Source organism: Camelus bactrianus, chromosome 7 (genome assembly GCF_048773025.1).
Source record: "Camelus bactrianus isolate YW-2024 breed Bactrian camel chromosome 7, ASM4877302v1, whole genome shotgun sequence".
Classification (NCBI taxonomy): domain Eukaryota; kingdom Metazoa; phylum Chordata; class Mammalia; order Artiodactyla; family Camelidae; genus Camelus; species Camelus bactrianus.
The window spans coordinates 40720874-41644678 of NC_133545.1; the positions used below are offsets into that span (position 1 = coordinate 40720874).

General features: G+C 41.5%; 10 protein-coding genes, 1 long non-coding RNA gene and 2 other non-coding genes across 27 annotated transcripts; 6 read left to right on the plus strand and 7 right to left on the minus strand.

Moving 5' to 3' along the window:
• Positions 1–1699: 1699 nt before the first annotated feature.
• NOD1 (nucleotide binding oligomerization domain containing 1) lies at positions 1700–59347 on the plus strand. Of its 2 annotated transcripts, XM_074367287.1 has the most exons (13): positions 1700–3847; positions 29038–29193; positions 30684–30989; positions 32048–32222; positions 34615–36439; positions 39151–39234; positions 40663–40746; positions 41833–41916; positions 44298–44381; positions 45234–45317; positions 47625–47708; positions 50835–50918; positions 58481–59347. In XM_074367287.1, exons 3-13 carry the CDS (start codon positions 30789–30791, stop codon positions 58551–58553), a joined length of 2862 nt encoding a protein of 953 aa, XP_074223388.1. In that variant the 5' UTR covers positions 1700–3847; positions 29038–29193; positions 30684–30788; the 3' UTR covers positions 58554–59347. The 2 variants fall into 2 exon arrangements, with proteins under 2 accessions (XP_074223388.1, XP_074223387.1); XM_074367286.1 differs by lacking the exon at positions 29038–29193 and having other exon boundaries at positions 1701–3847.
• LOC105081931 (uncharacterized) lies at positions 42115–77790 on the minus strand. The gene is made up of 9 exons (XR_012508132.1): positions 76298–77790; positions 67424–67576; positions 64404–64558; positions 59869–59913; positions 58455–58734; positions 51186–51357; positions 50432–50537; positions 44954–45169; positions 42115–44205 (listed from the first exon to the last, which is right to left on the minus strand). It is a non-coding gene; the product is annotated as an uncharacterized LOC105081931 (long non-coding RNA).
• An 18123-nt stretch (positions 77791–95913) lies between these two features.
• ZNRF2 (zinc and ring finger 2) lies at positions 95914–180414 on the minus strand. 2 transcript variants are annotated; one of them, XM_045508084.2, is made up of 5 exons: positions 179537–180414; positions 133603–133698; positions 107816–107921; positions 101608–101687; positions 95914–100944 (listed from the first exon to the last, which is right to left on the minus strand). In XM_045508084.2, exons 1-4 carry the CDS (start codon positions 179988–179990, stop codon positions 101630–101632), a joined length of 714 nt encoding a protein of 237 aa, XP_045364040.2. In that variant the 5' UTR covers positions 179991–180414; the 3' UTR covers positions 95914–100944; positions 101608–101629. The 2 variants fall into 2 exon arrangements, with proteins under 2 accessions (XP_045364040.2, XP_074223390.1); XM_074367289.1 differs by having other exon boundaries at positions 95914–100925; positions 179537–180172.
• Positions 159603–159704, plus strand: LOC123613464 (U6 spliceosomal RNA). The gene has a single exon (XR_006720821.1). It is a non-coding gene; the product is annotated as a U6 spliceosomal RNA (small nuclear RNA).
• A 47183-nt stretch (positions 180415–227597) lies between the features above and the next one.
• LOC123613470 (U6 spliceosomal RNA) lies at positions 227598–227703 on the plus strand. Its single transcript, XR_006720828.1, has one exon. It is a non-coding gene; the product is annotated as a U6 spliceosomal RNA (small nuclear RNA).
• A 57745-nt stretch (positions 227704–285448) lies between these two features.
• Positions 285449–313939, minus strand: MTURN (maturin, neural progenitor differentiation regulator homolog). The gene is made up of 3 exons (XM_010971397.3): positions 313548–313939; positions 304172–304294; positions 285449–290753 (listed from the first exon to the last, which is right to left on the minus strand). The coding sequence occupies exons 1-3, from the start codon at positions 313707–313709 to the stop codon at positions 290643–290645; spliced, it is 396 nt and encodes a 131-aa protein (XP_010969699.1). The 5' UTR covers positions 313710–313939; the 3' UTR covers positions 285449–290642.
• Positions 313940–345287: 31348 nt separating this feature from the next.
• PLEKHA8 (pleckstrin homology domain containing A8) lies at positions 345288–402496 on the minus strand. 5 transcript variants are annotated; one of them, XM_045508097.2, is made up of 14 exons: positions 402398–402496; positions 380626–380742; positions 379477–379632; positions 377917–378041; positions 374997–375155; positions 373924–373964; positions 372289–372446; positions 370239–370398; positions 369746–369831; positions 366521–366579; positions 365996–366126; positions 365293–365363; positions 356577–356638; positions 345288–351161 (listed from the first exon to the last, which is right to left on the minus strand). In XM_045508097.2, the coding sequence occupies exons 2-14, from the start codon at positions 380645–380647 to the stop codon at positions 350964–350966; spliced, it is 1428 nt and encodes a 475-aa protein (XP_045364053.1). In that variant the 5' UTR covers positions 380648–380742; positions 402398–402496; the 3' UTR covers positions 345288–350963. The 5 variants fall into 5 exon arrangements, with proteins under 5 accessions (XP_045364053.1, XP_045364052.1, XP_010969712.1 ...); XM_045508096.2 differs by having other exon boundaries at positions 402350–402484; XM_010971410.2 differs by lacking the exon at positions 402398–402496 and adding an exon at positions 400471–400923.
• Positions 402497–402684: 188 nt separating this feature from the next.
• FKBP14 (FKBP prolyl isomerase 14) lies at positions 402685–412281 on the plus strand. Of its 2 annotated transcripts, none has more exons than XM_045508111.2 (4): positions 402685–403046; positions 407072–407100; positions 407945–408072; positions 410006–412281. In XM_045508111.2, the coding sequence occupies exons 1-4, from the start codon at positions 402850–402852 to the stop codon at positions 410162–410164; spliced, it is 513 nt and encodes a 170-aa protein (XP_045364067.1). In that variant the 5' UTR covers positions 402685–402849; the 3' UTR covers positions 410165–412281. The 2 variants fall into 2 exon arrangements, with proteins under 2 accessions (XP_045364067.1, XP_010969719.2); XM_010971417.3 differs by lacking the exon at positions 407072–407100 and adding an exon at positions 405813–405964 and having other exon boundaries at positions 402691–403046.
• Positions 412282–421799: 9518 nt separating this feature from the next.
• Positions 421800–477164, plus strand: SCRN1 (secernin 1). 2 transcript variants are annotated; one of them, XM_074367309.1, is made up of 8 exons: positions 421800–422023; positions 442860–443019; positions 455227–455408; positions 459057–459259; positions 460169–460363; positions 462547–462712; positions 470760–470940; positions 473164–477164. In XM_074367309.1, the coding sequence occupies exons 2-8, from the start codon at positions 442861–442863 to the stop codon at positions 473320–473322; spliced, it is 1245 nt and encodes a 414-aa protein (XP_074223410.1). In that variant the 5' UTR covers positions 421800–422023; position 442860; the 3' UTR covers positions 473323–477164. The 2 variants fall into 2 exon arrangements, with proteins under 2 accessions (XP_074223410.1, XP_010969731.1); XM_010971429.3 differs by lacking the exon at positions 421800–422023 and adding an exon at positions 422554–422575.
• Positions 477165–477598: 434 nt separating this feature from the next.
• WIPF3 (WAS/WASL interacting protein family member 3) lies at positions 477599–548320 on the minus strand. 2 transcript variants are annotated; one of them, XM_074367302.1, is made up of 9 exons: positions 548181–548320; positions 527903–528052; positions 500707–500839; positions 498549–498680; positions 496780–497562; positions 493744–493893; positions 492630–492731; positions 482676–482752; positions 477599–482318 (listed from the first exon to the last, which is right to left on the minus strand). In XM_074367302.1, exons 2-9 carry the CDS (start codon positions 527993–527995, stop codon positions 482295–482297), a joined length of 1494 nt encoding a protein of 497 aa, XP_074223403.1. In that variant the 5' UTR covers positions 527996–528052; positions 548181–548320; the 3' UTR covers positions 477599–482294. The 2 variants fall into 2 exon arrangements, with proteins under 2 accessions (XP_074223403.1, XP_074223404.1); XM_074367303.1 differs by lacking the exons at positions 527903–528052; positions 548181–548320 and adding an exon at positions 501354–501509.
• Positions 547741–655324, plus strand: LOC123613410 (uncharacterized). The gene is made up of 7 exons (XM_074366614.1): positions 547741–547928; positions 548148–549314; positions 568261–568420; positions 648496–648591; positions 650545–650652; positions 652387–652616; positions 653785–655324. Exons 1-2 carry the CDS (start codon positions 547741–547743, stop codon positions 548857–548859), a joined length of 900 nt encoding a protein of 299 aa, XP_074222715.1. The 3' UTR covers positions 548860–549314; positions 568261–568420; positions 648496–648591; positions 650545–650652; positions 652387–652616; positions 653785–655324.
• PRR15 (proline rich 15) lies at positions 633292–637060 on the minus strand. 5 transcript variants are annotated; one of them, XM_074367312.1, is made up of 3 exons: positions 636246–637060; positions 634994–635766; positions 633292–634422 (listed from the first exon to the last, which is right to left on the minus strand). In XM_074367312.1, the coding sequence occupies exon 3, from the start codon at positions 634283–634285 to the stop codon at positions 633899–633901; it is 387 nt and encodes a 128-aa protein (XP_074223413.1). In that variant the 5' UTR covers positions 634286–634422; positions 634994–635766; positions 636246–637060; the 3' UTR covers positions 633292–633898. The 5 variants fall into 5 exon arrangements, with proteins under 5 accessions (XP_074223413.1, XP_074223414.1, XP_074223415.1 ...); XM_074367313.1 differs by lacking the exon at positions 636246–637060 and adding an exon at positions 635916–636126; XM_074367314.1 differs by lacking the exon at positions 634994–635766 and having other exon boundaries at positions 636144–637060.
• CHN2 (chimerin 2) lies at positions 652287–921265 on the minus strand. Of its 2 annotated transcripts, none has more exons than XM_074367307.1 (13): positions 920831–921265; positions 786059–786097; positions 776813–776868; positions 754329–754360; positions 750389–750502; positions 748376–748661; positions 683242–683319; positions 668936–669020; positions 664788–664961; positions 661050–661127; positions 658684–658821; positions 656898–657003; positions 652287–654121 (listed from the first exon to the last, which is right to left on the minus strand). In XM_074367307.1, the coding sequence occupies exons 1-13, from the start codon at positions 920877–920879 to the stop codon at positions 653950–653952; spliced, it is 1407 nt and encodes a 468-aa protein (XP_074223408.1). In that variant the 5' UTR covers positions 920880–921265; the 3' UTR covers positions 652287–653949. The 2 variants fall into 2 exon arrangements, with proteins under 2 accessions (XP_074223408.1, XP_074223409.1); XM_074367308.1 differs by lacking the exon at positions 920831–921265 and adding an exon at positions 905387–905447.
• Between the last annotated feature and the right edge of the window lie 2540 nt (positions 921266–923805).

Genomic DNA, 923805 nt, shown 5'->3' on the forward strand with positions numbered 1-923805 from the left:
ACTACTCTTTTGTGGCTGTTTAGTACTCCATTGTGTATATTTACAACAATTTGTTTATCTATCCATTGATGGACATTTGGATTGTTTTTACCTTTGACCATTGCGAATAATGCTGCTGTGAAAATGTGTGTACATTTGTTTTTGAGTACCTCTTTTCAATTATTTTGTGTTTATGCCTAGGGGTGGAATTGCTGGGTCACATGGTAATTCTATGTTTAACTTTTTGAGGAACAATCAAACTGTTTCCCATGCTGGCTGAACTATTTTAGATTCTTACCAGAAATGCATACAATTTTTTTTAAAGGAAATGCTTAACTGTAAATTTAACAAAACATGTGTGAGACTTGTATACTGAAAACTACAAAACACTGATGAAAGGAATCAAAGATCTAAATAAATGGAGAGGCACACCATGTTCACAGTTTGGAAGTCTCAACATAATAAAATGTCAGTTCTCTTCAATACAGGTTTTATACAATTCTTATCAAAATTTCAGGAAGATTATTTTTCTAAAATTTATATAGAAAGGCAAAGGAACTAGACTAGGTAAAGCAATTTTGAAAAAGAAGAATAAAATGGTAGGAATTGATAGTATGGTATTGGCTGAAGGATGAACACACAGATCAATGGAACAGGACAGAGAACCCAGAAATAGACTCACACAAAGGTGCAAAGGTAATTTAATGGAGGAAAGATAGCTTTTTCAACAATGATGCTGGAGCAGCAATTGGATATTTGTAGGCAAAAATAATAATTTAAAATATTAACCTTAACTCAAGCCTCATTCAAAAATTAACCTAAAATGAATCCTGGGCTTAAATGTCTGACATAAAACTATACAACTTTTAGAGAAAAAATGAGAAATTATATGATACCCAGGGCTTTTCAAAGAGTTCTTAGACTTGATACCAAAAGCATGATCTTTACAAGGAAAAATTGATAAACTAGACTAGACTTCATCAAAATTAAAAATGTTTGCTCTGTGGAAGATTCTGTTAAGAGAATGAAAAAACAAGCTTGGAGTGGGAGAAAATATTTGCAAACCACATATCTAACAAGGCTAGTATCTAGAATATATAAAGAACTCTCAAAACTCAACAGTAAACAAGCAAACAATCCAATTAATAAATGAATGAGACATGGAGAGACATTTCACCCAAGAAGAGACACAGATGGTAAATAAGCACTTGAAAAAATGTTCAGCATCAAATGCTGATGAGGATGCTATGAAACTGGATCACTTACACACTGCTGATGGGAATGTAAAATGGTCCAGCCACCGTGGAAAACAGTTTGGCAGTTTCTTAAGAAACTAAATTTGCAACTACCATATATAACCTAGCAGTTGCACTCCTGGGCATTTATGAGAAAAGAAAACTTATGTTCACATATAAACCTGTAGATTGATGTCTATAGCTGCTTTATTCATAATAGCCAAAAACTGGAAAAAATCCAAATGTCCTTTACCATATGAATGGTTAAACAAACTGTGGTATCCCTGTGGGATGGAATACTACTTAGCAATAAAAAGGAAAGAATTTTTTAAGATAATATCTTTTATTTGTATTTTTTTTGGAGGGGGGAGGTAATTAGGTTTATTTATTTTTTAATGGAGGTCCTGGGGATTGAACCCAGGACCTTGTGCATGCTAAGCATGCACTCGGCCACTGAGCTATACCCTCCCTCCATATAACATTCCTGAAATGACATTTTATAGAAATGGGAAACAGATTAGTGGTTGCCAGGGGTTAAGGAGCGGGTGGTGTGATATAACAGGGCAAAGTATTAGGGATCTTTGTAGGGGTGGAAATGTTCTGTATCTTGACTATCAGTGCCAGCATACTGGTTCTATAAGATGTTACTATGAAGGGAAATTGGGTTAAGGGTATAAGGATCTTTCTGCATTATTTCTTATAGCTGCATCTGAATTTACAATTATTTCAAAGTTAAAAGTTTAATTAAAAACAAAAATAACTATGTATGATTTTTTTAATGATAGAATCAGAGAACAGGAGACTATTAAAGATGACCAAGAAAATTAAAAATAGAAAAAACACTTAGAAAATAAATATATTATTGTTGAAATCAGGAACTTAAATGCATAGTGTGTTGGTTTCCTACTTCTGCTGGAACAAGTTACCACAAACTTAGTAGCTTAAAACAACACAAATTTATTGTCTCATGGTCTGGAGGTCAGAAGTCTGAAATGGGTCTCACTGGGCTAAAATCAGTCTCAGCAGGACTGCCTTCCTTCTGGAGGCTCTAGTGGAGAATCCATATCCTTGCCTTTTCCAGCTTTTAGAAGCCACCCTCGTTTAGTTACTCATCCCTCCATTCCTCCATCTTCAGAACCAGCAACATCAGGCCAAATCCTTCTCAGGCTGTTAACTCTTAGCTCCCCTTCTTCTACCTCCCTCTTCCACTAATAAGGACCCTTGCAATTACATTGGGCCCATACCAATAATCCGTGATAATCTTCCCATCTCAGGGTCAGCTGATTGGCATCCTTAATTCCATCTGCTACTTTAATTCTCCTTTGCCACGTTCACAGGTTCCAGGTGTAAGACCTGAACATCATGGGGGGAACGGAGGGGGAGGAGAGTATAATTACTGCCTAGCAGATGGGTAACACAGCGGATTCAAATATCAACAAAATGAAGAATGGAAAGACAGAACTCAAGAAGTTACTCAGAATGCAGGCAGAGAAACAAGATGTGGAAAATATGTGAGTTTAAAAGGCATGGGAGATAAAAATTCAGAATCCTAGAAGAAAAGAAAAATTGTGTAATTTTTCTACCAGAGCTCAGGTAAGTGTAAACCGGAGGAATTCCGATCTTTAGCGTCTCCATTTTGGTGCTTACAAGTTTGCCCATTATATCCCATCAACTGTAGGTTTGCAAAGTTTCACTTTTGAGTTGTGAACAAACTTTTCTCAGAAGGCAGCCTTTGATGGTAATTTAAATATTCATGAGCATATGTGGTCACACGATTGAATGTACTTTAGTGTGAGTGTGGCAACTTATTTACAGCATCATCATGACTTATGTAGATCTTTCTCGTTTAAAACGTTTTTAAAAAAAGATTTTATTTGTGTATTAATATGTTAAAAACCCCCTTACAGGTCATTACCGCCTACTGTATGGAATATAAAATGTACACTGCCAAGAACAGGTTTAAGGACACAAAGAAAAGCTTAGATTTTAAAAAGTATAAATCCAAGTATATGCTCAGCTGTAAAAGGTTTGATTACGTTGAGTTAACTTTTCAATGGGAAGCAGGTGTCACGTTTTAACAGAGTTTCACCCTCGTGCTCAGGCGCTGCCTCCGGTTGCGCATGCTGGGTTCGCACTCTCAGGAGGACGGGCCTGGGCTCGCGGCGGCCGTGGCTGAGCTGGCGCCGCCGGTTCCCAACGCGTCACCCCTGGGCGAGATCTCAGGCCTGCCGCTCGGCCCTGCGCGGTGCCCTGGCCGCTCTGCTCGGGGCGGGACCGCCGCTCCCGGCTGCTCCGGGCCACTTTCTGCGCGCTGCCTCTCCCGGCGTTAGCGGCGGGCGAAGCGAGATCGCAGCGGCTGCGGATTCCGCCTCACCCGCCACTCCCTCCCGAGCCCGGCCTCGGCCTCTTCCCGCAGCCCACAGGGCTCGGAGCCCGTCCGGAGGGGTGAGGTCAACTTCGCGGTCGGGCCAACCAGTTCCCGTTCCGGGCGGGCGGGCGGGCAGGCGCTGCGGCCGCCCTCGCCCTGCTCCTGGCGCTCCCCGGCCCGCGCGCCCCCGGCTCTGGCTCCGGCTCCTGCTCCGGCTCCGGCTCCGGCTCCCCGCTGCTGTGAGCTCTGCACACCTGGCGGCCAAGTAAGTCCTAGCGGCGGGGGCGGGTCGCGCGGGGCGCAAGTTCTCTGGGGTTCCGGGCGCCACGAGCGAGGAGGCCAGGGAGGCGGCGAACTGCGGGTGGGTGGATTTCAGAGCTGTCCTGGAGGAGCTCCGGGTGGAACAGGGCAGAGAAACCTGGCAGTTTGAGAAGTGCCATGAAAGTTCAGAAGGGTAAAGTTCAGCATCTAGCGAATCGTTTATCCCACGGTGGTCCAGGCAAGGCTTCTCAGTCCTGCCTGCACCTTAGAATCATCTGGGGCGCTTTTAAAATTCAGGTGCCCAGGCCAGCTCCATCAGACTCCCTGGGGATGGGACCCAGGCCTCTGTATCGGTTAAACTCCCCAGCTGATTCCATTGTGTAGCCAGGGTTGGGCACTAATGACCAAAGGGTGGCTGCCAAGAGAAGGTGGAAAGGCAGGGCCTTGATGGAGTCCAGCCTGCAGACGGACCAGCTGCTCCCAGTGTCCTGCATGGTCCTGGGGGCCTGGCAGCCTTCCTCAGGCTTCCTGAGGTGCAAAGGAAATGAGACAAGGCTTGGCAGGGTCGCGTGGATAGTTTGTTCAGAAGAGCCTCTGATTTCAGTTTCTTGGCACATTGTGAAATACAGAATTGCCAGATTACCATGCCCGCTTGGTTCTGCTTTTCTAGAAATGCCTCCATTCTTGGCATTTAAAAATAAGTTCGAGGAAACCAGTAAACCCATGGCCTGACAACTTCGTGGTTTTCTGCTTTAAGGATGAAGCTAGGTGTGCTTGCCACAGGGTCGGGTTTGTCCCACCTAAAAGCTGCCTGAGATTTCCCATATTCAGGGAACAATAGCTCTACCGTGGATATGAAGTGTGCACTGGATGTACCGTTCTCACCCTGGGGGTAGGTGCTGGGGTCAGTGAGCTGCAATCACAGCAGGCAGGGCCACTGGACAAAACACAGACTTCTCCTGCATATGTGGGGCAGATAAGAAAGGTAAATTTAAAACAAACAACAGCCTAGGAGAAGAGAAGACTTACAAAGGGTCTAAGGAGAGTAGATACTGTTTTTGTGTAATGAAGAAGTAAGTTCAAGCTTTGGAGCCCATCAAACCTGGGCCCAAATTCAGATTCTGTCATTTCTGTGATATGTGACCATGGGGACATGATGAGACCTCTCTGAACCTGTTTTCTTTCTTGTAAAATAGGATTAAAAATAGTGGCTTTGTTCTGGGGCTCACTTAAATGAGACAATGTGTATCAAATGCCTGGCAGGGTTGGGGGATGACCCACAGTAGCTGCTCCATCAGCTAATACAGTTACTAACCACTGTAGTGGTGATTTGTGTCCAACAACTGTTTATTTAGTATAGCCACAGTGAGGGAGGGTTTCCAGAAGTTGCCTCCCTTGAAACTCCATTCCTGTTCTTTTCCTTCCCTGCTCAGGGGAAGGCTCTGGGGCTCCTCCCCTCTCGGGCCTCCCCTCTTGGGCCTGGAGTCTCAGGCCACCAGCTTCTCTCCCCAAAGGGCTTATTAATGGGTCTGGAGTACAGTTTTATTCCATGTGATAGGAATGGATTTCTTGACAAAAGAAGGCAGTCCTTAATCTTGAGGCTTCCTCCACCCCACGGCCACATATATCAAAAAATGAGCTCCCTTACAAAGCTGGGGTGTTTCCAGGGTCTCAGTTGATATGGGCACACACATGACTCTCCTGCTGGCAGCATCCTCTGGCCATGCCCTGGTTGTACCTGTTTTGCTACTGACTCTTGGCCTAAGGACAATGAATCCTTCAATGACCAAGAAGTCGGGAATCTGAGGAAGGGAGGACCACATCCTACAATTGTCAGTAGGGGTGTTATGCCAGCTGAACCTTTCACTCTTCCTACTCTCTGTCATTAATGATCACTTGTGTAGTAACAGCAGCCCTGTGTATTTTAGATTAGACATTAGAAATACTATAAACAGTGAAGTAATGTAGTCTAAAGATCAAGTGGTTTTACAGTGCTATCGCTGATACTTGCTTAAATGAGAATACCAAATTCTTGTCTCTTTTTATCCGAAGAAAAAGAGTTCAATATTTCTTTAAAATCTAATACATAAACCTAAGATTTGGGGTTTAAGTTATCAGTTTCTTCCACGACTGTTGTTCTTTGGTGGTTTTAGGCAAGATGAAATTTTAAAAGGTGAAGTTTATACTGGTGCTGAATTTTTGTCATGTGGAAGTTGTAGATATTTTGCAAGTTTCTGGAAGTCCTGTTTTCTTTTCTCATCTGGGCAAACTCAGCTGCATCTCATACAAAGGGCCTCCTTTCATCCATCCACAAGGTCCAAACTTGTTTTGCGGAAAACTCTCCGGGGCGTCAAATACTCAATGATGGCAGGTGTTTCTGTTTGTTTGTTTTCCAAATTTGACTCTTGTAGTAAGAGGCGAGTATTCACTGCCATTTCAATTAATTGATGGTTTTTACCCAGTGCTAGGAAGTTTGTCAAAGCAAGACTTTCTGGCTTGAATTCTTCTTGTCTTTTATCTAGAAACTGCCACAGACCAAACTGTGGGCAGAGATTCTGGTGCGGAGTGGCCAAGGCAAGCTCGCCACCATCCCTCCTCCCCTTAGCCGCCATCCCAGCCTCTGGAGCTATTGAGCCATCGAGGCCGAGGACGCTGTGATGCTGAGGGAATCCTACCTTGGCCCCTGATTGGGGCCCGGTGCCCTGACAAGGGATCTGCTTCTACAGACCCAGCAAAGCAATTGTGTGTTATACGTCAGTAAGTCAATTAGGGCACTCTCTAGTAAACTGCCCACTTTGAGGTTTGTTTTGCTGATTAGTCATTTTCCTCTAAATTAAAGAAAACTATAGTTTTCTATACAACTAATGAAGAGGTCAACCCGAGGGCCCAGGTAATTTGCAAAGTGAGCACCAGATTAGCACCAGGTTTTGGTAGGTTAATATTTTCATAAAGGACAAAAAGTCACCACTGCCATATCTTTGTATCAGGATGACCTTTCTCTGTGTCATCCTCATGATACAAGTTAGGGGCAGGAAAGAGTTGGGGGGATGGAGTGACTTGGTACATGCTTTGAGAGTCACACTTAGCTGGATAGGGCATCACATATTGCTAAGGAAAACCCTTCTATGGTAGGAGAGCTGCTAAGCAGGTGATGATTTACATGAGAAAATATTTGTTCTGGTTTCCAAGAGATAAAAGTCTAATGACTAAGAACTTCCCATGCTTTGTTTTAACACATTCCCTGATTGCTATCTATGACCAAACCTTCTAGAAGGCATTGGGTGGAAAGCTAGACTTTTCTTTGGGGATATCCTAACTCCTTACAATTCAGGACAGCTGCCTGCTTCATGGAGAGGGCCATTCCAGGGCCCCACTTAGCAAGGCCAGTGTTTTCCATTTAATATGAATTCAGGCACGCAGGTGATTTCAAGTGGAATTACGAGATATATAACATATTAGGCAGGCAGGACTTAAATGGAACCAAACCATGGACTTTGATGTCAGAACTGGGGTCAAGCCCCTGCTTTGTTCCTTAACTAACAGTGTGACCTCAGCCAAGACAGTTAAACTCTCCAACCCTGTGTCCTCCTTTTATAAAACAGTCATAATAATTCTTTCCTTACAGAGGGGTTTTGAGTAGTTCACGAGACAGTTACTGTAAAGCACTCAGCACGCCACCTGGCTTTCAGTAAATGGTAATTATGATGATGGGAATGATTATGACGATTACCTGGGTTCAAGTGCTGGTCTTGCCATCTCCTAGCTTTGTAGCTTTAAATAAACTACTTAACCCTCATGAGCCTCAGGTTTTTATATCTGTAAGAAGCAGATAACTCCATCAATTTGGAAGGATTGGCTTGAGGCTTTAATGAAATGCAATAAAGATGCATCTGAGCTAGTAGACCCTAACTAATGATAGCGAACACCTACATAGGTTTACCATGTGCAACACTGGTCGGAGGGCTATAGGTTTTTGTTTTGGTTTGGTTTTTTAGCTCATTTAATCTCCCCAACAACCCTATGTAGTAGTTATTGTTTTTCCCATTTTACAGATGAGACAACTGAGGCTTAATGAAATTAAATAACTAGCCCAAAGTCAAGATAGTAAGGATCTGAAGCAGCGTCCGGGTTCCTAATCACTGTACAGGACTCAGCGAGTGCCCCTCCCTCTCTGCCCAACTCCCCACCCTGACACGTGCCTCCTGGAAAGGGCCCACAGATGTGCTTGTGCTCTTTGCAGGGCCGTGTTTCTGGATACAGGGCCCAGCTTCCAAAGAACTGCCTGCCTCTACCTGCTGATGGAGTGAACATAGGAGACTTTCCCCCCCATCTCCCACTCCCAACCCTGATTTATAACTTTTAAACCTCAACCATTGCTTACAGTGGATGATCTAATATCTACTGGGGGTGGGGGGGTGAGGCTGGTATTGACTGACCTTATTAGGGTGGATCATGTTGTTTATTTTTAGGTAGATGTCTCAGTGCACTGAGATTGTTAGCCTGGGTGTAATAAACCACAGGCATTCTGTGTCTCTAAGCCCATTCTAAAACATTCACAGGGACAGGTGGGAAGGCTATTTGAGAAGACAAAAACCAGGCCTGGAAGTTTCTAGAATGGGGTTCAGGCAGGCACAACAGTATGTAAACAACACCTCATAGAAAATGCAGTAGCCTGTTCCAAGTACACAGCCTTTTAAGAAAATTCCTTTCTCACCTTTTTTTTTTTTTTATACCCCAGTAGCTTTTGCCTCCTTTTGAGCTCTGGCAATCTTCCAAGAAGCCTGGGTCAGTGGAACTCAGAGCCCAGAAAAGGGAATTCTCCATGAGTGAACTGTAAATGCTTCAGCATTTCTGATAATGAGCTGGTGGTTGTTTTTCTGACCTTCCCATGAGTGTGAAATGCTTTGCTGGCTCCCCAGCCTGGTGTTGAAAGCTGTTAGCTATGTGTATCTCCTTGTTCCTCCCGGCTCTTTGGGGCTTCAATTTTTTAACATGTTAGTTTAACAAATATTATCAGAAGACCTTGCTGGTGTCAGGAATCTACTAAATTTGGGGGATGCAGCAGTGAATGAATCCAGGGGCCGAGCACCTGGCCAAATGGAATTTGCCAGCCCTTGAAGGAGGAAGAGGTGGTGAACACAAATAAATACGTAGTCATAAATGGGATGAGTGCGGTAAGTGAAAACAACAGTATGTCATGAGACAGATGAGCAGAGCTGTACTAGGATTAGGGGAGTCTGGAGTCTGTGCCTCCAAGAATGAGCCTTTTCAGCCAGTTCTTGGGAATGAAGAGTCAGAGCATGCCAAATTCAGGGAATAGCATGTTAGAAGGCTCAGAGGTGGGAAAGAATGGGATGTGTAGAGGAAGGTGCAGAGAGAGCTGAAGAATGAACCAGCTCGGAGAGGGTGTAGAGAAAAGGGAACCCTCCTACAGTGTTGGTGGGAATGTAATCTGGTGCAGCCACTATAGCAAACAACATAGAGATTTCTTAAAAAACTACAGTTATCGTATGATCCAGCAATCCCACTCCTGAGCATATATCCAGAGAAAACTCTAAGTTGAAAAGATATATATGCCCCTCAGTGTTCATAGCACCACTATTTACAATAGCCAAGACATGGAAGCAACATAATTATCCATTGACAGATGACTGGATAAAGAAATGGGATATATATACAATGGAATACTACTCAGCCATAAAAAAGAATGAAACAGTGCCATTTGCAAGAACAGGGATGGACCTAGAGATTATTATACTTAGGGAAGTAATTCAGACACAGAAAGACAAATATCATATGATATCACTTATTTGTGAAATCTGAAAAAAATGACAAAAAGGAACCTAATTTACAAAACAGAAACAGACTCCCAGACATAGAAAACAAACTTATGGTTTATCAAAGGGGAAAGGAGTGGAGGGTGGGATAAATGAGGAGTTTGGGATTAGCAGATACACACTACTATGTACAAAAATAGATAAACAACAAGGACCTACTGTATAGCACAGGGAACTATATTCAATAGCTTGTAATAATCTATAATGGAAAAAAATCCAAAAAAGAAATATATATATATATATATATATATAGTTATATATATATAACTGAATCACTATGCTGTACACCAGAAACTAACACAATACATTGTAAATCAACTATATTTCAATTAAAAAAAAACAACAACAGCAATGAACTAGTTCAAGCCAAGTAGAGCCTCCTGGGCTGGGAAGGATTTGGAAGTTTATTGTAAAGGGCAGTGGGAGGCCTTGAAGAGTCCCCACTCCTCCCTTTTCTCCATGTCCGTAATCTACAAGGAAAAGATAAGTAACAGCCCCTACTTGTTAAGCTTTATAAACCTTGTCCTTCGTGTATATGTGTGTGTGTGCCAAAACCCAGTATAAACCTTGTCTTAATGAGTGAGACAATCCTGGAGATAGAAATTATGGTTTGCAATTTCTAATGAAGGAACTGAAACTCATAACAGAAAAGGTGGCAGAACCAAGACCTGAAGCCTGGCCCCTAGCACCTGCTCCGTGGTTTTCTGGAGCAGATGTGCGTGGGTGCGTGTGGGCCAGCGAGTTGCCAGCATCCTTCAGCAGGAGCCCTGATGGATGCACAGGAGTGGAGTCCAGTCCTTCATGGCTCCTTGGAAACAGGAATGAAAGGGCCCAAAGAGCGGAGGCAGGCTGGCAGCGTGGGTGTCAGAGTGTCGGAGTCTGCAGGTAGAAATGCTGGGAACGCCTAGCCAAGGGAGAAGGCTTTGAACAGTTTTTCATGCTACTCTGTTCTCTCTCTGGCTTTAGACCCAAGGCTCTAAAAAAGAGGTGCTTTCCCCACCCTATTCATCTACCAGGGAATTTGCATACACTTAAAAAAACAGGAAAAAGACTATTTGAGGTTTTGGGGTCACAGAAAAAGCCTCTGACTTTGGGGCATCTGCATTGCCCCCTTTCTCCTCACTCCTGTGAAGCCGTCCTGAGGTCACAGAGTGAGAGGTGATGGCAAATCAGGTGTATCCCTAAGATAGGTCCTCACTGGGTGGGGGCCCACACGTCCTGCTTCTCACAAGACTTGGCATCTTCTCGACCTCCTGCTGCTGCTGAGGGTCAACTCCCACACATCCTAGGCACCGTCCAGCCGAGCTGCAGATACACTTGTGTCCCAGACGGTGAAAGTCTCCAGCTAAGCATTTTGGCCAGTGATCAGCCGAGTGTTTATTTGTTCAAGGCCAAGTTTCAACGCAAGCCTCTGAGGTGACTAACATATTTTGTTGTTGTGAAGTGCCTTTCATTTGAGAAGTTCCACACACTTTCTGTTTTATTCCTAAATGCCATCTCCAGACATCTCCAGCTTCCAGACCTGCCACTTCTGTAGAACTTTCTTCTGCATAAGCACTGAAACCCACCTGTAGAGCTGCAGATCTGGGTCTGATTCAAGGCTCTGGTGTCTTATGTTGGCTTTCTTAAGATTAAAAATATCCTTTATTAAGATAATTTTTTAAATTATTTTTTTAATTGAAGTACAGTCAGTTGCGATGTGCCAGTTTCTGATGTACAGCACAATGTCCCAGCCATGCATATATACATATATTCATTTTCACATTTGTTTTCATTAAAGGTTAACACAAGATATTGAATACAGTTCCCTGTGCAATACAGAAGAAACTTAAAAAAAAATTTTATTTACTGGCCCCTCAGATGAATGCCAAGCATGGTGTTTTGGAAGTTTGTTTTTCAAAGCCTGGATAACACCAGGAAAATGGAACTTAACGATTGTATATCAGCCCCATAAGGCACTGGGTGGTGGCGGGCATTGTCACAGAATAGTAGGTGATTATATGCCAAGAAAATGTATAGACTCTTAAATGCTCTGGAAATTGAGGGCTTTGGTTAATACTTTAAGGCAGCAGCTAATAGAAAAGTCTTAGAGCAATAGAAAATACTGGTGCCAGCAAATCTGAATTTATCTACTAGTGAACTTGACACATGACACTCCCTAAGTGAGCCTGTGAATTCTGGAAATCCACATATCCATTCAATGAGCATTAATAAAGCACCTGTTATAAGCAGTGTGCTTTGCTAAATTCATTCGACGTTTTTAATCTAGCATCCACTCTGTGCTGGAGATATAGGGACTAACCAGATGGACACCATCCCTAGAAGTCAAATACTGGGCCTCAAAGGTGCACCAGACAGAAGCCCCAGTCTAGAACACCCTCTCCTTGATCATGACAGATGCTTGCAGCATGACCAGTGCTGTGCTAAATGCCATCTATGTATTAACTCATTGAATTCATACACCAGTCCTGTGAAGTAGGTACTATTACTATCTGCATTTTATAGATAAAAACACAGAAGCACAAAGGGGTGGTATATTTGTCCAGAACACACAGCTAGTGATTGGAACCAGCTAGCCTGGTTTTAGAGTTTTGCCCCTTCCTTGCCACAGTCAAACGATGTGATGAAAGAACTTAGAAGGAAACAAGTGAAGTGCCATATCCTCCGAGAGAGGCGGGGATGAAGTACCAGGGGCGTTCCTGGGGCGGAGAGAGGGGCTGAGGGGAGGAACACAGTGAGGTGTGGCCTGGGGGAGGCTCTCGGCTGCTGAGGGGCTACTCTTGCCAGAAGTAAGTGAGAGGGCATTCACCTTGGCACCAGGAGACCTGGGTTCTAGTTCTGGTTGATCCAGACAAGACTCTGCCTTGCCCAGTGCCTCAGTTTCCTCATCTCTATTTTTATTTTTAATGGAGGTACTGGGGATTGAACACAGGGCCTCATGCATGCCAAGCACGTGCTCTACCACTAAGTCATCTTCCTCCTCCCAGTTTCCTCGTCTTTAAAATGGGGGTGTTGCATAGTGTTCTGTTCCATACCAGAAGTCTACAGTTCCAGTGGAGAAGGGAGGGCTGGCTCTGCGTGCACTCTGAACAGGGTTTCTTGACCAAAAGGAGATGCCTGGCTCTGAGGCATGTGAAGTCAGACGTTAGAGTTCTCAGAAGGCCCAGCCAGCTGTGGAAGGATGGCTGCCTTCCATCAGCGTCCACTCCCGAGTGCTCACATGGTCTGTGTCTGCATTCCTCCCTTTGTAGGCAGGATGGCAGTGTCTGTATCTGGAGCTCAAACTATGTACTACTTCGCAAGAGAGAGAGAAAAGGAGACTGAGAGATGGAGGGAGTAAGGGAGAAAGAGAAGAGAGATTGGGAGACTGACTGACTTTTCTGTCTGCTTTAAAATTTTAAGGGATCACATGCTTTCAGATCCTTAAAGTAAATGAATGTTAAGGGAGCTTAAAAGCTTCATATAATGATTGTAGCCTCATCCATTCTGCTGAATTTTCTCCAGAGGGGCCGTTAGTAGTTTTCAGGCATGACAGAGACATATAAGATTGGGCTTGTTTTCCAGATTAAGAAATTGAAAACAAAACAAGAGAAATGAATAAACTCCCCCAAACCTCAAAACCCAAGAGAGATAGATGTAGACGCTTTAAAGAATGGCAGCCTGGGTTTATCTAGTTTCTGAAGCCTGGAGCCCAAGTTTTTGTGGACTTCGCAGCAGGGAAAGGAGGACCCGCTGGAGTTGACCCATGGTGTGTGGCCTCTGAGCCGTCCTATCAGTGTTGTATGTAGATGGGCTTGGTCTCAGCTTCCTGCTCAATTGCTGACCGTGGAGGGGGGTTGGTCTGCCCACCTTGTTGTTGGGAAACTTGAAATAGGGTGGAACCTTGCTGTCCACGCCATCTATGTCAGCAAACACACTGTGATTATCTTCATCACTGTGAGACCGGGCTGAGGAGGCTGCGGGGCCCATTCACTGAAATGAAAACTGATTCCAGAGGGGAGTTTCCCCAGGAGAATGCAGGTGTGACCCTCAGTGCTCGTGGGCGCGTGTGTTCAGGTTATGCTGGGGTTTACGGTCAGGTTGGCAGAGCTTGTTTTTGTTGGCAGGTTGCAATCTGGGTAATGTCATCTCTGAGGTCGGTAGGGACCTATTTGAGGTAGGCAGTGAAGAATGGCTTTTTATTACTTTACCTTAAATCTGAATTCAATAAGTAAATAACAGTGATCAATTCCTATTGTCCAGGAGTGTGGCAGACAGAATGTTGTAGAAGCTTATATTGTGCGTGGCAGATGTGGCTTTGTCAGAGGTGGTATTTGCTGGATAGATTTGAGCAATAGGATGTGGTTTTAGCAGAAAGAGAGGAAAGAGCTACAGTGGTTTCCTCGGTAACGGTAACTATTTGGGTGGGGAGCAGATAATTGCGTGGAAAGTGTGAGGTAACTTTGGCTTCATCCATCAAAACTGAACATCACTCAGGGTAAGAATGTTACACAGAAGGCAGCTGAGCCCGTGTTATTGTAAAGTGTTCAGAGGCTTGTGTTACATGAAAGCAAATAGAAGACCGAGGAAAGGAGGAAACGTTTTGTAATCCTGGAGCATTTTTCGATGTGGTATTGCTTGAGGTCCTAAGGTTTAAAAAAAAATCTACTTGCAAGTCAGTTTTGTTGACTCTTTTGCTCTGTTCCATTTTTATAGGGCTTGATTTTTCCATTTAGATTCCTCATGTCAAACCAGATTTAGTGGCAATACCATGAGTGGACAGACTCCTACTAAATTGAAGATATGATAAAACTGTTCCCGCCCACAAACTCATCAGCCTGACTGATATTTTACCAAACCAGGAGGAGCTTTCCATTTATTGACAGGTGCACAAAAAGAGCCATAGCATTCCATTTGAGTGTGTTTGGTTTTAATGAATTGTCGTTTAGTTTGATGGGGACTGAGCACTTTTTCCTAGGAAGGTGGGCTCTGAGTTGAAAGTCAAAGTTCCTTAAAACAAGGTGATCGCTGAGAATGTTGCATTGACCTGCCACCAAATGTCCTAAGATGCTTTGATGATTACAATGGCTCTAAAAGAACTTCAAATTAAACAAGTATATATTTTTCTTATACAAAATTAAAACATTACAAATAAAAGTGCTGTACCAATCCTGGTGCCTTTCCTTCCCTGTCCGGAAGTAATCTCTCTTTTCATAAAGCGTGTCTTCTTCCAGACATTTTTCTTTGCATTTATGTTCATAGGTGTATGCTTGCCAAAAATGTATAGTGTTTTGTGTCTTTAGGGCAGACAAATGGGCAAATTATATAAATGTTATTATACTCCTTCTGCAACTTGCATTTTTCAAATGGCAATATGTCTTGAAGATCTTTCTGTTGGTACATAGAACTCCACCGCATTTTTTTCACCAGTGATCATATCTGCTGAGCATTTACGGTTCCCATCCAATGATTCTAACAAGTGGTTGTGGTGGTGGACTGGGCTGAGACAGCTGAGGTTCTGATGTGGGGCAAGTACTGGGTGGAGTGAGGTGACAGGATCTGGGACCACAACAAGCAGATGCGGCCACCTCGGTACCAATGAGGAGAATGTATGACTTGCTCGTGTGCCTTTTTTTCCTTTTAAACAGTAGTATTTTCTTATGTGGATTACTTTTAAGTCGGAGGCAGGAAGGGAGTGATGCTTAGTTTTAATTAACTCTTAATTCAATAAATAAAGTCGGTTTTGTGGTATCTGGAAAAAAAATGTAGTGGCTTACCTTTACTGCGAGTGGTCCTTTAATGTCGTGGAGAAACTGCTGTCGTGTGAAGGCAGGGAAGGGCCTGTGGCGAGCATCTTGGGCCTCCTGCTCTGCCTCCAACCAGCTGTCTGGCCTTTGACAGCTCACTTCACCCCCACTGGGCTTCAGTTTCTTCATGTGGTAAATGCTCTTCTTGTCCGCAATTACGGTACCTATCAGGCTGGGCTAGGTGGTGCTGCAGGGACAGACAATTCCAGAATCTCAGCAGCTCAAACAGCAGAGGTTTGCTTCTTGCTCACAGTGCCCATCACAAGTTAGCAGGAGGGTCTCCTCAGCGTCGTCATCTGTGGGCCGGGCGGACAGAGCAGCCACCAGCTGGAATGTTGCCAGCCCTAGTCTTGGAGGAGAAAGAGAGTTGTACGCTGACAAACTGTGCACTGATGCCGAAAGCTTCCTGCCTGGAGTAACTCATTCCACTTCTGCTCCCATGTCATGGGTCAGAGCAGGTGACTTCAAGGGAGTAGGGACGTGTAGTCCTACCTGGTACCCAGGGAGAGAATCCAAACTATTTGATGGGCAGCACGCTTCTCTCACAGTGCTGTTTGTCAAGGAAGGGGTAGGGAAGTCTGTGAAAACTGTCCTGGGGTCAGTAAAGTCATATCCCAGAAGCTGATCCTTTCTGTGTACATGAAATCATTGTCCTTTTCCTGTGGCCTCCCAGGTGCCAGAGAAGAGCAGCCCGTTTGGGAACTCATTTCCAGAGCTTAGGGACAGAGCAGTCAGGATAGGAGCAGAGGCTGATGGCCCTGGGCTAGATTCCATAGCATCTGGATGCCAGCAAAACCTGGCCTTGGCTTTGCTTATGTTTGTATTTGTTTCCAGCTTACATGCAGTAAAAGTAGAAAAAGTCAGCAGCAGAAATACTTGCAGAACAACCTGACTCCATGGAAATCATTGTTTAAAAACCTCTGGGTTGTAACCCTACTTTAGAATCTGCTACGCTGTTGAAGAATGTTTTAAGGAATGGGGCTGAGATCTGTAGGAGTCTTATCGGCTGTGTTGCAAGACCAGTTTGTAGAAAGCTGTGGCATTTATTTTGAAATATATGAATGATGATTCCCAACTATTGGATGTGTAAGAAAAGAGTGAAATCATGAGGCCAGCGTGGATGCTGGGAAATGACTGTTGAGGTTTCTGTTCTTGGCATAGCCCCCTACACCCCCATCTGTTGTGACGGAGCCCAAACTGTCTGCTCATCCTGGGAGCCGACATTCATACTCACACTGTGGGCGGGTGACCTCTGCCCTCGGGCTCTGCTGGGTGATTTTGCAGAGAATGAAGCTGCTGCTCAACGGACATGTTTGCTAGTGTCTTCAGGGAACACTGAGGTGATGTATCTGTTTGGGGTTTAGTCTAAGGATTCATGGGATGGGGTGGCACGTCTGGTGGCTGTGGAGACTGTCCCTCAGCAGTGGGCAGTCTTTTCTTTTGTACTGAAGTATAGTCAGTTTACAGTGTTGTGTCAGTCTCTGGTGTACAGCAGAATGCTTTAGCCATGCTTACACATACATATATTCATTTTCATATTTTTTCATTATAGGTTACTACAAGATATTGAATATAGTTCTCTATGCTATACAGTAGAAACTTGTTTATCTATTTTATATATAGTAGTTAGTATCTGCAAGTCTCGAATTCCCAACTTATTCCTTACCCCCTTTCTTCCCCTGGTAACTGTAAATTTGTTCTCTATGTCTGTGAGTCTGTTTCTATTTTGTAAATAAGTTCATTTATGTCATTTTTTTAGATTCCACACATAATATGGTATCATATGGTATTTTTCCCTCTCTTTCTGGCTTACTTCACTTAGAATGACAATCTCCAGGTCCATATATGTTACTGCAGATGGCATTATTTTATTCTTTTTTATGGCTGAGTAGTATTCCATTGTATAAATATATTACAACTTCTTTATCCAGTCATCTGTCAATGGACATTTAGGTTGTTTCCATGTCTTGGCTATTGTAAATAGTGCTGCTGTGAACATTGGTGTACATGTACCTTTTCGAATTAGAGTTCCCTCTGAATATATGCCCAGGAGTGGGATTGCTGGATCATATGGTAAGTCTATTTTTAGTTTTTTGAGGACTCTCTATGTTGTTTTCCATAATGGCTGCACCAAACTACATTCCCACGCTGGTGCAGTGTAGGAGGGTTCCCTTTTCTCCACACCCTCTCCAGCATTTATTGTTTGTGGATGTTTAAATAACGGCCACTGTGACTGGTGTGAGGTGATACCTCACTGTAGTTTTGATTTGCATTTCCCTGATAATTAGTGATACTGAGTATTTTTTTCATGTGCCTATTGGCCATTTGTGTATCTTCACTGGAGAAATGCTTATTTAGGTCTTCTGCTCATTTTTGGATTGGGTTGTGTGTGTGTTTTTTGTTAAGTTGTATGAGCTATTTGTATATTCTGGAAATTAAACACTTGGCAGTTGCATTATTTGCAAATATTTTCTCCCATTCCGTAGGTTGTCTTTTTGTTTATAGTTTCCTTTGCTGTGCAAAAGCTCTTATGTTTAATTAGGCCCCATTTGTTTACCTATGGCTTGTGTGCTGTGAGTTACTGGTGCTTGGCGTCTCTCTGGGTGTCTCACATCCAAACTCCCTAAGAGACAGAGTGTCTTGCCTCTTCTCTCTGTCACCTTCCACTATAGAGGGCTCCAGTAGGGCTCCAGGAAGCCTTTGGGAGCCCTACAGACGGCCCTGGGGCTCTCTGGTCATTTCCCAGTCCGCCCGCTCATCACTCTTGTAGTCTCGTGTTGTGTGTCCACCTGCCGGGCCGAGCTGTAAACTCTGTGGGGGTGGGGGCTACTTACCCCCACGTGCCTCAATGTCCTTATTGTAAATCGGTAGTAACAATGACCTCTGCCACCTACAATGGTTCCAAGGATTGAGTGAGATAACAGTAAAGATTAAACAAGATAATAATTACTGAGCATTCACTGTATCCCCACCCTGATCAAGGCACTATGTGAACATGAACTCAATCTTTACAGCAACACTTGGAGGCAGGGACTGTCAGAGACCTGGAGGGAAACAAAGGCACAGAGAGGATGGCTGACTTGCTATGGAGCAGTGGAGTCAGGTGTGAGTACTCAGCCCAGCTGGCTCCAGGGACCACTTTTAACCCTTACATTATCCGGCCTCCTGCAGTGACTAGGCAGTGTTAGGTTGACATTGGGTTCCTGGTGAAGGACTTACTCATTGTTAATGATGATCAATGACTGTCAGAGCCATACTGGGGCCCCGTGCAGTGCAGACTTGACACTGGGTTTCCAGAGAAGGATGAAGGAGGCTGTGGCATCCCAGAGTCTGCCCAGCGCCCCCACCTCCACCTGCCCCCAGCAGCCTTTCCTTGGACCTGTCCATGATGGATAGCATGTTGTCGTGTGATTGGCAGCTAGTGGAGGCTGCAGGGCAGGGTGTCCAGATTTGCCCTGGCAGTTCATGCAGGCAGAGCTGGGTTAAAGAAGGGGCTACCATTTGGCATCAGTTTTGATCCTCTGTTTGGCACATGGAACTTCTCAGGTACAGAACCTTAAAATAGCAAAGAGTGGCATGTGGTTCTGACTCTTCTTTATTAAAAAAAAAAAAAAAAAAAAACCAGGTAAAGCAGAGCATCTGTCAGAAACCAGCTTCTGCAGCTCAAAAGAGGGCCTTGGCAGTTACAAAGAAACACGAGATAACGGTAGAGGTACAGCAAACACAAATAGCGTGACGCCACACATGCAGGCAGGATCACTACAGGCACAGCTGCACATGGAGAAAAGCAGAAGGGGAACACACCAGCATGTTAGCGGTGGGTGAGCACTGGCTTTTTTTTTTTTCCCTTAACTTTTTTTTTTTTTTTTTGCATTTCCTAAATTTTTCAAGTGAGCAGGTATTGCTTTTATACTTAGGGAAAGTTATTAAAACATACAGTGGAACATCAGTGGAGTTGGAGAACACCTTTATAAAATGTTTTTGATCTTAGCATCTCAGTTACAAAGAATGCACATTTCCTTTCTGGGTCCCCTGGGATGGTGGAAAGGGCAGGAAAAAAGCAGGCCTGGGATAAATCCTTCTTTAGAAAGTGAAACTCTCTGTGTGTGTCCGTCTGTCCATCTGTTCCGGCTGATCTCCTGAAGTGGGACCTCTTCCTAAGGGAATCCTTCCTCCGAAGTGTTCCTGGTGACCTTAGCACATGAATTCTTTTTTTTTTTTTTTAACATTTTTTATTGATTTATAATCATTTTACAATGTGTCAAATTCCAGTGTAGAGCACAATTTTTCAGTTATACATGAACATATAAATATTCATTGTCACATTTTTTCTCTGTGAGCTGCCATAAGATCTTGTGTATATTTCCCTGTGCTATATAATATAACCTTGATTATCTAGTCTACATTTTAAAATCTCAGTCTGTCCCTTCCCACCCCCCACCCCCTTGCCAACCACAAGTTTGTATTCTATGTCTATGAATCTGTTTCTGTTTTGTATTTATGCTTTGTTGTTTGTGGGTTTTTTTTTATTTCACATCTGACCGATCTCATATGGTATTTTTCTTTCTCTTTCTGGCTTACTTCACTTAGAATGACATTCTCCAGGAGCATCCAATGTTGCTGCAAATGGCGTTATGTTGTCAGTTTTTATGGCTGAATAGTATTCCATTGTATAAATATACCACATCTTCTTTATCCAATCCTCTGTTGATGGACATTTAGGCTGTTTCCATGTCTTGGCTATCGTAAATAGTGCTGCTATGAACATCGGGGTGCAGGTGTCATTTTGAAGTAGGGTTCCTTCTGGATATAGGCCCAGGAGCAGGATTCCTGGGTCATGTGGTAAGTCTATTCCTAGTCTTTTGAGGAATCTCCATACTGTTTTCCACAGTGGCTGCACCAAACTGCATTCCCACCAGCAGTGTAGGAGGGTTCCCTTTTCTCCACAGCCTCTCCAGCATTTGTCATTTGTGGACTTTTGAATGATGGTCATTCTGTCTGGTGTGAGGTGATGCCTCATTGTAGTTTTGATTTGCATTTCTCTGATAATTAGCATCACATGCATTCTGACAACGAGTCAGCCACAACTCAACTGTCCTCTAAGCTCCAGGCCTCACCTGCCTTCCCCAGACTTTTTGGCTGACACAGACCTCCCTCTGTTCTGGGGTTCCACGTTCACCTCCTTCAGAAGCCTTTGCTTTGCTTCCTCCATTATCAGTCTCTTCATTCCCTGCTGTTATTTTGTTTTCTTTGCATTTGGTGGTCTGGTTGGTTTCTGTTGGTTCTACTGTCTTGTCCATAAGCCCCCTGAGGGCAGGGGCAGTCAGCTTTATTCACATATTTGTCCTGTATGCTCCGTAAATACATGAGGAGTGCAAATGAAGAAATAACCCGAGGTCCTCCCTCTCCGGGAGGCCTGCTCGCTGTCACGATCCTTTCTTCGCTGGGAAGCCGCCGCCACTGACCCTTTTGTAAGGATAAGACTACCTTGCGTAGCTCTCTCCTGGAAGGTGTGGTTTTCTGCTTCTCCAGACCTCCCGCCCCTCCAGCTTCTCCTGGCGGCTGGCCAGCAAAGGAGAGGGTGGTGGCAGCCAGAGAACACCTGCACTGGCCGTGGGCTTGTCCTCATCTGCTTGCTGTTCTAAACAGATAAGCAACTGGGATCCAGAACCGGTCAGCAGTACTGGCTGACAGCAAGCTCAAAACCCAGTCAAAAGGCTGCAGCGGTGTTCCTGGCAGTTAAACCCAAGCACCACAATTATGGTTTGGGGTGGGCTAAAATTTTTTTTTTCTCATGAAGAAAATGAAGTACTTCCTATCAAAGATAATTTGGAATATGCCTCCCCAATCTAAGTAATAAAGATCACCTGTAATCTCATTACCCAGAAATAATCACCATTAATGTTTCGGTGGATTTCTTTCTGATTTTTCTTCTTAGTGTGTATGGCTACTTATATGAGTATGTGTAATGTATATATACATATACACCATCCATATGATGAAATTTCATGTATTTTTAAAAACTTTTTCAAAGAATATAAACAAGAGTAAATATCCATGGTATCATAATAAATTAAAAGCAGAAGATATGAATGATATAACTTAATTTTTTGCTTTTCTAAAATATGCATATAAGCTACACGTTTCCATGACTTTTTAAATTGTATCTCACAAATTTTGATATATTGTATTTTCATTATTACGCAATTAAAATATTTTCTAGTTTCCACTTTTATTTCTTCTTTGACCTGTGGGTTTGGGGATTTTCTAGGTATTTTTTATTTTTTATTTCTAGCTTTATTCTGCTGTGATCAGAGAACATATTCTGAATGATTTCAGTTCTTCACAATTTAAGAACTTGCTTTGTGGTCCAGTATATTGATCAGCTTTGACACACACTCCACGTGCACTGTAAGTGCTGGGCATTCTCGTGCTGTTGGGTGCAGTGTTCTGTAGATGTCAGTTAAGGCAGACTTGTTGGCCATTTTGTTCAGATTCTCCCTATTCTTACTGTTTCATTTTTTGTTTGTCTATTCTTTTAGTTATTCTGAGAAATGTATGAAAGTCCCCCACTGTGATTGTGGATATGTATAGTCCCCCTTTTATGTTTATCAATTTTTGCTTTATATATTTTGAAAATACATCACTAGGTGCAAATTAAAATTTCTGCAGCATCCTTTAGAATTTATCATTTTATCATTATGAAATGTTCCTCTACCCCAGTAACATTTCTTCCCTTAAATTATTTAATTTTAATATAGCTCTGCCAGTTCTCTTTTGGCTTGTGAATATGTTGTGTATCATTTCCCACCTGGGGGAACAAATAAATGACTGAATGATATGCTGTCATTTTATTTGAGGTATATCTCTTTAAGCAGCATGGTTTTTTTCTCTCAATTCTGCCAATCTATGTTGTATAATTGGTGCATTTGGTCCATTTATAGTTCAATGAATTACTAATATATTTGGATTTATATGTTATCTGGTTTTCATTAGTCTCACCAGCTTTTACATACCTTTCTCTCCCTGACTTCTTTTAGAATTAAATATATTTATTTTTACATTTCCTCCTTCTATTGTCTTGTATTCTTATTTTTATTAGTAGTAATCAGAGATTAAAACCTGGATCCTTAAATTATTACTGTCTAATATAAAGTAATACTTTTGCCTATTTCCAGAAAATGCTTTGACCTTAGAATATTTTAACTGCATTTATTCCCTTCCACCTTTTTGTGTTATTGCTATTTAAAAGGGTTTTTTAAATTAAGATATAGTTGATATATATAATATTGTATAAGTTTCAGATGTATAACACAGTGATTCGTTATTTTTAAATACAGGATATAGTCCACCTATAGTTATTATAAAATACTGGCTATATTCTGTGTTGCACTAAATATCCCTATAGCTTATTTATTTTATACATAGTAGTGTGTACCTCTTAATCTTCTACCCCTATCTTGTACCTCTTCCCTTCTCTTTCCCCGCTGGTAATCACTAGTTTGCTCTCTATATCTGTGAATCTGTTTCTTTTTTGTTATATTCACTAATTTGTTTTATTTTTTAGATTCCACATATATGTAGTATCACATAGTATTTGTCTTTCTCTGACTTAGTCCATCCTTGTTGTTGCCAGGGACAAAATCTCATTCTTTTTTATGGCTGAGTAGTATTCCAGTGTGTGTATGAGTGTGTGTGTATGTGTAGTATAACACTTATTCTTTATCCATTCATCTATTGGTGGACACTTAGGTTGCTTCCATATCTTGGCAATTGTAAGCAATGCTGCTTTCAACATTGTGGTGCATGTATCTTGTCAAATTAGTATTTTTGGTTTTTTTCGGATATATACCCAGGAGTGGAATTGCTGGGTCGTATAGTAGTTCTGTTTAGCTTTTTGAGAAACCTCCATACTGACATTCATAGTTGCTGCACCAATTTACATTCTACCAATTTACATTTCCTTTCTCTACATTCTCACAAATATCTGTTATTTGTATTCTTTTTGATGATAGCCATTCTGACAGGTGTGAGGTGATACCTCATTGTGGTTTTAATTTGCATTTCTCTGATGACTAATGATGTTGAGCATCTTTTCATATTCCTCTTGGCCGTCTGTATATGGAAAAACAGAATGGAAAAACGCCCATTCAGGTCTTCTGCCCATTTTTAATGGAGTTGTTTGTTTTTTTGATGTTGAGTTGTATAAACTATTCGTACATTTTGAATATTAACCCCTTGTGGATCGTATCATTTGCAAATTATTGCCATTTTGTTAATTGTTTGGGGCTTGTTTTGTTGGTCTTTTTGTTCCTTTCTTCTTTTGTCCTCTTGTGATTTGATGATTATCTTTAATGTTATGTTTGGATTCCTTTTTCTTTCTTGTGTATCTAATTTAGATTTTTTTGGTTTGTGGTTACTTTGAAGTTTATATGTGCAATCTATCTATCTACACACACACACACACACACACACACACATATATATACACACCTGATTATTTTAAGTTGCTGATCTCTTAATTTCGAGTGCATTTTAACAACCCTGTGTTTGTACTCTCCTCCCCTCACAGTTACTGGTTTGATATCATATTTTATATTTAATTGTTTTCTGTATCCACGAGCTGTTTGTTGTGGATATAAATGATTTTATTGCTTTATCTTTTAACCTCCCTACCAGCTTTGTGTGTGAGTGAGTCCTATCTTCACTAGATGTTTGCTTTTATTGATGAACTTTTCCTTCCGTGATTTTTATGGTTCTCGTTGTGTCCTTTTCTTTTTTGTTTAGAAAAGTTCCTTTAAAATTTCTTGTAAAGCTGGTTTGGTGGCTCTGAACTGTTTAGCATTTGCTTGTCTGGAAACTTTTGATCTTTCCATCAAATCTGAATGAGAGCTTTGCTGGGGAGCGTATTTTGGGTCGTAGGTTTTTCCCTTTCATCACTTCAAATATATTGTGCCACTCCCTCCTGGCCTGCAGCGTTTCTGCGGGAGAGTCAGCTGACGGCCTTATGGGAGATCCACTGTATGCAGTGTGTTGCTTTTCCCTTGCTGCTTTTAACATTCTCTCCGTATCTTTAACTTTTGCCATTTTAATTACAGTGTGTCTCGGTGTGTTCCCCTCTGGGTTAACCCTGTACAGGACTCTCTGTGCTTCCTGAACTTGAATGTCTGTTTCCTTTCCCAGGTTAGGGAAGTTTTCAGCTATTATGCCTTCAGATATGTTCTCAGCCCCTTGCTCTCCCTCTTCTCCTTCTGAGACAGCTATAATGTAAATCTTAGTATTCTTGGCGTTGTCCCAGAGGTCCCTTAAACTGTCTTCATTTCTTTTCATTCTTTTTTCTGTTCAACATCTGCGATTTCCACTACTCTTGTTTTCCAACTTGCTGATCCTTTCCTCTGTATCATTTAGTCTATTGACTCCTTCTAGTGTATTTTTCATTTCAGTTATTGTTCTAGTCATCTCTGGTGATTCTTTGTATTTTCTCTTTGTTAAGAACTTCTAACTTCTTGCTCTGGGCATCATTCTTTCCCTGGGTTCTTTGATCATCTTTATGATCACTACTTTGAACTCTTTCTCAGGTAGATTGCCCGTCTCCACTTCACGTAGTTGTTCTTCTGGGGTTTTATCTTGTTCCTTTGTTTGGACCATGTTCCTCTGTTGCCTCATTTTGCCTAACTTGATGTTTTTTATTTTTATGTATCTAGTAGGTTAAGTTTCCCAACCTTGAAGAAGTGGCCGTTTGCAGACATACATCCCAGCAACACATTCCTCGTTTGTCACCAGAACTAACTGCTCTAGGGGATTCCCCCACGAGGGCTCCGTGGGTCTTTCTGTTGTGGGGGGCTGACTGTGTGGGCTGTGTGGTAAGCCTGGTTGGCCCCTGGTCTGTTTGGTTGCCAGGTCCTGCCTTGTGCAGAGGCTACCGGCTGCTGGTTGGTGGGACTGGGTCACGTGGCGGCTGTCTGTAGAACACCGTGGGGCTCAGGAGCTAGTGCCGGGTTTGTGCTGGGTGGAGTCAGGGTCAAGGAGTCCCCGGGGCCATCGCCTGTCCACTGGTGGGTGAAGCCAGGTCCTGGGGCTAGTGCCAGCCTACTGGCAGACAGAACTGGGTCCTGGGGTCTGGTTGCAGGATCCAGGGAACCAAGAGCAGGTGTCAGATTGCTGGTGGGTGGGGCCAGTTCCTGACACAGTTGGCTGCAGGGCCCGGGATGTCTCAAAGCTTGTGTTGACCTGCTAATGGGCAGGGCCTGGACCCAGCTAGTGCCAGGACGGGATCTGGCCTGCTAGTAAGTGGGCCGGGTCTGCAGACCGTGGGACTGCAGTTTTCTTGGGGCTGGTGTCTGCTCACTGGCAGATGGAGCTGGGCAGGAAGCTAGAGCAGGCTCACTGGTAGGTGGGGCCAGGGCCCTGGGGATTCTGCTGGTGGAGCTGGGTCCCGGGGTCTCTGGTTCTAGTGTCCACGCACTGGTGCATAGGGCTGGGTCCGGAGTCCTCTGGTGCACAAGGCTGACCAGAGGCAGCTGTGGGCTCGGGGTCACCTGTCGGCTGGTGAGCGGGGCTGTATTCGTGCCTAGTTAGTTGCTTGTCCTGAGGTGTCCCAGCATTGATGCCTACAGACCACTGGGCCAGGGTGGAGCTGGGGCCTGGGGCTGATAACTAGAGGGAGGATTCCAGAAAGGTGCTTGCCAGCAGCAGCGTCCACGTGGTAGAGGAAGCTCCCCAAATAGCTGCCAGCGGTGTCTGTGCCCCCAGGGTGGGCTGCAGTCGCCCCCTGCCTCTCCGGGAGACTCTTCAGGATCAGCCGGCAGGTTCAACCCAGGTTCCTATCAAGTTACTGCTTCTGCCCTGGGTTCCAAAGCATGTGAGAATTTTGCATGTGCCTTTTAAGAGTGAACTCGGTTTTCCCCAAACCTCTGGGACTCCCGAAAGTAAGCCCCGCTGGGCTTCAAAGCCACGTGCTCTGGGGCCTCATCTTCCTGCTGCAGGACCTCCGGGCTGGGGAGCCCAACACGGGGCTTGGACCTCTCACTCCTTTGAGCTGTAATCATTCTGTTTGTGGAGCGCCCACTGGGAATTGGGGGTGTGGGGCTTGACTATATTGTGACTCCACCCCTCCTACCTGTCTCGCTGTGCGTCCTTCTTCATGTCTTCAGTTGTAGAAGATCTTTTCTGGTAGGTTCTGGTAGTTTTCATGGATGGTTGTGATTCTGGCGTGCCCGTGAGAGGAGGTGAGCTCAGGGTCTTTCTACTTTGCTGTCTTGCACAGTGTCCTTTGTTTAAATATTATTTCTACATATGTTTTAGGTGCCACAGACATTAATATTATTTTGTTCAGTCAGTACACATTTATGTTTAGCCACACAGGAAAACTTTCTGTTGCTCTCATTTTGTTTTTGCCTTGGAATCATTTTTTTTCTACCTAAAAAACTCTATTCAGTATTTTAGTGCAGCTATGCTGGCCACAGAGTCTCTCACTTTCCATTTATCTGGAAATGTATTTTGCCTTTACTTAAAAAAAAAACAACTTTATTAAAGTGTAATTTCATACAGTAACAGTCACAGATTTTAAGTGTGCTAGTTGATGACTTGACAAATGATATGTATGTATGTATGTGTGTGTAAATATACATATATGCACATGTGGTATATACACTATATGTACACACACGTACACACACGAAGAGATATATACATTCATATATATGTGATATATATGTGTATATATGGCACTATAAGATACAGAATATTTATCTCCCCAGAAATTTCTCCTATTCCTGTATGCAGTTGGTTTCTCCTCCACTCTCATCCTCCTGCCCAAGAAACCACTGTTCTGATTCCTGGGTCAGATTTCTGGAATCCTATGAATGGAATCATATACTACACACTCTTTTGAGTCTGGCTTCTCTCAGCATAATGTCTGTGATGCTCATTCATGTCGTACTAGCATTTCATTCATCTCTGTTGTTGAATAGCGCACTGCTGTAGGAACGCATCCCCGTGTGCTGATCCTCCCACCTGGACGGTCTCTGCGGGAACAGCACACTATTCTATCAGCTGGCTGTAGAAGCCCCTTGTTTAAAAAAAAAAAAACCCACAAAACTGTTAGAACCTCTGAATCTTTTCAGAAGGCAGAGTTCTAAAATGAGAAGTTATGAAATTGAAAGTTTTCACAGGCTCTTGATACATCAAATGGGTTTCCAGGTTTCCACCAATTTACATTCCTGGTGTGACGAGTCCCTGTCTCACCATACGATCAATAGCATTTTGGTGACTTATTTTCTGATCTTTCCAAGCATGCCAAGCTGCAAAACCGAATCTAACAGTTGGAAGGAACTTCCCTTGGCACTAAGTCAGTAGGTCCTCTGCTTATTTTCTCTCTAAATGTAGAGTCATCAGCGACCTCACTTCTTTAACCCCTTGTCTCACTGACTTTCTGAGAAATGAATCTAAAAAGCCAGTGCAGAGTCATTCCAGGCATCGGTGTTTCTAGTACCCAGAAGCCCATGAACTGAATTTCTCTGTTGTGTCCCACGCTATATAGATCTGGTTGAACTTCGGATTCCATTTACTGGGGCAGGATCAGCTTTCTTTGTTGCCTTTTCCACCATCCACACCTTGTTAAGTTCCTGCTGAATTGAGTGATCTCTGAAAATCTGATTAAATCTCAAACCAGGGCTCTGGGCATTACAAAACAACAGCCTCCTTGCCAGCTGACTGACATGTAATTCATTGCTTTGCTTAGGTGGCCATACATCAGGAGATTTTCCTAAAGTTTCTGCCTTTCATGGCAACAGGCAGACATGTCTGTGGGTGTCACTACGGGGAAAGGCTGGGAAGACATGTCACTGGTTTTGTGGAAATTACAGGCTTGGAAGAGACAGAAGCCAGGAGTGAAATGGGAGCCACGGTGAGGACGGACAAGGGTTGGGAGTGGAGGAATGAAGGCTGTGTCACACCTGTTCCGAGCCCTTGTAAGAATGGAGCCATGGCTTGAAAACACACTGAATCACCAAGTGAGAAGGCAGTTCCCTTTCCCAGTTCTCTCAGGTTTACCATGAGCTCAAAGAGAAAGTCTCAGTTTTGTCCTACTGTGTCTTTAACATGTCTCACGTGCTTCTAGGAGAATACAGGACTCAGACCTAAAACCTTTCCAGGCAACGCAGTCAAGCCAGAATACAATAGCATGGTTTTATTTCTAGCAAATTTATTTTTGTGAAACTTTCTAGTTACTGCAAGCGATATTTTTTTTTACAACGGTGGTATAAAATTTCCCTTTAAAATTAGTCTATTAGAGTTTTAAAATAAAGTCAATATAAACCAAAAATTTAAGCAAATAAAGTACAGGTGGGACTCAATTATGGCAAAAAAAAAAAAAAAAAAAAGTGACCCGTGCCTGAATGACAGATTTGGGAAACACCGTCCCAAAGGGAGAAGGTACAGAGAGTATTCTGAGATGCTGCAGTTCTGGGTTTAAAAATTATTCTTTCTCCAATTTCATTCATTCATTCATTCACCACTTGGCACAAGAGTGTTTTCAGAGAAACCTTTCTCTTTTTCTTTTGATTTTGCAGATTCCAGAAAGAAACTGGAAGTTGAGGATTTAAGGAGAGACTGTTGTCTTAAAATATTCTCACTTACTTCAAAGAACACATGCCAGAAACTTAAAAAGGAATTATTAACCACTAATTTAAATATATATTTAACATTATCAACTGGTATCCTTTAAGGTAACTAATTTTCTAAAGCTAAGAGTCCTTAAGTGAGTCACAGACTTGACCACAATAGAAAAGGCTGAATTAGAGTCTAATAAATAGATCAGCATACTTTTAGGGGAACACTGACTAAATTTTCATTTAATTGCATTCCACTCATTTTCATCCCTTTAAGTTCTTTTTGGTAAGAATCTCTTGGCCTTTTGTTGTTCAGAATGTTAGATGTACTGTCTCTTCCTCAGTCACTCAGGTTGTAAAAGGAAGGTGATTGTATGGCTTCCTGCTGAGAATCTAAGGCTTGCATTTGGGTATTTGACAGGTAAGAGAAAACTACAAGTGTGTCAAAGAGCAGAAGACTCATATGTGACTTGGTGGAAAAAAATTTGAGAACCACTGGACCTGAATGTTAACGTGTGTGGGCTTGTGCAACGTACCTGAATGACACTGACAGTGTTTAGAGCTCTATGGGGTGTTTTTTGGTTTTTTTTTTTTTTTTGAGCTCAACAAAAAACATTTCACACTTTCTCTCTGGACTGTGTGGGTTTTAGACGAAAAACTAAGTGTTCAGTTCAAGGCCTTTCTACGTCCGAGAGTGTGATCCACTGTATATACACAGGATGACTGGAGAGTTAAGATGGCTGAGGGCTCTTACTCCAAAAGGAAGTGATCAGTGCAATTTTGGGGGAGTGCCGATAAACTCAAGGTATTTTTATACCCAAATAAAAGAGCTTGGTTCCCTGTCCCTACCGAGACAGGAAGTTCAGCATGTGCATGAGGTTTTCAAAGACTTCCGGAGAGATGGCCTCTCCTGGTCATCTGCCACTTGGAACTCCATGTCGCCCCTCCCTCTCGCCTTCCGTGCTGCGTCATTCCAGCATACCACTGCTGCTCCTTCATTCCCTAAGGTGCTTGTGTAACAGCTGACTTGGCTGGACGTGTAAGGAGAGCTGGTGCGGGGAGGGCTGCGGCATAACCCAGAACAGGCAATAAGGCCGAGACATCACTGTCCCCAGGCTCCTGGGCTCTGGCTACCACAGGGGACCTCATGCTGTCGCTCTCCTCTGGCCATTTTGTGCTCAGACCCTTTCCCACCAACCCCCGTAGTCTCTCTGTCCCCAGTTCTGGGCCCCATGTCCTCATAGGGTATGTGAAAACCTCCAATCCCAGTTAACCTCACTTAGAAAATAATGCACCTTTTCATTCATATCCCATTCTAGGACTAAGGCACACTTCTTTTTTTTTTTTTTTTTTTTTTTTTTTTTTTTTTTTAAAAAAAGGAAGTTTTGCTAAACCAAAGGGTTGTCTACCTCTGGTCATCTACCCTGGTGATGTAACCCACAAGCAGAAGCAATTAAATTATGATTTTTACTTGACTACGTCTCAGATCAATGTCTTACTAAGCATGAGTCCTTCCTGTTTTAAATAGAGAAATTCCAGGGCCAAAGACAGGGGGAACATCTTTCCCATGGCTTTTGTCTGATTGGTGATCCCATTTGTCTCTTCAGGAGTTGCACTGAGAGCCTGGCCCTGGATCCTGATTGCCCTTCTGCCAGGAGGACACACACAGCCAAAGATGAATTTGGGAAAAGCAGCCGCTTGCTCCTTTAACCATGGAGAAGCAAGGCCGCAGTGAGATGGAAATCATCCCGGCAGAGCCGCACTCCTATGTTAAATTGTTGAAAGTCAACCGGGAACATCTGGTCACTCACATCCGCAACACTCAGTGTCTGGTGGACAACTTGCTGCAGAATGACTACTTCTCTGCCGAAGATGCGGAGATCGTGTGCGCCTGCCCCACGCAGCCTGACAAGGTGCCAGTGACGGGGGGGCCAGAGGGGCGTCTCCCAGCTGACCTGAGAGAAGAGCTCTGGGAGTTCAGTACACGTGGCGGAATTTGCTGCTGGGGTTATTTACAGGACATAAACGCTTGAGTTATCAGCGTATTACACAATTACGTATTTCACTCCTGTATTTGTGTTGAGCACAAGCTCCTCCTTGCTGTGTTTATTGGTTCTCAAACAACTCGTTTCCCAATTCACTTTAAATTAGTGAATTCTTTAAAAAGACAATGAGCATGAAACACTAGCAGTGCTGTTCATTCGGTGCCGTTAAACCCTAGAGAGCTGTTTGCTGCTGGGCACGACTCTGAGAATGGCCCTCATCTCTGATCGAGGGATGGCTGCATCCCAGCCTGGGTCCACAATAGAGAATTTTCCACGCTCCACTGTAGGAAGTCTTCACAGCCCTCGGTTTCACTTTAGCTTTGTGGCATCTTCTGAAACACAGAATGGTGAGACCAAGAATTTTTGGGGAGAGGAGTGACAGAACTGGTTTGTAATGTGATCCTACTGGGCTCAGAAAAGACCAGAAGGGTTTCTGGGAGAATTGCAATAGAACACTGCTGTGATTTTTTTTCCTGAATTTTTAATAAGACAGAAGCTTTTTTAAGGTACACTTTACACGGGGGGGTTGCTGTCCCCTTGCTATGTGGCCCAGTGAGCACCTCGTTATGCCTAATGGGTGACTTTCTCTTAGCATTCATTCCCAGAGAGCACTAGTGTTAGGTTAAGAGGGAAAAGGAGAAAAGGAGGGAGAAGGAAATTCCAGGGGTGGGCCCAGCTCTAGCTGTGAGTCTGACTGTTTGATTTTTAGGCTCATGGAAGCATCTGCTTTCTTAGAGCCATGTGGTGCGTGTCTTGCCGAGGCGGTCCATCTCAGATTCTGGGCTGTCGGCCTGTAGCATCTCGCACCAGCTGAGTGGACAGTCAAGCTCAAGGCTGTAGAAGAGCTCAGAGCCCTGCGTGTGGGCCATTTCAGTGGGAGGACGCCCATAGTGCCGGTTCACACCCTAATGCTTGTGCCCCACTAGGTCCGCAAAATTCTGGATCTGGTGCAAAGCAAGGGCGATGAGGTGTCCGAGTTCTTCCTCTATGTGCTCCAGCAGCTCGCGGATGCTTACGTGGACCTCAGGCCTTGGCTGTCAGAGATCGGCTTCTCCCCTTCCCAGATCATTCAGAGCAAAGCTATTGTCAACACCGATCCAGGTATGAGTCAGTCCCCGGGGGACTGTAGCCACCAAGCAAGCAAGGCCCCCAGGGCTTGGAAATGCTATGTGCCTGGGCCCAGCAGGGGACAAAAGTGGGGTCCCTGGGGTAGCAGGCTTGGCTGCTGGGTTCCCTGTCATCCTAGTGTTGCCCAGGGGACTGTGACTGAACTTACCACATGAGGCTGGTGTGGTTTATGTCGGGGCCCATGGAAGTGTAGAAATGGCTTCCGTTCTGTCCTCTTGCCGAATTCCTATTCTGACGTATATAGACATTTTAGTGGTTGTACAAATTCACAGTTACTTTCTTTTTTTCCAAATCTTTCCAAATTTGATTCTAAGCAAAGTATTCTTTTACCACCTCTGACTGCCAGTCCTTATTTCCAAAGCCCCATGGCACCCCATTAGTTAAATGATGAGCTCAGTGGGTATTTATGATGGACCCACCACGTGCCCAGGCACTGCGCTGGATGCCTGGGGTACAGCGGGGAGCAGACCCAGATACGGTTCCTGTGCTGGGGGAGCTCAGAGGCCGATGCAGGAGACCAGCAGTAGGTTATCGCACAAATGTGTAACTGCAAGTGGGGAGGAGGGCAGCGGCAGCTCGGGGCACTGTGGCCGCACGCGACTGGGGCCATGGTCTTGTCGGGGCACCAGGGAATCTTCTTTCCATGCCTGTGGCCTCTCCACTCTGAGACGGTTGTTGGCAACATACTAGCACCGAGCTTCCAAACTCTGATTTTTAAAGAACCCAGTTTGATCTTGACAACAGAAGCAGAAGACAGTTCCCACACAGGCAGGTGTGTATTAGGGGAAACCAGGCCAACAGGCAGTGTCAAGGCCAAGCTCTCGCTTCTGTGGCCCAGCAGATACCACCCGCCATCGCCAGCTTCTTCCTCTTTCCGCTCCCTCCCACCTCCCTTTGTTTCCTTCCCCCATAAAAAAGGGAAAATATTCCTGCGATGAAAACTTCTCTCAACGGGCTTCTCCACTGGTGCCTTCACCCAGGTATTGTAACAGCTTTTAAAGTATAATTCACTCCATGAGAAGCCAGATGTGAAATACTACACATTGTATGATTCCATCTATATGCAGTGCCAGAAAAGGCACGTTTATAGAGATGGAAAGCAGACTGGCCGTTTCCTGGGGCCCTGGGAGGGGAGCGGGGGGCACTGGCACAGATTGGCTGCAAATGGCCTTATGGTGGAAATTATACCCCTGGGTTGCAGTGGTGTTGGCATAACTTTGTAAGTTTACTAAAAATCATTGACAGCGATACTTGTAGAATAGGTGAATTTACGGTCTGTAAATTTTGCTTTACTAGAACTGTAAAAAATGGAATTCATGTCATAAATTTTAAGCAAATAATCAAGTTGGACTGAGCTGAGGGGAAAGGATTATAGGTGAACCTGGAAATGTCCATGTGTGTTCAATTTTTGTTAACTGAATTATGATTAAGGCCCAAAAACTATTTTAAAGGAATTTATGGAACACCCTTTTTTGTCTGGAGTAGGCCCCATTTCGTAGCTCAGGTTTGCAGAAGACATGGCACTCATGCCAGCCTGTTAACCCATGTCCTCCCCTGGGGCAGGCCACAGGCTCCTCCTGGCACGCTGCTAAGCGCCAGTGATCCCCAGGGCTGGGCTGGTGTGCTCTGTGCAGTGTAAGAAGGCTGGGTTTTAGTTTATTTACTCGGTTGTGGTAAGGCAGCGTCCCACTGTAATTCATATTAATGTCAGATGTTGTATCTTATTGCCAAGTTTTAGCATTAGGTTTTGTGAGACTACCTGTTGTTTTTAGAGCAGTATAGTAAGCACAAAAAGGGTTAGGGCAGGGACAAAGGGGTACAGCTCAGTGGCAGAGCACATGCTTAGCATGCATGAGGTCCTGGGTTCAATCCTCAGTACCTCCATCAAAAATAAATAAATCTAACCCCCCACCCCAGTAAAACAAATTAAAACAAAACAATAAGGTTAGGGCAATTTTTTCTCAACAATACGCTTTTCCGTGGGGACTGGCTTGAGCTGTTTGAGCAGGACCCTGGGATTGGGCTGGGGTGGCAGGGCTATGTGGCTGGCCCTCAAATTTGAGGGGGCTTCAGTTTTTAGCCGTAGTTCAAAGACAGCTTGTACAGAGGGAAAAGGGAGCCTGTCTCAGACACTGATCCCAGCTGGCTGGCTAAATCGAGGTCAGGCAGGGAAATCGAGCCCCAAGGACCCGCAGATTCTGGAGTGCTGGCTCTTTGCATTCGAGGAGTCCTTGCACTTGGCTTCAGGCTCCAGGTTGTGGATTTGTGTGTCTGCTTCTCTGCCTGACCCCCCATGTGATGCTCTTTCCACCTGTGCTTCCCTCTCCCAATCTCCACCTCTCACCTGGCCCCACTCTCCCTGCAGTGAGCAGATACACCCAGAAGCTGCGACACCAGCTGGGCCGGGACTCCAAGTTCATCCTGTGCTACGCCCAAAAGGAGGAGCTGCTGCTGGAGGAGATGTACATGGACACCATCATGGAGCTGGTCAACTTCAACAACGAGAGCCTGGGCAGCCTGGGCAGCCTGGCCTGCGTCCTGGACCCCTCTACAGGTGTCCTCAATGAGCAGGGCGAGACCATCTTCATCTTTGGCGACGCGGGCGTGGGCAAGTCCATGCTGCTGCAGCGGCTGCAGGGCCTCTGGGCGGCGGGCCAGCTGGACACTGGGCTCAAGTTCTTCTTCCACTTCCGCTGCCGCACATTCAGTTGCTTCAAGGAGAGCGCCACGCTGTGTCTGCAGGACCTGCTCTTCAAGCACTACTGCTACCCGGAGCAGGACCCCGAGGAGGTGTTTGCTTTCCTGCTGCGCTTTCCCCACACGGCCCTCTTCACCTTCGACGGCCTGGACGAGCTCCACTCGGACTTCGACCTGAGCAGCCAGCCCGACACCTCCTCCCCCTGGGAGCCCGCGCACCCCCTGGTCCTGCTGGCCAACCTGCTCAGTGGGAAGCTGCTCAAGGGGGCACGCAAGCTGCTCACAGCCCGCACGGGGACCGAAATCCCACGCCATCTCCTTTGGAAGAAGGTGCTTCTGCGGGGCTTCTCCCCCAGCCACCTGCGGGCCTACACCGGGAGGATGTTCCCTGAGCGCGCCATGCGCCAGCACCTGCTGGACCAGCTGGAGGCCAACCCCAACCTCTGCAGCCTGTGTGCCGTGCCCCTCTTCTGCTGGATCATCTTCAGGTGTTTCCAGCATTTCCACGACGCCTTTGACAGCTCCCCGCAGCTGCCTGACTGCACGATAACGCTGACCGACATCTTCCTGCTGGTCACCGAGGTCCACCTGAACAGGACGCAGCCCACCAGCCTGGTGCAGCAGAACACGCGGAGCCAGACGGAGACCTTCCGCTCTGGCCTGGGCACTCTGCGCTCTCTGGGGCAGGTGGCCTACGGGGGCATGGATAAGAGCCTGTTTATCTTCAGCCAGGAGGAGGTGCAAGCCTCTGAAGTGCAGGAGGGGGACCTGCAGCTGGGCTTCCTGCGATCTGGGCTGGAGCTGGGCCTCGGAGGCGACCAGCAGTCCTATGAGTTTTTGCACCTAACCCTCCAGTCCTTCTTTGCTGCCCTCTTTCTCGTGCTGGACGACAAGGTGGGCAGCCAGGAGCTGCTCAGGTTCTTCCAGGAGTGGGCTCCTCCTGAGGAGGCAGCAGCCCCGTCCTGCTATCCCCCCTTCCTCCCCGTCCACTGCCTGGGGGGCCGTGGCCTGGCGAGGGAGGACCCCTTCAAGAACAAGGATCATTTTCATTTCACCAACCTCTTCCTGTGTGGGCTGTTGTCCAAAGGCAAACAGAAACTCCTGCAGCACCTGGTGCCCGCTGCTGCCCTGCGGAGGAAGCGCAAGGCCCTGTGGGCTCACCTGTTCGCCAGCCTGCGCTCCCACCTGAAGAACCTGCCCCGAGTTCAGTCTGGGGGCTTCAACCAGGTGCAGGCCATGCCCACCTTCATCTGGATGCTGCGCTGCATCTATGAGACGCAGAGCGAGAAGGCGGGGCGGCTGGCGGCCAGGGGCATCTGCGCCAACTACCTCAAGCTGACCTTCTGCAACGCCTACTCGGCTGACTGCAGCGCCCTCTCCTTCGTCCTACACCACTTCCGCAAGCAGCTCGCCCTCGACCTGGACAACAACAACCTCAACGACTACGGCGTGCGGGAGCTGCAGCCCTGCTTCAGCCGCCTCACCGTCATTAGGTGAGGCCGCTGGGTTCAGAGAATAGTTGGCGGGGCCGGGGCTCAGGGAACACGGGGACTAGCATCGTGGAGCGCAGTCTCCTGGATTACCCTGGGACTCGTGACCATGTGTCTTGGAACATCCTGACCTCTGTCTCAGGGTGGCAGAGGGCAAGGAGCAAAATGTGAAGTCAGGTGGACCTGGATTGGCCCCAGCTGGGTGTCCTTGAACAAATTGCTTAACCTCTCTGAGCCTCAGTGTCCTCATCTGGAAAAGGAGATTCTCTTATCCTAGCAATTACAGTGATTAACAATCAGCATTCATTGATTGAGAATGGGTGAAGCGATATACAAGTATTACCTGGTTTAATCCTTTTAACAATCCTAGAATGTCAGTGCTGTTATCTCCATCTTGGCAAAGGAGGAAGTGGAGGTACAGAGAAGTTAGTAAGTTGTTCGAGGTCACACAGCTGGGCCATGGTAAAGCCAGAATCATAAAGAACCTACTTTCTGAGATTCACATGAGGCTCCGAGAAAGCCCATGAAAAGTTTCTGGCATGTGAAAGCTTCTGTGTTTGCAGGTAAAGCTGACTTTGTGCTTATTAGCATTAGTTAGTTTCCCTGATCAAAGCCGGCAGCCCTGAGCTGCCAGGGATCTCGGTAAAGAACGCTGACTCCTGATTAGTTTCCTGTTTGATGGTTTAAAGGTAAGAAAAGCCAGTCTCCTTTCTTCTATTAGCATTTTCTGGATAAAATACACCTTGTAAATCTCTGTGGGGGTTTCAGTTCTCCACTACTTGGCTCATGCATTTCTGAAGAGCAGCAGGGATTTGGAACTGATTCCAGGTACCTGTGAACACCAGCACCAGAGTACATTGTGCAGGGATGAGTAGAATGTAGGGAGCCCAAGCCTGCCCTGGCCTGGGAATTGGAAGGCCTGGAATCTATTCTCTGAGCTCTTAGCCGGCGACTCTCCACTTGCAGCCTCATGCAGTCTCACACTCAGTGCCTCCCTGTGCCCATTTCAAAAAATGGAAACTCTGCATTAGTATGGTGGTCCTGACCCAGGCAGCTGTCCCCAGGTTTGCCTGCAAACCAGCAAGAGAGAAGGCAGGAGGAAATGAGCAACCCTAGGGAAGTACTCTGAGCTCCCCGAGGGCATCAGTGCAGATTAGTTTTGGCTGAGAGTCAGAGAAAACTCAAAATCCTGATGGCTTAGATGAGATACAAGCTTATTTGTCTCTTAAGCAAAAGTCTAGAGGAGGACAGTTCAGAGCTGCTATGGTACCTCCATGACCATCAGGAGCCCAGGTTCTCTTCTGCCTTGCTGCCCTGCTGCCCTCACTGACTTCTACCTCTTGGCCTAAAATGGCTGCTCAGGCTCCAGCCATTCAGTTGACGTTCTAGCCACCAGAGAGAAGGAAGGGCAAAGGATACGCCTCATTCTTTTAAGACGTCTCAGCTATTGCTAATGAGACTTTTGCTTAGATTTCATTGGCCAGACCTTAATCACATGTCCTCAGCTAAAAAATGGGGGATTTTGTTTCTAAGAAGGCCTAGCTATTGGGAGTGACTAGTAGGCTCTGCCATCCTAGGCTAGTCATGCAGTGTATGTACACACTGTGCCCCAGTGCCAGGGTAGGCACCATGAGGGAAGGGGCCCAGTGTCTGACCTGATCAATGTGATGTGGCCCCCAAATCAGGCTTTTACCTGTTCAGCCTTTTACATTTTACAGAGGTCAGCTTGTGGCCCAGTTTGGCCCATAGCTTGTGTTTATAGATGGAAGTTTTATTGGAACACAGTCACATTTATTTACCTATTGGCTGCTTCACTCTGCAGAGTTGAGTGGTTGCACTGTGACCGTATGGCCTAAAATGTTTGTTACCTGACCCTTTCCAGAAAAAATTACTGACCTCTAGTGTGTTACTTCATCCAACTCCTGACCCTTACGCTTATTCATCTCTGAGCCTTTTTCTGTTCCTCAGCCTCACCTAAATGATGGGGTGGAGGATTGAAAAGATGAGGGCAGTCTGTTATAGAGATTACTTGGTAGAAAAAAAGTATTTTTCATTTTAGCCAAATCAAAATATGCTGCTAGTATGGGGATTTCAAAGAACAATTCCAGCATGCGGCTGGCCCTTGTCCGGGAGATGCAGCTTGTGTGTTAAAGAGGAGAGGGAAAGTGTAGCTGCCAAGACCTGTCTCTTTGTCGACCTTCCCGCACAGAACCACACCACAGGAGCTGTCTACCTCAACTGACCTTTCAAGTCAGGTTTAGCTCATGTGTTTCTGGGTGGGGAGGCTGTTGGCATTTTGACTGGGACAGTTCTTGTGGGGACCCCTAACATCCGTGGCCCCACTTGCGAGATGGTGGGGCGGCCCCTCTCCCTGCCTTATCACCCCTAAATGTAGCTCCTCACGGTTCCAGATCTCATGCCCCCTGCTGTGTGGTGAGGCATGGAGGCCACTGGCAAATGCAGGCTATCAGAGGTGGCTGTCTGCACGTGTCCCTTATGTTGAATCAGGGCTGGGCTGTCGTATCGCCGATGGGCTGGTTCTGGAGGGTTTTTCGCCCCATGAAGACCGGGCTCTTTAGGGGCCACTTAGCCAGGGGGGCATTTATACCTGTGAAAACTCCAGGACCTGTAGGCTTCTGGATCCTTGTGGAATGAATGCTCTTTCACAGTGAGCAGCTGCTCTGATTTTTAACTTTCTTGGCTGTTGTTTTCAGACTCAGTGTAAACCAGATCACCGACAGTGGGGTGAAGGTGCTGTACGAAGAGCTGACCAAATACAAAATACTGACATTTTTAGGGTATGTATTTCTCAAGAACACGGGATAGCTGTACAGTAATAACAGAGTGGCAGGAAGTGGCCATTATGTGGCTCCCTGGATGGTTGAGGCTGATGGCCCCAGGGCAGCAGGAGGAGCACTGGGTGGGGAGCCAGAGTCCTGGGTCCCGCTCTTGGCTCACCCAGCAGCCCTCTGTTCGAGCAAGTCAGAGAATCCCCCTGAGCCTCAGCCTTCTCATCCCCCTTGTGTAATTGGGGTCCTAATGCAAGCAAATAGTTTGACCATTGGTGACTGAGGGACGTAATGACAGAATACCTGGGGATAGGTTTTATGAACGGGGGACTACTTCTGTAGTAGATTTCACTACTATGGGTCCGTGATCCGACATCCAGAACCTTTAGGGCAAGACACGAATCAGAAATCAGTGTACATGCTCTGTAGCAATGACATGACCGACTCTAGGGTAGCACCCCACTTCCAAGCACTTTTAATGTTTCTGCAGCAAAATGTACCAGTTGAAATAAAAACCACGAATAGCTCCACATCAGTTGCCAAAATAGTTAAGAAGAACTTTGGGCTTTCAGAGCCTTTGAGATGTTGGTGTTTGAGGTGAGAGTTTGTGGGCAAGTCCAGCCAGTCCCACGGCCACTGTTGACTCTAAACTAAGGCCAGTCTGTCAGCTTCTGTGGGCCTCAGTGTTCTCAGCTGTAACACAAGGCTCCCAGGCCTTGTGAAACACTGAAACACTCGATCCCAGGCTTCTGGAGTTCTGCGTGACCGTGGACACGGGAAACCTGTCTGCTTACCACTTTCAACTTTCTGCCTTATTGTTCAGTTGGCATCAAGTGGTAAAATGACTAAAAGGTAGACCCTGAGGTGTTCCAGTGCTTAGAAACTCCCCCCATCAAGATGCTGATCGTAATCTTAATCTAAACATACCCCTCCCCTACCACTTATCAAGCACTATGTGCAAGGGCTTGGAGTGAGCTCATACAATCCCGCTAACAACCCTGTGAGGGAGCTGTGGTTCTTATCCCTATATTACGGATGGAGAACTTAGGTAACTTATCTCCAGTCATAAAGCTGGGGAAAGTGGCAGAGGTGACCTTGAACTCAATCTGAGACCCAGGGCCCCAAACTCTGGTCTCCCCTCGCCCTTCCTTTCTCCTTTTGATCCAGACTTTGGAAATCAGCAGACAGCACCTACTCATTTTAAAAAAAATGGAAGTCATTTGTATCATTTTTTTTAGATTCCATATATAATAGAAAAAAACATTTAAAAATTAGATTATGGGGATAGTTGCAAGATTCTGCAATTGTACTAAAACCCATTAGATTGTACACTTTAAATGAGTGAATTTTATGGCATGTTAATTATATTTCAATAAAGCTGTTTAAGAGAAAAAAAATGGGGGTCATAAAATCTCACGGCTGTGTTTTCTCTCGAAGCTTATACAACAACCAGATCACCGATGTCGGAGCCAGGTACATCGCCAGAATCCTGGAGGAGTGCAAAGGCCTCACTCACCTGAAGTAAGCGGGGGGGCACGGCGGGTTCTTCAGTAGCTTCTCTTGGTCACCCTTCATTATTGACACAAAGAATAAATGTCACCCTAGAGCCGCCATCTGCTTGCCCAAGGCCACATTGGTCAAATCAGGACACCTGTGTGTCCAAGGTGAGCTGTGTGGGGCTCAGATTTTGGAAGGGCCACCTACCGTGGGCAGGGGGAGAGCTTGGCATTTTGGTTTTGTTAACTCCTGACAGGAAGATAGGTCACAACTATCACCCTTTCTGGAGGTCTTTTTCCCCTCGAAGAAATTCCTCATTGTCTTAGTCCATTCCAGGTTCTGTAACAAAATACTATAAACTACGTTTCTTATAAACACCAGACATTTATTTCTCACAGTTCTGGAGGCTAGGGTGTCCAGGATCAAAGTGCTAGCAGATTAGGTGCCTGGTAAGGGCCCGATTCCTGGTTCATAGACGGTGCCTGCTCACTGTGTCCTCATGTGGTGGTGAGAAAGGGGGAAAGGGAGCTTTCTTGGGCCTCATAAATCACTCATCCCATTCATGAGGGCTCCACCACCATGACCTTATCACTTCCCAAAGGCCCCGCCTCCTAGTACCACCACTTTGGGGTTAGGATTTCAACATATGGATTCTGGGCGGTGGAAGGGGCAAATATTTAAGACCATAGCAGCCATCATAGTTGCAAGCAAATGCTTGATCCTTGGCTCTGTCATAGGTGGAGGAGCCCCTGGTGCTGCCCTGGTGATGGCAACCTATACCTTGACCATTTGCAGTTGATGTGAGAACCTTCCCATCTGCTGATAGAAAGGGGTGATGCTCGGAGGTCACTTAAAGATCCCCCAGGAGAACTCAGGTCCCTGAGTTTCTGCAGAGATTGTGACCATCTCCTGGAGGGGAATCCCAACTGGCTCCGCTCAGGGCTCTGGGTCCCTCCCTGAGAGGAAGCCCAGGGCGTGGCTGCTGTGGGTCCCAGGAGAAAGACCACACCTCCCAGGAGGGACCCAAGGGGCTCTGTGCCGAGGACGAGGGTGGCCGACGCTGGAGCCCCCTCACGGCTGGAGCTGATGTGTGCACGTTTCTCTCGGCAGGCTGGGAAAAAACAAAATAACGAGTGAAGGAGGAAAGTGTCTTGCCCTGGCTGTGAAGAACAGCAAATCCATCTTTGAAGTTGGGTGAGTAGAGGCAAGGGCAGGTGTATGTGCGTATACAGCCTGCTCTGCGTACAGGAGCGCCTGCTGGTCTTTTTGTAGGTCCGTCTATCAAAGGACCGCTGGGGCAGGCTGTGGGGCAGAAGCTGCAGGGAGCCTCCACCACGGATGCCCTGAAGGGTGGGCCCCACTGGCTCTTGCATGGGAAGTGCCAGGATCGACTGCAATTTCAATCACACGGATTTTTATTTAATTCATGCAAATGGAGGGAACTGTCCTAGCCCTAAGAACACCACAGGCAGGTGTTCTTCATTTTAAGAATAATTATATGTTCACTGGAGGCTTTTTTTTAATGCAGTTTTTCTTATTATGGTAAAATATACATACCATAAAAGTTACCATTTTTAAGTGTACAGTTCAGTGGCATTAAATACATTCATATAGTTGTGCAAACATCACCACTATCCAGTTCCAGAACTCTTTCTTGCAAAACAGAAACTCTATACCCACTGAACAATAACTTGCCATTCTCCCCTCCCTGCAGCCCCTGGCAATCACCATTCTACTTTCTGTCCCTGTGAATATGACTACTGTAGGCAGTCACATAAGTTGAGTCATACAGTATCTGTCTTTTTGTGACTGGCTTGTTTTACTCAGCATAATATCCTCAAGGTTCATCCATGTTGTGGCATGTGTCACTTTCCCTTCCTTTTTAAGGCTGTGTAATAGTCCATTCTATCTATATACCACATTCTGTTGATCCATTCTTCTGTCAGTGGACACCTGGGTTGCGTCTACCTTTCAGCTCTTGTGAAGAATGCTGCTAGGGACACATGTGCACCGTGTATCTCTTTGAGACCCTACTTTCAATTCTTTCGGCTATATACCTAGAAGTGGAATTTGTGGATCAGATGGTAATTCTATTTCTAACTTTTTTGAGGAACTACCATATTGTTTCCATACCAGCTGTACCATTTTACGTTCCTACCAACAGTGCTCAAGGGTTCCAGTTTTTCCACATCCTCACCAACACTTGTTATTTTCTGGTTTTTTGACAGTAACCATCCTAATGGGTGTAAATTGGTACCTTACAATGGTTTTGATTCTAGAGGCTTTTTAAAGCTTTTTATATTGTTACAACTTTTTATCTTATTATAAAAGAAAAACAGAAAATTTTATCTCTAAGCTGGAAAATGTGGAAATTATAATTGAGATCTTCTCAGAAATAATCATTGTCAACGTCTGAGGTCAGTTAAGCTTTCCTGCTCTCTCTAATGCAATGCGTGTTCCCTCTACACTATTTTTTTTTAATATGATAGCGGTCGTATTTTATTCTACTTTTCTACTTAATCTCATGTTATGAGTAGTTTTCAACTTTACTAAAACTTTGATGCTATTCAATTGTACCTAGTACACACACTTTTTATGCAAAACACTGAAAACTCTCATTCTGGGGCTTTTGCAAGTCATACTGGTGTGGGGGGATGTTGGCAGGTTGCCTCCTTGGCAAGAACGTGTGGCTGGGGCAGCCCTGGTGCTGTTGTGGGGGGCCTGGCAGCCTTGCTTTCTGTAGACAGTGCCCCTCAGCCTCTTAGGAATAGCTGACGCTTCTTAAAGCTCCGGCACTGTTCTGAGGGCTTTGCTTGTACTGACTGACTTAATCCTCACAACACCTCTAGGAGGACATGCTGCTCCTCCTTTCCCTGCTTTACAGACAAGGAGACTAGGACCTAGGAGACACTGTATTTTGCCCAAGCAGGCAGAAGTAGTGGGTGGCAGGGCCAGGATGGAGCCCACTGTCTTACCCAGACCCTCCATTTAGCCAGAACTGCTCAGATTATCTACTCTGGTGGACAGAACAGGGCTTTGTCATTGCAGCTCCCCACCCAAATCGCAGCAATCTGGGTAGAACAGTTTGGTGACATCCTCTTTACATGCAGGGAACATTGCTGATTAGTTTTCTGAAAATGCTTCCTAATCTTCGCTTCATGCAGGAATGTCAGTGTCTTCCAGAACGTCTCTCACTGCTGTGCAGGGTCAGCTGGTTAGTGGGAGTCAGCGCCTCCACCCTCCTTTGGGGCTGCTGCGAGCCCTTATACCCTGTGGGTGACACTTCTGGGAGTCATGAGCTGAGGCTGACTGACAGCTCTCCGAAAGCTCAGGGGTGAGGCTTGGTGTCTAATTGTGCAGCCACCGATCTGACCCTGTTCACAAGGCTTTACTGCTCTTTGTCCTCTAGAGCAGTGCGCTGAGGGGCTGGTGCAGGGATTCATCTCCAGGCCTCAGCTTCCGGGATGGAGCAAAAACATCTGCCTGTTGAGAATACATACAGTCAAGTCTTGGCCACAAGCAGAAAATAAGGGATGAGAGTGAGATAACCTTCACTGTCTTGCCTCTGCCCGCAGGATGTGGGGCAATCAGATCGGTGATGAGGGAGCCAAGGCCTTCGCAGAGGCTCTGAGGAACCACCCCAGCTTGACCAACCTGAGGTGAGCGCTGTCTCCGGGGCCACCTGGTCACTCCATGGGACTCTTGTTTTACCAGGGGAGGAGCCCAGAAGAGGGTGGCTGGCACTCCTAACAGGGGAGGTATTTGTGTGTGCAGTTTTCCTTTTTCTTTTTAAAAACGTTTTTATTGACTATAAGAGACATACAGTAAAGGCATACAGAAAGCTTGAGTTTTCAGCTCCATGGTGTGACACATGCACATGCCAGTCAGACCAAGACAGGGTGCTGCCAGCCCCCGCCACCTCCCCAGGCCCCCTGGAGGTGGGGAAGGAATTCTTCAGTCCAAATAAAACTGAAAGGGACACTGGGCAACAGATTCCTGTCCCTCTGTCACCCTCAGGATGGTGCTGGGACAAGCAGGAACCTGTTATCTCGGGAAACAGACCTGCTCCTCCCCAACCCTCCTTTTCTGGCCGAATCTCTGAGGCTTGGATGTCTCCCAGTTGCCCGTGTCCTTCCTGTCACTGGCAGAGAGTCTAATATGGTAGGGGCAATAGCAGAGTTCCTTTCTTATGAGAGCAGAGGAAGCTTCTCCAGGCCTCGCTGATAGGTACCTGTGAGATGTCAGCCCGGCCTCCTCAGCCTGCAGTTGGCTGTGTCCCAAGTGTTGCTGATGTTCCGTTTCCTGTCTGGCCTCTCCTTGAGCAGTCTGCTGCCTGTCCTGCTCGAGCCTGAGCAGATGCTGGCGAGGCCGACACTTCTGCTTCCTGCCTCAAATCAGCCGGGGCAGGGGCCACCTCCAGGCAGAGTCTTCGTGGCTGTTTGAGTTGCTGAAACCAAAGCCAAATGTGGATGTGTTTCTAATAATTTACTCCAAATGTTTTTTCTCCCTAGTCTCGCATTCAATGGCATCTCTACAGAAGGAGGAAAGAGTCTCGCATGGGCCCTGCAGCGGAATGCATCTCTGAGAATATTATGGTAATGACCAGAGTCATTTTGAAAGGTTGGGTCTCAGGGATTTTTCCAAAGGCCGCGCATCACCTGGAATCTTAACTGAAAGGATGCCTCCCCATTGAAAAGGCCCTAGGACTTTCCCCGAAGGTAGGTTTGTAATTTAATTTCCTTCTAGAGAAGAAAACAGCCATTCCCAGGAGGACAAACAGGTACAGAAGGGGTTGGGGGGTGGATCCTAGGAGCTTGAGTCTGAGACCTTAGCCTTCTTTGCCACCCTGGGCCTTGGGCAAACCAGAAGACTAGCCATTCTAACTGTCAGGACATCCTTGGAACACCCTCAGGTAGGTCTCATGAGGTCCAACTTTCATGTACGTGGCTCAGCATTTTCTCTTAAACTTCCTCCTCCCAGGCCGTCCCGTCAGGATTTGGCCTTCATGCTGTAACTCACCTGTCACCTGTCCTCACTCCCTCTGCGCTCCAGGGCCACTAATTATGTTGCCTTCTACTAGTGCTTTTATTTTCTTTTAGTTATTCCTTTTTTCGGTCATTTACCCTATTTTTATTGTATTTTATTTACTTGACCGTATCATAAATTGCTGCCAGGTCAGGAAGTTTTATATTGCATATCTCTGTATCCTCCTCATGAGATACTGGTTAAATGAGTTAATGAAAATGTCCTCATTATGAGAATTCTGATACTAGATCTGCTGGCCCGTAGTTGCATTTTCATTTTAAAAGATTTTGAAAAGTAATACAAGCTTTTTTGAAAAAAGTGTAAGACACTGAAGTCTCGAAAGTAGGAAGTGAAAGTACCTCCACCCTCTTTTTCTCTAAATATCTTTTTCTTCTAGCATTTGAATGTATATTCAAATAAATAACCCTTTTCTCACAAAATAGAGTAACATTTAGCAAGTGGCTTTAAAAAATATCTCAACCATATATTGTACATATTTTACATGTCCCTTTATGTCAGGGCTTCTCAATCTCAACACTGTCAACATTTTGGTTGAGACGCTGTCCTGTGCATTGTAAGATGTTTAGCAGAGCCCGTGGCCTCTACCCGTTTGATACCAGCAGTGACCTCCAATTGTGACAATCAAAATTGTCTCCAGACGCTGGCAAGTGTCCTCTGGAGGGGAAATCACGAAGAACCACAGCTCTACATAGATAAGAATGATGTCAGTCCCCTGCGTATGTTGAGTACTGACTGTACACCACGCATTGTTCTCAGCCTTTTCCATGTATTAACTCACTCTCACCACTACCCTGTGAGGTCTGTACCATTACTGTTTACATTTACTGGTGAGAAAACTCAGGCCCAGGGAAATGAAACCACCTGCTGTGGTCACCCTGCTAATTAAGCAATTCCAGCTGGCATGTCTGGCTTCAGCATCTTAAGCACTGTGCTCTCTGTCCTGTTCTTCATCCTACCTCATTCTAAGGGCTGCACAGCATCCCTCTGAATGTATACTCACAATCTATTTTGCCAGGTGCTTCTGTTGATACTTAGGTTTGTTCATGTTGTACATTATGACTGCACATACTGCAATCAATACTGCACGTACAGTCCTGTGTGTAATGTCTTTGCACACAGGGGTCAATTTCTAGAAGTCCAATTGTTGGCCCAAAGTGTAGTAACACATTGAAAATTTGGATAGACACTACCAAACTGCCCTTCAAGGAGTGATTTTTTAAAATGTTCTTTCTATTCCATTTTTCTTCCCTATTTTTTATCCACGGGTACAACAGGGTCCAATCCTACTTACAACCAGGAGCTTCTAGCCCTCTGTGCTTTATCCAGACCACTTCTGGGTTTTTAAGAACAATTGAGAGACTTCCTGAACTTTCAGTCACAGAACTTGAGTCCTTCATAACTGGCCTCAGAGCAAAGTGATGAACACATTTTAACGCGCATTCAGCAGGCTTTTCTAGGTCTTCATCTGACTGGCTTTGGTAATATGCTGCCCATGGTGTTCAAGTGACCTTGGGACTGAAGAGAAGACTGGAGAAGCAGGCATTGGCCCCTTGTTTTCTGTGGGCCCCCGCTTCTGTGAGATCTGAGGGCTCAGCGAGGATGGGGAGGGAGTATAGGCTTCCCCACAGCAGCAGGACTAAGTAGAAGCTTGAGTGAGGGATTTGCACAAGAAATGAACCATCATTGTCTGTCAGGCTCAGAGGCTGGGCTTGGAGCCTGGCTGTTTGCTGGGTTCTCAGCGAGTGATTAGCAGCACAGGCTGGAGACTCCTGGGCCAGGATCCCACTTCTGTGAACTCATTAAAGAGTGTGTACCAGGCAGGGCTGTCCTGAGTCAGTACTTCCTTTCTTTTCTAGGCTCACCAAAAATGAACTTAATGATGAAGTGGCTGAGAGCTTGGCAGAGATGTTGAAAGTCAACCAGACGTTGAAACATTTATGGTAATTCAGATTTCAACACCTGTGCTTTTTTTAAAAACATATTTTTGAGATAAAATTCACATACCATAAGTCACTCTTTTGAAGTGTACAATTCAGTGGTTTTTAGCTTATTCATAAGGATGTACAATCATCACCACTATCTAATTCTGGAACAGTTTTTCCTACCCACCTCCTCTATCTCAAAAAGCCTGTATGTGTTAAGCAATCACTCCCCATCCTTCTCCTCCCTTACTCCCTGGCACCCACTTATCTACTTTCAGTCTCTATGCATTGGCCTATTCTGGGCATTTCATAGAAGTGCAGTCATACAGTAGGTGACCTTTTGTTTCTATGTTCTTTCACGAGCATGTGTTGAGGGTTCATCCACACTGTAGCACGTATCAGTACTCCCTTGCTGTTTATGGCTGATTGATAATGTGCTGTGTGGATAGTTCACATTATGATTGTCCACTCATCAGGTGGTGGACATTTGGGTTGCTTCTACTTTATGACTATTATACATGACTGTTCACAGTAGCATTATTCATATGTTTTCATTTTTCTTTGGTATATTCTTAGGAATAGGATTGCTGGGTCATCTGGTCACTCTGTTCACTGCCAAATTGTATTCCAAAGTGGTTTTGCTATTTACATTCCCACCAGTCATGGATAAGGGTCCCCATTTCTCTGCATCCTCACCAACACTTGTTATTGTTCATCTTTGGTTGGGGTCATGCCATCTTAGTGGGTATAACATGGTATCTCATAGTGGTTTTGATTTGTATTTCCCTGATGGCTTACAATGCTGGGTGTCTTTTCATGTGCATACTGGCTGGCCATTTGTGTAACTTCTCTGAAGAGTTGTCTCCACATTCTTTGTCCATTTGTAAATTGGGTTATTTGTCTTTTTATTGCTGAGTTGTTACAGTTCCTTATTCTGGTACTAGATATTTACTAGATACATGATTTGCAAACATTTCCTCTCTCTGTAGGGTTTTTTTCACTTTCTTCAGGTGACCTTTGAAGCAGCAAAGTTTTTAATTTTGATGAAGTCCATTTATCTGTTTTTTCTTTAGTTACTTGTGCTTTAGGTATCTTACTAAGAAATCACTGCCCAAATCCAAGGTGACAAAGACTTCAGTGTTATAGTTTCGCTCTTACATTTAGGTCTTTGCTCCATTTGAAGTTAATTTCTGTGTATGGTATGAGGTATAGGGGTCCAGCTTCATTTTATTGTATGTAGCTTTTCAGTTGTCCCAGCACCACCTGATGAAAAGACACTCTTTCCCTTTTGAATGGCCCTGACATTTTTGTCAAAAATCAGCTGACCATAAATGTGTGTGTTTATTTCTGAACTTCCTATTCTGGTTCGTTGAGCCATCTGTCTATCCTTATGCCAGGACCACACTGTCCTAATTATTGTAACTTGGTAAGTTTTGAAATCAGGAAGTATGAGTCTTCCAACTTTGTTCTTTCTCTATGTATATATATTTTTTGTGTCTTGAATTCTATGAATTTTAGATCACCATGTCAATTTCTGTTAAAAACAAACTCCAGAGTGTTCTACTTTTACACCTGTTTTTTTCTCCTTTTTGGCCTGTAGACTGTTTTATGCCCTTCCTTAGGTGTCAGGCCAGCCCCTCCTGAGAAGAACAGAGCATAAACAGGGCTGCAGAGTGAGTCTTAGCTGCTTTGTGCTTGCACAGACTACACTGGCCACACTGAAGTCATCCCTGGTGGCCACACATGCCTGAGCACCGCCAAACTTTTTACATATCCTCCAACCCAGACTCTTGTCAGGTCTCGGCTACAGGCAGCTCATCCTGCCCCCAGCAGTACCAGCAGAGTTTAACTGAATTCAGAACTCTGTGCCCACTTCCAGGTTCTGTTTTTGCTCCTTTTGCAAAAATTTCCAAGTTACATGGTAGTCATGCTTACCAGAAGGTCATCACCTCTGCCACTGGACCCCCAGTCTTTGGGAAGTGTGATGGGGATCCATGGGTCCCCTGTGTGCTTGGGCAGTAATGGTGACAAGAGGTCCTTACCACTGGGCACCATGGTAGAGAACTACTTCATACACATCCTACTGAAACCCCACACACCCCAGGGTAGGGAGGGGTTCTCTTACAGTTATTCTCATTTTATAGATCAGGCAACCCAGGCACAGACAGCTTAAGTGTATTTCTTTCACGGATCTGTAGCTGAAAAGTGGGGAGTGGATGTGTGTATATGAGGGGAGCTTTTAACCACTATGCTTTACTGCCTCTTTAAGGGGTTGGCTTATTTTCTGTAATCTCATTAATCAGGGTAACATAGGCCCTCATCTTCCTGGTAAGGCTACCATGAGTCAGTGCCTACAATTTTTAAGGGAGAACTTCAGCAGTAGCCTTATTCTACAGATAGCCAGGAGGCAGCCTGTGATGGAGTGCAGACATATCACTGCCTTGTGCTGCACGTGCTTCCTTGTTGGGGCGGAAGCACAGCCTCCCAGGGGAGCATTTCAGGAATGGCCTGGGCTGCCCAGCTGTATCTGAAACCTCTGTTTCATTTGGATCACTGCTTCCCAGCATAGTGGGGCATACTTTTACATTTTAGAGGCCCCATTATCGATGCTTTCCCTTGGGACCCCTTAGTAGCAACTGAACTGTTTCTCCTCCTTCCCTCTCAGATGTTGGGGAAGACATGGAGGGAAGCCTTTGTTCCCCCAAAGAAGAGAATGGTCAGCTCTTTAAAAACTGTCTTACCTTTCTCTAGCCACCTGGAAGGAGACATCAGACTGCTGGTTCTCCAAATGGTTTCTTAGAAATTGTTGTTTAGACTGGTAGTCTCCATGTTTTTGATTGGGCACCCCTGCAATGAAAAATGTCAAGCACTTACACACAAGTATGTTCATCTGTTAAACTACCTACATTTGAATATACAGATATATTATGCTCACTAAAAAGTATACAGAAAATTAAACATTTTAAAGCTTGTCATTTATTCTTGTGGATCTGATCTAGACAATCTTAGCCAGATTAAAAGTCACATGGACTCAGTTTTTCCCCTGACCCTGTCTCTTATCCTATCAAACCCTCCTAACTCCCAAATGAAGTAGGCAGATTTAATCCAGTATTATTGGATACAAAAGGTATGTTCTTCTTTCAGGCTTATCCAGAACCAGATCACAGCCAAGGGGATGGCCCAGTTGGCAGATGCGTTACAGAAGAACACTGGCATAATGGAGATCTGGTAAGACTGACCTACCACTTGCTATAATGATAATAGTGATTATTTACACAGTACCTCTGACTATGTGCCATGCACAATGTAGGGCAATTTCTATTTATTTCTCATCTTTCCAACAATCTGTAAACATAGATGTACGAACTGGGGCCCAGGCTAAGGTCAGACATAAGAGGAGAAGCTGAAATTCTGCCCCGACAGCCTGACTCCATAGTCAGGGCTCTCCTCCCTAGCACCCTGTCCTGTCTCTTGGTTGCATGGGGGCAAACAGACCTGCAGAAGGATTCCTGCTGAAGGTGAATCACTCCGGGACTCATGAGACTGAGAGATGGCTGGGTGGACGTGGAGTTTGAAGCTCATTCTTTTCCTTCTCTGGGCTTCCAGGCTGGGTTTGAGCTGACTGTGCTCTTTCTTGGCTTCCTGTTTCTGCTCTGAGGACTCACTTCTGCTAGTGAAAGAAAAGCACATGGTCTGCTTTAGTACAACCTTGAGCCTTGTTCCATTTCTTGTGCCTCCCACAGGACACATGCAGCCCCAAGGTGGGACTGGCCTGTAGCATGTGCGGGGAGGGGGTCCCATTAGTAACAGCAGTGACAGAACTGGGTTAAGTGCTGGGGAAACAGCAGTTAACTGGACAGAAAGGGCCCTGATTGCTTTAGAGTACTGGTATAACTGAGCTGAAAACAGGGCCCCGGGACCCTGAACCCAGACCCCCAAGTGCTCTGGAATTTGCTCTCTATCCCAGGCCTGAGATAGCCAGCAGGGATGAGGCTTAGACTGGTGGAGAACCTGACAGAGGGCAGAGACCACAAGAGTTCATGCTCCCTGAGATCCACAAAACAGCTGCACTGTGACCCAAACCCTCAGCTCGGGGGGTAGTTACTCATTGATTACAGTACTTTCTTTTTCCATGGCTGGGGAGAATAATTTCACAGCCAAAAAAAAAAGGTACAGCTAGCTCCCTGACCTCAGCCCCTAGAATAGTGTTTTTTAAACTTTACTTTGATTTTATGATCCATTAACAAGTTCCAGTTTTGTGGGTTGCAACCAGCATTATTTAAAAAATGAAATGGAACAGAATACCAGAATGCACTGTGCATAGGATGAAGTATTATTTCATAATCTTGTTTCATTTCTGGGTGTGTGCATATGCACAGATGCTGGTTCACAATGTAAAATGTTCTTATTTGGGGGGTCACTGTCAAAAAGACATTTGAAACCACTGTCCTAGAGAGAGCCCAGCTTCAACCAGACTGACAGAACGTCAGTGACAGAACACTCCTCAGCCCGGAAGGCACTGGCGAACCAACAGTATTTTAGGTCACATTAATCTCTAGCTGCCCTCAGCCTGTGATCCCTTCCCTAGAACCACCTGCTGGCTCTTGTTTGAGGACAGCAGGCAAGGAGGGAGAGGTAGGGGGCAGGCCAGGCTGCAGAACAGGTCGTGGACCACAGTTGACTTCCACTCTTCTCAGTGGCTGGTTAGGACAGCTGTAGGATACACAGCTGCTTTAATTCTGTCAGGCTCGAAAATGGGCCTTTGTTGCCTGCCAAGGACCAGTGTTCCTACACAAGGGACGATTTTTGTAGGGCCAGGAGTCTAGCTTCAAGGTATGCTATGCAGAGCCTAGAGGTGCTGGTGCCAGGGCGGATTCAGAGGAGGGCTCGGGTGCTGGAAGCATCTTGTCCCAGGTGTGTGACAGGGCCCTGCAAAGGTGGACTAGAGCTGCAGCTGCTTACAGGCAGTGCACAAGTGGCACACAAACCCCACTTACTCCGGCACTCCCCTCCTTTGGGGCAAAGGCCTCAGTGCAGGGAGAAGGAAAGACACAAAGGGAACAGAGCCAGCTCAAGCCTGACCCTCAGGGCATCCACTCCAGCAACTTAGAATCAAACCCCACCCTGTGTGACTGTCACTGAGCAGAGAAGTCCCACATCACGCCCTGTGCAGGCTCCAGCAACTCCAGCACCAGCCACACCCACTATCAAGGTGTGACATGGCTGAAGAAAGGCGTAGCTGGCATCCACATCATTCCAGCCCTTGCACCAAAGACAGTGGGCATGCACAGTCTACACAGGGACACACCCAGATAAAAACACCCCTTCAAGACCATAATAAATGACTGTTTCATCTAAATTCATAGAGACAGAGAAAGTTGAGTAAAATTAAAAGGCAGAGGAACCACTCTCAATTAAAAGAGCAAGAGAAAACCCCTAAAAAAGTAATGAAATGTAAGTTCAAAACGCTGGTAATAAAAATGCTGAGTTAAGAGAACTGATCTAAGCACAGATCATTTTAACAAAAAACTAGAAACTAAAAAGACCCAATGAAAAAACAGTTCGATTTCTGAGATAAAAAGCATTCTAGAAGAAATGAATAGCAGACTAAGTGACACAGGACACATAAATGGTCTGGAAGATAGAATAGTGGAAAGCACCCAATCAGTACAGTAGACAGACAAATGAAAAAACAATGAAAGGAACATATGAGATCTACATGGTAATGGAAAATGTGCCAACATATGCAGTATAGGGGTTCCAGAAACAGAAGTGAGAAGGGATTTGAAAATGTATTTGAAGAAGTTATAGCTGAAAACTTCCTAAAGCGAAAGAAGGAAACAGATATCCAGGTACAGGAAACACAGAGGATCCCAAAAAAGATGAACCCAAACAGACCCCCCACACACACCTTTAAAGAGGAATTCTAAAGGCAGCAAGAGAAAAACAAAGTCATATACAAGGGAATCCCCATAAAGCTATTAGCAGATTTCTCTGCAGAGACCTTGCAGGCCAGAAGGGAATGGCAAGATATATTCAAAGTCCTGAAAGGGAAAAACCTACACCCTAGGATACTCAACCCAGAAAGATGATCATTTAGAACAGAAGGAGACATAAGGAATTTCTCAGACAAGCAAACTAAAAGAATTCAGCAATACTAAACCTACCCTAAAAATGTTGAAAGATCTTCTCTAAATGGAAAAGAAGAGTCTAGGAAAGGGAAGAATCCCAATAGGAAAGGCAAACATATAGTGAAGGTTGAAGATCACTTCAGTAAGCCAGTATATAGCTTAAAAAAATTATAAAAGTAACTACACTAAACAGTAAAGAGATAAGCATACAGATATATATCAGGAATAAAAAACAGATCTTTTAGAATGTGTTTGAACTTAAATTATTAGCAGTTTAAAGCAAGGAGGTAGAATTATGGGTCAACATACATACACTCCATGGTAACCACAAATCAAAAATGTACAACAGATACACAAAAACCAAAAAGAAAGGAACTCAAGCATACTTCAGAAGAAAAACATCAAACCACAATGGGATAAACAAAAAGAAGAAATGAACAAAGATGAACTACAAAAACAACTGACAAACTCGGAATAAAATGGCAGTAAGTACATACCTATCAATAATTACCTTAAATGTCAATGGACTAAATGTTCCCATCAAAAGACACAGAGTGGCTGACTGGATAAAAAAGCAAGACCCTCCAATATGCTGCTTACGGAAGACCCACTTCAGGACCAAACACAAATACAGAGTGAAAGTGAGGGGATGGAAAAAGATTTCATGCAAACAGAAATGACAAGGAAGCAAGGGGAGCAATACCCCTATGAGGCAAAACAGACTACAACAAAGGCTATAAAGAAAGACAAAGGGCCTTATATAATGTTAAAGGAATCAATACAAGAAGAGGCTGTTACACTCATTAATATATATGCACCTGATCCAGGAACAGCTAAATATATAAAACAAATACTAGAGACGTAAAGGGAGAAACTGACAATTATACAATAATAGCAGGGAACTTTTAACACCTCAGTTATATCAATGGACAGATCATCCAGACAAAATCAAAAAGGCAACAGAGTTCCTAAATGACACAATAGACCAGTTGGACTTAACTGATATCTACAGGACACTATCGCCAAAAAAAAGCAGAATACACATTCTTTTCAAGTGCTCATGGAATGTTCTCCTGGATAGATCACATACTAGGTCATAAAAAAAAAACTGCTTAAGCTTAAGAGGATATAAATTATATCAAGCATTTTTTTCTGACCAGTGGTATGAAATTAGAAATCAACTATGGGAAAAAAAAAATGGGAGAACAACAAATATGTGGAGAGTAAATAACATGCTACTAAAATAACCAATGAGTCAACAATGATGTGAAAGAGGAAATAAAAATAAGTCAAAAATGAAAACGCAACATTTCAAAATCTGCAGCAAAAGCAGTTCTAAGGGAGAAGTTCATAGTGATATAGAACTTCCTCAAGAAACAAGAAAAATCTCAACCTAACATACCTACCACCAAAAAAAATTAGAAAAAAAGAGCAAAGCCCAAAGTCAGCAGAAGGAAGAAAATAATAAAAATCTGAGAGGAAATAGAGATTTAAAAAAAAAAAACAGTAGAAAAAATCAGTGAACCAAGAGATGGTTTTTTGAACAAATAAAATCGATAAACCTTTAGCCAGGCTCACCAAGAGGAGAAGAGAGGATCCAAATAAAATATGAAAGAGGAGAAATAACAACTGATACTACAGTGATACAAAAAATAAGAATACTATGAACAGTTATATGCCAATAAATTGGTTAACAACCTAGAAGAAATGGACCAGTTTCTAGAAACATACATCCTGCCAGGACTGAGTCAAGAAGAAAAAGACAATTTGAACAGACTGACCCCTAGAAGTGAAACTGAATCTGTAAAACAAGAGATCCCCAGCAAACAAAAGTCTAGGACAAGATGGCTTCACAGGGAAATTATACCAAACATATAAAGAACCTATGCCTATTCTTCTCAAACTATTCCAAAAAAACTGAAGAGGAGGGAACACTCCCAAATTTATTCTACAAGGCCACCATTAATTACCCTGACACCAAAACCAGACAAAGATACTATAGAAAGATAATTACAGGCCTATCTTTTAATGAACATAGATGCAAAAGTCCTCAACAAAATATTAGCAAACTGAATCCAACAATACATAAAAAGGATCATACACCATGATTGAGTTGAATTCATTCCAGGGACACAAGGATGGTTCAACATATAAGAATCAATCAGTGTTACATACACATTAACAAAAGGAATGACAAAGGCTACACGATTATCTCAATAGATGCAGAAAAAGCATTTGACAAGATTCAACATCCATTCATGATAAAAACTCCCATCAAAGTGGGTATAGAGGGAATATATATCAACATAATAAAGGTCATTTACAGTAAACCCACAGCCAACATAATACTCAGGGGTGAAAAGCTGAAAGCCTTCCCCCTAAATTCAGGAACAAGAAAAGGATGGCCGCTTCTATTTAACATAATATAGGAAGTCCTAGCCACATCAGATAAGAAAAAAGAAAAGGTATCTAAATTGGAAGGGAAGAAGTTAAATTGTCACTATTTGCTGATGACATGATACTCTACGTAGAATCCTAAAGTCTCCACCCAAAAACTATTAACTAATAAGTAAATTCAGTAAGGTTGCAGGATACAAGATTTATATACAGAAATTGGTTGTTTCTATACACTAATAATGAAATATCATATAATCAATAATGAATCCATAATGAATATCATAAAGAGAAATTTTTTAAAATCCCTGTTTGAAATCACATAAAAAAAATACCTAGGAATAAACTTACCCAAGCAGGTGAAAGACATATACTCTGAAAACTATAAAACACTGATGAAGGAAACTGAAGATGATTCAAAGAAATAAAAAGATATATACCATGCTCTTGGACTGGAAGCATCAGTATTATTAAAAATGGCTGTACTACCTAAAGCAATCTACAGATTTAATGCCATCCCTATAAAAATACCCATGACATTTTTCACAGAACTAGAACAAATAATCCTAAAATTTGTTGGAACCACGAAAGACCCAAAGAAATTCTGAAAACAAACAAACGAATTTGGAAGTATAACCCTCCAAGACTTCACACTGTACTACAAAGCTAAAGTAATCAAAATAGCATGGCATTGGCACTTAGGCACATAGATCAATAGAAAAGAACACAGAACCCAGAAACAAACCCATGCACTTGGGGTCAATTAATCAACAAAAGAGGCAAGAATATACAGTGGAGAAAAGACAGTCTCTTCACTAAGTGGTGCTGGGGAAATTGGACAGTTATATGTAAAACAGTGAGATTAGAACATTCCCTCACACCATACACAAAAATAAACTCAAAATGGTTTAAAGACCTAAATGTGAAACTGGAAACCATAAAATTCCTAGAAGAAAACACAGGTGAAACACTCTTTGACCTAAATCACAGAGATATTTTTTCTTGGGTCAGTCTCCTAAGGCAAAAGAAATAAAAGCAAAAATAAACAAATGGGGTGTAATTAAAAGCTTTTGCACAGCAAAGGAAACCACTGACAAAACAAAGGCAGCTTACAGAATGGGAGAAAATATTTGCAAATGATGCAACCCATAAGGGGTTAATATCCAGAATATACAAACAGCTCATACAGCTCAACATCAAAAAACAAACAACCCATTGAAAAATGGGCAGAAGACCTGAATGGACATTTTTCCAAAAAAGACGTACAGATGGCCAACAGGCACATGAGAAGATGCTCAACATCGCTAATAGAGAAATGCAAATCAAAACCACAATGAGTATGACCTCCCACCTGTCAGAATGGCTATCATCAAAAAGTCTACAAATTACAAATGCTGGTGAGGATGTGGAAAAAGGGAGCCTTTGTACACTGCTGGTGGGAATGTAAATTGGTGCACCCACTTTAGAAAACAGTATGGAGTTTAAAAAACTAAAAATAGAGGATCCATCAATTTCACTCCTGGGTAACTATGTAGAGAAAACTAAATCACTAATTTGAAAATAAACTCTCACTCCAGTGTTCATAGTGGCACTATTTATAATAGCCAAGTCATGGAAGCAACTCAAGTACCCATCAAAAGATGACTGGCTTAGTGACACACAAACACACACAATAGAATATTACTCAGCCATAAAAAGAATTAAATACTGCCACTTGCAGCAACATGGATGGACCCAGAGCATATTATGTTAAGTGAAATAAATCAGACAGAGAAAGACAAACACTACATGGTATCAGTTATATGTGGAATCTAAAAATAACACAAATGATTATATATGCAAAACAAACAGACTCACAGATATAGAAAGTAAACTTGTGGTTGCCAAAACGGAGAGGAGCCGGGGGAGGGACAAATCAGGAGTATGGGATTAACAGATATGAATTACTATATATAAAATAGATAAGCAACAAGCATATACTATATAGCACAGGGAATTATACTCATTATCTTGTAATAACCTATAATTGAATATAAACTGCAAAAATACTGAATCACTATGCTGTATACCTGAAACTGACACAATACTGTAAATCAACTATACTTCAATTAAAGAAAAAGGAAAAAAAACCCCAAGTATTCGAACAGAGCATGTTCTGTAATTTCAGGGTTGTGTGAAGCACAAGAGTGTGTTAGGAACACATGTTGGGAAGGAGTGTACAGTAGCCCCTCACACTTACTTGTGTTCTTTGTTCTTCTCCAACAGCTTAAACGGGAACTTGATAAAGCCAGAGGAGGCCAAAGTATTTGAAGATGAGAAGCGGATTGTCTATTTCTGAGAGGCTGTTTTCCTGTTGGTGGGTTTTGGCCCTGGGGGCAACTCTGTGCAGCTGCATGTCTTGGATGAATGAAAGACATCCAAGGTCTGCTGAGGTGAGACTTCCAGGAGCCCTGCCTTCATGGTGCAAATCAACCTTCGTCCGAGTGCTGACTGGCAGCCCCTGAGTAGCTGTTACAATTCTGCAGGAAAAGCATGAGCTGTTTTAGTGACTGTAACTATACTATGAAGAGATGTTAATGCATAGCCATGACTATTTTCATCTGAAACTAGAGGAAAGAGACTTTGAGCTCATACAAACGCCTGCTCTAAGACCTGGGAAAGTGAGTCGGGCAATACTGTGTTCACTGAAGAGCTGAAGACATGGGGTACCACATTTCTTGGGGAAAAGGTGCTCAACAAACAAAAAGTTTTACCTATGTTTTCGTAATGCTGGGGCTCCACTGAGGGCTTTCGTGTGGCACTGCTGCCCTCCGGAAGACTGATGCTGCGGGTAGAGGTGCTCTGCTCCAGGAAGAAGGCTCAGTGCCGTCCTCCACCAGCAATGAGTCCCTGCTTGCTCCGGGGGCCCTGGCATCCAGAGAGAGGCTTCTCTCTCTTGCCCTCCTGAGGAAGGGGACTCTCTTCCTGCCGCTGAGCAGTTGTAAGGGGGATTGAGTCGGAGGAAAGACTCGGGAGTCACTGAGAACCTGGCTGGCAGAACACGTTAGACGCCTGCCAAATGGTGGGGTGATATTACTAGATAACTTGTTCTTTTGCCAATTCATTTGTTAGTAAAATACTGAAAACACTGTTTCTAATTGCCTGAGTCTGATTTTTTTTTTTTAAGGGGACTGAGCCTGGCAAGCACGCTGTGACCCCCGAATGCCATGCCTGGCTCCTTTCAGAGGCACTCACAGCTTTGGGTGGGGCCTTGGGGTGATGTGCTGTGAGGAGGGCCTGACAAAGGAAGGCCAGAGGCATCAGCAGTGTGACCCTCCTTAGGCCTCTCCACCTACCAAGGGACCAAAAAGAGCAGAGGAATCATCTGAGGACTCCCCATCTGACCTCCCGATCCACACAGGTGGCTTCACAGAGGAAATGACTTGAGTTCGGGGTGGCTGGGGCCAGGGTACACTGGCGTGGCCAAACTTCATGTCCCTCACCACTGCCATCTTGAGTCCTGGCAGGCCAGCTTTAATGTCCACTACCCTCCTTGGCTATTCCCTGCTTAGTGGAAGACCGAGGTGGGCCTGTCACCCACTGTGGCAGGAGGCATTGAGCTGACAGGAGCCAAGCATGAGAGGGGCGGGGATGAGGGGCCCCTCCATACATACCTTCGAGTCCTCAGAAGTCCAGCCTGGCACTGTGTACAGCAGCCCCTGTTAGGAAAGGTGCAATTCAGGAAGTTAGCTCTGAAAGCTATAGGGAAAATCCAGTACAGTCACTCAGCCACAGGGTGGCCATTCCCTTGAGGCACTGCTCTGCCACCCACCCCTCTCTACCCCAGATTTGGGTAGTTACCCCTTGAGGAAGCAACTCTACCAGAGAATCTGGGCAGCAGATATGCCCAGAAAGCACAAAGGCAAACTGAAGACCAAGGGTGCTTAGAACAGGCTTCAGACCTGCTGAGTGAGAGAACCACACTTCTCAGCTGACAAATTTGTATTTTATTAAACTGCTAAAACTAAACTTTTGAGAGTTATAATGTACTCAGAAGCTACCAAATATTACTGCTTTTAGAGACTATCAAAATTAAAACTGCTGCTCCTAAGGGAAATTGAAATCTGTGTGGCATTGGCTTAAATTCTAACTTGGAAATACTTTGGTATCCACGATGGTGACCGGCAGATTTTCTATGTCTCTTATAAAAGTGAAATCAGACTCCTAACTTGCTGGAAAGGTTCTCCATTAACCACAGGTGAGCTTCTGTGCAGAGACGTGGAGACTTTTCCTAATCAAGAAAAAGACAATTGAAAATTGAAAAAAAAGAAAAAGAAAAAGAAAAGAAAAGAATGCCCCCAACTTGGGATATGATTTTCTTTCCACAGGACATGTTGGTTGATTTAGGGAAAGAAATTACAACTCTTGTCTTTCAGACCTGCATTTATCGCATGTCCATGCTGATTTGGAACTTATAAAATAAGCCATGTCATGTCACCGTGGGGCTTTGGGCCAACATCCTAAGACGTTAGAATCTCAATTTCCTCCTTGAAAAATGGGGATCCCAGAGTCCCAACCCACAGGGTTGTTGTGAGGATTAAATGAACCGATGCTTGGAAAGCCGTCAGCACAGTGCCGGGCGCAGGGTTGCTGCTCAATATGTGACAGTATATTATAAAGCCGACATTTCTCATTTCCACTCACAGTGGAACCCCTAGGTATCCTCTTCTCACTCTTAAGCTTAGAGAACTTTCCAACAAGGTCAAATATGGGACTAGAAGTTCTCAAAGTCAAGTTTAAAAACATTCAACATTAAGCTTCCTGCATATCCTAGCTTCGCCAGTGAAAAGCACAGCCGTTAGGTGTCATTCTTACTAAAGAGCCCTGCCATTTAAGTGTTATTCACTGAACAGAGGGAGGTGCAGCCCCGTCTTCACTGCCCAGTATAGAGTGGGAGCTGGCATCACCACACACAGCCAGGCCCTCCAGCCTTTGCCAGGTGTCCCTTTGAGCTTCCCAGTTGGAAAGGAGCACATGGCTCGTCTGTGTTTTGGTCCACTTCCAGGTGTGACACATGTCTATTTCCAGTAACCCAATTGCTCACTTACAGAAAAAAAATCCTTGCTCTGGAGCTGAAAAGGCCAAACCATGACCATTCTCCCAGGTCCACAGAGAGGAATTTTAATGAAAGTGGAAATAGCTGGTGAGGAGGCCAAAGCTCATATTCACATACATGGGTTTGTAGCAGAGCTGCAGGGTCCAGGGGCCATCCCAGCGAGATTCTGGCAACCTTGAAACTAACTGAATTAACTACACCCAAGACCAGCTTTAAACTTTTAGAAGCACTAAGCACTGAAAAGGTTACAGGCCCCCAATGATCTGTAATAAAAAAGGTTTTAAACAACAGTAAATTATAAAAAGTGCAAGAATGTTAAACAGGTTTCTGATTTTTCCCACAACTACTAGGTTGCATTTTGGGGCAAAGTAATACATATCAAAATATCTTGAAATTTTTTCCCTGACTTTTTTCCCTTGTCAGTATTATATTTTTGTTATAACAAAGCAGTATCACAATATTTAAAAAATTTTTAGATAATGCTTATAATAATGCTAACACAGCTACTTCAATTTTTTCATGCCATCTTCCCCTGTATTGCCTACTTTGAGACTTCTTTATGTGGTGAAATACACATAATATACCATCTGAATCAGTGTTCAGTGGTATAAACACTTCCGTATGTTGTGTAACTATCACCAATGCCCATCTCCAGAATTATTATTCTCGCAAAACCAAAATTCTATACCCATTAAACAGCAATTCCCCGTTTCCCACCGCCTCACCCCCAGCCCCTGGCAACCACCCTTCTACTTTGTCTCTATGACTTTGACTAGTCTAGGTCCCTCATACAAGTGGAGCCATACAATATTTGCCTTTCGGGGACTGGCTTATTGCACTTAGCATGATGTCCTCAAGTTTCATCTGATTTCCTTCTTTTTTAAGGCTAAATATTTTGAGACTTTTTACAGAGTTATAATCATGCTGTATATTTGCAATTTCTTTCAATCAAACATTTTCTCATTGTTACATAATCTTTATAATTACCATTTGTATTCTACTGGTTTGATAATTTGCTTAATTATGTGCCAAGTGTTAAGACATTCAGGTTTCCAGATTGGTTGTGGTGGTCATGGTGATTATTACAGACATTTGTATGGAAGTAAATATTTCTTCAGGATTATTTCTTTGGAGTGGGATTAGCAAGTCAAAGATTCTTGCTATGAAATTTTATTTCTTTTTCAGTCTGTTAACCTGTCCAGTTTAGGAGTCTAATAAATGGTTTGGAAGCAGGTGGAAGTTAGAGAACAATGTAATGTCTCCTTTGAATGGGAATGAGATTCCCTGCCCCAGACTCTCACTCTAGACAGTGTTCGGGCACTGCCCACACACACAGATGTGTTACGGCCACAGATGGGCACTGGTAATAACAGCTGTGGGGTTAAATGAGTAACCTATACAGTGGCATCTATTTGCAAGTGGCACTGTGCAAGATAATCACTTATAACTGGGTAGGTGTATCTTCAAAATCAGTTTTCCTTGACCTTAAACATCTGTATATGTGCATAATTTGCTTTGCCTAAACAAGCCCAGTCTCACTGAACCCACTGGCACTGGGTCAAATGGAAACTAGTTCCTTCCAACCACTCTATGAAGTAGGGATTATTTCCTGGGTGAGGAAATGGAAAAGTAGTGAGTATGAATATGTATCTTGTCTTACTAATGAGGATGTGAACAAAAGTGGGGGGAAAAAACCCCAAAACCCTTCAGGAAAGGGATTTTGGCAAAGGCAGAAGGCTGCACCTGGTAATATTTAAGATTTTGAGCTCACTTAGTTCAACCCTCTCACTCTGCCAGTGTGGACACTGGAGTCAGAGATCAAAAGCAACCTGCCCAAGATCACACACGTCGTCATCGGTAGAGCAAGAACTAGAACGCAGGCCTCCGGCTGGTTTCATTTTCCCTCTGTTCTGATAGCTGATGACCTTCAGCTTATTCTCCAACTGACCTTTTTTCTGCGAAGTCTATGAAACCTGGTCCCAATCAACTAGGGCAAGTTAAACAAAGTGAACTCTCCCCACAAGGACATAGGTGGGGTCTCTTTAATGTCCCTGGGATTCTTTGGAAAGCCTAGTCTTTTCTCTTATACCCATGGTGCTAAGTTACAGGACTCTGGAGTCACAATTACAAGCCTTACTGAGAGCCAGGAACACCCTGGAGAATGTCAGGTGACACAGGAGTCAGACTCTTCAGAGCCCAAAGTATCTTCATTGGCCACACATTCTCCACCCATCAACCACGGGACAGGACCAAAGGAAGGTGCATTCCAGAAAGCTGGAGAAGGTCGTATTTGGATCATTTTTATCACAAGAGGGCAGCACATATCCAGCAATTAGTCCATTATGTAAGTGACCTGAAGGATTCAACTATGCAGAGGGCCTGATGACTGACCCAACGTTCTACTTACATAAAAAACCAAAGTGCATGGTGTTAAAAGCAATTTCATTGTGAGCCCATTTATCCATGACTTCAAAGACATTGGTAAGTTAGGGAGAGTTGGCCCCAAGGCATATAAAGAGCACTGTTACAGCAAGTTCTCTGGGTTCTAAGAATCTGGGTTCAAATACCAGTGCTACCGGTAGCTGTGTGACCTTGGACAGGTGACTTAGCTTTTCTGTGCCTGAGCTTCCCATCCCATCCCCGCCTCTTTGCAGGGTGGTTTGGTTATGAGGAGTCAATTAATTAATATATATAAAGCACTTAAAATAGTGCCTGACATGTAGTAAGGACTCCAGAAGTAGCAACTGTGCTATCAGACTTTTTCCCTCTAGCACTACCTTAATGAGTACGAGGGATAAGGCAACAGAAAAGAGGGGACCTTGCCAGGCCATCCTTCCCCTCCTTAAGAGCCCCTCTGAGACAACACTGCCATTTTCAAGCTGAGAGCAGTCTAGACAGTTAAGCAGCTCAGAGACCAGAAGCCATTTCCAAGGTTGAGTACCTGTGGGTTAAGAACTAACCTTTTCCTGTATCTGACATTGTCTTCATTTTTATTTTGTTAAGGAATTGCATGTCCAGGTTATACTCAGAAGCAGGAAAGCTAAAAGCCTATCTGCATTTTGATTTGATTTCAGAGATGTTAGAGTGCATTACCTGGCTTTGCACACTAAAGCCATACAGCTGAACGTCAGTTCTTTCTTGGATGTCAGCTTGCGGTTCTCTGTTTCTAGCATTCTTTTCACTCACTCATTAACGTTGCTATTGATCCCCCGGCCTCCAGCAGAGGTGAATAATGGGAGTCTTGAGAGCTAGCAGGAGAGGTGTATGGAGGGAGGTGGATAAGAACAGAACAGAACAAAACAAATCAGGAGGGTAGAAGGCGGGTGGTTTAACTCCTAGAATCCTGACTCCCACCCCGATTCATACCTTCCTATTTGCTGTGTCCAATAGCCAGCCCCGTATGTCTGGGCACTGAAGCTATATGGAGCCAGCAGCTCATCACCTACTGAGCAGCTGAGGGGGTGACCCAGCTGCCCACTGCTGCTTTTAGATCTCCCAATGGACAATCACTAGATAACATGTAAGATCTTTTCCTTCTGCTGAGACAACACATTTCCAATTCGTTTCCCCAGAAGGACCCATTGGTGGTCAAAAAAATCCTTCCATTTGAATCATCTAGTCCAGTGTTTCTCAATCTTTTTTTCATTATCGCCCCAGTAAGTAGACTGACATTTTCCCTTAATTCCCCCTCCCCATGAAAATTTAATACCACAAATGCACTGCATTTCTGTTTAGGTACTCTGGCCATGTAGGCCACTGAATAACTAAGGTTTTTTTCTGTCCCCTAAGGACCAATTTTTACCCCCACTTAGGGGTGATATCCCTCCTGCAGAGAGTCAAAGCCTAGATAATTCTTGCCATCTTTGCCAACTCCCAAGAGCCCCTCTGTCACCCTAAAGGCTGTTTGCCTTTCTACACTTTATTCAACTTCTAATTTAAAAAATCTTAATAGTTACAAATTTAACATTCTCATTCCTTCTTTCTACTATCTGTCCTGAAAACAATTTTACTCTATGTGCAAAAACTTTGCTTATGTCACTTTAAAAAATGGTATTTGTAAAAGGCAAACAGTCTATACTAACAGAGACAGTTACAGTCTGAAGCATTCTGGCATCAGCAGCTTCAGAGATGAACTTCTATGGCATGTCTCCAGCTACTGCTCCCAAGCTTTGGGGAGGTCTCAAGGCCGACCAAGTTTGCCTTTGCTGTTGTCTCACTGCCCTTTTCCACTTCTAGCTTCCCTCTCCCACACACCCACTCCAAGAAACCTAGGAATATCCAGAATCCCCCCTTTGAAACAGAACCCAGGCCTCTGCCCACCCCAGGCTGTCTACCTCCCACATCCGCCCTCCTCACGCACCACTGCTAAACTCAGCTAAATATTAGGACATAACATCGATTCAAGTAATTCAGAGTAAGATGGAACTAACAGGATTACCCGTGTCAGATGGTTTACGTATCAGAAGAGAAGCTGACTGATCAAAATACTCTCCAGTTAAACACAAAATCCAGAGAGACTTCAGATCAAGTTAACCTTCATGTTCCCTCAGCTGTCTCCCCCACAATCCCAGAACACAGGTGTCTGTTCTGACAGGACTTGCTCCCTGCAATGTCTCAGCAGAGCTGAGGAAGTCCACCCATCCACCCATCTCACAAATAAATATAGAACATGTACTTCATGCCAGGCACTATGGGGCTGCTAGGCATACAATGCTTAGTGTCATGTCTGGGATTTGACTTTACCCTACTCATAAGTTATTTAATAAGTTAAACATTGTTTCCTGGATGCCAGCATCAGACATGAGACTCCTGGGTCAGAGACACAGTGCTTTGTTCTTCACAGAACAACAGATAGCCAATGGTGAATAAAAAAGTTTCAATAAGGGGGCAGGATATAGTTCCAAGTGGTAGAGCAAATGCTTAGCATGCACGAGGTCCTGGGTTCAATTCCCAGTACCTCCTCTAAAAACAAAACAAAACAAGTAAATAAATAAACCTATTTACCTCCCTCCCCCCACCTAAAAAATTAAAATTAATAAAACCACATGTAAATATCTTTTAAAAAGTTTCAATAAGGAGTTCAGTAAGTCAACACTATTGAATATTTTTGTAAGTCAAAGTAAGGTAAGTCCTGAAAAATGCCTGTGGATTTAGTGACATAAAGGTTATGGGTCACCTTAGTAACAGCTATTCTGTTATGCTGACAGGGAAGCCAGGCCCGAGTAGGTTGAGAAGTAACTGGAAGATGAGGATATCTTTCAAGAAATATCACATGAAGGAGAAGACAGGACAGTAGCTCAAAAGGGATATGGAATCTAGGGAGGGTTACCTCATCTGACTTAAGATGAGAAGGAGCAAAATGTTGGTGGGAAAGACGTAATTGGGAGGGAGAGGTGGGTACAAGAGAGGAGTAATTGAGAATGCAGGACTTCTGAGATGGTGAGGTCGTTGGGATCTCCAGCATAGGTGAGAGACTGAACTTCATATGGGAAGAGGGCTTCACCGTTTCAAGAGTAAGAGAGAAGACAGGTGCAGGCTAGATGGGCTTGTGAGGTCAGGGGTAGGGTGCTGATGCCGCTATCAGCATCCAGAGTCAATGCAAAATTCTATTGTTAAATAATTATCTCTTCAGGGGGAAATGGGAAAGCAAAAACAAAGTAGAATATATTTATTCTAAATGTGGAAGCATTTTTCAGGAGGATCTTTGCCCATTTTCAACTCCTTTTGTGTTCAAAAAGGAAAGAAATAAAGGAAGGAAGGAAGGAAGGAAGGGAGGAAGGGAGGAAGGGAGGAAGGGAAGAAGGGAGAAAGAAAGGAATTAAGAAAGAAAGGAATTAAGAAAGAAAGGAATTAAGAAAGAAGCATTTGCAGTCTCTCCCCAACAGCTCCCTCTCCTCAGGAGAAAGGCTCCAGGGCCCATCACTGCTGAACAGGAGAGAAGTCAGGGACAACAAGAGATTTTTAGAATTATGGCAAATTCCTAGGAGGCTCACAATACACCAGACCCTCTTCTAACTGTTTATAGATACTCACTGTTTCTTCACTCCTCACGATAACCCTATGAGGCTGAGGAAACTGAGCTGCAGAGGGTTTAAAGGAACTCACCCACTCACCTCTAGGTGGGATGGCAGATATTCCAACACAGACAGCCTGGCCCCAGAGTCAGCATGGTTCAGCACTCATGCTGCACTGCTGCTATTCCTAAGTACATAATGAGGAGATAACCTGTAGCTGAGGAGAGACAAGAGGCCCTGCTTGGGAGAGATCTGAGAGACAATTTGGGGGAGATAGGAGACGGGGAGGAAAAAGGAATGAAAAGAGAAACAGGAGATTGTGAGAAATGGGAAAAGTATTTCCATCCTCCCTCCAAATTTTATTATGAAAAATGTTAAACCTACAGAAAACTTGAAATAATATAATGAACATTCATATCCTACATATATTAACAACTATTAAAATTTTACCATATTTATCTTTCTCTGTATATTTTTAGTGTATTTTTTCTTTTCACTATAGCATTTGAAAGTAAGTCATATACATCATAAACCTTTTACCTCAATATTTTAGCATGCCTCTAAGAAAATAGGCAATCTACAAATCTAAATTTATGTGTAAGATTTCATTCTCATATAGGTCTGAAAAGTAATTAAAAATAAAATTGTCAATTATACCTCAATGAAGCTGAAATTAAAAAAAAAAAAAAAAAAAAAGAAAACCAGCATGACTTCTTGTAACCTGGGCTAGGCTCTGAACTAAGGGCTTTTTAAGATACTTTATCTCATTTAATTCTCACAACAGTCCTAAGAGGCAAGTTGTGGTAATTATCCCCATTTTATAGGTAAAGAAACTGAGGCACCAAGTAACTAAACTGCCCGGGGTCACACAACAAGCAGAAACGACAGGATGTGAACCTGGGCTCCAGCACTCTGGCTTTTACCCACCGCACTGCTTCTCATGTCAGTAACATCATGTGGGGAAAGCACTGCAGAGTGCTTGGCCCTGAGCAATGGGAGAGAGCATCTTGCCCTCGCAGGGGATTGGTGTGGCTGAATAAAGGAAAAGTTAAAGGAAAGTGAGGAAATGCTGAACTTATAACTTAATCATTTATTTAAAAGTTACTCTAAATAAGGGTGAATCTAAGTTTAGCCCTTTAAAGATTGCTTTAAAGCAAAGATTTGGTTACAAATGCACAGGACCTTGAGAAAGGGGATCCATTAAATCTCAGGTAAATTTGGACCATAAGCTACAACATCATTGCTATAGTGCCAATTCAATTAATCTAAATTTATCATGTATTGGTAAATATTTCATTTTTATATACAGAACTGAAATGCAATTTTAAAACAAGACCAATGTACTATTTATTAAAACACTGATGTTAGAACTTGATTCAGGGGATATGAAAATAGCCTCCAAAGCTGGACTCTATAATCAAATATGTGACTGAGATGTTGTATATATGTGAATGATTTGCCTAATTGTGCACTAGTACTGTAGTATGTATGGTAGATTGCTGCAGTAAATGCTTCCCAATAGATTACATTTCCCTCTACCTATGTGACTTGTGTTGGATAATGATATACTGGCAAACACACAAAAGCAGAAGCCTGAAAAGTACTTGCAGATTGCGGCTTGCCCTCTTGCTGCTGAGAACACTTCCACTATGATGTGAATAATTCAAGGCAAACCTGCTGGAGACACGTGGCCCAGCCAGCAGCCAGCAGCCAGCAGCCAGCAGCCAGCAGCCAGCAGCCAGCTCTCATCTCCAGACATGTGAGTAAGGCAATGCTAGACCAATCAGCCCCCTGTTGACCCACCTGCTGGTTTTAGCTACATGAACAAGTAAAGGCAAAAGTCTAAGTTTCTGATTCACAGAATCATGAGGTAAGACTATGGTTTTAAGCCACTGAAATTTTGAGGTGGTTTGTTACCCAGCAAAGGATAACTGAAACAGTACATAAAAATTAAGGAAGGCTAACTTCTCTAATAAATAGATCCCGAAATACGTAATGGCTTAAATACGAGAAGTTTATTGCCTGCTCATATAAACAGTTCAAGAAGGCTTGAGATTGGTGGCAGGGGCCTCTATTGCATATTCACTCAGGGACACAGGCTGTCAGTTTTTGCCATGGTCAACTTGTGGTTTCCAAGGTCACTTCAGGCATCATAAACTGGGTATCAGAAGCAGAGCACAGAGGACAGCAAATGGAAAGTTTTACTGGGCCTGGTCAAGAAACAGGGCATATCTCTTCTGTCCACATTTCACAGGTGGAACCCAGCCACATGACCAAGCCTAACTGCAACAAAGGAGTCTAGTCAGGTGCCTAGGAAGACGAGGAAATGTTTCCATGAACAAGTCACAGTTTGATGCTACAAAACTGCATTGTTTTTAGGAAAGAAAAGTCACGCTGTTAGGTCCAGCATGATAGAGTGGGAACACGGGCTGAGGATTAAAAAGATCCAGCAGGATTTTGGTTCCACATTTATTAACTGTATAACCCGAACAAATGACCTCATCCATGTAAATCTGCAATTCTTGCTCCACAAGACAGGGAAATTACCATCTTCAGTGGGTTGTTGTGAGGTTTAAATGTCACGTTCTTGGTAGAGTGTCTGGTACGTGATAGGCATTCAATAAATGGGAGCTGATGTCATTAGTGTTGTAACTAAATTGAGTGGTGTGAGAAATCAAGGAGTATGGAGAGAAAAAAAGAGGAACAATAGCTATCCAGATAGCAGTAGTATTAATCATGACTTAAACCAGTCTTACCACAAAAGGAGGGGATTTATTAGAGGGATAGAGACAGGGTGTGGCTCTCAATATGAAACACAGACCTGAAACCTCTTCTAGGACTTTGGAGATTAAACTCATTTCCTTTTTCATGTTATGTATCTTTGCTTCATTCTCTCCAATTACAGACACACTTTTTGCATGTTTCAACAGCCCCCAGAAGTGCTAAGTTTTAAGTGTGTGATGTTACTGTGGTTATAAAGAGTCTCTTTTACACATACATATTGATGTATTTATAGATAAAATAATATCAAGATTCTGCTTTAAAATAATGCATTTAAAATACATTTACGGAAGGGAAGTGGAGAGCACACATTCCAGGATTAGCCTTGAGCTGATAACTGCTGAAGTTAGGGTACAGGTACACGGGAGTTCACTATACTGTTCTCATTACTTTTGTATACACTTGAAAATTTCTACTAAACAAACAAAGGAAGAAAACAAACGCTCAAGACTGGTCTCCTCTTGGCTTAGAGATTCAAGAAGAAAGGGATGGACTTAACTGGACCATCCTCACATCACATTTTTTTTAGCTATGATTTTCTGCTTTGGTGGAAACTTTATGTAACTAAAAGGGAAACACTGCTGTGTTCTGCATTATCATCCATCTGGCTATGGTCTTTCTGGATATTGAGGGAAACAGCTAAAATGATAAACAGAAATCAAGACTTGGTAGGGCTGGATGAACTCAACAACAACCTTTTCTTGACCTACTGATTGCTAGAATACTTCCCCATTCTCCTCACATCCTATCACCTTAAGAAAGGCAGAGCTATTTTGGCAGTATTTTCCTCAAGCACCATCATATTTCATAGTCTCAGGAGAGAAGAGGTCAGAGAAACAAAGCACAAGGACTGCAAAAATTATGTATCTACTCTATAGTGATGGAGACAATAAGCTTTCAGAATAGTCACACTGTGTTTTGAGGGTATCTAATCAGAATATCCAGTACATAAAAGACCCTTTGGTCAACAGCACAAAATAAAAGGAGAAAGGGGCTGAGAACTAGTTACTATTTCTTTCTCTTAAGATGTATTTTCTGGAGAAAAAAAATCAATTTCTCCTTATGACACCCAAGGTGTACACAGGTTTATGCAATCATATTCTAAAAACTGGTTGGTCTCATCTGTTATACTGATCACATAAAAAGTAAGGACCAAGGGGAAAGATACTGATAACCTTAGAAAAAAAAGTCTAGGGATACAGGGAGCAAGAGTTTGTTGGTCACAATCCAGTACTCTCTTCAAAAAGAAAGAGTGTATTTGGACAATAAAAAAAGTTGTAATTTTACAGTTAAAAATTTTTGCTAATCAGTCTCAAAATCAAATTCTGTTAATATTCAAACCAGATTTTAAATTTTCACAAATGTGGCAGACTGCTTTTCCAAAGATGGACACCACAATATATCCCATCCAACTTTTTTTTTTTTTTTTGACCATGTGACATTATCATTTCTTCCACTGGGTGGTGAGGTCTACGTTTTCTCCCCATGAACCTGGGAAGACCTCTGTGTCCTCCTCAACCAACAGGGTACAGTGGAAGTGACTCCATGTGGCTTTGAGACAAGGTCATATGAAACTCATGCATTTCTGCCTTGCTCTCTTGGGACAACTGATCCTGGAATTGAGTCACCACACTGTGGCAGTCAAGCAGCTACATGGACATGTCGTGTATAGGTGCTCCAGCAAATAGCCCAGCTGAGGGCCTAACCAACAGCCAACATCAACTACTAGATGTGACTGACTGAGGCTTCAGGTGACTCCAGTCCCAACCAGCTGAGTCACTGCCAGCTCCAGCTGATACTGCATGGAGCAGAGATGAGCTGTCTCTGCCAATCCCAGTCCAAATTGCAGATTTGTGAATAAAATAAAAGGACTGTCATTACCTTAAGCCTCTAAGGGATGCTCTATTATGCAGCAAAAATAACTAGAAGACTAAATATGACTATTTAATTAGCAGAGCTTTAAACTTTTTGTACATGGTGAAATGGTAGGTAAAATATTGAATGAATATGAATAAAATAGTGTATTTTGATGCAATCTATGAATTAGATTTATATGCAGCAGCAAAAATAGATCTCAAAAACATACAGCAAAAATAATCAGAATGATAAACAATGAATATTTGTTTACATTTTAAGAACACACTCAAAGCAATCCTACGTATCGTTCAAAGATTCAAAAAATCTAGTTAACTATATAGAAGGTAGACAGACTAGAGGGACATATTAAATACTAAGGTGCACGTCTATGGGAGTGGGGATGGGGATAAAGGGAGAAAATAATTTAACAAAACAACCCCAAACAATAGAGTGTTATGTTATGTAATTACTAAACTTAATTCACATTTCCTTCTGGCACTCAGCTAAAACCTACTTCCTAGCCTCTTGTGCACTTGACTATGTCCTAACCAATGGAATGTAGGCAGAAGTGACATATGCTATCTCCAGGCCAGGCCAGACCCCTAGAAACGGAAAAATGGCCTTGGCAACTAATAGAAAAACTGTGTCTTTCCCATCTGAATATAAACAATGATCACAATACAGCAACACCGATCAGACAAAGCAGCTCTGTGAACGCAGTGGACTGAGACACACCCCAACCACTCAGTGGGCATGTCCCAAACAGCGGACAGAAACACTGCAACCACTAAAGCAATTATACACCTCCCTCTTCTGATACGTGTTTTTTTTTTTTTTTCCCAACCATTAATATAGCTCTGCTTTAAGCATACTGACTCCTAGGTAAAATTACCAAGGTACGTAATTACTGACTAGCCCCAAGCTCCTGACAGCACTCAGATCACTACCAGACTCTATTTATGTTAACTCTTCTTTGAATCACCCAGCACAAGTCCAAATTTATAAGCTTGTTCCAATTCTCTTACACAAATGCCCCTTGGTTCCTCACCTAGCTAAAGAAACCTTATGTTGACCTCAGGTGTGTTCATGGTGGTCTTTGGTTGGTGACCTTTGAGAAGAGTGGAGCTTCCTGAGATCTGGCTTAGGTCCTTCCCTGCCACAAACCACGCTTGACTTCGAAGTGGTGGGCAAATTTCAAACTCCTTGAATCTCCACAGTCTCAAAGCCACCCTTTCCAAGGCAACACAGGCTGAATGTGAACTCCAAATAATTTGTTGAGCCCTTCAGTGTTAGGTTTGAATTTAATTTCTAAGACTTTTGAATTCTGATCATCTTGGTAAAATCTGGCTGCTAAACTTTTAACTCAGCATTCCTACTATCTGCCCAGTCATCCACTGTCTTGACTATCACTCCTCTGGAACAGAAAAGCCTACAGAGAGGGACACAGACCAGATAAATTGCCAACAAGGCTGGTTCTGATGGCTGCTGAGTTCAGAATATCTCATCTCTTCATCTCTATATCCTTGGAACAAACTCTGCCTTGGGTCACAGTATTAGTTTGCTGCTGCTACAACAATTACCACAAACTGGGTGGCTTAAAACAAGAGCAACAGTTTCTCTCACAATGCTGAAGACTGGAAGTCTGAAATCAAGATGGCAGCAGGCCTGTGCTCACTCTGAAGCCTCTAGGGAATCCTTCCTAGATTCTGGGCTGCTGCAATCTTTGGTGTTCCTTTGCTTACAGTTGCAGCACACCAATCTCTGCCTCTGTCATTACATGGCCTATGTCCTTCCTTGTGTGTCTTCAAATCTCCCTCTCTTTTTTGAAGACACCAGTCATTGGATTTAGAATCCACCCTAATCCAGTATGACTTCATCTTAACTTTACCCTATTTCCAAATAATGTCACATTCACAAGTACCTAGGGTTTAGACTTCAACACAGCTTTCTGGAAGACAATTCAATCCACAACAGTCACTTTTTAAGATATTTTAAGACTTACTTCCTATAGTTGTGTCTTCCTAGAGCTGCTTCTTTTCTTTTCTTTAAATGAGTCCTCAGTTGACAATAGCTGTCCTTGGCCAGATTCTGGAGACATGCCATTGCACAAGCATATTATCAATGCAATGATCCTTGTGAGAACTTTTTAGTCTTAAGCTTACAGTCCTTTCAGGCCAAGTACCTTTTCCTTCATGATACCTGTGTTACACTGCTAAATAAGGCACACATCTTTCCAAGTTGCATAATTTCATGAAAGACAATTATGTATTGCAGTGGTCACTCTGAAGAAATCTGACAAGAGCAATGCTGTTCATCTGACAGGCACATTAGCACAAAGAGGAAATGGAATTCCAACTGTTCAATGGTCTGTTTCTACATTCCATTTGAAGTGGTATAATGCTGATACTGGTAGACTTATATATATTATTTATGTAAATGTAGAATAACCACTTTAAAAAGTATAGAGATATACTTATAAACATTATAAATAAATTTAAATGGAATAGTAACAAAATGTTCAAGTACCCCCAAGAAGATAGGAAAAATCAATGAAAAACAGAAGGAACAAAGAGAACACAAAATAGCAGACAAATCCCAACATATCAAAACTATATTACATGTAAACAGTTTATACATGTAAATAAAAAGAAATTGGCACAATAGAAAAAAAAGGCATTTTTCTGTCCACAAGAAAGGTGAAAACAAATTACCAGCATCATGAATGAAAGAGGGAATACCACTGCAGACCCAGCAGACATTAAAAAGATAATAAGGGAATAAAACAAACAACTCTATGCCCATAAACTCAACAACTCAGATGAAATCAACCAATTCCTCAAAAGCTACAAACTATCAAAATTCACCCCAAATGAAACAGACATCCTGAAGTGTCATAAATACTAAAAAAAATTAAATCTACAGTTTCTTAAATCTCTAAGCCAGGTGGTTTCATTGCTAAACTGTATCAAACATTAAAAGAGTAAATAACAGCAACTATATACCAGTTCTTCCAGGAAACAGAAGAAAGGGGACCACTTACAATTTTTACAGGGTTGCAAGGTGTAAGAGTCACCTGCAAAAATCAACCGGATTTCTATACACTAGCAACAAACATATCAAAACTGAAATTAAAAACACAAAACCACATGTAATTGCTCTTAAAAAAGAGAAATGCTATAGTTTAAATCTAACAAAACATGTACAGGATTAGTATGAAGAAAACCACAAGACTCTGATGAAAATATTTTTAAGAGACCTAAATAAATAAAGAAACCTACTGTGTTTATGGACTGAGAAATTACTCAACACATTAAAAATGTCAATCATCCCCAACTGATCTACAGGCTTAATGCAATTTTATTGAAATCTCAGAAAGATTTTTTGTAATAGAGAAGCTTTCTAAGTTTATATATGGAAATATAAAAACAAAACAAAAAATTTTGGAAAGAGAAAAGTTGGTGGAATCATACTACCCAACTTTCTAATAGCTACTTATTTAGCTACAGTAATCAAGACAATGTAGTATTGGTGGAGAGACAGGACAAAAGAGAAAAATGCCTGAAATAACCCAAAGCACAGATTTTGACAAAAGGGCAAAAGCAAGTCCAAAGAGAAAGTATGGTTTTTCAACAAATGGTGTTAGCATAACTGTACATTCCAAGGCTTTTATAAAAATGAACTTCAACCTACACTCACACTTGACAAAAAAATTAACCCAAGGTGGATCATAGATCAAATGTGAAAAGTGAAATCATGAATCTTTTAGAAGACAACATAGGAGAGAATTGCATGGGTTAGGCAAAGTTCTTAGCCATGACACCAAAATCATGATCCACAAAAGAAAAATACCATAAATTTGAGTTTATCAATACCAAATCCTTTTGCTAAGAGAAAGATCCTGTTAAGAGAGTGAAAATACAAGACATGGATTAGGAGAAGTATTTTCAATTCACAATTCTCACAAGACCCATTTCAGAATATATATAATGAACTCTCTAAATGCAAGAGTGGGTAGCTCACAGAGAAAAAAATGTGACAATGAATATATATATGTTAGTGTATAACTGAAAAATTGTGCTCTACACTGGAATTTGACACAACATTGTAAAATGATTATAAATCAATAAAAAAGTTTAAAAAAACAAATGCAAGAGTAATAAGACATAAAATTCAATATGAAACCTACTAGGTGGCATGAAAAAATCCACAATACCAACTGCTGGTGAGGATATAGAGCAACTGCATCTCTCTTGAGTTGCTGGTGGGAATATAAAATGGTACATAAACTGTGGAAAAGAGCTTGGCAGTTTCTTATTAAGTCAAACATAGACTTACCGTAAAACTCAGCAATCATATTCCTGGGTATTTATCCTAGAGAAATGAAAACACATGTCTACACAAAAACCTGTACATGAATGTTTATAGTAGTTTTATTTCTAATAGCTGAAAATTGGAAACAATCAAAATGTCCTACAAAAAGTGAATGGATAAAGTGTGGTACACCCATACAATGGAATACCACATCAGCAATAAAAAAGGAACAAACTACTGATACATGCAGTTAGTTGAAAGGATCTCAACACTATTATACTGAATAAAAAAAGCCAATTGTCAAGGTTATATATTGTATAATTTCATTTAGAGAAATACATTTCCATGTTGAAATGACAAAGTTATAGTGATACAGAACAGATCAGTGGTTGTCAGTGTTACAACTATGGAGAAGGTATGATTATGAAAAGGTTGCATGAGAGTTTCTTTGTGGTGATAGGGAAGTTCTGTATCCTGATTATTGTGGTAGTTATAGGAATCTATACATGTGAACAAATTTCATAGAACTATATGTTAAAAAGAAAGGAATGCCATGTAAAACTTGGTAAAATTTGAATAAGATGTGTAGTTTAAAGAACTGTACCACTGTCAACTTGTTTTTGATAATGAATTATGGTTATGTAAGATCTTACCACTGGAGCATCAGGGGAATTCTGGGTGAAGGTACACAGAAATTCTTGGTCCTATTTTTTTTGCAATTCCTTGTGAGTATAAAATTAATTTCAAATAAAGCTAAAAATTGGTAGGAGAGGTTTCTAAATGAAGTCCAGATTCTACAACTTACCTCAAACTCTTCCCCAGACCAATAAAACACAAAACATTTAAAATCTGTCTCACTTGTGGATCCACCTAAACCCTGTTATTTCCTTTCTCTTCTCTCCTTTTCTATCTTCAGAACTATCCGTAATAACTCAAAGTCCCTTAAAACAGAAACCTCTACATGAAGAGGTCCTTAATATTTACTAGTATGTCATCTTCTAATCCTGGTTACATTCAGATCTTTGTGTCATGGTTGAGGACTTTCCAAGTCCTGTCCTTGTCCATATATTCCAAACCTTCTTGACCTCATTCAAGCAGTTCTTCCCTTTGGTGGGTCCAGGAGATGTAAAAGCTTGACACTATAAATAAAAGTTAACTGGAAAGTTGCCCCATTCGAGCCCAAAAGAGGAAGAACTAGAAGCCTCTGGATGATCACAAAGGAGATCCAAGGGAAACTGTAGCATCCAAATTTCAGTGATCCTCTTAGCCCATGAAGGTGATTATCTCTGACGGAAGGACAGAAACATACCTTTCAAAATGACATGGGCTGTACTATAAATCCTACAGATTTATAAATCTATAAATAGGAAATCATATATTTCAGAATTAAACAATTATCAGGTGGTAGGTTAACTTTCGTCTGATCGGCCTATAGCTGGCTCCCTCTTCTTCTCCACCCTCCTTCTCCCTTCTATTTCTCTTACAAAAACGTTAGGAATTAATTAAAAATCAAAAATTAGTCATAAAGTATTGTTGCTACTCACATATTCATCCAGTCCAGATAAAATTCAAATTATTTTTTTTAAAGTCTCGAGCTTTACACATATTGCCTCTTCAACTTTTTTTTTCCCCTAAAACTAACACAGGAGAAAAAGTTAGTTGCCAGTTTGAATAATGGCCTTGGATACTAGGTTATAAGATCCACAAAGGCAGGAAAGTTAAAACTTCCTAATGTATAATATTTATAATGCACATTTTTGGTTTGGTTCATCGTATATCAGAAAGAGAAAAGAGTTCATATAATATTCCTGATCATGTCCCTTTGGACAAATTGGAATGATTTAATCTTAGTTTAAAAATAGCTTTTAGTCTCCTCACTGATTTACGATCATGTAAAAATAATGTTAGTGCAAAGTGCTAGTTTGTATAAGACTTGGATTGAATGTTTTATGATTTGAACTTTCTAAATCTCTTGCATTATAGGTCAAGTTGATTTAGTCATATGTAATTCTTATTATGCTACAAACCATAAGGACTTAATGTATAAACTTCAATTGTAGTTTTCCCATCTTAACTTTGTTAAGAACTTAACATTAATATTAAACTGAATTAAGTTAATAAATGAATCAAATTAATAAACAATCTTTGGATACTTGACAATTTCTAAGAAAAAGATACAAAACATTGGTCACTTAACATGGTTTTAATTTATCCTTGTTTCCTATTGTAAAAATTATAGAATGACTAAAGAGTAACTAAATGGAAATGTCTTAAAAATATTAATTTATTTTTGCCATCTTCAAATCTATAAAAAGATACAAAACGTATAGCCACGGAGAAAGAAACGTAAAGTTTTTAGTTTTATGTATTCTCATTCAGTGTTTGGAGGAAACAAAATGGGTTATTTTGGTTAAGGTAGTTGCTAATAAAATAGTTGAGACTGTATTATAGTATAGTTACAAAATAATACATCTCATACATATCAGATAATGGGAATGGCTTATCTATTTATCAAGGGAACTGTTAATTTTACTAACATGGTAAACTCAATATATGTTGATTTATTTAATATGCTCATAAAGGTAATCCTACTTTAAAGCAAAATTAAAACTTTAAATTACTTTACATGTTTACATATGTCTAAACAAATATTTAGGAGGGCTTTAGAAAGTTGCATGAAAGAAAGGCATACAGTTCCTTAATAGCAAATCATCATCTGGGTGACATAAGAGTGTTACATTAAAATTAGGGTTTTCTTTCTGTAAAATGATTGACTTATTCTGTGTCCAGATAGCAGAGTTTCTTCTTAAAACTAAAAATATTGTGAAATCTATATATTTTTGGCATACTCTTGAATTATTTTAACACACATTTCCTTTTTTTCCAAAAAATTAAGTTTCTCATAATCATCATCACTTATTACTGCTGTTTTTACATTAACTTAAAAATTTATTGCATTCCGATACTTATTATGTCTCTATTTTGTCTCCTTGTCACCTGTTCTTTATTTTGCCTTTCCCAATTTGTGAATAATAAAACTTCCAATGTGCCTTTTACAACTAAAAATTTTGGGGGGGTAACCTGGAGAGGCTCCAAGGTAACCTGGAATTTGCTTCTTCACCTTATAAAAAGGGAGGAAAACAGAAATAACTGAATTTCTTTGGTAGTTTGAATTTTAACTCTTCTAAGTATTTTAACTGTTATGAGACCTTGTCTTAGTTTTCAAAACATACAGTGAAAGAACAAAAACTGACAAATAAAGAGAAGTTTTAAAAAGTGTTTTAATACCAGAGAAAAACTACCTTTGAGTCTTGATGAAATAGACCTTTCCAGGAGATCTGAAGCTCTCAAGCCTTAAAAATCCTCCAGGAGCAGATGCTCTGCAGATGGAGACTGCTAACCAAAGACCCTGTCAGATGGAGGAGATGATGACAAAGCAGACGGCTTCTACCCAACATGGCAGAAGATTAATTTCCTGGTATCTCAGATTTTCTTCTGCTTTACTGCTAATCTTATTTGTTACCGTACTTTGGTGCCCCCTAGCCATCACCTCATGGTTTCACAGAATGCGTTCACATGTTCTCACTGTTGTATTTTCACTCTCTCACCAACTCTGCAATTTAAGAAAAGGCAAAACCCCTCGTGTTTTTCTCAGTCCAGTTACTGCTCTAAATCTAACTGACTGATAGATTATTTTCATTTCCAACCTGACCTCACTGACAAAAATTTAAAGTGACAGCTGTTACTTTATATACTTCAGACAGTAGGTTTTTATGATATTGAAATTTCCTTTTATTTATTAACCCCAATCCTTCAGTCTTATAAAAACTGGAAACTACCTGAAGTCAACAAAATACTTCCGCTGAAATCACTATAGTACAGACATTATAAGCTCACTTAGGAGTGGGAACAGATACTGGGGTTTTCCCTGTGGCAATGGTCAGTCTGTTCTCTTCAGAGACTCCAGCCTGATTTGGAAGAATTCTTTGCCTTCACTCAGAGTATCCGCCTGCCTCAAGGGACAAGCAGTTGGCTCAAGCCTAATGTGACAAATGTTATTTATACTCCCAATATAGACTACCCACCTCATCCTACAACCTTTCATCTTTTCATTCAACCAACAATATATTAGTTTTCATCTTTTTCAACCAACAACATATCAGTTTGTGGGCTATTGCTAAAGCAGGGCACAGAGGAAATTTTACAGCATTCTGTATAAAATAAAAATGAAATAAAATAGAATTTAAAATATTTTAAAATAAAATAATTTTATATAAATAATTTATTTTATGTATTTAAAATAAAAATAATTTATTTAAAAAAATAAAATAAAAGAGGAAGGAACACTTTCCAATTATTTTAATGAGCCCTTCCTTATCCTGATAACAAAACCAAAGATACTGCAAGAAAACTACAAACCAATATCCCTCATGGACATAGATGCAAAAAAAAAAAAAAACCCTTAACTAATATTAGCAAACTGAATCCAGAAATATATAAAACGTTGGTTCAAGATTTAAAATCAATCAGTGAATTTATCATATTAGCAGATTAAAGAAAAATCTTATTATCATTTCAACAGAGAAAAAGCATTTGACAAAATTCAATATTCACTCATAATAAATCCTCCTAGGGAACAGGAACAAAAGGCAAGTTGCTCAGTTTTATAGAAGGCATCTACAAAAAAACTACAGCTAACAAAACCTTAGTAGTGAGACTGAAGGCTTTCCTTTCAAGTTCAAGAACAAGTAAGGTTCTCAGCTTTTAGTACTTCCATTCACATCATACTGGAGATCCTAGCCAACATAACGAGAGAGACGGGGCCGGGGGCGGGGGGGTGGATGGAGGGAGGAAGAAGGGAGGGAGGAGGGAGGGAAAACAAGAAAAACTAAAATATTTTGGAAAAAAAGAATAAAGTTGGAGGACTCACACTGCCTCATTTCAAGACAAAGCTTCAGAAATCAAGACAATGTAGTAGTGGGGAAGGGCAGAAAAACAAGCAGAATAGAGAATCTAGAAATGAATCCACACATGTACGGACAACAGATTTTTGACATAATACAAATATAATTAATCAGAGTAAGAACAGTCATTTTAACAAGTTGTGCTAAAATAAATGGGCTTTCATATGCAAAAAGAAAAAAAAAAGACATACTTCAACTCATACTTTGCACTGTGTTAAAAAAAAAAAACTGGAAATGAATCATAGACTAGATATAACACCTAAATCTCCTAGAACACAAGCCAGCAAACTAAGGCTTATGGGCCAAATTTGTCAGATGATATGGAAAGAGTAAAGCAGGGTAAGGTAAATAGGGAATATGAGGGTGCTGGCAGACCAACAAGGTGGTAAGGTGTTCTCATTTTATATTGTAAGGTTAAGGTCTCTCTGATGAGGCAACAGCTGAGCAAAAGTAACAAAATCTGTTAAAGGGGAAGCCTGCAGAGACCTGAAGGAAGTGCCACAGCTAGAGGGAAGAGCAAGTGCAAAGGCCCTGGGGTAGGGGCTTGCCTGGTATACTTTAGAAACATCAAAAGACCAGTGTGGCCTCAGGGGAAGAAGGAGAGTGGGGGAAATGAGAGAAAGAGCGACTGGAATGTAAACATCTGTGTATGCATGCACACACACCCCAGACATCATAGGGTCATTTAGGTCATGGTAAAGACCTCAGCTGTGACTTTGAGTAAGATGGGATCCATGAAGGATTTTTAGGAGAGGAGTCACATGATCTGATATTATATAATGGCATCCCATGAATACACAGGCATAGAAAAGTCTGGAATGACATATATCAACATATTAAGAAGAAAAAAAAAATCCCTAGGGAGATGCAGAAAGGAAAAACATGTTTTCTCCTTTGTGCTTTACTTGTATTTTTGAAAATTTCTATAACCAATATCCAGTATTTTGCTGAAAAAAATTTATTTTTAAATATCTAGGGGATGAATCATTAGAACTGTCAACCAAGATACCTTTTCCTTTGCTTTACCTTAAGCTCAAAACAATTTTAAGCAGCCCATTTCAACTCCTATGATTAATAAGCAAAACTGAATATGAACTAAGCGGCATGTAAGTGGCTAATAAATCTCTAAAACAAGCCACTGACATTCAGGAAGGGCTTAAAGAGAACGGGTTAACTGTTTCAAACAACTGTTTTAACCACTTTCTTGCTTGCTTGAATTTAGTAGTAATTTTATCGATTTAATACTTGCCAATTTTTGCAAAGTTGTCTACACGTTTCTCTTAACTGCAAGGATTTTCAAAAGCATCAGGATACTGAGACAAAGAGAAGCTTTCAGTAGATAAGCAGCCTGGGTCGACGGGGGATTTAGAGAAAACACACACCTTGGCCACTGCTTGAGAAGCAAGTGGCCAAACACGGAAATGGTGAAGGACCATTCCAGGAGAGGTTCTCCAGTGTTTCTAGGGAAGGTCTCTGTTCTAGTTATTGATTGCTGTGTATCAAAGCATCCCCAACTTCAGTGGCATGAAACAGCAATACCGTATGTTATCATCTCTCACAATCCTGGAGGTTGAGTACACCCAGCCAGGTCTTGGGGTCTCTCAGATGGTTGCAGGCTGCCAGTGGCTGGGACTGGAGTCATCCAGAAGGCTTCCTCATGCACGTGTCTGGCAGCTGATGTGGCCTGGGCCTCCTCACAGCAAGGAAACTTGGTTCCATGAGAGAGCTTCCCAATAGTGCCATGAAGAAGCAGCACTGCCTTTTCTAACCATGTCTCGGAAGTTACACAGCATCCCTTTGGCTGCATTAGTTAGAAATTAGTAGGGCCAGCTCATGCTCAAGAGAAGTGAAGTTGGTATTTTACCTCTTGATTGAGGAAATAGCAAAGAATCTGCAGACATGATTTAAAATCAGTCTACCCTCTGGCTTAAAGTCTACTAGATGGAATCAGACGAGAAAATAATAAAAGGTATTAGGCTAAGTGTAAAGAAAGAAGTATTTACAAATTAATTATGGGGGTGGTTCACAAGGAGTTAGCACAATCAGAAGCAGCTTTCTCTAAGAAAGGGCATTTTGAAAGGCCTTATAGAATGGTGGAATGTTCACAGGCAAATGTATGAGGGAAAAATAATCTAGACATCCATTCCCTTGGGTTGCTAAAAAGGTCTACAGAGGATTTGGCAAATGATTTCAACTGGGATTTAGGGTATGTGGAAAAGAACAGTACATGTGACTGAAAACATAGAGTTTGGTTATAATATTAAAGTACTATATTTCAAATCAGAGGTGTTAAAAGCTCCCAGAAACACTCAGGTGAGGTTTAAGAGGAGACTTAATCTACTCAGCTGCAAATTAAGTGTCTAAATAAATCTATAAACATTAAGCCCTATAACCTCTCCAAACTGACCTACAACTTAGGGCCTACTCCCCTTCACTGGGCCTTGAGGTTTCCACTCAATCTGCCTTTGGAGGTACAGAGTCCCCAAAGTCCATGACACATCTGTCCTCTCTTAGTTTAACCTCTATCGAGATGTCCCACAATCAATCAAGCAAACTATTTACCATAAGACAGCTTCACTAATCCAACAAGATAAAAAGGGTTTACTTCTGATATCATTTCCTAGATGAACATCTTATCAACTCTGCTTTCATAACCTCTCTATAAACTTCTGGTGGTATACTATCAGATTTATAAAGCCAAGAATTTTGATGTTCATAATCGTAATTTCAGTTCAGTCATCTACCAATACTTTTCTCTTGGTCAAATCACTTAACCTCCCCAAGTTTCCTCATCTGTGAATATGAGGATGAAAATCCCTTTCTGAAAGGGTTGTTGTAGGAATTAAATGAGATATCTGTGCTTACCATGATGGCTAGCACAGAGTGAGTATTCCAAAATACAAGATATCACTTTTATCAGCATAAGCTTATAACACAAAACCTTAATAAAACAACTATCAAAAGGCTGATGTGAATAGGTTAATAGTTCTATTTTTACCATCATTAAGTGTGGTCAACCTATGTCCCTGGAATTAGATGATTCCACAATTTCATTTTTATATTAAATTGTAATATTCTTCACTTGCCTTCTTTTTAATTTATAATTTCAAGAGATACTGGTGGATAAGTAAGTTTCTTTCACAGAATGTCATAGCAGAAGAAAATTAAACAGGGACAACAATACAGAACGATGGGTACAGTCTTCACCAGAGTGACTGGAGAGGATCTAGACAGAGTGGTCAGACACAGCTTATCTGAGCAAGTGACATTCATGCAGAGATCTGAATATTGAGAAAGAACCAGCCAAGTGAAGATCTGGAGAAAGAGCATAAATATTGTATATAAAAAAATTGTATCTCATCATCAATTCTTATACCAGCATTAAATTAGAGGCCAGTACCAGTGATGAACATAGATGCAAAAATCCTCAACAAAATATTAGCAAACAGAATCCAACAGCACATAAAAAGATCATATACCACGATCAGGTTGGGTTTATCCCAGGAACACAAGGATGGTTCAACATACGCAAATCAATCAATGTGATACACCACATCAACAAGAGAAAGGATAAAAAAAACACATGATCATCTCAATAGATGCAGAAAAAGCATTTGATAAAATTCAACACCAATATATGATAAAAACCTTTCCTAAAGTGGGTATAGAGGGAATATATCTCAACATAATAAAAGCTTATTCTAGCATTAGCACAGTGGGACTTAGAAAGCTTAATTGATTTTCCCCAAGTAAAGTAAAATCCATCTCCTAATACACCTATTTCTCAAATATAGTTGCAGAATAAAAAATTACACAATTTTTAAAAAGTTATTATAATAAATGGATTAAATTTTTAAATGAATTACATATAAAAGTATCAGGAGAAAATTCAAGTTACTTATGTAAACTTAAGATGAGTAAAATCCTTCTAAATATGACCACAAAGGTCAAAAACATAAAAGCAAAAATTGATAAATGTGATTATTTTTATAGAAAGATAAATGTTTTAATAGAAAAAAGACAAAACAAAAACCATAAGAAAAAGCATTACCATAAATAAGATTCAAAGACAAATGACAAACTGAAAAACATATCTGCAATCCATATTAAAGATTAATAGTCTTAATATTTAAAAATATCTTAAGATAAACCACTAAGGGAAAAAAACAAATAGGCTAAAGTCATAAATAATTCACAAAGATACAAATGGCCAAGACACTAATAAAAAGATTTTCAACTAGTCATAATGAAAGAAATTTAATGAAAACTGATACTCTATCAAAATAGCAAGATAGAAAAAGTGACAAAACTCATTTTTGCCTGAAGTATGGGAAAATTTAAACTCACATGTCCTGTTGGTTGCAGTGTAAACAACTTGAAATTTCAACAATTTATTAATGAAGTTATAGTTACGTCAATAATAGTATGATATCAAAATTATGAAGTAGATCTGTATTTAATGACAAAGATATTTACATTTGTTGAATGTACAGGCCGAAAGACAACAGAGATGGTATGACAATTTATGTAAAATTATGTTTGTGCAGATTTTAAGTGAGAGTATATTCACCAAATATTAACTGTGGTTATCTATACAGTAAGATTTGAGGTAGTCTTACTTTTTCTTTGCATTTATGAGTTCTTACATACTTACTTTTGCAATTATCCCAATGAAAGATTTTTTAAAAGCTGTCCGGACTTGACTATCAGCTAACAATTCAAATACCAGCAACTATAAACATTGTTTGAGTTCCCACCTTGCTCGATAAGGGAAAGTACACTAGAGTATTTACGAAAACACTATAAAGCCAAGATCTGTCAACTCTTAATAGTGGAAGAATGCCCAATTGAGGATCTTCCAATCATTTGGATTACATCATGATTTACTACATGAAAAATGTAAAGCTATGCTAATACTTACAAACCAGTATCACCTTTAGATCAAGTGCCATGGAAAACTTTCTACATTTCTAAGCCAAGAACACTTCTCAGTTTCAAAACCTATCATAAACATACAGTTACCAGGACAGGTACTAGATACTAGAATAAGGACAGACATAAATCAATGAAATAAAATTAAGAGTAAAAAAATTAATGCATTTGTAGTCAAATGATTTTCAAAAAGGGAAGCAAGATAGTTCAATGGAGGAAAAACAATCTTTTCAACAAATAATGCTGGAACAGCTGGATAGTCACACGCAAGAGAATGAAGTTGGCCCTCTATACCTCATACTGTATACAAAAATTAACTCCAAATGGATCAAAGACCTAAATGCAAGGGCTAAAATTATAAAATTATTGTAATTTTGGATTAGGCAATGGTTTCTCAGATGATACCTAAGCACAAACAGCCAAAGAAAAAAAAAAAGACAAAACTGGACTTCATCGGTGCTTCAAAAGTCACTGTCAAAAAGCAAAAAGACAACTCACAAAACAGGAGAAAATATCTGTAAGTCATATATATGATAAGGGTCTAGGAACCCATAACAAACATATAAAAAGAACTCTTAAAACTCAATAGAAAGACAAGTAAAGATGGGGAACACATCTGAAGACATAAGGAAGATAAATAAATGGCCAACAAGCACATGAAAAGGTGCTGAACACAGTCACAGAAATGCAAATCAAAGCCACAAGGAGATATCAGTTCACATAGCCACGGGAATGGCTATATTAAAAGAGATGAGAAATTGACACAACACTGTAAACTGACTATGTAAGTCAATAAAAAAAAAAAAAAAGAAAAAAAGCTGAACAGTAACAGATGTTGGTGAGGATGTGTAGAAATTGGAACCTTTATACAATGCTATACATATAGTGAGAATGTAAAATGAGTAAAATGTAAAAGAGTCTGGCAATTTCCAGAAAATTGGTCATAAAGTTGCCATATGTATGACCCAGCAATTCTACTACTAGGTATATGCCCAACGTAATTGAAAATGTATGTTTACAGAAAGCCTTGTACAAATACTATTCAAGGTAGCTAAAAAAGGAAACCCAAATGTCCATCAAAAAAAGTAGTATATCCACACAATGGAATATTGCTCGACCTTAAACAAAACTGAAGTGCTGCTATGTATTATATCATGGATGAACCATGAGAACATTATGCTAAGTGAAAGAAACAAGATAGAAAAGGACACATATTCTATGATTCTATTTGGAAATGTCCAGAACAGGCAGAGCTATAGAAAGTAATTTAATGGTTACCAGGGGCAAGGGGGGAAGGGAACAACGGGGTATAACTACTGATGGGCATGGGGTTTCCTTTTGGAGTAATGTAAATGCTCTGGAATTTAGTGGTGATGGCTGCATAACTTTCTGAATATACTAAAAACACTGAATTGTACACTTCAAAATGGTGGATATTATAGTATGCGAATTACATTTCAATTTAAAAATTTTTTAAAAGAATGATGGCAAACTTCTTGCCTGAAGCTATGTAAGATAGAAGACAATGACGAAGTATCTTTAAAGCACTGAAGGAAAATAAAACAAAAACAAAAAGTGACTATTTAGAGATCTATGCCCAGCAAAATTTTTTTCAAAACTGAAGGTAATGACTTAAGGCTTACTATAAATCTACAATAGTAAAGATAGTGTAATACTGGTACAAGTATAGACATACAGTTCAATGGAACAAAATGGAGACCAGAAACAGATCCACACATATAGTTATTTGATTTTCAATATAAATGCCTAGTTAATTCAACAGGGGAAAGAGAATCATTTCAACAAATGATCTGGAATAAACTGGAGAGCCATTTTCATGGATAAACATAAACCTCAATACTTACCTTCACACAATACGCAAAAATTATCTTAAATTGTACCACTGATCTAAATGTAAGAGCTACGAAGAAAATCTCTGTGACTTTGTATTAGGCAAGGATTTCTTAGGACAGAAAAAGTACAAACAAGAAAAAAACAAATTAAGAAACTGAACTTCATCAAAGTTTTAAACTTTTGCTCTTTCAAAGACACTGTTAAGAAAATGAAAAGGCAAGCCACAGACAAAGTATTTACAAATCATTTATCTGGTAAAAAGATTTGTATGCAGAATATATGAAGAACTCTTGCAACTCAGTAAGATGATGCACGACATATTTAAAAACGAGCAGCCCAGTGAGACTTCAGGAAGAACTGGGTAGGGCATATGGCAAATTTTCTCCCCCACAAAATAACAACATTTGACAAAACTGTCAAAACAATCTTTTCAAATCTTTGGAAATTGGCCAAAGGCATGCAACAAACTGAGAAACACTTACTTAAGAAAATCTTAGCAAAAACAGTGGGAGCCCAGCATTTCAGCCTGGAATAGCTCCACTTCCCCCCAGAAACCTCATGTAGTTCTACATGAGTGGGGCAAACTATGAGTACCTGGAGCCTCCCTGCTGCAGGGGACTGAACTGATTTGGAGCAAAATATAAGAAAACTCGTTCAGAGGTACTGTTGGAAACAGTGTCATCTTGGTGGCAACCAGGAAAGGCCAACTTTTTAGCTTGTCTGAAAATGAGATATTCGTTGTGACAAGCAACAGGTGAGCAGAATAGCAGAAAATTAACACAGTGATACGGGGATGAGATAATATTGAATGAACCTCCACTACATCCCAGGATGGGATGGGATGTAAGGCTGCATACATATAACTCAGCAATTCTACTTCTAGGTACTTACCTAAGACAAATGAAAAATATACGTCTACATAAAGACGTGAAGGCAAATGTTCCTATAGCATTATTCATAACAGCCAAAAAAAGTGGAAAAAAATCCAAATTTCTATCAACTGGTGAAAGAACAAATGTGGTATATACATAAAATAGAATACTATTCAGTAAAAATAAGAATTGTTAATACATGATAAACATGGGTGAACCTCAGAAACACTGTTAGGTCAAAGAAGCTATATGCAAAAGACCGTATTTTATATGATTCCATTTCTAGGAAATATCCAGAAAAGGGAAATTATGGAGGCAGAATATAGATTAGTTGTTGCCTAATGGCTGGAGGAGGGGGAAATGGGGAGAGATTGCTAATGGGTATGAAGTTTATGGTGATGGAAATATTACAAAATTAGATTATGCTACGGATTATACAACTTCATAAATACAATAAAAACCATGGAATTGTACACTTTTGAAGCGGTTGGATTTTATGGCATGTAAATTATACCTTAACAAAATGTAAAAGTAATGGGATAAAGATTTGAACAGATCTTTCACCAAAGAATATATGAGTGGCAAATGAGTACATAAAAAGATGCTCAACATTATTAGTGGTTAGGTAAATTCAACTAAATCGCAAGATACCGCAACATACCACCAGAATGGCCAAAATTGAAAAGACTGACAATAGCAAGTGTTGCTATGAGGCAAAACCCTCATGCATTGCTGGTGGAAACGTAAAATGGTACAGCCACCCTGAAAACAATTGGCAGTATCTTATATAGTGAAACAAGTATTTACCATACAACTCAGTAATTCCACTCCTAGGTATTTATTAAAGAGAAATTAAATCACATGTTCACATAAAGATTTATATATAAATGTTCACAGCCACTTTATTCATAACAGTCCCAAACTAGAAATAGCTCAGGTGCCCACAAATTAAAGAATGGATAACAAACTGTAGTATATTCACATTCATACATTAGAATACTACTGAGCAATAAAAAAAGAAAAGATTCAAGCAACAGCACTGATGCCTCTCACAGACATGCTGAGCCAAACCAGCCTGACACAAATAAAGTACACACTAAATGTTTTCATCTAATCTCTAGTGGCACAAAGCAGGTCAATGGCTGTCCAGGGTTGAGGATGGGTAGATGAAAACTGACTGTAAAGAAGCTAGAGGTAACTTTTGAGGGGTGATGGAAATGTACTCATCTTGGTTGTGATGATACATACACAGGTGTATATGTGTGTCCAAACTCTGATCAGATTGTACACTTAAAATGGATGTTTTGTTGTATGTAAATTATAACCTATTAGTTATTTTTAATAAGCCGAGAACAAAAAAAACTTGATTAGAAATATAACATTATTCTCATTGAGGAAACAGTCCTCTCAAAATGGAATGAGTTAACAAATCCATCCAGCTGTCTTTACTGAAATCCTAGTGTTTGGTAGCGCTTTCATCTGTTTTCGTTTTGCTCCAGCAGCACTGACACACACACCAGGTTCTGGCATAAGGTATAAAACTATCAGCATATGCATAGTCACATGAAGTAGTATTTTCCAGTGACTTTAATAATCTTACGCCTTGAAAGTTCTAACACAAATGCTTATTCAAGAACCAGGTTAGAAGGTGGTCAAAAGGCATAAACTTCAAGTTACAAGATAAGTAAGTACTAGAAATGTAATGTACAACACGATAAATGTAATTAATACTGATGTGTGATACATGAAAGTTGCTAAGAGAGTAGATCCTACAAGTACTCATCACAAGGAAAATATATTTTCTTTTTTCTTAATTTTGTATCTGTATGAGATGCTGGATGTTCACTAAACTTACTGTGGTAATCATTTCATGATGTGTGTAAGTCAAAGTATTATGCTGTACACCTTAAACTTCTACAGTGCTGTATGTCAATTACATCTCCATAAAACTGGAAAGAAAAAAAAAACTAGGTTTCACTCACCCATGTTATTTATATATTTGCTATGTCATAGCGGATAACCAACTTCTGCTAGGAATACTGAACCATTAGCTCCCTAAGGGCAGGAACTGTCTTTTTTTTCCCCATCAGTGTACATACAGTGTCTCACACAATATTGTACATCTATCAACTGCTCAATAAATACGTGCTAAATGAATGAACCTCCTCAGTTTACCCTGCATTCTCATTCAAGTAACTCCCACACATTCTTCTTCATGGTGAGTCTTCTGAAAATTATCATTAACTCTAAGAATGAAAACTATATGAGACTAGTTACTCACATGCCCACATACAGTTACACCACAGTGGCTTTCTGGTGATTGATGTGAATGTAATAAAATGCTATTTTTGAATTATTAACTGCTACATTTTTCATTCCTTGCATTTCTAGTTGCTTATGGCAACTTACTCAGTGACTTACGAGCAGCTGCTGCTTTAGTAAGGAAAGACAATAAGGATAAAACAAAAGACATCACTGCTCAATTTTGAGTGTCAAAGTCGAGTTTTTGAAAGCCAAAGGAAGAGACAAGAGCCTGGAACCCAAAGGGCTTTTGATCTGTCAGAGCCATATTCTGGAGGCAGAAAGGGCTTTTAGGAAACCACAAACTTTGCTGTGCAAAAAAAGTACGTGAGCCTGGCCGAATCAGGCAGTTTATTCTATGAACAGCAGAGTTGGAAAGGATGCATAATGATACAGGAGCAGTTTTCTCATTCAAAAAGAATGAAGAGTTTGATCAAGCAGGAAAGAGAGCTGGAGGGGATGAAGCCAGGGCTTAGCTGCAGAGGTCTGAGACATGCTTGGTACTCACCTCCTCAAGAGCTGACACCCTATTCTGGGGGTGTGAGAAAACCCTAGATAAAGGTTGTACACTGGTTATACAACAGGATCACACCAGAACAATCAACTCAGAGTCTCTGGGGTAGACTCTTTAATCTTTAAAAAGCTGCCTCTGCCCTCCCTTCTTACCTCTAGTTGATCTAATTTTTAACCAACTATTGAAAATCACTTGCTTACGCAGATCCCAACTCAGAGGAGCATAATATTTGTCCTCCATAGGTGTAGCCCATCCTTGCAGACAAAATCCCTGGCAATGCCACCCCTGACTCCTTTCAACAGGGCATTTGAGCAAAGAATCCCCACAAAAACTAGAGAGTATCGTACTGAAGAGAGCTTAGAACCGACTATTGGTGACTCTCAAGCTGGATTTTCAAGAGACTCAGGTTTGTGAATAAGTGAACAAAGTTAGAAGTTTAAGCACAGATGTGGTAAAAAGTCAACTATTGGCTAGAAGGTCTGAAACTCATGAAACTGCCCCACAGAGATCAACTGGGGACAACTCTGACTAGAGCTATTTGTCAGCACTGCTTACAATTCCTATTGGTTATCTGGCTAAAACCTCACACACACGTTAACTAACTATAAAACTGACCAGTTATTCAGCCTGTGTGTGCTCACCAAAAAACTAATTACAGCAAAAGCCAGTGACATCTCTGAAAGCATATGAAGAAGATTTGTTAGACTATCAACCTTTTCGAGATATTTCCAGTCCTTTTCAATAAAAAACTCTGGAAACTCTGCCTCAATTTAGTAACAACATAGGACTAGCTCTGCTCATGTGTAGTTAACTGAGAGACTCAGGTTTCACAACGTTGGAATTATAAAACCTTCAAAAAATATTCAGGTAAAGATAGATTCAGCAGAAAATCAACATCCCAGAGTCATCTAGACTTGAGCACCCAAATGGTAGCCACTAATCACATGAGTCTTAAACACTTAAAATGTGGCTATTTCTAAATACTGAAGTGCTATATATAAATACAAAATATACCACCAGATTTCAAAGACTGGAAAACAAAAAGAATGTAAAATATCTCATTGATAGTTTTTATACTGATTACATACTAAAATACTAGTTTTGACACTGAAATACCCTAAGACATTTGGACATTTGCAATGTTTTAGTTAGACAACAGTTGAACTGTATACCTTTTGACTTCCTTGATAGATAACCTTCTGAATATTTGAACAATGAATACCCTTAACATTTATAGATTTAATAACATTTCAATTATTAATGAGTTACTTTGAAAGGTTCATGACATAGTTATTTGATATTTTTCTGAAATATAAATTTACATTGCTAATATTAAACAATTTGCTTTCAGTAACCCAGCTAGTAAATGATCAAGCCAATCTGAAAGCATTTAAAATCTCTTGACTTTGTTGGGAAGATATTTTTTTGGTCATGTAGTTTTTAAATCTCATAAAATAATGAACACTGAATTCATAAGCTCATGGGAAAGAATCACAGGAACAAGGCACTCTATGGGAGAATTTAATAATTCTGTCATTAAGTTACTGCAAAAATTATTTTTACTATATTTAACGTGGGAAACCAAATTTTAAATCATGTAGTAATATTTATGAATACAAGCATTTTTGACATTTTAGAACAGTTCCCTTTCAGGTGTTAAGTTTCTATTATTCTCACAGGCCTTGCTTTGTAGAAATTCCTAGTCTAGGAAGTTCCAAGTTACCTACAGGAGCACCTTTGAACCAATTTGGAGCAGTTTCTGAAAGGGTGTTCCTATGGATATGTTGTATTAGATTAGCGAACTGACTCCTTGACCTAATCTAAAACAAGGATATCCCAAGGTTTCTGCTGCCTCTCCTGGAACTAAATATAAGTTTACCAGTCCTCATTTTCTGTCGTTTGCTAAACAAAGATCATGATGGAGCTGGCATTAACCCAGTCTTGCAGGAACTAATAAACCTCTTCTGGTCCTCCTCTTGTGTAGCCTAACCCACTCATCCCAACAGCAGCATCCATCAGGAGAGCAGGATTTATCCTTCCTGTCTACTTCTAAAAAGACTGCTTCCAAGAGTAGCTTACTTACGTTGTGAATGTCTAAGAAGACTAGTACAATGGAAAGAGTATGGGACAAATGAATCAAAGGGAAAATCTCAAGAATGTTTCAAAGTGCATCTCAGCATTTCACTAAGCAAACCTGGGAAAGCATGGTCCTACTCCAACAGGCATCTGAGGTTAAGGGGGACATGGCGGGAGGAGTCCAAATCAACCAACCTAGATGTCGTTAAACTAGCTCAGTGTAGCCCACTTACCATGCACTTCTAACAGTGCTGGTCACATTTTTGTCTAGACACCTCCTAAGCCCTAACAGTCACACAGAGCCACACAGTCTCTCACACACTCACACACACACACACACACACACACACACTCTCTCTCTCTCTCTCTCTCTCTCTCTGCTTTCTCACAACTTGCCAACTATTCCTGTTGGGCTTCTCTCTCAAGGCTCTGCCTCCCATTTAAGATCCTTCATGTTAGAACTGGTGCTCTTTATCTCTGGTTTTACAGCAGGAACTTCTGGTATAATGAGCTTTCCCCAGGGAGAGAGATTCTGTCCTTAAGATTCAACCCTTCAAGTTTTGGAAAAAGTACAACTAGGAGTGGTCCTGATTTTACCCCTTACATCTCAGTGACTACCAAGATGTGTTAACTCAACTCTCTTAAATCTTTACAATCTTCCAACTTTGCCTTCCCTACTGTCATTGCTCTGGTTTTGCCCCTCATCATCTTGCCTGAATTACTATAAACTTTCTAACAGATCTGCCTCTAGTCTCATTCCTCTCTAATCTGAAGGATAAATCTGATTGCCTTTTTCCTGCTTAAAACCCCTCAATCATAGTATGGCAAGCACATCCCTTCATGATTTGTTACCTGCTTACCTCTCTAGACATAGCAATTCTCCCGGAGTGTCACACTGGTATGTGCTATGCTTTCTGCCTTGGGAATACCCTTTCTAACCTCCCACTCCACATATCCTTTTATCCATATCCCCTAGAGCTATGATCTATTTGTTCTTAAAGACTTAGTTTAATCATTTTCTTGCCTAGTCTGAGTTTAATGACCCTTCTTACTACCTCCACAACACCCTATGTATGTCTATCAGAGCATTTATTACTCTTTGTTACATGCTCTACTTACTTGCTTCATCCACTAAAGATTAAGTTCCTGGAGGTCAGCTATCTCTGATTTCTATATTCTTGCTTCCCTAACAGTCCGCAGAACTAAGCAGTGCTTAATATATACTTGCTGAAATAATAAACCTCTGGTTTTTTGCGAGAGGGAAGAGCAGAATCCACAACGCACTCCATAATCCTGGGTTTCTTAAACGTATCAGTTAAGGTCTATGAAGTACTCCTATACCTCATGACTGAAGAGAGTAACACAAATTATTTATTCATAGATGGGCACAAATATTTTTATTGTTTATAAGAATTACTAACATTATTAAGCACTTACTCTGGTACATACATGTACCTTCCCATTTAATCCTCACCTTGAGGAAAGTAACCTTGAGGTAGGCAGTAATATTACCTCTTTTTATAGGCAAAGGCGAGACACAGAGAATTATCTTGCCCAAAGTCACAAAGATGGCAAAACTAGGCAATCTGGCTTCAGAACTCACATTCTTAACCACTATCCTACAAAATTCAACACCTCTTCCATCATGAACACTGTGCTTCAAAGACTACTCTCCTTTTAAAAACATAATGGAATGTTACTAAGATACAACCTAAATTTTTCAAAGTTATGATTGTGCACTGGCAGACCATCCGTCCCCAAAACTTAAAGCTCTCCAATCATATTTCAATTACAAATTTACCTAGTGGGTTTTACATTAGAAATTTCAAAGTACATCTTTACTTTGTATTTTATGGTAATGAAGAAAGACCTCTTTGTCCATTACCACTACAAACAGCCATTTCTTAAGCTAGAACATAATTTTAATATTTTTGGATTCAATTTTGTGGTAATGGAGATACAAAAACAGATACAGGAACTGTGACATCAGTTAATTCATGGTAACCTTTCAGCACTCAGACCGTTCTCAGTTTGTAATGTACTGTCAACTTCTGGACATAGGGGTGGATATGACAAATTTCCTTAAAAGTATTCTTATTTTATTCTTCTAAATAATGGGATGATGTGGCAAGGTAATTTGGAGTTTTTATTTATTAAAATATCAATAATGAATCGTTCTATTTTAGGTTAGAACATACTAATACAAGTTGTTCCTAATACATTTTCTATATTTCTTGTGATTGATGCTTTTGATACCTTATTTAACAGGCAAATATTTTCTAATAGAGGAAATTAAGAAGTATTACAGAAGAGTTGCGGAAACCATGAACAGAGCAACAGAGGTAAATATCTATTATTATTATGACTTTCAAACAAGGAAACTCAAATAGTCATTGCAAAGCAACAAAATGTAATGGACTGCTGTAATAAAGATCAATATCATCATCAAATTCCAAAAGCTCTTTTGGATCTCCCTATGGGGTCTGCGAATTGTATTATATGCACACAGGTGTTCAAAATGCTTTTGACTAACAACGCAATCTTTTCAAGATGCTGGCACCAGGTTCACTGGTAACAAGGTACCAGCAGAGCTGTAAGTTTATAAACATAAATCATCAGTACTTATCAATCTCAGTATAACAAATCAAAAAGGAAGATGTGAGAATTCGGTAATAAGAGAAATCAGTCACTTCTAAGACTTGGTGACCTGACAGGTGCCTCACAGCCAGGACAGAGTTAAGAAGAACAATGTCGATTAATATATATTATAATATCACTTTAAAAATTTTCATTTCTGGGATGTGAGTTTATACCATGTTGCTCTTTGCCTCTCTATAAATAAGTAACCAACAATCCATCTTACCATTAGCCATTGGTCTAAAATTAATGATGGCTAAGTATCTGAAAATATACCAACTCCCCTAAGCATAGTAATGTTGCACTTTCAACTAAAACTAAATATTAACATACCTGGTTTTCTTTGATGCCTAATTACCTTCCATAGAGAATCAGCTGCCTTAAAAGACCAGGTACTTCCCATTCAATACAGGAATTCTGTGATCTGAAAAGAACACTCAGTTTCCCAGTTAAGCACAGTATTCACAAAGTATGGTACTCAAAATATTATCTAGTTAAGTTATTATCAAAAAAGTTTTACCAGGTGTTCCTGAATAAGGATCACTACTAGGAGTATACCAAGTAGCAATTTCCTGTAAAGAAAACCAAGTAACAATTTAGTTTCAGAATGAAAAGAATTGGTTAGAGAAGAAAAGTGGACAGTAACACAGATAGTGCAACTATTGTTCTTCACAATATAGCAAAGGAAAAATCACAAGTTACCTACTCCAGAAATAAAGGGGAATGGGCCAAAGACAAAATACTGGCACGCCAGAATTTTTTTTTAACTTAGAAAATATCTCTATGAGAACAAAGGACACTTAACTACCTATTATTAGTATGTACCGAGTTTACCTCAGGATAAATCAAAATGCAAGAAAACGGCCCAAATGAACTAGCAGACTTCCTGCAACTAACAGACTGCACTCATATTTGATAAGCAATATTTACCTCTATGCAGTTTTACAAAGTTCTTAATAATCTGATTTTATATGGAAACTTCCTCTATGAAAGTATAAGATGATTTGAATATTATTATCAATGCATAATGTGGATGTCAATCAGATGATAAGTTCAATTATTCTTGAATTTGAAATAGAGTTTCATGCTTTGTTCAAACGTAGCTTATTGTTAGGAAATTTCCCTTCTTCGACTCTCCAAGTTGGTAAATAAAATTGGGTAATATTTACATTGAATTTAGTCTCTTTTCATTTAAAGGAATATTCCTATGTCTTGCTATGTTACTTTAAACAATCGTTCTTACACTTTACTACACCCAAATTAAGAAAGCAAAATAAGCTTTGGAAAAAAAAACTTGCCATTTTCATTAACTCATTTAAACTGAAATCGTTTCAAAATACATACTGTAAATATGCTCCTCAGGCATTTTGGAGCTACATTCTAGTAAAGTGTTTAGTAGGTGAAAACTGAAATAATTACATTATATTTAAAAGAAACAAAAGACTTGCACTAAGAAACTAAAACCTACATAGTATGCAACAGTTAACAACATGACTTTTTAGTTGTTTTGGCTACCACACACACAAAAAATCAGTTATAGAAACTACTGGTTATCTTTTAATCACAAACACTGCTCTTAAAACACAACCTATATCCGTGATTTATAACCAGATATGAAAAACACAGATATGAAAAAAAGACTAGTCTTATTCTATTTCTTGGGCAAAGAGCCAAAAGAAGACAATGATTATGCTCTCATACATTCTCACACTCTTATCCATTCGAGGGAAGGGGGGGTGGTGGAGTCAGATCAAAGTCAAATGAGTCAAAATTGGCAATAAACCCCATATGAAGAAAAGAGTGGCACTAAAGTGAAATTTCAGAACATACTGCTTTGTATATACCCAACTATGATCTTATTTGAAAATGAGTATTTACAAAGATTCTAGAAAGCTTAATAACCTAGGCTTTCAATCTTTATCTCCCACAATATTGTTGTCAGCAGTTTCAGCTACTACATTGAAACATCTAACGTGATTTTATGTCCTACTTACACCATTCAGTGTTCGTATATAAATTTACAAATATTATAAGTAACATTATGTACAATATTACTTCTAATATTTTCCAGAATAGCAACTTTGAATAAAAACTGGAGCATCTGAGCTTTAAAACCATTTTCTCTTCAATTCCTAAATTCTTTTTAGGAAGTCACTGATGTAGACTGAATACAAAGTTAAAAAAAAAAGTTAACTTTTAAAAATTGTAACATAAAAGGGATTACTAAAACAGACTTAAGTACATATTGTTCTAGACAAATAATCAAGTAAAACACTAATACTGACAAACACTAAACTTTCCTTTAAACTACAGGAGCTACTATTGTAGGAGCTGCAGCACAGAGCCTTATGACAAAGGCTAAGTGAATAAGATTGTGAGAGTATGGTACAGGATAAAAAAGGAACAGTGAACTTAGGCCAAGAAATTTTAAAAGTCAATGAGTAAATTATATCAGAAAATTAACTAGCACAGCTATAGGAAATCTTTTCCTTTAAGAATGGAAGACAACAAAATAACTCTTACCATAACAATATACCAGTAGAAATAAAGAATTATTTACATTCTAAGAGATTTTCCTGGGGTGTATGGGGGGGTGACTGTGTGAAAAAGCTTACAAAATTGAAAACATAAAACAAAATGTATTCATATTAAGATTTCATGATAACAGAAAATAATTAAGGAAAGAATATTTTCCTTGAGGGAAGAATATTTTCCATAAATGGTTAAAAAAGCACCTATGAAACTGTGCTGTCAAGCTATCACAATGGAGGTTTTGGATTCTTTTATCAATTGCAGCATAACAAAAGGCATTTCACAGCATAACTTTAGGGAAAATGTTATCTGGCCTAGAACCACACAGAAAGCACTTAAAAACTCTTTTCAATTGTTTATAATACACAAATTTTTCTGGGTAGCAGCAGTTGCTCCTGTACGTGCCCTTTTAAAAAATATGAAACAGAAGCAATAAAGCAGGGAAAATTTTTGAGAAGGATAAGAATAGCAGCAGTAAACAGAAAAGCAAATACTCAAACACATTAAAGAAAGCTTAAAATAAGGAAAGAGTACTGTGCAACTTTCAATTACACGGAGTAAAGTGCACTGCTTAAATTGTTCACTGATAACATTTTCCCTATTTTGAAAACATGAAATCTATTTACTGGTATTTTTGATATTAAAAAAAAAAAGACATTCACTATTGCAGCCCTGATAACTCTCTTCCAGTATTTTTTAACCATTCAGATGTATTTTGTGGGAATATTTATTCACATGATTTTGCTTAATACATTTCTTTCTATACAAGACTGAATTTAAAAGTCTCTGTAACATTTTCAATTACAGTAATAACACATTAATAAATTAAAAATTAACAAAATCTTCATATTCGCTTTAAAAAATCATTTATCAAATGCTAACCTCCAGATTATCTGGAAAATTAAATATGCAAATTGCTATAAATCTGGCATCCCAATTAAATTCTGATTTTTAAAAGTATATAAAAATGTCCCTCAAATTATTCCAAGTTCCACTCAAGAAAATTTTATTTTACCCTTTTCGTAAGTTATTAAGTTTACAACCTGCTAAACATTTTACTCAAATGTGGGAAAACTGCCTGGAGATGCAAAGCACAATAAAATAATTACATGAAAAGAACAAACAAAAATACCCGTTAAAAAAGTTATTATAGCTGGCAGCACTTAAAATTGGTAATTCATATTTTTTTTAAAGTTGCATAGCTGCAAGATGATTCATTGCTGATTACCTGTTGAGCAGTTTTATTTAAAAGGAAATAATATATTTAATAAACTGCAATTCAGTAGATAATCCTAGATTTAGTTAATTAAAATGTAATTATGTAACTTCATTTTACTCTTTGGACACATTCTGATAATGTTAAATCTTTAATTTAAAATATTAACATACTTAAGTTTCTACACAGAAGTCTATTTTCCACTCTTGGAAAAAAAATTGAACTTGAGATCATGGACTACATTCAGAGAATGTTTTACTGCTTGATTACATTTCTTGGTGTCACATTTAAGACTTTTATAAGAAGTAAATTACGTGGTCTTCAACTTAAGAATAGATGAGTGCAAGAACATCATGTTGGGGAAAATACAGGGACCCCAAACTAAAAACCAGAACAAATCAAACACAAATAGTTGCACAGCTCTAGAGAACTTAATAAAAAGTAAATCAACTTTTAAATCAGTTAACTTTGGCGTCTGAATACAAAATGTTTATCAGTATTACCTACGTAGATGACTATTAAGGGATGTGCAGCATTTTCAAAATCCCTGTGTGTCCTTTAAATTGCATGTTTGGTACACTGAGTTCTGTGGCAACTGTCCTCTCTTCAGCAGGATTTTTTTTTCCTGTATGATTGTCCATCTCTGCATTACTGAGTCTCACAGAACTTAGATTTCTGGCTGAGTGTGCCTATATTTTTTTGTTTTTATTTTTTCCAGAGACAGATCCTCATATCCTCTTGGTTTTTCAAGCATCTTGAAAAGACAAGGAAACCTGTGTTAAAAGTGGATACATTTAGTTTAAGCAGTGGTCCATAATAGTAATACAAATCAAAATACAACATCCATTTCCCCATGAACATTGCTTTAGACTGTAAATTTTCATATACTTAGTATTCTAAAAACTCATAAAACTAGTGTTCTGCAACATGGAGGCTCTAGCTCCTTCCAAAACAATTCTAAGACTGGCTAAAATAGTCTGCCTTCATGTAAAACACAATGTTTTATATCATTTTTGCAAGTCTTCTTATAAAATGCTTTTCATATATATGGAGATAACAATTTTTTTCAAAGCTAAAAATGCTATTTCATTCACTTCATGGAATATGAAAAAAAGCAATACTCAAGTGAGATTTTCATTCAATTCACTAAACATTTTCAGATAATGCAGAATCATGAATAAGCTACAACAGTGCAAAACAAATTCTGTATTTGGTTTAAAATTTGATTCAGGTTTTTTTTTTTTTGCCTATTATATATAGATAGGCATTGCTATTATACGCTGAGGAAACAAAACTGAAAGATTAAATTGACTAACACAATCTCTGGAACACACACACACATCTCAGTGAATAAATGAGTGAATAAAAATGGTGGCTGAGAATGTATAACTTAGGTTATAATTTAAAAAACAAATAAAACAAAAAGGGAGAGTTACCTATAAAACAAGAAGCTGATGCTTAATCTGAAGGGTGCTCAGGGCAAGATCTATTTACTTCAAACCATTCATCTATGCAGCTAGAAAAGAACAAAACCAGAAAAACCGAAACACTTGTTTATTTAGATCATGACAGCCATAATAAAAATGCTTACTTCCTGACATTAATATATTTTTGCAGAAAAAAATAAATATTTTAAATGATATTTGGCAAATATAAGTAAAGGACAAGAATATGTTTATTACATTTTGATTATTCTAAGCAGTTAAGGAAATAAATCTTTCCAAAATTATGCTATAAAGTACTTTAAAGTTTAAACAGGGCAACCATTTCCAAAAGAGAATCTAAAGAACCACCACTTTACCAATATTCAAAATTAAATGACAAATCTGGACAGATATTTCTCTCTTTAAAACACTTGTTCATTTATGCAAATGTCAACCAGTTTGTGCCACCTAACAAACTTTTAAATTTTGATTCTCAACAACAGTGTGTTACATTTTAAAAGAACATATCTATATGTGATGTGAGTACTGAGTATTTCTACCCTGTTCTGCAATACATATACATATACAAATAAATACACCATCATCTATTTGTATTTGTAAGTATTTCATGATTTCATAAGAAGTTAATTAGGGTGCATATCTAATTATCCTCATTAAAGATCTACACTCTCCAATGCAGTAAGCCACGTGGCTCTTTAAATTTAAATTCATTAAAATTAAAGAAAAGAAAAATGCAGTTTCTCAGTCGCACTAGCAACACTTCAAGCGCTCAACAGCCACATGGCTGGTGGCTACTCTACTAGACAGCACAGGTATAAAACACTTCTATCACTGCATGAAGTTCTACCGATAAACTCAAGTCCTTAAGAAGTTTAAGTAACTTGCCCAATGGCTAGGAAGTTACCCAAGCAGGATTTAAACTGTTCAACATTCTAATTGTTGACACATGTCAAATTTGCATAAGCTACAAAGCCAGAAGGCTTGGGTAATATTTTGAAGGGCAAAATTAGTATGTGTTATTCTCACAGTAAAAATCACGGATAAAATTAAAAGGAAAAAAGACATCCAAAAGACATTTTTACAAATACCTAAAACAATTTCTGTTGCCATTAAGACTTCTGCTGTCTAATAAACATGCTCAATTCAGTTTATGTTTTCAGCCTGCTCTCTATCCTACTCACGCAGCTCTAGAGGCCCCCTGGTCTACCAGAGTACCTCTCAACAACGAAGTACTGAGAACTAACAAAATACTCCAGATGTGTTAAAAATTCCCAGTACATCTGAATTGTACCTGTGTGATCTAAAATGGGTACTTATTTTACAACTATGCGATTTCAGCTCATCTTGACAAAGTAACCATTTAAAATCCCAGGTTCTTCGCACATAAATTGCTATCAACCCACATTATTTAAAATATATTCCGCTCTCCAAACTCCAGCAGGAAATCACTCTCCTGAATTTAGTACTTTTCATTCTTAGGCATTTTCTTACTCTATAACCTTATATGCGTGTATTCCAAAACAACATACAATACTGGTTTCATGTTTTAAATTTTATTTCAGCACTACCTTTGTGGCATGCTTTCTTCTAATGGCATTTTTTCAGTCACTTTGTTTGAGTTTTGCAACTGTTAATATATAAGGCTCTAGTTTTTACATTTTCATTGTATAAAGTGTTTCATCATATAAGCATACTGCAATTTATTCATTCTTTTACTGATGGACACTTTCAGCAATGCTATGAACATTCTTTTACATCTCTTAAGCCGTGCTCCTCAAAGCATGGTCCACACAGTGCTAATCCACGAACTATTTGTTTACCAGTCCTCCAAACACACTGTTTTGATTGACTTATTTTTAATCAATGCAAGACTTTCTCAATGAAGACAGCATTGTATTGATTTACATTCTGGTGTAAGCTTCTTTATCTCACCCTGAATCTGCGCACTGAGTAGTAAGCAGTAGCACTGTCCTGGATCACAAGATTGAGTCTCTCCAGGGCATACACCTGGGAGTGAAATTACTAAATTGCAGGATCTGTATCACTCAGAGCTATTACTACAGAGCTACCTGTCAAGTATATCAACTTATATTTGTTTGTTTACTGGACACTTGGGTTTCCTTTTTATGAACTGTTAACAATTGTTGCCTATTTTTCTATTTTGACTTGTCTTTTTCTTATAGATCTGTAAAAAATTATTATTCCGATATTTCAGCTATAAAATACATGTTTTTGATGAACTTTATTTTCTACAAACTTATGAGAAAAAAACAGGTTAAAGTAAGACCATTCAAACAATACATTGTAACCAGAACAAAGATGTGTTCATCCCAAATAAACAAAATACCTCTGCAAACAAAGGATTTTTTTTTAAGGGTGAGGTTAGCTTGACATAAAGAGTAAGAATGGATCGATACATTGGGTTATGAAGACAAAAGCCAATGCACAAAATCTGAGAACTATGAAGTAAACAAGTACTTCTAAAATAAATCCCAAAGCTTAACTGAACGGAGCGTGAGAACATTCAATGTGTGGGTATCCTTATAGTACTGTATTCTTCCATGGCTTGCTTTCATATCTGCTTTTATTTGATGAAGCAAAACATCAATGTGCTGAAGAATATAATATTTTACGTATGAACCAGTAAGATCAAGTCATTATATTGTCATCATTCTACCATTTACCAATAGAAATGAGCTAACTGCATTGCAGAAAGTTGCTGAAGGAGAGTACTGTTCCAGACATCAAACTTTTGTTATGTGTATTGAAAAACACTCTTAGTCTGAAGACTGATTTGCTTTTTCACATATCGTGATGTAAAAAAGTTTTAAATTTCAAAATAGTCATATTTATCAACTTTTAAGCTTTAATGGGGAGAGTTATCTTAGCCCTCAAAATAATTCCTTACTATGAGGTTAAGAACATTTCTTTATATTCTTTCCAACTCTTTAGATTTGGTTTCCATAGGCAGACATAATTCAATATGGAATCAATTCTTATTTCAAATGTAAAATAAGGATTCATTATTTTTTCGTATAAATAACCAACTGATCCAGTACCGTTCACTGAATAATTCATTCTTATCTTTACTACACTGTAATACCACCTCTGGTAAACTAATTTTTTCATTTATTCAATTAGTTAAACAACACTTATATAGCATCTATTATGTGCCAGAACTTTCTAAAAATACTTCATTTAAAACCTAACGACGCTATGAAGTTGGTACTACTGTCTTATTTTACAGAATGAGAGAGAAAAATTAAGTAACTTGAGCGAGATCACACAGTGCAGTAGGGGAGGGGCTGGATTTGAATCTTCAGAGTCCTGACTTCCAATAGCCTGCGCTTGTAGCCTTTTGTGCTGTGCTGTCTCCCCATATATGCATGAGTGTTTACTGACTCTTCTGTCCCACTGACCTGCCTTTCCACACTGTTTTAATAGTCTTATTACGAATTTGTATAGGACAAGTTCCCCGCAGTATGGCTTTCTTGCTTCATGAGTGTCTTGACTGCTCCTAGCCCTTTGTTCTTTGTCCATTTGTATTTTAGAATCAATTTAAGTTACATGAAAAAAATTGTTGAGATTTGATTTGAATAGTATATGGGGTGCAGTGACATCTTTATGACACCAAGTTTTCCTATCCACAAAATATGCCTCCATATTTATTTTAGACCTTCTATTATAAATTTCAATAAACTTTTAAAGTCCTGAATATCCTTTGTAGAATTTATTCTTAATGTACCATATTCCTGTTGTAGTTTCTGTTGCTGTTAATGTTACTATTCCAAAAGAAAAGGTATCTATATTTTTTCTTACTGGGATGAATGAAACAGATTTTCATGTATTGAGCTTATATCTGGCAACAGTGTTGAATTCTTATTAATTTTAATACATTATGTGATATTTATTCTTTGCTCTTATTTTTAAATTACTACTAACAATAAGTAGAGAATTTTACTGAAAGTTTTCTCACATTTAGTAAGTTAATATGGTCTTTCTTCTTTGTTAAGGTGGTAAATTACAAATTTTCTAACCTTACAGTGCCTTTGCATTCCTAGTATAAATCCAATTTGGTTAAGAGGCATTATTTTAGATATATATTGATGAATTTGGTTTGCTAATATGTTTTTGGATTTTTGCACTTATGTTCATAAATAAGAGTGCCTTCTAATTTTCTTTCTTATACGGTTCTTGTCTGATATAGGTATCAAGTTTATACTATTCTCATAAAATAAATGGGAGAACCTTCCATCTTCTACTTTTGGGGGGAATTTATGATTGTTAACACTGTGTTCTTTAGAACTTGCTGTCAAACTGTTGTTGTAGGACTGTATGTAGGTTTTTGGTTTGGTTTTTTAAAAAATATTTGCTGTTTTTCAGAGTTAGCCTTAATAACTACTTATGACAGTTATGAGTCGATTCAGGTTTCCTTATTTCTTTCTGAATCATTTTCGGCAATACTACATTTTTAAGGAAACTGCTTGTTTTGTTTACATTTTTAAACTGAAAAGTATAAAATTTTTCACAGAATTCTGATTATTTTTAATTTCTGCCATATCTAAAGTTCTATGTAACTTTTCATTCCTATATTGTTTATTTTTCCCTTCTAGAGACAGCCCTGCCAGAGGCTTATCTATTTTATTACTCTCTTCAAAAAATCAACTTTTGGTTTTGTGGTCTTTCCTGTGAATTTTTTTTTCCATTTTTTTCTTCTCTGATCTTTATTATTTTCTTCCTTTTATTTTCTTTGTGTTTATTCTGCTATCATTTTTGTAATTTAAGTAAGAACTTAACTTACTGACTTTCAGTCTTTCCACACTAACACAAACCTTGTGAGGATTATTCTAGGAAAAATGTCAAAAAGGTTTTCACTATTATTCAGTTCAGAGTACTCTCTAAGTTCCATTATGATTTCTTCTATGATCCACAAGTTACTTAAAAGTATAGGTGAACATTACTTATCTTTTGTCACTGACATCTAACAGTGCTCAAGGAACAGCCTTCCATATGGTACCAACTCTTCGTAGTTTGCTAAGACTTTTCCTATGGCCTAGTGTATGATCAATTTCTATAATACTTCTACGTACTTAAAAAGAAAATGTACTCTCTAATTACTCAGTGCAGATACACACACACGTCCATTAGCTCAAAACTGTTAACTATATTGTTCAATTTTTCTAGATCTTAAATCATTCTGTGTATGTCTGCTTGACTCAACAAGAAATGTGTTAAAATTTCTCATCACGATGGATCTGTCAATTTTTCTGACAGTTCTATAAATATTTTACTTTAATATTATGTCCTTTGGTACATACAGAATTGAATTTTATATGCTTTCATCATCATATACTAGTAATACTTTCTGCAATAAAATCAATTTTGTCTGACATTAATGTAGCTCTGTCAGTTTTCTTTTAGTTAATATTTGCCCAAATATAGTTTTCTATCCCTTTAGTTTCGTATTTTTCTGTATCTGCTATGTTTAAGTGTGTTGCTCATCAACAGCACATCCCACTCTTTTGCTTTGTTTTCAACTGGGGAGTTTGATCTATTTGGATTTACTATAATTACTGATACTAAGTTTATTTTTGCTTCTGTTTTTGTACTATTTACTGCTTTTTCTATATTTTTTCCCTACTCCCATTCTGCTTTTAAATAAAATTCCACCATATTCCTTTTACTGCTTTTAAAGTTATAGCATTCTATTCTTTTTATAGGATACCTTATATTATCTTTTTACCTAAAAGTGTTCCTGTGTTGCTCTGAAATCAAGAACACTTTATGAGAAATCAGATGGGCTTTGGAGTCAAGCAAACATGGCTGGTATTTCAGATCTTCCATTTACTACTAGCCATGTGAACTTGGAGAAATGTCCTATGGTCCCCCAGCTTATTTCCTCAACTGTAAAATGAGATTGTTACAAGGCTTACATGAGATAACCTATTTAAGAAGCTATGGACAACACCTGAGTCATGGTAAATGCTTAACAAATGGTAGATTTGGGGATACAAACAGATGTGGGCTTAAATTTTAGTACTAGCAAGCAAAAAAAGGTCACTTTTTTTTTTTTTAAGAAATGAGAAAAAGGAGATTCATTGAAGAAGAAATCTTTTCAGCCCTAACTACAATGTTTGAAACTTTGAGAAAGATCTTTTATAGTCTAATATCAACTTGGTTAACATAAAAATAAACTTACCCTTTATGATATATGCATAGACAAGGCAGTCGTGCTATAGTATCTCCCTGCTGCAATTCTTCAAGGCATATTGCACATTCCCCAGCATCTTTGCTCAGTACATCCTCTGAGGAAAGAGAAAATAAATTTAGGACAATAGAACTGAAAGAATTTTGTGAATGATAATTTATACAGAGTGGTGACTGGCATATTTTGTGAGAATTACATAAAACTCAGCACCTATATCTGAAATACTACTACTCATAAATCAATGAATGTTTACCTTTATTTATGGACAGTGCCTTTCATGTCCATTTAGATTTCACTGAGGCATTATAGTAATTAAGAGCAGTAAAGAATCCTCCAACTTGCAAAGAACTATGCTTTATTGGTAAGTCAGTTACTTGTAATTAGTAATTCATTTTCCTTCTCCTACTAATCAGTATCAACCTGGTGCCTAAGCTAGGTCAAAAAAGTTTACAGAGTATACTGTGGGTGAAAAAACATCAAAATATTATTACAATTTTTAAAAATCCAAAATCACAAAATTGCATAAAGAAATCACCCTAAATATAGAACTTTTAAAAAATCTGCTTAATCAAAGAAAATGCAAAGGTAGATCAAAGCTTTTGTGCAGATTCTGAAAGGAATTTTTGGACTCTTGAGGATTTCAGACATTAGCCACAACAATTTTTCTTAATCCTTCTCCATGACAATGTCAAGCCTACTCCAGGCAGCAGTTAGAGTAGGTTCCAGAGGGCCTTGCAGGATATTTCTTTCTTACTTTTATTTACTTACTTACTTATTTAGTTTTGATGGATTTGGTGATTAGGTTTGGCCATATTGGAGAAAGAATTTTGGTAGCATAATTGGGTTAATTACAGGGGAAGAAAAAGAATTGTGAGGGCAGAAAATGTACGTTACCCTTTGGATAAACTGGGAATAAAAATGGAGGAAAAAAGAGTATTTGTGTAAGAAAGATTTTACTGAAGATAATTAAGCAAAGAGTAGTAAACAGAAGAGAAGATAACTGAACAAAAACCTTCAGAGATGGGATGAGATGACAAGGTTGGTCTTGCAATATAGGAGAAGTAGTGGATAAAATCTGGATTAATTACTGTGAGAAATGATATAGGAGGCAATGAGGATATGTATAAGGATTCCTGCAAGATATTTTAAACATCCTATGTTGAAATCCTTTATAAAGCAAAAATTCCTACTGGGAGGAAAAAAGGTTCTCTCAATTTATGTTTTATACTAAAAATTTAATTTAAATTATATTTTATTTATGTTAAATTTTTAAATTTTAAAAGGATCTTGCCCAAATAGAGTATGTTAGCCAGTCATACTTTGCGACTCTTTCTAAATGAAGAATAGCTAAAACATGCCATTACTGAAAAGCATGGAGAAACCGTTGAAGAGTATACACTCTCAGCAAGTTCAGAGAATGTAAAGCAAAAGCAGGAACATGCAATATAAATGTATACCACCAATAAGTAAATTACTGTTATGGAAATAAAAATCAAACAAACTAAAGGGGAAAGACTGCATGAATCCCTACCTAAATGTTTAAACACAGAACAAAGTAGAAAAGTTTCCTGAAATTAAGCATTTGTCTGGTAGTCCCATACCACCTATAAAAACCAGCAAGTTTAATTATGCACATATCTGTAATAATTCCTTGTAGAAAAACCCATTCTATAAGCAGCTCTCCTTTAGTTATTCATTTTGAGACAGCACATTAAGAGGAAACAGATTCTATTTGGTCTATAGAAGGGAAAACACCAGCAGATGATTACCTATAAGGCTAGAGGGGGTAACAGGGCAACTTCCACAGAAAAAGGAAAGGCCTTGGCAAGAATGTTCATGCTTTTAGAATCTAAGGAATATGGTTGAGGCAATTTTAGCTAACTATTGGATAGTTCATAAGCTAACATATCACATCAAAGACTTAACCAGAAGAAGATTTCTGGGCAAGTAGAGCTTGGTAAATGGAAAATGCTGCTTTATTAACACCCTCCTCCTGAGTCCTTCTATTTTTCTTTTCTTGACCCTGGAGGTCCCACCCACTACCCCAACGCCAACCCTAAGTCTTTCCTCCTCCAACTGATCTCCATTTTTCTCTTACTGTTTTGGATAGCTTTCCAAGATAGGGAACTAGTTTAATGTAAAGCACCTAACTAGTGTTAAAGTTAATTGGTATATGGGGATCCATAAAACAGAAGTCTTTCCAGTGGCCCTGATCCCATCACAAATCTATACCTAAAGTCCGCCTGCACTTAAGGGAAACACCTCAATGTCAAGAAGACCTAACATCAATCACAATCCTCCAAGTCAGCTTTAGCTAGTTCATCTTGTCCTAGAAAATAGGACCAGCTAGCCTTGTAAGGAAATCCCCGACCTCCTAGCCAGTCATGGCCTGTTTCCACAGCGCCTCTTCTAAGGCCCCATTAAACTCAGTCTTGCCCAAAATCCTCCAGAGATGCTTATTAGGCATAACAGTCCCCCAATCCATGGACTGTCTTCCCTTGAATAAACTTAGGACATCAAACTGATTACTATTTTTTTTTTTTAAGTTTTGTCATTTGACACTAGGATAACAGAAATGAGAACAAAAAGAAAAGCTTCTGAGGGAAACACTAAAATATCATAGTACATACAGGTCTATAATTCCAAACAATATGGATGTTCTCACCAATAAGATTTTTTTCATTGCAAAGATATACCACATCATAACATGAATCTAAGTTCCAACTAACCTCAAAAAATTAACCACTTTTTATCAAGCTGAAGACATCAATAATTATAAGATGTTCCATTAGTTTTATATTCCACCAAGTAAGAAAAAAAATGTTCCTATTAAACTAGGATACAAATCAATTTTAGGACACATCTCATTTTTCAGAGCTGTTAAAAATTTTTTAAAAAGTATCTTAACATTGATGGAATAGGGTATCAAATTTCTACCTTTTGAAATACATTAACAACATCCAGATTTAAGTCGAAGTGACCCATAAAATCTCAATTACCATAAGTTAATGAGACAGACCAGCTTAAAAAGAAAAAAAAACATTGCTACACATTTTTGCCATGTAAGTCTATGTAACAGATTATTCTCAACACTAAATAAAAATAGGTAGAAATTCACTACGTACAAGCTTCTGAGTGCACTATTCGCAGAAAAGTAAGTGTCTTACAATACTTTTATGATGACCTGCAACTACCTTTCCTTATTGCAGTAAGCTTTAAAATATCTTTGAGTCTGGAAATTCTTAATATCTTGAAAAGCAAAGGTTTTATTCTATTTACAAGAAAATTTATTTACAGTACAACAAAGACAAATCCAATCTGCATATAATTAACAAATGATATATAATTTAAGAATATAATGATATGCTTTGCAGGTACTAAGTTTAAAAAATCTTTTTAGTTTAATGTAGAATACCATAGTAAAGTTTACCATTCATTTTAATCAAAAGGTTCCTAAGCCCTAGTAATGAAAAATAAGCAGAACTATATTTTCTATGTTAAGAAAGGTATACAGAATACAAGAACATCCCAAACACATTAATTTCAATGCAGAAGCTGTCCAATATCCACTGTAAATAGCTTCTAGTGAAATGATCTCTGCTCAGAAAATTAAAAACTAATGTTAACATATTACAGCCACTACTCAACTACATTTTGGTAAGCAACTTTGAGGTAGAAGACAGTTCACCCTCACCACAAAACCTCACAGTTACTGCCTCAAATAACAAATGCTTAATTTTCAAATTTGAAAGTCTTGTTTCCAATAAAATCTGTCTTTGTATGTTTCAAAATATTTTTTATTTTTGAAAATTGGCCATGTAACATGATTAATTTTTGTCTAAGGGTTTGCTAGAATATTCCCCTCTCCTACTCCATGAGGACACTGTCCTTTGATTCACAGGGAAGTTTTCAGCTTAGTGATGGGATACATTCAGAGTTAAACAGGGCCTAGAAATACCACTACATCCAGGACAGGGAAGCATCTTTAAGATAGGTGGGAAAAGATTATTAAAAGTCTTCAGCCAGTCAATTAAAAATATTTATGAAGAAATTATCTACAGGCAATAGGGAGTCAATGCTCTAGGAATGGAATACCTTGAGGGGCAGACAACCAGCCAAAATTGATATGAGAAAAGCAGAGAAGGGAACATAAACGGATTTAACTACCATAGTTAAATGGCTGGCTAGTCTGGAATCCCCCTCTCCACAAGCACTAACCAATGAAGAGATAAGAGATACTCAAGATTGTGAGCAGGAAACTAAACTTGTGTTGCTTTTTCCAAAGTGTCAGTGATGTCCTACCTAACATGTGAAGCACTAAGAGTTATAAATCAGTGTACTGCTTATCAGTCTAATTCTTTTGAGTTATTCATATGGTCTATGTATTAATTTAGAGGTACTGATACAGGAAAAGAAGTATTAAACCGGGAAGAGAGCAATGATTTTTAACCAGAGGTGGGCATCAGAATCACTTGGGTATGCATTTTGTCTCAATCCAGGAAAAAAAAAATTTTTTTTACATATGCCTGGGCTCCATCCCTAGAGATTCTAAAATATACCCTGCTTCAGAAACACAGCTGCTATCAAGGAAACAGAATGCTGAAGCAGAACAAGCATAAGATTTAAAGTTACAATATGAATTTCCATTCTCACTATTAGGTACATAACCTCCAAAATGTTGGTCAACCTTGAGAGTTTCCTTTTACTCATTTAACATTAGTAAAATAAAGGTACTCAAATATCACAGAGATGAAATTTTAAAGAATCTTGTGAAAAAATTTATAAGTTACAAAAGCACTATATAAAATACTAGTTTTTATTAGTATTATAAGAAAAAACTTTATGGACTTCTCCAAGAACAAAGCTGGTCATTTTTCTCTTTTTCTCCCCATTCTGGTATTCTATAGTTGTTTCAGCTTTATACAAGGTCATAAATAATCCCATGGCCACCAAAAACTTCTACAGGATACTCCTGACCTCGCCAGACTTATTGTAACTGCCAGGCTGGGAACAACTCCATACAAATGACACTGCCTAATTAATTTTTCCATGTTTTTTCTTCATTTTTTATTCAAAATTATTATAGATGTCCACTTGTTACAAGCTTATACATATATTTAAGTCTTTCATCAATCCTATGAGGTAGCTAATGTTACCTTCATTTTATAGATAAGGAAACTGAGGTGCAAATAATTTAAGTAACTTACCAGAAATTACTAAACTGGGGTCTGGATTCAAATTTAGGCTAAGTCTTCGGTGTTTTTACTACTTCATGAATTTTGCTACAAGAAGCAATTTCACTTTAAAATAGTATAAATACTGAAGCAAACAAACTGTTTTAGGCAATTTTAAGTTTGAAATACTCAAGATGGGGATGGCTACCTATTTAGAGGAAATATGTTCAAGACTGGTCAAATGCTTTACCTTCCGGAGTATTAAACTGTTCTAAAAACTGATATCATAAAGGAGCTCACACTTTACTGCTTACTTCCTTCTACGGGATGGGAGAACAGCCCTGTCCAATAGAACTCTCTATGATGACAGAAAGTCTTCTATCTGTGTTGTTCAAAATAGTAGCTACTAGCTACATATGGCCTGGAATAACACTTGAAATGTGGCCAGTGCAGCTGAGGAACTAAATTTTAAATCTATTTAATTTTAGCAAAATATGAAATCTATATATTTTAATATAGGAGATAAAGAACATACATTTATAAACTAATTGAAAACTTCTGTAAATTGTTTTTACTTATAGCCTCAAGCTCTTAATTTGCATTGCCCAAAGAAATTACTTAAAATTCAAGCAGCCAAATATGCAAAATTAAAATATTCAGCAAGTACAAGCACATATCCATATAGTTATGGCAGATCAAGACAACATGAAAAAAAGCAGACAAGCCAAAATCCTTTTAGAGGGGGGAAGAAAAGAAAAACAACAAATAAGACCAAATTTGTTAGAGGCAGCCAAAAAAACTCCATGCGAAAATTTCATAATTATCACAACTCTATTTTCAGATCAAGCAACCAAAGGTACATGATCTTTTCAGTAAAATACAATGCCAAGCACTATTATGGATCAGGCTTTTTACCTGAAGACTTATTTTTTGTTCTTGAACCCTCAATGATAGCAGTAGAAAACAAAAGCAGCTGAAATGTGAAATAATCCCTAGAAAAATCAAGAATTAAAAAAATTCACAACATTAGTAAGAAGTAATTACTCAAAGAATAAAAAATTGGGGCTCACAAGGTTTATTAATAAATACTTTCAGATATAAAGTTATACCTAAAGGACTTAAAAGAAATTAACATTTTTATTCTAGATTATAGATTCATGAGTTGTTACTATACTTAAATAACATAAGGGGAATTAGAAATGATATTTAACAAAGGGAAACTGCCATTTTCACTGTAAGACTAATTTATCAATAAAAACATAGGAATAACCTTTACTAAACTGTCTAAAACTCAAGTTCATGGTCAGTGCCAGCTTTTTATCCTTTTTAGAAACTTATTCTGGCTCAATAAGGAATTGCTGGTTTCCTGTGCTTAAATTGACATTTACTGCACTGATGCTTTCTTCAGTTTAAATGTAACTGAGAACTGGCTAAACACATAGCCACTTCTTATCTGCACTGTTAGAAACTTACTTTAAAATAAAGACTAATTCTATAAAAGGAGATAGTTTGAGACTCCTGATTACGTCTAAGGAAAAATGTGCATTCTTGGGAGCATTTTGGAAATTAACATTTGGCACCTTCTCCAAGAAAACATAAGTGGGGAAAAAAAAAAAAAAAAAACCCCAGAATCCAAATATATACTCTAAAAGGTAAAATATACAAAAACAACGTTAACACAATACTTGTAAGATTTAGCTTTCTTAGGCCTTTTTGTTCCTACCTTGCCTAAACAAGATTGCTCAGGATTAAGTATTTTATAAAATACTTAAAATACAAGATATCTGTTAAACTGCAAGAAGTCATACAAGTCACCTAAGAAATTATTAGGCTACCAAATTATGCCCCAATCTTCAAATCAAATTTAGATGACTTTCCTATACTCCTTCCCTGTCACAAATTGCTGATTTGCTAAACTCTAAACAAGTATTTACCTAAATGAGTTGTCCACATTAAAGGTTTAAAAAAAAAAAAAAAAAGAAACTGCTGAATATATACAAAAATACAATAAAATATACTTTAAACTAAAGTTTCAGGTCCATTTTTGTTTCGAATCACTGCAGAGAGAGAAATATCAGTCCTAAAAAAACAAAAAAGCTGATTTTCAAACTTAATTTATGATCGTACACTTTTAAAATTAGATTAATGTATTAAATTATAATGTAGGTTCTTAATGGCAATAAAAAAAATCAAACAATTTGGGTAATCTAATACAGCAAATTTTTTTAAAAAGTGTTATACACAGTTCTAGGTTCAAATTCCAACTCTTCAATGTATTTAGGAATATAACGTGATAACAATACCTATTTCATAGGATATTGGTAAAAATTAAATAAGATGGTACCTGTTAAATATCTAGCACTGTACCTGGCAAGAAACAGGTATGTTCTGAATACTAGCTATGTGATTACCGGCAAGAAAGGACTCTTCCTCTGAGTTTTTCCCCAATCTAATGAAATTGTGAAATCTGCTTGAACTGTCTCTTAAGAGTGTTTCAAAGATCTACTGAGATAATGCAGAGGGAAGGCAGTCTTATGGAAAAAGAACAAACTACAACTCTGGACAATGTACAAAATTCTTTAAGCCTTGTTTTCTTCAAATAAATTGCAAGTCATGATACCTATACCTCACATAGTCTTTAATATTGATGACTAAAAATAAAAGAGCTAAGGAATGTAAAAATGTTTCAGACATCAAATGTTAAAATTTTACTACAGTATTGAAGTAAGCTGAAAAATGTCAACTCAAATTGTATTACAGCATGCAACAAAAGACATTATATCAGAACTATCATCAGATTTTTGCACTAGGATTCTATTATTTTGTTAGAATGAATTTGAGAGGGAGTATTAATATGTATGTGTACTACTTTTGTTGATTGAGGCTAAAAGTGTGATGATGTTTCCCTTCTGCTTCCTCCTAAATTTGTAAGATAATTAGCAGGCTGACTGGTAAACATTGTACAAGTGTCACAAGCTCAAAATACCTAATACAAAAAATGTTCAAGAAGTGCTCATCTTTTAAACTCTTTTATAAGAAAAAAACCTAGCACAGTTGTGACAATAAATGCCAACTGAATGTGGTCTTGGTTTCAGAGGTTAATAGTAATCCTGACACGCCGGTGCACATAATCCTACCTAAACAGGCAATTGCTTCTATAGCAGAATGCCATGTGGGAATAAAGGGCCAGTATAGCTAGATGTATTTAAAGCAGCTGCAAATTTAGCTTTTTAGATTAAATTTCTTCATTTTCAAAATATTGACTCAAAAACATTTTTGATACCGTGTAAGCAAACAAAAAAATGCCTGTGACATAGATGTAGCCAATACTATGTAACCTCTGTATTCAAGGAACAATAAATTCCGTGAGTGCAGGAAACCTTGTAGGTTCTGCTTATTCTAGCATGTAACATATAGTATTGTGCACACAGTAACTGTTTGATAAATCATTTTTTGAACAGCTAATGAAGCGAAAGATCCCAGAAGACTGAAGAAAGCACCAAGCAACAAATGAACCGATGGTCAGAGAAAATGCCTTAGAGCTAGGGGGTTGGTGTTTTACTGATCTAGGCATTTTGTTTGCAGTCTGATGACTAAGATGAGCTCAGACCTATTTCTTTTTAAGTATACTGACTTCTCCTTTATCCAAGTGGATCATATCAGCCAATCAACCAGAAAATACTGAAAATATGTGGAGTTTGCCAATTACAATTATAGACTGATTAGTCTGTCTGGGTAAAGAATTAAAACTACTATGTATACACAGGAGAGATATTTTAAATGTCCACTCCTAAGATGATAAAGCAAAGTGTAAAACTCAAATGTATCTGGAGGAAAAAGCAGGAAGTTGAGAGCCAGTAGCTCTGACAATAATGGTCATATAACATTAACAACAAAAAAGTTCTTTTTTGATCTCCTTTTACCCTGCTACTAAATGACTGAATACTGTGACTAAATTACTAAAATAACTATTGGTTATTTTAAAATTGCTGGATCCTAGAGAATCTAAATCTAGATTCATCTGAAACCTTAGGTAATGAAACCTCGCGAAAGTCAAGAAAGAGCAAGTGTAAAATGGGTTTTTAAAAAAACTGTTTAAGGAGAGAGAAAACACACTGATTCCGAAAGAGGTTTATGTCTTTTCAAGGGGTCTGCTCAAAGTTTACCAATCCTTTAGCTGCCATGGCAACTTCATTCAGTACCTGAGTGAATCCCACTGGGACAAAGGAAGAAGGCTGCTCTGACACTGAAAGCAGTGGAAAGAAGCTACCTAGTTGCTCTGAGGATAGAATCACTCTGCACCCAAGAACAGGGAAACTTCTTCCCTCACACCTTTGAACAAAAAGGACTAGTGTGTGCCAAGCTAATGACCATAAGGCTCACAAGAGAATGTCTTGCATTCTATCTCCTTTTGTTTGAGAAAGAAATAATAGTATGATTTACAGGTGTGCTGAGAGATTCTACAATTGCTAATATTATGTAATACAGAGAGGTCATAAACTAAGTACACCAGCAATGTGAATGAAGGTGAAACAGACACCACCTACAGTATCAGAATGAATAAATGAATGGAAGGAAGGGAGGGAGGGGATGATGATTTCACAAGTAAAAGTTCCTAGAACCAAAAAACAGTAATTGCTTAATTTTTTATCTCAGAGGAGGAGAAAAAGGAAGGCCAATGCAGAAAACTAAATTAGTAATCTAGAATAAATATCTGTAACTGAAAAAAAAAAAAAAAACAAAAAAAAAAACAACAGTTCTTTGGGCACCCAGGCAAAAAGAGTCAATTCTAAAAGGAGGTGAAATCAGGCTGGTCTCAGAATTCCCCATGGTAGCATTTTACACTGTAAGACTGGAAGAACACTTATCCTCAAGTAAAGGAAGTGGACTCCAAAGATTTTATAATCAAACTGTTATTCAAAAACAAAAGACACAGACAAGCAATATTAAATATGCAAAAAGTCTAGTGAACTGTTTCCCATGAGCCCTTCTCAAAGGATTCATATGAGCATAAACCTCAGCTAACCCAAGATATGCCTGGAAAAGCTAAAGCATAAGGACTGGCAGTGAAAACAATTCTCCTTAACTGCAAGATTAAAACAAATGTGGGTATTATGATTAGATAATGTACAAATCATACACCTAAAAAATTAAAAGCAAATTACCGTGTTTGATCAATATCCATTATTTTCATTCCTCTATTACCTACTCTTTTAGAATGGTGGGGGAAATGATAAAAGATACTCATGATCTCTGTTAACGACAGGCTGGCTTTAAAAGCTACTAAGCTAAATAATTGGGAACCACTGACCTAATCCTCAACCTAACCCAAAAAAAGGGGCCAGCTCAGTGACAATCTGACAGGATTGCCCGACTGTCTTGATGTCTCAGAAATTACTGTATCTATCAAGAAAAGCACAATTTAAAAATCTGTAGTTTTCAGCCCATAATCACATGACATTATTCAGCCAGACTATCTGTGTGGACAGAACACAGAAGGAAGGAGGAAGGAAGTTCTGCGCAAGGAGGATCCCTCAGTATAACTACTCAGGATCCAACCTTACTGAATAATTACACACTGTGATTCTGAACTTAACAAAATAACACAGAAACTAGTAAAACATAGGGCCTATAAATAGGTTATAACAATCTCTTACACTAGCCTGTTTCTAAAGCAAAACCATAAACTTGATTCAAAGCCGGGTTTTAGAAATTTCTTAAAGCAAATATTCCAAACACCCTTCTCTGATCACAAAAGCTTAGAAGTCGGGTAGGGTTGGTATTCTTTCCCAAGAGAGATCTGGGGAGAAATGTATCCATAAAAAAAAAAAAAAAAAGCAAATTACTGTCTAGAAAAAACTGGTATAAAAAAGAATCATTTAAAACAGACAAGGCAAAAACAAATAAATAAATAAAAATAAATTAAAACAATAAAGCAGACAAGGCAAGTAACAGTTATAAATATATTCAATAGTATAAGAGTAAAGATTAAGATGATGTAGTAAACAAAATTTAGGACACAGAGTTAAGAAAGGGAGAAAGAGGAAATACATACTCATTTCATCATTGCCCATGGAAAGAAATTAAGTGTCTAAAAATATGAGCTTTAGGATACTACACAGTTATACTTATGAAAGTAACCTCTAAAAAAAAAAAGTTCTTCCTAATTAAAAGAAGTATATGAAACAAAGAAAAACTGGCCAGTTGGTAAGACATTTCTAAAAAGTCATAAAAACAGAAAGTGTACAATGACAAAACTATATTACATTAGTAAATGCAAATAGGCTAAACCAACACAATAAAAAAAGGGGGGAAAGATTAGATTGGAACCCAAACAAAATTAACCCTGCATTGTATACAATAAGCATACCTGAAAGGAAAAGATGAAAGATAAAAGTAAGAGGAAGAGAAAACATTTATCAGGCAAATACATAAAAACAATTAAAAATCTTATCATCAGACAAGGCTGAATATAGCGAGAAAATGCATTAAAGGAGACACAAGTACTAAGAGATGTAATTTGCACCTAAGTTATAATAATTATGAATAACGTATTCATAGCATCAGCATTCATAAAGCAAAAAAACGTACAGGCAATACAGATAAAAACAAAACATTAGCAGAAGACTTTAATTCACCTCAGTTCAAGTCAAGTAAAAAAAAAAAAAAAGATGGACATAAAAAGACCTCTTAAATGGAACACAAATATAGGACATTTGCGAAAAATGACCATACATTAAATTACACAAAGAAAATCTTAATAAACTAAAATATAGAAAGAGTACAGATAGCACCCTCTGATCACAACTTAATAAAACTAGAAAACAAATGGTCAAACTAGAGGGAAAAAGCCTCTAACATCTGGGAATTTAAAAACTCAATAAACTTTTAGTAGAAGCAGGTATTCCCCCAAAATACAGAATATCTGAACAAACAAAAGTAATAATGATAAAAATGCTATGTATCAGAAACTATAGAGAAAAGCTAACATATCTTCAGAGAAAAATTCATACTCATCCTGGAAAATAAGAAAGGAAGAAGAAAGGAAGAAAGGATGAAAAAAAATAAATGAATTAATACTCCCAAAACAACAAACTAGGAAAAGCACACCTAAGGTAAGCAGAAGAAATAAGTAATAAAAACAAGTCTCATAAATGAATTAGAAAACAGGAAAAATGATTGGTCCAAAGGAATCTAAGAGCTTATTCTTTGAAAGAAAAATGACAATCAAAATAGCCAATAATAAAAAAGATGAAACACAAATACTTTAAGAAAAAACTGGGGAAACAACCTCATTATGATAGAAAATATAGACGCCATAGGAGACTACTTTGCTAACTATGCAGGGAAGAAATACATAATTTTCTGAGAAGTATCAAGAAGCAAAAGAGGGTAAAGGCAGAAATCCAAATAGATCAATTTCTGTGGAAATAAACAGAGACAGCTGTCTAAGAATGTTCCTTCAAAAAAGAATGAGGCCCAGACACTCCCATAGGGAGTTACACTACACCTTTAAAGTTCAGGTGATTTGAAGGCTATTTACAAAGCTCCAGAACACAGAAAAAGGAAATCTGAATTATTTGTTCTTAAGAAAGCATAACATTGATTCTAAGACCCAAAAAAGATTACTCCATAAACTAACCCAACCTCATTTTTTGCAAAAATCCTGAATAAAATACAAGCAAATACACTCCAACACTAAAGTAAAGTACTAGAAGCATTATCAGGAATACAAATGTACATACACCCCTGACCAAGCAAAACTTCAAGGATTACCTCCCACATACATACTCATCATACACATACAAACTATCAGGAACAATTTAAACACCCATACACAAGAGACTGGTTAATAAACTGTAGTTTATCCACCTATGAAATACATGGCAATGCTAAAAAAAAAAAAAAAAAAAAAAAAAAAGAACAATGAAGCTCATTTGGAATAATTTCCAGGATGTATCATGAAAAAAAATCTCAAGGTGAAGAATATCTGGAGTATATCACATGTAAAGAGTGTGCAGGAGCAGAACATATGTATATGTCTGTTTGCATATGCATTAAATAACTCTGGAAGGATCGCAAGAAACTGGTAGTATTGGCTACCTCTGGAGAGAGTGACTGAGGGAGTGAGGGGACTTCATGGCATATTCTTTGGATCTCTTTGCTTTGGCAAACATATTACCATTCAAAAAATAAAATTTAAATTAATTAAAGATAAAAAGGAATGCACAAAGACAGCAGGCGAATACAAATAAAAAGAAATTGTTGGGAGACAATTCTCCATGGGTCTCCAGTTTCTGCCTGTCCTGGACTATCTTTTCAAGGACCTCTGTATAGCAAATAGCCTTAAAAGTTAGAGACAGTGAGACACAAAAATAAACTCAAAATGGCTTAAAGACTTAAATATAAGACACGACACTATAAATGTCCTAGACGAAAACATCAGCAAAACATTCTCTGACATAAATCGTAGCAATGTTCTCCTAAGGCAGTCTATCCAAGCAACAGAAATAAAAGCAAAAATAAACAAATGGGACCTAATTAAACTTATAAGCTTTTGTACACCAAAGGAAACCATAAGCAAAACAAGACAACCTATGAAATGGGAGAAAATATTTGCAAATGATGCAATGGACAAAGGTTTAATCTCCAGAATATATAAACAGCTCAAACAACTTAGTAAGAAAAAAAACAAACAACCCAATCCAAAAATGGGCAGAAGACCTACACAAGCAATTCTCCAATGAAGATACACAAATGGCCAACAGGCACATGAAAAAATGCTCAATAATGCTAAATATCAGAGAAATGCAAATCAAAACTACAATGAGGTATCACCTCACACCAGTCAGAATGGCCATCATTAAAAAAGCCTACAAATGATAAATGCTGGAGAGGGTGTGGAGAAAAAGGAACTCTCTTACACTGTTGGTGGGAATGTAAATTGGTACAGCCACTACAGAGGACAGTACAGAGGTTCCTTAAAAAACTAAAAATAGACTTATCATATGATCCAGCAATCTCACTCCTGGGCATATACCCAGAGAAAAATATAATTCAAAAAGACACATGCACCCCAATGTTCATAGGAGCACTATTTACAATAGCCAAGACATGGAAACAACTCAAACGTCCATCAATAGATAATTGGATAAAGAAGATGTGTGTGTTTATGTATATAAAATACACACAAACACACGCACATGATGGAACACTACTCAGCCATAAAAAAGAATAAAATAATGCCATTTGCAGCAACATGGATAGACCTGGAAATCATCATTATAAGTGAAGCCAGATAGAGAAAGAAAAATACCATATATCATTCATATGTGGAATCTAAAAAAAGAAAGACACTAATAAACTCATTTATAAAACAGAAACAGACTCACAGACGTAGCAAACAATGGGGGAAACAGAGTGGGAAGGGATATATTTGGGAGTTTGAAATTTGCAAATATTAACTTCTATATAAAAAATACATAAAAACAATTTTTTTCTGTATAGCATAGGGAACAATATTCACTATCTTGTAGTAACCTTTAATGACAAAGAATATGAAAACAAATATATGTATATATAAGTATGACTAGGACATTATGCTGTACACCAGAAACTGACACACTGTAACTGACTATACTTCAATTAAAAAAAAAAAGAGCGAGAGAGACAGTGTACCTTCCAGTCCAAAGAGAGGACCTGCTTACTTCCTACAATAAAAGATTGGAATTCCCTAGGCTCACAGTTCCTCTTCTGCAATGCAAACCACTGAGTATGCAGATATCACCTTGACCTCTTCACCATCACCCTATGGGAACTGGGACAAGAAAATGTTGATACTCTGGCTATTGTTATGATTAATAATAATAAAAATCCTTTGATTCTCTTTTCTGCCAGAACCGGTAAAACTGGCAGACTAACTTATCAGCTTACAGGCAGGGTAAAATCTCAGACGCATCACAGTTTCTGGTAAAAGCATAAGTCAAAATAATATTAGATAAAGCAGAATATTACATAAAGCAGAATAGAGAAGTATACTTTTTAACACAGAAAGATTCAATCAGAAAGGAAAATAAGTCATAATTATTTGTGCAAAATAACATAGCTATGAAATATATAAAAGATAGAAAAAGATTCTGCAAGGCAACTATCACTAAAAGGAACTTAAGAGACTTCAAATATAAGAAAAAATTAATAAAACTATGGCCATAGAGGGGATAATTTAACAAACATCTTTCCAAATTATCAGACTATGTAGGACATAGAGAAACATAAGCAAGGATACAGAGTATTTCAACAATACAATCAAACTCAATTTATTGGAAGTACTTACCTACATATGTATTAAAAAGAATAGAAGTAAATTTTTTACTCTACCAAAGCATATATGCTTCTCTTACATTCATGATATGTAGAGCTAAATTATGTACTTGGCCACAAAGAAAACATCAATAAATTTTAAAACCATAGATATTATGGGCAGCATTCTCTAATATTAAGATCAAAATGACTTCCCATCACATATAACCCTCCTCTCATAAAAAATGTATCTTCAAAATTAAAAAGCAATTTTTCTAGTTAACCTCTGAATCAAAGATTAAAAATTGAAATGAGAAATTACCTAGAAAGTTCTTAAAAGAAAAATATTTCTATTTCTAAAATACTTTAATTAAAATTGAAAGACTGAAAAGAATTAAGTAGCTTTATATAGTACACAGTACTAATAAATTAGTAGCTGTATTACAACTCTAAAGTAGCTTCTTTGAAAATATCAATTAAATATAAGCCCTTTCAACTAGCCTAAGGTTCAAAGTTACAAAAGCAAAAATATATTAGACTGAAAAGAGCAATATAAAATATTAAAAATATTAAACATTAAAATATTAAAAAGATTAAATACTTGTAAGAAACTATTATATTCAATGCTATGGCAATTAATTAGGAAATTTAAAGGAAATCAATTTTTTTTTTAGCAAAATATGAATTCCCAAAATTGACTCAAGTGGAAGAACACGAATATACAAATAATCACATAAGTTAACAAGACTGTCAAAGAACTACCTTAAGAAAGGCAGGTGGTTGTATAGTTGAATTCTACCGGATATGAAAAGAACAATCTAGGTTTTTCAAATTATTCCAGAGCAGAGAAAAGATGGAAAGCTTCCCAATTAATTTTACTAGCATAATCTTTAGCTAGCATAAACTTGGTAGCAATGTTTAAAAAGAGTAATAACCCACAATCAAATAGAGTTAAATCTAGCAACACTAGAATCAACCCATCAACTGAAATATTAGAAAATATATCAACAAATAAAATAGAGGAAAAGCATTTGATTAAAATTAAGCTGTTTTTTTCTTAAAGTGAAAGAGAATGAAAGAATGACATATATACAATAAAGATTTACCAAAACTCTAATCAAGTATCCACAAGCAATGAAACACTAAAGACACAGAAGACAAGCATGCCCACTGGCATCACTGTTGTCAACATCATTTTTAAGCTTCAAACTAACACAGTAAGACAAAGAAACAACACATGTGCATAAACGCTTGAAAACATCTTCATTTGCAGATGACAGTTATATATCTAGAAAATCCAAAGACTCGCCTACAACCAATAGCTTCTCTTTATACCAGCAAAACTAGTTTGAAATTCAAATAGTAAGGAAATGCCATTCACAACAGAAGCAAAACTATAAATTACTAGACATAAATTTAACAAGTTTAACACTAAAGATATATAGGTTCTCAAGGAATCAAAATAAATGGAAAAACAAACCATGTTCCTTAACAGGTAAACTGAGAATCTTAAAAAAAAGAGCATTGAGCAAGACAGTGAACATCTTAGTAAGATTTAATAAATGGTAAAACATATACAGTCCAGTTGAGTCTTATGTTAATGAATAATAAACAATACTTTATATTTACTCATCTGTACTCTGAATATAATAAACATAAAATGTCTGAGGTTAGAATGTAAGATAATTCCACAATATAAGACCTAACAAAATTAACTCACATTTCCCCTCTAAAACCTGAGGAAGAGAAAATTATCAAGTCTTTTGTCACTAGGGCTACAACAGTAGGTCTCATTCTTCTAAAAAGTCCCTTTCATCCACTATTGTAATGGTGATAGTAAACTAAGATTATATATTTCACATTATATATGTGCCATATACAGTATGTTTTACTGTGTCTTGGGGGCACTTAAAATCAGAGACCACATATGGCATATTAAAAAACTTTGGAAGAAAATTCTTTTACATCACCACAAAAGGTAACATTAAATTTTTAATAATTTTTTTGAAGAAATGTAAGGCTTGCCTCTTAGGATTAATTTTCACGTCAAACTTTTACTCTTTTATATTAATTTATTGATTGACTGATGGACCCAGATGTATTTCAAACTTTGAGTTGTAGTCCAATACCTTGCTACATTAATTTTGTTCCTCAAATTGTTCACTGGGAGCTCATTCAGGTTGGCTCCTACATCCCACTGACACGCTCTCATCTTTTTGGTTTTGGAGCACTTCCTTGCTTTCAGATAATACAAAATCTCCAGGCTCTTCTTTATTTCCTCTGCTCCAGCCCTGGGATCAGCCATTTCTCCAAGGAGCCCTGTTTCTTTTTACCAGAGAATGGTATTTAGAAACCAAGATCTGGGTAACTGGGTATCAAAAGACTTTGCAGTTATAAAAAAGTCTTTCATACCAAAAAGCATTATAAGGAAAGGTCTAAGAATTTAAGTGAATTCTAAGGAATATAGCTTAAAAAGGTCAAGATAAAAGGAGTCCAGAGTAATAATAATGTAGGAGGTGCTGAGAAGTCAAGAAGTCTGGAGATCCCCAAATCAGTCTAGTGAAAAAAGGAAGAAACCAAGCAAATCATAAATATTGTAAATATTTAGATGGTAAAGGAGTGGGACTATCTAGAACGTTTTTATTACTTTTATTGTTCTAGTACCTTAATACATTGTTAAAATGTTGAGAGTTAAATTCTCCAAAAAGGTAGAGCCAATGTTGTCAATATTGCCTTCCCTGAAACCAAACCACTCAGTGACTGGGTGGATACTTCTCTAGGCCATCTCTGAAGCAAATCCAGAGCACTGTTTTGAATTATCAGGGCCCAGATGACTTAAAGGGGAGAAAAAAAGCATTAAAAACAAAGTTTTACAAGAAATAAATGATCACTGAAAAATATTCACAATCCATTTCTTTAATAGACCTCTGTAAAATCTTTCTTGAACTCAACAAAATATTCAACGACCCTCTGCAAAATTCTTATTCCTCCCTTTTGGAAAAACTCTTTAAAAAATCACATTTCAGTATTTTCACATTTTGCAAAGATCAACATCCCTGGCATAATGTTGAGAGTAGCTAGGTACTCTCTTACAATCTCTACCCTACACTGAGTCCTCCAACGCCAACCCTCAAGTCACCTGTGACTCCTCCTTCCCCATTTCCAGCAATCACTAAACCTAGTTCATTCCTTCTTTACAATGCTATTGACATCTGTCTCTTTCTCCTCCCAATACATCATCTAACTACTTCCTACATGAAGTACCATACCATTCTCCAATCTGGTCTTTAAAGAAATTATTTTCCTTACAAACATTTGTGCACATGAATGCAAAATTTATCTTCCAAGTTCTAAATAATTTTTTTAAAAACTTCATCATACAGCCCTAATTAATCTTCTTCACTTTCAATTCTCTTTATTATTCTCTGTCGCCCAAAATTATACCTACCTAGTTGTTATTTCTGAACACACCCTCTATTTCTATCCAAATCTTATTAATCCTTTCAAGGTCTTGATTAAATACCTAAATAGAATAATTTATCTTTTACTATGTACATATGCATAAAATATTTTGTGAAAGGGCAAACTGTTGACAGACATGAGCTGAGTCTTAGCTTTACTTTTACACAGAGGAAATATAAAAATGAGATAAATTTGGAAATGCATTTTTATTAATTTGTATTAGAATTCCTTTAAAATTAGAGTTTGCCAATACCACATCTTAACCAAAGTAAGATCTGTGACCAGAAAAAAAAAATCCTTTCCCTATGAGGACAGCTCTATTGGTTTACTTGGTTTCTTACACTCCAAAAGTCTTCTGAATGTCTGTTTTGTTTCTTCTTCCAATGTCTTATAATCAAGAAAGCTTACCTTGAATGTTGGAATGATTTTTTTTTTTTAAATCAACATTATGAAAGTGGTAACAGCAATAAGGAGAACACCAAAAAGGTCATGACTGTATTTATATAAAGATCTACAAAATGATGAGGCAAGTTAAGAATCAAAATAAAAGATGTCATCTTCCTTCTCAAATTAAAAAAATTTTTTAAATTTTTAATTGAAGTATAGTCAGTTTACAATGTTGTATTAATTTCTGATGTACAGCATAGTGATTCAGTTATACATATATATCCTTTTCCATTATAGGCTATTACAAGGTATTGAATATAGTTCCCTGTGCTATACAGTAGGACCTTGTTAATCTATCTTATATATAGTAGTTAGTGTCTGCAAATCCCAAATTCCCAATTTATCCCTCTACCCCCCGTTTTTCCCCCTAGTAACCACAAGTTTTTTTTCTATGTCTGTAAGTCTGTTTCTTTTATAAATAAACTCATTTGTCTCATTTTTTAGATTCCACATATAAGTGATATCATGTTATTTTTCTTTCTTTTCTGGCCTACTTCATTTAGTATGACAGTCTCCAGGTCCATCCACACTGCTTCAAATGGCCCTTCTCAAATTTTATTGATGAAATCAGAAATGGAATCTGAAACCTACATCATGCTTTAGAGACCTATCAGAATTTCTTTCTGACTGAACTATGTATTTTTATTTCAATTTCTATTCCACTTATCTTCTTTTATAATAAGCCATAGGGAAAGAAGATAAGATAAACACATCTATTCATATATAGTCAGCTTTTTACAGTATTTTTTTCTGTACACAGTATGAAAGGATCTGTGCTTCAAGAGATTAAGCAATCTATTATCAAATCTAGCCTTCAGATTCCAGCTGTGTAGGCCGCCATATTGCTTTTAGAAAGTAGGAAAATATTTCTTCCATTAAATTGCAGCTTTAAATTTGTCACGTCATGTAAGAGTAGGTAGTGTTCTAATTATCCTCCCACTCCCTCACTTTTCCATATACTACAGGAACTATTATTGCTGTGTAAGAATTTTAGACATCTAATTTGGAATTAAACAACTATAAGCTTTTAAAATAACAAAAGAATTTTAGATTTGTTAGCACATTAAATATGGCACCTACTATATATTTACATTCCCCATCTGTTCTTGCAATGCTGTCTACTTTATCCATCAGGGCCCTTAACACATAAATCATACCATGTTTTAAATTCCTGGTATGATAATTCCAACATCCCTGCCATCACTGGTATGCTTATTCTGTCTGTTCAAGTAGGTTTTTTTTCCTTTTTGGTATGCCTTGTGATTTTTCCCTGATAGCCAAACATGATGTACCAGTTAAAAGGAACTGCTATACACAGTGATGTGGTAAGGTGTGAGGGGAGAGGAAGTTTCCAATCTTATGATTAGATCTCAGTCTTTCAGTGAGCCTATGCCTCTGGACTGTGAACTTCACAAGTGTTTCTCAGGATTTATTCTCTCCATTAGGTGGAAAGGATGGCTAGAGAGGGTTGGAGTTGAGTATTACCCTTCTCCCAGGTCAGTCAGGCTCTAGTTAACTAGTTTCCCTTGAGATAAGCCTTGTTTAAGAACAGAGTCCTCTGGCATATTTCAAAATGGTTCCTTTTCCCTTCCACTCCTGCTTCTGGATTTTCCTCTGATAGTTACCAGGGGAACCTGGTTCAGCTCCTGAAGGCAAATCTTAAAACACTGTGGGGGCCCCACTGGACTGAATCCCCCTGGAGTTTTCATCTCTCAGACTTGCCACACTGAGCCCCCAGCAATTCATCAATTACAGTTCAGGTTTTCCTACCGTGGCACTGGTTACCACTGAGTCTACTGTAATAAGCTGAAACCCAAGACTCCCTGTATTTGCCTGACTCTACAATCTGGGGGATGGAGGGGTGAGGGGGGTAGCAGTTTGCCCCGTGTTCTCCCATTTTTTATGGATCCAAAAGAGTTCTTTTTTCAGTCTTGTTCAGCTTTTACCTTGTTTTTATACTCCGTATAATTTCCTTAGATCCATCTTATATTCACTAATTCCCCTTGCAGCTCTATCTAATCTGCTGCTTAACATATTAGTTGAGATTTTAATTTCAATGACTAATGCCTGAAGAGTTCAATTTACATCTTATTCACAATATGTTTTATTTTTTAAGTCTCCTATTCATTTTAAAATAATTTTAATGATTTAAAAACAAACATAGTTATAGTTCTAAAGTTCCTGGGGTGATAACTCTCATCACATCTGCTTTATTCTCACTCCTTGTATATCTTTGAGTTTCCATCAGAAGTTCACCTTTAACAGAAGGTGATCGTATTTTTCTATAGGAATCCCATGCGAGTTTTAGAACAGTCTTGCTTTTGTTTTGCCAGCCTCTTCTAGGATGTCTTCTACTTTGGAATTTCTATAATATAGTATAAGGGATTTGACATTTTCTATAGCCTTTAATTTCACTGCATGGCATCACAGTCAATTTAAAGCACATAAAAATAACTTCTTTTCAGTGATGTCCCATAATGTAATCTTCACAAAGTCATTTAAAAACACAATTAGAAATCCACATTTAAGTAAAAAAAAAAACAACCACAGAAATCAACGCAAATATATGAACAGTGACATCAAATCAGACAGCAGGTATCTTCCACAGAAAGAAAAGTTCACATCAACTCAGGCAATGATAACTACCTCCTTATTTAAAATTCTGCTTAGTGATTGGCAAATATATTTTTTTAGCCTTAATTATAAGAGACATGCCAATTTCAGAAAGAATTCTTAATTCAGAAATATTGAAATGGGGAAGGGTGTGGAAGAAGGATCTTAAAACCAAGAAAATGTAGTATGTAAGGCAGAAAGCAAGTTTATAACTTGAAATGAGAACCACATCCATCTGAAAAGCCAGACGGTAACTACAGAGGGAGGAAATATGTACTTGCAAGCATGCTACGCGGAAAGCCAGGTTATTAGAAGACTGCATGTGCGCACTGGAATCAAAGCACTGACTGCCTGCTGCCACCTATCTTCAGCATCTGAGTAAGTGTGATAAGGTATATTCTCCCACAGTGCAAAAGATGGGATCCTTTTTCACTATATAAGTTTATAATTAAATCTCAGAAGACAAACTTATTTCAAGTTATACCTCCTTCCAGTGCACATGCGCACACACAGTATTAACTACAAATAAAACAAAGATTTCTTAAATACAGGTTTCAATCACAGAAGTCCAAAATAAAAACTGAACTTTATATGACGCAAAACATGCTATGATCTGGTGAAGTTTAAAGACCAAGAAAATCAAGAGTAAAAATTTGCTAATATTTATTTCATTTTTTGTTTGTTCTGAAATATTTTAGAAGATGGAACAAGGAAATAAAAACTCTATGCTCATAAAATTTATATTAGTTTCAAAGACTATACAATGAATTACTAGGTCCATAAACTAAACAGTGAAGCCCATGAAGAGGGGAAAAGTACATGAAGTAGGCAGTCCCTGATTTAAGGGAAATCTATACATACATGAAGATAGATAAATGAATATTCACTGTGGCATTCTGAATTTTCTTCCATCCTGCCAAAATACCACTTGCAATAGATAACCAGTCACATCACTCTGAATTATCCCCTGCCATAATGGCCTTGGGCCTCCTATCTGAACCTCTGCTGAGCCAACTGACTATAAACCCTGAGAGCTTCCACCGGGCCAATTTTCTTCTTCAGTTACCAGTCTGTGGGTATTTGGATATATTACAAATTAAGAAATAATAAGAAAGTTGCTGTGGGCTAGTCTAGTAAACCAAACCAACATTTTGAATGACATCTCTGTGTGTATGAAGCTTCAAATCACTAACTTATATTCAAAATTTCTATAAATACATCCAGCCTGAAAAACAAGCCCAACTATTCTCTCTGCTGTGAGTGTCTACAAACAGTTAAATATATATATACATTTAACAAAGTTTAAAATGATAAATCTAGCTACTGTAGGGAAGGCTACAAAATGTTTGAGTTAATAAACACTATGCTAAATAAAATTCCCTTGTTTGAGCAGTCACACAATTTAGAGGCCCAGTCTCTCTGATGCGTCTGTAAGTAATCAACTTTTAGGAATTCAAATACAAAGTTATAGAGTCCAGCTGACTAAAAAGATTCCATTTCAGAGATTCTGACTCACCTTGTTCTGAATTTTGTAATAATCCTAGATTATTGCTTAGGTGTTAAAGAGGCCACCTAACCTCATAACCTGTGATAGAATCAGATCTGATAGACTGAAGGGTAGCAGGACATGCTACCCTAAAATATGCTTCTTTGGCATAAGGATTATTTTTAAATGGTTGAGAAACAGCAGACACAAAAGAAACTCTGAAAACAAAGTAGAAGTTACCCTTCTGTAAGGGAAATTTACATTTATATAGGAACTCTTCATTTGCAAGAGTATCTCCTCAATATAGAAGAGAAGGAGGGTTCTAAATCACAAAAGATTACTACAAGAGAATCTTATCAATGGAGAAGACACTAACATATCTGCAACCCCTTGTTTATCATTATTTTCCTGGTAACCTCCCACAACTAGCCTCCTCACCCCCACCCCGACTCTCACTTTCTTCTTTGTCTTTAGCTAAAGATGGCATTCTAAACCACCTTGGAGATTTGCTCATTTTCCCCTGGGTACCTTCCACGTATACAAGAGGTATACATGTTCATAAACTTTTGTTTTCCTCTTGTTAATCTGTCTTTGATCACCATAGTTTCAGCCAAGAACTCAGAAGGGTAGAAAGATTATTTTTTCCTCCCCTATGGGGCTCTGCCCTCCAAATATTAGAATTCCCATAGCTTGTTAAGGGGAAACATAATACCAATCTACCATGTCTAACCTAAATAAGCCAATCAAAGCTCTTCCTCCTTTAGCCCATAGTTGGCCACTGTCCACGCTTTAAAACTTAAAGAATCACATATGTTTATAAAGAAGCTGTTTTTGTTTCTTGTTGTGAATGTTTATAGACAGTTAATACATATTTTACACATTAAAAACTTTCAAGTCTACCTACCTTAAAGTAGGTAGCCATTCTTAAAAGTGACTGCAATTTTATTTACTTTTTGCATTAAGTTTACTAATTTCTAAACTGGAATACTGTCAAATATTTAAAACCTGAATTCTTGGTTCAGTTTCCCCAAGCAGAAGGTTGCATATTGTTCTTTAAGCTACCAAATAAGTGACCTAGGAGAAAACTTTAATGATCTGAACACAATTAAATCAGGAAATTAAAAACTGTCAAATATCAACACATAAAAAGATTATATCCACATATATTACACAAAGTAAATAAATACAATATTAAGATCATATGCAACTATATTATATGGTCAAAGGAAATACACTTGTGCTTTTAAAATTCAAGGCCAGAGTCTTCAGACTGAAGGATATTTATTTTAAAGACACTTGTAATAAACATAATAATCATGAAGGGTAATGATAAGATAACAGAGTAAGTATGAAAAACAAGCTCAAGCAATTTTACCTCAAATTCTTAACCTGAATAAGAATGTTTTTTATTTCTTAACTGACTAAATTTCAACTAGATTATGGAAAGTAGCCAGTTCAATTTTCTAATGCAAAAAGGTTTGTACATAATCAACAGGTACATTCATTATTCAAAGAAATTGCTAAATGCTTTTATTCACTGGAAAATGAATGGGAAAAATGCTCAACTGTCACTTCTAAAAGAGTGTGGCTGAAGCACTACCTGATGGGAGAGATTCCTAAATCAACTCACAAAAAAGCTACTCAAAGTAACATGTTCATTTCAGTGTTAAATTTTACCCCCACAAGATTTCTATATTCTGAGGAGAAATCTCAGAATGTTAACTAAGTGTTACTACATCGATTAACCTTTGATTGATCCTAGGCTGTAGAATCCATTTGTTTTATTCATTGCTATCCCAAATTTCTAACACTATATACCTCCTATCTGACAGGTACTCAGACATTTTTATCTGCTGATCAGAAAGCCAATCTTTCCACTGGCTTGGCTGTTTACTGGTACTCTTTCTACTCACTCTATTTCAAAACAAATCTTACATCTGAAAAACCTGAAATTCCTCTAGGTCTTTTGAACTTTGTCTATTTATAAATTTTTGAAAAAAGCTCTCATTTTTCCTTTATTTCATTCTACTCATCTTAAGTCAGTAATGAACTATTTGATTTTTTTTCCCCAAATCTATTTCAAAATGTTCTGAGACTACAATGAATATCTCTCCTAGGGCTTTGAATATCTAGAGGTTGTGGTCAGAAGGGCCACAGCCAAAGCACCAGATCTAACGAGGATACTAGTTAGCTCCAGAGCATACATGGTCCTTCCTTTTTAAATTTTAGCCAAAACATGAAATCCATAAAATGTAAGGTAATTCTATTAAAACATTATTTTAAAGCACTCAACTTACCATTATAGGTTATCCTTGGCTTTGTTAAACACATCACAAGATGCAAATCCATTTCATCTGAGGGTACAAATTTTGAGCATACAGGGCACTTAAATCCTAAAAAGTAAAAGAAACTCATGTTACTTAACTCTTTAGAATATTCAACTATGTTTCTAAAAAAGCATGGAAAACAAAAAGCATTTCAAACTTCAATATTATACATTAATACACTACTTATGTGCAACTTAAGTTGGAAAAAGAGTGTGTGACTATAGCATCTGATTTTAACCAGTTCATGAAGACCATCCCATTTCACATTTAAAGAAGTTCTAATGAGAATTTGGTTCACTACAAAACTCTTGTATCTTTTTCTAATGTATGAGTCCAATTATTTTCATTTCTCATTTTTTAAAGTGAAATTATGATTTTGTTATAATAGCTTTGTATTCTGATTGTTCTTGTGGAACAAGCTTGGTACAGTATAATTTCTCAGCTTGGTATAGTATAATTTGAGTGACAGGTTTTATAGCTAAACAGTACCTTAGAAACTATTCTACTCCAGTGACCTTTTAAAAATTTATCTGATAAAGAAAGTGAAGCCTTTCACAGAACAGCAAAATCAGGTCTAGAATCTCTAAGACTCCTAATTTCTAGTATAGTAGTCTTTCTGCCATACCACACTACTAAAGTCACAGTGCACAAACAGAAAATAGCACCAAACGGCAGATTTCTTACTCAATTTTGACTCAAACATTAGCTAGTTTCCTATAATATTCAATTTTCACTCACTACTAAGTATTTGCCTAAAGTACTCTTTCAAAAATAAACTGGCAGGTTGAAGGAAAGAGTATGTTACGTACACAGCTCTATCCTGCTCCTTCATGTACCAAGGGGAACTGTCCATCCATGGTTCCTTGCTGTTTCCCTGCTAACCTATTGCTCCCTTCCCTGACACTCCCCACCTGCTTGAGCAGTGCTGAACTGATCTGAGACAGCCCATTTATAGCTTGGCTAGGAACAACAAATTAGAAGTGGTACAAAAAGATGGTCTGTGCCAATTCATTTTTTTTTTGAAATATGACTCAGAAATAGCGACAGAGTACACTTATTAGCCGCAGAGGGCTGAAGCAGAAAGGTCACGTGTAAATAAAGAAACTGGGGTGTCTATTCTGGGGTCATGTGTTGGCCGAACTTTTAAGAGGATAGAGACTATTTCTATTTCTTGTGCAAGCACAAGAAAATTGTTAACATGGAGATGTTAACAGATGTGCAGGGAGGAGCAAAGTGCCATGAGAGACAATAGCTTAATAAGAAGCGTAGTGGAAAGAGTCCCTAAAGCTGCCTCAGATTCTGGTAGCTCTCTACTTTTAGTACCTTACAGGCACCCTCCTGTGTCTTGACATGAAACTCACTGCAACCAAGAAAGTCAGACTAGAGCCATACCTCTTGCAGAATGTTTTATGACTAGGAAAAAGGTTTTGGCATGAGTACTTAATCCAGGTATTCAACTTCCCAAATGAAATACATCACATTGAGCAGTTTTTCACATTGTATTAAATGCACTTTAAAAGAAAGGAATAAAGGTATGTTTACTTCCCACTTCTTGAAAACCACCAAAATGGAAAAGAAGAAAAAGCAAAAGGGATTCATCTAGAATTAAACTACAAAACAGCTACAATCCCTATACAAAGACTATACCAATACCACAAAAAGTGGATCAAATGGGGGAGAAGACAGACTCCCCAGCAGCATTCATATTTCCAGGACCAGTAACAATCTTTTGCTTAGAATTGTAAAAACTTTCTTCCCTTGAAGTTAACAGGACATAAAAGAGGCAACCAATTTTTTTTAACTACTGATCAAAATCATCTGAGTGCTGGCACATAAACTCTAAATTGTCAAATAAAAGTACAATATTGTGAACCACTGTGAGTCATCCAACTGCCCAAAAAGTAGAGCCTAAGGAGAGAAAGCTGTATGTACAAAGAACCACTGCATTTCTAGTTAAATATAATAAATTAATGTGTTTCTTTCTCTTTATATCTGAAGGCTACTAAAATGAGAATAAATATAATAAAATAAAAATTAGATAAAGAAGAACTTGAATGGAGACAGCAGTAGATGAGACAAACAGATGAAGGAATTAACAGTACTGAGAAAACAGACATCCTAAGTATTTGCAGAAGTAAGCCAATGGTCTCTACACAATTCTCAAAGGACTCAGTAATCTATACCTCCAGAAACTTCCCAAGACAATGGTAAGGCATAAGGTTAAAATCTAGACTACTCAAAGGCTAAATAAAAAAGATCCTCAAGTCTCCAATCCATGACATATAGCCAAGCAACTACAGTTCCTCAACAAAATCAGGAGAATGAAAGTTTACTATAGGAAAAAAGAAACAAAACAGACTAACTTGAGGACACCAGGCACAGCAAGGGGAAGAGAAGAAAACAAGGAAACAAATAAAGATCTAGTACTGAAAAATGCCCCTCCTTCCATCTCTGCCAAGAAAACTGGTAGATTCCTCTCTCAAATCAGAAGTTCCACAGAATGAGACATCAAGATCCTCATCTGTTGGTAAGCCCTGGTCTTCCAAAGAGCTTTTCAGGGCTTCTCTCATAAACATAATGGAATAAAAGAAAAAAATTTTTGCAAGATTGAGACACAGCAGGAAAATTTTTTTTTAAAATGAAACTATTTACAATATATATCACAAGAGGACAATATCCTTAATATACAAAGAACTCAAAATTTGAGAAAAACCAAACACCTGTTAGAAAAATGGGCCAGTTTTGAATAGATATCTTACCAAAAAGAAAGAAAAGCAACTAACACTTAAATAAATGAAAATCTGCACAGTGTCAGAGTGAAAACAGCACTTTCAAGTTCTTCTGTTTATTTCTTTAGTCTCATTTTAGTGGGTTGAGAGGGAGGAGAGAAGCACATGTGTTTAATTCAAAATCCAAGTGGTTCTTTGTACACACAGTTTTCTCTCCTTAGATTTTACTTTATCTCTACATTAAGATACCATTACTCACCTCAGATTGGCAAAAACTAAAAAGCTTGACAACTTTGTTGGCAAGGCTGTGGAGAAACAGGTACTTTCATACATTGCTAGTAGGAGTGCAAAAATTGTACATCCTCTATAGAGGGTAATTTGGGTGCCAACAGGAAAAGGTTTCTGCACAGGTTATTTGTTTGGTAATAACCATATTACATGTGTTTACATGTATCAGAAGATACAGCAATCCCATTTCTAGGACCTCTTCCTGAAGGAAAAAACCCCACACGACAGAGGATTATGGGAAATGACAAAGTATGAAGTACTAATGGAATCTACCTCCCCACCTAGATAACAACTGCATGGGCAGAATCTGTTTGAAGTACCTATTTTGGAAGTCTGGAGTCTCCTGAAGGCTTGCAACTTCCAGGGGAAGACTTGGACAACATACTGCGGTTCTTTTCAGCTCTTGGCACAGAGGCAGTTTCCTTCCCCCATCACAAGAAGCCACATGGTAGGTAGTGGTATACTTGTTTCTGGAGCACCCTGTACACAGCTTATAGGAGTCAGGGTAGGCAAAAAGATCCTGTGTTCCAAAACTGGGAATATGCATTCTGACTGCTAACTGCTGCTTCTGATTCAGAAGATACAAAGAGAAAGGCACTGTTGTTGGACCTCCCTCTACTGTTGTAAACCCCTCCCACTCTAGCTGAAGAGACTTCAAGGGGACTTAAAGGGTGTATGCCTTTCCCCTCATTTCATTTTTCTATTTTTCCCCTTTGGGGAGCCAGGCATTAAGGATTAGACTATTAAAAAAAAAAAAAACTGTATACATGGGGAAAAGTAGAAAATGACTATACATGTCCAGGGAAAGAGTTAGAAAAGACTTTTGAAGTTTATACCTTAGGCTGATGATCCTCAGCATTGAGACAGCCTGCAACATCTCCAAAAAACAGTAATAAAAAACAGAAGACCCCAGAAAAGGGGGTGAATTTGATTTCCAGAGGTACCACACTATTAGATTTAAATGTTTAGTTTTCAACCAAAAAACACAAGGCATACAAAGAAACAGGAAAGTATGGCCTATTCGAAGGAAGAAAAAAAAAAAAAAAAAAAAACCACAGAACTATCCCTGAAAAAGACCTGACAGCAGATACACTACAAAAAAAAAAAAAAAAAAAAAAAAAAAACACTTTAAATTCTGAGGAACACAAAGAAAAATGATTGAAAAAAAGTGAACAGAGCCTAAGAGACCTGTGAGACACCAACAAACAGGCCAAAATATGCACTGTAAGAGTCCCAGAAGGAGAGAAAAGGGGGCAGAGAAAATATTTGAAGAAATAATGCCTGAAAGCTTCCCAAATTTGATGAAAGACATGCATATAAACATCTGAGAAGTTCAATGACCTCCATGAAAGATGAGGTCACATGAGGATACATTATAACCAAACTTTCAAAAGACAAAGAGAGACTCTTGGAAACAGCAAGAGAGAAGTGAATTATCACATACAAGGGATTCTCAATAAGATTGTAAGTAGATTTCTCATGATAAACTTTGGACTCTAGAAGGCAATAGGTAAATATATTTAAAATGCTCAAAGGAAAAAACTGTCAACTAAGAATCCTATATCTGGCAAAATTTCTTCAGAAGTGAGGGAGAAATTATGAAAACAAAAGCTGAGGGAGTCTCTTACCACTAGACCTGGCCTAGAAGATACACTCAATGGAGTTCTACAAGGTAAAGTGAAAAGACACTAGACAGTAACTCAAAGCTGTATAGAGAAATAAAGATCTCAGTAAAGGTCTTCAGGTCAAGGGGAACTGTTACCAAAGTGCTGCACATGAGAAGCTTCATCCACATCTGGACCTGACTTAGGTAACAAGATCCCGGACCTCAAATCAATGCCTTCATGAGATGAGACTGCCTTGGACTTGGGAAGAAAGTGAGTACATTTTACGTATGGAAGGGATTTAGAGTTATGGTTGCTAAAAAGCAGACTATGGTATATAGTCTTTAAAGATAATTGCTGTCAATTTTATGTATCCTGTTCCTCACATTAAGAAAAGAAAACTAATTCTCCTCCTCTTGAATCTAGGCCAGTCTTAATGATTTGCTTGTTCAATAGAATGCACAAGTGATGTTTTGGGATTTCTGAGATAAATCTTAAAAAGCCTCACAGCTCCCACCTGGGCCTTCTGGGATGCTCCCTCTCAGAACTCAGCTGACATGCTCTGGGAAGCCCTAAGTACATGGAGATGTTATAGGTAGGCATTCCAGTTGACAGCCCAAGCTGAGCTCTGAGCTAACAACCAATATCAACTGCCAGGCATACTGAGTAAGCCGCCTTGAATGTTGAATTACTCTGAACTTCAGGTGACTCCAGCCCCACTTTCCATCTTCAACTGCTTGAAAGACTCCAAGTGGGAACTCCATAAACTGATCCTAGTCTACTCACAGAACCTCAAAAGATAATACATTTATATTTTAATTAAAAGACACACACACACACAGTAATTTATCGTGATACTCTCTGAAGTAGCATAATATTGGAACCACAAGAGATCTGGTGAATCAACAATTATGCATCTACACAAGGGAGTTACTACACAGCTATAAAAAAGAAAGGACATTCTCTATAACCTAAAGGGCCTAGAAGCAAGGACACCTCAGTAGCAAAAAGGGCACCCCCCTGAGATTTGGGGTTTCTAGATATCACTTCCCATGAAAAGGAGCCAGGAATCCTTGACGAAACGCCTGGTTCTAAGTCTAAGGCAGGAAGTACAAGGTGCATCCTGAATATCCTGAATATTAATATTGTGCAAGATTAAGAAAAATTGAATATGGATGCACAAAAAAGCACAGAAACCAGCTTGAAAAGGCTTCTCCTGGTCAAATTTGGACAATCTGAGCATCAAAATGGATAATAACATAATAAATTATACTATTTTAAATATTAAAAGTATGCAAAAGTACAGATGGATAATTACACATTGTGAAAGTATCAGAACCCCAAATCACTAAATTAACAAAGATAAAAAGGTACTTTTAAAATGGAGAAACTGGCTGACATCACCTTAAATAAATGTTCAAACTTAATATCACCAACAAAAAATCAAGCTGACATCTGTGCTCCCTGATGTGATTCACTAAGAACATGATACTTATGTATTTCCCGCCAAATATAACTTGAACCTAATTACAAGGAAATTTAGAAAAAGCCTCCAACATATAAGCTATATACCAAAACAAATTAACAGAAAAGGGGAACTATGATAAAATAGTCAATGCAAGAAGCAGGAAAAAAAATTCAGCATTGCTGACCCCCAAAAATCTTGTAATTACAAGGTTTCTATTTAATTATTTAATTTTGTTTGTATTTATTTGTTTTGGTGTCCATCTAACATGTTGGAGGTTTCTTCCAAATTTCCTCAATTGTCTCAATAATTCAAGATAATATTACATCCATGAAACAAGAACAGAAAGCTATAAGGTAGGAACAGAGAAGCAAAGACAAATTCTGGAAAACTAAACTTCAGGTAGAAACTAAAAATTCAAGTAGATGGTTAAAATTTTAACTTGAAGTAATAATGATGCCAAATGATAACAACAATTAAAATTTACTATAGACCAGGAAATTATCTAAGCACTTTGGATGAATTAACTTATTTATCCCCATATCCTGTGAGTTAGACATTATTATTAACCCTACTTTATACAGATGAAAAACAGAAAGAGCAACTAACTTATATAAGGTCACACAGCTAGAAATTGGCAATATGGAATTCAAACAGGCCTTCTGGCTCCAGAGCCTAATTCTTAACCATTACTCAACACATTTTTTTAATCTCCCAAAAGTCAAACAGGAGAGTAAATAATAAAATCAGAAGTTCAATCCAGGTGGTCTGACATCTAACCAACTAGAAACAGACTTGAGGAAAGAGGAAGAAATTGTCAAAGACATAATTTCCCAAACTGAAGTTCAGGAGGATACAGACCTAAGGCATGTACTTGTACAACAAATGAAAACAAACAGCCATACCAAAGCACATTACAATGACATAACAGAGCTAATGCTCTCGGAATAAAGAACAAAATCTAAAACTTTTCAGAAAGAAAAAAGATCAAAGTAAAATATCTAGGAGTTTCCCAGACTTTTAAATTTTGTCTTTCATGATATTAATATTTTTGGATACTTCAATAAAAATATTTTAATTAAAAAATTTTTTTTAATTTTTAAAAATTAAAAATTAAATAAAAATTTAATTTAATTTAAAAAATACTGAGAGTAGTTCAACTGTTTTTCAGAATCATAAAGGCATTAGTTTTCTCAACAGCAACGCTTGAAAGGAGAAGACGAGTGAAGCAAAAACTTCAAAATTCTGAAAGGAAATTATTTCACTCAGAGAATATGCCCAAACTATCACATATTCACACTTGATAAACAGATATTTTCCTGATTTAAAAAGCATAAAAATCTTTCCTCCCTATGCATATTCTTGAGAAACTTCTAGAACATCTGCTCCACTAAAACAAGGCAACAAATAGAGAAGAAGAAAACAAAGAGAAAAACACCAAGATCAAGAAAACAAGATCTCTCATAGGAGAATGGTGAAGGGACCTCCTTGGATATTTATGTAGCAGGTCTAGAAGGTTACTAGTCCAGACTATAAGAGGAGAATAGAGGGTTCAAGAAGGGAGAGAAAGAGAGAAGGAGGGAAGTGAAGGCAAAGGAGGGGAAGACAGAGAACAGAGAAGACAAGAGAGTGGAAGGGAGGAGAGGGAAATGGAGGAGAGGAGGGGTTAGCTGAGGAGTAGGGAGTGAACTGATAAGGTTTCTCCATGTGTTTAGTAGTATAGAAAACTACTGCATTTAGACAGTTTTATAATTCTTCAGGAAGAACTGATAAGAACTTAGAAAATTAAGTAAGCAAAAATGATGAGGCAATTATTAACTATGAGACAAATACACAAAAGGAAATTAATCCATAGTCATAAGCAATGAGCATCAATTTAAGCAAACTGTCATTTAAAAACACACTCAGAAGTTGGAAGGATAAAAGCGAGGACAAGTGATACATATAAATCCTCATCTTCCATAATAGGCAGTTAACAGTTAACATCTAAAAAGAATTAAAAACAGGAATATAGGCACACTGTTTATAAATACGGAAGTAAATGTTACAGCCAATAGCTATAGGTGTTAAAAAATAGTTGCCTCCAGAAAATAAAAATGGTGTTGGGGAAGGTTGAGGCAAAAGAATAATGATTTTTATTATTAGACTAGAAGTACTATGTGTTTTCAAAATACATACGTACACTACCTTGGTTTAATTTTTTTAAACTATTTTAAAGGAAGAAGAGCATAGGACACATCAGCCTAGCGAAAATATTTCTGCAGGAACACATCTCAATGGAAGCTGTGGGCTGCCCCAGGCCACTTCCTCAGCTCTTTTCCCCACACTGTCTTCACTTACAACAGGCCCAACTAGAACTGGCTCCATTCTTCAATGAATAATAAGAGAGGATTCAATATGGGACCTAAGTATTGAATCTCTATTTAAGGAAAGACAAAAACATTAAAAAGGCAGATAAATTAGACAATTTATGAAAGTAACTCAGGAAAGAGCTGTCATAGTTCAGGAAATGAATATAACAATAAATCTGAAACAAATAGAAACTAGAAAAAAATCAGAAGGAAATAGAAAAAGCTAGTGATAACATCACTGACATGGAAAGCAGACTTACGGAAAACAACAGAGATATAGCAGGGACTTGAAAAAAAGATGAAACGTATAGAAAACAAAAGGCTGCTTCTCTCAAAGAAGAGAATGAAATCAAAGATGAGAACAAAATTATAAAAGATAATTTTAAAAAAAGAATCCTAATGAACACCTAGACAGAAAGATGTCTACGATTGACGATGAGAATGGCAGAAATCTTAATGGTCTCAGAATTCTCCACAGACTAATACAAAGAGTTTATTTGGGACACATTTAATGTGTTGGGGTTTGGAGTGGGGAGGAGGGATGTCGTCAGAACCCTTAGACAGGAAAAAAGTGCAACTCAAGAAACATATCCTCAAATATTCAAAGTCCCAAGATCCAACCAAGAGATTAATTCAAATTGAGAACTCAGGAATGGACAAGCTGTAGTGTTTTTTTTATAAAAAACAAAACAAACAAAACACACACACACACATATATATACACACACAATTGCTAGTACACCACACACATTTTATTTAATAGGTGTAAACAACTGTAGGAATTATTGTTAGAATATATATATATATATATAAGAGATGGCAATAATGTAAAAAATGATGCAACTAACAATAACTGGGATAAGAATGGCATGATCCTGTCGTGCATAAACAGGACAGGGAGACTGACATGGAAGAAGAGAATGAACAGTAGAATGAGCTATAAGTACAGAGGTACTGAAACACTAATGTTATTCTTCCCTCTCCTCTACCTTGAAGAACTTTTAAGCTGTCATCAAAATCCCACTCAGGAGTCACCTTTCTCCAGGAATCCTCTAAATGCTTCATAATGCTTCATCTCAAAGCTGATTTAATTATTCTCTCCCTTTATATTTCTTTCGTACTTTGATGATAATTCTGATATTGCAATATATAGCACATGGCACTCTAATTACTGATTTATGTGTCTATCTTCCTTACTAGTTTTAACGTTCTAGTGAAAATACAGACCTTGAAGTCCAAAAGATCTAGGTACAAACCTGGGTATGTAGTTTCTGCTATATATAAAGTATGTGACACCAGGGAAAGCAAGTACTTAAGCCCCTGAGGTCTAATTTCTTCCCTGTAAAACATAGAGAATATCACCTACATACTGGCAATCTGATGAGGATTAAAGATTACGGTGCCTGAAACACAGAAAATATTCAATAAAAAGTGGCCATTATTTATTAAAATTATCCCTTTTTCAAATTTAGACAATTCATTTATTCTTTTTAAGTTCTTAAAACAGTACAGTTCTAAAATGACACTCCAATGGTAAAATTCCAATCCTTTAGACTGAAGAACTTCCTGTAATAATTCAATTGAGATGTTCCTGCCATATCAAAGTTACTTTATATAGTAAAATAAACAGCAACAGTAACTGTGAATACCTTATCCTTTTCCACTCTGATGATTAAGGCAAAAGAGATTCCTCTTTACATCTCCTGTGACCCAACCCTACTTTGACTTAGTATTTGTACATTGTTTCCTTCTTCCACAAGCAAAAAGGATTGCTCCTACACCTGAGTCTAGTAAATACAGTAGGCCCTCCCTATTGGCAGGTTCCACATCCATGGATCCAACTAACCAGGATCAAAATATTGAGGAGGAAAAAATATTCCAGAAAATAAAACTTGAATTTGCCATACCCTGACAACTATTTACATAACACTTACATTGTTATTAGTCATAATAAGTAATCTAGAAATGATTTAAAGTGTACTTAGATTATATGCAAATACTATACCATGAACAGATTTTAGTACTCATGGGAGTCCTGGAACCAATCCCCCTGCAGACACCAAGGGACACTATACACCAATGAGCAGGAAAAATAAAGGCGAGCTTTCTATTTCGTTTTTTTGAAGACAGAAAAATCTGCACCCACAGTCAGAATTTGCTGGGGGAAACAGAAGATGAGAGTACCACACCTATTAGAAGATTTACCTATAAAATCATCACTCTAGCAGGGAGGATATAGTTCAGTGGTAGAGTGTGTGCTTGGCATGCATGAGGTCCTGGGTTCAATCCTCAGTACCCCAATTAAAATAAATAAACAAATTTAATTCCCCACCTTCCCCCAAAATAAATAAATAATTTTTTTTAAATCATCACTTTACAACTGCAAACAAGTCCTCTAAATGTATTTGCTTAGTTGGTAGCTATAAACAAAATAAAGACACCAGGAAGAGTCACACTGGAGAAGCGATTGTCTCTACCACTACCAGAATTCAGAGAGAAAGAACAGGAATATAAGCTATGCTGGCTGCTATGGAGATACAACAGACGCCTGACTAGGACTCCTACTTCAACCTTTGTAATAATCCAAATATTCTGCCACTCCCCCAGGTGTGCCCACCGTTCTATCCATCCCAGTGGTTATGGGTGTTCTCTACCCAAAGCTAGCACTCCAAGTTCCTCCAAATCAAAACTATTCACCTATACCTTCCCTTAAACAAAACTCTATTCCTACCAATCTCAATTAGGTGATTTGACTAATATAAATAATTTCTAGAAGGAAACAACCAATAGGCTTAAAACTCCCTGAGGTATATGTGCATTGAGTGTGACGAACAATGGAATAAATTAACAGAGTCATATATTCAGGCGATTTTTACAGCAGGTAACCTCAATTTGCTACACCAACTCCATAAAGTAATACAAAACAGTAATTGCCATTTCCTGTCTTCAATAATGAAACTGAAAGAACATCAAGCGAAAGGCGTCTACAGACTGTCTTGGTTTAAACTGCTCATATAAAGAGAAAAGCAGTCTAAGTGCAAAGAAATCAAAAGTGACAAAACTCAGCTCTTCCAATTCCTTAACTATCAAGCTATCTACCACAGCATCCTGGCTCGAGATCATCTTTTACGTTACTGCACGTGCACACGCACGCACACACACGCACACACCCTATTCTCCCCTAGACTAGGCTTTTCTGCATAATCACTATTATTCTAATACAAATTTGGTGTAGGCAATTTAATCCTTTTCTTCCAACAGAATATACCCATTCACACCTCTAGGCCTTTGCTCTTAAGTCCACATATCTTTTCTCTTATTTATTAAAAACCTATTCCTATCCCTTCAATTCCAGATTAAGTCTCACTATTTCAAACAAACCTTTTAAAAGAACTCAAAACCATGTCCTTCTCCATCCTACTATATTCCATTTACTGATAACAGTCATTTGATACACAGCAGCATCTACGTTTCATGTGTATATTTTATCTCCCAAATTTGATAATACCTGTGAGGCAGAAATTGTATATTCTCCTAAGTATTCTATTCCACCACCCTGCCCCAGCATCCAGCTAGCTCTACAGTCATAACTCAACAAATATCTCAATACATCTATGAATGAATTGTATGGTTGGCCTAATTCTATAATGGCACAACTAAAGGCAGATTAAAAAATTCTAATTACTGGTAATTCCGACTGCAATCAAACAGAGACCTAAGCACTGTTTGCAAGAATAAACTGCATTTAAAAAAAAAATTCAGTTTAAGGATAAAATTGTTATAAATTTGAAACATGCCAATAAAAAGAAGTAAAAACATGCCAGTAAAAAGAAAGGCAAATAAAGCAACTTCCATAAGCAACTTTTCATACTATATGGCACACAGCAAAAGGTCTAGAGAGTAAACTGAGGCGATCTCATTTGTCAATAGGGTCTGCTCAGAGTTTGGCAAACAGGACTATCTGATTTGAAAATTCTCAGAAAATACAAGCCAATTTACCTAAACAAAGAATCACAGGCAAGATGAGCTGCAGACTATCTTCTCTGTAACTATCATGGTGGTCTTATGGAAAAAACTTCTGCTACAAAAGAAAAGATGCTCAAGAAGCCAAAGGGAAAGTTAGGTCAAACCTTTAATGTTTAAAAATGACAGTTACTTAATGAAGGACAAAAATATCTCTAAGAAAATTTAAATGGCAGGATAGAAAATGTTACCACAACACAATGTAAGAATACATTCTTACCTTGCTTAACAAGCATATTTATCAGATTAAATGTTTAAATATTTAATCCTATAAATCATCAAAAATAATCTTTGAGAACCTACAAAATTAACATCAGTGTATATCAATTTTCATAACAAACATTCCTAAAAAGTTTAGTTTATTTCAGAATATTTTAAGTCCACTAGGGAAAGTCATTATTTTCTACCATGTACCATTTTGTGACAATTGTTTCTTTATTCTTTTTTCACATAGTATCTTTTTAAAAGAACTATTTCTGATGAGAATAAAAAGAGAAAATGAATGAAGCAATTTTAAGTAAAAATTATGATCTATTTTTTTTTTTAGTACCAAAGCCATCAGACTGCCTATTATGACACATAGTAGATATTCAAATACTGGAATGAATGAAAGGCTAGCTAAAGAAGTATTATTTTTCATGTTATACATCAGCAGACTGAAATGATTCATAAAATGTTCTTTAAGTGTACTTTAAATATACCCTGCAGGTTTCTTTGTAGTTTAAAAAGAAGGGGGGGGCAGTAATTTCTCTCCCCTTTTTTGGTTCCTAATTTTAAAAAATACTTATGGGTTGGGCATTATATATGCTTTATGCTAGGAGCACCTAACAATGCCCTCAGTGTTGTTTAAAAAAAGCCACTTCTCCATGTTCACTATAGTTACTCCTCCACCATTTAGAAACAACTTTACGAGACTGTAAATGGGCCCTAAAGGAGCATCCACTCTAATCTCCTTTTACAGTTAAGAAAATTCAGGGAAGTAAAAAACAAGTCAGCAGTAAGCCCAGAACTAGGGCTCTTTTCATTACACTCTCCAGTCCACTCATCTACTAGATCGCTCTCATAAGCATCTGTGACCAATTAAACTTGCAGTTTACAATACCTCATACATACAACCATTATAGGGGATCTATTCTGAACTTGTTTTCTAGGACAAGTGATTCTTGTAAACAGTGGCAAAATTCTACAAAATTAATGGCTAGGATTAAGAACACACACCAAGAACTGCAAGCAAATCAAAATCCATATTGATATCAAATCCTAGATACCTTAACAAATGTACTTCCCATATTTGGGAAACTATTCACAAACCCAGAAAAATCAAGTACTGGAGATTCAATAATTTTCCTCTACCAAGTGAAAATCTTTTGCAGCCACTGTTTAAATCATAAAATGCAAGAATAACATGCATAAATGTTTGTCTTGGGCATATTCATAACACTGCAAAGATGCTCATCTTTTCATTTTTGTTTCCTTTTATTTTTCATTATTTTATTACTGCTTTAATTGTCTTCTAGCTTATCAATCAACTGTCAACTTTTTTCCCTTAGCTTTATTTCTCATCTGTATTTTGGCTTTTATATTGTCTAGATTATTTTAAATACATATAACCTACAAATGTGATAGATTAACTATGTAAGATCTCAACAGTGGGTCACAACTGACAGTATGCTTCTCTGTCACTGTAATTTGTGTGAGCCCTTATATATAGAAAGTAATTCCGATATAGAAAATTACAGCTTTATTAGAAAATAAAGATCTTCAGCAACATGGGTATTTTCTCCGGGAAAACTGACAAACAAGGTTAAGTATTTCTCTTTTAAATTTGTTTGACTGAATTAAGAAATTATTCCATCTTACAAAAGAAGGCCAAATAGAATACAACTGATTGCTCTTCTTAAACAGTTGGAAAAGGGGAACAGAAGATCTAAATAGTATTCAGAATGGTAGAAAAGTAAACAAACTATGGTAGTATGTAGCAGGTCAGCTCCCATAGAAAACTAAATAAATTCCATGTGGCAATATAAACAAGGTGTCCCTAATTTACAATATAAGAGAATATGCTAATGATAGTATAAGGACCTAGGGATCAGTGGTTTAACTAGTACAAATGAATCTTGTAAAATTCAATGTATTGAACATCTTCTGTCATCAGAGAACTTCAAAATGGCCACACATCTTACTGGGGGAGGAGGGTAGTGAAACAGGGCACCAAATGAGCAAAACATGGACAAAGGGAGGTAATCAGTTTTTATTCCTCACTGATAGAAACAAGTTCACTATTAGAAAAGGAGGAAACCTCAGTGCCAAGAGTAAAAGTCTGCATTCTTGGGGCAATTTTAGAAATCTGACTAGATACGTGTCTTAGTCCATTCGGGTTGCTGTAACAAAATACCAGAGACTACAAATAATAGAAATGTATTTCATATAGTTCTGGAGATCAGGGGGCCCCCTTCCTGGTTGCAGACTTCTCATTTTATCCTCACATAGTGAAAGAGGCTAGGGAGCTCACTGGAGCCTCTTTTATAGGTATCCTTTTTTTTTTTTTTTTTTAAGGCACTAATCCCTTTCATGAGGACTCCACCCTCATAACCTAATCATGTCCCATCACCGACATAACCTTGTGCATTAAGATTTTAAACATATTAATTTCAGGGGTTGGGGGACACAAATATTAAGTCACAGCAATATGCAAGGCACTTCTGGAACTGAGCTTCAACAGCAGTCAGTTTATTCATTTTTATAACTAGGACAGTAACTTCTGCTGTGGAATCTTCCCTCAGCTGGGGGATGAGGGGAGGCAGAGGATGGAGTAATGGCTTTTGCTCTGGGAATTCACATATTAGACAGAGAAAAGCACCTCTGAACCACAGCTTCTCATCTAAATCACAGTACAGCTCTATAATGCCCACTAGCCTATGGTGTCACATGTAACATATAAGCCATATGCTAGTTTTGTTGTGGCTCTAGATTAGCACAGAAATCAAATGAAGAGAAAAAAATTTAAATAACTATAGATTTGAGAATAATTATTACAATGAATTCTAACCACTATAGTTAATAACTTTTTAACCCTCATTGGCTTAAGGCAAAATATTACAAAAAATCTGTACAACTAAAATTCTCAGTAAGCTCAATGTCCCAGAAGAGTTTGCTTCTAAACATACATATTCCAATTCTCCTGAGTTGCAGAAAGCATCCGACCACAACTCCAGAATCAGTATCACCTTGGTATGTATAGCCCGCTTGGCTTATAAATTTTTATCACCTGTTTCACTTCAGATTCTGTCTGTAAGATATACATACTGTTCCTACCATATTAGTACGTGTTGTCTTACCATGTTTTAACTATTCCAAAAATGATTTACTAAAGGTTCAGCTGAATTTTACTAAAGCTCTTAAGTCTTTTCAAAATGTAAATAAAGACAAAATTACAACTGGTACAGTAACCAGACTTCATCAGACTTAAACTTTTTTTTCAAGTACTACAGGCAGCTATAGTCTCAATGAAACTGTTAGATGTCTTTAGAACTTTCAAATACAAATATAAAATATACAAAATATTTGACCAAACTAAAAAAAATAAGGAATGATTTTGAAATATATCTTCATGTTTCACATAAAGATTCCTACTTCCCAGCACCATGCCAAAGCAGAGTAGACATTCAATAAATATTTATTGAATGAATGAATGAATAGCTATGTTTTCCCTCTAATATAGCCTTCCTCTTGCCCAAATCTGAAGATAAAGTATGGAGTTTTTTCTCTCCCCACAGTTCTCTCTTTAGGGCTCAAATTAATAAGGGCAGCTCTGAAGAGCTAGCTAGACTACATTTGTAAAGCACGGCTCACTTATGTTTCTTTCTCTCTTCCCCCTCTTCCTCTCTCCCTCCTTCAGCTTTCCCCCAGTCCCCCACCAGCACGGGAACATGAACACCTACACACAACATGGAGATTTTCCCATGCTGTCAACTATCAGAATTTAACCTAAATCAAAGACAAGGGTATGTAAAACTTAATTTTTTTAGCAAGTAGGAGCAGATGAGGTGAACAACAGTTCACCAAATAACTATGCAATAGATCACCAAATAATTATACAATAGTTCACTGAGTAAGTTACTTGGTGAACAATAGCTGGTGCTTTTCTAATGCTGCTTCATGTAAAACCACATTTAAATGGTTTAATGTTCCACTCAGCCATAGAAACATCAAAGAGAAGCACACATGAGGCACATATTCTTCTGATAAATAATCATAGTATAAATTCTAATTGACCATAAAAATGTTTTTTAAAAAAGATCAGGGAATGATATGCACATTACATTCTTAGAGGACTTAATTTTTAATAAAATCCTAAAATTTTTAGTGTGCACTTTGCTTCTGTGGGAGATAATCTTTTATCACTTACCCTAATCAACTAAATTTTAAAATCTTTAATGATCCCATTCACTCACATGGAATTAGAGGCTTAAAGGATTCCCCAAGAATAGCTATTTAGAAAAAAGAAAAAAGGTTAGGATCCAACTGGGAAGGCTTAAAAAGGAAGAGAAAGTACACGGGCCTGTTGTACTGGCTAAAGCAGAACTGTTAAAACATAGGTGGGAAAATAGAAAGATACAGCAAAGAATAAAAATAATGCAACCTCTCTTCTATAGTTCTATTTCCTTCTCACTATATATTGCCCAAAAAAGAAAAAATATTTAAATTGGAAATGCAAAAAAAGTTGAAAGAAAAAAACTGAGCCACACATTATGTACAGGAACAAAGTATACCAAATACTTTTATTTTTAACCTTTTAGAACTAGATTTCAATTATATTTGTACCATCCTGGTCTATTTTACACTTGTATAAATAAATCCACTTTTCCCATGTACCAATATACTAATCTGAAATGCAAGGGAACAAAAATAATTAATAATGGAAACAAAATTATAATTTAAATAGTAGCCAAATATTTTTAATTATTTAACATTTTATTGTTTTTCTTAAAAGTAATATAGCTTTAATGTAGAGATTTCTTATCAACAAATAAATGTTAATAAAGTGTGTGAAAATTTAACATAAATCTATATATCACAAACACTACATTCTTAACCAAATAACTGTTTTTAGATACCCAATCAAATGAAAAATGTACCTAGCAAAGCTTGATAGGATTTTTTAAAATGCTTTTCTGGCAACTGGGGCTTTAAAATCTTAAATGTGTTTGGCTAAAAGTATTTTCTGTTATTGTCAGTAATTTAATTTTTAAGGTCACCATGAAAAATGAAGAGATAATTATGAAAACTAAACATACATTAACAGTTTAGTATCACAATTAAAATGTTAATTTTAGCAGTTGGGCACCTGACTGTAATCAGTATTGATTTTATGTAGATAAAACTCTGCCCACTATGTTTGTACTCAAATAATCTGACTCAGTGTATGTCATATTTCCTAATACCACGCATACATAATTAAATCCTCATGACTTATATCAAATTTGATTTAGAATTAAAGGCCTGAGGGGGAGGGCATAGCTCAATCAGTAGAGCACCATGCTTAGCATGCACAAGAGGAAGGAGGTCCTGAGTTCAATTTCCAGTACCTCTTCTAAAAATAAACAAACCTAATTACCTCCCCCAGCCAAAAAAAAAAAAAAAAGTAGTTTTAAGAAAAAGAACTAAAAGGCTAGTTCTATAAGGGTTTTCAAGTTTAGTAGAAAAGGTGAAATCACTAGTATATGGTATTCCAAGAAAAGCAAAGGCCAAAAGAAATGGCAACTCCCAAGTACAAATCAAGTTCCTTACTACTACAGTATAACCCAACTCCACTTTCTTACTACATTTGCAATAGTCTGACAAAGTTACTGACTTTCTTTCCCATAGGGGCTGACCTCTGGAACTACTTCTCATTGGTATGGTGTTAATTACCTCCTTAAAGATACAGTTCTTCAGGGAATTCATTCTGCATTAAATATTTCCCCAGCTATACTGAGTTTGCTGGGAGTTCCTCGTTTCTATGCATATTCCTGTCTCTTGGGTCCCCTCAACTTACAAATGTAAGAATCAAATAACAGCATTACAGACTTAAGGATTTATAAATCCTTAGGAATGAAAAGAATTAACATCTAACAGCCTATTTGCTATTTATCTTAAAAGTATCTTGTAAAGAAACTACACCTAGGGTAACTGACAAACTATGAACACAAGGCCAAACACCCCTGCTTTTGTACAGCCCTTGAATCAAAAACAGTTTTACATTTTTAAATGCCTGGAAAAGAAGAAACATAAGGATGATATTTTGTGACACAAGAAAATTATATGAAATTCAAATTTCAGTGTCCACTAATAAAGTTTTATTGGAACACAGCTATGTGTATGCACTTACATATTTTCTATGGTTGGCTTCACATTACAGAAGTGACAGATCAAATGGCCTGCAAAGCCTAAAATATTTATTATCTGGCCCTTCACTGAAAGTTTGCTGATTCCTGGAGTAAGCTATTAAAAACTGTTCAGAATGTCTGAATATTTGTTTCAAATAGGGAGCTATGAAAACCATTTTGCAAATTTTGGTTATGACAAAAACTTTGTAAGCTGCCAGTGAACTTGATTAAAAAGTTTAGAAATATGAAACAACTGAAGAATAATGATGATGTTCCAGTCAGGCCAGTATTATCACTGCTTCCCTGAAGCCAAACCTGTTTTTCCTCAGTGCATCACCAACCTGATAGGTTTTACCTCCCAAGTACCTGTCAAATTAAACCTCTTCTTTAGAGCTCCATCACTCCTCTGGATTTAAGCTATTCTATTTTTTCCTGGATTATCATAGTAACGTCTATACATATCTGCTCTACACCTCCCCTTCCCCAAACTGCTTCTATAGGCCATCTTCATAATGCAAACCTGATTTTGTCACTCATCTGTTTAAAATGCACAGAAACATTTTATTCATTATACAAAGCCTTGTATTGTGTGTTTCCTCCCAACTCCAGCCTCATTTCCCTCTCAACCATTAATTGACATTTTTAAAAACAACATATATTACATATTACCTGTATCTGTAGTTTCTTAATCAGCATGAATTAGTATTTAATTTAACTACAATAATGCAAAAAGCAGCCAAATATTACTGAGCACCTTTTAACATGCAATGTTAGAGTATTTAATTTTTGCCTTCTCATCTACCTGGGAAGTTACCTATACTTTCTCTTTTATCTAACAATAACCAATATAGTAGACCCACTCAAAAAATACTCACGCCTTGATTCAGAATAATCTCTGTTCGGTGCCTAGTCTAGTCATCAGCTTGGACATCATTATACACACTGAATTTTATCAGAGAAGTATTGAGTTGCTAAGCACTCAAAAGATTTTCTTATCCCTAAAAGCAAAACCTATGTAATCAATCATTTGAAGAAACCTAAATTTTTGACTCTGTTGCTGAAAGAACAACATTCAGTATGATTATCTAACTGCATACAGAATTAGAAGAGTGCAGAGAATGTTGAAAGACTAAGTTTATTCAAAATCTCACTCATAATATTCCAATGACAACAGTTTATAAATTGTGCTTTGTCATTATTTTAGAATTTGTACATTTTTAAATATGATGTTGCTCTTTTTAAAATAGAAAAAGGCCCTCTAAAGACATTATCATTATGTAAAGAAAATGTAATTCAGATATGCACATTTGTGTATATGGGGTGAAATGACATGGTATCTGAGATTTGGCTTAAAATTTTTCATAGAAAGGAGACGTAGCAAATATGGCAAAACATAATTAACTGGTAAATGTGGATGATGAGTATATGAAGCTTATTAGTTCACTGCACTATTTCTACTTCTTGGAATGTTTGAAAACTCTTCCAATAATATTTTTAAAATTCCTCAGTAAACCTAATAAGTCAATTTTTTCAGTAAATCTGAAAAAGCAAAATTCAATTGCAGTTAAAAGTAAAATCAGGAAATACCGAAATTCTAATTAAAAAACTAAAACTTTGACAATATTGTTATAGAACAAGAATTGACTCTCAAATACTGCCAGCCTAAGTAAAAACTGATACAACTACATTGGCAAACTATTTAAATAAAGCTGAAGGTACACACAGCCTAAGATTCAGCAATCCACTTCAAGGTATTTATCTCAGAGCAGGGATTCTCAAACTTTAACGCATGTAAGATTCACCTGGAGAGCTTGTTTCGGTTCCTTGGACCCTAGAGATTCTAATTCAGCAGGTGAGGGTGTGGCCAAAGAATTTACATTTCCAATACGTTTACAGGTGACAACAGCAATGCTGCTAGCCGGAGGACCAGAAGTTGAGTTACTACTGTCCTAAAAAGATCTGTGCACATGTTCCCCAGAATGCATGTTAAAATATTCACAGCAGCAGTGTTTATAACAGTGAAATGCAAACAAATATCCAACAATGGAATGGTTAAATAAATTGTGGTATATTCATTGAACAGAATGATGAAATTAACCACAAGTATTGAAGGGTAACAGAATATGCCACTTTGGTATATTCATTATTTTGAGCTGTAGGCACTTGAAAAACAACCACCAATGCAGGGAGAGGCTTCCTCTGAACTCCTCTCATCTGAATAAAGACATCCTCCAATTCAGTTGTCAGAATTCAATTGTCAGAAATCCACCCTCCTCCCTCCCCCTGCTAGGAATTTCATCAACCAGGGAAGATGGACTCTTATCAGAGGAGAGGAGACTAGAAGAGGACACCACAAACAAACTCACAAACTATCATAACCTCTCATCTGTTCTTCTAAGGGCCCTTCATCTTTCCTAAAAATCATTTACTTCCTCTGAGAGACCAACATCCCACCCCCTTTGCCTACTGTGACTGTGTTTAAGCTTGAATTCTAAGCCATCTTAGAAAGTTATTCATTTTTCCCTGGGTTTCCTTCATGTAAACATAAAGCACACGTGTTAATAAACTTTTGTTTTTCTTGTGTTATTCTTTTATTACTAGAGTCCTCTCATACACTACACACAATATAAATGGATCTTACAAAAATAATACTGAGGAAAAGAAATAAAATCCAAAAATAAGAGTATGATTACACTTACATCAAGCTGGCAAAACTAAAGACATTCTTTAGAATTGCAAATATAAATGAAAAAACAAAGAAAAGCAAAGAAATGATTACCATAAACGATAGTGATTATTCTAGGAGAAAGAAAGGTTTCATAATCAGAATACATAGGGGAGGGTTTCTGGGGGACTGGCAATGTTCAATCTACTTCTGGACACCGGTATTCATTTTGTAAAACTGCTTTTATTTTTTTATTTTTTTTTTCCCTTAATGGAGGCACTGGCAATTGAATCCAGGACCTTGTGCATGCTAAGCACATGCTCTATTACTAAGCTATACCCCTAAGCTATACACCCCTTACCCCCATTAAGACTGCTTTGTTTTTAAATTTCATTTTGTAAAACTGAATTCTTCTGTTTTATGCATCTTTCTTATGTATAACAACCAAAAAAAACTTTAAGACATTTTCTTTGATGATGAGATTTTATGAAAATGACTTCCCAAAGTTTACTATTTGAATCTTAGTGCTCTAAATCTAGTCTCATCCTTTTATTAATCAATTAAATTGTATTTCATAATCTAAGCTAAAAGAATTAATTAGGCTTGGAGGTAAATGCAAATATCACTAAATTAAAAAAGTTTTGAGGAAATAGCATGACAAATAGATACTGCTGTGCTAAATCCTAAAAAACATATTTCTACCTTTTAAAAATAATTAAAAGGCTCAACTATCTTAAAATTTAAAAAGAGAATTAAGGCAACACAACATCTGATAGCAAATTTAGCAGCGAAGAGTCAACAGATAAAAGCAGTATCATTTACTGGACATGGACTCAGTTTCTAATTCTGCCCAAAGATGATAATAGTAGTTAAGTTTTTAACATGTATAGAACAGGTATCTAACTGGCAAGATTTGGAAAGATCCCAAATACTGTAGGAAAAATAAAAGTACAGATGTGAGAAAGATTTTTCTCCTTCCCACCCCAAAAAAAAACAAAAACAAACAAACAAAAAAAAAACCAGCAGAAAGAAGGGGGAAAGGAGAATGCAAGCTCCAAGAAAAACACCACTATGAAACATAAAAACAATGGATGCCATTTGACACAGCATGCAAGGACAGAAGTACCTCAAAACTTAAGTTCATCAGTCTACACACACACAAGGCAACAATGGAAACCTGGGAGACCACAGAGACCATCTGGAGTCTACAAAGTTTTCACCAACATAGGTGAGGGTAAAAAATTCCTCACTAGGTCAAAAACTTTGTAAATCTTATTTAAATACTTACCATTAAACTACTGGTTCCAGAAGGAATAGAGGTAGCAGAGTAGAAAAAAGAGGGAAAACCAATCAATACTAAGAATAAAAACTGGCAAGACAATATCAACTCTAGGCACCTAGAATAAAATAGCAAATAAATACAAAATATGAGGTTAAGCAGCCAATTTTCTAGTAGTACTGAGTGGCGTGTTGTCAGTGCTCCCTTCTGCTTCTTATTCCTGTTTTGCTTATTATTTGGACATAAGAGTTACTGAATAGCTATTCTAAAAAGCAGCCTTGGAAGGGCAAAGAAGACGAAGTCTGTAATTTTTTACTAAGGTCAACAAGTCATTATGCAAATTAAATTACTAGGGGAAATAAGAACCTTTAAATTCCATTCTATAGCAATTGGACTATCTAGTATTTTAGGAAAATCACTGAAGTTTATCCAGAATATATCATACAACCAAAATAGTGGTTTAACATTTCAGTGAATAAAACAGATGTTTTTCTGATCATAAGGATTTTCGCTCACATTTGCAGAGCACTTTACTAAGAGCCAACAAGCAATTTGCTGAATGCTACATTACCTCATCTAATCTTCAAAACCACCACGTGAGGTAGGTACTACTTACTATCACCGCTTACCGAGGAAATAGAGACTGAGTATTTAAATGATTTGGACAAAGTCACAAAGGCTCAATTACAGATCCAAAAATGTAAACCATTATACTACAGAGTAATAAGTAAGCAACTCAAGAGTAATATTTTCACAATATTTCAATCTTATTTTCTTATTCCTGTAAGTGCTAAAAATATGTATGACAGATCAATGTAACATGAATCACAAGTTTTGTGGATAATTTCCTAATTCACTGATTTTCTAAAGTACCGGAACATAAGGACACCAAATATATGAGTAGGAAATAATTAACAACACTTTAATCTTACCAAAAAAAAATACTAATCATAAGCAAAAATACTAGAGGAAATAATGTTTCTTAGTGTTAACTGGTCAACTTCATCTAAGCAAACTGCTATAAGAATTAAATCAATCAAACCCCCTCTTCTGTCTCTCCGTTCCCTCACCCCCCCCAACACACACACACGCACGCACACACACACGTCCAGGTTAAAAAGGACCAAAAAAGTATATTCCATCTTGCTATAAAGAACTCAATAAGTGAAACTAATGGCTTACAAGAAAGACATTCTGCCTGGTTGTATTTGTTATACAGGAAGATTTTTCTTCAAAATATCTTTAAATAACAATGATTTGAAAGCCTAGGAGAACAAATTTGCAAAAACACATCTACATACAAGTAAGAGCTAAATAAAAGGCCTATCTTCCTTTAAGCTTAAGATATGTTTTTAAAAAACTGAGTAAACTAGTATAAGTAGATCTCCATTTCCCTAAGAACAGTTAACACTTTATCCCTAATACTGGAAGGCCTAAAACATCAGAAAATAAGTACATTTACAGAGATGAAAAGCAATCGGTGTATCAAACAGCAAAATGTCATACCCAGTGGTGTTCTGGTAAATGTTTTAACAACCACTTTCCAGAGGGGAAAAAAATTCTGATTTTTTTTAGTATTTGCTGATTTCCATAGTATAAACTATGTCTGATTTTAAGCTACCAACGTGTCATTACCAAACACAGAATTGGGAAGAGATTGTTACATAGTATTTCCATCATTCAGATACTGTTAATAGATACTGTCAATAACCTCAAGAACATGTTAATAGAAAAATGTAATAAAATAACTAGGAAATGGTGAGTTTTAAGTATTATCTTTGTTCAAAATATACTTTAATTGTAAATTTATATAATTTTAATTATGGTGGCCAAAATCCTGAATTTATCAACTCCAGGGAGAGCTGGTTCCAGCACACCACTGGCATAACAATTCCCTTTTTTAATTCACCGCAGTCCTTTATTTTCTCACTTTTCTTTTATATTTTTTTGGTGGATTAGTAGGGAATAAAGTTGTAATATTTTAATCTTCAGTGCTTTCAATGATTTCTTCCAAGCCTATGTAAAATTCCCCTAAATTCGTCTATTCTTTCTGTTCAGTTAAAAAGCCCCACCCCCTTGCCTCTAAACTTAAGAGACTGGTTAACATTCATTCATATTTTTCTCCAGTCCTGACCACAGAAAAATGAGAGCAATAGCCAGTTGCATTTGCTGAAAGCACACTTCCCCCAACCTAGTCGCCTGACATAAGCTGTTTTTAAGTTTCCTAAAAGACCAGAACAATTTACATTTACACCAGTATCACTTACAACCCCTATCACCTGCATGGTATGTTATTACTACACTACTTTCTGCCAATCTGACAGGCTTAAAGTGCTATCACATTACTACTTTAGCTTGCATTTCCCTAGAAAGCAATCTGGCAAAATCTCCTGAATTTAATAATAGAGAATGCTGTTCCCGGAACAGAGTGAAACAGGTACTTAGGCCAACTCTCCTAATAGAAACAACTCAAAATCCAGGATTGAAAAAAAAAAAAAAAAAGTCTTAAAAACATTAATGAGCTGGCAAGAAAGATACAAATTCCTAGGCCAAAAAAATGAGAGAAGGCTGAAAACCCAAAACAGTTGAATGAACAATAGTTAGAGGCTTTTGCCTTGAGTTAGGATACCCTCAAATATCTACAACTTCACTATTAGGGTAAATTGGAAATAATTCTCTTCTTGGTAAACTGAAATTCTCACACTGTAACATGCATCAGAATCACCTGAATGGCCTATTTAAAGACTGCTGCTGCCCCAATATATAAAATTTTTATAATTTCAATGTTATTTTTGACCAACTGTATATTATTAGCAACTACAGTATGTTTACTATCTAGAGCTTGATGGCAAAAGGAAATTTTTAGTGAAATTTAAAGTATACTTATATGAAATTTAATGTATAAGTACTTTAAAATACACACATACATATAAATACATGAAAAGGAGTATAAAGTGACCAATGAAGACTTTTAAACATAAAAGTATGATACTCTAGGGCAAAATTCTGTGGGGGAAATAAAACAGAAATATGATTTCAAGGTGAAAAGGAATGATATAAAATTTCCAACAATTACAGACTAGCCTATTCATGGATGTTTTAAAGGATGCTGGCAATCTCAGTACACTAAGGTATTTATATTTTTATTCCATTGTATAAATTTAAGAGTGATATAAGTATTTTAAAACAAATACTTTTGTGCTCCCTGCGGCAGCACGTAAACCAAAATTGGAAGTATAGAGATTAACATGGCTCCTGCATAAGGATGACATGAAAATTAGTGAAGCAGCCCATTTTTTTTCAATAAAAATATTTTTAAAAATAAAAAATAAAGAAAACTCAAAATATAACTCAAAAAAACTTTTAATATTCCTACAACTAGAACCCTTGCATCTATTTAAACATTATGATAAGAAAAAAATTAGATGTCAACTTAAAAATGTGCCAGGAGTTTATATAGTTTAAAAGATTATTTAAGAGCTAAAAAAGCAAAGTGTAAAAACCACTGCCTCAGAGAACTTGTGCACATGTGCAAATTCTCAGACCCTACCTCAACTTATTGAATCAAAAATTCTGGGGGTGGGGGTGATTCTCACACCCACTAAAGTTTGAGAGCCATAGAACTTCAATAAAGGATTAATGGGGGAAAAAAAAGTCAAATTACTGTGAAATTAATTTTGGAAATGCTGAATTAAAATGAGTTAACCAGATTTCTTCACTGCTGAACTTTGTTACCAAACTTGCTTAGCTTACAGAACTCTCTCTCCCAGAAGAATCTTATGGGACCAGTGTCCAATAGGATTAAATTCTCAATGATACTATCCCAAAGTAGATTTTGCTCCATGGGGCCTGAGGGCTAAGAGCACACACCTGGAGTCAGAAAAACTTAAGTATGAATCTGAGCTTTGGAAGTATGAGTAATGGTAGTTCAAGAGTAGTAACAGTAAGAATAGCAATGATGACACCATTACCAGTTCTGTTTATAAAAGGTATACATTGCTATAAAAAAATATGACAACACATAAGAAAACAGAATAGCAGTATTCCTACTAGTCACAGATAACCAATTTTTGGTGTATGTGGACATTACCTCTGGTCTTTTTTCCTTATGTACAGATATATACACGAATTTGGTAACAAAATTACCAAAACAAAATCTGTAATATTTTATGCTTGTTTTTATAGTGTTATATATTTGTTTCCAAACTATCTATCCACTAGACTATGTGCTTCTTGAGGACAGTAGTGTTTCTCACCTTTGCATTCCTAATACCAGAAAGCCTACCTAGCCCACTGCAGCTGGCACTGAATATTTTTTTGACTGGGTGAATAAGCGACAAAGAAAAATCAGATACACAGACTGTGTGTGATAGTAAGAGAACAGTTAAACTTTCCTCCACACTCAATTTTAAAGCCAGCTAAAATAGAAAAGAACATATAAGTCCTGTGCTTTGGCCTTGTAGTTCACTATCACACCTTCATACATAGCGTAAGGAATATTTTTCTCCTTGCTACATGACACTAGTTTCTTTTAAAAAGCTTTAAGACATTAAGTATGTGGATACCTAGCAAAGCAAGAATAATGTCAATGGGGTGGTAGACAATTTGGTCCCCAAAAGACCTCAATTTTCTGTGGAATAAGCTTGTCAGATTTCTCAAATTCCTTTAGAGTTCTTGACTCTCAGAGGAAGATTGCTTTCAGAACACCAAAATGCTGACAGAACCAGTTTACCACCTCCTCTGATAAAAGTGAAACCACCTCCTTCTCTGAACAAGCAACAGCATGCCCCTTTCTACAAGTATCATTATGACTCTCTTTAGTGCACTAACCTACAAGAGGATACTTCTCTAGGCTGCTGTCCTAATCATTTGTACTTATACAGCAAATTTAATTACCTTTTTGGAGTTTGTAATAATGGGAACTGCCTGCACAAGTATATTCAAATACAAGACACAGACATGTATTTTTCTAAAGCCTCATTATTCTTTAGTCTATCCTGGGAAACTGAAGCCCAAGAAAACGAAAGATGAAGGTCATAAAGCCAGTTTTATTGACCTCAAAGTAGAACTTGTTCTCACCATAAATATTAATTTAATATATCAAAAGTGAATGCAGCCAGCCATGCCCCAGACTGCTTTTAGGAATTCTAGTAAAGCCTTCTTACTAGCTTTTAAAGAATATTCTTCCCCACAGACACTAAAGGAATCCCCTGGCTGAGGTTCCGCCACCCTAGTAACCTTTCTCAATCCATGTAGCTTGATACATGCATCATACAAAAGATGAGCAGATCCTTCTCCTGTTCTCATCTTTGGTGAATATGGATTCATACTCGAGACTTGGTATAGTCTATCCATCTTATCATCACAAAAGCTCTAAGAACTCTCCAGAAAACTCCCCTTTCTGGTTCCTCTTGCATAACACTGGAATTTCTATTAGGTGCAGCTGTTATTTTGGATTACAGTTCAATTGTACACAAAATATAATCCTTGACTCATTTATACTTCCTGAAATCATATAGGAGAAGAAACATAGGCAGAAAGAAAATTATATGTCTTGCCACTGTCTAATTTTTTAAGATTTAGACTAAACCAAAAACATAATAAATTCCCAACTCCTGCGTATCTGTTCACCACTTCCCTATATTCCTTGGACAAGTTAAATTTCTCCCATATTTGAAAATACTGATCCTAAAAATAGTTTCCTCAACTTTATCCTTTTATTGAATATTGACAATTTGCAAATAAATTGACCACTATATCCCACTTTGATATAATGAATACCAACTAAAACATTCAGCATCATTCAAAAACTTTGCCAATCAGATCATTTAAAATTAAAGAATGGACGAAAGGAGGATAAATTTTAAGCATTAATTTTGAAATTAAGTTTCCCTTTTTTTGAGATATTTATATATTCAAGTGTTCTACCATATATACCAATATATCCTTCACTGGTTCAACACTTTGGGTATTCTTACCTTTAGTGTCCATACATTAGAGTACACTGCTACTTCACTTACGAGTGGCATGAAGGGGACAGAGAAAATGAGAGTGTCAAGATAAATTTTCACTAACCTTTCCAATGTCTCCCATTTCTAACTTACTTTACAATTACCCCAAACTCTCAACATATAAGAGTACATGTTATGACTCCACTTACACGAAGCTCAAGAACAGGCAAAACTCAGGTATGATAATAGAAATAGGTAATATTAATCAGCCTCTTGGAAGTAATATGGGAATGACTGGGACGGAGCATAAGAGAACTTCTGGGGGTGAAGAGAGTGTTCTCTATTTAGATAGTGTGTTGGTTACATACTGTATTGCCAAGTGTATTTGTCAGTACACTTAGGATCTGTGCATTTCAACATATGCAAAATAATCCTAAATTTTCAAAAAGGGGGAAAAGTATTTGCTTCCTTTCCACAAAGAGAATAGTTCTCAATGATGATAAAATTAGAGAAGACTCAGAAACAAGAAAATTTAAATAGTTAAAAAAAAAAAGATTGAGAAAAGAAAATGACAATGACACAGCTTGATGAAAACAAGGTCCACGTTACATTCACCACTACTATCAGCCTCTAGTATATAACAGAAGCATAAAATTTCAAGTATAACATAACTATACAAAAATATCAGAGAGCTTTACAAAAAAAGTTGAGAATTTAAACAGGAAAAAAATTCACAAACCAGTGGTTCTTAAATCAACTTAGAGTGATAGGCCCCTTTGAGAATCTGATGAAATCTATGGATTATTCCTCTAGAAAAATGAACATAAACCACAACATTTTGTATGTAATTTCAAAAGCTTTACGGGCCACCTGAAGTTCATCCATGAAATCCTCTGGGACCTACTGACTGTAAGCAAAGGATCTCTTTTTACAGCTAGACTTGATTTTAACATTTAATCTGAATAAAAATAATAGGTGACTCTGCTTTGAATTATTCAGTACACTATAGCAGATGATCATTGCATTTTTTTTCTTTTGTTTGTGGGTTTTTAAAATTCTACCAGCACACTCATTGTTTCATACAAGATTTGAAAAATATACCTTTAATCATCTTTTATATAAGGAATTCCTCATAACTTTTAGGTACAATAGCTATTAGCTAATTAACATATATGCAAATTTTTTAACAGTTCAATCTCAATCATTTTTCTTTCTCTCCTACTGATAACATATTATGTAACCAAATACACTGCATTCTCCTTAATAAGGATATTCAAGAGTTATCATACTGTGGCAGGCAGAATGATGGCCCTCCAAAGATGTCTACAGCCTCATCCCTGGAACCACGTTAGGTCACATGGCAAAGCAGACAGAATTAAGGCTTCTAATCACTGATCGTAAAACAGGAAGATCATTCTAGATTACCTGGCTAGGCCTAACTTAATGACCAGGGACCTTACAACATTGAAGAGTGAGGAAGAAGCATCAAAACCAGAGAGATGGCAGCGTGAGAAAAACTCGCTTACCGTTGCTCGCTTTGAAGATGGAGGAAGGGGTCATCAGCCAAAAATTGCACATTGTCTCTAGAAGCTGGAAAAGGCAAGTAAACTGGTTCTCCCTTAGAACCTCCAGAAACAGCCTACCAACACTTTGCTTTGAGTCCAGTAAGACCTATTCTGTATCTCAGACCTCAATAACTATAAGATAATAAATGTGTGGTTTTAACTCACTACACTTATGGTAATTTGTTACAGCATCCACATAGGAAACTAATAAATACACACGGTGAAATGAGAAAAAAGCACTGAACTGACTGAGTCATTATGAGTTATACCACTTAAAAACCAAATTTCTTAACTCTCAGAGCTTCAGTTTTATTTATAAAGTGGAGAAATTATGTTTTCAGACTCTTGCTAAGTGTTACTCAAAGACATAATTAGAGCATGTAAATATGCTTTTATACACTGTAAAATATCTACGGATGTAAGCTAGTAATATTACATGAAAGCAATATGAACACAGTAACATTCATACTGTCATATTAAGATATATTCAATACATATACAACTAAGTTCTAAAAACAAAGTTTCATTAATATTTATTGGAGTTATTTACAATATGTGTTTCTGAAAGTTTTATGCCAATAAAATCAGCATTTAAACTTCTAAAAAATCTCTTCAATGGTAAAATTGTAAATGGGAAGAACTAAGTCTTTTGCTACATACTTCTATATTCCATAAAGAACACACCATATAGAAATTTATAGAGATGCTATACATATAAAAAATTATTGTTAATAGAGAATTTAATATGTATAGAATTATGCCACTTGGAGTTATGGACAATTCTAAATCACCTTTAATAAAACAGAAGAGAGATAAATACCATCTACAGAATTTTTTTAAGTTAGTTATTACCACTGGACTTCTCCTATCATACTGCCACAATAAATATTCTCTTCTTCTTACTCTTCATTATTCTTTAAAGGAGTTCAAATGTTCCCCAAAAATGGGAAAAGAGACAGACGGGGCCTATTTAATTTAAATCCCTATGCTATTAGACCCAATATATCTAAAATAGCTAAAAATCACACAAAAAAATCTTGCCATTAATAAAGGCCCTTTTTTCTTCATTTGAAGGGAGCAAGACTTTTAAGTACCATTTTAATAATTTAAATTCAAAACCCTGTACCATTAGGACTGACACAATAAATCTAATTCATAAAAATTTAATCTTATTGACTTAATCTTTAAGTCAATAACCTGGGAGGAACTATTTAAAACATATAAACAGCCAAAGACTAATTTGTAGAATATACAGTAAACTACAAATCAATATAAAATAGATGAACAACTCAAGAGAAAAATGGGCAAAGTCACTGAGTAAGCAACTCAAAAAAGAAATATACATGGCTAATAATAAACAAATGTAAAAATACTCATTTTCACTAGCAATTAGGAAAAGCAAATCAAAATTTTTCATCAAGTAACACAGAAGGAAAAAGAGTAATATCTAATACCAACAAAGCTATAGAAAATTTAGTATTGTCATATAATAGTGCAGGATATATAAGTAATGCCTTTGGAGCAGAGTTTTAATATCTACTAAAAATTTGCAACCAGAAAATTCTACTTCTAGGAATCTGATGTATAATAAAGATTTTGTCTGGTGTTGGTTTCTGGGTTCCTGACACAGAACTTCTAAAACCCTTGGAATCTTCCAGTGATAAAAGTATCTTCATTATTTATGAACCCCTTTGACCTCATCTGACTTTACGCTAATAAGATGATTCAAAAAGAGGGCTAGTCACCAGAAAGACCAACACGTGAGAAAAGGGTTGGTGGCCTTGAGCCAGGCTAACTATAGCGGAGGAGAAATGCAGGTGGCCTAGGGACTCTCAAAGTGTGGCTGACATCTGAAGTGAGGGCAGTCTTCTCAGGACAGTGCCCTTAAGCCTCTGGAATCTGACACTAATTCTACACCGTTGGTGTCATAATCATATCCGTCTGGGAAAACCTATACAAATGTACACATTCATAACGATGCTTATCACAACATTGGAAAAGTATGAACATCCTAAATGCTTACCAACAGAAGAATACTGAAATAAACTACGGTACATGCATATTCTGAAACAGTAAGTACACAGTAAAGAGTTATATCTCTATATCCTCCCACGTAAAAACCTCTCAAACACGTTAAAGAGAAAAAAGCATGTTTTAGAAGAATACAGTATGACTACATTCTTGACAATAACAGCCTCCCTTGCAAAATTACTTACAAAGCAAAACTGGTTTTCTTTGTACTTATAAATATGTAAATAAATGTGTTAAAAAGTTAGGAAATATGCATACAAAAATGATGATAGTGACATCTGAGGAGAGAATGAGATCACTAGAAGAGGACTGCAAGTGACTTTCATTTTATCTGAACTGCCTAAATTTCATAGAAATGGATTCATATTCCTTCTGCAATTAAAAAAGAGGACTTACAGTTAAAGATGACTATCTGAACACACTTATCAGCCCCTGTTCAGTTCAAATATCTTACTAAAATCATTAAAAATGTATTTTTAAGGGAATAAGCCCATAAAAAGGATAGAGAAAATGGGGGGGGGAGCAATGCCATTAGACTATAGAAGGAAAATAAATGAGTGGTAACTTTCACTGCAGAAGTAAGAAAGCAGAGAAACAACCTGATTTACACCAGGTCCAAGAACTGGCAGGGATGAGAAGAGGGTTGAAAAGAGCAAGATTCACGGCAAGTCTGTGTAAGAAGCAGAGCTCCCAGTTGTCTTCCCTGACTTCAAACAACTAAGCAACTGTTCCTTCCCAAACCTGGCATTAGACTAGAGGTTTGTTATTTGGAGAGGGAAGTTTCTGGACCTGGGGACAAAAGGAATCACTAAAGAAAGAGGTATCTATTGATACTGAATATGAAGATTAAATCAAAGTACCATAGAGAACGTTAAGTATCCCAACTTTCTTCTCACCCTGCTCCCAGAACACTGATGCAAAAAAGAATGTCCTCCAGGCAAGAAAAGAGAAAAAGCCATTGTGGAAAATATGACCAGCCAAGAGAAAAGACAGTAAGCTACTATTCCTTAAAAAAAAAAAAAAAAAAAAAAAGGGCCCAGAAAGATGACCTTACCTGCAGAGGGAGCTTCCAATCAGCTTTTCAGTGCCTTAAAGAATGAGTAACCAGCCAAAGATTACCAAACATCTGAATAAAGAATCTAATGAAAGACTGAAGCCATACAAAGAGAAATAGCAACTGGGAAGAAACCGAGTGATCAAGAGGGAAAAAAATATATGTGCACAAAAATATGTATCATTAATATTCTTAGATACTGTACCTACAAAATAAGAATGAAATTAAGAAATTCATTATAAAAAGAAAGCTTTTAGAAAGTAAAAAAGATTACAGAAACAAAAATCAACTAAAGGGTTAGAAATAAAGTTGGGGGGAACCCCTCCCCTAAAAGAGGCTGAAAGATCAAAAAAAGAGAGACAAAAGATAAAGCAGAGGATCACTCTAAGTGTTCAACTCTTATTTAATGAGAAAAGAAAATGGATGAAGAAATAATCATAGAAGTATTTTTTTTAAACTACCAAAAAGACAGACAAGAGTTAGCAAACTGAAAGGGCCTGCCAAATAGGCAGTACAATGGATGAACAGAGACCCATTCCAAGACATATAATAATGAAATTTTATAACCCTAGGGTAAAAGAAGATCCTAAAAGCTTGGTGTTGGGGTGGGGAGTAGAGGGGAAGGGAAGTTTCATACAAAGGATCAAAAACCAGAATGACATGAGTGTGATCAACCAGAAGCCAGAAAGCAACAGAGCAACACATTGAAAATTCTGATGAAAAGTAATTTCAAACCTAGGATTCTATATAAAGCCAAACTATCAATCAACATTGAGAGGAGAAATAAAGTATTTTCTTCCAGACATTAAAGTTTCAATGTCTTTTATTTTACACACATTCTTTCTCAGTAAGGCAAAGAAGATTGTGTTCCACTAAAAACAGTGGAGGACAAGAAAGAAAAGATACGAGATCAAGGAACTAGGAGACTTAACCTGAGAGGCAAATGAAACCCCTAGAATGACAATGAATGGAGACCTCACCCAATAACTAATTCAGAATAGTATTGGTCAGAAGGCCCCAGAAGACACTTTAACAAGAAGATGAAAATCACAGAATATGTAGCTTATGAACAAAGTAAAAGGAGATATGCACAACTGAGGGAGTCTGGAGACTGCAACCAACTGTGAACACGATGCTGAATTAGAAGAAGTTAATTACACTTTACAACTAGGATAAAGAAGAAATAACATTTAAAACACAACAACTACAGGTAGTTAGATGAACTTTTCATTCTCATCTCCAATTAACAACCAAGGAAATTATCTACCCCACATACTTCTTTAAGAGATACAAATGTGTTAGTGCTTGTGAAATCATTTTCCTAAGTAATGGTTTAGTTTAATATCTTTAAAGACATTAAATGTGGTCTATAATATTAAATATTCTTGATTTAAGTTTTTTCTTAAACTAACAACATTCCTCTGAAGAACTCTTTATGCATCAAGATGGTAAGAAGAGTGGAACACAGGAGTCACTAAGGAACTGAGATTCCAAGGTGACCAGATGTGCTGTTTTCAAAGAAGTGCCATGATAGACTGGAAATTTGAAAAATTTCAGATCAAGAGCTTATAGCTCTCAGACGAGAGGGTACCAAAACAGCAGCAAAGCAGTGAATTCCTTCGTCAAATGCCATGTCATCCAGGTTGGCTGAGGTGTAGAAAATCATAAAGTAACTATAAAATTGCTAAGTTTTTCATATTCTGACCTGGAGAAGTAGCACACACTTAACAAAAAGACTCACCTACCTTAAATTCTCACCAACCATCTCCCCCAACCATTTCCCACTACCAACAAAATATATTCAGATTGATTAATAATGTTGTATAGCACAAATGGTTATAAACGAAGAGCTGTTAAGCACAGCATAATTTTATTTCTAATACAATTTTATGACTGTCCCCATTTGTATAATCCACATTATACCTATTTTCTTTGGTTCAGAAATTTAGTTTACATAAAAGTTATGTAAATAAAAACCCAACACTTTTTTCTGGAGCAGTAAGCTTTTATGTATGATTTAAATAGACAATTTTGGTGATCAATAACCTTGTTATCAAACACAAAATGTATCTGAAGAACACTGAATACAGTTTTTACCATGTGACTAGCACAATAAATGTGCTGTAAAGCTTAATTCAAATATTCAAGGGAGATTCTTTGAAATAGAAGACACATATAAAAATAATAAAAAACTAAAATCTTAGATTTTTTTGCAAAATATGGTAAGTTGAAAAGAGCAAAGGACATAGTTTTCCTGAAGATGGTGAGAACAGGGCGTGAATCTTCAATGTCTTCATTTTTGACAGAGGTTCAAATGTTAGTTAAAAGTATAAAGATACAACGTACATTATATAAATTACACTAAGCCTCACAATGCTACAAAACAAAAACTATTTTTATCTTGATTTTAGAGATGAGAAAACTAAGGTACAGAAGGGTTAAGTAACTTAAGGTTACAAAGATAGACTCAACCCAGGCAGCCTGACTTGAAGATCCAAACTCTTTCCCATAATAACAGAATACAGACAGCACATATGGAAAGAACATTCATACGACTTAAATCCGAGTCCTTCTGCTGGAGAGCTGTAGGTAAATATTCCCCTCAGGCCACTCAGATGACACGTGGATGGAAGTAATGGTGAGCCTGCAGGCCACCCACTTACAGAAGGCCTATAACCAGTACAAGAGAATAAAACTAGAGAATAAGCAAAAGGAAACCAGGGTGTGAGTGTGCACAAAGACACAATTGCTAAATTTCAGCTAGGGACCCTAGATTCTGAAGTTGATCCTTTGATTCTGTGAGCTATTTTCGAATCCTTTCTAATAATTTGAAACAATATATTGTTTTCCCACTTAATCCTATTGTGAGTTGTGTATCTTTCATGAGCAGCTGAAAAGTCTTAAGATTCTCTGACCACAATGCTGTAACTCCTACTTAACACTAGAAAGAACAAAAGGGTAGCAAGAACAACAGGAAATTTACTATCTAAAAATGTCACAGCTATACCTTAGAACAACTCCAAAGTAAAAGAAAAAAATCTAAGTGAACTTCACAAAATTCTCAATAAAGCTGATTTATGGAGAACAGTATGGAGGCTCCTTAAAAAAGTAAAAATAGATACGATCCAGCAATCCCACTCTTGGGTACATATCTAGGGAAAACTCTAATTTGAAAAGATACATGCACTCCAATGTTCACAGCAGTGCTATTTACAATAGCCAAGACATGGAAGCAACCTAAATGTCCATCAACAGATGAATGGATAAAGAAGTTGTGATATGTATATACAATGGAATGTTATTCAGCCATAAAGAATGAAATAATGCCATGTGCAGCAACATGGATGGACATAGAGATTATCATACTAAGTGAAGTAAGCCCAACAGAGAAAGACAAATACCATATCATTCATATGTGGAATCTAAAAAGATGACATCAAAACAGAAAAAGACACAGACACAGAAAACAAACTTATGGTTACCAGAGGGGAAAGGGAGGAGGTAGGGATAAATTGGGAGCTTGGGATTGGCAGATACAAACTACTATGTACAGAGTAGATAAAAAACAAGGTCCTACTGTGTATCACAGGAAACAATATTCAATGGCTTGTAGTAATCTATAATGAAAAGGAATATGAAAAAGAATATTTATATATGTAACTGAATCGCTGTGTGATTCACTAGATACTAATATATTATAAATCAACAAAATATAAAGAAAAAAATGAAAAGTGTACTTAATGACTATGAAAATACTAAGTGTCTAAAGCTGTGGGACATGCATAGCCTTAAATGCGTTTATCATTAAAAAATGAAAAACGAACTAAGAAGCTAAGAGAACAAAATTAACTTTACAAAATAAGAACAAAACTAGGAGATAAGACAACTATTGAAATAAAAATAATAAAAGTAGTAATATTTATTGCTCAAACCATGAGCTGGCTCTTTGAAGCAAATTACACTTAATAGCCCATTATGTATGTATCGTTTCTTTGTTCGTTTTCTTAGCTCACATGTATACAAACAGGAAAAATTAATGAACTGTCACAGACTAATCACAATTCAAACGAAAACCAGAATATACAAGATGGTCAGAAATTATTAAAATCAAATAATGGGATGTACTTTTCTTTATATACTAAATTTCTTTATTGTAAAAAGAGAGTGAGAGCACACTGAATGATTCTGACAGTACTCAAAATGCACTTACCAATCTGCACTTGTAAGTATCAAAAAAAAAAAACCCCACCTCACTTGAGTTTTCATGGGGAGAAAAAAAATTTAGATAGTCCTAAAAATTATGCCTTGCTTGGAGAAGCTGCCCTCTCTATAGGGCAATTCAGCAATAAAGATCAAATGCCTTGAACAAAAGCATATTTTTGGTTCTAATGATTTTTTGTCTCTGATAAATTTCCAAGAAGCAATTGGATAAATATAAAAATTTGCATGGACTTTGACAGCAATAGTATGCTTAACAGTACCAAACTGCAAACAAACTACAGCTGACCCTTGAACAACACAAGTCTGAACTGTGGGGATTAAATTATACACCAATTTTTTTCAGTGGTAAATACTACAGTACTACAGTTGGTTGAATCCTCACGCCTGACTATGGATGGGGAAGAACCACGATTTCAGAGGGCCAGCAATAAATTAGACTAGACTGGCCAGGGGGTCTGCACCCCTAATCCCCATATTGTTCAAAGGTCGACGGTATGTAATTCCTTCACTCCTCTACAACTAAACTAGTTGGCTCCATCTTTAAAGAATCTGGCCACTCCTCACCAACTCCAGTGCTGCCACCTTGTCCAAGCCACTGTAATCTTTTGCTGAGAGTTTTGCATCCTTGTTTGACTCCTGCTCTCTAGGGTCTACTCTCACACAGCAGCCAGAGCAACCTTTAAAAGCCCAAGTCAGGTTATGCCCATCTTCTCCTCAAAAAACTCTAAAATGCCCCCTCCCATTTCTAAAACAAAACTCCAAAAACTAGGTCAATGGTTATAAGACATTTCATGATTCTGTCCCACCCCACTCCTCTCATCTTCTACAATTCTCTACACTCCAACTATATTGGTTTCACAGCTGTTCCCAGAACACATCAGGTACGTTAATTACAATCACATCTGAGTGCCTTTCTAGTTACTATTCCTTCTACCTGGGTTTGCTTTTCCTGTACAGATAGACCCCTCACAGCTTGCTCCCTCACTCTCTGTTTAAATGTCACCTATCAGTGAGATTATCCCTAGAACTCTACTTAAAACAAGGATAAGCCTCCACCCTACAATCTCTACCCACCTTTCCACTCCATTGTTGTCCATCACATCCAATACCCTGTGACACACTAAGTATTTTACTTGTTGGTTTACTGTCTCCCTCAAGTAGAACATAAGGTCCATGAAAGCAGGGATATGTGTTTTATTTCTTCGCTTCTATATCCTTAAGACAGTGTAAGACAAAGTAGGTCCTCATTAAATATTTACTGAATGAATTCTGGAATACTGGGCAGTCATTAAAAATCATGTTTAAAAAAAACTGATGTGATAGAAGAAACTGATGAACTAAAAAGAGCATGTTATCAAAGAATATGCAATGCATGGATCAAAGAAGTCACAAGGGAATTCTTCAAATTCAGTGGCATTCGTCTAAAGCAATTGTTGGAGGGAAATCTATAGCTTTAAAATCTTATATTAGAACATCAGAAAGGTTTAAAATCAAAAGAATATATAAGAATGTTTCAAATTTTGTACTTAAGACAAATATACATGTGGAAAAAACAGAATGAACATTTTATTCTGGTTATTGCTGGTGGTAAGATTACAAGTGATTTGCAATTTCTTATATGTACTTTTCTATACTTTCCACATTTTAGTTTTCCCTAATGAATGCAAATGATTTTTATAATAAAAACATTTTAAACAATTTTCTTTCCTTGTGCTTCAACTGTAATCAGTGGCCTCCTACTCTGCCTGTCTCTTAAAATTCTTGCTCCCCAGGATTCCACGCTTGCTCCACCTCAAGTTATATCCATCCCTCAGTAATCTTGCCACTTTTCAGGTTCACCTATAATGTGCAAATTGACAATTTCTCAATTTTTTGTAATGTCCTAAATTAGAGACCTATATTTCCAACTGCTTAAAAGATGCTTCTAGATGGAAATCCTATAGCCACTCAAAATTTAACAAGCCTAAAAGAACTCATTATCGCTCCCTAAAACTTGTTCTTTTCTTCTTTATCTTTAAGATTGGTTATTAATGACATCACTAAGTATCCTGGTTCTCAATCCTATCAGTTCTACCTTAGAAATCTCAATCAAACCCAACTTTTCCTCTTCCTCACCTGTGCCATGATTTCAATTTAGGGATCTTCCTCCGATTATATTCTAAAAGAGTCCTAGCTTATCCTCCAGGTACCGTTCTCCCCTTCCAATGAGCAATTTAATCATGATCAGGGCTGCTGTATACAGCTTCAAAGGCTGCCATTGTATAAACTATGATTGTAATGGCGCCCCTGGCCTGATTATGATACCACCCTGCTTTAAAACTTGGTTAGGTAAAACAAACTTGGAGCACTGTAAAATTCTTCAACAACCAGTCCAAGTCTATTTTTCTAGCTTCAAGCTCTCATCATTCCTTCTTGCATCCTACATCCAGGCACATTTAAGTTTTCAGGATGCCCTATCAAAGCCCAGGTTTTTGTGGATTCTTCTTAAGGCTGTAGTGCCCTGCATAAAACTTCTAAGTCCTTCAAATCACAGTTCAAAACGTTCTCTTCCTCTGTGAGGTATTCTTTGATTGCCCTAGCACTGATACCTCAACAAAGCATTCTGTTAACAGTTCTATTTATTACAACACTGTTATACTGTATAATTATCTCAAATTCAACTGAGAGCTGAGCAAGAACAGAAAGAAGCCCCCTGTCTATACCCCCGACAACTATAAAGCAACCCTTACAACTTCTTCAAAGTAAGTAAATAATGAGTTCCCAAGAAATAGTCAGAACAGTTCCATGTTTAGCTGGTCAACCTAAGTCTATAATCAGTGCGTCCACACGTGATCCCTGCCCTCCTGATATTTACACCTTTCTGTCACTTCCTTCCCACTGAGTATGAGCTGGACTCGTGACTTATTTATAGCCAACGGAATGCAGCAAAGGCAATGGGCTGTGTATGATTACATGTATGTATTTACGTAAGAGTGTAGCACCAGCCCATCTTGCTAGTCTCTCTTTTGCTGGCTTTGAAGAAGCAAATTGCTAAAAGCTTACTAACCACAAGCAAAGAAATTCTGCCAACAACCGGAGCGGGGGTGAGGAGGAGCTTGGAAGCAGACCCTTCCCCTGCCAAGTCTCCAGATAACAACCCAGTCCTGGCCAACACCTAACTACAGTCTTGCTGAGGACCCAAGCTAAGCTGACCCATAGAAACTGTGAGATCATAAAGATGTGTTATTTTAGGTAGCTCTACTTGTAATTTAATAAGCAGCATAGAAAACAAATAAAATCAGAACCTAAGGTATCGACCCTCCACTCACCACCTGCCAGTGACAGCCAGCTAGTCTGGGACCCCAACGAGCTCCGCTGTCGCCCCAAATCAGCAGGAAATAGCTAGAACAGTCATCACCCTCTACGTCCCAAAGATTTGGGGTCCTATGACTAGAGGGGGGAACGTTAGGTAGTTTAGACAGAAATGAGCACTGGGCAGGGGGAGAGGAAGGGGAAAGTAACAACCCAGAAAATGGCAGTGTGTATGCATTCAGGAAAAGGGACTCCAGAAATTTTTACGTTCTCTAAATGAGGGCCAGTAAAAGAAGCCAATTAAAATCAAAGCGCTGCAGCTGCGCATGGGAGGGGGGCCTGGTATAATTTCACCCAATGAACCTGCCCAAAGGGGGAGGGGCGTAACAGAGCGCAGGGAACCTGAGTTGTCAATCAATCACGAAACCAAGCTATAAAAACAGGAAAAACAAAGAACGGCGCCATTTTTCCTCTCTTGGACTGGCCTGCTCCCAATTCTCTGGAGTGTACTATCTTTCATTATTTTTTACTTCACTAATAAAAATCTTGCTTTTATCTCACACACACACACACAAAATCAGAACCTAAGGTATTTCTGAATTCTTTGTTCACACAAAGGGTATGTTTTCCCCAATTTCTAAACACTTAAATAAGCGTAGAACAGATTTAATTCGTTAATACTGGTCAAGTACATACATGCAAAATTAAAACATTTAGGAAGTACTTTGCTACATAATGCGGCTCCCATACTTTTTTTAACCCATGTGCTAATATACCCAATTGAACACATACCAGTGTATATAGTAAATATAACATTAAGGCAATTCTTGTAAACACAAGATAAATAATAAATATGGAAAAAAACTGGTATCTAATTAGTGGTGTCAGTAACCAGAAAATAAGAACCTACTTGCTGGTTACCAGGTGAATCAAATTGTTGGGGGAGGCCAACTTGCTGGAGACAGTACCTGTTAGTAAAACAATGGAGCTCTTACTGGCTTCGCAGCCAGAAAAGCATCAAAGGTACTTAGGTCAGGCAGCTCTGTCCAGTGCAGCACAAACTACTCCTCCCTTCAGCTCACCTTCCACTTCAGTCAAGAGAACTTTCAAAAATATTCCTAAAGCAGAAACTTTCATGAGAGAGTCCACACTTTAGCAAAACAAAGCATACAACACAAGGTATCTCCTAGAGTTTAAAGATATATGAGATTACAAGTGAGAAACATTAACCACCAGAGTTCTTGGTTTCTTTGGGAGAGGGGGGAGTGACGGGTTGGTGGTTGAGTCATTTTTCTTAAGCAGCAGCAGACATTTCTTTTCTACCACCCCATAAAAGCCTTCATTTGAATAAAAGAACATTCAGGAATAGAAAGTAGATTAATCACAATATCCTCAATTCAAACATTCTGGCACCAGATACTGTTAAGAAGACTGAGAACTTGATTGAGAACAATTCAATACAGTTAATTAATGCAGATAATCTAATACCTTATCCTTGAAGAACCTACATCCATCTTGAAATTTAAGAAAAATAAGTCTGCCTAGAAGTACAGATTTTATTTAACATATTCAGTTTTAAGTGATAACCTACACTCCTTCGATGAAAGGAAGCATGTTTCCTAAAAGGCACGTGAGTTACAATCAGACTAATGAAATACTCCTGGATACAACACGCCCAAACTCAAGCCAGTTAATTAGGAGGAGGCCAAAAGCAAACTAGTATCATCAATAAATTATCTAGATTAATTCATTTCACCCTTTCACTTCCAGGCTGATAGATGTAAGAGAAGCCCACAAGACTTCTCTAGAAATGATCTCCATCAACTAGTATAATTTTATAGTCCAATTTACCTCCACCATCCTTGCTGGATCATCAAAGACTATTTTACCACCCATAATAATTGATTTTATGAACATTATAAACTTAATAGTGGAAAAAAATGTGGAAATAATATGAAGCCAAAAAAATCCTAAGATACCAACTCTTAAAGATTAGGACTATTCCCCGTAAAGATTTGTTTTAAAAACAAGGTGATAAACAAGAAAAGGTTTCCATTCACTGTAACAGTATTAAACTCAGCACTCTGAAAATAACAAAAACAAGAAAAACCTACCTGACCTAAAAACTCCTGTATGTATTATAACCATATTCTGATACACAACGACTCAGTTCTAAGAAATTCTAGGAAATTTCTGTAAACTGAAATATCTGAATTAAGCACCTCTCTTCCGGTTCTCTAGAGAGAATTAAACAAGAGTGAATATAGCCAAAATATATGTCCCAAAGGGAGCAAAACAGAAAACCAACACATAAAAGCTCATTTAATTTGGTAATTAATTGTGATGTGACTAGTAACAATTCAACTTGCCAGATTCCTAGATTTAAAAAAGAAAGTGGTATTGTTTAGGCTTTCCTTTTCTATAAATTACATGAGAGCCCACAACAGAATGCTAATTTTGAATCTTATTAGTACTGTATCTTCCTATTAGGAAACAACAATATCAAAATAACAGTTTTATAAAATTACAGAAAGAAATTCTCACTAGTTCAGAAATAAACACGTTAATACATACTAAAAAAAATTAAGTCAATTTGAAATATAATAAAGTCTAATTTTTTAAATCATAAAAGTCACCATCTGGTTCCTTAAATCTCAGGATAATGAGAAACATGCTTCCAATTAAGTTTTCCTGATGAGCCCATCCAGTGAAATACAGGTAAAAATCTCTTTAAAGCAAATGCCACTAGAAAGATGCTTTTTTACCTAAATTATTCTATCTCCCTGTTCTCAGTCTTAACTAGGATTTAAGGTACTGGCACTCTGACCAGTTCCCATCATGTAATGAGGACAGGTAATTTCTTGGATCCCTTCCAAACTTTCTCAACTGGGGTTCCTCATCTGAACCACCAAACACAGATTATGTGAGTGCCTGTTTTCTCAAACTTCCCAATCATTCTGAATGCACAGCTGAAAAAGTTAATTAACCGCATACAATAGATGCCTTACGACATTAGAGCTCCATTCTCTCCAGAGACCTGGTAAAGAAAGGCTGGCACTGTTCCTCCTCAGTGTTTGCGTGCTTCCACTAGACACCAACTATCCTAACACCAAAAGCACTAAAAGACTAAGTGCACAAATCTAGGAATTTAGATAAGAAAAAAGATAAATGCTTTACCTCTCCAACTTTCAGCAACTATGTCTTCTTCGTTCACTATGAATTAATAGCATGGGTGTCAACTATTTGTCCCCTGCTCTGAATAGAACATATTTATTTTAAGAAAATAAACCCATACAGATACACTTTGTTTAAAAAAAAAAATTATCGGGCCTTTAAAAAAAATGAATTAAGACAGTCAATCAGTATACTAAAGAAATAAGAACTATTAATTTGACAAACCTTTTCCTATCCCCCCTCTTTAGCTAGATGTTAAATATACATATCATAAATGCTAAATACAAATTTTCATCTTAAAAATATAATTTAAAAAAAACACCTTAGCCTTTATTCTTGCACTAATCTCCCACTGTCAAGAAACCGTCTTTTATTCTTCCATGAGGTGACTACACTACCTTCAACTGTGTTAATTATGATCAAATCACAGTACAGACAGCACTATGCTTTTTCTCAAAAACAAGTTTCTTTTAAGGGCAAATCTTAGGAAACGTCAACATTTTTAGTTTACATAGCAAAAATCACTTTATAAGAAGTAATTAAAGTAAGGTATTTAAAGAGCTGTTCTATATCTTGAATGCGCAAAGCAGTATTAAAAAGATGGAAAAAACTAGTCATTCCCATTTTTAATTTACACTAACATGTATGTTAATAGTGCAGAACACCAGAGCAGACAAATTACATTATTGAACAGTCCCCTTTACCAACTACCTACTCAAACTTCTCACGCTTATTAACATATGAGTAAAGGGGGCACAGAAATGGAGATGCTGTTTTCACTATTCATCTGTGCTCAACTATGAATGTAAGATCATGATGCATAACATAACACAATGACATGGAAATGTTTATCTTCTTTAGCCCTCTCTCTAACCAGATTTAACTTACATTTCTTTTCACGAAACGGGAAGGGCAGGGAGTCTTAATTCATTTACTATTAACCGTTTTGACGTAGTAGATCACCATAAAACATAATTGAATATGGTCGAATTCACTTTCCTCAGATTAGGTGCACCCTTCCCCTTGTTTCTACATAAAAACACATCATTTTGCTACTAAAATCCCCATTTTTCAAAAAGTGACTTTACCCGAAACTCTAGTCAACACTGGTTTTCAAAAACACCTAGGCTTTTACTGTATCTCGTAGGCAGAGTTGTGTTAGTTTCTCTCCTTAAAAAACTGTTTTCAATTTTCTAAAGCTCTGTCCAAATTAAGGAGGACTCACATTAACCATTATCTGAAGTAGCAGTTTACTGGGGTTAAAAATATACTTTTCATTAATACATTTATCCAATTAAAGTGTACGCAGTAGGTGGGGCTATTCATAGACATAAAAACTACAATTTTATATTAACAATCACTCCAAAAGCGATTAACTCCCTTGTTTTTCAAATACTCGTCTGTTCGTTTGAGATCCTTTGACTTTTGGCCTTTAAAAACTGCTCACCACTCGAGTCCCCAGACAGAACTACATTTAGCAACGGGTCTCTTCCTGACTTCCTGCTACTAAAAACCACAAGCACCAGGGCTGTTGCGTCCGTTTGTTTTTAAAACAATATTTGCTACCTTCACCTCCGGGGGCAAACAAAAGCTTTCTGTACTGGGGAGCCGCTAAGAGGTGAGGGTGCACGGGCCATTTAAAAACCACCCACAAGAGTCGCGCCGTAGCGGCGCTGCAGAGGTTAACAGGCGATTTCTCCCCCTCTCCCCAGTGGGGATAACCCGGCCTGGCCGCGCAGCGAACCCCCAGCGTTCAGGCTGAAGGAGAAAAAGGAGAAAGGTAAAAATAAGCGCAGCCGCGGCCCACGTGCGGCCTACGGGAGCCAGGGAGGGAAGGGGCCGTACCTCCAAACATGTGCGGTGAGAGGTGAGCTGGTAAGGAGCCGATGACCAGGCGCGGCCCGCCGGGGCCCCCGCCCGCCGGCCGGTCCCTGCCGCCGCCGCCGCCGCCGCCGTCCTCCGGGCTGCTGTGAACCGAGTCCTGGGAGCCGTATGGGCCGCTGCTGCTGTTGGGGATGCTGAAGGTGGACTGCGCCGCGCGGGCCCCCGACGCCACGGTACCCACCGCCCCGCCGAGGGAGCGGCTGCGCGGGGCCGCCGAGGCCGCCGCGGCGCCGCCGGAGGCGCTGGGCTGGTGCGCGCCCGTCACCTGAGCTGGAAACCTCCCGGCGGCCGCGGCTCGCGTCCCGCCGCCCGTTGTCCCATTGGCTCCTCCGCTGCTGCTGGAAGGTAAATCCGAGCCCGAGTACGCGCGGGTACGGCCGTTAGCAGCGGCCGGGCCGCTCTGCTTGGCGCCCATGTCCGCCCTGCCCCGGGCCGGGCCCGCGCGCAGCGCCCGGAGCGCCGGGAGGGCGGGAGCGAGCGCGGGAGCGAAAGGGCAGGGCCGAGGCGCCGAGGCCGGCGCAGAAAGAAGCCCGCACGTCCAGGGCCGGCGCCCGGCGCCCCGAGGGGCGGTCGGCGCCCGGCGAGCTCCTCCCGAGGGCGGCGGTCGAGACTGGCGGACTAATTGGGGGTGCTGGAGACGAGGAGAGGCGGAGAAGAAGGAGGTCCCGGCTCCCGCGGGCGCCTCTCGCTAGCTCCGGCGGGAGGGGCGGCTCAGGTGGCTGCGCGGCTGCCGCTGGTTTCGGTTCTGGTGCGCCGCGACGGGCCGCTGCCGCTCTCTGCTGCTGCCGCCGCGCTCTGCGCCTGGGGCCTCGGCACCGCCTCCTCCCGGGCGGCCGCCGCTACCGCCGCCATCCTACTGCTCCCACGGCGGCTCGCGGGTGAGTGGGAGGCGCCCGCCCAGACTCCGCCGGAGCCACCTTCCCTCCTCCCCCAGCCACCCAGCTGTTATTAACGGAGGAGGAGAAACGGGTGGCGCGTGAGGGGAGGACGCGGGGGGGGAGGGAGGGGCAGCACGCGCTTCCCAGCAACCGTCACCGCGCTCCCCACGGCGAAGGCGGGGCGGCGGGGGGGGAGGGTCTAGGCCACAAAGGTGGGGGAGTCCAGGACGGGGGGAGGTCCTCCGGCCGTCGCACCGGAAGGCGGAGGAGCAGCGCGGCTTCGGGGTGCGCTCGGACCCGTGTGTTTGGGTCTCTCGCGGTGACCCCGCCCTCGCCCCTGGCGCCGCCCGACGGATTGGCTCTCGCCAGCCTGGCCCCGCCCCCCGCCGCGGTCTTCCCGCTCCGGCAGGGTCTCGTCTAGGTGCCTTGGTGTGGTAGGTGTTGCCACCCGCAGACTCGGTGATGGACAGGTCGCCGGCCCGCCCTCCCGTGCAGGGCGCGCCCCCGTCTCTACCGCGAGGCCTACGCCGATTGGAGAGAGCTAGCCCCTCTGGGCGCCAACCAGAAAGCGGCCCCTCCTCCCGCACGTGGCCCTCGGACGCTGGTCCTGACCGTGGGTCTCCTTCACCTGTTTCCGGCAGGGCTAGGGATGGCTCTGTCTTGTGTCCCGACCCACATTCAGTTTGGGTGGGTGTCAGCCTCTTCCTTGGTGTTCCTCCGAGTGTGTCTTAAAAAAAAAAAACAGAAGTTCACCAATGGTGAAGATAAAAGATTGAAAACAGTGAAAACAAAAGAAATAACCGAGAAGGCTGAAGCCAGCTGGATCTGAGTTAGAGCTATCCCATTAAACACTCCAACTGTAGAGAGAGCACAGAGTTGGAACAACTAAAGATAAACCAGCCTGATCTTCAGGTGTAGGGCAAAAACTGTGGCGCAGAGAAAGCTGTACCCGATTCAGAAGACCCTGAGTCAAGGTCTGGCACCAAAACTAAATTACGTGTAATAAGCAAAGTATGTCACTTTTTTGGACTTTAGTTTCCTTACCTGAGAAGTTTGTATCAAATCCCTAGGGCACCTGCTGTTTTAAAATCCTGTAATTTCTCTGAAATGGCAATAAAATTCTCAGTCCATTCCTACCTGTAATGTGGTATCTTGGTGGTAAAGCATGGTCTCCATATCCAGTGGACAGCTGCTATGATCCTCCCATTTTTAAAAATGCCTAAAATGTCCTGTATGTGAAAATGACAGCAAATGGTGTTTTTTTGTACAAACTGTAGAAATACGTTATCTTTTTTCCGTATTTGTAATGAGCCATTTATGTAATGATTTTTACTGTGAAGTATGAGAATCAAGTTTTTAAACAAGTGAAGAATAAATGTATAGTCATATATGCAGTGTGTGTGTGTGTGTGTATACAAAGCTACTCAATTCAAATCTAAAATTCTTTCATCTCGTGTATGAGCCTACTGAAACCAAGGTTTACATTGGTAAACAAAGAAAAGTTTAAAAAGCCAAAGTGGTTACCAGGTAACAGGCTCTAATTTAAGAATGTAATTTGGTGATTTGATCTGATTTAACTTTTATTGAATGAGTCCTTCAGTGTAAAACTCTGGATCAGCAGGAGTTTGTTACTAATACACTAAGAACTTACTGTTAATAGAGAAAAGTAACAAATGGTGATTTTAAAAAAGGAGTAAAACATTTAAAGAGTTTCACACTCATCATTATGCATTTATCATGTATAAAGTTTTATACATCATTATACATTATACATTTTAAAAGCTTAGATAACTATAATATGGAGCAAACCCCATCACTAGTTAAAACTAATAAATGGGACGATTTAACTCAATGACTCTTATATTCGAGATTTGGTTATATGTTGCTTCATTACATCCAAACTTATATTCTTAAATCATTTTACCCAGACATTAATTATACTTGAAAAGTGCTTAACATTTACTCTTACCTAGGAAAAAAATCCTATATCTTATAGGGTCAGATTTCCAGATGGAAACATACAAGAAAATCAACACAAACTCAGGTTTGGTCATGTAGAACTTGAGCTTTGAGGTTCAAAAATAACTCAAAAGGGCAATTCACAAAGAGAACAAGGAACATTTGCCTCCCTCCCCCCACTATCCATGTTGGCAAAAATCAGTCACATGGTCTAACTACCTGCGAAAGGGTCAGAAAATGTGGTTTTATGTGTGTGTCCAGGAAGAGAAGAAAATAGCTTGTGTCTTTGTCACAAGAACAATTGCCTGGCTGTCAATATCTAAGTTAAATATTAAATCTTATTAAAACATTTTTCAATAAAAATTAATTTATATGAAAAATTTCAAGGGGCAGTTATTGTTATTAAACCATCAAAAATGCTGTAAAGAAAAATTTTTTATGTTTGGGTGAATCAGCTAAATTCCATCTGCTTGAAATAGCTTATCTAGAAACACCATCAGTATAACTTAATTCAATCATTTACATCGGTGACCCTTCAAGTGTAGCGCCCAGATCAAAAGTATCTGCATCAACTTGGAACTTGTCAGAAAGGCAGATTTTCAGGACCCCACCCCCATCCCAGATCTACTAAATCAAAAAGTGTTTGGACAAGCCCTTGAAGAGATTCTGAGACACACTAATGTTTGAGTACCACCGCTCTAATCACTGGTTAGTTTCAAAATAGAATATCATGTTAAGATGTGGTCATCATTCTGATTAAATGCCCTCTCCATATGGATGCCCCCCGTCATCCCACTCTTAACCCCATCATCACAGGCTAATTCAGTATTCCCACTCAGTGCTGTGTTAATAATCCCTACCCAGCACTGATCTTGCTGTTGTATTATTATTATTGTTCCTTGCTATCATTAAACAGTGCCATTCATGACAGTCCTCACCTCAGTGCCCCCAGCATCTAACACAGTGCCTGGCACCTATGACCATACAATAAGCGATCTATGAATGAATGAAAAAGGAGTAAATGAATATTCCAACTTAAGTGATTGTTTCTTGAAGGTCACACATAACCTTATCCTCCTTGACTTCTCTCCTATGGTAGATGCCCCTTCGGGTTCCTCTCTGGGTGCGCCTTTTGGTTCCTTTCCCCTCAAGGATTTTGGAATTATGAAACTTTGGCCTGCTATGTTCTTCCCTTGGCCCTCTTTCCTCCCTCCTCAGTCTGTCTCCAAACAGGGATCCACATTAAGCTGTCAGTATCTTTTACCGTCAACCAGACAGTTCTGACTTCATTTAAAATTTGTAGCTTCTTTATTATTCTACCCGACCAGTTCTTCAAAAATTAAAAGTGCTGCTTCATCCAAAATAGTACATGTGCGTAGAACTGAACAAAGTTTTATGAGATCATACCCATGTTACATGGGATGCAGTCCAGTTTCTATTCTATTCCATTTCACTTTTGTAAAATGCTGGTCACTGCCTGCTGAATTGATTTTATAACCCGCTAATGGGTTATAATCTGCAGTTTGACAAACAGTGGTCTAAATCAGTGCTTTGCAAATGTTAGTGCATGAAAGAATCATCCAGAGACCTTGTTAAAATGGACTGCTGAGCCCCACCCCCAGTGATTCTCATTCCTTAGATCAGGGTTGGACCTTGCGACTTTGCATTCTAACAAGCAGCCCAATGATGCTGATGCCACATGATCTCAGACCATCCTTGGAGAAGCACTGGTCTAAATGATGCTCTCCTGTACATAATCTTCAAGAGACCAGAGCCCCAGCCCTTTAAAATTTCTAATATTTGAAGCTTTTTTTATGTTCTGTTTTTCTACCTCCTGATATGATTAAATGACATTTTGATCAATGATTTCTGGGGTTCTCAATTCGTTTCTATTGTCAAAGCACTTTATGTTGACAAAATTGGTGACCAGAAACCCACACTGGAACAGATAAGCTAGTTCTGGGCTTATCAATAAAAATACCTGACCCACCGGTTTACTGTTATCTAGTTTGAATTTCCATTGGATCGAGTCTCTTCCTTTTGGCACTTAACTCTTTTTTTGTGTGCTTCTCCTTCCTCTCTTGCCTACTCTTTTAAAGCCATGCCAGATCAGACTTTTGACTTGTAGGACAGCAGATTTGCACAGGGCAGAAAGCCTGTCACACTCATTAATCTGCTCAATCAGGCCCACAGGCTCTCCTGCAGCCAGCACCAGCCCTACACTTTTTGCTAAAGTCTCTGCCATCCCACTCTCTTCTCATTATAGTATTTAAAAGAAGACCAAGTTTTTGCCATTTTTTTTTCTGTCTCCTTACCAAACTATAGGACTATAATTACTTATCTTTAAATAGGCTTTTTTTTCCTATTATTATATTTAATTTTTAAAGAAAGAAATGGGGCATCTAAACATTAAAAATCTATCTTAATCTACCAGACAAAGGATTTTAGTGGTGATTAGAAACTTACATCATAAATTCCTAAAAACTAAAGTCAGTTTAGAGGAATATTTAGGAGTCACATTATTGGGTAATTTTTCAGAGAACATCTGAAAACATAAACATAATTTATGTAATGTCTTTAACACACTTTTTTGGTGTCATGTTTATGCCAAATTCTCCCTTCCTTTTATTCTCATTGATTCTTTAATCAATCATAGCTGTCTTCCAAAGGATGGAGCCATCATGGCAGGATTAGAAGCACACACCACGAAGTGGGTAAGCTCAGGCCGGCGTCAGGCCCTGACTCTGCCTCGCACTGTCTGTGGGATTGAGGGCAAGCCACTTAACCTGGCTAAACCTGTTTCCTCTGTAAAATGCAGATGATCATAATACCAGTCTCACAGAGCGATTTTGAGTCTCAAAAGACTCAGTCTCTATTTGAAAATATTTTGAAATTGGTCAATAGATACACAAATTTTAATCTCAATGATATTATCCCTGGCAGGTTATAATAATTAGTAGGTTGTGATATTGCATAGGTTAATATATACTGATACTGACTAGGATTGATTTTACCACTTTAATTTTAATACATTATTGACACTTAAAAATTTATTGGTAATAATTGTTTAGTAGTAATTTACTAATAAGTACGTACGTCACTAATCTTGATGACAATATAAGATGTCATGACAAACCTACATCTTTCTACCATAGAAGGGATAGATGTGTATGCGTATAAGTATATATGAAATTTTAAAAGAAATTGTCATTAAGAGATGAGGGACTAGCTATTTGAAATACCTAATATCTAAAGTTTTTTTTTTAAATACTCTTGATTCTACAAGATAATTAAATTACACTTTCACTAAGGAGTCTTTGGAGTCCTGAGAAGGACTAAATGTGTTATGAAAGCATTTCATGTTAATCAATCAGTGACCAGATCCCTCAGCTATGCCAAACATAGATTCTGGAATCATTTTCCTTTCTAAAAACAGCTCGAGATAAAATGTCAGTGCCTACTAATAAAAATAACTTAATTCTTGCTTATCAAAATGGTATGGAGTATTAATAAGAGCTTAAATATTTATATTATGCTCTTTTAGTCCACTTTGGATTTCAAACGACAGTTTTTAAAAATCTTGAAAGGCTCTTATTTTAAAACCCTTAATACAAACCAGCCACAACCCATGATGATTTTCCTTCATTAAGAAGAAATCTTTCAGATTCCATACATAGTGTTTTAAAAGGAATCCTGACTCTTTATGAGGGACATAGCTTTGAAAACACATTTCATGGAAAGGTGTGTCATGGGTCAGTACCGAGGGGCATTTCCCTGCTGACAGAAATGAAGAATATCTTCGGGGAAAAAATAGCTCTCGGCTACATAATGCATGTGGTCCCTCCTCCAGTGCATATGCACTTGCCTTCCTGCTTCCTGTCACTTACTGAAATCACTATGGTTATCCATGAATGATTCAATAGTATTACAAGATATTTTCCTTTACCACCTCCTCCCTTACCCCAAAAGGTAGCTAAAAGCCCCAATAAAAGCAAACCCCTTATTTTAGGCCTAGGTTGCATAAGTACAGAACTGTTTCTGTTTTAACTCCCTATAGTGCCTGCTTCTAAGACAGTCTGCACACAGGAGACAATCAGTAACTGCCTCAGATCACGAGGGGCAGCAGTGACAACACCCTCTGAACCACTACTGACTTAACAGGCTATCACTACCACATTAAGTTTGCGCGTGTCATATTTGCCATCTTCTACACTTTTCAGCCAGGGCAGTGCACACCTTAGGTAGCCAGTTCCCACCAGGTTGCTGTTGGGGATGTATGCCCCCGGGTTTGACCAGGTTGGAAATGGTAAACTCATAATTGCAGAATGATCATTCCCTGGCAACTAAAAGAAAATAGAGCAATAAGAGCTACTGTTTAATCTGCCCCACCCTCTAGGTCCCAGAAGCTAGCTGGGCTCTGGCAGGACTCTTAGAAATACAGAACTAAACTGGGTAGGTTTTGGAACATACCCCTGAACTAGGTCACCCTGGTGCATGGAAATATCAGAATACCTTGGGACCTGCACTGGAGATGTCTTCTCATTTCTTAAGCAAAAAAGGGACTGAACATTTGTAATTACCGGGCCTTGTGCTTACCACCAGGGGTGCAAAGTTAAACCAAACAGGGTCCCTGCCTTTAAAAACCTTATAGCATGTAGTCAGGGGACATAGATAAAAATAACAAGATGATTCGAGTACAATGTGGTAAATGCATGCTGGAGCTGAGTGCAGGGGTGGGGGTTGGGTGAAGGACAAAGATGAATTCCCAGAAGTGATACTGAGCTGAAATCTTGAGAGAGAGAGAGAGAGAGAGAGAGCTTCAACAGCCACAGGCATTCCAGTCGGAGGGAGCAAGGGAGAGCTCTGAGCATCTGAAGAAGCAAGCAGTTCATTATAGCTGGAACAGAGAGTAGGAGGCGATGAGGTGAGCAAATAGGTTGGGAAGGTAGGTTGAGGCAAAGTCTGACTGGCTTGGTGTCCTAGGCTAAGAGGGTGGATCAATCCAGAAGACAAAGGGGACCACTTTCACAACAGGCAGGTTAATTGTATTTACAGTTGAGAAGGACAACTCACACAGTATTTTGGAAAATTTATTAACAGAAGGGAGAAAAGCACAGTGAAGCACAGTGAAATAGACTAATTAGGAGACTAGTGGGGCAAATTCAAAAGCTATTAAGAAAGTAGCCTCTGCAAATCTTGGAGACCAACTGGATGTTGTGCAGGACTGAGAAGGGACACTGAAAGGTGACAGGTAAGCTTTCTGGTCCTTGGTAGCACTAGGTAGGAAATATGGGGGAGAGGGCAAGTTTGAGAAGCGGGGGAGATGAATTCAGCTTTACAAGACAGAACAAAACCAGCCTTTAAGTGTTAGCAAGGCATGGGGTTAAGTTCTATTGGCTTTAGGCGTCCGATCTTATATTGAATTTGCATGGGGTATAGACAGAGTTCTCATTTTGCGCCATGCTTCTTGGTGCAGGAACCATGTCTCCTGTTCTCTCTGCGTGTTCACCCTGAGCCAACTCAATGCTAATCCTCGGATAGGCACCCCTGAAAGTGGGGAGTCCCAAGGGGCTACAGAGGTAGTGCTGTGCGCGGTCAGGTTGGAGGGCAACCAAATAGTAATGCTGGGTGTGGCTAATTTATTTTTCTTCCTTGTCAGCATTCCACAAGTGAAGGAAATGTAGGCCTTGTTATTTTCCCACAGTCTGCTTCAAACAGCAGTTTTCGATTACACTGAATCAGGCTATTAAAAACTTCATCACCTCAAAAATTGCATCATCTATTATTTTTATTCAAAATAATGACTATGATAGACAGGAAAATGCCCACCTAAAGATGTCCATGCCCTCATCCCTGGAACCTGTGAATGGTTACCCACATGGCAAGAGGGAGGTGTAAATAAATTAAGAGTCTTGAGATAGGGAGATTATGTTACCTGAGTGGGTTCCTTATAAGCAAAGGGGTGGGGGGTGGGGTGAGGAGAAGGATGCAGTGAAAGGACTCAATGGGCCATTGTTGGTTTTGAAGACAGAGGGGGCCAGGAGCCAAGGAATGCCGGTGGCTTCTAGAAGCTGGAAAAGGCAAGGAAATTGATCCTCCTCAGACCCTCCAAGAGGAATACAACCCTGCCAACATCTTGATTTTAGCCCAGTGTGCCCCATTTCGGATTTCTGACTTCGAAAACTGCAAGATAATAAATTTGTGTTGTTTTAAGCAATTAAGTTTGTGGTAATTTGTTACAGCAACAATAGGGGACGAATAAAATGACTGTTCTTTAAGACTTCAAAAGCTCCCTGATTGATGCCTCAAAAAAAAAAAAAAAAATCTGGGAAACACGGCCATGAAATCCATATGTGGCTAATCTTACGTCTTTTTTCTTGGCTTCCTGCCCCCGTCTTGAGCCATGGGCGCGTGGTTCCCTGAAGCTGAGCACTGAAGTCTGAGAGGCAGCAAGCCGCTTTGAAAAGACCGTGAGTGGAACACAGCTGGGACTTCCCATTACCTGCCTCCAAATAGCCTGCGAGGCTGCCTTGCAAATATAAGCACAGAGGTGACAAGGTCGGAGCATTAGAAAGAACAGCCTTTGGTTCAGAGTTTCTGCATTTCAAAAGAACTCTGAAAAGTCAAAATATGTAAGAAGATAGCATATTTGGTGAAATTACAGTTCTGAAAATAGCCCTGTGTTTGCCAGGACTTGAGTGGAAGGACCCAGGGAGCTGTCTGGTGCATCTCCTGCAGAGGAGAGAAGGTGGCAGTCGGGAAAGTCCACACTGACATCTAGTGATACAAAAAAGCACTGCCAAGGGCTCCAAACCTGAAGCAGTTTGCGTCAGCGAGCTCCTCAGTTTGATGCACTTACCCCCCAACAGGGCTCAAGACTCTCTGCAGAGCAGGTGACGTCAGTGGAGCTGGGTGGGGCCGAGACCAGTCCGGCTCCTTTATGCTGTGTGCACTGGTACAAAGTTCAGCCACCTAAGCATTTTCCCTCCTATTTTTTTGAAATGATTATTTCTGCACGTCATAAAGCTAAAAATTTTACTTCTAAAGGCCTTTTTGTGCTTCTAGTGGCCAGACATTTTAGTGCTAAATGAGTTTTAAGAGCATTTAGGTTGTCCAAGTTCACAGAACAATGGCTTTGGCTGTGATGGCTGGAGCAAGGCGTGATCTGCGTCAGGCATGTACAGGCGCAGCCCCTTCTTTGTCCTGGAACTTGATCGGCATTTGATTTTCATCAACTACGTAGCCTAAGTACAGAAGAAATGGCAAAGAATGCCCTTTCCACTTTTTTCATTTTTCCTCCCATGCACATGCTGAAAATCAGTCAACAGAGATAAGATTTCTATTTCTTTCCTTAATGGGGGCAAAATTAGAAGCAAGACTGGATTCTGAAGGTGGTTGCAGTAACCCAGGTACGAAATGACGAGGGAGGGTCGCACAACTATGTGAATGTACTTACTGCCACTGAGCTGTATACTTAAAAATGCTTACAATGGTAAATTTTAGGTTATGTGTATTTTACCACAAGACAGAAAAATCATGAGAGGTTGACCCACACCAGTAACAGAGAGAATGGAAGAAGATTCTACAGGTCTAATGAAATGATTAGATGCAGATTCAATTTCATATCATGGGCCGATTGTGAAAGAATATTAAACTCTGGAAGATTAATGCCAAAAATACTCTTACAACCTTCTCATTGAAAAAAACAGACTTAAACATTATGAAATAACTTACTCCGACTTTATAGAGAAATGTATTTTTCTTCATATATTTAGAACATTTTTTTTACAACATGTAAATACCAAGCTTCAAACAAATCATACAGATTGGAAAATAAACTGTGCTGCACTAAAAGCACACAGATTTAGCAGAGAAAGGGCAAAAAGAAAATATACACATTTGTGCATGCACACACACACACATACACACACACACCACTCCCTGAGGCATCTCTGATTCAGTTTTGACTGTCAGAAATAAGAGAGAGGTAAAAACATTTCCAGAACTGAGTTGCTTTGGTGAGGCAAGAAAAAAAAGGAAAAGATATTTAAATAGGAAGGAACTTCAGACATGACTTGTGCAAGCAGCAAACTCATAGGTTTGGAAATGACAATGTGTTACTTTTTCAAATTTGTACTTCATTGAAATTGTGATTCACTGAAATTCCAGGGAGGAATTAGAAGAGATCTGGAATTTCTTCAGTAAAACATAAGCATTTCAATTAAACGTTCAGAGGTACATCTATCTGGTTTCTCTAGTACATCTTAACAGATGGCATACTATGCATAGATTTTGCTGTTTCTTCATGCCTTCCCCCTAGCAATGATTGGGTGAAGTGAAAAGTACTGTCAAGGCCAATATTAATGAGGAGAATGGCAGCTACAATTAAGATTTCAGTTTAATACAGCAGGATTTTTTTCTACTGAAGTAAAGCTATTTGATAATAACTCATGACTTTCAGTAGCAAAAGAGTTTCCTCTGAAGCTCACAAAGAACTGAAAATGTACAACTTAAAAAAAAAATATTTTAAATCCCTACCATACAGAAAATTTACTTAGCTTAATTGATACACATGAACTTCAGAGAAGTAAGAGTTTGGAAAGCAAGGCCATCTCCTCTAGGATTTTTGTAAACTGAGTCATTATGCAGGGAAAAAGCAAGCATCTGGTACCTGCAATGCTCAATATTAGAATGACAGTGAATTACAGTCAATTTTGAAATGGTGATGGCTTGCTAAATTGAATAATAGAAACTATCTTGTTTTTCATATTTCGTGTAATCAGGCTAATGGTTTTTGTATACTTTTCCAAACTACTTAATGGATATTTTATGATTAAAAATAATTATCTTTCTTGTCAGAGAAGATATAAAGACTCCAGATTTCCTCATCTGAAGAGTGAATAGCTTCAGGAAGAAGTTTTATCGGTCGGAGCAGTAATTCTAGGCACTGATCCACAGACCAACACCAGTCTGTGATGAAATGTTCACAGTGAACTAATTAAAATTCAAACAATGCAGTAGTTGCTTTCTTATGTTTAAAAAGATAAACGTCTTCAAACAGTGTGATGTTACCTCCCAAAATTAAGCACTCAGTTACCATTTGATCCAGCAACCCCACCTCTGGGTATATACCCAAGAGAATTGAAAGCAGTGACTCAAACAGATATTTGTTCACACTGTTCGTTGTAGCAATATTTGAAATAGCCAAAAGGTGAAAGCAACCTGTGTTCATCCATGGATGAATGGATTAACAGAATGTGGTATATACACATAATAAAATACTATTCAGACTTAAAAAGGAAGGTCTTTTTTTTTTTTTTAACTTAAACAATGGACATTTATTTCTCACAGTTCTGGAACTGGAAAGTCCACAGTCGAGGTGCTAGTATATCTGATGTCTGGTGGGAACCTCCTTTCTGGTTTGCAGGTGACCATCTTGCTGTATCCTCACATGGTGGAGAGCAGAGAGAGAGCAAAAAGGGAGGAAACTGACACACGCTACAATGGGGATGAAACTTGAGGACATTATGGGAAGTGAAAGAAGTCACACAAAAAAGAAATAACCCAGCAACAACCCACACAAATACTGTATGATTCCACTTACATGAGGTACCTAGACTAGTCAAATTCATAGAGACAGAAAGTAGAACGGTGGTTGTCCAGGGGCTGGGGGAAGGGCGAAACTGTGAGTTGTTAAGGGGTACAGAGTTTCAGTTTTGCAGGATGATAAGTTCTGAAGATTGCTTGCACAACAATTGAACATAACACTACCAAACTGTACACTTAAAAATGGTTAAAATGTGCTGTACACCAGAAATTTACACAACATTGTAAACCGACTATATTTCAATTTAAAAAAATAGTTATGATGATAAATTTTGTTATGTGAATTTACCAAATTAAAATTTTCTTTGAAATTTCCTAAAGCTAAATGTATTCATTTTACAAGACTTTCCTTTGGATTAAGGTTATGTCCTTTCCAATCTTATGGTAGTTGTAGAGGGCAGTAGTTTGGGAGATTTCCATTTTTTGTTTATTTAGAGGTTTTTTTTTCAACTTCCTTATCTGACACAATGAAAAACTGGCACCTTGATATTGATTTCCAAACTGACTTTGAATTTTTATTGGTCTGTGGAACCTACAAGGTGGGGAACCATTGCTCAAGAGATCAGTGGTTCTCACCTTTGTTTTCCCTACCTCCCCCAACACACTGGAGTGATATGATACATCTCCATCAACCAGAGCCTCAACAGGGCTTACTGTCAACAGGAATTTTGGCCTTAAAGGGGCAGGGTGCATATCAGAATAGCTGGGAGTCACCTATACTTGACAAAGGCCCCAGGTGTTTCTAACAGCACCCTCTCTCCATGCCCAGGTGTCAGTGACCCCTCCCCAAACCCAGTAAAACTGAGAATTCCTGCTCAGTGGCACTGATATATCCAGGGTATTTGAGTGGGGCTAGAAAGGATCTGGACACCTCATTTACTAACTCACTATCTGGCCTTCTCTACAGGGCTGTGCTTTAGCCTCCCAGAAAATGGGTAGGACTTCTAGGGAGGGCAAGTCCTTCTGAAATATCCAAGAGCCAATACCATAAAGAAGGCCCTCTTTATTTCTGACACCAATCCTTCACACTAGAATTTAAACACATTTTTCTTTACTCTTCCAGGCTAAGTTATTTAGATATTCTGAGTTATTGTTTCCACAGGAAAAAATTAAAGAGATTAAGTCAGGACTTTCAAACTACAGGTTGTGACCATTTCGTGGGGCAGAAATCCAATTTAGTTAGGCATGGCCAATATATTTTTTTCTAATGAAAGAGAAGAGTACTGAGAGACTAGAAAATATCAAAGTGCACCACAGGTAGTGAAAGTAAATATTATTTCATGAAACTATATATATTCTGGGCTGAGACAAAATGTTTCGCCTAATGCAGGCTATAGTCAAAAAGGTTAGAAGACCATTGGAGTCATCAAATGATCTCTACAATACACTATAGCTTAAAATTCTATGAATCTCACTTTCACAGTAAACACAAACCTCTCCTTCACCCACACCAGCTCACCATCCCGCTCAGCAAAGCCAACCGCTCCCTTTTATCCTTGAGAATAATGTGGTGTCGTGAGAGCAATCTGCCTTGATTCTTTCGTGCAGACTTGGACGTCAGACTTTCCTCTGGATCTCTCCCCTGGCCCATGGGATTGTGATTTTTATAGTGTTTATTCCATGATATTGTAATTGTTTGTCCATCTCCCCATAAAGCTGTGCCTGTACTTTGTCAAGGTCAGTCACTCATAAGAGAAATGAGTGAGTGAAGGAAGGAAGGAACCAACAGCTGTATTTGCTTAAAGGAATGGTTCTCAGACTGAGCACATCGGAATCCCTTGGGAAGCTTTTTAAAAGCTCAGTACCCAGACCACACCCAGAAAAATAAAGCAGAGTCACTATCATTGGTACCCAAGCATCAGGATTCTTTTAAGCCCCCTATAGAATTCTAATATCCAAACAAGGTTGATACCCACTGGTTTAGACTAGGACCTGGGATCTTGTTACAATGCAGATTCTGGTTCCCTAGGTCTGGAGTGGGGCTCAAGAATTTTCGAGCATACAACCAGGCGATATCAATGCCGCTGGTCTGCAGCACTGCAGACTTTGAGGAGCTAGGGGGAAGTATCGTGTAGACACTGGCAACATAGAATGAACCAAGATAGCAAAATCAAACAGACCTGGAAGACAGAGAAGTTAGTGACCAGGTGTGTGGCTTCTGGAGTAAAATGCCTGGCATAATTTCTTACTAGCTATGTGACCTTGGGCTAGTTGCTTAAAGGTTTTCCCATCTGATAATGGAAATATAATAGGGGGGTGGTTGTGAAGACCAAGCAGCATACTTCATAAAGACCTGGCACATACCTGTGCATTATTATATGAAGATTAGGAATTCCAACCTCACTTACTAGCTTTGTGCCTTTGGTGAGTTACTTAACCTCTCTGAGCTTCAGTTTCCTCAAGTGTAAAGAGGGAACTCATATTATCCATCCTACAAGATCAGCTTTACACAAAGAAATGGTTTGTAAACTTCTTAGCACAGTATCTCACCCGTACACATGGTCAATAAATGGTTATTCTTCAAATGAGTTTCATTTCTATTGGAATAAATCATTCTGACCTCCCATAGGTACATTCTCTATTTAACCATCTGCCCGATCGCAGAATCTTCTCCTGCCCCTACCCTCCACAGGCCCTAGGCTGTGAGGACAGATGACAGGGGATGGGAGGCTCATCTCTCTTTATTTCAACATGTAAAACTTCAACAGCAGGACTTGTTTTTATTACCCTACTGAGTTTACGTGGGTAGGTTTTGGCAGCAGCAATTATTCTCCTTATTACTTTACAGATGAAGGAGAGACTTGGCTCTGACATGTTGGATTTTCTCAAGCAAGTCCCATATGGAGGATAAAAACTCTTAATTCTAATCAGAGCCAGAGAAAAGACTCCTGGCTTCATGCTTCTTTAAACCTCTCTTTCAAAACACTTTCAAGACCTGCCATATGCCAGGTGTTGTACCCGATTCAAAGTAGGACCAGTAACAGAGGTTTGAACAAATTGCTACAGGATCACAGGCAGAGGTCTGGGGATGGTGGGAGGCAAGCTCTGAGAGGTGGGGATGGGGCCAGACAGGCTATGATGTTTCACAGAAGCGGTGCTATTTTGGCTTGGTAGTGAAGGTTAAGGAGGACTTGGTAAGTGGGAAATGGGGGAGGGGAAAGGTTTTCAGGAAGAGGGAACAGCATGGACAATGACAGTGAGGTAGGAAACAGCTTGGTATGTTTGGAGAATGGCCAGAGTGGAAGAAAGTTAGCCTGGAGCCAGATTGTAAGCCAGACAGAAGAGTTTGAATTTTATCCTGTAGCCATGGTAGGATGACCACATAATTCACCATCCAAATGGATCGCTTTTGAGAGTAAAAGGCCTTGCTAACCAGACGGAATAACAGAACACCTGGAATAAAACTGCACTTTTCCAAGCTAACAGGGACATTCAGTCACCCTAGCGTTGGGAAACCTCTAAGGCCTAATACTGTTCAGATTTGTGTATTATAGAGGGGATTCTGGTAGCAATGCAGACTGAAAAGCAGAGGGGGTGCCCATTGTCAAGGGTCGTAGGAACGCAGTGGGGGTGGAGACAAGAGACATCTAGGGATGGTTTAGTCAGAAATGTAATAGATTGAATATATGAACAGAGAGAGACAGAATATGTAATGACTCAGCATTTGCAGGCTGAGTAATGTGAGGACTAAGGAAGACACGGAGAGGAGCATGTTTTGGAGAAACAGTTTACACTGAGACATGTTGAGTTGGAGATATTTGCTAAATATCAGTGTCAATGTCAGTGTCCAGCTGGCAGTTAGAGCTGGAGGCATGGGGCTCACAGGTGGAGATGGGAGATGCAGGGGAATGAAGGATCAATTTATTCATTCAACACTAACAGGTGGAGAATGATGAAGACTGACATCATTCTTGACAGGAGAGCATTCATCATTGTTGATCTCTTTAGAGTGACAGAGGTGGAAGCCAGGCCGCTGCACATTGAAGACCACACAGGGTTGAGTACTAGAAGGCAACCAGAGACCGCTCTTTCTAGGAGGTTAACAATGACTGGCAGGAGGAGTTACAGCAGCTTAAAGGGGAGGCAGTTTCCCTGCTTCGTTGTCCTCATGCTGTTTACTTCTAAGTCTGGTATAATATGTGGTTAGAAGATTAAAGAAGCAGCAGCTGAATTAACCCCAGGTCCCCAGGGTCTTACTTTCACAGTCGTTGCCTGACTGGATGTTGAAGGCAAGACCCCACATGTACACAGAGTCCCTCTGCAAAAACTGGGAGATTCACTGATCCCCAGCATTTAAGGAAATCTCTATCTAATAATTACTTAACCACTAAGCTAACTGAGCAGAGACTTAAGTGTCAAAACAAATAAACAAAAACTATCAGAAATGAAAGAATTAATAGCAATTCAATAATAATAGTTGGAGACTTCAGTAATAGTTAGACTTTCAATAATGGATAGAACAATGAGAGGAGATCAACAAGGAAACAGAAGATTTGAACAACACTATAAATCAGCTAGACCTCAGAGGCATCTATAAAATACTCCACTCGCCAACAGCACAGTGCAGGTTCTTCTCAAGTGCACATGGAATGCTCTGCAGGATAGACAATATGTTATGCTATAAAACCAGTTTAAAACAAATTTTTAAAGTTTAAGGCTATATAGAATACCTTCTTGGACCACTATAGAATAAAATTGAAGTCAATTAACAGAAGGAAGTTTTCGGAATTCACAAATATGTGAAAATAAAACAACACATTTCTAAATAACCAATAAGTCAAAGAAAGTCACAAGAGAAGTTAGAAAATACTTTGAGAGGAATAGAAATGAAAGCATAATATACAAAATCTTATGAGATACAAGTAAAGAAATGAATAGAGGGAAAATTTATAGCTGTAAACACCTATATTAAAAAAGAAGAAAGCTATTAAATCAATAACATAACTTTCTACCAGAAGACAAGAAAAATTAGAGCAAACGAAACCCAGAGCAGGTAGAAGGAAGGAAACAATAAAGATTAGAGTATAAATAAATAGAGAAAAAAATAGAGAAAATCAATGAAACTAAAAATTGATTTTTTGGAAACATAAAATTTACAAACCTTTAGCTGGATTGAGAAAGAAAAAAAGACAGGAATCAAATTACTAAAACTAGTATTGAAAGAAGGGACATTACTACCAGATTTACAAAAATTAAAAAGGATTATAAGGGAATGCTATTGTTATATCAACAAATTGGATAGCTTACATGAAATGGACAAATTCCTAGGAAGATACAAACTACCAAAATGGACACAAGAATAAATAGAAAATCTGAATAGACCTATAAGAAGTAAAGAGATTGAATTAATAATTTAAAAATTTCCATATGATACTGGCATAAGGAAAGACATATAGATTAACAGAATAGAATAAAGAATCCAGAAACAAACTCTTACGTTTATGGTCAGTTCATATCTGAAAAGAATTCCAAGACAATTGAATGGGCACAAAGAATATTCTTGTCAAAAACAATCCTGAAACAATTAGACATCCACAAACAAAAGAATGATGTTGGGTCTCTACCTCACATCATAGACAAAATTAATTTAAAATGGATCAAAGACATAAGTGTAAGGTCTGAAACTGTAACACCTTAGAAGGAAACATTTGTGTAAATCTTCATGACCTTGGATTAGGAAATGCTCTTAGATATGACACCACTAGCACTAGCAACCAAAGAGAAAAATAGATCAATTATCAAAATTTGAAATGTTTGTGCTTCAAAGGACACTATTAAGAAAGTGAAAAGACAACCCCCAGGATGGGAGGAAATATTTGGAGATCATATATCTTATAAGGTCTGCTCTCCAGGATATGTGAAGAACTCTTACAACTCAATAATAGTAAGGCAAATAACCCAAGAGAAAATGAGCAAAGAATATTTACAAACGTCCAATAAGTACGTGAAGAGATGCTTAACATAATTAGTCAACAGGGAAATGCAAATCAAAACCACAATGAAATACCACTTCTACACCCAGTAAAGTAGCTATAATAAAAAAAAGACAGACAGAAATAATTTTTTAAAAAAAAGGAAAAGAAAACAGAATCATGGTGGGTGGGGGGAGACAGACAACATGTTGTGGCAAGAATCTGAAGAAACTGGAACCCCTCGTGATCGCTCAGATGTGTAAAATGGCACAGTCACTTTGAAAAACAGTTTAATAGTTCCTCAAAAACACCCTAAACATGGAGTAATCATAAGACACAGAAATTCTATTTCTAGATATTCACCTAAGAGATATGAAAACCTGTCACACAAAAGGGTGTAAACAATGTTATTCATAATAGCCAAAAGGTGGAAACAACCCAATTGTATGTCAATTGATTAACAAAATGTGCTATATCCATACAATGAAATATTATTCAATTGTAAAAATGAATGAAGTAAATGGATGAAACCTGAAAACGTTATGCTAAGTGAAAGAAGCAAGATGAGATACAAAAGGCCACATGTTATATGACTCTGCTTATTTGGAATATCCAGAAAAGGCAAATCCATAGAGAGAGAAAGTGGCTTAGTGTTTTCCAGAAGCAAGCCAGGAGGAGGGGGAAGGGGAGCAACTGCTAATGGGTACAGGGTTTGGGGTGAGGAAATGTTCTGCAATTACACAGTGGTGATGGTTGCACAAGCTTGAGAAAATACTAAAAGCCATTTTTAAAGAAAACTTTAAAACGGCGAGTTTTGTGGTTGTGAATTATATTTCACTAAAAAAAAAAAAAAAAAGATGTAACACCTCAGGCTCTTGACTTCACCATTTCCTTTCAGTTTATCTTTAGTCCTGGTCTCACTGCCTTCCCTATACAGATTTGCCCATAATGTTTCTTCTATCTGAAACGACCTCCCTTCCTCCACCTTGTTTGCAAGGCTAACTCCTATTCATTTTAAACCTCAGACACCACTTCCTTCAGAAAGGCATCCTGAACCCTCCAGAGTTCATCACTTCCTCCTCTGTGGCATCTCTGACCCTCATACACACTTTCAGTATTTAGCAAACAGCTCTAATTTCTTTGTTTAAGTCTTTGTCTTCCCCACTGCAGTTGAGTTCTTGGGGAGCATGAATTATGTCTTAAAGACTGTTGCATCCTCAGAGCCTAGAACCAATAGTTGCAGTTCAGTAAATGTCTGTCGAATTGCAGTTGAAGTTAAAACTCTTTATTTCACAATTATTTATTGCACTGGATAACAGTTTTTTCTTTCATTTTTTTTTTCAAAAAGCAGGGAAGAGACTGATCCTCCATCAGGCAGTCTTTGGATTTATTGCTACAAAACTATTCCAACTAATTTTTCCCCAAGGATTTTGAAAAGAACTAAAATACCTTAGCACCAAATCTCAAAATCCTGGCACACATAACATCATCTTACTAAAGGACTCTTCTTTCTGGCAGGGCTGTCTCTGTGCTGTGCCAGCAAGCACAGACCTCACAGGCGAAGCTTCTTTAGGAAGTGCAGTAACCAAAGGAAAATTAATTGCTGCCTTCACATTGTGCCTGTGTGGTCTATCAGAAGGAGTGGTCAGAAAAAAACCCATATACTAGATGACTCTGCAGAGATGCTGCTGCTACCTATGAGAAATGCATTTGAAGTGGATGCACACCATGCCAGTTTGTGTAGGCTGCAGCAGAGGTTCATTCTTGCCAAAATCAATGAGTGAAGAGCACGTGCTAACAGAGCTGCATCCAAGATATAATCTTGTTTGTCTGAGAAGTGCTCACAGAGATGAAAACTGGGCAAATCTTAAAGCACTGTCTCACTAGTAAGTAGCAGGGTTCCTGAGGTTGCACATGGGAAGACAAATGTCGCAGATCCTCTATGTCTGCCCGACCCTGCACCCTTCCTCGCCACTGCCATCCCCTTGGCCATTTTGACCATGAAAGTACCTGGATTGCTTGGGACTTCTCAGCAAACATAAAGCTTACAGAGGCTTGGAAACACAGCTAGAAGGAGGGTGTTGAGGATAAAGGGAAAAGGTTTCAGTTTTAAATGGGGGAAAACCACAGCAAAGAGTCTAGGGAAGGTTAGTAAAGATCCTCTAATGAGCAGATTTGTATGAGGTGGTTGTAAAGGGGGTGTGTGTGTGTACTCACAAGTGTGAGTGGGGTGAAGGCCAGTGGGAGTGTTGTAAGGTGAGGTGAGTCAGAGGAAGAAAAGAGAACTTGGGTAAAGGAGATGAGGGACAATAATCCAGTAACCTTAGGGAGCCAGTCTGACCTCCCACCCTGTTGAGGGGCCATGCCCACTGCTGGCATTATATTTTCTCTCTGCATCCATGACAACATGCAAGGGAGAGAGCCAGCGGGGATAGTTCTGGGAGTCTGGAATGGGGACTCTTTGACCTGAACTTGCTTCATCACTGCCTTTGAACCAGCTGGTAGTCCTGGGAAATTGGAAATGACAAAATGGGCTAACTCCAGTGGATTTGAATTGGAATGGAGTCCTCAGCCCATGAGGACTTCACGGCAGTGGGATGTTATCCTTCTCCGTGACCAGCAACAGAGCACTGGGGAACCTGGCAAGCCTGACCGGCCAACCTGATGCTGCGGGTGTCTGCAGAGCATCCTGAATAGTCGGCCCTTCCTGAGGGACTGCTTGCTTAAGGGTGGTGAAGAGCAAGGGAGGCAGATCAGACAAGAGGCCTCTTACAATTTCTCTGAACTTTTAATTTTAGGCTCATTGTTAGACAGGAATATGTCTAGAAAACTATCTCTTATGAATACCTGGCACCAAGCTGGGATTATTAAAAATGAGGTTGGGGAAGGACCGAGGTACAGTTAGGGTCATTATGAGAACCAAGCAACCAGGCAACTTAATAGAAGGACCATTTACAAGACAAATCTCCTTACCATGAGGAATCTTATTTCCTTTCTAAACAAAGGGATTTTTTTTTTAGTGCTTTTTAGTCTTTTAGTGTTTTTAAAATAAGCATAAAGGGGTAAGTAAAATTACCTAAAAACCTACCTCTCAGAGGCAACTAGTTAACATTTCAACACATTTATTTCCAGTTTTCCTTCCATTAATTTTCCTTTATATAGTCGAAATCTTAAAGTATCCAGATGTCTGAATTAGCTGCACTTTTTTTTCTTCTCTTTTTCCTTTTTGTTTGCAAGGATGGAAGATTTGCTAAAGTTACCTTAAGTAGTTAAATAATGGATGTTTATTATAAAAGCGCAGGCCTGCCATCATGAGACTCCAGGAACAAGCAGACAGGTCCCATGGTTATCTAGAATGTAGCTCTGAAGCTTCAGGTACTCAGGGCCCAGCACAACCTGAGCTACCAGGTTACTTAGTCTCCTCTCACTTATTTAACCCTACATGCTTGTGGCAAATCATGTTTTCCAAAGGTGGCTGCAGAAATCTCTCCTGCTCCATGCTCTCCTCTAGAACCTGGCTACTTCTCCAACAAGAATTGGGAGTCCATGACCCCTCCCTTTGAAACTGGAATGACCATTGTGTGACCAACAGTGTATGCTGAATGTGATGCTCTTTGACCTCTAAGATCAGGTCATAAAAATGCCATGTGCTTTAAAAAAAGAAGAAAAGACAGCCATGCTCTTCAACCCTGTCCTGTTGAAATCCAGTCACCACGCTGGGTGTGAGGAAGTCCACGGGGAAGCCCACAGCCACAGCTGGTGGCCAAGCCCACACCTGTCAGCCGTGTGAGTGAGCCGTATTGAAACCAGGTCCTCTAGCCTCCAGTGGAACTTCCCAAGCTGACTCTTCTCATGGAACAGACACCAACTGTCCCCACTAAGCCCTGCCCACGAAGGGTAGACTGGTGAGCAAGGTAAACTTTTTTGCTGTTTTAAGGCTCTAAGTTTGGGGGCAGTTTGTTCTATAGCAAGAGATAACTGATACACTGCTTCAATCACCACCACGATGGAGACCCTCTTCACTTCTCTGCCTCCAACTGCTTTTCTCTCTCTGGGCCTCAAGTTCAGCCTCTGCCAAGAAAAGCTCTGCCTGGTTCAGTTATCCACTGTCTTTCCTGCTGGCCATCCTGTAGATAAATTGGCTTCCTCTTGGTCAGGCTTCCGCCCTTGGCCCAGCTAGAAAGGTCACTGGATAAGAGACCCTTAGAAGGGAACCATAGGAATGGTGGCATTCTAAAGCCTATAAGAGCCAGTTTGGGGCCTGCTGAATGTACAAACTAAAGTACTAATTTTTTTCTCATTTAACCTCATTACAAGCATTTTCCAATGTTACAAACACGTAGGTTTAAAAAACTGCTGTACAGATCACCTCATAATATATGATACATCATAATCTTCTGAATCATTACCTTGTTGAACATTTAACCTGTTTATAGTTCCTTTCTTTTCTTCTTTTCTTCCTTCCTTCCTTTCTTTCTTCTTTTCTTCCTTCCTTTCTTTCTTTCTGTCTTTCTTTCTTTCTTGGCTATTTTAAGCAATGATGCAGTGAACATCTTTTGATATAAAGCTTTGTTTCCCTAAGAAAAATATTTCCCTAAAAATGGAAGTATAGTGTCAAATGGATTAAATATTTCAAGCTTCTTGAAATGTATTGCCAAGTGATTTCCAGGAAGTCCATCTCCATTTATCTTCCTGCTAATGGGGTATAATATAGAGTATATATACCACATCTTAACTGGCAGTGAGAATCAACAGTGTTAAAAAAAAAATCACTGTTATTTCAATGGTTTGAAAATAGTAAAGTCTTACTTCAACTTGCATTTTTTTCATTAATGAAATTGAACACTTTTTCAAATGTGTCTGTACACTTATATTTCCTATTTAGTGAGTTGTCAGTATGTATACATAGAGGCTCTCTCTCTGGGGCCTAGAAATGTTATGAGAGGAAGTTTTATTTGAATATATTTGCTCCAAGATTTTGTCTCTTCTCACCCCTCTACTGCACTCCCCATTCAGCTCAGCAGGAGAATAGTGGAACTGAGAAAGTGAGAAAAAGGAATTAATGAGAGGAAATTTTTTAAAAAGACCCTTAAGACCAAACCATATAACCTACACCTCTTTCTGTTTTGAATCATTGTCAAGATGCTTCTGGCAAGATAAGCCCTAATCCTTTGATATGAATTTTGACAAGTGATTGCTATAGCTTCTTTTCCTTGATAGTTTCATTTTAGTGTTTTTAACTATGATTTTTCTTGTTTTACAGTTTTCTGTGGCTCATCTTTAGAGATTCTGAGGAGAAACACTTTGTTCCAATCAGTTGGAATTTAGAGGTCTCAGTCTGAAACTTTAACCGTCAGCAAAGTATAATCTTTGTACCCAGATGTGCCTGTCTTCCTGTGGATTACATAATCAAATCCAACACTGGGCCAGTTTAATTATTTCAGGTTACATGTACATAAGAGTTCAAGACTTCACTTTATCTTTTATTTCCTTTGATATTAGGGTTCTCCAGAGAAACAGAACCAATAAGATGTCTATATATGTTTACATAGAGAGAGAGAGAGAAACAGAGGGAGAGATATTTTTCACAAGGAATTGGCTTCTGTAATTATGTAGGCTGAAAAGTCCTAAGATCTGCATTTGGCAGATTGAAGAGCCAGGAGAGTGTAGTTTCAGTCCAAGTCTGAAGGCCTGAGAACCAGGAGGCTAGCTAATGGTGTAGTCCCAGGTTGAAAGCTGATGGCTCTCAAGATCCAGGAAAAGCCAATGTTTCAGTTTGGTCCAGAGGCAGAAGACTGATGTCCCAATTGAAGTCAGTCAGGTAAGAGGAGTTCCCTCTCACTCTGGGGAGGGTCAGCCCTTTTGGTCTATTCAGGCCCTCAACTGATTAGATGAGGCCCACCCACATTAGGGAGGGCCATCTGCTTTACTCAGCCTACTGATATAAATGTTAATCTCATAAAGGAATACCCTCAAAGACACATGGAGAATAATATTTGACCAAATATCTGGACACCTTATGACCCAGTCAAGTTGATACATAAAATTAACTGTTATACCTTTAAAAAAGATATGACTCACACCCATTAAGATGGCATTAATGACTATTATCAAAGAAGAAGAAGAAGAAGGGGCAGAGGGAGGAGGAGGAGAAGAAAGAAAATAATGTGTTGATAAGGACATGAACAAATTAGAATAATGGTACATTTCTGATGAGAATGTAAAATGGTGCAGCTCCTATGGCAAACAGTATGGGGTTTCCCCAAAAAGTTAAACAAAGAAGTATCATATGATCCAGCAATTTCACTCCTAGGTATATATTCAAAAGAATTGAAAGCAAAGACTCAAACAGATACGTATACGCCCATGTTCACAGCAGAACTATTCACAATAGCTAAAAAGTTAAAACAATCCAAGTATCCCCCAGCAGGTGAATGGAATATTAAAACAGCATGGTATTGGCAAAAAAACAGAGACATGGATCAATGGAACAGAACAGAGAGCCCAGAAATAAACCCACACACCTACGGTCAATTAATCTTCAACAAAGGAGGCAAGAATATACAATGGAGAAAGATAGTCTCTTTGGCAAGTGGTGTTGGGAAAGTTGGACAGCCTCATGTAAATCAATGAATTAGAACACTCCCTCACACCATACACCAAAATAAACTCAAGAAGACTTAAAGACTTAAACATAAGACAGGACACCATAAATCTGCTAGAAGAGAACATAAGCAAAACATTCTCTGACATAAATTATAACAATGTTCTCCTAGGTCAGTCTCCCAAGCAATAGAAATAAAAGCAAAAATAAACAAATGGGACCTAATCAAACTTATAAGCTTTTGCACAGCAAAGGAAACCATAAACAAAACAAAAAGACAACCTACAGACTGGGAGAAAATATTTGCAGATGATGCTACTGACAAGGGCTTAATTTCCAGAATATACAAACAGCTCATACAACTGAATAACGAAAAACAAACAACCCAATCAAAAAACAGGCATTAGTCCTAAACAGACATTTATCTAAAGACATACAGAAGGCTAATAGGAATGTGAAAAGATGTTCAACATCATTAATTATCAAAGAAATGCTAATCAAAACTACAATGAGGTATCATCTCACATGAGTCCGAATGGCCATCATTAAAAAGTCCACAAACAATAAATGCTGGAGGTGTGGAGAAAAGGGAACCCTCCTACTCTGTTGGTGAGAATATAAATTGGTGCAACCACTATGGAAAACAGTATGGCAAGTCCTTAAAAGACTAAAAATAGAGTTACCATATGATTCAGCAATTGCCTTCCTGGGCATATATCCAGAGAAAACTCTAATTCAAAAAGATACATGCACCCCAATGTTCATAGCAGCACTATTTACAATAGCCAAGACATGAAAGCAACCTAAATGTCCATCAACAGATCAGTGGATAAAGAAGATGTGGTATATATACACAATGGAATACTACTCAGCCATAAAAAGAATGAAATAATGCCATTTGCAGCAACATGAATGGACCTAGAGATTACCATACTGAGTGAAATAAGTCAGACAGAAAAAGACAAGTACCATATGATATCACTTATATGTGGAATCTAAAAAACGATACAAATGAACTTATTTACAAAACAGAAACAGACTCACAGACATAGAAAACAGACTTATGGCTACCAAAGGGGAAGAGGGGAGGGATAAATTAGGAGTTTGGGATTAGCAGATACAAACTAATATACATAAAACAGATAAACAATAAGGTCCTACTGTATAGCACAGGGAATTACATTCAATATCTTGCAATAACCTATAATAAAAATGCATATGAAAAGAATACATGTATGTATAACTAAATCACTATGCTGTACACCAGAAACTAATACAACATTGTAAGTCAACTATCCTTCAATAAAAAAACCCAGATGAATGGATTTTTAAAATGTGGGATATACATATAAAAAAAGAAACCCTGAAAAGAAATGAAATTTTGATACATGCAACAACATAGATGAACAATGAAAATATTGTGCAAAATGAAATAAGCAAATATCATATGATGCTGCCTATATGAAGTACCTAGTTTATGTGAATTCATACATAGAAAGTAGGTCAGAAGCTCCTAGGGATTGGGGTAGGGGTAGAGGGAAGGAGAATGGGGAATTATTGTTAATGGGTGTAGAGTTTCTGTTTGGAATGATGAAAATGTTCTAGAAATGGATAATGGCAATGGCTCCACAATATTGGGAATACATTTAATGCCACTAAATTGAACATTTTAAAATGATTAAAATGGTGAAGTTTATGTTATCTATATTTTGCTACATTAAAAAAAGGAGGAAGATCTAAAAATTATATAAATTTTATATATATGCACATATGAAATTCATGCTTCTTATAAAAAGTTAAAATATTTGGTGTGTGATTTGTTTACTGTTAGCAGTTTAATGTGCTAGTCAATGTGTAAATGCTAGTTTGTTGTGTTACGATTCTTGTTTTTCATTAAATGGGACTAATAGCATGTTATAATCTCTGTCCATTCCTGTACATATAGAGCTGCAAGGTTGAGTACTAGAATACTTAGAAAGAAAACTCTTTCTTTCTGTGTTTAGGAAGACTATGGAGAATGAGCCTCCCAAATGTGTCCAGATGTACCAGCCCTTACACTTTACAACCTGTGTGGTATGTCAATTAGCAATACACCCAGGACAACTGTCATGGTAGAGAAGAGGGTTGTAGAAGACAACGTAGATAACCCCAGTCTTCTGAGGGAACCTTCAGTTTAATGCAAAGTGGTGACAGTGAGTTGGGAAAGAAGGACTGGGGTGGGGTTAGGATGGGGTGAAGAAAACAGAAGGAAGGGAAGGTGAGTTTAGCACTAGCCAGTTAGCTATGTTTCTCTCCTCAACGAGGAATTCTCTCTTCAGCCAGGAAGTAAGTGTAGAGCATGGCAGAAATATTTGTCTTGGATACCAAAGAGGTAAGATTTGGTTTAACAGTTTGCCCAGAATCAACCATTAGCAAACATCAATAGCCTCTAGGCAAACTAGATGGCTGGATGATGGGGTAGGAAGAGACCCTATGCCATGTGCCTTTATGCTTTTGAATTGTGTACCATTTGACTGTATTAAGTGAAATGTAGTAGTTTCCCGGGCTAAGGACTTAGTATTGTGTTTTTATTGTCTAGTACGGAGCACAACTGTAGATCTCAAATTGGGACACTTCCAAGGAATTGTAGATCTCAGACATGGGGGAGATCCCAAAAGATGATTGGGTCTACCCACTGCCTCCAGCCAAGGCCCTAAACATACAGACCAATAGGCAACATTTCATGGTGGTTCAGCTTGCTGGCTCTGGAACCAGACTGCCTAGGTTCAACCCCTGGCCCTGCTGTTCATTAGCTGTGTGTCTTTGGGTAAGTTATTTAATCTCTCTGTGACCCAGTTTCCTCAATTATTTTGTTATATATTATATTTTTTTCTTTATTGAAGTATAGTCAGTTTACAACGTTGTGTCAATTTCTGGTGTACAGCATAATGCTTCAGTTATACATGAACATACATATGTTCGTTTTCATATGCTTTTTCACCACAAGTTTCTATAAGATGCTGAATATAGTTCCCTGTGCTATACAGTATAAACTTGTTGTTTATCTATTTTATACATATCAGTTAGTATCTGCAAATCTGGAATTTCCAATTCATCCCATCCCCTTCCCGCCCTGGTAACCAAAATTTGTTTTCTACGTCTGTATAGTTTCCTCAGTTATAAGTTAGGGATGATAATATAATAGTACCTACCTCACTGAAGGGTTGAAAATAAATGCATGTGAGGGGACTGGGATGCGTGTTTGTTACTGTTGTTGTTGTAATTATGAATTTAAGTAAACTATTGAGGAAACAGCTCCTGCTTCCTTCCCATGCTGTTAATTAATAACAACAACAACAACAACAATAATAGTTTAGACTTAATGAACAGTTGCTGTGTTCCAGACACAATGCTAAGTCACTTTGCATACATTCACACTGAATCCCACAAAGGAGGAACTATTATTACTCTCATTTCACAAGTAACAAAACTAAGCCTTAGAGAGATTAAATAACTAGCCCAAGATCACACTGCTGCTAAGTGGTGGATTAGAATCTGAAGTCAGATGTGGCTCCTGAACTTCTATGTTATATTGACAACTCAACAAGCAGAATTGTCAAGTCACTAAACAGAAAATATGTTAAATGGCCAAAACCTGCCAAAAGCTATCTTTCCCCACATCCTACTGCGCTTTCCTCTGTATTGCACCCCTACAATTTTTCTCTGGCATTTTTCTACGATTAGCTTAGCACTAGCAATCAAATCACTCACTGCTCTTTTTAAATCTGAAAAATACCATTATTTCTCTAAATCATAAAGATTTTTAAGGCTCTGTGCTCGCAATGTGTGTGATGGTTAATTTTATGTGTCAACTTGACTAGGCTAAGGAATGCCCAGATAGCTGGTAAAACGTTATTTCTGAAAGAGATTAGGATGTGAATCAGTAGACTGTAAAGATCACACGCACCAATGCAGGTGGGCATCATTCAGTCTGCTGGGGAATTGAACAAGACAAAAAGCTGGAGGGAGGGAGAAATCACTCTCTTTGCTTGAGCTGGGACATCCATCTACTCCCCTGTCCTTGGACATCAGTGCTTCTGGCTCTCAAGACTTCAGACTTGGACTAAATGACACCACTAGCTTTCCTGGTTATTCAGCTTGCAGACAGAGACAGTGGGACTTCTCAGGCTCCATATTCACTGGAGCCAAGTCCTATAATAAGTCTCCTCTGATATATATATCTGTATATCCTGCTGATTCTGTTTCTCTGGAGAACCCTGACTAGTGCAACCCGGTACTATAGCACATCAAACCACCCTGCCCCCCTCCCCTAAAAGGCCCCAAACATAAAATTTTCAAGTCAAACTGCAAAGCAAACTCTTTGGTGTCAGAAAACTTGGTTACATTATCAAAGACTGGTGTTTTCCTATGAAAACACACCTTCTAGAAAGGAGAGTCTCCCTGAAGACAGGATTACTTAATATTTAAGGAAACTTGATTTTTATTTTTAAAAAATGGCCAAAAGCCAGGCAGTGGAGTGATCAGGAAGCAAGGTGAGTGCCTTCTCTGTACCATCTCCCATCCATTCAGCCAGTGACGCCTGGGGACATCAACACCATCAGGTGGTGCAGGTGTTTCCAGGGAGCTCAGTTACGACTGCAAGTACTGGTGATTTCACAGCCATTATTCATACTAATCTACCGTGCCTTCTGTGTGAAGCCCAGTGACAGATGTGGTAAATCCTGCCGCAGTCATGATCCATGCCAGGGGACTTGAGGGTGACAGTTGGTTGCAGGCCATGGGAGAACCTGACACGTTGGACATCTGTTGCAAAGAGAATAAGTGACCACACAGGGAACGCCAGCTTGTCGGGACTTCCCTGTTCGTAGTTTTTAGAGACATATGCTGAACGGCATTTACTGCTCATTAGCCCAGATACCTCTGAGAGATTCTGCCTAAACTACTATAAATCTCTTATCCGAGCAGCATGGAGCTGGCCATGTATATTTATGAGGAGAAAGAAAAAACTGGTGTGTGTTTCTGAAAGGAGAGATCAACAAAAAGCCAGAGAGGTCAAAATGTGGCCCCGTGTCAGTCAGAGCACAGCTAACGAGTATGCCACACACACACACCCCTTCTTGAGCCCTTGGCAGGCATCAGTAATCAATCACTGTGATGATCACAGCTGAGAGTGTGGTATCCAAATCTGCTTCATTCAGCTCAAGGCAGGGAGCCACTGCCTGTCCTTCAGTCTCAACTCTCCTAAAGAAACTTGGCCATCCCTGGCCTAATTTCCACAGTTCTTTGGGGACAGCATCCTAAGTAATTTTAGCTGTATTCCCTGCTCTTCTTCTGCTCCTGGCCTCAGATTCCAGCTCTCCTTTCTCAAGGCTTCCTTTAAGCCCTTCACTCTTTGTGACTCTCCATGGTCACAACTTGCCCAAGAGGTGCTGGCACAGTGAGGGATGACATTCAGTATATTTAACAACTGGTTCAGCTCAGGTGCTGATCAACCAGAATGGCTCCCTGCCCATAAGCAACCATGCAGACAGCCCTGCCGGGGTGCGGGTTACCTTGGAGAAGCGTGGCAGCCAGCCAGAGCCTTGGTATTTTCGGGCAGCATTTAAAAGATATGCTGACTTGTATACTCAGTAAAAACAGAACCGTCTGGAAATTCCCAAGGACATGAATGAGTGTGACTGCTCTGTCCAGATTTACGGCCTCCACGCTGCCGGGTCCGGCACCATCCTAGTCCTTGTGAAGGGCATGCGTGCGGCGGTCCTCTCTCCCATCTTCAGCATTACTTGGTTATCACCCCTCCCCCACCTCAACCCTCTGGAATTCTCCATAGCTAAGGAATTTTCTCTTTGGCCCTTTTTTTTTTTTTTTTTTTTTTTTTTGTATTGAAACATATCCAGAAAACGAGTTGTTATTTGGAGGCTTATGCACTTTGCTCTCAGCATTAGGGTCCAAAAGTGCTGTTCTTTACCTCTGTGGGTTGAAAAGAACAATAATAAAGGGAAAACCTTCATTGAGCAAGTGAATGATTACATCCCCTTTCAATGAAAGGTATCTTAGAACTGTTTCCTGATGTGTGATCCTTGGATCTTTTGCCTGCACTCAATTCCCTGGTTTGTTTGTTAAAACACTTGATTCCAGGCCCCCACCCCAGACCTACTGAATGGGAATCTTTAGTCAGGAGGGCCAGGACTCTACTTTTTTACCTAAACTTTGCAAACTTGGGGCTTGGAGACTTCTAGTCATTCTGCCCCCAAACTTAGCCTTCTCTTGAACCAATTTCTTAACAATAAAGTCTTGAAAATTCTGGATAGCCTTTCTTCTTCATCATCATAGAAGAATTTAATGACAGATAAAACAAAGCATCAGACATAGAAATAAACACTGACCCTTGTATCACTGAATACAAGGCCAAGTGCTGGTTACAGCCTTGGAGGGCAAATGAATCATTTGTTTCTCTGTCATGAAATTTAGTCAACATTGATTATTCTTATGGACAGAAGGAGAATCAAGGATAGATTATACAAAAGAAGAGATAATCTGTAATAATTTATACCTAACTCTGAAATGTGCTCAGGACCACAGTGTGTCTTGGGCACTTGGTCTCACTTGGTCCCCAGCCTTGGAACCTCTTCAGATTCCCTCACACATTCTATAGACAAGAAGAGGCCCTGGTGTCATGAATTAACCAGTCCTGGTCGCCCCAGGATTGTCTCTGTTAACAGTGAGTCTCCAGGCCCCCCAAAGTCTTTTCATGATTTCTTTTTAGGTATCAGGATTAAAATGCTGGTCCCCAAATAGCCTTCAAATGACATCAAAATTATATTCCAGATTAAATATGTGTCTTCTGGTTTTATTTTGGGAATTAAAGTAGGGAAGTTAAAAGACCATGGACTGTGGGCTCAGACACACTGAGTTCAAAGTCAGACTATGCTGGTTAACAGCTCAGGACCTTGATCAAGTGACTTGTCTCCTGAGCTTCAGATTTCTCTCATTTTAAGTGGGCATGAGAATTCCAACTTCGTAGCATTACCAAGAAGACTTAATGTAATAATGGATATGAAAGCACCAAATGCAGTTCCTGGCACACAGTACACACTCAGTAAAGGTTAGTGTCCTGCTTAAGAAGCTGGGTAAATTTCCAAAGCTTGGATAATCTCTGCTAGCCAAAGTAAGTTAATCATTGACTGACAAAACCAGGTCACAGAAGATCTAGGAAACAATAACAAGGTTGTCCTTCAGCTCAGTGTTTCCAAGCAGACTTTGGAATCTTAGGAACGAGTACATTTCATGGATGTTAGAAACACCAATTTAACGCCCCAAAATATGAAGGACATTATCTCAGAGGAAAGAACAGTTGGCAACAATATATGCATTCACACACTCACAGACAGACACACACACGGCACGTTTATCCTGATTTTTCTCATCAGTGGGAGAGACCCGATTGGAGTCGGTTCTTTGGAAAGCCACTGTTCTGGAAGTAACACCAAATCTGTCTTCTCAGGCCACACAGCTCCATGAGTCAGCATCTTGCTCTAAAGACTTTCCATGGGACCCAGCCACAGAGGTGCCACAAATCCCTGGCAAGCCTGTATAAGTATACGCCCTGAGGTCAGGTCTCTCCATGGAGCTGGCACGGCCACAGGCAGTGATTCCAACAGCCTTTGCCAAATTCCTCCACACACAAGAAGAGACAGGTACTCTTTCTATTTCACGTTAAAAAAAAAAACAACTGGATGTAAAGAGGTTAAATTATTTTTCTAATTCACATGGATTTAGTGGTGAAAACAGGATGCAAAAATCATATTTTAAAGCTGGAGCCAATGTTCAAAGAGTTGAGAGCAATCCACTAGTCACCTCTCCATTCTGCAGGCACACAAACAGAATAAGCAGGGCAACTGGAAAGCTGCCAGCATCAGTCTGGACAGCAAAAATGACACCAATGCCTTTTTTAATTCCCAAGATTATGTGTACTCTATAAGCCAATTATTTAAAGAAAAGTTTACATGGGAGGAGTTTTTTTAGATATAAACATGAATATTTATTTAGAGGATATAACAAAGTTTTAAAAGTTGATAAAATCACAAATGTTGCAAATCTAAAAAAAAATTATGTGTGTTAATTAGATGCCTGGCATATTTCTATATCCTCTTTTTTTTTTTTTTTTTTCATTTTTACTTGTATGGGACTTGGGCATTATTGATGTCGGAAGAGTTGCATTTAAACCAAGGAGTTCCAGGGTTCACTGAGGAGTGAAGTGGGGGGAAGGAGTAAATCATCTACAGAGGAAGAACACAGGCTCAGAGAGGCAAAGAAACTTGACCGACAAAAGTTGGATTCTGGTTCTTGTTCTGCCCAAGGTCCACTGTGAGCCAGAAGCAAGTTTCACAACTTTTCTATCTCAGTCTTATGTTCCTAACACTGTGTTTCATAGTCTAAGGGCTGTGGTCACCAACATGTTTGCCCAAACACAAAGTAAAATGCTTTGGATTTATGTGAAGAAAGATTTCACAGTGAGTCAAAGCCTTACTGTTGACAAATAGTTATAGAACATTTGGGAGCAACGGTGTTTTCTGCTGCTGGTGTCTGTCCTTTAAGAGCCATGGGAGCACTGCAGAGAGAGATGAGAGACAGTTTTCCTATTCAAAAGTGGGTCTCCCCTCTCAGCATGTGCCAGGGCTTGAAGTTCCCCCCATTTGTCTCTTCTCTGGGTCAAGACAGTGCTTTCATTCATTTGTTCACCCAGGCACTTACATGACAGTGATTAACAGAACCCCTGTGAGGGCCAGGCACTGGGTGTACAGTGGTGCAGGGTCTCCATGGTGATTAGCATCTCCTGGGGGAGATGAACATTAAATGATTACAAAATTATTGTGCTTGGTAGTAAGATCTAAGAAGCAAAAGAGCAGAGCCAGGGCTCAACTGGGGGAAGAGACTTTGAGGCTGAGGCTGAGCCTGAAGGGTGGGAAGGAGTTAACAGCTGAGAGGAGGGATCTCTTCTGCTCTTCTGGGCAGGGGCAGCAGGGCGATCAAGAGCTTGGTGAGTTTCAGGAATTGCCCTTGAGGCTGAAGCAAAGCCTGTGAGAGGGAAAGTTGTAGGAAATAAGTTGGAGAGTTTACTGAGGTCTGGTATCTCCAAAAAGTAACTTTACAATTAAAGAATGTTGCCCTGAACACAAATGAAGCCACCAGATAAGCTGGTGTGAATGAGTGTATCAGGCTGGCTAGTCTCGGTGAGGGCGTGACAAAAGCTAATCAGAGCTGATGAAGGCAGAACAGGTGTGGTCTGAAAGGGGGACACAGGTAGGAGCTCCACCTCACCCCATGCGCCAGGGGATTGGGTAGAGATGGCACAGAAAGGGGTGGGAAGACTGATGGGATGTCAGACCTCACCCAGGGCCACGGCTGAGTCACTCCCTGGACTGTGGACCTTACTAAGGTTGCTAAATCAACCCCACATCTCCAGCAGGCCTGGCTCTGAAGCTGCATTACAGCCATGGCATCTTGGAGCTGGAGGGACCCGAGTGATAGTCTACAGGTTACAATTCTACGGCCCAATTCAGTTGAAGAGAAAGCTCACAACTGGTGGTGAAATCAAGGCCAGCTTCCTGACTCTCATGCATCAGGCTGCACCCACCAAACTTCAGGTTGACCATGAACTTCTCCACATAATCAGAATCAGCTCTAAAGGGAACAAGGTCAGATACAGTCAGAAATCTACGTGCCCAAGAAATTCTGGTTGAAACAAATTACTTTCCTGCATCAGATTTTCCTTTAGTTTCTTTTCAAGTTTGTATAGGTTAAAAACTAACCCAGATAGCTTAGTCTCATACTGACATGAACTTGTGATTCACCAATATTCTTCCAAAGAACTGCTGATCAGCCAGTTAAAACCAGTATTGTGGGTAGAGACTATTTAAGAAAATGAAATACATGAAATGCATCATTATACTCATCAAAGTCTGAAATAGGTTTCTTTTTGGTTAATAACCAATATATATGCTCATTTAAGGGGGGGGGAGAAAAGTTGGAGGTAGGTGAAGGGGCAAATAATAGATCATTTCACCTCCAGGAGAGATTATGTTGAAGAAAAACCTAAAATCAGAATTTTTAACATCAAAACAAAGGACCCAATACATAACAATTGGATGGTAGGAATTAGTAAAATTTTGGCTCTGAACGTGTCTTTTTAGAAGTATAAAGAACACCAGAAGGAGAAGGCATAAAAGGCATTTCCCTGAGAATATATTCATCTGCTGTGTGTGTGTGTGTGTGTGTGTTTGTGTGTGTGAGCGCCTGACACATGAGCAAGTGCTGTTTCCATGGCAACTGGGGGGAAAAGTATGCTTTGCCATGAAGCAATGTTTTTAGGTTCAGACACACTTATACAAATCCATGTACTGAAAGCTATGGAGGAGCTATTTTGAAATCAAAAGAAAAATTATTCTAATATTCTTTTAGATGACCTATCATCCCTGCCTCGCTCGGCCATTCTAATGCACTGGACTTACCTGCCAGCTCCAAGCTGAATTTTGGGTACATTTTTGAATCCATGGCACTCTTTTCCCCCTAGTCCAGCCTAGCTACAACCTCAGTCACTGCTACCATGTACGGTATCCCTTAGGGTTTCTCAAAACTGGCTGTAGGGCAGGACAAAGATTTCATAATTATTGCTTTTGAAAACAAATTCATCAGCTCTTTTCTTATTAAAAGTATATCACTAATCCCTCTGTGTGTGTGTGTGTGTGTGTGTGTGTGTGTGTGTGTGTTTAGTAATAGGGGGAAAGATAACAAAGACTCATCATGGAGCTTTAAAAAAATGTGAGAAATTTGACTATCAATCTGAACTTCTTACAGGGGTAGTCCCTGGCCTGGAATGTCTGACTCCCTTTTGACATGGCTCTTTTTAGCCCCACATTTTTATTCTGGGACACAGCACTCACAGGCTTTTCCCTTTCTTCTGATCTCAACTTTGAGCACAGATGAAGTTCAAATGTAAGTATAAATGTCTTTATTGCCTTGAGTGAGCAAGTCATGGTCTGCCCAGCCATGGGTGATCGTCTCTGAACTTTTTTCCAAAAATGTATAATGTGATTTTTAGCGCTGGCTCCTTATTGAATTTTTGTTATTTCTAATTATTTCTCACAAATAATAATAGTCTTTTCTTGTCTTTCAGGGGCTAGAACTTCCAGAAACAGCGATCCTGATTAATAACAATGCCTCGTGTCTTTAAACATATTTTGAAGAGAATCACCTTAGACATTTACCCATAGTTGTTTCCTTATGGGAAACTTGGGTCATGCTTTCTTAACCTTCTTCAGTCTGATACTGGCTGCACATTTTGCCACCTGGCAAACAGGAGCGTACAGATCAGCCTGGTTCCTGATACTCAGAATTCAATCCAGCCTCAAAGTCCACCTTTAGTAACAGTGCACTCCATTGAGAATCATGTCTCCTTCATATAAGATGATTATGCATAAAATGAACAGAAAGCAAGATCTTCATTCAGTTGTGAACATGAAAGATGGTGTGTACCTCAATAAAGAACCGTATCAGGCTGAATCAGAGACTGTAAGCTGGGTGTACAACAGCAAGGAGCAGAGCGCTGGCAGACAGAATCCAACGCGTAAATATTGTTGATGCTCATCCCCCGCCCACACTCCCCCGTGATAAAAGATCAAATGATGATCCAACCCATCTTAACAGCAAAACACTCCTTTGCTATATTTAGAGAGGCTAAAAACGCCAAGCCAAGGATGCTCGACTTCCCCACCACGCACAAAACATCGTCCTCTCGTGAGACGGGATGTTAATCAAATCCATCTGTTCACTTTTGTTTTCTGAATCAGTATCTTAAAGATGGAACCTCTAAGAAAAGAAAAACCCAATCTCCTTTGAATTCTCATAATCCCAAGGTGTCCAGAGTCCTAGGGATCAGAAACAGTTAAATAATACATGCATTCTTTTGCTTCCCTTTCTCCTTTTATTTGCATTTCCCAATGGATTAAAATAGTTAAGAGTTCAGCTTAGAAAACAAAGAAGCAATGGTTCCTAAAATACTGTTTTTCTAGGGACTGTGCTCACAGCACAATCACGAGGATAAAGTCGTAAATGATATGGCTTTGCTAGTAAGGCTTGCTTATTTGCATGACTGCACTGAATTCAATGATATAAAGAATAAAAACAAAGACTTTATTATGTTTTCTAGCTTTACAATTGTCATGCTTTCTGTTGGGTCATTATAAGTGTAGTTCATTCCTAGCTGGCACTATTTCTCAGTTTTTTTAATCACTGTTCACAAGTTCCTATATTCTGTTTCTCTTTTACAAAACAGCTTTCTTTTCACCAGGCTTCAATTGGCCTAACGATTTGCTAGGCCTGCAGCATGGCTCTACATTTGAAATACATGCAGAATCTGGTCTCTTCTCACCATCACAGGCCAAGTCGGTGTCACCTCTTACCTGGATCACCATGGTGGCCTCCTGACTGGCCTCCCTGCCTCCACCCTTGGCCTCGTAGAGTCCATTCTCAAACCTGCAGCCAAGGTGGTCCTTTAAACACAGAGGTCAGAACAGGCTGCCCCTCTGCTCAGGGTCTGGTAGGGCTCTCTGTTTCACTCCAAGTGAAAGATAAATCTTTGCCTGGGGTCCACCACGACCGGGCACCCCATTACACTGTGACATGTCTCCTATTGCTCTCCACTGTGCTCACTGTTTTTTTGAACACACCATGCGCTGCCTGTTCCCTCTGCCTGGAATGCTTTTCCCTCTGTAAAGGCATGGCTACTTCCCTCACCTTCTAGGTGAGATCTCCCTTGACCACCTTGTGTCCAAGTGTATCCCTTCTCTTCACTCCCACTCCAGCACTCCTGGTCCCCTTTACTGTGCCCTAAGTTTCCTTTTATTTCCCCATAGAGCTTATCACTTACTAATATATTCTTTCCTTAAACATATCTTGTTTATTATCTGCTTGTCCCAGTACAATATACACTCCGGGAGCAGTGAAACTGTTCTGTATGATACTATAATGTCGGTACAGGTCACTATACGTTTGCCAAAGCTCTTAGAATGTACACCACCAAGAGTGAGCCCTAATGTAAACTATGATTTTGGGTGACAGTGATGAGTCAATATAGGTTCACAGATTATAACTAACGTACCCCTCTGGTGGGAAATGTGGATACTGGGAAAGCTGTGCACATGTTGGGTCACAAGGTGTATGGGAACTCTGTACTTCCTGCTCACTCTTGCCATGAACCTAAAACTGCTCTGAAAAACTAGTCAATTAAAAAAAGAAAAAATATATATATATGCTCCAGGAGGGTAGAGAGCTTTGCTCACTGACGTACTCCAAGCACAAAACAGTGGCTGGCCTGCAATGAACACTCGGAAATACTAATTGAATGAATGAAAACCTCACCAGTGTCTGGAGCTGTTCCTGACACCCAGTGGGCTCTTCACACTCGTTGACTATCTCTCCCTGGGGGGTGGAACAGGACTAAGGGTCAAAATAGAGGGTTCCCAGGCGCCATGGGGACCCAGGAAATGGCGGGTTCTCCCTCAGCTGCCTCAGGGCCTTGGCTCTGCTATGCCCTAGTGGTAGGACCAGGGCAGCTCACTTAACCTCTCTGAGCCTCTGTTTTCTAAACTGCAAATTGGAGATGATAATAATACCTCCCTTATGAGGTGCTTATGAGAATTAAATCCGACAAGTCAGAAAATAAGTCTGGCAGATGCTCAATACATTTTTACTAGTATTATCATGAGGTCTTATCCTCTTACCCGTCTTCCAGGGAAATCATTCCACATCCTTTCTTACCCCTCACGATTGCTGGCAAAAATGTACAGCACTTTAAGTGGAAAACACTCTGCAGGCCACACACCACCCTACAGATGCTCAGGGTTATGACGCTGATCCTTCTGAATCCCCCAGAAGACCTTGCACTGTGCTGGACATGCAAGGGGTGGCCAGGGCACACTACGGACTCGGAAGTCTGTCAGCAGTTGGGAAACTGTCTTAAGCCTGAAAAAAAACAGTACCCTGGCTGTAATCCATAGCTAGGATCTCTTCTGCAACAGAGCCCCTTCCCTGTGTGCCAGAGGTGGGTGGGGGGCTATGGCTACATTTCAGTGCCCTCCTCCTTCTCTTCCTCTGCCTCCCCAGACTGCCGGAACTTTCATGAAAGCACAACTCTATTGCTGGGAGTGAAATCTGCTGTGGGCCCTACCTGGTGGTTACCGCACGTGGGCCGTTGCTATGTTCAAAGCACTAAACCATCTGCAACTGGATTATTTGCAGAGCTTCCCTCTTCCCAGCGCCGCTGATACGCGGCAACTCCGACCCTCTTCGCCCTAATGCACGCTTTCTCTCGCATGTCCCCCCGAGACCCTTCGTCTGCTGCCGGCAGCTGGCCGGGCTGGGTACTTCCCTCAGCTGGCACAGCTCCCTCCGATCCCTAGAAGAAACAGCCCTCACCTACACACCAGGGAGGAAATAAGATTTCTGCTCAAAGCTAGCAACCTCTCTCTGAGGTGGTGTCAGCCTGAGACAGGAAAAGAAATGAGCTGTTTCTTCTTTTAAACGGCATTGGATAATAAGTCAGTCTTTCATACAGACCTTTGACACATGGAGGATCAAGGTATGATTACCTTTGAGTATTCCTCACAGAGAAAATAGCTCCTAATTGGACAAAAGAGAAAAAGGAGCCAGCTGCTGCTTTCATGATTATTTCAACAACCATCTACAGTCAAAAACCGCCTCATTGTTTCATTACCATTGAAACTGATTGCCACTACATTGTCCATGGCCTCCCCTCTGTGCAAACTGGGGAGAAGAAAGAAATTCATCAGGCACTCATTTGGTTTCTAAATGTATTGTTTGCATATAGACATTGGCAGCCTGAAAATATCCCAGCTAGGAATGTCAAACTGACAACACGGTCTGTTTTTCAATTGTTCTCTCTGAAAATATCGTTTTTAACACATCCAGAAAGGCAAGCCAGATTGTGTTTTTATCAGTGTTTTAGTAAGAGACAAGAGGCTTGGTGGCTCAGTTGTGGGCATTGGATGTTAATGAAAACCATTTCTGGATGCGTTCGGTTTATAAAAGATTAAAAGAATTCATCAACTTGAAAAAAAATGCTGTACTGACCCTCTCTGCTGACAGTTAATGTTTATGCTGGAGGCTGAGTGTTATATAATGATTTGTACAGCACTTTATAGTTTTCAAAACACTACTGCCTCTGGTATGTCATATGACACTCACAAGGACCCTGTGAGGGAGGCAAGGACAGTGTTCTTATCCCCATTCTGCATATGAGAAAACTACGCCTTGGAAAGATAGGGACTTAACAGACGGTCACAGCACACTCCCCATCCCTCACAGGCCTTAGAGTGTCTATTTCTACCTTGTTTTGTTGGCAGATTTCTTCTTATTCTTTGAAGTGTGAATAAAACATCTTCTTTTCTCTGAAGCTTTTCCTGTTTCCCTCTGCTCGGCCTCCCTGGAACTGTTCATTGGTTTAACCGGTATCAGTCAGCAGCCACTACACGTGTCACAGGCAGAGACGCAGCACCGCCAGCGTACTCCTAGGACCCACGGCAAGGAGCTTGCTCTCTGTCTCATGATGTAATGCCTGACTCCTGGGGTCCCCGGGGATGGTACCCCTCTATATTGACCAAATTCCAAATTGTTGAGAAATAAATCAAAGAGTGTCATCACGGCGCCCTACGTGTGTTAATCTATCTGGTAAAGTTGATGTAGGAGAGTGTGGTTCAGCACGAGGGCCAAATGTGTCTGTGAACTGAAATCCAAACCAAACAAACCCCCACCCATCGGCAGAGCTGGCCTTGTGGGAGGTCCCCACTGGTCCCCATTATGGACGGGAGCACAGACAGAGGCAGAGGCTCCCAAGAAGCAAGATGAGGAAGCAGCTAAGCAGAGACCCAGCACCCAGCACCCAGCACCCAGTTGTTCTCATAGATTTTTACCACTCAGATCATGCCAAGAGGGAGTAAAGAGTGTCTTTAGGTCAGAATATCTCCTCCAGGGAGGCAAAGAAGGGAAGGCATCCCCTCTAACAGGACTCTAACTCCTGCTCACTCTGTAGCTCAAACTGGCTCAGAACCACAGGACGGAGAGGCTCAAGTACTCCCACCGGACCTGCCCCAGGCTCCTTTGCACAGGCTTCCGACCTGCTGTGATGTAGGTGCTGTGACGGCACCTACTGTGTGCTGTCCATGTCTCTGCTCCATGATATGGGAGATTCCAGGACAGAGATCATTTCTCAACCAGCGCCCAGCGTGAGGCCCAGTCCAGGGCAGTGCCCACGTTGTCGGATGTCTGTGCAGCCTGAGACTCATCCCTGGTCCCCACAACTCTGACTTCTGCCTCGGGGCTTTCTGTCCTGTGTGCCTCAGCGGTAGTGACACCATGACCCATAACCCACATCCCCCAATAAAGGAAGGGAGGGCCAATGACACTAATAATAGTTAATGCTTCTGAGAGCCCACTGTGTGGCAGATGCCCTGGGGTTTACACACACATACCTCTGATGACCCCTCTGAGCTGAGTACTAGTGTTCCCTCAACCAATGGATGCAGAAACTCATGCTTGGAGCGGTTTAGGCACTGGCCCACAGCCACAGAGCTAGTAGTGATGCTGGTTCAAACCTGGACTCTCACAGAGTATGTTCAGGAATTTAACAAAGACAAAGCAACCCAAAAGCTAAGCATTTGCTCACAGAAATATCCAGAGATGTTTTCCTGATCACCCATCTTTGTTACAGACTCTTTGTTACGTGGTACGGAGCTATTCAAAATTTGTCTGAAAAGAAAAACTGGTCTGAGAACTATCACTGGCTGTGACAAGGTAAGAACAGAATGGAGAGTAACCATTTAGAAACGCTCGTGGCAACTTGACACGGCTGCTGTGACCAAGTGATCAGCACTTGTCTTTCTGAGCCGGGGGAGATATTTTAGATGACGCGAACTCTCATGATGAGCCACGAGTGGCCTGAGCTGCGTACTAATATCTGATTAAATTTTAAAAAATTGGTTCTTTATCATAGTTTGCGAAGCCTGACACTTAGTACCATTTCAGTTTGCTTGAGAGTGAATGATGGAAAAACTAGTCCAGCCAGATGGAAAAACAGGCAGGCAACTTCCATCCAGTTCTCTCTGCCCCCTGTCTGGGTGACCTGGGACAAGGTCCCTTAGGACAGCTGTAAAGTGAGGGGCTTGGGCTCAATTCTCCTGAGGGTCCCTCCTATTCCTGTGCAGTGGCATAGCGAGTGTGTTTGCTGTGGAGCTGTGGACAAAGTATGTCGCCTCCCATTTCAGTAAACAAAGGATATTGCAGCCAAGCACCATCAGCCACTGCAGCTGCCCCCTACGGTGCATCCTGAGGGGACTCAGAATGGAGAACAGGACACTGGCTAGATAGTTACAGTGCATATCAAAGGAATAATTTCAATAAGCCCTGATTCTTGCATCCTCCCATACATAGAAAAGCACTAAAATTAGCTTGAGATGTCTGTGTTTTGTTTTTTTTTTTTATAATTAGCAGTAATCTGTTGATGTTTGACTACTTGGTTTTTTGTTTTTTTCCAGCAAAAACTCCTATATATCCTGGCTCTTCCCTTATCTCTTTGGAATGGTGCCTCCGAGCTACTGAGAGGCCACCTTCCCAGGCTACAGTTCTCAGTGAGGCTAACTTTTAGGTTGTCTACTTTTTTTTAGTCAACAGAGCAAATCTTTTTTTTTTTTTTCAATTTAAAAAAATTCTATTTATTGAAAGAGCATCCTTAGACTCCAACATTTATTTTCTATCACCCTTATGCATTTATATATCCCCAAAAAAGCGAAACAGATTGCTTCAACTATTCCTAAAATTTCCTAGTCACAATTTGACTCTTCTAAGTCACTCGTAGTTTTCGGCATCCTTCCCTTCTGCCCTCCCCATAGCCCTCTTTGTTCCATCAAGGCTGTTGCTGTTACAGCATTTCTTAAAGAGCACTCCATTACTGTCACCTGAATTTTCTTACAAGTTATTGCTAGTTTTGATGACCAGACTCAATGGTGACAGTGTGTCATATGACTATTACTGGGCCAGTTGGTGATTGAGAGAGGCATTGTGATTTCAGATAGGTTAAAAAGTGAATAAAGGCATACATTTTAGGCCTGATGAATGAAATACAGTAGCTTGTTCACTTTCCTCTGCTTTCTCCCATCTTTGCTAATAGCAGCACCAGGGCAGCAAAACTTAATTTAATCAGAGAAAATCACTTTTAACATCTTCCTGTACATAACGAAATTATTTTTGGCACGAATTCTGTACTAATCAGAAATTAGCACAATCTTCTTGACTTGTTCTTTAATTTTAAAAGTGATTTCACTTTTTTAAAAGAGTGATTCCACTTTAAAAGGTCACTCAACTGTGATAAAATGTGTATGATAAACAGCAAGTTCCTACTGTATAGCAGAGGGAACTATATTCAATAGTTGTAATAATCTATAATGAAAAAGAATATGAAAAGGAACATGCGTATGTATAACTGAATCACTATGCTGTACACCAGAAACTAACACAACATTGTAAATCAACTATACTTCAATAAAAAATATGTATATATATATAATACATGAACTAAAATTTGCATCTGCCAAACAAAACTATCACACTTCACCCTCTGTTAGCTATCTTAACTTTTTTTTTTAATTTTATTTATTTATTTATTTAGTCAGGGGAGTGGGGGTGATTAGGTTTACTTATGTTTTTTTAGAGGAGGTACTGAGGATTGAACCCAGGACCTCACGCATGCTAAGTGAACACACTACCACTTGAGCTGTGCCCTCCCGCCAACTGTTCTAACTTTAAATTGAAGACAAATTCCCTGAAATCACGCAGAACTGAAGTAACTCAGGTTTCACTTCTTTGTCTTTACAGGCCCTGAGCTCTCATCCTTGATTCTGAGTCTATTGTTTTGCCCCAGGAGTATGCAGGGCTGTAGGGGTTGGAGACAAAATGAAGGGATTCCAAACTGTGAGCACCTGAGCCTGGGCATGTCGGCGGCTGACTGTGTATCTGGGAGTTCTCCAGTAGAACACAGTATTTATTAAAGGATAAGTAATAACAATGTGCTAACTTGAAACTAATAGCGGCCATCCTTTAGAAACTTAGCAAACATGGAAGGGGGACGCTATTTTATCACTTACGTTGCTTAGTAATGTTGCCACATGGTGACAATCAAAAGCAGAGCAATTTAAGGGGTGGGTATAGCTCAAGTGGTAGAGTGTACGCTTAGCACACACAAGGTTCTGGGTTCAATCCCCAGCACCTCCTCCAAAAATAAATAAATAAACCTAATTCACGCACCCCCCATCACTACCAAAAAAAGAACCCAGAAAACAAAAGCGGAGCAATTTTTAATCATACTGGGTTTTTTTTTAAATTATTTTAAACAATTCACTACAGACAGTGGACCCTCTTATTGGTTGAATCCACGGCAGATCATCTCATCCCAACACCTCAGTCTTGGTTTGCTGCTGCTTCCAGTTATAATAGTGTGTGTATTTTACATGATTGCAGACTATTTGCTTTTAAGGAATTTCAATGGCAAGGCATTTGCTCTTCTGGTTCAATAAGTGTTAGTTCTGGGCCAAGGGAGAAAAAAGAGCAATCAATATTAATAATGGCCAACACTCACGGTGTGCAAGCTCTGTGCCCAGTACAGTGCCCAGTGCTTTAGGGGCACGTTCTCGTCTTTTCTTCCAAATGCACCCCTAGGAAATTTGTTCTATTATTATCTACAGTTTACAGATAGGGAAACTGGAGCTCAGAGAGGCCAAGTAACTTCTCCAAGGTCACACAGTAAGTGGTAGAGGATGGGTCTGGGCCCAACAGCCTGACTTCAGGGCCTGTGCTTTTGACCTTTACGCTCTACTCTCTTCTACTAAGATGTCCCCCTACCACACATGTCCATCAAACAGAAGGCAGCGCACCACAATAAAATTGTTACCATTTGGGGGTATCTCTTCAGGACTAGGAAGTGTAAAAACATTGCCATATTTAATCCTTACAGCAACCCAGCAAGGGAGGTATTTGGTACTCTCTTTCACCTGGCAAGGGAAAGACGTTCAGTAAGGTTAATTGTTTTTAGATTACAGAGTCAGTATATGATGAAGCTGGTATTCAGAGTGTAAATGAAAAATATTGCCAGCCGTATCGGTAAACAAAGAGTGCTGTAACCATCAAGTCATCAGCTGCTGCCACCACTCTGACAGTGAGCGGAGGGAACTCAGAATGCAGACAAGCAGGCAGCCCGTCCCAGCAGTGCCCCATGAGGGGAGGCAGGATGCAGAACAGGATACAGGCCCTACACAGCTAGGTGCCTATCAAAGGAATGATTTCAATGAGCCCAGGACTTTGCACCTTCCCACACATAGAAAAGTGCTAAATTCCTTAACTTGAAACACTGGTTTTCTTTAATTAAGAGTAATCTTTTTATGCTCTGACCACCTGGCCTTTGATGCCAAAAGTCATATATCCTGGCTTCTACCTTGCCACTTTGGAAAGGTTACTTAGAGTGATCTGAGATGCTGTGCCCTGGGCTTGAGTTCTAAGAAAATCCACTGAATAAAACATAACTCTCACCTTTTAGGTTTTGCATTTTATTTCAGCCGACAAGAGCTACACTTATTTCTGTACTTTCTTGTTATCTCACACTTCCTGCCTAAGATGTCCAATGCTGTATGACGCATCGAACTAGGAATATATTGGTGTACACACAGTGTGAGAAAATCCCTACGCACAAGAAACAAGATGCTGTCCATCTAGATGGAGAGCTAGGTACTTGATTTCCCAGCTTGTCTTGCAGCTCTGGTGGCCCAGTCCTGGCCAATGAGAGTGCGAAGGGGAAGCTGGCTGATGGAGGTGGGTAGGTACTTGGAAGACAAGTCATGAATAAGCAATTGTTATGAAGTCATGTAAGTCAGGAATAAGCAGAAACCAAGAGGTAAATGAAGGAAAGCTGAAAGTCATAGGGTAACGCAGGAGAATTGCAACTGTGGCAGAGCCTTTAAGCCAAAAATGGCTGCTACTGAGGGACCAATAAGATGTTCAGGTCCCTCCACTGTTGACCTTCTAGAGTTTTGTGGAGCCATAGGAGCTGCAATGATTCCTGATTGATCGCTGAGCAGGCTCTGTGGCTGGTGAAGCCATGTCACCTAGCTTACCTCCCCAGATCCACTTACAATAGCCCCATCAGATCACGCTAGTTCTGGTCGTCTGAAAGAGCTTAACCAGCAGGTAACAGTTCAGCGCCATCATTCCCATCATCAGTCCTCGTGTCGCACACACACCGAGGGAAGCAGAGGTGACACGCAGGGTGCCTGTGGGCTGTGTTTGTCCCAAGTACACATCTTGTTTGGCCTGCCCAGTATCTACATGTGCACTACGACGCCTCTAGATGAAGTGTGCTCTTCCATTTGTTGTGGTCCCTACCCCTCTCTATCCTTCTTACTTGCCCTACTTTGCACAGTCACATGACCTGCCTGGTCCCTGTAGGATCAGATCACTGCAGAGGTGGTCATATCAGCTCTGTTGCCAGGTGCTCCGCAAGCTGACTTCCCTGGCAGCGGCTGACCCATGCCTTCAGGGCAGGGCAGGAGGCTGCTGCTTTCCCCAGAATCTCCCTTGTTTCTAAGGACTGCTGCAGGAAGGGGGAGGGAAAGAGAGAGAGAGCACTTGTCGCCACCCCCACAGACCACAGATATCTTCTGTCACTTCATCATCGACTTTTTCTCCACTGCAATGTGTCTGCTGCTCATAACTCCCGTTGCCACTTCTAATCACATCCAGCACCACTTACCACACGACTGTCTTCTCTCCCAGCCTTCTGTTGCTTTTTATCCTACCTGTCTTACTGGGAGTTTCTGTGGTTGATCTCTGTGGTCGTAACCAATTAGCGGGCGCTCCTCCTTCTGCCCAGCAAACCATGAGTCTCCGCAGATGAGGCCCTAGGACTGTGGCTCTGGATAGCAGCGTTTGTGAGCTGGGCCCTCAGGGCTGTGCGTTACTGTCAGTCAGTTCTGGTTTTGTTTTCCCCAAGATGTTTGGAGTGCAGAGGGATTCTAGAAGCCTGAGGGAGCTGGAACATGCAGCTACCACAGAGGTGTGGCTTGTCTCTGAAAATAACAGCCTGTGGAAATAGAGAAAAGAGAGATTACTGGGACTGGCATCCGAGGTGGCAGACAAGTTTCCCTTATAGGATGGGTTAAACCAGAAAAGAAAGGATCACAAAGAACATCCAAAACTGTAGAGGAGGCAATAAAATGTGGGTGACAGTCCAGGACGTGGTGTGCACACACAGGAGCGTGGGTATGTGTCTGTGCACACGTGTGCGTGTGTGTATGTGGCAGGACTAGCGCTGGAGAGCTTTGGAAAATAAAGACCAATTTTACAAAGTCTTGAAAGGTAGATGACCAAATTTGGAGTCACTGCAGTAGGTAGTTTAGAGCTATTGAAAGAAAGAGACATTTGGGCCCCGGTACCCATCTGAGTGACGATCCAAAGGCAAAGCAGAAATGCAGAGGACATCACCCTGGGATACTTTGAAGGCACAGTTGACAAGCCTGGATGACTGGCTCAGTCTGAAGGGCTGAAAGGAGGAAGCAGTCAATGCGGATGCCAAAGTCTTAAGCTCAGGGGCACATTGGCACAAGCCACAGAATGGAAAGTTTGAGAGAGCTAAAAGGAGATAATGAATTCTGTTTCATTCTCCAGAAAGAGACTTCTCTTCTTCATGTATTTGCTCAGCTGCCTGTGTGGTTGCCAGAACAGATCTGCATCTGCAGTGTGCACAATGGGGGTGCCTGGAGAACAAAGACAAGGCTCTCTCTTCCCTTCATCCCTGGGAATCCCTGTTCCGAGCCAACAGGACAGCAGGCCCAGAAGCTTCCACTAGACTAGCCTCCATCAAATGGCCGCGGGTCTCTCAGTGAGGGCTCTGGCCAGAATGAGACAGATGTCAACCAGTTAGTCCAGGAGAAGAGCTCAGAAGCCCAGTACTTATGCTTCAACAGCACATACGCTAAAATTGGAACGAGACAGAGATTAGCATGGCCCCTGCGCAAGGATGACACACAAATTTGTGGAGTTCCATATTTTTATGAACTTATTTACAAAACAGGAACAGACTCACAGACATCATAGAAAACAAACTTACAGCTACCAGAGGGGAAATGAGGTGGGAAGGGATAAATTGGGGGTTTGAGATTTGCAGATACTAACTCCTATGTATAAAATAGGTTAAAAAAAGTTTCTACTGTAGAGTACAGGGGACTATATTCAATACCTTGTAGTAACCTATAATGAAAAAGAATATGAAAACGAACATATGTATGTGTAAGTATGGCTAAAGCATGCTGTACACCAGATATTGACACAACATTGTAAACTGACTATACTTCAGTTAAAAAAAAAAAAAAGAAGAAGAAGCTCATTACTTGATGTGACTTCAGAGGCAGGCTCACATTCCTTTGCTGACAAGTAGGCACTTGTCATATTTGGCCCCCTCAGCAAACTGGCAGGCTGCCAAGCTGTTAAATGAAAACTGACCCATCACAGGAAGAGAGTGAAGGGCAAATGGTCATTATCTCATTCCACATTCCTTGCCATGGACTGCATCCCTGCTCTCTGTATTCAGACAGTTGTAAATATCAGCAACCTCCAAACCACATCAGGTTGTGAGGCCCAGAAGGGCACTGGTATTAAGGCTGTCCAAACTCTTGCTGGGAATTTGGGAACCTTTCTGCACCCCAAGGACCTCCACGGGGGCTCTCTTGGCAGGCACTCCCTGGAGTAAGCTGACTGATTTTTCACAACATAATCACGCCCTAGAGTTTCAAACGGGCTGTGCATTTTAGAGCATGGATTAACAGCTGTCTGTTGGACCTGTATAATCCTGAATGTTAGCATGTAAACTTCACTGTCACGAGACCACTCAGTTCATCTGGGGACATTTGACTTTTCTCAGTGTCTGGGCTTTCTGGAAATCCTAGGTGGGTCCACATGGCATGCAGTGTCATGAACAGTTGTTCAGCGTACTGGTTTCATGCATGCACAGCTAAATGGGAGTCCCAACTTTGCTTCCACCAGCTGCTCAGACTCTAGGAAAATTACTAACCTTTTTAAGCCTCAGTCTCCTTATCAGTAAAATGGAGATAATAATGCCTTTACAATGTCTTCATGATGAAACAATCATGTATAAAGGCTGTGTTAGTTATCCATTGCCGCATAACAAATGACCCCAAAACGTAATGGCTTAAAGCACCAATAAACATTTTTAAACCTCATCATTTCTGAGAGTCAGGAATGGAGGAATGGCTTAGCTGGGTGGTCCTGGCTAGTGATTTCTCAGATATCAGCTGGGGCTGCAGTCATCTGAAAGCTAACCTGGGGCTTGGACGATCCACTTCTAAGATTGCTCACTACGTGGCTGATAGGTTGGTGCTGGTCCTTAGCAAGGGCCCCCGGTTCCTCTCCACATGGGCTTCATTGTAGGGCTGCTAGAGTGTCCTCAGAGCATGGTGACTGCCTTCCCCCAGAACAATCAATCCAAGAGGCCAAGGCAGAAGTTGCAATGCCCATTATGACTCAGAAGTCACACATCACCACTTCCACTGTATGCTACTGGTCATATAGGTCAGCCCTGACTCATTATGGGAGGGGACTATTCAAGGGCATGAATCCCAGGAAGCAAGGATCACTGCAGGCTGTCTTGGATGCTGGCAAGGGCTTTCACAGTACTTAACTAAATGGTAGCTGCTAACAGGATGATTATTGTTACCTGCTTCTTATCACTTCCACATGAAAAAAAGAACTATTCCTTTCCTTTTGCTCTAAAGTGGCCAATCATTGCTTTTCTACTTGCAGATCTAGCGGCTTGCCAGTCCCGTGGTGATGTCAGAAAGGGCAGCACCCCCAAGGCCTCAAGAGGGTGACTCAAATACCCTAAAGAGGCACTCTGAAACTTTGGCCTGTTCTGTTTCTTTCCATGCTGATATAATTAGAATCCCTCACAGCTACTTCTTGATTTCTCTGATGACATGAATGCTGCAGTCAGCCAGGATCTGCAGGACATAAGCAATTGCAGCAGCAGGAAAGATGCTGACTTGCACTTTATGGTCCAGCTCTGCTAAGCAGAGAGTAGTGACTGGGTCACCCCCCTGACAATAGCAGAGACTGTGCGGGAAATGGGAATGTGTCGTTAAGGGGCAACTAGAGAAGTGTATCATCCCTGGGGCGGTGTTTATCAGCAGCAGCTCCAAGCTCTTGGTTAATTGTAAACCACTGTTGGGGTGACTTTCCCTATGTCATCACAGATGCCACACATTTGATGAGACTCAGGTTGGCTAGTGATGGGATGACTGAAGACACTTCAGTGGCAGAAGCGGCCAGTTGCTTCCCCGTATCAGTTCTTCTCTTCTTCCACAGGAAGAGAACCCCCAATTATTAGCTAGGAACAAGGCTACCCAGAACAAAAACTACATTTATCAGACCCCCTTGACAAAAGTCCTGGCCAGTGGAATGTAAGTGGAGGGCATATATGCAGCTTCTGGAAAAAGAACATGTATTTCTCTTATTCCTTCCTGCTTGCTGGAATGCTGATGAAATAACTGGAGCCACAGGAGCCACTTTGGACCATGAGGTGACCCTGGGAATGGAAGCCACTTGTGGCAGAGTAAAAAGATAGAAGACATGTGATAGCTCTCTTCCAACTCCAAGTTATCTGTCCCTAGATTTCTTGAACATTAGAAAGAAATAAACGTTTTATTCTTTCAAAAGCCATTTTTACTTTGCTTCTTTCTGTTCCTTTATGACAAACATAACCCCAACTAGCACAGCTTCTTACTGTAATGGCCATTATTACAGTTCTTGCACATGACCTGCCACCAGGACATGCATTTACCTGCTATAGGAAGGCCTGCAGAAATGATCCTAGGAGGAGGAAGACAGACCATCATATAGTTTCATGCACATTTGTTGAGCTCCTCCTACTATGAGCAAGGCACTGTGAGGAGTTCAAAGATGAATGGGTCTCATCCAGTGGAGCTCAACCATCAAATTACATGGAGGCAGTCAAGCAGTTGTATACAGAGTTTGTTGTGAGTTTCTCTCCCATCTTGAGCACACTGTTACCACCATTTGGTTTGTTCATACATTTGTTCTACCATTCTTTCATTCATTCACTCAACAAATATCTATGAATAACTTCTACATGTCAGGCATGGTGCCAGGTGCTAAAATCATAGTGATATACTAAATTAGATGTGCCACGTGGCCTTGTGAAGTTAGCAACATAGGATGCTGCCATGTAGTGTGGGAATACTTTGGAATCTTATGCCTTAAAAAAATAAAATTGTAATAACATTATTTCTTACCGTGACATATCTTCAATAAACAAAGAGAAGGAAATAATCACAGTTCAGGAACAAATACTAACATTTTGCTATTTTCAAAAGTCTTAGTATAAGGTATACTTCTCTTTTTTTATGTGGGAATATTTAATTTTGAGACCTGCTTTTTTCACTTAATATAATATTGGGAACATTCCACCCTAACAACAAATATACTCCTACAACATTTTTAGAAGGGATCATGTATTCCATTGAAAGGAACTGATGTAATTTATATAACTCCCTAATGATGGACACGCAGGCAAGTCTTGACTTTTCTCTATTATAAAGAGCTACTATAGTGAATATTCATACAGCTAAACATTTTATGTACTTATGACTATTTCTTTGGAATACTTTCTTAAAAGTAAAATTGCTAGGTCAAAATGTAGGTATAATTCTAAGAGTTTCCGTCCAAATCTAAAACTAAATCTAACTTTAAGTGGTTAGACAAATTTAGTCTCCCTCCAACCAGCCAAGAGTTCCACTGAATGTCTTCTTTCTCATGTAAAGACTTTGAAAGGACTCCCATCACATGATGAGTCACACTTTTGCGTGAATCGTTTTTCAGACTCCTTCCCTCCCCAGAGGGAAGAGCAGAGCTCCCGGAGAAGGCAGGAATCTGGCAAAGGGCACAGAAAGGTGGGGCAGGCCTGGTAACAACAGTCTTAGCAGAAGTCCTGCTCCAAGAGTAGACCTGCCTCCCTCCTGCAGAATATTCTCCGAGCCGATGAGGGGCACATCACGCGGAGATGATGGTACATCCCCTCCTCCAGCTTCATCTTCTCTCCCCTCTCCTCCTTGTCCTCATTCTTTGTCACTGATCATCATCATCCAAAATGAAAAGAACTTTACTGGATTTTCTGTTTATAAAATGATGGAAACTTTTTGAAGTAAGTTTAAAGAAATACAGAAAAGAAGAAAGGAAAAAGGTGGGGAGGATATAGTTCAAGTGGTAGAGTGCATACCTAGCATGCACAAGGTCCTGGGTTCAATCCCTAGTAACTCCTCTGAAAATAAATAAACCTAATTCCCTCCCGCCAAAAAACAAGAACAACCCAAAAAACAAAATGAAACAAGGAAAAAGAAAAATCACCCCCCTAAATATTGCTACCCAGTGATATGAGCACTGTGAATGCATAGGTGAACATCTTTCTTGATGTCTCTCTGCATGTACGCCAGCTCCCATTTATTATCTAGCCTTACAACAAATTCATGAGATGGGCAACATTATCCCTCTTATAATTACGGAAACTGAAGTGCAGGAGATGTCAAATTACTTGCCCAAGTTTATAAAACTAGTAAGTGTGGGGCTGGAATTTGAACTCGACTCTCTTACTTCAAAGCCTGGAAACTTTAACCATTGCACAATCTGTCCAGCTCTTCTGCTTTTCTCTTTCGGTGTGTGTATTTGTACAAATGGCATCCTTATATTTCTTTGGTTTCTCTGTTTCATTCAAAAAGGTGCCATGGGCATCTTCACAAAGATGTTTAGACACTGGGCTCTAAAGTTTGTCTCGACAACAGCTTATTAAATCTGTGACCTTGGGCCTACTTAACCTCAGGCCAGTTTCCTTATCTATAAAATAAGTAATATAATACCCAAGTTAAGGAGTGGTTATGAGCTCTGAATCAGACAATACATGTAAAGCACCTGCCACATGGGCGACACTCACTGAAATCAACTCTTTATCTTTCCAGGCAAGAAACATGGATCATCACCATTTGAATGGCAGCTCATTATTCCGAAGTGGGGATGTCTTGTGATCTATTTTAACAGACAGTAAACAATGTCTTGGCTTGACATTTTGTTGTCTCCAGTTCTTCAATTTGTCACTAATGTGCATTCCAACACTCCCATCTTGCACCCTCATCCAATTGCTTCCCTAGGATAAATTCCTAGAAGAATTGGGTCAAAGTGGATGTATATCACAAACATGCCCTGCAGAAGGGTTGTACCAACTTACTTCAAGAGGTAGGTTCTTAACGATGCAGGAAATGGGAGCAGGACTTTCTCCCCTCCAGTTTCTGTTTCTTCCTTCCCTGTGAGAGGCAAGTCGCTTTCTAGATACCCCTAGCACCCAATTAACTCCGGTAAAACCCTTCCTTCCTTTCTACCTTTCTTCCTTCCTCCCTCAGATTAAAAAAGAGAGAGAGAGTGCAAACCGTTTGGTGTTCTAGCCAGGAGCCCCACACCTTCTGTTCCAAAGGGGTAAAATTTAAAGGTGCCATAATTCTGTTGGAAACAAAACAAAACAAAAATTGCTGAAACTAAATGCTGCTGAGCCCTGATACATTAAAGCCTGTGTGCATGTTTAATTTATACGGCATGTATAAATATATAGGCACACACAGATTTGATTATTTATATAGGAAAAGGTGTATGTCTGAGGGATTTACACACACATACACACGCAAACGTGTGTGTGCATCTATGTGATGTATATACAGCATGCAACCAAAAATTTAAAACAGAAAAATATAACCCCTTTGTCTCAAATCCCAGACTGACACTTCCCACAGACGTCTTAAGAACTCTTTTGTTTTTTCATGTCTACAAATACCATGAAACACTCAATATTTATTTTTCTGATTTTCACAGACACTGCAGATCTACACCTATCATTTTTGTAACAAGCCTGTACCTTAAAACAAGAATAAGTGACGGCTGCAGTCAGGGGCATTTTCCAATTGATTACTGGCAGCTGATCTCCCTGGTGGGTCCACTCCCCGACCCTCCACTGCCCGGGAAAGACCCTTTGAGTACAGAAAGTTGGCTACTCCCTTCTTTGACTTCATATCTGTAGGAGAGATATAAAGAGGTTTCCATTATTCTTTAAAATTCAGTTTTACTCTGAATTCCTTAAGGAAAGGAGCCATGCAGGATTCAAGTTGGGCTGATGAAGCTGTAATCAGATCATCTGGGCTCTCTGCCTCCAGTGAGGCTGGCACTTCCTAACAGTATGTTCCCTGGAGTTTTCTGGTTTGGAGTCAAGCCCGTGGGACACTGCTTCACAGTTAAGGAGACCATGCAGTTAGGCAGAGGACAGCGAGCATGGGCTCTCTCTCTGTTTTTTCCAACATAGTTGCATCTGAGGTTTATGTCAATTCTAACAAGGCTAGTTAGTAGTCAAACCATCCCACCCTCCAGCCAAACGTTAACAAGGAGATAAGGTGGGAAGTCCATGTTATTTCCGTTTTGACAAATTTCAGAAATGCAATCTAAGCCCCACCAATCCCTAAGACTTCACAAGACTCAGAGTCTTCCAGCATCAGTGGAGAAACGCAAAGTATCGTGAAACCTGGCCAAGTCCCAGCCCTGATGCTAACTGACCAGCTGTGTGGGCGCAGGCATCTCACTTGACTCTGGTCCCCTCTTTCAGTGACGATAGCAGTGTGTGCGCTTCCCATCTAACTCCTGGAGCTACCGCTGTAAGAACCAACTTAAACATTCGAGTATTTTGGAAATATACAAGGCAAGGTATTCATTACGGCTGGCCCAGTTTATCTGAGTTGGTTGAGAAGATATAGAAAGAAGGAGAAAGACTGATTTTATTCCTCTAGCTGCTCCCATTGTCTGCCTGAGCAGACAGGAGGCTAATCATCTCTCCCTGCAAGCCAATCGGCACTTGTCCTGCTCGGCTTTTGCTCCAGCTTCCAAATACCTCAAGGGAAGGAGACGGGAGACGCTATGCCACCTGGGTAATTCATCCCCCACTTCAGAAAGCCTCATTATCTGGAGTTCTTTCAATGTCTACCTACAGCCCCTTGCACAGGCGAGTAAATTAATTGCCTCTTATTTTGATCTCGGAGGAGATAAAGATTATCTCCTTCCCCCCTGCCTGACCTTGAAGGCTGTTTAGATTCTTCCTCTGTTGCTGTGTTTCTCTCTCTCTAGTGGAGGAAAGGCAAGAATTTATTTTACATGCAGTTAAGAGGAATGTCAAGAATTTATCTTACATGCAATTCCAAAGATAATCCTGCAAGAACAGAAGACTCAGAATGAGGGCAGACTTCTAGGTAAGGGGAATATTTAAATGCTGTGAACAAAGCAACCATAATGGCGCCCACGTGAGGCCCAGGAAAGAACTTGGCAGGGGCGGGGGCGGCATGGGGGTGGATAGAAGGAAAGCAGTGTTTCACAGCTACAGGCAGAGAGTCCAAAAACTGGGGCTCTGAATGATCTCCTCTCGTCACTGGCCCAGCAAGGATAAGGGTGCAGCAATGCTGTTTTCCAGAATCTTCCTTTGTAAGACTTGTGGATGCTCTGACGTACTCAGCAAGTAAGACTTAGGGGCGTGTATTACCACCAGCTGTATTTCACAGAAAGAGAAATTCAAATAGACTCTTGTTCTTTCCTTTTGCAATTTTTTTTTTTTTTTTACTCCTATATAATGAATTCTTTATCAAATCTCAGGAGTTTTTCAGTGACACTAAACTATTGAAAAAAAGTTCCAGCACTGTGATTTCTACAGTGAAGCTTTAATTTTTGGCTTTCCAGGACAAAGAGGCCGCTTTCCAGAAGGCGGGCCATTTTGAGTTTGAGTGAAAATCGGTCAGCTGGGAGGCAGGGATGGGAATATTGCCACCCTCACAGTCTAAGTTGGCTTCCACCAAGGCAGAGAAAGGACTTCCAAAGATCAGGAACCCACTGGCCTTTTTTCAGTGCAGTAGCAATGCTTTCCCTGTGGTCACTGCATGTGAGGTGGGGTCTCCAAGTCCAGAGTGACCTGCAGTCTTGAAACGCAGCCCACCTTCAGCTATGTCAGTCCTTCCCTACATGGGCTGGGCATCAGGTCCAGGCACTAGGTTTGTCCCTGACATCAGTAGGGCCCTGGGGCAAGAGTACAACTGGACACCCCCAGCATACGGCCTGTCCCACCTCTCCTTCCACCCCTGGTTCCATCTTGCACTGAGAGAGACTTTTGCATCCAAGCTCCATCCATGACCAACAAAGGCTGCCCTTAGCCACAACTCAGATCAGTCAGAAAGCTCTCTAGGAGTGTAGCCCACCCTTGGGAGGATGGATCCAAGGAAGAGCTCCACACTGGCCTTGGAAATCAGCTTCTGACCAGGTGGGAAGGGAATTCTGAGATTCTGGGTAGCCAGAATGTGTTCTAGAATCTCAGGCCCCAGCCAGATCTACTGACTGAGAATCCGCATTTCAGCAATCATGATCCGTGATCTGTGTACACATTAAAGTTTGAGCAGCACTACTGGCTGCATGCAAACTCAGAGCTCATAGGAGACAGGAGGGAGCTGTTTCCTCCCACCTCTCCTTCTCTGTGTCTCATTCTCCCCATGGCTTTCCAGAGATGCCCACTCTGGATGCATTGGAAACTTCTCTAGAAAGCTTTAAAATGTGACCCTGGACTCCACTCCAGAGATCTTGATGTAATTGGTCCAGGGAGAGACCTGGGCAATAGGGATTTCTTAAGAAGCTCCCCACAGGTGATACTAACACGCGGCCCGGGCGGAGAGTCCCAGGCTACCCCAACACCCAACACCGTGGCCTCCTTCAGTCGGGCCACGTGGCAGGGTCAACACACCCGAACCTGCATCCTTTAGGGCTCCAGAGCAAGCCTTCTGGTGAAAGCAGTCAGATCTCTGTAAGATTGTACAAATGGTCCTGTCTCACAAACTCCCAGGGATTGATGCCATATGTGAAAACAGTGCCCCTTTGAGAAACACGTGTAATTTGGCTGCCGCTGTCTAGTCCTGCTGTCCAGCCCTGCTGTCCAGCCCTGCTGTCCATGGCCATTTGCTGATTCCTCCGAGGTGACTGAAATATGGGAGGAATATCAGATTCATACGTTTATTAAATAAATCATCCTAATAAAAGTGCCCACGTTGAGCATATTGATATAGTTGCCCCTTTCCAGTCATTTATTAATAAATAAACAGATCTTTCTTGGGTCCCTACTGTGTGCCAGACTGAATGGTGCTGCAAGGGTGTTTCAACATGACAGATTCTAGCTTCAAGGACCCCACCACCTCGTGGGGACCAGCAAAGGTCTAGAATTCAGAAGAGTTGAGTCCTATCTGTCCTTCAGTTTCTGAATCCGTAAAAAGTGAAATAAAGTCCAAAATCTTTATGACCAGTGCTTGGGATTTCTGAGGGATTTCAAGCATCATCACTTTTTTATATTATAGTTAGCATTTTTTTAACCTTAAAAAATAAGCTGGATGTATAAATCTAGCTCCCTCAAGGCACTCAGTTGCTTGTAAAAAAAAAAAAAAGCTTTCTGGATGAGGCATAAATGTAATTTTAAATCACTGAAGGTCCAACTTGGCAACTTTTTCCCTATTGTTTTGAAATACTGTATATTTGGATAATAATAGGATGGACAGATAGGAAACTTTTTATTATGCAAACCATGAACCCGGAAAAGGAAAGGCTTTTTGGTACTCCATTTCCTTCCAGGATGGTGTGGGGGAGATCAGGGGAAGCAGAGGGGAGGGGGGACTGGTGGAGGATGGAGGTGGGGAGGGCACCTGTACCCGGACGTGCCTGCATTTTCTTGCCAGATAGGGACCAGGGAAAGGCGGGAGAGGAGAGAAGGGGCAGAGGATCCCGGCTGCTGCACAGGCGATCATCACATGTTCCTGGACATCTCTCCGTCAGACTGTACCCCAGCATTTGAATGATTAAACAGCAGGTGTAGCTGGCAAGATGTATTTCAGCAAAAAGTTTCATGCAAACTTAAAGCAGAGAGTCAAAAAGACAGTGAGAGAGGCAGAGGGTAAGCAGGGAAATATAAGAGAAAAGATGGTTTTGAAAGGCTGCTTGCAGGGAGAATGCAGGGGCTGGTAAGACCAGGAAAGCAGCTGCCAGAGGCTAGCCTGCCCTGCGCCCTGGAGAGGACCAGCATTTTCTCCAGGAGCCGCCTGGGCTGCCCTGGCTGGAACTGACAGGCCTTCTGCGCAAAGCAAAAACAAGTCCCATTTTAAGAACAAATCAATTTGACAGCATCTGAGCCATTCTTTTGTTTCAGATTGAGTCTTAGCATGGCCAGGGTAGGAGCAATTTAACAGACGTCAGACTGCCTGCCACAGTCAAGGGGCTCCCAACAGAGCACATGGCGGCAGTAATGGGGACAGGTGTGGCACCCCTGCATCCCCAGCACACTCGCGCTCCACCCCACCCTTCTGTCACCAGGCGACAGGGACTTGGCAGGCACCTCTCTGGCTCTGGTTTGCGATCCTTCATCACGGACCTGCTGCCCTCGCTTCATTCTGCGGCTGCAGACAGCCGTTTGGCCCACGAGACCGTAAATACCAGCCTGCCATCGCCTATCTGTCCATGCTCATCATCCTGCCAGACAGAACTGACCTTAAGCAGTGAGCACCATCCGGGCGGGTAAAGTGGGCACTTGGAGCCAATGGGACGTGACTAAAAGGCCCAACTCCCTTCTCTCCCCTTTTCTGGGCACTGGCCTGCTGAGCCCATCTCCCTGGAAAATTTGCCTTTGTGACTGTGTGACACCCAGGAAAGACTAATAGCATGTTTCCCCAAGTAGCTTCTTTGTGAAAAGATAATGTGTCAGGAAGGAGGGAGAGAGATGGAGGGGCAGGAGGGAAATGCTGCAGCTGACACCGGCAGTAGCTGTTTCCCATCTTCAGATGCCGCTGAGGTAAATGAAGCCTCGTACGGTTCTGCTAAGCGGTGGGTGAGCAGCTGGGGCAGGCAGTCAGGGAGCTGGAGGCCTGGCGGTGATTCAGACACACAGAGCTTGCCCAACCGGTGGGTCTGATAGGAAAGCCTCAGCAAAGGGAAGTGGGAAGTGAGTGACTAATAAGGAAACAATTGTGAAATAGAACTTGTTGAGGTTTGGGAGCAGGTGTGACAGCTGCAGGTGTGACAGCTCAAGGTGGGAGAGGGAGCAGGCCTGCTATTAGGACTGACGCGCCCAGAAGCGCTGAATCGCCCCACGGCGGCACCGACTGTCCCCATCTAAAGCCCAGTACAAGTGGCCCGGCGTCAGGAGTGACCCACACAGGAACAAAGCGCTTTAGACGGACGGACGCGGGGTTGACACTGCCTGGGCAGGAGCTGGAGAGGCCTGACGCGTAGATAACTAAATGCGTGCAAAATAAAAGGATAGGGAGATTAAACCTAGAGAAAAATACAGCAACATTATAGCAGAACACTTAGACAATTAAAGGGGAAAATCCGTGGTATTCTCCCTCATCTTGCATATGCTTTTCCAGCTTTGCCAATACATACACCTTTTCACAAAATTTTCAGCCCGCACAGAATTTCATACTGCTTTGTTTCATTTGTTGTCATGTCCATCATTATTCCATCTAACGGATATACCATAATTTACTGAAATAGATCTCTGGTCTGTAAGGAGATTACTTTCTTTTCTAATATGGCTTTATTAAGGTATAATTGGTATACAGTAAGGTGTACAATTTGATGTTTGATATATATATATAAATATATATATATTATAGGGAAATAAAATTTATATTTTCAGGCAGGACAGGAAAATGTAAACATAAGCTTCTCTCTCTGGGTCTGTTTGGGCCTCCTCCCCCGTCCCTGACGTGCAGGGTGCATCTGCATTTCACATTAACCAGAGCTCCTCAGACATGGGAGTGCCTGCTTGACTGTGAAGATCAATGTTTTTTCCGTTCTTCTGACGCTAACAAATGTCACTTAGAAGAACAGTGTTCTCTCCCAACTCTGCAGGGGGTTATGGTGACTCAATCCTCACTTTGTACATGCTTACCTGGACAATGTATCCTTGGTGACCTTTATGTGAACTAACAGTATGTCATTTTGATGTACAATTCGTGTCTCCAAAATGTATGTGACTATGTCTTTGACTTCTAACAGGTGGAATGGTTCTCAGAGCTTTCTGAGAGTCTGTTTCCCCAGGTTATAATTTTCAATTTGGCTCGAATGAAATTCCCTTTTTTCTTTTCCTTCTTGGCTTGATTTTTTTCTTTTTTAATGGAGGTACTGGGGATTGAACTCAGGACCTCGTGCATGCTAAGCATGCACTCTACCACTTGAGCTATACCCCTCGACCCTTGGTTTGATTATTAATTGAAGATTCACCGATGTAGATCACCTATGAAGCCATCACCACAACCAATAGAAAAAGATATCCACCACACCCCAGAGTTTCCTCCAATTCCTTTGGAATCTCTCCCTCCCCTCAGGGTCACTTCCGCTTGGTAGACTGCTATTTTAGTGGTCCCCAATACCTCCTTGTATTCATGGGCTTATGTAGTCCCCTCCCTTGTATCTGGGCTGCCTTGTGATCTGTTTTAAAACAATGTGGTGAAGGTGATGCTACGCTAACTTCAGGTCTAAGCCTTAGAAAGCATTGGCAACATATGCTTTTGCATCCTTGAAATGCATCTTCTTGGAACCTGGCTGCCATGCCATGAGGAAGCTTAAGCAAACATGTAGAGAGGACGTCTGGTTAATTAATAACCAGCCATTTGGGCCTTCCAGGCATCCCAGTGCCCCACACGAAACATGTTAACTCAGTCATCCCATAGAATACTGAGAAATATTAAATGATTGTAGTTTAAGCCACTAAATTTTGAAGTGATTTGCTACACAATTAACAGTAAGTAAAACAGGTGGAGAACATAAGCAATAATTGTTAGAGAATCCCACAAAACAGTACCAGAGAAAACCCCGTATCGCACTCCAGTCATCACCCAGCTGCTGCCCACGGTGGTGCCCACTCCTCATTCTACTCCGTAAGCTTCTCTTCCTCAGCCCAGTCCTCAGATGCGGAGACCCCATTGGCCATATCCCACCCTCTGCTTCCCTCACTCTCCATATACTCCTTGACGTTTAATAATCTGCAGGGTGTCCTCAGTTTTACCCTCCTATCGCCGTCGTAAATCCTCCCCTCCTTTACCCACCGTCTCTAAGGAAAAACAGGTTTGTTTTGGTATCAGTCATAGCTCATCGATAGATATAAGGTGTATGTGTGGGAGGAGAGAGAGGTTAGAAAGAGCTTATCAAGTCTTTGTAGAACTGGTAGAATTAACAGACTCAGTTTTTGAAAAACTTAGCAGAATTCGTTTTTGAAAAATATTTCCCTGTTTTGTGTTATTAGCCTACATTTTTTTTAACATAGAAAAGTATAAGAAGACTTCATGGAGAAAAGCCATATGGAATCTGAATTCCCTGGGAATGATTAATATACTATACAGCACTTTATAAATTCCTTTCTCTCATGTAATCTCCAGAACAAATCCATAAGGACAGTACTAGCTACAGGTGGTGCTCAGACCGGTGAGGTCACCTGCCAGAGTCACTCAGCCAGCAGAGGCAAAATCGGGACATGAGCACATGTGTCACATGGGTCTGCATCGTGTCCCCACCTGGACACTTCTGGATGTGGCTGGTAGTGTCACCTGAAGGAACACTTGGGGCTAAACACCCATAAAGGGGTCTGGTTGCCTGGAGGTGGGGAGTGCTCGTACATGGATGGGGGAGGACAGGCTCAACTGCAGGTCTGTGCACGTGCAGAATGGAGAAGGACGGCAGGGATTATAATTAAAACCGAAGTCCTGATTCTGGGTCGGGCCAACTGTCAGAAACTTGGAGCGCAGGCAGATGTCAGCTTCCTGCACAGGGACCCCAGATGGACCGTGGCGGTGTTACAATTGAACGCTGATCTTCCCATCTGAGGCTGTCACTAGACTTGCCATTAGCTAGGGGTTGGTGGCTGCACCAGATTTAAAATCTCCTGGTGGTATCAGTAAGTGCGGAGCTTTTAAGAAAATGTCCTCTGCTGTTCTGGGTTCGTGCTGGTCAAAGGAAGGTATAGAGGATTCAGTGCATCCAGAGGCCTCCGTGGTTCTGGGCATCACTAGGCCGTCCTTCCCCCTGCCTCTTGGCCAGAAGATGCGAGAGCAAACTGAGAGGAGGGTCTGTGGCATGCCTGGGGGCCTGGGAGGGAAGCAAGTGCCTTCCTCATATTTGTCCTGACACTGCATCTTTTATGATCTCACCTACATTCCGGAGGGTGGGAACGGTATAGGGAAGGGTCAAAGCAGTGCTCAGGGCTCCCCATTCACCGTCTCCAAGCAGCAGTGTTTGTAGAAGGATCACGCTGGGGTTCCTTCCCCCTAGAGTCGCTGAGAGGCTTTTGGAAAAAAACATTGCTATCAGTTCACATCATGCTTCTTTATTGTGCCTCAAGCAGAAAGTAAGAAGGAGAAGGAAGAAAAAGACTAAAATTACCCATAATTTCACCACCAAGAGAAAGTAAATGTTAATATTTTAGTGTATGCCATCTAGACTTCTAAGCATTTAGCAATATGATTTTTTAAAAAATGGGGTCCTACCATATACACATTTTGGTAACCAGATTTTGTTTCATTCATTACTGTATTGTAAATGTCTATGGCATTAAATACAGTTCAACAAAATTATTTTCAGTGACTGCGTAATGGAATATCATATGCGTATACCATAATATACTCAATTGATCTCCCTTCCTGACCACTTAGGTCATTTCAATTTGTCCTTTATAAATAATATTAAGATAAACACCCCTGTGATTTCCTTAAAATAAATTCCTGATTTGGTCCAAAAATTATTTTTTAAAGCTTTAAAATATATGTTCTTCTCCAGATATGGCATTTCTTTCATCTAATGCTCAATTTTTCCACAAACCTGATTCGAGTGAAAGCCCACTGTTGATATTCATTTAATTGATTCACTTCTATTGAAGTATAATTACAGGCAACAAACTCCATCCTTTTAAAGTGTACAACTGGATCACTTTTAATGAGAATGCCCACCTATGAAATCATCACCACAGTCAGACACAGAGTGTTTCCATCACGCACAAGTTTCCTGATGCCCATTCCAGTACTCTCCTCCCGCCACTCCTGGGCCAGCACTGCTGATCTGTTTTTTGTCACCACACAGATTAATTTACATTTGGGGAATTTTAAATGAATGGCATCGTATAGTCTGTGCTCCTTTGCTTCTGGCTTCTATGACTTAGCATGATTTTTAGGGGATCAGTAGTCTGTTCCCCTTAATTGCTAGTATCTTTTTTATAAATATGCCCTATTTTGTTTATCCACTTATCCATTGATGGACATCTGTCTTGTATTTCCAAGGTTTTAGTTCATGTGAATAAAGCTATTCTGAACATTTGTGGACTTCTAGTCTTTGTGTGGATATTGTTTTCATTTCACTTGTGTAAATACCTATGAATGAAGTAACAAGGTGAATTCATACAGCAAGTGAATACCAAATTATTAAAAATATTTATTAAGTAGACTTTATTTAGAGCAGTTTTAGGTTCACAGCAGAAAGTACAGATAGTTCCCATATACCCACTACCGCCACACACCCCCAGCCCCCACCGCTATTACCATCCTGCCTAGAGTGGTAGGATTTGTTATAATTGATAAACCTACACTGACACACCAGTTTCGACCAGAGTCCATAGCTAACACTAGGGTTTACCCTTGCTGTTGACAAATGTATAATCACATGTATCCACCATTATAGTGTCATATAGAATAATTTCACTGTCCTAAAAATCTTCTGTGCTTTGCAGATTCATATCTCCCTCCCCTCTGGCAACCATTATTTTTTTTTTTTTATTACTTTTAACTTTCTCCATAGTTTCGGCTTTTTTTCAGAATTTCATATAGTTGGAACCATATAGTATGCAGCCTTTCCAGATTGGTTTATTTCAGTTAATATGCCATTAAGATCCTTCCATGTCTTCTCATGACTTGATACCTCATTTCTTCCTAGCATGAATACTATTCCATTTTCACAGTTTTTTTTTTTTTTTTTTTTATCCATTCACCTACTGAAGGCCACCTGGTTGCTTCCAAGTTTTGGCTGTGATGAATAAAGCTGCTATAAGGATCCATGTGCAAGTTTTTGTATGGACAGACGTTTTCAGTTCATTTGGGTAAATACCAAGGAATGAAATTTCTGAATCATGTGGTAAGAGTATGTTTAGTTTTGTAAGAAACTGCCAAATGATCTTCCAAAGTGGTGCTCCATTTTGCACCCTCACCAGCAATGAATGAGAATTCCTGTTGCTCCACATTCTCCCCAGCATTTGGTGGTGTCAGTGTTCTGGATTTTGGCCATTCTAATAGGTGTGCAGTGGTATCCTATTGTTTTGATTTGCATTCCTCTAAGGACGTAAGAAGTGGAGCATCTTTCCCTGTGCTATTTGCCATCTTTTTGTCTTCTTCAGTGAGGTGTCTTTTCAGGTTTTTCTGCCCAGTTTTATTGTTTCCTTATTTTTTAGTTTTAAGAATTCTTTGTGTATTCGGAATAATAGTCCTTTATCAGAATGTCTTTTGCAAATTTTCTCCCAGTCCAGTGGCTTGTCTTCTCAATCTCTTAACAGTGTCTTTTGCAGAACGTAAGTTTTTAATTTTAATGAAGTCCACCTTACCAACGATTTCTTTCATGGACTCTGCCTTTAGTGTTGCACTAGAAAGACATCTCCATGCCCCAAGACATCTAGGTTCTCCCCTTTGTTACCTTGAGGAGTTTCATAGGCTTGCATTTGACATTTAGGTCCATCATCCATTTTGAATTAATTTTGGTGAAATGTGTAAGGTCTCTGTCTAGATTCATGTTTTTTGCAAGTGGGTGTCTGGTTGTTCCAGCACCATTTATTGAAAAGACTATCTTTTCCACATTGTATTGCCTGTGCTCCTTTGTCAAAGCTAAGTTGATTGTATTCATGTGGGTCTACTTCTGGGCTCTTTATTCTGTTCCATTGATCCGTTTGTCTCCTCGTTCACCAAAACACACTGTCTTCGTTCCCGTAGTTACATAGCAAGTCTTGAAGTCAAGCAGTGCCAATCCTCTGACTTTACTCTCCTCCTTCAGTATAATGTTGGCTATTCTGGGCCTTTTGCTTCTTCACATAAACTTTAGAACCAGTTTGTCAGCGTCTACAAAATTAACTTGGTGGTGACTGTACCTTTGTAAATGGTTAAAGTGTTAGATTTTATGTTATGTATATTTTACCACAACAAAATAAATAAGAAGTGAAGGAAGAAACAAAGAGAGGGTGGAGGGGAGGAAAAAGTTTTTCTTGACCTTCTTAGGGTCTGAAAATAAAACTGACAAAGACAGCTTAATAGGAGAAAAGCAAGCAATGTAAGTTTAATATAAGTTTTATATGACTTGGAGGCCTCAAAAGGAATTGACGATTATGACTTATTTCAGGGAAGAATGGTTGTGAGGGGAGTTCAGGGGGATCCTCCTGCCTTTGCCTTTTTTCTCAAACCCTTCTAAATTAAAATATTTAATATGCCAAGGTGCCATGTTTTGGGATAGCCTGTCCTGATCCCCATCAAAGGCAAGAGAAAGAAACAAGAAGGAGGAAAGGAAGGGAAAAAAGGAAAGAAGGCAGGCAAACATCTGCTTTCCAACACAGCAAAGCAGCAAAACTTGGTGTTATCAAAATCTATTAAAAAATAAACCAGCCCATCTTCAGCCCTAGAACTGTGAATTCGAAACTGAAGAAGGAAGTATTTCATTTCATTTCATTTGCATATTAATACATGCAAATATAAGAACGGCAGGAAGTGAATGGCGGGAAAATTGCCCCCAGCAGCAAATACTTGGTTAGAAAGTCGAGCACAGCACATCAGTGTGAAGGGCGTGAAGATAACAGAGGAGGAGACAAGGTCTGATAAAATACAGTCAGTTAATGCCACAGATCTAAGGACAGACAGAAATGTTACAACAGACAGCCGGCAGTAAGCTCAGTGGGTGTGACAACAAGACGCGTCTTTGTTTAAAGTTCATTTGAGTTGGTGTCGGGACAGTGGCGATGTGAAAGGCGGGGAAACCGCCCCCCCCCCCCATGCAGTCGTCTCCATGCTCACAGAAAGGACAGCTGGAGGAAATGCAACTTTTCACACCACGCCCTTGATAAGCCTGCTGAAAATGGAAACATCCTTAAAAACCCACACTGCATGAGAACAGTTTGCTTCTGCAGACAGTTTTGTTGAAGACTGGAGTGTTATTTTTCTTTTTTCCTTAAAAGAAAAAACAGTTTTGATTTGAATTTCTCAGCAGGAACAAAGACTTCACTATTAGATACCCAGCATGTTGTCTAGAGATGCTATCTGTTGCGGTCCGCCTGGCTTCTATTAATTAATATGAATGAATATGCTACATGTTTCCCGGCCGTCCCCTGCCCGAGCAGCCATCTCCCTCTCCTGTGCTGGACCTGGTTTCTTCTCTGTCTGTCCCAGCCAAACAGTTGTTCTGGCGGTTTGATCTATCAGATGCTCACTAACAACTTAGAGAAAGAGTAGGCCGTGGATTAGGAAGCACAGGGGAGGTGGAAGTGTACCTTGAAGGAGGGAACAGAACTGGGCAGGGGTCTCTGACAGTAGCGGCAGCTTGGAGCACTGGCGGGGAAGCCCTGGGGCAGAGCGGGCAGCGGCCCATCAGCCACGTCCACCAGGGGCAGGTGGTAGGGCCGGGGACACTGGAACTGTGTGTTGGCATCTTTCGACTGGGGCTCTTTCCTCTCTCCAGACTTTTCCCTTCCTGTGACAGTCCCTATAGTTCACTCTATACCGGGGTCTAATCCTATGCAAGGGGACCAAACTAGTTTCCTAAGCCTGTTCTAAGAAATTACTACAAACTTGGTGGCTTAACACTATGGAAACTTATCGTCTCAGGGTTCTAGCGGCCCAAAGTCTGAAGTCAAGGTGTCAGCAAAGTTGGTTCCTTCGGAGGGCTGCGTGGGAGAGGGGCGCCACGGCTCTCTCCGGGCGGCTGGTGTAGCTGGGAGTTCCTGGCATTCCTTGGATTGTGGCTGCGTCACTCCAACCTTGGCCTTTATTATCACATGGCCTTCCTCCCTTGTGACGCCACGTCATCTTTTTATAAGGATACCAGTCATACTGGCTAAAGGCCCACCCTCCTCTAGCATGGCTGCAAATTAACTAATTGCATCTGCAATAACCTCATTTTCAAATAAGGTCACATTCTGAGGGGGTTAGGACCAGCATATCTTGGTGGGGACACAATTCAACCCGTAATAGTGACTAAAGCTGAAGTTTTTACTGCAGCATTAAGCCGCCGTGGTGCAAAGGCAGCATTGCTTTGGAATCCATCTCATCTACTCTTATTTTTAAAAAAACAAACAGGATAATGGGGAGATGCGGGCAGGGGGTGGGATGCATGATTTTAATCTGAGGAACTGTACACTGGGTTTAAATATCTTCTCTTTAAAGGACTTTTTAATTCTGCAAGCTCATTGTTTCTCACATTTATAAGAATTTAGGGCAGAGTTTTCTCCAGACCCCTGGGCTCTGGAATTCAGCCGTGCATAGTCAGAAGGTGATTCGAAGGTCTTTGTTTCCTGTGTCCATGGCTGGCTCCATGACAGAAGTCCCACACAGAATTCCCAGTATTGTCCTCAACATGTTAACATGGGAAAATATAATAGGGAAGAACAAATCTGACTCCACATTAGATCTGTTCCTTTGTCTCTAACCCTGTGCTCTGTTTCCTGTGCTTAGTCAGGCTGGTTCTGCACCTTTTGTAAAAGAATGTTGCCTAGAGCCTGAAATATACAGGATAGCCTATTCTTAAGGCTCTGACCTTTAAGAGTATAACACTTTCCCATTCATATAAAGATAAAAAAACTGCAGAAGAGAAAATAACTTCTGTCTTGTTGGAGGTTTGCAGGGACACCATGACCTGACCTATGTGGATCGCTGCAAGAATAAAGGATTCTGACACCAAGAAGTTTGCAACAACCAACCACACCCCCTCCCCTTTTTGGTGCCTCCCCATAAAAGGAGCCTGAATTCTGACTTGGGGAAGATGGTTCCCCAGGACCTTAGTCTGCCATCTTCTCGGTCTGCCAGCTTTCTGAATAAAGTCGTTATTCCTGCCCCAACACTTTGTCTCCCAGTTTATTGGTCCGTCATGTGGTGAACGAAACAAGTTTGGACTTGGTAACAAAAACACACATGATACTAAATGTTTCTACAAATTCAAACAGACCTGGTCCAGAGTTTAAATTCATGAGGATGGGCCCAAAATTTCCTTTTAGTCCCTAACAAATCCCAAACATTACTTCTCCTCTGTTTATTCATCTGAAAAATGGGACGTTAGCCTCTAAAGGAAATTTCAAGCTAATTTCCCTCTCCCCTCAAGCAGGAGCTCTGTGTGGTCAGTGGGAAGCCATTCTTTGGTCACTGCTGGTAGGTGAAGTTTTCACTGGGTTTGGTTAAATTGACATGGTAGTATCTTCACTGTCTTTACTTCTATCTGTAGAGACGATATTAATGTCAGTCAGGCCACTGGGATGGAGTGGGTGTATTTGTGACACTTCAAATGATAACACATGGACAGTCTTTGCTACAGACTGAACTGTGTCCTTCCAAAATTCATATGTTGAAACCCTAAGCCCCTCGGTGTGGTTATATTTGGAGATGAGCCTCTACAGAAGTAATTAAGGTTAAATAGAGTCATAAGGGTGGGGCTCTGAACGGATAAGATTAGTGGCCTTATAAGAGCCACCAGAGAATTCATTCTCTCTCTCTGCCATGTGAGAACACAGCAAGAAGGCGGCCATCTGCAAGCTAGGAAGACAGCTTTCAGCAGACACTGAATCTTCCAGCATTTTGATCTTGAACTTCCCAGCCTCTAGAACTGTGAGAAATACATTTCTGCTGTTTAAGCCACCCAATCTATGGTATTTTGTTATATCAGCTGAAGCAGACCAAGACAGTCCCCTACTTGGTTCTAGACAGGACCAGCAAAGACTCCTTCCCCAGCTGTGCATGGACCAAAGGTGGCCATGGCTGGTGGAGCAGGACTCCTGTGAGGCAGGACTGGTCATGATTATGCCATTGTGGAGTGTGCTATTTGTTTCAATCCTGAGGAATGTACTTGCTTCCGTGAGTCAGTCAGGGGCTCTGTGTACCATCCTGCCCTTGAGCAGTCTCTGTCCATCATGCTGGGTCCACGTGAATCTGTTGGGAAGAAACATCCTCAGGATGTCTTTGGGTTGCTCATCAACTCTCAGAAAGTGCTTCAAGGCCCTTTATCCTTTCCCTGCACGAGATCCCTCCAGGCTTACACCAGCAGCATGTGCGAGGCCCAGACACCACTTCTTTTCTGTGTCTTCCCCCATTTTCCTCTGTTCTCATCGCTGTCCATTCACAGTAAGATAGCAAAGGAAATAGGAAGGGGTACATACTCGGAGGTGGCTTACTATGAATTAAGAGCTTCAAATAATAAAAAGGTTGGATTACCCTTGCCACGGAGAGTTGATTTGATCCACAAAGGGAAAATGGATTTCCAAGTCCCATAGTTTTGATTTTTTTTCCCATTTACTTCTCAGCAGTGTCCAGAAAATGGGCTCATCCTTTGGTGGTGATCAATTTGCTCCTGTTTATTGGACATTTGGGATTTAGAAATGTGTCCCTACCTTAGTTAATTTTCGGTGGCCCCTTGCCTTCCCACGTGTGACCTCCGGATCTGTGCTCCTAGTTTCTCTTGTATTGTTAATTTCTCTAAGGCCATTCAAATCAAATAAGCACCATATCTCCCTTTACTCCCCCATCTCCGTTTGTTAAGAGCTGTGAAAAATCAACAAATGCCTGATAATTGGTTTCCAGAAGCCCTTGACTGTATATTTGCATATGAATCTCTGCCTCCACGAGCAGGGTGGGTTAACCACTAGATGCAGAAGATCCTAGAAGCCGAAAGTGCACAGTTTGTTTTCAAAGGGAGAGCATGGGAGTCACCTCTCAGCTACTCTGGTTCCTGCAAAGAGGCCTGTAAGGAGAAATCTTAGGGGCCAAGCTCTTGGAGCCGATGAACAACTCAGAGTGTACATCCCAATCTAGGAGCTTTGCAAAGGATGGTGAAACACAAGTCCAATGTCAACAGGCTTAACCTGTGACTCAGAGTCAAGCAGGCAGGCAGTAGGGACCTTCAAGCACCTTTTCCATTGTTCAGGCCTTATCATTAAATTCCTGACCTCTGCCTTTTATTATTAGTCTTTTCTCTGTACTAGGCATGCTTCTAAGTGCGTGACACCCTTATCTCAGTGGTTCTCAGACTGGGGTTCACGGATCCCAGAGGGACTAAGAATCCTAGTAGGATTTAAACATTAAGTATTTTCACTTCAGTAATACAGGCATACCTCAGAGACATTGCGGGTTCCATTCCAGACCACTGCAATCAAGGGAATGTTGCAATAAAGCAAGTCACATGAATTTTCTGGTTTCCCAGTGTATATAAAAGTTATGTTTATACTATCCTGTAATCTATTAAGTGTACAATAACATTATGGCTAAAAAACAATGTACATGCATTACTTAAAAAAATAATTGCTCAAAAATGCTAACCATCATCTGGGCCTTCAGCAAGTCATAATCTTTTTGCAATAATAACATCAAAGATCACTGATTACAATCACCATAACAAATATAATAAAAATGAAAACATTTGAGAATATTGCAAGAATTACCAAGTGTGTGACACAGACATGAAGTGAGCAAATGCTATTGGAAAAATGGTGCCAATTTACTTACTCCACACAGGGTTGCCGCAAACCTTCAGCTTGTAAAAAATGCAGTATCCGTGAACCCCAATAAAGTGAATCCCAATAAAACAAAGCATGCCTGTCATCTTCAAACACATTTACATAAACATATTTGCCTGGGTCATCTGCATGGACATCTTATAACTGAATATTCCTCATAATTTCAGCAACTTTCTTGCTCTTGGGTTTCTCAACTTTTTTGAGTGTCTTAAAGTGCTGTTTAATTGTCACTGGCTAGTGAAGTAAGAACAGATAGATGCTTTTGGATGCTCAATATCACTAATTATCAGAGAAATGCAAACCAAAACTACAATGAGGTATCACTTCACACCGGTCAGAATGGCCGTCATTAAAAAGTCCACAAACAATAAATACTGGAGAGGGTGTGGAGAAAAGGGAACCCTCCTACACAGCTGGTGGGAATGTCAATTGGTGCAGCCACTATGAAAAACAGTATGGATAATCTTTAAAAAACTGATTCAGCAATCCCAGTCCTGGGCATATATCCGGAGAAAACTCGAAAATTCGAAAAGATACATGTACCCCAATGGTCACAGCAGCATTATTTACAATAGCCAAGACATGGAAGCAGTCTAAATGCCCATCAACAGATGACGAGATAAAGAAGACGTGGTATATGTGTGTGTGTGTGTGTGTGTGTGTGTGTGTGTGTGTGTGTATAATGGAATACTACTCATCCATAAAAAAGAATGAAATAATGCCATTTACAGCAACATGCATGGATCTCAGAGATTATCAGACTAAGTAAGTCAGACAGAGAAGAACAAATATCATATGATATGACTTATAGGTGGAATCTAAAAAATGATGCAAATGAACTTCTTTACAAAACAGAAACAGACACAGGCATAGAAAACAAACTTACAGTTACCAGGGGAAGAAAGCGGGGGAGGAAGGGATAAATTGGGAGTTTGGGATTAGCAGATACAAACTACTACAGAAGGGATAAACGACAAGGTCCTACTGTATAGCCCAGGGAACTATATTCAATATCTTTTAATAACCTATAACAAAAAGAATATGAAAAGGAATGTATATCACTGAATCACTATACTATACACCAGATACTAACACAACATTGAAAATAACTATACTTCCATTAAAAAAAAGAGGACATTTACAGATATGACCATGAATGTTGAAGCATAAAAACAAAACAGATGCTTTTCAATAAGTCACATAGGAGTTGGGTCACCAACCCAAATACCACAGGGATTGGCAGCTGACACGAATGAATACAGCAAGGGGAGTGGAGCAGGGGCAAAACAGAAGCCCAGGCTTGGGCTAGAGGGGCCGCCGTTCAGCTCCAAACTCTGTGGCCTTGTGGGAACATGGGCCTTGTGGGGCTAGATCTTCTGCTTTTCAAGAGAAGCTGCCAAGGCAGAGTTTATGTGACATGCCGTATTTCTTCTACAACAGCAACTAACTGGAAAAAATGAATACCGCGAGGGGCAAATGAAACATGTCCGTGGCCTACAGACAGCCTGCAGTCCTCTAGTTTACAACATCTAGACTCGAGGAAGGTTGTAGGTGAGTCGCGTCATCGCACAGCGTGCAGTGGGCTAGAGACGCCAAGCTCAAAAGAACCACGTCCTGGCAGCTGCCAGAAGTGAACTTTTCAAGAAGCCAAATTAATTTCAGTAAAATACATTTTAATTTTGTTGGCTTGTTTTTGCTTTTTATTTGTAAGCTTGCCTTTATTTTTATAGATGTATAAGAATATGTTTGTCAATATTTCAGAAATGTCCTAATTTAAATAATTCAAATCAACACTGGGGAATCTCTGATACACTCATTCTCAAGTCAGAAATGAGGTCCTATCTCATCTAATCTACACATAAACCCTTAGGAATATGTATCATAATTTCCACTTTACAGATGAGAAAACTGAGACTCAAAGAGGTTAAGTGATCTGCCCAAACTTGCATAAACAATAAAAGCCAGAGCTGGGATTTGCGCCCATGTTTTCAACCCTGACTTCCAAACGAACAGCACTGGTCTTGTGAATGGTGCCATGCTGCTCCCACCGAGTCCTCTAATCTTGCTTTTGACCTTCCACTGCCAGCTGCCCAGCCAAATCTACACACCCTCAGAATTTAGGGGGCTGAGACAAGGGGGAGGGATCAAGACTTGGATGGCCAGGATTCAGGTCTCAGAGGGACCTGGAATTTAGAAGGGCTTATGAGGAATCTGTGACCAGAACTGTTACCAACGATTTCTCAGTTCCATTGTTGGTCATCTCGGGTTTTGTGAACTGGCCTGGAAATCTAAATACCATTTACAATCTTGTTTTTATGGATAAATATCTTGCAGTTTCCAATAAATATTTGGAACCAGCTTAGTGTCATCTAAACTGCCTGCATCAGGATCAGGTCTGTGGTTGGTGAGCAATCTGCTGAGAAAACAGTGGGTGTGCATCCCTTATGGGTGGATTAGCTTTCTCTCTGTTCTGTGTGACACATGGCAGTCCTGGCCCCATCTGCTACCAAATGAATGAGTATCTGGCATGTGAAAGGTTTAGTCCAGGTGCATCAGCACACCGTGGGGCAATGGGACCTGAAAAAGGTACGTGGCTCAAGACATTAAACAACACACGGGAAAAACTGGGAAGGAAATGCAGTAACATGTTCACAGTGGTTGCCTCAGTGGCTGTAGCATTATGAGAGATTTAAATTTTCCTGTTTGCACTTTTCCACACTATAAAAATAATACATTGTTTTTGATGTAAAGAAAAATTCTTTTTGGAGGAAAGAAAAAGGAATTTATGGAAGAAAAACTGCACTCCCGACAGTGGGGAAGGAGCACTCTTGCCACACATGGCCATCTGTGACATCTTCCTAAGTGTCCCACAGTGTGTGAAGACAATAGGAATCACAGATTGGATTCAGAGTAAAATACGGAAAATGGTGACAGCTGGAAGTGTTCCAAGGCACTCGTTAAAGGTGTAGGCAGCAATACATTTCTTGGTTTCCTCCCTGTTAACTCATATCCAGCTCTGAGCACATACTCCTCCCCCTGCCCCCCGAACCCAGGCTCCCTCCCCTCCCTCTAGTGCCTGGCACATGAAGAGGAAGCTCAGGTGGTCCTGGAAGCTCCTGAATCCACTGTGGTTGTCCTGGGTACTCCTTTTGCCACCTGTGTTCCCACCAGCATCAGTTCTGCACCTTCGGTGGGCACGTCTTCATGCTCCCATGCTGTGTGCATATGGGCATCTTCCCCTGAAGCCCTTTACTGCAATCAGTGGCTCCTTCTCCCAAGTATTAACATAACTTTCCACGGGGGCCCCACATCTCCAAATCCACTACCCCCAACCCCCACCTGACACTGGGGCTGCAACCTCTCCCAGCGTGCAAAGGCCCATCTCAAGTTCCTGGGCTCCACCTCCCTACTCCAGCACATGCCCAATGTGGTTAACTTCCAACCCTCCCTGGATGGGTCCAGAGAGACCAGATCAAGACCTGGGTGGGGGTTGTCTTTGCAGCAGCCTTTAAAACACAGAGAAGCCGATCATTCTTGATGATAGGGGAAGGGGGCAGAATATTGAAGAACACAAAAGCCTGACTCTTTGCTGTGAAGGAAGAGGAGTTTGCTGTTTTATTCTTTTGCTCAGAAGTCTAAAGCAGCAAAATAAATCACTAACTCAGTGCTTATATAGAAACTAAATACGTAACTAAACAAATTACTCCAACTTCCCAGGTGTACCTAGGGGTGGGAGTGGGTAGAGGGGACCACCGCCTCCTCCCAACATGTTCTTCCAATGTTGGGTCCCTTCAACAATTTTAATTGTGGTAAAACACATGTAACATCAAATTTCCCTCTTAACTATGTTAAAATGTACAGTCCAGTGGCATTAAGTACATCATATTTTGTGTAATCATCACCATCCTCCATCTCCAGAACTTTTTCATCTTCCCAAACTGAAACTCTGTGCCCATTAAACTCTAATGCCCCATTCCCTCCTTCCCCAGTGCCTGGCAACCATCTTTCTACTTTTTGTCTCTATGACTTTGACTCCTCTAGGTACCTCAAATAGTAGAGTCATAAGTATCTGTCTTTTTGTGACTGGCTTATTTCAGTTAGCATAATGTCCTCAAGGTTCATCCATGTTATAGCATATGTCAGAATTTCCTTCCTTTTCAAGGCTGAATAATATTCCACTGTACGTATATACACCACACTTTGTTTATCCATTTATCCAACAAAAGACAAGAACTGCTTCCACCTTTTGGCCATTGTGAATAATGCTGCTATGAATATGGATTACAGATAGCTCTTTAAGTCCATGCTTTCCTTTTTTTTTTTTTTTTTTTTTTTTTTTTTTGGTTTCAACAACTTTTTTGAAGATTCTATGTCAACATAATGGTCATTAAGTCCATGTTGAAAAACCATCAGGTAAAATTAAGAAGTGAGATGTGGAGAAGTTGGTCCAAAGTTAACTCCTTTTTGAGCTCATTCCTCAGCTGATGGTGGCAGCTTAGTGAGCTCACTCTGCCTCTGACAGTGAACTTCTCAGTGATTCACCAGATAAGTCACTGAAGACAGGCAAGTAAGGACATGGAGAAAAGACACAGGGAACTAGGGGTTTTCAGCTTGTCCCAGAGTGGACTCAGGTGTCTTTTCCCTGATCCAAGGTAATCTTGATGGCTTCCTGCTTAAAAATCAAGTGTTGACTTAGTGACTCTCCAGGGCTATGATTGTGGTTTGTCACCTTCTGGGTAGTGTGACCTCAACCAAAGCAGGAGGAGAACTCACCAAGATGTAAATATAAGGCAGGAAAAAAGACTTTTGCTATCTTCACATCTTGGCTGCCCCACCCCCAAGAGGGACGTGGCTTCAAAAAACACCTCCAAACTTTTTTTTAATATGCTCTGTCTTTTTTGTCAAACCAAGTAAACAAAACATTTTTAATAGCTTCAACATTAACAAAAAATGGGACCAACGTTTTTAATTTTGCTTGTAAAACGAAATCAGGCACCTGCAATCTAAAAGGTGCTAACTCACTGAAATCCCACACAGGGGTTTCCTCATGTAACTTTGCTTTTCATCAAACAACCAGGGCAGAGGGAGGGAGCAGGAAGCTCTGGAGCCAAACTCTAACATGGCCGTTACTTGAGATGCCAGGTTAAATGTCAATTCAACTTGCGGGCTAAATCTTAATAAATATCATCTTAATCTGAAAGCAAACTGAGTCTCTTAGAGAGAGGAAGGTAAATTTTCCATTCAGAAGACTAAAAGGAAATTGAAACTTAAAGCAAGCCATATGGGTCATGAGCCCCTGTCTGGAGGACCAAAGGGAAAGGGCTGATCTTAGAGACATTCCTTAGGAAACAGCAGTCCGCCTGCTGATAGATGGAATGTGTCAGAGTCCTTGGCAAAGAAACGTCTATTGAATCTGAAGTTGTTTGGGCTCCTTTGAAAATACTGGTATTAATCCAAGTCTATTATTACCATTGCATTTTCATTTCCTCTTTCCTCTTATGTTTATATTTCTTGTTGCCCACACTAGTCCTGAATGGTTTACCTGCCATTTACATGCAAGTAACACAAATATTTTTAACTACAGTGAGGTCATATCCTGACATTATTAACAGGTCTTTTGTTCATATTGAGTCAGGGGGAAAATTCTCTTGCTTTTCACGTAGATCTTAATTGGGCTTGAATAGAAAAATAATTTGAATTCCTCCTGTAATATTTATTAAGCACCATACTGTGCTAATATTTATCTGATGTGGATCTCCACCCCCAATTATCCCACTTTTTCTCTGCCTTTTATTGTTCTCTTCCACACCACTTCCCCCCAAAGAGAGGTGCCCTGTGGGTCAGTCAAAATTCACAATGGAACCTTTCTGAAAGGCCCACGCGGAGTCCGCCTTCTTGCTCCACGGCAAATCTGTCATCTAGCGGTTGGTCCTTTTTCCTTACCTATATAATGAAGCTTCTGATTTATTACAAACTTGGTCCACGGCCTAATTTCTGTTCATAACACCCTGTCATCTTTGGATGAACTGTGCTGTTCAAGGGCCAAGATTATAATGAAACACTGGCTTGACCATTCACAACAGCGGGAATTCAGAAACACAGGAGATGCTGTCTTCAACTGCGAACAAAGACGTTTAGAATACCCAGCGCCACTGCTTCTGAGCTGTGGGTGGAGGTTGCCTCCTTTCGTCCACTCTGCTAACACTTCCAAGCCAGGATCCTCATACACTTATTGAACAACAATGTCCTTATTTCAAATCTTTCAAAATACCACCTCTTCCAAGAAGTTCACTGGAATTAAGCAGAGGTGAAGTAACGATCTCCCTTCCTTATTCTGTTGCCTTGGAACAATTTCTGACCTCCCAGCACCCAAACTGGAACCAGCTATTTACTGCATCTCCAGATGGGTTCCTTCATCTATAAATGTGTTCCCGCGATGTTTGCTAGAACATAAATGGCTTAAGACATCAGATGGAGCGAGCACAGAAGATACTAAAGATTAGGAGCTTTGCTTATTCAACTGCCTGTTCCAAAGGGCCCAGCACATAGCTGATGCTAATCATTAGGTGGAAGAATTAATTTAAAAATAATTAGGCTACTGGCTTATCACACAAACAGATTCTGAGATGCTTCTTCATAAGATCCCCACCACCTTTTAGGCTACTGAACACCGTGCTTGTGTTTCAAAAAAGTAAGTATAAATAAAAGAAACAACTTGGACCTTGGACAAATAGTAACAAAGCCAGACAAACCCAGCCCTGAAATGAGCAGTGGCAAGAATCCAACCACTGGTTTCTTAGTATCTGGCACTTACAGGAATGATGAGATGCTGCTTTGATACTGATTCCAAATTGCTGCTTCTTAGTCACTTAGCTTCTGCAAGATAATACTTTTTTTTTCTAACCTTAAACCACAACAGTCAGAACCACAGAACAATATACCGTAACAAGAGAAGTGTGCACTCAAAGTGGTGTTTCTCAAAGTGGGTTCCACCCAGCAACAGTCCCAGGAGTCATCTGTGTCAGAAAGTGTTTTCGGGCCAGGTAAATTAGTCAACATCGCATATCACATCACCATCTGGGGCGTTACAACGTACACTTGTATGTTAAGGACTCAGAAAAGTTGACCTGCTAAATGTACTTGATCACAGAATCTTATTTTCATATAATGTCTATCACTTTTACACAGAACCCACTTCAGGAAAGACGTCTCTGCTTCAAGTTCATTGACAGCATTTCCATGCATGCAGAGCAGAGATTTGCAACCTGCAATAAGTTCATGCCAGAAATGACATGTGGGCCCTTGGCTACCAACAAATTTTCCCTTCTTCTTCTGACAGATGACCTTGACCATCTGCCATGGGAGTTACATTTACCACATACCCTGCAAGTGAGGCTTGGCAGGTAGACCAGAAGGACCAGAAAGTAGGATGCCTGAGGCATAGTCTTACAAAGGCTGTCAACCATAGGGTAGCAGTGCCAACCCCCAGCTTGGGTTGAATGTGCCCTCACTCCTAGAGACACAGCGATGTTCTGTTGGTCAGAGATAGACTCTTGGCTGATCACAGGACTGGGTGGCAGCCCTGGAAACACATCTGATACTTATGTCAGCAGCAGACCAGAGACTGGCCCATTTCCTATGAATACTGGATTTAAGGGCGTACTTACTATTACTTTGAATAAGGTCCACAACCTAGCAGATTAGATGGGGAAATGTACACAGTTTTCTCTACAAAATTCAAATAGTCAGGGGTTACTGAGGTTTCCAAGGCAAAATATGTCCCAAACGTTGGCGTGTGAAACAGTTTTCCCAATCCTGATTGCAGGAAGCTATGGTGTCCTACTCAGCTGGAGGGCTGTGGTTTTCCTGCCATGATCAGGTGCTAGACTGATGTGCTTATCCCCTCCCCTCCACCCTTCCACCCTGTGTCCTTTCCCCATCAGTCAGCCTGACCCCCTGCTCGCCTCAGAGATGAGGAGACACTGCAGAAAGCTGAGAAATATGTTAAAAAGTCATTTCTTAGCTTTTGATTTTTAAAAGCCTAAACCTCAGGAACAAGAAGAACTCAGGGCGTGAAAAATACACGTGGAAGAAAATCTGATGAGGGGACATAGTTTCCACCTGCCCCCATTCCCTCACTCAAACGGGCACTTTCCCAGGTGGGGAAAGGAGAGCAGAGAGGAAGGAGTGGGGGACACTGATGGGTCCTGGATGTGTGCTGTGCCCTGCTCTCCACTCCAGACTGAGAGTCAGAGAGGGGGAGGGATGATGGAAAAATCCAGAAGGTGGGAAGAAATGAAGTGTGTAGATGTGTGAAAGTGGCGGGATGGCAGAGATGTCTGCAGACTTTCTGAGTTCCCTTGAGAGCCGCGGGATTACCAAGTTCCACAAATAGCACTAAACGTGTACAGAGAGCAGGGATGGGTGGGAACAAGGGGTCACTCGGTGAGTCAACGACCAAAACAATAAACCAACCACAATTCAACAATCTGAAAGGGTAGAGAGGTCCCAGGTGGGGTCCCTAGAGATGATCCAGGCAGACCTGTATGATGAACACAGTCGGACCTCTGCACACAAACCTCTGGCCCTGGTACTGGCTTCCTTGTCCCCTACTGTCCCCCAGCCCTGGTCTCGGTCAGTGTCAATATGGACAGATGCCCATGAAGACCAGATATGACTCTCACATACTGGTATGCTGCAAGTCCTCGGGAACTTAGACAATCTCAAAGGAAGAGGGATGGGAGAGGAGCAATGCTGAATTTATTGAGATTCAATTTATGCCTCCCCCACCCCCCAAAAAGGAGGCTTATGACAGAAATTAATTTCTGCTGAAGGAGAAGTTTTATTTCATGCACACCTATGTTGGTGGGCTAAGATTTGTGCTTAATATTCTAGAATAGACAGTGATTGAATCCTAAATTACATGATTACCTCTATTCTGACAGGTTACCGTTTATCATGCTGAATCATGGTAGAAAAAAGGGTATAGCCTCATGGAGCTCAGAGACAGACACACATACACACAACACACAGGGAGACATATACAGGTACACACATAACCCCTAACATACGTATAAACACAACCGTACATGCTAGAGACGCACAGACACATACAGCATCTCGTACACATAGACACACACACCAAACAGACTCACATGCACACACAAACACACCCCTACTCCCCGGAATCAATCTGAAGAACGGATAACAGCGGCCTTTATATGAGTGATCCAGGCATAACTTCTAGAGCAGATGACCCTCAGCCACTGCTGTTAGACTTCAGGCATATGTGTTCTGTTTTGTTCCCATTTAATCTATCTTCCCTGACTGTGGACTCAATCCGCATCCCACGGGACTCCATCTGGAGTTCCTCACTGAAGTCTGCAAAGGCACATTTCCAGCTTTGGTTCAATTGCCAGTGAGGGCAAGAAGGAAGTGTATGCGCTGCAGTGAATTTAAGGATCTGTTAAATCTGTAAAAGTGGATCAGATCATAGATCGAGAGCCTGTGCAGAGTGCTGCACTATACAGAATATACATTGCTCATTACTTTTGGTACCTACCACTCAGAATAAAAACATTTGAAATAAAACACACACACACACACACACACACACACGTATACATACACAAATGTTTCCTCCTTTAACCTATTTAGATTGTCCACACCACCCATTGCCTGATGATTTCTCACTGTAAGAAGTGTTGTGGGCAATAATTGGCCTCTACCACGGGTGGTGAAGGAGTGTCGTGTATCTTTCATCTTCTATATCAGATTTCATCTGCTCCAGGGCAGAGGAGTGTTGGACCCTACTGCCGTGGGAGAGGCTGATCTCATCGTCTGCCCCCTCCCCATAGCCAGACTTTCTATCCCTCCCTAGTTTTGAGCTTGACACATGGATGTAGGCATGGCTGAGACCCCTTTTGGAGCACGTCAGCACACTAGGGGTGACGAGATGTCAATATGGAAGGACCTTGAACCCCTGTCCCCTTCCCAGGGCCAGGCTACTACACCAGCATGAACTGTCCCACGTGAAAGAGACGTACTCTCTCCTTTCAGGTTTTGTTATCTAGGGTCTCTGTCAAAGCTGCTTCTAGTATATTCCAATTAACACCACATTAAAGGTGTTTGAATTTTAATGTCCTACTGAGAACAAGAGAAAGAGCCTTGGGTCCACACATGATGGAGAGTTAGAACTGAGACCTTCTCCTAAAAGCAGAGCCCCATAAGGGCCACACACTTAATGGCTGGTTAGTCAGATAAAGTCCATTCGGAAGGGAGATAACAGAGAAAACTGTCTTGGATTTGGCTCTGGACGGGGAAAATATGCTTCCTGATTATCTCTAACTCCACTTGGACTGGGGCTTTAAATCTGCATTGCTTCATGTCTGGTAGAAGGAAAAAACACCAAACTCAGCCTGTGATGCACCTGAGACATCAGGCACAATCAAAGGCAGAACCACCCTGAGGGGCGCATCTTCAGCCCGGGCTGCACAGACAGAGGCCTCCTGGAGCGAGCTTTCAGAAGCCAAACAGGAGAAAATGATCCATCACAAGCAAGAGTCAGTAGGCAGAGCAAAACATTCAGGAAACAGCTCTCTGGTTTTCATTCCTCATGACTCCCCTGTGTGATGAGCTTTGCCGGAGCCCAAGGGGACTCCCTTGCCAGTCTGGGGCACAGGGACCTTCGCGAAGCTGGAACCCTGTGTCCGGGCTCCAGACTCTGGGTGCACCAGGCACATGGCTCTTGACCCAAGGAACTCAAAGGGAGCGTGGCATGTCCCTCTTGGGACTGCAGGCTTCAGGCTCCTCTCCCTTCTCTGGAGAAAACTGCACACGCACACACACAATCACATTTGGACAATTCAACTTTCCCAGCACGCAAAGCCTTTCTGCCATTTAGAGGGGTGTGTGTGGAAAGGGAAAAAACCCTTCCACACTCATTCTTCTGCAGTAGATACAAAACAAAAAGTGGTATCTCAATAGATTATTTTGGGAGCATCTATTTCAGAGCTTTTGGAGAGGATATTAATTATTAGTTTGGACCTCTGTGGAGGCTCTTGTCCCGTCTGCTTGATCCCTTATCTCCTCCCTACCGCCTGCCGGCCCTTTACCATTCAGCTCAAGTGCCAGCCCTCCAAGAAGATTCCCCAGGCAGTGGTACTTAGGTAGCAGTCGGTAAAAACGAGGACAGGCAGGGTTTACTGAGCATTTACACTGTGCCAAGAACTTTACAGGTAGTATCTGATTTCAACTTTCCAACAATTTTATGAGGTTGGTGAAATTATTACCTTTTTTTTGCAGATGGAAAAACTGAGGCACAAAAGATTAAACAAGTCGTCGGAATTCCCACAGGAAGCGATAGATAGAACTGGCATTCAGACCTATAGGTCTGACTTCAGAGCCCACCTGTCTGTGTTTAGGTTCCCAAAAAGTAGACCCTTGAGATAAGGATGTGGGTGCAAATGGTCTGTCTAGGAGGTGATCCCAGAAAACCCAGAGGGGGTGGGGAAGTGAAAGAGGGAAGGAGGAGAGCCAGTAAAGGAAATATTCCTCGAGGGTTATCACTGCGGATAGAAGGGCTCAAGCTTGCCAAAGACCTTCTGAAGGGCCAAGGAAAACATACCTCAAAATTGCTGCACCCAGGAGGGAGGGGGCTGGGGAGCTGGCGCCATAAACACAGTCCCTTGTTTGTTCAAAGTTGGCCCGCAGGGTCCTGACCCCTCAGCACTCTAGCCCGTCCTGTGAGCGGCCTGAGCTTGCTCCTCCAGGCCGAGAGACACGGGCGCTTGAGTAGGAAGCTGAGGCTGTGTGTGGAAATGGTCCCCAGAAGCTGTGGAAGACGTCCAAGGTGGGCCGAGCGGATACAGGCGGGGCACCCGTGGCATCTGCTGTACCAGCCGCGCACCCATCACGCTCTCCAGCCTCCCCTGTTATAATGCCATTTGTCACATTCCTGGGAAGTGGATTTTCTGCGTCTGCTTGTTAATCAGAACTCTTGCTTATAAGTGAAGAAAACTCCAGCTTCAATTAACTGAAAAAAGGGAGTTTGTTGGTTCATGTAACTACAAAGTTGGACATCGATCTACCCAGGATGAGGTGTTGCTGGGCAGGGGCTCGGGCGCTGTAATCACACCCTTACTCCGACTCTCTCTCCCGTTTCTTAGCTCTTCTCTCCTCTAGATTAGCTCTAATTTCAGGCAAGATTTTTCCAGGAGGTGGCAAAGGCAGCGCCTAGCATCTCCAGCCTTATGCTGTCCTTACTTGCTGTCTCCGATGCTGAGAGTGCCTTTCTTTAGTTCCATCAAAAGTCCTGGGGGAGGATTTAAGTGGCTGACTTCGGGTCACATGTCCATTTATGAACCAACCACCATGGCACTCTGATTAGCCAAGCTTGGTCATGTGACTGTCCCTGGAGCCGCACTGACTGTGGGTGGGGCTCCCCACAAAGAGATGCTGAGCAGACGAAAGCGTGCATCCTCTATTCTTGTCTTCACGGCTAGACCACAATCTCCTTCAGTGTAAGGACTGTCTGGCTCCACCTCGCACTCCCAGCTTCTCACCCAGCACGTGGCACATAGAAGGTGTAGACTTCATATTTGTTGAATGAATGAATCAGGCTCAGTCATGGTCTGAACATCCACAGGGCATCCATGAGGCTTTGCAAAGTTGTTATAAGGCATCCTGAGGTTAGGGTTCTCCCAGTGTTTGTGTTACCTGGCACAGGTGTCCTTCAAATTCAGACTCGCTCTAACTCCTATGCCAGTCTCCTCCAATGCATCAAGGTCTCCCTGAATGCCCCTTCCTCAGAGACACCTTTTTCCATCTCCTTAATTAGGACAAGACCCCTGCTGCAGGCTCCCAGGACACCTCATCCATCCCCCTTGTCAAACTCATCGCCTTATTGTAATTCCTTGTCTCATTATGCACCTTCCCTGCTGCCCTGTAAGCTCACGGGGGTGAGGGAACTCTGGGAGATTTTCTGACCACAGCCAATATTCTATGGATGTCAGCTGGGTTCCTACAATCCAGTTCAGTTCTGACATTAACTCTCCAGAGTTAGCCCAGACCCCCCACACACACAAGTTAAAGGCTCAGACCCACAAAACGACCCCCATTTTAGACGCCAGTCACAAGTCCCAGGACACTCATGCTTCTGACTCCCCAGCTCTCAATCAGGGGTTCCCACAGCCCCCTCCTCAGGTTCGATAATTTGCTAGAACAGCTCACAGAACTCAGGAGAACACTATATTTATGTTTACTGAGTTATTATAAGGGATACAAATGAATGGCCAGATGAAGTGGTACATAAGGCGAGGTCTGGAAGGGCCCTGAGTGCAAGAGCTGTTGAGCCCGTGGAGCTGGGGTATGTCACCCTCCCAGCAGGCGCAGGTGTTCATCAATCCAGAAGCTCAACGAATCCCCATGTGCAAGAGCTTTTCCAGAGCTCGATCTCCAGACAGTCCCATCACAAAGCTCCAAGAGTTCTGGAAGCTCTGTGCCGGGAACCAGAGACAAAGACCAAGCCCATTGCTTATCATGCCACGGGAAGGTGTGGGCCACATCCGCAGCTGTGCCCATGCCTGGCACGCACAGTATTTACCCAATGAATGAATGAGCTCACAAATGAATATGCTATTCCTGCTGACGTGTGGAAGAAGCTCCCCCAGGCGCCGGGATGGCAGCATTGAGCCCTGGCCCGGGAGCCTGTGTGGGTAATTAACACTGGCTCCTGCCAGTTTTCCAGGAGCGCCCTGGGTGGATTTGAAAGTGTGTCTCTCGTCACTCCAAGAAAAGCGATTGGCTCCCCGAGTGGCTGGCCCTAATGGCGCCCCAGGGGAAGCAGCTGTCTTTGGGACAAAGGGGACAAAAGCCACCTGGCTTCCAGTTTTCAGGCCAGCCCTTCTCCTGAGAAAGGCAGGCTCAGATGGGGCTTCAAGGAACTCCATGCTGGCAGCCTTCTAGTAAATTAGTCAGTGGAAAAAAAGGCCCAGACCCACCAGAAAAGCAGTTAAATAGGATTGTGTGGTCCCAAAGCTAAAGAGAAATTTTTCCTGAGAAACAGCTTCCCAGACAGAGGTATTGAGGTAGAACCAAATCAACATAATTCCAAATTGAGAATGTCTACCAGCAGGTTGAGGGATGGGGGACAAATAACCATATTAATGATTCTGTTCAGTCACTTTTCCATCTGTTGTCTAAGAAAAATTTTTTAAAAATAAGAATATTATTTCTGCTACTGTCAAAACCAAAGAAGTGTGATGTCCAAAATCAGTGAGAAACCTGGATCTTCTTTCACTGACATCAGAGCTCAAAGGGTTATAAAGATAAGAACAAATGGTATTCAAAAGATATAAAATTTGAATATATTTTCATCAAATAAGGTAAATTAAAATAAATGTAAAAAACTTAAAACTTTTAAATGTTCATGTTTTCAAACATCTATTTGTCTTCTAAAATTCAAACTTTATCTTTGAAATTCAAAAGCAAAAATATAAGTTATAATGCAAGATCGCTAAATGTTTAAGTCAAAATTATTTAAATGAAATCATTTTAGAAAAATGAAACTATTCATGATTCTAGTGCCCAATGTCCATCGAGTTGCGCATGGAAGAAATGTGTCACACTTCACTCACGTTATATCAAGACCCATAGAAAAAATTGTTTCAAGGTAATGTGAGTGGCTTAACAGTGCAAAATGTCCTTCAGTTGTCACGTGCATCTACTGTAAATACCGTGCCAGTCTGAGCACTCCCAGAACCAGGACCAGGAATTGAAACTCAAAGAGAAGCCAGGCCGCCTGGCTGCACCAGGAACTGATACTTTGTTATGCAAGACTGGACTCCCATTTACGCTGTCTGAGAGGAAGGAGTTGACAAACTGATTTGTCATTTCTGTTATCTAAGTACACATGCAGCTCAGATCCTCCTTGCACCCCAAAGCTGTGCCCACCTGAGTCAGGAACAGCAGAAGCTCCAGACTTTCCTTTGGTGGCCACAGGCCGATGTGGAGGTCTGGGGCTTGAGCTGTGCTGGTCACGACAGTGGCTGTTAAGGGGTATGGGTAGCTCTCTGCCAGCGCTGGTTGTTAGATCGAGAGGGCCAGGATGGATCTGAGTTCTTTAGTACATTTCTTGGGGGGATATGGTTTGTGCTGGGGGGCCTTTGAAAACAAAAGTGGGCAAATTTCTTTTGTCAAGGTCCAGAGGGTAAATAATTTTGGCTTTGGTCTCTGTTGCAATTGCTGTACTCAATTCCTCTCTTGCAGTATGAAAGCAGCCAAAGACAATTTCTAAGTGAACAAGAGCAGCCATGTTCTCAGAAAACATTATTTACCCTAACAGGCAAGATCTGGTCCAGTTTGCAGGCTAACACACTAACACACTAACCAACACACTAACTGACACACCAGCTAACACACTAACACACAAGGCCCTGGGCAGGGGCCTCTCTTCCCTGGATCTAAAGGCAGCCCTGACGGTTCTCGTGCTACAATCCCATGAATTCAAGCATTTCTAAAGCAAGGGAGTCAAAAGAAAGGTGACACCTCTGTGTTAATCAGCCTGATGAGATTGCTGGGGTCATGGTTTAGTGACTTTGGGCAAATCCTTGAACCCCTCTCAGCTGCAGTTTCTTCATCTGTAAAATGGCCAACTTGCTCTACCCCGCCCCCTAGAGGATTGTTGAGAAAGTCAAAACAGTGATGATGATGATGATACTCTTCATTTGCAAAGTGCTTCACTGTTTTCCAAATTGTTTTCCACTTAACCCTTGCAAGAATCCTATGAGATAGTTATTCTCAATTTCATTTTTACATGTATGGACACTGGGAGGCAGAGTGTGTAACTCCCAACTGGTAACCAGCAGAAACCAGGTCTCAAAACCATGTATCTTTATTCCCAATGGAGGGCCCCTTTAACTGTGGGACCTCCATGTAAATACTAAGTGCAATGCAAAACCAGTGCTATTTGAAACATTATTTCTTTCAACTTGGATCCTTGACCTTCTGGTTTATAATTCTCCTAATATTTCAACTTACCATTGACGCTAGACGTTCTCCCACAATGTCTGTGACACATCTGAGTTACTAGTGAACAAACACCATTTACACCTATATCTTGGGCTGTGCCAACAGGAGCAGGAGACATGCCAACTTTATTAATTTCTCCCCGTATGGGCTCTTTCATTAGGCTGCCAATGAGCGAGCTCGCTGCCAACTCGGCAGTGGGTTACATAAGCATTGCTTCCTCTTGCATCTTCCCCCTGAAATCACTCTCATTTGTACAGGTTCAACGTGCACTTTGAGAAGGACATTCAGGAAACTCTCCTCTGCTTGACCGGGTTTGGTGATTAGATCTGACGCTGCCTCATTTGTTCATCATGGTTGTTTACCAAAGGGCACAAATTTTGCGATTGTAAACTCCAAGTCAAAGTTCAATCTCTTTTATTCCAGTGGAATTACAACTTGTCAAATAGCTCTTGAAACCGGACTGTGTGACTTCTAAAGTTTAACAATGGTTCCTATTGTGCTTGTTTTTTACACTAAAGGGATGTAATAAGGATTATGTTCATCACTCTTTAAAAATTTGGTTCTTTCTGATGTTTTCAACCCCACAAGCTATTTCCTTATATTCACATTTAACTGTTCCTTGTCCGTCTTTGCCCTTTCTCACTTAGATTTGACCATTTTAATCTTAAAATGCTCTGCTGCCCAACATGGTAGCCACAGATCACATATGGCTATTTAAATTAATTAAATTTGAAAATTCACTTCGTCTAGTCAAATTTCAAGTCTCTCTATAGCTCATGTAGCAATGGCTGTACCATACTGGGCAGCACAGATAAGATACAAGACTTTTCTATTCTTGCAGAATGTTCTATAATGGATTTACAGAAGTGAATGACAGATTTAGGAACTAGTTTGACAAACTTCATAATCTGGTACTAATTCATTTGAGAATGGCTCTTGACCCACCTGCTTTCCTCTTTTAAACCACTCATACTAATACTAAAACTAAGAGTGCCAGTGATCACAGGTACCATTTGCTGATTTCATGTCCCGTGCCAGGCACTGCCTATGCCCTTAGTGTATTTTGTCTCATTGAGTCTTTATAATCAGCCCACGTTACCATCAAGACTTAACTGGAACCTAAGTCTCAGGGTCACATAGTAGGAGGCAGACTTGAGATTTGAACCCAGGTCTTTCTGGCTGCAGAGCTGGAGGTCCTAAACACGCTGCTCTGTCAACTCCCCCTCCTCCTCCTCCTCCACAACCCTACTCTGATGTGGACCTGGCCAGTCAACCTGGCGACAAGGCCAAGACTGAAAGTCATGCCGGAGGGGTACCCTGCCAAAAACAAGTGCAGGGCTGGGCATGAGGAGACAGCATGAATTATCTAGGTGGGGGTGATTCAGCCCAGGCTCATTTCGTGCCAAAGTGAAAGTAGTGTTCTTCATAACTGAGCTACTGAGGCTTTTCACAAACTGGATCCTTTTCCGCTGGGAAGACCCAAATAAGATTCATCACTAGTGGGTCTGTTGGGATTGGTGAGTAAAATTTGACATTAACCAAAAGAACTGAATGCGTGGGTGGCAGCTCCTCCTCCCTGCCCCCTCTCCCCTTTTTCCATCTTCCGCCTCTTCTCCACCTCCTCCTTCTTTTCTCATTTTTTTTCTTTGTGAAAAAACTTACTTCATTCCACAGGTCCCATGTGCCAGCTATCATTACAGTCTGTGTTTCAATATTTTTCTCCAGGCCAACTCTAGGAGACTGGCTGCTGCCACTCCTTCAAAGCAAGCAGTCCGTGTGTCTGCCCTGAATGTTGCATTTTCACTTTGAAGCTTACATTTAGTTTTGCTTTTAATGCAAATAAATCTGTAGATTAGCTAGCAGGAAATTGCGTCCCTAGGAGGCAGCCTAGATGTTTCCTTTAGCTCAGCTGAAAACCCCACGTTTCACATCAGTCATGGATTTCTTAATTATCCTTCTTCCCTAGCATTCCTTTCTTTCCCTTTTTTCTTCTTTCTTTCACATGATTCCTTAAAATTTGGCTTGTTAGTTGTCAGGAATGACCGTATCTATTATTCCTTTTTAAATAGATTATAACATTGCCAGAGTGAGCAAATCCAAATTGGAACAAGTAAGATAGAGTTTTCCCCAAAATGAGTTTTCACAGAAAATGCTAAGCCTGGGATGCAGGGAAAATGTCGTTGGAATCAAACGATGTCATATGATCTTCAGGATCTAATTTGGCCTCCTCCAACCCACCCTGAAAGGAAAGGTGCTGGATGGCAGAAGGGAGAGCTGCACAAACCTCCCTCCCAGGACCATGGTTCTCTTGAACCTGAAGATGGTGTCTCAGATTCAGTCATGAGACCATTGATCAAGCATCCCTCTGGCATATTGGACACATGGAGTTATTAGCAACAATCAGTAAGAATGCCAGAGCAGACCAATTAAAAAACTTCCATCTATTTAGTCATATTTGCAAGTTACCAACTATCAAACACCAGCCAAATCCTGTCCCTAATCAAGAATAATAAAACTTCCATTGAGAAGGCAGGATTCTGAGATCATGATGTCAGGATTGGGTTGAACTGCATGAGTCAGGATGGAAATTCACTAGGTCAACAGACAGAGTGATTTATACGAGATAGTAAGACTTGAAAGAGTCAGAACCAATGGGCTGGGACATAAAAGAACCATGTGTCAAAGCTGAATTTCAAGATTTCAAGACCTGGGCAAAATGGTTTCTAGATTTAACAATGCTGAGTGCTCTGTAGGCTCCAAGGGTCACGGACCATGTCTGTTTTTACTTCCTATTCAATCTCTAGCATTAAACAGGGCTCAACACAGAGCAGGTAGGTATTCGGTAAGTATTTTGTAAAGTAATGAATAAATAAATATATAAAGTGAAATTCATTCTTTATCCTTTGTCACAAATACCACCTCCCTTGGTCAGATATTGTCAAGGTGCCCTGAGAAGCTGTATGGCTGCCCAGATGCCCCAAATGGACAAACCCCACAATGACCAACGGTCTGTTCATCAAGAATTCCTGTTTTTTTCTTGTTTTTCTGCTCTCCATCAAACCTTAACTATGCTGAATTCTTTCCCTCAGAGCCAGTTCATTTCATTAACTTTTTGTACTGGGTCAATGCATGTAAATAAGTGTATCCATCCCTTATAATGCATTTTCATTCTAATGCCACAGTTAAGAGTGAGGAATTTCGGGTCAGACCTGGATTAAAATCTGCCACTTAATAGCTGTAAGTCACTTAGACTCTCTAAGGCTTAGTTTCCTCATCTGTAAATAAGACATCTAAATAATGCAATACCTACCTCAAAGCATCCTTGTGAGCAAATAAAGAAAACTATCTGGCACGGTGCACATCACACAGAAAGCACACAGTTAATCAGCAGTTCTCAAAGTGTGTTCCCAGATGTCAACATTGGCACCATTAGGAATTTGTTACAACTGCACATTCTTGGTCCCTCTCCAAACCTATTGAGTCTGAAACTCTGGATGTGGGGCCCAACAGCTGTTGTTCTAATGAAATTTCTAGGTGATTCTGATGCAAGCTAAGTTTGAGAATCACTGCAGTAAATGCCAGTAATAATATTAATACAATAGCTAGCATTTATAATGTTGTGTTGATATTGTTATTGCTTTGACAGGAACCGTGTAGATACTTTAGCTCAGTTGGTTTCCAGCCAAGTTCTGGGAAGCTTTAGGGCTCAAGGAGATACATGGGACACCTCTGCAAAATGTTGAGGGGCAGATCCCAGACAAAGATCTAGGCTGTCCCCAGCTCTGCTCTGACAAGTGAGCTCTACTTTCGCAGTTTCATGGACTTCAGTTCCATTCTGCGCTGAGTTTTGCTCTGAAATAGATCTGGACAATCATTCCCTTGGCCAAAATGCCAACAGGAATTGTGCCAGACTACAGGGGAGAAGGGGCAGGCAGGAAGATTTTTCCCAGGGCTGCCCTGCATTCGGATCCAAGCTGCACAAGCATTCTCTGGGAACTGCGCTGGGACCTTTTGTCATACATCATATCACCAAATCCTCACAAGGCCTTCTTCTCCCTGCTTTTTGGAGGAGAAAATAAGAATGCGAAGAGGTTAAGGAAACATGCCCAAGGTCACACAGCTTGTGCCACTGGGACTAGAAGCCAGATCACTGGATACTGAGATCTGTTCTCATCCTCCAAAAATGGCTGCGAGCCACACTTGAGCAGATAACCCCAACATGCAGAGAAGTCATCCATGGGGCTACTGGATACCTCTGCAGGGATGTTCAGATTATAGTTTTGGACTAATAAGTAGAAGGCAGCTGGCTTTTGCTCTACCATTTGCTCAGAACCAAGTCCTGGGACAACTGGTTGGTTTCTTCCAAAATGAGTCACAGTCACAAGGAGTTAGAATGTTCCAATTCAGAGGGGCTTTTCCCTGTTTGCTAAATCTGCCAGGCTGGGAAGATGATCTCAGCACACTGGATATGTAGGAACTGTGAGCTGAAAGTCCAAGAATCTGAATCCCAACACCCTATCACCATGCCAGCTCAAGTGTATGGTTTTAGGGAAGGCAAGTGTACCCCTATGGGCCTTGGTCAAATGCTTAAATAAATGGCCAGACTTGATACCTATCATCCAAGCTGGACTTTGAAGCTAAATTAGATGATATTGAGAGATCTTTGTGCATCTTGGAAAGATGCAGTTGATTAATATTTTGTCATTAACTGCAGTATCATTCATTCATTGATGAAACCATCCCACAGGTGTTTTTTAAGTACTCATCATGTGTCAGGTGTTGTACCAGGTACCAAGAACACAACTGTGAACAAGACAGATGTGGTCCCAGCCTTCGTGGTGCCTCCACCTCGGTAGGGATGAGGGATCTCCGCTAGAGGTCTGTCCTGTGCTGATTACGAAGTATTGTTATGCGTCAGGTGCTAGGCCTGATACGAACTGCTGCACACAAGTGACTTCACTTGATTCTCACCACAGTCCTACGAGGCAGGAATAATGATCTTCAAATTACAGAAGCGGAAACTAGAGTTCGGAAAGTTTAAGTAACTGGCCAAAATAGGGTCTCCTGTTACTAAAAGGCAGGATCCAGCTGACTTCCAAGCCGTACTCTCAGCCTCTGTCTCATAGGATCTGTGTACACATATGTCCACATGCAGGAATCTCTCTGTCATGGTGCCTGCAGGAATAGCTGGCCTCCAGTGAATTCTTAATACGTAGCTATTCAGTAAATACACCCATCTGGGCCAAACTAGAGGCAGAGATCCCAGACGATAAGATGAATGGGGGTCGAGAAAACTGAGGGAGCATTGTAAGGAGTGAGGGCGGTGGGGACAAAGCCCCACCCAACAGTGGCCTGAGAAACAGGTGGGAGCAGAGGGACGCCTGAAACTGCTGTCCAAGCTGCTGAGAAGACACAGCGGTAGAAATTGTCTCCATCAGAAGTTTTCAGGGAGCGGTGGTGGTCGCCGGCGGAGACAGGAAGACGGCTGACACTAACCATCTCCCCCAGCTGTCATCACGGAAGGACATTCCATGAGTCAGGGACTGGCCCGTGACACAGACTGGAAGCTCTGTCCACCTGAGTGGCGTGGAAGAAGGGGGCTCACGGGGAAGGCTGGGCGGCAGTGTGCTGGCTGGGTTTCTCCTGCTCCTCCACCTGCCCTGTTTCTCCAGAGCGGCAGCGTTCAATAAACAACCGATTTGATGGGCCTGGCACGCAGAGATCATTTACCAGTGGTCTCTGAGTACAAGACTGGGTGAAAAGGTGACAACCGTTGTTATCAGCTGCCTTTACAGCAGGGCCTCATCACTCTCCCTTCATCACTTAAGCTACTCAGCTTTAAATAACCCTGTTTTAGAAAACCCTGTTAATGTGAAAGTCCCATTTCTTGCTTGCAAAAATCAGATTACTCAGTATCCTTGGTTTTAGTTGATGGAGTCGCATGAGGAAAGTAACTTCATTGTTACCTTTTTGCTCAGGCCACAGCAGGGAATAACTGCTGAGGATCCAGGCAAGCAGAGAAAGAAGAACCCAAACATTGGAGGTTGACATACCTGGGTTAAAACCACAGGTGTTTCTTCCTGTGGCGAGCTGACTCAGATGGCCCCCATCACCCTCCTCCCAGTACTCATGTCCTAGTGTAGTCCCTCCCCTTGAGTGTGGGCTGGCCTGGCAACTTCCTTCTAGCCAACAAAATACAGCAAAAGTGATGGGATGTCACTTCTGAGATTAGGTTATAAGAGACTATAGCCTCTGTCTTACTAGCAGACTCTCCATTGAGTCTCTCAAGTGAAGTTGCTACGTTTGTGGCAATCTGTCATACAGAAATAAAACACTAAGACCCTTCCCATCTGGGTGAATTTGGACAGGGTATTTTACCTCTTTAAACCTTACTTTTCTCATCTACCAAAAAGGCAGGGGTAGTAATAAAAAATGATAACAATAGTATGTCTGCCTTTGGGGAATTAAATGAGAAACTGCAAAAAAGTGTGCAAATGTTGAAGTCCCCTGAGTGAGCAAGAGATCTGGGCTCTGTCTGGGCTGGAGTCTGAAGAATAGGGGTGGGGTGGGGGTTGGAGTCACTCAGGAGTGGGAAGGGCTTCCCTGCAGCCATGAGGCTTGGAGCACAGGGATCTAAAGACAGGATGTCAAGTGAGAACAAAGTTGGGGACCCCAGAGATCACCAAAAGAGTTTAGCCAGACAGAGCGACAGATGCAGAGTAAAAGTGGGAAAGAGAGCTAAGAAGGTGGAGGGAGCCCTTTACATGGTGCCAGTGATGCTGATGGGTGGGAAGAATTGATTAGGACACTGTTTTAACACAAAGCAGAAATCGATTCATGTCAAGGGCACTGGAATCCAGGGCTTGGGTGCCCGCTGCTCTTGGCCCTGAGTCCCCACCCCATCTTATTAATGGAACTCCTCTCCACACTGAATCCTAGGGGACTCCTCTCTGAATGTGATTCCCAAGCCCTCCATCAGACGTCTACATTCAGCTGCCTGCTCAGCTTCTCTACTTTGTATCTAGTGGGCGTCTTAAATGTAACGTGTCCCGATCTGAATTCCTGATTTCAAACTCTTCCTCAAAACTCTGCTCCAGCCGCAGCCTCCCCACTTGCGTTTGTTCTGACACCTCTCTAGGGAAATGGGATGAGCGAAGACAAGCAGAAACTTACAATACATATTGTAAAAGATGCAAAATAGAGATTTAAGGAAAAAGAGTAAAGTGAACACCTTCCTCTCTCGGTCCTGCTGTCCTCACTCCTCTCCCACCACATCTGTGAGAACTGTTTCCGTATCAGAACCTGCAGAGCTACGTGCAAGCACCTGCCCAAGACATCACCTTTCTGCTCTGGATGAACAGATTGTTTCCTTTCCCTTTCTTTTATTATAAGCAACATGACGATGAACATCCATATCCATATGCACAATTATTTCTTCAGGATAGATTCTTAGAACTGGGATTGCAAAGTCAAAGTGTTTACACGTGAAATGTTTGGTAGAAAATGACATGATATTTTAACGCGTCTGAGCCAAGATACACTCTCACCAGCCGTGAGTGACAGTGCCTCTGAGCCAATGCTGGCCATTCTCAATCTTTTAAAACTTTGCCAAGAATGAGGTCTTGTCTTAATTTTCAGTTTCCTGATGACTAGAGAGCATGAACGCATTTTCAAGTATTTACTGGCCATGTGTACGAGTTCTTCAGGGAACTGCCTCTTTGTAGCTTTGGTTCATTTATCTATCAGGTTATTTATCCCACATCACTAACGGAAAATCTGAGGACTGGAGAAATTAATTTCTAACTGGCTTGAAGTCTCACAACTAGTAAGTGGCTGAGCTGGGACTTGAGCTTGGCTCTGTTTCTTGAAAGTGCACACTCTCAACCACCAGGTCCGTTATTCTGCTTTCTCACATGTAGTGAGGGTTAACTAATGAATGAAAACCTGAAGGGTGCCTAAGGAAGCCAGCATCACTCTCTTGCAGAAGCCTGGCCCTTCCTGCTTTTACCTGCAATGGCCCAGCTGCGTGCAGCCACTCCCTCCAGGGGCCAGGACTCCAGGAAGGCCCTGGGGAAGGCCACCAGCCTACCTGACTGACCACCGTGACTGCTGCCCTGCGCTGGGCCTGCCTGCTCGCTCTACAGCATTTAGCTGTAGGGCAATTACATTGCCCCTAAAGACACAGGCAGCCAGCACTAAACAGTAACCTATGGTTTACCGCCATTTCCTTACTTAAGCCAGTTGGAGCTAGACAGTCCTTGGCTTTTGGTGCAATTTATTCTCCCAAATTCAAGCCCAAGACAGCTCCCTGGATCTGACAGAGCTCAGCTGTAGACACGGAGAGGGAACACACAAGCAGCTGCTGCCAACTCATCTGACATCACGCCAGGGCCACCCTACCATTGTTTGTGGCAGAACAAGGCCTTTCTTTGGCGGAGGTTCGCAGCCCCGGCTGTCAGCGCCTATCAGGAATCTGGCTACTTCTCAGCAGGCCCAAGAGTGCTTGAGTGCACCCCAGGAAAGCCTTCTCTATAAATAGAAGTCCTTTGCAGGGTTTCCAGCCCCTGGCAGCCTGAACAGCATTGCACCATGTTCGACATTCTGCACTCGCCCAGCTGCGGTCATGGTGGGAGAGAGAATCTTGGGAGAGGATCTGGTGCTGTCAACAGGCAGCTGTTCAAACGTCCCAGCCTGGGGCCATCACAGACTGGCACTGGGGGCAGACCCTTGCTGCAGGCAGCTGCAGTTACTTCCACAGTGAGTCTAGGCAGCTTAGAGGTTTGATTCCACAGGCATATAATCAACCTGATCCTTTCATCACTCCAGACTCATGGATCCTCCTGGACAGTGATTCCAGTTGGGTCTTTGTGAACAGGTTACCATGACTTGGGGGATCCCTGAGGTCAACACAGACCCTGCTGGAAGAAGATGCTACAGGCGGAACCTGGTCCCAAACAGAACCCAGTTCTGCCACCCAGTGGCCCCAGCTTTGAGAAGGTGTCAAAGCTCTAATACAACTAACATATATAAAATAGATAAACAAGTTTATACTGTATAGCAAAGGGAACTATATTCAATATCTTCTAGTAACTTATGGTGAAAAAGAATATGAAAACAAATATATGTATGTTCATGTATGACTGAAGCATTATACTGTACACCAGAAATTGGAACAACATTGTAAACTGATTATACTTCAATAAAAATTAAAAAGAAAAAGTTGTAATACAGCTCTCTCCTCCAACTGAAATCCCTGTTCCCATCTCTGGAAGTCACAGGGAAATGCCACTTAATCTTCTATGGCGATTCTCAGTCTAAAGCAGAAGGGTCAGGTCTGTGGCTGGAGTGACCATTCCTGGGAACCAAAACCTGATCAAACAGCCACAGGGAGAAGGCCTACACCAGGAATGCATGTCCTTGCAGTACTGGGAAGGGATGTGCAAACCAAGGAGCAGGAAATGGGAACCAACTGGAATTAAGTAACTGGAAAAGAAAGGAAGATGGAGGCGAGAAACAAGGTTGTCAGGACATTGAATCCCAAAGGCCGGTTGTGCCAAGAGCTTTCATGGACTCAGTGGCCAGCACTGGTGGACTGGCCCTGTGAGACCCTAAGGAACCTGCCACACCCCTTGGTGACCATAAAGCCGTGAGGCTGGGTGGGGAATGGCGAAGATTCAGAGAAGTTTCTTTCAAAGAGAGATTGTTGGAAAAATTTCTAGGATTCCTGGGACTCTGAGAACTGGGATGGGACTAGATGTATGTGGTTCTAGACACAGAAACCTAGGTAACTTTATGCTACAGATTGTTTGTGTCCCCCCAGATTCACCTAATCCCTGGAGCAATGGGATTTGGGGGTGTGGCTTTGGGAAGGTGATCGGGTCATGAGGGTGACATCCTCACGTATGGGACTGATGCCCTTACAAGGAGACCTGAGAACTTCTTCCCCCCCCTCATGTGAGGATACAGGAACCAAGCAGCAGGTTGTCCTCAGACACTGAATCTGCTGGTGCCCTGATCTTGCACGTCCAGCCCCCAGAACCGTGAGAAATACACGTCTGTTGTTTACAAGCCACTCACTCTATAGCTTTCTGTTAAAGCAGCTCAAACTGATTTAGACACTTTAATAGAACAACGTCACCCCCACCCCTCACCACTGGCTGGGAGGCACACGGGCCATTTTCCTACTCCTGGGCCTTCCTGCTTGAATGGGGCAGTTTCCGAGTCTTCTCAGAGATGGCGTACAGGCAGGCAGCCTTGGAGAGCAGCACCAGCCACGAGAAGGCGGGTGTCTTGTGTCGGGGCAGCCTCTATCCTGGGTTGGAAACTGTGTAGGAGGCAGGAGGGGCCACAGCATCTGTTCTCGCCTTCCCATCGGGATGTGTCTGGGGCTGGGGCTGCTTTATGACTTTCCTATTACTGATGCCACTTCCTGGAAGGTTGGCCGTTCAGGGATCATGTGCTAGAGGCAAAGAGGCCTGTACCATCCACCCACTCGTGTTCCCATTTCCTGGTAAAACCCAGAAGTCTCGGAGACTCACCAACAACATTCCCAACTCTAGGACAGAAATAGCCTTCCCGAGATGTGAGGACAAGGGCAGGTCCCTGGGGCTTGTGACTTGGTCGTGTACTTCCGGTGCTTGCCACTCGACCCCCGAACCCACGGGAGCAGGCCAGTCTCAGAGCAAAGCAGATTCCCAGGAGGAAGAGTAACATTGCTTTCTTCTCCCCTCCCCCATTCATTCATTCATTCATTCCCCAAAGGTTCCTTAAGAGACTATGCCGTGCCAGGACTGTGCTAAAGCATGGGAAGTGCAGTGGCGAATGGAACAGACAGAATCTTTGCCCTGATGCAGCTTATGATCCAGTGGGGCTGATAGGGAATAAATAAGTAAACAAAGAAATAAATACATTAGTGACTTATTTAGATAATGAGGTCTCCTGCCTTCTGGCCTCTTCCGGTAAGAGCTACCTTCAGTTGGCCAGCCTGATGGTACATTTATATTGAAGGAAGTGTAGTAAATTTCAGGGGTCCTCTGATTCAGTCTTTCGGGTCCCTTGGCAACACTCTCATCTCTTTCCTGTTGGGGCTGACAGATGTACTGAGGGTGGTGGAAAAGTTTTGAGCTGTAATACAACTTGGCCTCTGCCCACTACTGTTCCCCACATGCCACAGGAGCAACGTGATGTCCTGTGACAGAGACGAGGCTTTGCAATCAGGCAGAATTAGCTTCTAGTCCCAGTTCTGTCCCCATGAGAGCCTAGAGGTGACTTTTCTCTTCTCCAAGTCATGAGATTTTAGTGGAGATAAAGCAGCAGCATCTCTGTAAGGCTTGTCTCCTTGTGAAGTAAGATGTGTTAGGACCATGGAGGCATTCTGCCCAGCACCTGGCACAAGGAACCTCATGATGAATCTTGGCTCCCTCTCAAGGCAGTGAGTGAGTTCTTGCCTGGAAGCCAGCTCAACCCCAAGGTTTCTCAAAGTGTGGTCCACGGACCACCTGGCAAGAGTATTTGTAAACACGTATCTGTCTGTGTCCGTCAGTCCCTGAAGCCAGGGATCCAAGAACCTGCCTATTGCTTAGGCTCTTCAGGGTTTTTTCCCAAAAAGCCTACAGCTTGAGACTCCCTCATCCAGAGCCTTGATTGGTGGCCCAGGCTTTGTTTACTCTGAGGGTCAAGAAATCACTTTCTAATGCTTGACCCTGAAGTGTAATAGCTTTCACAGGTGTGGAGTCACCTGACACACACATTCTCGCCAAAGTACTTCCTGTGTGGGAGGAGATCACCCGGGACCTTTAGCCTTCCTCGGCCCTGGCTAAACCACCTCCACTCGGCAACTTGGGGGTCACCCGGGGGAGTTTCCCACCCTCTTTTGGGAGGATGGCAAGTCCCAGCTTCTGCCATTTCTGGATGGATTGGTAGCAGAGCAGGTGGGCCTGCCAGGAGCCTGCTCTAGGAGTGGCTGAGGGGCCTCCTTGGGGAGAATTCATGGAAATGTCAGGCTCACAAGCTGGGTCCCAGGATGACATCAGGACATGCTGGATTAAAAGGTGACTCTGAACCTGTCACTCAGCACAATGTCCAGCTCTTTGGACTCATGCCCCTTTGGTGAATGGCTGGAACAAAAGATGTCAGCATCCTGGGGCTGGCATCCTGGACCACACACCCAGGGCCTCTCCACCTCACACTGGCAGCCCCAGGGCCGACGCTGGCAGGTGGCAGCAGCAACGTGGGCACCTCTGGTGGACAACAGCTGGGTCTGTCTGTGGGCATGGCAACCCCGCTCCCATTTTGGAGTTCTGCAGCTGTGAGTTTAACCCAGAAATGGTGTTTGGTAGCATGTGTACTACCAAAGATGAGCTTGTAAAACATAAGACACCCCGGGACCACTCCAGAATATTTGAGAGGAATCTGGGGAGGACTGATGACCCCCAAAGTCAGTGTCAGAGCCAGAGAAATGTGCATTTCTGCCTGCGGTTGTGAGTCTCTCCTCACCCCCAGGCTGGAGCAGTCTGGGGAAGATGGAAGATGACATCAGTGAACATCCAGAGGTTGGGAAACAGAATTAGTCACCCTGCCCCAGAGAATGAATTCCCTCGTTTCTGCCTCCTTGTGACATCACTGCTCCAAAGTGTAGCACACTGTGCTGCCAGACGAGAAGTTCTATTTCTGGAGGATTCACAAAAGTGTCATTGTCTTGATGACGAACCAACACACCAAAGCCATTGTACTTCCCAGCAGCTGCTCTGCCCAGCTCCACATCTGTAACCCTCGCCCTCAGCAGCAGGCAGGGCTGTCCCTGGGCAGAGGCGCTCTCAGCAGCAAGCAGCATATCTAACTTGGCATTTGTTGTCTTTTGTCAAAACCCTGTCCGGAATCACCAACCCTAGCCTCCAAATGGAGTTTTCAAGGACATGTGGCTCATCTTTGTGTGTGTTTTTCCAGAGCTGAAGAGTGCGGGGTCAGAGCAAGGTCTCCAGTGCACCTCAGGGAAGACGCTTTCATGCATTAAGCAAAGGTTTGGCCAGAGTTCTAAAGAGACTGGACTGCGCGGATGGGTTTGGTGAGTTCATCAGCTTGGGGCTAGCTGCCGTTTTCGGCTTGCTTACGGATAGCAGATCTCTTTCAAAAGCTCGCGAGGTGGAGGTGGAGGAGATGCTGCCCGCCCACCCTGAGAAGGAAATACTGGTTTGTGTTTCTTGCACAACAAGACCTTTACACCATGTCACTCATATTATCTCACTCAGCCGTTCTTGTAACTAGTTACAGGAGCCATTTGGGAGCTGGCCAGAGTCAGAAACAGTCCTTGAAGGAAGGGGGAAACCGAAAGAGATCGCGTTGTTTAGCTCTGTCACCAAGTATAACCCACTCCTCAGCCAAATCACCAGTTTTAACGACCCTGTGCAAGCCAGCTTGGAAATGGCACGGGTTAAGTAACAATCACTTCCCATGCAGGGATTTTTCTCTGAGTACATTTTGAAAGCAAAGGTCACTGGCAAACATGAAGGACATGCTTCTGAAGTAGTGATTTTGTCTAGTAAAGGATTTCGTTCGTCAAATTGAGATGACCTTTGAATTATAAAGGGCTTAGTGTCAGGCGAGGTGGGAGAGGAGAGGATGGAGGGAGGGTGGGTGTGGTGGGAAAGCGGGACCTGGAGACAGTCCCCGCCCCCACCCAGGGTGCACCAGATGAACTGCGCATCCAGCTTGAAATCCTATTGCAGAGCAACAGCTGGGGAGAATGTGCAGTTCGCGTCCTTTCAGTTATCAGAGATCCATTTCTGATAGCCAGGACTACTGGCGTGTTGTTAAAGCAGACAATTTCCAGACCCGTTTTAAAGCTGACTTTCCCCTAGACTGTGTGTTTTTACGGCCCCTTGCAGACCAAGGCTCAAAGTGGCCCTTAACATCGCTAAACAGAAGAAACTGAAGATTTATAAGACCACTTGCCAGGGGGAAAAATGGGGGTGGAGGGATAAATTGGGAGTTCAGGATTTGCAGATACTAACTACTATATATAAGACTGATAAACAAGGTCCTACTGTATAGCACAGGGAATTATATTCAATACCTTGTAATACCCTATAATGAAAAAGAATATGAAAAGGAATATATATCTATTTGTATAACTGAATCACTACACTGTACATCAGAAATTAACACATTATAATTCACCTATACTTCAATAAGAACATATATATATATATATATATATATATATATTTTTTTTTTTTTAAGATCATATGGGAAGCAAGAGTCAGATGCAGAAAACCCACTTTTCTTCACCCCATTAGGACACTGTCCCCTTCTCCTTAAGAACCTGTGCAGCTTTGTGCTCCTGGGAGAATCCTATTTTCAAAGGTTTGTTTTTGACTTACCTTTTCTGCACTCCTTCCTCTCATCCGAGTGTCATCTGGAAAGTGGAAAAGCCCTGCTCCAGGATTTAGCACTCTCTCCCTGGAGCCACTCACCAGTGAGCCCGTGCCCGCATGCAGGACCCACAAGGTGGGGTCTCTGTGATAACACTGGGGATCTCAGAACCAAGGGAAGCAGGTTTGGGGCACAAGCATTTTTTATGGGATATGACATGGATGGCTTTTCTCGTCCCACATTAGTGGAGGAAACAATGGCAGATGAGATGCAAAGCGAACTGAATTTGCCTTTGAAACGTGCTCTCCAATTTCCACGCAGTCCCTCTGCATGACACTGTACGAAGACCAGACTGAGAGTCACGCACCGGTGGTGGGGCTGTTTAGGGTGTGGGTGCTGCTACCTCAGTAGGAAGGTGGGAGAGGAAAGGGCTGGGAGGCAGGGTGGGAGGGTGTTTAGATGGCTCAGGGAGGCACACTGAGACCGAAGCCGTCGCTGTGTGCTGGTGGCTCCACTGCGCGTGACCAGGTCTGAGTGGACGAGGGGAGCTTTCTTCTGGTTCTTAGGCGCTGGCCTGACTATACAGTGAATTTCTGCTCCTGGTTATTTCAGAGTAAGCTTGGTTTTAAGCCCCTTCATTGTGAAGAGTCTGTAATAGCCTCTTCTGTTCTTAGAAGAGTTTGTAACGGCCTCATAAAGGGTTGTTCGGGCAGCAAGACCGAGGAAGAAGCTTCCAGAAAGGAGGGCACACTGCTTGTCTCCACAGCCTTGCCTCTGCCCGAGGGTCCTCTTATTTTATCAATCGCTAAATTGTTTTCAACAAACCTGTTGCTCCAGTTCTTTAAGTCACTTTCGCATCTTTGCAACTATGTGGATACTGAGGGGAAAATTGGTTATCATCTTAATCCAATCAGCATGGCCAACCTGATCACCAGCAAAGAGCTGATGAAACTGAACGAGGCGTTTGCTTCATTCCATCCTGTGCGCCAGCAACCGTGGAGGCTAACAGCGGTCACTGCATAAAGTTCAAAGGTAGGGTCTCTGAGATGTTGAGCAAAAAGAACCAGAGATTTCATTAAAAGTAAGACCAACCCCGATGACCCTCTTCAGAGCAGAGCAGGTAGGAGGGCTCTGATGCCACACCGTGTTGGTGTGAATCCCAGCTCCGGCACTTAACCTGCTGTGCGATCTTATGAAAGTTACTTAACATGTCTGTACCTCAGTTTTCTCATCTGTAAAAGAGGGATATCAATCCTAACATCTATTTTATGTTGGGAGGACTGCGGGAGTTAAAAGGAGCTTAGAACAGAGCCTGGTACTTAGCAAGGGCCTTATAAAAGTCTATTAAAATAAACCTATGCATGTAACAGCATACACAGCTGGGGTATGTTCACTCAGCACTGTTGGCTTCATGGCAGAATGACTGAAGCCTCATCAGGCTGTTCCACACTTGCAAAGAATGCAAGCAATGCAGGGGAGCAGGGTAACCGTGGACCTTGTCCATACCCACCAGAATCAACAAACAGCACTTTGAAACCTAATGGGAGCAGCGAGACGACTGCGAAGCCACAGGTAGCGTGCTAGTGACACGCTTGTTGTCCTTTCTGCCAGTGGCTCCCAGGCTCAGCCAAATCAACCAGCAAAGGACAACTGTCAATCCTATGGCTGTGACGCGGTTTACACCTAACTCAGCAAAAAGAAACAACAGAAACCCGAGACAGGACAAGGCAGAGAGAGGGGAGGGAAGGCCTTTCTGTTCCCTCTTGGGCTAAAAGGAAACCATGGGGCAACTCTGGGAGCTGCTGGGAACTCCTAAGGCTGCCTCCAGTTTTGGATTTGGTCTGTGACACCAGTGGCCATCACTGCGTGTTACTACTGCATTTGTGACCCCGAGTCCCCAGGAGTGACGACTAGTTTTTAGGGGCTCCCGATTACCCCATTTCTGGTCAGATGACCTACAGATGCTCAAACCCTTCCCCACCCACCCCTGATCTGTGCAGGCCTCAGGGAGCCTGATTTGGGTTCCCAGGAGACATCTGTGGTCCCAGCACCGGCTGCAGCACCCCAAAGTTTGGTTGGAAGTTGCAGGACTTCACAAAGCCTGCTGGTGGATCACTGGAAAGGCCAGGACTGCCTCCGAACACAGAGCAGCCTCTTACCTCGCTCAAAGCAGAACGAGGTGTGCCATCTGCCTCCTGCTGCATTTCCCCAGCCCTTCTCACAGGGAGCTAAATGCCATGCCTCGTCGATCGGTCAGTAAGTCATGTTTATTGAGCTGACAGCAGGTACGTACAGGGTGTGGGAGCCGCAGAGAAAGACGGACGAGAAGGGAAGAAAACCAACCAGAGGCAGATGTTAGGGTTGATGTATAAAGAAAAGGACTCTCCGCCGTCCTCTCCTTTGTGCGGCTGGGCTGTCCGCTCCTGTCACGCTCCCCGGGACATCTGCTCACGCCTCCCTCGAAGGCTCACCAGAAACGGGCACGGGACTGCCCAGCACTAGACAGCCCTTTCTTTATGCAGTGCTGACCTCTAGAGGCTTCCAATTAAAAAGCATCCCAAAGGACCGACTTAGTTTTACTGCTGGTTTTTACATTCCGTGTCGTTGCCATATTTTCCTGGAAAACGAGGAGAAAATCTCTCTGCTCCTTTATGTGCTGCCTAATGGGAAATGCCTCCCTTATTCTTTCGCTGCCTGATTACAGCTTGCTCAGAATTTTAGAAACATCTGTCATTGTTTTCTGTTCCAAAGAAGGAAAAATGATAGGTCAGAGATCAGGAAAGTATTTCAAAGTTAGTATTTTCCCACCAGGGAACTAAGAGGAAAGCCCCAGTGCCAGCTACTTCAGGACGCATTTTGTGAGTTTCCTAAGTACCGGACAGCCAGGCGCGCCAAGGGAGAAGGGGATGTTCACTGCCCACATCCAGCACCACCACCCCTCTTCAGCAGGGGGACGGCCCCTCCTGCACACACGAAGCCAGCCTGCCCGCCTGCTCCAGCCCTGGCACAGGGTACACTGGGCAGTGGGTTTTGTTGTGCTCACTTTATTTCAAACCATTAATGTCCACAATGAGCACTGGGAACAATGAGAGGTGTTCCACCTGGCCCGACTATACTATGAAAATGAGACTCATTTCTAAAGGAAATGAGACTGTTCGTCACATCCCTAAGCAAAACCCCCAAATCTTTCTATTTTGTTGTCATTTTTTTTATCCTGTGTCCTTGATCACTAAAAGAAGGGAAGTGTAGGAAGGCAGGAGAAAGGATCCAGAGTGTCAGCATTGGGGATAAGATACCCCCACTATTTTGACTGAAGTCTTTATTTCTAAAAGGGATCTTAGAGAAGATGGGTTCAAAATCAGAGAAGTCATTTTGCTGATGTTGGCTGCCCAGCCCTGGTTTCATGAGACATTATTTTCCTGATAAACTTTGCTTCCCACCTGCCCTAACCCCACTAGCCGAGACAAGATACATTCCCGCAATGCCAGTGGCTGGAGGGAACCTGGAAGTGAGAACATACCCTTATTTTTACATATGAGGAAACAAAAACAGGGGTGGGCAGGTGCAGGGGACAGGTGACAGGCCCACGATCACACAGTCAGGGGGCAGACTGGGCTAGAACCCTTCACCCGAGGCAACCAATTTGAGAATGATTCACTGCACAGGGAAAGTGGATCTTTCTAACAACAGTCCGTGCCCTTAGATATAGAAGCCAATTTGCATTTTTAAAAGCATATCCATGAGAGCGCTCAACTAACACTAGGAATTCTGTAACTAAAAAAGGAATTCTCCTGTGAAAAAGGCTTTGTCTGGGGAAGGCCATGTCACCATCAGGCTGAGGCCAGAATCTTACACCGAGTGAGGTCTGGAATGCTTACACACACCCCAGCACTCAGTACAACCTCTGACATCGGGCACCTCGAAAACAAAGAAGCACGAATTAAGTAATCTGAAACGCACACACAAGCCTCTAGGCTGTGCCTATTAAAGCAATCTCAAATCTAATTTAACAATCAAAGGAGACCTATTCATTTGGGGAAAGAAACTTACTCTTAATCAAATATGGGACTTTCCACCAACGTCCAGATTTATTCTTTAAATGCCGCTGTTTCTGAGTAACAACTGGGAGGAAAGTAGTGGGAAATGGTGTCATGTCATGGTGTAACAATCACAGGTGTCTGATTGGTGTCACAAAGGAGTCCTAATTAGGACAGAAAAAAATCTAAAGTTCGAAGGAAGAGTGGAAAATTACTGAATACCAGCTACAGCCATCAGGATAGATTAATGTCTCCAAACACAGCAATTATTAACACCTGAATCGTATCAGTGGTTCTTGTAACCACCCTCCCTCCCCCCCGCCCCACAACAGGCCCCAACAACAGCAACCGCAAAGCTGGCTAATGGTCGCTGTTCCCCACTCCGCCTTTATATCAAGTCAGGCATCCTCTAGGACGCAACGGGGTGAAGAGACCAAACAAGAGGCAAATATCACCAGGGTTCGGAAGGCTCTTTAATAGCAAGCGTATGGTAATTACATCGTCAGATGAGATCCCCTCTCTCAGGGTAGGGAGGGAGGAGCAGGTGTGGACAGGTTTCAATTTTGGATTTACACTGCTTGAAGAATCTAACGCAGGGCAACAATTTTTGGCAACCCACTTCACAGCTGTGTAATTTACAAGAGATTTCTTTGAAAGGAAATACAAAGGCAAAGAGAGCATCACACCCTGCACGAAACACTTCTTGCCTCAAAACCAAAACCAAAACCCCAAACCGTTCCTTGCTTTTGCTTCTCCTGTAGACAGCTAAACTTTGTTCTCTTGACACAAATTAAGACTGGCTCACAGAGAGCTTCACATTTTCCCTGGAACCGACGATTTACTTTCTCCTCTGAAAAGCTGACCCTGGTACAGAGTACGGCTCTGTATCTTATCTGCCTAGCTATCAGAAGGTACTTAAAGTCAAAAATGAATCTTAAGAGACAAAAACAAAAGAAAAAAAACCAGGCAAAGGCAGTTTCACAAAGAACAGACTGTCAGCTTTCTCTGTGGTACTGAATAACTTGAATACACAGTCCTCAGCAAACTAAATGTTTATTTTTGTGTGGCCTGGCGCCTGCTTTTAAGTACTTGTGCCTATTCAGCCATACCATGCTGTAAATGGACTTTCCAACAACGTGAAATGCTCACAGGTCCTTGACTTTTGTAATCCAAATTTAAATAAAAATATCAAAGACAACACAGTATTTAACAATCTTCCCGATGAACATGAGCTATAGATATTTTACCAAGGACACTGTGTTGCCATGGATACCAGTGGCTACTGGCATTCTGGCAAGTTTGAGAATTATTCTGTATAAAATCTAAAAGACGTCAGCCTTTCATGTCATACCTGGTATCACAAAACCAAGATAACTGATTGTGTCTTTATGGAAGAGGATTCGTTTTTAATTCGAAAAATATGTGAGGCTTCTCTGGTAATCTGAAGACTAGGCAATGGCATCTCTTTGGAGTTAACACTCACTACAAGGAAGAGGGATCTGTGATCCACTAGAGTTTTAATTGTGCTCTTTCTACAACCCAGAAGCACGGTGGAGTGAGTGGGTGGGCTCTGCCCTCGGGAGCACTCCCGACCCATGGCCTCCTCTGCAGGTGACAGCAAGATCAAGTCTTGTTCACTTTCTGCCTGCCAGGTGACTGGGGCCCGTCTCAGGTTTGTGAGCGCTTTGGAGAGACAGGTTCTCCTGCTGGCAGCTGGCTTAGTGAGGAACAGAACTCCACCAGATCTGCAGGACACCCGCTGTCTCCTTGGGCGGGGGGCATTTTTAAAGCCTTAAAGCCATCCCCAACCCAGGCCTTGCCTCTCAACACACAAGCAGGCCCTTTGAGGACAGCAGGCTCCTGGTGAGACAGCCAGGACAACAGTGCTCGTGCACTCCACACGGTAACTGCTTCTTGGCTTATTTTTTCTTTAAAGAATCAGACCCTAACTCTCCCATTCTACCTCACTTATCTCCTTCCGCCCCAGAGTAAGTCCTGTCTATTCCTACGTGCCTCTCAAGCCATGAAACATCGGATATGCTCACACCCCAGCCTCCCCACTTGTGGGTTTTAAGATGCAAGGTGGGTTCCTCAAATGCGAGTTCTCATCGGTGATGCTCTAGCATCACTGCTCCCCAAAGTCCCTGTACTTTGTGCTCTTACGAAACAGAAGACGTACTTGTGCTACAGAAAGGTTTCTACTCCTATGTGGAAAATGACAGTGACTACGAGAGCAGAGAGGTTTTCACTTAAGGACACTGGAAACCTCCTTCTGGCACCAGGACACAAGGAGAATTGCTAAATAAAAGACTTCTCATATTCTAGGCATGGGAGGGAAAAAGCACTATGCTGCTGGGAGCCTGGGAGACTTGAGTGGACATCACAGTAGCCGATTATCAGGCAGGGAAAAGTAACCAGGTGGCCATTAGAAAAATGTCTCTGGGATTCACTCAAACCTGCGATCGAGGTTTTGTGATGTGATCACAGGCCTGACTTCACAGCTAGCCCACAGTGATCAACAAGCAGTCAAGTATTCCCCTATTCACACACCTACACACACACACACACACACACACACACTCACTTTCTGTTACTTCTCTTTTTCTCTACTGGATGACATGACAAAAAAGTAAAAGTCATTTTTCACTCTCATCCAGGTATTCTTTGTGCACATGTCCCCCTCTCAGTTAAGTAAGACTTATTCCACTTCTAAAGCCCCAGTCTGTCGGGGCACAAAGCAAATCCACGCCTTCCACAGCAGAGCACGCACAACTCGGACAAGTATGTTCTCCGTATCTCCTGGGGCCCTACTTTACCCTCTCACCTAAGGAACAGAATTCCATCAGCCCCTCAGCGTCAGCCCCGAGGGGGTTTCGACACTCATAGACCAACACAAATATGTTCTGAGGGCGTCCTGTGGCCAGGATCCTAAGGATGGCAAGGTTCAAAATGTCCTTCCTTCCCACTTTCCAGAAAGTTTCCTTGATTGTTGCTTTTCGTACACACACGTCGTAAGGCAGTTAAGGAAGGACGGTGGTTAAAGCCGGAAGGGCAAACACCTCTTGTTTCAGGTTAGTGAAGTGACTTTCCCAAGAGCACGCAGTCACTGGCAGAGTCAGGATGAAACCCAGGTCTCCCTCCTAACTGCTGGGTCTACCCTCCTCCCACGGCGCCACACTGCCTCTGGGTAAGTGTGTTTACGTGTCTGTGGGAGTCCAGAACTTGTCTAGCCAGGGAACCACTTCCAGAACAAGAACCACGCCTGCCTGACTCCCGGACATGTCCGGTGACGCTCTTCACTGATGCACACACGACCCGGGCAGGAGCCCACGGGGCGGGCGGGAGAGAGTGTGCACGTGAGCACGTGTGGCAGCGAGCACTGGCAGGGACGCGCACAGCCGGAGAAAACAAAGCGTTAGAGGAAACAATCTGACTCGCAAATTCCCTTTGGGGGTTTTGCCAGGAAAATAAGTAACGCACAGCGATGTTCTCCCCTGCCAGGCGGCAGAACAAAGACCAGATTTCTCCTGGGCCCACTGAATGGCCCACTGAATGGCCCACTGAATGGCTGAGTCTCTCTCAGCTTTACAGACAGAGAACATTAACACAAAAATACCAAAATGCATTTGGTCTAAGCCTAAACACTTTCTTGATAAAATACATTTTATATTAATGTCTATTCCATTTCCAAACATATGTAAATTTAGGTTTTAAGCCTCTACATATAAAATTCCAGTTTACCTGTGAATGGAGTGAGCTAGTCAAGCTTCTTCATTTCAGTGGCAGAAGTCATTCTTCTACTGTGTTAAAATGGAGCTGGAGCTTACAAAACTGGGTGCTATCTATGGGAGGGCTGGCTCACAATCACCTGTGCTCAGGTACAGAGCCAATCAGAACCCAGGCAAGGGAGCAAAGCACGGAATCCGCTCGCCCTGCAGGATGAAACCCCAAGGCTTGTTAACAGGCTACTCTGAAGGAAATTCATTTCACTAGAAGTTAAACTTTTATACACTTTTTCGAGGAAAGAAAAAAAATGGGGGTACCGAAGCACAGATGGAAACCACTACATTATTTTCCCAGTGATGTAAAGCTGCTGTACACTGTTTCACCACAAGCAGCTGCGCTCCTCACAGCACCAATCAATTAAACAGAAAATGCTGAGATAATCAGGTTCACGCAGACGTGCCTGGAAGACGTACAGGACTCCCCTTAGCTGTGGCTTCTGCTGCTACCTTTTCCTTTTTTTCTTAATCCAAACTTCGACAACCCAACAGGCGTGTGTGTGCAAGTCAAAAAACGTTTCCACCCCAGATGTTACATTTAGTCAAGTGTTGTAAAAGAGGCGTTCTGCATCCTCCATTATTAAAACCAGAGGTGCAGAGAGGTCCAAGAAAAATGAATGTTTTAAATAATCCCGTGTTAGCACTGCAAAGAACCACCCCCACCAAGTGTTTGCTGCTAAGTGATGACAGTGTTTCCAGTTATGACAGCAGTTGTTTCTGTGTGTTGTCTGAATATTCTGGTCATTAAAACTTCCCCTTTGTACCAAGCTAACCCATGATTAAAAGATTCCCAGCATCATGTCACTTTAAAACTTCACTGCAGTTAAGGTTCCCCAAAGCACTTGATTACAATTTTTTCATAAATTATACAGTGGGATCCTTTTCTTGACTTGTTTTTAAGAATAAATGTTTTAAGAAACTAAAGAAGGATTCCATCATATTTCTTAAAAAAATTTATCCTGGTTTATTTTCCTATTAAATTTATCTATGGCTTCAAAGTTTAAGTGGCACTTGGATTTGGGATGTTTTCATGATTTAACAAGTTGCCATCTTGTTATAAAGAGAGAAGGTAAATGTTTCATTTCATATGTGGGGTGGTTTATAAACATTTTAAAGAAATCAATAATTTATGTCACCCCATTTGTATTCTCCACTCTTAGACTTTAAAAGTGGCTTTGGAATCAGCATGTTTTAAAATAATTGAACATGCAAGTAATGTGTATACCTAACCATGAACCAGCTGCCATATATCCAGGTAAATCAGTGATGGCAGAACACTTAAACAAAGGCTTCCTTGCCTCTCTTACTCCCTAATCCAAACTAAGTAATTCTCCTTTTCTGCCCTTGTACTTGCACTTGTGCAGTTTAAAGACTAGATATTAAAACTCATGCTTTATAAGCAAAACCTTCCACTTACATACACTTAAAAGGTACATAAAAAGTGCAGACTGCATTTCTTCTCTGCCATGCTTTCCCTCAATAATGTCACCTGTGATGACTCAAAACATATCCTTAATACATTCAGAGTTCCCTACATTCGAGTCAGCAAATGTTAGTTCTCCTACATAAACTCAAGAGAGAACAGTCAGCCACAAAATGGACTCTAAATTCAAAACGGCAAAGGCTACCGAGACAACTCCATAGAGACCCACTGAAACGGGAGTAAAATTCAGGTCACTTCTGAGCAAAGCTCATCCCCGATATTCTGTGGTCGTTAAAAAAGGTGTTTCATTTTAATTTGGATGCTGGGAGTCAGACGTCCTGTTTCGAAGTGCTAATGCAAAATGCTAACCCAGGAGCTCACGACCCCACCTCGGGCACCACGGGGCTCACTCTCCTTCTCAGGTGGGAGCCCTTGGAAGTCTACTGCTGACTGACCCCCATTTGGGGGTGGTCCGCCTCTGGCTCCTCCTCTTCCACGTCTGCACTGTACTCTTCAAACGCATCATCATCTGCATCCGGAAGCCCCAGTAACTACAGGGGAGAGAAGAGAAGAAGCTGTGAGTACCAAATGGCCCACAGGCAGGAGGACACCCAAAGGCATCTGATCCAAGTTCAACAGCACTTACGACAAAGGAGGCGAGACTATACAATGGAGAAGAGACAGTCTCTTCAATAAGTGGTGCTGGGAAAACTGGACAGCTACATGTAAGAGAATGAGATTACAACATTTCCTCACACCATATACACAAATAAACTCAACATGGATTAAAGACCTTCCATGTAAGACTGGAAACCGTAAAACTCCTAGGAGAGAACACAGGCATAACACTCTTTGACATACATTGTGGCAATATTTTTTCAATCTGTGTCCGAAGGCAAAAGAAATAAAAGCAAAAATAAACAAATGGGACCTAACTGAACTTAAATGCTTTGTGCACAGCAAAAGAAACCACTGACAAAATGAAAAGACAATCTACTGAACAGGAGACAATATCTGCAAATGATATGAATGATTAGGGGTGAATATGCAAAATGTATAAACAGCTCACACAACTCAACAAAAAAAAAATACCCCAATTAAAAAATGGGCAGAAGACCTGGATAAACATCTTTACAAAGAAGAAATGCAGGTGGTCAACAGGCACATGAAAAGATGCCCAGTATCCCTGTTAGAGAAATGCAAATCGAAACCACAATGAGATATCACCTCACACTTGTTAGAATGGCTGTCATCAAAAAGTCTACAAGTAACAAATGTTGGAGAGGAAAGGAAACCCTCGTACACTGTTGGTGGGAATGTAAATTGGTGCAGCGACTATGGTAAACAGCATGGCAGTTCCTTAAAAAATTAAAAATAGAACTCCATATGATCCAGCAATTCTACTCCTGTGTATATATCTGAAGAAAACGGACACACTAATTCAAAAAGATACATGCACCCCAATGTTCATAGCAGCATTATATACAATAGCCAATATATGGAAGCCACCTAAGGGTCCATCAACAGATGAATGGATAAAGAAGATGTGATACATACACCCACACCCACACACACACATACACACACACATACACACACAATGAGGTGTTACTCAGCCATAAAAAAAGAATGAAATGCTGCCATTTGCAACAATGTGGATGGACCTAGAGAGTAAAATGCTTAGTGAAATAAGTCAAAGACAAATATCCTATGTTATCACTTATATGTGGAATCTAAAAAATTAAAAAAGCAAACGTATACAACAAAACAGAAACAGACTCACAGATACAGAGAACAAACTACTGGTAGCCAAGGGGAGTGGGAAGGAGGGAATAAGGGGTACAGGATTAAGAGATATAAACTACTATATATAAAATAAATAAGCAACAAGGATATATTGTACAGCACAGGGAAATATAGCCATTGTTTAGTAATAACTTTAAATGGAGTACAATCTAAAAAAATACTGAATCACTACTGTCTGAAACTAATATAACACTGTAAATCAACTATACTTCAATTAAAAAAAAAACTCAACAGCACTTAACAGGACTTAGCACAGCAGCTACAGACTTCCCATGGAAGTCAACTAACCCCGCCATTATTTTTGTAAACTTAGTACATGGAAATGTCAATCCTTCAATGGATTGGTGCCCAAAGGGCTAGGTTTTAGTGAGGAGCCTGGAGATTCTCTACTTCTAAGTATCAAAGCATGGCACCACCTCCACGTATGCACAAAGATTTATCTATGCACACACACACATATCTGGGCTGTCAGCAGTAGTACAACCAACAGTGCTATCCCCACAAGATGCTAAAAACTATTCCCCTCTCTATTTTCTCCCCTAAAAACACACGATACCATTATTCATAGTACACGTATAAAAGTGGAGAAACTACGAAAATGTTCAACAAAATGGTTAAATAAATTATGGTGCATGCACAAAGTGGACTCCTATATATCCACTTAAAATAGTATTTTTGAGTAACTTAATGATATAAAAAATACGCTCATACATGTAAGAAGAACATGAGAATCACATTTTCATTATGATACAAATTTTCTTAAAATGTATACACAAATGCACAGAAAAAAAGACTTCAATGAAATACATTCAAATGTTAAGAGTATTTTTTTAGACACTGCGATTATGGGTAAATTTTTCCTTTTTAATCTTTTTGTGTTTTCCAAATGCTCTATAATTTTCCTCAGGGAAATTCACAATAAACACACAGTATACATTTTCTTAAAGCACCGGCTGGTCTCGGGTTAGAAACTGTGAGTGCCCTTTGCTGGGCCTGTTCAATGTGGACAGAAGCCCTAGTGCTGCGGAAAGCCGTGGCTGCGGGCACCTTGGCCTTGTCTGCGATCCTGGGGCTGCCATCCCACAGCTCCAAGGTGAACCTTTCTCACATGGTTGATCATTTTCAGCAACTTCACTGAATGGCCCTATGATCCAAACACTAACTGCATGAGGACTAAAGTGAAGCTGGACCGTTCACTCCGTGTTGCCTCCCAGTGCCCCGCCCCCACCCCCTCCCATTTCCTCCAAGCAGACAAGCAGAGTCATGATGCAAATAATACCTTTACTCTGAAACTCTCAGACCACAACTTGCAGGTCTCACAGAGCCTATGAGCACACTCAGGGCCAAACCATCTGCCAGGCGTTCTTGGTCATATGAGGCACGTGGCTTGCCAAGGCGTCACGGCCAACCGCAGACACGTGCCTCCCTTAGAGCTCAGAGTGCCCCAGCTGTCTCAGAGACACTGCTAACTGGAGGCCGGGGGTGGGGACAGGAAGGGCACATCGCAGCTTGTCCAAACGTCTGTAGCAATCCTCTGTGTGCTTGGGAGAAGGGAGAAGCCCCTTTCTCTTACTACTGTCTCCCTTTCATATCTTAGTGGATGGAATAAAAGGTCGTTTGCCTCTAAAGGGGAAATATGGTTGGTCACAATAAACACAGATGACTAATATTCTGGTGTTCAGTTTTATTTCAAGAGCTGCTGGGTGACACAGCAAGGTGGAAGTATCAAAGGAGTGGGAACATTAAAAAAGCTGACAAAATATAAATATTGTTGCCACTACCAGGAACTCCAGAATCACTGAAATGCCACAAGAAGATGCATTAATTGAATAATAAACGTAACTCCTCATTGCACTGAAGGGATGCCTCTTAAAAAGAGAGGCATGGTCAGTGGGTTCTTTCTCAGTGAACAAATCTGACTGGCTGCCTGGAACCCTGGGTTCAGGATTCCGAGGCTCAGTGGGAGAGATTGTGATTAGTTCACAATAGCCGTCGTGGGTACAGGGGGCACAGCTGCACACATCGGCATATTTGCCATCTTGTCCTAAAGTGACATGCCATTGATTATTCTTTTTCATAACACATTTAGGTTATCCACATGGACTCAAACCGTAGGTACCATTTAACATCCACCCTCTCTTCAGCTTAGGGTGGCTTGTAGAAGAGGTTCCAGCAAGCCAAGCATGAAACCACTGCTGTCCACCTTCCCCTCGCTCCTCTTCCTGGCTCCCTACCTTACCTCTGATGTGAATCCAAAGCATGTAGTTCTAGGTCAAGCGCCTCAGACACATGGGAGGCCCTTCCCTTTGGCAGGAAATATTTAGATGCTAATTTGAGAGCTGCTCACCCTCTGTCTTTACAGGTGGGAGAGAGAAGAGAAGCGGTTCTCAATGGCTTTCAGGATGCTTAAGACACCTTAGCCAAAGGTCTGCAGATTCACTGAGAGGCTGTGTGGAAAAGGAACTAGACTTGGCATCTGGAAGCCAGGGCTCTAGTCGGGGACCTCTGCCAAGCCACTACCTGCACTGCGCTTCAGCGTCCTTCTCTGCAAAGTGGGGACCGTGACACCTGCTCTGCTCCAGAGAAACTATGAAGAGTGAATGAGAAAGCGAATGCGGCCACAGTCTACAAACCATAGCGCCTTATGTGAATCACCTAGTCACACTATTTCACCTTGCTTCTCATGTTAAAGCACTGCCAGTTCTATTATTTGGGAGTCACTGCAGCAGCACTGGAGCGTCTCCAGCCCCTGCTTCTCCCTGTCCCTTCTGCAGGGCTTGCTGCTGGACCACCTCATTGTTAATCAGCACAGTAGGAAGAGGAGTAACTCGATTCTCTCAGCCTCTTCATTCAATTCTCAGGCTTACATTCAGTGTTCCATGGAACCAACCAACTCTGTCTCACTTCAGATTCAGTAATAATAGCTAATACTGGTTAAGTTACTATCTGTTAGGCACTGTGTAAGCAGCTTGTAAAATGTATTCATTCCTTTGGTCCTTGTAATAATCCTATGGGGTTGATACTATTACTATCTCCCTTTTACAAAGAAGATCTAGAAATGTTGAGTAAATCTGCCCATAGTTGCCCATTAAGTGTCAGAGCAGGATTCAAACCCAGGCCAGCGAGGTGCAGACTTTACACATCGAGCCACGAGGCTACCTGGCAGATTCCCTTCCAGCTGTTCCTGTAGGTGCAGGCGTCAATGTTTTCTACTGTTTTAAAAGTTCAAGCAGAACTTTTTAAAAAATTCAATATCCATTTATAAGTATGTACAATTTGGAAGTATGCAGTGGAAAACAGAAAAAGTGCCAGAGCTAGAATTTGCTGGGAATTCCAAAGGACACCAAACAGATATGTAATAATCTAGCAATGCCACCTCTGGCCTCATGCTCAGCTACGGTAGGGAAGTCTGAATTTAACTTTGGATCATCAGAGCTGGGGGTCGGGGGAGGGAGAACTGGATGAAGTCATTCAAAAAGTACAAACTTCCAGTGATAAGTCGAGTAAGCACTAGCGAGGTAACGTACATCACGATAAATGTAATGAACATTGCTGTATGCGCTATATGAAAGTTAAGAGTAAATCTAAAGAGTTCTCATCACAAGAAAAACAGTGCTTTTTCCTATTTCTTTAATTTTGTATCGATATGAGATCATAGATATTCACTAAACTGACTGTGGTAATCATTTCATACATAAGTCAAATCACGATGCTGTCCACTATAAACTCATACGGTGCTACATGTCAATTATGTCTCAATAAAACTGAAAGAAAAAAAATATAAACTGAATACCCAGATTGGAAAAAAAAATAAACGTTGTTTCTGGATCCAAATTTTTTACAGACAAGAAGACATATCAGAGACAGACGTACAAACAGACTGGGAAGAATCCTAGAGTCCTTGCCTTTACCACACACACGCGTTCTTGTAAGGAAAAGGAGACAGGCCAAGAAATTCTGCCAAGTATATTTAAATTAACTCCTGATAGTTAAAATCATTCATTCTTATTTCAGTAACGTAGTTTTCAGCTGCCTGGGAAAAATCTCTCTGGTCGCTCTCGACGAGTGTTGGTGTTCCCAGGCCCTTGCTGTCCGCCAACCTTCTTTGGAACAACCTCCCATCACATGAGAACAACTGGGGCTCCCCCATCCTAACAGGGTTGTACTTGGGTAGAGATGCCAACCTCAAGAGAGTTATCAGTTACCTGCAGGACTGACTCCAGGTATTTTGGAAAGTGGTATACAATAGCTGAGGCTGTATTCAGCTGGCATTTAGCACCTGCTGTCGCCGAAAGTGGTACTCTCTCAAGCACTTGGGCTCGCGTGTCTTTGTAAAAGTTGGGGAGGTGGTATCCAGGCCTTGGAGAGCACAGTCCACCAGGTAGGCCTTCAGGGCGTCCAGTAACTGCCCTAGGCTTTAGAGGTCCCTGTAAGCTCCTTCCCAAGGATTCTTTGAAGCAGCATTTCTCACACTTTACTGTGTATATGACTCACCACAGGGATCTACCTAAAATGTAGATTCTGATTCAGTGGGTCTCAGGTGGGACCTGAGAGTCCACCTTCTGAGCAAGCCCCCAGGGAAGGGGGCTGCTGCTGGCCCAGGACCCACACTCTGAGTAGAGATGCCACAGCATCTGGGGAACTTGTCACCATCTACCCTAATGATCCATGATGCTGGTGGTACCATGAAACCTCCAATGGGATCCTGGTCAGTCTGTCTTCTCTATACTAGGGGAAAAAAGAGGTAGGTGGCAAGACTGACGTAGGACCCAAACAGGCAAGAGCAGCAGTACCTCTGACTTCAGGGGCCATCACACTTTCTACAAAAGACAAGGGTTTGAATGTTCATAATATGAGCAAAAACCAAAAGCCACGAAAACCTTAAATTGTCAACAGTCAATGTTTTTTTTAATTAAAACTTGCGCATAATCTTTCCATATCAGACTTTCTGACCCACCGGGGCAGCCTCCCACAGGTGGATTCTTTCTTTTCTTCCAGACTCTGGACCAGACTAGAAGAGAAATAAGAATTGGACTTTTTCTGGGTCACAGAGGGTTTTCCTGTGGGGTTTAATCCCTGGCTCTCCAGCCATTGGTGGCAAACTCAAAATACTAATCTTGTTCATGTCAGTAAGACAGAATGAAGGGAATTTTTCTGGTGGAAGTGTCTCTGCAAGAGGAAACACGTGGAGTCACAGAGCAACCCCGGGGAGGCCATCAGGGTCAACCAGAGTGAGGAAACCTGGGGAAGCAGAGGCTCTCACTCCAGGTAGAGCACCCAAATTGTCCCAGCAACAGGTGCCTCGTGACCCTAATGTCCCCAGAGCCAGGAGGACGAGCAGTACTCCAGGAGAATAAAGCTCTGAGGGAACTGAAAGGGCAAAGATTAGGTTTAGTTTTGCAGCTCAGCTGGAAATGGTAAGCTCTCTCTTGCCTTGTGAACTGTTTTTTAACCAGAGGGAGGACAGTCTGTCATCACTAAGTAAAAGATACAGAAACATGGAGGGAAAAAGTGCATGGCATGGTCACCATTACTTAGACCCATAGCCACTACTTCCTTATCTAGCTCAATCACGTGATGACCAGCAGCTGTCCACCCAGGGTCACCTAAACAAGAAAAATGCAGCACTCCAATAATTCTCCAATCCCAGGACATGGATAAACCTGCCTGCTCATGGCTGGCAGAGGCAGCCTGCTTGGCACTGCCATTTGCATACATGTACCATTCAGATGTGACATTCCAGCAGGAAGGAAAAAAACTAGGTACAAAGTCGGAGGCCCCTGGAGGGGAGTTCTAGAATGTGGGTCAGTCTAGGACGGAAGCGTCCCTCCCAGAGCCACACATCCACCCAATAAGCAGTGCCTAACAGCCGCCCTGAGCCACAAATAGAGGCAAACCGCAGCAGGGTGGCTGGGCTTTGATAGTCCTTTGTGTTCTACCTGATTTTGAAGCTCCCCATGCATCCACAGGGCAGCAAAACATGTATGTCCCCATTTTAAAGATGGGGTCACTAAGGATGAGCGACCCACTAGAGGCCACATGGGCTGGGCCAGCCAGGCCAGGCCAGGGGAGGGCTGAGCCACCTTGCCCACCCAGGGACATCTCCAGTGCCTCTGAGCTAAGGGGCCAAGACGGACTTTCCTCTCGGCCAGCCCTCGTCCCCCTCTGACCTCGCCTCACGCTTGTCCTTTCTTCAAGCCCTCCTCTTCCTGAAGCCGCTGTCTGCTCTCCAATCTTCAGTGAGCCCACTCACACCTGATACTCCTAGTCCTTCTGACACATCTCAGGCAAGATTGCTTTTGTAAAAAACACAACATAGTTTCTGATTATAAATGTTTTTTGTGACATAATGGAAAATTTAGAAAATACGAAATAGAAGAAAATAAATATCACCCAGAACCCTGTCACCAGAGGCTCTCTGGTCACACGTCCCTCTCGGGGGACAGGAGCGACAGGCGCTCCCACTGGTCTTCCATGCAACACTAGCCTCAGACTCAGTGAGTTGTATGGATTAGGTACTGAGTGGATGATTATTATTTTGCCAAAACCAATGTTGATAAGCTTTTGGCTCTAATAAACCAACAGTACCTCTTTAAAATCCCCTACCTTAGCCAGATGCTTCTGTTAAGCATGTGTTAAAATCACTCACTAAATTGTTTTCTAGCCCCATCAGAAATCTAAGGGTCCTACAAAAGCTTTCACTGTTGAGCTCACTTCTCAACAGTATTCTGCCAAATGTCCTCATTCCGTCCATATCAAGGTCAGGATTTAATCCGTCCTTATCATGTGTGACGTGCTGCACTAAGTACCCAGCAAGAATCCTGTAATTTAATCTTCACAGCAACCCTAAGGTAATGATTGTACTTTGCTGCCTAATTTTACAAATGAAGAAACTGAGAAACAGTAAAGTCAAGTAACTTGGTTGAGGTCACACAGCCAGCAAGTGGCAGAACTGGGATTTGAATCCAGGCAGCCTGCCCCCAGAGCTCGGGCTCCGCATCGCTGTAGTAACCTGGCTCCGCATAACTAGGGAAAGGGACCACAAACAACACCCCGCGGCCGGTGCACACTCGCTAACATCCTCTAGAAAACATCTTCCCAGAGAACCAGCAAAGCAGAGTAAGCAGAGCAGGGAATGGAACTCCTCGGCTTGATCTGCACAGCATCTAGCAGGGTGTCTGGACCAAAATGAATGCTTGTCTTGTAACCTGGAATTTCTCTGGACGTTTCTGTGGCTGTCTCTCCTACCAGAAAGCCAGCTCCTTGAGGGCAAGGACTGGGCACCGTGCCCTCCCCCTCACTCTCCAAGGCAGCATTTCAGCAAACAGCAGATCATACGTTTTGTTGAACACATGACGAAGAGGCAGAGTTGTAAAAAGGAGGACGACGGTGGTGAATGAGAAAAAGAATCACTATTTTTTCCTTGTCAAATCCAACCACAGATTTCTTTGGGGGGGGGGGGGCTTTGTTATATGGATTGTTTCAGAGAGGGAAGCACACAGTCTTCCAAGCTGGACCGTGGAAAGGCACAGAGCCTGCAGCGGCACACCGAGCCCCGTGGGCAGGACCGGAGAGGGCCGGAACATGACTTGGCTCCTGGCCGGTGCAGGCGGGAGTGCCCGGGCTTCAGCGGAGTTAACTGACTCCGCTTGACTGATGCCCCAAAAGACAGCAGAAGGCTGCCAACAGAAAGGGCCTTATCTTTCTAGAGAGACTGCACAGGGCAGGGACTGGTGATGGGCTGGCCAAGGTACAATAAAGATTCAAAGCCACGGATAAGGGGGTTCCAAGACAAAGGTAAAAATATTTCCTTCTGTGGTTTCCCCGACTATAAGCAAAAAGAGGCCGCACAAGATGGTAACTAATATATATAAAATAGATAACATGTTTCTACTGTATAGCACAGGGAACTATACTTAATATCTTATAGTAACCTATAGTGAAAAAGAATATGAAAGTGAACCTATGGATGTTCATGTATGACTGAAACATTATTCTGTAAACCAGAAGTTGACACAACATTGTAAATTGACTACACCTCAATAAAAAGGAATGCAAATAAAAACAAGCAAAAAAAGCAGCAGCATGAATTGATCAGATTACCAAAAATTTTCAGGGAAATGATGTGCTGAAGTTTAGCTGCTTGATAACCTTGTAGCATTTGTGTATGTGTTTCTTCAACAAATACTTTCAGCCACAACAGCAGCAAGACCCTTTCCTGTATCTTATTTCTACACCTAAAGCTCCTTTATATAAAACAAGTAAACAGCAGCAGTGGGAAGAAATGCACTCTCCAGTGGAGATGGAGAGGGTAAAAGCCCCCCCACCGATCGCCAGCAGTCCTTCCCTTGGGGCTGTAACACTCCCCCTCTCATCTGATCTGGGGCACATCTGGACTGAGAGAAACCAAACCAAACCAAACCAAAGTACTTCATCCTCACTCTCCCTGAGTAGGCGCCTCCCACCAGCCTCTCCCTAAGGCAAAAAGACGCAGCCAGAGGGCCCAGCACAGAAAAGCGTCCCCACCAGAGGGGACGCAGTACCAGGTGAAGGCCTCATCTTCGGAGCACCACCCCTGCCCACTACGATGTTAGGCTCTGCTTCAGAAATGAACCCGGGGAGCCCAACAGCATTAAGTGAAATCTGTGTGTCTCCGTGACACAAAGCAGCTTGATCTAAAGGAGAGTATTCAACCAATCCAACTGCTTTTAGCTATGCATCTGGATTTTTTGGACTCCACCCCCCCCCCATTCACATGTGGCTGCCTGGTTGCTGAAATACAGCCATAGACTTGGTAAAGTAAGACAGCAAAATGAGCTCTGGTGGGAGCTCACCTTCTCCAGCTAAGCCAGTTCCACAGGCAGTCCGTTGCTTGCCGCCACAGATGACAGCCACATAAAGGGGAACCAGGTGGCAAGCTCATGAGTGGTGAGTTAAGATCTGAGGGAATCAATTTTCTAAAAAAAAATTTGCCTTATCTCTACTTGGATATCTAACTGGCATGCAAACACTGACACGTCCATAACCAGATAGCCTCACCTCCCCACCTTTTCCTCCTGCAGCTTTCCCCGTTTCAGTGAACCACAACGTCACTGCCTTCATCGAGCAGGCAAGGAGCTCTGGCGTCATCCTTGTCTTCTTCCTCCCACACCACACTTTCCTTCTGCCCGCAGGTCCGGTTGGGTCTACTCTCAAGGCACCTCCAGAATCCAACCCTTTTGTTCCACCCTCGCTGTCACCATCCTAGTCCAAGCCCCATCACCTCTGGCCTGGATGGCAGCGACGTCCTCTCACTGGTCTCCCTGCGCCCACCCACCCCCTCACAGCAGATTCTCCACTTGTCAGAGGGAGCCTTTCAAACTGTGAAGTCAGAGCCCTCCTGTGCGCACATCCCCCTCAGCGGGTCCCCAGCACAAGGAGGCAAAGCCCAAGTCCTGCTGAGGCCTGCCAGCCCCGGAAACTCTGCGGGCTCACCTCTCGCGCCCCCCCGCTGCCCCTCCCCTTGGGCCACACCAGTCCCTCTGTGTTGCTGGAACACTGGTTTGCTCCCACCCTGTGGTCAGATTTCCTGTTCTCTCTACCTGGAAAGTCCTTCCTCTAGATATCCTTATGGTTCATGCCTCACTTCCAGTTTTCCTCACGTTACCTTCTCAGTGACGCCTTCCCTGCTCCCCTAATCAAAACGGTCAGCACCTCTGACACTTCTTGCCCCTTGTCCCTGACTCACTTTTTTCCCTCCGCACTTGTCACTAGCACATTATGTGCTGTACTCCGTTACCTTGTCTCTCCGCCACTAGACACCAGCTCTGTGAGGTCTAAGATTTTCATCTGCCTGAGTCAAGTGCTAGGAACAGAGCAGTAAAGAGGGCCAAGTGCCTACTGGGTGCTCAGTAAAGATATGAATGAATGCAAGTGGGACAGACCAGTACTTTTAAGTCAAAAATCTATTTTGAATAAGCCAAACAGGCTTAGAAAATAAACAAACAAAAAAATGAATCGCTTGGGCGAATGATACAAATCAGACAAAGCGACAAAAGCCATTTGAAATTCCACTCCTTATAAAGGTGGATTAAGTGATTAAGATGGGGACCAACTCTTCCATGGAGAACTAAAAAAAAAAGGGGGGGTTCAGTATGAAAAATGCCTTCTTAAATATACTGAGAATTAGAACCCAGAGAGGTAAACCTATCGTGAAAAGTTGCTTTTGTCCTGAGTACATTTGCTGACCTGGAAGAGACAGCTAGAAAGTCTACTGCATTCTTGGTCTACCCACTCTAAGAGCTAGGGAGACCAAAGTCAAGCCCAGGGCCTTTCAGAGGAGCAGATTACGACAAACCATCCCCACCTGAGGCTGGGACCACAAAACCCTAGGCTTTGGTCTAAATATCTGTGTTCCCTCTAAATTCATATGTTGAAACCTTAACACTTGAGGTGATGGTATCAGGACACGGGCCCTCTGGGAGGTGATCAGGTCACGGAAGTGGGGCACTCACAAATGGACTAGTGCCCTTACAGAACAGGCCCCAGGATCTCTCTCTCTTTCCACCACCACGTGAGGTTCCAGCAAAACGATGGCTATCAGTCTAGGAAGTGGGCCCTCACCAGATACCAAATCTGTTGGCACCCTGATCTCAGACTTCTAGCCTCTAGAACGATGAGAAATAAAAAATTTTAAAGTTTTTTTAAATAGAAGTATATTGGTTTACAATATTGTATTAATTTCTGGTTACAGCATAGTGATTCAGTTATATATATATATATATATATATATATATATATATATATACATATATATATGTATATATATATTTCTTTTCATCTTCTTTTTCATTATAGGCTATTACAAAGTATTGAATCTAGTTCCCTGTGCTATACAGTAGGACCTTGCTGTTTAGCTATTTTATATATAGTAGTTAGCATCTGCAAATAAATTTTTATTGTTTATAAGCCACCCAGTCAATGGTATTTTGTTATAAGAGCCTGAACAGACCAAGAGAGCTCTCAGGACAGGGATGAACTAGAAGAAACCAGGCCTGCAGCCTGGCTTTCCATCACCTGAAGGGTTCTAAGAACCACAAGACTCAGATTGTTTGAAGGTGGTCTCACACTGACAGGGTCCCCCAGCCCTGGCAGAACCAATTAAAAATCATCTCTGGAAGAAGGTATTATCATCTTAGGCCTCAATCTGTTGCTATATATAAATTTTCAAATACAAATAAACAAATTTTCAAGCACATAGAGATAATCCAACATACAAAGAAAGAAGACACCAGGGGTGAGAACCAGTGGAAACAAAAGATGACAGACAGACTCACAAACTTTGAAATACTGGAATATCTGAGAGTCTGTTATGCAACCAAGCCTACCATGTTCAGAGAAATAAAAGACAAGCTGGAAAATTTCAGGAAGGAAGTAGATACTATTTTAAAAGATTTGAAAAAAAATAGAAATTCTAGCACAAATAACATTGAACATGCAGAGTATTTATGGTGGGAAGGGAACTAAACTTGGGGGAAGTGTCACACAATCTGACTTTATTGTCCAATAAAGAAAAAGAGAGACACGCAGTCTTCAAAATAGGGGTGACTATTCATTTTACATGTTTTTTCAGCTAGAATGAAACAAACTGTCAGCTAATCACAGACATACAGATGCCTGAATCCTAAGGGGCTGGGGGGAAGCAAGCTCTCTATAAGAGACTTCATAAAAAGAGAAAAGAATAGAACCAGTACCCAGGTTCCTCCTTCTCCATATCCTCAGACACGAAGGTACATCCTTTAATTAGCCCTCTGGCAATTTCCTAATCTAAGAGAGCTTCCATTGCACTTCCAGGCAGTTTGGTTTTGTGTCTACTGGACAAGAAGCAGAATACTCAGTTGTCTCATAAAGGCTCTGTTTGCTTCCACCCAATCAGAGATTCTTAACTCAAGTGATGCTAGAAATAACCATCATCCCTGCAACAAACAGCTGTGTCACATCCCGTCTCGCCCTCCCTCTCCGCCCTCAGCCTCCCTCCACTAGCTGCTATCTTTAAGCCACAGGGCAGACAAGAGAAAAACAATTAGTCATCCCAGGGTTTGCCCACTTTCCCCACCATCCATGTTATTCAAAGCACAATCACTGGAGACAACAAGACAGCTTTAGAAGCCAAGCAGGCACCTACAGGTCTGAAAGACTTGAAGACTTTTTCCAAGACTTCGTGGAGCGTCTTCTTGCCGCAGGAGGAGATGTAATCCTGTGCTAGCTGCAAAAAAGGCAGGCAGTCCTCGCTCTCACTCCACACGTGCTACGTGCCCACCGGCAAGGGAAAGGAGAAAACAAAGACACACAGTCATTATACTCAGTTTGAAATACACAAAGCCAAGAAGACTTTTTTTTTTAATTGCATGAATTTGAAGAAGGACTCCATTCCTTAAATCCATATAGTCATTCTTGATTTGTTTGCATGGAAAGAGATCCGAATATGCATACCCTGCAGAAAATCCCCATGCTTCTGCTCCATAAGCTCACCTGCTCAATTCTCCATCAGATCTGCTCCCTCGAAGTAAAAAGGGCAGTGGGATCAATATTCCCCCAACCCATGACCTCCACTGTTCCACCTCATGGTGCAGGCCAAGAGTGGTTATAAAACAGGAGGAAGAGAAGCCAAGAGCCTGAATAATCCTTACCTTTGCCTTCAGCTATGGCTGAGAGATTAATCAGCCACAGTTTGTAGCTGCTAACTTGGAGACATTCTTTACCCAGATTAGCTAGTGAGTGGGGGTGACAGTAAATTTACTTCAAAATGAAATGAATTTAGGAGAACATACAGAAAAGTCATTGCTAAGTCATTGGGAAACAAAGGCTTTCTGAAAGCTCACTTTCCCTCTAAATGCTTTAGGAGGGCATCATACCCAATCACCACTTTGCCATGTTAAGACACACCAAGAGGAGACTGATTTAGGCTTTGCTTTTTCTTAGGGCTAGACAAGTGTCTTCTCCCACACAAGGATGTCCATTTTCACACATCTTTAAGGCTAGGCTGGTCTCTCCCATAAATGTTCAAGGATCTGGAATAAGCCCAAGAAACAGGCTTGAGATCTAGATGCAAAAGCCCCTTCTGTGCATATCTGAGCAACCGACGGGCATTGAGCTACCAGGATAACATCAGGTTTTAGGCACCAAGAATTTTTAGATTGTTTAGAGGGGACCGATCAGTGACAACTCAACACTGGTGAAAAGAGTGTAGAGGAGAGGAAGATATTTGGCAGTTGAGAGCAGGGACTAGGCAGCAAGAGACAAGGTCAATCTGGAGAAACAGTCTATGTCAAGTAGACACCTGTCCTCTTCTATTAATACAAATGATTAGAGTCTCACTCCAGAAAGTTACATGCCCGACACTCAGTGAACACATTTCATCTCCTTCCTTCTCGCTGTAGGCTCTCCAAGAACTAGAAAGACTTAAAACACTGCTCTGATCCCAGAGAGAGTAACTAGGTGCTAATGTGACATCTTTACACCCCAAATATCTGTGTGTCACAGATATGAAGGTCCATTTCTGACACCTGCTGCTCTAATTCTAGCAAACTTCTAGAGTAGCTTCCACCTCGACCTAGTAGAATTGGCTTCTAGATTCTCCAACTTTAAAGAATAGCTCAAACACGATTCCCTATTAATGAGAGACCCTTAAAGTTGTCGAGCCACTGAAATGCCATTTATGCACAAAAGTCTCATAGTACAAAGCGCTTTTACATCCATTATCGCACTTGATTCTTAATCAGTGGAGATTCAGCAAGAACAATAAAGTCCACTTTAATAAAAGTTCTGCCCAGCACCCATTTTCAAATTCAAATTTTTAAATGTTCTGGTGTACTTTAAATTCTTATCCAAGTAAGAGATGGGATTAACATCTAGCACCACACAACAGAAAATTTTAAGCCTGCCTTCCCTAGACTTGTTGTGAAGATTAGAGGAAAGGTAAAAAGTTTAAAAAGTGCCTGCTACAGTGCCTGGCTGGTAAATTGCAGATACTGAATGAATGGTGGACATAAGTCCCCTATTTCCCTTTGTGCATCTGCAGGAGGATGAGAGTGGGGTGCTTTCCATCTGCGACAGGGTTACATCAGACACCCTGTGTGACTTCACGAGGACACTATACAAGGCAACTTGGGTTATTGTTAATTCAGAAGCAGGTGTATCTATGAAAACCCTGTATGCCTTTTCTAAGTGCATTTTTTTTTTAAAAAAGTACTTCAAATTAAAAAGCAAATGATGGAAAGTGTATCAAACAATAACAGCATTGCAGTGTATCCATCACAGCCTAGTAACCAGTTTCTTTAGGTTAAGTGTTTCTAGGGCATCTTTTCTAACCTCATGAGGAGATTATTCATGCCACAATTTTCATTACTCCACTTTTGGAATTGTTGATTTATGAATATATCGGAGAAGAAAGACTTAACACCTGCCAAAGGGCCTTCTGTCCAGTCTGCCTAAATTTCCTTCACTTGGCTGCCTAACTCAACCCGAGTTCCCAGTCGGGTTGGTTTTATGGTTTTTAACAACAGTTTTAACTGAATCCCTGCCCATATGATAATGTGAGGGAGCAAGAGGTTAGGAATCAGACAGACCCAGGTATACATGGCCACTTAAAAGACATCACTTACTAAATGCTCATTGTTTCATATTCATTGTATCTCATAACAAAAGGCGTTCAGTTTTATTTATTGAAACTGCCCCCTCCCAAAATGAATCGAGGCAGTCAGAAAGATTCATAGACTACAAGACAAGATGAACTAAAAACTAAGCCTGCAGTTGGGAAAATAAGGACAGAGAGGAAACAACAGAAGGAGAATAAGAAAAAAACCAAGTGAGATTAGGGCAAACAGTGCCAGGTAAACAAGCCTGGGACACAGATTTGCCTCCACTATTTCCAGAGGCCCAAGCAAAGAAAGACACACCATCAGTGCCCAAGGCTGTGCCCACACAGAAAACAGACCAGCTCTTCAAACAGGCAAGGGACTGGGGCAGGATGGTTAACCCTTAGGAAAACTAGAGAGGCCATTCCAAAGCCAGGGAAGGGCAGAGAGAACATGTGATGGCTGGGCTCAAGCTGGGGAATACAGGATCTGGGCTCTAGTCTTGCACAGACAAATGGGCACTTGAAGACCCAGAGTCCCGCACCACAGGGCGTGGCCACAAGGCCTTCAACTTGGAAAATATTTTAAGCATGTGCAACCAAACACCCACTCTGACCATGAAAAAAACTACAGCAGGGGTCATAGAACCTGTGGCTCTGAACAATGTAACTCCCTGGCAAATACAAATCTGGGTATACAATGTATTGTTCCAATAGGGTAGTTAGAGCAAAGGCAGATCGCAGACCTGGTCTGTCATGTCAAGGAAGGGCTTCCAAAGGAGGGGAGAGCAGTTGTCTGAAGCTTTAGCTAGCCTGCATAACAATCACCTGGAGACTTATTAAGATACAATCGCTGGGTCCCACCCCGGAGTTCCTGACGAGGGTGGGGCTGCGAATTTGCATTTCCAACAAGTCCCCAGGTGACGCTTATGCGGCTGGCTGGGACAACCCTTTGAGAACCAGAGCCAGAACGGAACTTTGACTAACTGCATATTTGGGGGTGGGGGATAGCAGATGAGCATCACATTAAAAAATCTTAATATCATTATTGACTAAAACAAACTCCAAATCTCAGAATGGCATCAGTTGCAGTGAAGTGGCCCTCCTGGTACCGACCCTGAGCAGCCTGCCCTGCTATAGATTCCTGCTCACTTGGAGTTGAAAATCCCCAGGGAGAACTCTGATTTCAGAACAAGCACCACCTGCGGCCCCTCTTTCTGTTATTAAGTTGGGTCAGAGTTTATTATCAAAGCTTGCCTGGCTTCAGACAATGTAACAATGTCATCTGCAAATAGGAAAATGAGCACCTTCCTGTTTTCTGAGGTGTAGGTGAGATTATCCAGCTTGTCCAAAAATGGTATCAGGTCATTAGGGTAATTCAACCCTACAGATATCTTTCTGAGCAGTCTGTGTGCTCCCACTGTTCTCACACTTCGGGGAAAGGCACGACTTCTTGGTGCTTAGGCAGAGTAGGGGGTGGCAGGGGAGCTAAGAACATACCTGTTCTCCTCCCAGGACTCTGTTATTTGCATCAAAGGGCCATTGCCAATGGCCTCCCTCTCACTATGTGGGTTTTCTGCTGTCGGCAGTACCGGGGAGTTCATTTTAAGTTGGTGCGGCTTCACTGGCTTAACTTGCTGCTGTCCACAGAAGAGATGGCAGAAAAGGATAAGAGCTACACGCCATCCCATGCCGCCCAACACACTTCTGCACAGGGAGGGAAGAGCGTGGCTGGCTGATCCTATAACCTGCGCTGGTGGCAAACAAGGACCTGTTTTACCAAGGAGGAAACTGAAGCTCAGAGAGGTTAAGCAACTTGTCTGTGGTTACACAGGGAGCAGTGGGGGAAGGCAGGATGTCAACAGAGGTGTCATGCCTTCAATCTGAGCGTCAGCTCCTGCCTTTGTATGTCACAGAAAGTAATAACACCCGCAGGGTGGATATAAAGATTCCAGGAAATAATCTGTAGACTGCCTCTCATTTAGCAGGGGCCCAATAAATGCTGGTTCCCATCTATTTGAATCATATTAGCACAATTTTGTTCTCCTCAGGATTACCACTCTATGAATATACAAAGGATGTATCTTTTCCCTGAAACCATCTCTCTATATGAATAATACACAGCCACCGTGGAAAGTGTCAGTCTACCACTACTCCCTCTTTAATCTTCACAGTAATAATGTGATGTAGGTACGATTATCCCTCCTTGATAGATGAGGAAACTGAGGATAGAGTTTAAATTGGACAAGACAATGCCTTCTCTCCATCATATCACCATATAAACATGATGCAATCAAACAAGTTACATTTTCTTTCTCCAAAATGTAAAGGTTGTTATTTAGTCACATAGTTAAGAACAGAGACATACCTAGGGGAAAAAATATATAAATAGAGGGAGAGACACAGACATAGGCGCACATACAAAATTAAACTGCACAGTCCTTCTATAAATAAAACATTTTTCTTTAATACTCTGACAACTGCTATCTTTGTTTTTGCACTGAGGAGGGATTAAACTATACAAAATTGTAGATCCGAGCATGCTATTGATGGTTGGGAGGACAGTAAGGGAGTGCCCCTGTTCCCATCAGTATTGCCCAGGCACCAGGGAGGGCCAGGGCAATGCTCCTTGTTCAGAGAGCTCCCTTCTCCTGGTCTAGGCAAGGAGGGAAAGCAGCTGGTGTTGCCATTCCCAGGGGCACATGCCCCTCTGTCCATCTGGCATGTTGGTGGCTGCCAACACCCCACTCCTCAAGCCTGACCGAGCCCTCAGGACCTTCCGAGTTGGCAGAGGAGGGGAGCATGCCAGTCTGTGAGCTTTCCGCCCCCTCCCACCTGTAGAGCCAGGCAGGGGAGCCCCGCCCCTAGCTCCCAGCACACACAGGGCACTGGCAGCATTTCATCCCAGGGCCTGACCTCAGTGGCCGTCCATGGAGAGGGGCCTGAATCAGGGCGGCAGTTTGGAAAGGGACGGCAGGAATGGGATGGCCTGTGAAGCAAGAAGGGAAAAGAGTGCAAAAGGGAGCCAGGAGCTGCTGGCGGGGGGGTTGTGGGGTTGTGGTGAAGTACTTGTTCCTAGGCCCCTGGAGCTCCTGACCGGAGCCTGCCTGTGGGACATTCTGCCTGGGGAAGGGGCAGCTCTCTGGGCCTGGGATCAAGTGCCAGCTGTCACTTCTCAGTAGCATAGTCCTGGATGAGCCACTTAAACTCATCAGCCTCAGTCTCCTCACCTATAAAATGCGGATAACAATACCCATCTTACAGAATTTTTGTGAGGCTCAGTAAGAAGTGGCCCTTGAACCCACAGTCTGAATTGGGTCCTGTGCTGTCACTCCTGTGATACTATGTATTCGGGACAGGCTATGGTTCACGTTGCTCTACCACTTATTAGCTGTAGGAAAGTTAGTAAACCTTAGTGTTCTCATCTGTAAAGTGGAGGTAATTTTACAGAGTAGCTTGTGGGATTACTAAGATTAAATGAGTTCAGATACGCAAAGTCTGATAGATGGTAAATTGCACTTAAGTGGTAGTTGTCTTTGAAGCTGTCATTCTTGAAATTTAACATCTTTCTTCTACACTAGACTGTTGTTTGTTCATTCTTACAAACATGGATTGAGTGCCTATTACATGTCTGACACTGTTCCAAATGCTGGGAAAGGGTGATGAATAAGGCAAGTTCTCATGAAGCTTACAGTCTAGTTGGGGAGGCAGAAATAAATAAAGGACTATCAAGTACTAATGAATGCTATGATAAGAATGAAGGTGAAGTATGTGGTCAGGAAGGTTTCTTCCAGGCCTAGATGGCATAAAGGAGACTATGTAAAGATGTGGCGGGAAGTGTTTTAAGCAGAGGGAATAGCAAATGTAACAGCTCTAAGGCAGGGATGAGCTTGGCTTGTCTGAAGACCAGAAAGACCAGTGTGGCAGGAACATAGTAAGCAAGAGAGAGGGATGGTCCAGGATGAGGTCAGAGAGATGGCAGGAGACAGATCATGTAGGGGCTTGAAGCTTGGATGAGAGCTTAGGTTTTACATAAAAGTGATGGGAAGTCAGTTCAAGAGAGGTAGAACATGACCTGGGTTGTATTTTAAATAGATCCACAGAGAGTGCTGTGTGGAGACGCCGCCAGGGAGTCACTAATATCATCGCCCCCACTTTAGGCACTATTCTCAAAGTCTGCTAGAGAGGTACTAACATCATCCCCAATTTACAGACACGGCAAAGAAGGGTTAAATAAATTCCCCCAAGGCACAAAGTTAGAAGTGAGGAGCTGGAGTAGCCTGACGTCAGAGCCTGTGCCTCTGACTATATATTATACCACACTGCCTCTTAGATGAGAAGAATGGCTCCATTCCAGGCAGTCCCAGCCTGGTGCAGAGTGAGCCCTCAATAAATGAATGAATCAATGATTAAAAAAAAACACTTTGTAAATTGAGAAATGCTTATGGAAATATTCTTTTTGTTAACAAATCCTTCAGATTACAGGGATTCCAGTCATCTCAAATTTCTTCTAATGCTTTGCAGATTTTCCTGCGGAAAGGAAAAGAACAGAGGTAGGACATTTACTTCATGTCTGAGTTCTTTTAACTAGAGGCAAACAGCAGCTTGACAAATCTGGCCTGGGACAGATTCGAGCAGAGGTCTGGGGCTAGGAAAACTCCATTGGTTGGCATCTTGTCCATTATGGCCTCCAGAAACGGAAAAAGTTTCAGTCTACCCAACGAATTACTTCCCTCCCCACTGTTTTCTTTCTTTCCTATTTCATTTCGTTGTCAGTGAATGAATACTTTCAAAAGAAATACGTTCAAGCATTTTACTCATACAGGTGGATAAACACTTACAATACAATATGAGTGGCCTTGAAAAGAGCCTGATATATTTCACGTTTTCTGAATGATGGTCTGATAAACATATTCAAGGCAGGAGAATAGCCTTGCTTTTCTCCACCCACTTATTCTCCTTGGGGTAACTTCTTTGGAAATGTCTCCTTCAGTGCCAACAGGAAGGCTGTGTGGAACTCTACCCCATAAAATTGGGAACCATGAGTGATTCTTGCTCCATCACACACAATAAGGAGGGGGAAAGGCCTCTGGCAGCCCAAGGAAGCCCAGGGCTCGCAAGGACTCCTAATCAAACCCTAACACTGCAGCAGTCGGACGCTGGTGCCCTTTTCACTATGACCCTGGCGCTTTACTCACACTTCTACAATGGAGTAAAATCACCTTTTAACGATTTCCCCCTCCTCCCAATAACAGACAATACTTACTTCTTTTAACTTCAGTTAGCAGTGTTCTTTACATATATTTATAGCTTACTTGCTCTTCACAAGTACCTATGATAAAGGCATTCTGATTAACCTCATTTTACAGGTGAGAAATTCAGGCTCTTAAAAAAGAGACAAGCTCTAAACTCTGGGGAACGCCAGATCTCTGACCCACATTTGTGGGGCCCTTACTGTGTGTGGAAAGCATTAAAAGGCATTTGACCAGAGTCACAGAGCCAGAACTCAAATCTGGGCTGCAACCCAAGGCCTTCCCTCTTCTAGAGTGTGTCAGGGCTGGGGCCAGGTGGGTTCTTCACCTTTGCGGGGTGGAGTGGAGGTGGTGGGAGGGGCACGCTTTATCAGCAAGTCATAAAGAAACCTTCTCTCTCCAAGGCCAAGAAAGACTATCGTGTCCTCTCTCCAACTCCTTCGCGAACTTCCAGTAGGTGGTAGGGGAGCGCGAAGGCCTGGATCTCGGCCCAGCTTTGTCTCACCCCACCTGAGGAGCCAGAGCCAGGCCGCGCCTGGTCGCTGCCCCACCTCTGTCCGCAGGGGCGGCAGCAGCGCCAGCTCCAGGCTCAGGCCGGTAACCTGAGCCCACAGCCGCCTCCATCTTACATTTGGGACCATTATTTTTTCCCGTCCTTACAAACACTTCATGGAGCGCCATCCTCGGCCAGTCTCTGCACGTCCCACCCCAACTCCCCCGCTCTTTACATCCCCTTCCTAAACTGCCAGTGCCAAGATTCCAAGTGGGCGCAGGATGCAAAGTCGGAGATTTGGACACCACAGTCCCAGGTCCCGGACCCTCCGAGAGCCCGGAGAGGGGCGGGGGTGGGGTGGGGTGGTGAGGGAGAAGTCCCCCTCATCTGGAAAAGCCAAAGGGCTTTGCCAGGGCCGCGGCGGCAGCCTCAGCTGGACAAAACCGCTCAGGCTCCACACACCTCGTTGGAAGCTCACAGAGGAGCAACGGAAGCACAGGAGGAAACGGGGATAGGCGTGCCTGTATGGTGTGTGTGTGTGTGTCTGTGTGTGTCTGTGTGTGTGTGTGTATGCGCACGCGCGCGTGCGTTTTTAAGATCCGGGGTGTAATTCCGCAAAGAAGGTCCAGGAGATGGGGCATCGCTAGTGTGGACAGAGGCTTTGTGTCCAAACAGCGCAGGGAATAACATGGGGGGAGGGGATGGGGGAGTCTTCCCCCATCGAGGAGTTGTGTCTGTGCATTTGGAGGGTAATGGGATTCCTCACTCGGACGGGACGCCTGGGTGTAGGAAGCTTCCGACTCCAGATCCAGCTGGAAGGGAGGGTCCGAGTGCCCGGGTCCGTGCGCCCTGGCCCGGGCTAGTGCTGGGCGGGGACATCTCCGGAGATGCTCCAAGCCGAGCACTACGCTGGGGCCGGTGGGTCGCGTCCCCGGAACAGCCCGCCCTAGCCTGGCGCCCCAGTTCCTAAGGGCGCCCTTGCCTGTCGCCTACCCATACCCACCCGCCCAGGGACTCCCCAGGCGGCGCACGGAACAGCGGGATGTGTGGCGGCCGGCCGGTTACGCCCCCACCCACCTCGCGCCCCACAGCCTCCCCAACGAGCGGGAGCTCGGGGGCAGGGAAGCGGCCGCGAGTCCACACTCCCGCGCGTTGCGGAGGTCCCTCCCCAGGCACTCACAAAATTGTCCCCGCAGCCGTTGTCCGGGCACAGCACATAGAAGGAGACGCCGGGGTCGGCGTAGAAATCCATCCTGCGCTCGGTCTCCTCGGTGGCGATGAGCTCGAAGGGCGTGTTGGAACACCATTTCTCCGCAACGTCAGCCAGCTGCTGGAAATCCATCCTGGCCCGCCGCGCCCGTCGCTCCCTAAGCCTCCTCGCGCGCCGCTCGCCTCCCGCTCCCTCCGCCGCCCGCCCTCCTCTCTCCTAGGGCGCCCTCCTCCCGGGCGGGCAGCGCGCGGCTCCGCGGGCTCTCGGGCAGGCGGCGGGCCGGGCGGCGCGGGCTCCCTCCGGTCCCGGGGCTCCTCCCGGCGGGGACTGTTTACATGCTGTGTGTAACGGGGTGGGCGGCGGCCAGGGACGGCGCGGCGCCGCGCCCGGCTCCTCCCCGCTCCGCCTCCTCGCCCGCCCCTTTCGGGCCGTCCCCGAGGCTGGCGCGGCTCGGCCGGGCACGGTAGGCGGCGGGTGCGGCGGAGAGGGACGGGGAGCGACGGGAGGGACTGGGCGCTCTGCGGAGTCCCTTGTCCCCACCCTCGCTTTTTAAAAACGAACCCAGAGCATCCCCGGGCCCTCCCGAACCCAGGGCGACCCCGGCTCGTGACGTCATGGGCCCCAGCCAATCACCGGAGCTGGAGACCTGCGCCGTGGCCTGCGAGCCCGGTGACGTCACAGCACCGGCCCGAAACCCGCGGCTGGCAGGTTACAGTGAAGCAGAGTTGTGTGGTCGTGTTTTCTGGAGTTAGAAGGCCGGGAAAGCGTTTTCCCAAATGTCACTTTAACTCAAGGGAGGCTCACAGAATTGCAGATAACTTGTACCTTTTCTCAGCAGCGGAGCTGAGAAAACCTAAGGGACACGGAGCTTTTTCAGAAATCACAGCTCTCCGTCTTTTGATTGATGTGAAGAAATGTTTTTCCTAAATACATTTACTAGACACTGATATGAATGTTCATTTGGAAAGGAAGCTGAAGGTTTGGGGATATGGGGTTTTTTTTTTTGCGTTAACATAAAGCTTAGTATTTCTTAGTAATACGCTTCATAATACTATCTTGTATATTACTCACCTTCAATTCATATTGTATAACCGAAATGATCAACTGCTAGTTTGGAAGAGGAGAAAGTACATTTTAAAACAAGAGTACATGCCCAACGATTGCACCTGTTGAATGCTCATTCGCTGCCATGGGCCAGATAGGCATTGCTGGATTGCAGAAAATGCACGAGGACAGACCCCTGGCCCGCAGGAATTGAATGACTACTAGCAGAGAAACGTTAAATAGCATTCATTCTACAAACATTCAGTCAGTTTTTATCTAGTCTTCTGAACCAGGCACTGTGCTAGCCCTAGGGATATAAATATGAATAATATGTAGTTCCACCCTCAAAGAGTTGGCAGACTAGCCAAGGGAAGCTCATGACATCATGAACCCACTGAACACACACTTTACTCAGTAGAATAGATGTGATTCTGGAGAGTTATTTCTCTTACACATTTCTGAGATAGGAATTCTTTTTCCCTTCACTTCCCTTAATAAAATCGAAGCTGCATTCCCATAGTGAAAGTAGAAAATCCCCTTAATCTTTTGGTAGAGGAAGAGGTCAGGATGGTGATTAGTCCAAAGTCATCCTGGGCATTGCATCTTACCTGAGCTTTTTCCTGATAGTTGTCCTTACTTGAAAGTTAATGCTTCCATGTCACAATTTCATGATTTCATAATTTCCCAATTCCTTTAAAACAGTTCAGTTCAATAAACATTCATGGAGCATCTGTTGAGTACCAGACAAAGATGCACAAGGCCCAGTTTTTGCCATTAAGGAATTTACAGACTGTGAACTAGGGGAGGATTCTAGGATCACTTTCAAGATTCCTGTTGCTTTTATTCTAGTTTGAGTAAGGCTGACTTTAATATACAATTTTACCATTATTTACTCCCACATTGTAAGTCCATTCAGTTAGCCCTACCTTCTGGTAAATCTGCTTCATCCACACAGCCTTGTGTTCATGTGGTATAAGGAATTAGGCAGAAAGGGAAGTGTGGCTGGTTCCACATATACCCTTTGAGCCCACGGTAGCTGCACTGTATTCAGAGGCACTGCAGATTCCAAGTTTCAGGAGGTAATAATCAGTAGAGAAGTGTATAATTTGTCACAGCAGTGATAGGAGAGGCAAAAGGACCCCAGAATCTGGAGGAAAAAATACCCAAGAGGGTCAACATAAGAATGATGAGAGCCATCCCGTCTCCTTCCCATGAAACTCAGGAGAGGAAACACCTGGGCAGTGGGGTGGGGGGGATACATAGAGGGCAGTCCTGGGAATTAAGCCTATGCCAAAGTCTATGTTTCACTACAACTGGAGTTTGAAAAAAAATTAAATTGGGATAAAGAAGTTGTGGTATATTTATTTACACAATGGAATACTACTCAGCCATAAAAAAGAATAAAATAATGCCATTTGCAGCAACCTAGATGGATCTAAAGATTCTCATTCTAAGTGAAGTAGGCCCGAAAGAGAAATAAAAATACTATATGATATCACTCGTATGTGAAATCTAAAAAAAACAAAAAAAGAGGACACAATAAACTCATCTACAAAACAGAAACACTCACAGACATAGTAAACAATCTTATGGTTACTGGGGAAAGGGGGTGGGAAGGGACAAATTTGGGAGTTTGAGATTTGCAAATGTTAGCCACTGTATATAAAAATAGACAAAAAACCAAATATTTTCTGTATAGCACAGGGAACTATATTCAGTGTCTTGTAGTAACTTTTAGTGAAAAGGAGTGTGATGGTGAATATATGTATATATATGCTTCACTGGGACATTGTGCTGTACACTAGAAACTGACACATTGTAACTGACTGTACTGCAATAAAAAATATTAAGTTGGATGATCAGCAAAAATTAAAAATCTACCTAAGTGGGTCATTGTGACCCAAATACTCCATAAAGCTCAGGAGAAGGATTTACTTCAGCATTCCTGCCCTCTGGCCAGAAAAATTCATTCTGGATTTTGTTTCTGAATCTATTCATCTTAGTTTCTACAAAATCATTTCTTTTCTGTTATCTCTCTAAAAGCTTTGCAGCTAGAATCTAGCTCTGGGTTACATAATTTGGCTACATTTGTCTTTAAATTATGTCTATCTGATCAAATTCACCTGGTAAACATTTTCCTTTTATATATGTCAAAGAAACAAATTATTTTATTTTATTTTAATTTCTTTTTTATTCATTTAAATACTTCAGTGTGTATATATATATACACATATATACACACACACAATGTATAAAAAGTCATAAAAAGGATGAAATTACGCCATTTGCAGCAACATGGGTGAACCTGGAGATTGTCATACTAAGTGACACAAGCCAGAAAGAGAAAGACAAATACCATATGATATCACTTATATGTGGAATCTAAAAAGAAATGACACAAATGAACTTATTTACAAAACAGAAACAGACTCGCAGACATGGAAAACAAACTTATGGTTACCGGGGGGAAGAGGTGGGGAGGGATGAATTGGGAATCTGGGATTTGTAGACACTAACTACTACATATAAAATAGATAAACAACAAGGTCCTACAGTATAGCACAGGGAACTATGTTCAATACCTGGTAATGGCCTATAATGAAAAAGAATATGAAAAATTATACATATATATATATATATATATATATATATATATATATATATATATATATAAAACTATGCTGTACACCAGAAATTAACACAACATTGTAAATTGACTAGACTATACTTCAATTAAAAACAAAATAAAACACCAACAAAAACTTCCTTTTCAGCAATATCTCTTTGCTGGTGCTGAAAGAGAAACAGACTTTATGGTGGCAAAATGGTTGTTTTAACACTTTTCTTTTCCCTTTCTGATCATGATTATAGTTCTGCCTTTATTTTATTTGTCTTCTGAGGCTTATTAAGATCAGAGTTATATTAGCTCATTCTCTTGCGAGGTGTCTCGAGCTTTACTCCAGAACTCCTACAAGGATGTAGATTTCCTCTGGGAAAAGACATGTATCCGAATTATCTGCTAAACCAGAAGCTGCTGTCCTTAAATTAGCCTACTGATCTCTTACTATATGTCCATTTAAAGTAGAATAGAAGATAGAGGATAGAATGATCTGGATGAACTCTTGCCATCAGATTTCACCTGCAGTGTCTATAAATTTGGGTGAACTTCTTTCTTCTTAAAATCCTCCACATTTCTTAAGGTTTCTGATCTGCCAGGAAGTAACCTTCCTCTTTCCTGTAAGGCTGGGATCCCATAAGCAGACATCAGACAATTTTCCTAGGAGAGCTTTGTAAGCATTGACTCCATAAGCAAAGTCAACCTTAGCTCCCTATAAGTGGTTGGTCCTATCTAATGAAATAAGCATCATTCTCACCTATGACACTCCAGGTAGGATCCTGGTTGTACCATAAATTCATCCAATTGTATCCTACTAAGGAGAACAGATTCTTGCCGAACCTTTGCCAATAATAATATTGCCATGAAAAGTATGGAGACTCAATCAGAGTTTCTGAATTCTGTGAGGTCAGTGGGGATCAAATATAATTTTTAAATGTTCTGTTTCAGTTTAAGAAAGCAGAACCTGCTAAATTTTATAGGTTACAAATAGCTTAAGAAGAAAGAAAAGGGTTTATTTATACAACCAGAATATAGAACACTAAAATCAGCATGCCAAAAAAATAATCACAGTGAAATTTCCCTCATCAGTTCACTCAGTCTTATGTAATTAATTCTCGTTCCCTGGGCCTTGGGTTAGTAGTCCTCCTGACTAAAAACAGTCCTGAAGGTCTTGATTTAGTCCGCCAGTATGGTGTGAAAGTTATCAAAGAGATGCCAGCTCAGAAGCCTGTGTGCTAGAGGCCAAGTTATAAAGCACTGAGAGTTTGAAGTACCTGGTATAGTCCTTTTCTGTACTGAGAAAAGCCTCTGAGACTATCTTTCTTGGTTGAAGACAAAATTAGCCTATAGCTTATAGCAGAGCCTTCAGGCAGGCATCAGAGTAAAACAAAAACTGTCTGTAGATGGCAGAGACTTAAAATAGCTGTTTAACTTATAACTAGAAACCCTCACATGTGAAAGGTTGGATGAGAGGTGCCTAATAACGATGCAACCAACAAGGAAATTTGGTTGTTTGCAAAGCATGCTAAAAAAAGATAATAAAGTCACCTCCCCCCAAAAAGAAAAGTTTTCCCTAAGGATAATGATTAAGCTTATATCCAAAATAATATGATTTATTAAAATTGAGAAACATAATTTCATAGAGGAAAAATTTTGGGATATAAAATAATATACCAAGAATATACTAAGCCTAGCAAATAAAGAGATTCAGGAGTCGGGCCAGACATCTGTATTTTTATAAAACTTCACAGGTAAGTTTGATGTGCATCCTCATTTGACAACCACTAGCCTACTAGACACCAGATTTAAATTAAAGAGACAAGACTCTGCCCAGGCCAAGGGAACATACTAAATAATTACTGAAATTATGATTGCGAACGCTAACTATACTGTTCGTCATCTAACATCATGAGGCAAAGTGTTGCCAGGCCTCTGATAAATACAGGAAAACACAACACAACTATTTTATAAGAGTTTTGATCAGTATTTTCCGTGAGGGTAAAAACAGATCTTGGACAGACAGGGCATTGACAAATCTCTAGGGACTTTCAAGAAAGCACACCATTTCTGAAATACTTATACCAACAATAGTTTATCTATACAAACTTAACCTAGGGAAAGCCAGGCTTCTCTCCTGATTTGACAACTGTTCTCATGCAACTCCTACGATAGAAATACATTTTAAAAAACTTAGCACCGCTCCTTTTATAAGGTGAAAGAACAGGCTTTGTGATTTCCGGGAGCCCTCTAGGGAATCTCAAGATTGTTTTAGGCATAAAAGATACCTTGGTTTTCTGTACACTTAAAAATGGCTGAAGTGGTAAACTTTATGTTACATATATTTTACCACATTATAAAGATAAATTTTTTTTCTAAAATTATGATTAAAGAATGCTCCCCCTTCCTGATTTTATTTTACCTTTTCTAAATTTAAGATCTAATTTTTGGTAAGATGAAAATAAAAAACTTGTCAGAAGATATTTGGACACTTAAGATGGGATCATGGATGCCTTAGAAGCAATAACTGATTACCTATTTAATTGGAGTCACAATAAACCATTTAAAATAAACATAGAAGCTAACAGGATTTTAAAAAACTTTTGCTGGCTGACCAGTGAAGAACCTTTGTTCTTTTTCTTCCTTAAATAATCAAGGATAAAGTCAACATAAAGCACAGGAAATTATTCTCATAAAACCCAGAATCTTTGCTATCCAGGGAGGTGTATCCAGGGAGCATGTAATGATAACCTTTTACGTTGTAGGCTAAGGCACTACTCAGTAAATCAAGGCAATAAGCTGACCAAAATTGGGCTAAGATTTTAACACATTACAGAGCTACTTTTCAGACTCAAGTATTATAAACTAAGTCAAATAAAATTCACTTTCCAAGTTTTGTCCTTCATTATCCTTTTTCCAATTCTGAAACAAACTGACATTTTACTTTAGAACAGACCTTAGGAGGTTTGCAAGGTCAAAACTAATTTTATAATAACACTAAGATGCTATTTATGTTAACATGCAATGCATTAATCATTGCTATTGTCAAATGAGTCAGTATGCATTTTTAAAAGTTCTCAGTTTCCACTTTTAATACAGTAAATATTGACAGTTGTAACCCACATAAATAGAAGTCCTTTGGGGCCCTCAGTAAATCATGAGTGTAAAAGGGGTCCAGAAACAAGCAAACAAAGAAGTTGAAGAACTACTGCTCGAGGATAAATTTACTTATTTTCCCTGAAAAACAAAAGCACATACACAGTTGTATATCCATTTATGATAAAAACTCTCCAGAAAGTGAGTGTAAAGGGAACATACCTCGCACAATAAAGGCCATATACGATAAGCCCACAGCTAACATCATATTCAATGGTGAAAAGCTGAAAGTATTTCCTGTAAGATCAGGAAGCAGACAAAGATACCACTTCTGCCACTTTTATTCAACATTGTGTTGGAAGTCCTAGCCACAGCAATCAGACAAGAAAGAAATGAAAGAAATCCAAATTGGAAAGGAAGAAATAAAACTGCCACTGTTTGCGGATGACATGATAATGGAAAATCCTAAAGATGCCACCAAAAGAAACTATTAGAGCTCATCAATGACTTCAGTAAAGTTGCAGGATACAAATTAATATACAGAAATCTGTTGCATTTCTATACACTAACAACAAACTATCAGAAAGAGAAATTAAGGAAACAATCCATTTACAATTGCATCAAAAAGAATAAACCAACCTAAGAGGCTAAAAGACCTGTACTTGGAAAACTATAAGACTCTGGTGAAAGAAACTGAAGACAACACAAACAGATGGAAAGATATACCATACTACTTGGCCATAAAAATGAATGAAATTTTGCCATTTGTAGCATCATAAATGGACTAGGAGGGCATTATGCTTAGTGAAGTAAGTCAGACAGAGAAAGACAAATAATGAATGATATCACTTATATGTAGAATCTAAAAAGTAAAGCAAACTAGTGAATATAACAAAAAAAGAAACAGACTCACAGATATAGAGAGCAAATTAGTGGTTACCAGTGGGGACAGAGGAGCAGGGAGGGGCAAGATAAGGGGTAGGGGATTTAGAAGCACAAACTACTATATATGAAATAAATTAGCCACAAGGATGTGTTGCACAGCACAGGGAATGTAGCCAATATTTTATAATAACTATAAATGGAGTGTAACCTTTAAAAATTGCAAATCACTGCGTGGTACACCTGAAACTTACATAGTATTAGAAATCTACTATACCTCAAATTTTTAAAAAGCACACAGACAGTTGTATTTCTTTGTCACTACTCTTTCTAGTATAGCCTCAATAACTCATATTAATTAAATTTTAAACCACAATAATGAACTTCCATTAATGTCCCAAAGATGTATCCTCTCTGTAACATGTGAAAATAAGAAGCAAAGTAAATAAAATGAAGTCATGGTTAGTCGTCAACATTTCGGTATTCTAACTTACCTGGCTGTATGTACTAGAAAACAAAACTAGTTTAAGTAAAAAGGAAATACACCGGGTCAGGTAACTAAGAAGCTCAGGAGTTGAGTAACTTTGGCCTGGTTGACTCCAGCTGCTCAAATAGTCTCTGGGCACCTGTCTCACTCCATCTCTTGGTTCTGTTTTCCTCTGAGCTGCCTTTGTTCTTCAGCAGTCTGTCTCCTTGTGCTGAAAAGACAGCCCCTAGCAGCATTCAGCTCACATGATCCTTAGTGTCCCAGAGCTCAGAAAATGGAGATTTTTGTCTCCCTTTTTCTAAGTATCTGATTAGTCTCCCTATAAAGTCCCTAAGTAGCTCTGCTTGCAGCAGAAGCCCATCTCTGAGTCAATAGCTGACCCCAGAGGTCTGGGGTACTCCAGACCTGCTCACTTCTGTGTTTGAGCTGGGGCCCCCTGATCATTTAGAATAGGGAGCAGGTGTTCTCTGCACCAAGCATGATGCTAATTGTTTTCATAAAAAGGCAGCCTTGTTTAGCATAAAGAATACCAGTCTGACACTCAAAAGACCTCAGTTTTGGTTTTAGCTCTGCCATCTCCTAACTGTGTGACTTTGGGCAGGTGATTTCGCTTCCTTGGACACCAGTGTCTCAGCTATAAAATGAATGGATTGGATTAGATGATTGCAGATCAAAATGTCTATAACTGTGTTTTATTAATTCAGAAAGACTCAAGGTCTGTTTGGGGGCTGAAAACAAGACGGAGAAGTAGGTTCTAGCAGACCTAGTCAATGGTCTTCTGTTCATCACTAACAGAAGCTCATTCAAGTTAGTGTAGGCAAAAGAAACAAGTCAGGAGAACTCTGTATAAAAAGTCCAGAGTATCTCACAGAACCCAAGGACAGAAATGAACCTCATGAGGACTGAGAACCAGGAACTGGAAAACTACCAGGAACCGTTATCTTCCCTCTCTCTGTCTCTGTCTGTCTCTCTCTCTAATCCTCCCTTCCTGCCTCTCTGTCACTCTCTCTCTCTAGCCAGATCACTTTTTCCCTTTGTCCTTTATTTTGCGTATCAGTTCCATTCTTCTCTTTAAATGTCTACTTTCTCTGTTTCTCCTGATAAGTGGAAGAGGATGGTTTTACATGATGGCAGCTCTGCTCTTCAGTTTCCATAACACTCACTCCAGCTAAAAATCAGAGTCCATCATCCCTGAATCCCATGTCCAATCTAATTGCCTCATCTCAGGTCAGGTGTCCCTTTGTGGCCAGCAGAGCAGGTCATCATGTCATAAACATGGCTGCCTCATGGAGAAGGAGATGTTCTCAATGAAAGGGAGGTATTGAACTGGGAAGACACTCCCAAAGTATTTATTTCAACAGTTAGGGTAATCTTCCTATACAGATACGTGCAAGCTACTATTATTAAGAAAGAAGAACTCAACAAGAAAAAACAAGTGTCAGAGAGGATGTGGAGAAAAAGGAACCTTTGTGCGTTGCCAGTAAGAATGTAAACTGGTGCGACCACTGTGGAAAACAGTATGGAATTTCCTTTAAATTTAAAAATAGAACTACCATATGATCCAGCAATTCCATTTCTGGTATTTATCTGAAAGAAATGAAAACACTAACTTGAAAAGGTGTATGAACCCCCATGTTCATAGTAGCATTATTTATAATAGCTAAGACATGGAAACAGTCAGTGTCCATTGATGGATGAATAGCAAAGCAAGTCACACACACACACACACACACACACACACACACACACACACACACACACGAGTATTATTCAGCCATGAAAAAGAAGGAAATCTTGCCATTTGTGACAACACGGATGGACCTTGAGGACATTATGCTAGCTGAAATAAGTCAGACAGAGAAAGACAAATTCCATATGATTTCACTTATATGCAGAATTAAAAAAAAAAAAAAAACCTCTAGATAATAAAAACCACCTGAGGACAGATTGGTGGTTGCCAGACGTGGGTGGAGGATTGGGGAGTGGGTGAAATGGGTAAAAGTGTGATCAAAAGTACAAACTTCCAGGGACAAATTGGGAGTTCAAGATTTGCAGACACTAACTACCATATATAAAATAGATAAACAAGTTTATACTGTATAGCACAGGGAACTATATTCAATATCTTGTAGTAACTTATGGTGAAAAAGAATGTGAAAATGAATATATGTATGTATATGTGTAACTGAACTATCATGCTGTACACCAGAAGCTGACACAACATTGTAAACTGAATATACTTCAATTAAAAAACAGCAGTTGATGGCATTCAAAAAAATAAACAAATAAATAAATCACACACACACACACACACACACACAGTACAAACTTCCAGTTATAAAATAAATAAGTCCTGGGGATGTACAGCATGGTGGCTATGGTTAATAATACTATATTGTATATTTGAAAGTTACTGAGAGAATAGAACTTAAAAGTTCTCATTACACACAAAAAATCTGCAACTGTGTGTGAGGAAGGATGATAACTAGATTCGTGGTGGTCATTTCACAATGCTTGTATATATAAAAATCAAATAATTAGGTTGTATACTGAAAACTAATATAATGAATATGTCAACTATATCTCAATTTTTTAAAAAGGTAAAAAAATTTACAACTATAAGCTTTTAGATGGATGAACATAATTTTAAAAAACTTCTTGGAAGGGGATAGATTCATCACGTATAGAAAGCTGAATGAGAGTCATAATAACACCATTTAAAGAACACAATGGGAAAAAATCCACAGTGGGAAGTGTAACCAAACTGTAACACATAGTTTTAGGGTCCTGTATGATGTACATATATTTGGCAATGAGGATACTGATATATCAATATCTGGTGATAATGTCTTTTCTGAACGCAATTAGAAAACCAGATGGACAAATTTCCAACAACAGCTTCCAGGCTAGGATGGCCTGATTCCATCTCCTAGAAGAAGGGACATCTGATAGAATGCCCAGGCAGAATCACCAGGCATTTCGTTTTCATATTCTCATCTCTGATCATAGCTCCTACAGTTATTTGTATATAAATATATACATTACATATATAGAGAAATAAAGCTGGACAATTCATAGAAATGGAATCATACAATATGTGGTCTTTCGTGTCTGGCTCCTTTCACTTAGTACAACATTTCATCAGAACTTCATTACTTTTTATGACAATAATATTCCATTGTAGACAGACCACATTTTGTTTATCCATTCATCAGGCTGATGGACGTTTGAATTGTTTCCACTTTTTGGCTATCGTGAATAGTGCTGCTGTGAATATCTGTGTATGAGCTCTTGTTTGAACACCTGTTTTCAGTTCTTTTGGGTGTACACCCAGGAATGCAATTGCTGGGTCATATGATAATTCTATGTTTAACTTACTAAGAAACTGCCAAGCTCTTTTCCGCAGTGGCTGCCCCATTTTACATTCTCACCAGCAATGTATAAGGTTTCCAATTTCTCCACATCCTTGCCAACATTTATTTTCCAGTTTTTGACTAGAGATAACCTAGCAAGTATGAAGAGGGGTCTCAATGGGGTTTGGAGTTGCATTTCCCTAGTAACTAAGTTCTTAGGTTTTTGATTGCACAGAAAAGATTGTTTATTCTCAGAGGCATGGATTGTATCTTAGAGGTTTAATATTCTTATACAGTAGGTGATTAATCATTGCCTGCTGACAAATCTTTCATTCGGCAAACATTTACGAACAGATTTTGAGCTTTGTGTGAGCTCAGCACCAATGAAAAAGAGTTATATTTAGCTTCAGGAGGGCAGAAGATCAAAACACAGAGATACAATCAAAGACTCTATGACAACAGGCCCGTAAGCTGGCAAATTCACACCTCTACGTGGAGCAGCAATGGAAGATTTAGAGGCTCTCTGATCCACTGCACCAAGTGGTGGCTGAAGGTCAGTGGCAGTTAAAATTGGTATCAGCTGCCGTTTTCATCTCCCTTTTCATTTTTAATAAAACGTGTCTTGGCAGAACCCTCTTAAGGCAGATGGGTGCCCACTTCCCAGAGGTGTTTGGCGGATACATGTGAGCCAGACACTTCGCGATGAGAAGACTTCTGCTGTAATTGAAGAGTTAGGTGCTCTTATTAATGAGACTTTTAATTCTGAGCATTGACTCCATGTCAGATACTGTCCCAGGCAATTTATTAATAGCTGAGAATGTAATGCACAGCTTTCAGACATTATCTCAATCTTAATAAATAGCTCTTTCCTCTGCTGCAGCATTGGGTCTGTCTGGGTTCAGATCTGAGCTCTGCCCCTTACTAGCTATGAGATTTAACCTCTGTGAATATCAATTTTCTTATCTGTAAAGATGGAAATTAAAATGCCCACCTCTTAGGGCTGTTTTCAGGGTGAGCTAAAATAATCCGGCTAACTTGCTACAGTGTCTGGTACATGAAGGGGAGTTAATAATGTTGTTCTCTTTGCTTTCACTTACAAATGGGGATATCACAAATATTGTCCCTCCTACTCTGTGATGGGAGAAGTGAGGCACGAGCCTCACAGGGAATGAGTCATTATCTTGTCTTCCCGGCTCACGGCCACTTCTAGCTCCCTGAGAGCTGCTAGAGCCCTGAACCGGGATGATGGGCCCACAACAGCCATGTTTGTACCACAGGCCATGGCCTTTCAGGTCAGCACTGATTGAACTGAGGGAGGCAAACATGGGACTCAAGTGGGCCAATCAGATTCTTGTATAAGAATTTGGAATTGAGACCAAGAGACAGAAAGTTTGAATCTGTATGTGACTAGAACTGTGTCACATAATTTAGGATCTAAATACCACTATATTCTGGCATAGGGATGGGCAAAGTATAGAAAGCTGGTCCTCAGAGAGCGAAGAGGGAAGTAGACATGCAGAAAGCAGCAGCCATTTGAGCTGAGAAGAGATCTCAGTGGTTTTCCAGTTCTTAGGTCTCGTCTTTTCTGAGCCCAGCTCACATGTTTTTCCTTGGAGTCCATGAGACACTCACCTACAGGCTTAGAATCAATTCCTTTATATTGCTTCTCAAAGTTTGGTGGGCAAGATTTTCATAGGTCACCAAACTCCAATGGGCAAATGACTGAACTTCATTTCCGTGTAACAAAATTAAATTCGAGCTCTCATTCCACCTGATGGCAGAAAAGCAATCAAGTGAAGCTCCAGGTAAACTCAGTCATTTCAGTTTTTTTAGGCATTTTAGGTTTCACTCAATTCAGGATATTCTCACACATTTCCTTCCCTCCATAGTGTCATATCCAGACTTCTTGGGCATTCTTCTTGCTGTCAGAGGAGGCATTTGGTCCATGCTCAGCCCTGGAGAGAGATGTAACTGAGGTGCAATGCATCAGCCATCTGATCCCGGGTCATCATGTCCTTGCAGCCCCTCTGCAGCCACCTGATTCTGCACAACAGCTCTCCACAGCTCTTCGGTCACTATCAGATAGCTTTGTGTCCCTTTTAGGAACTCACTAGCATCTAAATTTTTTATACTTTTTTTTTTTTTAGAATAAAAAGGGATTTGACAAAATCTGGGCAACCCTAATCTGCAGGAAGTAGAGACGTCTAGTTATTCTTCTGATTTCTTTCTAATGTCTTATTTACAACATAAACTTTGTGCACTGATCTTTTTAGGGGAGAGCCTTTTGAAACCTGAAATTCCTTTGACTGTTGTAAATCAAAAGTGCTGCATTTTTTTTTTCAACACTGTATCTTTTATTGGAACATAACATGCCTACGTAGTAAGTACTTAGTTAATGCCTGCTGAATGACCAGATGATTCCCAGGATGAATCAGTCAGCTCCAAGTCCAAACGCAGGGGCTCCAGCTGATACGCCACCTGGGCTTTGATCAAACAGCTACCTCTGAAAGTTTTCTGTTAGGATAAGAATCTCACACGTCAGATTTCAGTGGAATAGGTGAGCCCCAATCTCTGCTCCTCCCCCCACCACAATCACAGCAGTCAGATAAAGTTGAGGAATTTATTACGGAAATAAGAGAGGCAAAGACACCCCAAATGACAGAAAGAAAACTCTGAAAACATCCCTTTTCAAGCCAAAGTGGGGCCTGGACTTGACCTCCCCCACAGGACAAGAAACTGGTGTGTTAGCAATAACATTCTCTGGCAGCCGCCTTGCCAGGGTGTGAGGGTCTCAGCCAGGACTGCTCCCCACCCCCAGCCAAAGGTGGGGAGGAGAAAAGACTGTAGAATCAATGCAGAGGCAACAGAGAGCTGCAAGGAAAGGCTGAGAGAGGGAGAGAGAGGTGGAGAGGACCGTGACAGAGTCTCAGGCTTTTGGCTCCTAGCGCCTCAAATACGTTAACAAGTAGTTCTGCAAAATGCTTCTGAAAAGGTAGAAACGCCTAACGCTGTTGCCGAGAGTCCCCCTGGCCCCTCCCAACATGCCACCTCACGCTCCTGGGTGTACAGGGCAGAGCCCAAAGGCCACATTTTTGAAAAAAAGAAAAACAAGAAGAAGACCTGTTGTTCTGTAAGGAGAGAGGAAGGAGCTGAAGGCTGCTGGGGCCTTTCCCACGTGGGCCATGTGTTCTGCAGAAGCAACTTCCCAGCAGCAGTGTGGCACGATTCGAGGGGAGGGCCTCACCTTTTGTCACCCAGGCTTCAACGTACTCCATTCTCCACTCAAGAGCTGTCAATTTCTCGTTTAATGTTGCGGGTCTTGAATGGCAAGACATATCTCAATGCACTCCCGGTTCGCCCAGTCCTGGTGAATCTCCCGCTGCACCGGGTCCTCTTGTCCTGCCATGGCTGCTGCCTAAGGAAGAGCGACTGCCAAAAGTGCTGGATTTTAAAACTATCGTTTCTACTATAAATTTCAAGAGCCTAACTTGGAACTTACTTGAGTTTCAAGAACCTGATTTGGAGCTCAAATCCATTTGGCTGACACACTGCATAGAGGTGGCTTAACCAGCAAGGGCCAAAGCATAACTTATAGGAAATGTACATTTCATCAGGCTGCATGAGTTTGAGCTGATTCCTTGATTACTGTAAGCAGAAAAAGGAAGTCTCCCAAGACTGCTTTCTGTCCTTCGATCCAGCCTGCCTCTTAGAATTTCCAGGATGATCTCCTCTGTAACGTTCCATCTGCCTTCCATAATCCTTGTGTCAACTGTGGCGCGGATGCTTGTGGGCAGATGGAAAGGCTGTGCCAAAGTTAGGCCTGCATATGCAAGACCAAGTGAAACACAACACCCATTCTCTTAAAACCAGACTGCTTTTAGAAGGAGAGAAGGAGAATGCCATTCCATCATGCATGCCTGTCATTCCTCAACTTTGGTATCAAACCATCTTTATACCCTGGCCCATGGAGAAACTTGCTATTAAATTCTGTTCTCTCACAGTCCTTATGTAGCAACTGTGTTGGGGGAACCACTTCAGACATTCGAAGCTTCACTAAGTAAGCCATTCGCAACAAGAAAGCTAGAATAGGGGAGCATCTCAGATAGTTTCAGCAAATTGGAGACCAGACAATATAATCAATGTGTTCAGAATCATCAATGAAATCAGCTCTATGGGAGAGAGTCAACATTTTTCCTGCCATAAACGTAAGGCATCCATTAGTTGCACAAAGTTAGGATTGTAGGGCTCTTAGAGCAGGTATTCCCTTTGTTAATTCTAGGTCACAGGGTACAGAAAAGTAAATTTAATGAATTTTAATGACATAATAAAAATATAATATATCAAGTGAAAAAAGCAGTAAACAGATGTACACATATAGATCCAGTTTTACATACACACACACACACACGCACATGTCTAGACATATATAAGAATAAAAGATGGAAACAATAAACAGTGATCACTTCTAGGCAGTGCTATCATGAGTAGCTTACATTTTCCTTCTAACACTTTAATACGTGTCCCAAACTTTCTTATTATTCTTGTCAAGAGAAAATTAACAACATGCTTTTTTAAAGGGCGGAATGAGACCTCCAATTCTCAAACGATAAAATAAGGGGAAAAGATCATCTGAAAGCTCTCTTGCCACATTGCCTAGAAATGCTTTATAAAATATAGCAAAAATATTTTAAACCCCTGAGTGAACTGGTAAGAGAGGAGGGAAAGTCCAAAAGTGTCAGGAAGAAATAGGAAAGTGAATGGCAAGGATGTTGGGGGTGGGTCCTGTATTCCTAACGCAGTTTTTAAAGGACTGTAGTCTCACTGACAGAGCAGATGAGGAAAAACATCAATCCACTGAGGGACAAAAAGGTATTTACATGCTTCTGCCTAGGTGAGAAAAATGTCCATCTGAGAAACAAAATCTCCAGGTTTGTTTCTCCCTCAAATTTGGAGGTTTAAATTTACAGATAATCCAGGAACTGTGATGCTAAATGACCTCCAGGGTAATAAAATGACCAAAAAGTTGGTCCAGGTGTGGTGATCTCTCTATGGCAAAAGCAGAGCAGTTCTTGAGGGACACACTCCTAAGTCAGGCCACAGGGGATTCTCACAGAAAAACAGGCTTCTCCAAAGATGAGCTCACAAACAAGAATGATGAAATGCTGAAGAATAAAATCCACCATAAGAGTCAGCAGACACCATAAATAGCACCAAAAGATTCCCTAAAACTTTACATAACAGAATGACAATTTGAAAGAGAATGTAAAATAATCATGTCTGGAAGTATTAAAGGTCCAAAAGATGTACTTAAAACACCAAGAAAAGAGTAAGTCCAATGAAAGGCACTTTGCATGGTAGTTATGAGCACAGACTATGGAGATAAATTTCTGGGTTCAAATCCCAGCCCCATCACCTATTAGCTGGATGATACCACCCACTTGCTCGATTGCTTGATTACTATGAGGTGAAAACCCTGGTCTCCCAAGAATGCCTTCCATCCTTCAACCCCGTTTGCCCTCTTAGAATTTCCAGGATTATCTCCTCTATAACATTTCATCTGCCTTCACAATCCTTTTGTCAACTGGGGTGAATCACTTAATATTTCTGTGCCTCAGCTGCTTCCTCTGTAGAGTGGGAGTATTAATGGTACTTACATCAATGGAGTGTTGTGAGGATTAAACGTGTTAATATATACAAAGTGCTTAGAAGACTGCCTATCAAATTGTATCACTATATATGTGGGTAGAAATAGATACATAATTACATATTGTATCAATATATATCTATAATATATATTCCAAATGTGTATGTATATAGATGTACTAAATCCATGAATTGAAAAATAGGCTCAGATATGAGACACAAAAACTCAGCCATATGCTGGTTCACAATAGGTACACTTAAAATCTAATGATGCAGAAAAACTATAATGGAACAGCAAAAAAATTATACCAGGTAAATACATATTTTTAAAGAACTGACAGCACATTACTCAGTAGCCACAACAGAGACCAAAAGACAATAATTATGTTGCTATTAGACAAAAAAAAAAAAAGACTTCAAAATTGTTTAACTTTTTAGATACTGGAAAAGGTCATTGCAAACTGAAAACATGAACAGTTCATCAGGAATATTCAACAGTTCGGATGCGCTATGCACTAAATAAAGATAGCACAACTGACAGAATGACGTGGTAAACTGGACAAATTCACGTTCAGGATGTGCCAGACAAAAACAGAATTTGAAAGATTTAAACAACACAATTTGCATGACTCAGTATGTACCAAAAAAGTCAAGGTTTTCTGACTACAATGTACTACAATTTGAAATTAGTTAACAACAAGCTACCCCTTCAAAAAACATGAAAAACACACTTCTAAATAGTTTATGTGTCAAGAGAGAAGCTTTAAGGGAAATAAGTACATATTTAGCACTAAAGGACAATGACAACAACACATAATAAAACATGTGGGATGCAGCTAAAGTAGAACTTGAGTCATTTATGGCCTTAATTACAAACACTAGAAAAGACGAAAGCCTGAAAGCAATAAAAGAAATGACAGCCCCCTAAAAGTAGAAGCTGGGAAATAACAAAAATCAAAACAGAAATGAATGAAACAGAGAAACAAAGAAACAGAGAAAAACCACAAAACCAAAAGTTATTTTTTAAAAGTTAAAATAAGATGACATGGAATAGCCAAAACTATCTTGAAAAATAATGAAGTTGGAGGACTTACTCTTTCCAATTTCAAAATTTACTCTGGAACTCAAGATAGCGTGGCATTAATAAACTGCTGTATTAATGGTCAGTAGATTTTTGACAAACATACCAAGAAAATTCAGTGGGGAAAGAATATTTTTTTTCCACAAATGTTGCTGAGACAGCTAGATACCCACAAGCAAAAGAATGAAATTGGACCCCTACCTTATATTATATATATATTTATATATATATAAACAAACTCAAAATGAACCATAGATCTAAAAACATAAAATTCTTAGAAGAAAGCATAGGAGTAAATCTTCATGATCTTAGACAATGTCTTCTTAGATATAATACCAAAAGTACAAGAAACAAAATAAAAAATTGTAAAATCAGACTTCATCAAAACGACAGAATTCTGAGCTTCAAATGATGACACCAGAAAAGTGAAAAGACAACTCAGAGACTGCAAGAAAATATTTGAAAGTCATGTATCTGAAAAGGGACTTGTACCAAGAATATGTAAAGAATTCTTACAACTCAATAATATGATTAAAAATTGGGCAAAGGATTTGAATACACATTTCCCTAGTGAAGATACACAAATGGCCAATAAGTGCATGAAAAGATGCTCAACATCATTAGTCATTAGGGAAAGGCAAATCAAAATGGTGAGATACGACTTCATATCCACTAAGACAGCCACAGTAATAAAAATAATAATAAGTGTTGGTGAAGATATGGAGAGATTGGAACCCTCATACATAGCTGGTAGATTATAAAATATTGCAACCACTTTAGAAAACAGTTCAGCAGTTCCTCCAAATATTAAATGTGGAATTACCAGTATGACTGAGCAGTTCTGCTCCTAGATATATATCCAACAGAAATGAAAACATATGTTGTCCACACAAATACTGGCATGCAAATAGTCATAGTAGCATTATTCATAACAGTCAAAAAATGGAAACAACCCAAAATGCCCATCAGCTGGTGAATGGATAAACAAAATGTGGTGAATGGATAAACATCCATACAATAGAATACTTTTCAGCAATAAAGCAGAATGAAGTACTGGTATATGCTACAATATAGAAGAATCTCAGACATGCTAAGGAAAAGAAGCCAGTCATAAAAGACCACATATTGTACGATTCCATTTTTATGAAAGGTCCAGAATAGGAAATCCATAGAGACAGAAAGCAGATTACTCATTGCCCAGGGCTGCAGAAGGGAGGAATGGGGAACAACTGCTTATTGGACATAAGGTTCTTTTTAGGGTGATGAAAATATTTTAAAATTAGATTATGGTGAGAACTGCATAACTCTGTAAATATGATTTTAAAAAAACATTTAATTGTGCACCTTAAATGGGTGAATTTTATACTATGTAAATTTTACTCAATACAATTGTGTTTTGAAAAATTAAGTAAGATGAGATTAAATGCCATGTGGTATCCTGGATTGGATCCTGGAAAAGAAAAGGAACATAGTGAAAACACTGGTAAGATCTGAATGATCTTTGTACTAACATTAGGGATGATGGGTGATGACAATATAGGAATTCTGTATTATCTTCACAATGTTTCTATAAATCTGAAATCATCCCAAAACAAAAGTAAAAATTAACCATGGTGAACCTTTAGTGCACTTGATCTAGAGAGATGGGGTGGGGGGCACAAATAATTAGGAGCAACACATGGATTATAAACTATAAATAGCGGAGATATAATCATAATACTAAGAACAATTGTGTACCAGTGCTGTGAGGTAGGTTCCTTCATGCCACCACATGACATGTCTCTGGGCTCAGGGTAGATTCCACAGTGTGATGCAGTTTGAGATAACGAACATGTTCTTTTAGGGGAAACCTACAACACAAGGGTCAGCAAGAAGAGATAAGAAATGTGGTTCACTGTCCTCCCATCACTGCATGGAGAGTCACATCCCAACCTTGGTGATGAGCTTGTCAGTGGGAGGCAAACAGACTGCTTGGCAGAGTAATCTGGGTTCAAGCGCTTGATGTTTATAGCGGTTGCTGAGAAAGCCAGCTGCCCAGCACCTGGAGATCTGTGGTGGGGCTGGGAAGGCTGATTTAGGGTGCTCTCGGATCAGGTGGGGACAGGCCTCGCTGGCTTCCTGTCCAGTCTACCCAGAATAAGCTCTCAGGGTTACTTTTGCACAATTGTACTTGACATTCACAACCAGTAAATTGAAAATATACACAAAATCCATAGTTCCTTAGAAAAATATAACTTAATGAAACTACTCAAGAAGAAATATATTTTTGGTTAGATTTATAACTTGAACTAGAAGTTTTAAAATCCACTTTCCTCCCTTAAAAAAAAAAAAAAAAGGAAGAAGAAACAAAAAATAAAACAGCCCATTAAACCCAGGAGGCTTTACCAGTCAGACCCAAACTTCAAAGAACAGATCATTGTTTTCTTAACAAACTGTTCCAATGAGTATAAAATGAGGGAACACTGCCCACCTCATTCTATGAAGTAAAATAATTCTGATGGCAAAATCAGATAAGGATGGTATGAGAAAGTATTAATTAAAGGCTAATCTTATTTCTAAATATAGATGCAAAAATCCTAACTGAAATGTTAGTTACCCAAACCCAGAAATGCTTATTAAAAATATATCATTATCAGGGGGAGGATACAGCTCAAGTGGTAGAGCACATGCTTAGCAGACAAAAGGTCTTGGGTTCAATCCCCAATACCTCCTCTAAAAGTAAACAAAGAAGTAAACCTAACTACCTCCCCCAAAAAAACAAACACACAAAATATACCAAGTTGGATTCAAAATTATAAAGTCTAGTAATGAGATTTATCATATTAACTGGCTAAAGGAGAAAACCACATGATCATCTCAATAAATGTAGAAAAACTTTTGATAATATTCAACCTTGTTTCATAACTAATATCTATAGCAAAGAGTAGAAAGCAACTTCCTTAGCCTGGTGAATGGTAGCTACCAAAATTATAGCAATTTTCAATATCATATAGCAAAAGATATATACAATTGTAAAATGCTGAAAGTATTCCCTTTCAGACCAGGAACACAATAACAATTTGTTCTATTAACACTTCTATTCAACATTATTTACTTAAATTTTTCACTAATGTGATAACACAAGAAAAAGAAATACAAATTATAAAGATTGAAAAGGAAAAAATAAGAAATACAGAAGAATCTATGAACTACTAGAAATAAGGGTTTATCAAGGTTGTTGAAGACAAAACAAGTATGTAAAATCAGTAACAATGCTGTTCACCAGCAACAGAAATTATAAACTGTAATTTAAAAAAAACATACTTTCAATGGCAATGCTAAAATCTAAGGTACCTAGGAATAAATATAATGAAAGATGCACAGGACTTTTATCAATAAAATTATAAAACTCTATTGAAACATATAGTAGAATACCTAAATAGATGGAAATAAAAACCATGCTTACTGATGGGAAGATGCACTTTTGTAGCAACAGCAGTTTTTCCCCAAAGCAGTCTAATAAATTCAGTACAACTGTAATAAAAATTCCAACAAGATATTTTTCAGAACTTGGCAAGATGATCCTTAAATTCATACAGAAGATTAAAGGATGAAGAAGAGCCAGAACTCTTCTAAGAGGACACACGAGATGTGTGTGTGTGTTTGGGGGTGGAGGGGGGACCGATTCCAACAGATACCATCACTTTCTTTAAATAACAGTGTGGTATTGGTCTAGAGAGAGAAAATTAGGCAAATGGAACAGAACAGAGTCTAGTATTAAACTCACTTATCTATGACAGTGGTGGCATTTAAATTATAGGAAAAGGATAGCTCCAGAGATGCTGAGACAAGTGGCTATCCATAAGGAAAAGAAAACATTAACCCAGACCACATTCCATACACAAATAATTTCCAGATGGTTTAAAGACCAAAAGGTGAAAAATTATAAAATTATTGGGAAAAATATCAATGATGTTCTAGTATTATTTGAATATGGAATTATTTTCTAAACCAAGCCCAAAAAACACTAGTCATAAAGGAAAAATGATACATTTGATTACATTAAAATAAAAAACTTATTTTATAACAAAAGGCACGAGATACAAACTGAAAAGACAAGCCATCAATCAAGAGAAGATATTTGCTCTTTATATAACCAATATAACTAGAACTGAAGGATAAACGACCCAAGAGAAAAGTGGTAACAGGTACAAATAAGCAAAACCCAGAGGAGGAATCTTTAATGAATGTTCAGTAAACATATGAAGCCATGCTCAACAACCTCATCTCTTTTTTTTTTTAGCCATTTGTATTTATTTCTTCATTTGTGAATTACCTACTCATGTCCTTTGTGACTGTTTCTATTGTATTTTGTGTATTTTCTAACTGATTTGAGGTAATTCTTCATGTTTTGAACTTGCTGTTTTGACCTGGTTAATCTGATCTTGCTGTTTTAAATCTGTTGTTCCTGAGAACGTGTCTTCTGCATAACTTAAAAAATTTAAATATGATTTACATACACTTGTAATCTTATCTACTAGAGATGCACAGAGATAGTGTCCTATGTTTGTTCATAGAAACTTTCTTTCAACTTTTCACTTTTACATTCAGTTATATATGATCTATCTTGAATTCTTTTTGTGTGGTGTCAGGTATGGAATGAGGTTCATTTTCCTCCATATAGATAGGCAGTGGTCCCAGCACTTTTTGTTGAAAAGATCTTCCATTCACCATTGAACTTCTTTGACACTTAGATCAAAAATTAATTGACTATATAAGTGTGGGTTTATTTCTGAACTCTCTTGTTCCTTGAATCTTTATACCATACCATCTTGATTACTACAGTTTTATAGAAAGTCTTATAATTAGCTAATACAAGTCCTCCAACTTTGTTAATTTTCAAGACTGTGCTAGGTCCAATACGTTTCCACATAAATTTTAGAATCAATTTCTACAAAAATTCTACTGGTTTATTTTTAACAGTTTTATCAAGATACAACTCATATACCATACAACTTGCCTATTTAAAGTGTACCAATCAAGAATAAAATTCAAGTATGCAATTCAAAGTGTACAATTCATATAATGATTTTTGGTATATTACTTCACTAATCTTAAAAAATCATAAGTACATGCAGCATAAATTTTGCCGTTGCAATCATTTTTCAGTAAGCATTAAGTGCATTCACAATTTAGTAGAAATATCACTAATATCTAGTTCTGGAGCACTTCATCATCCCGAACAGAAATTCTATAACCAGTGTTCAATAACCCCCCACTCCACCTCCTCCCACCCCCCTTGCTCATCTCTAATCTACCTTCTGTCTCTATGAATTTGCTTACTCTAGATATTTCACATGAGTGTAATTGTACAATATTTGTCCTTTTGTATTTGGCTTATTTCATTTTGTTTAATGTTTTCAAGATTCATCCATGTTATAAATGTATCAGAATATCATTCTTTTTTTTATGGCTGAATAATCCATTGTTTGTATAGACCACATTTTGTTTATCAATTCATATGCAGATAGACATTTGGGTTATTTCCACCTTTGGACTATTGTGAATAATGCTGCAATGAATACTGGCATACAAATATCTGTTCAAGTCTCTGCCTTTAATTCCTTTGGGTCTATGCCTAGGAGTGGAATTGCTGGGTCTTATGGTAATTCTATATTTAGCTTTTTTGAGAAACTGCCAAATTGTAAAATGCACCTGCACCATTTCACAATCCCACTAGCAATGTACAATTGTTTCCGTTTCTCCATATTCTTGCCAACACTTGTTATTTTCTATTTTTTGTTTTGTTTTTCATTATAGCCATCCTAGTAGGTATGGAGTGATAGCTCACTGATGCTTTTATTTGCATTTCTCTAATGACTAATGATGTTGGGCATCTTTTCATGTGCTCATTGGCCATTTATATATCTTCTTTGGAAAAATGTATTTTTCTCTTTTGCCCATTTTTTAACCAAGTTGTCTGTCTTTTTGTTATTGAGTTATGTGTTCTTTTTATATTCTGCACACAAGTCCCTTATCAGGTATATGATTTGCAAATATTTTCTTCCATTCTGTTTCTTGACAATGTCTTTGATGCACAAAAGTTTTTAATTTTGACGAAGTTCAATTTATCTATTTGTTACTGGTGTTGCTGCTCATGCTTTTGGTATCATATCTACATGCTCGCATTGTTATTGGAATTCTGTTGAATGTTTAGATCAATTTTGGAAGAAATTAACATTGTGATACTGTGATATATAATAAGAAATATATTGCATTTCTTCTTTCTAGCTGTTTCCTGAGTTATATCCTTTTATAATAACTAAACTGGTACATGTAAGTGAGACAGTTCTCTAAGTTCTGTGAATTACTTTAGCAAATTAATTGAATGCAGGAAAAGGGTTGTTTTCAGTGAGAGGCACAGGTAACAACCTGGACTTGTGATGGGCATCTGAAGTGGAGGGACTGAGCCTTTAACCTTGGAATCTGAAGTTTCCTGTACATAGATAGTGTCAGAACTGAATTGAATTGAAGGACACCTAGCTGGTGACAATATCAGATCTTCTAACCCATAAATACGGTATAACTTTTAAAATTTATTTTAGGTCTCCTATATGTTGTTTCAGACACATTTTACAGTTTTCTATATAGAGGTTTTGTACATATTTTATGAAATTTATACCTGATTATTTTATTCTATTTTAAATGGCACTGTTTTTCAATTTTCATTTTCTAATTGTTTCTTGCTAGTGTGCAGAAGTACAACTTATTTCTCTATCTTGAGAAATTGCTCTTGTATGCTGCAAACATCTATATTCAGCTATTAGCTCTAGTTGTCTTTGTAGAGTTCTTAAGATTTTCTACATACATCATCTGCAAATAAAAAGTTTCCTTTCTTTCTTTTCAATCTGTATAACTTTTATTTGTTTTCTTGCCTTATTTCACTGGCTAGGCCCTCAACTTCAATAACGAATGGAAGTGGTGTGTTGAGAGCAAACATCCTTACCTTGTTCCTGATCTTTGCTGGGGGGGAAACATTCATTATCATATTGTTAGGTATAATGCCACCTAGTGTTATATGTTGAATTGTGTACTTCCAAAAGATATGTTTAAATCCTAATTTCTGGCAGCTGTGAATTTGACCTTATTTCGAAACAAGGTCTTTGTAGATATAATCAAGTTAAGATGAAGTTATACAGAATATACAGTGGGCCCTAAACCCAGTGACTGGTATTTTTATAAGGAGAGAGAGATTTGAAGACACAGGGAGAAGACAACCAAGTAAAGATGAAGGCAGATACTGGAGTTTTGCTGCCACAAGTCAAGAAACACCAAGGACTGCTGGCAACCACCAGAAGCTAGGAAGAAGTAAAGAATGATTCTTCCCTAGAGGCTTCAGAGGGAGCACAGCCCTGCCAACACCTTGATTTTGGACTTGTAGCCTCCAGAACTGACAGAATAAATTTCTGTTGTTTTAAGCCAACTAGTTTGTGTTAAGTTGCTATTGCCCTAACAAACATACCTAGCTTTGTAGTAAAATATGTTCATGAATTTTTGGTTTTGCTATCTTGTTCTGTCTGCTTTTATGTGGAAATTCAGAGACTGAAAAATCTAACTGTTGCCATTTCCATCTTCCCAGAATCTTTCTTCACATCAATGGCTTTAAACTTGTTTTATGGTCCAGCACATGGTTTAACTTGGTGAAGGTTCCATGTGTGCCCGAAATGTCAAAGAGTTTGAGTTGGTGGATAGTGTTTGTCAGGACTTCGGTCATTTGCAACCAAAAGAGTGCGAACTGGCACAACGTTCTTTATGCCCCAGCTTCATTGCCACTCCCTCTAGGGAGCCTTTGAGCTACGGCCTCAACTAAAAGGACACACTCTCCCCACTGGGTTCCCAAAGCATTTTGTTTATACTTCTTGTAGAGCGTGTATTACATTCTGTTTTGTAACACAGTTACTCAGGAATATGTCTTATCTCTATGTCTAGTTTGAAGTTTCCTGAAGAGCGGGAATTCATTTCTGTGTCTGCAAGGCATCTACCATGGTGCCTTGCACATCATAGGTACTCATTTGTTTGCAGTGTTTTGTTTCTTGCCTGGTTGTGAAGACACTTCTGCCAACAGAACTCAGCCTTACCACGCAGGGACAATAAGGGACTACATTAGATAGATCTTGGTTTGGGTGTGTGATTAAACATCTTATTTTCTAAAACATAAGATATTTTAAATAATTCTCTTTTTAATAGGAATGTCCTCTCCTAACAGTCCTGAATATTTCACAGATTAAATTAAATAATTTCTAAAAAGAACTTAAAAGGAAAAGCCCTAAGTGTACTCTAAGTAATGACATTTATGGACAGTTTACGAGGTTCTTCCTAATAATGTAATTTCATTTGTGTCTACGGGCGGTTGGAGTGAGCTGAGAAGGAAGTAACTACCTGTCAGGAACAAGCACCTCTCTAACCATTCCACCAGCACAGCATAATTAGTACTCGCCATGTGCCAGGCACAGTGCTATCTGCTGTAAAGGTGTTCATTTCAGTCTTCATGACAACACCATCTCCGTCTTACAGACAAGGAAATACAGACTCAAGGGGTTAAATGATTTGCCCAAGGTGATCCAGAGTGTAAATTTCAAGGGCAGAACCAGAATCCTGATCTGTCCATTCTAGTCCCACGCAGTTTCCACCCTCACACCCAGGAAGAGAAGGGTTCAGAAGATCTGCACAAAATGTGAGCACCCACTATGTGTTTAGGAGATTCGAACATGGGCCATGATGAAAATACTTGGAAGCTGGTGCCTGTCTAGATGATAAGGCAACATGCCAGGGGGTTTTCATATGCTGCCTCATTTAATTCCTGCAAGGATCTCGAGAGCAGGGAGCGTCATCTTTTGGTTTACAGAGGAGAAAGTGAAGCTCAGAGAAGTGAATCAGCTTGCACAGAGCCTTGGAGCCCCGCAGGCAGGGCGAGGCAGAGCTGGGATTTGACCCCAGGTGTCTGCGCTCTCCTACTTCACACACAGTGATGAGGATGTGGGCTCTGCAGTCCGCCTGTCTGGGCTCCCAGCTCAGTTCCACCTCTCACACTCAAGCTCCCCCATTTCTAAGCCTCAGTTTCCTCATACATAAATAACTTTCTCGGTTATTCTGAGGGTTAAATGAGACACTCTGTACGAAGTTCTTCACACAGTTCTGGGTAATACATAAAAGTTCATTATTAATATTGTAATTTAGGAAGGAGGTAAAGGCTAACAGAAAGCGAAGACGCAGCCCAGTGTCCTGTGCTGCTGCAGCACAATAGTGATGACCTAACTGGACCCTCGTTTCGGCACGTTGCTCATTTTTCTTCTATTAACCACAAAAGATCACGTCCACAGATTAGTGGAGGCGGAAGGCATGAGAGATAATCTGGCCAAAGGCAAATGTCTTGGACTCATCTGAAAATGTCTCAGGCTTCTTTTGGTTACAAGTTACAGAAACCTCATTCCAATGAGCTCTAAATAAAGGGGGAGGTATTGGTTTGCATGACTAGGAGAGCTGGGTGTGCACGGGCCCCAGACTTACGGGATCTAGCACTCCACTGCGTTTATCCAGTCTCCCCACCCACTGTCCTCTGTGTGGCCGTTTCTCACTTCTCTGCTGCCCTCTTCCCGCTGGTGCAGACCTCCACGCAGCGGAAGGAGGCGGGCTCCCGATGAGTCATTCTTCAGTCACCCCAGGATGGTAACTTGAGAGAAAAGGGATTGTATTAGTCAGCTGGGGCTGCTGTTCCAAAGTACCGTAGTTTGGGTGGCTTAAATTTAACAGTCGTTTATTTCCCCTAGTTCTGGAGGTTGGAAGTCTGAGATCAGGCTTGTCTGGTTTCTTGGTCGGGGTCCTCTTCCTGGTTCTGTCATCCTCACAGGGGCTTTCTTGGTCACGCAGAGATTCCTGGTCTTCTTTTTATAACAGCATTGATATTATCATGTAGGCCCCACCCTGGTGACCTAATCTAACTCTAATCGCCTCCAAAAGACCCCATCTCCTAATACTATCCCACTGGGGGTTAGGGTTTCAACATATGAATTTTTTTTTTGGGGGGGGGGGACACAAACATGCAGTTCACAACAGGGATACACGTTCTCCCAGTGTCCAGACAGTTGTCCTGGAGAAGTCCCAGGATGGGCCTAGACCAGATCACATGGATCACATGCCCACTGCTGTGGCCAGAGGGCTGGGCACTGTGATCAGCAGCCCAATCAGAACTCAAGAGTAGTGAAGGGGCTGTCACTCAAAGAAATGAGAATGTCCAGAACAAGGGGATAGGATATTAGGGCAGAAAAATGTATTGGATATCCTCTGGAGTGAGCAGGGTAGTGTTCTATAGAAAGTGTCAGGTCAAATGTGCTGTTAGCACTTCCTCTGGAATCTTCCAAATAGGATACAGCTCTGAAGCATCCCTCAAGAGCTCAGGCAAGGAAGAGGAAATGCTGCCGTCTCCGTGGAAACAGGATTAGGTGAAGGTCTCCTTTTTGAAGGAGGCAGGGAGGGGCCTGAGGCCTGCCGGAGGGACAGCACTGAATCCTCTATGAGGTCAGGGACAAGCAGCCCCAATAATAAAAGGCTTATTCAGCCAGGAAAGCTCAAGGTATGATGGCCTTTAAAGTTTTACTTCCCCTTCAAACAGTAATAATAACAACTATAATCATTACCACCATCATTTTTGAAACTCTCATCTTGAGCTAGACACTGTGCTATACACGTTATTCACAATTTCTAACTGTAGCCTGATAACAGCCTTTGGGATAGTGATTATGACCACGGCAGGATACGGCGTCTCTCAGTTCTGCAATCTGGTGATCATCTTTTTTATACTAATCACATCAAGGATTTGGGATTTGATCAAACTGTGTCACAGAGAGAGGGTCCAGGGTTGCTCTCACACATGCCACAAGAGAATATAGGGCTTCCACGGGTTTCCACCAACCCCATGTTGAACGGTCCTTAAAACAAATGTTTACTGAAGACAGGTGACTACTGCATTCCCGCATCTGCCATGCCTGGCAGCTGAGTTTGATCAGCATAAGCTAATACTGAGCTACAGCTCTACGGCCCAGCAATTTCACTTGGGCAGAGAAAGGACTGACATTTCACTTCCAAGCTCACAGAAGCACAAAGAAAGAAACCTTTCAGCTCCTCTGATGGACTGCAGCCAATTTATGTGCAAAATTCCCAAGTTACTGAGTCTTTTTGGCTTCCTCTTGTAAGATGACTGTCAGCCACTCCAAATGGCTTCTTTTTCTGTTTTTTTCATGTTTCAGATGCACTGGGCAAGTCAGTAGGCATCATACTAGCATTCTGTTTTTCCCCCTTAGACCCAAAGAATATGACACTAATGAGTTGTAGAAGCTGGGATATTTAGGTGATTAATATGTGAGGAAAGGTATAGCGGCTTATGAGCGAAAAATCACCAGTGAGAAGAAAGGGAGTGTAGCGAGATTAAGTTAAAAATTTAAAGTACCTTGCTAGGACGTATAAAGCAAATATCACTATAAAGAACAGCATATACCAGAGGTCTAACCACACTATACAATGCTTTTTAACCTGTTTTTTTGGAGTAGGCTCCCTGCCTCCCAATTTTAAAATAAAAAGATAGCATAGTTATCAAACAGAAGTCAAGCAGTATAATAAAGTACAAAGAAAAAAGTAAAACTAAATCAATACCCACTTAAATTAACCATCATTAACTTCAGCTAAATATCATTTCTGACTTATTTTTACACAGAGAGAGATAAAAATAGAGGGGATTTTTATAAACATAGACGCCTATTTATTTTTATTTATCATATTTATTTCTGATCACATTAATTTTTTAAAAAAGCATTCAGGCAGTTTGCTTGTATTTAAGATAAGAAACTAGAGTAAACTGAAGCAATTACTAAACTTTAAATATTTCTTTATCTCAACAGATATTTCTTTAAAAATCCATTCAAACTTATTTTTAAAAATTACCAAAAAACTTGGTTAGTCATTTTATACATATATATATATATATATAATATATATATATATATATTTATGATTTTTTATTTTAGACAGTATCAACTCTTTGCTACGATAATAAGAGGAGACTGGCACTCTTACACCTCCCTTTCTCTACCCCCAACTTATCAGTTATATTCCTAAGGTTTACAGTATTTGCAATCTGTATCTGTAATTCCCAGTTTGATCTTGGTTCTTTATATAAATTCAGTGCTCACCACCAGTCCTTTCACTTGATGCATCTCTTCTATCAAATGGTTTCCTTAAGAAGGGCTCATGGGGGTTGTATTCCCTGAGTTCTTGCATGCTGAAGAATATTTGACATACTTGACAACTCGGCTGGCAATAATATACTTGTTACTATTTTTGCCACTCAGAACTTTGGAAACATTCCTCCACTGCCTCCTGGCGGTAAAGAAGTTTGAGACCCTTTGGTGACCTGCTTTTTCTTCCTCATCAGTGAAGAATTCTTTCATCATTCTTGAAGTTCATTCACTTCATCAGGGTATGTTTTGGTGTCAACTGCTTTCCGTAAGATTCTAGAACACAGTGTACTTTTTCAATCTGAAGTTTCATTCCCTCTTTTCAGGAAAATGTTTCTGTATTCTATCTTTCAGCACTTTTTTAGTTCCTTTTTTTTTTTTTTTTGGTCACTAGTTATGCCTTTGTTAGAGTATCTTTGTCTTCCTACAGTTGTCCTCTCAAGAATTAAACTTTTTTTAATTCTTCATTCACTTGCAGTCATCTCAAGCCTTTTCTTCTATCATCAGTTCAGTTTTCAACCATGTTTCTTGCTCTTTCTGACTCATTTATTTGTTCTTAATAGTGTTATTCTGGCCAAGTTGTTTCCTTTAGCTCTGCAATCTGCCTTTTTTATTTTATTTTGTTCGGTTGTTTAATCAGCTTATATGTGAGCTCTTATTTTATTGAATTCATGTTCTTTGAAAACACAACGTACCTGTAGGAACTTTTGTTTCTTAGGTTAGCTTTTCTTCCCTATTGGTTTCGTCTGTTCCCCACTTTGCTCCCTTTACTGGCTGTAGCATATTTATGTGGTTACCAGGTCATTTTATTTAAATTTGCTCATGCTTAAAGTGGGCAGCTCTGTTCAGACCATTTTATTTGCTTTGATATAGTATTGGTGTATTATCCTTGGCATATTTCTTATCTTATTTGACAACTATTTCTGTTTCTCTGTGAACTTGTGTTCTATATACTTTCCTGATTGGATGACATTAAAAATATTTAATAATCAGCATGATACATCAGCTGTGGAATCATAGACAAGGGGCTTCCCCAATTCCCTTGTGCCTCAGTTTTCTCATCTGTAACTTAAGGACAGTAATAATACTGGCCCTGTAGAGTGATTAGGAGGATTAAATGTGTCAATAGTTGTAAACAGCTTGGAATGATGCCCAGAAAATAGTATATGTTCCATAAATGATACTTACTATTGGCATATTCAATTAAGCAGAAACCCAAACAAAAGTCTTTGAAAAACACTTGATAAAATTCTTTAAAAATAAGTTTATTATAACTAACGAATATAAAATCTGACAGATGTCTTCAAACATTTTTGCAAAAAAAGTAAATCCCTCCCTTATTTCCCCCTCCCCACAAGATACAGAGTAATAACTTGGACAGAGTTTTACATGAAACCTAAACATGAAATTTTCATTCATCAGTTGCTCCTCCAGGCGCCAACACATTATATTCTAAGTAAAAGTCCATCAGAATTAAGAAAGCAACAAACCACTTGCTTTCTGGTGTCATTATAAAGCTCATTCGTAATGTTGAAGGACAAAAACCATAACAGAAGACGGCACATGACAGATATTCAAAGTGCATGGATCTATGAAACCACAAACATTCAAGATAAGAATACTGGGGGTGGAATTAAATGTTGACTTAAAGAAGTAATCCAAGGAAATCTATGTACATTGTAGCCTTTGGCATCTGGTCTAACGTGTTTCTTCTTTAGAGACATCATTCTGTCCATCTATTAACCAGATTAAATCAACCATAACACATGTCTCATCTGACACAGATTGTCTACAGCCAATTTCACATGAGGTAGTTGGGCTGTTTACTGACATTCTAGTGAAACTGTCATGACACAGGGGACACATCAAACATGCCATGAGACTGGCTCATTAGCCTTCTGGGAAGCAACAGAATTACTCCTAGATCACCCTTCTTGTCACCACTGACTCCTTACATACCTATAACTAGACACACAGGCACAGGAGTCTGTGTGGCTCTCTGTGCAGCTTTGCAGGGGATACCAACCATCCCAGGGTAGTTTCTGTTTATAAAGCACAGGGAGGAAATACTGACCACACTTTAAAATATATAAAGTAGAAAGGATGGCGCTTAAAACAAGCAAGATCTCTTTCTTGTGTTCTCACATAACTTAGCTGGAAATGTGCTTCCTCTGAAAGAGAAGTGATTTAAAGGGTAACCAAAGAATCTTCAAACTTTTGCATTGCAGAGTAGTGGTTATGTTTTTTCCTTTTAATGAAAGGCTATGTAAAACAGTGGAGAAGAAAGATCGATGCATGCATCAACCGTACTGCCAACGACAGCTTCATCGTGCCCCGAGTGCCGCGATGCAGCAGTGCAACGAGAAATCATGCAGATGGCCTCTGTACACAGGCTACTGCCTATGCCGGATTGGGACTGAGGACATTTCTAGGAGGTCTAGAGGACCGGATGCTCGTGGAATTGCTGAAGGACCCTAACACCCTTGTAATAGATAAGCAGTCTTAAAATACTATTAGACAGCGGGTATTTTTATGTCATTATTATGAACCCCTGAGTAAGCAACTGCAGACCACAAAGGGCTGTGCCGAAGCAGGGTGTGTTTCTACTCTGTGCACGTCACAGGGACACAGGCTGCCTTACACCCTGAAGCCTGTGCACAGACTCCACCACATCACAAAGAGCGTTGAGTCAGGCCCTCCAAGACCAAGCACATTAGCTCAGTTAATAGATCGATGGCTTAAAATATATTGTATTTATAAATTCTAAATTTAAAAGTTTTTCAAAGGTTGATAGTTCACCCTCAAAAGAGAAATGAAACATGAGGGCAGGGAAGATGAAGAGTTGTAAAACCTATGACTAAAATCAGAAGCAACTGATTTTAATTGATGATTCAGAAATGCACCATTATGTAACCAACTTCTTGAAGACATGGTCGTTTAGAAAAAAAGAACATACAAATTTTCTGTCAGAAACTTTCCAAAATCACATCATTTTGTATTGGTCATGACCCTCTGACTCTCCCTACTGACTTAAATGGTATTTCTTCATACAAATTGTTTTCACAATCAGATTAAGTTTCCTTAATACGCTACCTCTTGCTCCAGCTTTTACTTATTTTAAATTTAATAAAGAAAACTATATTTATTGGTCCCTAACATGTATTTTTCTTAATTAAAAAGTTTTTTGAATACAAAATTGAGAGCATTAACTTTTTGGATATATACATAAACGCAATTAATAATCAGAAAGAGAAGACTGCAAAACTTTCCAGCAGAACTCATCTAATAACAGATCACCTTTACTAGATGCCACACACCACGGCGGTCACCTGTTTTACAGCTGCAAATGCGAACAGGGGTTCTTTAAGAAGCTCCTGCAGCCTGGGAGGGGAACAGAACGCCCATAGACAGGGCACCTGACCCTGGCTAGGCCTGTACCAATGCTCCGTATATGTGCCCCAGGTGCTGCTGAGGAACGGAGCATAACAGCTAGAGGAGGGACGCTCTGGCACTCTGCTGGGCCACTGCTGGCCATCGAGAGGAGCAGAGGAGAGGAGAGAAAAGCAGCAGGGCTGAACTGTGGAGTTCAGATAGCCCTCTCCGTGGACTATGACATTTGGGGAGGATTTATGTGCAGAATGACATGCAAATAATGACGACAATGTGCCTTGCGCTACTACATACCCATTCTAATCAACACTATCTTTCAAAGTCAACTTCCTGGGGACTGATACGCTCAACATTCCGAGAGCCCCACTTCTAGAACTCCCTGTGGAGCGGGATCAAGAGGTGATGAGAAAAATCGCCTTTACCTCGTAGTCACAGGTTGGTTTCGTCCCCAAAAGGTATCCCTCTAACTTTTTTGCCAAGATTAGCTATAATGAATTACATTTACTTTCAAAAGACAAAAAATTGCCATCACTGAAAGGATTTTGTTTGGTGTGACAAATACCCACTGATCCCTTCTAAGTGTAAGGCCTTGGCTTCTGCAGTGGGGAGAAGTGCAGATATGATGAAATTCTGTGGACAGAAACACCTTGAAAGGGGTCGTCCAAATGTTACGTAGCTTGTACTGATATCTAGAAGACATGCTGCCTTTCCTTGACGAGCTCTCAAAAGGTTGCTATAGAAAAGGAATCCTAAAAATGTCTGAGCAATGAGAGCAAGGTGATTACTCTGCCAACAAATGTACTAGCGTTTTCCCACCTCCTCTCACTGTCAGGGGGAAAGAAAGCTTAGACGGCCCAGGAATCTTGGAGGATTATAGAGAGAAAGCCTTAACTATCCTTTCTCTTTGTCCTCTTCTTAGATAGTAACTACAAATTAGCACAGATGATGACTTTAACTAAGATGGAGAAGCAAATACTGTAGGTCCAGGAGGAAGCTCTGACTGTGCTGGGCTTCAGGTCAAGTTGTATTTATCATCTACTGTGAGGTTCAGTTTCCAGAGCTTTACACATCTTAGGCAAACTTAATATGCTCCAGTGAGGAAAATACCTACCAAAAATACTGCCCCCTTTCTGTAGGGCTGGAAACGTACTGAGTAGAAAGCATAACTTATTCAAGTTATTCAAGCTACTCTGATCTGGGTTCCCAATGATCCCAGATAATCTGAAACCCTTCTTTCCCAGAAAACTGGGTCATGCACACCAAGACAGTACCTATGTAAACGTGAAAAGGCCACGCTGAGCAGCTTGCTTTCTGTGTGTATTCAGAATCTCGGTGGGAAATCTGAGGTATTTTCAGTGTGCTCAGCCCTTCCCAAGAGACCACACAGGTGCACCGGAGGTGACGGAGAGCATGAGCATCTGCTCAGAACGGTCACACTTCACAACACTGACAACTCTCCTGGCGGCATCCCACCCACTGGCACAATGCCTAATGCGTCTTCATTTAAGGCAAAACAAAGGATGGCAGCCTTTTCTTCTTCCCTTTTAGGAGGCTGTGTCAGGGCAGGAGGTCTAAAGTACTCTCTAGTCCTGCCATCACACTCACACCAGCCAGAGGAGGAGAGCCGCACTCATTACTCATGCGAGTAGGGGAAGGCAGCACACACACCTCAGTAGCTGCCAACAGCCAGTGCTGAGACACAAAAGAATCAGCATCACTTTAGCACCCCTTTCTCCCCAGCCTTAAAACGTCTGAGGTTGCTTTTCTAAATGTAAGCATTTCCAGAAATCCTTATGGAGCAGAGTACCTACTTCGTTAATCTGAGCTACAGAAATGTCCATTTGTTTAAAGACAGACAAAAGACAAAGTCAACACCCCTCCCTACATTAACCTCTCATCTGAGGAGAGGGTTCTCTTTGCCCTTGGAACACCATCACTGTGCCCCTCAAAGGGACTCACCTTCTCCCCTGGTAACCCCTTCATGCTGGAACTTCCCTTTCCGCTGCTATAAGCCAGGACCCTCTGATGGGGAGGGCATCCCTGGAAGCTTGGCCTACTGAGAGGCTAGGGCCACAGGCCTGGCATCACACTATTTAGGAGAACCCTACACAGGTTGTTTTACAAGGCTTAAATCCTACCTTTAAACCCTGACATGGTCCCAAAGCTTTTGAGACTGATAAGCAGCTGCACTTAGCTCGCTCTGCACTCACTGCTGGTGACTGAGCCGAGACTGATCGGGGAGCACGTTCAGAACGTGGTCCCTGAAGGCAACACCGAGGCCTGCGGGCTGGACACCGAGGCTGGTTCAATTAAGAAAGATGCTGAGTAAGCTTGCTCCACTTCTCACTCTCCCTTTGACTACTTTATATCAACTATTGCTTCTTCCTCTTTGAAAAAAACAGCGTATCATTTAGTTCATGCCGAAGACTGGGAATTCTGTAATCTAAAATTCAGTCTTGTGGTTCTTCAACCCTGTGTACACAAGAATCACGTGGGAAGTTTACTCAAATTCAGGATTTATTATCCAGAGTCCCATTCCCACAATTCTAGTCCTTCAGGTTAAGATAAGACCTTGGAATTTGCTTTCTGAACAAGCGCTCCATGTGATTTTGATGCAGAGGTGGTCCAGATCACACGTGGAAGTCATCTGGTTCTTTTATTTAGCAGCTGTGTGACTGTGAGTAAGTTCCTCAATCTCTAAACCTTACTTTCGAAATTGGGTAATAATCCTTGAATGTCATGGTTTTGCTGTGATGTCCAACTGAGAGGATACAGGAGAAAGCATGCTGGCAAAAGGTGTGCACTAGATAGGGGTCACCTCAGATGATCAGTCCCACCCCTCCCGTACTGTCCTCCAGCAGGAGGACACCACTCATCTCTTCGGAGCAATGGTCTCCTGGCCCATAAACAGAGAGGGCACTGCTGTTTATGTCGTCCACCTCCCACATGGGCATGGTCACACCAATGCCCTGGACGTCCTGACGACACAGGCTCTACTGGCCCACAGAGCCACAGAGAAGAGGTTCTTTAAAGAATGTCTGCGAATAGCAAACTCTGCATTTCAACAGCTGTAACAAAGGGGCTTAGCTCCCTCTAAATTTTTAGGCTAGCTGTAAACTGACTGAAACACTGGCTATGAGTTACAGTCCTTGATAAAGAATTTGCTCATTTTCAACTTGGGTTTGGGTGGCCCATTAAAACCAAGAGCTAAAAACAAAACAAAACACAATACTAACAAATTCATTTGTCAAATCTGCTTGTACAACTTGCTGTTCGAGTCTATGAAACAGCTATGATTTGGTTTCCACAAGGCCCTCTGAACTGAAATAGATAGCACCTTGATTTTTAAACACATAAAACACATATGCACTTAAAAATTATATATAAAAGCACTAGGCTTTGCCTCCTCTCCATCCCCTCAAATCAGGGATTGGAGAGGGTGGAAGCTGCTGCTGGAAATTAAGTAGGGCAACAAAACACTTTAGCAAACTTTATTCCCTGAAGTTAGAGGCGGCGCTGTCCTCCAGACGTCATACCACCTCGTCAGACTCCAGTCCGTGGACCTCATATAAAGTGTCCAGTATTGCCAGCTGCTTTTCCATGGCAGGGAGGTAAAGGCTGAGGTCCCTCTGCATCCCAACACTGAAAGCTGCTTTCTGGTGGTCACCTTCCTTTATGGTTAACGCAGCCACAAAATCTTCATAGGATGGAGCTGCTCTCAGAGCTAACTGCAAAAGAATTGCCCGTGAGAATCTGCACCACATCTCTTGCAGACTTTACTCATGCACAAGAGCATGCGTGCACACACGCTCACACACATGCACAGAGCTGAGGAGAGCAAGAGAGAGAAAATAGGAGTATATCCTTTCAATTCGTGGACTCTAAAATTATGTTTCAAGCACCAAATCAAATAATATCAAGGCTAGAAGAAGCGAGTGTGTACTTGGGCCATCTTGAGGATGAATAATGCCATCACATCAGGGAATGCTGAGAAGAAGAGTTAGAGAAAAGCCCTCTTCTCATTCACAGTGATCTAGACTCCTCCCCTGAAGTGCTCAGAATTACCTGTATGCATGGTGCGACCATTGCCTTTGTTTGTACATGGCCGGCCTTGCAGGGTGCCTCACCCTATTTGTGTCTCATCTCCATATACTTTCTTTGCATATCTCCTATTTCCCCCTACATGGGTAATATTTCCTTTTTGTATTCTTGAATATTTTCTAAAAAGGAAGGGGACTAACATTTGTTGTTTGCTTGTGCACTGATGCTTTAACATATTTTATCCCAGTTAATCTCTGTAAGAACCCTGTATAATTTACATTCCTATTTTTCAGGTGGGTATCACACAGCTAATGAGTGCCAGGGCCAGGATCTGAACTTAGGATCATCTCAATGCTTTTTCAACCATACCACCAACCACTCTACTTCCCTGATAGAAGATTTCCTAAGCTCCTTATAGCTCCCCTCCCTTTGCAGGCCAACTGTTCTGTAAGCTTGCTAAAATCTGCCATCTGGCATCTCTTGGGTTGGATCTGCTGAGATCTGTGGAGACTTTTTGGAATCTTGAATTATCATTCTGCAGTTGCTTTCTTGAGCTTCCTTATATTGAAAGTCTTTGAGAATCAACCCTCCCCCTTTTTGCAATTGGAAAGTGGCATTACCATGCAGTGGTTAAAGCACAGGTGTGGGTGAGGAGACCTGGACTTGAATCTCAAATCTTTTGCATATTAGCTTGAAGAATTTAAGCAAGGTATTTAAAATCCTACAACCTCAGTTTCCTCGTCTGTAGAAGAGGACCGGTACCACTTTCCTTACTTGAGGGATTAATGGGACATGTGGGATGTGTTTATTCTACTGGCACATAATAAATACTCAAATTGCAGTAGGGGTACAAGGGGGCAAGCAGAGAACGAAGGGAAAGCTACTGTCCAAAAATACAGTGTGAGAACATCTCCCAGAACTGAAGGACATGAGTCTCCAGATTTAAAGACCTACCCAAGTGCTCAGCAGAATGAATCATAAAGACCGAAAGGAAAACATGGTGAAATTTTAGAATGTGGGATAAAGAACAGATCCTAAAAGCATCTAGAAGGAAGTGAGGAATAGTTTATACCACAGTGGAACAGGAAGTAGCATGACATTAGATTTTAAGTAACGCTGGGAGCTGGAGGACAACAGAGGAATGCCTTCAAAGTTCTGAGAGAAAATTACTATCTACCTAGAATTCTACACCAGCCAAAACAACACTCTAGGAAAAAAAGGGCAGAATAAAGGCATTTTCAGGCATGCAGGAACTCAAAAATTTAGCTCCCTTGCACCCTTCTTAGGAAGCTACTCATGTAAGGATACCATCAAAAAGAGGGGTTAGATCAAGAAACAGGAAGTCACAGGACCTGGGAAATGAAGACAGGATGAGGTGGGGGTTCAGTATAGGAAAACTTGTCAAGAAACATCCTAGGGTAATAGCAGTACAACAATTCAGACTGGAATAAGAGTTTAGGAAGCTCTGGAATGGAAGACTCCAAGAAAAAAATAACAAAACCTGATAACATTTGTGAGCTCAGAATGACGGTTATTTGAGAGATCTGATGGTGTGGGGAAAACCAGAAAACTCACATAAGAAAGAACAAAAAGTCACAGAATTTTGGGTCATTACCATAATGTTAACTTGTGATATAAAGGGAGTGTGGAGGCAGAAGAGCTGAGGTTGTGAGGTCTAAGAGAGCTAAATTCTGATCCATAACAGAAAGTCAACATTAATTAAATTTGATAAACTAATTAAAATTAGGAAGTCCACAAATAATAGTAAACAGTTTTAGAAGTACAGAGGTACTGGAATAGCCAAAGCAGTTTTAAGTAGCAGCCTTTTTCAGAGAGTCTGGGAAGTACAGAACAGAAGGTAGGGACTGCTATTTTTATTATAACCTTTTTGGACTTTGTGATTAAAAACAAAACTAAGCAAAACTCTATGTACATTTGTTTAAGTAAAATAAAATTTTTTTAAAGTTTCTCCAGAGTGGAGCCCAGGACTGTGTATTTTTCAAAGGTTCCTAGGGGACTGTGATGCAGTCGAGCCTATTTGGGAAACAATGACAGAACTCAATTGAAGAGGAAGCCCCAAAGAGGAAGAGCCTGGACTGGGCATCAGTTCCATAGATCATAACTGTTTGAAGATGAAAGTTCACACTACTTGGCTGGTAAATAAGTCAAATTCCTTGAGTGTAAAAGATGTTCCCCTGAGCAACCAAGATCAGTTAAATGAATTTGGCCCTGCTTATTGTAATTAGCACATTAGAAAACTCAGTAAGCTTTCCAAAGTAGGGATGACTTGGAGAACAATAGGAGAGAGGCTGAGAGGGTCTGTCTAGTTCCTCTACTGATAAGGCTGTTGCCAAATGCTGAACATAATCTATTTTCTTAAAAACTAGCAACTTTAAAAATTACTGACAATATCAAGAATCTTCAACTTGTTCTTACTCTATAACTTCGGGTGTGTTACTTCACCTCTTTGTGTTTCAGGTTTGTCTTTAAACAGGGAAAGTAAGAGAATGTGCCTCAGAGTTACGAGATTAATAACTTCACGTAAGTAAAGCACTTAAAACATCTAGTGACTGGTAAGTGCTCCAATTCTAAGTGGTGGTTGTAGTTCTTGGTATTAGACACAGCAATTCTACTTCTAGGAACCTATTTTGAGGAAATAAGAGTTTTAGTCAAAAATGCATACAAACAGATGTTGTTTTATCTGTAAAAACAAACTTAAAGCAGCTTAAATTTCCAACATAGAGGACTGGGCAAATAAATTATGGTACCTCGACACTAGGGAAATATTATGCAGTCCCTAAAAACAAGTGGGAAAGACTACAGCTAACAATGCTGTTGGACATATAGCAAAATTGTTGAGAGAGTAAGTTCTAAGAGTTTACTTCACAAGGAAAAATTTTTTTCCTTTTCTTTCTTCCTTTCTTTCTTTCTTTCTTTCTTTCTTTCTTTCTTTCTTTCTTTCTTTCTTTCTTTCTTTCTTTCTTCCTTCTTTTCTTTTCTTTTCATTGTATCTATATGAGAAGATGGATGTTAGGCTAACCTATTGTAATCATTTCTCAGTATGTGTAAATCAAACTATCAAGCTGTATGTATTAAATATACAATAATGTATGTCAATTATTTCTCAATAAAACTAGAAAAAATTAAAAATAAAAAAGTGGGAGAAAAGAATACAAAATGATACTACCAGCTAAATGTCAAAAAATTTATATGCATAGACAGTAAATATACAAAATAAAAATAATTATACACATAATTTAAACATGTAGATATAAAAATAGACATCTATAAATAGATATATATTTATATAAAAATATAAAATGAAATAGAACAATATTGAAAGGAATATATAAAAATATTTGAAAATAAGAGCTAGGAAGGTAAAACACAAAAATGTTAAAAAATGATTATCATAGAGTGGTGAAAATATGGACAATTTAAACTTCTCCCCTTCCTATTCTTATATGATTTCTAAAAGTTTTTTACAATGAATCTAAATTACTGTATATTGGGGAAAATGCTATAAGTTAAAAAGTTTTTTGATACTCATGTTTGTGACAAATTTTGTTATAGCTGCATCCTTGTTGGCAACATCTCTTGGATCATCACTATTTTAGGATCAAACTCAGCCTTCTAAACTGAAAAAAAAAAAACAAAACAAAACCCCAAACTACATTTACGTTTCTTATAAAGCGTACAACTCAATGATTTTATGCTGTGTCATCTAACCAAGGGAACTTGGGTGTCAGGCACCTGCAAGCAATCACAGTATTTACTCAGGGAGATCAATGAATGTAGCAGCATCCTCTACTTAATTTCTCCCTGGCAGCTTCTCAGTTATTCTGTCTTCACTGTAGAGAGCTGTGATGTGGGCGATAAGCACCAGCCTTGGAGACAGCAACCTGGGCTCTGCCACTGCCTCACTCTGGGACTGGAACTAACAGTTCTGAACTTGTAAAATAGTGGGACTTAATCCTGAGGATTGCCAAAGATAATGAACACAGAAGTACCTGGCACAGTGCCTGATACACAGTAAGTGTCCAACAGCCACATGGTAGCTATTACTGTTATTAAACATGCATTGAAGGTAAGCGTGAGCCGTTTGTGGCTGCAACTGGCCTGGCTCCTATTCCAGTGAACAGTAGGATGGAGCTAGTCATCTCTATGCTTTCAGAGGTTTCACTTTCACTAAAATTTGATTTCTTCCATGGTAAATTCTTCCCACTTTCTTTATCTGCCTCCTAATAAATCATGACCTAAACAGTTCTTACGTTAGGCAAATGATGTCTCCCATGCTTTAAATTAGTAAACGACATCATTCTGGAGGCTGTTTTGAATCCCTGACCTTCCCCAAAACACTCTCATTCTATGGCATTTCCTATTGTACCACTACATAAGACTCCGTCTTTTCATGGCTGCATCTAAGGCTGACCCCTCCCCAGACAGGAGGATCACAGAGTATTACTGCGGACATAAAGGGGACATCTATTCCTGCTACTTTACAAAGCAGGCTAAGTGATCTGTCTAGGGGGCTAGGATTCCCAAGTGTGTGTTCATCCTAGGTCACGCAGGGAAGGAGGCAGTGGTAGGTAACAGGGGCTAAAACATATGAATACAAACACCTCCACAAAGAAAATAACAGGGTGAGAAGAGATTTCCTAGCCCTAGCCACTGGCAACCCAGGTCAGTTAATATTTGAGAAAAAAATTCAATTTAGGAAAAAAATATCTACTAAAATCTGAGAATTAACAGGACTGACTACAGGCAGCAGAGGGAGCTATGGGCTTGAAACTGCCACCAGGTTCCCTTCAAAGGGTGAGCATCTGGCAGCTTCCTGCACTGACACTCTTCACTGCCCTATCAGACAGGCACCCACTTTCGAGACAAGTCTCCACAGGAACTGGGTAAGGTGACGCACACTCTGTCTCGCCTCACCTTTCAATGCCAACATTTCCACCCAACAAAAGACCTACAGACTTAAATGAAATAAGCAACTGTTTGTTCTTACTCTCAAAAACAAAGCAAACAGAAGCACCACACAATACAAAGCAAAACAACTAGCCATGACCATGAGAACATTAGGAGGCAGAAAGCTTACTTACCGCAAAAACCCCTCGAACTACCCAGCCATGGTGTTGCCGTAACGTTTTACCATATGCATTATCTTGAAGAGAAGAAAAACTCCATGAGGAACAATTTCATTAGAATTTGACATGCTATTTTTATCATGTCCTTTCTAATGTATGTAGTAGCACATTCCTCCTGGTATTAGAAACTGATGAAAAAACTTGAATTACAAGATCATTTATCCCACAGGTCCTGAGTAGGAAAATAGTCTGCACAGATTTTTAAAAGAAAAATTGGTATTTCCATTCTTACTCTGAGTCAGAATATCCAAACTTCAGCTTATTACCATAGTTGGAAAATTCAGTATAAATATGCCAAGTAAAGAGGGAAGAAAGGATATTAGAGAATAGAGACTAAATACAATTTAAAAAATACACCATAAAAATATAAAAACACAGTTCCTTGAAATGTTGGGTGACCCAGAGCCAGTCCCTTCGCCAGCCTCTTTAACCATCTGTTCCTGCTTTGTAAAATGATCTCTAAGGTTCTCTTCGAATCTAACATTCTATTGTGGGATGTCAAATGTTTGTCCCAGATGTCCCTATGACCCTGATATACAGTATTAAAGCTAGAAACCTTTAAAATCATTATGGAAAGAGTGGCTTGAAATTATTAAGCTAGTTATAAATTAACTGATGAGGCCGATTAATAAAAATCATTCATATCCTTGTCTTTAAAGATAAAAAAACTATTACCTTTGCCCGAATGTGTTTTAAGAGATTTAAAAACTGCTATATAATTTTAATTACAAAAAAAAATCTCAAGAATAAGATGACTGCATTTTATGCAAGGGATGTGTTCCCGAAGGCTTTGAATAATTCAATATATGCAAAATTCAAAACTGATTTTTCTATAGGAGTAAAGGCACTCTCAGGAGGCACAGCTCTACATCACCTCTACATCACAGCGCATTTTTATTTCAATCCTCCATTTTATTTTCTCAGCGTCATCTCCAGTGGTCTACAGAGTGCTCACATTCCTCAATTACAGCACAGAGTGTCATGGGGGTTGTTTGACCTTTGTCATGTTTTACCACATCTAAATTTTATTCCAAGCTTATTTATTTTCATGTGCTAGCTTCAGCACTGGTATAAGCACCACCACCATTTAATCAATGACTGGGAGACACTATAGTAGAATATAAAAACATTTTAAATTATAACAAGATCAGATGTTAAAATAACAAAAAAGCAAGCACCGAAACCACAACCACAAGTTCCTATGTAGTAAAAAAAAAAAAAAAAAAAAAAAAAATGTAGTTCACAGAACACTGCCAAAGGACATCAGGTATCTGCATTTTACTGGGCAAAATGGTGCTGCCATGTGGTTTACAGTTCATACAAGCCCTCTAGCTATGAAATGATGAAATTCTTGTCCACTTCTATTTTTAAAATTTGGGTGAGGTTTTATTGATACTTTAGCATACCATACTATCAATTTTACATAATTTAAGTTTGCATAAAGTACAATTGTATTTTATATAAAAGAAGACTGTACATTTGAAATATAACAGATTTCCCTGGCTATCTAAAGTTTTAGAAACAGGTTGAAATGCCAGCATCCAGTGTGGTAAAGCTAAAGCAGAAATGATAAAAATCAGTAAATTCAAGTGGAGAAAGGACTCTTACAAACAGTCTAAAGGAGAACTCAAGATTAAATTTAACCTTTTTCTTAGGAGAACAGTCTGAATAGACTACGGCATTGTCAAAGATACAAGTCTTCAACGTAAGCCACACTTAAAACCTATCCAATTCTCTGAGGGGACAGATGGTATCAGGGACACTTCAGATGGTATGGAAGACCTCAGTGAAGAAACGGTTGCTAGCACACAGTGTATAGTGTAGACAGGCAGAAATACCAGGCACCGTGTCTGAGGTAAATCAGCAAGACAGTCAACCTTCCAGCCATCTAAGAAGCCATGTGAGCTGGCAAGATAGTGTACAGATCCACGGAAAGCATCCTGAGGTGACTTACAGAGGTGAGATAGTGGGAACACTTTCTTGTGATCCTAATCCAGGCAAGGTATTAAATGCTATTAAAAGTAAACAGATGAAATTCAGTGCCATTAAAACCTGCTGGTGGACATCCATGATGGAACAGCTGCTCCATTCACCCAGAATTTAGTGAGAGTCTACCACACACTCCATACTACGCAAGGCAGCAGGGATCTTTGGGTGATTTGAACTCAGTCCCCTGCCCTCAGGAAGTTCACTGGCTTATAAGAGAGCCAGCCTTTGACAAATCACTATTATGCAAATTGTCAACTGCTATAATAGAGATCTGTACCCAGTGCTACAGGAATGGAAAGAGAGAGATAAATCCAGCTTCGGAGTACAGGGAACAAAGATAATTCTCCAAAGGGGTCTCAAAGGCTGGGTAGGGCAGAGAAAAGGGTGGGGGCCAGGGCTTCAGACAGAGGAAGCTACATGGAGTTGTGAGAGATGGTGGCATGAAGGGGAAACAGGGCTGAAGATCACTGGGCCTGGAGCCAAATTGTGAGCACCTTTTGATGCCATGTCAAGGATCTGAACTTCCTACCTGAGGCACAGTGGTAATTTAAAAAAAAAAATACTTACTGCTTTTTTTTTTTTTTCCTTTCTGATTTCACAAATACTGCATGCTCATTGTTAAAAATATGGAAAATACAAAAAGGGAGGAACTAAAGAAACCTGTAATCATGCCTCCCAGAGATAACCACAATGGAAATTCTGGAGGCATATTTCCTTAAGTCTTTTTTCCTATACACACAGTATTATTTTCTTCTACTAACAGTCATGATCACCCTGATCTGGAACTGTGGTAAGGAAATAAAAAGAGAGACACATTTCTTTACGGTACGCAGCAAACATCGCTGACTGCTGTCCTGGTCTCTGAGCCTTCAGCTCAAGCTCACGTGGCAGACAAAGTACCTGTTATATACGGGCTCTGGATCAGGTGTGACTCCAACCTTACAGACTTTCTACTTTTCTTACACTTTGCCAGTGAAGTCAACCATTCAAAAAGGCCCAGAAACCTTCCTGCACGTCTCCTTCTATGGGACAGCAGAAAAACAAGGATGCTAAGAGTCCAAATAGCATGGGCAGCCTGGTCTAAGGAAGAGTGTTTGTGCAGCAGCACAATCCAGGCCCTTCTAGGCGGCGGCTGTCTGTGCTGTGCCTGCACCTAGCCGAAGACGAGTCCCACCAGGCAAAACGCGGGCCGAGCAGTCTAATGAGAGAAGAGGGAGTCCGAGAATTTAGTCTGGGTCCTGACCCAGACCTAGGAAGGCCACTGCTGCAATTTAAAACCAACAAATAAAATAAAACTCGTTAAAAAAAACAAGAAAAGAAAAAGACCTGACAAAAGTCCTTAGCTGACTTCTAGGGCTGCAAATATCTCTGCCACGTGATGCTGCATTAAAATAAAATGAAGTCTAAGCCTGACCTATTTTGGTTACCTAGAGAAGATTAGATAATGAAATACATTAATCTTCACTGAAATACCCACTCATTATCATAATGCATGTTCTATAATCTGGAAGTATTTTTGGCCTCTGAAAGACATAAATGATACCCTTCTCCCAGTTCTTTGAGATGTGTCAGTTCCTTAGAAACAGAGTCAAAATTTCTGAGTAGGAAGTATTAATAGGCACCTTGCCTAATTCTCTTCCTTTTACAAATGAAAAAATAGAAAACCCAAAGAGATCATTACTTGCCCAGGTCACAAAGCTAAAAAAAATGAGAACTTGGGGCATTCTTGTCACATTAAACCATTCTGACAAAAACTAATGTTTATTCTTTGTGACAATATAAAATAATGAAAAATTTTAAATGTGCCTTTTTCTAGCCATTTTTTGAAAAAATTGGAATCTTATTCTATTTATGGAAACAACACACTGATTTCTTTACTAGTTACTTGGAAACTTTCTCAGGTATTTAGAGATTATGCCTAAACCTGTTACAGCATCTGAGCGAGAACACTTTCCATTACTATTAGTGGATAACTATTCTGTCCAGGAACAGAACATACAACAGTGTCTCTCTATTGTAAATCTAGAATCAGTAAGGATTTGTAAAGTTCCTTTGGGCTGTAAGACAGGACAAAGGAGAAACACAAATCGAAGTTTTAGGAGAGAGCTTGGGAAGTAGATAAGCAAAGCCAGAAAAGGTGGAATCAATCATTCACTGAGCCCAGGAAACCATGATCATCTCAGCTTTGCAAATGAACTAAACTAGGCAGTCCTTAGGCAAGAATCAGGAACCAAGGAAGGTCTGAAAATGACTAAGCAGTGAATAAATCTGAAAATACTCGGTGAAAAAGGAAGAATGTGTATAGTATGACACCATGTACGTGAGTTTAAAATATGCAATACAATATTAGGTACTGTTTATGGATATATATATATAGTAAAAGTATAAAAACACTCATTATATGATGATAAACTACATATTCAGGATGAAGATCTCAGGAAATAATGTGGTCACAAGGTGGTAGATGGTATTGTATTTGTATATTTGGTCAAATGGTAGATATCCGACATAATTTTAAAAACACTACTAGTAGGAAACTACCCTCAAATTCCTTATAGTGACTAAGCTTCAGGCAAAATGAATTGTATGGCAAAAGCCAACTCAATAACCAGTTGACAGAGACAAACAAGTACCCAGAAATATCCTTTGTTACCTTCAGGCACCATGGAGATGAAAACTTGTATTGTAAACCAATTCTGCCATTAGAGGCATATGCTGTGAATAGTCCTGGAGACGGCATGACTCGATTCATATTCCTCAGTATGTTCAGAATAATTAGTAAAGTTATGACTTGGTGTCAAATATCTGATTAAGAGTTCTGACTTTCTCTCTTACAGCTCTCCTTGACTGTGAAAGCCTTTCATATTAAATACGTAACTAAGTATCCTTTAAATTTTCTTCTATTCTGGTGCTAGAGATCTTGGTTAGGTTAATGTGACCTGACATTTAAGGAATCTTTCTGAGGCGAGGGATGCGGCAATATGCTATCCCGCTGAGGGAACAGTGCAGAGCCCGTAACATTTAGGACAATGGTGCATGAAATGGCAGAGCAACTTTTCTTCCTTTTACTTACAAGGATGCTTTCTAAAGGCTCTTTTTGATGTGGCATCTGGGAATGGAGGGGTTCAGCTACAGGGTGGACCATTAAACATATTTGCCTTGTGTGCCCAACTCTTCCCTTAGAATGGTCTCTAGAGAATGTCAGAGGACTCTTGAGTTCACAGCAGCTTGTGGCATGAGACCACCCAAAATATTCCATTTTGACCATCATTATGGGGAATCCAAGTGATGACTCAAATCAAAAAGAGGCAGCATAAAGGCCAAGCCCAGATGCTGAAAACTCATTCTAGGTCACAGAACTGCAGCAATACCATGACTATTCATGCATCTTCCAGAGAGTTAATAGATGTCAGGGCTTCCACTGTGTCATTTAGGACTTTTCAGTATCATCTCCCATTTCCAAAGCCATTAAGATTATACAAGTTTTATGAGCATTTACATCAAAATCTTTCTTAAGCAGCATTTTCAAATTCAGGGGTGCCATCCAAGATTTATCCTTAATTTATTCCTACTAACTGTTTCGATGTTCTGAGATTAGAAAAATTTCCAGTCATTGGAGAACCAGCTAATGATCATGAAAAGGAGGCAAAATTAACTGATGCTATGGCTAACTAATTCCAGCCTTCAAATGCAGTCAAAATTCCCAGATAACAAAAATGTAGCCTAGTGACAGGTGAGTGTCAACATCTCAGCTCTAGATGAACGGGTCTCAAACGTTACATGGATTAAAGTCACTTGAATGATATGTGAACACATGTATCGCTGAGCCCCACCTTGGAGTTTCTGAGTCAGTAGATGTCAGGTGGGACTTGGTAGTCTGTATTTCTGTAAGTTTCCAGGTGATGAAGATGCTGGGTTCTTGGACCACTTTGAGAACCACTGACCTAGATTTGAGACACTAAGGAAGATACTTACTCTCTCTAAACCTCAGTTTACTTGCTGTAAAAGGGGCTTATTCAGAAGATTAAGTGAAATGTTTATGGAGAACCTAGTGTCACCCCAACACTGGGTGCTCTATAAATGGTAGCTGTTATTACAATAACTCAAAATCAATTTTAGAATTTAAAAAATGTAAGCTAATTTGCCTATCTATGGCATATAAATTGCACATACCTTCTCTTTTACCTGTATACCCAAACTCCCTCATTTTAGACAAGATACCAGTCTTATAATGGCTGTGATTTCAAAATGAGAAAAAAGAAGCCATTTATCCAGAAGAAATACGCATCAAGGAGTCTGTGAGTTCTGAATAGTTAATGTGTAAACATTTCTCATAAAGCTCTCTTTGTCTGCACAGAGTTTACTGTGCCTATGTCTAGAGGGGAAGAGGGTGGTTAGGGGAACTTTCTCCACATTGAACAGCAGCAGGAAACTAGGGATCCCCATAAGCAAAGATGATCTAAATCATGAAATCCTCAGAAATAATCCTGAGCATCAGGATGACTAAAATTTATAGTCCTCTTTTCCTTTCCACTGAAAGTAGTCCATAGGGGAAGACAGAGAAGGAAAAGCTGAAATTGGCTGTAATTATTTCAGTTTTGAAGCAGCATTTACCCTTCAAGTCTCCTCTCTCTTCACAAAGTCAACATCTCCAGGCCCAGTCTCCAAATCAAGTAAAAGGTAGGGGAGGAAAAGGGGCAGCAGTAGGGATGGGGGCAAGGCAGAAAGGGAATATCCTTAACTTCCTCTCCACCTCCAAGGGCAAAGCTTTTCTTTTCACTTGCTTGTGTCCCTTCTACTCCACCCCAGCTCCAGCAGAGGGGTGATGAGATTAGCATTCCCCACTTCCCCTAACACAGATAGCCACAACAAAGCAGTAGCATCCTGTGACATGTGGAGTCTGCACACAGTGCTGAATTCCATATTTTCTGTGTTTCCTGCAGGTGGTGAAGTCTTCCTCCCAGTGTGAAATTTCCATACTAAGAAGTTAGTCTAGAGAGAAATTTCGGGCTTGGCAACTGAGTTTTGTAAACCTTCCATTTGTAGTTTGGGACAAATAAACCCCATTTTCTGGCAGGTTATCAACTTTGTATATCATGATGAAAATATAAACAATAATAGAAGCTAACCTCTACGAAGAGCTTATTATGTACCAATTTTCTAATCTTCTCACATGAATTAAACCTATTTAATCTTTACAACAATCTTACTAGGGAAATCAAATCATCATTCCCATTTTATAGATGAGGAAACTTAGGCACAGAAAGGTTAAGTAAATTGCCTAAGGGCACAACACAACAGTGTATTAAGTGGTGGAATCCAGAGAGCCCATGATCTTAATCACTCCATAGAGTAATAAAGTTTGATAGATACCCAAGAATCATGTTTCAGTACTGAAATCAGGACAGAGAGGGGAGAATATAACTGAGACTGTCCCAGAAATTCAGGGATGTATGAGAAATGCAGATAGCTCAGGGATATTGTGAGAGAAATGAGGACCTTTGAGGCAAGGACCCCAAAGTGACCCTGCTTCAGGTCCTTGGTGGTCTTAACATGCCTTTCAATCTTTCAGAATTTCTATTACCTAACCAATAGAAACAGGTTAATGTGAGGATTAAGTTTTCTAAATTTTTTATACGGTGTTACAGAAATATCAGCTTTTACTGTTTCTTGGCACATCAGTAAGTTTCTAGACAGGGAGACCTGGGAATATCACGAGGGGGCAAGATCTGTCAGGACTCATGATCCACAGAGAGGACTAATAAAAGGGAAAAGAACTTACCCCAACATGGACAAAATGCTGCAATGAATACTGGCTCCTTTTCCCCAACGAAGCATCTAATTCATTCATTTCAGTATTTGCAATCATGGCTGCTTAAAGCTTGACCCTGTGCTTCTCTACATCCTAATAAAGTTAATATGGAATTTCATTCCCATTGCCCACCCTGCCAAAGCCTCAATACCCATCCGGAAATGACTTCCTAGAGGCCAAGACTGAGAGTTCAGCCACTCTGTTAGGAGCACTGTGGAGATGCTTCCAAGTCGTCAATGTTTTCCAAAAGTGGTCTGATACATGCACTGATCCACCCACCTATCTACCCACCCATCCAATGTTTATTAAGCACCTATAATGCTCCAGTCACTGCATTAAGATGCTGAAGATATAGGACAATCTCCTTTGACCAAGGCCTTCATCCCAGTCTCAACTAGCACTACAAAAATGGGGCACTCAGGGCACTTGAAGAGTACAAGATGGTGACCAACCCTTCATCTCACTCCAGAGCAAATTCCCAGGGTTCCCCACACCCTCTCTTTTATGGTCTCCAAAACTAGCTTCTCTTTGGAAATTGATTATAGAAAACTACATAGTATCTCAAGATTATTTTAGGAAAAACTAGCTTCTTAAAATTATTAGGTTTTCCTATTAAGATTAAGAGATGGCTCTCTATTAATTTAGTTCTTCTTTAAGATACACTAATTTTTAATACATTAGATCTAGATTACCAGGTCACTACCTCACGGGTTATTTTTTAACAAAGCATGTAAGAAACAACTAATAAATAATAATGAAATTGAAAAGAAACAAAATCAAATCTTGAAAAACACACCCTATCTCCTCCTCCAGGGGTCTCCATTTCACATCTTATTCAATTAATCAATCAAAATGTGAAAAAACACTTACTCAGAGCTGTCTGGATGTCCTTTTCTCCATTTTTCACTTCTGTCAAAAATCCCTTCAAAAATTTGAGACCTCTAAAACAAAAAAGAGGAAGAAATATTCTTTTCAAAGTTCACTTATGTTGAATGGGTATAGAGAAATGGCAGGCGTCAGCTTCTTTTTCAGTAGTACCTTGGGCACAGCAATAAACAAGTGACATGGTAGTCCTTTCTGAGTTTCTCCCGTCATTCCCTTTAGCTTGCTCTAGACCCATCTAATGTGAAATACCTCAACAGTGGTTTTCAAAATGTGGTCCCAGGACAAGCCGCTTCATCATCACCTGGGAACTTGTTAGAAATGCAAATTCTGGGGCCCACTCCAGACTTACTGAATCAGAAACTCTGGGTTTGGGGTGGAGCAATGTGTTTTTTTAATAAGCCCTCCAGATAATTCTGATGCCACTAAAGTTTGTGATATACTGACTTAAAGACAAACCAATCAACTCTGTTGTCCTTTAAGAGTCCTATCTTACATTTCCTATTAACAATATTTATCACCATGAAGGGGAGGAGAAGCTGGTGTTCTATTCATCAGGCCTTTTAGAAAAGGCTGTACAGTTAGGTTATAGCCTTAACTCAGAAGTAGTCTCCTTTGCATAACAATTTTTTTGCCGGCAACATTTCAACTAAGCTGGATTTTGGCTGCTGCCCCAACCCTGCTGCCTTACCTCTTCAGCCACAAGAGGGCTTCTGTAGCTGAGTTCCTAACCTGGGCCACATCGGCCTCCACTTCATGCAGCACTATCTTCTGGAGGGTAGTAAACTCTTCCTTGTTGGTTATATACTTCTGATTTACCTTCTGCAGGAAAAGCAGGGAAACAATCTATGTTAAAAATGCTAAAGCAATCAAGCAAGGCAGTTTACTATGGAGACATAAGTGTGTCAAGCAGGCCTCTATTAGCTTCTTCCTTGTGTTTTCAAAGTAATGGGTGTTTAAAAATTATTTTTAATAATGTGTTTCTTTTATTTGAGAATTCTTATGAGGCTTATGCTAGAATTAAATAGTTAGTCTCAGGGTTTTAAACTACTGTTTTTAAAGTTTTTTTTAAAGTTTTTTCGTGAGAAACGTTCTCACAGCTGGCCTATACTTTTCATCCTGAGTATAAACTCAGCAATCATTTGTTTCTGAATGAAATTTCATGCAACTACTCCCTCCAAATACACAGTCTCTAGAGACAAGCTCAAATATTCACCTTAATATTTCCAACTAGATCCATTTTAACAGGAGCAAACACCGTAGGGCCAAGTTTGTCTAGAAGAAAAGATTGAAAATATCTTTGAAAAGGTAATTCTTTCAAGTGGAAAATATTCTTTATACTAACGACGGATTTAACAGATCCCCCTCCCCTCAACTTCCATTTTTTGCTTTTAAATCATTGTCTGAACATAACCTTCAAAGGCCTCTAGGACACTATCAACGACTTTTCCTATTGCACTGCTCTGAGGTGAGTAAGTATAATAAGGTCCGAAGGGCAGGGGAGGATAATCTTCTAAGTTTAGAACGCATGGTGTAATCCTTGGGCTGCACTGTCCAAAACGGTAGCCACTAGATGTGTGGCTATTGAGCAATTGCAATATACCTATTTCACACTGCAATTTACTGTAAGTGTAAATATATACCAGATTTCAATGACTTAGTACCCAAAAAGGAATGCAAAAATCTCATTAATGATTCTTTTATATTGATTCCATGTTGAGATGATATTTTGGATATATTAAATTAGAGAAAATACATTATTAAAATTAGTTTTCTCTGTTTTGCTTTGCTATTGTAATGTGCCTGCTAGAAATTCTGAAATTATATATGTGGTTTGAATATTTTTGTTGGGTAAGAGCAACTAAAAAAATTACACAAAGGGGTATAGCTAAAAAGTCGGAAAAGAAAATATAATAAAATTCTAAAAAATACCTGACTTTTCCAAAAGAAAGGCAGAAACAAACGTAGGTAACTAAAAAGCTAAAAGAGGAAATAAAATAGAATACTGAAAAAAAAATTGTTTAATTGGCTAGAAATCAAGAAAGGAGTAAAAAGGAACAAAGAACAGATGAGACAAATAGGAAATAAATAGCTAGATGGTACAAGCACAGAGCCAGACAGCAGGCTTAAATTCATCTAAACACTATAATTTACTACATTAATACAGTACAGGAAAAAACATGATAATTTCAATAAACATGGAAGATACATTTTGTAAAATTAACTCATTCATGATAATAAAAAACAACTCAACATACAAAAGTCAACAGCTATTAATGAACAATTGGAAAATGAAATACTTTTTATGATAGCACAAAAAAAATCTAAAATTTATTCCTACCAAAAGATGTGTAAAACTGCTACACTAAAAATTATACAGAACAATGTTGTGAAGAAAAGAAGACCTAAGTAAATGGAGAGATAAAGCACATTTGCAGATTGTAAGACTCAATGTAGTTTAATATGTCAATTCCTTACTAATTGGTTTACATATTCAATGTAATCCTAATCAAAATCCCAACAGGCTTTTTAATAGAAATTGAAAAGCTAAAATTTATATGGACATGCAAAAGACCTAGAAATGCCAAAATATCTTGTAAAAAAAGAACAAAACTGAAAGACTTAACATGTCTGATTTCCAGTCTTACTATAAAGGCACAGTAATTAAGATACTGTAGTACAAGCATAAGGAAAAAGAAACAAATCATTGGAACAGAAGAGAGTCCAGCAGACCCACATTTATACAGTCAATTGGTTTTCAAAAAGCTGCAGAAGTAATGCAAAAGGGAAAAGATATTTTTTCAGCAAATGGTTCCTGAACAACCAGACATAAGAAGAAGAAGAAAAAGGAGTCTCAACCCTTACCTGACATCACATACAAAAACTAATTCCAAGATGGATCATAAATGTAAGCATAAAATCAAAATTAAAGAGTGTAGACAATACAGGACACTATCTTTATGACCTTGGAGATAAACAAAGATTTCTTAGGACACTGAAAGCACTAACTGTAAAAGAAATAAAATCGATAAATTGGATTTCATGAAAATTAAAAACTCTGCTCTTCAAAAGAAATAAGCAAGCAATAGTCTGAGGGAAAACATTCATAATGAGTATCTACAAAGAAATGTTATCCAGAACATACAAAGAACTCTTACAGCTCAATAATAAAAAGAAAATTAACCAACTTTTAAAAATGGATTAAAGATTTGAACAGACTTCACAATGGAAGAGATAGCACTGGCCAATAATGAGATGAAAAAGTGCTCAATGTCATCAGTCATCAGGGAAATGCAAATTAAAGCCATAACAAGATAACACTAAACACTCACAAGAATGGCCAAAATCAAAAATACTGATACCACCAAGTGCTCGTGAAGATGTGAAGCAACAAGAATACTCATACACGGCTGCTGGAAGTGTACAATGGTGCAACCACTCCCTACAAAATTAAATATATAAACCCTATGAATCAGCAGTTTCACTCCCAGTTATTTACTCAAGAAAAATAACATACGTCCACAGTCACCAAAGCGTTCAGAGCAATTCCACTTATAATAGCCCCAAACAAGAAACTACCCAAATGTTAATCTGTAGGAGAATGAATAAACAAACTATGGTATACTCACTTAGCAGAATACTATTCACCAATAAAAAGGAATCAGCTACTGATACACGTAACAACAAAGATGAAAACATTATACCGAGAGAAAAAGCCAGATGCAAAAGAGTACGTAACATGATTTTATTTAAATGAAATTTTAGAACAGGCAAAACTAATCTATGGTGACAGAAATCAGAATGGTTGCCTTGGGCTGGGTGATGGGTTGGGGACTGACCGGAACAGGGAACATTCTGGGGTGATGAAAATATTCTCTGTCTTGATAAAGGTGTGGATTACATAGGTATATGTATTTCTCAAAAGTACCTGAATCTTAACAGTTAAGTTCTATATAAATTATACCTTGTTTTAAAAAAAAGATACATAATTAAATGGATTATACAGCAAATTTCAACACATTAGCAATTCTTAGTACTATAAAAGTAAATGCAATTTAAACTTAAATAAATTTATAATTTTTTTAAATCAGAAAAGTTTTAGCTGGTAAAATTTTTTCATAGTACCAATGGATTTGAAGGTCTATTCCTCAACTACTTTTGACTTCCTCTTTTTAACTACTATTTCTAGAAAACAGAATTCCCTTTTTTAATTACACAACTCTGAGATTGATATTTAGTCATAATTAGAAATGAAATGAGAATATGCAGTAATACTTAAGGCCACACAGTTTTAACTGTATGTGGCTGGTGATATAAAGAGGTAGGTAAGAAGAATGGTCACCGCACTGTATATGTATTTCAGGACATTTCTATTACAAAATAACTGCAATGAAATAGATTCTAGAGGCTAATGAATTTAAGGCAGATCCAGCAATCTTACCTAATACTGGAACCACAGCATAACACGATGCTAAGAATGCTTCTGTGGGAATGCCACTGTCTTCCAGAAGTTCAATGTCACTAAAGCTAAACAATTTGGTGATACAGAAGAGGAAAGATCGAAAATGCAACATTAGAACACTCTGCAGTTCAGAGAGTCATGAAAACAGCTGCCCCTCTGTAGGTCAAATCATTTAACCTGATTTCGCAAATATGCCCCAGTGATTATTTTTCTATTATAATACGATCTAATAAAAATCATTTTCCAAAGATAATCCACCAAAGCAAGCTAAAATTTGTTGACAGAGTGTGCTTGCACAATCCAATTCCTTCTTATCCACTGCTTCAGACAAGGTCAACAGTGAAGCAAATACTTGGTATATCATATTCTCCGTTCTGTTAGAATACGCTGTCACCTGAAAGGAACACCAGGATGGATTTCCCAGAAGAAAATCTGTATCCAGCTGTCAGTAATTTCAGAGAGTATAGAATACCTGGTGTTCATGGTACTAAAGAAAGTTGGGATAACTTCTTGGCCTTCTTCCCAGTGGGATTCTGGACAGCTGCCTGAGGAGTTTGGTTCTGGCTCTGCCACGTCGCTGTCATGATTTCCCAGGTTCACCTCTCCATCTTCCTTTGTTATTTCCCCTTGGACTGCAAAGTACAAGATACCTATTACTAACGTTTTATTTTATTATAAAAAGTAATATATATATACATACATATATATGGGTGTGTATGTATATTGCTGAACATTTCTAACCCAGAAAAGTATACAGAAAGAAAACTTAGGGAAATACTATACACATACATATACACATATAAACAAAATTGGGTTTAAATATATGCAGATTTTTATCCTGCTTGCTTTCACCGAACAGTACATCAGGAATATTTTCATTATCATTCAGTACTCTTCAAAACATGATTTAAAAAAAACCATGTAGTACTGTATCATGCTTATATGAAGGGCATTTGGTGGTTTCTAAAATTTTAGTATTATAAATACAGTTGCTCCTCATTATTAGTGTGTTCTGCATCTGTGGATTTGTCTTCTTGTAAAGTTTACTCATAATACTAAAATCAATGCTTGTGGAAATTTGTAGTCATTTGTGGACATGTGCAGAGTGCTGAAAAAAATCTGAGTTACCTGCCATGCACGTTCCCAGGTGAGGTCAAACAACGTGAGACTCTGCCTTCTTGTTTCAGCTCCCATGTACACAAATATGTTTGTTTAGTGCCATGTCTTTTGCATTTTTGTGCATTTTATAGTTGATTTTGCTGTCTAAAAGGACCCCCAAGTGTAGTGCCATCTGACATTCCCAAGCACAAGGCTGTGATATGCCTTATGAAGAAAATACACGTGTTATGTCAGCTTATATAAGATAAGCTTCATTCAGGCATGAGTTATAGTGCTGTTGGCCATGGATTCAAAGTTAATGAATCAATAATATATATTAAACAAGGTGTCTTTAAACAGAAACACACATAAAACAACATGATGTACTGATCAGTTGATGAAAATGTGAAGAAAGGCTTGCAGGAACCTAACCGTGTATTTCCCCTAGGAGCCATGATTCAGTCTTCGCTAATTCAGTATCTGCAGTGACTTTACAGAGCATAACTGCCATGAATAATGAAAATTAACTGTAATGTCATAAAGAACATCCCTTCCACAGACATTTGTCCTTAAATATCATTATTCCCTGAGGACAAATTCCTAGAATAAAATTACTGGGTCAAGTAATAGTATTGTTTTAATAGAAATTCTCCTGTCTTTATTATTTACTCACAGGATGACACTTTAGCGATGCATAGATTGCTTGCTGCAAATTAACAGCTATGAAAATACCTCTTCTTCCCCAACTCATCAGAGATGAGGAAACTTTTTAAAAAAATTTGTTTCCAAAATACTTATTACACACTTACAACACAATTAAAAGCTCTAATACAGTTGTCTTGGACTGATCTGAAGTTGGTTTTAGTGCTTAGAGCCAATGGAATTAGTAAATTCAAAAGGGCAGGATTTTCAACTACAGGCTATTACCTGAAATTTGGGGATCTGGCCTGATGAACACAGAGAAAGCCAGGTGAAAACCTAATGGTGGCTGGTGAATTATGACATCCTCAGGCCTCACCAGAAACCAAGAGGATGGAAAACTGAACTGCTATAACTTTACACACTCTTTAGTCTCACATCATAGTCTAAGTTCAAGGGACTTTGAGATTCAGAGTGGAAGGCCAGTGAAATACTCATACTGTCTACAAAGTCAGCACAGACAGCTACAACTCACTGAAGCCCATGAATATTACAGCTAAGAACAGTGGGAAAATTCCTCTTCATTCTGTCTTTTCAACACAGGGGTCAGATGGGATGACAGAATGTTGTCAAGTGACCTGTTTACCTAACCAACATCTGCCTCAGAAGCCACCTTGGTATTCCTGTCTTGAGGTCAATCCCACAAGTGTCACATCATGGACAATGAATGAAACCCCCTCAACCCTTTTATTCAATGGTTTGCTTCAGACTTTTTTAGCTTTTACCTGTTATATTATCATCTGTATTTTCTTCACTTGATATGCTGCAATCTGTCTCTGCAGGTTTCAAACATAAGGAGCTCTTGTTTTTCATTAGGATTTCTTCATCATCATTTATTTCCATATTTAAAGATCCATTTTCAAAACTGTTTAACTCCATTTGCCTAAAATTTTTCAGAAGTTTGAAAAAAGCCCAGAAGTCCAATTAATTGGTAATAAACAGACTGCATAGATAGATCTTATTCTGAGGGATGGGGGAAGGGCTCACAATAACCAACTTCTTCTAACATTGATAAAAAAGTAGAATTATAAATCAAGTCAAGTCTCTCAGCCCCTGCCTGTGCTGGGAGCAGGCCTGTCTCCAGGCTGAAGTTCAGAAACCAAAGAGCCATTCTGGCTCTTCGTCACCTTCAGCTGATACAAACTTCCTGCTCCCCACCAGCAACAGGAAACAGTCATTGACAGCTCTTTGGTTTTCAATCGGTTTTTCTATAGTTACCACATTTAACACTTTCCTCACATTCCCCAGCTTCTTCCTGGGAGGTTTTCTGTCCCCAGCTCTCTAATCACTGGCCACTTTCATTTGTTTGCCTAGCATTTAACTGTCTAGAAGCCACAAGCTGCGGTCAGGAGAGAGTACTCCCTGCAACCTATGTCTGACAGAAAAAACCCAGAGGACACAATACATGCTGAGCATCTGTTGCTCTTCAGGGTAACAGAAAAGGCTACTTAATACACAACTAGAATAGCTGATTCTGTTAAAGGAACAGTCATAACATCTTATTATAAGTAACCAGACCCAGTCAAGTTAGAACAAAACCATTTTCTGCTTATAAGAATAAAGGAAAAAGGTCCAGGCTACATAGTGACTCTAGGAAAAGCATTTGTTTTCTAAAGAAATACTGTATTTCAACTTAGCAATTAAAAACGTAGGAGTATATTGATGAAATACCTCAAAAGAAAAAATAAATCTACAAAGGTGTTCCTAGTAGAAATATTTAGAACAGGAGAAAATTATTAACCAAATTGGGGAACAATTCTTGTACTAAAGAAGCAAACAACAGTACATCAGAAGATGAAATACTAAATAATAATTTGGAAGGACAAATACAGACTATGTCAAAATTCGGGAATGCTTATATGAAATAATAACTGAATAAAGACCCCAAATAATAGGAACACGACTGTGTAAATGTATTCTTTAAAAAATAGTTCAGATTTTGATATTAAGTTCTTTTTTTAACCTGTAAAGCTACCTAAAATATTTAATTTTTAAACAAAACAAAATAGCACTGTCTTTTCTGGATAAAAGCACACTTAAATTAATGCTCAGCTCCTCTGTTAGACAGGAGGTTCCAACACTCAGTACATCAGAGATTAAAAGTTACTAGATGTGATGTGTGAGATCCATATCCTGGGGAAATGCAAACATTTTCCCTAGTAGTCAGTGCAAAGGAAAGGTCTGCAATGCTTCAGGCTCACTCAAATGAGGAAAATCAGATACTGTTTCCTTTTGTTATCACCTCAAATCATGAGAAAAACCACCATATAATAAAAATATTCTTAAAAAAAACAAGAAATACCAATATCCTTAGTTTTATATTTTTAAAAAGATGGAAAAACAAAAAATTGTTACTGTACCTTTCCAATGAATTATGAATTGGCACAATAGGATGTTTCATCTTTAAAAGAAGCAAAGAAATGAAAGTTCACACGTTAAACTTCCAACAGAGCATATTTAGAGTTTTATTATATATGAAAGTGGTAAATATGACCATAATATACTGTCCCACTCAACAGGAACAATTTTAGGTCCTCCCCAAAGAGGGAATCATTAATCCCAACCAGTCTGTCATAGTTTTTCAAAGAAGGCTACCCAAATTTCTAGGAAAAAGGAAGATGGTCTTTCAAAGGGCCTAATTATGATAGTTAAATCCTTGGTGGTTAGCTTTCTTGTAATTACAGTTATGCTTATTAAACATTAATAAATGCCAAACTATGACACAGCATAGTATCAAACACTGGAAATATAAAGGAAAACAGTATGGGGTTCCTGCCCCTAAGGTAATTTCAATATAGAGTAAAGCTAAAACAGGAGATTGCACGGAGTAGGAGCTCTTGGCCCCATTAAGGGATTCAGGGAAGGAGATTAAATTTTGAAGGATGAATAAGAGCTAACCACAGAAAGACAGGTGAGAAGGGCATTCTTGGCATTGGGAAATGGCACAAAGAAGTAGGGGGCTACAAGCATAACACGTTCAAGGCAGGTTATGACAGAGAGAGAAGTTGGTGATGTGGGAAGGGACTCAGAAGTTTCACTTTAACCTGTAGGCAATGAGGGAGCCACTGAAAGGTTTCAGAAAAGCGGTTCAATTTACACTGCATGAATAGATATGCAGTAGGCTGCCTGGAAGGGTCGGTCAGGCTGAAGGTGACTAGTGAGAAGGCCACCACCCACCTCAGCAAGACTCACTGGACACGAAGGCTGGAGAAGAGGTTAGCTACATCACAGACAAGTTGAGGTGGTAAAACTGCCAACAGTGACTGACTGCATATGAGGGACTGAGGGCAGATATAAAAGTGGACATAAAGGAAAGTCCACTACAAAAATGTTTTTATCAGTGGCCAAAGGGTGATGGAGAACACAGCTCAGTATATCACTTTCTTAACTCTTCATTATGCCCTGCTGCAGGCAAGCTGAGCTGGACTGTTACCTTGTTGGACTTGAGCATGGCCAGCTGAGGTGATCCTGGGGGAGTGCGATAGAGCAGCTCAGAAGTGAAGGCTGCATTTGCGATCTGCATGCATTCTTCCAAAGTCTTCAGAAAAGTATTGCAGGTTGATTTCAGCAGAGTTCCCACATCAATTCCCTCCTACGAAACAACCAGAGTGGAAGATTCTTTTACTGTACCCAAAAGGAAAAAAAGCACAATTGGAGAATGCCCTTAGAGATTTTTAATCCACCAGATAATAGTAATAATGTTCCCATTTATTTTGCTGGACAAATAATGTGTATCAGTTACAAAAGAAAAAGACTGAGCAAGTCCAACTTATCTATTAACCATACACAAGCCTTACCCCCAAGCTGCCCTTTATGCTCACCCACCACTCCAACTGAAGGCAACAACTTCTTTCAACTCAACAATATTGTATGTCAGTACTACGTTAGGTGCTGACTGCAGCGCCCTTATGGAGTTTCCAGTCTATAAGGGGTGGCAGACAAGAAACAGAATCACACAGACTGAAGACCGTGGCGTCAATGGAAAAATGTCTCCCATTGCCTGAGTAAAAACGAGGTTCTAGAACAGAAGCATTAGAAACAACAAATCATATGTGGTTTGCTTTCAAAACCGGTCTTTTCCACTTTCATTACAGATGAGTCTAAGTGGAACTGGAATTCTTTTGAATATCTAATCATTTTTTTTACCTCCAAACTACTATTTCACTTGTTCAGGGTGATTTTCCTCTGGATATACATATTAGTAAGTCATTCAGGAAACTGAGGCCGCCCCTGACAGAAGAATACGGAAAGCACATCTTAGTGGTATTAAAGTAACCAGATTGGGCCCAAGATGGAGTCACTCATGCTAGGCCTCATATCAGCAAACAGAAAATTTAGCTAAGTTTCCGTCCTGGGTTCTCCCAGAAAAGGCAGGCCTAGGTCAACCAATCAGTGCTAGACTGCTCAGCACAAGTTACCTGACCCGGCTCCAAGACTTCCCTTTGCTCCACATAAGAAAAGTAACCCTGTTTACCCAAACAGCAAATGCACAGTATAATGTCCTTGTTCCTGTTCACTCTGGGCTATAAAAATGTCTAGCCTTGTACAGCTCTTCACAGCTCCTTTCTATCTGCTAGATGGGATGCTGCCCAATTCATGAATTGCTGAATAAAGCCAATACGATCTTCAAATTTTACTCAGTTGCATTTTGTTCCTTAACAGTGGCCTCTATATTTTCCTCAATTTTTTATTTCTAACAAGCTAGGTGTTACTGGTCATGAACCACTATGATTCAGACACTATTTACAATGTGTTGTTTTTTCCTAAACCACCAAGAAATTCTCACACACTAGTTGGGTATCCCACAATTCTGACACAATCTACTCGGAAATAGCGTCAGTTCTTGCAGGTTAAGTGCTCAGTCCTACAAGACTGCTCCCCATCCCCACTTCAGTCACCAATGGCAAGTCCAGGTTGTCACTTATGCTACTGACTGACCTGCCATAGACTGAAGATTCCAACAACCCCCTCCTTGTGTACGGTCCAATAGTCACCTCATTAACATAACAAAAGACACTATTATCACTCTTATCACAGGAAATTCCATGAGTTTTTTTTTTTTAGGATCTCTGTGCCAAAAACTAGATGAAGACCAAACATATATTTCTTATTATAAATCACAATATCACAAGCACAGTTTCATTAGCAAGTTCCCAAGGCACTTACTATAAACACTTCTTTGAATTAAAAATTGCTGTGTTCACTTTTTCCTTTCCCTCTAGACCAGGGCTTCTCTACCTTGGCACAACTGGCACTGGGGCTGGCTAATGATTGGAGCAGGAGATGCAGGGGGAGTGGCTCTCCTATACATTGCAGGTATTAAGCAGCATCTAGTCTCTATACCCATTAGATACCAAGAGCACATCCTCAGTAGTGACAACCAAAAATGTCTCCTTCACTGCCAAATGTCTCCTGAGGGGCAGAACTGCTCTGGGTTGAGAATCACTGCTTGAGACTATAACATCCCAAGAGCAGGACTGAAATGCTCTTTAGTACTCCTCCCCCTCCCTCCCCCAGCACAGTGTCTTGTATACAACAGGCAGGTGCTGAGTGAATAAGCAAGCCTCCCAAAAAGTGAATGAAAATGAGTTAAACCACGTTTATTAAAAAACCTGAGGACGCATACCCTACTATGTAGCATAGTCCTATAGTACTTAAGAAAAGTAATTTAAAACCATTAATTATAGTCTGCAGGTTCTTCACTTTGCAGGCACTGTTTTTCAGATAACTTCCTTCCAAGCAGAGCAGATACCCCTCTTTGGTTAATGTCAGCCATTCAATACATAGCTTAACACCAGATAGATCTTTTAACAAATGTTTTAGAGTGAGTGAATAGCAACTTCAGTAATAAATAATAAAAAATTGCAATTCTTGCTGATGACAGAGATAAATAAAGTTGCATCTCTACCTTTACCTTTGAAAGCACTACTCTACACTAAAGCAGAATGATCATTATGAAATAAAACCCTGTTACAGTCTCATCAAAGGGGACAGATACGCATCACTGACAGATACGATGTTGGCATCTTGGGAGCCACATCAGTAGTATAGAAATGACTCTGTTAGACAGCTAAGATTTCTAAAAGTATCTTAAAAAGTGACACAAACTGGGGAGAAACACATCTTAATACATCAATACTAAAGTTAAAAGTTCCAAATGTTATCAATTAATCCTGAATTCTTCCCAGGAAGGAAGACTTCCATAGGCTGAAATGCCCGCATTTCTCCTCTGTTGAATTTTGTTACCTTTTTTCTTTGAAAAACAGTAAATTCCAAGGTAGGGATTGTGTAAGCATCACCTGTAAGCAACATCTGGGCTACTTTCCACGTGGCTAAGATGAATGGTATTTTACCTCAGAACTGGACACACCGGTTGTGGTCACTTCTTTTGTTTTATCCACTTGCTGAACAAGGAGATCACAGTACAGTCTTAGTTCCGACATTTTGGTTTTCAAGTTTTCAGTGTTTTCAGCAAACTCTAAATAACAAAATGATGAAGATGTCATGATCAGAATGAATAACTGACTTACTAGTCAGTATACTACACAGATAAGTGAAATGTAATTTATACCTAAAGTCAGATGCTTATAGCATGAGTTGCAGATATAAGTAAAGTTCTGGGAGCAAGAAAAAGGAGATTCAGGTCTTTTGACATAATCTACATTATTTCTTGAGTCAACATACTTAATGATCATCAGTACAGGAAAAAGGAGGCAATATACTTCTGATCCACTTCTATCAGAACTGGGAACAGAGTCAGGAGTTTACAGTCTGGGTCCCAGTTCTGCCTCACAATTTTCCTATCTGTAAAATGTGGTCACAGCTATATACTTATTAACACAGTGCTCAAAACTAGAACACTGTTTTGTAACAAGCAATTACCAGTAATAAGACAGCTTGTTATTTCAGAGGACTGGTCCAGCGTGCAGCCTGCAAAGCTAATGGCACCCTCTGCACATCTGCTGCTCCTTCATTAGCACGGCATCCAGCCACCATGGCGCTGAGGGCTCAGCTACAATCATTACTGCCTCTGCTTTCTTTCTCCATGAAAAAGCTGCACATTACCACTGATCTGAGTCAAAGCTAGCAGTGTCTAGAATTTGCTCCTGATTTAGCATTTAAAAACAACCAATAAAGAAGCCATTTTACTGTGTCTACTTGAAGAATTAAGCACATCTGCCATACATGTCATGAGAAAGGTCCCCTGAAACACTTTTTTCCCACAGGCCTCTCTCTCCAACCAACCTCTTCAAATATACACCCGGGGGGAGATGGGAAGGCAGCACCCAGAGCTCAGGCAGTAGCCCTGACTTGTGACTCAGTCCAAATAGAAAGTTACGCCGTCGTTCTCAGGAGACTTACTGATGTGGAGTTAAAGAGCATTAAGCAGCAGCAACCTGACAATTAAGTATCTACCCCAACTCAGGAAAAGGAATGGGAAAGCGAGGTGTTACTGCAGAAAGTACCCAGATCCAAGGCTTCTCTGGCTCATCTACTCTTCACCAAAGGTCAACTTTGTGCCAGATGAGGTAATGGGCAGTTTCATATCATCAGTGATCCTCATGGTAATCCTTCTAAGATAGGTAATTACCTCTTTTTAAAATATAAGGAAACTGAAGATTAGAAAGGTTAAATGATCTATGCCAACGTCACAAAGCCAGTACCCTACAAAACGATGATTTGAACCCAATTGTACCTGGCTCCAAAGCCTGCACTCTTTCTACTAACACATGCTAAAAAAAGAAGAGTTAGGTACAGATTGTTTAAATTCCACTGAGACATATATAGCATTTGTGTGATACAAAAAGCTGGCTATGGCTAGGTGGTCAGAAACAAGATAGCAAATATGGGAACCCAGAGGTGCTGCTGGGTGATCCCCAAGGTTCCCACACCAGAAGACAATCAATACTTGCCTTTTTCTTTCTGGGTCCTACTGTCTGTCAGGCAAGCCTTGGCTGACCCCAGGGCTACCAGCCACCGCTGTCTCTCAGCCACACTCCTGGCCTTCAGGTAGAAATACTGTTCCCCAGGGATTATCAGGTCCATGCGTGTGTTATCTACAGAATGAACTGGGAGCAAGGCAGCCGGAGGTCAGAAACATAGAAGAGCCCTATCTGGGTAGCCTCCACTCCACCCAGATTCTTGAGTTGAACTAGGGCCAGTTGCTGAGGACTTCTTCCAAGAAAGAATGTCAGCCCTTACTACATCTCCTAGTTTATTTATCTCTTCCCAGAGGCCTCTGCTGATGAAGAGGGAAAACTCTGCAATTGGCTCCAAGGTCTCACCAAGACTGCCCTAAAAAAGAATCACCCAAATCTTAGGATCTTTTATTAGAGAGAAAATCTCTCTTTTGGTGCGTGTGTGTGTGTGTGTAAAGCATGCTGCTCTGTGGCCCAAAAGGCTTGATGCAAACAAGTAAGGGTGCACTCTTTATCTCCCTGGGTTATTGGAAAGCAATCAAGAACACAGTATTTTTCCTTTTCTACTTTCCTTCACTAATCCTATTAAAAATGTGAGAATTCCCTCAGAGCCCTTCTGGAGAAGAAACAAGCAAGCCACACTCTCCTTCACCCCCAAACCCCATGCCCCATATTCTCTTCCAGTCACTTTCTGAGCCACATCTTCTCACTTTGTCTCAAGATTCCCAAAACCAAGAAATAAAGGCTATTTGTAGGTCTGGTAGGTGTTTGCCTGTTTTATTTTGAGTATGGTGGTGCTGGTGAGGTGTGTGTCCTGATTTAAACACAGAAGTGTTTCATGCCGCAATGAAAGGACAAGCTTTGCAAACAGCTCCTGGCCTCAGGTGAGCAGGCGCCTAAGGGATGAGCACTAAGTGTGTAGTTAAGCACACTTCTCTCATTTATTTTGACTATCTCTTAAACAACCTCCTTGTAAAAACTGGCTGCAGTTTTAGGTCTTACTGCAAGGCTTTCTTCTGGGACATAATATTGTACATCTTTGTACTAGGGGAGCAGCAGAGTAGGCAAGCAGAAGCCAGAACTTTTTTATTTCGGGGGAGAGACAAAAGAAAAATAAAACCTGCAACTCTCTCAGTTTCTCACCTTGAATTTCACAGACTGCCATCTGTATACTCCCTTTGCAACCTTTCCAGGCATCTTCAGGAGAATCATAGTAAGATAATATCCCCCCACAGAGAAGGAACCATCGAGGCTGCCAACCTGAAAACAGAAGCAAGAGCACGGTCTCAATGACAGCCCCCAGGACATAGAAACAGGACCTAACAAAGGATGCTGGACCCCAGCTCCAAGGAACCTACATTCCGCGAGAAATTCTAAGGGAAAGAAGTCAGTTAGAAAAGATCTGTATGTTTGATACCATTTTTGTTTAAAAGAAGTCTGGAAGGATCAGCAATAAATAGTGATAGGATTACTGATGAGTTTGTCAAGTCTCCTCAGCTGGATTTTTTTTTTTTCTTTCTCTGAAATGCCATAGCCCTTTAAGGATACATTTCTCTCACTGGACTCTTCTTGGCGGAGACAGAGAAGGCAGAGCCCCAAGGGCTGCTCAGATACATACCTGATGGGCCCTTGGGAACTGATTCACAAAAACCAGATGCATAAGTCACCAACTGATGTCAAAATAGTACCAATTTATTACTTTATAATAGGAGATTAGTACACTTCCTGGAGCACTCACAGCCTAAGATCACAGCACAGGGAGACTACATTTGTAATCAGGAGGTTGAACGGTCAGCACTAAATGTAAGCTCAGGCACAGGAGTCAGGTGGCAGGCAAGATGTTTCCCTCATCATTTACTTCGTCAGTCTGCTTTTCTAGGAACCAAAATACTCAGGCCTGCCAAGTATCATGTCTCTCAATTCCTTAAGTAAAACTGGATAAACACTAATTCTCAATATTTATCCTCTAATAATTCATACTTGTCACTGAAGTATCCTGCCCTAAAAGCCTTCTCACCAAAGATCAGCAATGTTTTCTAAAACTATGGCTTATGTTCCTCTTGTTACATCTTATATTGGGTACTTCTTCCCAGGGAAGCACCTAGATCCTTTAATGGATGTCAAGAGCCCCACAGCCTTATCTCAACACCCATACAAGTCAATTGTTGGCTGGAAAACCTCTTAGGATGAACTTGTAAATTTTATTTCAGAAGGCAATGCTTCCTTACTTTGGCTTCAAATTCTATGGAAATACAAACCTGAAGGCCACTGTTCTTGGCACAAACATTACAATCCAGGAAACCACACTGAGCATCAGACTATGTCTTGCTGAGCAGACAATCAGCATTCCTGGAATTAGATATTATTGCTGATATTTTAGCCCTTGCATTATTTATACCTTAGGCCACCTCCCCTCACTGAAACAGAAGAATCAATTCTTAAAAACCTGAGAAATGGAAGAAGCCTTTGAAATCACCTAGTCCAACCAGGTCCTTTTACAGAAAACGAAACCAGTCCCTGATAGATTAAGTGACCTACCTAAGGTCACACAGGAAGTACACAGCAGAACAGGGAAGTAAACTATGTCCTTCTACACTATCCCTCCCAGCATAACAACCCCCAAACGCTGACTCTCCATTGTTAGAAGGCTCTGGTATAGAACAGTAGCATGTCTCGCTTACAGCTCAACTCCTATGACTATGTTTGGTGCGAACACTCTCCAAATCCACCATGACTTTTGAGTAGAGGGACTTCCACTTGCCCTTAATTACCACATTTTATCAAATTTAGGATCCCATCTGTATTAGTCTGGGTTCTTCAGAGAAGCAGAACCAACACTATGTATGTATGTCTATATATAATCAGCTTATGCATTTATGGAGGCTGAGAAATTCTGAAGATCTGTAATCAGCAAGCTAGAGACTCAGGAAAACAAATTTGTAATTCCAGTCCAAAAGTCAGCAGGCGTGAGACCCAAGAAGAGCCGATGTTTCAGTCAGAGTCAGAAAGCAGGAAGAGACCAATGTCCTAGCTCAACAGGCAGGTAGGAGGCGTGCCCTCTTAGCCTTTTTGTTGCATTTAGGGCTTTGACTGATTGGATGAGACCCACTCACATTAAGGAAAGCAATCTACTTCACTCAGTCTACCAATTCAAATTTTAATCTCATCCAGAAACACCCAGACACACCCAGAATAATGTCTGGTCAAAAGGTCTGAGCACCTCATGGCCCAGGCAAATTGACATAGAAAATTAACCATCACACACCATCAATTTTAAGACAGACTATTATTTTATACAACACAAGAAAGAAAAAAACCTGCCCATAAAGCAATGACATGGCACTGATTCTAAGATACTTCCTGATTTCAGAGCTGTTGAAATGTCGGGGGAGAAAAAACAAACAGCCTAAAACTTGAAAAAAATGTCGTACTAAACTAGGCTTACCTTACAGGAATCTGAAAAATGTCAAACAACCCAAACACACACACCCAGCACAGCTGCAGCACACTTTAAAAGTAGCAGGTAAACTATAATAGTAACTGAAACACTTTTTCTGTGAGAGGTTCTGTATTCATCTAGGAGAAGTTATAATTACACTAGAAGAAGTTCAATTATTTTATTCTGCAGTTTGTAACTACAAAAATTACCACCAAGAAAAACTTTTCTTTAACACACACAGTTCCTAGAATTTCAGAAAGCAGGTTAAGAGCCTGCAAAAGTCTCATTCCCATTATCCAAGAATTAATGGCACAGCAGTGGGGAGTCCAGAGTAGCATCAAGACACACTGCTCTTTTATGATGTTCAGTTCTGGGAAGCTCAGATGCAGCTCAGGAATGATGGATGAATTGCATGAGAAAAAAGGCATGGATAACAAAGAGGCCATTAATTTACTTCCTGTTTTAAATTAACCTGCTATTACCTTGGCTGGCGTGATGGTTAATTTTACCTATCAACTAGACTGGCCTAAGGGATGGCCAGATAGCTAGTAAGACATTATTTCTGGTGTGTCTGTGAAGGTGTTCCTGAGACATATTAGCATTTGGATCAGTAGACAGAGTAAAGACTGCCCTCACCAATGCAGATGGACATCATCCAATCTAACGAGGGCCTGAATAGAGCAGAAAGGCAGAGGAAGGGTGAATTTGCTCTCTGCTTGAGCTGACACATCCATCTTCTCCTACCTTGGGACACTGGCACTCCTCATTCTTGGGCTTTTGGATGCAGACCAGGACTCGCACCATCCACCACCCCTGATTCTCAGGCCTCTGAACTCAGACTGAATTGCATTATCAGCTCTCCTGGTTCCCTAGCTTGCAGAAAGCAGATTGTGGTACAGTCTCCATAACTGCATGAGCCAATCCTATCATAAATGTCCTTGTGTGTGTGTGTGTGTTCTTCTGGAGAACACTGACTAATACACTTGGAAATGATAAAATATTCAAGGTAACGAGAGCAGATGAAAACTATGGGTCTGTTCCAGTCCCTGACCTGTGAGATTACCCCTAGACTACCTGCCTGTCCAACACCACTCCCTTTTTTTTGCCATACTCTACTAGAGATGGAATGTGGTGTCAGTCAAACTCCCTGCTTGGAAGATTAGACAAGAAACTTCAATGGGTAGGAAAAAGTTTTAGCTCATATAAGCTACTGCTGCCAGGGGTGGGGTAGGGGTGAACAGGATTTAAATGTCAATTTCACACACTTTGTATTATCCTGGATTATTTCACTACATAAGGTATAGTTGACATTTATTTTTGGCAACCCAGCATCCACTTCCCACATTTCCATTACTGAAAATCCCCTTTTCCAACTCTGTTCATGTAGTTTGGGTGGGGCTGACCAGCTCCAGGGTGGGCATGTGATTCAGGCGTAAAAGAAGCTTCACATCCCCTGCCCTCAATGATGTGTTCCAAGACAGACAAGTGACGCAACCAGAAATAATGCTGGGACTTTTGCTGGGACTGGGGAAGGGTGAAGAAATGCACACTGTCTCTCTCTTTATTTTGGCCTCAAAGATGTTTGCCTGGTGCCTCTGGCAGTCATTTTGCCATCACATGGATCTAAACATGATTCACAGGTAACAGGAAAGGGGGTAGGGAATGGCAGCAGATCTAGATGACAGTTTTTGAATACCTCAGTCAGACCATGTCGTAACTATAGATAAGATACTCTGGACTTTTTCTACTTCAAACCTGAGTTGGATTTTTCTGTAAATAAAAGACTTCTAAAATATCACATGATTAGCACTCTAAATGTAGAAAAAGTACTTGACAAAATCTAACACCCTTTCATAACAAAAACTCTTAAACTAGGAACAGAAGGGAACATCTTCAGCCTGATAAAGGCACCTATAAAACACCGATGGTTAACATCATACTTAATGACAAAAAACTGGATGTGTTTCCCCTGAGATCAGAAATGCTTGTTCTTACCACTCCTATTCAGCACTGTATTGGAGGTTCTAGCCAGGGCAATTAGGGTACAAAACGACCTAATAGGCATCCAGATTGGAAAGGAAGAAGCAAAACTACCTCTATTCACAGACATGCTCTTGTATATTTAAAAAAAAAAAAAAAAAAAAGGAACCCACTAAAAAAAACTATTAGACTAAATGAGTTTAGCAAAGCAGCAAGATAAAAGACCAATACACAAATATCAATTGTATTTCCACACAGTTGCAATGAACAATCTAAAAGTGAAATTTAAAAAACAATTTCATTTACAATATTAAAAAGAATAAAATAGGAAAAAACTTAACAAAAGAAGTATAAAAGTTATACTGTGAAAACTAGAAAACATTACTCAAAGAAATTAAAGATCTGAAGATCATTTTTCTAAAACTGTTACCAGCTTAATTTTTTCTCACGTAGCGCAAATGTCTTTTTATACTTGACCAACTGTTTGCAAAATTCTCTTTTCAGTTCAAGTAATATTGAACAATATATATTTTTTCAATAAGCACAATTTTCTCAAAAAAAAAATGCACCTATATTTGGGTCTGAAATGGCATAGCGCATGCTAATTTTGCACTATATTTTCTTCCTTTTCTACTTCACAACAGCCACCATTTTAAAATAAAAATTTCTAGAGATGCTCTTATTCTTTAAAAGATCCAAACCAAAAAAGTGACTACTTGTGAGTCATATCCATGTCTGACTAAAAATACTGTAGCTTCCCTTATTTTTCTCTTAGAATTCTCGTGACAAGAAGCTCATCCAAACACATCACTTAAAAAAAAACAAAAACTGTACTCCATTAAAAAGAAACGTAAGTTTTTTAATATTTTGAAATATTTTAAATATTTTTAAAAATTTACACATAGTGTAATTTCTTCTTTGGTTAACAGTTCTGTGTTTTGACAAATGCACAGTCTTTTAACAATGACCATAATAACCAAGATACAGAAAAACTGTATTATCCTGCCCCCAAAATTCTCTCAGGCTACCTCTTGGTAGTCATGCCCTCCCTCGCTGGCCAACCACTGTTATGTTTTCAGTTTAAGTTGAAAATATTTTCTAATTTTTGGGGGGACTTCTTTGACCCATGGATTATTCAGAAGTGTACTGTTTAATTTCCTAATGTGCATGTATTTTCTACATCTTTCTGTCATTGCTTTCTAGTTTACTTCTGGTAAAGATATAGAACATTCTTTTAAATTTGGCAGGGTTTCTACTATGCCCCAGAATATGGCCAATTTTACTGAATGTTTCATGTGCATTTGAAAAAAAAAAGGTATTCTCCTGCTGTTTGGGGGTTCTTCCATAAATGTCAGTTAGGTCAAGTTGGTTGATAGTGTTCAGATCTTCTATATCTTTGGGTGATTTACTGTCTACTTGTTCTATAGATTACTCAGAGAAGGATGTTAAAGTTTCCAAGTATAATTGTGGATCCATTTCTCCTTTCAGTTCTATCAGTTTTTGCTTCATACACTTTTGACAATTTGTTTTTAGTTCTATACACATTTAGGATTCCTATGTCTTTTTGATGAATTGACCCTTTTATAATTACACAATGTCTTCTTTATCCCTCGCAATTCTCTCTGTTCTGAAGTCTATTTTGCCTAATATTAATATAACCAATTCAGCTTTCTTTTGATTAGTGTTTGCATAGTATATCTTTTCCTATCTTTTTTGTTTTTTAACTTTTTAAAAAGACTTAAAATTTTTAGAGCAGTTTTAGGCTTAAAACAAAACTGAGAGGGAGGTAGAGATTTCCCATGTGCACCCTGCCTCCACATGTGCATAGCCTTCCCCATTATCAACATCACTCCCTAGAATGGTACATTTTTTACCATTTATATTGACATACAATAATTCACCTTAGTCCACAGTTTATTTTAGTATTCACTCTTGGTGTTGTAAATTCTATGGGTCTGGACAAATGTATAATGATATATACCCATCTTATTCACTTCCCCAACAGTCACTCTCCACTCTGCCCCATAGCAACCACTATCTATTATAGTCTCCATAATCTTGCCTTTTCCAGAATGTCATGTAATTGGAATCATTCAGTATGTAGCCTTTTCAGACTGACTTAGTAATATGCACTTAAGCTTCATCCAGGTCGTCTCATGGCTCAACAGCTCGTCTTCTAGGCTTTGAATTATATTCCATTTTCTGGATGTACCACAGTTTGTTTATTCATTTACCTTCTAAAAGACATCTTGGATTCCACGTTTCAACAATTATGAATAAAGCTGGTATACAGATTCCTGTGCAGGTTTTTGTATGTATATGTTTTTGTGTAGAACTAACTTTCTGATTCCTTTGGAATAAACACTAAGGAATATGGCTGCTGAATCTTCTGGTAGGTGTATGTTTAGTTTTGTAAGAAATCACCAAATTGTTTTCTAAAGCACTATTACCACTTTGCATTCCTATCAACAATGTACGAGAGTTCCCATTGCTCCACATCCTTGTCAACATTTGGTGTTGTCAGTGTTCTGGATTTTGTCCATTCTAATAGGTACATAGTGGTATCTCATTGTTGCTTTAATTTGCATTTCCCTTGTGACACAAGATGTGGAGCAACTTTTCATATGCTTATTTGCCATCTGTACATCTTCTGTGGTGAGGTGTCTGTAAGGTCTTTCACCCATTTTTAGATTGGATTCTTTGTTTCCTTATTGCTGAGCTTTAAGAGTTTGGGGTATATTTTGGATAACAGTCCTTTTATCAGATCTGTCTTTTAAAATCATTTTCTCTCAGTCTGTGATTTGTCTTCTAATTCTCTTGATTTTGTCTTTGACATAGTAGAAGTCTTTAACTTTAATGAAGTTCAGCTTATCAATTATTTATTTCATGGACTGTGTCTTTGAGGTTGCATCTAAAAAGGCATCAAAATAACCAAGGTCATCTAGATTTTCTCCAACGCTATCTTCTAGTTTTATAGTTTTGCATTTTACATTTAGGTCTGTAATTCATTTTGAGTTAATTTTGGTGAAGGGTGTAAGGTCTGTGCCTACTTTTTTTTTTTTTTGCATATGGAAGTCCAATTGTTCCAGCACCATTTGTTGAAGACACTATCTTTGCTCCATAATACTGCTTTTGCTCCTTTGTCAAAGACCAGTTGACTGCATTCATGTGGGTCTACTTCTGGGCTCTGTATTCTGTTCCACTGATCTATTTATCTATTATTTTACCAATACCACACAATATTGACTACTTCATAGTAGTAAGCTTTATAGTTTAAGTCTTGAACCCAGGTAGCATCAGTCCTTCAACTTTGTTCTTCTCCTGCAATATTATGTTCGCTATTTTGGGTATTTTACTCCTCCAAATAAACTTTACAATCAGTTTGTTGACATTCACAAAATAAATTGCTGAGATTTTTGACTGACATTGCATTGAACTCATAGATCAAGTTGGGAAGAACTGACATCTTGACAGTACTGAGTCTTCCTATCCATGATTATGGAATTGCTCTCCACTTATTTAAAGCTTCTTTAATTTCATTCACCAGTTTTGTAGTTTTCAATCATATAGATCTTGTCCATCCTTTGTTAGATTTATACCTAAGTATTTCATTTTGGGGTGCTAATGGTATTGTGTTTTAAATTTCAAATTCCACTTGTTCATTCCACAGGAAAGCAACTGACTTTTGCACATTAATCTTGTATCCTGCAACCTTGCTACAATCACTTATTAGTACCAGTTTTTTTGTCAATTCTTACAGATCTTCTACATAGGCAATCATGTCATCTGTGAACAAAGACAGATGTCTTCCTTCCAAATCTGTATACTTTTAATTTCCTTTTCTTGCCTTATTGTATTAGAAAGGACTTCCACTATCAGGTTAAAAATGAGTGGTGAGAGGGGACATCCTTGCTCTGTACCTGATCTTAGTGGGAAAGTTTCCAGTTTCTCACCATTAAGTATGTTAGTTTTTTGTAGACAGTCTTTACCAAGTTGAGAAAGTTCTCCTTTATTCCCAGTTTACTGAGTTTTTAATCATAAATAATTTGCCAAATGCCTTTTCTGCATTTATTGATACAATTGTGTGTTTTTTCTTTTTTAGTCTGTTGATGTGATGAATTATATTAATTAATTTTTAAATGTTGAAACAGCTTCGTCCATCTAGGATAAATTCTAATTGATCATGGTGTATAATTTTAAAATATTTTTTGGATTCAATTTGCTAATATTTTGTTGAGAATTTTTACATCGATGTTCATATATCCTTTTAATCTTTCTTTATCTCTGTATTTAAAGTAGTCTTCACATAGACAGCATATAGTTTGGTCTTGTTTTATCATGACAATCTGTGTCTTTTAATTCACCTGTTTAGACCACTAACATTTAATAGATTATTGATATGGTTGGAATTAGGGCCAGTGTTTTATTTTTGATTGTTTCCTGTTTTATTTTCTTTTTCAGGGTGTGGGGAGTTACTTTGTTCCTCCCCTTCTGCCATCTTTTGGATTATATGATTCCATTTTAATTCATCTATTGGAGTTTTTGTTCTACCTGTCTGTATTTTTTAATTAGTTGCTCTAGGGCTTATGAAATATATATCTAACTTTCAGCCTATTTAGAATTAATACTTTACCATTTCAAGTAAAACATACAAGCCTAAAACCATAAGTCCTTTTAGTCTTCCCACTGTTATAGTTATCATATACACTACATAAGCATATCAACAACCCCATTGACAATGTTACGGTTTTTGCTTCCAAAAGTCATACACATTTTAAAGAATTAAGAGGAGAAAAATGATCTGTTATGTTTACCCAGATATTTATCATCTCTGTTGCTTTTCCTTTAATCCTGATGTGCTAACTTTCCCCTGGTACCATTTCCCCTCAGCTTAAAGAACTGCCTTTAGCACTTACTATAATTTTCCTTCATCTAAGGATGCTTTTATTTTACTTAACCCTTGAAGACTATTTCATTGGATATAGAACTTTGTGTTGACAATTCCTTTCTTTCAGCACTCTGATGATGGTATTCCAGTCTTCTAGTCCTGTGTTTTCTGAAAAGAAATCCTAGATATATTTAAATTGTTGTTTCCCTATACGTATTGTGTCTTTCTACTCTTGCTGCTTTTGAGGGGTTTTTTTTTAGTTTTCAGCAGTTTCATTATGATATGTGGGGATATACCTTTCTTTCAGTTTATACTGCTTAGTTTGCTGAGCTTCTTGGATCTGTAAACTTGTAGCTTTTACCTAATTTGGGAAATTTTTAGTTACTATTTCTTCAAACTCCTTTTCTTCACCAACTTCTTTCTTCTTTCCCCTTTTCCTTTCTCCAATGCCAGAATATTAGTCCTTTTGCTATTGTCCCACATGTCCTTGAGGGTTTATTCATTTTTTTCTGTTATTCAGACTAGATAATTTCCATTGATATATATTCAATTTCACTGATTGTTTCCAGTGTCATCTGCATTCTACTGAGCCCATATACTGAATGATTTTTTAAACTTTCAGATATTGTACTTTTTAGTTCTAAAATGTCCTTTTAGTCCTTTTTAATAGTTTATATTTCTCTGCCAAGAATCTCTACCCTTCTGCTTGTTTCAAGAGTGCTGATCTTTATCATGTTGATCACTCAAGTTCTGTCTTCTCTCTCCAGTCTGCCTATTATACTTCCCAGAGTCAGGTAGTTCCTTTAGTACTCTGTTCTGAGTTATCAGTTGTAATCAGTAGGAGAGAGGCTACAGTGGGCTTATTCTATCTTGGCCCAATAACACTCTTAAACAGAACAACTAGTGGGATGCCTACTAAGTGAAATGTCAGCCTCAAGTTAGGCTGTATCACTCTGCCTATAAGCCTATCAGAGCTTCTTTAGAAATGTTGCCAATTAGGTGTTCTGGGAAACCAGAAGTTTACAATCTTACTGTTTAACAGAGAAAACACAGATAAAAATAAAACATCAATACTTTGTGAATTTTTAAAAATTCATAATGAAATGCTGTTTAGAAATGCATAAAACCTTAGAAGGAACTATAACTACTTAAATCCACTATAGAAAATTAAGTCAGAGTAAAGAAAAAAGTGAAAGAAAGGTGCTTTTTCATCAACCATAACAGGAAAAAACTAGTTACTATAATTAAGCAGGTATAGAACAGGAGAAGCAAAAGGGCTGAATAAGTTACTAACTGCTTTTGGATTTAGTTTCCTTTTCTACAGAATTATAGCACGTTTCATAGTCTTTAGCAATCTCCTTCAGCTTTCAAAACCTGTAAACCGAAAAAAAAAAAAAACCTGTAAACCTCTAACTTAATTCAAAGTAACAGGAAAACATTCTTTCTTAGAATCAAGACAAAGTAACTAATGTCAAGAAAACAAAGCAAGATTAAATTTCTTGATAGGATTGACAATCTTTCTGAAGTGGTGAGTAAAGACAATTTATCCACCATAAATTATTGTTGCTGTGTTCATAACCCACATAATCATATGATGATTATAACATATTATATTATGACTGGTATATAGATATGTTAATAGTGAAAAAAATCTAGCATTTTAAAATTGAAACAAAGTGGTTACTGACCCCTGACTTCCATGGCCTTAGTGTTGTCACTGTCCAGCCCTGGGTATTCAGCCATTCTTCACCTCATGAGAGCCCTACCCCATAACTAAGCTTCCCCTGGGAAGCTCCAGACAGGACAGCGAATAACAAAGCCTTGGATTTCTCTGCCAGGTTTGTCAGTAAGAATTCTGCTGCAGCTGGGGAGGCAGGAAGAAGAGGCACCTCTAATAATAACAGATAATAACCAAGCATTAGCTAAATTATAGGCTTCTTAATTTACCATTAATTAATTCACAAAGCATTTTTGAGCACTTCCAGTTTGCCAGGCTTAGTGATTTAGAGAAAAGAAGATCCCAGCCCTCAAAGAGTAACCATTACCGGGGAGTCAGGCATGCAGATGGTGAGGAGATTAACTGTAATTACAATATATGATATCAAATTCTCTTTAAAACCTTCTGTTAGTCACCTCTTCTGTGTGCTCTGGGCTACCAAACTAGTTATTTATTATATTTATGTTCTAAGGCAATGACCTCTTATATGTCCCACGATCACCTTACTCAAAAAAATAGTCAGGAAACTTTGGTTCAAGTTCATACTCCTAACATTCAGATGTGTTACCTTGAGCACATCACTTAAGTTCTTTGGGCATTATTTTCCAAATTACAAACAAAGACAGATGGACTAAACTGAGTATCCAAGGTTTAATATGTCACCTTCCTTCAGACTGTACTGCCCCTCTTAATAAACCCAGCATACTTTTATCATCCTAGCGCCAACCGTGAGAGTCACTTCTGCCCCATTCCTCCAGGTCAATCCTATCCAATCACCTGCATTTCTACTTTTGGCCTCAATGTTTCATTGTGGCCACACTGGGGCATGAAGTCCTGGAAAGGACACAAGAGTCAGGCAGACTTGGCTCAAGACTTATTTGCCATTTTATTCTAAGTTAATTATTTATCATATGAGCTCTGGTTTATTCATCTATGAAATGTGGAACAATGTGTCCCCTCCTCCCCTTCCCACATCATCTTGACCCTGTATTTCAGTTTCCCTCCTTCCCTTATCATGTTTCAGGTGGCTGAAATCTTCCTCAAGTACTATTTCTACTGTCCTTTCCTCCTATTTAGAAATCCCTAGGGACTCCCTACTATACCAATTCTAAATTCTCAGGCTTGGCTGGGTTTAATAACCTAATCCCACCCCAACAATACTGCAGCATATCCTTCTGCTCCCAAAAAAGAACTCTCCTCTTTAGCCCTGCTGGTTTCTTCCCTGAGGGTCCCTTCTGTTCCTTCCCCTTCCTCCTTCTGTCCACACCAATCCCACTCACCCTTTGGTCCCTCCCCCATTAAGTTTTCCCTGACCACTCCTGAAAAAGGATTCTCTGTATTTTTCTTGATAAGGGTATGCCTGCTCCTCAAGTTTTACACCTTCCTCACTTTCTTAGTTTCTTCTCTCTTAATTTCTGGCTGCGTTTACTGGTCTCAGAAGTTTAAAGGTTGGTCTCCATTCAAGTTGTATATATTGGCCAGCAGAGACAGAAAAGCAATAGGACATCTGTGATATGAACCTGGATGACCAAAGATTAACACTACAGCTGGCCAGGGGGACCCCAAATTTACCTTTAAAATTCCAGTAAAGACACCAGAGGGTGATAGGTAACATTTAACTTTACCTAGGGACCAGCTATATGCAATGTGGTCCCTCTAAGCCCTGTCAAGCCACAGCCTCAGAACAATCACATAAAAGCTTAAAGGTCAAAATCACAAATTCAGCTGGAAGGACATTTTCACAGTTGAGAAAGATTTCCACTAGATTATGATCTCCCTGAGAATAAGGGTCATCCTACCTAAAACAGTATGCCCAACGCCCACACAGGGTCTGGTAACAAGTTCATACTCAGTGTTTCTTATCATTTATTCTTAGTGAATGAAAGATTGACTGATTGGGGGCTATTAGACCCTGTTAAAAGTAGATTGTTGATAGATAGACAACAAGTTTATACTGTATAGCACAGGGAACTACAGTCAATGCCTTATAGTAACCTATAATGAAAAAGAATATGAAAACCAATATATGTACTTATATGTAGGACCGAACTATTATGTTCTACACCAGAAAGTGACACATTGTAAATTGACTATACTTCAATTTTAAAAAGTCAATTAAAAAAAAGTAGACTGTTGAAACCATTTCTCTGGTATCTAAAAATCAAAACAGCCATCCTTGTCTTGGACAATATAAGAACAATTCTATTTGAAGGACATGGAATAGATTCTCAAGTAAGTGACATTTTGCTTCCTTTGATGTGACAGGAATACTGAGTAACATCAGCCCTCTCTGGCTAACCTGTTAAGTGTTATCCATTTCCCCCTCTCTCCTGGTGCTCTCACACCCTCCAAGGCCAACTTCAAAATGGATCCAGGGAGAAAAATGCCCAAGCACCATGGTATTTTTTGGACTTACCTTCCCTATTGTCTCATTCATCTGTCTTCTGTCCAAAAACAGCTCCACTGCCAGTTTTTTTGGTCTGTCTCAAACCTATTCCTAATGGAATTTAACCAGCTTTTGTGCCTAATTCTAAGTAAGTTGAAAGTAAAGCTAACAGGAAGTGGTAAGGATTAAACACTGAGAGTACTGTCCAAGAACAATGATCCTCAGGCTTCTTCAGTCCCCAGACCACTTCAATCGCATAAGACTCCACAAATCACTCCTAGTATCTCGAACGGTATCAAGTATCAGAATCAAGGGAAAAACTGGTACTGCTTTTGATGGAGTGCCAATGAGGCAATGGTTTCACTTCTTTTCTGTTCCTTAACAAATTATTAATTAATTTTTGCTGGAAGCAAAAATGCAGATCAGTGGTATACAGAATTACATGATCTGTAATCAGTCATCCAAAAAGATGACTGTCATATGACTGCAGAATCAATTCCAAAATTGTGATGGTTTATTTGAATCTTTTCCTTTATAATTTATACCCCTCCAACTTCCAAAAGGAAGATGTAAGGAATTCAGGATACATATACTCTCAGAAAACCATGAGGAACCACAATTTGCACATAGGTGATACAAACTGAATTTTTCTGGCATCATTAATCAAAACAGCTATCCAATTAACCTATGCTTAAGTGAATTATGTACCAGGCAGGTTCAAATATATTTCATCTTTATCACAAACCTATTATGGCTATTATTCTTGCTGTCACCTTAAAACTGAGGCTCAGGGAGATTAAATCAGAGCTAAAACTATAAAAAGTTTTAGGAAAAAAACACAGGAGTGAATCTTCATGGCCTGGGGTTAAACAATGGTTTAAGATATGACAGTAAAAGCACTAGCAATAAAAGAAAGAAAATTCATAAACTAGACATCAAAATTAAAAACTTCTGTGTTACAAATGATATTATCAAGAAAGTGAAAGGCAATCTACAGAATCAGAAAAATATTTGCAAATAATGTATCTGACAAGGAACTTGTATCTAGAATAAAGAACCCTAACAATTCCAGAATGAAAAAATAAATAACTCAAATAACAAATGGGCAAATGATGTGAAGACACATTTCTCCAAAGAAGATGTACAAATGGTTAAATAAGCACATGCAAAAGTTGATCAACATCATTAGTTATTAGGGAAATATAAATCAAACCACACTGAGATGCCACTTCACACTCACTAGGATGGATATAATAAAAGAGACAGACAACAACTAGTGTTGGTGAGGATGTGAAGAAATAGGAACATTCTTTCATCATTAACATGAATATAAAATGGTGTAGCCACTTTGGAAAAGATTGGCAGTTCCCCAAACTGTTAAAAGTTACCATATAACCCTGCAATTCCACTCCTTGGTTTATACGCAAGAGAAATGAAAACATGTCCACACAAAACTTGACACAAATGTTCAAAGCATCATTACTCATAAAGACCAAAAAAATGAAGCAATCCAAATGTCCATCAATTGATGGACAGATAAACAAAATGATATATCCATACAATATTATTTGTTAATAAAAAATAATGAAGTACTAATACGTGCTACAACATTGATGAATCCAAAAAGCATGCTAGGTAAAAGAAGCCTGTCACAAAAGATCACATAATGTATGATTCCATTTATATGAAACCTCTGGAATAGGCAAATTTATATGGACAGAAGATTAGTGGATGCCAAAAGCAAGAGGGGATGGGGTGGAAATGGTGCTAATGGATACTGGGTTTCTTTCTGGAATAATGTGAATTTTTTTTAATTGAAGTATAGTCAGTTTACAATGTTGCATCAATTTCTGGTGTAGAGCGTAACGTTTCAGTCATACATATACATACATATATTTGTTTTCATATTCTTTTTCATTATAGGTTACCACAAGATACTGAATATAGTTCCTTGTGCTATACGTTAAAAACCTGTTGTTAATCTAGGATAATGCAAATATTTTAAAATTGGTGATGGTTGTACTCTGTAAATATATTAAAAACCACTGACAAGTCAACTTTAAATGGATGAAATTCATGATAGGTTAACTGATATCTCAAAAAAGATGTTAAAAGAACAATAACAAAAAAAGTTGACTAGTGGTTGTGAGACCATGGGATCCTATTCTGGATCACTCACACTCCAGATGTCCTCTTGCACTGTTTACACAGTACAAACATACACGGACAAGCGTCACCTTCTTTCACCTGGGGGTAAGCAAAATTATAGCATCTCCTCAGACAACCATCTGGTGAGCATGATGCAAGCTTCTGTTATTTTTGGAATGCAGTGCTGCAATGTGCTTATGCTCTAACCCACTGGTGGGGCCCAAGAAGCCTGCAGCTGGCCAGAGATCATGGCAGCAGCCCTCCTGTCTGCTGAGTGGGCAGGAAAGGGACCTAAAACTGCAAACTAGAAAGCTCACAATATAGCTCAGAAAACTTCCTCGTGACAAAACATATGCACAACACTGGGCAAAGTCTTACTCACTCCTGAACTTCTCCCCACCTCCCACTGCCAAATAAAGTCTGTTATTCTAGGTCAACATACTTTAAATATAGGTGCATTATGAATCAGCTAGATTTATATAATGATCAAGCAGGAAGGACCTTTACAAGTATTATGTAATGGAGTACTGGCACTGGAGGAGCCACTTACTAACTGTGCAACCTTGGGCCATTTCCTTCCTCCACCTTTTCTGTGTCTCAATGTTTTCATTTGGAAAATGAGAATAATAAAGGTTCCTAACATTGCTGCAAAGATTAAATGAGTTAATCCACAATATCTAAAATATCTAGAATAGTACCTGGAAAATTATAAATGTAAAGTGTTTTACTATTCTTAAAATTACTAACTGGTAAATCGCATCACTTTTATGGAGGAAGACACTGAAGCTCAGAATGATAGAGTGACTCTGTAGCTGGCAGTGACAGAGCTGCCACCAGACTTCAGGTCTCTTTGATTCCTCATCTAGTGTTCTACTGTAGAGTGTTAGCACATAACCAGGCAGATTTAATATCTTTTGACCAACTTTTAGGGCTTGAAAGATACAGATAATAAATTTTCAATACCTAGCGTTTTGTCTCACACAGTACAGGTATTTATGAAATGTTTAATCCATTCTGGGTTTAATATTCTAATGTGAAGAGAGAGTGGGACACTAAATCCCAGAATAGCAAATGTTTTGCTGCTCAAAAGACAGGATGGCTCAGACTGTTGAAGAAAATACACAGAAGTTCTTTTTTATTTTTTCATCTGATGGAGCACAGGGTACCTGAGTGTGCCCAGTATATTAGGGAATACTAGGGAAGAGAGACTTTTCTTCCCTTTTTCTTTCTGTATTTTAGTAGTACATCCATGCAAACAATTCAGATGCTGCTATTTTCAGTAACTGATGATGTTTCCAACTTTCAGTAATTGATACCTAACAGCTTAATTCAAGAGACAAGAGAAGCTCACAAAATAAATGTATCACTTGGCAAAATACAATAAATGTAGCCAAAGTGAGCTTTTAAACAATCACATCAATTCTCTTTCACTCACACACACACACATACACACACTCAATCACTCCAGTGTTTAAACCAGCCTATGAGACCCTGCAATCTCAGGCCACCCCCACCCCTCCTGCAGTCTCAATGGAGCCTCATTCTTCTCGGCTCTCCTGCCATTTGTGTCTTCTTTCTTTTCCTTAAACTCTCCAGTCTTTATTCTGCTTTAGGGCCTTCATACTGATAATCCCTATGCCTAAAAAGTTCTTCCTTATAGCCTCCAAATGCCCTCTGCCTTGGCCTCACCACCTACCCAGCTTCTATTTATCCTTCAGGCTCTGTTTAAAACTTTTCCTCAAAGAAACCTTCTCCAATGACCATGACTAGCCTCTCCCTTCCTCTCCAGCCAAATCACACACACTTGAAACCTACTTCTAATCACTTACTCAATTAATGTCTGTCTCCCCTCACCAGACTGTAAGTTCAAGGAAGGCAGGAGTAGCGTCTGTCTTGTTTAACACTGCCTGCCCTGTGTCTAGCACAGTGCCCAGCACACAGTACGTGGTGAATGAAACTAACAGCCTCCAAGGAATCAAAGGATCAACTGATAAACTGATTTCCTAACTTCTTCACTTGAATTTGGACACAAGACATCCCATATCAAGCTGTGGACAAGACAGACATAAATAGGTTATGTACTCCCTTTGGAGAAGAATTCAGAGCGAACAAAAACTTGGACTGGGATTATATGTATTTTTAAATTACTATGTGCAAAACAATAAAAAAATGTTACTTTTAGAAACAAGTTTCAGAAGAAGAAGTAGTGATGTCTTCATCAGAGCTTGTCATTAACCCTTACACTATGCTCTTTGGGGGAGACTAACTTGCATAGGAGGGTGAAAGAAACAAGAATGCATTTGTTCCTCCTAGGCTATTACTGTTCCTTTCCAAAGTAAATTTATCTCCTAATGAAAGGGAATATGCTAGGGGGAAGAGTATAGCTCAGTGGTAGAGCGCATGCTTAGCATGCACAAGGTCCTTGGTTCAATCCCTAGTACCTCTGTTAAAAATAATGATAATAATAAAATAAATTCTAATATTGTTAAAAATAATAATAATAATAAAATAAATTCTAATATTTTTAAAAATAAAATAAAATAAAGAAGCAGAATGTGCTGAACCATAATTCTAAGTATATCCAGTGGTATGATGGGCTTCTACGTACAGTGTTCCCATTAGGAGGCGGCTCATGGGCCAAGGGAACAATCAGCATGATGTAAGGGCAGTCATCTCTGGCAATGGCTCCAGTACCCCTTTTCTTTAGGGCTTCCATCCTGGCACCACTCACAGAATTAAACTCTCCTACCTGGGGCAGAAAAAAGTAGACTCTTTTCCAATAGAACAGATGGTACAGGCATCACATGACAAAGACTCCAAAGGATCCTTCTAGAGAAATTTTGCTTTATTGAAGGATACATTAAAAAGTCAGGGGGGAAAAAAGGTATTTCAAGACGGAGAAGTAGGTACAGTACCAAGAGACTGAACTTTATACATAAGGGAGGAGGAGAAGAGGGAAAAAAAGTAGAGGCAAACGAACAACGACAGAGAGGGAGAGAGATGTAGAAAAAGAAGGAAGAATGTTGAGGATGGAGAAAAAAAGTTAAAAAACCTGTTTAATGGAAAGGGATGAAAGACCAAGACCAACGACCAAATTTCACTCAAGGGCACAAGGTCATACACCCCAGAACTTAGAGATATCTCAAAAGCAAACTGATCAAGCACCCTCCCTTTAGGTCAGCAGAGTGTTAGCCTCTGACGTTCACCGAAGTCCAGCCATGAGTTATCCACATCTAATACAACCTCTTAATATCAAAATGAAGGTCCTCAAAGCAAAGGCCAGGTCTTCTAAAACACCTCTCCTCACTCAGTTTCTACTAAGGATCACAAGAAAAAGAAACAGAACTCACTTCTAACCCACTATGCATAGGGAAGAGATTCTGGGTACACCCAACAGGTGCACTTTTAGCTGTGCAGTGTAACTTCATCAAAGCCAACTGATCCTCCCAGATACAAACGTCCTTAAAACACCCCAGAGAATCACACTACAATCTAGGGTCTCTAGGGTGGGAAAATATATCTCCGCCACTCTAAGAGATACTGGGAATATTTCAAGTACATTGCTATTAAAATTGTAAGTGCCTACCACATTTCCCATAATAAAAAGTTTCATTCCAAAAAAGTGCCTAGCACAGTTTCCAGCACACAGAAGGCTTTTATTTATATACTCATTTATGAAAATTTTCGTTCTGAATCATATTCACAGCTGAATAGTTATGACCTTCTCAAGATATGAAAAAAATACTTCCACAAATTGGAAAGGGGGCGGGGTACTATTTAAAGCCATTCTGCCCAGCAGAGCAAGAAAAGAGTTGCGAATACTTGCGTGCATTTTACAGTAATTTCTGAGTCTGTAAAACAAAAAGAAACGCTCACTGAGAAAACCAAAAACCTTGTGAAATACTAAATACTTTAGAGCTTTGAAACTGCTGAGACGGAACTCTGATAACCTTGGTCTGCACACAAATGATTCTGCCGGTGACAAAGGGAAAGTGTTTGCACCGGAGCATCTGTCTGAAAATGGACCTTTCACCTCAGGAATTCCATGTCATTGCTGGCATTCATTTGAAACCTTCCGAGACACGCTCTTTTGCCAGAATTCGAGAGATTCCCAAAGGCCCCCACTGCAGGAACCAGCGCCTCCCTCCCGCTGACACCGAGGGCATAGTACCTTTCAACTCACCCTAAACCTCAGGATTTCATAGCATCCCTCGAGGTGAAAGGGCAGCTACCGCCCCCACCCAGCACCAGCAGGGGGCTGCGTCTGTACAGCACGGGAGACACAGTACTGCAGTGGGGAAATATTCCAGGTCCGCGCAGGCCTCTGGTCTCAGGAGGGACCCTGACCCCGACCCCCAGGAGGCGCGTCCCGACGCCGCCCTCCCGCCGCTCAGACAAAGGGCTGGAACGCTGGTGCGCCCCTCACTCACCACTCAGATAGTTGGTCCACTTGTACAGCACCCCCTCCATGGCGCCTGCGGTACCCTTGCCCCCGCCGCGCCGGGGCCGCTTCCCCTCGCCCGCCGGCCTCCTCACTGCCCCAGGCCCCAGGAGGCGAGGAGCACCGGCAGCAGGGCCATCGCCCAGCGCTACCGAGCCGGCCACTCCCGGCGCCCGGGCCGGGTGCGGGGACGCGCCGCGGGCCTCACATCCTCGGCCCGGGGGCGGGGTCACTGCGGCGGCCTCCGCACGTGAGGACGCAGCCGGCCGGTGGCCCCGCTCGGTGGGGCCAGCACGCTGTCCTCAAGGAGGCCAAGGCACTGGGTGGGTCCGCGGGGCTGCTGAAGCCACTGAAGTGCTGCGAGTGAGGCAGCTGGTCGCTGGCGGCGCCACCACGCGTTACCTGAGTCCTGGAATCACCGGGCCCGGGGCCCCATCGCGCATGCCCAGTGCACCGCTTGCGCGCACGTTCCCAAAATCCACTCCGGAGTTTAGCTGCGACCGCGGCGGCGGCGGCGGCGGCCGCGGGACTGACGTAGCGGGAGAGGCCTGCTGAGAAAATTAGCCCCGGGAGGCAGGGTTGGGTATAGGCAAAGGGTGGGAAGGGAGGAGGGAGGCCTCTGGGACAACAGTGGAACACAGTCCTGACTTAATGGAGCCGTAAATGGGTAATCTCCTCCCGATATTTGGGATTTACCCTAGCGCCTTGGGGTGCCCCTTGGATTCTAGTCTTAAGGGTCCAATTCTTATTTCAAGGCTAATTGATCCCACACACTACAAGGCTATTGAGGTACCAGCAATAGGGCGTACGGGGATGATGGGAATTTCGCGATAGAATACAGTGTGGGGCCCGCTTAAACAGACGTCTAAACTCAAAGGCCTCGGTGCAGGAAGCGTATTGTGTTGACACCACCTGGGAGCTTGTCGGAATTGCAAAATCTCGCCCCGAGCCCAGAAACTCCAGAATCGAAATCTGCATTTTAACAAGATCCCCCAAGGGATTCTATGCATATTAAAGTGTTAGAAAGTACTGTGCGAAGGATATTTGATTAGGGAAGACGTTAACTATAGATTAAGTGGTAAAAGCAGGTTACGAAACACAGTATACAATAGGATCCTGATTATTTGTGCATGTCACAAAAGCGTGCACCGAAATGTTAAGACGATTATGTGTGAATGGTGGCGTTATAGGCGATCTTTTTTCTTTCTTTGGTGTAAGGTTGCCAGATATAGCAAATAAAAATACAAGAACAATTAATTCGTTGCTTATCCGAAATTCAAATTTAATTCGGCTCTTGTATTTTAACTGGAAACTCTACTGCTTTCCAGGTTCTTCCAAATCAACGATGAACATGTATTGCTTTTGAAATTAGGCGAAAAAATGTTAAACCTAAAAATCTTAAACTAAGATGAGCCTGTGTAACTCATAACTATGATTACTATTTCTTCTTTAAAACGGAGTTCTGCAAGTCGTTATCCTTGACAGAGGCTATTATTGACCCCCGAAAGTATGGTCATCTAAGCGATAAATTATTAGCAGCCATAACATTATGCGGTGTTGTAGAATGCATCAGAAGACCTGTTTTGAAGGCAGAGATCAAATGCTTTGGGGGCCGGAACAACCTTAAACAGGACACTTAACGTCTCCTAGCCTAAATATACTTATCTTTTAAATGGGATAAAAGAACCTACCTTACCGGCAGTGTAGTGAGGTTCACACACTGGAAAGCACTTTGTGAAACCTAAAGAGCTGTTAAAGTCTTTACCGTTCATACCGTAAGCTAACTGCTAATAAGCAATTACTATTGGGAGGGCCTCTCACCCACGGTGAGAATAAACGAGTCTTTCTTGAAACCTCTGCTGTTTTACCTGGCCCCACGACCTCTCACCCAGGCAGGATTCTTTACAGCTGCGAACCTGTCGGAGAAGTTTCCGGTTAGCTCCGCGCCCCACCTTCTCCCAAAGTCCGAGATTGTGGAATTCTGTGAACCACCGGGCTCCAGAACCACTCCAGGTGGTTTGCCTCTGGGGTAACGCCCCTCTGGGCCGGAGATAAATTAACATTGTTGCAGCGTCATTGGCTGAAGAGGCGCCTGAGAGACAGCACCACAAGCCAATAGGAACCCGTCCTTTTCAGGCGGCCTAGCTGTAAGAGCCACTCAGGCCCGGGTTTGGGTTTAACTCTTTAGAGGTGAGTTCATAGTGCGTGGGACAGTTGTTGGTAGTGACTGTGCCACGTCTGCTAGGAAGTTGGGAGTCATGAAGTTGCCAGAGGCTGTTGTCCTTAAGTCTTCAACTACATTCTTAACTCTATGAGGTCCGGAGCTCTTTCTCTGTTTTTGTAGGAACTTCTTCCCTGCTCTGGCAACATGAGGTTTTTCTTTTGGAACGCAATCCTGACGCTGTTAGTCACTTCTTTGAGTGGGGCTCTGATTCCTGAACCAGAAGTGAAGATTGAAGTCCTCCAGAAGCCGTTCATCTGCCATCGCAAGACCAAAGGAGGGGACTTGATGTTGGTCCATTATGAAGGCTACTTAGAAAAGGACGGCTCATTATTTCACTCCACGTAAGTAATTATACCCTGCAGGTGAAATAGTAAAGAATGCACACACCTAGGCCAGCTCTTGGGCGAGAATAGCAGAATGTACCAGGTGTTACCTCTCCTTTAAAAAACTGAAATATCTAATTTCTTTCTTTGGGGAAAGGAAATTACTTAAAGCCAATCTTATACAACAAGGCCTTTGAAGGTCTTAATGGAAACATGTAGTCAGGATAAAGCAGTATTTTTTTATTTTTGTAAAAATTAGAACTAAAATCTTTGAACTACTGTGAAATATCTAGGTGTATAGTTAGGCAATAAGTAGAAGAGGCTTAACGGAATTCTCACTTCTCAAACTTTGTTCCTGAGGGAAAATAACTCGATTCCATTTTTACTTGGTGACATTTACTTAAACTTTTCATAGCAACTTCATGAACAGGACATACAAGGACTTCTTTGCTTGTTGTCGGGTATGTTAATGCTATTCCTTTGATCTAACTTAACTTTTGTTCTGACAGATGACATTTTGATCAAGGCACAGGACCATGATTTGTTTCATTATTTGTTTCTTTCTGGAAACTCAAAGACTACATTGATGGGTATGGGTGTGGTCATGGAAGATTAATCCAATACCTACAGTGAAGGATTTTCAGGTGGTTACACTATCATTATTTCTGTTATATAAAGAAGGAAACTGCAACATGGAAATGTTTTCCAAGTGTAACGGTTTCCAGTTAGGCATTGGTTCTCTGATTCCATTCCAAAAGTATCTGTTGAACATTTCTTTATGTTAGGCCCTGTGCTTGATTGTAGCGAGATTTAAAAAAATCTGGCTTCTTTCCATCCACATCCATTCATTCATCTATCTATCAAATCCTTACTAAGTGGCCCTGGGGATGCAAAGGTAACTAAGAGAGGGTTCATGTGCTCTAGCAGGACACTGTCTACAGCAGGGAGGAAGACAAATAACTCAGGATGCAGAGTACAAAATGTTCAAAGTGCTCACAAAGCATAATGGACTCTGGAATTAATCAGGCTCTGAGAGATGGGGAAAGAGAACGCCTTCCCAGAGATCATAATTGAGGTGGGCCTTGAAAGATGGGTGGAGGTTCCCCAGTGGAGAATGAGGAATGGAGGACATCCTTGAAGCAGCAAAGCTTCATGGCCCATCCTAGACCTCGTTTTCTGACAGACTGCCTCTACTAGGCATTCAGATCTGGTCTGTCATGAGGTTCTGAAGTCAATGACACTCTTCTCTGAACTCGGCTAGCCCTTGCAAAAAGTTCCAAGATGATGGCTTGCCATAGAATTCTTAATAGCCCTATCTTTTTCTATCTTTTTATCAACAAGGTCCATGCCACTGTGGACATTAAACAGTACTATGATTTGCATTTGAAATTTTCAATTACATTTTTATTTTTAGTTTGATCTCTTTTAGACCCAGCCTGATCTCTTTCATGTCTCAGAACCAAAAGCCTATGTGGACTTCGGTGGTAACCATGGGACATGATTTAGCACTTTGCTACTAGTGGTTTAGTACCTGAAGAGGGGAATCTTGTCGTGCAGCCTCCATGTAAATGGCCAGGACCTGCTAACTCTGAGTATTGTAAAGAAGTATGATCAGTTTATAAAGCATGTTCATTGTTTTGAGAACCATATCCTATGTGGTAAATAGCCTAAACCCTTTAGCCATGACAAGAAATGTGCCCAAACTGTAGGCAGGGTGAGGTGGTAGATTATTTCTTCTTTTCTTTATTTTTTTTCTAGCCTTCCCCTGTTTTCTCCAGTTGCCATTTTGCTACTTTGATCATGGGGGGTGGAAATTAAGGAAAAGAATTAACAGCCTTTACCTAGATTTAGTAACCATAGTACCTGTGAAGCCTGGTAGAGTGACTGCTAGTTCTCACGTATAAGATATCCTTGAATAGGATCCTTAGTACATTAAGAGGGCGCTAATGGGGGCTCAGACACTGCTCAGCCCTGAAGCCCCTCCAGGAACTCGGCAGGCTGGTTTTCCCAGGTTGGCCTCTCTTCAGCTCATGAGCCAGGATATCCTGACCATTCCCTTCTTCTCTAGTCCTTGAGGGGCCACTCCTCCAGGCTTCCCTGGGAGAGAACTGGACCAGGATCTGAGTGGGGATTTGGGGTTGAAAAGTAGCCTATTCCACCTATCAGAGCCATCAGCAGGCTGTACATCAGGGAAGGCTGTAGGCAGGACATAAGACACCACGTTCTTGACTCTCCCATTGTCCATATGGGTATGGACCCATGAGTGTTGGCAGTAAATTCTCCTTAGCCTCTCATCCTCCCTCCTAAATGCATCCATTTTCCATTATTTTGTCCCTCTTCTGTACCCTAGTGGCCTTCCTGGGACAGCATCACTTTGTGATTAAGACTTTGAATTTGGAGCCAAGTCAAATCCTGGCACATTTAACCTCACTTTCGTCATCTTTACAATGGGGTAATAATGGCACTTACTTCATATGATCAGTGTTAGACTTAAAAGAAGCAAAGCATTTAAGAGAATATCTGGTATACAGTAAATGTTCAGACAGCTGATTTTATTATTCTCTCTGCTGTCTCTACCTGGGTCAGCTATGTGAAATTTGCATCAAGAAAGACGGGCAGTGAGTTGAATTACTATAAAGTTGACCTGTGCATGCATGTGTGCTGTTTTTCATTAATTTCCAAACTAATAAAATTAATCACTCATGGGTGGAAAAATTACACCACAGCAATAAAAAAAAAAATAAAGTTACTGAAGAGTTCTAATGTGTTTTGTTTTTATTGTAGTCACAAACATAACAATGGTCAGCCTATTTGGTTTACCCTGGGCATCCTAGAGGCTCTCAAAGGTTGGGACCAGGGCTTGAAGGGAATGTGTGCAGGAGAGAAGAGAAAGCTTATCATTCCTCCTGCCCTGGGATATGGAAAAGAAGGAAAAGGTAACAACAATTTGACATTTTTACTATAGCACTAGAGTTCTTCTCTGGATTATGGACAGAAGTTAGTGTAACTGCTATGTATTTTTTTTCCTAGAAGTAAATACTTGTATACCTTTAGAAAATGTAACTATGTCTTGATTATCATTTGAAATGGCCAATTAAAGCCATAGTATGTAAAAAGTCAAATGAGCTAACAATGAAAAAATATTCTATAATCTCATCTCTATTATTAGTATTGCTCACCAATATTGTGGGATTTTTTTTATGGTGGTATTATATACAAAACAGTGTTTACCATTTTAACCATTTTTAAGTGTACAGTTCAGTGGCATTAAGTATATTTAAATTGTTGTGCAAGCATCACCACCATCTCCAGGACTTTTTTATCCTCACATACAAAGTGAATCACAAGGAAATAAATAAGAATATTAACAATGGATAGTGGTACAGGAAGTTGTTTCTCGTTCTCTCTTCCACATTCTCTACAGTGGGCACATACTACATAATGAAGAGGAAAAAATTTTAAGAAATCATCAGAACTGGACAGAGAACCACTGATGTAGTAGAAATAGAGACTTCACAGCATCCTTAGGTCTAACTGTAACCATTTACAAGGTGGGAATTGGGATTCCTAGCCCCAGTTACCAGAGGAGAAAATAAGTGCCACAGGTTAAGCATTGCATGTGCTAAAATGCATCTTGCTATGTAAATATTATGCACTGAATAGGAGTTACTAACCAAATTCCATTCTTATTTTAATAATGATCCTTCTAGAGGAGAAAATCAAGTTATCTAGAAAATGTTCCTCTGATGTTTAAACATACTCTTTCACTTTCTTGTATCTTTATTGTCTCACTTTTAATATTTATGGATATAGTATGAGTCCATTTCTCTTTCTCCATGCTATATTCAACTTGATTTTACTTTATAACAAGTAGAGATCTGAATTTGACTCATTCCCTTCAAACAGAATGCCATGAGACTAATTCTGCTAATACGCATTTAAACACTAATTTTGTAGTTTTTTTAGTACCATGTTTGCATGCCTCCTTTTGGAAAGACACCAGTTTTATCGATGACCTCTAATGCATGCCCTTCTCTGTCTAGATCTGGAATGGTAAGCTTCGGCACACAGTGTAAGTTTTGTTCTTCTGGTGCTTACAAATGTTCTTTCATGGAAATACATGGGATGAAGGGGTGGGGAAGAAATATTTGTGTTTACCCAGACCTGTAGGCTAAATACAGTTGTAAGGAAACAAATTGAAAAAAAAAAAAATTGTCCATATTTCCCAGAAGTTTTTGGTTTTGATTTATTTTTGTTTTAGGTCCCTGGAGTTTTAACAAAGCTTTTTTCACTTTTAAAGATTTTTTATCTCCCTTCTCAGAAATTTGTTCTTAATTTCTCCCTTCCACCATGGAATTTCCTCAATGTGTGTTGAATTTGCATTTTACAAATAAGAAACCTGAGCCTTAAAGGGGCAGATGTAAGCCTCAATCTGACAGTGTGACACCAGAGCTCACTCAATTATATACTGCCTCCCAGTGGTGGAAATGGTGGTCTTGTATGTATTTCCAGGCCAGGTCTTTCGGACTCAGTTAGTCAATCACTTGTACTATAATTAACTCTGAATTTTCTAGAGCCCATTAAGTCATTCCTGACATATAATATGCAATATCTTAATTATACTTGAAATTTAATACGCAGATCATTAGGCGTATCTGTGTGGATATGTATGTGTGTGTGTAAAATAAATTGCAAAGTCAAAAACAGACTGCTTTTGATCTACTGGTTTGGATTATTCCTTCTTTATTTTATTTGTTTGAGTAAACTATAAGTCATTTCTATCATATGGGACAATCTTAGAAAGGCTCTTCTTTTAACTGGGTTAAAATAATATTTTGTCCAGTACCACAAGTTTTCTATCATCAAAACTTTGGGATCTTTTTAATACAACTTAACCCCCTCTCTCCTCATGTCAGGGAAAATTCCCCCAGAGAGTACGCTGATATTCAACATTGATCTCCTGGAGATTCGAAATGGACCGAGATCCCATGAATCATTCCAAGAAATGGATCTTAATGATGACTGGAAACTCTCTAAAGATGAGGTGACCTTTCCTTTTTCTTTCTTCTGTTCTTCTCTCTTTCCCTCTTTCTCTCTCTTTCCTTTTCTCCTTTCTTCCTTTTTTCCTCCCTTCTCTTTCTCTCATCCTTCCTCCCTCTTCTTTCCTTTTGTTTAGCTCACTTTTTAAGGAATATATTTTAAAATAAAATGTACATTTATGTAAAATATTATTTATAAGTTTTCGTAAATACTGATGCTCTGAAAAGTGACTTTTTTCATAAGAAATCATTGTTTTGGAGAGAAATATATTGAGACTTAAAAAACACCATTCATTCTTTTGGTTTTTTTCTCATTAATGATTAGGGTTCACTGTTTCTTGGCCTCACCTTGAGTTTTTAATGATCTGTTTTGCTAAAACAATTCCCATTTTGGAGTTACTGCGTAAGAAACATAGAGATCCTGAAAAATTGCTCATGTGGACAGTTTCTGTTTAAAACTTTAGACTGGCTGTTACATGAGTTTCCTAGTGATTTCCTAGCAATTAGCAGCAGCAAGCAAATCAGGTGCCCAATTCTGCTCAGGTTAACACCTGGAGAAAGGAGATTCCAGTCTGGATTTTCCACAGCTGGAGACCTTTTCTAGCCCCCTCAGAGTTCTTCTCCCTGTAATTTATTTAGGCTTTTGCAGCCATTGCTACACATAGCTGTCTCAGTCTGGCTGCTGTGGGGAAAGAAGTGGAGGTAGATAACTATCCCTTGGTTTTTTGTCTACCTATACTCTCCATTTTGGCTTGGCTGGTTCAGAAATCAAGTTATTTCTTATGTTTTGATCAATTTCACTCTAATGATTAAGGCCAGGAAATGAGTGAATAAGCTATGTTGTTATAAACCACAGGGTCATGAGTCACAGCTACAAATTTGTAACACCTCGTAGTGTTATGTCATAGACGTTTTTCTATCCAAGATAAATTTGAATTCACTTTCATTTAAAAAAAAAATCTTGACATACAACACATTCACATGATTCAAAAAATCAATTCAATATAAAAAGATATTTATTAAGAAGTCACTCTCCCACCCACGTCCTCTTCTACCACATGACCCTCCCTGCTTTGTATCCAGTTTCATTTGTTTCAGTGTTTATGCAAATACAAGCAAATATGAAATATATACTCTGATTTCCCTTTTTCTTACATAAAAAGTAGCATACTATGTACATACTGTTCAGCAGCTTATTTTTTTCACACAGTATACACTTGGGATATATTCTACATTTAATCCATAGTTTCATTACCACCCCTTCCCTCTTTTTTTGTTAAACAACAGCATTAAATCCCCTTAATCTTAAAAATAAATATACACCATATGTTTGCATGTTTGTGGTAGGGGGCGGATAGAGGATTTGAAATTGCTGATCTAACAGAAGGAATGTTAGGGATGTGATTAAAAATGAAAATACAGGTTGAATTGTTATTGTGGTGACTCTAGTGGGTAACTGGGAGCAGTCTTTTGCTTATATCTTTAAATATCTGTGTTAAAAATGGAAGTTTTTAGTCTTAAGTACTCATCAAGCTGGATTTTGCTTTAATTTCTAAGATTGGAGGGTCATGTGGTCATATTAGAAAACAAGATCTGGATAATTCAGTCGATAGAAAAATAGCGGTCTTTCAAATGCTTGGCTTTATTTAGACTCAGATTAAGAGCACATAATATGCTTAATGTGCATTTTTCACATGATATAAGCCTTATCTTTGTCTCAGAAATATCCTATGTCTCTACTGTAGCAGTATAGCTATAGCTTTTGAGAGGAAAAATTCCCTACAATTCTTTTACTATCATTAGAAATATATCATAAGGTAGTTGTTTAGTAGTTGTTATATATAATTACATGCCCTACTCATCCGGTCTGTGATATTGATTGGCTCGATGTGAGCATCTTATGAATTAGAATTACTAATGTGATCCATTATTTTGTAGGTTAAAGTGTATTTAAAGAAGGAGTTTGAAAAGCATGGTGCGGTGGTAAATGAAAGTCATCATGATGTTTTGGTGGAGGATATTTTTGATAAAGAAGATGAAGACAAGGATGGATTTATATCTGCCAGAGAATTTACATATAAACATGATGAGTTATAGAGACATGTCTGCCCATTTTATATAGCATCCATCCTTAAAAGAGAGGACAACCATTTTTAAAGAAAGTCTTATTTGTTAACAATGTTCTGTTCAGGCTTTGTTTTTTATTTTTATATAATTTTCCAAATATTATTTGAAGAACTCCTTAGGGTTTCTCAGTACCCATTTCTTTCTGGTGAGTTATTGGGAAGAAAAAAAATGACTTGTCTTTGAATATAAGACTTCTGGACCATTTTCCACTTTCACATATGAAGCCTTATGTTTTACTTGCTTACTTGTAATTTTAAAATACTGCAACTGGGAGCATGCCCAACATAAGACTAGATTATAGCACAAATCAGCCCCCTCTATTTCTTCTTCCCTCTGTTTTCTCTGAGTTAGATACTGATATTTGAAAAGCCTTTTGCAATAGCCCAAGGCTTACTATTTTCATGTTATAATGAAACAGTGCTGTCTGTAACTGCCTCTGAGTCTCTGCTTGAGGAAGAGAGGAAAATGGTTGTTGAACTCGTTAAGAACTACTGCCTTACTGAGATGGACAATGCTGAAGTGAGTAACAAAGGTAATAATTTATAAATATGTATACATTGCAATATTCTGCCTAGGATTTAATCTACGTAAGGTTGGGTTCCTAGGGACTAATAACCTATCATGGTTATTAGGACAGATTATTTATGTGTGTATGTCTTAATGATAATACGTGTCAAAATATTGTAGAGGAGGTAGAGAGTTGTGTGGAGTTGGTGTTTTTTAAGGCTGGCAGATTACCCTTCCTGGTTCTTTAATTAATAAAGTTTGTAACTAGTATATTATACTACAATTACATTGTTTCATAAGAGAAATTTAGTAAGCCAGTCAAAATTTTCCCATTTCTGCCTCATAAAAAAATGAGGCAGACCCACAGCAGCTACTGTTGAATAGAGGTCTATCCTGGCTCAAAGAGTTGATGATTTTATAATTTTATTTTAAATTGGAATTTTTCCTTACTACTTTTACAATGCGCCCAAATCTCTGTTTGCTAAGAATAGTCCTTTATAAGCTTACAAAGTGATCTCAAGTGCCTCATTGTTGGATTCTCAATGCTCTGAAGCCTATGAAAAAGGAGAGTAGATCTTAATGTACCTATTTAAAAGTTGAGGAAATTGTCATTCAAAGAGATTGATGGTTGTGCCCAAGGTCAACAGTGAACCTGTAGAACCATATTTCAGTCCCCAAGTTCAATATCTTTCTACTGCCTTTTACCATTGAAAAAGTGAAATTTTTCTTTGAATTCATTGGACCTAATTCTCTCTGCAATTTGCTCTCCTAGCAGTCAACTCTTTTGTCTCTGGGTCCTTATCCTTTGAGATGGTTTACTGGCTGTTTCTGGTGTTTCTGAATTCTCCCCATGATCCAGAAATGGCTCTGGTTTCATTGAATAATCTTGGGCTAAGCACTGAATTGCCTCAAAAACCCTGTGCGGTAAGAGAGCCCAGGGGTGTGTCTTAGTCCTTTCTTTCCTGTTTACCTCTAGGTGTTTTTTTTTTTTTTTAAGACTTATGAAAAATTATTACATCCTATACAGACTACTTTCACCAATTATATATTGACATTTTTGTCATTAAAACAAACTTCTTGAGAAGAACATAAATAACACTTTTTTCAGATGACATCAGCTATATCTAGAAAACTTTTAAGTTGTCACTGCTGTTTTCCTCAACCTGGAAGAGTTACAAACCACAATACAGAAAGTTGTACTCTGTGCTACGGAGGGGAAAGCTTGTCATATGGTGATACTTCATATAAACATTACTCTTGCTATCTATGGTAGAGCAAAAAAAGTGAAAAGAATTTTGGTTATTCGGGTAGCATATTTCTTTATCTTGTGTGAATTGGCATCAGTTCCCATCTAAATATTTAGACACAGTATGAAAATGACAACATATAAATAGGTTATAGTTGTTTTAAAGTTATCTGCCTTTTTAGTTTAGCTTTATCTTTGCACCTTTTCATTCAGAGGAATAATCAGACATAAACTGTGACTTCACTTGTATATAATTTGCTAAAATGTGTCATATTTAAATTTATACAACTGTGTTGTGGTATTCTTTCCAAAATAAAGTTTATTTGGGAAATAATTGGTTTTGTGGAAAATTCTTCAAGCCCCAGTTTCTTCAGCAGCTTTATTGATTTTCTTAACTGTTAGTCTAGGTTTTACATCGAAACTAAGTGAGGAAGATAGACAGGTAGTGAGGGGAGAGGGGTATGGTGACATTTTGAATGTGTCTCTGGTTGTCTACTCTGTACATATTTGTAAGGAAAGCTGTGGTTTGTTAAAATTGTTTTGAAATAAGCATCAAACCTTGAGCATCAAGGACAATAGTTAATGGTGAATTTTTGGTGCTGGAGAAGGTGTATGTGATGTTTTGTTTTGTTTTGATGGTAGTTATTATTGTTTTGGTTTGGAATTTTATTGTGTGTCACAGGTGGACATTATGATGATTAATGCCTACTAAGTAAATTAGTGCTATAAAGTACCTTATGTAATTAAATGAAATGCTGGGTTGCCATAAATATCACAAGAAACAATGATTTCTGATTCAGATGGGTGATCAGCCATTTGAATCTTTCCTTGTGAAAATGAATCTGTACTTCTCATCTTATTCATGACATAGGATATTGCTTACATCCATAATATAAACATCAGCATGTGATATCTCCACTGAATTGAAGATATGGATCTCAGTGTTTGGAAATTGCAAGAGAATAAAAAGGAACTGGGTGGAATGTTATGGGATGAATATACCTCTCACCTTGTATTAAAAAAGCAAATCGTCAGTATAATAATAACTCTGGGAAAAAATAACAAGGGACGTATTTTCCAGAGATGCAGAGCACTTGGACATAAGAGGTTTTGTTTTATTTTGGTTTTGTTTCTTACCCACTTTAGTTTGAACTGAAATATAAAATGTCAAACATGAATATAAAATCATATGCCCATGAAAACATTAAAATTATAATAGTACTTCTATCTTTTAATATCTGTAGCATTCTTATTAGTAAGGTTTGCATATTCCCTTTACTACAATGAAAATCATACATTCTTACATATGGGTTCGGAGTCTTTATTTGAAGGTAAATCTTTTTCTCTTCTCAAAATATTATTATGCCTTTCCTTTCAGCTTTGCCTCTGCTACCTCCAGCAACCTGGTCCAGACTAATAGCAGAAAGAGGCCTTAGCAAACATTGGTTTCATAGCTCAGTCTTCAAACACAGTGAGAGGCATAGTTTGGTTCCTAAAGGCTGCAGAAATGTAGCAGTGATTCAAATTTAGTGTACACCAGAATCACATGGGCTCGGTGTTAAAAGTGCAGGCTCCTAACCCTCTCCCCAGAGATTCTGATGAATTCTTGGATTGGGCCCATGAATCTTCATTTTATCCCACTTGCTAGCTGATACCGATATAGGTGGTCTAAGAACCTTAATCTGAAAGACAATTAACTTCACTAATTCTCTGCCCTTGAATATACAGTCTCCTGTATTTTTCTCTTCTACAAATATTCTTTTTTGCATTCTGGAAAACATTGCGCATTGGGGCAACTCATTGTGCCTAAAAATGAATACACAGTTAAAGGATAAGTTGTGTGGAGACACTATTTCCCCCAGGGTTAGACATTTTTTCTGACTATGAATTTTTACAGCAGTAAGTTAGATGATCAGTAAATATGTTTTGGTGAACATCTTGTCTACCAGAAAAAAAACCTTCAGACTTTCCCCAAATTACCCTTCTATATTATTTTTTCAGAATTATCTACAACCCACCCTTTTGGAAGAATATACAGTTGAGATTTAGAAAAAATAAAACTATTCTCTGAAAAATATATAGATGTGTATATGTGTAGTGTATATATAGACATACAGTGTAAACTGTATATTGTGTGTGTGCATATGTATATGTATGTGTGTGTAGAGTTCTATATCAAACACGGTCATTGAAATGCTCTCTGGAAACCACTGTGCAGTCAAATTTCTCTTTTGTCAATTTGGAGTCTGTCATTCTCTACTTTTTCTATGGTTCACTTATAATTTAGGTAAAATTTCCCAGTAGTTCTCCATGTAAAACCAACAATAATCTTTTTTTACCCTTTCAGCCTGAGGGTTTCCAAGGGATTAAGTGGCTCCTTTTGATATACATAGATTATTTTTAAGGAAAGGATAAAAACAGTCGGAAGATTCCAGGAGATCTGCAACACGTAGCACACTCTGTGGATTCTTTTGTTTACCAGTTCTTTGTGTCCCTGGACTGCTGATAAAGCCTCTGGCATAAAATGGATGACTTTAGTGAGTATGAGTCAGCCAATAATTTACAAAGCCAGTCTAAGTGCCTGTGAGCTAGACTACCATCAATTTTATTTTATGATCTAAAAACAAATGACACGAGATGCTTGCTGAGGTCTTACTCTAAAAATCCAGAGTAAAGTGAATGCTGTCCCTTTTGTCTCTAATAGCAGGTAAATTATATTCCACGAGGGGATTTCTGGGAATTTACAAGTCATTTCATTAATTTAAAATTCCACACTGCAGTAGGGTAAAGATCATTTTCTCTTCAGTAAACAGTTGCAGCAAGAACAATTCCAGGCACAATGTAAATTTAGGTATTGAGGGATAGTTTTCATTATTATAAAGAATAAAGTAAGGGTAGGGAGACCCAATGGGGCTTAGTTCTCATTTCTTGTAGCATTTTCTCATTCATTTGTTGGACTCACTCTGCCGGAGTGCATTCTATGTTACTGTAACTCTGATTGTAATTTTCACCTCTGGGTGGGGGACTAGGACAGTATAACATTCAACCACATACTGTTGGTTCTTTGCCCTTATGATCGTATCTCCTGGAACCGTTGTGTAGCTATCTTGTACAGTACGCATTCTGTTCCAGATTTTTTAAAGTTGATTCTTAAGTTAACAGCTAAATTTATTAAATAAGTAATTATACTTGTGTAGAATAACCAAGAAGAGTAGTAAAAATTCAGATTTGCCCTAAAATAAGAGACAGCATTTTACTTGCAGGAAAACAGAGAAGAATTTAAAAAGGATCTTGCGATGAAGTCCTCATTTGAGTGGCCAAATTTCCTCCCAGCATAATTGTTCTTTTCTGCTATCTTTCTACCACTGGTTCCTTGAGACTAATTACCTAAGTTTTTCCTTTCACTATTTTGCCTACATTTTATAGTATAAAATCTTTTAATAAATGTCATGCCACATACAGTATTAGTCAAGGTTTTCTTTTTGAATCATAGTCTTTAAAGACAATTAAGCAGCCTACTAAAGTTAATTAATTCTTACTCACATTAAGACTGAACAGTAAATCAATGGTGCTCCTAGGCTTTTTTTTTCCGAACATTTTACTACTATGGCAATAATTCTTTAAAACTATTAACTCTTTATCATTCACATATTTTCCCTGAACTGGGCAATATCTTACAGTTTTCTAATATTTCTTTCTTTTTTTTCAGCTGGGATATTTTATTTCATTTTTTTAACAAAATTAATTTGTAGTGCAATGACTTTTTTATGTTTCAATATTTTTAGTATATTCACAGTTATGCACCCATTACCACAATTTTAGAACATTTTCACCACCTCAAAAAGAAACCCCCATACCCATTAGCAGTCACTGCCCACTTCCCCCCACCCTCCCTAAGCTATCAGTCTACTTTCTCTAAGTATTTGCCTGTTCTGGAAATTTTCTAATAATTTTTAAAGCTCAATCCTTTTTTACATTCAGTGTAAAGAAAAATCAGTGATCTGAGAAATTCATATGACAGAGAAGTAATCTCTGCTTTTAATTTTTGTTTCAAAAAATGTAAGTGCTTTTTGAAATTCAAAGAGAACCAAATAAAGATTCCAGCTCTAAGGACTAGATCGTTCTATATATGCAAAAAATCAAATACTTTGCACAAGTAAAGCTAGAACCAATGGTGTGAGGGATGTAATAAGAATAGTAAAAACCTAGGGCTTGGTTTAGGATTAAGGTAGAAAGTCTATGGAAAGGAGACTAAAGAATCATCAGGAATTTAAAAATTAAAATATCTCTATATACCTAGGTTATTTCCAGTTCTCTGAAAGTCAGTTAATTAGTCTAACAAGAAACAAAATTTAATCCCATTTTTTTTTTGTATTTTATAGAAAATAGAAGAGCATCCCAAACAATAATCTCTACAGTCAGAAATTTCATACATTCTCTCAATAGGTGAAATCATTGTTTAATCACTGGCAGCACGAAGGAAGTCATCCTTTAATTGAACCCAAAATTCCTACAGCAATTTAGACAGACCTTGTTTTGTTCTGTGCAGAACTGGAGAATAACTAACAGTAACTTCTGCTGAAGTCATGTATTATCTCAAGTGAGCAGTGGTGTTTAAATTGCCAATATAAGAGGCTCAACACTTACAATTTGAAATAAGCTTTCATCTCTTAAAAGGTGGCCTCAGGTGTCACTATAATATTAAAAACAAGCCCTATTTTAAAAACGTACATAGCAGGAGGTTAACCTTTTCCACACATGTAAACTAGAAAAACATCTCAGCAACAAAGGATTAGGTTGAAGCTCTTAAGTGCGATCATAGAATCCTCTAGTCTGCTCTTTGATGATCGCAAGAGTCTCAGCAATTTCCTTTTAAATTATCTGTACAGCTGGCTGAATCCATGGATTTCTAGAGGTGCCATGATGAATGTAAAGCATACATAATTTGTCTCTAAAACCAGGTCCAGAACATTCATGAACTGTTATCTTATTTAAAATTAAATAGGAGCCACTCATTGAAATGACACATTTGAATAATTGAACTTATAAACCCATCCCTAATTATAATGAATAGGATTTTATACCTTTTTGCTAAAATACAACTTATGGTTGTCTAAATTACATATCCAAAGAGCTCGACAGATCATTTAAATCCTAAAAATGATTTTAAAATAGATTTGAATACTTATAATCTCTCAATGTTGCCTATACTCAATACAGACAGTAATTCTGTAAATTGATTTCAGGGCACTCTAAAGGTTTGTTACTATGGTAACCGAATTCAGAAAACTAACCTCCTAAACATGGTTGTCATAGCATTAAGGCAGGTGGCTGACTAATCTTAACTAAGTGCTTTTCTTTCTCATTTTCCCATGCCTTTTCTGTCAGCTCCTTTCTTTGGTTCTCATAAGATTTCATACAAAGGAATTACACAGGCTTTCTTACCCATACATAAGTGTCTCGTTCACATAATACTGTCTGTCGTTCATCCCCAAGAGAGTTACCCAGTGACAGATCTTTTTCCTCCTGCTGTAAGTATACACTAAAAGAAGTACTAAGTGGAAAATACCTCTACATGCAACGTGTTAAAGGCATTTCTCAATTACACATGGACTTCAGCTCCTCAAAATCATTACATGGGGTTCTTTAGATAATCAATAATAGTGGTTAGAAGAAAAGGCAAAATTGTCATCAATGTATTTTTTTTGATGGTCTAGGTTTGGGTAACCCTCATTTATGACTGCCTTTTAAACCTGTTTATATTTCCCAATATGTTAATGTATTTATCTATATATAACTCTTATGTTACCCTGACAGCAACATACAATATATGCTTATCACCTCTATACTTAATTTCCCTGCTGGTCTCTGACTTTTTGAGAGGTGGGGTTATGATATGCCTTTTTAATCTTTGGAGCAATAGTGCAATTCCTGGTACAGGTCTTCAAAAAAGGTTTCTTGTTAAATCGCTGTGTTGAAGAAGTTCTGTAAGTAAATTCTGCATTTGTAGTTCTTAAAATTAGGAGTCTAGTTGATTGTGCATCAGGACACTTGGTTTCTTAGGGGCATTAAGATTAGTGTTCCTAGTCTTCCACATCTGCCCATGATGGAAAAATTGCTATAGGACTTGCTAGCCTATTGTGAACAACTAGAAAACTGGGCAAAATATAGGAAACAAATGTTGTCAGACATTGGACAACAGGCAGATCAGGACTGTGATTCTCAAGAGAAAGGAAACAAATGAGGTAAGAGCTACAATGACTCGAGCTTTCTGCCTGGAGGCAATTCCTGCACTGTACGTGGTAAAAAGAAGGGAAAACAAAACAGAGCCTAGTTGTCTTGTGGGGTTGAGGAAACAAAGATCAGAATTCAGAGAGGTCAAAGCAGCTAGAATTTGTGGGGCTGAGCTGTGGAGAAGAAGAAACTCAACAGAAAAAAAACTTCAGAGATTTGCACAGAGGTTTCCTTGAGTCACTGAGCGCGTACCAATCAGTGTCTGCATATGGTGTATGACCACAAGGTTGGGCAAAGAATAAGTCCTGAGGAAAGAACAACTACTGGGGAGCTGTGCACCAAAACATTCCCAGAGCTGACACAGAACTGGGAATTGTCCAAGTTCCTAGCAGCCAGGATCACCTTATTGATTACTTGGAACATTCATTAGAGCCCATAGGTGACTCATACCTCAGTAAAAGGGTGAAAGTAGCCACGGAGGTAAGGCTACCCTAGAGCTGTCCTAAACAGTTTATAAACAAGTCCCAAATGGTGAAGCTTATTCTTAAGAATAAAGTCCAACAACCTTTAAAGAAATTTAACAAAAAACCCATCACTCAATAATATAAAATTCACAAAGTCTGACACTCAGTAAAAATGAGACAAAGAAGCAGGAGATAAATCAATCAGTAAAAGACTAAAAATCGACAGAAATGATGGGATTAGCATACAAGGACTTAAAATAGCCATTAAAATATAACTATGATCTGAGATTTAAAGGAAAACATGTATGAGAAATGGATGGTATAAAAAGAACCCAGTAGAACTTAAAGAGGTAAAGAATTAAATATCTGATAAAAAAAACTTTCAATAGTGTTAACCATAAATAGATTAGATTAGAGACTACAGAAGATAAGAAAACTTGAAGAAATATCAAGAGAAGTTATTCAAAATGAAGCACAGAGAGAAAAAAGAGTGGAGGTGGGGGGGTGCGGTGGGGAAAGAATAGATCCTCAGTGATCTGTCAGATAATATCAAGTGGTCTAGTATATCTATAATTGGAGTCTCTAATTTGAGAGAGGCAGTGAATAATAGGTAAAATATTTAAAGATATGATGGCCAACATTTTTCCTCATTTGATGAAAATTATAAATATACAGGTCCAAAACCAGTAAGCCTCGATGGGATAAACATAGGAAAACAAAAAACAAAAAACAGAACAAGGTACACTACAATCATATTGCCCAAAACATGTGTTAAAGAGAAAACTCTTAAAGCAGTCATAGGGGGAAAAAAGGACATATTATATACAGAGGGAGAAATGCAATCAAACACAGACTTTTCTTCAGAACTTTTGCAAGTCTTGTGACAGTGTCTTATGACAATAGAATGATACTTTTAAAGTTCTGAAAGAAAAGAAGCTCTCAATGAATAATCACGTACCCAACAAAAATGTTTCAAGAATGAAAGTGAAGTAATGACTTTTTCAGATAAAACATGAAAGAGCTCATTGCCATCTAACCTGCACCTACAAAAAATGACAGCAATAGCGGTAAAGATGGGGGGTGGAGCATACTGTTGAAAGTGTGTTGCATTATATCTGAAATCACATTATTTTAAGGTAGACAGTGATAAGTTTCAGATGCATATTGTAAATCCTAGAGTAATCAAAAAATAAAACAATCAGTATGTCTAATAAACCAAACATGAATATAAAATGAAATATGAAAAAATACTCAATTCTTCAAGAAAAAGCAAGTAAAGGGCAAAAAAACAAAAAAAAAAAAAGATGAAGAACAGATAGAACAATCAGAAGTAGCAAGATGTTACATTAAAAACTCATCATATTGATAATTACATTAAATAAAAATGGTCTAAACCAGTTTCTCAAACTCAGGGCCAGATAATTCTTAGTTGTGGAGGACCGTACTTTGCACTGTAGGATGTTTAATAGCATCTCTGGCCTCTATGTACTAGATGCCAGTAGAGACTTCCCTCACCTCTGCCACTGTGACAACAAAAATGTCTCCGGACATTGCCAATGTCCCCAGGAGCAGAACTGCCCCCATTTAAGAGCCACTGATCTAAATACTCTAATTAAAAGGCTAAGAGTATCTGACTGAATGAAAAGCAAGATCCAATTATATTCTTTCTAAACAAAACCCGAGACAATCCACTATAATATAAAGACAAAGGTTAAAACTAAAAGGACAGTTTCCTTGCTTGGACTTAAGGCATAACCTGATCCCTTTGTGCTCCAAGGGTCTACAACCACTGCTCTATTCTGCAGTATCTGTAGTGATTCCCCCAGCCCTCTCCCACTATCCATTTGCTTGTGGCAAACCACAAGTACAGGCATAATTTTAAAAGACGTGAAAAAAAACTCTCCTTCTCTCCCCTGCATTCAGTCACCCAGTTCTGGTCCCTGGTGGCATCTACTATTACAGTTTCTTACAGTTTCTTCAGTATTCTTCCAAAGATAGCCTATGCATTTGCAAATGAATACAGGGATATTTTTTCCCCACAAATGATGACATATTTACACAATGTTCTGCACATGTCCCCCTCCCTTTAGAATAGGTTAGAAATCTTTCATATCAGTACATAGAAATAGATGTAACTCATTTTTAAAATAGCTGGATAATATTCCATTGTACTGATGTGCTGTAATTTATTTGAACCACTCTCTGTTGATAGACATAAGCTTCTAATCTTTGCTAGCACAAATAATGTAGCAATGAATGAATGTGTACTCATATCATTCCACACCTGTGTTGGTATATCTGTAGCATAAATTCTAGAAACAGAATCTTTAGGTCAAAAACTATGTATGTATTTGTTATTTGGGGAGGTATTGCCAAATTGTCCTCCGTGGAGGTTATAAAACTTTTTGATTTTTGCTAATCTGACAGGTGGAAAATGCTGCTTTGTATACGTACTTGATTTGCAGTTAGGAGAGCTTGAATATTTTTTCACGTGCCTGAGTCGTATTGCATTTCTTTTCCTGTGAACGATCTCTTCAAATCCCTTGAGATGGTCATTTCTTACTAATTTATAAAAGGTAGAGTTTGTGTTCAGGTAATAGATGGAGGGTCATGTCCTGACCAATGACCTTGACGCCAGCATCAACACATCTGTCATCTGTCTGTGGATTCATTAACCCAAGTATGGAATCTTAGCTCTGCTACTTGCTGTGTGACCTTGGGCGAGTTGCTTAACCTCTTTGGCTTTAGTGTCCAAGTGCAAGGCATAGGGCCTCGCTTATCCGCATGGCACAGAATCGCACCTTTAAACCCAGAGAGGGAGTCGGTCTGGACCTGTGAATCAACAAAAGTACGGACACGTTTCTCCGCGGGGATATCTTGCTTAGGCACCGAGGCCCGCACGTAGCAACCAAAATCGCGGAGTCCAGGAGAGGCGCCGGAGAAAGTAAGGCCTGGCTACTTAAAGCCGGAGTTCTCCCTTTCAAGAAAGCTGCCACCCGGCTAACCAAGAAATAAAACTCGCGCAGAAGGGAGCCGCTTTCCTCGTCGAGATTCGCCCTTTCCACCGCCCCTCCTACTCAGACGCGCCCTCCCAGACCAGGCGGAGCGCCCGGGTGCAGCGCGGCCCTGGGCCGGGGTGGGGGTGGGGGGAAGCTGGGGGTGGGCCCCGCGGTCACGTGAGCCCGGCCAGCTGTTGGCAGGGGGCGGCGGGCCCGAGCGCCGGGAGTCTGGGGAGGGGGAAGCGCCGACGGCCGCCTCCGCCACTGCAGCTGCAGCCCCCGATGTCGCCACAGTAATCGCCGCCGCGGCAGCACCCGCACCCTTGCCGGCCGCAGCATCAGCACCGCAGAGCCGAGCCCGGAGCCCGCCGCCCCGTAGGTGAGCCGTGGCAGGCACCCCTGGGAGCGGAGGGCATCTGCAACCGCTTCCCCCGGCGGGTTTCACCCTGATCCGCCATCGCCGTCTCCTGTGCTTGGTCGCCTCCCGCCGTCCCTCCAAACTCGTGGGTAGTGCTACCCGAGGCCGAATCCGGCGGATGCTGGCTGGGGCTGGCTGGGGTCTCTAGGGGCAGGGAAGAGGGGGCCTCAGCCCCGGGCTGGGGGTGGGTCCGGCTACAGGCTGCGGGGGCGCAGGAGAGGGGCGCCCCACCCCGGGGCGCGGGCACTGCAGCCTGGTTGGAACCTGTCCCAGCTCTCCACACCCCAACCCATCCTTCTCCCCACCTCCTTTAACTCTCCTTACCCCCTAGGCCGCTTTTCCTGTTTTCGTTTCCTAATATCCAAGTTGCTGCCCTGCTGGGGTGTGTGCCGGTGCGCCCCCCACCCCACCCCCCCCGCCACGTCCCCCGCCACCTCGCAGGCCGCTCCGGGGATTCGTGGCTCGCTCGAGCGCATTGCTGGTGGCCGAGAGGACCTGGCACCTTTCCCGGAGGTAACGCACCTGCCGCGCCGGCGGGCTCGCGCGAACATGGCTGCCTGGCGGGCCCACTGCCCTTGGCCTGGCTCTGCCCGCGTATCCACCGGGTCCCCGGTCGTCGAATCGTGTCCGGAGGACTACCCTCCTCTTAAGGGCTGTTGCTGTGGTCTTTGCAGGCCGCAGGACTTGACACGACCCCCCACCCCCACCCCTAAGCCACACCCGGGGCGGTTCTTGGGGGTGGGGGATGCCGGAGCATTTATTGGTAAAAGGCCCTGGTATTTCTGAGATGATTATCCACTTCAATTTGCCTTTACGTCCTCGGTTCGCTTGTCTGACGGGGCGCAGATTATCGGGCGACATCACTCTTGAGGTCTGAGACTAGTGTGATCTGCAAAGCAGGAGGGACGCTTGAACTTTAGAGAATTGACAAGAACTAGGATTTAGGGGATTAAAATGTCCATTAAAAATAAGTGCATACAAGGAAGCAGTCATTTGCTGTGACTCGAAACTGTCTTGGTAAGGTTCTCAAATAATACGGCCTTTCTGGATTTGCTGTTTAATTCTGGCTTGCAAGTGTCTTGAATTATGCTGATGCACAGCTTCCCGATGTGTGTGTGTGTGTGTGTGTGTGTGTGCGCGCGCGTGTGCGCTTGCGCGTGCGTGCGTGTGGGTGTGTGCCTACTGTGTTCCAAGCCTGACTAGAAGATGCATTAGTTGCAGAGGAAACCTGTGTTAATTCAAAATGGCAGCATGAAAAATCAGGCCAGGTGGAAGGAGCACAGACCACAGCTAATCAGCTGCCCCCTGACTTAAGCCTTAGTGAGGGGAATCTTCGGGAGGGAAGGCTCTCCTGGGTATAGCTGCCGCCAGCCCTAAGTGGTAGGGAGTGATTCTTGCAGCAGGCTCGATTTTAGGGTGCTGCAAGCTTCTGGGGAGTTTAAGTGGGAAGTTTGGGAAGCTGTAATTATCTTTTCTAACTTATCAAAAGCTGGTGCAAAGACCTGATTAAATCTCTCTGGGATTTTGATCTGATTTTCTCTGGCTTCACCAAAGTCTGTTTTTGTGGCTGGTGATACCTGTTTGATAACTTCTGCGTTGTTTCGTACCTACAGGTGGCTGTCAAAGATGAATGTCTAGTATAAACATTATCTAAGAACAGTTCATATAACCAATAGCAGTCCTTAGAGCAAGTTTCTTTGAAAGAACTGATTTAACACCATGAGCAAGCCCTGAGGCACTACAGAATGGTAAATTCTGACTCATTTTTTTAAAACAGCCCTCCCCCCCATTCACTGCTGTGTTGCCAGCCATCTTCTCTCTGAGCAAGGAGGAGATGTATGAGGAGGCAAATGTTTCAGGGATAATGGGATAGAGGAAGATTAGTGCAAAGGTCAGGAATGGTGAGCTGGAAGCAGCCTGAGAAACCGTCAGCCTCCTCTTTACAGACCTGGAGGCTAAATCCAGCAGGGTAAAGGGACTGCACCCAAGGTCATATAGCTGGTTGGCAATTGGCAGTGAGGACAGAGATCCAGGTCTCATAACTCCCCGTTTTAGGGTTCCGCATGCCACCCTTCAAAGCCTGGGAGAAGAGGGCAAACCTGTCATTACTAGGATGGCAAACACTTTGTGAAACCAAACTTTAATATGAATTAAAAAATCTATAGGTATTTAAAGTAAGTGCCTACACCTTAGTTTCCTGACTTAAGACCTAACTTCTTAAGCTGTGTCCATGTCATGGCCCCTTTTTTCCAGGGACTAGACCGCTTCAGTATTTAAGCACCAAAAACATGATTTTATGGGGTTTTTGTGTGTGTGTGTGTGTGTTTTATATCGAAATCTTGGAGGTGAGAAGTGCATTCTTTGTTTAAAAAAATTGGTTGCTGCTGTTGCTTGTCTGGTTTTTAAAAGAAACCAAGGTGAGAGATATAAGAGCATTTGAATATATCTAACTTTAATAGTAAATAACAAACCTGTTTTAAAATAATTTTGAAGCAGCCCTGAAGGCAGAGGCTTTTTCTAGAACTTGAATTTGAATTCTTTGAGTCATATACCAGTGATCCTAGTTCTACTAAAGCAGAACTAGAAATTGTGTGTGGGCTAGAATTTGTGCAGAGGTGGTGAGGGAATGGAAAATATTTCTTCTGGGCATTCTGTACCTTCAATCCAGTGAAGTGCAGAAGGAGGAGGTAGGTGGGTGGCAGGGAACAGGGAGAATAACTTACGATGGTGAAGCAGATAGGAGCTAGGTCTACGGATAGCTAGCTGGGTATGCTGAAGTGAAGACAGACGCTGATGCCACACATGCCATTAAAAAAATAACTTTCATTAGAGCATGAATGCGAAGATTCATTCATTTAAATTCTCCTGATATGTCAAAGATATTTAAAATTGCAAGTTTTAAAAATACATAAACACATGCAATCTGTGTTTGTTGGAGAACAGTGAAAAATACTGATAAGCCAAAGTTATTTTTAGCAAATCACCCACAATCCCTTTATCCAGCAATAATCAGTCACTGTGAAAGTTTGGAAGCATTTTCTTTGGAGTGAGAGCCTAGGTCTGTGCTGTGCAATCCAGTGGCCCCTAGCCACTAGCCATATGTGGCTTTTGAGCACTTGAATTATGGCTTGTCTGAACTGTGATGTGTTGTGAGTGTAAAATACACACCAGATTTCAAAAATTTTTATGAAAAAAGAATTTAAAATGTTTCATTAATAATTTTATTTTTAAAATTTTAGTGGAGTATAGTTGATGTACAGTATTATATTAGTTTCAGGTGTACAACATAGTGATTCAATATTTGTATAGATTATGTTACATTTTAAGTTATTATAAAATAATGGCTGTGTTCCCTGTGTTGTACAGTATATCCTGGGGACTTATTTTTAATTATTTACTTATATATTTATTTGTGGGGGAGGCAATTAGGTTTATTTATTTATCTGTTTTAATGGAAGTAATGGGGATTGCTCATTTTTTATACATAGTAAGTTTGTCCCTCTTAATCCTCACACCCTATTGTGTCCCTCCCTCCTTCCCTCTCTCCATTGATAATCGCTTGTTTTCTGTATCTGTGAGTCTGTTTTGTTATATTCATTTGTTTGTTCTTTTTTAGATTCCACATAGAAGTGATAACATACAGTATTTGTCTTTCTTTGTCTGACTTTTATTTCATTAAGCATAAGACCGTCTGGGTTCATGCATGTTGTTGCAAATAGAGAATTTCAATAAACAGGTACTGTGCATTTATAGTTTTTATGTTGATTATGCAGGCAGATCTCGGAGAGATGGTAAGTTGGGTTTCAGGCCACCACAATAAAGCAAATATCGAGGTAAGACAAGTTACACAAATTCTTTGGTTTCCCAGGGCATATAAAACTTATAGTTGTACTGTAGTCCATTAGTGTGCAATAGCCTTATGTCTAAAAAACAATGTTGATACCTTAATTTAAAAATACTTTATTGCTAAAAACTGCTAACCGTCATCTGAGCCTTCCACAAGTTGTAATCCTTTCTCTATAGTAACATCAAAGATCATTGATCACAGATTATCGTAACAAATAGAACAATAATGAAAAACCTTGAAATATTGTGAGAATTACCAAAATGTGACACAGAAACACAAAGTGAGCAAATACTGTTGAGAAAATGGCACCAATAAGCTTGCTCCTTGCTGGGTTGCTACAAATCTTCAATTTATAAAAAACGCAATTATCTCTGAAACGCAATAAAGCAAAATGCAGTGAAATGAGGTATGCCTCTATGTTGGATTAATATTTGGGATATATTGGTTTTAAACAAAATATGTTACTAAAATAATTCCATCCATTTCCCTTTACTTTTTTAGATGTGGATCCTAGAAAACATACAATTATATATGCGATTTGCATCTATCTCCCATTATATTTCTGTTGGGCTGTGTTGGTCTAGGTCATTAACAGAAAGTAGAGGTGGGTTGCGGTGTGTGATACTGTTCATAGAACTGGATGTGGAAGGAGAGAGAAACTTGAACAGACCCTGGAGGGGAGGTACTGAGTGGAGAAGGACTAGAGGGAGCGAGTACTCAGGGACACGTTGTAGACGGAGAGGGAGAGTATGCCGGGGTACCACACATTGTGAAGCAGAAAAAGCAGAGTATAGGGTGATGTAGGATTTGGAGTCAGTGGAATTGGGGTTGGCAGGGGTTACAGTGGTGGGACAGTAACCAGGATGGTGAAAGGGCAGCGTGGACACAAATGGACAGCACACTGGAAAGTAACTTTCACATTCTGATACAGCTGGTTTCACAAACACATCAAACACATCGCAAGGAGATGAATGCAGCTCATACAAAGAGAGGTTCCAGTGCTGCAAGTCAGGGGACCTTGGTTCTAGTTCTTGGTTCTAATTCTGGTTCTAGGTCTGACTAGGGGTGTGACCATGAGCAAGTCACTCATCAAAGCATTTATCAGTCTCCTTTTTAAAGTGGGATGAACAGGAGCTGTTTGCTAACTTTGCTAGGTGGTTTCTGTGGGACGAGATAGAGCATATTAGAAAACACAAGGGACTGTTAGAATTTACATAACTTTATCACACCACGCACTGAGATAACTTTTACTTCAACCATAAGAGCAGCCTTCCTCTGGTACTACCACTATAAATGCTCTAAACATTTAAAATTATCAGTCTTAATATTTTGGAGGGATTAGGAGTGAGTTGGGGATCTGGATAGATTCCTTCCCTCCTTTTCCCATCCCAAACAGTCAATTATCCCAGCACTGTTTATTGTTTAATACACCTCTGCACCTCAGTTTCACATTCAGCCTTCATCGTATACTAATTTCCTCTTATTATACGGGTGTATTTCACAAGTTCCTACTCTCTTAGTCTATTTTTGCATCAGTATCCACCTGTTTTAATTATTGAAACTTAATAATGTGGTTTAATACTGTGCAGGGCTAGACTTTCCTCATTGGTTTTCATTTCTGAAACTTCTTGGTTCATCCCATACATCCTTTCTAGATGAACTTCAGGATCATTTTTGTCAGGTTATATCCAAAATTGATTGCTGTCTAGTGACTCTGAATTAATTTAGGAAAGACTGACACCTCATCTCTATGGCATTGGATCTTCTCAGCAAAGAACAGGAATTTCTCCCTGCTCTTCAAATCTTCTCCTATGTCCCCTTAAAACTTTACAGTTTTCTTCATTGAGGATTTGTACATCTCTCTCTAGTAAACTTACCAGAAAACGGGCAGAACTCCTATAAAGAAAACTACAGAATGCCAATGATGGACTTAGAAAAAAAGCTCACACCGACAAAGAGATGCTCCCAGCTTCTGGTTGGGAAGATGGAGTCAGGGCAGCCTCATGGTGAAGGACATTTTGGAGTCTGGGGAGTCCAGTTTCCCACTCCACTACTTTCTTGTTATATGACCCTGGGTAAGACTTAACCACTATTAACCTCAATTTTATCATCTTTAAAATGGAAATAATAATGCCTTTGTGATTATTGTGTAGATTAAATTATTTTATTATTCATGTATACTACATATTTTTATATATATATATATATATATATATATATATATATATATATATATTGCTTAGCATGTTATTGAGCATGTGGTGAATGCTTAATATTCTAACATAAAATGTAAGATTTTATGATTTTGATTATTTTAATTACTCCTGTCAGATGAATCTATGAAGCCAGTAGTGTAATTCCAGTCATAGGCCCAAAGGGACGCTAGAAACATTTTGCCAATTTTTTAAATAGTTTAATTCATCTTGGAAAACACATGAATGGAAGAGCCAAGAAATGTAGAAAAAGAGATATTGGGGACTCTACTTGCTTTATCTGTGCGGGAGATGGGCCGCAGTCCTCTAGCACTTTGTCCCGGGTGGTAAGCATATCCTTTTCCATCATTCTCCATCGTTCTCCGTGTTTCTTCTACCCTCACTCTCAGACCTGCCCCCAACCTCGGTCTTACATGGGACGTTCTTCTCAGCGACAGTCTGGGATGGTTACAAAGCTCTTGTCAGTGGAAGGCATGGCTAAGACCACCTGCTCCCATCTCCTCTGTGACAGGCGAGCTACCTGAGATGCAAGAAGGCAAGAAGTGATGTATGTGTCAGTCACATCCACCTGTCCTTTCTCCCCTGGAAGCTCCCAACCAGTCTGAGATGGTGATGAACTGAACTGGGTGGTTGACTGGAAGGGGAGGGAGCTGGGAGCCTTCCAGTCTGAGCCTCATCTGAAGCAGAGAGAAGGAGCTTGAGATGGTTAATGGTCCCTTCTTCTTCTCTCTTAATGCTTATATATTTAACCTAAATCTCCCAGGGCTTAAGGTGAGCCAGGTGTTCTTGAAAGGCCCCATAAGCATTTCACATCATTGTTTTACGTGGGGTTACTGCCCTCTTCTCTTGGTTGCGTACATGAGTGCCTCTTCTAGATGATAAAGACCTTGAGAAGATCTTTTCAGCTCCGTTTTCCCTTAGGTTGCACATAGTGCTTGTAGGTGGTTAGGGGCTCAAAGTACATACTGGTAATTCCTATGACTGTTTAAAAATCCTAGTTAAAATCATGTAGTGATCAAAGGCCCTTTTAATATCTTTTTCTCCTCTTAAAATAAAACCTCAGTGTATTTTAAAATTGCATTTAGCAGTGCCCTAGTGACCTGAAAGAATTAAATGAAATGTCTTAAAATCTCCTTTCTTAAGCACTAACGTAATCAGATTTTAAAAAATAATTAAAAATCCAATAAAGTAATCTGAGCTTGCTAAAAAGATATTTAAAATGATATAACTAGGTAAAATGTGAAGTTTCTGTCTCTATGGCCCACCCTCAGTCCCACTTTTAACTCTCAGTTAGATATTAATCCTTCCATGTCCTTTTATCCCCCTTTTCTTTTCCTTTCTTTCTTCCTTCTTTCCTTCCTTCCCTTCTCCCTCCCTCCCTCTCTCCGCCTTCCTTCCTTCTATCTGTAATATATACTTATATTTGCATAAATGTGTACGTACACACACATATTTGTGTATTTATGTATACACACTAATCTGTTCATGTGTATGTTCCTTTTTGATAATAAAATGTGATAAATTTCCTAATGGTGAAAACACAGCAAATAGCTTTAGCATTAATGGACATTTACAAAGTAGTTTTAAAGTCCATTTTGCTAGGCATAAAGTAACTCTGATTTCATACTAGCAAGATATCAATTTCTTCTGTAGGAAATGAATGTTTAGCTGATTTTCAACAGTGATAGAGTGTAAACCACCATTTTAAGAGTGATTGGGAAGATTTCTTAAAATCCCAGTTTACAGAGTTAACAGGTACATATCAAATCACATTAATGGGGAAAGATCAGAAGAGACAATGCATTGTTTATATGGGAGAGGAAAACTGATGGTGGGAATAGGAAAGTCATAATTCAAAGCAACCTTGCCAAATTAGTGGACACAATGGCAGCAATGTCAGAAATGAGAGCAGAAGGAAATGAGAGAACCCTTAGATGTGTCTTGTTCAGTAGCTCCCAGATCTTTCCCATAGGGAGCACTTTTGGCAGCTAACCACGTACACACCTGGCTGTTGCAAACACATTCTTCTTCCTTTATCTCCATAATCATTATATCCCCAGAACCCTTATCTTTAATTACTAGATAACCCTAATCTTTAAGAACAAACCTTTCTTAAACATTTCTCTATTCCAGATACTCTGCGTGTATTATCTCATTTAACCCCCATAACAACACATGGTAGACATCATGGCCACATTTTACAGATGAAGAATTTAGCACGTGGAGTAACTGCACTGGGAATCTGTGTCTCTCTGACTCATTCTTAAAGAGCCATTATGTAACCACTTGGAGAGATTATCCTGACTGCACAGATCTAATGTATATTATTAGTGTGATGCAAGTCATTTTCTTTCTTTCTTTATATTACCGTAAAAGATGGAAACCTGTTTTCCCACCTGCCATCTTTCTTACAATGAACTTGATCGATCTGACTATATTTTTCTAATTTGGCTAGCTTGAATGAAAAATGAATCCTGCTTGTGCTGTTTATCTACTCTTTCCTGCATTTAAAATAAAAGTTGTGGTATCCATGAGAAATGGATGCCATTCAACTAATCCCTTCTCTTCCACTCACTCTAAAATTCTTAAAAGAGCTCTCGTAAAAGAGATACTCATGCAGCCTGAGTTTTCTTTTGAGTGGTACCATATTTTAAACGCACCAGAGCGATGGACAGATCACTGGGTGTGGTGGAGTTTTTGAAGGTGGTCCTTGAATCCACATGTCCCAACATTAAATACACACAGAATAAATAATGAGCCATAAGTATCTTCACCATTATTTTTCAGATTATAAGGATTCTGTTGCCAGTTAGTACATATCAATGCACTGAGAGTGTTGCTTAATTCGTAACATATATTCATTACATATTTTTCCCAACCAGCTACGATCATGTGAGGTGTCTCTGAAAATTTTTTGACGTTTAGAAGTTGGGAAATATATTAGAATATTTTGCATGATAGAGAAATTCTGGAGTGATTTGAAGAATACTTTTGTAAAGTGACCAGTTACCCCTAATTTATCCTATGAATCAGTGTAGATTTTGGAGCGCAACATTCTATTCGTCTTTAGAAAACTCTGGGTTTCCTTAGTTATTAGGCTGTCACAGGAATCATTCATTAAGTTAAAATTTTGCTTAATTTGTATTTCTCATTGTCACCATATCTTGAAAATGAGGCAGAATCAGATGCGGCCAAAAGATAAAATGAATTCAGTTGCCATGGCTGAGCTGTGGGGTTCTCCTCCGCCCCTTGTTGCAAGGCCATATTTATTAGCTGCAATGAATTGGGGTAATAGATTATTTCAATTGCAACTTTTCCTTTACTTTTTTAAAACATTTTCATTACAAATTCTGTATTTTCATGTGGGAAATTTGAAAATGCCTCAATATAGATAGATTAATAAATGGTCTGTGATTCTACAGCCCAGGAATACTATTGATCTTAAAATTTTTTTCTCATTTCCTTATGACCTTTTTGCATCATCTAGCTATATAATATACAGAATTTGAATGATACCATATATAGTTGTGTGATCTCTTTTCATTTCACCAGCTTGTTCCTGTGTATTTATATATTTCCCAGCTTTCCATATGTATAGGTAGCAAATTACATATCATAAATTTGTTGTTTTTTGATTTTTATGATCATCTAAGTGGCTGTATTTCGGGAGAGGGGGATGAGGCAGCAGTGGTCCATTAAATTATCAGGGACTATGGTGAAGTTAAATAGTCATTAATTACCTGGAATTTTAGTTTTACAAATTTGAAATAGACACTTTTTTCATTTCCTTTTGCTAATCTTAACCTAAATTGCAGTATTTGGGGGATGGAATAACAAATCAGGTTGTGATCATTTAAATCATTAAGAAAAAAGCATCCAAAGGATATTTCTTAGTGGGTCCTACTGATTTAGAAATCTTCAGCTACTTGAAGTGATATCTAGCTCTTCTTTTTTTCTGGCTTAAATTCTCACTTTCTATCCAAGGCAGAGGAGTCATGATTGTCCCCAAAGGATTTACCTTGTGTCTTTGTTAAATAAAAGAACATTTTTTTTTTTTTTTTAAAAAGGCATTCTTAAAGATTTGGGTGAGACTTTATTTCTTTAAAGTAGTGAAAAATGCAAAACGTTTAAATAACAATTAACAATCCAAATCTTCCTGATTATCATATATTCTGATTTCCTGTTTTTAAAGCCAGAGACCAAGAAAACAAAGCCTCCTACATCTTCATTTGTCATAGTTCTCTCAAGTCAACCAGGGATGGGTTTCACCCACCTTCATCTTGAAGGCAGAGTATCGTTGCCAGTGCTCTTGCTGAATTCAGCAACATTCAATTAAAATTAAATGGTTTCCTTAAAAATAAAATTGAGAAGCAAGATGGCAGAAAGTTGATGGCCCTTGAAGCTGGTTGATGCCTTAAGGGGGTTTATTGTACTCTTCTCTCATATGTGTATGTTGAAAGTTTCTGTAGTTAAAAAAAAAAAACAAAACAAAACAGAAAAAAGCCAGACAGAAAAAATGAATGATACTTTTGAGAAGAAAAGAGGTTAAATAACCTGTAACAATGGATATTCCACACCAGCCTGAACTGACTGCATCAGAATCAGCGGGGCATTTGTTACAGATACCCTTCCTGTGATCTCAGCTTACACCCACTGAATCAGACTCCCTAAGGAAGAATGTCTGGGTATCTGCTCGTCAGACCATGTGGCTGTGTGGTCAGATGAGAAGCCCATGGATTGAACCACAGCTTGGGAGCACCTTGTCAGGGTCAGAGTTTCCTGCCCTTTTTCTCTCATTGAAGATGAAACATAGGTAACTCCTTCCCCTTCATTTGCTCAACAGACATTTATCGAGGTCTTATGTGCCAGCCTACGTGCCAGGTGCCAGGGAAATAAGGATTTACACATATGTCCTTGCCCTCATGGGGCTCTCAGCCTAATGAGCAGAGACAGGCCTTTTAAAACTTGAGGGAAAGAGATACAGCAAGGTAGAGGGGGCCAGGGGCTCGCCCCTTCCCCCAGTGCACCAATGTACCAATCCAAACTGAAATCCCTCCCCATCTTCCCTGCCCCAATAATCCTTCCTCAAGGGGGACTCTGAGCCCCCAAATAAGTTACTCATGAGTTGTAACTCCAAGAAAACTCCTGTATTAGATCAGTTCAGTGCTATTTCTAACCTTTAAAGAATTTTAAACATCTTATATGCATTACCGTTTAAAAGTTATTTATTATAGAAACTTTCAGGCATATAGAAAAGAGAACAGTATAGTAAACCACTATATATCCATCACCCAGCTTTGGTCCTCTTTATTACATAGTGAATCTTGTCTCATCTGAATTTCCCACCCTTTCTCCTCACCCTGAGTTACTTTCATTATAGCATTTCACGTGAAAATATTTCAGTGTGTATCTCTAAAAATGTGGGCTCTTTTTTTTCAGACAAAACTACAGTATCATTATATCTAAGAAATTAACACTAATTCCTTTACTATCATTAAATATCCAATCTGTGTTCACATTTCCCCAGCTGTCTTACAAAATTTTTGTACAGTTGTTTTAAATCAGGATCCAAATAAGTTCCATTCATTGCAATTGGTTGATCTGTCTCTTAAGTAGCTTTGTCTCTTCATCTTTTTTTCCTTGCAGTTTTGGTTGAAGAAGTCAGATTTGTCCTATAGAGTTTCTCATTGTCTGGATTTTGCTGATTGCATCCCCAGGGTGTCATTTTGTATTCTCTGTAAACTAATGGTCGGTCCAGTCTAGAGGCTCCACCATTCCCATCTGATCCTTTAAGCACATTTTACTTACACATTGGAATGTGTGTCTGATAAGCCAGGTGCAAACCATTGGTGAGAGGGTGAAGGACCATAGTAGGGATTGGTGCAAAAGTGGCAAACCCGTCACCAGTGAGTAGTAGGAGGGAGGAGATTTAACATTTATTGAGCATCCACTGTATACAGCCACAGGACTGAGTACTTTCCATGCGCTCTAAGATAAACACAAGTGTTAGGTCTTGTATGGGGGATCAGTCCCGTTTTCACATGCAGAAGCTCTGGCTCAGAGAGAGTTCATAACCTGCCTGTTTCTCATGATTAGTGGGTGGAGTCAGGATATGAACAAGAGTCTGTTTGTCTCTAAAGTGTGTCATTCTCTTGCCCCTGTACACACTGGGGCTACAGGGCCAAGCAGGCATTGTACTCTGAGTACAATTGACCTGACACTGAAAAAAGAAAGGAAAAAAAAGCAAAAGGGTGATGAGAGCCGGCACTTCCACCGGCCTCAGTGTCAGAGAGGGGAGGGGACTGTGGCAGCAGCCCTTACTCAGCTCCAGTCTTGCTGTCATGCAAGAATGTGGACCCAGCGCTGCCAGATCTTTTGAGTTTTCAAGAAATGCTAGCATCTGAATTTCTGTGGAAAATCTCTAGATTTAAAAATGTTAGCTGCCAATTCAGATTTTAAAAAAAACAAAACAAAACACTCTTTAGGCCAATTCTCTGGACCAAACCAAAAGAATGTGCAGCCTGCCGCCCCGTCCCACCCCATGCTGCTCAGAAGTATGTCAGCGCCTTTGAATACCTCGGAGTCAGCTGTCAGAGATAGGTGTTGCTTTTGAAATTAGAAAAAGGGAGTAGTAAGCAGCTCTTAAAAGACATCAAGTTACAATGGAGCCCATCTTCAAAAAGTGAAAGAGCCTTTAGACACTACGAGGAAAAAGCCAAGTTTCTGAAGTCTGAACAGATCAGACCTTGACGAAGGAACAGCCTTCATCACGTACCTTTTCTCATCCTCACGGCGATGCATCTTTGCTGGGTCCCAGATGGCATTCTGAGCACTTGAAGTTTCAGCTCATTTAAACCTCACTGCAATCCTGTCGTTATCCCTGTTACAGAAAGGTGACATGGGGCTGAGATTTGAACTGAGATTTGAGGTTGACTCCAAAGCCCACTTACTTACTTAATACCCTATATGGTCTTTCTTCCATTAGATAATTCCTCATTCAAGGGATGGAGTGTTAGAAAAATCCCTGGCTGTGGAGTTCTGAAGCTTCGTGCTCTACTGTCTTGTGCTTTCAATGAAACGCTCAGTAGAATCTTTCTTTTTTTTTCAGGCAGAGCTTGATGAGTCTGAGCTAATTTACTCGCCTTTCATCAGCTGGCATTTACCGTCCAATTTTCAGTTAGGAAATTCCTTTCCCAGACACCTTATTTATTCTTCACTATCTCAACAGCAGATATAGGACAGAAAAAATGAATTTGTAAGTATCATTTGTCCTGGTTTCACTTCAGCAGGAATGTCAATAATTTAAAAAAAATGAACTTATCGATAAACTGATAGATTAAAATACATTCTTCTTTGCTTTTCTGGAAGTGGTTATTCATGGAGATTGGATTTAAACTTACCAAGTCTATTCAGTAAAGCTGGGAGCTTGGAGTAAGCACACTGGGATTTCATTTCTCTGTGTAAGTAAAGGCACTTTGTCATAGTTACTTGCAAGATAGTTAATAAGCCTATAGCTTCTATAGACAGTCATTTTCTTCCTCTCAGGCAACTGAGGACTTCCTTATTACTGGGTAAGGTGACTGTTGATGGCTACTGTGGCTTCATCGAGACAAAAGGGCAGGGCAGTTTAGCTGTCAGGCCAAGAAAACCCCTGCTTGGCTTGGAGCATTCACACCCTTCAATAACCACTCACTGAACTTGAGGACAAAGACCTTTTTTCCCATGCGGCTTCCTCCCTCCTTGTCCAGACATTCTATAAGCCGTCTCCTAGTGACAGGGGTACAGTGCCCCAGCCCCCCAAGCCTGTCCCCAGCCTCCTGTCACTGTCAGAGAGTGAATGTTGGTAGACTCAGCCCCTGCGCTGTGAGCCCCAGGGATTCAGGAGTTGTGATTCCCCAGAGGAAGTCATGAATCCAGAAAGGACTTTGATAAGGAGGACAATGCTGGTTAGAAATTGGGCTTAGGGATACTTTACCACAGCTGTAGCACCGTATCTAAAACTGCCCGGTCCAGTAATGCAGCCTCTAGCCACATGTGGCTATTTAATTCTTTAAAAATGTTGGTTATGGTAAAATACACATAAGAAAAGATTCACCATCTTAACCATTTTTAAGTGTACAGCTTAGTTAAGAATACTCATATTGTTGTGCAACCAATCTCCAGAAATTTTTCATCCTGCAAAACTGTTACTCTATGCCCATTAAACCACTTTCCATCTTCCCCCCAGCTCCTGCCCCTCCCTGGTCCAGCCCCTGGTAACCACCATTCTACTTTCTGGTTGTGTGAATTTGATTACTCTAGGAACCTCATGTAAGTGAAAGTATACAGTATTGGTGTTTTTGTGCTGGCTTATTCTACTTAGCATAAAGTACAGATAAATGTACTCTAAAATATTCTTAACAAACGCTTCCTAGGAAATGCCTGTCAGTTTAATCTATGGGAGTTAAACTGGCATTTCATTAATTGGAACTGTTAGTTTATTGCTAACCTGGCAAGAATCCTAATTGGTATTTACCACAAAAAGCTTTATTCAGTAGACCTGCCCTGTAAGCCTGTTGCTTTTAAAGATTTTTGCTTGAAACCCACAGTAAGGGAGAAATGTTGTATCTCAGCCTGGTACGTACACACACTTGCATGTGTATATGTGTATTTAATTAAAATTAAAGTTTCTTGTACCAGCAGTTCCCCTTACTACATGAGATGCATATATTCTCTTTAAAAAAAATGCTGATCATGTCCATTAAATGGATTTCATGCCCCTCAAAAGGGCCACAACATGCGTTTGGAAAGCATTTCTTCAGACATTCCTGGGTTCAGTTTTAAGGCTGTAGTGTAACCCTGCACCCCCAGCCCCACCTCTGGATCCCCGTGGCTCAGAAAATGGCTTCAGGATTGTGTCTCAAAGCAAGCAAGTGAAAAAGAAAGCCATCAATCAGAGCTTTATTTCTGAGTAAGCACTCTTCACTGATTTTAATGCTGGTTTAAGTAGTGTGTACTTATGATAGACAATCCGTTGGTTATACTGTTTTCCAAAGCTGAATATAAATCATGAAAAAAATTTATGCAGTAAATCTCTGCATTAGCATGTGTGATTGGGAGTTAATTAAATTTTAGTTTATTTTTCTTCATGGAGGAGATTATGACATCTTACAATGCTGTACAAGATTAATAGAGGGAAAAGGAGATTGTAAAGTCAGTTTCTTATGTCATACATGAATAATTTAACAGTTTATAAAAATCCTGTAAAACAGAGATATCAAAATGTATGTTTTATACAGTATATAGATGAGTTAAATTGTCAGATTTTTTTTTTTAGTGTGAATGTCTGGTATGTTAGCTAGTATTTTGACAAATAATAGGAGCAAAATGAAGATTCCCTGAATCAGTTTCAAAAGAATTTCATCTAAGGGTCAGCAGAAAACTGACTTTCTGACGGGCCAGTTTTTCTTTTCCTGTTAAAGAGGCAACGGTAGGAGGCTTGCCTGCTCTTTGTGTAAATAGTAGTAATGAAAATTTGTGTGCTCCTTGAGTAACCCTGAATTGGACAGGCTGTAAAGAAAAAAAAAAGGTAAAAGAAAGTAATAGAGAATAAATATTAACAGTGAATAAAAAATGTCCTAACTCTAACTCAAATAAGAATTTGCCAGTTTTGAAGTTTTAGATGTTGGGACATAGAAATAGAGCCAGACTTTTTGCTTTAAAATAAAATTCTTAAATCAGTAGTATCTCTTGTTTGTTTTTTTTAAATCTTTTTTCTTTGTGAATATATAAGTATACGTACTTGTAGGAAACTGAAAAAATGGAAAGAATTTAGTGGTCAGGCTACCACTTCTAGTCTTTTTCTATGCATATTTTTACATAGTTAAGATAATTTAAACCATTATCTCCCTAAATCATTTCTTCCCCAAACCATGTCTTCATGCAATGAAAAACTTTTCACAAACCTTTTTTTTTTTTTTTTTTTTGAGAGTTATGCTTTATTTGGCAGGAGAACTGAAGCTGGGATGACAGCCTCTCAGATCGCTCTGAGGGACTGCTCTGAAGAGGAAGGGGAGGAGCTAGGACATATATAGCAGCTTTATAACAAAGACCAGGTAGTTGGAACAATGAAAGATTACTTGTTATCTAAAAAAACCCAGACATCTCAAATTAAAGAATTTAGTGCTTTTCTATGTATATATAGGAAGAAGCAAACATTTGGGCTCTTTGAACTCATTCCTTTGACAAGCATCTAACTATCTAGGGCCAGTATCCTCACAAACATTTTTAATGGTTTCATAGTATTCCACCATGTAGACGTAGCATACATTTTTAGCCATTTCTCTAATAATGGATGGTTAAGTTTCAATCAGGTTTTCACCTGTGTAAATGCTACTACAATGCACACTTGTGTGAGTAAATCTTGCCCATATTCCCGGTCATTTCCTTAGAGTCGATAGGTAGAAACGAAACTGCCTGCCCAGCCCTTCATCTCCATCCACTGTGCTGTCTCCTCCCTGTCACAACCAGCTTCTTTGAAAAGCTGTCTGTGTGCCCTGGCTCTGTTTCCAACCTAAAACCTGGCTTGAAAACCTTCAGTGGCTTTAGTGTTTACTATGGGGTAGACACTAAAATCCCTGCCATGGTCTTCAAGACCCAACGTGGAACCAGCCTCAGCCGCACCGGCTTTTTGATTTAATGGCGCCTTCCTCTTTGTCCAGCCACAGGACCTTCAAACTTGCAAAGCCACCCTCTGGACAATCTCCCTCCCCTTTATGAAATAGGAGGTGGGACATCCACCTAGAGGAGGCGTTGGAGGTTTGAAGAGAAGTGAAGGTATCAAAAGGTCACTTAGGAGCTAAAGAGAGGAATTGACCGGACAAGTACACAAAGGATTTCCAGGTGGCAGTGAGGGCCGCTTTGATGGTGTATGCAGAGTTAGGAATGTGAGATTCACATCAAGGGAGACGAAATCGTCCTCCAGGGCTCTGATCACCTTTAGCTTCTGGAGAAAAGAACTTACTTAAACGCAGTTCCCCTGGGGAGTTCAGTGGCTGCTTCCTAATGTTTATTTTCTTCAGTCTTCTGGAAAGACTGTTCTGCCTCCTCTTTGCCTATTCAATTTATATGAGTGATGCCATGTTTTTTTTTATTAGAATAAGTGGAGGACCTCACAAATAAGTACTGCTGGGATCACTGGAAACCTCAACGTGAAAATCTTTATTTCTAGGTTCATTGGGAAGTCATAACGCTGCTCTGTCCAATAGGATTTCTACTGCCCAAGTGTAGCTATTTAAATTTAAACTAAACTTTGTAAGAAAGTTAAAAATTCAGTTCCTTAATCACACCAACTACACTTCAATAGCCACTTGAGGCTGGTGGCCACCAAATTAGACAGTGGAGATAGAACAGTTCCATCATTGTAGAAAGTTCCTTTAGACAGCCCTGATCTAGAGACTAGAAAAGGATCGAGTTCAGCCATCCCTGGGACTAGTCGATATGTAGAATGATGATCCAAGAAAAATAAATGGACAGTCAGCCTTGGCTAGTTTGCTACAGGTTGTGATAAGCAGTTTGCTGATTGATCTAGCGTTAAAAAAAAAAATAGGCATTAAAATTCCGCTCCCTCCTGGCACTTCCAGTCATTCACAAAATTCAGCGGAAAAGCCAGCCTCCCTGGGCCTACGTGTCCATGGTCTTCCACTGCCTATGTATTTGTCGTGGTCAAGTGACTCAGATGGCTTGCTGACCCAGCGATGTTCAGGCTGAAGAATAAGCGCTTGTCAAGCCCTGTGGGTGTTGTTTGTTTTCTGCAGATACATCTTGTAAATGCTAGACCAGTGGATTTTTAATGTTTTTAAGATTCAAAGCCCTGCTCATAGATGAGATACCAACACTTTTGACCTGGCCCAACAATGAAGGAGGAAAGGAAGTCATGTTGCACGTGAGAGTCATGCAAACACAGGGAAATGCATCCTGTTTCAGCTTATCTTCTTTTGGGTCTGTTTCACTTTTTTTGGATCCGCCAGCAATTCCTCCCACCTCCAAATTCTGGGAGCCCTCTTAAGAGGCATTTTATCTTATAATTATTGTAGATCTTTCTCACACATACAGGGTCCTGATTTATCTCTATGTTGCAGGTCTGAAGATAATGTGGTTTTTGTGAAAATGGAAAAGGTTAAGGGGAGTAAGGACTGGAGTCTCTTTCTTTATCTTCCTGCCTTTTAGGAGCTGGGGGGTATTTCCTGAGCTAGGAGGGAGTTCTTTTCAGAGTTATGGACTCCCCTCCGCTTCTCCGTACCCTGAGGAGGGGCCTGCCGCAAGCCACGCAGGGAAGAACTCTGACAGCCCAGCCTGTGTGTGTACAGACTAACCTGAAATAGCTGGATGTAGGTGTAGCAATATGGTCTTTCACAAAGATGTTTCTAAACGCAGAAGTCTGCTGACTCTGCAACTTGATAACCACTCCAATTATGAGTGAGGTGAGCTGATTTTAATTGTCTAGCTCAAGAGGAATTTTAGATGCTGCTCTTTTTGAACAATCAAAACCCAAAGAAAGTATTTTATACTCATGTAACCTCCATAGTTTGCAAAATATGTTCTCAAGCATCATTTCATTTGAGACTCATGATAGATCTGTGGGCTGGGGAAAACATTAGGTTCAGAGAGGTAAAGCGACTTGCTCAAGGTCACACAGCTTGTGGGTGGCAGGCCTGAGTTTTAAATCCCAGTCGCTTTTCTGAGAATATTGCTTTACTTCTCACCTGTATTTTAGGTTCGTAAAATAAAACACATTTAAGTTAGGCAATTGATGGCACAAATACGATAGTTGGTTCAACGGGTAATGTTTATTGAGTGTCTATAATACAAGAGGTTGGTGAAGGAGCTCCTGTAATTGGGTGGCGTGGGTTCTGCCCACAGGGAGCTTTATTTGGAACAGCTGAAGCAGTACATTTATAAGGCATATTATCCTAGGACAAACGAGATGCTTAAGTGCTTATGGCTGCTGAGAAAATGACGGAGTTCTTCATAGAAGGCTCTCTGAAAGAAAGAGATTTTGAATCAGATCCTGAAGGACAATGCACAAAGGCTCAGGGAAGGGCACTCTAGCCAGGTGCAGAGGCATGGTGATGGGAAAGAGCTGTAGAGAGTCAGCCGCAGCTTGGTGGAGTATTAGAAAGAAAGACTGAGCACTTGTTTATTATTTATTGAACATCTGTCCTGCAGAAGGTACTGTATAGCACTGGGTTTACAGAGGTGTGCAAAAGAGACATGGTCCCTGCCTTCATATTGCTTAGACTTTGCGAGGAAAGACTATTGATTGTTGGTAATAAAATAATTACACAAATATTTCGGACATTGATTGTATAGCACAACAATGTAAATTAGAGTGACATTTGAGTGGGTATGTGAAGGAGCAGAAATTAAGTAGGCGAATGGTTTTGATGTAGGGAGCAGGGAAAGGCATGCTCAGGAAATGGCACAGCATGTGCAGAGGCCCAGACAGTATTGGAGGAACTAGAAAAAGGCATGTGTGCTGGAGTTGAGAGAGTAGAAGGGCGAGTGGTATGAGATGAGGCTGGGGAGAGGGCACGAGCTTGATCAGCTTTTGGTCTTTATTCTAAGAGCTGTGGGAAAACTATAAAGAATTTTAATTGGGAATGACATGATCAAATTGGCCTTTAAAAAGGTCACTTTGGGTGCAATGTGAAGAATGTTTTGGAAGGGAAATAATAGCTGACCCCTTAGGAGCTAGAGTCCTAAGGCGCCCCGATCCCAGGCTATGTACGGTGGTGGCCAGGTGCAGAGTGGTGGTAGTACAGATGGAAAGAAGTGGAGAGTTTCCATACAGATTCAGTAGATCTAATTTACAAGACTTGGTAATATGTTAGGTAATGGAGAAGCAAATGATAAGGATAGTTCCTGAGTCCCAGATGCCCCAGTGGAATGGACGATGTGGCTGGCCGCAGAGATGTGGAACCTTGGAAAGGGACCCAGTTTGGGGGAAATGATGAAATCAGTTTTGTGTTTCAGGCAGGTTGGGTCTATGGGTCAGGAGCTCAAGAAGAGAAGTGGGCTGGATTTATATGGGAAGGTCATTGGTACATAAATAACAGGGGAAGCTCTGGGTGTGGATGAGTTTTCCCAGGGAGAAAAGAGCATTAAAGGAGGAAGGAAAGACCAAGCAGTGAGGATGCTCACAGGAGCAGCTAGAGAGGTGGGAGGGAAGCCAAGATGCTTGAGTGTTATGTCATTGAGGTAAAGGAAAGATATGTAAAAGAGGGGGAGTCTCTTTCAATTTATTTCTAGGCACATTTCCCCATCACCACCCAAAATCTATCACACAGCAGCCGTGCATCTCCAGGCGGGAGGCACTTCTGTAGTGCACCGTTCCAAGGTATATTTATTTATTTTTCTGCTACTGTGACAGATTGCAGCGTGTGTGTGTTTTCTGCCCAGAACAATAACCTCCTTTCCTTTCTCCTACGTCATTGCACTTTTGGCTGTCACTGCGGTTTGTTGCAAATCTGAGCTCGTTTAATCCCACGGAGTACTAAACATATCTGGTCTCGGTAGCTCTGTAATTCCACTCCAGGCGCCCCACCTTCATTTGCCAGCGGGGATCTCTTGATGAGCTAGCTGCTCACAGCTCAATACTGAAACTCTGTTAGCTGCTGAAATACGTTTGAAGGCCTCACTGGTGGAATGTTCCACGTCAGGCTTGTTCCCAACCTCTCTCTGCATTCTCTCTTTTCAGGATGGCTGTAGCTCCTCCAAGTTACTGTTTCGTGGCCTTCCCGCCACGTGCGAAGGACGGTCAGGTGGTATTTGGGAAGAATTCAGCTCGGCCCCGGGATGAAGTACAGGAGGTTGTGTATTTCTCAGCTGCTGATCACGACCCTGAGAGCAAGGTGGAGGTAAGTCACATGTTAGGGGCTCTCAATTAGCATGTATTCTCTTTCTCTGGCTTTGCCCGGCGCCTTAATGTCTTAAGGTGGAAGCCTGCTCACTCATCACAACTGTCATGTGGATTCTGTTAATTCCTGTTTCCATTTAGATTTGTTTGTACCCCCTAAAAATGGTCACGTGGAGAATTCTATATTCGTTGCTGTGCCCCATGTTTTATAATTAAGTAAAATATTTACACAGTGCTGAATTCAAGTCTACAAAATACTATATATTCAAAGAAGTCTAGCTTCTATCTTTGTATCATTTACTTCATTTCCTTTTCCTTCTATAGTTTTTTGGTTTATTCTTCCATTTACAAATAAATTACATATAAACTTAAACTCTGTTGGGAAAGAAATGGCAGCCAGCATAAGAAAGAGTACACTGTAGAGTCAGAAATCTGAGAATCTCTTTAAACTCTGTGAAGTTAGTCAGTTGTGTGGCTTGGGGAAGTTATTTATTCTGTTAGTGAAAGTTGATTCCCTTGAAAGATAAGTAATCACACACTTCTTGTGTGTATTTTGTGAGGATTAAATAAAAGTATATGTGAAACTAAAAAATTACATGTATACGTAACAAACTACACACACACATATGCATGCACGTATTTACCCCCATCCCTTTCCTCCTTTCTTAGATGAATAGTAGCATGCTATATATACTTTTTTTTCCACTTTGCTTTTTTCAACTAAAACCATATCTTGTGGGCCACTCCATCTGGTCTATAAAGAGATTCTTTATTCCTCATTTAGAGCTGTGTAGTGTTCCATTCTATGGGTGTAATCAAACTTTAATCGGTCCCATATTGCTGGACATTTGGGTTGTTTTCCAGCCTTTTGCTGTAACAAATAGTGCTGAAGCAAACAACAGCCTTGTGCATCTGTCACAGGATCTCGTCTTGGTTATGTATTTTTATCATGTTAAAAGATATCCATCAATTCCTATTTTGAGGGCTTAAAAAAACTGCTTAGTCAGTATTTCTTTGGGATAGGTGCCTAGAAATGGGATTTCTGAGTCACAGATATTTAGGTATGTAATTTTGTTAGATATTGTCAAATTTCCTTCCGTGAGTTGGTGTACCATTTTGCATTCCCACCAGTAGTGTAAGACAATGCCTGTTTTTCCATATTCCCAGAGTGTGTGGTCAGACTTTCATGATGGCTATTTCTTGTTAATTTTACATTCTGCTCTTTTACTAAATTCTTTTAATAGTTGCATCAGCTTTTATTATTATTATTATTATTAACTTTAAAAATCGAGTTACAGTCGTTTTACAATGTTGTGTCAGCTTTTATTATTAATTCTCTTTGGGTTTCCAGGTATATTGTTGTAACACCTGCAAATAGAGATAGTTTGATTGTTCTTATATCTCTAATTATTTCCTTCTCTGTTTGGCTTATAGCTTGGATTCAGTGTTAACAGTGATGGAACTAGTGGGCATCTTTGCCTTTGTTCCTGACCTGAGGTGGGCAGCCTCTAGTGCTTCCACATTAAGTAAGATGTTGGCTTTATAACAGAGATTTATATAGTTTTGTAGTGTTAGAAAGTGTACATCAATTCATACATTGAGTGCTTTAAAAAAAAAAAACCCTTGGGAATAGGTGTTACATTTTGTTACAGGTCTTTCCAGTGATTATGGAGGTAATCCCCTGATTTTTTCTTTCTGTTTAGTGATAAATTGAACCATCTTTTCATTCATGGAATAAACTTCTTGGTTAGGGTATATTTAGTTGTGTGTTTACATGGTAGTTGCTTCTTAAAGGATGAAGAATTTGGAGAAAAAAAATTGGGGCTGGTAAATTATAAGCTCCTGCCACTGACATAATCTCTACTCTTTGGTGTTCTATGCTTTATAAAATACACTGATTTTTCTGGTGATTTAGGTTGTGCTGAGTTTTAAATGGGTACTCATCAATGTGTGCTTCATTCTCTTACCTGAATCTTTAGATCTGTTTCAGTCCTTTAAAAGCATTAAGCAGCACAAAAGAGCAAGAGAACTCCTCAAGGGGCTGCTCGTGGTAGGTGGTACATTCAGAAGCACTGAGATGAACAGGCAGAGTTGAGCGTGACGTGGCATGAGCCTGTGGTGGGGCAGTGGCAGACTGTCTCCCACAGGACTTTTGCCAGTACCACTTGCCTCTCATGTTGCACTAACTTGGTCCAAACCCCTAAACTGCACTGGGACTTTGCTTTCATTCAGGCACGGAAGAGTAGCAGGCTGTCTGGTGACCATGCTAGGTTTTAAATAGGTATTCATTAATGTCTGAATGCCCATGTTGTTGGGATATGAATGTTTCTCTGTGTTCCTGGAACAGAGTGGATTTGGTATGGATGAAGTTTGCTTAGTTTGAGTTGTTACTGACTTTCCCTGTCTGCCTCCTCTAAATGTTTCTATCTTTCCCCCAGAGTGAAAGGAAATGGTTTTCATGTGGGCAGATTTCCCAAAGAAGGCTGGACCAAATCCCATTCCACGCATACTCTTTACAGTGTGACGGATGCTCCTCCAGCGAGTGGGGGGTTTATGCCCCCTACTCCTGCCATGAATCTTGGTGAGGGCTTGTGATGGCATCATGCAGTGAGGCATGGTGGAGGTGATGCTGTGTGACCTCCAGGACAGGTCCTAAAAGGATTCAGCTCCCACTTGTCTCCTTCTTTTGGAACTCAACCCTGAGAACCCAGGCACCATGCTAGGAGGAACCCCAACTGGTCCACGTACAGAGACCATGGGGGTGGGGCCCACATAGAAGGGAACTAAGGTCCCCCAGCCTACAGCCAGTGTCAGCTGCCAGACATGTGAGTCAATGACCTCTCAGTGATTCCAGACCTCAGACTGTGGGATAGAGACACACCATCCCTTCTGTGCCCTGTCCAAATTCCCAACGCATCAAATTGGTGAACATAATAAATGATTGTTTTACACCATTTACTAAGTTTTGGGGTCATTTTTTTAGTAGCCATAGTAATTACAGTATTGCACAAAGCCATTTGTAAATATGGCTAAAGTAAATATTTGAAAAAAATTGTTTTCTTTTTGGAAGATAGGTTAAATCATTATATATTTTACTCTCATGGTTACAGTCATTTTAGGAAATAGATTAGATTCTTTTTTTTTTCCTTTTTTTATGGATTAGATTTTTTTCACTAGTTAACCTATGGTATAGTAATGCTCAAATACACTGTAGGCTAAATTATGTCCCCTTGCATAAATAAGTGAGTTTGATACACACCAGAATTAGTCCCTGAGGCAGCCCTGACCTTTTCTTCCGAGTTGCCTGTCTGTGCTCTGAGTTGGCTGTGCACATTTCTACGTCAATATTCTGCAGGCAAAATAACGTTCCAGGTCAAAAGCTGAATTCATGTTCCCCGTATCATTTGTTCCTCTTCTTCTAACAGCACTATTGTCTGGCTCATAGTTTAACCTGGAAACTAACAGGGAACGTTGGTCTCCGTTTCAACTAATCCACGGATGCACAGGGTCAGCGTCACTGGGTCTCACTGTGTCCTCTCCTGTGTCCCCATCTCCTCCCCGCTGCCCTTGGCTCATTCACACCCACCCCCATCTCTTCTGCTTTAATCTGCTTATTGGTGCCCAGGTCTCTTTCCCCTGGATTCTGCTCCCTACAGGGTCACTAGAATTTTCTTTCCAGATCACAGCTCTGTCGTTGCCCTGTTTTAAAATGTTTGGTGGTGGTTTTATAGGATGAAAGTCCAGGCTGATTTGTATGCCTTTCCGAACTCTTCCCGACTGGCACCCTGCTCACTTTGCTTTCTTTTCTTTTAAATTAATAGCCATTTTTTCTTAGAGAAGTTGTAGGTTTACAGAAAAATAAAAAGTACAGAGGAGTTCTTGTATAACCCCTCACCATCCCCAACCCCATGCCCCTGCCTCCCTGGTTTCCCTGAGTATTAACATCTTGCATCAGTGTGGGACGTTTGTTACAAATGATGAGCCAGTACAGATAACATCACCATTAACTAAAGTCCATGGTTTACATTACGGTTCACTCTTTGTGTTGGATATTCTATGAGTTTTGACAAATGTATAATGTCATGTATCCACCATTATTGTGTCATACAGGGTAGTTTCACTGCCCTAAGACTCCTCCCTGCTCTACCTAGCCATCGCTTCTCTCCCCAGCCCCTGGCAACCACTGATCTTTCCACTGTCTCCATGGTTTTCCCTCTTCCAGAATGTTATATAGTTTGAGTCATATATTACGTAGCCTTTTCAGATTGCCTCTTTCACTTAGTAATATACATTTAAGGTTCATTCATGTCTTTTCTAGGCTTGATGGAACATTTCTTTTTAGGTCTGAATAATATTCCATTGTCTATAGAGAGCAAACTTATGGTTCCCAGAGGGTAAAGAGGGTGGGAAGGGGTACATTGGGAATTTGAAATTTGCACCTCTTGGGGACTGATGGAAATGTTAGCTATCTTGAGTGAGGTGGTGGTTTCATTGGTGTACACATCTGTCAGAAATCATCGAAGTGTACATCTGAAATATGTGTGGTTTACTGTACAGGAATCATACATAATAAAGGTGTTAAAAATTCATATTAGCCCACAGAGGACATTATGGACCAGAGACTGTAATTTTGAAATATATATATAGTATTTAACACACTAAAAAAATATTCTGTTGTCTGGATTACCATAATTTATTTTTCCATTCACCTGCTGAAGGACATCGTAGTTGCATCCAAGTTTTGGTAATTTTGAATAAAGTTGCTATAAATATTTGCATGGAGGTTTTTGTGTGGACATAAATTTTCAACTCATTTGGGTAAAGCTACGTTTTAATGTAATTTTACATTTTGAATAGGTAATGTATTGATGTGGTTCAAAGATTTAATGGTATTAAATAGGTTTACAGTGAGCAATCTTAATCTCCCCTATCTTCTCTGATTCCCATCTTATGTAAATCATTCTGTTATTTTCTTGCACACCTTTTCAGTGCTTTTTGCAAATGCAAATCAATATGGATGTGTAGCCTTCCTTTCTTTTTTCATTAAAGTAGCACATTATATACACTATTCCGAAGCTTGATTTTCTTAAATCTATAATTTCAAACTTACAATTAATGTTTACAGTTTGCTTTGTTTGTTTAATAACATTTTTTCTAAAGAGTTTTCTATAGCTGTCCATAGAGTTTTTTTTTTAATGCAGCTGATTGTTGTGCATTGTGGAGATGTTCCATATCAGTCCTTCATTGGTGGATACCTGGACTGTTGGCTAGTCTAGAAAGTACAGCCATGAAGAACTTTGTACAGTCTTTCTGTTCACGTGTAGGTCTAGTCATTGGATACACTTCCAGACGCAGGATCACTGGGTTACAGGGTAAACGTTTTGTAATAATTGACCTCCATGAGGGTTGTACAATTTCCTGCTTACTTTTCTATTCTCATTCTTAGTTCTCCTCTCCTAGCTTACATGGTGGCTTCAGTTACACTGAGCTGCTTGTCATTGCTTGAACAAACAACACTCGTGCTCTTCCTATCCTTTTGCTGAGAATGTCCTTCCTCTCCCCTCTTGTCATCTACTTGATAGACTCCTATGCATCCTTCAAGGCCCCAGCACTAATAGCCCCCCTTCCCTCTAGCCTACCACCCTTCTATGAACATATAGCACTTTAAGTGTGTTCTGCTATTATAAATCAGTTGAAATTTACAATCACCTGAAACTAGAAGGTTGAGTTCTGGCTCAGGAGGCAGGGTCCTGGGTTCTAGTTCTGCCTTCCTCATTTACTGCACCTTGGACCTTTGAGCCTGAGACTCAGTTCCTCACTTGCCCAATGGAGATTATAGCACACACTATGTCTGCCTTACTGGGTTCTTGTAAAGTACATGTGAGCTAACATGTGAAAGCACTTTTTAAACACCAAACAGAACACTGTGCAAAAAGGTATTTTTTTCTTTTTTTTTAAAAAGAATTGACTAATGTTAAGAGATTCTGTGACTCCAGGTCTCAGTTCCCAAGCTCCTGTCTTTAGCATATGCTAAACCTGCTTTTCAAACTTACTCTTACCCCTTTAATTCCCATACAGTTACACCTGTCGCCATCCCCAGTTCTTGTCCCAAGTACAGAATAATGAGTTCTTTCCAACATTTGGGCCTGTGAGCCACAATAATTATCATGTAACTTTCATAAAAGCCCTCATTAGCATATAGAAAAACTTTGAAGAGTGAGAACTTTTCATAAAAACCTATTTATTCCTCAGCCATTTCATGACATTTTAAACATACGTAGTCTGCAGTTTCCCTAGGAATCTCATTTTTACATAAGCGTTGCTGTCCCTGGAACCCGTTTTCTTAGAACACCCATGTGCAGAAAGTCACCATGATTACTCATCTGCTCACCCACCCACCCTTCCCGCTGGTCCATCCGTTTCCCTTCCAGTTCATCCCCTTACCTACGCTTCGTCCTTCTCCTTCCCTCAGTCTGTCCATCAGTCTGCCCGTCCATCTGTCCTCTGCTCTGTGTCAGGCTCACTTTGCCTGAGGTGGAGGAATAACAGATGAGGTCCTAGGGTGCAGAGCCCTCCGTTTCCAAAATTACACTGCATGTTTTTGTCCAGCTGCACAGCTGGCAGATTGGAGCATCTTATTTTTTGCTCGTTCACCTTTTTTCCTGTGGATTCTGGGTTTTTAACAACACCTCTTTGATTGCAGAGTGGGATGGATGGATAAATACGTATCTATTTGTGAAAGCCCCTCTCTCCTCCCCGAGGATGCTGTACCACCGTGCATCACAGAACTCATCCCCGTTACCTCAGGCCCTGCTTCTCCCTACGGGTGGGGGTGCTGAGGACATGGATGGATAATTTCCTGGATTATGATGTTCGGTGTGTGCATGCGGGCATTTGTGTGTGTGTGTGTGTGTGTGTGTGTGTGGTGTGTGTATGCGTGCTCATGGATGAGTATATTCTTAAATGGTTAAACCTTCTATTTAAGAAAATAGTGAATCCAACATTAGGCTATTTTCCTGGAAAAGCAGTGGATTTCAACCAAAGTTTACATTATTTATACTCGGTGCCCAAGAGAATAGCATACTTTGTGGTGACAGAATTCTTGATAGCCAAGTCAGACTTGATACGTAATGTTTTTTGAAAGGTTCTCTTATTATGTAATAAATCTTACATCCTTTTTTTCCTCCTTTCAAAGTTCACTGTTTCCTTTTTTTTGAAAGTTATTTTTACTTCCCACTATATGAAGTTCTGTATGAGATCAGTATCCTCAGTGAGGTTATGTAACTTTCGCAATTTGAGGTAGGTTGTTGGTGGCTCATTTCCCTTTCTTCCCCAGTGAAAATATTTGCAAGAAGAATGGAAAGTGACCAATTATGATAGCTGATGCTGTTGTTAGTAACGTTGTCCACATGGCGGCTGTATTTGTGTTGTGTGGGGTATGTGTGTACATGGTGGGGCAGCTGGGGGCTGGTGGTCTGAATGTTAATTCTGAAGGTTACCCCTTACAGCAGGAGAGCACAAGTCATTCTGGAATCAAAGAAATCTGAGCAGAGCTCAATGGCCACTAGGTAGACTGTGTGCTGTTCTTCCTGTCTGTTTTCCTGTTTTCTTCTCTTCAGCCCCAGGGGCAGGAGTCCCCAGCCTTCTGTAGAGTCAGAGCATCGCCCTTGCCCCATGGGAGAGTGGCTTGGGGGGGGGGAGGCGGGGCTTCCTTCCATCCCTGTCTCCTTTCCCAAGCCTATTTCTGACCCCAGGCCTTTGCATTGTCCATCCTCAATGATCTTACAGCTTCAGGGAAATAAAAGGCAGCTCTTCTTAAATGTGGTGGACATCTTTTGTTTTTGTTAAGACTCAAGGAGCCCTAAGGGCACATTTTGAAAACCCAGTCAAGTAGCAGGCAAGTTGCTGGGATAAAAAGGCTTAACAAACAAACAACCTCAGTGATAATTAGCAGTGCTGCTTTAGGGTCACAAATTTTCTAAAACTAGACATACTTCCCTAAAGCATCCCATTTTCCTGACCTTTGTTTCCCACCCTCAGAAGTCCAGCTGACTCATCAACTCACTTCACTGTGCTTTTCGCAAGTGGTGCCAGGGTTGCCTTCACCCTCCGAGTTACAGTAGGAGAGGCACAATGGCTGCGTTTCATTCAGTGAAACATCTATTGTGTGAGTGTCTCTATTCCCCTTTCACTGGGCGATCTCCAGAAACTGTGTGTGCTGGAATGTGCGAGGGGTGGGCGACTGCGTGAAGCTGATTTTGTTTTTTTCATTTTGAACCCAGTCACACAAAATAGCAAAGCATTTGCTCTGCAGAAGACTTGTCTTTTGTCTCTGTCTCCAAGGACTTGTCAGGGTTTATCTTTCCTTCCTCCAACCTGGCGTGTGTCCCCAGGAGCCACCTGAGAGTGGCAAGCCCAGCACGGGCAATACCTTGAAAACCTCATGCCTCACTGCATTCCCCCACCCTGGGCGTTCTTACAGTGGCCTTGGCACCCAGAAGTCACACTAGCTGAAAGATTTGTTTTCCTAAAGGCTGGGGGAGGGAGAGTGGCCGTGAGGCAGCGAGACCGATTACTCGTCTTTTTCTGCAGCTACGTGAACAGCTGAATCACCGAAGCTGAGGCCAGAACCATCCCTGTAAAGACTGATCTTTTGAGTGATGAACATTTTCTTTTCTTTTTTTTTCCTAATAGAAATTTGGCTAAGAATTTTGGCTTTAGAACTCCATTGTTTTCCCATGCCGAAAGATTTCAGAAGCTTTTTGCGTTCTCCCACCCCCACCCCGCAGAGAAACCTTCTCTGCTACCTCAAATCCCACTTCTTCTCTTCCTCATTAATTGTATGACAATTGTGAGTGGTGGTGAATTTTCCTTAAGAAAATGACTGCCTGTGAATTTTGTGTTCTAGGTGGCTGACTTGACAAAGTTTAGCTCATTACATCTTGTGTAAGTGTTCCTTATTTGTGAAGTTTGCTCCCAAACTGGGGTTTTGAATAACTGATCTCTGTGAGACAAGTGTGTCCATCATCCCCACTCCCTCACAGAACTGGGTGTGACTAGTCAGGTTTCAGACACAGTGGACCGCGTGTGTGCCGCAGCCCAGGGGGCGCTTGTTAGGCTCAGACATCCGTGGTCCCTGACGGAGATGCCCCAAGGGGCATGGGTTGCAAACACACACACCCACCTCCTGCTCCCCTGCTCGGCAGCTGTGAGAGGACCAGGGGCATCGGCTTTCAGCCTGGTGCTGAGGAGGCGCTGATTTAGCCCATCTGGCTACACGGGGATCTCCTCCCTTCCCCTTTATTCTGACGTTGGCCTGAAAAGCGTCAGGTTGGCTGTATATATTTTGAACTCCCACGAAGACCATACGGTCTCTTGGATTCAGTTTTCAGCATTTTTATCAATCAGCACTTCCTGAGCTTTTGCAGTCCTGTGACTCGGTGCCATCACAGCTCCCCTGCGTGGCAGAGTGGGGGACCTCCCCGAACTGTGAACACACTTGACATCCCCATCTCTCTCTCAGGCTGGAACACCTTGATGTCAGGGCCACTGTTCAAGATCAACTCAAATGTCACTCACTTGATAAAGCCTCTGGCCACTTGGATGTGTTCCCTTTCCTTTGAACTTCTGTTATGCTCCCTCTGACCTTTGTTATTCATTCATTCAAAAAAAGGTTTATTGATGCCTTGTACGTACCGGGTTCGGGATATGTCAATGAACTAAACAACAGAGATACCGCCCTCCCTCCCTTCTGTGTCACTCATGGAGCTTACATTCTCGCTGGGGGAGAGGGCGTACATACCCAGCACAGACACTACACAAGTCAGTTATATAGCATTTTGGAAGGGGATGAGCGGAATGGCATGGGGAAAGGAAAAAGACAGCAGGGTCGGGTGGATCAGAAGTACAAGGCAGAGGACCTGGTACGATGCAGTGCCTAGTAAGTAGACAGGCCTCAGGGACACTCCCCGAAGCTGGCCGAGTGGTCCTAGTCATTTGCGTGTGTTCCTTCTTCTCCTTTACCAGCTGAAGGGACAGGGACTGGGCCTCCTCATTGATCTGTCTGCCAGCAGTACTTGGCATAAAACGCCTTGTGTGTGGTTGGTGCTCAGTCGACAGCTGGTGAAATGGGAGTGAATGTGGAAGAGTAAATTTGAAGCCAAATAAACTCCTTTCTTTTTCTTTTTTTTCCCAGTTCTAATGAGTGATTTATTTATTTATTTAGTAATTATTTTTTTAATTGAAGTACGGTGAATTACAGTGAGTCCATCACTGGTGCACAGCACAGTGTCCCAGTCATGCATATACATGCATATACTCATTTTCATATTTTAATAAACTCCTTTCTTATTTTTGCTTTTTCCTGCCTTTAAAAAAAGACTTTATGATAAATCAGTGTTTCAGAATCTGAGATTCCTTCCTCATTTACTCTTTTTTTTTCTTCAAGACAAATTTGTCACTGGACCTCAGTGGGTACAGGGGTTTTGGAAAGCATTGATCAATACCTGGTCTATTTTTGCATGAAATAGTACAATTCTAACATACAGAGTTCAATTACGTTTAGAAGAGCACAGAAGACCATAGTTTGTTTACTGCTTTGGTCAGCTTTTTGCTCTAAAATAATCATTTTTTTAAGTAAATAACTTTGGGGAACCAAATAAGGGAAACCATTTAAGAGTATATTTTATTCTTAGTGTGGCCATGAAAAATTCCAGAGTCTGTTGACAACCTCCATATTTAATTAGCTTTCAGTTTACAAATAGTTCTCAAGTGAAATAACATTATCCCAGGGCACAGCAACACCTAACCTGGGTTGTGAAGATCCGGGTGTCACATGAACGAGAATGTGCATGCTACACGCATTTCAGCTCTTACCTAAGGTTTGTTTAGAGATTATGGAAAATCAATGCAGAATAACTTTCTGGGCTGCATTTGGTCAATATAACTGGGTCTTGAATCCAAAAAAAGATCTAAGGCTGCTGTTGATCCAGTGCTTTCAGCTGCCCAATTTAAAATGTAAATGGCTGCTGCGGCAGATAAAATTCTCCCTTGAGAGCTTTGAAGCTCTGTGTAAATTTAGAGTCCTGAGTTCTACACTGCATCCATCAGGCGAAGCGTGTGTCATAGGCGGCTAGAATGTCAGCATCAGGAGGCCCCTACAGATAACCTAGTTCAGTGGTTTTCCACCTGCCCCAGCTGAGTCCTCCTGGGAGCCCTGCATGGGGAGGGAAAAGGCTCTGAGTTACCCAACCCCAGTCGCATGCCTGTTCTTCAGTGCACCTTGACCGGCTTTATTGTCTTTAGGCTTTTTTGTAAGAGTTTGTATGGAGGAAGGGTTCTGAGGCTAAACATACTTCAAAAGAAATAGTTTGATCTTGAATGGCTTATTCATTTTCCAGGTAAAGATGCAGCTGCGTGGAGAAGGTAAGACACACTCGAAGTGGTGTGTACCGCCGTTGTGACAGCAGTTGGAAATAAGACTCTGTGGGACTGTTTCCTTATGTGTCCATCTCGTGGGGTTAGTGTGGGAATCTAATGGGACAGACCAGGATGCACAGTGGATAAGAGGGTGTACATTTAATGCATTAGCTAAATGTAAATTGTTACTATCATGTTCTCTTTTCTACCACCAGAGCAATCATGCAGCTCGTCAAACTGTTCCAGAGAGCCCTAGGGATCATTGCAGGAGGCTTAGGGAACCTCCCTTCTTTAGACAAAGCATCTTTCCTTTTATCTGCCTTCTAGGTTTAGGCATCCAGGTAGTTTCTTTTATAGTTAGGGCTCTATAACCTTTAAAAAGTTTGAAAGCCGCTAATCTAGAACGATTTTTGCAAATAAATAGCTATGCTTCTTTGAAATGCTGGTGGCCATCTGTGCCTATTGAAATGACTAGATTCAGATTATTTGGGGCAGAGATTGGCAGAATACCTAGTACCGGAAGATGGACCACTGCAGATGTAAGCATTATGCACAGACTGGCTTGAATCAAAGAGACTGAAAACTGAGAGAGTGACAAGACTGAAGCTCACTGTGGAAACCTTTGAGCTGCGTTGAGATGTGCCGTGTCTTTTAAGTCTGGGTGTTCCCAAGGCCTTTTATTTCTTGGCTGTGTTTGTAACCGATGAGGCGGTTCAGTGTAAATAACAGGGTAAAAACTAAGTGGTACCTGACAGGTGATGGCCCTTTCTTTCCTGTCTTCATTCTTTAGTGCACTTACATTTCAGTCGACCAAGTTCCCAGGACCCATGCCATTGTGATCAGCAGACCTGCCTGGCTTTGGGGGGCAGAAATGGGAGCCAATGAACACGGAGTGTGCATCGCCAACGAAGCCATCAATGCCAGAGAGCCAGCCAGTGAGACGGAAGCCTTACTGGGGATGGATCTGGTCAGGTACTGCATGGTGGTTCTTTGCAACAACTGCCCAGAACAGGTAGGGGAGGGGGAAGGGGCATATCTCCCTCCAAACCTCATACTTGGTCATGCAGTCCTTCCAGAGAAGCCTTGTGCCTTTTGGTATAAACTCAGAGGTAATGGGAAAAAGAATAAATCACAATGGAATATTATTCAGCAATAAAAAATCAGGTACTGATACACGCTCTAACATCACGAATCTTGAAAACGCTACAGTAAGTGAAAGCAGCCAGACAGAAGGTCACAGATTGTATGATTCCGTTTCTATGAAACATCCAGAATAGACAAATTCATAGAAGCAGAATGTAGATTGGCAGTTGCCCGGGGTCAGAGTCGGGGATGGGGAGTGATTCCTAATGGATATGGGGCTTCTCTTTGGTGTATTAAGAATGTTCTCTCCCAACAATCCAGGGAAGTAGACCTGATTACTTCTGTTTGGTAGACGAGGATACAGGGGCTCAGAGAGGTTAAGGGACTTGCCCAAGGCTGCAGAGCCTGGTGCGCTGCAGCTGCTCACCTCAGGGAGGCTGCTCCTCTCTGTAACAGATGTCACGTTGCTTCCCTTCGCCACGAGAGAGGAAGCTCTGGACACCAAGAGATGGAGATTAGTCAAAAGGTTTTACACCCTTCTCCCAAATCCATGCAGCCCTTAACATCCACTTGCTTCCCTCCTGCTTCCGTCCCTCTGGCTGGAGGCTGGGACTCTTTTCAATGTCCAAAAAGTCATAAACTGAGAAGGGCCTTGCAGACCCCTGGATTTGTGGGGAAGAAGGAAGGTTATTTGCATCTGCACCCCTGGGAAACCCCAGGCTCATCCCTAAAGGAAGAGGCGAAGTGACTATTTTTATGGCTTTCCCCTAGACAGTAATTATATATCCACAGTAATTCTAGTTATAACTTTTACCTTCATTGGGGTACAAGGGCACAGGGGTCTCCCTAATCAATGGAGGCATAGATGTTGAAAAGACAAGCAAGCAGAGGTCCTGAACATGGGGTCCCAGCAGGGGAAGTGCAGACGGTCCTCGTCTTCCTGGGTAAGCTGTGTTAACATTTCTGGAATGGACACAGTGAGCTTGACAAAACGGTGAGAGAGTCAGAGGCCCCAAATAGGAATTTTCTCAGGGAGTTCCCGTAAAAAATAAGGATCTGAATTTGGGAGCATGTAACTCCAAGACCCAGAACAATGTGGACCAAGTATGTACCTTGGAAGGACTTGAATTGTGCTAAAGGTGGATGTCAGAGCGAGACCCTGACCTTGGCCTAGTTAATTTCATCCCTTTTCCTGCACCAGTCCAGCTGGTAATGAGGTGTAGCAGCCAAAGTGAAAGTAGGTGTGGAGGCCAGAAAGGCTCTGTTGCCATTTTGAACCACATGAACCTGCCGCATCTAGGAGGTGGAACTGTCGAGACAGGCTTTAAAATCGGCCTCTTGATGCTCTGACTTGGCCTGGATCACTGCAGCCCTGCTGCATCCGTACCTCTGAGCCTCAGGTGGAGAGGGTGTAACCCCCCCGTCATTCACAGCCCTGGTGCTGTGGAGCAGTGGTCCTGTTCTCATCCAATGGCAGGAGACCACGTGGGAGTGGAGAGGTGGGATGAAGGAGTGTCTTTTCCCCGTGGTCCTGGCACAAGGGGGAAAGTCAGAATCATGTCTGTGGATGATCACTGAGCCTGGGCACCCGCTCCCCCATCCCTGATGCTGTGCACAGCCAGCACCAAAGTCAGCGTGGGAGGGCAACTGGGGGCAGATGCAGGTGCTGGGAATCTCAGTGTGGGACGCCAACAGGCAGAACAGCAAGCAAGTGAGTGAGAAACTGCAAAAGAGAAGTCTCGGCCTCTAAAGTTGGTGCTGTTGCCCCAGGCTAGTATTCACAGGCTCCCAGCATGTGTTTGTTTGCAAGTTGGGGTCTGGCAAAGGCCCTGGGCACAGGGTTCTGCCTGGGATAGGTACGTGAGGCAGTGTGACCGGAGCCACCAGGGAGCTGTGGTAAGGAGGAAGGGGCCTTCCTGTGTGCCCAGCTCTGGGCCAGGAGAGGTACTCACAGCACAGCGTTTGCTCTGGATCCTCAAGGTGAGAGCTTGTTTCTGCTACTTCTCTTTGGAGAAGATGGCACCAACCTACAGAAGAGTCGATTTAATTCAATCTTCTAATGAATTCATCCTTTTCTCACTCCCCTAAGGTCTCAGGCTTCAGCCTCTCCAAGCATTGCCTTGTCACCAAGTCTTCCTAAATAAGCTTAAACTGAGAAATGCCAAATGAATGGACATATAATGATCTATGAAAAGACGCCTTTTGTAAGGATACATCCTTAGCGGGTAGTCGCATTGTCTTCTTTTCTCCCTGGCAGCACAGGGAGACGCCCTGCAGGAAGAATCAGGCTGGGTGAATTTCTATAATGATTGCCTCTCAAGTTGAGAACTTACCCAGAACTGGCCTGTGCTAACATCTTAGCGGGCTCCATAGCCACTGTCCTAAGACTCCGTGCTCCTGCCGCCAGAATTACAATTTGAATGAAGAGATGAATAAATAGACGTTTACTGAGTATATATTTTGTGCCCTCCTCCTTCAAATCAGCCTGAGAGGGGAGGTGTGCTGTTTTTCACCTTACAGATGAGACAATCAGGGTTCAGAAAGCTTCCATGACTAAGATCGTCCTGCTGGTGGGCAGCAGCACCAGAACTGGAAGTGAGGCCCCTTTGTCCCCGAGTCACTTGCTTCTCTGCCTCACTGTGCTGCCTCTGGAAACTTACTGACCACGTCCTTGGCCCTGGGCCCTTGTACTCTGTATGTTCATGCTCATGTTCATGCTCATGTTCATGATCTCATGAAACCCATCCTCATAGTACTCAGTGATGGAGGGACTTATTTTAGAGATGATATAAAACTGAAGTTCAAGTATATTATGTAACCTGCTGCCCAAGGCCACCCAGAGGGCAGTCTTCTGTGTCCTCTTTCAGGGGTTTATGAATTGGGAGGGCTGGGAGGAGATTGCTGCTTCACTTTGGACGAAATACGTCCTTTCAGATGGCTGAAGCCGTAAGCCGCACCAGCCGAGGGGGGCTGAGTGGGAGGGAGAAATGTGTAGAAAAGGGATGGATCATATCCTAACCCACTGCCCACTCCTAATGAGATCGTGAGTGAACTGCGTGCTCAGAGGACAGTGGCTGGCTCTGGAAGACTTTTATTGGTAACCAGAATACCTGGTTGGAATAATAGAGGTCAAAGCTGGGCTGTGCAGAGGCTTCCTTTCTCCCAGAGGCAGCGGGGGAGAACAAGGGACCGAGGAGGGCCTCGCCAAGGGCTGGAGCTGAGCCGGCCAGCTCTCTGAAGTTGGCGAGCCTCCTTCCAAGACGGAGAAGCTGCTGGGCCCCGGACTCTTCTGTCTGTACGGAAGAGGGGTGTCCAGAGACAGAAATCATCTCCACGCTGTTGAAACGAATGTGTGAGAGATGTGTATTTATCCTGAGTTCAAGTGCTGTTAATTGTTTGTGTATCGGCCCAAGCATCTAATGTAGTCTCATACGTTGGCTTTCTTCAAAACCCGGCCTCGTCCCAGCCTTTGATCACTCCAGGAATAATTAGGTGGTGCAAAATGGCTGAGGTATACTTCTGGTTTCCTTGCTTCAGGCTTGGTTTAGAGAGAGGGACGACAGCTAAAGAAGCCTTAGATGTCATCGTCGCCTTGTTGGAAGAACACGGACAAGGTGGGAATTATTATGAAGATGCAAATTCCTGCCACAGCTTCCAAAGTGCATTTCTGATTGTGGATTGTGAGGAGGCCTGGGTGCTTGAGACCGTGGGGAAGTACTGGGCTGCAGAGAAAATGACAGGTGAGTTGGGGTGGCCGGCGGGGAGTTTCCAGGACAGGAGAGGCTGGGGCGGATGTTGCCTGGACTGACGGAAACCATGCTGCTCCTGCAGCCCCTCTGTGTGCTGCCTCTTCAGGCTGTCACATGCCTCTCATTGCTGGGCTTCTGCTGCTGGAGAGGAACTTGGGGTTTTCTGAGCCTGGAGCCAAGAGCTGTCAGCACTTGGGAAGTACACTTCTAATATTTCATACTGACTGCTGGCTTTTGGGCAGAATTGGGCAACCAGTTCTTAGTTATAATGATGACATCCCAGAAACTTCTCAAACTCACACGTGTGCGCGCGCATGCACACACACACACACACACACACACACACACACACACACACACACACATTTGCAGGTATGTTCCATTATTTGAAAACAACTCAATTTCCATGTCACTGTTTTTCTAAATGTCGGGACTGAAAAAAATTTGAATGAAGAGGTATCGTATTTTTATTTTTGATAAAAACCATATATATATTTGCGCAGAGGGTGGCAGTGTAAACTGTTCCTTCAGGTGAAGCAAGACTAAACTGGAGAGGAGGGCGTGTCTATAGCTGTGACATTTGTAAGTCTTGTTAGTAGCACAGAGCCTCTTTCAAAGAACCTTTCACTTTTCTTGTAAGTGGTAACTGCTTGGGGTTTATTTGGCCAGATAAGTGACTGTTGCTCATTTAAAATGTGATGATGGCTGGTCAGGACTGGTCATACCTTCTGGGAGATCTTAAAAGAGGGCCAAGGATCGTCTGTTTCTCTCTTCAAAAATGGAATCTTCTTCCTCTAGTTAAGGGCAAGTTGCAGGGGAGAGATGTGCTGTAAATTTCCATTTCTTGATTAAGTCTTTATGCATCTATTTCTAAGTAACTGGGCTTTGCACTCTCTACAGAGGGAGTAAAGTGCATTTGCAATCAGCTTTCTCTCACAACTAAGATCGACGCAGAGCATCCTGAACTCAGGAGTTACGCGCAGAGTCAAGGTTGGTGGACCGGAGAGGACGAGTTCAATTTTTCTGAAGTTTTTTCTCCAGCTGATGACCATCTAGCCTGCTGTTCAGGCAAAGACAGCTTAGAAAAGCAAGAAGGTGAGTTAGTGTAGCCCTTACAATTCTCCCTCGCATATCCTTTGTCCTGCAGCAATTTCAGAGACCTTGTTTGAACTTAGGAGAGTGAGCAAGAGGAGGAATAGAGAATAGACCTTGTATATAGAGAGCGGCTTGTGCTAAAGCCCCTGACGTGCGGGCAGGACGGCAGTTTGCATTTATTTTTACATGATGCTTCCTCATCCAGGGACATTTCCTGCTTCTGTTTCTCCTTTAAACGCTGATGTTGTCTTTGTGATACTTATTGCAGCCTTGCTTATACCTCAGCATTAGTGTATTTGCCTTAGCCTCTCCCTGTATTTTCCTCTCCCATTAGCCTGCTGGGTCTTGACGGCAGAGGTGTTGTCTTTTCCTCATCTTAGGATCACCTTGTGACACCTGTTATGGGTCTTTGTTCCATGAACATTTGTTGAGTGGAATTGTTGAATTGAATTCCCTTCGCAAGCCCTCTGCCTTCCACCCAGCATTGACTTAATCATAATCAATTTATGGGTAAATGTGGTGACTGGATAGCTTGTTTCTCTTGTGCCTGAGTGGAAAACCCCTCCACATAAGCCACAATGACCACATTTTACATTTGCTAGTGATACATGTGTTTGGTCATTTCAAATAGAGATTGGCAAGCTGTGACCTGTTCTCAGGGCCTGTTTTGTAAACGCAATTTGATCGGCACACAGCCACACTCATTTATTTAGCTGTTATATTATGGCTGCTTCCATGCTACATGGCAGAGTTGAGCAGTTTCAACAGGTAAGCTATGGCAGAGATTACATGGGCCGTAAGCCTAAAATAGTTCCTGTTTCTTTAAGAAAAAGTTTGCTGACCTTTTCCTGAAGAACACTTCAGAGCTTTTGCTGTAGAACTCAATTAAAATATTCTGGGTAGGAAGGTAGGAAAGTATCCATTTTAAAATGGAATTTTAAAACTAACTCTAAAAATTTTTAATAAAAGAAACCCTAGCTTGATAAAAATACAGAGTAACAGTTGTGAAGTAGTTCTGCCAAAATGTCAAGTCTAAATCTGGGGAAGCCTCTGGATCTAGCTGCTCATTTACTGGAACTACAGAGGATGGAGGCACATACCAAATAACACCATCTGTAAAGTCCGTCTTGCAAAGTCCAGGCTGTGGGAAAGGCTTCAGGAGAAATGGCTCAACGAATAAAATGCAAAGGGGAAAAATAAGAGGCAGAGAGTAAAGGAGATTTAAGAGACATTGTCAACCTGTTGAATGCTGTTTTAAATCAATAAACTCATTTATGGGACAGTGAGGAAATTTGAACACTGGATAGTTGAAGAGCTTAGGGACTTACTGTCAGTATTTTTAGGTGTGACGTGTTATTAACAGAGATTTACAAAGAGGGTGTGAGTTGTGCTAGTGAAGTTTAAGGCACCTTTTTCTTATGTGGTGCTTTGATTTGATTTTTGTGAGCACAGACTGAAAGAATAGTGTTCAATAAAATTATAATAGAGGGAGAAAATGTAGGACTGGAATCCTTTGTAGTCAAAGACTTGTTAATCCGCTTATCTGAAGTCAGAGACAATAGTTCTAATGGCTCTAAATATTCTAGATACTTCTCTGTGTATGTTCCCCACTGCAGAGAGGTCATTCTCCAAATACAACAATACTGACTAACCAGCAAGATCGTACCAGAGAGCTTGCCTGGTGGACTGCATAGATTGCACATACTTTTTTATGAATATCATTCTATTGCATGCTGTGCTAGTTGAGAAATTGCTAAGTGCCATAACAAAGAGACCCCCAAATAATGTGGGTTAAATTGATTTCTCTCCCATGTTATAGTCCAGATGTATATGGACAGTCAGGGGTCGGGGGTGGGTTGCTCTGCCTCAAATTTGTGACTTCCTCTTGTGGTCCACTTACTGGCATCTCCCAGCCAGCAGGAAGGGAGGGGAAAATGTGAAGGGCAAGCATTCCTCTTTACGGACGTTATGGGCAGGTTGCTCACATCATTTCTGCTCACCTCCCGTTGGTCAGGAGCTATCACGTGGCCACACCCAGCTACAAGGGAAGCTGGGAAATACAGTTGTAGTTGGGCAGTTCTGTTCCCAGCTGTAATATCAGGGTTTCTATTACCCAAAAGGGAAGGGCTGACGGATTTTGGTTAGCAGCTTGCCTCCCCTCTCTCTCTTTTTTTTCTTTACAGAAAGCATCACTGTGCAGACTATGATTGACATCTTGCGGGACAAAGCCAGCGGGGTCTGTGTTGACTCCGAGTCTTTCCTGACCACGGCCAGCATAGTGTCTGTCCTGCCTCAGAACAGAAGCTCGCCATGCATTCACTACTTTACAGGGACCCCAGATCCTTCCAGGTTTGTCTGAGACACAGTCATGCAGGTGGCAAGTGTGTGCTTCCCTTGAAAGCTCTTCTAGTAATCACACACTGAGGTCCTGTACCTCCCCTGTATAGCTGAGTCGAATGTTTCAGTCATTTTCATGGTGGCCAGTGCAGCACAAAGAGCTTTGATTAAGGGACATTCTTGGCTTTAGTCACAAAGTGTTCATCACAGTCATGGACTCAGATTGGTTTAAATTCAACAAACATTTATTAGTATATATTGTGGGCCAGGCATTGTGCTGTATGTGAGGGATGTAAAGATAAATAAGACCCAGTGAGACAGAGAGATACAGGAGTGCCCAAGATGGATCAGAACGATTGATCAGAACAACCAGTTCCCATGAGTCAGAGGACAAAATGGTCCAAGGGCAATGCAGATTGAAGCAGCTTCAAGTGCACTAGCTTCTTCTTTAAAACATTGTGTTTTAGAGAGTTGCTTTCTGCCCACATTCTTCAGCAGAGAGGTTTTGCCGCACAGCATTTAAGAACACAGCCTCTAGAATGAACTGCCAGGATTTTGAATTCCACCTCTGTCACTTCATAGCTGGTGAGTTCCTTAATCTCTCAAAGCTTCAGTGTCTGAACTATGGACAGAATACCAACCCCTACTTTTATGTGCTTTGGGGGAGGATTAAATGAGATAATGCAAGTAAATGCATAGTAGATCTACTTATTTTTCATTAAGACTGTCTCTGATCTAGCGGGCAGACAGCAGCTCTTCTCCTGGGTAACGTTCAGTCAGGCACATCGCAGATCACATTGTCAGCGGCGTAGACACAACCATCCAGTGGTTTCTAAATCTGTTCATTATCAGAATCACTTGGGGGGATTTTTGAAAAATACAAATGCCTTGACCCAAACCTATTGTATCGGAATCTTTAAGGTGGGCTTAGGAGTTTGTCAGGTAAGTTTGGTCCTCAGCCTGGAAAGCTCTAGAAGACTGCTCATTCCAGGAGGGCTCTAGTATTTTTCTAGTCTTCCACTGTCTGGGAACCGTCATCATTGTTTGAGTCAAACATTGTTGAGTGAGTGTCAAACCTTGCACTCCGCTACTAGGGAATCTGTAGCTGGTTGATTTCATTAGCTTTCCAGCCAAAAATATTTATCCTCCTCTTATTCAGGAATACAAGACAGTGCTGGTGCCCAGCTAGGGACCATGTCTTAGATGACTCAAGGGAGAAGCCAAGTACCTTTCCTGACTCTCTGGCCTCACTATTGCCAATATCAATACTAGCAGGACTATTATATTTGACATAAGCTATTCTTAGTTTTCATTCACTCATTTATTCATTCAACAAATGCTCATTAGGCACCTGTCATGTACCAAATATTATGCTTGTAGAGTACTAGAGACAAAGTGTGTACAAGATAAGAGGAGGCACGAAGGAGATAATGAAGGGGGAACTTCACAGAGCAGCATGAAACAGCATAGGATGGCACAGAGTTGCAGCTATGCATCTTCTTGTAATGTAAGTTTCCATTCCTCCTCCAGCTCCCCCCACCCCCACCCCAGTACACACATCCCAGTACACAAGCCCAGCGTGCTACTTCTCTTGATAAGCCTTAACCGCTCAGCACTAATCTAGACAACCTTTCAGGACATGCCTCTTGTTTGACTCCAGCTGCTTTCTCTTGATTTTATCCCCCTGTTCTTGGTTCCATGGCCCCCTAGCACCCACTTTTTGGCCCATCAGATTAGGGGCTTGTCCTTCCTCTCCCTGGTGTCTGCACTTTGTGGGCTCTGACCTCACCTGCTGGTGGCACAGCAGCCTCTTGTGAGCCCTCTCTGCTGGCCCACAGGGTGCATGTGGGCATTTAGAACCCATCTGGACAGCTCTGCCAAGGTATCTGGACATTGTTCTTTAGGAACAGAAGCCTTTGAAGGCATGGGTTGAACTGAAGAATGACCGCACCAACCCTCTTTGCTCCTGAAGTCTCAGACACCTGCTCTAATTGTGCTTAGAAGACAGGGCTTTGTGATGTCAGCATGTGAAGATGAAACAGTTCTGTTTCCTAGACTAAAGTACACGGCCTAACACAATTCTAAAAATGAGCTGGAAAATAGCCTTTTAATATCTCAAGTGGAAATTTCAAGTAACTTTAAAAGAAAATTATTCATGGTTAAATTAATTGAAAAGACCTTAAAGGATATTAAGGGCTTCCTGGAAGATGTTCATTTTTATTGCCTATGGTTAAACAAGCTACATTTCCTACTGTGACTACAGACCTATCATAGGTTTTTTTTTCCCTATTCAACATTTTAGTGTTTCTTTGTAATTGGGCATGTTCACATTTTGTATTTTGTCACCAGGAGGCATAATAACCTACTCCTGGGTTTTTAGGTAATAAAATTAGAGAAATTTTAGCCAGCTTCTGCTAATGCTGAAAACATTAAGGAGATGTTTGCAGGAAATAGTTTCAAAGCAGTGGACTTGCAAAAGATTATGATCAAAGAAGACTCTATTATTTATCCTCCCAATTAGTGCTGGAAACCAAAGGACATGAGCTTACTACTGTTCTCTCTGCTTCAGCACTTCGCCCCTTTGCTGACTGCATTAATTATAGATCCTTTTCTCGAAATAACTTGTTCTCGCGTTCCCTTTTTTCTTCCTCCGTCCCTCCCTTCTCTCCTCCCTCCCTCCTCATATGTGCCAGGTACTATGTAAGTTTGAGAGCTGGAAGCAGATGCAAAAGTCAGAGTTTGAGAGAGAGAGAGAGGGAGGTGCAAAAGACCTTTAATTAATGTTATTGAGAAGGCAAATTCCATCATATTAATGGTCTGTTGAGTCAGCTGGTGCCTCAGTCATCCATATTATAGTGACACTGATTGGCTGTAGTGCACTGGGTCTGACCTTTGCAAGCCATTTCCTCAGTGAGGGCCAGTACTTGTCAAAGCTACATTGATGTGAGGAATCGGGGAGGAAAGAGCAGAGAGGTAGCTTAGCATTTGGAGACGGACATTTCCGAGCGCTGCCGCGTGCCGGAGCCTGTGAGAGCTGATTACGTCACCTCTTCCCAATCCTGTGTTCAGCGACGTCTCGTCGGTAGCTTGAAATGGGCCACAATGTGTGTGTTTACACTGTCAAAATCGGCAAACACCATGAATTAGGGCTTATTGTTTTCAGAGATACGGTTGTCAAACCGGCACATCACTGAGAGAACCCCACATCTGAGAAAACACACAGATACTCAAGATGCTGGATGGATAAACCAAGAAGGGGAGAGAATTAAACATTCTTCCATTCTAAGTATTAGAAGGCTATTTCCTGACTCATTCTTTAATCGTATTAGGGTGTGTACTTAAGCCTGGGAAACAGAAAATAGGGAGGATGTTCTAGGAAAATAGGGTGTTCGATCCACTGTAGTGGCAAGGAGCTGGGGAGATGCAAGGGACGTGGGGTGTGTGTGCGTGTGCGTGCGCGCGCGTGTGTGTGCGTGTGTGCGTGTGGGCGCGTGTGCGTGCGTGCGTGTGTGTGCGCGCGCGTGTGTGTGCTCCTCTTCGCCCAGTGTTCTAAGCTTGAGAGGCTACCCTGCAGCAGCTGAGACTGTCTCATCTGGTTAATTCAAGTGTTAGTGACAAGTGGCACCTTTTTGTTACTGGCGATAACAGTAGGGGCCCTAGACACTGTAGTTGATGTAAATGCGGTTCGGGGCACAGCCTGCACGGGCAGACACAGAGCTGAGGGCCCCGTGTAAGATATCACCTCCTCCAGCTTCATTCCCAGTTCTCCCAGCACTATCTTTTTCCTCTCTCCCACCCTATGGATTTGACTTTTCTCAACTTCCCAGGGTATCCGGATCCAGCTCTAAGGGTGTCCCACGCTCCTAAAGCACTAGTTCTCTCTCCCTCTAAAAGGAAACACCCTTCCCGAATAGGTTCTGCTCTCAGCCAGATGCAGCTTTGGCGATATGATTAAAGTGACTCACTGAATCTGGGGTGACCCATGGATGAACCGCTCAGAGGGACACCTGCGCTTGAGAGAAACTGGTTCTTCTGGGCTCTTTTCAGATTGGTTCAAAGTTGGGCAGGTGCATCTGAGCAGGAGCCTCTGTGCTGCTCCTCCTGTGCCAGCGGGTCTGCCGGGGACTCCAGGGCGTTGGAGAAGCCTGGCTCCTTTGCTCCAGGAGTTTCTGCATCTCCAATAATAACAGAGCCATGGTTGAAGTCAGAAGTGTGAGCTGGCCGTGGATACTAAAATTCCAAACCCCAAAGCACAAAAAGCATTTTTTTTTCTGCAGTAGCATCATGTGTATATGTATTTAAAAACCCACAGAAGGATTTACAGGTGAGAGGTAGCAGGGAGAAAGTGACATTACATTTAGAAGATCTGAATTTAGTTCTACATCCGGCACATGTTAGGAATGTGCTTTTGAACAAAGCACTTAGCTTCTGTGAGTCTCAGTCGCCTCATCTGTAAAATGGGACGGAAGTTTTTGCCCTGCCTTGTTCATTGCTGTATCCCCAGTACCTAGAATAGTATCTGGTACTCAGCATTATTCACAGATTGATTGAATGAATGAATGAATGAGTGAAATACCATGAAAGCACTTTGAAAATTATGATATACTATAAAATGTTAGAGACTTTCGTGATAATTTTGTTTTCCTTCCCAAGGAAGAAACAAATGAGAGGAAAACAGATTTTTTTTACACTGGCTTAGTCTGTCCATCACAAGGTTTAAGAAAGAGAAAAAGGACTGGTAAGGCAAAGGTGCCTCCAGCACGTTTTTTGGCTGTGACTCAAAGTGTCACCCAAGGTGAAATCCTGTAGACTCAGACAGACCTTGCAAGCCGGGCTGGCTTTGTGTCATCAGGCTGCGTGCCTTGGACCTTGGATTTGTCTCAAGGAGCACTGACAGGTGCAGTCACGTTGTTTCCTTCAGTGATGCTCATGGCTTCCTCTGTTTAATTGCCCTTCATGAGGATCCCTTTCGCATAGCTCAGCCACCTTTAAATCTCTTTGTTAACCAGCTGCTGGGCTGACTCTGCGGTTGGAAGCATTTCCCCTTTGGGGCCTATCATCCTGTATTCAGGTTACATGCGCCGTGGAGGGGGTGGGTGACCAGAGCCAGCTCTGGGTTAGGTGACTTCTCTGAAGGTCAGTCTGAGAGGCGGCTCTGAGGACAGAGCAGAATTAGCTTTCTAGAGCCCCCTCAGCTGCATCCCCTTGGCCATCCTTGGGGTGGGAGACTCCACGTGGGTGATGAAGTGGGCCCCGCCCTGGCTGGGTGTGCGGGGAGGGGGTCATGACCCAGATGGCAGTTCACTTTGCCACTAGCTGGGCATGTGACCTTGGTCAAGTCATTTCATCTCTCTGGGCCATTCATGAGCATCCATTCATTCGAGGGGCATTTGAGAAGCTACCATCTGAGGTTCAAGTGTGGGAAAATGTCAGAGTATCTTCTCTCCTATTTGGATTTTTAATGCGATTTTCTGTAAGGATCAGCAAGAAATCAGAACATTTGGAAACCCGAGTTATCCTCATTGCCCTTTTCTGGATACACAGACACAAATTATCAAGACTGAATTATACATAATTCCTACATCCTGGCATATAAGTATTATTGCAGTTTATTATTGGCAGTAATTTTTATTTATTCAACCTCAAAAAAAAATCTCCCTTACCACCTGACAAATCTACGCTTCATGTTTTCAGCAACTCCTTATAGACTTTGGAAAAAAAATTTCTTGGAAAGCTTTGGCTGTTTTAGAATATTGTGGGAACCTGATCATATTTATTATTTATTTATTTTTCAGGTTAAAATGGATAGATGAGAGGGATTAACATCTGGTCCCTCCTGTCTTAGAAACCCCATCAGACATGCTCACTGATGTTAAACTAACCTCCACATTCCAATGAGTGTGATAGAGTGGTCTGTGTTTTTGTTGTGCTGTTATCTGTGTATTGGGTGCAGAAGACCACGACTGCTTAGCATGAACTTCGTGGAGTCAGAGTCCCAAGTCCACAGGCCACATGACATAGAAATGGAAATAACACAACAGCTTTAGAAGCTGAAAGGGATGCTAGAGAATGTCTCAGTCAGGTGAGAGACAGAGAGGGAAGATGACGCGCCCCATGGTTGGTCAGAGGTGAGGAGGGCACATGCACCCCCATCCTGACTCAGCCCCGTTCCCTGTCCCCGCTGTCGTGAGGCAGAAAGACCCGGAATAGTAGGTCAGCAGTCCCCTTGGGGCCCCTCAGGGCCACGGTTCTCCCCCACGAGGCCAGAATCAGAATGGTTGTGAGTCACCCAGTAAGTAAAGCACTGACATTCCTGAAATTAAATGACAGGTTTCTCGATGAAAACATCACTCCCACATGGGCTTTTGAGGGGTAGAGAAAAGGGGTGGGGCGCAGGGGCTTGTGCAGGGTAGCATCAGTCACGCAAGTGAACATCACCCGTGTCCTGAGGCCGGTGGAAAACAGGAGAACAGGAATTAGGTCCAGGCCACCTGCCTGAGCCTTGTGCATCCTGGCGGATGGGACCCGGCATGGGCCCAGCCTCCTGTGTGTGTTTGCGTCACCTGTGAGAACAGCACTTATCCTTAACCAGTGCTACCACTTCGCCAGCTTGGGGTGCAAAGGTCTCACTGCTTTCAGTATTCGGAGTAAATGAGGATGAGCCCGACCTTGCGTGCTGTGATCAGGGTCTTTCTTTCTCACTTGAGCCCCCTTTCCTTGATAACCTCAGGGAACTGACCTCAGAGGTCACTCCTCATCACCACGTCTCTGGTCGTGCTCCTCGGACTTGGATGTCATGAATCCCCCGGGGACCTTGTTAACATGCAGCTTCTTTTCAGCAGGATGGGGGTGGGGCCCGAGGGTGATGCCAATGCCTCGAGTCCAAGGACATAGTTTGGGTACAGGGGTCATGGGTTCCCAGTTCTTTTCAGACAAAGGCAGACGTGAAAATGGTTGCAAGGCACACTGGCCAGGCTGCTCTGGGCACCTTAGCCCAGGCACCTTGGGGCTGAGACAGTCAACATCCCAGCTCACTTCTAACCCACTGGAGGCACAGAATAAGCCAAGGTGCACCAGTTAAGAGGAGAGAAAAATAACCAAAATCCGACCCATACACACGGGATGTGGTTGTGTGTCTCATTCTGTCCAGTTGTTATTGCAGGTGCCCCCTGGGGTGTGATGGAAAGCAGGCCACCCTCAGGGCCCAGAGGTGCCTGTGATCTGCCCAGAGCACTTTGATCCAGCCGCGTTCTTTCTGGGTGCAGAGCGGGGCCAGTGAGGCTCTCTCCTGAGTGTTACATACATTCAGCTGTATTGGCCTGGGATCCCAGGATGCAGTTCCTTAGGCTGTTTAGAGGGGTGTGTATGTCTAGGGGGTATGCTGACATGTGCCCAGGTGTGCACAGGTACACGCACACACGCACACACTCACACACACAGCCCTGTTCCCTAAGACACCTCCTCGTGCCGAAAGAGCTGCATCGGAGGGTTCTTGCATTAGCCACCTCTATGCCCTCGCTCCCCTCTCACACGACCAGACTTCTGTTCTCTGTGGTGTGCCCTCTCTGGGGCCCCTGGGATTTTTTTTTTTTAAATCTGTCTCCTCCCTAAGTCTTTCAGAGATACCCTAAACATTTTCAAATAAGGGAGAACCTAAAAAAAAAGAGTGGGTCTCGGAGCCCACCTTTCCAGGAGGCCCCTTTCCACAGACCATGGTAGAGAAAGACCAGCTCAGCCTGATGGACCCTGGCACCCTTTCCTCAGAACACTGTGTGTCTATTTGCCTTACTGTATGTAGCTGAAAGGGGCTCTCAAATGGCCTTCCTGGAGCAAAGCCAGTCTGTTTTGTTGTCTCTCGCTGTAAATAGAATTTGCAGCTCATAAATGGCGATTCGTTTTACTGAAATAGTCACTGACATACGCAGTTGTGTCTCTCTTGGCATGCGCCCACCGCGCTCCGTGAGCTGGCCCGGGGAGTGCTGGCAGAACGAGGGCTCAGCCTCTGGTGTCCGCAAGCCCCGCTCTCAGTCCGGCTGAAGCACCTTTCCTTTCTCGCCAGGTCCATATTCAAGCCTTTCATCTTTGTCGAAGATGTAAAACTTGTCCCCAAAGCACAGTCTCCCTGTTTCGGGGACGATGACCCTGCCAAAAAGGAGCCTCGGTTCCAGGAGAAGCCAGACCGCCGGCACGAGCTGTACAAGGCCCACGAGTGGGCGCGCGCCGTCCTGGAGAGCGACGAGGTGAGCCTGGCGGTGCACCCCGAGGGGGCGAGGTCGCGGGGAAGGAGGCAGGGAGGCGGTTAACAAGCTCATCTCCCTCCTCTCCAGCAAGGCTGCTCCCAGAAGCCCAGGTCCCAAGGCCCTTCCCAGAACGCTGGTGTTAATGGTCCGCCAGCCTCTTGAGACCCAGAGAAACAAAGCCTCCGCTTTGGGCGCTTTTCTGGAACTCAGTGGGCTTGAATATTTCTCTTTCATTTGCTGTTTATCCAGGAATAACGGAAGTGTGCAGTTCTAGTCAGGGGAACTGCTTTTCTGCAGTCAAAAATTCTTTGCATGCTTTTGGAGGTAAAAAAGTTATACATGATGGCAACACTATTTAAAGATGCAATCGTAATCTTATTTTTTTTTTAGCGGAGGTACTGGGGATTGAACCCAGGACCTCGTGCGTGCTAAGCATGCTCTCTGTCATTGAGGTATATGCACCCCTTGTATGTTGTTTTTTAAAAAAAGTGATTCTTCAAAAGAGTTCTGGAGATGGATGGTGGCGATGGTTGCACAGCCATGTAAATATACTCATGCCACTGAAGCATACACTTAAAAATGGTTAAAATGATTAATTTCATGTTCTGTACGTATTTTTTTCACACACAAAAGTTTTTTAAAACAGTTCCTAGTTTTAAAATAGTTACTCTTCTAAGTGCAACCCTCCCTCGCCCACCCTTTGGTTAATAAAGTTACAAGACATCGGTTCAGACAAGAGCGGCGCTCCATATGCATATGCCCACGGCAGCCAGTAGCGATGGGCTTTCATATAAAATCCAAGTCTCTATTTTGCTGAAGGAAGAAGGAAGGAACGTGGTTGTTAGACGCTCACCTGCTTCCCAAGCACGTATCTAATGGCTTGTAAAGGTCCAGTTTGTCCTGAAGAAAGGGACGTCTTTTAGGTAGACTGGTGCATGCATTTTGTGTGGACCAGGTGAGCTTATTACTTTCTTACATACGCCGGCTGGACTCTCTTAAAAGGACACAGAGAAGGTAGGGTTGTCAGTAGATCCAAATGAATTCAGAACGTATCTCGGGGAGAGGGAGTCTCCCTATTTCCAGAACTTGCTCTCTGTGCCACAGAGGTGACCGTTTTGACATGTAAAAGTCGCACAGTCACTTCATACCTGTCCTCCCTGCCACATGTTTCCCTGGATCTATGAATGCCGCCGCCACACTGCACTGACTTTTGTCCCGGGCTGTCCCCGCTGGTTCCTGACAGCGCGTGCTTTCTGGGTGGACGACACTAAGCCCGAATAGAGTGAAAACGTCACTCTGCGGTGCACGATTTTGTGGATGTTTGGCAACTGAAGGCAGAGGTAGAAAGGGCCGTGTGCTCTGAGGTGTCCTACGGAAAATCTCAAAGAGATGAGACTGACGAGTCTGGGTGGACTCTGAAATTTAGAAATGAGCGGCGGTTTGAGTTAAGGCAGCAGTAGGAAGAGGGGGATGGGTGGTGCCAGCAGCGCCTCCGTTCTGGGACTAGTTGGACAAATGAAAGCTTTTCACTGTCATCCTCTGTAAATGAGTGATTCCCACTTGGAAGAAGAGCTCTCACACCTCAGAAAAAAAACTCCTTCGGTGCTTGACATGCCATTTATTCACTGATCCACTTACTCCTTCCACCAGCATTTACTGGGAGTGCCTCCTCTGTCCCAGGTGTTGGAGGATAGAGACAAGCCCAGCTCTCACGCCCGAGAGATGGTGGTCTAATGGGGGCACAGGCAAGGAGACAGACCCTCACAAGACAGGACGAGAACAGCCATGGCAGAAGGAAAGGCCCGGGCTGTGGGAGCCCAGAGGAAGGGTGCTCAGAGAGGCCCGAAGATGGGCACAGGCTGACCGAGTGCTGAGGGTGAGCAGTGTGGCCCTGTGGTGATGAGAGTCTGGAGGGTCGGAGGACGGCAGCTAGCTGGGTCTGGCTGAGGAGAAAGGAGATGTGGGGGCAGGGCCAGAGGTGAGGCAAGCAAGAGCCTTGTATGACAAAGGGCCTTTCCCGAATGCCCCTCAGGAGCCCGGATTTTATCCTCAAGGCGGTGGGAGCTGTGTAAGTATTCCGAGCAGAGCCGTGACATCACCACACTGGCGTTTAGAACCATAGCTATGGCAGTCCCATAGGAGACAGATGGAATGGGGTGGATGGGCCCTTAGGCCCTTTCGGTGTCCATTGCAGTGACCCCCACTGTTTTTGTCCTCCCTCAGGAGCAAGGCCAGAAGCTGAGGAAGACGATGCTGGAACTGGAGAAGCAAGGCCTGGAAGCCATGGAAGAAATCCTGACCAGCTCCGAACCCCTGGACCCCACTGAAGTGGGGGATCTCTTCTATGACTGTGTTGACACGGAGATTAAGTTCTTTAAGTGAAGTAAGCGTTCCCCTTCCCCTTCTTATTTAAAACTTCCCACCTTACTAAATTACCAGCAAAACAAACCACTCTCCTGTCAGAGTGAAATGAGAACGTTCAGATGTGTTAAAGTCGCACTGTTAACTTGTGTTCTGCCCTGAATCTCGAAGCGCCCCCTTCCTCTGCAGTGTAACGTGTATCCCGCTTGCCTGTTGTTTGACTGTATGACTCATTGTGGATTTTAAGCTGCTATTATTGTATTTCAGTGACAATGGACACATTAGCCTTTTCACAGGAGGACTTAAGTCCATCAAACCTTGAAAGTCAGGCTCCACTGTGCCAGGTTTGCGGGAAAAGCAAAATCTTTTGAAGTCCTACTCCTCTCAGTAGAGGTTTCTTTCAGATTAACAAGAGGCATTTCTTGGTCTGGCCCAGGGCTCTTGTGTGTGTGCGGGAAGGAGGCTCCCTGGCCTCCCTCACTTTGAGTGCAGGCCTCCGAGGCAGATTGTCTCCAGCTGTGTCTTTCGAGAGATGGAACAAGTGGGAAGGGATTGGGGTTGCTCAGCTCCAGCCCCGGCTCCATCCCGGTTCCCGGGATCCGAAGGAACCTGGCCTCTGTGGGCAGTGCTGGTGTGCGGCAGCCCCACGCTGCTTCCTCGTGTGGGAGAGCTGGTCACCTGTGTCACGGGACCCTGCCTGCTTTACAGATCCAGAGGCAGCCGTGCTGGCACTGTCCCTAAATCACGCGTGCATCTCCAAGGAGGCACTAGCTGTCCCTGCACAATGGCTTCCCCGCCACACGGGTGCGGCTGTGTACCAGTGATGCTGGGGCTGGTGACTGCCATCTAGTTAGGATTCATTACATGGCCCTATGGCAGAGTTCCACCCCACAAAGCTGCGAGTTTCTTAGCTAATGAAGGAAAGAAAAGGAGAAGCTCTCAACTATTTAGATTCCAGTTAAGTAGCTGGAATCTGAGCAGCCACTCCATTATCTCAGCAGAGACTTTAATTAAACTGATTTGTTTCCCACGTCGGGTGTGCACGGAGGATTTGACTTACCAGCAGAGCCCAGAAAGGCATGCAGGGAAGACCAGATGGGCTCAGCCTGGGGAAGACAGAGGGCAGGAAGGGGACAGATGGATGGGGAAGCATTTCTCCCCGGGGTGACTGTCCCTCCCCCGCCCTCCCTGCCCAGCCTGTGGAGGAAGCAGCTGGCTTTTGCTGGTCCCTCTCTTTATTCTTCATGCCCCAATTTCCTAGTATCTGAAGTGGGCAGGTGGCGGTGGTGTTGAGGCTTATCTCCAGCTATCGAAACTCTCAACGGCTCTGAACGTGGAAAGGGACAGAGATGATGAATAGAAGTGTGTGTTAACACACCAGCTACTGGGAGGACAGGGGTTTAGTTACTCTGGCCTCACCTGTACCATCTGGGCCTGCTCCTCTTCATCACTGGTAGGCATTTGCAAATGGAAATACTATGAGTGTCCGTGATCTTGGAAGTGACTTAGTGACTCCTCAGCTGCAGTGGATCGTCAGCCGTGAGAGCTGAAAGGGCCTTGGGCCCCATACACAGATGCAGACACGGGCGGGTAGCGGGGTCACAGGTTTTATTAGAACAGATCTTTTTTCCCACCAACTTGCCTGTAAAGGTGTCAGCATCAGAGCACCGTGAGTTTTTGCCCAGCAGTTCTGCACATTCTGTATGTAAAACCACTCACTACAGGCGGCGAGAGATGGGAGGACCATTGGAGCTGACAGTTACCGGCAGCAGCCACGCACTGGGCTTGCGCTTGCCGAGTACTGTTGGGCTTTGGCCTGGGCTCTCACTGTGGCTGAGTTTAGGGTCCCCTCTTAGGTGGTGTGGCCATCCTGAGAGCGTCTTTCTGCAGCTGCTGGGCAGGAAGGGTGAGGCTTGAGAATGACGTAGGTTCCTCATTCCCTTCGAAGCCTGCCTGCTGAGGGGTTATTTAAAACGAGATGATGCAGAAAGCCACTCTAAAATTTCACCATGTGGTCTCACCCCCACCTATTAACCTATTGTGGAAACGTTTCATCAGACCTGGCATGTCTGAGATACCCAAGGTGATTAGGGGTTTGAGCAGAAGGAGACTAGTGAAGTAGATTACATAGAGGCCTGCTTTCATTATTATGGGCCAAAGAAAGGTCATGGATAACCCAGCCAGCCTTACGCCATTACCCAGCCACCTTGCGGTGGGAAACATAATGGCTACTCCTGTTAGGGACGTTGATCGTACTCCAGCAACCTCAGAGATGGGCCAACTTCAGTTAGATGTCTTGGCTAACGCTATACACCACAATTGTGATGCCACCATCTTACCACTAGGGGGCGTGGAAGCCCTTCTGTGCCACAGCCTGGCAGATGTTAAATGGTCTATGTACAGTTAAAACCCCAGTAATAGCAGCGGACAGTCTTTGTGCATTGGGATGCGTGGGGAAAGACAAGAAGAGAAGGAGGAATCCACTGGTGTGGGTGCACTCACTTCTAGTGACTTACACTAACGGCTTGCAGTATGTAGTTGGATTTTGAGCCTGCTGTTTGTTTTTAAACGCTCCTAACAGGCTCTGCTTTTGACAAATGCTTATCATTACATGGGTAATTTCTTGACCAGGGATTGCTTTTCTAAAGGCAGTATGGGGAAAGTGAATATTCAAGATGAACTATGAAAATAATGTGTAAAGGTCAGTATGTAAGTAGCTTCCTAAAAATTCCATTTGTGTATCCATTAAGACTTGGGGGAGGGGAAGGGGACCATGCATGCCTGTGCAGAAAGAAGACATAGCCATAAAGGACAGAATCTCTCCCCTACCCCTGCGCCCCATAACCAAACAGAAGCTAGCTCGTCTTGTCTAGTAGATGGATGGGGTTTACCACAGATGAAGACAGCGCTCATCCTCTGAGGAGGGGCGGGGGCTCCAGTAAAAGTAAATTAGCAGAGCGGAAGTAGTACTCTCATTTTTGGAAGTGGTTTGGAATTTTAGGTAGAATAAGGGTATACTTGAAATTACGGTGATTTCTTTAGTGCCCAATAACATAAGACAGTGTTATTATTAGAATGAGTCTTTCTTACGAGCTGTCTAACCGAGCAGGTGTATGCCTATTAGATATTAACAGGGAAGTTTCTTCACTATTGGGTGAATTATTAGATGTAAAAAATAATGATCAAGCAAGCTACTTTCCTCCCCGATGTCGTCCCACATGGGTACAGGTGTTACATAGCTCTGTCTGGCCCAGCAGGAAAGCCAAGTGGGACCTGCGTGTCAGTTATGAAACCACTAACTGCATCCTTGATTGAAGAGCAGTCGGAACATTGATGGGGAAGGTCTTCAGCTGAGCTCTGGGCTTTAGGGCTTTAGGGAGGAAGCGCAGGGAGGAGAGGGAGGGAGACCCACCGAGCTGGCCAGTCCCCTTTGGAGAGGGAAGAACGGCAGGTCACGTGCACATGCTGTCCCAGCTCTGCCTGTGTGTCTCTGTAGCCCTGGCATTTTGTTCCACATGGTCCGAAGTCCCAGCTCCTCTCCTCTGGTTTGTATCAAATGTGCTTTATCTGATAGTCCAAACATCCCGAGGTGTCCCATGCCGATTTCTCATGGGGATGAATAAATACGTACATGTTTGCAGTCATGTTGTGAGAGGTTAAATGTGCAAGCTGGAAAATGCTATGGGCAGGGAATAATAGAAGGGAAAACCTTTCTGTTTCCTGCAGTGGGAACTGACCACGTAGACTTAACAGACTTTTGTACAAATATCTACAAACCAGATAACTTCCCCATCCAGTGCTTGCCTTTGGAATTGTCTCTAAATACATCAAGCATACAATAAAAAACAAACAAACAAACAAAATTAATGTCCCATGGCCTCTTCTATCTTGTGTTTCATGAATAAATGGGCACTGGTCACAACATAGAAAATGTGTATAAAAGGGCATATATCTTCTGACTGGAATCTTTGGAAAAGCCAGTCAGTTCAGCGTTTCCTCCATTTATCCATTCAGTGGATGAATTCACTCTTTAAAAACAAACACAAAACCACGGGATACCACCTCACACTCATCAGGATGGTCATTATTAAAAAAAAAAAAACCTAGAAAATAAGTGTTGGTGAGGATGTGAAGAAATTGTAACCCTTGTGCACTGTTAGTGGGAATATAAAATGGTGCAGCTGATATGGAAATCAGTATAGAGATTCCTCAAAAAATTAAAAATAGAATTAGCATATATCCAGCAATTTTACTTCTGAGTATATACACAAAAGAATTGAAGGCAGAGTCTCCAAGAGATGTTTTCACACCCATGTTCATAGCAGCATTATTCACAATAGCCAAAAGGTAGAAGCAATCCAAGTATCCAACAATGAATGAATGGAAGAACAAAATGTAGTACACCCAAGCAATGGAATATTCTGCCCTAAAAAGGAAGGAAATTCTGACACATGCTACAACAGGGATGAACCTCAAGGACATTATGCTAAGGGAAACAAACCACTCTCAACAAGTCAAATATTACATGATTCCACTTTTACGGGGTACCAAGAGTAGTCGGTCTCATAGGGCTAGAAGGTAGAATGGTGGTTGCCGTGGGCTGGGGTAGAGGGGAACGGGGAGTTACTGTTTAAGCGTTATAGAGTTTAAGTTTTGCAAGATGGTAAGAGAGTTCTGGAGACTGACCACACGACATTGTGAAGGTACTTGAAACAATTGACCTGTACACTTAAAAATGGTTAAGATGGTAGATTTTATGTTATGTGTATTTTACCAAATTAAAAGAATCACAGATTGGTTGGTGCCATGGATGTCCAGGCATCTTCATTTTAAAGCCACAGCAGCTCCACTAGAGGAAAGGATGCCACTTAAGAAAAAAGCCAGCTCTCCCCACTCTTGTGGGGAGAAAGGCCAGCTTGCTTCCATGATTTTGTCTCCACGTGACAGGCAAAATGCAACTGAATGTTTTGTTCATGAAAATTGGACTTCATCACTGGCAACAAGTGAGCTATGTCAAGGTCAGAGTAGATGATGGTCCGTTTACATGGCAAGGAACAGTTGAATGTTTAAACTTTATTCTCAGCTCTATTTTTCATAAACAAATGCCTACAAAGCCCCAGGGTGACAGTGTATTCATTCCTTTACTAGGGCTGCCATAACAGAGGACCACAAACTGGGAGGCTTAAACAACAGAAATTTATTATCCTGCCATTCTGGAGGGTAGAAGTCCCAGATCAAGGTGTTGGCAGGATTGGTTCCTTCTCAGCTCTGGGAGGGAGTCTCTGTCCCATGCCTCTCACCTGGCATCTGGTGGTTTGCTGGCAATCTTCAGCTTTTCTTGGCTTGTAAGAGCATCACCCTGATCTCTCTCTTCATCTCCATACAGCATCCTCCTTGTGTATGTGTCTGTGTCCAAATTTCCCCTTTTTATAAGGACACCAGTCATAATGGACTAGGGGTCCACCCTCCTTCAGTAGGACCGCATCTCAACTTACATTTGCAACAACTCTATTCCCAAATAAGATTACTAAAGTATGAGGTTAGGACTTCAGCGTATGCATTTTTGGAGGACACAGTTCAATCCATAACAGAACAGGTACGTGAAGGATGGATGCCACAACCTCCTGGAGCATGGTCTGAGAATTTGGAAGTTGCTTCTGGAGTCTACAGCCTCCCGTCAAGTTGCTCCCCTCACCTCTAGGCACCACCTCTGCCACACGAAACCCCTTCAGGGGTGCCTAAAACCATGGCCGCTTCACCAGCCTCTTCAGTCAATGGCTTTAAAGTTCATCATTTACTTTGCTGGTTATCTTGGGCCATTGCTTTTCTTCTCCACTCAGATGGGCCGTTTTGGTCATCAAAGAGTTTATCTATGCCTCCACTCACAAGACAGCAGATAAAACAAGTCTGTCCTTAACTAATTCAGATGCAAAGTGTGAAGCAGCTAACTTTGAAATTAGTTTCTAGATGAGATTTATTTCAAGAGCATCTATGAATTTTAATGACTGCTCTCTCCTTCTTCCCCAGCAGCAGAGCTAGTGATCTGAGCAGCTCAGCCAACATCTGAATGGAGTGCCTGGGGTGCAGCCAGCGAGAGCTGTGCGTGTGACTGCACATGTAATAAGCAAACTGCTCGTACCCTGGAGTGTGCGTGTGTGTGCATGTGCGTGTGCGCTGATGCCTGGGCCTGTTGTGACCCAAGGGTTAAGGGCTTGCCCAGGTACTAGGAGAACAGAGGTTCAGACTCATGTTTCCCCTTAAGCCAACTTACGTATCAGGTAAACCTTCTCTCCCCCGTACCACGTTCTAAAGAGGGCACCTGAGGACAAGATAATGCAAGTGGAGATGATACTGCTCCATGCAGGAGCTTTTCGAGGGGGCGCTGCTAAGTTGAGGGGCGGTACTAAGTGCACTTTGGGTTGAAAGTTGTTCCATTCTCACACAGGTTAGTGGAATTTCTAAGCACTACTCTGCCCATTTCCTACTAATACAACTGAATAAATACAGTGTTATCTACTTTTTACAAAATGCTTTTGAGGACATTTTCCCCTTGGTTTACCCAAATACCCATTAGTTTAGTTAGCTACAAAAGCTAAGAGAACATTGTGTGGTTTAGTTAGCAATTTCAGCTCTGAAAAGAAAGTCCCCGTTTCTAACACAGGATGTTGAAGTGAGTGTTGGGTCCTGTGTAAATGCCCTGCGTCAGCCCTTCTAATGCTAAAAATGGTCGGCTTCGACGGGGGCTGGTGACCACTGATGGGCTTCACGAAGGAAGTGACTGGAAGCACTTCCACCTATTAAAGTTTATTAGGTACAAAGAAATGAATCTGCAGAGGGGAACATCCATAAATATAAAACACACGGGAAACGCTGGGGGTCACAGACAACACTGCCAGCCAGAATATGCGAGATGGTAGGGGCGCTGTGACTCAATGTCTTTACGTCCGAGTTTGTGGTCCAGGGGCTATGCCTTTGTCCTGCCGGAGGCCGGCACCGCGGGAGTTTAAGGGTGGGAATTCAGTGATGGGTCTGGAGGAGACACTTGATGCCAGGTTCCTGAGACTTCTCCCTAATTTCGATTTTTGGTTTCTGCTTGTTCCTTCCCTCTGTCCTGGAACAGTTTTATTTTTAATCTCCATCCCAGAGGTGCAGAACACGAATGTGTAAACACCTCATCGGGGCAGGCAGTCTGCACTGAAGGTGGAACTGTCTTGGTCTAGGGCCTTCTTAATCATGATAATTAAAACCCTTGTAATTATGTTGTACAACTGGGAGGTGGGTGGGAGAAATTGTTATAATAAAAAGATTCTGACCTTTCAGGAACCTTGCAGAACCCATAAAATAAATCAGCTATGCCCACAGCTGACGGCCTGCAAAAGCTTCTTTTCCATTGATTTAGCTGTCACAACTTCGCATGATTTGTTCCCCAGAGAAGGGAACTTGACCTTGCTCAGTGGCTTTTGTCTGGAACGAGAAAGCACGACAGTGATGGAGGATACCCTCTGAGTCGTGGCTCCAGACAACAGCTAGGTGGGTGCGGTCACCCTTGCCAAAACACGCCTCACGGTGTACCTTTCTCGGATGGCTGGGTCCGGGCATGACCTCCTTGAGGTGTGAGTGAGTGAGTGGGTTATTTCAGAGGAAACATTTTTCACTGCTCTTCCCACATCTCCCTCCTTGATTTCCTTTAATCGGCAGCTATTTTGGGCCTAGACCAGGAATTAGTCTGTTTCCTTCTATTTTCTCTCCTTCCTCTGTCACAGCTTCCCCTCCAAGGATGGGGAGCATCTGGGGTCAGGCAGCAAGCAAAAACCCATTTCCATTCCCTTGCCAGCTGGAGGAAAAGGGTGAGAGAGGTGTGGTCACAGGTCACATAGTCAAGGCTGGCTGAACTCAGACCTCTCCCAGCCAGAGCTGCCAGCCCAGGGCCTGGGGGAGTCTCAGACCAGTTAGGTTCTCTTCAGCTCAGGAGGGAGCTAGGTTTTGCCTGATGGGTGGATCCAGGTTTCCCAAGGGTGGGGGTGGGGCACGATATTTGAGGCGGATATTTCACAATACATTTCAGACTACACTTTTTCGTGTCCTATTTTCCATGAAAACCCTGCACTCAGGGGAAGAAAAAAAAAAAAAAAAAAAGACCTCTGAGATAGAATTAGTAATTTACTCTAACAACGACTTATGCAGGTTTCTAACCTGCAGGGAAAATACCGAAATTTCATACAGCTCACCTCACCCTGGCTGCCAGGATGGGGCTGGGGACTTGGAGGGACCAGAGGAAAGTCGCGGGGCACTGTAAACAGTAAGAACATTGGCTACTTGTAGGATCATTCGATACAAAAGGGGCCTTGGGGGCGGTGGCATGCGAGGGGCCGAGCCCACTCTCTCGCCTGTTTTGCGTTTTATTTACATTAGGCAACAAAAGAATCCCTGTCCTACAGGACTGAAGCGAGGTGGCATCTTGTTCACTGGAGGCTGTGTGGCACTGTCTGGGCGTGGGGACACACTACTCTCCGTGAGCTGCATCATTTATAAGGCATTATCTGGTTTGATTTTGCAGTTTGTGTGATGAGAATATAAAATCATGCCAAGAAGAAGCCGTTGTGGGTACCATGAGTTTGGGAAACTAAGGGATCTTCTAAGAACGGTTCAGAGTCTAGCAAGGGCCAGCCCGCACGCTATTTACACTCATGGAATGGAAACCGGGAGGCGGGGTCAGGGCTTTTATCTGTACTGACAGATGAATGCCAAGATGCATTTTAAAAAATGGAGAAACGATGTGTTTTCTTCTTAAATTACTCAAATTAAAGTCGACTATAATACTGATTTAAAGCCTGTGCAAACCACATATTTACAATAAATAAATGCTCTAGTCAGAGCCTCTATGTCAGCTGAATTACAGCTTGAGTATGGTGAGGTCACACGTTCTCCTGGGGATGTCCACCCTGCCACCCGGACCGCAGGTGGCTCACAGGACATTGGCTTCATCTGTCATCTCACCGGAGTGTCTTGAGAGAGAACTGTAGAAACACAACGTTACCAGATGAGGTCAGGAGGCTGTACACAAATGACCCACCCCGGTCTGGGCCCCGAAGCTTTCCCTCATGCATGCAAGGCTGCCAGGGTAGGACTGAATGCAAGTTTTGAAAGAAAAAAAGGGCCTTTAAAGATGAGACCCTGTTGTGTGCAGTGAGAGATGCCGCCTCCGGCCAGGTTAGAAAACAGTGTCTGAGCTGTCTTGTGTGAACGTGAGCTACCCCAGATGGCCGTCCCTGAGGAACACCTGACACTGTCAAGGGGAAGGCGCACCCTCAGTATCTCTGGGTCCCTGAGGAGGATTCCCGGGTTTACACTCAGAGCCCCGAGGGATGTGTTACCTGAGCATTTCTGCCTTTGATGTCATCGGAGCTCTGCCCAGCCGCCTCGGCGTGGAGCCAGGGACCAGGTGTACGGCCTGAAAGACACAGGAACCATCTCACCGTCTGCTGGCCCAGGGGCCGGCTGTGTCTTCACGGAGAAACTCTGGCTACCTGGCTCGTAGGGCTTCAGCAAAGGAACCAAGGGTAACGTGAGCCCGTCAACCTGAAACCCTCAGGCTCCTGGCCCTAGACTGGGTGTTTCCACCCACTGCTTCTGTGTCACAGACCGTGGATACAGAGGTGTCCCATCCACTGTGTTAGGAGGAGAACAAGTGATTAAGGCCTGGCATCTCAATGCAGGTGAGAGCTTCAGAGCTCCGGACACACCGCCATCTCCAGACTCTCCCGTGTGAGTCAGAAAAGGAGTAAAAGATAAGTACCTGCTGACAGAGCTCAGGCTCTGATCCCTGAGGACTCAGCTCATTCTCCAAAACACATTGTGTCTAAATATTACACAAGTTACATATGAATATACTCTCATAATTAAGAATCAAAGAATACAGAACAGACAATAAGAGAAAAAAACCTAACATGCTTCCTCTCTGCCTGCCTGTCTCTCTAATCCCAATTCTCTATCCCAGAGTCACCTTTGCTAAAAGTTTGGTGTTTATCCCTCCAGGTTTATTTCACTTTTTGGCATTTACTTACATGGATGTGTATATGTGCAGATACATGATTTAATTGGTCTAGGCAAGTTTTAAATCCCATTCCCAGGTGTTCACGAACTTTCCCTGTGAGTCAGGTGGTCTGAATGGTGTCTCTGTGGTTCTTTCTCTGCTGCATTTGGCACAAGACTTTTCTGTTTGCTTTTGTCACAGACTAGGAGTTAAATAACCATGTCCCAAAGCCCTCCGAACAATTCAGGCTGCTGTGCTACTTACAGAGCAATGGGAAAAGCAGAAACATTCATCACAGATTATTTATGATACTGAAAAGCTGGTGATAACCTGTATTCAACAACAGTGATTACGAAATCCACGGTTTATTACCAAATGATGGAGCACCACGCAGCCAACTGAATGTCTACAAAGGCTCAAATAATGTGGGATGATATTTGAAGTGCAGGAGAAAAAAATCAGGCTAGAAATTGTCTAAATAGCAAGACCTCATCTATTTAAAAAAATCCATTAAAAATGAAATTATATACTGGATGGGGGAGGGTATAGCTCAGTGGTAGAGCTGCTGTTTAACATGCACAAAGTCCTGGGTTCAATCCCCAATACTTCCATAAATAAATAAACAAACAAACAAACAAACAAAAAAATAAAAAATAAACCTAATTATCCCCCAAATTAAAAAAAAATTAAAATAATGTAAATAATAAACTGAGTTGATTCCTTTTGGATTTACTGTTTTTAAAAATCTCATAAATCCTTTTCAAGCTTTCTGCAGTGAGTATATAAGTCATCTTAAGAATCTGTTACGGTAAGATATAGTTTTTTAAGTGACATATCACATAGAAGGGTCTCTACAACTTACAAAACATTAATCCAATGAGCACTGTAATGTTCATTAAAATACTTTTTAAATGAATGAGTGCATTTGTTCTAGGATAAAGATATTTTTGGGCAAATAACATAGGGATTGCTAGATTTTTAGCCAGATTTATAACCAAGTAAAAAATAAAGAGACACTGATATACAGCCCCTGACCTAATTCCATGTGGCAGTATGGCCTTGGAACTACTGTTCTTAGATTTACGAAACTCCAGTCTACTACAGAAAAGCCTGCTTCCAGGCCAGGATTTCTTAATTTGACTCTATTGACATCTGGGGCTAGATAGTTCTTTGTTGCGGGGAGCTGCCTGTATTCTGTGGGCTGTTTGACAGCGTCCCTGGTCTCTCCCAACTACGTGCCAGTAGCACATGCCCCTGACCATTTGCATCAACAGCAGAAATGTCTCCAGATGGTGCCAGATGTCCCTGGTGGTGGTGGGAGGAAGGGGGCAAAATCCCCGCCTTGGAGAACCACTGGGCAATCAGTGGTAAGCAGTGCCCACTATTTTTCATAAATATGACTGGAAATAACAGCAGAGCTACTGGAGAATCAACTTCATCAAAACAGAAAGGAAAACTTCGCCTCTTGTGAAAGAAATTTCACTGCTGTCACAGGGGGGTGGCCGGGAGTTGACAGGGTTACTTAGGGGACTTTCAATCCAAATATCCTTGAGGGGTTTTCCCTTATGAGATGCCACTACAATCTCTTAGAATTCAACAAGGACAGCCCTTCTGCTTGGGCTGTTTTCCCACAGAAGAGTATTTCATAGTCATTAAAACAAACTTTGCAAACTTTGGGTGCCCCAACCTGTGCTAAGAAGGACTTTCTCCACCTCTGCCCAGTCACATGTGGCTACTGCACACAGAGCAGCCCAAGGGACTGCTGCTGCCACCTCCTGGTGAACGGATGGGGCCGCGTCCTCGTTACCAACGTGGCTGTGCTGGCTACAGAGCAGCCCAGATGGGAGAGACTTCTCTAAACCCTGAGGCTTAAAGATGAAAGTCTGTGGGCTGAAGGAGCAGAGGGTTGAGGGCCATGCTGGCTGCCAACTTTATGTTTCACCATTTGTAAACCAAGCCAGCCTTGTACCTTTTCCCAGACACATTGAGATATTTTTATGTCAAAAAAAAAAAAAAAATCCATTCTGTAGCCAACCAACAAGAGGCTAAATACCGCAGGGCCTGGAAAACGTCCAGAAAGGATTTACAAACTTGGCTGGGCATCAAAGCTGGGTCTCTCTGAGAGCCTCCCACAACTCCTGCCAGCCTCAGAGGGCAGTTCCTGGGGCTGGGATAGAAGGTGGGCTCCTAGGAGAAGCAGATTAACCCTCAGCTCAGGGCCAACTCGGTCTCTCTAAGGTGCAGTCCACGTGGCATTAGGCGGAGAGTAGCAGGTGTGGTGCAGGGGACGTCGGACGTTCCTGGATGGAGACATGGAACAGAGAACCTCACCTCGAGCCTGGCTTTGCCACCAGCTGTGCCCGGGGGCAGATCACTCTACCTCTGCCTCGGTTCCTTCAGCTCCACACCAAGGAGCGGGGCTGCAAGCCCTCATCGGGCCTTCCCTGTCCTCACACGGGAAGCCTTACAGTCTCCAATTAAAGGAAATGCCAGGTTTCACCGGAAATGATCATTCAAGTATCTGCCAGATTTAAGCCTTCGAGATCGCCTGTCCAGCCTCTCTCCTTCCTCACTGTCACTGCTGTAGCTGATGCTGGTCTGAGGGACGCGTGGCCTCCCCCTCGACTACCCCCAGCTTGTGGAGAACGTACAGGGTCCCCTGTGTGCCCCGGGGCCTTGCTTCCCTCCACAAGGCTGGGCTAATCACAGTCTCTCTCCCAGTAATCTGGAATTTTGATATTAGTTTTAACGATCATTAAAAGTAATACATATCCATCATAGAACACTTGGACAAAATAGTGACACATCAGGAAAATAAAAATAAAATAAAAATCACCCAGCATTTCACCATTGAGTGTGTATTTCTAGCTTCTTCTCTCTTCTTTTTTTTATCCACTTCTCTGTCTCCAGATAAATTCACGAAATCATTTCTTTTTAAAGTTAAATGTAGGTTTTATTTAATGTACGTTCAATATGCTGGTTTTTTGGGTTTGGTTTTGTTTCTACTTCTCCAGGTAGTGTAGCATTTTCCCCATGTCAGTAAATATTCAACAGCGCTCTTTTAATAGATACCTGATTTCCAGCCCGTGGTTCTGCCCTAATTTATTTAACCCTATTATTGAAGATTTGTGCTGTTTTCACGTTTCCTCTGTAAATGCTTTAGCAATTTGTGGATATTCTTATTTATTAATTCAACAAGTGTTTATTGAGTGTCTGTGTGCCTGGCCCCATGCTGGGAGCTGCAGATGGACCAGTGAGTAAAAATGCACGCAGTCCCTGCCCTCCAGGGCCCTGCACTGCACTGAAGGAGACAGGTAAATAAACAGCGTGTCAGGAGGTGATATCTGCTTTGAAGAAAACGGTACGGCTGAAGAGAAGACAAGTGACAGGACAGGAAGGGCGGCTATTTTATCCGGAGCCATCACCAGGGAAGACCATAAGGAGGGGTGTGGTCAAGGGCAATGACCAGGCGTGGCTAAGATAAGCTCGCCAGCAGAGGTCCTTACTGCCCAACTGCCCTCTGCAAAGGCAGAAGCAGTCTGGCACTGGCACTGTTTTCTGATTCTCTCGGTCTTGGGACATCTAACTCTTTGATTTTATAACGTGAACCACCCAGTACTGTTAAAGTTACTGCAGTGCTTGGTGGAGAAGTTTCTCTGCTAATAGAAATAACGGTAGCTAGTTTTGCTATAAGGGTAAATGACTCTATTTTAAAAAAGGAGTTGGGCCACAATGAGATACCACTTCACATCCATCAAGATGGCTACAAACAAAACACCAAAACCAGAAAATACCAAGAGTTGGCAACGATGTGGAGAAACTGGAACACCTGTGTGATGTTGGAAGGAATGGAAAATGGAAAACAGTATAGCAGTTCCTCAAAAAATTAAAAAAGGAATTATCATATCATCCAGCAATTCCACTTCTGGGTATATACATAAAAGAATTGAAAGCAGGGTCTCAAAGAGTTACTGGTTCACTCCCATACATAGCAGCATTGTTCACAGCAGCCAAAAGATGGAAGCCACCCAAGTGTCTACTGATGGAAGAATAGATAAACAAAACATGGTAAAAAAAAATTTACAATGGAATATTATTTGGCCTTAGAAAGGCAGGAAATTTTGACATACGCTGTAGCATGAATGAACCTTGAGAACATCATTATGCTAAGTGAAATAAGTCAGTCTCAAAAAGTCAAATATTGCATGGTTCTACTTATATGAGGGACCAGGAGCAGTCAAACCCACAAAGCTACAGGGCCAGAAAGTAGAAAGGTGGTTGCCAGGGGCTGAGGGGAGGGGAGAATACGGAGTTGCTCAGTGGGTCCAGAGTTTCAGTTTTACAAGGTGAAAAGTTCTGGAAATTGGTTGCACGGCAATGTGAATGCATTTAACACTATTGGACTGTACACTTAAAAATCGTTAAGATGGTAAATTTCATGTTATGTACTTTTTAGCCACTATTAAAAGTAAAAAAAAAAAAAAGAGTTGGGATGAAAACAGTCAAATTTCTAATCAGCCACCTTCCCACTAAGCTGACCATGATGAGGATGGTTTTGCTGGGAACACCAGACTGAAACATTATGTCTGGGTGTCTGTCTCTCCTCCTGTCTGTCCTTCACCAAATTGTGAATTTCTCAAGGGTGTGTCAGGGGGATCATTTATCTAAATCTCCAGCAGCTAAGGGCCTCAATAAATATCTGTCGATATGATGATGACTTCACCTTTCTACCATCATTATGTTAATAAATATTTGTGGGCATTTTCCCCCAAAGTTTCCTAGTGACAGAATTTTTTCACTTTCTTTTTATTGTGGTAAAATACATATAACATAAAATTTACCATTAATGACATTTAGTACTTTCACTTTGTTGTGCAACCATCCCTACTATCTAGTTCCAAAACATTTTCATCACCCCAAAAGGAAACTGGTACCCATTAGCAGTCACTCCCCATTCTCCATACTCCCTGCCCTCGGCAACTGCTAAATCTACTTTCTATGTCTTTGAATTTGCCTATTTGGGATATTCCATATGAATGGAATCCTACAATATGTGGCTTTTATGTCTGGCTTCTTTCACTTAGCATGTTTTCAAGGTTCATCCATGTCGGAGCACGGACCACTACTTCAGTCCTTTTTATTGCCCAGTAATATTCTATCGCAAAGCTACTCCACATTTTGTCCATCCATTCCCCAGTTGATGGGTATTCGGATTGTTTCTAGCTTTCAGCTATTGGGAATAGTGCTGCTATGAATATTTGTCTATAAGCTCTTGTTTGAACACCTGTTTTCATTTCTTTTGGGGATATACCCAGGAGTGGAATTGCTGGGTCAGATGGTGATTCTGTTTAACTTACTAATGTCTTTTAAAAACATTTAAAAATTGGACAAAATCATCTACCAAAGAACGAGGCTCTCACTTGCTAAGTGGAGACAGTGAAGATGGCACCGGGATGAGCTAAGCCTTAGGGTATCCGTGTGCTGTTTGTGCATCGGGAGAACAGAGAGAAAGCAAGCAGGCTGGAGGAGACAGAGCCCCAGAACCGCTACAAAAGAGCGTGAAAACACATCATCTGACAGAACCAACGCTATCTCCCCGACCATGAAGAACTCGAATCGTGGGTTACCAGGTCAACGAAGGAAATACAAGAGGAAAACCGTACGAAGAAACGCAGTCAGACAGGCATGGCCTGTATCATACATACTCACACTCACACAGTTAACAAGGTTCTCCGCCACGGCTCACAAGGGTGGCAGGAACCCGCTCGCTGAGCTGTGCTAGGAGGCTCCTGAAGCATTTTGTGTCTGCCAACGCCACATCAATCGAAAATTGCATCTTCTTTTTGAAATGGCAAATGACCTTTCTAGTCTGTAGGATGTCAGTTCGTTAACAGCTCATTGATTTTTTTTGGTTTTAACTGTTCCATCCTGATCATTACGGGATTACTTATTTTGGCGTGGACACTGATTTGAACATCTCTCTGAAAGAAGAGACACCCAGCACAGACTGCCACCTGTGCCCTCCGGGTGAGCTGTGGGGGATGTAGCTTTTATTCTACTCTCAGGATGAGACTAGGCACCATGGGCTCAAAATGCAGCTGACTTTAGACTAGAATGTACTGAGTTTGAAGGTTGAAGGACTCCACAGCACAATACTGAGAAAGGCTGGATAATAATGATCTTTAAAATTCTGTTTTTTGGGGGTGGTTTAGGGCAGAGAGGTCAGCAAAATACAGCCAGCAGATCATATCCAGCCAGCACCTGCTTTCACAAATAAAGTTTTACTGGAAGACAGCCATGCCCATTTGCTTACATATTGTCTATGGCTGTTTTCATGTCAAAGTAGCAGAGCTGAGTAGTCATGACAGAGGCCAAATGGCCCACAGAACGTCAAAGGTGTCCTTTCTGGCCCCTTAAAGAAAACATTTGCTGACCCCTGGTTTAGGATAGGGCTCCAAACTAATGACCCACAAATCTAGTTCCATTCCTGACTGTACCCCTCAGCCTCAGACCTGTATACTCCTCGCTTGACCTGCCCCAGGTCACCTCCCCCTTGCAGCTCTCCACCCAACTCAACTTGGCCTGACTGATAATCTTGCCTCCTCCTGAAACCAGCTCCCTTCCCGCTTTTTCTTCTTGGAGCCACATCATCCATCCAGGCCCAGGCAGACACTCAGCAGTCCTTGGCCCCTCCATTTCCCCCATTCCTCCCAAGGTCTGCATCCCCAAACCCCGGCCACCCTCACCCGCATCCATCCTCCCTCCCATGGACTGTGATCAAGGCCACAGCTTTCCTGACTGTGGTCTCTACCTCCTCTGATCAAGCTACCGGTCATCTGACTCAACGGAGATCTCATCACATCCCTTCTCAGAGTTCACCGTGGCCGCGTGGAAGCAGCACTGGCTCTGGCCGAGAAATACCTGGATTTGAAATTCCTGGCTCTGCCTCTAACTTGCTGTGAGGCTTCAGGCAAGTCACTTGGCCTCTCTGGACCTCCTTTTCCCTATGTGTAAACTTCCTCCATTAAGGACTTATGGTAAGGTCTGCAGAGTGCCCGGAACCATGCCAGGCACATCTGCGGGGTCCACAATAGGGTCACTTACTGTGCTGGCAGTGGTTAGTATTTTACTGACCGTTCTTCTCTGCTTATAGGTTCAAGTTCCAACGTCTTCAAAGGGAGAAGACATCTTTCATGTTAGGAGGAAACACACCTCCTTGTCCTCTTCTTTTCGTGCATAGGCACCTCCCATAGGGTAACACACCGAGGCTCTCTCTGCCCTCTTTTTCCAGAAAGGTGAAGAGAAGGGACCAGCCATGTGCAGCCTGGCCCCTTCTAGGTCCTCTCTTTGAAATCTGACTGCCCATTTATGCAGGAATATCCTGTCCTGCCCTCCTGGGCACGCGGAAAGCTCTCTGAGGCCGGCTCTGTGGCTGCCAGGAGGCCAGCCGCAGACCCCTCATCTGTAAGTCCCCTTGCCTGGGGGAGGCACAAGCCTCATGCTAGGGTGCAGTATTAGGGAGTCGGCTGTTATCTAAGCTGTCCTCCAATAAACACACTTAGATCTTCATCCGTGTGACTCTTGTAAACATTCCACATGATGGGGAAAGAAATGTTATTTATTGACACTGCCCCTCAAGGCCTAACATCTCTGGCAGCCTGTGCCGTCCTATCCAGGCAGCCTGCGCCCTTACACACCACGTGGGACTTGCTCGTAGGTCCTAAATGCCCCAAACACTATCGTGCCTCTCTCCTGGGTGCATGCAGTGCTCAGCCTGGAATGTCTTTCCACCTATGTGGAAATGTTACCTCTCTCTATGCCTTCAGGTCCCTAGCCTCCACCTCCACCCTCACACCTGCCGTGGTGCCCTCTGCACTTTAAACAATCAGTCATTAGGACTCTCCATCGTGAAGAGATTAATTTCTCCCACTTCTATCTCAGGAATGTGCATGGTCACAGCTCGATGGTAGGGACCTTGTTTCTTATACCTCATAGTCTCTGGTGCCAGCATGGTGCCTGGAGCAAGGTGGACAGTTCACACCCATCTGCTGAGCTTGGACTGAGCAAGAACAGGAGCCAGACCCAGCACCTGTCTCCTCCACCACCATATCTTGTCATAGTTTATTTAAACCCCAGATGGGACAATTTCCCTCTGTCCATCTTTATTCTCCTCCCCTCTCCCTTTCTCTTCCAGCAGAGAAAGATCTGCCCAGGCTGACCCCGAGAGGACCTTGGACCTGAGCAGAGAGCAGACTGGCACTCCTTGGTCTGCCCTGCAGGAAGCTGAACCCTGGGGAAGGGACTTTGCCAAGGCACCACTGCAAGGAGAGGGTCAGAAAGCTGGGTTCCTGGTCTTGGGCTAACCCTGGACACTGACGATTTTCCATGCTGCTCCACAGATGTCTGCGGTTGGGGGCCTTACTCACGTTGTGGGGTGGCAAACACATTGGACCCTCACCCCATGTTGTAGGCTCTGCCTCCCTCTTACCAGCTTCTGCCAGTTGGATTGAATCAGCACTGGACAAGAATTACATTAATTAGTAGGCAGCGGTCAACACCTACCATGCTTTTCTTTGCTTCCTGAGTTCCTAGAGTATTTGACTCCTTGCCCTTTTGGCCACGAAGGGCAGGCCGCCAGTCTTCCTCGTCCACTCTCAGGGCTGGACAGGTCAGCCAAGTGAAGGTGTCTCTTGGAGCCTGGCCTCCCAATGAAATCAGAAGGAGGAAGGCGCTCCCTGGGCTGAGATTTTCAGCTTTGGATGGATATTGGAATCACCTGGCAGCTTTCAAAAACACTGACATCTAGGTCCCACCCTGGATATTCTGATTTAGTTGATCGAGGTGCAGCCTGGCCTTCGGAGTTTTAAAAGCTCTCTAGGTCACGCTAATGCGTAGCCAGGGTACGAACCGTTGACCTAAGGGCACTCTCTGTTTCACAGTCTGTCAGGGTTTTGAACTGGGGGTTTGGGTTCTTCCCCAACTATTAATGCAAAGTTCCTGGATCCATTTTGCTGTCGTCTTGGGTATTTAGCTCCCTAGTCAAAAGCCCCAGTGTTGGGGAGGGGCCAGTGGTAAATTTAGGCGTCCACATCCCATGCCAAATAATTGAACCTGGTGTTCAGTAAGAAGCCTCTAAATGAACCCTTGGGGATTAGGACTAATAAATGTTCTGAAACTTCCAAAAGTATGAACAGCACTGCCTCCTTGTAGTAGTACACTGAAATCCTGGGGTCATCCCTTACACAGCCTGTGGCCAGTCAGGGAAAACCAGGAGTCTTATCAGGGCGGTACTCACTTCTGGGGATCTTGCTGGGGTAAATCTTCTGGCATGGTTTATACTCGTCCGGAGGAGGAAAGTCTTCCATAGAATGGAACGTGAATTTAGACTCAAAGTCATCTGCACACATGGGAAATGGCAAAATTACTCTGGTTACTATGATGACCCAAGTGTTGACAACTTCCAGAAGCACACAGATTTGCCCGCCCCGTGCAAGGTTTTAACGGCAGGGCTATCCCCCCTAAGACATCCGTTCACCTCTCAGATTGTATTGTTTAGCTGGGATATAGCGAATCAGGAAAAGTGAAATCAACAGACTCTCCCCATCCTCTACTCCAACTTACTTCAAGCTTCTACAGGGAGCAGAAGCACCACAGGCCTCTCCAGGGTCCAAAGTCAGAGGTGGGGAACCTGACAGCAACAAGGGACTGGCAAAGTCCTGTGGCCTGAAGCCCCTGCTGTGCTCCTGGGGAGGACTATGCTGGGGAGGGGTGGGCAGGACAGGAGTCCTCAGCCTGGCTGGTAGGAAGGAGAGAGAACAGCCTGCACCCAGCTGGGGACCTGGGCTTCCCAAAGCAAATGGGTTCTGCCCTGGGTGCCTGATGGCAAGAGGAGAGGGGTCTTGTGGCCCTTTCATGCTTGGAGGCCCTTCTTTGTGATCTAGGCTTTGTGTCTGACAGTAGCTCAGCCCACAAAGGGACCCAAAGATTTTTAGTCACATCTGACCCAGATGACTTTCTCTCCTATTGCAGGGTTTTTGTCCTAATTGTCCCCCTGCTGGCAGGCCTTCCATCCATCCTCTCACCTTGTCCAAATCAGTCTATCTTTCTGGCTGATGCCTGATTTCTCCAAGGAGACAGACAGACAGTCAAACACGCACACAGGTCAAATGTTGGTTATCTTCTCTCTTTCTACTATCAATCAGAAGGTTGGAGAGTGGGTTTTCCCTCTTGAAAGCCTCAAGAAAAATCCTCTTTAACACAACCTGTAGGTTGTTCTGTGCTAGAGTGAGCCCCCTGATTTTAAGCACAGACTCTGAAATGACAGCACTGTGGGCTGGGCGACTCCCCCCAGGCCAGAGGAAACCACTCCTCACTGACAGCCAGCACGGCAGATGGTGGGCCCCGCTTACCCATGATATGCAGGCTTCCATTCCGCAGCTGACCTCCGGGCTGCTGGGTCGGGGTCCAGGCTGGGGCCTGCTGGCTCCTGCTTGAAAGCTCCGTGGTGGGTGACCTGGCAGGGGGTGCCGGGGGTGGGTTTAGCTTTCCCCCACTGGTCCCTGAAAGAAGAGGACGGCTTATTAGATATAGGATGGCAGATGCTCTAACTTCCTGCAAGAGGTGAGATACTGAGCTCTTTGGATGTAACACGATAGGTGATAAAAAGCCTCTCAAGCCACCCTGCCTGTGACTGACTCCCAGTTCTCCTGCTGGAATAATAACACAACTTCTTTGTGCCTCAGTTCTCTCATCTATAAAACGGGAATAATAATAATATACATACCTCTTAGGTTTGTTGAGGGGGTTAAAAGAGTTGATTAAAGTCCAGAGGCATGTGGTAAGGGTTCAGTAAATGTTAGCTGTTGTGATTGTATTCACGATGATGACAGCCTAAGACAGGGGAACCACTGCAGAGTCTAAGCAGGTGAGGCTCAGAGGGAGGCCGGATGAACAAGCTGTCTGGGGCTCTGAGCCTGGCCCCGTGTTTCTGTTCACACTGGTTCCCCTGCATTGCAGACCCTCGTTTCTCCTTCCAGTCAATCTATATCCTACCTGCCCACCAGGACCCAACTCAAATCCCACCTACTCATCAAACCTTTCCTGACAACCCCTGTGGGACCCTCACTCTCCTTTGCCAAGACTGTTCTTTATGGCTCATCTGGCAATTAATAACCCCACTGTCTTGGCACATCAACACAGGTTGCTCCGCTCTTGAAGGGATGACAACTGCACCATTATTATCTGTTCCAAGACGTTCACAATGACAACCTCCTCCTCTTCCCCACGCTTGGCCTGAAGCAGAAATTATCCTCATATTGCTCATGGAAAATTAAGTTTCATGTCCAAAGATACAGCGAGAGAGGCCAGACTTGCATCCATTCCTGGCCTCGGGTTTGCTGCTCTGGAGCTGGTGATGGCTCCCGGCTCAACAGCTGTTCTCCTCCATGGCTGGCTGCTGTCAGAGCACCTGCCCTGCAGCTCCCACCCTCTTCCCTCCCCCTCCCCAGTCCCCACCCTCCCCCTTGCTGGTCTTTCTTTCCTCTGTACTGGGGTCCACTAGGATTTACCTGCTCCCACAAGTGGACTAAATAAAGCGGCTATGGGGCTGCTGACCCTTGTTCTGGGTGAAAAGCTGCCCCTCCACATGGTTAGGGAGAAGGAAGGGAAATCATGCCGAGACCTAGCTACCTGCAAAGCACTTCAGGCACATTTTCTCATTTAATATGCATAACAATCCTATGTGAGATGTGTTATTATTGCTATTTCCATTTGTCAAACTAAAAAAAAAGCAAGGTTCAAGAGCATTAAAAAAATGGCATGAAGTTACACAGGCGTGGATGAGAAGGCTGGACTTGAACTCAGATCTCTCTGAATGTAAAGCATAGTTTGTTTTTTTTCCCACCATGCCTTAAATATTTAAGAATCACAAGTGTCAGATGGGGCTCCCCAGTACCAGTGTTGGATCTTATGATAAGTGATTAGTCAGCTGGAAAGAGAATGATTAAAACCTTATTTCCTGTAACCAAAAGCCTTAAAAATATTTTTGCTTTTTGTATCAGGAATTCCCTTTCAGGAACCCATCTTTAAAAAAAAAATCCAAAATGTGACTACAATTGCTATAAAAGTATTTATTTCCTGTGATATTATTTATAATAACAAAAAATGGAATCAACCTAAATCTCTAACACTAGTATATATTAATTATCTTATTAACATGCTCATAGGTATATTTTAATGATATGACAAATATCAGATTATATCGGAATTGTTTTTAATATTAAATAAAAACAACAGAAAATAGTACATAAAAAATAGTGTTAACCATGGATAAATGTGGATATATTCAGGAAAAAAAGACAGGAAACACAGTTTCTGTTTCTGGGTGATGTTATTATGGGTGATTTCAATTTTTTCCTGTTTTTTCTACAATGAGCTTGTATCATTCTTAATTTAAAGATACACATTTAAGAAACTTCCTGCATCAAAAGATTTTCTGAAAAACCGAGGAATATGTGTGTGTATGTATAACTGTGGCTGTTTGTTGGAGGGTATGTGTGGGTGTTTTTGAGTGTGTTTGCATGTGTGGATGAGTATGTGTGTGTACATGGGTGTGTGTGGATGTGTAGTGTGTCCTTTAGAAGGACACAGAAGGTGATAGAAGCCTTACCACTTCATGGAAATCACAGCCATGGGGCATATATATTCAATCATAATCATCTCTGCTGGATACATGATTCTTTTCAATGTTTGGCTGAAAATATGGACCCTCAATTTTTTTGAGTCAGCTGGAAAACTTGCCAAAAATAAGGCTAAGGGCTAATCTAATCTACTGAGGCCACTCAAGATTCTGGCCAGAAGCCAGACTGTAATTAAGTCAGGCAAAAATCAAACAGGAGAGCTGGTTCTGGAAACAACTGCACCCTCAGCCACCTCCACCCTGGGAGTAGATTTGGAGTCTGAATGGTGATAGTAAAAACGAATGACCCTTCTCTAGATCTCACTGTTTCAACAAAGTAAAAACGAATGATCCTTCTCTAGATCTCACTGTTCCAACAAATGCATTTTCGGGGAACTATTGCTATTACCATTTCACAGACAAGAAGGAAGCACAGAGAGGCTACGTGGTTGCCCAGGGTCACACAGCTAGTAATGGTGATCAAGGCCAGAATCCCTGTAATGTGGTCTGTGTGATCTTCAACAAGTCTTCCAGGCTCACTCTCTTGATTTCCTGTCTCTAACATGAATACCTCCAGTATGAAGCCCATACAACAAGTTTTTATTGTGCTCCACAGGGGCACTGAACAGGTCTGTTCTAAGACAAAGTCCCAAGATTTAAAACATCCCCGGTTGTTCCCAAATGGCCCACAGAAGCACCTCCATAGTTGCTGCCAACAGTCAACTCATCCTCTGACACAGCACCCCAAAACCAGAACTGTAGTACTTACCGGCGCCTCTGCCTGGCCTTTTCTTCTGCAGGAACGTCTGAGATCCCGGAGGGGCAGGTGGCACCTGCACGCTGGGCTTCGGTGGCTGGGCCTGGAAGCTGGGGGATTTGGGGGGCAGCGGGGGTGGGGTTTCACTGCTGTTAGCGCCTGGCAAAGGGGGTGCAGGCAAAGAGGACCTGGGGATGCACGAGGCGTAAAGGGGGGGTGGGGGTGGCGGGGGCGGCGGGGCTGGAGGCTCCTGAACATCTTGGGCAGGGCTGGCAGCATCGGCTTGGAGTCCCGGATACCCACAAGGTGGGAGGAGAGGGAGCGGGGGTGGGATGGGCGGTAGATGCAAAGGCGCTAGCTGAGGTTTCACTGCCTTGTCACTGGGAACCAGGGCAGGGGGCGGCGGGGGTGGAGTTGGCGGAGTTGGCGGAGGTGGCGGAGGTGGCGGAGGCGGAGGGGGAGGTGTGCAGGGCAAAGCGGGTGCAACCACCAGGGATGGAACCACTGAGGGGCTCCCTTTCGCTGGTGGGCCAGGTGGGGACACCAGCGGGGCTTTGATGGGGGAGGACGGGGGCAGGGGTGGGGGTAAGGGCGGGGGCGGGGGCGGTGGGGGCGGGGTGGGAGGAGGCGGGGCGGGCATGCTGGGGCGAGGGGGGACTGTCCTGGCAGCGCCATGAGCCTCCGAGGCATTGCCTAGCCTGGGAGATGCGGGGGCGTTGAGTGGGCTGCTTATAGCTTTGGTGGGAAGCCGGGGAGAAGGCGCTCGGGAACCAGGGCCCTGCCCTATCTTGCCACCTGGAAGCGAAACAAGTTCTGAGTTAGCTCAGCGGGTAGAAGTAGGAGAAACCCAAGGGAGTGGGTGGTGATGACGGTCGCTGTCCAGCATGGTGTCAGTGAACTGCATGGTAGACACTCTTCCCGCATGTCCACTGCAGGCCTCAGGTGCAGCAGCTGTCACCCAAGACGGCCAGCTGGACCAGCCCCAAGTTTCCTGCCAGCATAAACGCGCTGTCCTCCTCTGAGACAAGACCAGCTCAAGTGATCAGATTGTCTGCTGTGTGGCACCAGCCTTCCTGTTCCATTCCACCTCTACCCTGTTCTGCCAAGGATTCCAGTCTCCCAGCCCTGGGCACAGGACTGTCCTCTCTGCTGGAACCCTGCCACCACAATGAAAACAAGCCTGAACAGTCTGCTAGATACTGAGAGACCAGATGGATCAGTCAGGCCAGCTGTCCCAGCGGAAGCACCAGAGATACAAGAAATGTAACATTAGCAAAGCCACCTACCCTATGGGTAGATGCTAGAGGGGGCCCAGCTGGGGCCACCCTAACCGCCAACCCATAGAGCTGTAAGCTAAATAAATGGTTTATTTAGAGTCCCTAACATGTAGGGTTTGTTACACAGCAATACTGAACGGATATGATGATGGAGAATCATGACCACTCACCATTGCCAGTGAGTCTGCAGTGATGTCACTAAGATCATCTACTGTGACTGACATGAGCCACCATCACACCACTGCTAGACACTCTACACTATGGTAACTCATTCTTCAATGATTACAGTAGGATGATTTAAACAGGACGAAGATTTCAAAGATCCCTTAAAAACAATTCTGTGTCTTGGAAACTTCCGGTGCTTAGGCTTCCAAATACAAGATCTCCTACTACCTGACTGTCACTCTAAACATGTCACCTTAATGGCAGGTGAGGATTGCCCCATTGGTTCCACAAGGTAAGGAGACAGGGGTCAGAAGGTAGCCAGCCTGAACCCTTCCTTACCTGCTGCATCCCTCTGGCCTGCTGGGCGTAACACCGGAAAGCCACCAGCAAACAGATCTCCCAGGGTTGGGGGTGTGCTCCCGCCTCGGGAGTTTGCAGGACCTCCTCCTTCTTTGTTGGTTCCTTTAGAATCTTTAAAGAGAAGAGGCAAGTATGTGAGTAGAGCTGAGCCTCCAACTCTCACCCTGGCTGTGGTCTAACACTGCCCATGGCTGTCTTCCCCTTCTCCTGCCTCCAGGGTTACCCTTCTCCTCGGTGTCTTTCTCAAGCACTTCTGCCTTGATGCCCTGTAAATTCATATCTAGGCCTGTCTGTCCCCCTCTTCAGGCCACCAAAGAACCATCAGTAGTGACCGCTCTGAAAAGGGATCAAAAGCAAGGCATCCCTGCACTGCCATTTAGTAGATGCCAAAGGGGGAACTGGCAGGACCCTTCAAGTTAGAAAACCCGAACACTGGAGGTATAGAGCTTGCCTTGTTTTCAGCTTGACTCTTGTGGGAGGACTAGACCAAGAAAATCCCCCGATTTGATGCAGGCAGTAATTTTAACCTCTTGTCCACGAAGCCTGGCCCGGAACTTGTAAGCAGGAAGCAAAGGTCTGCAGTGATTTCTGCTTTGGCGTTTTCCTTCTTTGTCTCCCCAGCTCCCACTCCCCGAGCCCTGCGCTCTTCCCTGCCCCCTTTTTTTCCCTATGGAGGAGAGAGCTCGTGAGCCCTTGAGAAGAGATGTCACTAATTCTAGAAGTCACTCACTTCCAGATGTGTGTGATTACCAACTGCATAAAATGAGAAGACATTCAGCTTACAAGAATTCCTGGCAGAAAATTTTCATAGCCTGAAGCTAATATGCACAGAGAAATCATGGCGCAATGCCCCCTGGTGGATGAATGTGGCCAGATTATTCCAAGTATTAACAGTACACATTACCTCTTCACTGGAATGATAAGCAAGTGTGTGGTCCAATAAAATGGATTTATCTGTTAACTGGGCTTAACTAATTAGATAGTGGGTCTAGCCAGAAACTAATTTTTATTGTAATCAATATTGAAAATATTTCTTAAAATAATTTGTCTACCCTTACATATTAACGTATATAATTACAGATACTCGATACAATTAATTTTAGGACTATTTTTGAGAATTACCATTATGCATGATTGCAAAATATATGGAAACATAATACCTTACACTGAAAAATAGTTCTGCATATATTTTTTAAACCTTCAACAATCTTGACCCAAAAAAAGCAGGCAGGTATTATTATCCCCCCCATTTTGCAGATGAGCAAACTGAAGCTCAGGGAGGTTTCCTGATTTGTCTGGTAGCAGGATCAGAACTCAACATGGGTCATCTGACCCAAGCACAAGGCTCCTTTTGAATCATCATACTCTAGAAGACATAGAAGCCTATAGTCATATGATCCTGTGAGACTTTAATTATTCTCTCATTGAGTTTGAAGACTATGTTGACACAGGGCAAGTGATCTTTAAATGTTGCCACACAATGGATAAACACAATGTGGTACTTTCATCCAATGAATTACTATTCAACAATAAAAAGAAGGAAAGTACTGATACATTGCTACAACATGGATGAGCTGTAAAAATATTATGTGAAGAGAAAGGAGCCAATCACAAAAGGCCACATATCGTATGATTCTATTTATATGAAATGTCCAGAATAGGCAAATCCATAGAGACAGAAAGTAGATTTAGTAGACTGGGGGACAGAGGGAGTAGGGAGGGAATATTGATGGGTATGGGGTTTCCTTTTGGGGCGATGGAAATATTCTAGAAATAGACAGGTGATGGTTGCAATCACATTGTGAATGTATAAATGCCACTGAATTGGACACTTTAAAATGGTTAAAATGGTGAATTTTATATGTGTATTTTACCATAATTAAAAGTTATCTTATAAAGTTTCTTTTTAAGCATTTGAAAAGAGATGGTAGATATGCTAGAAACCATCTGCAGCCCTGGAAGGGTAGCTCTGATTCTCTTGCCCACGTGGACTGTACGTTGAGCAGGTCTCAGATGGCCTGATGTGTGTCCTGGGTAACAACTGTGGCCCCTGCCCTAAACAAGCCTGGGGTGACTGGCTGAGCCTCAGGCGGCCTGCCTTTGGCTCTCAGCAGGCGTGGCCCAGAGGCTCACTTACTCTCGATCTGTGGGGCACTGCGGTCATTGATCTGCGTGACTTTTCGTAGGCGAGTTCCTTGCTGGATATCAGCCAACAGTGCACTCCGACCTTTCGGATCTGCCTTTCTCAAGCTGGAAGTATCTGTACTTATCTGTAAGGGATTAAGAGGGATTCGATCATAATCGCACATAACGTTCATAGATAAGCCATACGTCTTATCGGCAGTAAGTTTCTCCTCCTGTAGTTTACTGCCTTCCCTATTTGCCCTACCCTGCCCATCTCTCCAGCAGCTACCTATGGGTCTTGGGTCTCGAGGGGGACTTACCTCTTATCCTGTGTACATCCCTGTCCCTGGGAACCTAGAAAGGACTCTTTCCTGTGCTCTAACTCCCATAAGTCTTAAGGAGCCCTAATGCATAGCCCCTCTTCCTCCTTCTAGGTAAGCCCCACCCACTTACCTGGGCTTCTGCCTGTGTGTTCCTGACCCTTGCTCCCAGGTTCTGAATAATCACCCTGCCTGGTAACCCCAGGTCCTCTCCTGGACCAAATCCAGAAAGAAAGATGTCCAGGGGATTGCAATGAAGGTTTGGTGACTGCCTTCTACTCTGTGCCTGGGTGCATTCCGTGAATCCTCACAAAACCTTGAGAGTTTCCAGTGAGTTTACCTTCATTTTACAGATGACAAAACAGACTATGAAGTCTCTGTTGAAGGTTACAGGGCTAGGTTCAAATCCAGATCTGCTGAATTCCAAAGGCCGCCTGCTTTTTACTCTGCACCACAGCAGCGATCAAGGGCAGGGTCCTACGGTTAGGATAAGCGCTCTGTAGACTGCTGAAACGCTTCGTAATATATATATTCATGAGAATAACCTTTGTTCATCTCTGCAAGTAGCACTGAGGGCCAACTGTTTCACTTCCATTATAGCTTATGTTGACATGGCAGGGTCTCCAGGGGCTGCCAGAACCTGAGAGCACCAGAAAGAACATACACCGGCTGGTGGCAAATAAGGAAAGGGTGAGGTTGCACTGGGAGTCACAGCCAGGAGGATCCTCTGCAGTTAGGACGACCTGAGAGCTGGTTAAACATTTCTCAAAGCAAAGAATACTTTTTAAGCACCTGCTGTACAGGGAATACCATGTGTCTTTGGTTTTCAGCTTAAACATCACCATTTCAGAGGTCTTTTCTGACCCCCAGTCTGAATAAAGCCACCCAGGGTTCTCTCCCAGGGCACCATATTCCTTTTCTTCTGTAAGTTTTTATCACTGTGTATAAACTTATATTTATCTTTCCTCCTGGAAAATTTCCAATTTTGGTTATGAGTTGAAGGTTCACCACCTCTGCAGGACTCCCTATCAGGAAAAAGGTCTTGTTTGTTTTGTTCACCAGTGTATCTCCGGAGAGTAAAACCTGGCCCCAGTTAGGCTCAAAAACTAGGCTCAAGAACTGGATGAAAGAATGAGTGGATGAATGAGTGAATGAATGAACTAGATTCAGGATGCATAATACACTGGGCAGGCTGCAAGGAAGGTAGCAGACCTTAGATGGTCCTTGAAGCCCTTGCTATAGCTATTTTCTCCATACAGCTATTTGTCAGAAAATGACAAGTCAGCTTTGCCAACTAGACAGTTAGAGACTCTCCAGTGTCACAGACTCGAAACATAGGCAATTGTGGTTTTAGCTAAAATGTGCCAAGTCCGCATTTTCACCCTCCAGTTCTACCGCGCTGGTTGGCGATGTATCTTACACAGGCTTTGAAGGGCACAAGCTTCAAAGTCACTTTCTTGTTGCCTGGAAACATGCTTTCTGACCCTTTGAAAGGGGCTCATGGATGATGGTCAATAATAGAGCTATGAGCAAGGGCCTCAATCCTAATGATACACATTTTTTTTTAAAGAATGCATGTGTGAATTGCAGAGTACAGCAGGGTATTTCCCCACACATGATTTTAGAAATCTCTCTATATACATCATTAATACCAATAAATCATTTTAAACTGCAAAGTTTTCAGATTTTTAAATCTGACCAAGAGAGCATGAAAATTTCTGTAAACATCTGGTATTATAATCTCAGGCATGTATTATGGTCAAGCATTAGGGGGAGAAAGCACTTCAGAATTTTCTTCTTAGTTACAAGATAAACAATACAGTGAACTGCATTCTGTTTAAAGCAGCTGGAACAATGGTCAAACCCTATTTTAACAATCCCTGGGTAGAGGTGGGGGTGGGAGGTGGGAATCATCTCAGCTACTTCAGACTCGATTTTTAAATCTATTACGAAAATGCATCCCCTGCTCCCTGACCTGGCCCATCCCAAGCTTTTTAGGTGAGGGCTATGAGGAACGTTGCATGTCCTTGGAATAATGATTTTAATTTGAGTACCTACAGCACAAGCCTCAATACATTCTTGACAGTTCCACAAGGCAGACTTGTTGATAAACGTCTTTCAAATCAGTACGAGGATGTAGTGAGTCAGTCACATCATGCGTCAGTGATGCAGTTCAACTCGCTGGACTAAATCTAACGTTCCTTTTTTGACTTCTCTGCTTTTTTTCCTGCGCTGCTGCCTGCCCTGATAATTTTCCACTAGAGGGCTCTCCTTCACCTGAGATTACATGGTATCTTTCAATCCTCTCCTGTGACGTAGAGGAGCTTCATGGCTAAGGTGACCATGGCTTAATGGGTTTTGTACAAGAGGACATCTAAGGACATCCTCATTCGCACATTGAAGACCATATTATACAGTGACAGTTGTTTCTACTCCATCTCCAGTATTTATTAACCATCTGTAATTCGCTTTCCTCAATCTCCAACCTTAAGAAGTCTTGTTAGTGTGGTTACAGGATACAGACACAGAAAAGAGAAGATTTTCAAAAATTCTCTGGGGGTCTTTTATTTTATGTAAATCCTGATTATTGGCAACTTTACCACAAATATAATCAAGAGAGAGAAAAGCCACTCCTGGACACTTTTCCCATAGCAAATATATCCACCAAACACACCTCCGTGTCCTCCTACACACAAAACAAGAAACTAAAACATCATTTCAAAGTTAGCTCTGTTCTTTCTTAACACTGTTACTGGGCGTGACGGTTTGAGTTCCACACAAAGCTTTTGTTGACTCAGTTCTTCTAAAGTGAGCTTCAAGGGGAATAGCCCAGATCCAAAAAGATGTAAAGTAGTAGGATAGTAATGCAAATGAGCCCATCTCCCTGCCAGGTAAAGGCTGAAAAACTGAAATGAACTCGGGAGATTAGAAACAGGCCAAGGGTGGTGGGTGTCTGTCTTCTTGTCTTGATAAATTATAAAAGCATTTGCATATCCATGGGTCGTTCCAACAGATGAGTCGATCAGGCTTCAGTATAGTCTGGGGAGGGGGATGGCAGTCCAGCCCAAATGGAATGAAATGCACGTCCTCCTGCTGTTGGTTACCTTGCCACCTTGTGCCATTACGGGGTCTGTCTGATTGACACCAGTTTCTATGTATAACACTAATAAAAATCTAGTGGGCTGATCCAAATCTAGCAGGTTGTCTCAAGGATTATCTAAACCCTATCATTCCAGTACAGTTTCAGCCTTGCAGTCTCCTAAAGGTACCTTCTCCAATGTGGCTGTTAAACCTCAAAGTAGTACTCAGGGGGCCAGGTGCACAGCCTGCTCATCACCTCTGCCCTCAGCCTCCTCCCGCCACCTCCAAACTTGGGGGCCGACAGGTATCAGCAGCCAGGATGCTTGTATTTCACTACCAAAACCCTGAATCCCCAGGAAAGCCAGAGCTGGCACTGCCTTCCTCCCGCTGCTACCATCTCTATGTAGGACAGAGAGCCTGAGAGCCAAAAGAGATGTGAAATATTTTCAGAGGACACTGACTCTCTCCTCTCAGGGGTTCCCTGCACCCTAAATGGACACATGTCAGGCTGTCCCAGAATGAGGCATTTTGAGATCTAACGGTTTTATTTCTTATTTTCAGAAATCCAAATATGCAATTAAAACCCATGAACAAAAAGAATGGACCTTTTAATCTACTTTTTTAAAGCCTGGTATCTTCGACAACCGTATATGGACCCATGACTGTCACCTAGAGTACAAAGCTGCCTCACCCAGCGCCCCTGCTCCAATTAGGAGGTGAAGCAGAGTTAGGACCTTTTCATTGGGGGTGTGGGCTATAGGTGAGTCTGGTCCTATTCTCTGCATCCATGAGGAAGCCCACCCATCAGAGTCATCTCATCCACTGGTATCACTTTGGTTGCTGTGTGCTGGCAGCTATCTCCTTGCCCAAGGACCTGGAGGTCATTGTGGACCCTTCCCTCTTTCTCGTTCTCAACAGCCACTCAAGCACAAACTCCTGTTGCTTTTTCCTGAGTGATTACTCTGGAATCTGGCTCCTTTTCCCCATCTCTGTGATGCTGACTTAATATAGGCCACCAGCACTTCTGGATTCCCTCACCTGGTTTTCGTGCCTCCTGTCTTGCCCTCCTCCACACAGCCACCAGAGTGGTGTAGATAAAGGACGTGTCACTTGTCATGCTCCTCCCTGCCATAAAAATCTTTGCTGGCTCCCCCCCTGCCCTCAGGAGCAAGTTCAAATCCCTTCATGTTGCACAAGGCCCTTAGTGACCAGCCCAGACAGTCTACTTCTTAAGCATTCCATGCTGGAGCTCACTTCTGGACCTTAGCTGGAGCTGATCTCTCTTCCCTTTTTACACTTGTCTCTTGGCTATTTTCCAGGAAGCCTCCTGATTCTGGAAGGCCAGATAAAGAGCCCTTTTTTGTTCCTAGAACAACATGCTTACCCTTAGCAGAGCACCTGCCACCTAGATCAGGTCACTTTGCTCAAAACCTTCAATGGTTTTTTTTTCCATTTCCCTTGGGATAAAAAATTCAAAGTCATTCATATTACCTGCTGAGCTTGACTGCATTTCTGTATGCTACCCTGCGTTTACCTATAAAGACCAACATTTTTCTACCCACAGTGTTATAAAGTAGCGCTACCATAGGGCAAGCCCTCCCTTCCCAGGCACGTCAGGGTCTCTTAATCACCATGCTGTTTACTTCTTAGTACTGACCTGATCACCCAGGAAAACAGTGAAAGTTGAACACTCAGGAAATACATGGCAAGCCTGTGGCTGGGTGGGGGAGTGGTCTGACTGCCCTCTGGCCTGGGACCATGGCAGATGACACTTCACATGGTGTGTGACAGCCAGAGCAGGAAGGACGGGGCAGGGAAGGGCATCAGAAGGAAAAGGAAGGGTGGGGAGAGAGGGGAGGGGGGAGGCTGGGGCCCGAGGAGCTAAGTGCCAGGCCTTTGCCAGGGCCAGAGAGGACAGCCAAGGCTGAATGATGGGCTCTGAGAACCGCCTGATTACTGCATTAAATGTGAGCCAGCAACCGTCTTAGCAGGAGGAGGGCTGAGAGCACCTAAAATGGAAACTGCTCAGAGTAACCTTATGCTGGGAGGCTGATAGCCTCAACTGTAAATAGCCTGTACCTGAAACTCCCTCTTCAGGTAACACAGAACCTTGCGTGGGTCAAACCTGCAGGTCCACCTCTTTCTTTCCGAGTGTCAGCCCCCTACTCTCCTTTCACACCTCCTGGCTGGCTTCAGGGAAAATGTAGTGTTTTTAGCATATGGCCACCCTTTGTTGACTTTGAAATAGGCAAAGATTATGAGCACAGCTCAAATATGAAAGGGGAAAAGGTAACAAAAATAACCAAAAGGAGGGAAATTCCAAACTTTCTAGAATGTTCAAGAGGTTTCCAAAGTATATCACCTATTACAGATGATAATGTAAATGAATCTAGACTTTCTTTTCTCACAGTCACTTTTTTGGGTCCTTTGCATGGCGAGTGCAACAGAAGCCTCTGGGTCCAGACTTGGACTGGACCCTAGAGAAACAATGACCCACAGTTGAGCTCAAGGGCAGCACTGTTGGACCTGATGATATTCTCATCCATTCCAGAACCTGCTTCCAAATCTCTCTGGGTTGGGCCCCTGGGTCACCAGAACTTGTCCGCTCAGCATACATGCTCTATAATTCCATCATCACCCTTGGACCTGACTCTAGTTCTGATCCCCACTAATGAAGAGGGGCAGGCCCTTCCTTCCCTATTTAGCACCCAAGGAGTCCTTCTTTGGCCTCCACTCCCCGCCTGATATCTCGGTGGTCCATGCACCTGACATCCTTTGTTCTTCCCTGGCCACTTCTTTTGGTGGTGTTGGGCTGCCAAAAGTATATTCACAGGCTAGTTGTTAAGGAGGCAGTATGATACAGTGGAAAGAGCTGGGCTCAAGGGTCAGTTCTACAATTTACTATCTTGTTCTGGCTGACATAATCACTAAGGAAGCGTCTGGGTCCGGTTTGCCAATGGTCAAGTAGTCTTGGTAGAGTGAGTCACACATGGAGGGGCTCATCAGCCTCCTATCAGTGGGGAGACAGCCCTTTTTCGCAGTTAAAAATGAGGGTTCCAGAGTCCCCTCACCTTGAATGGGATCCTGGACCCACCAATTATTAGTGGCATAACTTTGGCAAATTACCTTACCTCTACAGGCCTCAACTTTTACAGACTTTTTAGAGACAAAACAAGAAAAACTTAACTATTGTTACATGACAGAAGGCAAATGTTATTGTCCTTAACTATGAAGAAGTTGATAGAACCAAGTAATATATAAAAATAATAACAAACTACAACTATGTGGTGTTTATTTTGAGACTGCAAGGCTGGTTCAATATAGAAAAATCAATTAATGAGGCCCACCATATTAACAATATAATGAAGAAAAATCACATGATCAATCACATACATTGAAGCAGAAAAAAACACCCAACAAAATTCAACATCCATTCATGATAAAAACTTTCATCAAAGTAGTAATGAAAGGGAAACTCATCAACTCGAGAAACGGCATCAACAAAAAAACTACAGCTAACATGGCACTTCATGATGAAGTATTTTCCCTCTAAGAGCAGGAACAAAGCAAGGACACTCCCTCTCACCACTCTTATTCAGCATTATAAATGGAAGTCCTAGTGAGTACAATAAGGTAAGACAAAGAAATAAGTGGCATACAGGTTGGAAAGGAAGAAATAAAACTGTCTCTATTCATAGACAACATGATTTTCTATGTCAAAAATTTCAACACACACAAAAAAATGAGTGTAAGTGAGTTTAGCAAGGTTTTGGATACAAAGTCAACATACAAAAATTAACTACATTTCTATATACCAGTAATAAACAACTAGAAATTGGAATTTTTTAAAAAACTTATGATAACTTAAAATAGCTCCAAGTACATAAATCAAACAAAATATGCACAGGATACAGATTCTAAAAACCATAAAATGCTGATAAAAGAAAGAAGACCTAAATAAATGAAGAGATACACTGTATTTATGAATTGGAGGATTCTGCATAATAAAGATGTCAATTTTCCCCAAGATGATATATAAATTTAATGCAATGTCAAACAAAATCCCAGTAAGATTTTTGAATAGACACAGATGTACTGATTCTAAAATTTATGCGGAAAGGGAAAAGAACTAAAAAGCCAAAGCAATTTTGCCAAAGAAAAGTTAGAGGACTCACATTATCTGATTTTAAAACCGACTATATGCACAGTAGTTAAGATGGCATGGTCCTGGCAAAGGGATAGGTCCATAGATCAATGGAGTAGAACAGAGATTCAGACATAAATCCACACAAATGTGGTCAACTGATTTTTGACAAAGGTGCAAAGGAATTTAATAGAGAAGGGCTAGTCTTTTCAACAAATGACGTTGGAACAACTGGACATCTATATGCAAATAAATGAAACAAAACCCAAGCCTCATACCTTATAAATTAGTTCAAAATGCATCATAGATCTAAATGTGCATCTCACAACACCTGAGGAGTAAATGTTGTTCCTTCATTTTTCACCACATAAACCTAGTGACCCTTCCACGTCAGGAGTCCCATTTGTATTTGTTTGACTTTCTTGATCTATAAATCCCAACATTTTAGCCTAAAGTTCTCTACAAAGACAGCTTTGAGTTCTGATTTTTAGAGACAATACCTAAAATGAAAAAACAATCTTAAATAAATGAATGAGTGAATGAATGAATAACATAAAGTAGTATAAAATATTATCTAATGGATCAAAAGAAAGAAACAAGAGAAAGAAGGCAGAGAGGCAGGATTAAGACCGCATGGTTCTTCCACCCCTCTGCCTTTTTCCCTGTGTATTTTTTAAACCTCTTTTGTAAAGTTATATTTCATTATTAGGAAAATATCTGTTACCTCTAGATGTATACGGACAAAAGGTCGAATATAAAGTAAATACAGGAAATTAGGTACTTTTATGCCACAATTTGTGAGAAAAGTACAAACTCTTCTCCTTGCTCATCTAAGACTGCTGCTCTCACTCATCCTACAGCCAAATTCACCGAGCATCTCCCACGGGCAGGGGCAGAGCAGAGGGTAGCCAGACACTTCCACATGTTACTCGCTGGGTAACGTTCAGGAATGCGCCAGCAGAGCAGGAACACCTAGAATCTACTCAAGCTACTTTGGGCCTTGCTGGCATTAATGCAAAATACATAGGTCACCTCAGAATGAGTTGACTTTGCAGTCCCAGGCTTATGTTTCCAGCTAACCGCTGAATATCCCCACATAAGTGTCCCAAAAGCACCTTGAACTCAACACATCCAAAACAAACTCACTGTCTTCCCCATATCACCCCCCCAATACACACACACTCACACACACACAGCCCTGTAGTCCTCTTACTCCTCTTGTGATATGGATCTCAGCAATACGCTTTGAGTCAACCACCTCAAAACCAAAAACTCCCTGTATCACATGTTTGATGTTCCGTGATTTGTCAAATTTACTTGCTAGCAACTCCACTTCCAAAATGTGTCTCTAATTCCTATCGCCCTTTCTAGTTGCACCACCACTTTTCATGTCCAGGCTTCACTTCTCCCCACACCACTCAAACCACGGCTCCCTTCTAAGCCGTGGGAGCAGGTCAGCCTTCAGGTGTGCAGGCGGAGGTGGGAGGTCTGAGGGTCACAAATTTAAGTGCTCTCATAATACGCCTCTCACTTTCAAAATCTCCTCTCTCCAGTTAAACATTGATGAGGGATGTTGAGGTTAAGGGAGTATATATGTGTGGGTGGGGAGGGCTATGTGCAAACTCTCTGTATTTTCTGCTCAATTCTGCTGTGAACCTAAAGCTGCACTAAAAGAATAAAGTCTATTAAAAAAATTAAAAAAAAACAAATTTCATATTGTCTCTCCAATTTTCTTCTTCAGATCTAGATGAGACATCCACAGAATCGGGATAAAACTCATTTGGCATGGTGTTTAAGGCCTTCCAGAAACTGACCATGTTTCCACCTCCCACCCCACACAGCTTACCTGCTACTCACCAGGTGCAGTTCCCCATCCCCTGTATTGGTGTATCTCAAAGTCAATCCTCATGCAGTCCCTCTATACAATATGCCTCTTTCCTCCGACTCTACCAGTTAAAATCACACTCATCTTCCAAGACATAGCTATAAAGCCTCTTCCAGAGAAGCCTAAATTGATCTGAGGTACAATCAATTCTTTACATTTCAACTCATCCACTTATTATGTAGTAGCCATACATTTTAGAAGTTTATCCCAGGTATACAGATACCAGCTGAGGTTTCCTGAGCCCTTGAGAGCTAGAAGAGACTGGCCCAGAGCCCTTCTTGATGCCCCTGGGGAAGCCCAAAGCCTCCTAAAGACTTCTGCAATTTCAGGGGCATTTATGCCTCACGGGCACACTGGCTTCTAGGTTCCTATTTTCTTTTCACTCATCCTATCTCTGCTCTACTCTTACGGTCTCAGAAACACAGCTTAAAGCCTTCTGTGATCCTTCCCTTTCTTCCCACTCCCCCCTCAAAATAAAAACCAAAAAACCCAAAACATCCACATAAAGCATTCATAAGACAGTAAACTTTACTGAACTGTGGGTGGAGAACAGGAGGGCTTCCTTTTCCAAGCAGCAGCAGCAGCAGCCTGGCACCGAGCACGGGGCATCCCTGGCCCTTACATGGCCTTTGATCATCCCAGCGCAGGCAGATTTCACCTGGCCCAGCATCCCCACTCACTCACCTCAAACCAGTGTTCTGGCTCCTTTCTCTCACTCCCTTCTTAACTATCTTTTCCCTCTGCTCAACCCCTTATGAACAAAGCAAATTCTTACCCTTGTTTCGTGTGGTACAGTTTAGTCATTCTTATTATTGCCTCATTCCTGCTCTCAAATTCCACCCCCACCCCACCCCTCCACAGTTTATCAAGATATATTCCCAAAGATGGGTCCCTCCTTAAGAATTCTGGTGCCAGTTGCCGAGATCATATGTTTCACATCTTGATGGGCATCTATCCTCCCCAAGTAAGTTCCCTGAAGCAGAAATTCTGTCTCAATCAACCTTCCCAATGCTCAGAACGATGCCTTATATATAATAAACACTCCAGAAAAATTCACTGAAATAAAATTAGTTATTTAATGTGAAAATATAGTGTGAATTTTGAAATAAAAACAAGTATTTCTGTCCTGCGAATCACAGAAGGAGCCTGCCAGAGCACCCACAGTGTGACTCATACAATACCCTCTTACTAATGACACTCCTTGTGTATTTTTAATGAAATGGGGCCATCTCAAACCCTCCCCTAAAAATACAGTAGCATCTGTTTCACTGAATGCCAGCAATTCTCGAGGAGAGCAGAAATAAATGGAAGGTCATGACAGCTGCAATGAATCAAGATGAAACATAGGCTTTCATTGTTCTTAATGACCATCAAAATGTCTCTGTGACAATTATGACAGGGAAAGAATTTTGCTGAAATGGAACAGACCTATCATCTGAGGAAGTGAATCGTAACAGAATAAAGGGGGGGGGGCTATTTTTAGTTCACTTCACCCAACTGTATTTTTGTCTTCCATCTCCTAAAATTAGGCCTGCTGATTGAGGCTATATGTAATCGGAGTGGTGTAGACTGATGCAACCATTGCTTCCCCAAACTGAGGTACTGTCCTTCCTTTGGACGAATGATTGCTACCTGCTTGGCATCTCAGTGAAGTCAACCCCTCACCCCAAGGAAGGGGCTCTAGTCCTGCTCAGGGAAAGGTCATTTAAAGACCCCCAGGCTACCGGCAACAGTGAGGGTGGCTGTACTTCCAGACTGAAGTCTGTTCAGATGATGAAGCATTTGAAGCACCTTTGAGGACCAGAATATCGATGTAGCCAACAAACATTAACTGCCTTTGAAGTGCCAGATACTAGTTCAATTTTAAGAACCAGTAATACTTGTACTGGCAGGAAATATGACTACATTATACGAATATAAGACACTATAAAAAATTAATACATAAACTATTTTGTTTAAATTACAGTGAAAAAATTCCACTAATCTTTGGTACTTATTCTGTTTGAATAACAAGGCTACCAAAGGGATGGTTTTAAAGAGAATGAATTTTTAACAAACAGAATTTGAATCTTGATGAAAAATCGGATGTTACTAGTGGGGAAGACTGTGCACCTGCAGGGGCAGGAGGTACAAGGGAATTCCCTGTATATTCAGGGAACCCAAAACTACTTTTAAAAATTGTCTATTTAAAGACCTAAACAAGCAATTCTCCAAGGAAGAAATACAAATGATCAATAGGCACATGAAAACATGCTCAATATCACTAATTATCAGAGAAATGCAAATCAAAACCACGATGAGGTATCACCTCACACCAGTCAGAATGACCATCATTCAAAAGTCCACAAATTACAAATGCTGGAGAGGCTGTGGAGAAAAGGGAACCCTCCTACACTGCTGGTGGGAATGCAGTTTGGTGCAGCCACTGTGGAAAACAGTATGGAGATTCCTCAAAAGACTAGGAATAGACTTACCATATGACCTAGGAATCCCACCCCTACTTCAAAAAGACACCTGCACCCCAATGTTCACAGCATTATTTACAATAATAGCCAAGACATGGAAACAGCCTAAATGTCCATCAACAGATGACTGGATAAAGAAGATGTGGTATATTTATATAATGGAATACTATTCAGCCATAAAAAACGACAACATAATGCCATTTGCAGCAAGATGGATGTTCCTGGAGAATGTCATTCTAAGTGAAGTAAGCCAGAAAGAGAAAGAAAAATACCATATGAGATCACTCATATGTGGAATCTAAACAAACAAACAAAACATAAATACAAAACAGAAACAGACTCATAGACATAGAATACAGACTTGTAGTTGCCAAGGGGGTTGGGGGTGGGAAGGGACAGACTGGGATTTCAAAATGTAGAATAGATAAACAAGATTATACTGTATAGCACAGGGAAATATATACAAGATCTTGTGGTAGCTCACAGCGAAAAAAAATGTGACAATGAATATATGTATGTTCATGTATAACTGAAAAATTGTGCTCTACACTGGAATTTGACACAGCATTGTAAAATGACTATAATTCAATAAAAAAAAAAGTTAAAAAAATAAAATTAAGACTTGCAAAAAAAATCTATTTAAAAAAATCTATTTAAAACACACAGATATGTTCCAGTGTTTATATGGAAATATTTTAAAGAAAATCATAATATTAAAGCACTCTAGTTATCAAAGTCATGGGGTGGGGGCTTCAAGGAAGGGTGGACGTCTCAGAGAATACCAGTAGTGGTGTGCAGCTGGTCCCCAGGAGCTGGAGATCTGGAAGGTGTGTTTTATCACTGAATTGGTGGATGTTTGCACAACTTTTTGACTTGTTTTGTTAACTAATGATTAGACACTTGACAACAACAACAAAAATTGTAGAAGCCAAGTACTGTGGAAAGGGTTTAGGGAAAGTTTGCAGAAGCAGAATTTTAAACAATGGATGTGTCAACTTTGAAGCATAATGAAATGAAAATCAAGAAGAATAACCAAAAAAAAAAAAAAAAAAAAGAAAGAAAGAAAAAGAAAATCAAGAATAAATTCATTTTTGTGTATCTTTCTCAATTATTTGGGAAAAAACGATGTCACGATTCTGTTTGCAAAAGAAACAACTTGGTTTAGCTTCTGAGCTGCTAGGTTATAAGGGAGCAAAGCTTAATTACACAGAGCCAGGACAAGGGTGAGGCTAAGGGGACTCCTAGGGTGCAGACGGGGTGTATTAAGTACTTAGAATGAGTGCCTGGGCGCTCCCTGCTCTGTCTTCCACCCTGTTGAGGAAGGCGGCTATTTTAACCTGATCCCTAAATGACAAGGTCTGTTATCACTCAGTTCTGGTTAACCTACACTCTTTATTCCTTGCTGCAATGAATACATGTTATTTTGTATTCTTATCTTTTCCTGTGTTTTATCTGAAGGTAGAGACCAGTGGGCTTCACTGATCTGGGGATCTCACAGCCTCACACCATGATTTGCCAAACCACCCCTACCCTCCCGCCTCCCAGACATTAGAGTAACATGCCTATTGACTGGTAAATTTTAAGATATACTAGTGAAATGTGGCTAAAATTTTTAAAAGTATTCCTCGAACTTCTCATACTGCCCATGAGGTTCTTACACGACACGAATCCTACCGCATCCACCGACCATCAAAGGGTTTGAGCCCATTTTCTATTCAGAGCCAGTGAGGGTTACCCTGAGTCTAACCATCCCCTCCAGCCATAACTGAGCCCCATCGTTCCAGCAAGAACCAGGGACAGCAGGTCCCGAGGAGGGAGTCAACAGCTGCTGTGCAGCCTGCAAGCACAGCAGTTTGCTTTGTGATGGCTGGAAGACCATCCAGTACTGGATGCTAAAACGATCTAAGGTGGCCAGGATCAGACACGGCTCTCCATATAAGCTTCTAGAAATAGAAGCTATCTGCTCATTGATTCTGAAATGCACTACTCCTGCAGCACACTCAGCACTTTATGTCCTTAGAAGCAAGGGCCTCAAAGACCTTTAAACAAGGTCTTAGAGAAAGAAGGCCCTTGCTAATCAGAGATTCTGCATTTTCTAAATAGTAGACAAAATAAGGCAAAACAGAACAAGTGAAAACAAAACAGAAAAAAAGCCCCAAACCTTGGGGGAAAGGATTGTGCATATGCAGCAGGGAACAAAGATGCAGATTCTGTCTGGGGGTGGCTGACTCTGGAACTAGCTTTGCCCCCAGTGACCCTTCCCCGTGGTGTGGTGGAGGAGCTGAGAGGACAGAAGCGGGGTGTCACTGAGCTGATGGAGCTGGTGAGTGGTTTCGGGGTATTCGTTTGCTAGGGCTGCTGTAACAAAGAACCACAGCCTTGGAGGCTTAAACAATTTGTTTTCTCACAGTCCTGGAGGCTAGAAGTTCAAGATCAAAGTGTTGCTAGGGCTGGTTTCTTCTGAGGCCTCTCACTTTGGCTTGCAGACGACCATCTCCTCCCTGGGTCCTCACGTGGTCTTCCCTGTGTGTGTGTGTGTCTCCTAATCTCTTCTTATAAAGACATTGGTCATACTGGATTAGGGCTCACCCTAAAGACCTTATTTAACCTTAGTTTCCTCTGCAAAGGCCCTATCAGTCACATGTGAGCTTAGAGGGGCACACAATTCAGCCCACAACATGCTGGGTCTATGACTTGCTGTTGAGGCTGTGTAACCACCATCCACCTCCCACTGCTGGGTGCCTCTGACAGTTACCAAGAAGATCTGTGAACAAGCAACATGGCTTAGTTGCTTATTCTGCTTTTCGGTCCTTTGCCTGCCTCCATGGGTCTAAGTTCCTCATTTGTAAAACAGGACACCCAATTCGACCCTGACTCATTATAACAGTGTGTCAAGGTCAAACAGATGTTCAAATTAGCCCACTTGTTGTCACATAGTTTATCCACAATGAAAGATTAATACTGATAATTACTGGTAGATGTTAATACCGTGTGTCAGAACGCCACAAGTCATATTCTAACTTCCAATTTCATCTCACTGAAGATTAAAGATGAGCCACAGCTGAAAATTCTTTTGAAGGCCTCAGAATAGAGTTCTATAAATATGGAGAAAATTCTGGGAGGAGTACATCTCTGGTGCAACCTTTCAAATTCTTTTTATGTTGATGTCACCACCAGTAGGTGGCCTGCCTGTGTAAGATGAGCTTTGCTGTCACCAGCAAACTGCAGGGAGGGTCTGCTCTCATTCATTGACCATGAATTTCTGGGGCAGCTCCCAAGGCCAGGTACCATACTCAGCTCTGCTCATGCCATGAAGGGCAAGGCTGGCATGATCTCCGTCCTTAGGGAGTTTATCAGTGGGCAGTGACGACAGACATTAAACAAATCATCTGAAGTGTAATGATGTTTAAACTTGGCAAGATGCTTCACAGACATGAATGCAGCAGTGAAAAGTGAGCTTTTGTTTTGCAATGACTTCATATGAATTCTAAAACCAGGAAATGTTAGTAAAAGGGAAAAGAGCATCTGTATGCACAATAACACCAACAACAGCCAACACGTCCATGGTTCTTATTCCCTGTTAAGCACTTTACATGTATTAATTCATTTAGTTTTCCCATCAACACATTGATGTGGGTAGTATTTTAACAGAGAACAAAACTGAGGCATAGAAAGTTTAAGTAATTTTGCCCAAGGTCACACAATTTCCAAGAAAGGCACACAGGAAGTCTGGCTCAGAAGTCTTAACCATCATGCTATGTCACCTCTAAAAGAAGGGCCACACCAGTCATGCAAAGGTCTCTGTGGAAATCGAAATGTGAGAAGCACTATCAGAGAAGGCCATTCAGGGATGCCCCAACCATCTCTGCCGTAACCACAGCCTCAGAGGCAAGGTGGTGCGAGGGACAGAATACAGGCCAAAGAGTCCAAAGACACCACCAGCTGAGTGACTCTGAGCAAGGACTTAACCTCTCTGGGCCTCAGTTTCTTCCTCTATAAATCAGAGATAAGTATGCCTTGCAGATGCTGCTGGTGCCCTGCATCATTTCAATTAATTCCTTTACCTCCCCACAGGGTATTATTATTTCCATGTCACCGGTGAGGAAACAAGGTCTAAAAGGGTTTGCCCAGGTTCCAGTGGCCACTAAGCTTGAAGCCAGGTCCATCTGACACAAGCCTGCGGCCTCCCTTGCCAGCGCAGGTGTCCTCCCACTGCTCGGGGGTGGCACAGGGATGCCCACAGGGCACAGTGCTCTCAGGGCCCCCAGAATCATCATTATTATCGGTGGTGACTCTCTACTTTTCCCCATCCCCACCCTAGCCTTCTGCAGTGATTCTCAAGGTGGAGAGGGAATGTGACATGGTCCAAATCTCCATAGTGGCCTTTCAAGAAGTGAGCCAAGACAGGCCACATTTCGAATGAGTCTTACTCCCTTAGCAACTGGCTTCTTTAAAAAAAAAAATCCTTTCTATTGGATACAACAATGCACTTTTGGTGTGCATTTTTTTTAAGCAATAGTTGTGAATTAATGGCAAAAAAAGCAACTCATTTACCAGCCCTAAATTGTGTTTACATGAAGGGCCCCTGAGCTACAGGAGTGGGTTGTGCTGGGCCCTTCTGCCCTGTGTGTGGGGCCTGAGGACTCCAGGGCACTGCATTCCCTTCCTGTCATAGATCTGAGCCTCAGCATTATCGAACTTTTTTTTCTTCCAGTCAAACCAATAATATCTTCCAGAAAACTTGATGGTCTGCAATGCCAAAAGTGTAAAAATCTGTAATTCATAGTTGTGAGGTTGAAAAAAGTCCCCAGGTGCCTATGATCTGACCTCTTGAGAATCACTGTTCAACCACTCGAACCCGTAAGGGTGTTTTTGTTGGTTTATTTGTTTTGTTTTTTAAGTATTAACACACTTTCCAAGCTATCTCCATGGCCAAAGGTTTTGCCTCAGAGTGGGTTTTAAAGGTCGTTTCCCCTCACTATCCTTTGGAATTCTTCAGCACATAACCACAAGAGGCATCTTAGCCAGAGAGGAGAGAATGCTGAAGGTGAAAATCCTTCCCTATCTGGGTGACCTTGGTGTTGAGAAGAGTTGCTGGCTGGGAAAGCTTTGCTTCAATAATTCCCACCTTGTTCTCTGCGCTTTGTCTGAGGAGAAGGCACCAGCTAGTGCTGGGTGTCCTTGTACCAGGGCGGAGAACAGCACCTGCAAGTTGCACAACTATTGTTTGTTATCTGGTGTTCGCACTAGGTCTCAAGGTCTATTTAAATAAAAAGTAGCAAGGGAGACTGTGACCTCCAGCCTCGCAGCTTCTCTGACACTCCCGTTCAAAGTCACTGGTCGCAATTCTAAGTCTTGGGAGAAAGAAAAATTTCATAAAGCAACTCAATGATTAGAGATGACACCTCTGCTGGAAATGGTGCTAAAAATCTTAACCTTAACCCCTAGAAAACCAGGAGCTGGATTATGTGGGGAAAGGAGACAATGTAGATAATTTTAAGCAGATGTTCTGTGCCTACATAGGTCATTTTTTAAAAATTAAAAAGCATGTAATATTTGGTCTCAAACATCCATTTGAATTAGTAAAGCATGCTACATATTCCCTCTTCGGTCTTGCTAAATCACATCTATTTTAAGGTTGTTGATGTCCATTAAAATTTTTATTACAGAAATTAACAGATACAAAATTGAAGAGTATAATGAGTTCCCGTAGCATTATCCAGCTTCAACAATTATCAACTCACAGCCAATCTTGTTCTATCTTTACGATGACCTGCTTTTCCCCTCCAAATCCCTGCTTATTAAAAAACCTGTATCTAACATTGCATAGTATCAAAGAAAAGAGCTCGTAAAATATAACAACAATATTACTAAATAAAATTAACTATAATTCTTTATATCAGCCAATATCCCGTCAGTGTTCAAATTCCCTTGGTCTAACAGGAGAGTTTTAAATGGAAGTTTGGGCCAGGCAGAGAAAGACCAAGACACAGCTTTTGAATCTCCGTATCCCGAGCACCCCTTAGCTGCCGCAAGGCCCCAAGAACATCCTTCTTTGCTTTCGATAGGGGCTCAAAGCCAGGAGATCTAGAATTCTTGCGCAAGCACCACGATTAAACCTTCCAGGGAAACGTGTGCCCTTCCCCTAGGCAGCCGCCTGGTCTGCTACTGCCAAAGCTGCTTGTAAAATGACAAACTAAACAGCAGCTGAGAAAACAGAGCCTCCTCTAAATGTTTAAAATATTTGAACCAGGCTGCCATTTCACTGGAGTGCATCTTAAAGGACACCCTCCCAGATCTCCACGCACCCCTCACTCACAACCGCCATCCCACTGCCGAGGGCTCACTCTAATCTGTGGTTGATTCCAGGTGCCTCCCGCTGGCACCCATGGACTCAGGCCACTCAACGCAGCATGAGCATGAAAGAGGAGAGAAAGCAAACCATTTGCCTCTTTAGGATCATGCTACAGGCGCAGGCGCTGGACAGTGGACTTGCAACCCCTGAAACCTAGAAGTGCTAACCTCAGCCCTCCTGTTTTGGGACTCTTTTCAGACTGCGGCCTGACTCCCCACTTTGAAAACCTCAGGCTCCCAACCTTGATACTGGCATCTGGTGTCTGACCTCCTGCCTACCTGCACTAACCTCAGGGGCCTTCGCCCTCAACTTATCAGTCCCAGATCTGGTTATCTGCCCAGTTGTTTCCTGGTTCCTGAAATAACAGAGCTGCCATTGACTAGGCAGGCATTCAGTGAACAGCAGCTTCAGTCGCTGTCTAACAAGCTCCCCACAACAACCCCACGATTTGGGCATTCAACACGTACACGCCGAATGCCTACTGTGTGCAGGCACTGCTCAAGTGTTTAGGATACACTGAACAAAAGACACAAAACCCCTCCCTTCATGCAGCTCCCACTCTTAGGGGCAATGCCCTAGGAAGTGGCTGTTGTTGTTCCCATTTACAGGTGAGGAAACTGAGGCTCAGAGTTACTAGGTAATTTGCTTGACACCATAGAGCTGATAAACAGCACGGCAGGGAATCAGTTTCTGTAGGACTTTAAACCCCACATGTATTGGTTTCTGGTTTTGATCACACCATGCTGCATCATTACATGATTCCTACTAAAACCAATGGCCTGAAACACTGAGTGCTGAACAGACGATGGAGGAACAGATATGCTTTTCACCTTGTATGTGGTACAGGTGGAGTCCTGCTTTCACCAGCTTGAAAACACATTCACACTCCTCCATTGTGAACAGACCTTATTCAAATGGAAATCTGTTGCTGCCATGTACAAGACGGGAATACTGTGTTGCTTTCCCAAGTCTATTCTCTTAGAAACAATAATGAATTGGAATGGGGAGTGCTGTGCCAAAGGACATTAATGGCTTTAAAAATAACACCCAGGTGTTAAGTTGTGCTATCCCTAAATGTGTTACTTCTGATCTAACTGCATTCGCTTTATAAAATATTCTTAGTAAAATGTGAGTATGTGTTGTTCTGACAGGACACAGCATAGAATGTGTTCTGGCTTTCAAGGCTTAGGCAGGTGGAAGATGTAAAGTAGTGATTGGTTAGTTCACAGCGGGTTTGCTTTGTGAATTAAAATATCTTCACTATACTCACTGGTTCAGGGAGTCATGCTAGGTACTGAGTGCCTACTATGTGCCCAGTACTGACCTCAGCACAGACTCCCAGTCTCAGAGTCACTCACTAATTGCTCGCTGGTCCCAAGATCCTTTCATCCCTCGCTCTGTTCAGGAGTCAACTCAAAGCACGAGCAAAACCCATCCAGGGCCCAATGCTCAAAGAAGCATGAAAATCAGGTGACTAATTTAGAAGACAAGAGGATTCTTTAAAGATGAAACTTCAAGGATCCCATATTCAGGAGATACATAATAAAGAAGCAATGCAAGGGACAAAGTTCTGGCCTGTGAGTAGTCAACTGTACTTTCAGCACTTCCACGACTGAGCCCAGTCTTCTCTGGAGTTAAGTTCTAAACTCTTCAGACGCAGAGCCACACAGCCGGGTAATTCTGTGAAGCCAAAGCTCAGTAAATTTGCATGATGGCTTGGTCAAGGTTAAGGACACAATCTCCGGTCACTGAGCTCAGAGGCATTTACACTCTCCGCTGTGTGCCCAGAATTGTTAATGGCAGAGACCTCATTTTCCCGAGCCCTTAAAGAGCCCAGCTGTAAGCTAAAGACAAGATAAAACTAAGTTCCTCTGCCTTGTACCTGCTTCTTTAATGCTGATTCTCTGCTGTTAAACCATGGGTTTTATAAAGAGAGTAGCCTGCAAAATGTTTTCCCTCTTAAAAAAGAAAAGAGGAGAAAAAAAGGAGAAAAAAAATCAATAAGCAAGTGAGGGGAAATGATGGAACCGGAAAGAAAAGAAAAAAAAAGAGCAATCTTAGGAGGAGGCTTGGGGATACAGGAAGAAATCTGGGAGCTCTGTCCTAGGTGTGAGAATGGGAAACCACTGACTTCCTGGCTCTTAGATTCAAGGGGGAGGGGAAAATTCAAGGAATCCCTGAGAAGGCCTATATCAAAGGGCAGCTGGCTTAGTGGTTCAGAACAGGGACTCTGGCACCATTCTGCCTGCATGCAAACCATGGCTTTATCAGTTATTAGCTGTGTGATCCAGGGTAAGTCACTTCCTCTCCGGGCCTCCGTTAACTCACCCATAAGATGAGAATAACAACAGTACCTGCCTCAAAGCGTTACCGCGAGGATTAACTCAATCATGTGCGAAGCACTCAGAACAACACAAAGCATTCAGCAATCACTACATAAATGTTCGATGCTACAGTCATCAGTGCTGCTTATTCCACCCGTACACACATTTGGAAGCAGTAGAGCACAGAGCAGTAAGGCTCTCAGAGAGCCTGGGGAGGAATCCAGCCTCCACGACTTACTGGCTGTGTGACTGGGCATCTTAATAATGTCTCTGTGCCTCAGTGTCCTCATCTATAAAAGGGCACTATCAAGCCACCTCACTGGACTGCTGTTAATAGGAACTGAGATAATCCATGCTAAGTGCTTGGCGCAGTACCGGGTATTCAGTAGCTATTCAGTAGATGCCTGTTACTATTCCTGTGCCTTATTACTATATGTGAACAGTTGGTAAATGATCATTCATTCCTTTTTCTTTCTTAAAACCTTTCCTTGTAAGTATAAAAGTAATAAATGCTTCATGTAGATACTTGAGAAAATGCAGAATCATTCAGAAAAGAAAAACAGAAACCACACATCTGGCCCCTAGATATCCAGCCATGTTATACGTGGACTATTTCCCTGCCATCTTCATCTGAGAGCACACGAGTGAGCAATACACACAGTCCTGTTTTGTTTTATATGGTTGGGGCCACACTATCCATATGTAGCCTGCTTTTACCACTCATGTTGCCTGTCTTTTCATTAAATATCCTAGGAAACGTGACTTTACTGGCTACCAACACCCCACTGCAGAGATGTGCTTGTGCTAGGAGGGGCCCAGGCCCCCCGCCCCTCACTTGCAGCTTTTTTGATCAGATCAGGACTGGATATCTGATGGCCAGCAACAACCTGGTGTTGGTGGGTTTCCCCCCTTTCATGGCAAGAAAGGAAAGAGCAGTTGGGGGTAGAGGTACCTGGCTCCAAAGACCCCTGGCTCTAAACCATGGTGGCCCTCCTCAGTATGACAGTGCATGTATGAAAAGAAATCCTAGCTTAGGGGCAGTGGCTCGCTGGCAGTTTTTCTAGGAATTGTTAGCTACCCTGTAAAAGATTTCAAAGGCAAAGAGCCAGCAGATCCGGGTACAAAATGAAGCTCAGGTTAGTAATCGCTGCTACCGAGATGGCAGGGGCTTTCAGGGCTGCCTTTGGCCTCACCGCCCATGGCAGCTTCCTGCCACATCCCTCAGCTCAGATGCTCAGATGCCGCGTGTGAGTGGCTTAGGGGCCCGGGCTCCTATGAAATTTGATAAAGGCCCTTAACAAGCGCTTGCAGGCTTTTCTTGCCAGGTCCCAGGCGTTCTTCGTGCACCATGGCTGCCCCCCGCCCACCATCGCAAGCGGCTCCTTTTTTTCCTGTCACCCCTTCCACCTCACAGCTGTGAAAAAGAAACACATTTAAATACCATCCTGAATGGCCCTTTGGAAGTATGAGTGGCAGGTCCTGCCACACCTCTCTCACAGACCAAGTAAACCTGCTGCAAAGACTGCCTCGTTTTTACCCTGAAGCTGCGCTACTGCTCGGGAGTGCAAACCGGCAAAGGAGAGAAGGAGAATCACGTTTTTAAAATTACTGGAAGACAAAGACGCACTTCTGCAAACTCAAGCAGAGACCAAATGTCCATTTAATACTATCCTAATAGCCTGGCCTAATGCAAAAAGCCTTCTCCTTGTCCCAGTGTCCACTGTCAGCCCTGGGTAAATGTCCCCAATCCTCATTAGCAACACTAATCAAAGCACCAGTGTCAGGAAAATCTGAATGACAGTATTTAAGAATTTTTAAGGCTCTCATTATTCCAAATGCACCAGTCAATATGCAAATTACCTCTTCCAGAATATAGAGTAATTCCCAATTCTGCTGAGCCCCTTCCACCTGGGGCCCCCCCGACCCTGCCTTTTTTTTTTTTTTTAACCACAGCAAACACAAAACTCCAAAACAGGCTCTCATGGGACTTCAGATACCACTCCTTTTTCCAAATTTTTTTTCCCAGATTGACATTTTTTTATACCACATGAGCTCCTGCATCCTAGAGGAGGTGGGAAAAACTCCCAATGGAAGGCGCAGCCGGTATTTCCTGACGCTGGAAAGTCTACCTTGTCCATGAATCATGCAATCCTTACACTACAAGGAGAAAAATTATCTCACTGAGTTTCCTGAATGCAAACAAAGGCTCTGGCAAAGAGTAACAAGGGAACAGAACAGTGAAGGGCCACAATGTGCTTCTCACTGTAACCTCCCTCCAGCGCTTTGTTAAACATTACCTGTCGAACAGGCGGGTGGGGGAGTACATGGCACCATGGCGTCTTTCTACTTAAGGGTTTTGCTTTTCATGAAAAATAAATCATTATCAAGCCAGTTTCCTTTTTGTTTTTAGATAATAAGACACAGGCCTTCCTTAGGAGAGCTGTTTCCTCCTTGGGATGTTTAAGCTTTGAACAGCAACATTAAAAAAATAATGCTTATAAAAGTTAATAAATCTCCTGCTGTGGCCATGACCCTCGTGCCAGGCTTTGCCTGGGCAACCCAACTCCAAAGAATTTATCAGCTGGTCAGAGACACATACACTCTCTTCCTCTTTTGTAGACAGTGTTATACAACTGTGGCAACACCCACCCCCCCAACTCACCATCACCACCAACAACAAAAAAACCAGAAATCACAGGACCTCAAGGAGTTTATTTTCACATCCTGAACACTACTGAGGGGCCAAAGTAGATTTGAAAACAAAAGTTTAGTAAAATTCTGCTCATTTCAGAAATCAAAACTATTGTATTTTCTTTAGATTTTTTTTAAGTTACATTCTGTAACCAAAGCAACAATAATTATAAGTGGACCAATGTACTATGCTGGCCATTTCAATAATTGTTATTGGCTATCAGAGGGATGAGCCAAAGGAGTAAAGCTCAAAAGACAGGGAAATAGAGGGCAAGAAAAGAAGGGAAACCAGATGATGAGAGCTGTCTGGCTTTTAGTTAGAGCCTGCTCCAAAACTTCAGCAAGCCCCATCAGCCCATCTCTTGGTTCCAAGATGCATGTTAGGGAAGAGGAGGAGATGAGGATGGGAGGGGCAGGAAGGGGAAAGGTGAGGGATTGGGAGGGGAAAATCAAAAAACTTATAGCCTTGGTCTCAACCCCAGGTCTTCCAGAGCTAAGGAGAAGCCTGATAGGACCCGTTTCATTACAGACATACCACACAAAACGCCCCCTCCTTGCAAAGGTGACAGAATAAAATCTGCCATGCTGGTCCATAAGCATAGGTGTTCAAAGTCCTGAACACTGCTAATGAAGAGTTTAAATTCATTTCCCAACCCTGTTTACACAGATATTCATTCATGACTGCATCCATCCATTCATTTAATGAGTGCAATGCCTATTGTAAGCTAAACGCTAGGGACAGAAAAGACCACAAAACAGAAAATGTGGACCCCCTTCAAATAAAAACAAACTTAAAAACTGATAACTGCTATGAAGGAGGGGATTAAACGTATGTTATAAATGCTAGTGTGGGGTGTGAGGAAATGATGCCTCGAGGAAGTGATATCTGAGCTGAGCCAAAAGAGCTTTCCAGGCAGAAGGAGCAGCCATGCTAAAGCCCTAAAGTAGGAGACATGGGGAGGGGGGCACAGGGTGAGGTCTGAGAGGCAGGCAGGGGCTGGGTCATGCAGGTGGAGTGGGCTATAGTTAAGAGGGGGATGGGAAGTCCTTGAAAAGTGATGCAGGGGAGGGACATGATCGGATGCCAGTGGACCAAGATCACTGGCTGCTGATGACAACAGGAAGGCTGACTGAAGCCAGCTACCTTGTAGGATACGTGTTGGCAAACTTTTTCTGCTAAAGGGCCAGACAGTGTTTTAGGCATTGTGGGCCAAGAGGCAAAATCATGGATGCTCTGTGAGCACCGTACAACAAAAAAGAAAACAAATTTCTGCACAATTATTGATGAAATTAAAAATACAACAATAATAGAGTATAATTTTAAAAACACAGTTAACCAGTGAGAAGAATGGAGTTCTTCTCGGGGGAATAACAAGTTGTTTAATTGGTGTTCTGCCACTGTATCATAAAAGCAGCCATAGACACTATGTAAATAAATAAGCATGGCTGTGGTCCAGTAAAACTTTATTTATGGGCTGAAATTTGAATTTCATGTATTTTTCATGTGTCACAAAATATAATTTTTCTTTTGATTTTTTTCAACCATTTGAGAATATAAAAACCATTCCGAGCTCAAGGGCTCTAGTTTGCCAACCTCTGTTGTAGAAGTTCCCACATTCTGGATGTGTCTAATTGCTTGCTCAGAGAACACTCATTTTTGACAGATTACTGCAGAGTGATGCTATGTATTTCTGGTTGCATCACAGAAAAGGTTTGTGATAAAGGTCATTCCCTGACAAGTTTGATCTATGTTAAAAGTACATTTCCCCCTTTTTAATTAGAAGTAATCTGTGGGTGATACTTGAGATCCTGTGAACATCCTGTTACCCTAAAACCTTTCACTACGTGGTTTCAGTTTTCATGGATGATCCTTGCCTGAGTCAATCATTACACTGGAAGTTACAAAATAATTTTGATGTGATTATTCAGTGGCTGCCTAGTACACTGTTTGGTGGATTACATAATAATTTTTTATTGAATTTTCTGGTTTTAAATATTTAGATTCTTTCTTTTCTTTTTTGGTTGCTATTACAAGTAATGCTTTCATTAACACCCTATGGCTAATTATTTTTTGTACATCAATGATAAGTTCCTTAAAAGAAATTACTTGAAGTGAAACTAGGTCATCAAGTATAATCACTTATTAAGGGGTTTTGATCCACATTAAGAAATTGTGTTTTAGGGAATTATACCAATTTTTGCTCCTATTAAGAGTTATACACAAGTTTATACTGTTTAGCACAGGAACCTATATTCAATATTTTGTAGTAACTTATAGTGAAAAAGAGTATGAAAAGGAATATATACATGTATTTGTATAACTGAAACATGATGCTATACACCAGAATTGACACAACATTGTAAACTAATTATACTTCAATAATAAACAAACAAACCAACCTAATCTCCCACCAAAAAAATAAAAGAATGTTAAGTGCCTGATTCCTAACACTCCAGCTAACATTTAAAAAGTACCATTACCAAACTGATAGATGAAAATGGTTTCTCATTATTTTAATTTATGTTTATTCAATGGTAGTAAGGCTGAAACATTTGTATTTCTTCCACCTGGTCTTATCCTGGGCCCATTTTTCTATCCATCCTTTCCATACTGACCCACAAGAGCTCTCTATACTCTAAGGATGTTAATTCTTTGCCTATCATAGGCATTGTAACTATTTTTCCGAGAGTGTAGAAAAAATGTGTTTTGAAAAATACTGAAATTTACATGGTTATTTTCCTCCTAAATTGATCTGTTCCTCCCCGAGATAGCAAAAAAACGAAGAAAAAATTTAGGAATGGGGGAGGGAATGCAAAAAATTAATGAAACGTAGAATTACTTTTATTTATTATGAACTTAACATCTTAAAAGAAAAAGAATTCCCTAATGAAATTTAAAATTTTGTTATCAGCCTTCAAAATTCTCTTCTGATCTTTGCTATTTATTATATATATAGTTGATTTCATGATGCACAAAATGTGCATTGTAGTTAATCCATGATTCCATATCGACTTTCCATAGCCAGCACAGTTATAAATGTAATTTTTTATTAACACTATGGCATAATTCAATTTTTGATTAACAGCATGACATAATACAGTTCATTTAGTTCTCACAATCCATTTAAGATCAAATTTTTCACTAGAATAAATAGTTTTGCTGTGCATAACCTTGTATAAATTTCTTTTTTGGTTCCTTTAGGGTTAAATTCTTAAGTCAGTCTCAAAAATTAAACTACTTAATTACCAGGGGAAAAAGTGATACATTCAGGCTTATTGTTTTTTGTCCGAGAACACTCCAGAAAGATTCATTCAATATTTGTTGAGTCTTAGGTATTTGTGTGTCATTAGCAACGTTTAAAAGGGCTTATTCCCCCAAATTCCCAACCATATGGGTTTTGATAGGTTTATTTATTACGGCTATGTTTACGGGTATAACATGGTATTTGAAATTACTTTAAGTTGTGCTTTTTCAGTGCCAGCAAGCCTTCATAAGACCCATATGATAGTTTCATGAAACTATCACTTATAACTGTTCATCTCCTTCATGCCTTCTTTGTGTCAAATTCAGCAGTAGAACGTCAGCATTTATTCCTATTATTTCTATACATTGGTTAGAGAGCTTTCAGATGTAACTCATGTTATGGGCTTTCTTTCCATGCTCTTCAGGGCAAGGGCCAAGTTTCAGGTAGGTCTACGCCCCGGCACTACAGGTACGGTTAGTGTGCAATGCTGACGTCATAAGGGGTGACCTTTGATCTATGACCTCAGGCATACTCTGGCTCTCACCATAGCTCATGATTGTGCAGTGCGGCCGCAGGCCCACCCTGGAGCCGTGGAGCCAGCTACCTAAGATGCCACCTGCTCTACGGGAGCTGGTTCTGAACATTTAAAACCTGCTCAAGCGTATTCAAGTGAACCAGACTGAAAAAAACAGGTCTTACCGGGGGTGCAGATGGCGGGGGAGGGGGAGGAGCTCCCAGCGGTGGGGGAGGTGGAGGCAGAGGAGGAGGTGGTGGTGGCGGTGGCACTGGCATATGTCACAGCGCTGCTGTCTCTTTCTTACGAACGGTCCCAAGAGAATGGTTTCTGCTCTGAAAGGAAAAAAGGATAGTTTTAAACTTGGCTGTCTTTATTTATGGACGGGTAATACATGTCATGCAGAAGTACGCATATTGTAGACAGTTTCATTCTTTCACTCATTCATTCCATTCTTTCTTTCAATAAATACTGCCCACTGTGAGGCAGGTATTGCGTCAAGTGCCGGAGACAGAAAGAAGCAGCCAGATTTTAGGAAGAATTAGGTGATAAAACTGATAAAGTTTAGCTATTTATGTCTCAATATAAATAGAACATATTAATATATAAATAGCAACACCTCATTCCATAATAAGTATTTCAAATAACGGATTCTACCTCTTTAGCATTAAACTTTCATCATTTTGAATGCAATTTTAAAATATTCTGAACACACCCCCATTTTCCTAAGCAGAGCAAATGGAACGAAATTTAACCTTTTCTGAACGTTGGCAGGCTCAACGTTACTCATCTTGCCTGCAGCAAGGCTCACATGGGCATTACCTATTTTCCTGTTTCCCACTCTGCTGTTATTCTTACTTTTCTTGCTGCTCTTCTGTTGTTTCTATACCGTCACCTGGGTGGGGGCATGACACTTCTTCTCTGCAAATACTTTACATCTGGTATTTGCTACCAAGAGGGGTTTTGGGCATGATTCTGCAAATCGGTTGTTTCAGTTAATATTGTAGGATGTCTGATCTCCAGATAAATATGCTATTCCTCTGCAGAGTGTGTGTGTGCATGTGTGCATATGTTTGTATATGTATTTGTGTCTTAAAATCTATATGAAGACACACTGCAAAGACTTAGAACTCATACTAAAGAAAATCCCCAACTGTTTACAAAAATGAGGAAAACCTATATGAGAATCTAAAAACAATTTAAGCAGACATAGAAGTAAACCTCAGACTTAGGTAAGGTTGGGCAATTTTGTGTTCCTTCTGTCCTACTCAATGGAAGGCCAGAACAGACCTCTGTTTCTTCAGTGTTGAAATCCTGTTGCATTTGTATTATTCCATGTTAATATTCTTATCTCCTTGAGGCAAAAAGCAATTATGCAACATGGTACTTTATTCTTAACACAGTCCACTGGACTATAAATGACATTCAGAAACATTAAATAGTTTTGCCAAAGTCACACACAGCTGGTAACTGGTAGACCTGGGGTTGGAACCCAGGCTTATCAGCCTCTAACATCCAGCCTTTTTTTCGATGTGATTTTTCATTATTATGGTAAAATACTCATAACATCATTTTTAAAATCATTTTAGCAATTTTAAAGTATACAATTCAGTGGCATTAAGTACAGTTATCACCACTATCCATTCCCAGAGTTTTTTCATCAATCCAAACAGAAACGAATTAAATAATTTCCTATTCCTCCTGCCCCCGGTCCCTGGTAATCTCTGTTCTACTTCCTGTTACTGTGAATTTGCTTACTCTAGGTGTCTTAAATAAGTGGAACCAGACCATATTTGTCCTTTCGTATCTGGCTTATTACTCTTTTTTAATATATATATTTTATTGAAGTATAGTCAGTTTACAATGTTGTGTCAATGGCTTATTACTCTAAACATAATGTCTTCAAAGTTTATTCATGTTGTAGCATATACAGAATTTCATCCCTTATTATTCAATTGTATGTAGATACCCCATTTTGTTTATCCATTCATTTGTTGATGGACATTTTGGTTGTTTCTACCTTTTGGGTGTGGTGACTAATGCTACCATGAACACTGGTGTACGAATTTCTCTTCAAGACCCTGCTTTCAATTTGTTTGAATATATACCTAGGATTGGAGTTGCTGGATCACATAGTACTGGCCTATTTTCGGCAGGTTTAAGAATCCCCTAAAGTGGTATAAAAATTTTGAATGGTATAAAATATATGCATAAATTCAACTTTTGGGGGGAAAAGCCCATGGTAGTTTTCATATGAGTTCCAAAGAGAGACATGAGTTGATCATTACAGAAGACCATAATCTTCTTACAGTGTTACTTCCCTGAAAGAAGGGGCTTGATAATTACTATGTCACTGCCTCTTTCCCTTGATAGCAGAATGATTAGAAAAAAATAGTCATCAGAGTCAAAAGCACAAAACTATAGTAAAATTGGGCAGAGATCCTGGAGGAGAGTAAATACTTCTTCCAGGTAGCATGAGTATTATTTTATTACACAGTCTAATACATGTAATAACATAGGGTCAGACAAAGCTAGCATTCTACTGGCTGAACACTAAAGCAAGTTGGATGTGAGCCCACAAATTAGATGGAACAAATATAAATGATCAGTTATTTGTATTTTAACACTTTCTGTCATAGAAGACATCGAGTATATTCTTTATATACTCCTTAATTCAGTGGCAAAAATAATTTTAGTCAAAAATTTACAGTAGGGAATAAAGGGGTGGCTGAAGTATTAATAGAACAAGAGAAAATATAGAAGTCTCATTATATAAGGATTTTATCTTTTAACGAAGACAGATGAGAGGAGACAGACTTGCTTGGTGAAGAACTGTAATGGGATCAGAAGAGTAACTTACAAAAATGTATATGTCGCTTACCTAAGGGTTTTGTCATAGGAAAAACAACTGCAGGAAATCATTTTAAGGAGAACTGCATTAGAGTGATTCATGTAACCCCTCAGCACATGTTAGATTACATTTTCCAGCCTCCTCTGCTACTAGGTGTGACCATATGACTAAGCCCTGGCCAGCAGAATGTAGGCAGAAGTGACGTGCTCTACACCTCTAGGCAGGTCCATAAAGACTTTCTGTCCATAACTTTTCTCTCTTCCTCTATCCATTGGGTGGAAGCAAAGGTTCTTAGTGTGGGCAGAGTCACAAGATGTAATGATTCTGGATCCCTGACTCCTCTTTTTAAGGGACCTGCCAAATACCTGATTACACGTTACATACATGAGAAAAAAACTTCCGTGTTCAGGCACGGAGAGTTTGGAGTTAATCTGTTATAGCTACTAATATTTAACCTACCTAATACAGGAACTAAATAGAATACAGTTGATTCTCATTATCCATGGTGGTATGTTCTTTATAGTTGCCAAGAACACTGAGTTAGCAAATACCCAAACCATTGCTCCTAGGAGAATTACAGGGTGAGGATCCTGTAAACCTCTGGTCACAAGACTTTTGTCAGGTGATTAACATATAACTTTGTTTTATTTGTGTGTCTGCTTAAAGATACCTTATTTACTATAGATTATTGATTCATTAATATTAAACTCACAGCCAATGGCACTGTAACTCACATCTGAACAAAGCTGACCTAACACATGTGTTTTCTCCATAAAGCACATCCTGTGCTCAAGAACACTACACAGCACATCAGCACTACACCTGGGGGGTGGGGCGGGAACCAATGAAGTGAAATCACCAAGAAGCACAAAAATTTGAAAATCATCACACTAAGTAGAATATGGAAAGGTCACTTGTTTACAGAGAGAGAGCTGGAACAACGAGGCAGAGTGCTGCCTTCCTTGTTCAACCTCAGCTGGGAACATGCGTGGCACAAGGCTTAAGCCTTTCCCCACTCTGTACGTGACCATGAATGACCATGAAAGCGCCTGTGACTACTGACTTCAGGGTTACAGACACAGTTTAGGGAGCATATGATTAGCAAACTGTGGAATCCATGAATAATGAGGATTGACTGTATAATTTTTAAACCCCCTATATGTACTCAGCACTGCATTAGGTACCTACAATACACTGTTTTACTTAATCCTCTTAACAACTGTATGGTAGACACTGATATTTTCATAGGATAGATAAGCAAATTTTGTCTCAAAGAGGTTATATAATTTCTACTAAATTTCAGAAAAAGTACCAGAGCTGCATAAAAAAAAGCCATGGCCTTTCTGATCTAAAACCTCTCTTTGTTTTACTAACTTGGTATAATTCAGATCTTATTATGTCTCTGCTTTCATTTTGCAAAGATTTTAAAGAATTTCTGAGACCCTCAAATGAAAAGGACCTCGTACAGTTAAGTATAATTCTTCCATGTACTTCTCCCTAACCTAAGCATCCTCGTTCTCCATCTGGTTTTATCCTTATACATCTGAGAGTGATCGGGCGCCACTGGGCTTCTGTCTTGTTGAAATCACAGGAATGATTTTTCAAACTCTAAGATTAAAGGATATTTTTATATTCAGTACTTGATGGCTGTGAAGGCTTTTTCCTGACAGATATAATAATTAAGCAATTATCTAGTGAAGTATTTGTTAAAATCTGACAGTTAAGAATGCAGAGCTCCAGGAAGTCACAGGCTGTACCCATGAGCTCTTTGATGCTTTGTGCTCTCCCGACACATTTAAAAATGTTATTTTGCTCTGTAATGTATTAAAAAACGCTTAGGATAAAAAAAAGCCAGATTCTTAAAGGCTTTTATATTTTCTTTCAACTCATGAAATAACTCTGTAAAATAGCATCAAGATGTATGTAAGATACTCAAGCACCATTAGAGGGTGGCGAGGGGAACGAACTAACACCATTTCCGAGTGAGACTCTGAATACAGGGGACAGTGCTAGTCTTGGAGTCAGACCAGGGTTCTACTTCTGCTTTTGTTTTTTCCCAGCTCCGCCGCCTTGGTCAAGTTACTTAACCTAAGTGGGTCTCATTTCCTTTATCTTTAAAATAGCTACAATGCTTAATTCTTAGTTTGTTATCAGGATTAAAACAAAGACTAGATGAAGAACATAATACAGGTCCTGACACAACGCAGACGCTTAACTGAAGCTGTATTTATCATCATCACACCACCACCTCCACCACTGCCACAAATAACTATAATAAAAGGTGCAGTAGCATAAACGCCCCAAGAGAGGTGTGGAGTGCATCGCCAATTCATACACGAGGAAGGGGGACAATATATAAATATTTGGTAGAAACTATTGCACTTTTCAACAGGTAAAAAGGTTGCTATGAGAGTCGTTTCTAGTTAGAAGAAGCAGCACATGAGCAGAGAGAACAGAAGTAGGAGAGTGCAAGCCGCTGGGAGGCTCTGCATGCATGGACGAGAAGAGGAAAAGGCTGGAACCACAGAGGGTCTTACAGGACATGACGCTATTCTGCAAGTGTCTCCTTCCTTGGGTCGGGGTGGACATCTGTCCTGCTGTGGCTGTCCACCATCTTTCTAACACTTTGCCTATGCCTGAGGACTCTCTCCCATTATGAGTCCTGCCTCCCTCAGCCAGAAGCCAGGAGTGCTTTGTCCAGCATCACTTCCAGGCAGGGAGCTGACTTGTGACCATCAACTCAGAGGTGAGGAAACAGCGGGAGGATAAGGTGTGGAGGGGCCGGGGCCAACAGGAGAGAAGACCTGGGTCTGGCGCACGAGGGCCCCCTCAGCTCTGGCTAACTGATACTCCGTGGGAATGTAAGTCCAGTATTGGCCAGATCTTCCCATTTCCCCCCACAAAATAACCATAATCCAGATTTTCATGTGCAATCCAGTTTTGAAATGTAGATAACCAAATCAAAAAGCATTTTTAAAAACTGGTGGGCCAACAGAACATGTATGCAGGTCACACAGGATGCACCGACTGCCTGAGTACAACCGCCTTCCCAGGAGCCGGTGGGGCAGGGGTGGGGCAGGGGTACTGATGCCCTCTTGGTGCAGATGATGACTTCCCCTCCTACCCCTCTGCTCCCCTTCCTTCCCCACCTGGTTCGTCTGTCTGTTCTCATTCAGAGAGAGATGTAGGCTAGGCTTGCCTATCTTTTTATATTGCAGTGTTAAATATGTATATATACCAACTGAGCTTTGTGAGTTATTTCAGGGAGAAATAACTCACTGTCAACAATTTTACACACTAGTTGCTCTTGTCTCAAATGCTTCTTTTCCCCAAGAGTAGTTTGTCAGATTACAGCTGTTCACAAATAGAAAATGTGCCTATTTAAAAAATAAAAGCAAGAAGGATTATTGCTACTATTTGACAAAAGCATCTTTTGCTGCTTCTAAAAATACATTTGAATAGGAATCTGAAAATCAGGTTCTCTGGGCACTCATTACTTTTTATGTTTTGACACTGTCCCACTGAGTCCCTTGCTGTCAAGTCAGGGAAAGAGATGAGAGATTTCTCACCTCTGAATTAATGCAGGTGGAGGAAACCCATGAGGCGGTCCATTTCTCACGTCACGGTATCAGCAGGGTCCTGCCACTTTACCAGTCAGTCATTTACTTATCAAAGGTGCCCATGGCCAGGAAATCACAACACCAAAGCCCATGAGCATATCAGGCACACATAAAAAGGTTCTCAAAACACTTGTGGTAAGGTTGCCAAAGCTGTAAGTAAAATAATAAAGGAATTTTTTTTGAAAAGCTTCTCTCCAAGTGATGGTGACAATGATTTAAAAGTGGTCACTTTCTATTGTCACTTCCTCATTGTTTCAGAGCAGAGTCTCTAGGCAGAGTCCTCTCCCGGGACTTCCTACCTGAAGGTCCTATGCCCCACCCACCAGTTCTCTCAGTGAAGACCGTCCTCTTACTGGCCAGATGGAAGTTGCTGCTCTCACTCTTCTCAATGGTACAAAATTCCCTGAATATTTAGCCTTTTGGGGGAAGTTGGCCTAAGGAAGCAAGGAAGCAAGGGACAGGATAGGGGATTAAAAAAATAAAAACAACACAGGATAAAAAAATCCTTGAACATTTGTGTTCTAGATTACAGTAAAATGAGTTAGCCCTGATACAGCCCTTGCTATGTGTCAGGCTCTAGTCTTAGAGCTTTCACATATAAACCCATTTAAGCCCCACAATATCCCAATCAGATAGATATTATTATTATCAACATTCTTCAGATGAGGAAACTGAGGCCCAGAGAGGTTAAGAAACTTGCCCAAACTCACACAGTGAATTACCAGAGGAGCTGGCATTCAAATACAGAGCGTCTGGCTCCAGAGTCCAGGCTGTTAAGCACCGTGCTAACTTAAGTCACTTGTAAACATGACTTTTATAGTATTTGTCACATCCACATACCACCTGAACTTACTTTTAGTTAAACTGTTTATTTTACAAAAGAAAGTTTGTCACCATAAATGGAAAACCAGTATCATTTGCCATAAATAGATGGTAATAATAAAGATCAACTTAATAATTATTAAAATAAAAATGTTCATCCATGTACCATCTAAACTCATTTCAGGTCTGCCTAGTGACACCTAAACCCCAGTGCTTTGGGGGAGAGTGATCTAGAGCAATGCTTCCCAAACTTTAACGGAGGATCAATCACCTGGGGAGGTCCTGTTAAAATGTAGGTTCTGATTCTGTAGGTTGAGGGTGGGACCTGAGATTCTGCATTTCTAACAAGCTCCCAGGTGAGGCCAACACTGCTGGTCTGGGGAACCACACCTTGAGTAGCTCTAGAATGTGGACGCTTGTCAGAAAGGCACAGTACCCACCCCAGACCTACTGAATCAGAATCTTTGGGAGTATCCCGTCAACAAGTGATTTTTGTTCCCGCTAAAGTTTGAAAAGCCTTATTCTAGGACAAGCAGGATGATGAAACGCTCTGCCCCATATAGGTGGAAGTTGCGCCCTCTCCTGAGAAGCCTCTTCTTCTGCAGACCCATTTGCTTTTGGTAGGCTGGGTCCATGACAATGGCACACTGTACTTAGGACTGGAATTGACATACACAAGGGAAAGAGAAACCGAGTTGAGTGCCCATTCACCTCTCACACAGGTGACATGAGGGGTTTCCCACACTGGAGAAATCCCAGCCAGGACAACAACTCTTGAGGCTGAATCTGCTCAGGCCTGACAGGATATGATAGTTACCTGCTGAAATGCTTAAAGGATTACTGCAGATTGTCCATGTGTGTTCTAAAATGAACATACACTTGAAGCACAATCTAATAGGAAAGCTACTAGGCCACACCTACAATGAGCTCAAAAATTGGTTTCCTTTTATAAGACTCTTATTGAAACACAAATTTGTTCCCAGATCATTGAATTCATTATAAGATTTGAACAGTATTTGGTGAAAGGAAAAATGGAGATACTGATAATAATTATCACTGACTCAGATGTTTAAATTATGGCTAAATGCTGTAAAAATCGTGTGTGTGTGGTTCCAAGGGTAAAAGAAAAAAACATTGATTTCCTGTCTTTTTTTTCTTGCTGCCTTTGAATTAGCTAAAAGAAGAACAAGGGTTATTAAAAATACATGATATTAATCACACATTTATAAGTGAGCCTCATTTTATATAATAGCTACGCTTCTGAAAAATGGCATCTCTAATTTTGGAAAAATCGAGGTATGCTTTAAGGATCCAAAAGTAGTTTATTATTCAACGGAAACTCATAATCAATGTTATAAAATAATGAGTCATTTAGATGGTAGACTTTACAAAAAGGGTGTTTTTTACTTTCTAAAAAGTAAATCTACTTTTCATTCAGGACTGTGACCACTCCTAAAAACGCTGCCCTGAGAATCTCTGAGGAAATAATGTGCGACTGGAGGGGGCACAGGGAACCAGTCTGCAAGACACAGCCTTTCTTTTCAAATTGTACTTCTGAGACTTTAGTTTAAGTGTTTTCACCTTATTCCTACTGCTCCAGCTCGGGCCAGAGCTGGACTGAACAGATTCTGGTGCCTCCAGCCCCCGTCCAGTTTGAACTTCTGCTGGAACCTCAAACAGCCTGTGGCAAGGAGGCTTCCTCAGCTCTGTCACCAGGCAGGTTCCATCCCATGGCAGCAAGCACAGGTCACTGACAGCCAAGTCTCATAAACTGACGGGAGGTCTCACCTCTCAGACCACAGGGCACTACCGCCTCGATTTACACACACTCCTTTCTTAAAGGCTCTCTAATACGGAGTCAAGTTCTCCATCTCATCCTCCACTCTGTTCTAAGCATCCTGCCCTCTACCCACCCCACACCCATGACACTGTCTTACAGCACTTCTCTTTATATCTCTATGCCTTGATCCATGCGATGCAGGCTGCGTGTGATGGCCTTCGCCACCTGGAAAATTCCTACGAATTCTTGAATACACACTCAGGTGCCAACTTCTCTGCACAGATTTTCTTCTCCCTCTGCCAGAGCTAACTCTTGCTATAGTGCTTTGTTTGCAATTTTGTTATAACACTAGGGACTCTGACAATTCTCTTTCACACGTCTGTGCATCTTCCTTCACTGGACCACGGGCTCCTCGAAGGTGCAAAGATAGGAAGTATGTCTTAGGTATCTTGGTATTGCCGAGGCCAAAGGTAATGCCAAATACTATTGCTTTGGTAGTGCTATGGGGAATAAATAGAAAACATATATATTAGGGGCCATGCCAACTGCTCAAGCAAAAGGTGAGGACACACCTGGGCAGCAGCACAGTATATAAATTGTGTGTCTACAGATTAAATAATTATCTTAATGATCTTTAAGGGAAAATACTACAAACTAAAATAGAAAGGGAAGAAAAAGCAGGAGAAATTCCTGTCCAATTGCAGACCTTATTAGCGTGGGAATAAAATGTATTCTGGATGTGGGGTTCTCAAAGCTTACAGTGCTCACCAGAAAAGCTTCACCTGGTGTGTTAGAAATGCTATAATCAAAGAGGAATAGTTCGACAGTTGGGAGAACTTGTCTCTAGCTCTGGCTCTACTGCCCATCTATTTCTCCATCTAGAAAAAGGGAAAGAGTGCTCCTTCCTTCCTGATTGGCATGAATGTGAGGACCAAATGAGTATTGCTTTCAGGCAAGTTCTAAAGAAATCAAAATTAGTACATGATCCTCTCTAAAAAGTGAAGTTCTTTCAAATATAATTTTCTTAATTAAGGATATGGTGGAAATGGAAATGCTTGTCCTTAAGGGCAGCAGAGATGAGGCTTTAGTCTCAAATTAGAAAACACTTTCCAAAATAAAGCTGAGTTCAGGGAAGTCTTCTGGTTTTCAGATGGTGGAGTGAAAATATCTCTGTTCCTTCCTTTTCTTGGAAACCATTTCAAAATAGTAAGGAAAGGGAAACTCAGAAATATAAACTTATCTTGGGAAGGTGGGGACGGTAAAAACTAGACTTCTGTAACCGTGAATTTCAATGAATGAGACAGGGCTGTCGGATGTCCAGGGTGATCAAAAACAGGATACAGGTAAGGCGTTGTAGAGAGCAGGTCTGTGGCTGCAGACCTCAGACAAAGCCCACACGCTGTCATTCTCCAAAGCAGGAAGCACTGGCGCTTTGGTGAGGAAGCTCCATCAGCACTTGTTTAGAATAATAGAAAAGGGTGTGTAGGATGGCACAAGAGTGACCCTGAACCCTCGACCCACCACGGAGCAGGGCAGGTGGCAAATCAAGCCATTCCAGCAGGTGCACTGCTAGAAATGAGGTGGGGCAAAGGAGAGAGTAAATCATGAGCAGCCTAAAGCCACTCACTTTCTCTCTCTCCCTCTGTAATAAGGAGCACTTCTCTGAGCCAAAGAGAACTCTCCCTGGTCTAGAACCTCAAAGAAATCTCCTGCAAATAGTTGATCCAAGAAGAATGCAACTCATTCTAAAATGAATACTAAAAAGGGGAACCAGTAAAGAGAACCAGTACAAGATCTACACAAAAAACTAGGGGAAAAAAAGTGGGGGAAGAAATAGGAAAAAGGAGAGATGATAGATGAAGAACACTGATCAGAAAAAAATACTGCCATGAAGCAGATGAAAACTGTGACAAGGTATAAAATTATTAGCTGGAAGAACTTTATGAAACAATTATCCCTCTCAAATAAGGACCCAAAGAAGAAAAATGAGGACTCTGAGAAGTGGCGAGGCAGTGGAAGATGAAACAGAATGTGGCAGAAGTGAGAGAGAGAAATGGAGTCCACACCACAAGGAGCTCAAAGAAAACAGGTATTGTTGAAAACACATCAAGGACCATGAAGAACTGAGAAAAATGAGCAAAATAAATGGAAACAGATGAAGAATTTAAAAGGATTAGAGAGAAAGAAAATGATAGATGTGGAAGACAGACAAAAAATAATTGGTTTCTCTTAATAAAAGACATAAATAAATGGAAGAGAATATATATTCAAAAATAGAATCACAAATATATAATATTAGAAAAATTTTCAAAAATAAAGTTTAATTCTATAGATTCAAAGGCACATGATATCTGAAGAAAAATGATACAGTTTCAGAGTCAGATATGCCACAGTATCCCAGAGAAATAAGGTATGACCCCCAAAATTTATACCCAGCCAAACTGTCATTGTGGTCAAAAAGCCTGTGTGACAGATGTCTTTAAACATGTGAGAATAATGTTTCCTGAATTATCCTTGTATTGAAGATACTACTATAGGAAAAAGCTTTAGCCAACTGAGAGTTGAAGAGAGAAATTAGGGCAAAAAGAAAGACAGTGAATATTGATTTAACCACAGAACCAAGGCTTAAGCACCTATGGAATTATGGTAACAGAAATGAATATAACTATTATTAATCACGGCAAAATAGAAAGATATAACTAACAAACTTGGTAAGTAAAAGGGAAGATGAAGTGGGAGATTATGTATATTAATTTCCTTAGCTTGGAGTCAAAGTATACATACAACACTGTATTAGTTTTAGGCATACAATGTAATGATTTCATATATGTACATAGTGCAAAATGATTGCCTGTTTGCTATGACTTAAATACTTAAATTTCTTAGCACTTTATAGTTTACCTGTATTAACAGTTTGTATTACTACAGCAATTCTTTGTTTAGCAGAAAAAAAATCAATAACCCAATAGAAAAATTGACAATGGGTAAGCAATTCACAGATAAGGAAATACAAATAACATTTAAACACATTTGAAGATGCTCAGCCTTATCCTTAATTAAACAATGTAGGTCAGAACCACAACAAGACATCATTTTTCACCAAGATTGATGAAGATCAGAGGTTTGGTAAATGTGTCATGGAGAGGGTGCAAGGAATCAGATCATAATTATTGGCAGAAATATAAATTAGTACAACCTTCTGTAAAGGGCAATGAGTAAACATATCAAATATTTTAAATATACTTTCTAATTCCAGGAATTTACCTTACTGATACACTTACAAGAAATAATGTGTACAGTGACAATCACTGCAGTATTGGTTTTAATAGCAAAGGCTGGAAATAACATAAATCCATTGACTGGGAACTCGTTATTAAATTACAGTTCATATCTTATAATGGCATACTAGGTAGCCATTAAAAACATATGGCAGCCCTATAGGAACCAATATGGAATGATCTTCAGGTTATATTAAGTAAAAAAAAGCAAGCATCAGAAAATGTATATAGAATGAGCATGCCTTTATTTGTATTATATGTGTATACCAACAAATACAGGTATATGTAAATGTGCATATGTATGTATGGAATATCTCTGGAAGAATGGATAACAACTAGTTAGTCTGAGATTGGGGTGTGAGACTTACTTTACACTATATATCTTTTTTACATTTCTTAAAGTATGTATTTTGGGCATTATTACCCATTTGTAAAACTAATTTAAAAAATAAAAGTCCTGGATTGCTTTCTTTACTTGGGACAATTGGGAAGAAGTATTCTTAAAAATGCTTTGCCCCATCTGAATTAGGAGACCCCTCTACATCTAAAAGGTAAATACAAGTGAATAAAGAATGAATAAATGAATAAAGAAAAATATTAATGTGTCCTGACGATTTGGGCTAAGTTAGCTGGATCCACAAAGAACATTCCTGCGAGCTGACCTGAGGCTTCGCTGGGCTGGCTGTGCATGCAGACTTCCATGACAGCTGAGACTACCCCTACCGCCATCCACAAGTGTCAAGCATGACTGATCAAGTGGGCTCAGAAAACAACCAAGAGAAGAGTGAAAAAATTCTCCTCAAACCAACCCATAACCTCTAAGGTTTAATTCTTCTATTGATACATGGTTGATACACAATGAGGAACAGTTTTAAGACGTGACTGTCCATTAGGCATGAATCGTTTGTAAGTTAGTTCCATAAAACCTTATATGTGAATTTATAGTAGCAGTGTTCATTACAGCCGAAATGTAGAAACAATCCAAATCTCCATCAACTTACGAGTGGATAAACAAATTGCAGTATGGCCAAGCCATGACATATTACTTGGCAATAAAAAGGAATGAAGGACCGATAATGCGCTATTGCATGTATAAACCCCCAAAAGTGCTAAGTGAAGAAGCTAGTCACAAAAGGCCACATACTGTGTGATTCTATTTATATGAAATTCTAGAATAGGTAAATCCATAGAAATAAAAAGTAGATTAGTGGTTGGCAGAGCTGAGGAGAAGGGGGGTGGGAAGTGACTGCTAATGGGTTTCTTTTCGGGGTGATGAAAACGTTCTGGAATTAGATGATGATGATAGTTGTGTAACTCTGTGAATATTCTAATAACCACTGAATTGCATACTTTAAAAGAGTGACTTTTGAAATGTGAATTATATCCCAATAAGGTTGTTATTTAAAAAAAAAAACTGGTGTGCAGCATGATTAATATCAAGCAAAACAGAATCCAGGGCAAAACATATTAACAGAAATATAAGTGTTCTGGAAAACACTTAACAAATAAATGAAAAGGTAATTAATTGGTTCCATGGCTTATGGACCATGAAAAGCATAAGAACCCTCCGGGGCAGGTCTTCTATGATTGAAGGGAGTGGGCACATATGGAGTGTATGGCAACTGGTCCCTGCAAGCATGGTGCTCAGGGAGGCAGGCTGTTAAGGAGTTTGAGCTTCATTCTGTAAGCTTTTAAAGAAAGGAGAGATGTTAGACACTGGTGTTTTAAAAACAGCACCCTGGGGGTCACATGTGGAAAATGAAATATAGGGAGAAACAGCAGCAAATAGGTAGACCGATCTGGGGATCCATGCGAGTGAGGATGGGTGTTCATCTGAATTAGAATAACAGCAATGGGATAGAGCCAAGGAGGATAATAGTTTGGACATCTGGGAACAGGGAGAAGGAAAGGCCAAGGAAAACTGGGAATGGGGAGAAGGAAGAGCCCAGGATAACCTCAAGGCTCCTTGCCAAGACCATCTAGCATTAATTAAAGAAGGCAGGAGAAAGTGCGTGGGTGTTGGGGGTGGTGAATGGGCGGGAAGAAGTGAGTATAATTTGAAATATATGAGGTCCTTTTGGCAAATGGAAATTTAGATCTGAAGTTTAGAAAAGAAGCAGGGCTGGTGATAGTGATTTAGGAATCTACATAAGGCAGTTGGGTGCGTTTTATTCTCTAATGTTAATTGTATGAAAAACTAGAAAAGCAAAACATTTTAAATTACTGAGTCACCTTCTGTAATCTCTAATTAAGTCAAGGACATGGCTAATAATGGAAGTTAAGTCAGGTGGCTGATACGTCTAGTTGCCTACTAATAACCATTTCCTCTTCTTCCTCATAGCAAAACCCCTAATGAGAGACAGGGGTGACAGGTGCAATTTACCCAGCTAAAAATATTTGATTTCCCACTCTTCACATTTTAGAGCAACACTGTGACATTATTCTGGCCAATGAGAGGTAGGCAGAAGTAGTTGGGGAAGGCGTCACTTTCTATATAAAAAAAGCAAAACCTCCCTGATAGAAAGCCCCTCACTCTTTAGCTATTTACACCTTCCTTTTCTTTCTGCCTGTACTAAAGAAGCCTAGAGATACAGCAGCCATCTTGTGACCATGAGGCAACTAGATGTAGGGTGATGTCCTACTGGATGAGGGAGGACATCAAAGCAGGAAGATAGAAAGAGACTGATTCTCTGATAGCTCTGTTTGAGTTTCTGCATCAGCCCTGGACTACCCTTTTTGGGAGTCTAGTTCCACAAGACAAACTTGTATCTGTTTAAGCCAGATTCTGATGTGTGTGCTGTTTTTGTTTCATTTGTTTTGGCAGCTGAATGCAATCCTAGCAGATACAAATCATATTTGGACTAATATATATACAGTGAGACTAAAAAGACATGACCATTATTTCACTTAGTGAAAAAAAGTTTAAAAATCAAACATCATTTATTCTTACTACCAAAAAGTACTGAAAGTATTAGGAGGCTTAAAAGATAGTACAGAGCACTGGATATTTCTTTTTCCAAACAGTGAATGATAAAATTTGCACCTAAAGGGAGATTATGGGACTACCAGTATCAAGAAAATTCATGAACACATCCACTAATGAATATATGTGCATGATGACACTTTTTGGACTTTTCTGGATTAAATAAACTGACTAGCTCACTTAAGTAGCTTCAGTCAGAACGAATGTTCTTAAAGATGGGATTGTTCACCTGACTCACAAGAATTATAATCTTTGGAACAAAGAATCTTTCTACTCTCACTACTGGCACTCAGTAAACATAGCTAAGGACATAGCATAACCCCAAACCACAGTGTTCTGGCCTTTCACAGAGAGCTTTTATTGGGCTGAGCTCTGGGAGTATGTCTCTGGAACTGCAGTCAATAACATTCTAGGAAACACTTATTATTACCTTCTACCACCAAACTTCCATTGTATTCATGGCAGGGACTGACTAAGCTGAAGACTTAGATCTCTATTGCAACAGTGACTGCTCTGAAGATTCGCCAGGAGAAAGCTATCCCAGGTTTCAGGACCAGAAAAAGCTGTGTAATGGATCCCTTTTTATCTCCTGGTCACTGTGAATCAGGTAATTATTTGTGTCTTCCTCTTTGTTTTGGCCACTGGGAAGCTCTGACAAATTTTTAATCTCATCTCTGGAAACTACACCAAACCTTATAGTAAACTCATCTCTAGAAATTACCTGCACCTTACGATGTAGTCTTGTCCCCTAAGTTACCTCCGCTTTTATCTTGCTTTCTAATCTGTTTGCTCTCTTTACCCCACTTTTATTATCCATTAATTTTATGTTTACTCCCTATTTTTGTAAACTCCTCAAATGCTTTATGAAACCAGGAACATTTAAGGCAAATAATTTTTAAAAGCATCAGATAATAATAATAATAAAAATAATAACAGCTAGTTTATTGAACATTGCTATGAACCAGGCACTGTCTTAGGCACTGAACTTTTTTAAAGTTATTTACCCTAAATATGAGATAAGTAGTATTATTATACCCATTTTACAGATGAGAAAACTAAAGCACAGAAGGGTGAAGTAATTTGTCCAAGGTTGTACAACAAATAAATGATGATGCAAGATGCAAACAACCCAAGCATTCTGAATTACAAAAATTTTACAAAAGAAGAAATAATAATGTTAAATTTCTAAAGAAGCAGAGGTCTTTTGATCTTACAGGCTAAGATTAGCATCCTTCAGCTTTAAAGGAGATATCCATTGTACATCTCATATGCACAATCAAGCCTGATGATCCATATTAACAGGGGGGAATGAGACAGTAGAAATCAAAAGGATAGTTAATCCAAATTGGCTTTCGATCTTGGAATATGAAGGTATTCATTCACTCAGTCACTCATTCATTCAGTACTCATCATGTGCCACACACGGTGCAGGAGCTGGGAAAAGAGATGAAGCACACATAGCACCTGACCTCCAGGAGTTCACGTGCAATAAGGGAGAGTCAGACAAGTAAAAGGCGGATCCTCGAGGTTATGAGTGGGCTGACGGCAGACCAGAGAGGGGTGTGGCACGATCACTCTGAGAACAGTTTTGCCCTTGGCCTCTGTGTCCATCTGATAATGGGAGTAAGAAGAATCAACTCCCTTATAGGGCTGTTGTGTTGATTTTATATGCAGAAAGCTCTTAGCTGAGCCGGACACAACTAAGCACTGAGTACGAGGTAGCCTTAGCTTTTAAGGAACAGTGGGTGGAAGCCTGGGCTCCTTGCATTCACATGGACACAAGTACTAGGAGCTCAAGAACTGAGGCTCCCCACTGCCTCCTCCTAGCCACCCCTAGGAGCCAACAGGCTCACAGTCCAGAGACAGGCCTGGCACTTCCTTTCTGGATGCCACCATCTCAAATTCAGTGTCATGCTGGAATACACTGCCCACACAGGATCTTGAATATTTCTTCAAGATGCACTTGAAAATCTTTCACAGTGTCTGGCCCACATCATGCCCACCTGGCATCTTTGCCACATTGGCTCTCCTTCACTTTATCTATTTGGCACTTCAACCGGGCAGTTGACTACACGATTCCTCTGCTGCATAACAGGTCAGGTTCCTGCTTGGGCAGGTCTAAGGAAAGACCTGACTAGAATTACAAAGGAAGTTTCAAGCGCACTTATGGGCTGAAGCCAGTGAGAAAACATATGTGCTGCACCTGCTTGGCATCAGCTGGGAACCGTCCGTCTCTTCAGTTTTGTGCAGTAGCTAAATAAGAAGTAATTAATCACTTTCTCACCAACCTTAACTCATATTTAATACTTCCGTCTCGAAGTCTGTTTTGTCATGCTCTCAGCAAAGTCAGTCAAACGTTACGATTCCTTTCTAAATATTCCAGCAGCCAGATGGCAGGAACACTAAGTGTGACATGGCAAAACTCACCTAAAGATAACTTCATGATGCATAATCACGCTTGATGGCAGATTCATCCAGACACCTCTTTAGCTGCCCCACTTAATCCAGGTTCTCCAAACCAAAACTTTCTAATTCCAAGAATAAGACATTCAACTCTGCAATACGATATTGGCTGGTAAAACAAACATGTTTCTACTCCTGTAGGTTCTGAATTTTAGGCAGAAGTATAAAAATCACTAGAAGAACACACTTCAGAACATATTTCTCAAGATTTATCTTTCGAAACCTGTATCCTAAAGTTTCAAGTATTTCTGTGCCAAATGCAAGGGTATTTATAACATGTTTGCTGGAAAACAAATTTCCATCCTTCTGTTGAGTTATTTCTGTAGTTTTAACCTAAGCGTTAATAAACATATTCATAAATTCTATAATGTTGGAAAATTGACCATTCCTCACTGGTGAAAATTCTACATGTTCTCCTCTAGAGTGGATTACATTTTGGTTTCTCAGATCTTTTCTAAGTAATATTATTTATTCTTGGTGTGTGTGTTTGAGTGACTGCAAAATCACAACCCGTACTATATGATTTCTGAACAATAAATCTCCTAAAAACAGTGTTGCCAGGCTGAGCCAGCTGGCTTTCTCCTGTTCCTAAAACTGTATGTTCTTAGACACACACACACTTCCTCCATCCCTTCTGCTGCTGGCTAACTTCAGTCTGTGACACAATCTCATACTCAACAATTACATTAACAACACAGACTCCTGGAAAGCCACCAAGAGGGGGCACGGCAGGAGCTAGCCTTCAAGTCTCTGTCACCTTGATGGCTCTGCCCTGATTCAGGTGGCTGAAAATTGTGTTTATGGTTGCATGTATAGAATTTGAAGTCTGTGTACCCAGGTTTTTAACCCCACTCCCCTAACACATTTAACCTCTGTGACCTTTCATTTTCTCATCTATAAAAAAGGCACAAAAACAGTATCACCCTTAAAGAATTGTGAGTCATCTGAGTTGATACACGTAAGGCATTTGGTAAGGCCCTCAGCAGCATGTATTTCATTTCCCGTATTGCTGAACTTTCTTTGCTCCCTGTTCTTTCTTTTTCTGATTTGCTTTGTATGGTTTTTAAATGCATCTTTAAAAATGCATTGGCTGGAAAACTGCACTAATCTGGGTGCTACCACAGTAAGTGGATCTATAGCATTAAAATTTTATTTACATTTTTACTGAGATAAAACTTACATAAGTCAAGTGCACAAATATCAAGGGAATTACCTCATAAATATCTATATGTGTACACCTGTGTTACCATTCCTTAGGTCGAGGTAGGGGAGCACTTCTAGCACCTCAGAAGCCTCCCTCCCTGTCCAGGTCATTACAAGGCCCAAAGGCAACCCCTCCTCTAACTTTCACCCCCATGATTAGCTTTGCTTTAAAAAAAAAAAAAAATCAGGGAAGGCTGGAATCCCAGAGGTAACTACTGTTTCGACCACAGAAAATGTACTTCAAATTCTCCCTCTGAAGGGATAAAAGACTCTGGAAAGGAGGAGAGGGACAGGAACTTTCTAAATCACACAGGTTATACAGAACAAAGCCCTCATTTTGCAGCCAGTGATCTGAGGCTCAGAGAAGCAAAGTGATAGCCCAACTTCCTGCCTCGGAGTAACTTTCCTTCCCAATAGAGCTCTCACAAAACATCCCGCCAGGGATGCTGCCAGCCTGTCCCAGCCCAGTGCGCCAGAACGCCCCCAGCCCCAGCACCTCCCATCCCCCCGGCAGAACTTCTTTTCAGGGAGCAGTGCACACTCGGTCCCCACGCCGCCCCCCGCTCCTGCCGCAGGCACACCCACGCGGCTGGCAAGCTACGCTCAGAAGGCACTGTTCCTGCAAGCCAGTGCCTGCCTGCCCACGGGGACACGGCTGGGCTCCCTGTCTGCCAGTCCCTATTCCGAGATCCGGGGTGTCCTCCAGCAGTGCTCTCCCGACCCCTAGCCGCCTCTGATGTGTACTGGGGGAGAGGGGTATGGGCCCTGCCACCTTCTCCCCGGTACCTCTAAAGAACTTTAAAGTCCGTTTGTGGCCAGATCTAAATTGCTGGATCGCAAACTACTGACTTCAGGGACTTGGAGATGAGCACTCAGAAGGGGGTTCCGAGACCTGCACTCTGGCCCCAGTTCAGTCACACTAGCTGTGTGACCTTGGGCAAGTCATTTCACATCTCTGGGCTTGGCTTCCTCATCGGGGGCTTCTGTATCTCCCAAGCCACCTTCAGTTCTGCAATTTCCTAGATGCTCTTCACTTCGCGCCTGCTCCCACGACAGACCCCCTCCTCAGCAAGACCCCAGCCTTTTGTTCTGGGGGTGAAGCGGGAAAGAGAAGGAAGGAGAGCTTGGCGAAGACCAGGTCGGGGCGGCCTTGGGGCCAGGCGCCGCTCCCGGGAGAGTGGGCTCGGGGGAAGTCACCAGACAACCCCGCGGTGACCTCGTTCCCTCCACCGTCCCGTTACCGCCGGGCCCTGGAGGCTCAGCGGGCGGCGGGCAGCGGGCGGCGGGCTCTAGGACATCGCCGCGCCGGGGGCAAGGGTCCCCGGACACGCACGCGCGCGCGCGCGCAGGACCCCTGCCCCCACCTGGGTTCACTCCGCCCCGGGACGGGCCCGAGCACCCGCCGCCACAGCCCATACCCACTCCCTCAGGCACCGAGCCGGGCACGCGCTCAGAGCCGCTACCTGCCGCTGGCCGTGCCGGGGACAGGACAGGACTCGAGCTCCGGCCGACGTCCTCGTTGCCGCCGCCGCCTCCAGCCTCCGGGCTGCGTCTCGCAGCGCCTGTGTTCCTGGCGGCGCCGCTGCGGCCGCGCTGCGCTGGGTGCGCGCCGCTCACTCCCCGGTCGCCAGCTCTGGGGCTGCCGGGACGCGGAGGCGGGGCCGTCGCCCCCACCTGCTCCGCCGGCTCCTGCCCGGGAGCCGCCGCCGCCACCCCGCGCGCACGGACGCGGCCCGGGCGGGCGGGGTCACCCTGGAACCCGGGAGGCGGGTCCCAGTCTGGAGGCGCGCCTCTCCTGGACGGAGTCCGAAGTCTGAGCTGAGGAGAGAGTGGGGGCCTAAGACTGGAATTCCCCAGATAGGCGGAGTTGTGGCGCGGGCGACGCACGGCCCAGCACCGCCACGGTGGGACACTCCACTCCTTCATCTCAATCTATACCAAAATATTTTGAACCCCTCCTATACTCCTGGCGGCGTCATAAGCGGTGAGGACAAAGGAGAACCAGGTCGCCTCTTTCCCTCATGGAGTTTGCGGTCTAGAAAGGGACTAATGGGCAACTACAATGCAGAACCAAGAGAGAGTGGTCACAGAGGGGGGCTTCTCGAGGAGCTGATGGCCAAAGGAACTGAAGGGCGAGCATGAATTAACCGGTTGGAGTGACCTGGGGTGGTAGATTGTCCCAGGTGAAGCCGAAGGGGAGAGGGATCGGACAATGAAAATTGAAATGTCTGAGGAGCCAAAAGAACTTGGTATGGCCAGTAAATCCTTGTCACACTTCACGTTCAGACCCCTTGGAAGACGCAGAAAGTTTGTGTCTGAGGCTGTATATATTCCTCTAGGTGCATGATTGGTTGGTGAGGATTTTGGATCTCCCACATCCTGGGCATTCCAGCTAGTGGAGTTGCTAAGAGGATACTCCTGGACCGTTCACTGCAATGTGTCTGAGCATCTATGAGCCAGGCACTCTACAGGGCCCTTAGAATGCGCTGCTGAAGGAGGCAGGATCTCCAGCGCTAAAGGAGCTACTAGTCTGGAGTGGAGGAGAGACCTGTGCTCAGCGCTGTGCCAACGCTTGGATAAGGTGCCTGGGAACACAGGTGAGGGAGCAGTTAATGCCAGCAGGGGGAGGATCTCACACATGGATGGCATCTTGTCTCCAGGTTCAGATTCTGTGGCAGCTGCTGTCAAAAGTATTTTCCCCAAGCAGTCCTTAGCTGGCTTCTTAATTACTAGTGTTTACAGCCTGACAATGTGTGGGCTTATGTTTATAGCAAGGATAAATAATTCACTCCTGATGCCTTTCATTCCTATGTTGTCAAGAATATGGGCTTCCATTTGATTTAGGTGAGGAAGGTGTAGACAGTGGAAGCCAATGAGATATTTGCTTCCCACCTGTTTGTCCTGTGCAACTCCTGCCTTTCCTCCTCTAGAACCGTAATGAATGGTCATGGGAATGAAAAACTGTGAAAAACTGTGCTCAACCTAAAATTCATAAACCATTTTGCATAGGTGATCACTACCAAAAAAAAAAAAATCCAAAACATTACCAGACACTTTCCTTCTTGGGATCCATAATACTTGTTCTCATTAAATATATACTTATTAATATTCTAATATAAATAGAAGAAAAGATAAAATAGCAGAGAAGACATTTCCATGGGCCCAGAGAGTTCCAACCAGGTCTTATGCTGAGTGTCCCAAGCAGGAGGTAGTTGAATGGAAAGGCTATTATCCTAAGGGGTAGAGATATGCTAGCTTGGATAAAATAATTTGTGAAAAAAATGCTTACTGATTGGAAAGGATGGGGAAATGTTGAGTGACAGAAATATTTGGAAAGTGGGAATATTTGGGGCTGCAGGTGCCCAATGTCTCATATCTGTGTGAAATAACTGTGTCTTTGGTGTCTTGTTTCTGTGGACATTAGAGAAGGATTCATTCCCACCTAGCTCCACCAAGATGTACATAAGTATAGAACAACACTAGCTATTCCAGGCAGATAATACAGACATACCTTGGCGATATTGTGGGTTCAGTTCCAGACCACTGCATAAAACTCCTAATATTTGTATTAGGTTTTTTTTGCAGGGGGGGGTAATTAAGTTTATTTATGTATTTACTTTTAGATCAGGTACCGGGGATTGAACCAAGGACATCCTGCGTGCTAAGCATGCACTCTACAACTTGAGCTATACCCTCCCCACCAGACCACTGCATAAAATGAGTCACATGAATTTTTTGGTTTCCCAGCATGTGTGAATGGCATATTTCACTGTACTGTACTCTATTAAGTGTGCAATGGCATTATGTCTAAAAAACAATGTATGAACCTTAATTTAAAAAAAAAAACTACTGCAAAAAATGCTAACCATCATCTTACAATGCAGAGTTGCCACAAACCTTCAATTTGTAAAAAACTATCTTCGAAGTACAGTGACATGAGATATGCCTGTTGTTTGTTCAGTTGCAGACACTGTGAGTCACCTTCCCAATAGCCAAGCCATTCTCCCTTTCTTTCCTATTAACAGAACTGAGGGTTATGATTGGTCCAAGACTACCATGACAGTGTCATTCCTGATTTCACAGTCTTTCTTGCAGCTAAGGAAGTCATTGACCCAGTTCTGGCCAATGAGTTGAAAGAAGGAGTTGGCTGAGGGTCTTTAGAGATATCTTTTGCTGGTTCTTACCTTCCGTTTCCCGTGTTCTTTATGCCTTGAATGCAAATGAGATGACCAGTGATGCTGCAAGCAGATTGCAACCAAGAGACAATGAACATGAGGCCAAAAAGTCAATATAATCAGGATGACAGAGTGGGAAATAGAGTCAGTGTGGTACTGATGGGCATTCGAACTGAAGCCAGCAACAGCCCACTTCTGAATTCTTTGTTATGTGAGAAAAATAGCCCCTGCTTGTTTAAGCCACTGAGACTAGGTGTTCTCTTCCTGGTGGCCAAATGTATTCCTGACTGATACAGTGGCCTGGTAAAGAGCAAATATCCCTTCTCTCACTGCTTACCAAATGCCTGCAAATGCTCACCTTTCATACCTTCTACTTGTAAACTTATATTTGTATCTGTCATGAATTATTGAGCTCTTCAGGAGAAAGGCACTATGGAAACCTTAAATGTTTTACACACGTATCCACATCAATTCCACCAGTATTTATAGAGCAGCTTTTAGATGGTGATAATAAACTGGTTCTGGGGGTGCTAAAATGAATTCGCAGCCCTGCCTCCAGGGAACTAATAGCTTAGAAGAGGACACAGGCTTGTAAATAAGTATTACAGCTCAATGTCAGAGAGGAGTTTGTCTTGGATAGAGAGATGATACAGGAGAAGAAATGATGAAAACTGCCTGATGGGGGAAAGAAAGGAGACTATAACACCTGAGCTTGCCTTCCATGGGTGAACTGGAGTTTCCCATCAGAAACTGGGGAAGGGAGGCCATTTCAATGAAGAGAAAGTCTGAAAGAGCATGGTGGACCAGAAACTTCATCATGGTCTTCCTACCAAACATGACCCATTCTCGGTGTTGCCCATCTCCCCATCCATCCCATTGGACTACCTAGCCACTTCTCAGCTCTCTTTCCCTCATGGCGTCTCCTCTCGGTGGATTTTGCCTTTTGGTTCCATCTGGTTTTACCCTTTTGCACCAATGCCACCTGATACCAGAGCCCCTCACCTTCTCCAGAACCCTTCTCAGAGTCCTTCCACAGTTGCCTCTTAGCTGGTCACTCTGCAATGTCCTTCTTCTGTTTTCCAAACCATTCTTCAGAGTGTGGTCAGAGAGATGGTCTTGAACCCTAAGCTGATCTGTTTAACTCCCACTATCTGTAGTTTAGTGGCTTTGCTTTGCTCTGATGATAATAACCAAGATCCTGACCATTGTCTCAAGGCACTCAGTTTCCAGCACAACTTGCTCAGCCTTCTCCCTCCATCTCTTTACTCCAGTCATGTTGGCCTGCTTTCAGATCCTTGAGCAGGTAATATTCTTTCTTGTCACAGGCCCTTTGCACATACTTTTTCATCTTTGTAGAAAACATCCCCCAAATAAGCTCCTCATCTTTCAGATCTCAACTAAACTCAGTCATTGCTCACCTGAAACTCGACTAATTCAACATCCACTATAAGAGCTCATCATCCCATGTAACTTTCTACTGCAGAATTAGTTACAGTTGTAATGATGCCATTATTTGTTTGGTGATTTGGTTAACATCTTTTCCCTGGGCTAGACCATGGTATCCATGACCTTAGGAACCATCTCTGTCTCCATTGTATCCTTGTTTCACAGCACAGAGACTAGCACATAAAAGGCACTCAATACATATTTCTCAAGTTATGAGAGAAGTGAACAAATGAGGGTTGGAGTCTTGAGCTGAGTATTTGAAAGTCCATGTATTTTTTAACTTTTAATGTCAACTTTATTAAAAAGTAATTTATATTTGATAAAATGTACTCACTTTAAATGCCAACAAATATGTACTCTGATGTAACTATTACCTTATCAATGCATAGACTATTTCAAACACACAAGAAAGTTCTCTTGTGCCCCTTTATAGCCAGTCTCTACCCCTAGTCCCAGGCGAAGGCAGAACTATTCTTATTGATCAGTTTTATCTTTTCTAGAGCTTTGTATATTGTATAGGATGTACTCTTTTTTGTCTGGCCTTTTTGCTAAGCATCATGTGTTTAAGTTTCATCTATGTGTTATGTGTAATTTTTTCCTGTTTTTTGCTCGCTAGTATTTCATTGCATGGATATGCCAGTATTTGTTTATCCATTCACCTGTTGGTGGACATTTGGGCCATTTCCAGACTGGGGATGTTAGAAATAAAGCTACTTTGACTATTTATTTATTACTATTTGTTAAGTCTTTTTATAGATACATGTTTTTATTTCTTTTTCATAAATAATTAGGAGTATAGTTTTAAGAGCCATTAGCATTTAAAGATAAAACCTTGGAACCACAACAAGTAACTACTTTATACCCACTAGGATGGCCATCATTTTTAAAGAAGGAAAACAAATGTGAAGATGCAGGAAAGTTGGAATCCTCATATACTTGGTAGGAATGTAAAATGCTGCAGCTGCTATGGAAAAGAGTTTGGTGTTCCCTCAAAAAGTTCAACATAGAATTACTGTATGATTAAGAAATTACAATCCTAGGCATATACCCCCAAAATTGAACACAGGAGTTCAAATAAAAACTTGTACCTGAATGTTCATAGCAGCACTATTCAAAATAGCCCAAAGGTGTGAACAACCCAATGTCCATCAACAGATGAATGGGTAAACCAAAGGTGATATATCCATATAATGGAATATTATTTGACAGTAAAAAGGAATGGAATACCAATACATACTACAACATGGGTGAACTTGGAAAATGTTATGCTGAGTGAAAGAAGCCAGACGAAAAGACCACACGGTGCTTAATTCCATTTATATGACATACCAAAACAGGCAAATCCATAGAGACAGAAAGCAGATTAGTGGTTGCCAGGAGCTGGGGAGAGAGGGGAAAAGGGCAGCGATTGCTTAATGTGACCAGAGTTTCCAACTGGGGGGATAAAAATGTTCTGGAACCAAGTGGTTGTAATGACTGAATAACATGAATGTACTTAAAGCCACTGAATGGTACACTTTAACATGGTTAAAAGAGTAAGTTTTATGCTATGTATATTTTACCATAAAAATAATATTAAAAGATACAACCTTAGAGGGGTGTGAGTGTCTCAGGTAGTGGTTCCCACCCTCTATAAAGGCTACTCCACCACCCCATGCATCACAAGCCCATAGTGGGCTGAGGGTGGTGCTGCCTGTCAGGTAGAATTCAGCCATGAGTCTTCTGTACAAGTTTCTGCACAGGGAGGAGGCTCCATCTTGCTGAGAGTAAGAGTTAAGAGGTGTGGCATTCTATCGCTTAACATCAGGCTGGAGCTCGTTCCTGCAGGTTCCTGAGATGGCTGAGAATGATTTCATGAGCACCATACATAAAAGAGAGCAGTCAGTTCTATTTAAACATCAGCACTGTGCCAAAGGATGACCAGGGGATAGTTCACTGCCTGTGGATGCAGTTTAATCCCATCATGCTGCCTCCAAAAATTCTACTGTTCCAAAATGTACTGCAAACACCAAAAGGTTGAATCCTACCTTCTTCACCTGCAGAATAAGACGAGAGGAAGATCAAGGCCTTTGGCAAACACAGGACTTTACTGAACAGGCAGAGAAAGACCCATGAAAGTGGTGGGAGAGGAGGGAGAGGGAGAGAGGAAAGAGCCTGGAGGGAGGAGGTGCAGAAGCCAAGGAGAGAGAGGACGTGGCCAACAGAGTTGCTGCACGAAGATCACTTTTAAGGGCCAAGAAATGTGATAATGGGAGGTCATCAGTTACCCTAGCAATTGCAAATTCAGTGCAGAAGGACAAACAGAAGCCTGATCTTAGTGGGTTGAAATATGGGAAGGAGCTGAGGGAGTGTAGACCATATTTTCAGTGTGCACTATTTTTTCAGAACCTTTGACCAGGAAGAGATGGAGAGAGAGAGAATTAAATCTAGAAGAGAACGAAGAATCAAGGGAGAGTAGAGACCCCATCATGTTGTAGGTTAAGAGAAAAGATCCAGTAGAGAAAAGGGTTTCAAGAATTAGGAAAGTGAGGGAGTTTGACAAGGAGCAAGGAATTCTCTGAAACACCTTCTTAGACTTGTTCTTTGAGAAACTTTGAGAAGGGATTTGCTGAACAATATTTCAGAAAGTTTTCAAAACCTTTGATCCTTCTAAGGAACCCTTGATCTTGGAGACAAAAGACGTGGATTCAAGCTATTATCAACAAGCTGTGTGATGTTTACTATTTCAGTAGCTTGTTAGATCCTCAAAATCTTAAGTCTTTTCACCTACAAAAAGGGGGCAGTAATGTTTACCAAGCCTGAGTCATTATCAGAATGCCAAGAAGTGAATTCCGTGAAGTTCATAAAATTGAAAGCATTTTGTTTTAGTATTAAGGGCCAAGAAGTGTAAAGAACTTTACCTGTTTTACTGTATTATATTTTAAATTAATCAGCATTCACTGGAAACACCAACTAAAAAAAAATTATTATTTGCAATGAGAAACGTTACTAATAACAGTTCTCAGCTTTACAAACACCCTTATGCTATTTCAGAGTATTTCCCTCATCCACAAAAGGGTCACCTTCCTTTACACTGTGGGTAAAGGGGACAGTCAATGTGGTGTAGGAAGAAGGGGTGATGGACTTTCTGGGTGTGTCACACTTTAAAATGGATTTTATCCTCCTGGATTACTTGCTTCTATTAATGGCACTAACACTCACCGATTCTCTCAAGCCAAAAACCTGGGTCATCCTACTCCCCTCTCTCTGACTTCCGTCATCACAAAACCCTGTCCATTCTGCCTCCCAGACACTTTCTTTTCCTGGTCATTCTCTACTGTCACTGCTTTAGTTCAGGACTCGTCCACTGCCATCATCTCCATGCTGGTGTCTCTGGCTCCAGTGTTCTCCCAGCTCCTCCCAACTGAACTCTCCTCTGCATCCATAGTGATCTTCCTAAAGTGAAATTTTAGTTCTCTAACTCACCTGCTTAAAATCCTTCAATTACTTTTGTTTGATCTCGAGGTAAAGCTTAACCTAGTATTGCGTAGAGAGTCCTCCAAGATTTGCCCCTTCCACATCATGTCCCATCCCTCACCTTCCCTCTCCATATCACACTGTGCACCAGCTATCCCAGAGTACTTGGAACCCCTTGGGTTAACCCTATGCTCGCCTGCTCTGCTTCCCCCAAACCATTTTCTAGTCTTGGAATACCTTTTCCCTCCTTGTTACCTGGAGAACTCCTCTTCATCCTTCAATGTCAATGCTCACTTACACTAGGAAAGCTTTCTGAACCTACGAGGTTGACCAGGGGTCCCTTCCAAATATTTAACATTCTCTTCCTCTATGTGTACTGCAGCATTTAGAGTATATTGTCATGGCTATTGATTTATTTGCTTATATCCTTAAGGGCAGAAATGGTGTCATTGCCTCCATACCACCAGCACCTAGCACATTGGGTGTCATATAACAAGTCAGTCCTCAATAAATGTTTAATTGATTAATTAACAAAAAACATCTAGCTCTCTTCTTCTCATCTGTCCAGGGAAAATTCTGCACCCAAACGACAATAGCTTAGAGTTGACAAGTCAGCTAAAATGGATGTTTCATTTCTTTTTTGGTGAGAAAGGACCTGGCCAAACCTGCATGGTGTGAAATGGTGGAGCCATTTAGAACATAATGATAGAATAAGAAAGACAGTTTCTGAGCAATTCCTGGGTCAGATCTCAACTTTATAGCTTTGTTATTTTGTTTCAAGTGGTGCAAATTTCTGAACAACAGCCACACACATTTCAAATGTTAAAACAAAAAAGTAGGCCAAGGTTAAATAAACATGCTTTAAAAATGTCTGCCATTTGGGGCCGGCTGTGTTCGTACTGCATAAACAGAGACACCCTGTTTGCAAGGATGATCAAGAATTGACTGTGCTTGAAAGTTCTGGATTTCGACATTAAGATGATAACAGGGGGATGGCATGTGACATGGTGTTCAATTACTAACGGCAACAAAGGGGACTGACAACATCTCTGCCTGAAAGGACGGTCAACCAGGTGACACAGCCAGGCCTCGGTTAGCCAGTTCTTAAAAAGAGAAATCTTAGTCTTACTCTTTTTACATCTATCAGATTAGCTGTGTTTCCCTGTCATTAAAAGGACTGGTATTTCTGTTTTTTCCAGTGCTGGTATTTCTTGATCAGAGACAACGTAAGGTTGAAGAAAAGATACTGAGTCGTGTAGGAAAGAAGAGTAGCATGCTTGTCTAATGCCATTGCCTTCCAGGTCTCTATAGCTTAGTAAGAATAAAAGACTGCCTCCTGAAAACACTTGAAAAGAGATGATCATGAATCAAAGTACATCTTAATCAGCTTAAAGTATTTATCCTTCTTCTTGGCTATTCAAGCGAATAGTCAGGAAGCACTTAGTGAAGATGGGGGAAGGAATGATGCTGGAAAAGTCTGCTACAGAATGAAACCCCAGCGGGGAAGTCCAGTTATGATCCCAATGGCCCATGTGATCCAGCCCAGAAAAAAACGCATATAGGAATTTCAGGGTGTAACTCCCAGTATATCTCCAAACATCCAAGATTCACATAACATAGAAGATGCGAACAGGTGGAAAATATGCTAGAAGTTCCTTTAGGGCAATAAATAATTGTTCATTGTCTTGAAGAGAAGAGGAACTGAAGGGGTCAGGGGAAAGCCAAAGTATCTGAGAAAAAAAAAAAAAACTAACATTGATTAAATGGGCATCATTCTAAGTGCTTTACTTGTGTCAATTCACTCATTCTCACAACAACAATGGGTTCCACCCTCTGGCCTCTGCTCTTGGCCACCACCCAACACTGTCTGTGAGAAAAGAGCCCATTGGGATCTCTCAGGTTTGGGCAAAGACCACATAGGGGTGAATCCATTTAATAAGCCCCCTTTCCTCTCCCTTCCCCCTCTCTCCCAGGCAGGCAGGAGATCTGCCTTCTTTTGCTTTAAATAGAAAAAAAAGTTCTATTTGAGGTTTCTTTTATTTTGTTTTTAATGGTAAAGTAATATATTGTCTTGGCTCCCTGTAGAGAGAATTTGGAAAACACAGAAAACTACAAAGCAGAAAATTTTTAAATAACCCATAATTATTCTACAACACAGACAAGCACAGATGATATTTTAATGTGTTTCTCTGAAATACACACACACACCCTATCCATATATATAAAATATATGTATACACACATGTTCTGCTTTTTTTCACTTAACATTAGATCATGAGTGAATTTCCTTGTCTTTACATAGTCCAGTGATAAGATGGAGGGACCCAGGCGTCTGAAGCTTGGTTGTGGTTCACTCCTCACTTGATGAATCAACCTGGGAGTGACATTACTCTTAAGGGCAACCGGGTTTCAAATCCAGCTTTTATTTGGAGTAAGGTTGAGGGCTAGCAGCCGCTTGTGTGTGGAAAGTCTGCATCTGTAAAATAAAAAGACATTTCACTAGGGGTCAAATCACAGGCAAACAAAGAGAAGGAAGGCATGGAGTTCAGGTCTACCAAATGGAACCTTCCTTTGTTTTTTTCCCCTGCTTAGGGGTATGGGGGTGTCAGCGCAGAACACCGGCTTCGTCAGCAAAATCAAGGAGAAAGGCTTGATGTGGCTCTTGTTTTGCTCACCTCTGTCATGCACACTCTAAAGGCCCAGTGACTGTCTTCCAGTTGTTATCCACAAAGAGAAAAAACCTCCTGGGGTCTTCAATCAACTCCTCTTTCAGAGAGAGAAAGAAGGTCAGGGAAAGTCCGGGTACTTTGGCACATGTAAAAGAACACAGCACACACACACATTCTGTTACCATTATCAGCCCAGGAAAATGCTTCAGTAGCTGGATTTCTTAGTGACAAACTTGCACAGTGAGTTTTCTAATAATACTTATCTTTGGAGAGATGTTATGTGAGTTGTCTCCTTCCCTGATTCAGTTTGACAGATTCTTTCTCTCCACAATCTATCTCGTTAATGGCTTTTGGCTGCTTTTTGATTTTTTTTTTTCTATCAACAGTTAAATTGGGTTTCTAAGGACCCAGGAATTTAATAGTCTGGTACTTGATAAACCATTCCAGTGGATCTTTTGTTCTAAAGCCTTCAAATTGAATCAGTGGAACAGGGACTGTTCCACTGTGCCCTGTGTGTGTGTGTGTGTATGTGTGTGTGTGTCTGTTGTCTGGTTTCGACCTTCTTGAGATAAAATGGCATTTTTTTGTAGGTGCTGACACTGAGATAGACTTTGAACATAGAAACTTTGATGTCTAGAATCCATAGGATCGATTGATAGAGATATTGAATTCCTAGTAAAGATAGAACTAATCCAGATTAACCTATTAGTTTATTTCATTTATAATTTTACTTCTCAGTAATTTCAGTCAAGGACACCACTGAAATAGTTTGGATACTTTAGTGAAAGGACAACAACATGTTACTTATCCTCGTATTTTAAAATTTGATTTTTTCTATTACATCAAAGTGATAATGTGCAGAAGTTTAAATATAGTGCTTAAAAGCTTATGTGAAAAATAGAATTTCTTTACTCCAACTCCCACTTTCTTTTTCTGCAGAGGCAACCACTCTCAAATCTTTTAGCATTTTCTTTTTCTATCTATGTCTATATTTTAAACACTATGCATAAAGTACTCTTGCTCAATTAATTGTTTTAGAATTTATCCTCTAACTTCTATCATGGTAGATGGGGATTTAGCTTTGAAATTGCTTTATTTTTTAAATTTCTTTAGTTTACTTTGTATTTATTGCTAAATTTTCTTATGCCCTCCTCTAGTTTCTCAGTTCGATTTTTAAACAATCTGTCCATTCCATCCTCCTGCTCCAAACTGGGCTGGTTGCTCCTTGGGCCTACTAAGTGGCTGCTGTCCTGGGAACTCCCACCCATCCTCCCGTGCTGGATCTTCTGTTTCCTGGGATCCACATTTTCTTCCTTCTTGGTTTCTTCCCTAGCACAGTCTTTAGTCGTTGAGACTTTGTGTACTTGTCTGTTAGTTTTGCCAGGTATAGAACTCTAGGATGAAAACTGTGTTCTTCAGAATGTCACTGGTACTGCCCCCACTGTTTTCCAGTTCCCAAGGGTGCCACTGGAAAATTCATTGCTATTCTTAGCCCTAATCCTTTGTGGACTTGAGAGCTCAGATCTTCTCTTTATGTCCAGTAAGCCAAAACCTTTTACGATAGGCCTTAGTGGGTTCCTTTCTCATTCGTTATGATTGATAATTGGCAGTTCACCAACAGGTAGATAGGATTTCTTTGTACTAATTCTGAGTAATATCCTCCTATCCTTTTTCTCTGTTCACCCTTCATAGACTTCCCATTAATCAGAAGTTGGACCCTGTAATAAAAACTGCTAGTTGCCAACCTAAATATGTAAATCCTCCCCTTCTTCTTTAGTAGGAAAATACTTATTGGTTGGTTGGAATAAAGTACCAGGAGAAAAGAACACATTTTCCAGACTTATTTGTGGCTAAATGAGAACAAGTTACTAAGTTCTGGCCAGTGAAATATAAGTGGAAGTTGGTATAGGATTTCTTGGAAAACTGACTGCTTTTGGAGCTGACTTAGCTGGGAGCGTGCTCTCTGTCCTTCCTGGATCATCCTTCCTGATGCTGGAATACAGACATGATGGCCAGAGCCCCAGCAGCTATCTTGGACTATGATGTGAATTTGAGGATGAGAAGCCACATGCTCTAAAAGACAGAGGGAAAAGATAGAAGCCTCTCTGGAGCTGCCATACCAACCTTAGCATGCCTACATCCATTTAAGAGACAATAAATCCTTGCATATGGAAGCCACTTTGTTTTCATTTTTCTGTTATCTTAGTCAAATCTGATACAGACTTTCTACACTGATACTCTAATTTTCATATTGTTTTCTCTTGCTTTTTGTTAAAATTTTGTGGAGTCTTTCTTGATATTTTCATTTTAATTTTGGCATTTGTTTGTTATAATTTCCAAGAGTTCTTTCTTGTCCTGTGATTGTTCTTGATATCTTCTCTTATCTCTATACTTTTTGGGGAAGTTTTCTTCTGTTTCTGGCATTATTTCTGTTGTCTTCAAGATCCTTTTTGCTGTTTTTTTTGATCTCTCTTTTTCACGTTGGAAGATTTCCTCAAATGCCAGGTGATCTTTAGTTGTCAAATCACGTTTAAGAAGTCCATCCCTGATTGGAAACTCCACATTCATAGATGAGGCTTTGCTGATCCATGGACCCCTTTGCAGGAGATCATGAAAGAGGCAGTCGTTTCACCAGATAATTCCCCCATGTCAGCATTTGAGGATGCTTCTAAGTTTATTGAGTTTTCCCAAAAAGGATCTTCTAACCTTGTGTGTGAGTATTATAAAACTGGCTGTGGACATTCTGAGATCTGAGCGAGGGAAGGGAATCTTGCTGTTCAGTGTGCAGGTTTATATTTAATCCTGCAATTTTCAATCCCTCACCCTCTCCCTAACCCTCCATGGGGCCGGTTGTCTCAGGGCTGAAATGTGTCTGACTTTATTGGTTCTTATATGTAAAAAAAAGAAATTAAATCTTGTTATTCCTCTCTCTCTTGATTTGGCTCTGAAAGTTAGTGAACAATGATTTAGCATGAAATGCCCAGAGTGCCTTTGGTAGGTAAAATGCAGACAGCTTTTTTCTCCTTCCCAAAGACATGAGTCAGGAAATAAGTAGACAGGGATGGAGACCCAGAGAAAAAGGCATTAGTGCCATCCCTCCATCTGCCACTGGCACATGCCAGATGGACTGAAGGTAGGTTGCCTTCTTTCTCCTTCTGTGTAACTATAGTCTCAGAGATTCCTTTGTTTTTTTTTTTTTTTTTTTTTTTTTTGTGGGGTGGAGAATAGGTTAAGAGAAAGGATGGGGAAAACAGTTTGAGGTCCACATTGCACGTGATTATTGATTTTTTGCAATTGTAGCCAGTTCTCCATTATATCTGCTGATGAGAGTGGGTCATGCTGTGGTAATATTCAGCTCACAGAATGGGGGGGGGGAATGGTACTGAAAATAAGATAAAAATGGTAACAATAGTAAGAATAGTTAATTGAATGTTAGGCCACACGCACGCGTGCACACACACTATCTGATTTAATCATTACAGCGATACAATGACATGCACATTATTATTAGCCCCATTTGTCAAGTGAGAAAAAGAAGATGCAATAGGGTTAAGCAATCTGCTCAAAATCCTACCATGGACAGTGAAGGATCTGGAATTTATAAATAGGTCTGTTTGGCTCCATTCCTAACTATAGCACCAATAGGCTACACGTATGTTATTTTTCATTAATTTTCTTTTTCAATCATGTTGTGGCAGACACTAAACGTTTGGTACATATTTTTCTGGATTATGTTCTTTATGCATGTGCTAATATTGACATTTTGGAAACTGGGATATAGTTTTATACCAACTATGTTTTTAAAATTAGCCATATTTTATATTTTGTAGTAACTACCCAGAAAGGCACTCATTCATTAAATCTTAATAGATCACCTACTATGTGCAGGAAACAGTGCTGGTCTCTGGGTAAAATAAGTTCCTTGGTACTGCCTCTCCTTTAGTCTTTAAGTATTTAATAGTTTGTAGACATGCAATCAGGATTTCTCTACCTATTAAAGAATAAAACCAACCATCATGCTATTCATTTGAACTTTAAAAATATTTTTATTTATTATTGTATTACTTGATTATTTTTTATTTTGGGAGGAGGTAACTAGGTTTATTTATTTTTAGAAGAGGTACTAGGGACCAAACTCAGGACCTCATGCATACTAAGCACACACTCTACCACTTGAGCTATACCCTCCCCTAAACTTTTTAAAAGAGACTTAACAGCATCTCAGTAAGGAATTCTAAGAAAAGTTTAAGACCATATCTGGCTGATCCCATGTAATGGATAAAATACATGTAGAATTTAATGTCAATGCCTAAAATTTGGTCTCCATCTTAATTTGTATTACTGCCTTGGGCCCTGTTTCCCCCCATCTAGAAAATAAAGGGTAACAATACAGCTAGCTCATGTACAGTTATGATAAAGATATGAGAGAATATGTGTGAACAACACAGTCTTTGTGTTAATGAGGTAATTAATTCAATTAGTGGAACAAGAAAATTCTAAGTAGGTGAGGAAGCAATAGCTAATTAACTGACCAAACCAATGATCCCACTTTCCTTTTCTAAAACACAAGTGCTTGCTTAGGATTGAAATTGCTAGGTTCCTATCTACATAATGCATTATGATTGAATTTTGGGGAGTGGGTATAGATTTGCAAACAATAATTCAAAACCCATGTATGCTTAGCTGCTTTAGGAAGTTGAAATCAATTAGTCCAGAAGTCTTCTCTATTCCTCACTTGCTCCCCCTCCAGTATGAAGTTTTACTTGGCAAGTGAGTATGTGTGAAGCTGCTTGACTGTTCCTGGGTTTTGAATTCACTGTGGGCAAAATACGGCACGTAACCCAGAAAATGGTCAGAGTTACAATTCTCTCTTTTCTTAAGGAACTAGGGCAGGAGAAGAGAAAAGATCGTCAGAGCAATGTCTTTGGGGTGGTCCAGTGGGCCAGATTCTCATGACTGTCAGATACATCATTGAAATTGCCTACCAGTTGTACCAGATTTAAAACTCAGTGGATGCAAAAGCCCTTGGATAATGTCAGATTTAATATAGCTCAAAAGACAAGATAGTTGAGGGGTAAAAAGCAAAACAAGCATTGTTCAAGCTCAGAACATCAATTCACTGCATTCTGTTGGAGGAGCCAGATTTTTTCTCTTTGAAATTATTTGGGAGAAAAATAGAGAAAGAGGTTGAAATTTTGGATTGTGTTCCTGTATGGTTTTGAACAAGAAAATATTCCTTAGAGACCAAGCTTCAAGTGCTGCCCAATTTGGTGTCTGCCATCCCTCAGATTGGAACATCCGCTATACTACCTGGGAATAAAGTGGTCCTGGCGCCCTCCGGTGGACCTGTAAGATCCCACGGAATGGCTCACACCGTCCTGTGTGAGGAAACAGGGAGACAGTCTGCCCTTCCTCTTTCTTCCTGAGTGTCTTATTCTCCCCCTCTGAGGACCTTGGCAGAGGCTCCTCACTCTGACATCCATCTTTATTTTGCTAATGTTACTGCGTGGCTGCCCTCAGAAGATGGAATCATGGTTCATTTTCAGTTTGAGTAATAACAAGATTTGCCATATTCCACCACACAGGTTTCCAGCAGCTTTTAAAGAAATCATTAAGGTTAAATAACCAGAGGCGGGAGCTTTAATGCACTTTCATTGACAATTACTCTCTCTCCAGCCCAGAAATTGAACATTTCTCTCTCCCCTTCACGACAAGTGCATCTGAGAATATTTTCTATATGGTCAAGTAATGTCAAACTTCTAAAAAGCCCTGAGAGAGGTGATGGGAAAGAATCAATCTTTGGGTTAAAATTGAGAGCTTTTCAGGTTTAATAAACTTAGACTGAAGGTGAAAAATCTCATTGGTCCGTGAAAAATCTCTTCCCTGTGTCCTTAAGAGGGGATTGAGGTTGCCCAGGGAATGAGCCCTAAAGAAGCTTAGTAGCCTGGCCTAGGGAAGCCCCACCCTACAAATCAGCCCCCACCTCCCCGGATGTGCACAATGGCTTCAGAAAGGATTTTCAAGGCTCTCCCAGGGGCCCTTTTGCTGGGTGGGCTCAGGGAAAAGAACATGGGTCTTGGAATTGCAAGCCCTGAGTTCATGCCTTGGCTGCCACATTTCCCTTGTGGGATCTTTGACAAGTAGCTTGACTTTTGGGGAAGGCTGTTTTTCCTAATCTGGATTTCTGGGATTAGTGGCAGTAGTCACATCTATTTTGTAAGACTTGAGTGTGAAGTATGGTGACATTTATGAGGACCCTTGTGGATAGCAGATGCCCAATCAATGACCATAGTTATTATTATGAGTGTTACTGTATTATTTAACTGCCCACTCAGCAACTCGATTTGTGTGTTTCGTAAATAACACGTCCAAAATAGAACTCCTGTTTCCCAAGCCTACCTTCTTCCGCAGGGCCTCCCCCAAATGATCCACCTTAGCCTTCTCTATCCCAGTAAAAGCTGCACCATCCCACAAGGGGCTTGGGGATTATCTTTGACTCTTCTTTCCTTTAACCCCCACAACAAATCCAAATCAAGCCTTGTTCTACCTTTAAAATATACCCCAAATCCCACCGGTTTTCCTACCGCCACAACTATCACCAGGGTCTGAGCCACCATCATCCATCACCTGTACTGCTGCAACAATCTTCTACCCGGTCTGCCTGTCTCCAGTCTTGGCCTCCCTACAGTCCATTCTCCACAGAGCTGCAAAGTGGCCTTTTTAAAAAGGTAAACCAGATCAGTTCACTCATGTGTAAAGCCGTCCAGTGCCTTCCAGACTTCCATGCCTCAACAAACCCTACACAATCTGGTCTGCCTGCCAGCTTCATCTCCTACCTCCTGGTTCATTATGCCCCATCATGGCCACACATCAGGTTTATTTGATCTCAGGGCCTTTGCACATGCTGTTCCTACATGCTGTCTGGAACACTGCTCTATATCCACCATCTTTGCATGGCAGGCTCATTCTTATTATTGAGGACTCTGCTCAAATATTACCTCCTCAAAGGAGCCTTTCTGACTCTCCTATCTAAAGTCACTAGGGTCTCCCCTTCGTTCTCCAGTCACTCTATCTGTAACCCATTAAATTTTTTGTGTTTATTAACCCAGAGATTATAAAGATATTGATAAGATAAATTAATCTATGTTTTCTTCACATATCTCTCTGTTCCAGTATGCAAGCTTTGAGAGGACAGACCTTTGTCATATTCACAGCTCTATACTCAGCACCTGGATAGTGCCTAAAAATAATTGTTGAATGAATGAATGAAAGCATTATTAATGGTACAGTGCTTTGACTCCATTACTTACCTCTTTCTCCCACAGCTCTGAGCACATGCGCTTTGGTTCACTGTGGTTCACATTCTTATTCTGTATCCACTCTCTTGTTCCTTTAGGGTTTATGACAATAAACTGAGTAATTGGCAAAATGTTAAGATGGAGGGCGGATTTCCTATAATAATATGTGCATCTTCTAATTGGAATTTTTGTTGTCTCATCAATTTGTAGCTTTAATGGTGAACATCTGAGACTATGTCAGGCTTTGGGGGAAGATCTTTGGGTTGTACCCCCCTAAATCTCAGCTTCTCCCACATGGAGTGGATAGAAAGGAGGGCTAACTGTACTCCTATTTAATAAACTGGACTCCTCCTTTCTCCCACAGGAGTTCCTTGAGATAATTGGAAGTGACACACAATTGCATCATTTTTCCTTGATGGAAAGCCTATGGCTTTGCCATTTTTAAAAGCATACATTTCTGACTTTTATACATAAAACCAAGAGAGTGGTAGGACAGCAAACCTCTTCTAGACCAGCACTTTGAAAAATGCTGGTTTTAGCGTATTAGCAAAAAAAGACAAAAACAAACACAAACAAACAAACAGATGGCCCTACTCCAAACTATTCAAAGGCTCATATTTTAGCTAAAACAGGGCAAGCATCCATCTGCTCTACCCAACAGTCGGCAGCCAGTGTGGTGGGATAACAAGCCCTTGGACACTGGTGTCAGACAAGCCTGGGTTTCATCTTGGATCTACTTTTTCCTCAATCTCTTTGAACTCAATGTTCTCATCTGTAGACAGAGATGCTAAGAGCTACTTTGTGGGGTTATAATAAGGGGCTAATGAGTGAACACATTTAAAACAGACTAACCCCTGATGTGCAGAAACTGCTCAATATCACTTCCGCTTGACCTCACCATGATAAAACAAAGTGCATCTGCTAGGATTGCCTTTGGCTGCAAGGAACAGAAGACCAACTAGAGTCTTAAACTGTTGGAGGTTTATTTTTCTGAGATAATAAGAAGTTGGAGGTGGGCAGTTGATGTTGACTTAACAGCTCAACAACATTAAGGCTGATATCTGCATTTCACTTGGCCACTTCCTTTTGATCACAGGTGGCTCCTGTAGTTCTACTGTCATATTTGTGTTATAATTGGGAAGAAGGAGGAAAGAGGTAAGTAAAGACAAAGGGGCAAAGAGCCATGACAAGCAAGCCTGTACCCTTTTATCAGGAAGGCAGCCACTTGTCTAGAAGCTCCACCTAGCAGATGTCTGCTTACATCTCATTGGGAGAACTGGGTCACATGGCCATCTCTAGACCAATCATAGGCCAGGGGGAATGACATTACCATCCCTGGTGTAGATCCATTGCTCAGTATTTCCTGGAGCAAAATCAGGGTTTTGCATTCAGAGAAAAAGTGGGATGGTGGTAGTGGGAAGTGAATACGGAGTAGGCAATAAGTCATGCCTGCCACAGAGAGAGAGAGACCACCCATATAAATCTGGCTCGAACAAAAGAAAAGAAACTTCCATTTTGTATTGCACGTTCCATCTGTTGATGGAGATTAGCAGGGTTTATCACACTGAAAAAAATTGGTGAGTGCCCCAGGGATAAATTTCCTAGGAATGGTCTTGTGTGCAAATCTGTTCTTTCTTTGACCACTTGAATTAAACATATGGGAGCATTTAGTGTCCCAAATATTAGGCTCCGCCCGGGAAAGTAACTCACGTGAACTTCCGTTCACTATGCACTAAATCTAAGGAAAATTGAGATGAGCCTGGTGTTAACACTTACTTTCTAAAACTATATCTCTAACTTTAAGCATAGAAATGTTCACAGGCTGTGAAAGGAGGCCATGTTCCAATATTCCCAAGTTGTTCTTGGCAAAAGATGCCATTGGCTGAATGAGAAATTCATAGAACTGTGAGCTTTGTTCAGTTGTAAAGGCCACAGCAGGAGGGCTGGGTGTCAGAAGGGGTAGGAGGAATCAGGCACCAGAAGCACACAGATGAATCAGGCAATGCATGTGAAGAAAGATCAAGGATAATTTAGTGAATAGGGTGATAATCACAAGCATTCATGCTTAATAAAGAATAATTGCAGTGAAGGACTACATTTCAGTCTATACTAAGCCTGAGAATCTTTTGACAAATAAAACTGTACCAGCATGAGAAAGGGCTGCTGGGGCATGTATTTTGCAGCAATTGGGAATAAATCTAATAGCCTGCTATTTCTTTGTTTATCCCCTGGAAGTAATAAAAAACTTGTTGGAACTGGGGGTGATGGTGGTGCTGGTGGTGGTGATGGTAGAATCAGATCAATGGCCCCAGACCTAAACCTAGAGATCTAAACCCAAGGGGAAGAAGGAAAAAAACACGAACAAGGAGGGAAGGACTGTGTAAAGGCCAGCTGGAGTTCCCCAGGGCACCAATCAGTAGTGAAGTGGGCTCAAGTATAAGAAAGATTGATACTCACCTCCCCAACCATGGCTCACATTATTTTTATTTCTACCACTAGGTGTTGTCTTCCATCTCAGGACTCTCCATCTTCCTAAGGGTCGCCCATGAAGATGTTTGAACCAACTTACATTCCACCAGTAGGATATGGGGGGTCCAGTTGCTCCACATCCTCTCCCACACTTCGTACGGTCAGTCTTTTATTTTAGCCATTCTGACGGGTGAGTAGTTGTCTATCACTGTGATTTTTAACTTCCGTTTCTCTGATGACTAATGATGTTGAGTACCTCTTTACATACACATTGGCCATTTGGGTTTCTTTCTTTATGAAGTGTCTGCTCAAGTCTTTTGATCACTTAAAATTTTGGTTTTGCCTTTTAAACTTAATTTGTAAGGGTCTTTTTTTTTTTTTTTTATCACCGTGGAGTTCTTAGATGGATGTATCGCAAATATCTTCTCCCACTTCATAGGCTGCCTTTTAACTCTATTTATGGTATCTTTTCACGGACAGAATTTTGTAATACCGAAGAAAAATGTTTGTGTCCATTTTTTTTCTTTTGTGATTAGTTCTCTTTATGCTCTGTTTAAGAAATCTTTGCTTACCCCCAAGGTCATGAAGATAGTCTTTAGTTTCTTCTAGAAGCTTGATTGGTTTTGCTTTCATATTTAAGTCTATGATTCACCTTAATTATATTTTTCTCACTTAATTATCATAACCCCTCTTTCTAGTAATACCTGTAAAATGATTTAGAACATTCTTAAATCTTTTAATTCGAAGTTTACAATGTCATTTTCAAGTTGAGATGCAAAAGGAGGCTAGGTGCTCTTTATTTCATCTTGGCAGAGTTTCAGAAGCACTCTGGGCAAGTTTCAAGGCCCACACTAATGCACAGACAGCATCCTGCCTGCATTTCCACCCACAGTTTGAGGTCAGAACATGTTCATAGAAGTACCAGAAGCAGAGAGGATGGAGATAAACAACCAGCCATTATGCTCTTTAAAGCCTTGACCTTCCAATATGAAGTATTTAAAAAAAACTCTTCGATGTAGAAATACGATTGTCCTTGGGTTGCACTTTTACCAAGGACTTCAAATAGTGCTCGTAAGCAAACTTCTCTGGCTCCTTGGGTTTCTTCAGCTTCTTGATGCTCCAGAGGACAGTCTAACTACAAGTGCACTTTCTGGGGTGTTGGGAGCACCCCAGGCCCTGTCGAGTGAGGCAGTCAGCCCCTTTGTCAACTGGCCAGAGGCCATGGGAACAGACAAGGGCGCGGTCTCTCTTACTTGGACCAGACACATAGATCTCTCTTGTTCTGAGGAAGAATCATCCCTTTTAGAAACCCCTGCCTCATTCCAAGGCAAAGCGGTACATCCTTCGATATTTATTGCATGTCTGCTTCCTGGAACATACCCTCACATGCTTTAGTCTGTTTAGTCCCTGCTGCAAGCCCATGGGGTAAGTATTACACTGCAGAGAGGTTAAGTAAGGTCCCCAGGTTCACAGTCCTAGTGACAGCAGATCTGGCATGTGAATCCAGACCTAACCGCACATCGAATGTCTACAGACTGCTATGACACAATACCGTAGACTGGGTGGCTTAAACAACAGTTTGTTTCTCCCAGTCTGGGGACTGAAGTCCTATAATCAGGGTGCCAGCATGGCTGGGCTCTGGTGTTGCAGACAGCTGACTTCCTGTTGTATCCTTACATGGGGGAAAGAGAGACAGTTCTGGTCCCTTTATGGCCTTATAAGGGCACCAGTCCCATCACAGGGGCTCCACCCCCAAGACCTCATCTGAACCTAAGTACCTCACAAGGGCCCCATTTCCAAATACAATTGAACTGGGGGTTAAAGCCTCAACATATGAATTTGTAAGTGTCACAACCATGCAGTTCATAACAGATGGATAATTTTTAATCTCAGGTCCCCTTTTCATGCCTTTGTGAATCTCAGAAATTTTAAGAAGATGGTGTTTGCTTGTGTGATTATGCACACAGAGGCCTCCCTTTCATCAGATTCCAATTATCAAAATGTTCCATGAAATAAAAAACGCAAAGAGGAGTCACACTGTTGGATGTTGGTGAAGACAGAATCCCTGAGGTGGCCTTGTTGGCCGTCAGGCGTGGGTAGCCCAGCTTGGAGGTGGTGGGAGCAGTTGGTGCCATCTTCAGCTCCCCAGTCGTCCTGTTTGTGCTGTTTGGGAACCCCCGGAAGGCTTCCCAGTGTTCCGTTAATGTCCCTCAACTTCAACAATATGCTTTCTTTTTTCTTGTGATTACAGGGAAGTATAATAATGCTCATAATAAATAATCAAGGCCCTTTGTAAATAAAATATAAAGTACAGAATGTTCTTCCCGGCTTTTTTTCTAATTCTCTTCCCACATGTTTCCCCTCTTTTGTGTTGTACACTCATCCCACAGCCGTGAGCAGCCTTCAGACTGGTTCAAAATTGTGTGTAGACGTTATTATTATAATTACAGAATCTGGGTAGCAAGAAACACAAGCTGCATTTGTTTAGTGAGAAGCCCAATAACTAGACCTGCTGTGAAGGTTATTCAGCAAAGCTGTTAGAGGTCAGAGGAAGCAGATACAGAAAGGGGGAGGCAGGAGAGAGGAAATAAACAGAGGAAGAAGAAAGTGTGGGGCAGCAAGTGGGATTGTAGGTTTTTTGCAAACAAGAGCGTTTCCCTAGGTATGACAGGTAGATCCAGGAGGGGTCCTGGCCTGGAGGCAGCCCTGTACAAGTGCACCACTGTCAGAGGGGGAAACAAGCCAGCATCTGTTATATGGAGCGGATGTTGTGTTCAGTTTGTATATCAAAGTTTGGTCTATGGACTAGCAGCCTTGGTATTACCTAGGAGCTTATTAGAAATGCGGAATTGCTGGCCCCAGACCTACTGAATCAGAATCTTAGGTCAACAAGATCCCCCAAGTCCATATGCACATTTAAGGTTGAGAAGCACTGACGAAGGGGGCACTCAGGCAGGTGGCAGAAGGGCTGGTAATGTGGGTCACAGTGAGACAGCAAGAACTATTACCAAAATGCTTGGATAGGTTCTGCTGACAGGTAAACAAAGCAGTGGTGGTCAGGGATAGTTCAAGGCCACCAGCTGGGTGGCCTTGGGCAATGACTTAAGCTCTTTGGGTTTCAAGATCATCATCTGTAAAACAGGAGCAACCACAGCACCTCCATCAGAAGTTTACATATATGAAGTCTTAGAACTGTTCCTGGATGGTTGCTTACAATAGCTGTGGTTATTTTATGTATCTGGTTTAGCAAGTCCACAGAGGGTAGAGAAATGAGAAGCAGGGGACACAGTTTCCAAGTTTCAGAGTCAGATAGGGTTGGAAAGAGAGCAGAGGCATCTTTGGAACCTTCCCCAGTACAAAAGCAGCTGATTTCATCCCTGTGAAAGCAGCTCTCCTGTTTACCAAGGGCACTAATAATAACCAGCCCTTGCATCTGTTCCACATATCAACACCCACCCCCCCCCCCAGCTCCCTGAGTGCCGTCCCACACATATGTCCTCCTCTTTCTTCCTGGCCCCGGACACAGGCTCAGGTGGAGTGTGCTCTGAATAGGTGGGCAATAGGATAAACAGGAAAGTACATGACCCAACTCTAGGGGTCAAAGGAAGTCCTGGCTCTGTCTGGGACCCCAAGACTGCGATTGTTTGTCAAGCCACCACTCCCCTGCATTGACCAGCTGTGTAATCAGAGGACACTATCACCTGTCCTCATCACCTGCACGCCTTGCCTTGGCCAGAACTCAGGGGATCACTTGGATCCTGCTTCCTGCAGCGCTCAACCTTGAATTTTCAAGGATTTAAAAGGATTGACAACTATTCAAAGTTGTTGACTCTGGGAAGTTGAATTGTTGGTTTTGTTAGTTTGAGGATGGGGCAAGCGGATCAAAAAATTTCCCTCCCTCCCTCCATCATTCCATGTACAATGGGTTAACAAGCACCTCGTTTAAAATGTGAATACCCCTTGAAAGTATATGTTAAGTTTTTGAGTAATTTCCTCCTTATTATGAATTACTACAGTGAACTGCCCTTCCACTAATCTTGCTTACTATTGAAACTTTGTGTGTGTGTGTGGCATTTATTGCCTTGCATTAATCATTTACCTTTTATTTAAGAAAATGGAGTGAGTTTTTTACATTAAAAATGAGTATATGCTCTGCTAATTATCAAAAAATTGGGAAACATAAAAAAATAGAGAGCAAAAATGAAATCAAACAAAAACTTTTAAATTCTGGTATTCTTCCTTCCAGCTACTTTTCTTCTAATGCATTTCTTCTTCACTTAGTCAATATTAATGCAGAAATGTAAAATTTTCTGATTTTTATAAAAAATAACATCCACCTTTAATGATTACAAAAAAATGTTCATTCAAAAATACAGAAAAGTAGAAAAAAAGAAAACTCAAATCTCCCAGATTCCCAATGTATAGAAATAATCACTCCATATGTTTTGATATATTTCTTTATGATATTTCTCCTATATATTTTTTCATGGTCAAGAGCATTTTGTCAAGATCATATTACATGCATTTTGAAGTCCAATTAACCCACGAGTATTAGCAGATCCTGACGCTATGAAGAGAGCTACGGTGGGAGGGGATATCTACCCCTCGGTAGTTTATTAGATTTTCCCAATTTAAAAGACTCTTCAGAATCATTTTAAATAAGTTGTATAGATCTAAAATACCACTAGTCAGAATGCTCAGCCATAAAAATGTCTATTATGTTCTGTGTAATTCTGCTTTTATAAAGGGGGAAAAAGACTTTTTGTTAAGTGTTTCTTCTGGCCCAGTATTCCAGTAGAGTAAAAATTTAACCGCTGTCAGCAAGCTCTTGGAGAACAACAGCAGTTATTGTTTTAAATAGTCATCAAACAAGTCAAGAAATTCCATCTGATTAGTTGGGTGGAGATTATGGCTCAAGAAACATCAGACTGGGACAGGAAGAGGGGAGTAAGATGACTAGCTAACTGAAACAACACAAGGTCACACTTTATCCTGAGACAGCAGGATCCATCTGAAAATATACAATTCAACCAGATTCCTAAAGTTAGAGTGTAAACTGAGTACGGGGCGATCTCCTTATCCTTTTGAGCTACAATTTCCCCATTCGTGCCAGGCTAATTTTTTTTTATTAATTTCTGATTTGGCTAGAGTATGTCTTGAGATAATTTTTTCCAAAAAGCAAATAGGAGAGGTATATTCTATGAGCAGTTGTACTTATATTCATTCATTCACTCACTTATTCATTCATCAAAAATACATGCTGACGTCACCATATGGAAGTCCTCTGCTAGGCACCGGGGCAGTACAGCACTTACTTTCTGGTGGGAGAGGTAGGCCAGTAACCTGCATAAAGATGCCGTGTTGTGATAGATGTACAAGTCCTATAGAACTGCATGGGGGGGGGGCATCTAACCTGATATACAGCTCAAGGAATCTTCCTCAAAGAAGGAATCTAAACACAGACTAGGGTGGGAAGGGATAGACAGCATTTCAAAATTGTAGAACAGATAAACAAGATTATACTGTATAGCACAGGGAAATATACACAAGATCTTATGGTAGCTCACAGAGAAAAAAATGTGACAATGAATATATATATGTTCATGTATAACTGAAAAATTGTGCTCTACACTGGAATTTGATACAACGTTGTAAAATGATTATAAATCAATAAAAAAATGGGCTAAAAAATAAGTAAATAGACACAGACTAGAAGTTGAATAGGAACTAGTCAGAAGTCATTTGCAAAGATGTAAGAGAGCCTGGTGTGTTTAGGAGAGTTTGACCTATTTGAACAGACTTTACATGTGACTTCTTTGTCAAGCTGCTTAATTGAAATGTAAATTCTTAAATATCAGCCCCATGAAGGGGCACTGACACTAGATGAGCATCCACATTATAATCTTTGCTGCAACCACTACAATTGTATTTCTGGGAGCTCCCTGCACTTCTTGTGCAGCGAGGATTGTGCTATTGAAGCAGAATTACTTACCAGGAGGGTATAAAGGAATTCTTCTCATCATACAAGTGTGTAAATACAGGCAAAGATTAAGTGCCCACTATCTACCAGTTCAACAGTCCAAGAAGCAAGAGGGAACTGAACTTGATTCTGGACAGTGGAGCACAAGGACTACATAAAGATGTGGTCATGTAATAATTATTGAACTGATTGAAGCTACTATCTACGCTTGGTATGTGGTTCTAAACACTGCTATTGCCTCTTCATGTTTCTCTAGGAAGCAGACCAAGAGCAGTTTCTCTCACTCAACAGGGCACACAGCATATCTGTATTATTCTGTTGTAGGGCTATTTGAGCTCCCTAGAAAGAGGGACTAGATCCCTAGCATGATGTGAACGGCTCACTGGGATTCAAGCAGTCTATTAAATTTGTGATCACTTGGTCACGGCTCCACTAAGAAAGCTGCTTTCACTGTACTGCATGCTGACCAGATAATGGTGTCCACAGACAGCCGGGCCCCGAATCAGAAGAGAATCCAAGACATCACCTCCCAGGTGTCTCGCTGGGGGGATATTTTGGTAGCAGCCTGAAGAGATATTCCGCAACTGTCAGGATGCATTGCTAACCTTACAGCTGCGAGCTACAGAAAAAGAGGCCCAATACCTGGTTTGCCTCTGTGGATACAGCACATCACACACAGACAGGCAGGCAGATTGGAGCAATGCTCTTTACAGCATGAAATCCTGGAAACTGTAGGTGTCACTGAAACAATGCTGGCTCTTGGACCCCTTATCCCCATCAGCCTAGGAAGTCACATGTGTCTGTGACTGACCTCACAGATAATTGGCAATAATATTCTGTTAGCATTTCCCTAACTATGCAATGCCGCAATTTAGAAAATTGTTGTTTCTAGAAGCACATGGACTATCTGTGTTCCACGGTGAAAGAATTTTATGACATGTCCATTTAATTCGCTATGACTCAATTGAACATCAGGTAGGATTATGTTCTATTGAGGCAGCTCATTTAAACTTTTTCCAACTTTTGGAGAACTAGCTTAACTTCTGTCCCTAATCAGGAGTAGCTCTGTGTGAAGTTCTGTTTCAAAGTTGGTTGTTCCTGAGCTGTCAGAAAAATAGACATTTAATGGCCTAAAAATAAATATAATAAGTTCCCTTATTTTAAAATGGCAGAACAGATTTTATACAACTGTTCTACCAAATTTGCTGCATGACACTGGATTTGAAAAGTTTTAACACCCAGAATAATACCATGGAAACTTTGGGGCATGCAACAAGGGCTAGAATGGAAAGTACTTCCTTTCCTTCCTTGTGCGAAGAGAGATAACATTAGCTCTGTGTGCTGGCAAAGAGGGGAGCAAACGTACACAGTATTTCTAGATTATATACAGGACCAAAAACAAAACAACAAAAAATTCCTCCAGAACGCAAAGACAGTTAGTTTACAAAGTTTGGCCATTCCCCAAACTTAACAGGAGGGACTCTGTCCACTAGCAGACAGATTCTCTCAATTACTATCACCATTCAAATAGTTGTCATTAGACAACTGTTTCTTGAAGAGCGTCCAGGAGTTATGAGTTCTAAAGGATAGAACAAAAGATTTCAGGGTTAAAAAAAAGTCAAGAGACACTGATTTAAAGAAGGCTTTAGAAATATATTTATTTCAGGACTTCAGAAAGTGCTGATGGATATGCAGTGTGAATCAAGAGTGAGCTAGAGAGGGTGGGGGATATAGCTCTGTGTTAGAGCACTTGCTTAGAATGCATGAGGTCCTGGGTTCAAGCCTCAGTACCTCTATTAACAACAACAAAAATACCAAAAAAAAAAAAAAAAAAGTGAGCTAGATGGTGTAGTTTGGGAATCTGTTTTCCAGTAACATCGTGAACCAGACATCCAGAATTCTCTCTTCACAAAACATGTAGAAGTTCTAGATAAAATACAAAATTTAAAATGCACAGCTATGCAAAATTAGGGAAATCCCTGTGGCCCTATGGGCAAAAATGAAAAGGAGGAAACCAGACCAGTAAGCTAGTGCTGAAGCCCCGTCTGAACTGGAAACACTCTCCAGAACTGAGAACCCAGCATTCTCTGTCTTAATAGCTGCATGAGAGACAGGGGTTGGAACTGAGACACAAGCACCAAGCTTGAGTCCTCAAATGTCTACTCTGTTAGATAAAAGGGGAAACCAGAAAAAAAAAATCCATTAAAGAAAAGGGAGATGACAAGCAGTATTTCTGTCTTGAGCTATGCTATTTATATGGGGAAAAGTCTCACATTGGGTTTCATAATATCAGGCTACCTTCATCATGTGAGAAACCACAAAGTAAGACATTAACTTACTATAGTTTCAGATTATGATGTTCTGTTGTGCCTGGAGCAAGAAAACAAAAATCCTTTTTGGAGGGATTCATTTTCCACTCAAGCCTTTGAACATGGGCTTAAAATTCAAAATTAAAAGACACATAAAGAGGCAAACTATCATGAGTTTGCAGAAACATTTAACATCAGAATTTTATCTCCAAGGATTTCAGATATTGAAATTATTGGATATGCAATACAAAATAAGCATATTTAATTTATTTAAAGAAAGGAAAGAGGAAATCAAAAACATGAACAAGGAGTTAGATGCTTTTTCAAAAGAATAAGCAGAGTTGAAAAAGAAACACAGAGTTTCTAGGAATAAGAAACATCATTATTGAATTTAAAATTCACTGTTCAAAAAAGTAAACAGACTCACAGACATAGAGAACAAACTAGTGGTTATCAGTGGGGAGACGAAGAGGGGAGGGGCAATATAGGGGTAGGGGATAAAGAGGTGCAAATGTTAGGTGTAAAATAAGCTACAAGGATATATTGTACAACACAGGGAATATAGCCAATATTTTATAATAACTATAAATGGAGTACAACTCTTTAAAAATTGTGAACTACTATACTTATACTGTATACCCGTAACTTATATAATATTGTACAGCAACTATACTTCAGAAAAATTCAATGTTTGAATTAAGTAGTAGATAAGATATTGCTAGAAAGAGCATTTGAAAACTAGAAGATATACCTGAAGAAATTAGCCACGTGGTCACACAGAGAAACAGAAATATGGAGAGTTTAAAAGAAATGGTAGAATGTGCAGATGTTACTATGTCCACTAGGAATTCAAGAAAGGGAGAATAGAAAGAAAAGAGATAATATATGAGCATAATGGCAGGAAATAATATGGAATTTAAGGAAGACATAAATCTATAGATTTAGGAATCACAATGAACCCTAAGCATAATAAATAAAAATAAACTCATGAAGTGACTTAGTTGGGGGGTTCTGGCTCAAGGTTTCTTAAGAGGCTGTAGTCAAGCTGTCCACCAGGGTCACATCTAAAGGCTTTGTTAGTGCTGGGGGACTTGCTTCCAAGGTAGCTCAGTCAGTGGCTGATAAGGCACTGCTTATCAGTGTTGTTGGCAGGAAAGCTCAGTTCCCGGAAACATGGGCCCTCCATTGGACTACTTGAGCCTCCTCACAAGACGGCAGCTGGCTCAGTAGTCCAAGAGAGAGCAAAGTGGAAGCCACATGCCTTTGATAACCTTAACTTTGCAAGCCACACAGCGCTATTCCCACAGTGTCCTAGTGGATAAACCGACCAGCCCAGCTTGACACAGAAGGGCACTAAGGCTATATATATATAAGTAGGCAGGGATGACTGGGTCATCTTGGCGGCTGGCTGCCACAAATGGGAAACTTCAACAATGATGCCTATGACTTTGCAGGCAGGGAGAATGATAGGAGCATAGAGTAGGGAAGAAAGGCTTGGAGTAGAGATATAGGAGAGGACGGGGGACAAAGGAAAGAGAAAGGGGAAAAGGAGTGCTGGAGGAATTTGCTGCCCGTCCACAGCAAAAAGCATGATCAAAGCCTGTACAAGAGGAACTAGATTTACTTCTTTCTCTCCTGGACATGCGCCAAAAATGGCTTGGGATCCTCCAGAGAGTACCCCAAGAGAAAGCACGTGAACTGTAGAGCAGAAGGGTGATACCCAAAGCCCCAACTTTCTGAATTCAAGATTGAAAGTTTCCATGATGAAACAGGAAGTTAACATGCTTAAGGAAAAAAAAGTGGTAATTATTCAAGAAAACATAATCACATGGGGTTTCAGGTTTCAGTATTAATGGATAGGGGAGAAACCATAAAAGTAATAAATACACGTATATATTTGTGTATGTTAAAAGGTTTATGATCATATATAATTTAAATGTATAAATTTATGTTTATTACAGATATAAAATATTTATAAAACATTAATATACTTATATAAACATTTTAATATTTATATACTTACATGAATTAATATTATATATGTGTATATAGTTTATGTAGACTATATTTATCTTTATGTAGATGACTATATTATTTATCTATATTAATATATAAATAAGCATTATATAAAATATATGTATGTATTTAGGAGGAGTCATAAGCTTGTTAAAATACACAAAGGCATTTTAACAACAGTTTTCCTTTGAGAAGTTCTGGTAGAAATTAATCTGTAAGAAGAGCGCCCTCTGCTGCCACTTGTACAAAATAGATTTTCTGTTTGGCAATACTGAGAAAAACACGTTGAAAGGCTCTTAGACTCACCTGGCTGCCGTCTATAACAAAAAATAAAATTTCACTAAAAAATAAAGTTACATTTAAATAAATAGCACCTCTGCCCCTTCAAATATCCTTAAGATTTTTTTCTGTCTTATAGAAAGCCATGTTGCTACATCTTTCAATTTGATTTTATTCTTTCAGCAGTAACTGTAATGCAAATAAAACTGAGAAACAGAGACATTGGGTAACTATGCAGTATGCAGTCGGGAACATTTCTTCCAAGTTCTTAGATAAATAAAGTGAATCTGTCTCTAGCTGCACAAATCCATAGGTGAGAGGTCATGATTACCCCATCAGGGACAGCTCATCATAGTGGGTAAGAGGAAATGGCTTTATTTATTCCAGAGCACTCTGGTAAGGTAAAGGCACTGACTTTTACAATCAGCTCCACTGGCTTTTTCTGGGAATAGGAGTAAGGGGTGGGGAAGGGTAGATCAATTGTTGCTCTATAACAATTCCATGACAGCAATGACTCAGAAAAATAAAGGATGCACTTGCCTGGCATTCTGTACTAAGCTGTATATTGAAATGAATTGGTCCCAGATCCCGACTGCCCACCCATACCTGACCCACCTGGGCAGACTACATATAGACATGAGTGGCACCACTGCACCAGGTATTAGGCTGAGAACTTCCATATCTTCCATGAATTCATCCTTGCTTTCATCTCCACAGTCTGCAGGTTCCTTGGCTCTATTTTGTGGCTTCTCAGATTGGCTTCTGAGCTCTTACCTTTCTCTAATTTATCACTGTTGTCTCCCTGTTTAACTCAGGACTTTGCAGGGATATCTTGATGTTGAAATATTTGTGACTTCAGGGAGGAGACACTCTCTCAGCCAGCTTCATCCTAGCCTCTTAGCTAAGAAAAGGGGATTGCACCTTGCACATCTTTAAGGGGAGCGTATAGGTTTTTTTAAAAAAAAGATTGGCCCTGAGTGACCACTGGTGAAACTGAGCAATAAGTACATAGAAAATTCATTATTCTATTCTCTTTATGTTTGTGTGCTTGATATTTTCCAAAATAAGAAGCTTTTTAAAATGTGCAGTCCATGATATTTATCAGCTCTTTAATCCTCATTCAAAGATAGGGCCTCTTTTTCCCACGGAAGCTTGTAGTTAGTGGCTGTCTGCTTTGGGGGAAAGCTGTGTGGCTACCAGTCCTGCTCCTTGCCCCGCCCACCGCCTCCCTCTTGCTGGCTGTTTCTGCTCAAGGCCAAGGCAGGAGGGAGGAGGAGAGATGAGGAGATAAGACAGCTCTCACCCGATTTGTTTTAAAGGTGGCTCTTCATGACTTTGGTCTCTTTCCTTATGTTGTGGTTTGAATTGTGTCCCCCACAAAAGATACGTTGAAGTCCTAACCTTCAGGACCTGAGAATGTGGCCTTATTTGGAAATAGTGTCTTTGCAAATGTAAAATTAAGATGAGGTCACACTGGATTGTGATGGACCCTAAACTCAAGGTCTGGTGATTTGAAAACACAGAGGAGACTCACAGGAGGAAGACAGCCCTGTGAAGATAGAGGCAGAGATGAGGGTTATTCTGACACAAGCCGAGGAATGTCAAGGTTTGTTGGAAATCATTCAAAGCTAGAAAGAAGGAAGAATTCTTCCCTGTAGACTTCGGAGAGAGGGTGGCCTTGCTGACACCTTCACTTTGGACTTTTAGCTTCCAGAATTGTGAGACAAAGAACGTCTGTTGTTTTAAGCCACCAGGTCTGTGGCACTTCATTATGGCAGCCCCGAGGAAGGCATACACCTTGGTTCAGACATCCCCAGCTCTGGGGTGCTCCCCTTCTGTGGCATGTGGTGCATTTGCTCCCCTGGGCTGCCTGCTCCAGCTGTGGTTCTCAGGAGTCCAAGTAACATACGCTCCTGCGACTGGGGACCTTCACCCTAGTGGATGGGTCCACTTGGACGGGACTTTAGAGGCTCTCTGTCCCACATGGCTGCCCTGGCCCAAAGACACCCTTACCCGTCCTTTACCTCTGCTGCTGACAGAGGTGACCTTTCTCAGTGCCATAGTGCTCTCTGGTCCCCACACGAAGCACTTAGTCAGCCATTGTCCCCGTGTTACATTTCCTGAGCAGGACTCAGCCCCCATCCACTCAGTCCCCATCCTCAACATCAGGGAGGTTTTCTACTGGACCCCCTCTCATTAGACCTGAGTAGAAAGCAACAGGGATTCTCCCCTCCCCTGGAAATCTCGCCCAAAGAAATCTCGTGAATTCTCTTCTCATCACTCTGACCTCTTTTCATATCCTTGATCTACCTGAGGGTCTCAAGAGCCTAGGAATGGCGTGAGCATTTCCTTTGTGCATTGTTCATACGGAGTTGTTTCACAGTCACTCTGGCAGCTGACTTATGTACCCGTACAACTTTGTTCATTGTTTTACGGGTTGCTCTCCTTTCTGTATGTGAACGGCATCATACCATATACGCTGAAACTAACTTTTTCACTCCACAGTGTGTCCTGGAGATCCTTCAATGACAGGGCATATCATCTTATCTTGTAGTTTTTAAGCTGCTACATTGAATTCCCTAGGAAAGAGTCTCTATAGTTCATTCAGTTATTATACCAGTGATGTTACAGTGCTTCTAAGTATTTTGCCACTGCAAATGATCTGAAGTCAGCATCCTCGTACGTGTCTCCTTGTGCACATATGCAATTTTTTTCTCTGGGTTAGAAGGTTGCTGAGTCATAGGCTACATGCTTTAAAGTGCTTAATTGATTCTGTCAAATGCTCTGTACCATGGCTGCTTCACTTTCCATTCCCTCCCATCGGCAGTGTTTAGGGTGCTCTTTACCTCGCTTTTACCAGTCAAGGTGTCCTTCTACTTCCCAATGTGATGCTCCAGTTGTTGTGGATTCACACTAATATCCATTAACCAACTGGACTGATGAACTCCTTTGCCTGAATACAGTCAGCTAATACTCAGTATTCATTTCCTCCTCTGTTCAGTGCAACTTCCAGTATGGCAGAAACTGGAAAACTTTTCAAGCAAACTACAGTTTTACACTTACCTACAGGCAAAGTTCTGGGTACAAATTAGGTCCTGCCAATAAGGGGCATTCATTGGAAGTTTGAAGATAGAAATGAGGTTGAGGCATCTTCCTGTTACTTTAGGGGCTGTTTCTGTCATGTATGGTTATGGAATACAGTGTTTTCTCCCCTACAAAGTGGTCCAATCTCAGATTTGTGGATGGTGAGAGTGCCAGTGACTTCTGGGTACCAGCTACTTGATCCTCTATCTTACTGGCATTTTCTTGGACTCAGTAATTCCAGTGGCAGTCTCTTGATTGTCCACTTCCCTGGTTGGGACAGCAGTGAAAGCTTCCCTGGTGGGTCAGTTCTGCAGTGTTCTGGGCATCATACCTGGAGACCTAGCTTCCAGCCCAGTCCTCCAGTCCTTCCACCAATTTCCTAAGCACCTAATTCCTTATATTAAATGCTATGCTGCATAAAATCTCTAAGGTGGTCCCTGCTTCCTGCAGCTGAGTCCTCACTGATACATACTTGCTACCTGGCTTCTGTACTTCTCAGTTACAGGCAGTGGCCCGGCTGAGCCATGATTGATGACCTCACTGTTCTTGTTGGTAGACCAGGTAGTGAAACTCTTGGTATTCGGTACAATGGATTCCACAGAGAAGTGTTTAGCTGAGCCTCAGCTCCTGGAGCTAGCAGGTGAAAGAGACTGTGACAGGCCCTGCAGTCAGGGCAGGTGAGAACCACAGGACTGGAGAGATACGAGATGCAGCTGATACTCAATTCATGAATCACTTGGTTTATTGCATACAGTTAGCACACAGGTTAGTCAAAGTAGGGAAAATAGAAAAGGGAGCAATGGACCACTGCAAGGAGAAGTCTGGGAAGGAGGCATCTCAGCATGAGAGTGGTCTCTGGTCCAGCAATGGGTCTCCCAACACGTGTGAATGGGAAGTTGCCTTCTGCCTCCACACAGCACTCAGCAGGATGGAGACAGGTCCTGCAGCCAAGAACCTCCAGGTCACTCACTCAGTGGTCTCATTTTAAGGAGTCTGCTGGTGGGGTGTAACAGCTATGCTCCAGGAGGTCTTGTCTCCATCAGTTGCTCCTTCTGTTCCAGTAAAGTCTTTCCGGGGATGTTGTCAAACAAATTCCTTACATAAAAGAACAGTCTTAGTTTATCATCCTAAGATAGTCACAGTCCTATACCAGACATTTCAAAACGACAACATGGATGTTCACATTGGCTGCTGTGACTCCATTTTGAACAGCTTAACATAGCTTGTAAAGCCTACAATTTGCACACAAGATGAGTAAGAATTATAAGACAAAAGACATCACATCATGACAAAGACAATATCCCGTGCTGCATAAAAAGAGCCCCAAGCTTCCATTTGGTAGCCTGTGTTCTGGTCTTGGCTCTGCCCTTTACCAGCCCAAGGACCTTAATTAAATCCCTTACCTCTTCTGGGACCGAGTTTCCTGGACTTTAAAATAAAAGGTTCCAGATGGCTTTTAAGATCATTTAAAGACTTTATAGTCCTATAAATTCATTATCTGAACCCAAGCATGAAATGGTTAACTGCTGAATAACAACATTGCCCACTAAGTACAAGAAACCTTGCAAACGACATGTTTGTTTCCTTTCCTCCTTTTCTGCTTGTCAGTCTTAGGTGCTATGGTTTCTTCGTTTCTTGGTTCTGTCTGCTCTCTTTTGTTTTTGTCTTCCATTAATAGTAAATTGACATAAAATTGCAGTTCCAGAGAATTAGAGGTGTTGCCATGGAAACAGCCTTGATTCATTGATGTAAACATTAAGCTGTTGATGGTATTCTCTGAGGTGCTAGTAAAAAGGAAAACAGAAAATAAATGTTATAGTAAGAATGATACTTTGTTTTCAGGGGAAGTGTCTCACACTCTGAGGGCTGGGTCTGAACGTATATGCAGCACGTTAGGGCAGGGATTTGGACGTACCTCAGGTCTAGTGATGCTCTCCGACTTAGCGGCTGATGTGATGTAGCAAGACTGAAATGTGGGTGTTAATCCTGTCTCCCTGCACCAGGTTACAGAGGACTCTCAGACTCATCATGATTAATATAAAATAAAAACCACCTCCACTTCAGGCTTATTGATTGTGGCTCAAAATTGTCCCCTTCTGGGGACCCAGGGTAATTTTTCATTCCTTTCAAACTACTACAATTCATTTACTTTAAGTGTATATTTGATGAATTTGCATGATCGTATACAGTCATTTAACTTCCACCAAAATCAGATAGAACCCCATCATTCTAAAAACTCCCCTTTGTCCCTGATCCCAGCCCCAGACAATCACTAAGCTGTTTTCCATCAATGTAGTTTTACCTTTAGTAGAACTTCACATAAATGGAATCATACAGAATGTAGCCTTTTGTGTTTGACATCTTTCACCTAAAATCATATTTTTGAAACTCATTTGTGTGGTTGTATATATTACTTGATTCCTTTATTCTTGCTGTATGCAAGCCCATAATATAGACATATCACAACTTGTTTATTCATTTACTGGCATGTAGAAGTTTAGGTTGTATCCAGTTTCTGGCTATTTAAGTAATGCGGCTATGTACAAGTCTTTGTGTGGGCATGGATGGGATTTCTCTTGAGTAACTACCTCAGAGTAGGATTGCTGGATGGGGTGGTAAGTGTACAAAGTGCCTTAACTTTACAGGAAACTATCAAGCTGTTTCCAAATGGCTGGACCATTTTGCACTCAGATCAGCAATGTCTGAGAGCCCCACGTCCTTGCCTCTGATTTTTGCACGTGTCTGATTGTGGACAAGCCCCAATTTGTGGATCATACTTTGAGCAGGACTGCTCCAAACCTTTCACAGGAAGATGTTCACGATCCCAAATGGAATATGAAAAACAACTAGGCAATCTGATTGTCACCAGCCGGAACAACAGGATGCAGTGCAAATCTCTCCTTGGATCAGGGAAAATGAAAGTTATACAAGTCTAGCTCTACAGCATTTTATGGATTCTGCTTTTAATGCCAACACTGGGGTCTACTTTTTGTTTCAGAAGCACTTTGAGTTTTCCTTTTTCCCTAGATAATGGAAAATAAACACAATACCGACTTTTTAACAATGACTTCTATTCTGGCTCCAACATGCCTCGTGGTCTTGAAATCATGTCCATTAGCATTAAGTCTGGCCTCTCTAGCCGTGCGTGGATTGATCTTGGACAAGCCAGACTACAACAGGTGGGAGAACAGACAGACTTCGGAACAGAGGCAGCGATGTGTCTGCAAGTAGGAGCGGATGGAGCCACAGAGATGCACCTCCAGCTGGAGTAGGAATAAAGTCAAGCTGAACCCTAATTAGGAGCCAGGGAGGATAGAACATATTACCAGAGGGTATAAAGAAGTAGCTTTTCTAACTCAGCTAAGTTTCTTAACATTTGATAGAGGAAGAAGGAAATGATCTGGGATGTCAAGATGGCCTGTTAGCTGTTTTTTTTTCTGCCCCTTTGGAAGGCAGCTCTGAGTCACGGCAGTCAGGTGAATCAAGGGCCGCACAATTCCGCGTGCAAACCCCGTCTCAGCAGCGCCAAGGGCACGTAGCTCCAGCGGCTTCATTGTGCCTGAAGAGAGCATTAGAGCAGAATACTCAGAAATGCATGAACACGTATTTATCTCTAATTATTTATAGAGGGTGGGGTAGACTGAGTGGGGTTATTTTGCTAAATAGGACAGAAGAATTTCCATCAAAAGATTAATTCACGGTAGATTGTACTGTTCTCAGAATCAAAGTAGCCATAAGGTATAGGAGATTCTGATGCGGCCGCTGTTGCCACAGGGTTATTTTTGGCCACATATTCTGGAATGGGATACAGTTATTGAAGACACACAACAAATCAGACCTGCATTAAAACAGAGCACACATTTTTTTCTTAAAAAAAAGTAGAGTTTTAGGAAAGTTTATGAAGAGTTTTTTGGGGTAAGAGAGGGCTGTGAGAAATAAAAAGTATTCATCATTTTGATTTGGAAATGCTTCTCTCTTTTCCCTTTGCGTAATTAGCCTTAAGTTACAATGATTGGAAGAATTTAAAATGTATTTATCTTTTCAGATAATATACAAATATAACTAGATAAAGACCTTGTGATTATTGGGTAGAGTAATTTGGCTATATTTTTCAAAATTTTCTTTACTTCAGTAAATTTTTCACTGTATTCTAATGAACTAGTCACAAACTCAAGGATTTATGTATCAAACTATTCATCCATTAATTTATCAAGTTCAATATGACCCCAGTGCCCAACACTAGGGAAATATTATCTATAGTACAGCCATATAAAAATATTATTTTTAATTATTTATTTTAAATGTAATTATTAATTTAATTTTCAAAAAAGTTAGTAGTTATTTAAAATCATAATTAGCGACATGAGGACTGTTCAGAGTCCAATGAGCTTTTTAAGGTGTAACAAATACTCTATTTCAAAATGAAAAGAGTTTATTTTTCTTATTATAAAAATTAAAATGTAAAGTTACAGTAAAAAAAAACCCAAAGCAACACAGAATACCTGAAGAAAAAGTTAAAGTGAATCAAAACACCATCTCTCAGAGATAAAAAATGTTAGGTTAACAAATATCCTTCCATATAGTTCTCTGAACACATACCTTCATGCACAAATTTATATAATACAATTTTTATGAACTGCAGCATACTCAAGCTGAATTTAATTTCCTTTCATTTGAGACATTTATAGACCTCTTTCCAACTCAAAATTATATGACTTCATCACCATCTATAATGATTGCGTGGTATTCTAGTTCATATTTGTTCCAGAATGTAGTTGGCTAGTTTTCCATTGATGGATATTTTAAACAATTAGACAGAGTAAGGGCAATGCAGCTGGACACACTGTGGGCTTGCTTTTAGGGGAGAGTCTCTGTCCCCTACTATGGTAGGGGTACAAAGAGGAGGACACTTTGTATGTAGGTGACAAGCTCTCAGAACACAGGCACCAAGCACTCTGGGTGACACACCAGCTGTGCAAAGGGTTGTCTGACATCATCCACGACACACCAGCTGTGCAAAGGGTTGTCTGACATCATCCACTGCAAGCGCCTGGCAACGCTTTAAGAAACAGGATTCAAGCTGCCAAAGGGAAGGGAGCCCTCATGCCTTAGAGAAGCTGAGTTTGCCTGGCGCTAGTGAGCCCATTCCGGGCAACTGGGCACAGAGTTGCTGACTGGACAATCCTGCTGTCTCTCTCCACAGGAACATTGTCCTGAAAACTCAGAGGAAGATTCTACGTCTAATAAAAATCTGCTTCTGGAAAAATTTTAAACTATTGGAGGGTCACTCCTGGGGCTGGAGGGCTGAGCTTGCCTTGCTCCTTCCTTTGGTCTGGAGTTACCTTACAACAAACTCTGCGGTCCATCTCATCAGCTTGATTCAGCCTATTATTTCTTGCAAAATTCTACTTTGCGTGTTGGAAGCTTATCTTGAACTCTTACTCTCTCATTGCATTTCTGCTCTTATAATCCTAATCCTTCCCAGTCCCTGCCTGGGATGCCCAACTAGGGAGAAGGAGTCATAATGCAGAAATGCACCCAGGAAAGTACACTACATTTTTCAAACTGTTTTTCCTATGGCATTCACACATAAATCCACATCCTTCAAAAAATAAATTTGCAAGATATTTTAAATTAATTGTTATTGTTATAAAGCATTTAAGTAACAGTAGCATCACCTTAGAACTAACACGAAATATGAGTTCCAATTTCATTCTGCTTGAAAAATTATAATGGCTTCCAAAAGCCTGCAGTGTAAAGAACTTATCCTGCATAGGAAAAAAGACTGTTTATCATCCAACTAACTGCCTCTCTTCCCAGACTTTGCACCTTATTATGTACGCTAGAGAAAAGTGTTACCATAACAAACTTCTTATCATATCCCTCAAATGGCTCATGATATTTATCACTTTGTGATGCAGCTCAAATTTCTGCCTTTCCCTAGAGTAGCGCTTCTCAACCCTGGCTGCTCATTAGCACCACCTGGTGGACATTTAAACAATTTCTCCTTATTTATATTTCAGATTTTTAAATATTTAAAAGGTTGTAGATTTACAGATGTTATAAAGATAGTATATTCAGTTCCTATATACACTTCACAGCTTCCCCAATGTTAACATCTTACCTTACCAGGTTCATTTACCAGAACTAAGAAGCTGACACGGGCACATGAGTAGCTGAACCGCAGACTGCATTTGGATTTCAGCAGTTTTCCCAGTAATGTCCTCTGTCTCTTCCAACGGCCAAAGTAGGAAATCATATTGTATTTACTTGACATGTCTCCTTAGTCTCCTCTAATCTGTGAAAATCTCCATCTTTCTTTGTTTTTCAGGTTCTTGACACTTGTAGAATGTCCCTCCGATGTGTCTGATGTTTTCTCATGATTGAACTGGGATTATGGGTTTGGGGGAAGAAAACCGGAGGTTCTGTGCCCTCTGTTGCTTCATATCAGCGGACACATGTGATAGCAACATGACTTATTTCTGGCGATGGTAACCTTGATCACTTGGTCAGGTGGTGTTGGCCAGGTTTCTCTACTGTAAAGTGACTGTTTTTCTCTATCCATATTGTTGAGTTAAAACAAACAGTCTGCCAGATGGTTCTCCAGCAAACATGGGTTTATTTGGGATCAGCAGAGAATTGCAATTTGAGGTCTGCAACAATGGTGAGCTACGTGCAAGTTCCTGCCTGAAAAGGGAAGGAGAGAACTTTTATAGGGAGGAAAGGGAGGTTGCAATAGTAAACAAAGTTGGTGGCCTTCTACTGACTGAGTCCTTGGTAGGAGTTTTTCTTCCTGTTGGGACAGGCAGTCATTACAGGGCGTGAGAGCTCCCCTTGCTGGTCTCCCAACTCTATTTAATGGAGGTTTCTGTTCATTCCTGTTTTCATAATACACACTGAGTCACTGGGCCCAGCCCACATTCAAAGGGAAGGGAATTAAGCCTCACCTTTTGGGGGGGAGAAACATTTTTTTAAATGTGGACATAAGTTAAAACCACCAAAGTAACTATAAATATTCTGAAGGAGATACTTTGGGGCTATGCAAATATCCTATTTTCCTTTAAAGTTTTGTCTGCTGATTTTAACATTTATCTACTCATCTTGCTTATAGTCAATTGTACTGTAGCCCTGCTTCCTTTCATTGGAGATTGGTGTCTAGAAACTCAGGCCTGGTGTTAAGTGTGTTGATTATTACTTGGGTATCATTGCTTCTAGACCCTTTCAGAGGACAGGAAAGAAAAGATATGCATACTAACCCAGGAATACATACATATTTATCCTTATTTCTTCATGTGTCTATCTGTTTATTTATTAAAATAAACATAAATTCATACTAATATCTTAAACTTTAAAGCAGATTCACAGGCTTCATTCTAATCTTCCCTGGGGAACATTTGTAAATATCATTGTCTGGGCCTCAGCTCAGACCAATTAAATCAGAAACTCCATTGGTATTTAAAAAAACAAGCAAACAAAAAACTCCTTAGGTGATTTTAATGGTTCAACCAGGACTGAAAACTACTGCCTGGAGTGGCCTTCTCCATTTGTCCCTTTGACTAGGACCGTTTAGTGACCTAGCCCCTCTATTCAATCTTCCAGGGTCCCCCAGACCATCATCTCCTTCCTCCCCTAAATGCCCACCATGGCTTTGTTCCGTTTGTGGTCTAGCCCTTCGCACGCTGACTGTACTTATCTCTTCAGTTGTTGGTCTTATTCAACAGACAACAAGCCCTTTGAGGGCAGCTGAGTGTGCCATTATCTGCTCCACTTTGTAGTTATCAGACCAGGAGAACAAATATTAGTGCCACCAGCCCTAGAAAGGAAATCTTCACTAGCAAGCAGCCCGAGAACAGGATGACCTCACCCCTGGATCCTTTTCAGAGGCCAAATGGATTTAGAGAGAAGGGCTGGGTATCTAGTGATTCTGCTGGGGAGGGGAAGGAGAGAAGCTCAAATCAGAGATGTGATCCTTGCTGTTGTAAGAGTAAATCACACCCTCTTAATTGTCGGCCTGGACCGATGCGCCCTGAGGAATTCAGGTTCCCAAAGTCAAAACCACGCACATGGCTGAGGATCAGAAAGACCACAGAGAATCACAGAGCTGTTATTTTAGGGAGAAAGAGCGAAATGGGTGCCCTTGTAGTTGAGGATATAAAACTCTTCTGATGAGAAATATTCTTTTTAATATTTGTTGGTGAAGGTTTCAACCTCTCCTCCCAGGTGATGAATATATAATAAAACCCACAGAAGTGGCATCGGCAACATTCTGTTTCACCTCTAGGAGTCAAGGAAGGAGGAACTAGTGAACAGAAAAAAGAGTTATTTGAAAATGAGTGATTGATGTCTTAAAGTTATTACTTCAAAGGGGATCAGTTATCAAGGGAAACATAATTAAATAGGAAATTAAGAAAATGAGATTGTTCACCATGAGTATTCAGGGTCTTGCATATTCGGGAAAATGAGCAGTGCTACTCAAGGCACTTCTGAAGCCATAGTTAAAACAAAATCAGGACAAAAAGATGGAGAAAGAAGTGCATATACGGTTTGTTTCTAAAAACAGAGCAACACATGATGGATGACGTTTGAGGCAGTTTGTTATTGATGACATTCAGACAATAGAGTTTTAGTAGAAGTTGGCAGAGACATCTTTCCTCACAAGCCAGGCCTTGAGCACAGGAGCTGCAGGATAAATACTTACTGACTGACGAACAAGGACTCTCTCTCAAGACTAGGGTACAGTTGTAATGGGAGTAAAGTGGAAAATCCTTTGACTTAATAGATAGAGGAAGTAAAAATGTAAAGAGCTTTTGTATGGGAATGACAACATTTAGCCCAAAGGGAAGAGTGAGAAGCAGTAGACCATCGGGTGTAGGTAGAAGGCTGGCGTGGGGGATGTCTCTTGAGGAAGGGTCTTCCCTTTAATTATGCCCAGTTATGTATGCCCAACACCACCACCATCAATCAGTTCTCAGAGGGTGGAGTCAAAGGAAAGTTAAAAGTGGCACGCATTGACTTACGAAGACATTCATAAACAGTTTATAGACACGTGACATTGCAAAATCTCACTTGAATTTTTTTTCCCCATTTGAATTGTTGATAGAAACCTCCCACTGGAAATGCATGATTTCTCCAGAATTTATGTTTATAATTAAACTCTTGTGGTTATAAGCCACTGTCTGGCTATATGTACAGAATAATTGATATTTGGGGAAAAAAAAACAGACAAAGGAAAAGCAAATGCCCTTTCAAGAATCCTCTATTTTGTGCATTTTTATTAGTGAATGTTCCTTCAGAGGAATTCAGCAGTGCACTAAGGTTAGGGGCTACATGGGATTTATCTCCACTTTCCCCATCTACCTTTCAGTCCTGGGTACAGAGAAAAATTTTGTTGACTGAATCTTTAACATCTAAGAGACTAGGAGCAGGTTTTAAGTGAGGACTGAATTTGTTATTCTTTTTTTCACACACCAGAGAACTGAGACCCGGAGAGGTTAGCTGCCTTGTTTGAAATGATTGGAAAGTCAGTGACAGCACCAGGAACTGAAGCTTAATTTCTGCTCCTGGTCATTCACTTGTAGGAGGTGATTAGTCCGATGTGTCTTTCTGGCAGCCCTGGGTCACATCCAGGGCTGACTTTTCCATTACTCGCAGTGCTAGGGCTCATGACACTTAAAGGTCCACAAAAAAAGATTTACTTTTTAAAATCTGAAGAAAAAAGTTCTATCCACACAGTCATAAAATATCATTTTCAACATTTTTTTAATGGAGAAAGAGACCCACAAAGTCATAATGCTGCCCTGATCGCGGCTACCTCCTACCACGTAAGTAAGGAAACAGACTGGTGTGTCCGTCTCCAGGACAACAGACACGACCATCCGTGTAAGACAGGAGCCAATTTTTAAAAATAACACCTTTCAACCATAGTTTCTCCCCCTCTCCAAAATGCCCCATTTTTAGATTGAAACCTATTGAGGTCTTACTTACGTACAGTAAAATTCACTCTTTTTACTGTTCAGATCTATGAGTTTTGACAAATACATTGTTGGCCTAAAACAAATAGAGCAACAGTTATTTCTCCAGCAAAAATGGGTTTATTTGGGATTCCAGAGAATTGCAGTTTGAGGTCTGCAACCATGGAGACCCGTGTGCAAGTTCACAGCAAAAGTGGAGAGGAGCACTCTATTACAGAGGGGAAAAGGAGGTTGGGAGGATCTAGAGTAAACAGAGTAAACAGAGTTTACTAGAGTAAACAGAGAGCCCATGGCTTTTCAGTGGTTGAGTCGTGATGGTCTCTCATTGGCTGAGTCTTTCTTCTTCCTGTTGGCTCAGCGATCTCCGTAGAGCACGAGAGCTCCCCCTTCTGGTGTCCTGACTCTTACTTCATTTAGCTTTCTGTTTATGAAATTTTTACGACATATACTTGTAAAACTATCATCACAATCAAGATATAGAATATTTCCATCACCCTCAGATATTTGCTCATGTCTCTTTGTAGTCAACCTCTCCCCTCTTCCCAATCCGCTGGCAATCACTGATTTATGTTATGTGTGTATAGTCTTATTTTTTCCAGAATATCATATAAATAGAATCATACAATACATAGCCTTTTGAGTCTGGATTTTTTTCATATACATACTTGAGGTTCATCTATGTTGTTATGTCTATCAATAGTTCACTTCTTTTTCGTGCTGAGTAGCATTCCCTAATATAGATGTACAGTTTGTTTATCTACTCACCAATGGAAAGACATCTGGGTTGCTTCCAGTTTGGGGCAATTACAAATAAGATGCTACAAACATTCACATATCTCTGAACATCATTTTTTATTTTACTTGAGTGAATAATTAGGAGTAGAATTGCTGTGTGTGGAAGTAGTACAAGTACCCCAAAGATGTCCACATCCTAGTCTCCAAAACTGGTGAATATGTTATGTTACATAGCCAAGGGGAATTAGTGTGCAGACGGAAGTTAGCTAATCAGCTGACCTTAAAATAGGGAGACTACTCTGGCTTATTCGGTGTGCCCTGTCCAATCACACGAGTCCTTAAAAGTGGAGAACCTTGTCTGGATGTGGTGGGTGGGAGATGTGATGAGAAAAAAGAGTCAGAGACATGTGATGTTTCTGGCTCTGAGGATGGAGGAAGGGGATGTGGGCAGCCTTTAGAAGCTGGAAAAGTAGAGGAAACTGATTCTTCCCCAGAGCCTTCAGAAAGGAGTGCATTTTGGCTGACACCTTGATTTGGGTTCATTGAGACTCGTATTGGACTTCAGCCTTGCAGAACTATATAATAATAAATTTATATTGTTATACACTACTGACTTTGTGGTAGTTCATTAGTGAAGCAACAGAGAACCAATACACTGGGTCATATAGTTCACACATGTTTAATGATAAGAAACTGTCATGTGGTCGGTCATCTTTGGCGGGCCATCCTTCAGCCCACCGCAGTAGCATTAAAACAAACTAACAGACAAGCGGATAACGGAAAACCCTGTTTATTAGGACGACAGACTCATCCTGGTTTGCCTGAAACTTTCTGGGATTTTAGCCCAGGAAGTCTTGCACCCTGGGAGGTCCCTCAGGCCTGGGTAAACTGTGATGCTTGCTCACCTTACTTGGTAGACACAATAAATGTTTAATAGAATGTGTAAATTAACAGCAAATAGATCATGAATTTGCTAACTTAGAAAGAATCTCCGAATGTCATTTATAAGGGCAGTCTTGCTTTCATGATGCAAATGCCAACATTACCAAGGAGGTCCCCACAGGTAATATCTATTCATTAGCTGAGGCTTAAGGAATCCCAGCATAGGGAGGAGGCAAATCAGGTTATTTGAGGAAAAAAGGGCATGCATTTCCCAGGCTCCTCTGGTGGCAAGGATTTATTAGACCCACACAATTTCATCTTTAACACATGAAGGAGATGGTTTGAAAATATAATTTTAAGATAAAAGACCTAAAACATGTTTGGAGATTGAAGAAAAAGAAAAAAGTTTACACGAGGGATTTAGACCTACAAGACAGCCTGGGATTTACTTTCAGGAAGATGATCACAGAACTCTAGGCCTTGATTTCCTGATCTGTTATATGGGGTTAAAGACTGTCCATTCTTAACTCACAGAGTTTCTGAGATGAACAAACACGATCTCACACTGAAAGTGCTGTGACCAGGGTGGAGACCCTTGAGTTTTTACTGACTTCAGGGAAGATAATTAACCTCTCCTTGCCTTAGTTTCTCCACCTGTAAGTGAAGGTTCATTCCTCCAACAGATATTTATTGAGGCTTTTCTATGAGCCAGCACTCACATGCTACAGGGTTACAACAGTGAATGAAACAGACAAAATCCCTTTTCTCTAAACAGTTATATTCTGGGATAGGAGGCAAATAACTATATGCTGGTGTGATAAGCACTAACAGTAAAAGTAAGAAAAATAAATAGAAGACAAATAAATATAAATAAGGTAAAGAAATATAAATAAAATAAAATAAGAGAAAGAATGGCAGAGAAGGTACTATTTTAAAGGAGGGTGATGTTTGAGAACAGACTTGAATGAAATGAAGGCAAGAACCATGAAGATGTCTGGGACAGAGGGATTCAGGTGGAGGGAACAGCAAAGTGGCTGCAAAGCTCTGAGGTAGGGGGTGTTCATGGGAAGAATTATGATGGTGACATTTGAAGGTGAGGGAGAAGAGCACATAGGGAAATAGAATTCCTGGCAGAGGGAACAGCTAGTGCAAAGGCCCTGAGGTGGAAGCCTGCTTGATGTGCCCAAGGAGCTGGGGTGACCTGAACAGTGCAACTGAAGGAGAAGAGTAGTAGGCGATGAGGTCAGGGTGGGCACCTTACAGGTGCTGTAGGGCCCTGTAAATCATTGTCTTGACTTTGGCTTTTACTCCCAGTGAGATAGGAGTCAGTGGAGGCTTAATTGACCTCTACCCTCTTCATATTTATAAGAATTTTTGTCATATGCCAAATTTCCCTGTGAGGAAATACTAAAAGCAGAATGCTAGTTACATTCAAGGTCACTAAAAGCAAGCAATCGGATGTAATTTGGAATGACTTGGCTTTAGGAATTTTAAAATTCATTCATTTTTTCTTTCAATAAGCATTTATTGATTATTGAGGAAATATAAACAGGCATTACAACACTGATCAAAGTGATGACACCAAGACAAAATGCTTAGTCTTTATGTAACAAATATAATGCCCAATGCTGGATTAATTTAAAGAAGTACCGCAGGTAGGAATTCCAGTGGCCTCATTTTACAGATGAGGAAACTGAGGCCAGAAACGTTAGGCAGCTTCTTTAAGGTCAAATGGTGGAGAAAGAGGTGCTAGTCTTCTCTGCTGCAGAGGGGTCTACAAACCACAGGATGCCTCCTCTTTTGTTTTTGTACCTCTGTTGGCACTGGATACAGTGGTGGGTAAAATAATACAGTTCAACTGAAAAAGTAGAGGAAGATTCCCATGATGTTCGGCTATTCAATAAAAGAGCCGGTGGTGAATAGGCCATCCCCTCCCTTCGTCCCTTTGCCTGTATCAAAATGCAGAAAGTGGTCTCTGTAGGAATTCAAGCCCATTGTCCCTGCCACACCGATCATTCAGCTGTGTGGATTGGTGCAACTTAAGGAGCGTTCCGTTGAAGTTCAGGCATCATGGAAAAGCTGCCCAGCCTGGGACAAGGGATTTAATTCACTGGCCTCATGTTTCATATCCTGAAAATGAATCATTCAGAGATGATCTCTGAGGTCTCTTCTAGCTTGGAAATTTTAAGATTCTGATGGGATAGCTGCTTGGGATTTAGTGCACAAAGATCTAGGTAAAGGAAAATGTGCTCTCTCTAGTTTTGCTTTATTTTCTGTGTGGCTAAAGCTGATACCTGAAATGTAAATAACCTGTGTCTTCTGACCCTTTAAAAACTCGCTTTCTCTCTTTCTATTTAAACTCTTTCCTTTTTAAATGTCTTTTGTTTTCTCTGATTCACAGTCAACTTTGGGTTTTTGTGAATCTTTGAAAGGCTCGAGCCAACCTTTCTTGTAAATTGTTGGGGGCGTGGGAAGAAAAGAAGGAAAAAGGAAAGTTCTTGTTTCCACATACACCCCCTCAGAGCAGCCATGTGCCCTTGATTTGGACAAAGAAAATGAAAGGGGAAAAGGAGTTCTTATTGATTGGAAGAGAACAGAAACGGCGAAGCACAGAAGCTTCTCTGGCCAGCTCACCATTGTGTTCCCTCCTCTTTGCTGTCCTTCCAAGAACTAAACCCGCCACGCTCCCACCAAGGTTCTCATGACATTGATAGTTTAGCTGGAAATCCAAGTCCCACTCTTGGGGGGATTTCTCGCTGCCTTCTCAAGGACTGTCCATGCTGCAGCCTGGGAGGGATGTGAGCACACAGAGAGAGCAGGCAAGGCCAGGACAGCAGGTGCCAGACGACATGCCTGCTCCCGGTGGCCCCTGGTAGCCAGGCTTGGCCAGCCAGACTGGGAAACCAGAGACAGCCCAGTCCACGCAGAGACTGTCAACCACCCCGGCTCATTACTATGTAACTAGGGCGCTGGGGCCCTCCGGGGCTGCTGCAAACATGTTTGCTCATGGGACTGTCTCTTCCTCAAGTGCGGCTGGAAAGATGGATGCCATGAGCTTTTGTTCTCTCCTTGCTTCTCCATTTCCTCTTCTCTTTCTCTCTCTGCTTCTTCTGAATGTGGAGGGTTTACCTAAGAGTTACGCAAAGGCTTCCCAGCCAGCTGCTGCTGCACCAGGTGTCCAGGGAGACACACCTGACTCAACGGTGCCTCAACGTAAACACTCAGCGATCATTGCTTAGAGGATTGGAGGAGATGAAAGACACTTTCTTTATGCTTGTTTCTGCATGGACTTTTCTTGGACTTCGTGAGTCAGTTGGATTACTGTCTTAGGATTCTCTCTCCTGCTCTCTGTCTTATACCCTAGTGAGGTACTGGAGGGCGTCATTTCAGATACCACAGTTTATCTGAAGGGGGCGTTGTGTGATCATTACGAGGTCGGGACTACATTTAACAGGGATTTAGGAAAAAGGAAGTTACCCAGTAACCTCCACTTCATTACATACCAAAGTCTTCTCTAAGATCCTGCTCATCAGGCACGCAGGGAGTCCCAGAAAACTCAGAGCCCAGAGAAGTCCATCTACAGGGACTTTTTCACGTGAACAGCAATGACTCTCTTTTCCAAGTAAAGCCATGGTGCTGGGCCCCAGCACTCTTCGTTTTAGATGCAACCACAGTGAGGAAGGCTTCTCTTCCCCTCACAGTGGGAAAGGGTACAGTGGTGAATATGTCCTGGGGGCCCAGCAGGGCTTGCTTTGAAGGAGGATGGGGGGAAAGAACCACTTCCACTGTCTCCACAGGGCTGGGTCCATGGGCATCACCTTGTTGGCAGCTACACAGATTGCTGCTTCTCCATGCAGTCATGGAGAGACAGTGCCTTGAGGCAAAGGCCCTGGAGAGACCATGATGGCAAGGAGAAAGTGTACAGTGTCCTTCCTCGACCTCTTCTCCTCAGGCCTGTCTCTAGGAGCAGTGAATCTCCAGTTTAGTTCAATGACCGCTGGGACCTTGGGCTCTACCCGCACATCCAGGGGAGGGTCTTCTGAGGTGATCTCTACTTTTGTTTGTGTAGAGTTCCACGAGGGACTTCTGCTGTGTCAGTTTAATAAACTTTAATGAGATTTCATCAAAAATAGCCAATCTTTTTTTTTTTGAGTCAGGGGACGTTGGTTATTTTGCAGGAGGTTGACATTTAATTAAACACGATCCTGGAGATGGTGCTTTTTATTGTTGAAAAAAAAGATGAACTTAATTCTGAGGACAGAAATGTAAACACTTCTCTCTCTTGAAAACTAAAGAATTAGGAGAGGTATGTCTTTATTATAAACAGAAATGGACCTTATAAATTCTGTCAGTTCTGTGGAAATAGAAAGCTGCATATCTAAAATGTACCTTACTGTTCAACCTTACATTTATGAAATCCTCCTCTTCTAAATTAAAAATCTACTAAGTCCAAAAAGAAAAATCTATAAACTAAAAAGTCTACTCAAAATTGTGCAGAAGCCAATATTATCCTTACTAAATTCTGCTGTGCAAATCCTGTAAACCACATCTATGCAGCTTTATCGTTTCCTTAGTGTTTGTTATAGAAAAGGTACTGGCTTTGGTGTTAGACACGTGAGTTAGGATTCCAGCCCCCTTTGGTACTTAATCCCTTGGCTCCTCATTCGGAGAGATTATGACGCCTGCAACACAAGGTGGTGGTGAGCATTAAACAAGAGAATGACAAACAGCGTCTTGCTTGGCACAGGGCCTGCTGTGTAGTAAGTAAACAAGACCTTTCCCTTCCCTTCCCTGGTGGCCTTTGACACTGGGAAGAGCCCTGGGTGCAGATCTTACTCCAGCGAACCACTAGATGGCACTATTTGAAGACTCTTTCATCTATCACCTAAAAGCATCCTGAATTTTCCACTGTCCCATCTCCTCAATGTTTACCTATGTGTTGGAGATCCCGTTTCTGAGTTCTGCTCCTCCTGACTTAGACCTGGAGTGTGGAATCCAGTCCGTGGAAAGAGAGAGGTAGAAAGAAGGGGAAAGAAAGTCAAAGAGAGTGAAAGAGAAGCAAAAAAGAACAGGTCAATGAGCGAGGGAGGGGGAAGGAGAGAGAGAGAGAGAGAGAAGAGATAGACAGACCGAACAAGAGGCTAGGGAAGGAAAGGGGAAGGGGGGGTGCACATTTGACCAGAAAGGGGAGGGCATTATTTTTGTCTCACATGCTGTGAAGCCAAAAGAGATACCTCCTTTCCTTTGTAAACCAAGAGCCTTTGAGGGCTGTGTCCAGGGAGCAGGTTAATGTACCTCTGAATGCTGAGATACACACACCTGGGCTGAGACTGACTCCACTCCCAACTACTTTTCAATCAACTGTCAGAAACATCTTCTTCCTGAGTGGCAGAGATGGGTTAAGTGAGAGCATAGTTTAGGGTTACTAAAAGGTTTGGAGGGTAAAGGCACCCTCTGATAATTCTGAAAGAGAAGCTATTCCTGGGACATGAAAACATTTTAGGCTTAAGATTAATCCTTCAAGACAATGAGCTTCCTGTCACTGGGAAGAGGCAGGCTGAGGTTAAGTGATCCCTTTTAGGATGCTGGGGGTGGGGGTGGGGGAGTCCTGCACTGAGCAAGAGGGTCTCCCAGATGACCCTAGAGCCTGTTTCTTGTAAACATGACAAACAGGACTGTAGTGATGGGGGGCTGCCTGGCCTTCTTTGCCCCGACTCCACCCATCCAGTCTGAATTTGGGGCTGCAGGTGGGTACGGGGAGGAGGAGGTGGGGAAAGGCAGCAACCGTCCAAGGCAATATACAAACTTTCCTGCCTCTGATAGCACTATTGCAGACTTTACTTCCTCTTTGCTGGAAAGAGGGAGAGGCGGGGAGGGCTTGAGCATTTACCACATGGTACCCAAGATGGGAAGAACTAAAAAGGAGCCAACCTGTGAACTTGCCACTTTGAGAATGTGGTGCCATAGCAACCAGTTAAGTAAATATTTGCAACTGACTTATTCTAAGAGCAAGAAGTACCATATTATCCTGAGTCTGGGGGAAAACATGCCCCCCCGCCCCACCCCATGTCAGTGCGTGAATAAGCGACGTGATTCTTTCCTTCATTGTTATCTTTCCCATTGATGCTGTTGTTTTATCGCATGTTCGTTGTTGCTGAAGCCTGCTTAGTTGTCAACAATACATTTTCTAGAACGTTTGTTAAGGAGCTTGAAGGCAAACAGTCTGGGTTTGAATCTCGACCCAGTAGATTTGGGTAACTGACTTGATCTCTACAGACCTCTGTTCCTTCATCTGTTCAGTGGAGCCAAGTTATTTTCATGCCTTGTAGAGCACCCATAAGGAGTAGATGAGCTAATATAAAAGATAGTCCACTGCTTGACACTGACCTGTTACTGTTACAATTACTATAACGTAGACAATTTTTTTTTGCATTTCTCCAATATTTCAAAAGGAGTCTTCCTGAATATACCAGGTCATGAACATGCAAATTCATTTGTATGCTTTCTTGTAGAGGTCAATTTACTATTGATTTTGAAGGGCAATTTGCAAAGCAGACACAAGAAATTGTCCAGTGTGATAAAAACAGACCAAAGAACTCCAAAAGTGCTGAGTTAGTTGGAAGCTAAGGCACACACCAGACTAGGAGGAAGAACAGCTATCTCATAGCCATAGTAACCAGCAAAGCCCCAGGCAGATGTAAATTTGCTTTACAACCACCGCATGCTAAGTAGCCACCCATGCTCCACGTGAAAATATGTGTTCAGCAGGCAGACGGATACTGCAATGTCTGAGTCAATTGGAACTAATAAAAGGAAATCTGCTCAGGTTACTAGTCTAATAATCTGAGAAAAATGAACAAATTCTCAGTCCGTAATCTTATTTTAGCAGATTTCCAGCAATGCTTTGTGATTTGACTTGAAAGCTGAGTTCATATTTTTCCTCTTTTGATCCAACCAAAGACAACTCTGGAAAATATTTGCTGGTGGTCAACCTCCAAATAGTAATCTGTCATTTGAATTTATTAATGAAGATGTTCCCCATGCTGTCTAGAGAGGAAGGGCCCATTTTATTTGTGTGCAGAAATTCTTTCATTGTTAAAATGTTTCATGGGCTTCTATGTGATATATGTGGGTTTTGGCAACTCTATTTCCTTTTACAGGACCATTTCCATTTTTTTTTATTGAGGTATAATTGATGTACAATATTATATAAGCTTCGGGTGCACAACATAGTGATTCAGAATTTTTAAAGGTTATATTCCATTTATAGTTATTATAAAATATTGGCTATATAGTCTCTGTGTTTACAATATAGCCTTGTTGAAGGAGCATTTCTTCCTCCACTTTGGTCTGTATGCTTGGAGGAAGTGGGAAGGGCAGAACAAATGAATCTGGGTAAAACCAGTCATAAGTCCCATTCCTCTGGTCACAACGATTAACTCAGAGGTGGTCAAATCACCTATTCAGAGCTTGGGGACAGAATGAGACCTTGGCTGGGAATTCTGGGAAAGAGCCCTGTTGCCTTCTGCCAGACTGGGTGTTGACATATGAGAGCCTGAACTTGAGCATCCCCTCCCTGAGCCTTAGAAAGGAGCCCCGCTGTAGAAACTGAGCCAAGACATGAGGGAAAGACTGGTTCCCGGTGACATCTTTAGGGCCATCTCTTTCCCTAGACTGTTTAAGTGAGATAAGAACCTTTCATGTGTTAATCCAGCTTGAGCTGGAGTTTCTGTCAAGTGATCAGTGAATCAATGCTTACCACACAGGACTGTTGTGTAGATGAATGAGATAATCCAGCAGGAAGCCCTCAGCACCGTGCCTGGCATCGGAGCACTCAGCGGGCCTCACACATCTTCACCACCAGCAGCAGCCCCAGGAGCCACTAATGTGGTATACCAGGATGCTCAAGGAGAGTTTTGTAAAGGGTCTGAAGGTTTGGGATAAACATAGAAACATGGAGAAGAGAGAGGAAGGGATGAGAATTTCAGGTGGAGGGAGTAAAAGTAGGAATGGATAATCCATCAATAGAATGAGGACTCATGGCAAGGAAAATGGATCAGCCAGCTGGGCAGAGGCTTGGATGACTGCAGGTCTTAGATGCTGGCTAGAGAGCTTGGACTTTGCCCTATAAGATGGAGGGAGATATGGACCCCCTGGCTTGACCCAACAAATCAGCATTGATCTGACTAATCTCTGCGTGCTGTCAATGACATGGTAAGGTGGCCATTTCTGAGGCAGCTGCAGTGATGGAGGTGAGGAAGGACGGCATTCTCAGCACTGTGCACTTAGCTCTTCTGTTCATGACCTCTTCCTTATAGAGGATGAAACCCTAGCCTCCAAGCTCCAGATGCCTATTAGCCTTTGTCCCTGAGCAAGAACAATGGAGATTCTATGGCATTCGCTTTGTTTGGCTGGCGGGGTAATGATCAGTTTTCTGTTTCTGCTCTCTCACCGCGCCCTCTGACTCACCCTGTGTGCTCTAGGCATGCGTTCTTTTTCAGAGCTTTGCACGAAATTTCCTTTTCTTCTATTCATATCTCGTTTTAAATGGTGCATGAAATTTATATTGCTTTACTTTTTGTGAGGTTGCAAAGGAGTGCTGGTAGAATCTTTCTCCCTAAAGCAAAGAGGAAGTAAATAATTAGTCGTTAATTTGACACAAAGATTTTATGAAAATATCTGAGGTAGAACAAAGCAAAAGGTCCCTTTTCATCACTGTGGATGTGATGTTGTGGGAAAAGCCCTGGTGAGGGTCAGGAAGCCTGAATTCTAGTCTTCGCTCGTTGGCTAACAATCCTGTGGCCTTAATATTTCTGACCCTGAGTTTTCTCCTTCATGAAATGAAATGGCTTTATCCAAGGTGCTCTCAATTTGCTCCAGTTCTGTCATTCTAAACATCTGTCTAGAGAGCCAGTGGTTGGCTGCAGTTGTCTAATGGAATAAGGGAAAGTGAAGGCCTTTGGTCCGTGTGTGACTGAGCCCTGCAGGTGTGGTCCTAACTCCAATTCATCGTTAACTAGTTAGTTCTGTCAATTCGTTGCAAAGTAGCCTGATAAGGACAAACTTTACTCTTAGGAAGCACTGCACTGTATTCAACTCTTGTTGGACCCAGAGGTAAAATGGAGCCCCCATTACAGATATATAAAATGGATAAACAACAAGGTCTTACTGTTTAGCACAGGAAACTATTTTCAATATCTTGTAATATTGAATATATATCGTATATATCATATATATATATGACTGAATCAATATGGTGTGCACCAGAAACTCACAACATTGCATCAACTATACACCAATAAAAAAAATCATTAAAGTAGATTGCTCTTCACAGTGTTGATGGGCCTCATCCAATCAGTTGAAGGCCTTAAGAAAAAGTCTCCTTGACTCTCTCCACCAGTGAGCTCTCATTACACTCTTTACTTTCCTTCAAACCTTTATCTCAGTTTACGTATCCATTTAACATCCTTTGATATTGTGATTTGTAATAAGAAATATATATTTGGTTTTTATCCTGATTCCTGCCCCCGAGCTCCTAAAGCCTTTAGAATTTCCTACCTAAGGAAAGTAATCAAGGTGTCTTTTGTTATGTTACTGAGGTGACCTTTGTAAAGCCCCCAGGGAGCCTGAGGATTAGGGTTGGCTGCCAGGGGAATCTACCCCAAGATTAGAGGGTTGGAACCTTCAGTCCCTGCCCCCACCCCCAACATCCAGAGTGGAGAAAGGGGCTAGAGATTGAGGCCAAACATCAGTGGCCAAAGATTTAATCAACCATGCCTGTGTAATGAAGCCTCCATAAAAACCCAAAGGGACGGATTTAGAGAGCTTCCGGGTTGGTGAATGTGTGGAGATTCGGGGAGAGTGACACACTTGGAGAAAGCTTGAAGTCTCCAGGTCCCGTCCCCGTGCCTTGCCCTGTGCATCTCTTCCATCTGGCTGTTCCTGAGTTATACCCTTTGATAGATAGTAAACCAGTGATTTAGTGAGTAGAATGTTTCTCTGAGTTCTATTAGCCAGTCAAGCTAATTAATCAAACCAAAGAGGAGGCCACTGGAACCTCTGATACAGCTGGTTGGTGAGAAGCACAGATTACAGCCTGGACTTCTGACTGGTATCTGAAGGGGAAAGGGGCAGTCTTGTAGGACTGAACCTTTAACCTGTGGGATCTGACGCTGCTTCCAGGTGGGGAGAGTCAGAATTGAACTGAATTGTAGGACACCCAGCTGGCATCAGAAAATTGCCTGGTGGTGTGGGAAAAACACACGTTTTAGACACCTTTCTAACCTGTGAGGGTGGAGATCAAGCCTGGATTTCTTACTGTGGTAACCTTCGCTCTAGGCAGAGTAACATGCACACAGGAAACACTTAATAAATATTTGTTGGGTGCAGGAATAAATGAATGCGCGAACAGCTGCTTACAGAAGTGTAAACTGGTCAGGATCCTGGAAAACCACACAGCTCGAGGTGTCAGGAGCCTTACTGGATTGCACGCCTTTGGGCCATAAGACTGTACCCCGAGGAGTCTATCACAAGGAAATAATCAGAAACAGGCACACAGACGTATGTAAAATTGCTTCCTGAAATGTTTTTAAAAATCATTGCTACTTTTTTGTGCTTTCAAAAATAATCATGCTCACTAATAAAACATTCAAATAGTACATCAACATGTAATGTAAAATATTCCTACATTCTAGACGTAACTATTGTTAATTGGCTGCTGTAGTATTTTTCTAAATAGTTTCCTTTGTATGTATTAACATTATTACTAACATAATTTTTCTCTTTATAGAAGTGAGATTATAGAACCATATCTCATTTAATCCACCTTAATGATGGTGATTCAAAAAATATTGTCTCTCAAATATTATTCAAAATATACGTTAAGTTCATTATAGAATATCATAATATGTTTTTTCTCTACTCTGTACTTTTCAACACTCTCAGCCCAGTGAGAACCAGCAGAGAACATCTGATTGTATATTCTTAACCAATGAGAATTTGTGCTTCATGCTGCAACTGCTCTCAGCCAGTGAGATCTCCACCGGTGTACTATGATAGTTACGAAATACATGTTATTTACACTGCTATTGCATCTGCCTCTGCTGTTTATCTTGAATTCTGGAAGGCAGTTTAAATTACCATTGACTAGCAAAGGGTTTACTGGTGCATTCATACTTACAGGAAATGCTTGAACACTTGCTGGGGTTCCATGGTAAGCACCTGACCCAAAGACACAGAAGAAGACAATCATGCTTACAAGTTAAAATGAAAAGTGTTACGAAACTTCATGGTACTTTCATGAAAACAGTCAAGGAAACAGAAGATAAAGATTAATAGGTATTTAGGGATTATAGAAACTCTTGACATCATGAAGGTCATCATAAACAATCACTTAGGCTGGAAGAATGGACCTACAGTCACATAAACTGTAGCTGGAATTGTGCAGTTATTTCAAGGAATGTGAGGAGCAGGGAAAAGCAGTTGTCATCGTGGCATGTAAGGAATGCAGCTCGCTAAGGGCAGGGCTGTGATGACCTGCATGACCAGCTGACTCATCTACATCTCCCATTTCCAGAAACTGATCAGTCCCCCACACTAAAAGTGTGTGCATAGGAGATGAAGTATTTTGCATTATCTTTTTAATTTTTAACTGTATAATACATCAACATATTACGGATTTCTCTCCATGTCAGCATACATGTAATCTATCTTATTCTTGCTGAAGACTCCATAATATTCCTTCATATCAATTTACTATAATTTTTCTAATTAATCCTCTATGAAATGACATCTAGGTGGTTTTTAATTTTCTCTATTACAAAGAATACTGCAATTGCCATAATGCCCTTAGAAGATGCTATGCTAGTTCATAATTCTCTCTGGTTTTTGAGAATGTTTCTTTATCTATATTCTTACCAACATAAGGAATTATCAAGTGTTTTAAATGTTTTGCAATTTGTAAGTGAAAATAATGTCCTATTATTGTTTAATTTGCAGTTCTTTGATATTAACAAAGTTGTGTATCTTTTCATGTTTGTGAGCATTTGCATTTCAAATTCTTAGTTCATGTCATTTGCTCGTTTTTCTTTGGGTATATTTATCACACAAAAAACTTGGAAATAACTGAGTTGTTTAATATATGTAATAAATTTCATGCAATAAAACAGTATGTAGTCATTACAATTATATTTTCAAAGGGTTTTTAAATGAATGATGGAAACATTCATTACATGGTAAGTGAAAATGAAATGGAATACAAAATTGTACATAATGTATCATACTGGTTTTGTTTTTTAAAATACATAGGAAAAGGCTTGGCAGAAAAATGCAGACATATATTAATGTGATTTGGGGAGTTGAAATTAGAGGTCATGTTCAAACTTTCTTCATAAATTTTACAATTTTCCGAAATTACTACAAAGTACATTTACTTACGTGGTCAGAATGAACAAAAATGCTGTAGTTTTGTGGCCTGACTGACCTCAAGCACTTGTGCCGTTCTGTTCTTCAAGGGCACTGGTGCTCAGCACCTGAGATTATCAGCTCGGGGCCCTTTAAGGAAGGACAGAACAGTCTGTAAGATGACTGACAGCTCCCGTGTAGTCCAGATGAGGTCCACGCCACACTGGTGGGCCAGAGTTCTCTGCTGGCCACTGACCCATAAAAACAAAAGTAAGTTCTTTGGGTTTAGTTTCGGTTTTGGTACTTGTGGGTGACTGATAAGTACTTCTAAGGATTTCATTTTTATGTAAACTCTAGTTAGGTACCACAGGTAACCTCCTAAGTAAATCATTAAGGATGATTATAATTTGATATTTATAAAGAAAATTGGAGTGTTTCTAGAGTAATTCAAGTTTCCACACACTTTCCAGCCTTTCAAATCCAAATGAAGTGCCTCAGCCCTCATCCCAGAACGTCTTGACGGGAGCTTCTAGTTGTCGTCCATCCTGTCTTGTGTTGCCTGGCGGCTCCTGATTTCTCCCTGGTTCTCTCTGGCGTTCTTGCCGTCACTCTGTAAGCTGAAGGCATCTCTCCTAGCCCCTTCCTAATTCCCCAGGATCACCAAGCAAGGCTGCTGGCTTAGCGCACTGGAGACTGGAGGGCTGCATGGGGCCTCGCAGTACAGAAAAGGAAAGTAGGCAGCAGGTCATACTGTGATATGACCATCACGAATACTGCCTCTCTCCTGTTCCTGGCTGGCATCTGCTCTCTGCAAATCAGAGCCTCTTCTCCCATCTTTGCTCCTCACTGAGTCCCCACTCCGTGGCCCCAAGTGCTGCCTCTTACCCAGTCCAGGGACACCCCAGGGAGCCCTCAGCACAACAGATGTGCCTTTCTGTCAAAGGAAGGTAGCTTTTCTACATAGAGAAATTTTCCCTTTGCTTTGTCCAAATCTCTCCTGCCCTGATTAAGCATAGGTAGAAAGCCCATTAAAATGTTTTCTCATTAAAAAAAGATAATCTCTTCTGAAGAAAAATTCTGCAGTTACTCCCTTAAAGTAAGGAGCATAAACAGCAAAGAGTCCTTAAAGCAAGAGGGTTTTTGCCCTCCTACTCTTGACTTCAGAGTTCTCTTTCATTTCTCTGTTAAAGTCATTACCGTACAAGGCTTGTAAGGGTGAAAGTCTTCTCTTGTGAATGTGGACATGTAGGTAACTGTGATTCCAACAATCTGGGAGAGAATCCTTTGTGAGCTTCATGCTGTCTTAGGGGACTATAATTTCTAATTGATGTTTTTCTTTTTAATTGTATATTATTGTTAGTTTAACTTCAAGATTTACCTTATTGTAGGCAGTTTAACTCACCAGTGGATAGTGGTGAATATTCTTATCAGTAATATTGGGGTTATCATATTCCAATGACTTGATTTTTGAGATACTTTATGTTTCATGTAAGAATCATCTAATCCTCTATTGTTAGAGTAGATAGAGACCTACCTGATTGGTCTCCCTCCCATCTGTTTATACAAAGCACTCCATTGTTTTCATTGATTTCCTTTCCTAAAGGGTGTGGGAGCAGGTGGCCTGGAAGGGCAGAGTATCTTTTGCAAGTTTGAGAGACACTGATGTAAGGAATAGTGTTATTAAAACTACTTAGCAGTTGGTAAAACATGTGCACAATTGGAAGGGCTCTGGCTGTTTAGGCAGAGCCAAATCCTAGAGTCCCCCATCTTGGGGCCCATATTAACTCTTTAGTGACTGGATCCTGGAGAGATGGAGGGCTCCTGGGAGATGGGAGCCCATGGTAGGGTCCACAGTGGCTGTTTACCAACCAGTGTGGAAATATTTTACAATTTTAATAGCCAGTAGGGTGTTATCAGGGCACACCTGCTAAGTGTCAGCCCTGAATGTAGAGATACAGAATTATAGAAGTCCTGAGTTGGGAGAAACTGAAGTCTCTAAAGAAATCATCTAAGTGATGCTTCCAGATGATGAGTTCCTCAAAAGCAAAGACCCATGCTTCCCACAGTGACAGCCACACCACAGATGCTCCATGACCGGTGGCTGATTCAATGACGGAATGAACCAACACTCACTGCTGTGTACTTGACAAGTTGTCTCTGTGAAAGGAAACTCATCCTTATGCAAGACCATTAGCGATTTTGTTTGTGGATTCCTTCCATTTTTTTTTGTGTTGGAAAATTAAGACTTCAGGTAATTTTATTCTTTCATTTTCTGCTAAATGTTTAGAGCAAATATCTGGATTTCTCCTTGTATGTTATGCATATATTAAATGTGGAATAGATATTAACACATGTCTATTACATATATTTCTATTCTGATTTCTGCCTCTTTTCAGGCAACCAGTTCTTTTTCTATCATACTCCTTAATCTCAAAAATTTCTATTCTTTATGCTGCAGCAAGAGCAGATGAGAATCACTAGCTGGTAGGTGGTGATGTGGATGCAAGACATACAGCAAAACCCAAAAGAGTGAAGGACAAATGGAAGGGGAATCGAAGAGACGGCACTAGCACTGAGTTTCCATCTCCTTGGCTTTAAGCTAAGATCAGCTCTCTTTGGTGGAATCATTTTCATGGACCTTGAACACCAGAGCTCTTCAGAGGGTAGGGCAACAATTAATGCTCTTGGAGCAGCTGATGGCTTTGATAGCCCAGAACGATTGGCATGCCAGTGCTTTGGAGAGAGTTGTCCTGCCACAGGCTCAAGCTTATCATGACAAAGTTTTATAGGGACATACAATAGCCATGCTGTGACCAAGGGAGATGTTTATTTTGTTAAATTGCCTTGACTCCCTTTTGGAGAGATATTCTCCATGTTTAGCATGAGTATGATTTTTATTGCTCTTATTAATGAGAATGAGAACAAAATGCAAAGTGCTGAACATCCATCACCTCTACTTCTCACAACACCACAGTGACATGGGCATTATGATTCTTATTTCACAGATGAGGACCGCTCAGGAAATAAATAGAGCCAAGCAATAAACACATCTAAAGTGTACAGACCCCTCCCTCTTTACATGGATTCATGCCAAGTAACATAAAAAGCCCTGGTAGCTCCTGACTGGGACATGGCTGTAGGTTCACTCTCTTCCCAACTCCAAAAAGACAGAGGAGGTTTTCAAGTTTCAGATTTCCTTCTACTTTCAAAAAATAGAAACCTTAGTATTGTCTTATTTCAAGCACAGAAAAGAGAAAAGGGCTTAAGAAAAGGTGCAGTTCTAAGACTGCAAGAGTAAGAAGAATAGAAACTTTATAGCTATCTAAACACCCCCAAGTGCAGGGATACCTCTATATTCAACCTGCTGTGAAGGAACAACATGCCTGTGTCACATTTTAGAAACGACACTGTGACTGCAAATAGTCACAGCTGCCAACAACACTGGCCCAGACGTTTCTGGTCATCAGAGAAACGCCCACGTGAACACAAAGACACATGCGTGTGTGCATCTAGGATATGTGTTCAGTCAGTCCTCATTACTCACAGAATCCGTATTTGTGAATTTGCCTACTTGCAAAGGTTTATTTGTAGTCCCCCAAATTCATACCCCGGGCACTTTGGGGTCATTCACAGACATGCACAGAGCAGTGGGAAGTTGGAGTAGCCCGATGTGCTCATTCCCAGCTGAGGTCAAACAAAGTGACATCCTACCTTCCTGTTTCGGCTCTCACGCTATAAACAAGTGTCCTTTTCACGTCTATATGGTGCCATGCTGTTCACGTTTTTGTGCTGTTTTGTTGGTGGTTTTACTGTTTAAAATGGCCTCCAAGTGTCTCAAGTGTTCCTGAGCACAGAACTCTGTGATGTGCCTTATGGAAAAAAACGTTAGATTAGCTTTGTTCAGGGGTGACTTACAGTGTTGTTGGACATGAGTTTAATGTTAATAAAACAACAGTATATATTAAATAAGGGGTCTTCAAACAGAAACACACATAAAATAAGGTTATATATTGATCAGTTGACTTAAGTATTGATACAAGAGACTCACAGAGCCTAACCTTACATTTCCCTTAGGAGCAGTGGTTCCATATTTGCTAACTCAGTGTTTGTGACAAATTTATAGAGCATAACTACCATGAATAATAAGAATCAACTGTATGTTTATAGGTGCAGTATGTATGTGCATATATGCTCGTGTGTATTTGTGTAGTGCCTAATTCACTGAGGCCCTGGGATTGTAATTGTATGTTATTCAGTGATAAATAATACTTAGAGAGAACTACTATCATTCAATAGAGTACATTTTTAAAAATTAAGGCTTAAAGTTCTTATAGTCTTTTGTTTCACTAGCAATACTTTTGATCAGCAGTAATTTGGCTGCACCAGCGTGACAATGTTGCTTAACTACTGCTTGGAAGAGCGGGTGTATGTGGGCTGTAATAGGTTGTGAATAGTATTGCAAAAACACTTACTTGGAATATGACTGCATTCCAAGAAGCATTTTCACTCCAGAAATCTGTCCAAAGTTTGTTATCTAATTGATAAGTGGACTTTTGGACATAAGATTCTGTTCAAATCTCTTTGGCCATGTCAGCATAGCCAAAGCCTTCAAACAACAACTCAAACTGAGTCAGAGCCTGCCAGAGTTGGATGCTTCCTAGTTGTGAAAGCCAGACTTGAATCCTCCCAAATCCACTTCCCTCCCAGCTACCACAGGAGAGTGGAGGGAGATGGTTCCAGTCCATTTATCTCCTGCAGCACTGCCTTCCAGGAGCTTTCCAGCATCTTCCTGGTTTCCATGTTTGACCAGGTCCTGTTTCAACACATCTTGAATTTGGGAAAGCAATCAACTAAAACAAATGGCAAAAAATACGACAAAAATTTTGTTCCTTATTTGATCATCTTCATAATTAGAAAAAGCAGCCTGTGTGGTGGAAAGACCCCTAGACTGGACAGGGAAACAGGATATTATTTTCATCAAAAATGTGAATTACCTATGTCATCTAGCAAGTGACTCAACTAGGCCTGAATTTTCTTATCTGCAAAGGTTGAAGTTGGACAAAATATTCTTTAGAGTCCCTTTTGGGCAGAAAGTTCCTGGATTCTATGCTTCTGGCTGGACTACTCATGATAATCTTGAGGTTTTCCAGATCATCTTGTCATTAGAAAGACTTCTAATGTGCTTTAGAGCCTGTAAATTGCGTAAATGAGTGTAACACATCATGTTGAATCTGATAGTAGTCCCATTCAGTCCTGGTTGGCTGAAGTATATGTTAGTTTTTTTCCATATTTTCCTCAGAGGTTATAGATATTGTTAATTGGTTAATTCATGCTGTCAAGAAATATTATGGAGCCCCTGTTATGTTGTAGGCATTTTGAAAACAAGATATGGTCCCCATCCTTTAGTCAAACCAAGATGTGTACATGCCCAGAGTTTGATAATAACTTTGTGCTCAAAGTAAGTTAATAATTTGATATCCTATCAAATTATATTCTTTTAAAATATGTTCAACATTTTAAGTAATGAGAGGGGGAAATGTCAGCACCAAAGAGAAACGTTTTTCTACTTAACTCAGAAGTGTAAAACTAATTTATATTTTACCATATAGGAAATTGTGTGTGGCAAGCTAAGTTAATTGGCATCATGTTTTTTAGTTATTCTAGAGATATTTTAGGGACCATAAAAACTGCTCTCTCTCCTCCCAGGCAGCTACCCTGGCCCACCGCTGCATCTTCCCCACTGGAGATGACAGCCCCCACCTTTTTTCCTTTTGGTAATCAATTATCAAATAAAATCAGAAAATGTTCATTAAGTAACTTACTATGAGACTATAATTCATTTTGCTTTGGATGTCTAAATATTTATTTTATTGTTTTTGTTATTTTTATAAGTTCTTCAATACGCTTTGTAAAACAGGATAAGATAGAAATAAACTATTAGTTTAATTAACATTATGACATTTCTAGGTACCAGTTTAGCTAACGTCATCTAGTATTTGTTAATATTTAACCCTGACTAAAGTTTTTTTTTTAAAGGGGCAAAATCTTCCAAACATACAATCTGCTATGTAAAAAAATTATTTCTTTTTATTTGATTTTATGCTATCTCCTATGTAAATAAATTTTTGGCAAAGCAAATCATATTCTTCCATTAGCTTACATTATGAAGTCAAGCCATTTTTGCTTGCTTATAAATTTATCTTCAATGTGGGGCTTCATTATTCTCATTTTGGGAACTTCTCCCCATCATCTTCTCTGCAGCAGCAAACACTATGGTAGTTCTGAGTTCAAGAATTTTTTTGGCAAATCTTTTGGTAGAGTATTTTGGTAATAAAAAATAATTTCTGTCCCTAAGTCATCTCTTCTCTCTGTTGAAACTTTCCTTAACTTACAGTTTATTACATTGGGACATATCTAGAACTACAAGGCTTTGATAAGCAATGTTTCCTATGAATCTTGAAGTACAGAGGTTGAGATTTCATCATAGAAATATTTTAATTACTTAGAGTGCCAGGTACGGGAAAACAAGACCACATATCTACGTAACTTTACTTCATGGACTTGAATTAATAAAAAACAAAATTTCTGTTAATATTCAACGTATTTTTTGTTGTGAAATAAATGAAGTTATGGATAGAAATAGTGCTTTTATGATATTTTTATTATTTAATTTTGCTAATTGGGAAAAATTAACCACTATGACACTCACTGTGAATCTAAAATCCACCATTCCTTCTAGAATCTACCCAAAGAGAAGGAAAATTGATAGTTCTTTCAAGTTTTAATTCCTTATAAATAGAAAATTTGTCTTAAGTATATTTCGAGAACTAAAGGAGATAAAATGTTGCTAAGTGATTTAGCTGATTTTTTCTGCTTTAGACAGTCAATATTTTAAATTGAATCCATTAGTGATCTTGTATTATCTTAAAACTCAGTCATAATTAACTTGCCTTTCCCAACTTTATAGAAGAGGAAATAATTCTTATTGTAAGGCCTTTGCCGTTCAATACGGCCTTCAAAGGAAGTTAGAGAATTAGGAAAGATAAGGATGCCTATTACAAGCTGTTCATCAACTAAGAATGTATCTGTTCTTGGAATAGTTAAGGTGTGGTTAAAGTTTAAATGATTTGTTTATGAAAAGAATTTTTTAAATGCATAGAGTAATCTTTGACCTTTACTGTGAGTCAACAGCATGCAAGAGAACTTCTAGTCATGTTTTTGCTCTTCCTCAAGAATATCAGTGAATTTGGGGAGAAAATATCTCTAGTACATGCCCATGTATACACGTGTGTGCTGAGTATTTAATATTTTTGTTACTTGTTCTTTTATGATAAAATACCAAAGAGATGTAATTGTGTTTTGCTTTGAGTTTTATTATAATAGACGTGCTCAGAAATATTAAATTTTGGTGAAGAAAATGAGGCTATTAAATAATTAAAGCTACTGTTTATTGCTATCTACCAGATATCATGCTTAGCATTTTATGGAAACCATGAGTTTATTCAATCATGATGATGATGGTGATGCTGATGCTAATGATGGCAATAAATATCATTTTTTAAACAGCCATTATGTGCCTAGTACACGCTAGGCACCTGCGACATAACAGGGCTCATATGAGGCACAGTTATAGAGGTTAAGATTAGTGACAATGTGTAGACAGATCAACAGTTATGATACAGTGTGGTGAGGGCTGGGATGGGAGAAGTACGGGTGTTATAGAAGCATGCTGGAAGGATGTCTGATCCAGGTTTTATTGAGGCATAAGAAGTTATGTGTCACATAAGATTCTCTGGATGAATGGATATCAAAACAGATTAGAAAAAGATGAATTGGCCACACACACAAAAAAGGACAAGAGTATTCCCAGAAGAAAATTGAGCATGAAGAAATATCTAGAGAGTATGACACTTCCAAAAGGACTTCCCAAAATTTTCAATATGGCAGGAGCAGAGAAGATAAACATGGAGATAATAAAACACAAGCTTGGGAGGGAAGTTTGAGCTGCTATGAAAGCCACACTGAGGAACTGGAATTTGGGATCAGGGAGGATAATGTCATGATCAGACATATTCACTAGGAAGACTACATGTCAGCCATGTAGATAAACGGTGGGAGCCGGCAAGACCGCTGGCAACAAAACAATTTAGAAAGCTTGCCATCATTTGGAAAAAGAAAAAAATGATGTTTGACCCTAGGAGAGTGACAATGTGCATGGATAAAACACAATTTGATTCTAGAGACATTTAGGATGTAGATTTGGTAGGTCTCAAATTGGGGAGTGAGGGAGGTTGAAGGAGAAAAGTATCACCAAATACTTGGCATAGGTTTCTGGGGAGATGCAATTGGCATATAATGAAATTGGGAGCAGAGGAGTAGGAGCAGATTTTGGAGTGAGGGAAAAGAGAGGACTTCATTTTGATGTGCTGAGATTTAAGTGGCCATTGGGTATTCAAGAAAATCCAGAATTTACGTATGAGGCAATGAAACTTAATGTAGTTAAGAACTTGTTTCAAGGACACACAGCAGGATTTGAGCCCATGATGGTCTGACTCCAACTTCCCAGCTCTTAACCACTATACAATACTCCTTGTCAAATCTTTGTGCAAAACTCTTCTCTAGACATATGGATCTTGACAGTCTGGGCTTTCTCAGTGCTTCTTATTTGATCCTGTAGGACAGTGTCAGGATACTGGTTTCTAATGCAGCTGTTCCACTAACTTCTTGTCTCTGGACAAATCAGTAATCTTTCAGGGTCACTGTCTCTAAAAGGAAGGAGTTGGACTAGATTGGTAGTTTTCCAGGGGGGCTTTGGAAGTGGGAGTGGAAGGAGCTTAGGAAAGAAGAGAATGAACAAAAACAAACATGTCTCCTGAGAAAAGCCTTATCACCTGGAAGCGTTCCGTAAACCGTAAACTCCACCTGGATCCTCTCCTCCCTCCCATTCTGATATCCTCCCGGCAAGGGCATCCCTTCCAGTTGGGATTTACAGTTTTGGCTTGTCCTTCAGCTATGCCCAAAGAAATGAAGCTTGATAACCCCTAGATCAGATGGTTGCAAATTCGTTCATATGCTCTTAGATACTTCAAAATTCTTTTGTTGCAAATCAACTTCCTTAAAATATACCAGAGAACAGTGTTTTTGCTTGTTGTCTTGCTACATCTTCTTTCATTCACCATGTACTTACTGCATACTTACCCTGGGCCAGATCAGGCACTTAGACACTCTTAGGCTATAACAGTGACTAAGACACAGTCTCGTCCTCAGGACACTCACTTTCTGGTGGAAAAAGACAGATAATGAACTTTGAACAACATGGGTTTGAACTGCATAGGTTCTTCTATACGCAGATTTTCCCCCCCAATAAATATAGTACCTGTATTTTGATTTGAAAGATCTCTTTAATGTGAGGAAAAGTTCACTAAGAGATCCCAATATGTGAAATCAAAAGAACTAGGGTTTGAGTCCTGATTCTATCCAAACTATGTCAGCTGCCTGCCCCTGGGTGAGTCATTTATTAATCCTTTTGTTTTTGAGGCAGCGAGAGCAGTGCTCAGGGTTTTGACACAGTGGGGTATCAGTGCCTCTAACCCCCATGTTGTTCAAGGATAACTGTACACAGAAAATCACCAAAGCTATGGAAGACCTAAATAACACTATCAGGCAACTTGATTGAACTGAAATATTTTCATTTTCAGATGTGACTTCTCTACCTAGCAATAGCAGAACACACATTTTTTTCAAGAGCACATGGAACAGTCACTGGGGAAGATGATACTTTGCGCCATAAAGCAAACTTAGCACACTCTTAAATTGAAATCAGGATTATAATGAAATTAAACCAAAAACTAACAGCAAAGTTATCTAGACAATCCCCACATATTTTCAAATTATATTATATATATTATGTATTTATAATTTATAATTATTTTAATAATTTATATTTATAATTATTGATTATATTTATATATAAATTATTGTATATATCTAAATATTTCATGGGACAAAAAAATGTCTCAAGGGAAATTAGAAAATATTTTGAACTGAATGACAAGAAAAATGCAGCATATCCAAATTTGGACAATGCAGCTAAAATAGTTTTTAGAGAAAACTTATAGCAATAAATCCTCATGTTAGAAAAGATCTCAAATCAGTAATCTAATTTTCCACCTTAAGTAATAAGAAAAAGCAAAGCAAACTAAGTCCAAAACAAAGAAAGGAAAGGATAAAGAGAAATAGAAAGTCAATGAAACTGAAAACACAAAAACAATAGAGGAGGCCAGCAGAACCCAAACAGGTTCTTTGGAAAGATCACCATAATGGATAAAGCTCTGGCAAAAATGGCCAAGAAAAACAGAAGACACAAATTACTTTATCAGAAGCAAAAGTTGAACAAAGAAGGGGGTGAACATTAAACGAATAATTAGGAAATACTCTAACAACTTTATACTCAGAAATTCAACAACTTAAATGAAAAGAACCATTCCTTGAGAGACATAATCAAAGATCACACACCAAAAATACATAATCTGACTAGTCATGTATCTATTAAAGAAAATGAATTTGTAGTTAAAAACCTTCCAACAAGGACAACTCAAGACTCAGATGGTTTCTCTCATGAATGCTACCAAAAATTTACAGAAGAAATAATACCAGTTCTACAAAGTCTCTTCCAGAAAAACTGAAAAGGAAAGAGTACTTCTCTACTCATTTTATGAGGCCCATATTACCCTGATGCCACAACCAGACAAAGACACAAGTAAATGATCAACCAATAATCCTCACGAACATAGACTCAAAAATTCTCAAAAAAATTTAGCAAGTTAAATCCATCAACACATATGAAAGATAACATCAAGAGAAAATGGGGTGAACACCAAGAAAGCAAGGCTAGTTCAACATTCCAAAATTAATGCGGGTTACCTTGACTAGAGAAGACTACAGAAGAAAAACTACACAATTTTATCTATCTATCTATATAAAAAAATCACTTGACAAATAAAAAATATATTTATGAGAAACTCTTACAAACTGGGAATAGCAGGGATCTTTCTCAATGAGATAAAAGGTACCAACTACAACTTGAAGCTAAATTATACGTAATTAGACATTTTAAATTATATGTTGTAAGTTATACATAATGGTGAGGACCGAATACTTTTGCTTTGATATTGGAACAAGATTCAAGATTGAAACAAGATTCTCACCACTCCTATTTAGCGGCATACTAAAAGTCCTAGTCAGTGCAATAAGGGAAGGAAAAGTAAAAGATACTCAAATTGGAAAAGAAGTAAGAAAGCTATTGCTATTCACAGACTACATGGTTTTCTATATAAAAAAATTCAATAAATGTACCCCCAAAACTACTAGAACTTGCAAATGAGTTGAACAAAGTCACAGGCTACAAGGTCAATATTTTAAAAATCAATCATATTTCTATTTACTAGCAGTGAACAATTAGAAGTACAATGTTTTTTAAAAAAGAGTAATTGCAGTGGCTCCAAAAAATGAAATATTTAGGTATAAATAACAAAATATTGGCAGAACCTGCGTGCTAAAGACTACAAAACACAGATGAAAGAAATCAAAGAAGACCTACATACGCTGTGTTTGTGTACTGAAAGACTAAATATTACGATAATTCTCTTCAAACTGATCAATAGATTACAATCCCAATAAAAATCACATTAGGGTTCTTTGTAGCTATTGACAATGTGATTCTAAACTTTATATGGAAAGCCAAAATAATTAGAATGAACAAAACGACTTTGAAAAAAGAAAGACTAAGTTGGATGATTCATGCTGCCTGATTCTAAGACTTACTCTGAAGTCACAGCAATCAAGACAGTGGAGTATTTACACAAGGACAGACACAAAGATACAGAATATAGAGCCCATAAATAAATCCATACAAATATGTCCAATATATTTTTTTTGACAAGGGTGCAAAGATAACTCACTGGAGAAAGCATAGTTTTTTGAACAAATGGTACTGAAACAATTGAATATACATATGCAAAAAATAAATGTCATAAAACATAAAATTATAAAACTTTGGAAGAAAGTCTAAAAGAAAATCTTCATGGCCTTGGGTTTGGCAAAAAGATTGTAGATATGACATCAAAGATTCAACACATAAAAGACAAATTTACTAACTTGGAATTCACAAAATTAGAAACTTTTGCTCTGTGAAAGACACTGTTAAGAGAATGAAAGACAAGAAGCAGACTGAGAGAAAATATCTGCCAATCATATATCTGACAAAGGAATTATATCCATAATGTATAAAAACTTTCATAACAAGAAAAAAACCCTAAAAACATGACCAAAAGATTTGACCAGACACTTCAAAAGAAGATATATAGATAGTAAATAAACACGAGAGAATACTCAACACTATTAGTCATTAGGGAGATGCAAATTAAAACCACAATGTGTTACCTTTACACACCTTTTAAAACGTTTAATACAAAAATGAAAACTGATAATATCAAGTCCTGACAAGGATATGGAGTATCTGGAACTCTCATACACTACTGATGGGAATGAAAATGGTACAGCTACTCTCAAAAACAGCTTGTCAGATTCTTATAAAGTTAAACATAAACTTGCCATATAAATGTAGCAATCTTATACCTATATATTTACCTTAGAGAAAGGAAAATTTATGTTCACACAAAAACCTGTATTCAAATAATTATAGCAGAATTATTCATAACTACAAAAATCTGCAACAATCTAAATAGCCTTAGTTGGGCAGATGGATAAAGTGATACATCCATTATATCAAATACTACTCGGGAATGAAAAGGAATGAACTATTGATATTCTAAACAACATTGATGCACTATATAGGGTTATGCTAAGTGAAAGAAGCAAGCTCAAAAAGTTACACGTGGTATGATTCCATTTATATGAAATTCTGGAAGAAACAACACTATAGGAATAGAAGTAAGATCAAAGGTTGTTTACCATGATTTAAGGGTGTGTGTAGGGGGGTGGGTTTGATTATAAAGTTGCAGCATGGGGGAATTTTTAGAGTGAAGGAACTGTCTGTATCCTGGTTGTGATGGTTGTCATACCGTGCTATAACTTGTCACATCTCACAGAACTGTACACCAAAAAAGGGGGATTTTACCGTGTGAAAATTTAAAAATAATTTAAAAAATATGGACCACTAAAGAAAAAAGAATTGATTCCAGAAATGATTAAAAATCTCCTCTATGTAAAAAAAAAAAAAAACCTTCTAAATAAAATTCTTCAATAAAAACACAGAAAATTTCAAAATATGGGTGAGGAATTTACAAACCATAAAGTCCTTTTGGGGAACACTACTGCTGGTGACCACTAGAGGCAGTATAGAGATGCCGAAAGTCCTTATGTCAAACTCAGAAGATAAATAGTAAATTAATCACAACCTTCTTTCCGCCTTTGGAATTTTTCAGAGGGCACACTGGGTTACTTCCTTTGTTTCCCTTACTTCTGTTGTGGGCGGTAGATATTGTGGGCTGCTGTGACCGCTGAAGCATTCCAAGTGGGTGCTTGCAGACTTGAAAAGCCCTGCCTGGGTCCAGGGACCCCGAATGCTAGAATGACCTGGGTCCCGGGCCTTTCCTCAGGTGATGGATAGAACGGTGGAGGGAGGCTTTCTGGGTGAGCATGTGCCTCTGCTCAGGCTTCTAATCCTTGCACTGGTGCCTGCAGGTTGGAAACCAGAAATGTGGGATGGGACGAAAAATGTCAAGAGCACAAACATGAACTTACGTGGTGTGGTGAATGCCTGAGGGGCCAGGAGAGGCCAAGGGAGTGTTGGAAGAGATGCTGTGTGGAGAAAGATGAGGACTGAGAAAAAGGCCAAATATCTGAGCAGATGCCAACCCATCCTTGCCTCATTTTCCTTTTTTGGGGGGGGGGGGTTCATTTTTTTTCCTCTTCCTTCTTTTCCTTTCTCTTTTTTTTCTCATTCTCCACCCCAACACCCCCAGCCCCATGTCTTCCCTCCTCTCCTGTGCTTCTGTATCCCCTTCATTCCCCCCCCCCACAAGCCGTCAGCTGAATCACATGTATTTACTGAACGTGGCAAAGATGAGGCCAAAGGAGTGAAGGACCGTTAGATTCTGGTAGCTGCCATAACAAATTATCATCAACTTAGTGGCTTAAAACAACTCAGATTTATTCCTGAGCCCAAAAGTCTGAGATCAAGACGCTGGCAGGGCAGCAGTCCTTCTGAAGTCTGGAGGGTAGAATGCCTCCTTTCCTCTCCCAATTCTGGTGGCTCCAGACATCCCTTGGGTTGTGGCTGCATCACTCCAACCTCTGCCCGCCTCTTCACAAGCCGTCTCCTCTTCTCAGTGCCTCTCTTCTCTGTATGTCTCTCACAGGGACACTATTGGATTTAGGGCCATTCTGGGTAATCCAGGATGATTTCATCTTAAAATCCTTAATTTATGAATTTGCAAAGACCTTTTTTCCAAATAAGGTCACATTCACAGATTCTGAGGGTTAGCACCTATCTTTTGGGAGGAGAGGGCACCATTCAACCCATGACGAATGAGCTCCCAACCTCCAGACAACATGCAGTTCCTCTGTTCTCACTCACTCAGTCAGCCAAGTAGTTTCTGATGGTGAATTATTACTAAGCCTCACATTAGACGAGAACAAGTAAGAAGTAAATGCAATTCATGGGTCCTGTACTCAGATAGTCAACAGTGTGTTTGGATATTTACAAAAAATCTTCCCCCCCCAAAATCCTACAAATAAAACTTAAGAAAGTTTAAAAGAACACAAAATTTCAATAGTCATATAAAATGTAATTAAGAGCAATCTAGTTAGATAAACAAGACTAGCATTTGTTTCATGATTAAAGACCAGTTAAACCAATAACATGATAGAAAAATGGACAAAGGATATGAACAGAGAATTCATATAAAAACCATAGAAATTAAACATTCTAAAAGATGCTCAGGCTAACTCGTAATAAAAGAAATGCAAACTAAAACTACTTTGAATATACATTATTTCTTACCTATTACGTAGCTAAATTTAAAAGTTTAGTAATTTTTTTTGGTGAGGCTATGGAGAGACGGTCACTTTCATATATTGCTAGTGAAGTATTAATTGGTACAACTCTGACAGTGGCAACTTGACAATACCTCTAAAACCTATCTATAAAAAAGTTGTGAAGTATATATTTGACCCAGCATGCCTGTATCTAGGATTTTACCTTCCAAAAAATTTACACAGGTACAAAATGATCCATGTTCAAATTATCCTATATAGCATTGTCTTAAAGAGCAAAATATTGGAAATAAGCCAAAGATTTTGCAATGGGAGGCTGGGGGAGTTAACAAAGGTAGAGGCTCAGTACCGGGCAAGTCCTCATGGGGGTCCCATGACCCAAGCCTCCTTTCTTGGTCCTTGTCTATCATTCTCCTCAAATAGCAATCATCTTCCATTCCAGTGAGGGTTTCTCTGCAGGCTTACTTTCTTCCTGACCTCAGTTTTTACAACAGTTTTTAACATTTGAAGAAAAGGCTTGGGAAACATTCTCTCTGAGGTCCATACCTAAGGAGCATATTGAAGCTGATGCTCACTTTTACCCAGAGGCAGGTCTGATCATGCTGACATGAACGTGCAGAGCCTGGATCCGTCACAGCCAAGAAAACTATTCCCTTTGGATAAAATAGCCTGAAAAATCCTGAGTCTATAACCTTCAGAGGAAGTACAGGTACATGTACACACGCACACACACTCACTCTAAAGTCCAGCCCATTAGAAATTGATTACCTGGGAAATGATCATAAATTGCCCCACATCAATGTGTTTGTGCTTGCAGACTCTGAGTCCACCTTTCCTGGAGTAGAATCAGAGGACCATGGAGAAAGCAAAGATCTGAATCCAGAAGATGCAGCTCTTTAGGACTCACATAGAACCATAAAACCTTGAGCCATCTCTTAGTTTCTTTGAGATTCCATTTCTCAACAACAAAATGAGGTAAAAGTACTACCTGCCAAATCAGTTAGCTTTTGCTGTGTAACAAACCACCCAGAAGGTAGTGGCTTGAAACACCAATTAATTCTGCACATTCTATAGGTCACTGCTTTGATCAGGGCTTAGCTGGATGGTTCTGGATTCATCTAGGCTTTCTCCTGCTTCTGCAGGGAGCAGCCAAGTCAGCTGGTCTCAGGTAGCCTCCAGCAGACAGCTTATCTCTGATCCATGAGGCCTCTCTTCTTCAGCTGACTAGCCCGGATTTGTCCTAAGTTGAAGACAGGTTCAGAGAAAGAGTCAAAGCTCACAAGGGCACAAGGCCACTTAGGGCCTAGACTTGGTGCTATGTACCAAATTGTGTCCTGCCCCCCAAATTTGTATGTTGAAGCCCTAATTCCCAATGAGACTATATTTGGAGATAGGATCTATAAGGAAGTAATAAATGTTAAATAAAGTCATGAAGGTGGGACCCGACATCAGAGATCTCTTCCTCTTCACACAAACCCAGAGAAACGGCCACGTGGGGATAAGGTGAGGAGGTGTACAAGCCTGGAAGAGAGGTCTCACCAGAAACCAACACTGACAACATCTGATCTTGAACTTCTAGCCTCCAGAACTGTGAGATAATAAATTCCTCTTGCTTAAGCCACCCAGTCTGCAGTGTTTTGTTATGGCAGCCTGAGCAGACAAATCCACTTGGAGTTGGCATATCATTTCTGCCATAATCTGTTGACCAAAGCAAGACACCAGAGATAATCAGCCCAAAGAAAAAGCATTAGGAAACAGACTCCAATTCTTGATGGAGGAGGTGGGGGAGCTGCAAAGCCCCCATTAAAGGAGCATGGGTAGAGGAATAATCTAAAACACCTGCCACACAGTTTTTATATGGATCACATGAGATTACAGGTACAAAGGTGCTTCCTTAGTTGCAAAGCCTTATAGAACTGCTGTGATATGCAGCCTGTCCCACTTCACCGCGGTTTGTGATGATCTCTTAGCTACTAGGTGATGTGGTTGTATAGAAGTTTCTGGGTGGTACATTGTTCCCAAGCAGTTAGTAAAAGTCATTGCCTAATGAATGAAGTCCTATAGTTCTTTTAAAATTTTGTTTATTTATTTATGTCTTGATCCTTTTTGAAGTTCTATCATTCTTGTAATTAACCAGGGAGGTAGGCATAGTTTAGGAGAGGAAGACTGCATTTTCATAGCTAGAAAAGCCTGAAAATAAATATTTGAATGAGTATCCCACTCCATGAGTTCAGGAACAGGAAGTTTGGTGGCTGGATGAATAGTAGAAAAGAAGGACACAAATGAGGTTGGATTTAGTGAATTTAGTCATCCACGTTCACCACTCCCCTGAGAGACCGAGGAGAACACGAGGCTGCTGAGTCAGGAGGCAGCCACCTGGGAAGGAACACATGTGGCTACAGCACGGGACTGTTTTCTCATTGCAAGACCTGCTCATGAGTCCTAAAGACCGTGTCTGGGTTCATGAGACTTTCTCCACATCATCTCCCTGATTATCTTCTGTCCTTATGCAGAACCACAAGCAGAAATCCTACTAGCAGTTGTGATAAAGAGAGGCAATTCTGTCGGAACAGATAGTGTGGCCAATTGGTGTTTCTGCTCCAACTTTGAACAGGTTAAACTGTACAGCAGAGCACACTTCATCATTCTCTCAGTGGTGAGACGAGATGGGGCGCTCCAATTCTGCAATGAAGGCATAGTGGTTCTCAGGAAGTGGACGTGTGTACCTTGAGAAGTCAAAAGGGTTGAGAGGACATAGGAACAGGGCTTGCTGAGGAGAAAAGGCCTGCCTTAAAGTCCCAACATCATCACCTCTGCCAAAATTGTCCCACGTCAAGTCTCCACCTGCAATAACACAGCAGAGGACAGCTTGAGTAAACCACGTGGGTCATGGGGATGCAGCTGCCCACCCCCTGGTCCTTCACCAGTCTCTGGGGTCAGAAATGCAGGGAGAATGGTCACTCCCAGGGCTTTAGAGATTTTATTGTTAAAAAGTGGTGTCTCCATGAGTACCCTAAGCCATGCCTAGGCATTCCTGAAACCTACCATTGCATTTCCCTGCTAAGCTAATTGCCTCTTCATTTCCCGATTTTACCTCCCTTTTGGGGAGATCTAGCAACACTTTAAGAGCATTCATTATATAATCCCAGGTTCAGGGTATGTTCTTGAACATAAAAATAACAGCACAGAAGCGGATTCTCTTTTTTTGTCATCCCAGGACCTGGATCTGTTGTTCTCTTTTTCTCCATCTTTCAGGTGTCCCCCTGTCCTTGAATTTTTGGAACAAGAACATAACCACAGTTTTCTAAAATGCAGACCTCTTGGTGTTCTCCTTGGGAATGGAGCTTCCACATTCTCGACAGTGTTTAAAGGAAACCGCTGAAATAATTCCTTCAGGCCAATCTCAACCCTTCCATCACTCAGGAGCAAGAACGAAAACAGCTGGAATAACGGAGGGCTTCCCCTGGGCTACACAGTTTATCTCTAAGAGATACATTTTTATGTGTGCTTTGTTCAAGCAAAACACCATGAAGTGGTATTTCACAAGGAAATTGGAGAAGGTAGACAACTCCACTCAAGTTCCATTCCATGTCATTGCTCAAGCAGCAGAAGTGTCCTCAAAAGCACTGAGTGTCTGCAGAGGAAGGGCCTATCCAAAGAGGTTCATTAAACTCTTGGGACATTGGAAAACCTGATCTCCAGGCAGAGGGGAGAGCATATTGCCAGACCTGGAGGTAGAAGAGAGAATGGTGGTCAATGAATTGGCATGAGCCTGATTTCGCTGGAATGGAGGGTGTTTGAAGGGATGGCAGGAGGAGAGGGAGCTGGAGAACTAGACGGAGGTTGGACCCAGCAGGGTGCTTAAAACACTTTGAATGGTTTTGGATTTTATCTTGAGGTTATCTTCTCACCAGAGAATGTTAACCAGAGGAAGGAGATATCGGATTAGCTTTGCATTTAAAACAGTTTTAAAATCTAATATTTTAAAAAGGTCAGTTCAGTGGTGGGTTGTGGAAAAGGTTATAGTGGGGGCAGGAGTGGATACAGAGAGATGAGCAGTAAGCAGGCTGCTGGGCTGGGCCAGGGGTGAGAAACCAGTGGCTCAGATACTGTTTGCAGCAGAGGAGATGGGGGGTGGGGTGGTGGACAGGTTTGAAAGTGTTTATTAAGAATACAGTACACCAGAAATTGACACAACTTTGTAAACTGACTCCACTTTAATAAAAAATAAATAAATACATAAAAGTACAGAATAGACCGATCAATTTGATGGAGAGAGCAAGTGAGCAAGGAAGAGGGAGGAACCAAGGGTGACTTCTAGTTTCTGGCTTGAACACTTAGGAAGACTGAAGGGAGAACAGCAAGCACAGAGGAGGAAATTCAGGAGCAGATTGAGTCATGGATGCTCACAGGAAAAGTTGCAGGTAGGAGAGATTTGTCAGCAGGGTTAAGCACTGAAGAGAGGTTAGGGTCTGGTCTCAAAAGGCACAAAGTAACACCATGATTCTGTCATTTCAGGTCACTACTAACCCCTTGTTCTCCACCATCCTTCGCTCGGCTGTACCATTCTGACATAAGAATATGATCAATGATAGGAAGTGGATGCAAATAGGAAAAAAATAAAAATGAAGCTTGTCTTAAGGTTTTAAACACACACACAAACTCACACATATAATGTGTACATTAAAACATTACTGAAAGAAAATACACTCAGAAGTGCTTACTCTGGGTAGTGGGGTTTTGAGAAAATTTTATTAAGTGTTTTCCAAAGGATTTGTGATGAAATTTGTATTAGTAACAAGAAAAGAAAAAAAATCAGCAAAAAGAAAATCATAACTTCGTAGACTGTAACACTAAGACTGTAGCTAAACAGTGAGAACAACTTCTCTTCCCAGACAAGCTGGGTACCTTACACCTGTGACTCTGCTCCTTCTAGTATGTAAACAATTCTAAAGATGACTGCTATTTCAGATTATGATCAGCTGTCAGAGTGAGTTGGCCTGAGCTCTCTTGGATTTGTAAAATTATAGGAAAGGCTTTGAATTTCTATACTGCTTCGGAGCCTTCTTTAAAGTTTTGAAGAGCCTGGGACAAGACACATTTTAGCCTCCTACTTCCTTCTACGTAAATATTATATGAGTAGAATTGAATTTGGTGATAATAATAATGGCTAATGTTTATTAAGGGTTTACCATGTAAGTAGGTCAGTTGTGTATACTTTCCAGGCAATCTTCATAACAAACCAATGAGGTGGGTATACTTATTTTTGAAGATAAAGAAATTAAAGTAAAATAAATCAGGCAAAGAAAGACAAATACTGCATAATCTCACTTATATGTGGAATCTAAAACAAAATGAATAGAAACATAAAACAGATTGGTGGTTGCCAGAGCGGGTAAGGTAAATGGGTGAATGTGGTCAAAAGATACAAACTTCTGATTGTAAAATGTGAAAGTCCTGGGGCTGTAATGTACAGCATGGTGACTGTAGTTAGCCATACTGTATTGTACATTTGGAAGCTGCTAAGAGAGTAGATCTTAAAAGTTCTCATCATAGGAAAAAATTGTAAATATATGAGATGATGGATGTTAATGAAAGTTACTGTGGATATCATTTCACAATATATAAATCTATCCAATCGTTATGTTGTCCATCTTTAATACCATTCTATATGTCAATTATATCAATATTGGGAGGACAAAAACAACAAAAACCAAAACAGAACAAACAACAAAAATTAAAGCATGGCAGGTTGTGTAACTCACATAGGTTCACAGAGAGTAAATGGAAAAGCCAAGATTTAAATCTAACTCATCTGACTTCAGAACCCACTGTCTTCACTTCTGCTTTACGTCTCCTGTGAGAAATTTGATTTAAATCCTCATTTGCTCAACAAATATTTAACAAGTACTATGTGCTGGGCAATTGTGCTTGCTGCAGCAGCGCCGACATAAATCGGAGTCCCTCCCCTTTAAGAGTTTACCATCTGGTGGTGGAGCCAGTGACAGTCCTGTCTCAGGATAGGGCTGTGGCAGGAACACAGACGAGGGAGATCTCACTCTATCTTGGGGGCTCTTATTGAAGCAGCCAATGTCACAGTTAAAAACTTAAAAGAAGAGTAGGAATTATATCACTGTAATGTATATGCAATTTACATATACATTATGAATACGTATATGAAATTTCAAGTTAGCTAGAAAAGCTGGTATTGGCAGACCTGATCACAGCCCAGAAAAAGATCATGTCGATGGTGAGGGACCTGATGTTTATGGCAATCCTACTCTAGAATCTGTTGCATGTAATCGGAGATCTGGTCTGTTTTTGAATATAAAGGTAGACACTGCTTCTCTTGCATAGACACTATAATAATAGAATTTTTGAACTTGAAATATCTGAACTTCTCATTTTACACGTGAGAAAATGAAAGCCCAGAGCAGTTAAGTGATTTGCCGTAAGACCACACAGCTGCTGTTTAGGAAAATGGGTCTAGAACCTGGGCTTTCTTTCCGGCAGGCCGCTCTGTCCTTTGCCAAAGCCCATCACCTTCAGGGCACAGTGCCATCTTTTCATGGACTCACAGCTGCAGTGTAAAGCTGTGTGGATTGTTCACTGGGCAAGGGTACCTGCCCTGGGAGTGTGTGGGCTGAAGCCCCCCCCCCCCCCCCCCCGCAGAGGAAGTAGTGTCTTTTTTCTCACTTTCACAGGCACTCTCTGGGCAAGCAACTGCCCTCTTAAAATGATGGTAGTTCAGCTGACAGAAACACCAATTTCCTCTCATACTGTATTAACACAGCGATATTTCCCATATTTCTATCCATGCTGTTCAAAGAATTTCGTGATTACTGCTTTAGTGCCCCTGGTACACAGAAACCAGTTCGGGTAGGTGGATTTCCAGCAAGTTCCATTGGTGTGACTTCTCTGCCTACCAGTGGGTCTTAGCCATGCCCTTTCTAATGAGGTGTAGTGGTGTGGAGGGAAGGGGGTTCTTCCTGGAGCACTCTATCTCAGCTCTGGGGTGGTGGCTGCCCCTCATACTATTCCTGTATTCTTTTGGGTTCCTGTTACTTCTTACCAACCAATTCCTTCTTACTCCAGTCCCTATCGTGAGGAATAGTTCTGTATAGTAAATGCCCCCTTTTCAGATTACCGTGTGATTTCTCTCTCCTGATCAGACTCAGACTGATTCACAACTCTCAGAAATTTGTCTACCAGCCAGCTATAGCCTGCTTTCCAAGAGGAGAGGCGATTATGGCCCTACTGAGAGCTACGTGCTGGCTGCACGTGCTACCTGCCAGGCCCAGGTCCTTGTAGACTGGCCCGGAGTTCACCAGGGGACACGAAGAATGAACATTGCTCTTTGAACTTCCCTGAGCTCCTCGACTTAAAGTACAGAAAGACACGCGATCGCATACATATAATACAGTCAGTGGGGGTGGTAACAGGCTGGAATGTGCTACTCACAGATGTTTCCCAACACAGTGAAAGGAGGACCATGACTGTTGCATGGGAAGAGACTCTTCAATTAAAGGTTGACTGAGGCTTTGCCAGGCAGGTAGTGGGAAAAGACTACGCCTAGCAGAGGCAACAGGACAGACAGAAGCCTGCAGGCCTGGCAAGGTACAGCCACTCTTGGGAATGGTCAGTAATACAGAGTAGCTGGACAGGGGTGGTAGTCTTTGTGAAGGAGTCTGACCTTATCTGGCTCAGTTTTAAACAAAGTGTAAGCTGATTTTTCTCATTTAAGAAGATGTAGTGCTTGTATCTGATATAAATATGAATTAAGTCTGTAACCTAACTGCGTGGATTAGATAAGATCTATTAAAATGGTTTTGATTAAGAAAAAAAGATGTAATAAAATAATAAATAAACAGAGTGTAGAGAAGAGTTGAAAAATGATTGTTTCCAAGCCCCTGGCCTAGAGAGGATGAATTCTTGACAGAGGACACCAATGAGAATGGAAAAGATGAATTTAAACAAGAGGACAGAACCAGGATTTGGGGCCCTTGAGTTCTGAGGAACAAATGAGATAATAGTTGTGAAAAATACATTTTTGAATAATATATATAAGGAGATAGCCTTGTTTCCATTTGATTCTAAACATGAATAAGGAGGCTCCATGCTCCCGTACAGCAGAATTACCCTGATTGTGGGGCCATTTGATAGGATGGTGACAGCACCATATGATGTGGTAGCTCAACTGCAGTTTCTCCTTCTCTCCCTCCCTCCCAGCTCCCCACCTGACCATCAGTACCTCAGTACCGACAGCTGACAGCCGGTGCCTTTGTGTTTATAGTAAACAACGAGCACTATGAGAGTTAGCTTTTACAGCCAATTGCTCACAAGAGCAGAGTACTGTAAAAGAGAGTTTTAAAGCTGGAATATAGACTCCATCCCATCATTTTCCTGAAAGTAAACTGACATCCAGATCATCCAAGATGATCATCCAAGAGCAAGTGAGAGAGAACTACGATCGATCAGGTGCTTTGGAAAACTTTGCAGGAGCTCTTTGCTGCCATCTTTGTAGGATGTGCTTGTTGACTGGCACTAGGAAAAAAATGAATAATCCAGGGTACTTGTAACTCAAGGAATAGCCCTTCAAAAAAAGCACAGGGAGGTCCTAGATGGGTCCCGTATTCCGTACTCAATTGGCATGTCAATCAGCTCTCAGGGGTAGGAGCCTTCCTCTTCTTCAATATGGACATTTCTAGTTTAAAGAGCAGAAATTTTTGCCTTGTGGGTAAACAGTCCTGTTATACATGTCAGAGAAACTCATGGATCTTTTTGTTGTAGGAGGTTATGTCAACAACTCTGATGAAATAGTTAAGAATCCATCACTGTGTCATCTGCAGCACAGTTTGGTTTGGAAGAATGGCTGAACTCCTTGTTTTGAATACCTGGAAGGATTGCTTATATCCTCTGTTAGTATTATTTGTCATGGTCTATAGCTGCTACCTTATCTATGCAAGTGGTCAGCTGTCCTCTGCTAGGGCAAGACCTGTACAGTTTCCTTACAACCTATCTCCTTAATGATGACCATCTCTCACCATGGATGCTACTCATTATGTGATCCAAATCTGCAGGGCCATCTTTTAACAAAGTGGTTGTGAATATGCTGTGTGTTCTGGAGGCAGGGGAAGAGCCCTGCACCTCCTGGCAGCCCATCTTCCACATCTCTGAGCCTGCTGGGAAATGCACACTTGATGGCTCAGGGGCAAGGTGAGAATGGGACCAGGAGTACAGAAAACAAGTGAGAAGAACAAAGTTGTGATGGAACAGCCAGCTTATCAACGACAAAGTTTGCCCTGGGCTGCATACTTGTTCCTCGTCTAAGGTACTTATTATGTTGACACCCTAAGGGTATAAAACATCTGTGATCCCACCCTCTGCTTGCCATGGAGAGAAACTCATGCTTATCCCAAGAAAGAATCTCTTACCTTTCTGTGTAATTATCACAAAATGTTCCACACACAAACAAAAATAGATTTTTTAAAGATCAGTTACCCTTACAACATCTAGTGAGCTAGCTTTTTGTGTATTTGTTCCTAGTCTGCCTAACACTTCTCAGCTAAGGAAAAATAATATTCTCTATCTCTCTCTTTTTCTCCTAAAAGTTACCATGTGGCCACTGAATATTAGTGCCCCATCGTCTCCCTTATTCCTCTCTGGTTCATCTTTTATTTGAAACTTTTTGCCCCTTTTTGTTATTTATTTCAAGCTGCCAAAATTTTCTTCTGTGGATCAGAGGAGAAGAACTATTTTTGACAAAGCTTCAGCCCATGCTCCTGTTCATCAGGTTTACAGTTCCCTTGTAAGGACTGGGCAAGATTGGCATTCTGAGTTCACATTTCAAAGCAAAAAAAAAAAATTCTAAGTGTTGTATTGAAGCAGAATGTTCTAACTGTATATACAAAATTAAGTTTCTGCCCTTGAAATGCCAGTCAGAATGGGACAAACAACAGAAGCACGAACACAAAGGGATGTTCAGGTGACCTGTAATACGAGTTACTGCTCAGCCACCAACTGCAAGGAGAGTCACGGAGGCAAAAACTGCCCTGTGCGTATAATTATCATGGTTATGAAAGCATTTAGTAAGTATGCAGCTAGATTTTTGTCCCCTTCTTTCACATATTTTGGAAGTACAGTATGAAAATTTCTTTAATGGCTTCCAAACTTGTGAGTGAAATTTCATTTGTAAGGAGTTTTAAGAAAATGCATGTCTCCAACCTAATTAACTCCAGATTTAATTCAACATTTTCCCTTTATTTACTATAAGTATCTTGAGGTTTAAACATTTGAAGAATCTGTATATATGTTATGGGAATGTAATTAATCACTTGTAGAGCACACAAATCCCAGCAAGACACTTCGTCAAAGTATCTCATCTTGCTTCTGATCCTTTCATCCCAACAATTTTGCTTGGTTTCTGATTTCACTGAATTGGGATTAAATCAATGCATTCCTCCCACTGCATAATTAGAACTGCTTTAAAACTATGTAATTACAAACCTCAGCTGCAGATTGTGCATTGCACTCATTGTCATCATTGCCATTAGCATGGTTTTAAATTCTTTCAGAACAGTGAGGAAAGATGTCATGTTAATAAGTTCCGCGGCTGTATGTCTGCTATTGATTATCTGCAGCAATTACAGACTTGGATGGGATCCAAAACTAGGCACAAAACCTGGGGAAATGCCAATGTTTTATGAATCTAAAGGAATTTTTAAGGGGAAAAAATTCTTTAAAACAGTAAAACCATGGATGAGAGAGTTAGTATACAATTTTAAAATTAGGCAATTTTGCAATCTTGATTTTATAAATGGGTACAGATCTCATCTATTGGTCTTCCTGGGAGGGGAAAAGTATTTTGGGTCGTTATCCACTCTAATTTTGATTACCTTCTACAGAGTGAAATTATAATACTTCCTGAAGGTGTTCCAAAGCCTTTTCTGACAGCTTCTGCTCTATTCACTCCCAGTGCCATGCCAGCCCACAGGCCCCTCCCTTAACCATGAACCTCTTCTCTGAGTCCAAGTTCTTGACTCCCTCCCCTTCCTTGGAGTCTAGAGATGGTAGGCCCACTTAAAATTGATGTAAAGTCTTCCTCATCCAGAACGTTCACCCTGATAAGATTTCGGTCACATATTTCCCACATAGTTCCCTTTATTTACTAGAAGTATCTTGAGGTTTAAACATTTAAAAATCTGTATATATGTTATGGGAATGTAATTAATCATCTGTAGAGCATACAAATACAAAACAAAAAAGCCTTTTCATGATTAAAAAAAAAAAAACAAAACCTCACATACTCTCTCTTTTGACGTAACGTGTTTATAATCCCCAAGTAAAAAATTTCCTTTGGAGTAAATCTTTGGTGTGTGGAAGCTCACATATCAAATGGTAAACTCTTTGATTTTGCTGGTCTCCAAACTTGAGTCACTAATTTAAATCCACTTTAGCCATTTTCATCAAGTTTCTTTGTTAAATCTCTTTAAACAATCAACATGTTTTGTTATTTTATAAATTACTACTTTGAGAGAAACAAAAAAAAACTATATATAACAAATTCAGAAGCTCCAATCAAGTTCTCATCTGTAATTATCTAAATATATTTTTATTTTATATATTTTATCTCTCTATATTATCTAAATATATATATATGTGTATATATATATACACACACACACACATTTCGGTCATTATAATTTCCTGCTATGCATCTCTAGATGTTTATAAATGAGCTGAATTATGGTGGGAAGAGGTCCCAGTGGATCTTAACAACCACAATAACTCTCTTGTGATTTGCTGAAAACAGGTGGTATTCATCTACTCTTTTACTTGAAGTTCATAATGAAAGCAGACAGGTAGATTTTTGTTAAGAATCTTCAGATTGGTAGATCATAGGCTTTGAAACTAGATAAATGCGTATTTCAGACTACAGAGATAAACTTTTGAAGCAAAGAGGGTGGGCAAAAAGCCAGATTTGCACAAACTGTGAGTTTAGTCTACCTGTTTGAACAAGTATTTTCAGCCAGTTGTTAGTAAGGTGAATAATGGACACTGAAAAGAATTATTTTTTTTTGTTAGCATTGTGACTTACTCTACTCTGTGAGGATGCACTGAAGTAAAAACAGAATTTGAGAATAATGAATTGGTACTGCTTCCTCTCTTCCTCGAATTTGGTTTGTAAATATGGATATCCAGCTAAGTGGTTCCAATCTGGTGTTGGTAGTTTCTAGAAACTTTCCAGATTTCTAGCAGCTTTCCAAGAGGAGGTGTAAGGTTACGTGGCAAATGATTAACTCTGTCACCCTGGATTTTGCAATGCCTGCTTTTCAGTAAGATGAGCTTCAGTCTTGCAATGGAAAAAAAAAATACAGAAATCACCTGAAGTCTTACAGTGCAACAATTTTAATAGTCCACACTAAAGTAGGCAATACAGTTTTGTAGTTCAACATTAAAAGCAATCTTGCCTTACTTAAAATGTTTCTGCTTAATGATGCTTCCTGCTCTCTCCTATCCCTTTCCTTAAGGTATAAGTCTACAGAAGTACTCCTAAAGTGCATTTCTCAGGCATTAAAGACAGCACTGTGATTTGCTTTGCAACAGCAAGTCCTGAATCAGAGAATGCCTTCCTCATTGGAGGGGCTGCGCAATTCCAGTTGAGCTAAGGTCTCTTAGAGAAGTACCCTTCTCACTCTCAGAGGTGATGCTAGAGAGGCCACGGGAGCTTTTTGAAAAAAAAAAATTATTCCAACTTCCTCTATGTATATTCTTTTACCGCGAATAAATATCTAAGGCATCCTTGAGTCGTGAAATATGGACCACTCAATTGACAACTTAAATTTCCAGGAAAATAAAACCTAGAGGCCTTGTGCGAATGTTCTGAATTTGGTGGGTGAGACACCAGGTGCAGAGGCGGGTCAGAATTGTCTGGTTTAGAACTGGGGTTGGGGAGGAGTGGCGGGAAGAGAGACAGTCTTGGAGCTCTCTGGCTATTGCTTACTGTCGTGGGGGTCACCAGGGGAGCCCGCCTCCTCCGAGGACCTGACTCCCTCGGGGAGCAGAGTGGCGCGCACTTTCCTCTTCTCCTTAAAGCGGCCCGAGCGCGAGATCTTTAAATTCCGGCGGCTGTTGCCCGACTTCTCCTCGCACATCTTGTCCGGCCTGTGGGGCTCTCCGGCGCCCCCGAGGAGATTGGGGTGCTGATTCTCCTGGGAACCGCTAGTCCAGTCCGGGCCGGACGGCGCGGGTTCCCCGGGGGCAGGCTGCGCGGAAGGCTGCGCGGCCCCCAGGGTGTACTTGCTCTTCTTCCTGCTGCTCGTTAGCGAAGTCCACCAGGAGCCGGAGCTGCTGCTGCTGCTGCCACCGCCGTCGGCCATGACCCGCCCGCCGAGGAGAGCGGGGCGCGGCGGGTAAGGAAGGGCCTCGGCGGCGCCGGCCCCTCTCTAGTCCACCCGGGCCCTTCCCTGGCTTCTCGAAAGCAGACTGCGGGCGGGCGCCGAGGCAGCGGCTTGTGCTGGGGAAGAAAACAAAACTCCGTTACTGGGTCTGTCAAAGTCACGTGCTTCCCTCCCCCGTCTTACGCCCTTTCGCGCCCGCCCGCACGGGATCCGCCGGGGTCCGAGCGCTCGGAGACGCACAACCCTCAGAGGGCACCGCCGCGCCCCCAAGAGCGCAGGCGGACTAACGGCCTCCAGGGCGCCATGGTCTGGTCCCAAGACTGAGTCTTGGCACTCCCGGGCCTCAAGACCTTTGCCAGGCTTCCAGGATAGTGCAGTGGTCAGCGCGCGACGAGCTTCCAGGGTAGGTGCCCGGGCTTCCGGATTAACCAGGCTCCAATGGGAAAACGGCCTGTACTTTCTGCTTGATTGTAGACGGATGCCCACAGGTGACCCACCCGGTCCAGAATGGCCTCCCCTTGAATGAGCACCCGGGAGGAGGGCGCCTAGAAGCGAGCGCGACCCCGCTACGGTGAACAATGAACATTAGACCCTTCTCAAACAGTTCTGAAATTTCCCTCAAAGGCTTTTGCTCCCTAGACTTCTGTTCCAGGATACTTTTCAATGTGATTCTTCAGGGGAATTTACCTGCCAGTAAGAGCGAGGGGATAAGCTCATGGTGTTTTGTTTCTTACACATTCTGCTTTTGACGTAACTTTTGCCTTGTGACTTTCAGAGAAGCGTGTCTAGACTTAACTTCCCTTGAAAACCGCCACCCTACTCTTCCTTTTATTGTCCAGAGACCAATCTTGCGTCTCTGCGAAGCTACCCCCGGCCGGTGGTTGAGATGAGCCCAAGAGGCAAATGTCCTCTTCCTTTAGTTCTGTATTAAAATATGCACCGAGTCTGTTTGTATTAGGCAGCTCAACTCTTGGGATTTTTGGTTACAAATTAAAGGCTTCTGTTCTTTTCCTTGCGCAATTCCCTCCTCCAAAGGAGAGAGCGCGCAACCAGTAACTCCAATTTGCCGCTTCCCAGCTTTTAAAAACAGCACTCTGCGGAGCGAAAAGGCTGTTTATTAGCATTTAAAGTATGATTATCGGAAGCGAGAGTCGTCTGCCCACTTTCTGTACTGAGTCTATCCACAACTAACTCCACGAATAAGCAGGATTCGCTGGCGCCGCGGCTTATTTCCAGGTTTCCGCTGGGCTCCTTCCCATCCTACGCGCCCGTCGCTCCTGGGATTCGCCGGCGTTGGAGAGCAAAACTTTGGCGGTGTCTGTGGTTGGAGTTTCTCCTCCCCCAACCGAGGGGAGAGAGCTGGAGCGCCTACGCGAGCCGCCACAGCGGCCTCCGCTGAGCGCAGAAACCTTGGCACCCGCTCCTTCCCAGGACGCCTGGAGGGCACATTCGGGCTGCGACTTGAAAACAATAGAAGAAAAAACGGCCTAAAGTTCTTTCCCTACGGAAGGCATCCACACCCTCAGGCACAGTTTGCAGCTGGGTTTGCAAACATCCTTCTCCCTCCACTTTATAGTATAGATAGGAAAAATAACCCCAAGTTACTCACTAGTGGTGGGTGTTCCGATGCTGCTTTCTGCCTTCTGCCCTACACTTTCTTCTCCACAATCAACTTTGTGTGCACAGAAGGACTTTGCACGAATTACTCAAGGAAAGATTGCAAATTACGCAGAGCGCCTGCAGCTAGCAATATCTCCTAGGGCGCTGGGGAAGAGCCCCAGGGTGATACCCCAGAATGGGCTCGGTCTTGTCGGACACAGAATCGCTTAGATCTCACCTGCTTAGGCTTCCCAGGACCTGGCGGCTCCGCACCTCCCTCCTCTTGGAGAACCGGGAGGGAGTGCACCTGGGGTAACCTGGAAGCCGGAACGCGACGTACCTCTACGCGGTCATGGGCAGGTCGAGCTTCTTTCTGAAAGGTGTGCCAGCCGAAATCGCCGCAGGCCAGCTAAGCCGATTGCTGTTGCTGGTTTCCTCTGGCGCCTCCAACTTCTTCCTGGCGCTGCGGCGGCGGCAGCCCAGGGCTTCAAGTGAGGTCGGCTCCGACCGAAGAGCGCAGCGGCGAGGGGATGCCAGGCTCACTGTCCCAGGTAAATGGCCAGGCAGGCTCTCCCGCTTAGTGGCCTTTCATTCTCCGGCGCGTTCCTTTCCCCGCTAGCGCCTCCTGGGAACCGCTGGGAGATGGGATCTCAGCTGCTCCCTCTGCTGCACTGAACCTTCCTACGCGTTGGTCCTCAGCGCGGGAAAAGACATCTGCCCACCTGCTGGTTATTCGCCAAGTGATTAGAAAAACAAGAACCTCGGGGCAGCTGGAAGGAAAAAAAAAAAAAAAAAAATCCAGGGGGAGGCCACTGCTGCCACAGGTGCAGGTAGGAGTGCGCGTTCCCGCCCTCCAGAGGGAGAGATTGGACCAGGTCGCATACGTGGCGCCAGCTTTGGGGTGTCTGATTGGAGAAAGACTGTGCTCCGCCGCTCGCGAGTCGAATCCTTGTTAGAGGAAACAGGAGAGGAGACCGGAGGCTAGGAGACCGAGGCTGTAGGTGGGCTCCGGTGGATAAGTGTTGCAGGTCTCCCTCTGCCCTTACCCCGATTTCTTTTTTCCTTTCCTCTCCGGGTCACCAATCGTGGCCACTCAGCTCCGGAATCTCAGGTTTTTTAACTCACAAGAGCGTTTCCATATCCAGGCAAAATGTTGCAGAGTTGCAGGCGCCCAGATTTGAAAGGCTGTAGTATTAACAAGTTCGTTATGTGCCAATTAGGCGCTGTTCCAAGAGCTTCCTGTGGATTAACTCATTTAGTCCTCCTCACAGCAACCCTAGGAGGTAGGTACTAGTATTATCCTCACGAAATACGCGAGGAGAACTTAGCTCTGAAATGTTAAACGGTTGCCCAAGGTTGCACGGCTGGTACGTAGCAGAGCCGGATTTGTACCCAAGAGGTTTGACTCCATCTCCCGCGGTCTTAACCCTCACGTTATACTGCAGCCTGCCAGGACTGGGCTCTTATCACGACTCACTGAGGATGTGAATCTCATTCCGTCAGGTCTGGAATTCCGCGGACAGCCGCCCCACCTGGGGAATACAAATCCAGCCCTGAGCTGAAAGTGAAGGGAACCTGTGGATTGCATCTAAGTTCAGGAGGCTTTTGCTCCCAGGAACATATGGGTGCTTTTTATTAGTTGGACAGAAAGGCTTTGAGATAGGACATTTTCACTAACTATGACAGAGGTGCATCTTTTTCAGATAACTATTTTGATGTTTCCTGAGCTCAGGGGTACAACTCCTCTGGAGGACTGGGTATGGAGCAACTGACATCCCAGCATCTTTGTTCTGAGGGCTTTTTCTCTTTTATTAAAGTATAGTCAGTTTACAGTGTAGTGTCAGTTTCTGGTGTACAGCATAATAGTTCAGTCATACAAACACATACATATATTCGTTTTCATATTCTTTTTCATTGTAGGTTACTATAAGATATTGAATACAGTTGCTTGTGCTATACAATATAAACTTGTTGTTTATCTATTTTGTATATAGTAGTTAGTATCTGCAAATCTCCAACTCCCAACTGATCCCTCCCCAACCCTTCACCCCTGGTAACCATGAGCTTGTTTTCTATGTCTGTGAGTCTCTTTCTGTTTTGTAAATAAGTTCATTTGTGTCTTTTTTTTAAGATTCCACATTTAAGTGATATCATATGGTATTTGTCTTTCTCTAGCTTATTTCACTTAGAATGATGATCTCCAGGTCCATCCATGTTGCAGCAAATGGCATTGTTTTATTCTTTTTTATGACTGACTAGTATTCCATTGTGTGTGTGTGTGTGTGTGTGTGTGTGTGTGTGTGTGTGTGTATAATATTTATGTATATATATAAAACAACTTCTTTATCTGGTCATCTGTTGATGGATGTGTAGGTTGTTTCCATGTCTTGGCTATTGTGTAAATAGTGCTGCTGTGAACATTGGGGTGCGTGTTATCTTTTCGCATTAGAGTTCCCTGTTTTGAGGACTTTCTGAAGTAGTAAAAGTAGTGAAAGACATGATGCTTTCCTCAAATAACTTACAATATGAAATTAATAGAAATAAATTTTTATGGAGTATTTCAGTGCATGAAATGTGATAAAAACATGCATACTTCTTATTATTAACATCTTAGCTCAGCGTTCTTGGATTTTTAAATGATATGCACAGCAGCGTGTCTTTGAAAGTGATGCATTTTCATTTATTCGTTGGGATTAGTTTTAGAGAGAAAACTTGCCATTCTAGCACTAGAACTGGACAAAGTCATCACAGTGCCATCCCATTATAGAGACGCCACTGGGCCAAGGAGGAAGACTCTTGTCTGAGGAATCTTCACTGCTAGCAAGGGGTGGAGCTAGACTGCTACATTGTTGATCAAATGAGTGAAAGGAGGAAGATATTTAGGAAAAGAAAGTGAGTCCTGCCAAATGGCTCCTCATCCAGCATGATTTAACAGAGTGCCAGAATTTTCTTAATAAATGAACATCTGCTAATTGCTGAAATAAAAACATTCATTCCTTTCCATCACTCCCATTTATATTTAACAACTTGGAATATTTCTGTGTTTCGTTGACTTGATAACACCTTCCAAATAACCCTTGCATGAGGCAAAAATGTTTAAATGGAGACATGAGGCAGAAGGGACTAAGGAGGTGCAGAATGGTGATCACTCCAGACGGAGGGAATCATGTGTGCAAAAGCTGTGAGATGGTCAGGAGCTTAGGATTTTTAAGGAGTGAAGAGAAGGCCAGTGTGATGGGAATGCAGAGCGAGCTGAGGCACCACAGGAGACAAGTAGGAAGGTGGGTGTGACCTGACCATCCTGGACCTTGTCACTCGTAGGATTTTTGAACATAATCCATTAAAGAGGAAGGGACATGGTAAGATTTGCATTTATAATATCATGGAAGCTGTAAAGAGTGGATGGTGGAGGGGACAAGGTGGGGCTGCAAGGAAACCAGTTAGGAGTTGCTTTATACAAAAGAGGAGCCTGAGTTTAACTAGAGGCTTAAAAGAGACTTTTACAACCTTCCTTGTAACTGGGAGTACCCATGTGATCCAGTTCTGACTTATGGGGCAATAAGGAAGACTTCTGGAAATGTTTCTTCCCTGAATAAAGGACAGAGTCTTCCGAGGGAAGATCATCGCTTGCAATACCCTTGATTCTTACGGTTAAGCACAGCATGAGGGTGTGCAGCAGCCGCTGTGCATCAGCGAGACAACGGGCATGGGAATAAAACCTACACACTAAGGATGAAGGGATAGGAGGATGAGAAGTGTCTGGGTCCTTGATGACACCGGTGAGCCCCTGAGGAGAACCTTGGAACCACCTATCTCCTGATTACTGGCTCAGTGAGATAAAATAGATTTCCTATGATTTAACCACAGGTTTAAACACAGTTTTCTCTTACTTGCAACCCAAAACAGCCCTCCTTGGTACAGTCTAGTAGAGCTATAGAAAAAAATGATATTGTTCAAAATGCAAAAAGGTAGTGTTGTCACCTTTTTTCCCCCTGACCAATCTGAAAAGTTTTTCATGGAAGAAGGATTTAGTAAAGTGTTTAAGTGAGGGGAAAGATTTTAAAGGTGGCAAGCGCATCTGTAAAATAAGGCATTTTCACTGAAAAAACCTGGAGTTAAGGGAATGAGTAGAGAAAGGTATGTGTATATGCACTGATGAAAAAGCTGGGGTAAACCCCCAGTGAGGCTCATCAGATTATCTGAGGCATCATGGTAATTTGACTTTTAAAAACAGTTTCAAATCAAAACAATTAAGGCTTATCTTCCTCCATTTTTGGAACCTAGAACTGTTTAAATTTATAAAAATTTTCATAAGCAAACTCATGCGAAAACAAAAAACAAACAAACAAACAAACAAACAAACAAAACCAGACTAAAAATCAGCCTCACACAAGAGGGTTGGTTAGTGTTAGACAAATATAGTTGTGTTCCGTCATAATTGATCTAGGGTCCTGCTGATTGTTTCTGTAAGAGGGACATGGGCTGGTCCTAAACTTCTGTGTTGGTCAGCTGGGGATCATATAGTGTAGATACATTTAAAAGTTGATTTTTTTTCTACCCAGTGAGTAGCAGGTGACTTTGAATGTTTACAGAATTTAGATATGCCTAGACTGGGCAATGCTTACATTTCTTTATAATATTTTTCTTGTCATTTTTTATTTTTCAAAAATGTGTTGATGGTTGGAGAAAGGACACAATTTCTTTTTTTTTTCTCTTCTTTTTTAAAAAAAATTAAATTGCTTCTTTCTCAGGTGACCCTTTAAATACAATAAATGATTATATTAAAAGGTAATAGAAAATGAATTGCTAGAGAGCACGAATTTCATACCAGGAATTAAAATAGGAAATGCCAGGTTTAGAGGTTAAACCTGGCATTTAAAACCCTAGCAAATTTGGGATTGCGTTAGAGACTGAGAAACTGATTCTCTTCCTTTAAACCATCTGTGGAGGGAACTGGACAATGGAAAGCACACGACGAGAAAATTTAAGAAATACAGATAATCTAAATGAAGAAAATAAAGATCGTTTATATTCTTTTCACCCAAGGATAACATGAGGGTGTGAGTCTTTTTACTCTGTTTGCCCTCAGTTTTCACCATTCATCTTCTACCTTTCTTCCCTACCCTCCTTCCCCCTTCCTTCGTCCCTTTCTTTTGTGGACTCTTACCTTCTTTGAAAACTAGATATGTATCTCCCACTGCCTTTTCCTTTATAGTCACCCACGTGCTGATAGTTGAACATTTCTTTCCTTCTTTCCATCAGTGTTTTTGGATTTAGTTTGTAAACTTTTAGAGAGAGGGCATTGCACCCATGTCTGAAGCTGGAATCCACTGTTCATAGCATCTCATCTTGTACCCTGTCGGGTCAACATGAATGCACACCTAGAAGTATAAAAATTACATTCACAAAATATCACTAATCATGTCCGTTACACTTGACCTAAGCAAGGCTGGCTTGGACAGTGTAGTCTTCCGGAATTCAGTCAATGCCAGCAGACTCTTTCTAATGCTCCATACCTTCTTCCTTTGTGACTCTTGTTCCTTGGGATTCTTGGATATTATTGTACACTCCTCATTTTCCTTAAAAAAATTATTTGTAAGAAAATTTAAGATCTAAGACAAGGGGCACTTATTCTAGACAGGATTTTCAAGAGCTTAGGGACACTGCCAGCCAGGACCATACACTAAGTTCATGGCTTGAGGATTCTTGGACAATTGACAAGAGACTCCCCGGAGCACCAGCCTCTAGTCACACCCTCCAGGGACAAGTCCACTTGTATTTCCCCTCCCTACCCCCCAGATCTTTTCTATTCCAAATTAACTTAATTGTCCACAAAGGCAGGTCCTGTCGGGCTGGGGAGGGAAGGGTAGACTTTCCTTCTGGGCTGCCCAAACCTTGAGGGTATGGCCCTTTGGGGGCCTACACGTATTAAGGGAAGGATCTATTAAATGCTCTTTTTGAACGAGCCCTATACTCGCTTATAATTCTGTCCCCTTTGCTCCAGGAGGCTATCAAAACTGAAGTTGTTTTGGTGCCCAATTGTTTTCAGAAAGCAGGAGAATTCGTCCAAATAACCAAGCCTTGCCACTGACAGGATTAGGTGTGCTTTAATTTTATTGTAAATTGTTTGCTTCATGTTTGTCCCCACGACTAGGGTATAATTTTCTTATTTATTTATTGTCTGACTCCCTCACTAGGAAATGAGTTCCATTTTATTTAATAATCATTTACAAAGCACTTTCTGTGTACTAGGTACAGTTCTAATTGCTTTATAAATATTAAGTCATTTGATTCTCCTAAAAGCCTTGTGAAGTAGCACTGTTATTATTACAGATGAGGTGACTGAGACGCTAAGAACTTAAGTTACTTGCTCAAGGTCACATAGCTGGTAACTCTCAGAGCCAGCGTGTGACCCCAGGAAAACTGGTTTCAGGGTCCAGGGATTTAACTAATCCCTGGGCTGTATCTCTCCAGGAGCACTAGGGCATGTCACCAGTGAGTCTTTAGGACCTAGCAGCTGCCTGGCAATAATAGTTCTTAATATTGTTGAATGCACGATTGTCCACTGCATAAATATGGATGCTTTCTTGGTTCTAATATGACTGCCTTGTCAAAAGAAGTGTAATATAAGTGGCAATGAAATAAAATTTCCATCTGGTATTACATGTAATAATAGCCTGATTTTCTTACATCCTGAGAAGCAAGTACAGTTAGTTGGACCAAATTATCTGACAAAGTTTTGCTTTTGTTTTTATAAAATTGGATCAGTGCTATCATGTCCCTTTGAAGGAGCTGGAGTTAGGTGGTAAGATGTGGAGGGGGCAGAATAACGTAATACCAGAGGATGGCTGCTGAGATTTTATTAAATATTGTACTTGGGGGAAAAAATGAATGATCTAGAGGACATGACATTTCAGAATAAGGCTCCACAGCAAATCCTGACTCTCTCAGGAAACGAAGACAATTCCACTTTATTGTTTGTTAGAGAATCATTGATCTAAGTAAAAGTCATGTGTTTCCATCCAAGGTAATGTTCTCTGGCTGGTCACCTGGTTCCAGGTCAGGGCTGGGGCGAACTAGATCCTTTAAAAGGTGACCTGCTACCCGCACTTGTGCATTTCCCTTTTTAAAGGGTCGATTTGGTTATGCTCCTTTTGCTGGGTTACATTTTCTCTTTTGTGCTTTGCTGATGTGTCAGCACACGTCACACGTGTACGGCTAGTAGGTAGATATCTGATGGAAGGGGAACATGAGTCAGGAAGGGGATCTTTTGGTTTCTTCACATGCATTAAGGCCAATGCCAAACTTACATAGTTAGAAATCCGTAAGAAATCTCTGCTTTCCTAAGTCACAGGCTGTCAGGGGAGGTGCACCAAAGTTTTGGGATTCAGGCTTCTGCGTGGTGCTAACACAGGTAAATCTCACACCGTACAGGCTCCCCTGGTGAACATTCAGGCTCACCTCTTTGCTGTTATTTTACTTACACAGTGCAGAAGCTGCTTCAGCGGCAGCTATAAACCTTCCATAATAATGGTGAATTAAACATTCTTACTCTCTGCTTTTCACTTTACTATGGGCTGGCCCAAAAGTGAATTGTGTTCATTCCACTTTTGTTTTTGATAGCCCAGCACACCTGAAAGAGAGCTACTGAAAGTCCTACAGTTTTATCTGGGAAAAATGAAGCAATTTGCTCAAGGTCACAGGACCACAAGAGGTGAAGTTACTTCGATTTGGTTTGAGTTACTCTTTCCCTAATACAGTGTTCTCCTAATATTGCTATTTGAATCTCATGTTGCCTTTTAGTTAATCATTACACCAATGAATGTTTGTTGGTATCAAGGCTATTACATCAAAAGGATAGTCATATTTTAAAAATTCTAATCAGGTCATCGTCTTCTAACTTTCCCCCTTAGAACAACGTGAAGTCGTATGTGGTTGCTTAAATACTAAAGCCCTGTGGAACCAAAGAGCACTCAAAGCTCAGATTAACACTGGCAATTGTAATTATATACATTTCTTGTGAAAAGACTTGATGGTTGGTTTGAATTACCAGTGTGTGGCTTTGGGAAAATTGCTTAATATCTTTAGGCTCTGGTTTCCTTAAGCGTAAAGTGGGAATAATACTTTCTACTTCTCTGGATGGTCGCCAAGATTAAAGCAGACAATACCTTTATTAAAGTCCCCAGCACAGTGCCTGACACGTAAGAGACACTCAGTAAATGCTAGTTTCTCCTTGACTAATTTCTTTTATTGGCTTTGTGGGGAAGTCATGTGAACGGACTCTACAGATCAATCACTTCCAAGTGCTTTCTAAAAATAATGGTGGAGAGCCTCAGAGTTCACTGTCATTACTGTTGGTTGGGGCCCGCTGGTTTTCTCCCAAGAACACAGTGTTAAATTTTACTGGCGAGTATTTAGTATAGGCAACAGTTTGCTCTGAACTGAACTTTTTTCAGGAACACACTTGATGAGTCGATCAAATCAAGCAGAAGTTTTCTGTCTGTGATTCAAGAATGCTCTTCATCCTTTCAGCACTGAAATTGCATTACCTGTCATTAAAGGAGGAAGTGTGCTCGGTTAAGCTTGAGAGCAATGTTACCAGAAAAAGGATTAACAAATCATAAGACAGAATCCTTAGAAGTAAGGTCACTACCAGACTGTGGTTAAGGCACCAGCAAGGAATATGTTTCATATGTGCTGCCCCATTAGTTCCTGGAATCTTAATATGTAACCTGCATTACTGAGTCAGACCCAGAGGAGGGAAAGAACCAGAGCATCGTGTCTCCGCTCTGTAGACCACATGGCACTACTTCTTGTTTTGGGGAATCAGTCTTGTTATCAATTTTTTTTTTTTTTTTTGGTAGGGGGAGGTAATTAGGTTTACTTATTTATTTATTCTCAGAGGAAGTACTGGGGATTGAACGCAGGACCGCATGCATGCTAAGCATGAGCTATACCCTCCCTCTGGAAATCAGTCTTTATTTTATTAAAGTAACGTATGCATACAGAATTTAAAAGTCAAATGTTATTAAGGGGATTAGAACAAATCGCAGGAGGCGTTTCTTACCTCATTTCTTCCCCTTGTTCTCTTCCCCAGTCGCTTTCAACAGTTTTGGCTTTTTATTCCTGCTATGTGCACATCTCTATATTTCTAAATAATATGTGTATTATGCTCTCTTTTGATTTATCAGTATTTGACCCCTATTAATTTCCTATTATGGTAATTGAGGACTTTGTTGTCTAATACCACCCTGCCTTCTGCCTCTCCTCTGCCATATCCCTGTAGGGTCATCTTACAGCCTTTGTTTAACTGCCTCTTCCCTGTTGGTATCAGTGTGCCCATGTAAATATTGTGCAGGCTAAGCATTATAGCATACTGAGCATTATATTTCCTTTCCTCTTTTTTGTCTTTTCCTAAAGTTAATAATAGCGTCTCCCCACCCACCCCTGCCCCCTCCAACCCTACCAATCTGGTTTTGGTTTTTTCTGGTCCTATTTCTAATTCTTTCTACACTTTTCAATGGCATCTTGGTACACTTTTCTACAAGTGCGATTATATCAATATGTATGTGTTCCATTTGGTTTTCCCTAAAAATATCACTACTGGACACCTCCTCTTCCTTCCATATGGACTGACCTCTCTCTGGCTGGCTGCACAGCCCCCTTCTGGGGATACCTTGAGTTGGATTCCCCATTTCCTGGCTTTCCAGTCTCCTTCTTTCTTGGTGGACTCTGGTTTTGATGGAACACATCTTTAGATGGTGCAGGAGCAGAAGGTATGGTGGTGGCCATCCTCAGTGTGGCTGTCTCTTTAGTCACAGTCTGGACTGTATATCATCCATGCTGAGCACACAGCTATCCTCCTGGGATCTCTTTTTTTTTACCCTTATTCTGAACAGTCCCTTTGTGCCAAAGGTACAAAGTGCTCCTTGACCTAAACGTCACACAGTGTGCTATAATTAATTCAAAACGGATCATGGGTTTTAAACGTAAAACTATACGACTTTTAGAGTGAAATACAGAATGTCTTCAGGACCTAGGGCTAGGTGAAGAGTTCTTAGACATGGCTACAAAGCACAATCCAAAAAATAAACTTACGAAGTTGGACTTCATCAAAACTGAAAAAATACTTTGGCTCCACAAAAACTTTGTTAAGAGGATATAAATACAAGCCAGAGACTAGGAGAAGATATTTGCAAACCACATATACTAAAATGTATAAAGGACTCAAGATTTAACACAAAAATATCCGGTTATGAAATGGGTAAAAGACATAAACAGATGTTTCATTAAATTGGAAATACAGATGACAAATAACTACATGAAAAGATGTTCAACATCATTAACCATTAGTGAAATGCAAATTAGAAGCACAATGAAGTATCAATATGTACTTATCATAATGACTAAAATAGAAAATGATGACACCGAATGCTGTCATGGATGTGGAGAAACTGAATCACTTACACATTGCGGGTGGGAATGTGAAATGCTCCAGCTGCTCTGGAAAACAGTTTGGTAGTTTCTTTAAAAAAAAGTAAACATGCAAATATAACCCATCAATTGCACCCTTTCCAAACTGGAAACAATCCAAGTGTCCTTCAGTGGGTGAGCAGCAAAACAAACCATGGTAAATCCATACCATGGAATACTCCTCAGCAATAGAAAAGGATGGCTTACTGAATCATAGGAATCATTTGGATTTGTTGACAGATAGCTTTTGAAGGTGGAGTAGATGTGATTGCCTACAGAGAATGCAGGGCGAGAGGCAGCCTTGGTGAGCATTCCGCGGGACTCGGGCAGTTCTAGATGGAGAATGGGCAGAGAAGCCTGAGAAGACTGGGGAGAGGGTGGTGTCACAGCAGCCAAGAGAGAGGAATTTGAGAAGAAGGGAGTGGTCAACTGTGCCAGCAAATGAGAAGCCAAGGAAGCAGAGACCCGAAGGCGCAGTGAGGGGGTGGGGCTCCAGGGAGAGCACTCTGTGGGGAGCACGGACACCGAGGCTGGGCCTGGTGGTGTGACAGCGCCTCCACACCTGCTCCCGCGCCACCTGGCCTCAGCGAGAACCAGTGAGGTTGTTGGGTCAGGCAGGCAAGCAGGCGTTAGTTTTCAAGTTTCAAAGGGGAGAAACCTGAGGCTCAGAAACGCTGGAAGCCTTAATCTGTGACCGAGCCAGGTCTTGTGGCTCTTAAGTCAGTGCTCTTGTCGGGCTCGCATGCTGCCTTTCCGCCACATCACAGCCCGGGGCAGGTGGGGCTTGGCTGTAAAAACTGCTAAAATCCTCATAACTCCCTAATCTGGTAGGCAGCAATAAGTAATGATAACTTATAACTGTGAAGAAAGGATATTAATGGTCTAAGAATTGTCATAAAAGTTTCCCATCACTGTTGAGTTTTTAGACAAACATTTGTCTTACTCTGTGCCCCAAATACTCTACTGAGTGCTGTACATAGATTATCTTAAGCCTCACAATTACTTCATGGAATAGGTACCAATACTAGTCCATTATAATGACAAGGAAACTGAGGCTTAAGAAGTAAAGTAACTTTCCCTAAGTTACACTATCAGAAAGTGGTAAGAGCCAGGATTTAAACAGAAGGGTTGCAGCCCACAATTGAAGTTGTGTCCTGGGCAATTGAACTAGAGACTTAGATCTTCAGATTTTGGAAAATGAAATATTTTGAGGCTTAATCATTCCTCCTGGATTGAAGGAGAAAGAATATGGTGAAGATTCGGTGGGTTAAGGATAACTAGTTCCAAGAAAGCTTCAATAACAGATGGGTTCAGATATTGGGCAGAACTCCAAATGGTGGTCAAGAGTCAATATGCATTTTCAGATTCTTTTGCTTCTAGAATCTCCCCCTCCTCCATCACACCAAAATACAGGATGTTTGAGTATTTGTAGGATTATTCTATTAGTTTAGAAAAGGTTTGAGCACCTACTCTATGCTAGACACAGCGTCAAGTAGGGTCTGGGGTAGAGGGGTGAGCAAAGTAGACCAGCTTCCTGCCCTCAGGAAGCTTGCAGTTTAGATGGTGTTCTATTAGAGGCAGAGTTGGTTCTATGGTTATGGGGGTGAGAGGCCTTTAGGGACCTTGGTCTACAGGTGTGGAAAGTCTTATTCAGCTCCCCATTGCTACAAATCCATTTCCCCTTCTTTGTTAGTAAATCTTGAATTTCTTCAGGTATCCAAACTCCTTGAAGAGGGTGGATTTATCCCCAGTTTAGGTGAAACCCTGATTATTCCAGACCAGCTTCTCAAATTTATCCTGCATTAGAATCACCTGGAAGTCTTGTTAAAAATGGATTGCAAGGCCCCAGCCCCGGATTCAATGAATCAGACCTGAGAAGTTGCATTTTTAACAAGTCCCAGGTCATGATGTTGCTGGCTAAGGGACCATGTTTTGTGCCACATGGATCTAAACTAATCATGGTAATCTCATTCCCCTGGCTAATGACTAGTTTAGCCATAAGTGTGCTATGCATTCTGGCCAAGGAGTTGTGAGGGGATGTATGTTGGGGAAAGATTTCCTGGCTGTTAAATGGGACTCACAGGAAGAGAAAGACACTGTCCTGCTTCTCTTTGCAGCCACCTTCCTATATGATGTTTGTCAAAGCCAGAGGGAAAAGCCAATAAACTGAGCACGATGGAGCAGAAAGAAAGACAGCACCAATCTTGGAGATGGTGAGATCTTGTTGAGATGTCCTTACTGTTTAAGCCCTTTGCATTATAGTTTCATGTTATGTGCAATACACACTTTCCTGACTGATGAATCTATGTTTTTATAAGTTAATGATCATTTCCTTATTATCTGAAGTCAGTAATCCATGCTCAAGCAACAGTCCATATGGGCTGCTGGCAGTATATTGACCTTGCCATGGATTTGGGACTTGGGACCTTGGGACTGTTCCTGACTGTTCCAAGGTGACCACCTTGACCATTCCAAGAGCCATGAACCCGTTGGCCCATAAAAACCTCATGGGTTTTTAGCATGTGACCCCCTGGAAAAGAACCCCAGTTCCCCCACTCCTCCTGCCCCCCAAATATACACTTATTCCTATCTAATTTTGCCTGTTCCTCAGACTTTTATTCTTACCCAGGTACCTATTATTGATCCCCTTTATTTCAGCTATCTGTACAGTCTGAGCGGGTCACATCTACCAGCTCATCCCTCTCTTGAGCTCCAAAACCATGTGTCCAACCATCTACAAGATATTTTTATGTGGTTAAACCATTAGCACCACAATGCATCCTGCAGACTGCATCCACAATTTCTCCCTGCTGAACCTGCTTTACTTCCTACGTTTTAGTATCTTCCTAAATATTCATTTAATTGTAAAAAACTGGAAGTGGGGGTGTCACTCATGACTCCTTCCTTTCAATTCTGGCATCAAATCAGGAAGTGCTGACAACGCCCTAAACCTCTCTCTTATCATGGCTTTTCTCCATCCCTCCAGTTGGAAGCCAAGTTCAGGTAATATCTTCCTGATTAGCTTCTGTGTCTCTGATCTTACATCCTCTGGACTATCCTCCACGTGTCACCAGACAGCTCTTTCTAAGCTTGACTTGTACTTGACACACAAGGTTCCTTATTCCCTGGCACAACTCTGCTTGTTTAACCTCCTCCTCCTTCACATTTCATGTTCTGGTTAAAGCCAATTCTACAGAGCTCTCTGAACTTCCTTGCTTTCGTGTGTCTGCAGTTGGCACCTATGTACTCTGCCTGGGGAGGCCAGGGCAAGTCTGAGCAGAGAGTAAACCCTGAATTGAGACTTGCAGGATGGTGGGCATGGCCGGCATGTGGCATCCACATTCCTAATCCCAGGAGCTGGTACTTCGGTGGGAGACCCATGTACACACAATCACAGGACTAGTGTGGGATTAGAAGTAAGTACAAACTGCAGTGGAAGGCAGTGAAGGAGGTCCTTGGGTATGATGGTATCTGTTCAACTCACGAAAAAAAAAGTGACCTTGGCTCGTTTGCATTTACAAAGCATCTAACTAAACAAACCCCTCCAAAGCACAGGGTCTAACACAGTGCCTTGCACGTAGCAAAATACCTCGAAATGGAACAAAGAGATGGGTTAGGACTTTGTGAAACAAACCTGAAGACAAGGGAAAGGGTCTTTCCAAACCGCATTCATGAGCCCCTCTATATTTGATTACATTAAAGTGGACCTCACTTGCCCTCTCCTGCTCTCATCTCCCCCCCGCTGCATACCCCAGAGAACCCCGAATCAGGCCTCTCCTGTATTTCTGCTCTGTGTCTTGGGCAGTCCCATTCAATCCCATGGTTCCAGTTGTTACCTCTCATGTCCCTTCCAAATCCTTACCTCCAGCTTGGTTCTGTTAATGCTGTTGAGCATGAAATATCTCAGTCTGGACATTTCACAGCTGTCTCTGTTTCATCACGTCCAACACGGAACTCACCATCTCTCTTACTTTCTCTACCCCTCCTCAAGAACTGCTGGCTCTTTCTGGGTCCATTTCAGAAAATATTATCAGGTTGTTAAATTAAGCACTGTGAGAGTCATCTTTGATTCTTTAGTCCAATCTGTAATCAATTTTTTCAACTCTACCTCCTAAATATAACTCAGTCCTGTCTGTTTATCTCTGCCTTGCTACCACGTGATCCAGGCTTCATCACTTTAGTCTTATAATGACAACGACACACATCTATGTGACCCCCGGCGTCGACTCTCACCACCCCTACCTGTGCATATTCTCAGATGGAGCCACACTCAAGTAAGTTATCTTTTAAAAAAGTAAACTAGATTGTGTCATTTGTTTCTTAAAACCCATTAATGCTAAACGCAATGTGGTGTCCTCGATTGTATCCTGGAACAGAAAAAGGACATTAGTGGAAAGCTCATAGAATCTGAAAAAAGCCTGGCGTTTACTTAATAGTAATATACTCACGTTGGTTTCGTATTTTAATAAATGTACTGTGGTTATATAAGATGTTAATATTAGAAGAAAGTGGGTGAGGAGTACACAAGAACTCTCTGTAGTATCTTTGCAACTTTTCTGTAAATATAAAACTACTCCAAAATTAAGTTTATTTAAAAAAAAAATTAGTAGCACCAGACCTCCTTAACATGACCAGCTTTCTCTCTGCAGCCAAACTGAACTTTTTATTTAATTCTTCTAGTGAGATAAACCCTTTCCTTGCCAGTATTCACAGTGTCTGGCCCATTAATAAGTGCTTGATAAATATTTGTTGAAAATTAATGAATACTACTTTAAAAAAAAATCAAAAGACTGACTATACATTTGGGGATTGATAGATCTTGGGAATTTGTAAGCTACCTGAGTTGAGTTTTCAGCTGGAGGCAGGACAGCCCAGGCAATATGCCTGTGTGGTCTTTACTTTCCTTAGTTTCTCATATCTCCCCTCCCTCGTCCCTTCCAGGCTGCTGCCCTTGAAACTCTGCACCAGCCACAGGTGCTTGGAACCCAGGTGCCCATTTATGTTCACAGGAGAAAGAAAAGGGTCTTTCCCCACTTACACTGCCCCTATCCCACCTCCCACAACCCACTTGTGGATCATTTAATGGTGGGTTCTGGAAACAATGCTGCCTCTTTTCAGGTCTAACTGCTAGAGTTATTCCAATGGCAGGAATTGCAAGCCAGGTAAGAGGAGCCATGTCAGGCTGCCAGATGGTGGGGAAGATAGCATGGGTGAGCAGGCTTCAGACTAAAGCACAGAGGAGGGGATCAGGTGTTGTAATCACATTCGAGAAAAGGAGTCAAGTGACCCTCATTACACATTATAGAGCCGTGTTGCAATAATACGCCTTATTATTACTTGGATTTAAATTGGGACAAATCCTTTTCTCTCGTGCGTCTTCCTTTCCACCCCATGCTATATCCTTCCCTCTCTTAAGTCCTCATTCTTAAAATAATGATGATGATAAGAAATAACTATTGCTAGTTACTTTATATCATCATTTCATCTAAGGTGTCCCAATCAGAATCTGTCTCCTAGTTTTTCAGATGAGCAAACTCATTCCCAAGGCAGCCGGTAACAGGCAGATTTGCTATTCAAACGTGAGTCTTTCTGGCTCCAAAACTCTTATCTTGCCCTCCTGCACGTGGCCTAGGGTGATCTGTTCTAAACACCACGCCTCTCAATGAAGGACGCAAATGTGACGGGTCTTGTAGAAAGGGAAAGTGGAGCACTGGAAGCTTAAACGCAGGCAGGCTCCCCTGGAGGAGGGCTAGGAGGCGGGGACTCTGTGACATGCTTCTGTCTTCTCATCGTGTTTTGGTGATGACAGGAACTTTGTTGGCCAAACTCCATCTGGGAGCAATGTTTTGAATATTCTGCCCCAACCCCATCCACTCCCCAACACCAATTTCTTTTGCGTCTTCCAAAATGATAGACAGAAGAATTTAATACATTTAATGCTTTTCCTTCCATTTACACTATCATAAATTACAAAGTATTGTTCACTTCACAAAATAAAACCATTTCAGATAATTTTTTGACAGTATCAAGAAGTACATAAGCTACAACAAACAAATCTGTACAGTCGGGAGGAATGATAATAGAAGGAACCAAGCAGAACCGTTTTGACCCCCGTGTGCCGATGGAGTCCATCCCTATAGCCCTTGGGATTTTCCAGGATGTCAGCTGCACCGCCCTCCCCGCCTTCAGCTCACTTATCACACAGTAATGCTCTTCTGGTCACTCCAAAACAAGACTGGTGAGTAATTACATGAATCATCTTAGACAATCAAAGGAAAAGACACTGTAGTTGGATTTAAGAAAAAAAAAAAGAACAACCTTAGATTTACAGTTTTTGATGTTTTAAATATTTTGCCTATGTTACAAAATATAGAAATCTTGGTGTGAAAAGCTCATGCTGAGATAAATATAACCAATGAGATAGAACTGTCGTAATCAAATCATATTAAATTATTATCCATCAGAGCTATTTTTATCAAGGAGGAACAAATATTTGTAAAAATCAAACTTATTCATTCTGAATTCAAAAAATAGGCTTGTTTACAAAACAAAAATGAAAAAAAATCAACAATTCTGCAGATTCACTTTTCATAATTACAGAAATGTGGCAAAAGTACAACTTGCCATTAACAGATGAATTCAGAGTGCTTGTCTGAAAAGAAAAGAGGAAAAGTGCTAACTTTTTACGCGGCCCAGACATAACCAGTGTTCCCAAATCATTTTACGTAAAATAACCACATTCTACATGTTCTGGGATGTACACACAGGATCTGGAAAGACTATGACCAATTCCAAAACGTACTTTGGGATTTCACACAATTTGTATGGAAAGAAAATTGGTGATGTTTCAGACCATCTTACAATTGCTATAAACATACACCATACGGTAGCAAAATGCCAGTGCTCAACAGCAGAAACTATCAAAAGCAGGGCCACAGATGGGAGGTGAAATTTCATTGCAAAGCACTGATAAGGACAGAGGTATGTCAAGATAATACTGCATTCATGGTAAACTTTTTCAGGGATCACAGCAAGAAGGCAGGACAAGGTACACAGGGTAATAATCAATGCACTGCATTGAGTTCTATTTGCTAAAATAAAGTAACATTCTTGCAGCTAAAATAAAAATACATTTTACAATATAAGTTTCATTTAACATTTAACATATAGAATTGTCTTTTCTTTTTTGTAAGTGGAAAATGTATAACTGTATCAAGTACCTCTATGAATTAAGCTCCCTTTTATTACTGATAAGACTGAAGTTTAAAGGTCTACATTTTTTTTTAATAAGTTAAAGAAAGATTTATTAATCACTCTTCCAGCAAAACAGACAGACATACGAGGCACGGCAAAGACCAGAGGAGAGGGCTTTTTCTCACCCGCATCTTTGCTGTTCTCCCTTCTAGGGGCCAGTGTCTATGAGACACAGCAGCCGACCTGGCAGTCCACTGCGGTCCAGGAAATTCTGTCACTTGTTTGGAAAACAGAACCAGTCTAAGAAATGGTTTTATTTCTTTAGCCTTATCAGCTTTAGATGGGGCTGGGGCCATTCAGTTCATTTCCCTGGTGGCTTAAAACAAAACATCTTCGTTTTCTATTAAAATCTGCACAATCAGCTTTTGGTACCGCATGTCATGGAGGGTGGTGAGGGTGCTGTCCTCAGGGGGCCTCATCAGAGTGGGCCCGAACACGATCCCCAGATTTTCAGCATTCATTAAATTGTCCTTTTCATTCAGAGTCACCCTGCAAGACAAACATACACAGAGACCTTACACGGGCTTGCTGGTGGATTGGTGTACTGATTATGTACCCCAAGAACGTCTCCGGTTTGGGAATTTTCCAAAGAAAACTGAGAATTAGTATTACAGAAAAGTATTTTTTAAAAGGTAATTTTCTGATTTTTTTTTTTTTTTATTAGACTGTTGGCATAGCTTTCAGCCAGGGGACGTGAACTGCTAAGTGAATCTGGTATAGGCAGAGTTTTCAAAATTATAAAATCAATCCTTCTCACTAAATAAATGTGGAACTCTCACTGAGGGAACATCATTGGTTTGAAGGGGCAGTAGGTTATTAGGTGGTCCATAGTGCATTCAGATTTTAGTCTAGGCTTGTATGCAAGTTTTTTTTTTTTTTCCTCCCTCCTGTCGCTTTCTGCTGGTCTGTATGCTGACAAGCCAGGAGGCAGAGGGCAGATTCCCTGTCTGCTGGCAGGGCTAGTGCCCGAGGAGAAAGGTCACATGGAAGATGGGGCTGCTACGAGTTTAGGAATAGCCAAGCCATCATCACGGGACTGGGGAATAGCTGGAATGTGGCCAAAGGGGAAAGCAGTTGACATTACTTCTAGTTCCCACAGGATGAGGTCTGGAGCATTAATTATCGTTGGAATTCAAAATCATCATTTCAACATCCAGATAAGAACTGCAAAGCCTTTAAGAATGAACTTCAAAGTTGGCTTAATACCTTTCTAGTAGAATAAAAAGATAATCTCCCAGATTCTTGCTTGAAGGAATTTAGGTTCTAGAATGTTCAAAACAGATCTAAAAGGGAGTACCTTCTCCAAAGAAGAACAAAATAGGACTAACATATGTTTAGGTTTTGCACAGGAGATCATCCCTTCGTGTCTATTCTCTCGAAGCTAATTAAGACTAGCCATTTAGCATTATTGCAGGAAGGTCAGCTCAACTTGCATGATTTTCATGTTGCAAAGCTAAGAGGGAGGTAGAAAGAGGACATTCTTTGCTATTAAACTGATCACAACCTCCCATTAAGTCAGGCACCACATCTGACCAACTAAGATGGTGAGCAAGCCCTCCATAATAAAAATACTATGTAATTGGCATTTAAGATTCAACTGGGACATGTCAGCATTTTGCCTGAAAATGTTACTTTGCCTTCCAAAGTATAACAATTGGACACTGAAAGAAATAAAGCGAATTGAAAGCTGGGCTAACATTCAAGTCTATTTTTTAATCCAAAAATTACTGTACTCTGAAATTCAATAAATTAAAATGGGAACCTTCTGAGCTAAATGTTACATCTCTGATCACCTTGAATAAGCAACAGTATTTATATGTTTTATAAGGTTTCTACCTTATAAAAAAATAAAAACCTCAATGCCTTGGTGTTTCTGCAGTATTCTCAACCTGCTTTCTTTCACTTACTGAATGGATCTGTAAGTTGGTCAGTACAGAAAATTTTTGGTTTATTTTATCTAAGAATGGACTGTTGCCATGTATCTTCCAAAAACACAGAGGAAGGCACACAGAAGTGCCTTGATGCCGCCAACATCTCAAAGACCAACTCATGGACCTCATTATACAAGTATGGGGAAGGAAAGAGATCCATGGTTTAAGGAAAAGAGTCTGGAACCAGAGGCTTCTGTATTGTGTAAACACCCACCTCCATCGGTCTCACATGCTCTCACACAGACAGCCCGGTGTGCAGCCCTCTGTGGCAGGCACCCTCTGAGATGGCCCCCAGTGATCCTGGAATTCATACCCTTTTGTGATCCCTTCCCCTAGAGCATGGGCTGGACCTAGTGACTTGCTTCTAACAAACAGAGTACAGCGAAAGCGATGGGATGTGACTTCTGAGGTTAGGTTACAGGAAGACTGTCTTTCACTGTGGGTGTTCTTGCTTGCTTGCTATAAGGGAAGCCAGCTGCCACTTGGGGAGCTGCCCATAGGGAGGCTCAAATGGCAGGGAACTGAGGGTGGCCTCCAGAGAACAGTCAGCAAGAGAGTGCGGCCTCCAGTCCAATAGCCTCAGAGGAACTGAATCCTGCCAAAAACCATGTGAGTGGGCTTGGAAGTGGATGCTCCTTCACTCAGACCTTCAGATGAGACTGTATCCTGGCTCTCAGTTTGACGGCAACCTCATTATAAACCTTGACCCAGAGGCACCCAACAAAGCCAATCTGGATTCCTGATCACAAAGACTATGCAATAATAAATGTCTGTTGTTTTTAGCTACTAAGTTTTGGGGCAATTTGTTACTCAGTGATAGATAACTAATACATCAGGTAAAACAAGAGATCAGGGTGGGGATGGGGGAGTCTGGGACTGGTGTGACAGGAGGAGGAAGAACAGAACACAGAGTACAAGGCTTGTGTGCGAGGAAGATGCAGATATAAAGGCAGTGTAGACCAATAGTTAAGACAGAATATGGGTTCTGGGTCAGACTGGATTTCAATCCCTGCTTTACTTCACCTCTTTGCATCAGTTACTTAACTTATATAAGCTTTAGCAATATTATCTGTAACATGAGGCCCCTAACAGTACCTCATAGAGATAACACACCTCAAGTGCGTGGAGGAGTCCCTGCCACAGAGCGAGTGTGCTAGCAGTTATAAACGGGGCTGGCCTGGAGAAAGCAGCCTAGTTCACTCTAAAGGGGGATGTATCCACTTGGTGGGTTGGAGAGGAAGTTTGTGAACTCTTCCTAATGCACTCACTGCCCCGGGGCAGATAGGGTGTGCCGAGGCGGTGCCCAGGCGGTGCCAGAGGAGGTGTCAGCTTACTTCTTGAGGTGGATCATCAGGTATCGGAGGGTCTCATAGTGGGCAGGAGGCAGCAGCATCAGCACTTCATGGACTGCTTCCAGCCTCTCATCTGCATTGGAGATTTCTGTGAAGATCACGGAGAGTGAATATTAGTGCAGTGCTGAGACATTCAAGTTTTCAGAGAAGTAACAAGAAGTTTGGTCTGTTCTAGCTACAGATGAAGGGGAAGTCTAATAAGTTCATGCAATTTTGGGTAATATTTCACTTAAAGTAATCAACTTGTTTGTGTCTTGCCTTATTCTAGAAAGGGTTTGAGGCTGGAACCACAGGCATGTTGAACGCCCGCTGGCTGCATGGCAGGAGGCTGCACACGGTCCCTGCCCTGTGAATCTGCAGTCCCGCACATGCTTACTGGAGGCACGTGCACAGACTTGTGCTTTGCCCATCTTCTGAATGCTGGGTTTGCTAGAAATGTCACTATCACCAGCTTTAACTTAAACTGGACTATACTTGGCAGCATCCTCTTGAAGTTGTCTAATAAGTCTTTCCCTGGCAGGTTTTCCTAACTGAATACACTTTACAACGCAAAGGCCCTGCAGGTGAGCCAGCCAACTTGCTCTGCAGTGATGGCACTTTTCACCCAAATGTCGGCATGGGTGACCCCAGAGTGCCGTCCAGGGTAGGAAGTAGATACTAGGCACATTAACAATGGGAGGAAGCACGCCTGCTTCTGCTTTCCAGGACTCTGATAGGTATTGGCAGCTGCTCAAAGAAAGCTCTCCTAGTCACTCTCTCTGGGGCAGAGGGTACCCTGCTGCCAGAACTTTCTCCCCCAAGATCACCAGGACCCAGGAAAGACTGCTCTCACCAGGGAGGAGGGCTGCAGCTCATCTGGAAGGTGTATCTTGTGTTAATCCCATCCGGCCCACATCTTTCCCCGTCAGGCATCTCATTACTGTATTTAGCAACACATACCTTTAAAGATTATATTTTTTTTATAAAAACTTCCTCAAAGTGCACTTGACTTCACTAGATGCATTCTAGCATCTGAATCTCCCATTCTTCACTATGTTGCTGGACAAAGTGTAGTGCAGCTCAGCCCCACCGCCCCCTCCACCCCGCCATACACTGTGGTCCTCTCTCCTGGCCTCAGTGACCCAAGTGCCAAACCCTGAATGAGCAACTGAGGGCTGATGGAAAACTGACGCTGATGTTCCATTCCTGGATCTGTGAGCTCAGCTCTGTAAGCCTCAGCTTTCCTTCTCTGTAAAGTGGGATTAGAGTATTTGCCTCATCAGGTAGATTAAACTAGGAGATGGTGAGAATTCCAATTCTAGTACTTGACACAATATATTCTTGGGATACTACTAATTTTGAACAGCATCAATGTGTAAAACTTGGGGTATGACTTCAATTGATCAGCAATGGGATTCTGCCTAATAGATGAAAGAATGAATCTATACAGTCCCCATTGAAGAACATCTGATTGTTTACTACAGAAGCATTCTGCTTCCAGCACATAACCGAGTAGGTCTGACTGTGCTGGTTCTCAGCAAAGGAGGAACGATGGGGAGAGACAGAGCTGCCTGGCATCCAGCTTCAGACGAGTAGAGCTGGCTTAACGCTGGTTCAACTCAGCTGGTGAACGATGCCTGGTTTTCTATGAACTGTACCATTGTGCCTTCACTTGGCAAAGCAGGTCCTCATGCAAAACTTCATCAGGTCTGAGTTTTAATTTTCTTGCAGTCAAAAGCATTGCACTTAAAAACTTGGTGCCAGTAAAAAATTAGTTCTCAATACTTACTTGCTGCTTCTATAAATTTGGAATAGGTATCATAGGTGATGACGGGAATGGGTAAGTCTCTGAAATACAGTTTAAGGGCTCCAGTGATGATGTTTATGTCTGGATAGATGTTGGCAGATATATCTGCCTTTTCACCATCTGAAAAACAATCATTGATCCAGTTCCTAATTAGGACCTTATTTCACCGAGTTAAAGCATGCCCAGAAAGAAAAAAAGATCCAACAATGAATGCTCCCTTACAAGTCTCAGCTGACTACTTTGGCTTCTAGTAACACCGAGATGCAGGAAGGAACAAAAAGAAGTTTGGTAAGAGGGATTTTGGGTCTGAGGGTAAGTGCAGCCAAAAGGGTGGTGAAACAGACTTAAAATAGTTCTTTGGGTCCCAGCCCCTGGTAATTTGCTAAACAGAAATCGAGCACAGTAATTTATATTCTAGACACAAAGGTTCATAATGGAGTAACAATCTATTCTGAAATAAAAATCAAGAAGCTTTTCGAGAGTATTCTTTGGGCTCGGATTTGAAGATCACATACATCCAATAATGGCTGAATATCTTTAGTTTCAATTGTCTCTTTCAGGCTTGTAGATGTTTCTTTTAACTTGGTTATTCTTTCCCCAGTCCTTAGGAATTTAATCTGGGAAACTTTAACCCTCCATCATGTATAGATAATATTGTATTTCTTACTATTTTTTACAATCATTCTGAAGACATTTTTTGACTTTTGTTTTACTATTTGTAAATATCAGTCCAATTTAATTGGTCACAGTCTATAAAATTTTTTGGATAAAAATATGTTTCAATCATATAGGGGCTATTAGCATTTTCTTTTATAAGAAGAGCTGAAGCAAATTTGGTTCTGAGGATGTAAAAAGCTGCTAATGTACTGAAAACAGTAAGAGTATGGCAGATATGCCATATGATCCTGTTATGTACATATTTAATAAACATTTATTGGGAATTTATCATGTGCCAGGCACTGTTAAGCCCTAGTAGATCGCAGAAGGAAAGACATACAGTTGTCCCTCAGTATCCATGGAGGACTGGTTCCAGGAACCCCCCATCACTTAGATACCAAAATCCGCAGATGCTCAAGTCCCTTACATAAAATGGCTTAGTATTTGTATATAACCTATGCACATCCTCCCGTACACTTTAAATCATCTCTAGATTACTTATACTACTTAATATAGTGTAAATGATAGGGAAATAATGTTAATACAATGTAAATGCTATGTAAATAGCTGCCAGTATGTGGCAAATTGAAGTCTTGCTTTTTGTAACTTTCTGGAATTAAAAAAAAAAATTTGATCCATGATTGGTTGACTTTAAGGATGTGAAACCCACAGATACAGAGGGTCAACTGTACTCCCTTCAAATAACTCTAGTCAGATTGGGAGTCAGGCATGCAACTCAACAATGACTAGAAAATGAGAAGATTGCTACGTGGAAGGACAGAGGAAAAGGAAATGGAAGTCTTAGATCAGCTTGGAGTGGTCGGGGAGGATTCACGAAAGAGGTGCTTCCCAGGCAGAGATGTGAACACATTCAAGATGGACAGAGCAATGTGAGCCCAGGTCCTTGTTCATAAAAAGATGTAGGGAGTATTTCAATATTGCTGGGGTATAAAGTATGCAGAGAGGAGGAACTGACCATGAGCCTGAACAGACAGGGCAGCTAAATCACAGAGACCTCATCTACTGCTCTATAGAGCGGTGGGTCTGTCTGTCTAGTAGGCTGCAGGCTTTATCTCCTGACTGGCTGTACCAGAGTTATTTGGATTTTTCAACAGAAGTACAGATTCTTGGGCTCACCCAGCTTCCTGAATGAGTCCCCAGGATAGGCCCTGGTGATCTGTATTTTTAACAAGTTCCCAAGTTGGCTCATGGTATCTGGCCTAAGAGTGAACATGGCCTAGAGGACACATGGCACAGGCATAAAGAACAAAAGGAGTTACATCCTTGTGCGGGGGGTCCCCTTCATCCCTATGCTCTCTTCTTTGGAGCTTTGGGAGAAGAGTCAATGGGATCCTGAGATGGAGGCTGAAGGTACCCTGGTGCCACGTGGACTGACCATAAATAAATGTTGGGCAACCAAGTCAAGAATCTTAATGGCACCAAATGCTGTTGATCATTTAAGTAGTATTTTAAATTCACTTCCCCATGTTGTCAATTGTCCATGACTTTTAAAGAAACACCTTCCCCAGAGGAGCAGAGAACTATGATACTTGTAAACCATTACTCCTTGGCTTCCTAAAGAACAGCCCTCAGTAGCTCTAAAACCCCACTCCCACTATGAATAAAATCTGGTTCCAAAAGACAGGGTGCTAAGGATAAGTCATTTGGCACTTAAGAAAGTGCAAACCTACCTCTGTCAAATGCCATTTTAACATCTTCAATGTGTTCAGTGAACCCAGAGACTCTATAAAGGCCTTCTGACTTTAATCCTGTTAAAAAAGAAAGAGACAGATAAATTTTAACTTTTACTTCCTGAAACATCTAAGAAAGAATCTAATTTCCTATCTACACTGGGTGCTATCAGGAAATGAGCAAATATAGCCAGTGCTCATATATATTACACACTGTCACGTCAGAACTTGAACTTGTCCATCTCAGTTTCCATGCAAGTTTGTCTTCATTGGCTTGTGTGGCAGTGGGGACCTCAGCGATCTGCTCTTCTTTCTGCCTGGCTTTGCGAAGTGAACCCATGTTTAAGATTCTCATCAAATGTGGTCTCCTGCTTTCTTTGTTCATCTGACTGCTGGATGCAGTTCCACTGTTTCAGGCAGCCAGCCGCTTTCTCCCCTGTGCCATACCACACGTAGCACTGTGCTAGGTGCACATCCACGTATGAGTGTGTGGTTACGTATTCTCCTGATTTTATTGGAACTGTCCAAATTCTATAGCCTTTTATGTTTAATCATAAACATGACAATATGTTAAACGTTTAACTAAATCTGACTGACTTAATTGTTATACGGTCAAATAAATGATCGTACAAACAGATGCAGGAAAATAAAATTCAAATAAATGATTCTGGAAACTTGATCACTGTATATGTAGGCTAAGAAAAAGATGTGGGTTCTGCTCCTAAATCTTATACTGATTTGTTAAGATACATCTTAAGGCTTAGCCCAGTCCCCAACATATCAGAAGGGATAGAGGACAAGATTCCAGACCTTGTATGTCAAAAACTAGCTGCTTTCAAACTACAGCTGCAGTAATAATAAACAAGCAAGTAAATAGCTTCCACTGCTGCTGCAGGATGCTCTGTCAAACCCTTGACAATTAATATATACTCCTGTTTTTCACGTGTACTATCCACCTTATATGAGGGGTGGCATCGGGTCTGTATCAGAGAGAAATGCATCGCGTAAATACTGCTCCTCCTCTCTCCTGTGACCATCAGAGACATTCTTAACTGACCTCAGCTTTTCTCCCACCGAGCCTCACTCAGCTTCAGAATTCATCTCAATAGAGTTGTCTATTACTGTCTATTACTATTACAGTTGTCATTACTGATCAGCTGAGTTGGCGAACAGAGTGAGACCTGGTGTCATCCTGTTCTAGTTGGTGGTGCCTGTAAGCCTGCCTCAGTCCAGCTGTAACCTGCACTGCAGCAGGGGCGAGGACACCATGGCACCCGGGGGCACAGCACAGTGAACACTAACCCTGCCTTCTGATAGAAGAGGCTATGGAGAAGGTCTTACTGAGGAGCTGCCTTTGAAGGAGGTCATGAAGGATGGAATGAAGTTTGCCACAGTTAGCAGAGGCTTCCAGCTTCTCTTCCAACATTAGTTCTCCCCTTCCCCTGTTATGATGAAACCTCTGGTTTTTGAACAACATCCATTGCAGAAGCCATTTAAATTCTGTCCAATGTAAAGAGAGTGGAAGGGATGCACGCAGTGCCTAGGTCATGGACTTGGAGAAAAAGAGAGTGCCCTTTTGTTCTTGGTTGGAATGCAGATAAGATGGTGATAACCGTCTGGGATCGTGCAGATGAGGGCAGCACTCAAGGATGAGGATGACAGAGCAACAAGCAGCAGGGCCTGGGTTTCTGCCCCTGGGGAGCTGCTCCACTGGCCCTGGACTGCTGCTGGAAAGAGAGGTTTCTATCTTGCTGAAGACAATACTATTCGGGGTCTCTGGGACAGCACTGAAACATACAGGTTAAGTACATTGGTCAAACACACAGATTTGGAGGTGGAGTTAGGGGAGCTGGTCATTCCAAGAAAAAATAAACAAATTACAGAATTGAGCCTGATATGTTGAGCCCTGTACATGCTCATTTATATAGATCAACTCATTTTAAGCCTCACAACCACCTTATGAGGTACAACTGATTCTATTCACTTTAAAGATGAAGAGATAGATATTCAAACGGAGTAAGTAACTTGCTCAAGGCCATACTATAGCTAGTATGAGAAAGGGCTGGGAATCTAACTTCAAGTTCATGATCTTTTCACTCTGCCACATTATGCAGAAACAAGTGGACATATAAGAGCAATTGGAGAACAATAAGGAATTTGCTATGGATGGAAGATGGGATAAGATATTGGCAGTGGTGGCAATGAAGCTGGGAATGGAAGTGTCACATGGATTTCTTCCAGCCCATTCTCTGGTTCTGTTCACATGCACAGACCCCTAATGCCTGTAGCTCCAATCCCTTTGCTGTGACTCTCGTGGCATAAATTCCTAACGTGTGCTATTCTAGCTCTTGTCCTAAGCATGTTTAGTGCTGTGCTCCCTGTGGACATGTCAGACATCAGACATGGTAGTAACTTTCCAGAACTATTAGTAGTCTGTGATGAGGATCACTACAGGATGGTCCCAGCTTCTCCAGAGAAGCACAAGTCCTGATTGTAGGCTCCGGAGAGGTTGATGATCTGACCCTAAATTGCAGAGTCCTCTAAACAGCAGGACCCAGGGCCACTCTTCCCGGCCACTCATCTAGAGTCAGGGCACCTGACTCTTGCCCAGCTCAGCCCCTGAATCAGTATCTTCACCAGACCCCCAAGCACACATTCAGCTCCGACAGCCACAGCAGTCAAAAGACAGGGAGCATTTCCTATAATCTGAGATTAAAGGAGCGAGTCTTAAGGGAACAGAGTAGCTATAATTTTCATCCTGCATGAAGAGGGAATAATTTCCTATCTCTAAAATGTCTAAGATAATAAGCTATAACGTCCTCTTCTGTTTTGTTTTGGAAAGAATGGGATAGTTGGCGAATGCATAAATACCTGAAGAACATATTAAGCCAATTTGGACACAATAATGGATACCAACTATAGCAGGGCACATGCATGTCAACAATGGTAAAACCCTTTCCAATTATCCAAATCACACCCAACAGTCCAAGCTCCTCCCAACCAGACTCTGTCCACCACATCACTGAACATTTTGATACCAAAGCGGAGTCAAAGCAAGCCCACATAAAGGAAAGGTGACTCAAGCAGAATATAAAGAATCTGTTCTTTGAAATGTTTCCACCTTCCTTGCCTTCTCAATTTTTCACTGAATAGATCTTTTTAATCTTTTAACTTTCCTCTTTGAAATAAACAGAACCAATCCTAGGAGTGAATTTCTACAGGGTAGAAAATACATGTGTTGAGCAAAAATTTCTTTACTTATTTAATAGGAGCACTTTTAAAGACTCGATTCAAACCTCACCTCTGACATAAACCCTTTCTGAGCTATCCTCAAATAAGATTAAAATATTTTCCTCTGTGGCTCCATGGTTTTGAGTACAAGCACTCACAGAATTTACTTACTTGCCCCCACCCCCAATTCTGCATATTACGGTATGGATTTCTTGAAGGTGAGAACTGTGACTTTCACATCCTTAGTGTGTAACACATAATAAACGCTTAGCAAGTGTGTATTAAATGCATACATGCATGGTTTATGTACGAAACAGAAATTGATGTAGTTGGTTGGATTTAGCATGTGTGTGTGTGTGTGTGTGTGTGTGTGGTGTATGCCTGTGCCGACCATCTCCCCAACATCAACAGCGGAGAGTCAATTTAACAATTGTAAGAAAGCCTCCTTGACAACAGTAAAAAATTAACAGTAAAAAATAAAATCACTATAATGAGTCTCTTCCAAACCTCTTGCTTCAATTTCCCGAATGCATATGTCCACCACCATAGGTCTCTGAGCGTTGTGAGCCTTCACGAGCGTCGTGAGGTCACAGCAGTACACTTTCTTGATCCTCTTGAGATCAGGTTGGCAGTCGTTGGGAACGTGCTTGGAACACTGCTTGTGTACGTTTAATCCACAGTCTGTAAACAGAGAAGCCACGTTAGCCTTCCCTGGCCCTTTTGTCAAAGCTCAACAGAATTATATGTTACCAAGAATAAAAATGAAACTCCCAGGGTTTGCCGTATCTCTCTGGAACACCCATCCCATTTAGAGGTGATACTGTCCACAAGACGAGTATGAAATCTCTCTTTACTCACTAAGCGTCTCTAATTCTATTTTTTTCAATTTTTTTTTCAATTCAATATTTTTTCAATAAAACCTTCTTTGCCACTGAACCATGAGGACAGAATATCTCATTGAGATAGTTTTGGTAAAATGAGTCAGGTTGTTTGTACAGGTTTTTTTTTTTTTCCCCTTTTGGGACTGGAAACCTTGGGTCTGTATGAGGGCTTTTGGGTTTGGATTCCCAGAGCAGGTGAGGGCTCACAAAGGGCACCTAGGACTTTGGCTAGGTTGTCTCCTTAAGCCGGTGATGCTCCTTCTGTGGGAGACACAGTTACCTTCTCTGCAGGAATCTCTAATCTCTGGTCCGAGAGTCCCATGACCACTGGCAACTTTCGCTCTCCTGGAGAGATGCCCATCCTTTCCACGCCCGTCCTCCCTGTTGAGCAGTGGGGTAGGCCATTTTCCTTCCTACCCGCCTCATTCTGACACCTGTGAGTGGAAATACTGTCCAACTGGACACTGGTGGGAGTACCTGAGAGTTTACCATTTAGAACAATGCCATGTAATGTGATGATGGGAGTAATTATTTATGAAGCTCATATCAAGATCCAAAGCTGAAAAGGTGCTTTTAAGTTCAATGAACACATTAAAAGCCTTAATAGCAGTTGGTATCCACTGATGGAATTTCTCTAACAATAACAAGGCACAGTCTACATTCTGAAAAATAAAAATTTAATGCTGAAGATATTCAAAGTTGATTTGCTGTCTATTCAAAGTAACTTCCAGAATTGGTTGTCTTTCTAGGTGTAGAGAAGAATAATATTATTTTTATATTTTATATATACACACATATGATAATATTTTTATATTTTATATACATATTATACACACACACGATAATGAATATTGTAATCAGTTGCTTTACAATAAAAGCAATGTAACCCCACCAAGTGGTTGAGAGGATCTCAACTTTTATAAAATCATCAAAAAACAATTTTCAGAATTTTACTGGCTGAGTTTTCTCTAACTTCCTTCTAAAGACAAAATCAGTTCTAATTATCTTAGCTTTATCAACATGAGAAATTCAACAGCGCTCAAGTAAACTTCAATAACATTTGATCAATCTATTTAGTGAATGTCAATGTCGGTGAACTGAACTAAATAGAATTGGTGGGTTTTCTTGTTTGGACCCTTTTTCATAAAATGAGGATAATAATAGCACCTACTCCAAGGGTCATCATGAGGATGAAATAAGTTAGTACATGTAAAGTTTGAAGTGTGGTGAGCACTACGTGAGAGTTAAATAGAAGAAATAGCAAATACTGGGATAGAAAACATAAGGATAACCGCCTAGCTATTCTTAAGTTATTTCATTAGTAATTTTTACTAATTGTAGATTCTTATAAACTTCATTTAAAACATTGTTTAAAAATTGTGGTGAAATATGCATAAAATCCACCATTTTAACCATTCTTAAGTGGCATTAAGTATCTTCATGTTGTGTACAGCCACTATCACCACCCATCTCCAAACCTTTTTTCATCTTCCAAACCTGAAACTCTGTACCTGTTAAACAATAACTCCCTAGACTCTCCTCCCCTTAGCCCCTGGTAAGCACAGTCCACCGTCTGTGGGTATGAATCTGACTACTTTAGACACCTCGTAGAGGTGGAATCACACAGTAGCTGTTTTTTTGTGACTGGCTGATTTCACTTAGCATAATGTCCTTAAGGCTCGTTCATCTTGTAGCACATGAAAGAATTTCCTGAGTAACATTCCATTTCAGGCTGAATAATATTCCATTGTATGTACACACCACATTTTGTTTACTGCTTCATCCACTGATGGACCCTTGGGTTGTTTCCACCTTTTGGCTATTGTGAATAATGCTGCTATAAACATGGGTGAACAGATACCTGTTCGAAGTCTCCTTTCAGTTCTTTTGGGAATATGCCCAGAAGTGGAGATGCTGGATTATATGCTAATTCTATTTTTAATTTCCTTATAAACTTCATTTTAAGGTCTGAAGCAACAGTGTGTTTATGTACAGTTAAACACTGATATTTTACTAAAATGAATATGTTTTATAGCAAATATAAAAATATTCAGTGTTTGCAAACAAATGCATTTCTATATGCTATAAATAAAGTCTAGTTAATTTTAAAAATATGTAAAATATGGAGAGTTGAGAGGCAATGATGGCTCTTCCAAACATTTAATGATCAGTTTTCAGTTTTCCCGCTGCTGAGAGGAAGTATGAGGCTAAACAGCGGTCACTGGAGGAGAGTAACAATATAGCCTTAGAATATGCTTTGTTAAAAAAAAAACAAACACAGGGAAAAAAAAACAAAACCTTTTATCCCAGAGAAAGTTGCTGTTCACAGCTAACCTGAATCCAAGAGTTTTGTTCTCATAATATTGACTTTGGACCAGTTTCCTGCTGAAATTGGATAATAGCAACACTTCAGGATATTTCTGGTAGGTATAATCTGGACAGGTTGAATTAATGACCACTGGGTAATTCAGATATTTTACCACTTTGCTCAGTGGTTGAGCTGTGAGATACTTGGTGACTCTCGGTGACTCTATGGTAATTGGGGGTGTCTGGAGCATTGCTGGAGACACTGCCTCCAAACCTACTGTTTGTCTCATGCATCTGGGATGGAGGCAGGCAGGGTTAACCAACATACACAAGCACGCCTGGAACCATCCAGGGATCACCAGCGGTGATTGCTGTATCTCTGTAGTAGAGGCTGAAACAAGCCTTGCCAGGCAGATAAAGGATTTAAGTTCCCGCGATCCTGTGAACCAAAATGTGTAGTCTGGGGAAAGAGATCATCTTAGTGTAGTATCATTGGTTTATTTTAAATGCTCATAACAATTATTTTTTTAAATCATACTCCAGCAAGGAAGTCATCCATCATGCTGTCAGTGGAAACCCAACTAATGTATCACAGGAGACTGTTCTTGCTACATCAGAGAATTACTTGCCCGAAAAAGCATGGCATGATGAATTAGGAAGCCCAGCTACAAGTTAATTTGGCAATTCTTTGCTGTTTTGCTAGATGTATCTTAATAACATGTGTTGTGTGCTGTTTGGAATGGGTGTGTGAGTCCAGTTCTAGGTAGAAAAACACCTAGGGTTTCAAAGTGCTTTGAAAATTTGTGATATCAAATCAAGGTGTGTATTTTCACTGCTAATCTGATGGCAGAAAAATCCTGGGCACAGGCTCTGGAGTCAAATCAATGTGGCACCACTTACTATGTGGCCAAGGGCAATTATCAATTATAAATAAGCCTCAGTTTCTTCATCTTTTTCATGGGGCAAATAACTGCATCTCCCCACGGTTTGCTGGTGAGGCAAAAGGGCATGAAGAAATACCAGTGCCTGGTATGTGGTACATGTTCGCCAGTATTATGATTATGATTACTGATTTGTTCACCAGTATTATGACTTGTATGCCCTGCTTTTTGTAGTAAAACGGGGATGGGAAAGCAATGTGACTTTTCTATCTATGCAATTATATTGGGATTGATTTATTTGTCTTCTAAGGACAACTACCTATTCCAGGTGGCAGGTAGGTGCCTAAAAATATATATGTGCTTGGATTTTTTTTTCTTTTCTCGCATAAACATGAGATATTCCTTTACATTCTGGCAAACACCCAGAACAGTCTCTCTATTAAGCACAGAGATGCCTGGAATCTTCCAGAAAGGTAGACTTTCGAGCTAATCTGGGCTTACTTCCCAGCTGTAGAGAGATGTCCTCCTGCTCAACATGGTAGCACTTTATGTAAATGGAAAAGGATAAAGGAGGTTCCATGTCTACCTGAGCACCGGACCCCTTGGGCAATGAGCCCCCACATGAAGTTGGCACAGTATTCACACCAGTGCGGGCCTCGGAAAGTGTGGACCTGTGAGCCAAAAAGAAGAAAAATGTCAGAAAATTCAGGTACTTGGAGGCCAGGGGCCTTGGACATGAAACAAACAGATGAAGTCAAGAAACAAAAGCCTGAGTGGGAGTGAGCATCCTTCACTGGGCTTTTTCTTTCCAGTGAGGCTGAGTCGTGAACAGACCTGGAGAAAACAGAGATATGCTCTGAGTTTTGAAAATCCTCCACTGATCCTCCTTGCCCTAAACCAGAGCCAGAAAGGAATGTGGAGAGACAGTAAGATTATAGGGCCTTGCCGTCAGCTAAGGAATGAGACTCTCACTACCTCAGACAAGGTGCTGTGTGGACAAATCCAACACAGCTTGAACTGATTGCTATAACCTTTAGCTCAGCAAGTTCTGGAAGGTAGAACTCAGTGACTGTGGCCTTTTGACCAAAGTTGCCCCATCTATAAAATATCCAGATAGGTATAAATAAGATGTGATTATGGGAATAATTAAAAGGTTCTAAGGCATTAAGCCACTTCCAGAAAAGGCATTTTAAAAAGTGAGGGAGTTAGCTGAAAATGAAGGCTATCAGTAGGGTTTATAGAATTGCCTTCCCCAGAGAGGTGTCTGAACTCCACAAGCCCTGGTGTGGCCCGTGGGTGTGTAAGCTGAAAGTCGCTTCTGGTTGCCCAAGGTGCCAGGCCTATTGGTTGGTGCCCAAGTCAGTTGTTAAATATTTTGAACATCGTTAAGTAAGGATGGTCTTATCTCTAATTATTCAGGTACAGGTCCTCCTGTGACAGGACCAAGTATTAAGTCATGATTTAAAACAAAAACAAAACAAAAATACACGTTCTCTAGCCCCAGGAAGCTGTGAGAAGCAGGGCTAGGGGATTTCTTGAAAGCAAATGTGGTTGTGGTAAGCCAGAAACCACTGCAGGTAGTCGACTGGGGGCATATGCGAAAAGATTTTGAATTTTTACAAAATTAAAATATGATGAGACTGTGTGGCTCGTAGAAGGCTTTGCAAAGTTTTAAACCTCCATTCACAAATTAAAGACATGCAGACAATATTATTTTTTAAGACTGGGAGGCCTGTATAGGCCTATACAAGTACGGTCACAATTTGGGAAGATGTTCGTCAGAGGTCCACTTAAGAAAAAAACAACAACACACTGAGATCTTTATATATGCTGGTAATTGGGTGTACATAAAGTGATGAATGAAACAGACTTGGTTCCCTCCTAATGACATTCACAGATTTGTCAAGGCAGAGAAAGTAAGCAAGTTAATAAATTAAAAAGAGCAACTTATGACCGTGGTTTCTATGCAAAACTAAGTTATAATCGCCTTGGTATTTCAGTTTATCACATGCAAACTGCCCCCATTATACTATTTCTACTTTGAAAAACAATAAAAAAAAAGTTTCTCAGAATAGTTTTTACTAACGTGGAGAATCATGCTGCAAGAAATGACAGTAAGAAATGACAAAGCACCCCTTGTTGCAATGCAGGACATCCTTCCGCAGGAGCGCGTGCATTCTTGCAGAGCCAAGATGCCATGAGTCATGGAGAGGCCCACTCAGCTTAAACTTGGCACTAAAAGAATTCCCCAGTAAAATGTCCCATTGGAAGCTGAGCATTTTACAAATTCAGCAATCAAAGGTTTCTTAATATTTTACTATTGCTGGTTAATTACGGCAACAAAGTTGATCGTCAATATACTGTTGAAATTGCAAGGTCAATAAAATAATATGTAAAATAATACATCTCAAAAAAAAAAGTGTGGAAAGGGCTATAAAAGAAAAAGTGAGGCTGCTGCTAGAGGGACTTGAGAGGCCCCGATGTTACCCTGATGTCAGGAAGTCCTCTTTTGAAAGGTGACCTCAAGTGCTTGAAGGAAGAGAAGGAGCCAGTTTGGTGGGGGGCCTGGGGAGAGCATTTCAGGCAGAGGGAACCTACGGAGGCCCTGCAGGAGCAAAAGAGCTTGGTGTGACTGAGGAACTGGAAGGCCAGGGTGGCCAGAACACCAGAAGGAGGGGGAAAGGAGTTGGGATGAGGCTGAAGGTAGGACAGGGCCTTGAAGGCTTTAGTAAATGAGTGTGGATTTGGTTTTAATCCAGGTCGAACAGGAAGTTCTTAAAGGATTTGAAGTAGGAAGATAATTTAAAAAAAAAAAAAAAAAAAAGGTATTCTGACCACCGTGTTAAACACAGATGAGAAAGTGTTAACAGCTGAAGAGATTCAAAAACTAGGTAGTGGTTTCTGGTTGAGAAACGATGGAGAACAAGACCAGGATGCTGGAGGCAGAGATGGGGAGTGGGGGGATTTGAGATATAGTTTGAAGGTAGATTTTAAAGGGCCTGATGGTAGAATAAATGTGGGTCTTTGAAGGAGAGATGAATCAAGAATGACTCCTTGATTCTAGCTTTAGAAACCAGGTGGATAATGAGTTTCCACTCACAGAGCCTTGCTCAAAGATACACTAAGGGATAATACAGTTCTGTGAGAAGCATATTGAACTGAGTGGTAAAGAAGAGGATTCAGGAAGCTACGGTGAGCAAGAGAACTGGTCAACATGGGCCAATCTAATCAAGCCTGTCTATAAAGCAGTAACATGATGACTAATTTCAGGGGACTTAACAATAGGGTGAAAAAATGACATGGACGATTCAAACCATAAAACAAAGAAACAAAAAAAGACTATTGCAGACTATAATAAAATAGAAAGAAAAAATAAAAAGAATTAAAAAAACTAAAAGGTGATTTTTAAAAGGATTTATAAAATAGGCAAACCTTAGGCAATTGATCAAGAAAAAAGGCACAAAAGATAAAAAAGAGGACATAAATGCAGATGCAGTAATGATATAAAACAAAAACATTGAGAATACTAACTTTATACCCACAAAATTAAAAGTTACGTAAAAGGGGTAACTTTTTAAAAGAATGTAAATTATCAAAAATGACTCAATAATATAAAAAACCTAAATTCAATGATATTCATTAAATAATTAAATCTGCAGTAAAATATCTACCCTCAAATAGTCCCTGATCCCAAAAGATTTTATTAAGTTTCATCAAATTTTTTTAAAAAACAAATAATCTCTGGCTAATACAGACTATTACAGAGCAGAAAGAAAAAAAAAAAAAAAAAGAGAAAAAAAAAGAAAAAACCCTCCACTATTCACTTTATGAAGCTAATGTAATACTGGTTCAAAAACCATACAAGAATAGCATATAAAAGTAAAAATTATACATTAATTTCAATTATGAAAATAAATGTAAAAATCCCTAAAAAAGTCCTACTGAATGAAATATTGTATTTCAATGCCATGACCAAGGAGGGTTTATTTCAGGGATTTAAGGTAGTCGACATATTACTAGAATTCACAACAATAACAAAACGAGAGAAACCACATGATCATTTTTAAAATTAGAATACCAACAATCAATAAAATTCAACATCCATTCATAGGAGTAGAACTTAGCATACTAGGAATAGAGGGAAATTTCCTAAAGATGGCTGATTAAAGATATCTATGATATTCATATAATAAATGTTACAGTTAAAGATGAAACATTAGAATAATTTCCTTTGGAGTCAGCAGAAAGATAAGGCTGCCTGCTACAAATGCTTCTCTTGGACATTATCCTGCAGAGTTTTAGCCAGCATAATAAAACAAGATAAAGAAATGCAATATATGATTGCAAGAAAGAACAGGCCATCAAGTTTGCTTAACGTAAGAGCAATATGAAGAAATCAGTAGCACTGCTCTACACCAGCAGTAACTCATTTTGTTAAATAATAAAAATGAAAGGTCCCATTCACAACATCAGCAAGAATCTAAAATAATTACAAAATAATTAAATGAATGGCATAAACAAGGAGATATTCTACATTTATGAATGGCAATGCTCAGTATTGTAAATATGTTAATTATCCTCCAAATGAACCTGTAAATCCAATGCAATTTCAAACAAAGTCTCCATGGTGCTTTTCATGACCTTACAATCCATGTGGAAGATTAGAGCAGAAAGAGTGAGCTATGGTAATTCTGAGTAAGTAGAAGAATGTAAGAAAGTAAAACCCCATGCAGATGGACAGACAGACCAACAAATGGTACAGAGCTGAAAGGTCAGAAACCAAATCACACATATATGGAGACTTGGTATATCTCAGAAGTGGCATTACAAATCAGTCGGGGAAGGATGTTAGAGAGAGGAATTATTTCCTAGTTCATCCACCTATCCATCCCCTCATTATTCACTCATTTATTCATGCTGATTGTCTGCTTTGAACCTGGCACTGTCCTGTCCTTGAATATAACAAAAAGTATATATAAGTATATAATAGAAAATCAAAATATTAAAGTCAAAATAGATCAGAGGAGCAAAGACTGCCCTGCACTTAAGGATCTCACCTATAAGAATAAACAGGCAACATATATAATTACCCTACAATAGCATATTGGAGAGAATAATGAATTTTTCCTGAGAAGACTGGGGAAAGCAATATCTGAGCTGAGTTTTGAAGGGTGGATAGGAGTTCACCAGACTGGGAGAGATTGGGCTGGTGGGGAACTGATGATGTTGACTGGGAGGCAGATGACTTGGAAAGAACATTCCAAGAAGAGGAACCAGTACAGCTAAAGGCCAATAAAGGTGGGTTTGGTTTTTTAAAGGCATTCTTTTCTTGTAGGTCATGCAAAAAAAAAAAAGAAAAAAGAAAAAAAAAGGAGTGACAAAATTCTAATCTAGAACATCTCATGGGAAGTAACTACACAGCTTGTGGTAAAAATAAAAACGCAATATTTAGAAATTAGTAGAGTAGCTTCAGTGTCTACTGTACATTGATAAAACAGAAACTGGTCTACTGAATGCTTAAGGAAATACAGGATACACCAATGATAGATTTTCTAAAATTTCACCTTTTGCTGTATTTTAAAAGTAACTAAGCATATGAAAATTGAATTTAATGCTTATTAGCCCTGTTCATATTTACCAACATCCTTTCCCATCAATATATCCCCACTGCCTCTGATCTCATTTCTTCAGCCAAACAAATGCAGGCAGACATTTTTGAATAGCAAATAACTCTACTTACTGTGAATGCTCCCACAGAAACACATTCCCCAGAAATACAGCAAAATGGAGACAGAAGGGAATGTAAAGTTAGTAAAACATTATTTTAGGCCTCCTGCCTAATTTCCTCCTTGTGATGGGCTGTGGTTTATTTTCATGGCCGATTCATTGTTCAGTTTTCTTTTGGGTTCACAAGGACAACCTCTAGACAGTAGGCTATATGTAAATGCTGAGGGCACGCTCTCTAAACCCATTTTCTTTGGGACTGAGATATGATGTTTACTTTTTCCCAGTGAAATACCCTATCTCTTGAAAAGGCACTGATCAGCTTTTTCCATTCCCTGAAGTTTATTGATTTTCAAGAATATCTTTTCAGAAAAGAAACATTTTTTGCAAACTTTAGGGCAGTAACTAAAATACCCTAGACAGGAAGAAAATACCCGAGACAGGAAGAATGTCTGTCCAAGACTATTATCCCGGGCCTGGTCTGCCTGGAATTCAAAAACCACACCAAACAGAAAAAAGATGATATTACAGGAGATAAGGTCTGGTTGACAAAACAGCCCAGGAATAGCCACTCAGTAAAAACAAGAGCAAGAAGAGTCGTCAAGAAAAACCTCAGGCGTCCAGTGTGCATCCCCTCGCCTGCCTCTCTCTCCACGAGCAGGATGTTATTTGTCTCACATCGGCTGGATCTGGAAGGCAGTATTCCCTGGTGGTTTCATAACAAGTGTGTTTTGATGGGTCAGTGTAGACACTGCCCAAGGGTATAACCAGCTCAGCCCAGGTTCTGAGCCGTAAGAAACAGAAAGGGCTGTTTCTGATGCGCTACAGCTGAGAAATTCCGCTTTTCCTTATCCGTGTGTATCAGGGTTTCTCGACCCTGGCACTGCGGACACTTCGGGCCACATGAATCTGTGTGCCTTGTAAGACGGTGGGCGGCCTCCTCGGTCCCTTTACCCGCTAGATGCCAGAAGCAGCCCCTCGACTGGAACCACCACAGATGTCTCCAGATACCGCCAGGTGTGCTGTAGGGGACAAAGCCACCCTGATGGAGGGTCACCGGTACAGACTAAGAGCATATTGCCTCAGTTTGTCATTTTTATTACCTATATTAAACAGGAGAACTTCTTTTATTTTGATTTGAAAAGGACTCTCTGGGTCAAAGGCAGTTTTTTTTCCCTAGCTGCTTTATATGCATAGAACAGGGGGCTGAAGGTGGCTAAAATCACTTTCAGCTACAAGCTTCTGGGTTTGGGGCTCCTCTCGGTGGGCTTTCCCCCAGAGTCCCTGAGGGGCTGGAGGGCGGGCGGCTTGTCCATGGTTACCCAGTCAGAAGCACTTGGCCTTCCGATCTCAGCCAAGGGTTTTTCCTATACTCGACTGCACTTCCCATCATCATGAGACATTGAACTTGTGTGAGAAATTAGGTTAAACTTTGGACTTTTCCCTCCTGCACGATCAGACAAACTACTGACCTTGAAGTGAACCTTTTCAGACGTAGGCAAATAGCCGAGGGGAATCACTGGGTGTGACCGAAGACTCTGGGTTCTCCTGCGAGGCTTGCTGAGCAGATGCTGCCGGACAGCCTGGTTTCCCAGCTGCGGCACCACTCACTCCCCAGATGTGTCCACTCAGCAGCTGTCCTGGTCCATCTTAAACAGGACTTCATTTCTAAAACACTGACTGCTACAGGGTTTGCCGGGACCCTCCCCACAGCATAAAATGAGATTCCCTCGTGCAGGCGATGGGCCCCTGCAGACCCTGACACCCTCATCAGCCCACCTCTCAGGATGCTAAGGGCATTGGCACCAGCATCCTTTTGACACGTCTCTGCTCAAAACCCACCAGCGGCCCCCGTTGTCGACTGCGAGTTTTCTCAGTCTTGGCACTGTTGACACGGGGGCTGATAACTCTTGGTGGTGGGGAGTGTCCCGGGTACGGTAGGATGTGTTGCAGCGTCCCTGGCCTCTGCGAGGTGCCCTTGGCATACCCTGGTCATGAGAAGGAGAAATGTCTCCAGACCCTGTGAAATGTCCCCTGAGAAGCAAAACCACATAGCAGGGGAAGATCTCACATTCTTATGTGACCACTGTCCTTCCTGCACCTGCCAGTGCTTGGCATGTAATTGGCCTCAGTCTGTATTTGCTGAATTAAAAAAAAAAAGAGAAGAATATCTAAGTAGTTTCCTCTTCTTCGAACTTTCAAACCCCCCCAACTAATGTGTACAGTGATCACTGGTGCTTTTTTCTCTCTCTCCACAAGACACAAAAGGAGTATTTCTCTGGACTTAAAAGGCCAGAATCACCCATTTAGTCATTTAGAATAATCTCTTTGAATTATGTGTTCTTTGGCATAGAACAACCTCAATGTAAAATGAGTAACAACTAAGCACTTTATATATGGACCAGACTCAGGAAATGATTTACGTTTGTGGAACAGCTTGGCCAAGCCACTTCCCTGGGGTATGGCTACGCAGGGGGTCTCTGCTGGCTTCGCTGTCAAAGCCTGTTTTCCTTCCACCAGGCTCTGCTGGTTTGTAAAGGAGTTACAATGACAGTGTCCCAGTGTTTACATAAAAACATGCCAAGGAGGTATAAGATAAGCTTTAAGTCAGACGCCGGCAGGCAGAGAAGGCACTCACCTATGTGAGAGCCTTGTCCAAAAATTGTTTCCCCACTTGGCCAAAATCCCCACCATGGATAGAAAGCCACTGGAGAAAGGCATCGTGCTGCTGGTCTCATTTAAAACAGCTCCCGTTTAAAATGTGAGTATCAGATTCATGTAGCTATCATTTGCATGAATAAGACCTTTCAAAACTGAGCGTGTACCATCTGTGGAGCAACAGTAAATCTTGGTAAATCACAGAAAAGTTTTCGTGCAATCCACGAGGTTCCTTTGTCAGGTAACAGGCGATATTTCAAATTAACCCTAATGTGTAGCCTATTTGTAGAAGGCAAAGCCTTGAGAAGAAGTGAAGAAAAAGAAGCTAAGATCCAGAAACTAGGGCTGGAAGGTCTTAAGCAGAGTGGTTCGCTGGAGTAACTTGGCGGAAAGGAGCAACAGGAGGCAGACAAGAGAACCAATCCGGGGGTGGAGGGGGGAGGATCCGCCAGACACCAACCTCACGTACTGCCCAGGTTTGCTGAGGGCTAGTCCTAGCTCCAAAGTGGCACCGCAGCAATGAGTACAGTTTGTAAAAAATGGAACCAAAAGGACAGACTCTTCTTTACACCCAGACAGATGACAAGACTCACCTGTGCTGCAGAATGTCCACGCTTGCAGATATTAATAGTGACACTAACATCGAGGCTCAGAGTAGCTTCACAATTCCCTTCAAGCAGAATGCAGTAGAAAGAGTTGGGCTCTGATGTGAAGTTTTAAGTGGAATTCTTCAGAACAAGGAGGGACGGATTCTATCTGACATCTCCAGGCTATCTACCTGGCAGGATACCTTTCTTTCACACACAACCTGGGTACCATCCATCCTCTGGGCATCCTGTAGCTCCACCCATGTATTTACAGGGGTCACCTCCACGGCCAGAGTTAGCTGAGCCCAGCAGACACCTGGTCCACGTCAGGCTACTCTGATTCTCTGGAAATTCAGAATTGGGATTTTGTGGCTGGTTTTTGTAACATATAAACCAGGGAGTTACCATCAGGCATATTTTGCAGGCCGTATAGACTAAGGTATTTTTGTGCAGGGAGAGAACAATGAGGCTGATATCCAGGAGTAAAAAGTAATGAAGTGATGGGAAGGGAGGGAGGGAGAGAGGGGAAGGGAGGGAGGGAGAGAGAGGAAGGAAGAGAGGGAGGGAGCAAGGAGAGAAGGAGAAACTGGGTCCAGGTGCATGTATTCCCAGTTCCTGCTTCCTCTCCTTCCTCAGTTCTGAGCAGTCCCTGGGGACTCTATGAGACCCTCCTGTATAATAACCTCTTCTTTAGCTTAAGACAGTTCCCAAGGGTTCTATTACTTGAAAATAAGGGGTGTCTAATAATCAAAATGGTGGAACCAGGTGATAGTAGGAAGTAGGAAAAAAATGACCCATCTTCATAGCACTGTGGGAGTAGAAGCCATATTTTCTTGATAAAGCCCAGTATTTCCAGTTCTATTTATTCCAGTCTCACTTTGAGTCTCTCGTTCTATATTCAAGGTGAAGAAGTTTGCCTTTCCTTTGAATTGTTCCTTCCAGACTTGTTTCTGCCAAAACAGCCTTTTCTGGCTATTAAATAAAAGAAAATAAAACTCATAACCATTTCTGAAGCCTATTTCTGCCTGTGCAAAAGTGCAGGTGCAAAATCCAAACGTCCTGTGACCCAGGGGCACAGAAGTGGGATCAGGATGGGCAAAGGAGGGCAATGGCATGCCTGCGAGAACGCAGGGCAGGAGAAATACTGGGGATGAAGGGTTGGTACGTTTTATGAAGTCAACAGCGAGGTGGAAAAGTGAGGGGTTTGCATGTGGGAAGCAAACATGGCTTGTTTCAAAGCAAATGACCACTAGACTGGTAAGAATGCAGAAAGAGATGATGGGCATAGAAATTGTCAAGGACCCATAAAATCCAAACTGGGAGGTGGTGATGCTGCCACACCCTGGACGGTCACACACACTTAGCTTCCTGGACTTCTCATCCTGGCCCCCATGATCTTAGAGGGTGGGAAGTGTGTTTAGAAGGAGCATGCTGCAGGAGCACGCAGGTCCACAGGGTGTATCGTGGGCACACGGACACAGCGTGCTGCTGGTGCAGTCTCCGTCTATGGAGAGTGGGGGACAAAAAAGGGCAACTTGGGCAGCCGTTTAACTTATGTCCAGACAAGGCTACTTTAGAGAGTCACCACACAGGAAGCTGGGACAATGGAAGTAAACCTGGGCACGTGTCCCCCTGCTTGCCTGTGTGTAAGATACCAGGTAGCTGCATGGCCAGATCCTCTGGCTGGATGGGGAATGAGAGCTGGCCTGATACACGTGGATCTGGTCTCCATCTTCCCAGCATAGTCAGTGACCCTGGCAAGGACCCACTACCTGGAGCACAACTAACACAAACACAACAAGCCCGAAATGCAGGCAAACTGTGGGGCAGGAAGTGAGGAGGGAAGGTGCAGTCATAGGTAGGCAGGGCTGTGAGACACCTGCTACATGTAAAACAGACACAAATCTCTGTCTCCACCCCTTTTCCCCCACCTGGTGGGGGGTACTTCTCTCTGCTAAGGGGAAGGCAAACACATAGATATGTGTGTACAATGTCAGTTGGGGATCAGTGCTATGGACAAAAGTAAAGCTGGCAGAGGGCTGGGAAAGGGATGGATGGGGGATGGAAGGAGATTGAAGGGAAGATGGAGGGGGAAGGGCTGGAGAAGGGATGGGGGGATGGAGAACACGAGGTGAGGCAGGGGTGTGGTGATTTGCTCTTTAACCTTTAGAACTTTCTAGACCTCTGCTCTCCATCCATATTCCATATAGGGAGAGAAGAGTGTCCCTGAATTACCTGGGTGGAGGGAGAGAATTCAGCAGAAGAAGGAGTGATGTGCACACACCTGCAGCCTGGGAAAGCTGAGAGCACAGCAGGAGAAAGTGCCAAGGGTCATGGGTCGCCACCATCTGGCCCGCCCCAGCTGCCTCTCTCTCCTGGACGGTCTCTTCCCTGCGCTCTACTCACTCCTGGCTCATTTCTCACTCCAAATTCTGACTCATGTCTTTTGTACTACCTGGAATGCTCATTCATTTTTTAAATTACATCTTGTTGACCAGAGAGGAGGAAAGAGGTGATAGAAAACAGAAAAAAGGAAAGGTAGAAAATAAGAAATACAGAGACAGACAAAGCTAAACAGCTAAACACCAAAACACGAGAGAAATGAGAGATGCAAAAAAGATGAATAACAAAGTAATAACAGAAGCCAAACTTACTGGTTACCAGTGACCTTAAGTGACTTACATGTGCTCTTTAAACATTATTACAACATTCTCGTTTTACAGATGAGGACATTGAAGCTCAAAGAACCAAGCTCTTTGCCAAAGAGCACGTCGTGGCCAGGGGTACCAAGCTAGCCACAGCGACCTCATCACTGTGCTAAGTGGGGAAAGAAGGACAGTTATCCAGATTATTGGGGCTCTGGGGGTTCACCGGAGTGAAGATTTCAGAGCTCAGCCACAAACTTTTGTCAGGTAGACCGTCTTAAAGCGAGCTATCCCACCTACGCGAGAGTGCCTCTTTAAGTCAAGTGGATAAACAGATGCAGACATAAAACGCGTTAAATAATGGAGTGGTTTTCCTGTTTATCAAACAGTTTTCCTTGGAGAGAGGGGTCTGTTAATTTCATCACTCCCTCAACAAATACTCTTAGTACCTAGTATGTACAAGGGATCCTGGAAATTTAGGCTTTACATCAGCAACAATTGCATTTGCATACAGTGTTGAAAAATACATAATTATTGCATGATATGAGGCACATCTTTGATTTGTTTCCAAAAGCTTTTGTTCCCAGAGCTGAATGTGGGCTTCTCCTTAGGCACGCTTTGTTTGGAAAGCAAGGACAGAAGGCACGCACTGGGAGCAGAGACAGGGAAGCTTCTCAGAGAGGGGAGCGGGAGGGGCCCCAACCTGTCCAGTGCCGGCTGGGAGGTCCTAGTCATTGCTCATGGTGAAGCTTCTGGGGAGAGCTGGGAGAGGGCTTTCCACCCGGGAATAGTCCTGACTGGGGCAAAAATCTCGCTGCGAAGTGAAGATCTGCCGGCAGGCTTGACTCTCTGGTAGGGGGTGAGTGCAGACAGGATGCAGCAAGGCTCATTTGCCGATAAGCATAAAATGTGATTACTTGTTCTTTTTATTTAACACTTACCTATACCAGACATATAATATCCTCAAATAATAACTCAAATTACAAGCTGAGAGAGTTTTAGAACAAAGCCGACTAGAAATTCACATAAACAAAAAAGTCAGTACAAAATTAAGATATAAAACAAATTCCAAGCAGATGTTGGGGGCCTTTGATAAAAGCTTTCTTTCTTTGGTTAGTTCGGTGGCATGTTACTAAAATCTCACTGCTCTATTTATAGCAGGGACCTGCTTTTAGAATGTTCTTCTAAACCCATGTGGAGTTTCCACTTAAAGTTGGTTGGGGGTGAGGACAGGGCTGAATGAGGGTGGAGGGGGCAGAGAGGGAGCCACCCTCTTTAGCCCCAGACACTCCTTCTTAAGGACAGTGGCACGAACAGCACCATTGAAAGTTACAATCAACTGACACAGTGACTCAAGGGTCTGCCCTGTCTCAAAGATGTCTATTTAAAACACAGAAGAGTACGCTCCTGTCTGGCTTGTGTATTCCATTCTAACAATTTGTCTGTTCTCTTCCTTTTTTTTCTCTCAATAGCAGTAAGTTAGAAGAGGTCATAGCAAATAGATACTGACTTTAAGCAGACATTTAAAAAGCTGCTGGTGTTTTTCAGTGATAAATAATACAGATCATGTTAGCAACAGAATGATTTAAGAAAATAAGATTCAACTATCTTTTGTTTTAAATGTCTTTGTGTCCCATGCAGAGACTGAAGATTAAAAAAGACTAAAATTAGTTTTGAAAGTATCAGTCAATACACTTGTGTGGTTTTCACACAAGCTCAGGCACAGTATGTACAGAGAGAAGCTGTCTGTCCCACGCACACGCACACACACACTGGGACAGGGCAAAGCTCCAGTTGTACCTCAAAGTCAAAAGAATCAGAATTTTCAAGGGGAAGGAAACATTTGTAACTCTGAGATCCATCCTCCATCCATGGTAGTGCAAAGATTCAGGGATTTCTGCCAGAAGTCAGAAAAACACTTTCTTAAGGCCAAAAAAAAAAAAAAAAAAATTTAAGGAGGGTAAAGATAGAAAAGATGAAAGAGACAAAACACAAAGTAGATCTGTCACTATTCAGTGATGGGAGAAATAGCAAGGGCTTCAACAAGGATGGGGACCTATATAATGCAATTCTTCACCCGCATACTAAATGCAGAGGATGAATAATTCCATTCCTCAGTTCAATTATAGCATGGAAATGCCTGAGCTGCTTGCTTTCTAAAAACAGAAGCAGGGCAAACAGACCAAACTAACACAAACGTATATTTAATAGACACACATCTGTCTATATGAAGGATAGGAAAACAACAGAATAAAATAGGTTTCACTGGTCACTACTGACAAAGGGTTATCTGGAACCACCAGTTACTTGTGCTACTGACCCTAAAGGAAATAAGAGTTAAAAAAAAAAAAAAAAAAGAAGAAGAAGACAATTCACATTTTGCTGCCCTTGTCTCGTCTTTGCTTCCTGGATCCTTCATCTCCACTCTCTCCAACTTCCAAATTGTCAGCCCATTCGCCAGGATCAAACCTCTAACCCTGTCCTGTCTCTCCTGCACTCAACAGCATCTCAAGTCAGGTAATTTGGCCCCAGCCCTTCCTGGAAAACAGATCAGGGCGAAGGAAACAGGCCGTAATTTTCTGATGGCAGGCCGTTTCTACCAGTGCTAGTCTGGAACGAGATAGCAGTATTTCCAGTTTATAAATACACATGGGAAAATCCACTTAAACTCCCACTCGCTCTCCGTATCTTTTTATTTGGTCTGGTGAGCTGGATCAAGGCTGCGACCAAAAGGAGATTGGCAAGGGTGCCAGGGCGCCTCCTGCACCCAGAGAACAAACAGAAGCTACTGGATGGTATCTCTTGCCATCATTTGCTTTCACAACTGTCTACACATAAGCCAAGAGTTAGCATCCTTGAAAACAAAAGACAAAACACAAAACGTGAAACGGGCAACTGTTTTCACTTGCTCAGAGATAACAATACTCTTTACTGCTACTCTGAGTGGAAAAGTACCGCTTGATATTCACCAGATGATCTCTAAATGCCAAACACTGGGCATGCTCTGTGTTTCATCGGACAAGGGAATGCGAAGAGGAAATGGGCTCAACCCTCTGGAACTAAGTTAACATACATAAAGGTGTTTCTAGGCATCGGCAGCAAGCAAACTGCTTCCTGAAATCTGCAGTTTGATGTGATACAAAGAAAGGAGCTATATGTGGAAGGCAGAGGAATTTGCTGTCTCATTATTTTACAATCAAGGACCAGATGGAAACCGTCAACTGTCACTCTCCACCTGCCCTTTTATAACAGAGGGAAGGTCGCAGGGGCTCGCTTACCTTAAAGTTGTGTGTCTTCTCATAGTTGAAGTGGTTGTCGTTGTGTGTGAGGGCGGCCCTTCGGACCAGGGAGGAGATCTGTGGACAGGCAAAGAGTTTGAGAGGGGGCCAGAGAAAGCCGCCTTTGACTCCCACCTTCACCCCCAAGGCCACGGCCAGCAGCTCTTGGCGTTTCCTGCCCTGCTTAGGCTTCCGAACCACAGCACACTTTTTCTCGTTTTCCAGCCACAGTTCCTCGGAGAACATCGTGCCCGGACCCCAGGTCTTTCCAGCTTCCTCTGTGGAGCCTGGGAAGCTCAGCGCCGCCAGGTTTTTTTGAGCCGCGGCTAATGTTAGGCAGCAGATTCGAGGCAGCTGCGTCCTGTCGGCAGAGGCCTCCGGCATGTGACCTGGAAGGGCTGGTTTGAGTGATGGAGGGGACTCTGCATCTGAATAAGGACGGGCCTGTTTTGTGCTATTTCTTAAGGCCGACGTGTGCCTGTAACAATAGCACACATTCATGAGCCCAGCAACCCCCAGAAGCTGTATCCAGTCAGCCACTGAGGAATCAATGGAGGAGGCAGGGGCAGGCGGCTTTATTCCTCCTGTTCCAGCACATTGCAAAGGAGAGACCTCAGATACTCGCTAGCATATTTCTCACACACACGCACACACACACCCCCGAACTAGCTCTGATGTTCAAAGCCTGAGGCTGCATCCAATTATTCTGGGGCTCTGAACCCCATCCTGGGCTGAACTCCAGCAGATTAAACCTTTAAACCCTGATGATTGTTTAATCTTATAGGGGTTAAAGCCTGCGTCTCTTTAAAAAAAAAATCTGCCCCAGCACTTGAAAGCTTAATTTTTATTTTTATTCTTATGCATGCATTAAATCAGAACAGTCTGAGCACTGAATGAGGCATAAAAGAACAGTATAGCATTTCGGCTGTGGGTTCCACAAAGTTTAAAAAAGAAGCAGCAGAATGTCTTGCTCCAGGACACCCCATCTTTCTCCCTACCTCAACCACAACCCCCCCATATTCCTTAACTAAAACCAAAACGTAGTTTTTTTCTTTTAAATAAAACATATTCAACGTTAATTCTGTTAGTATCCAAGTTTATCCCCTCCTTGCTCTTAAAAGCATCATCTGTTTGACGGTCTCCTGGGACCCTGGCTTTCTGGTCCCAGGTCTCTGCTCTAAGAGAAATGAGGAAGTCATCGTGTCTTAGAAGTACACCAAATTTGTTGGCAAAGTTCAATGCAGCTAATGCCAGACAGTAAAACCAATGCTTTTGGAAGTAGAAAGCAAGAGCGTAGATGGCTGGACCATCACGTAGATGGGACGGTCCATGAATTTCATCCTATCCTCCATGAGGCCCCATGTTCCAGCCCCTCCAACCAGCCCTGGGGAGAGTAACAAAAGATCAATCTTTTTTCTTGTGTAATTCTTTATTCCTGGCAATTACTGTCATTCCAACTTGGTTCAGAAGCCCATCTCCTCATTTCTCCTCTTTTTACTTTCAATAATAACAATAGCCAATTTTTATATTGGGCTTTGGAACACAATAACATGTCATACCAGACGGTATTCAGAATGTGTTAAGTGCACTTACTCATTTAACCTTCAGCTCATGCACATGTAAAACAAGACTTTTATTCCCATTTTGTGGATGAAGAGATTAAGACACCAAGAAGCATCTCAAGGACATGCAGCTGGTTTAAGCAGCAGAGCCAGGACCAGAGCCCAAAACACCTGCATCCAACATCCATGCTTCTGAACACCACGTCCCACTGCCCACGTAAGTGATGCAGCGCCACATCCTCCACCGTGTCTTGCCAAATGCTTTATCTGAAATATTGGTCAAGTCTGCCCTCTCCTTGCCATTGCTGTCTCACAGTAACTCAGACCCTTGGTATCTCTCCGGTCCACCTCATACACAGCTGCACAACAATCTTTTCAGTCCAGTCACCACTCCACATCTGCTCAGACAGTGTCAGTGATTCTCCATGGCTTGACTGTATCCTTGCATCATGCGTTTTTCATGAGCTTGTCTCCTTCTATCCATCTTTTCTATTTCCCTACACTCTTCTCCACAAATCCTATAAACCTCTCCTCCGACATACTCAACGTCCCGCCTTGGTAGCCCACTCTGTCCTTTAGCATCTCCCAGCATCATTTCCATGTCTACATAGTCACCAGCCTTCACATTCCAACTCAAACGCCACGCTCTCCAAAAAGACTTCTCAAAACTCTCCACTGGAGGCAAACACTCTCCTCTGCAATCCCACAGTGTTTTCCCTACGTTTTTCTTATTTCACTTATCACTTTCTATCTGTGAGTGATTTACAGCAGGTCTGCCATATTGAGAGCTTATTGTGACACGTTCTACATCTGATCCACCTGCTTCTTCCTACAAGAGTGCCCAATAAAATTCCTTGCCATAGTAGGCACTGGATAGAAGTTGCCAGGAAGCACCTGGAAATCAGAGTCATGGAGGAAGGTGTGCAAAAGTGGCTGCATAGGGTGGGGTCTCTTGCCCCACCCATCACCAGGCTTTAGCTTCCAAGGGCATGAACCTCCAGGGATCTGCCCTCCTGACGTCTCCACCAGATCCCTTTGCCCTCCCTTCCCATTCCCCAGTCTTGAAAGACATCTGCCACTCACAGGGATTGAGTGAAGGTTTGGCATACATTTAACAATCTTCCAGTCCTCAGCCTAAAGGCAAAAAAACAGAGAGGAGGACTAAGGGTCCCTTCCCAAAACTTCACTACTAGCAAATCAAGACAGCGAGTCTTTCAATGGCGAGTCATTCTATCTAAGAACATAGTCTGTGATCTGAATTACACTTATCCGGCTGTATGGTTTTAGAATCTGATAAAATAACTCTTTAAATGGAAAATGGGCAAAAGGGGTCTCCTTTTCCTTTTGGCATGTGGGTGGCTGAATACAAGAAGATTTAATATTTTTTCTTGTGTCTGTGCCTTTACTTATACAAGTAATTTTTATTTCTATTCATGATAGTGATTTCTTTTTCAGATATTTGTTCAATAGAATTTACCCAAACACAAGACACATTCAGACGTGGGAACAGACATGGTTCACTTAAGATGGATCTTACGGGGGACTGTTAAGTGTTAGCATTTGAGCAAGTATTATTGTGAGTAGGGTGGATGACCCTGGATCACCCTATTTATAAAAGGAAAAATGATTACAAAGGTCTCTTGGTAAAAACCTCCCTCTTAAACAGCCCCACCACACAGAGCTCTTCTTTATCCAAGCTCCTCCAGGACAGCGGCTGGGTTTCTTTTATAAACCCACAAAGTCTCACACACGTTTTCTATACACAGAGACAGGCTGGTGGTCTTTTTCTAACAAAAATTTTTATCTGCCCTATTTTTATTCATACATTCATTAGACGAAGCACATTTCCCTACACGCTCTGTTTAAATCTGAGATTCTCGACCTTGAACGACTGATATTGGGGCTGGATCATTCGGGGTTGTGGGGACTGTCTCGTGCGGTTGTAGGATGTGTAGCGGCATCGCTGGTCTCTACTCACCAGGTATCAGTAGCAGCCTCCAACTGTGATATCAAAAGTCTCTCCAGATGCTGCCAAATTTCTCCGCGGAGGCAAAACTGCCTCCAGTTGAGAATACCAGGGCTGGATTAATAACAAATATTTGCAGCATGCTTCCTCTGTGACAGGTGTTATGCTAAGCACTTTGCCTATATTGGCTCAGTTAAGATTTACAACCCTTTGAAGTAGGTACTGTTATAATCATCCCCACTTTACCGATGAGGAAATGGGAACTGAGCATTTAAATGATTTGCCCAAGGTTACGCAGCTCGTAAACAGCAGAGCTGAGATTAGAACCCTGGCACAACTAACTAAGTCTTTGCTTTTCTTCCCCCAGGACCAAGTTTCTTTATTTTTTAATTATGGTAAAATATGCATAACAAAATGTACCATTTTAACCATTTAAAAGTATGCAATTCAGCGATTCAGGGGCATTAAGTACATTCACAGCGTTCTGCAATCATTATCACTATCTAGTTCCAGAGCATTTCCATCTTTTACCCACTAAGCAGTCACCACTCCCCTCTCCCTCCAGCCTCTGGTTTCCATATATCTGCTTTTTCTCTCTATGGATTTGCCTATTCTCAATATTTCATACAAATAAAATTATATGATCTCTGGCCTTTTGTGACGGGCTTCTTTCACTGGGCATGTTTTCAAGATTCATCCCTGCTGTGGAGGGCATCAGTACTTCTTATTGATGAATAATAATCCACTGCACAGATGTGCCGCATTTTGTTTGTCCATTCACCAGGTGATGTAAATTGGGTTGTTTTCACCTTCCGGCTACTATGAATGGTGCTGCTACGAGCAATCTGGAACTCAAGGTTTTGTCCGAACACCTGTTTCAGTTCTTTTGGGTATACCCCAAATCTATGCTTTTAATCACCCTCTAAACTGCCTGTCATCCAAATAATGCTCACATTAAAAAATAGGCAGGAGTTAAACGTCAGAATTACTCTCTTCCCCATTGTTAACCTGTTAACAACTCACAGGACTGGTGTTCCCTGGTCTGGTTTTTAAAAGAGGAGACTTTTGTTCTCTCTTGGGCCTCTGCCAAACACAGGCATGCCTTACGGTACTTTTGGAAGTAGGTGGGGCTATAAATAAACGGTGAAATAAGCTCACCACTTCCCTTTTCCTTTTTTATAAATAGGGCTTGGGATTCTATTTTCTTTGTATGGCCTCTCACTGTTCTTTGTCTCTATGATTAAGGTCCTGGGTCCAAGAAGGAATCAAGCAACGAGAAGGCAGTGGGAGGTTGTCAGATGTAGACAAGGAAGCAAGGACGGGTCAGTGGGCAGGAGGATGCCGGGAAACAAAGCATGTTGGGGTGCGCATGTGCATGTAAAGTGCCCAGGGACGATGGGAGAAGTGCTGAGTTTAGTCATCCAGCATCATAAACCCAGAGGGGACCTCAGAAGCTCACCTAATCAAGGGCCCTTCTCCACCTGGCTTCAGGCAGGCCTACCTCTTGGCCTCTGGGGACCACATCATTCTGCCATTTTAGTACCAATTTCTAGAAAAGGGTGATTTACCATTGATCTGCAACTCTTCTACAGATTTCACGTATATTCCTGTGGTCCATTTTAAGGAGGGATTTTTGAACATGTCATCATCAGTCCCAAGACAGTGTCTCCCCACTATTCCAGTCCTATTCTGAGCCCCCCCAGGACCCCCTCTCACTTGCATTTCTTGAGTCTGTTGAAAGCCTGAGCTATACCCCTGCAACAAACACCACCTGCAGCTGCAGGCGTCTGCTGCCTTGTGGCAGCATATGAAGTGAAAATCTGTATTACTAACGCTGATAGGCCGTCGTGAGGACAGCTCTCTAATATACTGCCGGAATTTGTAAGCAGTGACTCGTTGCTGGGGAAAAAAGCTCAGTTTATCAAATGCCTCATGTGCATTGACCCAATGATTCTATTTCTAGGATTCTCTCAAGAAAGTCTTCAGATAAAGAATTATAAGATAGATAGATAGACAGACAGATAGACAGATAGATAGATAGATATTTATCATGACAATAATAACAAGAAGTGAGAAAAGGCTTAAACATCCAAGACAGGGAAAAGGTTAAATAAATTATGGTACAAACATGTAATGGAATATTAGGTAGACACTAACAAAGATGATTAAAATCACTTTTAGTAATGATGAAGGGATATGCCCCTGATATAATGTTGGTGAGAAGTAGTCTCTTGAATCTAATACAGTGTGATTTCAGTTTTGTAAGTAGATGCATGCAAAAATATCAGAAGGAACACACCAGGATATCTCCAACACACCAAACTATTGGTTCTCTCCAGGTGGAGAAATTTTAATTAACATTAATTTTCTTCTTTGTTCTTTTGTGTACATTTTGAGCTTCCTACAATGGTTATGTTCTAGTTCCATTATATAAAATATAGATTTTTAAAAGTACACTATAAAAAAACTTTGCTAGCTTTAGTGTACACAGATGGTAGACTCTTTACATCATAGGTAACCTTTGAGCTTATTTAATCTCACCTATTCTTTCTACAGTGGAAGAGACCAAGGGTCAGAGAAGCTCAATGATTTGCACCTCCCTCCCCCATCAGAGAGTTATTCTATAACTAGATCCAGAACCAGATCCAGATCCAGGTTCTCTTGTCTGCCACTTGCACAGCTGTGCTTCTCACACTTTGATGACCTCAGGACTCCCGGTGGGCTGGTTCAGACACAGACTGCTGGGCCCTAGCCCCAGGATTTCAGTCAGTGTGAGACCTGGCCTAAGAATCTGCATGCCTGACGAGTTCCCAGTGATGCTGATGTTGCTGGTCCAGGGACCACACTTTGAGGACCTTTGTTTTATGCTTTCCTCTGAACCTGTGAGTCTCAGCCTTACCTGATCATGAGAATCGCCTGGGAAACAAATGAAGAAACAAACAAAACACACATTTAAGTTCTACCTCAGACCAATGAAATCCAAATTTCTGGGGATGGGCTTGGATTTCTAAAAAAATTCCCCAGAGGATTAAAATGTGCATCTGGCACTGAAAGCCACGGTGCTAACCTCAAGCACTTCAATTCAAGGGGATTGTTGGTGAAGACAGAGGTATGAATGTGGTAAGTGCTACTAAAAACCACCCAACCATAGGAATCCATACTTTTTCAAACACAGAATGTGATCATGTTTCTATTCCTGCCCACCCCACCCCGACTTCATCACGCCACTTAGAACCTCCACAGACTCTTAAGCTAAAGGTAAAAACCCATACCATGGCCTACAGGTGCCTGTGTGGTCTGGTCTCTGCCATCTTTCCAGCCTCTCCTCCCACCCTTTCTTCTTGCCACCTTAAGAATATATAACCATAAACTAGCAGGATGATTTTTAAATTATTACCTACAACCTTCCCTAGACTGGTAGTTTTAAGAGATCAGATATTGTGTGTGCTCGAGTCACAATTAAGACCCCAGTGTCATACCTCAAACCTGGCACAAAATAGGTGATTGCTAAATTTTGCTGAATGAATGTCCATGGCTATAAAACATCTTGAGGTCAAAGGACCACCACGGAGGCTTATCATCATTGCTACCTATTTCTCTAGTCAATTTACTCTTGTAAGTCTCTGATATAAAATCCAGGGGCCATGCCCTTTGGGGTTTTCCTTTGACCAAGCTATCAGATTTCTGGTGTCACAAGATGAGGTACTGGGAACAGGGGGACCCTGCCCCAGGGTCAGGCCCTCAGGGTCACAGTTAAGTTTGGGACTAGAATAATATTAAAAGTAACATTGTATATTTGTGGACCACATTATATGATATGGTATCTCTGTAACGAAGCAAGATCCTATGGGGCTTTCACAGGACAGGCCGCCCCCGCCCCATCCTCTGCCTGTCTCTTGTTTGTAGAAAAGCCGTGGTCTCCCAGACTTCACCTAAGTCACAACCACCTGGCTCAAGAATTAAAAATTGAAAGGATGTGAACATGTAGTGATAAAAACAGCCATTGGGCCAGGAGAACTGGTAACAATTTAAACAGTAAATCAGCCATATGGTAGTCACAGAATCTTTAGTTCCTCCCTGAAGTACATAGATAAGAGTATCTGATACACATTCCTGAGTTGTTTTATAGATACTAGGGCCCCTACTAATTGAAAGAAGTTAACTAGCTGATGACCCTGACCGGCTGGAGTGTGAGGATTGATAATATTAACCCATGACATCGCTCTGTTACCTCGCCATCCACCAGAGGATTGTGCGTGAACTGATCACATAACCTGTGACTTCCCTCTCTCTCTTTACCTTTAAGTGCTTTCCTGAAACCCATCGGGAGTTCAGGTTTTTTGAGCTTTAGCTGCCTTGGACTCCTTGTCTGGTGCCTTACAGTAAATGCTGCACTTTCCTTCGCCATGACCCTGGGTCGGTAGGTTGGCTTTACTCCATGAGAGAGCAGACCCAAGTTTGGTTTCGTAACATCTCTTTTCTATGAGAAAGGTGCGGGGGTGTCATTATTTTCACTTTACAGATAAGGAAACCGAGGTCCTAATGGGCGTGTCCTGGAACGGAGTCAGATCTGATTTTCTTCCCATGGAAATCCCTGGCCCTCCTGTCGTCCCTACAGATCAGGGTGGCAACACTCACAGCTGACGCAGGGCGCGCTCCACCTCTCTGTTCCTAGACAACTTATTACAGACTTTTGAAATGTCTCCCCTCCCGCCCTTAGTTCTCCTGCTAACTATACCTCCAGTGACTGGCGTGAGGCCAACATTAGCTCTCACGAAAGTTTTCTTGCAAGAAAAATAAACAAAGCTGCTTTTTTTTTTTTTGCAGTCTTTCTATTTTTCTTGCCTTCCATCAAAATGTCTCTAATTTTAAAACAGTTCCTTTTCTTTTTTTGCTTAGACCATCAGTGTACTTCCCACACAGATGTCTGGGGTTCTGGGGTTGGGTGATGAATATGGCTGCACATCATTTCCCCAAAGCTATGAAATATTAAAGCCTGCCCCTATCCAAAGATACCCAGCAAAATGCTTAGTCACTTACTCAGCCCAGAGTGGTGGTGAGAAATCTGTTTTTTCCTTTGTTTTCACTCTCTGTGAGTCACACTTAAATAAGAAAAAAAAAAAAAAAAAAAAAAGGATTCTTATAACTCAGTTAATAACCCTGAAAAGCAGAAAGTCAAATTAAGGTATTTTCAGGGCACCTTACTCTAAGCTGTGGTCTCTGGATTAGCAGCATAAGCCTCAGCTTTAATGACCGGATACTGGTGTCCTGTGTGCATGCTTGCTGCTTGTTACTTCAGTGCCTGAAATAGACACACTTGAGAGAGAATGCTTACGAGAGGATGACGGGTAAAGGGGCAGGGAGATTTTCATTGCGGTGTTTGCTGTGGCCTCCTAGGTCTGGCTCTCTATTCCTGCTCACAAAGGAAAAAACTAGAAATGCTAAGAAAAACAAGCCCAAGCTGCTGAATGACAACCAGAGGGGTAGTTTGCTTTTATCAGCACTCCTAAGCCCAGCCTGCCCGAGCCTATGCACGCTGAGCATTCCCTCATACTGCCAAATAAATCCCCGTTGCTTCTCCTGAGAACTGCCCTGTTAGTGTTCGTGTCTGCTATACTCTTTGCTTGTGGTTTTCAGTCCTGAAAGAGGAGGAAGACAGCAAAGAGATATGACTAAACTGCAAACTCATTCCCATGACTGCGAAAGAAATGAGAGACCAGGGTGGGACCTGCCATCATTCCCTGCAACGTGCCCAGTTACAGCTGAATAATCCTGGCTTTACTGGAGTCTATCAAAGCATCAGGTATTGAGCGCTGACCTGGCGGACTCCTAAAACTCCCGGTGACCTCCAAACCCGCTGTGTTCTGGTCCGAGGAGGAGAGGCCTTTGTCTCTGATGGCACAACATGCCCAGCCGCCACTCTGATTGTCCTCCAGGGACAGATGTCACCCTCAATCCTCTCAATACGAGAGACACAGAAGGGCCGGAGTACCGGTCCCGCAGCCTCTCCTACAATTCATTTCCCTTCATCCACAGCAGTCAGCATTCACCCCAAACTGAAGGGCCCAGGTGGTCTCCAAAATGGACCAAAATGGATCAAACTGTGTTTGGAAGCACATAAGTAATCGGATGCTTCTTGAGTTGACTGTGCAATGCTGACATTGCTGTCCTTCCCATTTCATTTCTCCACCTGCTTTATTGAGGCTGTTGTCAACGACTGTGGCTAATTGTTGACATTTCTCACAGATTGCTTAGATGCAGGCACAAAAGATACTCCCCTGTGACAGAGAAAGACTTTTTAGGTTGAGTAAAGCACTTCTCACATTTCAAAGTGTAGTTGTTGTTATTTTGTTTGGGGGCACATTTTTTTAAAAAGGAAAAAAGGTTTACATCAGAGTGTAGTAACCCTTTACCTTATGCAAGAATTTAAAAACTCGTCAGATTTCTCAGATGCTGAGTTTCAGAAAGTGTGGCAGGGTTAATTTCAAGAGAACAGAGCGTTTGTGGAATTAAATTGCTAAAACTCCCTTACAAACTTTAGGTAACTTTTATAAAACAAAGACCCAAACAGGCGATGCAAATTTGAAGGGAGAAGCAGCTGTTACAAAGTCCCCAGCTGCTACCTTCCTTCTTGCCCTATGTTACTCTCTTGTCTTATTCTGTATTCATGTCCTTTCTTTGTATGTTTCCTTGCTGTCACGCATCTTCCCATCTCTGGCCAAAGAAGCAGGTACCCAAAATGACTGACTTAGGGGTTTTATTACATATGTCAAAGATGCTCAATTTCTGGCTTATGGCACCCAACAGTATAGTAGAACCCAAATCTATTTCTCTCTTACCCTCTCCCTGCCACTGTCGCTCACTCAACTGAGCCTGAGAAATCTCTGCCAGAGGGTGTAAGTTTGCTGAATTACACTTTTCTGGTCACACTGCAGCCTGGCAATTTGCAGAGCAGGAGCCCAGCGGAGCTCCAAGCTGCTTCGCTGCCAGGTTCTTCGGTCAGCAGTTGGAGTAGGGTACATTTTTAGTAAAAGAGAAAAAAAATCAAATTAACCAGCTGTTTTCTGCATGCAAACTGTCCCACGCTGCAAATGACTGAGACACCTATTACCCGTTTTTGCAAAATTTCACACACACAAAAACATCTCAAATCCCCTACTGTGCTTTTGACAGGGAACAATCACCCAAACAAAGCAGTCCTTGAGGCCATTCACAGCTGTGCAGCTGATACCGCCCAATATAGTTCCAGGGAATATTTACAAACTCAGGAGTTCTGAAATGTGGATGCTTGTGCATTCCAAATGTGAATCTAAGGTTATTTCTGGCCTCCTGTGTGAGTGGTGACTGGGATTTTCAAATGCTACAGTTGAACCTCATATTTGTGTGTTGGGAAGCTTCATGACAAGTATATGGCCCTGTAGCCCCTTCCCAGATGGACTGCCAGAGTATGTGAGATGCTGCAGACATGTCTACGGGCCCCTAGGCAGCTCTGAGAAGAGAGACTGTCATGTGAATGAGCAAGCATGAATACTGCAGAGAGACGGGTTGGTGTGAAATGACCACATCCAATCTGACCTCAGCTAAGTTTTAATGCAATATAACTATTCCTTCCTTCCTTCCTTCCTCCTTCCTTCCTTCCTTCCTTCCTCCTTCCTTCCTTCCTTCCCTCCCTCCTTTCTTCCCTCTTTCAGCAAATATTTGCTAAGTATCAATCATATACTAGGAACTGTTTTAAGTTAATGGGAGAGAGTAGTGAACAACTGACAAAAATCTCTGTTCTCTTGGAGACCAGACAATAAACAAAACTGATACACACATTATATACTATTCTAGAAAGTGAGAAATGCTATGAAAGAAAATAAGCCAGAATCTAGGATAGAGGGTGATAGGGATGGAAGATACAATTTACAACAGGATGGTCAGGGAAGGCCTCATTGGGCAGAGTGGGAGGAGGTGGTGGGTGAGCCAGGTTGTTACCTGGAGGAAGAGCATGACAGGCAGAGGGAACAGCAAATGGAAAGGTCTTGGGACGGGAGCAAGGCTGGCACGTTGAGGAAACAGCAAAGATCAAGAATGGTGAGAGTGGCGTGGACTAGGAGGTGAGGCGAGGCACCCGGGGCCTTGCGGGAGAGAGGAGGGACCGTGACTTTCACTCTGAGTGACGTGAGCAGCCACTGCAGGGCTTGGAACAGACTTGTGCTATGCTCTGAATTCTTTTAAAAAGTCTTGCTCTGACTGCTGTGTTGAGGACTATAAGAGGGCCAGGGTGGAAGCAGGGAGGCCAGTTAGGGGCTACTGAGGAAATCCAGGTAAGGAGAAGGCTTGGAATTGGGTGGGAGCAGCAGAGGCGGTGAGGAGGGGTCAGACTCTGGGTGTCATTTCACGGCACAGCCCAAAGGATTAGTTGACCGGCTGGATGTGCAGTGCAAGAGAAAAAGAGGAAGGACTCCCAGATAATGGCAGAGTTTGGGGCCTGAGCAACCAGGGAGATAAAGTTTCCATCATGTGAGATGAAGAAGACCATGGAAGAGGCAAGAGTGAGGAACTCTGTTTGGGGTATATTAACTTTGAGAGGCAGGTGGACATACACACCCAGGAGAGGTGGGTGCTAGAGATACAGTCTTGAGAGTTCTCACGAGCACATGGATTTAGAGCATGAGAGTGAGAGGAGACAGAGAACAGCAGAGGGCCCGGGACTGAGCCTTGGGCCACTCCAATCATTATGAGGTCAGGAGACTGAGAAGGAACTAGCCAAAGAGGAGGGGACGGCTAGTTTGTTATCCCGGAAGCCCAGGGAAAAGATGGTCAATTGTGCCTCGTGCCGCTGATGGGTCGGGTGTGATGGGAACTGAGAAAGAACCAGAGGATTTGGCACCTTGGCACCTTTTATGCAAATAAGTGATCACCTTGACAAGAGCGGTTTCCAAGAAGCGAAGGGGGAAAACCTGACTGCAGAGGCTTTAAGAGAGAATGGCAGGAGGAGAACCATTGGAGCTCGGAATTGTAGAGTCAGGGCCGAGAAGCAGAAAGGGGTGGGGAGGGGTGGGATCCAGGGAGAATGTTTTTTCTTTTAAGAAGGGAAGGAAGCCACTGCCATTCCCTTTGTCCATCATAAAACCATAGCCCATGTAGTACAGAGTCTGACTCCACGTCTGGTATTTGATGCTGAAGCTTTCATGTCAATTGGAAGGCCCACATGCCCCCTCCCTTGGTGCCAGTGAGAAGTCAAAACCACACAGGCCTCTGCAGGTGCGGCTCCCTCACCCAGCCCCGCCCCCAACCACCATAAAACCCTAAACCAGTTGTCCCTCCCAGCCCCTTCAGGCCCTTTTCAGATCTGGAGAGTCTGTCCTGCTTTCCCCAGAAAGCCTCATTATGTGAGTAACAAAACTTTTCATATCCTCTTGATGGGCATGTGGCCTTATCAATCTCAACATCAAGCCAAATTTTGGGGTAGGGGAGGGTTCATCCCCCTCTGTGGTGTGGCCACAATGGCCTGTTAGAACTGAAAATCACCTTCGACGTGGCCTGTGACCCTGGCCTTCCACCTGCCTCTTGCTGCTCTTCCATATTTTTTCAATGCTTGGAACCCGGGACCCATCCTTTGAACACATGATATTCTTTTGCGAAGCCACGCATCTGCACACCTGTGCCCTGCCACTAACAGCTTACCAAGTGTATTAGATTTACATCAGCAACACAACAGAAGGAAAAAGCCCCTAACAATTACTGGCCACATTAACCACTGTCTCATTTAATCTGAACCCCAGTCCTGTGTCAGAGGTATTATTCTCTCTCTTACATATTTGAGGAAGCTGAAGCTGAAGGCTCTCGCTGCTCAGGCTTGCACAACTGATAAGAAAGATTAAAACACAGGGTTGGCTGCTTCTGTAGTTCCTACTAAACTTCCTGTGATTCTGCCCCCACGTATTTGTCCCCGTGGAGGATGTAATATCCTGAGAAAGGACCCCACACTCACATTTTCTAATCTCTTTGGCATCAAGAACCACAAAGAGCACTCAACAAAGGTTTATAAACAGATGACTGTGCCAGGTCTGGCCCGATCTCCCCATTGTACAGGGAGCAGAAAGGTAAGTTAGTTGCCCAGGTTCTCACAGTCAGTTAGTTGTAGATCTGGGACAAAAAGCCAGGTCCCTGGACTGCAGGTCCAAGCTCTTGCCACCTTGCAACGACAGATCTGGTCAATCTCTGTCAATATCCATGCTCTCCCAGGCTGCACAATTAAGACACACACACACACACACACACACACACACACACACACACACACACACACACTGAAAAGCATATCAAACATAGGCAGGAAATTGCCAGACAACATACATTGTTAAAATCATCTCAGAAAGTAACTTGGCCATGTATCCCAAGGATTTCAATATATTCAAGTCCCTTAAGATTCTATAATTCAATTTCTAAGAAGTTATCCTAAGGAAATGCTTTTAAATACACAAATTGTCATGGCAGCATAATTTCTAATATTAAAAATGGAATATATTGTGCAAGTCCTAACCTTAGGAAATAGCTAATAAGCAGATGCTTATGCAACAATCAAAAACGATGTTTGTGAAGAGCACACAGTAACACGGCTGTAACGTACTGTGTGCGTTAAGCAGGATACGAGCTTATAAATATACTGTGCGTACTAACATACTTAAAAATCCCAACGCATAGGAAATAGCCCAATGTCTATATTTTCTGTATCTTTCAAAATTTCTATCATTAGTTATCTTTATAATTGGATTGAAAAAAGGGAAAATTTTGCCACAGAGAAACAAAACCCCTTTTCCCCCCAGTTTGCATCAGTTTTGTTTTGTACTAGAAGGTCTTTGCCTTAGAATGAAAATTAGGTTTAAGTTTTAAACATAACTAGAAACTGAATAAAACTAAAGTATTCGAGTCTTCTGTGGTCAGGGTCTCACAGATATAATTGAATAAACTCTCAGGTGTGGAAAACAAGTGGTTAGGTAATATTATTAGAAATGAAAACTCTTAATCAAGCAGATATTAAGAAAGGATTCACTCTCTGTGGGGCCTAAAAATGCCATTTTATGGCCTCTCTTGATATAAATTAAAAGCTTTCCAAAATGCAAAAGAGAACACTATTTCATGTGAAAACATGATTTAGGTTAAACCTCTGAAGAGATTCTGACCTGGAGCCAAGAGAAATAAATTTTTCAAATAAAAATACTGTTCCTATCCTATAAATTATTGTTGGTAACAGGAGAGAAAAGAATAAGGAATACATATCATATTTGTATAACATAGATTTTTCTCTAAATAAATTTATTCAAACCCAGAAAATTACATCTCAACATGTATAATACGCCTATGAGGCTGTAGCTTTTGTAATATTTCATTAATGATTTGGATAGAGGAGCTTCCAATTTAAATAATTTAAATGTTTTCTACTTTAATTTTTTCACTTCAGTCTTATAATAATAAAAATAAAATATGGCTCTGTTTTAAATTTTTATCAATCACGAAAGGTTTCCGGCCATCTCCAAAAGATCTGTATAAGAAACTAACACAGTAATTGGCCATGCGTTATTTCAGCTGAAAATTCTGCATGCTTATCAAACCCAGTGGTCATAGAAATGGCAATTAAATTCTAAAAATGGAGAAGGTGTTTGTTTGCTAAGAATTCCTTGTTAAGAGTAAAGACTCTGGAACTAAGTGGTCTGGGTTCGAATTCCTGCTCCAGCCCTTCCCAGCTGGGAGACCTTAGGCAAGTTACTTAACCTCTCTGAGCCTCTTTCTGTCATATGTGAAATGTGGATAGAAATAGTAGTGCCTCATAGATGATTAAACATGCAGTTTAAGTTGTGAGTTGTAAATTGCTCAGCTCCATGCCTGGCGTCATTTTATATGTATGTATGCATATATAATTCAATGAATAAATTAACTTTAATGATTGTGCAGGTGGTGCTTTCAGATTAAGGCCTAATCTTAGGAAGGTGTTGACAACTGAGTTTAACAAAGACTAGCTTTACATTGTGTGATGTGGAGAAAAAATTCTTTTCTGACCTGCCATGATTAAAAAATACATTGTCATTTAAATTCAAACAGAATCAACAGAGAGCTAAGTGTAAAGTGGAAGTATATTAACCACAAATGGCAGTTCTTGTGTAAATGCTGCAAAATCAGGCTTGTCTCCTGAAATATTTTGATGATATCAGAAGAAACAAAGGTAAGAGGGATGTACTTTAGGGTGTATTTCAGAATTTATAAAAAACAGAACGAAGAAATGGGAGCTTACATTGATCTTGGGGATTAAAATATGGCTGGTGGCTTTGGTCCTGGGCTCCAGCATGGCACTCAGGACAGCCCGCGAACATCGGAATGGGCTCAGAATCGTCACCCTCAGCTTCCTCACTTGCACCGATTGACTGGGTGTGAGCAGCACACCTGGGATACAGCAGACTTTTTTGGAGAGTTGTGGGGCAGATGACACATTTCTAAAAACAAACCGTCAGCTACTTTCAGGAGCCACCGGTTCATCCTTGGTATATTATGAGTACCCATTTTAGAAGAGAGTTACACCAAGTCCAGCTACGATGGCTTAGACTTATCCCCGTTTCAGGTGGTTCTGAGACTGCTTGTGGAACACTAAGCATAATTTTTGGTGACCCACTTCTGTATCGTCCACTCAGGTTTCAAACTGGGGTTCCTTAAAATATCCGTTACTCCCAGTTGTTCTATGATTAAAGAAATTTGTGAAATTCTACATATACTCCTTTCTTGGAGAATTACCAATACATTACTGTTCAGAAGTATCAGCATTTTCCAAATTTAATTTTAACCTTGAAAGACCCATGAGTATCTAGCAATACTAGTGCTTGGGAAACTATTACTTGCTACTTAAACTCAGGATTGTTCTGAGAATTAAAACATAATCTACATAGTTTGCAGTGCCCAGGACACAACAAGGGCCCAAAGAGGTTAGCTAGGATTATTGCTAATAACAACCACTCTTTAAATAAGCTTAACTAATGGTCCTGCTGCATCCTGAATGGGTGCAAACATAGGAAGACTGGCGCTGGTTCTGCCGACGGATCCTGGGGGACACTGTCAGGAGAGGAGATGATCCTTTCTCTTCCACATGGCAAATCACTCAGGGCCAGTGGGTGAGGCAACAGGAGGCCAAGTAAGCACAGGATGACGGCCACAGCTGGTGTCCTGAAGTGTACTGCAGGACATTGGTTCCAGGCAGGTAGGGCAGGAAGCATCACCTCTGGGTGCTCATTCCAAGGTTTTTACACCAGTGGAAATGGGACACAACATTGCTGGTTCCCGTGGGTCCCGTCTCGCTGGACAGAGACCAGGATATCACCTGAATCCCAGCATTCCACATCTCGACCTCTCGGCTCCCTGGTGCCAGTGAGTCTGAAGTCCCAGGATCTCTGGGCCCTAACACAAGGTTCTGGCATACACCCACCTTGTTTTCTAAAATTCCCTGATGGAGAAGAAACAGCCTCTTAGCCCCAAATGACATATCTTAAACAATCTGAATCCACAGGAAACCGCCTATTTGCCTGTTGCCCTGAGTCCTTCCAGAAAATTGTCGTATTCAGGCAAAAGCACAAAAACCAGGCGCCAAGATCCTAAGGAGAAAAAGTGCACGTGCGGGGCAGGTGGAAGCTTGGGGGTGTCACTGATTTGGGCACGCTTGCTGGGTTGGCAGCCCTTACTCCATGCTTGACTGCTTCGCCCTGGCTTTAGTTCTTTTTTTTTTTTTTTTAATTGAATTATAGTTGGTTTACAATGTGTTAATTTCTGGTGTATAGCACAGTGATTCAGTTATACATATATATGTTCTTTTTCATATTCTTTCCATTATAGGTCATTACAAGGTATTGAATATAGTTCCCTGTGCTATACAGTAGGAACTTACTGTCTATTTTATATATAGTAGTTAGTATCTGGCTTTAGTTCTAATATGGGTTCTATTGTTGCATTAGGAAGGCCTCCTGCCACTGGTCCAACAGGCAGCTGGTGCCAAGGGTTCTTGGCATAATCTGAGGTGAGCATTGAATTCAGGAAAAGGGGGGAAGTTTTCTTGCCGCCATGTTGTTGGCACATTCCAGGCATAAGGAGAGGCTGGAAATCCAATTCTTCCCTCGCAAAAAAGCAGATGATACATGTCAATAAAAATGGGGCTCAAAGGGTGATGAAATGCATTAAGGTGAAATTTCCTTCTGCTGGGATCTAGGGTTCAGTTTCTAAGAATTAGGGGTGTGGTACTTCAACAATGGCAGTGAAACTCACACACCTCTTACCGAGATATGGGGGGCATGTCCCCTCCCAGGGAAGCTGGAGGGACTCGTGTCTACTGCAACCAGCAGAGTATACGACAGGAACATGAGATGACTCCTGAGCTGGGCCATGAAAGGCAGCGCAGCTTCTGCCTTGTCCGCGGAAACCCGTACACTGGAGCTGTGCGCCGTCTTAGCGGAAGCCCAACTGCACCGGGGCTGCCACGTTCGGCGGAAACACACTGCTTGGAGAGGACTCATGCGGATACCGACTGGCAGTCCTGTTGAGTTCAGTGTTCAAGCCATCCCAGGTCAGGGGCCAGACCTGTGAACAAAGGCGTTTCTCGACGATTCCAGTCCCCAGCCATCACATTCCCCCGGCTTCTGAGTCTTCCCAGATATGGTCCCAAGCAGCAAGGAGCAGAGGAAGTTATCCCCCCGGTGCCCTGCCCTAATGCCCATCCACTGAACCTGTAACCATAATACAATGGGTATTTTTTACGGCTAAGTTTTGAAGTGGTCTGTTTTTCAGCAATAGCACCCAAAACGAGGTTTTGGTGACACGGCCTGTGAAAGTTCCTTCCACTCCCAAGGTGAAAAAGCTAACTTCCCAGGAGACCAAGCACATCTGTTTATTCGGGTTTATGCCAAACCAGCAAGTCTGCTTTAAAGGATTAATGCTCAGCAGTGTTACATATGGTGGTAGGTTTTATTCAGAATGTGTTTGTATTTTAGTTTCTCTGCACAAACAAAACATATGTGAAACAATGGCTATATCCTTTCTATTATGAGAAAAACACTGTTCCAAGGACAGTATTAAAAGTGGTTAAGTGGGTAGGAATTTATAGGCACAACTGTTTTATGTTTATGAAAAATAAGGTGTATGTGTAGGACAAAAGAAATGCATAATTATGACTTATTACGTGTATGTATCAGACACTAACCTAGAGACTTTACATCCCCTCCCTCCCATCCACCCATCCACGTATCCACCCACCCAGCCAGTCAACCAACTAATTAACCAACAAACCAAACAATCAGCCAACATCAAGTGAACACCTCCTAAGCGTCAGGTACTGTGCTAGGCTCTGAGCATCCAAAGTCAAATAAAATCCAGGGCTGGTTCTCGCTTCAGGCAGCTCACAGATGAGGAGACATGTTCACAGCCCATGTGCAGAAGTGTGACACATGCAGGGCCTTGCTGTTCATCGCTTCTTTGCTTCATACCTGGAAGTCTCTCTTTCTCTAGGCCTGTTTCTCAGTCTTGACTAATCTCCATTCTTGGCATTGTCCTAAGAATACAAACCTATATTGCCCGAAAACAAGGAAATTCTTCAGCTCAGAATATGACTTAAACTTTGAGTTTAGTGTATCTGTAGATGCATAAAGTCCCAGTAATCTGGGGCCACAAGTGTAGACGTGCATCTCCCCAGGATACACTCCATCCCGTCCAACATCATCCTTCTTTGTTTGCCCTGATAACTCCTATCCACCCTTCCAACCTCCACTGGCCTCCCATCCCTTTCTGCAAGATGCTTCCCTTTGTGTCTACCTTAGCTCAAATGATTCTTTATGTAATTTTTTTAGCTCTATTTGCCCTAAGTTTTACATGACTGTGTCTTGCTTATCACCATATTCCTGTCTTCAGCACAGTGTCTATCTGTGTAGCATTCAATCAAATTTCTACATGAATAAATAGATGAATGAGTAAACTGAGAGCTGGTTCTTGGGAAATTTACACTTTATAGTCTGCTTAAAACATATGGTTTCCTCTGTAATTTATTACTTTGGCTAGGAATAGAGAGGGAGGAGTATGGTTTTAGTCATCCTACACGAGAACAGAATTGAATGACAATGATTCATTCCTTAGCACAAAGTAGAGTAAGTCATTATCACAAGATGGAACAACACAGCGGGACAGATAAATTACTGTTTCCGGTAAGCAGCTGCCTATGCCATGCTCTCATTTTACAGATGGGGAAACTGAGATCTGGAGAAGTGCGGTACTTTGTTCAAGGTCCTCAAACAAACTAGTAGAAAGTAGTGCCATGGAACATGGCTTCTGGAATCCCCGTCCATGTTTCCTTCCACCTCACCTCCCTGCCATTAGCAGCCATTTGCTTCCTTCCCTTGTCAGGGAATGATCCTGTCATAAGAAGGCACACCTGGAAACGTTTGGACTCTAAGAGAATTACGGATGCTCCAACAAAAAGTCCCGAAGCCAAGATGATTTCAAATGAATCATTGCTGACCTCAAAAAAGTATCAAATTTGGAGCTACAGGACATCTCCCCAGAGCTTCAGACTATTACCCTTAGACCTGAAAACACCAAAGGGAGAACAAGAGTGTCTGACAAACTTGACATTTTTGAGAAATGCTGATCAGAGTTAACATTCCCGGTGCTCTGCCTGGGAGACACGTGGCTCAGGTATAAATCCTCAATATCACTGGACAGGGCCAAAGACCAGAGCTGAATGATTTCTCTTCATATTAAATAGTAAGGTCATAATTGAAAGAATCACAGCTACCAATCAGCAAAAACTTATAAGGTACAGGAGACTAAACACAGGGATTTAGAAAAAAAGGCACGCATGTCTGTTCATTAAGTCTGAGACGTTGATGACTGTTTTCAACATTTACTTCCTTAAGCTGTGCTCTACGACACTGAGGAGGGTGACAATGATAATGAAAGATTACACCATCTTTGTACTGTACACTCATTGCTTCATTTTTATTCTCAAAACAACCCCATGCAATAGATACTGAGATGAGAAAACTGAGGCTTAGGTGGGTAAGTAAGGGCTCAGTTCCACAGTTAACAAGGGACAGAGCTGATTTTTGAGACCAAGATTTGTCTAGCTCATGAGCCCACATCTTTAATCTTTACATGATTTTTGCACTTTTTATAAAAAAATTGGCCACTTTAAAGCTTGTATACATGTTCAATGTGGCCGGGACGAGCCTCTAGGATCTTTGCTTCTTCCCACTCTCCCCTCATGACCTGTGGCCTCGTCAAACCATCCTCTCTTACGTGTGAACACGCAGTGGTACCTGTCAATCACCCTGTGGGAAGAGCATCTGGGGGGCAGGGAGCCACAGAACGTGAAGATCTGACAGCTTACACTTACATCACAAGTCAGCTTTGTGCCTTTAGAACAGCACTCGGCTCCCCAAGCTGAGTTAAGTTACATAATACATATGAAGGCACCAGTGCAGGGCACATAACAGGTGCTCAATAAATAATGGCTGGATCTGAATTTGCCCCCAAATGTCTACTGCTACAAAGGGGTGATGGGTTCCCTGGAGGAAATGGAGCCTGTCACCAAGATCTGTTCTGAGGATGTGTAGGGCATGGACCTTAGGAACCACCTGGCCAGTAATGCAGTGGTTCCCAAACTTTGTTACACATTAGAATTGCCTGGAGTGCTTTAAAAATCCAGATGTCTACTTGTCACCCCAGATTAATTAAATCAGGATGTCTGGGCAGAAGCCAGACGTCTATATGTTTTAAAGATATCCAGGTGATTCCAATGTGCATGTGCTTAAAGGAATCAAAAGAACACTAAGATTCGCAGTGAGACTGTGGCTGCTGGTTTGGAAGAGGGGCAGCCGTGCTTGGCCTCAGTGACCGAGAAGGAGGAGGCGGAGGACAGATGTTGACGTGTGGAGGCAAATTTGATTTGTTAATTGTATTTTATATATTGATGGCTCCTCTCCCTCCGCCTCTACTTTCCTCTCCTCCCAGCCTCTTCCTCTTGCTGATGCCTCACTGGCTGTTTTCTACTGGTAGCAGTAAAAGCTGAAGCCTTCTGAATGCAAGCTATACAAGCTTCTAAAGTCTTCTCCATGCCACTCGTGAGTTTGCTGGAGGTTTGTTTTTGCTCTTCTGGATATCTGGGGGCCTGGAATGCAGGGTGGGATGGAGCCCTCCTGGGCTGCAGGTGGATGTCACATCCGGCCAGTGAGTGTGCACAGCTGTCCCAGCAGAGGCCTCCACCTGCTGCTGTGGGCGGCTTTGGGAGGCTGGGTCAGCTCCTGGAATTGGCTTATTGACTTCAGAAAGGAATTCTTTGCTTCCTCTCCCACTGCACAAATTAACCAGATGTTTGATGGTGTCCTGAGGCACTCAGGGCCTCTCTGGTTGGTCCATGGAGGTCTCACCTAATGAAGACCCGGGAGGGGAGATGAGCTGGACAAGTCTGATCTGTGCAGGGGGGAAAGGACTTAGCCAAGATGACCTCACCCTGATTTCTCTAGGGCTACATTCCGCTTTCAATGGAAAAAGAAAAAGAAAATTCCAAATTACATGGGAAGCCAGAAGAGGGGAAGAATAGTGAGGGAATGAGAAGTAGTGCCACATGAAAAAGAAGTGAGGATAAAAACACATGAGGGAGGAAATATGACAATTCTTCCAAAACTCTGCAAGCCTTTGAAAAGACATTTGAGAAGAAATTTTTAAAATTAATTAAAATGTGTGGCTGTTTAATTAATTTAAATTAAAACTTAAATTTTAATTTAAATTTAAAAATTAATTTTTAAAATTAATTAAAATGTGTGAGCCTGCAGAGGGGGAGATTGTGAGCCCTGATCCACCACGTCCCTGGAGAGGAGCACTGCCATGGGGGAGGCTGAAGGATGCCTGAGAAAACTCGACACCGCATGAGAGGGGACAAGGACCTGGTCTCTTCTAGTTCAGTGTAACTTAATTCAAAAGCAGGGGAGACTTTGTTTTTGTGAAAGAATCACTGTCAAATTCAAGGTGACACAGTTCTTAACTGGTTGAATTTCACAAATGTGTCTTCTGGGCATCACACCTGTCGGTTCCTGAATTCTGATATTTCGTCACACCCTTGGATCATTACACAAAGAACTCGGCAGATGCGATAGGCAGAGGGGAGGCCGAAGCAAACGTCTTATCTTCTTGGGTGTATTTGCCACACAAGCCTGTCCTTTCACACAGCCAAGTGACTGAGGGAAACTAAGAATTCTGATAGGGGACATTTGATAAACATTTTGATTTGATTAAAAATTCTCCTGGTCATTACACATGCACTTGTTTTTGTTTGTTTGTTTGTGTGTTTGTCCTGGCTGCTGTGATCTTGGCTAAATAATCTGATGTATTTGGGCCTCAGTTTTCTCTCTTCCAAAAATGAAGGCTCAGCTCGGACCACTTTCTATCTTCAAATGTTCGATAAACGTTAACTCCAGGCCCTTGGAATACAGATGCCGTTGAGAAGTTAGAAGCTGGGGATGGCGGTGGGACAAGTAACCAGGATAATTATATAATATTGGAGCCATGGGAAAACAGAGATGGGACAGCTAACATTAGAGTTTCATGTCTATTTGTGATGGGTGTGTGGGTGTGTGTGTTACACAAACAGCTCCAGTGACATTCCCTTAGTAAACCAATTATTTAGTTGTGTAACTTGCCCCGTAGTTTAGAAACGCAAATAGAGCCAATACGTCCCACTACTTCTAGAATCTTCACTACCTGAAAATAAATGGAGACTTACGCTTCAATTATGCAACCAACACCCCTAATCATAGACCGTGAAAACAACCACTCATTCCATCCGCGTTCCACCAGGAAAGTCTGAAATTAAGCACCAATGAAAAAAATATACCACTGTTTTTTGTGACATAAAACAACAGGGCCTGGACGCTGAAAGGTTAAGAAGGGATCTATGAATACAAGAGGCTAAAATTGTTTTTTTTTTTTTTTTTAAAGAGGGCAAGTAAAATTGTCACACGACTACCATTTGTTTGTAAACTTTAGGTAGAGCAATGTGTAAGATTTAAAAAATCCGTGCTAATTCATAAACAGAGGCTGTGAGTCACGGACAAGCACCACATGGGAACAACCCCGGCGCAGAGGGAAAGGCCGGGGGCCCCGCGCAGCTGCATGATTCATCAATGTCAGGGCGCCTTGCTCCCGGGCACCCGGGGCCGCCCAGCTGACGCCCCACGTACTGAGCTGGAACCGTGTGCGCCCGTGTCAGGATGCGCGAGCACTTCAAAGCTGCCCCTTTCAACACTTGGTTTCTCCTCATAATTACTTCTTGTGTTTCCCTCCTGATACTCATTTAAATGCTAAATAAAGGAAGAGAGTTCTCCAAGGCGAGGGACTCACGGTTGTAACCTGGAGCTACCTCGGAGTGAAAATTAAAATCAATTACACCCCATGCGGGTATAATTATAGTCACTTCATGAGAGGGAATGTAAAAGGGTCGTCTTCGGGGACGTCTGTTAGGTGAGTGAGTGTGACCCGCACTGCTCAGCACCTGTCGGATGGCTTCTAGAGCTCAGTCTCAAGACGGCTGAGGTGCGGCCTGGGGGGCATGGGGTGCGTGGAGAAGGGCTTGGAGGCTGGGGATGCTGGGAACGCACTTTCCGAGGAGGTGACAACCCCGTTGTGACTCAGCCTTGAATACAGAGGCAGCCACTGGCGCTGTGCGTGTGGCAGCTCGGGGGTGGGGGCAGGACTTGGGCAGAGGACACTGCGGTGGCTGAGGCCCGGGCAGGGTAGCCCGAGGGAGGCCCCAGGCCAGCCTGGAAAGCGCTCTGATAGTGGCACGGGCTACAGCTGCAGTTTTGTTGGTGGTCTTTGAGCCCAGGGTCACAGCTTGTGCTCCTGCGTCAGACCATCACTAGCACCAGGACACTATGAGGCTGTTTCACAAGCCCAGAATAATCAAATAACAGACTGGAATTGGAAATATTCAGATATGCCCTTAATATGCCAAAACTCTGCCAAGTACTCTGGAGCAGGAGGTACAAGAGATGTAGCAGCGTCGCTTCTGTGTGACATGGCTTGAGTGAGTCGGGAGGGCTCTGGGCGACCCCCCGGGGCCTCCCAGCTCCCTGTGATTTTGGAGAAACAGTGCAGGCGGTGGAGCACCCTCCACAGCCCCATGGGGACATTGGACTTGAGCCCGCACCCTCCCCCGGCTCTGACCTTGTCTGCATTCCTGGAACCATCAGACCAATGCTTCCAAAAGTGTCTTGCAGACCACCTGAATAGAATATTTCCTGGAATGCTTGTAAAAACACAGACTTCTGCCCTGCTTGCCTCAGATCTCCAAATGAGAATAAGGGTGGAGGAGGGGAGGCAAGAGTCCATCTTTTAAACAAGTAGGGTGACTGTCATGCACAGTATGGTTAAGACTTGTTGCCCTGGGGTGTGCACAGTCATTTGGTAACTCAGGGCATGAATGGGCACAGGGAAACTTCACTTTTCTCAGAGTTTGCTCTCAGTCCAGAATGGTCCTTCCTCCCTTCCCACCCTCTCTCTTTGGTGTCATCCATGGGCTGGGCCAGGCACAGTGGTGGATTCAGTAAACTAAAAATGATTAAGACATGGGGCTTGACTTCAAGGGGCAAATATTCGGTCTGGTTGAGGAGACTGACAGCTAAACAGATAAGCACAAAACACTGTGATACAGGCTGTAGCAAAATTAGAAACACAGTGTTCCAGGAACACGGTAGAAGAAGCAACACATTTAGAGACAGGGAGGGAAGGTGCTCCCATCAAGGTCAGATCAAGGTCAGAAAAAGTCTTCAAACAAGGAGTGACATTGAGATGGGCCATGAAGGAATTTGAGAAAGAAGAAAAAGGCATTTAAAGTGTACCACCGAAGAGAGTCACAAAAGTTTGAAATATACTTGGGGATGAGCCTGGCTCGGTCCCCAGTCAGTCATTATTATGGTAGAGTTATCATCATTATTGGTTTTGACTCTACTGTGAGGCACAGAGAATGGACTCATTCTCCCCAAAGACTCTTCTCAGCCACCCCAAAGTTCGGTTGCGATGGGAAAATGCTTGGTGGTCTTGTTCTGAACACATGGCTGCCTTTGCTGGTCTTCATGTGGGGTAAGCTGGGGAGAAGGCAGCATAAGGCCAGGGAGCCCATGCACACTGGCTCCCGTGTGGGCTGGGTGTGAACCACAGCCCTCAGACAAGGTGCCAGGTTTCCCTCTACTCTCCCAGGGCGAAAGGCATTGTTTGGATCCAACAGCTATCAAATAACACCTGACACCCCACCGCACCCTCTGGTCCCCGCCGCTTGTTCACCACAGGCATGGTTTAGCTGAGTGTTTTGATCTTTTAAAAATAATACTTGTAAGATGGATGTCAGAAAGTGGACTGGGAACAATGGTACCCATTCAAAAACTGGAATCCCACAGTTCCTGCAGTGGTGGGGAAAATCACACACAGGCATTAAACAAGAAGTCAGGAAATCTGGGTTTTGGTTCCGGTTTTGTCACTAGCCAGCTGGGTCGTGACTTCAGGCACATCTTTACCTTCTGTGAGTTCCTCAACTGTCCAGTGACTACATAGTTTCCAAGGCCCCATCTAGCTTTAAATGTATGATTCTGCCAGATTATTTTTCAAAACTGCGGTATCTGATTGCTATTATTATTATTATTTTTATTATTATTATTATAACTACTACGACTAGTAACTGCATTACTAGCAAACTGGGACTCTGTACATGGCAATCCTGGAAGACCACGAAGACAGTCATTATCTTGCTGCTTATTATAATGTCAAATTATCCCATATTTTAATATTTTTAGTGGTGTGCTGGGATAGGCTTAAAATGTAGGCATCTCCTTCTAGACGGGTAGCTTGAAATCAGCCATGGCAGGGGTATTTACACCATGGAAACAGGCAAATGTCAGGATCCCTCCCTCTCCCAGAAGGAAAATATTCCCTGTTGCTGGACATTTATTAGCATATCACAGGTTATAATTTCTTAAAAGAATCCATAAAATTACTTTTTAGGGATCAAAGTATTTTAAGTGCTGTTTGAATCATGAATTTCATAGTTTTTAAAAGCTGGCTGTTAAAAAAAATGCACTGAAGAGTTTTTCAAAGTCAGACTTGTCATGCAATTTACATATAGTAAAATTCCCTTCTCTTAAGCATGCAGTTCTGTGAGTACTGACAAGTGCTCATAGTCTTGCATTCATCACTGTATGGTAGGACTGCACTGCCCTGGTCCCTTTGAAGTTGGCCATGTGACTGACTTTGGCCAATGAAATGGAAATAGTAATAGGTGTCACTCTGGGGCAGAAGCTTGAAGCAGCTGGTCATAGAAAAAGGACAGCACTGAGCAAATATTGTGATTGGCATGTAACGTGGGTAAGAAATAAATGTTTGATAAGCCACTGGCATTTGAGGATTGTTTATTAATGCAACCTAACCTAGACCATCCCCACTGACACACCTGTGATTACCAATGAATGACAAATCAGATGGATTAGTTGACTAAATGTGCTGCAAAAACAAAACAAAAACAAAAACAAACTATTTCCCTTAGCATACTGTTTAAAGCCCTTCACATAAAAAAGATTTCAAATTATCTCTCTAGCTTCATTTACAGAACTTGCCCTCCCTTCCTGTATTCTAGCCATACTGGGTATTTGAAATCCCTTGGACATATGACTACCACTACTACTCTCGTTAGTGTTTACTGAGGACCTCCTAGGTGCCACACGCTGTTCCGAACATTTCACGGGTGTCAGCTCATCCGGAGTACCACACCTCTGCTCCCTGACTTCTCTATTTTGTGTGCCCTTCTCTTCTTTCTTTGTCCTATAATATCCTACTTCTCTTTTATGATACAGTTCCAATGTTATCTTTTGTGATTCCTGACCCTCTCTCTGATAAAATTAATTGCTCCACTACTAAGCTCTCCCGAGCATTTTGTACAAAACTGTTACTGTGCTATTATTATTTGTCTATTTCCGTGGCTCCCCCGCTACTCAGTCCCCACAACTGGACTATGCACTTGCTGCGGAACTTATAGGTGAGATTTCAGGCCAGGGAGAAAAGGATGAGTCAGGGCAGCATTTTGGGTGGGTAAGGTCTCAACATCAATCACAAAAACAGTCAGAGTAGGGCTGGTTAAAAGACTCAACTGTAACTACATTTTAGACCAACAAGTCCAAGAGAATCTTTTAAAATTGTAGAGAATCCTCTTTAAATAGTTTGTTAATGCACTGATCTGGAGTTTGCCTGGTTAGACCTTGATTTCCCTATCAATTCTCAACCAACCACCAAAAAACCCTGACGTGACCTAGTTAGGGTTTAACACTGGGGTTAGCATGGTGTCCTCGGTGCTCCTGGGACAGAAGGAGCAGGAGGGTCTGAAAATGTCCATGGGTGCTCACCCTAGATTATCTGGTTAAAGAGCCATGGGGGGGTCTAACTCCCTCTCACAGCTTCAGAGACCGTGCCCGCGCTCCTTTTACCTTAGGACACATGGTGTCCTCCCTCCAGGGTAACATTTCTTGAGTTCCAAGGTCCCCAGGTGCTGAGAGCTTGATAATTCTTGTAAACAGCCGGCACCCAAATCCAGACCGCCTGATGCAAGAGTAGTTTCATTACCTCCCCACCAACAAAACTGCTCTCACACTTGCTGCATAAAAGGGGGGATAAATGGGGGTGGGGGTGGCTTCTTCCCCGGACACAAATCCATCTAGATGAGCATGTAGCCTCAGCAGGGCTTTCCATCTTTCCTTATTGGCCGACTCTGGCTTTAACAATTTCTTCTTTTCCTCAGTAAAGCCTATTCTAGGCCTAGCTTATATTGCGTGGTGTTGTGGAGTTCACCCCTAACCTTGGTGGATGGCAAGCGGCAACTCAGAATGGACCTGTCTTGCAAAACCATTGCCCTCCAAAAATTGAGTAACAGTGTCAGCAACCAGCTAGCATTTTATAATTTGCAAAGCATGCTCATATGCATCAATTCACCAGCCCGCTACAAAATAATCGTGGGAGACAGAGATAGGTTTACTATCCATATTTTACAGGGGAGGAAACTGAGGCTGAGAGGGCACCAGCATTGCCCCAGGTCGCACAGCAAGTAAGCATGGGACTCAGGTCAGAACCAAGGTATTCTGACTTCACACCACGCTGCTCTTGCTCTCTGGTGATATAATAAATGTGACTACCAGTGCCATCGACTTTTTCACTCTTCTTATAAAATGTTTCATGGGGTTGACAATTTGGCTTTATATTAAATTACATTTACACAATAGAGCGTGCACCAGCCAACCATGGTCAGTCTCACAGAGAAAGAGGAAATGTATTTCTCCCTCACCAAAGAGTGAACAAATAAAGAACACTTTCAGAAAAATCTAGAAGTCGAGTGTGGGTTTCTGTGGGGGACCTGATCTACATGACCATAGTGACACGCATTCATTTCCTAGGATAAAGAAAGCAGGTGAGTACAGTACATTGCAGGTGTGTGCAGGTGTAGTCCAGGTAACATTGCAGGTGTACTGCAGGGTGGGGCTGGGGTGAGGGAACTGAGCTGCAAAATTTAAGGGGCACTCACTCTTGGGTGCTGACCCTGTATCTGCACACCCCTGAGAGTGACGCTCCTTTACATTTTCTGCCCTAGACCCCTCCCTTGCCTCACCCACATCCCAGCCTTGGTAAAGCAAGTCTCATCCCAGAGCAAATGGTCGGTCAAATCCCGAGGAGCAATAATTAAGGCTGTATTTCCAGAAGCAGATCGGAAGCAAACTAGAAATAAAATGCAGTGAAATCCAAATTATCTTGCCCAGACAGTAGTGGGTACATAATTTGCAGGGCCAGTGCAAATGAAAATGCATGTTTCTTTTTCAAAATTTATTAAGAATCTCAAGAAGGTGACATTAAATCAAGCAAGGGTCTTCCAAGCATAGGGCTCTGTGAGGCTACAAAGCTTCATGCCTGTGAAGCTGGTCCTGTGCCCAGGCATGTCCTAACTGCCCTCCTGTCCTCCATGGGAGACATGGCCCTCATGGTGAGGTGGCCTCCTTTAGCCAGACTCAGGTCTATGAGCACACACGCCCACAGACCAATATATACATACATACACCTACACACACACACACACACACATATAGAAACACAATGGAATATTACTCAGCCATAAAAAAGAATGAAATAATGCCATCTGCAGCAACATGAATGGACCTAGAGATTACTATACTAAGTAAAGTAAGTCAGTCACAGAAAGACAAATATTATATGGTATCACTTATATGTAGAATCTAAAAAATAGTACAAATGAACTTATTTACAAAATAGAAACAGACTCACAGACACAGAAAAACAAACTTTTGGTTACCAAAGGGGAAGTGTGAGAGGGGTAAACTGGGAGTATGGAATTACGAGATGCACACCACCATATAGAAAACAGATGAACAACTAGGATTTACTGTATAGCACAGGGAACTATATTCACTATCTTGTAATAAACTATAATGAAAAAGAATTGAAAAAATATAGATATTTACATATATCTGTATAACCAAATCACTTTGTGGTAAACCTGAAACTAACACAATATTGTAAATCAACTATACTTCAAAAATAAATCAAAGGAGGTAAATATGTTGTGATTAATAAAAATACAAATTCATTGAAAAAAACCATTAAATTTACAGTAGCTTTTTATCAACTAAGTTATTTTCTCCGTCAGTGATATTAAAAAAGAAAAACACTAAGAAGTGCCCCTGGAGGTCTCTGTGGTGTGGTACTTACCTCACTGCAGACTGATAACAAATGGATCTCAAAAAGACACCTGTCTATGTACCACACTTTAATCAGGGTATCAATTTAGGGTCCCAGTACAATTTCAAGCTTACAATTAATCCTGAATCTTACCTGCCTTGATTCCGTTCATGAACTGAGTAACTATTTACTGAGTATCTATTATTTCCAGTTACTGCTCTCAGCATTGGAGACACAGCGAACACAACAGACAACAATCTCTGTCCTTATGGAGACTGTGTCCTCATGTAGGGAGAGACAGACATTAAACAAATAAGCAAATATATTTAATAGATGCTATGGGCTACAGAGGAAAAATGAAGCAGAGAAGGGAGATGGCTGAACTGCATGTCTCCATATCTCTACCCAGTTATCTAAAGCTTCAGTGAGTTTTCCCTTCCGTGTCTCCAATCATCCCTTTGCCAGGTCTCCTTCCAGCCTCACCAGTCCCCAGTTCAGTAACATGTATTATGTAACATCTGTTCCTACTTTTATAGATAGAGAAAAAGTGGGAAGCATTTTGCTTCTCTCTTGCTCTTTCTAGTTTATTATGGTCCACAAAGTAATAAAGCAATGCACACACTATTCATCAAATGAGTACATGGTATTACCTATGGTTGCTGTAACAAATGACTACAAACTGGCTGGCTTAAAACAATGCACATTTATTCTCTCACAGTTCTGGAGGCCAGAAATCTGAAATCAGTTTCTCTGGGCCAAAATCAAGGCCTGTGCTCCCTTTGAAGGCTCTAGGAGAGAATCTGTTCCTTGCCTTTTCCAGCTCCTCGTGGCTGCCGACGTTCCCTGGCTTCTGGCTACATCACTCTCTGTGCTCCACCTTGACACTGCCTTTTCCCCTGTGCCCATCTTTGAAATCTCCATCTGCCTCTGTTTTCTAAAGACACTTGTGGTGGCACTTAGGGACCATTTGGATAATCCAGAATAATCTCTTCATCCTAGAGCCTTAATTTAGTCACATCTTCAAAGACCCTTTTTCCAAATAAGGTAACATTTACAGTTTCCAGGGATTCTGACCTGATGCCTTTGGGGCCATTATTCTGCTATCACAACAGCCTTAACAATCCACTCACTCCCCGTCTCCTGCAGTGTCTCCTCCTGGGTTACTGGGTGCTTTCTGAGGAGACTGATGATTCGTGCTCACAGGCAAACAGACCAAACGAACCTGCCTATTTGCCCTAAAGATACCCGTCAGGTGAAAGTAAAATACACACCCTGCACTTCTTACCTCTACCACATCCGCTGGGGAAGCCACTTCATGAAACTCAGAGGGAAATTCTGACTAACCACAAATTGAGTCTGGCGTTCCATCCTTTTCTCTGGAGGTAGAGAAAAGGAAGTGATATAAACATTCCCCTAGAGTAGTTTTCTTTAGAGCAAACACCGGGTTACCACCCACCTGTAGCCCTCTTTTTCTCTTTACTTGGCCTTTGCCCAAACTGTTCCACAAGCCATGGACACCTGTGCCTCTGCCTTGTGTGGAAGGGCGCAGCTCTGCCGACAGCCCAGTGCTCATTCCTGGTGCCCGGCCACCATACTGCCAGTCACAGCCAGGGTCCACTGGGCTCGACCACGTGCCGGGCACCGCGCTCAGCACACTGCAGAGCTCCACCGTGGTTTGGAATGAGTGAGTAGTCTCGCTCCTTCCTAGGCGAGGGACCAGCCGCTGCAGAGTGCCAACAGTAAATATTTTAGGATTTGCAGGCCAAACGGTCTGTGTTCTGTCAGGACTACTCGACTCTGCCATTGCAGGGGGACAACAGCCCTAGCCTAACCTCAACAAATAAAACTTTATTTACAAAATGAAGTTCATTTATTCCTGTTCCAGGCCCAAGGACAGGTTCTGACTTATTCCCCACCACAAGAAGTTGAACCATTTCTACTGATTTAAAGACAACTTCAAATTTGTTTCCCTTATTAGCTCTCCAAACTGGGTTTTCTGACATATAGACTGTTTTTCAGACACTCAATGGGCTTATATAATCCTAATAAAACTTGATTTTTTAGAGATTCCCATTTTCCCTATAATCCTCAAGTTGTCTGCTTCTCTTCCTGTGTGAAATAATGGGGAATCATTTCATTTATCCCTTTTGAGTCTATTTTGCTCAGCTTAAGTTAACTGTAAAATTTAACTTTGCAACGTTATGGAGTCTCTCTTATAGCATGAAGCTCCTGTGGCTGAGTTTCAACAGTAACTTCCAGGACCTGGACTGGTGATCTGTAAATCAGAAATGTACTGTAAAAAATGGTGCTACCCTCCTCCTCCACTTTATTAAACTTAGTATTTTTGACTTATAAATCACCCATCCAGGCTTTGTGTGGGGACCTAGGACTGGTTCCTATTCTCAAGGAGCTTACAGTCAAGTTAGTGATAATAGAAGTTGACAGGCAATTACAATATAATTGTATATGTAATTATATTCATATTTTTTAATTATACATTTACACAATACCTATTTATATACAGTATATTGTGTACATATATTAAACTATATATGTTATATAACATAATTATGTAACTATATACATAATTTATATAATTATAATAATCGCTAAGGTGGGGGAGGTGTAATGTACTCTGGGAGCACAGAGCCTTCCCTGACTCCCCAGAACGAGTGATGGCTCATCTGAGACTGAAGGGTCAGAAGGAGAGAGCCGCGGAGTGAGAATGAATCCAGGAGAGTAGTCCAGGCAAAGGGAACAGAATTTGCAAGGACTTGGAGGTAAGTCAGAGGGTGACCCATCACATGAGTGTGGCTAGAAATAAGAAGGTAAGGGAGTGAGGCAGGCAAACAGATCGTGCAGAATCTTACAGGATATACCAAGGAGACTGGATTACATCTAAAAGCCTGGGGCGGGGTGGCTGGTGAAGGACGACTTTAAGCAGGGAAGTGACATGGTTAGATGGGTAAATGCTAAGGTACAGACTAATAAAAGAGCTAAGACAAAGCTGCAGTGGGCTTCCTTAAGGAGAGAAGTCCTCAGGTGGCTCACCCTGGCCCGTTTCTGACCTGCAACCCAATAATATGCTTCTAAGGAGTCATCACTTCTTGGAACTAAAAATCAAAGGACCCAATTTGAGCATGATACCGCAAAGTTCTGGGAATATCAGAAGCTGTCAATGTTCTAAGAGGTAAAACAAAAACAGACAAACAAAATCAAAAAAAGAAAAAAAAAACACCCAGAAAGTTTAGAAAATAAAGAAAAAGGTGTCAGAACCCCTTTCTTTTATAAAATAAGGTATTGTATGCCTATAAGGAAAATGACCAGATACAGGAAACCTAGAACTTAGATATTAACACTGTGTATCAAGTGACCACATCCCTGAAATATAAAGCTACTCATTCAGAATAAAGGTCATTAGCCTCTAGATCAGGTTAACGGGGAAGTTTCTGAAATTTCCTGCTGGCAGTGATTCTCAAAAAAGCTTGCCAATAAGAACTGCCTGCCAAGTTCAAAAAAATATGGATCTTGGGTCCCGTCCCAGACTAACTGAACCAGAACCTCTGAGGACAAAGCCTTGTATTTTTGCAAAGTTCCCCATCACTCTCATTGGCAGCTAGGGCTGAGTTATTGTTTGCTTGTTTGCTTTTTAAAATCTGTCAGCTTTATCGGGATATAAATGACATATAATAAACTGCACATATTTAAAGTGTACAACTTGAAATGTTTTCACTTACACATATTACATAGCAAACATATATGCACAGCTGGGAAACTACCACCACATTTAAAAAAATGAACATGACCATCACCCATGAAAATTTTCCTTGTGTTCCTTGATAATCCCTCTCTCCTACTGATTTTGAGCAATTTGATTATGATGTGCCTTGGTGTAGATTTTGGTATTTGGGGTTTGTTGAGATTCTTGGACCTCTGAGTTCACAGTTTTCAGCAAATTTGAAAATTTTCTGGCCAAAGATTTTTCTCTGTCCTCTCTTTCTCTCTTACTTCTTTGGGAACTCCAATTATATCAGATCAGTTGAAACTGTCCTATAGCACATTGATGCTTTTTTCATTACAAAAAATTGTTTTGGATAGTTTTTATTTTGGTCTTTAATTTCTCTAATTTTTTCTTCTGTAATTTCTAGTCTGATGTTAATACCATCTTGTGCTTTTTCATCTCAAGCATGGTAGTGTTCATCTCTAAAAGTTTGATTTGGATCTTTTATGTACATACCCAGTCGCTACTTAACTTTTTGAATACATGGACTACAGTTTGAATACAGTTATAATGTCCATTTTAATGTCCCTGTCTCCTCATTTTAACATTTCCGTTAGTTCCGAATTGATATGTCTCCTTATCGTAGGTCACGTTTTTCTGCCTCTTCCCATATCTGTAATCTTTCACTGGATGACAGATACTCTGATTTTTACCCTGCTGGGTGCTGGGTCTTTTCATATTCCTATAAATGTTCTTCAGCTTTGTCCTTGGATGCAGTTAAGTTGTTTGAAAACAGTTTGATCCTCTTGTGTATTGTCTTTATGATTTGCTAGGTGAATCTGGCACAGGGCTCAGGCTAGGGCTAATTATGCCCCACTGCTGAGGCAGGAAGCCCTGGATACTCAGTCCAATGTCCCATGAATTATGAAACTTTCCAGTCCAGCTGGTGGAAAGATCCACTATTCTTGGCCCAGTGTGAGCATCTGCGCTGTTTACTTTAATCCTTTTGTGTGGTCCTTTTCTGGCCATGGCTAGTTTCCTTACACCTATGCCCTGATACTGCTGAATCTGCTGCACTGATATTTGCTGAATAAGCCAGGGGACCTATATTGGGAACCCAGATCTCCAGGTGTCTCTCTGTGTGCAGCTCTCTCACCTCCTTACTCGGTCCTATGAACCACAGCTGCTTTGGTCTCCCTGCATTCTCAACTCCATCTCTTCATCTCAGAATCCTCTGGGCTCTGCCTGAGCTTCTCTCCTTGCACCACTGCCTGGACACTCACTAAAGGTAAACTGGGGCGATCATAGGGTTCCCCTCGTTGGCCTCCAGACACTGTCATTTGTTATCTGATGTTCAGTGTCTTTAAAACTGTTTATTATTTATCTATCTATCTATCTATCTATCTATCTATCTATCTATCTATCTATCATCTGTCTATATCTATCTGCCTGTCATCTACCCATGATTGTTTTAGGTGTGAGGGTAAATCTGGTCCTTCTTACTCTATCTGGGCTTGAGGAGTTAGTCTAGCATAGTGGGTCCTGGGCAGCTTTAAAAACTACTGTTGTTTCTGTTCCCTATCCCAAAATTCTGATGTAACTGGACTGTGGCGTGGCCTTGGCATCAGGGTTTTTAGAAGCTCCTAGGTGATGACAATACGCCTCCAAGACTGAGAGGTGACCTTTTAAGGAAAGCAACAGAATTTCACCAAAGTCACTCTAGCTCTTTGAGGTTCAAAAATATACTTTGTTTGGTTAAAAACAAAAACAAAAACAAAAACCTGTGTTGATTGTAGCAGTCATGACAATATGACAACACAAACAATAATGGGTAAATATCTAAACTTAAAAAAAATTCCTTCAAGATTGGTCTTAATGAATGCTTCTACAGTGCTGGATTTATTATGCTAATCATTCACTGCATAATTGGTTAATAGCTAATTAAGAGCACTATTATGATTTAAGGGCATACTACAGAGCCGGATTTTGCATATTCAAATAGTGGTAATAAAAATCTACACATAACAATACATTTTTGATGGTTAGGTGAGTTTATGTAATGATTTTCCAGAGTCTGACATTGAAAACATACTAACTGAATTCAGAACCTCCCTCCATTAACAAGAGACCTGATTTTGGGATGGAATAAGTCTGTCTGAGTCCCTTGTTCCCTTAACCTAGCTGGAAGGCAGATTTCTCAATGTTCCCAGTGGGAATCCAGCTAGGATTTTTACTTATTCTGTGAGCCTTGTCTCCCACACCAGACCACCATCTTTCTATGTACTGGTAGGATTTCCTTCAGAGTCTACACTAACTTCCTGCTCAGGAAAGAAAGCATGAGAGAAAGATGACTAACCATGTCATCTGGGGGCAGCAGGATAGGATGAGGGGAGAACTGGGGTAGCATTCTGTCTCAGTCTCCTGATTCTGCTCAGATAGGCTTCAGATCCAGAACAAACCTCTTTTCTCTTCTATTCATGATTCTTTCCCTTTATTAGAATCCTTCCAAAGTGTCTTCAAAGTCGTCCAAATCCTGGAGTGACCCACTAGAAACTAACAACCTAGAAATGCATGAAACAGATCTGGTGCCATAGATCCTATTCGGTCCAAGGCTAAGGGTGGGCAAATCCAAGAGTGGTGTGGTGGGTTCTCTGCACAGATGGCTGCTAAAACTTCCTCCCACCTTTGTATATGTGAGCTGTTCTTCCCTTTGAGAGGTGGGGTCTAGCTTCCTTGCTTTTGAATCTAGGCCGGTCCTGTGACTGGTTTTGGCCAACAGAATCTGGCAGAAGAGATGCTGTAAGACTTCAGAGGCTTTGCAGCCTCTCTCTTGGTAGAGAAGTTGCTTTACATTACATTTAATTCCTTTAATCAATTAAGAAATATTTCTGAGTATGTCCCAGGCACTGCTAGAGATAAAGCAGTGAACAAGAGACACAAAGACCTCACTCTTCTACTAAGCAAAAGCAGGAAATAAACAAGAAAGCAAATGACCCAAGGTGATTACTCCAGACAGTAAAAGAGTCCTATAGGGGCTATGAGTCAGGAGGGTCTGGGTGAAGGTGGTCAGCTGAAAAAAAGTTTCCTAAAGAGGTGCCGTTGGAGCTGACACCTGAAGGATGAGAAACAGCAAAGGTGGGCATGTCTAGGGGCAGGAGACTCCACAGAGAAATCCAGACATGACATGAAAGGCCCAACGTGGAAATGGACATGGCAGAGTCAAGGAACAGGAGGAAGCCAGTTAATTCTGTTGAATAGCTGGTACTTACAGGCTAAAATAAAAATAATAAAATTATTTTAAAATTTAAACTAACTTTTAAAAGACAGGGCAAATATATATTTCTATATATGTAAATGTTGGAAAGAAATAGTATCTTCACATGGTGGATTATTAAAAAATTTATCATCTTTTTTACTTATCTGTAGCTCATTATTCAGCGAGCAAATAGTATGTAACAACAGGATCAAAGAGTAAACTTTATTATTATTAATTTTCAAAAAAACAACTATCTGAAATCAAAGTTTAGATTAAAAATACTTTCTATTTAAAAAAAGTTGGGATTGGGATATGAAAGTTTGAAATCCTACAACACGGGGAATATAGACAACATTTTATAATAACTATAAATGGGGTATAACCTTTCAAAATTGTGAACCACTCGCAACTTACATAATATTGTACAGCAACTATACTTCCAAATTTGAAACCCTGTAAATTCACTCTAAACAGGTACTCAGAGCCCAATACATAGGAACCTATTTCACTGCATATCCACTTGAAATAAAGTTGTTTACTCAAATACTCTCCTCTACCCGTTAGAGGGAGAATCAGAAGCCGTGGAAGCTCGTTGGGTTGCACAGACATAACTGGTTACCAACTCTGCGGACAAATGTTCTCCGTAGTTTCTCTGCGGAGAATTCGAATCCTCCCTCTGGGAACGTCTCTTGTGCTGTATCACCAGGCACAACCCTTTTGTGCCCATGAGGCCAAATATCAATTGTCAGAAGGCAGGGCTGCCTCAGTTTACTCCAGGGTCAGGCTGCCCTTCAGAGAACCAAATGGGGGACACTGGGGACTCACTCACTTGGCATATAGCTGCAATGGAACGCTTAGGTCAAACTCGAGCTTCACAAATGCTTGTTGAGTGTTTAAAAATTGATAGCTTTTTTCATCAATGTTCAATATTAAACATCATATTCAAATATTCAGTATTTAAACATAATATGCAAATATAAGTATAGTCATATAAAAGCTAGTTTACCTATTTTTACAAGTGTGGATAAAGAGTGGGGTCCTTAACATGCTGCCTTGCCTTACTGTTTAAAGACACAGAGGCCTCCCTGGACCCAGTAGCTTCAGCATCTCTGGATGCTGATTAGAGATGTAGAATCTTGGACCTCAGTACAGACCCACTGAAACAGAATCTGCCCTTTCAGGAGGTCCCCAGGACTGGTGGGAGTATGAAGGCTTCAGGTGCACTGCTCCAGTGTTCTGTGTTCTCCAACTCAAGGCCTCACTCCACAGCTTGGCACACACACTGCATCTTCTCTTGCAGTACAGATGCTACAACTTTAGGGCAAGCAGAACCCAGTGAGAGAGGACCACTTCACTCTACATCTTAGTTAATATGCTCTGCTGATTAAATCTAGTCTAGAATTAACCAATTCAATTTTCACCCTTCATGCTCCAAAACATGAAAAGAAAAGAAAAAAAGAAAAGAAAAGAAAAGAAAAGAAAAGAAAAGAGGCAGACTCTTCCAGTAGGATTTGGATAAGTGTGCATGAATTTGCTGCTCTCAGCTTAATGACTTCCCTGGGTGCTGCATGAAGTCTTATCCATCCCAGCTTTGAAGAAGGTAATGTCTCTGAATTCCTTGACCATGGTTCTTAACCTTTGCCTGCATTGGAGCCTCCTGGATTAAGATACTGATTGCTGGGCCCAACCCCAGAGTATCTGATTCTGTAGGTCTGGGCTGGGGCCAGAGCATCTGCATTTCTAACAGATTCCCAGGCAATGCTGATGCTGTCGGTCCCTGGACCACACACTGGAATCACTCTCTTCTCCTAGAAGACTGACTTCTGGTTTCCCTCATTTGGTCCTTTAAAAGAAACTGATTGGACAGATGGACTAACAGGGGGATACACTTACTGATTTCTATTGTTTATCCTCTCATTATGGTCTGTTTATATCTTTTCCAAACCCTGTAAATGTTTGGAAGGCAAGGACTATGTCTTTAGATCTGCTGCAAGCTGAAACGCGTCTCCCCCAAGAGATATGTTCACTCCTATAGCTGTGTGTGTAATTTAATTTGGAAATAGGGTCTTTGCAAATGTAATCAAGTTAAGCTGAGGTCATACTGGATTAGGGTGGGCCCTAATCCAGTGACTGATGTCCTTAAAAGAAGAGGGAAATTTGAACAAGAGACACTCTGGGGGAAAGCCATGTGAAGATGAAGGCAGACTGGATGTGTCTACAAGCCGCAATGGTCCACTAAGAATTGCTGGCAACCACCAGAAGCTATGAAGAAGCAAGGGAAGATCCTCCCCTATAGCCTTCAGAGAGAGCACAGCCCTGCACACACCTTGACTTTGGGCTTCTAGCCTCCAGAAGTGAGAAAATAAATTTCTGTTGTTCTAAGCCACCCACATTGTCATGGCAACCCTGAGAAATCAGTGCAGGCCTTTGCACTTTCCAGGACAGAGAATGTGGGTTACAGACAGCCAGTAACTCTAGGATGGAGACAAGTCACCAACATCACCGGAACCACATTAGTAACATACAGCCGACTGGTGTGATGATGCAGGGCAAAGAATGAAGACATTTAAAAAGGAAGGTGAAGTTGCACAGACTTTTCTGGTCAGGTACAGAATTCTAAACCACTTAATTAATCTTAGTACACTCTTCATTTTACCAGGAAAACAAGTATCAGATTCGAAAAAAGAGAAAAGGCGGACAAGAGGGAAGATTCTCAGTGATCGATGCTCGCTGCACATGAGGATGCATTATCCAGTTTATCTTTTGGTTGCTGAGGTTAACGGAGAACTGTAAGGCTCCTTCTAAATCAGGTGACCTTATAGCTAGGTTTACTCCTGTAAATTATGTCTCATTTCACTCTAAAAAGTCTAGGTATACATCAAATAGTTGCACTGGTACAAATGATCATTTATGGTCAACATGAGGGAAATAACCCGGCACTTCCTACCTTCACGACTTTGATTCCCGCCAATTCCTTTTAGCCCAACTGTTTCCAGTTCCACACATTCAAATCTCATCTTCCTTGCAAGACTTTTCTTGACACCCCAAAGGCTCTTCTTGAGTTTCCAAAGCTTACAATCATGATAGAGCATAAGTCAACTATACCTTGAGTGTTACTTCTTTGTGGACACATCACATTTTGCAATTTCAAAGTGGATTTGAGAAAAGACACCCACCCCCACAGCAGGTAGCATGTACATTCAGCACTCGAGGTGCAAAACAAGTATTCGCTGACACACACACTGAGTAGTAAAAATAGCCCTAAATGAAACACTTTTACTGGTAAGAGCTGGTTCCTCTGATGGAGAAAGTATATGTGAGAGCTGCAATTCTTTTTGGTAACCATTCTCTGGAATGTCTTATACACTAAGAGTTACAGAGCTGTCAGCCAACAGAGGAATGTCGGAGCTGCAGACTCCGAGTTGTCAGCTCTGATTCCACACAAACTTTTCTTCTTCTGGTTGCAGCAGCCAAATTATAGCTCGAGAGAAAAACATAATTATATTCCCAAAGGCCAGGGATAGCTGCTGAAAATACTCTAACTATGAACAAAACAAGAGATACATGAGGATTACCCATGATACACAGCTAATCCAAAACATTTCAGGGACAATTATAAAATGATTTTACATGTTGTTTTTGGTCTTCTGTCCTTCAGTTAAAAAATATTAGTTAAATACCGGTCTGGCTGATTGACAGGTACAGTTAAATCTATCATATTTCTGTATGTATTTACAAATACATTTCCTCTGATTGGCTTCCTGATATAAAAGCAGAATGAATGCATTAATGCACGCTTGTGTAGCAAGGATCTTAGTAAATCTCTTGTTGACCGATTTGCCTCTTGGGTAAGGTATCACGGTGTAACTGTGCCTCAGTTTGCTGGTGGGTACAGTTCAGACAATTTCATGTATCCTGAGCACAAAGGAAAAACTCGGAGGTGTCAGGTCCGAGGAATGAGATCACTCACAGTTCTGATTTAGTGGGTGAGTGAAATGGAGATTCCTGAGTCAGAATCTTTCAATTAGCTAAACTCGAAAAGCTTCATTTCTTTCTGGGTTTCTCTTGCCAGCAAACTCGTAGCAATGAATTTACAGGGAGGTGGAAGTGGTGGGTTAGCATTCATACATAGCTGACAACGGAAGAGAAGCGCAAACAGCACTAGAGGGGAACACTTACTCGCCTGGGGCCATTCATTGAGGGAACCTGCAGCCTTTAGGGACATCACATATTATATGCATCATTCATGCTTCTGGGTCAGGATGTTATCACTGAATGTTTGTCCTTAGGAGTAAATACGGAATTTCAAAGTGAGGCACACCACCTTGAGGCAGAGTCAAAGGAAAACCAGTGAAAACCAGTTCACAACTCTTAGACCCCCTTGCCTCCCAACACAGAGCAGGACAAGGAAATGGAAGGTTGTTCAACACTGGGAAAGGATTCACAAGGAACTTCTCTTGGCCACTCAGCTGTGAGTCCCAGCCCACCGACCCCTGCAGTGGTGGAGGGGTATCTGATTGCTGTTGAAACAATCCAAGCAATCTCAAGGTGGCTCCTGTGTCTGTGGGCCTGCAGGGTGAGATTAGAGGGCTGCATCTGGGGAAAAAATAGCATTTCCATCTAGCTCAGGGCAACCAGAAGGAGATGTTACCTGCGGACCAGAAGTGGGTCACACAGCAGAGAGCGTTTTCTAGGAGTTTTTCCAATTCAGGCCATCAGGATCCACTGGAACGTTAAGGGCACTTGAAAGGTGAGATCTTGGTGAAGCGGGCAGCTGGAAAAGCAGGAGCGGTGGGGCAAGTGGCCGCTGGAGGCACATGGGCATTGCTAAGGTGGACCTTTGACCATTCTCCCTGACTGCTCCAGATGGTTGATGATCCCAGTTCATGACTGTTGGCCTGGTAAAATGAACACTCCTCCACCTCCACCCCTTCACACTCACTTGCACTGTCTAATTTGGAAGATAAGTTACACGGTCACCTTTGCATTGCCCATGTCGTAAGAACTGCAGTCAGAAGGGCCCAGGGGGGCAAGTGCCACATCCCACCAGTGTGCCTACCAGGTGCGGGGAATGTGAAGCCTCCTTGTGGTAGCATAAGTCATGTGAGAGCTCTCCCCATCTCTGCATCCCTACCCCGTGGGCAGTGAGCTGGGCAAGAGTGGGGAAAAGACAGAAGCTGATCACAACCCTTGCCAGGCAGCTGGCATCCTCTCTGCCAGCCAGGGCTGAGGGAGAGAGACTTGACTACATTAATGTGGATTTTCTACTGTGATTCAGGACTGGCAATTCTAATCATTAAAACCAGACTGTGTTTTGAGATTGAAAGTGATGGTAAGGTTTCTATTAGCTTTTGTCAGTGACTGGTCCACAGAGGGCCTGGGACCCATGCTAGTCTGTGAGGTACGATGGAAGGTTGGCTGGGGAGAGGTTTTCTCCTGTGCAGGGAGGAACGGAGAAGTCCCTTTTTTTCCATCACTTCCCTTGCCCTCTGCTTTAAACACTGTCATGTGATGCCTGTGATGGGACAGTGATCACCTTGTGCTCTCACTGACCAAACTGAGAGGGAAGGCGAGGTTGGTGGAGGGGGAATAAAAAGAGCCTGGGTCCATGAAGAAACCAGCGACCCCAACCTGTCGTGAAACCACCTACCTTGGCCTTTCTGTTAAAGAGACAGTGAAAGTCCAGAAGGTTACAATCTGTGAGCTGGACCCTATTACTTACAAAAAATTGTCACCTTTGAACACCAAGAAAACACTGAACTATATAACCTATGCAAAGCTTGCTTCTCTTTTTAAACACAATAGAAGTGATTTCATAAAGGGGATTTAGTCTCTCCTAGAAACAGCGTGCTCATGTTCCATACCACGGTCTTACATCTCTAGTAAATTATATCACAAACAACATAGGGAAGCAAAGATATAGCTTTGAATTGTTAGGCAACATGCTAATTACACAGGGGCCTCCACTGTATGATAAAGTTCACATACAGCACAGAAGCATACCATACTGCTACGTATAAATTTCCAAATGTACACGTAATATAAACTTTTAAACTTAAGTCTAGTCACAATAGATTTAAAAATCAAATTTCCACCTTACAATTTTGTCTAAGCCTGTACTGGCACCCACTCAAGTCCTGCTCCCAGCGCTTTAGTGCCCTGGAACTCGGTCACCAACTCCAGACAACTGAGCCCTGAGACAGGAAGGTCTCTGTGTGAGTAACTCACGCTTTGCTCCCAAAAGCGTAAGATGGCTCAGCCATGATGTAGGTTGTCAAAGGTCATCAATTTCTCAACTTACAAAGTAGATTTTGTGTGAGTGCCGTAAGGTATTAAAGCAAAAACCAACCTGAACCAAAGCAAACAAAGCAAAACAAAAAGAACCTCTCAGTCAAGCCCCAGCCCTCCCTCACTGTCGGTTTCAAAAAGGGATCAGACATGTTTATACAACATTTCACTCTGACTGTTGAATCACCTGGCTGGGTTTGGTTCTAAAGAGACTGATATCTCTCTCCTCTCTCTCTCTTTTTACTTCTTTGGCTAAATGCTTTGCTATTTCAGATAAGTCTCCGCCAACTTCTAAACTACTAAGGCAAAAAATAGGCTCCTGTTACAATTCTAAAATGTTTTGAAGTTGTCTGAGTATTTGTAGCCGAATGTTATTGCTCTTGGAAAACACTAAACAAGATACTTGTAAAACATGTGTGGGCCAAGATAAAATAAAACCTCAACAACCGTCAAATACAGTAAAGACGCTGAGATGGTGACCAAACCCTTTTCTACTTTCTCTTGAGCACAGCCAGCAACATCCCCCAGCCTCCCTTTAGTCTGGTGTGGCTACATGCCTGCGTTCCAGCTAATGAAATACGAGCAGAGATAAGGTGCTGCCTCCAGGACTGGCCTGCGGAAACCTCCCATCACGATCCTCTAGGCTTATTCTGCCAGAGGAACGAAGAGCCTCCCAGGATCTAAAGCACTGGATCTCCAACTGTTGGTATCAGAACCCCTTTTCACTCTTCACATTTATTTAGGACCCTCAAAGCTTTTGTTTCTATGGGTTACATCTGTTGAGATTTATCAAGAACATTTTTAGAATCCTGATCCATTAAAAAATAAAGATAAACACTAAAAGCCCTAAGTGTTAATATGAATATAATTTGTTTCTATAAAAATTAACCATAATGGCCTAAATGAACAAAAAAGTCTAATGACAAAAGTGGCATTATTTAACATTTTTTAAAACTCTCTTTAATGTCTAGCTTAATAGAAGCCAGCTGGAATCTTAAACGTGCATTGTTATTCTACCTGTTATGTTGTTTTGGTTGAAGAATACTAAAAAACTCCAGATCTTCACAGAGGAATAGCTGGAAAAGGAGAGACCATGGGGAAATAGTCTGAAATAGTCTCAGGGACTTTAGGGTCCTTGAACTGTACTTTGAGACCCAGTGATTTAGAGGAAGATGGAGCCACAGGATATAAGAGGTCTCCGTTCCTGTATGACCGTGCGGAAGGCTGCCCAACCAGAAACAGCCCCACTGAACTATGATGCAGATGAGAAGTCACCTTTGATTACATCAAGCTACTAAGATTTGGGGATTTACGTGTTGTAGCAGTTAGCACTATTCTAATTAAAACATTAACCCATGTAGTGGCAACTCTATGCCAGGCCCTGTTTAATCAGTGTACATATACTAACTCACTCAATCCTCTCAACAATCCTATGAAGTAGTTGCTTTTATAGTCTCTATTTGAGAGGTGAAGAAACCGGGGCACAGAGAGGTGAAGTGAATTATCCAAAGTCAGACAGCAAGTAAACAAGTCTAGTTCCAGAGTTCTTGCTCCCAGTCACTTCACCATAATGCCTACTCACCTTACCTAAGTATTTCCCAGCACCATCTGACATCTTATACGCCAGACAAGCAATGTAGATCCAAGTGAACAATGTGTATTTACTCTAATGACTTGCTTGTTTGAAACAGATCTATGGATAGCAGCTAGGTTTGGATTCTTAGAAGAGATGAGTGTTGGTAGCAAATAAATAGTTGAAAAGGAGTTACTGAAAACTCTAGAAGAAAGGTGGTACAATGGTTGGGGGTGGCTGGTGGGCAGAATTCTAGACGGTCTCCTGACCTGGCCACCTGGTGTTTCTTCCCTGATTATGTTACGTGGCAGTTAGCTGCACGATTATGGTATATGGTAAAACGGATTTCAGAGATGTAAAGCAGGCTACTAGTCAACTGACCTTAAGATAGGGAAATTACCTGAGTGGATAATCATGAGCCCTTTAAAAGCAGAAATTTTCTCTGGCTGGCAGCAGAAGTCTGGAAGGTTTGGAGTAGGAGAAGGACTGGATGCTTCACTGATGGATTTGAAGATGGAGGGACCCTGTGAGAAGGAATATGATGGCCCTAGGAGCAAAGACCAGACCCCACCTGACAGCCAGCCAGGAAATGAGAACCTCAGACCTACAACCTCAGGGATCTGAATTCAGCCAACAGCTTGAATGAGATTAGAAGTGAATTCTTCCCCAGGGCCTCACCTGATTTGGGCCTTGCAGCACTCTAAATAAGGACCTGGCTGAGTCCACCTGGACTTCTGATCTACAGAATCCTGAGTTAATAGATGAATGTTCTTGTAAGCCGCTAAACTGATTTGTTACACAGCAACACAGACTAATAGGGTAACTCGGGAGAGATCATATCTGTCCCAGGGTACTTGCTTAAGCAAGAAAGCCTTTGTTATTGCACCCCTATTCCCGGCAACTAGTGACAAACAACCCTAAGGACCAGTAAGTTTTCCTGCACAAACAAAAATAAATAAAAGAAACCCAAACCACATACTTCCTTAAAAATATTTTCAATCTACCACTGGCAACTTTAAGATTAGTAATCCATAATGGTTTATTATTATAAGCCACAGAAAAGCTAAGAAAATTGTTTAAGGCAACATATTTCATGTAATCTACTGGCCTCTCTTGTAGTTCGCTCTTAAAAAGAAGTCTTAGAAAGTCCCAGAATTGAACATCACATTCATGCACAGACCCTGTGAAATGCATGCAGCAGATTCTCAGGGCTTTTATTTTTTAAGAGATTTATATATATATATACACACACACACATATATATATTTGGAAGTAAACTCTATGGATATAATTTTTATATCTTGCTCTTTTTTCCAAAAAAAGCTTCTTTACAATAAGATAAGTTAAAAAATATTAAATTAGGGGGAAACTCAGAATACCCACCAAATGTCACAAGGTCCTACACCTCCACAAGAGATGGCTTTGAAACATCCACATGCTAAAGAAGATTCTTAGAGTTCTTAAGATAAAAGGAAACTAGTTTCTGAGAAGAAGAATTTTTCTAGTTTTCTAAGAGAAATCTCTTTTATGGGCTGTATCGCTCAATATAAGCTAGGGTCTGCTGCAGTAATTAAAAAATCCCCAAATTTCAGTTATTTGGGTTAACAGAGCTCTATTTCTCACTCATGCTATATGTCCTCTGTTGTTTAGCTGGGGGATCTGCTCCATGTCTCTTCCTTCTGGGACTCAGGCTGGCAGCAGCCATCATCCTGGATGCCTCTTGGTTGTCATTGCTGGAGGAAAAGAAAGTCTGGAGGGTCTTGGACTGGCAGATCATGCCATGGCCTGGCAATGATGTATATACATCATATATCGAATGATACACATCATCTCCTGTCACATAGCCCCGCCCAACCACAAGGGGGCCAAGTTGTGCATCCTAATATTGCCCAAAAAAGGCATAAACAAGTGATATCTCATGCAGAGCACTAATGGCTACCACGGAAGTCGTTACAAAGTGTGTGACACAGTGCACCACATCACAAGTAATAGGGAGTGAGTGTCCTATGACTATTCTTTATAAAATTGCTTAATAAAGGTGGAAAGCATTATGCTAAAGCATAGTCAGGTAAAAACCATACTATGTGGGGACAATATAATAAGGCCCAGGATGCAGCTTTGTCAGTCGTGGTTAATGTAAAGACAAAATCCTCCTGGAACAGGCCTCCAGCGGCCAAGGAGGTAAAGCAGAAGAGGGAAGCTGGCTGGTTGACCAGACTGCAGTAAACTGCAAAGGGGGCAGGGACTACTAACTTCCAGCAGATTTACTGCTACATGAGGCTGTGAACCTCAGACTACTAGGTATTCTGGTTTTTTAAAAAGAAACTGGAAATGTGGACTTGTTTATAAAGTCTCCAAAATCAAAACTTTTTTAAAAACAACATGCAAACCAGTCAGAACATGTCTGTCAGCCAGATGTGGCCTGGGGATTGCCAATTCATGGAGAAATTCTATGTATGTTGCTGACTCCAGAGTCATCAGTTTTAACAATCAACTGAGCAAAAGGAGTGTTGCGGTCCCCCTGGGAGAGGGCCACCGAGCTCACATGACCACGACACGGGAATGGAGGGCAATGCCACTCACTGGTGGCCCTCAATGGTGAAATCACTACTGAAGAGGTCTTGGCTTTGCGGGAACCAAACGCCTGCCAAGAAAACTCTCAGGAGGCATATTCTAAACCCCAAGAGACCAGGGGCCTGGCCTGTGCTTGTTTAGCACTGCGTCCCCAGAATCTCCAAGGAAGTCGAGCCAATGGAAAGTGCTCAATAAATATATGTTAACAGAATGTGGGTGGTTGCGTGGAACTAATTTAAAGCCTGTTTCTGCAGAAGGAAAACATGTATGACAGCCTTTTTTTCACCCAATTACACCAAGAAAAATGGCTTTTTCAGGACGTTCTGCACAACTCTAAACTGTTATGTTGCACAGAACCGTCAGTGCTAAACAGTGGAACTATAACCACATAGCATGTTTTGTTTTGTTTTGTTTTTTGCCTTAAAGAAGTGATTCCTATAGGAGCAAATTCAGCAGCTTCACATTGTCTCCAAGCAGCCCAGCACGGCTGGGAGGCCAGAGAATGGCCCTTCCCACGCAGCTGCAAGGATGTGGCCAGCAGGGAGGGACCTGGCGGTTGAGCCGAGAAGCAAGGAGCCGCAAGTGGGATGCGGACCACACCCCGGGGAGTGAACAGAACACTGGCGTCCCAGTGGATGCTGCCACAGAGAGGTGATGACTCCTGAGGTCCCAGGGAAAGGGGATGCAGCCCCAGGAAGAAGAGGGGGAGAGGTTCCCTGAACTGACAAAGACTAAGGTGTGGCTATTAAGCAGCCTGCATGCTTGAGATGGAAATTAAATTCAATTAAAAAGAAGACAGAGTGATTACTCTCCACCTCCAGCCTGTGGCCTGAGATCTCATATGCCCTGTAAGACTGCTGTGGGTCGGGGTCCCTGGGAAGCAGACTCCCAGGTGAGCATCAGGTACAGGAAGTGTACTGGGGGGGGGGGCACTCTCAGGATCAACGCCTGTGGAGGAGGGAAGGAGGTGGGACTGAGCAGGGGAGATGCTCGCTGCTACGATGCAGCCTCCACGAAGGCCTCAGCGCCGCAGGGGGTTCCGAAGCCGGGCTGCTCCTTCCCTGTCTTGAACTGGGGCAAGGTGCTGAGCTTCCATGCCTCCACGCTACCTTGCCACCGGATGTGGGCCACCCCTGAGAAGGAAGACGTGGTTTTGGGCAAAGCCCTTTTCTTCAGCAGAGGGCTTCTGCCAGCAGCCTGCCCGTGGCTTGGGGAACATTTAACTCATTTACTCAATTAAGTAATGTTTCTGAGTATGTTCCCAACAGTTACTTCTCTTCTGCACGGTTAGGGTGGCAGGAGCACGACTGCATGAAACCCAGTGACTTTTCACCAGTGGCTTCAATTTTCTCTCTGCACAAAACCCCGTACCAGCTCTGCCTGGATTTTCACTTCTTTCCAGAGTCTCCTCTCTGGTGACTTGTTTCAGAGGCAGTGAAACAGCCCAAAGGCCAGGCAGGCTGGGGTCTGCCCTTGAGTAAACTGAAGGGCTCCCGAGCAGCCCGGCAGTATGGCCTTGGCTGTGGGTCCTTCAGTGCTTGGGGCAGAATGATGACTGTGCAAGGGATGCAAACCCAGCTGACCTCTGCTGAGAGTACTAGCAAGACGTTGGATTCACACGCTTCTTTAGATTAAGCGTTAATCTGGCAGTAGATTCAGAACACTGTGCTGGGTAGAGAATTGGGGTGATTATTTCAAACTAGCCAGCTGATCAATTAACAAACAAACCCACAAGGTGTCTGCCCTTGAAAGCTGATTTTACACACACAATGTAATCGTTGCCAGTTTTTAGAAAATTTAAAAAGAACCGCCACCTAGTGCCAAACATATACTCCAATAAATCACCCTGTCTGGCTCTTCAGAATCTGAGACTTCAGTCCCAGCGTCCGTGTCGTAGCCTTATTAATGAATATCCGTGTGCTGAGTAAGTGCTGAGCAGTGTAACTATTACACTTACCAGGGCTCAAACGCACCCATAATAAACAGATATTCATTTGAACCACATGAAATTGCCTCTTTTGTAGTTTAAAAAGCTATCAAATATCAACAGTTTCATACGGTTTAACCTCAATGACTTCTAAGGTTTTCTACCTAATGGATTTTCCTCATTTCAAAAGTTACGGTAAGAATGTTCCACAGATAATAAGCAAGTTGGAAAATTCCTTCCTTCCATCCTTTCTTCCTCTTCTTTCTCTCATCCCTTAGCAAACACTGACTCAATGTCTTGTAAGAACAAGTCCCTTTGCTGCCAGTCTTGTGAGGGTGCAGAACTGAGTAAGGTATCGCCCTTGACCGTGGGTGGTTCATAACTAGCGAGGAGACCAGCCTGAAACAGTTCACAGCAGCACACAGCCGGGCTTGAAAGAAGGAGCAGGTGACACATATCGCAGGGCGAGGAAGGAGAGGAGGGGTCGGGAGAGACCCACGGAGAGTCCAACAGTCCCTGCCTTCGTTGAGAATTTGCTGTGTCAGGCACTGGGTGGTGTCAGGGGGATGAAGGAGTTCTGGGATCCAGTATCACAGAGATGGTGGGGGGTGCAGATGCCTTAGGAGGGGGGGTGCTTCTGACTGCGAGGCTCACGGTGAGCCATGACATGGTTCAGGGGTCACAGTGAAGAAAGAACCAAAGGCCAGCCTTACGTAAGCATGCCCCATGTGTCAGGCACCGGTCCTGGGGCTGTGCCTGCATTAACTTAGTCACCACGCACGACCCTTCCAGGAGGCGGGTATGATTATTTTCACAAGAGGAAACCGAGACACAAGGAGTTCACACAACTTGTCAAGGGCCTGGCCCTGGGGCCCACACAGGAGACGCCCTTCAGAGGGCACTGAGGAGAGTCTGAGAACAGAACGAAACATGCCACACAAAACGATGGATGTATAGAGAACACCTAAGACGCAGGTTGCTTATATTCTAGGAAAGTAGGTATAAAAAATGCTGGGAATATATATACACACACATATATTATTATATACATATTGTATATTATAATAATTATTATATAGTATTATATTAAATACACTAACATTACTTATTATTGTATGTAATGTGATTATATAATATAATACATAATAAGAATTATATATTATATAATAAGGCAATTTTGGAACTAGTGCAAAATAATAGTTGATTAATAATAGATACAATTATTATATATTATATGCAATATATAATATATAACAACTCTTCATATATTCTAGTATATATTCATATATTCTTCATATAATATTTATATATGAATATAAATAGCAATATATAATTGTATGTATTATTAACTGAAACTATGACAAAATAATAATTAATATAGATATAATAGTATTTATTATACATGATAGTAATATATACACATTATTAATTAACTATTATTTTCGCCCTGTTCCAGAGTTAGTAACAGTCCTACTCTACTGACTAACCAGTGGTTTCAAAGAGTGGTCCCTGGACCAGCAGCCCCTATGTCTCCTGGGAAGCTGGGTCCCAGCCCAGATGTACCGTATCAGCAATGATGGGGGTGGGGCCTGGAAATCTGTGTAGAAACAAACTCTCCAGGCCATTTTCATATATGCTAAAATTTGAGAACCACTGGACTAGAAAGAATGTGACTAGCAGCCTAAACATTGCTGACCTCTCTTTATCCCATTTTTAGCTGTTAGACACTCATCGAATTGGAAGAAAACCTTTGCTCTCTTAAGTAATAACCGTTTCCATTTTAATATTCTCTAAATTATTTAATTAGTAGGTAAGTTTCTCGTAGATATTAGAGGTTAGGATTTGAGAAGTCCAGGTTAATGAGTATTTTTATTTTATTCCCAAATTCAGCATCGATTATTTTTCAAGGCCACAGATTTTCTAAGAAAGGCACGCATTCAATTGCTTTCTTTACTGGTGGAGGATGGAAGAGGGGAAGAAGACAAACACACTGATTTATTTAACAAGCACATATTCCAAGTGTTTGTTTAAGGGGCCTTGGCAGAGGGCTCCGGAGAAGAGAAGGTCCTATCTTGAACAAATCAGCCCTTTGGGCTGAGGCAGCTCCGCAGGGCCGGGTTCAAGCACCGGAGTGCAGTAATGAACTTTCACTTCTCCCCTTGCACCTCGACATAGAAAAACTTGTGAAAAACCATTCACCAAACTTACACTTTCTGAAATTGGGAAGAGAAGGATGACAATTAGCTTAGGTAACAGTGTCATCATTTAAAAATGGAAAAGGTGGGCTTTTAAAGTTTTGCCAACAGCGATTGGCTTTTGAAACTAAAATTGAAGATGCCTCAGTACTAATGCACCTGCCTCTGATGGTGCCCTGGTCTCTCTCCATCCAATCCATCTTCACACTGTCATCAATTCCTCTTTTGAAAACTTATACCTCTGGAAGCTGCTCCAACTTTCAGGCATGAAGTCCAAACGTCTCAGCCTGCTTTACGTGGCCCTTCTCCCACTCACCCATCTCCTCAGCCTCCCCTCCCCTGCCTGACCCTCTTGTCTGCCCAAGAGTCTTCCTCTTTACAATCCTGTCACCAACCTCTGCCCACACTTCTCCCTCTTCTAGAAGGTCCTTCTCTACCAGGCATGGGCCTTTTTGCTTTGTGACTCCATTAGAGCTCTTCTGACTGCAGAAAACAGAAACTCTACCCAAACCAAGGCTGGAGCTGCTCAAAAGATCCACTTAAGAAAGCAAGAGCCTCTTCCTTAATTCTTTTAGTAAAAACCCAAGGGCTCAGTTACTGTGCTTGTGACACTGGTCTATCCTGAGCTAGTCCTTATAATTGTGATTGGCCAGCTTGGAGAAGAACAGTGCTTGACACAGATTACGTGAAAATCCACTTCTTCATATCAATTACTGACAGTTAACAATGAATGAATGAATGATCGAACTGTCCAGTGCAGTGTAATAAGACAATTATATCTACGAGACAGTGAGGTGGCCAAAGGAATACACGTCCAGGAAGGCTTGGGTGAGGTTAGGGAAGGCTAATCGCAGATCCGGAAACGCCTGAGCTTGAGCTGCAAAGATCGGTAGAGCTCCCTAGGTCAGGGCAGGGGCTGGCCGAGAGGAGAGGGAACACTGCAAAGAGCTGGAGGCGCTGGGGAAGGGCTGCGGGCATGAGGCCAGCTGGTGTGCGCAGAAAATGTTCACGGCTTGTTATGTGCTGGCCTCTTGGACACAGCTGGGGAGACGAAGTGGATAAGGGCAAAGAGATGTGTGCATGTGTGTGCAGGGTGACAGGGCAAGGGAAAAGGTCGTAAAAGGCCCTGTGCGCCACCCTAGGAGTTCACTATCAGGCAGCTGTGAGCCCTTGAAGAGGCTTTTACGTCAGGACAGCCAGCAGTTGGGTTGCAGCTCATTTGCTAGCTGGGTGGTCGTGAATAAGTCACTTCAGTCACCCCTATTCCTCCCTCCCAGAGCTGCTGTGAGGGCAGAACACACAAAAGCACCCCCTCCTGCACCTGGTACGTGATAGATGCTCAATGCTTGGTAGTGTTTCTTACTCTCCTTGTGACCCGGTTGGATTTTTACACTTTACTTACTGGAGGGAAAAAAAAAAGGCCAGAAAATTAAAAACTCTGTGTCTATCATCTTACAATCCCAGAGTTCAGCCAGCCGTTCAGAGCTGGGGGAACTGGGTAGCGCATTACTTCCTAGCGGTCATGAGGGTGACCATGGCTTCAGTTTCCTTTCATCCCAATTTACTCCACCCTGATTGGAAGGGGTGAGACGCAGGCCTGCTGCTGAAGACGTGCATTTCATACTTGTCACTTTGGGACTTCGCGGAGGGATACAGACAGAGCTCGACGATATTGCCGAACCCTTTTAAAATTCATGCAGCTCCAGGCTAAAGATACACACAGGGATTTTCTTTCAGAAATCACAGAGGTAGGCGTATTTGTCTGTAATGAACACTTGTCTTCTGAAGGAACTCCCTTAGCCAGATGTATTTCTTCCTAAGAACAAGTCAGTCAAGAGCAGAAGACGATTAGACTTCACGCCACAGCGAGACAAGAGGCCTGGTATTTGAAGAGGGAGACAATTCCCAATATAGCGCTTTGTTTAGAAGCTTTCAAACCAGACACAAAGCAAGTTAATTTACTCTGTCAGTGTGTAGAGTAGAAAGCACAGCAGCTTTCAACAAAGCCAGGTTCTAATTAATAGTTATGAGTGATATAACCAGCAAGTTACTAGTTCTTTGACTTTGGGCCGTCACAAGGCCTCCCCAAGCTTTGGGGTTTTTTTTTTTGTTTTTGTTTTTTTTTTTTTTGCTTTCTTACTGATAAAGCGCAGGAACTCCAAACTTAAAGAGTCCTATGTCCTATGAAGCTGAATGAAATGATGTAGCTTTATAGTGGCTTAGAAACAATGCCATGTCTGATAAATGTAAAGGGTTTTTTTTTGGTAATTATAAATTTCCTAAAATCATTCAGGATTAAACATGGTAGAAGCCTTTTATATCATGAATTGTTTTACATGGAATTCAGATAAACCGTGATAAACCACAACTAGCCCTACTCTGTTAAAGGCATATGGGGACAATGACAGCTCATCATTCTGTAGCTTATTTGACTCCCGACTTGAGTATAAAAGAAGGATCTGTTGCACGTGACAGTGATTTGACTTCTTAATAATTATTTTAAGCCACCAAATCACACGAAGACAACACACGTTGTATTTGTGAACTTTAACTTATTCTTCTGAACTTAGACTTTGTCTGCTTCGTAAATGGGGACTAGGTACAAAGTGAATCATTAACTTTGTGGAAACTTCAAAGTGATCATGTGTCAAGAGAGACAAGACCAATCGGGACGTTTATAAACTGCCATCATGAAACCGAGCCAGACATTTCATTATTGAGGGATGAGTGATGCCAGTCCTGCAACCTGCACCGTAGGCAGTGGTACAAATCACATAAGATGTAGCCTCGACAAGTCTCACTTCCATTAATGTCGATGGAAATTATTCAGGAAACAAAATCCTTCCTCTTGCCCACAGTTGATCTGGGGGGAAAAATCCCTACAAATTATTATAGGCTAAGATTTTAATTCATAAAGACTAAAGGTGGAATTTTGACCTTTCTTTCTCTTTCAGGGTCTGCAGGTTTCCAATTTAGATGGTCTGTGCTACTGATAACGCAGGAGGTCTTGGGTTCAACAGAGGCTCTCTTTGGTCATATCTAATACTGCAGATGGGGCTATGTGCCTGTTTAAACAGACTACCTGGCAAAATCATGAGCAGATAAAAATCTGGTTTATCAGAGTTCACTAGGACTCTTTAACAGACTGCCTTGATCTTATTTGAGTGCAGGTAATTATTAAGAAATCTACAAATAGACCTCTTTAGAGCCAGGGGGCCAGAGACGGAGAGACGCAAGTCAGAGGTGGCTTTGGGGTTACTTCCCACGTCTAACTGGTAACCCACGTAGTACATTCCCACGCATTTCAGTAAACCCTAGATGCCCTTTTTTTCTGATTTAAAATTACTGTGTTAAAGATGGATAGTGTGGGTGATTCAATTAAAACAAAAATGGACTCTGAGAATACCTGAGCTTTCTCAATGATGGTGACAAGCAAGCGGTGAGTGCAGAATGAGAGTGCAAGGGGCAGCTGGTGGGGGTGGTGTGAGTTATAGCTCTTCTGGGTATAAAGATGCAGACACTTACACCCCACACAGACGTTCCCATGCTCAGCTCACAAGCTAAGCAGGAATAAAAGGGCTAACATCACTGCAACAAGCAGCAGAGTGCTGGGGCCCAGGGCAGCTCACCCCAAGTCCTCAGGACTCAGTTTCTTTCTCTCCATTTCCAGGCTCCACTTTCTCAGGGTCTATGTGGCAGCTGGAAGCCTTCAGCCACCCAGACTCTACTTCCTGTTGAAACCAGCCTCCAGGAAAAGGGCAAAAGGATCTTCTTGCGGGAACTCACAGTGAAAGCCCATTGGTTTCACGGGTTCTGACTTGACCACCTGCTCACCCTTGAGCCAACCACAGTAGCCACAGAAATGTGACCCTGTGGGTCAGCTGTGAGCCACCAATCCCTTCTGGGATCCCAGAAGCACACAAGCTGAGAGTGGGAGAGGAGGCAGCTCTGAGTGCCGTTTCCAAGAGAGGTTCCGGGTGGCAACACCGACAGCTCCTCACTGTGGGGGTGGAGGCGGGGAGATCGGTAAGTCCTGTCAGACAGACACACAGACGTGCCAGGAGAGGCCCCAGAGGAGCGAGAGGGAGGGTGACAGCCTGCACTAGACCAGGGAAAGAGCATAATGGGCTTCCCCCCAAAGGAGTCTCATCCCACCAGTGCTTGCTGGCACCATGTCACCTTGAGCTTTGGGCCTCAGTTTCCCATCTGCACAGGGAAGGGAGGAAGACCAACCGGGGGTTCTTTACTGGCACACACATCAGAATTACCTGGAAAGCTGCTGTCCGATGACATAGGCCCCAGAATCAGCTCTGTCGCCCACCCCGGGGGAGAACCATTGGGAAGAACTCTGAGGTCACAAGCAGAGCAGGCAGCAGTCCTAGGTGACACAGCCATTTACCCCGCACAAAGGTGACAAAAGTTGCATAGTAACTCCTCCCAAACACCTACCTCCCTGGAGACAAATCTAAACTTCTTTAAAAGGTGTGCTTCCCATCCATCAAACGTCTGCCTAGAGCAGCAGTTCTCCAAGTGTGGTCCCCCATTGTTCGGGGTACCCCACGAGCCTCTCAGAGGCTCATAATGTCAAAATTATTTTTATTAGTTGTCTTTTCAGGGGAGAGAATACTCAGTGGTACAGAGCATGCTTAGCATGCACAAAGTCCTGGGTTCCATCCCCAGTCCCTCCGTTAAATAAATAAAAGCCTAATTACCTCCCCCCAAATAACTGACTTTTCCAACTGATCGACATTGAAAGTAATCTTTAAGAAACGACCCTTTGTTTTGCTCCATTGTAAAAAAAAAAAAAAAAAAAAAAAAGTAAATAACATCCACATTTACCCAAAAAGGCTAAAAATACATTCTTCCCTTTCCCAGTGACATATCTGCATGAGGCCAGAGCTTCTTCCTATACATCAAACATATTAACATATTATCACAGATTGAATACAGAAGCAGACGTGAAAATCCAGCTGCTGCCTATTAGGCCAGACACTACAGAGATTTACAAAAATGTAAAACAATGCCAATATTCTAATTTTTTTTGTTTTGGAAATGGGGTTATTTTTCACAAAAATATGTTCTTCACACAAACACATACTGAATTTATTACTGTTATGTTTAAAAGAATTAAATTTTTTTTCAGCTTTACTTTCTAATATAGTAGATATCAACAGATAGAACTCACACAAACAAGAGCTCTTTGGGGTCCTCAGTAATTTGAAGAGGTATATATATATATATATATATATATATATATATATATATATATATATATATATATATATAAATATAAAAGGGCCCTGAGGGTAAAAAGCTTGAGCACCTCTGGGCCAGAATCTCAGTGAATCAGATCACTGGGACCATTTTTACATATGAGTGTCCCAGGATGGCAGAGCTGCCCACCTGTTTATGCAGAGAATGAGCACGAACCACAAAACAGACACCCCCTAGCCATTGCCTAGCCTGATCTATGCTATAAAACCTGAGGAAATGATGACAATTCAGTAGATACATTGCTGAAAATTTGTTCTCGCTCATTACTCCCACATCTGTTGAGTATGGTCCTTTGAGAGTGCAGCCAGCATGTAGCACTTTCCTCAGCCACTAGATGGCACTGTTTGCATAGAAAATACTTAAACGGGGGTTGCATCAAGCTGTTTTCCAGAGAGGTTTTGAATGGGGATGAATAGAGGGTTTGGACCATCTTACCCTGACAGACACTGAACGCATTAGGATGACTTTCCTTTTTGTTCCTGTAAAGTTCCAACCTTGAGTCCACTGACAGTGAGGGACTGGTAAAAAGAGAAGCTTTCTGAAAAAAGATAAGTCTAGTGGACAGAACGACCTAACTCATTTTTAGTTATTCTTCTATTGTGAGCATTCTCCACTTCAGCTGTACCTCAGAATCACCTGGAGAATCTAAATGCCAGATGCTCAGCCCTTATCTCAAGTAGTTAAGTCTCTTTTCTGGGGGTGTGGCCCAGGCATTGGTATTTTTGAAAACTCCCCAGTGGGCAGGCAAAGTTGAGAATCCTAGTCCTATAAACTTTGTCATTAAGAAAACCACCCACTGGCCCCTAAGGAAGAGACACTGACTTTTTCTTGTCTCTTCATTAAATTCTCTTAATCCTACTACATTTAATTTCTTCCCAGCATTTAAATTTTAGCCAATAATCTGGGAAAAAGACCCAGGAAAAAAGGAGCAAAGCAAACCTCTGAACAAACTCATGTAACCAGAACCACCAGACTTTCCTGTCTTAAGAATGTTTCCATGGAGGGCTTTTTATTTGTAGGTAGAGGTGAGAAAGAATGCCAGTGCCTAAATTAGAACAAAAAAGAGCCTCAGAAATAGGAGGCATTAGAGAAGGTGGGACAGGTGTTCTCAAAAGAAAAGGCTCCCCAAGTATCTGATAACCTTTACTTTCCCGTCTGACCTTTCATCTAACCAGGGGCTGAGAACTGTAGAGTCACCCAGGGAACCTTAAAAATAGAGACTCCCAGGCTTTACCAGCGGCAGCTCTTATTCACTAAGTCAGGGGGAGCTGCACAGGGGTCCTTTTTTTTTTCGTCAAAAGCTCCCAGAGTGATTCTAACCTGAAGCCAGCTTGAAAACCACTGACCTAGCTAAATCAGCTCTTTATCAGACTGCATGATAAATCCCACACCGTTAGAGGACTCTGATTTAAAATAACGCTCTGTAAAACCTGGTTTCATGAGCAAATGTAATCTAAGTTCAGATCCATCCTTACAGCATTACATCCTATTCCATTTTACGACGCTGTGCACGAGGAGGAAGATGGATGATCAGAGCCATTACCGTACCTGTCACTGTTACTAGCTAAGTTATGCTCATCTTCATTTAGCCTTTCTCCTGAGAAAAGACTGGTTATGTCAGTTACGTATTATTTCCAAGGGACTTCCTGCGGAGCAAAGCCACAGGTTTTCCAGACCCTGTAATCCCAGCGCATCTTTTTCAGCCCCTGATACTTTCTGCACAGGCAACGCAGGCTCTCTCCTTGGGGAACTGACGTGGCACCTCTGCTTGGTGAAGGGCTGTGGGGGACACCATGTTTGAATCAACTGTCCTTAATGAAGTCACAAAGCCTCCCTGCCCTCCAGGACAAAGACCCCTTCCATAAGGGCACAGTGGTGGAGCCTGTTCAGGAAAAGGGCTATCTCATCATCTTGCATTAATGCCAGTTATGGTGAATGAACGTTCTATGTTCTACAGGAATTAGAGCAAGGCTAACACACTGCCATGCTTAGGTTTTGTTCTATTCACTCCCTGCATTGGTTATTCTCTGCCACCCCACCCCGTCTCACATTCATTCCCTGACCTGCTTTCACCGATGGTGGGGAGACTGACTCTTAGGAACTGTATCCCTGGCTCCTTTGTCCTCTGGCTTCCAGTGGGGTCTGTACAATGGGAGATTCAGGCAGGAGATTAAAGGGTGGAAGGAGAGAGAAGCTGAGGTATTTCTTCCACGCCCCCTCCCCCGAGTGGTGCAGCACCTACGTGTTGCACGCTGCTCAACTCTGGAGGCCTCTCTCTTGTGAGTTTGCTTTTTATTCACACCCTCACCTCTGGTGCCGCCCGTTCTGTGGCAGCCCCCCTCCTGTGGGAGTCTCCACCCCGGCGGGCATCAGACCCCAGAAACCCGAGCGCCTCCCGCCAGTCCCGTCAGCACCAGGGAGAGCACAGCTTCCCACCACTGCCGGTCCCCGGGCAAATCCCTTGTTCATCAAATTCTCTTAAAAACCCCAGTGAATGTGTCTTCTATTTCCTGCTGGGCTCTGACTGCTGGAACACCTTTAAGACTAACTGCAGTCTGAATTCATTTTTTACTTTTCAATCATTCATGCAAGAGTCCTGTATGTATAACTTGTGCTCCTGAAAGATCTTAACTTAAAAAGAGAATGTCTAAGTGGCAGGTTACTCTGAAGCATTTTTTTCTATCCAAGCCTCTGTGATCTCTAGATGTCCTTGAAATACTCCAGACAAATGAGCTGGTTGCCTCAGTTTCCTGTTGTATAAAAGAAGGGGGAGGCATGGTAGGGTCTCCAAGACCCTCCTCCTCCAGGCTCTAGCTTCTCACGAAGCCACAGCGAGTCAGGGTTTAGCCCAGAGGCAGAAGGAGCCCGCATAGAGAGAAGGCGGTGGGAGATACGGGTGCACCATCTTGGTGTATCTGAGGTACGTTGTTCCAATCTGTTCCACTCTGAAAATTACCCACCTGTTCATTTAAGTGTTTACTCTGCTGAGCCCCTCGTGCGTTGGGCTTTAGAGTTGGGATGTGACCTGGGCCTCCACCTGGTCAACTTCTAGAGGAGGAGAGGGGCGTCTAAACCACAGGTTCTCAAAGGTTCTCAAACTTGGGCCATCTGGAGGGTTGGTTACACACTGCCTGGCAAGCAGGTGCACCCCCAGAGGTCCTGACCTAGTAGTGCTGGGGTGGGGCCCGAGAAGGGGCATTTCTAAACAGACAAAGTCAATCAGATGGTTTCCGAGATGGAAACAACAGCAAGAGCAACGCTCTGGTGAGTAAAACGTCACCAAGGGCCACCAGCCCTCATGGGCCTGGAGGGGAGGACCACTCAGGATGAGCCAACCCCAGTAAGCGAGGCCTGGAGATTCACTCCCTGGGGGGGCCACTCCTTCCTGCTCCAGGACCATGGAAGAAAGTGTAATACAGATCTTAGGCAAAGATATCTGACAGGCCAGCTGCCTCATATGGTGGAAACTGTGAAATAAAAGAAGAAGGGATCACCCTGGATGTAGAGAAAAATAATTCTAAAAAAAAAAAAAAAAAGTGGAGTGGAGGGTTGGAGATCATTCCTCTCTGGAACAGCTCATCTGTAAGAGAGGACATCCTAACTGGGCTCAGGGCCCTGTGCTCCCGAACAGGCCACTCACTCTCTTGTTGTCTCACAGCAAGACAAGGAGAAACCAAGAAATCAAAGGCTTCCTTGCTACCGTAGAAAAGCGGGAGGAATCTTGGAGCTGGACCGAGGCAGCTTGAGAAAGGAGGGCCAGGGTGGGGTGGAGGGGCATGGAACCTGGCGGGAGGACTGGGAAGAGCCCAGGGGAGCACAGTGGTGGTGTCCGTGGGAGGTGGGGGGGCCAGGTCAGGGGGGGAAGCAGCAATCAGCCCAATTTTGGGGACAGTCAGGTCATAGACTTTATTTGGTGATTTAGGTCCTCTGCTACAATTACCATCTAGCCCCCAACCTTTAGGGAGAGGTTACTCAATGCAGGCTCTTTGTTGACAATCCAAGAGAGAAATGAAAGAAAAAGGGAGCTATCAGGATGGGGAAGAGGGCTGGTGAGAAGGGAGGGGACAAACAGCCTGGGGCCAGAGGGCTGGAACTGTGTTTGCCTATGTGGTATGTTCAGTAGAGAAAGCGGTTTCCTCAGGGTTTGCTTTAACACATGTGAATTTAGAACATAATGTATGTTCTTTTTTCTTCCTTGATTTTTTGCGTACAATACTGCATTTATCATGGTTCAAAATTCAGAGGATGAAACAGTAGCAGAAAAGAGTCTCCTTCCCACCCTGGCATCTGAGACACCCCCTTCCCCTCCCCACAGGCAAACCTGATACCAGTTCTTGCATCCTTCAAGGGATATTTGACAATTTTACAAGGAAAAAAATATGTAAAATCTTTTTTTCCCTCGTTTCCGCAAATGAAACCACACTATGCAGACTATATTGCAAGTTTGTTTTTGCATTTGGTAACTCTGGGTAATCTTTCCAAATAAGTCCATATGAAAGTGTCCTCATTCTTCTCTGCAGTTGCAGAACATTCCTGTACACGGATGTACCATAATTCATCTAAGAAGTCCCCGACTGATGGGCATTTAGGTTGTTTCCTGACTTTTGCTATTATAAAAATAATGAAATGAATAAACTGGGTAAGATATAATAAAGTCTTAAATGTGCTTTGATTGTATCAAGGATGTAGATGATTTTTCTCCAGTAAAGCATAAATGCAATTTAGTTCAGCAAGCCGAATTTATTTACCAGACGTGATATTGAAAACGTTGTTGGGAGAAGGGTAGAGCTCAGTGGTAAAGTGTGTGCCTAGCATGCACAGGGTCCTGGGTTCAATTCCCAGTACCTCCATTAAAAAAAATTAAATAGAAAAATAAAACTACCTCTCCCCGCTCAAAAAATTTTAAAAAATTTGTTGTCATGTATATTCAATTCAATAGGGCATTCTTTACAAGACAGTTTAGTTACTATAGATGGTAATAACAGTGTATTTTCAAAAACACATCATGTCAATACTATGTGATTCTGACCATCAATTGACTTAGGATGCTCAAAAGCAAGGGTGTTTGCTTAAAGCAATAAGGCAATAAGAACAGAATGAGGTCCAGCTGTGCCAGAGTCAAGAAGCTTTGAACTTGGGAGTTAGGAGGCCTGGGTTTGATTCCTCATCCTGCTGTTGTGACTTTTTCAATAAAATGGGGATAATGATTCCTGCCCTCTGTACCTGGCAAAGCTGTTCTGAGGATAAAATGGGAAATTATTTCACGTTCATGAGATCTGTTTACGAACTGCAAATGTCTGAACCAATGTTAAATCCTGCTATTCTTAGATTGCTTACAGTGCCAGTTTTGGAGGTCAGCAGACAATCCATCTAGGGAATAAATTCTGAAATACATTTCAGGAAAGAAATTACACTGGGCATGACCATTTTAATTAAATGCACCAAGTGGTGGCCCTTAAATATCATAATGTTTTAAAACTCCATTAAAGAATCAGAAAGAAAACAGACTGATCTATTGGCTAACAATCACAAGGTTCTTTGCACCCTCCCCTCTCCTTGCTTCATTTACAGTTACTAAAATCAAGTTCACTGCTAACCACCCTGACAGAAGATAAATCTGGAAGCCACTCAAGTCTGATGGGGTAGTTAACATCTTTTTGCCAATTAACACTTAATATTCTCGGATTTCCAGGTAACACAGTCTCTCTGGATTCATTTGGAAATGATCAATACTGTAAATGGGGGGCAGAGTTTGAGTGCTCTGGAAAATGAAATGCTCAGCTGTCTGGATTTGAGAAATATTAGGAAACCTTCCCATTTCACTCATTAAAACCTTCAAGACACACCATTACCAAAGGAGGTAGGTGCCCCGGGGATTTCTCAGTCAATCCATTCAAGTTTCTGCCACCTCTTTTCTAGTCACTACCTCCATGGCAACAGTCCACCGACCTGCCCTGAAGGGAAATAGAATTTCTGGCAAGATGGAGACTTTTAATAATTCCACTTGTCAATACAGGTCCGAGGGAAATAGATGGAGTCGCACCAAGTTTCTTAACAAATCCACTGACAAAATGAGTGGCCCCCAGCAAGCGACCAGACCCAGTGTGCAGAGTGTCCTCCAGGAAAGCCAAACATTGCATCATTAGTGTCCAAGAAATACACACCAGCAACACCTGCCCATCAAACCTTTCACTGAGGTTGGACTTCTTCCTTCAACATTTTCTTTATTTACCTTTTCCTAAAAAGGTGAAAAAGTGTACTGGGCAGCTCATTCAAAATGATTACTAAATTGACTATTAATGTCTCCCAAATGTACCTTTCATACAAAATGATCTAAATAAAGCAGATACTTTGTTGTGCAAGTTTCCTTACGGGACTATCATCTAGAAATATTAGCTTCTAGTGACCAAACCTCCGTCTGGTGGGGGAGGACAGGGGTCTACCAATGTCAACGTCAAGACCCAGGATCTAAACTCTCACCCCAAACACACAAGAGTCACCCCCTCCTCACCTCTTTTCCAGGAAATGTTCAAGTGTGTCGCCTGCAGTTGTAACAGATTGCCTTTCTGATGGCATTGCTCTCTGATTCAGAAATATAAATACAAACACTGCTCCAGAGATTTATTTTACAATTCATCTTCTGATTTGTCATGGCCAGGAAGGCCAGCTTCCAGATTTCTGTTCTAAATTACTTTAGAACGGATTTTGCAAACAGATTAAAGGAATGGTTTTCGCCTGGATGGGAAAAGACTCTGAACGTTGGGACTGAGGTCCTCTCTCTCTTTTGTTGAAATGTAAACAATCAGAAACCCCACCATGTCCCAAATCAATTATTTGTAAAAGAATAAACAGGTGCTTTGGAGACTCTGGAGTTATAAAAAGAAAATGGCAAATGATTTTTTCATGGGCCAGCTGCTCAACTGATGTGATTCTGAGGAAGGTTCTCCTAGGCTCTGAAGCTCAATTAGCAAATCAATTAAGATCATCCCCGGTCTGCCAACAGGACCGCCTGCCATCCTCTGCCCTCCTCCTCCTTTCTGTGCTTTCTGGTGCATTCCCGTCGCCGAAGCCGAAGCCCAATCTGTCAACCTGAGGTTCCTTTGCTTTCTGCTAACACTGGACAACAGGGGAAGAGGGCGTCCGTTCCGGTTTAATTAAGGATTATCAACCACCAGAAGGAGCTGCGCTTGCCCCGCTTCTTATTTATATCTGCCCCAGTCCAAGCTCGCCTTAGAAGCTGGGCTCAGCACTGACTCAGTGGGGGCTGACTGGCGTGGTTGGCTGTCACTTTCTTTCAGTGGAATACAGATAGGACCAGGCAAAGCAGATGGTTCCTAAAGGGGCACATCCAAAAAATCTGCAACTTACTAGAGAGGAAAATCAGATCTTTCTCGCCATATCCTGCCACGACACAACCAGCTTGAACATCTCCCACTTAGGAGTTTCTCATCCTCGCCGAAGCATAATAACCCTTCCCTTGGGGCAAAGGACAGCCTGTCATTTCCCAAGCCTCCCAGAGATAGCCAGCATCACCGCTAATGCGCCCATCTCTGTCAGTAAAGTCTGTTACCCAGGTAAGACCACCTTCAATAGATGGCTGACGTGTGGATCACGCACGGTCACCAAGTCTTAAGAGAAGCAGGCATAAATGTCATGTATCTGGCTAGCTGGGTGCAACTAGAGATGGAGCCAGCAACGCCTCAAATGGCAATTACAACACAAGTGACTATTTTCATCATAAAACATTAATGGAGTTTTTTTTTTTCCTTTCAAACTCCAAATAAACTCACAGATAATTATTTGTGGAAGTTGTGGCTCTGACAATATGAGTTTGGGCAAATCACTGAACATTGCTGGACCTCAGTGGTCATTTTTTAGGACGAAAATTCTAAAGTTATTCAGGTAGAGGTGGGTCTCCTCCAATATTTTGGCAAATCACATAGATAATTAATCACCCAGTCTTCCAGCACAGATTAAACACAGAGAGAGTGTTTTGGTCCCACATGGAGCTTACCTTTTCCACAGCTGTGTGTTCTTCACTTGTGACGCTGGCTTTCCTTGATTCGTTTTTAGATCTGCTTAGCCTCCTGGAGACTTTTTCTCTGAGTAAAGTGGCATATCCAATGTGTTCATAAATGGGGTTTGTTGTCATTTTGGAAATGTATTCGGAAGCCTTTGTTTCTATGTACAACGTTATCAAGCCATCTGTGACCAGATCGTGAATCGATTCAAACCTCTTCTCGCCCACAAAGTGTTTTCCATCATAGAAGAGCCTGTAGTTTAAGGTCTGGTTTCCGAACCTACCCGTGAGGAAGGAGAAATCACAGTGTTGGAAACTGGACCAGTGAATAACAGGGGTAGCTAATACTTCACCAGTGTGTCCTGAATGCCAGGCACTGGGCTAGGCACTTGACACGATTTCCCCCATTTAGTTATCGTGCAGACCCTTTGACTGCTGAGGAAACTGAGCGTTGAAGAGTTGGGGTGCCTGCTTGAGGCTATACCCCTGGAAGGAGGCAAAGCTGGGTTTAAAGCCCAGCTAGTTCTATGGCATCATTTGGTCCTAGAAGTCACTAAGGCCACTGGGTCATTATCACTCTCACCCGTAAAAGTCAGAGTGTTCTGTCTGACTTAAAAAGTATCTTACTTTAAATTTCTGAATGGGAACTAGCCACTTCCTTCTGCCCCCTTCCCCTGTACCAGGCAATTGCCCCTTCAAGGGAAGCTATCACCACTGGCCCTGATGGCCTTTTATTATTACATCTTTGACCACCATCAGTAGAGCACCTCATGCCTCCCACCCTAATTGGTCCAGCAGAAAGGAAACAGGGATGCTGCGTGGAGATCTCTCTGCTTGAGCATCAGGGCCAGCATCCTGGGGACCTAAACATGAGGGTGCTCTCCCTGTAGCACCGATTGCCCCCTCTTAGCCTTGGTCCTGCATCTCATAGCCCCTGGCTGGCTCCCCACTGGGACTGTCAGCTCCTGCTGCGGGGATGCTGGGAAGATAGGCAAGTACTCTGCATACCTAGAGCGTGTGCTACTCTTGAAGTGCTTCCTTGTAATGACATCATTGAAGATATATGTCTTAGCCATCCCCAGTTACAAATTGGAAAGCAATTATCTTCCCACAATCACTGCGCTGAGATAGTGAGTTGTGGGCTGACCTGGAAAGTGTTTCAATTGATACCATTTCTTCCCTGGAGAAAGAGCTTCCAAGTTCCAAAGAGTTCACCAATGAACTTTTGGAAGACAGTTTTGAAAACCTTCCCCAGACCTTACAGGATTGCCATGAGGATCAAAAAACAGAAAATATTTGAGCAAAGTTAGGACAGCGCAGTAAATACAATGCTTTTTGGGTGCTGTGATGTTCAGTGCTGTGGTTTTGTCATAAGAGGCTTGTGAGAGCTCTGCTCCGATTGCTTGCTGGCATGGAGCCTCGTGACTGCCATTGGGAGTTCCACGGGTCAATGTGATCCCTGAGAGAACCCCATGGACAAAGTACACGTCTATTCCAGGCACAAGTGCACAATGTGAGGAGAAGACTTTTGACAAGGGTTAAGTGAGGCAGAGACGTGTCTCAATCAGCTGGCTCGATGTTTCAGGCAGAAACAGCTACAGAAGCACCTGCTTTGCAGATAATTCCCCAAAGAATACTGCGCGTGCACAGAGCCTCAGTGTCCACCAACTTACAACGTCTGTGGCCCAGAAAATGTACATGCCTCTAATATACTGCAGAGTGCTTTGCAAACAGAGTGAAAATAAAAAATAATTAGGGGGGAATGGGGAGCAATTGATTAGTGGGTACAGAGTTTTTGTTTGGGATGATGAAAAAATTCTGGAAATGAAGAGCGGAGATGGTCACAGGATGCTGAGAATGTACTTAAGGCCGCTGAATTGCTCACTTAAAAATGGTTAAAATGGTAAATTGTATGTTATGTATATTTTACCACAATAAAAAATGGGGAAAAAATTTAAGTAAATTCTCTTGTAAAGCAGTTGCAACAGTGGATGAAATCGGGCTCACCTTAGGGCTAACGTGTAGCACCCTGGCTGGCGCTGGCTTTCTCTAAGGATGTAGGCGCCCTCCACGCCTCCGAGAAGCTCATCTGCCTGCTCTCGGGAGATGATCCCGTGAAACCTGTGAAGAGATAAGACAGTCTCTGTTCTGAACAGACCACATACAAAGTATGGACCACAAAGAGCTGGCTAAAAACGATGGCGGGGCCACCAGGAATCTACAGCTCCCCACTTAAATGAAGAGGAGAGTGACTACTATATACTTCATGATGGGCTTGGAACCACTTCTCCACATGCACCCAAACAGATAACACACATTCAAAAAGGATGAAAAAAAACAAAAGGATGAACACCCAGTCCACCTGGCTTCCTGCTACTGTCTTTGCTCACAAACTGAAAATTAAAGTCACAACCAAAAGCCAGGTTATGGCTCCTTTTTCAACTATGGGAATAGCAAAAGAGCAATTACCAACTTAGCTCTCCGCTAGAACACAGAGAATTATGTATCATCCCGATTGCAAATGAGCACTTACTGATTATCATCCTGCTAACTTCAGGTGTGGGGTGGTGTTCATCTTAGAGGCTCATTCTCTGGAAAGACTAGCCAACCGTAGTGAACAGTCTTCCATTTCTTTAAATTTTGAGAGCAATCGCTCAGGGATATGTTTGAAAAATGTACCTATTTTTCTTTTTTAAAGGTAATGTTTATTTTTCCCCTCTGTAATTTAAGAAGTAATACACATGCATGTAGAAAATGCAGTAGGATTGCAGGCTTGGCCAAAGACTGCTTTGCTCAGGAAGGGATGTCTGAGCCCTAGAGAGCAGATAGTGACTCCAGGGAAGAGGAGAACAGGACGGGAGTGAGGGGCAGACAACTGGCCGGCTCTCTGTGCTGCCCTAAAGCAAAGACAGCTGCTCACTCTTGTTACCAGAGATTTGCTCATTCTGTGTTTCAGAGGAAAGTGGGAGCTGGGTGGGGAGGTGAGGCCAGTGCCAAGGGGCCCTAGGCTCCTGGGAGAGGGAACAACACTGTCTTTCTAAGATTACCCACTCTTAGAGAATTTGGGACAATAACTTAGAGAAGAAATGTTCTGGACAGAGAATCCCCTTTTGTCTCCCTGGAAAGGGGAAAATGGGGAGGGAAGCTGGCTATACAACAAATGTTTTCTCCCCCAAGGAATGCAAAGATCAAGTTAGAGGACACATGCAGCAGGTTAATATTTGGGGGAAAAAACGATGCCTATCACAATACTTACATCCTAATTCCCTTCTGTTCTTAACAACTAGACCTTACAAGCTGAAGCTTCAGTCCCAGGGAAGTGAGGTCAAAAACTGTGGCTTTGAGCTCTCAGATCAACTCTCAAAAGTCTAGAGCAGTGATAGCTTGGGAGAAAGGGGGTTTCTGGCTTCCCTAATGTTGGTTTTAAATCTTGAGAGCCAGTGCACAGAGGTCTTGGAGCAGCACTTTTCCGGGGTTAGATGAATATGCTATAACAAAGGAGCAACCCTGCTGCCCCAAAGGAGACCAGCATCCTTAGTTCTTTTGGGAGAGAGATTCAAAGAAATTTGGCCAGAGCCCAGGTTCAGTGGGTCTAAGTTGGAGGCGGAGATGCCTCCTTTGCAGCAAGAGCTGGGGCTGAAGAGGGCTAGAAAGATGATATGAGCAAAGAGACCTAAGCACAGCCCTGTAGATACAGGGCCAGTGAGTGTGTGTGTGTTGGTGGGGGGTGGGGGGGGTGGAAAGGGCAGAGGACCCTGGAAAGTTTCCCACGTCAGAAAGGACAAGAGCTGGTACCACAAGAGGTTTGAGGCTGGGACATCCAGGACACAGTTTGACAGGGCAGGGCAGGGGGTGACCACAGCAGGAAGAGGTACACACAGAGGTGGGCACAGAAACCTGACACCCCGACCCAGATCACTCTCGGGGAAGGTGGGGCGAGGAGAGCAGGAAAAATGCGAGGAGGAATACCCCAAACGGGCGGTTAACCTGAAAGCAGCTAAGCTGGAACTCCCTTGAATGAATGGACATGTTTAAGTGCTGGCCAGCAGCAGAGGCAAAGTGTCAAGAACTAAGTTAAATTCAATTGTTCAGAAGAAGAAAATGACACTTTTGTGCACTTGAAGACGCAGTGTGTGGCGCATCGGCCCTTTATGCGTGAATTTAAAAGTACCCATGACATACATATCTTGTGATCCCAACTTTTCAAAAAGAAAGCCTGCACAGAGACAGGAAGGAAAGAGATGAAGACAAAAAGTTAACAACTCTTCTCTTTCATGATGGGGCTATCATGTTTTCCGCCTGTAGATTCCTATACGTTCTAATTTTCCCAAATCAGCAGGTATCAATTTATTAACTTTTTAAGAATAAAAGTAATACCTATGCACAGTGGGAAAATTCAAAATGTGAAAGTTAAAAGCTACAAAAGAGGTAAAAGTATAAACAGTAGAAAAATAAAAATTCCTTTTCCCTAAGGGTATCCTTGTCCACACTCTCTTGTGATTCTTTCTAGGCAAAAAATATATATGTTTCTGGAATAAAGCATGTACTAATCTTTGAATAGGACACACAAAAAAGACCTTTCGTTTTTTAAAAAGGAAAGGGAAACACAGAATCTGAAGTTTTTAAGCTAATTTCCCTCTAATATGAAGCATTTCTTTTTTGTGGGTAAGAAAATGTTTCTTTGGTCTCCTTTCACTACATAGTTTATGTGGGGGTGAGAACTAGAAACTTTTATGCAAAAAAAAGCAAATACACAATAAACAGTTCCTTTTGGAATTCGTGTACAAAAGTGTTCTATTTGAGAAGTATATAATAACTTTTCACTTTCTCTCTCGCTCTTTTTTTTTTTTTTTTTTTTTTTTTTTTTTTTACTAATTGTGTTCTCTGTGAGCAAAATCCAAATCAGTATACTGCAGGAAAAAAAGTCATACTACAAGTAGGTTAGATGTCAGGGACATGAGGGTGGAAGACAGAGGAGGCCAGTGATCCAGGCAGATATTCCAGAGCCCCCAGCTGAAGTCCCAAAGCCCAGTAGGAAGGTTCAGAAATGCAGCCGTGGTGATTAGGAAGTGGCTGCTGGGCTGGGACAAATAAGAGGATCATTAATCACGAAAATGAAGCTCTGCTGGGTAAGCGAATAGAGGAAGAAGGCTTTGGATTGGCTGGGGGAGCTTGGGAGATGGACTTGAAAGAGATTTTGCTTTATAATGCCTCCAGGTTGGATGTGGGGAGAAAAGCCAATTGTGCACCTGCCCTGCTCCGGGGGGGTGGGGTGGGGTGGGGTGGGGGGTGGTTCTGCCCTCTGTGAGCTGTTCTGTGTGCCTCAGCCCGGGACTGCCAGTTATTTTTCTGGTAATGCATATTTGCTTTGCAGGAGGTGTCTGAGAAAGCAAAGCAAACCACGAGTTGAAATTAAGAGGAAAATCATAATTAAGGTATTAAGGCAATTTGGCTAATAGATTCATGTCAAGAGAAATCATCATTTTGGTTTCATGAGACTGCAAAGAAACGGCCTGACTTTCCTGAGTGTTGCATTTACTGAGACACATGAAAGTAAGGAATTCAGCCTCAGTTTACAATCTCTGACACCCTAGCTGTTTATATAGTATTGAGGTAGAGAAACGAAATACTAACAGAGCCACAATTATGGAAGATGCTGCCTTATGTTTCAAATACTTGCCAGGCACTCAGTGGCTGCTTTTGTGAAGAGAACTATGTGTAGCAGGAGATAGTCTCCCTCCCACACTAATGGAAGCCAAGCACCAGAGTATTATAAGAAAATTCAATACAAAAGGATCTGATTGCATTTATCCTTATTATTAAACTCTTGCACAATGGACATCTGATGAAGACCATATAATGGAAAATTTTCAACATTCAATAATTAAATGACATATGAAGTGAATACTTATTACATTATTAAAACAATGAATAGCATAATACATACTCTCTTCCATAATATTTTGGTCTGTTTTCCACCTATATTAAAAAGAAGAAAAATATTAATAATGCACTTGAATTGAAATCAGATAGATAAAAATGCTATTCAAATTAACAGAGCTAGGGTCTTGGTAGTAATTTTATTACAGTTTTTATTCCCCAAATCAGAGATCCAAGAAACTCTGGAGTTAACCAGCACATTCCGATATCTTGAGTAAAAATGATCTAGAATTGCCATATTTCTCTAATCATTAGGCTTATTACCCACACAAATTCAATCACCCAATAAAAATTTCTTTTCAAAGAAACAAAGTGATCCTTATTTTAATATTAAGGAATTTATAAAGGTATCACAAAGCTTCATCCTGAAGGATAAAATATTATAAGCATGAATAAAATATAAACATTTACTTCAATCTCCATCTAATTATTTCATTATGTATTTATAATAAAAATGAGGAGTGCACCTGGATTAAAAAATAATTTTAACTTGGTCTCTTTCCAGATAAAATCGATATTCTAAGGGTCTTATTTTTTTCCAACAAATGGCTAACGGGCTAAACGTCACTTGACACCGGAGGCACAAGACGTGGAGAACAAGATTTATGAGTTGACTGAAACAATCACAAACATTCCAGAAAAGATTTTTTCAGTCACATCTTGAGCCCGGGGGTTATCACCTTGGATTTTCACCACATACATATGATAACCTACTTTACTATGAACTTTGTTTTCTCATGTCCAGAGTGTTGGAGTTGGTGAGAAATTACCATGAATTCTCCTGTTCAGCTTTTACTCTTCTAGCCTAATGCCAGTTTCCGCTGAAAATGTGTAGAACCACAGGAAGCTATGGATTTCCACTGACGGTTATGACAGCAAGTTTATGTGTATTTACTTGAGTAGAATATGAGCCAGGCAGCTAGTTCAATTCCGGTTGTTTGTCTACAGTCAAATGGGCGATTTTCTCAGCAGGGCCCAGTGCTGATATTGAAGGCAGTTAGTTTCCTGGCCTACCTCCGCCCTCCGGAGGCTGTGGGGATCTGAGGGGCAGCAGGATGCTATGGACTACAGGAAAAGATTCAAAAAGGGGAGCCAGGGCTCGGAGGACCACTGTCACAAGCTTGCCTTGGACAAGCCTCCCTGGCATAAAACTAATCATCGAGACATGGCTAAATATGTGTTCACGCTTCTGTGCGTTTTACACCTGAAAAGCACTGAACCAAGACGGGGCATTCATAACTCTTAATCTTCAAGGTGTGAAGCCTGCTCGGTGTCATTTGTGAAGGAAGATCTGAATAATATCATTAATCGAAGCACAAAGTTTGTAAAGAGGCACCCTGTTATCTGATGTGTACCATTGCTCTGCATACTGGAAAGCTTTCTAATGTGAATTGAACATTTTGTCATTTATACTATTCCACTGGTTTTCAAAGTTGTTTCTTACTCTTCTGATACTGTAGATATGTGACTACAACACCAACATGCCACAGGAAAAAATTTAAAATTAGAAAAGCCAATAGAAGTAGACAATATATAGTAGGCAAGGTATCTCTCCATTCTTTGAGAGCCAGTATTCCACATTTTGAAATGACTCCCTGTTTATAAGGACAATTTTATTTCCACCTTTTTGGCTAAGCCATAACACATGTTTGCAAATCTAGGTGTAGCTCCCAAACCCATTCCCTTCCTCCATCCTCTTACCTCTCCAAAAGAGAAGAATAATTATTCTAACTTCCCAGAGGGACAGCATGGTAGACAGAGGTTACTACTAACTCGTGGTGTGCAGATAAGTAGTTAATTTAATTGACTCTTAAGAAGACCACAAATTGCTTTCAGCTCATCAATCAATCATAAAAAGATATGGCACACTTACGTTCAGAGCTCTGTCCTCAGCCCTGTCATTATTGTTTGTGAAGTAATGACCTCACGGGTGTGAGAGGAAAGGTATAAGGAATTTCAGGGTGTTCTGAAACAGCAGGAGGAGGAAGCATTTGAAAACCTTAACATGGGCTCCCAAATAGGGAAACTGATATCTATGGTACCTTGAGAAATACCGAATAAGATTCTGCCTACAGGACCATCTGCATATGAAAACCAAGAGAAAATAAAGCAAGAGCCCCCGGAACTGTGAGGGAGAGACGACACATGGGATGGGGTCATGGAATAGGTCCCAAATACTGCATGAAATGTATACTAAAATAATATTCTTCATTTATCTGAAATTCAAATTTAACTAGGCATCCTGTTTTTCTTTCTTTCTTTTTTTTTTTTTTTCCTAAATCTGGCAACCCTACATAGGGGAAGAGGAAAGGTGGAAATAAAGGAGCGAAGACAGGATGTGGGCAGCCGTCTGATCACTGCTGCCTCTGGTCAGGGGTGTTTTGACAGTAATTGGAGTCATTCTCTCTTCCCTGTGCTATCTCTGAAGTTCTTAAAGAAAATATAGCTGTCCTTGTTAATGTTAAAGAGAGAGATAATGGCTGGGGTAAGAAATATGACAATTACCTCTTCTTTTTTCTAAACTTTTTGCTCATAGGAGTCTAAACAGTCTTTCCACAGTTCGCTAAACTTTTAACCAGTCAAGAGCCTAATTTAAGTTAAAGGACCCCAGAAAGATTGTAGAACATCCACATTTTTTAAGGTGGGTAATATTGGATCCTCAGATTCAGACAAAACACAGTTGGCTGATGTCAGGGCTCCAAGGGACAAGGGACCTGACTAGAGAGACTAGTAACCTCTACCCTATAACCTAGTATTGCCTTAAAGACTCAGTCCCCAGGCATTGCCCTACATTAGACACTGATGGAATCAGAATTCAATCTTTTCAGGAAAAAGCAAAAAGTAATAATTTATAGACATATTGCTGGATCCTCCAATACTGGATTCTTAGATGATCTACCTGGGTCTGAAAGGAAGACCTCTCTAGGCAGAGGGAGGACACCAAGTAGATCGGTGAGCAAACAAACATCTGAAATGGGTTCTCCCCAAGACACACGTGAACCTGGTGGATGTGCTGTGACTGTGCAAAATGGTGACTGATTCCTTTCTACAGTATAACTAAACATCATATTCTAAATAAGCACCATCTACAGGAGAGAAGTCCCCAAAGGTGGGCCATACTTGCCATTGATGTCACTGTTGATCAGAACACTTTTGTAACTGCCTTAAAAATTGCTCTCCTATCTCTCGAATATCCTTACAGCTGCATTTCTCAAAGTGTGGTCTGGTCATTCAAAACAGAAACTTCAGGATGCGTGTTAAAGACTGCAGATTCCTGATCCCCTTAGACAAACTGAATCAGAATTACTGAGGGTGCGACTTGAAGGTATTATTTAATCAAGTTCCCCTAGATGACATTCAAGCACACACTAACGTTTCAGAATCAGTTATACAGAAACATTTGCTTTTCGAGAATGGATTTGAGAGTGGACGCTATTACAGCTAACAGGCAGCAGTTATTCAGAGCCAAATTCAGTAATTAGGGTTCGTGATCCAACTAGGAAACACATTTGAGATAAAAATGAGGCATGATCCTAAGATAAAAAGATTTGCACTGTGACTTGTTCTGAAGGTATTCTAGAAGAGACATTCCTAATATGCTCTAAGCAATGGGAAATTGGTGAAAATAAAGGCACAGCTTCCCAAGGCGACTGACTGAAAAGGGACCACACCATGTAATATATGATGTGTTGAAGTAAAATCTATTTCATGATGATAGTCGCATCTCATATGTAATTACTGCCAGTACTGTGACTAGTGAAGATGCTTTTAGTCCTGCCTAGTCCTGTCCATACGATCCACTCAATGGGTTCCTGTCTATGTGAAGCCAATGCAAATGTTACGGCTTCCTGCCTCGTCACCCCATATCCATCATATGCTCCAATCAAACTAGATTCTTTGCAATTCCATAAATGCACCCCTCCAACATGTCCATCATTTTTAATGTTCTTATTTTACGATCTTGAACTTTCTTTTAATAAAATAAAGGTGGATCACAAGATGGTTGAAAGGGCAGGCTCTAGACTCAGACTGCCTGATGCGAGGCCAAATCAGCGTTTCCATAGGCAGGTTAACTCATCTCCCTGTTCCTCAATTTCCTCATCTTTAAAATGGGAATAAGAAAAGTACCTGCTTCGCTGAGTTGTTGGAATCATTAAATGAGAAAATGTATGTAACATGCTTGCAACAGTGCCTGGAGTACAGAGATATTCAATGAAAAGTAGCTATTCCTGGTGTCCAGAAAGAGCCTCCTGTGTATAGAAGGAAGAGGCAGGCCTTTTCCCCTGTGTTCTTAAGGCTTCTTTCACCTATCTCTGTTGAAAAACTTGACATTCCACCATATTTTGAATATTTACTTGCCTGTTTCTTCTCTAACTATTCTGTCCGCATCATCATTGTATTCCTAGGATTTCACGCGATGTCTGGTACAGAGTGAAAGCCGCCGCCTCTTGTTATCTGAGTCTAACCCATTCCTAAAAACGTGCTGGGCAGCAAAGTTTCAAATAGCAAGAGTCTATATCCCATTATTTTAAATGGAAAAAAAATTCATTTTTAGAGTATCTAAAAAGATCAATGTCCCGGATATTACTAAAATGCTTTTAAATAACTATGTAACAATCTGATAAGAATTTCCACATAATATAAAATATTTAAACACCAATTATATGATTGTTTAACACTTAATCGAGCAATTAACAGGTATGTTCACTTGCAGTCCACAGCTGAATAGAAGAGAAATTTCATTATCCTTCTGCATTGAACATGTACTACAATAAAAATAAACAATGAAATAATATCGCCAAAGATCTGAAAGATACTATCTGAGTTGGTGGCGCCCCCAGGCACCTGACCTAAACAAAAACCGACGTGCTAAACCCTTGGGGGGAAAACGGGCTGCATCATGGGTATAATGTGCAATATGTTTAAACAGTAGGCTGATCAGGAGAGTTCTGAGGGATGAGAAGAGCCCCTCTCCCATCATCTACATTCCTGCTACTCCAAGTGTGATCTGGGGACCAGAGGCGTTGGCATCACCTTGCAGCTTGTTAGAAATGCAGAGCCTGCATTTCGAAGGGGAGTCATAGACACACTGAAGTCTGAGAAGCTGTCACACGTAGGAAAACTTGTCATAGCAGGTTTTCAACTGGGAGGAGGATTTTGGCTAAAATCTTTTGCAAACTTGTTTTAGCAAATATTTGGAAAGTGATTGTTCTGAGAGCAAAGGGTACCTGTGCTCATTAAAAGTTTGCAGAATGAGACAACAATTATGAATGCAGAGCCCTGCTGTCAATTCAACTGCTGTGTGACCCTGAGTAGGTTATTAAACTTCTTTGCATCTCACTTCCCTTGATTTTCAATAAAACTGGAGTTATAAAAATGTACTATTTTAATAAGGCCATTTCAAAGATGAGATGAGATAATGCACGTAAAAAACTGTGGGGCTTGGAACACTGTAAGAACAGGTTAACATTTACTGAGTGGCCATTCGGTGCCAGGAACTATCCTTAGAATTTCATGTGTTTATCTCATTTAAGCCTCCAAACAACCCTGTGCGAGAAATGAGTGCAATTTTTTACATGGGGGCCCCTAAATAACTAGCTTGGGGTCACAGATCTCATAAGTGGCTTAAGACCCAGCGCACATACCGTTAGGTACTGTGCTTCCCAGCTTCTCCAGAGCAGACGTCAGTCAATGTTGATGCCTTCACTGGCTATCCAAATTCTACAGTTTGCTTAAAGATTGAACTACCTGAATTGTCCCTGATTTTTCTTCGCTAGGACTGAACTCTTCCAAGTCTCCTGGGAGTGAACTGAATTCTGTCAATGAGTTAACAAATGAGAGCTTAGAATACATTTGCCTAGATGTAGTGATATTTTGGGGATCTCAACTCTTTCCTTGTGATTTAAGATTAGATGTATTCCAAACAACCTGGTTTGTTTTTCAATTCATTCTTCTAATTTTAATGAAGAATTCTCAGCACTTCTGCAAAGCTTGAAAGAACAGTAGGGTGACAGCTGCATGGTGAGAGACAGGAAGCATAATCCTTAAATGAGTTTGCTTTATAGTCAGATTATCATTGCCGAGATAAACACAAGTTCTTTTATATTCAACACAAAGACATTTAAGGAATATTGTGAGTCCCCTGTAAACAAGGTTTCCAATTATTGAAAAAACAAAGCTTTTATAATCCCTCAGCAGCTGTCATATATTACGTTTTTGCTTAATAGAAATAATTAAAAAACTCAATTTAGCAACCTCCTACACAGGGCAGTTAGACTGCTGGATTCTCTGAGATACAGATCAAGTGTGGGAGAAAAGGCTTTTGATGGGGGGATTTGTACTGGTGATACTGAGGCAAATTCATCCAGAAAAAAAAAAATGGATAATTCCCTTCTATTTAGAAAACAAAGATCTGTACTGAAAGGAAGAGAAAGCAGATGCAAGTACTGAGTTGTACATTCTTGTGGTCAGATTGTATAGTGCAGAATGAAAACAGGGCAAACTTTAAATCCCCTGTTTCTTTTTCTTGGTTTTCCTCATGGCATTACTTTAACCCTTCCAGGATTCTGATGGGGGTGCTCATGAGGTGAATTCCTTCCTGTCTTGATTAGAATGTATCATAAAAAAATCCACTGGCCAGTCTTTCAGTAATAAACCTCTTTAAAAGATTACCAATGGTTTTGCTGAATCCTGTAAGTGCCCACAAGTCAGGCGCCTTAGGAACCTGCTATAAACATTCTGCTCACTTACAGATGCACACAGTATCGGGTTCAGGTGCTTGGAACCAAAGCATTTATTTCCCATTCATTTAGTTCGTTTTCTGTCGTCTTCTCCTCCCCTCCATATTTTCCCAGGAATCCTGATTTAAAAAATCAGTGATAATATTAGAACAAATAAAAAGTAAAAGATTTTTCTCACACCAGTGGTTCTCAATGTGGGGCTGGGGAGGTGGGAGGAGAGTTTTTATTCCCCAGGCGATACTAGGCAATGTCTGGACACAGCTCTGATGTCATGACTGAGTGGGGAGGGTGCTACTGGCATCTAGTGAGTAGAGTCCAAGGATGGTAGTAAACATCCTACAATGCACAGGACAGCACACCCAAAACATCTATACCGCTGAGGCTGAGAAACCCTACTTCAGACTAAAAGAATCTTGGACTCTTGAGTATTCCCAAGGAAGGTTATTAAAAATATTTTTTTAACCAAAATGCAAACAATGACTTTTTAAAAAAAGTAAAATGAAGTAAAAGGAAGGTAAGAGGAAATGTTTGTTTTTGATAATACTGATAATTTATAAAAGTAGCTTTTAAGAAGAGACAGAAATACCTCCAACTACTCAGGGAAGTAGCTCAGATAAATACAAAATTGAACGGACTAACATCTCAGTAAGATTAATAAAGTAACCAACCTCCCTCTTCACTTGGAAAAATTGTAAACAATCTAAAATATAAAAAACACTAAAGAGAAAATTTAAGGTATTACTTGAGAGTATCAACCATGATATGCATACATATGAACCAATGTTTTAATCCCTTGCTCTACGGGACTCCACACCTTGCAGCATGTTGCTTTGAAAGTTTGCCCTGATCACTGGTTTGGAAACAAAAGTTCCACATTCATGGCTTCCCCATGTTACAGAGGACACCCCCAGGACACCCCATACCTCAATGACATCCTGATTTCCCAGGTTTCGTTATATAAGCAACTATACAAAACAAACGTCATAAGAGAGAGAGGTGAATTGCCCAAATTATTTGCATTTGTATTTGAAAAGTACTGGAAAGGCAACTACACTGAGCTACACACTCATACAAACACCCACGTCTGTATATTCAGCCCTTCTTTCCTGGTTCTGGTTTTCTCCAGGTTCAGACCTACTGACCCGGGCCCAGAACCTCACTGAGGGCAGGGCCCAGGAGGAGCAGAGGAGGAGCCAACACTCAGCAGGGGCCTTCAGTGTGTGTACTTCAGTTCTCCCAACAGGCAAGTCACGTAGAGATGGACATTCCTGGTCCCCAGATGCGGAAAGGAAGGCCCCTGTAAGTATATTACCTGAAGACCACGCAGAGGCGTGGAGATGAAATCCAAACCAACGTATGATTGACACCAAAGCCTACAATCTTCTCCTACACCGAGAGGAAGGGATACTGTCCAGGGGACAACAAAGATGGATACATTCACAGAAAACACTGATTCTGCTGTAACAGATGGGTTGATCTTCAATTGTGAAACCCCTCAACCTACCCATTCTGGAGACAAAGGTAGGTTGACTGTTACAGGAAGATCTGTCCATCACATTTGATGGCCAGCTACCTTTACTCTCTATCCCTGAGAATGGTACTTGGCATCATCCACCCAGTGCCCAAGCTAGAAATTTTCATCCCAGATTCCTTCCTCTTTCCCAACCCCACTTGCAATCTGTCATTAAGTCCTATCCATTGTATGTAATTTCTTAATTGCTCTTTAAATGGTCTCTCTCTCCCCACGTCCACTGCACTATCTGTTCACCTGGCCCACTGAAATTATCTTTTTACAGGTCTCCCTGTCTATACTTCATTCTCCAACCTATCTTTCACCCCGAGGTCGGAAAATGCAAATTTCATCATGTTACTCTACTCCAGATTCTTCACTGGCTCCCCACTGTCACGTGGTTGAAACCACACAACTTAGTGGGGTCTTTCCAGACAATCCTCTTTAACAGTGGCACCTCCTTTCCTTGGCATACCCCATATCTCTTCTTAGGTTTTTTACCCACTACATTTATTATCATCTGAAATGCTATATATTTTAATTGTGTGGTTTTTGCCAATCTTTCCCATCCAAATAGAAACTACACAAGGGCAGATTTTGTATTTTGCTTACTGCCATATCTCCAGAGTCTAGAACAGAGCTGGTACATAGTAGAAACTCAATAAATATTTACTGAATGAATAAATGAATAGCATACAGGATCTTCCTAACATGGCCTTGTTTTTGTATCCAGAATATGTCGCTAGCACACATACCTTTGCTCCACCGTACCCTCATCCCCCAGTTCTTTGAATTCCTCATACAGAACTCCTTTTAGTTTCTGAAACACAACTTGGTTGTTCATAGATTTCAGCCATTCTTTGGTCAGGGTATTTCCTCTGCCTGGAATTCTAATACTTGCTCTGCAGCCCATCTATGCCTTGACCTGGCAATATCTCACTGGTCTTAGTAATACGAGGTAACATGCCATCTTGGGAAAGTCCTTCCCGGCTGACTCACACCAGCTTATGTATGGCTTCTGAGCCTCTCTATGAACTTTATAAGAGCCTGAGTTAGGGCCACGATCTACTAGGACTGGGACCATTGGTCTGTATGACCTCTAGATGTGAGTGAGCTCCTTGAGGAAAGGGCTCCTGTCTTTTCACCTCTGCTGTCCTAACACCTAACAGGGTACCTTGTACAGAGCTCAGCTGCAATGGAGGCTGTAATAGATTATTTGAAAGACAGCTCTGCTAGTGACCCTACATCCCCTTTCTGGGCTCACTGAAATTTCAAAAGGGGCCTGCATGGAAAGACAGGCAATACTGGAGGCTTGCACCTCGATCCTTTACGCTTCCACACTGTAGAACAAAACTTGCACCCCTCCCAGTCTTCCGAATCTCCAAAGAGTGAAGAATGAAGCCCACAGGGAACAAGCATGACTTGAATTCAGTGATTCTGCTAAACAAATTCCTACACATTTTCGGGCCAAGGGGTGAACATGTGAACCAACATAAGCTGCTCAGGTGCTCTGTCCCTAGAATTTGCAAGTTGAGGAGAAACTATTAAGAGAAACTGTTAGAGTTGATTCACACACATAGCAGAGCCCAACGGCAACAACAAAAATAACTGCTAACAGTTATTAAAAACTCAGTATGTGCCAAGGATTATTCTAAGCACTTGACGTGTATTAACCCATTCGATCCTCATGACTACCCAATAGGTAAAATCTATCAGACCCATTTCCAAAGGGCAAACTGAAGCACAGAGAAGCAGAGTATAGAAGCAGGCTGTGTTACCCTGGAGCTTGCACCCCTAACCACGTATCTACTGCCCAGAGGTGCATCTTCATATTTCCTGCATTCCTGAAGATGTCCTGATTCATACATCTTTCCCAAAGCCCCTTGTTCAGCACTTCTTTTCCATTCAAGGAATTTCATCATATCTTTCCAACCACTCTCCTCACACACCACCACTCCCCATCTTTTTTCCCCTAAATTTAACCAGATTTAGTTTCTGTTGCTCACGCCGAATCCTAAGTGATATTTCCATTAAATCCCAGTCTCTAAGGCTGGAGCCAGGGTGGCGGTAAGGTTTACCAAGCTCCACAGGGGATGCTGACACATCAGGACTGAAAACCATGACTTTGGGCAGCTGTTTCCAAACATGGAAAGAATGAACACCTTCCTAGAAGCTTGGGACAGGTTCCGAGGACTTCTACATGGATTCTAATAGACTCTCACAGTAGCCTTCCATGAGTACCCCAAAGCCTAGCGATGGGCATTACCCTCCTCTGCCGCTGGCCCAGCAGCTCACTGTGACTCAGTCTTTCCTGCTATGTCTTCTCTGGCACTGATGCCTTGGCTCCACATGTTGGCTCCCAATACCCATCTTGGGCCCTCCTTGTATGAACAACCTAATTAGGTACACTGCTCTGGCACTGCCCCGGGACTCTCTTGGCTAGGGCTTGGTATTCATCTTCTGGCATCCTGAACCCACAGCTCCAGGAAAAATGGCTTTCCTCCCATCAAGCCAAATCCCAGGGAGGCCACACTGGCCAGGCTGGCTGGCTGGCCTCCCACCAAGGGCAGGAGAATCAATTATAATGGGTTTACCTGTCTATTCTCCTGATCCTTTTTACAGACAGGCATCTTATTTAAAAAAAGAAAGAAAGAAATCCCATAAAGGAGTGTTAAAATCTAGGATTTAATCATGGAGAGAAATTTTATCTTATTATCTAATCTCATATCCTTCTTGCTTCAAAATATCCTTTTTTCCCTTCCTTTGGTTTTCAGTGCAGATAAGAACCTGAGGGTATTCTCTATAGATAAGGTTTCCACTATTAGAAGCCATCTCTGTGCCACCTGATGGCCTGTTCTTCCTCAGAGTAAATGATCCTTGTTCTTTTAACCTTTTCCAGTAGATCCTATTTTCCGATCCTGAATTCGTCTTCATTATTCTCCTTGGAACTCTCTTTAAATTCTTCACATACCTCTTTGGCTCAAAGAGCTTGAAGTACCCAATAGAATCGAATCAAATCAAGGGAAAACTAATGCTGCTGTTAAATTTCTAGAGGGTAAAAAGATCGGGTGAGTACACTCATTTAATTCCTCATTCTTGTTAGTAAATTCCTTCCGTCAAAGCGTAATGGCATTTGGGTTATAGTGGTACTATATGTACTTTGGAAAAGGCAAAGAACGTCCATCATTCTCATTCTTCTCTCCGGAAGTTTTTTTTTTTCCTTCTCTCCTTTTCACAGAAATGTAAGAGTATTCAAATGTAAGTACTCAAATGTATGTGCTTATGTGCTCAAACTGATGGATAAAATTAAGCTGTCTAAAGAAAAAGAAAGGGAACTTGGGAGACAGTAGAAATGAAAGACTATCCAGGAAAATGGTCTCAATATTTTTTGCATTATAACCTTCCTTTGGAGCCTTTTTACGTGTTTTTCTTCCCCAATCATCTCTTCCCAGCAAAACTGTAATACTACAGATAGACTCTGTATCTGTTTATGTTCTATACGTATATCTGAGCTTTATATGTTAAAAGAGTAAGATTTTTTATGTGCCCTCTCAAGAATAAATTCCCCACTCCCTCCTCCGTGGGGGTAATATTGCCCCACCGAGAACTCATTGGCTGGTGAGATCTCTGTGGCTTTCAGAAAGCTTTGATATTAATTCTTCCACCAGGAGAGTGGACTGTGTATCTTTGCCCCCTTTTTACAGATGGGGAAGCTGTAGCTCAGAGTGGTAAATTAGTCTGCTCACAGTCTACCCCGGGCTGGCAGCAGATTTGGGCTGAAACCCAGTTGCTGATTTCAGGTCCAGTATTCATTTTGCTACGTGGTGATGATGCCATGAAATCCAGAAGCCTGTCTCTATTATTTAAAAAAAAAAAATCACTTCATTTAGCTTTTCTGAAATAGGCATTTCCCCCAAACAATTCCCAACATGATAATAAATAAGAGTGAAAGTGCCTTCTCGATGTTTGTCCTTGCTTTCAAATTCTTTTTCTGACATATTATTCCATGCCAAAAATTCTTGGGCTAGCTTTATGCTGTTTCCAGCATCCTCCTGCCTTTCAGGGCTGCACACCCAAGAGATTGTTTTTGTGCCCTGGGGAGGAGCACACCCTGCCATTGCTCTTCTTGCACAGTCTTTGTTTTCCTTCTTGACATTTTATTATGAAAATTTTCATACGTACAGAACTGTTGAGACTTTTACAGCAAACACCCACATACACCCCACCTAGATTCTACAACATGTGCTATATATACTCGCTCTATGGCATATCTATTTATTTATCCCTCTATCCATCCATTGAACCAAATTTGGAGGGGGATGCATTCATTTCACAGTAGGTTGCAGACACAGCACTCTCCCCTAAATGCTTCAACATGCAAGTCGTTAATCAAAGTTCAATAACATGGAGACTTTTAACAGGAAGGTAACATCAGCTTCGTTCCTGAAATTAAAGACAATGAGCTGTGTTTGCACGTTCAGATGGTGTTCCCAAAGAAAGAGATTCCGTACACCTCTTTAACTTCCTGCTTGTCAAAAGCTGGGCCACGTCTCCTAACAGGCTACCGTTTCTTCACAGGGAGGACGTGGTCGTGAGAAAGCAGGCGGAAGAGCCACCTCTTCCTGTGACTGCCTTGGCTTCTTTCATCAATTTACACGTGTTACACATGAAGGCTGAAATGTTTCTTACAATGGCTTAGGGTCAAATCCATCCTAAATTTCAGGACCAAAATATCCTTTTTGGTTAATATATATAAAAGTGCTTGGGAAATGGTAGAAATTAAAGACAAATGCTTTCCATAGATAAATGCCAGGTACTGAGTGCTTTACGTATATTAACTCACTCATCAGAGTTACTTCTAGTGCAAGGCTAGGGGTCAGCGAACTTCTTCTGGCAAAGGTTAGGTAGTAAATACTTTAAGCTTTGAGAACCACACAGTCTATCTCAAGTACTCACCATGAAATCATAAAAGCAGCAATAGGCAATACATAAAGGAATGAGCATTGCTGTGTTCTAATAAAACTTTATTTACAAAAAAAGCTGGCGGACTATAGTATGCCAATGGCTATGTTGGGCTAGCAAACATTAGAGTCCATTCTCAAAATCAATTTCAAGACATCTTATCGTTAGTTCAAAACTCAGAGCTTTTGCCAATGCCTCAAAAGGCCTTTGTATTTAATGGCAGGTCAAATCATGTATTTGTGTTTGTGCCCTTCTGTCTCTTACTGCACAGGGAGGGGAGAATCATTAATTTTTAATCTATGGCATACTGATGCCAACTTAAAAAATCAAAATGAACTAAGACAGAAAATGGTTGAATTGCATTGTTACATGTCTGAGAATACTGAAACCCTAAGGATCTGATGTGCATCCTTGAACTGAAAGGTGCTTCTGGAGCATCACTGAGTATGGTCTTTGAGAAGCTGTGGAACTCTGAGTATCACAACAGAGCAAAGGGACAACCAGCACAGTGTAATCACAGACATGGCAGAAATGCCCAGAGAGATACAAGAACAATTCATCAAACAATCGATGTGCAATTACCTAGAAGGACACAAGGTGCTGGATGGCAACCAACATGCCTTTGCTGGGCTGTGCCAAGGCTATTTAATTTCCTTCCACAGTAGATGGGGCAATGACACTGGCCATGTAAATAAGGAGGAAGAAAGATATTATTGCTACAGCGAAGCTTGCTATTCTGTCCAGCAAGACGGACAGATATAATGTACTGAGCGCCAATGCCAAGTGAGACTGTAGTTTGTTAGAGGACACAGCTAAGGGTGACTGATTACCAATGGCACCAGTCAGCCTGGTGACGACAGGGGAGCGGGAGACTGAGGTAAAGAGGCAGGGCCAGCACAGCACCAGCGCTGAACTGGCTTTTGTTAGCAAATCAGTCGCCTACAATCCTGAATTGACTACTCACTCAGTGCACAGATGATCTACTGAGTGACAGTGCTTGGAAAATAGAAATACAAGTCAAAGTATTCCTGACATAATGATAATGGATTTGGTGTTTTTATTAATGCAAAAGTCCATTAAAAGCCAGAGTAAATCTAGCCAGGGTTTGTGCACAGTCACAAGATAAGGAGAACATTTAACAAGAACTGGTGTTCATAAGAATATATACGGAATCTGGATGAACATGAGTATGAATCACCTTATTAGAACTGAATTTGAATACTTTTGTTAATTAGTCATGCAAATATAACAGTAAGAAGTATGATTTCTTAGGGGGGAGAGTGTGGGCACAGGGAGCCAGGTTAAATTAAGCACTGACCATACCCCTACAAAGATCCATATTTGGCCTCGGCAACATAAGAGGGTGTGGGAAAGCTAGACACAGCCAAGAAGAAAGGCAAAGGCAAAATATTTTTAAAGGGTGGAAAATGATATCTAGGAGGAAATACATCAAGAAAAAAAAAAAAGAAGGTCATGGGGTGCCTTGGCATCTACTTTGAAGCCCACGAAAAGTCTGGCACAGCACTAAGCAAACAGTAAGCATCATCAGGGGACAGAGCATCTCGCTCCTTCTATTCCAGGGCATAGGGAAGGTGGTCTGAAACAGAAAGCAGAGGGAGCGAGAACAGCGGCTACAAGAGCGGTCCTCAGACGTGAGCGAGCAGCAGGCTGACCTGCTGTGCCTGTTAAAGCTCACGTCGTTGGGCCACGACTCCAAGTCTGTGATTCTACAGGTCTGAGGTGGGCCGGAGAATCTGCATCTCTGACAAGTTCCCCGGTGATGACGTCGCTACTGGTCTTGGGACCACCCTTTCAGAGTTACTGGGTTAGAAGCCCAGTCTTGTCTGAGTTTGAATCTGGCTCTGCCCTTCCTGTGCTATTTTGTCTCATTTCCTCTTGTAAAATGAGACAGATAACCATCGCCGTGGCACTGCTGTGAGGAATAACATATGTGAAACTCTTCACCCAGTGCTCAGGGCACATCAGTGCTCCATATGTGTTAGCGCTCACTTCTGTTGAGAGACTGACAGCAGTAAATAATTAGGCAATACCCTTTAGAGTCGCCACGGTAAAATCAGGACAGTCTGAGACTGTGCCACGTGCAGTTTTCTGATGGAAAGTAAAGTCACTTTACAAATCTGTTTTCAAACGTCTCACTGCTTGGTTAGCCAGGCCACACTACCCTAGGAAACGGGGCTTGCTCGGGGCAAAGTGTGGCCTGCTTTTATCAGTATTATTCCTCAGTTAATGTTGAACCAGATGAGTCAAATGTGAAGCATGTCTTTAAAACCTCACTAGTGCATCCAGTGCTATGCACCTGCCCCTTTTCCCAGATGGTCCTGGCCACACCTGAAATTTTGTTGGACCTGACCTCTGAGTCACAGAGCAGACATGAGATGGGTTGTTCTAGATAGCAACTGGTGTGCAGCCATCTGCTTTCTCTTTGGGTAAGTAAGGTTGGCCCCTCCAAAAGCCAGCACTTTTAGCATTGTGCCCTGGGACCATCCCACCCCTACCCCTATCTGTGAGTGACGGTGTCTGGGGTTCAGGCTGTTTCAGACTAAGTGAGGATAACAGAGCATGCGTTGTAATCCATGACGCTGTCAGTTATTCTTTCTTTTTCCCCTGAAACAACTAATAACTACATAATGTAATATTTCATCTCTAGTAGTAGCTTCTCAAGAAAATTTACTTATTAGCAATTACTATTAATGCTCCCTCATTTTCCTTATTCTGTTTTAAGAAAAAAAAAAAAAAAACAACTTTGTTTTGCCTCAGCTTATGCACAACTTAGATGTATATAAGTATTGGTGGCCCTCTCCAGTTAGCCCATCCACTTGGCTCCGAACCCTTGAGCCTCTGAATTCTGTAGCCGTTTGTCCTTCAAGAACCCTAATCCACTGCTCATCATATCACCCTGGAAATGACTAAATATTTTCTAGGTGCAAGCATGCAAGGTCTGCATTACATTAGAAAAAATTTAGAATATTCCAAAGGGAGTGAATTTTTTTGCAAGGTTATGTATTTTGGTAGACTGCATCACTTGTTGATTAAAAAAAGCTTTTTATTTAAAGAATCACAAAACTTTTGGCTCTATCTTAAGAAAAAAATTAAACTCACATGTCTAAAATCTTTTTCTAATATCAGTTTTACAAAAAGGTTTTCTCCTTTTACAACAGTAGGTCTACAGGCAAAGCAAGTATAGGTCAGGATGAAATCACATCAAAGAAAAAAGCTCCCTGACTACATTAGAGAGGGAGATGAAAACCCACGAGGAACAGTGATGGGAAGAGCCCTCGGTTCTAGGCTGGGTCCATATTAAAGGGGGAAAAAAGAGACCAGTGGACAAAGTCTGGGATGAAAAGATGAGAAATACTTCTAACCAGGGAAGAAACAGCCTTCTGATTACTACACATAAAGCCAATTAAAAGGTAATGGGATTGATTTTTGTTTGTGGCACATAGAATCGATTTCATTACATTAAAGACATCTCGAGACGTCTTGAATCAGTAGAATTTTCATGTTCGTCTCAATGCACGTTTGCTCAAAAACATTTATTTTCAACGAATAGAAGAAGAAAAGAGGGAGGATTGTAGAATATTAGAAAACCGCTCTGAGTTTATTTTAAATCTGTGATTTGAAATGTACTGAGTTAGTTGAGAACAATACAGCCAATCAATATGGCTTGTTAAGACCTTCCAGACATGCCTAAGACAAGATAAATGCCTAAAGCTACAAGACCGTAAGACTGTGAAGTCTAGAAATGGATGAATAAAATTTTTAAAGGCCTAATGATAAAATGAAATGCTTTATAAGCTTAAAAGAACAGTTTTTACAAAGAAAGGCAGCAGAGAGTGAAACGGGTAGATATTCAGGAACACCAAAAACTAGAGAAAATGCACAGAAGGGTGGTGGTGGGGCACTTAGAGTCCTATTTGAAAAGTGAATACAATTCACTAAGAGGTAAAATAAGGTATTACCACAATTTAAGACAGGCCACTGCCATCTGTACCTGGCTTAACCTCTGACAATCAAGAAAAAAAAAAAAAGTTTTGATCATGAATACTAGAAACCTCAGTTCTACAATTCACTTTTGCACTTAAAAAAATTTTTTTTTTTCCAAAACAGATTTTCCCTGGCAAGTGGGAAGGGAAGCAAAGCTACAGGAAATGGAGAACAATTTGAAATAACAGTATGTAATGCAGTTCCCTTTTTTGAAATCGCTTTTTTTATCATCCCATATTCACTGCAGCAATTTCAAAAAAGAATGACAAATGACACCAAAGCATTTACAGTCACAAAAGAATTTCTACATATTTTGTATTTGTCAGGTAATTCTGGAGGAACTTGACTTTACATTAATCATGCAAGTAAATCTTGACTTTTTGGCCTTTTGGAAAGGCCAAAATGACATTTAGAATATTCCAGGAAAAAATATTAGTCTGTGTTTAAGTAAGAACCTTAACAACGGCCAAAAGTCCAACTCACTACCCTAATGACAGCATTGAGTAAATCTGATATGGTATTAGTAATAGTTGGAGAATTCTAAATTCCTTATGTTAGCAGTCTCCATCCTTTTTTTCATCATTTTACCATATATTTATTGATTGCCCACGGCTCCTTGGCCCTGGGCCCAATGCTAGGAAAGTACCTATGATTAAGACTGGTGATGTCTCTAGAGCTTGTTTTCTCCTGGAGGGAGATGCAGAAGCAACATGGAAACAGTTAAATATGACAAACAATATACCAAAGAGTGTATCAGGTACTATAAACAAAGTAAAGAGGGTGATATGAGAGAAGATCTGTAGGGGCTAATTTTTATGGAGTTCAGGGAGAGCTTCATTTGTTAGGTGAAATTTGGTCTGAAACCTGGACATACAGAGAACTTGAAGACAAGAATTCCAGGCAAAGGATAAATGCAAAGGCCCTGTGGTAGCAGCATTGCGGTCTGTTTGATGAAGAGAAGCAGGAGCTAGTGGGGCTGCAAGGCAATGCGCTTGGAGAAGACAGGGCAGTGAGAAATGCAGGAGACACACATGGCTCACGGGTGGAGCAAGAAGTCTTGCTTTTATTTTAAGAGCAACAGGAGGCTGCTGGAGCTGTTGGATTTATATCTAACCAGTGACGGTTTGGGCTCCTGTTTGAAGAATGGAGTGTGTGTGTGCATGTGTGTGCACGTGCACGCACATGAGCTACAGGGAGCGTGCCAAGAGTGAAAGCAGAGAGATGAGGCAGGAGGATGCTGAGCAGCAACAAGCCAGGCAAGAAATGATGATGAGATGATGGGCCAAACCACGTGGCAGACCCGGAGATGGAGAAGAGCGAGCAAATGCAAGGTATATTTGGAGGTAAAATTGAAGCTTACTGAGAGAAAAGGGGGGAAGGTAGGGAAGACAGGAGTCTAGGTTTCTGAAGTTAGGTGCCACTTAATGGAGTGGGGTTCAGCTCTACCTTGAACATTACGCTAGAGATGGCCTGTGAGGCAGCTACTTGAAGAGGTCAAGCAGACAGCCGAAGCGAGGTGTTTGGAGCCCAAGGGAGAGATCTTAGCTGGATGTACAAATTTGGATTTTATTCTGGACAACACCTGGCAGGCCACCTATGCACACATTTGGTAATTAATAAATACTTATGAAATGGCTGATAATTGACAGAAAGGGCAAGTGAGAATTCTGCCTACTGGAAGATGTTTTGAATCTCTTGGCTTGGAGCACTCGGGAAATGCCGGTTGAGAAGAGGGCCAAGTGCTGAGGTTGCTCAGTAAATATTAATTTACTGCAATAAATCTCAAGAAAGCAATGAACTGTTATTTCAGCAATGGACCCTGCCTGGCTGAATTGGTGCCAAAGCTGTTGTTTAGCGGCTTGTACCTTCTGTCCTTCATCCTCAGTATCCTTTTACCTGGTGGCTTAATCCCTGACCCGGCATCTTGCTTTGTTCTTGATCACTGCCTCTTTTGCCCTCACATCCAGAGAATACTGTCATTGCTCCGACTCTGCCCCTAATGACTATCTCAGAACCTGTTCTTCACAGATTTCTGAATGGCCATGAGTCATCAACACTGAGTACCTATTATGGTCTAGGCACCATTCTAGACACTTGACACATAGATCTCACTTATAATACCCTGCAAAGTAGCAGTTTGCCCTGGGGGTAGACTTTAATCCTCCTGAGAGAGTAAGAGCTTGGCTCTAAGTCAGGAAGCTGGAAGGTGGCAGAACAAGGATTCAAAACAAGTCCAGCTGACTCTGCAGCTTGGGCTCCCCTCTCTGGGTTTGCAAAGCTCATTGGATTTTGCCTGCTGAATCGGTCTGTCCCCTCCATCACCTAGCTCTCCAGCAAAGTCCATTAAGTGGCTGGTATCCATTGAGAGCTGCCAAGCATTCAAGCCAGGCTGGCCTCTGTCTGTACCCTTGAACGACAGTGTTCCATGACTCTATAGCTGCAGACTCACTTGGTGTTCTAACGTGGGATTTGTCACGTTCAATGGGAGTATCTGTATCTGAGGGAGGCCCATGGCCTGGGAGGTTGTTAGTCATCAGAGAAACAAAGGAGGTGGAGTGTGTTAGGGCAACACAGCTGGGCAGCCTTCCCAGGGACAAGGTGGCTGAGAGGAAAGGGCTTGAAGACCAAGAAGGGGGCGGGGGCTGTGTATCCAAAAAAAAAAAAAAAAAAAATCTGGACTCTTAGTAGCTAGCTAAGGTATAAGATGGCAAAGACAGAAAAATCACAACTTGTTGTTCAAAAGAAATACCCTTTACGGCTTTATGTAAAAATGTGTTAATAAACTTCAGTCTCTCTGGCCACACACTCAAACTGAAGGGCTTTCTGTCTTCATTGGGCACGTCCCCCGAGCATGCAGGTGTGTTACAAGGCACAGAGCCGTTTGCTCAAACACCATCTGTAGCAGAAGCAATGGTTTCACCAGCGTCCAAGAGGAGGCCGTGCCTTCACTAGAAGGAGGCCAAGTCCTGGGAGTCCAAGCAATTTGGGCAGGAATTACTTGCAGTTAACGTCGCGCAGGAGGACAAAGGGAACGGAAGCTACGCCCGCTGGTGCTCATCTGAGCGGCACCTGTTCCTCCAGCAACTCGGCCTTTTATTGCCTGACACCTGCCTGGCTGGATGGGCCCCACGCCGCCCGCTGAGGAAATGGAGCCAGTCAATACCTGTTTTGTGCTAGGTTTCCTGGCAGAAATGAGATATGGAATTTCTAGAGGCAAGTTACCTAGGAATCCAGCCTCCACCAGGCATAACTTATTAATGATCAGATTGATTAAGGTCAAAAGGTGAAAAGCTTGGTTTAAAAGGCTAGAGAGAGGGAAAAAAGCTGCATGCGCGCTACATCCTTTGGTCACAGCAGATGGTGGTGGCTTGTGGCACCCGGTCTGCCTCACTGGGGCACTTGGGGCACTTCCTTCTGGCACAAGTGCAACATCAAAGAGATACGCTCTGGCCCCTCAGCCCACTGGATGTCTCAAGAGTTTCAGTGGACCCCTATGAAGAGCTTTTCTGAAGCAAATCTGAATCCACCCATCTCCACTGCTAATATTCCACCTGGCCTAGAGGACAACTGACATGGTTTCAAGGATTTTGGGAAACAAAGAAGTGCTTAGACTCTCTCTCTTTCTATCTCTTTCTCTCTCTTTTACATACATACACACATACAGAGGTAAAACTTAAATTTATCTTTAATTACATGCAATTAATATGACACTCAAAGTACCAATAGCCAAGTTTGTTGCTGTATTCCCAACACCTAAATCAAAGTCAAAACAGAGTAGGCTCTCCATATATATATATATATATGTGTATATATATATATATATATACACATATATATATATATACACACACACACAGAAATGAATATTTACTATCCCCTTGGGTTTCAAGTTCTGGTGCCTGATCTTGCTGGTAGACCTTTTATTAATACCCCTAAGAAGAGTCTTTCATTATATTGCAATTTCACAAACATTCTTCTCATGGAGACATTTAAACTCCTCTAGCTCCTTACACAAGGTTGTATTTTTTTCTGATGGCAAAATACTAAATGTAAAATAGGACTGAAGGAATTTTGAACAACTTGTTTCTTAATTTCCACCCAAAACACACTAATTAAAGCATCTGATTAAAACCCGTGTATTTATCCTGTTCTTCTCTCATTTGGATATTACTGAAGGACAGCAACCAGCAGGGTTAGTGACAGAACAAGATCATACCACTAAATAAAGATTTGACCTCATCCTGGATTTTTCCTTACAGATCAGATATTTTTTCCTCTCAAGTCACATTCCTGGGATGAGAATGTCCACCCTATTAAAATTCAGATTACTTGATGAACTTCAATGCCCTTCAATAGCAGTAAAATTTCATATAGAAACATTTATTAAACAGTGGTAAGTTGGCTCTGTGTTTGAATACCTATGGATTTAAGTCTTTGAGAAAGGTTCAATACCAGATCCAGTTGGTCTGCCAGAAAGTACTGATGTTCAAGGGTGAATCTCAGGATTATTGGAATCAGATCCTTTCCCCCTGATAAGGCATATATAACACTTTAGAAGGTATCTGCTGCTCTGTATTTAATCAGAGTCATAATAACAAAAATAAGCAAGGACCCATGGACCTTTGTCTGAAGGATATTGGTCTGGCTATTAAAGCAGCTGGTCAGCATAAAAATAGGAAACAGAGACTTAGTCCTGCCTTTCAAATCTCGCTGGCATCCCAGAAGATAAGAGAACTGATGAGTGAAAGGCTAGGGAAAGTTCTGTGGGCTGAGAAGCATTTTTATGAGTCAATATATTTTAAAGCTTATCTCCAAGAATAAAAACACAGTCACTTTCCTTGTAGAGATTTTTTTTTTTTGTCAAGCAAATATGGCAAAGCATAAAGGTTTGCTAAATATGGGTGTTGAGAGTATCCAGATATTTATCATTCTCTGTATTTTCTCTGTTGGAAGCATTCCATAATAAAAAATGCTGAAAGTATTAAAACTGCAGGAACAAGAAAACCAACCATAATACACATTTTGGGGGGTTGCTTAAAGGAGACTCAATTTGTCTATGCAATGTGAGACTTCGGATTTCAAGTTAGTTTGTTAATATTTTTCAAATCACACCTGATTTCAAAACATAGGTTACTTAGACGTTAAATTTGCTCACATTTTAACAAATGTTAATAGAAATCAACTCTCAGGAAATGTGAAGGCTCTCCAATATCAACATAGTGCTGACAATTCATCGTATTTAACAAGGTGAACTGGAAATAGCCAAGTACTGACCTCCCCAGGACAAATGATCCTCTTGGGACGAGGGGCCTCTTGCTGTAACTGATACACTGCCAAACATAAAAAAAAAAGATAACCATCATTAAAAAACATCAGAACATACCAACATGCCTTCAAATAACTCTACCTAAGTACCTTTCAAGAACTGCTGATTTTTCAACCAAAACACAAAGGAGATACAGACACATTCTGAGACTGAATCAAGTCAGATCATTTATATGGAAATTAGTTACAATGAACATAAACTGGCAAAATTGATTTTTAAAAATTCTTATAGGGCCAATTTAGTTTCATAATTGTTACTGGCATTATTCATTTTATGGCTTTCTTGGAAGACTAGATACGACCAAAAATCTTCTGACAATTTTAAAGATGAAATTCTACTCGTGAGTATCTAAGTAGTAAGATCGTGTAACAGGATTCCTGAATATCAATGCTGACGTTTCTTGACAAAACCGGGAAAGACTGGCATTGGAAGAGGAGGGCCATTCTCTGAAATGTCACAGTTCTGGACAAAGACATAACTGATTCTGTGAGTGAATGAAACCTGAGTCATTTCTCTTTTTATGAGCTCCAGTTTTGCTCTGCCTAACACTATGGATTCCCATCAACTTGACTATTTCCCACCCATTGTCATTCCTTTTTCTTGGTCCCTTTAATATCTTAAATAACAGTAACTCTCTTATATCCTGTTTTAAAGGCAGACTCTCAGGCTTGGAGGGAAGCAGGTGACTCCACACAAAAATACAATTTATCAGACTAGCATTTGTGATTTTTCAGACTATAATGAGTGATTTTCTGTTGCTCAGCTAGTTTGGTTATTTCTCTTAGAGGAAAAGCTACCCTATGCATGGAACTTGGGGGGGGGGATCCTACTTCCATGGAAATAGAGGTTGAAAACAAACCTACACGATGTTATCTTCAGACTCTTTAAGAGGGAATAATTAACATTAGAGAAATCTATGAATCATGCCATATAATACAGCTATGAAAAGTTCAAAATTTGATCTTATAAAATCTTTCTAGAAAATGTAATATGAGAAGCAAAAATTTCTGGCTTATTCTTAGGTCTACAAAATAAAAAAGAAATTTTAACTAATGGGCAGATGATCATGTGGAACCAGAGATGGAAATGATGGGATGTATTTTGTAACTCTGGCTCCCCAGTGCCTTCAGCTCAACATGGTTATTATCTTACCTAATTAAGGGTAGACGGCCCAGCTTTCTCACAGAGAAAAAACCATCTAACCCTCATAGAGATGTTTTAATGTGTTCCCTCTAAGCTTAGGTTGCCCACACTAATGATGATGGCTGTGTCGCTTAAGGACAGCTGCAGTCATGTCTGAGAGACAGATCAGAGAAGGCTTCCTGTCCAAGAGGAAACATGAGGAAGAAGTGGCCAAAGATAGAGAAATGGGTGTGGACATTCCACTGACTGTCACAGTGCACACACGCTCCTTCAATCATGAGTGAGGCTGCGTGGAAACCTTTATTCCTCTCGAATCAGCCCCAACACCAACAAACTGCTTTTCAGCAGGGTTTTGCTGTTAATAAGTGATGAGGGAACCATGGGGACATCTGCTAGAATGACAGAGTTTTAGAGCTAAGGGGAACTGCAGAACCCATATCCAGAGAACCTTGTCCTCTCATCTTCCCCTCATCAATGCCCTTTGAAGCCAGCAGTTAGTTATATGTTGGGGGCATGGCTGGAACAGCTTTGTGAACACCATTTTTACTGCATCCCTTGAAGATGGCAAAGGAAGTACATCTTTTACAAGAGAGAAGCATTTTGAATTCAGCACCCCTTTGCAATTCGTATCAGCAGATGTTTGAACATCTCCTATAGGACAGATCCCAAAGTTGGTATTATGTGGAGGCTTTGAGGATGAATGGAGAGGAAGGGAGAAAAGAAGGGAACTAGCATATCCAGTGCCCACCATGTGTCAGGAACAATATTTTATTGAATCTTCACAAGAGCTCAGAAAAAAAGAACATTGTATCATTATCATTCTCATTTTTTTAGATGAGGAAACAAGTGCTGAGAAGTGAAACCTTTGCCCCTGAGCATCCAGCTAACATGTATCCTTTTGATTCTGAAGCCCTGGTTTATTTTCCATGCCCCAGGCCTTTGCACTTGCTGTTTCTGCCACCTGGATTGCTCTTTTTCAAGATGTCTATAAGGCTGCCTCCCCCTCTTCATTCAGGTCTTCCCTGACTTGCCTGACTTAGTATAAAATTCCATCCCATTGCTCTGCTCCCTTACACCATTTTACGTACTTTATAGCACTCATCACCATGAACACACCTTATTGGTTTATTTTGTGTGTCGTCTCCCTTGACTAAAGTATAAGTTCTTTGGGGGCAACGATTTGTTCTATCCACTGTGGGACACCCAGCACCTAGAACAGTGCTTGGCACATAGTAGATGCTTAATGCATATTGTATCAAATGACTCATGGGTCACAATCCATGCCTTCAGGGGGACTGATCATAAGAGGGAGATGCATGTGGAGAAATGAAACCAGGATGGGCCAAGCACTTTAATGAGGGGGAAAGGAGGGAGCAGTTCTTTTCACTTAGGTGATCGGGATGGCTTCCTGAGGGGAGAGGCTGGAGCTCTCCTGGAAGGGTCAGTGGGGTTTCAGCAGGTAGAGAAAAGAGAGGTAGGTACAGATGGAGGAAAAAGTCCTGGGAATGATGTGCTGATTGGTCAGTGAAAGTCCAGTGTGGCTGTTGCACCAGGGTGGGCAGATGTGGGAGGAGGACACATGGGACTGAACTTGAAGGCCATGCTAAGCAGCTGGATGATCTTGTCTGTAATGGGGAGGCTGTGACATGCTTTGAGCAGGATAGTGACATAGTCTGGTCCGTTTCAGAATAATGACAACAAGGATAAGACTATTCGGAATAATGGAAGCTGCCATTACCCGGACACCTACTGTGTGCCAGACACCTTATCTACATTTCCTCACTGAATCACTGTAATAAACCTCCACGGTAACTGTTATTCCCCTCCCAGTGATAAAGTAGTGGAGATGCCAAGCTTTGAAGAAGCTCAAGGTCACACAGATAAAATGATGAAATCAAGATTTAAAGCCTGTTTTCCAGATCCCAAGATCTATATTTTTCAGCCTTGCCAGTGGTTCCCCAAAGCAGATGGTAATGAGGTCCTAAGTGGGGCTGCCTGCATCAGAATTTCTGAGGAGCTGTTATAAAATACAGATTCCCAGACACCATCATCATCCCTGGCAAGGCTCACTCTGCCAGCCTGGCAAGAGTCCCCCAAATCTATTCTCTTTAAAGTTCCTTGGGAGAGTCCAGTGCATGGCCAGGAGTGGGGACCACTGACCTTTGCTCCCCTTGGAGGCAGGGAAGCAGAAGAGAACAGTATTTTAGTTGTACACAAAGGAGATCCTGAAAGTGATTTAAGACAACACTGGTGGAAACGCAGAGGAGAAGGTGAGCTGATTGCGGAAGGGGATTGACAGGGCTTGATTACAAACTGAATGGAGGAAAGGGCCTTGAATACTGAGACACTGAGATGCCACTGACAATCAGAGAGGTTACAGGAGAAGGAAGGTAATGGAGAGTTCCTCTCCTGTGTCAACCGGCTAAAGCTCGCAGCTGTATCCTCTAGGGAGTAAAGGGAAACGAGGCCATTCACCAGTCCTACCACCGGGAATTAATAGTCTGATCCAGGAGCAACTTTGAAGGAGTCCCTGCAAAGGCAAGCCAGGGGTGCCACCTCTCCTTGCTGGCCCCAGGGCAGCACACATCATTAATCAATCACTATCTCTCAGTGAGCAGGTCTAAGATCTGCAAGATCTGCTTGGTGCTGTTTCAAGCAACAGAATTTGACAAAGCCTGTTTGCCATCTGGGTTGTAATTCTCCATAAAGATAATGAGATGGCCACCAACTGCAATGGCAGCTGTAGAAAAAATGGGAACTTAGGCCCTATCTCAGCTTCAGGCGAGGACCCCCAGTCCCTTATTTTCAAGGTTGGCCAAAACAAAACAAACATCCATTAAAAGAAAGTCTCTGAGGCTCATTTAATATAACTGAAACATGTCACATAATCTGAAAATGTCATTTCTTGAATTTTCTTTGTTCAGCAAACACATGCCACAAGCAAAGTGCAATAATGGGTCACTTCTTGGGTGGTTCTGTGGGCTAAGGGGTGAGGTGATAGAATTTGCTTCTACAGCAATGTTCTAAATATGTACGTCCCAGGCAGTCCTCAGCCCCAGGACCTTACAGCACATGAGAGAATTCTTAGCACTAGAATAAGCTTTTTGTCTGGGGGTGGGCGGGGAAGGGGTGGTCACTAGGTAATGGGGAGGTTGAGAAAGGGCTCGCTGCTCCCCAAGAAACCTGAAGCAGGTTGAGAAACCCAGAGCTCACTGAGAGAATGTTTCACTTTTGCTTCAATAAGAAAACTCGACTCATCCTCTGGTAACAGAATCAACCCACTGGCCCTGGACGCTGAGTGAAAGCCTGTGGCCTGGGTGATGGTGAAGCCCAGTCCAGATCCATCGGCTCCTAAGAGGCCTGCAGGGATGTCCTCTAACAGCCACTGGTCTCTTAAGAGGGCCAGTGGACCCAGAGCCCAACCTGGCCACTTGGCTGTGACCCTGAGCCAGTACCACCCTGTCTTCCCAGCTTTCATGGACAGAAACTCACGGGTATGAGTATGAAACAGCAGGGGCTTTTGACATCCTCTCGGTCCAAAGCCACCTCCAGCCTGCTGTGTGCAGGCCTCGTCTTGCTAACAGAAAGTCCAGTCTTAATGGGGATGGAGTTCTCTCGTCCCACGGCACGGTGAAAAGCCCGAGGATGAGGGTGCGTAGACTTGAACCAGGGGGATCTCAGGCTTAAGTGTGATTAGATTCACCTGTGGGGTGTGATAAATTGCAGATAATCCCACTCTTCTGATTCACAAATCTGGGATCCGGCAGAGGAACAGTCATTGTAACTATTCCCCTCAGGTGATTCTGATACAGGGGGGTCTGTGGATCAGAATTTTAAGGTTCTAAACTTTTCTTTACAATAACAGACACACGCTGTGACTGCTTGACCTGCTGCCCACCTTGGAGAGCGGCTGGCCGCAGCATCTGTCACCTAACAGGCAATTGGCCTCTTAAAAATGAAGTCTTTCAGAGTATACCCATGGTGACTGGCTTTTAAATTTGTCTGTTTAGGGCATACAGTTCATACAGTTCTGGCTTAAGCTTTAGACTCTTTAGACTCTACTTGATTTTTAAAATAAACTTGAAAATAGCTTTTTTTTTTTTTTTTAAAGAACAGAAACTGAATCTCTCTCAGTGACTTCATCAGTGTTTTTGGATTTGGACTTGAATATTAAGGACTAGAGGTAGATATAGGATATTTGGGGACAAGACTATTTTTCTGGGAACAGCCCAGGAAGTGACAGCATTCACTTCTAAGAAAGAAAAAGAAAGGGGAGCAGAGAAAGCAGGAGCTTAAGGAGCCTCGTGTGGCATCATTGTTCTTTGACTCAAGACCCAGTCTTATCCATCCTTGTGGCCCCACAGCTCTAAGCACACTGGCCGGCCTAACACAAAGACTTAATATGAATTTCTGGAATGAATGAATGAATGACTTAATGAATGAGCTATACACTTTATATAAAATTTTGAGAGAGCTGATGTCTAAGGTTCCTTATTTGTCTACATTTCTAAATGAGACATTTGTTGATTGACTTCTAGGCATCTGCTTCTTTCTTCCCCATTTCAACTGTACTCCAAAGTTTCCAGTCTCGGGGATTACTCAGGAGTGATCCCTCTCGAGATCCGGTGGTAGACCCTGATTGGTTTAGGGCAGTTAGCATATCTCAACTCTCTGGTCACAGTGATGGAGTCAGGGATGGGGACTCAGGTCAAATAGGGCTGAGACTCCATCCTAAGACTTTTGCTGGGAGTAGACTGTCTGTCTGTCTTTGGCTCTTCAATGAGGATGTGGCAGCCCTGGTGCTGTGGGTAGCTCTCTGGAGACTACAGGGCAAAGGCCTACTAGTAGTGGAGACGAACCTAGGAAAGTAGAGCCAAGAAAGGAGGAGGTATACACTGGGTTCTGGTAACGCCATTTGAGTTGCTGGACCTAGTCATGCCTGAAGCCAGTGCCTCTGGACTTTTTGCTTATGTCAATGGATGCGATTGGTGGAATATTCTGTTACTTGCACCTAAAAGCATCACAATTGGCATTAAAGCTTAAAAATAGCTTCATAAAGAGGATCATTATGAAGTAGACTAATTTTCTTTTAGGAATAATGTTGTAATTGGGACTAAGGCTTCATAATAAGAATCCGATATCAAATAAGTCAATATTATGGTCAACAATAGGTGACGGATGAAAGCAAAAACATACCTATATACTTTAATCATCATTGTAAATAATCAATTTTTAAACCAAGTCCTATAATATGGCAAAATGAACTGTATCTAGTAAACATACGAGAAATTTCAAAGTACCAAGTAACTGCTAGAGTTAAAAAATTAAGTGTGTGATGGAAAAGTATGGATTCCATAAATACGGTGAGTCTGACATCAACGTCTAAAATTCATCTCTCGAAAGATAGTTTGAAAGCATTTCAAAGGGAAAGACTGGGTGATTCCTGAGGTTCAGAATGGGTTCAGCAATGGGTTATTTAAAACAAAACAAATTTCATATTCTGATATTCTGATAGGTTTGTTGGACTTTCAGACAAGGAAAATGCTATTGTTCTAGCATATTTAGCTATTGAAATGTATCTCACGAAGTTCCACAAGGCTCTCAGATTCCTTCTCCTATTTATCCTTCAAGACTCATGTGCACTTTAAGCCCCTCTATAAAGTCTTCTCTAATTCCAGGAGGCAGAGGAGCAGTATATTGTCGCTTCAGTCCATTTGCATGTTGACTGGTTTACATCTGTCTTCCTTACTAGACAGTAAATTAGAGGAAGGTAAGGACTACATTTTAGCTGTTGCTGATTCCTAATGCTTATCCTCTGACATAAACTTGGGAATAAGATGAAGTAGCATGAGCTTGATAGTAATGTCGTTAGATGAGTTTATACGTAGTCCAACACCCAAACTCAAAGAGTTAATGGATCCAGGGCAACCAAAGGAGAGTTCTTTGTTGGTAGTACCCTGCAGGCCTTTGATCAGTGTGGTTTTGATGCTGTGAATAGCCCTGCTGATGGCCCAGTCCCCGCCGTTGTGGAGTTTGTATCACTAGAGACTCTCAAATAGAATCTGGATGACTATTAGTTGGGTATAATAAAGAGGAACTTCATACATGCCATTAGGTTTGTATTAAATGGCCGCAAACATCCCTTCGACACCTAGAGTCTTATGATTCCAGAGCAAATTAAAAACACACGCAAAAATCAAACTTAAAATCAATCTACTCGGGTAAAATTGGTATGGTGAACATGTAATCAACAACACCTTTTCTGGCTTCCTTAGGACGTAAAAGTGTTTTTAAGAGATACATTGGGTGGCCCAAGGTCTCTTGTCAAAAAGTGAAATGAATTTGAGCCAGTGCTATCTTTCGCTTCAGTAAAGCTCTCTGCGGTGGCATTCACTCAACAAATATTTATTGGGTAGTTAATGTATGCAAGGCTGTGTGCAAGGCAGTGTGCAAGGAGCAGTAAGTCATGGGGCTCCCAACACCTCTCACTACAGATATTCTGTTGATTTACTGTCGGAGCACTTCACACTCCATTAGGAAACAAACAAACAAAAACATCCAATTACTAAGTCATTAGCACTGCCTTTTAAAATAGAAGATCAGAATGCAGAGCATCAGATTGGAAGGGCCCTTAGAGACCCAGCACAACCCCTTTATTTCACAGATGGAAGAACAGACTCATGTGATAAAGAACGAGGTGCCTCTGTATATGCTGACACGGGAAGATAAAAACAAGATACTTGTGAAGTGAAACAAGCAAGTTGAAGGACACCGGGTACAGCATAAGCCCATTTGTATGAAAGGGAACAACAACAAAATGCCTTAATATTAGGCATGTGCATTTTAAACACTCAGAAGGATGCTTTCCAAAATTGACAGGGGTCAACCACTGGGAAAGTGGAGTGGAAGATGGCGTGGGGACTGGTCTGTGGATTGTAGGAAATTTTTACTCTCAGCTTTATGTATTTCTCTAATGTTTGTCTCTTATGTAGTTTTGTGTTGCTTTTGTAACAAACACATGCATACATAGGTATATGCATATGTGTGTCTGTGTATGTATATGCTTATTTATATACTTATGTATACAATTTTAAATAGAAAGAAAAATATCTTGGAAACTTGCAGGTTGTGGGTCAGGCTTGCTTCTTGGTTCTACTCTGATTGCCACTCCAATGCTTCTCCTAAAATCTTTGCCAAGTTACTGAACCTCCCTGAGCTATGGTTTCCTTGTATGTGAAATGGGGATAATAATGGTACCTGTACCTTAAGGCTGCAGTGCGATTTGAGAGTTCAGGCAGAGCTAGGGCAGGGGCTGGCCCAGGGCAGGTCTCAATGTGCAATAGAAACAATAGAACATCCATAATTGAGAAATAACTGCTCTTCTTATTGCTGTCTAGAAGCAGAGCCTGAACGGGAGCCTGTGCCCTGGCTCTCAGCACAGTGGGCTCCCCTCCCCCCATACTCCTCCCCTCTCCTGCTGGAGAACTACTCAAGCAGGTGGATGACACCAAGAAAGGAGAAAATGAGCTTGAGGTGATGACAACGGCCTGCCTTCACGAGGGAAGACGATGGCTTGATGACTGATGATAAGACAATGATCTCTGTTTCTACGGAGTCACCCTTAGTGACCAAACATTATTCTTCGCTGTTAACTTTTTTTGTGGTAAATGTCATATGATATTACAGCTTTAGGATGAATGGCCAAGAACATAATTCATGGATGTCAACACACTCACCCCTGCTGACCAGCTGTGGAAAGAAAGGAAAGAAAAGAGAAAGAAAGAAAAGAAAAGAGAAAGAAAAGAGAAGCCCCAAAGAAAGAGTCAGAAGGTACATCTTTCTTTTTCTAAGCATTCCTAAGTGGGTCATAGGCAGCCAGCTCTCAGAGGTCCAGTCCTCTCTGACCAATATCTCTCCTTAGTAGAAAAAGAAAGATTTGGGTTTGCAATGCTGTGATGTGGGAGTTTGCATGCACTAAATCAACGGCAAGAATTGTTCAAAGGACAAGCCTGCTAAAGACTTCTGAGGAGATCCTCATTTCAGATACTCACAGTACGATTTCCATATTGGAGGCTGGTACTCTTCAGCATCTAGAATAAAAAGAAAGAAATCAATCGGTCAGCCTGAACGTCAAACTGTCGACACGAGCCTTCTCTGGAGGAACAACAGGCTGTCAGCAGCCCTTGCATTCCGGTCCCAGGGGGACTCTCTGCTCATTTACGGGACAGTTCCGGGCATGAGGGAGGAAGCGTGCACCGCAACCCTTGTGGAGCCAGCACCACTTTCTTCAGGTCGCTTACCACGACAGAATCAATTGCTTAACCATTTTCATAGGGCCCAGTAAATCAAAACAGATTTTTTAAAGCAATTAACTTGATTGTAACCTCCAGTAATCCTTTCAAACAGTATTTACTTAACGTGGCATAATAAACATATAATTCACCTCACAGATTCCAATCAGACCTTTAGTCCCTTTATTAAGACTTGAGGGCAAGACACAGTGGCAAGTCTGTAATGTTAAATCTGGGAAGTTGTACAACTCAACCAACTGAACTCCTAAAATACCAAGTCTGACAGCAGAGACACTGATGATTCAATTGGAATCACATTATCTCCTTGAATTTACTCCAGTGTGTGCCTTAGGAAATTTCCAGAAAACCTCTCAGCAATCAGAAGTGTCAGAGTGAAAGAGTTACAACAAAATGGAGAGGACGGAATTGTTATTCATCAATCTAGAAAGCAGACAATGGGGGAAAATCTGCTTGTTCAGTCAACTCAACAATCCCAACGCTGACAGCTGAATTTATAATCCTGACGGAGTTATCAGAGCCCTCCTGAGCTCATAGCTAAGGTCTTGGTAAGACAGACTCCAGCTTAAACAGCCAGAGGGAAAAATCCTTCTCCCCAAATCACAGAATGTTGAGCTGGGGAAGCCTTAAAAGTTCTCTAATTTAGCCCCTTTCGGTAAGGAAACTGTTCTGTCATTCTGCACGCCCACGGCATCACACAGCCGTCTCATGTGGCCCTTGTCCTTGTGCCACTGTCATAGATTACTTGCAAAGGAAGTACTTTGAGTACTACATGCAAAGGAACAGAATTTTTCTAATCTCACGCAGTAAGGTAGTTTGAGAATTTCTCCCCTCCTGAGAAACAAATATGCTTCTTATAAATAAAAACTAACTCAAGAGTGGTGAACTTCCCCAAATCTTACTCAGTGATGGTTGCGTAGCTTAAATTAAATTCTTCCACAATTAATGACTTGCTCTGTGGGGCCCACCCGATCCCAGAGGCAACTACATGCCTCCTGAGATAGTTTCATACAAATAAATCTATATTGTTGGGCTTGCATTGTCAGGGTCTATGGATAATCAGCCACACAGGCACACACACAAATACAGCGTGTGAATAGTGGTCTATGTTGTTATGCAAACTTAGTTTGCTGAAGAAAAGTAAAACTCTTAATACTTTTCTCAAAGTAGATAACGTAATAATGAGCTTTTAACCTAAACCGGTAATTGATTTCATCCTATATGTGACAGAAACCAATTTTAATGGGTTAATATGAGTGTTTGTGCATAAAGAACATTCAAATAAAATAAATCATGTTGCTGAGTTTACAATGAAATTCCAGAACCATCCATACAATGCCACCTCACCAGAAAAGCCAGGTCCTGTATGTTAAAGCATTGATGGTGCCCTCCAAAATATTTTTCAAAGATAAAAATCAACACACACACAGACACACACAGACACACACACACACACAGAGACAGAAATGTGAATCCCTGAGATTGTATCTACCCAAAGCTGTCTTGTTATTTTGGATGAGATTTACATCACCATAAGGTGAATACAACCCCCAGATGAGGTGGTCAAGAACATTCAGACCCTAGTGTAGCTTTCTACATATTGAGGGAAGCTCATCCCCCAAAATAAGCAGTCTCCTTTAGGCAGGTTTTTAAACACAGTTCAGACGCTCGATCTGCATGTCCTAAGGCCTTCGGACCGAAAGTCAGAAGTTAGGATTAGATGACCTCTCACTGTCCATTTGAGTCTTGTTCTGTGGAAAGCCTAGAATTTCATTTCGTCTGAAATACTGGCTTCTAACCTTTAAATTTTCACTGAGGCTTTCCTGCACACAGACAATGCAAACCTTTCTGGTTGCTCGCTGTTGGCAACATCACACAGAGGTGAGGAGAGCCGTCCGTGGAGACTGGAGATCATCCTGCTTCCTTGCTTAAAGTTCTCCAATGTCTCCCATTTGCATTTGGAATAAAACAGAAACATTTACGATTGACTTCTTAGCTTGTTATTACTGGGCTCATCCCACTAATAGCCAAACTCCACATAAGCAGGGAATTTTGCTTCGTTCACTTGGGCCACATCAGCCCTTAGAAGGGTGTCGGGCATACAACAGACATTCAAAAAGCATACATTAAATAAATGAATGAACTCTCAGGGTTCAAATCTTACTCTGACAACTACTGGCTGAATAACTTGAAGCAGGTTACTCGACTTCTTTTAAAAGCCTCCCAATATGCATCTTTATAAGACAGAAAAATAAATGTACCTACTTTATAACTAATCTCTTAGGGTGATTGTGAGAATTAAATGAGATAATGTGTATAAAGTTCTTGGGACAGCACCTGGCAAACAGCATGAGCCCCATGAAGGCCCACTAATGTCATTGTGTTGCTGTCACAACATCACCCTGTCCCGGTCCTTCCCAGGTGAGCTCAGGCTCTTGTCTTCTCTCCCGTGGCCACAGCCAATGACTGTCTCTACTCTTGCCCCCAGATCTGGAGCCTGTAATTAAATTCCAGTGCTGTTGTCATGGAAGGTTTTTCTTTCTCATAAAAGAATTCAAAGTGAGAGGCCATTTGCCATGCTTCAGTGGAACAACTATAATTACCTTGGTCTCAGAGACTCGTTTCACAAGCCACAAAAGTGCACTGTTAGGAGGCCCTGGTCAAGCAACAAGGCACAAAATATTTTTAATATGTTGAAACAAATCTTTAGCTGCCTCCAGCACTGCCCCACCAACATCACATTTGCCCCAGTTTCACATAATATTTTTCAAAATCTACTTTACTCTTGGATAGCCAGACACTTTTTTTTTTTTTAACCTGGAACAGGCTTTCTAGGTCATTTAGTTCACCATCTTCATTTGGCAAATGAGAAAAATGAAATGCGGAATGACGAAGCGGCCTTCTCAAGGTCATAAGACAAGTGAGAGGCAGAGGTGGAATTACAGCAGGGGCTGTGCCCTCCAGCTTGACACAGCATCATCCTTGCCAGGCGGTCCACCCTGCTTTACACAGACTGACATCAAGACAAAAATTATTATATAACAGACCCGTTACTGCAATTTTTGTGAAGCTTGGAAGAAGAAAATAAAATAGAGAAAAGAAAGAAAATTAGTGGTATGAAAACTGACATCAAGTCAAATGGTAGGACAGTATTCCATCAATACATACGCTTCATCTAACAGTTAAAGTCCAGGAGATGCCACGTATAGGAAGTACTGACAACATAAGACATTATACTTTGAGGAGGGGTATATTATATTGTTAAGTATTTTAGAGAAATGGGTATAATGCAGAAGGAAGGAGGAGGAAGTAGAACAGAATAAATTCCACATTCTAAGAAACAAATACTATCATTGAACCCAGAAGACAGTTATACGTATTTTTTGAAAGGAATAATAAATTATGAGTGTCAAAGTGGCTTAGAAAATACATTGCTTAAAAATACTGACTCACATGTAACTGAACTTTAAAAAACGTGTAAGTTCTTTGACTCAGCAATTCTATTCATGGGAGTCAACCTAAGGTAGTAACTGAACATGAGTACAAAGACAAATATTTGAATAAGGTGTTCATTTGCGCTTTGTGTGTAACAGTTAATATAAAAGACCAGAAATAAGGGAGTGGTTCAGTAAGTTACCGTATACTATAGCCATGAAAATGATGGTGTGGGTCAGAGCTCCTGGTCCAGAGCATGACCTCTAGAGCTAGACCACCTAGGTTCAAAACCTAGCTCTGTCACTTACTAGCTGTGTGAAGTTAGGCAAGTTATCTGATCTCTCTGTGCCTCAGTTTTTCAATCTATAAAATGGAAATAATAATATTACCCAACATATAGCATGTTGTAAAGATAGGATAGCTTAATATGCATTAAATACTCAGTCTGGTGTCTGGCATGTAGTAAACTCCGTATTTGCTGTTACTATTATCTTTCCTTAATGACACAGAAAAATATTTATGCTACATTAAGTATTAAACAAATCAGGTTACAAAACAATTTAATAAGTATGATCCCATTTTAAGGAAAAGATAAATATTTATATTCATAGAAATGATCTACAAGGCTATAAATCCAATTAACAGTTGTTACACTTGGTAGTGAAAATATAGGTGATTTCTAATTTTCTCTTCTTTTGTTCAACTGCATTTCCTAATTTTCTGTTCCCGCTGCTTGTATAAAAATTAAAATGAATGAGAAATAAATTCATAAGAGTGCTAGGTAGTTTCTCTCTATTTTTTTTAAACATACTGTCTAAATAAATCACCACCTTGAAAATAAAGCAGAAATAAAAAGACTCAACAAAAATAATTCCTACAGTAACGCATGCAATACATATAGATTAGTCTAGGAAGAACTAAGAGTGAAGATAAAAGAAAGGAGACTAGGGCTTCTGTAGGAAAAGGCTATGCCCAGTTCCCTCAGTCTTCTTAAAAATTCTGTGAAATAAATGTTAATGAGCAACTCTGAGCAGGCTGGGAAGCAGGTATCTCTGCTTATTAAAGAGAGAGGAGAAAGAGAAAAAAGACACAGATGCCTAGAAAATGATCAAAACCTTACAAAAATAGATAATAAGACCACGACAGTGAAATAATTTATAAAGAATCTGAACATATTAAACAAAAAGAAAAGAATAAAAAAAAAAGAAAAGCTGGTTTAGAAGACCTGGAGGTACAGCTGAAACTTGGAAGCAATCTTGAGAAAATCTTACATGCTAAAGTAAGTAAATCCTGCAAAGACAGTGCTGCCATTCAGAACCACGGGAAGAAGAGGAAGAATTCTGGGATCAGCACATGGAAATCTCTTCCACGTCAGAGACCCAAAGAGAGGGCAACAGGGGTGATCAAGAGCACGTGTCATAAAAAGTCATCTTCCTAGATCAAAAGCATGACAAAAATTATTTAATCTCTGTTGTTTTCACTAAATTTACAATACACACAATGTTGAAAAACAGAAAAAGCCCAACAATTAAAAAAGTATCTCTTGTAAGTTCCTAACCTCAAAAAAACCCACCATGAATAGATAGAGTGAATCTTTCCAGATTTTTTCTTGTAAATGGCTAGAATAAACATTTATAAAAATGGTCTCATATCATATATAGTGTTCTGTGATTTGCTCTTGAACTTAATGATCTTTCCTTGGGACTTTTTCCATGTCAGTACATACAGACCTGTGGGTCTTTTTTTGAACTGTAGCTTGGTCTTGCATGGTATCTGTATACCAAAGTGCATTCAATTCATTTATGTAATCATTTCCAACTGATGGACACTGAAGTTATTTTCAATTTGTTAAAAACAATGCTTCAATGATATGTTCTATGTGTAGTTTAGATTCTGGGAAACTGAACTGCTGGGTGAAGAGAGGGTCTGCATATTTTTTATTTTCAGAGCTATTGTGAAAATGGCCTTCAGAAAGGTGTATCAATTGGAACTCTCAGCAGTGTGTGCAAGAATGCCTGTTTCCCCATGTCCTCACCCACACTGGCTATTATCAATATACATTTTAATTTTTGATGCCTTTAAGACTCAATTAGAAAAATAAATGGATGAAACTAAGTATATGCGTTTGCAGGGAAGCAAATGGCGGCACAGAACGTTCTGCTCCTGGAAATGACTCTGTGGAAACATATGGTCATGGAGGTGAAAACAGGCTAATCCCACATGTTTTGGTGGCTGCAGCTGGAAGGCTATATTCTTCCAAGCATTTTCAGATCCAGAAATCTGTTCATTTGATGGAATCACCTGAGAAGCAAATGTAAAGGAATTTGGGGACTGATTAATGAAGGAAAATTAGAGAACGCCATGTGCTACACTTGGGTAAGTGACAATCAAAGAGGAAATACCTGTAAACATCAAGGAGGCCAGATGCCTTCGCCCGGCTCAGTGGAGGATGACTACACTAACAGAGAAACTCATGCAGGGGCTCTGGAAAATCAGTGGAGTGAAAAAGTTCAAGAATGATCTACCAAGGAAGTTGGCGATGATTCAGCCTTAAGAGTATTTCAGACAAAGCTGCCTGTATTGCATCAAGGGGGTCATTTGGAAAATAGAGGGTGGAAGGATTGCGTCCCTCCCTCTGCCATCGCGTCTCCTGGAAAACCCAGGTCTCTGCCATCACTTTTGATTTATTGATGCACACATTTGCAAATGGGCTGCAGTTCATGGGCTTTTTCCAGGGAAGTTGGGTGGAAACAGGCTTTTCAGTCAGCCGTGGGACAGCCTCACAATGAGATGACAGTTCAGAATTTGTTGGGTGATTAGCTTAATGGACCCAGAATGGGTTTGGGATCCAAAGGAAAGCAAATGACGACCACACGAAGAGTGTGTGATGTTTGTGCTCACGCAGCAATCTGTCTTTGCACGCGTACAGTATGCCCAAGCTCGGGGCTTCAGAAGTGTGTGAGGAGCCACCACATGCAGCCTGCGGCTGTGGTCTTATCAGGCCACTCCAGCCAAGTGGTGCCACGCCTGAGCCGTGAGATGACCCGGAGACCATCCTGACTGCCGAGAAACACTGAGATGTGAAGGCTGTTACAGAGCTCTCCTGCTGTCACACTGGCTGAAGAATACAGGAATGTGTTCTAATGCTTGTCACCCATACAGGTCCCCTGCATTCCCCTGAGAAATTAGACATCCACGTATTCTCTTTGGAAACTGCTGCTTGGGTAAGGAATGAAGGCCTGGTTTGCATCTGTCAGTTTCATTTCACAGATTTTTTTTGTAGCTGATTTAGTTCTATTTGAGGAGACTAGTTAATAAGACATAGTCCAGAAATTATTGATGGGCCCCCAGGCTGGGCCCCAAGGCCAAGGCTAAGCTGAGATTTTCTGAAGATGATGAAGGCATCCACAGAGGGCCTTGGGCTGGAGTTTGTGGTCACTAGAGGGCACTGGGGCCACATGGAACTTCCGTCTGGGCCACTTATTCTGTATGCAGAGGCGGGATGAGATTCTTCTGTCCAACAGGTATTTATTGAATAAATACAACGAGGCAGGCCTGGGAATGCTTCAGTGAACAAGGCAGGTAAAGCTTCATGCACTGCGTGATCTGGCCCCTGGCCACCTCTCCCTGGTCATCTCATTGAGTCTCCTCTCTTGCCCACTATGCCTCGGCCACTCTGGCCTTTCTTTCCATCAGGACCATTCCAGTCTTAGAGATGTTACATGGACTCTCCCCTCTGCTTTCCACATGGCTGGCTTCATTATCATCTGGATCCCAGCTTAAATGCGCTGGCTTCTCAGAGACATCGTCCTGGACCACCCAATCTAAACCTGTCTCTCGGATACCTTTTAAAATTCCTTGCAGAGCCTTTTCATTATCAGATTTTTAAAATTATGTCCTTATATATTTCTTTGTTTATATTTTGTCTCCCCAGGCTAGACAGCACTTATGAGAGCAAGAACCTCATCTATCTTCTCTGATGTCTGGGTCACCCGGAGCCTCTCGAGTACCTTTGATGAATTAGAAAAAGAACCCCTTTTCAGGCAGGTGCATGGCTTGGCCACTGGACAGCACCTGTGTGTGAAGAAGATGCTTCCACTGGGAGACACAGCCCTGAGTCAGAGCACAGGCCTGGTGAGGGGAGTCCAGGCTTGGTTCAGCCCCGACTCATCCCCTCGGCCGGGCACAAACAGCATGGCTGGCCCTGACTACTGTCTCCCAGGATATAGTAGGTGTTCAATAAGAGTTGGCCAAGTGCAAGACTTCTTCACGACTCAAAACAGGCATTCCTGTTGAGGGACACAAACAAATGAGGAGGCAAGTGAACAGCAAGAGGATGTCCAAGAGGAGTATGTAAGAGGAATATCTACCAGAACTTCTCAACCTTCAGGAGGCTGAGTGGGGCCTGTGCCAGTCAGGCCCTTCCCCAGGCCTTGGCCAGTTACCTCTGGCATTAATCAGCTCTGTCCAGGGCTCCTTCAAGAATTATCCCATAAAAATGGAGTCTAACAGCAAGGCCTAGGGTCCCCAAAGACTAAGAGAAGCATAAGTAACTTCTAGAATCATTGCACATTAAGCCTAGTCAAAGAGGCACTCTGTTACCCAGATATCTACTACAGAAGCCCACAGCAAGGAGTGCCTTTGTGGACAAATGGGCTCATGGATCATGACTAGTGGGCCAGGGTGTAGCCAGTCAGGACCAGAAGCAAGACAGAACATGGCACTGAGAGCCGGAAGTGGCTCAGCCTGCTGGCTGAAACAGAGACTACGGGTGTGTGTGTGCGTGCGTGTGTGAATGCGTGTGTGTGTAGGTTTCAGAGTGGCTAGGAATTAAATTGGAGAGGCAAGTAAGGGCCAGATAATTAAGGGGTTTTAAAACCATGCTGAAGGCTTACCTTTTTCTAGAAGGAAGGGGAAGGGGGCATGTAAGCAAGGAGGATGCAGTGTCCAATTTGTATGTTAGAAAGACCATTCCAGTTGCAGTATGGAATCGGACTGGAGGAAGAGAAGATGGGAGGGAGGGAAGATAAGGGGGTTGGAGGGATATAACAGGGTGGTGACCAATCGGGGAGCTGACTAGGCAGGTGACACTAGTGGTCTGAACTTGAATGGTGGCAGTGGAGATGGAGAAAATGGGATGGGTTTGGAAAATGTTGAGAAAATAGAATCTACAGGACTTGGTGGTAAACTGGATATAAACAGAGGAGGAGAGGAGGAAAAATGACTTCTGGCTTGGGTGGAAGAAGATGGATGGCTTTTGGCACGAGCAACTGGGTGGATCGTGATGCCACTCACAGAAACAGGGTGGACCAGAGGAGAAGCAGGTTTGGCAGATGGTGATGCGCTCGGCTTTTCCCTGTTGGAAGGAGATGTCTATGGGACAGCCAAGTGAACATATCTAAGAGGGCTGGAATTCAGAAGAGAGATCTGGGTGGGAGATCTAGAACTGGAGGCCCCAACATACAGATGCCGACTGCAGCCACTATAGCAGGTGGCACAACATAGGATGGGTGTTTGGAGGAAGGAAAGGAGGCCTTCGACAGAACCCCTGAGGAGCATCAACATTTAAGGGATGAGAAGAAGAGGAGAGTAAGTAAAGACCAGAGAGATAAGAGAGAAACCGTGAGATGGGGGACATGAAAGGTGAGACAAGAAAGATTTTAAAAGGGAGAAGTGGTCAACTGTATCAGAAGCTACTCAAACGAGATAAGCATGAGGAGGAACGACTGCTTCAGCAACAGGGGCTTTGGGATGACTCTGCAGTGGGGTGTGGGCAGAAGCCACAGCTACGTAAGAAGAAGGGTGAATGGAAGCTGGGAAAACAGAACTTGTGAGTATAAACAACCCTCTTGGGAGGTGCGGCAGTGACACGGAAGCGGACATCTCCTTCCAATAAAGGGGGACGAGGATCAAGATGTAGGAGCTCTACTTTGGATGCCATTGTCATTACCTCTTGCCAAACCACTCGCCCATGTCCCTGCTCTCCCTTTCCCTCAGGACCTTCTCCCTACTTCTGGGGCCTAAGTTTCTACAAGTGCAGGTTCCTCCCAGTGTGAAGGAGCAGCTTTCCTAGTGGATAATTTCTTCCTTTATCAATCACACACTTCTCCCTCTGCTATTTCTTTAGAGGCAACACCATACCCACTACTGCCATTCAGCCTGGAAGCCTCTCTTGTCTCCCCTGCCAACCCCCCCAGCCCCCCCCACCCCCCAATATTCTCCCTTCCAGCATTTGCCTGCCTCTTTATAAATTCTTTTCATCAGAGGAATGTTTTCCTGGCTTTCCTCCAGAAGCCCTTTTGGGCATTCATTTATTCATCTAACAAATATTTACCTAGAGCTTACAGCCTACTTGGCAGAAAATATTGCACTAGGCACTGGTGTAGATATAAAGGCAGGATGCAGACTCTGATCACAAGAAATCAGTCAGGAGATGAAATAAAGACATCAGCTCAGTCATTCACTCAACAAGCACTGCCTGCTGGGCATCCAGCTCCTGGCCACACGTGCACGTAATGAAAACATAAGGTAGAAAGTGCCATGTTATATAGCAAGGTTAGACAGAAAGGTGCTGTTAACATGGAGAGGAAGGAGAGTCTTGTACTCAGTTACTTCTTGATAATTACTCTTTCATTCATCTCTTTCCTGAAAGAGATGTCTTCTTCCTTGGAGAAGACAGTTTAGGTATATCTCCAGCCAGCTTTCTACTCTTGCCATTTAGAAAAGGCATTTTCTTCCCCTATGATAATAATATCTTTCTGTGTGTCTTGAGCTTACGGTGGGTATTTGTATCTCTTCAGATATATGGTGGTAGTGGCAGTGACAGACGAAATGCTCCTGAAAGCAGCTCATAAATCATAGCCCTGCCACGGGAAAGAAAGATTTTTTTTTGCCCATATTACATTGAGAGTCAAGTAGAGGAAGTCTAAATGCAGAGATAGAAGAGGAAGTGAGGTCTTCCACCAAGAGTGGAAAGGAATTTTAAGTGCACGGTAGATTCTAGATTCTGGGGTAGGTCCCTTATATGCATTACCTCTAATCTTTACGATTTTCCTGAATCATCTCTCCACACATTCACCCATCTCTCCACTTATCCACTTATCCACCTATCCACCCACCCAACCATCCACCTTTCGGCAAATAATGACGTGCTAAATAGCATGACAAAGATATAACCATGAGCAAGGCAAACCCAGTATCTGCTTTCAAAGTGCCTTCAGTCCAGCAATAAAGGCAAACAAACATTTAAAAAGTCATTACAATAAACTCTGGAAACTGTTATGACAGACAAAGTTCACGGGTACTATGAAAGCATATAGCGGGGCTCCTGTAAGGTATTTTTATCTCCTAGCAATAAGGAAGCTGAAGCTCAAAGAGACTAAATCATTTGCCCCAGATCACACAGTGGAAAAGAAGAATTCAAATCCAGGTCTGTCTTGCTTCAGAGCCAATTGATTTTTCTCCCCATGGCCCTAGTCCCATAGGAGAATCAGCAATGCAGAAGCTAAAATTTCAGCTCTACCTATTTCTCTTCTGCTTCAGTGATATCACATGGCTTGAACATTGTGGCAAGCAGGACCAGAGAAGCAGGAAAACTTAGGACCGTATTCAATTTTCTGCCATTTCTTTTTGAATAAAAAAAGTGAACTCTTACTGACTGAAATCCCCTCCCTCTCTCTTTTCTCCTCCCCTCCCCTCCTCCCTCCCTCCAGTCTCCCTCCCCGAGTCCGTCCCTGTTCTTCTTCCTCCCTCTATGTATCGGACTCTACATGTGACTCTCCCCCAAGTTCATTATCAACAGAAATATTCAGCCCATGGCCGGGCCTGGCTTATCAACAACCAGACTGGCAACAAATGGGCCCTCTGATTTAGCACAGCCATTCCTCACAGCTGGTCCAGTTCATAGAGTCGGCACGGTTAAGAGTTGTGGAGATTTGATACCGAGGAAAGACCTGTCAGCAGCTGCTCACTCTGGCCAGTCTGCCAGGTCATGGTTGGTGTCAAAGGCTGAAAACAGAACCAGCCACAGCGGAACATGCCCTTCAGAGGGCCGCTGGCTATGCTCCTGCCTGTGAAGGAGAGAACTAGCCCGGAAAATGGAAAATTTAGAGAATTCTTGCAATGGGCATTTCAAGCAAGGGCAGAGAACTGTGCTCTCGTCAGTGACCCTGGGAGTTTCTAGCCCCGGCTCCACTCAGTTTACTAGGCCAACCCTGACCCAGATGGGCCTGTTTTCTCATCCATAAAGACAGGGATTGGGCTGGATGCCCTCTGAGAGCTCTCCCGGCGGGCAGCTCCCGAACTCCTTAAATTATCAGTGCAGCAGAGCAGCTGCAACCTTCCCACTGCCGCGTTCTCTGCTCAGAGCTACTCTGTGTGACCTGGAGGTGAAAAGGCAGAAGGCCGATGCCAGCAGTCCTGGTGAAGCCATCCTTCCTCAGCTGATGGAACAGGTGACCCCCTTACCTGCCACGGAATAACTGACTTGCCTCATAGATGCAGTGAGAATTAGTCAAAGTGAGTATGCGTGTTATGTCCAAATACACTCCACTCCTGGCCTGTGAAGCACACCCAGTAAGTGAACTCCTGGCCTCTATCTGGGCCTACGTGGAGTCCAGGGGAGAGGGAAGCCATTTATCTCCTAGCTTGTGCCAGTCCTTGGGAGCGGGGCCCTGGCAGTCCAGCTCTGCCGCCCCTGGGGGACAGGTAAGCCTGCTTAATTCTGGGATTCGATAGTATGCAAGTCCACCTCACTGACCACTCTCCTGCCTGCCCTTAGTGATACGGGTGACATTTTAGCCTATGCCTGCTTTACTTTGTTTGATTTCTGTTCATGTTTAGAACAGGACTTCTAACTATTGGGGTGGGGGGAGTTCTAAGCAATCCCTAGCAGAAGGCAGCTTCCATTTTCCCAATGGGTAGGTCCTCCACAAAAAGACTGTGAATATATAAACTTTCAGAGATAATGAAATTATCAAGTATCTACTCATACTATTTAATTCTTTAATTCAGTTATACATATGTAATAGAACCACGTGTAAAATAATACACAAATTTAGAGATAGTGCTTTCATTAACTCATATTTCATAGGACAACTTAATGTAAATTCTGTATGTATCTCTTTGGCACTTTTGTGTCATCGAAGACATTTTTTTCTCAAAGCACATCATACTTCTTCCTTATACTTTTCAGAGTAAAAAACTTAAAGGTCCATGTGCAATGGTGCCACTGGACATCCTCCCTGGCCCCAGCCATGGAATCACATCACATGAGGGCAGCTGGCAGTTCACTCATCCTGTGGGTGGTCTCCACAACATTACCAGTGGTTACATTGCTTTTTCAAATGATCTTCAAAAAATTCGTTTATGGAAAACCTTGATGATGCTAAAAGGAATGAGGTGGCTGATACAGAAAGCTCTCCAAGATGTTAAATTTTAAAAGCAAGGTACAGCCAGCCCAGTGTTTGCAGAGCACAAAACAGCTCTGGAAGAAACTGCCAAGCTTCAACATATGTCTGAGGAGGAGGAGACCTGGGGACGGCGGGTCAGGAGAGGCTGGGAGACTAGGTTTTCACTGTACACCCTTTTATATCATTTGAAATAAAAAGAAAAAGAAAAAATATTTTAAAAGGTTGTTTACAATTACATTTAACACTCGTAATTGTGACTATATCTGAATTAAATTTCTTAGCCTCCTTTTTCAAAAGAATTTCATTAAGTAACCCCTACAAGAAGGCAAAACTATCACTGATTAAAGTAATTTCAGGTCTACTTTGTCTCTTCTAGAAAGCAGCTGGGGGCCCAAAATAAAGTAACTGAGAGAGAAACACAACTACATGAGAGATTTAGTATAAATAAAATGTTAAGATGACATCTTCTTTCTGAAAAATCATCTGGAGCATATATCATAAATACAGACAGATATTTTCCCCTCTATCGACAGATGTTTATTACACGATGTTAGGTGTTTCAGGTGCAGTCTTATTTAGTATTTATAACAAGCTTATAAAATGGAGATTATTAGTCCCATTATACAGGTGAGTAAACTGAGGAATAATGAGGTTGCCCAGAGTCACAAAGTTAATAGATAGTAAAGCTGAATATTCAAATTTAAGGTCTATCCAACTCTGAAAATCATGCTTTTTCCATGATAAAATCCTGCCTCTCCCACTGAGCCCTGCCATATTATGGGATTTAATACATATCATCACACAGGATCTTCAAACAGCACTGTGAGGTGGGTAGTGTTATCCCATTTTACAGATATGGAACCTGAGGATCAACAAGGGCAGTACCTTACCCCAAAGTTGGCCAACTCGTTTGTACCCCATAAAAATAATACCACATACACCCAACGGTCATCTTGGGAAGGATGACCTGTCATATTTTATTATAATTCATTAAATACATTTGCTTCACTGTGTTAAACTTGTTTACTTAGATCTAAGATTGTGTTCATTCTGTCTTCATCTATAACCAACCTAAACCTCACCTATCACTGTGAGCCAAGTAAAAATAGATGAGGCCCAGTTGGGTTGTCTAGAGGGGCTGTAGTTGGTTCTAATATTTGAAACCGCCTAAAAACCAGAGCCTCAAGTTTTGCTTTGCTTCTGGGTTTCAGTGCTTTGCGGTTTCTTATCACTTACTTTAAAAATAACCTGTTACAGAGAAAATATGTCTAAAGATCACAAACACACACATGAGCAACACTGCAGACACCTCACCCACTGCACCACAAAGCAACAAAAACAGCACAGGAAGCGCAACTGTGATGTGCAGGAAGGAGAAACAGAGCAGAGACAGTCAGAGCAACCCCTCACGAGCTGCAAGACGCTGATTTAGAGCTCAGCGTTCAACTCGGCATTAGCGTGTTATCTATCACTTGGATGCTGCATGTTCGAACAAATGTACGCAGGAAGGAAAGCCTTCCTGTCACCGTGGCAGGATGGGTGACAGCATCGGTGGGTCTATAATTAAAGGGTTAAGAATGAGGCAAACAACCAGCGGCCCAATGATTTCTGGAAGAGAAAGTATTTACATTACATAACAGAGCAAGAAGAATAGACCCCCCCTCCCCGTCCCCCGCTGTTATCTTAGTGTCGCCTGTCTTCACGGCACTTGGGACAGCTGTCCCGCATGCTGGCGGGAGAGTCATATCCTCTTGCTGTTTGCACAGTGGCACATTTGTCTTCCTAATCGCGGTGTGTGAAAGTTCCTGCTTCCACGACCAGAATCAGAAACCAAATATTAAAACAAATCTTTCCTTAATATTATCCTCCTGTCTGAAGCTGTTTGCACTTGCAACCTCTGTTTATCTACTTTCAGCAGCGTGATTGTAAGGAACAGTGTATTTACACACCTGTGCCTTTATAAAAGATCATGTCAATTTCCTAATTTGTCCAGATAACACATATTTACCTGTCACTCTGTTGCGGCGCTCACGTTAGACGCCCGCACACACAGATCGGTAAGAAAGTTCTTTCCCTCAGGCAGCTCCCACTTCCATAGGAAACAGAATTGAATGGTGTCTATGGAAGGGGTGTGTGCAACTGCCATGGGTGCCCCAGGCAGGAGCCGGGTCCCTGGCAGGGGTGAGTGGGAAGGACGAGGAAGACTTCACAGAGATGACACTGGAGCTGGGCGGTGAAGGATGCGTAGGCATTTGCTGGGCTCTGCATTTTGGGGAGGGGGAGGAAGATGGAGGCACAAGGGAGGATTGGGACATTGGTTTCACTTCCAGCATTCTGAGAAGGAAGGGAACTTCTCGGTTTGTACACTGAGTGTTTCTGAGAAAGGAGTGTTTCCTCACAAAGGCTAGATCATCATTTCCACTGGGAGTCTGTGCCTTAACAAAGCCATCTTTCCCTGCCTATGATGAATGCATAGGCAAATACAAGAGGGACAGGCAGGACTGCTTGCAACCTCTCAAGGGGCAAGGAGAGGGTTACAGGGAAATTCCTCGAGGTCAGCCTGCCATCTCACCTTCTCTTCTAAACACATGGCCTATTAATGCTTCCTGCTCTGCACAGAGCCCCCACCGTGATTACTCCCAGTGAGTGTCCTCTGGCTTCAGCTGGAATGAAAGTAAGGTGTGAATCCAATGGAAAGCCACCCTAGTGTCCCCCAAACCCCAGTACTCCCCTGCACTTGACTCCAGCACCTCCCAAAGCAGAGGTCTGTACACACCAGGTGCTCAATAAATGTTTGTTTGATTGACCAACTGAGTCACCGCTATCAAAGTAGAGGAAAAAAGTCACATTTTCCTTAGGAATGTCTACTCCAGCCATCAGTACTACATTTTCTGTGCAAGGTTCAAGTGAGATAAACCATCTTCAAAGCTCACAGTGGCCACGTGGCCAGTCACAAGCTGGCTGACAGGATTAAAAAGGAAAAGAACTACTGAGCACACTGGAAGTCTCCTCCAGCCAGGGTGTGCAGAGTGCCTTACCTGACATACGCAAACTCTGATACCAATCGATCAATAACTAGTGCAGCCAGGGTCTGGCTGTCAGAACTCAAAAACCAGAAAAGGGAAAAGCAAAGAAAGCAACCAGAAACGATTAGATCTGGGGCCTCTGAATAACACAGCGAAAGGTCCTTTGTTTCCAGCATCTGAGTCTAAGCACTTAATGGGAGCTCCCCAGGGCTTCATACCCTTCAGCAGGAAGTGGGTGTCCTCTGGGCACTAAAAGACCACTTATACTGAACCAGTAATAATTTCCTGGGTCAAGAGGCTCAGCCTTGAGCAGGAGCTGTTTGTAGGTTTTTCATATGCAACCTTCAGCTGTTTAGGTATTGGTTCTGTTTTCAGAATTCATTTGTCACACTGTAATGGGCTTTCTTCGAGTGCCCACCATAGTGACAGAGGATGCTGGAGGGACTCCATTGTTCCACTCCTGTGAGCACCACTGCACTGAATAGATGGTTCTGCAAGGCAGGCACACTCTGATCCTGACCACCACTGAGATTTTTTTAATATGGAATTGTAGATGTCGTTCTAAACGCATTTTTGTATCACCAGTATCTTCAAAGCTTTTCCACTAAAATACTCTAAATGTATCCACTGATTAAGATAACTTCTCTCTCACACATAGTAAATGACTCAAGGTTTCAGGGTACACAGTTGCCCTCCCCCATGAGTGAGCTTCCTGCATACACCCAGAAGGGTATTTCTGCATTTGACTTTCTCACTCCAGTCTAGTTCTTTGACCCTAATCCTTACCCTTAGGGGACAAAGATGTGACAGGCATGGAATCTGATGGACATTTTCTAAACAGAATTTCTTTTTAAATAGAATTACAAGGAGACTGTTTCTGATTCCTCACCATCATAGCTTTGTGCTGTCAAATTGCCACAACTCCATCAGTCAAAATTTTCTACATTCATCTTGTGTGGTCAATCAGTAACAATGCGATTGAATTTATTTATCATATGGCCCTTTAGATGTGTTTTAATCTTTTCTTACAGCAGGGTGGTCAAATCTACTGATTGTTAAAGGCCAGGTAATCTTCAAAATGTCGAGGACTGCCAGCCCCAGAGCACAGTGTACTTTTTATAATTATCTGGTCCTTTCTCACTGGCTCACACACTCATCTCGTCCCTGACTCTTAGCCATTACTGCTGAAAACCCAGAGATTACGGCTACAATAGGCCCTGTCTCTGCAGCCACTGGCTCACGGGTGGGTAGGGAGAAGGGGTTGGGACGGGCGTGGGGCACGTAAATTGGAAAACCAGAAAGAAGTCCAGGAACTAGAGAAGAAATCAGCCAGGAAAATGCTAGCAGTAGGAACAGAATATGTTCAATATGAAACCATGCCCTGATTTTAGAGCAGAAATTTGCCCTTATTCCCAAGGCTGCCAGTGCCTTTATGTTCACCCAACTTGCTCCCAGTTTTTATTTTTAAAACAATACAAATATAAGGGAAAGTCAGCTAACTCAGAGGACTCAACTCCATTCTTAGATTCTTTTATTGGATCCATTTTTCTCAAGAGACCCCAACTTCTTCTTGGTCTGTTCTTAGCTGTGTGTATCTCTCCCACTCACTGAGTCATCTCTTCTCCTAAGAGTGGTCATTTTCTCAGAATAAGATTCTGAGGAGGGCCCTGTGAATCCTTTTACAGCAGCCTCAACATGAAGATATGGAGGCTGTGGGCTCAGAAGCCGTCAGGACCGAGAGTGGGATGCAGGTGAAGAATGTGAATGCACACCCGGGTGTATCTCCCCCGTTTTGCTGTTGCTCTGCTTTTCCCAACCCAGCCCTGACCTCCTGGAAACCTAGCACACATCCTTCTTCACTTAGTTTCTCTGCTTCCTACCTCCAAGTCCCACAGGCTCCAACCATCTGACAGATAAGCAAGGCCTTCACTGAGCTCTAAGTAGGGAAGAGAGAGTGGATGTTTCTCACCTGATTGCAGCCCAGGCTCCCTTTTAATAAACATGCCTCACCCACATTCTGACTCCCGGTGCAGAAGGAAGGACATCTTCCGGGACAGGACCACGAGCCAAGATTCAGCCTTCCTCTTTGTAATTTGGATTAGCAGCTAGCAATCCAAACTGTATTTCCTGAGTGCTGACGATGTCCCAAGCCAAGAATCTTACAATTATCTTTATACTTCAGCCTCCCAAGAACCCCACGAATAGGCATGATCACCATCCCTACTTTTAAAATGTGCAAAAAGAGCCTCAGAGAGAAATTTGCCCCAGGTGGCCCAGCTGGTAAGAGGCCCAGCTGGAGTCACACCTGGATAGTCCCACTCACGTGCAGGTGTTCCTAACCATTACTCCATGCGGCTGTTCATTTTTTCCTTTTTATGGGTATACGTCGTATTGTATTATTCATGACTTTTTTCAGGTCATACAAGCCAACCTCCACCCCAATTCTGATTTCATCCATCCCTTGCACCCCTATCTCAGAGCCAAGCCAATGAAAACTCACTGTGTTGGTATCCCTAAGTTTGAAGAGAAGAACTGTCTCTCTAACAGAAGTGATCTCTGCTTCTCCCAGGGGTCCCCCCTGTGTGTGTGCAGGGGGGAGGTAAATGTCTAAGAGCTGCATTCCTTAGACTCCCTTGCCTCTGGCTTCCAATTTGATTCAGCCAATGGGAAGCTTAGGCAGGAAACGTGGAGGAGGCAGGAGAGAGTTGCTGGGGTATTTATTCTGATTCTCTCCCTGCTCTGGGGCCGCAGTGTAGGCAGCAGACCCTCACGGATACCACTGTCCAGACTCCTCCCCTGTGGCCCCAGCCGTCTCCAAGCTCCAGTAGTAACACGGTTTCCTCCTGTTGCCCCTTCAGGCCCGGGAGTGGTCATGGCTTCCCACTGCCGACCATCCCTGGGTGCTTCAGAATCTCTGGTTCCCTTGGCCTGTCTATACCTCTGTAAATAAGCCCTTCATCAGCTTCTCTTCAACACTGCAGCTGAGTGTGCCTTCGGCCAGGACCCGACCAGACAGAGAGATCCTTTAGCATCCCTCTAGACCACAGCAAGGGCAAAAACAGCCTGCAACAAGACAAAGGTCATTTATTTTTGTAGGGATTTTGGGCTCACTTTTTATAAACTGAGTCAAATATGTTGCCCAAAGGTGAGGAGGGAGCCTGGATATCCTTCTAGTTTCCATAGCTCTGCCTCTGTTACACACAACGTAGGGAGAATTTCAAGCCCACAAGCTGAAACAGCAAATTTACCTCCAACTGCAACATTTAAATGTTGGTGGGTCAAATTTGGGATATGAATAAACATTTACCCTTGCTACATACTGTGTAATTTCACATCTGTAAGGAACTTCCCGTGCCAAACCATGCACTACTTCCAAATGGACCTGATGCAAGGAAGCCCTCCTCTGAGCTCTGGGTTTTTCTAAAAATAAAAATGATAAGAACATCACCCACACCCCCTCCTTTACTCTTTAGTGATGGATTCTGAGCATAAGCAAGGCCTCCAAGTTTGGTGGGCTATTTTTCTTTTCTTCATATGAAATGCATGCCGCAAACCTGCAATTATGGGGTTTCTAAGAATTTTAATGATATGTCCTAGATACTAATTCGATTCCTTTGTTTTTCATACACATAGAAACACACACACACACACACACACAGAACCTCCAAGAACACAATTTTGTCTCCTGAATGTCAAACAGTGATTAAAATTAAATTCCAAAAACAGGCTTTAGAAAGGCCAACTTCATTAACCCATTATAAACTGTAATAAATAAACAAATATCCATCTAAGAGGGGCAACTCTCTCTTTCTTATATTCTCCAATCATGGAAGATTCTCAGAGTCGTAACAATTCCCAATTACACTGACACAGAAATTACTCGGTCTGACTCGGGGCACTGGGATGAAGCTCGTTCAGTCGAGCAGCACTGCTTAAATCACACTTACTAGGTGTGATACCCAGACCACCTTACACCTCCAGAGCCCATGACTGAAGAGCTTCACTGCAGATCACTGTGCTGAAGAAAGCCAGGGCTATTTCAGAAGAGAGACTGTCAAACACACCACATTTCAAGATGACTTTATGATATTAAAATAGAATGAGGTGCAACTCATTATTTTAATAAGAAATGGGTCAGATCATTAAATGTGATTAAACACATAAAAATCTTCTTACAACTGCTTGACAATCTACTGATGTAGGCACTTTGAGAAATAAAGAAATACAGAAGATGATATTTACCTTCAAGGAGTTTACAGTCTGGTTGGGATGGGACATAAAGAGAGAATTAACAGCACGAGAAAGTAGATATGAAGGATGAGAAATGAATAGTCCAGTCAGTGAGCGCTCTGAGAGGTCAGAAAACAGAGAAACCATAAAAGAACTGTCATCCAGACTCCTTAAGAGAAACATTTCTTTTTCTGAAAAGCAACAACTCCTGTTTTAAAAATCAGAAGAGGAACCTTTACCTAATCCAATCAAACATGTTTTCTTTATTGCAGAGGTTTGCCGAGTAAACACTGTGATATTAAAATGCTTCAGATTCATCCAAACAATGATTAAATGCACTTATTTCTTGATCAGTTTCTGCAGATTAAACACACACACTTTACATTATTACCGAGCTGGCAGGAAGTACACACCATGCAAGAACCCTGGCTTTCAGAGAAGTGAGGGCAGTGAAATGATACTCTCTTTCCTCACCACACTTCTATTGATCTTCTCCGAGCAATTTCAGAAATGCTGCAAACAAATAATTTATATCCGATAAGAAAAGACAGGCCCCGAGAAGATAGGTGATCAGAAAAATGAGAAAATATCTCTGGCTGGACCATTTTCTATGATGAGGGGCAGGCAGCCTCAACAGTTAACCATTTTTCTTGCCTTATCTGAAGGCTCAATGCCAGTGTTGGAAGATGAGGAGGAGTTAAACTCTTCCTTTCTGCTTGCTGTCAACCCTTAAATTTGCCAGATATGCTACTATTTCATTTCACTGAAGTGCTTAGCAGATTGCCATGAAGCTTGGTGGAAACAGAAGCCTCTCTCGGGTTCAGCCAGTGCCTTTCAAGGAAAGGCAGGGCACATTCTCTTTTCCTGCCTCTTTTCCCTTACAGGGAATCGGCCGTCCAGTTTATTTCGGCATATTTGGACTCGAGAAGGAAACACTTCAGTCTGCAATGAATAACCCCAGACAGTTGTAAAGTTAGACCAACTTCTAAAAGGATTCCACGTGGCTTTTCTAAGTACAAACATGATTTCCCAGGTAATTCATAATGAGTTAATGGTGCCCTGAGTGATTTTTAGCTGTCGTAAGCACCATTACTATCTTCTGAAGAATTTAGAGATGTTTCTTCAGAAATGACAGCAGCTGTCAGCTTTATTGCAAAACTTTTCTATTAGCAGATGGCCGAATTTCTTTCTTATTTCCAATTATGAAAACATGTCTAGACTTGTTATTTTAGGTTATTGTAAGCATTTGACCTCCAGCATAAGGCATGAGAAGAAACAAGCCTGTTTACTTGAGACTTGGTTTATAAATCAGTGAGTTGATTCAGGATCCGGATGACTCCTATTCTGCTGTTTTTTTTTTTTTTTTTTTTTAAATTCAGGAATAGCATATAATTTAAAATGTCACGAAATGCTAATAACAGGGAGGAGGTATTTTCCCTGCCCAGTAATTTCGCTCCAATATTAAAGTTGTAATAGATAAAATAAAAACTACGGTTAATTGGCATTTAAAATTTTTTTCTCCATACCAGACTGTTGGTACAAAAGCCTCTTTTATACACGTATCTTTGCATATCCATATTTGCTTCCTCCATGTAAATTCTGACCTAGTCAATGTCTCAAAAGGAATGCTTTTACTGTGTCTCCATCTGAGTCTTTTTTGGCCAATCATCTGCTTAAGATGAAGAGGGAAAAAAGACTTTATGCTATGAATAAAACAAACTAGCCTGTACTCTTGTAAATCTAATCTAAAATGAGCGTGTACATCGGACAGGCAGTCTTGCCTAAAAAAGGAAGTATTTGTCTAAGCTGAATAAAAGGTCACCACGTACAAAATGTTATTTAGACTTTCTGGATTCTAAATAGGAAAAGGAGAACTACTGTTAGAAAGATGAGCATAAAAGAAAAAAAATGTTGCTCAAGGCAAACTGTCTTTAAATAATTGCACTTAGAATCTCAAAGAACCAGCATTACCACTGGCACCAACTGTCTGCCTATGGAGTCTCTCACCTTTCTGCCCAAAACTTCTGTAGAATCTGTTTGAAGAGCAATCCAACATTATACTTTGAAGAGGTTATTTTCTCAGAAGATCTTGATTTTTTAAATGTTTTCTTTCTTACCCACTTTCTTTGGAAAGTTGAAGAAAGCACACACACACACACACACATAAATTTGGGGCTAAAGAATAAATAAAAAATAAGTACAAATACTAAACTGTTAAATTAACTTTAAACTTTACAATTCAGAGAAGAAATGTGTCAAGTTGCAGGCAGCATTTAAGGCCATAAACTGGTTATTATCCTACTGCATTTATAGGGTGCTCTGGGCTCCAGTGCCTTGTGACCACTAATTACACATTTCTCTGGCTCTCCCAATAGGGAACAGGCATCATTAACCACATTTTACAGGCAAAGAATCGGGAGGTAGGTGATGCGCCTCAGGTTACAGACTAAACAGAAGGTAGAGAGGGAACGTGATACTTAGTGTCTCAGTCCAAGCAAATATTCTGTGGCCTGTCATCTCAAAATATCAAAGACGTAAATACTGGTGTAGATTCAGAACTTTCATTTCAACAGTGAGGAAACCAGAAGCCTCACCACCCTTCAGAAGCTGGTCCACAGCAGTGGTTCTTTACGTGCAGCAGAATCCCCTGGAGGGCTTATGAACACACAGGCTTCTGGGCCTCACCTCCAGGTTTTGGGATTCAGAAGGCCTGGGATGGGACCTGAGAGTCTTTATTTCTGGAAAGTTCTTGGGTGATGGTGATGCTGATGCTGGTGGTCTGGAGAACGGATTTCTGTGGAACTGACCTTCCACCTCACATCTAAGCCCCTCCTCACACACCTCGAACCCTCCCTCCCTCTCCCTTTCTCCAGGTGTTATCTTCAGGTTGACACTCCCCATCCTGTTGGCCTTGCTTTTCAGTTTCCTCACCCCAGTCTTACTCAGTGTGTCCCATAGACAGAAACAAGGCCATGTAACAAGGTGAGTGAGACCATATCACAAGGTTATCAAGGTTTTGATACGTATCAGATTCCACTCAAGTCTTAGTACCTCTGTTGCTGCATTAATACAATGGAGGAGAAATAACTACCTGATATGTTTATTTTAAAGGTTAATTGAGGTAACCCATTAAAACACTGAATGAATGCCTGGCATAGAACAAGAGTTCATTGATACTGACTATTCTTACCATTACATATTTATCCAACAAGCATTTGTTGAACATCTAATATACTTTAGACTCTATGAAAGGTAATGAAGATAGAATAAATTCTGATCCAGCTCTCAAAGAGATTAACATCTAATTTTGGAACTAGATGGGGGCTTCAGAGTCTCCTGTGATATTATACTATATGGACATACTAAGATACACTCATCAGTAGGCAAAAACAAAGCAAAGGAACAACCACAAAAACCTTGTCCTGAATAAAATTTTATGCAGAAGACTGACAGGTAAATACTGAGTTGCTCTAGTTGACTAGGGAAGGAGAAGCACAGGAAGCCCCTCTCCTACACCCTTTTCCTGCTTCTCCCCAGGCTTCTATGAGCCCTGCTCATTTAGAAAACTTCAGAAATAGTCATTCCTCTATCTTTAAAAGTGAGGAAATTAAAAGCTAGAGAGGTGACATACTTCCTAATACGACACAGAGCCAATTGTAGTGGAAAAGATGGGACTGAATTAGAATGAAGTATCACAGAAGCATGTTAGGAGTGACCTTACAGATGAGTTTAAGCTGATCTGACTTTCTCATTTTACAGATATGGATACAGAGGTCTCTGAGCCTATTAAGGAGCAGATCATGGGAATATGACCAAGTCTCCTAACTTCTAATCCACATCTCTTTCTTCTACAGTTCTTCTCCCTTTAGTTTCTGCAAACAATATTACAGGAATGGAGCATCCCCCCCAAATGAATCAGGCTTGGGCTCATCTCCATTCAGTGGTACAAGGTAAAGTGTCCCAGGAATGTTTAATGTTTTAGCCCAGTCATAAGTGAGCCATTAGGGGAGTCTTGTCTCAAAACCCACCCTCCCCATATTGGGGAGACCCAACCTAGTAGGGATACATAAGATGTAGATGTCATGGTGTGGCATCAGTAGCTGTTACGGAGTAACAAAGTTATGAGAAAACTCTGATCTCAGACAGTGCTAACAGAATGATAAGGTGACTGTCTGCTTTGGTCAGGTGATCTGGAGTGTTGTGTGTGGTTCTGGGGGCCACACCCTATGATATTATGGAAGGACTGAAATGTGTCTGGAGGAGAATAAGTAGAATGAGATGATTCAAAACCTCATCAGGTAAGACATGATTGAAGAAAGCTGGGTTATCGATGTCTCTGGGCGAGCATGGTGTATGTCTTCAAATAGCTGAAGGACCGGATGTGGACATGCTCTGTATACTTCAGGAATGCAGAGAAACAGAACTAATGCTAATCTAAGGAAGCACTTTCTGATGGTCTCCAGTGGCAGCTTCAGGAGGTAGAGCGTTTCCCATCATAGGAGATGTTGAAGCATGGCCAACAGTGCTTCGCAAACAGGAGTGTGTCCATCTTCTAAAACTAAGCTGTCCCCGACCTTGATAGTGTTAACTTGACTTTATTTGCCATAAATAATCTCCTTCTAGAATAAAGCCTTAGGACTCCATACCAGTGGCTGAAAGACCTACTTCTATGAGCTACAGGACTGTATCCAAATCCCAATAAAGCCGTTTAATAACACACTGTGGTCATACAGAGCTTTCATCTGTGGAGCTCAGGGCATTTTCATACCAATGATTGCCTTTTATTTTCTCAAGACTCCCACTAGGTAAGGAGGAGGAGCAAGCAAGTTTGATTTTGCCCATTTTACAGCCAGGGGAGCTTGAGGAGATTTGGCGAAGGCTATTGCATCATGATGGGAATCTGGAATTTGGAATCTTGTTCTTTACCAATCTCTATTTCAGTGGGTCAAGCCACATTCCACCTTTCTGCAGGACACGTTCTCTGTTACAAAGCATTTAAAAGCAACAGGAACCAGGGAGTGACTTGGGACTTTCGGTTTCAGGAAAGGCAGAGACCCACTGGTAGAGACAGGCAGAGCTGATAGGAAGCAGCATGAGAAAAGCCATTTGACCCTTATTAGTGGTGAATTACAAGAGAAAATGGCTTGAATTGGGCCTTTCTTTTCATTTTACCTCATTTTCCTCAATTATGTGAGGGGTTGATAATTCTCTGGCATGGAAGGCAGTTCTAAAAATGGCTTTTACACCACATGAAAATATCCAGGATTTAAGAGCACCCTGTTCAGCGTTTCTATGAGGTATTTAACACAGTATGTCTTAAATTAGGTTGGCAAATGTCTCTCTGACTAACCCGTAAGATCTGTAAAAGAAATGTTAAATCTTCCTTGTCCTTGCGTCAAGAGGTATAAAGAGGGGGTACGAGCACAGTCTCTGAAACTATATTCCCTAGGTTCAAATCCCACCTCTGCCACCCATATGCTGTGTGACTTTGGGTAAGTCAGTCCACTGCTCTGTGCCTGGTTTCCTCATTCATAAAATGGGAATCATTACAGCATCTCCTCCCTCACAGGAGAGCTGTGGGGAATAATTCAGTGAATCCACAAGTGCCTGGCCTCTGGTACGTGCTTAAAGTGTCAGCCTCTATTGTCACTGCCCTGTCCATCTACCACAGAGCACAGCATGTCCTCACCTTGGTGGTCACAATCAATCCACTCCCCAGTCACCTGCCTTAATTTTGGGCTGTCTACACCAGAGGGCAATATTAGGAAAGCAGACATAAATAAAAGGCACAGATAACCCAGAAATTTCCTTTCTGCAAAAAAAAAAAAAAAAAAAAAAAGTCCCTACTGTTCTCCACCAAGGAAGCTTTGTACCAGAACTGTTAACGATCTGTAAAGATCCTCCCTAGGCTGTCTGTTTTGTAGAAGAGATGATGGTGTTTTAAAGAAATGTCATTCTAAAGCAAGTTTTAAAAGAAGCCACTTTCTTCCCTGAGGGAGAAATTTACCTAATTGCTCCCAGCATTGGGTCTAATTTGAAGTGATTTAGATTCTGGTGTTTGAGAACAACTAAAGATGGGGCCAGTGTGATCTCTATGGTTGCAGAAGATGTGCCCCTGCAAATAGGATGTGAGGGGGAGGAAAGAGGTTAGACACTAGGAGGCTGGAGGGAGAGGACCAGATGATGACCATGAGACAGAACAAGGTCTTCCAAAGCCTGGAAGGGGAAACTCAGAGAGCAACTTGGAGGAATGAGAAAGAGAGCCTCTGAGAAGGATAGAACCCAGGGAAATGCACACTGAGGTGTGGCGAGACAGCTGGGTAATGGGTTAGTATCTGGGAACTGTGGTTAATATTGCTATCCCAAGTAGGGTCTGGGGTCCAACTGACTGTTAGATGTCAGTAAAGAAAGTTGCAGGATCCTAGAAGTTGCTCTGTTGGTTCTGATGTTTCTTTAATATTCACTTGGCTTTAGCTCTTTCAAGAAAGAGGATTTTTTATAATAAAGTTGCACAAAGTGTACAGTCACAAACCTGTGGGGATGCTCACCAAAAACCTCACTGGCAAACCTTTGAGAGGATGCTCTTGTTGTTCAGAACCGCAGGGCCCTGTCACCCCTGATTAGCAGCGTGTCTAAACCACATGGGAGGGCAATGACAAATGAGTATCTTCCCGGAGGCAGAAAGTGCAAAACTCAGAAGCCACAGCTGGCTGGCTATGAGGCTCCAGTCTCCAGTGTGTAAGGTTTGGTGATTGGTGCAGTGGTGAAGAACCCCACTGCTGATCTGACGGGTGAGAAGTGGTTCCATGCAGCTCTGTGACTTTCTGACTATCATATGTTGGGCAAATGATATAACTTCGCTAAACCTCCATTACTTTCTCTTTAATAGAGAGATCTACAGGACCTGCCCTCTAGGGACCTGGGAGGGTTCAGTGAACCCAGTTCCTCATTCAATATTGATGCTCATCATCCTACTCATCAATCGTCTACTTTATTCTCTATGGAGAGTCACAAAAAACACAGAAGTGACTGAAAGATAGGGGCGGGGAGGGCAGAGAAAGGGGAGGGGAGGGAGGGGAGGCTGCACAAAGGAACTGGGCATTGCAACACTGGCTCATTCACCCTGAGAAAGCAAGATGTGACAACGGGTTTGGTGCCACTCGGTTCCAGAGTAAACAAATGCCCAGATGAGCCACGGTCCTGGAAGAAAACCTCAACACTGCAATGCTGTGAACAGATGCCTTCCAGCCCTCATAGGGACCAGGGAGAAATGCCGGAAATAAAGTCATTTTGTGCAAATGCAAACGAACTCAAAGCCTCTAATAGAGCATGACAATCTGCAACTGTAGGTTTTTCAAAAGAGCTCCTGGAGTTTCTCAGAAGTAAGCATCTTATACCTTAAGTTGAAATCAACTATTTTGGTGGTTCTGTTATATCTGAATTGTGTCCACGAGGATGTTAAACTAGAGGATGTGTGTGAAGGCACCATCCACCATGCCTGGCACTGGAGAGTACGAAGACCACCTTCGTGCTAGTATAAAAGACGTTGATAGGATTTCTGCACCGATGGGAGAGTGCTGTGCTGGCTTCCACCTGCACCCTTTCTCTCCTCCTTACCTCAACTCGACCTCCGCTCAGAGCCCAGCACTTAGCACTACCCACGTTATTTATCTACTAAAGGTAGGCTAAGAACTGAGGCTTGAATCCTTGGGATTTTATGGTGATGCCATTAAAATGTTTTACGCATAGAGACCTATGCACAACTCCTGAGAAGTACATAAGACTTTATGGCACCAAATGGCTTTTAAATTTGCAGATTTCACACAGGCATTTCCCTAAACTATTTCGTTGCTCCAGGAATATCCGACTTCCCCTCCTTACAGCTCCTGTCAGTCTAACCCCCTTCCATGTATGTAGGAGGAATGGCAGCCCCACAATTACGCAAAGCATGGAGAACATGCCAGCTTGTGGCAGATACGACTTTGGGACTGTATTAAGGGGACAGGGGCTTTGCAGGAGCTGTGGGCACCTCTACACAGCCCTGCTACCTGCAGGAGTCAGGCAAAACAAATTAACGAGGAAATGAAATTTTTCCTTTCTATTTCTGAGATGAGATTCTTCTCTGTTATTAGGCCCAAACTATTATGTTAACAGCTTTCATCGAAAGGTAAGAGTTCTTTGCTACCATACTGAATCTGCTAAATTATTAGAATCATAAATTACCTACAGGATGGGTCAGTGAACTTCTGCAAGTTTCTTGGCTTAATCAATTTGCAAGTGTCAAAAAACAGAACAAACAAAAAACTGCTGTAAAGTTATCAGGAAAAAAAAAAGAGAGAGAGAGAGAGAGAGAGAGAGAGAGACTTCAAATGGCCAGGGAGCTACCCTGGGCACAAAGAGCATGTGAAGCAGTGTCTGTCTCAGGGCTCTGATCTTGCCCTTTTCTCTTTTCACCACACATCTCCCAGGATGGTCTTTATCCACCCCATTGGCTGCTCTGAATTCCACATGTGTCTCTAACTTAGACCTCTCCACTTTACTCCAGGACAGGACAGAGCAAACTTATCCTGGAAAAGACTGGAAAGAAAATATTTTAGGTTTTCTGTGCCATGTGGCCTCTGGTCTCTGATGCACCTACTCAACCCTGCCCTTATAGGGTGAAAGCAGCCACAGACAGTATAAACCAATGTGCGTGGCTGTGTGCCAGTAAAACTTTATTTGCAAAAACAGAGAAGGCAGAATTTGGCTGGTGCAGCCATAATGTGCTGATCCCTGCTCTCAACCAAGCTGTCCACTAGCTAGACATTTCCACTTGCAGATTCCACAGCTGCCTCGAAACTCAATGTTTCAAGCTAGACACATTCTCTTTTACCTCTAGTTAGCCATAAACACACCACCGACACTCACGTGGCCAGGCTAACACTGGAGCATCATCCACATTCCCTACCCTGAGATCACAAAGCCAGGCAGAAAGCCCATTAACTCTAACTTTTAATACATCTCATATGTCCCACTCCAATTATGTGTTCCTTGAGTTCCCTGACCATGCATTCCTACTGTCTACTCTAGTGTCTAGCACATGGAAAGGGCTCCCCAAAATGTTTACTGAATCAGTTAATGAACTGTTATAATGACTATAGGGCAGTGCTTCTTAAACATCAATGCGTATATGTATTACCTGGCAACTTCATTCTGCAGATTTTGATTGAGTAGGTCTAGAGTCGGGGCTGAGGTTCGGCATCTCCATCATACTCTCAGGATGCTGAATACTGCTGGTCCACCAACCACATTTTGAGTAGTAAGAATCTGGGAAATACTCTTTGGTCCCAAAATGGCATATACTTAAAGATTTCTTCCCCAATTTTGGTGTATATGTTGATTTCTTTCCATGGTCATTTCATTAAATCATTACTTGCATCTATTCAAAACTCCAGAGATATTAATAAAATGTTTATGGCACCAAATGACTTCTAAATTTGTAGAGTTTATACACATTTCCATTTCTATGCCTCAGACTATTTGCTGTTTCAATTACTTCCTTCTTCCCTATTTACTCCTATCCCTTGGTGCCCACTTAATTTAATTTAAACATAACTGTTCTCACTGTCTGTGTAGTGATTTTTCTACAGATGATCTGCCAATGCAAGGCTTTCTTATCAAGATGTGTTACTTATCATGATGGTGCAAATGTCTTAAACAAATTATTATTGTTTAGAAATTCAAAAGAGCAGCCTGTTTTCCCAGAACTCCAGTACAATGAACAAATCGAAACCTATTTTTGGGCTACCTACACCCCCTTTTTATAGCAACAAAACACTTTATCAGCAGAGCAAATAAGTGCTTCCAGAGCTCCAGGGACCACATGATTCTCCACTCTTTCAGCCTCCCCTAATATCCTACAAATCAAAAAAAAAAAAAAGAAAAGAATATACCAAGATTACCTGGAGGAGCTTCATACTCCTTGAAAGCTGAGCTATTTGCTTTGTCAAGTTAAATTTATAATCCCAACATTGTGGCAAAAATCACATTTCTTTGTATAAGTACAGTAAGATTAGCTATCGCACTGGGGGCAGCAGTTCTGATCACATTCAGCGATGCCTGGAAACTGGCTTTTAGCACAAAGATGACACGGATCCATAATATGTAGGCTAGCCTACACCAGGTAATCTCAGCATTTTGGATAACTCTATCTCCTCTGACAATTTCTAAGGATGTTGAATTGTGTCATTAAATTGGTGTTATAGTGAATATGGGATTCTAACTAGACTTTTTTCACTACTAAATTGTAGTAAAATGCAGTATAATGAACTCATACTATATAAATGGCTCTCTTCCTATGTTTATTTCCAATGAAAAGAACCAAATTACCTTACCTGAAATTATAGCAGAAAATGATTATGAAAGTATGGCAGTTTTATAACTGATAAACGACTTAAAATACCTGTGTCTTAGTCTGTTCACGTGGCTGTAACAAAATACCACAGACTGGGTGGCTTATAAACAACAGAAATGTATTTTTCACAATTCTGGGGGCTGGAGATCCCAGACCAGGGTGCCAGCACGGTCGGGTGAGATACGGACTTCTTGTTGTACCTTCATGTGATGGAAGGTGCTATGGAGCTGGCCCCACTGCTAGGGACCGTGGGATCTCTTTTTTAAGGGCATTAAGTCTAGTCATGAGGGCTCCACCCTCATGACTTCATTACTTTCCCAAAGCCTAATGCCATCACATTGACGTTAGGATTTCAACATATGAATTTTGTGGGGACACAAACATTCAGACATGGCAACCTGATTTCATTATGTATCATAGATATGGCAAACATTCCTAATTATTCAAAAATCTAAATGACCAGGAAGCTCCAATAAAATGTGTTCCATAGTAACTGGTTTTCACACTGACAACTCTGGGGAACTGAAAGATCCCCTCGGGTCTTCTAAATCACTCAAGAAACATTAATACTTACAGAATTTTAGTGCTGACAGAGATTTGGAGCTCATGTTCAAAATGCACATCTGACAGCTGTGGACTGGGTCCAGAGGAGGGAATAACTTGCCCATGAATGAAAGAAAGGCCTGGAACCCAGTTTTCTCACACCCCCACAAATGGCCTTTGCACGATATGGATTGAATGGTGGTGTTAAATACCATAATCTTTTTTGTGCACAGATTTTTAGAAATTTTATAATTCATTTATGGTCCACCCTATCTAAAACTTCAACACCCAGCAGGATGTTTCAGAAACCATTCCTACTTTATCTCTCCTCTTTGGCATTCTCACAGTTTTTCTTTTTAATTATCTGTCTCTGCCATCAGAAGGTAAGATTCCTAAAGACAAAGATTTTTATCTCTCAGTAGCTGCTATATTACCTAGTATAATGACTAGCAAAAAGTGAGAGGTCAATAGATTTATTGAATAAAAAAATAAATCGTATATGATAACCTTCAAACATATCACTGCATTATCAGAATACCTCCTTTTCATGTCATCTATTTGACATTTTTCCAGAACCTCTGATGTGCCAGGCATTTGACAAGGCTGAGGTGAACCTCAGAGTAATAGGTTTATTTTATTCATTCAGGGAGCTTAATTTAAGGTGATCCTATTATTGTAACCTCGTAATGCAATGTCATCGCTTATCAGCTTAATTCTGCAGTCTCTACCTAGACATGGCTCCCTGAAGGAATTATTTTCACCTTCAGCCTGAAGTTAGGACTCTTAGGATTCAGCAATCGGCTTTCTAGGATCATACGGGAGGGAAATTGCCATCTTTGTGCTGGCCTGCCAGCGCTGAGAAAGCTAGATCAGATCAAAATAAGCAGGCCTGGCTAGGCGATTTTGACACATTCTCTCAGATATTCCCATCACAAAGTAAAGCATTTCATAACTAGGGGAAGAGCCTGCAATTAGAAGCATACGTGGTATCAGGTCTCTCATATCCTGTACTTGTTTTTGAGGTGATCAAAAAAGCAGAAATAAATATACAGCTTTGTTTTCCAGGAATATGATAAAAATCATAATTTTATACAAATCCGGGAAATTGTACAACATTTTCACAATTGAAGGCTAAATTACAATCAGGTTGACTCTTTCATATTGAGAAAGCTAGTGTTTAAAAGTGGAGTTAGCTCGGAGGGGTTCGGTACTCAGAACTCTCTTGTCTGTAAAATTCACAATGTTGATTTAATCAAGTGATGCTTTATGGACAGGATGCCTGGAATTATTCCATCTCAGAACAGGTTATAAGAATTCAGAAAATAAAGGGCTGCAGAGTCTTAATTATTCATTCTTCAATACAAGTGCAGGTAATTTAAAACAAATTGCTTCTATTTGGCTTTAGATTCCCACCTACCCTTCTCAGTTCACCATAAGTGGTTATCTCAAAAGCTCTACCTTGCACATAACATGAACCTGCGCTTCCTGGAATTTTCATTCAGTTAATATTCTGCGCATGTCTCAACTCCTGGACCACACCGACATCTCCCTGGGGACAAGAACCATGCTGTATATACCCATGCTGTATTTATCTTAATATCCATCTTGGCTCTCAGTTCAGGTATACTGTATATACTAATTACTGAGAAATACTGGTTAAGAGTGAATTATTTGAATTGTTGGTGATGGGGGTGGTGTAACTTTCCAATTCGTTTTCCCAAGTCAATATCTTAAAATTGTATTTCATTTTTCAATTGTGCCAGAATACATATCATAATATTTGCCACCTTAACCATTTTTAAGCAGACAGTTCAGTGATGTTAAGTATATTCACATTGTTGTGTGACCAATCTCCAGAATTCTTTTTATCTTGCAGAACTAAAATTTTACACCCATTAAACAACAATTCCTCCTTCCCCTCTCTCCCCAGCCCTCAGTGACCACTATTCTACTTCGTGTGTCTATGAATTTAACTATTTTAGGTACCTCATGGAAGGGCAATCATACAGTATTCGTGTTTTGGTGACTGGCTTATTTTACTTAGCGTAATCTCTTCAAGGTTCATCCATGTTGTAGCATGTGTCAGAATTTCATTCCTTTTTAAGGCTGAAAAAATTAAGGCTGATGGACACTTTGATTGTTTTCTTTCTTCGGCTATTTGCTATGAACACGGATGTACAGACACCTTTTTGAGATCCTGGTTTTAATTCTTTTGGCTATACACCCAGAAGTGAAATGACTGGATCATATTGTCCCAGGCTAATGTTAACATTAGTTTATATACCGACAAGCACTAGGAACAGGAAGTGAAAGGAGGATTCCGAGAAGACACTGGGCATAATGACTATAATCAAGCAGCAGACTATACCTCGCCAGACAGAATGCTGGGACCCTGTCACCTTGAGGAGCCATTTTTCTAAAAATGATAAACACCCACGGTGAGTTAGTCCCATCAACAACCTTAAGACCCCCGTCCTGCCTTAGAGGAAGTAAGGGTCTGGACATGAAGAGCTGGAGGGAAGAGGAGGGAGAGATCAAGAATCAAGGTAAGAGCTTTTGGGAGAAATTTTCCTTAGAGGAGCATCATGGGAATGACTGACAGTGTTTAGAAGTTTAATCTCTGCTTCCTGGCTTGGCCCAGTACCATGGTCCTATGGACAGCACTTCACTAAATTCGTTGCTTTCCCGGTGGGCAGCGGTCACCCTAAATGAGGTGCTCCCTCACTTGAGCAGTCAGCTGAGGGCTCAGCAGGGGACACAGGGAGCCTCAGGTCTGCGCCAGGGGCACATCTCCATTTTTCCAAGACTAAGCTGATACCTCTGGGAGCTCAACCAGCAAATCATTTGCCCCACCTGGTTTGTGAAGATTTTCTCACGAGTCCACTGTCTCTCTATTTCATGGGAATCCTTGGGTTCACATTTACTAAACTAAAGCCTAGGGCCTTGGGTATTTCTCCTCCAACCCCTCTTAAAATGTGACAGTTTGTACCTGGGGAAAAGCCCGAAGGTAAGCATTAACCCAGCAACTGCATATGTCTTGAGAAGGCTCAGAAACACTGGGGCTGAGGGAAAAGCTTGCCCTCGGCAGTGAGCAGGTCACTGGTGACCTCTGAGCTGATTTAGCGAGGCTCAAGTTCAACTGCAAATGGTTAAAGAGATGAGCGGACTAACAGAGATACAGGAGTACTGGCCATATTTCTGGAACAGAGTTTGACAGAAAGAGTATCTGTAAAAGATAAAAAGATGATGTTCTGGAAATCTGGGCTGTGAGATTGCACTAGATACAGGGAAACTACTGATAAATGCAGGGCCTTTCTGTAGTCACACTATGGTTGTTTGAATTTATGTAGAATTTAAGTAATGAGTAATTTCCAATCCTGGAGACTGGGGTGTAGGGAGGGAAAAATGACCAAACAGCATATTCCAGTGGTACATTTTTAAGCTAGTGTTTTGCAAGTATAATGGATTATTTCTATTCCTGTAAAACTCCATTTGTTTTAAAATAATGCCATTATTTGGGAATAGTCTGAGTCTCTTAATACCTCAGTTTCATTTTAATACATGAGACCACAGACAAATGCATCCCTTAAGCAGAAAAAGCAAATTTTTTTCAGAGCTCCCCTCTGTATAAGATGGTAAGCAACACAGTGTAGAAGGATGTATTCTGTTACATGGTCTTTATTACTTAGGTGACTTTAGACAACTAATCCTTTCGAATCTCTGCTTTGTTATTAATAAAACAGAAATAAAGTCTGCCTCGTGAGGTTGCTTTGACCTCTAGAGCTAGCTTTTCTTCTCTCTTCTGCCCCAAAATGAAATCTATAGTCCTTGATGACACAAATTTTGATCAGATCAATGCTTTGCCATTTTTACCCTACAAGTTGAAAGAGGAAAATCACATTATCTTTACAAGTTTTGCTCAACTGTTCAAAAATACACACTTGGGAGGGTAAAGGAAAAAAGGAAAGTAAGAAGGGCGGGCAGAGAGTGCAAGGAAGCAGCAAGAGGTATTGAGATGGTTTCACAAGAGAAAAGGGGAGAAAAGCAGAAAAAAAGTAAAAAATATGAGCAAGAAAGAAAAACACAAAGAAATGAGAGAAAGGTGATATTTTCAGATATGCACTGAAGTTTCAAAAGATATGTTTCAACGCATCAAGATGCATCAGGCTGTCATGACGTGACCACTGACAGGTCACTTACACTTGATCAGTTACAGAGCTCTCCTGTGACAAAGGAAGGATTTGTATTGATTTCCAGCACCATCATTGCCTCAAATTACACCCCAAGTTTCAAATGTAATCTAGTGACGTATGGATTCAGAAGCAGTAAAAATGTCATGAAAATAACACCTGAATCATTTATCCAACTTGCCCTTGACTTTTTCACTAGAATCTAAGTCACCACTCTGCTCCCCACTGAGGGCAGGAATCTTGATGTGTTTTATTATTTATGTATTTCAGGTGCTTAAAACAATGTCTGGCATATGGCAGATGCTCAAAACACACTTGTTGCATAAATAGTCAATCAAAATTTATGATGAGATTGTGTCTACCAGCCCTGGTCTTGGCATCAAAGAAATAAAGATACATTTAAAACATGATCTCTCCGCTACAATATGGTAGGGGAAGAGAGTCATGTGAAAAGGCCTCATAAACATGAGAAGCAGCGGCACATACATACGCTAAGTGTAGAGGTGCTGGAGCCACATTACCTGAGTTTGACCCCATTCTTGCCAGTTTCTACCTGTGATGCCTTGGACAAGTTATGTAACCTCTCTGTGCCTCCATTTTCTCATTTGTAAAGTGGGGCTATAACTCTGCAGGGGATATTACAAGGATCACATGAATTACCATTTGGGAAGTGTAAAGTACTTGATACAAAGTAAGTGCCAAGAAGGGCAACAGAAAAGAATAACGATGACAGATAAAGAGATGAGGGAACACTTTGGGAGGTGATGGATATGACTCTGGCCTTGATGGTGATGGTTTCACGGGTGTATACTTATTTCTGAACTCCGGTTTTTATGTATCATTCATACCTCAGTAAAGTGGTTTTTTTAAAAAAGAAACAAATGTAGAAGAGATTTAAAGCTTCTATAAGAGAGTTCAGAACAGACCAGGCATAAAGAATGGTGGATTCTGGGAACAGAAGTGGGGACGGCCAGGAAAGATTCAGAGAACAGGTGACCTTTGAGTTGAGTCTCCTGGGACAGGTCCCGCTTTGCCAGGTTGTCAGGACAAGGCAGCATCATGCAGAACAGTGTGAGCAAAGGCCTGGGGGCAAGTCCTGCCAGAAGGTGACTAAGGGCTAAGGTACGGCAATGGTGGTGGGAGAGTGATGCTGGGCGTGTGGACCAGAGATGTGAAGGAGGTGGAGCCACTCCAGACACTGAGGAGCCCGCAGTGCTTACTACATGTGGATGGGAGGGGAAGTGAGAGACAGGGTCTAGGATGAGGGTGAGGAACAACAGAAAAGAAGGTTGCTGGGCTTTTTTTTTTTTTTTTAATTGCACTTCAATGACTTGTTTTGTTCTTTAAGTCTTCTGTCAATAGCCATTTTTTAGAAACAAATGTTTATTTGAGGATTAGTCATTTAATTTGTAAAGTAACAGTTTTAGATTTTTGTGTCCCCTTACAAAAGAAATATGTGTTCATTATAAAAAATTTTTAAAAATACCACTGGGCACTAAGAATAAAAGAAAAATTTACCTATCATCTCATTTACACAATAATCATGACATTTTGATCTTTATCCTTTTCATAGTTTATATATCATACATTAAAAAAATTTAATTGGAAAAATGGGATCACATGGTATCCCCTATTTTATAGCCTGATTTCAAAAAATTAAATGTGAACATGATTACAGGTCATTTAATACTCTTCTACACGATCAATTTTAATGACTTTCTAGTATTTCATTGCATGAATGTACCATAATTTACTTTTATCTACTCCCTTATGTGAATGTTTAAGTTGTTTTCCATTTTTTTTCTATTACTGAACACTCCTGTTGACATATCTTTGCACACATCCTTGATTTTAGTGTTCATTTTAATGTACTTCGCCTGCACAATAACATCAAAGTGAGGAAAGGAAAGCAAAGTAAATACACATCATACTCTTTACGGGAATTACCCCAACCACAAACCCTTGGTCCTCCACCGTGGAAATGCCAAATGCCTGCTGCGTGGGAGGCAGAACAGGGTGGTGGGAGAAACCCATTTGAGGTAGGGGACATCCTGCCTAGCCAGTGATTCCAGGAATCGGCATTCTGGTCCCTCCCTCTGCTACATTCCACAGAGCCCAGGCAGTCGGGAGCCCTGCCAGAGCCAGAGCAGCACAAATGAGCCAGGTAGGGTGGACCTCCTCTGGGTTCCCCTCCAGGAGACAGGCAACAGCCCAGCCTTCACAGCAGCACAACCGAGCACACCACAGCCTCCCTCCTTGGAGCCCTACTCAGATTGCGAGAGCAGAAGCCTTGGGTTGGGCATTCTGTCTCTCAGACGGCCACATAGTCCTAGTACCCATCAAGCCAGAAAAGGACAATGGGAAGGAAAAGGAGAAGAAAGATAAAGAACTCAGTCATCTGTACTGGCATGCTCCCGTCTCCTGGGCCACTATGAGGACACTGAGAGAGGAGGAGATGGGGGAGTAGGTGGTTTGGCTTCTGTGAGTGGAGCGGGGCGTGGGGCAGGGGGTAAATTAGGAGGGTGTCTGAAGAGTCTGCACCCCACTCAGAAATACAATAGTGGAATTAATCAACCAAAATAAAAACAGAGCACTTTTTCTTGCCAGTCTGCTCATCTGGAGAAGTGAATTCACCAGATCAGTGCCATTCCAAGCACTTTTTGAACCCTAGAACAAGGTCTACTATTTTTAACTTAAAAGATTTTGGTTGCTTCCTAAAATTGATTACTGTAAAGGACCATGAACTATTAGTTCTGTCTTTGCTACAGCAGCGAATACCTTCTGGATAAGGTCTCTGCTTTCTCTTTCATTTGTTGGGTCATCGGCTCATCCATTCATTGCACACTGATGAACTATTTCTGGTTGGTAAACTGCTCTGCAGGACACAGCCTTGCCAGGTATTGTGCATAACAAGGTCATGACAAAACAGACGCTCTCTCTCCTCACACAGCTTTGGACTGGTGGGGAGAGCACAATTAACAAAGAGGCAAATAAATTATTAAGGATAAAGTACTATGGAGAAATAAATAAGGAATTATCATGAGACTAACCAGGCAGACCTGCTTAGGGATGTCACACGAGGCATCTGAGAAGGGGTATTGCGGGGTTACCAGTCACCCAAGTGGCGAGTTTTCCTCCTAGGCACACAGGAAGCACACCCAGCCCCTTGCACCTAGGCAGGGTCATGTGGAATGTGGGTACAAGTGACGCTTCTCACTTTTAGGTCAGGCCTAAACAATCCTCCACAGGCCTTTGATTCCCCCCCAGGTGAAAGCAGATGAATTCCAAGAAGGCCAAGGGGTTGGAGGAGGTCACATGACAGAAAGGCTTGGTGACCATGTAGCACACAGGGCACTCCCCATTCTTATCCCGGATTCTCACACATGCATCAACCACAATGGGCTGTGACCCGAGGAGCAAATAAATGCTACTGTTTTAAACCACCAAGGTTTACATGACAGATGGTTCTGAATAACAGAAGAGGAAGGATGCAAAGAAATCAGCCGTTGGGAGATCTGGAACAAAAGCATGTAAGGCAGAGGAAGCAGCGTGAACCAAGGGGCAGGGCAGGAAGGCTGAGGAACTGACAGCAAGCTGGAGGGCTGGAGTCAGGAGAGGGGAAAAGTAACATAAGGGAAGGCTGGAGTGACAGCACAGTCAGATGGTGAGGAGCTGGATTATCAGACTTCCTCTAGGCTTTTACAACGCCTCCAGAACCATTATTTACATGTCATGGCACCCAGTAGATACCATTAACTGGTTTATTTAAATGACCAAAATCCAGAAAAATACAACACGAAGGGCATTGGTTTTCTATTGCTGCTGTAACAAACTTACTATTACAGTTCTGGAGGTTAGAAGTTCAAATGGGACTCACTGGGCTAAAATCAAGGTGTCAGCTGGGCTCGGTTCCTTCTGGAGGCCTAAGGAAGAATCTGTTTTCTTGCTTTTTCAGCTTCTAGAAACTGTATTCCTTGGCTTATGGCCCTTTCCTCTCTCTTCAAAAGCCAACAGCATAGCATCCTTAAATCTTTCTCTGACTTTGCCCCTCCAGCTTCCCTCTTTCACTTAAAAAGACTCTTGTGATTACACTGGAACCACCCAGATAATCCAGGATCATCTCCCCATCAGCCTTAATTCCATCTGCAATCTTACTTCCCCTTGGCCACGTAACAACATAGTCCCAGGTTCCAGGGATTAGAACGAAGACCTCTTTGGGATTTTTATTCTGCCCACCACACTAGGAATGCCATTAGTTGTGAGTTGAGGTTGACTAAACCATAGTCACTAATCTTGTAACTCATGGACCCCTTTTATTATTTTCCCCCAAACTGAATTTTCCTAAGATTTGCTTTCCAAAGCAAATCGAATATATTACATAATTACTTACAGATACTGATTTCCATGTAGATTTTTTAATTAGGCTTTTTAAAAGCATAAAAGAGGTTGCAGAACTCTAAAAAATACTCGAAGTGACCCTGGGTTGAGGACCATCAGAATTACAGAAAACTGGATTTCTCAAATCTCAATTTCCTAGGCCTGGTCAAAGGATTTAGCTGAAAGGGAAAAAAACGAACACTGATAGGATGGATCTGGGTACTTCCCCCCTCCTTTTGCCCCCCAAACGGGGCTTTGGAGCTGCTCCCTTAAAAATGTCACCACAATAAAATTATATTGTTAATACTAAAGAGGCTTGGACATAATGAATCACATCTGAAACGACAAGGACTAATTATTTAACACGCTTCACACCTCTGGAGAGAAATGTTCATTATTGTGCTAAAGGACTGAAACCTGGGAATGCAGGTCACCCAAAGCAATGCCCCTTGAGCTCACCTGATTACATTCCCGCGTCATCCCTCAAGGATGCTAACAAAGCTGCTGGGACAGGAGGGAGTTTGTGGCAATTCTTACCTATTGATTGTCCTGGCTTCAGTGGACTGCCCAACATCTAAGTAATCAACAAAACACTTGAAAAATCACCTTGGACACAAGATTCCCTGGACCTTTGTTTGCTCTCGGAGGGTGAATCTGTCACATACAGCAGTTCATGCAGCATCTGCTGGACCATTTGGTTCCTTCTTGTAGCTCCCAGGATCTCCTTTTCCTACTGTGTCCCCGAGTTGATACTTGCCTTCTTGGCAATCAGCACTCTCGTCAGTGATACATCATAGAGGGATTTTGTCTTCCCATCACTATCCTTCCTACGCTTTTTGCTTTGTGGATCCTCTTCATTGTTTATTAAACAAGCTACTCAATCAGAATGTTCTCCTTTCTTTCACATGATGCCAGTACTTCCATTTTCAGGAGATACTAACAATTAACTTCTCAGGAAATGTTTCCATTGACTACAGTTTTTAAGCTTGAAACACCCTCCCAGGAAACTGATAAAGCAATATGATGCTTTCAGATCTGCTTCTTAAGACACAGCTAGTTTAGGGACCAAAGGTTTCTTGGCTCACACTGTGTGCTACTAAGTCAACGAACATTCACACACCAGCTTCCCCTTCTAAAGGGGACCTAACTCACAATGGGGCTGAAAGCAAGTCACAGAACTGAGAACATTCTGAGATATTTACCTGACACTGAGTCTGCATCTTTCTCACCTAGATGTGAGCATTTTAGGTTTGGAAAACAGAAATCTAATATGTAAATAATATTCAAGTCTAAGTATTTGTCTAAAAAGATTTGGGGGGGTCATTTCCCCATCTCAAGGTCAGTTGATCAGCAGCCTTAATTCCATCTGCAATCTTACTTCCTCTTTGCCACGGGGGTAGGGGAACAGGGAGAGAAAAAGAGAAGGGGTGAGGAGAGCGGAAAAAGAGGGGGAGAATTAGAAGAGGAGGAGGCCGGGGAAGAGGAGGAAGAGGGAGAGGGAGGGAAGGCAAGAGAGGTCCACCCGATGTGGATGGGCTTTCTTATTCAGAAGAATAAGATGTGGGCATGAAGAGTTACTTCCTTGGGCAGCTTTCCACACAAGTAGATGTTACCAGACTTTGCATTCTGTGCAATGTCAACCAAATAGCTAACTCTACAATTGCCTTGATTACTTGGTCTCTAAAAATTATCTAAAAGTTATTGACTCAATTTCCACTTTATCATGCCTCTAAGATTTAGCAAATGCAAATTTTTCTTACAAATCACAAGCTTTGTAATAAATCAGGGTAAGTGTCAAAACTAAGAAAACAAAAGTCATAGAAGAAACTATCCCTATTGAAATGCCGGATGCTGAATAGTTATTTCATGATTTTCGACAAGTAGAACATAAGCAGCAGATGAAGGGATGTGCTCCCTGGGCCCCTTCTGCCCCAGCACCTAACAGGATTGCCTGACACACTGACAGCTCAAAAATCTTTGTTGGATATGGACACTTGATATCTCTTGGAAACCTTAATATTTGTAACTACTATTTTGAACAAGCAAAATTCATGGGCTGTAAGCAACTTTATCTTTGTCTCCCATTGTCGAAACTTTACATTTATTCTGGTGGGGTTTAATTTAGGGCAAATCCCATGTCTTTCAGATTACTTTTGATTTCTAAAAAGTTTGTCAGCAACTCAACTCAAAAAACACAAAGTAGAGTAATGAATACGTTAAGTCCAGTGTAATAACATTTTCAATGTAATAATATTTTAAACTTGGTTCAAAGTTACAGCTTCCTCCACTTCCCTGGCTCAGCCTGCTTCCGGCTAGTTGCCTGAGGTAGAAGACCTTTCTTCCCTCCCTGCCCTTTTATCCTTCTCACTAACTGCAGTTTCTGATTCCTCCAGGTCAGGGTGGAGGGGAGAGAAGGGGAAGGAAAGGTCTTACTGCTAAAAGGTGGCTTAGGTGCCTTCACAACAACTATCGAAAGTATACTCTGTTGGGGACATAAAAAACAAACTGTGGTTACTGGGGGTGGGGGTGTGGGGGGGTAGGACAGAGCAGGAGGGATTGATTAGGAGTTTGGGATTAACAGATACACATTACTTTATATAAAATAGATAAACAACAAGGACCTACAGTATAGCACAAGGAACTCTATTCAACTGCTTGCAATGAACCATAATGGAAAAGAACCTGAAAAAACATATATGTATGTATATGTATGTATATGTATAACTGAATCGCTTTGCTGTACACCTGAAACTAACATTGTAAATCAACTACACTTCAATAAAAAATAAGAAAAAAAGTATACTGTACACCTGAAACTAACACACTGTTGTAAGTATATATATACTTCAATTATATATATGCTACTTCAACTATGTGTACTTCAAGTATATACTACTATACTTCAATTTAAAAAAAAAAAAGAAGGAAAGAAGAAATATCACATATGCAAAATATACTCTTTTTCTCCTGGGGTGATTTCATGGGTTCCCCACAATCACAGGGGATCTCCCACCTCAGGTATCTTTAATGCAGGCAAATGCTACAGGGCTCCTTTCTAGGCTACTGGGAATCTAGAGGTTCACCCTGCTTTGGGTGTCACGTTCCCCTCCAAGTGACTCTCCCAGACAGGATCTAAACTGACCCCATGCCAGCTGTCCCTGGAGCTCAGCTTATATCTGCTTCACGGGAAACAGTCACTCCTCTGCCCTGACAAATTCTAGATGTCCAATGGGCCCCTAGTCTAAAAGCAACCTGCCCTCTAGATTTTCCAGGGGTGAGTCAGGCCCCAGTCCACGTGTCCCCCAAAATGCAGAGGACACTTATTAAACCCTTCAAGAGGTCTGGCGAAAGCTGCTCTTTGTGTACTTGAAGAAAGAGGCAAGTACACTTCATCCTTTTTTTAGGGAAGATGAGATTTGGACATAGCACATGGTTCGCTCCAAACTTCTAACCGTCCATCTCGTTACACCCTCAATGCGAGTGAGGAGTCAGAGTCACAAACCAGTTTGTGTGCGTGTCCTTCCCAAATTCTGAAGTGGCACATTTGCTGTATTGGGTATTCAGCCAACACTGAATTAAGATAGTTCCATTTTTACGTAATATTACATAAGAATATTCCATTTTATCCTAAAATAGGAACATGGAGATTTCCAAAGCAGACTAAGCAAGAGAGTTATTGTTCACTTTATCACATTTTACAATTTTTAATGCTGTTTGGTTATGAGGTATCATCTCTCTCTCCAATTACAGCTTGGCTAAGCCTCTCTGAATATGGGTTGTCATTTGCTCCCTCAGTCATTTTTGGTTTCTTAACTCTCAGCTATGCTTCACATCATATAAATCTCTCGGGGATACCAAAGGATCAGGTTTTAGTCATCTGCAAATCTGGTCTGGTTCACTAATTTATGTCCTCCACTCTCCCTGAACTTCTATTAAACCGTGGGGTTGAAACATTAGAGTTAGGAGAATATTTTTAAGTATTAACCCCAATGGCTCTTTGTGTATTTGTTCTGTATTTTGTCCCAGGACCCAGTGAGTGACCCTTGCTCATGCAATCAGCTAGGACTACTGCTTTCATTACTTTAGAGAGAAGCAATGACACAGCACAATGGCAGAAAACAAAGAAATCAATTCTTTTCTGTTTGAAAATCTTGGGTCCTGGTATGGGCTAAAGATTTAGAAGGTCAGGTATTAAGTAAGCAAAGGCTTTGATAAAGTCCCACGGACGGGGGAAGCTAGCAGACCAGTGGAGGGTGGTAGGATGGTATTAGAGGCTGAGGGTGGCGGGTGGGGGTTCCTGAGAAGAGGCTCTGTGACTGAGGTGGCCCCAGATTGTCCCTAATGCCCCCACACACCATAAGAACAAGTGAATGATTCCTATGCACCCCAAAGGGAGCACGTGGAGGCAAGGCAGACAGCCAAGCTCCCCCAAGGAAAGAACGATCTCCATGAACCAAATGTCATGAAAGTAACTCAGAGAGAGACAGACCTTAAGCTGTCTTGCTGTGGGAAGTACGGGTGACCACAGCATATGACTCCAAGGAATGGCGGACTGGGGACCAGGAAACAGACACCAGCATCAACACATAGCAGCAGGGAGAAGTCAGCCTGCTGGCCCTGGTGTGAGACACTGAGCGAGGCTCCTGGGAGCCAGACAGGCCGAAAGGTGGGTGGGACAGACCTCTAAGCGCGCTGGCCCCAGGGCCTGTATCTGACCACTGTGGTGGGTTTAATGGTGTCTTCCCCCAAATTCATGTCCACCTGGAACCTCAGAATGTGACCTTATTTGGAAATAAGGTCTTTGCAGATGTAATTAGTTAAGATGAGGTCATACTGAATTAGGGTGGGCCCTAAGTCCAGTGACTGGTGTCCTTAGAAGAAGAGACGCAGAAAAACTCAGGGCAGGAGGCCACGTGAATACGGAGGCGGAGACTGGGGTGATGCAGCTACAAGTCAAGGAATGCCACAGCTTGCTGGGACTGCCAGGAGAGAGGCGAGGAGGATTCTTCCCTACGGCCTGGAGAGGGAGCGGGCCCTGCTGACACCTTCAGACTTCCAGTCTCCAGAACCGTGAGAGAACGTGTTCGTTGTTCTGAGCTGCCCTGCTGTAGCTTGTCGTGGCAGCCTTAGGGAACACGGCCCCTAAGCACACTGCGTCCGCACAGACGGCACTTAGCAGGAGCCCAGTGACGCGTGGGGTAGCCGGAGCCCAGGAAGTCCCATCCAGACGGGAAGGAGCCAAGAGCTCCCTAGAAACCTCGAACTTCCATCTGACTGGAGGTCTTGACAGTTCTGAGGTTGATGGGAAGCCCTGCTCTCAAGAGGAGGTCCATTTTGGGGTTCAGTGGAGATCTAAACACAGCACCAAGGAGAACGCTTGCTCCTGAGAGAGAGTTTTAGATGCTCCTGGCCTTTTCATGGTATCCTGCACTCCGGATGACCCAGAGCCTGCCCGGGACTCCCCTCATGCTTTCTCTGAAAGGAGAATGAGGCGCAATGACAAGGGCTGCAAGATTTGGACTCAGAGCACTACGACAGATCCTTCTTCCAGCCCTGGCTTAGCAAGGTGACCTTGGCATGTCGCTTAAACCTTCTGTCCTCATCTCATCTCATCTCATGTCATCTCATCTCATCTCTCTCCAGTATGTGCATGACACTACTTGCCCTACTTAATCTCAAAGGATTAACAGAATGAAAACACTCTTTGAGTCTAAATGCACTATGTAGAAAGAAGTGATTATTAACTCCCTGGCTGCAGATTTTTCTCTCCCTCTTCAAATAAGGGAGGGAGAGTTTTCTTTCTAGGACAGAAACTGATAAAAACCCAATCTTAAAAATACACTTGCAATGTTTTTATTGAAATCATCTAGCAACCCTAGTTAGACTGGAGCAGGCCACTTTGAGGGCTGGGAGGTGAAACACCGTCGTATTCACCTTGGGCATCAGGACTTTGTGAGATGCACTTCCTCCTGGGGAACAGGGGCAAAGCCAGAGGACCCTCACAGGCTGGAGGACTGCAGTGTAAGGCACCCGGCCGCTTCCAAGTGGGCCACTGCAGCTGTCCTTTCCTGAGAGAGCTACCTGCAGACTACAGTTTAGCAGAGAGGTTTTGTGGGGTTTGGGGGTGTAAAATATACATAACAAATTCACTGTGTTAACGATTTTTAAGTGTACAGTTTAGTGGTGCTAAGTACGTCAGTACCTTAATGCTGTCATGCAATCATCAACCTCCAGAACTTTTTCATCATCCCAAACTGAAACTCCATGCCATTAAACATGAACTCCCCTCTCCCCATCCTCCAGCCCCTGGCTACCACCCTTCTACCTCAGTCTCCATGAATTTGATCCCTCTGGGTACTTTACATAAGTGGAATCATACAATCTTTGTCTTTTTGTGTTTGGCTTATTTCACTTAGCATAATGTCTTCAAGTTTTATCCACGTTGTAGCATGTGGAATTTCATTCTTTTTAAAGCTGTATAATATTCCCTTTTGTTTATCCATTCATCCATTGAGGTTGCTTTGCTTCAACTTTGGGGCTATTGTGACTAATACAGCTATGAATATGGGTGTACAAGTATCTGTTCCTTCCCTTCATGTCTTTTGGGTAGCAGAGGCTAGTTTTAAAATGCATTCGATAGGAAAAAAAACTAGGAACTTTTAGAAAAGCCTAAAATAATTAAGTTTACTTCTTTTAAGGATTTGAAAAGGAAGCCATTGTTCGGGTTTTTCAGAGCTGACATTACAAAAGCTTTTCTTATTACAAGTTTTTTTAAGAAAAAAAATGACATAGAACTTCCTAGACTCTATTTATTAAGGGACTACACAAATGGCAATAATAAAAATAATTAGTAAATTTTACTCTTGTCATTTATACATTTAATTTAAAAATTACAGCTTTAATTTTCCAAAATTGACTAAAAGAAAATGAACACACATTCATTAAAATTTCTTAGAGTATGTGGTGGCTGCTTCATGCATACATAAACAAGCATTTTTTAGACTACTGCACATGGCAAAATGTAGCTCTAAGGGATATCATGCTTGATGTGATAAGCTTGTTCCTGTGTTTTATCAAATGCCTACAAATAAATCACATTTTAAATGAGTAAAGACAAGACGCTTATAAGGCTATTTAAAGAATCCTTGAAAGAAAGCTTTTGGAAAGATTTCTTTTGTTATTCAAATAGTCACCTGCTAATGTATCTGCTTCAGAGTTTCAAGTTCTGGTGTTTTTTGAAAAGGAGAAACTCTCCAAGTCTGAAAAATGAATCACCACTTTCTTTCTTTCTTTTTTTTCACTCTACCAATCTGACTCATCATATTATTTTGTTGGCTCAAAGTCCTATGCTATATCTTTGGCTATTTTGAGCTTACTTAAAGGTAGAAAATAGCAACACACAAAATTGAGAAAGAATGTAAAAGGGCAATATTTTCCTGAGATCGTCCATTCGGAAGCCAGTGTTTAAGTCCCAGGGAGACACTTCATGCCCTAACAAACTGCCTGACCCCTCTCCCAACCTCCTCCCACTAGCTCACCTTTGTTTCTCCTAGTTCACTAATGGCCAATTCCAGTCTCTCCTCCATTTAGGGTATTTCTCGCTTCAGCCTCCTCTCTATTTTCTCTGAAATGTCCTAGTTCAAAACATCATCAATTTCTGTTTGGTGTATTGCTTCCAGCCCCTCTCATCGCTGCTTACCATTGCCTCTGCGCTGAAGTCCACACTCCCCAGCTGAACATGCAAGACCTTCCATAATCTGACCCCCATCTAACTTGTGCTCTTGTCCCTCCTGCGCCCTCAGTTCTACTCTTGCTGGACCCTGCTCTGAGTTCCATGCCTCCAAGTCTTCATGCCATGCTATTTTTTTCTGTCTTCTCTGTTTCTCTTTCTTGGACACTCACGCTCTCATCTGTACTCTCATGGAGAGTTTTTCACTTGTCTATTAAAAGGCTTGTAATTTTCTTTGCCATGCGTCAGTTATTTGTGTTTATAGCTCGGTCCCCTGTGCCTCCTACCTAGTCAGCTCAATGAAAATTTTATCATGGGATATCAAGCAGTATCAGTAACCTCGCTTCATAATTGTATTACTCTTATAAAAAGTCAGAGTTTTGAGTTACATGCAATAACAACAAAATAGTACATTAAATACATGTTGTGCTTTCCAGGTCTATTATCTTTCATCTCAAGACCTCTGAAAAAGGTGACATGTCCATCCTTATTGGACAAATGTGAGCAAAATGAAGCAAATTGCCAGCAAGGGGGAAAACCCGTGTGGCTGCAGCAGGTGAACAGGAATTTCTGAAAGTGCTGGAAAAACATGAAGTATTCAGAGAAATGAAGCTCAATCTGACTGTGGGCCCTTTGCTGTGGTCTCCAGACAGCACTACCTATGAGTTCAGGAATGTCTTGATTTAAGTGGATGGCCACAAACACCCAGGAGAAACAAGACTTCAGGTGAAATGAAAGAGTGAGTGTGTACTCTCATGACAACAGAAACCACCGTAGATCACTACGAGTAATGTTCTCCAGGACAGACTCCCCTTCCTGATCCAGAGGAGCCATTAATGGGGTGCTTCCGGGATCTGCCTTGCTCCCGAGAGCAAATCTCCAGTTAGGATCCTGTCATACAGGTCAACTTGATGCACAAAGTCAGGCTAGTGGCCAAGGATCCCAAGGAGCATTTACCTGTTATAAGTTACTCTCCACCCCTGCAAAGCAATTCATAAAAAGTTCATTAACTCTCTGGCTTCCATTTGGACTGCTTGGTAGATTTAGACCACTTCATCTCTTTTGTCACTCAGTTTTTAATGGAGCACACATAAGTCATTAGAGAGAAACCTTCTTAATAATAAGTAAACAATGGAGAGGAACCCAGCCCTGTAGCATGCATATACCTGCAGGCCAGAGCTTGAGTCCGTTGGGCAATCTTCTCTTGGAAGCACCTTGCATGCCATCTGGAGTGTCCAGCAGCTGTCTGTTGTTTTACTTCATGGCACTCGGGGAAATACAAGTTATCTACCCAATATCGTCAGGGACCCTTACAAATAGAGCATTTTCGCCTATACTTAATAAAACACATTTGCTATAACTAGATTTGTTTTTAAAGGTGATAAAATATGAACAGACCTTTCCCTTTTTTCGGAGTAGTCCTAGCTGCGGGCTTCTCAGTGCCAGCACGTGTTTCTTTAACATGGATGAGTTCCAGCACGTGGTGCCCATAGACAGCCCAGCCAAGATCATGCTGACTTTCCCTCCTCTGGGACCCAATGCCCAACGTCTCAGACATCAGTGAGGCTCCCACGAGACCCTGCTGGCTCGAGGCCCTTTGCTAATTTGCCTAATCCTCTCTGCTGGCAAAGGCAGAGCTACTGAGGCCGGATCTGCACTAGTCAGTAATCTGCTTCTCAGGTGCCCCCTCCTCCTGGTCTTACTCACAAATATGAAAAGAGGCAAGTGAGTAGGCTCAATGGCCAAGAATCACTGGGATTCATTGGTGCCACCAGGTGAAAACACTGGTAAGGGAAGCCTCGGTAACCCTCACTAACCATGCATGGTCCCACCTTTTTTTTCTGGACTCCTGAGATTTGCACTTGTGTCACTTCTGATAAAGAACTGGCCTGCTGTAGGCGCACATCATGCTTAGAGCCCAAGACTAGCATTTTAGAAAAGCCGAGGTGGAAATCCAGCTGGGCCTTGCAGGACACATTTATGTAAGTTGCTTAATCATTTTTCCTCCTTTGCCAAACCAGAATAGGATGACCTTCATCGGCCTCTGTCTGCAGACACATCCCCCAGGCAAGCACGCAGCGCTGGGCGGGGAGGGCAGTCACACCCCGGTTAAGTAGGAGGGTGAGTGTGGTGCACAAGTGGCTTCTCTTCAGAGTGTCCAAGTGGATGCAAAACGGAAGGAAAAGGACAATAACTAGTAAGAGGGGAATTTACAAGAATGGCCTTTTATCTATCCAGAAAGGATTGGTGTCCATTTTACCACAATTCCAAATATACTGGGTGCCTTCATTGTCCAGGGCATTTTCTGTGTGTTGAAAAGTAATATACAATCCCTGCCCTCAGTGTGCTTAAATTTGGTGTGTGTATCTGTTTTTGTGTGTGTGTTGTGCCTCTGTGTGTGCGTATGTGTGTGTCTCTGTGTGTGTCTGGGTGTCTGTGTGTGTTCACAGAAAAACTGAGGCACACTGCAGCTTGCTGTTCTAAGGAGCACAGTCCACAGAGGGCATCCATGCTGACAGCTAAGGATATGGAAAGGCTTCGCAGACAAGCCTGCATTTGTGCTGGCCTGGGCAGGAATGGAACCTCAGCAAGCAGAAACAGAGAAGAAGGGATTTTTGAAGAAAGAAAAAAAAAAAAAACTTGAGAAAAGGCAGGGAGTGGGGATAGTACAAGACTTGTGCTATGTGGTGATATGCGTGGGGAAGAGGAACTGACCTGTGAGGACCCAACCTGGGAAGGAGGCACCAAAGACAGGCAGGCGACATCCGCCACGTTCTCAGCAGTCTCTCAACCTGCACTTACAATGCTTCTGAAGCAAAACGAGCCGCATTAAGGCAAGCACTCAACTGCTTCTCTCTGATTCTGCCCCTGTCATTCAGTTTGGTCCCCAAATGGCGCCTTCTTGTGCTTACAAGACAGACTCTAAGGATTATACTTGGTATTTAGAGTTCTGAGGAAGTGTTTCTATGTATACAGAAAGCCTGGCAAAATAAGAAAGGTATTCCACCTCTCATGTCTTTCCCAAGCCGTAAAACTCTAAGAAAACTGGTCACCTGAATCTCCTATTAAGGTATGAGACTCAAGTGGTTCTATGGAAGTATTTCTCCAAGTGTATTAATGACTATATCAAGAACATTCATCATTCATTCCTTCCTCCATTCATTGAACAAATATTTACTGAGCACCTATCATGCACTGAGCAGCGTCCCAGGCACTGGGAATATGGCAGAGAACATAACAGACCATCAGCCCCCCCAGTGAAGCTTACAGTCCAGTGGGTGGAGACTGACAATAAATGAAAGAAATACAAAAAATAGTAAGCCAGGTGATGAGATGTGCTACGGAGAAAAGGGGCAGGGAAAGGACATAGGTAGTGCCGGTGACATCTGAGCCAATACTTGAAGGGAGGGAGGGGTGGAGACTCATGCAGATCTCCAGGAGCAGAGCATTGTGGCAGAAGGAACAGCAAGTGCAAAGGCCCTGAAATGCACCAGACGTGGTTGAGGAATCCAGCTCGGCCTTGCAGAACACAAGGTGGCCAGGGTGCCTGGAGCTGAGTGAGGGAAGGCAAGCACAGTAAGATGTAAGGACAGAGGAGTAAGAGCCATCAGCAGTCTGGAGCAGGAAGACAATTAGCAGAGTGTGGATCGTGGGAGCAAGGAGAAGAAAAGCATTTCGCGGTGGAGGAAGTGAGTGGTCAGTGTTAGGAAATGTGGCTGAGAGGGCAAGTAAGGACTGAGCATGGACTCTTGAAGTTAATGCTGTGGACGCTGTGGGCGGCCCTGACTAGAAGGACTTAGGAGGAGGGAAGGGGGCAAAGGCGCAACCACAGGGAATTCAAAGAAGAGTGGGAGGAAAAGAATGGACAACAAAGCAGTACTGAAAAGGGTAGAGAAATGGAGTGGTTATTGGAGGAGGAAATGCTGTGAAGAAACATTGTTTTTTTTTTTTTTTTAAATAAAGAACTTATACAACTCAATAGCAAAAAGGCAAATAATCTGATTTAAATATAAGCAAAAGACCTGAATAGACATTTTTCCAAAGAAGACATGCAAATGGCCAACAGGCACAAGAAAGGTGCTCAGCATCACTGATCACCAGGGAAATGCAAATCAAAACCAAGTGAGATATCACCTCACATCTGTCAGAATGGCTATTATAAAATAGACCAGAGAACAAGTGTTGGGGAGGATGTGGAGAAAAGGGACCCATTGTGCACTGTTCGTGGGAATGTCAATTGGTGCAGCCACTGTGGAAAACGATATGGAGGTTCCTCAGAAAGTTATAAATAGAACCATCATATGATCCAACAATCCTACTTCTGAGTATATTTCTGAAAGAAATGACATCACTATCTTGAAGAGAAGATGTCTGTACTCCCATGTTCATCACAATATTATTCACAACAGCCAAGGTATGGAAACAACTGAAGTGTGCCTTAAGGGATGAATGAATAAAGAATATGCAAGTTATATGATGGAATATTATTCACCCATAAAAAGGAAATCCTGCCACTCTCACCAACATGGATGAAACCTGAAGGAGTTATGTGAAGTGAAAGAAGTCAGTCAGAGAAATAAAAATACTATGTGATCTCATTTACATGTGGGATCTAAAAAAGTCAAACTCATAGAAACATGTACAGCATGGTGACTACAGTTATAATACTATACTGTATACTTGATATTTGCTAAGAGAGTAGACCTTAAATGTTCTCCCCCCACACACATAAAGGTAACTATGTGAGGTGAAAGACGTGTCCACTAAGGTTTTTTTGTGGTCATCTATTCACAACATACATGCATAGCCAATCATTACGTTGTATGCCTAAAACTTACACAGTGTTATTTGTCCATTATATCTCAATAAAGCTGAGGGAGGAGTAAAAGAAAGAAAGAAAAAAAAGTTGTTTTTGTTTGATTGGTTGATCATTTTGTTTTGTCCTGTTTTTTAAATGAGAGAAATAACAGCCTGTGAGTATGCTGTTAGGAATGGATCCAGTGGAGGGAAGGACTGGTGATGCTAGAGAAAGAAGGGGACTGGTCAAAATGAGCAGGGGGAATGGGTGGGAGAGGGGAGGACCTAGGGCACGAGGGCACGAGGCTAGCTTAGGCAGCAGCAGGAACAACTCCTGATCTGGAAAAAAGAGAAGGCAGAGAATCCAGCACCAAGGTTTGGATGCAGACGTGCGCCAGGAGCTCACGCAGCTCCCTCCCCACAGCTCTGTCATCTTCTCAATGGAACAGACAGGGGACGTGTGGTCGGAGAGGCCCCATCCTGTAGGGGCTGAGGTGTGATGCCAAGTGAGAAGGGGCTGCAACATGATCTGAGCTATTTGTGGGGTTTTTTTTGATAGACCAAAGTGGTAGCAGTGGACGTGGGGTAGCAATCAGATTCTGAATGTATTTGAATACAGGTAAGTAGAGAAGAGTCCGTGAAGTACACTGGGTGCTTTGTTTTCCTCCCAAACCAATACAACGAAACCAAGAGATGTTATTACAGCATTTAAACCAAAAATCAGTAACATTTCAGCTGCTTTTACTGACATCAATCCAGTTTTTAGCTAGCAAAACTATTCCAGAGCTGTGGCAATATCAATAAGTGACGCCAGTGAATACATAAAAATCCACTGGCGTTGTAAAGCATTATAGAAATTGCAGCTGTAGTTAAAAGCAAGGCATCTGTGTCTGTTCCAATAAGCCAATTGTCAGCAATGGATCAATAAATCACAGAATTAGTGTGGAAAAATATTTCAAGCTTTCCAAGATCAAAGAATGGATAGTAAAATATTAACTTGATGCCCTTTTAACTTTCTTTTCTCAATATTTATTAGTGTTTGACCTCCCTTGAAACGAGAGTTCCATTATAAGCTCTTTTGACAAATGGATTGAGAAGTTGCTCAAAGCACTCCATCATCACTAAGTATTTTCTCTCCACTGAAGCACTATCAGTCTGCATTTTACAGTAACTCTCCACAGCGTATCAAAAACGTGCATCTCTGCACAACACATAAAAGAACTAGGAAGACCGCCCTTTCTCTCCCTCCTCCGCCGCCCATAACTACAGTTACAGACGTTCATTCTTACAGATAAAGCTGGGACATGCAAATTTGCATGGCAAGGTCAAAGTACCATTATAAAAAATGTCCACTCCTGGTCATTCATGAGGTCCATTTAAAACATATTTTAGCTAATATTTAGGGCTTGGAACAACCGAAATATATGAGGAGCCCAGTGCTTCCCTTCAAATTTATAACAGGAAATAATACGCATAAAACTTCCCAGAGAGTAAAGAGAAAAAGTCCCTTCCTCCTCTTTCCCTAGCTCAGGTTTTTTTTGGAGAAGCATTAACTTTTGTCACCGAGATGTTCTGTGCTACCCTAAAGGGCATATAAGATAGATTCCTGTAAGAATCATGGTGGTTTTTTGACGAACTTCTAGAATTTAATACTAAAGAGACAATAAAAGATGCAAAAAGATTTACCTGCAAGGATGTTCATCACTGCATGGTTTATTAGAAAGAAAAACTGCAGCTAACCTTAATGTCTAAAAATGGGTTAAAAAAACATAAGTACCACCCATTTAGTTAAACTAGCAGAGCCACTAAAAATGATTTCAAGTCCTTAAAGATGTGGAAATAAGTTCATGGTGGATTTTGAAATAAAATTAATATGAATGGTCTGACCACACTTTTGTTAAAAGAAAACATATATTTACATGTATATTCATATGCAAGGAAATGAGAAGCCTAAACAGCAAAAGAGTTTGTGTTATTATTTCTACATGTAGGATTTTCAGGGAAGTTGTCTGTTTTGCTCATCTGTGCTTTGTACTAATTTTTCCATAAGTATCTCTTTATTACTTGTGTAATTGGAAAACTGTCAGTAAATATGACTAAACATTATCCATGGGGACACTCCAGTCTCACAAGAAGACTGCTTGGCCAAAGGCACCCCAGTGGCTCCTGACCTTGTTTGCTTCGTAGACATGTGGTTATGTTGGTGCTTAAGCCCTAATGCGGCTCAGACATGGCCTTCTTCCATGGATCTGTGACAACCGGCTCAGCAATCAGGCCACCTGTATTCTTCAGGCACCAAGTGCAAGGAAATGGGTAGAGCAGCAGAGATCCAAACACCCACAGAACCACAAAGAACAAGGCTTTCGCCATAAGCTTCGAGTGGGATGTGTCATCATGTTGGCTGCCTTTGCATCAAAGCAACAGAGATTTTCCAGCAGCAAAAATGCAGCCAGAACATCTCTGGGGGATAGATGGTAGGGGGCACACAGGGGAGACAAGCAAAGCCCTAGAAAGAGAGCAAGAGCCCAACACATACTTGTTCAAATGGGCCTTGTGCTATAAAACAGCATAGCACACTTAGGGAAATTCCAGCTAATTTCAGGGCCAAGACTCAATAGAAGGCCCAAGCAATTTCCAAAGACTCCTTTAAATTAAGCGTGAAGTCCCCAAAGAACTAAATTCTAATACCTTGAACTTCAAACAAACTGCTTTAAAAGCAACACTAAAAACATCAAACAGAAAGTGGATTAAGTGCACGCTCTATCTGTAAGAGCTTGCTTAAGACAAACTCAATTACTTGTTCCGAAATGAGATACAGGTTTGTTTGGATTTACTGATAGGCTTGTCCCGATAAATGAGAATGACAGATCTAAGGGGAAAAAGCTTCAGTTCTGTCTCTTGGTTCACACTGAAAAGCAAACCTCCAGGTAAATGCATCAATGGGTAGCTGTGCTTTGCAAAGCAAAACAGGGCAACATCCAAGGAATGCCAAGCCCAGTATTGACTTTTATCTTCTGTGCCATCTATTTGCATATAGAAAGCATGAGGGCATAGTTTCCTCTGGAAATAGTCAGCTTTTCCCCCTTTGGATGGTGCTTATTCCAAATAAGTATTTCTGTCTGCCATCACCCTCTGTTCAATTCTAGAATTTGCTCTCATCTGATTTTGGCCTGTTTTTCAGTTCTGAGCAGAGGGCACAAGCCTGTGTGCCATGCTCGCCCGGCAGCGCACTCATGCCTACCCTCACTCATGCTGGCCTTTGTGAGGCTGCCAGCACCCCCCTCTCGGAGACATCTGTTGCCTTGCTTAAACCAAAAAGCCACTGAAGCACGTGACTGGGCCGAGCAGACTCAGAGCGTGCCACCTCGAACAAGAGGCGTCTGTCCACTTCGCCTCTCCCCTGCCATTTCCTCCTCTAGCCTCGGCCTCAACAAGTGGCCAAGCCTCACACAAGCTGTCAGGGACAGATGCTATGTGAAAAGAGGAAATTGGACTCAAAGATGCTACAGCTTTTTAAATTAAGTCCAACCTAAAAGCCAAATAGTGAGGCATGAAATGAATACTTCCTTGCAAATAAGCACCACATTTCAAAAACAAATGCATTCGTTCGGAATAGTTGGCCGCTTATGAGCTTTGTCAAATGTTTCATTGTTCCTCATTCAGCGCCTCCGATATTCTCCCTTTTGCGGTGGGAGGTGGGAAATGTGTTTTGCATTGGTACATCGGTATCCTGAGTCTTCCTTTGTTGTTTCCTTCCTCCGCTGTCCCTAGGCTAGTTGTGTTGGCAGGAGCTGGCGTGTCCACACACAGCCAAATGCGCACAGCTATTCATCACTCACCTCCTCGCTCCACAAACATCCACCGAGTGCCTACTACACGTCAGGCCCGGCTTTACAGGCTAAGAAAGAGGAAGAATGGCAACACGGTTCTGGCTTCCCTCTCCCCGGTTCCCCCAAGCTAAGTCTATTCATTCTCTTTGTCTCCATGTCTTTGTCTCCATTTTTCTCTAGTTTACTATTTGTTTGCTCCCCTGTTCTTTATTGTCCCTCCCTGTGTGCTGCCTGCTAATTAAAGCTGACAAGAGGCCCAGGGCCTCGGCTGCAATTCTCAGCCTAAATGGCATAGACCCTTGTTGATTACTAAGGACGGTGAGGACTCAGGGACAAGACCACATGGACTTTTAGACAGAAAAAAATAGGGAAGAAAAAAAAAAAACAAGACAAAACAAAACCCCTCAGATTCAGATGGATAAACCTTAAAATACATATAACCAACTCTGAGGGAATCACAAAATACAGACGGGTCTCATTAAGATTTATTATTTTTCTCTTTTTCTTTTCATCATTTCAACCACATAGAAAATTAAATATATTATTTAAGAGGTTAAGAATGTCGCCATACATTTCTAAGTCAATAAGGAGGGAAGGGGTCGGGGTACAGCTCAGTGGTAGAGGGCATGCTTAGCATGCACAAGGTCCAGGATTTCATCCCAAGTACCTCCACTAAGAAAAAAATTAATAAATAAAATAAAATAAAATAAAATAAAATAAAATAAGGAAGGAACCTCAGGTATCGCCTTGCCTGCTTTATAGACCAGGAAACCGGGAAGAATGACTTGTCCAAGACCACAGAGCCAGGTAGTTGCTGAGGCCAAGGTTCGATTCCCAGGTTCTCTGATTTGTTCCCCCTTCCCTCCTATCCATAGCCCCAGCCAAGTGCACTCTTCCCCATTCAGTGTATTCTATTATATCAGCATTTAAAAGTATTTCATGAATTGGGGCTAAAGAAGGTAAAGCACATGCTTGCCGTAAAAATCTGATGACAATGCCTGGAGTTTTCTTTAGATAATCATAACACCCAAAATTTTGAACAGAAATTGTGAAAAGTAAATTTCAGACAAATCCTATCAAGAAGATGGGAAGAAGAAAGAATGAGGCTGTTCCAAGATCATACTCACCACTGGATAACCACCAGGAAAGGAATATCTGACTTTGCTATTTTTTTCTTAGTCTCATTAAGGAAGACAAAACTTAAAATAAGAATTTGATTTCACTGGATCTACTAGTTATAACTCTTTGGGTTAACGGACCAAAAAACACCCCAAATTGGTTAATGCAGTAAGAGAATACATTGTTATTAGAACTGAAAATCCAATAAGGTGGTCTCATATCAGGCATGGCTGGACACAGAGCTTAAATGGTGACAAACAACTACATGGTCCATACCGACTACAGGGTACTGTTCTCAGTACTGTGAGTAGATGTTATAATGATTCCCATTTTTATGGATAAGGAAACAGAGGCCTGGAGACTAACTTGCCCTGAGTGACCCTGATAGTAAATGACAGAGCAGTTCAAACCCAAACAATCTGACTTCAGAGTCTAGATTTTAACCAGTGCCTCTGCACACCATCACAATCCAGTTTTGTTCCATCTTTCAAATCCACCTCCTCTGCGGGTCCATTCTCTTTGAGATGCTCCCCTCCCGGAAGCAGATAGCTGAAATAGCTCGAGCCTCAAAACCTGACAACTCCAAGCCCAGTGAAAAAAATCAAGGGTTTCTTTTCCAAAAGTTCCAAGAGAAGTCTCCCTGCATCTTATTGACTTGAGCCAAACATGGGAGAATATTAATGTTCTGATTTGCCAAACAAACCTGGGTTGCATATCCCCCCTGAGCACAATGTGGAATCAACTCCACAGGAAACATATAGATAGAAATAAAAGGAGGTGACTATCAGAAATGTGACTGAAATACTGGGTGGTAAAAACAATAGGTGAACATTACATTGTAAAATTTCACCACAATAATTAAAATATTTCTTTTTCAATTATCCAATAGAAGCTCTAAGTCTTCAGGTATTATAGGCATCCTAGATGACCTGTGGCAGCTTTCTTTTTTTTTTAAAGGATTAAGATGTATGAAAAAAATGAATTAAGATAGGACAATCGTGATAAATTTTATAATCATGGACTACCTCTACCAAGCCCATTCACATCAGTTTTCTGATTCCTCAATGAACTGTGAAATCAGAGAATTTTCACTTTAGGGTGGATATCAGAAATCATCCATCCCAAGATCCCACATGGAGCAGTGGCTGTTCCCAGTGCCTCCAAGGACCACTTTACCAGGCTGGTCTGCTTCTGACCTTGCCCTTTTATGTACGGCATGGCCGATAGAGAAGAGGCGATGCCACAGAAGACATCTGCACTTCCCTCCGCCCTGTGGAAACCACAGAACTACACTCCCCTTATCCCTCGTCTCCCTCATCACCCCATCCCCACGTGTAGACCTTGCCTTCAACTGCACACCTCCCAGCTTGCCCTGTTGTCATACCAGAGCCCCTACCCTACTTCTTAGGATAAAATACTTAAGATTGCCTCCTCTGAAATAAAGATGAGTCCTACCACAATCTTTTAGGCACCCCAAGATCCACTATTATCCTCTAAGCAGTCTTTATCTTTCCCCATGTGAGTCTGAGTGGAAACAAATAAGATGAGAGAGAACAGAGTGGTGGGAGGAAATGGTTACCTCAGAAGGACCAAACTCCAGAAGGGTGGGTATGATGTACCACCTGGAAAAGATGCTACAGAGGGTTTGTGAGTGCTCACTAGGAGCTATTGTGACCTCCTGGCTTGGGAGGTCAGAGAACTAGACCCAACACTCTGTAGCTGGACTCCAGCAAATATTTCATTACATTTCTGAGGGCACCTTTATGAGTTGGATGACTGCCAGTAGGTGATACAATTAGTTGGACTGGTAACTGAAAGACCTGAACACTGGGACTAGGCCATCAATATGATGCCAGAGGGCTATGACCTCAACTCTGTCCAGTTCCAAAATTCTGTCAGTAACCCCAGTGAGGATATTTGGTATACTGATCAAACTGAGAGTTGAGGTGATGCTGGGAAGAAGAGCAATATTGTTGGATGACCTCATAAGGATCAAGCAAGACATACATCAGACCCCTGATGAAACAGAACAGTGATGAACATTAAGCCCGTGTTTGGGTGAAAATAAACACACGCAAGTCCATTATTGTGGAGACATACCTTTGCAGCCACATGTGTGAAAAAGGAGTTTTGGTTGACTCGACATGCGGTATGAGTCAACTCTGCACTGGGGTTGCCACAAAGCTAATGTGGTCTGGTGCTGCCCTGGGGGAAACCGAGCATCTAACTGTGGCTCGTGTGAGGCTTGCTGTAGTTCATGTGAAGCACACCACACCAGGAGTTCTGTGCTTAGCTCCTGATTTTAATGTAAGAGAAACAGAGACCAACCAAGGTTCAGTTGGAGACAAGTGACCATTATGGTGAAGGAACTGGAGATACCTAGAAGGGCGTGGAGATGTTTTGCCTGGCAAAAAGAAGGCTTATGTGAAACATGAGAGCTGTCGTTAATGATATAATAAACTGTCTTGAGAAAGAAGGCTTCCATTCGTTCTGTGCATCACCTGTGGCTGCACCCTGACCAATGGTTGGAATTACAGACCAATGACAGGTTTTAATGCAACAGAAAGAAAACTTTCCAAAGGAATGGTCCCTAGATGGGAAAAAATGTTTAGGGAAGCATTCAAACAAAAGCCAGAAGATGATGAAGATGTCGTCAAGGGAAACAGAAAGGTCAGGTGGCTTGTTGGATCAGACCACTGGTTCTCAAACTGTGTTCCTCAGAGGTGTCTCAGGAAAAGTAGACAGAAGCAGCTGAGAGCATGAGGTCTCCCACACCCCATTTTAAGCAGAGTAGTTCTCCTGACCTGTTCACATAATGGGCTTCTAATGTGAAGGAAAGGTCATATTAAGCCCCAGGACTGGATGATCTCAAAGGCCCGTGTTCAACTCTGAAGTTTTGGGAATTAGTGATTTTTGAGATATGACTTTTCCTAAGACTAGAGTGTGGGGGTATGGGTGAGTTCTGCAGCCAGAATCATGAGGTTCAAATCCCAGGGCATTCATTTTCTTATTGCTGTGTAACAAATGAACACAAACTCAGTGTTTCAAACAACTTGAACTTATCAGCTCAAAGTCTCTGCAGGATAGAAGTCCAGGAGGGCTTAACTTGAGTCCTCTGCTTAGGGCCTCACAAGACTGAAACCGAGGTATTAGCTGGACTGTGTTCCTTTCTTGAGCTCAGGGTCTTCTTCCAAACTGGCAGAACTCATTTCCCTTAGGTGGATGGCTGAGCTCCTCACTCCCTTTGTAGCTGCTGGCAGGGGACCACTCTCAGCTCCTGACGCCACTCTCTGGTTCTTGCCATGTGGCTCCCTCCATAGGCTTTTACAGCATGGCTGTGTGCTTCTTCGAGGTCATCAGAAGACTTTCTTGCTTTAATTCTCTCTCTCCAGGAAAAGCCCTCACCCTCTTATAAAGGTCTTGCCTGATTAAGTCAGACCCACCTAGCAACATCTCCCTCTTGATTAATTCAAGATCAACTTACGAAAGACCTTATTTATGTCTTCAAAGATCCCTTCCTCCTAGCTATATAATGTAACCTGTTCAAGACAGTAAAGTGCCATCACCTTTACAAATGCCATCCACACTGAAGGGAGAGGATTCTCCAGGGTATGTGCGCTAGGCAGGGGTGGGACGGGAATCTTGGGGGCCACCACAGAATTCTGCCAATCCCAGGTGGCTTTTCCACACGTGGCTTCCGACCTTGGAAGAGGGGTTCCGTCTCTCTGTGACACAGTTACTTCATCTAGAAAGTGGGGACGATGACTCCTCAAGGGGTTGCTTGGAGGGTTAAAGGAGTTCATACGTGAGGCACTGAGAACAGTAACGTGGCTGCAGGTTCACCCAGGGTAAGTTACAACGTACTGCTGTGCAGGAATCCATGGTATCCTTAGGGATGGTCAGGCATCCTGTGGTCAGTGTGCTCTCAGGCAGGAGCTGCTAAAGTGGGTCAGAGCCGCAGCTTCACGGAGAGGTGGCTTCTGTTTTCTCTCCTACGGGCCAGCTCTCCCCTCTGCTGCCACGCTCACTCTTTGGCTTTCATTTCCTCTGCCACTTTGGCTGTCCACCACCTGCTGTTATTCTTCCTCTTCTCTGTGTGTGTGGGTTTTTTCCTTCGGTCTTTTTCTTCTCTCTCTGTTGCTTCTCTCATTATTCTCATTTTTTACACTGACAAAATTTGGTATTAATAGTCCAGCAAATAAGACTATGTCTTTCCTTCAAATCAGCTAACATTCTGTCATGTGATCCTTTTTGTTAGTATTCACTACTCATCAGTTCTCTAAAAAATTTTTTTTGTTTGTTTGCCATTGTTTCTGATTCCTGAAGTTATTACATTTTGACCTATTTTCCTGTTAGGTTAAATTTTCTCCTTTACTAAACAGATAAATCAGAAAATAATGTTTCACCTTTCAAAACAATTGAGCATCAGAATTTCCTTTTAATAGCAAAAGCCCCCAGTACGGTTAAAATATGATTCATTTGATAACAATTCATTTTCAAAAATAAGTTTCAGGAACTCTTCTATTACGCTAAGGGAATCAGCCCTGGTTGGCAACTAGTTTGCCAATTAAAACTATAATGAGAGGCTAGCCAAGGGGAAAGGCAGAGCAACTCCAGTCTGCCAAAGTCAACGCAAACAGCCAACACAAATGCGGCCGTCAGCAGCATTTCAAAATACAGAACATTGCAGCCCTGTGCCCAGCACCTAGTAGGTACTGGGTGGAAATTTCTTGCTTTGAATTGAGGCGATGTCTCAGTTACAAGCTGTTAAACCAAGCTGAGGAGCTGTCTCAGTAAGAGACTAACGTGGATCTACTTAATTAGTGTCCTTCCTTCTCCCTGATATCTAATTCCAACGCGAAATAGAGTTTTCAAAACAAACAGAAGAACCAGTGGTAGTAAACACAGTTCAGCGCAGACGGCCTGTATGGACAAATGAGCTGACACGCATTATCAGTTACATCTTCAGTGTTCGCCGAAAACCAGCTGAGGTCATGGCTCCCATTCTAGCCTGTTCTATCATGCCGCTGGGAGTCAGCACGACTGTCTCTGGGCTGCTTATGTAGGAAGCACCCCTCTGATATTTAACACACGGGCAGCACACAGGATGTGTCCCAGGAGCCGATGCCCAGGGCGCAGCACTGGCCCCAAGGCCATCTGCACCTCAGGGAGGAAAGAACAAAACACTCCATGGATAAATATCTCTTAGAGGCAATGGCTAGACAGGGCTCTGAGGAGTTGCCCCTTACGTGGAACCATCGTTTTTCATGCCATTGACAAAAGGCCAAAGAGCTATCGTGTAGGGAGAGAAAAGGGTGAGGACCCTGTAAAAGTGTAGACCCATTCTCAGATCACAAAGGTGTTTAAACACATGACTTCACATGATTCTCGTAGCTACGGGAGACCCTACTGATATGAGCATAACTTGGTAAAACCACGGCATAGAGAAATTTGCTCAGCATCACCAAAATTACAAATACACATTTTCTTTGATGTAGTAATCCCATTCCTAGGGATTTTTCCTACAGATATGCCTGCACATGTGGGAACTGATGTAACAACCTAAAAGTCCATAAATAGGGGGTTACTTAAGTAAAAATTGTTCTGTATAATAGATACATTTTGTTATGTGAGAAAAGCAAGACGGAGAATAGCGAATAGTATGTTACCACATTCACAAGAGAGAAAGACACATGCATGTGCACACATGCACACACACACACACAGTGATAGGTGATACATGCAAAGAATATCCTTGTAAGAGCACACAAGAAAATACAGGAACACTGGTGTCTTCTGGGAAGAGGAACTGGGGGCTGGGGACAGCAGCGTGGAAGGGAGACTTTCACTATTTATCTATTTATGAGTTTTGTACCATCTGAATATATTGCTTATTCAAAATACACAATTTTTTAAAGCATCAAAATTTAAGTATTGCATTAAACAATGTGTGTCTAAGGGTGTCATAAATGATAAGCCCTATGTATGCCTTAGTGACTGCTCTGGTTCTTATCCTCCACTTTTATTGAATGAAGACATTGAGGCTGAGGAAGGTAAGAGACTTGCCTTTGATCACATAACTGACAATGACAGGTGTTTTCATGAAAACATGTTTGCAAGTTTATTGCTGAATGTCTGTCTTCTCTGCTAAGCTATTAGCAACAGAGTATAGGAACCACATCTACACCCAGCACCGAGTAGACTGTCTTGTACTCGGTATTTGTTCAATCAATGAATGAAGAAACAAATGAACGGAGTCTTACATCCTGAATGGCAGGAGTAATGACAAGGTTTCCAGGGTACTGAAAACATACTGAAGTTCATCCAGTGGCACATTTTAGTTCAGTCCCAAGTGTAAATAGGCCCCCACGCTCTCCTCAACGCTGCCCCATTCATCACTGATCAAGTGGGTCTGTCTGCTGGTGCTTCCTCCGCTCACGTCTTTAAGCGCTGGTGCTCTTGTGGATCTGCTGTAGACCTGACTTGATCTTCCCATCCTTTCCCCTCCCTTCCCTTCTCTTCTCTCTCACACACTCTTTGGTTAACTCACTCACTGCCATGGATTTAATTACCACCTATACATCATTTTTACCTCCAACCCACCCTCTTGAATTCCAGCCCACATGACCCACAGACTAATGAGAAACTCCATCTCTATGTTCTTCAGACTCCTCAAACCAACAACCCCAAACCCAACCCCTTAACTTCCCCAGCCCTCTAAAACACCTCTCTTCCTTCTGTATCTTTAATTATAAAGAACTCCTCACTCACCTTCATGATCCAATGGCTTCTATCTCCTAACTGCAATCATACCTTCCTTCTCCTTCCCATCTTAGCTTCCATGTTCTTAGCTGAGAACTTCTTTATGTTAACAACAGCCTCCTAATAGGGTCCCTGCTTCCTTCCTTACCCCTCAGCCCAATTCAGAATCTCCAATTCTACCAGAAGCACTTTCTAAAACAGGAACTGGATCACATTCTTCCTCTATTTAAACGCTTTATTTTGGCCCATGCTGCCCATTAAAGTTGGAACCCCTAGTCTGGTTTACACATCCCTTTGCCCCTTCCAGACTCAACTCCCTCCATTCCCCCGTGAACCACACACCGGTCACACAACCACATCCCATTCCTGCCTCTCCCAGAAATGCCTTTCCTCCCATTCCTGGTGGGGAATTTGAGTCCAACAACCCACCTTGCACTCACTGGGAGCAACTTTCCCTGTAACCTCAGGTTTCCCCTCCAGCCTCTCCACTTGAAGAGCTATGTACATGCCGCCCTTAGAGCACTTCTGATATGGCCATACAGTTATTTGTTTATGTGATGGTTTCTCTCTCATGAAGATGGGAGTCTTAGCCTGTATCCCTGACACATGGAACAAATTAGGGTCTCAATAAATGTTTGTGGAACAAATGCATTTAGATGTCTAAACGACTAAATTACAAAGAGACTTTGTGTACATGAACTATTAATATCTTAGGTGTTACCTAAATGAAGGGTTTTCTTTCAGTCTGGCATTTTTGTGGTATCTCTACACCCCATTACCAAGGACAGTTGACGTATGAGGGAAGATAAGGAAAGTGTGCTATTTTTAGGGGGCTGGGGCATAATTCCAATCGCCACAAGCATTTCAGCAGCTTTATTCTTCAGTTCCCCTTTTGACTTTGTAAATAATCACAACCTACAATTTCAGGAATACCATATTAATATTCCTTGAAAGAAAATTAATTGATATACTGAATTCCTCAGGCGAGAATGATGCTATTACTCAAGCTACAAGAACAGGGCAGACGTGGAAGGTCAACTGGAAAGGGAAGGAAGTGGGGCTCTGGGCGAGGAGGGGGTGGGGCCTGACCTCTCTGGGGAACAGCTCGGGAGGGAGATGGGAGCGGGGGTGCAGGGTGCAGGGGTGGCACGGGGAAGCATGCTCACCCGGGGACCGCCCTTTTGTCAAACAGGTGGCAGACATGCAGGTCCAGCTAATCCTCCTAATCACAGAGGATCTGGTCACCAGCCAAGTCGGGGGGGGGGCACTTTTAACTCCTCATGGGGAAGGGCTGGCAAGCCAGAAAGGAACCCCTGCCAAACAGGGGATGGTTCATGGCAGGATTTCAGACCTGGAGGGAAGTGGGGTCCTTGACAAAATAGATAAATCATAGAGATTGGGCCAACATCTCCAAGCCTGCAGGAAGGCAGTAGACTGAAGGGTATGGGGGTGCAGAGGGGGCTCTCCCAAGATACCACAGATACCTGAACCGTAGAAGCAAGATGAATTCTCATCTTCCTGGCGATGGAGAGAATCTACTAACAGACTGCCTGACTTGATCAAGTGTTGGCAAATTATGGCTCATGGGCCAATTCTGGCCAGCCACCTGTTTTTGTAAATAAAGTTTTACTGGAACACAGCCACATTCATTTGTTCATGTATTGTCTATGCCTGCTTTTGCTCTATGAAGAGTTGAGTAGTTGTGACAGAGACCATATGGCCCTGCAAAGCCTAAAATATGTACTATTTGGCCCTCCGCAGAAAAAATTTGCCAACTTTTGGTCCAGAAAGTACCCAGGCTGCACCTCAGACCAACTGAAATCAGAATCACTGGTGGCAAGACCCAGGCATTAGTACTTTTTAAAGTTTACCAGGTGATTTCAGTGTGCAGCCAAGGTCGAAAACCACTGGTCCAGCCTGTCACAGCAACTCTAAGAAGCAGCTGAATGTGTCACAGAATAAGAGTCCATGTCAGTTGAATGAGTCACAGGGAAGGGTGGTTTGGCGCTTGAGCTTTGGGCGAAAGAAAGGTCTAATTTGCATACTCTCTCTGCGACTTACCAGCTGTCTAACCTAGACAACTCAACCCCTCAACACCTCAGTTTTTCCATCTGTAAAATGGGCATAATAACAACACTTACTTCACAGAGTCACTGGAAGGATTAAAGGGAAATGCCTGTAGAGCTTTTAGCATCATTCCTGGCATATGCATTGATAAAAGGCAGCTAAAATAGGGGATGGACAAGAGTTGAGCTGAGAAGCTGACTCCATCCTGGCTTAGAGCAGCTGGAGGAGCTGGAGGAATTCTCAGGGTGCCACATGAGGTGTCCAAAGAGAGATGTTCATGTCAGAGGCTGAGCAACATCTTGAAGATGCTGCTGGGCAAGCCCTGTGCATGTGTTATGACTGTGTTGGGGGTGGGGGTGGGGGTGGTCCAGGAGAGCCTGAGAGACGCCCATGGCTAAACTCTGCCCAAATCTCCCCCTGCTCTCGGGGCTCCCTATTTTGGGCCCTAGCTCACATTCTGGATGCCAGCCATTTATCTCCCTGCAAGGCTCTGGCAGCTCCTGGTGAATGCTTGTTAGAGACCCTGATGCCAAACTCCAAACCTTGCTGCTTGGACTGGGGCTGTGGTGCCTTTATGCGTGCCTGATACCTGCCCTGCACACTCCTGCTTCCTGCCCACCTTTGCCCTGACACCGTGCCAGTCTGGCTTTGCCATCAGTCTGCTGCAGTCACCAAACTCATATCCAGGAAACACAAAGAGGGCTTTGGTCTGCTATACACAGAGGATTTCTCTTTAGGGCAGACTATCTGGCCCCTAGAGACGCTCCAACATCTGTCCTCAACCATTCAATTAACAAGTAAAGGGCATGCATGCTGCAAAATTCTTGGAGCTGCTTGCTCAGCAAATGACCTGCATCAGGCAGGGAGGGTGGTTCTTGCATTTCACAGACAGGCCTGGGTCTCGTTTGGAGTTAGTAACCTCTCCCATCTAGTGTAAAGATGAGTGGCTCCTCAAAGGCATGACCAGAGTTCTTGGGAGCCCCGGCAGGGTTTGGAGACCCATCAAATCAGGAAATGGTAAGCAATGACCTTCATTAGCTGAGCCAGGGACATGATGTTTGCAATCGGCCATCTCTTCCTGCATATTGGTTTAAGGCTTGGGGTAGAAGAGGATCAAGCTGAGTGGCCAGTTCCAGAAAAGCCTGGCCAACGCTATCCTGAACATAATACATGAGAAGGAAGGGTGGCTTAGCACCATTCCAGGCCCCTATCCATGGGGCCCTGCCCCCCAAACAGGCAGTGCATGTGATGATGAGAAATAACAAGGGGTCAAGTCATGATTAAGAGACAGTCCTTCAACATACATGGAAAATCCTAGAACCAGCCAATGGGAAAAATCTATTTAAAATGGTAACAATGATATTAATGGCTTCCATTTATTGGGAGCTTACAAAGTACTTGGTGATTTTTATATTTATATGCAATTTCTTCTTTATTATTTACAACCAACTTATGATGACTTGGAGAGTTAAGTGCTAGCACAGCCACCTAGCTTTTAAGTGGCAGGACTGAGATTTGAATTCAGGTTTCTCTGACTCTAAAGCTCCCACTCTATAATTACTGTATAATTAATAACTTATACAGCTTCCCCGGAAAAAGCTAGTTATGCTTTGCTGTGGCATAATCTTGTTCCACCAAATAGTGTTGGACTGAGACATGCTCCAGGGGAGAGCCTCCAGCCCCTCTGAGAAAGGGGCTGCACCTCTCTGCTCTGGAAGGTTCTACCTCATGCCTGGGACTTACCTCTGGCATATGTGCCTTTCCTCTAGGGTCTCAGAGTCCCTTCAGAAACTGCTTGTGGATTCCTGTTCCAGACTCTCCTTACACTGTCCCACTTGGCTGCTCCTTGGAGAGCTCTTAGAGACTTGCATCTCATCTTCCTGTATTAAGAATCTATTCTTGGCTCCATCCCTGGGTCACATATGGTCAATGATTTACTCACCTAAGAAGCAGCCAGCTCTTCTCCCCAAAGAGTTCTGATAAAGCATTGTATCTTTTATCTAAGAAGAACAAAAGATCTAATTCTTTCACCGGCAGAGCACAACACTGTGGCCTGCTGAGCTTACACCAGGATGTATCCCGCCCACCTCCTGGACCTCTAGCTTTGCCCCCAGCTGGTTAAAGGCACTGACTGGGGAAGCAGCCCGCCTGGGCTCAGTCTTGGCCTGAATGGCCCTGGGTGAACTATCAACTTCACTTTTCTCATCTGCAAACTGGAAATAACAACAACACCTCTTTTAAGATGCTGTGGTGAGGACTGAGATGATATATTACATATAAGTACTTAGCTCAGTGCTGGTGCAAGATAAATACTAACTGTTATTAACAGTTGTGGTTATATTGCTGTTTCTCCTCTGGTTGTTATTATATATTCACTTAATCAAAATTAACTGCCCTACTTTCAAAACCGTGCAGAAAATCACGTGTTACTCTTCAAGGACTGGAGTCTTGCACATGAAGAAACACCCAGGTTCAAAAATTGACTGTTCTGTCCACTTGCCCCCAAATACAGTGCATTACTCTTAATGTCATTTGACATTTTCTTTAACACTTGACCATATATTCTCTAACTTAATCCCCACACCAACTTGTAAAATCTACTTTGCAGATAAGGAAACTGAGTTTCAGAGGTGTCAAATAATAATAATGATAATATGATGATGATGATTAGTAACATTTATTTTGTGCTTCCTACGTATTAAAGATGGGTTTAAGAAGCTTCTTCAATTTGCAAAACCACACTATGAAATAGATGTTATTGTTACGCCCATTTTACAGACAGGGAAACTGAGATGCAGAGTGATTAAGTAACCCTCTAAGGTGACAGGGTTCACAGAGATAATGGGAACTGGATAATTCCAATCCCCTGGTGTGGTGCCTGAGTTCCACAGCTAGCTTTGGCAGAGGACAGAGAGAGACAAGACCCACGGATGGGCCATCTGCTATGGGTTTTGTCCCTACCCTATAGCTCACACACACACACACACACACACACCCCACCCTTCACAGTGGATGACCTAACTCTCCTTCTCACTATACAACTCTGTGATTATTACTTAATCTATAGAGACCATCCTCTGCCAGTTTTGGAGAAGCCAGAGTTTTCTCAAGGGACAGAGAATGAAGTGAATATTTTCCCAGCCACATTAGAAATGATGTCTCTGTTTTAGCACAACATAAAAATGTGTTTTGTTTTGTCGTTTAATAGCCTTTCTTTGATCTGCACGTTGGCTGCAGACTGGCTGTATGCACTGTCCTTCCCTCGCGGGCCGAGTCTGGGCCTGAGCAAAGCTAGATCACAGTCCTTATAAATCATCACTTTCCATCCATGTTCATCTTACTAGTGTCACAGCTCTGTCACTGCCTTGATTAGTGCAGGAAAAAGGGAGTCACGATTAATTGAGATGAATCTGTGCTGCTGGGGAAACGCCAGATGAGTCGGTAAACTGCCCAGTTGTCGGCCACTTGGAGAGCAGATTCCAGCTGCCCCGGGGCCTGGGAAACACAAAGCTCAGAGAAGCTGTGGAGCAGCTGCTCCTCTCTTACAAAGCTTTCAGTAATTGTGGAGAGGAAAAAACCGGATGTGCTGCCCAGACCAAGTGGAGCTTGTACCATGTGAGGTTCACGTTTTGACAAAAGCATGGAAAGGAGACTGTCTCATGCTCTGGATTATCTTTTTTGCCAGTCAATGAGCAAGAACTTGGCCAGACTGCCCAACGGGACATTCACCGTCAATCTTATTCTAACTTGTCTTTGTGATGCTTTGTGGAATGTTCACATGCACTGTTCAAATGACAAAAGCTTTAAAAAGAATTATCCGCTTGGCTCACCATTACCTACTTTCTGCCAATGCAGAAATGTCATGGTGCAAGTAGGCCACAAGTGAAACACAGAGCGACGCACGTTTCTGGGAACTGGTACCTAAGGATGTGGTTCTCAAAGGATGGTCTGGGGAATCCTGGGAATCCTTGACACCTGGGATCTGAGAGGTCAAAACTATTTTCATAAGAACACTAAGACCTTATTTGACTTGTTCACTCCCATTCTCTCTCAAGGACAGAGTTTTCCAGAAGATACATGCCAACAGATTGGATGCAAGAACAAATAAGAGAATCTAACCATCTTCCTTTAAGCCAGACACCACAGAGATTTGTAGCAAAGTAAAACAATGACATTATTCTAATTATTTTTGGAAAACATAGTTTTTTTTAATAAAAATAATTTATGTTAACATACATCTGGCATATTGTTTGAAATGAACTGATAAATTATTTTTTGCATTTCTCAGTTTTAATTTCTCATATGGTGATTATTGATTGATATAACCCACAGAAAAGTATTTGAGGTCCTCAATTTTGCAAAGAATGACAAGATTCGGAGCCTCAAAAGCTTGAGAATCACTGACCTAGAAGCATCTGACAACTTTATTTTCCCCTCGAGGGAAGCAGTCCTTCCTTCTTGGCTCAGCAGCCAAGCATCCACCTGTTTCAGACTCACCACCATCTTGGTCTTGGGTGCAGGCTGTCCCCTCTGCAGACCCATTACCTGCCTTGCCCTAAAGCCTTACTGCTGAATTGTCTTTGTTTTGTTCATGACATGGGTCCAGGAGGGTCGCAGTTGTTCATCCTCCCTGGCAAAGCAGAGAGTGGCTTTCCTCAGCCTGCCAGCTCTCAATCAGGCAGGATTCACATGCATAAGAGGACTGCCACTTCTGCCTGGACTGTCACTCCACAAACGCCAGCGATGGGGCTGGGTAGACAGATGCCCATCTACGGGTTGAAGGTGGGAGGGAGCTGCTCGCAGACCCCTGGGGAATCAGGACCCTAAATGTGGACGGCAGAGACTGGGAGGCAGCCCTGTGCCTGTGGTGAGGGGCAACAGTACTGGACAGATCAAGGGTCCCCTCCATACGTGAAAACATTATGACTGACACCAAAGCCATAGGCAGGGCTACTTTCTCTGCAGGTTCCAGGGACCTCAGAAGCCTTGTCTCTATCTCTCTCCTGCAAATCACACTAAAATATTCACTTCAATCAAATCCACCTAAAACCAACGATCACTGACACTGTAAAATCTGGTGCAGAGAAGTGCGAAGATTGGTAAGAAATGCTCCCTCCTCGCCCTCCAAGAGCAGGACAAACCTCTTGTGGAGCCTCACATTAGCAGCCAAATGATCAGACTTGAGTTTTTAACTCACGTCTCTTACCTTGCCTGTTTTCTAGAAGGAATGAAAGCAAGCAAGGAGAAAAAGCAAAGTCGCTAGAGAAAGCGGAGAAACAAAAGCCCTAAATAATTCACGAGACTGGATGATCAACGGCTGAAATACAAGAATTGATTCTGCAAAAGGAGCCACTCTTTGTTTCTTCTTTGCAAATGTTATTGCCTAACCTCAAATTCAACTGTTGGCCTGGACAGAAAGAACCTGAGTTGCAACCAAACTAAAAGACTCCCATTCCTGACCTGGTTATGCTCAGGTCCCCAGGCAGGATTCACCCACGAGGCTCTTCAGGATCCTCCAGCTAAAGGGCTGCCCAGTCCAGAAGGCATGTTAGAAATGGAAGGGGACTTGGAACATTTTTGAATTGCAAAACGCTTCTTCATCTTTAAAGTAGGCTCTAGAATCATAAAATTCTCTGTTAAAATGGGCAGCCTAATCATTACCTGCTTATTTAACACAGCTAGAAGCAAACGCTGATGCAGACGGCAACCAGTGGCTCAGACTCCAGCCTGCTGTCCGAGGGAGGCAGGGACCTGCCGCGGCCAGGCTTAAGACGCACTTGATTCGTGAAGACAGGGAAGATGACTAAAAGGAGAGTTGTTCCTGAAAGGACTTTCTGAAGCCATTTTTCATCTCAATCGCCCTTCTCATTCTACCGTCTCTTGCCTCGTCCACCCCCTCCCCACAATTTTAATCATTTCTTATTCAGCAAAGTTTTGAAACCCTGGGTACTGTTTCACTTTCAGCATCTCCTAACCTTTTATGAAGATTATCAAGGTCATGTACTTCCAAATCTCCTGCTCTATGAACATCAAAAGCCCATTAATTAATTAATTATATGCTTCTAAGGATTGTCTGCATGTAAAACATTAGAAAATCACTATTGCTGTCACACACACAAAATTACACCTTCTTCTCTCTGTCATGCCTTCTCTGTCTCCCTCGCTCCCCTATCCTACTCTCTCCTCTCTGTCCCTGTCTCTCTCTCCCTCTCTCTGCTCTGTAACCACAACTGCACACCATACTTTCTGACCTTATGGTGCATTCAAATACTCAAAAAGTGATTTGACAATTGATAAAATTTTAAATCACTTTAAAAGTGTCAAAATTATAGGCTACTACAAGATATCAAATCTAGCACCAGAAATTAACACAACATAGTCAACCGACTATACTTCAATAAAAAAAACTTTTTCTAAGTGTCAAAACTGAAAATGAAGGATGTATCTCCTTCATTTAGAAAGCAGATGAAAGGGAAGTGCATGGGTTTGTCTACAAGATCATGATGGATCCAGAACCCAGTCTTCTGGGAACTGAAGCAATGAGTACCAATCAGCAAGGTTATCATGAGGATTAAATAAAACAATGCCAGTAAAGCATTTAGTTCAATGCCTGGCACATCAAAAGTGCCCCACAAATGATAGCTATTATTATTATTAGGAAGCATTTATGATTGAGGCCACAATTCAGAAGAGGAAGAGAATTAGAAACACAGAGGCCATGCACACCAGAGACTGTTTTTTAATCCATCTGTGCTTTCTATTTAAATTGGTTTGACAGCGGACAGAGCATTTACATTAACATGTCTGATCCCCAGAACAAGCCTGTGAAGTAGGTACGACAGGTGGCATTATCCCATTTGATAAACCAGGATGTGCTGGAGGGGCGGAAAGCTATTACGATGGTTTTGGAATAAAGTTTAACAGTCTCTCAATGGAAGAGCTGGGACTAGACCTGGAGCCACATGTTCAAGGTCCTGAAAGGAGATTGTTTTTTCTATTTGGCTGATATCCTCGTTTTTAAAATTTATGGTCCTGCCTCGTCTTAAGAACTGTATCTGAATAATTTAAGATTAAAATGCCAGTCAGTGCAATAAAAAGCTAACCCCTGAGATTATCCAACTGTGGCCCAGTTGAGTGAATCAAGATGTTTTCTTGCACCTACCAGGCTTAAGTTACAGGCTCCCTTCCCTTCCCGGAGCAGTGCACCCTGCTTTAGGGGGTGGGATCCCCTGCAGATGGCTGGGCATGAGGGGCTGGGGGGGGGGGCAAGCTATGTGTAGGGACTTGAATCCCAGCAGCCCAGCTGCCGTGTTGCCCTCTGTGGCCTCAGTGCCAATTTAGCACAAAAGATTACAGGCTGGCAGCTGTCAATTATCCAAGCCAGATCAGCTCCCCATTGGCATTCCACATCTGGAAAAGCCTTCCTTGGGATTGGTACAGAAGCACTGTGCATTCTTACATCAATTATTATCCTTAAAGCTACCTCGAGAGTATTATTTTCCAAATGCAAGGATTAAAAGAAGTTGAAAATGCACAGCATAGTCAGTAATTTTTATTTAGAAAAACACACTCTATAGCTAACGTTGGTACCCAGGGTGGTATCATTTTTTAAATGGCACAAAATACGAAAGATATGAAAAACACCACTGAAAATGGTCGATACGCTGTGAAATAATTTATACTTCCTCCTATGTTATTTAAAATAGATGACACTTTTGAGCCAACTGCCTACACTAAATATAGCTCGTTTGTTTCCCAAAACTTAATTCCAGGGTTTTAACTAAGCAAATAAAATACAAAGGATACTCAAAAGGACTTCTGTCCCATAACACACAGAGTAGAAATATGTTGGATCCAGGGACGACAAAGATTTCAGCACAAAATATTCAGCCTTCTCCGTGGAAAAAAAACCTTCCACAGCACAAATAAATAACTTGAGCTGCCTCCTTGTTTGCCCTGTCTAACTGGGGTCTTTGCTGCAAAATCTGATTACTGTTATCAGCAGGGAGCTGACTGGGCTGTCCTGCTTCAAGGAGAGTCATTCAAATCACAGATAAGCCAAAACCCAAGCAGGGTGATCCTGGCACAGGGGGATGGAAGGCTCCGCAGCTACTCCTTGTCCTGTGCTACGGGGGGGATTCTGGGGTCTGACTCAACTTAAACTGTTCATGCAGGAAACGAATAGCAGGTTTCCAGAACAGGGACACATTGCCCCATCCCCAAGTCATGGAGAACTACAGGGAATTCCAAAAGGAGCCAGGGCTTTGTTCTGGATGCTATAATCCACACCCCTCAAGTTTCTCCCCGGTGAAAAGTAGTTTGCTTTTTGTACTCTTTTAAACCATTGAGAAACATGCATTTAGCACCTAATGACCCAAAGATTCTGGGATACAGGAAGGTGTATCCAGATGACAGGTCTGCCAGGGAGACATGCAGGCGAGGTCAGAAGGCACTTGGTAAAGATGCCAAATAAGCACCGAAGTTCCAAGTGTTATAGGACTTGAGGGGTGGGTGGGGCTCAAGCCAAGCAGGAAAGCATCAAAGAGAAAGGAAGGATTTGACCCACGTTGAGTCCTTCCATTAAGAGATGGGCAGGACTTCAAACAGAAAATGACGTTAGCTTCTCATCATAAAAAGAGAGACAGGCCAATACAGTCAATTTGCTATTTTCCAAACTATGATCATTGAGGCTCAAGCTAGATTTGAGGGATGTCACGGCTGGGAGAGGGTTTTTGGAAGAAGGTTTGGTTCTTGCTGGCTGTGTGGTCAGCAGTTTGGACAGGAAGGGACAGGAGGAAGGGGAAGGGAGAGCAGTGCTGAAAACCAACTAGTCAGTCATACTGCAGAGGTGCTGCAGTGGAAAGAATTGGGGAGTGAACCTGGGCTCAAAATCCTACTCCACTCTCCCTGGTTAGGTGACCGTAGGTAAGGTACAGGCCTCTCAAAACCTCAATTCCCTTGACTGAAAAGTGGTGATGACTGCCATGTATGGGCTCAGCATTAAAGAATGTTTTTAAAACTTGGAACACAGTATCTTGCACACAAAGGGTCAATGAATAATAGATCGCTCCTGATTCTTCTCATAACATTTTGCCACACACTGGAAAAACAAACGACGGGGATCACTGGTCATGGATTTTTCCAGAAAATGCATAATTTCAGAACTCTTGTCTTGGTGGTCCATGTGACAGGGAATATGGTCTATTTGTGATTTAGCAAATACATTCTTTCAATTGGAAGTTAATAATATTGTCTGTTTAGTATCTTACTGGATTGTCCAGTTTTTAGACATTTTTGTTGTGGGTGGTGGTGGGGGGTTGAAGGACAGAGAGGAGTGTACCATCTTCACATCCATTCACACAGTTTGAGATAAAGCACTTTGGAATCTGTGTATAATGCTGTCACTGGAAATTTCATCCCAGCCACAACGCTGCATTTATGTAACACAAGACCAGTTTTTATTTGATTGTGAATGTGAATTCACGAGCACCACGAAATTCGTGATCACCACTTTATTGCTTTTTTTTTAAATCTTTTTTTTTGGAGGGGGATGTAATTAGGTTTGTTTGTTTGTTTGTTTGTTTAATGCAGGTACTGGGGATTGAACCCATGACCCCGTGCATGCTAAGTACACACTCAACCACTGAGCTATACCTTCCCCACTAACGTGCACTTCTAAGAGGGCAGAGCCCATGAATAATCACTAAAGCTGTGCAAATTTGCTTCCTTTTAAAAGTCATTTCATTAGATTAACAGCTATGAGCATCCAGTGCTAGTATTTATTTTGGCTAATTTCAAACTAATGTGTCCTGTCCCAGCAATGTTTGTGGTTCTAAGTATATAACTAAACTATAGTTCAAGTTATGACAGAAGACTTTGTAAGGACTCAAATTTAAAACAAAGTCCTATGTTCTGAGCAATAAATTTTTGAGAAAAAAAAAAATCACATGAATTTGGGTAGATACTCCAGAAAATGTGCGTGGACTGGAGGAATGATACTTGTGGCCCTTTAGGAAGATTGAGCTCCAGGTGGTAAGCAGGAGCTCCAGGTGAAAAGAGGGAAACCCTGGAGACAGAGCCCTTCCAGGAGGAAATCACAGGACTCCAGGTGAGAGGTAATGAGAACGCTCACAACTGCCCTCAGTGGGTTTGGAAATGATGTGAAAGGTACTAGCAAAAGTAGAACGGAAAGAGCCTGGCTAAGTTAGGAGGGCAGTGAATATGGTACAAACCTCAGCTCCACAGTCTGAGGGACCTGAGTTCAAACCAGGCCTGTCATTATGTAGGCTGTGTGACCCTGAGCAAGTTATTAAACCTCTCTGAGCCTAAGTTTCCTTCTCCTTAAAATAATTGTTTGGGAAATAATATGAGATGACATATAAAACAGAAAAAAAGTAAAAAGACAGCTAGATGGAGAGTTCTTGAGGACACTTCATCAAGAATATCTATTCTTATGATTGATAACTGATTGGAAGTGGGGGTTGGGAGAGAGGAATCATTATTACCTAAGAGTTTCTTCTTGAACTTCTCTTAGAACAGATCGTTCCAGAAGTCTGCATTAAAAAGCCATGTCCTTCCTACCATTCTATCCCAGGGATTTACCCCAAAACAAATATAAGTATATATCCACCCGTAAGAGTTTTCCTCCTGTAAGAGTCAAAGAGTGTTAGAAGGAAAATAGAATACAATTACAAAGTGGTTTATTAATTCTAAATGACATTCTTAAGGAGCTGTAAATTATATTCATCAGAATGAAATGTGATGAGTGGAACACAGGATCTTTTACCTCCCTGCCTCTGCTATGGGGAGAAACCACCACACACATCACCAAATAAAACAAGCCTGGCGTTCAAAATTACCAGATGGAAAATCACACTTCTGCTATATGTACACCTGAAAACGGAACTCCAAACTCATGAAGGCCAAGGGCAATAGGAGGGAAAGGCTGAGATACGGAGCTGGCAAATGGTTGAGCTTCTTACAAAGAAACCTGGTCAACGGAGCAGCATTCAAAGCTGGAGGCTGGGAGCTCTGGGCACACACACCCCTTCTCCAGGCTTCCCCCGCTTGCTTTAACGGGCCTTCACCTAAGCAGAAAGAGCTCTCCAAAGCGTAATTCTGATGTTGCTCCCTGGACTCGGATCCACAAACCCAAGCATAATTTTGCCATCAGGGAAGGCAAAGTTAATCACACCATGTACTACTCTATGAAGGAAAAAATTTCATAAAATAATGTATTTAAATATTAAATTAAAGGTACTTAAATTAAAGGCACTTAGAATGTAGCACATAATATCCACTCTTCTGTACTCTGCTTCTTCCCTTCTCTGCGTCCTATAGATCTTTCCATATTCATACAGAGATCTTCCTTCTTTTTTTTTTAACAGCTACTCCAGTGTGGGCTGTGTGCTATATCACGGTCTATTCAACCAGTTCCCCACTGCTGGACACTTAGTTGCTTCCAACCTTTTGGGATTACAACAACGCCACAAGCAATAACTTTATACATACGTTATTTCACATTTGTGCAGGCAGACGTTGGATCGCATTCAGATTTCTGCTAGATAACGCCTCATTCCCCTTTGCAGAGGTTGTACAGTTTTCTACATTCACCAATAAAATAAAGTTCTGATACCCATTTTGAAAGTTCTGTTCATCTTAATGTTTTCCCCTCTGTTTTATGAATCTCTCTGTTTTGTAGCAGACATATTTATAGCGAGGCTGATCAAAGACTACATCCTCACTACTGCAGGAAAAAATCAAAACATCTCATTTCACCACTTGTGAGCGTCAGATTAACAGTGCAGACAGCAAGTGGATGACTTAGGAGGAGCCAGACATCCTCAGGAGATGCAACTGACTTAGAAGATTTTATGGAAGAAAAGGGACCCGATTAGGCCCTTGGGAAAAAAACGGAGAAGCTCAGTAAGCAGAGAAAAATGTTCAGGTTCCAAAGCAGAAATACACATGAAGTATGCCAAAAGGATGAGCATATTGGCTGGGGCAAAGTGCCATGCTGGTTACTGAGGACAGAGCTTAGAAATGTAACTGGGGCCTGAATGTGGAAAACCCTAAGTTTCAGAGGGGAAAGTCTGGTCTTTATGATTTAGGCTACATGAAATATGATCATACTTTCTGGTTTGCTCAGAACGGTCCTGGTTTATGTCTGTTGTCTTAGCATTTCTTTCACTCTCAAGAGTCCCAGTTTCAATGATAATTTATAGAGTCAGTAATCCTAGCAATAAGGACCACCCAAAATTTGTGGACAAGAGCGAGAGATGATGAAAGATACATTTCAGCAATATAAATGTGAGTGCTGAATTCGCAGAATGGATGAAGAGAGAGAAGCTGGTGACAGGGGGACCAGGACACCATCTGGCAGGGTAGCAAGGACATGGGACGAGAAGGAAGGATGCTAGGCCTGGCTCTCCTAGTTTGAAACAAAGTAATTTATCTAATCTCTCTGGAGCTGCTATTTCCTCATTTGTAAATTGAAGATATTGGATTAGCTGCCAAAGGGCCCTTTCAGATCTAATATTCATGGGTCTAGGAGATTATTTCTACAGTCTAGGAGTGCAGATATGTGGAAGAATGGGAGGGGAAAAAAAGATGAAGCAATGGTGAAGGACAGGGAACGGTCAGAACAGTTGAGCATCCGTGACAAGGATAGCAGAGTTGTTGCCACTGACATGTAACAGGTGTGCAGCCTCCTGAGCTGGATTATGAGACAATCTATGAGGTTAGTTTCATATACACTGTATCTGAGATGACAGCAGGCCACTGAAGTGGTGACTTAAAGATAAACATAAGAGGACAAAGAGATGTCACCAAGTCAAATGGAAATCAGGGCTGGGCTGGGCCATACTTAGAGACTTCTAGCAAATAGACTCAGGGCAGGTTGGGGGTCCTCACTCATGGTGCTCAGGGCTGGTCAAAGAAGATGGGGGCAAAGACAACAGGTGAGCAGACAAAGCTTGAGGGTCTAAGTTTCAGGCCAGACTGGGAAAGCAAAGGAGGTTTCTGATGGCAAGGCCAGTTGACAGTCCCAGTCTTCAACTCTAAAGGCTCTGAACGAAATCTGCTTTTACTCAGGATGTATTTAAGGAAAACCCACAACTATACCCGATAGCTTTGACTCCAAGAAAGTACTACATCTAATTCCTTTGGAGTTTCCCCAATGACAAAAGGGATTTGCAGCCAGAACTCCTTCTTACTAGAGTGTCTTTGGTTAATGGAGAGTCCTGCAGGTGGATTTGGCTCAAGGGGGCATCATCTCTTCCTCATAAGTTATAGGATTGGCTCCTAGACTTTTCAAGGCCCCTAACCCAGAGCTCACATGTCTGGGGCTCAAAAGATCATTAAAGAGCATCCTTGCCAGACCAGCCTGATACAGCTCTAACTTTTGTGGAATAGAAAATGGACTATAAAATAATTCCTTGAACAAATGATCCTCGACATCAGCTTTCTAGCAGAAAATATTTGGGAATGAAAAGATTCCCTCCCAGGCTTCCACCACTTCTCTGTGATGAGATCAGAAGCAGATAATTAAATCACCTTGAGGCATGTTTCACTACATAAATTCAAAACTGCGAAGTGAGAGTTAAAATACTGTGATTGTGTTCAAGCAGAGAGAATGGGAAATGGCTTTTTCCCTCCCTTTGAATGTTCTCGTGCAAACTTTTTCTTCTTAAAAAAAGAGTATTTTCAATTGAAAAAGAAACACGAAAATCATGTGGGAACGAGTCACTAAACTCCAAGTTTATTAGAGATAAAGTGTTCTCACATGATCACATGATTCTGTGATTCTGAAATAGAATGAGAAGTCGCCTGGGGCTTGAGGACAGGGCCATGTCTCGTTCGCTCACTGACAAACACCTGACACATCCAGGACACTGAAATCAAGGGGCCGTTTGTTTCTGATATTCAGCATCTCTGTGTCTAGAACTGACCATAACCCGATGGTTAACGCTCACTCTAACATCACACCAAGATGCTAACAGGAAGTAAATGAAGAAGAAACAAGCAAGAAAAGGCACCCGTTACAAGTCAAATTGCTGTGTCTGAGAAATGTCCACTCCGGCTGTCAGGAACTGAAATACCAAAGGAAAGGTAAATTGGATTAGGTTACATTTGGAAGAGAGTTCCAGTAAGATGCTTGGTAACTTCTGATTGCATTTAATGGCATTAAACTGAATCAGTTTCTAGAAAATCGTTTTTGCATACCACAAGTTGCATTTATAGATTTCATCCTTACAGAAGGTGGACCTGAGTAGAGGACTGATGTGTGTGTGTGGCCTGTGAAGGAAGAAATGTCAGTAAATCGGCCAAATCCTCTACAAGGTCTCCAAAAATAAATAAGTAAAAAGGAGGTGGGGATAAATCATGGCTGGTTTTTTTTTTTTTTTTGAAGATTTTTTTCCTTTTTCTGTAAAAGAGCTTTTCTGAACTTGAATTATCAAATTGCCACATTAGCTGTCAACAAGATCAATTCCAACTAACTGCTTGGCTGCCCCACTGCCTATATCATACAGTCTAAAAACCACAACTCAAACTGCAAAGACAAAAGGAAAGAAGAGAAGAGAAGAGAAAGGAAAAACATATCTCCAACCAGGTTTTGGGTTTTTTTTTTAAACAAGATCACCCAGCTTCTTTCTTCCAATCTTATGCCTGAAAGATCCTAATAAAAGGTTCTTCAGGGTGGAGGGTGCCCTGCTCCTCCCTGCTGCCTGACTATTCCTTCCCACACCCTACGTTTTAGGACTGGCTGCAGGGTCACACAGGTGGGGTCATGGGAGCCACACTGCACAGCTCCTCCTTTGTAATCCCCGCTTTAGGATGGAGAGGGATGGCTGGGCAGTGAGGCGAGCCTACTGGTACTCCCTGGGGCTGGGCTGGGCAGTGCTGAGGCAAAAGGAAATGCAGGAGCAGGTCTCCCTCTGCACACAATCTACCCGTGCACACTCAGGACAGACTCCCACCTCTCCTTCTCCTCTGATTCTCTGTATCCCGCCCCACTTCAGCATCCTGTTGTTTATTCTTGGGTGGCTGTTCTGCAGGCTCCTGGGGCATGTGAGCCTGAACTCTTCAATATGCTCCTATGGTCTTCCAGTGTCTTCTCCCAGTGGCCACGCCCCCTGCGACTCCATGCAGTCTTGGTGGGACAGCTGCATGAAGCTGCACAGAACGACTTCCGGGCTAAACAGTGAGCATTAGCTAGCTAAGCACCCTTTCCAGTCCCCTTTTAGCAAATCTGCCTGGACTATAGAGGTTGGAAGGCTAAAACCTATGTCTCCCAGTCTCCCTTGCAGCCTCAGGTCTACATGTGACCTTGACTCTGACAAGCAGACACAGTCCCATGAGATGTGGAAGGAGTAGGTGCTGAGCAGTGGCTGTACGGGGAGACTGGCTCCTCTTATAGCTCTGGCATGTGTGATCTGTCTGGCGCAGCGATGGTAGAGATACTCACTCCACTACCCTGTGACACCAAAGCTGAGTATGAGCAGTGATGGCAAGGGAGTTACTGCTAGAACAGTCCTGGTTCTTCAAGGTTCTTAATACCCTGTAACAAGTCATTTTCTACTTAAGTTTGTTAGAGTGGCTTCTATTGTCTGCAACTAACAACACTGATCAAAACAGCTCCCTATCCTTAAATCTCTATTCTTTTCCCTTGATGTAGAGTGTTCCCACCTCAAACTTAGAGAAGATGCTTCAGATACATGCACCAAAACCTCACTTGAGAAATGACAAATTTCAGTTATTTTGTGTAATCTTTATCCAGCTGATCCTTGAACAATGCAGGAGTTATGGGGTGCTGACACTCTGCACAGTAAAAAATCTGAATATATAGTCTGCCCTTTGCATAAGCGGTTCTGTATCCAGGGATTCAACCAACCACGGATCATGTAGTACTGTAGTATTTACTATTGAAAAAAATTCACGTGTAAATGGAACAGTGCAGTTCAAACTCGTGTTGTTCAGAGGTCAGCTGTATTAGCATTAGCACTGGTGGTCTCGTCCATTTATTCACTTAATAAAGATCTGTTAAAGGGAGACTATGCTCTAAGTACTGAGTTACTTAGAGATGAACATGTCAGATACAGTTCCTGCCTTCATCAAGCTTATCATCTAGTGGAAAAAGAATAGCTATATTTATTTAGCAAATTAACACTCTAAATACTTAACTCATATAATCCTCAAAATAACAGTACAGATATTATCATTCCTATTTTACAGATAAAAGAATTATGGCTTAGAGAGGATAAGTAACTTTCCCACAGTCAGGATTACTGTATCTAGTTAGGGCTAGAACTGGGAGTCAAATCCACCTAGCTGCTTTCAGAACCTGCCTCCGATATAAACTATAAATAACTTGAAGGTGGGAAGTAATCTCTTAACTGCATCTTTGACTCTTACAGTTGGAAGGTCTCATCTAGTCTAATCCGCTACCTATATCCAGAATCCCTTTTCCGGTTGACTTTGCTAATTAGTTACCCCAAATCCATGATCCTCTGCTTCCTTACAAATAGAATGTCTATTTTGTTCGAAGAAACACTAAGCCTAGCCAAAAGCTAGATTTCCTAGACACCCTCACATTTGGGGTAGATCATATGACCTAGTTCTGGCCAATGAGAATTAATTTAAATGTACAGAGAATTTCTGGAAGTTTTGCTTTAATATGGCCTGTCCCTTCCTTCTTGACACAGCCTTCTTCTTCCTGCTGGAACGACTGTGTGAGGCTGGAGGTAAGGCAACCAACTTCAGGAAGCAAGGATGAAGAACACGTAAGGATGGTAAGGCAGAAAGAGAGAAGGACCCTGTGTCCTTGACGGCACCCTAAGGCTTCTATTAGGAGGCATTACTTAGGATATCTTATTATGTGAGAACCTTGCTGGCTAATCCTTATTTGGTTAAGCCACTATAGATGGGTTTTTGTTACCTGGACTGAAGAACAGTCTCTAACTGATATACTATTCTCAGTACTCTGGATGACTAAGACTCTGCTTCAGTTTCTCCTTTGATGGGAAACTGACTGCCCCAAAGATGTCATTTACATTTTTGGGCGGTCCTGTACAAAACAGTTCTTTCTCACCCAGTACAAGAGGTAGCACTTTGTCGCATAAGAACAGAATTTAAGACAAAAAGCATGTGTCAAATACTTGTATGTAGAATATCTCATGTAGTCCTCATGTAGTCTTGTGTGGTAGGTTTTATTTTGCCCATTTTAAGCATAGAAAATAGCACATCAGTGCATTTCAGGGCACCTTTGATAAGAAGCTGTGTTAGTTTCCTTGGACTGTCATAACAAAGCACCGCAAATTGGCTGGCTTAGAATAGCGGAACTTTGCTTTCAGAGTTCTGTAAGCCAGACGTTTGAAATCAAGGTGTCAACAGGTCCGTGTTCCCTCTGACAGCTCTAGGGAAGAATCCTTCCTTGCCTCTCCCAGCTTCTGGAGGTTGAAGGCAGTCTTTGCATACCTTGGCTGTAGCAGCATCACTCCAGCGTCTGCCTCCATCTTCACATGGCCTCCTTTCTTGTATGTCTGTCTATGTCTTCTACTACTCTGGTGAGAACATCAGTCATACTGGGTTTAGGAACCACTCTAGACCAGGAAGACTTCATCTTGCTACTTCCATCAGCAAAGACCCTGTTTCCAAATAAGTTCAATTCTGAGGTTCCAGGTGGACATGAATGTGGGTTGGGGGACAACTATTCCACCCACTACAGTGGCAAAGCTTTTCACAGGGCTTTCCTACAGCTACTTGGGGGTTAAAGATAATGCATTTGTGTCTAAACCTGTGTAGACAGCATGTAAGGTTCTCGAGAGAGATGTAAAATTTCTTTATATAGAAATTACACCTTCTAAAAGCTAATAAAACAAATCACTGTCATCTGATTTTAATTACTTGAGTCTTTAAGTGTCGTGCACCAAGTCTTACACTGTCTTGAATTATACATAATTAGTTCTATTTCTATAAAGAAAATCTTACTAACTCCGAATTTGGCTTCACATTCATAGCTGAAAACAAACGTTCACAGTTTACAGCTACTGACACACTTCTCCTCATATGAAGCTTAAAATACTGTTGTGGAGAAAAAGTGAAATTTCTGTTTAGCCAAACATTACTATTATGTCTGGATTGTCTTAACTCATTGTCTCTGAAATTCTGCACACGTTACAAAAAGTTACCTGAAAAATGCTTCCTAGCATTGACTCAGCACTCGCCATGATGGGTGCTTTACTTCATCTGTCTCATCCCTACAGCAACCTGAAAAAGTGGTCTTATCAGAGGCAGGTATTTTAAGTCACAGTCCTTTGTAAAGTACCCTGCACAGAAGACACGTAACAAATGTTGTTTTACTAATTTTAGTATTTTCATTCATTTTTGCCATCCTTGCCTATAATTAACATGTATTAGAAATATTACCAAATTGTAAAGAAGTTTCAACCACTCAGAAAAAAAAGGAAGAATATTTGTAGCAGGAAGCAGCTTAAGATTTAACAGGAAATCAGAGCTCCTCACCTAAAATATTTAATTGCTTGCAAAGAACTTTTATATCCTTTAAGGAGCCATGCTATAATTCATGCAAGTCTCATATCTTCTGTACATTCCTGAATCAGAAACCCCTGTTGGCGTTGCCTGGTTCCCTGAGACATGAACTCCTTATATCGAAGAAGCATAACTAGGTTAATCTCCTATCTGTAACATTTGAAAATAAAAAGGAATTTTAACTCTCTTACAGAATTATCAAAGAAGAGCCTTTTGGTCTTTTGAGGATTAGGAAGAAAGCATTTCTAATCTAATACATCTCCTATCTAATTTTGGTAATGGATACATAATTTCATTTTTGCAATGCAGATAAAAGGATATTAAAAATGGACATATATATCAATAAAGGTGTTGCTATAAAAGCTATAAACAGCTGACTTCTGATGGCTTCCTTTCATCTTAGAGAATTCCATTGAACTATGCTGTTAACAGAAGTCTGAGCTAGTTGGTGTTTCTGCTGGTGAACAAAAGCAGAAATAACAGGAAAAAAAGATGGCTGCAGATGAACAATAAAATCATAAACCTATGTTACATATTACGTCAGTAAAGTCTTGGCAATACAGGTACTCTCAGAGGCTTAACGCTCTCTTTACTAGTCAAGACAGTGAAGAAAAGAATTCTTATACAAGGCTTAACAACTAAAAGTGCTACTTGTTTAAATTCACATTTTCAAAATTTTTAAAAATGGGGTTGATTATAGGTATTCATGCCACTATCATTTCTGAGATACCTTCCCTTTTTTCTTGAAGATGTAAAACAGCACGTAAGTGAATGTAACATTCTTAAATTGATTGTTCGATTGCATGCTACCTTTCACATCTGAACAGCTATTAAATGTAAGTTTCCTAGAAGCTGCAAAATACACATGGATGAATAAAATGCCCTCCTTCCTCTAGAGGAACTTATAATCAAGCAGGGGAAAGATAAACGGCTTAGAGCAGAAAGGCCACAGGACCAAGCTACGGGGTGGGGGGAAGAAGCCATCGTTGTTGACTGCTGGGCTCATGGATCTCTTCAGGGAGGAAGGATCATCTGATCTGGACACTGAAGAACACATAGAGTTCTGGTGATGGAAGAGAGCACACAGGGATGGCTGGCAAAGGCTCCGGTTCTCCAGCCTGGCTCATCCAGAGCCACAGGGCCAGAGCTTTAAACATGAAGCATCCAGATCCCAACCTCCAATTCACTGGTGTGCATTCCTCAAGGTGGAGTCTGAGACATTGTTTAACAAGCTCCCCAGTAGATTCACTGGGTAAAGTGATGAGCGTGGGAATCTATAGGAACTATTCAGAGCACAAGAGGTGGTCATAATCCTTGCAGAGAATCAGACGGGAAGTGGTATGTGCAGCAAGGCTGAGTGCCTGAGGCGTCGAAATAGCAGGCTTATGTGGTGGGAACCCCTGAAGATCTGTCGGTAGGGGAATAACGTGACCAGAACCGTGTTTCAGGTAAAGACATCTGGCAATGATCCAAAAGGCAGACATAATGGGGAGAGACTCCAGGCAGGGAATTAATTCATCACTAGGTCAATAATGGTAATCTGGGGGAGATGTAGGGCCTTCACTCAGGTCATGGCAGCAGAAGTGGAGAGAAAGAAATGGATGCCGAGACAGTTGGGGGACCCACAGTTAATGAGCTGGAGGCAGAATAGAGATACAAATTTGCAGGTGACCTGTCTGAAGACAGGTCTGCCCGCAAGGCCCAGCATCCCAGGTGGCCAGTCTGGAGCTCAGATCTGAGGCTGAAATGTCTGGTGTTGCTTCTTCCTGATAGCAGTGCTGCCTGCTTTAGCATCTCCAGACACTCTGGACCTCACGCTCTAGGCACCCTGGCCAGACATCCTCCCATAACCTGCAACAAAGTCAGGCCCAATGACTATGTTTGGCTGCGATGGACAGGGTTTGCTTTCCAAGCCCCAGGCACCCCACAGCCCCTAGTCAAGCTCCCCACCACCCTCAACCCCAGCTGCCTGGTCACAGCTCCATTCTCACAGGCTGGTGCATGGTTCTTCATGCACAGAACCTGAACAAGGCAGAGCAAATCTACGGCTGCACATACAACAGGCTGCTTCTACAAAAACAATGCTTCCACTAAAAACAACAGCAAGAACAAAACAAAATTAAGAACAGTGTGACACTGACCACCTGAGTTGGGAAGGATTTGGGGCTTGTTGGATTTTTGTTTTGCTTTGTTTTGTTTTTCATTGGAAAGCAAAGCCCCGGAAAGGGAAAGCTGGCCAAGGAAACAATAGAACTGTGTCAGCTCTCCTGTCTCAGTGGATTAGGCTGTGATATCATGAAGGTCAAGACTGGCTAGTAAAAGGTCAGGACTTGTGATGCACCATCAGTGGGAGTAAATGTTTTGTTTGTTTTGTTTTGTTCTGTTTTCTGTAACCCAGGAGCTGGCAATCTTTGTTAGGGGGCAGAACAAACAAGTTCTGGTCCCTTCTAGGCCACTGCACAATGTGGGGCCGCCAGGGCGGTCTGTGTGTGCGGTGCCCCCCGCAGCAGCACGGCGCAGCAGCCCGCATCCTTCTGGCAAGCTGAACTCAGGAGGCAGGGCAGGCTGGCTGCAGGCAGAAGGCTGGGGAAGCATGTGGTCACAGGACAAACGGGCACTTGTTCTCTGGAGGGTGCTGGGCAGCCACTTTCATAAATGATGAAGGCGCAGGGAGGAGGCGCCAACAGCAGGCCTGTGCCCCTGATGTAGCAGGGAGGAGATGCCTGCGCTGGCATCTTTGGGCAAGGGTGTTATCTGCATAAACATCAGCAACATTTGAAATAGAAAATCTAGAATTTGGGGTTCTCACTGGACCTCAGTCCTGCACTCTCCCAGCCCCAGCTACACCAACCTGCTCTCTCTACTCTTCGCACTTGCTGGTCCCTCTTCCTGGAGTGCCTCTCCCCCGTTCCTTCTTAGTCTGGTCAAATCCCATCATCTTTCAAGTTTTGGTAAAGATGTCACCACTTCCGTGGACTCTTCTCTTACACTCTTCGGCATGATAGATCACTCCTTCTTCTGGCCTCTAAAGGCATTAGGCGCACACACATCTGGGCCATCGGGACCCAAACATGATGGGTGATACTGTACTTCAATTACATGAGCTGCCTTCTGGCTGCAGTTGTGCCTTATTTACCTCTAAATCCACAGCAGTTGGGAGCAGTGGCTCAAAAAATTGAGCCCTTGTGGAAGACACAGAGACCACAAACCAACCTCACCACTTACTCACAGGAAGATCAATGAATATAAACTATGCCAATGGCGGCCTTACTTTGACCCTTCACTCCAAGATGGAGGGAAGAAGCTCTGACACGCTTCCAGAAACCTATTCTGGTTGTGCAACTCCCAGCATGTAAGCTTCTTCTGAGACTGTCTGTTCCACCCCAGTGCCTATTTCCCCCAACCCCTCCAGGCTGCATGTACCAGGATCAGGAAGAGGACAAGAGAACTCTGGGAGCCTCTCTGCTTCTGCCCGAGGCAAGAAGTAGTTCTCTCCATGCAACGTAAGTCCCAGACGATGACATCATCATGGGTGTCACCACAGCCTCCTCTCCTATAAAGCGGAGAACAGTTGTTCTAACACTGGGAGAGTCCTCCTCTGTATGTAATCCAAGCTTTGCTAAGTGTTCAATAGATGTTTGTGGAATGGAACAGAATTCTCCAGTCATTTTTCATTAGACATTCTTACCTCACCCTTTGAACCTTTGTAGTGAAAAAAGAGATGAAGTTGGCATTAATGCCTTCATTTTATATGTTTACAGACTCACACACTATCAGGGACCCAGCTGGAAAAGGGAAGCAAGAAAGACTTCAAGAGAGAGATATCTGAGACATATTTGAAGCATGGAAAACCCTTCCATGAGCTGGGAGTTGTGGAAGGGGAGAGATTTCTGAGGGGCCTGAGGAGTGTGAGCCAAGGCCTGAAGATGAGAAAGTGGAGAGCATGTTCAGGGAACTGCCCATCCTTGTCATAAGGTGCCCACTAGGGAAGCATATATTAAAAACAGCACAGTCATCCCCATACCACCCATGTGGCTTTGGGCAAGTCCCTTAAACTCTCTGGGCCTCAGCTTCCTCATCAGTAAAAGAGAGATGATAATACACAGTTTGTTCTAAGAATTTAGGTAAAGGATGTGGTAGAGAATGTGCATTAAATAAATGGAAGATACGATGATGACGATGATGGTGGTGATGGTGGTGGTGGTGATAATGTAATGACTCCATAAGCTCCTTGAAAACAGACTTTCTTACTCTTACTTGTCCCACTGAGGTACCTGCCACCCTGTTTTGCTCAAATTCAACAGGTACTAAGTTGACTTAAATGAATCTCCTTGCCAATTTATTTCTATCCTTGTTCCTTGGTTTTTGTTTTCCTCTTTAAAGAAATGTTTACTACAACTTGTTAGCCTAACTAGACATTAAAGTGAATGAATGAAACACAAACCCTGCCCACCATGAATTTTGGGCAAGATCTGTAGGCAACCTGACAAGTGGACAGCCAGTTGGAGCAGGTTGTTGAGGATTAAAGGTTCCACAAGGGAAAAAGTCCTATGAAGCTCAGAGTCTAAAACAGTGAGTAGGATTTTGAAAATAAAAAGAAAAGGAGCAGGCAGCGCATTACATTCAGAGACATTACTGAGGAAATGGGATCAAGAGAGGAAAGTGTGGATCATGTTGGAGAAACCATGGTTATCTGGCCTGACCAATAAGTGTAGGAAACTGAAGACATTGTCTGGAAAGTGGTACAAGGTCAGACTGGAAGGAAACCCGGAGGCCAAGATGAAGACTCAGTATTCAGCTCAGGAACAGGAATGGACAGGCACACGCGACCTGGCCTGGGTTCACAGAATCTGAGACCTGGAAGGTTTATATAGTCCAAGGGAAGTTAATGTGCCCATAGTTACACTGCTCATTAGGGACAGAATTGGGATGAACACGCTGTTTGCCTAATTATTAATCAGAAGCTGGAACACCCATCCTGGGGGAGATGACCATATATGGCATATACACCACCTCCTAACTCCTCACCCAAAGCAGACATTCCTAATCGATCAGGGTACTCTTCCCTACTGAGTCCAGACCCAGCCTCACCATCTTCAACACAGCCTTCCAGTCTGCCAGTAGGCTGCGCTGCTCCTGGAGGCAAAGCCCGTCAGCCATCATGCTGGACTCAGCCTTGCTGCCTTAATACAGTAATGCCTGCTTTGAAATTCTTACAGAGAATAATAAAAATGACCGGGGAGGGTTCAGTCACTTACAAGAGTCACTTGGTTAGTGCAGCATCCCTCTGTGTGGGGGGTGAATTGTACCCTTCATAGCCTTAGATTTTTTGTCCCCAACCAATGCGAGTGGTTAACCATGGCCACCTTCCCTCCCTAGCAGTTTCTTTTCTACACCAAAATGATGACCAAAAGAAGGAGAAATCCCGGCCTCGGAAGTGAAAGCACAAGAGCATAAGTAAGTAAACATACCACTTTTGAAACGGCAGGGAATGGGGAAAGTGGGTGCGGAGGAAGAAAATAATATACAACCCATAGACTTGAAATTAAGCACCCTTCAATATTTCCTTTTTAGTTTGGAAACCACTAAATAAAAGTGAAAAAAAATCAGGAAGTTCCCTCCTTACTGTTAACAATAGAACAATCCAGTGTGCTGTTACTCAGGGCAACTTCTTTTTTAAAAAAGAGGCACTGAGTGTTCAGATCCTGCGGGACCTGCCTGGTAGTTCGACTTGGGTGCACTTTTGGCATCTAAAAATAAATTTGTGACAGTGGTGAACTGCTTAACTTCAGACTTATTTAAATTACGTAATTTTAGATCAAGGATATACTGGCAAGCAGACTAACAACAAATGTGGGAATTGGGGATTTTCTTCCCTCGATAGTCTTCAGGCTTGGCAAATTTTTTCTTGGCTTTCTGTTGTAATTTGTTCCACCCCAACAAGTGATAACACCTACCTGCACATATTTTGCAAGCAAATTTCTGGAATATTTTAAGATCCTCTAAATTCAGAATCTGTATAACATACACAAAGCAAAATTGTGTCACTTGTAGATACAAACATGCCTACTTTATGGTAAACTGGCATATTGAAATCTGAGTTAAAAAAAAAAAGAAAATTGAGATATTTTCACATAAAATGTTTTATTCATTTCCCAAAAGGGCTCCCCAGAGAATCTCTTTCAAATGGGGAGTTCTTTCTATGTGAGTGCATTATGAATGATTCAACACAGGGAACTCTGATTTGTATATAACTTATTAAGATTATACCTGTGACCCAAAATGACATACATCTATATTAGGTGGACTGCAATGGTCTCATGTTGGTAGAAAATGCCAGAAATGAGATTCTTTTCTATGAAAAATGAGAACAGAAAAAGTAGCATATTTTTGAAAGGTTTTGTTTGTTTGTTTTTTGTGTTTCTTCCTAGCATTGAAAAATGAAGTTCCATTTTCTGAAAAGTAGTTTCCTTCTCTTACCATATTTTAAAAACGTAGTTATTGACTGATTAGAGCACAATGGAATTCTAAAACAACTAAGCCATCTCACAGAAAACACAAAATATATCTTTTTTTTTTTTATAAATTTCTCTTCTCATTGATATTTATTTCCATGCTTGTTTGTTGATTATATACATAATGAAGGCAAAAATGAAATGAATTTATTTCCTTGCACATGGGAATATTTTTAACACGTGTAGAAGGTTTGAAGTTTATTTCCAAAAAAAAAGTTGGCATGCTATAAAAAGACTAGCGTTCACCCTGAGAACCACAATTACTGCTTTCCTCGTAGAAATACCATCTGATTCTTTGACTTTTTTTTCTCTCTCTTTTTTTTTTAAAGAAGAAAAATCAGTGCTGCAGATTTTTCCAGACAACAATCAAAGACTCTCACTTCAGCATTTCAGCATTTAAACTTATGTTTTTTTTTATCCAAGATGGCTATTAACCAATGCACAACAAGCATCAAAGAGAAATTAAAATGCTTTCTGAACATAATGGATACTTTATTTAAAGAGTCTACCCACCTGAACCCAGCCCTTCGAGTTCTTGAAGAAAATTTTCTAAAATACTGACAGACCTGTTCTGTTTCTACCAAGACAGATCACTGACTGCCTTAAAAGATGCGGCCATGTGGGCTGCACCATTTCATATAAACATGGTGGCATCTAAATCAGCCGTGTGCAGAAGGCAGCTAAGGTGAATGTGCAGCTCCCATCGCCTTTGAAGTAAGGCAAGGGTCTCTGACCATTTGCATTTATAGTTGTTATGCACAACAATGCCAAAGAGATGGTTGTATACAAACACCATAGCCCTGCCTCTGGTTGCTGGACATTCGCTATCTGCCTTCCAAAGCCTCTGGTGAGAAAGCCCATGACATGGCACACGGAAGTGCTGCGGAAGAACAGTGAAGAGCAAGGACTCTCGAGGCAGCCCTGCCTGGGTTCCACTCCTGCTCTGTCACCTGCAAGCTGTATGAACTTGGACAAGTCATTTAACTACAACGGGACCAACTACATCATGTGGTGGTTTTGAGAATTCAGTGAATTATAGGAATGCACTGTACAGAAAGCCCTTGGGACAATGCCTTGCAGAGTAAACACCATACAAGTGCTTGATATTATTATTTTTATGTTCCGTGTCTTACATGAATGGCAGGTCTCAAGGGAATTAATGAAGGTTACATCAAATTTTTTAAGTGGCTTCAGATTGATGGCAGGTCTCCTCTTGGCATAAATTTTGGAAGAAGAAAGGGGATTTTTGTTTGTTTGTTAGTTTGGCTCTCAGCCAAGATTATTCTTGCTTCAGCGGCCTTCTAGTGAAAATGGGATTGCACTGGTCTCTCTTTCTTCCTCTCTGACAAGACCCTTCAGGACCTGGTCCCTGGCACTCTCTCCTGCCCTGTCCCCTCACACCTGGCTTTGCCCTTCCCTTCACAGTTTAAGCTCGTGCAATGAGTAGAGTTCCTTAACTACTCTGTGTTGCACCCTACGTCTGAACCCTGCACATGCTAGTCATATTTCTAGAATGCTTTCTCCCAGTGGTTTACCTGGCAGACTCCTCCTCATTTTTCAAAACTTGGCCCAGCTATCACTGCCTCCAAAAAAGCCTTTTTTGATCCCCTCCTTCCACACCTGGTCTTTGCTCTGTGACATTTCTGGCCTGCTGCTTCTCTCACACTGCTACAATTTGTTTCCTTTCCTATTTGCCTCCTCTACTGGGCTGTGACTCCCTTAGGAGCAGCCTGTGGGTTTTTTTTTCCCCTGTACACACAGCACATAGTGAAAGAACTGGCATCTAGCAAGTATTCAATATATAATTGTTGAAAAAATATATAGTTTCTTCTACATGCCCTCAAACTAACGTTCTCCCTCAGATTGTCATTCAGCTACTATTTTGCAATCTTATTTTTTTTTTTTTTGCCATCAAGCATTTAAGACAGAGATGCTGATTCAATAGTCTCTACCTGTCTCACCTATGAGATGGGATCAATACTCAATCTGCTTTTGAAGCGAGATACACTATCAGGAGGGAAGGGGATGAAGGAAAACAGAACATAAAATGTTCTCCAGAGAGGTGCTGGGGAAGGTGTCTCCTTATCCTTTCTAGAAAAACAGGGCCCTTAGGAGCCAAGCTCAGGGAACAGTGTTCCTTGGGAACCTCCCTAGGGTGGGTGGTACATGCCCTCTGTCTGCACTGGGGAAACCCAGGTGGACAATCCAGGTGGTTCTGTCCAGGAGTCAAACCCAGCCAGCTGGCCTGTGCAACAGGCTCCTCACTGACAAAAGGCTGGCTGCCCGTAGACTAGATTTGGTCCCCAGATATATTTTGTTTGACCCACAGAATCTTGAAAGATGTGTAAATTAGCTGCCAATGTTTAAAAATTAGGAGACTGCACATTTTTTTAAAAATGTATGTTTCTGGCTGATTTTTAGAAGAATTGGCTACAACGGGCTGCCCTCCCCGGTAGGAACACCTGGTGGGGGTGGAATTGTGCTGTTATCTGTAGGTGGGGCATGTATTCTGCCAGTCATCACATTCGCCACTTCCCTCAATTACTTCAACGGCCCCAGGCACTGTGCAACTGAGTCTGCAACCTCAGGGCTAAGCTCAGCAAGAGAGCCCACACACTGATGGAGGAAGATGGGAACTGGAGGAATCAGACCAAAATATGGAAAGAAGCCTGGAACCAAGGAGACCAGAGCTTTTTATAAGATCTTCATTACTTAGGCCAAGGTAGGGGCTGCTGCAAAGAGCAGTGACAATTAGGGGCTAGAATTAATGGTTTTAAGGAAGTGTGATGGTGGAGACCTGAGCTGATAGCTTTATGGTACATGTGTATATATTAATACAGATTCATACCTCCAGCCAGGACTGCTCTTCTGAATTCCAGACCCCTATACCCAACTGCTTACTTGACATATCTAATGAGTACGTCAAACTGAATATCCAGATTGGACCACTGATGGCTTCCCCCAAACCTGCTCCTCCTGCCATCTTTTCCACTACAGTTAATGTATCTCCATTCATTCTTTCAGTTGCTCAGGGCAACAACTTTGATGTCATCTCTGACTCCACATTCTTTCATTCTCATATCTGGTCCATCAGAAAATCCAAGTCTAGTTCTATTTTTAAAATATCCCAGGAATTCAACCCTGTTGTCACCAGCCCTACTGCCATCACTCTGCTCTAAGCCATCATCTCTCTCTTAGATTATTGAAATAGCCCCTTAAATGTTGCCGCTAATTGTGCCCATGCACCCTGCTGTTCATTCTCAAAAGAGAGGCCAGAAAGATCCTGTGAAAATAAAAGTCAGGTCACATCACCGCTCTGCCCAGCACCTGCCAATGAGTTCCCATTCATTCAGAGGAACAGAGGCCCTGCTGGGATCTTCCAGGTCTTCCGTGACCTGTGAACCACCCTCCGCTCACACATGCCACCTTCATCTCTTCCTACCTTCCCGCCTCGCTCACTCGACTCCAGCCACACTGGTCTTCTTGCTGTTCTTTGAAGCTCCAGGCATATTCCCACCTCATGGTGTGTGTACTTGCTGCTTCCCTATCTAGGATGTTATGTTTCCTCAGATATCCACTAACCATCCCCCTCAGTTCCTTATGACTTTACAAAAATGTCTCCATCTCAGGAAGGCCTTTTCTGAACACCCGATTTCAAATTCAACCCTCCTCAATACTTTACATCCCTGCCTATGCCCTATTTTTCCTTTTCTAAATTTTACCTACTTTTGTTTATAATCTGTCACTCCTAGCTAGAACATAAGCACCTCAAAGACAGGACTTTGGTGTGTTTTGTTAAACGCTGTATCATCAGTGCCTAGAAGAATCCTTGGCACATAGTCCAGTAAATACTGGATAATCCGTAAATATTTGTTAAACAAAATGAATTTATATACATTCCATATTCTTAAGGTCATACTTACATATGATCATTCCCAATGAAAAAAATATTTACTTGTCTGCCTGAACACACTAAATTTCACGATAATACATATACTAGGCCTAAAGCTTTCATTTTAAAAAGAGTAGATGTCCAAGTGTGGGGGAGTGTCAAAGATTCAAATGATGGAGTGACAGTAACTCACAACACCACATACACTATGCTGTGCCATGCAGTACAAAGCCTAGGCCGGCTCCTTTTAGATCTTGCCCTGGCCCCTTGGAACCATGTACAGAAGAGACCACAGGGAGAACTTTTCATGCCCAAGATGTGTCCACTCTGCACCACACTTTATTCAGCCCCTCCTTTGGCCTCTTATTTGCATCTGTTGCTTCTCTGGCTTTGGAACCTCTGTCTGTCTGGTCCTGAGGCTGCTAGCCTCATTGCCTAATCTCCTGGCTCACAGCTGGCCTCCCACCTCCAGGCTTGGCCTTGAGACCTGCTTTCTTCTCTGTTCTAGCCTGGAGGGTAAATGGTAGACAGAAAGGAACCCAGGAAAGTTTTTGGCAAAGGCCTTTGTTTTATTCAAATGCTTTTTTTCCCCTTCTCTTTTCCACCAGACTTTTGAAGTTATCTGGGAAAAAATACAAAGCTTTGTGGTAACACCTAACTATGAGAATATTAAGTTGAAATCTTCATAACAGCTTCAGAAAAGCACATGCCGAAAAGATACGTCATGTCCGTCCAAAAATGCAGTGTGAAGCACACTCTAAAAGGCAACAGGATGAGGAGTTACTGAAACACTCAGGAATCTGATGAAGAATTTACAGACCTGCAATGGCAAAGCTGACAGCCTGGAAATCTGCCTTTTCCACCAACCCTGCCCACTGAGCCAAATGTGAGATAAGATACAGCTAATTCTATTCAGGTTAAAAACATTTCATACCACGTACATTACAATGGGAACTGGAAAATGGGACATCTTGGGGTTATAATGGTTTGTCTGGCTCCAAAACTGGATGGGGCGAGGCTTTGGTTTCAAGGCCTTAAATAAAATATTTTGGCTGTTTTGGTGCCACCATCCTTGACACCTTGTGGTAGGCAGAATAATGGCCCCAAGAAGCCCACATCCTAATCCCTGGAACCTGTGAAAAATCAGTTTACATGGCAAAAGGGACTCGGCAGAGGTGATTAGGTTAAGGATACCGAGATGAGTTGATTATCCTAGATTACCAGGGCAGGCCCAATATAATCATAAGAGTCCTCATAAGAGGGAGGCAGGAGGTGGGTATAGCTCAGTGGAAGAGTGCATGCTTAGCATGCATGAGGTTCTGGGTTCAATCCCCAGTGCCTCCATTAAAAAAAAAATATATAATAATAATAAAATAAAAAGAGGAAGACAGGAGGGTGAGAGAGAGAGAGAGAGAGAGATGTGACAATAGAGGCAGAGGCCAAAGCGATGTGGGGTCATGAGTCCAGGAATGTGAGCAACTGCCAGAGGTTGAAAAGGCAAGAAAACAGATTTTCCCCTAGAGCCTTCACCATGCAGCTCTGCCAACCCATTTCAGAATGATGACCTTCTAGAACTATAAGAGAGCAAATCTGTGTTGTTTTAAGCCACTAGATTTGTGGTAACTTGTTATAGCATCAACTGGAAACTAATACATGTCTCTTCTCTCACCCCCATATCCAGTCCTTCAGCAAGTCATGGTTGAGAATGTCCTGGTTGTTCTAGCAACCAGGTAGAGATATTACAGTTGTTTGTGAAATCACAGCTCATTTTGTGGCTGCTCTTAATCGTCTACAATGTTACAGCCATTGTCAAGTCCAGCAGAGCCTGCGATAAATGCCAGACTCACTAATGCAACCCATGTGTTCAATGAGTCACAAAGATGGGCTTCAAGCCAGGCCTCGGTGGTCACACTAACACCTGTGGCCACCCCATGCCCTCTCTGTCACTTATATACTCTTTACGGGAACTTCTGAAGAACAGTTTGGATCCACTGGTACCCAGTATGAGTGGAAAGTATTACCCGCTGACCGACCCCACGCTGCTCCTATCATCCTCTCTTACCTTCTTACAGAAATCTTACTCTCTCCCCTCTGGCTCTTATTGGACTTCTAAACTTTTTTCCTCCAGTGAAAGCTTACTTTCAAGACAAGATCTGGTAAACTCATTCACTACAAAGTACACAATGGCTGTGACATTTAAACCAAACCTCCAAGTGGTATTTACTTTTTAACAAAGATCACAAGAAGCCTGTAAACTCATGTACAGAGTCTACCTCCAGCTTCTTTATCATTGGTGTCCCTCATCCCTAGTGCCACGCCTGGAACTTAGTTGGTCTTGGACCAAAACTTATTGAATGAACAAATGAAATTATACCAGCAGACAGAACACGTATGCTATCTCCTGTAAATGTTAGCATTTCCCATGAAACAGAGATAAAACCTGTTTTCACGACTGCTCTAAAACATAAAAAACCTTGGAATAAGGCATACAGCATAAAGGTAACCACCACTCTAACCACTCTAACATTACCTTAGGTTTTGAATCACCTTTTAAAACACCAATTTCATTACTCTAGTGATGACAAATCCTTTCTAAAAACAGGGAGTATGAGTATAGAAGGATCTTGTGACTTAAGAGATAACATGGCCACAGTAGGCTGAGAAACAGAATAAGGTTCTAAACTTTCCATTTGACTGAAAAGGGGGCCCAAATCTCCAAATCACCTTATAGCTTTGAGGAGCATTTACAGAGTCTACTCAGAAGACCCTAAAAGCACCACACCACTGTGGCCATCCAGTAGAAAATGCTCATAAGCCATCTTTTAAAATTTGTAATATGCTGTCTTAATAAATTCTGTGCAAGCCTTGGGTTATACCCTGGGGTTGATGCAGGGCTTCAGTGCAATTTGTGGGCCTTGTTAAATTTTATGCAAAACTTTATGTTTATATGCATGTGAGCTGTTTTAAAGGAATGATTCTGACCAAGAAAGGTTTAAAATCCACAGCTTTAAGAAATGGTCCCAGCCATTATGTCTTGTTAATGTACAAATTCTTACATTGGTATCTTTTTTTTTTTTTGCTGTCATCGTCTCAAGAAATTAATCTTTTTATTCAGTCAGTTGGTCACTGTATTAGTTTTCTATTACTGCTCTAACAAATGACCACATACTTGGTGGTTTAAACTAACATCAATTTATTATATGACAGTTCTGAAGCTCAGAAGCTTGAAATGGGTCTTCTTGGGCTAAAATCAAGGTATTGGCAGGGATGTGTTCCTTCTGGAGGCTCTAGGAAAAAAAAAGAATCTATTTCCTTGCTTTTTCCAGCTTCTAGAGGCTGCCAGCCATCCTTGGCTGGTGGTCCATCTGATCTTCAAGGTCAACAATGGCTCATGGAGTTTTTCTCACTTCAAATTCCTCTGCCATTAACTCCTTTGCCTCCCTCTTCCACATTTAAAGGACCCTTGTGATACACTGGGCCCACCGGGAAGATCCACACTAATCCTCCCATCCTAGTGGGCAGACAGCAACCTTAATTCCATCTGCAAAACCTAAGTTCCCCTTGTCATGTAATGTAACATGTTCACAGGTTAAGGGATTTTGAAGAAAAACTGTGTTCCACATAGTCCTTACTCCTCGGGAGAGGACAATAAAGATGACGATAATAGTTGTCACTGTTGAGCATTTACTGTCCACCAGGCTCCTTTGTAAACACACTATATGACTGAACTCATTTAATCTCGCAACCACCACAGGAGTTAGGTAGTATTATTACCATAATTTTATAGAGAAGGAAACTGAGGCTCAAAGAGACAATGTTTCTTGCCCAAGTCACACAACTAGTTTGGTAGCAGGATGGGTTTTAAACACAAGCACTCAGACTCTGGAACCCAAGCTCTGGACCTCCATTACTGGTTTGTTCTCTAATATAACATGGAGAAAAATTCAAGAATAAAGGACATTAATTGGGTAAAAAAAATACTATATACATTGCAGAAAAAATGTAAGCCTTCGAGCAAAAACAGGACAATGGAAATTAAAATAAACAAGTCATAACAAGGAATGTTATACAGGCTGGACCATCTTAAAGATGCATGAGGACTATTCAATGAAAATAATCAATGAATAGTCATTGTCACCATTGTTTCTTTAAAATAATGTCTGTCATAAAAATAACTGAAGTTTTCATGGGGTGTGTAAATAACAGTTCAGAAAGAAGCCTGCAAAATTGAACGGCATCCTGCATGCAACGGACATTCGACCACTCTAAAATATGTGAGTGCACACAAAAGGATACGTGGTCAGCTCAGACAGAGATGGCCTCAGCCCAACGCCAGCCCTACAAAAAAGATACACCTCTATCCTCGAATGGAAATAAATATCAGGTCACTCGTTTTGTTTGCAGGTTTGAAGCTATCAGAATGAAATTAATTCTGCAGAATTTAAGGGTGACTGCTTCTTAGACAGGGAAATTATATTTGCTGAATGTAACTCTACAGGAAAAAAAAAAAGAAGAGCTCGAGTATATTGTTTCTCAAAGGGAGAAAGCAGCTGTGATGCTGGGAGAGTGATTTAGGGAGGCTTCCTGGCTGTGCACATAAAAGGATGAGAAGAAATCTGATGAGATGAGAGTAAGAGCTGGCCATGAAACTAGAGAAAAGGTTAGGAAAATACAAAGGAGTTTTTTTTTTGTTTTTTTTGTTTTTTAGTAGCTTTTAAAGGAAGACTTTCTAGAAAGGGTACAAAAGAGAAATTCCTATTTTAAGGTCCCATCTCACTCTAATTCTGACTGTAAAAAATGACAGCAAGGTCCTGAATCTGTTCTCTCCCAATGATGTCCTCATAAAACATCCTAGATTTATAAATATGTTTATAAATCCAAGGGTGAATGTCCTCACTGGCCTCTCTCAACCCCACCCCGGGGTCTCAGTTGTCAAAGTATGCCCTTTCTGCTCCTTACACAATCACCAGGAATTGCATGATTCAGAAACAAATACACTGGAGGGAAAGTTGCCGCTGTTTGTGTAAGGAAAAGTGGTTTAGGCTTCAAATGACTGACTAATATTATTAGTAATAAAAACAAATACTTAAACTGCGATAACCTGAAGTCACAATGCGAAACTCAATTAGTGAGATGATCTATGTGTGTAAGAATCATGATCGTTCGCCGGGATAAAAGGTGAACAACAGGCAACCAAAAAAGGAAACACTGCTAAATTTAACTAAAAATGCAGAATGTTCAAGGAGCAGCTTACATCTCCCTTACACACTGCAACCGATAATCTAAAGTGCTAATGATAGTACCAGAGCTATAATTTGGTCCCCAAAGAATCATTTAAAAGGCTAAAATAAATAAGCTGGAAAAACATCCACCCCCTTAAAGTGCAGTAACAATTGTTTTTTTATATTTCCATAGCAGTGCCCCTGCGCTATCTTTGTGCTTGGTTGAGAACGATAGTATTATTATTAAGTAGATATCACTTTGTTTCTGTTGCTTAACATTTTCATTAATGATTCAGCATAGAATTTTGTGTTAACAACAAGTGATGATGAGAAAGAAGACAGCAGAGAATATCTGTAAAGACAGACTTCAAAATCAACGTAACTTGGGCAAATTAGACTACTAAATACAGTAGATCAGAAGAGGAAAACAAATTGCATGAAACAAAAGATGGGGATGGGCTGGCTATGAGTAATACACAAAAGATATGTAGATAGTATTGTCCTTCCAAGATGATACCCTTGAACATCCTCCTTCCTGCAAAGTGCACACCTTTTATCTTGCTGGTGATGAATCTTTGCTAATTTAACCATACTCTCCTCCAGTTCTTCTGCTAACACATCACATGTTTGCTGTGGCCACAGAACACAGTGACAATATTTATACAATGAACTAAGGACCCACTTCACCCTGGTCCCAGGTTCAACCAACTTTGAGTTGAAGTTAAGCCAACAGATAAACAATGAAGGATGGAATATGTCTCCTCAAAGCAAGCACAGTATTGCACTAGACACATGCAATATAGCTTATTGGAATCTTTATGTGTCCTCCTGCCAGGCTCATTACAAAGCAATGGGCAGTACAGTAAGCTAGAAAAGGTTTATCAATTCCTGGTTATGTGATCATGGGTTACGTATATAACCTTGCTGAGCCTCATCGCCTCTCATCTGCAAAATGGGCATAGTAAAAACACTAGCTGGCCTCACAAGATGGTTTGAGATGCAAACTGATTATATATGCCTGAATGCACTTTATAATAGATAAATATTTTATCAAAGTACAATGCCCAGTTCTTGGTAAAATAAAGAAATGTCATTACAGAGAATGGAAAAGGTTTTGTAGCCACAAAAAAACATTTTAAGATTTGGGAATGTTAAAAGGGATAGATTTTATCCTGTAGTCAGGGTAGCGGGAAGGAAAAAATTGGGCCTTTTGATAGTCTTTATATGAAAATTTTTCATTGAGTAGCTAAAACAAAAACAACTAAACTAAAGGCAAAAGAAGAGGAATTGGGTTCACATCGTCTCATGAAGAATTCAGGTAAGTTATCTTCACAAGGAATTTTTGGTTAATTAGACTGGAATACCAATAAGATAACACACTCTTCAGCCCTAGAAATCATTACTAGCTGGCCAAACACTTTTCTGAAGCAACAAAAATACAATCATTACAGAAAAGAGGCAAATGAATTTAGGCTGCCTTCTACAGCAAAGTCAGCAAATTTTCTCTGTAAAACACCAGACAGTAAATATTTTAGGCTTTTTCAGCCTTACAGTCACTGTCACGAGTACTCAACTCTGCTGGTGTCTGTGAAAGCAGCCACAGACAACTTCAGTGAATGGGCGTGGCCAGGTTCCAGTAAAACTGTATTTACAACAACAGGGGGCAGGCTGGATTTGGCCAGTAGGCTGTAGTTTTCCAATCCCTCCCTCATCTAGGGGTTCCTTCCAGTCTTAGGATTCTAACCTATAAAACACAGCTGCAGCCAACAGTGACAATCAAATCCAATGAGAAATACCACCATACTCACAATGACAGCTGTGAGCATGTCACTGAAGTGGGTGCCATTCTTTCTGTCTAGTGCTTGGGAATATAATTAATTGATCTTTGTAATCAGCTCATTAGGATAGTACATCATCAGTGATTTTTTCCTTTTGAGCAAAACATAAAAATGTTTACATCTGTTTATGTCTGTAATATCCAGACTTCATGGTCCAAGTGTGTAATATTACAGTCTGGTGCAGGAGGAAGCATACGCCATATGCTCGACCCCATCTTTCCTGCCAGTGGGAAGTAGTTTTAGATAAGGTGAAGACATGTGTGGGAAGATATTACCTTTGCCCTTTTCCTGTTACTCTTTTTATCTCCACTCTCTTCCTTATACCATCTTACTCTCGCAAAGAAGCCTGAAACACTACCCCCAGCCCAGGGAAGAGGTCAAGAGCGGACAGAGGCTAGTCAGAGCAGGCCAGGGGGCCTGGGAGTTTTCAGGGTGGAAGTTGGATATCGATTTCCATCTTTGAGTCCATGGGTCAGAAGGGAAAGCATGTCACTATGTTCAGAAATCAGGCCAAACTGGAACAGAGTGGGAGCAAAAGAAAGAGTAGGCGTGAACCGAGAGTTCAGGAAGAAGAACGGGGCTCCAGTGCCAGAGGCTCATTTATCTGGCGCCCTGCCCTAAGGAACGTGGGTGGACTGGCTTCCTTGAAACCTGAGGTCATGGGGGACAAACAACCCCCTATGCTACTGTGCCTGCAGCCAAATCATCTTGGACTTTGATCACATCAAATTCTCTACCTTAGTGTATTTATTTCCTGATACTGCCCAATAGGGAGCTTGTTTTTTGTTGTTGTTGTTGCTAATCTAACGAGTTTAATTAATTAAATATTGTTGACCAAGTCATTCTAAAGGTGTAACACGTATCTATATATACATATTTGTGTGTGTATACATTTATATATGTGTATGTGTATATATATATATATATATATATATCAGCTTCTCTGTGAATTAGAAGCAATAACTTGTTGTAGGTACCTTGATTTTAAGCTACCTGATACTATGTTTAGCATTCAAAGTATATAGGAATGAGAACTTATTTGTTGCACAAACTGTGTCCTCAAATTCAAGAGTAATCTTATTGGGTGCTAGCATCCATGTGTGAAGAAAGGTTTTGCAGCCTTGATATACTAGTGAGAATACCCAAGATAAAACAAAGGAGTGAAATTCTTTTGAACTTGGGCTGCAGATACTAGGCTTAAATCACTCAGGGTTATTTCTGTTGAGAGTGACGGATGAGGGAAGCCCGAATTCCAACTGATTTAAGCCAAAGGGAAAAAAGCTACGGCAGTTAAAAGGACGGAGGTAGAACTTCAGCCATGACTGGATTCAGGTTCAGACACTGTGATGCAGGACTCACTTCATCTCTAAGCTCTGCCCCGAAAGGAGGGCCGTCTACCTCAGGTCCCCTGTGGATGATCACAAGATGATTATAGTTTAAATCCAGCAAGCAAAAGCCCAGAGCAAGTGGCTGATTGGTCCCTGTGCACTTTTCCGCTCAATCCCTGAAGCTCCTTTCCATGAAGCTGGAGTTATAAGTCACCCTCAGAAGCTCTGGGCCTGTATGGATGGAGAGTGTCAGGAAAAAGTGGGCACCCATAAGAAAATTGCAGGCTTTGCCACAAGAAGGGAGAGTATTGCTGGATAATAGACAAGGAACACCTATCAAAGAACTCGATGCTTCTATGTCCATGGAACAAAGGCAACTTCATGGAGTGCAGGTGGCTAATGGCAGAAAGGAGATCACTGGGTTGGGAAAATGACTCCAAGACAGAAAAGTATGAAAATGGAAAATGCATGGTTTGATGTGGGCTACAGTACCCAACAAGGCGTTAAGGACATCTCCTCCAGAAGCTTCCTGCTGCCAATGGGATGCTGTTACAGTGGGAACCTGGGAGAAACAAGTCTGATTAACTCTGCTGAAACAATTATAGTCTGCTGTAATGCTAAACTAAACAGTGAAGTAGTATAATCCTAAAATAGTCTAACAAATGGCAACATCTCATTACATCTCCCCACAGATCTATGACTTGAGAGCAGGGAACTCCTATTCCTCTGTGTGTAAGTTTTCATTACAACTTGCTTCCAAACACATGAATGCCCTTTCCATATTTCATAGCTTCAGGAAGCCTTTTACATTCTCCACTTTGTAGATGGGAAAAGTAAAGACCAGCTTAAGAAATTCATGTTAGGAGGAATAAAGAAAAAAATGGGTCATCAAAATCTTACAGTAAATAACCTTACATTAAAATTATCTTCATTGTGTTAATCATTGGGGCACACAACTGAGAAAGTTAAAAGCAAAATGAAGATCCCCAGGATAATTTCAGAGAAAACCTGAAAATTCACACCATAAATTGGTATAAGTTTGATTCTAATTTGTATAAATTGATTTTTTTTTCACCCTAATGGGATAAACTGGGTGATTGTTCAACTCTCTGCTTTGTTTTGCTTAAGCACATATGACATTTTAGGCAAGATCTTAAAATACACAGACCTGGGCTGATCCTCAGGGTCACTGCTGCACAGTAAATAAACAGGATAAAGCTCTGTGAAGTTTCCAAGGAGAAACTAAGATAGTAACTGTCTTCACATCAGGAAATATTGTCTATTTTTCTTTTTTAAAAATCACACTAAATGTGCTGTTTTTCTAGCTGACTATAAAAAATCCGTGACTCATGTAGGCATTTCATGCCGCCATGCTCTGTGGGCTGAACTAGCTCAGGCTTACCTAAGCTTACACCATGGAAGTTTCCCAAAAGTCTAAATTCTTTGAGACTTCAGTTCATTTTTCCCCACTCATAATAATAGATTTCTGAAAGATCATTTGAAAATGTTAAATTTCCCTTCATTTTTCAAAGCATCTGGAACACTACAGGCAATCAACTGAGAAAAGAGCTCATTGTTCTGTTTTTCTCCACAGAGAATTTATGTCTCAGAAAATATTTTTTAAAAAAGGAGAATTATTTAATATGTCTCCCTGGCCAACCCAGAATATGCTATAAATTCAAAATTCATTCTTGTACAGAGTTCTTAGTTATAAGATAAATAATCTTGCTGTGTTAGTTTAATTCTGTCCTATTTATCTTCTCGAGTGGAATGACACATTGCAAATACCGTTTGGGAAGTTTTATCAATAAAGTCCTAATCCCATGGTTTGGAGGACATGTCTGACATGTCTCAGAATGTTTTAACTACACGAAAGCTCGGGGACTATAACAACACCCACTCAATAGTTACAACTGTCCCCCATGTGAGGTAAGTTGCCTTTTCCAGTGTGATTAGTGGCAATTCCTCAAAATGGGTCTCAAAGAGCTCACAGAAAGTACTCAGCTTCAATCTCCTTCTGCCCTAGAGATGCAGTGGAGATTACCAGCTTTGCTGGAATTCTGGACTAGAAGGAAACCAAGAGAGATACTAAACTATAGCACTAACATCCTATAGAATCTAACTCAGTTTTACAAAGAGAATCTTTGGAGATTTTGCTCTAAACATATTTGTACATCTCTCCATACAGATGGACAGTCAGAAGGCACGCTTGCACATGCACACACGCGCGCGCACACCCACACCCACACACAGTTTTTCATATACTGGTTTTGATGGACAGATCTGGGAACTTAACCACTGTATATAATATTGTCTTTCTTAGATTCCATATGTATATAAAAGCCCAACAACGACTTTACATTAGATTTGCATATTTGGAGACTAACATATCTTTCTGGGCTAATTTGCCATGCCCAGATATAACAGGACAATTATAATTAGGCCATATTTCCCCCTCTTGATTTAGACAAATTATGGATCAATTTAAATAATTTGTGAAGCATGTGACGACAGTCAGGAAAGAAGATCCCACGTTTATTCTATCTGTTTTAAATCTATAAGGAATCTGAAAAGGGTTCAGTTTCAGTTTCAGAGCTCTGGCTTTAGCAATTCCCTGCAACTAAAAGCAATCTTGCTGTGACTGAAAATGGAGGTGTCAACTCAGGCAGGCTACAAATTGCCGGCAGAGGGAATAGCCATTTTAAATTACTTCCAAAGCCCAAATAAATTCTCCTGAATGGAAATCTGCCTTTATCCTTATTTTCTATCTCCAGGAGATGATATGTGTTTTACTCATTATGAATCATCCTCTCCATTTCTTTCTACTAAGGCAAAGGAGAATGAGCAAATGTACTTATAGACTGTGCCGCACTGGGCTTATGACATAAGATGTATAACAAATTAGATTATCATATGAAAAATATGACTTATCATATGAAAAACCCATACCTTATGCTGGAATGGCATTTTACCAACTATAAGGTTATTGTAAATACAGAAATGAGAATATGAGGAAAATGCTCTGTTGACTTTAAATCTCCATATGGATTAGCTGTTATAGGCATTTCAATTGCTTCTCAGAATAATCTATTTGGTAAACAGAGAAGATATAATGTTTCATAGCTTTTGCAGACACTGGAAACTGAGACAAAGATATAAAGTGACTAGGATCACACAAGGTTAGTGACAGCAGAAATGGCTTCTGACTTTGTCTCTTGTGATCTCTCCTTGAGCAAAGCAGGGTTTTAGAAATAAACCCAGTCTAAGCATTCAACAAACAGGAAAAAAAATGTTTGTATTGTGAGATTTCTTCTCATCATAACTTAGCTATGTTATTTGGTTATTTATGTAACTTAGTTAAAACAGTAGTATCTGAGTATGGCCTAAATGTCTATCCTTTCTAAAAAGTTATATTTACTGTTTTCACATGTAGTGTCACTTAATCAAGATCCATTTCATAATTTTTCATAATTGGAACATTTCTGGGAGAAAATAATAATTAAGGACTAAATAGTAATGGATTCTTAAATGGGAGAGCAGTTTCACCTGATCGTTTCTCTTTCAGTAAGTGGCCTTTAGGGTGATCTGACTTGGGAATATCAGTTGAGACTGTCTTTCCCATCGTGTGTGTTTGCTGCTTCTGCTACTGCAGTGGTTTTAAAAATCTAGTTAAGTGTAATTACCTTCAAAAGAAGTTTAAGTCAATAAGAAATGAGATATGGGGGTGGTGTAGACATGGAATATTCATACACTGCTAGGTGGAAATATAAACTGGTAAAACCATTTTAGTAAACTATTTGGCAGTAATCTTAAAAAGCTAAATATATGCATACCCCACGACATAACAATTCTACATGTAGGTCTATACATAACAGATAACGTACATATGTGCACATACAAGAATACTTGTAGCAGCATTTTTTGGTAGCAGCCCCAAATTGGAAACTACTCAAGAATCCATTAATAGTAAAATAATAAGTAGACAGAGATAAACATATAAAAACTGGAATATTCTACAACTGCAAAAAAAGAATAAACCATAGGTGGACACAATATATGGGTGAATCTCAAGACATAATGTTGAGTAAAAGAATCTAAATATAAAAGAGTACATAAGTGCATATTGTATGATTCTATGGATATAAAATTCAAAAACAGACAAAATTAATCTATGGTGAGAAAGTCAGAACAGTGTTTAATTTGGAGAATGGCAATCAGTAATGACAAATCAGTGTTTCACTGGAACTCCTGAGTAGATTGGCTATATCTACCCGGGGAACGTGAGAAGGCTAAATCACTGGGGAGGTGACTTGGAATGCTATAGCCGAGAAAATGACCATACAGTGTTCTAACTATAAGGACAAAGGGGACAGAGTTAATTCTTTTCCCCAGGTCACCAAAAGTCTAAAGTAATGGCTTGATATTGTCAGTCTTTTTAATTTTAGCCATTCTGGTAGGCATGTAGTAGTACCTTTTTAAAATTTTTACTTGTATTTATCTAATAATTTTATCTAGTAATTAATGACATTGAGCATAATTTATATGCTTACTGGCAATTGTGACATTCTCTTCTGTGAAAGGGTTTTCAAGTATTATGGCCAGTTTTTAATTGGGTTGACTGTATTTTTCCAATTCCCTTGAGGATAGGATTCTTTATATATTCTAGATTTAAGTACTCTGTCAGTTATATGTATATATCTGCAACATTTACTCCTGAACGCTATTCTATTCTTCTGTTCTATTCATGTACCCTTGAATCAATGCCACAGTATACCATACTTTATAGTAAATCTTAATATCTGGCAGTGTAAATTCACCATGTCTTTTCTTCTTCCTTTATTCTTTTAATAAGGTTTTAATTATTTTTTCAAAGTTAAAACAACCGTGGATTTCTGAAATAAATCCCATTTGATCATGATGTATTATGCTTTTGTAAATTGCTGACCTTTATTTGCTAAAAACAATTTTAGGGCTCAGGAGAGATATTCACTTATTATTTTCCTTTTAAGTAAGTTCTTGTCAGAGTTTGGTTATGCTGACCTCACAAAATGAGTTAAGAAATGTTCCATCCTCTGCTATTCTCTGGAAGAGTTTGTGTAAAATTGGCATTACTTCTTCCCTAAATATTAAGAATAATTTATCACTAAAGCAGTCTGAGTCTGGAATTTAATTTGTAGGAAGACATTTAATTTTGGTTTCAATTTCAATACTAGATATAGGACTATTCTGATTTCTAATTTTTTCTTATGTTCATTTTGGTAAGTTGTCTTTTTGAAGGAATTTGCCAATTTTCCCTAAGTTGTCAATTTTATTGACATAAAGTTGATTGTAATAGCCCCTTACTTTCCTTTTAATATTTCTGTGACCTATAGTTGTGATCTCCCCCCCCCTTTTTTTTTTGCTGAAATTTCTTATGTTTTCACTTTTCTTGGTTGGTCGTCTAGGAATTAATCAATTATATTAATATTTTTAAAGAACCACACTTAGTTTTGTCAATTTTTTATAACACATTCCTTTTTTCTACTTCTTTAATTGCTGCTCTTCTTTTTATCATTTCCTTTCTTTATTCTTTTGGATTAATTTGCCATTTATTTTCTAGTTTCTTGAATAAATGTTTAAATTATTTTCTCTGATTCTTTTTTTATTGAAGCATAGTTGATTTACAACATTGTGTTAATTTCAGGTGTACAGCAAAGTGATTCAGTTATATATTTTTCAGATTAATTTCCATTATAGGTTATTAAATATATTGAACATTGTTCCCTGTGTTACACAGTAAGTCCTTGTTACTTATCTATTTTATATATACCAGTGTGTACCTGTTAATCCTACACTCCTAATTTATCCCTCCTCCAAATTATTTATTTTCAACTTTTCCTTTTTTATGCCATATACATTTTTAAAGATATAGATTTCCTTCTAAGTACTGGTTTAGTTCCATCTCACAAATTTTCATGTGCTTCATTCTCATTACCTTTATTATTCCCCTCAAAACATTTTCCTATTCACATTGTAATTTCTACTTGCATGGGTTATTTACAAGTCTTGCTTATTTCCAAATATTTAGAGGTGTTCTAAGTATCTCTCTGTTACCAAGTCCTAATTTAATTTTACTGTAGTCAGATCAGATACACTGATTCCAATCCTTTGATATTTGTTGAGACATATTTTATGGCCAAGATGTGGTTGGTCTATTTCGTCAAATGTCCCATGAGCACTTAAAAGAAGAGCCCACGTACATTCGAAAAGAATGCAGTTGTTGGATGTAGTGTCTGTATTTGTGAATTGATCAAGTTAATTTACTTAATCATATTCTTCAGGTCTTCTATTTTTTTTAATTGACTTAAAATCTCCAACAATGATTTTTGGAGTTGTCTATTTTTCCTTTGAGTCTACCAAGGTTTGAAGATATAACATTAAATGCCTACAAATTTAGGATTGTTATAATTTCCTTTTGTCATTAAGAAATGTCCCTCCGTATCTCTCATAATGATTCTTGTTTTAAAATAAACTTTGTCTGATATTAATATGTCAATATAAGCATAATTTTGTTTAGTTTTTGAATGCTAAATCCACCTGTAACCTTTTACTTTCAACCTTTTTGTGTCTTTATAAAGTATCTTAAAATTTAAACCTATTATAGTTGGTTACTTTTATCCATTCTGACAATCTTTCTATTTTCATTGAATGTTGAAACCATGTATATATAATGTAACTACTTTTATATTAATTGCTTTTAAGTTTACCATCTTACAATTTGTTTACCATTTGCCCCATCTACATCTATTCTTTGTTCCTGTGTTTTTTTCATTTCCCTTTAAATCAAAGTTTTAAAATTATTTTTTCTCCCTTGTTAGCATTTTAGTTGTACTTTTAAAAAATTACTACCTTAATCACTATCCTAAAAATTATAAAACGCATCCTTGATTTATTTATGTTCTTTAAATTAGTAACTTTATCCCATCCTAAAGAAGGCAAGAACCTTCTAACTTTAACTCCATTTGCCTTTGCCATCCTTTGTTATTATTTTGTATTTTACTTTTATAAATGTTGGAGACCTCACAAGGATTATTGTTACTTTAAATAATCAATATTTATTTATACTCATGCACATATTTACCATTTCTGTAACTCTTCCTGCAATTCCTTCCTGCAATTATGTCTTTCTCTTTGAGATCATTTTCCTTCTGCATAAAGAAATTTCTTAAATAAAGGTCTTCCATTTCCTTTAATGTCCTAATCGTAATTATTTTGAGACCCATTTCTAGTAGCTTTAACATCTGGATCATCTACAGATCTGTTTTTATTGCCTTCTTTACCTCTTGATTATTGGTCACTTTTTCTGCTTCTTCACAGATGAAATAGTTTTAATTTTATGATGTACACTGTGGATATTATGTGAACTCTGCATTATGTCCTTTTTCTTACAGAGGGTTGAGTTTTATTTTGCTCAGCTGCTAAACTGCCTATGGATCACCTTGATCCTGTCAAGGCATGGGTGAATCCTTCCTCCCTGGGACCCCAGCCTGGCTTTCTAAAGCCTCCTATGAATGCTCAGAGTGTCCATCCAGGTCTGTGTATTCTCACTATGCCCAAACTCCTACATCTCTCTGACCCTCAAATCCTTGATGTCCTCAAATTCTGGGCTCTGTTTCTTCTGCCTTGGCAGACTGAAGTTCTCTGTTTGGGCTCTGTTTTTCTGCACCTTGGTTTGAAAAATGGTCTCAGAGAAAAAGCCACTGATAATGTGGGATCTCACAGAGAACTCCCCCACCTTTCACTCAATGACTGTATTTCTGTACTGGTTATTATCCAATGCCTGAATGAGTTGCTTATATATTATCCAGTTTTACAGCTTTTCATAACAGGAGGCTAAGTCCAATATCTGTCATACCATCAAGCCCAGGACTTCAAAAGTGGAAATTCTTTCTTTAATGTTTAAATACAGACAATGTCTTATTATAGATACAATTCTCTAACCTTCTATTTTTCATTTAAGTGCTCTAATATAAGTATCTCCTAAGTCATCAAAAACTCTTCCCAAACTTCATTTAAGCTAGCAAAATTCCCTTGTATGGCTGTTTTTCCTCACTTAACCATGGTCCTAATCTCTTGTGGTTTTGATGCTATTTCTCACTCACATATTTAAGGGTTTTTAATAAATGCTTCTTAAATGTTAAACTACATAAAAATCATTTGGGGATCAGATTCTGATTCAGTAGGTGTGGGGTGGGCCTGAGATTTGCATTTCTAACAAGCTGCAGGGAGCATCCTTTGACTGTTCAAAGCTCTAAGTAACTCATCACTCCCAGTTTTGGGGAAACATGGAGTGTTTTGTAACCATGACTGCACTGTGAGTATCTCTCAGCCTTACTTCTATATGTTCTAGTTCTTTAGGTCTGGAATGTGGCCTGGGCCAGTGTTTTTTCAAAAACCATTCCTGGTGAATTAGGATTAAGGACCACTGTATCAGTCTCTGACAGAGCCTGCCTCATTGAAAACAACCTAAATGTCCTGTGTGTGTCAATAACTAACTTTAAAAAGCATATCTTAATAGGCCATAACCTTTTAACACAGATATTGTGTGATTCCACTAGTCCTGATGCCCACCTTCACTAAGCATGACTTGTACTGTCTAGTATTTATGGTTACAGCAAACTTATGAAGAGAAAGGAACCAACTCAGGAGCAGAGAAGAGAGGTGCTGCTGTACTGGAGGGGGTCAGGGTTGTGGCTGGGTGGGAGGGGATGTCACGATCCCAAATAAGACTAAAATCACCCAGGGCCCTTTACAGCTTTGTAATTAATTTCGATTTCTTATCTCCCTTGAGCCATCTTTTTATTTTTAATGTAAGATATTAGAGGGTTAAACTATAGGCTAAACCTAGTTTTATGAATATCTGAACTCCACCAGTCACATTCATGTTTTAAACAAAAGTTTAACATCTTCTAATTGCAATGCTAGCTAATCAAGATGATAAGCCATTCAGGGTATCCTGATTAAACTGCTTTAATGCCAATTCCTGCAAATCCAGAAGAGACACACATCCTCTTGCATATATGCATTCATTCACATTCAGGTTAAGTTACTGCATTCCAGCCTGCTGCCCACGGGATGAAGCTGAGATGGCAAATTATCAGAAATGTATCTTTTACTCAGATATCTTTAGAAGCATGCACATAATCTAAAGGAAATCACTCTTCTGTGCTCCAAGCAACTAAAGGAAGAGCCAGAATTAAAAACAGTAAACCCAAAGGACCTTAAGGCCTTAAAGACATCCTGTAACCTATATCCCAACTAAATATTTATATCCAAATGAAAAGCATTGTTAGGACTCTTTGATCCTGAAGATTAATTTTCTATTTTAATTAAACATAGCTGAGACATCACAACTTCCAAGACATTTTCAGTTAATAAAAGTGCCAAATGCTTTTCTTTTCCCGGTGGCCACCCCTCCCCAGTCTATAAATGTTACCACTGGTCCCAAATTAAGGTATCTTTTCCATTCAAACTGAGAGATTACAGAGCACTTGAGCCGCCTCCAGATAGAGGGCTGCTAAAGTAAGTAATGCCCCGTTTTGCATATAGTTAGTGAAAAACATGCTGAGTCTTACATAGTTACTGTGTTGAAGAAAAGGCAAGGGTAGAGCAATAGGTCAGATAACTACTGTGGTCTGCTCTTTGCAAGACGCAGCCTGAGATAATATAAAAATAATTATACACACAAACCAGATTTTCCAAACTGCTTATTTAGTTTTCTAGGTCAGTATAGCTGGTCAAATCCTTCTGAAAGTTACATTTTCTAGCTGACCACAAATGGTTACTTCACTCAACATTATTTCTGTGAAGTGCTGCATATATTTAGAAGTTTAAGGGACTGTGATGTTTATTTCTCAATCTCTGGAGGGTTTTTTTCCCCTAATAAGTACTGTTAGTAGATTGGAGAGAAGAAACAGATCAAAAGCCTTGCTATTGTAAAAGTGTTAACACCATCTTCATCACCATGTAATTAAAACTTCAGGTACATACAAATCAGTTCCAAACGACTTAAAACTGAATCCACTCAGAACTTAGTATTTGCATGTTAAAATAAATATTATTTTCGTAAGTATAGCCAGCTCTATGAGAACGTGCTGATTTTCTCTTTGTTCCAATTTATCCTTTCCTCAATAATTTGCAGCAAAAAAAAAAAATTGCCATGGTATTATTTTGCCTTAATAGAGGAAAAAGTTGATGCATCAACTGGTTTTTGTGATTTCCAGACTACAACAGTGGTCTCATAAATTTAAAGCATCCACGGTCTTAAACGAACAGACTTGAACCAGCTCACTGAGATGTTGATTGTTAGGGAGAGGTGAGCCCCAAGTATGCCCTGAGCACAAAGGAGGGCAGGGGCAGACCAACATTTCCGCCAAATGATGAGCTGGAAGGTGACAAAGAAAGCACTCTAATTTGATACCAGATCTTACTCGCGGATTTCCATAAAGAGACAAGACACAGTTTTAGGAAACACAGTTAGTGGGTTTCCAAATGGGCACATTTGTCCCATTAAGAAGAGCCAATGCTAGATCATTTTTGGCAGGCTTCCAACCTTGTCAATTCTCTCAATCCTAGTGCAGTCTTCAATCCTGGTGGGATTCCCACCTACCCGAGTGTCCTCTACCAATTTCCTCAATCCTAATTGTCTTTCCTTTCTCTCAGATATACTGTAGAGTCTCTGCGTCTCTGGAAATTAATCACTATTTGAGAGATTAATTGGAATTTTAAGACTATTAATTGTAATTTCCTCTTCCTCTTGCTTTTTTAATTTTGAGGGGGAATCTATAAGGACTCCTTCAGCAACTGAAATGTCTATTAAAAAAAGAGATGTTTCAGCTCCCCAAAATAGCTGCTTCTCTGACATTTGGGCTCTATGGCTTGTCACTCATTACACCTGGAGAATTACTTAGGCTTAGATACAAGCTCCATTTGGGGATTAAAAATAATTGGTTTACATAATAAGATTAATTATATGTAACCATTAAAATGTTAAATGATATCTTTTCCATTCTCTAAAAGAACTCTCTCATATTCTGAATCAGTCACTTCAGTTAGAGTAGTAAATAATATAAAGCCACAAGAAAAGACAGTAGCTGAAAACCTGTCCCATGGGTATGGTCCTCTGAAAGTTCTCCTTCCCCTGGGAAGTGAATCTGCCTTATGACACAAAGATACACATATATGACCCACATCCCACAAAGACACACACATACACTGACACACAAACACAAAATCAGACAGATACAGACACACACATGTGCACACACACAGCAACTAACAGACACACCTTTGGCATATGCTTAAACACAGACATGCATACACACACACACACCCAGGACATTACTTCCCACCAGAGTAAATCCTTGCCCTGGAATGACATAGCAACAAGTATCTTTAATTCCTGTTTAACCAGTAGTAAATGTCTCTCGTCAGAGCATAAACAAAATTGTAACTAAGAGAGAAGAAAAAACAGACAGATTTAGTTTTAAAAATGCTTTCCTTGTGGTAAGGGGTTGCAACTACAGGCCTGCCTCCAGGCTAAACAAGACCCTTAATCAGGACATCCGGGAGGCCTCCCAAGACTGTGACATTTACAGAACCAGAGAGAATGAGAAGCTGGGAACGCCTCATCCCACAAGAGCTACATGTGCAGGAGAGGTAGACAGTGAATGAATTGGGGGCTTCCCCTCACCTTCAGACTTCTTGTTTTCAGGCCAGAGGCCATACCTGTGCCACTGTTTGTACGAGTCCCCAGGTGGAACTTCTGATATCTTCAAGAGGGTACAAAAAAACTCAGAAGACAGTGGCCAAGAAGGGTAGCAATGTAAGAGTTCTGAACTACAAATATTTACAACTGATAATGACTTTACAAGTTCTACCAGGTTCCACCAAGTCCACATTCACTACCAAACCTTGGGCTGTAAACTCCTTTGTGCTGAGGTTCATGTCTCCATTCATTCAGCCATTCATCCAAAAACTGTTCTTAAGAAGCTATGAGGTAGCAAGCTCTCTGCAAGCAGCTAGTGACCTGAGGGTCCCTGCCTTTACAGAGTGACAATCCACTAGGGATAGACTCTGAACAGGAAGTTACAAGGAGGCAGCTTCTCATCTTTTTGTGTCACCAGAGCCCACATGCATGTGTGGTAGCACAAGTATGTACTCAATTTTTATGGAAAAGAAAAGGGGAAAAGATTGGAGAAAGTGAGGATGAAAGCAATGTTTTGGAGTATTGCCACCCCCACCCTTGCCAATTTTATGGATAAGATATTTGGGTAGTTAATTAGGTAAACAAAGGATACTCAACACTGGATTGGTATACACCATATACTTGAACAAGTAAGTGTTTACTTCCCTTTATCTGAAATTCTGACTATTACACATATTCAGAAGTGACAATGTTTCCTGTAATGTAGCCCATATCAAATTAGTCTCTTGCCAATAAATTGGTGGCGATTAGTGCAGGTACCACAGGAAGGCAAACACCACACCCTAATGATTGAGGATAATGAGCTCATAGAATAGAAGGAACAAAAAATGCTCTGTAAGGATTGAGACTAACTTGAAGGCTCCTGTCAAAGAGTCAATGCTGATCCAGAAAGCTTTCCATCCTGCTAGAAGTGAGGCCTCCTTAAAAAGTCAGATTTTGATGAGGTTGCAACATATGATCAAAGGAGAGATTACCCCAACGCCACATTTATAAAAGTAAAACATTAACAGAAGTGTGATGGCTGCTTTGTGCCGGAAACCATGTCGAAACACTGGGCCGTACAAGGGTCATAAGACCCAAGACTTTCTCTCAGGGGGATTAGCATTGATTACTCAAGAGCCACAGAAAAGGAGGCCACACTTAAGAAGAAATGAAAGTGCAAAAGGGGTATAGGATTGAATTGACTGATTTTTGGAAGTAAAGCATTTCTTCAACAGGGGCTCAGCAGCACCCAGAAACACCACCCTCAGCATCGGGAGTGAGGGCGCATGACCACAGCTGCGGTTCATTAAAGTCGCTTGCCTCTCCCTCCTCAAACGAACAAGACACCACTGACCAGACTGAAAAGGGGGAATTACTGCTTGTGTGTGTGTGTGTGAGATTCTACTAATGTGGCATCTTTTTAAAAGAGTTCCTGTCTTTTAAGACAACAACTGAAATATTTACAGATGAAATGATGCCAGGCCTGTGATGTGTTTCCAAATCCAAACTATGGGAGTTAAGTTTAGAGGACACCAGGCCGTGAGTTTATCACTGTTGAAGTTGGTTCATAACACTTTTCTCTTTACTTCAAGTATATTTAAAATGCTCTCTATAAAAAAGTTTTTCCAAAAGGGAGAGGGAGGGAGGAGGGATAAATTAGAGGAGTATGGGATTAACAGATACACAACACTGTACATAAAATAGATAAGCAGCAAGGATATACTGTATAGCACAGGAAACTACTTTGAATGTATTGTAATAACCTATAAGAGAATATAATCAGAAAAAAACTGAATTGCTATGCTGTACACCTGACACTAACACAATATAGTAAATCAACTAAAGTTCAATAAAAAAGTCATTTAAAATATAAATTGGTAATAAAAACCTACTGAATATGTAGAAAAAGATGAAACTTTTAAATCATCATTCAGTAAAATAGTGTTCTTCAGTGTAAATTAAAATAATGAACAAAAGCTTCTTGAAAACCATTACTGAAATCAGGCAGTCTTCCACAGGTGCCATGTCTACCACAGTCATGCCTCGAGCAAGGAAACTCAGCTGTTACATCTTTGGGATTCAAGGCCAAACGATAATCTTTTTCAAGCTGCCAGTTGCCATCCTATAGTGGATCTTGAAATCAGTATGTGGGTCCTCACCAGTTTTTAGATGAATGAGTTAGAATGCAATAGAAGAGAGAGTATCAGAGCACAACACACAGGATGGCGTAATCACAGTTTGTGGATCTTGTGCCCACACAGCATTCTTGCTTAATCTACTCTCAATATTCTACCGTGTTGGTTCTGGCAGAATGGTTCCTGGTTAAAACCCAGGCCAGATCAGGTCACTCTTCCAGAACCCTGGAAGGACAATCTATCTCACCCAGAGTAAAAGCTGAAGCCCTTATGATGGCCGGCATGGCCCACCACAATGTGCCCCACCCCCTTTCTGCTCAGTCCTATTTACCCGCATTGACCCCAGACCCATGGACGCTCTGGGACGTGGAACAAACCAGGCACGTTCCTGCATGCGGGCATCTGTCACTGCTGTTCCCTCTGTCCGGAATGCTCTTCCTCCAGACACCTGCATGCTGACTCCCTCACCATCAAATGTCATCTCCTCAGTAAGGCCTTCCCTGACCACACAATTTAATAATCAGACCCCTACGACCACTGCCAGTATTTCGTATCTCCCTTCCTGCTTTATTTTTCTCCATAGAACTTATCATCTAATGTATTAGATAAATTACATATAATAATGATACATACATTTCATATACATACAGATTACATACATTTTCTTTGGTTTATTCTCTCTCTATATTTAGAAACTCCGTAAGGACCAGGAGTTTTGTCTGTTTTGTTTACTGCAATATTATTTCTGACACTTAGAACATGGTAAATACCCAATAAGTATACACTGAATTATGTATGTATGTAGTGTGTGTGCTGGGTCGTGATATAAAATATATTCCTTAGTGTGAATCACATTCCAAAAGGCTTGTAAAGCACTTCCCTGGAGCACATGCGGAATATCTCTGGGCTTACTTAGAATAAGCACTGAAAAGTGATAAAAGGACAGGCTCCCAGTAGTTTATGTTTTACAGACTGGGTGCCTAGAGCAAATGAGGCCAGTGGTAATTGCTATGTGAAGTATGTGCTGGGGGAGGGAGGGCTGTTCTCTTGGGGGTACCACCAAAGCACTATCAATTGGCAAGAGGAAATCAGCTGAGTCACAAAATCATACAATTTTCAAGACCCTCAGAGATGATCTGGTCTGACCTAATAATTCTACACATGAGCATCAAAAAGTTACAAAATGATAATGTAATTAGCCCCAGGCCATATGAAAAGCAAAAGCTGAGAGAGAACCAGCAAAGACCTGGGTCACATGACTTCTTGTCCAATGAGCTTCATACACTCAGGCCTGCCATAAAAATGGAAAACAGGAATCTGCTCTCCAAAAGCTTTCTGCCTGTTCTCTTTTCTTTGGAAATAACCTGAGATTCTTTCTCCAATTAGATGCCAGTCATCTATTCCACTCAAGCCTTCACAGTTTGCAGGGCTCTCTGTTTTAAAAATAAAGAGCTGCTAATGATCACTATTTCTCATAAACCAAAGCTTTAAAAATTCCTCACCATAGCAACCAGGAGTGGCTGAATCACCTACTATTATTCTCCGAATTTTTAATAAAACAATTCAAACTTACAGCAGGCTCAGGGATGTTAAAGTCAGCCGAGAATCAAAATGTTCAACCCTCACTGTCCTACTTTTCATTACAGCTAAAGAATCTATCTATTTTTGAATGAATGGCTCATAACTGTAAAACAAAATGCTTCAAACCATAAAGCACTAACAAGTGAAAACAACGCGTCAGTAAAAGCTGTCAGTCACTTTAATTTGGAAGGGAAGCAGAAACACTTTTTGTCAGGGAGTGAATATTATAACAGAATGAATAGGCTCACGAATCATTTGGTTCTCAACTAGATTATAGTAAGTCCTTTGACTGGGAGAAGCCAGGTTTCCTAGAACTCTCAGTATTTCTGTGCTGGCCTTAGAGGTTCCAACGGCTGAGGACATTCATGACATACCTGTGGCAGACACTCTCGGTTCCTCCTTCACAGAACCCTGTTCCATCCAGGTGTCCTCACTCTTCCAGGAGAGGCTGGCCCTCTCCCCATCCCAGGAGGGCAGTCATGACTGGACTGAGTGCATTATGGGAATCCTATTCTTGCAAGTGATTGGCTCACATAGGATCATGTGACAAAACTGTGGCCAATGAGGCAAGGGGAAGTCTGTTGGGGGCAAGGGTGCTTCTGAGAAAGGTGTTCTCACTTTCCACCAAGCCAGGAGGAAGAGACCCAGGAAGATGCAAGGGGACGAAATGTTCTAGGCTGGGGGGTGGCTTTTCTTATGAGAGTTATGTTACTGTGCTATTATGTCTTTTCTCTCTCTAAACATGATGGCAGGGGACTGCCGTTGTCATCTGGACACCAAAAGGAGAGCGAGGCTGAGGACAAAGCCCATCCACCAAGAGGGAGAGCCGACAGAACAGAACTGCAGAGGAGCAGACAGTCAGCTCCCACAGTATTTAGTGGCCCTGTCTCCCACTTCCTTTGGGGTTTTCTGCAGAAGCATCCTAACTCATTCAATGGAATGCTCTACTCAAGAAGTGAAGAGCTGTAAAGGCAGCAGGTTGTGCTGGTGTTGGCATGAGAAAAATTACATGAACAGCATGTCCCAGGGACAGTGTGTTTTTTGTTAGGGAAAGTTTGGCCTGTGACACTAGAAAGTAGGAGGACCAAGGTACAAAATCCACAGCGGTGGTGAGACGTGAGGGCAGCTGCAGAGGCCAGCACAAGGCACAATACCTTGCCCACACCGTCATAGGGGACCCAGGGCAGCCAGATGTCCCCTGAGGGAGGACACAGGACAACATACTCTATAGCCCATACCCACTTCCTCCTCTAGGTGCCAAGAAAATACTGCAAATGGGACCTTAAGGAAAGAACTAAGGAAGACGTTTCAGAGGTTGCTTTGTCGTCCCACTCCTATGAATGGGGATTTATTTGGATTTTGTGTGGGTACCTATTAGTTGTCCCATGGGGAGAAGGGAGAATAGGCAATGAACAGGTTGAAGGAGAGACAGTAATCCTATAAACTCACACAGGCCTTTGCAGACTGAAGCCTGCCTGCAAAGTGGCCACCCAGGGACTGTTCTCCAAAGACGCCAGTCTCTGTCTCCAGGAGCTCCCCACCAGAGCTTCCTCCAACAGACAGAAAGTCTACCTTGCCCTAGGAGTCTCTAAACTTGTGGGGAAAGGAGGATTTCTACAACAACCTGGCACTCAAAACCAGCAGGTGTTTAAAAAATGCTTACTGATTGGATTCATCATAGTGAACTCTATAGGGTTCAAAGACATTTCATATTTGCAATATTCATATTTTAGATCTGATCAGATCAAATGCACATTTCTTTATTTGTTCAGGGTGAAAGTAAACAATATGAGAGCATCAGAGACAGCTGTATCAGTGTAATATTTTAGTCTTCCTAACGAAGTATTTACAGTACGATCTTGTGATCTGACATGATCAAAGGGTGTCAGCTCTTTGATTAGAAACAATGGAAGACCCAGCAGATGATACCCTCGGGAACGTCTGCACATGCATCCACCTAGTGGGGACCTGGAAGGGAAAACCAGTGGCATCACTGCCCTGATAAAACTCAGCAGCACCAGGTACACAGTAGGAAACTTGGTTCCCAGATGACTCACATCCCAGTTAGAGGGCATTAGAGTTGTGCCCAGGGCTTGAAAAGTTGCATAAAAATCTAATTAACTAGTCAAGAGAAATGCTTTAATTGCTTTGTCCAGCATCAGCAGAGACCTGCTGCTGTTCCTCATTTTTCAGCAGGAAGGAGGACACAGTGACCTTCAGGGGGCACTGGGGAAGGAGACATGTAGCACAGGCAGAGCTGACCCTGCAAATCAGCCACAGAGAACACGACTCCACGGGTCCTTTTCAGGAGACTGGAGGCAGGCAGCAGAAAAAGATGAATGTAGAAATAAAAAATGAGAGGAGGAGGGGCACCTCTACGTGTTGATCAAGATATCAGGGAATGTGGAATGAATGAATACCTCCTATCTGATTACAAGCATCCTGTCCCAGAGGGACTTGATCTGTGAGTTTTTTACAGCCTTTCACCTTCTCATGCTTACTCTATCCATTTTTGTGGTCTCTTTTAAACAACAGGTTTTTTGAGATATAATTCACTTACCCTGAAGTCACTTCTTTAAAAGTGTGAAATTCAATGACTTTTAGGTGCAACCATTACCACAATCAATTCTAGAACAATTTCCTCACCCCCTCAAAGAAACCCATACCCCTTAGCAGTTACTCTGGTTTCCCTCCAGCCCTTTCAGCCCTAGAAGATAACTCATCTACTCTCTGTTTCTATGATTTGCCTATTCTGGACATTTCATATAAGTCGAATCATACAATATGTGGTCTTTTGCAGGTGGCTCCTTTCACTTAGCATAATGTTTTCAAGGTCTATCCCCATTGTAGCACATATACTTTATTCTTTTTAAAAAAACTTCTCTGTAGCTCTCCTTGAACTCTAGCTTTACTACTTACGTTCCTTGAGTGTTCACTATTCACTCCCGCAAAGTGTTTGTGAACTACAGACCAAGTTCAATAAGAAGTCCTGGTTCAGAAAAGTCCATGCAATTTTGCTGGGAGTCTCCTATTGCAACTAAATGCAAATAATCTACATGACCCGTTTAAAAACACTAATATTCTAAAAAATCATGAAAGGCATGCAGCTAATGTGAAACAGTGATGGAGTTTACATCATTTACAGAACTGATTACATACGAGAGATGAAGGAGGGACTATAGCAGTATTCCTATTATAGAGTGCTTGGGTACTGACATATTCATTCACTCAACAACTAGTTTTTGAGTGCCTACTGTGTGCCAGACACTCTTCTAGGCACTGGGGATTAGCGGTGAACAAAACAGACAAAAAATGTCTGCCTTTGTGCAGCATGTATTTTAGTGACATGAGATAAAAATCATTTAAAGAAAGAAAACCAAGGGAATAGTAAGGAGGAAATTCAAAGTAGTGGTTACTTTTGGAAGAAGGGAATAAAGAAGATGAGGGAGGAGAAGAAGGGAGAAGAGACCCAGGAAGATGCAACAGGACGAAATGTTCCTAGGCTGGGTGGTGGCTTTTCTTATGAGTTATGTTGCTGTGCTTTGTAACTTGCATGTTTTTTACAGATAGTCATTTGCATATGTTGATTATTACATCAAATTTGATTTGCAAAAGAGCCACATCTCTGAATCAGAAAGTATCAACAGTGGTGTGCCTTTAGATGAAAGATTTGTCCAGGCTACTTAGAAATGTTTATGGGAAAGGGACGCAAAGTGGAGTCTGACACTGACTGGAGAAATTCTAAACTGGTGGGATTACACTTCAAGGTTTTGAATGGCTGTTCAAGAAGAACAAGGTAATATGTTTAGGACAGATTTTTCCATTTACATGAGACAATCATGAACTCTGAGTGATCCCATCACCCAGGAAAGGACTCTGTGGAGCATCTAACAGAATGGGAATTTCATGAAACCAGAGATTTTTATATTTTGTTCACAAACTTTCAATTTTCAAGTTTCTTTCATAGACATTACCCCACTTGATTTTCACAAGTATTATTAGCTGATTGTATGCATGAGAAAAATGGAAATTCAGAGGGGGCCAAGTTAACATTGCCGTTGATGGTGGTGTTTGGACTGGATTCCCAGCTTCATGGCACGTGTAATGTAACACAACACCCTTGAAGTGCAGGGTTCAGATGAACCCATATTTATTTACAACACCCAGAATGGATGTTAGAAATCGGTTTCAGAGAGTTACATTTAAAGCAATAAAAAGAAATACAAGTCCACTCTAGGGGTAGAAAATGGATGGAGCACAAGCTAAAACTACATATGCTCTCAGAAACATGTTTACATGAATTCCTGAATGACAGATTTACACTCAGCTGTTTATGAAAAGGAAGATATCTGCAGGGCATCTCTTCCCTGAAAGACTGCTGTGCGTTTTTACAACACTCCTTCATACTATTACTGGGGTTAGAATATAGAACCAAGTAAGTACTGGGGCAATTATGTTCTTGTGACAAATTACATTGCCTAGTTTCAAATCATGTCTTCCGTTCATAATTGCCTAGGATTTGCTGTGGTTTTGCTCCTAATCTTTTTGTTGTTGTTGAGTAAAAGTAGATTTATTCAGAGAGATATATACTCTGTAGACAGAGCGCAGGCTGTTTTAGAAGGCAAGAGAAAGGTCACGAGGTGTGGGGATTGGGTGCTCAATTTAAAGTAAAAGCAGTTACACACTCCATAGACAGAGAGCGGGCCGCCTCACCCAGAAGGGAGAGCAGCCTCCTCATCTTAATTCGATATTATTTCAAGAGAGTTTACAAAGTCCCTGTCAATTGCCTTTTCCTCTGAGGAAGAACTCATATTTGATCCAAAAAATAAATAAATAAATAAAGCACATAGGTTAGTTTGGCTGCTTAAAACAAGCATAGGCCTCTCACACGGACAAAGTGCAACCCTCCGGCACATTAACACCACCACATAGAAAGAAAAACTTCTGTGCCCAGGTCACTGACAGTACCTTCAACCCCTAATATTGATCACCAGGGAGATAACGAAAGAACACCTGGCTTGAACTAACCAGGCCCCCAACCAGAAACTAACAACTCAACGGCACTTCCTGAAGGAGACAACATAAGACTCTTTCCACACAAGAGTCACTAAAATAGTGTTATTTACACAATAAACATGGTTTTGCAGACTCACTGTCTTCAGGGGCAAACACTGTGAAACAAAATGGCGAATTTTTCTATAATCAAGCGAATTTGAATGAGCAACTTAAATCAATATTAGGCAGACAAATTATGTGCATTAATATCTACACATCATTAACAAAATCCCAAGTGATTTTCTTTGTTATTGAAAGTACTACTAGGCTTGACTTTTCATTTCCCTTAATATTAATTTATGTATTTGGTTGGAAATAACTTTTGTTTGAAACCCAATCCACTTCTGCTTTCTGTGTATACATACACACATACAGACAGGCCATACATGTACGTGTGTGTATACACATATACACACTCACGGCAAGAAGCTTCAGGTCAAGGGAAAATGTGTTTCTTGTTCTCTCAGCTTCTCTTTCCAACTTCACAGCATTATAGCACTGCAGAGTTTCTTTGGAAGGAGAAGTGTACATAAAAATCACAGTAAATACATAAATTTACATAAAGTAATACAAAAATTTACTTTATGTAAATACACAGAATTATAGTGAAGCAAAACCCAAAAATAAACACAAAACAAGGCACAAAACCTACATAAGCAAGAATCTGATGAAAGTCTCAACCTGTCCCTTTCTGCAGTAATTCATTTCAAAATCACTGTGCAGCCCCAGCAAAATGAAGAACATCTCTCAATGTCTGGGACTAAAACAAAACAGGGACTTGAGAATCGGGACTGATTCGGGCCTCAGGGGAGGAAGGGGAAGTTTCTGGACTGGAAAGTGGTCAGGACAGCAACACTGGGAGCCACTGAGCACTCAGTCAGCAGGTGCTGTACAGTGGACTCTGTGATAAAGGCTAGAACATTCTCACTGGAGTCATCCAGACCAGTGCTGTCCAGTACAGATAGACTCATGTGAGCCACATACGTAGTTTAGAAAATTCTAACAGCAACATTAAACATTTCTAAATAAGTGTGTGGAATTAATTTTTAGAATATATTTTCTTTAACCTATATCCAAAAATGTTACCATTTCAACATATAATCAATATAACAAAGTTACCTGTGAGAGTTTCACATTCTTTTCTTGTTTTTTGTACTAAGTCTTCAAACTCTGGTGTGTATTTTACCTTGCAGCTCATCTCAGACTAGCCACATTTCAAGGGCTAAATAGCCCAGGCTACCATATTGGACACTGTGGGTCTAGGTTCTTGAGAATCAGGCCCTTCCAGGTCAGTGTCACAGCCCCCAGACTCCAGTAGATGCTGCAGAAGATTTACTCCCAAAACTGTGCTCCTTGCCTTCTGTCTACTTGCTGTCCCAACATTGATCTCTCTCAGGTTACTCCTTGGAAGCAAAATTATTTAAGAAAAAGTACTTTACATTGTTAGTGTGGCATCATGTAAAACAACCAGGAAGGGCTAAGTTTCACTTCCTTGAAGAAGATAGCGCTCAGCCAGGACTGAGGGTTCAGAGGTCAGTGATGGGGCAGGATGAAATTTAGGTGCTGGGCCTCCAATGAGAAAAGAATTGCATAAGGTTGCTACCTACGTGATTCTGTGATTCATACTGCCCTAAATTTGTGATCTGAGTTACGTCGATAAAGAAGAAGCCATGCATGCCACAAGCCTCTGGCTAACATGGTTTCTGAGTCCAGTGGCCTCAACAGCAGCCTCTTTCCTGACAGTTGCTTGACACTTTGAAGATACCCTCCACCTTTCCAAATTTCTCTGTTGTTGCACTTGAAGATGGTAACAGAAGTCCAAGGAGGAGAGCAGCTTCCTTTTTATAGGAACTGTCATGTTCTTGCATCTTATTTGCATCCATTTCCCCCCAATTAAATGTGCTGAAAATCCCAAAAGCTAACTCCTCTAAAAAGCAGTGCATTTGCTTTGCCCCGTATATGGGGAAATGCTTCTAGGCAAATGGTTTCCTGATGGCCAAGTTGGTAGAAAATCTCTTTTAAATAGCACAGCTTAGATATGCCACTGGACATAGGCATTTTTTCCCCCTCTTTGAGGGTGAAATTACAACTCACTGTGAGTTTATTTCAAAAAGAAATGGATTTTCCATTAGGGAAACGATAAATCATTTTTTTAAAAAGTTTGAATCAAACTTCAGGACTGGAAGGGTTTATAAACATTTTAATTACTCTCCTCAACATCTTATTCCTGCTGTCATTCCACAGTTCGCACAGCCTCGAAATAATGAAAAATTACTTTTTAAAAAAAAAGCCAATTTGCAAAATTAGTAAAATATAACCCAAGCAGCACAAGGAGCAAACACAAGAATGGGAGAACATTTTGTCAAATTTTCTATCCTCAGCTAATTAACTTTAGATTTGTAAGGTCCCTGTCTTAGAACTATAGACACTGTCTACCAGCACTGCCCAATAGAATCTTCATAGAATGATAAGAATGGTCCATGTCTGTGCACTCTGATATGGCAACCACCAGCCATAGGTCCTACTGAGCACTTGAAATGTGCCTAGTACCAGTGAGGAACTGAATTCTTTGAATTTAAATTTAAAAAGCTACTTGTGGCTGGTGGTTACCATATCAGACAGCACCGCTCTATATAGTTAGGGCAGACATGAAGTCGCTTAAATCTGTGCCTCTGTTGGCACAACAGCCTTGAAGTTCTAATGCCCATTTAAAATACAAAGCACTTTATAACTTCTCTTTTGAAAATATTAAATAACTAAATAGAACAGCCTGTATGAAGCCAGACAGAAAAAAGAAGTCTGCAAGAAATTCTCTAAGATGCTCTTCTTTACAATGAACTAGGAAGGGGGATGGAGCGAAGGTGTTCTGCAAACATGGGTCCTAGACCACAGGTCAGCTCTAGCTCAACCACTAACTGGCTGAGCAGCACGGGGCAGCAGTTCCTGGAGTCCCTTGGACCCTGATTCTCTCCCTCATACAATGCTGGAATCCTCTAAACAACCTCCAAGGTCCCTCCTCAGTCCAAACCTCCAGTAAAATGTTAAGTCAATCCAGCTAGGGAAAAAAAAAAAAAACTCTCAGGTAGAAATTGTTGCATGGAGTCTACCTGAACTTCTTCTGTAATTTCAGTTCCTTTATGCTTTCACTTAAGATATAAGCTAAGAAATAGATATTCTGCTGCCTGGGGATTCAGAATCTGGGAGTTTCACAAGGTGATAACAAGACTTGATAGGCTCACACAAAATGGAATGCTTCTGAAGGAACCCATGAAGGAAATCAACTGAATGCAAAATAGTACTTTTCCTTTCTTTTTGCCTCAGTTTTTTTCTTTCATTTAGAAAGTTTCAAACCTTTAGAATAGTTGCAAGAATAGTACAATGAACACCTATATATCCTTCACCTTGCAAGACTCCTCTCAAGTACAGATACTCACAAGTCCAAATTTCCTAGGTGTTCGCACTGCAGAGTAACGACTTGGTAATACCTCCCAGTTCATATTGCTCATGGGAATAAGCTTTGGTCAGACTGAGGTGAGGGTCTGGATAACCACTAATAGCAACAAAATAAAGCATGACTATATTACTGTATTTTCTCCATTAACAATGAGCATATATCTCAGCCTGAAACTCTAATGTCAGAAACTTCGTAAACAGAGATCAAAATGAACCAACTCCTTATGAGTCAAGAGGGGAAAGCATGATCTTTGAAATTAGGAAGCCCTTGCTCCAATCCTAGCATTTCAAATCTAAACCCTGTGGCCTCTCTGAACCTAGGTCTTTGTTTACAAAGCAGGATAGAATGTCTACTTGCGAGACATATTGTGAGAATTACATAAGATAGTGTAACTAGAATGACACGAAGCAGCCATTCAACTGCTAGTTGCTTTTACACTTTACTTAGCATTTTCCCAAACAGTACTTCAGGAATGACAACCCTGTGGGATAAATTCATCAAATATTGCTATTTCCGATTTATACCTAAGAGACCTGAGGCTCAGAGACATTAAGGGAAGCAGAGAGGGAAGAGAGGGAATTGGCCTCTAAAAAGCAGGTGTGATTGGCTGGGTCTGTGGGAAGGGATGTTTCCATCACCTCTCCTAATGCTCACATCAACTCCAGGAAGCACGCTGTCACATCTGCAGTTTGCAGCGAAGTATTTAAGGTCAGAGCGGCTAAATTCACTGAAGGCCACATCTGGTTGAAGTGCCTATGTTAGGGTTTAGGAGCCTTGGTTCAGAGTTCAAGGGCTTTGGTTAATGGTTTAAGGGTCCTGGTTAAAGGCTTAAGGTCTCTGACTGAGGGTAAAGGGTTTAGGTGCCCTAGCTAAGGGTTTAAATGTTCTGGTTAAATGTATAAGTGTTCAGATCTTCTGATTCCACATTTAGGGCTCTTTCTACAACATCTAATGAAGACAACGTTTCAGAAAGTGGGATCTCTCCCCAGCTCAAGGAAGCAGACTTTTTCTCCAGCTCTATTTGACTCTCCCAGGCAACGGGCACCCAGCCTCTCTCCTTGACAAAGTGCTCTCCTCGGCAGGCCCACCAAGGCAAGGGGTGACTGGCAGCCTGCACAATGCGTGGGCAATGTCTCAATGCCAGGAATCTGATCAATGTGACCTCTGACCTGAGCTGATTATCACACTTTAAATAAGGTTATTAACTGAACACCTTTCTTAGAGAATGCCTATGGGAACTCAGACATTGGATGATTTAAAATAACACTTGAAACTGCTGAAGGGGCCGGAGTTGGGGCACTTTGACAGGCTAGACTGCTGAAGCAAGCCAGCGCTGTCATGAGACCACACGTAAAGGCTATATTCAAAGAAGGTCCCCACAAAGGTGTTCACTTAGTAATAAACACAGGCAAAAGCAGACTATCTGCACAAGCAGCTGGTGGAGGCTCTCCCTCGGTGCAGGGCTGAAAAACTGTATCGCCACCTGGTAGGGCTCACAGGCCAGCTCTCCAGCCTCAGAACCCAGCGGACAGCCACGTGGGCCCCACGGCCAGGCAGACTGTGTGTGGGTCCAGCACATTCCTAACTGAGTTTTTTTCTAGCCATGAAGACTTCAGATAAACCTCTCTGCTATTGTTCGCCAGGTTGAGACACGTGAGTGTGCCCTGTCACACCAACCAGCCCACACCAGAGACAGAGGTGTCCATCTTGACCCTCTGATGAGAATCCAGGTAAGAAACAGAACACCAGCCTCCTTTCCCACCGAGCAAGTAGAAGAAGCAGCAAGGTACCTGGAGGATTTGGAAACTATTCACCATAATGTAGACCAAAGGCAGGATTTTTGAAAAAAGTCTCTAAATAGAAATCTAACCAACAAAGGAGATGAGAAAAGCAAAAAGAAGAAAGGAAGGAAGGACAGAAGGAAGGAAGGAAGAAAGGATGAAAGGAAGGAAGGAAGAAAGAAAGAAAAGGAAGGAAGGAAGGAAAAAAGAAAAGAAAGCCATTCACTTTGAAAATTAAATGACATATTTAAGAAGCCATGAAATGAGAACATATTCATAAAAGGTAAGTGATTGTGGGTGATAGCTGGGTGCTACTAACCTTGTGTTTATTACTAGGTTTGTTTATCTTTCTCTGTATCTAACTTTCTTGGCAAGAATCTTGATCTTCTGGCAGAAAATTCTTCCCCAAACTACACCAATATGACATTGCTCATATATAGGTTTTCCAAAACCAATGTCTGGGTATTTTCACCATTGTGCAAAAACAGGAGACCCCGCAGAGCAGCAGACGGTCCTCAGCAGGCCTGACACTCGGGCCAAGCCCCAGGTGGCAGCTTAGAGAACACATTGTCCAGTGAAACCCCACACAGACTGGCCTTCGAAAATACCTGGTGTCTGCATCCCCCAAAAGTTGAACAAATGACAAGGTCATTCAAAACTCTTCATAGGGTTAGTAGAAATGGCAGGGATCTGGCGTTTTAGCAAACGTACACAAATCAGCGGGCTCTTATTAAACACTGCCAACAAGTAGTCATGCTTAAGAAGTCTCCTTTCCTCTCAGATTTTATATCACTGGGTTCATCTCAGGTACCACAAAGGACAGTAGAAATCTAACAAGTAAAAATGAGGTATGGAAAGGTCACCAGACAAACAGCAAAGAACAATACTTCTCATCTGAGCGAATGATTTTTCTCAGGGGATTAATTTTTAGCTTTGCGGGTTTTTTTAATTTGCAATTTTTTTGAAATTGCAAGTTTTTGTGGGCATGGTTTATAATAAAGGTGATCAAATCTTCCTGCCACTCTAGGTGACGGAAATTAAATTACCAGCAGTTATCGCTAAAACAAAAGTAAAGATATTTTGCCTACACATAATTGAGTATTTCTGAAGTCCACGGGTCCAGAAAACTTCTCAGTGTGAGTGTCTATTTCAACAAAGATATCCTGCTTTGTACTAGAAGAACTATGGAGTTTCTAATTACACATACATAAGTTTGGCAGCATTATTATTGTTCAATTTTGCTGTCTGCATCCAGGAATGTGAAAGATTTATATATACCACTGGTTGTGACTCTCCAACAATGAGTAATGAAAATTCCTCTTTATCATTTCTAGGATCAACACTAGTGTGACAGCAGAAAATGGCATTATTTACCTGGCCCACATTACTGTTGTACAGAATCTGGAAAAATAAATCCCTCCGTCCATTCAGGAATGTTCTCTTCCCAATTAAGGTTTTGATGATTCTGCACACAATATTGATTTTTACCCTTTTCTATTTGCATTTTAATTTAAAAAGTCCCTGTCGATTTCATTTCTATAATACAGTGTGTTTATGTTCTCAAAATCTTAACAACTTCTTATCCCAGGAGTCTCTTTAATATTTAATTTTTTACCCTGTTCAGTTACTGGAAAACATCTCATAGCTTCTTTATTTATTACTTTACTTAAGTCGATTTTTTTTCTTTACTCTATGAAATTATCCATTCGGTGATCACGTGACTAATATGCAAAAAGTTCTTATTTCAATTATACAAGCAAATCTAACCCATGATTATTAGGTAAACTATTTTGCCGATCATCCATTGTTTATTTCAGAGTATAATCAAGTACCACAGGCTAGATTAAAAGCTTAAGGATAGGGATTTTTTTTTCTGATTTAAAATAATAAAGGTAATCAAACCTTCCCGCCAATCTAGGTGATTGTGAAATTTAATTACCAGCAGTCATCATTAAAACAAAAGCAAAGCAATTTCTTTTACACATAATTGAATATTCTAGAAGAAAATTTCTAAAGAATTCTCAGAAACTGTATTTAAAAATTAATTTTAACCTGATCATTTCATTTGTTATGTCTTAGCTGGTAACACAGTAAACGAGAGGTGTGGGTGACGTTGTTCAACAACGGCAGGTGAGAATAGATTCTCAGGAAAATCAGATAACTTTGAGCTTAATACTGAGTCAATTATTTGATTTTTACTCTTTGTCCAAACACATCCAAATCTAAACCTCCCACGGCTATTCCTCCAAGAGAGGTTTAACTCACGTTATTCGATTTCACCTCTCTATATGCTGGACATGACAGAATCAACTGTTCCTTTCTTAGTGCTCAACTGCCCAAATCTGTCCTAAGGTGTCCAAACCTGTGCCTTCAAACCCACTGCTACCTGAAAAGAATGAAAACCTCCTATGCCAGCAGCACTGGTAAGAGATCTGGCAGCTCTCTGCACAATGATGATCGGCCTATAAGCATCACGGACCAGAGATGAGGAACCACCAAGAAAAAGAATCAATAGCCCTAAGAAGGAAGGTGAAAATTAGGCTATGAACTTCCCTATCTCCAGGCCTTTGCCTAAGCTCTTTTGTCTTCTGCTTTCTGAAAACAAAACCCACTCATCTTTCAAGGCCCAACTCATATGCCACCTCTACTGACCCTTCTAAACTGAGGTCATCGCTCTCTGCCCTGCACTCCTCCACATAATTCATTTTCTCAAGTTGGAATACAGATTCCTATTTGCTTGTCCATCTCTGCTGCTGGATGGGGAGATGGGGACGGGAAGGATCTGGATTCATCTTTCTATTACAAATGCTTCGGACTACGCCTGAAACCGAAAAGAAACAACAAATGCTTTTTTAATGGAGCTCAAACCTCAAGACCAAATTTAACAGGCAATATTAAGAGGCAGTTTGGATGTGTGCTGGACTTACTTTTGTACCTAAAGTCTGAGCCAGTGAGTGCCTGTCTGCCTGTCTTCTTTTTCATTCCGCCAAGGAACAAACTTCATTCACACCGAGCACTTATTAAATGCCACACCCTGTGCTAAGTGCTCTATACACATTATCTCATTTAATCCCCATGACATTCTTATGAAATAACTCTTATCAGTAGCATTAGTTTCATTTACAGATGAGGGAACTGGGGCTTGGAGAAGTAAAGTAACTCACCCCAAGTCATCCAACTGGTCAGTGGTGGAGCCAAACATAAGGACAATAATCCCAGAATTTCAGACCTAGAAGGAATCCTAAAACTATCTTCCTTACTTAACCTCTTCGTAGTTGAGGCTTATAACTTACTGCCTGACACATAGTAGGCCCTCCAAAACGATGATTAATAGGTTGATGGAGTGCCCTAATTTCTCAGACTCTGACCTTTGCCTGAAAGAACCCAGCTGTCACCATAAACAGGCTCTATTCTTTCCTGCCCAACACCTCTCATAGGTGTGAATTGCTCGTGTCATCTGAGTTATTCATGATCCAGACGATGGTAAGTGTGCTTAAAAAGAGAACCCCACTCCAGTTCTCATATATTTCCACAAAAAATGCCTGATGAATTGGTGAATTAGGCAATATAAGTTCATGCCCCAGGCTGATTCACACCAAATAATATATCCCTGCCTACTCTCCGAATTTCAGCTTTTTCGTAATTTCCCGCTTTCCATTAGGATTTAAAACAGCGGTAACTAAAGCAAAAAAGAGAACCATTACAAGCATCTCTATCTCATCTGCAAAACAATTACCAACATCTAAAGCTATACTGTGCAGCTTCAAATCCATGTATTCTTCCCAAGGCTGAGTTAGGTTTTTCAACCCGGTTTCTTAAGCTACCTCAAGATCTGAAAATTCAGATGCCATGGCATCTGTAATTTATGCCACCAGTAAATCCTGTGACGATACTGCCTTCTTGTCCTTTCTGCTTTCTTCTTTCCCTTCATCACCTCTCCCCCATCAGTTTATTTTCTAGTGGGCCGTTTTCTGAGAGGGATAACCATATGCTAATCATAAGCCAACATCACTGTATTTTAAATTCAATGTTAGTCAACCAAAATGAGTTGAAGAGCAGCAGCAGTGGTTTGGGGGTACTAAAAATAAGCTGTAGCTTTTGCTGAGTTCTCAGAATTAAAACCACAGGCGGTCAACTTGTTGCTGCTCTTAATAAGATATGACTGTTCTGCCCCATTGGATGCTACTACCAGAAACTTCAACTCTATCATACACAACACAACACTGTGCTTTTGTTTAGTTGGCAGTGATCAAAAAAGGAAGAGCTATTTCCCTGAAACTAAAATCTGCCAAAAAATCTAACAGATGGCTTTCAAGTGATCACCTTGTGCCACATCACAATTGCACCTTAGTAAATAGCCTTGCATTTATGATTTAATTAGCCATGCATCTAGAGATATGATTCCTTAATGCCTGGCTTGCAGTCCAGTGCCTCCAACAAAGTGTTTCTTTCTTTGAGTTTAATTTTTTGGTAGTAACTTAAAACACACACACAATAGGAATTAATAAAATATTAACATATTGAGCATTTCCATTAGGACTTCAAGATCTTCTTGCCCCCTGAACACTAAACTACACTAAATGTCTTATCAGTTATTCCTTTAGGTTTTGTCATTAAAGTTTTCAATGACCAGAGAGGTAAAAGAATTCTACCTAATGCATCATTTTGATTAGAAACCTGTCATACTCAGAATCCAGTGGGTCTGCTTCTATTGATTCGTACTCCTTCAGATTCATTAGCAATTTTTTTCTCTTCAATTAGACCCACTGATCAACCACAGAAACGCTGAAAGAAGCCCTTCCTTTGCTCGGTAGCATTTGGGAAAAAAATTGTATGCCTGGAAAGTAAAATTACAGAATGTTTTCCAAGAGGCCACAGAGGAAAATCACACACACACACACACACACCCCTGCACACTTGTAACCAGGCAAATTGTCAGAGGCTGGGCTCGACCACCTGTCCCCTAACTCTTCAATCAGGGCCAGAAAGACAACATCTCCTTATTACCTCTATCTCAAACCCATGCCCCAAGCGTGTGTCTCCAAGGAGCTGATTTCTGAAACAAACAAAGAAAATCAAGTCTGTGAGGAGCGAGGGTTTGCTCCCCTCTGCCTTGAATTTGGGCTTCCAGCGGAGTGGGTACCGCACCGCCAGCGGCTCTGGGCGCCCAGCGTCACCGTAACCTTTCCCGCCCGCCAGCCCTGGTTCCAGCTGCGCCAGAAAGTGCGAGCCCGCCCAGCTCGGTTCGCTTCCCGCCCGCTGCTCCCCAAACCCCTAGAACCCCCGCGTCCGCACACTACGGGCGCCCCCTGCTCTCCCACCTCTGCGCTGCCAGACGCCAGGCACGGAGGTGCTGTGGGCACCGAGGGTGCTGGCGAGCCAAACAAGTGTCACACCGGCCGCCTGTCCTCACTCCGGGAGAGCGGGCAGGACGCCCACAGGTAGGCTCTCTCCATCGCCGGGTGCGGGGCGAGGGCAGGGGGCGAGAGACCCGGCGCGGCTGCCGCGCCCGACGGGCTAAAACTCACCGGAGGACACTGAGGAGCCGGACAGGCTGGAGTTGCTGGACGCTGCCATCTCAGCGCGCCTCGCGCGTAGCTGCTCGCTCAGCCCCGGAGCGGACACCGCCGCCGCTGCCCTGGCCCGGCCGCTCGCAGCCTCCGCGGCCCCCAGCCCATGGCAAAGTCCTGGGGACGCGCAGAAAGCACCAGCCTCCGGACTCTGCCTGCACTTCCTGCTCCGCCAGATGACGCGCTGCTGCCGCTGCTATTTATTTGTGGTTTCCGTCCCTCTCGGCGCCCTCGCACGCTTTTCTCCGGGTGTCGGGGGTAGGTGCGAGCGGAGGGAGACTGAAGGGGGCCGGGGCGGACGAATCGCGGCTCCAGCCGAGCCCCAGCTGCCGTTCGCGCTCCCCGGCGCGCAGCTGGGACCAGGGCGCCCGGGCGGCCCGGAGCCGCCCCGCCAGCTCCCTGCACCCTCCCCCGGGCTCCCGCCTCCCCGGCGGCACTTCGAGCAGCCCGGGCAAAGGCGTCGGGAGACAGACAGACAGAGCGACCTCCCCCGTCTCCCTCCGCCCCAACTCCGCTCGCGCGCACACAAAGGAAGGAGAGGAGCGGGAGCTCGGGGGCTGGTTCAGCTGCCGCGGGCTTGACAGCTCCTGAGAAAGCGGCTGGTGGAGGGGGCTGTGGACTGCGGGGCGGGGGACACTGGTCCGGTGAGCGGGACCCCAGAGGTGCCGCGGAGGCCGCTTGGGGGCCGCGGGGCGAGCGTGGCTGCCGTGCGCGGCGCTGCTCCAAGGGTTTGAAGGCGACCGGGAGTGGGGAGTGGGGAGTGGGGAGAAGGTGGTGGGGCTGGCGGCGCCCGCCCAGGTTAAGGAGCAGCGAGACAGTCGGCGCGGGATCCAGAGGGCGAAGGCGGGGTCACTGAGGACACGATGTGAGGCAGAAGGGGGCCTGGGATGCCGGAGCGGCTATGGAGCGCTCCTTTCACTCCCCTCCAAACTGTCCTTTGTTGCTCTAGAGCTGGTGGTCCCTGCCCTGCCAGAAGGTGCGTTCCCTAAAATAACCTTAAAACACCCTGCAAGCCTAACACGCTGCGATTAAGTACCCCAGCCACGCACAGGGCCCGACGGGTCCATTGGGCTTTTGAGATGGCCCTTCAAAGAAATAGAGACGTTCCAGATATGTCATCAGGCCCACACAAAGCCGGGTATCAAAGAGAAAGAGGTTCTCAGACTGCGTCTTGCAAATGATCCTCACAAAAGATGTTAAGACTTGGCAGCAGGTCCGACTGTGCCATTTCTGGATAAGGAACTGCTTAGGTGTGTGAGAGGGGCTCTGGCATAAGGTGTGTACCCTTACCCCTGTATTTAAACCTAAATTAATTTTACTGGGAGGAAATACCATACAGATTTTTTTAAGTCTATTTCACGCTCCCAGCAGGGTAATCGGTTCTTTCATTCCTGAAGCAACAGAAAACTGTGAAATTTGAACAGAAATTGTTAGATCAAAGGAAAAAGCAAAACATTAAAGGAATGAAAGTACTCTCATTATGTAGCAAAGTGGAAAGTGTTCACGTTGGGGTAGTTCAATTTTTAAAAACATGGTTAAAAGGACATAGTCAATTTAAAAATTATCATGAGTGACACAGGAACAGCAGCCAATCCTAGAGGGTCCACCTCAACCAAGCACCTAACATACAGTGAATAATAAATGTTGAATAATCACAATATGCACCCATGTCACATTTTCTAGTTGATTTAAACTATTTTTTTTTAATTCCCTCCAGGATGCCATCCCAGTATATCTTCCCAATAAGGCTCAATTTCTTAAAAAAAAAAAAAAAAGCAGCTTGCTGAACAGCTGAGGGTCTTGAGCACTCTCCTGTCACACTGGACTGAGTCTTCCTGGCTCTCATCTACATGGAACTTAAAACATCCCTGCCTGGTATAAGGAGACCCAAGCACCCTTACTCCCCCCACCCTTCCATTTTTCTTCTTTGTTGTGTTATGCAGCCTTGATAGAGCCTAATGTGGAGCCTTTCAGGGACATATGGCCCACCACAACCTTGACCTTGCTATCAGAATGGAACTTCCTGTTTTTTTCAGAGTTCTTCATCATCAAAGGCAACATGTGCCTGTTTGATAGTGATCTCTGTATCCCTCCAGATCTTTAGCTGATGGACCGTCTGACTTGGCTACGTCACCTAGTAGGGTTGTTACCCTCTGGGCTTTGAAGAAGACAGCCCCTGGGTTCAAACTTTGTTTCTGCCACTTATTAGCTCTATGACCTTGAGCAAACGACTCACACTCACTGAGCTCAGTTTCTCCACCTGCAACCACAATCCTGATAACGTAGGGTGTTGTGTAGATTAAATGAGATATGTATAAAGCCACAGTGTACCTGGCATAGAGTTTGTATTCTGTGATTGTAAATTGTTTACTTGAAAGAGCAAATCTATGATCTGAGCAACTTTTGCTATTTCCATTGCATCTGGAGATTCCTGGAGATAACCAATCAGCGGTGACTTGTTCTACCATGGGAAATGCTAATCTTTGTCCAAAGGTTTATATCTTTCTTGTCCCACAGTAAGCAATACACAACAGGTTTTATTATTCATCTCAGAATCCACCCAAAGGGATGTCAAATTTTATTTCTGCAGTTTGGATGATAATATTTACCTTTATAGAGCTTTACAGTCCTTAGAGAAAGTAAAGCATGGCCCTATGAAGTAGATAATATTTATTATTCTCAATCGACAGATGAAGGGATGGAGGGGCACTTGCTTCAAGTCACCCTGTGCTGTATAAGAGTAGAATAAGATGGAGACTAATTTTTTCCCCTAGTCCAAAGGACAGAAGAATACAAGGCTAATTATCATGCTTGCTGAGTAGAAATAGGATTACTGGAGAGGCTTAGCTTATTGGTAAGAGATGGAGAGGAACTCTGAAGTCCATTATTTTGAAGAACAAAAGGAAAGCTCCAGGTTCAGAACTAAAATCTGA

Bases quoted from the DNA above. Each gene is read 5' to 3' on its own strand.
- NOD1 (XM_074367287.1), top strand. From the start codon at position 30,789: ATGGAGAAGCAAGGCCGCAGTGAGATGGAAATCATCCCGGCAGAGCCG. The intron at 32,223-34,614 runs GTATGAGTCAGT...CTCTCCCTGCAG, and splicing joins TATTGTCAACACCGATCCAG to TGAGCAGATACACCCAGAAG. The intron at 40,747-41,832 runs GTAAGCGGGGGG...TTCTCTCGGCAG, and splicing joins AAAGGCCTCACTCACCTGAA to GCTGGGAAAAAACAAAATAA.
- ZNRF2 (XM_045508084.2), bottom strand. From the start codon at position 179,990: ATGGGCGCCAAGCAGAGCGGCCCGGCCGCTGCTAACGGCCGTACCCGC. The intron at 133,699-179,536 runs GTACGGCCCCTT...TTTACTTTTTAG, and splicing joins CTCACCGCACATGTTTGGAG to GATTTAAGTGCCCTGTATGC. The intron at 107,922-133,602 runs GTAAGTTGAGTG...CTCTTTCCTCAG, and splicing joins GCCAAGGATAACCTATAATG to AGGATGTACTGAGCAAAGAT.
- MTURN (XM_010971397.3), bottom strand. From the start codon at position 313,709: ATGGATTTCCAGCAGCTGGCTGACGTTGCGGAGAAATGGTGTTCCAAC. The intron at 304,295-313,547 runs GTGAGTGCCTGG...GTGGGCACGTAG, and splicing joins ACGGCTGCGGGGACAATTTT to CACGTGTGGAGTGAGAGCGA. The intron at 290,754-304,171 runs GTAGGTGCCTGC...TCTCCCCTGTAG, and splicing joins TCTTCAAGTCTTTCAGACCT to TTACTGGGGCTTCCGGATGC.
- PLEKHA8 (XM_010971410.2), bottom strand. From the start codon at position 400,510: ATGGAGGGGGTGCTGTACAAGTGGACCAACTATCTGAGTG. The intron at 379,633-380,625 runs GTGAGAAACTGA...CCTTGCTCCCAG, and splicing joins GGCAGTCTGTGAAATTCAAG to TTCATTCTGTAGATAACACA. The intron at 365,364-365,995 runs GTAAGGCAGCAG...TTTTTGTTTTAG, and splicing joins GCCCTCTTGTGGCTGAAGAG to AGGTCTCAAATTTTTGAAGG.
- FKBP14 (XM_010971417.3), top strand. From the start codon at position 402,850: ATGAGGTTTTTCTTTTGGAACGCAATCCTGACGCTGTTAGTCACTTCT. The intron at 403,047-405,812 runs GTAAGTAATTAT...TTTTTATTGTAG, and splicing joins GGCTCATTATTTCACTCCAC to TCACAAACATAACAATGGTC. The intron at 408,073-410,005 runs GTGACCTTTCCT...ATTATTTTGTAG, and splicing joins GGAAACTCTCTAAAGATGAG to GTTAAAGTGTATTTAAAGAA.
- SCRN1 (XM_074367309.1), top strand. From the start codon at position 442,861: ATGGCTGTAGCTCCTCCAAGTTACTGTTTCGTGGCCTTCCCGCCACGT. The intron at 443,020-455,226 runs GTAAGTCACATG...TTCATTCTTTAG, and splicing joins ACCCTGAGAGCAAGGTGGAG to TGCACTTACATTTCAGTCGA. The intron at 462,713-470,759 runs GTTTGTCTGAGA...CTTTCTCGCCAG, and splicing joins GGGACCCCAGATCCTTCCAG to GTCCATATTCAAGCCTTTCA.
- WIPF3 (XM_074367302.1), bottom strand. From the start codon at position 527,995: ATGCCAGTGCCACCGCCACCACCACCTCCTCCTCTGCCTCCACCTCCC. The intron at 498,681-500,706 runs GTAAGTGAGCCT...TTCTCTTTAAAG, and splicing joins CAGTGCCCCACAGATCGAGA to ATTCTAAAGGAACCAACAAA. The intron at 482,319-482,675 runs GTAACACATCCC...GTGTTTCTACAG, and splicing joins TCAAAGGCAGAAATGCTCAG to TTCTCTCTCAAGACACTCCG.
- LOC123613410 (XM_074366614.1), top strand. From the start codon at position 547,741: ATGCTCTTCACTTCGCGCCTGCTCCCACGACAGACCCCCTCCTCAGCA. The intron at 547,929-548,147 runs GTGACCTCGTTC...CCACTCCCTCAG, and splicing joins AGTCACCAGACAACCCCGCG to GCACCGAGCCGGGCACGCGC.
- PRR15 (XM_074367312.1), bottom strand. From the start codon at position 634,285: ATGGCCGACGGCGGTGGCAGCAGCAGCAGCAGCTCCGGCTCCTGGTGG.
- CHN2 (XM_074367307.1), bottom strand. From the start codon at position 920,879: ATGGCAGCGTCCAGCAACTCCAGCCTGTCCGGCTCCTCAGTGTCCTCC. The intron at 661,128-664,787 runs GTTTGGAAGAGA...CTTTTTTAACAG, and splicing joins TCGGGAAATTGAAGCAAGAG to GATTAAAGTCAGAAGGCCTT. The intron at 657,004-658,683 runs GTAAGTATTGAG...TGATCTTCACAG, and splicing joins CAAATTTATAGAAGCAGCAA to AAATCTCCAATGCAGATGAG.